The sequence below is a fragment of the Bubalus kerabau genome, chromosome 9, assembly GCF_029407905.1.
Source record: "Bubalus kerabau isolate K-KA32 ecotype Philippines breed swamp buffalo chromosome 9, PCC_UOA_SB_1v2, whole genome shotgun sequence".
Classification (NCBI taxonomy): domain Eukaryota; kingdom Metazoa; phylum Chordata; class Mammalia; order Artiodactyla; family Bovidae; genus Bubalus; species Bubalus kerabau.
Genome location: NC_073632.1, coordinates 64,279,892 through 65,330,127, shown reverse-complemented (window position 1 = coordinate 65,330,127; position 1,050,236 = coordinate 64,279,892). Strand labels below are relative to the sequence as shown.

General features: G+C 37.1%; 1 protein-coding gene, 3 long non-coding RNA genes, 1 other non-coding gene and 1 pseudogene across 14 annotated transcripts; 2 read left to right on the top strand and 4 right to left on the bottom strand.

Moving 5' to 3' along the window:
- Positions 1-34,177: 34,177 nt before the first annotated feature.
- On the bottom strand, positions 34,178-38,882 carry LOC129660034 (uncharacterized). 2 transcript variants are annotated; one of them, XR_008718322.1, is made up of 4 exons: positions 38,788-38,882; positions 35,732-35,832; positions 34,513-34,642; positions 34,178-34,386 (listed from the first exon to the last, which is right to left on the bottom strand). It is a non-coding gene; the product is annotated as an uncharacterized LOC129660034 (long non-coding RNA). The 2 variants fall into 2 exon arrangements; XR_008718321.1 differs by having other exon boundaries at positions 34,178-34,642.
- A 465,420-nt stretch (positions 38,883-504,302) lies between these two features.
- Positions 504,303-507,808, bottom strand: LOC129660033 (uncharacterized). Its single transcript, XR_008718320.1, has 2 exons — positions 507,014-507,808; positions 504,303-504,572 (listed from the first exon to the last, which is right to left on the bottom strand). It is a non-coding gene; the product is annotated as an uncharacterized LOC129660033 (long non-coding RNA).
- A 2,743-nt stretch (positions 507,809-510,551) lies between these two features.
- Positions 510,552-1,035,908, bottom strand: EPHA7 (EPH receptor A7). Of its 8 annotated transcripts, none has more exons than XM_055535462.1 (17): positions 1,035,142-1,035,908; positions 717,474-717,538; positions 713,284-713,953; positions 654,522-654,677; positions 653,335-653,670; positions 550,638-550,762; positions 547,841-548,024; positions 540,775-540,883; positions 540,119-540,174; positions 535,656-535,781; positions 534,627-534,812; positions 533,981-534,042; positions 531,995-532,204; positions 531,094-531,243; positions 518,152-518,345; positions 516,759-516,914; positions 510,552-513,837 (listed from the first exon to the last, which is right to left on the bottom strand). In XM_055535462.1, exons 3-17 carry the CDS (start codon positions 713,885-713,887, stop codon positions 513,723-513,725), a joined length of 2,769 nt encoding a protein of 922 aa, XP_055391437.1. In that variant the 5' UTR covers positions 713,888-713,953; positions 717,474-717,538; positions 1,035,142-1,035,908; the 3' UTR covers positions 510,552-513,722. The 8 variants fall into 8 exon arrangements, with proteins under 8 accessions (XP_055391437.1, XP_055391433.1, XP_055391434.1 ...); XM_055535458.1 differs by lacking the exon at positions 1,035,142-1,035,908 and adding an exon at positions 721,949-722,278; XM_055535459.1 differs by lacking the exon at positions 1,035,142-1,035,908 and adding an exon at positions 721,949-722,278 and having other exon boundaries at positions 535,656-535,769.
- LOC129619943 (uncharacterized) lies at positions 656,084-697,831 on the top strand. 2 transcript variants are annotated; one of them, XR_008698304.1, is made up of 5 exons: positions 656,346-656,562; positions 656,779-656,839; positions 656,915-657,096; positions 665,721-665,813; positions 697,592-697,831. It is a non-coding gene; the product is annotated as an uncharacterized LOC129619943 (long non-coding RNA). The 2 variants fall into 2 exon arrangements; XR_008698303.1 differs by lacking the exons at positions 656,346-656,562; positions 665,721-665,813; positions 697,592-697,831 and adding exons at positions 656,084-656,183; positions 662,608-662,899.
- LOC129659889 (tripartite motif-containing protein 5-like) lies at positions 722,134-824,780 on the bottom strand (annotated as a pseudogene).
- TRNAC-ACA (transfer RNA cysteine (anticodon ACA)) lies at positions 856,667-856,738 on the top strand. The gene has a single exon. It is a non-coding gene; the product is annotated as a tRNA-Cys (tRNA).
- Positions 1,035,909-1,050,236: the final 14,328 nt, after the last annotated feature.

Here is a 1,050,236-nt window from a genome sequence, read left to right as displayed (position 1 = left end):
AACAGAGAACATTTGTGCACAGTTGGTGGGAAATAAACTGGCACCACTGATTTCTATATCAGTGAAAACTTCTACAGGCTCCTTGACAAATTAAAAATAGAACCATGCTGCTGCTGCTGCTAAGTCGCTTCAGTCATGTCCAACTCTGTGCGACGCCATAGACAGCAGCCCACCAGGCTCCCCCGTCCCTGGGATTCTCCAGGCAAGAACACTGGAGTGGGTTGCCATTTCCTTCTCCAATGCATGACAGTGAAAAGTGAAAGTGAAATCACTCAGTTCTGTCTGACTCTTAGCGACCCCATGGACTGCAGCCTACCAGGCTCCTCTGTCCATGGGATTTTCCAGGCAAGAGTACTGGAATGGGGTGCCATTGCCTTCTCCGAAAATAGAACAATAGGATCTAACAATTCCATTTCTGAGTGTTTATTCAAAGGAAATGAAAACAGGATCTCAAAATGATATCTGCACTCCCTTGTTCATTCCATCATTATTCTCAATAGCTAAGACAAGGAAATAAGTGTCTGTCAACAGATGAATGGATAAAGCTGAATGGATTATATATAATGTGTATTAAAATTATTAGATCAGATCAGATCAGTCGCTCAGTCGTGTCTGACTCTTTGCGACCCTATGAATTGCAGCACGCCAGGCCTCCCTGTCCATCACCAACTTCCGGAGTTCACTTAGACTCACGTCCATTGAGTCAGTGATGCCATCCAGCCATCTCATCCTCTGTCGTCCCCTTCTCCTCCTGCCCCCAATCCCTCCCAGCATCAGAGTCTTTTCCAATGAGTCAACTCTTCGCATGAGGTGGCCAAAGTACTGGAGTTTCACCTTCAGCATCATTCCTTCCAAAGAAATCCCAGGGCTGATCTCCTTCAGAATGGACTGGTTGGATCTCCTTGCAGTCCAAGGGACTCTCAAGAGTCTTCTCCAACACCACAGTTCAAAAGCATCAATTCTTCAGTGCTCAGCCTTCTTCACAGTCCAACTCTCACATCCATACATGACCACAGGAAAAACCATAGCCTTGACTAGATGGACCTTTGTTGGCAAAGTAATGCCTCTGCTTTTGAATATGCTATCTAGGTTGGTCATAACTTTCCTTCCAAGGAGTAAGCGTCTTTTCATTTCATGGCTGCAGTCACCATCTGCAGTGATTTTGGAGCCCCCAAAAATAAAGTTTGACACTGTTTCCACTGTTTCCCCATCTATTTCCCATGAAGTGGTGGGACTGGATGCCATGATCTTCTTTTCTGAATGTTGAGCTTTAAGTCAACTTTTTCACTCTCCACTTTCACTTTCATCAAGAGGCTTTTGAGTTCCTCTTCACTTTCTGCCATAAGGGTGGTGCCATCTGCATATCTGAGGTTATTGATATTTCTCCCAGCAATCTTGATTCCAGCTTGTATTTCTTCCAGTCCAGTGTTTCTCATGATGTACTCTGCATATAAGTTAAATAAACAGGGTGACAATATACAGCCTTGACGAACTCTTTTTCCTATTTGGAACCACTCTGTTGTTCCATGTCCAGTTCTAACTGTTGCTTCCTGACCTGCATACAAATTTCTCTCTCTCTCTCTCTCTCTCTCTCTCTCTCTATATATATATATATATATATATATATATATATATATACATACACATACACATACACATACATATGTAATGGAATATTAGTCAGCCATGAGAAGAAAGGATATCCTGACTTTTGCATCAATGTGGGTGAACAGTGAGGAACTTAGATTATGTCAAATGAAATAGCCAGAGAGAGAAAGACAAATATTGTATGATTCATTTATAAATGGGTTCACAAAAACCAAACTCATAGAAACAGGGACTAGAATGGTCATTACCAGGGGATAGAGGTGGGGAAAAAAGAAAGAAGTTGGTTGAAGAGTACAAGCTTCCAGCTAAAAGATGAGTAAATTCTAGGGATTTAATGTACAGCATAGTGATTATTGTTGATACTATTGTGTTGTATACTGGAAAGTTGCAAAGAGTGTAAAGCTTATGAAACCAGGTCTAGAAGTGGCATGTATCATTTTCACCCATATTACAGTGACCAGAATGTAGGCATATCATCTCACTCAACCTCAAGGAAGTCTTGGAATATTTCTGTGCCAAGAGAAGAAGTAAAGTTGATTATCTAGGCACATAGCACCATTTCTACTGCTCAAGATAAACAACTTTTCATTTTGGGTGTGTTTTTATAAGGGGCTTTTTGTGGCTTTAAATAATGGTGGTGGTGGTTTAGTTGCTAAGTCGTGTCCGATTCTTGTGACCCCCATGGACTGTAGCCTGCCAGGCTCCTCTGTCCATGGGATTTTCCAGGCAAGAATACTGGAGTGGGTTGCCATTCCTTTAAATCATACATTCTAGTTAAAATGCACTTCAGTGTAAGCACTCTTCTAGAGGATCTGAATAATTTACTGATAGGAATGTAATAATTTTTTGATAATATATGGGCTATTCTAATGCTTTATCTCTAAAGAGATACCACTTATCCTTTCTGCAAATTTACACAATAGAATTAGAGAAAAAGCACATCAAATTTGAAACAGGTCTGCTTCCCCTAGCCTATACAGAAAAACCCCAGGATGAAGTAACCCTTTTCAAAAACTACATGGGCCAAGTTTTTAAAGTTATGTCCAATAGTACTATTTACACTTTTTAAACAAATTGAAAAAGGCTTTATCTATGCACCCAGATACAGATTACATTGATCGATCAAGCACTTCCCTTCTTTTTGAAAGCAAGTAACTCACAGATCATAAAATGTTTAATCAAATGATGTTTTTCAGTTTTGGGGGTATTTACTATTTAGTTGGAGAAGGAAATGGCAACCCACCCCACTACTCATGCCTGGAAAATCCCATGGATGGAGGAGCCTGGTAGGCTACAGTCCATGGGTTCACATAGCCAGACATGACTGAATGACGTCACTTTTTCACTATTTAGCATGTCCTATTTACTTTGTCCATGCATTATTTTTGGCAGAAGTTCATATGCTGGAGGCAGTTTCTTGTATCTTGGATATAAACCAAGCAAAATGGAGAATTCACCTTTTATGCTGAAAATTCTATTTACAGATTTTATACATTGATAGCACAGCTATTCTAATTATAGGAACACTATTTTCTAGAATTTAGCATAAGCTTCCAAGAAGCCTAAAATACTCAGATCTTTGTCCCAAGTCTTAACTTCCTTTGTCTGTGCAATGGTAGACTCACTGGAATACCTAACGCTGAAGAATGACTTCAGCACTACCCACGGAATAATTTATGAAGTTACCATTCCTTTTGGGCCTCGTGTCTAAGCAGCAAAATGATCTTCCTAGCTCTTTTTCCTCTAGGCCATTTCCTAAGGTGGCAGAATGGCTCTATTATTGTTTTACTGTAGCTATTTTAGAAAAAAATCTAGGCCCTCAGGATCTCATTCAAACTTTTGTTCCCAAGTACTTTAGGTGAAATCAAAATCATGAAATATTTACAATTTGTACTTAACTCTGAAAGGACACTTTGGGGAGGGGGGGACTAGGGATATAAAGACGGGAGATAAGAGAGCATAGCATTATAACAACGGTTCTGAAAGTTTTATGCTCTGTTTGGCAAAAACTATCTGTGTAGATTAGATACTCGCTTTTGGCACTTTCAAGTCATGCTCTTTTTCGGGATCTGATGGCCCATAGCTGGATGGCTCTTGGTGCCAGTAGGCATTTCTGTTGTTGTTTCTATTTGGAGGACAATTCAGGAAAAGAGAGTTGATAACAATCAGAGAAAGCCCTGTTGAATTGGAGCTGGTACACATTCTGTTTGTGGCTCCCTATGGAAATGTTTATGTTGAAATAATCTTTAGGAGGGAGAAAAAGAGAATGGTGCATGTATGCCACCCTCATGAAATAAGAATATGGTGAGCTCATTACTGCATTGTCAGATTATGATAGAGTCCAAATATAAATAATTGTAACAACATCAAAAAACTTAGACATCACTTAGAAGAATTACTTAGACATCACTGAACAAGGCATACAGTTTTTTTTTTTTAAATGATGAGGAGTTAGAGATCATGCTTATATGCATTCTAGAGATTTTGAAAAATACATAATGTATACTCAAAAGAGCCCTGTATGGGTATACACAGACTAATCCTATTCTCACTTTAGCTATTAATTTTATTTTAATATCTCTGAATTCTCTTTATGTTCAAACTAAATTCCATCAAGTTCCAAAACTAAGATTCTGGAATGTTTTATTTCAACACACTATAGATCAGAATTACATAACAGCAATATAACTCCAGAAAGAATGAAGGGATGGAGCCAAAGCAAAAAGAATACCCAGCTGTGGATGTGACTGGTGATAGAAGCAAGGTCCGATGCTATAAACAGCAATATTGCATAGGAACCTGGAATGTCAGGTCCATGAATCAAGGCAAATTGGAAGTGATCAAACCAGAGGGCAAGAGTGAATGTCAACAATCTAGGAATCAGTGAACTGAAATGGACTGCTGCTGCTGCTGCTGCCAAGTCACTTCAGTCGTGTCCGACTCGGTGCAACCCCATGGACTGCAGCCTACCAGGCTTCTCCATCCATGGGATTCTCCAGGCAAGAACACTGGAGTGGGTTGTCATTTCCTTCTCCATAAATGGACTGGAATGGGTGAATTTAACTCAGATGATCATTATATCTACAACTGCGGGCAGGAATCCCTCAGAAGAAATGGAGTAGCCATCATGGTCAACAAAAGAGTCCAAAATGCAGTACCTGGATGCAATCTCAAAAACAACAGAATGATCTCTCTTCGTTTCCAAGGCAAACCATTCAATATCACAGTAATCCAAGTCTATGCCCCAACCAGTAATGCTGAAGAAGCTGAAGTTGAACGGTTCTATGAAGACCTACAAGACCTTTTAGAACTAACACCCCAAAAAGATGTCCTTTTCATTATAGGGGACTGGAATGCAAAAGTAGGAAGTCAACAAACACCTGGACTCACAGGCAAATTTGGCCTTGGAATACGGAATGAAGCAGGGCAAAAACTAATAGAGTTTTGCCAAGAAAATGCACTGGTCATAGCAAACACCCTCTTCCAACAACACAAGAGAAGACTCTACACATGGACAGCACCAGATGGTCAACACCAAAATCAGATTGATTATATTCTTTGCAGCCAAAGATGGAGAAGCTCTATACAGTCAGCAAAACCAAGACCAGGAGCTGACTGTGGCTCAGACGATAAACTCCTTATTGCCAAATTCAGACTGAAATTGAAGAAAGTAGGGAAAACCACTAGACCATTCAGGTAGGACCTAAATCAAATCCCTTATGATTATACAGTGGAAGTGAGAAATAGATTTAAGGGCCTAGATCTGATAGATAGAGTGCATGATGAACTATGGACGGAGGTTTGTGACATTGTACAGGAGACAGGGATCAAGACCATTCCCATGGAAAAGAAATGCAAAAAAGCAAAATGGCTGTCCGGGGAGGCCTTACAAAGAGCTGTGAAAAGAAGAAAAGTGAAAAGCAAAGGAGAAAAGGAAAGATATAAACATCTGAATGCAGAATTCCAAAGAATAGCAAGAAGAGATAAGAAAGCCTTCTTCAGCAATCAATGCAAAGAAATAGAGGAAAACAACAGAAAGACTAGGGATCTCTTCAAGAAAATCAGAGATACCAAAGGAAAATTTCATGCAAAGATGAGCTCGATAAAGGACAGAAATGGTATGGACCTAACAGAAGCAGAAGATATTAAGAAGAGATGGCAAGAATACACAGAAGAACTGTACAAAAAAGATCTTCACGACCCAGATAATCACGATGGTGTGATCACTCACCTAGAGCCAGACATCCTGGAATGTGAAGTCAAGTGGGCCTTAGAAAGCATCACTACAAACAAGCTAGTGGAGGTGATGGAATTCCAGTTGCGCTATTCCAAATCCTGAAAGATGATGCTGTGGAAGTGCTGCACTCAGTATGCCAGCAAATTTGGAAAACTCAGCAGTGGCCACAGGACTGGAAAAGGTCAATTTTCATTCCAATCCCAAAGAAAGGCAATGCCAAAGAATGCTCAAACTACTGCACAATTGCACTCATCTCACACGCTAGTAAAGTAATGCTCAAAATTCTCCAAGCCAGGCTTCAGCAATATGTGACCTGTGAACTTCCTGATGTTCAAGCTGGTTTTAGAAAAGGCAGAGGAACCAGAGATCAAATTGCCAACATCTGCTGGATCATGGAAAAAGCAAGAGAGTTCCAGAAAAACATCTATTTCTGCTTTATTGACTATGCCAAAGCCTTTGACTGTGTGGATCACACTAAACTGTGGAAAATTCTGAAAGAGATGGGAATACCAGACCACCTGACCTGCCTCTTGAGAAATTTGTATGCAGGTCAGGAAGCAACAGTTAGAACTGGACATGGAACAATGGACTGGTTCCAAATAGGAAAAGGAGTTCGTCAAGGCTGTATATTGTCACCCTGTTTATTTAACTTATATGCAGAGTACATCATGAGAAACTCTGGACTGGATGAAGCGCAAGCTGGAATCAAGATTACCTGGAGAAATATCAATAACGTCAGATATGCAGATGATACCACCCTTATGGCAGAAGGTGAAGAGGAACTCAAAAGCCTCTTGATGAAAGTGAAAGTGGAGAGTGAAAAAGTTGGCTTAAAGCTCAACATTCAGAAAACGAAGATCATGGCATCCGGTCCCACCACTTCATGGGAAATAGATGGGGAAACAGTGGAAACAGTGTCAGACTTTATTTTTCTGGGCTCCAAAATCACTACAGAGGGTGACTGTAGCCATGAAATTAAAAGACGTTTACCCCTTGGAAGGAAAGTTATGACCAACCTAGATAGCATATTCAAAAGCAGAGACATTAGTTTGCCAACAAAAGTTCGTCTACTCAAGGCTATGGTTTTTTCTGTGGTCATGTATGGTTTTGAGAGTTGAACTGTGAAGAAGGCTGAGCACCGAAGAATTGATGCTTTTGAATTGTGGTGTTGGAGAAGACTCTTGAGAGTCCCTTAGACTGCAAGGAGATCCAACCAGTCCATTCTGAAGGAGATCAGCCCTGGGATTTCTTTGGAAGGAATGATGCTGAAGGTGAAACTCCAGTACTTTGGCCACCTCTTGCGAAGAGTTGACACATTGGAAAAGACTCTGATGCTGGGAGGGATTGGGGGCAGGAGGAGAAGGGGATGACAGAGGATGAGATGGCTGGATGGCGTCACTGACTGGATGGATGTGAGTCTGAGTGAACTCCTGGATTTGGTGATGGACAGTTCGCAAAGCGTCGGAAACGACTGAGTGACTGATCTGATCTGATCTGATCTGAATATTATGTGAGCCACAAGTCCAAACCACATACGTGATTAAACTTTTTAGCAGACATATTAAAGAAAGTGAAAAGATCATGGGAAAACAGTTTTGTTGATAAATTTTACTTCATTTAATAGATTCAAAATATTATCATTTCAACATATAATCAATATTTTAAAGTATCAATATGATACTTTAAACCATTCAGTCATAAAGTTGTATTTTTTAGACAGCTCCTCTCATTTCACACTAGCCACACTTTAAGAACTCAATAACCACACCTGGTTATTGGTTATGATATCAGACAGGATGACTGTATAACATCTGATATCTTTAGTTTTGAAAAGAAAAAGTCTTTATCATTTAGTAGCAATATGAATGGATCAGGAACATCAAATTTAGTGGTTTCATTTACACAGATTTCAAAGTTCTCACAATTTCTTTGTAATATATTTCAATGTAACATACTGTGATTGTAATATAATTCATTGTAATATATTTTTATTTTATTTGTATTGCAATGTATTTGTATTATATTGTATTGCATTGCATTTGTATATACAATGCAAATATATTTTCATTGCAATATATTTCAGGAACACACATTGCATCTTATAATTGGTCATTCCTTTTTCTTTTTAAGAATATTTTCTGCAAACCTGGGATTTTATAGATGTGAAGCACAGTTTCCAAATACTGTTATTTCTTTTCTTAGGAATACAAACACTTTCAATGTGAGGCTTTGCAGACTAAACATTTTATATGATAACTTGTCTCATAAGGTATGTATATTGATAGAAAAATAACAAAAAGTATATGATCTGATGAAACTGCTAGTATTTAAAACTATATTCCTGGGAGAAAACCTAGTAGATAGGTTTTCTATCTAGTAGACAGATAATACCTAGTAGACCCGGTGTTATTTCTCCTCAACTGATATTTACCAAGAAGAATAGAAAGAGAAAAAGTAGGAGGAGAATGAAAAAAAAGAAGAGCAGGAGGAAGGCAAAGAAGAAGGAGGGAGAGGAGGAGAAGAAGAGAAATAATAATAACAATGTTCAACAGGAGCAAAGAGGAGGAGACAGAAGAGATGGAGAGGGGCAGGCAGAAAGGAAGAGAAAGAAAACCATCAAAGGCACATGCCTTTGACCAGGAATGAATTTGACAATATTTCACTGACAAAATGTCATTTCTGAAGGGACCTCATTTCTTTCAGTCGATCCACAGCTACTACACATTCAACACCTGGAAGAAGGCATGGCTTTTTTTTTTTTTTTTTTTTTTTTTCCGGCCTGCACCTCACATCATGTGGGATCTTACTTCCCTGACCAGGGATTGAACCAGAACCTCCCGCAGTGGAGATGCAAGGTCTTAAACTGGACTGCCAGGGAAGCCCCTGAAGAGGGTATGGCTCTTGCTGAGAGCAACTGCCAACAAAAAGGAAAGGTAGCCGGAGCTAGGAAAGACTTTGAGATACACACACTGAGAAATTCCCTCTGCTGCATTCTGACAGATGTTATCTGCTTAAATACTTTCTATCAACAAGAATTGACTACCTCTGAGGCAGCACATTTTCTTTATAGACTATGGCATTCACTGGAAAATTCCCTCATGAGGCCGCAGTCGATCATTCACGGGTTCATTGTGCTGGGCTGTCCTCTGGGGATAACATAAATCTGCCCATCTACCTTATAAAATAATCCTGAAAATATTTTAAAGTGATTTTCTTGTTATCACAATCATTTTATTTATTTCTTCCTTCTCATAAAACATATTTTTAGCTCCCTTGCCATGTTAATTTTTGTATTTTAAACGTGCATTTGGTGAATGCTATTTTTAAATATTTTGCTTAGAGCTAAATATTCTAGATACAGTCAGTGATAAATTTATTGGATCATAATTTTTCATGATCTGGGAATTATAAATCTATTAAAGAGGGCTAAGAATAGACTTACCATTTTATTAACCACATAATAAATTCAGTTTATTCATTACGGATATTGGTTGAAATGCTACCATGTATTGGCGTAAATGTTGTGGTGGCTCAGTGGTAAAAAAAATCTGCCTGCTAATGCAGGAGTCCCAGGATATGCAGGTTTGATCCCCAGGTTGGGAAGATCCCCTGGAGGAGGAAATGGCAGCCTATTCCCCGGAGAATCCCATGGACAGAGGAGCCTGGAGGGCTACAGTCCAAAGGGTTGCAAAGAGTCAGACACAACTGAAAAAGTTGTGTTTATAAAATGAATAAGACACAGTCTTTTCTTGGAGTAGCTTCTATTCCAATGGGACAGACAGCAACTAGTATAGCCTCATGGAGGTGAAGATGCAGAGGAGAAAGGTGCAGCTTAGTCTGGAAAAAACTGTATATATTAGACTGGTCAAAATGTTCATCCACGTTTTTCTGTAACATCTTATGCAAACGTTTGAACAAACTTTGAATTTTTATGGCTAACTCAATATATTATTTGAGCAGTTAAAATCATTATACTTTTCCATCTGTAATGCCACCAAGCCAGATTGCTTTGGCCCACAGTATATTATAATTTGTACAAAGTAAAGTACTCACATGAATCTATGTGAAGAAATTTACATTTATTCTAGTGAAAATTCATCTTTGTTCATTCATTTCCAACATAGTTTGGAATGTGAATTTTGTCAGACATCTTTTTGGACTTTTCTATCTGCAGAGTGGGTACCATGTGTTTCACTCAAGTCATGGATACAATTCTCACAAAGTACTGAGAGATGGCACACACATCTGTGAAGCTACATGATGGGTTTCTCATCCAGTTCATACTTTTATCATCTTATTCACAAGGATAGACTAGAATGCTGTATCTAAATATTTCTGAAAATAACATAATAATTATGCCATTCCTCTGTACCAAGCAATCATATGTAAGGTGGATTTGGTTTGCTGTCAGTCTTCTTAATGAATCTATGCTCATTCTTAAGAATGACTGGCAGAAACTATGTTAGCTGGCTATGAAGTCCTAAGGCTTAACTCAGAGAGGTGACTGCCCTTTACTGTCTTCTCTGTGTAATTATAAATGCAGAAAGAAGCAAGATTTTAATATAATATATAATAGATATATAATACAGTCAATTGTATATGTATTTATATTTACTGTTTTATATATATATATACTATAGAGAGAACATTAATAAAATAATTTACTTCAGTCTCCAAACAGTGACTCCCAGCTATGGGAACAACAGCCACATTCAAAAGAAAAAAAAAAAAAGGATATATTTTCATGGCTAAAACAGGGGATTAGGAGGTATTTTCCTATCAAAAAATGGTTATATAATGGTCAGATGTATGGAGAATAGTTCAGTTAACACAATATTTTAGAAATATGATAGGTTAAAAGACTTTTCAGAGCTGGTCAGGGAGTTTCACTGCAATTTATAGCATTATTTCAAAGAAAAAATGGGTTTTAAAATCCCAATAATGGATTTTTCAAACTAACTCTTTAAAACACAATCCAATTACAGGTCTAAATGGCCTGAAGTGTAGTTTCAGTTTCACAAAAATCCAAATGTATGTGTGGATGTGTATTATGAATATTTGCTTTAAATAAATTTCTATAAAACACAGAAATAAGTGAACTTTGTACCTTTATTGGTATACATAAAAGCTGGTAAAGATAAACATAATTGCAATTCAGAAAGATTCCTATTTTCACCAAAACTACACATTTGAATTTATTTTCAGTCTTATCCATAATATAAAACAAACTTTGATTATTTAGAAATTATCACTGATAAAAGATAATTTTCATTATACATTGGGATATCATGACCATTACTTTCAAAGTGAAGTGAAGTGAAGTCGCTCAGTCGTGTCCAACTCCTTGCGACCCGGTGGACCATAGCCTACCAGGCTCCTCCCTCCATGGGATTCTCCAGGCAAGAGTACTGGAGTGGGTTGCCATTGCCTTCTCCAGGGGATCTTCCTGACCCAGGGATCGAACCCAGGTCTCCCTCATTCCAGATTTCATGTCTTCCACCCATTTTAAAAGAAAAGGAGAGTGAAAATCATTCAGTCTTTGCGATCCCGTGAACTATAGAGCCCATGGAATTCTCCAGGCCAGAATGCTCGAGTGGGTAGGCTTTCCCTTCTACAGGGGATCTTCCCAACCCAGGGATCAAACCCAGGTCTCACCACATTGCAGGCGGATTCTTTACCAACTGAGCTATCAGGGAAGTCCACCCATTTTAATGATACTTTAAAAAGGAAAATACAGATAAATTTTAGGGCTGCTTAACAACTAATAAATTCTGTTAAGTTCACCTAAGTTAGCACTGGGATTCCCAGGTGATGCTAGTATTAAAGAACCACCTGCCAATGCAGTAGACATAAGAGACTTGGGTTCAATTATTGGGTCAGGAAGATCCCCTGGAGGAGGCTATGGCAACCCACTCTACTATCCTTGCTTGGAGAATCCCATGGACAAAGGACCCTGGCAGGCTACAGTTCATAGGGTCTCAAAAAGTCAGGCATGACTGAAGTGACTTAGCATGCAAATAAGTTAGCACTAATTTAAACTACCTCTAGATGAAGTAAGGTATAAGATAATCTTTCTGCCACATACAAAATATAACTAAGCAGTTTTAATAACACGATACTGAGTATAAATATATTAAGTGTATAGATTTTTGATTCCTTTGAGGAAATTTTCTTATGCAACATTAAAAAAACAGTTGTGCTTCTTTATATAATTATTAATAGCAGTAATTACTGAATATTTCTGTATGCTTGACCCTGTGTAGTGCTATCCATCCTATTTTTCTTATTAAATCATCAGAACAAAACTATAGGTAAGGATCATTATTCCCATTTTACAGATGAGATTGTGGCTCAGGACACCATTTTCCAAGATCACATAACTAGAAGGAACAGAGTGAAGATCTGATCCTGTTTCTCCTTGATTCCAAAGCCTTTGTACTTAACCACGATGATATACTACTACTTTTTAAAAATAGCATTTGGTGAGAGAGGAAGAATTTCATTATATTAGTTATGACAATTACCTGATTGTTACTCTGACATGTAGCTACATTAGTAGAAAGGGTTTTTGTCACTTTTTTAGCACTAGGCACTTAGAATTTGCATGCTAGGGTCAAAAGGCATTTCACAGATAGAAGTTATAATAACTTAATGACTGAGTCCATAGAGGAAAAGTATTTTGATCACTTCTCTTGGCCCGTGACAGCTGTTCTTTTCTCAGTTATCTCTACTTTTCTAAGCCCTCTGACAGGCACTTGCCCATCTCTAATTCCCATTAGGAGCACTAGTGGCATTGCAGTTTTTCAAGATTTTTCAAGTCTCCCGGATTCTATGCATGACATATGGTTTCGGTAGGGAACTACTGATTGCACGGTGAAGCCTGTTATTTCTTCCACTTTTCACGGCTCTGCTCACAGCATGCTGGCAGCTGAGCTGCGAATAGGATTTTAAGGTTCAGCATGAGATCCAGGAGCCCTGAAACAACAACAATAATAAAAGTGGGCTCTGGTTTTGTGCTGGAGGCAAGTTCTGCTTTCTGTATTCAGAACTTTTTGAAGGGGAGCATTGGAAGTCAAAAAGACAGGAAATGAAAATGTTACCCAGACCCCAGCTTCTACAAGGAAAAACTCTTGCTCCTTTGAAATTGGAATTTTTTCTAGGTACTGATGTAAGCAAACTACAATACAGCTTTATTTCCTTTTCTGTGATGTGAAATGCCACAATCTCAGCCAAAGTTTTAAGAAATGCCATGACACACATAAAAACAGTCAATTATGTTGCTGAAATAATCCAGGCACATTTTTTTCTCCAGAAACACTCTGCTATATTTTACATGAGAAATGACTACAAATACATGTGTCAGAAGTCCTCCCCAGTGTGAACCCTGGGTCTTGCAACATCGATGGATTAACGCTTGTAACCTTCAGTTCTAATTGGAATAAAGTCCATGTCTGCCTTTAAAAAAAAAAAAATTTTCCTGAAAATCAGTGTGCTTTTAACAACAAAGGCCAAATTCTTTATTGTTACATGAACATGAGAAGGTTCATGTAGGTCTCTATTTCTTTTGGCTGCATGAAATGATCTTACTCATTTAAGGTGCAACCCTGACACTTAGAAAAAACCCAAAACAATCAAAAGAAGTAAATTCTTGATGACTGGGCCTACAGCTAAGGTAGAAACAATTTCCAATTCCCAAATACGTGTGATATAAAGAGGAGCAGGGTGAGGCTAGGCTACTACCAGCTTTGTTAGCAGTAAGTAGCCTAAGAAGTCTACTAAGTCTTAGACCTACTAAGAGATCTAAGAGGTAGATGACCAAGTGAAAAAAAACCTGGAGTCATACAATGTGAGGTCTCACTATGTGTTTGCTATTTACAAGTTTTTTGATATGAGATAGGCTTCTTCAATTTTCTGAAGTACAGCTTTCTCATTCATAACTTAGGGCTTAAAAGTATTTGTCTTATCTTGGGAAATAACTGAACGAATCTCTCATATTTCTGCACATCTTTTGAGCAAAGGCAGTGGCAGCTTGTGTTCTGGATTACCTTTCTGGGAATGTTTGTATAGCAAATAACATTTGAAGTTTAAAAAACCTCTATGGAGAAGAGACAAGAGTTATTTGCGGCCTAGGATAATAAAGATAAGGTCTCCCAGTGGGGCAAATGGTGAAGAGTTTTGCCAGCAGCTTTTTTTTTTTTTTCCTGAACCTTAGGGTTCTTCTCCTGTAATGCAAGCAACTGAATGTGATGCCACCTGGCCCTGGCTGCATTGCCCTAGGAACTGGGGCTCAAGAAACTGACACAAGTGATGTTACTCTGGCAAATGCTATTATTTGAGTGTTATAGTGACCTTTGCCTCTGAGCCAGAATCTATGGCCAGTATCCATGAAACTATGGAAGATAAACATGTTAGCTTGTAAATGGAGTGAAATCTCAGACCTTTCATAGTTCTTGACATTCATAACATTTCTATGAACAATTAAAAATGAAAATATTTGGAAAGATGTAATAAAATGTCTTATAAAATAGAGTCAATTAATTAACCAAGATTAACTTAATTCATTAATTAATAATCAATTAACTAAGACTCAATTAATCTAGGTTATCATTATCAATATGATGATTAACAGTGATTTTTGTCTGGAGTACTTTGTTATTCCAAAATACAAATGAAATAATACACATGTACAGAAATTTTCTAGGAAAATAGATTGAGTTGTATGTTTAAATCAAGAAACATTATTAAACATATTTTGATACAAGTTATCAAATAAAGCCAAAGTAAGCAATTTGCAGTCTAAAGAATGAAAAAAAATGCAAACTATCTGTCTGATAAGGAATTAATATTCAGAATATATAAGGAACTCATAATCCAGTAGCAAAAATATCTGATTTAAAAATGAACATGCATATATATACGTATTATATATATATATATACATAAAAATTCTCTGCCCTCAAAAGTCCTACATTCTAGTTTGAGAAATAGGATCCAAACCTATGAAAAATTATGTAATACTATAAAATTAGACCTACAATCATGAAGAGAGTTGATGTCATAAAACAGTTTGGCAATAATTTGCCAAATAAGTGATATAAATTGTGCTTTGGAATTAAAAAAAAAAGAGAAATTTGAATGCTTGCTATTCCCAAAGTCTCCCTTTATGGGAGATATTTCCTTATGTAAGGTATCCTACTTATTACCAGAATCTTATTATCTTGGCCATGGATGTTTAAAAACCTATGATACTTGAGTCAAAGTCTTATGGGTCCTACCTAGAACAGTCCCTCAAATTACTGCATTCTTGATGGTTATATATGAATTCAATCAAATAGTCTTTCTGAAGGAGTTTAATTATTATATGAGAGAGTTAGTATCTAAAAGAATCATACAAAATAGAAGAGATACATAAATAAAGAAATAAGTAGAAATAATGATTCAGGAAATCCAGAAATCAGAGGCATGATGTTGAAAAAAATTGTCAAGAGTCTAAAAGAAACAGAGACAAGACAATGGTGGGACATTAAATTAGGACATCCCTTTCTCAGGACACAAACCAACAAAATTGCTGCTTTTGTTATCTGAGATCATCCCAGGCTAAGTTGTTGCCTTTGCATGCAGAAAGTATCAGTTACCAATGAGCTCTTGCTTGAATCTTCTGGGGTTTGTTTCGGCCTCTTTTACCTGCCCATTAACTCTTACAAAGTCCTCATTAATGAAAGGAATTTGAATTACCAGTCGGTAACAATTTGAAAAAGTCTAACACATGGATGCTGGGAATAGCAAAGCCCTCAAAAGACTTCCCATGCAGGACATAAGCCCCAAATAAGCAAAAACATGCCCAGAGGACAATGAGGAGACCCATCTGTTTGGAACAGAGCTTCGGAGCAGATACAGCTCTGTACCCATATAATGAAGAGTCTTAAGAGCAAGCCTAAGGAGCCCAAATATTATTCAGTTTATAATTAAAAATATATGTGCTACTTTTTATGCAGGAAAAGAAAAAAGATCAAAGTCTGCTCATCAGTATGAGAGAGGGGGCACTAACTTCATGCAGATCCATGAATAATAGTGATGATGCAGACAAGCTACTCTGAACCCTGAAAGGCAGAAGGTAGCCCAGGTTCACTTCACACTAAAAATAGTGTCTTCTTTCCCTCCTCACTTCCCCTTCTCCTAGGTTTTATATTAATAGTATCTTCTTTCATCTCCCTTCCTCTGCATACTCACTCATACATGTTCCTCATCCCCTCACACCCTCAAATGTACGAAAGAAGACACTTTCAATTTAAGTTTCCTAGTGTTCCCTAGTGTCCATTTATATAATGCTAACAATTTTATATTTCTTTCTCTTAAACTCATTTAAATTGAGCTGCTTTTTAATTTTATATGTCCTTTGATCAAAGCTTCTGCTGTAAAAGTTTCTGTGGCTCCCCCAGGCTTACCTGGGCACTCTTTAATTTTTAAAAGCTGCTTCCATACTCCCATCATTTCTTTGCTTTAATATAATTTCCCCATCTGTCTCATCTGCTAATCTATAAACTGTTTTAGGTTAAAATTGTTTTTTAATCATCTCTATGTTCTCAGAAACTGGCACAGTGCCTGCCAAATTAAAGGTACTACTACCTTTTGAATAAATGAACTAAATCTTTCACCTCTAGTTTAGCATAAAATTTAAGATATTCACATGTAGTAATCTATAAGAGGTGATGTCATTTGCCAGAATCAATAATCATTGTCATTTTGCTTCTGTTACATTAAATGAAATTGCACTGAAGAGTATTGTTCCTTCTTGATTTATCTCTTCCCATGTGTCACTCTCACAGCAGTTGGAGTAGTACAAGAGATTTATGTCTTTTCCAAAGGCATAAAAATTAATCTGATTTTTAATTATTTTTCCCAATAGCATATAAGCTTCAATTTAGTTTCTACTTAGGATCAATATTGATTTAAGTTCTTTTAGTAGTTTCACCTTTTTAAAAACAAGCCATGTCATAGTCAACCTCATAAAATTATGCCCTACTGCTCATTAATATTAATCACAGGCATTAAATTTAATTTTCTCATTGGGGTTTAGGAAGGTATAGAAATAAGCAGGAGACACAATCCTTCTTCCCTGAATCAAATTGAGATGATTCCTAGCGGTCAGCACGGTTCACAGCCAAGTGCAAAGTGTATTCTATTCTATTCCTAACAAACAAATTCTGAGCATGTGCAATCTTACTGTTTACCATGGAGTGTAGTTGTATGCCTTAAGTAAATCTTTGGAAGGGCTAGGATGGTTTTAGTACAAGAATAGGGAGACTTTGTTATCTTTTCATATGGAAGAACAGCCTGATGTTCAGTGTTCCACTGTGCAGTAGAAGATGTAGAAGAATCAATCTGCCATAAGGCAATCATTGTGGACACAAATGGCAAACCTGCAGTGGTCTTGCACCAATCCTTTGTTCTGCATCTATGATCAACAAGCTCTTCTTTCCTATGTCTGCACTCAGTTCAAAACCCTCTGCAAACCAAAACTCCAGGCACAATGACTAGTCACCAGAATTAGAACAAGTACATAAACGTCTTTATATACCTGCTTCCCTGGTGGCTCAGAGGTTAAAGCGTCTGCCTCCAATGCGGAGACATGGGTTCGATCCCTGGGTCGGGAAGATGCCCTGGAGAAGGAAATGGTAACTCACTCTAGTATTCTTGACTGGAGAATCCCATGGACAGAGGAAGCCTGGTAGGCTACAGTCCACTGGGTTGCAAAGAGTCGGACATGACTTCACTTTCACTTTCACTTTCTTTCACTTATAGCATCAAATGTGTAAAATCTCATTCAGTGAAGATTAAAACTCTCCTACTTTAACTCTATGCTATAGGACACTATCACTGGATGTGAAGATGCTCACTGGATGTGACATGCAGTCTTGTATCATGGGAATCCCTTATAGTATCTCAATTTCAATATATATGTGTTTAGACGTTAACATTCTGAAATTGAGGTTTGTACATATAACATGGTAGTATTTTCTGTGCATGATTATGTTGTATTCTTTTTTTGTTTTGTTTGATGTTATTTCATTGAAAATGTGTTATTATATTGATGATCATTTATATAATAGAATAATATCAAACATGATTTTTCAATCCTTTTAGAGCAGATAACTTGTGATATTTCATCAGAAGTATAAATTTTAAAATATATAGTGTCAGGTATTAACTCACAAGAAAATAAGCTTTATTATAATTATCCAATTAGATTTCATGAGCATGGTAATAACTTCCAATTTTCTTGCCTCTGACAGGCATTATAACTTAGCAACTAAACCAAAGTAGAAACTGATGTTGTATAACTCCAACAATGTAGGTCAAATGCAAAGATACATAACTCTTAATTTAGTGCATAATAAAATAGTAATATTATCTCTTGTTGTTGTTGTTTAGACACTTAAGTTGTGTCTGACTCTTTGTGACCCCATGGACTGCACCACGCCAGGTTCCTCTATCTTCCACTATCTCCCAGAGTTTGCTCAAATTTAAGCCCATTGAGTCAGTGATGCTATTAACCATCTCATCCTCTGCTGCCTGCTTCTCCTTTTGCCTTCAATCTTTCCCAGCATCAGGGTCTTTTCCAATGAGTCAGTTCTTCGCATCAGGTGGCTAGAGTATTGGAGCTTCAGCTTCAGCAACAGCCCTTCCAATAAATATTCAGGGTTAATTTCCTTTAGGACTGGTTTATCTCTATCATAAAATTAATAAGAAGAGTGTATGTGACAAAAGTAGAACATATGGAGTAGGTTTTACAAAGTAAGAGATAAGTAACTTTGGAAGAATATAACTTGCTTAATATTTATGCTCATCTCACACGCTAGTAAAGTAATGCTCAAAATTCTCCAAGCCAGGCTTCAGCAGTACATGAACCGTGAACTTCCTGATGTTCAAGCTGGTTTTAGAAAAGGCAGAGGAACCAAAGATCAAATTGCCAACATCCGCTGGATCATGGAAAAAGCAAAAGAATTCCAGAAAAACATCTATTTCTGCTTTATTGACTATGCCAAAGCCTTTGACTATGTGGATCATGATCAACTGTGGAAAATTCTGAAAGAGATGGGAATACCAGATCACCTGATCTGCCTCTTGAGAAATCTGTATGCAGGTCAGGAAGCAACAGTTAAACAACAGACTGGTTCCAAAGAGGAGAAAGGAGTACGCCAAGGCTGTATATTGTCACCCTGCTTATCTAACTTCAATGCAGAGTACATCATGAGAAACACTGGACTGGAAGAAACACAAGCTGGAATCAAGATTACCGGGAGAAGTATCAATAACCTCAGATATGCAGATGACACCACCCTTATGGCAGAAAGTGAAGAGGAACTCAAAAGCCTCTTGATGAAGGTGAAAGTGGAGAGTGAAAAAGTTGGCTTAAAGCTCAACATTCAGAAAACGAAGATCATGGCATCCAGTCCCATCACTTCATGGGAAATAGATGGGGAAACAGTGGAAAGAGTGTCAGACTTAATTTTTCTGGGCTCCAAAATCACTGCAGATGGTGACTCCAGCCATGAAATTAAAAGATGCTTACTCCTTGGAAGGAAAGTTATGACCAACCTAGATAGCATATTCAAAAGCAGAGGCATTACTTTGCCAACAAAGGTCCGTCTAGTCAAGGCTATGGTTTTTCCTGTGGTCATTTATGTATGTGAGAGTTGGACTGTGAAGAAGGCTGAGCGCCGAAGAATTGATGCTTTTGAACTGTGGTGTTGGAGAAGACTTTTGAGAGTCCCTTGGACTGCAAGGAGATCCAACCAGTCCATTCTAAAGGAGATCAGCCCTGGGATTTCTTTGGAGGGAATGATGCTAAAGCTGAAACTCCAGTACTTTGGCCACCTCATGCGAAGAGTTGACTCATTGGAAAAGACTCTGATGCTGGGAGGGATTGGGGGCAGGAGGAGAAGGGGACGACAGAGGATGAGATGGCTGGATGGCATCACTGATTTGATGGACGTGCGTCTGAGTGAACTCCGGGAGTTGGTGATGGACAGGGAGGCCTGGCGTGCTGCGATTCATGGGGTCACAAAGAGTCGGACACGACTGATCGACTAAACTGAACTGAACACAATATTTATGCTTGCCTAAGGCCCTGCTAGCAGGGGAGGTACCTATGTTTAGGGAATATACAGACTCTTTCTGATTTTATCAATAGTTGTATATAAATATATATATATATATATATATATATATATACACACACACACACACATATATGTCACTTTTCTGAATAAAATGTGATTTTTATAGTATTATAAATAAAGACTATAATCTAAATCTCTTTTCCCCATAATTATTGTTTTATTTGAAGTGATAGAAAAGTTTATTCTTTCCCTCAGAGAAGTTTATGATCAAATCAGACTGGAATATTTATTGAAAGGGAGAAATCTATATAGCTACAGTATAGCCTCTGGCTACTAAGAATAAGTTAGATTTGTAAAATATAGGGATGTTTACAGGCAAGGTTAGATATCCTATAAAATCTTCGTACAACAAAGCACCTAGAAACTCTAAATAAAACATTACAAAATATTATTGCAAATGCTTATTTGTGTTCACAAAACAGAAACAAAACTCCATAGGCACCAAGAATGTAAAGTGAAAAGCACAGTGATAAATAGGCTTGCAAGTCACAATGACCAAGGAGAGTTTGCTGATATAAAAAATTTATAGCTTTGAGTTTCATGTCTGCTTGGGGTCAGGAGATAAGTCCTTGAACCCCATAATTTAGGGAACTGTGACAGAGACTTCTGCATAAAGTCAGGACCCTAGAAAGTATACACCTTTAGGAAAAGAAGCTCTTGGATAAAATATCACTCATGAACAAAAGATTTCTTTTTCTTTATCCGAGAAAGCCTATTTTGAAAATTTATTGCCCCAGGCTTGCTCTCACAGACATGCTAACTTTTAATATATTAAAATATGAATATTGGTCTTAGATACCTCAAGAGAAACATTAAATTAAATTGATCCTAGATTGGTAAAATTTCTGTATACCTAACAGAAAGAAATTCACATTTTTCCTGGATAGACATAGCCTCACAACAAGCCTTGGTATTCCCAAATATAAACTCAGTCAAACCTGAATTCACAATCCAAAATTATAAAATACCTAAGAAAACAAATCAACATAAAGAAGTGGGAAAATCAATTGAATAAAAGCCGATTTTTCACCCCCCATGTCTGCAGATATTACTGAAAAAAATGGCAATTAAAAAAAGTATAAATCTTAAAAATCGAAAAATTGAATATAGAAAATATCAATGCATCAAAAGCCATTTAGACTAAAACTAAAGAGCATGTGTGATCTGGAAAAGAGATCTGAGGGAATCAACTAGAATACAAGATAGCCTAAGAGATAAAAGATCTGAAAATGTATCAATGAACTAAAGGAACAAAATAAAATATAAAAAATAGGAATTAAATAAGAATTAAAATTGAATAGAAAGAATAAAGGGGATATATATTCAATACTATAATGCTTAAAACCTTACAACACTTGATGAAAAATATGAATACTCAGTCAGGAAATATATAAAGTAAATTAAGTAGAAAAATTAAAATAGAAACTTATAATGAGAACCATCACAGTAACATTGTAGTCCACCATAGACAAAAAGAAGGGATCAAAACTTTCAAGAGAAAAAAGTTTCCTTCAAAGACAAAGAAAATTATTTTCAAAGTGTTGAGAGGACACAGTCATCACCAACTATCTTTCGTTTTCAGTAAAGAATAAGTGCTAAATACAAAGAATTTTTAAAAGTTCATACTTTTATCACTAACATATCATAATAGAAGCTATAATTTATGAGAAAAGATAATTGTGGAAAGAATGAGAGTAGGAAAACAAGCAAATAAATTGGGGTATCATAACTAGCATCAATGACATATAAAACGATGATAATATGTACTTTGTGGTGTTAAAACACTGGTAAATTCTATACTGAACAACAATGTAAGATGAAGAAGATATTTAATCAAAGAAAAGGTCTTTTATGTCCTTGGATCATTCAAGGGGAAGGTCTAGTAATTGATTTAATGTAGGCACTATTAAAGTAAGATTTGTGTATAAATATTTTTAGGTAATTACCCTATAAAAATCATCTTTTTAATTCTACACCAGTCCATGAAAAATGGAAATATAAATTCAATTAATTCATAAAGAGGGAAAAATAGGTGAAATACAAAAGAAGCAGGGAATAAACAGGACAAATAAAAAGCATAAAATACTATAGTAGAAATTAATTCACACATATCATTGAGCTCAATAAATAAAAAGGTTTAAAACAGAAACAGTCAAGATAAATGAATACATTATGGTTGAAAGTAAAGATCTAAGGAAACGGCAACCCACTCCCATACTCTTGCCTGGAAAATTCCATGGATGGAAGAGCCTGGTAGGCTACAGGCCATGGGGTCACAAAGAATCGGACATGACTAAATGACTTCAGTTCACTAAAAGGAAAAAACAAAAGAAAATTATTTTAATATATTCAGTTCAGTTCAGTTCAGTCGCTCCAGTCGTGTCCGACTCTTTGCGACTCCATGAATTGCAGAATGCCAGGCCTCCCTGTCCATCACCAACTCCCGGAGTTCACTTAGACTCATGCCCATCGAGTCAGTGATGCCATCCAGCCATCTCATCCTCTGTCGTCCCCTTTTCCTCCTGCCCCCAACCCCTCCCAGCATCAGAGTCTTTTCCAATGAGTCAACTCTTCACATGAGGTTGCTAAAGTACTGGAGTGTCAGCTTTAGCATCATCATTACCATATAAATATACTTTAAGAAAAATATTCATCACAAACTGGATAAATATAAAATTATAAAATTTGATTTTAACAAAAAAAACATTGCATCAATAACATAGATGCATGAAATAACATAATTAAAGTGTATATAAGTAAAAAGTTGAGATAATTACAAGAAGAAATATAAAACTCATCATATATAATTAAAATTCAACTCTGTCAGGTAATTGATAGGCCAAATAGAAAACAAATTTATAAGGCAATAGAAGATTTAAATCACACTGTTAGTAAACTTAGTAAATATATCACCCCAAAATCAACAATTCTTCCCTCTGTAAACATACACAAAGCAATTTTTTAAAAATAACCAAATACCCTAGGCCTATACTTTCCAATTGGAGAAGGAAATGGCAACCCACTCCAGTATTCTTGCCTTGAAAATCTCATGTACAGAGGATCTTGGGTGGGCATGGATAGCAAAGAGTCCATGGGGTTGCAAAGAGTCCATGGGGTCGCAAAGAGTAAGACACTACTTAGCAACTAAGCGTGTACTTTCCAATATGTTAGTTACTAGTCACGTGTGAACATTTAAAGTTAAAAATAAATGGATTAAAATTATATAAAATAAACAATTAAGTTCTTCAGTCATGTTAGTCACATTTCAAGTACTCAATAACTACATGTGGCTATTGGCCACTATATTGGACAGCAAAAATATAGAATATTGGCATCACTTCAGACAGTTCCACTGTACAACACTGCTCTAGAATAGTATTAAGATATTTCTGCAATGCTGACTGTAGAAGAAATTACTGCAATTTCAAAAAATAAGTATCAACTTTGCAGAGGCACATGTCCTATTATATCTAAGCCAATTTAAAAAAGTAGTATCTTTGGTGTATAAGTTATTTCATGGGTTTCAAATGAAACAGGAAAAATAAATGAGAGAACTGGAAAAAAGAAAGACTGCATTATGCATACAATCCAATAAACAAATGATCAAATGATTAAGTAAGTCACAAAGAATTAGAGAGAAATGGTAGAGAGTTACACCCACCAACTAGCACTGCTTAAAAAAGAAAATGTGATTTTAACCTGTTGGATTTTGTGAAGTCCAAATAAACAGGAGACCTGTTCTAATTTTCTTGGTTAAAATATATAGATTAGATTACTTTTCTATTATTTAACAATATCAAATAGTCAGAAACAAACTTACTCATATACGTTCAACTGATCTTCAACACAAGTGCCAAGTATATACAATGGGGAAAAGATAGTCTCTTCAACAAATAATGTTAGAAAAACTAGATATCCACATGCCAAAGAATGAAATTGGACTCTTACACCATACACAAAAAACAACTCAAAATGGATTAAAGAAATAAACATTAGAACTGAAACTATAAAACTCCTAAAAGGAAACATTGGAGAAAAGCTTGATAACAATGGTTTTGGCAATAATTTCAGGACAACAAAATTACAGGCAACAAAAGCAATAATAGACTATATTAAACTAAAAAGCTTCTGCAAAGCAAATAGTTGAGGGAGGGAGAGGCAACTTAGGGAATAGGGGAAAATATTTGCAAACCATATGCCTGATCAGGGGTAAGTTTCCAAAACATATACAAAACACCTTAAACTCAATAGCAAACTAATAACCTAATTAATAAATGAGCTAAGTACTTAAGTGGGCATTTCTCCAAAGAAGACATACAAATGACCAGAAGTTATATAACAAAATGCTTAACTTCACTAACACAATACTTCAGGGAGTACAAATTGAAACCACAAAGAGATATATCCCTTATACCTGTCAGGATGGCCATTATTAAAAGAGAGAGAGAAAGGGACAAAAAATGTTGGTGAGAAGGTAGAGAATTTTGAACTCTTGTGCACTATTGGTGGGAATGCAAAATGGTACAGCCATTATGGAAAATCGTATGGAATTTCCTCAAAAACTTAAAAATAATATTCCTATGTAATCCAGTAATCCAATTCCTGGGTACATATTCAAAGGAGTTAAAATCAAGATACTGAAGATATACTCAGTTCAGTTCAGTCGCTCAGTCGTGTCCGACTCTTTGCGACCCCATGAATCGCAGCACGCCAGGCCTCCCTGTCCATCACTAACTCCCAGAGTTCACTCAAACTCACGTCCATCGAGTCCGTGATGCCATCCAGCCATCTCATCCTCTGTCATCTCCGTTTCCTCCTGCCCCTAATACCTCCCAGCATCAGAGTCTTTTCCAATGAGTCAACTCTTCGCATGAGGTGGCCAAAGTACTGGAGTTTCAGCTTTAGCATCAGTCCTTCCAAAGAACACCCAGGACTGATCTCCTTCAGAATGGACTGGTTGGATCTCCTTGCAGTCCAAGGGACTCTCAAGAGTCTTCTCCAACACCACAGTTCAAAAGCATCAATTCTTCGGCGCTCAGCCTTCTTCACAGTCCAACTCTCACATCCATACATGACCACAGGAAAACCCACAGCCTTGACTAGATGGACCTTTGTTGGCAAAGTAATGCCTCTGCTTTTGAATATGCTATCTAGGTTGGTCATAACTTTCCTTCCAAGGAGTAAGCATCTTTTAATTTCATGGCTGGAGTCACCATCTGCAGTGATTTTGGAGCCCAAAAAAATAAAGTCTGACACTGTTTCCCCATCTATTTCCCATGAAGTGATGGGGCCAGATGCCATGATCTTCGTTTTCTGAAGATATATTAGCACTTTCATATTGACTGAGGCAGTATTTACAATATTTAACATGTGGAAACAACCTAAATGTTCATCAACTGAAAAATGGATTTTAAAAATATGGCACACACACACAAAGGAATATTAAACCTTAAAAAGGAAGGAAATTCTTCAATGTGTGACTATGACAATATGGGTGAATCTTTTGGCATCATGCTAAGTGAAATAAGCCAGTTATAGAAGGACAAATACTGCATGATTTCACTTAATGTAAGTATCTAAAATGGCCAAATTCATAGAAGCAAAGAACAAAATGATGGTTGTCAAAGACAGGGTTGAGGAGAGCCAATGGGGAGTTGCTAATGAAGAGGTATAAAATTTCAGTATGTGAGATGAATAAGTTCTAGAGATCCGCTCTACAGCATTGCGCCTAGAGATAACAATACACTTAGATCTCTGTTAAGAGGAGAGATCTCATATTAAGTGTTTTATAGAATAAAAATATAATTAAAAATACTACAGATAAACCAAATATACAGTGAACCAATGGAGCCTAAACTAAAACTGAAACACATTTTCATAATTTGGCCACAGATTGTGATCCTAAAGGCTGAATATACATATGGATGATATTTCATCAACTCTTCACCTTGTTAACTGTTGATCTCCACTTTTAGGTCTCAGAAAAATAATTCAAAATTTCTCTGCATTCCTAGATGCTAGAACAGGACTTGCCACATAGTTGGAGCTCAGAGAATAATGGTTGAATATAGCCAGGGATATGAGAATGGGTGGAAGACTTGGGGAATCTAACATGCTTCCATGTTCTATTTCAGTATAAAAGTATAAGAAGTTATAGGTAGTAAAAGGTGAACAAATCTCCAGTCAATAACCAAACCTACTTTCATTTCTCTGCTGGATCATCAAAAAAGCCAGAGAGTTCCAGAAAAACATCTATTTCTGCCTTATCCACTATGCCTAAGCCTTGTACAAAAAAGATCTTCACAAACAAGATAATCACGATGGTGTGATCACTCACCTAGAACCAGACATCCTGGAATGTGAAGTAAAGTGGGCCTTAGAAAGCATCTCTATGAACAAAGCTAGTGGAGGTGATGGAATTCCAGTTGAGCTATTTCAAATCTTGAAAGATGATGCTGTGAAAGTGCTGCACTCAATATGCCAGCAAATTTGGAAAACTCAGCAGTGGCCACAGGACTGGAAAAGGTCAGTTTTCGTTCCAATCCCAAAGAAAGGCAATGCCAAAGAATGCTCAAACTACCACACAATTGCACTCATCTCACACTCTAGTAAAGTAAGGCTCAAAATTCTCCAAGCCAGGCTTCAGCAATATGTGAACCGTGAACTTCCTAATGTTCAAGCTTGTTGTAGAAAAGGCAGAGGAACCAGAGATCAAATTGCCAACATCTGCTGGATCATCAAAAAGTCAAGAGAGTTTCAGAAAAACATCTATTTCTGCTTTATTGACTATGCCAAAGCCTTTGACTGTGTGGATCACAATAAACTGTGGAAAATTCTTCAAGAGATGGGAATACCAGACCACCTGACCTGCCTCTTGAGAAACCTGTATGCAGGTCAGCAAGCAACAGCTAGAATTGGACATGGAACAACAGACTGGTTCCAAAGAGGCAAAGGAGTACGTCAGGCTGTATATTGTCACCCTGCTTATTTAACTTATATGCAGAGTACATAATGAGAAACACTGGGCTGGAAGAAGCACAAGCTGGAATCAAGATTACCAGCAGAAATATCAATAACCTCAGATATGCAGATGACACCACCCTTATGGCAGAAAGTGAAGAGGAACTAAAGAGCCTCTTAATGAAAGTAAAAGAGGAGAATGAAAAAGTTGGCTTAAAGCTCAACATTCAGAACACTAAGATCATGGCATCTGGTCCCATCACTTCATAGGAAATAGATGGGGAAACAGTGGAAACAGTGTCAGACTTTATTTTTTGGGGTTCCAAAATCACTTCAGATGGTTATTGTAGCCATGAAATTAAAAGATGCTTATTCCTTGAGGGGAAATTATGACCAACTTAGAGAGCATATTAAAAAGCAGAAACATACTTTGCCAACAAAGGTCCATCTAGTCAAGGCTATGGTTTTTCCTGTGGTCATGTATGGATGTGAGAGTTGAACTGTGAAGACAGCTGAGAGCTAAAGAATTGATGCTTTTGAATTGTGGTGTTGGAGAAGACTTTTGAGAGTCCCTTGGACTGCAAGGAGATCCAACCAGTCCATTCTGAAGGAGATCAGCCCTGGGTGTTCTTTGGAAGGACTGATGCTAAAGCTGAAACTCCAGTACTTTGGCCACCTCATGTGAAGAGTTGACTCATTGGAAAAGACTCTGATGCTGGGAGGGATTAGGGGCAGGAGGAGAAGGGGACAACAGAGGATAAGATGGCTGGACGGCATCACCGACTCGATGGACATGAGTTTGAGTGAACTCCGGGAGTTGGTGATGGACAGGGAGGCCTGGAGTGCTGCAATTCATGGGGTCACAAAGAGTCACACACGACTGACTGACTGAACTGAACTGAAGCCTTTGACCGTGTGGATCACAATTAACTGTGGAAAATTCTGAAAAAGATGAGAATACCAGATCACCTAACCTGCCTCTTGAGAAATCTGTATGCAAGTCAGGAAGCAATAGTTAGAACTGGATATGAAACAAGAGACTGGTTCCAAATAGGAAAAGGAGTATGTCAAGACTGTATATTGTCACCATGCTTATTTAACTTATATGCAGAGTACATCATGAGAAGCACTGGGCTATATGAAGCACAAGATGTAATCAAGATTGCTGGGACAAATATCAATAACCTCAGATACGCAGATGATACCAGATATGGCAGAAAGAAAAGAAGAATTAAAGAGCCTCTTGATGAAAGTGAAAGAGGAGGGTAAAAAAGTTGGCTTAAAGCTCAACATTCAGAGAACTAAGATCATGGCATCCAGTCCCATAACTTCATGGGAAATAGATGGGGAAACAGTGGAAACAGTGGCTGAGTTTATTGTTTGTGCTCCAAAATCACTGCAGATAGTGGCTGAAGCCATGAAATTAAAAGATGCTTACTCCTTAAAAGGAAAGTTATGACCAACCTAGGCAGCATATTAAAAAGCAGAGACATTACTTTGCCCACAAAGGTCCATCTAGTCAAGGCTATGGTTTTTCCAGTAGTCAGGTATGGATGTGAGAGTTGGACTATGAAGAAAGCTGAGCACCAAAGACTTGATGCTTTTGTTTTTTTTTGTTTTTTTTTTTTTTATTTATTTTTTTTTTTAAATTTTATTTTATTTTTAAACTTTACATAACTGTATTAGATTTGCCAAATATCAAAATGAATCCGCCACAGGTATACATGTGTTCCCCATCCTGATGCTTTTGAACTGTGGTGTTGGAGAAGACTCTTGAGAGTCCCATGGACTGCAAGGAGATTAAACCAGTCCATCCAAAAGAAGGTCAGTCCTGGGCGTTCACTGGAAGGACTGATGTTGAAGTTGAATCTCCAATACTTTGGCCACCTGATGCAAAGAGCTGACTCATTTGAAAAGACCCTGATGCTGGGAAAGATTGAGGGCAGGAGGAGAAGGGGACGACAGAGGATGAGAGAGTTGGATGGCATCACCAACTTAATGGACATGAGTTTGGGTAAACTCCTGCAATTGGTAATGTACAGGGAGGCCTGGAGTGCCTATAGTCCATGGGGTCACAAAGAGTCGGATATGACTGAGCGACTGAACTGAACTGTACTAAGGGGACCTCTCATTCCCTTTCCTCTCTAGATACCCAGATTCCTGAAATTAACCCCTGTTGAACAGAGAAACTTTAGCTGAATATCCAGTGCAACCATGCTGTTTTTGAACAGAACTCTGCATTCTATTTTTAAACAAGAAAGACAGTTGCCTACTGGGATGTTTCATCACAAGTAAGTGAAATCCAACAAGCTTCAAGCAAAATGCAAATCGATTTACAAATTTTAAGGTCTTATGCATGAAGAAGAGGAGTGCAGTTATCTAACAGGGTTTCCAGTATCATCAGTTACCTTTCCTTTTGTTTAATTCCCTCCATCTTGATTTCCATACCATGTTTACCAAGGGGAGAATTTGGCCAACTTTGGTGAATTGTCAATGTCTGTACCAATTAATTGTGGCCAAAAGCATGTGTGCGTGTGTGTGTGTGTGTGTGTGTGTGTGTGTGTAGGAGGGTGGAGTGATTTGCAAGGAAAAGGAAGCTCCTCTGCAACTATGTTGAATTGCAGAGGGAGTTTGCCTGGAAATGGGTCAGGACAGAACACTAGGCAGACTAAAGCAAAAGGTGCCTAATGTCTGTTTGACTGTGTTGTCTGACTTTTTTCCTAGGTGCATTGATATAGAAACAAACTTAGCCCCCCAAAAACTTTTTAAGTTAGCAATTTTTCTTGACTACACTGCATGATGTATGTGATCTTAGTTTCTTGACCAGGGATAGAACACATGCCCTTTGAGTTAGAAGCATGGAGTCTTAACCAAAGGACCACAAGGGAAAACTTTCAAAAGCACAACTCTGGGATACAAGCAGAATCTTAATTGTCTAAAAGATTTTTTTTTCCCCTGTAATGATGAAATAATACTCAGTAAATGCTTGTTTACTCACTCAATATGTTCTGTATGAGTAGAGTATATCAACATTTAAAGAACATTGCTTTCCAGATATAATATGCAAGAAAATGCATGTATCATAGAAGGATGTCCTTAGTGACCTGGGGATATTTGTTCACTTCAAAAATAAATTTACTACAGTAAGGAATAGGTTCCAAATTATTCAATAAAAAGGAAATTATCTCCTCTAAATTTTTGATCAATAGATACCCTTGGTTTATTCTTCATTGTAATGCTGCCAATATTCAGAGGGAAAAGATCATCACAAAACAGACTGCAGGACCTGCAGCTTCAGGAGGATATTTGCCATTTGAAGACACTGTATTGCTCATAGTAGATTGGTATGTTTCCCTCTAGTGGTTAAAAGGCATTTAACTCCATCAACCAAGTCACCTTTTGAGAAACAAAGTGGGAATCAAGAGCAAGGCAGTATTTAGTGAGGCAAAATTAACATGGGTCTTAAATTAAATGATCTGCAAGTAGAATCAAATCTGGTTATTATGAAAAACTAATTCATAGTTTAAATACCGGATCAATTTCCACAAGATGAACAAGGACAGAGAATATTTTAAACTCGGGTTGATGAGAGATGCTGTTGATGAGTAAGGAAATGAAAATCAGAAGGGGAAACAATTAAAATACTTAGTACAACCAATTCATCTAAATGTGGCACAAGATTAGTAATGAAGCAAGATTAGCAATTTTTAATAACATGTTGCATTACTTATTTAAAAAATCCCTTATTAGAATAATTTCATTTTTTTAAAAAATCAGAATTCATATACTGGCTTCATTCCAGTGATAACTGACTGCATTTCTTTTGGGACCCCATCACTTTAGGGTGGGCAGGATTACACTTCACAAGCAGAAGTGATGACACTCTAATCACAGCTATCATTGGTCAAAATATATCCCCAGGCCTAAAATATTTCACTAGGTGAGACGACGTTTTAGTTTGTGACATTGGATGCATTTAGCTCTTTAAAATGCAAGACAATTACACAAAAGACTCTATCGCCCTTCTAAATCCTACAAGCCTGTTGGGATATTGACAATCAACTCAACAGCAAAATGCTGCAACAGCTCCAAATATGCACGCTAGGGTTTCTTGAGCAATCAAACTTGCTGAAATTAAGGGTCAAAAGATCAGCACTGTAACTTTAGGCAACCCAGGGGAAGACAACAATCTTCCACCCTTTGTTGTATTCTGTGAACTGGCCATGATCACAGAATGTGAAAAACAGCTATCAGATCACAGGATCATTTCTGCGCCAGAAAGCACCTGCAGTTATTATGTATAAAAGAGGCTCACAATGCCAGGCTTTCAGAAGCACATAAAGCTAGCTGGCCTTCCAATTTCTCCTAGGGAAATATGTGCACGTTATAGAGCAAAGGAAATGCCCATGATACAGACACACACACAAATCCTTCCCAACTCAACTATTCAGAGTTTGGTTTACACTATGAATTATTGAAGAAGCATGAAAAAGAGAAGCTCAAAACAGAAGCTTGAAATTATCAGTTCATCGTCCATAAAGAGGCTATAGATCCCAAGAAGGAAGGGGAAAAAAAAGAAACAATTATTCTCTATCTCATCTTTGTGTTGCACAAATTATAAACAATGGGGCCAATACATTTATCTTGCCTTTCTGAGATAAACAGATGGAAATAGAACTGCACTCAATTATTGATCATTTACTTCATACATTTACTCATTGTCCACAATGAGCTGTAGAAAAAAATCTAAGTGGCTCCAGCCTTCTGGAAAATGGAATCAGAAAGACAGATACATAAATATGCTACTCTAATTCATACTTTGTTTCTCTTTAGTGGCAACTGTACAAAAGCTATAGGAGGTTAAGCAGAGATTTCTTGGTCCTTTTAGAAATCTTAGAGAAGATTATCAGTCATGAAAACCAAGCTATGAAAATTCAAAATACTCCTCTTTTTCCATATTGTGGTCAGCTAAAGTAAATTAGTCACAAAATATGTTAATTACCCACATCAGAACAAGGCAAAGGAATGTATAAAACTTAATCAAATCTTGTGCAAAATGTATGTGTAAAAGCTTTCAATCAATAACAGAGCAACTAACAAGCTTAAGTTATTTTTATCTGATTTTGACTTATTTCTTATTTCCATCAAGTTTAGGGAAATTTATAAAAATCTGAAACTTTTTTAACCTCTTTAGCATAGCTGAGGTTACAAGATGGGAAGAAATTCATGTAATGCATTCTGATATCTATTTAATAAGCTACTTCAGTGATCTGAAATATCATTTGGCCTTTCTAGTTGACATGACATTAAAGATGAAGCTTGTGTTTCATATGCAGGATGCTTAATTTAGTCACTGCAATTGCTTAGAATTTGATAGGTATGTATAAACAGAAGTCATCGGTGTGTATGTCATAATCATCCTGGGAGAAATCCTATACTATGTTTGAAAAATAGACCTTTTAATCTAGAAGGTCTTTTTTTGATTGTAATATTGAGCCAAGCCAGATCTGGAGCTTAAGTTTCTTGACACAGTCCTGTTAAAATGAAAAAAAAAGAAAATCTTGGTAAAATGCTATCTCACTGGAAGACAGAAGATGGGTGATGAGAAAGGAGGAAGCTGTGGGAAAAGGAGCATACAGATGAAAGAAATAAAAGGCCAACAAATGAAAAATGGAAAATGGATTGCTGGCTCAAAGCACTTCTAGAATATCCTTCATGAAAAGAAAAGACCAATTGTCAAAAATACATATTAGAACTGGATCATGTTTTTTCTCCCACAGTATACTAATTTCATTTTTTGAAGGATGTGGGAGCACGTTCTCCTTTTCCACGTCTTATAAATTATTCTATACTGAGAGCTGCCTTATGGACAAACAAAGGCACACAAAGCTGGGGCATTAGTATTTCCCAGGACGTACACAGGATGCCTCATAGAGGTAATGAGTGTCCTGGCCAGAAGCCAGGATGACAAGCTCCAGCCACAAAGCAGTGAGTCAAGCTCAAGACAACCACACAGACAAATGCAGAAGCCAGTCAATTATTTTTGCTAAACAGAAATGCTTATGCCACGGTAACCAGTTAGCTCATTTTCCCCCTGCTAACTGGCAATTTCCTGGGCAATTCCCTGAGCAGGGGGGCATTGAAATGCCTTCTATCATGGAATGCAAGAGTGAGATTGAAGGGTTTTAAGTGTTCAAGAGCCAAAAAGAGAAAGCAGAAGAACCATCCTTTTTAACTGTAGGAAAAGGCTGCTTTTTGCCGCTGCTTTTTTTGTGTGTGGAGATTGGAAGGACTCTGAAGAGTCAAAACGATTTTTCAATATGTCATATGTACCTCTAAGATGTCCCCCAGCACTGATGTGCTGATCAGTTCTTAACAAGTGCAAGTAAATAGCATAATGATTATGAGTGCAAGGAAGCATTTATTCAGTTACCTCTATGACAGCTAATAGGAACTTAGTTTGTGGAGTATTGTACTGTTTAATTGTAGAAGGCACTGGCGACCCACTCCAGTACTCTTGCCTGGAAAATCCCATGGGTGGAGGAGCCTGGTGGGCTGCAGCCCATGGGGTCGCGGGAAGAGTCAGACACGACTGAGCAACTTCACTTTCACTTTTCACTTTCATGCATTGGAGAAGGAATTGGCAACCAACTCCAGTGTTCTTGCCTGGAGAATCCCAGGGAAGGAGGAGCCTGGTGGGCTGCCATCTATGGGGTCACATAGTCAGACATGACTGTCGCAACTTAGCAGCAGCAGTACTGTTTAATAGGATATCTATTTTAAAATATAACCCAATCTTCTTACCCACATACTTTTTCTTTCATATATTCTAAAGCACTGTCTCTTCTTCTCCCTCTCTTCTTTTTCCAACCTCTTCCTCCTTCTTTCTCTGTCTCTTTCTTCCTCCCTCCCCCTTTTCCTCTTTTTATCCTTCTCACTCTCCCCTCTTATACAGCAGCACAGGTAGAGAAGAAAAATATCATCCCAACTAAGAAAAAATTACACCAGTGAACCAAACACTAGAGACGAGAGATGGGCACAGTCTTGCTTTAATCCTCAAAAATGAAGAATTCAATACATTGGGAAAAGACACTTTTGAAAATTCATTTAAAAAAAAAGTTATTTCTTACATTTTACAGGATTGGCTTAAAATATCTACTTTAGGTGTCCATACTAATTACATAGTCTATCTAATTAACAATGTATATTTCAACTATCCTAAATATAATTTAGATAAATTCATTATCCAGAGTTTTAGTAGAGAATTTGGAACTCTTCCCATAAATTCCTCCTAACCCAAGTTTAGAAAGCACTGTGCTTTTACCTGCAAGGCCAATACAGTGTTGCAATATTTCATTTCAGTCTGAGAAGGCAGCTCTAATTGATGAAGAACAGTTCCTAGAAAACGTAATTGGGCCAAAGATCAGTTTTCTGGCTGAAAGAGAGTAGGCCTTAGAGAACACATAATAACAAGATGGCTTTTTCCAAGTAATGGGATCAATACTATATTCTATTTCCTCCTACCCCATCTTCCTTCTGAACCACTGCAGAAGAACAGAAATTCTTAATGATTTTCCTGGTTCATGGCATTCTCATGGCTTGGAAACAAGGATGCTGGAAGAGGCTTCATTTAGAGCAGAGAGGGTTTCCCAGGCTGTGAGGAGATCACAATTGGTTATTACCTGCGTGGCACCACCAGAATTATAACCTCAGTGTATAAATAAAGGTGTCATTTCAACTCAAGAAAAACTAAAGGGGAAATTTCAGCCTCTTCCCAGATTCTGCATGGGCAGTTAACTTTCCAGAAAGGTCAAGAATGCTAAACCCAAAGTCTCCTGTATCAATGCAGGAAAAGAAACAAGCCATTAAGAACCATCAGAGAAGTCAATAGGCAAGGCTGACTACAGTCCCCAGGGAGTTCTCAGTGTCTTACACAATGTATGTCCCTATCCTTGGATTGTACATGTTACCTATTCTCTGTGAATTAATCCTCTTGGTATCACTTTCTGACAAAACTATATATCCTACAATTCACATCTTTCCCAGAGCACTGCAAAGTAGCAAGAGTTGAATAAGGCACCCAGCAATATTCCTGGAAACTAATGACCTGGGGGAATTACTAAAAGATTGCATAGACTACTGTGCTTCAACAATAAAGCAATGAACCTGGTTTCCGCAAAACATACATAAGAAATCCTGTCTATCTGGATCTACTCGAAGTGTACAGATTTATGAAAACACTTTAGAAGATCGGTGCAATCTACTTACCCACTGCAACAGAGCTGAACATCATGATTCTCTCCTCTAGACTTCTTTTGCATGCTATGTATTTTATCTATGTACTTATTTGGCTGTGCGGCATGTGGGATCTTTCCCTGACCAGGAATCGAACCCATGATCCTTGCATTAGAAGCATGGAGTCTTAACCGCTAGACTGCCAGGGAAGTTCCAGTATGCCACTCATTTGGAAACTAGTATTTCTGAAGCTACTGATTATTATCTTGTTATATATACCCATTCACAATTGCCTTCCTATTACTGTGAAAGCTCCATCATTTATTAATATCTCCTGCTGCAAAACAAATTATCCCAAAACTTAACAGCTTAAAACACCGCCTATTATTTCACCCAGTTTTTGACAGTTGGGTATCCGGTCATGGCTTAACCGGGTGGCTAACTTAGTGTGACTCGTGGGAGTTCAGGAGAGCTGTCAGTCAGGGCTCTAATCATCAGGAGTCATTACCTGGGCTGCTTTAGTTCCTCAGTAGTTGGAGACTCAATTCTTCACCATGTGGACCACCATGTATGGTGGCTCCTGACAAAAGGAACTTCAGCTACAGCAGCCTGTTGAAAGAGAGAGAAAGGGATATAACCAGAAGGAATCCATAGTTACTTTTATAACCCAATCTCAAAAAAGACAAAATTAGCACTTCTACCCTATTTTATTACTCACATAGACCATGTGGAATTATCTCACTTGCTAGCAAAGTGAAAGTGAAGTCACTCAGTCGTGACTCTTTGTGACCCCATGGACTGTAGCCTACCAGGTTCTTCCCTCCATGGGATTCTACAGGCAAGAGTACTGGAGTGGGTTGCCATTTCCTTCTCCAGGGGATCTTCCCTACCCAGGGATTGAACCTGGGTCTCCCACGTTCCAAGCAAACACTTTAACCTCTGAGCCACCAGGGAAGCCCTTAAATTCTCCAAGCCAGCCTTCAATAGCATGTGAATCATGAACTTCCAGATGTTCAAGCTGGATTTAGAAAAGGCAGAGGAACCAGAGATCAAATTGCCAACATTCGTTGGATCATCAAAAAAGTGAGAGAGTTCCAGAAAAACATCTACTTATGCTTTATTGACTATGTCAAAGCCTTTGACTGTGTGGATCACAATAAACTGTGGAAAATTTTGAAAGAGATGGGAATACCAGACCACCTGATCTGCCTCCTGAGAAATCTGTACGCAGGTCAGGAAGCAACAGTTAGAACTGGACATGGAACAACAGACTGGTTCCAAGTAGGAAAAGGAGTACGTCAAGGCTGTATATTGTCACCCTGCTTATTTAACTTATATACAGAGTACATCATGAGAAATGCTGGGCTAGATGAAGCACAAGCTAGAATCAAGATTTCTAGGACAAATATCAATAACCTCAGATATGCAGATGACACCATCCTTATGGCAGAAAGCGAAGAAGAGCTGAAGAGCCTCTTGATGAAAGTTAAAGGGGAGAGTGAAATGGTTGGCTTAAAGCTCAACATTCAGGAAATGAAGATCATGGCACCTGGTCCCATCACTTCATGGCAAATAGATGGGTTAACAATGGAAACAGTGACAGGCTTTATTTTTGGGGGCTCCAAAATTCCCTGCAGATGGTGAATTAAAAGATGCTTACCCTTGGAAGGAAAGTTATGACCAACCTGGATAGCATATTCAAAAGCAGAGACATTACTTTGCCTACAAAATTCCATCTAGTCAAAGCTATAATTTTTCCAGTAGTCATGTATGGATGTGAGAGTTTACTATACAGAAAGCCAAGCGCCAAAGAATTGATGCTTTTGAACTGTGGTGTTGAAGAAGACTCTTGAGTGTTCCTTGGACAGCCCAGAGATCCAACCAGGACATCGTAAAGGAAATCAGTCCTGAATATTCATTGGAAGGACTGATGTTGAAGCTGAAACTCCAACACTGGCCACCTGATATAAAGAGCTGATTCATTTGAAAAGACCCTGATGCTGGGAAAGATTGAAGGCAGGAGGAGAAGGAAACAGTAGAGGAAGATGGTTGGATGGTATCACCAACTCAATGGACATGAGTTTGAGTAAACTCTAGGAGTTGGTGATGGACAAGGAGGACTGGTATGCTGCAGTCCATGGGGTTGCAAAAAGCTGGACACAACTGAGCAACTGAACTCAGAACTCAGACCAGGTGGAAAGAGATCACATAACTGTGTGAATCCAGGAGACAGGGTTTGTTGGGAACCATTTTGCTGTCAACTACCACAGATGCAGTTTCTTTCCACCACTCTCACTGTCAGAAATTCTAAGATGTTGTCTCACTTGGAATAAGGAGTCGATTATATTTGTTGTATATATTTATGAGCCCCCAAATCCTCAAAATGTATTATCTAATTACTCTTTTATTCTTCCCCACATCACTGCAGTAAAGATAATATGTTACTCTCAATCTGTTTATTAACAATTACAGTAATTGACCAGAACTGAGATGATAGGGGTGCATTTTTACCATGAACAAACACATATGACTTTTAGCTAAATTATTCATTCACATTTTGTCTTTATTTCTCAATATTTATTCATGTGAGAAATATTTATTGACTCCTCACTAGCTGCCAGGGACATGAAACTACAATACACTTTGATGAATATTATGGTAAAGGAAATAAAGAGTCATGTGAACTCATGAATCAGAGAATACTTTTCACTATAACATTTAGCAAAATTGAAAAATATGAAATATTAGATAAAAAACAAGCCTATAAATATGCTATCATTTCAATGAAAATTAAATTATGTTTCTACTAACTTGTGATAGTGTTGGTTGTACTAAAATTCATGACAATTTGATGTGAAATTGGTAGAAACATAGATATGAGTTCCCACATATACTAACTATTAAAGAAAGGAACAAAATGAGTACAGAGTATCATGAAGAAGCTGTACTAACACATAGTGTTCATAATCCTCCAACTATTCATCTCATGTTCCTCCTTAAAAGATCTCAATACTGCTCAGATTTCCACCTTTCCTTCAGACATTTCAGAGCCTTAAGGACTGTGCTGATAGTTTTGAATACTTAGTTCAAATCATCAGTTTTCCATTTAACCTGAAAATTTCATGGTTATAGTGGCAAGGTTGGCCTTAGGAAAAATTTGGAATTAAGTGAAACATGTGTTATCCTTATCCTCTGTAGTGGGTTAAACAGAGGTCTCCAAAAGATATGTCTGCGTCCTCAACCCTGGAGTTAGTAAATGTAACAGTATTTGGAAAATGACCTTGCAGATGTAATAAATAGGTTGAAGATGTTGAGATGAGATCACCCTGAATGACTGGGCCCCAGATCTAACAACAGCATCCTTATAAGAGACATAAAAGAGAAGTACACACAGAAAATGTGTATTTTCTGGAGATGTTATATAAAGACAGAGGCAGAGACTGGAGTTATGAAGCCAAGGAAGTTGGGAAAGTCTTAGAGCCACCAGAAACTGAGAGGTAAGAAAAGATTATCTCCTGGAGATTTCAGAAGAGAACACAGCTCTGCTGATAACAGAACACAAACCTGCCAGTTTCAAACTTCTGGCCTCCAGAATGGTGAGAAAACAAATTTCAATTGTTTTAAGCCAAGCAGTTTGTGGTATTTGTTACAGCAGCCCTAGGAAATTAATACTCCCTCCAACCTAAATAGTGTCCCAACACTAATTTACATGTCTTTTTGCAGTAGGCTCAGGCGCACACAACGCCAACACCAGTAAGTGCCAGCACCTGCACTAACTCGCCTCCATGCCAGCAATTGCACTCACCCTTCCAGCACCAACACCTGCACCACTCAGGATTCTTGGCTCCAAAAGGGGGGAGCCAGCTTATCGGCAAACTAATTCAAGCAATTGTTTAATGGATATAACTACATCAATTGATTCATTACTGTGCTACCGTTTTCAGATGACATAATTAGAGATGGGATCTTTCTAACTGTTCCATTTTCATCGTACTAACAGACTCTTGGAGCAGGCCAGTATTTAATGAACTCAGCTTTTACAACTTTGCAGAAGATGAATGAAAAACAATGTTTTAGTAACACAAACATATTGCCTGTAAGGAAGTAGTGACAAGAGTACAGAATGAAAAAAAAAAAATGCGGGTACTGATCAAAAGCTTTCAAACTAGTGTTTTTCAGCATGGGGTTCAAAGAACAATAGTTCTAGAAAAAGTTCTTTAGGAAAAGTGGTTCTCTGGTCAACTAATCTAATCTGTAATACTTTATTTTGAAGCTATGAATATATAACAATTTCAAAATATTATGTAGTTTTTTTTTTAATTTTTTAATTTAATTTTATTTTTTAAACTTTACATAATTGTATTAGTTTTGCCAAATATCAAAATGAATCCGCCACAGGTATACATGTGTTCCCCATCCTGAACCCTCCTCCCTCCTCCCTCCCCATTCCATCCCTCTGGGTCGTCCCAGTGCACCAGCCCCAAGCATCCAGTATGTAGTTTAAAATTAAGAGGAAAACAAAAGAGACAGACAAACAGATGGAGACAGATTCAGTTTGATCATCCCAGTACATACAGTGTTACTAGTTCAGATTATTGTATCAAATTAGAAAACCTTTGGAGTAACACAGACAGATCTATTCTTAATCTATTTACTGGTTAAATAACCTTCAGCAAATTATTTAGTAGTTTCAATTCCTTAAAATGTAGAATAAGGAAATGAATACCTATTAAGTTGGGCTTCCCAGTCCTAGTGGGAAAGAATCTGCCTGCCAATGCTGGTGACATGTGTTTAATCCCTGGATTGGGAAAAACACCTAGGGGAGGTAATGGCCTGGATACAGATTTCTCAGGGTGCAGGTAAGGCAATCTGGTATTCCCATCTCTTTAAGAATTTTCCACAGTTTGTGTGATCCACAGTCAAAGGCCTTGATGTAGTCAATAAAGCAGAAATAGATGTTTCTCTGGAACTGTCTTGCTTTTTCAACGATCCAACGGACGTTGGCAATTTGATCTCTGGTTCCCCTGCCTTTTCTAAATCCAGCTTGAACATCTTGAAGTCCATGGTTCACATACTGATGAAGCCTGGCTTGGAGAATTTTTAGCATTACTTTACTAGTGTGTGAGATGAGTGAAACTGTGCAGTAGTTTGAGCATTCTTTAGCATTGCCTTTCTTTGGGATTGGAATGAAAACTGACCTTTTCCAGTCCTGTGGCCACTGCTGAGTTTTCCAAATTTGCTTGCATATTGAGTGCAGCACTTTCACAGCATCATCTTTCAGGATTTGAAATAGTTCAACTGGAATTCCATCACCTCCACTAGCTTTGTTTGTAGTGATGCTTCATAAGGCCCACTTGACTTTGCATTCCAGGATGTCTGGCTCTAGGTGAGTGATCACACCATCATGGTTATATGGGTCATTAAGATTTTTTTTATATAGTTCTTCTGTGTATTCTTGCCACCTCTTCTTAGTATCTTCTGCTTCTCTTAGGCCCATACTACTTCTGTCCTTTATTGTGCCCATCTTTGCAGGAAATGTTCCCTTGGTATTTCTAATTTTCTTGAAGAGATCTCTAGTCTTTCCCATTCTACTGTTTTCCACTATATATTTGCATTGATCACTGAGGAAGGCTTTCTTCTCTCTCCTGGCTATTCTTTGGAACTCTGCATTCACTTGGGTATATCTTTCCTTTTCTCCTATGCCTTTAGCTTCTCTTCTTTTCTCAGCTATTTGTAAGGCCTCCTCAGACAACCATTTTGCCTTTTTGCATTTCTTTTCTTTGGGGATGGTCTTGATCACTGCCTCCTGTACAACGTCATGAACCTCTATCCATAGTTCTTTAGGCACTCTGTCTATCAGATCTAATCCCTTGAATCTATTTCTCACTTCCACTGTATAATCATAAGGGATTTGATTTAGGTCATTCCTGAATGGTCTAGTGGTTTTCCCTACTTTCTTCAATTTAAGTCTGAATTTTGCAATAAGGAGTTCATGATCTGAACCACAGTCAGCTCCTGGTCTTGCTTTTGCTGACTGTGTAGAGGTTCTCCATCTTTGGCTGCAAAGAATATAATCAATCTGATTTCAGTATTGACCATCTGGTGATGTCCATGTGTTGAGTCATCTCTTGTGTTGTTGGAAGAGGGTGTTTGCTAGCACCAATGCATTCTCTTGGGAAAACTCTGTTAGCCTTTGCCCTGCTTCATTTTGAACTCCAAGGCCAAATTTGCCTATTATAAATATCTCTTGACTTCCTACTTTTGCATTCCAGTCCCCTATAATGAAAGGGAAGTCTTTTTTAGGGTGTTAGTTCTAGAAGGTCTTATAGGTCTTCATAGAAATGTTCAGCTTCTTAAGCATTACTGGTTGGGGCATAGACTAGCATTACTGTGACATTGAAAGGTACATCAGTGGTAATTAAACCCATCTGGGAGTTCTGAACAGGAAAGTAGCAAAAAAAAAAAAAAAAAAAAAAAAAAATATATATATATATATATATATATAGTTAAAGAAAAATTTCTTGTTGCTCTGACAACAAAGTTATCATATAGAGCATATGATATCAAGCAGAGAACTAGGGTCAGCAAGAGCAAGACTGCAAGTCCTAGAGGCTCTAAAAGAGGCCTCATCCATTTTCTCTTGCCATGCTTATGTTGCTAAGTCACTTCAGTCGTGTCTGACTCTGTGCAACCCCATAGACAGCAGCCCACCAGGCTCCTCCATCCTGGGATTCTCCAGGCAAGAACACTGGAGTGGGTTGCCATTGCCTTCTCCTATAAGAGCGAATTTATCTTTCAGTGGCAGATTTCATTTAAAATGTACATAAGGTTGATGGATAAAAATTACAATGCCAATTTACAAATACAAAATAATTACCATAAAGATGGGAACTGGAAAAATTTATGTATACCTACCTAAGTTTTGTTTTTTTTGTTTTTTTGTTTTTTTTTTTTCCCAATATATATGCTTACCCTCTTAGGAAACTTGTCCGGAGAACTACTTAATGAAAAGGATGTCCTAACAGAGGTGACTGCATTAATTTCTCTGGGCTTCCCAGGTGGCTCAGTGCCAAAGAATCCACCTGCCATGCAGGAGATGTGGATTTGACCCCTGGGTCGGTTAGATCACCTGGAGAAGGAAATGACAACCCACTCCAGTATTCTTGCCTGGAGCGTCTCATGGGCAGTGGAGCTTGGCGGGCTATAGTTCATGGGGTCACAAAGAGTTGCACATGACTTCATGACTAAACAGCAACAACAAGAACCATTAATTTTTCAGGGTTGGTGTAACAATTTATCACAAATTTAGTGGCTTAAAACAATGTATTCTTTCACAGTTCTCTAGTCTAAAAATTGAAATCAAGATTTAAGCAGGGTCACACACCCTGTAGGCTCCAGGGAAAGGTTTTTCATTGTCTCTTCCTAACTTCTCGGTTTGGCCATTATTGATGTTCCTTGGCTTGTAGATGCATCGCTGACATCTGCCCTGTTTTTGTATGGCATTCTTGAATCCCTGTGTGTTCCTGAATTCAAATTTTCCTTTTCTTAAAGGAAACCAATGGTATTGGTTTAGGGGCCAGCCTAATCCAGACAACATTATTTCAACTTGATTACATCAAAAAAAGGCCCTGTTTGCACATAATATCACACTACAGATTCCAAGTGGATATGAATTTTGAGGACACACTATTTAACTCAGTGTAAGAAGTTAGATAAATCCAGTATTTAGTGACAACGGGGTAAGATAGGTTGATAGCTTGATACAAACATTTATAACTAAGGACCATTTTTTCAAGAGGACAAAGACATTTTAAGACAATTTTAACGTATGATTCCCTACTCACTTCAACAATCTGTTTGACTTTGCCTCAAGCACCAGAATATTTGAGAACCTTAGGATATCAGTTCCAAACTTTATCTTACTCTTACTCCTTTTCTATCTTTCAAAGCTGCTCAATGCCCTACTTAGTAGGTTGATACTTTCTTTAGATATGTTAATAATTTCCTTCAGTTTTCCAAAGAGTTTTTCCCTACTGAACTAATAGCCCTCTCTATTTTGCAATTTCTGCTGGGACTCATAATATTTATTCTGCAACTTTAGTTTCTCAGATAATTGCATGTCCATGGATGTAATAGAAGGCAGTGGGGATGTTGGCTACCATATGGTGGTACTGAACACCACAATAGCTACACAAATAACAAAATATGACAGTAACCATTTATTGGGAACTTATGGCTATAGGACATCACATTTAAGAAGTCTAGGTGTTTCACATGAATTATAACAAATGATAATAAGATAACTTAATAGGTGCATGAGTGCTTAGTCATGTCCAACATTTTGCCACCCCATGGACTGTAGCCTGCCCAGGCTTCTCCATTGAAGGGACTTCCCAGGCAAGAGAAGGAGACAACAGAGGATGAGATGGTTGGATGGCATCACCGACTCGATGGACATGAGTTTGTGTAAGCTCCAGGAGTTGGTGATGGACAGGGAAGCCTAATATGCTGCAATACATGGGATTGCAAAGAGTCAGACATGACTGAGCTATTGAACTAATGTACTGAAAAGTGTTAAGTGACAAAGAAGTCACAAAAATAGTAGCACAAATAAATGTTAACATTGATAAGCTTAATCAGATGTTTGAGAATGTAAGATTTCTTTTTTCTAAAAGCCTATGCTTTAAATCTTCAAAAGATAATAAACATCTTGATATTTTAGACATAGTGGAGATGATGAAATGAAGGAATAGTTATAATATAATAATCATACCAACATTTCATTGGACTACTTTCAGAAGAGACATATCAAAATAATACAAATATATTAGAACTTTCATTAAAATCTCCTGAAGAATCACTCTCACAGTATGAGTGTATGGAAAACATTTTTCATCCATTAATTTATTTATTCAATCAATTAAGAGACATTTCTTGAGCACTTATGATGGGCCAAGAAATATGCTAAGTGCTGGACATACAAAAATAAAAGACATATGATCCATGCCTTCAAAGAACTTATTCTCAAAGGGCAGACAGACACAAACACATAATTGTGTTTATGGTAGATTGATTTGAGTGCTATTATAAACGTATAAGCAAAGTCCTGTTAGTTCCCTGAAAAAGAAAGCTAATAACTTCTTAAGGGTGGCAGGAACTTCTCATTTAGTTTCCTGGCAATATTATGCTAAACAGAAAATATAATAGAGCCTATTGACCAGCATATCTATACATTCTAATTTATTTAAATCGATATTAGATATACCCTCTTGAGTAAATCAAGTTCCAAGCATTTGTTTTTTAATTAAAATGTAAATACCAGTAAAATTCATATGAATTAACCAACCTTCTTTTCCATGCCCATCATTTTCTAAGAATATCTCTGATAACTCAGTTGATTTATCTTATCAATAAACACTTCACCCTACCCTGCACACAGATAGACTTCTTTTACCAATTCAGTTAAAAAGTGAAGCAAAGAGAACAGGAACCAAGATGCAAGTGTAGAGTGGACTTGTGGACACAATGAGGGAAGGAGAAGATGGGATGAATTGAGAGATTGACATACATACCCTACCATATGTAAAATAGATGGCTAATGGGAAGTGGCTATATAACACAGAGCTCCAGTACTCTGTGATGAGCTAGAGGTGTGGGGTGTGGAGGCGGGTGGGAAGGAGGCTAAAGGGGGTGGAGATATAGTATACTTACAGCTGATTCATGTTGTTATACAGCAGAAACTTACACAATATCATAAAGCAATTATCTCCAATTTAAAAAAAAAAAAAAGTGAAGCAAGGGCCTTCCAGTTTCAACCTTGATGTATAAAAAGCTTAAAGGTAACAATTGCCATTCTTAAAGCAAGCAAAAAATCTGAAGAAACCAAAAACCAGCAACTCTTCTTGAACCTATAGAAGTACTGAGGCTTCGGGGCAAAGCATCAGTTCAGTTCAGTTCAGTCGCTCAGTCGTGTCCGACTCTTCACGACCCCATGAATTGCAGCACGCCCGGCCTCCCTGTCCATCACCAACTCCCGGAGTTCACCCAGACTCACGTCCATCGAGTCAGTGATGCCATCCAGCCATCTCATCCTCTGTCGTCCCCTTCTCCTCCTGCCCCCAACCCCTCCCAGTATCAGAGTCTTTTCCAATGAGTCAACTCTTCCCATCAGGTGGCCAAAGTACTGGAGTTTCAGCTTCAGCATCATTCCTTCCAAAGAAATCCCAGGGCTGATCTCCTTCAGAATGGACTGGTTGGATCTCCTTGCAGTCCAAGGGACTCTCAAGAGTCTTCTCCAACACCACAGTTCAAAAGCATCAATTCTTCGGCGCTCAGCCTTCTTCACAGTCCAACTCTCACATCCATACATGACCACAGGAAAAAACATAGCCTTGACTAGATGAACCTTTGTTGGCAAAATAATGTCTCTGCTTTTGAATATGCTATCTAGGTTGGTCATAACTTTCCTGCCAAGGAGTAAGCGTCTTTTAATTTCATGGCTTCAGGCACCATCTGCAGTGATTTTGGAGCCCAGAAAAATAAAGTCTGACACTGTTTCCACTGTTTCCCCATCTATTTCCCATGAAGTGATGGGACTGAATGCCATGATCTTCGTTTTCTGAATGTTGAGCTTTAAGCCAACTTTTTCACTCTCCTCTTTCACTTTCATCAAGAGGCTTTTTAGTTCCTCTTCACTTTCTGCCATAAGGGTGGTGCCATCTGCATATCTGAGGTTATTGATACTTCTCCCGGCAGTCTTGATTCCAGCTTGTGTTTCTTCCAGTCTGGCATTTCTCATGATGTACTCTGCATAGAAGTTAAATAAGCAGGGTGACAATATAGAGCCTTGACGTACTCCTTTCCTGATTTGGAACCAGTCTGTTTTTCCATGTCCAGTTCTAGCTGTTGCTTCCTGACCTGCATACAAATTTCTCAAGAGGCAGATCAGGTGGTCTGGTATTCCCATCTCTTTCAGGATTTTCCACAGTTTAGTGTGATCCACACAGTCAAAGGCTTTGGCATAGTCAATAAAGCAGAAATAGATGTTTTTCTGGAATTCTTTTGCTTTTTCCATGATCCAACAGATGTTGGCAATTTGATCTCTGGTTCCTCTGCCTTTTCTAAAACCAGCTCGAACATCAGGAAGTTCCCAGTTCACATATTGCTGAAGCCTGGCTTGGAGAATTTTGAGCATTACTTTCCCAGCGTGTGAGATGAGTGCAATTGTGTGGTAGTTTGAGCATTCTTTGGCATTGCCTTTCTTTGAGATTGGAATGAAAACTGACCTTTTCCAGTCCTGTGGCCGCTGCTGAGTTTTGCACATTTGCTGGCATATTGAGTGCAGCACTTTCACTGCTGCAAAGGCAAAGCATCAGCCACCCCCAAATGTTTCTCTATTCAGCACGGAGAAACAGGTGAATGATAGTCAAAATCTGTTTATTTGGAGCAGAAACCATAAACAAATGGGAATACTCAGTGGTAATGTTGACAAATTGCTGGAGATTAAGCATCAGAATAAGAAACTATTGGGGGCCATAGTCATAGGGAGGCCAACATATGTATGTGGGGGACAGGTGGTTATGTTCAGGAATTCCACCAGGTTCTCATGGTGAAGAGCCAAGAAAAATCCCCACCACTGGACCTGCTCTGAAAGACATGTTAAAATAAGTTCTTCAGGGAGAAGAAAAATTATAGAATTTAGAAACTCAGATCTACACAAACAAAAAACAGCATTGGATAAAGAATGAATGAAGATAAAATACAATTCAAAAAAAATTCCTCTTACTTTCTCTAAAAGATAGCCATTTGTTTAAAGTATAATAATAACAATGTATTGAGTAACTATAGCATGTGCATAAGTGAAATGGATGTCAGCAATTTCTTAGGGTATGTGGGGTTGGAGATTGGGAATACTCTGTTATGAGGTATTTGTCTTACCTAAGAAGTGATATAGCATTATTTCAATGTGGATTGAATTAGTTGTAAATGTATATTTCAGATTCCAGGGCAATGACCACAAACTCTTTAAAAGAAGTAAAATCAATATATAAAGAGATAACATGAATCACATAAAATGCTCAATTAAAACCAGAGAAGGAAGAAACAGAGAATTAAAAAGAAGCAAAGAATACCTTCAGCAAATAGAGAATAGTTACAAACATTTGGATATTAATCAAGCCATATCATAATCATGTTAAATTGAATTTTCCCACTACACCAATTACAAGGCAGAAAATGTCAGCATGGATAAAAGAAATAGACCCAACTATATACTGTCTGCTTTCCAGATGGTGCTAGGAGTAAAGAATCTGCCTGCCAAAGTAGGAGTAGCAAGAGATGCAGGTTCAGTCCCTGCATTGTGAAAGATCCCCTAGAGAAGGAAATGTGAACCTATTCCAGTATTCTTCCCTGGAAAATTCCATGGAAGAAGAGCTTGGTGGGTACAGTCCATGGGGTTGCAAAGAGTCAGACACAGCTGGGCGACCAAGCACGTATACTGTGTACAAAAACCCACTTTAAATATAAAGATTTAGATAGCTTAAAAAATGAATGTGTAGAGTAAGTTATATTATGCTGACACTAATCAAAGAAAGGTGGAGTAACTGTGCTGCTGCTGCTGCTAATTGCTTCAGTCGTGTCCGACTCTGTGCGACCCCATAGACAGCAGCCAACCAGGCCCCACCGTCCCTGGGATTCTCCAGGCAAGAACACTGGAGTGGGTTGCCATTTCATCCTCCAATGCATGAAAGTGAAAAGTGAAAGTGAAGTTGCTCAGGCATGTCCACCTCCTAGCGACCCCATGGACTGCAGCCTACCAGGCTCCTCCGTCCATGGGATTTTCCAGGCAAGAGTACTGCAGTAGGGTGTCATTGCCTTCTCCCAGTAACTGTGCTACTTAGTGACCAAAAAAAAAAAAAAAAACAACTTCAGAGCAAGGAAAATTATCAGGGATAAATAGAGATATTCAGTTCAGTTCAGTTCAATCACTCAGTTCGTCCAACTCTTTGTGACCCCATGTATCGCAGCACACCAGGCCTCCCTGTCCATCACCAACTCCCGGAGTTCACTCAGACTCACGTACATTGAGTCAATGATGCCATCCAGCCATCTCATCCTCTGTCGTCCCCTACTCCTCCTGCCCCCAATCCCTCCCAGCAAAAGGTCTTTTCCAATCAGTCAACTCTTCGCATGAAGTGGCCAAAGTACTGGAGTTTCAGCTTTAGCATCATTCCTTGCAAAGAAATCCCAGGGCTGATCTCCTTCAAAATGGACTGGTTGGATCTCCTTGCAGTCCAAGGGACTCTCAAGAGTCTTCTCCAACACCACAGTTCAAAAGCATCAATTCTTCAGTGCCCAGCTTTCTTCACAGTCCAACTCTTACATCCATACATGACCACTGGAAAAACCATAGCCTTGACTAGATGAACCTTTGTTGGCAAAGTAATGTCTCTGCTTTTCAATATGCTATCTAGGTTGGTCATAACTTTCCTGCCAAGGAGTAAGCATCTTAATTTCATGGCTTCAGGCACCATCTGCAGTGATTTTTGGAGCCCCCCAAAATGAAGTCTGACACTGTTTCCACTGTTTCCCCATCTATTTCCCATGAAGTGATGGGACCAGATGCCATGATCTTCGTTTTCTGAATATTGAGTTTTAAGCCAACTTTTTCACTCTCCTCTTTCACCTTCATCAAGAGGCTTTTTAGTTCCTCTTCACTTTCTGCCATAAGGATGGTGTCATCTGCATATCTGAGGTTATTGATATTTCTCCCAGCAATCTTGATTCCAGCTTGTGCTTCCTCCAGCCCAGCGTTGCTCATGATGTACTCTGCATAGAAGTTAAATAAGCAGGGTGACAATATACAGCCTTGACGTACTCCTTTCCTGATTTGGAACCTGTCTGTTGTTCCATGTCCAGTTCTAACTGTTGCTTCCTGACCTGCATACAAATTCCTCAAGAGGCAGGTCAGGTGGTCTGGTATTCCCATCTCTTTCAGAATTTTCCACAGTTGATTGTGATCCACACAGTCAAAGGCTTTGGCATAGTCAATAAAGCATAAGTAGATGTTTTTCTGGAACTTTCTTGCTTTTTCGATGATCCAGTGGATGTTGGCAATTTGGTCTCTGGTTCCTTTGCCTTTTCTAAAACCAACTTGAACAACTGGAAGTTCACAGTTCACATATTGCTGAGGCCTGGCTTGGAGAATTTTGAGCATTACTTTCCTAGCATGTGAGATGAGTGCAATTGTGTGGTAGTTTGAGCATTTTTTGGCATTGCCTTTCTTTGGGATTGGAATGAAAACTAACCTTTTCCAGTTCTGTGGCCACTGCGGAGTTTTCCAAATTTGCTGGCATATTGAGTGCAGCACTTTCACGGCATCATCTTTCAGGATTTGAAATAGCTCAACTGGAATTCCATCACCTCCACTAGCTTTGTTTGTAGTGATGCTTTCTAAGGCCCACTTGACTTCACATTCCAGGATTTCTGGCTCTAGGTCAGTAATCACACCATCATGATTATCTGGGTTGTGAAGATCTTTTTTGTACAATTCTTCTGTGTATTCTTGCCACCTCTTCTTAATATCTTCTGCTTCTGTTAGGTCCATACCATTTCTGTCCTTTATCGAGCCAATCTTTGCATGAAATATTCCCTTGGTATCTCTAATTTTCTTGAAGAGATCTCTAGTCTTTCCCATTCTGTTGTTTTCCTCTATTTCTTTGCATTGATCTCTGAGGAAGGCTTTCTTATCTCTTCTTGCTATTCTTTGGAACTATGCATTCAGATGCTTATATCTTTCCTTTTCTCCTTTGCTTTTCACTTCTCTTCTTTTCACAGCTATTTGTAAGGCCTCCCCAGACAGCCATTTTGCTTTTTTGCATTTCTTTTCCATGGAAATGGTCTTGATCCCTGTCTCCTGTACAATGTCACGAACCTCAATCCATAGTTCATCAGGCACTCTAGCTATCAGATCTAGGCCAGATCTAGATCTATCAAATCTATTTCTCACTTCCACTGTATAATCATAAGGGATTTGATTTAGGTCATACCTGAATGGTCTAGTGGTTTTCCCTACTTTCTTCAATTTCAGTCTGAATTTGGCAATAAGGAGTTCATGATCTGAGCCACAGTCAGCTCCTGGTCTTGTTTTTGTTGACTGTATAACAGGGGAAACAGTGTCAGACTTTATTTTTCTGGGCTCCAAAATCACTGCAGATGGTGACTGCAGCCATGAAATTTAAAGACGCCTACTCCTTGGAAGGAAAGTTATGACCAACCTAGATAGTATATTCAAAAGCAGAGACATTACTTTGCCAACAAAGGTTCGTCTAGTCAAGGCTATGGTTTTTCCTGTGGTCATGTATGGATGTGAGAGTTGGACTGTGAAGAAGGCTAAGCACCGAAGAATTGATGCTTTTGAACTGTGGTGTTGGAGAAGACTCTTGAGAGTCCCTTGGACTGCAAGGAGATCCAACCAGTCCATTCTGAAGGAGATCAGCCCTGGGATTTCTTTGGAAGGAATGATGCTGAAGCTGAAACTCCAGTACTTTGGCCACCTGATGGGAAGCGTTGACTCATTGGAAAAGACTCTGATGCTGGGAGGGGCAGCATCTTCTCCTTGGCCACCTGATGGGAAGAGTTGACTCATTGGAAAAGACTCTGATGCTGGGAGGGGCAGTATCTTCTCCTTGTGGGCAGGAGGAGAAGGGGATGACAGAGGATGAGATGGCTGGATGGCATCACTGACTCGATGGACGTGAGTCTCAGTGAACTCCGGGAGTTGGTGATGGACAGGGAGGCCTGGCGTGCTGCGATTCATGGGGTCGCAAAAAGTCGGACATGACTGAGCGACTGATCTGATCTGATCTGATAGAGCTTCTCCATCTTTGGCTGCAAAGAATATAATCAATCTGATTTCAGTGTTGAGCATCTGGTGATGTCCATGTGTAGAGTCTTCTCTTGTGTTGTTGGAAGAGGGTGTTTGCTATGACCAGTGCATTTTCTTGGTAAAACTCTATTAGTCTTTGCCCTGCTTCATTCCATATTCCAAGGCCAAATTTGCCTGTTACTCCAGGTGTTTCTTGACTTCCTACTTTTGCATTCCAGTCCCCTATAATGAAAAGGAGATATTTTTTGGGTGTTAGTTCTAAAAGGTCTTGTGGGTCTTATAGAACCGTTCAACTTCAGCTTCTTCAGCATTACTGGTTGGGGCATAGACTTGGATATTGAATGGTTTGCCTTGGAAATGAGCAGAGATTATTCTGTCGTTTTTGAGATTGCATCCAAGTACTGCATTTCGGACTCTTCTGTTGACCATGATGGCTACTCCATTTCTTCTAAGGGATTCCTGCCCACAGTAGTAGATATAATTGTCATCTGAGTTAAATTCACCCATTCCAGTCCATTTGAGTTCACTGATTCATAGAATGTCAATGTTCACTCTTGCTATAAAGATGGAAATTCTCCAGGAAAATATTATTATTCCATAAGGTGTATGCACTAATAAGCAAAGCATCAAAATATATTTGGCAAAACTGGTAAAACTACAAGGAGAAATAGGCAAATCTATTTTAAGAGACTTCAATACCCCTCTTTCAGTAATTGATAGAGTAGACAGGAAGAGAATCAGTAAAGACATAGTAGATCTGAAAAATACACTTAATTAACTTGATCTAATAGACATTTATAGAATACTCCATCCCACAACAGTAGTAAACACATTTGTTTCCACCTTGCATGGAACATTTGCCAATATAGACCACATACTGGGCCACAAAAGAGACTTAAACAATAGAAAAGAAATCATAATTGTGTTTCTCAGCCACCTAAAATTAAAAGAGAAGTCAATAACAGAAAAATAGCTTAAAAATCCCCAAATATTTAGAGATTAATCAATAACACACTTCTAAACAACATTAGTGTCAAACAGTGAGTCTCAAGAGAAATTTTTAAATGTTTTCATTAAATCCAAATGAAAATAATACTGATAAAAATTTTTGAAATGCAGCAAAGTAGAACTTAGAGTGAAATAATTAAATGCATGCACTGGAAAACACGAAGGTATAGAAGATGAAGAACATTTATTTAAAAAACGAAATACAACTAGCATCATCATATTTAATGGTGAAAAACTGGATGCTTTTCCTCTAAAGTTGGGAACAAGGTAAGGATGTCCTTTCTTTCCAATTGTATTCAACATCATACTTGAAGCCCTAGCAAGTGTAGTAAGACAAGAAATTTAAGCAAAAAATCTGTATAAATTGGAAAGAAATAAATACAACTGTCTGTGCACAGATGACATAATTGTCTATATGCAAAATTCCAAGGAGTGAACAAAACAAATCTTGGAACTAATAAGCTTACAGAATAAAAGATTAATATAAAAAATACTGGGGAAAGTATTTGAAAACAGCACATTATCTGATAAAGGACTTATATCCAAACTATATAAAGAATTTGGAAACTCTGCAATAAGAAAACACAATCTAATTTTAAAATGGACAATGAGTTTGAATAGACATCTCACCAAAGAAACTCTACAGATGGCACATAAGCATATGAAAGCTGCTCAACATTATTTGTCATAACCTTCAGAAAAAGAATCAGGCAGTTGCAAATTAAATTAAGCAACTGCAAATTAAAACAACAACCAGCTACCACTACACATTTATCAGAATAGCCACAACTTTAAAAACTGACAAAACCAGTTTGCTGACTAGGCTATGGAACCGGGACTTTCATTCTTTGTTAGTGGGGATGCAAAATGCTAATGCCACTATGGGAGATAGCTTGGAAATTTCTTACAAAACAAAACACTGTCTTACCACATGTTCTAACAGTCACATTCCTAGATATTTACTCAACTGATCTGAAAACATATGTTCACAAATAAACATGTATGTGAAGGGTTACAGTAACTTTTTTCATCATTTCAAAATCTGGAGGCAATGTCTCCTACAACAGGTCAATGGGTGAACAAACCATGTACATATACAGAATGGAATATTATTCAGCAATTATAACAAAGGGCTATCAAGCCATGAAAAGACATATAGAAAACTTTAATGTGTATTGCTAAGTAAAAGAAGGAAATCTGAAAAAATTTCAGATTGATGACTCCAATTTTATGACATTCTGGAAAAAGTGAAATTGTAGACAGTGAGATGGGTGATTGCCAGCAGTTTGAAGGAGAGGTGTTGAATAGATAAAGCACAGAGGAATATTTAGGGTGGTAAAAATATTGTCTGTGATATTGTATTGGTGGATGTGCATTTGTCAATTCTCATAGAATTTCACAGATTAAGAGTGAACCTCAATGTGTCAAAAAACCTTTAGGAGGTTAGGGGATCTTAGAAAGGACTGCAGACTGTTATCTGAGAATCTTACATTTTTACAAAATATAAACAAATCATACTAAGGGAGTTGAGGGGAGGGGAAGGTGCTGACTACATAACTGGGAATGAACAGATTCTTTGACTGAAGGCAAAGGAACTATAGCCCTGTCTTCCATTTTAAAAAATTGCTTCCCATGGAGGCAGAAGTTAACAATTATAATATTGTTGTCCATGTATACTGGAATTGAGCAATTAGTGAAAATGAACTGTGGGTGATGAGAATCAGATTTCTTACTATTCAAGTAGGCGTTTACATATAAGCAAGGAAGGAGGTTAGAATGATCCACGTGGAAACAGACTAGGAGACATCAGGGTGAACCCATCTTTAGCTTATTAATAATATGTGTGTGTGTGTGTGGCATTGCTTCAATCATGTCCTACTGTTTGGGAAATTAAGGACCATAGCCTGCCAGGCTCCTCTGTGAGTGGAACTCTCCAGGCCAGAATACTGGAATGGGTTGCTATGCCCTCCTCCAGGGAATCTTTCCAACCCAGGGACCAAACCCACATCTCCTGGGTCTCCTACATTGAGAGGCGGACTCTTTACCACTGATAATTACATACAGAAATATTTACAGGCATATGTATATACACAGGTTAGTATATGCACAGATATTTATTTGTTCTGTCGAATAAGAGGGTATAAAAGCAATGACATCACATTAGCAATCAGCATACTTAGCATACAGATCTTGGTTTCAAAAACCTTTCTCCAATAAAAGGAACCAGCAAATCTTACTCAAATAGCTGATTCAAGAACTGGGGCAGGGTATATACAAGATGTGTCTAAAGTATCTCATAGAGTCCAAAAGTAAGTAAGTCATCAGAAAAATCTCACAATGATGTGCATATGTCAAAGGGTTACAGAAGTAAACTGAAAGAGCTTCCAGTGGCTCCAGAAAGAACACTTTGATAAATGAAATATGTAAAGTAGTTTAAAATACATACCCATGAATCTATATTGATATTGATAAATAACTGAATAAATAAATGGAAGGGAAAGAAGAAACAAATTTTCCATGCAGAAGAATTACAGATAATTTATAAGACTGATGGTAAAGCGTCTGCCTACAATGTGGGAGACCTGGGTTCAATCCCTTGGTCGGGAAGATCTCCTGGAAAAGGGAATGGCAACCCACTGCCCTATTCTTGGGCTTCCCTGATGGCTTAGAGGGTAAAGCGTCCACCTGCAATGTGGGAGACCTGAGTTCAATCCCTGAATCGGGAAGATCTCCTGGAGAAGGAAATGGCAACCCATTCCAGTACTCTTGCCTGGAAAATTCCATGGACAGAGGAGCCTGGGAGGCTGCAGTCTATGAGGTCGCAAAGAGTCGGACAAGACTGAGCGACTTCACTTCACTTCTGCCCTAGAGAAAGGGACTTGCTGTCTGCCCCTTCAGCTTGGGTTGTGAGTAATGACTTCCTTTCAATGAGTATAGCAGGGAAACAGCGGCTAGTGACTTTACAGTGGAGAAATCTGACAAACAATACCTCAGCCAGAGGATCAAGATCAACATCGATAATAATAAATCATGTGGATAGTATGTATTACTGATATAATGTGATGAAGATGGCACTTTACCTCTATAGTCTTCCTAAAAACCCATAACTCCAATCTCATTATTAGAAAAACAGAAAAATTCCAACAGAGACGCGTCCTACAAAAACTGTCACCACCAAAAGGAATCTAAAGAGACATGACAACTAAATCCCCTGTAGTATCCTGGATGGTGCCCTGGAACAGAAAAAGGACCTTAGGTAAAACTAAGTGGCTCTGAATGACATAGACTTTAGTTAGCAATAAAGTTAGCATTGGCTCATTAGGCATAACAAAAGTATCATAACAACATAAGATGTTCATAATATGTGAAACTGGATACAGGATATATGGGAATTCTCCATTCGATCTTCTTAATTTTTCTTTAAAACTAAATTGTCTTAAAAAAATAAAATCTACTTTAAGAAAAGTAACTCATTCTAAATCATAAGAAAAGACACTACAATTATTTTCATTTTAAAAATGTGAGACAATGGTTACACAACATCCTTTTGATTTCTCCTCAATGCTTTTCTATTTTGGGCCATTCCCCCCACTAATTACTCCAGCAATACAGAAACATTCTCAATGGTTCCAGTTAAAAATAGTTACTTTCAACGATGGTGAAAATCAGTCACTTTTAGTCAGCTTGACTGTCAACATAACAAGAAAGCACTGCAGGTTAGAACTAAGATCTCTCTTCCTCCACCTTGAGTGTGTAAAAAATATACTCATCTTTATTTTCCATAGTAATCTCAGATGTTTTTATCTAGACATGGGTTAGCTCTGCAAGATAACTGAAGGGTGGCAGAAAATAAAGTCTTTAAGTTTAGTTGTACTACAAATAGTCCCTGGACATATTCATTAATAACAGATACTTGAAATTTAACTATCCATATGTTGAATTTTTACTTTTTTCATTATAATGATACTTTTAGCAAGATATATTTGGAATAAAAAATAAAGTTTAAGAAAAAAGCAGTTTAAAACATTTAAGAGATAAAGACTTAAAAATAATATGAGGCTCAATGCTTAACATCATTTGGTTAAAACAAATGTTAATAAGTTATTAACTATCAGTAACCGATAGATTATTTCTTTTTTTTAATTGGAGGAAATTTGCTTTATAATGTTGTAATGGTTTCAGATTATTTAATTAATAATCTATTAAAGAAATTTACTGCAAATTAAAACTTTAGATAAAATAAATATTTCTAGGGATACATGTTCTTATTATTCTAATAACATAGAAGCTTAGAGGCTTTTAAGGAGACATAACTGTATAGACATTCAATTACATTATTTTAAAGAGGAAGTTGAAGTAAATTGCTCCTTATCTCCTCTTTGACTGCTGCCTCTCCTGCCTGCTCTCAACCGAAGTCCCTGCATTTTGAAGACCAATTCTCCATCCACTTAATCCACAATTATTTACTTAAATGCTCCAGCATTAATTGAATTCCTAAGCTCTTATGGCTTTAGCAGTCATCTTGGAAATTGCTATGCATTATTAGGTATTATATTATATAGCTATACTTGAATTTTTAGAAATTATATCACTTTTTAGCCAACTATATGTTTTCAGAAGATCAGAACCATGTGAAATACTTGTTTGATCTAGTTTCCATTACCCAATAAAGTGCCAAACACGTACTGGGCATTAAAGAAATATTTTCTGATTAATGAAATGATGTGATCTAATCTACTCATTGAAGTTATAATTTGTAAACAGTAATGTTTAGTAATATGTTGGTTTTATCTAAAAATCATAGTTGAAAATGTTTTGCTAAGTTCCTTAATGAAATATCATTTTTTCTTCATTTTATCAAAACCACATTAGAATATTTTCTTACCATTTTAAAATATAGAATACTATTATATAAATGAGATGTTGCATTTAAAAAGCATACTTCTTTTTGATGAACAAGTTAAATATTAACAAAATACCTATGTATTAGACAAGAAACAAAGCCTTTATATAGACTATGTTCAAGAAGCCTATATATTAGACAATAAATATACTATGTTTTCTAATAATTACATAACCCTTATAGTGTTATTGAGCACTGCTTGTGTGTATTGGGATTGTTCCCAAATAGCCACAAGCTGTAATTCAGTTTAAAAAGCTCCTGAACTGCTAGTGCCAATGAGTGCTGGGAAAAAATGAGTATACTCCTTCTGGGGGATATCTTCTCTATTTTGTTTGGCCTTTCTTGTGAGAATGCTCCTAAGAAAATGCTTATGATAACAAACTCAAATTGGAAAATAATCAAGCTGGCAAAATAATTAAATTAACATGTATAAAGTCTACCAGAGACAACAGAAGACAGAAACAAAACAAAAAAATTCAGATAATTAACTCAAATATAGATCATTTAAAAAAGAAGAAGAGAAAAAGAGGGGAAAAAAAGGAAAAGATTATTTGTTCATTATTAGATTAAAAAATAAGCTTGGAGGAATCAGCATGTAATAGGAAATTATTTTTAAAATTGCATACAGTATTGAAAGAAAATTAGAGTAATTGAGGTGAAAAATATAAGAACTGAAATTTAAAATGCAGTGAATGAGTGTGGCAGCAGATTAGTGACAAAAGGAGAGAATGAGTAAAAATGGAAGTGGAGCCAAAAGAATTCTGAAAGTGGCACGCACAGAGGGGAAAAAAAGAAAAAAGTAGAAAATGCAAGAAAGTTTAAGGAGTACAGGTGAAGAGTTAGAAAATCTAAAATACATTTAGTTTGCATTCCAGGTATGGGAGTACAAGTTCAGAGTACAGAGCAGAGGACCAAGGGCATGAAGAGAGAAGTTCTGAGCAAGGCTTTGTATTCACTCCTGGTATCAGGGAGCATGGTAGTGACTTGTGACTCAACTAAACAAACTCCTCATGTTTTCAGCTCATCCAAAGGCTTTTCTAGAGTTCAGTTCAGTTCAGTCGCTCAGTCGTGTCTGACTCTTTGCAACCCCATGAATTGCAGCACGCCAGGCCTCCCTGTCCATCACCAACTCCTGGAGTTCACCCAAACTCAGGTCCATAAAGTTGGTATTGCCATCCAGCCATCTCATCTTCTGTCGTCCCCGTCTCCTCCTGCCCGCAATCCCTCCCAGCATCAGAGTCTTTTCCAATGAGTCAACTCTTCCCATCAGGTGGCCAAAGTACTGGAGTTTCAGCTTCAGCATCATTCCTTCCAAAGAACACCCAGGACTGATCTTTAGAATAGACTGGTTGTATCTCCTTGCAGTCCAAGGGACTCTCAAGAGTCTTCTGTTCAAAAGCTCAGCTTTCTTCACAGTAGCTCATCCAAAGGCTTTTCTAGGGTAAAAGGTCATTATTATTAATCCCAATAATTTTGAGGTCTCCTATCTCAGCAGTCATATTGCTTTCTGTTTGGGTCCATGAGGTTTGCATGAGTGTTTCAGGCTTGCATAGTGGGAACCTTTGTAGAAGTCCTTTTTTTTTTTTATTATTGAAGTGTAGTTAATTTAAATGTTGTGTTAATTTGAAGTGTCAATTTCAAGCAAAGTTATTCAGTTTCTATTATTCAGTTATTCAGTATTCTTTTTCAGATTTAAGGCTTAGGAGTCCGTCTTAACCCTTGGCATCTGTTGTTATTACAAAAAAAAAAAAAAAACTTTTAAGTTCTCTCAATAGAGAGAGTGACTTTGCTATCTTTCCTATCATAAAAGTGCTTTAGCCCATGTGAATGTTGCAAAGAGATTCTAGACTTGGGATATTCACATGATTTTTGTTTTTCTGGTACCATTTTTATATCTCTCCCTTACTTATTAAAGTTAAATTTGGGCTCTCTTTATTTGAGGAAGTTTTCTAGGTGAGAAAGCCTAATTGAATTCATTTATCTACATTCCTGGAGTCTGTTTCTTATTTTCTAGTGGGTCACCTTTATAGCATTATTAACTCAATCTGCACCATAAGAGGTCAAATACCAGCCAACGCCCAATCTATAATTTCCCATGGGAACTCATATCTTTCATGGATTTCTTCTGAAAGTGCCAAAGCTCTCTTACAGCAGAAAGATCCATTGCAAAAAAAGAACAACCCAGAGAAAAAATGAATTTAAGGTTGGCATCATAGATTGTAGGAGGGCCTGAATTGTTAAGACAGGTTGACTGTTGCTGCTGCTGCTGCTAAGTCACTTCAGTTGTGTCCGACTCTGTGTGACCCCATAGACGGCAGCCCACCAGGCTCCCCCATCCCTGGGATTCTCCAGGCAGGGACACTGGAGTGGGTTGCCATTTCCTTCTCCAATGTATGAAAGTGAAAAGTGAAGTCACTCAAGTTGTGTCCGACCCTCAGCGACCCCATGGACTGCAGCCTACCAGGCTCCTCAGTCCATGGGAGTACTGGAGTGGGGTGCCATTGCCTTCTCCGGGTCGACTGTTACTGTCCTTTTTAACAAGCCTTATGTGCCTGAGTTCAGTTCAGTTCAGTTGCTCAGTTCTGTTCGACTCTATGCGACCCCATGGACTGCAGCATGCCAGGCCTCCCTGTCCATCTCCAACTCCTGGAGTTTACCCAAACTCATGTCCATTGAGTTTGTGATGCCATCCAACCATCTCATCCTCTGTCGTCCCCTTCTCCTCCCACCTTCAATCTTTCCCAGCATCAAGGTCTTTTCAAAAAGTCAGTTCTTCACATTAGGTGGCCAAAGTATTGCAATTTCAGCTTCAACATCAGTCCTTCCAATGAACACTCAGGACTGATCTCCTTTAGGATGGACTGGTTGGATCTCTCTGCTGTCCAAGAGACTCTCAAGAGTCTTCTCCAACACCACAGTTCAAAAGCATCAATTCTTCGGTGCTCAGCTTTCTTTATAGTCCAACTGTCACATCCATACCTAACTACTGGAAAAACCATAGCCTTGACTAGATGGACCTTTGTTGGCAAAGTAATGTCTCTGCCTTTTAATATGCTATCTAGGTTGGTCATAACTTTCCTTCCAAGGAGTAAGTGTCTTTTAATTTCATGGCTTCAATCACCATCTGCAGTGATTTTGGAGCCCAAAAAATAAAGTCTGCCACTGTTTCCACTGTTTCCACATCTTTTGCCATGAAGTGATGGGACTGGATGCCATGATCTTAGTTTTATGAATGTTGAGCTTTAAGCCAATATTTTTGCTCTCCACTTTCACTTTCATCAAGAGGCTTTTGAGTTCCTCTTCACTTTCTGCCATAAGGGTGGTGTCATCTGTACATCTGAGGTTATTGATATTTGTCCCAGCAGTCTTGATTCCAGCTTGTGCTTCATCCAGCCCAGCATTTCTCATGATGTACTCTGCATATAAGTTAAATAAATAGGATGACAATATACAGCCTTCACATACTCCTTTTCCTATTTGGAACCAGATTGTTGCTCCATGTCTAGTTCTAACTGTTGCTTCCTGACCTACATACAGGTTTCTCAAGAGGCAGGTCAGGTGGTCTGGTATTCCCATCTCTTTCAGAATTTTCCACAGTTTCTTGTGATCCACACAGTCAAAGGCTTTGGCATAGTCAATAAAGCAGAAATAGATGTTTTTCTGGAACCTATGTGCCTAGTCCCCTCATCTTCCAAGCAAACCAGCCAAGATTTGAATGATTTGCTTGGTTTTGCAGCATAAATCATGAAATCCCTTGTTTCACCTGTGTGAGAGCACATTTCTATAATAGTTTTTTTCAGAGTGTCAGAAATATCTGGCCTTTCCTACCATCAAACAAATCTTAGTATTAGTTGTTACAATGGGCAGATCTGAGGCTCATTGCCAACTTCATTAGTAATCTTTCCCCAGCCCCATTTGAGAAGATAGCAACACCCAGACAGTATTTGGACATATGTATTTGACTCTCTTCCTTGTACTCATCTTCCAACCATCTCCCCAATTCTTACTCATCAACAGGCAATAAAGCAGAGGACCATTTATTGCCCAGTTGACCATGCAGTTTTTTCAACATGTCACTACTGAGTCCCATGAATTTTATTCAAATCCCATTAGTCAGCCCACAAGGTCCACATTTTTCCTCTTCCCAAAAGCCAGATCCCTAGAAGCATAACACCTATATTGTCAAAAACCATCAACCAATGTCTGAGAGGTCAGCTAGCCTGCCACACTTCATGGCAGATGACACAAGACTCCTGGGGCAGACATAAAGGTGAGTTTATTGCAAATGAAGTACCAAAAAAATCAGTACTTGTACCATTCTTCTGACCTCCAGTTCTTAAAAGGTGACAGGAATTGGGCCATACATAGGTGACACGAATCATGCCTTATACGACAGGAGAAGGGCCTGAGATTAGAGAACTTAAATATTTTATACTAGATATTGAGCATAGCTGCCCTTTCTTCTAGAAGGAAATGACCATCTCTATCTTCCAGGGCTGTAAGCAAACCTGTTACTTGCTTCATAGGAAGACATCAAATCTACTATCCAAGTCTATTCTCTATAAAACATATCATTTAAAAGATTTTCTGGAACAAGAGGCAGTCAGTGCCCCTGCTTGCAAGATGTACAGAAAAAAAAAAAAAAAAAAAGACATCCATGCAGAATTATGGGTGTGTCAATATATTGCAAATTAAAGATGAAAATTTCAGAAATAAATCGTTTTACTCCATTAGTTTTTTATCATCAGAGAGCTACTGTACCATTATTTTTGTTAGAATTATCTGGAGGTAACCTGAATCACAGGGTCTGATGTAACATGACTTAGTGGTAAAGAATCTGCCCTCCGATGCAGAAGGAATAGGTTTCATCCCTGGGAGTGGAAGATCCCCTGGATAAGGAAATGGCAATTCACTCCAGTATTCTTACTCGGGAAAAATCCCATGGACAGAAAAGCCTGGTGGGCTACAGTCCATGGGGTCTCAAAGAGTCTGACAAGACTTAGGGACTAAACTACCACTGTCACAAGTATAAACATGCAAAGTATAAATATGTTTTTTTGTGTTTCTTTTCAAAACAAGAGCTTGCAGTCACTTTTGGAACTAAGTTTTGTCATTTTAGTTCAGTTCAGTCACTCAGTCACGTCCAGCTCTTTGTGACCCCATGGACTACAGCATGCCAGGCCTCCATGTCCATCACCAACTTCCAGAGTTTATCCAAACTCATGTCCATTGAGTTTGTGATGCCATCCAACCATCTCATCCTCTGTCGTCCCCTTCTCCTCCCACCTTCAATCTTTCCCAGCATCGGGGTCTTTTCAAATGAGTCAGCTCTTTGTATTATGTGGTCAAAGTGTTGGAGTTTCAGCTTCAACATCAGTCCTTCCAATGAACACTCAGGACTGATCTCCTTTAGGATGGACTGGTTGGATCTCTCTGCTGTCCAAGGGACTCTCAAGAGTCTTCTCCAGCACCACAGTTGAAAAGCATCAATTCTTTGGTGCTCAGCTTTCTTTATAGTCCAAGTCTCACATCCATACATGACCATTGAAAAACCATAGCCTTGACTAGACAAATCTTTGTTGACAAAGTAATGTCTCTGCTTTTTAATATGCTGCCTAGGTTGGTCATAACTTTCCTTCCAAGGAGTAAGCGTCTTTTAATTTCATGGCTGCAATCACCATCTGCAGTGATTTTGGAGCCCCCCTCAAAATTAAGTTAGCCACTGTTTCCACTGTTTCCCCATCTACTTGCCATGAAATGATGAGACCAGGTGCCATGGTTTTAGTTTCCTGAATGTTGAGCTTTATGCCAACTTTTTCACTCTCCTCTTTCACTTTGATCAAGAGGCTCTTTAGTTCTTCATCACTTTCTCCCATAAGGGTGGTGTCATCTACATATCTGAGGTTATTGATATTTCTCCCCGGCAATCTTGATTCCAGCTTGTGCTTCATCTAGCCCAGCATTTCTCATGACATACTCTGTATATAAGTTAAATAAGTAGGGTGATGATATACAGCCTTGGCCTACTCCTTTCCCAATTTGGAACCAGTCTGCTGTTCCTTGTCCAGTTTTAACTGTTGCGTCCTGACTTGCATACAGGTTTCTCAAGAGGCAGGTCAGATGGTCTGGTATTCCCATCTCTTTCAGAATTTTCCATAGTTTATTGTGATCCACACAGTCAAAGGCTTTGGCATAGTCAATAAAGCAGAAATAGATGTTTTTTCTGGAATTCTCTTGCTTTTTCAATGATTCTATGGATGTTGGCAATTTGATCTCTGGTTTCTCTGCCTTTTCTAAATCCAGCTTGAACATCTGGAAGTTCATGGTTCACATACTGCGGAAGCCTGGCTTGGAGAATTTTGAGCATTGTTTTACTAGCATGTGAGATGAGTACAATTGTGTGGTAGTTTGAGCACTCTTTGGCATTGCCTTTCTTTGGGATCAGAATGAAAACTGACCTTTTCCAGTCCTGTGGCCATTGCTGAGTTTTCCAAATTTTCTGGCATATTGAGTGCAGCACTTTCACAGCATCATCTTTTAGGATTTAAAACAGCTCAACTGGAATTCCATCACCTCCACTAGCTTTGTTCATAGTGATGCTTCCTTAGACCCACTTGACTTCACATTTCAGGATTCCTGGCTCTAGGTGAATGATCACACCATAGTGATTATCTGGGTTGTGAAGATAATTTTTGTATCATTTTTCTGTGTATTCTTGCCACCTCTTCTTAATATCTTCTGCTTCTGTTAAGTCTATACCATTTCTGTCCTTTATTGAGCCCATCTTTGCATGAAATGTTCCAGGGGGCTAAACAGTATCCATTGTCTAAGTAAGTAAGTGAAAATCACTCATTTGTGTCTGACTCTTTGCGACCCAATTGACTTTACAGTCCATGGAATTCTCCAGGCCAAAATACTGGAGTGGATAGCCTTTCCCTCCTCCAGGGGATCTTCCCAACCCAGCAATCGAACCCAGGTCTCCTGCATTACAGGCGGATTCTTTACCAGCTAAGCCACAAGGGAAGCCCTACATTATCTAAATCAAATATTTTAGAAAAGGAAAGGAAGAAGGAAATAGAAGAATAGTTTAATGAAGGGGTGGTCCCTGTGCGGTGGCGGGAAAAATGTGGGTGTACACAGACCCTCTTTGTGAACTGGAGGCAGAGAGTCCTGGTTTGGGGATGTGGCATAGCTAAAGTTTCTGACAGAGAAGGAGCTTGTCACCATTATCCCAAACTTCAGTTGGAACAAGACCTACTGTATCAGGGTGACTCAGGACTCATTTACACTGGCTCACCAGTGGGGGCATCTCTGTGGCTGGCGACCAACCTGAAACCCAGTGTCAGCTGCTTCCTACTCAGTGGAGCAAGATGGGCAAGTTGGAGAGGATGAAGGACCATGAACATGAAAGGAAAAGATGTTCCCTCTATGCCTAATTCCAAGCAGCTTACCAAGCTCCTGTTACACAGGATTCAGAGGGAATCCCAAGAGCAGGTGAGTTCTGGAGCACCATGTAGGATGCATGGGACAGTCAAGTAGTCAAGGTCTGGTGTCTGCTGATGGCTTTGGGAGACTATAGGCAGCCTGTGCCACGTTGGATAACTTGACTTTGAAAGCCATGGGCCTTTCCTCCACCAGTGCTCCATCACGTGGACAAAGTCCGTTCAGACCTGCAACCTTCGCACAGCTGCCAGTCTCAAGACTTCCAGGTAGAGATGGGTTTGTCCAGCCTTATGTCTGAGGTCCACTTGGCAGTGTGTGAGCGCTCAGGACATGATGGAGGGCCTCAGATTTCTGTAGTTCTAGAACCATTTTTGAAAGACTGGGTGAAAAATGTGCATAAAACAATGAATGGATTTATAACATTGTTTGACAGCAGTGAGCTTATGCTTAGACCTAGCGACATTCTGTAATCCCACATCCGTATCTTGGAGCAAGCTGTCCTTTTATGGGGGAAAGAAAAAAGAGCTTCGGCAGAACCTATGACTTTCCCTGTGGAACTTCTGGTCTCCTGCTTGAAACTGTCCTGCACCGGTGAGTGTTTGGTGACTTCATGTATTGCTTTTAAAAGATAGAAATATTTAGTAGGAGCAGGGACACGACCCTGAGTTTATTGCTGTATATATATTTTTTTATCCTGATTTTTGGAGCTAAATTTAGAGTCTCCTGCAGAGGTTGTTCATGTAGAAAAGGCCAGCTGCTGCGTGTCCAGTGATGGTGACCCATGTTGATCATCTAAGTCCTGATACACAAAAAACATGGAATCAACCCAATCTCTGGGTTTTTGTTTGTTTGTTGTTGTTTTCTGCCAAACTGCCATGACAAAGGAGCAAGTCAAGTGGCTAGAATGATCTGAGGAACCAAACTGAGAGGTTTAGCAGGGAGATGGAAATTTTAGACCAACACTCTAGGTATCTCTTGTTCACTTTGCTACTTTTGGGAAAGGTCTAAAAGGTTGCTTAGCATACAGAGGAAATTCAGGGGAAAATTAATTCCGTGTTACCAAGTGTGTGAGCGAAGCTAAAGACATGATGCCAGGGGTAAAAGTGGCACCTGTGACATGATTGTTGAAGGACTGAGGGGAAAGCTGTTAGAGGCAGCAGAGGCTTAGCTAAGGGTTCAGTTCAATTCAGTTCAGTTGCTCACTCGTGTCCGACTCTTTGCGACCCCATGAATCGCAGCACGCCAGGCCTCCCTGTCCATCACCAACTCCCGGAGTTCACTCAAACTCACGTCCATCGAGTCAGTGATGCCATCCAGCCATCTCATCCTCTGTCATCCCCTTCTCCTCCTGCCCCCAATCCCTCCCAGCATCAGAGTCTTTTCCAATGAGTCATAACTTTTATTTATTTATTTTTTGCACTAGGAGGAAAAGTTTCAGCTGGAACATTTTGGAATTCCTCAGTTCCTTACATAAGTATATTACTGAGAGAGAGGAAATGGTTACCTAGTCACACAATGAGTATGTTCAGTAACCAGATGGTTTTGGACTGTAGCACCATTGGTCAAAAACAAGAGCCTGCCATGTTGAGGGTTTTTGGAAGAGCTTAGATGCATGATCAAATGAGCCTAAAAAATATCTGCTAGGATTTTCCATGTAATGTTAGAATTCCAAACTTACTTAGCTTACTCAAGCACTATTTCTCTGCTCCAGAGTAGTACCCACATATCCCTCTAACAAGCAGCTGATGGCTGTTATTTGAACACTGAGGGCCAGACATGAAATGATTAGGACTTAGAAGACCTGGTCTCCAACATTTAAGAGATGACAGGACTTGCCTTTTCATCTCACCCTTATGCAGAATCCTTCAGATTTAATCTGGGGAATCTTCTAGTCTGAAACCACAAGTTTTTGTGCAGGTTTAGGAGTTCTGCAGATCTCATCCCAAAACTTGTTTCTTACAACCTGGCTGAGATACAATCAAATCTGTCTTCACATTTTACCTGCAAAACTATGTAATTGAGCTTTCCTTTTTTTGACTTTATTATAACATACAAAGAGTTTTCTCTTAGAAAAAAAGAATAGTATAATGAAATGACTACAAGTCAAACTGTTAAACGATACAGAGATATGAAGGATGGAAGAAAATGAACACTCGATTAGATCAGCACAATGGAGTGAGAACCAAAAATCACAGAGCAGGAATATGTTTTGATTTTGCAGCTGAACTAGATTTTGGTAGAATTAGATTTATTACACTGAATTGTTCCTGTGTTTTGAAAATAAATATTGAGGATGATTCTATAGTATGGACTGATATAAAGGAAGTCAAATAAGTTTGGAAAAAGTAGAGATATCTCAATTTTAAGTTTAGAACAGAACAGAGAATTAAAATAGTACAAGAAAAACAAAGGAACACATGCATATTATAAGGCTAATCTTCTTTGGGGAAAAGAATACATGAAAAGAAAGATGAAAAAAACTCTCCCCTTACTGTTGGACATTTTAAATATAAAGTAACTCTTTTTTTGTGACTAAAATGACCTTAACAAAGAAACTCATATTCTTGATATTTGCATGAATTTAGATTAACCTGGCAACTTTAGATGTGGAAAAGTATTAAGGGTCATCATTCTGGTTGCATTCTTTTTTTTTCCTTTTGTTTATTTATTTTTAATTGCCATATAGTTGATTTGCAATGTTGTGTTAGTTTCAGGTAGACAGCAAAGTTATTGTGATATGATATATATATATATATATATATATATATATATAATATATATGAATCCATTCTTTTTCATATTTCTTTCCAATATAGGTTATTGTAATGGAAATAGCCTATATGGAAAAAATTCCCTTCTCCAGGGGATCTTCCCAACCCAAGAATCAAACCCAAGTCTCTCACATTGCAGGCGGATTTTTTACCAGCTGAGCCACAAGGGAAGCGTAGGAATACTGGAATGGGTAGCCTATCCCTTCTCCAGTTGATCTTTGCAACCCAGGAAACAAAATAGGATCTCTTGCATTGCAGGAGGATTCTTTACCAGCTGAGCTACCAGGGAAGCTATAGGTTGTTATAAGATATTGAATATAGTTGCCTATGCTATACAGTAGGACCTTGTTTATCTTTTATATATAGAAACAGTAGTGTTTGTATGTTAATCTCAAACTCCTAATTTATCCCTCCCCCTTCCCTTTTCCCCTTTGGTAACCATAAATATATTTTCTGTATCTGTGAACCTGTTCCTGTTTTGTAAATAAATTTATCTGTATCATTTTTTTTAATTCCACATGTAAGTTATATCATATGATATTGTCTTTCTCTGTCTAGCATATTTCACTTAGTTTATCTTTGTATCTGAGTTCCAAGTAATGTGAAATGACAAAGAGACAGAGACCAAAAAAAAAAAAAAAAAAAAGAGGGAGGAAGAAGAGCAATGGGAAAGTAGAAGAAGGGGGAGGAAGGAAGGGAAAAGAAGACAAACAGAATAAAGGAATAAAAGAAGGACAGAAAAGAAAGAGAGAGAGAGAAAGGGAGAAAGAGAAACACCTTGTTTAGTGCTGAAACAAATGACCTATACTGCTGTTTCAGTTCATCAAGTTGGACCCAAAAAATTAGTTTTGTTGGCAGAGTTTATAAATTGCAGAGCCCTAATATATGATGAAGAATTGATGCTTTTAAACTGTGGTGTTGGAGAAGACTCCTGAGAGTCCCTTGGACTGCAAGGAGATCCAACTAGTCCATCCTAAAGGATATCAGTCCTGAGTGTTCATTGGAAGGACTGATGTTGAAGCTGAAACTCCAATACTTTGGCTGTCTGATGTGAAGAGCTGACTCATTTGAAAAGACCCTGATGCTGGGAAAAATTGAAGGCAGGAGGAGAAGGGGACGACAGAGGATGAGATGGTTGGATGACATCACCAACTCAATGGACATGGGTTTGGGTGGACTCCGAGAGTTGGTGATGGACAGGGAGGCCTCGCGTGCTGCGGTTCATGGGGTCACAAAGAGTTGGACATGACTGAGCAACTGAACTGAACTGAATATATGATGTTTGGTTGCTTTTAAAAAATAAAATCAGCCTGTAATTGTACATCAGTAACAGAAAAACGGAGTCAGGTTCTAAACCAGCTATCATTAAAGTAAAGGCCCAAATCCACTTACTCCCACCTCTTCTTCATCCACTGTCAACATCTACTCCTCAGACTGAATGGCAGGAAAAAGTCTTGTCAATATTTGTATTGAATCCTGTTTCTAGATTTCTAAAAAGGTAAATATTAACAGGATGAAATAAAATCAATTACTGAATTACTTATCAGCAATTTCCATATTCAATATTTTCTAGAATTGTATTAGATTTATTTACTTATGTTTTCAAGAACATTTGACTCAATAATTTAAAATTAAATGGTTTTCATTGTTGTGCTCTCCTAGGGGGAGTATGGCTATTAAAATGTACCAGATATCAGTCACTTTCATAAAAATAATTTTAGAAAATAGCTTTTTCATCAGTGTTATTAGAACATTAAAAGATTTATTTATAAAGCTAAAGTTTACTCCAATGTTCATCTTCTCTTTGTATATCTTTTAAAAGCAAACAATGTCCTCCCATAAAGGCTATGTTACTATTACTTTCAGAAGCAGTGGGTTGAAAGTTGGATTGGATTACATTTGATATTCTTTTACTGACTACACCTTTGAATTTCGTAGTGCTAGCCAAATGATATACTATATAAACTGTTTGACATCAAATCCCTTTAATAACTTGAGAGTCTGTCAGAATTCAGACATTTGGTGTTATTGCCTGCTATTCAAGGAAAAATTATTTGCACCATTTTGGTGTATTGATTTGTCTTCTTTGTTGTTTCCTGGAGAGATTCTATTATTGAACCAAAAGAAATATTCAACAGTCACTTTGCTCTGATTCTCAGGAGGAAGGAATTGTTTTAATAAGATTATAAACTGAAGAGTAACATTAAATCTGCCACCTTTCCCTTGGTCAGCTCCAGTTATGCTTTTTAATTTGAAACTATCTTCTAAGAACTTACAAACAAAACATTAAATACCTGGGAACTTCAAAGATGCAAGGACCTTCACTTTCCACTTTAAAATTAAAATTTTCATAAAATATTTCATGACAAATTTGACATCAACTTAAATATCATGTTGCTTCTCATAAGATTTCCTTTTGCATTGTTCAATATTGGGTAAATAAACCTGAGAATGTTGGCAAATTTGAGCACGTTTGTTTGATTCCATGTGCTGCTCTCTACAGTGGTTCCCCTGAAAACAGAAATGATTACTCCACATTCTTCTTCAATTAGAGTGAATCTCTGTTTGTTTATGCTTCATAGAAACACCTCCTTTTGTTTTCTACTACCAAAAGCTGAAAAATTGCAGGCTCTCTACACTAAACTAAAGGTGATAGTTTTAAGATTGTCTCCTTTTGTATCCTACTAAATGTTTCCAACAATTCCCTTTACTAATATTTAAACAGCCTAGTATAAAAACAGAAGAAATAGAAATGTCCTTTACAGGGCCGCGAAGGTCTAGTCACCTTTGAAATAGATTGGTGGGAAGTAGGCGACTCTGTCCCCTTATCTTTCTATCAATCTACCAAACAGCATGGCAGCAGTCACTTACACCCTGGGAAGAAATCAAGTCCCTACACAACTGCCTGGTCAGTGTGTTATTTAGCTTTGCCAATGTCAGTTCAAAGTGTTTTCATCCTTCAGTGTTTTCTCACCCTGGCAGAAAAATGGATAATGGATGATGATGTGGATGACAAAGTGCATGGACTCTGAAACTGATGAAGAGGAGAGAGAAGCTGATAAGGAAAGAAAGCACTTCTGAGTCCACAGCATTATGAATAATCTCCAGTAAACACACACACAGGGAGACCCTTTGTTGCTGCTCTGTTGCTTAATGCTCTCTTAATGTTCATGCCATCTTAGCTTTGTGCTTACACAAGATGGAAAAACAGCAGACTCACAAAGTGTGTTAATAATAAGTGTTAGTCACTCAGTTGTGTTTGACAGTTTGCAATTCCATGGACCGTAGCTTGCAAGATTATTCTCTCAGTGGAATTGTCCAGGCAAGAACACTGGAATGGTAGCCATTCCCTTCTCCCTGGAATTTTCCTGACCCAGGGATTGAACCTGTGTGTCCTGCACTGGAGGCAGATTCTTTACCATCTGAGCCACGAGGGAAGTCCATAATAATAATGATTATGGTTATTTTGGAATCCAAAATCACTGCTGATGGTGACTTCAGCCATGAAATTAAAATTATGAGGAGATCCAGTTCAATCCCTGGGTTGGGAAGATCCCCTGTAGAAGGAAATGTCAACCCTCTTCAGTATTCTTGGTTGGGAATTCCCATGGACAGGGGAGCCTGGGGGGCTACAGTCCATGGGGTTGCAAAGAGTTGGACATGGCTGAGCAACTAACACATTCACTTTCAGTTTGCTCCTTGGAAAGAAAATTATGACAAACCTAGACAGTGTATTAAAAAGCAGAGGCATCACTTTGCTGATAAAGGTTTTTATAGTCAAGGCTATGATTTTTCCAGTAGTCATATATGGATGTGAAAGTTGGACCATAAATAAGGCTGAGTGCCAAAGAACTGATGCTTTCAAATTGTGGTGCTGGAGAAGACTCTTGAGAATCCCGTGGAGTGCAGGGAGATCAAACCAATCAATCCTAAAGGAAAGTGACTCTGAATATTCATTGAGACAACTGATGCTGAAGCTGAAGTTTAAATATTTTGGACACCTAATGCAAAGAGCCAACTCATTGGAAAAGACCCTGATGTTGGAAATGATTAAAGGCAAAATGAGAAGGGGGCAGAAGAGGATGAAATTGTTAGAAAGCATCACCAACTCAATGGACATGGATTTAAGCAAACTCCAGGAGATAGTAAAGGACAGGGAAGCCTGGAGTGTTTTTGTCATGAGGTCACAAAGAGTTGGACACAACTTAGCGACTGAACAACGACAACAAATGGTTATTTCTCCAGTAAGTGTTTAAGGTAGATTGATAAATCTTTGCATTTTCAATTTCCAGTTTTTTTAATTGTTTAGAAGAATATGGGTAATTATCACTATTAACAATAATCTTACTCTGTATATGAAAGCCAAAGTTAAAAGAAGTAACTTAAACATATGTCCACTAACCATCTGGTGTGCTATCAAGACAGGATTTATTACACTTTTACCTATGAATGAAATTAACATCTTAAATGGTAATTTTGTAATAAGACAAACTATGATAAGTAATCAGATAAAAAAGAAAAAGGTGTCAGGAGAGCAAAAGGCACAGAATGTGTTTAGTTGATGAAGTAAATGTATTTTGTTCATCTCTCACTTGCTTTTTATTCTTTCTCTGTAATTCTTTCCCATCACTATATTTTCCTTCACTTTTCCTTTCTCTATTGTTTGAGTCACTGTTATCCTCATGGTTTTCCCAAATATCATTGACCTGTAGTAGCTATTTAATATTTTTATTTGGGGGATGAGAGGTTTGTTTCCTTGCCTCTAACCTGCTTTTACCGATTTTTTTAAAAACTCTATTATTGAACACCTGTGATTTAGCTGGCCCTGTGCTAAGAGGACAATACAACAGACACAGTCCCAAGTACCTTATAAAAAGACATGTACCCAATTAGGTAGACACTCGAGACTCAGTTTGCTGATTTCCTCCTTTGATTTCCACTCAAGCAAGTCCTATTGTCTTCCTTAATTTTTCCTGGTTAAGGTTTGTTACTCTTGCAACTCTCAGCTTAAACATCATTTTCTGCAAGAGGACTTCCTTAAGCCTCTGGAGTAAGTTAGATATGTTAGCTATTTGCTCCCATAAAAACTTGTCTGTAGGTCTGTCATTAAAAGCTGTGTTGGTGTTTCATATATATTTGTTGTCCTCATGTAACTCAAGATATATGAACTGAAAAGTAGTATAGGTAATGTTGTTTTTCATCATAGTTTTGTTTTCATCTTCCCAAGAAAGCATTAAACATATTTTAGAGCTAAGAAAGATAACCATATAAGTAAAAAGGAGGTCAAGATCCTATTAAATATAGTATATTAAACCCTCATCTCCCCAACCCCTCTCATTTTTGGCTCTTCAAATAAGTAACAACATTGTAGAAATATTAAAGAAGATAAAGTGGTGGGGTTTTTTTTCACATTTTGTTGGAACATACAAATGAAAAGAATCCCAATTGTTGAGGCTAAAAATTATATTTGTAGCAAAGAGTTGAGCAAAGTATGCACTGATTTTACTTAATCAGTTGATTAAGTTGGACTATTAGCATTTTTCAACCTGAGAGTTAATGGAATTATTGCAAAAGCTCCATAAATCTCATCTGTACCACTGTCTCTGTTTAACCTGGTCTTTGCCAATCATTCAACACAAAGCAGATTACAACTTCTGTCTAACTCGTGCAACAGAATCAAAGGCCAGGTTGGTGATCAGAACCTTGAACAAGAGACGTGCCTTCTGTGTTCAATTTTTATTGATATGCTCAGATCAGATCAGATCAGTCGCTCAGTCGTGTCCGACTCTTTGTGACCCCATGAATCGCAGCACGCTAGGCCTCCCTGTCCATCACCAACTCCAGGAGTTCACTCAAACGCACGTCCATGGAGTCCGTGATGCCATTCAGCCATCTCATCCTCTGTCGTCCCCTTCTCCTCTTGCCCCCAATCCCTCCCAGCATCAGAGTCTTTTCCAATGAGTCAACTCTTCGCATGAGGTGGCCAAAGTACTGGAGTCTCAGCTTTAGCATCATTCCTTCCAAAGAACACCCAGGGCTGATTTCCTTCAGAATGGACTGGTTGGATCTCCTTGCAGTCCAAGGGACTCTCAAGATTTTCTCCAACACCACAGTTTAAAAGCATCAATTCTTCGGCGCTCAGCCTTCTTCACAGTCCAACTCTCACATCCATACATGACCATAGGAAAAACCATAGCCTTGACTAGACGAACCTTTGTTGGCAAAGTAATGTCTCTGCTTTTGAATATGCTATCTAGGTTGGTCATAACTTTCCTTCCAAGGAGTAAGCACCTTCTAATTTCATGGCTGCAGTCACCTTGATATGCTGCTTGAGTATAAATCCGATGCTAGTGGGAATATTATCTCAAGCTATTTCTGATTATTATTCCTGCTTATTCTGACTCCAGAAACAGTGATGTGTGCTTCCAATTTGCAATGGATTTTCTGTCTGTCCCTTCTACATTCAAAGAATTCTTAGACCTATTTAGAGTCATTTTTATACTTAGATCAAGTTTCTAAGGAGAATGAAACGAAAAGGCAAATATCCCCCCTTTTGTCACTTGCTATATGATTGCTTATATGACAGGTAAGGAGAATAAAATGCTAATTTAATTTTTATTGTTCTTTTATCTTCTGGGATAAAAAAAGATTTATAAAATAAAGTGCTAATAATATAACAATATTACCCCTACAGTTAATAACAATAATACACTGTGAGATTAAGTTATTTTCATTTTTTGCAAGTCAGATGAAAGACACATGGTACTCATGTGAGGCAACATAAAGCATTGTCTATTTTGGAAGCCATAATGCTTTGTAAAAATGACTACTTTTAAACTGAGAAATAGCTCTTTCACTATATATGATAAGCAGGCATTACTGAAAGAAAATGATTTCTAATTTTGAATAGTTTGCGTATTTCCCAGGAATACAAAAAAATATTACCCTGGGTATGAACATGAAGAAAAAGATCAGTTTTCTTATGTGAATCACTAAAATAGCCAAATTATTCTGTAATTATAATTTCTCTATGCTTTAGTGCTCATAGATTTTTAATTAATCAATACTTAAGATAATTTTCTAGTACCTAGATTTCACAGTTTTCAAAAGTATCTAATGAGAATTTCAGTATAAACAAAATAAAGACATGTGGGAAGTAATGTATGTGCTGTGCTGTGCTTAGCAGCTCAGTCATGTACAACTCTGAGACCCCATGGACTGTAACCCACCTCACTCCTCTGTCCATGGAATTCTCCTGGCAAGAATACTGTTGTAGGTTGCCATGCCCTCCTCCAGGAGATATTCCCAACCCAGGGATTGAAGCCAGGTCTCCTGCATTGCAGACAGATTCTTAACCATCTGAGCTACCAGGGAAGCCCAATGTATATTGATCTTCACCTAAATTTTTCAGTTCTTTCTCTTGGGGTGTTTCAATTTTTCATATTTGCTAAAGGAGACTTTAGCAGTCACCCATCTTTTGCAACTTAAATGTTTTATAAATATTGTTTTGTGCTTTAGTATAAAGTGTATTTAGTTAGGAAATTCTATTTCCTTTGTCAAAAGTTTTTCTTAGATTTCTTCCTAAGAGTTTTCTACTTAATATAGTATTTAAAATTTTGAAACAAAACGTTGACCTTTTTTAAAAAAATCAGCTCATAAATTCAATATCCTCTTTTATTTCATGAACTTACGACTCATTTCCTGATAAATATTTCATAATTAAGACAGTGTTTGACTTCCCTGGTGGCTCAGTGGTAAAGAATCTGCCTGCCAAACAGGAGATTTGGGTTAGATTCCTGGGTCAGAAAGATCCCCTGGAGAAGGAAATGACAACCCACTCCAGCATTCCTGCCTGGGAAATCCCATGGACAGAGGAACCTGACAGGCTACAGTCCATGGGGTTGTGAGTCAGACATGACTGAGCACACACTACACAAACACACACACACGAGAGTGCTTACAACACAAAAAGTGCTCTAAATCTTAATCACTCGGGAGAAAATATCATCCAATAAGTGATTCCAAAAAATTTTTATTTTTATGCTTCAGATACATGTATGTTTCACAATTACAATACTTGTCATAGATGGTAGTTCAAATGAATAAAAGCCAATAAATAGAGGGTCACAGATTAAAGGAATACTGACAGAGGGTTGGTATTCTTATATTTTCTCCTGCCAAGATCTTTAATCAGAAAAGGACATGGGAGGTCATTTCCTTATCATATGAAATCGGGAACAAGCCTCATTGTAGCAACAGTGCAAAACTTTTATGGAAATGTTACTTGTGCATATAAAATGCATAGCTGACATTATTTCTGTTATCAGAGACTAAGCAAAACCCTGTGATTGCCATATAACTCTAAAATGTTAAAAAGAAAAAGTGAGGGCTTTGTTTCATAGTTTGCTAGTGCTGGCAAAAATAAAATGTTACTTCCACAGCATAAAATTGACAGTTCTTCCCCTTCTAAAAGTGCAGACTCTTATTAACATTTTGTGTATAAAACATGCAGAATGTAAGAGTGCTTTGAAAATGTGTATCTATAGATAGGTTTAATATATAAATAATTATAAATTGCACAAATTGCATAATAGATAATAAAGTTTCTAGTAACCTTTGTCGTTTATACGTGATGTAATCACCTCAAAAGTTAGTGATTTTACATATTTCCTTTGTCTGACTTCTCCATTTCTCTCCCATGTTCTCATCTAGGACTACAGTCTTCCCTATTCTGAATGGCAGGTGCCACTTTCAGATGATTTTGACTACTTTTCTAATGGAAAAGTAGAATAAACTGTTATTAATTAATCTTGGAACCAGATTGTAGATTTGGATACATTTTTGACATTTTTCCAGCAACTGATTTGGGCCAAGTCTTCAGGGTATTCTGGTTTTACCCAAAGTGGATCTGAATCCTTTCAAATGGGAGAACATCTGCGTAGAGGAACTCTGCTTCTACACCAGTCGCATATCCTCCATGAATAAGACATTCATCCAGGAAACAATTCCTTTCAAATCGTAGTAACATAAGGATAGTCCTTTTCTGAGGTTTAAAATGGGAAATAAAATCTTTAAAGGTTAGCATGTTCTTAGTGGATAACATACTTAAAAATATATTTAACATAATAGTTCAGTTTAAAGGAAAATGCTATCATTATTGATGTAAAGAGAATAGTCTTTTATTTTTGTGCGTGTGTGTATGCTAAGTTGCTTGAGTAGTATCCGACTCTTTGCTATCCTGTGGACTGTAGCTTCTCTCTCCATGGGACTCTCCAGGCAAGAATACTGCAGTGGGTTGCCATGCCCACCTCCAGGTAATCTTCCTGACCCAAGGATCGAACTCGTGTCTTATGTCTCCTGCATTGGCAGGCAGGTTCTTTACCACTAGCACCACCTGGGAAACCCTTCTTTTATTCTTAACTACATTCTAATATCAAAGAATACAAGGAAAATATCTTTAACCACTAAACCTTAATATTACAATTTTTTTTGTTATGCTCTCTTTCTTCTCCTTTGACTCTCACATACTAAAAAGACCTGGTAAAGAGTAGGGAATCCTTTAGGATTAAAACATGTTATTAGAAAGTCTCAATTCACATACTTTAGTAAATATGTAGAATCACAAAACGCAACTCTTCAATTTTATTTCTGTAAATATATCACCATTCAATCTCAGTCAAGAGTAAAGAAAAGAAAAAAAAATTAGTTTCTCAGTCACCTTTTCTTTTTCATGACAAGGCCAATAGATGTAGGTGGGAAACTATTTTGGCTTTTCAGTTTCCTGATTGCCCTAGATCTATCAACTATTCACCTTCATGTTAGTGACTTCATTAAATTCTGATTTAGAAGCTAATTTGAAAGAAGCCTGACCTTTGAGGGTGACAAGAGGGCAAAGGAAGGAGGTGGAGAAAACACTGCTGAGCAGATCGCAATTCATATTTATGTTTTAAAAGCTATCTGATGAGCTATTCACCGCTCACAATTTAGCTTTTTAATCCAAATTTTCACTTGAAAGTAGCCCCTGCTAACTCACAAGTGTTATAACACGCAGTGGCCAGGTGGGGGAGAAATGCCGCCTTAAGCCTTTGAAGCTTGGCTGCCCAAGATCAATGGCAGCTCACAGGTGGCCACACTTCAAAGACAAGGCACCAGGTCTCTGTTTCGGTCCAGCCCCTATAGCAGTTATTTTTCCCCCCCACAGTGGCTTGGAATTGGCTTTCATGTTAGACTTTCACTTAAGAAAGTAAATGAAGACCATTAGAGGCAGGTCTTGATTAAAAGAATTTTAAAAGAAGCTAACATCTTGAGAGGACCAGCTACCTTTTAAAAGCACCTATTAATGCAATTGCTGGGTAGAAGGGAAGGTAAGCCTGCGGGGGAGACTTTTAAAAGCAACCCACTTATGGGGTTGCATCTGACATTTCAGCCACTTAGGTTCATCCCTTCTACCAAGCTACAATGGTTGTTAGTAAATTTTTATTCAACATTTTGTAGCTGGGTGTCTATTCAGGATTGGAGTTAGAGTGAAAAAATGTTCCCAGCTGCCAAGCCCAGGTGGAAAGAACACAGTTGAAAAATAGCAATGATCAACTTTAAGTCATCAAATATACTTCTGCACAACCTACACACAGGAATATAGTCCTTGAGAAAAAGTACATGTCACATTTGCTGAAATATACATTTTCTCTTTAATTTTGTTTTTTATAGAAAAATAAAGACATAAAGATACAGTTTATATAAAATACATATAATAGGAATATATCTAATATACTTCACTTTGTAATAACAATATTCTGAAGGAGTGGATAATGTTTCTCTTGTCACAAATAGATCATGTGCATCTCAGTAATTTTATAAATAGTATAAAAACTGGAGGAACTTTTTATAATCCAGAAAAATGGTTTTTAGTCTTGGCCACATATTGAAATCATCTAAATCATCTGGCATGTTTTAAGGAAAAAAAGATGCCTAGGGTTGCATCTGGAGATTTTAATTTAATCAGTCTACAATCAACCTGGGCATAGGAATTTGGAAAGTTCCCCAGGTGATTCTCTTGCACAATAATAGTGAGAAATGTTGGCCTGGAACAAAACCTCTCAGATTCTAATGTGTATATAACTACCTGGGAATCTTGTTAAGCTGAATATTCTATTTCTGTTGTTCTGGGATGGGGTCTGAGATTCTGCATTTGTAACAAGCTCCCAAGGATGCCAAGCAGCTGCTCTGGGACCCAGGCCACTCTGTGGAGAAAGAATTTAGATAGCCTCAGTTCAGGAGAACATGAATAAAATCATTAAGACCTGTGGGTTGAAATTCCCTTCATTTTCATAACCCACAATCTAACCAGACAGCCAGTCCCCACCTGTCCCTAGTTGCCCCAATTCCACATGCTACTATCTCTTAGGTTGCAGAGTAGACTGGTTACTGAAGATCGTTAAGGCTGGTTTCTGGAAAAATCTCTAGAAGGCTGAGCTAAGATTTTAAAATGCAGACTCTAGGGCTTCCCTGGAGGCTTAGTGATAAGGAATCTGCCTGACAATACAGGGAATATGGGTTCCATCCTTGGTGTGGGAAGATCCCACATGCCATGGGACAACTAAGCCTGTGCATCACAACTACTGAGCCAGCACTCTAGAGTTTGTGAGCTGCAGCTCCTGAAGCCCACACACCTACAGCCTGTGCTCTGCAACAGGAGAAACCACTGCAATAAGAAGCCCGCACATCGCACATAGGCAGTAGCTCCCATTTGCTGCTAGTAGAGAAAGCCCATGTGTAGCAGTGAAGACCCAGCACAGCCATAAATAAATAAACTAACAAACAAACCTTTAAAATGCAGCCCCTAATAGAAATTGCACACTGGGATATTTCAAATGAAGAAACTGCTTACTACAGGTAACTAAAGAAGCCGTTCTGCATTATTAAACTTCTACTCTCAGTATGTTGAGCTTGATGCCAGCAAGAATGCTAAGTGAGGCTGTTGCTCTGGACCATATTCATGACTTTTATTCAAGTCAGGGAGGAGCTGAGTGAAGAGCCATCTGGACCTAGGAGGAGGACCAGTTATCCACACTGGCAGCGGGGTCAGGGCAGTTCTGCATCCACAGAAGCCGACCTTTCACCCTGAGTGGCCTGCATGGGTCCCAGGCTGCTGGCTATGCAGGTGTTCTAGCCCTGCTGTGAAACTTTCAGGTTCCTGACACAGAGCATCAAACACAGCTTTGAACTTATGTTCCTATATTCCATAGATCTTTTAAATGAACTATAGTATTTGAAAAGTATAAGCAAGGATTCTATCCACTGTTCCTCAAGCCTCCTTGTGTTCTCTGACAATGTGATGTTTTATAAAGATCCTGGGCTTTTAAATTTGAAAAAGTTGAGTTTGCATGTGAACTGCAATAGAATTTATGACCCTTTGGAAGTGTTAGTACAAGACTCTCAGTTGTTTATTGAGAATCCTCCTTTCTGGCAATGCCCTGGTTACATAGGATGCTCAATCTGGAGTTCTGAAGTTGTAGCTTTTCTAATTAATAGAAACACTGTTTCCCAAGCTCAAAAATGCACTAGAATCAGTGGGTTTAGGAAAGCTTTCAACACCTGTCACAAAACATGACAGGACATAAACACTTAGATCCTTTCATCAAGGGATGGTCAATAGGCTAAATTTCCTTTTATTTCTAGTACCTCTCCTACCCTGCCATTTAGCCTCACTTTCAACAACCATGATTGTCCCAAGAAAAAAACATCTTCCTTACTCTGAATCCTGGGAAGTATTGGAGTTTATCTCCCAAGAGATCTTGAGAAATCTTACGCAAATTTACCCACCTGTCCTCTAAATCCTAATAAAAAAAGAAAAAAAAAAAAGAAGTGCTATTGTTAAGATTAAAAAAAAAAAGTTTGCTACATTTTGCTCCCAGACAGCATCTTACTGAGCATTCATTCATCATTTAATCATTCACTCAGCTAACATGTGATAGACAATCTTCCAGAAACTGAATATTTAAAGGTTGAAAACACAGACAAAATCCTTGTCCTTTAACTATCGATTCTCTAGATTTGAGGGGAGGAAAGCCTATCATATTATAAAAATAACAGCTATATTTTATTGCCAATTTATCAGGTGTCATGTTAAGGGTATTTGTAGATTTGTCTATTTAGTCCTCCTGACCTCTTTTGAGAAGTACATGGATGACAGTAAATATTAGCAGGCAGCAGCACTGCCTGAAATTCATGTCAAACTGTAGTTTGCTGACCCTCATTCCCAGAGTTTCTAACTCAATGTTGGGGGCAGGATAGAAGAGTTTCCATTTTTAAGAAATTCTGAAGTGATATTGATGCTACTAGTTTGGAAAGCACACTCTCAGAATTGTTGGATTAGAGAATACTGGAGTGGGTTGCCATTTCCTTCTCCAATGCATGAAAGAGAAAAGTGAAAGTGAAGTCGCTCAGTCGTGTCCGACTCTTAGTGACCCTATGGACTGCAGCCTACCAGGCAGGGCACTGTAAAAAGGTTTAACTTATTTTGAGGGCTGTGAGAAGTTACTGTAGGGTTTTAAGAAGTAAGATGATATATTTTTTTGCCTTTGAAAAGATTGTTTGTAGCTGACATGTGAAGCATAAGCTACTGGAAGGCAAGTTTAGAACCCAGAAGACCAGTCAGGAAACTATTGAGAGTCAGGATGACAGATGCTAGAGCTTGGATGATATGTCAAAGACATCACACAACACTTGGCACAAAATACATGCCCAATGAATGGCAGCAATGATTGTCATAATCAGACCAACAGAGAGCTGTTTGTCCCTCTATAATATGCTTGGCAGGCCATTGTTTAGGACCATGGCTACCATTGCTCCCTTATCTGAAGCACTTGAGTTGGTCCTTGCTTTCCCAAAGTGTAGGAAGCATTTGTCCAAGGAAGACCAGAATGTTCAGAATTATAATTACTTTTCTGAAGAAGCATTTTAGACACCGCATTACTCAATCTCATTATTTGATACTAACTATAGCATTTTAAAGATTCTGGTATTAGCATAAATTAGTAAGTATAATTAGATGAAATCTTAATTTTTTTCCCTGATCTTTGCTCTCAGGCATAAAGTTAGTGGTATTTGTGAATAAAAGTGATAATGGATTTAAGTTACTCTATTTCCTAAGTTCGAAGAGGTTCCTACTTCTCTTAATCACATTTTAAAGTGCTTGGAATTGAGAAAAGTTTCAAAATTTCTGTGCACAATGAATGGGATAGCATTTTTATTTTTTTCCTGAAAAATTGTGAAATAGGCAGCTGACAGATTCTTTCAATCTGGGCATAATAGTGATTTTAAATAATGCATATATAAATAAGAAAAACACCCTCATAAGCACAAACCATTGTTGGTTAGAAAATAAGCCCGCTTTCTCAGCAACACTGAGGAAATATTGAACATAACTTTTACTTTACAACAAACAATGAGTAAAACATACATATTATGTATTATAGAATTTCATAATATTCAAACATATCTCTATATGAAAGTCTTCCAATAGGAGACAAATTTCAGGTTTTTAATTTAAATTATGATCTCAACAAAGACTTCACTGAGGAAGAATGCTGTCCAAATTTGCTAAGAGAATAAACAGAATGAGTACAACAGGATATTGTAATACTGTGATTAACCCCTGGATTAAAGAGAAACCCTCAGGAAGACTGCATTGATGTCCAGACTTCTCTCAGGGTAAAGCTCATGGGCAGGTACAAACCGTTATTATACCCTTTAGATTTAGAGATAAATGGGTCAAGCAAATTAATAAACAATACATATTATTCTATACTTTAGTGGAGAATTACTGTTTAGTATAATAAAGCTATAAGAAAGAACACTGGTACACTAATGCCTTTTTCTTAATAAAAATTACTTAAAATCTAAATGTCAACATAAAAATGATTATCACAACAATACCAAACAATTTTCATAAAAGTACAAGTACTTCATCTTTTACCCATTCAATGTTTTTAAAAATTACCTATGAAATGGTCTTTGAAAAGGGTAGGAATTTCCACATTGGTTTCCATTAAAATATCAGATGTAGATTTTTTCCTTTCACTTCCATTATCATCTCTCACTTTAGCTTCATTTCTTTGCTACCTAGTTTCTTTTAAATAATCAAATATAAATATGTGGAATACTTATGACAAATTCTTTTTGGTACAGATAAGTACAACTAATTAAATTTCTTGAGTCACTTCTAATATTCAAAGACACTGTTAAATGAAGTAGCTAATTAAGGTGGTATCTGAAGGCAGAGCGCCTCTAACAAAATGACTTAAGTTGTATGTGGTAAAAGAGAGCTGTTCTTGCTTCTCATAGTCAATGCTCTAGCCATGAGCAGGAATCATGAAAATTACTCCATTAGTGTCAATGGTTGAAAAACAATATCACCTTTTTATGTTTGTATGAAGCACTGAATATTATTCAGAAATCTTGCCTGTAAACTCACTCTTTCCACCTGAGTGATATTGCACATGGTTTTTCTTTATTGCCTTTCCCAATTCTATAGTTTAACATAAATGATCAATTCATTACAGTGTGTTTCATAAAATATACATTGCATTTACATTTTCATTTGTTTCTCATTATATCCACAGTGTATTTTGTAATACACTGTAGTGAGCAAAAATGAATGACCTTTTCTGCTATTCTCTTTATCCTGGGTTTGAGTTTTTCCTTTTATTTCCCCTAGAGATAACTAAAAGGGAAAAACTCAGGAGATATAGATTAAAATGCTGATTCCTAGGATAATGGCTTTCCTGCTTTAATTCAGTCAATAAATCAGTGCTTTCCTTCCAAAATAGTGTGCTTCCTGACAGAAAATAAATTTTTGGTCTCATTTTGTATGCAGATCTCAGTAGGAAACATAGTAGAGACTCTTCTGACAGGGTATGTAGCTGTGGTTCAGATGCCAATAGAAGCATTACAGGGTTGAGTTTAGAAAAAAAAAAAAAAAAGTAAATGAACAGATGAAGTGAACAAACTTATTAGCTATAACAGAAATGGTGTGACCCACAAAAGCTGTTTATAGATAGCGTGGAAAATTATATTGTTTAAGACTCAACGTTGCTTACTTTGGTTCCTCTTGACCTCACTCCACGCATTCAATCAATGAGGAAGATCAAGAATGGTACTCATCTCCAAGTTGAGTTCAATTCAGTTCAGTCGCTCAGTTGTGTCCGACTCTTTGTGACCCCATGAATCATAGCACGCCAGGCCTCCCTGTCTGTCACCAACTCCCGGAGTTCACTCAGACTCATGTCCATCAAGCTGGTGATGCCATCCAGCCATCTCATCCTCTGTCATCCCCTTCTCCTCCTGCCCCCAATCCCTCCCAGCATCAGAGTCTTTTCCAGTGAATCAACTTTTCGCATCAGGTGGCCAAAGTATTGGAGTTTCAGCTTTAGCACCAGTCCTTCCAATGAACACCCAGGGCTGATCTCCTTTAGAATGGACTGGTTGGATCTCCTTGCAGTCCAAGGGACTCTCAAGAGTCTTCTCCAACACCACAGTTCAAAAGCATCAATTTTTTGCTGCTCAGCTTTCTTCACAGTCCAACTCTCACATCCATACATGACCACTGGAAAAACCATAGCCTTGACTAGATGGACTTTTGTTGGCAAAGTAATGTCTCTGCTTTTGAATATGCTATATAGGTTGGTCATAACTTTCCTTCCGAGGAATAAGCGTCTTTTAATTTCATGGCTGCAATCACCATCTGCAGTGATTTTGGAGCCCAAAAAAATAAAGTCTGTCACTGTTTCCCCATCTATTTCCCATGAAGTGATGGGACCAGATGCCATGATCTTAGTTTTCTGAATGTTGAGCTTTAAGCCAACTTTTTCACTCTCCTCTTTCACTTTCATCAAGAGGCTTTTGAGTTCCTCTTCACTTTCTGCCATAAGGGTGGTGTCATCTGCATATCTGAGGTTATTGATATTTCTCCTGGCAATCTTGATTCCAGCTTGTGCTTCTTCCAGCCCAGCGTTTCTCATAATGTACTCTGCATATAAGTTAAATAAGCAGGGTAACAATATACAGCCTTGACATACTCCTTTTCCTATTTGGAACCAGTCTGTTGTTCCAATGTCCAGTTCTAGCTGTTGCTTCCTGACCTGCATATAGGTTTCTCAGGAGGCAGGTCAGGTGGTCTGGTATTCCCATATGTTTCAGAATTTTCCAGTCATCTCCAAACCATGTCCCAAATCCCACTCTTCTCTTCTTTCCTCTAAAATATCTGTGTGTACATCACCATCATCTCCTTGCTGCTCACCTTTCTTCCAGTCTGGCTTCCTGAAGTAGCCCCCACCCCACCCCATCCCCATACCCACACCCAAAAGCCAGTTATCTTCATGTAAGAGCCTCTTCTAGTTCCCCCTGCATTAAACCTTTTTATAACAATGGTCGTTAGACTAGCATCTGAATTTCTCTTTTTAACCAGTATTTCAATCCCAATGTAATCTACTCCTGTGTTTCTCTGTCTTCATCTCACACTCCTATGTCCTTATGGCTTAAACTTCAGCCATTTCTATTCTTGAAATAAGAAAAGCTTGTTTCTAACCTGGGATTTATTTACTAGTTGTGTTTTTCCCTAAGATGAACTTCATTCTGATTTTTGCATCCCTGGAATGCCCTTCCTTCAGATTCTTGTCATTATATCTCAGTTTTATCTTCATTTTCTGGTAAAAAATTTCCTTAATCTCTTGATTTTAAGTAGGCTTCTTTTTTCAATTCAGTTCATCACCTTATTTTATTTCTCTACATAAGTCATTAATAAAATATATTTTCTTCTTTACTTCCTGGTTTTGGTTTAAATTATTACCTGCTTCCTTTCTTCTACTATTCAGAGTGGAAGCTCCACAGGGGCAGAAACCTTTCCTGTCTTGTACACTGCTCTATAATACTTCCAGGTCTATAATACCACCTACATATACAAAGTGCTCAATGATTATTATTGAATACATGAATAGTGCCTTATTTTTGGTATTTATCTGGCAACCCACTCCAGTACTCTTGCCTGGAAAAATCCCATGGATGGAGGAGCCTGGTAGGCTGCAGTCCATGGGGTCGCGAAGAGTCGGACACGACTGAGCAACTTCACTTTCAGTTTTCACTTTCATGCATTGGAGAAGGAAATGGCAACCCACTCCAGTGTTCTTGCCTGGAGAATCCCAGGGATGGGGGAGCCTGGTGGGCTGCCGTCCATGGGGTCGCACAGAGTCGGACACGACTGAAGCGACTTAGCAGCAGCAGCAGCAGCATCCACTAAATTAGGATTATCTGTGATCTGCTAAGGTTAGTTATATCCTTTGGAATGTCATAACTTCATCATTTCTAGATGAGATGCTAGGTGGGCTCATAGAGTACTTACAATTCCTAATTTGACTGTTTTAATTTGTCTTTATTTCAATTAACATTTACTAAATATAACCATATTAAACATAAAATATAAACAAAAAACCACTTCATACTCATGTATAATTTGAAAAGTCCCAACCAATTGAATAAATATTTAATTCATGTGCTCAGTAATCATCTGTTGTTTGCTAAATGATATTCTTACCTTCTTTTCTCTTTGTCATTTTATCATTAAACTTATTCTAGCTCTATAAACCTCTGTATATTTGCTGTTTATTATATAAAACATTAACTATTTTAATTATATGCATACATAGTCTTGTAAATAAATATTACCAAAAAAAGTTTCTTTTTGTTTACTTTTTGCGTGTGTGTAGATATTACAGACAAGTCTATTTTGGATAAGACTGACTATTTGAAATTCTCCCTATTATGTTTTCAAAACCTGACCTTGGAAATCTGACAAGCTACAATTTAATCTCCTATAGAGGGTATAGTTAGAGAAAGACTGACATGTAAGTATCTAATGTCTCTCTTAATGCACACCAAATGTTTATGTGCTACTGCCCACAATCTCACCAAATGTTGCTACAATCAATCCTTTAAAAGGGAGATTTTATATATTTCAAGCAAACTTGACACCTGGAAAACCTAAAATTACACACCATATAAATAAGGGCATGGTTATACAGTGAATAGTTCCAAATAGAATAGAGCTGCAAAAGTTTTACTTGGAAATTTCCCTTAGAAATCATCTAGTTTAACTATCTCATTCCATCATTCAGGAACCAGAAACCCCAAAAGAGAAAAGTAGATTTGGGAAAAAATAATAGAATTGTGTCTAAAAACTAGGTTACTTGATATTGATTCCCCAAATCCAGGAATTATTTAACTCTTGGTACATAATATATACTCAATAAGTACTTGTTGAGTTATTGTTAAAGGATCATGCTGTCTTTATTCTATGTTGAAAATCACAAGTACATATCACATAAAGAAACATTTGAGTGTTTATAGCATTGCATGACTGACATGCGTTTAAAATTTTTTGTTTTAAGTCAGACATTCCTGAGTTCTAATCTTGATCTGGCAATGTCAGTCTTGAACTTGGAAAGACTGTAATTCTGGGCAAGTTCCTGATATTAACATTTAACAATTCCCTTTTTAAAAGAATTGATCCTACACGTGCTTGGGGCCTAACTGAAGGGTCCAAAGGTCCATCCCATGTAGTGCAGCGGAAAATATTATCCTTGGGTTCAGAGCCATAGCTACTCTGTGAGTAACCTGGCACAGTCTTCATCTCTGCCTTTTTGAATCATGGTCAATGGCTCTGTTCATAAAGAACCACTCATTTCTGGTTGCTCAGTGCCAGACTGTTTCTGCTGCTATTGTCTCTCAGAAAGCCAAAGCCATGTAGCATCCTTTAACATGAGGGGTTTCTCGACATTGTCATTCCTCCATATTTATTAAGCGTTGCATTTGTGGGGATGAAATATAGCCAAATCTATGTTGTTCCCAGCCTGCCTTTTCCATAACTGTCATTTCTTTGGCTTGAAGTGGGTAATGCTTACTTTCCAGGGAGCAAATCTAGCCTTCTTTCAGAGTGTTGTTGGAAAGGGATTTACATTCTAACACTAAACAGACTTCTTGTTCTAAGAGTATCAAAAATCAGCAAGAATAACAAGGAAGAAAAAGAGGAGGAAGAGATGCTGATAAGTCCAGAAACATTTTTGAGTCTCAAAACACAGCAGAACTGAAAGCTTTAGACAGCAAATATATATGACATTTGCTATGTTTGAGATCAATTAAAAAATAATACCTGCTTTCATGCATAAATATGTCATCAATTCACCTCTGCAAAATGTGATGACATTCAGAAATGTATACGGTTTGGCACAGCATTGGATTCAAGAACTACCTGCAATAAGGTAGAAGGTTGAACAAAATTATAAGAAATACAATCAAGGTATAAATTCAGTAGCCTACAACAGGAGCATTAGAGGTCTTACAACCTTTACCCATTATTAATTCCTGACAGTAAATTCTAAGTAAAGAAAAATATGTAACTTAACATTCCAAGAATACTAAATCACAATAAACCTGTGAACAGTTGTGGGGACAAAGCAGACCACTGACAGCTTGGGGCTGATCAGGAGTTAAAAAAAAAAAGTCAGCTCACAACCACGGCTTAATAAATCAAACTCTATCTGTAATTGTTTCAAAAAGCTCCTTTTTCTTTTTAATAATAAAACACTACTAGGAATATATAATTAGTTTTTTAAATTAAAGATACCATTTTATTAAGGATATGTGTTAATATAATAGTTTATTATATTTAATAAATGATTTCATTAGTATTAGTATAACATAGTATTACAGGTTGTATTTGAAGTGAGTCCAGTTGTTTAGTAAAATAAAATATGAAGTGAGTTTCTGTTATTCCAAAGAAATAAAATTCCACCACTATTAACTGTCTTTGGACCTAAATTAAGTTAGAATTAAACTATTTTAGGAGAGATATGCTTGTTACATAGGCAATACTCAGGTACTGTTTTATTATTCCAGCATAATTTTATTTTGCAATACACTGCTTTTCATTTTACAACACTGAAGTTGTCTTATTCAGGAAAAAAATAAAACTAAAAACATACAGATGATAGAGGACAATGAGAAGGCAAACATTATAAGAGCATTAATCACATAAATAGTTCAACAAATATCATCCATACTGCCGCAGCCCATTTGTTCTTTTTTGTTGTATTTTATATCATTGAATTATAATAAACTCTGGTTTCACATCATTCATCAGCAATTGTATTATGGATGTATTGCAATTTGCTTAATTGGTATCCAAGCAAAAATTATGCTATACTGGACAGGTTGTTAACAGAATGTAACAAAGGGAGAAAAATGTCATCTCGGGCAAATCTGAACATCACAATATAATACTGTCCCTGTCACTGCCAGTGGATTGGTTTTATATGTCATGATGAATAATTAGGAACCATGAGCATGATCTGAGATCATCCAGAAAGTATTTTATTAAAATACTGTACACTTCTGGCTAGACACTTTGAAGTTTTAGATCATCTATTAAGAAAAAGTACTAAAGAGAAGAGATAATATTGTGCCATCAAAAGTAGAAAGTTAAGCCTTTGGAGCAAAAGGGCAACTGAAATACTCAAAATCAATGTACTCACCCCAGGATGAACAAGAGCTCTATTTTTCATCATCAGAATTCAAATTTCTCTCTGCTTTGAATGGTAATTTGAAAAGTTAGTAGGTGATTTAAACCTGGCTATATTCTAGTTGGATTCTTGATCCCTTTATGCATGAAAGAACTGTGAGAAAAATTCTTAGAACTTATTAACTGGAAAAAGTCATGGACTTTCGAAAGTCTATTTTATTTATACACATACGTGCCCATAACCTACACTTATATCTCTCAACTTGTGTTCATTCTGTGGCGGATTCATTTTGATATTTGGCAAAACTAATACAATTATGTAAAGTTTAAAAATAAAATAAAATTTAAAAAAAATCCAAGTTCAAAAAATAAATAAATAAATAAATAAATAAAGCCTAAAGCTAACTTTCTAAAAATCCATTTGAAAATGTAGTATCAGACTTGACAATAAAATAATAGATTTGTTATCATTGTGATTGCTGTTTAGTCACTAAATCAGGTCTGACTCTTTTGCCACCCCATGGACTGTAGCCCTCCAGGCTCCTCTGTCCATGGGACTTCCCAAGCAAGAATACTGGGGCAGGTTGCCATTTTCTTCTCCAGGGGATCTTCCCAACTCAGGGACTGAATCTGTGTCTCCCGTGTTGGCAGACAGATTTTTCACCACTGAGCCACCAAGGAAGCCCAAGATTTATGATACATAAATATAATTATTTATAAGTTTTACCTATCTAATTATATTTTCAAAACCTTCTTTTAAAACTTTCATCATATGCCAATAGCAGTAAAAGATAGCAGTTAACCTAGTGACAACAAAAAATCAACTTGCATTAAAAAATGCAAAAGGTGATTTACAAAATAACACTTCCCATGTAAAAACAATGTAACTGTGAGGTGTGCTATATGCTTTATGACATATGATTTTATATACACATTCTGCTCAGCATATATCTGTGTATAAGCAGACAAATATAAGTATCTTAAAGCAAGAATAAACACCACTGTTTCTCCAATAAGTAATAGTTAAGGATTATTCATGTGGGTCTATGCTATTCCATCTGACAAACTCAAAAATGGCATCATAGATTCATTGAATATTATGGTCAAAAGGGAATTTTGAGATCTTTTTGTACAAATTCATGATGCAGTTCAATATGTCAATCAAAATATATTTAAATACATTATAGATGAATATTTTCATCAAGTAGTCTTATGATAATGTACATACACATTGAGACAGACATTAGCCATTCTCAATCTTGGCTGCATATTAGAATCACCTGAGATGTCTTTTAAAAATACCCATACCTAGGCTCCCCATCCCCAGACAGTTTATTTAATTCAGTGAAGTATGGCCATCATCACACACTAAGGCACAGCCAGAGTGGAGAACCACTGACCCACGTGAATCACATAAGTATTCATTGTTAGGAGAAGATATCAAAATGCAAATGCAAAATGTCAGAAATGAGCAAAGTCTATTTCCAAGTTAAAACAAATTGTTAATATTGCAAACCAGATTCATACATGTAAATTCATATAAACAGTTCTTTCTGTGTTTATTAAATAAATCATTATGCATACATATTTTTAAATTTTAAATTAAGGCTATTTTACATTTCTATGACACCGAAGTTGTTATAAAACACTTTACAAACATTAATTGTGCTTCACAATATCCCTATAAACTACATATTATTTCTGTTTTACAAATAAGAAAACAAAGGCATGAAGGGGCTAAACTAATTGCCCACAGTTATACAATTAATAAATATTGCAGCTGAGAAAATAAGGGGTGGGGGGACTCCAATTCTTAACTTCCTTATCTAGTAAAGTTGTCCCTAGGCATTGCAGCCATGAAATTAAAGCACGCTTACTCCTTGGAAGGAAAGTTATGACCAACCTAGATAGCATATTCAAAAGCAGAGACATTACTTTGCCAACAAAAGTCCATCTAGTCAAGGCTATGGTTTTTCCAGTGGTCATGTATGGATGTGAGAGTTGGACTGTGAAGAAACCTGAGCACCGAAGAATTGATGCTTTTGAACTGTGGTGTTGGAGAAGACTCTTGGGAGTCCCTTGGACTGCAAGGAAATCCAATCAGTCCATCCTAAAGGAGATCAGTCCTGGGTGTTCCTTGGAAGGACTGATGCTAAAGCTGAAACTCCAATACTTTGGCCACCTCATGTGAAGAGTTGACTTGTTGGAAAAGACTCTGATGCTGGGAGGGATTGGGGGCAGGAGGAGAAGGGGATGACAGAGAATGAGATGGCTGGATGGCATCACTGGCTCAATAGACATGAGTTTGAGTAAACTCCGGGAGTTGGTGATGGATAGGGAGGCCTGGTGTGCTGCGATTCATGGGGTCACAAAGAGTAGGACACAACTGAGCGACTGAACTGAACTGAACTGAGGGATTGAGAAGGGATAAAACCCTGAAAAAAAATATTTTAAATTTAGTGTCCACTTTAAAAAAAAAAAAAAAGAAAATATTCTGTTATCATCTATGAACTTGTATCATGTAGCCTCTATGGCTACGTAGCATGCCAGACACAGGGAACATGAAATAAAACATGCTAACGAACCCCTGTTTCATGTCCTGAATCAAGAAGGTTCATTCCAAGCATAGGCCAAGAACCTCCATTCTAAATATAGGACTAAGAAATTCCATCTGAGCTGAGCACATCTAGAGTAAAGGACCATATAAGTATCACATATGCTAAGAACCAAAATTGTGCTGAAGAAAAAAACTGTAAGGATTCCGAGGTAATTTTTTGGAGAAGTTTGAAGTCAAACCTGTGACAAACATTAAAAAGCTCAAGGCATAAATATACAGAAAATGTTTGGGAATAATTAGTTTCTTCATTTTGTTCACTCTCAGTATCCAGGAAGGAGAGTGTAGGTGATAAAGTTCAGAAACTGGTAAGGGCTGGACAGTGAAAAGAGTTGAACAGAGTCTAAAAATGTTCATATATTACCCTACAGGCAAAAGGTAAAACCATGAATGATTCTTAAGGATATAGAGAGGTTTCAAAAGGAAAGTACCACAGGGAATTCCCTGCTGATCCAGTGGCTAAGACTGTGCTCCCAGTGCAGGGCGCCTGGGTTCAACCCCTAGTCAGGGAACTAGATCCCACATGCTGCAACTAAAGATTCTTGCAGTGAAGACCCAGAGTAGTCAAATAAATAAATATTTTTTAAAAGAACAAAGTACAACATAATATTAGACTGAAACATAATTTGTAGGAAAGATTCAAATTGGGGAAATTGTTGGGGATTTTCTCCCCGGGACTTGGAAGCAACGAACCTGAAAGAAGGACACTCGGACAGTCTCTTGCAAGGACTGACAAGTTTATTTCTGCAGTCAAGCATTTTTATAGAAGTAGGAACAAAGAGCTTAGAGTATACAGCCAGCAGAGCTCATACGGGGTTAACACCTAATCAGTAAAAATATTTCAAGGACAGCGCACTCTAAGTGACCCATGAGCTTATCCCATAACCCGTTTTCTCAAGCAACATCCTTAATATTTATTATTAAATCTTGGCGCCGGGCATAACCAAAGGCAGGAGATGTTTTTCTGCCTGGGCACATCAAGCTGGGGTATTTCTGGCCCTTCGCCATTTTCCCAAGGACTTCCTCCAACCAGCTATTTTGTACCGGGCTTCCCAACAGAAATCAAAGGCAAGGAGACTAATTAGAATAGAAATTGCTGGGTGAGGTGGAGGAGGACATGGTCAAGAAGATCAAGTGTAGAAACAGAAGCACATGAATGGGCAAGAGCTTTGAAGAGATTCATTAGAAAAGTTGGTAAATGACTGACTATAGGAAGAGATGGAGAAGACTTTGAAGGTGATATTGATCTGTCATCATATGAATACTCTCCATCTCATCTAGCTGAGTCATAAATAAAACTCCCGTTTATATGTGGCAGCTAATTTCATATTAGGGTGGCCCTAATTACTAGAATGCTTGTTTTCTTTGGCAAAAATTGCATCCTAATGTAAGTTTCACCCATTGGTTCTAGGTTTATACTTATCTCCCTCTAGCTCACAGATGATTTTGTCCCTCTAAAGGTTCAGATAGTAAATACTGTAGGGCTCCCAGGCCAGATGGTCCCTATCACAGTTCCCCAGCTCTGCTGTTATAGGGCAAAAGCAGCCATAGACAATACACAGCATGAATGAATGCAGCTTTGTTTCTTTAAAATTTTATACAATAGATGGAAGGTCAGTTTTGGCCCAAGGGCCATAGTTTGCTGACCCCTACTCTAGCTCATAAGTATTTTGCATATTTTAAGATGTATTTTTATCCTTCAGACTTTCTACAAAATCCTCTTTTCCAGTCTAACCATGACCAGGTCCTCTGACTACTTTTATATGACAGTATTTTGAATCATCACTTTTATGCTTTTCAGCAGTGAATTCATATATATTTTATGGAGCTTCTCTGGTGGTTGAATGGTTAAGACTTCATGCTCCCAATGCAGGAGGTTCAGCCTCTGGTTGGGGAACTAAGATCCTGTATGCCACAGGGCTTAACATGTATTTGTTAGATTATGGCACTCATGAGGCCTCCCTGGTGGCTCAGATGGTAAGGAATCTGCCTGTAATGCAGGAGACACAAGTTCAGTCCTTGCATTGGAAAGATCCCCTGGAGAAGGGAATGGCTACTCAATCCAGGGCACTCAAGTTTAATAAATCCCTCTCAAAATGGTCAGACAAGCAATACAGTGGGGTCATTGACTCCATTTTTTCTGACTCTGTAGTCTACTCACAAATTCTAGAAGTGAATTAACTATTCAGGAGAGTCACATTCCTGTGTTGATCTGTGCTTCAGATTAAGACTCCTCTCTGTCCCTTGAGTAGATGGGCTGCTATTGAGGCTGCTACACTTCGTTTCTTTGAATCTCACTTTTGCTAGTGGTGCCCTGTGGGGACAATATGTGCGCTTGAAATCCTAGAAAAATGGATGCAACTGCTCAGGGCCTCAGGGACTAACTCCTTACCACCAAAAGCCTGGGCCTTCTCTGCTTCAGATTTTAGATAATTCCTAGTTTTGATGATTTCCTCATTATTCTGTGAGCTGGAAAGGATAAGTGGAGGAAGTCAGAGCTGAGAGGAATCTGCAGTGGGCTGTGTTCAACCTGACCAAAAAGACAAGAGGGATTTACTGAAATAGGAGGAGTGTCATTCCTAACATCTGGAGATCATGACCTGTCTGGAGACTTAGTGATGTCTGCTATTGTATCCACACCCATTGGTCTAAGGATAGAATTAGTAACTATCAATGATTGTTCATTATACTTGCTTTTCTTTTTTCTTTTTTTAATTTGAGCTTTAGAGAACACCATTTGAAGAACCAGTGCTGTTAATACAACCAGACACTTGTTACCAAGTCAAGCTTTGTAATTTCTTTCATGGCACTTATCACTAAGGTGGATCTTTCTTTCTTCTTTCCTTCCTTTCTTCTTCCTTCCCTCCCCCTCCTTTTTTCTTTCCTCCTTCCTTTCTCCCTTCTTACCATCCTTTCCTTCTCTTTTCTTTTCTCATTTTTCTCTCTCTTCCATCCTTTTCTCCTTCCTTCCATCCTTACTCTCTTCAATGATGCTGGGGAAAAAAATGAAGGCGGGGGAGAAGGGGATGGCAGAGGATGATATGGTTGGATGGCATCACCGACTTGATGGACATGAGTTTGAGCATGCTCTGGGAGTTGGTGATGGACAGGGAAGCCTGGCATGCTGCAGTCCATGGGGTCGCAAAGAGTCAGACATGACTGAGCGACTGAACTGATCTGATCCTTACCCTCTCCTTCCCTTTGTTCTTTATTTTTTTTCTTTCTTTCAGTCTATTTTTGTTCTTCATCTCACAGTAGAATGTAAGCTCTTGAAAACAGACTTCTTTGGTTTAGCAGCTGCAGTGTTCTAGGAACTATTTGGTGCCAGAGGATCTGTGGTGAATAAGACCTAGCCCTTGTCCTCAAGGACCTAACCTTCAGGGAAGCAAGAAAACTGTAAATAAAATTACAATATACAATTATTCCTAATATGCTTGGCACAAGTGAAATACCTCTATGTCTTTTTTTACATGCACTACAATATAAAACCTCTCTTATTTTTTTCTATTTAAACTTAACTTTTCATATCTATTATACTTATCTGATGCTATGTTACAAACATCCTGAAACTTTCACTCAAATAGCATGTTTGTTGTTGTTCAGTTGCCAAGTTGTGCCCAACTATTTGTGACCCCAGGGACTGCAGCACACCAGGCCTCTCTGTCCCTCACCATCTCTCACAGTTTGCCCAAGTTCATGTCCATTGAATTGATGATGCCGTATCTTTTGTTCCTAAATCTGTAATTTTGGTAAGCCTCTTCCTCTGTTCCTTTTGGTGGCAGCCAGAACAGCTGGAAGACTGGAGTCAAATGAAGTCTATTCAATCACAAGCCCGGGGATCATGTCTGGCTGTTGACTATGACCTTGACTGGGGCTGTTGGCCAGAATGCCTAAGTGTGACCTCTCCATGTGGTGTCACCTGTCTCATGACACGTGATAGAGAGGCTGGTTTCAAGGAAGAGCATCTCAAGAGAAAGCTTGATAGAAATTGTGGTGACTTTTCTAGCCTCATAGTCATGCATTGTCAATGGTGCCATTTTCCATTCTTTAGAAAAAAGCAATAACTCATATTCCAGGGAAGAGTAAGCAATCTCTATCTTTTTTTATGGGAGGAATGTGAACATGTTTTAAGCCACCATAGCCCTTCCTCTGTGAGCCACAAATTATTTACATGTCTTCAACATGAAAAATATCTCATCCCCTTATAAGAGCTCCTAACAGGCCCTTTAGTATTGGGCTGAAGGTTGAGGTCCAGAATTTCATTACTCATATCAGGTCAAGGTGACATGAGACTCTTGGGTGTCATCACTTGACTATAGCTGCTTGAGTAGTTTCTCTCAGTTTAAAGGTCTTGAATTAAATAAAAGTTATCTGATACCCAGACAGATGGTGCCTCATACAATGGTGGCACAGACATAGAATAGTGTCTCAAGGCAAAATCATTTGAAAAAAAATAGAACAGGAGGTATAAAGCAGTCAATGGCCCAGAGTAATTCTGAATTCTAGCTAGGTGCATGTTGCTAGTCCTAATTTCTTGGAACAGTTCTCAAAGTTTTAGAGCTGCCCTCTAGGTTCCTGGCTCCACCCTCTGAGTTTTCCTTCCTTTTACATGAAACATGGCTGGTTGTTTGTAGCTGATTATTTTCCTTAGTCTTCTTACTGCCTGTAAGAGTTCTGGAGCCCAAGGGATGCTTTTAACTTCGTAATGCTTCTTCCCTTTTTTAGTTCAAGCTGATACAATTAAAAAAAAAAAAAAATCCTAGACAAAAGACACTCACCCCCTCGAAAAAAATCCCTTCAAGATGAGTTCTGCTCTACTTTAGGGTTCCCTGGAATGTTACTGTGGAGACAGTTCTCTCAAGACTCTTACAGGGCCTTTTGTCTGTTTGAAAGCATCTATATGACACCTCCTTAAATCTTTCTGAGGTCTTAACAAAGGATTTTACAGTTATATCTTTGGTTTTATCTTTAGATCATGTTTTTCTGAGAGTGCCCTAGATTTGATCTTTGCCTGGAAGCTGTTTTTTAATTATAGCATCTTTTGCAATCTGGAGAGTCTGGGAATAAGGAACCATTTTATTTTTGAATCCAGCAAGCCCAGGCTCCTTTATATTTATAGTGCTTTATTTAACTTTTCCCTCCCCACTCATATTAAGTAATTAGAAGAAGCTGGGAAGTACCCTAAGCACCCTCCCTGGAAATCTCCTCAGCTGGATGATCTAATTCCTTGGGTACATTTTTCACCTTTTGATAAGAGGAATTTCAAAGAATTTATAGACACCTGTGAAAACCACCAGAGTGTCCAAGTGCAATGACAAACATGAGATTAAATAAAGATCTCTGAGTCAGGAGCCTAAACAGATTCTAACTCCCAACTTTATCACTAATAGTAAAATGACCTTATCCAGATGAAAACGTAGAAGCATTTTGTAATAAATAAAGGTATGGGTGATTATCTTCAGAAAAATTAGGCATCTCTATCAAGCAAATAATTTTAACAAATGGAAAAACAGAAGGTGGTTTAATCTAACATAGGTATATACTTTTTCATGTTGAATCTATGAAGACCTCTGATGATATTTCTATTTTATAAAATATTTCCAAAACATCCAATTATCAATATACCAGAGATTAACATGAAACTCTCCTTTTCTGAAATTATGAGCAATTTTCCATGTACAGTTTTCCAGTAACACTCCAGGGTTCCAATAACCCTCAGAGAATGGAGATAGTAGCTCAATACTCTCCATGTAAGCGGCTAGGCACCTCAGATGGAATATTTCATATATAGTAAGTTTTAAGTTATATCAAGTATCTAAAACAATTATCATTTCCCCCATCAATCCTGATCCACAATTCTATTCCAGGGAGATGAAATTATATCATTTTAGCATTAGAAAGATGCCATTATAGTCATCTAACTCAATGATATACAATACCAGAGACACATAAATTAAGAAGCAGGACAGAATGGAATCATGTAGATCTGTGAAAGCAAAGATTAATTTCACAATCAGTCACTAGGCAATGGAAAAATCATTGGAGGATTTCAAGCCTAGAAGTATTGAATCATCAATATGAACAATGAAGAATAAGGTTGAGCAAGTGTTTATTTATTACATATTAAGAAGTTTAAAGTAAATTTTTAAATCAGCTTTATATAATCTAAAATGTCAGTTATAAGCCTATGATAATAGTAACTCAGCTTTCAAAAAATAATCTGTATTTTTGGTTAAAATTTTTAAGGTTTCTTTATACAAGTATCTTAACTGAACCCAAAATTATCCAAGCCAGGCTTCAGCAATATGTGAATCATGAACTTCCAGATGTTCAAGCTGGTTTTAGAAAAGGCAGAAAACCAGAGATTAAATTGCCAACATCAGCTGGATCATGGATAAAGCAAGAGAGTTCCAGAAAATCATCTATTTCTGCTTTATTGACTATGCCAAAGCCTTTGACTGTGTGGATCACAAGAAACTGTGGAAAATTCTTCAAGAAATGGGAATACTAGACCATTTGACCTGCCTCTTGAGGGACCTGTATGCAGGTCAGGAAACAACAGTTAGAACTGGACATGGAACAACAGACTGGTTCCAAATAGGAAAAGGAGTAAGTCATGGCTGTATATTGTCACCCTGCTTATTTAACTTATATGCAGAGTACATCATGAGAAACACTGGGCTGGAGGAAGCACAAGCTGGAATCAAGACTGCTAGGAGAAATATCAATAACTTCAGATATGCAGATGACACCACCCTTATGGCAGAAAGCAAAGAAAAACTAAAGAGCCTTTTGATGAAAGTGAAAGAAGACAGTGAAAAAGCTGGCTTAAACTCAACATTCAGAAAACTAAGATCATGGCATCCAGTTCCATCACTTCATGGCAAATAGATGGGGAAATAGTAGAAACAATGGCAGAATTTATTTTGGGGGGCTCCAAAATCACTGCAAATGGTGACTGCAGTCAAGAAATTAAAAGATACTTACTCCTTGGAAAGAAAGGTATGACCACCTACACAGCATTTTTTTTTTTTTTTTTAAACCTGAAACACTGTATTAGTTTTGCCAAACATCAAAACGAATCCACCACAGGTATACATGTGCTCCCCATCCTGAACCCTCCTCCCTCCTCCCTCCCCACACCATCCCTCTGGGTCTTCCCAGTGCACCAGCCCCAAGCATCCAGTATTGTGCATTGAACCTGGACTGGCAACTCGTTTCATACATGACATTATACATGTTTCAATGCCATTCTCCCAAATCTTCCCACCCTCTCCCTCTCCCACAGAGTCCAAAAGACTGTTCTATACATCAGTGTCTCTTTTGCTGTCTCGTACACAGGGTTATTGTTACCATCTTTCTAAATTCCATATGTATGTGTTAGTATACTGTATTGGTGTTTTTCTTTCTGGCTTACTTCACTCTGTATAATAGGCTCCAGTTTCATCCACCTCATTAGAACTGATTCAAATGTGTTCTTTTTAATGGCTGAGTAGTACTCCATTGTGTATATGTACCACAGCTTTCTTATCCATTCATCTGCTGATGGACATCTAGGTTGCTTCCATGTCCTGGCTATTATAAACAGTGCTGCGATGAACATTGGGGTACACGTGTCTCTTTCCCTTCTGGTTTCCTCAGTGTGTAAGCCCAGCAGTGGGATTGCTGGATCATAAGGCAGTTCTATTTTCAGTTTTTTAAGGAATCTCCACACTGTTCTCCATAGTGGCTGTACTAGTTTGCATTCCCACCAACAGTGGAAGAGGGTTCCTTTTTCTCCGCACCCTCTCCAGCATTTATTGCTTGTAGACTTTTGGATCGCAGCCATTCTGACTGGTGTGAAATGGTATCTCATAGTGGTTTTGACTTGCATTTCTCTGATAATGAGTGATGTTGAGCATCTTTTCATGTGTTTGTTAGCCATCTGTATGTCTTCTTTGGAGAAATGTCTATTTAGTTCTTTGGCCCATTTTTTGATTGGGTCATTTATTTTTCTGGAGTTGAGCTGTAGGAGTTGCTTGTATATTCTCGAGATTAGCTGTTTGTCAGTTGCTTCATTTGCTATTATCTTCTCCCATTCTGAAGGTTGTCTTTTCACCTTGCTAATAGTTTCCTTTGATGTGCAGAAGCTTTTAAGTTTAATTAGGTCCCATTTGTTTATTTTTGCTTTTATTTCCAATATTCTGGGAGGTGGGTCATAGAGGATCCTGCTGTGATGTATGTCGGAGAGTGTTTTGCCTATGTTCTCCTCTAGGAGTTTTATAGTTTCTGGCCTTACATTGGGATCTTTAATCCATTTTGAGTTTATTTTTGTGTATGGTGTTAGAAAGTGTTCTAGTTTCATTCTTTTACAAGTGATTGACCAGATTTCCCAGCACCACTTGTTAAAGAGATTGTCTTAAATCCATTGTATATTCTTGCCTCCTTTTTCAAAGATAAGGTGTCCATATGTGCATGGATTTATCTCTGGGCTTTCTATTTTGTTCCATTGATCTATATTTCTGTCTTTGTGCCAGTACCATACTGTCTTGATGACTGTGGCTTTGTAGTAGAGCCTGAAGTCAGGTAGGTTGATTCCTCCAGTTCCATTCTTTCTCAAGATCACTTTGGCTATTCGAGGTTTTTTGTATTTCCATACAAATTGGGAACTTATTTGTTCTAGCTCTGTGAAGAATACCGTTGGTAGCTTGATAGGGATTGCATTGAATCTATAAAATGCTTTGGGTAGTATACTCATTTTCACTATATTGATTCTTCCAATCCATGAATATGGTATATTTCTCCATCTATTAGTGTCAAACAAATAACCTAACTCTACACCTAAAGCAACTAGAAAAGGAAGAAATGAAGAACCCCAGGGTTAGTAGAAGGAAAGAAATCCTAAAAATTAGAGCAGAAATAAATGTAAAAGAAACAAAAGAGACCATAGCAAAAATCAACAAAACCAAAAGCTGGTTCTTTGAAAGGATAAATCAAATTGACAAACCATTAGCCAGACTCATCAAGAAACAAAGGGAGAAAAATCAAATCAATAAAATTAGAAATGAAAATGGAGAGATCACAACAGATAACACAGAAATACAAAGGATCATAAGACACTACTATCAACAATTATATGCCAATAAGATGGACAACGTGGAAGAAATGGACAAATTCTTAGAAAAGTACAACTTTCCAAAACTCAACCAGGAAGAAATAGAAAATCTTAACAGACCCATCACAAGCACGGAAATTGAAACTGTGATCAAAAATCTTCCAGCAAACAAAAGCCCAGATCCAGACAGCTTCACAGCTGAATTCTACCAAAAATTTAGAGAGGAGCTAACCCCTATCCTGCTCAAACTCTTCCAGAAAATTGCAGACGAAGGTAAACTTCCAAACTCATTCTATGAGGCCACCATCACCCTAATACCAAAACCTGACAAAGATCCCACAAAAAAAGAAATTGAAACTGTGATCAAAAATCTTCCAGCAAACAAAAGCCCAGATCCAGACAGTTTCACAGCTGAATTCTACCAAAAATTTAGAGAGGAGCTAACCCCTATCCTGCTCAAACTCTTCCAGAAAATTGCAGAGGAAGGTAAACTTCCAAACTCATTCTATGAGGCCACCATCACCCTAATACCAAAACCTGACAAAGATCCCACAAAAAAGAAAACTACAGGCCAATATCACTGATGAACATAGATGCAAAAATCCTTAACAAAATTCTAGCAATCAGAATCCAACAACACATTAAAAAGATCATACACCATGACCAAGTGGGCTTTATCCCAGGGATGCAAGGATTCTTCAATATCCGCAAATCAATCAATGCAATACACCACATTAACAAATTGAAAAATAAAAACCATATGTTTATCTCAATTGATGCAGAGAAAGCCTTTGACAAAATTCAACATCCATTTATGATAAAAACTCTCCAGAAAGCAGGAATCGAAGGAACATACCTCAACATAATCAAAGCTATATATGACAAACCCACAGCAAACATTATCCTCAATGGTGAAAAATTGAAAGCACTTCCTCTAAAGTCAGGAACAAGACAAGGGTGCCCACTTTCACCATTACTATTCAACATAGTTTTGGAAGTTTTGGCCACAGCAGTCAGAGCAGAAAAAGAAATAAAAGGAATCCAAATTGGAAAAGAAGAAGTAAAACTCTCACTATTTGCAGATGACATGATCCTCTACATAGAAAACCCTAAAGACTCCACCAGAAAATTACTAGAAATAATTAATGACTATAGTAAAGTTGCAGGATATAAAATCAACACACAGAAATCCCTTGCATTCCTATACACTAATAATGAGAAAACAGAAAGAGAAATTAAGGAAACAATTCCATTCACCATTGCAACGGAACGAATAAAATACTTAGGAATATATCTACCTAAAGAAACTAAAGACCTATATATAGAAAACTATAAAACACTGGTGAAAGAAATCATAGACAGCATATTTAAAAGCAGAGATATTACTTTGCCAACAAAGGTCCATCTAGACAAGGCTATTTTTTCAGGTAGTCATGTATGGATGTGAGAGTTGAACTATAAAGAAAGCTGAGCATAGAAGACTTGATGCTTTTGAACTGTGGTGTTGGAGAAGACTCTTGAGAATCCCTTGGAAGCAAGGAGATCCAACCAGTCCATCCTAAAGGAGATCAGTCCTGGGTGTTCATTGGAAGGACTGATGTTGAAACTGAAACTCCAATACTTTTGTCCCAATACTGATGAGAAGAGCTGATTCATTTGAAAAGACCCTGATGCTGGGAAAGATTGAGGGCAGGAGGAGAAAGGGACAACAGAGGATGAGGTGGTTGGATGGTATCACTGACTCAATGGACATATGTTTGGGTAGGCTCTGGGAGTTAGTGATGGACAGAGGGGCCTGGTGTGCTGTGGTTCATGGGGTTGCAATGAGTCAGACATGGCTGAGCAACTGAACTGAACTGAACTGAACAACTGAGCCAAAAAGGTGACCTACTTAGAGCAATTTTTAGGATACACCAAAAGATGGGGAATTTGGCTAAAACACATGCATTTAACCTGATTATCACTCTTGGCCATTAATTTGGAAAGGTTGGCCAAATGCTACTAAAGCTGTATATATAGGCCATGAGAAGTACTAGGAAACTAAGAATGGAAAATCTTCCTATAGAAGTCCAATCAAGGTCTTTGAGAGGACGTGATGTAACTTTTGAATTTATGGTAACAGGCTAGAGTTTAGGATATGCTCTGTTGCTACCTATTAACAATGTTAACATAGATCTATAAGAAAAGAGAAGTAAAGGTGACTATTTTACTTTTTAAATAATTTTAAAGGATTTTTTTTCTAACATAAAACAAATACATATAAAGTACCCAACAAAAGTAGCATTTCAAAATATATATATGGAAATGTGAATCCTTCCTTTATATCTCAGTATAAAACAACTCAATTATTTTATTATCATTGTCATCTGGAGTTCAACCTCAGTATACCCAATCCATCATTCATATGGATTCTACATTCAAGATATATTTTAAAACTCTTCTATTTCTACTACTATTACTTTAATCCAGGTCACATCATAGTTTAAAATATATGGCATAACTTCTAACTTAGTAAATATTGACAGTTATAATCCATATAACTAAAGCTCTTTGGGGTCCTCAATATTTAAATCCCAATCCTTTGAATGGCTGCAATAGACTGTAAGCTCCATGAGTGTGGAGACTGTTGTACTCATTGCGGTATACTAGCACAAAGCAGAATTTCTGGCTTAAGATATTTGTTGAAGGAATAAACATATGGTTGATGAAACAGTTTTGGTGGAATTTGGGATAAGAACCATATTGCTCGAAGTTGGATAACGAGTAAATAAATAAGAAATTTCATCACCATGAGCAAACAACTTCTTCAAGAAATTTGTCAGCAAATTGAAATAAACAGAAAGGGTACTGAGGAAAGAGGCAGGGTCAAGAGATTGCTTCAAGACGTAAGATGTGGCCCTGTTTAATTTGCACATCCTCCCAGTTTTGTGTGCAAGAATGTGCTCTAGAGGAATTTCTTTTGTCTTATGTGTCATGTTCAATGTGTTTGGGATGCTTTGGTTGTTCTTTTCTGATCGCCTTCTCTTCCACACTTCTGATAGAAGGTCACATAACATGTGAAGTGGAGCATTTTGTAAGTCTGATTGCCTTTGGGAGGTCTTCAAACCTGGAATAAGCTTCTGGCTCCCTGTGTATCATGATTACAAAGAAAAAGATGTACCAGTTGGACAAGTTGAAATATCAACCACTGTTTTGCAATGGAGTCATAAATGAAAGAAAATGTCCTTCCCCCAGTTTGCAATGGGGAAGCGACAGGAATTACTGATACCTCAACCCTGGGGAACACCAACGGGGCATGAAGCACAGTATGAGACACAAATGCTGTCAAGTGAGCCTGTGTAAAGCTGAGAAGGAAGCAATCTGGGGAGCAGTTTCAAGTGGTGCAGTGCTATTCACTCTCCAGAACAAGCCTGTGTGTTTCAACATGCGCTTTTACCTACGATATTCTTCATCTGAGTCTCCCTGTCTCTCTCTTTCTCCCTTTGAACTCTGATTTTGAACTTCCAGCTTGTGTACTTGTATGGGACTTTGCTGCTTCCTTCATTCTCTTTAAGGTCAGTCCTGCCTGGCCACTCAGGACACATGTGGCTATGCGCTTCTGACGGTTTCCATTTGCCAGCTTAGAATTAGGAATTGTCCTTCTAGAATCAGAGGTGAAAGAAAAAAGATTTAAAGATGAAAGTAAAATTCTTGGCATACGTTTTAGTAAGTACACTGAATTTAAATCAAATAATGGATTTAAAAATGTCTATGTGGAAATTATTTTAGTGTGATAAGAACTGAAATCTTCAGCTGAACAAAATGTATGCCCTTGCTATCAGGATAATTGAATTAATAAGTTGTGGATCAAACGGCAGTCCCCCAAAAGATACATTCATTTCCTAATCCATGGAAAATGTAATCTGCTGTTGATGTTTTTTAATTGCCAAGTTGTGTCTGACTCTTTGCGTCCCCATGGACTGTAGCCCACCAGGCTTCTCTGTCCATGCATTTCTCAGGCAAGAATACTGGAGTGGGTTGCCATTTCCTCCTTCAGGGGATCTTCCCAACCCAGGGATCAAACCCATATCTTCTTCTTGGCAGGCCGATTCTTCACCACTCTGCCACCTAGAAAGCCCTATTACCTTATATAACAAGAGTGTCACAGGAAGAGGGACCCCTTCCAGGGCCCAAGAGTGGGCTCTTGTCTAACACTTGGAAATGAATTGTCCAAGAAGACACACGTGCTGACAGAGCAAGAGACTTTGTTGGGAAAGGGCACCCAGGTGGAGAGCAGTAGGGTAAGGGAACCCAGGATAAATGCTCTCACATGTGGTTCGCAGTCTTGGGTTTTATGGCAATGGGGTTAGTTTCCAGGTTGTCTTTGGCCAATCATTATGACTCAGGGTCTTTCCTGGTGGCGCATGTATTGCTCAGCCAAGATGGATGCCAGTAAGAAGGATTCTGGGAGGTGGAAGGACACATGGTGCCTCCTTTTGATTTTTCCTGAATTCTTCCCATTGATGGTGGCTTATTAACTCTGTGTTCCTTACCAGGACATCCTGTTGTATAATAACTTATGCAAATGGTTAGTATGGTTCCTGGCCAGAGTGGGCAATTTCAGTCAGAAGTGTAAATATTACTTTATGTGACAAAAGATATGACTAAGTTAAGAAAAGCTTATTCTGGTTTATCCAAATGGGCTTTAAATGTAATCATATACATCCTCATTATAGGAAGTTTTGAGACAGAAACACATAGGAGAAGAGAAAAGATGAAAAAGCAATGTGACTGTCAAGACAGAGATTAGAGTGATGGGACCACAAGCCAAGGAATGCCTGTAGCCACCAGAAGCTGTAAAGGCAAGAAACAAATCCTCTTCTAGAGCTTCCCAAGGGAGCATTGCTTTGCTGACACCTTGACTTCAGACTTCTGACCTCCTGAATTGTGAGGAAGTACATTTTTGTTGATTTAAGCCTCCCAGTTTTTAATAATTTGTTGTAGTGGCCTCAGGGAACTAATATACAAAATAAACATCAGTCATATTACTTTATTTTTCTTTAGGTTCAATTTATTCATGTATGTGTAGACATACATGTATAACCATACATTTATTTATGCATGGGTATTCATATATGTAAACTACATTATATATATATATATATATATACCATGTGTGTGTGTGTGTGTGTATAAAACAGAAAGGACATCAAACCAGTCAATCTTAAGGAAGATCAACCTTGATATTTATTGGAAGGACTGATGTTGAAGCTGAAGCTCCAGTATTTTGGTCATCTGATGGGAACAGACTATTCATTGTAAAAGTCCCTGATGTTGGGAAAGTTTGAGGGCCAAAGGAGAAGAGGGTGTCAGAGGATGAGATGGTCGGATGGTATCACTGATGCAATGAACATGAACTTGGGCAAACTCTGGGAGATGGTGAGGGAGAGGGAGGCCCGGCGTGCTGTAGTCCATGGGGTCATAAAGAGTTGGACACAACTGGGAACTGAACAACAACAGCAACAACATGGAATGACTGCTACTTTCTTGTTAGGCTAATAGGAAATGCAGTTGAAGAAATCTATAACCCAAATTACATGACACCTGTGAGTAAAGGCTGAACACTGAGTATTTGCTACATTTCTGTCCTGTAGACACACTTATAGTATATGAGATGCTTACACTGGTATCAAGTGAGTGTTCCTAATGTTGAGGGAACTGTTGATTACACTCATGCAGACATTAAAACTCCTTTTACAAAATAAAGATCCCTTTGCGGCAGAAGGCACCAGCACTCAATGAATGTGTAAGTGAATGTGATCACAATCATTGTGCTGTAAACATCTGTTTGCATTTCCCAGGATCTTGCCATGGTTCCTACATTTTGGCTCATTTGTCACTACACCATCTGTTCAAAGATAAATTGATCACTGGTGGTTGGATTATTGGGTTAGTAGTGCTTATGTTTATTATCATGTGCAAAATAAATACCTTAAAACTGTACTTAATGTGAATTAATTTTTAGGTGACAGTGGGTGTCCCAGAAGCTCCATTTATTGACAAGCAGTGGCAACCACAGTAGAACAAAGATGCAATTGTATAATCAGCTGTGCACAAACACTCTTAGAAATGAGATGTCAAATTTTATCATGCATCCTTTTAAAGGTAAAGAGATTCTAGCTGGTACCTCTGATATAGGACATGCTCCATAAGTCCAGAAAACTTTACACCTGGCAATGACAGAGCAAGTTGCTGGCAGAAAAATTATTCATCTATACTGTGGTGGAAACTTAGGTGAAAAGAGTCCAGTTTTTTCAAACAACGAGTTTTCTAAGGAGATACAATTGTCATTAGGATCTAGTCTTAGGTCTATAGATCACAGAGACTCAGCAAAAATCATGAACTGTTGAAGCTTTCAATCTTTGGAAGTATATTTTTCAAATTAAAAATTTTACATATAACATTTAATTTTCTAAAAAATTAATTTTGATCATTATGCTAAAATTTTGTCATTGTTGTTTAGTTGTTGTATCATGTCTGACTCTTTTATGACCCCATGGATTGTAGCCTGCCAGGCTCCTTTGTGTCTGGAATTTCCCAGGCAAGGATACTGGAGTGGTATGCCGTTTCCTTCTCCAGGGGGATCTTCATGACCAGAGGATCAAACTGGTGACTCCTGCTTTGGCAGGCAGATACTTTATCACTGAACTACCTGGAAGGCCCATGCTAAAAATTTTACCTTATTTTAATTTAAATATGAAATTTTATAAAATGGCCAAATTAGTTTAAATGAAACTAAAACTCTTACACTATTTTATAACTCACTATAATAATCTGCTTAACTTCTTAAAAATTTCTGTGTCCTTTGATCCTATAGTCTTAAAGAATGTATGTATTCATGGACATAATTAAAAATTTATTGAAAATAAATTAATTTTGAATAGTACCTATTTCAGTATGTCAATATGACAATATTTGAAGCTAAGATTCTATATGCCACTGCACCACATAATTTATTTATATATAGACATGGTTAAAACTGACACATTAAAACTTAAGTCAAAGTATATACATACACACACACACACACATTTGAGCATTATACCAAATAATTATACTTAGCTATTGATTTGAGCTCAGATTACAATACCTTCATGGAACCAGCATTAAATCCCACACCCCTAAATATTCCTTAGAATGTCAAGTGACAGAAATACTTTTCATACATAATTATAAAGTCAAAAGAGATGGTTATGAGCAAACATAGAACTCATTTATTTTAAAGCACTAACTAAGTAATAGTAGGTGACTTTTTAAACAGTCACAATAATTTATAACCATGCCTTTGTTCCTATTCTGCACTCTTTTCCATTACTATTAATATCAAAATGACATTTTTCCTTAAAAATACTATTACTATACTATGATTTTGACTGTCTTTCTCTCCCCCACCATATCCCTGTTCACACTCCCCCACGGGGTCAAGGAGGGTTTATCCTGATGGACAATATTCCAATATTCCATATTGCCGCAACCTCCCATAGCTATGGCCAAACCCTTCCAATCCTAATTCTTCTCATCAGCCCAACCAAGTACATGTCTTATTTTCCTCCCCAAAGACTGTTTTATCTCTGGGTGAAAGATTGAGCTAGTCATGATAAATGGACATTCTTGCAGAAGAAGTGCAATTAGGCCTCCCAGAAATAATGAGGAAAAATCCACACACTTTTTCTTCAGGGTGAGAGCTGATGACACAGACTTGCATCTCTTGAACACCTAATGAGACAGAACCTTCATGGGCCTTTTCTCACTAGGGATTAGGATGTGAAGGGGAAAATGATCAGATGTTTGGGATCAGATTGCAGTCCCTAGAGTAACTAAATCATTCTTAGCCATTAAGTTATCAGGACCACCAATTTGTCCTTTTCCAGGAAAAGAAGGACAGTATTCTGAAATGGGAGAAAGGCAAATGTGTACAAGACTTTTGTGTGGATGATGCTTATCCTGAGGGAGAATCCATTGGTTGCATCACAGTGTGGTGACACCCAGATTACAGAGGGGAACTTGGGACAAAGTGGGATATTTCTTTGGTGTCTAGAGGTCACAAGCATCACCACCCTGTGAAGGGAAAAGAAGAGGATCATTTCTTGGAGGTGTGCTATGGATGCTCTTGAAAGAGACAGACCCTTAAAAATTAATTCTCCAGGGAGCCCTGGGCATTATTGCTTGAGGAAAGTCCTTACAGTATTGTTAGGGGACACACACTAACTGAAACCGCCCACCCTGGCCAGGCACCCTAGTAACCATTTGCCTGAGTTGTTTTATGACAGGAGGTCCTGGTAAGGAACATGGAACTGTCACGCGAGTGTATGTTCCTCGGTTCTTTGTCTCGTCACAACAAAGAAATGAAATGACGGACATTAAAGCCCCCTCTGTGTGTCACAGGTCTCGGGTCTTGGATAGACCGTGTTATAGATCTCAGGTCGCAAAAGGACGTGTTATAGCTCTTAGACAAATCAGTGCTACAGCTCAGTGTTACAGCTCTATTTTATTTAGAAGATAGCAGGAAAATCCATCTTTGAGGTATGAGGGCACGTTGATCCAAAGACGTGAAGAAAAGAGCGCCCCAGCGCATGGGGCAGAGAGAGAGAGCTAGCTTTGGCTCTTCTTTTTATATGTTTTCCTCTCCCTGGGCCTGTCCTATGTAAATTGGGCCAGCCAGGAGTGTTGTTTGTTTTACCTGAGGTCCTCACTCCGGTTCTCAGACCTTCCTTTGTTCTATTTTCGCGGGCTTTTCCCTTCCTTGTCTTTTAGCCACCACCATTTTGGACTCCTTTTCCCTGTTCTACCTACCTAACAGAACTAATAATCCACCACCAACCAGCAGAGTTTGGGAAAAGTCCAACCACCTCCCAGAATCCTTTTCTCTGGCATCCACCTTGGCTAAGCAATGCATGCACCACCAGGAAGGACTCTGAGTCAGAATGACTGGCTAAAGACAACCCGGAATCTGATCCTATCAGCATAAAACCTGAGACTGCGAGCCACATGACAGAGTAGTCGTTCTGGGTTCCCTTAACCTACTGTTCTCCAACTGGGCGCCCCTTCCCAATAAAATATCCTGCTTTGTCAGCACATGTGTCTCTTCAGACAATTCATTTCTGAGTGTTAGACAAGAGCCCAATTTTGGGCCCTGGAAAGTGTCCCCCTTCCTGCAACAGTATCAGGTTATATGAGTAGGAAAAGAGTTCAGAGGTGAGGTGTCATCCATATTAAAAGCATGGAGGAAGCAGGTTGTCTAGACTCACATCCCAGTTCCCAGAATAGTTTGCTGAATGACTGTGAATAAGTCATTTTATTGCTTATTGCAATAAGAGAGTGATGATGGTGGCAGAATTTACCTTCTACATATGTTGCAAAGATTTGTTGAGATTTTATATGTGTCAAATATGTAGCACTGTGCCTGACAGAAAACACTCAGTAATTGTCAAATAATATTTTTTTCTATTTTTTTTTAATTTTTGTAGTATAGTTGATGTAAAGTGTTGTGTTCCTGCTGTACAGAAAAGTGAATCAGTCATACACATACATATATCCAATTTTTTTTTAAGATTCTTTTCCCAGATAGAGTATTGAGAAGAGTTCCCTGTGCTATACGGTAGATTGAGTAATGCTTTTATTTTGTTCATACTTAAGCCAGAAAAAGGAGCTGGAGATACTATAGGTTCATTGATTTGACTAACGCTCCTCATGGTGTTACATGAAATCATTATTTTGTTATAAGATGGAGAGAGTTTCCATCCTATTCTGTCCCCTCAATAGTTGGCATGAGTTTTGAATTTACACAAAATTTTCTATCTGTGCTAGTTTATCGGGGGCTCTTTACTGAACCATTTTGAGAATCAACGACCTCTTCTGTTAAATTAGGTATGTGCCAAAAGCATAGTAGGGATTCATTAGAGTTGATTTTCCACTGTCTTTCCTCTGAATGTTGTACTTACAGTAAAGAAGAAAAAGCAATAGTATTTGACAGAAGCCATAATGGAATCTTCAAAAAATGTTTGTGCCTGGACCAATCCACATGCTAAATAGCTACAGCTTCTCTTTAAACTCTGAGAAAATTGTGTTTCCTGGGAGAGCAGCCTAGGCTACTTAAGGTTAATCACTGGTGCTTAAAGTTAATTGTTATCAATCCCTTTGTCAAAGGCTGCTCAGTTAGAGTTTTCCATACACAATGAGCAGTTCCAATGACAACTCAAGGCCTGAAACTAGTTCTTGTTCTAGTTTTCCCCACAATCAATTATCAGAATATATCAAACAAAAATGGACCTCATAGCATTACACATATCACCTAATATGTAGTTTTTCAAACATGAAAGTGCATCAGAATCACTTGGAGGGCTTGTTAAAACAAATTGCTTGGCCTTTAAATTTTCTGATTCAGCAGGTTCAGAAAAAAATGCTACTAAACACACTGGAACATGTATTACCAGGACCATCCTGGGAACACTGGGGTTTAGAGTCACCCTATCTAATACCAGTCATAAAGACATCTGCAATTACTGGAGATTAGAGGAGAAATTTTAGGTTCTGTCTTTATCAGATCCGCATCTAGTACTGATATCCACATACACAGAGACACTACTTGTGTGCATGCACGCACACACGCATGTGCACACACACACACACACACTCAGCTATGAAGAGTATAAAATCAGGCCTCAATTCAGAATCAAACTGACATCAGAGGGCACCCCATGCATGGACCTCTTAGAGACCCACAACCTCAATCCCTCAACAGAAAAATTCCTTCTGGACCTTCTTCCTCATACCTTCCACCCCTTCATCTCCACCCTTCAATCACAGCCCCTCTCATCTATGCTTTCTTTTCTTTCTTTTTTTTCAACTGCTGAAAGAGGAATGAAGCAGTATTAGGAGACGTAGTCTAGCCCCAGGTTAATATATATTAAAAAATGAAAAGAAAAATCTAAAAGAATGACCCTCTCATATTGCCAAGTTTAATTTCCTGCTAGCTTATCTTTGAGCATTACTTATATGGAGTCTCCTTTTCTGAACATGAGTCACATTACAAAAATCCTTCTTCTATTACAGCTTAAAAAGACCCTAACCTGGAGGAGGGGAAAGAGGGTGCCACCACCTCTTCTCTCCAGATTGGTTTGTAATCTCCCTTGACTCTCCAAAGGAGTCAAAGCAACACTGTTTCAAGCTCCATGTTCTCTCAGGGTTGGGCAAATACAAATTAATGTATTCTGTCATTACATATGCTGAGTTGTGCTGCTGCTGCTGCTAAGTCGCTTCAATCGTGTCCTACTCTGTGCGACCCCATAGACGGCAGCCCACCAGGCGCCCCCATCCCTGGGCAAGAGTACTGGAGTGGGTTGCCATTTCCTTCTCCAATGCATGAAAGTGAAAAGTGAAAGTGAAGTCGCTCAGTCGTGTCTGACTCCTAGCGACCCCATGGACTGTAGCCCACCAGGCTCCTCCGTCCATGGGATTTTCCAGGCAAGAGTACTGGAGTGGGGTGCCATTGCCTTCTCCATATGTTGAGTTGTAAACCCAACTAAATATATGGTTTTGTGTTTTTAATTTAACGATACTGTCTTGCCTAGCACTAAAAATAGATTCCACTTCAACCATTTTCTTGGCTCTCCTCACTGCCAAAGTGTCCTGAGAATCAGAATTTCTGGACAAAAGGCTGATGTTCTTTTCCAGAGAGCTTGGAACTCTCAAGCTTGGACTTCCTCAGTCAGTTATGGTTTCACAAATGGCAGAAGCTACTAGATGTAGGGGAATATGTAATGTAATATATAGATGTAGGCATTGAGCAAAGGCATCAAGGTCATTAAACTAGGCAAAGAAGTTTGGCATAAAGGAGGGCTGGAGGCATTTCTCAATACTTAGAGCATCAAGTCATGCCACCTAATGACCACAGAAAATACAAACATGTTTAGTATGCACTTGAGCATCTGGTCCCATCACTTCATGGGAAATAGATGGGGAAACAGTGGAAACAATGTCAGACTTTATTTTTGGGAGCTCCAGAATCACTGCAGATGGTGATTGCAGCCATGAAATTAAAAGACACTTATTCCTTGGAAGGAAAGTTATGACCAACCTACAGAGCATATTAAAAAGCAGAGACATTACTTTGCCAACAAAGGTCAGTCTAGTCAAGGCTATGGTTTTTCCAGTGGTCATGTATGGATGTGAGAGTTGGACTGTGAAGAAAGCTGAGCACCGAAGAATTGATGCTTTTGAACTGTGGTGCTGGAGAAGACTCTTGAGAGTCCCTTGGACTACAAGGAGATCCAACCAGTCTATCCTAAAGGAGATCAGTCCTGGGTGTTCATTGGAAGGACTGATGCTGAAGCTGAAACTCCAATACTTTGGCCACCTCATGTGAAGAGTTGACTCATTGGAAAAGACTCTGATGCTGGGAGGGATTGGGGGCAGGAGGAGAAGGGGACTACAGAGGATGAGATGGTTGGATGGCATCACTGACTTGATGGACATGAGTTTGAGTAAACTCTGGGAGTTTGTGATGGACAGTGAGGCCTGGCATGCTGAGATTCATGGGGTCGCAAAGAATCAGACACGATTGAGCGACTGAACTGAACTGAACTGAGTCAACAGTTCAGAGCAAATGCCAGAGGCCCAGACATTCTGCATAGATAACTTTGGAGGGGACTCTGCCCAAGGTATGAAGATGAGCTGCTACTTTTAAGTGACCATAGATGAAGCAAAAAAGACATTTTCCCATTTCTTGCCTTTGGGATTAAGCCCACAAACACCTTAGTTTAGCATTCAAGTACAAAATGTCCTACCTATATCAAACGCTCTAGACTCTTTGGCCTTTCACATTCATTCACTCAGCACTCCAAGGATATAAGTTTACTTATAAGTTTTTGAAAATACCCTATTTATTATTGTTCTATGATCTACCTAATCAAAGCTATTCTTAACCTCCTCTGATATCTCACGCTGGGGCCTGCATGGTCAAGTTCATGTATGCTTCCCTTTTGATCAGGACCTCTTTTATAACTACATCCATGACGCCACAATTAACTACTTGCAGGACTATCTCTTCTGGACCTGTGAGACTGTGGAGGGCAGGGTCAATAATGACTGTGCAACTCTGACACCAAGAACATTGCTGCTATGTAGGATAGGATAACATTCACTCCATCATGTCCAGCTGTTTGTGACACCCTGGACTATACAGTCCATGGAATTCTCCAGGCCAGAATACTGGAGTGGGTAGCCTTTCCCTTCTCCAGGGGATCTTTCCAACCCAGGGATCACATCCAGGTCTCTGGCATTGCAGGTGTTCTTTACCAGCTGAGCCATCAGGGAAGCCCTGCTGCTATATTGGATTTTTCAGGTGAGTGTAATCTCCACCATTCCCCTGGCCCTTTGGCTCCTCTTTTTATAAGTTTTTCCTCCCCCTGGGCCTGCCCTATGTAAATTGGGCTAGCCAGGAGTGCTGTTTGTTCTACCTGAGGTCCTCACTCCAGTCCTCTGACCTTCCTTTGTTCTATTTTCTCGGGTTTTTCCCTTGTCTTTTAGCTACCGCTATTCTGGACTCCTTTTTCCTGTTCTAACCTACCTAACATGTTCATCACTATCCACACACAAAACTGATAAGAGTCCATGTTGCCTGAAAAAAATTAAAATCTAAACTTAAAGTAGAATTTAATATAAAACTAGAATATGCAAATGTATAACAATAAAATTATAGACTAAAACAAAATTTAAATGCACATTATATAAATACATAAATTTATTAAATATAAAAATATATTAAAAAGTCATGTTATAAATGTATCATTTAATTATTCTGTCAAGAGAGAAGTCCTCTTAAAAAACAAATTCGAGGATTTTAATGTATTCTAAGACTGACCATTGAAATAAAGAACAATAAATATAGAATCAAGGCAAAAGTAAGCAGTAATTTGACAGAAAAAGTTCCTGGGAGAAGGTCTGCTCTATAGAGAATTGTTGTCAGAATTAAGTAAACCTTAGTTCAAATTTCATCTCCACCACATGCTTTAATTATATTTAGAGATAGTTTACTTGAATTCTTTGAGCTTCAGTGTCTTTTGCCATATAACAGAATTAACACTATCTCTGCTGATAGATGGTTGTAAAAGAAGAAAAGGACTCAATAGCATCTGACACATAAATAGGTACTCAACAAATTTTATACTTCATCCATATTATCTGACACTGAAATTAAGACATATGTGAAGGTAATGATATCAATAACATTAATGAAAATGGGGGAAGGGGTAGTTAGGGAATTTGGGATCTACATATGTACATTGTTCTATTTAAAGTGAATAACCAACAAGGTCCTACTGTATAGCACAGGGAATTCTGCTTAATGTTGCGTGGGAGCCTGGACAGGAGGGGCGTTTGAGGGGGAATGGATACATGTATATGATATGACAGAGTTGTTTTGCTGTCCACTTGAAACTATTACAACATTGTTAATTGGTTATACTATAATATAAAATAAAAAGTTTTAAAAAAGAATGATCAATAGATAAAATAGAACTTATCCAACTGAAGCATACAATTACCACACATTTCTTAAAGAAGCAGTTTTTATCCCCAAACTGGATGACAAATAGTTGATTTTTAATCACAATTCAAAGATTTATTCTATTTTTAAAACAAAGCATATAACCTCCTTCCTCTTTTTTATCTCTTGATCAGTATCGGCATTCAAACTTGAACATTCAGAGTTTTAAATTTAGTAGTATGTTATAAATCACAACAAAAAGAGAGCAATGTTTTAATTTCCATTTTTACATCATTAAAATAGACTTAACTTTGTTAAGAAAAGCAAATGGGAGCCCTAACTGTTTGGACATCTTACTTTGCATGTTGGAAACAAGCTCTTACAAAGACTTGTCCTTTTCTCCCTTCTTTGAACAATTGACATTCACTGTAACTCTGTTTTGCCTCCCTTGTCTTTCTGCTGTGCATATCCACCTAAAGAAGTGAACATTAAATGCAATACCTCATCAAGAAATGGCTGGAAATGTATCATAAATAATTATCTTCCTCTTGGAGAGATGAAGTCTGATCCTTCTTCCAGGTCATATGTAAATATGACATTTGAGATTTGATAAATAAAAGCAATGATTCTGAAACTATGCAAAAATAAAGCATAAGAAGAAGCTGGTAGTGAAAAACCAAAAGGGAATTATTATTGCGATTATTTAGTAAACTGAATTTAGTCTAGAAGTCACACTCAAGATACATCCATTACCATATTTTCCATTAGCTACATGCCATCCTAAGCAATATCATATTGCTCTTCCATTGCTAATTTTAGATTGAATAATATAAATTATTTCTTGTGTTCAATTTACTTATTTGATGTGACAATTTAAAAGAAAAGTATACCTCTGAACTTAGTTTGAAAAATGGCGTACAATCTGCCTATTACTGGCAAAAGCAAGGGTCTGTCTCAACCCACCCCACCACCCCTGGGGTAATTGCAACAGTTATTGTTTTCCCAGGTTTTGCATTTTGCTTCATGTTTAAATCAATGATGCCTAACAAACAAAAGTAAAACTTGTTCAACTTATTCTGCATATTTTAAAAAAACAGTCCAAATTACGGTTCTTGTTAATAAAAAATAATAATTTGAAAAATGCTGACATTACAAAATGCACAAAATACCACCTATAATTGATATGATTATCTTTTGGAGGCAATATCAACACTTAGGGGAGTATTTTTATTTTAGAGTAAAATGAAATTCCCACTTTTGAGATGTGTGTAGAATTCCAAAACAAAGAATTATTGGATATTAATTTAAATGTCCTATGAGTAATTTGAGTAATGATTGTATTTATTAGGAACATAATTTTGAACAAAAGATTTCACTATTTTTAATATGTGAACTGGGGAATAGTTCAATAACCTTGACTATAATCAGACTTCCTTGGTAAATAAGTGGAGCTCTATGAAAGGGGAGAATTTGCAGGATCAAACACATTCATCCCGTGACATTATAAATATGATCCTAATAATGTTATTCTATTTAAAATCTCAATTTTCAAAAGATTATATGAAAAAGAATGCTGTGTTCACATAAATGAACATTTAGGTTCAGCTTAAAAGTAGCATGCCTCCAGTTCAATTTTTTTTTAAGGGAATAAACATTTATTACTTATCTTCTTTAGAAATGTAAAACCAATTACAGAGGTGGCATATTCTTTTAGCTTCAGCTCAAAACCAAAACTCTGAATGAGGAAAAGTTTACAAAATCATAGCAGTCCACATTGAAAGCCACATTCAATTATGGTGGGTTTTATAGATACTGTAAAAAATAGATACTGTTTGAAAAAATACCGTTTAACTTCAGGTCTTCTGAAAGTCCCAAGATCTTAAGTTGCACCTTGTATTTTATAAAATTCAATAAGAAAAAAAAAAAGAAAAAAAAATTCAATAAGATTTTCCCTTCTTTGAGCCCCAAAGATTAAAAAGCCATTTAAATGTGTTCAAGAAGAAAGTATTATATATTGTAGATTCACTGAAACATAAACAAAGGTCTTTAAAACTAATGCTTAAGAACAAGCAGTTTGATGAAAATAAATGTTTCTTATAACTGAAAGTCTGTTTACAGCTACATAAAATAGAATGATCAATTAGCTTAAATTGACTTCAACATTCTCTTCCTACATAACATGAATGAACATGATATTTCAGGTTTATTAAAAGAAAATTGGCATTTAAAATATTAAAAACATTTACATTCATAGCCAAATTAGGAAAATATTAAGTAAATAAATTCCAAAGATTTCACTCATATTTTCTTTAGCTATCTTTTCATTTTTCATTATTGAAATAATGATTATATTTTATGTTAATACATGTTCATAATTAATGATTACTTCACACTAATACATACAGTCTGTTGACTAATATTAGACACTGAACAGTGTCTGTGTGAACACAGACTAAGTCTAGATTCTGAGCCTATTCTCCTAGGGAGCTCCCACTAAAATTCAATACTTCTTTATAATAAATAATAAAAGCAGTGTCTACCCTCCAAAGAGAACTCCAGAATGACATTTTTACTGACTACAGCTGGGAGAACACTATCTTGACTGAAGTTTAGTAGAATCTTGTAAGAGGGTTTTAAAGTTGATATTTTTCATGTTTGGGATCCCCTTGCCAATGGTTTAAGGCATGTATTTCAGTGTGGGATTGAACTGACGTTATTGATCATAGTTCTCAATATAAGAGTGATGGATAGGGAGACACAGGGAGGCACAGAGTGAATATTGGTGAATAAACAGTTCTTTGATATGCAAGTGGGTTTGACCAGTCCAGTGATCTACTGTCTTGGGAAAGGGGTTGGTTGAACACTTTATTGTTTAGATAAATGGCTTTTTCTAAAGACATAGAAGAAGCAATAAAGTTGTATCTACTTTACAGCCTTATCTTTCTGGGTAAGAATTCTCTGGAACAACTTTTAAAGTCTTGTGATGTAAGCTTAGACATGAGGGTTAAATTCTGGGGCCTCAGGGGTATTTGTTCTCAGGACTTAAAAATGATAACAACCATCACTGCATACACATGCCAGGAGCAGAACAAGAAAAAAGAAAAAGATTCTCTCATGTAAATGTAAAAAACAATCTTATATTCTTGTGCTATAAAAAATATAACAAAGGCAGGATAGTTGCTAGGTAAGCACATTCACACACACTCTCAGAATCATTCCACCTGGGGAAAAGTATAATATGAACCACTTGAAGAATCTTGGTCACATATATACCTCAAATTATTTTTTTCTTTTTGAATTTTTGAGAAGAGGCATTTTAATGAGGAACAATGACATTTATATGGCCATCGTATCTCTGATCTTCCCTTTGTTAACTGTATATTAGATAAAACTGAAATGCATACTTATAAACTCTAAGACATTTCCAAGTATTTGGATGGATTCAGTGCAGAACCTGAGCACTCCTGTGTCTGAATTGGCAGTGGCACCCCACTCCAGTGCTTTTGCCTGGAGGATCCCATGGACGGAGGAGCCTAGTAGGCTGCAGTCTGTGGGGTCGCTGGAGTTGGACACGACTGAGCGACTTCACTTTCACTTTTCACTTTCATGCATTGGAGAAGGAAATGGCAACCCACTCCAGTGTTCTTGCCTGGAGAATCCCAGGGATGGGGGAGCCTGGTGGGCTGCCGTCTATGGGGTCGCACAGAGTCGGACACGACTGAAGTGACTTAGCAGCAGCAGCTTGTTTTTAGAATCCATTGTCTATGTGTAGTGTTTCTCAGGTGTCTCTAGAGGTAAAGAACCTGTCTGCCAATTCCGGAGACATAAGAGACATGGGTTCGATCTCTGGGTCAGGAAGATCCCTGGAGGAGGGCATGACAACCCACTCCAGTATTCTTGCCTGGAGAATCCCATGGTCAGAGGAACCTGGCAGGCTACAGTCCATAGGGTCACAAAGAGTCTGACACCACTGAATTGACTTAGCATGCACACACGTCTATGCATAAGAAATATAGATTCATGAAATAAAATGATATTTGTCCTTCTAATAATGTGTTTAAAATTATTCTCTTCAGAATACTTTTAAAAGAAACAAGTTGTTTGTGTGAATACTTCCTCTTCTTTCTGTCTTTCCTTCCCTCTTGGTTGCCTTCTCTTCCTCTCTTCCCTTCATTTTTTGTTTTCCTTCTCTTCTCTTCCTACCAATAGTGATGTCTCCAGCTCTCACTAGCCATTGTACAAGAGCTGTAGAGAGATAGGAAGATGAATCAGAACTATGTATATAGACTTCTCACAGTCTATTCAATAATTTATTTAGCTATTTTACATTTTATTAAATATAGCACCTGCTTGCTCAGTCACTTCAGTTGTGTCTGACTCTTTGCAACCCTGTGGACCATAGCCTGCCAGGCTCCTCTGTCCATGGCATTCTGCAGGCAAGAATACTGGGGTGGGTTGCTAGTGTCCTCCTCCAGGGGATCATCCTGATCCAGGGATGAGACCCATGTCTTTCATGTCTCCTGCATTGGCAGGTGCATTCTTTACCACTGGCACCACGTGAAAAGCCCAATTAAATATAGTACTGAAAGCAAAATCTATCATTATCAGATACTAACTTTCAGGTAAGTTTTTGTGACATCTCTCCAAGGAGACCATGTGCACTTATAAAATATTGAAAACACTTTGTTCCATGATTTCTCCTACATCAGGGGATCTTTGGAATTAGTTCAAACCTCTTCTTCTATTCATCTATGTAAGCTCTCTATGTTTCTTGCCATTACAAGTTTATTTTTGATAAGTAATACCATTTTAATGATAAGGTAAAATTCTCATCAAAACGTTAAGAAATAAGGTCAATCTAGTAGTCATGTATGGATGTGAGAGTTGGACTGTGAAGAAAGCTGAGCACCGAAGAATTGATGCTTTTGAACTGTGGTGTTGGAGAATACTCTTGAGAGTCCCTTGGACTGCAAGGAGATCCAACCAGTCCAACCTAAAGGAGATCAGTCCTGGGTGTTCTTTGGAAGGAATGATGCTAAAACTGAAACTCCAGTACTCTGGCCACCTCATGCGAAGAGTTGACTCATTGGAAATGACTCTGATGCTGGGAGGGATTGGGGGCAGGAGGAGAAGGGGATGACAGAGGATGAGATGGCTGGATGGCATCACCAACTTGATGGACGTTAAGTTTGAGTGAACTCCGGGAGTTGGTGATGGACAGGGAGGCCTGGCGTGCTATGATTCATGGAGCTGCAGAGTCGGACATGACTGGGAGACTGAACTGAACTGAATGGTAAATATGTACTTTACATATCATGAATAAAATGATAGCATTACTCCAATACTTTTTATTTGGGCTTTACTTAATTTATGAGATGGAGATGAAAATTTTTTAAAAAATGAAAATAAAAAGGGAACTTTTCTGGTAATCCAGTGGTTAAGACTTCACTTCCAATGCAGAGGATGCAGGTTAGATCCCTGGTTGGGGGTTAAGATCCCACATACCTTGCAATCAAAAATCAAAAATATTAAACAAAAGCAATATTGTAACAAATTCAATAAAGACTTTAAAAATCATTCACATAAAAAAATCTTAAAAATGAAAAGGCATATAGAAAAGGCAGAGTTAAAATGTGAAACTGATCTGATATCATTTGTCTAATCATAACATTGTGTAGCATTTGTAATTAGATTGAAGCATCTTAATCATTCTACTTCTTTTGTTTATTCTAGGGATATTACTACTACTACCAAATTAGAAATTTAGTTCTTGTCACCTGAACTAGTGTTTGATAGTTACTCCCCTGGAGAAGGAAATGACAACCCACTCCAGGATCCTTGCCTGGAAAATCTCATGGACACAGGAGCCTGATGGGCTGCAGTCCATGGGGTTGTAAAGAGTCAGACATGACTGAGCAACTGACACTTACTTACTTGAGGGAGGAGGGCTATAATAATTCACTGGCTATTAACGCTAAAGTGTGTATAATGCAAACAGAGAAATAACCACATTCCCACTTATAAACAATGATTGAAAGTCCCGTATTAATGTAAAAAATTATTTGGGCAAATTCTACATGCCTTCCTGAAAGGAAACATTTCACTGTGATCAATTAAAGCTATTTGAATTTTAACAAATACTCTTACTGTCTCCCATTTTTAATAATAATCATAGTTAAATTATTTACATGTTTTTTTTTCCAGAAATGAGTGCATTAAAGACATTGAGCTTGCTCAAATAGATATAAATAGTCTTCCTATATTTGCTCATTTCTTTCAGTTCATAGATAGGGCAATTGGTTCACCATCATCCTAGGCTGGTGCTTTAAAAATCAGTATGGTGTTCTGATCTATGAGACATATTAACAGCACAGTGTCTGATAGAACCAAATATACTGGTACCTAAAATTGCTTGAGATTAAACTTTTGAATAAAGAGCTGCAAGGCACACTGGAATCACTGGGCTTGTCAACTTGGACAAATCTGAATCAATTTTGATAAAAAATGAAATTAATGGCATATTCTTTCTTTCTACTTCACAAAAGTCAGGGAATATAAAGTAAGTGCCACAGAAAAAGACACTTTATAAAACACAGGCTATCATTTTCAATATGATTAAAAATCATATTTTCAAAAATAGAGTAAATTTCTGAATGTATCTATGTATATATTCAGACTTCAAACATCTGTGGTCTACCTATATAATCAAGGAGAGTAATCAGGAAAAATGAATATTCTTAGAGTTTTAAGCTAATTACTCTCAAGTATGCTAACCTTAACAGTATGGAATGAAATATAGGTCAAGATTCAGGAACCAAGGAGAAGCTAACATGTTTGCTAGGTTATAATGACTATTACAGAAAGATAGGATCATTGAGAGAAGTAAGAATGAGCATTATTAAGCAGAGTTCTCATTTCACTTTCTTAAATTTTACACCAGTCAGCTGCATTTAAAAAGGAAAACTAGGATCACATTTTTATCTACAAGGCAATAAAATTAAAATATTATAATATTCAAGTTCAGCTTGAAGATTCTAACCAATTTTAGCAGCTTACTAAAAGTATTCAGTCTTGCAAATAAAAATTTTATGTAATGGGATTTGAAAACTATTCATATGAAGAATAAAAGAAATAACATAGCAAATTAGCAGGCAGTTCTAGTATTTAAATAACTCACTTTCCTGGGGTATAAATACATAAATATGTATTTTATAATGTTTTAAAAATTCAACTTTTGGAAAATAGCATACTAAGCCTATGTGCTGTGTGTTTAGTTGCTCAGCCGTGTCTGACTCTTTGTAACTCCATTGACTGTAGGGCTCCAAGCTCCTCTGTCCATGGAATTCTCCAGGCAAGAATAGTGGAGTGGGTTGCCATTCCCTACTCCATAGGATTTTCCCAACCCAGGGATCAAACTCAGGTCTCCTGCATTGCAGGTAGATTCTTTACCATCTGAGCCACCAGGGAAGTCATATTAAGCCCACAAATTTATTATAAAAACAATCGTATCAACTCGGGTAAATTGTAATCAATTTAATGAAATCAGTATATTTCAGATTGAATTCATGAGTTATACAGAAAGATGATAAGATTAGAGCCCAAACTCTTTTCATATAAAAAAGGAATACATTTTCATCTTCTGTTTCTATTTTCAAAGCAAGTTTTCAACTCTAAAATCATAAATCTCCTAATTTTATTTCCCCAACAGGAAAAGAAACTCTGAAGTCTGTTCCAAAAAATCAGTTTTGATTAACATTTCAACTTTAGAATATCTAACTAAAACCAATTTGAGAGGAATGCTATAAAAATTTTCTTCTAAGATGCTTTATGACAAAGATACATTGTTCTTAGAGGCACTGATATTAGACACTAATACAAGGCTTGAATCAGAGTTAATAGCATCTATTAAATTTTCTTTAGCAGAAATTCAAAGTACTAAATACACCAATGAGACTTGGATCATTAACCATTTAATTTTAAAACCTTAAAAATAAATACGGTCCTCAGACAATGTTCTACAATTCCCTTCAATACGTGCTTTATGTATAAGTTTAAGAATTTATAACATTGAGCACAGAATTGTTATATAAGAATCCATATGCATCCTTAAAAATGTATGTGTACTCTTACTTGCTGTAACAGAGTTGCCCACTGTTTAATTAAATAAAGACCTGTTCTTTATGATCATGAGGTTTATTTTTCCTATTTATCCCTTAGAAGGCTCACAGACGAATATATCTCTTATTAATGAAGTTAACATTTTCCAGGAAGTCTAGAAGTACTCCTATATTATATTATGTCAAATCAAAGCCTTAATAAAATCTGTTTCGAAAATAAATATATTTTCTCCAAATACAATATGGAAAACTGTAAATGCATATGTCAATTTCATGAAAAACATGACATGATCTTTCAAACAAATGGGCATATATTTTTATATCCTATCTCTGGGGTTTTAGGCAGTGTGTAATAACAGCTAATGCTAATAACTGTGTGTCGGGCACCAGGTACCATTCTAAATGCTTTATTTGTCACATCTCATGTAACCTTGCTTGCAGCTCTGTAGGGAAGAGGTCTCTTTAGTGTCCTCATTTTACAAATGAGAAACTAAGCCCCTGGAGAACAGGAAAACTATCAAAGTTTAGAGAGCCATAATTGGCTGAACCAGGCTTTGAAGTGAGTCAGTTGAACTTGAGAACCTGTGCTCTTAACTACAACAGTGTATTTCTCTCTCTGTAAAATATTTAATGTTCCTTGGTCAACACTAGAGTGCTTGAGTTATCTAAAGAGGTTTTCAAAATAGCTCTTCATCTTGTCTGCATAGAGTATGTAATGTATTTGATTTTCACTAGTACATAGAAGCTGGGTTTGTTCTTGGCCTTGGCAGAATTCTGAAGGAAGAGAGGTTGGCATACCTTCCCTTCCTGTTCAACTCCACTCTTATCAGAGTGTCCAGAAATTCTCCTAAAACCCCAGCTTCTTCTGCATTAATGTACCCTTGCTCTCAGGCCATTATCAACTTATCCTTCTTTATAAAATATTGAAAACTTGCCTGATATTTTGGCCCATTTACTTAACATTCATTCCAATTAAATTGTTCCAAAAAATCAACATTTTAGAAAATAATCACTTTCTTCAAAATTTAGTTATCATTAATTTTCCTTTTACCAAGGTATTCAGATTAAAAAATAAAATAAACTTGATATGGTCCATTCTCTGCTTGACCTGCATGGAATGGAGTTCCAGAAGGGAAGGAGAAGAGTCCATTTAATACTTCTCAAAATGAGATCTAAATAACCCCACAAGATAGCAACAGACTGGGTGTGAGCCAACATTGGTGCTGAAAGCCTCAGGATAAATACTGTATACCTTTTAGAAACATGGACTGCACTTGGTAGCAATTACTAAAAACATTGTCTTTCATTTTAAAAAAGGATGTCACCAAAGCAAATGTAATATTTACACAATTTTTCAAGTATAAAAGAAAGACTTGAGACAAATTTTATGATTTCGCATTTTTAAGCCTGCATTGGTAGACGCCTCTTTTTCCTCCCAAGGACAAAGTCAGGATTTCCTGACCTCAGGGTCTTTAAGAGAACAGGTTGAGAATTACTTGATCAGGGAATATATGGAAATTGAGAAATGAAGATATTTTCCAATGCATTGTATAATAATCTTTTTAAGTTAACTATAATTGGAGAAATATATCCCTGATACAGACAGACTGACACATGCCATCTTCCTATCTCTAAATTTAGTTGATATTATATTGAATTAGAGAGAGGAAATAAATCTTCAATATTGGGCCTCTGTGTAAATTGTCACATTTAGGACAAGCTGTGATATTTTAGAGATTAAAAAATAAAGATCATGGCATTGAAACATGTAAAATATCATGTATGAAATGAGTTGCCAGTCCAGGTTCGATGCACGATACTGGATGCTTGGGGCTGGTGCACTGGGACGACCCAGAGGGATGGAATGGGGAGGGAGGAGGGAGGAGGGTTCAGGATGGGGAACACATGTATACCTGTGGCGGATTCATTTTGATATTTGGCAAAACTAATACAGTTATGTAAAGTTTAAAAATAAAATTAAAAAAAAAATAAATAAAGATAGATCAGATCAAAAAAAAAAAAAATAAAAAATAAAGATCACTTGCTCCCAGTTTACATCTTTTAAATAGGATTAAAAGTGAGGTAAAATGACAGGATTCAAGTTATGGTATATATTATAGCTACTGTTTAACTCAGTCCTAGAATTCAGGTCTACATTCCCTTGCATTATGTTTTCTAATATTTTACAAATTGAATTCTTGTAATTTGATTCAGTTCAGTTCAATTCAGTCACTCAGTCATGTCTGACTCTTTGTGACCCCATGGACTGCAGCACACCAGGCTTCCCTGTCCATCACCAACTCCTGGAGACTACTCAAACTCATGTCCATAGGGTCAGTGATGCCATCCAACCATCTCATCATCTGCCATCCCCTTCTCCTCCCACCTTCAATCTTTCCCACCATCAGGGTCTTTTCAAATGAGTCAGTAAATAATATGATTAATTGCACTCATTTCACATGCTAGCAAGGTAATGTTCAAAATCCTTCAAGCTAAGCTTCAACAGTACATGAACTGAGAACTTCCAGCTGTACAATCTGGGTTTAGAAAGACAGAGGAACCAGAGATCTAATTGCCAATATCTGCTGGATCATAGAAAAAAGCAAGAATTCCAGAAAAGTGCCTACTTCTGCTTCATTGACTACAATAAAGCCTTTGAATGTGTGGATCACAACAAACTGGGGAAAATTCTGAAAGTGATGGGAATAACAGAACACCTTACCTGCTTCTTGAGAAGCCTGTATGTAGGTCAAGAAGCAACAGTTAGAACTGGACATGGAAAAATGTACTGGTTCAAAATTGGGAAAGGAGTACATCAAGGTTGCATATTGTTACCTTGCTTATTTAGCTTATGTGCAGACTACATCTGGAGAAGGCAGTGGCACCCCACTCCAGTACTCTTGCCTAGAAAATCCCATGGACGGAGGAGCCTGGTAGGCTCCAGTCCATGGGATCGCTAAGAGTCGGATACGACTGAGCGACTTCACTTTCACTTTTCATGCATTGGAGAAGGAAATGGCAACCCACTCCAGTATTCTTGCCTGGAGAATCCCAGGGACAGAGGAGCCTAGTGGGCTGCCGTCTATGGGGTCTTACAGAGTCGGACATGACTGAAGCGACATAGCAGCAGCAGCAGCAGAGTGCATCATGCAAAATGCTGGGTTGGATGAATCACAAGCTGGAATCAAGCTTCCTGGGAGAAATATCAATAACCTCACATATGCAGATGACACCACATGAATGGCAGAAAGCAAAGAGGAACTAAAGAGCCTTTTGATGAAGGTGAAAGAAAAGAATGGAAAAGCTAGCTTAAAACTCAACATTCAAAAAACTAAGATCATGGCATCTGGTCCCATCACTTCGTGGCAAATAGATGGAGAAAAAAATGGAAGCAGTGAGAGACTTTATTTTCTTGGGCTCTAAAATCACTGCAGATGGTGACAGAAACCATGAAATTAAGAGAAATTAAGAAATTGCTCCTTGGAAAAAAACAATGACAAACCTTGATACCATATTAAAAAGCAGTGATAGCACTTTGCTGACAAAGGCCTGTATAGTCAATGCTATGATTTTTCTAGAAGTCACATACAGATATGAGAGTTGGACCATAAAGAAGCCTGAGTGCCAAAAAATTGATGCTTTCGTACTGTGGTGCTAGAAAAGACTCTTGAGACTCCTTTGCACAGCAAGGAGATAAGACCAGTTAATCCTAAAGGAAATTGGTCCTGAATAGTCATTGAAAGGACTGATGCTGAAGCTGAAGCTCCAATTCTTTGGCCACCTGATGCAAAGAGCTGATGTATTGGAAAAGATCCTTATTCTGGGAAAGATTGAGGGCAGGAGGAGCAGGGGGCAACAAAGGGTGAGATGGTTGAATGGCATCACCAACTCAATGGACATGACTTTGAGCAAACTCCAGGAGATAGTGAAGGCATGCTGCAGTCCATGGGGTTGCAAAGACTCAGACACAACTGAGTGACTGAACAAACAACAATAACAATCAGGCTAATTGAAAGCGTTATGAACCCAAAGCTGCATATTTTCTTCTTCTTTTTTTTTTCCCGATCTTTGGCCTCCAAACAGAAAATCAAGCAACCAGGAAAAATAACTAGTTGCTATTGGCAACAGAGGGATATCCATGTGGCCTCTTACTACTGCTGGAGAAGGAAATGGCAACCCACTCCACTAATCTTGCCTGGAGAATTCCATGGACAGAGGAGCCTGGCAAGCTACATACAGTCCATGGTGTTGCAAAGAGTCAGGCATGACAGAGCAACTACCACTCACTCTTACTACTGCAAACAATGGTAGTGGATAGAGCAGGAATAAGAAGAGAATGGTTATCCTAGTACACTAAACTTAGCAATCTTTAATAGGAGAAAATTGTAAAAAGGGAGATTGAACTGGGAGAATCAGAAGAAAACTTCCTCCTCTGTCAATTCTTGATCTAGCTTTGTCATGGGCTCAGCCTCTCTTGGGGGCTTCCCTGATGCTCAGAGGTTAAAGCATCTGCCTGGAATACGGGAGACCCTGGTTCGATCCCTGGGTCAGGAAGATTCCCCTGGAGAAGGAAAATGGCCACCCACTTCAGTACTCTTGCAGGGAGAATCCCATGGAGGGAGGAGCCTGGTAGGCTACAGTCCATTGGGTCGCAAAGAGTGGGACATGACTACCAAAAAGCATTCAGCCTCTCTCTATCTATATAAAGTTAAAGCAATGACTTAATCTCTACACAGGTTTCCCTGGTGGCTTAGTGGTAAAGACTCCACCTGCCGAGCAGGAGATGTGGGCTTGATCCCTGGGTTGGGAAGACCCCCTGAGAAGGAAATGGCAACCCACTTCAGTATTCTTGCCTGGAAATCCAACAGACAGAGAAGCCTGGCAGACCATAGTCCATGGGGGTCACAAAAAGAGTCAGAAACAACTTAGTGACTAAACAACCACAACAACAATCTCTATGTACTTTATTTGCTTTATTTGTAAAAGAAAACAGCTGAAAGTGAAAGGCTCTCGGTCATGGCCGACTCTGCGATCCCATGGACTATATAGTTCATGGAATTCTCCAGGCCAGAATACTGGAGTGAGTAGCCTTTCCCTTCTCCAGGGGATCTCCCCAGTCCAGGTGTAGAACCCAGGTCTCCTGCATTGCAGGTGGATACTTCACCAGCTGAGCCACAAGGGAAGCCCAAGAATACTGGAGTGGGTAGCATATCCCTTCTCCAGGGGATCTTCCCGACCCAGGAATCAAACTGGAGTCTCCTGCATTGCAGGCAGATTCTTTACCAACTGAGCTGTCAGGAAAGCCCCAAAATAAAGCACCTAGACAACATACTATACTTGAATTTAATGAAAAGCCCCAGAAACAATGACTGTATGACAAACCTTAAGTTACCTTCTACTTCTTAAAAATCTATAAAGCTATAACCACAAATCAAATACTTTTTTATTTATCTAAACATTTTGATGTTTTAACACTGTGCTATTATTTAAGGATTTGAAAAAGGACTGGACTTCATAATTATCTAAGATAGTCCAAAAAGTCCATGAAATAAATATAAAACATGCCAGAAAACATAGACAGAATTATCAGTACCTCACTGGCCAACTAATGGCCACTGCAAAAATGGAAACAGATAGTCTCATAGAATCAGTTTGCTCTCAGTGTTAATTGCTCCTAAAAGGCCATCCTCCAAATAAAGAGGCTGTCTAATAACAATTTGACGTCTCGACATTATAAAAGAGGACATTTGAAAACCGAAACATTCACTACCTAAAGTGAAAAAATCTGTAGCTGTGGAATTATAGGCATGTTGATAGTTGTCAAGAAAAATATTGGGGGATGGACACTTTCACTAGTATCCATTTCACACCATGTAAGTGATAACATTTTCTGCTTAGATTCATGTGATGGCTTGGTCAAGGGTTACAGGTCTTACTTTAGTTTGACAAAATAGGGCCTACTTTTATCATAACTAACAAGAGGAGGCAAAACATACATTTCTGACTGGGAACTGTTCATCTTTGGTTGGAGGATGGCTAACATGTTTCAGAGTCATCCCTCTACCCTATATGATCAGTTTAGCTAACATTTACTTTTCAGGTGATAAGTTGTGTCAGTTAGACACAGTCAGTTTTTAACCATTTGAGTATAAGAATTTAGAGCCAGAAATACCAATATTCCAATGATTTATATTCATTCACTTAATAGCCTCCTTCTGAAACAGATTTAATTCACCATATAGCAGACAATTTACCATGTAACTGATGAACCCACAACCAGATAATATGATTAATTAAATGAAAACATACTGAGTTCCTGCAATGTTCTAGGTGCTGTGTATGCTTAGCACTAGAAATATAGCAAGAGTTATCAGTTCCTGTCTTCCTATTGTTCTGAGACTGGTAAACTCTCTTGTTTTACCACCTAGATCTCTTTTTACTCTAGTGACCTAGACAACAGGAGTGGTGAGGTTCCTTCTTCTCATTTCTTCAAAGACTTAGAGTAAAGATTAATCTCATGTCAGTCACTTCATTTGCAAATATTTTCTGCCATTCTGAGGGCTGTCTTTTTGTCTCATTTATGGTTTTCTTTGCTGTGCAAAAGGTTTTGCATTTAATTAGGTCCCATTTGTTTATTTTTCTTTAACAAATATTGTGTATTAACACATATATGTGGAATCTAGAAAAATGGTTTAGCTGAACCTATTTTCAGGGCAAGAATAGAGATATAGAAATAGGAAACAGACATATAGACACAGAAGGGGCTGTGGGATGAATTGTGAGACTGGGATTGATGTATGTGCACTGCCATGTGTAAAACAGATAACAAGCAGGAACTTTTGTGTAGTATAGGGAGCTCAGCTCGGTACTCTATGAGACATAGATGGATGGGACGGGGTAGGAAGGTGGGATAGGAGATTGAAGAGGGAGGGGATATATATATATATACATATAGACAGTTCACTCTGTTGTACAGCAGAAACTAACACAACATTATAAAGCAATTATCCCCCAATGAAAAAAAAGAAGACTTTAGCAGCAGCCCTAAGAAAGAATCTCATCTGCTCTTATTTGTTCCTCTGATTTTTAACCATTTGAGTATAAGAAGAAAGAAACCACAAAAAACCTTCTCCCTGGAAACCCAAGGCAAAGATGGTCTACAGCACCTCCTACCACTACATTGTTTATTCTCCTAATGTTAGGGCGGCATCCCTAGCAGGAAGTAGCTCTGTTCCCATGCTACCCTTTAACATCATGAGCTACAAACCAGTAGAGGAAAAGGTGACCATAAGGAAGACTAGCTTTATGTCCTTCATTTGTCCTATTGTTTACTATGTAGTTTTGTTTCTCACACCAAACTTTGCCCACTGTTATGAATTTCTTTAGTTTGCGCCTGGTGCTTGTCATGTCCTAGCAGAGAAGGAGGAGGAGCAGGTGGAGCAGTGAGCAGTCAGAGAAACCTGGAGCCTCCCTCCAGGCTAAAGCCTAGTCCCTGGGGACCACAGCGTGTAGCATGCCCTGTAGGCAGCCTGAACAACCAGGGTGCCAGCCTAAGGAAAGACTCCAGGAAAGTGATGAAGATGATTTTCTTCCTGTTGTATTCTAGACAGTGTATTATTCACGCTGTCGCTGGCACCAAAGGATAAATTACACTGTCTGAATATTCTCGGCAGAACAGAAGCGGTAATAGCAAACTGAGTTATACAACATTCTGAACAAAACGCAATAAGGCATGTAATAGGCCAAATCAACTCCAAAGTTAAGCTTAAGAAAAAGGCCTCTGCTCTCAGTTGTGTGTTTGCATGGTGTAACTTATTTTTTATTCTAGAATAAAGTAAATGTGAGAGCAGCTCTGACATTACTAATCACCTGCATCACAGTGATTCTGCTCTATCAACAGAAAATCTGTACTGAGTAATATGGTTTAAAGAGGGATTCAAATAAACTATGGCAGGAAACATGTGGTTGGCTGATGAATTTATCATGATCATGTCTCCTTAATTGATATTTGTTAAACAAAGGAATGATTATACTGCTGAGATACTTTAAGTGTCAACTAAATAGTGTAGAGCTATGGATCAGTAGTCATTTTAGAGAAATAAATAAGGTTTTCCCATTGAGATTCTATTTTCTCTACTTTAAAGCAAAATATGGCTAATAGGAAAACTGATCATCAAGACACTCTCATTAATTCAAAGTTGTCTACATTTTTTATTATTAGTTTAATTTGCATTCTGGTTGTCACATTATAAAGAGGGTTTGTTATGCTTATGTGTGTTTGTGTGTTTATGAAAATGACACTAAACCCTCATTAAAATGAAATCTTCAATTTATTTTACACATAGGCAGAGCTCTATGTTTCATATTCATGCCAGTCTCAAAATTTTAGTTATTCTTGAGAAATAAAATAACATAAAAACCTGAAGCAAAGTGAAAAGCCATACTTCATGGGCATTAGCATCTGATCCTTTGAAGCTGCTTTTCTCTCTAATAGGATCACATCTATAGGATGCAGCAGCTGCTTTTGGGAGCAGGTTATGAAAACTCAGAGAACCATCAGGAGTCAGAAGAAAAGAAACAATAAGGAGAGAGAAGTTGTTTAGTAAATTTATTTTCAGGGCACATTTCACTGTCTATTCTTCAAGTAGGTTTTTTCTTAGGAAAACTGAATAACCCTATAAGATATCATGGAAATTCTGTTTGAGAGCAATTACCTGAGGTCTACATAGGAGACTCAGGTTTAGAACAGCTTATGGTGATGCATAAAAACCTGCTCCATTTTCAGGCATGATGTGACTTCATATCAGAAAGCAGTGGATATCTTGAAAAAAGATATATAGTTAGAAGTATCTCTGAGAGGGAAACAGTTGTGCATGCATGCAATCTCTTCAATTGTGTCCAATTCTGTGACCCCATGGACTGTAGCCCACCAGGTTCCTCTGTCCATGGGATTTTCCAGGCAAGAATACTGGAGTGGGTTGTCATGCCCTCCTCTAGAGGAGCCCACAGACCCAGGGGTCAAACCCACATTTCCTGCATCTCCTGCATTGCAGGTGGACTGTTTACCTACGGAGCCACTGGGAAGCCCCCAGAAGGATAAATGATAAACAGCAAAGAAATGATATCTTCGTGTATCAAACTCAACTGCACATTCAAATGTTTGCTTGCACCACCACTTCAGCCAGACTATACCCCTCAAATGAATATATTGCCTCCCCCGGAAAACCTCCTTCATCTCATAAATGATCTATCTCACTAAACCAAACTTCTGTCTTCCCTGGTGTGTAGCCCAGAAACTTAGACATTATCCTCAGTAGTGAAAGACAGGAAAACCTGGTGTGCTGCAGTCCATGGTGTTGCTAAGTTGGACACGGCTGAAAATTGATGCTTTTGAACTGTGGTGTTGGAGAAGACTCTTGAGAGTCCCTTGGACTGCAAGGAGATCCAACCAGTCCATCCTAAAGGAGATCAGTCCTGAGTGTTCATTGAAAGGACTGATGTTGAAGCTGAAACTCCAATACTTTGGCCACCTGATGCGAAGAGCTGACTCATTTGAAAAGACCCTGATGTTGGGAAAGATTGAAGGTGGGAGGAGAAGGGGAAGACAGAAGCTGAGATGGTTGGATGGCATCACCGACTCAATGGACATGAGTTTGGGTAAACTCCAGGAGTTTGTGATGGACAGGGAGGCCTGGAGTGCTGCAGTCCATGAGGTCACAAAGAGTCGGACACGATTGAGCTACTGAAGAACTTTTAGAGCAACCAATGTTGAGCCTATACTTATATAGAATTTTGAACATCTTTTGTTCAATGATATTAAAATGCTATCTTATAAATTATAAAGATTTGTTAAATCTTGAGTAGTCTGAGGCTTAAAAATATCTTATTTTTCTAATCTGTAACTGTCCAGTTCTTAGAAATGTTGAATATTTTATGTTTTTTTTTAGTTATTTATAGACTTTCATTGGAAAATTGCAATTCTCATCCTTTGCTCATTCACCAGAAATTTATATTTATACTTTGAAGGCATGTTTTCATTATTTGGAGGACATTATCTGTTGCTTAATTTAGTACATATATCTGTCCAACTTATTTTTTGGTTTTTAATAGTGTCTGTTTTTCAAACTAATATTCAAAGGAGTTTGTAACCAGGGAAATGGGACGAGGCATGTAACTAAACATTACAGTGCTGTGCTTAGTCACTCAGTTGTGTCCAATCCTTTGCAATCACATGGACTATAGCCAGTAAGGCTCTTCTGTCCATGGGGATTCTCCAGGCAAGAATACTGGAGTGGGTTGCCATGCTTTCCTCTAGGGGATCTTCCCAACTAGGAATCAAACCCAGGTCTCCTGCATTGGAGGCGGATGTTGTACTGTCTGAACCACAAGGGAAGCCCAAACACTACGATGAAAAGACATAAAGGAAGACTACTCAGCACTTTGTATGATAGCTGTAATGTTTCTTCACTGAAAAGTGGAATGAACATTGAAAAGGGTACAAGCCTAAAACAGCTGAGAAAGAAAGCTTAAAACATACATTTAGTAATTTGAAATGAATCCAGATTTCCTGAATTGGGTATTGCAACTATTATTAGTATGTTTTAAGGACTGTGAAGAAGAAGAGAAACAATAAAAGACTAAAAATGAGAAAATACTTCTCCCAATCTAGAGAGGAAAAAGTAGTATGTGAAAACTATACAGTGAGTTTGATAATATGTCCTAGAACAGTCTTAACCCTGATAACTAAATAGATGATTTGTGAATATTTAAGAATAACCTATAAGAACAATACAGTTCTAAATTAGCATATTTTTCCACTAAGATAACAAGCTAGCAAATGAGGAAATTCCACCTAGTTGGGTTTCAGCTGAATATTTGGCAAGCCTCTCAGACCATTGCTGTCAGGAAAATAAATATGGACTGCTGTGAAAATTCTTAGTTGGCTGACCAATATTTCTCTTTAGAACTTTATCATTTAGTTGGGGGAACTTTCTGAAAGTGGTGATCATCAAATTTTTTTTTTGTTTGGAACATAGAAAGGAATATAAAAAACAACAGCAACAACAATTCACTCTGTGTTTGTTCACACATAAATGATTCATATATTTCAGGGCTAAAATTATGCTGAATATGAAACCTATACAATGCTGAAATTGACAAGAATCAGATAAAGATTGAACAAATTAACATTTTATTCATGAATGAACATGTAAGGATTGTTTTAACCAATATATATATTATGAATAATGTTCTGAATTCTTTCTTTTTAAATGTCTTTTTATCTGTGATGCTTTCACTTAATTTTATTAAGCAATATCCCAAGACACAATGTACATTTATTGTTGTGTTTATTCTCAACAATTGAGGATATAAAACTATATTTGAAATAATCTTCTCAATAATTACATAATTTGGGAGCAAATTTCTTATCAAATTTGTTGAGTCTCATGATGTGTGTGATGTGCCTGATTATAAGGTTATAGTAGACGAGGAATATCAGCTATGCTGTTTTCTTCTTACATTTGCAAATAATATGTTTTTCCATTTGCAGTATTTTGGCAGAAATTTTTTAAGCTACTTGTACATTTAAATAATGAGGAAATCCACTTGAAACACACAAACTGCAATATGTGGCCATATACTAAATATGAATCAACTCTTTAGGCTGTCATCACCAAAACCTCTATGTTAGAGAACGCTCATTCTTTATGACATCGGAGTGTAGTTGGATTATCAATTGATTAATATGATAAATATTTGTAACAATTAACATCATTTAATTGTTACAATAAAAAATAGTAAGTAAAAGTCATGTAATATTATCTTCTCCAGTCCAATGGCTCAAGTCATCATGTAAAATCCTTGGGATGAGGATGCCTCACTTTACAGACCATCATTTTTTTATATTAATGACTTATGAATGACTAAAGACATATGAAGCATGGTTATTAAATTTGTAGATGACACAAAATAGGAGGAACGATTAACTTGCTAGATGAGATCTTAATTAAATCCAAGCACAATCTCTCTTAAGGATGGGAATAGAAAAGGGAGGGTACAGTTCAAATTTTCCAGTGACGGGTGGTTCAGTCTTCATGGTGTGACAATGGCTAAAGAGAAGATAAATCTCAGCAAGGAATTCATCTGGGATGCTGGATGACAGGTAAAATAGGTAAATACCTAGAATGATAGACATTTTTATTGATACTGAGATAGTGAGCATTTAGGAGGTGGATACTATCATAATGTGCATTTAAGGAGATCTCATTTATTGCACTCTACAAGTGGGAGCCATTCACATAGGTTTTGTACATCTAAGCAGATTTGCTTATAATTATTGTGAGCCTTATGATGCAATCAAATTGCTTTGAGACATATCAGGTTTTACCTGCATACATTAGCCTCCTTCCTCTAAGTATCAGTTCAGTTCAGTGCAGTCGCTCAGTAGTGTCTGACTCTTTGCGACCCCATGAATCGCAGCACACCAGGCCTCCCTGTCCATCACCAACTCCCGGAGTTCACTCAGACTCACGTCCATTGAGTCAGTGATGCCATCCAGCCATCTCATCCTCTGTCGTCCCCTTCTCCTCCTGTCCCCAATCCCTCCCAGCACCAGAGACTTTTGCAATGAGTCAACTCTTCGCATGATGTGGCCGAAGTAATGGAGTTTCAGCTTCAGCATCATTCCTTCCAAAGAACACCCAGGACTGGTCTCCTCTAGAATGGACTGGTTGGATCTCCTTTCAGTCCATACCTCTAAGTATAACTTTCCTTTATTTTTTCTAAAGACTTACATAGTAATTAAAAGAGCTGAATTGTTTATGCTGAAAAATGTGTGAGAAAATACAAAATTGTCTTAAAATATATGAAAGACCATAGAGAAGAAAAGAGATTATGCATAACTTGGAAACTTCTGGAGGGTGGAACTATTAATAAAATCAACAAGTGGAAATTTTTCTTTAAGTAAACATAAGGAAAAAAGATTTTATAATGTTTATCTAGATGGCTGCTAAAATAGTGCTTTGTCCTGTAGAGTGAGATTATGCAGAAAGAATGGTCACTCAATTATAGCATTTATATAAAATTTACTCCACAGTGTATGGAATGAATTTACTAATCTTTAAGGAATTTTCCTGCTGTAAGATTCTATGATTCTACAAACTAATTTGTATTTATGAGCAATTTTATTTAATCTTTGTTTGGTCTTCTGGAAGTTTTCATTGACCTATTTATAGGTTCAAAATATACACACATATAATTTCCAAGTTATATTACTATATTCATTCATTAAATTCTTTATTTAATACCATGTATAAAAATTAAAGCAAAATTTTATTTTATTTTGCTTATTCAAATATTACACTCTCCTTGCCAACTGAATAAACCCCCAAATCTGTTTTTTTGAAGGGATGAAGGAGAAGGAAGTTCAAGTGATACAAACATAAGTGAAATAAATAATATGAAAAAGTATTTATAGAGTTAGTTGTTTGATATTAAATAACCTTTGGGAATAAGAGTCAGACATAACTTATTTTTTATCTAAAAGCCTAACTAGTACGAAAAGTAAGTTTTTGACACATATAGTTGTGTATCTATCTCACTATGTATATCTATTAATGTGAAAATAAAATTCAATAAATTTCACTCAAAACATCATATTGATAGTTTATTAAAATATCATTGTAGAATATTTATACTAAAATATATAATTATTCTATAAGGACATTAAATTGGAAACATAAAGAATTTTGATGGAAAAGTTATGTTTGCTTGAACAGATATTTTAGCTTATTTAGGTTGTTTTTATCTCCTGTATCTAATTCTTCCATAGTAGGTCTTATGTCTTCAGTTCAGTTCAGTTGCTCAGCCATGTCTGACTCTTTGCGACCCCATGGACTGCATTACGCCAGGCCTCCCTGTCCATCACAAACTCCCGGAGTCTACCCAAACTCACATTCATTGAGTCGGTGATGCCATCCAACCATCTCATCCTCTGTCCTCCCCTTCTCCTCCTGCCTTCAATCTTTCCCAGAATCAGAATCTTTTTAAATGAGTCAGCTCTTTGCATTAGATGGCCAAAGTATTGGAGTTTCAGCTTCAACATCAGTCCTTCCAATGAACACTCAGGACTGATCTCCTTTAGGATGGACTGGTTGGATCTCCTTGCAGTCCAGGGGACTTTCAAGAGTCTTCTCCAGCACCACGGTTCAAAAGCATCGATTCTTCAGGGCCCTGCTTTCTTTATAGTCCAAATCTCACATCCATATACGACTACTAGAAAAATCATAGCCTTGACTAAACGGACCTTTGTTGGCAAAGTAATGTCTCTGCTTCTTAATATGCTGTTTTAGGTTGGTCATAACTTTCCTCTCAAGGGGTAAGCGTCTTTTAATTCCATGGCTGCCATCACCATCTGCAGTGATTTTGGAGCCCAGAAAAATAAAGTCAGCCCCTGTTTCCACTGTTTCCCCACCTATTTCCCATGAAGTAATGGGATTGGATACCACAATCTTAGTTTCTGAATGTTGAGCTTTAAGCCAACTTTTTTCACTCTCCTCTTTCACTTTCATCAAGACGCTATTTAGTTCTTCTTCACTTTCTGCTATAAGGATGGTGTCATCTGCATATCTCAGATTATTGATATTTCTCCCAGCAATCTTGATTCCAGCTTGTGTTTTCTCCAGCCCAGCATTTCTCATGATGTACTCTGCATATAAGTTAAATAATCAGGGTGACAATATACAGCCTTGACATACTTCTTTTCCTATTTGGAACCAGTTTGTTGTGCCATGTCCAGTTCTAACTGTTGCTTCCTGACCTGCATACAAATTTCTCAAGAGGCAGGTCAGGTGGTCTGGTATTCCCATCTCTTTCAGAACTTTTTACAGTTTGTTGTGATCCACACAGTCAAAGGCTTTGGCATAGTCAATAAAGCAGAAATAGATGCTTTTCTGCAACTCTCTTGCTTTCAATGATCAAGCGAATTTTGGCAATTTGATCTCTGGTTCCTCTGCCCTTTATAAATCCAGCTTGAACATCTGGAAGTCCATGGTTCACATATTGCTGAAGCCTGGCTTGAAGAATTTTGAGCATTACTTTGCTAGCATGTGAGATGAGTGCAATTGTGCAGTAGTTTGTGCTTTCTTTGGCATTGCCTTTCTTTGGGATTGGAACGAAAACTGACCTTTTCCAGTCCTGTGGCCACTGCTGAGTTTTCCAAATTTGCTGGCATATTGAATGCAGCACTTTCATAGCATCATCTTTTAGGATTTGAAATAGCTCAACTAGAATTCCATCATCTCCACTAGCTTTGTTTGTAGTGATGCTTCATAAGGCCCACTTGACTTCACATGTCTGGCTCTAGGTGGGTTGAGCCCATCATGAGTATCTGGGTTGTGAAAATCTTTTTTGTACAGTTCTTCTGTGTATTCTTGCCACCTCTTCTTAATATCTTCTGCTTCTGTTAGGTCCATACCATTTCTGTCCTTTATTGAGCCTATTTTTGCATGAAATATTCCCTTGGTATCTCTAATTTTCTTGAAGAGATCTCTAATCTTTCCCTTTTTATTGTTTTCCTCTATTTCTTTGCACTGATCACTAAGGAAGGCTTTCTTATTTCTCCTCGCTCTTCTTTGGAACTCTGCATTCAGATGTTTATATCTTTCCTTTTCTCCTTTGCTTTTCCCTTCTCTTCTTTTCACAGCTATTTGTAAGGCCTCCTCAGACAGCAATTTTGCTTGTTTGCATTTCTTTTTCTTGGGGATTGTTGCTCCCCATCTTCTGTAAATATCATGAACCTCCGTCCATATTTCATCAGGCACTCTGTCTATCAGATCTAGTCCCTTAAATCTATTTCTCACTTCCACTGTATAATCGTAAGGGATTTGCTTTAGGCCATTGGAGAAGGCAATGGCACCCCACTCCAGTACTCTTGCCTGGAAAATCCCATGGACAGAGGAGCCTGGAAGGCTGCAGTCCATGGGGTCACTGAGAGTCGGACACGACTGAGCGACTTCACTTTCACTTTTCACTTTCATGCATTGGAGAAGGAAATGGCAACCCACTCCAGTGTTCTTGTCTGGAGAATACCAGGGACAGGGGAGCTTGGTGGGCTGCCATCTATGGGGTCGCACAGAGTCAGACACAACTGAAGTGACTTAGCAGCATACTTGAATAGTCTAGTGGTTTTTGCTACTTTCTTCAATTTAAGTCTGAATTTGGCAATAAGGAGTTCATGATCTGAGCCACAGTCAGCTCCCATTCTTATTTTTGCTGACTGTAAGGCAGAATTTGAGCATTACTAAGTTCTACACATGAATTAGAGTATTAGTAAATATTTGCTAATTGTAAGAAACATATTAGATATTTCTCAGAATAGACTTATTTACAGTTTTATTCACATGTGCAGTAAAACTACATTATCAACATGAACAAGTTTTTTTTTGTTTGTTTGTTTTCTAACCTAATGGGAATTAAGGTTCGGTCCATGAAAATTATCTACAAGCTCTATTCCAGCTTCTGGATTCTAATAGAATGAATTTTCCTTAGTATTAAGAAAGCACCACTCCCATAATAGAAAACAAAAAAAGCATTTTTTTATAAAGATATCCTTAACCCTGAAAAAGACCACATTATTATGTATGAAGTTTCTTGGACTTTGGCAATTGTTGAAGAGGCTTAATATTTGCTTTCATTTTTTCATTCTGAATGTTAATCCCTGGGCGCCCAGGGCACTAAGTGCTGTGGTGGCAGCGGCTGCACCAGGCGCACTAAGCGCAGCCGAGAGGATGTACCCCACGTCGGAGGTCAGGGGCACAAGCCGGGAGGACCCCATGCCTGAAGGGCGGCAGCCAAGAGGAGTTACCCAACGGCGACCAAGAGTGCCAGGCTGCGACGGTGCAGGAACGGCCGAGAAGAGCTACCCAAGTCCGAGGTCAGGGGAGGCGTCTGAGAGAAGATATCCCGTGAACGAGGTCAGTGGCGGCAGCCGGGAGGAGCTACCCTACGCCCGAGGCCAGGGGCGGCAGCCGGGAGGACCAACCCCATGTCCAAGGAGCAGTGGCTGCGCGGGCGGGCACAGGAGGGCCTAAAGGAGCTATCCCAAGTTGAAGATCAGGATGGGCGGTAGTGAGGAGATACCCCTCATCCAAGGTAAGGAGCAGCAGCTGCGCTTTGCTGGAGCAGCCCTGAAGAGATACCCCACGCCCAAGCTAAGAGAAACCCAAGTAAGATGGTAAGTGTTGCAAGAGGGCATCAGAGGGCAGACACACTGAAACCATACTCACAGAAAACTAGTCAATCTAATCACACTAGGACCACAGCCTTGTCTAACTCAATGAATCTAAGCCATGCATGTGGGGCAACCCCAGAAGGGCGGGTCATGGTGGAGAGATCTGACAGAATGTGGTCCACTGGAGAAGGGAATGGCAAACCACTTCAGTGTTCTTGCCTTGAGAACCCCATGAACAGTAGGAAAAGGCAAGATGATAGGATACTGAAAGAGGAACTCCCCAGGTCAGTAGGGGCCCAATATGCTACTGGAGATCAGTGGAGAAATAACTCCAGAAAGAATGAAGGGATGGAGCCAAAGCAAAAACAATACCCAGCTGTGGATGTAACTGGTGATAGAAGCAAGGTCCGATGTTGTAAAGAGCAATATTGCATAGGAACCTGGAATGTCAGGTCCATGAATCAAGGTAAATTGGAAGTCCTCAAACAAGAGATGGCAAGAGTAAATGTAGACATTCTAGGAATCAGCGAACTAAAATGGACTGGAATGGGTGAATTTAACTCAGGTGACCATTATATCTACTACTGCGGGCAGGAATCCCTCAGAAGAAATGGAGTAGCCATCATGGTCAACAAAAGAGTCTGAAATGCAGTACTTGGATGCAATCTCGAAAACGATAGAATGATCTCGTTCGTTTCCAAGGCAAACCATTCAATATCACAGTAATCCAAGTCTAAGCCCCAACCAGTAATGCTGAAGAAGCTGAAGTTGAACGGTTCTATGAAGACCTACAAGACCTTTTAGAACTAACACCCAGAAAAGATGTCCTTTTCATTATAGGGGACTGGAATGCAAAAGTAGGAAGTCAACAAACACCTGGAGTAATGGGCAAATTTGGCCTTGGAATACGGAATGAAGCAGGGCAAAGACTAATAGAGTTTTGCCAAGAAAATGCACTGGTCATAACAAACACCCTCTTCCAACAACACAAGAGAAGACTCTACACATGGACAGCACCAGATGGTCAACACCGAAATCAGATTGATTATATTCTTTGCAGCCAAAGATGGAGAAGCTCTATACAGTCAGCAAAAACAAGACCAGGAGCTGACTGTGGCTCAGATCATGAACTCCTTATTGCCAAATTCAGACTGAAATTGAAAAAAGTAGGGAAAACCACTAGACCATTCAGGTATGACCTAAATCAAATCCCTTATGATTATACAGTGGAAGTGAGAAATAGATTTAAGGGCCTAGATCTGATAGACAGAGTGCCTGATGAAATATAGAATGAGGTTTGTGACATTGTACAGGAGACAGGGATCAAGACCATCCCCATGGAAAAGAAATGCAAAAAAGCAAAATGGCTGTCTGGGGAGGCCTTACAAAGAGCTGTGAAAAGAAGAGAAGCAAAAAGCAAAGGAGAAAAGGAAAGATATAAGCATCTGAATACAGAGTTCCAAAGAATAGCAAGAAGAGATAAGAAAGCCTTCCTCAGCGATCAATGCAAAGAAATAGAGGAAAACAACAGAATGGGAAAGACTAGAGATCTCTTCAAGAAAATTAGAGATACCAAGGGAACATCTAATGCAAAGATGGGCTCAATAAAGGACAGAAATGGTATGGACCTAACAGAAGCAGAAGATATTAAGAAGAAGTGGCAAGAATACACAGAAGAACTGTACAAAAAAGATCTTCATGACCCAGATAATCACGATGGTGTGAACACTGACCTAGAGCCAGACATCCTGGAATGTGAAGTCAAGTGGGCCTTAGAAAGCATCACTATGAACAAAGCTAGTGGTGGTGATGGAATTCCAGTTGAGCTATTTCAAATCCTGAAAGATGATGCTGTGAAAGTGCTGCATTCAATATGCCAGCAAATTTGGAAAACTCAGCAGTGGCCACAGGACTGGAAAAGGTCAGTTTTCATTCCAATCCCAAAGAAAGGCAATGCCAAAGAATGCACAAACTACCGCACAATTGCACTCATCTCACATGCTAGTAAAGTAATGCTCAAAATTCTCCAAGCCAGGCTTCAGCAATAGGTGAACCATGAACTTCCTGATGTTCAAGCTGGTTTTAGAAAAGGCAGAGGAACCAGAGATCAAATTGCCAACATCTGCTGGATCATGGAAAAAGGAAGAGAGTTGCAGAAAAGCATCTATTTCTGCTTTATTGACTATGCCAAAGCCTTTGACTGTGTGGATCACAATAAACTGTGGAAAATTCTGAAAGAGATGGGAATACCAGACCACTTGACCTGCCTCTTGAGAAATCTGTATGCAGGTCAGGAAGCAACAGTTAGAACTGGACATGGAACAACAGACTGGTTCCAAATAAGAAAAGGAGTTCGTCAAGGCTGTATATTGTCACCCTGCTTATTTAACTTATATGCAGAGTACATCATGAGAGACGCTGGACGGGAAGAAGCACAAGCTGGAATCAAGATTGCCGGGAGAAATATCAATAACCTCAGATATGCAGATGACACCACCCTTATGGCAGAAAGTGAAGAGGAACTAAAAAGCCTCTTGAAAGTGAAAGTGGGGAGTGAAAAAGTTGGCTTAAAACTCAACATTCAGAAAACGAAGATCATGGCATCTGGTCCCATCACTTCATGGGAAATAGATGGGGAAACAGTGGAAACAGTGTCAGACTTTGTTTTTATGGGCTCCAAAATCACTGCAGCCATGAAATTAAAAGATGCTTACTCCTTGGAAGGAAAGTTATGACCAACCTAGACAGCATATTCAAAAGCAGAGACATTACTTTGCTAACAAAGGTCCGTCTAGTCAAGGCTATCGTTTTCCCAGTGGTCGTGTATGGATGTGAGAGTTGGACTGTGAAGAAAGCTGAGCGCTGAAGAATTGATGCTTTTGAACTGTGGTGTTGGAGAAGACTCTTGAGAGTCCCTTGGACTGCAAGATCCAACCAGTCCATCTCAAGGAAATCAGCCCTGGGATTTCTTTGGAGGGAATGATGCTGAGGCTGAAACTCCAGTACTTTGGCCACCTGATGGGAAGAGTTGACACATTGGAAAAGACTCTGATGCTGGGAGGGATTGGGGGCAGGAGGAAGAGGGTATGACAGAGGATGAGATGGCTGGATGGCATCACAGGCTCGATGGATGTGGGTCTGGGTGAACTCCACGAGTTGGTGATGGACAGGGAGGCCTGGCATGCTGCGATCATGGGGTTGGGAAGAGTTGGACACGACTGAGCGACTGAACTGAACTGAATCTGAAGAAGACTTTACCTTAGATAAATACTCCAGAATCTGCTTTCTTCAACTCATGAAATAACTTTAAGTGGTAATTTATTTGTAGTTCCATGCCCTCCAGTAATTCTGCTTTGTGTTAAATATAAGAACTAGCTTAACCTCTCAAGAGAACATCATTAGAATCAACAATTCATAACATCATTAAAACAGTAAAGTTTTTGTAAATTCACATTATAGTAAGGAGCAAAGATTTTCAGTAGCAGAACAATGTCCTTGTTTTTTTTTTTTTTTTTTTACAATGTCCTTGTTTTATGGTGCTGCTTGCATGATTGCTCTCAATTTTTCTGTCTCCATCTAAAGTAGCTATATTGAGAGTTTGATCCCAAAGCTTTCTTCTCATTTTTTTTTTCAAATTAGAAAAATTCAAACTCTATAATTAAATTTGATAGATTCCCACTGACAATTTCTATTTAATCAGTACCAGCTTTTATCATCATTTTTTATTTTTCATGTCATTAGTGATCAAATTCATTAATACACCTTGACAGTCATTAATTTGCCAGTCCCTAATAATTTGATAAATAATTTGCTTTGTTATTAGTAAGTTTTGTCTTACATTAGAAAAGTCTGTTTTGACTTTAATAATAATAATTTGTCCATGTTTATCTTTAGGAAAATGAAGTAGAACTTAAAGAATCTAGGAAGACTGATCAAAAAACAAAACAAGCTAAACAAAACAAAAACTCCAAAGAAAACAGTAATAGCCACCCAAAACCCTCAAACTCCCCTAGCAAATTTTCTCCCCCCACCCCACAAAAAAACTTCACGTTCAGATTAAAATGAATAAAACCTTGATTTTTCAGTGGTGCTTTAAATTCTCATTTATTTATTGGAAACTTTTTTTAGTGAAAAGATGAAATTATTTATGGAAAAAATATGAATAAACTTAAGGCTAAAAATTACAACCAGTTCATGCAATGCTTTTGATGGAGACAGTATTACCTTTCTTCAAGATGAGAGAAAAGAATGTCAAGATCTGAAGAGTTAGACTGTTTTTCTTACAAATATAGGGGAATTGTTGCTTTTAAGGCTGCAACTGACACTGGAATTTTTAGTAAGCCCTAATCAATCATAACTCTTGAAAGCAGCTATTAGGAAAGTCATACTGTGTGACATGAACTTTCCAAAAACTAGCACTGACAGCAACTCTCTCTAAGGGCACTCATTTTCTGCCTCTTTGCTTGAAAAAAAAATTTAAAAAAAGAGAGAGAGAAAAAAAATATAATGTGCATTCTTCTAAGTTCCCAAATGGAATTTTTTCCTATTAAATAATTTGAATTTATAGAATCAACATTTTACAAATAAGAATATTTGCAAACTGATTTAACACATGCAAAATAGACACAAATAAAGACAGGCAAGCATCCACAGATTAAACATAATTAGCATGATCCTTTCCTTTAAGGAAATCTACCCAAACTAATTTTAAATGTGTGTCAATAAATGAAGCTTTATGGAATCATGTATAATAGAGTTCATTGATAAAGGATCACTTTAAATTCTAATTTTGATTAGAATGGGTACAAAGGATGTTTATGCATTTTTAATTTCTATTTACTTATTGAGAAAGATATATTACTTCCATAAAATATAGATAATGAGGTGAAAGAGCACAGGTAGTAATGTTTATCTGTGACACTAAATAATCAACTGGAAAGGAAAGAAAACAGAATTCTAGTAGGCCATCCTTGTATAAAAACAAATGGCTTGCTAAAATTGCCCATAAATAATCAATCTCAAAAACAGAAGACAGTTTTCTTTTGGTAATTGTATTAAATGAACCAGTAGTTTGTTTTGTGAATTTCTTTCTTTTTTCTTCCATCCCTCTTTATTCTACCTGTTCACATACACAACTAGGGTGGGAAATAGATGAGATAGGTTGCTGTTGAATGGAATTAGAATATATCATTCCCAAATATGCCCCAAAATGCAAAAGGATTATTTTGAACTAAAGGCAACTGAGAAACAGCAGACACAGGAGAGGCTCTCTGTTGTCCCCCTTTCTGTCTAAAAGCAGAGCATACTTTTCCCTATTAAAAATGTGGTATAAATTTCCAATTGTAAAGGTGTCTCCCTTTCCCATACCAGAAAGAGGAGAATGACTCCGGGAAGAATTATTACCCCAAATAACTTGAGTCTGGATAACAAACCTTACTAAACAACCCTATCTACCATACATTTGCTATGGACATTCCCACAATTGCCTCTAGGGGCCCAAACTCCCTTTTCTTTTGTCTAATCACTTTTCCACAATCTATTGCCTTTTGCTAATATGGTATATAAGTCCCCAAACCTACCTACTTCTTAGGATTTTCACTTCTTGCTGTGGTGCTCCCATAAACAAAGCAGTGTTCATACATTTTGTATGTCTTTTCTTCTGTTTATCTATCTTTTGTCAATTTAATTTTCAGGGCCTGGGTAAAATATCTAAGAGGGTAGAGGGAATTTATGTTTTCCTTCTCTACACTGTCATTGTTTATCTAAGGAGTGACATGATATTAATGTTGAGAAGATGAGAACATGGTTAGTTTTCTATATTAAAAAAAATACCTAGTATACTTTGGGTTAAGTGAAAGAGATTTTTGTAGTTTAGATTTAGAAATTTTAATGTAAAAGATATATATATATATATATATACACACACACACACACATAGAACCATTAAATTATATCCTTTTTATTCTCTTGCAACAAAAATAACTTTCAATTATTAGTATCAAGGGTATAATTAATAAAAGTCAAAGTCTAAATTTGTTTGACCTATCTCCAAATGTTTATCTCTTTGTTGAGACACTATTATCCTCATTTTTCAAATAAAATGCTCAACAAAAGATGACTTTATAACAGAACCTCAAAGATTATTTTTACCTAAATAACTAGATGTTTGAAGGAAATTAATATTGCCGTCATAGTAATATAGGACTTCCCTGGTGGCTCAGATGGTAAAGCGTCTGTCTACAATGAGGGAGACCTGGGTTCGATCCCTGGGTCGGGAAGATTCCCTGGAGAAGGAAATGGCAACCCACTCCAGTACTCTTGCCTAGAAAATTCCATGGACGGAGGAGCCTGGTGCAGGCTACTGCCCATGGGGTCGCAAAGAGTCGGACTGAGCAACTTCACTTTCACTCATAGTAATATACCTCCGTAATATATGTAATGGGCTTCCCTAGTTGCTCAGACGGTAAAGCGTCTGTCTGCAATTTAGGAGACCCGGGTAATGGTTTCTTTATGCATATATATCAATGTAGGCAAGTTACATATAGGTTTCTATATGAATGATAAATAATTCAACTCAAACATATGTACCAAATAGAATATGTAATATATTATGTGGATAGGTATTTATAGTTCATGCTGCTGCTACTGCTGCTAAGTCGCTTCAGTCGTGTCTGACTCTGTTGGACTCCATAGACGGCAGCCCACCAGGCTCCCCCGTCCCTGGGATTCTCCAGGCAAGAGTACTGGAATGGGGTGCCATTTCCTTCTCCATTATAGTTCATGACATATGTATATTACTTATATAAAATATTATATATGTATGTTACTGTATATGTAGATGTTGACCTTAATCATTATGCAAAATAAGGTTATGACACATGCCTGTCTTAAAAATCACTTTAGTTTCTTTTTTATAATTTCAAGTTGGCCAATCTTTGCCTCAATCTCAAAATTCATATTTGCTATCCCAGAATATCTTTTCTTACTGGATAAGAGGTCCACTTTCCTTATAGGAAAATTGTATGAAGATTTCATCTCTTTTTCATTTGATGAATTAATTTTAATTCATCTTCAATTTTTATTGGGTTAATAGATGAGTAATAGTTTATGAAACTATGAGAACAAATATTACATCAAACTCTTTTACATGATTATAGTTTGAATTATAATAGCACTGAAGCCCCAGAATCTAATATGAATGTAAAATCAAAATCCATTCTTGATGTTTTGTATTGATGCTAGAAGGCACAATCTAGCTATGTCCACAAAGCAATTTTTATGATTATCTTTGAAATGTATCTTTTAAAAAATCTATAATTAGCTACTTCAAGTCTGCTTATAGATTTTTTCCAAACTTTTTTTTTTTTTCAATCCAGCTCATTATTGTCTTGAAGTCAAACCATTTTAAGAAAGGCGAGTCCCTGCTTCCCCATATGGAGGGCTCTAACTCACAGGTTTTCCTGCAGAGAAGAGGTAGCTAAGAATATGGATTTTCTTGGGCTGTGCCTACTGTCAAGCAGTTGACATACAAACATGTCAACAAAGTAAACAAATAAGTAGAATAATTGTTCATTTAAAAATAACATTTTCTTGATCTAAAATAGAAAGCCTTTAGGAGAGGTATGACTTTTTCTTTGGTTTTATGTTTTTATATTTCCCATCATACTAAGAAAAAAGGAGAAATAATATTTAAAAATTTAAAAATGTAGTTGTACACATTGATAATTAGGAAGAGAAAATATTATCATAAATAACAATCCACAGGACCCCTGGAGATAGGAGACCAAGATTCTCATGAACTCTGGCTCACTTTACTCTATGCTTCCAGCCAAAGGCTAGGTTTACCTGTGAAATAAAGGACTTCATCTGCAGGCTCTCTAAGCATCCCTCTTAGCTCGGATCCGTACATGATTATTTTACTAAAAGGGTCTCCACTAAAAATAGTCAGCTTTGCTTGGACCTGAATTAATGTTAGTAACTCCAGTTTTTATACTGGGAGGGTAGCCAAACTACTTAAGATATCTTTCTGCTTTTCTTGTTTTCTGAAACAGGACAGTAGGCTCTCACTTACTTTCAGTTTCCTTAACACTCACCAAAACTAATTGTTAACTAGATAAATCCTTCACATTACAAAAAGTGTAAAAGTTGACCATTTCAAGTGAGATTCACAGATGCTCAGGCTTCCTAGGTGGCTCAGTGGTAAAGGATCCTCCTGCCAATGCGGGAGACACAGATTCAGTCCTTGGGCCAGAAGATCCCCCTGGAGAAGGAAATGGCAACCCACTCCAGTATTCTTACCTAGAAAAACCCCATGGACAGAGGAACCTGGTGGACTACAGTTCATGTTTCAAACAGTTGAATACAATTTAGTGACTGAACAACAGATGACACAGATGGTCAGTGTTTTCCAGAACATCTTACTATGGTAAACCAAGTAATTTTTCTCCAAATACTATTGTGATTAAACTAAATGTTATGTTGAAGTATTATAGAAATAAGCATTCTACTTTTAGAAATATGGCCTAATTTTCAAAAAAATTGCAAGCAAAGATCCAACAGCTATTGCTTATCAGAAGTAATTAATTATAAAGATTTAACGTAGACTTTTTTTTTTTTTTAAATAGACATCATATAAAAACTTGGAGAAAGAAATGGCGAACTACTTCAGTATTCTTGCTTGGAGAATCCCATAACAGAAGAGCCAGGAGGGCTACAGTCCCTAGGACGGCAAGAATTGAGCATGACTTAACAGCTAAACAACAAAATACAAAAACTACAAGGTTTTGCCTCTTTTTTGTAGCTATATTTTTTCCGCCACTGTATATTTGTATGCAGATGCCGTCTATGGGGTTGCACAGAGTCGGACACGACTGAAGCGACTTAGCAGCAGCAGCAGCCTTCTTTGACTCTTCCTTTTCTAGTAATAACACTAGTTCTTTTCTTTCATTAGAAAAACTTATACAATTACATAGTTTTCCCTGGATATACTAAAATTTGACAAACAGGACTCAAATGGATTTTCCCTATATGAAGAGTGAAATCCTCACATACAAAGAAAGAGCAGCATCAGGTTTCTTCAGCAAAGATCAACTCAGTTCAAGATAATCATACCAATATGTTACAAATTGTAATACTCTTCCTGCTTCAGTGAAAAAAACCCACAAAATATATAAAGGCCTCAGTGCTGATGACATTTTGGTTTAAATTATTTTCTTTTGTAGACCATGTGTGTTCCTCCTTTTGACAGACTACAGATCCCTTGAAGGCAATTATGTCTTTAAATTTGCCTTTTTTTAGGGTCAATGGTATAATTATAAGAGTTTGCCCTACTAAGTTGGTAGGTGGTATATTTGTTTAATTGTTTACCACTTGATTTGGAGCCAGCCTTAGCAGAACAAAAGACTGAGATAAGTATACAGTCAAATCCACCGTAACTAATGGTTGGCTGGATTTTCTGCAGCCAAATCATCTGGTAAAACCATGCCTTGGTGACCCAGGAATACCTAGTTCTTAGCATATGTCTTGGTCATATTACTCAGTCATAACAAACAAAACTTACCATTCCATGGAAATCTCATTCTTTCCAACATGCATAATTGAATTTTTCTGATAACCATAATGTATGTAAATCTCAAGAAAATTATTTAATTATGCATAATCAAATATCAAGTATTTGTGATATTATTTTCAAATTAACTTGGATAATACCTAAGGGTATATGTGAATAAGGACTTTCTTTTAAAACAATATTAGAGACTATAACCGGAGAAGGCAATGGCACCCCACTGCAGTACTCTTGCCTGGAAAATCCCATGAATGGAGGAGTCTGGTGGGCTACGGTCAGTCTATGGGGTCGTGAAGAGTCGGACACGACTGAGCGACTTCACTTTCATGCATTGGAGAAGGAAATGGCAACCCACTCCAGTGTTCTTGCCTGGAGAATTCCAGGGACGGGGGAGCCTGGTGGGCTGCCATCTATGGGGTCACACAGAGTCAGACACGACTGATGCAACTTAGCAGCAGCAGCAGCAGAGACTATAAAAAGCAATGTTAATTTACTTTTTTTTTCTTTTTTTTAATCTTCTTTGACTGAGTCTTTCTTTTTTTTTTTTTTTTTTTTTTTTTAAATTTTATTTTATTTTTAACTTTACATAACTGTATTAGATTTGCCAAATATCAAAATGAATCCGCCACAGGTATACATGTGTTCCCCATCCTGAACCCTCCTCCCTCCTCCCTCCCCATTCCATCCCTCTGGGTCGTCCCAGTGCACCAGCCCCAAGCATCCAGTATCGTGCATCGAACCTGGACTGGCTTTCTTGACTGTTAGCTTTCTCCTCTCTTTCTAAGACTCCTTAAATATATAAACATTTATTGAACGTCTGTTTAGGCCCAGATACATGGTAAAAGTTAAGTTAACATGCTCTAATAATAAACTGACAAAGAGGTGACAAAGCTGTCAATACTTCGGAGGGTTAGGACTGTAACATAGCCTTAGTCCCTGGTACATAGTTGTTGATCAATACATATTTTCTATTATCTATCTATCTACCTGTCTATCATCTATCCATCTATCTACCTATCATCTGCCTGTCTACAGTGAATACATAAATCATAGTTGAATGAATGAATACCTTCAATGTAGTTTGTCAGTTTCAAATGGTCATAAAGTGAATGTTTTCTCCTAGGATGTAAACAAAGCTTTAAGGATAAATTAAGCACTTTGTGCTTAGTCATTTCCAACACTTTGTGACCCCATGGACTGTGGCTTTCCAGGCTCCTCTGTCCATAGAATTTTCCAGGCAAGAATATTGGAGTGAGTTGCTATTTCCTACTCCAGTGGAACTTTCTGACCCAGGGATCGAACCCACATCTCTTGCATTGGCAGGCAGTTTCTTTTCCACTGCACCACCCCATAAGCTGCTACAATTATGGTTAAGGAACAAGGCTACTTAGATTATTTCAACTGCTTGATAAAATTCAGTACTTTAATATTATTAAAAAGAGCTCACAAAGAAGCAGATGAAATCTTGAGGTTAATGTAAAATGTTATTTAACTTGAAGAAGGTTTTTTAAAAGTCTGGTTAGGATTTGAAAACAGGAGGTCTTTGGGGGTGATTTCTGCAAATGCATGCAGATTTCAGGCTTGTAAAGAATTGTATATTATTTACAATGGAGAATTTGGATTATTGCCTTGTGGTTTGTAGAAACTGTCTTATTAATAAAGGATGGTAATGACTAGTTTCCATTAAGAATTTTCTTTTAAAAACTGTCAACACTTAACAAAAAATAGCTACCTCAGTCACTTAGTTAGTTCATTTTATGTATTTGGTTTATACAGAGACACAGAAGTATAGCTTTAGAGCTAATGAAAGGAGACGTGCCACATAAAGCTAGATCAGTAGAGGCCTGAATTATTTTATGGGAAGAAAATTGAACAAACATCTTCAAATACTGTTTCTTTCCACTCTTGCCTTGTTATTTTTTAGATCTCACCCCCAACGCATGCGAAAAGTATAAGCACCTAGCACTAACATTATGGGAAATGCGAATCCATTGGAAACTACACCCTAAATGAGAAAATGAAATGCTCATATTTCCTCTTCTAAGTTATTTTTTTCTGCACAAAATCTTTCTCTTGACATTTCTATGCCACACAGCTTCCATGTCCATCATAAGAAGCCCTGAGTTTCTGCATTCCTGATATACACTCTGTGGATATTTCTAGCTGTGGTTCTCTGCACTGCACTCTCACTTTCGTTCTTTTCTCACTGTCTGTAACCTAAGCCCAGATCTTCTTGCAGGAGAATGACTGGAATTTTACAAGCCTTCTTTCCTATCAATATACATTTTCTATAATCAATTTCAAGTCTCATCTTGAGCCATGCTTGCCACTTGATTTCTCAACTGTAACTTTTTCTTAAAATGTTTATTGATGTATAATGCATACATAAAATCCCATGAACAGAGGAGTCTGACAGGCTATAGTCCATGGGGTCACAAAGAGTCAGACATGACTGAGAATGTGCACATGCACACACATACATAAAAGTGTGCAGATCATAATTCTATAGTTCTTAATATTTTCATAAAGTGAACACACTTTGGTATCCATGTCATACATAGAGATGGAACATGAGTAACTATGTCATTATTAGTTTCTATCACCTACACCTTTATCCATTCAGGTGGGTGTACTGGTGTCTTTTAATTTAATTGTCTTTTAAATTAATTGTCTTGTTTTTAATTTAAATTCTCCTGATGGCTCATGAGATCAAGGACATTTTCTTATGTTTTGGGCCCTCTTCCTCTAAGTAAATCAACCCTCTTGCTGATTTCTATTAAATGGTCTGACTTTGACTAACTATAAAATAGAGTTCTTTTATATATTTTGGATAAGAGAACTTTATTATGGATTTGTTGCAAACACCCCTTCCTATTTTGTTGCTTGCTTTTTAATTCATTTCGTGATGTCTTTTGATGATCAGTAGTTCTTAATTTAGTCATCATTCTTTTTCCCTTTCTGGTTCATGCTTTTTATGCCCTATTTAGAAAAAATTTGCTAACTCAAAAATTTAAATGTAAACAGTATATTCTTTTCTATTTCCTACATCACCAATACTACCAGTGGTAGTTGGTGGCTCAGCAGTAAAGAATCAGCCTGCCAATACAAGAGATGCAAGTTTGACCCCTGGGTTGAGAAGATCCCCTGGAAAGGAAATGGCAGCCCACTCCAGTATTCTTGCCTGGGAAATCCCATGGACAGAGGAGCCTGGTGGGCTACAGTCCATGGGGTCACAGAGTCAGATACAATTGTGTGACTAAACAACAACCAATACTGCCACCTGAATATGATAAATTGTTTCATTCTTCCTTTCAAATTCTTATGACTTCTTTTTTTTTTTAAACATCCTGTAGGATACTCAATATGCTTGCCTCAGGGTTGAGCTCAGAGTGAAAGTTTCCAATATTAAATGTGAAGGTTACTAAGTCTTTGTAACAACTCATTAATCATGTAAAGGGTGTCTGGTTTTGTTTATTGCTTGCTAAGAGATTTTATAGTAAATAGTTTTTAAATTGTATCAAATTATATTCATGCATATGTTGAAATATTGAAATAAGTGTGATTTTTCTCCTTTTTAGAGAATTATATTGATTGATTCATAAATCTTAATCTAATCTTGCATCCCTGGATTAAAGCCCACTGATCTGAATTTTTCTAATTTGTTTTTGAGATAGATTGCTTGATGAGAGTTGTGGAGAATCTTGATGGTGTTATCTTCCACCAGAGAGGGTTTCCTTTTATTCACTAATATGCAACAGATCACTTTAATGCTATTAAGGACAGACCAGGGTCAAGTATGGGTTCAATTTTTTTGTGAAACTTGGCTTATTCTGGATTATCTTCCTCCCAAGCTGCAGTTCTGTAGTTTCCCAGAGCAGAGCAAACCTCACCAACTGCATCTTCAGGAAAGTGACAAGATGCCAGAGAAAAAAATTGGTGTGTTCAGACAGCCTCTTAAAAGATTCCTGTGTGTAAAATGTAGCATAAAAATAGCAGATAAATAGGGGTCCAAATGTTGTCTTTTCTCATTCATAATTGTTTTAAAGAATATGTGTGTTCTTGGTAGCTTTGTAATCTCTCTGGTTTGCAATTATTAAGGTCACCTATATGTTTCTTTGCAGTAAATGGTAGAATGAAAACCTTCAGAAATTGGGGGGGAAGCTTTATATACAGGTAGTTTGGGGAAACATGGATGTGGAAGGTGAGAAGAAAAGGTTCCCTCTGTTGTTGTTTAGTTGCTAAGTCATGTCCAACTCTTTTGCCACCCCATGGACAGTAGCCCACTAGGCTCCTTTGTCTATGGGTTTCCCAGGCAAGAATACTGGAGTGGGTTGCCATTTCCTATCCAGGGGATCTTCCTGACTCAGGGATTAAACTTGAGTCTCCTGCATGGGCGGGCAGATTCTTTACCACAAAGTCACCTGGGAAGACCTCCCTCTTTGTAGCCAGTGAGTATCCATGAGGGTGTATACAGTGGGGGCTTAGAGGTTGTTATCAGGAATGAAAAAGTTTTGATCTGGGCTCAGAAGGGCCTGGGACTCAGCAGGCCTCCAGATTTGGGACCAGTTCTCATGACACAGTCTTCAACAAAACAGTCACACATTTAAAGTGTAGGGTGATGTCTCCTGAGAGATTTACAATAACAACTTTCTTATATCAATTTAGGTATAATCAAGATAATTCTGAATGCAATGCATTTTGTTAATTTAAATTTCACAGAAAGGTAAGTCTACCGAGATATCATATTATGTTTAATGTAAATTTATTTTTGTTAGAATCAGTCTAGCATAATGTGTCTAGGTTTCTAATAAATTGATTGACATATTTTAGAGATTTTTTTTCTCACCATAATATCTTCCAATTTTATAGTCAGACTCTATTTTTAGGGGATAATTTGTCAGGTTATGGAATTTTCAAGGCTACTTTGCTCTTAGTTTTAATACAAACCACTGTAGGATGCTTGCTAGTAGGATCATCACCACAGGTAGAAAAAGTAAAACTTTGGACTAACTATCCTGGGAAAGATGTACGAAATTTCCTCTCTGGGGTTTTATTAATTACTGTGAGAAATTCTGTTAGCAAAAATGATTCCTCTATTGGCATCTGTGAATTTACCTTCTACCTGTGTGACTACTTGTGCTTGTGTGCGTGTGTTTGTGTGTGTGTGTATGTGTGTGTATGTATGTTTGATCAGTCATGTCCAACTCTTTGTGATCCATAGACTGTACCCCACCAGACTCCTCTGTCCATGGGATTCTCCAGGCAAGAATACTGGAGTGGGTTGCCATTTCCTTCTCCAGGGGATCTTCCTGACCCAGGGACTGCACCTGTGTCTCCTACGCCTCCTGTGCCTCCTGTCTCCTATGTCTCCTGCATTGGCAGGTGGGTTCTTAACCACTGCAATAGCCTGTAAGGAGATGTCAGTCACCTTCCTCAGCAATCGGTTGTCTTCCTTGGCTGATGCTTTTAATATCTGCATACCTTTGCTCTGAGGGCAGCCTCATATAACTTTATGACAATAGAAATCTATTGTCATAAAGTTATGACAATAACTTTTTCTCAAAAATTATGCAAATATCTCAAAGTTCATATTTCTGAATCAACATTTATTTATACCTTAAACTTGTATATCTATGTCCTATCTAGCTAGCTAGCTATAGTTTTATCTGTTAATCACCTATCCATCTAGCCATCCAAGATCTGTCCTATCTCTTTTATCCCTTTCCCAATTCTTAATACCTACATTTAAAGCTCATTACCCATGAAGTAATGATGTCAAGTACCAGCTTTACTGTCTTCTTCCAGCCTGGGTCCAAGTATAATCCATCCTCCAACCTGCTCCTAGAGTGAACTTTTTAAACACTCAAATCTGATCATTTTATTAGATATTTAAAAATCCTGTGGTGACTCCATGCAGCTTTCAGGGCATTAAAATGTCATTACTTAACACAAAGTACCATTCATCAGTTAGCAATTCCTTATTTTAAGCTACTTACTTGTTTGGAAGCTCAGAGAAGTCCTCTCACCTCCACCCTGACTCCATTAAAAGAAATCTACTCATTCCCCACAACTCAGTACAAGCTGTTCATGGTCACTTATCTGGATTGAGAAGTCTTTCCCCAGTGCAGTCTATAGAAACCTCTAATAGAGCAATTATCACACTTTATTATTATAAACAAGTATTTCTTTTATTATCAAATTAAGTCCTACAAAATTTGAAAACAATTTTTGACATTGTAGACAGGAAAATAGCATAATACCTAGAATATAATTGATGCCGAATAATTTTGTGTTGCAATCATAGATGAATGAATTAATGTTTGAACATTACCTATTTTACACATGCAAGCATAATACATTTATAACTCATAAATATAGATATAGAGAAGAGAAAACATTTTTAGTCCAGAGTGCTCACAACAGTAAAACATAAAGAACTGACAAATCAAAAGGAACAGTTTACCTAATACGACCACAATGTGATGAGTGATGAAGAAAGGGTATTTTCTTTGAAATTCTATATTTAATCACGCAATAAAAACACACAGGATTATAAAGTTTAATATAAGCTTTCTTATTTTAATAACACAATGCCAACTTTTTTAAAGAGGGATTTGGTAGAGTTGCTTTTATATGGTTCCTTTAAATTTACTTCTTATGTTAGCTCTGTTAATTGATTCAATAAGTTTTGCAAATCAAAAATGGCCAACGAGAAGTTGAGCTGTCAATTGCATCTTAATTATAGTGATTTGGAAAAGTCTGGAAGATGACCCTGAGGGCACTTGGAAACACAGATTTTCTTTACTGCATTGCTGTGGTTTTGTTAATGTGGCTTGTGGTTATTTAGTTAATTAGGAAGAATAGTTTATATAAACAACAGGCTATCTGACTAAAATATTTCCTGTAAGTCCAAAAGCAAGGATTTATCACCCTTGTTTTTAGAGTAATAACTGTACATGATAATTAAATTTTTGGTAATAGTGTTCTACAATTCTAATCGGAAGGATGAAAGAATCTTATCTTTAGTCAGGTCTAGACACAAGAGGAAACCCTGATGCTATGTTTTCAAATTATTTCTAGGGGATATTCCTGTAAGTATATATGTGTTTACTTGCATACATTAGTATGTAAAGATCAGAGGGATATTTACTGACAATATTCAACCATGCCTTGCCCTTGTTTTGTTGTAATCTGTCCCTAAAAGGTTAACAAACATATTTGGTTTCTTCTTTTCACATTCAGTTTATTTAATATGTATTATAAGTATGTCTACATATAAATGCTATAGTTGCTATAGTTTACTATATATGACTTCCATTCTTCCCACTTGACCTGCTTTAAAATATTGAAACTTAAAGTCTACTCATTTGAAAATATCTCCCCCAGTTGGACATATTAAACTGTCCATTTACATTTCTCATAGCAGCACTTGTTGTGCAAGTGCCTTCAAAATTAAATACGCCAAAGTTATAATGATAGCAAAATGAAAGCAAATGCAAGAATGGCTCTGAGAGGTTTATCCTTTTAAACTGCAAATTTAGCTCTTTTACATAGGCAGGTTTAATTTCAAAGATTTTCACAGTGTAGGAACTAATTAATTAGTTAATAATGCATGAAGCCAGTAGAGCATTATCAGTGCTATATCCCAGATGGAAAACGAAAACAAATGAGGAAACTTACATTTACTTTGACCCTTTTAGACGTGAAAACTTAAGACTTTTCTTGTTGTCTGGTTACATTTTCATCATTTTATCCTCCATGTCTTTTGTTGTCCCCTGCTTCACCATTACACAGTTATAGGATTTTTAGACTCTTGGGGTGGAAAAGGGAAGTGATAGCAATGTGACTGTGACAAATCATTTAACGGGCTTGATCAAGTTGATTTTAAAAAACTAAAGTAATTCTTCACTGTGATAGCACATTATCTTGGATGAGCCGCTAGTGTCCATTTGCTAAATTGCCTCTTTTATTAAAACAAGTGGAAATCTACTGGTCTGAAGGAGTAAATACCTTTAGTCTCGCATTACCTTCTCTCCCATACACACACACTTACTAAGTAAACCAAACCATCTGAGTGCTCTTCTTTCCAGGTCACACTTATTATTCCTCAACTGATCTCTAAAAGCTAAAAACAATGTGGTTTTAATCATCAAATGTGTTCCCTTCTTTCACATCTATTTTTATCAATCCAGGATGCTATTTAGACAGGTGAAATTTACTTAAGGCTATGAAATGCTATCACTTATTCTACCACTTCTTGTTTTTATGATCTTCATAGACATAGGGGGGCCCCAAAAAATCTACAAATTAAAATCCATGTTAGTTTATTTATTTATGTCTCTCTTACCCTTAGCGCAAACTTCAAGTTAGCACAAAGGTCAAGCTTCTTCAGCAACTGTGTCTCATTTACCAGGAGCAAATAAGTCAATGTGTTACAATGTAAGTATCAGTTCAGTTCAGTCACTCAGTGATGTCTGACTCTGCCATCCCATGGACTGCAGCACCCCAGGTTTCACTGTCCATCACCAACTCCTGGAGCATTCTCAAACTCATGTTCATCAAGTCAGTGATGCCATCCAACCATCTCATCCTTTATTGTCCCCTTCTTCTCTGTCTTCAATCTTTCCCAACATAAGGGTCTTTTGAAATGAGTCAGTTTCTTCCCATCACGTGGCAAAAGTATTGGAGTTTCAACTTCAACATCAGTCCTTCCAATGAATATTCAGGACTTATTTTCTTTAGGATGGACAGGTTGAATCTCCTTGCAGTCTAAGGGACTCTCAAGAGTCTTCTCCAACACCACAATTCAAAAGCATCAATTCTTCAGTGCTCAGCTTTCTTTATGGTCCAACTTTCACATCCATATATGGAAAAACCATAGCTTTGACTAGATGGACCTTTGTTGGCAAAGTAATGTCTCTGCTTTTTAATATGCTGTCTAGGTTGGTCATAACTTTTCTTCCAAGGAGCAAGCGTCTTTTAATTTCATGGCTGCAATCACCATCTGCAGTGATTTTGGAGCCCCAAAATATGAAGTATTATATTCTTTCCATTGTTTTCGCATCTATTTACCATGAAGTGATAGGCCAGATGCCATGATTTTAGTTTTCTGAATGTTGAGCTTTAAGCCAACTTTTTCACTCTCCTCTTTCACTTTCATCAAGAAGCTCCTTAGTTCCTCTTTGCTTTCTGCCATAAGGGTGGTGTCATCTGCATATCTGAAAGTGAAAGTGAAGTCGCTCAGTCCTGTCTGACTCTTTGCGACCCCATGGACTGTAGCCTACCAGGTTCCTCCGTCCATGGGATTTTCCAGGCAAAAATACTGGAGTGGGTTGCCATTTCCTTCTCCAGGAGATCTTCCCAACCCAGGGATTGAACCTGGGTCTCCTGCATTGTAGGCTGACGCTTTACCATCTGAGCCACCAGGGTAGTCGTGGCTACATATCTGAGGTTACCAATATTTCTCCCAGCAATTTTGATTTCAGCTTGTGCTCCATCCAGCCCAGCATTTTGCATGATGAACTCTGCATATTTCTCCACTGATCTCCAGTTGCATATTGGGCACCTACCAATCTGGGGAGTTCATCTTTCAGTGTCCTATCTTTTTGCCTTTTCATACTGTTCATGGGGTTCTCAAGACAAGAATACTGAAGTAGTTTGCCATTCCCTTCTCCAGAATAGAATGAAGGGATGGAGCCAAAGCAAAAAACAATACCCAGTTGTGGATGTGACTCATGATAGAAGCAAGGTCTGATGCTGTAAAGAGCAATATTGCATAGGAATCTGGAATGTTAGGTCCATGAATCAAGGCAAATTGGAAGTGGTCAAACAGGAGATGGCAAGAGTGAACGTCGACATTCTAGGAATCAGCGAACTAAAGTGGACTGGAATGAATGAATTTACTCAGATTACCATTATATCTATTACTGTGGACAGGAATCCCTTAGAAGAAATGAAGTCGTCATCATAGTCAAAATAAGAAATGCAGTACTTTGGATGCAATCTCAAAAACGACGGAATGATCTCTGTTCATTTCCAAGTCAACCCATTCAATATTACGGTAATCCAAGTCTATGCTTCTACCAGTAATGCCGAAGAAGCTGAAGTTGAATGGTCCTATGGAGAGCTACGAGACCTTTTAGAACTAATACCCAGAAAAGATGTCCTTTTCATTACAGGGGACTGGAATGCAAAAGTAGGAAGTCAAGAAATAACTGGAGTAACAGGCAAATTTGGCCTTGGAGTACAGAATAAAGCAGGGCAAAGGCTAATAGAGTTTTGCCAAGAGAACACACTGGTCATAGCAAACACCCTCTTCCAACAACACAAAAGAAGACTCTACACATGGACATCACAGACGGTCAACACCAAACAGACTGATCATATTCTTTGCAGCCAAAGATGGAGAAGCTCTACACAGTCAGCAAAAACAAGACTGGGAACTGACTGTGGCTCAGATCATGAACTTCTTATTGCCAAATTCAGACTTACACTGAAGAAATTAGGGAAAACCACTAGACCATTCAAGTATGACATAAATCAAATTCCTTATGATTATACAATGAAACTGATAAATAGATTTAAAGGACTAGATCTGATAGAGTGTCTGATGAATTATGGATGGAGGTTTGTGACATTCTACAGGAGACAGTGATCAAGACCATCCCCAAGAAAAAGAAATGCAATAAAGCAAAATGGCTGTCTGAGGAGGCCTTACAAAGAGCTGTGAAAAGAAGAGAAGTAAGCAAAGGAGAAAAGGAAAGATATAAGTATCTGAATCCAGAGTTCCAAAGAATATCAAGAAGAGATAAGAAAGCCTTCCTCAGTGATCAATGCAAAGAAATAGAGAAAAACAATAGAATAGGGAAGACTAGAGATCTCTTCAAGAAAATTAGACATACCAAGGGAACATTTCATGCAAAGATGGGCTCAATAAAGGACAGAAATGGTATGGACCTAGCAGAAGCAGAAGATATTGAGAAGAGGTGGCAAGAATACACAGAAGAACTGTACAAAAAAGATCTTCATGACCCAGATAACCACGATGTTGTGATCACTCACCTAGCCAGACATCCTGGAATGTGAAGTCAAGTGGGACTTAGGAAGTATCACTATGAACAAAGCTAGGGGAGGTGATGGAATTCCTGTGGCACTATTTCAAATCCTATAAGATAATGCTGTGAAAGTGCTGCACTCAACATGCCAGCAAATTTGGAAAACTCAGCAGTGGCCACAGGACTGGAAAAGGTCAGTTTTCATTCCAATCCTAAAGAAAGGCAATGCCAAAGAATGCTCAAACTACCAAACAATTACACTCATCTCACACACTAATAAAGTAATGCTCAAAATTCTCCAAGCCAGGCTTCAGCAATACGTGAACCATGAACTTCCAGATGTTCAAACTGGATTTAGAAAAAGCAGAGGAACCAGAGATCAAATTCCCAACATTTGCTTGATCATAGAAAAAGCAAGAGAGTTCCAGAAAAACATCTATTTCTGCTTTATTGACTATGCCAAAGCCTTTGACTGTGTGGATCACAATAAACTGTGGAAAATTCTGAAAGAGATAGGAATACCAGACCACCTGACCTGCCTCTTGAGAAACCCATATGCAGGTCAGGAAGCAACAGTTAGAACTGGACATGGAACAACAGACTGGTTCCAAATAGGCAAAAGGAGTACGTCAAGGCTGTATATTGTCACCCTGCTTATTTAAATTATATGCAGAGTACATCGTGAGAAATGCTGGACTGAATGAAGCAAGCTGGAATCAAGATTGTCAGGAGAACTATCAATAACCTCAGATGTGCAGATGACACCACCCTTATGGCAGAAAGTGAAGAAGGACTAAAAAGCCTCTTGAAGAAAGTGAAAGAGGAGAGTGAAAAAGTTGGCTTAAAGCTCAACATTCATAAAACTAAGATCATGGTATCTGGTCCCATCATTTCATGGCAAAAGATGGGGAAACAGTGAAAACAGTGGCTGACTTTATTTTTTGGGGCTCCAAAATCACTGCAGATGGTGATTGCAGCCATGAAATTAATTGACGCTTACTCCTTGGAAGCAAAGTTATGACCAAATTAGACAGCATATTAAAAAGCAGAGACATTACTTTGTCAACAAAGATCTGTCTAGTCAAGGTTATGGTTTTTCCTGTGGTCATGTATGGAAATGAGAGTTGGACTATAAAGAAACCTGAGCACAGAGGAATTGATGCTTTTGAACTGTGGTGTTGGAAAAGACTCTTGAGAGTCCCTTGGACTGCAAGGAGATCCAACCAGTCCATCCTAAAGTAAATCAGTCCTCGGTGGTCATTGGAAGGATTGATGTTGAAGCTGAAACTCCAATACTTTGACCACCTGATGCAAAGCGCTGACTCATTTCAAAAGACCCTGATTTTGGAAAAGATTGAAGGCAGGAGGAGAAGGGGACAACAGAGGATGAGATGGTTAGATGGCATCACCAACTCAGTGGACATGAGTTTGGGTAAACTCCAGGAGTTGGTGATGGACACGGAGGCCTGGCGTGCTGCGGTTCATTGGGTCTCAGGGAGTCAGACATGACTGAGTGACTTAACTGAACTGAACTCTGCATATAAGTTAAAGAAGCAAGATGACAATATACAGCCTTGATGTTCCCCTTTCCCGATTTGGAACCAGTCTGTTGTTCCATGTCCAGTTCTAACCGTTGCTTCTTGACCTGCACACAGATTTCTCTGGAGTCAGGTAAGGTGGTCTGGTATTGCCATCTCTTTAAGAATATTCCACAGATTGTTGTGACCAACACAGTCAAAGGCTTTGGCGTAGTCATTAAAGCAGAAGTAGATGTTTTTCTGGAACTCTCTTGCTTTTTTGACAACCCAGCAGATGTTGGCAATTTGATCTCTGGTTCCTCTGCCTTTTCTAAATCCATCTTGAACATCTGGAAGTTCATGGTTCATATATTGCTGAAGCCTGGCTTGGAGAATTTTGAGCATTACTTTCCTAGCATGTGAGATGAGAGCAATTGTGCAGTAGTTTGAACACTCTTTGGCATTGCCTTTCTTTGGGATTGGGGTGAAAACTGACCTTTTCCAGTCGTGTGGCCACTGCTGCATTATCCAAACTTGCTGGCCTATTGAGTTGCAAACTTGCTGCACATTGAGTGCAGCACTTCCATAGAATCATCTTTTAGGATTTGAAATAGCTCAACTGGAATTCTATCACCTCCACTAGCTTTGTTCATAGTGATACATCCTAAGGCCCACTTGACTTCACATTCCAGGATATCTGGCTCTCGGTGAGTGATCACACTGTTGTGTTATCTGGTTCATAAATATATATATATATATATATATATATATATATTTAATAGTTCTTCTGTGTATTCTTGCCCCCTCTTCTCAATATCTTCTGCTTCTGTTAGGTCCATACCACTTCTGTCCTTTATTGAGCCTATCTTTGCATGAAATGTTCCCTTGGTATCTCTAATTTTCTTGAAGTGATCTCTAGTTTTCCCATTCTATTGTTTTCCTCTATTTCTGTGTGTTGATCACTCAGAAAGGCTTTCTTATCTCTCCTTGCTATTCTTTAGAACTCTGTCTTCAGATATTTGTATTTTTCCTTTTCTTCTTTGCCTTTCACTACTCTTCTTTCTCAGCTATTTGTAAGGCAGACAACCATTTTGCTGTTTTGCATTTATTTTTCTTGGGCATGGTTTTGATCACTGCCTCCTGTATAATGTCATGAACCTCAGTCCATAGGAATGTTAAAGGAGTGTTTGTTTGTTTGTCAGAAATATATAAAATAGGGAAAGGACAAACTTCCCCTGTTAATAATGAAAGTGAAGTGGTAATTCTTTGGTCTCCCTTCAAATAATAGAAACAGATACGTAATCACAAGTGTTCTTTCCTAAAGGTACCCATGTCTAGTCCTATCAGGTGAATGCTGAGAACTGTGGATTCAGTTTGTAAGTACCATTAAAAGTAATGGGTTCAAAATGAGGGTTTTCCTATCTATGTTCATCAGTGATATTGGTCTTTAACTTACTTCTTTTTTTTGGTGATATTTTTGTCTGGTTTTGATATTAAGATGATGGTGGCCTCATAGAATGAATTTGGAGGTATTCCTCCCTATGCAAGTTTTTAAAAGAGTTGGAAAAAAATAGGTGTTAGCTCTTCTCTAAATGTTTGACAGAATTCTCCTGTGAAGCCATCTGGACTTTTGTTTGTTGGAAAATTTTGAATTACACTTTCAATTTCATTACTTATGATTGATCTGTTTATATTTTCTAATTCTTCCTAGTTCAGTCTTGGATAGTTATACCTTTCTAAGAATTTGTCCATTTTTTCCAGGTTGTACATTTTATTGGCATATAGTTGCTTGTGATAGTCTCTTGTATCCTTCATAGATGGTGCATATGAACCTATTTCCAAGGCAGGAATAGAGACGCAGATGTAGAGAACAAAAGTGGACATGGCAGGGAGGGGAGGGTGGGATGAATTGGGAGATTAGGATTGACATACATACATTCAGTTCAGTTCAGTTCAGTTCAGCCGCTCAGTCTTGTCCAACTTTTTGTGACCCTGTGAACCGCAGCACACCAGGCCTCCCTGTCCATCACCAACTCCCGGAGTTTACCCAACCCATGTCCATTGAGTTGGTGATGCCATCCAACCATCTCATCGTCTGTTACCACGTGTAAAATAGACAGCTAGTGGGAACCTGTTATAAAGCACAGGAAGCTCAGCTGAGTGCTCTGTGATGACCTGAGAGGGGTGTTTGGGGCTAAGAAAGAGGTCCAAGAGGGAGGGGATAGATGTATGAATATGGCCGATTTACTTCATTGTATAGCTGAGACTAACACATTATTGTAAAGCAACTGAATTCCAATAAAAAATGGAAAAAAAGAAGCAATGGTTACGTGTAGTGTATATGTATGACTGAGTCACTTTGCTGTGTACCTGACTATTGTTAATTGACTATACTCCAAAATAAAATAAATTTTTTTAAGTAATTGAAAGAAAATACCTATCTATTACAATAATAAAAGGAGCTAATATTTTCCCCCAAATTAAGGAAAGTGGTTCTTCCAGGCCCACTCTGGCTAGGGTGTAGAGCCAATTGCAATTGCTTCCTATGAGTATGGGTTCAAAATAGAGGATTAATAAAAATAGATACCCAAGGTATAATATCCTAAAATAATCATGAGGTGAGGAAAATCCTTAATAAGAAATTAGAATATCAGAAGGAGAGAAATAGAAGAGTGTGATAATGAAAGAGCATCCTGAAGAATTCTAGAATTCTTACATTTCTCTTTGCTTAAAAAAAAAAATTGAATTGATGGAAAGATCATGATGTACCTTATGAATCTGTATGTAGTACACAGAACAAACCCAAATTTCAGGTTGTTTTCTAATAACAGTCCAGAAAACATTTGGTTTTACTTCTGATTTAATGAAATCAGTCACAATCCATTATGTATTTGGGAATTTTCTTTAACTATATGCATTTAGTACTCATTTAACAATTTCTCATTATGGCTGCCACATTAGGTGCTGGAGATACAATAGTGAATGTAATGGACACAGTTCTTGCTCTCAGAGAGCTTCGACTTTAATGTAGGAATGAGATAATTAAAAGGAAATTGTAATTCCGTGAAATACGTACAATTCATTGTCATGGAAGAACAGAGGGATCATAGGAGCACAAATCAGAGATGATAAACCAGATTTGGCAGGGAGGGATTTCTTTCAATGATATGACATCTAAACTGTAATCTAATGAATGAGTAAAGTTTGGCTAGATGAAAAGGAGAGAAAAAAAAAATGTGTCAGAAAGGATTTTTCAGTTCAATTCAGTTCAGTCTCTCAGTCATGTCCAACTCTCTGCGACCCCATGAATCACAACATGCCAGGCCTCCCTGTCCATCACCAACTCCCGGAGTTCACTCAAACTCACGTCCATCAAGTAGGTGATGCCATCCAGCCATCTCATCCTCTATCGTCCCCTTCTCCTCCTGCCTGCAATCCTTCCCAGCATCAGGGTCTTTTCCAATGAGTCAACTCTTCACATGAGGTGGCCAAAGTACTGGAGTTTCAGCCTCAGCATCAGACCTTCCAATGAACACCCAGGACTGATCTCCTTTAGGATGGACTGGTTGGATCTCCTTGCAGTCCAAGGGACTCTCAAGAGTCTTCTCCAACACCACAAAAAGCATCAATTCTTTGGCGCTTAGCTTACTTCACAGTCAATTCTCACATCTATACATGACCACTGGAAAAACCATAGCCTTGACTAGATGGACCTTTGTTGGCAAAGGATTGTTGCTGCTGCTGCTAAGTCGCTTCAGTCATGTCCAACTCTGTGCGACCCCATAGATGGCAGCCCACGAGGCTCCCCTGTCCCTGGGATTCTCAAGGCAAGAACAGGAGTGGGTTGCCATTTCCTTCTCCCATGCATGAAAGTGAAAAGTGAAAGTGAAGTAGCTCAGTCGTGTCTGACTCTTAGTAACCCCATGGACTGCAGCCTACCAGGCTCTTCCATCCATGGGATATTCCAGGCAAGAATACTGGAGTGGGGGTTGTTAGTGGGATGTTAACAAAGAGGAAACAAGTTACATGTCGAGGCACAAAATTGTAGGATGAATGATAAGTGATGGATACTTAATATTCAGTATGTATATTTAAATGAAAAAATTTAGACTCTCTTTTTAGGGTTTGTTGTTTTTGTTGTTATTTTGTGGTACTGGCAGAATTGTGTGTGTGTTAATTAAACTAGTCTGTTCATTCCAATTTTGAGTCTGTCACTATTAAGTAAGTGAACTTGTGTATCAGTTCACCAACTCCTGGAGCCTTTGCATTCTCACCTACAAAGTGGGGTTGTAATACTTATCTTGGAGAGCTGTCAGTGGGATTATGTGAGGCACAGTGTTTCAAAGAATCTATCATAGTTTCTCAAGAGTAGTAGTTAATCAGTATATTTGAATTTCTTTCAGTTTTCTTGACTCTCTGACCAACTTGACTAGTTCATTTTGAACAGATTTACAGTCTCAAAAAAATTAAGAAAATAAGTTTTGAAATTAAACACTAAGCAGTTTCAAGTAAATAAATTAATGAGATAATGTAAAGAAAAAAAAATTCAGTGTGAATGCAATCGACTCTAGGGTTTTGACAAAGATCTCAAGCCAGCAAGACTGGGGATTAGTTACTGAAACATGGAGAAAATGCTAAAGCAATCTCAGCTAGACCTTGAAGAGATCCTTTTTTTTTTTTTTTTAAATTTTATTTCACTTTTAAACTTTACAACATTGCATTGGTTCCGCCATACACCGAAATGAATCCACCACAGGCACACACGTGCTCCCCACCCCGAACCCTCCTCCCACCCCCCACACCGTCCCCCCGGGTCATCCCAGTGCACCAGCCCCAAGCATCCAGCATCGTGCATTGAACCTGAACTGGTGACTTGTTTCATATATGATATTATACATATTTCAATGCCATTCTCCCAAATCATCTCACCCTCTCCCTCTTCCACAGAGTCCAAAAGACTGTTCTATACATCAGTGTCTCTTTTGCTGTCTCGTATACAGGGTTATTGTTACCATCTTGTAATGTAAAGCATATTTCACTGTTAGCCTTCTCTCTACCTCTCAATTCTCTTTCTTTTTCTCCCTTTCTGTCTCTCTGTTTATTTAATATTTCTAAATTTGGTGGAATTTTCAAAATAGTATCCGCTGCAAAGATAGATCGATTTATATTTCCCTGACTACCTAATATACTATAATTCTTGATTTCCTTTGCAAATTTTAACTTATTCTACCCTAATGTTTCACTTCAAAAGTGGGAACTTTGTTTCTAGATGCCTTTCCATGTCTAAGGGCAAGCATTTGATTTCTAATATTATTTCCCAGTACTGTACTGATAGTCTTTCCTCCCTCAAGCAACAAATCCACAACCCTTTGGGATATAAATTGTAAACTAATACACTAAAAGCAACAACAGAAGTATTTTCTGTACATTCAGCACTTGGCATTTGTAGCATTTCCAAGCAAAGTTTATGAAAGAAACAGGACACAATTTGGCAGTGGTTCTGGTAGAAAGACTGGTGTTTAACTTACTTGGTATGCTGTGGGTTTTGTTGTTTTTCTTCAGAAGTAGGTAAATAATAATTTGGTAAAGACAGTAGTTTATAATTGCAAACATGAACTAAAGCTAGATTTTCTTTTTCACCCAACGTTATAATCAAATTTTTAATAATTGTCGGTTTCCTGGATCAGGTCAGGTCTTCCCATAGACATGTGTACTGGATAAACATCTCAGAAACATAGCATTATATCTATTTGAATAGATTTGTGGTAATCAAGGGTTTCCCCAGGTGGCACTAAAGAACCCACCTGCCAATGCAAGAGATGAAAGAGTCATGGGTTAGATCCTTGGATCAGGAAGATCAGCTGGAGGAGGGCATGGCAATCCACCCCAAGTTTTGTTGTCTGGAGAATCCCATGAACAGAGAAGCCTGGCAGGCTATGGTCCATAGTGTCTCAAAGAATTGGACATAACTGAAGCAACTTAGCATGCCTGCTCATGATATTCAAAAAACTAGAATCATCAAGCTCTTCCATTCCTCAGATGAACAAGTTGTTGTCAGAATCAAATGAAGCACAAGATAGAGAAAAATGTATTTGTTGGGTAAGGACCTAGTGGTCCATATGTGCCATCCTTGTCGGAATATATATTTGAACCACTTTATTTTCTGGTATCATTCTCAGTACTGAATGAGGTAAAAAATGATAATTTCCTCAGTGGTTTATAACTGTTTCCCTAAGGTGAATATAGTTGGAATACAAGCCACCACTAGTATTTATGTATTAGGTCACTCAGTTTCACTTCTCTTAAAAAACATTCAGATGTAAAATTTGATTATAAATTACAACTCTTTAATTCACTGAAAAAATGTTTTGTGAAAAGAAAAAACAAAATTTTAAGGAAATAGATATTACTGTCTTGACCTTGATGCAGAAATTATATAAGGAACTGAAAATAAAAATTATTATCACTATTTGGAAAACATGGTTAAATTATCCTTCCTCTCATACACTTACAAAATAATTGTATTGATTAATCAGGCTCTCTAAAATACCAGCTGATCCTCTTGAGTAGTATTTGCCCACTTGGCATTTATTTATGCCTCTTTTTTCTTTTTTTTTCTTTTGAATTGGAGGATTGGGAATTCATCATCTTAGTTTTCTTTATAAATTCACCATTCCTTCAGCCTAAATCTATGCGGTTGATGCTACCAAACAGCTTCACGGCTAGGCATGCAGCCAAAGCCAGGTCAATGAAACTTAATTCATGATTTGTATTGAAACACTCAAAACAGAAACATTCTCACTGCTCTCCTTTTGCTCAGCTGTGAGAATGTACACCTAAAACTGCTTAGGGATTTTAGCATGTAAGAGCCTGCCTGAGAACTATGCCAACAAAGAGGAAGTAAATAGCCAACAGAAGGAAAGAGATAATTTCCTTACAATATTATTTTAAGACTCTGACATAGCAATGCCTAGACTTTATGATTTTTTGGGTAAAATTTTCTGTTTCTGAGTAGATTTTTTTTTGTACTTGTAACTAAAATGCCCCACTTAATGCACCAGTGTCATAATGAAGTGGATCAGAAACTACCCAGAACCAACAGCTTTATGCCAGACTCACTGATTAAGTCTCTCTGAAGTTTTAGGAATCAAGATTACAACAATGCCTATTTTTATAATGATTTTATGAGAAGTACAGCTTTAGAAAATAAGTTTCAATTGGATGTGAATCATACTTCATTTATCTTTGTATTCCCAGTGCCTTATATTTGGTCTAGCATATAGTTATCACTCAATCATTATTGGGTAAAGTGTTCAAAGATGTTCATACATTAGATGGACAATAGAAGCAGAAAAAGTACAAAGGGGTGTGTGCTCAGTTGTGTCAGACCCTTTGCAACCCCCAAATCCATGAAATTTTCCAGGCAAGAACATTGGAGTCGGTAGCCACTTCCTACTCCAGAGGATCTTACAAACCAGCTTACTTTTCCATAAGGAGAGCAGAATTCATGCACTCTACTTATTGGATTAATTTCTATTTTACACTACTTCAATTGGTATTAAAAGATGTCAAGAATTAGAAAAGGTTACAGGCTGAAGTAAATTTGGGAAATATACCTACTGTTATTTTATTTAAAAAAAAAGTCTTCACATATATTAAAGTGAAGACTCCAAGAAATCCTGCAATTTCAGGAATCAAGTCTAGTCTGCCAGATTTGCAAATGGTAATTTTAAAAAATGAAACACTATTAATATCTTGGGTGAGCATTCCACATCTTACCATGAGAAAAGCTGTAACATGACATGATAAGAACAACACATGCGGAGTAGAAGAAATCTTGGATATGGTCTTAGGAAAAGGATTTTTGATTCCTTTCTTGAGGTATTTTTGCAAACATGTCACGAAGAAGAGGTATTTAGATGTGGTAGAGGGGAAAGGCAAGGTATGTGCAAAGCCATATGCTTCTGCCAGCTCTATGTAAACAAAGAAGGGCAAAGATTCTTGACACTACTCTCAAAATGAATATTCTTGTCCATGGCAACTATTAACAATTTTTCCATTTGTTATGTGCTATTTCAGGGCTTCCTGGGTGGCATTAGTGGGAAAGAACCCTGCCTATCAATACAGGAGACATAGGAGACATGGGTTTGATCCCTGGGTTGGGAAGACCCCTGGAAAAGGAAATGGCAACCTGCTCCAGTATTCTTGCCTGGATAATCCCATGGACAGAGTAGCCTGGTGGGCTACAGTCCATGGGGTTGCAAAGAGTTGGACACAACTGAATCGACTGAGCACATAAGTGCTATTTTATTCAATTCTAACTAGTCTATGAAAACTCTGATCTTTCCACTTTTGCTTAGTTTTCAAGTTCTACCTTTACCATCATCAATAATAATATTAATCAGCAGAATGAAAGTTGTGCATGTGAAGGAGGTTTCTAAAACTTTGCATGTTTAAATCTTCTAAGTCTCATAACAACCTTGCCTGGTAGGAACTGTTGTTATCCCTATTTGGTACTAGGGTATTATTGGGGTTCTCAGTATATCATTGTACTGAGACAGAGAGAGGTTAATTAGATGATTGAGGTCACAAGATGGTGGAGCCAGAGTCTGCCCTTGATGTATGGCTCCAGCTCCTGCATCCTTTAATATCATGCTTTACCATGTGCCACACCAGCCTGGGTATGTGTATATGCTGATGAAGAAACATGATCCTCCTATCCTGATCAATTTACAATCTCTGTACAGTCCATGGAATTCTCCAGGCCAGAATACTGGAGTGGGTATTCTTTCTCCAGGGGATCTTCCCAACACAGGGATCGAACCCAGGTCTCCCGCATTGCAGGCAGATTCTTTACCAGTTGAGCCACAAGGGAAGCCCAAAGAATATTTACCACAACAAAAATACAATTAAAAACTAATCTCAAAATAGAAAATTGTCCTTCAAATGTATAAGTCAGTGAAGCAAGTTGAGCAAAGGAGAGACAATAGCTGGTGATAACTAGACAAGACAAGGCCAACAGTAATTTACTTTATTTGAAGAACACCTTTCATTTCTAAGGTCAGAATTTGTTTTTATTCTATTTTTTTAGTGAGTTTTGAAATGTTTTGCCTTGGGAGTTTCTGAAAACTGATTCTTTGTAGTTAATGTGATGAAATTTCTCTAAAAGTCCTATGACTGCAAAAACAAGAAAGAAGTTAGGATTCTGCCTAATAAAGGACTTGAGAAGGAGGAGGGGCTGGTAGCCAAGGAAGAAGAGCCTAGGAAGAGTCCTGAGATGCAAAAATGGACAAAAGAATAGAGCAAAGAAGTAAAAAATAATCTCACCAATCACTTACATTTTACTTAGTGTGTCTCTCTCCCCAGCTTCATCTCTTTCCTCCAGGAAAGGTAAGGGAGTTGGGAGTGAAGGCCAAATGACTAGAGTTAAATAACCATTAAACTGATCTCCAAACACTTACCAGCCTTGCAGCCTACCTTATTTTTTCTTCCCACCTCCCTCCATCTCTCTCTCTTCAAGTTCCAGAAGAAACTTTCTCTTCCCATCCTCAACAGAACTCCTATTCCTTTGAATGATTGCCATATTATTCTGAAAATTAAACCTTTCCCTAGCTGACATTTTCAATGCTTCTGGATAGAGCAGTCTCCCCTGGCTTGGTCATCTTTCCTATTTCCCTTATTGGATGATATCATTGACCCTCACATCACCTTCTAACTAGTCTACTCCATCTGCTTTCTTTATTTTCCAGGGACCAAAAGTTGCAACCGTGATAATTGATTTCCTTCCTTTCAGAGTATTACTGAGGATAACACAAACAATCATCAGTTAGAGTGGTTTAGCTATTGCAGCATTAAGATCAGGAATGACTGTAATACACACAACTTTGAGAATTATTGTTTGAAATCTCAAAATGTGAGCTGTATCCATATTAATGTTTAATATTGAAGAGAGTTTTTAACACTATGCATGCTCCATATTTATAGTCAAATATTCACAAAGTATGAGCTTCCCTGGTGGCTCAGATGGTTAAGAATCTGCCTGTAATGTTAGAGACCTGGGTTCAATCCTTGAGTTGGGAATATCCCCTGGAGGAAGGCATGGCAACCCACTCCAGTATTCTTGCCTGGAGAATCCCCATGAACAGAGGAGCCTGGTGGGCTACAGTCCAAGGGGTCACAAAGAGTCTGACACCACTAACTTAACGAGCATGTACACATTATGTTAATAAAGTTTCATGACTGAGTGACTAAGCACATTCACAAAGTATGGTCATTAAAATAAAAACTGAGATAATAACACAGGACCACATGCCTGAACCATAAAAATCAAAATCCTTGAGGAGAACCTAATTCAATAGTTTAATACCTTTGAGTGCCTAGGAAGTGCCAATCTCTGTGCAAGGGCTGAGAAGACATTTTAAAAAATCATTTTCCCCCATTTAATTGAGGCTATCCAGTCAATCCTAAATTTGCTATCATATTCCCTGCCCCAGAAAGAACATTCTCAATACATATAGAAGAAATTTAAACTTTAAAGAAGTCCAAAGAAAAACTGAATGTGACACCTTTAAAAAAGAGACTTAAAGCTCACTTCAAGAGAATAATTAATATGAAATTAGAAATTAAATTTTCCCAGGAAAGATTATGCTTTCCTTTCTAAAAGCACTGAAAAATACCTCCTGACTCACATTAAATAGGTTTACAATGAAATAGAAGGAATCAAGAGTGAAATAGAGTTCCAAGTAAGGAAATCTTGTATTGACTTTTTTATAATGCATTGAATAATCTAAGATTAAAACAGGATTGATAGTATCAGAGTATTTAAATCTGATGATTGCTTGAATCTTCACTGAACACTGTACTTTTTTCCAACTGTCACTCATTCTTCAGATTTTATGATACAAAAGTAAACTTATTCAAAAGAAATTTTAAGGGTCTTAAGAAATACACTTTAAAAAACTGAATAACAACCAGTCCAACATTTAAGCTCTCAGAGAATACACTAAATTCAGTGTTAAACTTTGGTTAATCTCCAGATGATGTCAATAGCATGTGAAAACCAATATACTGAAGGCTTTTTGTGTGTATTATTTAATTCAAGGTGACCTTATAAATTAATATCTATTATGCAAAGGACAAAAGTATGTGGCTGAAAGTGTAGGTGTTTAGCTACCCTTCAGCATATGATGTTTTACCAAAAAAAAAAAAAAAAAGGAAGAAAGAAAAGAAAAAGAATAAATATCCATGCAAACACACTAAGTCAATTGGGTAATTTAGGTCAAAATAAATGAAGTACATAAATAATTCATATTTTCCACTGAGGTACTTTGCAATGTTACCCAATTTACAGAGCACAGAGCATCATACATAAATGTTTGGAGTCTCATTAAAACATAGTATAAGTCTACTGATAGATCAGCCAGATTCTGAATTCTAGAAAATCTCTCCAATTTTAAACAGTGAAAAAATACACATTAGTGTTTAAAGAAAGCTTGGTAATTTATCAGCTTGCTTTCTTCTCTTGGCCCGTGAGTTTTTACTGTATGCAGGGCCTTTCTACCAAGAGTGAAAATAAAATAGAGTTTTTCAAGGGGTTGGAATCTTTCTACTAGAGTCTGCTGCTGCTGCTACTGCTGCTAAGTCACTTCAGTCGTGTCCGACTCTGTGCGACCCCATAGACGGCAGCCCACCAGGCTCCCCCGTCCCTGGGATTCTCCAGGCAAAAACACTGGAGTGGGTTGCCATTTCCTTCTCCAATGCATGAAAGTGAAAAGTGAAACTGAAGTCACTCAGTCGTGTCCGACCCTCAGCGACCCCATGGACTGCAGCCTACCAGGCTACTCTGTCCATGGGATTTTCCAGGCAAGAGTACTGGAGTGGGGTGCCTTTGCCTTCTCCACTACTAGAGTCTACTGTAGTTTAAATTTCATGTATTGCTCTTATTTACAAACATGGGGAAGATACATTTCATTCAAGAAAAGAGTCTAGAAATAATCTAGTTCAAGACTCCTTTTCAGTTCAGTTCAGTTGCTCAGTCGTGTCCAACTCTTTGCGACCCCATGAATCGCAGCACGCCAGGCCTCCCTGTCCAACACCATCTCCCAGAGTTCACTCAGACTCACATCCATCGAGTCGGTGATGCCATCCAGCCATCTCATCCTCTGTCACCCCCTTTTCCTCCTGCCCCCAATCCCTCCCAGCATCAGAGTCTTCTCCAATGAGTCAACTCTTCCATTGAGGTGGCCAAAGAACTGGAGTTTCAGCTTTAGCATCATTCCTTCCAAAGAACACCCAAAGCTGAACTCCTTCAGAATGGACTGGTTGGATCTCCTTGCAATCCAAGGGACTCTCAAGAATCTTCTCCAACACCACAGTTCAAAAGACTCACTTTAAAAATGGATAAATTCAACATTAGACAGCTTTCCAATAGAAATCATTAGAAACATTGTGATTTTACTTTCCATGTGCCATTAATAAGGACATTTGAAATTCAAAGGATCTTGTCATTTGATGTAAAATCTGACCCATTGCATCATATTGGATATACTGTAGAAATTCTAGTTGCTCACTGAGTAACTTTCTGAGTGTATTTACTCTCTTGTTTTATGACATACCAAAGGGGTTTGCTGTTTTCCACTGGCCTGATTTTCATCTGAGTAAACTGAAATTTAAAAAATAATTGTCAGGCAACAGACATATTGGATATTCCAGACAGCCTCAGTGATGTGTCTGGGAGATATTTGGTTTCTTACCAAAAACACAGTCCAGGACTCTAATAGTATTTATTTTCTTTCAAGAAATGGATGGTAAATGACAAGATGATACTAAACCCTCTTAACACAAAGTCATGAAATTTATTGATCCACCTCAAAACTGCTGGAGTTTCCATATATCAGGGCTTTCAAATAGTAGTGTACTCTCTGTATATCATACACATTAAGGTTTTATTAAAAATTCAATGAAATATTTATATTTTAGTTATAAATCCCTGATGGGTAAATGAATGCAATCAAGACATAGTGATTTTCCAATATGAGTTTTATTCATAGAACATTTTGTCATGGCAATAGACATCTTTTAGTTTTTAAAAAGATAACCATTGTTAAGTGACCTACTTCTTACATGGGAATGATTTATTTGACCACTATTTTAACTCTTCTTCTCCACCCGTTCCAGCCTGTCCTCATCTGAAGAGTAAAATTGACTTACAAGAGAATTCCCATAGGGCCTATTTCAAATTTCCCTGGGTAATTCAGAAATAATTTCAAATTTCCCTAGATAATTCAGAAATAATTTCATAATAATGCATAATAAATTTCATGCAGATCTTCAAGTTATAATCCTTTCTATTAAAATTCCCAAGGTAACATTTCTTACAGTAATTCCATTGTGTAAGTACAAAGGCAGCTGTCAGTAATTCCAAGTGATGTGGATATTTGAAGAAAAGGATATTTCTCTCTCCTCAGTTCAGAACCAGCATGGCTGCCATCTTACTTATTTCCTGGGACAGGATTTATAGACAACAGAATGAAATATGCCCTAGGAATAAGGACACTGAGGTCCAGGCCAAGATAAACCTCCTCTTGCAAGAGTCATAATCGGAAGATTCAATACAGGCTTGAAGTTATTTAAGTGACTTTTATCTTTCTATAAAGTCTTTTCAGAATTATAATCTTTCTGTCTGCTTTGAATACCAATAAAATCTGGAATAAAGCTCATTTCTAGTTGTTGTTTTTTTTTTTCCCCTTTACAATAAACATCAGTATTTTACCTGAGAACATTTTTATTAGATCTCCTTATTTACTTTTAACAATAATCAGTGGTATAGATACTGAAACAAAGCTTTTGTTCAGTTGCTAAGGCATATCCAACTCTTTGTGACCCCATGGACTACAGCACTGCAAGCTTCTGAATCTGAAAGAAGTAAACTCATTTTCTTTTCTAAGTTATTTAACCTTGAATTTCTTCATAGACACAAATTTGCAACATACCACCAAGGCCTGGTTTAAGAAGGACCAGAGGATTGGAATAACCAACTTGATTTCCAAATTTTCTGTCCCACTCTCTGGATATCTCTGCTGAAAATCTTTGTTTTCTTCTAGTTTTAAAAGTTTAGTAATCTTCTAACACAAATGAGATCTTAAATTATATCTTTTCTCAAATCATTTACATTTAAGATTGCTATTTAGAAAACTTAAGTCACTAAATCATTCACACATACCCAGAGGATTTAAAATATAATCATTAGGATGTTTCTAATGTGTATTAGTAGAAAAGGCAATGTCATAAAAGATAATTAATAATGTTAAGACTTAATACCTCCAATGTTCTCATCTATAAAATAGTTCAGTTTTCAAGTGCATTTTAGTAAGCATTTTTTATATGTTTGCAAAGCATTCAGCATATTCCCTGTATTATTAATCTGTCCTTATAGTGGCTCAGATGGTAAAGAATCTGCCTGCAATGCAGGAGACCTGGATTTGATCCCTGGGTTGGGAAGATACCCTGGAGAAAGGAATGGATACCTACTCCAGTACTGTTGTCTGGAGAATTCCACAGACAGAGGAGCCTGGTGGGCTAGAGTCCACGGGGTCGCAAAGAGTTGGACACAACTGAGTGACTAACACTAGCATACTTTTATAAGGTAGATACTGAGTAACTTTTAAAGAAGGACTAAGTAGACAAGTTGGGCCATTGATACATAAATAACATGTTATCCAAACCAGCTTTAAAGAACACATAGGATTTGAATTGATGCCATTCAAAAATCCTCACAAATAACCTCTCATCCATTATTTTCTCTAATTATATTTTTAAATTTTCTTAGTTTGTGTTACATTTATGGAGGTAGAGAACAAAGAAGAAGGAGATAATCTCATATAGCCATGTGTAACCAGTATATAGATACATTAATCACATTTGAGTTGGTGGGGGAATGGGGGCACTGCTCGTCATACTGACAAAAAGTAAATATCAAACATTTTTTACATCACAATTTTAAAAAATTGGCTTCTAGGAGAAATAGATGAGGACAAGATAAAATATAAAATGATGTTTTATTGAGACAGTAAAACTCACCCTCTGACAATAGTTTCACCGTCTTTTATTTTTTAAACTTCCAAGGTATGTAAGTCTGCTAAAAGCAAGGCCAAATACTGTGCATCAGCCTGTCTCTAGGTTGTGCTGCCATTGCGATAATACCGTGGAGGAACAGCAAAGGCCTGATGTTGGATAGTGTTCCTTGAGAACCATGCTTAACTTCCATAAAAGTTGTGGATGTAACTGGCTTCCTTTGTACTTCTCCCATTTCCCTTCCAACCTGTATTATAAATTAAACAGATTTCATCTCAAACGTCACCTTCTTAAACAGACTCCTCACAGATTAATTCTAGACACAACAGACTAGTAGTTAAGACCTTGAAATAAAACTTGAAAGCCATGAGTGAAAGATATAGGAATTCCAGATTTTGCATTTCTCTTTGTTTTCCTCCTTTTGTCTAAAAAATGAGCAATTCCCCTAACTTCCCTCATCCAATGCTGGCATTAAATGAGTCATAATTCTCGTGAAAGTGTGAAGTCACAACTCCTAGTAGAACTCGGATTGGAATTTCTTAAATCTTATGATCTTTGATGCTTTTATTATTTTATGGCTGTATTGCTAGATATCTCTATTACTTTACTAATTATCTCAAGTCTAGCAGAACTTTTTAATCAAAAGAAAAAGTGTGGCTTCAGCCTCTCAAATGATTTTGTGGAGGTCAGTATGAGGAAAGTGTATTTGCTGGAAGTGTGCTTGATTGTCATTTGTTTAGTTTAAAGGATGATGAAGCCTTAGAACATAGCAGCAATTCCTGCATTCATTTCTCAGCATTCACTGCTGCCAGAAAACTGGTGGGAAACTTGGCTGTCAGGACGGCCGGTGTTTTCTTGGACCGTTTCCAAAATTTAGATGAGTTGTTATTAAAAGTAAAGTCTGTCTGGTTTACAAAGACATAAAAATTCTGATTATATAGTTAGGACAAGAATTCTTGGGAATTCTCTGACCTTTCTGAACATTTTGGCTACTTTTTCAAATTAGCCATCTTAGATAAAGGTCAAATAACATATCCTCGGTTTTTATGCAAGTTGTCTTTATCTAATATACTTCATGATATATATATATGTGTGTGTGTGTGTGTGTATGTTTAAATGTGAATAAAGAACAAAGATAAGTTCATGACAGTCCATAGTATTATCTAAATCAATGAAAATAACTTTCTACCAATTAAATTTTTCAGTGTTCTCTGAATTTTCCATACCTTCAGTAACTATTTGCAAACAATTTCTATACATTCACTCTAAAGCACAGTACTGGTCATTGCAAAGACCACAAAGACAGGTAAAGTACAATGCCTGGCCTCAAGTCTCCCACATTCTGTTAAAGGGCAACATAGATAGTCCAAAAAATGGTGTAGGATGTAATACATGTGACTTGCACAATAAGAAAAAAAACTATTATTCAAAAGAAGACAAGGTGATTTTCAGTTAGAAAAACTAGGGGTCATCACAGTATATTTTGTGACTGAACCTTAAAGAATATAAAGACTTTTTAACAGAAATCTCAGTGGGAAGCAATTCAGGTGAAGAAAGGAGCATGAACAAAGGTAAAAAACAAGGGCTGCACATAAAATATTGATAGTAAATAGTCAAGTTCAACTCCAAAGCCTGACATCTGTCTTTGTTCAGGCTAGCTATTGCTATGTACTATGTAGCAATGTACCCCCAAACTCAGTGCCTTAGAACAGCAATCATTTTCTTGTCTTTGATGGTTTCTGTGGGTCAGGAATTGGGAAAGGTCTTGGCTTGAGAGTATAGGTTCATGGTCTCTTGTGAAGTTGCAGTAACTGGGAGCTGGAGAAGCTGAGGGCTGGTTGAGCATCTGCCCTACTTATTTGTGTTAGGTCCTCTCCATGTCGTCACTGTTTATGGATTAATTCAGGCTTCCTCACAGTATGGTGGCCACCGGGGAGTCAAATGGCTTACACTGTGGCTGAAGGCTTCGGTGGGAATCTTTCTGGGGAACTGTGTGGACATTGATTCGCCTTTTATGACTTAATCCTGTAGAAATCCTGCATGTTACTTTTGTTATGTTCCATTATTTATAAGCAGGTCACAAATCTGTGTCCAGTAGGTCACAAATATTCCTAAATTCAAAGGGACAGGGATTATGATATGCTTCTAGGTGGAGGAATGGTAAGGAATGCTTGAGTATGTGAGACAGGAAAGAGTGTTATTGTCTTTCAAAATTACTATCAGCCAGAGATATTTCTCATAGCCTGACCCCAGCTAATATTTGCCAGGGTTAATTCCTTCCCTTTCTTCATATATCATCTATCACAGAGAACTATCTAAGATTCTAAAATATTGTTATGTGTTTGCATATCTCCCAGCCATTGAATTGTTGGTTCTGCATGAGTTGTCCTTTTTATTTTCTATCTACTCAGCAAAACCCTATTCAACTTCAGCAATCAGCTGTCTTACATTCAGCCTGCCTTATTCTTCAAAGTGAGTGTTCCTCTGTAACCCAGAGGTGTGAGGGGTTTTCTTTGTATTTTTAAACTATATTATGGTATATATCATTCATAGAATTAAATTTGCCCTTTTAACCACTAAGTGTGCAACTGTATAATTCAGTGGCATTAAGTATATTCATATTGTTGTGGAAATTTCACCGCCAGTCATCTCCAGAATTTTTTTCATCATCCCAAACAGAAACTCTGTACCCATTAAATAATAATTCTCCTATTCTCTCAGGCCCTGGTAACCACTATTCTACTTTCTGTCTCTATGAACTTGACTATTCTAGGAATCATAAAATAATTGTTCTTTTGTATCTGGCTTCTTACATTTAGCATACTGTTTTCACAGTTCTTCCATGTTGGATCATGTATCAGAATTTCATTCTTTTAAGGCTAAATAATATGCCATTAAATGTATCTATCACATTTTATAATCCATACATTCATTGATGGCCATTTGGGTTGTTTCTACCTTTTGACTATGATGATGCTACTAAGAACATTGGTGTACTCCTGAGGTACTTTGCATGAAATCTTAAAAGAAATTCATCACACTATTATAAACATTTTCCCATGTGATTATTTGAACATCCTTTAAACGGCTTACACTCTTTGAGTTTTAAGTTTATTAACTTTGAATTATAGATTTCTGTATCTCCACAACTTAAAACATAATGGCTATTGAACAGTAAAAATCTGAAGTGATGTCCATAGCAAAAGCCCTATTTGTGATCTTCAGTCTCTTTTTGCCAAAGGCTTTCTCAACTATTTGATCTGAATTTGAAATCATTTTATTGACTGATCAGAATGTTTTAGATATTGTAATAGACACAGCTAAAAGACAGTGTGATTTTCAGGAGGCAACATTTAAAAATTGAGATCGAATTCCTTGATAGAGTTTGAAAAAACAAAGATTCACAAAAATAAAGGGTAGAAATAATTTCTTTGGTAGATCAATATACTATGTCTTTCTGGAAATTGGATTATGTACAATGCACTAAATTCTTAAGGGATATAAATGTAATATTTTCCTTCTAAGTATATGTATCACACTAATTTGTGTTCTTTTTATGTTGGCTATCTTTTACTCAGGCTATAAGCATAGGTGTTTTGAATTTAAAAGTTATAAAATAATTAAAAGACGCTTACTCCTAGGAAGGAAAGTTATGACCAACCTAGATAGCATATTCAAAAGCAGAGACATTACTTTGCCAACTAAGTTTCATCTAGTCAAGGTTATGGTTTTCCCTGTGGTCATGTATCGATGTGAGAGTTGGACTGTGAAGAAGGCTGAGCGCCGAAGAATTGATGCTTTTGAACTGTGGCATTGGAGAAGACTCTTGAGCGTCCCTTGGACTGCAAGGAGATCCAACCAGTCCATTCTGAAGGAGATCAGGCCTGGGATTTCTTTGGAAGGAATGATGCTGAAGCTGAAACTCCAGTACTTTGGCCACCTCATGCGAAGAGTTGACTCATTGGAAAAGACTCTGATGCTGGGAGGGATTGGGGGCAGGAGGAGAAGGGGACGACAGAGGATGAGATGGCTGGATGGCATCACTGACTCGATGGACGTGAGTCTCGGTGAACTCCGGGAGTTGGTGATGGACAGGGAGGCCTGGCGTGCTGCAGTTCATGGGGTCGCAAAGAGTCGGACACGACTGAGCGACTGAACTGAACTGAAGCTCTAATATTAATAGCTGATGGCTATCCCCTATGTAAAAATAAAGAGGCAAATGTTAGATTCTAAGAAACTAAAGAGGAAGTACCATGGTGATTGTAGGATCATGTGTATGACACACAGGCCCACTGACAAATAGCAACTGTATAACACAACTTTGTTAGGTTTGGAGACCATGGAGTCCAGAGTTCAACAAATTCAGGGTTTTATTTATACATAAAATGCAATAGTAAGGAAAGAAGGACATATATGCTTTTATTGGATTTGCTGAATGCAGAGAAAACACCTTCAAGTAATATTTCATGATATTGCTTATTTTCTATTTGAGTTTCTGAGCTGTATTGATCAAAATATTCTAGAAATCCACAACACAGAGAATATAATAATTAAAAAGAGGTGACACATAACTTCTTGATCCTTACTCAAATTATTTTCAAAGCATTTCTATGTATTTTTTAAAATTTATTTCCATAATTGTGTGCCAAGCCCCTAAAGATTGCCTGACAAATCAAAGGCATCCAAATTATTTATGAATGCATAAATCTCAAATTTGGATTTTACAAACATACAACATTGTATTATTTGCAATAATGAAAAAATAAATGAAAAGTGTTTAAATGCTCAATAATAGAAAGTGCACAATTAAAGGTACATGAATAAACTAAAATGTTATGAAGTCATTAAAAGTATGTTCTTGAAAACTTTTGACAATGCACAAAATTGTCCAAAAGGTAATAACAATTGAAAAATATACACATAGCTCTAACTTTGTTTAAAAGTATATATAGATACATGCACTCACACAAGTACACAGACACTTTAAATATTTGTGGATATACATGCTGGAATCAAGATTGCCAGAAGAAATATCAATAACCTCAGATATGCAGATGACACCACCCTTATGGCAGAAAGTGAAGAGGAACTAAAAAGCCTCTTGATGAAAGTGAAAGTGGAGAGTGAAAAAGTTGGCTTAAAGCTCAACATTCAGAAAACTAAGATCATGGCATCTGGTCCATCACTTCATGGTAAATAGATGGGCAAACAGTGGAAACAGTGTCAGACTTAATTCTGGGGGGCTCCAAAATCACTGCAGATGGTGATTGCAGCCATGGAAATTTTAAAAGATGCTTACTCCTTGGAAGGAAAGTTATGACCAACCTAGATAGCCTATTGAAAGGCAGAGACATTACTTTGCCTACAAAGGTCCGTCTAGTCAAGGCTAAGGTTTTTCCAGTGGTCATGTATAGATAGGAGAGTTGGACTGTGAAGAAAGCTGAGCACTGAAGAATTGATGCTTTTGAATTGTGGTGTTGGAGAAGACTCTTGAGAGTCCCTTGGACTGCAGGGAAATCCAACCAGTCCATTCTAAAGGAGATCAGTCTTGGGTGTTCATTGGAAGGACTGATGCTAAAGCTGAAACTCCAATACTTTGGCCACCTGATGCGAAGAGTTGACTCATTGGAAGAGACCCTTATGCTGGGAGGGATTGGGGGCAGGAGAAGAAAGGGATGACAGAAAATGAGATGGCTGGATGGCATCACCGACTCGATGGACATGAGTTTGGGTGAACTCCGGGAGTTGGTGATGGACAGGGAGGCCTGGCATGCTGCGATTCATGGGGTCGCAAAGAGCTGGACATGACTGAGTGACTGAAATGAACTGAACTCTACTGATACACATATTTTTATATTTGTATGTACATATATACACATATTTCCTAAGTGTATCTGCAAATGTTTTACCTATATAATTAAGAAATTAAAGTTCTGTGTCCCCTAATACCATGCCTTGTAGTCATTCTGCAGATTTAAGAGCAATATGTTATTACCATTATTTTACAGATCTTATTTGACTTACCATGGAGTTAAGTCTGGATAAACCCATTGCAAGTTAAAAATCTCATAAGTGGAAAGTGCATTTAATATAACTAACCTCCCAAACATTTGTAGCTTAATATAACCTATATTAAAGAAGTTCAGAACACTAACTTCCTACAGTGAGGCAAAATCATTTGACACAAATCCTATTTTATAATAAAGTGTTGAGACTTCCCTGGTGGTCCAGTGGCTAAGACTCCATGCTCTAAGTGCAGGGGCCCTGGGTTTAATCCCTGATCAGGGAACTAGATCCCAGATGCCACAGCTAAATGTTCTCATGCCACGAATAAAGGTTCCACATGCTACAACTAAGATCAGGCACAGCCAAATACATAAATAATTTAAAATAATAGTAACAGAGTGTTGACTCTCTCAGATACTTTTTGGGTATTGTACTGAAAGTGAAAAATAGAACGGCTTTACGGATATGTAATGATTGTAAGAGTATCAGATGTCTCTGCTGGCAATCACAAGGCGGACCGGGCGCTGTGGCTCACTGCCTCTGCCCACACCAGGACAGCAGGTACTGCATACCACAAACATGGGAAAAGATCAAAATTCACATTCTGAAGTACAGTTTCTGCTGACTTCATATTGCTTTCATACTACCATGCAGTCAAAAAATCCTAAGTATCTGCAGTTGGAACTGCCTATCTTTTACACTAGAAAAAACAAATGGCAGTGTATTTATGTCAAAATATAAATCTCTAATTGAAATTGTTGTGGAAGAGCGTTTCTTCAATGTCCATCCTCTAAATGAGATATTTGTGGGAAAGCATTTTTTAATGGTACTTCAGATGAACATAAATTGAACTAAAATTGCAGGTAGAGGTTTCTTTTTATCACTAAAAGAAAGTTAAATCAGTTAAAGGTAAGGGGGTGGGATGAATTGTGAGATTGGGATTGATGTATATACATGCCTATGTATGAAATAGATAGCTAATGAGGACCTACTGTACAGCACAGGGAATTCGACTCAATCCTTTGTGGTGACCTAAACTGAAAGGAAATCTAAAGAAAAGGGGTACATGTATATGTATAATGATTCACCTTGCTGTACAGCAGAAGCTAACACAACATTGCAAAGCAACTATACTCTAATAAAAATTAAAACATAAAAATGTATCACTTTATGAGAAAAGAAACTTCCTGTATTGAAAAGAAAGTAACTTGAAATTAAAAAATAAACCCATGTTCCCTAATTTCAAGCAGACCATCAGAATAAAGTGTATCTGAAGTGCTATGAATATGTATTTTTACAGTAGAAGGACTAAGATAATCTTTTTTGTTGTTGTTGAGCTCAAATCTTTTAGCTATTCTGTTTAAGAGACACTCATTTTGAGTAATCACGAACTTAAAGAATTGTAACTCCATTTTCTTGTAACAGTGAAAAAATGAACAAAGCAAGCTAGCACTAGTTATGGACTGGGGCAATGTGAAAGAAGCTATACTAAGTAAGGTAATATTTTACATGACAAAACTGATGTGGGCTAAGGAAACCCTAAGCATGCCATGCTGCTGCTGCTGCTAAGTCGCTTCAGTCGTGTCCGACTCTGTGCGACCCCATAGACGGCAGCCCACTAGGCTCCTCTGTCCCTGGGATTCTCCAGGCAAGAACACTGGAGTGGGTTGCCATTTACTTTTCCAATGCATGAAAGTGAAAAGTGAAAGTGAAGTCGCTCAGTCGTGCCCGACTCTTAGCGACCCCATGGACTGCAGCCCACCAGGCTCCTCCATCCATGGGATTTTCCAGGCAAGAGTACTGGAGTGGGGTGCCATTGCCTTCTCCGAAGCATGCAATATCCATAGGTAATAACAAGAAAATACAAATAATCTCATAATGTGCTTTTATTGGATTGTAGGCCACTCATTTTATTTTATAAAAAGAATGTGGCACTGCTGTTTGTGATTGTTTGATGGGCTATTATGCACTATGCTGTGCTTAGTCACTCAGTCAAGTCTGACTCTCTGTGGCGCCATGGACTGTAGCCAGCCAGGCTTCTCTCTCCATGGGGATTCTCCAGGCAAGAATACTGGAGTAGGTTGCCATGCCCTCCTCAAAGGGATCTTCCCAATCCAGGGATCAAATCCAGGTCTCCTGCATTGCAGGCAGATTCTTTATCATCTAAGCCACCAGGGAAGCCCAAGAATACTGGAGTGGGTAGCCTATCCCTTATCTAGGGGATCTTCCTGACACAGGAATCAAACCAGATTGTCCTGCACTGCAGATGGATTCTTTTCAAGCTGAGCTACCAGAGAAGACTGGGCTATTATACATAGACTGATTTTTGCCACTGAAAAAAATTATAGATCAAATGTTCCTAGGTAAAATGTATAAATACTTATCAAAATAAATATAAAATTAAAAAAATTTAGACTATAACTTTTCTAATTAAAGATGTGAATAGTGAAAAACAAAATGGCACTCTAATCTGTATAAATACCTTTGAAAAATTAGTATAAAAATAGGAATAGTAAAATTAAGAGTCAACAGAAGGTTGTTTAAAATTAAAGCAGTTACAGAATTATGATTATTGTCTACTATTGAAGTTTCACATAATGCTACAATAAATCCTTCATTCTGCCCATTCATTGATATAAAGTTTTTAACCACTGTTACATATGAACTATTTTTAAGTTGAAAACTTAGATGATAATTATATACTTTACAGATAGTACTTTACTATGCTTACTTAAAATTATAAAATTTTTAGGTTTATCAAAACAGACATCTATCTTTTGCTATTTCATACAGATATCCACAGTTTTACTTAAATTTATCCAATGACCCCTCAGTAACTATTTTGGTGTGATTTCACATATACATATTGGATCATTAGATTCTACCCCCAAATTTTTAGAAAATGTTACATGTTGATCTTTGAAGGATAAATGCACAAAAATGATTCAATATGCTGTGCAGACAATGGCAAAGGAAATCAATACCAGCTAAAGTACAAAGTTCACAAAGAATTTAAGAAGAATGACACTGCTAAGCTAGTCATCATCCGTTAAGTTTTACAATTTTTATATGAAAAGAGAAAGAGGGGAAGCCAAGGATGTTGATGCACCAGGCTCCCAGCTCTTCACAGCATCACAACCAACAATACTGAAATATGTCAACGTCTGTGTGAAAAATGAAAACCGGTGACAATGAAAGCATTCAGCTTGAAAGATATATTACCTCTTTCCAGTGTTACACTTCAGAAACAATACAAAACACGATTACCAGTCCCAGCAGAAGGAAGGACTCTTTACAAGTGATATTACCATTTCAAAATATCTTTGTATAAAAGCCAAGCTAAATAAAGACTGAAACATCAGGACTTCTGAGACAGAAGCTGGAATTTCTGTAATGAGATATATTTCTGGATAGAAGAAGGATGGCAGATGGGAGTGGAAAGGAGTCAGTTTGTACATCGCTGGTTCATGCTTAGTTGGAATACAGTCAAGGGAATAAAAGAGTTTTGTGAATATAAATGCTGTAGATGTATTATTACCATAAATAATGTGGTTTTACAGAACATAAAATTTAAATCAAATGTTTGTATGTCACTGTCAGAGAATTCAGTCTCTCGCCTCACCTGTCCCCCCGCCCCGACCCCCAACACCACAAAGGAAGTGATCATTCAGAGACCAAAGAGCTAGATGTATGCAAATCAGCCAAAAATTAACAAACAGTCTACTGTGTGAGGAGATTCTATTTCTGATCTTTGTTGGCCATTTCCTAAGATCTCTAGGAGGCTAAATGGAAAGGCTACTACTACATTTCAAGTGCCATTTAATTTTTTCTCTAGGTACTATGCAATATGAGCTCATTTCTTTCTCTTTTTTTGGCTGATTCAGCGTGGTGGATCTTAGTTCCTGAACCAGGGATTGAACCCAAGGCCCAGACAATGCATACCTCGAGTCCTAATCACTGAACCACAAGAGAAGGCCCAAAGATTCATCTTTTCAAGGAACTGTCTTAGTATGCTTGGACTGAGAAAACAAAATACCACAGCTTGTAAGGCTTAAACAATGGAGATTTAATTTCTCACATTTCTGTGGGAGGCTGCTGCTGCTGCTGCTAAGTCTCTTTAGTCGTGTCTGACTCTGTGCGACCCCATAGACGGCAGCCCACCAGGCTCCCCCGTCCCTGGGATTCTCCAGGCAAGAACACTGGAGTTGGTTGCTGTTTCCTTCTCCAATGCATGAAAGTGAAAAGTGAAAGTGAAGTCACTCAGTCATGTTCGACTCTTCATGACCCCATGGACTGCAGCCTACCATGCTCCTCCATCCATGGGATTTTCCAGGCAAGAGTACTGGAGTGGGGTGCCATCACTTTCGAGGCTAGAAGTCCCAAATTAATGTCTGGTAGTATCAATTCCTAGTGAGAGTTCCCTTTCCGGCATATAGATGGCTGCCTTCTTGCTGTGTCTTCACATGGCAGTGGAAACAGGACAGGGAGAGAGAGAGGTCTCTAGTGTCTTGCCTTATAAGGATACTAATCCTATCAGATCAGTACCCCACCCTTAAAACTTCATTTAATCTTAATAGGGCTTCCCTTGTGGTTCAGCTGATAAAGAATCTGCCTGCAAAGCAGGAGACTTGGGTTTGATCTCTGGGTTGGGAAGATACCCTGGAGAAGGGAACAGCTACCCACTCAGGTATTCTGGCCCAGAGAATTCCATGGACTGTAGAGTCCTTGGGGTCAAAGAGTTGGACATGACTGAGTGACTTTCACTTCACTTAATAACTTCCTAAAAACCCTATGTCCAAATACAGTCACTCTGGAGCTTAGGACTTCAATGCATGAATTTGGGGGGACACAATTCAGTCCATAGCATAAACAAACCAAAAAAGATTGCATAACCTAACGAAGCTAAAATATGGTAAGGCGGACTATTCCTTCAAAATCATTTGAGTGTTTTTAAAACAATTTTACTCTATTGGCTTTAGTTGATTGATTCCTCACCCAACTGCTGCCGCTAGGAAACAAGAAAATTTCCATGATAGCTTTTTGAATTTGAGTAGTCACTATGTGAAGATCATTCATGTATACATGGAAAGGTGTGTTTTAAGTTACTTTTAACTGTTACCATTCTTTTGCAGCAACTATCAGTGCTTAGGACATTTGATCTATTTCTGTGCATTGTCATATCATAAACAACTTTATTTAGAGTGCTAGCTGAAGAAAGAAAACCTGTGATGCATTCCAGAACTAAAATGCTGAATCTCAGCTTTGACAGAAGACCTCTACTCCCCACCTTCAACCCAAGTGCCCAAGTGGTGACCATGTGCACAAAATATTTGATTTCATCCTTTATTCATCATAATAAGACTTTAAGATGCTATGTTTATAAGAATTAAGTAAATGAACACTAGATTATTTTCTAGTGTAACACAACAGAGTGTATAACTAGGATTATATAAGAGCTTTCCCTATAAATTCAAAGCCCATAGCTTTGTGACAATAGCCATTATTTAATTTTAAGAACATTTATAATATAATGGTGGGATATAACTATTTTTAAAGTTCCAGATAGTCATTATTTTTCCTTTGAAAAATCTCCTGTGTACTTATTCCATTTCACAATTTTCACATTTCAAATCTAAAGATAATATGTGTGCAGCTAACTTGTTTGCTGAAAAATATTTCTACTTATTTACCCACTTGGTATAGGTTACGAGGACGTGCATTTTTCCCCCTTATCTCCAGCTTCAGGCGTATTTTGACATAGATGCACTTCCAAACATTTAGACTGTTTCAGTGAACCTCTTTCCCAGGTGCTGGTGCCAAATGGATGAGAGGAAAGTAATGGCATTATCTATATATTCCTGTTATCTATGTATTCCTCCTCAAGAGATGTGTTTTTGGAGAGAAAATATGATAGGACTACAATGGGAAGAATCATTTATAAGCTGATGTTTCATTAATTCCCTCACAATTTTATCTATAGTCTGCAAATTCAGCCAATACACATCTACCAATCTGTGTCACCTTCTTTGTATTAAAAAAAAAACAACAACAAACTTTACAACTTTTTAAACCTCTTTGGCAGTATCCACTATATCTGAGCATGTGCTTACTCTATGGCCCATAAAATTTCCATAGCAGCATAGTGCTCAGGAGGCCCAAACTGGTAGCTTCCAAAATGCTCATTTTTGCCCACTGGCAGTAGAATGGATAATGACATAGGTGGCATATTCACAGAAGAGTAGACTATATAGCTATGAGAATGAATGATCTACAAATACATTTTCAAATATATATAAATCTCACAGACAGAAAACAGAATCCTGAGCCAAGGGTTTGGACTGTATGATTCCTTTTATGTAAAGTTTGAAAATTGGCAAAAATCATCTGTAGTGTTAGAAACCAGGAGAGTGGTTACCCTTGGGATGTGGTTAGTGACTAGAAGGAACGTGATGAGGGCTCCTGTGGCTGATGATGCTTTCTGATCTTGGTGCTAGTTCAACAATTGCCTTTAACTTCTGAAAATTCAATGAATTATACAGACTTCAGATTTTCTACAAATATTACATAGTTCAAAGTAAAAATATTACAAATGTACAATCTCCTCAAGGATGAGTGAAATGATATAAAATCAGTCTAAAGTGTGTAAATAGAAAATCTTCAAACATCTGGCTTATATTTCTTATTTTTAAAAATCTAAAAATTTCAGAACGAGTTATTGGACTTCTTATATAGATTTAGCCTTATACATCTAAATCATGGCTTTTCAGCTCATAACTTTATCAGTCTTTTACCTTTCTAAGAGTACAATGTTTTCTAGGCAATGAATGATTTTCTTTTCTTTGTAATTCTGTCTTATATTTATTCACCTTCCCACTTCTGTTTCTTTCATTACAGCTTCAGATTTCAGAAATTGATTACCTTGATTTTAGCATTGTCATAATTACTTTAAAATGTATTCTATACAGCATATGGCTCAACTTCAGAAATTCTAAGTGACCATTAAAATCACTGCTCACCACTGTTTACCCATTTATACCATCTAGACAACAGATGCCTTTCATCCATCCCCCCTATATACATTCCATCAAATTTATATCTCTAAACGTCAGCACAATGCATAAACATTCCAGAAATGAAGATGATATAAATCAGTTCAGTTCAGTGGCTCAGTGGTGTCCAACTCTTTGCAACACCATGAACTGCAGCATGTGAGGCTTCCCTGTCCATCATCAACTCCCGGACCTTACTCAAAGTCGTGTCCATTGAGTCAATAATGCCATCCAACCATCTCATCCTCTGTTGTCCCCTTCTCCTCCTGCCTTTGATCTTTCCCAGCATCAGGAAATTTTCAAATGAGTCAGTTCTTCACATCAGGTGGCCAAAGTATTGGAACTTCAAATTCAGCATCAGTCCTTCCAATGACTATTCAGGACTGGTTTCCTTTAGGATGGACTGGTTGGATCTCCTTGCAGTCCAAGGGACTCTCAAGAATCTTTTCCAACACCACAGCTCAAAAGTATCAATTTTTCAGTGCTCAACTTTCTTTATAGTTCAACTCTATGTATGTATAGTAGAGTCCAACTCTATATGTGAATCCATACATCACTACTGGAAAAACCATAGCTTTGATTAGATGGATCTTGGTTAGCAAAGTAATGTCTCAGCTTTTTAATATCCTGTCTAGGTTGGTCATAGCTTTTCATCCAAGGAGCAGTTGTCTTTTAATTTCATGGCTGCCATCACCACCTGCAGTGATTTTGGAGCCACTCCCCCCTCCCCCCTCCATACACACACAAAAAAATGTCTCACACTGCTTCCTTGTTTCCTCATCTATTTGACATGAAGTGATGGGACTGGATGCCATGATCTTAGTTTTCTGAATGTTGAGTCTTAAGCCACATTTTTCACTTATCTCTTTCACTTTCATCAAGAGCCTTTTTAGTTCTTTGCTTTCTGCCATAAGTGAGGTGTCATCTGCATATCTGAAGTTATTGATATTTCTTCCAGCAATCTTGATTCCAACTTGTGCTTCATCCAGCTGGACATTTCTCATGATGTACACTGCGTATAAGTTAAATAAGCAGGGTGACAATATGCAGCCTTGACATACTCCTTTCCCAATTTGGAACCAGTCTATTGTTCCACTTTCAGTTGTAACTGTTGCTTCTTGACCTGCACACAGAATTCTGAGGAGGCAGGTCAGGTGGTCTGGTATTCCCATCTCTTTCAGAATTTTCCACAGTTTGCTGTGATCCACACAGTCAAAGGCTTTGGCATGGTCAATAAAGTAGAAATAGATGTTTTTCTGGAAATCCCTTGCTTTTTCCTTGATCCAGTGGATTTTGGAAATTTGATCTCTTGTTCCTCTGCCTTTTCTAAAACCAGCTTGAACATCTGGAAGTTCACAGTTCACATATTGCTGAACCCTGGCTTGGAGAATTTTGAACATTACTTTACTAGCATGTGAGATGAGCGCAACTGTGTGGTAGATTGAGCATTCTTTGGCATTGCCTTTCTTTGGGATTGGAATGAAAACTGACCTTTTCCAGTCCTGTGGCCACTGCTGAGTTTTCCAAATTTGCTGGCATATGGAGTTCAGCAGTTTCACAGCATCATCTTTCAGGATTTGAAATAGCTCCACAGGAATTCCATCACCTTCACTTTGTTCGTAGTGATGCTTCCTAAGGCCCACTTGACTTCACATTCCAGGATGTCTGGCTCTAGGTGAGTGATCACACCATCGTGGTTATCTGGGTCATGAAGATCTTTTTTGTATAGTTCTTTTGTGTATTCTTGTCACCTCTTCTCAATATTGTCTGGTTCTATTAGGTCCGTAACATTTCTGTCCTTTATTGTGCCCATCTTTGCATGAAATATTCCCTTGGTATCTCTAATTTTCCTAAAGAGATCACTAGTCTTTCCCATTTTATTATTTTCCTCGATTTATTTCCTTTGATCACTCATGAAGGCTTTTCTCTAAAATTCTGCATTCAAATGGGTATATCTTTCCTTTTCTCCCTTGCCTTTAGCTTCTCTTCTTTCCTCAGCTATTTGTAAGGCCTCCTCAGACAATCATTTCCCCCCTTTGCATTTTTTTTTCTTGGAGATGGTCTTGATCACTGCCTTCTGTACAATGTCATGAACTTCCATCCATAGTTCTTCAGACAGTCTGTCTATAAGATCTAATCCCTTGAATCTATTTGTCACTTCTACTGTATAATCATAAGGGTTTTGATTTAGGTCATACCTGAACAGTCTAGTGGTTTTCCTTACTTTCTTCAATTTAAGTCTGAATTTGGCAATAAGGACTGTGGCCGATCTGAGCCACAGTCAGCTCCTGGTCTTGTTCTTGCTGACTATGTAGAACTTCTCCATCTCTGGCTACAAAGAATATAATCAATCTGATTTCAGTATTGACCATCTGGTGATGTCCATGTGTAGAGTCAGTTGTGACCAACTCTTTGCGACCCCACGGACTATACATTCCAAGGAATTCTCCAGGCCAGAATACTAGAGTGGATAGTCTACCCCTTCTCCATGGCATCTCCCCGACCCAGGAATTGAAGCAGTGTCTCCTGCATTGCACATGGATTATTTACCAACTGAGCTATCAGGGAAGTTGATATAAATAGTCCTCAAATTAAATTCAGTTCAGTTCAGTCACTCAGTCGTGTCCGACTCTTTGCCACCTCATGAATCACAGCACGCCAGCCCTCCCTGTCCATCACCAACTCCCAGAGTTTACCCAAATTCATGTCCATTGAGTCAGTGATGCCATCCAGCCATCTCATCCTCTGTCGTCCCCTTCTCCTCCTGCCCCCAATCCCTCCCAGCATCAGGGTCTTTTCCAATGAGTCAACTCTTCGCATGAGGTGGCCAAAGTATTGGAGTTTCAGCTTCAGCATCAGTCCTTCCAGTGAACACCCAGGACTGATCTCCTTTAGACATTATAAACAGAAGGAGACAGTGTAGTCTATCAAATAATTTAGGGATATATTTTTGGCTAATATAAAAACCACACGAAGACGTTCTCAGAGGAACCCATCTCACTACCCTGAGCCTCAATTATTAAGAACAAAGGTAATGGGTATGGAGGTGAGTTCTAGAACATTCTTCTTGGAAAATTTCAGTCAATTCTTCAATCATGGTGCAGTGAAAAGTTCCTAGCAGTGCTAAATAGAGATTGAAGGAACCATTCAAAGTGCACAAAAGAAATTTCCTAGGTATATTTTGCACCATTTGTCTATTTCATACATAGTAGAGGCTGGACTAAAGTTTGAGTTTAAGTCAGTCTTCAAGTTCATATTATTTTCTCATACCTTACCTCTGTGTTCCTACAACCCAGCCTAGAGCAAATAGCATAGAATAGGCAGCACAAAAATGGTTTGACTATGTGCACGCATAACTGGAGGAATGAATAGACCTAAAGGTATTAAATAGTGGGTAATTCACCTTGGGCCTAAAGGAACAGAACTGTGAATGGCCTATAGGACTTAGAGGCATGTGGGTGTGCATTAACAGACACTTAATGAGCAATTTAATTACCATGATGAATCTGGGCTAAATTATAAAACATTATTGTGAGGCTATAAATTATTTATATGGCTTAAACATATGTATCTGCTTTCATCCTCTCTCTTTTTTTTATCTAAGCATTTGTATTAACTAGTATCTCGACAAAAAAAAATACAATTGTATATACTTCCTCAAGATAAGGGAGAAAGCATATCTCAAATGGAAAAATCAATTTGCTAAATCTATATTTTTCATGTTATAAAGTATTTTCACTTTGAGAATTACCAGGATTAATTGCCCTCATTTGTTCTCCATGTGGCAGCGTTCTGAACTTCCAACAGAAGTATTCCCCCTGCCCCCAGTGAGTGTACAATATTTCTTAAAGCTCCTTTTGGAAACATTCCCAGATGTAAGTAAATATGTTGAAGATAATAGAACTAAGAAAATAATGTTTTTCAAAGGGAAATTTCATAAAGGTAACTTTTGGATGAAAACTAATTTTTGTTGAATTAAAGAGGGATGTGTTACCAGGGGCCTGTGAAATACCTACGCAATGCTAAGTAGTAAATGAGTACAAGACTCATCAAGATTGCAACATGAACTTCAAACACTACTTTGAAGAGGGAAGTGGGTATAATTCCACAAAGTTCTTAAAATAAACACACTTAGGTCCATTGTATGGGCCTGAACAACATTACCTTTAGTGAAAACATAGGTGAAACTGGGATCCATCAATGTATAGCCACAATTGAAAGAAAAACCAATTTTGTTAATGGATAAGGGTTCCCAGAAAGATTGCATGAGATTATAATCAACTACTTACAAAAGACAGGCAGGATGTTGGTAAATGTGGTAGGTTCAACTCTAAAGTTGTGACAGAAGCAATAAGCAGTCAAAACAGCAAATGACTGACTTTTTTTTTTTTTTTAATTGGGGAGGTAATGGTTTTTCTGCACTGCTGAAAGTCAAAGAAAAACATTAAGAGAAAGTCAACATTTGTTACAGCAAACTGTTCGTGTGTAAAGTACAGAAAAATGGTCAAAAATGCATCCAGAAAATTCCTTTTATGCATACTTAATGGCTACTTCACTTTCCAGCTTTTGAATGTACCATGTTAAGAAAACCAAAGAAGCAATCTCAGCTTGAGCCACTTAGCTTCAGCTCATTCCAAAGCTATGAGTTAAACACCCTTATATATCTAAAAAGTTGGTAAAACATGAGGGATGCACCATAGTTGGAAAACAATTAAGAGTATGTGGCTACAAAGTTTACCAAGCATAGTGGGTATGGTTTAGTCAGTAAGTCATGTCTGACTCTTGCAACCCCTTGGACTGTAGCCCTCCAGGCTCTTCTGTCCATGGGATTTTCCAGGCAAGAATACTGGAGTGGGTTGCCATTTCCTTCTCCAGGTGATCTTCCCAACCCAACGATCGAACCCAGGGCTCCTGAGCTGCAGGTGGTCTCTTGCATTGCACGCAGATTCTTCACTGACTGAGCCACCAGGGAAGCCTATAGTGGGTATATGCACATACAAATATATGAACCTACTCAATCCTTCAACTAACATTCATCTCTTGAGGACCCATTATGTAAGGCACTATGGAAAGTTTATAAAGTTATAATAAAAAATGTGATTGACTGCACTATGTGCCCAGGACATAATAGTATAATAGGACCATAGGACCATAGACTAGGGACTCACTATACAAGAAATCACATATATATATATTTGACAATCAAACAAAAACTATGAGACCTTTGTTAGGAGAAAAAAGGCACACATTTGCAGATAGCCATATAATTTCACATGTACTTTTGGGGGTTTACACATCTCTAAAATTTATCCATGGACCCACGGGTTCATGGATCACAGATTACAACCACTGCTTGGATGGTCTTTCTAGACCTATTTAACTACTGCAATTCCTCACTTCATAGCTGCCTGACATACTGAGGGAATTTTTACTATCACATTGTACTAGTTATATTGCTACATAAACCTTAACTATTCCAAAAGTCAGCAGCTAAAAACAACAAAACACAATATTTCCCATCGTTTTTGAGGGTCAGGCATCTTGGAGTGGCTGAACTTAGTGGTTCTGGCTCAGAGTCTCTCATGAGGTTGCAGACAAGATATTGGCTGGTGCTACAGTCATCCTGAGGTTTGACTGGGTCAGGAATATCTGCTTTCACGCACATGGCTAATGGCAAGAATTCTCAGTTCCTTGCTGGCTCTTGACTATAGTCTTCTGCTCCTTATCACACGGGCCTCTTTATAGGGTTCCTCAGACTTGCCAGCTGGCTTCTCCCAAGAGAAACAAGACCAGTGTGAAGAGGGAGCCACAGTATATTTGATGACCTAGCACAGAGATGCAGTAATCTGTTGTACTCTGTCACAGGCACTAGCTCTGGTACAGTGTGATCGGAGATTTCACAAGGGCATGAGTATCACGTGGTAGGGATCACTGAGGACCATCTTGGAAACTAGCTACCACAATATTCAAATTAGAATAATGAAAATAATACTGAGGTGGTCAAGATACTTGGAGCATAATTCAGATACTGACCAGTCAATTACCTTTCATATTCAATATGAAAGACTTTGGTTAATAAACTCTTAGATCACTTGAATATTGTGTGAGTGAAGGACCATCCCATTTTAATTTCACTTTCTAGCAGTTATACACCTATCAGGGAGAGAATTCTAAGATTCAGTCAAACTCAGTGTATAGTCAGTCAATAAATGCTTCCTAATTTATGCACTCAGGAAGATAAAATTTCTTTTACTTCATCATGAAAAGTGATAATTATTGATGATACTGCTAATCACATTTCTTACCCTGAATTTACTTATCTACCTGGTAATTATTAGTAAAATGACAACGTTATAAACAGTTTTTCAAAAAAAGGTATGTTGTTGAACTGTTGTAGGATTTCATTAGTGAAATCTGGCATGCACTAAGGCACTTTCAGCATATAGACAACTTCTAACACAAAGCCTACAAAGTTTTCTGAAATCTATTTTAGGTCATGTTGGGTATGTTGTCATCAGGAAGCAGTAGTTCATGAACGATTGCCTCAAGGACTTTTGAGGAGGATTGCAAGTTATTGAAGTGGAAAAGTCTTTTAGGAGGCCAAAATATATCCTAATATCAACCCTGAGGTCTCTTGTTGCATAGTCAAGCATGGCTGCATGTAATAGATTGAATAAAACTGGAACCATTAGATAGTCCTGCTTCCCAGGATTAATGATGGATGGCTCCAGCCAAATGCCGTGAACACTAACTTGACCAGTCATTTCATCATGAAAGTTTCAAGCTGTTGGTAAACTTCTCTGGCAAACCAACTAATACTGTAGTTATCATAGCAGAGATTCTCTGCTGTCAGCAAAATTGTGGTAGATTAATGATTACAACATTGACAACTGATAGGATGTAATAGTCTTATCTGTTGCAAGATGGTATGACTGGAAACAAGATATGTAGCCTTAAAAATCTTAATGTAATTATTCTTGATTTTTCAAAACACTTAAAATCAGTAAAATGCACTTATCATTCAATGAAGATACTTTAGTAAATAAGGTCAGCAGAATCTTTTCCCTCAGGTAGCTTACAGTCTAAACTAGGAAGGGAAGTAGTATGCAAACATTTATAAGGTTAATAAATACCAAGTGAAAATCAATTTTCACAGTTCTTGTAGTGAAAGTCACTGTTAGGACTCATAAGGAAAAGCTTGACAAATAGCTACAGCCTCAGGCATTCATTCTCTCCTATTCCTTCTCCCTCTCCTCAACATCCATTATTTTCTTTTTTTTTTTTTTTTCATTCCCACCCTACTTCCTATTTGCTCTTTCCTTTCTGGACAATCTGTCTTCTCTTGCCTTTTAGGAATCTACCTGTCTGTGCTCTTCTCTGCCCTATTGGCTTGGGAGATTGATCCTAAATGGACTACATCAAAATACTTCTTTGACCTCCAGCTTGCATTTGAGTATGACCAATGGAAAGCCATACCAGGAGTAGAAAGAGGGGAACCAATTGAGCTCAGAGCATTTATTTCCCCAACTCCTTACATTGCTGGGTCATCTCTAGATGGCCGTGCCCCTGAACCCATGAACCACAGAGTCTCCTTCATCGCTTTGTGCCTATGGTGAAAACAAGTTCCAGAGTATTGCACTACCCCTGCAGTTTCTCTGCACATGTAGACCATATCTTTGAACACAGTGATTTTACCATCCTGCTCTTGTATTGTCCTAATTTGAGGGTTCTTCTTTCTGCTGAGAAACAGAAAATTTTAGCTCCAGCCGTAAGAACTCCTCACCCTTCTGTGCTTTCTTACACTAACATTAGCTTCATCACTGGGTAGTTTGTCTTTTCTCTTTTCCATGGTGGAGCATATCTAATTTCAGAGATAAACAGAGCAAAAACCTAGGCTCTTCAAGTAAGAGCCTAGCTTTTGAGTCTTATCATATGGCTCATTGGTTAATGGTTCCTTTGAAATTTTGCTTCTGCCTCTTTGTTCCTGCTTTGCTGAGGACTAGAAGAGGAAACTCACTTTGGTGTGCCAGTGAGAAGGAAGCAAAGGTAGACACAAAGTTGACAAGTGCTAGAGGTACAATTCTGTCATGACAAAATTAATTCATATTACATTGCTATGTGCTGTGCTGTGCTGTGCTTAGTCATTCAGTTGTGTCCAACTCTTTGCTACCCATGGCCTGTAGCCCACCAGGCTTCTCTGTCTGTAGGGATTCTCCAGGCAAGAATACTGAAGTGGGTTGCCATGTCCTCCTATTGGGGATCTTCCCAAACCAGGGATTGAACCCAGGTCTCTTGTAATGCTAGAAATTTGTATAACTGAGGAAACTCAAATTTGAGGCAGAGGAGAGGGGGGAGTACAGGAGTTGTAATGTAGCAGGTAAATTCTAAAAATGAAGCAGGAGAGAATAATCCTTTTCCAAAGCAGAAACTAAACAATTTGGGCTTGCTTACCTTTAATAAGACCATTAATCACTGGATTCATTTAGGTAGAAAACTAAAGAATAATTACAATAGCCATTGAAAATAAATTCATAACTTTTCTATTTAAATTTTCTTTTAGAAGGACATTACTGCATAAAGTAGAGAGCACTGTACTACTAAAATGCTGAATGATAAATGCTTGTAAAGAAAAAAGATTTTTAATTATATTAAAGCTACCCTCAGACGCCCAGATCAGCAAAAGATAATGCAATTTCATATAAGGCTATTTCTATTTGGACAAGTTCTTAGTGCCTACCAGTAAATAAAAATATATGTGCATTTCATATGCATGTTGAAATTTCACATCTTAAATGGATCTCTTTGCAGAGACTGAAACTTACTCCCCAATTTTTGTATAAGCCAGAAGATCCTAGTTAACCAGTTATCACATTTAGTTGTTAAAATAGCAATAGGCTTAGATGTAGTTCAAAGACAGAGATAGCAGTTAGACAAATCAGTAATTTATGGTATTAATGCTTTTGTTCTTGTTATTGTTATTAAAACAATGCTGATTATGAAACATTCAAGTAGTAGAATATGTGGATTAAACACGGCTATAAATTTATTTCTGCTTTTCTCATCAAGAAATCAGGGTTAAGCTAAGTATCAGAAATGTTTCTGTTTCAATACACTTCTCTTTCCTTTTCTATTTCATAAATATTTTTCTCATTTTTAAGACACCAATATACAAGAAAAAATAAAGTAGCTGTTAATCAAATATCTTAGGGTGGATTTCTATACATAAGTCAAAGGCAGATATTACCAATGAAGTTTAATAAAAGGTTTGACTACATAAAACATCAGATCAGATCAGTTGCTCAATCGTGTCCAACTCTTTGCAACCCCATGAATTGCAGCACGCCAGGCCTCCCTGTCCATCACCAACTCCCGGAGTTCACTCAGACTCATGTCCATCAAGTCAGTGATGCCATCCAGCCATCTCATCCTCTGTCGTCCCCTTCTTCTCTTGCCCCCAATCCCTCCCAGCATCAGAGTCTTTTCCAATGAGTCAACTCTTTGCATGAGGTGGCCAAAGTACTGGAGTGTCAGCTTTAGCATCATTTCTTCCAAAGAAATCCCAGGGCTGATCTCCTTCAGAATGGACTGGTTGGATCTCCTTGCAGTCCAAGGGACTCTCAAGAGTCTTCTCCAACACCACAGTTCAAAAGCATTAATTCTTCATAACAGAAAAAAAGAAATGCAGTTGAATTTCCCTATCTTTGTATCTTTGCTGGTCTTGCTTTGACCAAAAGGAAATAGCAGAAGTGATGCTGGGTTACTACTACCAAGCCTTGGCTTCAAGAAGGCTTATATGTTTGTTTATTTTTTGTTCTCTTGGAAAACTACTGCCCGTGAACAGAGATCACAGGGTGAAGTGTAGCCATCTCAGCCATTCCAGTACAGACTCTAGACATGAGAGTGAGGTCATTAAGGACTAGCAGTCCCTAACTAACCTACCAACTCACTGTTGCCACGGGAATGAATCTTGACATGACAGAGCAAAAAGACAAGCTGTCCTAGCTGAACCTTGTCTGAACTGCTACCCAGAGATGGAAGCAAATAAATGATTGTTATATTAAGTCACCAAGTTTTGTGGTGCTTTGTTAGACAGCAAATGGACAACAGACACATGTAGAAAAGCATAAAAAAACAGCTTAAATTCCCCCCATAGAATTTCTCCTAACTTCATCTTTTTAGAAAGTATCATTGTTAATATTTCCTTGTTTTTCATACTTCCTGTTATTTTATATATTTTTGTGAACAGTTAGATAGAAATATAGATGAAGAGATAAGTAGATAGATTAATAGATAAATAGTTTCACCACTCTCATTCTGTAAGATACTCTTCTCTAACTTTTGCTTTAACTGCTTAGACATACCAATATATTAATGCATTTCTCATTCTTTTCAAAAACTACTTGATTAGTTGATTTAATGTATTTTTATTGGTAGGCAGTAGGTGGTTTACATTTTTCCCCCAATACAAACATTACTGCAGTTAATATTAACATAGGCATTTCCCCCTGAAACTTGTGCTCATCTCAAGGAATAAAGAGCTGCTAGGATAATTGTTGCATAGAAAATACTTACTTTCTCAACTTTTAATAGCAAGTTCCAAATAATGATCCTAAAGTAATAATAAAAAAAACTAATGTACACAATAGGTTTATTTTTTCCTGAATTTTGTGGTTGCTTTGTCTGTTGCTGATGTACTTGCATGGAGACGCACGTTTGCTTCCACTGTACTGTACTTGCTTCCACTGCACGTTTGTAGGCTCAGATGGTAAAGCGTCTGCCTACACTGCGAGACCGGAGAAGGCGATGGCACCCCACTCCAGTACTCTTGCCTAGAAAATCCCATGGACGGAGGAGCCTGGTAGGCTGCAGTCCATGGGGTCGCAAAGAGTTGGACACAATTGAGCGATTTCACTTTCACTTTTCACTTTCATGCATTGGAGAAGGAAATGGCAACCCACTCCAGTGTTCTTGCCCGGAGAATCCCAGGGACGGGGGAGCCTGGTGGGCTGCCGTCTATGGGGTCGCACAGAGTTGGACACGACTGAAGCGACTTAGCAGCAGCAGCAGCAGCAGCAGCAGCAGCAGCAGCACACTGCAAGAGACCCGGGTTCAATCCCTGGGTTGGGAAGATCTCCTGGAGAAGGAAATGGCAACCCACCCCAGTATTTTTGCCTGGAAGATCCCATGGATGGAGGAACCTGGTAGGCTACAGTCCATGGGGTCACAAAGAGTAGGACACGACTTCACTTTCACTTTCACTTTGCCTGTTGCTGATGTACTTGCATGGAGATGCACATTCGTTTTCACTGTACATAGGTTTGAAACCATGCTGATTATTGTAGAGATGCCTTTCTGTGATTCTTGAGCACAATCTCAACTTTTAGACAATAGTATGTTCACACTTTGTGTGTTCAGAACAACCAGCTTACCGAGGGCATATGATCAATTTAAGACTGCATTCAGAGCAAAGGCAATTCACCTAAGTATGCTGAAATCTGCTAATGGCCAGGGAATAATTTAGTGCTCTGCTAATTCCCTTCAGCCTGAAGTTAGTCAGCCTGCAGTCATTTTCACTGGGTTCTAATGAGATGGATAGTATTACGGAAAAAGACAAAAAAGGATGTGGAAATTTGTAAGAATATCTGAGTAAAATAAATAAATACAAGCTGAGTTTACTGGAGAATGATGAAACTTGATGCAAACAAAAATCTTAAACTTTTCAAGGGGGGTTAAAAACCCTAGTCACACAGACACTGGAATATTGAACATAAAAAAGAAAACACAGTAAACCTTCTGAGATTTCAACTGCAGGTGTGTGGTTCCTGCTGTTTCCCTTCCAGATTGTTATCCATCAAAGAGCTACCCTATTAACCCTGGTGGATAAGTTGTCTCTATGAGACAAGAAATAGTCATTTCCTTGGTTATCCAGGGATGGCTGGTGGTCACAGGATAGCTCAGTGCTGTGCACCCTGTCAGTGGCTAGATCTAAAATTCTCACTGAACAAAACATATCTCTTGTGGTCTATGAGCTCACCAGATCATGAGGTTGGGAAGGCAGCTGCAAAGGAGAGATGATTCTCTGTCTGGTATGGCCATTCAATCCCTGCTCCCAACCCCCAACCCCACCTACCCCAAACATACACACACTCACAGTCACCTTCTACAGCTCCAGAAGCTATAGAAGCTCCAGAAGCTTTTGGTTTCATGGGCTACCTATAGCTAGGGAACAGTACAACCATTTAGTTTATATCACTAAACACAATTAAGTTTATATTACTGGGCCAAAAATCTAATTCCAACATTAAAACTTATACTTGCCTTTCAGTTATTCTGCTGTTGATTCCCGCCTTAGTATATCTCATTATCCATATCTCTGAGATATATGGGCAAAATAAGGAAATAGCAAACAAACTATCTCTATGGGAAAGATTTTAGTTAAACCCTATAGCTAAAAGTTCATCTGAAATCAAAAAGACCAAAGAGTTCAAATAACTTCATCTTCTTTTAGACTTTGCATCATCAGAAAAAGTCAAGGAAATAGCTAAAATTGTTATTCTTTTCTTCAAAACAAAATATCCTAAAATGTGTCAAAGAGGTTTAAATGAAACTGAACTTTCAATAAGTGATTTAATGTTCATGTTAATGGGAATAAGGGAATACAGAATTCTAAGAATTAATAGTTAAGATTAACCTGAATACTTTTTAGTGGTAAGGTTTTTTTTTGAAATAGTTTAACAACAAAGATAGTTAAGTGTTAAATATATCTAAATAATGTATAATAAAAATGTAGTCTAAGCACACTGGTTATATCAGTTGTTTTTTAAAACATTGCTATGAGTCCCATAATGTTACCACCATTTTAATTTGAGGAAATTCTAGTACAAAGACATAAAGTAATTTACCTAAGGTCAAAGAGCAAGTAAGTATCAGAGCCAGAACTTCAATACTTGAAACTGTTTAATTTATAAATGGTGGCTTGTTATAACAATTAAAAAAAAAAACACACAGCACATGTAAAACTTTATAGCAGTTACAGTGAATTTACATGTTCATTATCTAGTTTGCTCTTCAAGTAATCTTGTGGCTTAAGTTCAAAGCTGTTATCTCTACCATTATGCAAATAAAATTGATAGGGTTTAGAACACTGACTTTTTCAATGTCATTCACTTTGTATATTGAGATGCATTTGTCCTTTTGAGATGATTGTCCAAATATTGTCCTTTTGAGCTTTTTCTTAACCAACCCAAACACTAATATAAAGGACACTTGACAGAAAGTATATTAGAACTAAAATGTTTTCAAGCAGATGAAAAATTAGAGCAGTATGATCAATTAATATACCTTAATTTTTATTTCTAAATGATGAATTAAGAATATATATTACTGGGACTTCCTTGGTGACCCAATGGTTGAGTCTTCTTCCAGATCAGGGATGTGAGTTTGATCCGTGGTCAGGGAACTAAGATCTCACATGCCGTTGGGTAGGTAGGCCCGCACAACACAGCTACTGAACTTGCACAGACTAGAAGCTGCAACCAGAAACAGCCCAGGCACAGCAACAAAGACCCAATACAGCCAAAAATTTTTTTTAATAAATAAAATAAAATTTAAAAGGAATATATATTACTATAAATATTAATAGGAAGGCCATTTTGGACTATTTTATTCCCAGAACCTAAAATATGGCCTAACACATGGCAGATTCTTACAGAGACAGGTGGAGGAAATGAATGAATAAACTATGAATTTGTTATAAGACATCAGTGTACTAAGATATTTTTCTTGTTTGTATTTAAATCACCAGGAAGTTATTTACTTAAGAATTTAAATTTTGAATATTAAAATTAATTCTACCTCTATTCAAAATTAAGAAAAATATTTCTGTAGTAATCTAAAATTGATATATGTAGATATAGTGTGATTGCTTGTGAAAAAGAAATATAATAACCAAAAATGCTGGACACAAAAATAGGGGTTAACGATTATGCTATTATAAACTATCAGTACTTGATTTAAACATACAAGTGTTTTTTTTCAAAATTAACCAAATTTCTCTCTCTACACACACACACACACATATATATACACATAGTATAGATACACACACACAAATGACAGCCCAGATTCTGTCCAACTTAAAATGTGCTGCTTCTGCTGTACTGTCGCTTCAGTCACGTCTGATTCTTTTGTGACCCCATGGACAGTAGCCTGCCAGACTTCTCTGTCCATGAGATTTCGTAGGCACGTCTCTTACATCTCCCGCATTGACAGGTGAGTTCTTTACCACTAGTGCCACCTGGAAAGCCCTTAAAATGTAACAATTTTGCTAAAATGTTATTACACTTTTAAAAACTCATACAGTACTTCTCAAACATTAAGATGTATTATTAGGACCACCTGAAGGGCTTGTTAAAACACAGATTACTGGGCCCTGTCTATTGGTCCAGGGAAGAGCCTGAGAATTTGCATTTCTACCTAGTTTCCAGGTGATGTTGATACTGCCCACCTGAGGACTGTCCTATGTGAACCTCTGCTATACTGGAAAGCTTTACATTTACCTTGAACTCCTGCTTTTAAAATTAACAACCAAAGGTTCATAGGCGACTGTTTAGGATTACAGATCTTCTTAAGCAGCATCCTCCCTTCCTACATCAGTCTCCAAAGTTGGTTCATCTGATTTGCCTATGTGCCATGGGTAATTTGTGTTTACAAGAATCACTGTATTTCCTAAGTGTATAGGTGCTAATACAACTCCAGGATTTTAGGATGAATGTAGAATAAATTCAGCTTATAATGGAAGATCCAATGATCACAACAACAGTTTAAAAAATCAAAATGCTAAATCATTCTGAGTGGTTTTCTATCTAATTGAAAAGTGCATAAAACTAAACGTTCGGTATTTTAACATTATCCAGCAAAGGTATATTAAGTACTGTTAGTCTGGGTGAAACAATCTAACAAAAGATATTAGCTATTTCAAATTGACTATATTCATAGAGATATGTCTAAACATCAACTGCCACTAAATAGCACTGGCTAGAAATAATTAAAATGACCTTGAATAGTTAACTTCATTTTTCAATGCCTAGCTTTTGTCATAGTCAAAATGATTCTGGCTATACACTGAAAATCTGTGAAACATATGCTTTGTGATTCCATGTGACTACAGGGAGGACTGTGTTCAATTCAGTGTTTAAAATGATGGTTAAAAACAATAAAAATAAAAACTTAACCAAAGGCAAAAAAAAAACTATGCAGAATGTTGTTAAAATGTCAGGAGTAATGAAAAATAACAAGAATTCCAAAAACAAAAGAGATAAAAGAAATAAAAGAAATAAAATTCCAAATTTTAAGAGAGGGGTTGCTACTTGATTGGGAAATGTTACTGATAATTAGAAATAACAAAGACTATCATGTATTTCTTATTTCTTGGATTAATACTGGTTCTCTAATAACCCACTTTTCAGATAAAGAAACTGAAGATCTAATGTTTGGCTTTTCTAAATTCAGTTAGCCAGAACAATGTCAAATAATGTCTATACAAGCTGCATTTATGATCATAACCTACTAAATAAGCTTATGGAATAGGAAAAAAGTTATGCTTTTTACAATTTTAAATGTAACTTCTTTAGAACATTTCAAATGTTCTCAGTGGCTCATACTTTGCTTTTCCCTTTGTTCTTTTCTTGATTATGAACTTGTATCACCATAGCAGAATCTTTATATGAATTGGTTCATGCATTATATGTGTGTGTGTGTGCACACATGTGTGCTCTGTTGCATCCAACTTTTTGCAATTTCATGGACTGTACCCACCAGGCTCCTCCATCCATGGAATTTTCCAGGCAAGAATACTGGAGTGGGTTGCCACTTCCTTATCCAGGGGATCTTCCCCCCAGGGATCAAATCTGCATCTTTCATGTATCCTGCATTGGCAGGCAGATTCTTTACCACTGCACCACCTGGGAAGCCCCATATTATGTCTAGCTTCCTTTATTTATCAATGCTATGACAATAGGAACTATTTGGAAGATTTATAAAATTGTAGCATATCTATTTAGTGACTAATGACTCAAAATTATATTTCCTGTCAAGGAATTTTAGCAGTTGGAATTTCATACTTTTTCTCCATTGACCATTATGGGGTAATATTTCAATTTAATCAGAGGAGCATTTTAAGCACAATGGGGTTAATAGATGTGAAGTCTATGTTTCTCTCCTGAAACTAATGCAGAATAGATTATGTCAATGTGTTTTACCCAGTTTAGCAACGTTCCTCAAGTGTGTATTTTCTGCTTTTGTAAATTTCTACTTTTTCAAGATTTCCATTGTGTTCTAATTATGCATATTAATTTTATTCATTTTTCTTATTAAAGTAGTTTAGCACCTCAGTCATTTGAGGTTATCATTGATTTCTTTAGTTTCATACATCTCCTAATTTATTAGTGAGCCTATTTTCTATCTCTCTTTTTACTGATATGATTATAAAACCTCATCTTTTCTCCTCAATGCTTTTTCACTTTCCTTATCTCAGACTTCTTTTTTTTCTTATTAACTTTCTGCAGCCTATTAAATTTCCTGCAAACCTTAATTCTTCTTTGGTTCACATTCCACTTCTCTTATGGGAAGTATTTAAACTCCACATATATGTGTGTGTGTGTGTGTGTGTGTGTGTGTGTGTGTGTTGTGTGTGTGTGTGTTGTGTGTGTACATACACTATGAACAAAGGAGATATTTTAAATTAATTCAATTCACATGATGCAATTATAATATCTTCACCATAGTCTAGTTTTCTATCATGGGCTATTCTCTAACTCTCTTTATATATGTAACTGTTCTTTATATTATAAAATTTTTTGGTTTTGGTCAGATATCCCTTTAATATTATGTTCAATCTCCTTAAAATATTAAATGGTTAAATGAAGTAGTAAATTGGGCCCTAATTATTTATTTATATCCTTTGGGAAAATAAGAGCCAATACTGGAAAAATAATAAAGAATATAGCTTTTGAGAATTAGTAGACCTTTTAACATAAACTTCCTCAAAGAGAGTAATTTAAACTCTCATTGTTTTAAAAATATAAATATTCTATGATTAGAAACTCAGATACAAGATAAATAGGTAGTTTGAGATCTTTTTATCTTTCAGTAACATTTCACAAGAAGTGTTGTATTTGACATATCGTCATACTTAACACTGCTTCTAGGAGAGAGTGCTCCACCCACAGTGTCAACTGAGGGAGTATCACAAGTAGTTTGTATTAGTGCCCTTCATTCCTCCTGGACAGAGATCATGTGACTCAAGAACAGCCTAATCACAGGTTGGTTTGAAAGTTCTTCTCTAAGTTATTGGAACCAATTAATCTGTACTCTTGAACATAGAAATAAAAAGAGAATCAAGTAGTTAGCTATAAAATCTAAAATGCATAAACTGCGTTCAGCGAGGCAAAATGAGTAAAAAATTAATTTCAAAAACTATGTAGAAACTACAACAGTGAAATATTGAAGGAAAATATATTATAACAATGGTTTTCAAAGGGCAGGAGTGTAGGTATACAATCTGTGAAAGAAGATTCTCAGGACATGGCTGGAAAAAGCTTGAAAATATCTTGCAAGAGATTCAGAATAGAAAGTGAAAAAGATAGACACATTGGCAAGTTGCTAAGAAGCAGAAATAATGAAGCACTAGAGTGAAGATTTATGAATTCCTGCTGTTGAAATTGCTAGAACTGTCATAGGTTGAGAACTCTCATCTACTTGCAGTAGCTCTAAGGCCACATACTAATATATTTTGCAACCTAAGATTTTAATTAGCTTCTCTCTTACTGTCACATTTGTCTTTATAATAAATAACTACGAACTTAAACTATCTTGACTTTCTTTTGCCTATAACAAATAGAAGCCAAATAAACATATTTGCTTTGATTTTGTTCCATAAGTACTTTTCCATCACTGGGAGTGTACTATGGTTGATGATATGGAATATAAATATATACAAATGAACTGTGTACAAGTTCCATTCTTTCAGAGTTTGTCATCTAATAGAGGGAAAAATGCCTTATAGAAATAATTGTGACCTTAATTAACATTAAACAAATCATAAGACACCTGGAAAAGGAAAAGTAAACACAGTAAAAGGTTTCTTACTTTTTCTGTAATATATTCTATTGATTAAGAGAGTTCTATATCAGTGGAGACTAAAGAAACTGCCACTAAAAAAAAAAAAATAGGTCAATGAAGAAATGAAAGAGGAAATCAAAAAATATCTTGAGACAAGTGAAAATGTAAACACAACTTTCCAAAATCTATGGGATGCATCAAAAGCAGTTCCATGAGGGAAGTTTGTAGTGATACATACCTCAAGAAACAAGAAAAATCTGAAATAAACAAACTAAAATACCATCTAAAGTAATTAAAAAAGAAGAGCAAACAAAACCCAGTGTCAGCAGAAAGAAGGAGATAATAAAGATTAAGAGGAAATAAATAAAACAGAGACCAAAAGAAAGGAATAAAGAAAAGATCAATTAAAAGTTTTTTTTAAGATAAAATTGATAATTCTTTAGCCATGCTCATCAAGGTAAAAATAGAAAGGACCCAATAAACAAAGTAAAAAATGAAAGAACAGAACTAACAACTGATATCACAGAAATACAAAAATCATAAGAAAACATCATTAACAGTCATATGCCAACAAATTAGACAACCTAGAAGAAATGACTAAACAAATAACTAAAAACATGCAACTGTCCAAGATTGAAAATCAGGAAGAAATATACAATCAGAAAAGACCAATCCATAATAATGATAATAAAGGCTATTTATGACCAATGAACTAGTCTGTCAATGCAGGAGACAGAAGAGACACAGGTTCAATCCCTGGGTCAGGAAGATTCCCTGGAGGAGGGCATGGCTAGTCACTTCAGCATTCTTGCCTGGAGAAGCCCATGGATAGAGGAGCCTAGCGGACTATGGTCCTTAGCGTTGCAAAGAGTCAGACCTGACCTAAGTGACTTAGCACACATGCATGCATGAGCAACCCACAGCTAACATGCTCAATGGTGAAAAGCTGAAAGCATTTCCTCTAAAGGCATGAACAAGACAAGGATTCCCAACATCTATTTAATGTTATTGGAAGTCATAGCTACAGCAGTCACACAAGAAATAAAGGTATCCAGACTGGAAGGGAAGAAATAAGACTGTCACTGCTTGCAGATTTCATGATACTATATATAAAAAAAACTCTAAAGTATCCACCAAAAGTTAAAAGAACTAATAGATGAATTCAATGAAGTTGCAAGAAACCAGATTAAAATACAGAAACCTGGTGTTTTCTAAACACTATTTATGAACTATCAAAAGAGAAAGCAAGAAGACAATCCTATTTAAAATTACATCAAAAACAATAAAATACTTAAGAATAAACTTAACCAAGAAGGTGAAAGACCTTTATGATGAAAACTCTAAGACACTGATGAAAGAAGGTGAAGATAATACAAAGAAATAAGATTATATCCCAATGAAATATCTATCAAAATACCCATGACATTTTTCATAGAACGAGAATAGTCCTAAAATTTATATGGAACCTCAAACTACCCCAAATTGCCAAAGGAATCTTGAGAAAAAAAGAACAAGGCTGAAGATACCATGCTGCCCTGATTTCAAACTATACTACAAAACTATTGTAATTAAACAGCATATTACTAGCACAAAAACAGATGCATAGACCAATGGAACAAAATGTGCTGTGCTGTGCTTAGTTGCTTAGTTGTGAACTATAGCCCCTGTGAACTATAGCCCACCAGGCTCCTCTGTCCATGGGGATTAATAGAATAAAGACCCAGAAATAAATCCACCCACTTATGTCAAATCAATCTACAATAAAGGAGACAAGAATATAAAATGGGAAAAAGACAGTTTCTTCAATAAGTGATATTGGGAGAGCTGCACAGCTACATGTAAAAGAATAAAATTAGAACATTTTCTTATACCATATGCAAAAAATAAACTCAAAACGAATTAAAGACCTACATTTAAGACCCGAAACCATAAAACTCTTAGAAGAGAACATAGGCAGACTATTCTCTGACATAAATTGTAGTTTTTTATATACATTTTTCCTGAGGCCATGTATGGATGTGAGAGTTGGACTGTGAAGAAAGCTGAGCGCCGAAGAATTGATGCTTTTGAACTGTGGTGTTGGAGAAGACTCTTGAGAGTCCCTTGGACTGCAAGGAGATCCAACCAGTCCATTCTGAAGGAGATCAGCCCTGGGATTTCTTTGGAAGGAATGATGCTGAAGCTGCAACTCCAGTACTTTGGCCACCTCATGCGAAGAGTTGACTCATTGGATAAGACTCTGATGCTGGGAGGGATTGGGGGCAGGAGGAGAAGGGGACGACAGAGGATGAGATGGCTGGATGGCATCACTGACTCGATGGACGTGAGTCTGGGTGAACTCCGGGAGTTGGTGATGGACAGGGAGGCCTGGCGTGCTGCCTGCCATTCATGGGGTCGCAAAGAGTCGGACACGACTGAGCGACTGATCTGATCTGAGATATATATTTGTATCTGTCTCATAAGACAAAAAAAAAGGCAGAAATAAGCAAACAGGAACTAATTAAACTTAAAAGTTTTGTATAGCAAAAAACTGACAGTACAAAAAAACAACATGGGGGAGATGATAGGGAGAAAATAGTTGCAAATGATATCACCAAGAAGGAAATGATTAGGAATAAAAGGAAATAAATAAGCAGATTACACAACATAATTTAAAAAAAAAAATCAAAGACACTAATTTAAAAATGGGAGGAAAATCTGAATATACATTTCTTCAGGAAGATATACAGATGGCCAACAAGCACATGAAAAGATGCTCAACACTGCTAATCATCAGAGAAATGCAAATCAAAACCACAATGAGACATCACCTCACACCTGTCAGAATGGCTATCATCAAAGTCTAGAAATGACAAACATTGGAGAGAATGTGGAGAAAAAGGAACCCTTGTACACTTTGGTAGGAATGTAAATTGGTGCAGCCGTGATGAAAAACAGTATGGAGATTCCTCAAAAAGCCATGATGGAAAACAATATGGAGATTCCTCAAAAAGTTCCATCATGGCTGCATATGACCTAGAATATGGTAACCATAGGGCTACCATATGACCTACAAATTCCACTCTGGGGTATATATCCAAAGAAACCAAAAACACTAATTAGACCAGATACATGTACACGAATCTTTATAGCAGCATTATTTACAATAGGGCTTCCATGGTGGTTCAGACATTAAGAATCTGCCTGCAATGCAGGAGACCTGGGTTCAATCCCTAGGTCAGAAATATCTCCTGGAGAAGGGAATTGCAACCCACTCCAGTATTCTTTTTTGTTTGTTTGTTTGTTTTAATTTTATTTTATTTTTTAACTTTACAATATTGTATTGGTTTTGCCATATATCAAAATGAATCTGCCACAGGTATACATGTGTTGCCCATCCTGAACCCTCCTCCTTCCTCCCTCCCCATACCATCCCTCTGGGTCGTCCCAGTGCACTAGCCCCAAGCATCCAGTATCGTGCATCGAACCTGGACTGGCGACTCGTTTCATATATGATATTACTCATGTTTTAATGCCATTCTCCCAAATCATCCCACCCTCGCCCTCTCCCACAGTGTCCATAAGACTGTTCTATACATCAGTGTCTCTTTTGCTGTCTCACATACAGGGTTATTGTTACCATCTTTCTAAATTCCATATATATGCGTTAGTATACTGTATTGGTGTTTTTCTTTCTGGCTTACTTCACTCTGTATAATAGGCTCCAGTTTCATCCACCTCATTAGAACTCATTCAAATGTATTCTTTTTAATGGCTGAGTAATACTCCACAGTGTATATGTACCATAGCTTTCTTATCCATTCATCTGCTGATGGCCATCTAGGTTGCTTCCATGTCCTGGCTATTATAAACAGTGCTGTGATGAATATTGGGGTACATGTGTCTCTTTCAATTCTGGTTTCCTTGGTGTGTATGCCCAGCAGTGGGATTGCTGGATCATAAGGCAGTTCTATTTCCAGTTTTTAAAAGAATCTCCACACTGTTCTCCATAGTGGCTGTACTAGTTTGCATTCCCACCAACAGTGTAAGAGGGTTCCCTTTTCTCCACATCATCTCCAGCATTTATTGCTAGTAGAGTTTTGGATAGCAGCCATTCTGACTGGCATGAAATGCTACCTCATTGTGGTTTTGATTTGCATTTCTCTGATAATGAGTGATGTTGAGCATCTTTTCAAGTGTTTGTTAGCCATCTGTATGTCTTTCTTGGAGAAATGTCTATTTAGTTCTTTGGCCCATTTTTTGATTGGGTCGTTTATTTTTCTGGAGTTGAGCTATAGGAGTTTCTTGTATATTTTTGAGATTAGTTGTTTGTCAGTTGCTTCATTTGCTATTATTTTCTCCCATTCCATAGGCTGTCTTTTCACCTTGCTTATAGTTTTCTTTGCTGTGCAGAAGCTTTTAAGTTTAATTAGGTCCCATTTGTTTATTTTTGCTTTTATTTCCAGTATTTTGGGAGGTGGGTCATAGAGGATCCTGCTGTGATGTATGTCGGAGAGTATTTTGTCTATGTTCTCCTCTAAGAGTTTTATAGTTTCTGGTCTTACATTTAGATCTTTAATCCGTTTTGAGTTTATTTTTGTGTATGGTGTTAGAAAGTGTTCTAGTTTCATTCTTTTACAAGTGGTTGACCAATTTTCCAAGCACCACTTGTTAAAAAGATTGTCTTTAGCCATTGTATAGTCTTGCCTCCTTTGTCAAAGATAAGGTGTCCATATGTGCGTGGATTTATCTCTGGGCTTTCTATTTTGTTCCATAGATGCAAAAATCCTTAACAAAATTCCAGCAATCAGAATCCAACAACACATTAAAAAGATCATACACCATGACCAAGTGGGCTTTATCCCAGGGATGCAAGGATTCTTCAATATCCGCAAATCAATCAATGTAATTCACCACATTAACAAATTGAAAAATAAAAACCATATGATTATCTCAATACATGCAGAGAAAGCCTTTGACAAAATTCAACATCCATTTATGATAAAAACTCTCCAGAAAGCAGGAACAGAAGGAACATACCTCAACATAATAAAAGCTATATATGACAAACTCACAGCAAACATTATTCTCAATGGTGAAAAATTGAAAGCATTTCCTCTAAAGTCAGAAACAAGACAAGGGTGCCCACTTTCACCATTACTATTGAACAGAGTTTTGGAAGTTTTGGCCACAGCAATCAGAGCAGAAAAAGAAATAAAAAGGAATCCAAATTGGAAAAGAAGAAGTAGAACTCTCACTGTTTGCAGATGACATGATCCTCTACAAAGAAAACCCTAAAGACTCCATCAGAAAATTACTAGAGCAAATCAACGAATATAGTAAAGTTGCAGGATATAAAATCAACACCCAGAAATCCCTTGCATTCCTATACACTAACAATGAGAAAACAGAAAGAGAAAATAAGGAAACAATTCCATTCACCATTGCAACGAAAAGAATAAAATACTTAGGAATATATCTACCTACAGAAACTAAAGACCTATATATAGAAAACTATAAAACACTGGTGACAGAAATCAAAAAGGACACTAACAGATGGAGAAATATACCATGTTGATGGATTGGAAGAATCAATATAGTGAAAATGAGTATACTACCCAAAGCAATTTATAGATTCAATGCAATCCCTATCAAGCTACCAACGGTATTCTTCACAGAGCTAGAACAAATAATTCCACTCCAGTATTCTTGCATGGAGAATTCCATGGATGAAGGAGCCTGGAGGGCTACAGTCCATGGGTTCAGAAAGAGTCAGACACAACTGAGTGAATAACACACTTAATTACAATAGCCAAGATATGGAAGAAACTTAAGTACCTATCAGTTGATTGGTGATCCCCTGGTAGCTCAGATGGTAAAGTGTCTGCCTACAATGTGGGAGACCTGGGTTCAATCCCTGGGTCAGGATGATCCCCTGGAGAAGCAAACAGCAACCCGCTCCAGTATTCTTGCCTCGAAAATCCCATGGACGGAGGAGCCTGGTAGACTACAGTCCATGGGGTTGCAAAGAGTCGGACACAACTGAGAGACTTCACTTTCTATCAGTAGATAAATGCGTAATGAAGATGTGGTATATATGTACAATGGAATATTACTCATAAAAAAATGAAATTCTGCCATTTGCAATAACAAGGGTAGATCTAGAGCATTACACTTAGTGAAATAAGTCAGAGAAAGATGAATACTATATGCTATTATTTATATATGGAATGTAAAAAAATAAAACAAAGACTATAACAAAAGAGAAACAGACTCAAATATAGACAGCAGACTTGTGGTTATCAGTAGGGAGAGGGAAATGGGGAGGGTCAAATAGCAATAGCAATTGTGTCTCTCTCTTAATCAAGAGACACAAACTACTATGTATAAAGTAAGCAGTAGGACTATATTATATAGCACAGGCAACATAGCCATTGTTTTGTAATAACATTTAATGGAGTATATTCTATAAAAATATTGAATCACTATGTTGTACACCTGAAATTAGTCTAACACTGTAAATCAACTATACTTCAATAAAAGAGTGCTATGTGTTATATACCTCATAGATGATAGCTAAGTGTACTTGAGCCCAAACACCAAACTTCAGTAAGCATAGAGAAAAAAATTTAAGAAAAATTTAGTTTTCCCTTCATATTCAGTAGTCTCATAATTAAGAAAAACAGGAAGCTAACTATAGCCTTATACATGACCTTATTCTCCAAAAAATAAATATGATCACTGACCCAATACAATGAATGCAAACCTAGGTTTTGCATGTCAAATTTTTACATTTTTATTGCTATATAGATTTGCAAATCATATGTCTAAAAAATCAGCCTTCACAAAAATGATTTTAGCAAAGTGAGAAAAAGATTTTCATTCAGCAACAGTTGTTCATAGTTTGACACAGTCTATCTGACAACAATGCAGGAATTATCTGAAGTCATCATAGTCATGAGTAATTATGAGTGAAGACTAATATGATTACACTGAAAAGACAAGGAGAAGCAGGTTAAGGGAGCAGCAGATGGAATTCCAATTAAAAAATTAGAATGGCATCTCAACTCTAACTGAAATATGCTTTTTTGACAAGGAGAAAGAATCTGTTTTCCTAGAAATTTCTGAGGACAATGAAGACTATAGTAGAGTGTTTTCCTACAGCAGAAAGAGGAATTCAGATTTTCCATTTGAATTAACTTCTGATTCTGATTCTAAATGTGTATTTTTTAACAAAAGTCACTTATAACTTAAGCAAATATTATCACACTTTACAGTAAGAAATTAAATATATGTGCATAGGTCCTAAGATGGTGGAGGAATAGGACAAGGAGACCACTTTCTCCCCCACAAATTCATCAAAAGAACATTTGAACCCCGAGAAAATTCCACGAAACAACTTCTGAATGCCGGCAGAGGACATCAGGCACCCAGAAAAGCAGCCCATTGTCTTCAAAAGGAGGTAGGAAAAAATATAAAAGATAAAAAGAGAGACAAAAGAGGTAGGGACAGAGCTCCATCCTGGGAAGGGAGTCTTAAAAAAGAGAGAAATTTCCAAACACCAGGAAACACTCTCACTGCTGCGTCTGTGGTGAGCGTTGGAACCACAGAGGGCAACATAATCAGGAGGAAAAATAAATAAATAATTAAAACCCACAGATTATGTGCCCAACGGTAACTCCCCCAGCGGAGAAGCAGTGCAGATGTCTGTATCCGCCACTAGAAGCGGGGGCTGGGCAGGGAGGCGCGGACTGCATTGCTTAGAGTAAGGACTGGGCCTGAATGCCCCAAGGCAATCTGAGGGAACTAACTTGGGATAGCAAACCAGACAGTGGGATAACTACCACGTGAAAAGCCCTAACCTAAGATACTGTCAGGCCCGCTCATAGAACAAAGGACTGAGCAGAGCTAGCCAGCGGCTGCAGGCTGGCCCATCGCCCTCCCGAGACAGGCAGACGAGGGCAGCCAGAGCCGGAAGGGGGCAATCGGGGTGTGAGAGGGGCATTATCTATCAAACTGCAAGCAGGCTTCCTTGCTAACGAAGACTTCTTGGAATTCTGGACGGTCAACATCCAACTGAGAAGGTGTGCCAGTTGTACACCCAGAAAACCAAGCAGCAGGGACGGGGGAGGCAATAAGTCATAGCAACTGTGCTTGCCAAACACCTAGTCACCTGACTGCTCGGATTTGGGAAGGGTACAAAACGTAGGTCCAACCGAGTCTGTACCTCTGAGGACTACCTGAGTACCTGAACCTGAGCGGCTTAGACCTGGGAAGAGCATACAACCCGGGGCCGGCCTCAAACAGTTTCCAGCAGAGCAACCTAGAGCCTAAGCAGTGTAGAAGCACACACACTGTGAGCGGGGGCAAACCCAGTGAGGCTGAGACACTGTGAGCACACGCCAGTGTTATTTGTTTGCAGCGTCCCTCCCTCCCCACAGCACAACTGAACAAGTGAGCCTAAAAATGTGTCCACCACCGCCCCCTTGTGCCAGGATAGAAATTAGACACTGAAGAGACAAGCAAACAGAAGCTAAAACAGAGGGACCCTCCTTGGAAGTGACAGGTGCAATAGATTAAAACCCTGTAGATAGTACCAACTACATAGGAAGGGCCCTATAGATCTTGAAAAATATAAACTGGATCAACGAACTATCCGAAAATGAACTGACCTCTTCACTGCCCACAACAACACCAGAGAAAGTCCTAGATATATTTTTACTATTTTTACTATCATTCTTTAATTTTTTTTTTATTTTCAAGTCCTCTATTACTCCTTTAATTTTAATTTTTATAACCTACTATTACTTTGCAAAAAAAAGAGACCCTATTTTTAAAAGCAAATTATATATATATATATAATATATATATAATATATAATTTTTGTGACTTTTCTTTTCTCTTTTTCTTTAATATTGTATTTTTTAAAATCCAACCTCTACTCTAGATTTTTAATCTTTGCTTTTTGGTATTTAGTATCATTTTTGTACTTTTAAGAACCCAATCTTCAGTACCCATATTTACTTGGGAGCGAGATTACTGGCTTGACTTCTCTCTCCCCCTTTGGACTCTCCTTTTTCTCCACCAGGTCGCCTCTATCTCTTCCCTCCCCTTTCTTTTCTCTACCTAACTCTGTGAATCTCTTTTTGTGTTCTGGATGGTGGAGAACACTTAGGGAACTGATTACTGGCTGGATCTGTCTCTCTCCTTTTGATTCCCCCCTTTATCCTCCTGGCCACCTCTGTCTTCTTCCTCCCTCTTCTCTTCTCTGTATAACTCTGTGACCATCTCTGAGCAGTCCAGACTGTGGAGCACACATAAGGAAGTGATTACTGGCTAGCTTGCTCTCTCTTCTTTTGATTCCACCTCATCTCATCCTGGTCACCTCTATCTCCCTCCTCCCTCTTCTCTTCTCTGTGTAACTCTGTAAACCTCTCTGTGTATCCCTCACTGTGTATCCCTCACTGTGGAGAAACTTTTCATCTTTAACCTAGATGTTTTATCATCGGTACTGTATAGATAGAGAAGTCTTGAGGCTACTGTAAAAATAAGACTGAAAACCAGAGGCAGGAGGCTTAAGTCCAAATCTTGAGAACACCAGAGGACTCCTGACTCCAGAGAATATTAATTGACAGGAGCTCACCAAACAACCTCCATACCTACACTGAAACCAAACACCACCCAAGAGCCAACAAGTTCTAGAGCAAGACATACCACGCAAATTCTCAAGCAACACAGGAACATAGCCCTGAGCTTCAATATATAGGCTGCCCAAAGTCACTCCAAACCCACTGACATCTCATAACTCATTACTGGACACTTCATTGCACTTCAGAGAAAATAAGTCCAGCTCTACCCACCAGAACACCGACACAAGCTTCCCTAACCAGGAAACCTTGATAAGCCACCCATACAACCCCACCCACAGTGAGGAAACTCCACAATAAAGGGAACTCCACAAACTACTAGAATACAGAAAAGCCATCCCAAACACAGCAATATACACAAGATGAAGAGACAGAGGAATACCCAGCAGGTAAAGGAATAGGATAAATGCCCACCAAATCAAACAAAAGAGGAAGAGATAGGGAATCTACCTGATAAAGAATTCCAAATAATTATAGTGAAAATGATCCAAAATCTTGAAAACAAAATGGAATCACAGATAAATAGCCTGGAGACAAGGATTGAGAAGATGCAAGAAAGGTTTAACAAGGAGCTAAAAGAAATAAAAAAGAGTCATTATATAATGAATAATGAAATAAATGAGATCAAAAACACTTTGGAGGCAACAAATAGTAGAATAATGGAGGCAGAAGTTAGGATTAGTGAAGTAGAAGATAGAATGGTAGAAATAAATGAATCAGAGAGGAAAAAAGAAAAACAAATTAAAAGAAATGAAGACAATCTCAGAGACCTCCAGGACAATATTAAATGCTACAACATTCAAATCATAGGAGTCCCAGAAGAAGAAGACAAAAAGAAAGACCATGAGAAAATATGTGAGGAGATAATAGTTGAAAACTTACCTAAAATGGGGAAGGAAATAATCACCTAAGTCCAAGAAACTCAGTCCCAAACAGGATAAACCCAATGCGAAACACCCCAAGACACATATTAATCAAATTAACAAAGATCAAACACAAAGAACAAATATTAAAAGCAGCAAGGGAAAAACAACAAATAACACGCAAGGGGATTCCCATAAGGATAACAGCTGATCTTTCGATAGAAACTCTTCAGGCCAGGAAGGAATGGCAGGACATACTTAAAGTGATGAAAGAAAATAACCTACAGCCCAGATTACTGTACCCAGCAAGGATCTCATTCAAATATGAAGGAGAAATCAAAAGCTTTACAGACAAGCAAAACCTGAGAGAATTCAGCACCACCAAACCAGCTCTCCAACAAATACTAAAGGATCTTCTCTAGACAGGAAACACAAAAAGGGTATATAAACTCAAACCCAAAACAATAAAGTAAATGGCAACGGGATCATACTTATCAATAATTACCTTAAACATAAATGGGTTGAATGCCCCAACCAAAAGACAAAGACTGGCTGAATGGATACAAAAACAGGACCCCTATATATGTTGTCTACAAGAGACCCACCTCAAAACAAGGGACACATACAGACCGAAAGTGAAGCGCTGGAAAAAGATATTCTATGCAAATAGAGACCAAAAGAAAGCAGGAGTAGCAATACTCATATGAGATAAAATAGACTTTAAAACAAAGGCTGTGCAAATAGACAAAGAAGGACACTACATAATGATCAAAGGATCAATCCAAGAAGAAGATATAGCAATTATAAATACATATGCACCCAACATAGGAGCACCACAATATGTAAGACAAATACTAACATGTCTGAAAGGGGAAATTAACAATAACACAATAATAGTGGGAGACTTTAATACCCCACTCATGCCTATGGATAGATCAACTAAACAGAAAATTAACAAGGAAACACAAACTTTAAATAATACAATAGACCAGTTAGACCTAATTGATATCTATAGGACATTTCATCCCCAAACAATTAATTTCACCTTTTTCTCAAGTGTACACGGAACCTTCTCCAGGATAGATCACATCCTGGGCCATAAATCTAGCCTTGGTAAATTTAAAAAAAAAAAAAAAAATGAAATCATTCCAAGCATCTTTTCTGACCACAATGCAGTAAGATTAGATCTCAATTACAGGAGAAAAACAATTAAAAATCCCAACATATGGAGGGTGAACAACACGCTGCTGAATAACCAACAAATCACAGAAGAAATCAAGAAAGAAATCAAAATATGCATAGAAACGAATGAAAATGAAAACACAACAACCCAAAACCTGTGGGACACAGTAAAAGCAGTGCTAAGGGGAAGGTTCATAGCAATACAGGCATACCTCAAGAAACAAGAAAAAAGTCAAATAAATAACCTAACTCTACATCTAAAGCAACTAGAAAAGGAAGAAATGAAGAACCCCAGGGGTAGTAGAAGGAAAGAAATCTTTTAAATTAGGGCAGAAATAAATGCAAAAGAAACAAAAGAGACCATAGCAAAAATCAACAAAGCCAAAAGCTGGTTCTTTGAGAAGATAAATAAAATTGACAAACATTAGCCAGACTCATCAAGAAACAAAGGGAGAAAAATCAAATCAATAAAATTAGAAATGAAAATGGAAAGATCACAACAAACAACACAGAAATACAAAGGATCATAAGAGATTACTATCAGCAATTATATGCCAATAGAATGGACAACTTGGAAGAAATGGACAAATTCTTAGAAAAGTACAACTTTACAAAACTGAACCAGGAAGAAATAGAAAATCTTAACAGACCCATCATAAGCATGGAAATTGAAACTGTAATCAGAAATCTTCCAGCAACAAAAGCCCAGGTCCAGATGGCTTCACAGCTGAATTCTACCAAAAATTTAGAGAAGAGCTATCACCTATCCTACTCAAACTCTTCCAAAAAATTGCAGAAGAAGGTAGACTTCCAAATTCATTCTATGAGGCCACCATCACCCTAATACCGAAAACTGACAAAGATGCCACCAAAAAAAAAAAAAGAAAAGAAAACTACAGGCCAATATCACTGATGAACATAGATGCAAAAATCCTTAACAAAATTCTAGCAATCAGAATCCAACAACATGTTAAAAAGATCATATATCATGACCAAGTGGGCTTTATCCCAGGGATGCAAGGATTCTTCAATATCCACAAATCAATCAATGTAATACACCACATTAACAAATTGAAAGATAAAAGCCATATGATTATCTCAATACATGCAGAGAAAGCCTTTGACAAATTCAACATCCATTTATGATAAAAACTGCAGAAAGTAGAAATAGAAGGAACATACCTCAACATAATAAAAGCTATATATGACAAACCCACAGCAAACATTATTCTCAATGGTGAAAAACTGAAAGCATTTCCCCTAAAGTCAGGAACAAGACAAGGGTGCCCACTTTCACCATTACTATTCAACATAGTTTTGGAAGTTTTGGCCACAGCAATCAGAGCAGAAAAAGAAAAAAAAAGGAATCCAAATTGGAAAAGAAGTAAACTCTCACTGTTTGCAGATGACATGATCCTCTACATAGAAAACCCTAAAGACTCCACCAGAAAATTACTAGAACTAATCAACGAATATAGTAAAGTTGCAGGATATAAAATCAACACACAGAAATCCCTTGCATTCCTATACATTAATAATGAAAAAACAGAAAGAGAAATTAAGGAAACAATTACAATCACCATTGCAACAAAAATAATAAAATACTTAGGAATATATCTACCTACAGAAACTAAAGACCTATACATAGAAAATTATAAAACACTGGTGACAGAAATCAAAGAGGACACTAATAGATGGAGAATTTTACCGTGTTCATGGATCAGAAGAATCAATATAGTGAAAATGAGTATACTACCCAAAGCAATCTATTAATTCAGTGCAATCCCTATCAAGCTACCAATGGTATTTTTCACAGAGCTAGAGCAAATAATTTCACAATTTGTATGGAAATACAAAAAACCTCGAATAGCCAAAGCAATCTTGAGAAAGAAGAATGGAACTGGAGGAATCAACCTGCCTGACTTCAGGCTCTACTACAAATACACAGTCATCAAGACAGTATGGTACTGGCACAAAGACAGAAATATAGATCAATGGAACAAAACAGAAAGCCCAGAGATAAATCCACGCACCTATGGACACCTTATCTTTGACAAAGGAGGCAAGAATATACAATGGAGAAAAGACAATCTCTTTAACAAGTGGTGCTTGGAAAATTGGTCAACCACTTGTAAAAGAATGAAACTAGAACACTTTCTAACACCATACACAAAAATAAACTCAAAATGGATTAAAGGTCTAAACGTAAGACCAGAAACTATAAAACTCCTAGAGGATAACATAGATAAAACACTCTCTGACATAAATCACAACAAGATCCTCTATGACCCACCTCCCAGAATATTGGAAATAAAAGCAAGAATAAACAAATGGGACCTAATTAAAATTAAAAGTTTCTGCACAACAAAGGAAACTATAAGCAAGGTGAAAAGACAGCCTTCAGAATGGGAGAAAATAATAGCAAATGAAGCAACTGACAAACAACTAATCTCAAAAATATACAAGAAACTCCTGCAGCTCAACTCCAGAAAAATAAATGACCCAATCAAAAAATGGGCCAAAGAACTAAATAGACATTTCTCCAAAGAAGACATACAGATGGCTAACAAACACATGAAAAGATGCTCAACATCACTCATTATCAGAGAAATGCAAATCAAAACCACAATGAGGTAGCATTTCATGCCAGTCAGAATGGCTGCTGTCCAAAACTCTACAAGCAATAAATGCTGGAGAGGATGTGGAGAAAAGGGAACCCTCTTACACTGTTGGTGGGAATGCAAACTAGTACAGCCACTATGGAGAACAGTGTGGAGATTCCTTTAAAACTGGAAATAGAACTGCCATACGACCCAGCAATCCCACTTCTGGGCATACACACCGAGGAAACCAGAATTGAAAGAGACACATGTACCCCAATATTCATCACAGCACTGTTTATAATAGCCAGGACATGGAAGCAACCCAGATGTCCATCAGCAGATGAATGGATAAGAAAGCAGTGGTACATATACACAATGGAGTATTACTCAGCCATTAAAAAGAATACATTTGAATCAGTTCTAATGAGGTGGATGAAACTGGAGCCTATTATACAGAGTGAAGTAAGCCAGAAAGAAAAACACCAATACAGTATACTAACGCATATATATGGAATTTAGAAAGATGGTAACAATAACCCTGTATGTGAGACAGCAAAAGAGACACTGATGTATAGAACAGTCTTATGGACTCTGTGGGAGAGGGCGAGGGTGGGATGATTTGGGAGAATGGCATTTAAACATGTAGAATATCATATGTGAAATGAATCGCCAGTCTCCAGGTTCGATGCCTGATACAGGATGCCTGGGGCTGATGCACTGGGATGACCCAGAGGGATGGTAAGTGGAGGGAGGTGGGAGGGCAGTTCAGGATGGGGAACACGTGTACACCCGTGGCGAATTCATGTCAATGTAATGTATGGCAAAACCAATACAATATTATAAAGTTTTTTGCCTCCAATTAAAATAAATAAATTTAGAAAATAAATAAATATATGTGCATAGACATCTCTAGATATGCATCCATAACTACTTATCAAGCTTTACAAAACATCTTTACAGTTATAAGAACAGAATTTGCTTACATGTTTACTAATGGATTCATAAAATACTCATGAAATATGAGTTGTAGACTATACGTTGAGATGGTTGCTGGGTGGTAAAAAGGTAACCTACAATATATTTTAGGAAAAGATTATCAGCTAAACTTACTGCCCTGAGATATTTCTTTATGTATCATATCTGGCAATGACTAAGGGACCTACTTTATTAATGTAGCTTGTCTTTTTCTCTTGTTTTTGAACAAACAGTCCTAAATATGAAAATAAGAGAGAAAAAAACCCATATACCCTTTATTACACAAAATCTCAAGATGTTTCACAAGGAGTACCCCCTATAATCAAAACAAATTGACTCATGCTAAGTTATAATATCGATTATACTCCTTTATTTTTATACAGTCAACACTTCTTTAACTTTAGAGTCAAGCTATTGAAATAACTAACCAAAATATTATTAAATTGGGTCAGTAAGGAATGGTATATAGATCTAAATTAACTTTTAATAATCTTGGATTTTTGTTTCATTTTCTTGAGCAATAAAAAGTGAAAATGTGAATTAAATTAAGTGTACTCATACACTCTACAGTGTAGAGAGCTGGGATTAGATAGTTTATGAAAGCAATCTAACTTTATATAAATAAAAACAATAGCAATGATGAGTTCTTTAAAAAGAATGAATCAGACAGATAATCACAATTTAGTATTCAGAAATGTAAGCTATAAAATGAATCAAGTGGATAAAATAGTCTCCCCACTGAGCATCATATTTTGTATTATCTTGTACTGGAGATGAAATTTACAGAAGAAACATTTTACCTTTAATGAACTCTAATTTTGATAATCGAGTTGCCAATTAACAGAGTAATTGCAAGGGTAAATTAATGTCACAATTCTCATTCAGTTATCTCACAGCCACTCTCTATGTACGTTGTAAATATTCAGAGCACTTTTTTTTTTTCCTTTAGCATTTCCTCAACTCAGATTTTACCTCAAAGTAATTGACAAATTTAGAGAGCACATTTTACTACAAAAGCCTGAGGACCTGATCCTATCATTAAAAGCACCCCAGGAAGAAAAATTCAAATGCAAATTTCAACTGACCTTTGCGGAAACAACTCATATTATTTTGCATCAGTAGCCACTAGAGATTTGTCTGGCTATATATGGATTTCCACATCTGTCAGCTATAAGTGCACTTCATCTGTCTGCTAAATCAGAGAGCCAGAAATAGATGACAGTGATCAAGCCTTTGAGCTTCTCCTAATTTAGCCACATCATGAGGTAAAGTTAGTTTCTCCATTGGGCTTTCATTCTAAAGGTTTACTGGTAAGAAACTTGGAGAAAAGACTACATTAGGAAATAAATGGAGTCTTACCTCTTCCTTTCTGTGATTTTTTTTTTTTTAGCTTGGAATGGAGTGCTGACCAGACAGTCTGTTTCAGGGTAGGTCTTGCTGGGAGAACTGAACATAAATTACTCTTGTTTGCAGCTACCTAAGCTCTGCTATGGAGAAGGCAATGGCAACCCACTCTAGTACTCTTGCCTGGCAAATCCCATGGACGGAGGAGTCTGGTAGGCTGCAGTCCATGGGGATGCTAGGAGTCAGACACGACTGAGCGACTTCACTTTCACTTTTCACTTTCATGCATTGGAGAAGGAAATGGCAATCCACTCCAGTGTTCTTGTCTGGAGAATCCCAGGGACGGGGGACCTGGTGGGCTGCCATCTATGGGGTCACACAGAGTCGGACACAACTGAAGCGACTTAGCAGCAGCAGCAAGCTCTGCTACAAATAAAAAAAAAAAAGGAGCAGCAAGGAGCTATAATGAACTTCACCTGTGCCCAGGTTCCCCCTACAGATCCCTGTTTCTAACCCCTTACTGTTCCCTTCCTTTGTGAACTGATTAAAAATAATAACAATAAATAAATAAATAAAACCTTACTCAACGTTGGACAGGAGTCCAGGTAATATGCGTACCAGCTGCTGGTGTGGAAAATGCATTGATTTCTTTCCCTTCTTCCTTTCCATCTACACTCTTCATTAAATCCAGGGTCATTGTGGTGAGATAGGAAAATACAACTGCATGTATAAGAGAGCACACTTATGCCTGATATTTGGCCTCCCACTTTGACACTATTAGATGTAAGAAAATATTTTCTAAGCTAAGGTTAAAGAAAAGCAAGACATCCCTGAATCATTCTTGGTATCATCCGTGTATTATTTTCCAGTGTGTTCATATGGAAAGAGAAAGAGATGATAGGAAGAAAATTGTGTAGAGAAATATCTTTCTGTAGAAATTAAAGTGCTAGCCTTATAACTAGATTCCCCTTTCCCTCTCTGAAACTATTAAGAAGGTAGAGCTGTTATTATCAGGCACAGAAGAAAACAAAATAATTTTAGAATCTGCATCCCTGATTCAAAACTCCATCCCTACCAATGGATTCGCAGTTGCTCAGGTACAGGAAACACCCCAACAGCGAGAGTATGTTCCCCTGTGTCATGTGACACGTAGAGGTGCTCAGTGTTAAATAATACTTGGTCAATTATAGACAGGACACTTTTGCTAGAAGCTCCACATTTTATCCTACGTGTATGGAACTGGAAATTACAGTACATAAAAAGTTTGATCTTCACTCTCCCAAAGATGTTAAAGGTATTCTTAATGGCCTTGATTTTATGGTTCATTTGAGGAGTTTCAAGTAGAAATATGGGCATGTAGCACATAACCAGCTTATTATAATTCATTGTATGGGTGTTAACATTGCGCTTCTTGGCAGACCACGGAGTTCCTGATGCATGCCAAGTGTCATTTTCCAGCCAAAAACTCTTAAGGTAATATCATCAACTCCTCTATTAAGGTTAATAATTAAGTAGGGCTTCCAGACTCATGCTAATGTATTTAATATGAGTAATCAGAGCAATTGAATATGAACTACAACTCAGTACCTATTGACCTTACAAAGTTAATATCTATATTAGTAATATTTCTACTATTCCTCTAGCTGTGAAATAATCCAGTTTTAGTCTACTTTCTAAGAAATCTAATGTAGTTTCTAAGAAAGTCCAAGACATATTCCAGTTTCTTATACAAGTCAGTCTTCACCTAGGAGAGCTGGCAACAGGTGATTAGTTGTCCTAGAATAATCAAGAAGGATGTGATTACAATTTCATTTACTTTAGTTACATGAGTGAGAAAAGCATATACATATACCATAATTCTGACAAACACACATTTTACACTTAAATTTAAATAAAATATATGCTTTATAGCTTCATTTTATACTTAATAATATTTTCAAAATTAATGTCATCAGGTAGAAAGAGTCAGGATGACTACGGAAGAGTTTATTTTTCCAGATCATAGACAGGAAATGAAGGTATCTCTGTGACTTTTAGCAAATTTTTTTAACTGTCTGTTTCTCTCCTATAGAACAGAGAAATTATATCTTTCCCATATTACTATGGAAATGAAATAAAGCTTATAAGTACTTAGCATACTGTAGGCAATTAATATGAACAAGTATGTAAAAAGCAAAGCCTGTGAATAATTATTTTCCAGGTCATTAATTTCTTCTCTTTTCTTTTTTTCTAATTATATACTGTATTCTTCCTAGATACAGATTTTTCTCAGGTGGCCCCATCAGTTTCAGTGTGTATTGCTGTTATTGTTACAACCATTATCTACTTTTCATTGTCACTTACTCTGACTGCTAAGTGTCAAAAAGCAGTTGCAACCTCCCTTCCCCTACATTGACGTTTCTCCCTTGTCGCCTCTCTCTCTGTGGATTCTTATGGTCTGATACATTTATTTTTCTAAGGTTAAAATATAATTTCCTTTTAAAGTAGACTTGTATTTTTTTTTTGAATAGCATATTTATAGTAGGGTAAAACACAGTATCTCCTAATTTTCCAGGAAAAACAAAAAACCCTGAGAATCCAGAAAGAAAGCTAAATGCATACTTTTAAAACTGTGTTACCAGTTATGTTCTGAGGAGATGGATGAAACATCTAATGCCACAGTCTGGAACAATTATAGAACTGTATCTAAACCCACCTATATTCATCATTTCAGATTCTTTGGAGGTAACTCCAAGGGTGAAATGGAGAAAAGTACTGGGAATCCCACACCACATCCTCTGAGGATGCTTCTCATGGAGACCGACAGTAAAGACAGCTTATGGTAGAATGGAGCGGCCTTGAATGCAGTGCATTCTGGGAGTAGACCAAGACCTATGCACATTACACTCCATTCCAGCTCTTAATCCAAAAATATTTGACAGCCGCTCAAGTCAACAAACCAGCCAGTATACCACATCTGGTTCAAGTACCAAGCCGATACAGAAATTACTTAACTTATAAACAGAAAAATAAAGTAAAGCAAATATTAACAAACAAGAAAGAAACATAACTTTTATAACTAAGCCCACAGAAAATAGATTATTCATATACATTTCTTTAAAACAATTTCTTAAAATTACAATAGAAGCTAAGCTCACAAGATGTAAAGTAAAATTAGAAGTTCAAAAGTGAAGAACATATATTCACCACTAGTAAGCATTGAAATCAAGTTTTACATTTTAATACTGAATAGGAATCAGATTAAGAGAAGAGGATGTAATAAAAAGAAAGGAAAAGGATGGAAAAGATACAATTTCAAAATATGTTCTGAAAATTAAAAGATTAAAATTATGGCATGCATTTGAAAAAGATAAAAGTAAGTAACCACTTATAGATTTTAAATAGGAACTAGAACTTCCAGAGCATTACAAAATATAAAAGTGAAAAAGAGGAGTAATTTTTAAAAAAGATAAAGCTAAATAATAGAAATCAAAAAGCAAAGTTAAAATAAGAAAAATATACTAGGAAAATGTAAACTAAAATAAATCAGGAATTACTATTGAACAAAATACTATTAAGCAGTTAAGCAGACAAGAAAAAACAGGCTAATACATACCAAAAATAAAACAATCATAAACAACTTGAATGTATCAAATAACAACACTGCACTGGAAGACATAAAGGCAGAGCTGTCAGGAGGGAGAAAATATGGAATAAAGATTAGAAGTAAAATAAGCATAGAGGGTTTTAATAAGTTCAGTCCTAAGCAAGTTAAGCTAATAGAAGTAATTAAGGATATCCAGGATTTGGAAAATAACATTATTAGCTCTATTTTAACAGTCACAAATTAAAATCTTTGCCCCTAAGTCTTAAAAAAATTTAGTTATTTAAAATATGAAGGCTATTTAGTTTGAATTATAAGCTCATAAATTCACAAAAGGACTGTAAAACCCAATGGTTTATCCCACATCCATGCCAACAGTGCCAGGCTAAACAGTATAAGCTTCTTAGTACCCCTGAAGCCCATTTATGTTGCCCTGTAGTCATTACTTCCTCTTTCCTCCCCAAGGAGAACTATTATTATGACTTCAAATACTATTGATTTATTTTCCTTGTTTTTGAATAGTAAAAATCCACCATAACAGCACAAAAAATGAAAAAGTATATAACTTTAACCAAATTAAAAATATATAAGCACAAATATGAAAACAAAATCCTAGTAGTCAAGTTTTGGTGAAGAGGGACAAGGCTTTGTGTGAGAAATGCACAAATAATGGGGTGAATGAAAATCCTAGCAAACTGCCATCGTTCCTCTCCCCCCCCCACCTGACCCTGCAAGTCAATAGAAAGTGAATTTATACTTATACCTGCTCCTTCCCAAACAATATTTTAATACTGCCCTTACATGATGTAGGTCAAAGAAAATTCACAAATATCTAGTGAAAAAATATTTTAGCATATCTGCTTATTAAGCAAAATAAGGCATGGGAGAAACATGATGTTGCAGTTTTATAAATATATGGAATCTAAAAAGAAAAAAGATCTTAAAAATATAATGCAAATAACAGAAAAGTAAGCTTCTATAAACTTTGTGCTAAGAAGAGTCTAATAAAAATTGAAATTCAATAAAACAAGAAGATTACAAAGCAACTAATTTAGATGAAAAATTAGAATACAACACTCTGATTATAAAACTAATTAATATTTGGAGACAGTGAGAACTAGAATAGATATGGTTAAAAATCAAATTATACAAGTAAGTGAAAGGCTTGAGGTAATCACAATGAGCATAGAAGAAAAATTAAAATAAATATTTTCAGACAATTGTTGACACATTCATATGTATATTGTTCATGTGGATATGCATGAAAATTTGCATGTATATAAATATATGTAAATGTGGAGAGAAAAAGACAGATATAATGATAAAATCAACAGGAAACAGCATTTTGAACAGAAAATATATTTAGAGACATAATAAGGTGACATTTCTCTTAAACAGATAAAGAATGAAATATGCCAAATTTGAACGTGTAAAGAATACCTTGCATTCAAGCAGAAATGAAAAAATATAAAACTATTAATGAGACATAACCTGTTTCTTTTTCAAATTCAACACTGAAGAAAATTACCTAGAGATCTGAGTAGAAAGGGGAAAAATAAAGAAAGCTTCATACTTTCGTACAGGAGCTCTGTATGCCAAAGAAAATTGAGCAATGTCTCCCAGTTTTGAGAAGAAGACAATTTGATCCATGAGTATTATATTTAGTCAAATTGTCACTCAGGATATAAATCAACAGACAGACGTTCTAAAGATGAAATAACTCAGAGAAATAAGACCCAGGGGTCCCTACTGAAAAATCACTTGGCAAAAATAAGTCAGTTAAATAGATGAATCAAAGTATATAATTCAGGAAAGAAGAAACCATGGTATAAAAGTTGAGTGTGAAACCAGGAACCATTTTAAAATAGAACTTAAATAAAACTACAGATGTTTGTGTTTGAAGAATAAAATCTAGATGTGGTATATTTTGAAATATTGTGCTATACCTGGAGTAAGGAATGACGGAGGGAAAATGTGTCTGAGAACTAGTTTGGGAACAGGTAGAAAAAGTATGTTAAAAGAGTACATGTAATGAAAAGAAAACCAGAATGATCTCAAACTCTTTATGTTCTTAATATTATTTTACTTACCCTAAGATAAATATTTTAGACAGCAATATATTTTCTTGATAAAACACAGTCTAGGTTGTTTGAAGATTTGATGCTTTTGAGTTGTGGTGCTGGAGAGGATTCCTGAGGCTCTCTTGGACTGCAGGGAGATTGGACTGGTCAATCCTAGGGGAGATCGGCCCTGAATGTTTACTGGAGGGTCTGAGTGAGGCTGAAGCTTCAGTGCTTTGGCCACCTGATGCAAAGAGCCAACTCACTGGAAAGGTCCCTGATGCTGGGGAAGATTGAAGGCAAAAGGAGAAGAGGGCAGCAGAGGATGAGATGGTTAGATAGCATCACCAATTCAATGCACATGAATTTGAGCAAATTTGGGAGATAGTGAAGGACAGAGGAACATGGTGTCCTACAGTCTTTGGGGCTGCAGAGTCAGACAAAGCTTAGCAACTAAACAACAACAGGTTCTTTGAGTTTCATATCTGCATGTTTTTCTCTTTCAAATACAAATTAAATTTAATATTTTCATTAAAATCCATTAAAGCATGCTCTCATTTTTATGTTGTTAATTTGGTTTTCGTGTCTGCCTGTCTGTACTTCAGTGTGTAAATTGTGGAGATAAGTGACTGAAACATTGCTTCACTAAATGTTAGGCATGGTTATTATTTGTGGTAAGGTAGTAATGTCTGCCTTTGCTTTTTTAACACTTTTCCTGCATTGTTTAAATCTTAATAGTGAGCATTTGCCACTTCATAAAAATACCTTTAGGATAATATATCCAAAAATATCTGGTCACAGAGAAAGAATGATATAAAATTGTTAGTGAGATGAAAAATATTTTTTAAAAATCAGAATTTTGCCATAGAAAAAAACACAAAGAAGCGTATCATTTTATCAGATAGGAAGGTTTAAAATGCAGTAGCTTAGAAAGCTTTTCTAGAAAGATGTAGTGATCAATATTATATTCCCAGATGATAATGAGCCTGAACACTGATGAAATCTTGAATATGATAACTGGAAGGTCTTTGGAAGCCAGAAAAAAAGTTTCACCAATTTGTTCGAAGTGGAAGTGAGATTCTAGGAATCTGAGAGATAATAATGAAGAAGCAAATGTAGTAGTAGGTTTCACTCACTTATGACATTTGACCAGGTTATAAGCTGCTTGGGAACAGATATTGTCTTATTCACTAAGAATTCTTAGTTCTTAGCCATTTCCTGGCACATAGCAAATTCTCAGTAATATTTTATGAATTAATCAATTAAGAGAAATAAAATAAGATTATCTGTACTTACTTTCTTTTTCTCTGCAGCTCATTCTTTTGCCTCCATCAATAATGTTTTTTCCCCAACCAACCTTCTGTACCAGGCTTCCCTGGTGCTTCCCTGGTGACTCAGTTGGTAAAGAACCTGCCTGCAATGCAGGAGACCTGGGTTTGATCCCTGGGTTGGGAAGATCCCCTGGTGAAGGGAATGGCAACCCACTCCTGTATTCTTGCCTGGAGAATCCCATGGATAGAGGGGCCTAGCAGGCTACAGTCCATGGGATTATAAAGAGTCAGACATGACTGAGCAACTTTCACAACCTTCTGTACCAAGATTTTGCTATAGCTTCCATTGACTCTCAGATCTCTCCAATGTATTTTTCCATCTTTTTCTCAACCTTTCAGCAGCTTGCCAACCTTTGAACATTCACTCCTTGAAACAACCTCTTTTCTTGGTTTTCAAGGTACAACACTCTCTTAGTTTTCTTCTTCTGATCATTTTTTGTTTCCTTCACATGACCAACCTCCTCTTCTAAACTGTTAAATTTGCGGTTCCTCAAGTCTATGGTGCTAAACTTTACACTAAGCTCTAGATCAACTCTTTATTTGATATCTCTTTTGGGATTATATAAAAGAACTTCAAAAACATATTAAAATTTGAGCTTTAGTTCAATACAATGTGTTTCTTTTCCAGAGGTCCTTATTCCAATAAATGGCATAATCATTGTCAAGCAACTGAGTAAGACAGAAACTTGAATATGTCCCTGTCAACTCTCACTATTACCACCCATGCAAATCCTTCTCAAGCCCTTTGAATTTTGCTTCCTAAATCTCTCTATTACTTCCAGTTCACTCCAACTTTACCAGCTCCATGTAAGTTCGAGATAATATTTTCTCGCAACCTAGACTGTTGCATGTTGTTGTTGTTTAGTTGCTAGGTTATGTCCAACTCTTTTCAATCCTATGGACTGTAGCCCACCAGGCTTTTCTGTCCCTGGGCTTTCCCAGGCAAGAATACTGGAATGGGTTGCCATTTCCTTCTCTAGAGGTTCTTCCCAACGCAGGGATTGAACTCAAGCCTCCTGCATTGCAGGCCGATTCTTTATTGCTGAGCCACAGCCCCAGGCTGCTGCATGTGCTCATGCTCAGTCACATTAGTTGTGTCCAACTATTTGTGACTCTAAGGACTATAGCCCACCAGACTCCTCTGTCCGTGGGATTCTCCAGGCAAGAATACTGAAGTGGGTTGCCATGGGATCTTCCTGACCCAGGTATTGAACTCACATCTCCTGCATTGCAGGCATATTGCCCAGCATCTCCTAGTCATTCTAACTGATCCATCTGCCACACACTCTAATCCATTCTTTCCATTATAATCACAGTGAATCTTTTCTAAAAATAAAAATCTAATCAGCTTATCTGTATGTAATATTTCAATGGCTTCGTCCAATCTTTTTTAATAACAATAAAAAAAATGTAATAGATTTTTAACTGAACTGAACTTTGTGATCTCTCTGTTTAGTCTCATCTGGTCTTTCTGTCCATTCTTTATATTCTCCACACTTGGCCACATTTGCCCATATGTTGAAGGGTTCTTTCTGATAGATCAATTTTTTTTTCTTTAATCATTGAGGTCATATCTTCCATCAGCTATTATTTCAACCTTTATTTCCCATTTTATAGGTGCTCACAGTACACAAATCCTCAATTGAAGTGAGCATAGTTATAATATTTCATTGGCTTATATAATTACCTAATTACACAGTTGCTCAATTAGACCATAAATGCCATGAGGGCAGAAGCCGCATTTATTTGCTCACCACTGTATCTCCAGTACCTGGATCAAAATATATATTTGATAAGTGTTCATTGAGTGAACATGATATTTGCTAAATGAAATAAAAGTTCCTTAAAAAAATCAACTGGACAGCTGAAGGATTAATCAATATGTAACAAACATACACAAGTTAGTAAAAAGACAAAATGATTATATGAGAAGATGTTAAAGAAGACCAAGACAGAGACAGGGAACACAGGAGGACGGAATGAATGAACCATAGAAGGGAAGCGCACACAGTGCGTGGCACATTGTGTCAACTCAATACCTCTTTGAAGACTGAATGAATGCCAGCACTGGAGACTAGAAATAGTACATTTTTCTTTGGAGATACGATGAAAGAATAATTACAAAGACAATTTCTTGTTTGAAGTTTAACAAATTACTTTAGTATGGTTTTGTCTTTAGAAGTAGCAAGTCTTGCTGTCCTAATTGCAGGGCTATCCTCTGCTACTTATCCTCGCAAAATAATTAGTCTAAAATGTTAGCAATTTTCAAAATCCATTGTGTGTAGACTGATTGTTCCTCCTGGTTTTCCCAGGACTGTACTAGTTTAAGATTCTTATTTCTGTATAATTATGAAAGGTACCTTCTACCCTCAAAAGGTTGCATGATAAGTTGTACAGTCACCTAGTTACAAGGCTTAGATGACTAGCACTAAATGTAGCGAAGCAACTTGCAGGAATAGTGCTCTAAAACCCATATGTTTAAAAGTACAATATTTACCTATCTCAAGGCATGCAATGTGTTTGTCTACTCAAAGAACACTTTTAAAAGGAAAAAAAAAAATCTCCCAGCAGAGGCCCGGGGTATGAATATTTAGAATCCATGATTAGATTCCTTTGAAAATGTCACATTAGTTATTACCACTGCACTGTGCAAATTGCATTCATCTCCCTAGTGGTCATGAAACAAGAGGAACAATAGTTTATCATTCACTTCACAAATAGATGTAGTACCCAGCTAACAATTTCCTAGGGAATCTTTTCACATACTTGGTGTGGAAAGGACTGACATATGTCAACCCTTGTCACCTCTCTTGTGTTTGAGAACAAAGTGTAGCAAACTAAATCTTTATTTTTTCTGGGGACAAATAAACATTGCATTTGTGGATTAATGAAAAGACATTTAACTTCCAGTTAAATGACAAAAAAATATATCTGTAGCAAATTCTACCACAATGATATTTAAACCATATGTTAATGGCTTGAAACATCTGTAATACTGAAACTAGTTCTAACAACCCTGCTGGTTTTAAGCACTGATGAGAAACAGCACGTAAGCTCCAGGGAATACTGCTCTTTGACAAATATCACCTCCCCCTCATACCCGTTCACCCAGTCCCCACTTCAGAAAACCCATATTGTTCAGAAAGTACTGCTAGAGAGGAAAGTCTGACTCTTCTCAGAGTTTTTCAACTCATTAAGGATCTAATTTGTACAAGCTAGTCTCTAAAACTAAAAAAAAAGTCTAACACAAGGAATTCAGTTCAGTTCAGTTCACTCCCTCAGTCATGCCCAACTCTTTGTGACCCCATGGACTGTAGCGTGCCAGGCTTCCCTGTCCATCACCAACTCCTGGAGGTTTCTCAAACTCATGTCCATCGAGTCAGTGATGCCATCCACAAGGGAGAGTAAAATCTAAGATAATCTCAAGAGTAAAAATACAGTTTATCATCTTTTTGTAATTAAGTCATTATTGCACAATATGTAATGACATCAAAGTTTTTCTCTGATAGGAAATGAATTATATTTAAATGGATTGGCATAGGCAGAGAAATTATATTTAGATGAGCATAGAGAACTGTGAAAATTGTTAATAGTATGTATTATATTTTTATATAAAATGAAAGAATACTTTATGTAGAAAACTGAACACGATTTCTTAACTAAATGGTCTATGTAGAAACTAGATGACATGAGTTTATATAGATATAATCTAGACATTGCTGCTGCTGCTGCTAAGTCACTTCAGTCATGTCTGACTCTGTGCGACCCCATAGACGGCAGCCCACCAGGTTCCCCCATCCCTGGGATTCTCCAGGCAAGAACACTGGAGTGGGTTGCCACTTCCTTCTCCAAGGCATGAAAGTGAAAAGTGAAAGTGAAGTCATTCAGTCATGTCCGACTCTTAGTAACTCCATGGACTGCAGCCTACCAGGCTCCCCTGTCCCTGGGATTCTCCAGGCAAGAGTACTGGAGTGGGTTGCCATTGCCTTCTCCGAATCTAGACATTAGAGCAACACAAAAGAAGAAATGTAAAAACAAGGTAGAAATGAGACCATAAAGGGGTTATTTGAACACTTCAAATAATTCTGTGATGTCAGGTCTACTCTATCTTCCAGGGACTTTTAAAGAGTCTATGAATAAACTGCTTATGAAATGGAGACATGCCAGAGGACTGGAAACATTCATGTGTGCTCTGCTTTTTCAAAGGCAGCAAAGGATCACCTTTGGAAATTGCCAAAACATGCTTGATTAAAGCTCCTGGCAAAATTCTACTTTGAGCCATTTCACATGCACAAAATTAAAAAAAACACACACACAAAAATATCAATGTCAAGGATGGCCTAGGGTCCTCTCTTTTATGAGTCAAAACAAACTTTAAGCTCGGCAAAATAAAATTAGACTGCTGAGCAAATTTGTGCTTTTATTTGTAAGGTGCATCTTCAGTCCACACAGTGTTCAAGTTGTATTTTGCTTCCCATGTTCCCCTTAATCTCCTTGTAATCTGGAGTTACTTCTAGGGAATATGGTGGAAAAGAGAAGACATACTGTAATAGGCCAAGCCCAGAATCATTCCATCTTGTACATATGGTTTCCAACTTGTCTATCCCACTCAGTACATCTCTCACAAAAGAAATGTAAGGCAGTTTTACATCATGGCATACAAAAAGTCTCCTTGAGGGTCAATTATCTTGCTGACAACTCAAAACCTGGCTATTAACCTATCTATAAATCCCTGATATTTCCAAGACCAGCTTTGTGCTTGTAAGGAATCCCCTTAGGTCAAGCTTTTTTCACATTCCTTTTGGTACCAGAAATTTGAAGCATACCTTGATGGATTCCTTGTTTGTCTATTCCCTAAATTCCTGCTTCTGTGTTGTGGACCATGCTCTGGAGGACTTGGAAACTTTATTTCCTGCAGCCCTGTGAATCCATGTCTCTTGTGTCTCCTTCATTGGCAAGCAGATTCTTTACCACTAGCGCCACCTGAAAAGCCCCAAAATTCCAGAAGAAGTCCTCTAATGTCTTTTTCTTATGCTCCCCAGTTACACAGATCCATCCTGTTTTTGAAGTGAATAAAATCCAGATAGATACTTTAGGGGTTTTTTGTTGTTCACACTTTTCACTTTCTCCCTTCTCTTCTTTTTTTGTCCATGAAGAAAACTTTCCCCTAAAGTGTTCTTCAATCAGTCAATACTATAAAACTAAAAGTCAATCACAAGAAAAAAATGATAAAAAAACACAAAAAAGTGGAGATTAAATGACATGCTACTGAACAACAAAAAGCCCATCAAAGAAATAAAAAGATAAATAAAAAATACCTAGAGACAAATGAAAACAGAAAGATGACATACCAAAATCTACAAGTTGCAGCAAAAGCAGTTCTAAGAGGGACATTTGTAGTAATAGAGACCTACCTCAAGAAAGAAGAAGGAAGAAAAATTAAAAAGTCAGACTTTTACCTAAAGTAACTAGATGAAGAAGTAAGAAATGTACCTCAAAATTAATAGGAGAAAGAAGAGATCACAGTGGAAATAGTTTAAACAAAGACTAAAAAAAGAAGCAAGAGAAAAGATCAACAAAGCTAAGAGCTTGTTCTTTGAAAAGACAAACAAAATTGACAAAGGTTAGTTAGATTATCCAATAACAGAAAGAGGAGACTCAAAATCAAAAATGAAAAAGAAGTTACAACTGATACCATAGAAACACAAATCATTATAGGAAAACTACAAAAATTATACATAAACAAATTGAATAACCTAGAAATAATGGGTACATTTCTAGAAACATACAATCTTCCAAGACTGAATTGTGAATAAATAGAAAATCTGAATAGAATGAATGCTAGTACAATGATTTGATAGAGAATTGAAGATCAAACTCACAAAAAAAGACCACCTTACACATGTCAGAATGACTTACCAGAAAGACAACAAATGTGTTGGTAAAGATGTGGAGGAGAGTAATGCACACGCACCGTTGGTGCAATGTAAACCAACATCAGCCACTATGGAAAACAGTTTAGAGATTCCCCAAAATACTAAAAATTAAAGTATCATATGGCCCAATTATTTCACTTTAGGATATTTGTCCAGAGAACATGAAAACACTAATGCAAAAAGATGTATGCACCCCCATGGTCATCGCACTATTGTTTACAATAGACAAAAATAAGAAAACAAGTGTCCATTGATGGATGAACTGATAAAGATGTGGTAAATACACACAATGGAAAATTATAAAAAGGAATGATATTATGCCATTTGTAACAATGTGGATGGACTAAAATGTACCAAGTGAAATAAGTCAGAGAAAGAAAGACAAGTATAGTACAATTTCATTTATATGTAGAATCTATAAAACTGAAGAAGTAAAATAAAATAAAAACAAACTCATAGATACAGCAATCAGATTAGTGGTTACCAGAGGGGAAGAGTGTTGGAAGGGTGGGCAAAATCATTTAAGGAGATTCACTGTATGATGATGGATGGTGACTAGACTCGTGGTGGTAATCACTTTGTAGTGTATACAGATATCACTTTGTAGTGTATACAGATACACCTGAAACTTGCAGTAAAATGTTCCACACAGTGTGCCTTGATCTTGTAGTTACATTGTTGCTGCTGCTGCTGCTGCAAGTCGCATCAGTTGTGTCTGACTCTGTGTGACCCCATGGACTGCAGCCTACCAGGCTCCTCTGCCCATGGGATTTTCCAGGCAAGAATACTGGAGTGGGTTGTCAGTGCCTTCTCCAGTAGCTACATTAGACATGCTCAAAATAGGCCATGGCCAGTGCAGAGGAGTAAAAATCTCTGAGTGAAGCTATATCTGGGAAATCAATGCAGAAGTTTGCAGTGACTATGCCAAAAGTCAAAGCAATGAAAGAAAATCCATGAGCTTAATGCCCTACACGGTCTTCTGTTGTTGTGGAATATGGGCTCTAAAGCATGCGAGCTCTAGCTGCAGTGCTTGAGTTTAGTTGTCTCAGGCATGTAGAATCTTAGTTTTCCAACCAGGGATCAAATCTGTATTCCATGCATTGAAAGGTGGATTTTTAACCACTGGACTACCAGGAAAGTACCCTCTCTAGCTTCTTTTAATGACAAAATTACAAGGAATAAAGACATATATGAAAGGATGTAGAAGTTCCAAAAAAGAAGAGTCTCAGAGTAGACACAAGTTGTACAGAATTAAGAGAGAAACAAAGTATCTAGTAGCAATAGAAATGATAAAGAATAAGGAAACTGTATAAAGGGTATGTGATTCATAAGGATGGCCATGTTTGAATCTTTCATGGGTCCTACACTTTCTCTGGCCTGATGTTATTGCATTTCTAGCCATCCTTGAATATTTATAATTTATTTTATTTTTAAGAGGCTTCCCTGTTGGTTGAGTCAGTAAAGAATCCACCTACAATGCAGGAGACTGCCTGCAATGCAGGAGACACAGGCTCAATCCTTGGGTCTAGAAGATCCCCTGGAGAATGAAATGGCAACCCACTCCAGTATTCTTGCCTGGGAAATTTCATGGACAGAGGAGCCTGGCAGGCTACAGTCCATGGGGTCACAAGAGCTGGATAAGACTTAGAGATTAAACACCACCACCACAGCTTCTGTGGCCTGGCCTTATTGCATTTCTAACCATCTCTGAATATTTATGTGCTTAGTCATTCAGTCACGTCCAACTTTTTGCAACTGCATGGACTGTAGCCCACCAGGCTCCTCTGTCCATGGGGATTCTCCAGGCAAGAATATTGGAGTGGTTTAGCCATGCCCTCCTTCAGGGGACCTTTCCAACCCAGATTGAACCCAGGTCTCCTGCACTGTGGGTGGATTCTTTAACATCTAAGCCACCACAGAAGCCCAATATTTATAATTTCTTTTATTTTTATGCATGCTGCTGCTGCTAAGTCGCTTCAGTCGTGTCCAACTCTGTGCGACCCCATAGACGGCAACCCACCAGGCTCCCCCGTCCCTGGGATTCTCCAGGCAAGAACACTGGAGTGGGTTGCCATTTCCTTCTCCAATGCATGAAAGTGAAAAGTGAAAGTGAAGTCGTGTCCGACTCTTCACAATCCCATGGACTGCAGCCTACCAGGCTCCTCCGCCCATGGGATTTTCCAGGCAAGAGTATTGGAGTGGGATGCCATCGCCTTCTCCCCTATGCATATGAACCTTACAACAGAAACTTTACTGAAATAATAGTTTTGAACAATTATTAAGCAACTATAATAAACCATATAGGAACTGTGTGCTTTCTATATATTATTTACCTTAAATTTAAAATATAAAGTCAATATTGTTGCTCCCATTTTCTGAAGTGAGAAATTGAAGGCCAGACTGTCTAAAAATAGTGTAGTGCTTAAACAGAAAAGTACTTTAAACAGTTTTTATACAAATATACATATAAAATTATAAAGTTTCACTTAATTTAAGGAAATATTGGTTCATATTGTATTTAGCTATATTCTTTCTTTTCTCCATTTATTTATATTTTCCGTATCCAAATGCATGAATCGCATTTGTCCTTTTCTAAACATATATTGGAAATATAAATCTACCCAATCTTTTAGAGTCTATAAAGTTTATGGAACAGAATAAAACTGAATATAAATTTCATTTACTTTTCTAGTTCTTTATCATCTAATAGGAAATTGATCTACCAGTAAACAGACTTGGGCAAATTTTTTTTATATTAAAGATACTCATTTTAACCTGTGCATGGTATCTTGAACCTGCCTTATTGAATAAAGGAAAGAGAGTGGGACAATTCTCAAAGGAAAAGCAGAGAATGAAATGGTAGTCAGGGGGCTGGTGGGGAAGAACACATAGTGAAATTATAGACCCATTTCCGTAAAAGTTGAAGTTTCTCTTTTTTGAAGCTCCTTGCTGATGAGGAAATAATTATTCCTTCATTTGGACTATAACATCTGATGCTTTCCTGAGGGAACTTTGTAAGTGTATGTATGCTCTGTGCTTACTTGTGTCTGACTCTTTGAAACTCCATGGAATGTAGCTTGCCATGCTCCTCTGTCCATGGGATTCTCCAGGCAAGAATACTGGAGTGGGTTGCCATTTCCTACTCTAGGGATCTTCCCAACTCAGGGTTCAAACCCACGCCTCTTGTACCTCCTGCATTGGCAAATGGATTCTTTACCACTGCACCACCTGGAAAGCCCAGGAACTTGAATTGTTAGTCATTCCGTTATGTCTGACTGACTGTAGTTCACCAGGCTCCTCTGTCCATGGAATTCTCCAGTCAAGAATATGGCAGTGGGTAGCCATTCCCTTTTCCAGGGGATCCTGACCCAAGGATTAAACCCAAATCTCCTGCACTGCAGGCAAATTCTTTACTGTCTGTGCCACTGCTGCTGCTGCTGCTAAGTCACTTTATCTCTGCGACCCCATAGACATCAGCCCACCAGGCTCCCCCGTCCCTGGCAAGAACACTGGAGTGGGTTGCCATTTCCTTCTCCAATTCATGAAAGTGAAAAGTGAAAGTGAAATTGGTCTGATCCACTAGGGAAGCCCAAGTGAAAGGAAAGTGTTCACTGCTCAGCCCTGTCAGATTCTTTGTGACCCCATGGGCTGTAACTTGCCAGGCTCTTCTGTCCATGGAATTCTCCTGCTAAGAATACTGGATGGGTAGCCATTTCCTTCTCCTGGGGATCTTCCCTACCCAGGGATCAAACCCGGGCCTCTTGCTCTAAAGGAATATTCCATTGGTCAATCTACTTTTCTATTTGCCCATATCCAAGATGAGGGATGTTCTATCACTGAGCTCTAGAGTGAGGAGTTGAACTGATACATGACGAACAACAGCATGAGTGAGAAATAAATGGCTATTGTTGAGCCACTGAGATTTGGGGTGTCATTTATTGCCACAGTCTAATTAATCTAAGGTGGTTAAACAGAAAGTGATGCTCAAAAGTGAAATGCTGCTCTAATGCAAGAAAAATACAAAATATTGGCTTTGGAGTATCCCATAGCAGTATTGAGAAAACTATTATGAAGGCTGGAAAGATGGTAACATATGTTTGCAGTGGCAAAACAACTGGGAAAACTATCATCTGCTATTTCTTAGAAAGCCAATAATGTACCTAATGTACATTTTGGCTTTGGTTGCAGAAGTGGGAAAATAGGATATTAATAGCTTGAGTTGTTAGCCTTTGACAAGACAAAATGAAATGAGTTCAGAAAAGACTTGAACAGATTGCAAATACATTTGAAAGACAATTGAAAAAGTCTGAAATTCCAGGAAGACGTAACCAGTCATCATCTCCTACTGCTGCTGCTAAGTCGCTTCAGTCATGTCCTACTCTGTGGGACCCTATAGACGGCAGCCCACCAGGCTCCCCCGTCCCTGGGATTCTCCAGGCAAGAACACTGGAGCGGGTTGCCATTTCATTCTCCAATGCATGAAAGTGAAAAGTGAAAGCGAAGTCGCTCAGTCGTGTCTGACTCTTCACCACCCCATGGTCTGCAGCCTACCAGGCTGCTCTGTCCATGGGATTTTCCAGGCAAGAGTACTGGTGAAGGTTATAAAATAAGAAGGCCTTTGAAAAGCAATGGCTGATTAAAACTCAGTCTCCCTGGAAATATGCAGCAAATCAAGGCATACATGTAACTCCTAGAAAGAAAAAAAAAAAAAAAAAAAAGGACTAAAAAAGGAAGAGAGGGAGAAAGAAAAGAATTCATGGGATTCTAGACACCCAGTGAATCCTTTCAAAGGGTTAAAATGTTGCCAGTAAGAAACTGAAAGCATTGCTATCTTAGGGAAATTAACATGGTCAAAAGAACCATCAAAATAAAAGACCTACTAAATCACAAAAGGACTTTTGCATTCCCAATCTGTACTGGCTTAAAGCAGGCTGAGAAATTTCAGCCCCCAAGGAAGACATATTTTCTAGTTTCCTTTCATACTTAACCAAGAAGACAAATTGAAAACCCAGAAACTTCCAGTGAGCAGAACCCAGAGCCATGGGGAGCAATTGATAGGGGGCCTCCTCCAAGTGAGCAGAACCCAAGTTGAGCCAGGAGGGTGTCTGCCACCTTTGAGTGTCTAAAATGATTACCCCCTCAACTATGCAACTCCAATTCAGAAAAGCCTTCCCTAGAGCACTAGATTTGGTCTGGGTTTTCCCTTATTGTTCTCACAAGACTGTGCACTACTGTTTATAACTTTGAATCTCATTTTTTAAGGATATATTTACATCTGTGATTATTTCATTAATTCATATATTATTAACAAAATTACAATCTCTGTGAAGGCAAGGATGCCATATATATTCCTAGTCTTATGATGATATTTTGTCCTGATAAACCCCCAGTAAATTAAATATATTTTAAGTCAGAAAAGCATCCCCTGGTGGCTCAGACAGTAAAGAATCTGCCTGCAATGAGGGAGAACTGGGTCCGATCCCTGGGTTGGGAAGATCCTCTGGAGAAGGGAATGGCAACCCACTCCAGTATTCTTGCCTGGAGAATTCCATGGATAGAGGAGTCTGGTGGGGTACAGACTATGGGGTCGCAAAGAGTTGAACACGACTGAACGACTAAACACACAACAAAATACAACCTTCTGAGGATCATTGCTTCACCTACCTTAAATGTGCTCAGAACACTTAAGTAGCCTACAAAATCATCCAACATAAGGCCTAACAAAATAGTATATTTTGTTATACTTTATTATATTTTTAACAGACTGTTGTTTTTTAGTTTTAGAACCCATGGATTGTAACCAGGCTCCTTTGTCCATGGGATGTCCTTCCAGGCAAGAATACTAGAATGGGCTGCCATTTCCCTCTTCAGGGGATTCTCCTGATCCAGGGATCGTACCTGCATATCCTGCATTGGGAGGTGGATTCTTTACTATTGAGCCACAAGGGAAGCCCATAACAAACTGTTGAATATATCGTAATTTTTTGAATACTGTACTGAACATGAAAAACAAAATGGTAGCATGGCTAAAGAATGATTGTGAATGTATCACTTTTCTACCCTCAAGATCATGTGGCTGACTAGGAGCTGTGGCTTACTGGCAATGCTCAGCATCATGAGAGAGTGTCATACCACATATGGATACCCTATAAACATCAAAATTCAGATTAGAAGTACAGATTCTACTGAAAGCTTATTCCTTTAGCACCATTGTAAAGTCAAAAAATTATGTCAAACCATCTGTATTTTGGCTCACTGATATACTTCCAGAACCTAGTCCAATACCTAGCATATGATAAGTAACTGATAAATATTTGTTAAATGAATGTGTTTTCTCTTTTTGCTTCTATAAACCGAGAATGTTTGGAAAATAGAATTCCATGTCCCTTTGCCCTGTAGGAGCGGGTTAATAAGTAGTGTGAATAATAATTCCTCCATTTCCCTGTCTTTTCCTTGTACCCTTTAATCCAGCTAAGAACTAAGCATTGTGATATTCTAGAGGTTCTCAAGTGTGACCACAAGTCCTGGTTTGCCTGGAATGAATTTGGTTTGCACCGGGTGTCCAAGCATAATTATTAGAAGCACTCCCTTTCCCTCTGAAAAGTGCCCAGGGTTAGAAAACAAATTATATGGTGCCCCTACTCTTGTTTGAAGCCACCATGCTTGAACTTTTTCACACCCTGTATAAAATGTCAGGGTTCTCCAAGTTCAAAATGAATAAATGAAATTTACCCTTTTTAGGAACTAGTGTCAAGCAGGCAGAAGTCCAATTACAGCTTTTTTTTCCCCTCTGATGAGTTATTATGGTCATTTAACCTGGTCTATTAAAAAATAAAACTCAGAGATAACTTCCTCAACTGAACAACAACAACAAAAAAACCAAAGGAGGTGGATATCAGTAATAAATTGTAACAAGTGCCAAATTGCCCTCCATTTTTAGGATCCAAAGACTGAAAAGATTCCATACAAGAGCAAAAGATATATGGGAATTTCTCTGCCTTGGAGAGACTCCCACACTGAGTTCAGTTGTGATGTCTCTATATTAGAGGTCTTTATTGCTAAAGCAAATGAAAATGCAATCCGAGGGGAGTGAACAACTTGGAAAATCCCACACTGTTAGTAAATTAGGTCTTTTAAAAAAGGAACATCCTGGCAAGCTCAAATAAATCAATGTGACTCTAAGAAACAACACTGAAAGGTAAGTGCAGTTTCAGGGTTACATCTTTGTTCCACTGCTTTCTTAGCTATTTGACTCATGCGGTGAAGTAAATTTCTCTTGATTTTTTTGCTTTCATGATCTCTAAGTTACTGGGCCTGACTGACTTAACTCACCAGAGTTTTAATTACAAAGCGACAGAGTTGCTGCACAGAATGGCAACATCACATTACTGAACCAACTGGGCCCAAGATATGTGGCTGGAATCCTGTATTCCCTTCATTTTATGAAGATGAGAGACTGGCCAGATGCTTAACAGCAGGGCTTCTTTTTGATAAAAGGTAATTAAACCTTACAGACGAATGCAGTGATTTGAGTGCCTACAGAAGCAAACCAGTCAACATGGTCGACAAAAACACCAGCACAGTGACACACAAAAACTCAACAAGTCACTCTGATGGGATTATTAAATATGTCTCTTCCTTCTCATTATCTCTTCAAAGTGAATAATCACCTGCTCTACATTTTTCCTTTGGTCCAAATGAAATAATAGCTTAGAGTTGGAAAAAAAAAAAATAACATACTCACTAAATTATGTGAGAAAAACAGATCCCAGGGTTTCAAAATACTCAGATCTGTTTAGGGGGATCAACTTACTCAGTTTGCCCAAGGATTGTCCCAGTTATAATACAATTAATTTAAGCATAAATATACCATACAAAATTTGACTGTTAAATTCAGTTCAGTTCAGTTCAGTCGCTCAGTCGTGTCCAACTCTTTGCGACCCCATGAACTGCAGCACGGCAGGCCTCCCTGTCCGTCACCAACTCCCAGAGTCCACCCAAACCCATGTCCACTGATTTGGTGATGCCATCCAATCATCTCATCCTCTGTCGTCCTCTTCTCCTCCTGCCTTCAATCTTTCCCAGCATCAGGGTCTTTTCCAATGAGTCAGCTCTTTGCATCAGGTGGCCAAAGTATTGGAGTCTCAGCTTCAACATCAGTCTTTCCAGTGAACACCCAGGACTGATCTCCTTTAGGATCGACTGGTTGGATCTTCTTGCAGTCCAAGGGACTCTCAAGAGTCTTCTCCAACACCACAGTTCAAAAGCACCAATTCTTCAGCGCTCAGCTTTCTTCACAGTCCAACTCTCACATCCATACATAATTAAGTCCTAATGTCAATATATGTTTCCCAGTCACTCACTAAAAAAATTGAGTAACCCACTAACATTAGGAATATTCTTTCCATTCCTTATTCCAGGAATAGTCCTCCACTTCTTCCAAGTTCTGCTGTTTTCTATCTGTCTCACATTGCTTTCATCTCTGCTGGTTTGTGCTTTTCTATTTCTGTTTATGGGACATATTGGCTTCTTGCCTATCTCCCTGCAGTGTCTTTTATTCTATGATTCTGATAAGACTACAGAGACAGGATCTATGTTTTATAATATTTTGAGAAGCAACTAAGTTCCTGATTGGCATCCAAATTTAAATCTGATTTTCCCCAGTGGCCAGAATCATGGACACCATTGCAATTTCTATGGAACTTGCATGATAACATTAAACAGACTTTTGGCCTCAACAATTCTGGATGAAACTCTTTTTAGTGATTTCCCACTCAGCATCATGTGCCACACATATACAATGCTAGCCTCTAAATATATGTTGTTTAAAACCTCCATGTACGCATGTTCATGTGTTTTCTTTTTAAGCCAGCTTTTGTAATGCATATTTGAGTGGTTATTCAAATTTTTAGTTAAATTTTATAACTTTCAATTTCTCTCTCTGAAAGTATCTTTGCCCTTTTCTCTTTCATAGAAGAAATGACCATTTTATGCAATAAAAGCCTTATGTTTTATGACTTGTAGAGCATACTCAGCATTTGAATTTCTTTATTTTTTTATCTTCACCTGACTTCATCAAAATAAAACCCCCTCTAGATATGTATTCCTTTATTATCAATGTGAATTAATTATATAGTCACTTTAGAATTTATGGGTATTTAAAACTTTATTTTAATAAAACTAATTTTTTTTTCTTTTTTTTCTTTTTTTTTTTTAAATTTTATTTTATTTTTAAACTTTACATAACTGTATTAGTTTTGCCAAATATCAAAATGAATCCGCCACAGGTATACATGTGTTCCCCATCCTGAACCCTCCTCCCTCCTCCCTCCCCATTCCATCCCTCTGGGTCTTCCCAGTGCACCAGCCCCAAGCATCCAGTATCGTGCATCAAACCTGGACTGGCAACTCATTTCATATATGATATTTTACATGTTTCAATGCCATTCTCCCAAATCTTCCCACCCTCTCCCTCTCCCACAGAGACCATAAGACTGTTCTATACATCAGTGTCTCTTTTGCTGTCTCGTACACAGGGTTATTGTTACCATCTTTCTAAATTCCATACATATGCGTTAGTATACTGTATTGGTGTTTTTCTTTCTGGCTTACTTCACTCTGTATAATAGGCTCCAGTTTCATCCACCTCATTAGAACTGATTCAAATGTATTCTTTTTAATGGCTGAATAATACTCCATTGTGTATATGTACCATAGCTTTCTTATCCATTCATCTGCTGATGGACATCTAGGTTGCTTCCATGTCCTGGCTATTATAAACAGTGCTGCGATGAACATTGGGGTACTCGTGTCTCTTTCCCTTCTGGTTTCCTCAGTGTGTATGCCCAGCAGCGGGATTGCTGGATCATAAGGCAGGTCTATTTCCAGTTTTTTAAGGAATCTCCACACTGTTCTCCATAGTGGCTGCACTAGTTTGCATTCCCACCAACAGTGTAAGAGGGTTCCCTTTTCTCCACACCCTCTCCAGCATTTATTACTTGTAGACTTTTGGAATGCAGCCATTCTGACTGGTGTGAAATGGTATCTCATAGTGGTTTTGATTTGCATTTCTCTGATAATGAGTGATGTTGAGCATCTTTTCATGTGTTTGTTAGCCATCTGTATGTCTTCTTTGGAGAAATGTCTATTTAGTTCTTTGGCCCATTTTTTGATTGGGTCATTTATTTTTCTGGAGTTGAGCTGTAGGAGTTGCTTGTATATTCTCGAGATTAGTTGTTTGTCAGTTGCTTCATTTGCTATTATCTTCTCCCATTCTGAAGGCTGTCTTTTCACCTTGCTAATAGTTTCCTTTGATGTGCAGAAGCTTTTAAGGTTAATTAGGTCCCATTTGTTTATTTTTGCTTTTATTTCCACTATTCTGGGAGGTGGGTCATAGAGGATCCTGCTGTGATGTATGTCAGAGAGTGTTTTGCCTATGTTCTCCTCTAGGAGTTTTATAGTTTCTGGTCTTACGTTGAGATCTTTAATCCATTTTGAGTTTATTTTTGTGTATGGTGTTAGAAAGTGTTCTAGTTTCATTCTTTTACAAGTGGTTGACCAGATTTCCCAGCACCACTTGTTAAAGAGATTGTCTTTAATCCATTGTATAATCTTGCCTCCTTTGTCAAAGATAAGGTGTCCATAGGTGCGTGGATTTATCTCTGGGCTTTCTATTTTGTTCCATTGATCTATATTTCTGTCTTTGTGCCAGTACCATACTGTCTTGATAACTGTGGCTTTGTAGTAGAGCCTGAAGTCAGGTAGGTTGATTCCTCCAGTTCCATTCTTCTTTCTCAAGATCGCTTTGGCTATTCGAGGTTTTTTGTTTTTCCATACAAATTGTGAAATTATTTGTTCTAGCTCTGTGAAGAATGCTGTTGGTAGCTTGATAGGGATTGCATTGAATCTATAGATTGCTTTGGGTAGTATACTCATTTTCACTATATTGATTCTTCCAATCCATGAACATGGTATATTTCTCCATCTGTTAGTGTCCTCTTTGATTTCTTTCACCAGTGTTTTATAGTTTTCTATATATAGGTCTTTAGATTCTTTAGGTAGATATATTCCTAAGTATTTTATTCTTTCCGTTGCAATGGTGAATGGAATTGTTTCCTTAATTTCTCTTTCTGTTTTCTCATTATTAGTGTATAGGAATGCAAGGGATTTCTGTGTGTTGATTTTATATCCTGCAACTTTACTATAGTCATTGATTAGTTCTAGTAATTTTCTGGTGGAGTCTTTAGGGTTTTCTATGTAGAGGATCATGTCATCTGCAAACAGTGAGAGCTTTACTTCTTCTTTTCCAATTTGGATTCCTTTTATTTCTTTTTCTGCTCTGATTGCTGTGGCCAAAACTTCCAAAACTATGTTGAATAGTAATGGTGAAAGTGGGCACCCTTGTCTTGTTCCTGACTTTAGAGGAAATGCTTTCAATTTTTCACCATTGAGGATAATGTTTGCTGTGGGGTTGTCATATATAGCTTTGATTATGTTGAGGTATGTTCCTTCAATTCCTGCTTTCTGGAGAGTTTTTATCATAAATGGATGTTGAATTTTGTCAAAGGCTTTCTCTGCATCTATTGAGATAATCATATGGTTTTTATTTTTCAATTTGTTAATGTGGTGTATTACATTGATTGATTTGCGGATATTGAAGAATCCTTGCATCCCTGGGATAAAGCCCACTTGGTCATGGTGTATGATCTTTTTAATGTGTTGTTGGATTCTGATTGCTAGAATTTTGTTAAGGATTTTTGCATCTATGTTCATCAGTGATATTGGCCTGTAGTTTTCTTTTTTTGTGGCATCTTTGTCAGGTTTTGGTATTAGGGTGATGGTGGCCTCATAGAATGAGTTTGGAAGTTTACCATCCTCTGCAATTTTCTGGAAGAGTTTGAGCAGGATAAGTGTTAGCTCTTCTCTAAATTTTTGGTAGAATTCAGCTGTGAAGCCGTCTGGACCTGGGCTTTTGTTTGCTGGAAGATTTCTGATTACAGTTTCAATTTCCGTGCTTGTGATGGGTCTGTTAAGATTTTCTATTTCTTCCTGATCGAGTTTTGGAAAGTTGTACTTTTCTAAGAATTTGTCCATTTCTTCCTCGTTGTCCATTTTATTGGCATATAATTGTTGATAGTAGTTTCTTATGATCCTTTGTATTTCTGTGTTGTCTGTTGTGATCTCTCCATTTTCATTTCTAATTTTATTGATTTGATTTTTCTCCCTTTGTTTCTTGATGAGTCTGGCTAATGTTTGTCAATTTTATTTATCCTTTCAAAGAACCAGTTTTTGGTTTTGTTGATTTTTGCTATGGTCTCTTTTGTTTCTTTTGCATTTATTTCTGCTCTAATTTTTAAGATTTCTTTCCTTCTACTAACCCTGGGGTTCTTCATTTCTTCCTTTTCTAGTTGCTTTAGGTGTAGAGTTAGGTTATTTATTTGACTTTTTTCTTGTTTCTTGAGGTGTGCCTGTATTGCTATGAACTTTCCCCTTAGGACTGCTTTTACCGTGTCCCACAGGTTTTGGGTTGTGTTTTCATTTTCATTCGTTTCTATGCAAATTTTGATTTCTTTTTTGATTTCTTCTGTGATTTGTTGGTTATTCAGCAGCGTGTTGTTCAGCCTCCATATGTTGGATTTTTTAATAGTTTTTCTCCTGTAATTGAGATCTAATCTTACTGCATTGTGGTCAGAAAAGATGCTTGGAATGATTTCTATTTTTTTGAATTTACCAAGGCTAGCTTTATGGCCCAGGATGTGATCTATCCTGGAGAAGGTTCCATGTGCGCTTGAGAAGAAGGTGAAATTCATTGTTTTGGGATGAAATGTCCTATAGATATCAATTAGGTCTAACTGGTCTATTGTATCGTTTAAAGTTTGTGTAAAACTAATTTTAAATAAAGCTACATCTAGCTATTTTTTGCTGTTCTATGTCCTGTTGGTTTTTCAGGATGACTATTTGTAACATAACAGAATACTTTGAGTTGGGTTTTGAACTATATTTTGGCAAGACGAGTAACTTCTTGATATGTACCTGGAAATGGGGGTACATATGAGAGAAAACAGCTTGGTTATGTGAAATTTGGTTTCAGGCATAAACGTTTTAAAGTAAATTCAGTACTCCATATAGCTAAAGATCAGTTAAATAAAAATCATGAAAAAAAGAAAAGAAATCTATTTATCTCTGTACATATACAGTAGCATTATAAGTGTATATAAAAGGCATGGAATAGATTGAGTCATTTTTCTGTGTCATTTGGGAAGATTTTGCCAAATCTGGGAAATCTTTCTTTATTATTTATTTATTATTATGTTGGCTGTGCTGGGTCTTCATTGTGGTGTTCAGGCTTTCTCCCCCTGAAGAGCTGGGGGCTGGCTGGTTGGGCGGGGCGGGGAGGGGGGTGCGGTTAGTTGCTCTGCAGCATGTTCACTCTTAGTTTCTGGATCTAGGATTGAACCCACATCCCCAGCATAAGAATGTGGACTCTTAATCACTGGACCACCAAGGAAATCCCTAGAAAATCTTCCTTTAAACAAACAAGCAAACAAAATTATATTTTAAATGTTCTCTGCACCAAATATATACTGACCTGTATCAACAAATGATCTGTATGTCCTACCCACACACAGACCAACATGTTCAGGGTGTGTGTACCTCAGGGTACATTGGTGACAAAAAGGTCAGAAAAGGGCAACCATGTTTCCTTGATTAACTTACCATATTGAAGTTTTATGACTTCTTTTGTTTATGCCTGAAGATTTTTCAGCCTCTATAGGAACATAGTCAATAGGACATAGAGTTGTTCTAGAAATTGTTGTAGCTCCCTTTGCCAGTCTTAAGGTGAGTTACAAGAACAGACAAGACATCAGTTTGTATTTGTGGCTATGGAGAAAATGACCTACATGAACTTTTTTTTTTAATATATTGTGGCAAAAAAAAAAAAATCACATGAGATCTACCTTTAACAAATTTTAAGTGTTCAGTATAACATTTTTGGACTTTCCAGGTGGCTCAGAGGTTAAGAATCCATCTGCCAATGCAGGATCCACTGGAGATTCAGGTTTGATCCCTGGATCAGGAAGATCCCTTGGAGGAGGAAATAGCAACAAACTCCAGTATTCTTGCCTGAAAAAAAAAATCCCATGAACAGAGGAGCCTAGACAACTATAGTCCATGGGGTCATAAAGACATAAGAATGAACACACAGTTAACAATACTATAAGCTGATCTCTGAAACTTTCATCTTGCATTAACTGAAATATTATACCCCTTGACCAGCATCTAATTTTAACCACTAAGACCTCAGATCAGATCAGTCACTCAGTCGTGTCCAACTCTTTTCGACCCCATGAATCACAGCACGCCAGGCCTCCCTGTCCATCACCAACTCCCGGAGTTCACTCAGACTCACGTCCATCCAGTCAGTGTTGCCATCCAGCCATCTCATCCTCTGTCGTCCTCTTCTCCTCCTGCTCCCAATCCCTCCCAGCATCAGAGTCTTTTCCAATGAGTCAACCCTTCGCATGAGGTGGCCAAAGTACTGGAGTTTCAGCTTTAGCATCATTCCTTCCAAAGAAATCCCAGGCCTGATCCCCTTCAGAATGGACTAGTTGAACCTCCTTGCAGTCCAAGGGGCTCTTAAGAGTTTTCTCCAACACCACAGTTTAAAAGCATCAATTCTTCGGTGCTCAGCCTTCTTCACAGTCCAACTCTCACATCCATACATGACCACAGCTAAAGCGCAGGCGGCTGCGACCGGCGCGCTAAAGCACGGCCGAGAGGAGCCACCCCACGTCCGAAGTCAGGGGCAGAAGCCGAGAGGACCCCATGCCCGAAGGGCGGTGGCCAAGAGGAGTTACCCCACGTCTGAGGTCAGGGGCAGCGGCCGAGAGTACCAGACTGCGACGGCGCAGGAGAGGCCCAGAGGAGCTACCCTGCATCTGAGGTCGGGTGGCTGCCGAGAGGAGATACCCAGCGTCCGAGGTCAGGGGTGGCCACAAGAGGAGTTACCCCATGTCCAAGGTCAGGGGTGGCGGGCGGGAGGAGCTACCCCACGCCCCTAAGCCTGAGGCCAGGGGCAGCGGCCCGGAGGGGCAACCCCACGTCCAAGGAGCCGTGGCTGCGCGGGTGCAGGAGGGCCTAGAGGAGCTATCCCACATTGAAGGTCAGGAAGGGTGGCGGTGAGGAGATACCCTTTGTCCAAGGTAAGAAGCAATGGCTGTGCTTTGCTGGAGCAGCCATGAAGAGATACCCCATGCCCAAGGTAAGAGAAACCCAAGTAAGATGGTAGGTGTTGCAAGAGGGCATCAGAGGGCAAACACACTGAAACCATACTCACAGAAAACTAGTCAATCTAATCACACTAGGACCACAGCCTTGTCTAACTCAATGAAACTAAGCCATGCCTGTGGGGCAACCCAAGAAGGGCGGGTCATGGTGGAGAGATCTGACAGAATGTGGTCCACTGGAGAAGTGAATGGCAAACCACTTCAGTATTCTTGCCTTGAGAATCCCATGAACAGTATGAAAAGGCAAAATGATAGGATACTGAAAGAGAAACTCCCCAGGTCAGTAGGGGCCCAATATGCTACTGGAGATCAGTGAAGAAATAACTCCAGAAAGAATGAAGGGATGGAGCCAAAGAAAAAAGAATACCCAGCTGTGGATGTGACTGGTGATAGAAGCAAGGTCCGATGCTATAAAGAGCAATATTGCATAGGAACCTGGAATGTCAGGTCCATGATTCAAGGCAAATTGGAAGTAGTCAAACGAGATGGCAAGAGTGAATGTCGACATTCTAGGAATCAGCGAACTGAAATGGACTGGAATGGGTGAATTTAACTCAGATGACCATTTTATCTACTACTGCGGGCAGGAATCCCTCAGAAGAAATGGAGTAGCCATCATGGTCAACAAAAGATTCTGAAATGCAGTACTTGGATGCAATCTCAAAGACCTCAGAAAGCCTTTTAAATATTGCTGCTAAAAATGTATTCCTCAAACCAACAGCTCCAAAATCACCTGGGAACTTATAAAAATGCAGGATCTCAGCCCCACCTTCAGAACTACCTAGTCAAAATCAACTGGGCATATTAAAAAGATCTCTCTCTAAAGGTGTATTAAAGTTTGAAAACCATGGCTCTAAAACACTACTTTGTTCAATTTTCTGAGGAAAAAAAAACCTTAAGAGAGAGGAAACATATTTTGTCTGTTGTGGAGAATTGTGAATGAAATTTGTTAAAACAGTGCTTAATTTTGTAAATTCAAGGTTTGGGGTTACTATTCTCTCTGGTGAGTCACTCTGAAGTTGACACACAAACATTGCCTTTAAAAGAGGAAGGTGTTTGCTTTCAGAATACCTCGCAATTGTTGCCTCCTAAAGAGCCTGTGTATTTGTGGAAATAATTCTGTTTCCATGCCTTTACCTGCAGAGCCTGCCAGTGTTCCAAAATGTATCAGTGCTATTCAGCGTGGCCATGCAGTTCTGCCTCTTTTTCATTATTTTTGTTGCTTTTGGCTCCACCGCCGTCTATGTCCTATGTCCTGTAATACGAAGCAATCCAGTGTGCAATTCTAAAAGCATCATTCACAACAAATAACTGCCTTAGTCCGATTTGAGAAAAATACCATAAATGTGTTCTTTTATTCCCCAAAAGAACTACAAGATAGAAAACACCCCCGAAAGTCATTTTCTTCAGGAATCGTTTATACACAGATTTAGGAGCTTTTCGGCAGAGATAACTAGCTGGAATATGAATGTCAGACCATTCTCTGAAGTGAGCACGTGGAAAACACAAGGCAAATACATTCTCATCTTAACTTAGCATCAAGCTTACTTGGTTTCTCATTCCTCTTATGGTACTTGGATTAGGAAGTTTAGGACAAAATGTAACAAACCTGGGTATTAAACCTGAAAAAAAAAAAGTGTAACTTAGATGGAACTTTTCCCCCAGTTATTTTTTGCTTCCTTCCTAAATCTATTTTTTAATATTCTACCTCCTAAGCGATATTGGGAACTTCCCTGGTGGCTCAGTGGTAAAGAATCTGTCTGCCAATGCAAGAGACATGGGTTTGATCCCGGAATTGGGAAGATTCCCTGGAGAAGGAAATGGCAACCCACTCTAGTATTCTTGCCTGGGAAATCCCATGGACAGAGGAGCCTGGCGGGTTACAATCCATGAGGTCACAAGAGTTGGACAGGACTTAGCATCTAAACAACAAAGTAATATTTGAGAATAAAATGCAGAAGTTCTGAGAACTGATGGCACATTATTACTCTGTTATCCACCACAATTATGCTTTATCACTGGATATTTTGTTAATCTTTTTCATTAAAAAATAAAATTGTCCCTATAATTACTATTTGGAGGAGCATGCTTTAGATTTTAACCATATTATTTAAACTGAAAATTGAACATACAAATGAGTGGTGAGATCTGTTTCTGCCTCTGTTTAATAAGGAAAGAGGGAACCCAAAAAGTTAATGGTTTCTGAATCCTGACACCTAGGGAAAGGATCCACGTCATAGATAATCTGCTCAGCTTTGTGAGAATGTGATCACATACTATGTACATTTTCTCCTTACCTGGTGAGATTGTAGCAAGCCCAGACCCCTATAATAATCTTCTCAGGCAGCTAGATTCCTGGAAGCTTTGCAATGTCTCCCTGAACCTCACATACCTAGTAACAGGAAATGACTTCTAACCTGTGTTGTAAACATTAAAAACTGGCAATAATTGCATCTGCCTAGGACAGGTTTTTCTTGTTGTTCAAATGAGCAAAAAATGTAAAATATAAGTGTCCAGATAATCATAGCAATTGAATAAGCAAAACTTAATTTGCATAGTTAAAATATATTAGCCACAATAAGTTGAAATGATTAGAATTGTGTTACTACTCGCAGTTTAAAGTATTGGCATGGAGACATTTCATCTAACCTCTCCAAATTGCTAACATGTTCACATGGTAAGTAAAAATGGTGTAACTTCAAGTCAAAGACTCCTATAGAAAATGTTCTAGGGTTGGAGCCATGACCTCTCTCTTTCCCATTCTGGATGCAACTTCTCCCGCTGTGAGCATCATGTGTGAACTTTCATCCCTTACAATGTTAGAAAGGCTATATGCATGTAATATCCACAGTGAGGGCTTTCTTGTGTTTTTAATAAAAGAATTAAACTTTGCTGGAAAGTGAAAGGAAAAGTTGTTCTTTAAAAAAAATAATAAAACATCACAGTATAGGTAAAATCTGTGGGGATTCAACAGTGCTTGAAAGGCTACTTTTAAGTATTCTTGATCTAAGTGATCTAAGGGGATTGTGAGAATTAATGAATAGTGGGTTGCAGACTAGGTCAAAACAGAACTTCTCTACCCTGTTACCCCCAAAAGTTTTTATCAGAGAAGCACATTCTTCTCTCACCATTTGTATTTATTCAGTGAGATATTTGCATTTCAAATAGTTATTTAAATACCAGGTAGTTTATGGAAATCTAATGAAATTACAGAAATAAAGTATTTATTTTCAAAATATGCCAGAATTCCATCTATCAGAGAAATCAATTTAAAATGTAAATGACATAACTTTAATACATGTTAATTGAGTTCCTGTTCTGTATAAAATACAAGATTAGGCACTAGAGGGAGGGTGACAAAGCCTAAGGCCATTGCTGTTCTTCACATGAACATCACCCAATCAGCAAGAAAAACTATCATGAATTATTTTATTTAAACTTATAAGCAAAAATAATAATAAATCTATAATACAATAATACATTTACAATACTAAATGTACCCCAATCAGTGTAGTGAAATAAAAGGAACCAGTAGTATCATAAGACCATAAGATTTTTTAAAATCTGTTTTTAATCTTTCCCTTTTTTTATTTAAAATTGATATTATTATAGTTAATTTGGAATATTATATTATTTTCAGGTGATTTAGTTCAGCATAGTGGAGATTCAGTATTTATATGCTATTAAAAGTTTTTATAAAATAATGGCTGTAACTCCCTGTGCTATATACTATATCTTTGTCATTTATCTGTTCTACATACAGTAGTATGTATATTTCAATGTTATACTCCTAATTTGCCCCTCCCCCTTCTCTCTCCCGGAGAAGGCAATGGCACCCCACTCCAGTACTCTTGCCTGGAAAACCCCATGGATGGAAGAGCCTGGTAGGCTGCAGTCCATGGGGTCGCTAAGAGTCGGACACGACTGAGTGACTTCACTTTCACTTTTCACTTTCACACATTGAAGAAGGAAATGGCAACCCACTCCAGTGTTCTTGCTGGAGAATCCCAGGGACAGGTAGCCTGGTGAGCTGCCGTCTATGAGGTCGCACAGAGTTGGACGTGACTAAAGTGACTTAAGCAGCAGCTTCTCTCTCCTTTCTTGTAACCACAAAAATACACAGCAGGACCAGATTTGGCCACCGGCCATAGTTGGCCAACCCCTGCTCTACACAGGTTTATATTACTTCTTGAAAAGCAAATTCCTGTTTGAGAGTTTTTTTGGCTGTAGTATTTGTATATGTGATAAACCAACAACCTGAAAAGTGTCCCTAAAGACTATAACTCTGTCACGTGTGATTTTTGTGCTGAGTCAAGTGTTGCAATTACTCAGAACATATATTTAACAGGGGCCATTAAACAGTTTAATATGAGGGAGATAAAGCACTAGAGGATGTATTTCATGCAACAATTTTATTACAGCCTCAGGGGATAGACTAGATAAGTTGCAGGTTTTTCCCATTTTCCATTCTCTGCATTTTTATGATTTATTCAAGATGAATTAATGCAAGTTTGTTTTTTTTTTTACTTTAGATTCCATGTATTGAAGTTTAATAAGCTACAAACACTAGTCACAATAAACTACTTCCTTCAAATGAAAAAAAAATATTTTCACATTTGCTTAAAGGAGATGCATTACAAACATATACATACAGAAAAATCAAGCTAGAGGTGCTATAACCTATTGCAAATACCAACAGGTTCTCTAAATTAGAACATATATGTGGCAGCTCTAATTTAATTCAGAGTTTACCACATTGACTATATTTTTTATTCCCTAGGAAATTGCAAGAATAAAATATTGTAGCTTTTATTCAAAGATGAATGATCATGAAGGGTGAAAAGAAAACTGTGTAAAATACTTGCAATAAAGAACTCAATATCTATCCTGTAAGTATAGTAATAAAATTGTGCTTTGCATTGCAAATGGTAACTACATTTCTTACTAGTCTAAGAAAAGAAGATGTTCCACACTAAGTCTATAACACCTGATTATCTAAAATGTAATTTTTAGGTTGAAAACAATAAATGTTTAGTACATAAAAATTTTACAAATAAATGCTGCAAGTGTAATTTATAAACTGATGAGATTTTTGTCTATTTAGATTTACTTTCTTTGAAGTTTTAGAATTTATGCTGCTGCTGCGGCTAAGTCGCTTCAGTTGTGTCCAACTCTGTGCGATCCCATAGATGGAAGCCAACCAGGCTCCCCCATCCCTGGGATTCTCTAGGCAAGAGTACTGGAGTGGGTTGCCATTTCCTTCTCCAATGCATGAAAGTAAAAAGTGAAAGTGAAGTCGCTAAGTCGTGTCCGACTCTTCGCGACCCCATGGACTGCAGCCTACCAGGCTCTGCCGCCCCTGGGATTTTCCAGGCAAGAGTACTGGAGTTAGAATAGGCAAATTTATAATAGAATGAAACTATTTGAAGCTCTTCATTGAAGTATCCTTGAGCTTTTTAAAGTAAGTTTAAGAAAGAAATTTTTTAAATGTGCATAAATAAACTTTAAGAATTTTTAATAGTTTTATACACTTACAAATGTTCATAAGTGATCCATCCATATAGATTTGTAACTCTATATATATTGCAATGTAGTTTTTCTTGAATATTGTTCTGTCTGGACATTACAGGATGAGGACTCTGCATTTTGTTTCAATCAGAATTGTGTCATTAATATTCTTAACATTTAAACTACCCCAGAATAAATACTTGGGTAGGAGGACTCACTGAGACCATGTTAGGGGTCAGCATTATTCAGGCTTCTAGGGGATTTTTCATGATAAAACAAAATAGTAATTATCTTGATTTTATTCAGAGCAATCTATAGACCTATTTTATATTTGTGTTTATAAAAGCATCATGGCCTGAGCTGAGATAGGGAAAGAATATAGTTAGAAGGCAAATAGAAATAATATCTTTGAAATCTTATGCAGAACTATTTTTCCAAAAGATGTTCCCAGATAGTCTCTAATTAGAGACAATTTGGCTACCTTTATGTTTTTATTGACTGAATTTTCCCTCCAATATCTGTCAACATCTAACAGAAAACCACTTTTTGAACCACATTTTTTTTGTTGGATTTGTAATAGTGGTAATTTTGTGTCAGACTAGAAATAAATGGACAGATTGCTTTGTATTTAAACTTATCAAAACGTGTCTTTTTCAAATGTATCTTCAATATTGATGTTAATCTTAAAAAAAATAAAAAGAGTAGACTATTTTAAAGAGTTATAAAATTTTTACATTTGTCTTTTTCAAAGTATTTTTTTTTAATTTCATTTTCTATGGAAGGTTTGTTTATGAGTTTACATGTGTTATGAAACATCCAGTGGCCAAATATGGTGAATATACATTAAAAAAATTGAGTATGTCATTTGCTCCTGTGAAAAAGTTTAGATTTCATTCTTTAAAATTAATTTCACAATGTCAAAATTTACAGTTTATGATGAATGTCTATTTACTAGGCAGAATTTTATGACTTTTGGATACCTCCAAAATTATCAGTTACACGAGGGAAGCAAAGTGAATTATTGCAATTTTACAGTTAATCATATTTGATAATGTCAAGAGTTTGAATCCAAATCCCCTACTCATATTTAATTCTTAAATACACTTCTAGATCCAGATTTCTTCATTTGACCAAATGGAGAAACAAGCTGGATAAATTTTGGCAATTTCCGATACTGTCTCAAAATTCAATGCTGTTATGGATTGTCAGTTCAGCATTTGGTTATGTATTATATCTTCACATAATGAAGGTATATATGCTTTATTTTTAGGGTTTTATTATTTAATTTTTTGCCAATGACCTCCAAGTAAATCACAACATATTTTTTATTAAGTGAATCTTAATATAATAAAACTAATTATTATTAAGAAATCAGTTAATACCTGATTAACTAATTAACTAATACAAAGCCAAACCATTAGTGAAATGTCATAGGAAAAAATTAATATAAAATAGATATGGGGCTTATATTGGCAAGTACATTGAAATATGGCAAAAACCTTTGCTTAATCTGGACATTTAAATACATAGTTTCAATTTTAATACGTTATAAATAGTTCTAGAATTAGAGATAATTTATTGGATAAAATAATCATTAAAATACTGACATATGATATATAATATTGGAGAAAAACTATTATACATAGAATTATCTGAATCTATAAAAAAGAAATGAGTTATTTCTATTCTTATCTTTTAAACTTCAGCTAACAGAGTACTATTGAACAGAAACACCAGAAGTCTGGTTTTAGACCCACTCAGTTAATTATGTTTCTATTACCATTTCATGCTGATTTATAAGAACTCACCGGCAGTTTATTTTGGCTGAACTTAAGAAAACTCTCTTTCTAGTTTAGAACTGTACTATTACTTTTCATTATTATTATTATACCAGCATGGGTAGGTGTGGTTCTTGAATTAATCAGAACAAATATATCACAATTATATAGAAATCATCTCAGAATAGAAAACATTCATTAAAAATATTTGTAAAGAAAAAAAAATTGTATTACAAAGTCAGAGGAAAGAGGGGTCCAAAGCATAAGGTATTTACAAGAGTTTTAGTTTCATGGTTATTAAATTTGGTGTGTGTTTGTACACAAACAAAAAAATAATTTGTTTTACAATAGCCAAGAGCAGCTTTATCTACAACTTTTTAACTATCTGAAAATTCCCCCTTTTTTTCACACCTGTAAATTTTTATTAAATTGGGTCAAATGTGAATGATTTATTCAGTGGGAAACAGAATAATAAAGATTAAGAGAAAGCATCAGTCATTGTATTATTTCAATGATTATCAAGATTTCATCATTTTCCATCATCTACAACACCTATGTTATGGGATTTATTTCCTATGTTCTGCCAAATATGATTTCTTTTAGAAGCAAATTATTGTATTTTAAACCTAGTTCAAGAAATATGATTTTCCTAAATACAAAATAACAAAATGATCAGGTTTTTAACAATAAAATTGGAACTCATGAAATCCATTTATAATATGAATGACTAGAGAGAGAGATAATCCCAGTGATTCTTTAGTTGAAAACTATCTTAGTAGTCAAGCTGACCTGCCACCCTCCTCGTGAGAGAGACAGCTTACAGCTGTGTGCCACGAGCATGAGGACAACACAGTCCAAAGGGAAACTGACAAGTATTTGATTCACTCGTATTGAAACTAAAAGTGGCATCTGGAAATAGCTTATAAAGTATGCTATGATTTTGGTATGGGGAAGGCTTTAATTCAAACTGAGTTAAAGTAGAGACAGATAGAATGCAGTTGTTTTGTTATTATACCACTTCCTATTGATGATGACACTGTCTTAGGATGTAAATTCAGAGCACAGAGGCAGCATTGTTCTAATAGAGAGTTTCCAGTATGTTTGTCATTTGTCGCATGTAGCACATCTGCTACAGTTAAACTATGGCAAATTGATGCTCCCCACTTCGTTAGGGACCAGGGTAGAGGAAGGTGATCTGCGTATTATCATGAATAGAAACAGTATTGTATTTCATGGATTCCAATCACCAAAAAAGGAAATGTTCTAAGAATAATTCTTCTGTCTACCTGGTCCCTACACTATTCAAAACATGAGCAGATCACACATCTTGATAGATACCAGTGGATTGGGGTACACTGTATGGCACTGCCATTTGTATAAGTCAAATATCAGCATTTTCTTGTGTTCAAATCTAACATGAATCATGTTTACTTCTAAATGGGATCCTCTTTTCAAGGATCACTGCTCGGAGATCATAGCTGAGAACAGGCAGCCCGAGGAACACCCAAGTCCAAGATAGATCCGAGACTGACCAACCTTTGCTGAGAGCCCAGGCCCATCAAGAGATGACCACTGTCCCCCAGCTCACCGCACTCTCTGGGCAGCACAGGACAGGACTGAGGAGAACATTGGAGAGTAATCTCGCATTTTAAGCAAATGTAGTGTTTTTGATAAGAGAATGTTCTCTCCTCACACCTCTGATGAAGAAGGGAAATGTGGTGCATTCTCTCCCTGTAAGAAAGTCAGGTACAGAGCCCAAAAGAAAAATGAACTGCTCATAAAATTAGGAAATAATTATGGCGAAAGCTATTGACTTTTTGTTGCCTGAGTGGATGTTGCTAAGGCACCCACACTGCTGCTGGCAGCGTGCTGGTGGACTGGATTGTGTCCTCCCAGATTTGTATGTTGAGGTTCTAATACCCAAAGTGATCGGATGCAGAGGTCAGGCCTTTGGACAGTAATTAGGTTTAGATGAGGTCATGAGCCTTGGACCTTCATGATGAAACTGGTGGCTTTCTAAGAAGAGACACCAAAGACGGATTGTGCATTCTCTCTCTCTTCCCACTTCTCTCTCTCTTTCTCACGCTTTCTCTTTCTGCCATATAAGGACTCAGAGAAAAGGTGGCCTTCAGCAAGCCAAGATGACAGTTCTCACCAGAACCCAATTATGAAGGCATCCAAATCTTGGCCGTGAGCCTCCAGAAAGGTGAGAAAATTTCTGTTGGATTAGTACAAAGGGAAATGGAGCCTTGGAACAGATGATGACATGGAAGAAAGGGTGGCTGGCCAAAAAGAAATACAGAGACACCCTCTCCATTTTTCAGTTTCCAAATGATATCTAAGATGAGCTGTATTTGTGCTCATTGTATGTGAATTTTGGTGCTGTGGAAGGTGAATAAGATTGGAGGCTCCAGTCTTGCCTGGAATCTCAGTCCCATGAGGCCACCAGGTATGAGGTTCCTAAGTGAGTTTCAGTCCATAAATGTAGTCCCAGGACCACCAGCGTTGGAGAGAAGCCCTTGACAGGAGATATTTTTCATTGGCAAAAAAAATAAAAATTAAACAAATAGATAATTTTTCTAGATGGTGCTAACACAGGGGAGGAGATATGTCTCAGGGAAGGAGAAGTCCTACCCAGTCCCAAGCTGTTGAAGCTCTGAGTCTGGTGTGATTCAAATATTAGATTGATGATTTTAAATGGCTAAAAACAGTCATAAAAGTGTAATTATACTGATCTAGTAAACGAAGAATAAAATGAAAAGTTAGAGTCAGAAATGGATATATTCATTATTAATGAAGTCTGCTATTCAGAGTGAAAGGGGGGTAGCCATAAACACTTGATGGCAATTAGTAGGAAAAATAAAATTGCTCCATATTACTAGCTCAACTCTTTGACTCTCCACTATAGTATTCATACTGATGTTTTAGAACATAATTACATTCTCATACTATGGATACTTATAGCAGTATTTGTTGTTTACCATTCTTTTGATGGACTCCAAATTACCGTGAAATTATTTCTCAGGAGATTTATGCTAGGCATATGAAAACATCTTTGAATGTTTTGCATCAATAAGTATCACTGAGTCAGTTCCCATGACCAACAAGCACTGAGTACTTATTATAAGCTGACATTTCAAGGAAGGAAAACCATATAGTTCCTAAAATCAGTAAGCTCAAGGCCCAATAAGAGAGACCAGTATATATTCAAACAACATTTTAACAATTAGAGACTTTTATAATGTACATTTCATTTTTTTCTGATTAAATATATTTTTGTTACCATCCAATTGTGTGCATGCATGCTAAGTCATTTCAGTCGTCTCTGACTCTGTGCGGCTGTGTGGAATGCAGCCCACCAGGCTTCTCTGTCCATAAGATTCTCCAAGCAAGAATACTAGAGTGAGTTGCCATGCTCCCCTCCAGGAGCTCTTTTCCACCTAGGGATCAAACCATGTCTCATATGTCTCCTGCATTGGCAGGCAGGTTCATTACCGCTAACGCCACTTGGGAACCAACCAATTTGTATTATACTAAAGAATTCACTGTTATTTAAATTGCTTATGCAGGCTCATAATAATAACATATATATTCCAGAAGAGAAATTATATTCCAACCAACTGATTATTTTAGAAAATCAATGCTCTGTACATATATAACAAATTTTGATTTAATATCTCACTTCAGATTTCTTTGGAAGGAATGATGCTAAAGCTGAAACTCCAGTACTTTGGCCACCTCATGAGAAGAGTTGATTCATTGGAAAAGACTCTGATGCTGGGAGGGATTGGGAGCAGGAGGAGAAGAGGATGACAGAAGATGAGAAGGCTGGATGGCATCACTGACTCGATAGACGTTTGAGTGAACTCCGGGAGTTGGTGATGGACAGGGAGGCCTGGCGTGCTGCGATTCATGGGGTCGCAAAGAGTCGGACACGACTGAGTGACTGATCTGATCAGATAGTTTCTAAATGAAATTATGGGAATCATTAGGCACAGAACCCATGATCAAAATCTTCATAATCAATTACTTTCATGTCCATTTGGGTCTATCTTTCCTGTTTATTTCACTAGTTCATAAATGACTGATAGCTCAAAAATTTTAAGTGACAATTTGTGATATTTACTAAGGAGGTTTATGTACTTCATTGTGTGTGCGAAGTCACTTCAGTAGTGTCAGACTCTTTGCTATCCTGTGGACTGTAGCCTGCAAGGCTCCTCTGTCCGTGGAATTCTCCAGGGAAGAATACTGAAGTGGGTTACCATGCCCTCCTCCAGGGGTTCTTCCCAACCCAAGAATCAAACCCAGGTCTCCTGCATTGCAGAAGCCCAATAATTTACCTAAAAGTGTTCTATTGTCAATATACACGATGATTTGTAAGTATCCTTAAATTTCCAAAGATAGAGCTTTTAAAATCATATGTGTTTAGTTAATGATTTCCCTCTGTTACCTAGTTAACATCATTAACACCTACCCAGTCAACAGAGCAAGAAATTATAGAGCCTATAATCCTGGAATATGAAGTCAAGTGGGCCTTGGAAATCATCACTACAAACAAAGCTAGTAGAGGTGATGGAATTCCAGTTGAGCTTTTCAAACCCTGAAAGATGATGCTGTGAAAGTGCTGCACTCAATATGCCAGAAAATTTGGAAAACTCAGCAGTGGCCAAAGGACTGGAAAAGGTCAGTTTTCATTCCAATCCCAAAGAAAGGCAATGCCAAAAAATGCTAAAACTACTGCACAATTGCTCATCTCACACGCTAGTAAAGTAATGCTCAAAATTCTCCAAGCCAGGCTTCAGCAATACATGAACCATGAACTTCCAGATGTTCAAGCTGGTTTTAGAAAAGGCAGAGGAACCAGAGATCAAATTGCCAACATCCGCTGGATCATGGAAAAAGCAAGAGAGTTCCAGAAAAACATCTATTTCTGCTTTATTGACTATGCCAAAGCCTTTGACTGTGTGGATCACAATAAACTGTGGAAAATTCTGAAAGAGATGGGAATACCAGACCACCTGATCTGCCTCTTGAGAAACCTATATGCAGGTCAGGAAGCAACAGTTAGAACTGGACATGGAAAAACAGACTGTTTCCAAATAAGAAAAAGAGTACGTCAAGGCTGTATATTGTCACCCTCTTTATTTAACTTTATATGCAGAGTACATCATGAGAAATGCTGGACTGGAAGAAGCACAAGCTAGAATTGTGCTGATAGATTGCTGGGAGAAATATCAATAACCTCAGATATGCAGATGATACCACCCCTTATGGCAGAAGGTGAAGAGGAACTAAAAAGCCTCTTGAGGAAAGTGAAAGAGGAGAGTGAAAAAGTTGACTTAAAGCTCAACATCCAGAAAATGAAGATCATGGCATCCAGTTTTATCACTTCATGGCAATTAGAAGGGGAAACAGTGGAAACAATGTCATACTTTATTTTTGGGGGCTCCAAAATCACTTCAGATGGTGACTGCAGCCATGAAATTAAAAGACGTTTACTCCTTGGAAGGAAGGTTATGACCAACCCAGATAGCATATTCAAAACCAGAGATATTACTTTGCCAACAAAGATCCATCTAGTCAAGGCTATGGTTTTTCCAGTGGTCCTGTATGGATGTGAGAGTTGGACTGTGAAGAAAGCTGAGCGCCGAAGAATTGATCTTTTGAACTGTGGTGTTGGAGAAGACTCTTGAGAGTCCTGTGGACTGTAAGGAGATCCAACCAGTCCAACCTAAAGGAGACCAGTCCTGGATTTTCATTGGAAGAACTGATGCTGAGGCTGAAACTCCAATACTTTGGCCACCTCATGTGAAGATTGACTCATTGGAAAAGACCTTGATGCTGGGAGGGATTGGGGGCAGGAGGAGAAGGGGACGACAGAGGATGAGATGGCTGGATGGCATCACCGACTCGATGCACATGAGTTTGGATGAACTCCGGGAGTTGGTGATGGACAGGGAGGCCTGGCATGATGTGATTCATGGGGTTGCAAAGAGTCGGACAGGACTGAGCGACTGAACTGAACTGAATAATTAGTAATGTTGAGCATCTTTTTAAGTGCTTATTGGCCATCTGTATGTCTTCCCTGGAGAAATGTTTGTTCAGGTCTTCTGTCCATTTTTTTGATTGCTTTTTGTTGTTGAATTGTAGGAACTGAACAAACAACTCCTTAATCTCAATGACTTAGAACAACAAAGATTTATTTCACAATCATCACAAGTTGACAGAGGACTCTACTTCATGTCCTCCTAACTCAGGCATGCAGGCTGACCACACCTGTAAGGAACAGCTGGGAGCAGGGAACATTTGTATTGACTCTTGCATGTGTCTATTCTGAAGTGATAGATACAAGTTATTCTCTCATCGGTTTGATGAAGCACATTGTATGATCATATTCATGTAGGAAAGCCAGAATGCAGGCAAAGTTACACGTTTTCATGACTCTTCTTATTCTTCTTGAACTTCTTCTTTCTCAATTTTTCCCGTTTCATAGGATAAAATCTTTTTTATTCTTTGTGGATGAACCTTTACGCTTCTACTGGTATCATGTTCATGAGCATTGATGTCATTAAACTCACACCAAAAGCAGCACTTTTTCAGCATCTACTCTGACAAGCACTGTGTTATATAGTCTATAAATATTACCTTGTACAATTCAGACCAAAATCTTGCTTATTAGGGTTATGTCCTTTGGACAGAGAAGCAAGCTTGGGATCTGGAAGGCTAAAACACTTAGCTGAATACATCTATGCATTTCACAAATGCTCAGATCAAGATTTAAGTCTGTCCGCAGAGACTAGCTGCTTTATAGCCTTCCACAATCTCTAATTTCCACAAGAGAATCCATTCTGATCTTCATGTTCACAGGTGTCTTTCTTCTACATAAGGAGCTCTCAGTAGTGAATTGGTGAATAATTTAATGTTTTTAGTGAATTATCCAATAACTACATGGTCCTCTGCTTTCTTGTATGAAGTGGTAATAGTCCTCTAAATAAATGGGTTAGTTCATTTATATAGGGAACAGACTCTAAGAAGCCTGGATCCAGATTTATTGTAGAAATCATGTTAGACTTTGTTTGCAACTAAGTGATACCTGAATCTCTTGGTCACTGCTCTGGATTCCAGTTTGCCAATGCTGAAAATACAAAGCAGTAATGGTAATTCAAAAAGGATTCTGAAACCTCCATGGAGTGCCATTTTAGAGTTGAGTGCACAATACAATTCTGCCTCTATGAGGCAAGTTGGTGGAAATATTTGAAATATATCTAGTTTCACTGTGTTTTAACAGCTCATTTACATGTTATGAATTTTGACTACATTAATTATAGTTGCCACTTTCCATAAATAAATATCAGTAGCAAACAAAACTAGTATTCAATATTGTTTTGTACTTCTTCAGCATGCCTGTCAGTAAATGGGTTAGAGTCTTTGATAGTCATTTTACACTGAACTTGCTTAGTGCCAGTATAATTGGTGTGAAAGTAATGAAATTACATCATAATTTGAGAAGCAATATAGCTACCATATGCTTGCATTATAATATAACTGTCGGTTTTGTTTGCAGATTACATATGCCGCAGGCATCCTATAGAGTTGTTTTAGTTTATTTAGAGAAACTTCTTTATGCAATCCCCAGAAATGATGCTCAGTGAAAAATTTAGAGAAAAATAATTACTTAATCAAAAATATATATCTGTGTTTACATCTGTAAATTATCAGAAAAAACAAAGTCCATTAAGTTTTTATGATGAAATTATGGATATAAGATTCTTCATGTTGAATATAGCAGAAATGTAGAAAATATTTATATTTTTTCTATGGTGGCCATTTTTATGATAACAGAAATCAGTTTTAAAGTTACAACAATTCACTAGATTACACCAAATATCACTAGAATATTTTTTAAACCTTTTTTTCTTTATAACATCAGGCTTCATGTGAAAAAGTGTCAAACCAAGATCAGCCATAAAGACTAAGATAAAATTAAAATAAGGGAAATTGAGTGTTGACACATCAATGGCAAAAAACAGTAACTATGAATCAAAATATGGACAAGTGGTTGACCCTTTGACCCTAATTTATAAATATACAGTTACAGAATCTTAGTAAATATTGTGGCATAAAAACTGAGTGGGATTTTTCTGTTCAATTACTTAATTTTTAATTTGTTAAGATAGTATTTTTCAAAGCATCAAAATACATAGCCACTGAAAATACATTAAGCACATTTTAATAAATATTCAATAATTCAGAAGATAGTTCATCTCTTTGCTACCTCACAGTTAGCTCTATAGGAGTCATCCATCGTGGGCCCAGAGTGAAACATGGGTTGTCTTACTACTAGTGGGATTTCAGAGGCACCCCTCCTAGGCTACACCTGGCTGCTCAGAAACCTTTGAAGTGATTTTACCAGGGGACAGATATTTTTTAATGTACTAATACAGATAAAGCTTAACATGTAAATATTCATGGTTGAGGGAATATATTAGATAAGATTTTTAATAAGGGGTACATGATGGTTCTCAATTTTTCCCCCCAAGAATTGGGTTTCATAGTTGAAGAGAGTGGTAGTGGATTCAGAATGCACCCAAGAGCACCTTGGACTCTAGTCAACTTTACTGGGATACATTTCTGACTAGCCCGGGGTGGAGTTGGAGAATGTCAGGATGCAGCACTGGGTAAAATAACACCAGGGAAGAAGAAAGGAAAATGAACACTGAAATCTAGAGTTAAATAGGCACATCAAAATTCGTACACCTCTATTTATTTCAATTATCACTTCTATTTAGGTCACTGCCAAATTTAGGTATCACTCATTAGCTCATATGTGCATTCCAGTGCTATTGAATATATCTACCATCATCTCCAATTCAGTAGACTTTAAAGGGCATTTTGGTCCTAAAATTCTGATGAACAAAGAATTTTTTCAATTCTTGAAAACCACCTTTATCTCAAGAAAAACACCCATTCTTTCATTTTAATTAAGAATTCATAGTTTATCTCCTTCACACCTTAATCACTTACATGTATGGAAACGGGGTCTTATATTTATTTCTCTTAAATTATGTATTCCACTTTTTGTCATCATATTTCTGTCCATTGTTGCCCCATTCTTCATCACCACATTTTCAAATCAGTTGGTGTTCTATTTACTCTTCTTAAATTCAGTATCCTGAAATCATTTATCTCTAAACTTCTCACTTAAGCAAGCTTTCTTAAAAAAATTATTTTTAATGGATCAACTCTCTGCTCAAGAATATGTGATAATTTTACATTGTTGGTTTTCCTGACATTAGTATTATTTTTCATTATTATTCCCTAATATAGAGATTATTCGGAGAAGGCAATGGCACCCCACTCCAGTACTCTTGCCTGGAAAATCCCATGGGCGGAGGAGCCTGGTAGGCTGCAGTCCATGGGGTAGCTAAGAGTCGGACAGGACTGAGCGACTTCACTTTCACTTTTTATCTTTCCTGCATTGGAGAAGGAAATGGCAACCCACTCCAGTGTTCTTGCCTGGAGAATCCCAGGGGCAGGAGAGCCTGGTGGGCTGATGTCTATGGGGTCACACAGAGTCGGACACTACTGAAGTGACTTAGCAGTAGCAGCAGCAGCAATATAGAGATTATTGGAGAAGGAAATGGCAACCCACTGCAGTATTCTTGCCTGGAGAATTCCATGGAGAGAGGAGCCTTGTGGGCTACAGTCCATAGGATCGCAAAGAGTCGGATACCCCTGAGCAACTACTACTAAACAGAGTGTCCTTTTACTATGGGGCTTCCCAGGGGGTTCAGCGGCAAAGAATTCACCGACAATGCAGGAAACACAGGAGATGCCGCTTCCATCCCTGGGTCAGGAAGATCCTCGGGAGGAGGAAATGGCAACCCACTCCAGTAATCTTGCCTGTAAAGTTCCATGGACAGATGAGCCTCGTGGGCTACAGTCCATGGGGTAGCAAAGAGTCGGACACAACTGAGCATGCGCACATGCACGCATTTTACTACCAGCTGCATATAACGTACAATACATGGCATATATAAAACCTATTTCACTCACTTGGCTATAAAAATTACTTCCTCTCACCCATTTATCTATCAAAATTTTCCAGTCCATAAAAAAACAGTTTATATCTTTCTTCTTCCATGATATTCTGCTCCACTTGGATTTTCCCTTTCTAGTATTGCTGTATTTGCTATGAGTACATAAGCCAACTCTTTCTCTAATGGCTTGAAATGCAAAAGTTTTCTTTTTGTTTGTTTGATTGCTTTCCTTGAGGATAAAGGTGATACGCATACTATTTTTTTATAACTTACAGCACATATTCATTAATGGCTATATATCAGGTGCTGATTTTAATCATCTTATGTACTGATTTCCACTGAATTTAGGGCTAACTTACTTGACTAGGTAAAAATAAGTAATCAAATAGTTTAATAATTTTTTGACATCTATATTTGTGGAAATCCCAATAGGCAGATATATCTTGTCATTGATTTAGAATTTATACCCTCACTTCCACTCTCTTCTCCCCAAAATAGTTCATTGAACTAAGTGACAACTAAATTCACTTCCATTCTGAAATGCTATGATTCTGAAGGTACATGACTTATTTGAGAAAGAAAAATTGAAATTAAATCAGCTTGTATAAGGCTAAGATGACCCACATAGAAAAAAGTGCTGAGGCAAGTTGCTTGAAAATTCACAAGACAAAAAAATTATAAAATATATGTATAGCATATATATTCTATATAGCCATCTGAAAAAAATGATATATTGGCAAAATGCTGATAAGAATGATCATAATGAGCTAGATTCTTGATGCTATGTGAGGAGGGACTTAGTTATTAAAATTAGAGATAAAAGTTTAATCAGGTTAAATCAGATCAGTCACTCAGTCATGTCTGACTCTTTGCGACCCAATGAATCCAAGCACGCCAGGCCTCCCTGTCCATCACCAACTCCTGGAGTTCACTCAGACTCACGTCCAGCGAGTCAGTGATGCCATCCAGCCATCTCATCCTCTGTTGTCCCCTTCTCCTCTTGCCCTCAATCCCTCCCAGCATCAGAGTCTTTTCCAATGAGTCAACTCTTCGCATGTAGAAGTATATAAAAATGTAATTCAAAAATTATAGATAAAGCATTATTATTATTATTATTATTATTACAGCTTTGTATCATTTCAGAATTGTATGTTCTTCAGTCATACAAAGACTTTTAAAGTCTTTGCTTTAAAAGTTAAAAAGAATATATTTTAGTAGAGGGCTCAATTCACTGTAATGGAATATAAATGGCAAGTCAGGTAAGTTGTCAAACTTAACATGTGCTGCTTTAATCTAAATAGAATTGTAGAAACATTTTCTCAAGAATTTTAAAGGGGGGTGGTTATAACTGGTAAGACCCCAGTCACAACTTTTAGGGCCAGACTCTGAAGAAGGCATGTGCTTTAAATCTCCATCTGGAATTGGCCCTCATTCTGGAACCAGGCACCTGGCTGAAGAACTACAACAGAGCCTTCCTCTAAAGTGATGGATTTGAGGAAACCAGTTCCTACCTGTCTAGATTCATCCAGTAGCTGGTTAGTAGAGATTCCAGGACAATAGAAATGCCAGGTAATAGAATATCAATCTGTTTCCTCTTAACAGAAAAAATTTAAATGTATGTTTTCTCCCTTAAAAAAATTTTTTTTTATTTACTTATTTAATTTTTGGCTGCGCTGGTCTTCACTGCTGTCCGTAGGTTTTCTCTAGTTGTAGTGAGCGGGGACTACTCTTTGTTGCGGTGCTCAGACTCTAGGTGTGCCCACTTAGTAGCTGTGACTCACATACACTAGAGCACAGGCTTCAAGAGTTGTGGTGCATGGGCTAAGTTGCTCTATGTCATGTGGGATCTGCCCAGACCAGGGGTCGAACCCACGTCCCCTGCATTGGTAGGCGTATTCTTAACCATTAAACCATAAGAGAAGTCCTGTTTTCTTCCTTTGTGTAACACTGGACCAGGCCTCACCTGTCTTCCTCCTTTACCCCACCCACCCTGCTCTGACTCATCTTCCCATTTTCTGCAAAGGAAAAGCTTTATGTAAAGTTGCCTATGTAAATCTTCAATCAGTGGGGAAAAGTTAAAATCTTTGAAAGAAATTCTTGTATTTCTACCCAGTTTGGGATAATAGGAAATAAAAGGAAATCATAGCCTTAGTATTTCCATCCTAAACCTGTTTCGTAAAAGTGCTGTTGGGATCGTTAACACTGGAAATTTATAGGAAACATTTTGGAGATGGACATCCAATGTAGGAATTACTATTTAGTAATAAAAGTGCTTTTAAAAACCCCAAAATGACTGGAGAAGATAGTCAGCCAAACACAGAGGAAAACGCTATAGATATACTGTTATTAATTTTTAAGGCCTTCTGGAATTTTTTATAACTAGATTTTTTGGATTACTTCCAAGGAGGAAAGAACTCATACCAAGTTCTGAACCAGCAAGTCTCAAGGGCAGTTTGGGTAAAGTAAGCTTCTGTTTCTGAGAGGAACAGATACATGTATATGGATGTGGGATTATTTTCTTTGTGGCTGGATTGATCCTTCCTCAGTGATGGATGTTAAGGAGATCCTCTGTTAGCTAGACTGTAGACTAGGGATAAAATGCAGGTTCTGCATTCACACATGTAATTACGTCCACGTTCATACATTCACGCATGTAATTACTTACATAGTGAATGAAAAAAGCCATTCATGGAGGACAGTGTTGTGTTCTACTGCAAAGAGATAATGCAATGAACAGCTGGATTTTTTAAAATCAGACTTGAAATAAAAAATTTTTAAATGTTTAATATATTAAAAATTTAGCTTTTTCTGGAAACTTCTCTCTTTACTTACCCTTTTCTTTAAAATTACAGGTCTACATGGCAGATGTATGGAAAATACTATTATTTAATTCTATATCAGAAGGAGAATAGGATTAACTGGGATTGATGAAAGAAAGGGAATGATATCTCAGGGGATAACAAAGTGTTGGCCTTCCTTCCTTATATAGGTTTGAACCAAAGCACACAGTTCTATACAGTATTTTATTATTTTGTGCGTGCTGAGTCACTTCAGTCATGTCTGATTCTTTGCGACCCTAAGGACTGCAGCCCGACAGGCTCCTCTCTCCATAGGTTTTCCAGGCAAGAATACTGGAGTGGGTTACCATGCCCTCCTCCAGGGGAACTTCCCAACCCAGGGATCAAACCCGAGTCTCCTGAATTACAGGAGGATTCTTTACCCACTGAGCCAACTGGGAAGCCCCATTTTATTATTTCACAATGACTCATTCTGTCAGCCAATGTAATAATCATGACAGCAATAATTATTGAGAGCATTTACTGTACAGCATGTACTTTCTTCACTTTATTTCATCGAGTGTATGGAACAGTCCTGAAATGCGGGCCTTATTGTGCCAATTTACAGACAAAAAAAGTTGAGATTTAAAGAGCTTGAATTATGCTCAGATTCAAATATACACCCTGATGCAGTGGCAGAACTAGACTCAAAGCCAGGTGTTATGATTCCATAGCTGAAGTTCTTAATACCCTCTGCTCCAATCTTTCACAAAGCTAGAATTTATTGTTTCCTGCCCAGAAACAAAGGAAAAAGAATCTATGCTCTGATGATAATAGAGACACAGAAGTTTAAGCACTATGTGAAGAGTTTGGTCTCTTCTCACATTCTCATCATTCAAGTTTCCCAAGATATTCCACCAGAACATTTTGGGGATTAAGGTTTTCAATTTTCCTCCAAACTCTTACTGTCCTTGGAAATGTATACATGGTAATTTAAAATGTTTGTCAAACCTTTTTCTACCTGGTTTTCTATGGAAATTAAGTGGCAATAGGAAAGCATTTGTAATTTGTTGACCAGAGGACATGCCATGACATGATAAAGCCTATTTCTACATAATATATGCATAATATATATAGTAGATTTTATACATATGTATTACAAATATTATAGATATTATATATATGAAGTACCTTAGAATACTTTTAAAAGATGTGCATTCCAACTTTTGAGTTGAGTATTGCCATATGGACATATTGTTGTTGTTTAGTTGCTAAGTCATGTCTGACTGTTTGAGACCCCATGGACTACAGCCCACCAGGCTCCTTTGTCCATGAGATTTTCCAGGCAGGGATACTGGAGTGGGTTGCCATTTCCCTCTCCAGGAGATGGTCCCAAACCAGGGATGGAACCTCCTGCATTGGCAGGCTAGATTCTTTACCACTGAGCTACCTGGGACACCCATGGATACATTATCAGAGTTTATTGAACTAGAGATTGAAAATTGCCAGGAATTGTCCTCAATTAAGTACCTTCCAACAGAAATTTGGATTTGAAGTTCTAAAATGAAGGCACCTTCATTGAGAATAGACAGGAGTCACTTGTCATGGGTGCCGAGTCTGTGGTGTATGATCATTAGTTGTTCAGTTGCTCAGTCATGTCCAACTCCTTAGTAAGGACTGCCAGTTTGCAACATTTATTAAGAGGCTTTGTGTAGAAGCAGCCACATGGTGGTGAACTGGAGTAGGTATTATTGCATTCTGATATTAAATTATACTTTACAGTGTATCTGTAGGGTTGCCTCTAATCCAACAATATAACATTTGCTAAGCATAAGTACTTTAATGTCTTTCCTAGGCAAGTAAATAGCAGAGCAAGTGTACATTATTCTCAACAGGGAAATTCAAGCATATTTTGCTGCTGCCGATGAAAAGATTAAATAAAGAAAATCCAATTTAATATATCAATGTTCCAGTTCTAACCTGTAGTGAAAACAGAATTCTGAAATCAGAAATTCATCACTATCTCAAGGAATATGGAGTTGCACAATTTAAGACAGTCAAAATATCATGTCCCTTTTCATTTTTTTAAAAAGTTATCAGCACCAAATTGTTTATCAAACAAGCACAATTTCACCCATAAAGAATAAGATGTGGAAAGAAGAATGCTTCTGCTCCTAAGGGCAGAAATAATATTATTTGATTATCTACTAGGTACAAGATACAAGAATAAATATTCAACAGGCATTATCTAATTAAAACCTCTCAACAGCCTTATACGATGTAATGTTATTTCGTGAGGAGATACAGAGGACAACAGTAGAGTCAGAGAGTTTGAACAGATAATGCAGTGTTGCATAACTAGTAAATTTCAGAGCCAAAATTCAAACCTCTGTGCCCACAGTTATAAAGAGAAATCAATGCCTTTATCTAGATGCTGCACTTTACTTGTGCCATAATTTCCATTCACACTGTCCAGCACTTTTTATATAATAATTATGTTAAATAATTAATAATCTTCTAAGGACAAATTTTAAATGAATCTCTTCTGTAGTTTAAAATAAAGTTGCAGTTGCCAAAATGTGGTGGTCTTAACTTAGGAAATACCCTTTCATTTTATTATTATTATTTTATGAATTCTTCAATGATAATAAAAGAAGCATAGCAGCAGAGGTAAAGAAAGAAATATAACTTGCTCCCATTTTACCTCTTCAGGTCATTAGTAACATTGCAATATGTTCTCATGTAAATATATATATGCATATGTATATATACACACATTTTAAACATGAGGTTAACAATTAGACTAATGTATATATTTTTAATAATTACCTTATAGTTGAAAAAGCTGCATATTAGAAATATTTTAAATATTTATCTTTCAGCTGCTAAAATAATCTTTTTATCTTCAGTTCTTTCATTAAAATATATATGAAATTGGAAGTGATTTGGAAATAAACTTGTTCATCTCTAGGTATTAATTTTGCAAAATATTTAGCTGTCCTAGATATGTAAGGGTATATTAAATTAGAATAATTTATTTCCTAAAAAATGAATGCAATCCAACTTACCAAACAAACGAAAACAACTCGTCTAATCAATCTCTGTATTAAGATTTCCAATTGTTTCTTTAATACCTTAGTATTTCTTTCCCACCTTGTAGGAAATCAAATGCAATCAGTTTGTGGTAAGTGTTAATCAAAAGATGATAGCAATAGAATTCCTGTTAGTGACTTATTACAATTCCCTCATAAGCTATATAACATTTTTGTCTGAACATTCAAGCATTCAACTTTACCTAAACCTTGTAGAAGATTCTATAAATGTCTTTCTCACCGATTTCTTACACAAAGCTGGAAACTCAGGCTTAAGCCAGGAGGCTGATTTCTCCTACACAAGAAGCAGTATGATTTTTTTTCCCACACCCCTGCCAGAGGTTATTACGGTTGTTTTTAATTCCTAAATATACACTTCTTTGAACTCTCATTTACAGTCTCAGAGAGGAAAAATAATGCAATTTGCATCAAAATACAGTATCTGTTTTCTTATCAAGGCTTACTTTTTTTAGATCAGTTTTAGGTTTACAGCAAAACTGAGAGGAAGGCACAGAGTTCCCACATAGCCCCTGCCCCGCGCATGCATAACCTGCCCCACTATCAACATCTCTCACCACGGTACTGCGTTTGTTAAAACTGATGAACGTACACTGACACATCATAATTACCCAAAGACCATAGTTTACACCATGTTTCACCCTTAATATCGTACAGTGAGTGGGTTTGAAGAAATGTATAATGACAGGTATTCATCATTATGGTGTCATGCGAGGTATTTTCACTGCTTTAAAAATCCTTCAAGCTTTACTGTTCATCCTTCCTCCACCCATCAACCTCAAGCAACCACTGATTTTTTTTTTTTAACATATCCATAGTTTTCCTTTTCCAGAATATGGCTGAGATCATAAAATATGTAGTTTTTTTAAACTGACTGCTTTCACTTAGTAACATGCATTCAAGCTTCTTTCAGGTCTTTTCATGCCTTGATGGGTAGCATCTTTTTAGTGCTGAATAATTTTCCAAAGATGATTTATCAGTTCACTTACTGAAGGACATATCAGTTGCTTGCAAATTTTGTCAATTAAGAATAAACTGGCTATAAATATCTGTGTGCAGTTTTTTGGTATGGACCTAGATTTTTAACCTCTGTAGGTAAAGAATAAGGAGTGTCATTCCTGGATCTTATTGTAAAAGTATATTTAGTTTTGTAAGAAATCTTTTTCCAAAGTGGTGGTACTATTTTGCATTTCTACCAGCCATGAAAGAGAGTTCTCTTATATGTAACTAGCTGTCTCATGCTGCATTTGAGATTCTCTCTGTAGGTGGCTCAGCTGAAAAAGAATCTGACCCCAAAGCAGGAAACCTGGGTTCGATCCCTAAGTTGGGAAGATCCTCTGGAAAAGGGAACGGCTACCCACTCCAGTATTCTGGCCTGGAGAATTCCACGAACTGTATAGTCCATGGGGTCGCTAAGAGTTGGGCATGACTGAGTGACTTTCATTTTCAAGCTGTCCTTATCTTTTGACACTTTGGCACCCCACTTCAGTACTCTGGCCTGGAAAATCCCATGGATGGAGGAGCCTGGTAGGCTGCAGTCCATGGGGTTGCTGAGTCAGACACGACTGAGCGACTTTACTTTCACTTTCACTTTCCTGCATTGGAGAAGGAAATGGCAACCCACTCCAGTGTTCTTGCCTAGAGAATCCCAGGGACGGCGGGGCCTGGTGGGCTGCCATCTATGGGGTCGCACAGAGTCAGACACGATTGAAGTGACTTAGCAGCAGTAGCAGCAGCAGTGTAAGTCTCTTTTGTTTCACTTTGTTTGGGACCCCCGGTGCTTCCTGGACTCAGATGTCTGTTTTCTTCACCAAGTTAGAAAAGTTTTCAGCCAATATTTCTTCAAATATGTTCTCTGTCACATTTCTCTCTCTTTCCTGCTTCTGGGACCCAATAATGCAAATGTTGTCCCACAGGTTCTTTAAACGATCCTCATTTCTTTTGTTTCTTTTCTCTTTTAGCTATTCTGATTGGATGATTTTCACATTGATTCTTTCTTCTGCATCATCTAATCTGCTATAGGTTCCCTCCAGTGTATTTGTCACTTGCATTATTGTAATTTTCACCTCTGGTGAACTCTTTTTTTAATAGTTTCCATCTCTTTGTTGAAGTTCTCATTGTGTTACTCCATTCTTCTCCTGAGTTTGTTATGTATCTTTGTGACCAATGCTTTGAACTCTTTATCTGGACAGTTGTTCATCTCTGTTCCATTTAGTACTTTTCCTGAGGTTTTGTCTCATCCTTTTATTTAAGACCTACTTCTTTGTCTTTTTTTGCCTACCTTCTTTGTCTTCATTTTGTCTAACTTTCTGTGTCTGCTCTGTGTATTAAGTATATCATGTATGTCTCCTGGTCTTGAAGAAGCAGCTTTGTGTAGACTGTGTCTTTTGTGGCCCAGTAGTGTGGTCTGCCTTGGTCACCAGAGCCAGGCGCTCCAAGATTGTCCCCTGTGTGAGCTGTGTATGTCCTCCTGTTCTGACTGGACTGTGCTTGCTGGTAAAGCTGACCCCTGGTGCAGCTGGCCATGGGCCTGGTTGTGATTACTGCAGGAACTGTGGTGTGTACGGCCAGCCCCTGGGTGGAACTCTCTTTTAAAGAATGCAAGTCTGGCTGAAGGCATCCACTGGGTCTTTCAGGGCAGAAAATCAAAGAGCTCCAGTGCTGGCTGAGGATTTCTGCTGGGATTGGTGTAGTGGGAGGTTGCTTTGGAGGATCTCTGTGCCAACCAAGGGCATCCACTGGGAGTGGTGAAGCAGTGGCCATGTTCAAAGGGCTCTGGTGCCAGCCAAGGGGACCCACCAGGTCTGATGAGCCTGGGGACTACTTTAGGGGATTTTGCTGCTGGCTAAGGGCTGTTGCCAGGTCTGGCAGAGAGGGCCAGGTACTTAGAGTGTTGGGTCTGCCTGTGAATGCAGAGTGGGACAAGTGGTGCTAATAGGTTAAAGATAAAGAATTAGAAATGGTGCCTGCTAGTACCAGACTAGTAGAGGGTGAGCCACAAACAAACAAAAAGCTAGCACCCACTAGATTCTCCATACCTAGAAAAAGCTCCAACAGTTCTCTGCCTCTCGGCCACACACTTCAAATATCAGTAAATCTTTCTGCTAGAACTGAGAGCAACTGAGTTTTTGTGTGCACCTTTTTTTCAGAGCAAAGTCTAGGTAATATAAAGACCTCCAACACTCACAGACACAAGTCCCAATGGTTTTGAAAGCCAGATATTATGTGGCTTCATCTTCCTGATGCAATTTCCCAGGGCTGGGATGCTTGATATGGGGTTCAGAGCTCTCACTCCTCAGGGGAAACGTCCAGGGTTGTGATATCCTTCCTGCCTTTAGATTGCTGCTCCAGGGGTGTGTGTCCTGGCCAGATTGCATCCCTGCCCCTCCTGCCCATCTCAGTGTGGATTCTCCTTTCTATCTTTAATTGTGGAAAATCTTGTCTGCTAGTCTTCAGGTCATTCTCAGAGATAGTTTCTTTATGGATAGTTGCAACTTTGGTATGTCCATTGAAGGGAGTGAGTCCAAAATCTTCCTACTCTGCCATTTCTCCCACCATATTCTGAGATTTCTTCTTTGTCCTATGTGTTATTTAGTAATGTGTTTTTTGATGTATTTTGATATTTTCCAGTTACCTTTCTATTATTGATTTCTAGTTTAATCCCATTGTGGTCTGAGAAAAGACACTATGATTTCTATTCTTTTGAATTTATTAAGGTGTGTTTTATGGCCCAGGATGTACTCTATCTTGGTGAATATTCCATGTGAGCTTGAGAAGAATGATTATTCTTCTATAGTTGTATGAAGTACTATGTTGGTTGAGTTCATTCATGTCCTACTGATCTGCCTGCTGAATCTGTCTATGATAAAGAGTGTTGAAGTCTTCAGCTGTGCCAGTGGACTCATCTATTTCTTTAGTATCTGTTTTTTTCAAATAATCTTCTTTTCACTTCTATACTTTCTAGTCACAAATTAATATGTGAGTAATGATGTATAATGATCTTCCAGTTGACATTTCTCATTCCAAATATATATGTGATAGATCAATATCCTAAAGTTTTCATTTTAACATTTCAGTCTTCTTATATTAAAATTTAAGATTTTAAAAATTAAATGTATGGATCTATTTTTATAATTTATTTTGCATTTCACAAACATAGCAGAAGATAAAGCACTGCTTACTTTCATTTATCATACTTGTCATCTTTGATGTCACCAAATCCACTTATGGATAAAAAATGTGAAGAAAATTTCATACCAAGACAATTCTTTGGCTCATTTCACTCCACTTGGCATGAACCACTAGTTCCTGTCACCCATTTGCATATGACTATAAAAAATAACTGGAAATGTTTCTTTCTTCTCTTTCTTCACCTGTATCTTAAATTAGCAGATGGCTTCTCCCCTTATATGATCCATGTACTTATTCTTATTTAATACTCAATACAACTTGCTTATATTCAAATAAGTTCAATATATTTAATGTTAAGAAAAATTTTACACCATCAGCAAATCCCTCAGAACTCACAAATACTGAATGTCTAAAGCAGTGTATGGTTTTGCCAAGGTTTCTCTTTTTTTCCCATCCCAAAAGTTTGGTAGTCTCCCAATCTCTTATTTAAATTCTCTTTAAAGTGGTTTTATACTTGGTTGATGTAATACCTAGTGTTCTAACTGCCATTCCGTTTGCTACACAAAGGAATTGCCAAGTGAGTCTGTGTTTAAGGTCATTCCTTATGAAATGTGAGCAAAAGAGACGCTCCTCTGCTTCCTTCTAGAGAAAGTGCCCAAAAGAGATGATAGTGAGCAAAATGGTTTGCGAGAGGGAAACCAAAGACCATTATCATGGTTAAGAAAAGCGTAAGTTCATCTCAAGGTTAATATATTTGCTTGTCTTCTTATTCTTTATCAGTACTAGAAATTGAATATCTTAACACCATCTCTGTGAACTATAAGCAGAATTTAAAGAAAAAGAGTCAAGAAAACAAGGAAAATTCTACCTAATAGTGGAATGTTGGCAAACAGTGGCAAGTTCTATTTTTGCCCAGTATTAAAGTTGTTGGCTACTGCTCCAAATAGAAGTTTTGTCCATGGATATGCTTTCTTGCTATTTACTTTATAAAATAAAATGACTAAAAAGGGCATAAACTGATTAAATGATAACATTCTAAAATAAGGAGGCTATAGAATATAACAGTGCAGACATGGTCCTTAGAGAAAGATTATCTGAATTTCAATCAGTTCAGTTCAGTCACTCAATCATGCACGACTCTTTGCAACCCCATGGACTGCAGCATGCCAGGCCTCCCTGTCCATCACCAACTCCTGGAGTTTACTCAAACTCATGTCCACTGAGTCAGTGATACTATCCAACCATTTCATCCTCTGTCGTCCACTTCTCCTCCCACCTTCAATCTTTCACAGCATCAGGGTCTTCTCAAATAAGTCAGCTCTTCACATCAGGTGGCCAAAGTATTGAAGTTTCAGCTTCAGCATCAGTTCTTCCAATAAATATTCAGGACTGATTTCCTTTAGGATGGTCTAGTTGGATCTCCTTGCAGTCCAAGGGACTCTCAAGAGTGTTCTCCAACACCACAGTTCAAAAGCATCAATTCTTTGGCATTCAGCTTTCTTTATTGTCCAACTCTCACATCCATACGTGACTACTGGCTTATCTACAAAAGGAGGACAACCACAGTGCTTACCTCACAGAAGGCTGTAGGGATTCAATGGGTTCATACTATTGAAGTGTGCTGCACAGTGAATGGAAATATTAAGTGCTCAGTAACTCTCCACTCTCCTTTGAATGCTGCAGATAGTATGGTCAGGGGAGCAAGGAGGAGAGAATCAATAATACCGTACCTGCTACTGTGCAATATGGAGATTCTTCAGAACAAGCTCCAAGCATCGTGTTTCTTCTTGCCAATGAGGATTAAGGAAATCAAAGAGAGAGGTTGTCAATTGTCGCAGGAGAAACTGATTCCAAGTAGGGAGTCAAAACTGACAGCCATGTGTGCTTCTGGTACCAGATAGAGCATATGCTCAGCCATGTCCGCTCTTAACGCCTCCTAGACTGTAGCCTGACAGGCTTCTCTGTCCATGAGATTTTACAGGCAAGAATACTGGAGTGGGTTGCCAGTCCCTTCTCCAGGTGGTCTTCCCCACCCAGGGATTGAACCAAGTTTTCTACATTACAGGCAGATTCTTTACTGTCTGAACCACCAGAATACGCTAATAAAAAATATATAATTATCAACTTGTAAAGCATATTTAAAGAAAATATAAAAATAACAAAGATTTGATCCTAAAAGTTTATATGTTGGACAAGTGCAAAATAAAGAAAACTTTCTGCAGTTAAAAATAAGGACCTGAAATAGAATTGGAAAAATACGAGCACCATTAATATTATCAGTATCATACATAGAACCATGGCCCCTAAAGATCGCAATATCCTAGTCTCTGAAACTTGTGACTATGTTGCCTTACATAGAGAGAAAAAATTTTGAAGATGTGGTTAAATTAAGGATATTGATATGGAGAGATTACCTTGGATTATCCATGTGAGACTGATGTAATTAATTAATTCAAGGGCCCTTATAAGAGGAGGAAGAAGGGTCAGAGTTAGGGAAGAAGTGGTAGTGATGGAAGAAGAGTAGGAGGATAAAATTTGAAGATACTATGATTGGCTTTTTTTTATTTGTTTGTTTTTTACTTTATTGAAGTATAGTTGATTTACTGTGTTGTATTATTAATGATTTCTTCTATGCCACCATTATACATGTATAAATATATTTTCATATTCTTTTCCATTATAGTTTGTCACAGAATATTGAATATAGTTACCTGTGTGACCTTGTTGTCTATCCATCCTGCACATAATAGTTTGCCTCTGCTATAGGAGTTTGGGCTAGCAGATCCAATTGCCTTTGAAGATAAGGAAGTAGTCATGAGCCAAGGCATGCAGGATTCCCTTAGGAGTTAAAAAAGGCAAGGGAACATATCCTCCTTTAGAGCCCCACAAGGAGCATAGTCTTACTGACACCCTGGTTTTAGTCCTTCTGGCTTCTAGATCTGAGAAATAATACATTTATGTTGTTTAAATCCACCAAATTTGTGGTAATTTATCACAGCTATTAATATCATAGGAAATGGACACAAATGGTCATGTGTGGACAGTAACTTGGAAATACACATTCACACACACACACACAGAATCTGTTAGTCTAGCATTAACTGAATCACTGAATAATGCTAGTCACCAATTCTTTTGTAGGATATAGCAAGAAGTATCCACTGTATACTTTTGGACATTGTTCTAAGTATTGAAGAACTTAATGTGGGTTTCGTTGATGAAGGTCACCTACCATAAAATGAAAATCTCTTCTATGCTCATCCACAAAGTGTTCTGTTCTGTTTACTTTCCCCAAGTCACTAGTTTGAAAAACCAATATTGTTATTGAGCAATACCAATAACTGTAGCTTGTGTGCAGTTCTCAAGCAGTGAACCAAGTTCCTCATTTCCTAAGTGCACATGACACTTGAAAGTCTACAGAGCTAGAATCCATGCTTGATTACTCTTTCTACTCCTAAAACCTGGCACAGATTTTGGCACTGAATGAATCTCATTCAGAATCTGTGGCACTCCTTTGAACAAGGTAATAGAAACCAAGTAAACAATGTTTCTTATATAATTTTTGGTTTGCTCATTCTGTGTGATGTTTTCTGACATTATGCCTACATGAATGGGTGTGAATGTATATGTGTCCACTCTCTATCAGCAGAGGGGGTTTGTATTTTTTCCTTCTGCAATAGTAAAAGATTTCTTGCCTTAGGCCAATATTTCATATTTATCTGAAGCCTGACCAGCAGTATAAATGAGGCCTCTGTTCATGATCTAGGGGACAGAAAAAACAAAGCATCTGTAGATGCTCACACAGCAGCCAGAACAATAGAATAATATCCATGCTTATGATAAATTAAATGAGAACATGTGACGATGACACTGATGATGATATAATAAAATTATTCTTCTCAGTTGGTTTTTTCTAAAGTGTCTTGGACAAAAGTCAAAGCCTGAATGTGACTTACAAGTGTAAAAAAAATCATGAATTAAGAAAGGATTGATTAAATCCATTAATATTCAGCTGAAATATAGTCTAATCCACACTAAACTCATAAACACAAATGTCTGGGTTATTAAAACCGCATGGTGGTAAACTATGCATGATTACTGTCTGGTAATCTAGCTGCCCCAAATAGCTTTAAAATGGAATGTAACAAATGGGATTAACATTCTCATCTGAGCACTGAATGTCTCATTGCAAACTACAGCAGCCAAGGAAACCTCAAGGTCTCCCGGAGCTGGGAGTTGAGAGGAAGGAGACAAATCCAAAACATTTACATCTTTAGTGCATCGTTTCTCCCCTACTAAGAACTGTCCAACTGTTCTTTCATTTTCTGCATTAAAAATCCCAGTTCTGGTCACTCTATACTGTCTCCAGCAATAAGCCAATAATTAATCAAACCCCAAGGAATAGTTTAAAGAAGTCCCTTTATAAGTCTGTGTCTGTAGCATAATTATCGGTCTTCCCTGTCCTGCCATTTCTCTGCAGCCCTGTGTACTCACATATGTGCAGGGACAGTAACGGCTCTCAGGAAGGAGTTGGAACAGGTTTCTGAAAAGATTCCAAGACATTCTGCCCTCCCAGACCTCTTCTAGCTCTATGGCCCTTCTTGAAATTCTGTTTTGTTCCACCTTGTATTCTTTATCCTTATCCTTTGGAGTGAAGAATGATAAAACATTCTCTAGATGTCATGACCTCTCTGGACTGCAAAATTCTGGAGCAAAAGTTCAAAAGAAAGGAAGAATTGGGGCTGTTTCTCTTTTTTATTTGAATTTATAGCAGTTTTACAGCAAGGTATTATTCAAATAGCTTGAATACAAATATATAAGCCATTAAAAATGGTGAAAATAGGAATAAAGCTTATTTTCAAAAAGGTAGAATTGAAGCATAACACAAATAAGAGAAAATAAAGTTATAGCCAAAGGCAAAAAATTCTATTTTCCCATTTTAATCTGGATTGACAGTTTTTTTTTAAGTAGAGCATAATTTATTTAATCTGAACTCTGAAATGTAGGTTTTGTTGATGAAAGTTACCTACAGACCTGCAAGTCAAAGGCTATCAAAATGAATTGACCTGTACGGCAGGAAGCAGGCAGATGGCTCTGATCACATGCATCAGCCCCGACCCACACCCCCTGCTCACACATGGATGTGTCAGTGGGTTTTTACTTTTTCCTTATTTCTTCATCTAATTAGCCTACCTAAGCACAAAAGCCAAATCTCATCTTATGCAGTACTCCCAAGAGAGCTAAAACAAGAAACTTTTGCTACTATTTATGTGTTAAAATGGCTACCCAGCATATTTAGAGGAAAAGACATTCTAAAAAATTGAGTTTAAAAAATGGTTCCATCTCAGGGAGCAAGACTTATTCCTCAACATAGTTATAAACACATGCATGTGTGATATCTAATTCACATATATTCAATACATTTAAATTTTATAGAAGAAATTAAACGCTAGGCATATACTCAGCCATCACCCCTAGCCATTCTATTCCACAAGCATATGTCCCAATATCAGTGAAAACAACTTGCCACTCTGGAGATGAATCTTATGTTTAAATTACCTCTTTTTCATAAAGCATGGCTTCTACACACCACCCAACTGCTTCTTTTGATGTTCAGTGAATAAATAGTGACCAATTCTACAGTAGGACTTTTCAAAGAATTGTCTTGAAGGCAAGGTAGTTGCTAGCATAGCTCAAGAGGGTCACTGTATCTCCCCTGAGATTTTGTGGATCTGGCTGACAAGGTTCCTACACAAACTCCTTTCCTAGAGTTGCCCACAGATTCCCCATATTTCCACAGAGCCACTTAAGACAATTTTTGGAACTACTAAAGAACCACTGGAAATGAGCCACAAAGTAGAGGGTGAACTGGACTGCCTGTTTGGGCTGCCCATTCCACAGTGCTGTTAAGTTTGAACAGTAGAGAAAACCCTTCTGGTTTCTCCAGGAGATATTTCTCCAAGACACTTTGCTCACTGTACTCTGTAACTCTTCAGTTTTGCAATCTTTCCATTCCATTTATCAGGGAAAAAATAAGTTCTGTGTCTACGACTTAATAAATTTTGTTCTGGGGGCTTCCCTGATGGCTTAGATGGTAAAGAATCTGCCTGCAATGCTGGAGACCCAGGTTATTGTTCTCATATATTTCTAAAATGCCTGCTTGGGACTTCCCTGGTGGTCCAGTGACTAAGACTCCATGCTCACAATGCAGAGGACCTGGATTTGAGCCCTGGTCCAGGAACTAGATCCCACATGCCACAACTAAGTGTTCACATGCCACAATGAAATATCAAAGCTCCCTCGTGCTGCAACTAAGACCTTGTGCAGCCAAATAAGTAAATGAATATTTAAAATTTCTGCTTAAAGTCCAGATTTTAAAAAAGATACCTAAAGCTGACTATTGGCTCTATCGCACTATGATTGGCTGAATAAATATCTTGTCTGTGGTGGAATTTCTACAGATCAGCTGCAAAAGCCACACATAACCTAACACAGATGATTTGCCCATCAGGGGAAGAAGTTGGGATAGTAGGTGCATGGAATCTTTAACGAGTGCCTTCATGGCCTTGTATAGAATCACAATACCTCATAGGACCAGCTGGGGGATGAATTTTGGCTTTCAGTTCAGTTCAGTAGCTCAGTCGTGTCCGACTCTTTGCGACCCCATGAATCACAGCACGCCAGGACTCCCTGTCCATCACCAACTCCCGGAGTCCACCCAGACTCACGTCCATTGAGTCAGTGATGCCATCCAGCCATCTCATCCTCTGTCGTCCCCTTCTCCTCTTGCCCCCAATCCCTCCCAGCATCAGAGTCTTTTCCAATGAGTCAACTCTTCGCATGAGGTGGCCAAAGTACTGGAGTTTCAGCTTCAACATCATTCCCTCCAAAGAAATCCCAGGGCTGATCTCCTTCAGAATGGACTAGTTGGATCTCCTTGCAGTCCAAGGGACTCTCAAGAGTCTTCTCCAATACCACAGTTCAAAAGCATCAATTCTTTGGCGCTCAGCCTTCACAGTCCAACTCTCACATCCATACATGACCACAGGAAAAACCATAGCCTTGACTAGATGAACCTTTGTTGGCAAAGTAATGTCTCTGCTTTTGAATATGCTATCTAGGTTGGTCATAACTTTCCTTCCAAGGAGTAAGTGTCTTTTAATTTCATGGCTGCAGTCACCATCTGCAGTGATTTTGGAGCCCAGAAAAATAAAGTCGGACACTATTTCCACTGTTTCCCCATATATTTCCCATGAAGTGATGGGACCAGATGCCATCCATGATCTTCGTTTTCTGAATGTTGAGCTTTAAGCCAACTTTTTCACTCTCCACTTTCACTTTCATCAAGATGCTTTTTAGGTCCTCTTCACTTTCTGCCATAAGGGTGGTGTCATCTGCATATCTGAGGTTATTAATATTTCTGCCGGCAATCTTGATTCCAGTTTGTGTTTCTTCCAGTCCAGCGTTTCTCATGATGTACTCTGCATAGAAGTTAAATAAGCAGGGTGACAATATACAGCCTTGACGTACTCCTTTTCCTATTTGGAACCGGTCTGTTGTTCCATGTCCAGTTCGAACTGTTGCTTCCTGACCTGCACACAAATTTCTCAAGAGGCAGATCAGGTGGTCTGGTATTCCCATCTCTTTCAGAATTTTCCACAGTTTATTGTGATCCACACAGTCAAAGGCTTTGGCATAGTCAGTAAAGCAGAAATAGATGTTTTTCTGGAACTCTCCTGCTTTTTCCATGATCCAGCAGATGTTGGCAATTTGATCTCTGGTTCCTCTGCCTTTTCTAAAACCAGCTTGAACATCAGGAAGTTCACAGTTCACATATTGCTGAAGCCTGGCTTGGAGAATTTTGAGCATTACTTTACTAGCGTGTGAGATGAGTGCAATTGTGCAGTAGTTTGAGCATTCTTTGGCTTTGCCTTTCCTTGGGATTGGAATGAAAACTGACCTTCTCCAGTCCTGTGGCCACTGATGAGTTTTCCAAATTCGCTGCCATATTGAGTGCAGCACTTTCACAGCATCATCTTTCAGGATTTGAAATAGCTCCACTGGAATTCCATCACCTCCACTAGCTTAGTTCATAGTGATGCTTTCTAAGGCCCACTTGACTCCACATTCCAGGATGTCTGGCTTCTTATTGGAAAAAGGGTCAATAGCAAAGTCTAAAGGGCTTTCAGATACATGGGCCAGGGCAAGTGGCAAATGTCCTCATGGGCTAAATTGGTAGTCTGGAAGAACAATAGAAACTGAATGATCAGAAAGAGGCCATACAAAAGGGAAAGCCCAAGGGGTCATGTACAAGTTCTTGGCAAAAAGAACCATGTGGAAGCTCAGATCAGCTCCAGAAGAGGTCATAGTGACTTGCCCTCTTGATCTCATATGTGGGCTTTCTGTGGAAAGGACATCTGGAAGTATTAGTTCCAACACTTCTAGAAAGATAAGAGTGAAAAGAGGGATGAAGAATCTAGTTGGATCCAGTCAGAGGCAACAGAGGTGTTGTAAGTTAAACAATAATTCTAATCTGTAAAGGAGGAAAATAATGACCACCTCACTGAGATAGTCTGAGAACTGGATGACATGATGTTCATAAGTGCTTACCATAAAATTTACAATATGATTCAGTTCAGTTCAGTTCAGTTCACTCAGTCATGTCCAACTCTGCGACCCCATGAATCACAGCACGACAGGACTCCCTGTCCATCACCAACTCCCGGAGTTCACTCAGACTCACGTCCACTGAGTCAGTGATGCCATCAAGCCATCTCATCCTCTGTTGTCCCCTTCTCCTCCTGCCCCCAATCCCTCCCAGCATCAGAGTCTTTTCCAATGAGTCAACTCTTCGCATGAGGTGGCCAAAGTACTGGAGTTTCAGCTTCAGCATCATTTCCTCCAAAGAAATCCCAGGGCTGATCTCCTTCAGAATGGACTAGTTGGATCTCCTTGCAGTCCAAGGGACTCTCAAGAGTCTTCTCCAATACCACAGTTCAAAAGCATCAATTCTTCAGCACTCAGCCTTCTTCACAGTCCAACTCTCACATCCATACATGACCACAGGAAAAACCATAGCCTTGACTAGTTAAATAAGCAGGGTGATAATATACAGCCTTGACGTACTACTTTTCCTATTTGGAAATAGTCTGTTCTTCCATGTCCAGTTCTAACTCTTGCTTCCTGACCTGCATACAGATTTCTCAAGAGGCAGGTCAGGTGATCTGGTATTCCCATCTCTTTCAGAATTTTCCACAGTTTATTGTGATCCACACAGTCCAAGGCTTTGGCATAGTCAATAAAGCAGAAATAGATGTTTTTCTGGAACTCTCTTGCCTTTTCCATGATCCAGCAGATATTAGGAATTATAAATTAACTTAAGGTGGTGTATATGCTCCATGATATTGATAGTGTATAGAAATTAATCAGGTACTGAGACAAAAACTTCAGGTTCACAGAAAATTATAGCTTATTTTAGGAGCTCAGTCTAGTAGGATCATCTCCATATTCATTAACCTGATGGAAGAAAGGGCTAATAAAAATTAAGTTTTTTCTGGAACAAGAGCAGACCCTGGTAGTTAAGGACTTATTTCTCAAAATCTGTTCACAATGCATTATTTTATTTTGTTGATTTTAAAATACTATTTTTGCAATAAGTTGAAGAGACTATTCTAAAAGATGATTCTAAAATATGGCTGTATATTATCAGCTCAGTAACTTAAAAATACCAACATCCAGGCTTCACCCCAAATCAAACAAATCAAAATATTTGGGGTGAGACTCAGACATTAGGAGTTTTAAAACCTCCCTAGGTGATTCCAACATAGATCCTAAGTTGAGAACCTCTATACTAAGGTGACAAAAGAGAAAACATTTTCACCAAATGTGATGAGGGAAATATAGGAAATCAATGAGAAATTAAAACGATTTTCAAAAAAGTCACATGAATTTGAGTTTCAAACTCTAGATGTCTCCGAAAAACAGTAGGACAAGGCTTAGGAAAGTATTACAAATGGAAAGCATCTCTGTCATGTGATAGTATGGATATTCTGTAAGCATCTGTGCTGGACCTGTTATAATGGCAAAATGGAAGGCTGAAATGTAATTACACTTGTCTACAAATACAAGTATGACTCCAGTAATTTGAAGTTTCATCTCTGTTTGAAAATCGAATCTGCCTAAATGTCATAATGGCAATCTTTTCACTTATCTTAGGATTTCTCAACTCCAACACTATGGACATTTGGGACTAGCTAACTCTTCCTGGTTGGTAGCTGTCCTGTGCACTGTAGAATATTCAGCAGCATCTTTGGCTTCTACCAATTAGATGCCAGCATCACAACCACCCCTAGTTCTGACAGTCAGAAATGTCTCCAAAAGTTACCCTATGTCTCCTGGGGGCAGAATCATGCTTGTTAAGAACTTCTGCGTTAAATGAACTATCAAACACATGCAACTTCAATCAATATTTGCCTTCACTGGTTCCATTTAAAAACATTTCCTGGACTCAAAATGAGAAATAGAAAAACAAAGACTGATTTCAATTTAAACATTGTTTGCCTCAAGAAAAAAAAAAAAAAAAGAAAGTTTAAGAAAATGTTAGAAGCAAGCTGTTCTAAGGAATGAGACTTGCAGACTGCATAAAATGCTTGGCATTGAGTCTCTTTGAAAGAAACAGTATGGGGTGTAGGAGAAAGAAAAATGGCTTGGTATGTGGTATAGATCTGAATGGTTAGGGCAGAAACTAAAGAAGGCACTTCAGTCAATTCAGGTCACCTCAGACCAGCCACATGGCTCTTCAATCATGAAGGCATTCAGATGCAGATATTACAATGCAGAAATAATATCATCTTTTCAATCCTATAATTATGTCAAATTTTGGTTATATCTGCATAGATTATTGAACTCACTTCAACAAACACACAATGAGCATCTATTAAGTGCCAAGAATTATACTGCTAGGAATGCCAACATGAATACAAAATATAGCTGAACTTGAAAGACTTCCTATTCTATCAGAGTAAGACCATAATTTAGACTTAAAATCTCTACCACTGTGTAATTCTAAAAGCATTATTAGGTTAAATTAAATTTAAATTGTTAGGTAAAAGTTATTTAAAAGACCTGAGAATTTAATCAATCTTGTGGAAACTAGATTTAATGATGATAGCTATCTGGGAGAGAAATTCGGGCTCTGAGGGAAGGGATAGTCATTGCTGATCACCTATTTGCTACATTTGAAAGAGGAGCTCATTTTATTTCATGATAATATTGGGAAGGGATGTGATTATCTCTGTTTCAAGGAACAGAACATTGATATGGAGAAAATAAGGTAGCTGACTTAAGACCACTCAGGATTCCAACTTGCTTCTTTTTGAGTCAAAACCTTTGATTATTTTTTAAGTATTATTTTGAAGTAGTTGCAAATATATGGAAGGTGGCAAAAATAAGAAGGCACATAGAATACTCAGGTACCTGGTACCCAGACTCAATTCTTGTTAAGTTTATGCCATTTGCTTTGCATGTGCTCTTTCTCTCTCTGTTCATGTAATAAATATATATTAACTTATGTTAATAACATGTAAGTATTGATTATAAATATTATACATATATTTATGTTCTATAATAATATAGTATATACTTATAGACTATTCAAGTATGATCTAAATCAAATCCCTTATGATTATACAGTGGAAGTTAGAAATAGATTTAAGGGACTAGATCTGATAGAGTGCCTGATGAACTATGGACAGAGGTTTGTGACATTGTACAGGAGATAGGGATCAAGACCATCCCAATGGAAAAGAAATGCAAAAAAAGCAAAATGGCTGTCTGGGGAGGCCTTACAAATAGCTGTGAAAAGAGAAGCGAAAAGCAAAGGAGAAAAGCAAAGATATAAGTACCTGAATGCAGAGTTCCAAAGAAGAGCAAGAAGAGATAAGAAAGCCTTCCTCAGCGATCAATGCAAAGATACAGAGGAAAACAACAGAATGGGAAAGACTAGAGATCTCTTCAAGAAAATTAGAGATAACAAGGGAACAATTTCATGCAAAGATGGGCTCAATAAAGGACAGAAATGGTATGGACCTATCAGAAGCAGAAGATATTAAGAAGACTTGGCAAGAATACACAGAACTGTACAAAAAAGATCTTCATGACAAAGATAATCATGATGGTGTTATCATTCAGCTAGAGCAAGACATCCTGGAATGTGAACTCAAGTGGGCCTTAGAAAGCATCACTATGAACAAAGCTAGTGGAGGGGATGGAATTCCAGTTGAGCTATTTCAAATCCTGAAAGATGATGCCGTGAAAGTGCTGCACGCAATATGCCAGCAAATTTGGAAAACTCAGCAGTAGTCACACGACTGGAAAAGGTTAGTTTTCATTCCAATCCCAAAGAAAGGCAATGCCAAAGAATGCTCAAACTACCCCACAATTGCACTCATCTCACACGCTAGTAAAATAATGCTCAAAATTCTGCTCACGTACTGCCCGTGAACTTCCGGATGTTCAAGCTGGTTTTAGAAAAGGCAGAGGAACCAGAGATCAAATTGCCAACATCTGCTGGATCATGGAAAAAGCAGGAGAGTTCCAGAAAAACATCTATTTCTGCTTTACTGACTATGCCAAAGCCTTTGACTGTGTGGATCACAATAAACTGTGGAAAATTCTGAAAGAGATGGGAATACCAGACCACCTGACCTGCCTCTTGAGAAACCTATATGCAGGTCAGGAAGCAACAGTTCGAACTGGACATGGAACAACAGAGTGGTTCCAAATAGGAAAAGGAATACATCAAGGCTGTATATTGTCACCCTGCTTATTTAACTTATATGCAGAGTACATCATAAGAAATGCTGGGCTGGAAGAAGCACAGGCTGCAATCAAGATTGCCGGGAGAAATATCAGTAACCTCAGATATGCAGATGACACCACCCTTATGGCAGAAAGTGAAGAGGAACTATAAAAAGCCTCTTGAGGAAAGTGAAAGAGGATAGTGAAAAAGTTGGCTTAAAGCGCAACATTCAGAAAACTAAGATCATGGCATCTAGTCCCATCACTTCATGGGAAATAGATGGGGAAACAGTGGAAACAGTGTTAGACTTTATTTTAGGGGGCTCCAAAATCACTGCAGATGGTGATTGAAGCCATGAAATTAAAAGACGCTTACTCCTTGGAAGGAAAGTTATGACCAACCTAGATAGCATATTCAAAAGCAGAGACATTACTTTGCCAACAAAGATCCGTCTAGCCAAGGCTATGGTTTTTCCAGTGGCCATGTATGGATGTGAAAGTTGGACTGTAAATAAAGCTGAGCACCGAAGAATTGATGCTTTTGAACTGTGATGTTGGAAAAGACTCTTGAGAGTCCCTTGGACTGCAAGGAGATCCAACCAGTCCACTCTAAAAGAGATCAATCCTGGGTGTTCTTTGGAAGGACTGATGCTAAAGCTGAAACTCCAATACTTTTGCCACCTCATGTGAAGAGTTGACTCATTGGAAAAAACTTGATGCTGGGAGGGATTGCGGGCAGGAGGAGAAGGGGACAACAGAGGATGAGATGGCTGGATGGCATCATCGACTCGATGGACATGAGTTTGGGTGAACTCCGGGAGTTGGTGATGGACAGGGAGGCCTGGCATGCTGCAATTCATGGGGTCGCAAAGAGTAGGACACAACTGAGCGATTAAACTGAACTGAATATACTTATATATTTAAGTTAATATATATTATATAAAATATTTTTCTTGAACCATTTGAGAGAAAAGCCATACATAATGGCCATTTAATCTAAACTTTTCAGTATGTCTTTTCTAAGAATAAGGATATCCTCTTACAATAACCACAGTACAGATATCTACTTCAGTAAACTTTAACATTAACAAAGGTTTATATAAGTTTACAACCATATTCTTGTAAACTGAATATTACTGAGTAATATTCTTTATAGTAAAATTTCTGCCTAATTTAGAATCAGGTATGCCTTTAGTTGGCGTGTCTGTATCTTTTCCTTTGATCTAGAACATTTTACACAGCCTTCTTTGTTTTTTATGACATTGGTATTTTTGAGGAATATAATCTCCCCATCCTCTTTCTTAGAGTGTTCCTCATTAGGGGTCTGTCTGAGATTTCTTCATATTTAGAGTCAGATGCATATGGGCTGCAATGTTGTAATAGTGAGAGGTATCCTTCTTGGGGCATTACATGGGAGGTGCACAGGATTTTGCTGATGCTAATTTGGACAAAATTGTCAAAGTGTCATCCCATTTCTCATACTGTTTTTCCTCTTGAGTTACTGAACAATCTCTGGGAAGATGCCTCACAATGATACAAATATCCTACACCTCTTCAGCATTTCTCTCAATTTAGCATACGTTGATGCTTTCCCGAACCAGCTCTAGCACTTGCCCTTATCTGCCAGTTGGCCCTTGGTATTTTACACTAAGGAAAGCCTGCTCTTCTCTCTCAGTTATTTACCTGTCTACTTACTATTGGTTTAGAATCATGAATGCTTACTTTCCAGAAATTATCTAACAGTTCATTACTGTCATTAATTATTTTGGGCACAGATTATATTTGGTGGGGGCGCGGGGGGCAGGTTTCAAACTGGCCCAGTGTTTTTGTGAGATGCCCATGACTTTTTTGAGAACATCCTAATTTTCTTGGCATAACAAGCTGTTCCAGCCTCATCTTTTACCCATCTTGCCCCAGTCTAGGAGTCTTGGAGTCCAGAAATCTTGCTTCCTTTCAGTGGGAGATGGATGCTATTAAAGAGTGAGATGTGGGGCAGTGGGTATACTCATTACTGCTGGAGCATTATTGTTTCTAGACCTAGCTGCTAACTAGAGCTATGCATATACAGCTATGGTTATGTAGTATATAGAGATATGCATATATAATTAACAAAGTAGTTATACACTATGCTATCTACATACATGTCACATAAACACACATATATACATATACACATATTTTAGAAATCATGAACCCATACCAATACTTTGAATTCCATGCCACCCTCACAAAATTCTTTTTTGCTTTCCCCTATTTCTTATTTAGGTGCTCCTTTTCCCAGTGAGAACTCTAAAACATCAACATATTTACTTATTTGTGTAACCCTATAATATATCTTTGGAGAAGGCGATGGCACCCCACTCCAGTACTCTTGCCTGGAAAATCCCATGGATGAAAGAGCCTGGTAGGCTGTAGTCCATGGGGTCGCGAAGAGTCAGACACAACTGAGCGACTTCACTTTCACTTTTCACTTTCATGCATTGGAGAAGGAAATGGCAACCCACTCCAGTGTTCTTGCCTGGAGAATCCCAGGGACGGGGGAGCCTGGTGGGCTGCCGTCTATGGGGTCCCACAGAGTTGGACACGACTGAAGTGACTTAGCAGCAGCAGCAGCATAATATATCTTGCAGTTTCAGAGTTGCTATGCCCATACCATTAAAAAAGAGAAAAAAAAAAAAAGAGTCTCTACTGTAAAAGAGGTCGAGATTTGCTTGCAATTTTCCCCAACAAGATACCTCTAAAGATTGAAATATATTCGTAAACTACTTGGATTTATTTTTTCCCTTTTCTTTCAGTTTGCTTAAGATTTATTTGAAATAAACTTGTATTTGCTTCAGTTTTCCTTCAGTTTTATTTTATATTTCTTTTGCAAAAACAGACACAGAAACTAATCTAAAATTACTTAACTATAAAAAACTTTTTGCAGTATAAAGAAATATATTGTTTTTATAAGACCACGGGGTCTTATCTGTTTAAATAGAACAAAAGAAAATGATCTCTCATATTATAAATATACTTTTTGATTTTAGAAATGAGAAGGGACTTTCATCCTTGCCTTTGAATGTTTCAGCTACATGGATCCAGATAATATTTAATTGATGGAATATTCAATAAGATAGGGTCATCTGAGACACCCTCTCTCTGAATCCAAGTATTCTACACAAACTGCACTTTTCTACCAGGACACATGGAGGTCTGACCCAGAACTGTTTGCTGACAGGCTCAGCATCTCACTGGCCCTACAGGTTCTTCTGATTCAGAAACTATTAGAAATGCAAAATTAATTAAACTGATGGAACATCTGAAGTACAGCTGTTGTGGTTTCTGGGCCTATATGGAATGTCAGGTAGTGTGGTATAATTATAAAAAGTTTCAGATTGGCATTTGAGAGGCTTGGGTTAAATTTTTATCTCTAGGTCTTTAGGAAATGCATATTTCCGAATCTATATAATTAGGGTTATTGCATATGTAAGAGAAAATATGTGTCTTTCTCCCACATTCTTACTAATGTGTATATGTATCTATTAAACACTCATTTTTGCTATCTTCTTTCTTCCCATCATCATCTTTACACTAATCTTAATCTCTCTTTGCTAAATTTGTAGGCCAAAAAAAAAAAAAAAAATTAAATGCTTTTAGGCCAAACCTTGTTAAACCTATCTCCATACAGAAGTAGTTACCTGTGTTTTATCCCAGAATTCTACAATATGGACAGGTTTCACATTACCACTAACATTTAATTTCTAGAAATCACATAATTAAGACTTAGGAAATCTTACCTAGTTTCTTCCTTGAACCTTCCAAGTCCCATGATGATTAATTATGGGGACACCATTTTTTTTCAGGACCAATTGCAAATTCTATCAAGAAGGATGTGACCTATTCCCCAGATGCTGTCTAAGTTAATACAGCCCTTCTTGAAAATGGCACTATTTTCTCCCTGGCACTCACCTGATTAATTCTCAGTTTGCTGATGAGGGCTTTCCTGGTGGCTCGGTGGTAAAGAATCTGCCTGCCAATGCAGGAGACATGGGTTCAATCCCTGGGTTGAAAATATCTCCTAGAGAAAGAAATGGCAACCTACTCCAGTATTCTTGCCTGGAGAATCCCATGGACAGAGGAGCCTGGCAGGCTACAGTTCCATGGCACCACAAAACAGCCAGACACGACTTAGCAACTAAACTGTTTGCTGATACTGGGACAGACCTGACTGGCAGTGTAATCCCTACTCTGGGAGTTTCCACCCAAAGCAGAGTCATGCACAGTGGAGACCTCACATACAAAGCAGAAACACCTGGACACCACCATCTCAAAGTGAGCACTGCACAGTCGGCCATCTCCAGCTAACTCCAAACTTAATTAATGAACAAACTCCAGTACAACTGGCCCCTCAGCCACAGTCAGAGACTCTGCTTCCCTAATATGGGACAGAAACAGTTTGGAATTTGGGGGTTTAAAAGACCCATCCACTTCCACCCTGTTCCTTCTCTTCAGAAGTCTTCCTGAACTCCATATTAAATGAGGTTTTCTGCTTGGCAGTAAAATTTTCTTTCTTTCTTTCTTTTTTTTTTTCCTCTCAGGGTTCAATCTTTGGTATCTCTAGTTTTTATTTTTCTTGAGTACACATCTGCATACTAAAGGCTGATCCCTGTGAGTACCATGATTCTTTTGGCTTAAAGGCTTTTTCTCAGCCATGAAGCATGTTCAACTCACATGCAAGGTGAGCTGAAAATACCAAAGAGTTAATATTCCCAAACCTCCCCTAGACTGTTAACAGACAAGATTTAATGGTAAATAGACTGTTAACAGACAAGATGTTAATGGAAAACATCCAAACTTCTACCTACTTAGGTAACTCTCAGGCATTGTCTATACTATCTCACATTTTGCCAACAGGGTTGAGCTCCACTTGCCCTGTGTTCACTGACTTCCTCATTCATCCTCTTTTTTTTTTTTTTTTCCCCATGCCTCATGTCTACTCTCCTATTGATGTTTTGTCACACTTGGCATCACTTCCTAAATCAACTACTTGGATTCAAAAATCTTACTTCCAAGTCTGCTTCAAGGGGAACCCAAACCAACACAGTTCTTTTCATGGGCTTTTCTGAAGGATGAGATTAAAAAGTTTAATCCTCACTAGCATTTCTGGGTCTAGCTTCCAATCTTTGACAACTAAGGATAAAAGTTTTAAAGTATATTCTAAGAATAAAAGTCTTTAGACACTGGGAAGTCTAATTCCAAATATAAAAAAGGAAAATCATTCTAAATCATTAGAAGCCCCCAATTCACCTTATGAAGCTGAACATATAACTTATTTTTCAGTATCTGCATTTGGGAAGACCTTCAGGAAAAATGAGATGTCTTCTCTACAGCTACATGAGTAACAGGGCCCCACAGTTTTGTCGACTTTGAAGGAGCTCTGTTCCAAAGGTAAATTCCAATCTCCATTTCCAGAGACAGACAATTGCTTCAGCTTTTAAATAATAGTTCTGCAGAATCATACTTTCTTTTTAAAATTATTGTTTAAAACATGTTTATAGACAGGAATTAAAATTTATCCATTTTTATTCACCTAGCATCTGGAAGACTCTGGAATGCTTAAGAAATATTTGTTAAGATTGATCAAATTGAGTTGAAATGAACTACAGGCTTCTCTTGAAAGCCTGTAGTTACAATTTGCTACATGAACCAGTTGAGTGGTGTTCAACTAATTTTGAAGTCAGTCAACAATTAATGAATATATAGATTTCAGATATAATATATACTAGATTTAAAATCAATTATAAAGGTTAATAATCCAATTGAACAGTGTAGTGATTTGTGAAACAATGTAAGTAAAAATCACATATAGTTTCAAATATCAGATTCTGGAACTATGCAAAGATGATTTTTACCAGATCTCATTTTAGTTGGATTAATTGGTTAATAGAGTAAATATCTAGTGTAGACAGTGATTTCAATAAGTGGAAATCAGGTAGAGTTTTGCATAAATACACAATTAATGCATATTTGTAAATCATTATTAAGTATATCATTGCTTTATTTATAAAACCTAAATGAACTTGTTATGAAGTATAGTACAGAATATATACACAAATCACACCAGGCTATTTAGAGGAAGAAATATTATGGTGATATGTTAAGTGTCTGAATATATTGTAATTACTGATAATGAGGTTTCTAGCTCTGTGGGGGCATTAATGTGTTACACAAACATGCTATTTAAAACCATGAATGCATTTTACATCATTATATCTAAGTTTTGCTTTAGCTAATCTCCCAAAAACACATACCTTGTTCATTATATCCAGACTTTCATGATGTTTATGTATTTTAACTCCATTATTTTCCATGGTTTATTAATTTTCTCAGATAGGAGAATGCCTGCGCAGACCACCACAATTTGTTCTGTTACTATGGCTATAATCTGGAATATGTCATATTACTGAGCACTATACATATTATTTGGAGAAGGCAATGGCACCCCATTCCAGTACTCTTGCCTGGAAAATCCCATGGACGGTGGAGCCTGGTAGGCTGCAGACCATGGGGTTGCGAAGAGTCGGACACAACTGAGCGACTTCACTTTCACTTTTCACTTTCACGCATTGGAGAAGGAAATGGCAACCCACTCCAGTGTTCTTGCCTGGAGAATCCCAGGGACGGGGAAGCCTGGTGGGCCGCTGTCTATGGGGTCGCAGAGAGTCGGACACGACTGAAGCGACTTAGCAGCAGCACACATATTATTAATGTTAATAAAGGCTTTTTCAAATATGTGGAAATTAGAGACAGGTTATGTTCCCATGAAAGTCTAAGAGCTACCTAGATATGGATCTAATTCAGTGCTTCAGATCCATCATCTCAAATATTATCAATACTGTTTTAAAAGAAGATGTAACCTTTAAGAAAGTAAGTATAAAGGAGAGGATCTTATTTCTTGGAAAATATGCATCAGGATCAAATTGGAGTGAATTCATAGGAAATGTGCCCATACTATAAGACTGCTAAAATGAAACATTTTAACTGGACTTCTGTAAAGAATAGAATAGGCTTTCTAAAACAGAAAAGATCATAAAATAGTAGTAAATTATTAGGAAAGATAAGAAATACTGATGTTGAAATGAAAATATTTTCATATACAAGGTTAATTGCTTGTTAGGAAGTTGGGAAAGTGGGACAACACATTGTAAGGCCATTGGGTGTGCTATGGATAAGGATATGTAAAGACAAGTGCCTCTCCTTTGCCTCTACTCGCTGAACACTGTGCAGGTAGGTCTTGTGTGGTTCTCATAACTATCATTTACTCTGGAGAAAAGGCACCTCTCAAGCCTGAGAACCCCTAGGGGCCCATCTCTGCATCTTAGTCCAGGCACACAGACTATACTCAGACTCTCTTGCCTGCTTTGAGCTGGGTGGAACTTCTCTTGGGACTTGGAATATTTGGCCTTCAGAACTCTTGATGTGTTCTCTAATATTGTTATCACCAGATGGATGCACGCTGTAGTCCTGTTAGTGAAAGCAAAAACTCACTGAAATGAAGTTTGAACAAAAAATAGCAACGATTCTATATTTGCAAACCACAATGTATTAAAATTTACTAATAACATAGCCTAAAAGTCTGTTTTTTCCTTTCAATTTCAGTCTAATATAAAAACCGACTTCCTGCTAGGCTGTTTTCACTCCTTTCAGGTCCTTTCAGTAGCACAAATGGGTCAGAGTTGGGAAGGAAAAAAGGAATGTATTACCATATATGAGCTTGTATGATGGTTTCCATGGATAATATAAGACAGAGTTTTTCTCCAATAAGCATATATGGTTCCACCTCTATGTTTATGCCAACTAAATGGGCCAAAGCACAAGAACAACTCTTACTTGGTTCCTACTAGAAAGATCTCATTGTTTATTAACCAACAAATGCAACGACAATATTGTTTTTGTTCACATGTTCACTTTTCTAACTGCCCTTTTCTAGAATTTTTAATTCCATATTTGTCATTACTTATTCAAGAACATGCAAGTAAAGCACTTCTTATAATGGCTATAGTCTTCCTGAAATCCCACTCTCTTTCAAAGGAAGGAAAACAGATTTCCATTATGTGTTTGATTTCTTAACCTTTTTAAAGTCACAGCATAGAATGAATATGAATTAATAATGATTTTATTATCCCAGTTTCTCTCTTCAAGAGAATGTACATGAAGAAAAGTTAGAAAAATTGATGTGTCCAATAGATATTTCTGTCTTCTGATGCCATTTGGACTTAACATTGAATAATTTAGCACTAGTGTTTTCATATGAAAAAGAGTTTCTATGTTTTTATTGGATTTCTCATTCTCAATACTGAAAAGGCACATTAATTGTTCCATGAGTGAAAGGGGGTTATATTTTAGAACATCATATTTGTTTTGAAGACACAGTAAAGAAAATTAAGTGCATTGTTAAGTGTTCTTTCTTTGATATGTTCTAAATGCAAATTGTTGGCGTGTAGAGAGAAGTGATGCCACTGCAGATCATTCTTGATGGATGAAGCACACACTGAAGTATCACTTTCTAACAATTAAGACGTTAGTACTAACAATTATGCCATTTCTTCTCTAGAGTTCACAGCACAATTAGTTTATGCCTAATTAAGGGCCTAAATCAGCAAAGATTGCCTGGCTTCAGTCTGAGGGTGAATTTCTGTAGGCTACTTTCTAAGATTTCTCAACTTCAATTAGAATATAATTCAATTTGAAGTGATGACCAGAAAGGACTCCTTACTATTTTTACAATTTTATTATTTTTAACAAATTTTTATTTTTATCTCCTTTTTCTATGTTTTCCTTTTAAATTGTTAAGAGAGAGAAAGAACAACACCAAGTTGAAGAAACATTCTTTTAGTTTCAAAAGTTTGTAGTTTTTTTATTTTTCTACAGGCCATCATTCTCTATCATTTCAAATTTCTCAGAAAATCTTCTAAAACTGAAATCTCCAAATCAGTAACAAAGCCATATATTTCCCCCCAATAAAGGGAAAGTGTACATTGAGTGTAATATAAGTGTTTTATTGATTTTTTAATTGGATATAATCATTTTCAAACACCTTATTAAATAGCAATATCAGGAAACAATTTTTCCTTATATTAAAATTAAGATTACCAGAAAAACAAATGAAACTAAGAAAAATAAATGAAGCCAATAAATGACATATATATACATATACATATATATACACTTATAAATGTGAGTATATGTTTTTTTATGTGCATATACACACATATTCACTATATATGTATAGTGAATACACACACACTATATATACATATATGTAAGGCTTTTGTGCATGCACATATGGAATTTATCATGCTTTATATTCTTACATGCATTATATCATAATGTCATCTCTATTTTACAGCTGAGGAAACTGGAGACTGAAGCTTAGAAGTGTTTATTAACTTTCACGCGGTCATACAGCTAGTAAAATAGCTGAGGCACAAAGTGAAAAAACACAGGACAGACTAATATAAAATAAAGGTCAAAAGAGTGCAAATAAAATTCCACATTTAATGTTGCCTTTATGATTAGTTACGCCCTTTCAAAACTCATTTAACCCTAAAGCAATGTCTTATTCAAAAATATAAAACAAATGGCTCTTAAACTTTATCAAAAATAAGAAAAAAGGTTTCTAATTCAATTTTTATTTCTCTTTAGACATTTCTTCGCATGACGAATTAGAAAATATGAGAAAAGGGAAATCTGTTCTCCCTAAAAGAAAGAGATGAAAAACTCTTATGATATCAATATGGTAAAAGAAAGAAACCAAGAAACCTTGCTCTTATGGACTTATAAACAGAAATGCTTGTATATTAGAAACTAACTACAAGAAATTGTCCATGTTTAACTAAAACTAGTTTTATCCTCTTCCAATTTCCAAAGTGAAATTAACAACTTCTAAGGAATAAAAACAAAAGAAAATTAGAAAAGAAAACAAAAAATAAGCAAATTATATTTCTCTAATTAAAAGGCAAACTTAGAAGAGGAAAAATGTCTTTATGTGAGCCACATATTAATCCTGGGCACTCCCCTTCCCTTGAAATTTTGTTACTTGGTTTACCAGAGTCGGGTGGGTTAAATGTCCCCTACCCATAGGCATAGCTAAGCAAGAAAACACTTCAGAAAAGCAAAATGAATTGGGTTAAAATCTGAAGATGTGCTCATCTCTTCCAATTGCACAATTTATCTTCAAACTTCTCCTCAAAAACCTTTGAAATACTGGCCACTGTTTCTGGAAGTTCACAGAAACAGCATGATTGATGATAACCAAATGAACTGTTTTAATTTTCCTTAGTATTTCAAATACATTTATTTACAAGGGAACATTGTAGAAATTATTTTTAATATTTTTGAAGATTGTTATGTTAAAGTAGATGAATGTATATGCACATATATCCGTGTAGATATATTTTTAATATATTCATATTTACACACACATATGTGTGCATTTATAAGTATATAATCTAAAATATATACACTGCTGGAGCTGGAATTTTGTCATGAGCAATGCTTTGATCCTGGAAGCCCTGAAGAGCCACATGGTACACAATAGGAAACATACCCATACAAAACCATTAACAAATATTCAAATAATTAGAGTGAAAAAAGTCAGAGTAGATCTAAGGAAATCAGGAATTTGATCTGAAGCAATTTCTATACAGTTATATTTTATTTATCTCTTTCTGATGTGGAATTTTACCTAGAGAAAATAAAGTCTGGATCAGTTTTTATGGCATTACAACCACACGTGTAAGAAAGTACATGCCACAAAAACTTATTGCAACATGTATTTCATGAGCCTCAAACTATCTCCTGATAGAATATTTATTCTATCATTTTGTAATTATTTGTTTGTTAATGATACTCATGAAAATGCTGATTTCCTGGTATTCATTTTAAAGAACTTAAAGCGCAAGTTCCACCTTATACTGATAGCCATAAGATACGTCGATTCTTATATCTGAGGGACAGACCCAAAAAATCACATGTCAGCTTACTTCATACTTACAAGTTGTGTGGTTAGAAAATATTTCTACAATGTTTTACCATTTTTATATCTTCTTCAGAAAATACCCTATATTTGTAAACCAGTGCAACAAAGCTTATCTTTGCTCTACACAAGGGCTATAATTTAAAATTTCTTTGTTTCCCATTTCACAATACCTGTATTTCCATCAAGTTTTGAAGAAAGGGGCTGGGGAGAACAATGGCTTGTTTATTTTACCCATAGCCTTTCACCTATTAAACAGGCCCACAGAACTGACCCCAGGATTAAGTTGTAGCAAAATTCCAACAGATATATTTCTTTTTTTAAGTAGGAGTTTTGCAATGCAAATGACCACTAAATCTATTATGTGTGTTTTAACTTAAATATCTACTTTGAATCACAATACTATTGAAAGAAAGGGAGAAAAGAAAGAAGAAAAAAAATACTTATTTGAGGAATATGGGATTAAAACTGCAATTAACTACCCTTGTTGGTACTTTTCATGTTATTTTTGTCCTACCTTTTCTCAGTCTATCTTAGAAAGCAGTTTATAATAATTCTTTGACCATTGCATCCAAATAGAACTTTTAATGACAAGTTTCTACTCTACAGTACTATTCAATATTCATTTGATTTAAGAGCATTATGTAGTGAACACAACTACTTTATAATGGGTGAATCAATGATTAATGTTGAACCAAAATATTCATCAATTAATAATAAAGAATATTGGCTGCTCTGTCAAAAACAAAATGAGCAACACACACACACAGGCAAAAACCACCAAAATTTAGCCCTTCTCATTTGTCTCTGACAGTGGGTACCTTCTAAGAATTAAAGAGGAATGCTAATTCTTCAAGAGAAGAATAATCTGTCTGTGAAATATGAAAATAAGGGTAATAGTCCATGGCATGAGTTTCTGATGTGGTTGTGCTATTGAAAAAGATTGTTGCTTCTTGAAATATTATCTTTTTTAAAAATAATATGTTCTTTGTATTTTTTGTTCTTCTTTTTGGCTGTGGTAGGTCTTCGTTACTATAGGTGGGCTTTCTCTAGTTGCAGAGCATGGGCTTCTCATCAGAGTGGCTTATCTTCTTGCAGCTCTCAGCTTCTAGGCACATGGCCTTCAATAGTTGTGGCACACAGGCTCAGCAGTTGTAGCACACAGGCTTAGCTGCCCCTCAGCATGTGGGATCTTCCCGGACAAGGGATCAAATGAATAGCCCCTGCACTGGCAGGAGGATTCTTAACCATTGGACCACCAGGGAAGTCTGAAATATCATCTTAAGTAACATTATGTGAAAGTCACTTAGTCATGTCTGACTCTTTGCAATCCATGGACTATACAGTCCATGGTATTCTGCATTCCAGAATACTGGAGTGGGTAGCCTTTCCCTTCTCCAGAGTATCTTCCCAAGCCAGGGATTGAACCCAGGTCTCTTGCATTGCAGGCGGACTCTTTACCAGATGAGCCATAAGGGAAGCCCAAGAATACTGGAGTGGGTAGCCTATCCCTTCTCCAGCTGATCTTCCTGACACAGGAATTGAACCAGGGTCTCCTCATTGCAGGCAGTTCCTTTACCAAGTGAGCTATCAAAGAATCCCAAGTAACATCATAGATACCCCAATAATGGCTCATCACTTTTCTCAAACTGCTTGTTAATAATTTATGGGGGGAAAAAAGTGTTAATAAGAACAGAATACAGTTTTCCATAGTCATTGACAAATATCAAAATTTGAGGAAATGTGTGGGTAAATTCTTTATTTTATGTTATTGTTGTTCAGTCACCAAGTCATATCCGACTCTTCATGACCCCATGGACTGAAGCACGTCAGGCTTCCCTGTCCTTCACTATCTCCCAGAGTTTGCCCAAGTCCATGTCCATTGCATTGGTGATGCCATCCACCTATCTCATCCTCTGAAACCCTCTTTTGCTTTCAATCATTCCCAGAATCAGGGTCTTTTCCAGTGAGTTGGCTCTTCCCATCAGGTAGCCGAAGTATTGGAAGTTTAGCTTTAGCATCAGTCCTTCCAATGAGTATACAAGGTTGATTTCCTTTAAGATTGACTGGTTCGATCTCCTTGCTGTCAGAAAAAACCTACCTAAAATAGGGAACTTCATGAAATACACAATAATATAATTTAATTAGCTGCCAATAAATAAACAAGTTCTATGAAATGAGCCATGCCTGCTTCAGGGGCCATCATCTGGGTCTATGCTATGCACAAGGTCTAAGAAGGTACATAAAAGTAACACAAATTCTTGCCAGTCCAATTTTGGCCTGGAGGGTAGAAGGAACTGGGATGAATGCACGTGTTATTGCCTTTACTGGGGTTGTAAATTGAAGCTACATGAAGTCAGGAAACTTCTTTTACATTTGCTGTTTCCCCAGTACCCAGCACAGTGTAGAGGTCTTGGCTGATAGACTCAAAGTTATCTGTGGTCATTCATAAGATCCCTGAATTGAAAGTTAAACATCACAATACACATTAGACTGTGTGGGCTAAGAGCTATTTCTCTGTCTGACTTACTTCACTCAGTATGACAATCTCTGGGTTTATTCATGTTGCTACAAATGGCATTATTTCAGTCTTGTTAATGGTTGAGTAATATTCCATTGTACATATGTACTACTTCTTCTTTATCCATTCCTCCACCAATGGATATTTAACTTGATTCTATGTCATGGCTATTGTAAACAGTGCTGCAATGAAGGTTGGGATGCATGTATCCTTTCAGACAATGTTTTTCTTCAGATATATGCCCAGGAGTGGGATTGCAGGATCATGTGGTAACTCTATTTTTAGTTTTTTAAGGAACCTCCATATTATTCTCCATAGTGACTGTATCAATTTACATTAGCACCAACAGTACAGGACACTTTCCTTCTTTCCACACTCCCTCCAGCACTTATTGTTTGTGGATATTTTTGAGGATAATTGTATTGTATAGTTTTACGTTTTAAGAATCTATAACGGTGAAACCATGAAAATAAATGTTTTTTGTGAAAAAGAAAAAAAAACAGTACAATGAGAAAAGCACACAAGTCAAGTCTCAACGCTCTAATATATGCACATTTAATAAAGAATAGGGAAGCACATTTAACATGAAATAAAAGTAATGGATCAAATATTTGCAATGAGGTTGGATAGGGTTTAATTTCAAATTCAGTTCAGTTCAGTTCAGTTCATTTCAGTTGCTCAGTCGTGTCTGACTCTTTGCAACCCCATGAATCACAGCACGTCAGGCCTCCCTGTCCATCACCAACTTCTGGAGTTCACTCAAACTCACGTCCATCAAGTCGGTGATGCCATCCAGCCATCTCATCCTCTGTCGTCCCCTTCTCCTCCTGCCCCCAGTCCCTCCCAGCATCAGAGTCTTTCCCATGAGTCAACTCTTCGCATGAGGTGGCCAAGGTACTGGAGTTTCAGCTTCAGCATCATTCCCTCCAATGAACACCCAGGACTGATCTCCTTTAGGATGGACTGGTTGGATCTCCTTGCAGTCCAAGGGACTCTCAAGAGTCTTCTCCAACACCACAGTTCAAAAGCATCAATTCTTCGGCACTCAGCCTTCTTCACAGTCCAACTCTCACATCCATACATGACCACTGGAAAAACCATAGCCTTGACTAGACAGACCTTTGTTGGCAAAGTAATATCTCTGCTTTTCAATATGCTATCTAGGTTGGTCATAACTTTCCTTCCAAGGAATAAATATTAGCATAACTCTGGCATATTACTCATTCTCTCTGATTCTCACTTTTCTAATCTATAAATTGGGGAGAACATAAAAATCTCAGAGTTACTCAGAAGATAAAATTGCATTAAATATTTAAAGCACATAACAAAATTATTAGTTATTAATATATGGTAGTTATTACATATAGTTCGTAACAGACAAATAAAGAGCTAGGAAAGAAAGGAAGAAATAGAGAAAGAAAAAAAGAAAGAGAGGGAGAAGGAAGAGGGAGGAAGAAAATGAAAAAAGATACATAGCTAGAAAATATTAATTTTGAGAAAACCATGGCAGAGTGTTTCAAAAAGGTCATTATGATCTGGATGGAGGGAGGAAAAGGAGATGAAAAGTATCCCTAAAGATAATTTTACTTTGACTTTTATTTCCCCTGCTCTTTCTGTTATAACTCAGAAAATGTGGCTTGAAAGAAAGTTCGTTGTACTTTTATATAAACACATACATTCATATACATGGACAAGTAATGTTTGTGACATTTACTGTCATTTTATTTTCTGTTGTTTGCCAAAGTGATGTTTTTCATTTTAAGACAGTTAAAAAAAAAATACGATTACTTGAAATACCATACCCCAGACATAAAAAATTACTATTTCTATAAAACTTTCCTAGCTTCCCTGGTGGCTCAGTGGTAAAGAATCTTCCTGCCAATGCAAGAGACTTGTGTTCAATTCCTGAGTAGGAAAGATCCTCTTGAGAAGGAAATGGAAACCCACTCCAGTATTCTTGTCTGGGAAGTCCCACGGAGAGAGGAGTCTGGCAGTCTATAGTCCATGGGGTTGCAAAGTAGTTGGACATGACTTGTCGACTAAACAGCAACATAACAAACTATCCATGCTTCTCTAAACTTGTGTTTTTGTATGGTTTCAGAGCATGCATATTTTGAGGGCAATATTATTCATTTAGCTGTATACTGATTGATATATTTTTTCATCATTCTAAATGATTGTAAAGATGTCTGCCATGCTTTCTAAACTAAGTTCTAATTATTGAATGATTAGGTTATTTGCTTAATTGTACTACTGGAAATAAAATCGCAATGAGGAACCCAATATATAAATCATTTCCATAGAATAAACTTTTAGAAATGAGATATTTGTACCAGAGCATTTAAAAACTTTATAAATCATAACTAATCATTTAAACTGAGTCAATTTAAATTAAACCAATTTAAAGTAAATCATAAGGAAAATAAACACTGATCAAGTAATGTGTGTGTCAATATGAATACTCCAAGTTAGGGGAAAAAAAAAAACTTCAAGGAGTGTCATTTATTGGGTAGTTGAACATGCAGACTTGATGGAAGACCAATTGATCTCACCTTCTTCCACAGAATCTCAGAACAGCAAAGAAACAGGCAACATAAAATAATTTGTTACTTTTGTTTCTAATCGTTTTACTATTAAAACAGGCATAGTGGGGAAGAAAAAATACTATTGGCTCCAAGTAATGACACCTGTTCCCTCTTGCCTTATTCTACTGTGAAGTCTGTCTTTGGAGCCAAGTGGAGCAAACTTCAACTATGAAGTGCATAAGGAGAAGAAATGTGACAGGTAGGCAAGAGGGGAATCCAAAGAAATGGCAGGAAAGGAAGCTGTGAGAAAACCTTTGGAGTGGCTTCCACCTGCTTGCAATGGGAGAGTGGAATTAAGGTTTCCAAGAGCTCCATTTCTGAAGGTTTTCACAGGAATCTTTGAAAGTCTTAGGCAAGTTCCCTCCCCAACACACTCGGTTCCTTCTTGATTGGTGTTTTTTAGCCACTAAATCGTATCTCTTGCAACCCCATAGACTATAGCCTGCCAGGCTCCTCTGTCCATGGGATTTCCCAAGCAAGAATACTGGAGTGGATTGTCACTTCCTTCTCCAGGGAATTTTCCCGACCCCAGGATCGAACCCACAGAGGATGAGATGGCTGGATGGCATCACTGATGCAATGAACATGAACTTTAGCAAATTCTGGGAGATGGTGTGGGACAGGAAGGCCTGGCATGCTAAAGACCATGGAGTCACAAAGAGTTGGATATGACTGGGAGACTGAACAACAACGACAACAAGGGACAGTTTCAGATTGTAGTTGCTCTGTTAGCTGGGTCCCAGCATGATAGCAAGGTCAGCATGGAGCAGAACCCTTGTCCACCCACCAGGACTGATAGCACGAATGAAAAAAATGAAACAAAACAAAAAGCTTTGTCATTGAAAACTATAGCATCAGAACCTAGGTTAGACGAAACACTGCACATCCCAAGAGTAAATGAGGGAAAGAACCAGGAAATTCACATAAGATGAAGCACAAATGGAATACAGATGAAATATGTATGGATAAAAGAACTTTATCCTCATAAGCAATAAAAAGTTAAATCAATGATTGTGTGTGTGTATTATTATATATTTTTAAGAATAGGAATCCATACAATGCTGGAAAAAATGCTTCATCTTATTTTTCTAACAAGGAGCGAAGAGTTTTAAACATATAATCAGAACTGGCTTCAACTTTTATACACAAGAATTTCTTCATAATGATATTTATTACTGTAAGGGAAACACACACACAAAGTCTTTGTTGCACCATTCTTGAGAATAAGAGAATGGCTAATATATATTTTGTACATTCCTATTGTGTTATATAGATATTGAAAGTCTACCTTTGAAGTTGAGAAAGTAGAAATGTGGATTGTTGTTGTTGTTTAGTCTTTAAGTCTTGCCTAACTCTTTGCAACCCCGTGGACTGCAACACACCCATCTTCACTCTCCTTCCCTATCTTCTGGAGTTTACTCAAACTCATGTCCATTGAGTTGGCGATTCAAAAGTGTGGATTAATATCTTTATAATTTCTCACACTTTGTAAACCTCTGGTGTGTTGGCCAAATGTGTGTGTATACATCTGTGGCAGTGGTTTTTGACCTTGGGTGTTAAATATCTAGATAGAATCGGGCAATGAGAAATAGGAGCACCTTTGGGAGAGGACATTACTGTGAATGTACCGAGTAGAATGCTGTGCCCTGTGCAATGAGACCCATCTCTGGTAAGGCCATAAGCGTTTGTTAAGTTGTAAAAACATTTATGGCGAAGCGTTCTGCATTTCTCTAAAAGTTGTCATTGTACACATACCTTTCTTGGGTTTGAAATTTGGGATATTTTTTGAAAGAGCTAAATCTGCATCAAAATTGGGGTTACTCTGAAAAGCAGCCATGAGGTTAAAGGAAATCTCATTTAGATAATGTAGACTTTCATGGAGTAATAACTTAGGGAGAAGAAAGACAGGAAGTGAGTACATATACATGTTGACAGTGATATCTCTAAGTGGCATGACTTTAGGAGTTTACTTTCTTTCCTTATTCTTTATCGTTTCATAGTTACCAAGTATTCTATAGCAGGCCTGCATTAGTTTATAATCAGAAAATGAAGGCAACCTTTTAAAAAAGTTTTTTTTTAAAGCATGCTTGTTGAGAACTTTACCACAAACTCTAAGAATTGTATTTGCAGATCTAGACTCTTGTGTTAAAAAATATGAATAAAGATTTGTGTCATACCTTCTTCTTTAAATTTATGTTAGTGAAAAGCTGGACTCTCCTGATGATTTAATTAATAACATTATATGTAAAATATCATTTTCTTTCCTTTTAAATTATTATATTTTTATTTTTGCTGCCCCAAAATTCAGAGCTAAGTTTTATGCTTATTTTCAGCCAGTTCTTTTTTCTGGTTTTTCCGCCCATCACTTATTTGAATCACATTTTAACATTATTATACTCTTTCTTTGATAGCTTTGTTGTACATTTATCACATTGGAAGCTGCCTTCATCTATTTGAAAGTGTATATTCCTGCCATGCTCCTTTTTAAAGCATTGCAGTAACTGAGTACATAGCCCTACAAATGGAATACACCTGCACGTCTGTACATATGTTGTTTTCTCTGCCTAAAGTCTATTTTCCACTATGGCTAGACCAGTAAAATCCTTCTGATTATTTAAGGCTCAGACTTATTATTAGCTCCTCTGGGTCCAACAATAATTTGTATATGAGTCCCACAGCAGTTTCTGTCTTAAATTGTAATGATTTTTATTCTTTCACCAGGCTTTGAGTTTCTCGTGAACTACTAGAGTTAACCTTATTCATCTTCTCAGCATCACTGCACACCACATGGTGAATGCTTAATAAATACTCAAATAAAAAAATGTTAAAATATAAGACAACTAAGTGAAACTAATGAGCTCAAACAACTACTCAAACAAATGCATTCTACTTCAATTTTAGGAGTTTATTTGCAATTTCTTTGGTATTGCAAATAATAATCAAAACCATGTTGCCTTTCATGAAAATCTGGTTTCTATTTATGTGGTCTGAGCCAGGTTCTGTTCTATTTATCATTGGTCCATTTATCAAATGTTTAATGGGCACCTATGTTGTGCCTAGCATTGAGCTAGGAACCAGGGAATTGGAGGAAGTTAACACGGGCATGATCAATGCCCTTATGAAGCATTGTGTTTCATAACCTCAACAGAGGCAGATATTAAACAATTCACTACAGTTTTTCTTCATTTATTCACATTTATAAAAGTTATCTAGGAATTCATAAGGGAAGTTGAGGATTTTATTGAGCTGGCCAAAAAGTTTGTTCAGGTTTTCCGTATTACGGAATACTATTGTATTCTGAATTATGAGCAGGATATTAGTTTATAAAGATGATTGTTAGAGCATAGGAAGCTTATGGGCCTATGAGAGCATCAGGTGAGTCCCCAACTCTCTCAAGCCTGAAATAAAGTGGTGGACAACAGACAAATCATTTAAAGTCATCTGACTATGAAAACATAAATCGAAGACCTGAACTGTATACAAAGACTGGTTTCTTAGTGGAATTTCTGTCCACTGAACGCCTTCAAGGGAAGAGATGCTTTTCCATATTTGTGTGCTTAAGGTCTTTCACAGTGCTGGGCACATAAGAGATATATAAAAATTTCATTCATTATTAAGGAAAAAATAATTCTTTTTCCATAAAGAAAGCTTCAATTTTTTAATTTATTTTTCTTGAGGAAGGTGAGGAAGTCTTGACATAGAACCCTTTAATATAACACTATGATGGACAGTTGGAAATAATGCAGAAAAATGTGCAGAAACACAATTATTTAAGGAATAAAGGAGCAAAACCACACCAAGTTTCAATATAACATGAACTTCTTTCCTAATACAAAATTTCTTATTTTGTATGTAGTTTCCACTCAAAGATCTTTAGCATAAACAATCTTCTTTGATAGTTACAATAATTCCTCCTATAAAGTATTTTCTCAAGTTTTTCTTATAAACTCCTCACAGAATATGATTTGTATTAAGTCAAATTTGTCACCACTAAGTTAGGAACACATTACAACCTCATTACTTTTGGTGTTTTCTATTTTGTCTCCAGTTCTAGAAATAGCACCAAGCAATGGGTAACAATACCCCTTGGAACAGAATTTTCAATCAATAACCATTTGCTGATTGACTTATTGATCTTGTCTATATTTTATCTCTGCTTGTCATCTTAATCTTATGCAACTCAATTAGTATATTTCAAATTTTAAATTCACTTTGACAGGAAATTTTTTTCTATTTCTATACCTTTCTACTGACCTTTCTATAGCCTACTGACAAGGCCAAGTATCAATATACCTATTAACATGTACCAAATTAACCAAGAATAAAGCATATTGCTAGCCATTTAGATCTATGTATTTTGTATATTATGCCAATTTTTAAATGTATTAATCATCCAGTAGACCAAAATAATTCTTCAAAGTCACTTCAGCCTATCGTGTAAATACATATGCTTATATATGAATTAGTCTTGACAACAGATTATTTATCCATTAGCCTGAAAAAGGAATAACAACTGCAGCTGTTACTGTCTAATTATGGAGTCCCATATTCTGCCACTTTTTAATAATAAAGCTTTTGACCGAAAATACTGAAATGGCTTTTTCTATTATTTAGATAGGAAATATTGACATAATTCTTCTGTTAGTAGTGTGAAAACTTACAATATGTTAACTAGCAACAACAACAATAAGCAATCTGCTTTCTGTGTCCATGGAAAAAAATTCTATAGAGAGATAAAAGACTGACCCTTTGGAAGATATTCTTTGGAGAAAGTAAATTTCTCCTGTAACTCAGGAAGACACCAGATTTAATTGAAAAACTGTAATTTACATATATTTCAGTTCAGTCATTCAGTTGTGTCCAACTCTTTGCGACCCTGTGGACTATAGCACACCAGGTCTCCCTGTCCATCAACTCTCGGATTGACTCAAACTCATATCCATTGAGTTGGTGATGCCATCCAACCATCTCATTCTCTGTCATCCCCTTCTCCTCCTGCCTTCAATCTTTCCTAGCATCAGGGTCTTTTCAAATGAGTCGTTTCTTTGCATCAGGGGCCAATGTATTGGCGTTTCAGCTTCAACATCAGTCCTTCCTCTGAACACTCAGGACCGATCGACTTTAGGATGGACTGGTTGGATCTCCTTGCAATCCAAGGGACTCTCAAGAGTTTTCTCCAAAACCACAGTTCAAAAGCATCAATTCTTTGGTGCTCAGCTTTCTTTATAGTCCAACTGTCACATCCATACATGACTACTGGAAAAACCATAGCTTTGACTAGACGGACTTTTGTTGGCAAAGTAATATCTCTGCTTTTCAAAATGTTGTCTAGGTTGGTCATACCTTTTCTTCCAAAGAGTAAGTGTCTTTTAATTTCATGGCTGCAGTCACCATCTGCAGTGATTATGGAGCCCCCAAAAATAAAATCTCTCACTGTTTCCACTGTTTCCCCATTTATTTGCCATGAAGTGATGGGACAGGATGCCATGATCTTAGTTTTCTGAATGCTGAGTTTTAAGCGAAATTTTTCACTATCCTCTTTCACTTTCATCAAGAGGCTCTTTAGTTCTTCTTCACTTTCAGCCATAAGGGTGGTGTCATCTGCATATCTGAGGTTATTGATATTTCTCCAAGCAATCTTGATTCCAGCTTGTGCTTCATCCAGCCCAGTGTTTCTCATGATGTACTCTGCATAGAAGTTAAATAAGCAGGGTGACAATATACAGCTTTGACGTACCCCTTTCCCAATTTGGAATTAGTTTGTTGTTCCATGTCCAGTTCTAACCTGACCTGCCTACAGTTTTCTCGAGAGGAAGGTCAGGTGGTCTGGTATTCCCATCTCTTTAAGAATTTTCCAGAGTTTGTTGTGGTCCACACAGTCAAAGGCTTTGGCATAGTCAATAAAGCAGAAATAGATGTTTTTCTGGAACTCTTTTGCTCTTTCGATGATCCAGCGAATGTTGGCAATTTGCTCTCTGGTTCCTCTGCCTTTTCTAAATCCAGTTTGAACATCTGGAAGTTCACAGTACTGTTGAAGCCTGGCTCGGAGAATATTTATATATAATGAATAACTGCAAATAAATGTAAGAAATATTCTTAGTCAATCCCTGGGTCAGAAAGATCCCCTGGAGGAAGAAATGGCAACATGTTCCAATATTCTTGCCTGGAGAATTCCGTGGAGCCTGACAGGGTACAGTTCCTGGGGTTGCAGAAGAGTTGGGCAAAACTGAGTTACTGAACATATTAAATGCCTTCATTTAAAGTTATTTGGTGGTATGGAAAATTGAGTTTACAAGAATAGTCAAGTCCTTTATTATGAAAATTTTATTGCCATTAACATTGATGAAACATTCTTCCTCCTCATCAAGGAATTTGTGATTTAGTTGCCTTCTGCATTATACATGAGAGCTTTTTTAGCAGATTGTTCACATCACTTCACTTTCATATCACTTCATTAATAATAACAATTATCAAATTAATAATCACTTAATAGGGAAAAGAACATAAACCAGATTATGTATTAGATCTTAGTATTGCACACATGGCATCATTTGGAAATCATTCAGTCTTTCAGTAACTGTAGCTAATTTGCAAAGCTTCATCTAAACCTCTCCATTACCACTCAGGTAACACTCACAGTCTGCGTCCTGCTTGCTGACCTTCCCTTTGTCCTTCAGATGTATTCAGGGTGACCTTTCCAAGATACGAATACTGCCACATTCAAAATACACCATCGTCTAAGACCCTCAGGACAAATTCTCAAATTGCTTACCTTTTGTCTTCTTACTTTTTCTAAAATATCCTCACTTCTCAAATATTTACCTATACCTAGATATCAGTTCAAACATCCCTTCCTGTGAACCCTGTAACTGCCAACTTTGCCTCTATCACAAGGCACCCACATACCTTTTCTTCATTACATTTACCATATTTTTCTTTTTGATTTCACTTTTACTCTCTACCTTCCTTATAAGCTTCATGAATATAGAAAGAGAGTCTGGCTTGGCTCATGCTTATAGATTTTGTTGTTGCTGTTCACTCTCTAAGTCGTATCGAACTCTGCAACCCCATGGACTGCAGCATGCCAGGCTTTCCTGTCCTTCATTATCTTCCAGAGTTTGCTCAAACTCATGTCCATTGAGTGGCTGATGCCATCCAACCATCTCATCCTCTATCATCCCCTTCTCCTTCTGCCCTCACTTTTTCCCAACATCAGGGTCTTTTCCAATAAGTCTCTCTTCACATCAGGTGGCCAAAGTATCAGAGCTTCTGCATCGGTCCTTCCACTGAATATTCAGGACTGATTTCCTTTAGGATTAACTGGTTTGATTTCCTTACAGACCAAGGGATTCTCAAGCATCTTCTCCAGCACCACAGTGCAAAGGCATCAATTCTTTGATGCTCAGCCTTCTTTATGGTCCAACACTCACATTAGTACATAACTACTAGAAAAATCATGATTCTGACTATATGGACCTTTGTTGACAAAGTGATGTCTCTGTTTTTTAATATGCTGTCTAGGTTTGTCATAGCTTTTCTTTCAAAGAACAAGTGTGTTTTAATTTTGTGACTGTAGTCACCATCCACAGTGACTATGGAGCCCAAGAAAGTAAAATCTGTCACTATTTCCACTTTTTCCCCATCCATTTGCCATGAAGTGATGGAACCAGATGACATGATCTTAGTTTTTTGAATTTTGAGTTTTAAGCCAACTTTTTCACTCTCCTCTTTCACCTTCATCAAGACACTCTTTAGTTCCTCTTCACTTTCTGCCATTAGGGTGGTATATCTGCATACCTAAGGTTGTTCATATTTCTCCTGGCAGTCTTGATTCCAGCTTGTGCTTCATACAGTCTGGCATTTCTTGTGATGTACTCTGCATATAAGTTAAATTAGCAGGGTGACAACATACAGTCTTGATGTACTCCTTTCCAATTTTGAACCAGTCCCTTGTTCCATGTCCATGTCTAACTGTTGTTTCTTGACCTGCATACAGCTTTCTCAGGAAGCAGGTAAGGTGGTCTGGTATTCCTGTCTCTTTAAGAAGTTTCCACAAGTTCATTGTGATCCACACAATAAAGGCTTTAGTGTAGTCAATGAAGCAGACTTATACCTGGTGCCTAGCATAGTTACAGGCACATAGCAGCTGCTTATTAATACATGCTGTATTTGAATGAGAACTGAACCAGGAATTGAAATCTCTGCACTCCGTTTTTACTTGATTACTTATTAGGAGTGTGAACTTGGACTACTACGTGTGCTTTATCCTCAGACCACAGAAGGGGTACTGCTGCAGATTCCAGCCCTATAATTATATACCAATGCTACATGCTCCACATTCATTGTCTAATGTAAAGGTCATGTGTTTCCTTATCATAACTAAAATCAAAGGTTCTATTCAAATGGTAGTAGCTTCTAGTCATATGGAGTCCACCAAAGCCCAGTTTGGAACAATGACAAGGCAAATATACCAGGAAGCCAAAATCATTGAGTAACAAAACCAAGAGAAAGCAGGAGTTGTTCTACAGAAAGAAAAAGATGCAATAAGAAGCAGAGAGAGAGAAGAGAATATGTAGCCAAGGAGAGAGAGAGAAAGAGTGAGGGAGATGCAGAGGGACAGAGAGAGCATGTGATTAACTGCTTTGTGACTTTCCAGTTTTCTCTGAGGCCTGGCTCTATTCTCAACTTCTTTATTTCATGATATTTACTTGTGTCCTTGGACAGTTCTCATTTCTTTCTGAGCTACACTTAGTGAGTTTCTCTTCATTTCAACCAACAATGCCTGACAAAGACATTGAATTTAAGTGATCTGATTCTCAGTTGTCTCATTGTTAAGTGGATTTTATAGCAAGTCTGCTGCCTGTTTTATAGTTTATTATAATAAACTTAAATAAGGCATGTGAAAGCACATTTATTTATACTATTTTGATTGATATGTTCCTATATTCACTCAATAAACATTAATTGCATGCCAACTATGGGCCAGATATTGGGCTTAGTCTGAGATTCAACAATGAGTTAGTTGCTACAATACCGTCTAGTCAAAGCTATGGTTTTTCCAGTAGTCATGTATGGATGTGAGAGTTGGACTATAAAGAAAGCTGAGCATGAAAGAATTGATGCTTTTGAACTGTGGTGTTGGAGAAGACTCTTGAGAGTCCCTTGGACTGCAAGAAGATCCAACTAGTCCAGGAATGTTTTACTTTTCGTTTTTTTTCTATAACAAATTATCCAAAATTCCTTGTGTCATTTACTAACTAATCAATCAAGGACAAGATATGAGTTACTTCACTGAAATCTATTACCTCATGGCTGTGAAGCTCATTGTCATTGCTGAATGGAATTTAGTATGTTTTACTTAATGTGAATAAGTATTTAATTACTTAAAAAGATCCAACTAATCACAAATGCAGGGAGCTGGTTATTAAAAAAAAAAACAACTTCACAACACAAAGCACATATGGCAAATATTACTCAGTAAAGCCTTAATCCTTCAGAAGAGATTATAGTCATGCTCACAGTCTGAGTATTTGAATACAGCATACCCTTTGAGAGTCAATTAAGTGCTGCTAAAAGTCTGCTACTAAGACCCTAGTGCTCTGCAAGATTTTAGTTTGCATTATGTCCAAAAAAATTTTCCTGAGGTAAACAACTAGATTCATTCTTAGTTGTTTATTTAAATATAATATATATATATATGGATGTGTATATAATATATATTTGCTTTAAAATGTTATATTCTTAAGAAAAGTTTTGGGCATCAGCTATCAGCAATGATGGGTTAATTATTCTCCCAATTATTTAAACCATATGCTAAGTACTTGGGACAGATATGTTGGCAAACAAAACAGGCATTGCTCCTGCCTTCTTCCTCAAGAAGCAAATAAATATACAGTAAATAAGAAATGTACAGTAACAAAGTATGATAAGAACTATAAGCAGAAACAATAGAATTCCACGCGAGAGCATTTCTATGGGGAAGGGTTTGAGTCTGTGTGAGAAGAGGACAGGAAAGTGCTGTTATAGGAAGTAACATTTAAGCTGAGACCTGAAAAATGAGGTTAAGATCGTTAGTAACACAGATTGTGTTCTCTGGAAAGCAGACTTAGAGATGGAAATTGGCATCCAGAAAGTCAACATCTGTACGGGGAAGCAAGTGTGCTGAACTGTCGCGGGGAGAAATTGGGCTGATACTGTCTCAGTGGATGCCTCTGCAGTCCCCACAGAGACCTCTGAATCTGGAGTGGCCCCACGGAATTGCCCACTGTTGGGAGGAAAAGGGAAGATGAATCAGATGGTGAGGGAAATGTCCATTGGAACTAGTAATATTTAGATGTTCTAAACGAAAAGGAGCACTGCTGAATAGAGTGGTAAGGTGTATTCGAGGTTAGAGATCATGACGTGATGTCCATATGTGTTGTAGAACTGACCGGACCCGTAGAAGACAGATTTTGGGATTTTTCCAAATAGAGAAAAATGAGGATAATGAAAATGAATCTATTTTACATGAAATAATTACAATAATGAACTATGGACTGTAAGAGCAATGAAGAGAGAATCAACAGCAGGAGGATGCTAAAGAACAGAAAAAAAGTGAAAGTAAAAGTCACTCAGTCGTGTCCTACTCTTTGCGACCCCATGGACTGTAGCCTACCAGGCTCCTCCATCCATTGGATTTTCCAGGCAAGAATACTGGAGTGGGGTGCCATTTCCTTCTCCAGGAGATCTTCCCAACCCAGGGACTGAACCCAGGTCTCCCACATTGTAAGCAGACGCTTTATGTCTGAGCCATGTCAAATACTAAGAACAAAAAGGAGTCAATCAATTAACTCAATTTCTAAGATCTAAGATTGTATAAGTCAGCACTTGCACTTGAACTGAAGAGACAGAAAGATGGAGTCAGAGTCACATATTTAGAAGGATGATATTCCTTCTTGTTGAGAATAATCCTTATTTATTCCTGTTGCTTCAGCATATGATTAGTAAAATAATTAATAGGATATCCCTTCATTCTCAAATTTTTCCCAAATTGGATATTATATGACTACTGAAGAATATTTAAATTCATGAATTTTAAGGTAGTGCATATTCTGGTGTTGATAATACACTGAATGAGACCATGGAGATGTGTTGATAATGTGGTTGGAGAATCATTGGCAATGTGATGGCAGTGAACTAGGGAGCCAAGATATCACTCACATAAATGTTGAGTCATCAAGAAGGATGGGTAATAGGAAGTTGCCCAGACTGCAATGAATGAGGAAATTTTAGAGCAGGATGTATTTGGTTTGGATTTTTTTTTTTTTTTTTTTTTGAAGAGGGCAATGGAAACTTATTCCCTGAGAGTTATTCTCCTAAACTTAATTATTTCAAAATAAATTTCCAGATGTCCTTCATGGTCATCATTCATCTCTATTCTGAGGAAGCGTATATCTTGTATGATAGAATCCCATAGAAATGTTTTCTAAATCATTCTATTACTAATTGTCACTAGTGCTGATTGTCTCTTTAAACTGAATGAACAAGTTTACTACTTATCTTTTGTTCACATATAAGTAGTAAGGAGACTTACATGGAATAGGATTTAAAGATATGATAAATAATGGGAAGGAAAGCAGAAACAGCTTGCTCAATAAGGTAGAGGGATTTACCACTTACCAAGTATCTATATGTTGCTCCATATTTTCCAGCCTCTTTCAGTTAGGTAGAGTTATATGATCATTTCTTTGTACAAAAATAATGTGTGTCATTTATGAGTCAAAGCATTTAAGAGGAGATTTGAGTTCCATACTCTCTTCTCCTGCTATGGAAACCACAAAGCTACAGGTTGAGATGATGGAGCCAAAGATGGAGGATTCCTGAGTTCTCACTTGAAAGCTACCCTGGGAAGCCTTTGGATATACAGCAGAGTTTGCATGAGTTCTAATATCCAAAGTCTTTGAGATTTCAGTTAGGCAGCATAACCTAGCCCACTATGACTCACATACCCAGTGCACAATATTTTTACATGTAAAAAAAAAAAAAAAAAAAAGAATGTAGCAAACAAGAAAACTGAGTCATCATAAGTAGTTATTTTAAATCTGTGATTACTACAGCATATTTTAGAACATTCAAATCAAAACTATAAACCATATGAAAGGAAATGTTCCTTAAGGAAATTTAACTAACAGATATTAACATCACTTCTCTTTGGAAAGGAACGTCCTTGATATGTCCTTCCTTCCTTCCGGACAAGGAGAGCTAGTGAACCCCACACCTGAAGTAGTCCAAGAGGCCTCTTTGAAATACTTAACAAATACACACTCTGACATTTTTTTTTTTTTTTTTCAAAACATTCATTATGCTACATCCTCCTGCCCTTTACCAAATAAATCTCCCTTTGTAAACAGAGAAAAGCCCTGGTTTTAGTCTGAAGGTGATTATGGGAACAATGATTTATTGTTCTCCTAGACCTTGTGTTCCTTGGATAAATTGTGCAATCTTAGCTTCTTAGCACCTCCTTGTAGCCTCATGCCTGTTTAAGAAGCTGCTGCTTGGGTAGAAGGCAACTGATCACAGAGTCCTTATTTCAAAAGTCCAGAAAATATTGATCTTTGGGGGCCCAATTCTCACACATTGTTGATTTGAAGAATGACTATAGTGCATACCTGGAGAAGCAAGTGGCACTGGTTGGAGTAGGGAAAAAAACAAAGGCAAAGACAATTTTGCTTTGTGAGACCCCAAAGAGATCCCATCGAAACTAACCAAAATTATGAATTAGATCTGCATGTCACCTGTCCACTGAGCCCTCTGACTGCCCTTTTCAGAAACTGCATGGGGTGATGGCAAGGCCAGAACAACTGTGGCAGAAACCCATGAATGACCCTTCAAGGAGGCCAAATGGCCAATAGAACAGCATCTGGAATCACTTTGCCCTCAGTTAATCACATATTTTATCTCTGCTACATGGTATCCTTTCTAATAAATATCTTGTTTTAGAGCAAGGAGCAGGGAATTTTTTTACTTTGTTTTGGCAAACTCTAAAGGGGTAAATAAACCCACATGCTTTGAAAGAGGATAAAAGGTTAAATATCAGGATGGGACCTCCAAACCCCTCAGGAGCCCTCTCAGGCAAGAGAAAGAAATGTAGGCTCATGGATGGAAAGAGACTCACATGTGGACCCTACATGCATTCAGCATCCCAAAGAATTCAACAAAGCAATTAAGAATTGGGTAAAATCTGTATTCAGTATAATCCTCACAACCGTCATAAGACCGTGTTATATCTCCTTTGTTCACCTCATTACAAATTTTCAGCTCTTTTTTCCTCAAAAAATGTAATGCCTTCAGGCTTCCCTAGGTCTCTGATGACATAAAGAAAGATAATTAAGTGACAAATCAATTAGCATTAACCTGTGATTACTAAATGCCTTCACTAATATTTCACTAAATAATAAAGAATAAAGAATACTCTGAGCCTGTAACTGCAAGACAATGCAACGGGGTGAGCTCACACTATTTTCTACAGAAATCTTAAAATATAAGTGACCATATACATATATTATGGGATAATATTTTGGAGAAAAGAGCATTTCCAGCAGTCGTCATATGATACTGGAAATGCTCTTTTCTGAACAGGTAATGTGAATTGAAATAATGGCAATCCTAGAATCTAAATCTACTTTGTTTCCTTTGCAAACAAAGTATTTTAATTAAATCAACATATTTACTAATACTCCAATCTTCCAAAATTTAGAACAGTGTCTATAACATAATTTTCATTTATCAACTATTTGCTGAATGTCTCTAATGTTTGGAAACTACCTTTCGATAAATGACAGCTGAGTTTTGACAGGTGCTTGTATAGCTATCTTTTTATTCTTTTCAAAGAGCCAGTCACAAGCGGTAAAGAAAAAAGTAAGCACTTTTTTCCATGTAAAAATAGACATATCTATGAGTTTAATAAATCTTAAATTCCTAACAGAAGAGCTGTCCCTATTCCCAAACTGGCTCGCTTTCTTATACTAGATTATGCTACTTTCATCTACCTAACTGCACACTGGAAAGGTGACTGATGTCAGCTGAGCAACAAATATGGTCTATGCACTATTCTGGATGTTACATTTGTTATAGATTTTCACATTCATACATAGTGTTGACTAATTACTACTATAACCACATTTTACAGACAAGAAAACAGACCCAGAAAAGTTAAGTAATGCTCAAATTCTCATAGCTCGTATTGTAAAAAAAATTAAGATTAGGATTCAGACAATTATTTTCAATTCTAAAGCCTGGACATTGTCTACCTGGATACCGAATAATAAACTCTGCTTTAACACTGGATTATAGGACAAAACTAAATCTTAAATTATATTTGTATTCTGATCCATTAATTATCTTCAGTGGATATTGTGACTGTGTACACGCAAATAAAACATATTTTTGTTGTAAAGATAATAGAATGTTTAAGTAAATGTGTCTGAGTAACCACGGACCCTGAAAGAATTTCAGAAACTCGGAACATCCACTATCAGTCCCTGTCACAACATACATGCCTGTGTTTTCTCCTCAACTAGCAAGGTAAATTCCATCATTGTATCCAGCATCCAAAGATAGGCAAAAGGTCTTCACACACAAGATGCTAGCAGATAACCATGCACCAGAAAATGGTGAAGGCAGGCCAGCATCAAGACAGGGAGGCACAAAACTTAAAAATACTTTTTTAAAGAGATACATTTCATTTGTTTATTTTTAATTTTTTTCTTTAACTGTGCTGGGTCTTCATTGCTGCCTTAGGGCTTTCTCTCTTTGTGGCGAGCAGGGAGTACTCTCCAGTTGCGATACACAGGCTTCTCATTGCAGCGGCTTCTCTTGTTTCAGAGCATGAACTCGTATGCTCTGAAGAGTTCGTGGGTTCAGCAGTTACGGCACATGGGCTGAGTTGCCCTGAGGCATGTGGGATCTTCCCGGACCAGAGATCAAACCTATCTCCTGCACTGGAAGGATTCTTTACCACTGATACACCAGGGAAGCCCAAGAGATACATTTTAAAAAGGCAAAAATAATCAATGTTGTCCTTAGAGACATTCAGAGAGATAATGTTTTCATAAAATAATACAGAAATGATTGTGATATTGGAAATAAAATTATTTGATTAGCAAAATGAGTAAGAAAAAAGTCAAAGACAAGTTTAAAAATAGAATGGGACAACAGAAAAGCTAATTAGTAAGGAAAAAGACAGCCAGCCCTCCATAATGTACCATGTTTTAAAAAGGGTTGAAAAATATATGAAAATTCAAGTCAGAAAATAAATTATATAATCTATATAATAAAATTTCCAGAAGGAAAGAATATAGACAAGACAGAAAAGAGAGCAGAAAGTTAAATAATAGAAAAAATATTCTAGAGTCAGGCGTCCCTGGGTGCTCTGTGGTAAAAAATCTGCCTGCCAATGAGGGAGATAGGGGTTCAATCCCTGATCTGGGAAGATCCCACATACTTCAGTGCAACTAAGTCCATGCCCCACACTGTTGAGCCTGTGCTCTTGAGTCCTGGAAACACTATGGAAACCCACATGTTCTAGAGCCTGTGCTCCACAACAAGAGAAGCCACCATAATGAGAAAACTGCACCGCAACCGGAGAGCAGCCCCTGCTCGCCACAACTAGAGAAGGGTCCATGCAGCGACGAAAACCCAGCACAGCCAAAAATAAAAAAACAATTCAATAAAAACATTCTAGAGTTGAAGAGACAGCAAAGATTAAAAGGCTCATCAATTTCTATGAAAACTATAACTGACCAATACTAAAATATACCAGTGGGATTTTTTTAAATCAATAATAATAATAACAATAATAGCTTAGCAATGAGATAAAAATTTAAAAGCTATCTACTAAAGATTAATATTCAGATTAACCCTAGATTTCTCATTGACTAGAAGCTGTTAGTCAGAGAAACAATGGCTCCTGACAAAGTAAATTTGAATCTCAAATCCCATGGTAGTTAAATTAGCTTTCACATGTGAGGATAAATTGTAGATATTTTCTTCAAATGAAAGAACTTACATTTTGTACAAATACACAATTCTAAAAGAGTAACAAAACAAATCAAAATTTAAATATGAATTCAGAAAAAGGAAGGCATGGATTATAAGAAATAATACTGAGAAAAATAAAATGAAATAAACTGACACTTCCAATTAAGTATAAATTGTATATAAATCAATAAAATAAGAAATATATATTTATATAATAAATATAAAATATGCAATAAATTATAATTTTAAGATATATAAGATAATTTTATATAGTAACCTAAGAAGCATACAATAAAATAGAATTAAAATTCCAAATTAAGCATGGAATTTAGTCAACTGATGGAAGAGCAGGGAAGTGATATATTATAATCTTATTAGAAAACAAGAAAGATAAAAATGTAATGACCCAACTATATAATCTAAGAAAGTGTGGCAGGGAAGTCTTAAAAATAAAATTTAATAACATAGAAAACAATAAAAGCTGATTTTTTCCTGATTTTTTTTTTTTTTTTTGCTGTTCTGACCAGGTAATTATTAAAAAAAAAAAAATACATAAGCATATCATCAAGAAGAACACAGACAAAGCTAGAGATGAATAAGAGATTTTTAAAAATTCTGGGAATAATAGATATACTTCAGTATGTGTATTTGAAAAACAAAAGAATTGAAGAATTTTGCTTTTAAATGTGGGTGATCAAACTTGGACCAAGAAAAATGAAAATACAAAAGTTAATCAGACCAACACTAGAGAAGAAGTGTAAAATGTCAAAGATCTACTATAAAAGACATAAAATCAAGGTAAATGTATAGATAAGGTCTATCAAAACTTCAGGCAATAATTATCATTTCAATTATTCCATAGCATAGAAAAATTATTTAATATTTTGACTCATCCTAACATTAGTGTGGGTTTCCCTGGTGACTCATTGGTAAAAGAATCTGTCTGCCAATGCAGGAGACATGGGTTTGATCCCTGGGTTGGGAAGATCCCCTGGAGAAGGAAATGCCAACCCACTCCAGTATTCTTATCTGGAGAATCCCATGGACAGAGGAGCCCAGCAGGCTTAAAGTCCATGGGGTTGTAAAGAGCTGGGCATGACTGAGCAACTAAACAGCAACAGCATTAGTCTTCTGTGAAAATCAGTGGTGATGAATACAATACACACACACACACACATACCTCTAGCCCAAATTTCATGAGCATGTATTTGGAAAAAATGCTAAATGTAATATTAGCAATTAGAATCCAAGAAAATACTAAAAGATTAATACATCATGGCCAGGGTTAATTTACTCCAGAAATAGAAAAATATTTCAATATGGCTATTTGCTGTATTATGATGTGCATGCATGCTCAGTCTCCCAGTAATGTCCAACTCTGTGACCATATAAGGTGAAAAAGTGGTTATCTTCATAGATATTGATTACATATTAGATAAAATTTGACATCCATTTCTAATTTTAGAGAAAGAGAAATACTCACTTTGTTGTTGTTGTTTATTTGCTAAGTTGTGTATTACTCTTTGTGACCCCGTGGTCTGTAGCCCACCAGGCTCCTCTGTTCATGGGATTTCCCGGGCCAGAATACTGGAGAGGGTTGCCATATCCTTCTCCAGGGGATCTTCCCAACTCAGGGATCAAACCCACATCTCCTGCTTGGCAGGTAGATTCTTTACCACTGAACCACCTGGGAAGCCTAATGCTCTCTTAGGAAGCTGAAAGTAAAAGTTAGAAACAAGTTGATGATGTTTCCTATTGCCATTACTAGTCAACATTGTTCTAGAAGGTCTAAAGGTGTTAGGTGAAAACAATGCAACAATTCTAAACAATGAATATAATAAAATAAAGAAAAACTGCTATTATTTTTGGACTTTACTACGATTGGGCTTCCCTGATAGCTCAGTTAGTAAAGAATCTGCCTGCAAAGCAGGAGAGTCCGGTTCAATTCCTGGGTCAATTGCTGGAGAAGGGACAGGCTACCCACTCACTCCAGTATTCTTGGGCTTCCCTTGTGGCTCAGCTAATAAAGAATCTGCCTGCAATGCAGGAGAACTGGGTTTGATCCATGGGTTGGGAAGATCCCCTGGAGAAGTGAAAGGCTACCCACTTCCAGTATTCTGGCCTGGAGAATTCCATGAACTGTATAGTACATGGGGTGGATCTCAAAGAGTGAGAGAGGACTGAGTGACTTTCACTTTCACTTTTGCTACAGTTAAGCATTATAAACTAATCTGCTATAATTGTTTAACAATTTTTCATGAGAATGGGTAGATAAAAGTTGTATTTTTTAATTAAAAACAAAAAAAAATTAATCCCTGGGTGCTCATAGAACCACCTCCTGAATTTAAAGGAGAGCTTTCTATCAGCTGGCTTTTTAACTTATTCTTTCCTTTAGGTAGAGAGAAAATAAAGAAAGGAAAGGAAAACTATGGATAAGGATAGGAGAATGTTTTTATACCTATGCTATAGGATTAAGACAATTGGAAATCATTTCTAAGTGGCAATCATTACTTTCTCTTAAGGAGATTAAGTTCACTGATGCTAGGCTTGTGCAGAAATCTATCAGATTCTAAGAGACTGAATTGCAGCCTGAGATAATGGCTTTAATTGTTAAGATACTGAAATAGTTCTACACTCACAAAAGGCCCAAAGCAGTTGCCATTTTGTTGTTGTCCATCTCTCTGCATTCTTAAGCTTTACATATTTTTACTCTAAAAGTTATTAAATGTTTATCTTGTTATCCTCAAGCTTCTTAATCTTTAATCTCATCTAGACTCAAGTCTTTAATCCAGTTTAGTAGTTACAAGGATTCTGGGGATAGAACTGAAAGATAAAAAGCTGAAAAAAGAAATTACACTTAAAAACCTCATAAGGGTTGAAACTCTGCAATTAAAAAATGAAAGAGGTAGCAACTGTAGACTACCAAGATAAGGTTAATGAGATTCAATCCTTAGCATTTGGGGAGGTAAGACAGCCTAGTAAATGAAAGCATAAACTATCTGCCCTTTGTGGATCCTCTTGGATGCTAACCAGCTGTGTGACATTGCTCATTTTCATATCGCTTCTCTGAAATAAAGTCTTTATTTTCTATAAACAATAGTAAAGAAAATGTATCTCAAAATATTGCTGGAAATGTTTAATAATACCTTGTTTCTGATATATGATTAGCAATATAGGCAATAAATGCTAGACAAAATAAAATATGTCACAATGTATTATGACAGATACTTTTTTAATTGTCTGATTCAAAATCAAAATTCTCTGTGTCCTCTATTAGGTGACAAATCTAAATTAACGTTAACTGTACATACTTAGCATAGGCATTGAGTTTAAATTATGTATGCTGGATTGTATTATTAAAAGGAAACATTTTTAAGAGTATAAAGCATTTAGTGGTATTCCATAATACATTATAAACTGCATTTTTTATGCATACCATTAGTCTGCATATGATGAGCAAATGCATTTTCAAGATAGAATGAAACATGTGAAGTTAAATTTTTAATGGAAGCCCTACATTTCTATTAAATTTGGTTATGGGACAAATGGGAAAGAGCTCAAATTGCCTGTGCCATGCTGATTTTGCTTGATTTTATTCTACTTCCTTTATAATAACCTTAGAAAAGTTTTGTATAATCATTCATCTCTTTTTCAGGAGTTGTTCTTGTTTAATCATTTTACACAGTTATGTCCTTGTGATCAGATCTTGTGTCAGACTAGTCAAGACAATTGTCCTTGATTTATTTTAGTAAAAGACAGGGTATATATAAAATCTCTGTTTTCTTCTGGCTGGAAAAAAAAAAAAAATGCATGAGACAGAACTCAGGAAATCTGAACCTTTATGAGCCAAGAAGAAATGGGACTTGAGATACTAGGTGGATATGTATACTTTTATCAAAAAAGGCTGAACTCTCTCTTCGGTAGCATATTATGTAGATTAAAAAAGTAACTGAAAAAAATAACATCACAGGTGGTGCAAGAAATCTCAGCTGCAGCCATTGCACATGTTAATTTCATTGGTATAGAATCCAAAAGGCAGTTTGGCTGAGGGGTTTGGTATTTGGGCTTTGGATTCAGGCAACCTGGGTTTGAATACAGCTCTGTCGATTACCGTATTTGCAACCACAGACAATTTATGTAACCTCTCGAAGCCTCAGGTGTCTCATTTGAAAAATAAATGGACCTACTTGAAGAACTGTGATAATTAGTGAGGTGATATATGTATGAGCACTTACCATGCTGTCTGAACATGATCAGAACTGCATACACATTAGCTAATATTAAGAGTGTGTGTGTGGGGGGGGGGGGGGAATTAAAGAGGAGAAAACTCATAGATGGGGGCCACAGCATTACCAAAATATTCCATCAATTTTTCAGGTTTTTTTTCCTTAATTTGAAACACTAAACCCTGGGAATCAACTTCTTAATCACACCTCTTTTTCCTTTATTGGAACGAAAGCCATTAAATGAAATGAAATATGATCAGAGGAAGGCATTCTGCTTCTCTTATTCTAATAAGGTTGTGATTTTATTACTAAATAGTCTTCCTATTTTGTAATCTATATATTTCTAACCTTGGCCATTGATCTACTTCATTGATTTGGTAGGAGAACCCACTTATTAACACCAAAACTAAGAAACAGGCTTCCTATCTTGGCTCTGTTACTGAATACTAGTGCAAGATTGGTAGTGTCTTCAATATGACATTTATAATGTTGGCGGTTTGAGGGCCCACATAATAATAATACTTCTATTCTCCTACCAGACTGAAAGCAAATTGAGAAATAAAGAAAATAAGGAAGATGGAGTGGGGACCTTCATTACTGGTAAAGCAAAGATTAAAGAAGACTATGATATACATGCAGCATAATTGAGCCTCTTGATGCGATTTGGCTCTCGTGCATCCTCAGCCCTTCCTGGTCTCCGAACTCTCTTTCACCTCCACCGCCAGCTGTGAAGGGGCCCAGTGTGTAGCATAGCAGGAGTGCTCTGTAGGCAGCTTACTCCTAAAGAAAGGAAAGAGAGGGGGACCTGACTACTTTCTCTCTTTGAGTTATCTGTAGTATCTCCTAGTATCTCCTCATAGTCAATGAAGGCATGAGGGAGGGGATGGAGAGAGACCCAGGATTATGCTAATATGTTTTTAGGTGTTAAGGAACTGTTGACAGTGGAATTAAATGCACGACTAATTAGGATTTCTCAGTTTAACCCCTTGATTAAGCCTTAGCCTCATTTTGCCTATTATCTCCCAAGGGGTGCCTATTACCCTGGGAGACTGAATGGAGAACAACAGACTATCAGGACAGGTTCCTTGGTACCTTTTTGGGTCCATGCCAATCCCTACTTTCCTTGGTATTTTCTTGGGGAAAATATTAAGGAAAATATAGACTTACCCTCAAAAGTTATTAAACAGTACATTAAATCAACTACAAGACCACTCTATACCCAAAGTTAAACTGCATTGTCTGCTCTATTTCAAATCCTAAATTATATCTATTTGCATTTTTCATTATATCTCACTAGAAGTTCTATAATATTAAGTATCATAATATCATAGAGACATTCCAACAATAATATGGTAAATATTACAATAAAATAATGTCAGAAACAGAAAGAAGCTCCACATTTGAATAAAACACCCCTCTTTTTCATATTCTCTGAGAGATCAAGTTTAAAAACTACTTATAAGACCAAGCTCAAAGATTAAAGGAAACTAAAAAAAAAAAAAAAAAAAGATTAAAGGAAACTAATATACAAATTATTTTCCTGTTATGAGCTAGAAGTCCAAGGTATTAAACACACATATATACATAAACACACCCATTTTATTATTATCCTATTTCAACCATAGAGATACTTAATGCTTAGGTGACGCTGAAGTTTCTTATGTAACTACACCATCTTCAGTGGAAATAAATATGCTTCCTTAAAGACTTCAGAATTTGAATTCACCCAATGCCAAACCTCTGCTCTGTCACACTTTTTAGAAACTCCAATAAATTAATGGAATGTGCAAGATAATCATAGTATTGGCCTCAAAGGAAGTCATTCCCCAGTGTCCAAAGTGATTATCCAGGAGGCAGTGATATTCCTAAAAGACAACACATATGTTTCCAAAGACTAGCAATGACTCAGAAGTGTTTGAGTGAAGTAGGACAAAGAAAAACCTTCCTGGTTATAGGCTCAGGAGGACGCTAGTCAGTATTCTCTAATTGCCTGTGAATTTATTTAACTGGGAGAATTCTCTGAGCAAGATGTTAATTTTTGCACAATTGCTATTCCACTATCTGGGGAAAATTAGAGGGAGCATGCCTCCTCTGAGAATAGTATCTGTTATATTGGAGATATCTTGAAATGTTTATAAATCTGAGAGGGCGATCAGTCATCTTGGAGGTGACTTTCTTTCTCTACCAGTACATTGACTAACCTTGATTTCCATTTCTTCTATGTCCTGCCTACCTGTGCCTGACACTAACAACTCCATTCTGGAATTTCTTCTGTGCTCTACTTCAAAACAGAACTCAGCGTCATTGTGGCTTAAAATTAATAAATTTTGTACCATCTACATAAAGATCTATACAGAAAAGGGACCTTTACCCATTAGATCTTGACTTCACATTTATTTCAGCTTGTGCAGCATGCTTGGGTCTGCAAAGTTTCCTGGAGAGCCTGAGTATATATATTAAGAGGCTGGCATCTATGAAGTTCAAGATCAAGCTGTAGAAAACTGTTTACAAAGTCCTCTTTATCAATAGTAGCTCTTTTCCTGACACCAGTGTAACTCAACCCACATGTCCTGAGTTCCACAATATTCTGTCTATTTCCCCAGGTAAGAGAGAGACATCCGCTAATAGACATTATTCTTCAGGAAAGTAATTATTAGGACCAGGAAAGGATCACTTCTTCCCCTTCCTTTAAATGTATTTGTTTAAAAAAAAAAAAAAAAAAAAGACCCACGCAAATCACTCCAGTTGTAAATTAGCCAATAGGATGCACTCACATACTCAAGACACTTAATCCAGAAATAAAGTGTTAATAAGCATTATTATCATAAGCAATTACATTTTATTAAAATTCAATGGTATAATTATGAGTTTAAAAGCGAAGTTGTTTTAAGTTTATTAAGCTAAAACAACTTTTTTTAATTTAATTCATTAAGAGAGTTTATTAACTCACTTTTCTTTTAACTTGCATATTTGAGTTTAATTATAATAGACTTTTCTTTTAATAGATATAATTAATGTTTGAATCCTACAGCACCCTTAAGTGGACCTGATTCTACCAATGATCAGTTAGTAATTATCCTGGAGGCTAATGTTATAGTAGGAGTTTTTGTAAATAGCTAAAACTAATAGATGATACAAAAACATATGCTTCTCCTTTTACTTATAAATGATATGAAAGTCATTTGTATAAAGATACCCATGTTCAGCCATAACAATAAAAAATATTTCTATGGACGAAACATGACAAGTGTTTCCCTCATTGCTTGTAACTTCACTGGAGTAGGTAGGGGTTTGGCTGCTATATTAACCTTTTATCCAGTCCTGCTCCTGCTTATCTTACCTACTTCTTTGAAGCTGAACATTAAGGGTCCTTGAGACTTTGGCTTGGATACTTATTAATGATTTAAGTACATCCAATTTTTCTTCTTCGGCCATTGTACCATTAAAAAAAAATTCAAGACCACTTTATTCCACAACCCAAAAATGTTATGGAGGAGGTAACTAACTAAATGTTTAAGAATGTGTTATTTTAGTTATCATTGTCATTGTTAACACTCATTAGAGCTTTTTATCTTCAAAGTGCTTGGTAGGCATGAGGAACCCCCTCCTTCTCACCTCCTGTCCACCTTTCCTCTCTGTCTCAAGAACTGTGATGGATCTTTAACTCTCCGTGACCTTTGCATTTTTAAAAAGTGCAGTCATTGATGATGACTACCCTTTTGGGGTCAGTCTTATCTTGTGGTAAGGAGGAACATGTACCTTAAGGTTCAAAATAATTAATAAGAAATAAAATGCTTTCCAAGTGGAATTCAAGAGCTTTCCTTTGAAATACATCTTGCTTTACTCACCTCTCCAGCCACCCCCACTACATGTCCTTAAAGTAATGCAAACACACCACTGCTCCAAGACGCAGGGTTGTACATGGAACAGCAAGCCACTATGCCTGGGCCCAAACATTTCATTGTTGGGAGATAACCAAAAAGTCAAAGTTTACAAGACTACAAAGAATTCAACTGAAAATTAATCACAGTGTAGAACAGATTAATACCAGAAAATATTACTTGTGAAGACACTGTTTAAAAGAAATGAGGTATTGTGGAATCCAAAAAAAAATGGTAAAATGAACCTATTTGCAAAGCAGAAATAGAGACACAGACATAGAAAACAAACATGGACACCAACTGGGGAAGGGGAGGTAGGGTGAGATGATTTAGGAGGTTGGGACTGACATATACGCACTATTGACACTATGCATAAACTAGATAACTAATGAGAACCTACCGTATAGGACAGAGAACTTTACTCAGTGCTCTACAGTGACCTAAATGGGAAGGAAATACAAAAAAGATGGCATATATGCATAAGTATAGCTGATCATGCTACTGTACAGCAGACACTAACACATTATAAAGCAACTATACACCAATAAATTTTTTTTTAAAGCTCCATTTATAGAAGGAATGCCTGCTGTTCTTCCTCTATGTCTACCTCTAAAGGATTATTATTCATAAAGGAGAATACATTACCAAAGCTCACACAAGACGATCAGCCTTAAACATATAGACTCTAATCAACTAACTGGCTGAACATGCAGAAGCCAAAAACAGGCATGCTGCTGCTGCTGCTAAGTCACTTCAGTCGTGTCTGACTCTGTGCGACCCCATAGACGGCAGCCCACCAGGCTCCTCTGTCCACAGGATTCTCCAGGCAAGAATACTGGAGTGGGCTGCCATTTCCTTCTCCAAAAACAAGCATGGATATTAAGAAATGCTGAAGAGGTATTCCTGAAGTGCAAATAAGATTTTGTTTTTGTTAAAATAAGCCACAATTCAGGGTCTCACCTGGGAAGCACTAAAACAGAAATAACAATCTTGTCAGTAAGGCCTGTTTTTTTTTCTGGGGCACCACCCTGAGGACAATGGAAAAGGAAAGTTCTGATAGAATTTTTGTGTGGGGGATGCTTTCACATATGTGATAACTCCAGAGTCAGACTGAAACGCATTTGCTATTTACAGGTGTAACTGGTGCTTTTAGTATTAGGAACTACGATTGCAAGGGTCTGAAGAAAGGATGATTCCCAAGGTCTCATCTGAAGTTATCTTGTTTTGAGACCTTTTGGTCTTCCTCCCTTAATTCTGAAAGGATCACTCTGCAGCAATGAAAGAATGTGTTTCTCCTTTATGAAAAAGAAAAGTCGGGCTTGTGTTTTCTTTTTTAACTGTTTTAATCTGGGATAGGTTAGCAGGGATGTAAAGTGTTTGCCTTGGGCCAAAAAAACAAATATTCAACATTCACATTGTAAAACTCTTCAGCAATGATTTAATGTTTAGCAAATGGCAGTCTAAGGAAAGTTAACTTTTGATGAATTATTACAATGTTTCAAAGAACACTCACAATTATAGATTTTTGTATCCTTTGTTTTGTTTCCAGTCTTTTTTTTTTCTTTCCAAAGCAAGTATTCAGTCTTGGTTAAAGTCACTTTGATAAAAACCGATTGCAAGTTAATCAGTTCCACATTTCTAATTGTTTTCTCAAAGAAGCTAAGGATTATTAATTTGGTGAAAGTTGTAAATGTTTGGTGCTGGAGTTTCCAGGGACTACTCTGGTAAGATTTGTTGGAAACATGTATTATAAACTCTGCTCCACACTCTACATTGATAGAATAACAGGATCTGATGTTTGTAAGCCTAATTGCTCTGTAGGGATCAAAGACATGTTACTTACTCATCTTACACTGGGTTTTGGGATCACAAGAAAAGTAGCTTGATCCCCCAAAAAGCTGTTATGAGACAAAAATGGAGTGCAATAACCCATATTTGAGCCAGGAAAAAGGAACAGAATTGATTTCCAGTCAGTTTTATACAATGGAGGATATAGGAACTATATGATCAGTAGAGGGAAAAACAACCAAAAACAAATGTAACACATAATTACCTTAGCAAATATAATTAGGTTTATAAGAAAGTTGGAAAGTATTTTTTATAAAGATTTTACAAATGTCATATATTAGCTTAGTTTTAGATTAACAGTCTTTTCCCAAACTTAATCATTGAAGAGAAAAGCCTTTTGTCTGGCTTAAAGTTTTTTATAGGTCTAAACTTCTAAAATTATTTCTTGTTTGCATAAAAAATGGTGACATTTTAAAGAAACAAAAACACCTAATGAAAAACATGATGGTTAGAGTTCTTAAGATATTGAGAAGAGTAGAACAATTTATTTCCCAAAACTTAACAAATGAAGTAGCAGAACTTCTTAATATTTAAATTCAGAACTCGTATCTGCTGTCTATATATATTAGATAAAGACTCACAGAACTTTGCACTGAATTTTCTGGAAAAAAAAAAAAAAAAAGAAAAGAGAATTTGTTTCTTTCCAGTCTTCCAATACATACACTATTGAAGTCATAATTTTCATTCCTAAAATGAGAAATGGTATATTTAGTTCAAGAAAATCTAGATAATAATAACAGCTGACATTTATTAGGCAGTCAATAAGTCACTGACCCAGATTTAAGGACTCCACATTTGTAATCTCCTTCTATACACAGAACAAGTCTAAGGGGTAGATTATAATTATCCTCACATTACAGATGAGGAAACCGAGTCAAAGAGGGTATAAATGACTTGCTCGATATCCATCAAGATGGCAGATTTCAGAATCCGTATTTTTGGTTACAGTCTCCAGTTTTGTAAAATCAGAGACACTATTTCTTTTACTTGTATTAATTATGAATCACATGTAGATACACACTTCACCTAAACTGTTTCTAATTTTATTCAGTTTCCTTATTTGCATGTCTGCCTTTGCATGTCCTCCCTTATCTGCCTTTATACCAATGAAGCATCATTTAATATCTTGGTACCTCATGGAATACAAAATACTTTCTCAGATCAGATAGTATATATGAAAATTATATGGAAAAACACTGTAAAATTGACTCCATTCAAAAGAAACTCTGATATTCCAGTTAATAGATTAAAACAATAACAGCAAAACACACACATATAAAACTTCCCTTAACAAGTAAGAGATTTTCTTTTCTTATTCAAAATATGTGAATTAGTTTGCATTCTATTTATTCCTTCCTTTATCTTTCTTCTTCCTTTCTTTCTCTCTATCCTCTACCTATTAATTTATTTGCTACTTCCACATTATAAAAAATCATCAAAATTCAAATTTATGATCCTTTAGAATAGGATTGGGCTGACCTATAGACCAGTTAACTGAAATAATAACTTAGGAAATAAGTGATATTGACAGCATTTCACTTAAATACTCAGTATACTAAAAGACAGCGAATGTTTGTCTAATACATATATCTACACAAAAACATAGAGCCAACTATATTGTTAGGGGAAGCACACTGAAACCTTCCACCCTGGCCAGGCACCATAGTAACCATTTGCATACTTACAGGAGGTCCTGGTAAGGAACACAGAACTAATAAGCCTCCACCAACAGGAAGAGTTTGGGAAAGATCAAAAGGAGACACCACAGGTCCGACCACCTCCCAGAATCCTTCTCTCTGGCATCCATCTTGGCTGAACAAGGAGTACACCACCAGCAAGGACTCTGAGTCAGAACGATAGGCTAAATACAACCCAGAAACTAATCCCATCACCATAAAACCTGAGACTGCAAGCCATGTGACAGAGCTGTTCTCCTGGGTTCCCTTACCCTACTGCTCTCCACCTGGATGCCCTTTCCCAGTAAAATCTCTTGCCTTGTCAGCACATGTGTCTCCTCAGACAATTCATTTCCGAGTGTTAGACAAGAGCCCAGTTTCGGGCCCTGGAAGGGGTCCCCGTTCCTACAACAATATCATAACTTAAAAGTAACTAAGCTAAAATGTATTCCAACACACCATTGCCATATCTTTGTTAACAGAGTTGGAGTTTTCGATTTGAATTTGAAATAAGACTGGTTTCTGTTAAAAATTCAGAATCTCAATTAATTCCAACTGGCAGTTTGACCCCATATCATTAGACTGCTTGGTTGTATTTCACTATCCTATGGGTAATTTTCTTTAGTAATTTCCATTTCTCTTCATGTCCTTAATATATTTAGTGAATCAACTTAACATCTGTTTAACTGTAAATATTCAAGATAGGGACTTCCTTTTTACTTGTTAGACTAGTATTGGGAATGCCTGAATGATTAATAACATACTTGATATGATGACTATAAGGATGATAAAATGACAGTGATAATCTGAGTTTGAGGTTTTAAATCAATAGGTTTACTTTATAAATTTAAAATAGTCTAAAGGCAGAACAGAATATAAAAAAGGGGAAAAAATTCTCAACACTTTCATCTGTGCCTTTCCATTTTAGTATTTATTTTTGAAATATTCTGATTATAGGTATATTCCTTTACCTTCTCCCCCAGTTTTGTGTTTTTGTTTTTTTTACCTTAACTGATTCCTTCCCTGGGTTAAAAGCACAGCACATATTTTGCAAGGCTCCTTCAGACAGAAACAGCTTCACTGCTCTATGACCACTGGAGCTATCCTTATTCAAGTCTTGAGACTTCTAAAACAATATCTGCCCTGCATCCACATTGCTTCCAATAGGCAGCATGTATTTGGGAAGCATTAATGATTTTAAAAGGCTCTGGTTCTTAGAATTTTTCTTCTTAAGATCCTTTGCATTTTTCTTTTCAAAGGACTTCAGTAAAGGAGGATTAATGTAGTTTAACAAAGTGAAAAACTAATTGAATCATTAACTCACCATTCAGATTCAAATATCTTCATTCCAAACCTTATTCGCTATTTACACTTCTGCTTTGCTCCTCTGCCTGACTCTTTTCTTCTCCCTTATTGGTAAAACTTCTTAGTCTTAGTTCTAACCCTGAAAAGGTCATGTGAAAATGCACATTAAGCATGTAAGAGACAGGCCTGGCTGCTGGAATGAGGGCTCAGAGGGCTTTTGCTCTGAGTTTGAAGTCTTAACATTTCAGTGTTCCTGCAAGACCTGAGAACCTTGTTAATTTACTTAAATTGGCACAAAAACATAAGTGGCTATAACTTTGTTTAAAATTAGTATTTGATAGTTTTCAGTCATTTTGTAAACTTTATTGAACCATCTCATTTCTCCTTGAAACAATCTGAATTCAAAGTTACAATGTAATTTCCCTGAAATTTTTCATTTGACAGTAGTTTCTTCACATAGTAACACTCTGCAGGGTTTAATATCACTTTTTAAAAATAGTGTAAAGTGAAAAAGTGAAGTTGCTCAGTCGTGTCCGACGCTTTGCCACCCCATGGACGGAGGAGCCTACCAGGCTCCTACCAGGCTCCTCCGTCCATGGGCTTTTCCAGGCAAGAATACTGGAATGGGTTGCCTTTTCCTTCTCCAAGGGATCCTCCCAACCCAGGGATTGAACCCCAGTCTCCCACATTGCAGGCGGATGCTTTACCTTCTGAGCCACCAGGGAAGCCAAAAATAAATAAATAAATAAAATAAAAATAGTGTAGATACTACTATACTCCAATACTGAAACTCCAATAGTTTGGCCACCTGATGCAAAGAACCAACTCCTTGGAAAAGACCCTGATGCTGGGAAAGATTGAAGGCAGGAGGAGAAGGGGATGACAGAGGATGAGATGGTTGGATGGCATCACTGACTCGATGGACATGAATTTGAGCAAGCTCTGAGAGTTGGTGATGGACAGGGAAGCCTGGCATGCTGCAGTCCATGGGGTCGCAAAGAGTTGGACACGACTGAGTGATTAAACTGAACTGAGACACTACTATATATAAATAACCAACAAGCACAGGGAACTCTACTCAATAATTTGTAATAACCTGTAAGGGAAAACAATCTGGAAAAGACTATATATATAACTGAATCACTGTGCGGTACACTTGAAACTAACATGATATTGTAAATCAACTATATTTCAATTAAAAATAATAAATTCATAAAACAAAACATTGTGGATTAATTTAAAAGGTATATAGAGTACAATGTGCACTGACCATCATTTCACACAGAGAGATGAAGGAAGAGAGCCTCAGAGGGAGAAAGATGTGTAGATTTAGAGTGGGAGAAGGGTGTGCTTGCAGGATGCCATTTAACAAGACCACCAGGAATAGGATCTTCCCAGTGGTTGCTATCTATATTTCACCTCCCAGATTTTTCTGGACCATAGTCAAGTTTCAATCTTAGATACTAAACTGACAACTAAAAAAATGTCATTTGCCATCTGGTTCTAGGGGAATGAAGTCATAAGCCCTTGCACTCACTGGCCTTTTACATACCATGAAAGGAAGGACTTCAGGATGGAGATCAGGAATGAGGCACTCTGTGCTCTGGGAAAATTGGCAGAACAGCCCTTCAAATAGAGATTTTCAGAAGTATTTTTATGAACTCAAATTCTTGCATCTTCCCATACTTAGAAATGCCCTCAAACCATTAACTAAGATATCTGCTCTTCATAGCTAGCAGCAGCTTTCTACTGAGATGTGTGCTTGATTTCATGTGAATTACATATATATTGACCTCTCTCCCACCTCTTCAGAACAGTTCTTCAGAGGTATCTGAGAGGATTTATCTTAGGCTATTGTCCTCAGCAAGTCCCCAAATATAACTGAACACATAGCTCTCACATTATGTGGGTTTTTTAAGTCAACAAAGTCAGTGATAATAACATAACTATTATGTCGTTATTGAACCTAAGTTAGCATGTCTGATGCACAGTAAGGCCAAACAAACCAAAATATTAGAGTTTAGAGCACAGAAAAGTTTACTGCAAGGGCCAACAAAGAACAAGTAGCTTATGCTCAAAAGAAACAAACTACACGGTTTTCAGGGAAGCATTTTTAAAGGCAAATTTCCCTTGGGGTGAGGGCTGCAGGTGTGTGACTTTCGTGATTGGTTGTTGGTAAAGGTAACCGAGTGGTGTTCCAGGAGTCTTGTGCTCAGCTTAAAGTTACTGTTCTTCACCTGGATGAGGGTATTAGTTCCTATGTGTGTACGTGCTAAGTCGCTTCAGGCATGTCTGACTCTTTGTGACCCTATGGACTGTAGCCTGGCAAGTTCCTCTGCCCATGAAATTCTCCAGGCAAGAATACTGGAGTGGGTTACCATGCCCTCTTCCTGGGGGTCTTTCCAACCCAGGGATCAAATCTGTGTCTCTTATGCCTCCTGCATTGGCAGGTGGGTTCTTTACTGCCAGCGCCACCTGGGAAGCTGGATCTTAGTTCCTCCAGAAGAACTCAAAGATTTATCATTGTGTATACCCCTGGAGGAGGAACTAGAACTCTGATTTAGTGCTTGCTGCACTATAGTTTCTTGACTGCTTTTCCTTTGTTTATGTACTCCTTTCCATCCCTAGTTGCTGCTGCTGCTAAGTCACTTCAGTCATGTCCGACTCTATGTGACCCCATAGATGGCAGCCCTCCAGGCTCCCCTGTCCCTGGGATTCTCCAAGCAAGAACACTGGAGTGGGTTGCCATTGCCTTCTCCAGTTAGTAACTGCTTAAATCTGTGCTTAGAGACTCAGGAGAGGTCTAGGAGGCTGAAGTCTTTTCCTACAAATAAGAAATAAGGGATACAAAGGTCCTTTGGTACCCAGGAGAGCCCTGCAGGGTCCTGCTTGGTATCAGTATGTTTACTATGTTATAAGAAATTGCTACATTCCTGTTAGTCTCATCTATTTTGCACTCAATAGTTTTTCGTAGAAAGACACATACTAAATTATACCATTGACATAGTACAACATTTATTTGACTAGAAATCATTTATTAACTATGAGAACAATTAATAGACTTTTACAAGTAAGCAGTTTTCTCCTTGATCACTGGTAGACTCAAGTCCATTATAGTTCATTCATCTCAATAGGTGGGCTATAGAAAAACATTATGTGCAATCACTCAGATTTGTTTTAATCCCCTAAATGAAACTAGTTAGTCCTGAACTTAGATTTAAAACAAAACTTACTCTCAGCAATGTTTAATTATTTGAAGAAAAAAAAAGCTACTTTTTAAAGTAAGATCATAGCAGATAAAAATTAAGTCCTAATTATATACAATTCCATTTGTGGGAGCACCAACTTAGTGCCTTGCCTGTAGTAGGCACTCACTTGGTGACAATTATAGTTATTAGCAGAATTAGAACTAGACAAATGCTCAGGACTCCCAGTCCCTTTCCCCACATCCCATTTCCCCTTATAAACCTCCAGCACCTTGTTCTCTGCAATTTATCATCCTTGATCTAATCCCACTCAAACTGTAGTTTCCAGGGCCAGGAGAGAGAGAAACAAGACTTCCATGCCTTATCATGGGCCTTCTTAAAAAGGACCTTATTTCAAATATTTATTGTTTCAACTATGTTACCGGACCGAACTTTGGGTTCAGTCACCTGATGTGCAGCAAAATTAATTTATTGACACAAGTTTATGGTGAAAGAAAGTATAGTGTTTTATTGCAGGCACCAAGCAAGGAATATGGGTGGCTTATGCTCAAAAGAATCAAATTCCCCAGATGGTTTTCAGGGAAGCATTTTTAAAGGCAGCATTTGGAGGTGAGGGCTGCAGGATGCGTGACTTTCTCCTGATTGCTTGTTGGTAAGGAAGTAACAAGGTGGTGTTTCAGGAATTTTAATCATCAGCCTTCTGGTTCCAAACCATCTGTGTTCCACATGCTTATGCTCAGCACTTAGTCACCTTCCTCCACCTGGTTGTGTGTGTGTGGTGGCTAGAGGGGTATTGTAGCTCCCGAAGAACTACTCAAAGATAAGTGTCAGATTGTTCTGTATATTCCCTGAGAAAGAACTAGGTTTAGGTTTCTGTTTTATCACTCAACTATTATCATTACTTTTCTTGCTTGAATTATTTTCCTTTTTTTTTTTTTTTGCATTCCTTCACTTTCCTACTCAGTAACTCCCTGTTCAGCTCTCTGTAACTCAGGGAAGGCCTAGGAGACTAAATATATTTTCTGCAAATAAGAAATGGGGGACACAGAGGGGCTTTTGTGCCCGGGAGGTTCTCAAAGGGTCCTACTCGGTTTCAACCACAAGCAGCCATTCTTCTTCTTCAACTGGCCTATTTCCAGAAGCCAAATTTATACCTGAATATCAGTGCCAAACCTAGACAGAACATTAAAAAACAGACGTTACTTTGCTGACAAAGGTCCATCTAGTCAAAGCTATGGTTTTTCCAGTAGTCATGTATGGATGTGAGAGAGAATTGGACTATAAAGAAAGCTGAGCACTGAAGAATCGATGCTTTTGAACTGTGGAGAAGACTCTTGAGAGTCCCTTGGACTGCAAAGAGATAAACCAGTCCACCCTAAAAGAAATCAGTCCTGAATATTCATTGGAAGGACTCATGCTGAAACTGAAGCTCCAATACTTTGGCCACTTGATGAGAAGAACTGATTCATTGGAAAAGAGCCTGATGCTGGGATAGATTGAAGGCAGGAGGAGAAGGGGACGACAGAGGATGAGATGGTTGGATGACATTACGGACTTGATGGACATGAGTTTGAGCAAGCTCTGGGACTTGGTGATGGACAAGGAAGCCTGGCGTGCTGCAGTCCATGGGATCACAAAGAGTAGAACACGACTGAGCGACTGAACTGAACTGAATCAGTGCCAAAATAATTTTAAAAGTTAAAGTATTCTTATTGTGTTCATTGAAGTAAAACTCTAAATCAGCCTAATCCTAGATTTTGGCGATCTATCACCATCATAGATAATGAAATTTGTTGCCTCTTTTGCATATTAGAACAAAGGACAAATGGTCCAGACCTTCAGTGGTTCTCTTCTTGAAGAGAATCTCAAGAAGAAGAGACGTAAGAATAAGACTTAAAAACAAGGGTAAAATTGGAGTTTTCCCCAGAGTTTTTAAAACACAGTTTTTTCCTCTAAAGTCTCTTTTGTAATGTAGTATCCTTCAATTATCAAAAACAAACCTGAGAAACTGAAACAGCAGTAAAACTCAGAGGAGACTTTTTTTGCTTCCCGTACACTCGTTTGAGTTGCTCCAAGCCCAGAGCTGGTGTTGAAATCCAGGACAGAATACCAGACCAGAAAGGAGCTCCAGAAAAGGGCCCCAGGGCTGTTCATAAAGTTTTACAATTTTCTTGATGGTAAAAAAGATTTCAAGATGATTCCTTCTGAGGGTGGGTGTCTGAGGCATATGCTTCAAACTGATGCTACATGCAGAAAATGAAATAAACGGCTCCCTCTGCTTTTTTTCAGAGCTGGTTGCCTGATCTAAACAAAAGGAGGACGCGATTTGGATTTACCTCACTTTCACTCTCCTTGGCGAGGCAGATGTCTTAAGCACTCTATTTTAAGAATTCAAAGCCCATAATATTACTAATAACTCCACATACTTGTTTGCATTTCCCATGTTACATATAAATGTCAGAAGCAATGACTTGCAGCCCCCTTTAATCTCGTGACAGCTTTATTATCATTGGTTGGCTGAACTTCAAGAAAAGTTATGACAGTGGCAAAGTTCTGCAAACTGCAGCACATATTTCAGTAATTAGGTAAAGGAGGGAGAGCTCCGTTTAGAATGCACAGCTGAAATTATTTGCTAAACACTTAAGATGCTGAGGTATATCACATTCCTCCCAGGACAGCTTTTGAAGGATGATTTACAAAGCATTTCTTTTACCGTTTTACTATTTTTTTCCCCTGTTAGGCTGTTTGAGCAGCAGCTCTTACTTGAAAATGGATCTTCTGATAATGGAAATATTGTACTTGCAATATGAGAAGGTGGAAGGAGGGAGTGGTCTGAAAGGCTGTGGTTTTCATTTTCTCCTGTTTTGAACTCAGCTTTCTCGAATGACAGCATCTCTCTCATGAATGCTTTAGGATTGAACATTGTAGCTGATTTTTTTTTTTTTTTTTCATTTTTGGAACCAGGCCAAGGTTTTCCAGTCTTGGGGAAAAAATATAAACTGCTTAAGATACATTTGATCCCACCCAAAAAAACCATTTGTCTTTTTTTAAATCTTAGTTATCAGTAAAGCTTATGCTAACAATTAACTAATAAATTGCTGTTTTTTGTATTTTGTTAAAAGGTCATATACTTCAACAATTTCTTAAAACATTTTTCCCTCAGTATGGTGAGGGGTTTCAATGAAAAACCTTTCATTCAGATTCTTTTACAGCCAAGATCACAAACAGAAAGAGAGGACAGAATCCGAAACTGAAAATTATCCAGATATTGGCTAAGAGCATAAATTTCATCTAATTCACACTGACTTTTAATTCCAAAGTTTAGCCTGTCCAAACCCATAGTTAATAAAGCCTGTTCATCAACTACTAAAACTTACAGTTTTGTTTTCATCTGAAACTCTAACTATTTTGATCCAACCTCATAACTTTCTCAAAAGTTAATTTCAGTATCATTTAACAAATTGACATTCTTAGAGCTTCCACAGGAGAAAATATGTTTATTGCAAATTAGAGGAAAAACAACCAATTGTATTTCTATTCTGCCCTCTGTTGCAAAGTATTCTGCCTCATGCTATGAGGAATGCAAAGCAAATTCTTCTTCTAACTCTCCTCTCCCAAACTATATATCTTGACCCTTTTATCCAAAATAAATCTAAAGAAACTTAAAATATAAACAAAATAAAGTAAATTACAAATACACGAAAAGATGAAGCCAAGGAAAAGAACAATAGCTAGAAATGAAGTCCCTGAAAAATGAAAGCTGTGACTGCCCTGGTGGTCCAGGGGCTAAGACTCTGTGCTCCCACTGCAGGGGCCCAGGTTCCATCCCTGGTCAGGGGACTGGAGTCCGTGCGCCACAGCTCAAGGTTCCATGTGCTACAGTGAAGATCAACCCACACGCTGCATCTAGGACCTGGGGCTGCCAAATAAGCAAATTTAAAAATGTTTTAAAAAGAAAAATGAAAGCCATTATCCAACATGGTTCCTAAAAGTTGTTTATAAACTGACCTTCAGTAGGATAAAAAAAGTTTTTCTGGTCGTCTGATGATATTCTCATTGTTTTTTACAAGGAGCAAAAGCAAGTAGTAAGGAAACACAGGCATATGTGATCATAGAACGAGAAAGAAATAAAGACACTGTGTCATTTCATTCAAGAGTGTCAGTTACCACAAAGAAAGCACCACTAAGAACTTTATAGCTTTATTTGTCATACTTTTCTTCTCTTTAGTCTCATGGCTTCCTTCCAAGACCCAGTTCAGTAAATGCCACCCACAAGTGGGCTAGTATGTTTTGGATGGCTTGGCTTAATTCAGGAGTATATTATTTACTCTCTAAAACAATAGATGTACTGTATATCTTTCAGGTGATCTTACATCAATATTATTTCTTTTAGTGGAACTTTGTTAGATACTGGAAACCACTGAATTCAATATTATACTTTCAACAAGAATCTAGAATCTAGCTAGTCTGTATTGCAGTATGTGACATATTTTTATGGTTTATCATTCGGAATTCCAAGAGATTTGATCCTCTCTTTGTTTCATCCTAAGTAGATATGTTCTAAGAAACTAAGGATTTCCCCATTACCCATATCCAAGTTTACCATTTACAAGATCACCAATAAATAAAGACAGAGAGATGGAGAAAGCACTAAAACATGACATGCTTTTCATAAAAAAGAATTAAGAGAAAGTTTAATAAGTATGCCACTTTAACTACTTTTATTTGAATAAAAATTTTTGTATCATTTGCATGTTTCAAATAAAATTTATTTTATAAAATATACACACAGAAAACTATAATTTTGGCTTTCATTTTCTGAAACGCATTTAAACCAATTTTCCACCCACCACACTTTATCTAGATAGAGGAGCTTTTGTCAGCTGTTTTTATTTTTTATTATTTGGCTTTCAAAATAAAGATTAGCATAACTTAAATGCAATAAATATTGATTTAAAACTTATATCAAAAGTAAATATGATACAAGCTCTGCACAGATAAGTATTTTGACTTCTCTGAAAACCATTTATCTAAAGCTTAATCCAGTATTTGTTTTGTTATTAAAACTCATTAGCTATCCAATATTTTTAAATTAGAAGTCAGAACTCATATAAAGGCCCTCCTTGGAAGTTATCAGGATCCTGACAAATTATGAGACTAAGCATGGTAAGTAATTTAAATGCCCAGATATAACCTTGAAAAGAATACTTGTTAGAAAATGACATCACCAAGATGGCACCATAGGTCATTCCTGATTTCACTCCCCCTTCCAAGAAGAACAACTAACAACCACTCAAGAACAAGACACCACTGAGAGTCTCCTAGAACATGGGGGCGAGGCTGAAGCCTGCCCCCTGCATCATGGAGACAAGACAGACTGCATTAGAAGGGTAAGAGAAGCAGGCTGCATTGACCATCTTGCCTATCCCCCAATTCAGCACAGCACCATGTAGAGTCTCTCCTAAGCCTCTGGCTCCTACAGTAGGAAAACAGAACTCAAGGAGCAACAGCCAGTGGCCCCCCAAAACCAGCTCTGTAGGTCGCTTCATGGGAGTTACTAGTCTGATATCTCTCCATGGAGATGGCTGGGAAATTTGCAGGGCTCAACCTCTGGGGCTCTGGACTGTGATGGAGAAAGGGAGAGGGCTTGCTACTGAAACAAGATGGAAGGGCGCAAGGCACACTTTTAAAAGAATGGCAGGAAAGACATAAACTGATTAAAAATGACCTTGAGCCTCAGAATAACTCATTGTTACACATCAGCAAGCTAATGACACACCCACAGGCACCACGACAGTTCCAAGTATGGATATAAAGGTCAAAAAGTGGGCAATGGTCCAACTCCTGGAAACTTCTGCCCACTTCCCCAAAATACTTGGAGTAATCCTCCCACTTATTAGCCTATGGAATTACCCATCCTATAAAAGCTAACCATAGCATATTTCAAGGCTACTCTTCCTTCTGAGATGGCCCACACTCTGTGGAGTATGTTTCTGTCTAAATAAATACACTATCTACCTATCAATTTGTCTATCACTGAATTCTTTCTCTGATGAGACATCAAGAACCTGAGTTTTCCAAACCTGCTGGCATATTGAATGCAGCACTTTAACGTAAACTTAGCTCACTTGAGTTTATGTTAATGGGGTGACCTAGGGTGGGATCCCTTAAGTGGCCTCAGAAAGGGGCTGATCACCAGAAAGACCAAGTGATTAGTTGGTTGTATTTAATCCCCACCTACCAACTTCTTGGAAAAGTAAAGGGAGCTGGAGATTAAGCTCCATAAAGACTCTTGAATAGTGAGATTTGATGAGCTTCTGGGTTGGTGAATACATCCATATGCTGGTACAGTGATGCACCCCGGTTCCATGGGGACAGAAGCTCCTGTGCTTGGAGACCCTTCAGAACTTTGCACTACACACCTCTTCATTCAGCTACTTGTTTGTATTCTTTATCATATCCCTTATAATAAGCTGGTAAGCATAAGTAAACAATTTCCTGGTCTAGGTGAGCCATTCTAGCAAATTATTGTTGCCGAAATCTTGGCTGTCTGTGCACCAATGCCAAACAGAAGACAGAGTTATGGAGGAGAAGAAAGAGTGGCTTTACTTCCTTGAAGGGGGGACACAGTAGGCTAGCATCTCAAGAACTGTGCTCCCCTCCCTGGTGAATTGTGTTGTTTAGTCGTGTTGGTGCTTGCCGTGGGATTTGCCATCTGTCTCTGCAGAGACTGAACCTTGTGCTGCTGTAGCTGCTGACCTTCAACAGTCCCTGAAGGCAGTTCGGGGTGGAGAGTGAGGTACTCTGTGCTCCAGAGAAACTGGTGGAACAGGGCTTTAGATAGTTAGATATTTTCAGGAACTGACTTCATGATCCCAGTCCTTGCATCTCTTCATATCTCAAAAAGCACTAAATCCCTTCAGGGTAACTAGCAGAAAACCTTTGTAAAGTAGCTCTTGATTGCATTGAATTCTGCCTTCACCAAAACCTTATACATTGACTTTCCCCCACTGCCTCTTTAGAAAAGTCTCTCAGAGCTATCTGAGGTGCTGTCTCCCAGGCTGCAGTCCTCACTCTCATGTTGCACATTATTTTTTAGCCAACAATCACTAAGCTATGTCTGACATCTTTTGTGATCCCATAGGCTGTAGTCCACCAGACTCCCTGACAGAGGAATTTCCCAGGCAAGAATACTGGAGTGGGTTGTCATTTCCTCCTCCAGGGGATCTTCCCAACCCAAGGATCAAACCTGCATCTCCTGCATTGGCAGGAAGTTTCTTTACCACTGAGCCTCCAGAGAAGCCCAGGGAGAGGTTAGTTAGTCAGGCAGGAATGAGAACTGGCCAATAACAAAGGCTGAACGCCAAAGAATTGATGCTTTTGAACTGTGGTGCTGGAGAACTCTTGAGAGTCCCTTGGACAACAAAGAGATCAAACCAAATTCTAAAAGAAATCTAGATTCTAAAAGAGATCAACCCTAAATATTCATTGAAAGAACAGATGCTGAAGCTCCAATGCTTTGGCCAACTGATGCAAAGAGCTGACTCATTAGAAAAGACCCTGATGCTGGGAAAGATAGAAGGGAGGATGAGATAGTTGGATGGTATCATCGACACAATGGACATGAACTTGAGCAAACTCCAGGAGATGGTGAAGGATAGGGAAGCCTGGCATGCTACAATCCATGGGGTTGCAAAAAGTAGGTTAGGAATGAGTGACAGAACAACAATAACAACAACAACAACGAAGAGTATGTGATAAGGATCAAGGCAGTAACAGTCTTGCATTCTTCTTTCTTCTGTAAAGTTCCAAAAGCATGGGGTTGTTGACAGGACTAGCATGTATGCATGGTCCTAGGTGGTCAGGTCTCCTTGTCTTGATGAGCCTTTCTGGCCTCAGGTGGTTTCCTGGTTATTCCACCCTTGTTCGAATCTGCCCTTTCAAACTCAGGGAAAATTATGGAGGCTGAAGTTGTCTATGAGAAATGGGGGACAAAAAAGGTCTCCATGCCCAGTTGCCCCACAGGGCCCTGTTCAGCATCATTATCAAACCCGAGATGAGAATGTGGGAACCAAATTTATAGTTCATAGGCCACAAGTACAAGTGACAACCTGAACTTGCAACTGGTGTCTGGAGTGGGGGGCAGTTTTGCAGGACTGAGCCCTCAACCAACAGAAACAGATGCTATATCCAGGTAGATAGTGTCAGAATTGAGTTAAATTTGTAAGATACTGAGTGGGCTGTCCACTAAGAATTAGAGATTTGCTTGGGAGTGTTGGAAAATACTCCAGATTTACTGCAGCAGTGTTCCTTACTAAGCCCTCTGATTTAGTTCAGATACTGGGCAGCCATCTGTTTCATGCACTCCCCCTCTCCCCCAGCTCCAGGGGTAGGATGTTAATTAACCTAAGCAAATCAGGATAATTCCATTCCATTTGACAATTCTAATTTAGTATCGGATGTGATACAAACCAGGCCAATAAGATGTTAGAAACACATTCTGAGAATTTTTTTCTTCTAAAAAGGCATATCAGCTGAATATTCATCTTATTTTGAAAGTTCTCAAGTGAGTTTGAGGTTCCTGGATCCGTCCCAGGTGCTTCTGATTCTAGGACTGACCTCCCAGGAACACTTTATGTTGAAGATATTCTCAATCTCACTTACCTACATGACAGATTACTGTGATAAAAACAGATTGTTCCTAATGACTCAAAGATAGAGTTGCACATATAGACTAACAAAACCAATGAAATTATTCTAGCAGTGGAAAATTAAGACATTTTGATAGGCAATATTTAAGAAATTCTATGATGCCAGCATGCAGACAGCCTTCTTACAGAAGTATCTTTTTGTTTGTTTTTATTTTTTAAGAAAAAAAGATTTTGATTTTCCCTAAGTTCTATTACCTTCTATGCATGGATATTTCTATACCTGGATTGTATCCTTCTATGTCTTTCTCCATGCTCAGATAAGGACATTGTTTGTACATATAAAGGGATCGTAGTTGTAAGGGTTATTTTTTTTAATCATTGTAATTATCAAAATGGGATTCCCTTATATATAAAAAGAGCTGCAAAATATTCTATCATTTCTGTTCAGTTCAGTTCAGTCACTCAGTCATGTCTGACTCTTTGTGACCCAATGGGCTGCAGCATGCTAGGCTTCCCTTGTACATCACCAACTCCCAGAGCTTTCTCAAACTCATGTCAATCAAGTCAGTGATATCATCCAATGATCTCATCCTCTGTTGTCCCCTTCTTCTCCTGCCTTCAATCTTTCCCAGCATCAGGGTCTTTTCAAATGAGTCAACTCTTCGCATCAGGTGGCCAAAGTATTGGAGTTTCAGCTTCAGCACCAGTCCTTCCAATGAATATTCAGGACTGATTTCCTTTAGGATGAACTGGTTGGATCTCCTTGCAGTCCAAGGGACTCTCAAGAGTTTTTTTCCAACACCACAGTTCAGAAGCATCAATTCTTTGGTGCTCAGCTTTCTTTATAGTCCAACTCTCACATCCATACATGACTACTGGAAAAACCATAGCTTTGACTAGATAGACCTTTGTTGGCAAAGTAATGTCTCTGCTTTTTAATGTGCTGTCTAGGTTGGTCGTAACTTTTCTTCCAAGGAGCAAGCGTCTTTTAATTTCATGGCTGCAATCACCATCTGTGGTGATTTTGGAGCTCCCCCCAAAAATAAAGTCAGCCACTGTTTCCCCATCTATTTGCCATGAAGTGATGGGATCAAATGCCATGATCTTAGTTTTCTGAATGTTGAGTTTTAAGCCAGCTTTTTCATTCTGCTCTTTCACTTTCATCAAAAGGCTCTTTAGTTCTTCTTCACTTTCTGCCATAAGGGTGGTGTCATCTGCATATCTGAGGTTATTGATATTGCTCCCGGCAATCTTGATTCCAGCTTGTGCTTCATCCAACCCAGCATTTTAAATGATGTACTCTGCATATAAGTTATATAAGGTGGGTGACCCCCGGGAAGGGAATGGCAAACCACTTCAGTATTCTTGCTTTGAGAATTCCATAAACAGTATGAAAAGGCAAAAATATATTTTATCAGATCAGATCAGATCAGTCGCTCAGTTGTGTCCGACTCTTTGCGACCCCATGAATCGGAGCACGCCAGGCCTCCCTGTCCATCACCAACTCCCGGAGTTCACTGAGACTCATGTCCATCGAGTCAGTGATGCTATCCAGCCATCTCATGCTCTGTCGTCCCCTTCTCCGGTATATAATAATTTTCCAGAAATTTTCCTATTGAAGAATATTGAGAATGTTCCTCTTTTTACTTATAACATGGCTACATTAAAATCTTTCCTTTATGTATATTTATGTGTCACATATACTTCTACATTGGAGAAGGAAATGGCAACCCACTCCAGTGTTCTTGCCTGGAGAATCCCAGGGACGGGGGAGCATGGTGGGCTGCTGTCTATAGGATTGCAGAGTCGACACAACTGAAGTGACTTAGCAGCAGCAGCAGCATACTTCTACATATAGGATAGATTCCTAAAGGTGAAATTGTTGCTTAAAAGATATGGAATACATCTTTCTTTTCCTTTTAAATGAAGACTTTCCCCTTTTGGAAAAAATTATATACATATATGCATATATGTATGTATATATGTTTGTGGTGTGTTTTTTTCCAATAATACCCAAACTTTTCCTTATTTTTTTCTTTTTTAATATTCATTTATTTGACTGTGCCACATCTTAGTTGTGGAACTTGGGACTTCTGATCTTCACTGGCATGTGGGTTCTTTAGTTATAGCAGGCAGACTCTTAGTAGTGGATGTGGGATATAGTTTCCTCACTAGGGACCAAACCTGGGCCCCCTGCATTCGGAGCATGGAGTCCTGGCCACTGAACCATGAGGGAAGTCCCAACTTTTCCTCTTGCAAAGAATTAAAGTATATTCTTATGTATTTACACGTTTAGTTGCATAAAATATATTTTATATAAGTTACCAAAGAGACTGCTATCTCTATGGAACCACCTGATTGCCTTTCATTTTATTTATTCATTTCATAGTTATATACAAAGAAAAACTGATTTTACAGCACTGTCCAAGTCCTCCCATTCTGAGACTGCTTCGTGTTGATGCAATTATCTCAGTACTGAATTAGTTTGCAAGTGCTATCCTGCTGTAGTAAACCTGCAATGTATAGTTCAAGTTCTTTCTTGGCATTTCATTTAAAAACAAGCTGACCTCATATCTTCTTGGTATTTAATCATTTCTTCCAGTTTACAAAAGAGGTCAAATAAAGAAGTACTCACTGATGATAAATAATGAGGTTTCTTTTAGCATCTCTTCAGTTTAAAAGTCAGCACTCAGAGCCAGCTTTGCAGTCTTAGGAGGTATCTAGTCTTCTGAAGAGACAGGTGTGAAACAGCAGTCGGGCCAGCTGTGGAACTGGCAGTGTTTCTAAAATAGGATGCTTTGTTAAAGCAGGAGGTCATAAAGATAGTCAGACTAGAGTCCAGGGAAGCCTTTTGTTTATTAGTTTATGCCTCTGTATTAGTCCTGGAGCTTGAGACTAACAGACACATAATTACAGTTGGCATTTGCTAAGATACCTTTGGCAAAGAGACGACGATGGAGCCTCTTTTCTTTCTGGCCAAGGGCAGTCCTGCTGGCAGGCTACCACATAGACGGGTGTCTGCCTCCTCTATTGACTTGGGAGACAAAGAGGTTTGTGTCATCTGTCAGTCTGGCACCTTTCACAGGCACAAAATCCACCCGAAAATGAGAGATGGAGAAGGATCTTCATTAGAAAGTGATTGTGTATAGCAGTCATCTGGGGAAATGAGACTTCTAGAAGATACAGGAGGCAGCACAGTGTGGAAAATTAAAGTGACGTTTCTGTTGAAAGTGCTCATTACTAATGCTGGAGTGACTTATGAAACGTTAAGATGAAATACAAGACCAAGGCACATGAACAAAGTTTAGCAAAAAAGAGAAGAGGCATTTTACTACTCACACTCTGCAGTCCAGTCTGTGGCTAGCTTTACAGCCAGTACATCTTAAGGGAGTGATGGCTACAGTTGAAGCTGCCTGATAACAGAATATCTTGGAGAATAAATGTAGAATCATTTACTACGTGGTGTCCTCTCAAGCACTGCAGGACAAGGAATATTAACCCTAATATTTTAATACTGATTTAACTGTCAGAGAGCCCTGAATTATAGGAGAAACTTTTCAGTTATCCATTCAAAACTTAAGAGACTGACACCCTTTGTCTCTCTCTCTTTAATACCTGTGAAATTCAAATACTCCTTAAAATCATGAAGCTAAAATATAATGATTCATATAATATCTAATAGGTATAGGTGATTAAAATTGCATGTTATATGCAGGGAAGAGTAAGGCAATGTAATTCAGATATCAGACTTTGGAATGAGTCAATCTCAGCCAAAATTCTGCTTTCCTTACTCTCTGTGGAACTTTAAACAAGTACCTTTTTGTGTGTTCTGATTTCTTCATCTGCAGAATGGGGTTAAGAATAATTTTAGTGCCTCTCTTAGAGAGTGTTAGGAACCTGTAAGACAATGTCAAATTTTAAAATATAAGGTAGGGGATTGCACGTGCCCAAATAAATAATAGCAAACATCATTTGACAGTTCGTCTTCACCAGGCCAGGCTCCATCTTATCTTCCATAGCCAGTTATTTAAATACTTGATAATCCTGTATCACCATCCACACATGTGAGGAAGAAAGGTCAAATTGGATTCTATTTTTCTCCTAGAATTTTAAGTCAGTGCGTTACCTCTCTCAGTGCTATTTAACTCTTGAGGGTATTTTTCCCCCCTCTAATTGTGCGATTAAAGGTTTGCCATCTGTCACAGATACAGCAGCAGCTCTGAATGAGTTGGGAAGGTATTTCATGCCCAGAGGTGTGATTTCATGTCACAGAGTAGACAGTCCTACATTACTAATTCCACCTCCACATACGGCCTGCCCAGTCCAAACACTTACAGGAATGGAAATCAGATATCAAAGCATTAAAATATAAGGATCAGCCTGTGTTTTCCAAAAATAATTATTTTAATGTCTGACAAGAAAAGATTTTTATTTTGCACTCTTTCATTTACATTTTTCTCATCATTCTTATTCCAGTATTGAGATTTTCAATAAATTCTACCTCTTTTTTTCTCTAGCTTCTAAGAGATTTGGAGAACATAAAACCCCAAATTAGCTCACTGAAGTATTGCCAAAAGTAACAAATTTCTTTTAAAATAAAATTAACTACTCATTCTTGTCTGTTTAGATTGAGATGGTCATAGGTAATAGCCACCTTAATGATATGCAGCAAATGAGTGCTTAAGATATGGCTAATATAAATTGAGATCCAACAAAGAGTAAGAGACACACCATATTTCAGATTTAGTTTGAAGGAAAAAATGTAAATTATATCATTGTGAAGTAAAATGAATGGTTTTTATATTGATATCATGTTGAAAATACTTTGTGTTCAATAAAACACATAAAATTAATTTCACCTGCTTACCTTTTTTTAAATGTAGCTCCTAAAAATAGAAAATTACATACATGTCTTGCATATGTGACTCCTATTTATATTGAATAGGGCTGCTCTAGATTAATAGTAGTGAAACATTGCTATTATTAAAAAAAATTCACATTAAATGGAATTTTAAAAATTTAGTGGAGAAAAAATTTTTTTGGGGGGGACCCCAACTCACCTTGCATGATCTGAACTCCTAGACCAGGGATTGAACCCAATCCCCTGCAGTAGAAGTGCAGAGCCCTAACCCTGAATCACCAGTGAATTCCCTAGAGAAATTTAATCCCAAAATCTTATTTTAAAATCTAGTGGTGTATTTCTCTTGCTAAGAACAACTATGGAAACCAAGTTTATTATGTCTCCCCCCTCACTCCACAACAAAAAAGGTGTTTGAAGACATCAGAGGTATAATGAAGCAACACATACTCGAGAGTAGAATCCCAGGAGGATGGCCAGTGTACAGGTGAGAACTGAAATATACAAGCATCAGGGAGCCAGGCAACCTTTGCTGGGAGACAAGAAGGCCACAGAGCTTTTGACCATCTTAAAAGACTGCAAAAACAAAAATTGTGGTTTAGAGCTTCCAAGCATCTAGGATTTGAAATCCAAGATCTTGGAGAGAAGGGAATAATAAAGAAGTGGGCCCAACTCTACTCAATTTCCAGTCCACATGTTTGCCAGATTCTTAAACCGTTTAAAGGCAGAAGACTAAAAAGTCAAAAAGAAAGTGTCTGAAAAGTAGAATGAAGTTGTTGGCTGTCTCAGAACTCTAAGGAACTAAAGGCTGGCCTTTCAGGAGATGCCCAAAAGATGGTGTCATAATAAAGACTCCAGGCTCCCTACTAGGATCCCTGGAGAACTAAACCTTATTAAAAAAGAGTTTGATGGGGTCCTAGGAAAACCCTACTCCAATCTGTGTAGATAGAGCACCCAGCTCTATCTGTCAGAAGAGAATGAACTCTCTGGGGAAAGATAGTGCCATCCAGAGCCTCTACATTTTTTTGTACATAATATTAGTTTTGGGGGGCTTCCCAGGTGGTGCTAGTGGTAAATAACCTGTCTGCCAATGCCAGAGATGTAAGAGATGTGAGTTTGATCCCTGGGCCGGGAAGATCCCCTGGAGGAGGGCATGGCAACCCACTCCAGTATTCTTGCCTGGAGAATCCCATGCACAGAGGAGGCTGGCAAGCTATAGTCCATAGGGTAACAAAGATTCAGACATGACTGAAGCAACTTAGCATGCATCCACACATTAGCTCTTTGGTTAAAAATTACTATGCATGTGAAGGAACAGAATACAAAGGGAAGAAATAATCAACAGATCTATAGATGACTCATGTTATGGTCTGAATGTATTCTCCCTAAGGGCATATGTTGAAACCTAAACTTCTGACTCCTTGCAACCCCATGGACTGTAGCTGAACAGGTTCCTCTGTGCATGGAATTCTCCAGGAAAGAATACTGGAGTGGGTTGTTGTTCCCTTCTCCAGGGGATCTTACTGACCCAGAGATCGAACCTGGGTCTCTGGCATTGCAGGCAGATTCTTTACTCTCTGAGCCACCAGGGAAGACCTTTTGGAATATAAACCTGGACAATTTGAAAATATTACATTTGGGCACAATATTTAACCTTGGAACTTCACCTTAAAAACCAGCAGACTAATAGACTGTTCTGTTGTCCAGGTGCCCTTTGAGATTTATAAGGAATTCTTGAAGACACTTGAGAATGGGCAGGTCTATTAAGACAGTATAGTGAGCTGGGAGGCTCAGAGACACTTTCAGGTGTACTATGAGGTGAAAACTTGTCACAATGACATGAAAATATTGACCTTTTTTGCCATTCTCAAGTAAACCGTGGATTTTCTAATAAATGGAAAGCAGATGCCTGTGAGAACCTAGATGTCTTAATAGAAATCCATGTCAATTTCTAATGTATTCATGAATTGTAATAAAGATGCCTACATACATAAAAAAATAAAATAGGTCAGTGAAAAATATCAGGCTTACTCAGAGAGCAAAAATGTTGGAAAATATGCAAAAGAGGTAAGAGATATATGAGTCTTAATAAAATGTTCCAATAAGAAATATCACTGGAGTCCTGGAAGAGGAAGAGAAAGACAACAGACAGTAATCCTATTTGAAGAGTCACTGGCTGAGAATTTTCCACAAATGTCAAAAGATATCAGACCTCAGAGACAAGAAGCCCTACAAACCTGAACAGGATAAATATAAAGAAGATCACATTAGGTATATCTTAGTAAAACTTTGAAACAACAGAGGTCAAGAGACAATTTTTAAAGCATGGGGGTTCAGGGGTAGGGGACCAGAGCTAGTAGACTATGCACTTGTCAGAAGATAAAAGAATGTAACTTGGCAAATTGTGAGGGTGGATGAAATTAGGCATCAAAAGAGTTCTGCAAAGCTCTTAAGTCAATATCCTCAGAAAAGCTGCTGCAGATTAAGGTACACCAGCTGCAGTTCTCAAACTGATCCATGCGTGGAAATGGTCAGTGAGTTGTAGCAAAGTATAGAGATTATATGGGTGCACAGTATTGTTAGTCCTCTGTTAACTATGGTGACAACGTCTACCAGAAGAAAAGTTCAATAATAAATGGAAATTAAGAAAGGTGAGGAGCTTCTCTGGCAGTCCAGTGGTTGACACCATGCTTCTACTCCAGGGGTAATGGGTTCAATGCCTGGTCAGGAAACTATGACTCTGCATGCCAAGCAGTGTGGCCAAGAAAAAACAAAAAAAAAACACTTTTAAATAAAGAAAGGCAATTCATTTTAAAAACCATTTCACTAGTCTTTAAACAGAGAAGGCAATGGCACCCCACTCCAGTACTCTTGCCTGGAAAATCCCATGGATGGAGGAGCCTGGTGGGCTGCAGTCCATGGGGTCACTAAGAGTCGGACATGACTGATCGACTTCACTTTCACTTTTCACTTTCATACATTGGAAAAGGAAATGGCAACCCACTCCAGTGTTCTTGCCTGGAGAATCCCAGGGATGGGGGAGCCTGGTGGGCTGCTGTCTCTGGGGTCACACAGAGTCCGACATGACCGAAGTGACTTAGCAGCAGCAGCAGCAGTAGCAGCAGTCTTTAAAACTGTCATTATTGGGGACTTCCTTGGTGGTCCAGTGGTTTAGACTCCATCCTTCTACTAAAGAGGGCACGAGTTTGATCCCTGCTCAGGGAACTAAGATCCCACATACCACATGGTGGCCAAAAAATAATAAGAAGAAGAAAATAAGAAAAGAAAATAAAACTGCCCTTATTTTGACATATGCTACCAATGATTAAGAACGTCTCAGGTGATGCTAATGGTTAAAAACCCACCTGCCAATGCAGAGAGACATGAAACACTAGTTCAGTTCCTGGGTTGGGAAGATCCCTGGGAGGAGGGCACAGAAATCTAACCCAGTATTCTTGCCTAGAGAATCCCATGGATAGAGGAGCCTATCAGGAGCCTATCAGCAGTCCATAGACTCTCACAGAGTCAAACATGACTGAAGTGACTTAGCACGCACACACCAACGAATAATTTTGGAGATGTTCTTGAGAGTCAGAAGAGTAGAACAACAATTGTTTCGATAGCACCTCACTTCCTGTTTAAATGAAAACAATATAGTTAGATCAGCCTTACAAACAACATCATAACTTCAATGTTTTATAACTATAAAATTTTTTATCAAATTTACTTTCTCCATTCATATTTTGCTCACATTCTTCTCCAACAATAAATGCTACATGTGCCTATTTGCTGCAGCAAATAAATACAAACAAAACCAGATCGAAGCAGAAATTTTCTCCATCAAACATCACTGAGAAACATCCATAATAGGAAAGAAAAAGAAACAGAAGGACAAGTATAGCTGTGTAAGTGTTTGTCACTGTACACTGATCATGCGTCAGTTTCATCACTTGTCCCCTGCGCCTTGTGGCCAGAACCATGTGGTTCACTGTGAAGTGAATTCCTGTTCCAGTGGCCTAACCCCATCTGATTTTAACTGCCTTCAACACCTCTCCCTCAGCCATTTATTCATTTACTTAACCCTTTATTTTGCAGATATTTATTGAGGACCAGTCGGCACTATTCTGGATATGGCACCTAAATGGAAGAGACAAGATAATTAAGTATAAGACACGGAATGTCAGATACTGGTTAGTGTTATGGGGAAAAATTAGGTAAAGAAGGGTCAGAAACTGATGGGGTGCGATTTTAAATAGAGCAGCCAAGCAGTATGTGGGTTAAGACAGTAAAGAATCTTATGGAAGTGATGGAGCAGAGGAATCACTACTTACCAGGGGCAAGCATTTCAGTCAGAAATTCCAGTAAATGCAAGGCCATGGGGCAGGGACAAGGCTGCTATATTCAAGGATCAGAAGCCCCATGGGACTGGAGCAGAGGGAACCTAAGAAGTGAATGGGAGATGCGGTCAGAAAAGTCCCTGGGGACAAGTACCTAAAAGACCTGGTTCAGTCATTGAAGAACTTTGGCTTTTACTCTGAATGAGATGGAGAGTCTTATGTAGAGGAATTAAATGACTAAAAAGAGTGTCAGTCAGTCAGTCATGTCTGACTCTGCAACCCATGGACTGTAGCCCACCAGGGTCCGCTGTCCAGGCAATTCTCCAGGCAAGAACACTGGAGTCGGTAGCCATTCCCTTCTCCAGGGGATCTTCCTGACCCAGGGTTCAAACGTGGTTCTCCTGCACTAACAGATAGATTCTTTACCATCTGAACCACCAGGGAAGCCCTAAAGAAACATCCTGACTGTTGAGTGGCGGACACAGATTGAAAGGGATCAAGAGCAGGCAGACCAGTTGTGAGGCTATTAGAGCAATCCAAACATAAAATAATGATGCCTTCATTTGGGATGGTGCTGGTGCAAATGGCGAGAGATCACTGGATTCTGATAGAGCCTATCGATTTTGCTGATGGATTAGCCATGAGAAAGAAGAGTTAAGGATGACCATGTGGATTTTGCTCTAAATATCTATGGGAAAATGTTGCAGGCATCTACTAAAAGGGAGATTGTGGGAAGGGCAGATTTGGGCAATCTCAGTATTAAACTTATTAAATTTGAGATGCTAGATGCATATCTAGGTGGTGAGTCTTTTCTTTGCATGTCGTATGGCAAAGACTAATTCAAAATGGAAAGTGATCTATACATAAACTCTTAGGAATTTTCCACAGTTATTTAGATTCATAATGTGAGTTATTAGAAGATGCTCTTGAATTTGGCTCCTCAGCATACTGTCTTCTCCACCTTTTTACAATGTTAAAAGTATCTTTCTACACCAGAAAGGAGGTCCATGTGATATAATCTTGAGTAGTCATTGAACTTTATACTCTTTGACATCACAAGGTGACCCTTATGCTCTCCTTCCTGCTACCGATACACAGGTACTAAAGCAAGAGAAATAAATTCTTTTTCCCTTAATTTACAAATTATGTAACTCTGCAGTTGCCATTTATCAACTTCCCTTATTGCAGGGCATTCTGTACTAGAAGACCATGAGGCGAATATACAGCCCGAGTATTACTGAGAGGTAGAAGGCAAGCTTTGAAGACCTGTACCAACCTTGACTAAAACAAGCTTTACCCTAGGACTTCAGTTCAGTTCAGTTCAGTTATGTCACTCAGTCGTGTCCAACTGTTTGCAACCCCAGGGACTGCAGCATGCCAGATCTCCCTGTCCATCACCAACACTCAGATCCTACTCAAACTCATGTCCATCATGTCAGTGATGCCATCCAACCATCTCATCCTCTGCCATCCCCTTTTCCTCCTGCCTTCAATCTTTCCCAGCATCAGGGTCTTTTCAAATGAGTCAGCTCTTCACATCAGGTGGCCAAAATATTGGAGTTTCAGCTTCAACATCAGTCCTTCCAATGAATATTCAGGACCGATTTCCTTTAGGATAAACTGGTTGGATCTCCTTGCAGTCCAAGGGACTCTCAAGAGTCTTCTCCAACATCACAGTTCAGAAGCATCAGTTCTTGGGCGCTTAGCTTTGTTTATAGTCCAACTCTCACATCCATACATGACTACTGGAAAAACCATAGCCTTGACTAGACAGACCTTTGTTGGCAAAGTAATGTCTCTGCTTTTTAATACGCTGTCTAAGTTGGTTGTAACTTTCCTTCCAAGGAGTAAGCGTCTTTTAATTTCATGGCCACAGTCACCATCTTCAGTGATTCTGGAGCCCCAAAAAATAAAGTCTGCCATTGTTTCCACTTCAGTTACTTAGGTTCAGGACTTAGGTTCAGTTACTTAGTTCAGGACTTTTACTTAGATTCATAAATTGCTTTTCTCCTCCTCCTCCCTTCTCCCACCTCCTCTACCCTTCCTCCTACTTCTGTTTCTTTTTCTTTGTCTTCTTCCTCTTCAATTAAACTATTTTAAATTGAATTTCAGAGAAGGCAATGGCACCCCACTCCAGTACTCTTGCCTGGAAAGTCCCATGGACGGAGGAGCCTGGTAGGCTGCAGTCCATGGGGTCGCTAAGAGTCGGACAGGACTGAGCAACTTCACTTTCACTTTTCACTTTCCTGCATTGGAGAAGGAAATTGCAACCCACTCCAGTGTTCTTGCCTAGAGAATCCCAGGGACGGGGGAACCTGGTGGGCTGCCATCTATGGGGTCACACAGAGTCGGACACGACTGAAGTGACTTAGCATAGCATAGCATAGCAAATTGAATTTCTCTCCTATGCAGCCAATACAAACAGAATATAATTTTTTGAAGACTAAAAAATGGTTCTTTAGAGGTTTCTTCATTTCCACACATAAAAACTGAGGCATGTCAAGCTGATAACTTTTTGGGGCTGCATTTTAAAATAATTCCTATAGAGACTGACAAGTAAGATTGTGCACTATAAAAATAGGCATTATTTTGAAATTGAAATTTTGTTAATGATTTATTCTGATTCTTACTAGAGCCAACTTTCAACCATCCATGTGAGTGCAAGACAAAAGAACTAAAGACAAATAGATATTCCCCCAGAAAATTCGTAATCTATACTAAAATTAAATACTCTCATGCTCTTTACTAAATATTTTTATATAAATTCCAAAATTTAGGGTGCTAAATACATATCTAAGTGGTGAATCTTGTTCTGCATGAATCTAATATGAATTATAATTTCACCAAACTTTTAGAGTCATTCCTCTTTTGTTGAAAAGACTAAGTGCCTATAGAAAGAGGGCACACCCAGAGTTCACTGCATCCATACAGTCTATAATTTGCCTTGAATGATTCATAGCTTATTATATTAACAATCAAGAGCCCAGAAAACTTTCCAAAAGAAACTGAGTTATAATTAAATCAGTAATAGATGCTTGGCCAAACTCTGGGTTGCCATTATTATGTTCAATCTCCAGAATAGTTCAGTTTATAATTATGTATTATTTACTATATCAGCTGATGGACAACTTACCTTCTAAATTCAACCATTTAAGCACATACTTGAAATTCTTTTTATAGAATTTGTTGGCTATTTAATAAATGTAACAGTGCTCCCTGAAGCTGCAACTTCTGTTCCATGCTCTTCACCTACAAAAATGTACACACTTATTTCTATCAGAAAATTCAGTATTGACAAACCAAACTTTAAAAACTCAAATATATAATAAGGAACCTCCTCGAAAACATCATCACATCTTTTGTTAGAGGAAACCCAATTTTTTAATTGTAAAATAAATTCCCTCCCCACAAAAAGAATTGTTGCCAGATGAGAGTAAATTAAAAATAAAAACGTTTAGATAATATTTGGCAGGGAAAACATGACCCTAAAGATCATTCACATTTCCACTGAAGGTATTCAACACAAATACAGTTAGCATCTGGAGGAGGAAAAACAAAAAAAGAGATACCTCATTATAATTCCATGACTTGGCTACATCAGTATTTTTCTTATTTAGTTTATTTAATTCCTGAGTAACTCTGTAAGTCTGAGGATTAGAATGCCAAAAAGAAAATGAGAGGAGACCTAAGATAGAGTGAGCTTAGTCTAAACAAGAAGCAAGGCCCCATGCACTACCCTCCTTTGAATGGAGATGCCTGGGATAATGCCTATAAATGGGACAGGAAAAAAAGGCTTTGCATAGAGCTCCCCCATTGTTCCGTCTTTGTTGGAACCAAAATAAGTAGAGACTTGCTTTTCAAGCGCAGTCTGTGAAGACGGAGGAGAGGAATGCCATTGGATCCCAACAGCGTTTGATGTCTTCATTTTCCAGGACTCCTTCCAGAGAGACCTGGCAGGCAGGGGTAGTCTCCACAGACAAGAGGCAACTCCTGAACTGAGTCACTTCCTTGATAATGAGCACCGGAGCACGTTTATTATGATAATGTGCTTGTATTGTCATGGTAGAGCTAATGGAGCTGTGATGACATCACATGTTCTGGGCTGAAACAAATAGAAGAAAGGGAAGAGGAAAAAAGTCCCCAGAAACCGTGAAATTCCCCAGAGGACCACAACTAGTACTGGCAACCGTGCAATGGACACATATATGACAAATTATCAATACATTTGGGGCAAGTATGATGAAATGACTTTTAAGCCATCCTCTCCAACTTCAGTCCAACTGGCCCATCCCCCAGAAGGATATGAACTGAGAAATAAACAGATGAAGATAAGTAAATATTACAAGTTTTCTGGGTCAGCTGCTGTCAGGGTTTAGAAGTTTCCTTAAAACTTAGGTGTTTAGCATGTTTTGTCCTTCCTATGACTAGTTATGCATATTCAGATATTTTCAGTTTTAAAAATATGATCATATTGTAATTTAAAATATATTCTAAGGATGCACTTTTACAAGCCCCAAGATTGTGTCAAACAGCCATTTTACAGCTCTCTAGATTTCCACTCATCAGCAAAAATTACTGGCCTTAGAAAACACCAAGTTCATTGTCTTGTAAAATACTGTGGATATTTATGTTGCAGCATGATAAATCTGAGAGAGAAAGGAAAGTGGGTATGAGATTTTTAGATCTATTACACCATTTAACTCAAAGAATGTTTATATGACCCACTGCACAAAGTTTAAATACATGAGGCAGTTTTGATTGTTAACTCCCTGAACTTGCTGGCGGAGCAGAGTGAGACAAGACATTTCTAAACAGTGTGCTCTGGTATTGTTATCTGCTAGAAGGCACTTTCTGTCTTGTCAGCTGCTTCAGACATCTGCTCAGCTCCATAAAGCCTTCACACAAGCCTGGGTCTTTTCTGTTTGTTGGGAGTTGAGATGCATTAAGCATTAGTTGACTATAAGTTAGTTCTGTTACTCAGGTTAGATAAGACAAAGGATTTTAGTCCTCAAGAAAAAAAATTTTGCTTAACCCACTCAGTTTGTTTCCTAGATATATTTCCTTCCAAAAAGTATATGTTACAGCAATTTGAACAATAAAGAAAAGACAATGTTCTGTACTAATTTTCCACGTAATATAACTACTAGATCATTTTAGAGTACTATTTACAAACTTTTATATAAAAACTTGTGCATAGATTAAAGATAAAGTAACATGAAACTCTACACTTGGTCATTTTCCCTTAAGATATCATTTCCTGTGTTGCTTTATTCTTTTATAAAGCATAATTTCAGATTGCTACGTGATAGGAAAATAAGAAAATTCACTTAATCTTTACCCTATCGTTGATGATTTAATTAGTGCAGCATTTCTGTGGGACCCAGTTGTAATGTTAACCCCACGTTTCCTTCTTTGGTTTTCAGGTGTCCTTTCTTCCATTACATACCCGAAACAAATTCCTCTTCATTTTATTGGGGGAAAAAGCCTAACTTAACATATTAATATTTGGACAAATTGCTGTGTTTTTGACTAGCCTTTAAAATAGATGCATGATAAGATGAACTCAAGATACATATTAGTACACTGGTCATTGTTTAATTGCTAGGTCATGTCTGACTCTTTTGCAGCTCCATGGACTATAGCCCAGGCTCCTCTGTCCATGGAATTCTCCAGGCAAGAGTACTGGAGTGTGTTGTCATTTCTTCCTCCAGGGGATCTTCCCAACCCAGGGGTCAAACCCCCGCATGTCTTGCATTTGCAAGTGGACGCTTTTACCGCTGAGCTGGTAATCCAGTGCAATTCTTTTCTGGAGCCCACAAATACTCTCGGACCCACTTAATATGTTCATTCTGTCAGCATGACTCCTGCCAGGCAAGGGAGTTAATCCTGCTTGGGAGGAAGTGGGGCTGGATTATTGTAGCCAAGCTCTTCTTCCCAGGCTTAGAAAGAAGAGAACTAATCAAACTATAATTCTAGAGACAAACCTGCAAATATAGATGCTAAATTTACATAGAATACACAATTAGACCTGTAGGGCTATAAGGACAAGATAACATTTGCCTTTTGGCCTCTTCCAACCATCTCCCTTCCTGTCTTCCTCTTTTATCCTCTTCAATAGCCACTCTCCATCTGTCGAGTCCTTGGCCTGGTTATTAATATTCTTTGGGAAATCGAAGGCTTGGCAGAGGTGAGTTACCATGCTCCTGCTGCCAGCCCTGGCTCAAACTCCCTCCCCACTGAGATAGGTCTAAATTTAGCCCGTTGATGCTCTTGGTATTTGTTTAAAAGTTACTCGACAGTAGAAATCCCGGGAATAGGGCCAGGAGAGAGCTGGGGTATTATACTGAACGCTGATAACAAAGGCACATCTCCATCTTATCAGAATCGAGTGTCCAGTTATGAGAACATATCACCCTAGACCCATGGAAATAGAGTTGAGCTCAAACATTTTAAACAAAGGCCAAGACTACAGCTTTAGAAAAGTTTTATTCACCAAATAAAATAATTTTATTTGATTTTAAAATATAATTTTAAAAGATATTTATTCTTTAAACAATAATTTTAAATAATAATATTCTAACATTGATTCATTAATTATGTAGGAATGAAATAAATTCTTTTCCATCTGCTAAATTGGTGATCTGTACAGCCAAATTTCTGTCTCTGATACTATTATCACGTGAACATTGTGTATCAGTACTAGTTTGCATCAGCAAGACAGCTTCTCAAAATTTGTGAATAAAGGAAACCAGCATGTGCGCACATGTGGTAGCAAATAATAATCTTTTGATTCACTTAATAATCTCTTGAGTAAATAATAATCTCTTGGTCTACTTCCCCCTCCAGTTATCACGCCACCTTTTTTTTCCCCTGTTTCAGTAAAACATCTAGTTAGAATCACTGATACTGGCTTTCTTCAATTCCTTTATTGTCAACTCATAAATCCCAGGTGATGCTAGTGGTAAAGAACCTGCTGCCAATGCAGCAAACGTAAGAGTCGCAGGTTCTATCCCAGGGTTGAGAAGATGCCCTGGAGGAGGACATGGCAATCAACTCCAGTATTCTTGCCTGGCGAATCCCATGGACAGAGGAGCCTGGCAGGCTATGACCCACCCACAGGATCTCAAGGAGTCAGACACAACTCAGGCGACAGCAGGCACACATACTTAGCCCATCTTTCATCCTCAGAGATTCTCTAACCCTGCTCTTGTCAAAATCACCTATGACTTCCAGGTTGATAAATGTCATGCCTTTTCTCAACTTTTCTCTTAAAATTCTGGCCTAATTTCCCTCTTTCATTCATGTAACATCTCTTCACTTGATTTCCAGGATATCATATTTCCCTGGTTCCTTTCTACCTGACAATGCTGGGCCCTTTTTAGCCCTCACACCTACAACTCTAATGCTAGAAAATGAAAAGTTTCATTTGCTGATCTGCTAGTCTTTTAAAATCTACAGTCATCTCCTTACACATTGGTGGGTCTAAGGGCTTTAAGTACCAAATATGCATCAATGACTCCAACCTCACATCTCCAGCCCAGGGCTATTTGTTTTTTAGTCTTAACTATTCCACTTGGAAGAATAAAGCATAATTCAAAATTATTTGATCTAAATCAGACTCCCGATATTTCCTCCCCAAAACCTAACCCTCTTCCCATAGTCTTAATTATTTTAGCAAATGATAACTCTATCCTTGCAGTGGTTTAGCCACAGCCTTTGAAGTCATTATGGGTTCCTCCATTCCTCCCAGTCACAAAATCCACATCTGTCAGCGTATCATTTGGTTTTATCTTCAAAGTACATTCTGAAGAAAACCAATTATCATAACTACTTCACCACAACCATTATTACCTGGTCTAGGCTAACCACCAATTCTACATGATTATTGCAATAGTCTTTTAATACTGTAGCAAGAATGATCCAAATTAAATTAATTCAGATAACTAAGATAAGTCAGATAACATTATACCTTTATTTCAAACCCACCCTGTCTTTCTCAGAGTAAAACTCAGAGAAAGCTCAGAGTAAACTCAGTAAAGCTCAGAGTAAACTTTACTTAGAGTAAAGCCCAAATTCTTTACAATAGCTTAAAATAAAAAACATCTACTTTCTTTGTGCAACCTACTCCTTGGTACATGCCATGTTCTTCCTAGAATGCTCTTGGTAGAGAATTTTAGCCTAATTGTTTTCCCAAACTCAAATATTATTCTTCCAGAGAGCAGCATGGCTCATGCCCTTTCTTCCTTCCAGGCCTCATTCAAATGTCATCTTTTCAGGAAGGCCTTCACTGATCACCATCTGAAGTGGACACCCCCAACTGCACTTGCCATTTTGTTTCTATTCTATTTTTCACCATCTACCATACTATACATTTTACTTACCTGTCTCCCCCAACTTAAAAATAGCCTCCATGAGTAAAACAACTTTCCATTCATTCATTCATTTCTATATCCTCAGCCTAGAATGGTGCCAGGCACTTAGCAGGCACCTGATAAATTCCTGTTGACCAAATACATAAATAAATGAAAAGTAGAAGCAGGGAGCTAGGACACTATCTGAATATTACAAGTGAGAAATTATGGTGACTTGAACCAAGTTGGTACCAGTGGACATATTGATGGATCGCAGAGGTAAAGCAAACAAGAGTATTAGGATTCCTGTTACTGCTATTTTTCTCATCATACAAGTGATAAATCTGGACTGCACTTGAATGCATCAATATTGAGCATTCATTAATGTGAGGTGTCCCCCCAAGGACCTGATCTGCTGTCAATACGCCAACATCATTCTGTTTATCAGCCTAGAGAACTAAAGACAGATGCTGGTCTAGATTTGCCAGATAAAATACATCATACACAGCTGAGTTTGTATTTCAGGTAAACAAGGAATAAAATGTAAATATGCTCCCAATACTCCATGAGATGTATTTATATTAAATATATATACATAAACCTACAAATACATAATATATATACACACACACATATGTACATATATACATGAACATATATTTAGTATAAATATGCCCATGCAATATTTGAACCTGTGTATGCATGTATATATGTATGTGTTTGTTGTTTATTTTAAATCAAATAAAAGTTTCCTTTTTTGTTTTGTTTATTTATTGCTAATTATGACAACTCTAAGCTAAACTACAGTAAATTCTCTGAAGTAATGAACATTACTTTGAGTCTTTACAGGGGAAAACATGTTAGTTTTCTGTTGGTTAGAATAAATCTAGGTAGCCTAGTTTTTTCCATTCAATTTCTATTTTATCTTTTAGTGGTAGGAGCTATGAAAGATCAGAGCTATAGTTACTTGTCTTTAATTTCATTTACTCTCCTTTTTCACTAAATAATAATTATTTCTAGCCAATAATAATATCAAGAGAGAAAATAAACCATTTCTATAATCTAGCTACCTAATATGACCTTGCACCTAGTAAAATTACATTGATTTCATAATTCCCTTTTTCCCCATCTGATTAAGTGCCTGCAATGTAGAGTAGCCAATAAAAATGTTTATCTAACAGGCTTCCCCTTCACTCAGCCAAAACTTCAGCAAATGGTAGCTAAACTCAAGCCCTGCCTCCCCCCTCCCTCTACCCCCAACTCTCTTGAGTTGATACACTGTACATATCACATACTACATCATGACCTTGTAACCCTGCCCTAGGATAGCCCTGAATGAACTTCTTCCCCTTTGCTACTGTGGGCTCCCTGGTCCTTAGATGCCTACATTTTACCAGAACACTGTAACAGTAGGTAAAGAAAAGTCACAGAGGAAGGAGAGGAGCAGAGCAGTCTTAATGAAACCAGCTTGAACAGTAAAAGAAGAAATTTAAGCAGAGAGTGGCATGGATAGAACTGGCATCTCCCTACATGTAATTATATAACCCTTTATAGTAAAGAAGCATTATCTCAAATACATTTCATTCCCATTTTTATTTTATTTATTTATTTTTTACAAATATACACACCGAAGCTCATGTTTAGAAAATGGATGATCAGATGGCTGTTCACATGAAGAAATCTGGTCAGTTATCTAAGTTCAAGTCCAAAGTGCTTCCCCTTTTCCACCAGAACCTTCTGACAACTAGTACTGAGTGAGAAGAAAAAAAAAAAATCCTCTAAAAAATATCCCTTCAACCTAAAGGAATTCTGGACAAAGTGGAAACAACAAAAATGCATCAATATATTGAACTGTTAGAGACACCAAGCTGTTCTATGACTGGCTCTCTTTGGCATATGTTTTCACAGGGAAGAAAAGATGGGAAAAAATAGGAAAGTGAACTTTAAAAGTGCTTAAAGACAAACCTGTACTCAAAAATTGTTATATCTTACATAATCACATTAGGTAGCTGCTAGGGTATATTTGGAAACCAACGGGTTTCATCTGGTTTGCCCTTTATAGTTAGCTATTTTCCCCCTCCAATCTTGGTTAATTTGCATTAGTTGTTTAATTAGTTTTTCCTTTGCTGGAATATTAGTTCCATAACTTTACCTCAAGATCCTTGCATGCCATCTTGTTTACAATATTCACTGAAGACAAATTTCTTTATTGATGAATGAATTAGAGAAATCATTATGATAAATCTCCTCTCCAGACAAGTTATTTTCTCAGTATTCTATGCCAATGTGTACTTCTTTTTCAATTCTTTTTAATTGTGTTGATTTCAAAATAAATGTACTCTCAGTCCTTTTTCTGTCCACATCCTTCCCATCCTTCAAAATCTTGCTCAGACTCCATTGGCTTTTTAAATGTACACTGTTCACTCCTATTCTAAAGTTTCATGTCACCTAATGCATTTAGCATTTAATCATATATCATCTTTTTTATTCCTTATCTTTTCAAGATTAATGATTCCTTGAAATCAGAATGTCTGATTCATTCACTTCCATCTATCTCAAATTTCTTCTAGCAAAATACTTTGATTTATTGATGAGATAACTGGAAATAATGAAAGTGAAAATCTATTGAAAGAATGAAGGAATGGGACCAGTAGAGTACAAGAATTCACAGCATAGTAATGTAGAATACTAACCCTACTGGATCAGTATCAACCCTTGAATGTAATAGCAAGAGTCAAAAAACTGCCTAGTGCTGTGTATATATTAAATGTTTAGTAAATTTATGTGGAATGCATAGATTAATACATTAAGCCTACAGTTAATTAACCCATGCTCAGTAACTCCAACAACATTACTCTTACAGCCATTCAAAAAATGAAACCACTACTTTTATTTTCCAAACTCTCATTTTGACTATATAAACAAGCTTCATCTAGAGGAGTTGAAAAACACATGTGATCCCTGGTATGTTCTTCCTACTTTTCCCTACATAGAAAAGAAAAATTGAGTCTTTCCTTCACAGTCACCAGGCTATAGAGCAGCAGCTGTGTTGTAATCATTTACTAAAGATAAAAGTTACTAATGAAATTTAGACATGGGTCCAACTTCAGGGGAGTTGGTTCATTTGGTGCATAAGAAAATACAAACTAATAATAAAAAGGCAAAATAACCTATCCCTTGGCTATTATTATGTGTAATAGCTAACTTAAAAGTAAACAAAATTGCTGAGTTGGATCTCAATATTAGACCAGATTCAGATTTCAATGAGCCTGAGCTTTAACCAGTAGCCCAAAGTCACCCCCACGCCTTAGGTAAAAACAGTGCTGGGAGAACAGACAGCACTTCAGAGAACTCTGGTTACCAAGAAGATAACCAACGTCAGGGGAAAATACCAAGAAACTATTGAAACCTGAGGGAACAGTGTGAAGGAGTTATTTCATTTTGTTTGTCAGTAAAATCAGCTTCCTGCAGAACCTTTAAGGAAATGGGCTGTGAGCGTGACTAATTGGGGACTGAAAGTTTGGTTTGAGATGCTGCAGAGTGGAAGAGCATGTTTGGGTTGATAGTCCCACAGCTCAGTAATGAACAATCACAGATAGATATTGCATGATCCAGACCCAGAGAAGGCTGTTTTTGCAGGTATAGCCAGGCTGGTATTCCAGTCTTGATAAAAAGCCACTATAAGGTCTATTCATTCTGAGAACAGCGACTATCCACCTCCCCCTATGAATGCCAAGTACAGTACGCCAGAAGAAGCAGCTGATATGCTTTGTACGAAAGTATATGGGGCTGGCTTTATGATGACCAGGATGTTTCCCTGAATACCCTGTGTCTCCTGCACTTCATACAGATTCTTTACCCACTGAGTCATAGGTTCATTAGTAAGATAATGGGTGAGGGCAGAGAAAACAATCTAGAGACTGTCTTAGCAGGGTGGATATTTTAAAATGGTTATTAAGAAAAAAAGGTAATAAAGCAAATATTTATAGGAATGAAGCAAGAGGAAAAAGAGTCATGAGACTCACCCCAGCAGGGTGGAAATTTTTAAATGACTATTAAGAATTGGGATAAATAAAATACACACTGATGGAGTTAAAAAAAAAAAAAAAAAAAAAGCTTAAGTACAACACTACCAAAGGTTGAGAGGGTTGAAGGGACCCCGACTTGTCCCTCAATATTAAAGTGCCTCAGACAAGTCCAATTCATTTCTCCCAGTTTGGAAAAAAAAATTTTACAGCCTGAATATAGGGATTACAATTAGAAATCTGACCAACAGTCATTTGTACTTGTGGCAGGGGTTGAGGAGAAGAATCAAGTTAAAGATTGACAAATGATCCAGTGGTCCCTTGGCTTGACTCCTCATTGGGGACCCAAAGCCTTTTGTACAAGTGTGGGTAAAATAGGAGGGAATGAAGGAGGACTTTCCAAGACTCCTTGATATAGGAATCCCAAATTGTGGTACCAAAACCCACTGGTGAAGCCCTGGCACAGGCTAAAATTGGATTGAGAAAACAGAAAAATGTGAGAGCCAGTAAGACTTCTGTATCCTGATAAGTTGGAATGTTTCAACAGACTTTATGTGAAGTGGTTGTGTCTTCCTTACCTGAATGTTTTATGGGGATAGATACTAAGTCTGGCTGGGAAACTTGTCCTCTATCTAATATTGTAAAGCAAAACCCTATTGATGAAATCCTAATAGAGGCTACAGTTAAGAATATAAGAGTTGATGGAATTATAGTAAAAGTTTATGGGAGAATTGATATGTTTGGACAGACTTTAAGTGAAGTGGTTGGATCTTTTTTTAAACTTGATTATATTCATGGATGAAGCTTGTGTTTGGGGAATGTTTCCCCTGCTGCTGCTGCTAAGTCGCTTCAGTCGTGTCTGACTCTGTGCGACCCCAAAGACGGCAGCCCACTAGGCTCCCCTGTCCCTGGGATTCTCCAGGCAAGAACACTGGAATGGGTTGCCATTTCCTTCTCCAATGCGTGAAAGTGAAAAGTGAAAGTAAAGTCGCTCAGTCGTGTCTGACTCTTAGCGACCCCATGGACTGCAGCCTACCAGGCTCCTCCGTCCATGGGATTTTCCAGGCAAGAGTACTGGAGTGGGGTGCCATTGCCTTCTCCAAAAGTTTCCCCTACCTCTATTGAAAACAGAAGGCATGTAAATCTGCCTTCCAAGGGATACTAATTGGACAGGCTAGGACATGATAAATAGAAATTAGTAAGATTGATTGAGATCTCACAGTGTGGAATAGAAGCTGGAGAACTGGAGTGGAAGGTGGTTGGGGACAAATTCTCATACATAATAATGCTACCTGGAGCCCTGACTGAAGCTTATGGCAGAAACCTGTGGGCACCTCCCAGCAACTATTACTGGAACTCTGTATTAGAGAATTTTTATTTGAGAGGTATTTTCTACCTCACTGTGCATGCTAAGGCTCTTCAGTCATGTCCAAGTCTTTGCATCCCTGTCGATTGTAGACTGCCAGGCTCCTCTGTCCATGGGGTTCTCCAGGCAAGAATACTGTAGTGGGTTGCCATGCCCTCCTCCAGGGGATCTTCCTGACCCAGGGATTGAACCCATGTCTCCTGTGGCTCCTGCATTGCAAGCAGATTCTTTACCACTGAGCCACCAGGGAAGCCCACTCTACCTCACTATCAGACATTAATTGAAGCTACCCAATGACTGAAAGACATAAAATGATCTTGACATCTGCAATACTCATAATGTCTAGGGCAATATCAGAAAAACGCTCTAATAGGGATGGAAATACCCCCAGAGAGTTCCATAATATAATGGAAATTATTTATACAGAGTAATGTTGTTGACAAAGGTCTGTGTCATTAAGGCTATGGTCTTTCCAGTAGTCATGTATGAATGTGAGAGTTAGACCATAAAGAAGGGAGACCGCTGAGGAATTGATGCTTTCAAACTGTGGAGTTGCAGGAGACTCTTGAGAGTCCCTTGGACAGCAAGGAGATCAAGCCAGTTAAACCTGAAAGAAATCAACCCTGAATACTCATTGGAAGGACCGATGGTAAAGCTGAAGCTCTAGTCTTTTGGCCACCTGATACTAAGAGCTGACTCATTGGAAAAAAAACCTGATTCTGGAAAGATTGAAGACAGAAGAAGAGGGCAGCAGAGAATGAAAGGGTTAAATAACATCACAGATTCAATGGATATGAACTTGGGCAAGCTCTAAGAGATCGTGAGGGACAGGGTGGCCTGGTTTGTTGCAGTCCATGGGGTCGCAAACAGTCAGACATAACTTGTCAACTGAACAACAACAAACATGTTGCCTGAGGAAAGGCAAGGCAGAGATACTCATGAGCAAGGAGTCACTCCCCCTAGGACTGACTTTAGAACTGTAGGAGGAGCTACTAGAGTCTATTGTCACTTGAATAGTGTCCTTCAAACAGCTCTCAAGTAACCAACCCTGGATGGCAGTTCCACAGTGAATGGATAGCTTATTTGAAAAGTCACCATTCTTATCGAAGAAGGTAAAAACAAATCAGCTCAGCTCTGTGGGCTGAACTTCACTCTGTTTTTCTAGCACTGATGGGAGAATTCAATAGTGGAAAAGAAAAAGCCCCTATGTTTGGGTTTTCACTGATTCATGGGCAGTGGTCATTGGCATGGCCATATGGTCCAGCAAGAGGACAATGGAAACCTGGTCCATCTGGGGCACATCCCTACGGAAACCTCTGTAGGAATTTGGGGGGTACATTAAAAGAGGACATATCAATGCTCATCCAAAATAACCCATCCTGATTTAGAAGATGATTAGAATTGATGGGGTCCAGGGCAGGCCACCCTCAAGTATGCTACTTTGGCATATTAACTGTTTTAAACAAAAGTCACCTAAGAAGCAACCAGTATAAGGACATTCTGGCCCTCCTTTGTTCCCCTGAAAGCAGGAAATAAATCTCCCAGGTGAAAAGTACCCTCCTTGTACCAGAAGGGAGGAGGCATCCTTGTCACTGGAGATAGAGAACTTAGGCTGATAAGCCTATATAAACAAACCTTGTTACTCCTCTTTGTCATGTAAATTCCTAACAAATTTATTGTTTCTTTGTATAAAAATTGCCTGCTTTGGTCACTTCTTTGAGTCTTATATTTCTATGAGATACCATACTTGTAAAATAAAAATTTGTGTGTTTTTTTCTCTTGTGTCAATTTAATTATTCAGTCAGCAAAGAACCAAGAGAAGGGAAAGGGTGTTTTTTTTTTTTTTTTTTTTTCCTCCTTACAGAATCAACAAGCAGTTATCCCTTTGTGCTCACTTAAAGTGGCCTCCTGGGTCCATGAAATGAGTGGACCTGAAGATATTGCAGCAGTGCAGAAATGAGCTGAATCTAGACACAGTCCTTCTGCCCCTTTGAGGCAAAGATTCTAATAAAATCTGTTTATTTACCAACAAAAGTGATAGAGCCTGCAGCTACCTCTGTGGCAGATTTCCAAGGGGGAAGGTTCTGTTCATAGCCAGCAAGTGAGACTGGTGCTGATGGCCATGGGCCCTGGCAGACATAGACACTATCTCTGGACCGTATTTTGTTCACTCAGTGATAGATGCAAATGCTCAGAATATTATAAAATAATCAGAATAGAAAAGACTGCACCAATCTGGATAATTGGCTATCGTTTCTTCAGGCTAAAGAACACAACTTGCAAATCAGAATGTCTAACAATGAGCAGTGAGACATCCTCCTCAGAGTACCAGCTCCATGGAGAATTAGAATGGGCAATGGCAACACTGGTCTTCTAGAACCGCGGGAGATACAGGCAGGAAGGTCCAGCCTACACATACCTTCATGAGTGTGTACTTGCACTCAACATGAGCATGAGCAGGATTAAGGAATATCCTAACTGGATGTTTCTGTTTTTCTGTTGGATCTGGAAGAGAGTGGGTGGGGAAGATGATGATGGTATACTTTCTTCTTTATATCATCTCAACATTTTCCCCTACTTGATCAGTGGTCACAGGACCAGGGCTGCAACTTCCAGGGCTGAAAGTAAAAATGGTTCTTAAGAAAGAGATTGTACGTATATTTTAAATCTTACATCAGAATTCCTAAAGGCCTGATGGGGCAGGACGTGCCTTTAGCATTCTGGCAAAATTGGTGTAAGAGTAAAAGCAACCAGAATGCCTGATGGTAAAGAAAGCTCACCAGTCTTGTCCCTGTGTAACCTTCAGTTCAGTTCAGTTCAGTAGCTCAGTCATGTCCGACTCTTTGTGATCCCATGAATCGCAGCACGCCAGGCCTCCCTGTCCATCACCAACTCCCGGAGTTTACCCAACCTCATGTCCATCAAGTCAGTGATGCCATCCAGCCATCTCATCCTCTGTTGTCCCCTTCTCCTCCTGCCCCCAATCCCTCCCAGCATCAGGGTCTTTTCCAATGAGTCAACTCTTTGCATGAGGTGGCCAAAGTACTGGAGTTTCAGCTTCAGCATCAGTCCTTCCAATGAACACCCAGGTCTGCTGTCCTTTAGGATGGACTGGTTGGATCTCCTTGCAGTCCAAAGGACCCTCAAGAGTCTTCTCCAACATCAAAGTTCAAAAGTTCACAGTTCACAGTTCAACATCATCAATTCTTCGGCACTCAGCTTTCTTCACAGTCCAACTCTCACATCCATACATGACCACTGGAAAAACCATAGCCTTGACTAGACGGACCTTTGTTGGCAAAGTAATATCTCTGCTTTTGAATATGCTATCTAGGTTGGTCATAACTTTCCTTCCAAGGAATAAGCGTCTTTTAATTTCATGGCTGCAATCACCATCCCTATGTGAACAGGAGTGGACCAAGGGCGAAACACTTGTAGACTAGTATTGCTACCAGCAAGCTAGATCAGAACAGTGGCCAAACCTAATGTCTATTCTAAAGATGGAAGAGTTGGAATATAAATGGTGAGAAGGAAGAATAGGCGCTGAGTAAAGTAGTAAATAAATGGGTTTTATAATAAGGAAAATGAAATCCAATATCGAATTAATACCTCAAAAGGAGGTTAGAGAAAAAGATGCTATTGTCTCTTAGCTCAATTATATCAAGTGCCTTGAAAGGGTGAATCTATGGGATTTTCTGGACCACTCCTGCCTTTGGAACCTGACAAAATGGAATGGCAGCCTACAAACCTGAGTGACCTTCCCTGGGAGACATTTTCAATATGTCTTTCTTTTCTATATAAGGAGGAGCTAAAATGATCATTAATGACTGCACGGGATTCTAGTAAAGTGCCGATATCTTTTGAGTTATATGCTGTTTTGCTATACCATGCCCTTGGCCAGAGACCAGGGCTGGGCTGTGAGATAATCAGAAATGTATATTGGTCTCTACTCCCAGTTCTGGTACAGAGCTCATAAAATACTTGTAATTTCCTAAGTGATAAGAACACTAGGAACATCTCTTGTTTTAATACTGTTCTTTGACTTCTGTTCCCAATACAGAGCTCCTGAAACCCTAGAAAGTGTCAGAATTGAGTTGAATCATAGGACTCCTAGTTGGGACCACATACCGCTGCTTGGTTCACAATTTGGTGACCAGAAGTTTACATGTAAATAGTAAAAGAGGTTCACAGGGAAGAAACACACAGGAGGGAAGAATTCGGGTTTCCCTACACAGGTGGAAAGCTGAGTTTTTCGTTTTCAGATTCCATGTCCAGAATGGGAATTAAATAAATATTTGTTGAATTGAATAGAATGTACTTGAGACCAGACTGTTGGTGCTTGCATCATGACTGTCCTTCTCAAAGAGAAGCCTGGAGGGGTTACAAAGCATGAAACCCCTTCTGCACATTTTCATTCTCCTTTATAAGGACAAAATAACCTTTAAGTAAAGTGAAGTTTATCTATATTCCTGTAAAAATAATATGCAATCCCTTCCTCCTCCCAAAAGACTAAATTCTATATGATTGCAGTAGCATCTAATCAGTTACAATTTGTGCGGTTTCTTTTTCTTTTTTTCCCCGGAAAGCTAACTGCATTTACATGATCAGCATGGTACCTATAAAAATATGTGTTAATGTGAGTTCAATCTGAATCATACCAAGCGTTACAAGTTTTATGGAGCAGATTCACCAGGTGGGAGAGCTTGATTTTTTTTTTTTTTTTAGTTTTAAAAAATATTTTGGAATTTTTAGATCTAGTAATAAGCTTAATTAAGGTGAAAAGAAAAAAAGAAGTACTTAAAGGAGTTATTTTAAGATACTTAAATTTCAGTAAGTCGTTATACCAAATAATTATGGGTGCTGAAATAATTTTCAAGCTTCCTAATAATGCTCACATCGTATCTTCATTTTTTTTTCCCTTTGTCTGATTCCAGGATTTAAGTTCCTTTTGAAGCCTGAAAGTAAATTGTTGGATTTACTTTCTTTCCCACTTTGAGTTTTTTGAACTAACATTTCTATAAGATTCTACCTTATGGAATAATCTGTGAGTCAGGCGTTACTAATTGGCTCTAAGATCTATAGTCCTCTTTCCACTTCTGGCTGTAGGATCTTCTGGAAACATGTCTGTGCAGTTTAAAACTCCATTTCTCCATCATATTTATGAGATGTGGCCATGTGACTAAGTCCAGGACAATGAGATATGGAAGCAGTGGGTGCAGTGAAATACCTGGACTTCACATTTTTGTCTTCTTATCTGGCTGCAGTCCATGGTTTGGGCCAAGCAAAAGAAAGAAACACCTTAGGAAAAGCTGGATCTGCAAAAGAAGAAATCTGATCCTTAAATGATCATGGGGAACATGATACCCCACTGAGCTGGATCATCTTTAGGTTGATGTGTGAGGGAAGTAAAGTTTAATCATATTTAAGACACCACAGTTTAAAATCCCTTTGTTTAAGCAGCTTTGCCTTTGATCTGATACAATTTATCTGAGCTCATCATCTTAACATTAGGAATATAAATAGATGGCTTTTGTTTTCCTTGTATTAATTGACTCTTTTGACCTAGGTCCTCAGCCCAGGATTCTGTTCTTACTATGCAAGTGAAGTGAAAGCCGCTCTGTCGTGTCTGACTCTTTGTGACCTCAAAGACTATACTGTCCATGGAATTCTGCAGGCCAGAATATTGGAGTGGGTAGCCTTTCCCTTCTCTAGGGGATCTTCCCAACCCAGGAATAGAACCCAGGTCTCCGCATTGCAGGCAGATTCTTTACCAGCTGAGCCACAAGGGAAGCCACTATGCAAGCCCTAGTCATCTATTCCTGGCTTTCAAGGCAATTCTTGATTATACATATATATATATATATATATATATCTGTTATATATGTGTATATATTCTAGATATGTATATATAGAGAGATTTTTCTTTTCAGCACATTAAATTCTTTTTATTGTCATTTATTTCTTATTTCAACAATATCATAAATTGATTAATTGCAATCTTATGGACAGTATGTCTTTATATATGTAGAATTTCAGGATACAGATTCTGAAATCTATTCCTTCTTAAGAAATCTGGGGAGAAGAGGGGGTGACAGAGGATGGATGGCCGGTTGGCATTACCAACTCAATGGACATGAGTTTAATTAAACTCCATGAGATAGTGAAGGACAGAGAAGCCTAGTGTGCTGCAGTCCATGGGGTCACAAAGAGATGGACTTTTTCTTAATATTGTGGTGGTAAAATAATTGTTCACAGCACCCTCCAATAAAGCAGATTGCATTAGATGCCTCAGGATTAGAATTCTGGTCTTTTTGGTAGCCTTTACATAGAGCAGTTTCATAGATTTTTAGTAAGAGCTCCTTTTTCATAAGAATCTTGAGACTCATTTTGCTTGTTTTTAAGTGAAGGGGAGTCTTAAGTTTCCCCTTTGCTTAAATATCTGTTTCATTTTACATCAGATCAATAGTATTTGTTGAATGCATAAGTAAGTAAATACCTTTAAAGAATAAAGTTTTACTAAGTGGCTATGAAAAAATCATAAGAATGTTTCACTATGACATGATATGACAGGCATCTTCCAACTTTCCATTTGCCACTTAAGAGCAAAATATTCCCTTTGCCACAAGATTTTGCTATGTGAGGATAGTTTTGTGAATTTTAAATTAAATCTTAACAAGAAAATCTCAGTTAACATAACAGGAAGACACTGCATGAAAAAGCAGAGAAAATCTATTAACATAGGTGTCAAAATAGATATTATTGGCCCTGTTGAAAAAGGTGGATATATCACCTATATTAAGCTCATGCTTAACAGAAATTGAACACTGGTATAACTTTTAACATTTTATATATTTTACAAGCTATTTATTATTCACTTTGATATTCCAAAGAAGGATGCATTTTGTTCAACCTCCTAGAAAATTTCTGCTTGCTTTTTTTTTAGGAAGTTAATTCTGATTTAAATGTTTAGTTGCATCTCAATTTTTAGGCTCTTATTCTTTTGAGATATATTTAAAGATATTAGCATTCTTCACACTTTTTGAAGTTTGGAAGGCCACATGGTACCCCTTGAACCCTAACTACTTCTATGTATATTTTGTAAATACAAAGATACTTTCCTATCGTTGTTGTTGTGTTAGTCATTCAACTGTGTCCAACTCTTTGTGAGCCCATGGACTATAGCCCACCAGGATCCTCTGTCCATGGAATTCTCCAGGCAAGAATACTGGAGTGGGTAGCCATTCCCCTCTCTGGAAATCTTATTGACCCAGGGTTCGAACCTGGGTCTCCCACATTACAGACAGTTTCTTAACTGTCTGAGCCACCAGGGGAGCCCTAACTATAAAACTACACTAAAAGTCAGAAAGTTAACATTAGAGCAATACTATCATGTAATGGAGAGGTGTTATTCAAATTTTTAAAGTCATAGCAATATTGTGTTTTATCAGCTCAGTTCAGTTGCTCAGTCATGTCCAGCTCTTTGTGACCCCATGGACTGCAGCACACCAGGCTTCCCTGACCATCACCAACTCCTGGAGCTTACTCGAACTCATGTACATAGAGTAGGTGATACCATCCAACCATCTCATCCTCTGTCATCCCCTTCTCCTCCTGCCTTCAGTCTTTCCCAGCATCAGGGTCTTTTTCAATGAATCAGTTCTTCGCATCAGGTTGCCGAAGTATTGGAGTTTCAACTTCAGCATCAGTCCTTCCAATGAATATTCAGGACTGATTTCCTTCAGGATGGACTAGTTAGATCTCCTTGCAGTCCAAGGGACTCTCAAGAGTCTTATTTTTTCTTTAAAATTCTGGTCCAGAATCCAATCCAGTATCACATTAGATTCAACTGTTCAGTCTTTAGTTTCATTTAAAATGAAGCAGTTCCACAGATTTTCTTTGACTCTCATGACCTAGATATATTGGAACAATATAGAGCAATTATTTTTTAAGTGTTCCTCAGTTTGAGCTTGTCTGATATTTCCTTATTCTTAGATACACCCTGGTGGCTCAGACGGTGAAGAATGTACCTACAATACAGGAGTCCTGGATTCAAACCCTGGGTCGGGAAGACCTCCGGAGAAGGGAATAGCAACCCACTCCAGTATTCTTGCCTGGAGAATTCCATAGACAGAGAAGGGCTACAGTGCATGGAGGTCACAAAGAGTTGGACACAATTGAGTGACTAACACTTTCACTTTGACTTTTAGATACAGATATGCCTGTTTGAAGGTAATACAGAAGTGACATGTCTTTCTTTACACATTCTAGACAGAAGCATGGATTTGGCTATTACTGAAGATGTCAATTTTGATCACTTGCTAAGGTGGTGTCTGCCATATTTCTTTACTATAAAATTTCTAGTTTTGCAAGTAATCATATTTTGGGTGGAGATACTTTGAAGTATGTAAATATTCTATTCTTCATTTAGTTTACATTGATAAATTATTAGTATAATGAAGGCTAAATGGTGATTTTCTTTCCTAATCATCATTTCTTCTAAATTCATTACTTTGCATTCTACCATAAGGAAGAGCTTTTCTTTTTCCCCATTCATTTATATCAGTATGGAGTTATGGGGTTTTGTTTTCTTTCATAGGTTATACTCCATTATTATTTCAAGATTCAGTTTGTCACAGATTTAGTTAGTAGAACTTCCTTCAAGCAGACTCTCGAGTCTTTTTGACATGCTCGTGATTCTTTTTAGCATATCTTTTATTTCAAGATATTACAAGCTCATCTTGTCTTTTCCCATGCCAGCCTGGTATCAGCCATTTCTCCAAATAGCCTTGGTTTCTGGTAGCGGAGAATGATTTAGAAACAAGATGTGAGCAGTAGGTTTGCTCATTGTTACTGCAGAGACATTGATTACAGACTCTCATAGACAGAGCCAGTAATTCTAAGCTGGTTTCTCTCTCTAACACATGTGTGTTTAGTCGCTCACTCAGGTCCAACTCTTTATGATCCTTTGGGTTGTAGCCTGCCAGGCTCGTCTGTCCATGGAATTTTTCAAGCAAGAATAATGGAGTGGGTTGTCATTTCCTCCTCAGGGGATCTTTTCAATTCAAGGATCAAACCTGGGTCTCCTGACTCTCCTCCTTTGCAGGCAGATTCTCTAGCTACTGAGCCATCAGGGAAGCACAAGTGTATCTATTATTTCAACTTTTTCTATCTATCTATCCACCCATCCATCTATCTATGTATCTATTTATCCCATAAGTATATGCTGATACCTTCAATTCCAACCTGACACTGGAAAGTTTATGCTAGCCTGCTCTCTTTTAATATTTATTTCTCCCATCTCTGACAGTGAAACTGGGCTTTCATTATCATCAATAGATTTACTTGTTTGCTCAATGCTAGAATACACTGAAAGTAGTTTCAAAACTGGCAAAAATCAAACTTAATGACTTGAGTTGAATATGCGCTTATAGTTCTTTCGGCCTTTATCCCAAGTGTGTATAAAATACTTTTTCAACATTATTTGTCTTAGTTTTGGTTCTTTTCCTACATTTTCAATGTGGTTATATAATTATTTTGAAATGGAGTTAGAATTATTCTTATCTATTGGTATTTAATATTAGAGTTTTCCTACCTTTGTTGGTGGTGCTGGTGGTGAATATATATAACATTATGGTTGCAGGAGCCACTACACTAGAAGGTGGGCTCAGGGAAGTATTCCTCCACCCCTTGTTTCCACTCATTCTTACTTCCTGTTCCCTTCCATTTTGTTTTCACCCTCTCATTGCTTCTACCATCCTTTAAACCACTCTATAAGATATAATATATATTTTACATTATACCACATTTAAACCACCCTGTGTGTGTATATATATATACATGTGTGTGTATATAAATCTATCTATATATATATATATGCTGTCCATTATTACACAAAATTTGCTTATTATTGGTATTTTTATCCACTTTGTTCTATTCTATTTAATATAACCTGGGAACTATTATTTATATCTTCATAGATATTTTCCTCATTTTATTTGACAGCTACATAGCACTCCATTCTATAATAGCTCATTCCATCATTCTTCTATATATGGGTATTTAGGTGGTTTTCCAAATTTTACAATTCTAAATAACACGGCAATAAATATCTGAATATATATATTCAGATATTTATTGCCGTGTTATATATATATATATATATATATATATATATATATATATGGAGAAGGCAATGGCACCCCACTCCAGTACTCTTGCCTGGAAAATCCCATGGATGGAGGAGCCTGGTAGACTGCAGTCCATGGGGTCGCTAAGAGTCAGACACGACTGAGCGACTTCACTTTCACTTTTCACTTTCATGCATTGGAGAAGGAAATGGCAACCCACTCCAGTGTTCTTGCCTAGAGAATCCCAGGGACGGGGAAGCCAGGTGGGCTGCCGTCTATGGGGTCACACAGAGTCGGACACGACTGAAGTGACTTAGCATAGCATAGCACAACATAGTGTATATATATATATATACACACACACACACACATATGTATGTGTTTGTGCTGTAATAAATAACTGCTGCTGCTGCTAAGTTGCTTCAGTCATGTCCGACTCTGTGTGACCCCATAGACGGCAGCCCACCAGGCTCCCCTGTCCCTGGGATTCTCCAGGCAAGAACACTGGAGTGGGTTGCCATTTCCTTCTCCAATGCATGAAAGTGAAAAGTGAAAGTGAAGTCGCTCAGTCGTGTCTGACTCTTAGCGACCCCATGGACTGCAGCCTACCAGGCTCCTCCGTCCATGGGATTTTCCAGGTAAGAGTACTGGAGTGGGGTGCCATTGCCTTCTCCTATTCTATAATAAATAACTATGAGCTATAATAAATAACTAGATGTGTTCATGTGTGTTTCTGCTCAGTCATGTCCAATTCTTTGCAACTTCTTGGACTATGGCCCACCAGGCTCCACGGTCCATGGAATTTTCCAGGCAAGAATACTGAAGTGGGATGCCATTTCCTTCTCCAGGGCATCTTCCCCACTCAGGGATCAAACCCGTATCTCTGGTATCTCCTGCATTGACAAGCAGATTCTTTACCACTGCACTGCCTGGAAAGCCCTAAAATGTAGGTATTTGGATCTGTTTTTGCATTAAAAAAAATCCACTAATCTGTATCCATTTACGCATCATTATGACACTTATCCATGGAGCCTTCACAGTACGTTTAGTATCTACCGAAACCAGTCCACCCTCAGAGCTTGTCTTTCTCACTGTTTTCCTAGCTCTCCTAGAATGTTTATTTTCCATAAGAACCTTAGTATTAGCTATGGGTCCATAAGAAGCTAGGGGTTTGGGGCTGTTTTGAATGGGAATTGTCAAATGTACAAACTAACTTGGAGAGATGTGCCATCTTTATGATGCTGAGTCATCAGATCCAAAACAAGGGATATCTTTTAAGTTAACTTTTGTATCTTTCAAGAGCATACTATTATTCTTTTCTCATATTCTTAAGCAATCTCCAAAATTGCCTATTCCTTTCATTTTACCTTCTTCATCAGAAGCATCATCTTATCAAGACTAATTTATTGAATCACAAGTAGCTTTTAAGCCCCTTCTGTATGGTCAGAGCGCTCATTTACCAGGACTCTTTTTTCAGTATTTTCGCACTCAAGGTTAACTTCTTTTGAATATAATTTTATTCACTGTCTTGTCTCTGCCACACAGCTCCCCCATCCCACCTCAGTAATCTGTAAAGGTTTGCAACAGGAGCTCCAGAATTAGCTCTGCTGGAAAGTTTTTTTTTAACTTAAGTAATCTGAAGTCTTTAGTTTTGTTGTCTTTTGATTATACTGAAAGTGTTTCTGTGATTCTGTTTGTTCTTCCGTTGTTTTTAATGGTTTATTTGCAAGATACAAGGAGAGATTTGGATTTTGGCTACTGACAAAATTTATCTACTTATAACAAAAATCACTTTTAATTGTCAAGTTAGACATGACTTACATATGATCTTTACAAAGGAGATATGTTACAAAATCCTCCCAAAATTAAATAATTCAATCCAGCTCAAGCTTGTTCCTTCAGACAAATTTGAAATCTTTTCATCAGTCAAAGATTTGTAACATATTGTGTTCCCTCTCTTTCTTATGGAAAGTAGATTTGGGTAACCAACATTTGTTGTTTAATCTAGGTTTAAATAAGTTAACCCCAGGTTCCCAGTGTAAATATTTATTTCTATCCTCTAAATCTGTGGTTTTAATTTGTGTTCTGTGGCATCTTAGTGGTTCTATGAAGAGGGAGGAGTGGACCTGTGGGCAGGCTACAGTATCACTTGATCAAAACAGGTCAACTTCTAATGTGTCTTTCTTTTGAGTTTAAGTTATCATAAGTATATATGGTTCAAAGCCTTTAAAATACAAATAAAAAGAGAAAAATAAAACAATGCCTACCTCTAAATGGATTTTATGTCTTTTTAAAATTCTTCTAAAGACTCATTGCTTTTAGTTTATATGAACTTTTTTTAGTAAACCAACTCCATTCCCACTTCAAAGTAGTTCAGAAGAAATAGAATATATGGGAAAAGATTATATCTAACTAGCATGTCACTATTCTGCCCCTGTTTCTTATAACAAAATGCTATTCTTTTAGTTATACAGCCAAAAAAGGTACAACATTAAAACTTAATATTAATATCTGAAAACAACAACTTCCTTAACTCTTACAGTTTTATGGGTTGGCTGGGTCCATGTAAGCAGTTTTCTGTTGTTCTACTTGGGGCCATCTGGGGGGAACTTCACCCTCAGATATCAGCTGAGGGTGAAGTTGTCTGGCCATTTGCCTGGGATGCTTAATGGACAAACCTCTCTCCATGTCAACATAATCTCAGGGACTCTCTCCATGTAGTCTTCTCTCATAATCTCTCAATCAGGGTTGCCAGACTCCTTACACAGTGGCTCAGGGCTCCCCAAAGTACAAAAGTGGGAGTTGTGAGGTTTTATTAGGTCATAGCCAGAACCAACATATTCCTCCATATTCTACTAGTTAAAGCTAGTCACAGGCCCAGCCTAGATTGAAGGGGTAGGAACAATAAAATGCATAAATACCAGGAGTTATGGCTTACTGGGGTCTATTTTTGCTGTGCTCACTTCTGAGTGTAAGACAGGGTTGTCTTACAACCCTGTATTTCTCTTTAGTTCTGCTATTTTCCCAAAACAAACCAATCTTTGAATGATTTCCTTTAAAAAAAAAAATATATATATATATAGGAGCATAGCTGTTTTACAATGTTGTGTTAGTTTATGCTGTACAGCAAATTGAATCAGCTATACATATACATATATCCCCTCTTTTGAGGATTTCCTTCCCATTTAGGTCACCACAGAATACTGAGTAGAGTTCCCTGTGCTACACAGTAGGTTCTCATTAGTTATCTATTTTATACATAATACTGTATATACATCAGTCCCAATCTCCCAGTTCATCCCATCTCCCCTCTTTCCCTTTTTGGTGTTCACGTTTTTGTTCTCTGTGTCTCTATTTCTGCTTTGCAAATAGGTTCTTCCATACCATTTTTCTAGATTCCACATACATGCATTAATATGTACAGTATTTGTTTTCCTCTTTGTGACTTACTTCACTTTGTATGACAATCTCTATATCCATCTAAATCTGCATTGGCACAAATTTCATTCCTTTCTATGGCTGAGTAATATTCCATTGTATGTCTGTACCACATCTTCTTCATCCATTTCCTCTGTTGATGGACATCTAGGTTGCTTCCATATCCTGGATATTATAAATATTTTGATCAACAATGAACATTGGGATGAATGATTTCCTAATTCTTTATATGTGTCTTCGTTTACTCTGTGCTTTCACTCTCTGACTTCTAACTCTTTATTTTACATTTGTTCAGATTCCAAGAACCAGTGACTAAACCCAAACATTTACGGGGCAAGTTTTATTTTCTGCAAAATGTCTTCTAATATAGAGGATGCATTCTTCAAACATGCTTTATTTCTGTCTTTCTTTCTTTAGTAAGAATTAAAATTATAGAAGAGTCAAAAGCCTCGTCAGCTGAGAATCTAGTTGTTTGTTATTGTATCACTTGCCAAGTACACAGTAAGTGATACAACATACTTGTTGTATTGGAATGAATTCTACAGTGAAATCCTCGTGTCCCATGTTTCCACTAAGTCTAGTGAGAAACTTGGCCTGAACAAGATGCTCTTTTCTCAGTAATTGCATTCCTATTACTCAGTGGTACAAAAGCCTTGTTTCTGTTGTGAGCTTCCTGGCCCTAGGCAAACTGCAGTGAAAGTTCTGGAATAAGAACTTAGAAGTCCTTCAGCTTAAAAGTCATTCCCTGATGGCTCAGATGGTCAAGAATCTGCCTGCAATGAGGGAGACCCAGTTTCAATCCCTGGGTAGACAAGATCTCCTGGAGAAAGAAATGGCTACCTAATTCAGTATTCTTGCCTGGAGAATTCCATGGACAGAGAAGACTGGTGGGCTTATAGTACATAGGGTCTCAAAGACTCAGATACAACTGATAAACTAACACTTTCAGCTTCAGAGTCTGTAGCTAAAAATTTTCCCTTTGCTCCTCAGTGGTCATTATCAGGATTATTCCAGTACTGAGCACACCAGAACTTTCACCAACACATTTTATGCCTGAGCAAACTTTGCACATTTCATTTCCTGATGATTAATTAATTAATGTACCAAAACTTTCCAAAGAAAATAATTAATTTAGATTTTATTTGACAGAATTGCCAAACCTTTTTTCAATCAGCTAGTAATTTAAAAGTGACTCGGTGAAGTGGTAATTTTCAATCTCAAAATTCTGTCCACAGGTTCAGAAGGTAGGTGTATGTTCTGGCTAAATTTCATCTGATAGCTAAATTTTCAGTGTACTTCTGACTAAATCTTGGTCTGTACTCTGTGGCTCCTATCACTGAATCTGTAGGGTGCCAGCTGGAAATGAACTCAGAAATTCTCGGCTGAACTTACCTCAGTAAGATTTTTCGCTCTTGAATATTACACAGCAGGCTACCATTTGATGTGTGGGTTGTGTCTCTTTCAGCAATTAGGAACCAGTGGTACTTAATGATATAAAAGATAATTTTTAAGTATTGCTAACTTGGACTCTAAGTTATATGAGTTTTCTTCCTAAGAACATTTTTCTGAGTATAAATAAGAGAAAGTAGTCGTCTTTCAAATAGGGGAAAGAATGCAGCTAACACAGCTGATTTGTCTCCCACATCAGCAGAGTGAGGCCATATTCAATTCCACAGGCCTTCTGGAACCACTTTTTTTTAATATAGGAGAACATATATAGGGGAGGAGCAAACAAAACAAAACAAAAAAACAAATGGGGAAGAGGACACATATGACTTGTTTCACTATTTGCAATATATTCAGTTCAGTTCAGTTGCTCAGTCATGTCTGACTCTTGGCGACCCCATGAATCGCAGCATGCCAGGCTTCCTTGTCCATCACCAACTCCCAGAGTTCACTCAAACTCACATCCATCGAGTCGGTGATGCCATCCAACCTTCTCATCCTCTGCCGTCCCCTTCTTCTCCTGCCTTCAATCTTTCCCAGCATCAGAGTCTTTTCCCATGGGTCAGCTCTTCGCATCAGGTGGCCAAAGTACTGGAGTTTCAGCTTTAGCATCATTCCTTCCAAAGAACACCCAGGACTGATCTCCTTTAGGATGGACTGGTCGGATCTCCTTGCAGTCCAAGGGACTCTCAAGAGTCTTCTGCAACACCACAGTTCAAAAGCATCAATTCTTTGGCGCTCAGCTTTCTTTATAGTCCAACTCTCACATCCATACATGACCACAGGAAAAACCATAGCCTTGACTAGATGGACCTCTGTTGGCAAAGTAATGTCTCTGCTTTTGAATATGCTGTCTAGGTTGGTCATAACTTTCCTTCCAAGGAACAAGTGTCTTTTAATTTCATGGCTGCAATCACCATCTGCAGTGATTTTGGAGCCCAGAAAAATAAAGTCTGACACTATTTCCACTGTTTCCCCATCTATTTGCCATGAAGTGATGGGACCGGATGCCATGATCTTCGTTTTCTGAATGTTGAGCTTTAAGCCAGCTTTTTCACTCTCCTCTTTCATTTTCATCAGGAGGCTCTTTAGTTCTTCTTTACTTTCTGCCATAAGGGTGGTGTCTGAGGTTATTGATATTTCTCCAAGAAATCTTGATTCCAGCTTCTGTTTCTTTCAGCCCAGAATTTCTCATGATGTACTCTGCATATAAGTTAAATAAGCAGGGTGACAATATCCAGCCTTGACATACTCCTTTCCTATTAGCAACCGGTCTGTTGTTTCATGTCCAGTTCTAACTGTTGCTTCCTGACCTGTATACAGGTTTCTCAAGAGGCAGGTCAGGTGGTCTGGTATTAGCATCTCTTTTAGAATTTTCCACAGTTTATTGTGATCCACACAGTCAAAGGCTTTGGCATAGTCAATAAAGCAGAAATAGATGTTTTTCTGGAAATCTCTTGCTTTTTCCCCCAACAGATTTTTGAAATTTGATCTCTGGTTCCTCTGCCTTTTCTAAAACCAGCTTGAACATCAGGAAGTTCACGGTTCACATATTGCTGAAGCCTGGCTTGGGGAATTTTAAGCATTACTTTACTAGCATGTGAGATGAGTGCAATTGTGCGGTAGTTTGAGCATTCTTTGGCATTGCCTTTCTTCGGGATTGAAATGAAAACTGACCTTTTTCAGTCCTGTGGCCACTGCTGAGTTTTCCAAATTTGCAGACATATTGAGTGTAGCACTTTCACAGCATCATCTTTCAGGATTTGAAATAGCTCAACTGGAATTCCATCACTTCCACTAGCTTTGTTCGTAGTGATGCTCCCTAAGGCCCACCTGACTTCACATTCCAGGATGTCTGGCTCTAGGTGAGTGATCACACCTTTGTGATTATCTGGGTCGTGAAGATCTTTTTTGTAAAGTTCTTCTGTGTATTCCTGCCACCTCTTCTTAATATCTTCTGCTTCTGTTAGGTCCATATCATTTCTGTCCTTTATTGTGCCCATCTTTGCATGAAATGCTCCCTTGGTATCTCTAATTTTCTTGAAGAGATCTCTAGTCTTTCCCATTCTGTTGTTTTCCTCTATTTCTTTGCACTGATCGCTGAGAAAGGCTTTCTTATCTCTCCTTGCTATTCTTTGGAACTCTGCATTCATAAGAGTGTATCTTTCCTTTTATCCTTTGCTTTTCACCTCTCTTCTTTTCACAGCTATTTGTTTAAGACCTCCTTAGACAGTCATTTTGCTTTTTTGCATTTCTTTTCCATGTGTATGGTCTTGATCCCTGTCTCCTGTACAATGTCACGAGCCTCCGTCCATAGTTCATCAGGCACTCTGTTTATCAGATCTAGTCCGTTATACCTATTTCTCACTTCCACTGTATATTCATAAGGGATTTGATTTAGGTCATACCTGAATTGTCCAGTGGTTTTCCCCATTTTCTTCAATTTAAGTCTGAATTTGGCACTAGGGAGTTCATGATCTGAGCCACAGTCCACTCCTGGTCTTGTTTTTGCTGACTGTATAGAGCTTCTCCATTTTTGGCTGCAAGGGATATATAATCAATCTGATTTCAGTGTTGACCATCTGGTGATGTCCATGTATAGAGTCTTCTCTTGTGTTGTTGGAAGAGGGTGTTTGCTATGACCAGTGTGTTCTCTTGGCAGAACCCTGTTAGCCTTTGCCCTGCTTCATTCTGTACTCCAAGGCCAAATTTGCATGTTACTCCAGGTGTTTCTTGACTTCCTACTTTTGCATTCCAGTCCCCTATAATGAAAAGGACATCTTTTTTGGGTGTTAGTTCTAGAAAGTCTTGTAGGTCTTCATAGTACCATTCAGCTTCAGCTTCTTCAGCATTACTAGTCAGGGCATAGACTTAGATTACTGTGATATTAAATGGTTTGCCTTGGAAATGAAATGAGATGATTCTGTCGTTTTGAGATTGCATCCAAGTACTGCATTTTGGACTCATTTGCTGACTATTATGGCTACTCCATTTCTTCTAAGGGATTCCTTCCCACAGTAGCAGATATAATGATCATCTGAATTAAATTCACCCATTCCAGTCCATCAGAGAAGGCGATGGCACCCAACTCCAGTACTCTTGCCTGGAAAATCCCACGGACGGAGGAGCCTGGTAGGCTGCAGTCCATGGGGTCTCAAAGAGTCAGACACGACTGAATGACTTCACTTTCACTTTTCACTTTCATGCATTGGAGAAGGAAATGGCAACCCACTCCAGTGTTCTTGCCTGGAGAATCCCAGGGACGGGGGAGCCTGGTGGGCTGCCATCTATGGAGTCCCACAGAGTTGGACTCGACTGAAGTGACTTAGCAGCAGCAGCAGCATTCCAGTCCATCTTAGTTCGCTGATTCCTCGAATGCCAATGTTCACTCTTGCCATCTCCTGTTTGACCACTTCCAATTTGCCTTGATTCATGGACCTAACATTCCAGGTTCCTATGCAATATTGCTCTTTATAGCATCAAATATTGCTTCTATCACCAGTCCCATCCACAACTGGGTGTTGTTTTTGCTTTGGCTCCATCCTTTCATTCTTTCTGGAGTTATTTCTCCACTGATCTCCAGTAGCATATTGGGCACTTACTGACCTGGGGAATTCATCTTTCAATGTCCTATCTTTTTGCCTTTTTATACTGTTTATGGGGTATAACTAACTTTAAGGATTCCTTTATGTAGCAATGTAAACTAGTTAGCAACAATTACTTTAGACAACTAGGCACCAACTTGGAGAAGGAAATGTCAACCCACTCCAGTATTCTTGGCTGAAGAATCCCTGGACAGGGGAGCCTGGTAGGCTACTGTCCATGGGTCACAAGCGTCAGACATGACAGCGACTAAACCATCTCCACCATGTACCAACTACACAATGTAGAGCCTTTTGTGTAATGCATACCAGGATCTGATACTTAGGAGGAGACATTCACAAGTCTGAAGATCAATGTAAATCAGACTTTCACATGTAGATTTACAAGTCTGATTTACATTGATCTATCTACCTACCTATCTGTTTATCTTTCTATGTATTAATATCTACCTATCTACACACACATATGTATTTTCTCTATAATTTTAATTTTATTCATCTTGAATCATATTTCTGTTAATTTTGCTGCAAGTTTTTACTCTTCCTTTCCAAACTAATATGACCTTCAAAGTTTTCCTGATAGCTTTTTTCTGTGCTTTGCTCTGACTAGTCTTCCTGACTACCTCCATTGATCACAAAAGAGGTAATTTCCCTTTTGGAACAACAAAATTCTGCTTCTCTCCAACATTTCTCTAGATAACTTTACCCCTATTGGCTCAACTCTATTTCTGTGTATTAATAATTTAAAAAAGAAGAAGAAAGAAAGCATAAAAAATGAAACTTATTCTTAATCATTATTAACTATATTGTTTGAATGCTTCTGGTTCACTCATTAAACCAATGTATTCTATGTTAGTTTACATGGCATCACTACAGACAAGGGCTGTCAAAAATAATATTTGTACAATTAGCTACAATTAAAAGAGAAAATAAATAAGTACCATACACCTATGAGAATATCGGCACTTCATATATAGTACTTTCTGTATGCTAAGCACAACCCATTGGTATACTTTCATCACATCATTTAAATCTCAGAACACCTCTCTGAGACAGGTTCCTTTACTATCCACCTTCACAGGTGAGGAAACAGAGATGCAGAAAGATTAGGTAACTTGGCCAGGATCATGCAGGAAAGGCTGAGACTTGAATCTGTGTCTGGGGAGAGATCACTACTGGGAAGGGAGTCAAGTGAAAACTAGCATGTGTTCCATGATATCAGGTGCACTGATGGATACTTTACTTGTGTTACCCCATTTACTATTCACAATGACTGTATTATGAACTACTCACAATCTCTGCATTATAGGAGAATTAATTCCTCATTTTGAGATGAGGAAACAGATTCATAAATGTTAAGAAAACTTATTTAAAAAACCATTAAGATGCAGAACTGTGTTTAAAACTTGGGTCTCTTTCTTAAAAGTAGTCTCATTCTATTGGACTTTGTGATATTGGTGCCTTTTGAGCTGGGCAATAAAAAGAGTTGTACTCAATGTACAAAACTGAATGTATTGGGTAGGGGAAGCTTAAAATCCAAGAGAATATTGTGTTGAGGTACAAAGTTTCAGATCAGCAAATGGTACGTTATCAATGTTTGAGTGCTTTTTCTGGTAGGTGGTATGGATACTGTTGGTTTCGAGCAGAGAGTAGCCTAAAGAAATTTTAGAAACTTTTCAGAAAGACGAGTTTGCCATCAGTGTAGAGGACCAACAGGAAAGACGGATATGTGAATGAGGTCATATCTTCAAGACCTGAAGGCTCATTAGATTTAGAGAGAAAAATATAAATAAATAAAGCAAGAAGACTGAGGCTCAGTTTTCATGTGGGTTACTGAGTAAAAAAAGGGGCTGTTGGCTAAGGTAGAGAACCCAGGCAGAGGAGCAGGTTTGGGACAAAAGATGATGACCTCAGTCTTAAAATGTATTCATTAGACACACACATGGGACACAAAGATATTCACAACTAGTTGGATGTATATGTCTGGTTCTGGAGATTAAATTAATAATGTTGGAATTATTAATGAAGTTATGGGACTATACACAATGGAGTATTATTCAGCCATTAAAAAGAATACATTTGAATCAGTTCTAATGAGGTGGATGAAACTGGAGCTTATTATACAGAGTGAAGTAAGCCAGAAAGAAAAACACCAATACAGTATACTAACGCATATATATGGAATTTAGAAAGATGGTAACAATAACCCTGTGTACGAGACAGCAAAAGAGACACTGATGTATAGAACAGTCTTATGGACTCTGTGGGAGAGGGAGAGGGTGGGAAGATTTGGGAGAATGGCATTGAAACATGTAAAATATCATGTATGAAATGAGTTGCCAGTCCAGGTTCGATGCACGATACTGGATGCTTGGGGCTGGTACACTGGGACGACCCAGAGGGATGGAATGGGGAGTGAGGAGGGTTCAGGATGGGGAACACATCTATACCTGTGGCGGATTCATTTTGATATTTGGCAAAACTAATACAGTTATGTAAAGTTTAAAAATAAAATAAAATTAAAATAAATAAATAAATAAATAAGTCTACTCAGAAAAGGCATGCAAAATAAAAAGATCCTCTGGGATATATGTAGCAAAGCAATCTCTTTGAAGTTAAAGATAGAAGCCAAATTTTAACAGGTTTGAGATGGCCCAGACAATGAGAATATGGACATAGAGAGAAATGACCATAGAGAGAGGGTCAGAATAAGGGTCTGAATTTTGTTATCATTGTGATTGTTTGTTTCAGTGGTGATGGTAAGGGCTCTTCCTTTGCTTAATGTTGTTCCTTGACGTTAAAAAAAAAAAAAAAAAAGAACCCTGAGACAATTAATGATGTCGGAGCAAGTAGCAAATACAGAGTGAAATATTGAAAACTGGAAAGATAACTGGAAGGAAATAAATTATGAAACAGGAAACCTTTGGGAGATTGAGTCAAATGCAGGTAGAGGTATCAGCCTATCATGGGAAATTAACAATTTCTTCATCTGAAATGAAGAAAAAAGAGGAATAAAATAGATTTTGAAGAATAGATAGCTTAGAAAGGAAGACATTGATTTAGCTCAAATTATGTATGTATGTGAAAGTCACTCAGTCGTGTCTGACTCTTTGCGACACCGTGAACTGTAGCCTAACAGCCGACTCAGTCTATGGGATTTTCCAGGCAAGAATACTGGAGTGGGTTGCCATTTCCTTCTCCAGGGAATCTTCCCAACCCAGGTCTCCCACATTGCAGGAGACTCTTTACTGTCTGAGCCACCAGGGAAGCCCATGATGAAAGAAGAGAAAAGAGGAACAAAGTAGATTTTGAAGAATAGATAGTTATGTAAGGCAGACATTGATTTAGCTCAAATTATACACCCTTCATTTTCTTGGAAGAATTAGAGGTAAATTTATCTTCTGAGAGGAGCTGGAGTATGACTTATGATATAATAGAACATTAACTATATTCAGTATAATCGGAAAGAGTGGGGATTTCTCTGATGATCCAGTGGTTAAGAATCTGCCCTGTATTGCAGGAGATGTAGGTATGAATCCTGATTGGGGAACTAAGAGCCCAGATGACTCTGAGCAGCGAAGTCCGTGTGCAGCAATGACTGAACCTGTGCTCTGGAGCCTGTGTGCCACAACTGGACAGTCTGTGCACCACAACAAAAGGTCCTGCATGCTGCAACCAAGACCCAATGCAGCCAAATAAATGAATACTTTAAATGAAGTAAAATACTAGAAAAAAATAGGCAGCAAGAGTAAGGAAGCTGGAGCCAAATAGCACAGGTACCTTGAGATTTAAACGGAAACCTGCAGCTTCCAATAGTGTATACCTTAAAAAGAAAGGATTAGAAGATCTCTTGAAGTCAGAGGTATTCCAAATTTCCCATCACCTGATGACCAGTTTTATTTATGTAATGCATGGAATTTGGGACACTTGAACAGAGAACATGAAAATGATTTTTTAAATGTTAAAAACCTCTATGGAAATGTCTCAAGTTATCATCTTTTTATGGGGATATGTCACATTGGAAATTATATATGAACCCACCTTTAGAAATTATTTATGAACTTACCACATCTAAAAGGCAAAATGGTTGCCTGAGGAAGCCTTACAAATAACTGAAAAAAGAGAAGTGAAAGGCAAAAGAGAAAAGGAAAGATATACCTGTCTGAATGCAGAGTTCCAAAGAATAGCAAGGAGAGATAAGAGAGCCTTCCTCAGTGATCAGTGCAAAGAAATAGAGGAAAACAACAGAATGGGAAAGACTAGAGATCTCTTCAAGATAATTAGAGATAGCAAGAGAACATTTCATGCAAAGATGGGCACAATAAAGGACAGAAATGGTATGGACCTAACAGAGGCAGAAGATATTAAGAAGAGGTGGCAAGAATACACAGAAGAACTATACAAAAAAGATCTTCATGACCCAGATAACCATGATGGTGTGATCACTCACCTAGAACCAGACATCCTGGAGTTCAAAGTCAAGTGGGCCTTAGAAAGCATCACTATGAACAAAGCTAGTAGAAGTGATGGAATTCCAGTTGATCTGTTTCAAATCCTAAAATATGATGCTGTGAAAATGCTGCACTCAATGTGCAATAAGTTTGCAACTCAATAGGCCAGCAAGTTTGGAAAATGCAGCAGTGGCCACACAACTGGAAAAGGTCAGTTTTCACCCTAATCCCAAAGAAAGGCAATGCCAAAGAATGTTCAAACTACCACACAATTGCACTCATCTCACATACTAGCAAAGTAATGCTCAAAATTCTCCAAGCTGGGCTTCAATAATATGTTAATCAAGAACTTCCAGATGTTCAGGCTGGATTTAGAAAAGGCAGAGGAACCAGAGATCAAATTGCCTACATCTGTTGGATCATAGAAAAAGCAAGAAAATTCCAGAAAAACATCTACTTCTGGTTCATTGACTATGCTAAAGCATTTGACTGTGTGGATCACAACAAACTGTGGGAAATTCTTTAAGAGATGGGAATACCAGATCACCTTAACCTGCCTCCTGAGAAACCTGTATGCAGGTCAAGAAGCAGCAGTTAGAACCAGACATGGTAAAACGGACTGCTTCCAAACTGGGAAAGGAGTACATCAAGGCTGTATACTGTCACCCTGCTTATTTAACTTCTATGCAGAGTATGTCATCTTAAATGCCAGGCTGGATGAAGCACAAGCTTGAATCAAGATTGCAGAGAGAAATATCAATAAACTCAGATATGTAGATTATACCATCCTTATGGCAGAAAGCAAAGAGCAACTAAAATGCCTCTTGATGAAGGTGAAAGAGGATAGTGAAAAAGCTGGCTTAAGGCTCAACCTTAAAAAAATGAAGATCATGATCTGGTCCCATCACTTCCTGGCAAATAGTTGGGGAAAAAATGGAAACAGTGACAGATTTTATTTTATTGAGCTCCAAAATTACTGTGAATGGTGACTGCAGTCATGAAATTGAGATGCCTGCTCCTTGGAAGAAAAACTATGACAAACCTAGACAGCATATTAAAAGACAGAGTCATCACTTTGTCAACAAAGTTCCATATAGTCAAACCTATGGTTTTTCTAGTAGTTATGTATGCATGTGAGAGTTGGACCATAAAGAAGGCTGAGTGCTGGAGAATTGATTCTTTTGAATTGTGGTGTTGGAGGAAACTCTTGAGAGTCCCTTGGACTATAAGGAGATCAAATCAGTCAATCCTAAAGGAAACCAACCCTGAATATTCACTGGAAGGCTGATGCTGAAGCTGAATTGCCCATCATTTGGCCACCTGATGCAAAGAACTGACTCATTGGCAAAGCCCCTGATGCTGGGAAAAATTGAGGGCAGGAGGAGAGGGGGATGACAGAGGATGAGATGATTGCATGGCATCACTGACTCAGTGAACATGAGTTTGAGCAAACTGGAGAGATAGAGAAGGGGAAGGAAGTCTAGCATGCTGCAGTCTATGGGGTTGCAAAGAGTCAGGCACAACTGAGCAACTGTACAAAGACAATATCTAAATGACATGCTTTTTTGTCTAGTCTTAGAATCCTAGGTCTAAGACAGTGTTTTGTTTTGGTTTGTTTTTCCTGTAAAATATTCTACAGAAAGGGATTCACTTGAAAACTGAGATAAAAATTTGAAGTGACTCTGAGTTATGAACAAATTAAGACCAGCTTCTACAATTCATCATATGAAACTTTCCACCAAACAAAATTCTGACTTTTGTATATGTTTTTCTTTTACTTTGTAACTAATGAAGTAACTGCATCACCTCTGGTGCTAAAAAGTCCCTACTATCTCCAATTTTTAAAAAGTCCCTAAGACTTTGAAGAGACTGATGCTCTATGACTAAAGTAACTGGATGCTTATAGAATTCCTTATTTGTAAGAATGGCATAATGAAACTTGTAACAGATGGGAACAAAGTATACGTATGTATATATTCCAGTGTTTAACTGTAAAAGTTACTTGTCACAAATCATGATTTGTATCTCTCCAAAATACATATTCCTATACCCTTAAGAGATGGGTACATAACACAGTTATTCCTGAGGCAGAACTGATCCAGTCTGTGGGAGCAAAATTCATAAATGATTTCTTCAAGGATTAGATTTTAAATCTAGGACCTTTCTGATGTTCATCATGGCAACCAATTTATATGCTTGCATTAATTTGTGAGAGAGTTTTGATCTGTACATCATCAATATGTAATTGAATTCTATTTGGTTGTGTTTTTATTTAATTTGCTACATAATTTGAGGCAAACATCAATTTTGACTGGCATTTTCAGTAAATTGACAGTTGTTTTACTTACATGACTGGTTATTTTGGCATTCGATATAAGCAAAACCTCCCTAGTGAGTCCAAGATAATTTATGATAGCATTGTACCTCATGTGTCAAGCCAAGTCTTATTTAACTAGCTATTTCACATCTAGTGACAACAGTAGACATTACTAACTCATTAAAATTCAACATTGTGTCACACGTGAAATCTCTTCATCACTGAACTTTAAAATAACCAGAACTATTGTATACAAATGAATATATGTATACTATTACAAGCGCTTTTGTAATGATTTTTCTAAGTAACTAAACCATAGAGAGGCCCAAAAGAGATTTTTTTTTTTTTTCTGGGATGATTTGGAGAGTGTACACAAAAGATGACATTCTTTACAAGAATGGAAGCAAATTGGTTTCATGTGTTTTCAGCATATATTCTGGAATAAAAACTGACTGAAACAGACTTTGTCACTGATGGTACCTATACTTTTATTTTTATTGCCTAATTATTTTAATCATGGTTTGTGACAAGTAATTTTTACAGTTAAACACTGGAATATATACATACGTATACATATATATTCTTTGTTCCCATCTGTTACAAATTTCATTATGCCATTCTTACAAATAAGGAATTCTATAAGTATCCAGTTACTTTAGTCATAGAGCATCAGTCTCTTCAAAACACAGACAGAGAATGAAAGAGAACTTAAGAAAGACAGCAGAACAATGGACTTCTTATATTCTTTGTTTAGGGTCACTTTGAAGCAAATCATTTCCTTGTCAAGCTTTCTTCCTGGCACCTAAGTCATATCTACAAATAGTTTCCATGATAAACATTTGCTTACATGGCCACTTGAAGAAACTGTGGAACATTTTCCAGTTGCTTATAGAGAAACCCCAAAGTAGAAAGCAGAAGGTTTTGTTATCAGACTGACTGACTCCTATCTTGCCCCTTATAAAAGACCTTTTAAGTAAGCCTATTTTTGTCTATAATCAAATACTCAAGAAGTGGCCCTTCAGTGATGTAAATGTACTTCCTTCCCCTGTTAGAATTCTTTCCCTAAAGCCAAGAGTCCTTTGTTGACCTTTAGCTCAACAACCATCTTGAAATGGCAGCTCTTATTCTGCTCTTCTAGAATGATAGTAATCTCTGAGCATGTATTCTAATATACAGCGATATGGTTGCCAGTGTTTCAAATACCAGTGGAAATGCAATTCTCTGCTATAAGGAAGCACTTATGAACTGGCAAGGAATAAATGGCTGCTGTCAGGAATAAGTGTCTGTGGTATCAAAGCTCTGGCAGACATACATGCTTAGACGTTAATGAATTTCTTCCACACCTACCTTCGTGATACTGTATCTAGAAATTTGCCGTGTGTTTTTTCAAATATATAGTGCCTGGGAAATCATAAGAACAAATGAGATTTAACTTTGACATCTATTAAGACTTCATTTTGGTAAAGAAGACTGGTTTAGAAAAACCTGAAAACATATTTATCCATGCTCACCATTGAACATGTTTGCCAAGTCATCGATACTTTAACCAAGACCATGATTCATTTGTAAGATATTTTACATTGCAAGTTTCTGGTGTATCTATAGCACAACAGTATTAAATATAAAATGAAGAAAAAGATGTATGAGTGATTATACCCAGAAATATATACTAAAAAGCTTTTTTTTTTTTTATCCTAATACTTTTGACTTAATTTTTTGATTGCTTTTTGAATTTTCATTTTTAGGAAAGGTCAGGAACTTGTTTAAATGAGTGTGTTCTTCCTCAGTTTAAATGCTAAATCTGATTCCTGGATGCAGTCTAACTATATACCTGATAATTAGAGGAAAGGGAAAGTAGACAGTCTTTTTTAGGTGTTAACACCAGAGAAATTTCATCATCCAACAAGGAAAAAAATCTGTCTAGAAAAGACAAGTTGAATTACCTGTTGCCAACAGTTCAAAGAAATCAAAGCAAGATTAGTATTAATGACAAAACAAACATGTTTCATTGTCTTAAGCATAAATGAGTTAGAGAATATCTATACTCCACTGAAGATCAAAGGATAGTTTTCAATGAAAGTGTAGCATTCTTTCCAAAAAGCATGAGAAAACTAAAAAAAAAACGAGGCATTCAAATTTCATTTTTTTTCCCTAGTGTGATTCTTTAACAAAGACCATTGAAATTCTTTTTGGAAGGTGTCATGTTTAGGTGTTGAAATGTATAATCTTATTATTACAGACTTTGCAACAGTAAAATATCCTTTTTAGTGTATGTTCTGACTTGTTAGTATTGGAATAGAGACATTGTAGGGAAAAAAAATAAAAACTATCAAAGTAGAGCTATAGGAGAAGAAAAAAGTCCTGCAGACTCGGTTGTAACTGGAATTTTACCCTCTCTGAACCAGGCAGCAATCCTTGTTCTAAGAAAGCCAAGACAGGAGTGTCATTAAGAGGATAGTGTTTATCTGCTCCAAAAAAGGAGGCTGTTTGGATATGGAGTAGGCAGCTTGACCTTAGGACCTTATCTTTTGGAATCTCTTTTCCATCTTCTATCATCACCACATTCTCACCTGTCAGTGAAAATTCACTTTCTCAAACATGTCCTGATCTCTCATCCCCAAGGATCATCTATTAATGTGGTTTTCACTGCAATGCCTGCTATTCCTTCTCTACCTCTCTTTTTCCTTTTCTTCATACTTTTTTTTTAAAAAAATTACTATTATCTTATTACAGAGACTTTCTTGACCTCAAGTTATCCTCCCCAGACTGGGATAGATTCTCCTCTATTGTATATTCTAGTTACTAAACCATATTACCATTGTAACTTTTGCTAACCCCATTCCCTATTAGATTGAGAATTCTTCAAGGGCACTAGCTGTGTTTTTAATGTTTATAATTCTCAAATTCTTTTGCTATTGTAGGTATGGGAAAAGTTTGCTGAATGTTGTAAGATCAAACTTTTCTGAAAGTTTTCAATCCTGATCCACAAATGGAAACATTTCCACTTAATCATTTCAGTTTGCTAACAGGTGTTTTAGAATGTGTGAGAGGTAGATACTGGGCATATTCATCTGTTCAATGTATCTTTACCTTTCACGACCACTAGTGACATGAAATGACCACAGACTACAGTCCTCATCTAATAAGATAATACCAGATATGCTGAGGAACAAACAAGCCTATGGCTTTAATATCACAGTGTCTTGTTGCCTTATGTTTCCTTCCAATGTTTAAAGGTATATGTAAACAGAGATGGAGTACATCATGAGAAACGCTGGGCTGGAAGAAGGACAAGCTGGAATCAAGATTGCCGGGAGAAATATCAATAACCTCAGATATGCAGATGACACCACTCTTATGGCAAAAAGTACAGAGGAAATAAAAAGCTTCTTGATAAAAGTGAAAGAGGAGAGTGAAAAAGTTGACTTAAAGCTCAACATTCAGAAAACGAAGATCATTGCATCTGGTCCCATCACTTCATGGCAAATAGATGGGGAAACAGTGTCATACTTTATTTTTGGGGGCTCCAAAAATCACTGCAGATGGTGATTGCAGCCATGAAATTAAAAGATGCATACTCCTTGGAAGGAAAGTTATGACCAACCTAGATAGCATATTGAAAAGCAGAGACATTACTTTGCCAACAAAGTCCGTCTAGTCAAGGCTATGGTTTTTCCAGTGGTCATGTGTGGATATGAGAGTTGGACTGTGAAGAAAGCTGAGCGCTGAAGAATTGATGCTTTTGAACTGTGGTGTGGGAGAAGATTCTTGAGAGTCCCTTGGACTTCAAGGAGATCCGACCAGTCCATCCTAAAGGAGATCAGTCCTGGGTGTTCTTTGGAAGGACTGATGGTAAAGCTGAAACTCCAGTACTTTGGCCACCTCATGTGAAGAGTTGACTCATTGGAAAAGACCCTGATGCTGGGAGGAATTGGGAGCAGGGGGAGAAGGGGACGACAGAGGATGAGATGGCTGAATGGCATCACCGACTCGATGGACATGAGTTTGGGTGAACTCTGGGAGTTGGTGATGGACAGGGAGGCCTGGCGTGCTGCAATTCATGGGGTCACAAAGAGTCAGACACAACTGAGCGACTGAACTGAACTGAAATAGAGATGCAAGGCAAGACCAAAAGGTCAAGATGTAGTTTCACACCCTCCTCCATACTCCCCTACTCCTGGGGAAAAAACAATGTTAAAGTTATCTCAGTTTTATTTCTAATACTTTTAAAATTCCCCCTTCGGTATTGTTTGGTATCTAAGGAATCAAAATGGAAAGGAAGGGAATTTTACAGATCAAATTTAAAATTACATCCATAAGTATGATACTCTGTTATTAAATTTATGGCTAATCTGAAAATATTTGGAACGATCTTTTCCCTAGTTCTTTATTGTCTGTGCGCATGCTCAGTCATGTCCAACTCTCTGTGACCCCCTCTAGACTAATAGCCCACTGGGATCCTCTGGTAAGAATGCTGGAGGGGATTTCCATTTCCTCCTCCAAGGGATCATCCTGACCCAGGGATTGAACTTGGGTCTCTTGAGTTGCCTAAATTGGCAAGTGGAGTCGTACCACTGTGCCACCTGGGAAGGGCAGTTCTTTATTATAAAACTTTATTGTTATATCACAAAAGTGTATTTCATTTCAGGGGTATTGATTATTCATGTCCCCAGATCACTGAACTGAAAAAGACAGTTATTATAAAATATTTTATTTATAAACCAATCTACTGCCATTTAAACTATTCTCAGTTTCAGAAATGAAAACTAGCTATGACAAATATTTTAGGCAGTTTAAGTAGATCACACATTCATGAGGTTAAAGAGAATATTGTTGCTGTATTGCTCTGTAATTTGAAAAATACATCACAAATTAAAGTCTTAGACATAAAATAAGTGTATTACTTTGATGTAATAGAACATGCCTCAGAGAGAACTAGAGTTTGAATTAATAAGCACTTCCTTTTCATTTATTTATTCAGTCCCTGTATGGTATAGAATCCTTACAATATGGTACTCACTTTAAACGGACTAGTTATACAATGGTGAATGAGAGATGCTTCTTCTTACCGTTAAGCCTTTTAAATGGTTAAATATGTGGCCAGATATTTGTGGGGAAAAAAAATTTTTTTCTCTTAGCTTTTACCCGCTGTAAATCACTACTATTGCTATAGATTTTCTCCTTGTGTAAAAGATGTTAAAAGAGCACTTCGAATGGGAGCATGAGTTTGCTAACAAAGACGGGCATGAGATGGGCAGGAGACCAGAACCTGAAGAACGTTGTAAAACGTGGAATGCAGTTTTAATTATATTCCAAATACAGTGGGAAACTCTTAAAAGGTTTTAAGTAGAGAAAGATCTACTTTTAAGATTTGTGTCTTAAAATGAATACTTGATCTGCTACAAAGAGCATGAACAGAAGTAGAGGGCAGTGTTAGGCGGTCACTGCAGTGAGGAGAAACTTGTGGCTAGGGCAGTAAAATGGAAGTAAAGACGGACAGGGGAATGGATTTGAGATCTCTATTCTGGACTTAAGTCTTAAGGCTTCTGATTAATTAGTCATGTAGGATTAAGGCAGAAAAACAATCCAGGTTTCCAGCTTGAACAACAAAACAAATATTGATAATCATTTTTCTGATAAAAGGAAGATGGAAGAGAAAAAAATCATTCATGTCCAATTTATTTATTGGACATTTTGTATTTGAAATATCTATGAGCAATCCAAATGAATGTGTCAGATAGGACTTGACATGTTTGGCTTGCATGAAAACTGCTAAATCCTGAAAAAAATACCTCAGACCATGAGACTGAGGACTTATCAGGTAGACGTAGAGAAGCAAACAAGTCTTGGAACCAGACACCAAGGTTCTTCAGATTATATTCCCAATACAACCACTTCTCTTCACCTAATCTGTGCTACCATAGTCATCTCTCGCTTGCATTATTTCAAACCACAAATCATCTCCCACATATTTTTACTCTTCTTTCCTACAACCTATCATTATTATTTATTTAATACTTTATTGACCAGGGGATTTTTGCAGAAACTAACATCTGTGACTGGCTGGAAATTTGTTATGTAAATGAATATTGAAACACACTCCAGTCAATAACATTTGGGTGACAAAAGACAAGTAAAAGATGATCCTGAGGAAAACTAAGTCAGATGTGCCCCCAAACTCTTCTTAAATGAAAAAATGAGATCCTTACAGTGACCAGTAAGACCCTATCTGATCTGGCCCACAGTTAGATCTTGGGCTTAATCTCCTTCTATGCTCCCCTAGATCTTCTCTGCTCCAACCAGGCATGCTGCTCACCTCACTACTGCCTAAATCCACCAGATGTGCTCCTGCTCCAAGTCCTTTGATCTTAGTATTCCTCCGTCTGGAGCACTCTTCTCCTAGAATTGTATGTGCCACCATATATGAACTCAATGATTTCTGCAACCACTCAAGATCATCTTTATGAGGGGTGTGACCTTTGTTGTTATACAGGATCAGATTAATAAAAGGGCTCATATTCTGGATTAACATTCTCCTGTTGTCTTGAAATGCTGAACAATATCTGAACAAAGGCCCTGTACTTTAATTTTTGCTCCAGATCCTAGAAGTTCCATAATCAGTTCTGTAACCAACAGCTCTAATCCACTCCATTTTCTTTACCCTCCATCTGGGTATAGTTATTTCTCCACAACCTATCAACTTCTAATTTTTCATAATTATTTTATTTTTGTCTCCCTCTATCAAAATTTCATGGAAATAAGATATTACAAATATTATTCACTGTTGTCTCCACTGCCTATATGTCTGGCACGTTATAGGTTCTTAGTAAGGATTTTTGAATGAAAGAATAAGTTAATGATTGAATGAACACAAGAATTAAGAGAGAGTAGGATGTAAATGGGAGAAGGCAATGGCACCCCACTCCACTACTCTTGCCTGGAAAATCCCATGGGCGGAGGAGCCTGGTAGGCTGAAGTCCATGGGGTCGCGAAGAGTCGGACACGATTGAACGACTTCACTTTCACTTTTCACTTTCATGCATTGGAGAAGGAAATGGCAACCCACTCCAGTGTTCTTGCTTGGACAATCCCAGGGACAGTGGAGCCTGGTGGGCTGCTGTCTATGGGGTTGCACAGAGTCGGACACGACTGAAGCAACTTAGCAGCAGCAGCAAGAAGTAAATGAGACTTTGATAAAAGTAGTATATGGGAGAAAAATCAAGTGTTTTTCCAGTGAAAATGTACAGAAAAGTTTTTCAAATGGAAGAGTAGTTAAATGTGGTGAAAACTACTAAAGGGTCAAGTAAGATCATCTACTTCTGCTTTATTGACTACACCAAAGCCTTTGCCTATCTGGATCACAACAAACTGTGGAAAATTCTTAAAGAGATGGAAATACCAGACCACATAATCTGCCTCCTGAGAAACCTGTATACAGGTCAAGAAGCAACAGTTAGAACCAGGCATGGAACAATGGACTGGTCCCATATTAGGGGAGGGGTACATCAAGGCTGTATATTGTCACCCCGCTTATTTAACTTCTATGTAGAGTACATCATGCGAAATGTCCAGCTGGTTGAAGTGCAAGCTAGAATCAAGATTGTCGGGAGAAATATTGATAACCTCAGATATACAGATGACACTACCCTTAAGGCAGAACGTGAAGACCAGCTAAACAGCCTGTTGATGAAAGTGAAAGAGGAGAGTGAAAAAAATTACTTAAAATTTAACATTCAAAAAACTAAGATCATAGCGTCTGGCTCCATCACTTCTTGGCAACTAGATGATGAAACAATGGAAACAGTGACAGACTTTATTTTCTTGGGTTCCAAAATCACTGCAGATGGTGACTACAGTCTTGAAATTAAAGACACTTTCTCCTTGGAAGAAAAGCTATGACCAACCTAGATAATATATTAAAAAGCTTTGCCAACAAAGTCCAACTAGTCAAAGTTATGGTTTCTCCAGTAGTCATGTATGGATGTGAGTTGGACCAGAAAGAAACCTGAATACTGAAGAACTGAAGCTTTTAAACTGTGACATTGGAGAAGACTCTTGAGAGTCCCTTGGACTGCAATGAGATCAAACCTGTCAATCATAAAGGAAATCAACCTTGAATATTCATTGGAAAAACTGATGCTGATGCTCCAATACTCTGGTCAGCTGATGTGAAGAACAGACTGAACAGATTGAAACAAAACAGATTGAAAAAGACCCTGATGCTGGGAAAGATTTAAAGAAGGAGGGGGAGAGGACAGTACAGGATGAGATGGTTGGATGGCATCACCAATTCAATGGACATGAATTTGAGCAAGCTCTGGGAGTTGATGATGGACAGGGAAGCCCGGTGTGCTGCAGTCCATGGTGTCCCAAAGAGTCATATAGGACTGAGCAACTGAACTAACTGACTGAATGTGGTCTTTGCTGTTTATCTTTCTTCTTTTTTTCTGGAGAGGGGCTTTCCAGGTCATGCTAGTGGTAAAGAATCTGACTGCCAATGCAGGAGACACAAGAGATGAGGGTTCCATTCCTGGGTCTTAGAAGATTCCCTGGAGTAGGGAATGGCAATGCATTCCAGTATTCTTGCCTGGGAAATTCCATGGACAGAGGAGCTGGCAGGCTACAGTCCATGGGGCCACAATGAATCAGACACGACTGAGCACACACATTTCTTTTTTCAATAATATTTATTTATTTAGCTGTGACAGATCATATTTGCAGCTGGTGGTATCTTTAATCTTCCTTGTGGCATGTGGGATCTTTAGTTGTGGCACGTGGGCTCTAGTTCTCTGACCAGAGATGGAACCCAGGCCCCCTACAGTGGGAGCTCAGAGTCTTAGACACTGGACCACCAGGGAAGTCCTGCTTTTGATCTTGAGAAGAGCAATGTACATCAGCATGATGGTGGGGGTCAAAGACAAATGGGAGTGAAATAGAGAATAAATAGGAAATTAGGAAGAATTGTTTTTTAATAGATTAGAAAAATCTCTAGGGTCTTGGTCTATTTATCATGTACATTCATATATCTATCTAAATAAAGAGCCTAATGGTACTCTTGTAAGACTAACCCTCATAAAATTTATTTTTATCCTAATCCTACAAACTCATATTTTTTACACTATACTTCAGTCTCCATTATATTTAATACTTCTGAGGGAGAAGATGAAAAAGTATCAATATTTTCTCTGTACTCAGGAGCTTGTAACGTAATTATGGAAATAAGGCAAACATTAAGGAAAAAATTAAATATTTCAAGGCAACATAGAAAAATGTCACCATGTTACACATCATGAATGATTTGTAACAACAATAATTGCATTTAAGGTTTCAGAGGAGAAAAAAATTACTCAGACTGTGGTGGCTAAACAGAGCTTTAAAATAAAGGTAGACTTTAAAAGTCATGTGAAAGAAGGAATAACATGTATGCAGAGAGAAAAAGATTTAAAGGAATAGGATTAGGAAAAATTAGAGGATTAGAAAATGTAAAGTTGATTGAGGGAAGCAGACTTTGAGCTAAATTGGTCTGGAATGGAGGGTGTAAGAAGATAAGAAATTGGATAAAGTAGATAGGAAATATATACATGACTGTAGGAGAAACATGGTACAATAAAAATAGTATGTACTTTGGAGTCATAGAGATGTATATTTTTATCTTATTGCTTCTCCCAATTAACTAACTTCAGGAACTTAGAGTCTTCCACCTACAATATGGCATAATGCTACTTAACTTATAGATTTGATATAAGGGTTAAATTCACTAAAGTAACTAATTCAGTGTACATGGTATATAATTAGTTCCCATTACAGATAACTTAAATGTTTAAAATCTGCAGTTTATTATCTAGGTAGAGGAGAATTATAAAAGATCTAAATAGGTAAGCATTATATTCAAAAGTGGGTGTTTTTTAAAAGATTAATTTGCTTTCATTGTGCAGGAAAAGTAGAAGATGCAATCTTGGTTAGAAACCTTCTATTCACTTAGGTGAGTAGCAATTGCTCAACTAATAGCTTAGTTCTGCTCCATATATAAATGATATTCTAATCTATATATATATGCCTAAACTATTGACTCCATCAAATATTTTATTTTCTTAATAATTAATAATGATTGAAAGGGCAGGTATTATATGTATAACTTGATGAATTTTACCAAGTGTACAAACCTGTGTGCATACAACCCAGATCCAGATATTGGACATTATTAGCCCCTCAGAAATCTTCTTGGTGCTTCACAGCATTAATCGTCCCTTCTACAAAAGATTTCATTTTTAAAAATTTTTATTGCATTTTAACTTTTTATTTTATATTGGAGTATAGCCAGTGAACAATGTTGTAATAGTTTCAGGTGGACAGCAAAGAGACTCAACCATATATTAACATATACATATATCCATTCTCCTCCAAACTCCCCTCCCATCCAGGTTGCCACATAACCCTGAGTAGAGTTCTCCATGCTGTACAGTAGGTCTTTGTCAGTTATCCATTTTAAATGTAGCAGAGTTTACATGTCTATCCCGAACTCTATCTCTTCTCCAGTTCTTCTTCCCTGGAAACTGTAAATTCATTCTCTAAGACTGTGAGCCTGTTTCTGCTTTGTAAATCAGCTCATTTGTGTCATTTCTTTCTGGATACTGCATATAAGGGATGTCATACCATATTTCTTCTCCACTATTCAGTTATCATCATCATATTTTTTGGCTTGGTTTTGCATTTTATATAGATAAAATCACACAGCATTTACTCTTCAGTGCATAGCTTCAAAACCTTATAATGGTAAGACTTCCTTCTTCTTGCTGTGTGTGTACTATTCCATTGCATGAATATATTACAATACATTTAATAAATGATAAATACAGGTTTCCAAATTTTGGTTGTTATAAATAATGCTGCTGTAAAAATTTTTGTACATGTTATTTGGTGTATAAGTATATGCACTTCTACTGAGCAAATCCCTTGAAACTGAATTACTGAATCATGCAGCTGACAGTGTCTCAGATCATGAACTCCCTATTGCCAAATTCAGACTTAAACTGAAGAAAGTAGGGAAAACCAATAGACCATGCAGGTATGACTTAAATCAAATCCCTTACAATTATACAGTGGAAGTGACAAATAGATTCAAGGGATTAAATCTGATAGAGTGCCTGAAGAACTAACAATAGAAGTTCATGATATTGTACAGGAGGCAGTGATCAAGGCCATCCCCAAGAAAAAGAAATGCAAAAAGGCAAAATGGTTGTTTGATGCGGCCTTACAAATAGCTGAGAAAAGAAGAGAAGCAAAAGGCAAAGGAGAAAAGAAAAGATGTATCCATTTGAATGCAGAGTTCCAAAGAATAGCAAGGAGAGAGAAAAAAGCTTTCCTCAGTGATCAATGCAAAGAAATACAGAAAAACAATAGAATGGGAAAGACCAGTGATCTCTTCAAGAAAATTAGAGATACAAAGGGAATGCAAAGATGGGCTCAATAAAGGACAGAAATGGTATAGACCTAACAGAAGCAGAATATATTAAGAAGAGGTGGCAAGAATACATAGAAGAACTATACAAAAAAGATCTTCATGACCCAGATAACCATGATGGTGTGGTCACTCACCTAGAGCCAGAAACTCTGGAATGGAAACCCAAGTGGGCCTTAGGAAACATCACTACAGAGCCACTGAAGGTGATGGAATTCCAGTTGAGCTATTCCAAATCCTAAAAGATGATGTTGTGAAAGTTCTTCAATCAATATGCTATCAAATTTGGAAAACTCAGCAGTGGCCACACAACTGGAAAATACCAGTTTTCATTCCAATCCCAAAGAAAGACAACGCCAAAGAATGCTCAAAGTACCGCACAATTGCAATCATCTCACACACTTGCAAAGTAATGTTCAAAATTCTCCAAGCCAGGCTTTAGCAGAGGAACCAGAGATCAAATTACCAAAATCTGTTGGATCATCAAAAATGCTAGAGTTTCAGAAAAGCATCTACTTCTGCTTTACTGACTACACCAAAGCCTTTGACTGTGTGGATCACAACAAACTGAAAAGCAGAGACATTACTTTACCAACAAAGGTCCATCTAGTCAAAGCTATGGTTTTTCTAGTAGTCATGTATGGATGTGAGAGTTGGATTATAAGGAAAGCTGAGCATCAAAGAATTGATGCTTTTGAACTGGTGTTGGAGAAGACTCTTGAGAGTCCTTTGGACTGCAAGGAGATCCAACCAGTCAATATTAAGGGAAATCAGTCCTGAATATTTATTGGAAGGACTGATGCTGAAGCTGAAACTCCAATACTTTGGCCACCTAATGCTAAGAACTGACTCATTGGAAAAGACCCTGATGGTGGGAAAGATTGAAGGCAGAAGGAAAAGGGGATGACAGAGGATTAGATGGTTGGATGGCATCACTGACTCAATGGACATGAGTTTGAGCAAGCCCTGGGAGTCGATGATGGACAGGGAAGTCTGGCGTGCTGCAGTCCATGAGGTCACAAAGAGTCAGACAGGGCTGAGTGACTGAACTGAACTAAGGTTGTTTCAAGGAATTTCTATTAGGAATATCAATCAAGATGGTTTATAGATAAAGTTTCTAGAAGACACCATATTGAAGATACTACTTTCTAGAATGGTTTGTGTAGAAGGAGTATATTTTTATAACTTTATGGGAAGCAGAAGTGTCTTTAAAATTGTAATAAACCACTAAATACAAAGAAAAAGTTTGAAAAGTTGACCTTCCTTAAAATTAAGAATTTTAGTTTATCACAAGTCACCTTTAAGAGAGTGAAGAGACACAGAGAGAGAACATGCTTTGAATTCATTTATCCAACAAAAGGCTCATATCCAGAATATCTGAAAACTGATTAGCACATCAATAAGAGAAAACAAACAATCCAACTTAAAAAAAAAAAAAAAAAAAAAAAGAGGCCCAAAAATCAAACAGACACCTCACCCAAGGAGCTATCCAAATGGCTGAGAATGAAAAGGCACTTCACTTTATTAGTCACCAGGACAATACAAATTAAATTCATAGTGAAAGACAACTACAGTCACCAAAATATATAAAGGAGAAAAGTTGACAATACCATGTATTGGTAAGAAGATAGAGCAACAGGGACTCACATGCACTGATGATGGGAATGTAAATTGATACAACCATGTTCATTCATTTTTTTTAGTACCATGTGGGTCAAGCAAAACAGCTGAGAACTGAATCTAGCTAGAACTGCAGATTTGCAACCTCTGACAGCTCCTTTATGTAACAGATATGGACCCTGAGGCACTGAGAAGTTAATTGAAGTTTAATTCAAGGTCAAATAGCTAGAACCCATGCCTCCTAACTGCTCAAGTGGTGTTTTTCCTGCCACACGGTGTGGTTTTCTCTAAATGACTAGGCAGGAAATGAAGAGTCAAGTATAAGGCTTTGAAATTTAACATATTTCACATTGTGCAAGTAAAATCCATTTCATACGATCTTAAATGAATAAAAGGAATTTAAACCAAATTAATTTCAATTCTACTAAGGAAGTTTTAGGCTTAAAATAATAATAATAGTAAGCCTAGAACCACCTATTAGAGATTAGAAGTTAGAAAGTTCAAACACAAAAGCCTTTCATAAAAAGATATCTGGGTATTAGTCATCATTGTTTTCATACATTTGAAAGAACTTAATAACCCACTTAATTATTTTTTTTTCTGGAGTACAAATGAACTGTTCCAAAAAGATCAATTAAATAATAGGAGCAAGAGGCATCTTTTTATAATAGGAGTTTCTTGTGAATTTACTGCATTAAAGTTAATTCCCTTGCTATTACTGAGGAAATAGTATGGTCGTGTTGGACTTTTAAAATGTCTATTGATGCAGGAACAGAATTTCTTGGCAGATTAAACAATAGACTCTTTGGGAACACCAAAGTAGTCTTAAAAAAGGATCATCTTCTTTAAATTGTTACATCCTTAGCCAGAAAGAGAAGTTTTGTCTCACTGCAAAAATGTTTTTATTTCACACCTAGTGAGATAAATTATTATTTTTTCTTGCATGGGAATTTTAATATATAGAACCCTGAATGGAGAAGGCAATGGCACCCCACTCCAGTACTCTTGCCTAGAAAATCCCATGGATGGAGGAGCCTGGTGGGCTGCCCTCTTTGGGGTTGCAGAGTCGGACACAACTGAAGTGACTTAGCTTAGAACCCTGAATAATACAGTCATAATTTTAAATTCATAGAAATAAAATTAAGGATAGTTTAAAATGACTACTTCAGACTTTTTCCAGTTAAATGTCTCTCCCATCCATTGAGTTGAAGTTTCATCTGCTTTTAATTAAAATAAATTATCTGAAGCTAGTAAATCAGAGAGACCATATAAAAGTCTTTAAAATGTCCAGTGAGCATCTCTAAATTTCTCAGAAATTAGTACTGAAAATTTTCACCTCAGTGATGAAATTCTACCCATCACATAAATAATAAATGCAAGAGCTTGCAAAAAATAAATAAATAAAAAGTGAAGGACTCTTATTGTGGGACAACAAAAGAGCATACACTTTTCCACAGAAGTTAGTTCACATATAAAATGATCTACTGTGCTTTCCACAATGTGGCAATACTAAATGTGTTAGCTGTATAAAGGGCAAGGAGCCAACACATCTGAGAGAGCAAAAAGAAGGAAATGAGTTTCTGTGGCACACTGCACAAAACTTTGTAGAAAACTTTTATTCACTGCTATTAATCCTTCACTTTGAAGCAGAATGTATTCAATCATTATTCCTTTTTAAGAAAATGCTCTCAGCTTTTTTACACAGTAATTGTAAGACAATTTTTTAGACATTAAATATCTGCTTTAAAATGCTTAGAACAACTACCTACACTCATTTGAATCCCTTTACTACCAAAGAGTTGGAGGGGAGAAAAGTAGCCTGATAGAGTTAGGCTAAATAATTTATTTCCTCCTAATATTTAACAAACAAACAGGCATAGACAGGTGCAGGCACAGACTATATCTTTAATGTCTTGCCAGTATTTTCAACATGTTAATGATTCTATAATATCGTACACATGGTTTCAGATGTCTATAATTGGTCAACATACTAAAAGGAGCATTGAAATTTCACTGTGACCTAAGGCTCTAATCCTTTTATTTTTCTTCTTTTCTATCCCTCTTTTCAACTTTAAGAATTGCACAAACATAGAGCCAAATACCGACAAAGTCACACAATAAAGACAGGAGTCAGCATGTTATCAATTCATTTTAGGATGCCATATCATTTTACACTTTTTAACCCTTTAAGTGGACAGATACATGCTCTTTTATCAATAGTTTCTTTTTTTAAAAGGGTGTTTGCAGATGTGTTGGGCTTCCCTGATGGCTCAGCAGGTTAAGAATCTGCCTGCAATGAAGGAGACTCAGGAGACATGGATTCGACCCCTATGTTGGGAAGTTCTCCTGCAGGAAGAAATGGCAACCCACTCCAGTATTCTTGCTGGGAAAATCCCATGGACAGAGGAGCCTGGTGAGCTACAGTCCAAAGGAACACAGAGTTTGACACAACTGAGCACACAAGGCAAGATCTTAACTGAAAATGCAATAATATTTCATTGTGTAGTTGTGCTGTTTAGTAAAGTTGTTGCAGATGTGTTTATTTAGTGTTTAATCTTTATCTGGCTGCATCGGGTCTTAATTACAACATGCAGGATCTTTCCTTGTTGCACACAGACTGTCTAGTTGTGATGATCTGGTTCAGTACTTTGGGCTCAAAGGCATAGTTGCCCTGAGGCATCTGTGATGTTAGTTACCCAACAAGATTGAATACGTACCTCTTGCTTTGCAAGGTGGATTCATAACCACTGAACCACCAGAGAAGTCCCCATGAATGGTTTCTTATGAACTTATTCAGACTTATAAGGTTGTTGTAAGTCAAAGCCTGGTGAGCAAAACTGACTGAAAATTAGGCTGTCATTCTTTTTGCTTGTTTTGTTTTTAAAACATGAGGATATTTTAAATCATAATTCATTTCTGTAGTAATAGAAATAAGGGGTTTCAACTGGGAATGACTTATTTAGGAGAGCCATAACCAAGAATGCAAAGGAAAAAGATAAATTCTACATACACATAAAATCTGCCTTAATATTTTGAGTTAACCCTTAGAGTTGGGGTTAAAGTGAATTTATCATAGATTTTACCTGAAAACTTTTAGTCAAATCTATATTCCCTGGTGGTTCAGTTGGTAAGGAATCGGCATGCAATGCAGAAGACTCAGGTTCGATCCCTGTGTTGGGAGGATCCCCTGAAGAAGGGAATGGCTACCCACTCCAGTATTCTTGCCTGGAGAATTCCATGGACAGAGGAGCCTGGCAGGCTACAGTCCATGGGATCACAAAAAGTCAGACACAACAGAGTGAGTAACACTTTCCATTCTTCTTTTTCCATAGACTATAATAGTCAAAAGATCCTGAAACATGTAGTTCAGGTCTTAAATTAGTAACTTAGGGTCTTAGATTTTTTTTTTTTTTTTTTTTTTTTTTTATGTCAGAGGAATGCTCTCACTTCACCCCTTGAAGTTCTGAAAGAAGCTTGATTGGATTCTCAGAAGAAACTTGGATTACTTCTGGCCTCCTGAAGACCTACTAGGTTTTTGAAAGTAGGGAGATTCCTTATAACCAACACTTCCCAATGACTCACACCTCCCTTCTGGGCTCCCATTTGTTTCACTTATTGATAAGCCTATCTGTTTCCCTCTAGAAGACAGACAGCAGCCTGTGTTTAATTTATCCTCATGTACTCACAGAGCTTTGGGGCTTTGGAGAGTGACTGACGCACATGTCCTCTCCTCCTGTTCTTTTAACAAACAGCGCATTTGTCCTGATCTCTTTGACAAAATGCTTGTCCTTGACTGCTCAAGGATATTGTTTTCCACATCAGCTGGAAAACTATGGTTCTTTACATCAAATCCAAATTTTTTTTCAAGATCTCTTCTTCTACATCTCCAAGCTCATAGCCTCTCATATTTTCCTTCTCTAGTCATTTTCCCACATCTTCAGACCATTTTTTCCACACTTGAAACTCATATTCATTTATCTCATATTCTTCCTCATATTTCCCCAACACAAAAAACAGCATATGTTATTATTGAAGAACTGCCTTTCCACATGGAATGTTTTGTTAGTGAAAAAGTCAATGTGCCATCCATTCGTAGAAGAAAGTTGATAATGGAGGCTACAAAAAAGACACAGAATATACTGTTAGTTTTTGTTCTCTCAATGGAAAGTCAGGCCTTATTGGATAAACAAAGTATAAACCACCTGATGTAGGAAAGAGAACAAAGGAAAATAAGAAATGAGAGTAGAATAGGGCTTCTGAAATTATTTTAATAAATATGTGGGACCATAGTGTCTTATGGTACAGATTATTGTGGATCCATAAATAATTGTTAGGGAAATCTGGACTAGAATAAAAAGTATGTGAGATACTGGGATTTGCAAAAGAAAAGTTAGAATAGTTAGAATCCTAACTGATTAGCTCAGTTTTACCAGTTATTGCTACCCCCTCAGAATAATTGTTTATCTGATAAGAAATTATATTCTTCCTATGAAATTGTTTGCAATCATTTCTTTCACAACATTTTTCTGCTTTACATAGCATCAACCAACATCTCAAAAGGGAGGAAACATCAGTAACCTGTTTGTACAAGCATTCTTTAGGGTGCTGGCAACCGTGAGCTACATGCGGGACTCACAAATGATGTCCGTAGGAAGGTAACTTGCATTACAATTAGCCTCATATGCAAAGGAAATGAGCACACAAGTCAGAATCTCATGCATTAAACTGTCCTAGGAGACTGGCTCAAAAAATGCATCAGGTGGAAGAAAAACTAGTATCACTTTTTTCTTCATCTGTGCCTTGAAAACCTGTTTGGTTTTTATCATAGAGTAATCACCATAGAACAGTCATACTGATATTAGCTATTTAACCTGATACATTTTTTGTTAAGAGAGATCAAGAGAACTACCCTGGATGTAAGTTTAAGAAGCTACTTGTTTTGCAGTTAGTTAGTGCAGGTCAGCATACTCTTAAATGCAGCCAGCCAGATGACCTCTTGGTACTTTTCCAATGATTCAATTACCAGAAGCTACCTAAAGGGGACTGGAGAACTTGAGTCTTTTTGTTTCCATCATAGCTTATTCTACTTGGAGCATTGCAGGGATTTTCATTTAAATTGTCTAGTAGTATGTCTATTAAGTGAGTCATAGCTTTTTATTATTCATTAGATACCATAAATATACAAAACTAAGCATCCATTTTTAATGAAAGGCAATGATTTGATAGGTAATAATGAATCATAGGTTTTAAATGCTTTTTTTAAAATCACATTTTACATCTTTCTCCATTTGAAATATCTCCATCTTTTTCCCAGGAGTTAGCATGTCAGTTAGGCAGGATGAAAGAATGTAAAGGTGATGACAGAATGAAATACATTTCTAGGAAGTTGAACAAAGCCACTTATAACAATTTATCAGGCACTGGAGATTTCTCAACAATGTCACGCCATGCATTCATGTTTACCTTATATGCAAGCAATAGGTAATGGAAGCATCCATATTCAGTATCCACCTACTTCATCAGAATAGTATCATTAACCTTAAAGTTAAATGTGTTATATAATTTTTAAATCATTATATATGTTTTTAAAACTTAAATCAGAGTAGCCTTGCACATGGATGTCATACTAAGAATCAAGAATTATTCTGTAGTCCTAAAAGATTTCTCTGAATGCCACTTCTGTGTTTTAGTTCTTTGGTGAAGAAAATTACAGAACTACATTTAAAACTATGAGTTAATATAAAAAGTATTCCTTTTGGTTAGGACTCATTCTATTCATAAATTTCTCTATGACAATGACTGTACCCTATTCAACAAATAGTAGATAGTAATGGCTTTTATGAATGAAGGACTAAATGTAACACTTTTTTTAAGGTGCACAACATGTTGGTTTGATACATTTATACATTACACTATAGTTAACACCTAAATGAGAAGGCAATGGCACCCCACTCCAGTACTCTTGCTTGGAAAATCCCATGGATGGAGGAGCCTGGAAGGCTGCAGTCCATGGGGTCGCTAAGAGTTGGACACGACTGAGCGACTTCACTTTCACTTTTCACTTTCATGCATTGGAGAAGGAAATGGCAACCCACTCCAGTGTTCTTGCCTGGAGAATCCCAGGGACGGGGAAGCCTGGTGGGCTGCCATCTATGGGGTCACACAGAGTCGGACACGACTAGCTCTTTTATCTTAAAACTGTGATATTTTATGAATAGGTAAACAAAATTAACTCCATGGAAGAGAAAAATAGCAAAATAAATAAAGAGTATATTAATAGCTTTAAAATATTTTAATTTGTTGGCAGGTAACACCATCTATATTCATGTACTAAATGCAAGGATTTAAATCACAGCATTATGCTAGGATAGATCTTTGGTCAATTATTTCAACTGTTTGATATAAATATTTTAAATTATATATCTTTGGGGGGTTTGAAGTCACTCAGATTCTGCATCTGTTAATTGATGTTAGTCTTTTTTTTAGGTTGGAATTTTCTATTTATAAGTGTGTGTTCTCTAAAGTCTAAGAAGCATGCATAGGGAGAGATGCTGTGCTAGATAACGGAAATCCATGGCTGTGGCCTGCTTTCAGAAGTATAATGATTCCTGACTGGCCTCATCCCCAGGCCAGACAGTGGTATTAGTCAAGCACAGGAAAACCAGACACACTTACTTTTCAACTGACTACTTTCTCTTAATTAAATATCTTTTTAAAAAGAAAGATGCAGAAATTTCACCTCCACTAAAATGGCTATTTCAAAATGGACAAATTTATACAGAAAAAACTTTGTGGAAGAACAATTGGAATAATGTTTAAAAAACAAGAGAGTAAAAAAGTAGGGGGTAATATAGGGAGAAATTCTCCCAAAGTTTATTTGTTACATTTAATGGATGCTAATACATTATTTAAATTAGCCTTAAACTCTCTTTACAATTTTTAGGGAAATATGGTTTTAGTAAAAGCTAACAGCCTTTCCTAACAATAGAGATTATAATCACCAAACTTTACTACCTATCATTATTACAGAGATTTAACTTTGAAGCTGTTTACAATTGTCAAAGTATTCCCATTAGATTGCAAGAAAAATCTATTAGAGAGTCATATGGTCACACATAAATTATTATATATAAAGCTGAGTATAGGGACTATGTAGTTACAAATATAGAAGATTTTACATATTTTGTCTATGTCTAGATAAATGAGACTCTTTTACTGTAAAATAATAGTTTAAGAATAATTAATGCATTTCTCCTTAAAGACAACCCTTGGTTTTCAAATGTGACATTGAACAAATATCCCATGTCTTAATAAAAATAATGAAAAATATTTCACATCTTTATTTGTGACATCACACATATCCCAAATTTTACACAAATCTCCTTCCTTCCAAAATATGCATTCCAATTTTTCACTTAAGTGACTGAAAGAAAACAAATTACAAATAAACAGCTATTCAATCCAATTGATGTGCCCAAATGTATCTCTGGGAATCGTATTGTCTAAAATATTTACATTAGTCAGCTGTTCATAGAGTCTTAATTGCAATCTCCTTTATAATTTTTTGTTTTTTAGTTTTATAACCCTATGGTTTGCTGAGAAGAATTTAAACTAAAACAAATTGAGAATATTCTTTCTACTTTCTCTTTGCAGTGGTAATTTAGCTTCTACTGTCTTATCTGCAGGTTCAAAGCAAGAATGTTGCTGCTCTTGCCTTTGTGATCCTTTCTACTTGTAGACAGTTCATGGCTCAGACTTTAAGCAATAACTTCATGATCAGAAGACACTAAACAGAGAAAAGATAAACTTGCACATTGAAAGGATGTTGAAACCATTGCAAATACTTTGAAAAAAGAAGTTATAGGACTTCTATGGTGGTCCAGTGTTTAAGAATCCCCCTGCCAATGCAGGCGGCAGGGGTTCGATCCCTGGTCCAGGAAGATCCCACCACATGCCATGCAGCAATTAAGCCTGTGTGCCACAGCTACTGAGACCGAGTGCCTAGAGCCCGTGCTCTGCAACAAGAGAAGCCACCTGCATGAGAAGCACCACACAGCTAGAGAGGAGCCCCTCTTGCCACAACTAGAGAAAGCCATCATGTAGCAATGAAGACCCAGCACAACCAAAAATAAATAAGTGAATAATTTTAGAAAGAAGTTATAAAGGATAAGGAACTAGGTTTGTCTGAAAAGTTTTGAAATCATGAAGTAAAATTTGACTAATCTAGATGCTGAAGAAACACTTTTATATATATTTAATAGATCAAATATTTCCTAGATTATTGGAACTCTGTGGTTCCACATGTAGAATACCTATGTTAGAAAAGATATACACACCCCTATGTTCATTGTAGCATTGTTTACAGTAGTCAAGATATGGAAACAACCTAAGTACTCAATAGTAGCTGAATGGATAAAGAAGATATATATACATACACAATGGACAATTACTTAGCCATTAAAAAAAGAATGAAATCTTGCCATTTGCAACAACATGGAAAGACCAAGAGAGCATTATGTAAGTGAAATAAGTCAGACAAAGACAAATACTGCATGATTTCCTTATATGGGAATATAAGGAACAAACAAACAACAAAAGCAAAAGGGTTATAAATACAGAGAACAAACAGGTGATTGCCAGAGGGGAAGAGGGTTGGGAGAGGAAATAAAAAGATGAAGGAAGTTAAGAGGTGCAAACTTCCAGTTACAAGAGTCAAGAGGATGAAATACAGAGTGTGGAGAATATAGTCAATAACCATGTAATACTTTTATGTAGTGACAAATCATAACTAAGCTTATCACTGTGAACATTTTGAAATGTATAGAAATATTGAACCACTATGTTGTGTAATAGGAACTAACAGAGTGTTATATGTCAATCATACTTCAGAAACAAATGAACTCATAGAAAAAGAGTTCTGGTTTGTGGTTATAAGAGGAGGGTGGTGGGAAGAAAGAGAAAGAGTCAAAAGCTACAAACTTCCAGTTATAAGATAAATAAATACTAGAGATATAAAGTACAACATGGTAAATATAATTAATATTGCCATAGGCTATATATATATTATATACAAAATTTAGGTTTTATATATATATATATATATATATATATATATATATATACATATATGAAAGATAAGAGAGTAAATCCTAAGTTCTCATTAGAAGAAAATTTTTTTCTACTTCAATTTTAGATCTATACAATGGCTATTCACCAAACTTATCTGATAATCATTCTATGATGTAAGTCAAATAATTATGATGCTGTAATCCTTAATTTTGTACAGTGTCATATGTCAATATAACTCAATAAAACTGGAAAACAAATCAATAAATACCTGTTAAAGTCCCAAGCAAATATGTTCTGTTTATACAGCCATGACTTACACAAGTGTTTTATGCACAATTATAGAGGGCAAGAGATTTCTACTGGATAGGATATCATAATGACTACATATCATGGTGGAGAGACAAAACAAAGTCTATTAATTACTAAGGAATGTAATATATAAAATTGTACTAATTAGCTAGCTAACATACTCCTGATCTATAACATTATCCCTTCATTAACCAGACTCAATAAACTTGTCTCTACATTTCTACAAAAGAAACTCTACACTTATGTGTAAAAACCCTTTAGTTATTACTCCCTTCTATTTTGATGGAGGTGGGAGGTAGAGAGAGTAGGTGGAATCATATGATGCTAGCTAGCTCTAAACACTAATAGACACCTTATACAAGCAGGATATCTTTATTAATATATATATTGTTGATATTTGTTGTTCAGTTCAGTCACTCAGTCCTGTCCGACTCTTTGCGACCCCATGAATCGCAGCATGCCAGGCCTCCCTGTCCATCACCAACTGCCAGAGTTCACTCAGACTCACGTCCATCGAGTCAGTGATGCCATCCAGCCATCTCATCCTCTGTCGTCCCCTTCTCCTCCTGCCCCCAATCTCTCCCAGCATCAGAGTCTTTTCCAATTACATTTATGTTATCTTTATTAAATATAAGTAATAAAGATTAAAGTTCTGTAATTCCTGTGGTCATGTATGGATGTGAGAGTTGGACTGTGAAGAAGGCTGAGCTCTGAAGAATTGATGCTTTTGAACTGTGGTGTTGGAGAAGACTCTTGAGAGTCCCTTGGACTGCAAGGAGATCCAACCAGTCCATTCTGAAGGAGATCAGCCCCGGGATTTCTTTGGAAGGAATGATGCTAAAGCTGAAACTCCAGTACTTTGGCCACCTCATGCAAAGAGTTGACTCATTGGAAAAGACTCTGATGCTGGGAGGGATTGGGGCAAGAGGAGAAGAGGACGACAGAGGATGAGATGGCTGGATAGCATCACTGACTCGATGGACGTGAGTCTCAGTGAACTCCAGGAGTTGGTGATGGACAGGGAGGCCTGGCGTGCTGCGATTCATGGGGTCACAAAGAGTCAGACACGACTGAGTGACTGATCTGAATAAAGCTTATTACAGATAATTTACAGATAAAGGAAATCAGTCCTGAATATTCATTGAAAGGATTGATGCTGAAGCTGAAACTCCAATACTTTGGCCACCTGATGTGAAGAACTGACTCCTTGGAAAAGACCCTGATGCTGGGAAAGATTGATGGCTGGAGAAGGGGATGACAGAGGATGAGATGGCTGGATGGCATCACTGACTCGATGGAAATGAGTCTGTGCAAGCTTCAGGAGCTGGTGATGGACAGGGAAGCCTGGCGTGCTGCGATTCATGGGGTCACAAAGGATCAGACACGACTGAGCGACTGAGCTGAACTAAACAGATAATGTTTGTCTATTATTGAGACTTTAAATATGTTCATACCTTAGTTTCTTTGTTGATAAGATTTTCAGAGTCTAAATTATTGTTGTTGTTTTTTAGTCCCTAAGTCATGTCCTACTCTTTTGCAACTCCATGGACTGTAGTTTGCCAGGTTCCTTTGTCCATAGGATTTCCCAGGCAAAGAATACTGGAGGGGGTTACCATTTCCTTCTCCAGGAGATCTTCCCAACCCAGGGATTGAACCCATGTCTCCTGCATTGGCAGACAGATTCTTTACCACTGAGCCACCAGGGAAGTAGCTTCTAATAGCTATTAAATAACCGGCTTTCCCATTGAGTGCCCAACCTTAATTAACTTGTATCAACCCACAGGTCTATCTACTCCCGAATATTACCTATTCTGGATCCTTCTTTTTATGCACAGCCCTTTTCTGTTAAGTAGCCAAGAAGCTGAAATAGAACATGCATATCTGGGGGATAAACAACCTGTCTCTCAGCTTGGAATTTTTGCCACTGAGATCTCCAGTGAGACGATTCCACACAAATTAATCTCCCTGACCTCTTCTTTTAGGATTATATTCACTAATCATGAATCTCAGTGGGAACTTTGTTAGCAGAAAGATTAAAAAACATATAAAAGAAATAAATGTGCTTAAAAGTGTAATTAGTTTCGTGTCTAAAGCATCAAACAATTTTTTAAAAAGTCAAATTATCTTCTAATTACTGCCAATCATTTGTGCCAATACAGTTTCCTGCACTGTGTCAGATCGTCGAAGAGCCAAAAATCAACATAGTAAATAAGGTACATTCTCTTGATTTTTTTACTCATAATTCAAACACACAAACAGCTTTCAGCTATATTAAGACTCAAGAAAATAGTATCATTTTAAAAAGTGTTTCCCAGTTAGAATATTTAACATTGCCAGAAACATACTGATTATTTTATTTTTATTATAAATGCACACTCAACATGTTTTCAGTAAGTTCACATTTGGAGCTTTCTGGGTACATAGCATTGTACTTACTACACTACCTCTGTAGCCAACCTCCTATCTGAAATATTAATCTCTCATAAAAGAGACTTACCTGCCACTGAGGTCTTTGTTTTTTATTTATTCTTTTTAATAACCTCATGAATAGTTCTACTTGATCTTGGCTTAATATCTTTCTCACCTGATTTTGAAATTTCTTCTCTTATACACTGGTCATAGCAAACACCCTCTACCAACAACACAGGAGAAGACTCTACATATGGACATCAGCAGATGGTCAACACCGAAATCAGACTAATTATATTCTTTGCAGCCAAAGATGGAGAAGCTCTATACAGTCAGCAAAAAAAGACTGGGAGCTGACTGTGGCTCAGATCATGAACTCCTTATTGCCAAATTCAGACTTAAATTGAAGAAAGTGGGGAAAACAATTAGACAATTCAGGTGTGACCTAAATCAAATTCCTTATGATTATACAGTGGAAGTGAGAAATAGATTTAAGAGACTAGATCTGATAGATAGAGTGCCTGATGAACTATGGATGGAGGTTCGTGACATTGTAAAGGAGACAGGGAACAAGACCATCCCCATGGAAAATAAATGCAAAAAAAGCAAAATGGCTGTCTGGGGAGGCCTTACAAATAGCTGTGAAAAGAAGAGAAGTGAAAAGCAAAGGAGAAAAGGAAAGATATACCCATCTGAATGCAGAGTTCCAAAGAACAGCAAGGAGAGATAAGAAAGCCTTCCTCAGTGATCAGTGCAAAGAAATAGAGGAAAACAACAGAATGGGAAAGACTAGAGATCTCTTCAAGAAAATTAGAGATACCAAGGGAACATTTCATGCAAAGATGGGCACAATAAAGGACAGAAATGATATGGACCTAACAGAAACAGAAGATATTAAGAAGAGGTGGCAAGAATACACAGAAGAACTATACAAAAAAGATCTTCATGACCCAGATAATCACGATGGTGTGATCACTCACCTAGAGCCAGACATCCTGGAATGTAAAATCAAGTTGGCCTTGGAAATCATCACTATGAACAAAGCTAGTGGAGGTGATGGAATTTCAGTTGAGCAATTTCAAATCCTGAAAGATGATGCTGTGAAAGTGCTGCACTCAATATGCCAGCAAATTTGGAAAACTCAGTAGTGGCCACAGGACTGGAAAAGATCAGTTTTCATTCAAGTCCCAAAGAAAAGCAATGCCAAAGAATGCTCAAACTACTGCACAATTGCACTCATCTCACATGCTAGTAAAGTAATGCTCAAAATTCTCCAAGCCAGGCTTCAGCAATATGTGAACCGTGAACTTCCTGATGTTCAAGCTGGTTTTAGAAAAGGCAGAGGAACCAGAGATCAAATTGCCAACATCTGCTGGATCATGGAAAAGGAAGAGAGTTCCAGAAAAACATCTATTTCTGCTTTCTTGGCTATGCCAAAGCCTTTGACTGTGTAGATCACAATAAACTGTGGAAAATTCTGAAAGAGATGGGAATACCAGACCACCTGACCTGCCTCTTGAGAAACCTGTATACAGGTCAGGAAGCAACAGTTAGGACTGGACATGGAACAACAGCCTGGTTCCAAATAGGAAAAGGAGTTCAATATACTTCAAGGCTGTATATTGTCACCCTTCTTGTTTAACTTATATGCAGAGTACATCATAAGAAACGCTGGGCTGGAAGAAGCACAAGCTGGAATCAAGATTGCCAGGAGAAACATCAATAACCTCAGATATGCAGATGACACCACCCTTATGGCAGAAAGTGAAGAGGAACTAAAAGCCTCTTGATGAGAGTGAAAGGGGAGAGTGAAAAAGTTGGCTTAAATCTCAACATTCAGAAAACTAAGATCATGGCATCTGGTCCCATCACTTCCTGGGAAATACATGGGGAAACAGTGGAAACAGTGTCAGACTTTATTTTTGGGGGCTCCAAAATCACTGAAGATGGTGATTGCAGCCATGCAATTAAAAGACACTTACTCCTTGGAAGGAAAGTTATGACCAACCTAGATAGCATATTCAAAAGCAGAGACATTACTTTGCCAACAAGGTCTGTCTAGTCAAGGCTATGGTTTTTCCAGTGGTCATGTATGGATGTGAGAGTTGGACTGTGAAGAAAGCTGAGTGCCGAAAAATTGATGCTTTTGAACTGTCGTGTTGGAGAAAACTCTTTAGAGTCCCTTGGACTGCAAAGAGATCCAACCAGTCCATTCTAAAGGAGATGAGTCCTGGGTGTTCTTTGGAAGGACTGATGCTAAAGCTGAAACTCCAATACTTTGGCCACCTCATGTGAAGAGTTGACTCCTTGGAAAAGACTGATGCTAGGATGGATTGGAGGCAGGAGGAAAAGGGGACGACAGAGGATGAGATGCCTGGATGGCATCACTGACTTGATGGACATGAGTTTGAGTGAACTCTGGGAGTTGGTGATGGACAGGGAGGCCTGGTGTGCTGCAATTCATGGGGTCTCAAAGAGTCAGACACAACTGAGCGACTGAACTGAACTGATACATTGACAGAATAATCATCTTTTTCCCTCCCATTCCCTGTGCCCAAACAATGAAAACCATGGGACAACTTGAGAGTTAGAAGATAAAAATTTTAAGAAGCTGAAGAGAAATCATACATTAGCAAACATGCAAATTATACATCTGTAAACAAGCGAAGTTCTAGTCAGTACATATATGTTTGAACTACTTATGCAGGTGAAATTTTTGCTTTAGGATTAAAAGATTAATAGATAAGTAAAAAATGATGACAGATTTTCCTTCCTGGTACTTTGAGACATACATCTGTCTTGCCCTGGCATTGCTGAAGTCTTAATACAGGATGCAATGATGTGTTCTCATTGCCTTCTTTAATATCTATTGAAGATACAGATGGATTCCATCCAAAATTAATAACTGTGCATCTGTTCATTTAACAGTGCAGTGACTTTTCAGTCAATGGACCTACACATGTATCTGAAATGATCAGTAAGTTTGAATGAAGCTAACCATAAAATCACAGAAAATATCTTCTTTACAACTCATCCATATTTCTGTTTCAATGAGGTTGACTGCTATTAGATTGAGATTGTTTGAAAATAAATACAATGGTAAAATAAAAACTATTTATTCACATGATTTCTTTGACATCTAGTTAAATTATAAAAATGGGAAACACTTATTAACCATTAATCTGTCTTGTTAACCAAACTGTCTGGTAAATAGAATAGTCTACTAAGGGAATTTTTAGGAAGCAATTCAAATTTCTTTCAGCCTCTAGATAGGACCTTCAGATATTCTTGAAAATAATGTAAAATTTTTAAAAGATCATAAGAGATTTATAAATAAAAATATTGACTCTTTCATCTAAATAAATTTGGGCACAACTGATTCCCTGCATCCCTCCCTCCAAAAAAGCTGTCAATCACCAGTTTAGTTTAAATTCCAAGTAAAAAGCAACAGGGAGTTTGGTGGTTGTTGTTGCTAGTTTTATTTTTGTTTTGTTTGTTTTTTAATTGGTATTTATTATAATATGAACTTCAATAAACTCATTTATAGAGAGTTCTCCTTGTTGAGCATAGTCTTATTGCATAAGCTGTTACTTTGCTAATTTTACTAATTTTCAACTAAAGGTTTCCTTAGCTATAGATTCTAGTTTTACCATATTTTTTTAAAACAGACAATATAAAATAATTTTTAGGTCATTCATAAAGCTGGATTTAGAAAAGGCAGAGGAACCAGAGATCAAATTGCCAACATCCATTGGATCATAGAAAAAGCAAGAGAGTTCCAGAAAAACATCTACTTCTGCTTTATTGATTATGCCAAAGCCTTTGATCATAACAAACTGTGGAAAATTCTGAAAGAGATGGGAATACCAGACCACCTTCCGTTCAGTTCAGTTCAGTTGCTCAGTTGTGTCCAACTAACTCTCTGAAACCCCATGAACTGCAGCATGCCAGGCCTTCCTGTCCATCACCAACTCCCGGAGTTCCCCTAAACTCATGTCTATCAAGTCGGTGATGCCATCCTCTGACAGAGGATGAGATCCTCTGTCGTCCCCTTCTCCTCCTGCACTCAATCTTTCCCAGCATCAGGGTCTTTTCAAATGAGTCAGCTCTTTGCATCAGGTGGCCAAAGTATTGGAGTTTCAGCTTCAACATCAGTCCTTCCAATGAACACCCAGGACTGATCTCCTTTAGGATGGACTGGTTGGATCTCCTTGCAGACCACCTTACCGACCTCCTGAGAAATCTGTATGCAGGTAAAGAAGCAGCTGTTAGAACTGGACATGTAACAAGGGACTGGTTCCAAATTGGGAAAGACCCTGATGCTGGGAAAGAATGAAGGCAGGAGGGGAGGGGGACAGCAGAGGATGAGATTGGTTGGATGGCATCACTGACTCAATGGACATGAATTTGACCAAGCTCCAGGAGTTGGTGATGAACAGAGAAGCCTGGCATGCTGCAGTCCATGGGTCACAAAGAGTCTAACCAACAGAGGGACTGAAGTGAATTCATAAAGAAGGAATAAGAAACTACAATGTGTATGCTTTGAAATGCAGGTATATTTTGTTCAAAATAAGTACAGTAAAATGCCCCATGTTTCTTCTATATTACTGGGTGTTTTTATACACTGTAATGATCTTTTCTTTTTTTTGTTGTTGTTATTTTTAGACTAATGTCAACCAAATTAGTTTCCAGTTTTGACTATGTCTCTAGAATAAAAACATATATCTCTGACTACCTCCTGGATATCCTAATTTTCTTAACACTTGGATGCATCATCTTCCCACACCTAATCTAGTTCCTGCCCCATTAGATCTAGAATTCACAAATTAAATACTTGTAATTCAATTATGACTACTTGCTCTTTTTTCTTTTTCTCTTTACAATCAAACTTGATATTATGCTAGGTTATCTCTTAATTATGTTTTATAATCTATTATTGTTTGTGTTCATAACAATTATTATCATCATTAGTCTGTGTAGTTTCTTTCATACAAAAAGCATGCCATATCTTCATTCCAGTAGTTTTTAAAGTTACTTCCCCCTGACTGAAACAATATTTCCAACTTTCTTAAACTAATTGTTAAAGAACATAGATTTGAAGTCAAAGCTAATTCCAACTCTCTCATTGATATTCTGTTTCAGCCTAGTAGCCACCTCTGTTAAGTTTTTAAATTTTCTTAAGTTAAAAAATTTTATATTTTAGCAACATTTAAATATTTGTTAAATATTTAGTATTTAATATTTAATATTGTTAAATATTTATTTAAATTATTATTTATTATATAAATTAAATTAAATATATATTTAATATTATTAAATATTTAATATTGTTAAATATTAAATTAAATATTATTTTAAATAAATTAAATATTATATTAAATATAAAATTAAATATTAAATACTAAATATTTAACAATATTTAGCAAAATAATCAACATACAGAAAGCAATTAGAAAGTTTAATATTATTGGCACAACTTGCTATCAACTCCATCATGAATTGTTCAGTAAATCCTATCTGTTCCACTGCTCCTTTGTTGGGATCCCATACAATCTTAAGCTTATTTCTTATATCACTTACTACAATATATCAATAGTTTCTCTTAACATGCCACCATACTGTAAGTTACTCTAGAGCAGAGTTTCTTACTTGCATATCTATGCACACCCTTTAGCACAGCTTCTGGTACAAAGTGAGCATTTAATAAATATGTGTTGAACATAATTGTAAAAGCAGAAAATAATCAGGAGATTGTAAGCAATCTTATCAATACATCAAAAATAAATAAGTAAAGAATGAATGAGTAAATGAACATTTATTAAATATTTTTGTGACAAGTGCTATTCTAGATACATACCAAAGGAAATATAGTAATCTTATGAGACAATTATTATTATCTTCAATGGAAAGTAAGATAATTGAGATCCAAAGAGTTTATGTGCCTAGATTATATTGCCAGTAAGAGCTGTAAATCAAATTGCAATTTTCAGCTTCAAACTGAAGTATCATTTTATGTAAAATAGAGAGTTATATATTAAAATCAAATTATTGATAAAGTTGATAATTTCTACTTTACTCTGGATCAGGATTTTTTTACCTGGAGTCTGAAAACAGCCTTTGCAGCGTCCATAAATCTTCTATGAGTCCATGTACAATTGCATGTATGTCAATTTGCTAGGAATAAGCATCCATGGTTCTGTTTTTTGCTGTACCAGGTCTTCATTGCTGCCCGTGGGCTTTCTCTAAGTGCAGCACTTACACTCTGTAGTTGCAGTGTGAGGGTTTAGTTGCTCTGGCGACATGCAGAATCTTCCTAGACTAGGGATTGAACCTGTGTCATCTACATTGGTCACTGGATTCTTTACTACCAGAACACCAGAGAAGTCTGCATCCATGGTTCTTATCACAGTCTCAAAATAATTCATGACCTGAAAAAGGTTCTAGATGATAGGTTTTTCATTTCTCAAAATATTTGATCAAACCAGTAAACTTTATGTTTTATTATTATTTATTGTCATCAGACCTGGAAGCCAAAGGGAGCCTTGGGTAACTTCTGTAGCTCAAAAGAGGACTGAATCTTCTGGGGAATAAGGTAATGGACTCATATGGTTCTTCCTGGGGTTGCTAGGTTGAAGTGTTTTAGTCTCCATTTTGAAGGAGCATCAGTGACATGCAGCAAATGGTGAAGGCAGTGGTGTACCCAAGAAACAGTGCTGCCTCTTGTCTTCATTTCAGACAACAAGAGCTTGCACTTGGATGTACATTGACATGCTGCTTCTCTTTTGAGGAAATCTTGCTAAGAAAAAGATTGCCAACTAAACTAGCGCGCCTAGTGATATGGTCCATTTGTACTCTGGCGCAAGCAGTTTTCTCACCCCAGACTTGCAGCAGTATGTGGATTAGTGGCTGGTCCACAAGCCACACCTTGAGGGCCACTACTCTGGGTTGTTGGGCATTTTTTCTAGTTGTGTTTTTTTTCTGTGTAACTTCAAGCTCTGGTGTCTAAACTTGATTCTTTGAGTCTTCTGAAGATTCTCTGAACTGTATAGCCCTTTTTTTTCTTATAATAGCTCCAATAAAGTCTGTTTTCTGCAATGAATATGGTTTTATGAAAATTTGTAGCTGATAATTTTATCCAGTGGTCAGGGAGACATCAGACTTCAAGTCACACTATTATTTTAAGTGCAGGTTTTTAACCTGCATTTTGCTTGCACTTTTAGGTCTTGGTTTGCTTTTGAATGCATCCTACGCTTCCTCCTATGGTTACCTCAGCTTAATATTCCTTTTGTTCATGCAAATAATCCTTTGAAGAACACTGAGTTCTCAAATTTCCTTCATGATTGTTTTACCTTCAGCTGTCCTATCTTGCCTGACTTTATATATGCTTTTTAAAGCTTGGGAGTGGCAATTGTTTAATAATTATATTATACCTAAAATAACTATGGTTATGTAGCACTTGTTAAGAATTACATCCATGTGAAACTGTTCACATCTAAAGAATACGTTTCTAAAAGAATAACAAATTATATACCTTCAAAGTGAGCCAGGGAAACATAAAAGCCCAGAAAAGGTCACACACTCCTAAATTAGCTAACCAAAGACAAACAGGGATTTCCCTGAAGCCATTTTCTAAGCAAATTCACCAAATAGCTCTTTCTTCCCTACTGTGAGCATGTGAAAGCCTATGACTTCCTAGGGCTTTACCCAACTTAGACAATTTTAGATTCTTAGTTTTTTAATCACATTATCTATAAAATATATGTGAAACTTTTTATCATTGGAAACATGCCTCCATGATTACAGGCTACTCTTTATTTTGATGGAACTCCATTGGAATTAATGGAGGCTTTACAAGAGGAGTCTACTTTCTGATTATTTTATTAAGGACTTAGGAGCAAATTGGATATTGAAAATTATTGACCTATGAAAGCAAAGCTCAGAACATTTTAGTTAGCAAAAGAGAACTGATAACATTACAAAAATGTTAAGAAAGATAACTAAAAGAATGATGAATGAAAAGAGGTCTAAATGTCCTACCAGACACCGAACTAGTCACAACCTTATTACAAAAATTAAGCCAGAGGATTCTCCTGGTCTCTAAGTAGTGATTTTAAGAATTCATAAAATTTAAAATATATTTTAATCAAATCAAACACAATATAGCATTGTTGAAAAAACAAGGTATATAGATTTGAATACAATAAAATGTGGTCCTCCTTTACCACTTCTCTTCCACTCCTCAAACTTATCTACTCTTTAACAATTAGGCTTCCCTCCTTTTAACCCTTTCTTCTTGTGGAAATACAGGGTACCAAGCATTCCATGGACTCCTCTGCATTTTTGAGCCTCCTTGTACTTAGCACGGAGAAGGCAATGGCACCCCACTCCAGTACTCTTGCCTGGAAAATCCCATGGACGGAGGAGCCTGGAAGGCTGCAGTCCATGGGGTCGCTGAGGGTCGGACACGACTGAGCGACTTCACTTTCTCTTTTCACTTTCATGCATTGGAGAAGGAAATAGCAACCCACTCCAGTGTTCTTGCCTGGAGAATCCCAGGGACAGGGGAGTCTGGTGGGCTGCCGTCTATGGGGTCGCACAGAGTCGGACACGACTGAAGTGACTTAGCAGCAGCAGTACTTAGCAAGTATGTTTAACTGATTATGTCTGTAAAATATAAGGAGAAATAATGTGTCCCTTTTAAGTAAAGACAGTGAATTGGAAGAATTAAAAGCCCTTTCAATTCTTCAGTGGCTGTTTTCCCCCTCCTTAGATCAACCAATCAAGCCTATTGTTCAGGTAGCAGAGAAGGCAGAGGATTAAATGGTCAGGATCACCAAGTCAGTGGGGAGGACAACTACACTGTAGATTTGGCCACAACAATGAACTTATGACAGTAAGTCATAAGTTCTTATTGCTTTAAATCACTGAGATTTAAAGACTATATATTAGTCTAGAAAAATCTTTGCTATTCTAATATACCTGTGTATATAACATACATATAGAGAAAGACAAAGACTATATAAAAATACTTTTATTTCTATTTCTTCAAAATTGAGATAATAGTATGAATACTAATCTACAACTTGCTTTCACAAGCAACAGTATCTTTTGGTTATCCCAAGAAGAATTTAACATCTTTCATATTAACAAAGCATGTAATGAGCAGCTGACACTCAGAACAAATGTTTGCTTTAGTAAGGATAAATATTTATAAATATCCTATAAAACCTATTCAATCAAATGATGATCTGTGATAATATTGATAATCAAGGCTTATTTTATAGTTTCTTTACTAAATTATATTAAAATAAACATTGTAACTCATAAGAAATGTCAAATTTGTTTCAAAGATTCATTTTTCTCATTTAGATCACTGTTAAAATATCATTGCTCCTAACATATTTGTTTTATGCAGAAAAAGTAGCAGTTTCCAAAAATTACTATTTTTGTTTTGTTTATGCCAGGTGCTAATCAGTACATTTTATTCCCCAATCATCTAATAGATATAGGCATCTAAGAGTTGACAGGGAGAAAAAAAGAAAATGTCAGGACTTAAGAGTCCCAAACAAAAGAAATCCCTGCTTGTTCCCAAATTTAAAAATCTAATCCCCTGTTTTGAGATTTAAGTTCTCATTGGTTCCTATTTCAGTTGATATGATTACAAGAATACCAGTTACTATTTTTATTCCTAAATCTTGGAGTGTCAATATGGTGAGAATCTAGAGATTGTGTTCAACTAAATGTGAATGGATTTTGTTTAATTCTGTGAGAATGCTTGATAGGTTTATCTGCAGGTAAAACTGTTAGTTTTACGGTTAATTGGGTTAGGCTGATAACTTGTTTTCTTTTCCACACAAGTGATTCTTTTAAAGCAATAGTGAGGAGCAAAATTCACAAACAAAGTCACCAGATCAACCAGTTTGGTTAAATGGCAGCCTTTATACCTGCCATTCAAGTAACTTCAACAAACATTACTGTAATTGCTAGTGTGGACTTGACCTTGAAAAAGAGGTAGCTAGAGGATTATCTGGTGTATTGTTCAATAAACTGCATCTTCAAGCCACCCAGACTTTAAACGCAGCAGGATGTTATAGTGTTGTTTTCAAATCCTGTTTTTAGGATGATCAAACATTTCACAGAGCCTGCTCAGGGATTCCTCTTTGGCATATTACATGCTGAAAACGATTACTTCACTCCAGACGACTATATTTTACAGCTCTTGTTTGTTCCATAAGTTTGGAATGGGTACAGTTCTGCCAACACAAAACATTTACTTTCTCTACATTCATACAAAAGAAATTTTGGCCAGCTCTGCTGTCTATACTCTCTAAAAACTTCCTAAATAAGGAATTCTTATTCAAAGAGATAAAGGAAATGATGCACAAGTTACACAAACTTTTGAGTTTGTGGGAAGAAAAAGTGAGTGATGACTGAAAGTGTGAATCAACTGTATTTATTAAAACAGCGATTTTTTTCCACTCAGCTCACCAAGGAAATGTGCAGGTTCCAGTATGAACCATCAATTAACTCAACTGACAGCAGCTCCAATATTTCCCAGTCAGGACTCATATCCCTTCATTGGAAGAAAGAGTACACTTTCTCCATGCCTTTTTACAAACTTTTGAATTAGCATATAGTTTCTTTACATTGTTGTGTTAATTTCTGCTGTACAAGAAAGTGAATCAGCTACATGTATACATGTATCCCCTCCCTCTTGTACTTCCTTCCCACCCCTACCTCCATCTCTCCCCCTTCCCACCCACCTAAGTCACCACAGAGCACTGAGCTGAGCTCCCTGTGCTCTACAGTAGTTCCCACTAGCTATTCGCTTTATACATGGCAGTGCATAGAAGTCAATCTTCAAGACTACCAAGTTCAACCAAGTAGATTTACAAAGAGAACTATGAACAATCACGCAGTATTGTATTTGATTTACTTTGATATCCCCAGCATAGAATTTAGTTGCCATTTTTTTTTTATAATGAAGTTAGTTGCCAGAGCTGCTGTGAAAGGACCAGTTTCAAGCAGCAGTGGCTAAACCATCACTATTCAAATTATGGCTCAGGTTCCAGCAATGTTGGCATCACCTGAGAACTTACTAGAAATACATTCTCAAGCCTGGTCCCAGACCTACTAAATCAGAATCTGCATTCTAACAAGACCACCAGGTTATTTATAAATCACATTAAAGTCTGGGAAGCACATGACTAAATAAACCCATTCTGATTTCTCCATAACAGGCCTGCCTTTGTGTTCATGGATTCTGTGGCTTAGGCTCTCATAGGTGACTACTCCTAAGTTCATTCAATAACTTATTCAATACATAAGCACTTAGTATTTGCCGACACTCTTCTAGTCTCTTCTCAATATAGATAAAAATCATAGCTTTAGTTGGGCTGTTGAGATAAAGCCCCAGTGTCCATAAACAAATAAACCACATTATTTCTACAGAAAATTTTGATGCATTATCCTTGTTAATTTTTGGTGAAGCAGAATTTAAACAAATAGGGAAGACTTGCAGTCAATAATTACTTATTGATGGTCCACAAATTACATTTTTTCTCTTTACCTGTTCAGAATGGGTGAAAGGGCAGTATTACCTAAGTAGCTATGAATAAATCGGTATTTTAGTTACAGTAAGCTTTCTCTCTGGATATCTGTATCCAGGGTAATCCTTGCATAAGACACATAAAAATATTTAATCAGTCACAGAGGACTAAATAAGAAAATAATTACAAAATTACAATTCATAGAGAAAATGATTAGTCTTACAGCAAAACATGTAGTTATAGAAATTATGAGTTAACTTATCTGTCACCTTCAAACATTGGACTTACATTCCTAAAAGGAAGTCCCATTACACAGTTAAACCTGTAAGAAAAACTAGAACAAATCAGTGACGCCATTTAGTAACCTTAACTACATGGTACACAGAATTTCTATGGCATTGTTAATATTTCAATTAGTATTCAAGTATTCAGTAACGAGATAATTCATTCATAAGTGTCAATGTCAGACTTCAAGGATAATAAAACTAGCATAAGCTATAAATGATAAATTGTTCTCCATCATTTCATCTATGTTTTATATGTATACATATACACACATGTATAAATATACATATATTTATAGACATGCACACATACAGCATCCTGAGTACATCAGTGGTTATATTGGTAATGAACAGAAGAATAAAAATGTTTAAATTCATTCCAGATATGGAATTATGAAATATACAAATAGCTTCTGGAAGAGCCTTCATTTTCTTATATCTGTGAGTATCCCCGTGGATATTTCTTTGATTCCTGTATTTGAGCCTCGGGAATCTTACTTTGTTTCAGATCCACCCCATTTATAACTTCAATAAGCATCCATTGAGCATCTACTAGGAATCTACGAGGAACTCTATAAGAAACTCCAATACTTTGGCCACCTGATGCGAAGAACCAACTCATTGGAAAAGACCCTGATGCTGGGAAAGATTGAAGACGGGAGGAGAAGGGGACAACAGAGGATGAGATGGTTGGATGGCATCACTGACTCAATGGATGTGAGTTTGAGTAAGCTACAGGAGTTGGTGATGGACAGGGAAGCCTGGAGTGCTGCAGTCTATGCGATATCAAAGGGTCAGACATGACTGAGTGACTTAACTGAACTGAACTGAAAAACTGAGTCATAAAATTAGCTGTGTGCTCCCCTAGGTTCAATTATCAACTGTATTTGTAAAAATCAGGGACAGTGGCATGAAGAAGATCATGGTTGAATTTGATGACAGTATATTTATGATAAGCAAATATAGATTTGGTAGTGAAAATAAAAAAGTTGCCACAGATTCAGGAAAATCTGATTATTCTGTAGCCATGGTTAAAAGGACTACTAAGCATCTAAGATGTTGTCAACCCACTTGCACTTGTGAATGTTTGTCAGTGCCTATACTCTATGCTACCCACTCCAGTAGTCTTGCTTGGAGACTCCCCACGGACAGAGGAGTTGGGCTGCAGTCTGTAGGGTCACTAAGGGTCAGACATGGCTGAAGCAACTTAGCAGGCAGCAGGCAGGCATACTCTATGCTTCCCCTAAAGTCATACGAGATAAGTTTTTTGTTCTGCTCCAAAAGACTGTACCTGACTGACATAGTTCTCCTGTGATAAATTGTTTTGTGCTGTTTATACTAGGTATTTTGTGATGATCTCATTGGTTTTGACAACGGATGGCATATCTGGTAAGAAGAGAAAGACACCCTTGACTGTTCAGCTTCTTTCTAGCAGAATATCCTGTAGTGCTCTCTGACTAAACCATGGCATTCTCCCCATGTGATCTTCAAGCATCTCCTGAGAGCTTGCTAGAAATGCAAATTCTTGAACCTCTCCAGACTTACTGGACTAGGGATATCTTTAACAATTCTGCTAAAATTTAGAGACACTGTTAGGAGGTACAGAGCCTACATATTGCTAAGATTCAAACCCCTGGAATACCACCTCCTAAATATTGTGACCTGGGTAATTCACTTAACTGTTCTGTGCTTTGACTTCTGAAATAATTAGAGGATCATATAGTATACACGTAGTACTTAACATCTAAGGTTATTGTGAAGAGTAAAGAACATAATGATTTTAAAGTGTTTAATCTGGCATGTTGTAAGTGCTGTATAATTACTAGCTATTTTATTATATTTATTATTATGATTAGTTATTAAAGCCATTCATGTATAACTTGATAAATTCACTGATAACTATATTCAAGAATACACCAATTATATACAAGGAATATAGGCAGCATTTTGTAAAGCATCTTACTCACTGGTAATCAGCTACAGTTTAGTTCAGAGACTCATTTAAACAAATGCTAATAACAAAAAATAAAAAGTAAATGGTATTAACTTCAGATTACCACATTAGGTGATAAAGACCAGTGCTGCTCAAATTATTCAAGGTGAAAAATCAGTTTTTAATTTTTTTCCCCAGTCTGTCTTGGACTGATTTAACTTGTGACTCACACAGAATTTAAACAAAACAGAAACTAGTCTATATCTTGTTTTGTGAAATGAGTCTCCTGATCTTGTGTTTGTATGTCATGAGCATTGCCAAACATGAAAGTATCTAAACTCTTGCTCTCAATTTTTGTAAATATGTTACCAGCAATTAGGTACAACAATTCATAGATCACATTTTCAGTAGAATCAAAATAAACGATAAAGATAGCTGACTTCAGACAACAAATATCTTTTTTTCCTTTTCCATATGCCAATTAATACATGCATGTATATGCACACACTTAGCTTTCATTCAAATTTATGTTAAAATAAGAAATCTTTAAAATTAATAACATGATGCCACTCTTCATATAATGAATATTTTTATACCAAAGTTAACTATTAAAATGGATCACTTCTCAGTATCTAAAACTGAATATGCCACCAAAATAATGGAATATGGAGCACTATGTTTAAGAAATTAAGTGAGATACTTGCTTCAGGACACTTTTAATTGAAAGCAACAAGGACATTGCTCAGCGATGAATATTTGAGGACTGTGAATGATGATATTTTCATTAAACTAAAGACAGGTTCTTAATTATCTTTTTGCCATCCATGGCTTTCACAATTCTATCTGGGAGTTTTCATTTGAGTGAGTGTGTATTGAAATGCTTTTTCTCGCCTAGTTTTTTTGAGATATATCTGATATATAACACTGTGTAAGATTAAGGTATACAACTTGATGACTTGAAATATATATATACAAATAAATATATTTATATTTTGAACTGATCACCATAATAAGGTTAGTTTTCACTTCTCATCTCGTGTCATTTCCTCTGTGTGTGTGTGGTGAGAACATTTAAGATTTACTCATTTAGAAACTTCTAAGTATGTAATAGAGTATTATTCACTATAGTCACCATTCATCTTATAACTGAAAATTTGTATCCCCTTACCAACATCGCCCTGCTTCCCCTGGTAACCACCATTCTGCTCTCTGTTTCAATGTGTTCAGCCTTGTTAGACTGCAAATATAAATGAGATCATACAGTATTTGTCTTTCTGTCTGATTTATTTCACTTAATAAAATGCCCACAAGGAACATCCATGTTGTCACAAATGTCAATTCTCTCTTGCTTTCTGTAATATTCATTCTTTAAGATTCTTATTTATAATTTATCATTTGTGTCTTGAAAATTTTAAATGTATACATGACAAATTAATTTCAAATAAGAAGTATTAAATTAATCAATAATGTAAAATAATAATGATAATTTTATTGATAATTATTATTACATCATATATGGTATTATAACTATTCTGCAGTATGTGGGTTGTCTGCTTGGTGGCTATGTAATAGGGTTAATGATGACCTCTTCTAAGAGGGCTTAAGCTAGTGGAGGTGATGGAATTCCAGTTGAGCTATTTCAAAATTTAAAAGATGATGCTCTGAAAGCACTGCACTCAATATGCCAGCAAATTTGGAGAACTCAGCAGTGACCACAGGACTGGAAAATGTCAGGTTTCATTCCAATCCCTAAGAAAGACAATGCCAAAGAATGTTCAAACCACCTCACCATTGCACTCATCTCAAACACTAGCAAAGTAATGCTCAAAATTCTCCAAGCCAGGCTTCAACAGTACTTGACCCATGACTTCCAGATGTTCAAGATGGATTTAGAAAAAGGCAGCGGAACCAGAGATCGAATTACCAACATCTGCTGGATTATTTAAAAAGTAAGAGAGTTCCAGAAAAAAACATCTACTTCTGCTTTATTGACTATGCCAAAGCCTTTAACTGTGTGGATCACAACAAACTGTGGAAAATCCCTTAAGAGATGGGAATAGCAGGCCACCTTACCTGTCTCCTGATAAATTAGCATACAGGTCAAGAAGCAACAGTTAGAATAGGACATGGAAAAACAGATTGGTTCCAAATTGGGAAAGGAGTACATCAAGGCTGTATATTGTCACCCTGCTTATTTAACATCTATGCAGAGTACATCAGGCAAAATGCCAGGCTGTATGAAGCACAAGCTGGAATAGCCTCAAATACACAGATGACACCACCCTTATGATAGAAAGTGAAGAGCAACTAAAGAGCCTCTTGATGAAAGTGAAAGAGGAGAGTGAAAAAGCTGGCTTAAAATTCAACATTCAGAAAACTAAGTTCATGGCATCTGGTCCCATCACTTCATGGGAAATAGATGGGGAAACAGTGGAAACAGTGACAGACTTTAGTTTCTTGGGCTCCAAAATCACAGCAGATGATGACTGCAGCCATGAAATTAAAAGACGCTTACTCCTTGAAAGGAAAGTTGTGACCAACCTAGAGGGCATATTAAAAAGCAGAGATATTACTTTGTCAATAAAGATCCATCTAGTCAAGGCTATGGTTTTTCCAGTAGTCATGTATAGACGTGAGAGTTGGACTATAAATAAGGGTGAGCACCAAAAAATCGATGCTTTTGAACTGTGGTGTTGGAGAAGACTCTTGAGAGTCCCTTGGACTGCAAGGAGATCCAACCAGTGCATCCTAAAGGAAATCAGTCCTGAGTGTTCATTGGAAGGACTGATGCTTGTTCAGTTCAGTTCAGTGGCTCAGTCGTGTCCGACTCTTTGTGAACCCATGAACCACAGCACACCAGGCCTCCCTGTCCATCACCAACTCCTGGAGTCCACCCATGTCCATTGTGTCAGTGATGCCATCCAACCATCTCATCCTCTGTCGTCCCCTTCTCCTCCCACCCTCAATCTTTCCCAGCATCAGGGTCTTTTCAAATGAGTCAGCTCTCCATATCAGGTGGTAAAAGTATTGGAGTTTTAGCTATAGCATCAGTTCTTCCAATGAACATCCAGGACTAATCTCCTTTAAGATGGACTGGTTGGATCTCCTGGCAGTCCAAGGGACTCTCAAAAGTCTTCTCCAACACCACAGTTCAAAAGCATCAATTCTTCGGCGCTCAGCTTTCCTTATAGTCCAACTCTTACATCCATACATGAGCACTGGAAAAACCATAGCCTTGACTAGACAGACCTTTGTTGGCAAAGTAATGTCTCTGCTTTTTAATATGTTGTCTAAGTTGGTCATAACTTTCCTTCCAAGGAGTAAGCATCTTTTAATTTCATGGCTGCAATCACCATCTGCAGTGATTTTGGAGCCCAGAAAAATAAAGTCTGACACTTTTTCCACTCTTTCCCCATCTATTTGCCATCAAGTGATGGGACTGGATGCCGTGATCTTAGTTTTCTGAATGTTGAGCTTTAAGCCAACTTTTTCACTCTCCTCTTTCACTTTCTTCAAGAGGCTCTTTAGTTGCTCTTTACTTTCTGCCATAAGGGTGGTGTCATCTGCATACCTGAGGTTATTGATATTTCTCCAAGCAATCTTGATTCCAGCTTGTGCTTCTTCCAGCCCAGCATTTCTCATGACATACTCTCCACAGACATCAAATAAGCAGGGTGACAATATACAGCCTTGACATACTTCTTTTCCTATTTGGAACCAGTCTGTTGTTCCATGTCCAGTCTAACTGTTGCTTCCTGACCTGTATACAGGTTTCTCAAGAGGCAGGTCAGGCGGTCTGGTATTCCCATCTCTTTCAGTATTTTCCACAGTTTATTGTGATCCACACACCTGATGTGAAGAGCTGACTCATTTGAAAAGACCCTGATGCTGGGAAAGATTGAAGGCAGGAGGAGAAGGGGATGACAGAGGATGAGATGGTTGGATGGCATCACTGACTTGATGGACATGAGTTTGATCAAGCTCCGGGAGTTGGTGATAGACAAGGAAGCCTTGCATGCTGAGGTCCCTGGGGTTGCAAAGAGTTAGACACGAATGAGCCATTGAACTGAACTGAAGTGATATGATAAAATCATATGGTAAATATTTATATAAAATAATATTTCTAATAGAAAATGTTAGATTAAATTCTGTATATCCAATAAAGCTAGTATTTATAGCAACATTGAGCATGCTTATTTGGTAAAGGATGATAGGAGAATAGAAATTACTAACCTTGGAAATTGCCCCACCAATTGGATATTCATGGCCTTCTGAACAGCTGCGAATTTTATGCCAGTCACTGTAGGTTCTGTTCCTTATTGTAAGCCCATTGGTGACTACATATTCACCATTTTCTAACACTTTTAAGCCAGTGATAATATTTATAAAATTTAGACCTCAACATTCACCTATTAAAAAAAAAAAGGTAGCTTTTTTTGTTTGTTTCTCTGCTTCTCTACATACTCTTTAAACTATCTTTCCTGGATATGGTATTTTGATTATGAACAAGGGAGTCCAATGTAAAGGTTTTTTCTTTGTTAAAGAAAGTCACTTAATGCCAAATAGTAACAATGTGTTATCATAATATCACAATTTCACTCTAACAGTTTGTTCTTAAAAGTTGGCAGGACTTATTCAACAACAAATACAGTTGAATTAAATCAATCATGTCATTAAGCAATATGATTTACAATACATACTTTATAATGTTTCATGGCCAGATTAATGCATAAAATAGGATGTGTGGAGATGACCTTTATCTTCCCGTAACTCGGTGAATGTTATTCTTTGTCTCCATTTCTGCTGATTTTGAGAAATTTAATCTTGCTAATTCATGAACACATTTGCCTCTGGTTTAACACTCTGTCTCTCATCTTTTAAAATGTGCTAGCTCTCAGATTCTCCCCTTTTCTTTTTCTTCCCTGTTCATTGAGGCGATCTAATTTGCCAGGACCTCACTTTTGTCCTGGAATCAGAAGACAGCAATCTGGTCTGAGGGCCCCACTGCAGACTGGCCCTTTGATGACTAGTTGAATCATTCAGAATAGGTGAGGTGGCACCGTCAGCCCCAGACTTCAGTGCTGAAAAAAACAGAAGTTTCTTCCTTTCTCATGCTCTAAGACCAGAGTGGATCAAAAGATGGATTTGTCTAGATGTCTTACCACTGACTTTGCCCCCCAGGAGGTTCCATCTTCCCACAGTGGTGGTATTTAAACCCGTTTCCACAACTGCCATGGCCAAGAAGAATGAGAGCAATCCACACAAACTAACAATAAATGCTTCCTCCACAGTGACACATATTACAGATTGTCACATCTCACTGACCAAAAAACCAAGTTGCCGTGCCTAAACTTCAAAGTGCAATCTTTTCCAGTGGCCTCAGCCAACTATCAGTGAATAATGGATATTTCCGTCATTACAAGAAAATAAGTAACTGAGTACGGAATTCTTGGCATGCTGGGTTTTATTTCTCTTAAAAAATAATCTTATTATTTATTACCTTCCAATGTCAAATAATAATGCCTATGCCACTGTGATTATTTTTCCTTTCTGGCAACTTATTCTCTTAAGTTGGAAACATACATTTATTTTTTCTTTTATCCTTGGAGTTCACACATTTTGCAAGGATTTACATAGTGTTGTAGGTCTTCTTATTAAATCAGCCTGTAACTTACTCAGCCCTCTTAATTGTTGGAATCAAATATATTCTCAGGTCAGGAAAATTTATGTCTAGAAGTTGTTTCATAATGACCTCACTCCCATCCCTTCCTTTGCCTCCTCTAAATCACCTTTTGCTGCTCTTGCTCTTAAAGCTATTCTCGTGTATTTTCTTTTCTTTGTGATTTCTTTCTCTTTCTTTCCTGTGTTTTGAGATATTTTTGTACTTATTTCATCCAGTCTCAACAGTAACTATTCTTTGTTTTAACATATTTGGTTTGTTAGTTGCCAAATCCACAATTTAGTTTCTGTGGGTGTGTAATATTGCATCTGTATGTTTTTTATGCATTTTCCCTCCCTCCTTTCCTCCCGTCTTCCCTTCTTTTAAAAACAGTTCAGTTTCTCATTTGCTTGTATGTCACTGGGCATGTATTCTGTATTTCAACCTGACCCTTTTATCTCTGGCTACTATGGCTCCTTAAATGAATGGGAGGTTATTTTTCTCCAGCAGCTCACTGCTGCTCAGCCCTGATGGCTGGAACTTATTTAGGATAGGGATGCTCCACAGGATAAAAGGCCAAAGGGTTATCTTCTTTATTTTTATCTTGTGGTATCTTTAATAGCAGGCTATCAGCCTCTTCCCGAAATACACAAAGTAGTCTCTCTGTTTTGTTTTCCCTGCCTTTTTACGTAGGCTGGATCAGGAAAGAATCAGCTGAAAATCTAGTTTTGGCCTTTAAGGGTCAAGTTGACCAGGGTCATTTAAAAGGAGTGATCATCAACTTTCTTTGTTGACAGAGTCCATGGGTTCCCACACGCCCAGGTCTTCTTAAGACCTCCCACTTTCCTACCCATCCTCTGGGCTTTGCTATCTTTCTTCAGCCACTGGAGGAGCCTATAGGAGACAGACCCACACAGAGCCAGAGAGGTAGCCAGACCCGGTCACCTACTAACCTCAGGAGCTACCAGGCTCAGAGTGACAAATGGATTGAAACTGAGAGCATGAGGAAAGGGGGGTCTTTACGTTCCTTCGTTGTTCTTATTATTGTTTAACTTGAGGAGATATGAGCTAGTAAAAATGTCATGTAAAATACACTGAAATATATGAAATATATAATAACTAGAGTATTCGAGTTCACACGAGCATGGCACAAAAAGGCAGAATAAAACAGAATAGTGGGCACAGTGGATTATGTGTCTGAGAGGCACCCCCCTTTCCTTCTTGATGCCAAAGCCTCTATTTTTTTCAGATGGTTACCCTGGCACATGTTAGGTGTAGAGAATCTTTCCTCCTCCCAGGGTGACCATTGCCTAAGTGGGATAGTCAAGGTGGTGTCATTTCCTCTGCCAGTATCTGGTTGAGGCTTGCAAATGTGATTCCTCTTCTGGGGGGCAAAGTTTGCTTAATGGCTTCTTGAAAAGTTCTGATCATTGATAAAAAATAGATACAGGCTGGGAAATGTCCCTACTATTCATAAGCTATCATTGTGTCTCCTGCAAATACTTTCTGAATTTATCAACTTTTGCTCTACTCTTCTTCTGTGAACTCTTTATTATCTGAGCATTTGTATGGATCCTCTGAGCCTTGCAGCTAAAAATAATGTCTATAGCACATGTTATATAAAAAGAATATGATTCATTTTGATATTTGGCAAAACTAATACAATTATGTAAAGTTTAAAAATAAAATAAAATTAAAAAAAAAGAATATGGATGTTGGATCAGATCTAAATTTAAATGGAAGCTCTGCTACTTATTTGATCACATCATCTGCTCTTTTGCTTACTTCATTGGTTTGTGATAAATATTATGTTTGATAGTTTATATAAAACTCCATAGATGCCTGCATGTATTAAATACTACCTTGTGGTTGCCCCATGGGGTAAGTGGTTCAACTCCTCACCCAAAATTTTATTCAGATGTTGAAACAAATGACACCATGCATGCAGCGAGAGGGTCTGAAAATGTTTATTACCTCATCATGAGGCTTTCCAGGGAGGATTGGTGCTCCCAAGCAAGTTTGAAAATGACTTAGAGAGCAGAGAGGGACAATTGACTTGGCTAGTGAGTCTTGGCTGTGGGGTCCCAGGCAGGTAGTTTGCTAGTCCGAAATTCCCACTGGTACAAGACAGGCAGCTTGAGAGCTTCTTATTGATTTTCCCAGAAGTGAGGCAAGGAAGCAAAAGAGAGGATTTTTAAAGCTATCAGCAACCAGACGTCAAAACTGGAGTCAGAATCCATTGCAGATGCTCATTAAATATTCCTTCCTCCTCTCCAACCCCTAGCATCATTTTCAATGACACAACATGAAACAATGATTAGGGATTCCTTGAAAAGAGAGAGAGGAAATGTACTTTTGAGAGGAAACATAACCGATGTCCCTATTACTTTACTTTTGTCTTTTTTTTCAAGGAACAGAAAACACAGGAACTCATTTTACATGCCTCTTAATCCTAATGTGAAACACCTATCAGATCTCATTTTTGGGTGAGATCTAACGTGTGGCTCATCACATAGATAGTAACACAGACAAGTAAATGAATGAGTGACTGAGGAAATGCTTTCCTGTTGGTCCCATGTAGCTTCTATGTTTAATTTCCATAAGTCTGAAAATTTTGTTAGGCAGACACTAAAGAGAAATTTCCCTTTTTACATGATGTTCTTTTCTTTGGGTTTAGGTTGCCTTCATATTGACAATTAACAAATTATTTTGCAAACTTAAAACCAAAGGAAAACTACTATGTTATTTTTCACTAAGAAAATTCTGTTTCATTTTAAAATGAAATACACGTATATGTTAAAAATGCATATATATGTAGATGTGTATATAGATATGTCAGTATCAATGTGGTCAAAATCTGGAAGCGTATTCTGCCAACTGTTACTCGTATTTACTATCACAGCATTCATGTGTGATGGAAAGCACGTGTGTATTGGATGAGTGCAGAGCAAACTTTCACCTGATGGTTAACTGGGATTTTTTTTTTTTTTTACTTAAAAAATAATCATGGTGGGATCATGAGCAACTTTTTTCTTTTGATTCTCAGTAATATTTCAACCAATATTAAGAATAAAGCACATTGGGATGTAAAGATCTAGAAAGTTATCCGTAATAGTGTAAGGGAAAACATAAGTTACAAAGAAAAGTTTATGTCTCGTTTTTTGCTAAATATATAATAGTTTAGGGTTAGGGTTAGAGGCTAAATGTGTATATACCTAACCATGATGTCAGGGACAGGATTAGAAAAAGTGTTCATGATTTGATATGTGTATTTCATAATGTTTGAAATAAAAACAATTAAAATAGTAAAAAATAAATAACCATTCACAAAACAAAAAACCAAAACAAAACATCAAAGTGAGGCAGCACTAAGAGCACTGGCATTTCTTTCTTTTGTGGGTAGTTTGATCTGGTTACACCCCAGCAGCACTTGCAGGCACACAGCTAACATCAGGCACACAGCTAACATCAGGCACAGCAGGACCCAGGGGCTTGGTGCCAGAGTGTTCACAAGGCAAAGAGAGGCAGCACCTTCCTCTCTATTTGCTTTAAAGATCAAAAAGATGCATGCAGCCACATCACACATTAATGCACAAAGATAAATGATCATGAGTTTTTGGCTTTCTATTACCTTTGAGCCAATGCACCTAAGACAGTAAATGTTTAAAATATTAGTGACTTGGTCAGCTATCTCTCACTTAGGCCGGGGATGAAGGTTCATTATATTATCCCATCTCTTCCGAAATTGACTAGGCATGCCATGCAAAGATTTGACTATATGCTTCTTTCTGCACTATCACACAACCTTGTCAGTGCAATCTTTTTACATATTCTCCTGCTCTTTATATCAAAAAAGTTCATCTTTTCTGTTCACTGCCATGAGTTTTTGGAATACAGAAGCACGAGGAACCACCTCATCAACTCTCTATGCCTTGATGTCCGGGGAGCCTTGGCTGCCAAGCCTCCCTTCTCAACACTGCTTTCCCTCTGCTACCCAAAACAGGTCTAAACACCTGCCCACAGGTCCTGAACAACACACAGACCAGCTCTAGAGCTATTTACACAACACAACACAGTCTGTTTCCTATTTCAGGAGGGATGAGCAAGTGTAAATTCACTTTCCAAACTAATCTGTAGTCACTCCACAGGTTACCAGTATTTTTTGTTTAGCCTATGGTCCAAACTTTCTTTAGGTTAGAGTGAATTATGAGGTTTGACCATCAGTTGGGTTGGAGACTTATTCCCAGCAGTGACAAGAAGAGGCAGAGCTCAGATTTCTGAAAGCAAAGAGTTTAAAAATCTAGAAGATGCTCTAAACTGTGGTTTCTCTCCTTCACACATCAGCTAAAGGAGAAAGATAAACTGATTTAGAAGAAAAGCTTAAAAGTAGGAACTAAGAAAATGAGATCCTGTTTCATCTTGGTCACTGATCGAGTACTTGCGTGAGTGTGTTTATTACTTTTAGGCTCTGGACCTCAGATTCTTTCATTGTAAAGTCAGGGAATCAGTTTGCTGAAGTCCCTTCCACCTCCAGCTTTCCATCCAACTGGCTGCCTCTTCCTGTCTTCATTTTTCTCTGCTCGCCTTTTTGAGTTTTGGTGTCTTTTTTTTTTTTTTTTTGTCCTTCTTCTACTCAAGGTTGTTCTTTAACTTGATATCTCCTGAAATCAAATGTGGGAGAGATTGGAAAAGGGGACCAGAGTCTCCAGAGAAACAGTCCTTCCTCCATACCAATGTACCAAATATTAATGTGAGAGACAGAGAAATATCTTTGCCTTTGAGATTTCCCTGTTGAAAAATAGGAGGAAAAAAAAATAAACACAAGTACTTTCACCTTTGCTCCAGAGTATTCTAATGTTTTTCACAGATTTAGAGAGGCTGGCAGGATTTGTAAAAGGTTTGGACTTCTTGCCTCTGGAAAAAAAAATCTCATAAAATCCAAAAGCCAATATATAAATTTTTTTCTCAGCAGGCTTTCATAAGATAAAGTCAATGTTCCACATGAATATTCGTGCATAAAACAAAGAAAAAACTGCAAGTGGACATAGATATCTGGTGACTTCCATGTTTTCCATACCTGTTTGCTTAACTCAGATCACAACATGTGGTCATTTGGTTTTGTTTGACTTTATGATTATTGTAACACTATAGACCTAGGTACAAATATTTATGACAAAAATCCTCACTCTCTATGGCTGATACCAAAATTTGTGCTCCCATTCCTCTTGGTTTAAATATACTTTTCGAGGTCTCTATTCTTAGTTATGTATTTTTGCATAACACACAACAGCTCTATTTTGAATTGCCCAAAGTGTCTATGGGGAAATACTAAGGAAGTGTCTGAGTAGAATTCTGTTTTGTCTCAGGTACTTGTGGCCGTGGGTTTAAATTGTACAGGCTGTGAATGGAGTCATATATACTAAACAGTTCTACAGTGGTTTTCCAACTCTCTGCTGTCTAATCACTTGATCTATCAGAACAATCAAAATGTATTATTTTTATTACCATCTCCTTTAAACTCCTCTTGTAGACCTGTATCATCTCTGAGCCCAAGACCCCAGAATGTCCTGCGGACACCACCTTTGAGCAACTGTCCACTGATCTTCAGTTCTGATCCTTCCATCTCAATCTATCCCCAAATATATAGATAGCCTATCATCACTGCTTTAAATGTCACTAAGTTGTGTCTGAAAGATGATACTGTGAAAGTGCTGCACTCAATATGCCAGCAAATTTGGAAAACTCAGCAGTGGCCACAGGACTGGAAAAGGTCAGTTTTCATTCCAATCCCAAAGAAAAGCAATGCCGAAGAAAGCTCAAACTATCACACAATTGCACTCATCTCACACGCTAGTAAACTAATGCTCAAAATTCTCCAAGCCAGGCTTCAGCAATACATGAACTGTGAACTTCCAGATGTTCAAGCTGGTTTTAGAAAAGGCAGAGGAACCAGAAATCAAATTGCCACCATCCACTGGATCATCAAAAAAGCAAGAGATTTCCAGAAAAACATCTATTTCTGCTTTATTGACTATGCCAAAGCCTTTGGCTGTGTGGATCACAATAAACTGTGGAAAATTCTGAAAGAGATGGGAATACCAGATCATCTGACCTGCCTCTTGAGAAATCTATATGCAGGTCAGGAAGCGACAGCTAGAATTGGACATGGAGCAACAGACTGGTTCCAAATAGGAAAAGGAGTACGTCAAGGCTATATATTGTCACCCTGCTTATTTAAGTTCTATGCAGAGTACATCATGAGAAACTCTGGGCTGGAAGAAGCACAAGCTGGAATCAAGATTGCTGGGAGAAATACCAATAACCTCAGATATGCAGATGACACCACTCTTATGGCAGAAAGTAAAGAGGAACTAAAAAGCCTCTTGATGAAAGTGAAAGAGGAGAGTGAAAAAGTTGGCTTAAAGCACAACATTCAGAAAACTAAGATCATGGCATCCAGTCCCATCACTTCATGGCAAATAGATGGGGAAACAGTGAAAACAGTGTCAGACTTTATTGTTTTAGGCTCCAAAATCACTGCAAATGGTGATTGCAGCCATGAAATTAAAAGACGCTTACTCCTTGGAAGGAAAGTTATGACCAACCTAGGTAGCATATTAAAAAGCAGAGATATTACTTTGCTAACAAAGGTCCGTCTAGTCAAGGCTATGGTTTTTCCTGTGGTCATGTATGGATGTGAGAGTTGGACTGTGAAGAGAGCTGAGCGCCGAAGAATTGATGCTTTTGAACTGTGGTGTTGGAGAAGACTCTTGAGAGTCCCTTGGACTGCAAGGATGTCCAACTAGTCCATCCTAAAGGAGATCAGTCCTGGGTGTTCATTGGAAGGACTGATGTTGAAGCTGAAACTCCAAAACTTTGACCACCTCATGCGAAGAGCTGACTCCTTAGGAAAGACCCTGATGCTGGGAGGGCTTGGGGGCAGGAGGAGAAGACGACAACAGAAGATGAGATGCCTGGATGGCATCACCGTCTTGATGGACATGAATTTGATTGAACTCCGGGAGTTGGTTATGGACAGGGAGGCCTGGCGTGCTGTGCTTCATGGGGTCGCAAAGAGTCGGACATGACTTAGTGACTGAAGTGAACTGAACTGAACTGAACTGAACTGAGGTTGTGTCTGACTCTTTTACGATCACATGAACTGTAGCCCACCAGGCTCCTCTGTCCATGGGATTTCCCAGCAAGATTACTTGAGTGGATTTCCGTTCCCTACCCAGTTATCAAACCCAAGTTGATGTTTCCTGCATTGGCAGATGGGTTCTTTACCACTAGTGCCACCTGGGAAGCCCACACACATTCCTTAAAGCTACTTAATTTTTATTTTTTTTTGAGTCACAGCCAAATGAGGCAACAGATAATGTTATTTCTAAAATCATAGTAATCTCAACTTCCCACTCACAGCATCATTTACTTGTGCCACAAAGTGGAGAGGGGTTTTGCTTTTGTCCTTGAACTTCATTCCAGGTATAGAGACGTGAACAATGTGACAGCTCCGTTTAATTATTGTTATGTGTTTCCACAAAGAGCGGTAAGCTATAGGACCGTAGATTCCAGTAAAACGTGTATGAAAGTCCATAGTGCAGTCTGTTGGTCCTTGAAGAATTTGAACTTGATATGGTTAAATGGGGGAGAAATAAACAAAATACCCCCCCCCAAAAAAAATGACTACTTCAAAAGGAATGTGACAGGTGATAAATATAGAACAAGCAATGAAGTTTATTATTTGGCTGGTGACTTAAAGTACATGCTAATAAATTAAATCTTACCTAAAATTTGATTTGTTAAAATCAAAACTATTAAGTTTCTGGAATGGCATGGATCTACTAGTCCAGGTTTCTTTTCTTATCTGTTTTTTGTTTTGTTTTGTTTTTTTTAAATTCTGGTACTTTAGAGAAAAAGGTAAGAAAGTTTCTAAGCTAACATTTAGGATACCTTGCAGAAGCAAGTCTTTTAAGAGAAGAAGCTTTCATATATGAGAGAAAAATGAGCATTTCATTTTCAATTTGAAATACAGACACTCACCTCACATTTTTATAGAAGAATCAAGGAGCCATTTGAGAAGCCACCTACATATATGCTGTATCCAGAAATATACCCAGAGAAAAAGAATTGTAGAAGTTATAAATTCAGATATTTTTCTCTTCCATCATTTCTGCCATCAGCAATTGCTTAGGGAGAAAGTCTTTAACTAGGATTAAAAATATCAAATGTTCTATTAGGTGACATTAAGTGTAATGGAATCTCAAGGTTGAATTAATTTTGTAGCTTCCCTTATCTCTCCAAAGATTACTATCTCAATAACTGGCATCAATAGTGAACACAGGAAGAGTCGAATAATTGGTGATCAATCTGGACAACCAGGTGACTGCATCCTCCCCAAACCTTAAAACCTTAGAGATCTTATTTAGAAAGGAATGAAGAGACAAACATAGCTATGTTCAGTATGAATTTAATTCGCCTGTTTAAAAGTATGGTCTAACCTTGCATTTCAAATTTTCATTATACTATGCTAATAAGCACATGAGAATTTTATGGGCTTGGTAGTTACTCATTTAGGAATGTTTCATATCACTGAAAGTAATACATTTAACGACTAGTCAAACAACCTCATAAAATTCTCAGAGATAAGATTTCATAAAACTTGGACAGCAGTAAGGGATGAAAAAATTTTTCAACTTAATGCAGTTCCAAGACAGGCATCATATTTCTATGTGAAATAGTTTCCCATAGAAGACACTTCACATGGAAGAATCTAAATGAGGGTGGGTGCATCTTGGACCAGAAGTCCACCATTGAGAGGGGTTTCAACAAATGCTCTTCTCAAGACCAACCCTCCATGAAAATAAAAATATTTACACATCTATTTAGTCAGTGACAAACAGAGGGGAAACCATCTGGCCATTTGAATCAGTGCAAATTGCCCAACCACTCTCGTGAAAAGAGGAAGCTAGGCAAATTAAACGCTTATTTTGTTTGGGAGCTAAACAATTGTCCTAAACTGTAATCATAAAATCCACATTTGCGGTATCAAATAAACAAAAGCAAATCAGCACAGAAAACTTGTTTTTGTGTAGTAATTGGCAGGAGGATTAGTATTTCACTGGATCCGATTTCCTAAACCTCCTCATTCCTGATAACAGCTTCAGCAGTGAGGTGACACACCAAAAAGCATAAATTATCTAAAGCTGGAGATAAGCAGAGGCCATTTGGGGGTTCTGAGTGCAATATAAATAGATTCAAAACAGTAGGAGAACGGGCCCATCCAAACCCTCAAAGGATTAACTGTGTGAGCTCTGACTCCTCTGCCCATTGTGAGCTGTGATTTATCATCAGACAGTAACGGAGACTCAGCCTTATCTGTGATAATTCAATGGCTTAATGGCAGTGCCTTTATCTGGAGGTCATAATTAAGCTTGTTTGATCAGCCTGAGAACAAGCACCTATGCTGTGCCTAAGCCCATACAATTGCTTTTGGTGTCAGGGGTATAACATAATAAGAACATCGTTGGATATGGCATTAGTAATTTTGTTCAAGTGCTGTGGCAAGTTATTGTACATCTATAAAACAAAATCCCCCAAATGGGAGGAAGAACAACACGTTCCAAATTTAGAAACTTCTGTATCATTTGCAGTTTAAGAATACTAGGTATTTTTGGTCTCAGATGAGTGGACTTAAAACCAATTTGAATAGAAAACTGAAAATGAAGAAATACTGTAACATTATCTTTGACTAATAAAATGAAATGCTTATTAAAAGGAAAATGAACATTTATTGCATCCTACAATTGAAACATCTTAACAAACCCCAGTATCTCTTCAAAAGTAACAGAAATTATAGACATTCATTCAAATAGGTGTAATAAAACCTCGTTAATTTAAAATTACTGAATGGAAGTTTCATTTGATTTTGAAAAATGCCTGAACTATTAAATATTTTCCAATGAATTATATTTTATTACTTTAAAGTACTTAGCATAATTTGAACTAGTTGTTATAGGTTTCCAAAAGAAGATCATGTCAGGCCTAAATTTAATAAAATGTATTGAATTTAGCAGTGCCATTTGGTGGCAAATGAGTATGTTGAAATACACACAAAGAGTTCCTTTAACTTTGTTAAAGATATCACTTTTGGTTATTTTACATACAATGCTCTTTTCTTCAAAATGTGCACAGGTAAATTTTATCTAGCTTAGGTATAATTAATTACAAATTCTGAATTAAGGTATTATAAATCTGTGATATCTTTCAGTATTTGAGTTCAGGTTTATGTCACTGTTGAATATTTTATAAAATTCAATAAAAACTCCTTTATAAGGTATTTTCACATAAAACTGAATTTGTTTGATAAATACTTGGTCCCATCTCTTTTTATAGCTATTACTGAGCTTTTTCAAATTTATCTTCTACTGATGTTTAACAAATCCCTATAGACTATAGATTCATGGCAAAGTCAGATCTTTTGGGTTCAAACCACACTTTGTCATACCCTATGTGATCTTGGGCAAATTATTTAATTTTCTGAGTTTCATCTTCCTTGTGTAAAAGGAAGATAATAGTAACACTGATGGAGGAGTTGTAAGGTTCCAATAAAAAATTGTTGTGAAGTTCTTTGCAAATGCCCACCACAGTATAATTCACATTGAAAGTTCTCTCCGGTTAGTCTTCCTCCTCCTCTGCCTGCCTCTCTTCTTCAACTAGCCAAGAACTTGAGGTTACCGTCTTTAAAAATGAGGAAACCGGGAAGTTTAGGTAAACTAGATATTGCTGTTGTTCACTTGCTGTCATGTCCCACTCTGCAACCCCATGAAGTGCAGCACCCCAGACTTCCCTGTCCTTCACCATCTCCCAGAGCTTGCTTAGACTCATGTCCATTGAGTCAGTGATGCCATTCAACCATCATCCTCTGTCACACCCTCCTCCTCCTGACTTCAATGTTTCCAGCATCATGGTCTTTTCTAACAAGTCAGCTCTTCACATCATGTAGCCAAAGTATTGGAGCTTCAGCTTCAGCATCCGTCCTCCCAATGAATATTTAGGCTTGATTTCCTGTAGGATTGACTGGTTTGACCAGATATTCTGGAGAAGGAAATGGCAACCTACTCCAGTACTCTTGACTGGAAAATCCCATGGATGGAGAATCCTGGTAGGCTACAGTCCATGGGGTCGCAAAGAGTCGGACACGACTGAGGGACTGAATGATCAAATAGATGAGGGAGTCAAGATAGTCAAGAGACTTTCCTTGTGGACCAGTGGTTAAGACTCTGCCCTTCCAATATAGGGGCACGAGTTCAATCCCTGGTTGGGAAATAAGATCCCACATGCCATGTGGTGTGACCAAAAAAATTTTTTTTAATTATATTTCTTTGTTCACTTATTTATTATTTGACTGTGCTGGGTCTTAATTGAAGCAACGAACTCTGAGTTGCAGCATGCAAACCCTTAGATGCAGCATGTGGGATCTATTTCCCTGGCCAGGGAATGAACCTGAGCCCACTGCATTGGGAGCATGGAGTCTTAGCCACTGGACCACCAGGGAAGTCCCCCCTAATTTTTTTTTTTAAAGATGATAGTCAAATCGACAGTTTCACTGCCTATTGATTCATAACCCATTTCAAAAGCTTGAGTATTTTTCTTTTGGTAGTCAAAGATACCTTATTTTCTTTCTGCTGCCCATAATTATATTTATAAACACCTGGAGTAAATTATCATCAGGAAAAGGATATGTACAGAGCATTATACATATATTAATATACATGCACATATGTGGACCAAATGTAATCTTTTTTTTCCACTAAGTATTATAAGGAATTTTCCATGTTCTTAGTAGGAAAATCATTATTTATATAATCATTGAAATATATATGTGTGTGTGTATATATATATAATACGATGGGCTGTTTGAATGATAGCATATGCTTACTTGCCTCGAAACCTCTGTTCTTCCCAGACCCCAAGTAAATGTTTCAGCATATAGGATCAGAAAATTTAGTCATCTTTGTTCTTAGCAAATAATTGAAGCATCAGAAATGTAGGGCTTTTTAAACTGCATATTGCCAAACCTCAGGCCTGTAGGAGGATGTGCTACAATGTTCCAAAGCATCTGAAATTAACTAAATGACGGAGGGACCGCTAAGTGCCTGAGCTCTAAAGCAGAAGTGCGGTATAGTCCACAAGGTGAAGGAAAATCTCCACTCATTCCCAAGATGGAAAGTATGTGGTTAAATGCACCTTGAATGTTATATTCCTGTTCTCCAAGTCCATAGTTGGAGAGATCAAGAAAACCATGTAGAAACAAGCAATGAATGCACAACCAGATTCTGAATATGATGTTTTTTGTTTTTTGTTTTTTGTTTTTTTGTTTTCAGGAGAAAGCCTTGAGTCAGGAATTCTTAGAGTTAAAAAAAAAAAAAAAGTGAAAAGGAAGATTCAGTTTGAACTGCTAGCAGCTGTCCTAGTATCACATTTTCACAGGTCATTGTAAGGTCATCTATTCCATCTATCAATCTAATAGCCTGAATTTTTCTCTACAAACTGTACCAAGTTACGTGCTTTAATATTTCCACTAACATGTGGCTTTCTATATCATGAAACAGGTCCTTCTTTCTTTGGACACGATTTCCCAAAGTTTTTCCCAATGTGTCTCTGCTTACCCCATTTATTAATAATTGTCTTCCTATTAGGTTTGCAATAGGCAATCTAATCTTCCTCTTAATATTCCTTTGAACATTATAAATTTTATAGTGCATTGCACATGATATTTCTCTACAAGGTGAAATCATAGGCATGCATGTGAAAGTCTATTTCAAATAAATCAGAATGTTGGGGTGGGAACCAGGCACTAGGGTGCTTCAAAGACCCCAGGTGATTTCCATGTGCAGCAATGTTTGAGAATCACTACCTTATAGCCTTGCCAACACATTAATAATGTCAGAATTTATAGCTTTTGGCCATCTGATAGGTGAAAATATGTTCTTAAAATTAGTATCTCTAAATATTAGTGAGGTTGACAATAGTTTCATATGCTTATTGGCATTCTAATGTCTTCTGCAACTGGCTCTTTATATCATTTGACCATATTTCTAACAGATTGCTTTCTTTTTTTATTGAAGTTTTATATTGTATTGATATTGACTCTTTGTGTTGTCTGTGTTACAGATAATTTCTAGTTGTCACTTATCTTTAGATTTTTATTTTAAATGGGGCATTTTGTTTAGTATGGTAGAATAAATGCAGATTTTTTCATTACTTGTACTACTGTGGCTTGTTTTAAAAAGCCTTCCCTATTTCCAAAAAAATTCACTTCTGATGTTAAATTGGCCAGTTTATGAACATAATGTAATTCTCCATTTATTCAGGCTTTATATAATGTGTTTTAATAGAATTTTGTTAGATTAAATGTCACATGTTTATTGTACCTTTTCTATTATATTATCTGCTTATTGCTGATGTAGGAGGATATTGCTGACTTTGGGTAACTTTTTTAATTCAAATATTTGGTCTTGAAGTATTTTATTGGTTTTAATAGCTTTTCTGTTTATTACCTTTGGTTTCTAGATAAAACCACCAAATTTTCTAGAAATAATAAAAACATAATCTTTTCTGTTCTATATGGGTTATCATACTACCTTCTGTTGAGACCTTCCACAATATATTGTAAAATAGGGGCAATAACAAGGATCCATTTATTCTTCCAAACCTTAGATAATATTTCGAAAATTCTTTGTCCATATTTTTGGATTTTGGAAATACAACTTTTACCAATTTAAGTAATTTCTGGCCTGTTCTTGCTTTCTATAAGCCTAATTTCTATAGGCACAAATAAGTGCAGAAAAGTTTCAAATGACTTTTGCATGTATGAAAAACTATATGATTTTCTTCTCCCATTAATGTGTTAAAAAATACTGGGAATTACTCTGCTAGTTAATTACCCTTGCATTTCCAAGAAAAAAATACACTTAATTATAATATATATCAGCTAGTGTTAAATTAGAATTTTTGTATCTATTAGATTATTGCAAAGTAATTTTGGTTTTGCATTGTTGAACTTCATCATTTGATATTGGAATATATTCTTAAGTGTGGTTTTGTTGTACATCATTTCAATGCACATTTCTTGCTTTATGTTTTTGCTAATGAATTATTATTTGCTGTTTATTTTATATGTATTTTAGACTAGGGAAATGATTTTAAAAAGCAAATTTGAGCAATTTTCTTATTTTAGTTCAAAATGTTTCATAAGACAGCAGAGACAACTCACAGCAACGCATTTTGCCCAGGAACTGCTAATGAAAGTACAGTGCAGTGGTGATTCTAGAAGTTTTGCAAAGGAGACTGCTGCTGCTAAGTCACTTCAGTCATGTCCTACTCTGTGCAACTCCGTAGACGGCAGCCCACCAGGCTCCGCCATCCCTGGCACTCTCTAGGCAAGAATACTGGAGTGGGTTGCCATTTCCTTCTCCGATGCATGAAAGTGAAAAGTGAAAGTAAAGTCGCTCAGTCGTGTCCAACTCTTAGCGACCCCATGGACTGCAACCTACCAGGCTCCTCCATCCACGGGATTTTCCAGGCAAGAGTACTGGAGTGGGGTGCCATTGCCTTCTCCAGCAAAGGAGACTAAAGCCTTGAAAATGAGGAGCACAGTGACTGGCCATTGGAAGTTGACAAGGACCAACTGAGTGAATCATTGAATCTGATCCTCTTGCAACTACATGAGAAGTTGTGTAAGAATTCAATGTTGACTATTCTGCAGTAATTTGGCATTTGAAGCAAATTGGAAAGGTGAAAAAGCTCAATAAGTGGGTGCCTCATGAAAGTGACAGTCACTTAGGCATGTCCAACTCTTTGCAACCCCATAGACTATACAGTCCACGGAATTCTCCAGGCCAGAATACAGGAGTGAATAGCCGTTCCCTTCTCCAGGGGATCTTCCTAACCCAGGGGTTGAACCCTGGTCTCCCATATTGCAGGTGGGTTCTTTACCAGCTGTGCCACCAGGGAAGCCCTGGAATACAGGACTGGGTAGCCTATCACTTCTTGAGTGGATCTTCCTGACCCAGGAATCTACCGGGGTCTCCTCCATTGCAGATGGATTCTTTACCAGTTAAGTTACCAGGAAAGCCTCATGAGTTTATCACAAATCAAAAAAAATAGTTTTGAAGTGTCATCTTCTCTTATTCTATACAACAACAGTGAATGGTTTCTTGATTAGATTATGAAGTGTGATGAAAATTGGATTTTATACAACAACCTGCAATGACCAGCTCAGTGGCTGGACTGAGAAAAAGCTCCAAAGCACTTCCCAAGGCCAAACTTGCACCCTAAAAAAGGGTCATGGTCACTGGTTGTCTGCAGCTGCTCTGATCCACTACAGCTTTCTGAGTCCAAGGGAAACCATTACATCTGAGAAGCATGCTCAGCAAATCAATGAAATACACTGAAAACTGCAACTCCTGCAACCCCAGTATTGGTCCATGGAAAGGTCTCATTTCTCCACAGTAAAACCTGATCGAAGGTCACACAATGTGCTGTGCTGTGCTAAGTTACTTCAGTCGTGTCTAACTCTTTGTGACCCCATGGACTGTAGCCCACAAAGCTCTTTTGTCCATGGGATTCTCCAGGCAAGGATACTGGAGTGGGTTGCCATTTCCTCCTCCAGGGGATCTTCCAGACCCAAGGATCAAACCTGCATCTCTTAAGTCTCCTACATTGGCAGGCGGGTTTTTTATCACTAGTACCAAATGTCACATAGAAAATACTTCAAAAGTTGAATGAATTGGGCCACGAAGTTTTGCCTTATTTTCTATATTCACCTGACTTCTTGCCACCTCAACAACTTTTTGCAGGGAAAATGTTTCAACAACCAGCAGGACACAGAAAATCTTCCTAAGAGTTCACTGAATTCTGAAATATGGATTTTTGTGTGTGCTAAGTCACTTCAGTTATGTCTGACTCTGTGCAACCCTATGGACTGTAGTCCATCAGGCTCCTCTGTCCATGGGATTCTCCAGGCAAGAATACTGGAGTGGGTTGCTGTGCCCTTCTCCAAGGAATATTTCTGACCCAGGGATCGAACCCCCATCTCTTATGTATGCTGCATTAGCAGGTGGGTTCTTTACCACTAGCACCACCTGGGAAGCTACGGATTTTTATGATACAAGAATAAACAAACATTTCTCATTGGCACATTTGTGTTGATTGTGTAATAGTTCCTGTTTTGATTAATAAAGAAGTGTTTGAGCCTATTTTAAATGATTTAAAATCGGGGTCCAAAACCATAATTACTTTTGTACCAGTCTATTTTGAAATGTGTCTATAATTTTGTTTTCTTAGTTTATTATTATTTTTTTTAATTTTATTTTATTTTTAAACTTTACATAATTGTATTAGTTTTGCCAAATATCAAAATGAATCCGCCACAGGTATACATGTGTTCCCCATCCTGATCCCTCCTCCCTCCTCCCTCCCCATTCCATCCCTCTGGGTCGTCCCAGTGCACCAGCCCCAAGCATCCAGTATCCTGCATCGAACCTGGACTGGCAACTCGTTTCATACATGATATTTTACATGTTTCAATGCCATTCTCCCAAATCTTCCCATCCTCTCCCTCTCCCACAGAGTCCATAAGACTGTTCTATACATCAGTGTCTCTTTTGCTGTCTCGTACTCAGGGTTATTGTTACCATCTTTCTAAATTCCATATATATGCGTTAGTATACTGTATTGGTGTTTTTCTTGCTGGCTTACTTCACTCTGTATAATAGGCTCCAGTTTCATCCACCTCATTAGAACTCATTCAAATGTATTCTTTTTAATGGCTGAGTAATACTCCATTGTGTATATGTACCACTGCTTTCTTATCCATTCATCTGCTGATGGACATCTAGGTTGCTTCCATGTCCTGGCTATTATAAACAGTGCTGCGATGAACATTGGGGTACATGTGTCTCTTTCCCTTCTGGTTTCCTCAGTGTGTATGCCCAGCAGTGGGATTGCTGGATCATAAGGCAGTTCTATTTCCAGTTTTTTAAGGAATCTCCACACTGTTCTCCATAGTGGCTGTACTAGTTTGCATTCCCACCAACAGTGTAAGAGGGTTCCCTTTTCTCCACACCCTCTCCAGCATTTATTACTTGTAGACTTTTGGATCGCAGCCATCCTGACTGGTGTGAAATGGTACCTCGTAGTGGTTTGCTTTCCATTTCTCTGAAAATGAGTGATGTTGAGCATCTTTTCATGTGTTTGTTAGCCATCTGGATGTCTTCTTTGGAGAAATGTCTATTTAGTTCTTTGGCCCATTTTTTGATTGGGTCATTTATTTTTCTGGAGTTGAGCTGTAGGAGTTGCTTGTATATTCTCGAGATTAGTTGTTTGTCAGTTGCTTCATTTGCTATTATCTTCTCCCATTCTGAAGGCTGTCTTTTCACCTTGCTAATAGTTTCCTTTGATGTGCAGAAGCTTTTAAGGTTAATTAGGTCCAATTTGTTTATTTTTGCTTTTATTTCCACTATTCTGGGAGGTGGGTCATAGAGGATCCTGCTGTGATATATGTCAGAGAGTGTTTTGCCTATGTTCTCCTCTAGGAGTTTTATAGTTTCTGGTCTTACGTTGAGATCTTTAATCCATTTTGAGTTTATTTTTGTGTATGGTGTTAGAAAGTGTTCTAGTTTCATTCTTTTACAAGTGGTTGACCAGATTTCCCAGCACCACTGGTTAAAGAGATTGTCTTTAATCCATTGTAAATTCTTGCCTCCTTTGTCAAAGATAAGGTGTCCATATGTGCGTGGATTTATCTCTGGGCTTTCTATTTTGTTCCATTGATCTATATTTCTGTCTTTGTGCCAGTACCATACTGTCTTGATAACTGTGGCTTTGTAGTAGAGCCTGAAGTCAGGTAGGTTGATTCCTCCAGTTCCATTCTTCTTTCTCAAGATCGCTTTGGCTATTCGAGGTTTTTTGTATCTCCATACAAATTGTGAAATTATTTGTTCTAGCTCTGTGAAGAATACTGTTGGTAGCTTGATAGGGATTGCATTGAATCTATAGATTGCGTTTTCTTAGTTTAGTATCAAGGTTAAACATACATAATTAAAATAATTGGACATTTTGCCCAACTTAATATATGGATTTAACTTACAGAAGCATGTTGAGAAAGACATAAAATCTACTTATTGACATTTTGACAGTGTTTACCTGTAATATTCTCTATGCCTAGAACTATTTGAGGCGTATGACTTTTTATTACATTCAAATTTCTTTATTTTCAGCCTATTCATATTTAATATTTTTTTGCACCAACTTGAACATTGTATTATTTCTCCAAAATTTACCTGTATTTTTAACTTTGACATATAATTCTACATATTTTTATATTTTATATATCTTTCTTACCTAAGATATTTCTCCTTTTTATTCAGTATTTAGCCTATTAAGTCTGTTTAATGAGGTACTTAGCATATTAACTCTGCTTCACAGGGCATTCCATGGAATTTTTAATGTCTTTTTCATGATATTGACCTTCTTTGTGAGGCTGATGATTCTTGGTTATGGGCTAATGTTCTGCAATAGCCTAATCTTATCCTGGCCTTTGGCCAACACATAAACGGCACATGAAGGAGCACACCCACCACTTAGGACTGGAATTCCTTTGCTTTGACAGCTAGTTCTGAGGAACCATGCAAAAAGTGCTTTTATCTGCTTTTTCAAAAGCCAGGAAAAGTGCTTAAAACAGAGGAGATACTAAATATTTGTTGAGAGCATAAAGCATCACTTTATCTTCTCTAATTACACTAAATTCTGATTTCAAATGAGATGGCTGAAAAGTTAACCTCAGTCATCTCATTTGATTGATTGTAGCACTTTTTTTCACTAGATTTGTGTCAGGGCCAGGAAGCAAGACAAATTCAAGACATAAAGATCTATGCTGAGCCATGGCATAGACTTTGAGCTAAACTAACATAATAATGATTTTTAGACATGCACACTTCAAAATGGAACCCAAACAAAGATGAATACTTATCAAGTTAAAATCTAGAATGTCTCTCCCTTCTACATCTGGGTTCATAGAAGAGTGTGTTGCAAACAGATAAAGAACCTTGGTGGAGTCTTCATGGATGAGATGTTAAAAATGGAGAGGTCTTGTTCCCACCCCTATTGAATGGGACAGGGTGGCCTTCCCTGTGTAGGCTGGCATGGTGTGCGTGTATGCTAAGTCACTTCAGTTGTGTCCAGTTCTTAGCAACTCTATGGAGTCTGGCCCATCAGGCTCCTCTGTCCATAGGATTCTCCAGACAAGAATACTGGAGTGGGTTGCCATGGCTTTCTCTAGGGGATCTTCCCAAATCAGGGATTGAACTTGCATCTCTTATGTCGCCTGCATTGGAAGATGGGTTCTTTACCACTAGTGCCATCTGGAAATCCCCAGGCTGGCCTGGATCACTACACAATTATTGTACTAGGAATGAGCTTATCATACAGATAGTTACATATGATTTTACAAATATTTGTCTATTTCTTTCTAATAGGCAGAACAAAGAAATTCACATAGTAGTAACTGTTACTTCAATTTGAAGGACACAGTCCTTACCCAGTGAAAGTCAAAGAAGGTGATTTATGACAGCTCTTTTTCTTCATGGCAAAATTTAGAAAGAAATAAGAACAAAGTGCTCTGACACCTCTGAGAGAATCAAACACCCGCAATTTACAAAATAAGTGCTTTAAGTGACCTATGACCAAACTGACAGCCTCTTTAAAAGCAGATATAGCTTGCCAAGATAGACAGAGAAGTTACGACCTGTTTAGAAGGATACCGGTCTCTAGCAGGAGGGGGTGAAGTTTTTGACACCAGCAACATCAAAGTATCGCCCTAAAAAAAGACCAATTAGTTCTCTGGAATATATCTAAATGCAAGTGCAATGACTGATTGGCATCAGACCACTTATTTTACACCCAGCAGTCTCTGAAATTGCATGGGTCAAAAATGGGAAATGTAAAGGTTGGGCTATGTGATTGAGGTATTCCTGGGGACACTGAGCTTGAGGATGCTCTCTCCAAAGGTTTCTTTGAAAGAATGTTTAGAGATGTTTTTCACTGATGCCTATTCTTAGTACAGTTAACAGGCAAATCCATTCTATGGTTTCTGATTCGGTAACTAAATGAACAAAAAGTACCATTTGAAAATACAGAAGGGAAAAAAGGAGAAGCCGGAGGAAGTGGAGGGGAAGAAAAGAAGAGGAAGATAAAGGGAAAAAGAGGAAGAGGGACCGGAGGTGGAAGAGGAGACTATCATGATCACAATCAACATTAGAGCCTGAATCCCTCTTGTGAATATCAAAAGTAGATGAGCTCTTATTTTGAGGGGGTCAATCTAGACAAATTAATTGCAATGATAATATAAAATAAAACCTAGTTAATGAATCTCCCTCCTTTATATTGTTGGTTTAGATCTTTTCATGTGAATGGTTGCAAAAAAGGAAATACAGTAATTATATTTGCTCTCTAGTGTTTAAAGAAGACATTGCAAATGGTAAAACTGCTTCTTTGTACAGGCAAATTATACTTTTAAATAAAATTTTAATCATGAGAATATTATTTCATTATTCTCTTTAAACAAACAAATTGCAGTTTGAATTTGAGTCCTCATTTTTTCATCTGGTTATTATCATGCTCTTTGAGACCTGGCTTAAAGAAGAATCCATCTCTTGACCAATGACTCTGAAACTGAAACTGAAGTCGCTCAGTTGTCTCTGACTCTCTGAGACCCCATGGACTGTAGCCTACCACGCTCCTCCATCCATGGGATTTTCCAGGCAAGAATATTGGAGTGGGTTGCCATTTCTTTCTCCAGAGGATCTTCCCAACCCAGGGATCAAACCCAGGTCTCCTGCATTGTAGGCAGATGCTTTACCATCTGAGCCATCAGGGAAGCTCTGTGTTTGTCAATTTATACTTTAAACTTCCACAAATAATATCAGTATTATTTTTCATTATTTGTTATTTTTATACTAGATACACATTTGTGCATTTTTGTTTAAAAGTCTTGATCAATATAAAAATAATAATAATAAAATATAAATGTCCCATTCATTTCACTAGTACTGATTCCCTATTCTCTCATCAGAGATCATACTATCAAAAGAGTAAGTACTGAATGAACTTATTTACAAACAGAAATAGACTCACAGACATAGAGGACAAACTCATGGTTACCAAAGGGGGAAGGGAGGTGAGGATAAATTAGGAGTTTCAGATTAGTAGATATAAATTGCTATATATAAAATAAAGAGTAGGTTCCTACTGTACAGCACCAGGAACTATATTCAATGTTGTGTAATAAACATAATGGAAAATAATATATATAACAGAATCACTTTACTGCATGCAAGAAAATACACAACAGCATAAATCAACTATACTTCACTGAAAAATGTAAAAGGTAAAATAAAATTTGAATAGAGTAAGTACCATCTTCTAGCCCCTGTTCCTATGCACTCACACACACATACACACACTCACACACACTTACTTTCATATGTCCATGTCCTTTTACTTATATTATTGGAAGTATACAGTACCAAGGCTTTATTTATTTTCTAAGCTGTCTTGAGATCTCACCAAGTCAATATTTATAGGCTCATCTCCTTATTGTTTACTGTTACATATAATTCCATGGTATAGATGTACTGTAACTTATATAACCACTCCCTTAAAAGCACAATTTTGTTTTATTTGTCCAATTTCAAACAGTGCTGTAAAAAGCATTCTTATACATTTATCTTTATGGGGCCATCATTCTGCAGTTAAGATTCACAGAAAGAGAAACCAAAGACATAGATTGTCATGAGAACATGGTTAGATATGCTTTCTATTTTCATTTTATGAGAAAATGTAGGTATGTAAAAGAATGAGTTTTTTTTTTATTTTCTCTCATCAAAAAGCATAAATATTAATTATTAAATGTGACTAAGCTATTTGTGTTTCAAAATAAGTATATAGCCAACATTCAAAATATAAACAACATTATATAGTATAATATATGGAGAGTGGTTCTACTTCATTTTTAAGCTAATAGAACACTAAATATTAACAAAGTTAGAATCATAGTATGCATATATTTTGCTTTAGTTATGGTGATATCTAAGCATGAACAGGATGAAAAGTAGAAATTATGCTTTGAGCCAGGGAGTGAGAGATCAGAGTGATATTTATGGAGTTTCTATTTTGTAACAAACACGTCCACCCTTAATCCTCATATAAACTTTTGAAGTAAATGTTTTTATTTCATTTCGTACCTATACCTACGGTTCACAAATATTCTAATAATCCTTTTTTAGGTCAAGTCCCTGTAACATTGCAGGAAAGTATATTTATATCAACTGAAATTCTAAATCTCCTTCCAACTTGATATCAATCCTTTAAATCTAGATTCTTATAGAGTATTTACTCAGCCAGTCCAAACCCTTCTAATCAACCCTCAAAGTGGTATGAAACAGCTAAGAAATGTCTTATGGAAATCAAGATATAATTTTCACATAAAATTCTCCTGATTTACCTGTCTAAAAACTCAATGACGCAGTGAAGCAAGGCTGTTCACATGACTTCATATAGCTGGGTGCATGGTAATTCCTTTTTCTTGTGTTAAGGACTCAAATTTATTTTCTAATTTTATCCAAGGTTGTCATTGGCACAGAGTTTCTGAAATCTGCTTCTGCCATTTCTTTGAATATTAAGAAAGAATTTGGCTAACCTGTCAACTGGCAGTTTCTTGTTCCCTATGACATTTCACAGAGTTAAGATAAGGTTTTTGCAATCACAATTACAAATAAGAGCACTTAGAGGAAAGGATCTTTGTCTCTTTTTTCTTCCAGCTCCATGAACATATGCAGAGAACAGTGCTGGCACTTGGTAGGCGCTCAATAAATATTTCTGGAATCAATGAGTGATTTGTTACAACTAAACTGGAATTTAATTTGTTACTGCCTAAAGACATGAATTTAAAATATTTAAGTGCTGTCTTACCATCATGCATAATATTTTTCTTTCCTGTTCTGAATTTCAATTTACTCTTAACACAGCCTGTTTTACTCTTTCAAGTTTGATGATTCTCTTTTGTAGAAAAGTCTTGATACAGATATTAAGACAGAAATGAAATCATGTGAGAGCTTTCAGGATGACAACCCTGTTTGCCTTCTCAGGTGTTCCTCCCAGGAAAGGTTTCTCGACACCTTAGCTACCTGTGACTGCTCATTTTAAGTAGGTTTTTATCCCTGCTGAGTTCAGTGTCAGAGACCAGGCCAGGGCCATTTATTTCACAGACTGTCAGCAAAGTGCAAAGTTACACTTCCCCTGCTGACTCTTGCCTTTACCTTTAAACTAAAGAGTTCCTGCAGCCATGAACACAGGTGCACCTCTCCCAGGTAAGGTGATCTTAGGGGGAAATATGCAGTGGTCTTTCAGGACTCCTGCCTTCCTGTCATGCCCCACAGAAATACTTCCTGTCACTCCAGATTTCCAGTCCTTGAAAAATGCCTTCAGAACCACATGGAAGGGTTGGAAGGCATCCAGTGAGGAAAAAAAAAAAAAAGTTTAAATCTGGGAGAGATCTTCCCAATCAAGAAACTAGAATCAGACAGACTTTTTATGTGTCTAATTACAAGTCGGTAATTAAGTTTGCTACTCTTCTAAACTTAAGGTATCAGTTCAGTTCAGTTCAGTCGCTCAGTCATGTCCGACTCTCTGCGACCCCATGAATCGCAGCATGCCAGGCCTCCCTGTCCATCACCAACTCCCAGAGTTCACTCAAACTCACGTCCATCGAGTCGGTGATGCCATCCAGCCATCTCATCCTCTGTCGTCCCCTTCTCCTCCTGCCCCCAATCCCTCCCAGCATCAGAGTCTTTTCAAGGTATAGGATACATAAAAATTAGAGAAGACATATTCATAAATTTTTTCTCACAAACTTATGAACATTCACACATATACACACAGCACTTTATGAGGAGATTTCTGTTTTTACTTCTTTTGAAGGCAGGTCTTTTTAATCTGTATCAATGAGGCAGCAGAGAGAATTTTGAAAGAAGACTGGAAAGTCTTTATTTATTTACATTAGAAAGGCAGACACATCAAACATCGTAGGTGGGGAAAGAAAGAGAAGATCCTGCTCAGTCTGGGTCTGCGGATGGTTCCAGGGCAGAATTTGTGCTGGGGGTTGGTGTTCAGCCGAAGGGGGACTTCAAGGAGGCAAGTCAGTAATAAATGGAATTCCATGTCTGGTTCCTCCCAGATTTCTCTTAAGATGCTCAAAATGTTTTAAAACTCTCTTTTAAACATTGGGTAATACTAAGGTTTATATTTATGTGTTTTCTTAGTCGAAAACAGATAAATGACAATCTGCCTCCCCTGGATATAGGTGGGCATTGCATTCTAAATTGTAAAAGAAAATGTTAAGACTTCCACTCAGGTCCATATGGAACAGCAGGGAACAGATTTATGTTTCTACTGAAGCAAACCCCCCAGTGGAAAAAATGTGTGAAACAATGGATTTCAAGACACTGGACATCAGGCCACAAAGAACAGTGATCTATAAGAGATGGAAATAATGATCATGCCACTTCCTTCTAGCCTACAGTTTTCCCAGTTTTCTGGTTTAGAAAGTTGCAGGCTACTGTCCAAGAAAGGGGAATGCAGGCAGAGCCTGGCAGACTTCCTGAGATGGAGAGATCAAGCTGAGAGTTTGGAGACCAGCATATTAGACAGAGTTGGTAAATGAGAGAATGCCTCACAAGGGAGAATTCTGGAGATCTAAACAGGGCATCCTTGATTACTCAACATGGTGTTAATACACTACCTGAGTAAGGAAACTACTCAATACCAGAGAAAGAAACACATAAAAAGGTTAAAGAGCACAGAACCCAGTGCTCAGGCAAACTTGATTTTGTCTTTTAATCTTCTATTAGATTTATAAATGGTTGATCACACCTGCCTGACAATGCAGAAGACACATGAGACTTCAGTTTGATCCCTGGGTCAGGAAAATCCCCTGGAGGTTGGCATGACAACCCACTCCAGTATTTTTGCCTGCAGAATCCCAGGGACAGAGGAGCCTGGAGGGCCACAGTGCATAGTGTTGCAAAGAATCAGACACAACTGAAATGACTTAGCACTGAGCTCTGAGATTTCACTTGTCTGTAAAATATTTGATCTCTCCTAATCTGAATGAGATCCTTGCCAGGTAGAGTATTCTCGGTTGTTGGTTTTTCCTTTTCATCACTTTAAAATGATCATGCCAATCCTTTCTGGCCTATAGATTTTTCTGCTGAAAAGTCAGTGGACAATATTATGGGAGTTGTCTTATATGCAACTTTAGATTTTCCTTTGCTGCTTTTAATATTTGTTCTTTTTTGCCATATCAATTACAATGTATCTTGGTGTGGGCCTCTTAGGGTTGATTCTTTCTGGAGTGCTCTGTGCTTCCTGGATTTGGATGTCTATTTCCTTTCCCAAGTTAGGAAAGTTTTCAGCAATTATGTATTCAAATTTGTCCCCTGCCCCTTTCTTCTGGGATTCTGTAATGCAAACATTAGTGCACTTGATGGTTGTGTCTGATGGCTGACTGCTAGACCCTGAAGGTCCTGGAGCTAGTATTGGTCCCCTGGATGGTGCAGCCAGGTCCTGGGGCCTCTTGTGGCTGGGGCTTGGTCCCAGGGTGAATAGGGTTTGGGGGGTCCTGTGGCATCCTATCTGCAGGTAGATGGAACCGTGTGCCAGCCCAGGTGGCCACTTGACCTGGGATGTCCCAGGACCAGTGAAGACTAGCCGGTGAGCAGAACTGAGTCCAGGCACTATAACCTAGACGGAGGATTCCAAAATGGCACTTGCCAGTACCACTGTCTTCATGGTAGGATGAGTTCCTTGAAGTGGCTGCTCCCAAAGTCTGGGTCCTCAGAGTTAGTCCCAGTTGCCTCCTGCTTCCCAGGGAAACATTCCAAGATTAGCAAGTGAGTCTGACTCAGGCTTTGTTCAAATTACTGCTTTTGCCTTGGGTCTTGGAAAGTGTGAAATTTTGTGTGAGCTCTTACACAATAGAAGTCTCTATTTCTCAAGGTCTCTGGCTCTCCTCAAAATAAGCACCACTGGACTTCAGCAACAAACATTCTAGGCTTTCATCATCCTGATGCAGGATTCCTGGTCTGGGAAGCCCAGTGTGGAGCTCAGACTTTTTACTCTTTGCAGAGAACATCAGCAATTGTAATTATTCTCCTGTTTGGGGGTCGCTTACCTAAGGGTATAGGTTTTGACTATACTGCATCTCCACCACTTCTACCCATTTCATTGTGGTTTCTTCTTCTTTTTAATTTTTTTTTATTTGTTTATTTTTGGTTATGCTGGGTCTTTGTTGCTGCATGGACTTTTCTCTAGTTGCTGTGAGTGGGGGCTACTCTTCATTGCATTGCTCAGGCTTCTTATTGCAGTGGCTTCTTTTGTGGCAGAGAGCAGGCTCCGGGGCACGGAGCTTCAGTAGTTGTGGCATGTGGGCTGAATAGCTGCAGTTCCTGGGCTCTAGAGCACAGGCTCAATAGTTGTGGCCAACAGGCTGAGTTACTCCGTGGCAGGTGGGATCTTCCTGGATTAGGGATTTAACTCGAGTCTCCTGCATTGGTGGGTCAATTCTTTACCACTGAGCCACCAAGGAAGGCCATGTGGTTCCTTCTTTGTATCTTTAGTTGTAAAAGATCTTTTCTGCTAGTCGTCACATTGTTCTCATCTATAGTTGCTCTGTAAATAGTTATACTGTAGGTTTACCCCTGGGGTGAGGGACACTCAGGGTATTCTTATTCTAATACCGCCTTGGCCGCCATTATATGTTTCCTTTTTGATGCAATTCTAAAAAATGCAAACTAATCATAGTAACATCAGATCAGTATTTGCCTGGGATGGGAGGAGAGGTGGGGTTTTGGAGGGATTACAAAGGTACAAGGGTGAAAGTTTAGAATAATGTGATATTTATTATTTTTATTGTGCTAATGGTTTCATGAATGTATACATCTACCAAATTTTTCACATTTATTACCTTAAATAAGTACAAATTATTGTATGTAAATTATGCACTAATTCAACTATTTTTAAAGAAACATTTTAAAATCTTACAAGATAGGAGAAGAGAAGGGGCAGAAGAAGAAGACCTTAAAAAAAAAAAAGACTCTTAACTCAGTAAGATAAAGGGTAGAATGTCTGGCATTATGGGCTTCCCAGGTGGCTCAGTGGTGAAGAATCCACTTGCCAGGGTAGGAGACACAGGAGATGCGGGTTTGATCCCTGGGTCGAGAAGATACCCTAGAGAAGGAAATGGTAACTCACTCCAGTATTCTTTCCTTTTTGAAAAGTTCTATGGACAGAGGAGCCTGGCAGGCACCAGTCCATAGGGTCTCAAAGAGTCGGACATGACTGAGTGACTGAGCACACACACACATACATGTCTGGCGTTATGCTTTCCAGATCCCAGATGGTCTCTACTTACACTATACAACAGAGCTATCTGATCCATTGTTCCTATGCAAGCTACTAAATTCTCTATGAAATTTTACTCCCTAAAATTATAATAGCCTGGTCTTTTACTGGACCAGGCAAAGTTATGTTTGCTTTTCAGATGGTGCACATCAGCCTAGCATTTTTGTATATAAATTATTCTTACTAATGGAGGCTATGATAAAGAAGCAGATTCCAATCAACATACCTTACATATTCTTATTTTCTTTAGATTACACCTAAAGAAATGCAGTTTTCAGAAGAAAGTAGCCCAGAAGAATATTAAGTTTTGGGACTAGCAAATGTAAAATAAGGAAAATCATATGTATTATTTAGGCTTCCCTGGTGGCTCAGTGGTAAAGAATCTGCCTGCCAATGCAGGAAAAATGGGTTCAATCCCTGGGTCAGGACTATCTCCTGGAGAAGGAAATGGCAACTAATTCCAGTATTCTTACCTGGAAAATCTTATGGACAGAGGAGCCTAGCGGCTACAGTTCATGGAGTTGCAAAGGAGTCAGACACAACTTACCAACTAAACAGCAACAACAAATATATATTATCTAGATACTGGGGCAAGTATAAATGAATCTTGATCAATGGAAAAAAGACAACAGTTTACACATATTTTCTTTCATTCTTTGAAAGCTATGAAATGTTATAAAAACATTATAGTTGAAACAGAGGGAAGTGAGTTTATTTGTGTCCACTTCATAGTAACATCCTTTTCAAGTCCAAAACTGTATTTTGCTTCTATGGAAAATTTGTATCTTTGTTTAAATAAATTATTCTTCAGATCAGAAGTTGAGAAAAAGTAAAAAGCAGGATGTGAAGTTATAATAAACTATGTAGATATATGCTAAATATTGTGCATTTCACAGATTCTTTGGCAATCTTCTGATTGTTAAAATTTCTTCAGAAATAAATGCAGATGCCAAGTTTTATCAAAGAATTTGTACATTTCCCTTTTCATACAGAAGTTTGTAAATACTGTTTTACATATTACAGTAACACTGCATATATCTAAGGTCAAGAAAAGACCTGATCTCATCTCATTTAAACTGATATTCCTTGTGTTTCTTGATGTTTCATCACATTTGGGAGGAATTGCAGATGAACAAGTATTTGATAGAGCATAGAACCTACTTTTAACACCAAATTGTATTATTAAAAAATACAGTTTTAAGTACAATAAAATGTTTGTGTGACATGAAAGTTTTCATGCAACTAGTTTTCAAGCAAATAGAGGTACTGCTGCTGCTGCTGCTAAGTCGCTTCAGTCATGTCCGACTCTGTGCGACCCCATAGACGGCAGCCCACCAGGCTCCCCCATCCCTGGGATTCTCCAGGCAAGAACACTGGAGTGGGTTGCCATTTCCTTCTCCAATGCATGAAAGTGAAAGTGAAGTTGTTCAGTCATGTCCGACTCTTTGCAATCCCATGGACTGTAGCCTACCAGGCTCCTCCGTCCATGGGATTTTCTAGGCAAGAGTACTGGAGTAGGGTGCCATTGCCTTCTCCAAAATAGGGGTAAGATAGCATCAATTTTTCCGTATGGCATTGAGCAGGGTAAAAAGCGGAAGAATATGGCCACAAAGTGCTATGGAGTGCAGATTTGGTAGTAACAGCAAAGAAAGTGGCAGACTGTACTTTCAAACATGCCCACAGTCTATTTCCCAACCCACGTGCTCTTCTGCAATGACACCTTGACATTGCACACCAAAAAGTAGAGACTATTTCTCCAGTTCATAGAACACGGTGTGCCCTGTTACTTCTTTAACAAACACAAATAATTGCAGAAATAATGATGTGCCAATTCCAGGCTTTGACCTCACCTGGGGATCTCCTGCTTCCTTTCTCTTAGAAGCTATGCACCATGTAATAAGTGGCACTACCAAAGAGCACCATGTTGCAAAACTCCCAAATTAGACAACCCGAGAGTGGGAAAACGTATTTTCTTATGATAAGACTGACAAGGAATTAGTCTCTAAAATTTACGAACAGCTCCTATAACTTAATATCAAAAACCCAAATAACCCAATCATGGGCAGAAGACCTAAACAGACATTTCTCCAAAGAGGATATAATGATGGCCAAGAGGCACATGAAAAGATGCTCATCATCACTGATTATGAGAAATGCAAATCAAAACTAAAATGAGCTATCACCTCACACCAGTCAGAATGGCCATCCTCAAAAAATCTACAAACAATAAATGCTAGAAATGATGTAGAAAAGGGGAACCCTCCTACACTGTTTATGGGAATGTAAATTGGTACAGCCACTGTGGAAAACTAAAAATAGAGCTGTAATATGATCCAGCAATCCCATTCTTAGGTATATATCCATAGAAAAACATGGTTCAAAAGGATATGTGCACTCCAGTATTCATTGCAGCACTGTTTACAATAGCTAAGACATAGAAGCAACCTAAATGTCTATCAACAGATGAAAGGATAAAGAAGATATATAGTGGAATACTACTCAGCCGTATAAAAGAATGAAATAATGCCATTTTCAACAACATAGATGGCCCTGGAGATTATCAAACTAAGTGAAGAAAGCCAGGCAAAGACAAATATCATATCATACCACTTATATGTGGAATCTAAACAAATGTGATACAAATGAACTTATTTACAAAACAGAAACAGACTCAAAGAACAAATTTATGGTTATTGTGGGGACAGTTGTGGGGAGGGATAGATTGAAGTTTGGGATTGACGTGTACTATATTTAAAATAGAGAAGTAACAAAGACCTATTGTATACCACAGGGAATTCTGCTCAATATTCTGTAATAACCTAAACAGGAAAAGAATAGACACATGTATATGTATAACTGAATTACTTGGCTGTACACCTGAAAGTAGTGCCACATTGTTAAGCAACTATGTGTTTAATCACTCAGTCTAGACTGACTCTTTGTGACCCCATGAACTGTAGCCGGCCAGGCTCCTCTATCCATGGAATTCTTTAGGCAAGAATACTGGAGTGGTTATTCTCTTCTCCAGGGGGATATTCCTGACCTAGGGATTGAACCCAAGCCTCCTGAATTGCAGGTAGATACTTTACTGTCTGAGCCCACCATGGAAGTCCACAATTATGCTCCAATGTAAAATGATTTTTTTTTTTTTAACAAAAGCCCAAGTCAGGTGGTTAAGACCCTTAAGGGTGAGGAACCACATGGAGAGGGAGAAAGAGAACAAGAAGCACTGAGATACTAGATGCGTGTGGGGAAAACTTACTTGGATGCGCATCTTTTAGCCCAGCTACCTGAGATAACATTATGTGGATCAAAAACCAACCTCCAACTAAGTTCTTCCCAAGGTCCAATGTACAAAGTTGTGAGCAAAGTAAAATGGCTGTTCTAAATCACTAAACTCTGAAGTAATGTTTTTTGCAGTAATAAATAATGGAAACAAATTATGTCTTGAAATGAGGTTCTGAAACAAATAGCATTTTCACTGAGACTATAAAACAGGCAGAAGATAAAAGAGCCTTGAGAAGACTGTTAGTAAGGAATGAAGACATTGTTATCACAGCTGGAGGAAAGACATCCTGTGTTAGAAATACCCTCTGTCATAATAATATCCCAGCACTATGGATGAATATTTGGCAACACTGTCACCTCTGACAACGTGGAAAATAGAATTATACCTACCTGCCATGCTTTGCTAAGGAGACTTCCAGGCAGAATGATGAAAGCACCAACATTTTTTGGAGTCATGATAGAGAAGTGAGTTTAAAATGGAATTATAGAAGCTTCAAGATCGTCTTTTTCGCCAGGGAAAAGATTATCAAAATGAGAAATGGCCTCAGGGTAATGATAAAGTTTAGGATACAATGGTTACCGAAGAGTAGAGGGAAGAGAAGGGATAAATTAGGAGCCTGAGATTAACATATACACATTACTATATATAAAATAAATAACCAACAAGGACCTATTGTATAGCACAGGGAACTATACCGATATTTTATAATAACCTAGATAGGAAAAGAATCAGAAAAAAAAAAGACATGTGTAGGTATAACTGAATCACTTTGCTGTATACCTAAAAGTAACACAACACTGTAAATCAACTATATGTCAATAAAAAAAAAATAAAATAAAAAGTAAAATGCTTGGACCACACACACAAAAAAAAGATATAACAGTAAGACCCTTTGTTGAGAATTCAGGAAGATTTAAGGGTCTGCTCAAAGATTCCCTAGAAATAAACAATGAGGCCCTTAAGAATCTTGAGGCTATGGCTTGTATATGCTCAGCTAGACAAAAGGATTTTTATGGATCCTAATGGCATTGTCCAACAGCACCCTGATTCTTGGAATAGAGGAACTTGAATCTAACAGATGGACAGACCTGATTTTGTCTAATAAAGTGAACCCCAATGTTGTTTTTAAGCAACTCACAGTTTGTAAGAGAATTTTACTTGTTAGTTTGCATTGAAAAAGACAGTTCAATTAAAAAAAAAAAAGAAAGAAAGAAAGAAAGACCTCTGGGTCCTCAGTCTTCCAGGGCTGGAAGTATGCTGAAAAAACCACACAACTGCAAACACAGAGCAAAAGTCCAGAGAGCAGAGTCTATCCATATCCACAGAGAATGTTTCTCAGGGAGTGGAATCAGAGCCTATGTAGAGAAAAAGCCAACATGTGCCTGGTTAATTCTCAGAAATGCTTTAGGACAATGGTGCTACATACATCTCATCTCACACCCCTCCACTTAGGGCTCTGGACCATTTATTACTTTATCCTACTCTTGTATCAGCATTGTATGTTGGGTGTGAGGAAGGGAGATAACTGCTCTCCAGTTCACAGTCTCAAGTTGAGAGTAACTACACTTGGGAAACCTCTGCCACATTTGGACCTAATTTAGATGGCGAGCTCCTGGACTTTGAGCAGCTGTCATGTTGGAAAGGGAACCTTGGGTTTTGAGGTGGCAGGAGTGTTTTACATGTGGGAGAGATGTGAATTGTAATGACCAGGGGACAGACTGGTAGGTAGATTCCCTTCATGAACACAGGCTGCTGTTCATATAAAGAGGTGGAGTCTAATTCCCTGCTCCTCAAATATGATGGCCTAGTCCCAGTGGCTTAATTGGCTAATAGAGGATAATTGAAATGACATTATGGAGCTTCTGAGGTTAGAATAGGAGAAGCCTTTTAGTGCTACTTGAGCTTCTTGGAATCAACCCCACGTGGCATCATATGGATCAGGGACAAACCTCCCACCTAAGTTCTTCCCAAATTCTTGACATAAAAAGTTTGGAATCAAGGAAAATGGTTGTTAGAATATACTGTATAATATATGAAATGATATAATCATATATAATGTATACCATAGATAACCATCATAAATTATATGTAATGGTTAAAATCCCTCCAAGAACTGAAGCGCTATGCTACTGGGATCCCCAAAGCTACATCAAAAGTCCATGTATATGTGTTCCTGTCAAGACCCGGGAGGCTCTCTCAGCCCGCAGCCAGCCTAAATCTGGGAGATGTGAGGGAACCATCTTGGATATTCAACCCAGTTGAGACTTCATTTGACTAAGGAGCAAAATCCTTTGTGGTATGGAAAACAACACTTACACAGGTTGCAAAAAGAAAGAAAGAAAAACTGAATTATTCACATGACTCATGGTCTGAGTAGTGCAAATGTTTGCATATTCAATATTCCTAGAAATAGCAATAATATATTTTAAGGTCATTTTCCTCGGTTTTTATTTTAAAGTGAGATATGTATAGAAAACACATGGCGAAAATATTTTTAGGGTAAGGTGTTGGAAAGGCAAATATTTTATGCCTTAAAATATAAATATTTTAATGTTTCTTTTAAAAGAAACACTTTCCATTTCTCTTTTTGAAATCCAGTAGGTTTTAGGATTTGTCCCACTGGATGTTTCCAGCCTATGAAAACTCTCCCAGGATAACTGCAGTTCTTTAGGACTGAAACCAAATCAGCCCGAGGTAAACCACTTACCTGTGGCCTTTGGGATTCTTAGCAATGCTCTTGCTCCTAAAACTCCTGCTGCATTGGCTCACATCCATCCCACATCCTGTTATCGTTCCTGGCGTTTGCCATGTATGCCCAACTACACAGCTCTTCCTTCAGGCCACTGAATGATGAGGAACCTGCTTCTTTGTATTCCTCCCAGAACCTGGCCCAGTGATGCGTTCAAAATAGCTGTTCAGACAGCAGCTGAATGAGAGCATATCTTCAAAATACAGAGAATGGAAAGTCACACTGCATTTTATTTCTACCTTGGGCAAGTGTTCTTTACATGTGCTTACCTGTTAGTCTCTGTTCCCAGAGAAGGGTGGCACATTAGCAAGAATCATTGCTTCCAAAGAAAATTCCCAGCATTCAGGATATCATTCCACCAAAAAGATACAAATGAAGGTTAGGAAAGGAGAAGTGACAGGAAGGTGGCTGTTCAAGGAAAAGTTGGCTTTGGTCACTCAGCTTCAAATCACAAAATATCATGAAAAGGCCTGGGGGATCCTTGAAAGTGAAGATTGTGGAAGCAGAGGTCAGATTATTAAGAAACATGTGGGATTGAGAGTTTAGAGAAAGCAGGAAGACAAAGACTGGAGGATCAGCAAGAGCCAGAGGAGACATAAATGGCAACAGAGAACCAGTAATAGGTGGACGAGGAAAAGAGCCAGGTGAGTGGTGAATGCCAAGCTAGCAGAGGAGACACTTATGTACATCTGCAAGGGTTCCCAGGCAGTTCTGGAGGTAGTCTGTCACATGGGTAATTCCAATTCACCATCCAGCACAGATAAAAAGCTCTTCCTTCAGCCTATCTATTCATAAAAATAATTATATATCAACTGCCTATGGTGAACTCAGCTTCCAGATGGCTCAGTGGCAAAGAATATACCTGCCAAGCAGGAGACATGGATTCGATCCTTGGGTTGGGAAGATCCCCTGGAGGAGAAAATGGCAACCCATTCCAGTATTCCTGCCTGGGAAATCTATGGACAGAGGAGCCTGGCGGGCTGCAGTTCATGGGGTCACAAAAGAGTCGGACACAGCTTAGAGACTAAACAACATGATGAAGTCATCACCAGGGTGCTCTGAATAGAGACATAGGTAGACAGACCCAGTCATTCCTTTCACATAATTTATGTTCTAGAGCAGATGTACTGAGTTGCATGCCAATCACCAGCCACACAGACTTGTACAGATACTGAAGGGTGGGCAGAGAGAGTTCTTCTGGGACTATGACAGTTGCCCCCAATTCAGGGGGCCATTCCACCTGCCTTTGTCTCATCTCAAGATGTCCACCCATTCCCAATGGATGGCGGAAGAATCCTCACCCACTGCAGAAGCACACCAAGGAGCCAGCGGAGGCCAGCCTAAGATCCCTGTTCCCTGAGAGCTCTCACTGAATGGCCTTGAGAAATCACACATCTCAGCATGAGAAGATCCCCACCACCTGGTGGGGAGTGAGCGCTGCTCTGGGTCCGGCCTCCTGTCCCCTCAGTGAAGACTGAGCTGTTAGAAACAGCTCCTCCTATCAGGGTGTCGAAGCAGAACTTTCTCCAGGGATTTCTGAACACAGAACAGGAACATGAACATGGCCTGCTGAGTAATTTTGTCAAGAATAAAGAGACCAGGGCTTGTTGCCCTCCATGAAAGGTCAACTGTGCCCCTGCCTGATTCAGAGGCTGGCTCTGTGGACCTGATATGCTCCCTAAATCTCTTCTAAGCTCTCTACTCTGGTTTCAACCTAACCAGACACTCCCATTTCTCACGGCAGGTTACTATGCAGGCAGAAGTTGCTTCTAAATGATTCCTTAAAAAAAAAAAAAAAGGAAAAAAAGAAAGAAAAGCCTACAAGCAACCAGTATTGACTGGCATTTCTCATAAGTTCAGTGTATAATGACAGCCTTCTTCCATCATGTGCATTGTTTGGTAGCTTCTTCTTATTGTCACCTGAATACTAATGAGAAACCTGTTCTCAACATCACAGCAATCGAGAGATTTTGAAATATAAATAGGGCCTAAAGAGAGGACCTGCCCATCACAAGCAAGATCTAAAGTAATGAGGTAGAAAAAAAATCTCCAAACAAAGGAAAATACATGCATCTTTCCTCATATGCAATCTATGGATGAAAAGTAATACTCTTCTTTCTTTTTTTTTTTTTTTTAACATAATAGTTTAGTAAGCCGTGTAAGTTCTCGTTCTGAGAAATAATTAGTGGGTAGAATTTGAAATTTGGAATCTCTGCTTCATTTGTATCTCAGCTCTGTCACATGGTAGGTAGCTGTGTGAATTTGCATGGGATATTTAATCACTTTTTTCTATCTCAATTTTATCATCTAAAAAATGGAGGAAATAATCTTACTATGGGGCTTCCCTGGTGGCTGTCTCTGTCTGCAGTGTAGGAGATCCAGGTTTGATCCCTGGGTTGGGAAGATCCCCTGGAAAAGGGAAAGGCTACCCATTCCAGTATTCTTGCCTGGAGGATTCCATGGACAGAGGAGCCTGGCTAGCTACAGTCCATGGGTTCACAAAGAATAGGACATGACTGAGCAACTAACATTTTCACTTTTCAGCCCTACTATATTTGAAGCCAAAGTAATATAGAAGAGGTTTCTGACATGCACTGAGCCCTCAAAAACTGCTAGTTAAAATGTCATATGAACAGTCACCTGAGCCAGGGATAAAGGTAGCTTCTGATCTGTGCTCATTCCCTCTGGTATCAGCAGCCAACGGGTGCAGGGAGCAAAACCCTTCACAGAATCCTGCCTTCCCAAGGCCTATTCATTCTCTTCCACATCCTCTGCATCTCCTCATTACATGTTATAGATAGCTCCCACTCTCCAAATGGGCACTGGAAGGAAATAGAATTTCCCATTGCATGAGTGTGCATCTTAATAAATAAGACAGGGACAAAGATAATAGGCTCTGCCGATATCCATACAGTCTTGAACCAACACCCTCACTCATCTAATGTGGGAGTGTAACCTAGCAGGACCTTATGGGCCCTTCCCGAATCAACCCCTCAATGCCACGTCCTCCACCTGCCTCTTGTCTGTAGAAAAATTTTAGCCTCTTAGGCTAAAGTAGGGAGACAGATAAGTCTAACTGCTGTTAAAACTGCTAATGACAGCACAAGAGAACAACAACAATGCTGGGTGTGAGACCTCTCCCGTGAGTCCCCTGGAAGACCACCCAGTGTGCCATCAGAGCTGCTGCTGCCTCTGTCAGAGTGGAGAGGGTGGGGCACCTCTCTGGTTTCCTCTCAAGGAAGAGCTTGTATTGAGGCTGCAATGAGCTAACAGCCTCCAGACATTCCTCCAGCAAGGTCCGCTTCTCTTCTCCCCCGGGGGCCCAGCAATAACAGAGCATTGGCAGAGGATAGGGCCTGGCTATTTCTGCCCAATGCAATCCGTCTCCAAGGGCAATCTCTGCTCTGGTGTGCCCTCTAGGAGAGAGACACTTCCAGATGTATAACTTGGTCAGAGGTGGCCCCTGCTCAATCCTCCTTCTCCCAACCTCCATCCCCCCACCTACTCCTTCCCTGTCCCAGGAGTCAGCCTGGCACTGCTGCATTGAGGTCTGAAGGATTTTTTTGCCGTCTTGCTTCATTCTTCTCCTACCTTTCACAAGCCTTACCTCCCAATAAAGCTTGTGAACTCCTAACTTCAGCTCAGCCTCTGCTTCCTGGAGAACTCAAATGACACAGAAGGAATCTCCTGGATCCGGAAATTGGGTTTTGCTTCCCAGTGGCTCAGCTGTAAAGAATCCACCTGTAATGCAAGAGACTGCCTGTCTCCAGTATTCTTGCCTGGGAAATCCCATGGTCAATGAAGACTGGGGTAGGCTACAGTCCATAGTGTCACAAGTTGGACATAGCTTAGGGACTACACCACTCCCACAGAAACTGAATGAACTGGGTATATATTATTCTTCTTCTTTTTTTAATATACTTATTTAGTTGTCTTCTTTTTGTTTCCTGGTATCTTTAATCATCAATGTTCCACTTATTTTCTGCAGATTTCTCATTGCTTATATCAGAATTGTTTTCATATTATTGTTCACATAGAATATTTGTCCATCACATCTGTACAATTCTTCCCTAATGTATCATCACACTAAACTGCCTTTCAAAAGATAAAGAACATGGAGTTATTTAATAAATTATGTATTGATTTTTTTACTCTGTATCAGGCACTGCTAAGGTACCGAGGTATCTGCCTTGAGACTGACGGCCCAATTGTCCTACATCTGTGACACTTAGAGTTTCATGAGGGAGGAGATAGATCACGTAGCAAACCAACTGCCATCCTCAAGCACTGCTTCAACCTTCCCCAGGCTTTGTCCTTCACTTTATTCTCTGCTCTAATGTGACCTTACAGAGGTCCTCCATGCACATTCCAAGCAAACAGCTTTTCCTTTATCTCTCTGAGTCTTTCTTTCTTGCACTTGTTGCATCATCATGTAGAATCTAGAAAGATGGTACTGATGAACGTATTGGCAGGGCAGCAGCGACTTCACTTTAACTTTTCACTTTCATGCATTGGATAAGGAAATGGCAACCCACTCCACTGTTCTTGCCTGGAGAATCCCAGGGACAGGGTAGCCTGGTGGGCTGCCATCTATGGGGTTGCACAGAGTGGGACACGATTGAAGCAACTTAGCAGCAGCAATGAAGATGCAGACATAGAGAACAGAGTTGTGGACACAATGGAGGAAGGAGAAGGTGGGCTGAATGGAGAAAGTATTATGGAAACATATACACTACCATATTGAAAATAGATGGCCAGTGGGAATTTGCTGTATGAACACAGGGAGCTCAACCCAGGGCTCTCTGATTACCTAGAGGGGTGGAAAGGGATGGCAGATGTGAGGGAAATTCAAGAGGGAGGGGTCGTACGTATACCTATAGTTGATTCATGTTATGTATGGCAGAGACCAACACAATATTGTAAAGTAATTATCTTCCAATTAGAAACAAATAAATTTTTTAAAATTTTAGAAAAATAAATAAATTAAAAACCACAGTTGACCCTTGAACATCAGTTTGAACTTCATGAGTTCACTTATATGCAGACTTATTCCAATAGGAGATACTACAGTACCACATAATCTGGGGTTGTTTGAATCCACAGATATGGAACCAAGGATACTGAAGAACCACATATACAAGGGGGCCCAATGATTACAAGTTATACTCAGAATTTTGACTCTGCTGAGTGTCAGTGCCCCTAACCCACATATTGTTCAAGGGTCGACTGTATATATATTTGTTTAGTGTTTAATCTGTATTCCTGCTAGAAAGTAAGCTTCTGAAGCCAGAAATTTTGTTCAAATCTCCAGTTACTAAAGCAGTGACCTTCCCCTAGAGCAGGACTCCATCCACACTTTGACATGAAAATAATAACAATTTATTTGCTTCCCTGGAATAAAAGAACAAGATTATCTGAAATATAAAATTATATTCATTATTGACATGACAGATCTCCTCTTACATGCATATTATTCTGAAAACTTAGATAACGATAGTATGAAGCCATGAAAAAGAGAAAACATTTTGAAAACTGCAATATTTTAATAATTACTTCACATAATTTTTTAAACTGTCCACTATTATGTTTTAGATATCTCAATTTATCAGTCAATAAAAGTATTATATAATATGTATAAAATTCATAATATGTACATGTATATAAATATGAAATTTTTGCTTGTATATAGGTATGTGTTGAAAACATTTTTTCTGATAGATTGTGCACTCAAATATATTTAATAACCATTGCTCTAGATGTGAGTTTTAAATTGTCTAATATGATAGAAAATGTTAAGAGCTATATTGAACCTTCCTTTCACTGATATGTTGAATTCTTAACCTCCAGCACCTCAGAATATGACTGTTTGGTTATATGATATTCAAAGAGGTAATTAAGATAAGGTGACCAATGTGACTGATGTCCTTTTAAGAAGAGAATATTGATATGCAGAAGTAAGACCACATGAAGACACGCAGAGAAGGTGATTATCTATAAGTGAAGGAGGGAAGCCATAGAAGAAACCAATTCTGCCAACAGCTTCATCTCAAGACTGCTGGCTTCCAAGACTGTAGGGAAATAATTTCTGTAGTTTAATCTATCCAGTATGGTATTTGTTATAGAAGTTCTAGCAAACTAATAGAGAAGATTATACAGATTTAGGTAAAATTCTGCATTCTGTCCTTACTTTTCTCATAATAGTAATTTTCTTTTTAAAATAATTATGTTATACTTGGGCTTCCCTGGGGCACATGTGGTAAAGAATCCATGTGCAATGGGGGAGACCTGGGTTCAATCTCTGGGTTGGGAAGATCCCCTGGAGGAAGACATGGCAACCCACTCCAGTATTCTTGCCTGGAGAATCCCTATAGACAGAGGAGCCTGGTGGGTTACAATCCATGGGATTGCAAAGAGTCAGACATGACTAAGTGAATAACACTCATGGACTTGCTCATGAATGATACATATAAATATAAATTATCTATACTTGCAGGAGTTCATCAAGGCTGTATATTGTCACCCTGTTTATTTAACTTATATGCAGAGTACATCATGAGAAACACTGGACTGGAAGAAACACAAGCTGGAATCAAGATTGCCGGGAGAAATATCAATAACCTCAGATATGCAGATGACATCACCCTTATGGCAGAAAGTGAAGAGGAACTCAAAAGCCTCTTGATGACAGTGAAAGTGGAGAGTGAAAAAGTTGGTTTAAAGCTCAACATTCAGAAAATGAAGATCATGGCATCTGGTCCCACCACTTCAAGGGAAATAGATGGGGAAACAGTGGAAACAGTGTCAGACTTTATTTTTTGGGGGCTCCAAAATCACTGCAGATGGTGACTGCAGCCATGAAATTAAAAGATGCTTACTCCTTGGAAAGAAAGTTATGACCAACCTAGATAGCATATTCAAAAGCAGACACATTACTTTGCCAACAAAGGTTCGTCTAGTCAAGGCTATGGTTTTTCCAGTGCTCATGTATGGATGTGAGAGTTGGACTGTGAAGAAGGCTGAGCGCCGAAGAATTGATGCTTTTGAACTGTGGTGTTGGAGAAGACTCTTGAGAGTCCCTTGGACTGCAAGGCGATCCAACCAGTCCATTCTGAAGGAGATCAGCCCTGGGATTTCTTTGGAAGGAATGATGCTAAAGCTGAAACTCCAGTACTTTGGCCACCTCATGCGAAGAGTTGACTCATTGGAAAATACTCTGATGTTGGGAGGGACTGGGGGCAAGAGGAGAAGGGGACGACAGAGGATGAGATGGCTGGATAGCATCACTGACTCGATGGACGTGAGTCTGAGTGAATTCCAGGAGTTGGTGATGGACAGGGAGGCCTGGCGTGCTGTGATTCATGGGGTCGCAAAGAGTCGGACACGACTGAGCAACTGATCTGATCTGATCGGATACTTGCATTTAGAACTCCCTGGAAATAACAGAGCTATCACATAGTTTGAGATCACCAAATACCTATATTTTAAAATACCTTTGTTGAAATTCTTACAACCTATGTAATTATAATTTTGTCTGTCCTTACTAATTATTTAAAGTGGAAAACTTTAATGCTTAATCACAACAGTTTAGGTAACAAAGTAAATATTCATCCTCAAGTTGTAGGTTTGTTTTGTGTTTATTATTGAAATCCATCTGTTTGGAAATTAAAACCAAGTAGATTGCTAGGGACACATTGCTGAGAAGAGCTGGCCTTTCCTGGTCTGTCTGGTGATACACTGGTTTCAGGCCCATGAATGTGTGTTATCACAGTGCCTTAGCCTCAGCCACAACTCAACATCAAGCATCTTGTAGATGCTATGGAAATACTGGCATTGCCAAATGAAACTGATACCCAGAAACAAAGAAAAAGATTGGATTTTATTCTACCTTCTGTGACAAACTAGTCACAAAATCTGTAAAACAATACAGCTCCAAAACTGATGGATTCTAGCCAGAATTTAATAAGAAATATATACATACATCTGGTTAGAAATGCTCCAGCTAAATTATTTTCAAATTCCTGGGTAAAAATCAATCTTACAACAGATATAGAGATGAGCCAAGCTAGCACTAATACTGAAGAAAAAATAAACCAGCTAAGGAATGTTCTTTTTTACCCACCAATATCCTTAGGACCCAGTCCAAGGTATTGGTTGACATTTTGACTCACAGATTAGAAGGTTATTTAATGGTGTGAATCAAGGAGTAGATTCTCATTTGAAAGGATAACATTATTAATAACTTTATTGCATACCATACATCTCAGTAATCACAGTAGACAAAAAGGCACAGATGTTTCATTAGAAGCTAGAAAGGAATTTATTAAATTAATTGTCACGTAAATTTTACATTTAGTAAAGTATCTAAAAGCAAGTAAATCTTTCCAAAAAGATTAAGTTGGACCTTTCAAGGGGGAAGCCTAACATCAATATTGACTATCAACAGTTTCTCTTCTTTCATTCTCCCCTGAATCTATACCAATAAACATTTCACCATGCACCCCAAATCTCAAAGATCTAAGTGGAAATCAACCCTAAATATTCATTGGAAGGACTGATGCTGAAGCTGAAACTCCAATACTTTGACCCACCTAATGTGAAGAGCTAATTCACTGGAAAAGATCCTGATGCTGGGAAAGATTGAGGGCTAGAATAAAAGGAGGTGAAAGAGGATGAGATGGTTGGATGGCATCATTGACAAAATGGACATGAGTTTAAGCAAACTCCAAGAGATAGTGAAGGACAGGGAAGATTGGCATGCTGTAGTTTATGGTATCACAAAGAGTTGAACACAACTTAGCAACTGAACAGCAACTAGGAAACTAGTACAATATTGATCATTATGACTTACACTGATTCTGTCAAATAGTTCTTATCAAGTCCACTCCTGGTCAATTTCCAGTTCTCATTATTACATGACTCATCAGTGACTTGGACAGAGTTGTTAACTCTTTCCTGTGTGGAGCCCCCTTTTCCCCATCTCCTAGGAAACACCACCTTCTTCCTACTCTTTGATCTCCTTGGGTCTTTCTTCATTTCTCTGGACTCAGAATTGCCCCAGGTTTGTCTTTGGTCTACTTCTTTATCTCCATTCATTCCTGATGATCTCATCTGGTTTCTTGGCTTAGCCTGTCATCTGCATGCTGCACCTCCAAACTTAAATCCCAGCCTCTGTGTGCTCTAAACCACAGACCCATTGATCAAACTACTTGCCACCTCCACTTGGATATCTAAGGATATCTAATAGCTCCCAGGGTTAACATCACCCAAAACTAACTGATTTCTACCTAGCCCCAGACAGACTCCTCTTCCAATATTAGTATCCCTGCCTGTTAATAGGGCATTCCTATTTTTCAACTGCTCCATCCTTCAAACCATTCTTTCCTGCTCTGCCTCCTTATCTCACACCTTACTTCTATTCAGTGTAAATAGTGTTGCCTATATCTTTCAAATATATCCATAATCTGATTCTCCTTATCAACTGCATCACTGTGAACTGCTCTATACTACCACCATCTCTCTCCTAAGTACTTGTAGGTGGTTAGGGTGCAGATAAGGTCAAAGGGCAGATAAGTGACAACAAGGGAAAAAGTCAATACATGGCTTGAGGTCATTGAGAAGTAAGCTAGTTGTGTGGGTTCTTTGGATTGGCAGACCACTAGGATCACAGGAAGTAGACAGGGGTTAGTTCCCCCAAGGAAGATTGTGGGCAGTAGGAAGACATAAGTCATTTGTCTATTGTCACTTAATTTATCATGTTGCTGTTCAGCCTCTAAGTTGTGTCCAACTCTTTGTGACTTCGTGGACTTATAGCATGCCAACCTTCCTTCACCATCTCCCAAGGTTTGCTCAAACTCATGTCCATTGAGTCGGTGATGCCATCCAACCATCTCATCCTCTGTCCTCCCCTTCTCCTCCTCCCCACACTCTTTCCAAGCATCGGAGTCTTCTCCAGTGAGTCAGCTCTTCACATCAGGTGCCCAAAGTATTGGAGCTTCAGCTTCAGCATCAGTCCTTCCTATGAGTATTCAAATATTCAAGGTTGATTTCCTTTAAGATTGACTGGTTTGATCTCCTTGCAGTCCAAGGGACTCTTAAGAGTCTTCTTCCTGCTGCTTTTGCTAAGTCGCTTCAGTCGTGTCCAACTCTGTACGACCCCATAGACGGCAGCCCACCAGGCTCCCCCGTCCCTGGGATTCTCCAGGCAAGAACACTGGAGTGGGTTGCCATTTCCTTCTCCAATGCATGAAAGTGAAAAGTGAAAGTGAAGTCACTCAGTTGTGTCCAACTCTTAGCGACCTCATGGACTGCAGCCTACCAGGCTCCTCCATCCATGGGATTTTCCAGGCAAGAGTACTGGAGTGGGTGCCATTGCCTTCTCCCTGCACTACATTCAAAAGCATAAATTCTTTGGTGCTCAGGTGGTCATGGTGTAATACATATATTTATTTAAATTTTGATAAAGACCAAAATAATAACAGATTCATAATTAGGCCTTTGAGATGTTGGGTTCATGGGTTCTTATTACAGTATTAAGTTATTTAAGTAACTATACGTATAGAGGTGGACCATGCTTAGATCAATGAAAAAGTCAAAGACCTTTAATGCAAACCTGTATACCTAAAATATAAGATAAGATGAAAAAGTTTAAGTAAATAGGGCCTTCCTCTTGGAAATAGAATGCCAGGAGGATGAAGCAATTAACAAATACTCAACAAGGAAGGATATTATCCTCAGGAGGGATATCAGAGCATTTTTGGACAAAACTTGAAGTGTGTAAATGTTGAATTCTTGCCTTCTATGTCCCAAGCCTGTGTATACTCTATCATCATGCTTTCTCTCTTGGCCATCTCTCTATGAAAAACTTCTCAGGGAAAGGCTCTAAGGCCACAGGTACCTGTGTGCTTATTAGCTCAGTGTTATATCCCCAAAGTGCTTAGAATCATAAATCTTATATGAAGCTGTAGACTGAATGTCCATCACTCTTAAATTAACTGCTAGAATATTCATGAAAGTATAGAAAGGAAATATTTTCAGATATGAATTTTTCCCTAGTACAATAAAAGTCATAAAATCATGTGTCTGTACACATATGCATGCACTTATGACTAGATTTACCTTTGTTATGCTGATTAAGAAAAGTAAAAGTGACGTCGCTCAGTCGTGTCCAACTCTTTGCGACCCCATAGACTGTAGCCTAGCAGGCTCCTCTGTCCATGGGATTTTCCAGGAAATAGTACTGGAGTGGATTGCCATTTCCTTCTCCAGGGGATCTTCCCAACCAAGGGCTTGAACCCGGGTCTCCCGCATTGTAGACAGACGCTTTACCGTCTAAGCCACCAGGGAAGTCCAGACATAATAATTCTCTAACTAGTATAGTTCAAACACGAAGTGGAATCTGCAAAGGGTTTTAAATTAGGAGATCCACTCAGTCAATTACTGCCACTCTCTATGATAATCTTTATAATCAAGCCCTACTGTATTTTTCTTAATAATTTGTTGTTCAGTCACTGAGTCATGTCTGATTCTTTGCAACCCCATGGACTGCAGCATGCCAGGCTTCTCTGTCTTTCACTATCTGCTGGAGTTTGCTCAAATTCATGTCCATTGAGTCATTCATTATTCATATCCATTATTCTTAATAATAAACAACATCTGTTTATTGTGCTCTATGCAGATAACTTATAAACCTTAATTTTAATTCCTTGTGTGGCAGGTATTATTACCTCCTTTTTTTCAGATAAGAAAACTTTGACTCAGAAGTGCTAAATAAATTTCTCGATCACAGAGCTAGTTTGTGGTAGAGCTGAGAATTGACCTAGTCAGTTTGAAAAACCCTATTTAAATGCCTGTAAGAGAAGAACAAAATGTCCTGGGAGCTGTTGACAGGAGGTAGGGGGCTGTCCAGTTAAGAAGGAAGAAGCGCTTTTGCAGGACCAGAATGTTCAGGATGTGTATGACAACCACAAAGGGAATGGGAGCATTCCAGTCCAGGGGCCCTTTGCAGGAAACATGTTTAGCTGAAGTATGGGCTGTGCCCAGAGGTGATATTTAGCCTGATTACAGAGAACTTTCATCACAAATAAGTTTATATATCTAATTGGATAAGCATGGTAATTGGCCTCACTTATTAAACATTTGCTCCACGCCAGGCAATTACTGTGTTTTTATTCATGTGATGATAATCTAATAGGAGTATATCCTGACACTGAGCAACATGAGTGGAACTGTCATTACCCTTGACTCTTCGCAATTTGTGCCACCATTCTGAGGTCAGAACCTGTTTATCCCCTTCTCCAAAACTATCACAGTGTGTCTGAAATCACCAGCAATCAGTTTTTACTTTTCATTTTTCATTATTTATTAGAACGTTATTTATAATCAGGAATTCTACCAAATTACCGGCAGCAGACAATTATGGCAAAGGCCAGACGGAAACCCATGGACACCAAACTTTAAGAATAAATGTCCGAGTCAGCACTCAGGAGCCCGAGTACAGTACAGCAATATAAAATCAAGTACAAGGGCAACATAAAGACTGGTTGAGGGCACAAGGCTTTCTTACTTTCTAACTTCCTGGGAGGGTGGTACCCCTCCCACTCAGCCCTTCTGACAGAGCCAGCCCAGGATATGGTGCTGCACAAGCAAAACCTCACAGCTGCCCCAGAATATTAGGAGATAAAAAGACTCTTCCCCTGATGAATCATTTCTAATGAGGTGGATGCAACTGGAGCCTATTATACAGAGTGAAGTAAGCCAGAAAGAGAAACACCAATACAGTATACTAACGCATATATATGGAATTTAGAAAGATGGTAACAATAACCCTGTGTACGAGACAGCAAAAGAGACACTGATGTATAGAACAGTCTTATGGACTCTGTGGGAGAGGGAGAGGGTGGGAAGATTTGGGAGAATGGCATTGAAACATGTAAAATATCATGTATGAAACGAGTTGCCAGTCCAGGTTCGATGCAGGATACTGGATGCTTGGGGCTGGTGCACTGGGACGACCCAGAGGGATGGAATGGGGAGGGAGGAGGGAGGAGGGTTCAGGATGGGGAACACATGTATACCTGTGGCAGATTCATTTTGATATTTGGCAAAACTAATACAATTATGTAAAGTTTAAAATTAAAATAAAATTTTAAAAAAAAAGGTCAAAAAAAAAAAAAGACTCTTCCCCTGATGAGACAGTATCTTAAATTATACCTGTGTTCCTCATGTAGAAATAAGATGGTCTAAATTCAGACATCAACAATTTGTGTGGATTGATTGTAAAAACGGCAAAATAGAATGTAATATTTTCATGTTGACCTATACATGTGCAAAAGGTAATTTGGATCTGCTGTAAGCAAACTGACCAGAGCATCCTGAACTCTGCAGCTGCCATGAGACAGGAACACTCCTGGTATGTAGGTCTGCCCTTGGATTTCTCTTCTGGCTCCTTGCTGACAATTATTTGCTAAGTATTGCAGTATGAGCCGGGTGACAAGAGAGCGGCTGAGATATCGGGCAACTTATATAACCTTGTCCCAGCTTCATGACTGCTAAAGAGCTCTTGTTGAACTTGTCTTTTTGAAAGGGAAAAAAAAAAAGCATTATGGAACTGATATGTATACCCAGAACTCATATCAAAGCTGACACATCAGATACACATTCAAACTACTATGCTGGGCTGTGACGATAATTATTCTGACGGTTGGTATCATTGTGTTCACACTATTACCCAGAAAAATTGCACCTTGAGATTGTTGTGTTGATTCAGATTTGAATCTATTCATATCTAGAGCATAGAGAGATACCAAAATAATTTCAAAATCCTTCCTCGGTAGAAGATATAATATCAGGCACATCTCTAAAACAAGATTGAACTAAAGTATAATTTAGTGACCCAGGAGAAAAGAACTTGAGTTAAATCTGAGAGTTTTTCACTAGCAAGCTTTTGAGGAAGTTAACTTCTCTTTCTTCATATCTGTTAAAATGTCAATAATAAGAACAATAGACAAAAGAGAATAGATTCGGTACAGTGTAGATTTCATTCTCCTTAAAAAAAAAAAGATTAGAAAATGCTATGAAGCAAATGAGTGTCCAGGATAAGGATGTGTCTATTTTATTATTTATGTATAGAAATGTGAAAAGGTCAAGATTAAAATATTGTTGAAGGAAATTCGGGGGAAATATTTTGAAATCTTCCCATAGAAAAGTCAGAATGTTAGACATAATAGAGAACTTAGAGGCCATCCAATTCATTGGTTCCCAAAATATGGTCCTAGACCAGCATCGTCAGTATCATTTCAGAACTACCTGCTAATGAATCTGCTTGTAATGCAGGAGACACAGGAGACTCAGGTTCTACCCCTGGGTGGGGAAGATCCCCTGAAGGAGGAAATGGCAACCTACTCCAGTATTCTTGCCTGTTAAATCCTGTGGACAGAGGAGCCTGGAGGACCACGGTTCATAGGGTCACAAAGAGTCAAGACACAGCTGAGCATGCAAATGCATGAACAAATTCATGATTATATGTATTAATATAGTCTTTTTTACTCTCTAAAGTTTTAAGTTGCTTGTAATTTTTCTCATATTTTATGCCATTTATACTTGTTTCTCAAATGCAATAAAGCATCATGCCTCCCAGCACCTGAAAGACTAAGTCCGGATGGTTTTTAGAACATATACTAAGAAGATAAAATCATTTTTCTTAATTTTGTCACTTTAAAAAATATTTCATGGTGCTCATTGAATTTTATTGAATCTTCTTTCAGAATTTCATTTTTTTAAATTTTATTTTATTTTTAAGCTTTACAATATTGATTGGTTCTGCCATATATAGAAATGAATCCGCCACAGGCATACACGTGTTCCCCATCCTGAACCCTCCTCCCTCCTCCCTCCCCATACCATCCCTCTGGGTCGTCCCAGTGCACCAGCCCCAAGCATCCAGTATCCTGCATCAAACCTGGACTGGCGACTCGTTTCATATATGATATTATACATATTTCAATGCCATTCTCCCAAAACATCTCACCCTCTCCCTCTCCCTCTCCCACAGAGTCCAAAAGACTGTTCTATACATCAATGTCTCTTTTGCTGTCTTGTATACAGGGTTATTGTTACCATCTTTCTAAATTCCATATATATGTGTTAGTATACTGTATTGGTGTTTTTCTTTCTGGCTAACTTCACTCTGTATAATAGGCTCCAGTTTCATCCACCTCATTAGAACTGATTCAAATACTTCTAATTTGAGAATTGTAATCTTTACTTATCATTAGAAATTGAAAAAAATAAACCCATGACTATCAAGCCTGAAATAAGGGTCATTTAGAATAAAATAATTTTTTTTAACGTAACAGTCTCTTCAACCATATAACAGAGAATGTAAGATAATTATATTCTATGATTCTGGAAAATATTTATGGCAAGATTCTATAGATATATTCCTGGATTTCTCTCCTCTTCAGACAAGAGGCCATTTAGAACCAGGAAAGCAAAAGAAAAAAGAAAAGCAATTAATTTCAGTTAATATGGTATTTTCCTGGAGAAGGAAATGGCAACCCATGCCAGTACTCTTGACTGGATAATCCCATGGATGGAGGAGCCTAGCAGACTATAGTCCATGGTGCCGCAAAGAGTCAGACACGACTGAGTGACTGACTCACACACACACACACACACACACACACACACACACTATGTGGTATTTAGGAAAGTGTCAGGTGTTTCAGAATCAAAGACAGCCACAAAGGCTGTAAAACATTGGCTATGTTGCTCAGTTGCTCTGGAAGTTGTCTTTCCCATTTCTGGACTGAGGATGATAGTATTATCTGCTTCATAGAATTACCATAATGAATAAAAAGACACCACATACTGAGTCTAGCAATGTCATCCATATCGATAGCTATTATGTACAGACTTCAACAGTAAATATCCATTCAAGTTTAGCTATTAGATTCAAATGCTTTTTTATTCTCATCAAAAGACTACATAATCCTACATGAGTGTTCCTAACATATATGAATGTGTATATATGTAGGTGTGTGTGTGTGTGTGTGTGTGCCTGTTTTTGTATTTTCAGCACCCTTGACTATCCCCTCATTTTCTCTGATTTGGGGACAGTTTTTATCCCTGTAATTCTGTTTATATTTATTAATATTTCCAATATGTTTTTCAAACTGTATCCAAATTGCCATATATTCACTTTTAAATAGTAACTCATCTTCTTAGAATTTATAGACAGTTTATGAGACATTCCATCTAAAAAGTATGCCAGTTTCTATCTGCAATTATGGAATGACAGTTATTTACAAGCAAATTGTTCAATTTTAGGTATTGCCTTAGCACATCAGAACACTTATCACCTTGTGAATGTAGCTACTAGGAAAACCTAAGTGTTGTTTGGGGGTATTTATGGGATGTCCTTGAAAGAAAACAGTTATGGGCTAAGCTATTTGAACTTGATGTTATAAAGAGCCTGACCCTTGGTACTAGTGTGATTGTAAGTTAGAAGATAAAGGATGGATATAATGTTAATACTCAAAATAGGCAATGAGTATCTCCTTATATTTAACTTATTCAACATTTTTAAGAAAAGAAAGCCTCATTAATTAATATCCAGATGGTGGTAATTCACATAGTCTTTCATATTCAAACATTGATATACTTATTCTGAAAACATTTTGGATTTCACTAATTGTAAATCCATTTATATAAAAAGAAAGATGCATGTAAATGGCACCAAGTTTTTGGTTAAAAATAAAATAAAATCAATATGCATTCATGTTTCTAAACATCTGTATAGCACATCACTTTGGCCAATAACTACTGCCTGGCTTTTAAACTTTTCTTCAGGATGTTCAAATGTCACACACTTGGCTAAACTCTGGTGTTAATTTTGTTACATTATAATGAGCATGGATTCTGGAGATAATCAACCTAAGTGTGAATCCTAGCTCTCACAGTTTATGCTCTGTGTAACTGAGGGAAATCCATTTAAGCCTCGGCAACTCCATTTCCACATCTAGGAAGTAAGGATAACAAAATTCTCACCTTCCTGAGCTTCAGAAGACTTAATTAAAATAATTCCATACCATGTTTAGCATATTTCTGGCAAACTGTTACCTGTTATTATTACCAACAGTACTTTAACTATTATTTTTAAGTATTTAAATATATTTAGAAAAATATTTAAGAATATTTAAAGAAAGAAGAATAACAAGCTCTAGAGTTCCTGATGTAGCCAATAAAGTAAATTTGAAACATTGATTATGTGTATCTAAAGAAGACTTCTAATACTGAAAATATCAGAAGTCACTAACCAATGTCAGTGCTATGAAATCTCTGGAAATACCTCTTGCCTCGTTTTAGCCCATGCAAAAGGGCCATGAACATATTTACTTAATGCACAGGTGTCCAATAAGAATCAATCAAACCTCATAAGCATTTTCTAAATTTTTCTTTTGAAGATATTACAAAGCACTATTATTACCTGTTTGAAAATTACCATTTATTTTAAAGTCTTGCTGAAGAGATATAGCTGAAAATATTTTCCATGTACAGGCAAAACCATGATGACTATTATAGAGTTAAATTGGTGTACTCATACTGAATAACTGAGAACTCTGAAATAATAGCATTTGGAAAAATAAAAAGCAAAGTCACAGCCTTTAGTATTCTACATGGTATAGAGTGACCCACAGGGAAATATAGTGCATTTCATGAATCTTTTACAAACCCAAAGGATGTATTCAAATTACCTCCAAACAATTTTAAGGCAATGATAAACATATCTCTGTTGATCCAGAGGGATGATCTCAACTTCCCATTTCTTGGCTAAGGAGGATTAACATAATCAAGATGAATATCCTTTCCTGTACATTTCCCTATTGTAGACAGGTCTAAAGCTTTATGAAAAATCATGAGATAGAGGCAACCATTTCATTTTTCCTGGGGTTATGAGGGATGGGGGTGGGAAGGAGACTTGATAGCAATTATCATTTATAAAAAAAAATAATTAAGTGAGCAAAGAGCTAGAAGAGTATTATTTGGGCCCATCTCAAAGTGTACAAAAGCTACAGGGCAAGTCAGTGACCCCCAGAGTTGCTGCACAATTAAATCACCTGGACTTAAGAAAAGAAAGATTGTGATCTACAGCTTGCACCCCAGACTAATTATATCAAAATGTTACAGGTGGGAGCAAGGCATCAGTATTTCTAAAAGACTTCCAGCATATTCTTCTGTGTGTCCAAGTTAAAACTGACCACTGATTTAAGTGTGAGCTTACAGACCTCTGCCCTAGACTCTGCCCTCTTTTCTTATATATAACATCAATTTGCTAACTAAAGATTTTTACACTAAAGCAAATATTTAGGCAAAACCATCTGGGATTGGCTCATATCCATGAATTTTGGCTTTTCTGTGAAGTAATACTTAAGTAAAGTGAGGATTTTTTTAAAAAGATACCAGTATATCTGGCAAGATTTCAAACTTTGTGAGTGACACGAGCAGGACTGCTACAAAGGAGGTGGGGTGCCAGCAATGATGGGACCAGAAAGATCATTAAAAGAGGGAGTTTAGATTGTGCCTGGGAAAAGTAGTCCTTACACTGATAGTCATGTAAAATAATTTTAACTTATATCTTATTAAGCAATGGAAACGCTATTTCCAAATATGCACAAAAAACTATTCCATTCAGAATTCTCTGAAGCAAAATTTTTTCTTGTTTTACATTCCAGTGTCCCTCAAGGTTTTTGACAAATGATACCCAATCTGATGAGACTGTGTGAGAAAGTGCTACTTAATAGAGAAGTTTCTGTTTTTGTTTTGTTTTTAGAGTACAATTATTTTACAATGTTGTGTTACTTTCTGCTGTACAACAACCTGAACCAGCTATGTGGATACATATATCCCCTTCCTTTTGAGCCTCCCTCCCACCACTCATCAGAGAAGTTTGGATCCATCATGTTTCTATTTATTTCTAAAGACTGATAAGCAATTTGCCATGAAAATTATGTGAGGTAAAATGGAAATTGTACTTCTCTCAAGATGATCTTAGGTTATCACCCATTGTGTGTGTGTGCTCAAGTGCTCAGTCTTGCAACCCCATGGACTATAGCCCACCAGGCTCCTCTGTCCATGGAATTCTACAGGCAAGAATACTGGAGTGGGTTGGCATTTCCTTCTCCAGGGGATCTTCCCAACCCAAGGATCCAACCCACATCTCTTGTGTCTCTTGCATTGGCAGTTCAGTTCAGTCACTCAATCATGTCCGACTCTTTGTGACCCCATGGACTGCAGCACACCAGGCTTTCCTGTCCATCACCGATTTCCGGAACTTGCTCAAACGCATATCCATCGAGTCAGTGGCAGGTGGATTCTCTACCACTGAGCCACTTGGGAAGCCCCTTAGGTTATCTAATGCTATGTAATTTAATTGTTGTGTGTGAATTTTTTTTTATTAAAACTTCAAGACTAGCTCTTCTTTCTTTTTCATTTTTAAGATCCCTACAGCTAAATTAGAATGAACATTCCCTGAGAAATATTTAAGACACTAACAGTTTTATAAAAATAAATTATTTAAATAAATCATTTCAAGCAAACCTCAATGACTACCCTCCAAATTAAAGAAAGGAATTAGATAACACACTATAATGAAAGTTTGATAAATAAGTAAAGTGAAGTGAAAGTCATTCAGTCATGTCCAACACTTTGTGACCCCATGGACTATACAGTCCATGGAATTCTCCAGGCCAGAATACTGGAGTGGGTAGCCTTTTCCTTCTCCAGAGGATCTTCCCAACACAGGGCTTGAATGCAGGTCTCCTGCATTGCAGGTGGATTCTTTACCAGCTGAGTCACAAAGGAAGCCCCAAAATACTAGAGTGGGTAGCCTATCCCTTCTCCAGTGGATCTTTCCAACCCAGGAATCTAACTGGGGTCTCCTGCATTGCAGGTGGATTCCTTACCAACTAAGCTATCATGCTTCCAAATAAATAGGAACTCCCTTTTGGAATTCTACAATATGGAAGTCATGACAACACTTTGTATCATATTACTTAGTAAAAGCTGAGAAGGCCAACTATTGGAAGTTGAAAAACAAACTTTAAGCTTTTTCACAATATTTTGCCCAGTACAACATGAGCTTGGCTAGGATTATAACTTTAATGACTCTTGTGATCAGACTAGAAGTATACGTGCTTCCATTTTAAAAACATTCATAAAAGGATGGGATATAGATACTTTCTTGACTTGCATTTTATTGCTTAGCTGTAGCTCTTTGCATAGTTATTCAAATAGATTGCCTTTTATATGCTGAACTGTGCATGAAGGCAAGATATTATTTTTCCCACCGGTGACACAATATAGAATGCATATCAAGATAAAGTAGAAGATTGTGTTTTTCTATAATTTTCATGATTCTGCCTGCAGCTATTTAGAAAATAGGAAAGAAATGGGTTTTGTAAACCTATGCAGTTTTAGAAAGGTAGGCTGCTAGAACACTTTCCTAAAAATAAAATAACTTTCAGCAGGTTGTGGAAGTGAATGGAAAGGGAATTTGGGTAAAAAAGGAAATTAAGTTTATGAAAATAATAATTAGTTATTTCTCTTTCTTTGGCTTACATTTTTTTACTATTAAATACTCTCAAGTTTTGAGAGATAGTTAAACTATCTTATCCACACTATCTGTGGATCAGTTTATGATTGTAAGCACTGGGCTATCATGTGCACCCGCAAATGCTCCATTCAATGAGGATTTCTTGTGTGAGTGTGTGTATGTGTCCAGTGTGTACCTCTGTTTCAACAACCAATTAGCTTTTTAATATTTCACCTTGACTGTTTTTTTTTTCTTCTTCTCTTTTTCTACACAGATTCCATACATTTGTGGTTTGTGGTGTCAACTGAGTATTAAAATACCCTGTTTGTTAGTGTTTGGTTGCTAAGTTGTGTCCAGCTCCTTTGCAAGTCCATGGACTGTAGCCCCCCAGGCTCCTCTGTCTCTTGGATTTCCCAGGCAAGAATACTGGAGTGGGCTGCCATTTCCTCCTCCAGGGGATCTTCCCACACCAGGGATCGAACCTGTGCCTCCTGCATTGTCAGGTGGATTCTTTACCACTGAGCCACCAGGGAGGCACTACACTAAGCATTAATCCCAAATAATTCAAATATTTCTGCTACATCATTAAAATTTTGGTAGCCTGATTATGCCTTGGATTTGGGAGCCTTTGGTGGGGACTGGATGTTTTGTTTCCACTTCTCTCCATGAAGATTTCTGCTAGCCAAAACAAAAGTCAAGCATGGTAATTATAAGAGATTTTGCCTGTATCACACCTTGGCCACTCCTTAACTAGGAAGGCTAATTTGGGTAGAGACAAATCACAAACATTTGATTCTTCAGTTTCCTTGGGAAAAAGAGACTAGCCAGAGTTTCTGCACTGTGAAGACAGAGTCACTACCACAAGTTCCTGGGCTACCAGCATTTTACCCTTGGGGACAGACACTTGGTAGACCAAGGAAAAGGCATACTTTCTATTTCAGTGTGTTCTAGTGAGCCCTTGGCATGGTCAAGCAAAGGGAATTGTCCTATATTATCAGACAGTGTGCTTTTTTTTTTTTTTTTTTTGCTTTTTTCCTCAAAGCAGTACTTTTATGCAAGTATTTTATTTTTTCTTGAAGTAGAGCTGATTTACAATATTATATTAGTTTCAGGTGTACAACGTAGTATTCAATATTTTTATAGATTATACTCCACTTAAGTTGTTTCAAAGTAAGGACTGTGTTTCCCTGTGCTATGCAGTATTTTTTTTTTTTTTGATGCTTATGTATTTTATACATAGTAGTTTGTGTCCCTTAATCCCTTCTCTCTCACCCTTATCTCCCCTCTCCTCTCCCCACTGGTAACCCTTAAACCTAGAGAGTATTAGGCCCTCTAAGTGAAATAAGTCAAAAACAAATACTGTATGATATCATATAGGTGAAATCTAAAAAATACAACAAACAAATGTATATAACAAAACAGAATTAGACTCACAGATACGAAGCAAGTATTTAGTTTCATTTGACTAGTGATGAAACATATTCAAAAAGTTTAAGAGGTTTCCTCAAAGTCACAATTAGTGAGCAGCCAAGTCAGCATTGCAAGCAAAATGTGTCTTGCTCCCACATCTGTGGAACTGTCTCATTTGCAACTGATTAGGAAGGGATTTAAGAAATCCACAGTCCACTTTTGTGCCCTAAGGCAGATCCTAAGCTGGTTTTCTCCCATTCTTTCTGGAGTCCTTGCTTTACTCTGGAAATCTGTGTATTCAGGTATAGATCTTTCTTTCAAAACTGTTCTAAAGCTGTTTCGAGTTCTTCACATTTTCTCTTCTATAGTCATGGGTTTCAGAGGTCTAGCAAAATGCTTGGTATTTAAATTGCTTTCAACAAATCTTTTTATTTTTTCTTACTCTATCTTCCATCTCTTCTGCTACAGGTGCTCTTTATTGTTCAGAGAATCTTCTTAGAAGTTCAAAATGAGGTAGACCATCCTCCAATGGGCTCCTGCCACTTAACTTACAAACACTGAGGGGTCTTTCATCACAGAACTTAATGACTGAAATAATAATAGCCAGGTGCTCTTCTAAGATCTTTACGTATTGGTTTGGTTGACCAAAACATAAGATGTTATGGAAAAAAAATCCAAAAGAACTTTTGGCCAACACAATGTATTAATTTATTTAATTCTAAGTACAACCTGATGAAACAGGTGCTATTTATCATTCCCATTCAAAAAAACAGAAAATGAGGCAAAATGCTGTTAACTAACCCAAGGTCACACCACTAGTAATTGGTAGAACTGAGATTTTAAGGAAGGAACAAACATTACTCACCTTTTCCTCCAGCCGAGTTCTAGTATTTGTAGATACCTACCTTGCTCAAACTTGTAGTTTTCCTAAGGATAAAAGAGACTTAGCTGTCGTACATTGGAATAGCAGGAAGGTAACAACTTTGCACATCTCTTCTGAAATGGAAATGCGGAATACTCTTACCATTTGCCATCAGATTTTGAAAAGTTAAATTGATAAAAGATGCTGAAACTTGATAACAAAAGGTGTGAGTTTGGGGAACTGAATTACAGGTGATTTGGGAAACAGTAAAATGCAACTCAAGACACAATGTGTCATATATTATAAAAAAAATGATATGAATTTACACATGATAGCAGCTGTAATTTTATTGTCAAAGGTGGAGAAAGTCGGAGTTTATTTCAGTAACTCTTTGAAATGTATTTCTTTAGTCTCAATAGCAGTTATATATTAATTTATTCAGTCATAATAGTTTTGAAGCGGTTAGCTTTAAAGCATTGCTATTTATACATATGCATACATATTTCTACCTGTCTGAAATATATTAAAATCAGAAAATACTAATGCAATCTATTTGATTTTAAAGGGAGTGACTCATTTAAAAATCCAAAGAATTGTTGCACAGCAAAATTAACATGTTAAATCAATTATACTGCAATAAAAATTTTTTAAATCCTAAGAACAAAAAAACAGTCTCCAAAATGCCAGTCATCTTCTTATCTGTTTTTCAAATCACCTGAAACCTGGTGAGAAAATTCCTATCTTCCTTGAGTCCATTGTGAATATTTACATCCAGCATATAAATCTCTAAAATTACACAGACCCTAACAGCAATGCTGACCCAGGCTTAGTCATGTTATTTCAACTCTAGGCCTCTGGCTGACATTCCAAGATGAGTAAACCCTGGATAATAACATTACCCAACACTCTCTACGCAGAGCTAAACCAACAAGTGTAATTAGACATGCGTACAAACAAGATTAAAATAAAGAAATCAAAATTTACTATACCCTGGAGCACTACAGAATGAGCAAGCAGCATTTATTCATGCAGAAGCTGCAGACCTTTAATTCAGGCAGCTTACTCCTGTGCTGAGTAACACCCACCACTGTAACCTAGGGGCCAACATAGAGAATTCACGATGGCCATGAAACTCCAGGTGGGGCTGTAAGAGCAGAAAAATGGTATGTAGTTTAGAGGGTAGGATATGTGATTTAGAGTTTATAGGATTAAGAGGCCTTGCAGGTTACATGATGCAAGATTGAAGGAAACTTTAGAAGTTACAAAGAAAAACTTGAATTTGACATTGTGCCTGACTGCAGGCCACAGAAGTGAAAGTAAGTCAAAAAGGCAAATTCTTGGACTACGGGCCATGAAGCTTGAAAAACTACAAGGGAGGGACTTCCCTGGCAGTCTGGTGGTTAAGACTTTGACTTCCAACGCAGAGGGTACAGGTTCAATCCCTATTTGGGGAGCTAAGATCCCACATAACTTGTGGCCAAAAAAACAAAACATAACACAGAAGCAAGGTTGTAACAAATTCAATAAAGACTTTTAAAATGGTCCACATTAAAAAAAAATGATAAGGAAGTTAGAAAATATAGGATCAGATCAGAAGCATGTATCCCATAATCACTGAAAATAAGAAAGCATCAAGTCCTTCCCTACATGCCTATATTTGAATTTTACCAAGTTAAACTGAAGCTATGGAAAAGCATTTGGCAAGAAGATGAATGAAATCTGCAATTTCATTTCAAAGAAAAATAGTTTACATAATGTTATTTAACATTTGTTCTATATTTTTTAAAGTTCATTTGTCTGTTTAATTTCATGTGCTCTTCTTAAAGTTACTGTTTATAAAAAGCAAAACAGATATTCCCAATCTGATGAACCAAAAAACTGAATTTCACAGAGTTAACTTGTTTTCCCAATGTCAAGGAATTAGTAAATGGTGGAACCAGGACTAACACTTCTATAACTGAGAACTTCTAATACTGAGAGCTTCTAACTCTTCCCTCTACCTTAGTTATTTGTATTCTTTTTAAGTGTAAAGATTTTTCTTTGATAGTAAATACATATGGCGATATCCATGATGGTTGTTAAAACTCTGTAGTCAAAACTGAGTCCCTTGTATATGAAAGATTGTATTTCAGTTATCTCTGAAATATATTTTTTTAGCTTCAATTGCAGGCACAGTTATTCATTCAGTCAAAATTATAGATTATGTGCCTACCATATGTAAGCCAGCCCAAATGCAGTGCCAGAAACTATATGCAAAGGAAAATTCCTTACAATAACTCCATGGCCATAGCTCATGCATAGAGAACATTTGTACTGCTATAATGGAAAATTGAATATTCATGTAAGGAAAGAAAGTAAAAAACATGATGATATGTTTTCTACTGAATGATGGAAAAATATATGTCTTTTAACACAGATTTTGGCTCCTATTGTTAACACACTGATACATACATGTGAGGGCAGGGTAACTGAAAGTGGGGTCCAGCTATTTGGCACTCACATGCCATTAAAGCAATGAGGTTGGTAGAAAGGAAAGTTTGCTTTACTCTGGATGCCTACATCGGCGCAAGTTGGGGAGGCAGACTTCTGCCAAAGACTGACTATACCCCACCCCATACCACAACCAGTGGGCAAGAGCTTTTACACGTGAAGTGAGGAGGCTACGTGCAGAAACACATAGTCATCTCTGACAGTTGTCTTGAAATTGGTTATGTGGAGGTCTGAGCAGTGTCATCTTGCTTGTTTTAAGTACTGTTAATCTTCAGTTCTAGAGCTGGTTTGTTCCCATTGACTTCAAGCCAGTTCTTGGAATTGTGGCAGCTTATGTCACAGCTATTGCCTGGTCATCATGTAGTTAACTTCTTCCACCTTTTACAGATTTCAGAATATATAAGACAGCCCACGGGTTATGGCTCAGAATATTATTTATAGTCCTTAGGAAGAAATTGAAAGTCTTTGACTATACTTCAGGACTAAACTATTATTATTTGGTTTCCTTTGACTGTTATCCTTCCTTTCTCTGTTTTCTCACATCTCTGATTAAACTTATTTTTTCACCAAAGTTTTCCCACAGACAAAAGGCAGGTGGAGGACATGAGGTGGGCAAGGACTACAAGGTCTTGCTCCATTTCAGCAATAGTTAGGAACCCTCTTCAGCCCTCTTCCCAAATACATTACCCAGGCAGGGAGCAAGGTCTGCCACTGCTCTGCTGCTCTGGAAGCAGAGAATAGAGGCAGAGTGAGAATTCTAGGACAGAAATGGTATGGACCTAACACAAGTAGAAGATATTAAGAAGAGGTGGCAAGAATGAGGTGGTACAGAAAAACTATACAAAAAAGATCTTCATGACCAGATAATCACAATGCTATGATCATTCACCTTGAGCCAGATATCCTGGAATGCAAAGTCAAGTGGGCCTTAGGAAGCATCACTATGAACACAGCTAGTGGAGGTGATGAAATTCCAATTGAGCTATTTCAAATCCTAAAAGATGATGCTGTGAAAGTGCTGCACTCAATATGCCAGCTAATCTGGAAAACTCAGCAGAGGCCACAGGACCAAAAAGGTCAATTTTTATTCCAATCCCAAAGAAAGGCAATGACAAACAATGTTCAAACTACCACACAATTGCGCTCATCTCACATGCTAGTAAGGTAATGCTCAAGATTCTATAAGCCAGGCTTCAACAGTACATGAACCATGAACTTCCCAGATGTTCAAGCTGGTTTTTAGATCTCAGAGGAACCAGAGATCAAATTGTCAACATTCTCTGGATTATCGGAAAAGCAAGAGAGTTCCAGAAAAACATCTACTTATGCTTTATTGACTATGCCAAAGTCTTTGCCAATAAAGTTCCATCTAGTCAAAGCTATGGCTTTCCAGTAGTCATGTATCGTATGAGAGTTGGACTATAAGGAGAGCTGAGTGCTGAAGAATTGATGCTTTTGAACTGTGAGGTTGGAGAAGACTTGAGAGTCCCATGAATAGCAAGGAGATCAAACCAGTCGATTCTAAAGGAAATCGTCCTGAATGTTCATTGGATGGACTCATGCTGATGCTGAAACTCCAATACTTTAGTCACCTGATGTGAAGAACTGACTCATTTGAAAAGACCCTGATGCTGGGGAAAATTGAAGGCAGGTGGAGAAGGGGACAACAGAGAATGAGATGGTTGGATGGCATCACTGACACAGTGGACATGAGTTTAAGTAAGCTCCAGGAGTTGGCGATGCACAGGGAAGCCTGGTGTTCTGCAGTCTATGGGGTTGCAAAGAGTTGGACGTGACTGAATGACTGAACTGAGAATTCCAGAGGGATGTGTTTAACTTACTTAACTTAGCATACCCGCATAAACAAATGATAAAGCGTGAAGGTATGCATTTTAAGAATGTTAATGTCAAACACAACATTGTAAAGCAACTATACTCCAATAAAAATTAATTAAAAAAATGTTAAAGTCAAGAAAACAGGCTAAATACTAAGTATGATATCACCTTGTGCTAAGGTCATATAGACCTCTTGCTAAAGGAAAGGAGTAGCTATAAGGCTAGGAACATACGTAAAATTTTTAGCTCGATTATTTGGAAAAAGGTGGGGAGAAGGGATGTATGACAGTGGGGATATTTTAAATAATCAGACTGGTGTTTCGAAATGATGAAGTTACAATTCCATGTCTGTGTTTCAGTCAAAGAACTTTGTGAGCAGTTAGTGGAATATAAATATGATGCTTTCTCCAATCAGAAATTAAGTTGTGCGCATCAGTTGCTGATGTCATTTGGAGTACGTGCTGGACAAGGTGTGGAGATCATTGTGATACTGTGGACTGGAGTCTTCAGGTGGGTTATGTCTTAGGTCAATGAAGATGAAGACTGCATGAGGCACGTCATAGCACAGCATCTGGAAACATCTGTGACATTGAAAAGAGACACTTCAATTGAAGGAGAGTGATTCAGTTTGGTACAGGGGTCTTCATGGCTTAGGTTAAGACGTACTGCTAATACACTAGATTCTTTTGAGGCAATGAAGAGCTTGAGAATCACGTGACTCTCAACCACTCAACACACACCTGTTAGGAATCTGAAAGTTGCTAGGAACTGTGCCAGGCTTTGGAATAGAAATGTGAATTACACAAAAATTCTGCTTCCTATATGTGAGGCAATGTCACTGACAGATAAAGAAACAGTATAAAATATTATATAATATCAGTGGGTAATGATAGCAAGGAGAAAAGGTTTTCTGACTCCTTGATTAGATGGCAAAATAAAGTCATGTGGACTGCTCCTCACCACTTCTCTAAAAAGCAGCAGTGAAAGATAAAATTTAAAGCACATATTTAAATAAGAGAAAATGTAAATTTTGATATAAACACATAGATATATAACTTTCTATTATAATTCAGAATGCATTGCTTATTAACAACATAATTTGTTTTGTAGATTCTAGATGTGTGTTTTGTAGTCTCTAGATGTGTTTTCTGGTCATTAAAGAAGATGAATAAAAAATGATAAAATTACATTGTGATATCAATTGTGAATTGAGGGGGTTTGTGTATTTTTCCTCAAATTTCCATTTTTGCCCAGGATTTGTTTTAAAGATACCGGCATCGAAGCTACCGTCAGCTTTTAAATCTGTGCTGGGCTCAATAGATACTAAGAGGAATAAAACACATTCAGTTGCTTCCCTCAGAAAACTCATAATGACAGGGAGTATGAAAGAATTTTGTATGTCAAAATCACAAGTGGTTTATGAAATCCAGCAGGAGGGATAATGGTGAAGATAAAAAAGGCAGGATCCCAACTGTTGATGTTACGTTATATAGCTGAGTTCACTTCTCTGATCAAGGAGGGGCCATTAAAGTCTTTTAAACTGGGGGAAAACATGATCAGATACGTGTTAGAGAAATGACTCTGAAGGTCGTAATTAAAAAGGATTAGAGAAAGAAAAACACACTGGAGGATGTAACATTAGTGTAGGTGAGAGATGATGAAAACATAATTTAGGGCAGTGTCTGTGAAAATGATGCTAGATTCCAGTGATAACAGAAAGCTAAAATCTGTTGGCGGTAATGAATAATTGTTTATGGCCAGATGAGTGAAGTTTGACTCTCTGAGTACTGATTTGAGAGATATGATCAGTAGTCACCTTTTTGAAAACTGAGAAAAAAGATAAGGATAAAATTTGGGAGGAAAGTATAAAATTAAATTCTAAAATTTATTTGTAAGTGAATTGTTTCAGAATTCACAATGGTGTGTTTGTGTGTGTGTTAAATAGATAGAAATGTAGACAAAAATACTTCCCAGGGAAATAATAAGAGCTAAATTGTACTGAACACTTATTCTTGTGATAAGTACTTTCCAAGCATCAGTTAACAAATGTACCAGCTCTAGAAGTGGGACATATTAATGTTTAGTACCATTTTACGGGTAACATAGAAGACAGGAAACATAGAAATTAAACTGTGTCCTTTGCATTACCCACAGAGTGATAGAATTAGTCCCAAGTGGCCTGTATTCAAACCCTCTGCCATCACCCACCACACTATGCTGGCCTCTTCCAGCTTTAAATGGTAAGTAGACTCACATTGTTGGCCCACAAAATCCCACTTTATTCTATTTTTATTTAACTATAGAATTACTGAGATAGTCTGGATTTTGAGAGCTGGAGTGGTGGACTTTTCCATTCTAGAAGAAGAAAAATCTTCTTTTCCCTTTGTCTAGGTCTAATCTTCAAATGTCACAATCACAGCTCCTATCTTTCTGCAGATTACTGTTCCTTAAAAAACATTCTCACCATGTCTTTGCCTCGTCTAACCAGGTATTGGTAAATAGCCCTTCCTCATTTCTCACATCAAGTCCAATTTCTTCTACTTGATTTCAAATTCTTCTTTAATCTTTCTCAGTTATTTATAACCGGTGATACCTCCGACTCTTTTCAGCATCAGGAAGGTGCTGCTGTTCGGCCTTGTTTGCTAATTATCTCGTCCCTGCCTCCCCTTTTCACCTGGGTCCCCATTGCTGTGCCCTGTTGCTCTGTCTCCTGGGGGTTCCTGCTGCCCTAGCCTATCACAGAAGCATCCATCCGTGCTCAGCAATTAGTTTTCTCCCTCAACACCCATCTTACTACTACCTTCACTGTACCCCATTTATCCTTCAGAGCACCTGATCCACACTACCTTTTAAGAAAAAAAAAACAATTTGAATTAATTTGCACTTCAAGGATTCTAAAATATTTATAAAGTGTCTACCAAGTGCCAGAAACAGCTGAGTCCCAAAGGACACAAAACAAAGATTTCCATTTGGCTTCTGCCCTCCAAGAGCACTTGATCTAGTGGGAGAGACACACACATACAGAATCTGACAGAACACAGTCGGGAAGTTGCAGCACCACCAGCAGAAGCAAAACACAGAAGATAGAATTCTGGCTCTTGGTTGTTCAGTGAAGGCTTGGAAGAAAACAGCTTCTGAGTTGTGTGTTGAAAAGAGGGAATTCTCCCATGTAGGAAAGTGGAGAGAGAATGTGAGAAAGGAGCGCAAAGCTATGGAAGTAAAGATGTCGATTCTATTGCTCTGACTCAGAGCATAATTAATTCATCCTTCAAGCATCATGGCCAGGTGTTGGTTCTATAAACTCCATTTCCACCACATCCTTTTTTTCTGGTCAGAACTGCCAATAGCTCTTTATTGCCTCTTCCATTAGACTCAGCTTCTCTGAGCTGACTCTCCAGGTTTCCTGCAGTTCATCCCTATTTTTTTTTTTCCTTGTTTAAAGTGAACCGTTTTTAAAGTCTTTATTGAATTTGTTACAATATTTGCTTTTGTTTTATATTTCGGGTTTTGGGCCATGAGGTGTGTGGAATCTTAGCTCCCTGATCGGGGATCAGATTCGCTCCCCCTGCATTGGAAGGTGAAGACTTAACCACACAGGACTTCCAGGGAAGTTCCCATCCCTGCATTTATATATATCATAATATACAATATTACTTGCTCCTTTGCAAATCTGAAGGATGATATTCTTTGGTGTTTGCTGGTTTTTGTTTTTCAATTAGATCAGAAGAGGTTTAATTGCTCCTGTCTGCTGGCCCTGCATCACACCTAAGCTCACAGGTATTTGCTCCTTTAGGAAAAGTGCAGCCATTGAAATAGCCGCAGGAGCCCATGATTACCTCCTGCCTATTTCTCAGGTCAAGCTAAGTAGGTTTGTTTGTAGAGTCAGATTCCTGTGGTTTCTGTTAAGTTGGGTTCCAGTGAATACACCTGGAGCTCAGTGTGCAAGTGGTGACTATTTAAGTGGAAACACGAAATTACAGTAACACATGACCAGCAGATACCCTGCCCAGTAGATCCCTAAAACACTCCGTGCAAATATCAGAGCTGAAGAAAGATGTGGGTCTCTTTTGTATGGAAAGAGGACATTTTAGCCTCATATTCCATCCGGTTTTCTCTTAACAGTGCTTATTTCTAGCTAATTGACAGAGACACACCAGATTAACTTTAGAATTTTCTCTTGCAATTTGCTATAGGTCTTACCATCTGTGTAATAAGTATCTGCAAATTCACATCACTTTAAAAAAGTATGTGAGTTGTTTGTCTCTTTTCTGTGAATTGCAAAATGTAGAAACTATGATGTGTATGAATGCTAGTTCTACATAAGAAGCTTATTTATCTCTATTTGTTTCTCTCGAGTTTGTTTTCCAGTCATTCACTTTATTTAGTTTTGGTTCCATAGTGAAATGGTGAGACTTGAACAGTGAATGAATGTTTGTCTTCTGTTAAACTAGAATCAGCAATACTTAAAAACAAATGCTTCCTTTGTTTTTTCTTCTGAGCATCTTTAATTAAGATCTACGATCAATCATTCATTAAAAACATACTGCGTTTCTTTATATATAAAATCTACAAATATACTTAAAGTCTATGAACTTAAAAGGGAAAATAAAGATAATCTTCAGTAGTAAAAACCTGGGATATCTAAAACAATGAAATATATGTTGTAGTGTACGTCTTATGGAGCTTTGTTATTCGTGGAAGTTTGGAATAGACAACACACTTGTTACTCTCCCCAAATCATCAAATGCCTGCAATTTGAGAATCCCTACTACTATTCCATACCTAAGGGATTTCTAGTGCTCTCACAGAGCTATGGAATACTAGACTAGAGCTACTTTATTGCTACTTACCAACCTTTGTGAAATAGGCCCAATTAAATTAGATCAATTAATTACATTTATTTTAACCTCAAGGTCAATCAGAAGAGGTCTTTTATTATTTAATTATACATTTAATTACATTCAATCACTGAACTTGAAAAAAAAAAAAAGCCCTTACAGCACTTCACTCTAATGAGACTTACAGAAGCATCCTACTGAAATATTTTATTCTCCTGTTCATAGTCTTCAAGCTGTGCTGCGATGCATTAGACAATAGAGCAGTTGGGTTGGGGCTACTGAAGGGCCACGGCCATGAAGCCGAGAACATGCTGTTCCCTTCAGAGCAGCTTGTGTGTTTGCAGTCACCATGCACTGTCTTTTATCATTTATTAATATCAGTAAATATAATCTTTTGAATTGAATTTAAGAATTTGATCACCTCTTTGATTTCTCTCAGAAATTCCTCTCGAAATTGGTATTGAGTTTTCATTGCAGCTAACATGAAACAAAGGGTAACAGTAGGAGATAAAAATACTCCAAAAAAAAAATTGTTACTGATTATTGAAAGTATTACAATCTGATTTTTATTTAGCAATAGAACTTGTATATTCATCATAATGGCTTTATTCTTTTGGAGGAAAAGAAGAGTGTTGGTAGAATAGTGTATTTTTGTATCCCTTATGGATCCAGGACTTTAAGAGATAATTTGACTGCCGGTCAATGTTTCAGGCTATGTTATCATCACTGTGTGAACTTAGCAAGTGCATCCTTGCTTGTTGGAGAGTTGGGATAGCCAAGACCTCACGATTATCTTTCAATTTCAGTGTCGCCTACCCTGAGCCTCAGCATCAGGAGCGTGATAACTAGTGATAGCTCGTCACCTGGTATCTGCCTAGTCTCATTTTTTGAAATATGTTTGGATATTTGTTCAATGTTTGTAGACCTTACAACGGTAATGCTGGAGAAAAAGGGACGATTTAGTTTTCTTCATTTCATGTGCAAAGCTGGTCTGCTCACTGTCAGTGTCATTGATAAATAATCAGACAACCAGATTGATTACTTTTCCCATTTTCTCTGGACTCTGTGTTTGTCTCCTGCAGCACCTTAAATGCAGAGACTCTCCAAGCTGCTGCATGATACTAAATGTATAAGATATTTGTCAGGGTCCCATGACCCTGACATTACCTTTCCCATGCAAATATTCTTGTTAGCACCATGCCATTGTAGATTCAATAAGGAACAAAAGAGCTTTAATTAAAATATTTGATAGTATGGCTCTTTGACGACATAGTCTTGTTATTCTGTAATAATTACAGTGGAATTAAGTCTGTGTGCAGAAGGAGGCGATGCAAAGGATATTAATTTCTTTGTATTCTGATTAGCCCCCTGAAATATTTCAATAAAACCTTTACTCTAAACATCTCCTTTCATGATACTGTGTAAAAAAATAAAGAATGCATAAGGGACATAAAGGAATCCACCAATGATTGGAGACAGGATTTTCTTTACATTGTCTAATAGACTCGTTTATTATTGTAAGCTGGTAAAAAGAGACTTATGATTCGTGTTGAAGAAAGAGTTATTTGTGCTTGATACATTGAAGACACTGTTCAAAAGCAGTTTGTCCTTATAAAAGGATGACCCCTGTAGTAATTCTTAGGCAAGGAGGGACAAATTCAACCAACAAAAAGCACATCTCGCCCCGAGTTCCCCATGATTTCTCTACATATAGCAAAAAAATACACATCAGTAATTTATTTGAACATGCACATCAGTGAGTAGCACAGTTCTAGGCTACTCAGGAAACAAAAGGGAGAATATCAGCATTACCTAAATAAAAAAGAGAGGTGAATTACACCATTTTAATTGTCTTTAAAACACAGATAGGAGGAGCAATTAAAATAGCGTCCTAAATAGTACTAGCTAATGTAGATTACATAAGTATACAATATGATTCAACTCAGAGTGCTCTGACAAGCATAAACCACCAGTCCTAGAAAACAAGGCCCAGATCAACTGCCGAGAAAATGTTAGATCCAGATGTAATAAAAGTTACTTTTATTTCAGTCCTGAATGCAAAACACAAGTCACATGTGAAGACAGCATTCTAAAAAAGGTGGCTCTGTTAAAGCAAGGAGGCCGTTTCCTTTTGCATTTTTATAACGTTTGAGTTCTCTTGCCAACATTTGCTTTCTCTACCCTTCCTCCCCTGAGCACTAATTTATCAAAAAAATAAAAAAAGAAGAAGAAGAAGATTTCAAGGTGCAAGTTGTACATTCTTATCATTATACCATTTCATCTCTTTCTGGAAGACAGTATTACAATCAGTATTACAAGGTTAATTACTTTTCTCTGAATATCTGGTTCACATACATGTATTTCAAAATCAAAATGTTGATTGGGAAAAGAAACCTACCAACGAGAGAGTGATGCATCATACCCTTCCTATTGTGCTGTGTGTCTTTCCCATCCCTTCTCCCTTTCCCTGTAAAGAGCTGTAAAAAATTTAAGGCAGATGAGGTATATTGCTGAAGGAAAAAGTTATTTTTGAAAAAAAAAACTCAAAAAAACTTTTATTCTGCCCTTCTACTCAAGAAAGACTACTCAACTATAAATCTAGTGCTAGAAAAAAGCAGGAAAGACACCATTTGCATGTACCCTACTATGTCTTCTATTTCTAGAATGGCTTTTTGTTAATTTAATAGAAAAAATAAGCACCTTAAGCTATGAACAAGAAAAGAACTTCATTATTAGTGAGTCTAGAATCCAAATGGAATTAAGAACACTCACTCAAACTCTTTCACTCATTCTCACAAAGGCCAATGCTACTGATTAGAATTGTAAAGTGCTGTACTTAGTATAAACACTTGTATACACTGCAGACACTGAAAAATAACCTTCAAGCACATTGTGTTATAGTTCCAAAAATATATTTACAGTCTATTACAAAGATTACAAATGGAAGTGTCTAGGTGACTGTATTACGCTAATTAAAATTATTTTACAGATTATTTTTCCTTAGGGACAAAAAACATTTTAGTGAAATTAAAATGATTTTTTCTAGTCAATCAAAAAATAAATTAAAATATCAAATAACACTGTACAGTGATTTAAAAGGAAAAAAAGGGGGTGGGGAGGGGCTTGGGAAGCAATCAGTTTGAGTTTTTCTATAGCCATCTTTGGTCCTAAATGTGGGAAAACACATTATGTAGCACTGAAAATACCTGTTCTTTTGTGATGCTCTGCAAGTAAAATAGAAAAATATAGTGCATTTTCAATGTATTCAGAGCCCACTACAGAGAAATGTGTGTACAAAACAAGACAGTATAAATAAAATTTACAAGTTTTACAAAGGAACATTTACAGGTTTTGTTTCTGTTGTTTGTTTGTTTGTGGGTGCCCACATTATCAAACAAGACCAATTATGACCGATCCCTGGGATCTTTCTCTATTAAAATAATTATTATAAACAGCCCAATTCTCTTTGGAAATACAACAGTTCAATTCTGGGGTAGTTCATGATTTTCCTAACTTTTGAAAGCATTACTCACAATAGGTATACATTCCTGAAATAGCTATAAAGACACATTTAATTATTGCTTATGAAATTCTAACACAGTAATCAAATAACATGGTTTAATAAATAAAGCTTTAAAAAAAAGCCAGATCCTTCACCTCTTCCTGACGTGGTAAAGAGTTCTTTCAACTTCTCACATCAGTGTTCACAAATAAAAATACATTTTTTTTTTTTAAACTGCAATGGTGATATTCTGTGCAGCAACTTTGTTTTTGAAAGGTGAAAATTGTGAACTGCCCCTTTTATCATGCTTCAGAGTTCTAACATAAATCTTAATTCTTCCCTTTAATGTTTGGACTGCATTAAACAGAATAGGATATAAAATATATGCCAACTATTTCTCCTAAATTTCCTAAATGTTTTGATATTGAAAAAATTGTGATGTGCTCAGATTAAATTTTAGATAACACTGGATAGTTCTTGCTTTCAGAGATTTGCCTTCACCAACATTCTTTAGATGAAGTGCCTTATCTTTTTTTATATAATCATAAACCTACGATTTGAGTGTTTATTAAATTCTGTCTAGTAAAATCACTCTATAAACAATCTGTTAAAAGTGCCTTATAGTATTTATGGATCATTATTGCTATTTTCATTGAAAAGATAGTGTTGTCAGATCTTTACAAAAAAATTTCTTTTTAAAAAATATCAGAGAGCTTGGCAACTTGCATTTTCTCAACTACCTGCCAATTAGCAAACAATATCAAAACGGCACTGATTAAACAAAATTAAATGACATAAAAGGGATACCAATGTTCTGACAGAGATATATCTTCAATCATGCTATTTCTTTTTAAATTTGAGATTCTTTGAAAGGTACCCAGTGTAGTAATGTGTCATAGATTAACACTAAAAAGGTCCAAGCTATAAACAATTTTCTAAAAGAAAGTCCTTATGAAGAATAAACACAAATGATTTTAAAAAGGAATAGTCTGAAATCACATATTTAAGGAAAATATTTCATTGATTTTAACAATAAGATCATGATTTTATTTGACAAATATATTCTTTCTTAAATTCTTTATGTACATTTTAAAAAGTCTATCAGATAAAAAGGAGGTTAGAGAGCTCAAGGTGTTTGGATGTTTTTCAGGTAGTACTTTGTTTATTGTCACTGCTGTTTTCCTGGCCACCGGTGGTGGATCCTAAATTCCCTTTTTATATATTCTGGTGGCACTTAGGAGTTCAAGTCTATAGGTGCTTCTTAAATCTTCAGTTCACTGTAGGAAGGACCCAGGACATCAACTGTCTGCTAGCAGCATTCTATGCATATACTGAAGGCCAGTACTGTTCTCTTGTGGTCCATAATCTCCCTCATAAGGGAGAAACGCTTATCACACTTGGATGCCAGTTCCATGTAAATGGAGCATTTGCGCTCTCATAGTCTGAATGCTGCTCATGATTTTCTTCTGATGGCCCACCAGTGTGATCCCTAAACTCATCACATCCCTGAAAAAGACAAATGCATTTTATTGTTAGTTATCGTACAAACATTTTATTTCATACTCAACTGTCATTAACTTTTTAATTAATCTGTTTATCTTAGGGGAACAGGATCTTATCTTAGAGTTCTTGGATATTAGGATTCTATCCCTTCACTGGGTTGGATTGGCAACCTGCATCTACATTCTCCTTTGTAAAAATCTACTGCTCAGGCTCTCAATGTGTCAATGACAAGTTATTTTTAAACTGATTTGACCTTTTATATAAGAAAGTATCTTCTATACAGTTTTAATTCTGTTTTTTTTTTTTTTTTTTTTTTTTACTACAAGTTTGTAGTACTTTTTGGAATAAAAGAGAACAAAATTAAAACAACAACAACAACAAACAGTGTCATTCTAATTAAATAGATATTCCCTAAGGTTCTGACTGTGGATGTCTCAAATACAAGGTAATTCAACATCAGTAAAATCAAATTGATGACAGAAAAGTAAAATTTTACAATTCTTGAACTGAAAGAAACTTAGGGACCATAAAGTTCAACTGTTCACTTTCAATATAAGGAAACTGAGGTCCCACAACAAGTTCAAGGTAGAGCTGGGACAAGAATATTTTCCTAAATTCCCTGTCCTTATTTCAAGTCTTTATAGAAGCAAAAGTTTCATTCTAGTATCCTATATTCCATTTCCCAGAGCCTCTTGGGATGGTATCTTTGTGTGTGTGTGTGTTTCTGTGTGTATGTACATTTTTTCTTGTACATAAGCATATATGTATGCACACTTAATATTGTACACAAATAGGGCCATATTGTGTAAATTGTTCTGTAACTTGTAGTTTTCACATTACAACATATTTTGGCGGCTTCCAAAAGAAAAGAGAGTATCAAAGTCCGAAAGTTATTATTAACTTAAGGTAAAGTTATATATATGTGTGTGCTCAGTTGTGTTGCTCAGTTGCGACCCCATGGACTGTAGCCTGCCAGGCTCCTCTGTCCATGGGATTTTCCAAGCAAGAATACTGGAGTGGGTTGTCATTTCCTACTCCAGGGGATCTTCCTGACCCAGGGAACCCACGTCTCCTACATTTCCTGCATTTCAGGCAGATTCTTTACTGCTGGGCCATAAGGTAAGGTTAGGAAATATTATTTGAAATGTAGTATTCTTAAGTCTATGTGAAGTTTAAAATGTTTAATTGTTAACATAGGATACAATATGAATGGAAACATTTTTTGGCTCTAGCAGATCAAGAATCATCAATGATCAAGCAAAGTATTATCTGAGTTTAATTAGCATGTTGTAATTCTGAGCATATTATTGCTTGTATTCTTACTTTAGTTCAATCATTTTACTACATTTTGGGAAAAAATATTCCTTAAAGTGTATAATACCTGTGTTTGATAGTTTGAAAGTGAAAGTGAAATCGCTCAGTCGTGTCCGACTCTTTGCGACCCCATAGACTGTAGCCTACCAGTCTCCTCTGTCCATGGGATTTTCCAGGCAATAGCACTGGAGTGGATTGCCATTTCCTTCTCCAGGGATCTTCCCAACCCAGGGCTTGAACCCGGGTCTCCCGCATTGTAGACAGATGCTTTACCGTCTGAGCCACCAGGGAAGTGTGTGATAGTTTAAATTTGCCATAAGTCAGCTGTATCTGTGTATGGACTGTGCTACAGACCTCTCCTAGTGGGCCAAATGACTGAGCTTAGGTATCTACAAGTGGTTCAAATATAGCAACAGTAGAGTACTGTGGTATTTCCTAGCTGTGGTCTAATAAGACTTTGAGAAGCACAGTTTTTCAGGAGAGTAGACTGCTTTGGAGAGACAGGTGTAAATACATCAGTTCTACCCACGTGGTGCTTAGCAGAAAACCAACTAAGAGAGCAGGCGCATGCCAAAATTCATGTATGTGCCATTTCCTAACATGCCAGGAAAGACTACATGATTGCCAGCTTTCTTTTTTTTTTTTTTTTTTATTTTTTTTTTTTTAATTTTATTTTATTTTTAAACTTTACATAACTGTATTAGATTTGCCAAATATCAAAATGAATCCGCCACAGGTATACATGTGTTTTCTTTTTATGTGAAAAAATGTGAAACACTTCTCACAACAGTACATAAATAGCATCCCGCTAATAGAACCTTCATAAGTGTTTCCCATTTTCAAACACCCTGACTGAGAGGAACTGCATTGCCCACAAGAGCTATGCTGCAGCTAAGGTAGCTGAGGTCCAGAGATACTAAATGTATTTCTACATAATCAGTGATGGGGCTGGAAAGAAAAATTTAGTTCTTTATACTCCCACTTCATAGCAATTTCAATTTTTTTAAAATCAGGTCATTCTTCAGGTTAAACAAATGAGTCAATCAATCACATAACTTTCAAAGCTTAAGTTAAATTCTTATTATGGTTAATTGAATTAAGCTTTCTTGAACTTCTCAGAAAGTGATCATACCGAATTTCATAATGTACTTAGATAATGAAACTTTGAAATTTTTTAATGTTTGATACAAACATGATGAAAAAAAATTCTCTTTTGCAATGGAGAAAATTTCCCCAGTGACTAGGAATCTAAATAATAAAAGAGGAAGTCTCACTGGTTGATGTGCAGAATACTGACTATGGAGAGAAATTAGACACCACTTACTACTGAGCCAGTTTAGGGCAAATATTTAAATTCTCTGAGCCTTAGCCTTGTTGTGTGTAAAACTATTGACTATTGACTTAAGAAAATTATTGCCATGAAGGTTGAAAAAGATATCATGTGTTCAGAAGTCTGATTAGCAAAATGCCTGGGACATGGTACGCACTTAGATAATTTTCTTCCTGCTTTTGGGGTTCATATGTCTTTAATAGATGGAAGATGACCTAATGTATAATGCTTGAATTGACCTGATACATTCACAAGTATAATTTTAGAAGTTGAAGCTTACTCAATAGTCATCCTGGCCACTGATTCAAGGGAGTTGTAGCCGGCTGCTGTGAAGTTATCTTTATATCTTTCCATCTTAATAGCTTGTAGCCATTCTCCAACTGAACAGAAGGTAGTGAAGTCAGGAGTGTTTTGATCCAAAAGAGGGCTTATTGGCCTGGGTGAGAATAAAACAGGAAAGCAAATTTTTCCTTGAACTACTAAAGAAAGCATGTCTTGGCCCCCAGAAAAATAAGGATATATGAAATAAAATTACATATTTTAATTGATGTTATAGTAACAAATAAACAGATATGCTAATAAAAATCTAATGTGTAAAGGTTGGCCAATAACTACAAACTCCAAAAGGATAAGCAACAAAGTCCTAGTGTGTAGCACAGGGAACTATATTCAATATCCTGTGATAAATCATAATGGAAAGGAATATGAAAAAGAATGTATATACATGTATAACTGAGTCACTTTGCTATAAGGCAGAAATGAACACAACACTGTGAATGAACTATACTTAAATGAAATAAATTAAAAAAAAAAACTACTAACTCCAAAATTTCTATTTTATTTAGATATGATGACTAGCAGATAGTATCTTCCATGTATTTTTCAAAGTACAGCCAATGATATTTATAACCAGTAAATATTTGTTAATCTGCTTCTCTGAAACTAACTAGGAGTAAAGAAAACACAGACTTTCTCAGAGGGTGCTTTTGAGAACATAATGCACCCACTGTACTAATGGGACTCTTATTTCATGCTCCTTCATAAGGGCCTGACTATACTACAGATACAGTGCAACAGGTTCACCTGACAACTGGAGCTGAATAACTACTAATCTACATTATCATGGAGCAAGCCAAGTGTAAAACATAAATGGGGTGGTTAGGCTCTTTTTAATGAGCATACCTCTTAAATCATGTATTGAATTACCTTTATAAACTTTAATTTCATGGAATCATTTTACTATTAAACTTGAAACCAAACAATCCAACAGATAGTATGGATATAATAATAATAATAATAATAATAATGATAATAAAAAACTAAGGCAACAGCAATAAAAATACATGTAATAGCAATGGTTTGAAAATATAAAATGCCACTAAATTACACACATCCAGTTCAGAAATTTTTCTAAAATGATGACCAGTGATATTGATTCTAAATTTTTCAAAAAGCAATAATAATTAATAAGTCTCTTTTAAATTGATTTAACTAAGTTAAGCCATCCGAAAAGAACAAAAAAAAATTAACTTCTATTAAAATAACAAATTTATTATGAACTTGAATAATTTAACACAAATGTCAATATGCTGTTGGGGTGGAGCTGTGGAAATAAATGATTCATGTGAATGTTTGAATTTCTCCCAGATTTCATTTCCTTAGCTATTTCTTACCTACTACATGTTCCCAGGGGTGTCTTCAGACTATTTGGGTTTCGAATCATTTTGTCTAGAATTCCAACTATCTGTTCAAACTTTGGCCTTTCAGCACGTTCCTTCTGCCAACAATCCAGCATCAGCTGGTGAAGACCAGCTGGGCAGTCCATGGGTGCTGGCAGACGATAACCTTCTTCTATTGCCTTTATAACCTAATAGCCAAAGGATATTAAAATATTACTGACTGAGGTTCAACTAGAATAAAATAAACTGCCCAGGAGGCAGAGTGATTTATCTACATAAGAGTAAAGCACACTGCTATGTGAAAGACTTACTTTTTTTTCCCCAAAACATCCATGAATAGTAAGCATGTTATTAAGGGGTGCATGAAGTTCAGGGTATGATGACATTTCCTAGTTAATTCAGCAATAGAGAACAGCAATTAAGTTCACCCAGGGTGCAACAGATGGAAAATTTTTTAATGTCATCCCAGAGGTTTTCAAAAGGGAAGATGTTATGGAATGATTTTATTGTATATAGCTGTGCATGTACATATTTTTCTGTACATTTATGAATTCCTCAAGTTGTAAAAAGAAGTTTTGAGTTACCCAGAAGTAGTCCTGCCCTGAAAGTTTCACTTTCTGCAGAGTTCAAATGATATTATTTCAACAAGACATCCAAATATGTGAATGTACCATGACAGAAAATGCTCCAAGCACACTATTGTTTTAAATAATATGAAGTGCATATGCCTATGGAGTGTATAGTGTTACAAGATACAGTTTTGTTCTAGAACTGATTTGTATTGTTCATAAAGCTATTGGATCGTTTCTCAACTCTGAGTCCAGTGACCTCAAACAGGCAGATTGAAACCACCCTCGGGGCATGGAGTAGAGAAAGGATTATACCAGGAAATAGGGAAAGGTTACAAATCAGAGTTTGCCCACTCAGAGAGCCTGGCTGTTCAACTTCATCAGCACATTACTGTCTATTTACTGTCTATTACTACCTAATAACAACTTAAGAAGCTTTGAATGGTAGTATAAAATAAGCCTTCATAAACATTGTGCATGGCAATCAGTCCAAAAATTATTTATTTAGACTTGGGTTTTTTGTTTACGTGGAAAGCAAAAGTAGATTTTATTTTATTTTTTTCTTTTGCAGCGCTTTTATTTATCTGTGTAGATATACAATTATCTTAAGTTACAATTATATAACTTTTAGTAATTAACTGGACTACAGGAAAAATCATACAGAAAGTTTGTACCACAAAATCATGTCCCTAAGGGATTAGGGTTCTCAGTAACAGAGAAATACAGAAGCTCAAAAGGGTCAGCAACCTCTCATAACTAAAGAGAGGAGAACACAATCTGCTATATGTGGAAATGAGACTTCATAAAAGTATCTTTCAAATATCCCCTATTACAAAAGGGAATGCCTATTAAAATGTCATTATTTATTCTATATAAAACACCCTTTCTATCACTTCAAAAACTTTTTTTTTTTGCTTCAAGATTAAAAAAAAAAAAGGCTACTCCTTAAGAAAGATTTTGTGAAAATTATGTCAATACAATATCCAAAGATTTCCATTATTTACTGTCCTTACTCAAAATCACCTGCATGTACCAGGTGCAATTTTGTAAACTTCACCACTGATGAGCCTATTCCAAAGCAGAATTTTTCAGCAATATAGAAGACACAGTCCTCACAGTTATGCTTTAAAATAGATATATTCAAAATATAAATAATCTCTCCAGACTATTATTTTTCCTAATGACTAAACTCTAAATTAAAAAAAACAAAATAGAGGTTTTCAAACCAATGATGTATGCAGCCGATTCTCATGACACAGTCATTTAAACTTCTCATAAAATCAGAAATTGTTACAAATCTGAGCAGCAGAGGGAAAATAATAGGAAGGCAAAAAGAAAAATAAAAACAAAATAAGGACTTGTAAAAATATCAAAATATTATTCAAGGGGGATTAACAAATCTTTCGATGCTAACATAAGAGTAGTAGAAATGTAGGGAAAAAAATGATTCTGAAAAAAAAAAAAGAGGTAACCCTGAGTTTTTGAAGAAAATAGGACTAAAGTAGGCAGACAAAAGCTGTCTTTAAGAAATGTTGATGAACTTATTGTTTGCAGGGAAATATAGCCTTGCTTGCTGACATTCAAAAATAGCACATTTAAATCTAAGAGGTTGTAAGATGGAATACTTGGAAAAGACTCTGATGCTGGGAGGGATTAGGGGCAGGAGAAGGGGACGACAGAGGATGAGATGGCTGGATGGCATCACTGACTCGATGGATGTGAGTCTCACTGAACTCTCGGAGTTGGTGATGGACAGGGAGGCCTGGCGTGCTGTGATTCATGGGGTCGCAAAGAGTCGGACACGATTGAGCGAATGAACTGAACCGAACCGAACCGAACTGAAGGTGGAATAAGCAAAGTAGTTAGCATCAACAATTTTTCAAGAAAATCCTTAGAATAAGAACCACAGTGTTCACTTTTCTTTAAGGGAAATTTATACATGCAAACTGATAAAGTTTAAAAGTTAAAGAGATAAACTTAATTACAGTAATTTTTGAAAGTTTTCATAAATATAAAATCCTCAGCCCAAATTCTCCCCTGATCACTAGGTGGTAGGTCCACCAGTTTACTAGACATCTTCCCTTGGACTTTCCATAGGAACCTCATACTTTATTTAAAATTGATTTTTTTTTTTTACCTTTTCCCCAAAGCTCTTAGTCTTTCAATTAACAACACTTCCAGTCATCCCAGTCCGAAAAGCTGAAGTGAGAACAATCTAGACTTTCTTATATGTATAGCCAATTAGTGACCACTTTCTGATGATATTACTTCCTAAATACAATATATTCAAGTGATAGAAGCATTTTTTCATATATGTATATGGATCTCTCTGCAACATTTTGGGGGTTCCTTGGTGGCTCAGTGGTAAAGAGTTTGCCTGCAGGAGACATAGGTTTGATCCCTGGGTTGGGAAGATCCTCTGGAGAAGGAAATGGCAACCCACTCCATTTCTCTTGCCTGGAGAAGAATCCCATGGACAGAGGAGCCTGGTGGCCCACAGTCCATGGAGTCTCAAAGAGCCGGACGCTACTTGGCAACTAAACAACAACAATACGGATCTCGTACAGTGCTGTAATTGGAAATGGCTTTATTCTGAAAATTAGGTTAGTGGGTTAGTGTAAATTAATTCTGCTTATGTATTTTTGCTTTAAATATGATTTACCCTAAAGATTATTATTAATTTTGCAAACAGCAATTTTTAAAATGTTACCTTATATATGTTTCATTAAATTGGTATTGGAGGGATAGGAAGAAGTATTGTAGAAAACACCACAAATGTAATAGATTAAAATAGAACACACAGAAAAAATACACATATATATATGTGTATATATATGTATATTCTTGTAGCAATGGAGCCGTTTTCCCATAGTTATGTGGTGGTCTTTACAAAATCACACATTTTGGGATTTTTCCGTCAGTGCTTTATTTTGAATAAAAGCTATGGAAAAAACACCTTGGCCTTTAGTCACTTTAATCAGTATTGATACTGAATGCTAATGAAAGTCATATGACTGAATTTAAAATTTTTTCCTGTTTATGACTCTATAACTACAAATGCTGGATATCATTGCAAAAATTCCTGTAAAATATCCTTTTAAAAAGCACACTAGAAAACATACACACATGGGAACTCTGCAAAGATCACGAATATTTAACTGCAGGAGGAATTCAATTAAAAAAAAACAAAAACTTTTAAATGCAAAGAATTTCATGTGGCTTTGTATAAGACTCCAGGGACATCACTGTTCTAGGATTCAAAACTGCTCTATGTTAAACAAGTTAGATAAAAGTCAAAATAATGTGCTTTGGAAAGCTGGATTAAGTTATTTAAACAGAGGCTCAAGTTGTGAATAAGTAAATAACTAGCAAAACTTTATATACTTAAAATGACCAAATAACAAACAACTGTGGGGGGGGGCATTTTTTTTAACTGGGAAGAGTGGCTTTCCTCATATTTGAGGTTGCTTGTATTTGAATATATACAGTATTTTTCTGAATTCTCAGGACTTTATCCCCAGACTCATAAGATTAGGGCAGTGTTTATCATTTTCTACCACCTCCTATTTCCCACTTGCAGATTTTTCTCAGAAGTCCTGAAAAGAACAAAGCAAGTAGAAAAATCTTTCCTTTCTCATTTCCCTCTAAATCATCTTTTAAAAGTACATCTAAACCTTACCATGATTCTCCTAACATAATACTCTTCAATAGCTCTCCAATTAGAATTCTTTGGCTTTGAGCACAATATAGTCTTAAAATCTTTGTGCCAATGAATCATGTAGAGTACTATTAAATAACTCTTACAGGAATGAAAGAGTTAAGGAGCTTCTGTAGATATCCTACTGCATTACAGAAATTTGACAATGCCTATTATAATAACAGAGAACATTTATCAATACAAAATGGAACTTCTAGCTCTCAAAAACACAGTGGTTTACACATTTTTAAAGGAGCAGAAGCAAAATACAACATTTAAAATAAGAGACGTTCTCAACTGGCAATAGATTTAGGGACGCTAAAGTTCTCATTAACAATCATGCTCCTACCTACAGAGGCACCAGAGATGTGTGCTGGGAACCTTGGCCTCTTTACAGCATGTTGTTGCTGTCTAGTCAGTAAGTTGTATCTGACTCTTTTGAGACCCCACGGACTGTAGCCTGCCAAGCTTTTCTGTCTATGGGATTTCGAATGCAAGAATACTGGATTGGGTTGCCATTGCCATGTTCTTCTCCAGGGCATTTTCCTGACTCAGAGATCGAACTCGCGTCTCCTGCATTGGAAGGCAGATTCTTCAAGGCTGAACCAGTGGGAAGACAGTTTTGTCATAATTCAAGGCAAGCCTGTTGAAGATAAACCCACCTCATGGGATGATGATTCAGACAGGACTGAAGCTTTGAGGCTCTGCAGCTTTTATTTGGTTAGCCTGCTAGAAAAACAACTTATCTTTTAAGGATACAAGAATCATAGTAAATATTTATTGAATACTTGCTATATGATTGAAAAGAAAGTGAAAGTGAAGTCGCTCAGTCGTGTCGGACTCTTTGCAACCCCTTGGACTGTAGCCCACCAGGCTCCTCCGTCCATGGGATTCTCCAGGCAAGAATACTGGAGTGGGCTGCCATTTCCTTTTCCATATGCTATATGATAAGCACTGTTTTAATTATCTCATTCAATCTTTACAGAAACCTTATTAGGCAAGTATTACTATACTGATTCCAGAGACAAAGAATTAGAGGCACTGAGAAGTTAAGCACGGAAAACATCATAGAGCTCTTAGTAGAAGGGACAGAATTTGACATAGGCTGTCTGACCAGAGCTGATACTGTTAAGAGCTGCTTATATTTCCAACTGGGAAAACAAAAAGTGCACTGTTGCAAACAGTTACATATTCTCAGAAACAGCAAAAAACACACACTAAGATCCCTGATCCTACACTTCTTAAAGCATTACGTAATTATCCATGGAATTCATTGAAACAATTTTTTTGTAAAATTACTAGAACCCCCTTGGATTTGTGTGTCTAGATCTTGTCTTAGTACTCTAATAAGAGTCAAAGAACAAAAGAAACACATTGACAGAAATTTCTAATTCTAGATCATTCCTAGAAGAATATGAAGTGACCAGAGTAAATGACATTGTAAGGGAACACTTACTTATCCATCAGGGGATACTTCTTTACTACAGAAGTAAAGAAATACTTGGAAAACAAACTCATTTGCTTGCCGAAATGTATTTTAGTATTATTACTAAAATTATCCCAAATAGGAAAAGGAGTACGTCAAGGCTGTATATCGTCACCCTGCTTATTTAACTTATATGCAGAGTACATCATGAGAAATGCTGGGCTGGAAGAAGCACAAGCTGGAATCAAGATTGCTGGGAGAAATATCAATAACCTCAGATATGCAGAAGACACCACCCTTATGGCAGAAAGTGAAGAGGAACTAAAAAGCCTCTTGATGAAAATGAAAGAGGAGAGTGAAAAAGTTGGCTTAAAGCTCAACATTCAGAAAATGAAGATCATGGCATTTGGTCCCATTACTTCATGGCAAATAGATGGGGAAACAGTGGAAACAGTGTCAGACTTTATTGTTCTAGGCTCCAGAATCACTGCATATGGTGACTGCAGCCATGAAATTAAAAGACTCTTACTCCTTGGAAGGAAAGTTATGACCAACCTAGATAGCATATTCAAAACCAGACACATTACTTTGCCAACAAAGTTCCATCTAGTCAAGGCTATGGTTTTCCAGTGGTCATGTATGGATGTGAGAGTTGGACTGTGAAGAAGGCTGAGTGCCAAAGAATTGATGTTTTTGAACTGCGGTGTTGGAGAAGACTCTTGAGAGTCCCTTGGACTGGAAGGAGATCCAACCAGTCCATTCAAAAGGAGATTAGTCCTGGGTGTTTTTTGGCAGGAATGATGCTAAAGCTGCAACTCCAATACTTTGGCCACCTCATGTGAAGAGTTGACTCATTGGAAAAGACTCTGATGCTGGGAGGGATTTGGGACAGGAGGAGAAGGGGACGACAGAGGATGAGATAGCTGGATGGCATCACCGACTTGATGGATGTGAGTTTGAGTGAACTCTGGGAGTTGGTGATGGACAGGGAGGCCTGGCGTGCTGTAATTCATGGGGTCGCAAAGAGTCAGACACGACTGAGCGACTGAAATGAACTGAACTGACTAAAATATAACCATTGTAATTAAGGCAAAAGGAGCATGGACAGACCCCATGATAATAGGGGTAATGATAACTCAAAATATGATATAACATGATTGGCTTCTGTTCTCCTGTTGTGCAAATTTTTATCTCTTTAACCTCATAGGAACATGACCCATATTTTATGCAATTAAATATTTGTACCTCAATACAGAATTATGACAAAGTTTTACCAAAAAATCTACACTTCTTTTCTATCATAATATAAAACAAATTAAAGTAATAAATCAGTCATAACTTTTAAAAGGAAAAGTTGAGGGCTCACAATTTAGTTGAGAATAAATTTAGTTTTAAGCATATTATGTTTTCAAAGGTTTTAAATGTCTTTTCATGGACCATTTTAAGGAATTACCTTTATGTCTCCTATCTTTATGAAAGCTTAATCTTTTATTATCCTTATGACTTCTACTAGTAAAACTAATGATGTATTGGCCTACCTTGAAATAAGAAGAAACAACTTTGTGGAATATGATAAACAGGAAAAAAAAAAGTAATCCATAGAATAAGCATTTTAAAATTTCATAATTTGACTATGAAAATTACATTTGAACTAAGACATAAAAGTGAAGTGAAAGTCGCTCAATCGTGTCCAACTCTTTGTGACCCCGTGGACAATACAGTCCATGAAATTCTCCAGGCCAGAATACTGGAGTGGGTAGCCATTCCCTTCTCCAGGGGATTTTCCCAACCCAGGGATAGGACCAAGATCTCTTGCATTTCAGGCAAATTCTTTATCAGCTAAGCTACCAGGGAAACCCAAGAACTGGAGTGGGTAGCCCATCCTTTCTTCAGCTGATCTTCCTGACACAGGAATCGAACTGGGGTCTCCTGCACTGCAGGCGGATTCTTTACCAGCTGAGCTACCAGGGAAGCCCATGTGAATTGAGACATAAAATTCAATTAAAAGCTTCTGTGAATACCAAGTGTAAATATTTCCAATTTGAGTACTACTTTTTATATTTGACTCTATTTATACACATATGGTTGCTCTTTGAAAAGTCATTAATGAAAAGGGCTAACCACCTACAGATTATAAAGAAGAATGAAAGCTGGAGATATATGGGAAAGCCTACTCTCTTGGCTTTAATTGCAAATGCTTAGATTCTAACTGTTTCTATTGCAGTTAAAACTCATGGACGTTATGGGCACATGAAAAACAATGAGCAGTAATCCTGTGATAAATCTATTTGGGTGTCAGTTCAGTTCAGTCGCTCAGTTGTGTCTGACTCTTTGTGACCCCATGAATTGCAGCACGCCAGGCCTCCCTGTCCATCACTGACTCCCGGAGTTCACTCAGATGCATGTCCATGAAGTCAGTGATGCCAACCAGCCATCTCATCCTCTGTCGTCCCCTTCTCCTCCAGCCCCCAATCCCTCCCAGCATCAGAGTCTTTTCCAATGAGTCAGCTCTTTGCATCAGGTGGCCAAAGTACTGGAGTTTCAGTTTTAGCATCAGTCCAATGAACACCCAGGACTGATCTCTTTTAGGATGAACTGGTTGCATCTCCTTGCAGTGCAAGGGACTCTCAAGAGTCTTCTCCAACACCACAGTTCAAAAGCATCAATTCTTCAGCTCTCAGCTTTCTTCACAGTCCAACTCTCACATCCATACATGACCACTGGAAAACCATAGCCTTGACTAGACAGACCTTTGTTGGCAAAGTAATGTGTCTGCTTTTGAATATGCTATCTAGGTTGGTCATAACTTTCCTTCCAAGGAGTAAGCGTCTTTTAATTTCATGGCTGCAGTCACCATATGCGGTGATTCTGGAGCCTAAAACAATAAAGTCTGACACTGTTTCCACTGTTTCCCCATCTATTTGCCATGAAGTGATGGGACCGGATGCCATGATCTTCGTTTTCTGAATGTTGAGCTTTAAGCCAACTTTTTCACTCTCCTCTTTCACTTTCATCAAGAGGCTTTTTAGTTCCTCTTCACTTTCTGCCATAAGGGTGGTGTCTTCTGCATATCTGAGGTTATTGATATTTCTCCCTGCAATCTTGATCCAGGTTATGCTTCTTCCAGCCCAGCGTTTCTCATGATGTACTCTGCATATAAGTTAAATAAGCAGGGTGACAATATACAGCCTTGATGTACTCCTTTTCCTACTTGGAACCATTTGGGTATAGGTATCTTCATACATAAGCATATCATTTTTTCCTGACATGGTCTTGTTCATTCTTCTGTGTAGATTGTGGCCAAAGCCCCCTGGCAACTGTCTACCTCACTGATTTTACAATACAGTCGCCTTCCATATCCTGAGACTTTGCATCTTCAGATTCTGCATCCATGGGTAAAAATACTCAAAAAGAAAAAGGAAAATCACTACATTCCAGAAAGCACAACTTGAATCTGCCACATGCCAGTTACTATTTATACAGCATTTCCATTGTATTTATACCTATTTACATAATATCTATATTGTATTAGGCATTGTAAGTAATCTGGAGATAATTTAAAGTATACAGGAGGGTGTTCACAAGTTTAGTGCAAAAACAATGTCATTTTATATAAGGGACTTGAGTATTCACAGATTTTAGTGTCTGCCAGGGTCCTGGATCCAATATCCTGTGGATACTAAAGGACTTCGTGCTCAGTCACTTTATTTATGTCGGACTCTGTGACCCCATGGACTGTAGCCTGCCAGGCTCTTCTGCCCGCACACATGCCCTCCTCCAGGAGATCTTCCCGACCCAGGGATTGAACCCATATCTCTTGCATCTCCTGCATTGGCAGGTGGAGTCTTTACCACTAGTGTCTCCTGGGAAGCCCCCTACTAATAAGGAGCACCCCCTTTTTCATTTCTTCAGAGTAACCACTGAAACCTCACTTTATTTAGTTTTCAGCCCAGAGTTTGTGGTGTTCCTGACAAACCTAATTATCAAATTAGGTCTTAAGTTATCTTGTTTCACAATGCCTTAAGAAAATTCTCTTATAATCTAAGGTATTTGAAAATTTGAGGGTTTTATAAAATCCTTGACAAATTTCTAGCAACTAAATTTAAATCATATAAAGTGATTTGATTCTTTCAATCAATCAAATATTTTAAATATTAATATCTCTGAAGAATAGATAAAAGCATAATTTTCAGAAAAATAAAATATAGTCACATAAACAGGATTTCCAGAGACATGAAGGAGCTGGTAGATCATTTAAGTCTCTCCACAGTCTCCTACCTGGAGACTCCAAGTAAAAAAGCTTTCTCTAGAAAATCATTTTTACTATAGTGGAATTCATTATTTAAATTCAAGTGTGTTCCACCATTTGTATATTGAAAATGAAATATATAATTGATCAAATAGCAGTTTAACAGAAGTATAAAATAATGAATATTATCCTTTAGGAAGAATGATAATATCAATGTCACTATAAAACCTGAACTGTGTAGGTAATCTCTTGCATTTAAATTTAATAATATAATAATTCAGACCTCTGCAGTTAAAAAAAATGAAGAAAGATGGTGCTTAACGTTCTAGGTCAGAATTAAACACTGTGCTCTTAAAACTTCATTTGATCAGTAAAAATATTAAAACTTGACAGACAAAATATATATTTATGATATTTAATTTTTAATAAAAACAAATGGTAATTCTAAATCTAAAATAGAAGATTTTTTTTCTTAACCATTTCTATTATTTGTTTTTATAAGTTAAGTGAACTTTAAATTTAAAGTTATCTTATATTCCTGTCATTTCTTTATGTTTGAATCTAGTACAGAAGGAAGGTGTCAAAAGAAATGAAACTCTACTGAGTGTCTAGGGAATGTAAATATTTCTCTTTCTCTGCCCCAAGGATTTGTTTGCCCACATTTTGACAGTCCATGAAATCTTTGACACTGAGACCTGTCAAATATTAACAACTTTGCCTCTGCCAAACGGACTCATCATTCAGACTTTTATCTTCAAAAAATCAAAACCAAAAAAAGAAACCCCCATTAAAAAAGTTTTATGTCATTACTGAACTCAAAATAGTAAATGATTTTTTCAAACCTCTCCTTCTTTTTGCTGTGAATTTTGTAGTCAATGCTGAAATTTGTTTAAAGTACTGAAAATCACCTTTCCAACAAACAGTCTGATTTTAGTTGTCTAAAAATAACTTACTAGTTTTAAGAAACATAGGAACTTGATAGGGAAAATTAAAAAAAAAGATACTAATTTTATATAACAATGATTATGATCTATTTTTGAAAAATAACTCAGTTTTAACCTTAGTCAGCTTCTGTTGTTACACATGTTTATAATATCTCAAGAATTCAGTACTTCAAACTGGTTTGCTTGTCACATGCTTTTTCTCAATGGTAATATAGCTTTCTTCAAGCACCACTTTTTTTTTTTTTTTTTTTTTTTTTACTCTACTCTTCAAGAGCATGCATACTTACCATTTCCAAACTCCTTAAAACACTTTTTTTGTCAATTTACCCCAACCTAATCTTCATTTCAGGGGCTTCCCAGGTGGAGCTCGAGGTAAAGAACCTGCCTTTTGCAGGACACTTGAGAGACATGGGTTCAGTCTCTGGATTGGGAAGATCCCCTGGAGGAGGGCATGGCAACACACTCTGGTATTCTTGCCTGGAGAACCCCAGGGACAGAGTTCATAGGGTCGCAGAGTTGGACATGACTAAAGTGACTTAGCACATGCATACAATCTTCATTTCAGATCACTAATAATGTATGTATCTCTGTTATAGGAGAGTGACTCTACTTAGTTGGTCCACATACACTTCACTAAGCCTTTGTTTCTGCACTTTCCAAAGTGTTCCCTTGGTGAATTCTCTCCTCTGCTATGAACCAAGGTCTTCTCCATATTTCTAGTTTAATGAAGGGTACCTTCCTAGATTTTACATTTACTCTACTTTTATCTAAATTTCACTCACATTTTCAATAAAGGCATATGAATCTGACAGTATTTGTAAGTTTCTGCCTTACAAAAATGTTAATTTTATAAAATTCAACTTATAGAAGTAAATATTTAGTTGCACTTATGCTATTGTTCTAGTGTTAGTCACTCAGTCGTGTCCGACTCTTTGTGACCCCATGGACTGTAGCCCGCCAGGCTCCTGTGTCCCTGGAATTCTCAAGGCAAGAATACTGGAGTGGGTTGCCATTTTCTTCATCAGGGGATTATCCTGACTCAGGGATTGAACCCAGGTCTACCTGCACTGCAGGAAGATTCTTTACCATCTGAGCCACCAGGGAAGCCCTTATGCTATATTGTTTTATAAATGGTCTCTTGGAGTGAGATATACACACCTGAGAACTATCATCAGTTTCTTTTCCCAAAGGTTAACAATGTACTTGTTGCCTTAGCAACAGGATACACATTTAATAAGTTTTATTTTTAAAAGATATTCCCATTGCGATTATATTCTAAAATATTTCTATGAAACACATATTGGTTGTTAAATTTACATTATCTCATGAAATTAAAACTTAGCTAAATCAACCAACAACATAATTTAAACAGATTTTATCAGGAAATTAAAAGCAAAAGAAAGATAAGCTTCAAAGACAAAATAACACACAGCCTTCCTTCTCTCCCCTCCATAAATGAATCTTTTACTCAGGTGACTCTCCCACTACAGCTATGCAAGCTCAGCATCATTACTTTTATTAAAGAAATATCCTTTTCTGGCTTCTATTATGTCCAGAGAATTTAAATGAAAAAGAAAAAGCAATTCTTCAAAATGAAGACAAAAGAAAATTAGTTGAACCACTGCTGCTGCTGCTGCTAAGCCGCTTCAGTCGTGTCCGACTCTGTGCGACCCCATAGACGGCAGCCCACCAGGCTCCCCTGTCCCTGGGATTCTCCAGGCAAGAACACTGGAGTGGGTTGCCATTTCCTTCTCCAATGCATGAAAGTGAAAAGAGAAAGTGAAGTCGCTCAGTCGTGTCCGACTCTTCACGACCCCATGGACTGCAGCCTACCAGGCTCCTCCGTCCATGGGATTTTCCAGGCAAGAGTACTGGAGTGGGGTGCCATTGCCAGTAATTATTGTGGTAATTTGTGGTAATAATCGTGAAAACTCAGCAACCATGTTTTTTAGAACTGTAAAAGTTTCTTCTTATGAGCCATTACCTACATGTTCCCATAAAATGAATATTAATGTATTAAATCCTTTTTGTTTAAGTAGTATAACACCTACATCTTGATTTGACATGTCCCAATAAGGTCTCTCTCCATAAGACATAACTTCCCACATGACTATTCCATAGCTCCATACGTCACTGGCTGATGTGAATTTCCGGTATTGGATGGCTTCAGGTGCTGTCCACCTTACTGGAATTTTTCCACCCTGTATTAAAAGAAATTGACATTTTAGAGATATATATATATATATATATATATATATATATATATATATATATAATGACATATAAATCATTTATAGTAGAACTATAAGGCTAAGCTAAATGCCTGTGTATTTGGTTGACAATTCAGCAGTATCAGGTCTATTCATCTTGAATTTCTCCAAGTGTATTTAAAGTTACTAACTTGCTTTTTAAATGTCATGGTTAAGTTTTCAATTCTAAGGCAAATCAATTAAAACTTATGTGGTTGTATGGCCAGAGTCTAATCAAAAAGACAATGACAAATCAGGTAAAATAACTACTAAAATGGAAAGAAATATTGGAATAATAGTATACAAGTCAATCCCCATATATTTTCCTTTTTTCTAATCTTGCAAACTTACAAGAATTAGCATAGTTAATATTTTCTTAAAATCTTGATTAAAAAGTGGGATTATAGTTTTATGCTACAACTATGACCACTATTAACCAAATGCTGTATATGTATATTATATATATAAGCATCCCAATATGAAATAAGCTATTGACATTCTTATCATTACTTCTCCTCTTAGTCTATATAAAGACTGTAAAAGCGATGATGATTCTTCCAAAAGGAAAAAGAAGTCACAACTAACAAAGGTAGAGATCAATTTGCCTCTTTTCTCCTGTTTTGTTTTGTATTATTAAGCCCTGCTTTCTTGGTAGGAAAATTGGCAGGAATATGAAGAGGTGCAGTAATAGACTTTTTCTTACAGTCGTTGTATAGACAGCTTCGGGATCGTCCTCTATAACCCGGGACAGGCCAAAATCTGACACTTTACAAACAAGATTGCTGTTGACAAGAATATTGCGAGCTGCAAGGTCCCTGTGAACATATCCCATATCAGCCAAATATCTCATTCCAGCAGCAATTCCTCTCAGCATTCCTACTAACTGAATGACTGTAAATTGCCCATCATGTTTCTACAGGAAGACAAAAATGAAAGTCCAGTTAACCATACTTTGAAAAGAGAAAAAAATTACCATGAAAAATGTCTGCACACAAGTGATTTTCTGTCATATAAGAGGAATTACTACTTAATTTTCTACATAATACAGACATTTGTGAAAAACAACAGGTGCTGATTTAACTTGAAAGTCAAATAATATAAAATAGAGTTCTAGTAATCATTTATTTATATTGATATGTAACTGGTATTAATTAATAGCTTCAAAGCATGCAAATCCAAAAGTATATGCTAATTTTTAAGTCAAAGTTAGGGAAAGTGAAAGTGAAAGTCACTCAGTCCTGTCCAACTCTTTGTGACCCCACAGACTATACAGTCTGTGGAATTCTCCAGGCCAGGATACCAGAGTGGGTAGCCTTTCCCTTCTCCAGAGGATCTTCCGAACCCAAGGACTGAATCCAGGTCTCCCACATTGCAGGCAGATTCTTTACCAGCTAAGCCACAAGTGAAGCCCAAGAATACTGGAGTGGGTAGCCTATCTCTTCTTCAGCAGAAACCCAGGAATCGAACCAGGGTCTCCTGCATTGCAGACAGGTCCTTTACCAACTAGGCTGTTAGGGAAGCCCCAAAATAAAAGCACAGATCATCAGGAAGTTAGGGAATGAAATATCAAAAAAATAGCCCTGACAGCTAAGCATTTTACCCACTTGCTAAAAATTTACATAAATAGTCTAAACATATATAAAAAGGATGAAGACATATATATTAGATTTTTTTTATCCAAATGGTTAAAAAAAAAGGAAGGGTGAAAAAATCTTTGAGTAAAAATGGAGAGAAATTAAGAGGTAGAAAGGGATTGTACCAGCTGACTGTTTTCATCTTCTACTTTTCATTGTGCTGTAGGTAGGAATATTACTTGCAACAAAGATTCCCTGAGGTAGATGTGCTAATAAATGGGATTGAGAACTCTTTGCAACCAACTGGCCACCATATATTTCTAACTTATGTTTAACCCACAGATTTCTCCAGTTGAATTCCAAATACGATGCAAACTGACAGCGGTTTGTATAGACGAATTTGCTAAGTGATGCTTTCTTCTAGAAAGTTGACAGCTATGCATATTAAAAAGACACAGAACGTCAAAATCCTCTTAATGCTTATTAATCTGGATTGAATGTTCCATTCTAGATCATGTATGATCTCTGCATGTTCTCTTCCTCTTGCTATTTTCTCTTCGCCCTTTGAATAAAGGTTAACACCTCTTCATGTTCTTAGATGAAAAGTCTGAACATAAAAATATTATGTTTTACATTCAGAACTTATTATTTATTAAAAATAACATACTTTAAAATGTTAATAATTCTTTATTTTAAGCTTGATGTTCATATAACACTATTAGTAGAAATGGTTCCATAGAGCAGAGTCCTACCAACATTGAATGGTTATCTCACTTTTTCTCTGTATTACCTCTGTATTTCATTTATAATTGTAAATTTGAAAAAGTAAAATGCTACTCTGCAGCAAGTATTCCAATTACAGGGCTTCCAGTATCCTCAGTATTTGTGGTAATATATCAATGGAAACTATTTTTAAATGACATTATATAGCTTTAATACTCAAAAAATCTTCCTCAATCCAGTCTTAAGACTTTTTAAAGCTGCTTTTCAAAGACAATTTTGTGACCTGTTCAAGTTTCTACTGTTCACATTTTATACTGCAAAGAAAAGTTCAGAAAATTACATTGGTAACAGGTATAGTGTATTTAGAATGGGAGAATAATTTTGTTACCTACCCTGAGAAATGCATCTAGGGCTCCATTTTCCATGAATTCTATTACAATCATGACTGGCTTCCCTAAAATTAAAAAAAAAAAATATATATCTATATATATAATTAAAAAAAAAGTTGTAATGTAAACTTCCAATTTATTCTGTTTCTCACCCCAGATAAAATATCTAGTGCTCTTTTGAAAGACTGACTGGGTGAGTGGTGAGTATTTCTAACATTTCTAGTGCTGCTGCTAAACACAGAATCATTAACTGTCTGTTTGGAACATAGTCATGATTGATAAAATTAAACAATAAAAGTCAATGTGTTCTTCTGACTCCTGTTTTGTGAACAAAATGCAGAGAAAATGACACTTTACAGAAAATGGAAAGACTAAACTGTACTACATTTATGACTTTTGAAGATAAATGAAAATATCTGTCACTCCATCTATCTATAAAATTTATTCTTTAATTCTCAACCCTCATTCATTTATCCACTTTTCGCCTGAGATGGTAGCACAAAAGAAAATTATTTTAGTCAGTTACACATCCATAGAAAAACTCATGAAAAATATGCAGTGTATTTACAATTTGATTTTTTAGTATCTGTGAAATAACACTAATTTCTGACAGTCCATTTGGTAAATGAAATATACTGTCAATATGTACCTCTTGTAACAACCCCTTCCAAATGGACAACATTTGGGTGGTCAAATTGCCCCATGATGCTGGCTTCACATAAAAAGTCTCTCCTTTGCTTTTCCGTGTAACCAACTTTTAGGGTTTTTATGGCTACTGCAACATCTCTTTTCCCTGGGAGTTTCAAACGACCACTGCAGACTTCTCCAAATTCTCCTAAAGTAACAGAACAGGCAGGTGTATTTTAATTACAGAAATATCTCCTCTCTCAAAGTAACTGCATTAAATTCTTTAAAAGCACTTTTAAACTTTTTTAAACTGTTACACAAACTACTATTTTTTTAACTGGCTTAACAAAATCTCTTTCAGAAACACCATTTAGATTTGAAATACACTGCAAAATGTACACTGTTTACTGGAGTATAAGGGCACATTAGCAAATTATACATATTGCTATTATTTTCATGACTTGAAACACCAATACTTCTGAAAGATTTAAAAATCTGGAATTCATATGTACCTAAGTTTGCTAGATGTAAAGGACTTCATCCAAAAATGTACAATTACTGTGAAGATACATTGTACACATAGAAAATAATTTTCCTTTTAAATAATTAATACATATTAATTTTCTACATGAAATTAAACAGTACAACAGCTACAAATATAACAAAAAATAATAAAAATGAACACTTAGCAGGAAGATGATAAATCAAGTCAGTGGATGTATATTCCAGGAATATTCACAACATTCTAATTATTTTAAATATAAATTCATTTATTGGATGGGCCAGAACTTTTATGAAATAGCTTACAATAGAACAATATCTTAAAAATCCAACAAGAGACAAAAGATACACAATTCTCTGCACCACATGCTTCTTTTTCACTTTTTTTTCGTAAGATTTCATAAACAAGTACAGGCTCATTGCTTCCAACATTTCAGGTAAATGCAAAGGTTCTATACTTGAGGTATAATTATTTGCCTGTCATTATGATGTATGACTTTCGATCTTGGCTAAATGGAACAGCTGAACAAGGAAGCTACAACAGCCTTACCTGCGCCAATCACACGCTCAATTTTAATACAGGAGGCATCTAGCTCCTTGGCGAATTGATGGACAGCTCTATTTGGGTCCTCATAGGTTTCAGGGTCAATGTAGGTTTTGGTGCCTGGAAATTTAACTGTAATGATGTAAGAAAGCATGACTGTGATGAAGCAAAGCACTTATTGTGCAGTCAGCCCAGGAATTTCATTATGCAGAGTGCTCCTTGGAACAGTGAACTTGCTTCCACATCACCTGATTCACAGCAGTTTTAACAGACTACTTCAGTCTGCAGGCGTATAGGTATTATCTGCAAGCTTCTATAGGTAACATAGGATCCAGCTCATAGGTGACTAACTGAATTGCTTTTCCAGTAAATCAACAAAAGACAGCACCAAAATTCTCTGACATGACTCTTATCAGACTGGAGATTTAATTAAATTCATTGCTATCATGGCATAGTTCAAGCCATATTGAGGTTTGTAATGGACTTGGAAACACATTTGTAAATCTATCAGTCAGTCAATCAATCAAATTAATACACTGGGAAAAGAAGACATTTCATTTACAGGTAGCCTACTACACTGACAGTAATATTAAAAACATTTAGACATCTTACTTATTCTTTTGATTTATTTTTTTAAAGACCAACCACCGTTGACATTTACATAAAATTAATACAAGCTGTGAGGGACTGCTATCACAAAACCAGAGAGAAATCTACTAAAGACACAGTTTCTTCTTCACCTTGAAGGGCAATAGAAGCCAAATGTACAAAGTGCAGAATAAAGTTAGAAAATTTACAATATTCCTGGGATCTGCTAACCATGTATGACAGCAATTTGAAAGAGGAATGGTTTATATGAACTTTCAATTATAAGGCTCTGGAAGTTCTTAACTGCTATGAGGAGGTAGCCAATACACCTCAGAAAAGGTAGTCAAGATTCAAACAACATAGAATCATCTTAAAAGTTAAAATTGTCTTAAAACGCACCCAGAAGCATGCAGGTAACAGATAATGCTATGTCAACTTTAAATCAATTACAATAATGTATTCCAAATCTAATCATTTGGTTAAAGACAAAGATAAGATAGATAGGCATATATTTGGTTATATTAATGCAATGAAAATAATTACACTATATCCTCAAAAAAAACTTTATTGTTTTTTAACAAAGCCACTGAACAATCTTTTCATTAAATCTTACTATTTGGAGAACAATATATTTCTTTATGTATTACACTGCAGCCTAACTGTGCTTATGTCATCACATCAACTTGAAATTATATTTTTAAAATAAACACATAACAAACAAAAAGAAGCAGAATGTATAAAGGAAAAATGGGATTTAAAAATCTTGATTTATTCTGTTGTAGTTGATTGTTTATCCAAAATTGATTGTCTTAAACAATTACTGTTGCAGTTTATAAAACTGACAGATGCTCATTTGTTACTAAAGCTGAACATGAGAAAAAAACACAAGAAGAAAAGAGAGAGGGGATAGAAAGAGAAAAGAGAGAAAAAGGAGTACAGGGAAGAGGGGGGGGAAGAGAAAAAGAGAGAAGGGAAGAAAACAATAGGTTAACCTCCTAGATTGGCAGGCAGATGGAGAATGAGCCATCTTCTCCTTTTTATTTTTTCTTTCATTTTTTTTTTTTGGTTTGATTTTGCGATAAGGGAGCTAGATTGGAGGTAACCTTCTGCATCTCAAACGGGTCTCTGATGGTTCTTTATTCAAGTTGTCACAAAACATTTTGACAGGCCAGAGCAATTTTGGCATAAAAACATGAAATACTGCCCAGCTTGGATTCAAAGACATTGTTAGAAGAAATGGTAGGAGGAAACAAAACGTAAATTGGAATTGGTTCACTAAACTCCTCCATTGTGTTTATATCTTTAAATGTAGCACTTGGGGCCATGGAAAGTGGAGGGCACCTGGTACAAATGACTGGACATTCTATTAAATTCAGTGCTCTAAAAGCTAGTTAAACGATTGCTTTCATGTTTCTGTAAAAATTCAATCCGGTGTCTTAGCACCTAAGAAAATTGTCTGTATACTAAAGGAATAAAAGGACACCAACTTGTAAATAGCTGGTGACCACAGTGTTGTACTTTATGTACTATAAATACAGTCATAAAATCAAATAAAATGTCTGGTTCTCATCAAATGACAAGAAAAGATATCCTTGTAAAAAGGGTGATTCAAAAATATCAAGGATTTACCAAGATAGGATATCTTAAGTGTATTTCTTTCATTATTCGTTTAAAAATGGATGTTTTAAAATAAGAACAATTTTGACACAGTTTCTGAATATTTTGGTGTGTTGCTTATCTTGATTTAAGAGTGTGAGCTTTTTGTGTTGTAATATCTCATTTACATCTCTCATGAATGTTAAATATCTTAAAACCACCACTGATATTTTGCTCTAGAGATGAAAACTGTTTATATACACAACAAGTTTCAGTTTATCTTTTCTATGTTAGCAGGTAAAACACGCAGCTTTATTTTTTCTAATTACAAACTGGATGTCAAATGTGAAAAAAGGGAATGACATCAAAATATTAAAAGTGAAAGATGACAGTTAGGCAGAAAGCTATACAACATGTCTCAGGTAAGCCATGTTTTAATTTACCTTCAGCATTAACTTGCAAGCTAAAAGCAAATTAACTAAGAGGCAGCGTTTGTTCATTTGGGGATGTCTTGGATATCTTCAATAAGCAAAGAAAAGTGACATACTGATTAAGGTATTATTAAATGATTCTTCCATCAAATTATTCACATATGGGTAGAATCTGGGATTCCAGGAACTCTAGTCTTATGTTACTCTCTTCTATATATGTTTACTGTCATCTATATACAAACTTGACACAAAAATTAAGGTATTCAAGTTTTGATCCTCTCCTTCCTGTCTGGGGAAGTGTTAAAAGTATTCTCTCATGTCATGAAAGAGAAAAAAATATAACTTTCACTTTTTCTGCATATCCTCTAGCTATAAACAGCCTATGGTGCTCTCATCACTGGGACTTGTCACAAAATCACTGCCAGTTAGCAAGAGGAAGCACCAATATTAGGAGTATGTCAATAATTCCAGGAGAGGGGTCATAGAATCACGTGTGTTCAGCAATAATCAGGGGCAGATTTAAGTTTAGTGAGGCTTAAGCCTTCTGCAATTTGGGATATTCTCTTTAAGGGAAAAGATTCTACACCCTAACTTGTTAGGACTCTTCCAGGGCCTTGAAAGGAGTCTGCGAAAACCAGGGGCCCTGAAACTTAATCATCATGATAAAGCCCCCTCTGGTCATAACTTTTACTATAATTTCTAGAGTCCTAATACCCTCCCTGCCTTCAGTGGTTCGAATTCTACAATTTCATCATTGATTTGAATATGTATTATATAAAGACACTTCTCTTTTGAAAACTAAAGTCAAGGGAATGGTTGGTTCAACAATTAACAACATGCTGAAGAAACTTAGGGATGATAATAATGGTGTTCACATTGTGTTTTTTCAACCACACACTTCCTTGATTGATGCTACATCTTCCTGTGACTTAAGAATCGGGACATGACAGTATCTTCTTAGATACTGACACAAGATTTGATGAGTAACACAAAAATAGATGTCATTCTTATGCCATTTATAGAAAATTTATCTACCCATGAGAAATTTTAGTAAAGAGCATGGTTACTAAGAAAAATTATACATAAAATTATTTTCAATGTTTTCAAGGATTAAAAATAGGAATACTGGATTTGGATAAGAGCATCATCCATTGGATTTTACTTTGGGTGCACAAAGTCAACGTTTACTCTCAAAGCTCTCAGGGTTTCACTTGCCATCCATGTGCAACAACAATAAGATTAATGCAGTTGAACATCTATTTTTTTTGGTTCCCTGAGCTATGTTCTGATATAATTTCTAAAATGAACTTTAAGAATCAGGTAGCTCAAATCCACAGGAAAACATCAGAGTACTGAATCCTATTATTACACTATTTGTGTCTCAAAATATCTACCTGTGATGGCCAGTTTATAGTAGATGGACAGAGAGAGGCTCCTTAGACTAGTTTTTCATTATAGCATCACTCACTGGGTAGAAAAAAGGGCCTATCCTTCTAACTTGAAATGAATTCCTGAGCTAGAACATGGGCGCATGCAACATTTAATGAATCATTATTAGCATGATATGAAACACTTGGGCAAAGATTGCAAAAGGAACAATTGTGACATAAAAGCTGCTGAACATCCTTTCAGTTATATTAAAATTTCTTATGAGAGATTACATTTCTGAATATATTTTTAAAGAATTCACATTATATTTTCATTCTACATATTTGTTCAAATGCTTTAAAGCAACATTTTGAGCTCATGGTATATTTTCAAGCCTGATGCTTCAGGAATTTATTCATGCCAATACTGACAATCAGATTTCTATATTAACTGGGGTAAATAAATAAAGAAAAGCCAAACACTTACAATGAAAGTAAAGCTCTTCATCCCCTTCTTGGTCAGCTTTGCTATAACCACAGTGCCTGGAAAAAAATAAAATTTTGATGATCTCAATCAATAATCTAGTTTTGTGTATTTAAAATTCAGTATGATATATCTTAATTACTTAAGAACTTGCTAGTTAGAGCTATGAACAAAATACATAAACTTTATGTCCATCGTTCTGAACTCAGTAATAATATAGCAATTCACATGATTTGAAAAATGCAAAGAATATAAAGTGTGAGACAGTGAGGAAGGGACCTATTTAACAGATTTATATTTACCAATGAGTGAATATTTGCTTATATTTTTTCCTGAAAAACAGCAACAACAGATTTTAAATGGCTTCCAGAAACCATTAACTAAAAGAGTAAATCTTTCCCCAGGTGTCTCCTACATTTATTATAAAAATCGAACTCTAAAAATAACTACTAAAGAGTCACCCAATAGAAATGACACTACTCATTCCTCTTCTGACCTTGGGAGAATGAAAATTTATTGACCTTTAGTGTTTCATATGAGACAAAGAATAACTGCATTTACTAGTTAACATTCTAAACTAAACAATAAGTAATAGGCTGACATAATTCTGAAAAATCAATACATTTTATGTTAGAGATTAGAACGAATTTGTGTTCTACCTTCTTCCAATGATGAAGCCAAAGACCATGAACACCAAAATGATAGTCCCGGCCACTGCAACCACAGCAATTATAATAACAGGATTCTGTTCACTTGAGACTGCCGTAGCTGCAAACAAACAAACAAAAAGGGCTCAATAAAATACTCAATACTATTCAAGAACTTGAAAGATTAGGCAAAATCTTATAAGCAAGATATCTATGCTATTAAATTCACCTTTAACTTAAATAAATGTATTCTATTGTAACAAATTTAAATAAACCTTTATTTTTTACATTTTAAGTAAGTGGTAAGAACAATACTTTCATCTATTTTATATTCTTCAGCTAGGAAAGATCCCTGCAAAATGCCTTGTTGAATGGCGATCCCCTGCTTAATTGTTGGAAACTTAGTTATGATCCAAGAGATAAAGATTTTTCATTTACAATTGCTAGTAAATTCCCATTTTTCCCCTCAGAAAGGTACTTGATCCCACTGTGTCTGTTTCCCGGTGTGTGGAAAAAAAAAAAAAAAAACCAAATAATATACTCTCAGCATTTTTCAAAGTACCTTAAATGATTTATCTCTCACATCATCAATATAGAATAAAAATCATGATGTAATCATAGCAAATCAATATGAATTTATAATTCACCTTAATTCAGGAAAATAAACAGAATTACTTATATTCATTTGACAAAGTATGCAATGCACACATTTGAGAGTTTAAGATTATAGAGGAGCTAGGCTGTTTATGGAAGAGCCAACTTTCTGCAAGTACTGTAAAAAGCATTTTAGCATTATCCAATTGTAGACACTTCCTGTACAAGACTAAGTGATTCTTCTATGCTCGTTAAGGCAAACCCGGCTGAATCTTTCTGAGAGTCTCTCTGGGAGCAGTATATGTTTACATGTCCTTTAAAGCAGCCTCTGATTCTTATTCTTCATCACGTCACATGGCCTTTTCACTTGTATTTTTCCAAATTAGTGAAGTTTTACTTATCTGGCAATTCACAATTGTCATATTTTCCCCAGAATATTCTATTTTCAATACTAGTATAAACCTAATAAAATAACCAAATGGATACAAAACAGTGAAAATGTATATTCCAATAGATGATTCAGTTACAGATTAATATCTAATATAATGAAAACTAATACAGTTTGTTTATTTCTGAAACAATCAACATCTGTAAACTTTAAGGTAGGATGGAAAATACTACTCATTCTTAGTGGTGGCAAGGGACTTGGTCTCCAGAGCAGTAAATTAAATGTAGGCAGAATGTGTCTTGCCACAATAGGCAACATAAAGGTGTTTTATTTTTTTTTTAATTGGTCTTTCTCTCTCTATGTCTCCCTCCTTTTCACAACTTGTCTCTTAATTTTGTATACTTATGCTAACTATAGATAGCTCTTATGTTGAAAAGACAGTAAAAATAGCTCCGGTGTAATAAGTTTCTGAAAAGAGATATTATACACACTCCCTAAGTCAGGACCTGCTGATTTGTTCCCCGAGAGAATGAAACAAGGGAAAAGGAAAAAGAAGGAAAAGAAAACAACTTTAAAGCTTTAATTTCTGAATTACAGCCTATTATGATTCAACAGAGAAAAAATGACTTCAAGTAATTTTGTTGGTTTGGTTTGGTTGTTTTTTGTTTTTATCTTTCTTTTAATATATATTTAGAGAGGAAAAAGAATGGAGTAGTTTTGTTCACAAGGAAGGAAAAAATTAAACACGTATGTGTTGAAATTATTTCCATTCAGTTTGTCCCGTGGGTCTAATTCTTTGCTTGTCTTAGACTCCCTTCTGCCCTTAGCTTCAGAAACACAACTCCAGTGAGAAAACTCAAGTCAGGTGAATGGTGAATTAGAAGTTGTGAATATTTACTTATATGTTTTTATATATAGTTAGGATCACACTTTAATCTTATGATAGTCACTATTTATGATTCATATTTTCATCTATTTCATGGATAACACATTTAAAAATAATTTATATGTCATAATCACTACACCACAGTTTAAAAATTGTAAAATTGGTAGCAGTGGTTCTGTGTAGAAGGGGATTTTCGGATATATGTAAAATGGAATAATATGTTTAAATTCCCTTTCCAATCAGTGCTCAAGTAACTTCTTTTTTTTTTATTTTATTTTTAAATTTTACATAATTGTATTAGTTTTGCCAAATATCAAAATGAATCCACCACAGGTATACATGTGTTCCCCATCCTGAACCCTCCTCCCTCCTCCCTCCCCATTCCATCCCTCTGGGTCCTCCCAGTGCACCAGCCATTCTCCCAAATCTTCCCACCCTCTCCCTCTCTCACAGAGTCCATAAGACTGTTCTATACGTCAGTGTCTCTTTTGCTGTCTTGTACACAGGGTTATTGTTACCATCTTTCTAAATTCCATATATATGCATTAATATACTGTATTGGTGTTTTTCTTTCTGGCTTACTTCACTCTGTATAATAGGCTCCAGTTTCATCCACCTCATTAGAACTGATTCAAATGTATTCTTTTTAATGGCTGAGTAATACTCCATTGTGTATATGTACCACTGCTTTCTTATCCATTCATCTGCTGATGGACATCTGGGTTGCTTCCATGTCCTGGCTATATAAACAGTGCTGCGATGAACATTGGGGTACACGTGTCTCTTTCCCTTCTGGTTTCCTCAGTGTGTATGCCCAGCAGTGGGATTGCTGGATCATAAGGCAGGTCTATTTCCAGTTTTTTAAGGAATCTCCACACTGTTCTCCATAGTGGCTGTACTAGTTTGCATTCCCACCAACAGTGTAAGAGGGTTCCCTTTTCTCCACACCCTCTCCAGCATTTATTACTTGTAGACATTTGGATCACAGCCATTCTGACTGGTGTGAAATGGTACCTCATAGTGGTTTTGATTTGCATTGAAAATACAAAAAACCTCGAATAGCCAAAGCGATCTTGAGAAAGAAGAATGGAACTGGAGGAATCAACCTACCTGACTTCAGGCTCTACTACAAAGCCACAGTTATCAAGACAGTATGGTACTGGCACAAAGACAGAAATATAGATCAATGGAACAAAATAGAAAGCCCAGAGATAAATCCACGCACATATGGACACCTTATCTTTGACAAAGGAGGCAAGAATACACAATGGATTAAAGACAATCTCTTTAACAAGTGGTGCTGGGAAAACTGGACAACCACTTGTAAAAGAATGAAACTAGAACACTTTCTAACACCATACACAAAAATAAACTCAAAATGGAGTAAAGATCTAAACGTAAGACCAGAAACTATAAAACTCCTAGAGGAGAACATAGGCAAAACACTCTCCGACATACATCACAGCAGGATCCTCTATGACCCACCTCCCAGAATATTGGAAATAAAAGCAAAAATAAACAAATGGGACCTAATTAACCTTAAAAGCTTCTGCACATCAAAGGAAACTATTAGCAAGGTGAAAAGACAGCCTTCAGAATGGGAGAAGATAATAGCAAATGAAGCAACTGACAAACAACTAATCTCGAGAATATACAAGCAACTCCTACAGCTCAACTCCAGAAAAATAAATGACCCAATCAAAAAATGGGCCAAAGAACTAAATAGACATTTCTCCAAAGAAGACATACAGATGGCTAACAAACACATGAAAAGATGCTCAACATCACTCATTATCAGAGAAATGCAAATCAAGTAACTTCTTTTGGGTGGATTGTCTTCCTAGCCCTCCTTCCTAACACGAGAGTCACTGTTTCCTGACACCATGATAGCAGTGGGCCGTGCACTCTACCAGTGCTTAACTGTATGGCCAGAACTTGTGAGCAAGTCTCTCTCACTAACTGAGCACATCAAATGTGCTTGTGTGTTTCTGTGCATCCCTAATCCCTAGCACAGTAACCTGTGTGCTAAATCAGTAGTTCTTAAAGCATGTCTGGGAAACCTCAGAAGCTTTCCAAGGAATCTGCAAGGTCAACTATTTTCACATAATAAAATGTTATTTGCCTCTTTCACTTACTCTCACATGCTCACAAGTGCACAGTTGAGTTTTCCAGAACTTAGATGACAAGTGATAATGTCATCATTCTGCTGGCTAATGTAATGTGTCTTGTGAATACTTGTGTTTTAAAAATTTCTCAGTTTTAATTTCTAAAATGATGAATATCAAATAATGTAACCCAAATAATCAAAATCTATTTGGAGATCTTCAACATTTTTTAATAGCTTGTAAGGCTTCCCACGGAGAAGGCGATGGCACCCCACTCCAGTACTCTTGCCTGGAAAATCCCATGGATGGAGAAGCCTGGTCGGCTGCAGTCCATGGGGCCGTGAAGAGTCTGGCACGACTGAGCGACTTCCCTTTCACTTATCACTTTCATGCATTGGAAAAGGAAATGGAAACCCACTCCAGTGTTCTTGCCTGGAGAATCCCAGGGACAGGGGAGCCTGGTGGGCTGCCGTCTATGGGGTCACACAGAGTCGGACACGACTGAAGCGACTTAGCAGCAGTAGCAGCAGCAAGGCTTCCCAAGACCAAAACACTTGAGAATGGTTGTATTAAATAATGAAAGCTGACACTCAAAGCTGTCTGTGTGCTAGGCACTTTGTGTACATTAACTTATTCAATCCTTACAATTGCTCTGAGAGTTGGGTGTCACTCTCTTAGCAACTTGGGCACAGAGAAATAGCTCATCCAAAGTCCCACAGCCAGACATGGCAGAGCTGAAATGTGAAACCAAGAATATTTCTACTAGCTTCAGCTGATACTGATAACTTGTTTTTCTGATTAATGTGAGGTATTCATTTCTTGCTTACTTAATGAGTGTCTTCTATGTGTCAAGCACTATATTAGGCACTTGTAAGACTAAAGTAAGAAATGGGAGATATGGATTGTTCTTTCATCAAACTTTACCTTCCAGTGGAAAGAATATTCTGATGATAAAAATCACCAAATCCTTTCTAATGCAAAATGCATTTTTAGCATTAGTTTCATGTGCTCATTTGGGTTCTACTACTTCATGTCAATCTCTATGATTGTTAGTTATTTCATTTTTAAATAACGAAATAAGGTCTATGAAACTCTACTGCTGCTGCTGCTAAGTCGCTTCAGTAGTGTCCAACTCTGTGCGACCCCATAGATGGCAGCCTACTAGGTACCTCTGTCCCTGGGATTCAGTAGGTAATAAATAATATTCTTAATTTACAAAGTCAGGAAAATACACAAACTAATTTTTTAAAGATTTTAAACTCAAGCTTTAACTGATAAAGAATGTTTGGGTAAGTATAACGGACTGATGTTTCTTTAAGTTTGAACTAATCAGTCGAATATGAAAAAATCATTTAAATTGTTTAATTATATTAGAAACTACAAAGTAAAATATCAGATCAGTCTAAGTGGAAAACTACTTAGAATACATTTAACAGAAGACCACTCAAATGTTTAAATGTTGATAGAGTAAAAGACTGTAATGTTTTGGAGGCCACTGAACTTAGATATTTTCATTTTTAATTTTATATACTCCATTTTAAAAAGATAATAAAGAATACTAAGTTTATCACACCAAGTTATATGAAATCTTTTTCAATGGATGACTTTTGTGTTTATAATTCTATATAACTGATTTACATTTAAAATATATTTCAACATATGTTTTATTATTTGAGGTTGCCAGAGTTACTGCTCAATTTAAAAATATAACAAAATATTTTGAAAAAAAGACTACTGTTAGAAACTTACTAAGCGTGAACTAATGTAAAAGAATACCAATTTATTCTAACTTTTAGAATATCTAGAAAAATATTCTCCCAAAATCAAACTCTTTAATCAAAGTTGCATTGATTTAATTTATTAAAAAAACTTCCTATTAAAAATTGAAAAAAGGAAATCATATACTATTTTAAGCTAATTTTTGTGTAGAATTCCATGAAAAATTAGATTGGCAAGGAGAGAAGGAGGTAACAGCTGGGTGAACCTTGTATGTGAATAACATTGAGAGAAATAAAAAACTTTCAAAATACAGAAACACACCCTGAGGCTTCAACCTAGCTGAAGAACAACCAGCAGTGGTACTCAAGCTGTTCTAAACTTGTCCTCTGACAGTAAACTGGGACGTGCAGCCTCAGATACATCCGTTTATTTGTGATACACTCTAGTTACATGTATTTTTTGTTATGATCCTATGTTGCATTATAAAACACCAAATGGTAAAGGGGACTTGAGATTTTGGTGACGTTCTATTTTTAAGCTTGAATGGAATATACAGAGATATTTAATTATTCTTCTTAATATTTCATATATTCTTTAAATACATTATTTACTATGCTTGAAATATTTCATAAAACCGAAAAAAACAGATGACAAAAGTAAAAATAAATACAAAATCTTCCTCCTGAATGGCAAGTTTTGAAATCATTGCTAAAATTTAAGTAGCTTCAACTAACCCTGATTTTTATAAATTATCTTTCTGTGGAGCATCTTGGTATACTTTCTGGCTTCATTTAGGGGTGTCTATGAAGCGGCAGCTTTGCCTGACAACTAGAAGAAGATCATTTGATGGTCTATGAAGACAGCTTGTGTCAATACACTTTTGAGCAAGCTTTGCTTCTGCTTCTGACTTAATCTTCTCAAAATAAACCCAGTACGTATTAAAGAAATTAGATCAAAGTTTATAACATCACAAAATAGCAAGTTCTATATTATTATTCTGAATAACCTTTACAAAGTATATAGATATATATTTATATGTGCATATACATTCAGGGCCTCCCTGATTAAGCTCACCTGTAAAGAATCTGCCTGCAATGTGGGAGACCTGGGTTCACTCCCTGGGTTGGAAAGATTCCCTGGAGGAGGGCATGGCAACCCACTCCAGTATTCCAGCCTGGGGAATCCCCATGGACAGATGACCCTGGTGGGCTAAAATCCCTGGGGTCGCAAAAAGCCAGACATGACAGAGAGATTAAGCACAGTACAGCACATACATTCACCTTTAAATGTAAAAATCACCTTGAACTAAATCATGACACTCAATATTGAAATAAAAATTACACCAGCGTTATAGAGATAAGAATCCAAACCAAAGGTGGTAATTACCTTCAAACATTTTACCTGTAGCTTCCTCTAGTGTAGCAACGTCAAGTCTGGGACTGTAATTTCCATAACCAGCAGCAGTAAAAGCCCGAATCTGGAAAACATACACTGTTCCTGGCTTCAAGTTATTAATGGAGGCTGAAGTGGACTTGGTTTTTAATGTCGAGTAGGTCCGTTCCCTTTGATCCTGGAAACAATATATACAGGGAATATTTAATTGTGATTACAACCAGACAATTTGACAGCCAATTCTTGCAATTTGTTTCAATTTGCTGCATTGTTTTCATAAAGGCTACATTGTACCCTGTGGAATATTGGAACACTGAGCCATTTCTCAGATAATATAAAATGTAAATGTGACCATGTGCCTTTGTTCTACACATTTCAAAGAGAAATAATTTTGTTAAAACATTTATGATGTTTTGAGTCGTTGCTTTGTTGGTAGAGGGCACATTGGCAAGAACTATTAGTCATAAATATAATCAAATATCCTTTTGACCAAAATGTAACTCCATTTGTAAAATCTATGGTTCAGTAGAAATCTTCACTTCATGATATAGTTATCTTAATATCATTCCTGAATGTTATTCAGCAAGCAAAAAGCCATATGTTAAAAATTAAAAAAGGTATTAAATCAAGAAATTTAGCTAACCACCACCAGCATAGTGACACATCAGTTGTTTTCACTAAAGCCTACACTTCTCACAGAATAAAACCACTTTTGCTAAACAGCATTTAATGGAATATTTGAAGTTATCAATGTAAGACTTATTGTTTTAAGTATAAAACAAATAATTAGATACTTTATGATTTAGCAGTTTTTTAAATATCTTAATTTCTCCATTTTTCAGATATGAAAACTGAGACTTGCAGACTTTAAAAATGTGTTTATCATGTTATATATGATAAGTAAGAATAATATAAAAATTCAAAGAATATAAAAACTCCATAAAACAATATTTAAATGAATAAAAATTTAAAAGTTGATATGATTCTAATGTGCTCTTTATAAAAAAAGTTATAAAAACTACTTGGCAAAATATACGATTCTAGATAGGTTCTTACTTGTTCAACAATAAAACCTGCACTCAACTGTGTCTGGTAATAAAAATATTCAGTGAAATTTAAAAATGTCAAACTGGTTGTTTGAATTATAATATTTGCAAAACTGTAAATAAATGTATACTTAAACTGGACTTAGTAAAGCTGATTTATACTGTCTGCATTATAATCATTTATAAAAGAGTTATATATATAAATATATACAATATATAAAAATATTATAAATATATATTTATCTAAAATAAAAGAATGAGGAAAAACTGATATTAGATGACATAATTTTATATATATATATATCTCACAGGCTTACATATATTATAAAGCAATAGTATTACTTGTAATATTATTTTGTAATTTGCAAATTCAGTAAACAGATATTCTGTTTCTACCATGTAAAAAAGTAACTAATCAAATTTATTCCAGATTTGTAAAATATTGTGTTGCACTGTAAGAAACTTTACTCTCACTTACCACCTAGTATATTTTTAAAACACATTTCATTGTTTTTGAAATCTGATGAAATTTCAGAAGAAACTGTAACTGTCAGAGCTCACTGGAAAACAGACATTACAAAACCAAAACTAAAATCAAGGATCCCCTTAGAAATACATTTGATGGGATAAGAAGTATATCCTCTAGTACAAAAATGAAGTATTTAAAATGTAACTTTGGCCATGGAAGTTATGTATTCATAAAGTAAATAATAAGTAAAAATATAACAAACTTAAAAACTCTGTTTTTCCATTAAAGTGAAAAACAAGTATCCATTGCCAAGGGTTAGCACTGTATGCATTTAAGTGATTTAATCAAGTCAATTCAGTCCCCAAATATTTATAGAGCTTCATGTTTCTATTGTGAAATTCTATCTAAATGGTTAAAATGGTTATGTATATTAGAGCACTTTAGCTAATTAAGTCAATAATAATAATAATAACGCATTATTACTATTACTACTAGTAATAATAATAGTTCCATGTTTCAAACCTTGAATCAGGTTTTCTGTGAGACAGAGACTAGAATATTTGTGAACAGGGGTGTGTCAGTCTTTCTGTCTTTCTCTAGATGGGTCAGAAGTAAATAAACTCAAACATGGAGTTACATTACCATTTACTAAAATTTAGCCATTACAGGCGACTGAAGGAGCAGCACTTGAGTTTTAGCCACACTACTTTTTCACGGAGAGAGGGGTGTAAAGAAATGATAGACATAATTAGCATGATTAGTATAACTTCAGGAGGAATTTAACAGAGTGAAATATAATCACCTGACTACATATTTATTACAGAAAATAGTCTTATTTTTTTCAAATTACTAAATTATTTGAGGCCACCATCATTATCAATGAAACCACATACATAAAATAAGTCATGAAGGGCTCAAATAGATAACCTGAAAGAAACATTTTCAGAAACACATTGGGCTCTGTGGTTTCTGTGGTACTAAACATCCTACATCTAATAATTAGGATATCTAAACTTGAATATCTAAACATACTACTAGTGGAATATTTTCACTGGTGTAACACAAAAACTTAATTCACAGAAACCATCATTATAATAATGAGCCAGAGATTCAGGGAGAGGGTTATTAAAATTGGCTAGCATCAACTATCCATTTTGAAGTAGCTCCAAGCAGTTGGTATTATAATGACTAGCTTTAGTCGAGAGTGCAGTAGGATGACATGAGACACAGCGAGCATCATACGAGGTTGTACGTTTCAGAGGTTCTTAGCACTTACTTTCTCGTAATACTTGATTTCATATTCGGTGATGACTCCATTGGGATGTTCGGGTTCCTGCCAGGAAAGCTCCACACTCCGCTGCAGCACTCTCTCCTTCATTACTCCGCTCACTTGCGAGGGAGCTGTTTGGACAAGATGTGTCAATAAACAATGAGAAAATTCACTGGATGCCTCAAATCAGATGTCACAACTGATCAGTCCCATGCTGTGCCAGTTTCATTAAGGTAAAAGAAAGCACCTTTTCATAGCTCACAATTCAAAAGCTAATGAATATTCAAACAGGACCTTATTACTGTTCATAAACCTTAATAGAAATTTAAATTAAAGTGCAAACAGCAGAAGATAGCATTGTTCAAGTTAGTGAAAAATGGAAACGATGGGGTTGAGAATGACAATTAAGCAAATAAATGCTAATTAAGGCTACAAAATATGATTTCAGATTAATCTCCAGTGATAAACTAAGTCCAAATATTTATTTCATATACAATGACAATACACTTTTTAAAAGAAAAAATAATTTAACACTGTGCCAGGTAAAGTATATGGAATGGCTACTTTCATCTTTAATGAAAGGAATCACTCTTTAAAAGAGATGGTTTTATGTCTGACATGCATGTGTCTGTGTGTGTGTGAGTGTGTTCCCAAGAATTCTACTTAACCTTGAAAAAAAATTTATACTTCATTAGGTCAAGATGCAAGAAAATGCTAAGGCTTCTGTTACTTAAATATCAATATGTATGTGTGAACACATACACACACACACACAAATGCTTGCACATGTAATTTATACCTATATAACCTAGGCTTCAAGCTTTAATAGAAGTAATTCAAGCTATAATTTTGCTTTCTTTTTCTATACAGATAATAATATGCTTAGAATTCTTTCATCCTAATTAGTGGCATATACTCTTTTTGGTAGCTAAGACTGTGGAATGTAGGAAACTAATTTGCTCTGTCTAATTTGCTCAGTGATGATTAACTAGTTGTCTTCTCTGTCTAAATGAGTAGTCACACTGGCTTGGCTGAATTTCAGTGGGGTCATTATGTTTCATGTATCATGCTCTATCTCATTCTGTAAAATATTTTCAGGCTGTTAATTTAATTTTCAGATGTCCAAAATTGTTAATAATCCTGCTGACAGAAAAGCAATTAAATGGGGCTAAAGCTGTTTAAGCAAGCTTCTGATGTTTATCCCTTTGGCTTTATTTTGTTTCTTCTACTTCTTAATATTTTCTTATATCAATGTCGAGAAAAAAACATTTGTCACAGCTTTCTGGCTTGGCGATTTTGAGGGAAGGACCTGGAAGATGCATGACTCCCATTTCCTCTCAGATTACTAACAAAAGCATAACTAGGGCAGATTAAGTGGAACAACTTTCCCTTTAGGGGCATGCAGCTGAAGTACTCAACATACTGTGTTTACAGACTGTGTTTCTGATATGTTTCCAATAAAGCCAATTTCTAATAAGAAATCTTACTTTTTTCCATGACTTTTAAAACCTTAATATATGCAATGAAGAAATATTTGTTTCTAAAGTGATTTATCTCTCCACCCAAAACATTTTTAGCATCTCTACAACTATGTGGTTCAAGAAGTTGCATCCCCAAACCACAGCCTTGGAAACACAAACCTCAACTAGTGGTGAGATAAGGTCTTATTGATACTTAGCCAGTAATCTCTAATAGTCTAATTTACTTCAAACCACTCATAAAATCTGTGCATGCTGCGTGCTAAATTGCTTCAGTCATGTCTGACTCTTTGTGATCCTGTGGACTATAGCCCACCAGGCTCCTCTGTCCATGGAATGGTCGGGGCAAGAACACTGGAGTGGCTTGCCATACCCTCCTCCAGGGGATCTTCTCGACCCAGGAGTCCCATCGCCATCTCTTGGTTCTTTTTACCTGGGAAGCCCCATAAAACCTGTATTTTATTTTCTATCAGTTAAAAAATAGAATGCAGCACAGGTGAGAATACTACACTAGTCAATACATAAATTACTCAATAAGGCTGCTGGGCCTCCCATCAGGGTGTATGGCATGATGTGTGCCATTTGGAAATAGGTTAGATGGAAATTGGTTACAGCTAATTTGTAGGTCTCTTTTAGGAACACACGTAGCTTCATGTGATTTGGAAGTGTAAGTCAAACTATAAAGCATTTTGCTTTGTTTCTATTACTAAACACTTAGCAGCAGGAGCAGCAGCAGCAGACACTGAATCCTGCAAGATACTGTGGAGACTTGAGGTATAAATGTACCTAACTTAGTTTCTGACATGTTGTAGCAAGATATAAGCACAGAATGAGACTTGATTTCTGCAAGTTATACATTAACATTATACTCATTATTTCACCCTGAAAAAGAATTTACCAATAAAATGATGATAATTGAGGATTGAGGGGAAAAGATGCCAAAAATGCACTTGAAATATATAGTATGTTGAAGCTCATGGCACTTTTGTATGAGGAGTCATATCTGTCAGTGACTATACTCCTGATTTCCTGTGTATTTCTTATTTAAAAAAATTTATCCCTTGCTGATACTGTATCAAGTCACACATTTAAGAGTCAGAGACAGAAGTACTAGCATATAGCCCTTGAGAATAGATAAACTGCATGATAGGAAAAATCTTTCCCTATCTTATGTCCTTCAAATACAATACTTTGGTACATAAAAATTGATAATATTTTCCCTTGTGTTTCAAAATCTCAGGCATAGAGAATATACAACTCACAAGATGTACAGTTTATAAACAAAATTATCTCTAAGCTAATCAGATTCTAGCAGTCATTCTTTTCAGATAAAGTTATACACAGAAGTAAAATTGAAGGAAGAAATCTTAAAACACATTGATTTCTATGGTTAATATATTTTATCTGATAAATTAATCACACTGTTACAGTTTCACTAAGAATATGATCTTACACCAAAATAGTCAATTAACTACAAACTGAAGTTCATTTTGAAAAGAATATGCATACAACTAACCAAATTATATCCATACTTAAGAACCAAAATGGCATTATGACATTTACATTATAATTTTCAAAATAAAGTGAAATCAAATCTTTTGTAATTGGAATTAATGTGAAGCTAATAAATATTAAATAGCAATAATAAATTTCCTTCATTGGAAAATGTAGGAAAACAGGAAAGATTTTAAACATGACTTTGTAGTAGGATTTCTAAAAAATGATTAACAGATTAATTTCTCAACTAAGTTTCTAGAAATATTCAAATATAAAAATTCAACTGAAGGAACAGATGGAACATTTTGCCCTTAATTATTTTCAAGACTTATTGGGGACATATTTGGAGTCTATAAAATGACAGTGAATGATGATCTTGGAAAATACAGAAATGGTTTCTGTGTTTTAAAGTGGCAGATCTCAACAGCATAAAAACAAAGTCGATAAAGTTGATGCCACAAAAAGCAAAGTTGAATAACAAGCCAAAAGGTAAATTTGTGGGCAATGGGATCATTAGTATGAGTCTTTGAATTGAAAATAATCAGTAAGAACGGTGGGTTTATGTACAGACCTGAACCAATCAGTATTTTAGAGATTTTGAGATGCAAGCATTCATGCATGATCTTTGATCTCAATTTTCAATTAAAATCCAAGTACTAAAAAATATATTCAAATTACAAGATGGAATGTACTTATAGGGTTTCCCAGGTGGCCCAGTGGTAAAGAATCTGCCTGCCAAGCAGGAGACTTGGGTTCAGTACCCAAGACTGGGTTGGGAAGATCCCCTGGAGAAGCAAATGGAAACCCACTCCAGTATTCTTGCCTGGAAAATCCCATGGACAGAGGAGCCTGGAGGGTTACAGTCCATGGATTTGCAAAGAGTCAGACCCAACTTAGCGACTAGACCATCACCATCTGTATACTTGTAAGGGCTCCATTTTACCCCCACCCCCACCAAAATATTAAGCTTACCTATAGTTATGGAAACATTTCCTAGCACAGAGTGAGGAGAAAGACAATTTTAAAACATAATGTAGTCAGTCAATAGCACTCCAAAGTTCATACTCTATAATCTCTGGACTGTGTAAATTTGCAACATTACTAGGCAAAAGGGACACTACGATATAATTAACGTTATAGACCATACAATAAAGATATTTTCTTGGACTTTTTCCAACCTAATTACACTATCCTTTATGAACAGAGAGATTTTTTCCACCCAGGGTTAGATAGATGTTGCAAAAGGTGAAGCCAAAGAGATGTGAAGAATGAGAAGGAAACACAAGATATGAGGGCAATCTTTAAGGATCAAAGTCATGCCACAGGTGTTTAGAAGCAGAGAAATAGAAACCATGATAGAAGCACAAAGACTTGGAATTCTGACAACATCAATGAGACTGGGGGTAGATCTTCCCCAGAGTCTTTAGGTGAGCCCCCAACCCGTCTGATAACTTGATTTCCATCCACTAGGCTGGCAGTTGAGGCTCCAGCTGAGCCCCACAGTCCCACTGTATGCAGACTTCTGACCCACAGAACATGGGGATAAGAAATGAGTGTTGTTAAGTTTCTGTGGTAACTATGTATGGTAACAGTAGAAAATTAATAGACACAGTAAAGGAAAAATAGACTTACTGGATTTTAACAAAGTTGATGAAAAAAGTTTAGTGATAAGGTAGTTTATACTAGTGTGATGTATCAAAATTTACACTGAAATAACATGGAGTCAAGGAATTTTGATCTTGATTAGGACTCAAAACGTATCTTATAGAAAAGAAATCTCCATTATACACCTGGAAGAAACTTTCTTTTTGTGATTAGAACGTCAATGAAGCTCATAAATTTGATTTTGGACTTAAAGAAGTAATTTATTGATACTTGTTATTTTCACTACATTTAAATGATCTCAATGAATTTCAGCAAAGAATGGTGAGTGGAAAATAATATTTGTGTTTCTAAACAATACAATCAGGTAAGATGGGTCAACAAGTTCTTCAACAGATATGAAGTTGTGTAGAAATCTTTTACTACACAACTAAAGTTGTTATATCTATTGACATTTTTTAGATTCCCATTGCCTGCATGCATGCTCAGTCTTTTTAGTCTTGTCCGACTCTTTGTGACCCTGTGAACTGTAGCCTGCAGGCTCCTCTGACCACAGGGATTCTCCAGGCAAGAGCACGGGAGTGGATTGCCAATGCCCTCTTTCCAGGGGATATGCCTGACCCAGGGAATGCCTCTCTCACACCTCCTACATTGGCAGGCAGGTTCTTTACCATGAGCTCCACCTGGGAAGCCCATCAGCCAACTGAATAAAGTTAATATCATTCCAATAGGGTAATAAAACACTTCACAAGAACAACAAAAGTCACTCCTCAGCTAAAAAGAGCCTTGTTCTTTAAGCAACAGTCAACATCTTCGAAAAAATGATCTACTAATACATCTTTCTGGAAATAAATCTTTTTCTGTCATCAGCTAATTAGTAACCAATTATTTGGATGTTTAATTAACTACTGTAGGAATTAGTAAGCCTAATTACTAATTAAAATAGTTAATTCTCTATTAAAATGCTTTAAAGGGCAAAGACCTGAGGTTTGTCATGAAAGCTACTATGGCCATTAGTCCTAAACGTGAAACTGGACTCCTGCTCATCTGTGGTTAAGTGCTGCCTAAAATATTAATTGATGAGGGGGTTAATTTGTAACTCTAGGTGCATTTGTATTTTCAAAGAATTATTATGTAATTATAACTATTAACACAAATAAAATAAACTACTGTAAAAATAGGTAGGTACAAATTAGGCAGCTGTCCAGAACTAAGTGTACTATTCACACCAGTGCTACCCAGAAAAGAATAACTAAATTATAACCCAATATTGTTCAGCTGGTAAAGAATCTGCCTGCAATGCCGGAGACCTGGGTTCAATCCCTAGGTTGGGAAGATCCCCTGGAGAAGGAAAAGGCTACCCACTCCAGTATTCTGGCCTGGAGAATTCCATAGACTGTATACTCCATGGGGTCACAAACAGCTGGCCATAACTGAGCGACTTTCACTTTCAATCTGGCAATTCAGCGAAGCTAAGGAGGTCTTGACACTGAGTCATACATGTCACCTATGTTTTCAATCAACAGTTAATATTTTTTACTAGTTCAGTTCTAGTCAATAAATATGTGGCGTTTAGTCTATGCAGGGCATGGTAGCATTTCTGTATAAATTTACAGTTTGCTGTGCTATACTGTGCTGTACTTAGCAGTTCAGTTGTGTCTGACTCTTTGTGACACTATTGGGCTATGGCCTGCTAGGCTCCTCTGTCCATGGAATTCTCCAGGCAAGAATATTGGAGAGGGTTGCCATACCCTCCTCCAGGAGATCTCCCCAACCCTGGGTATGAACCCACATGGCAGGTGGACTCGTTACTATCTGAGCCACCATGTATCACCTCCTTTCTTCCCTACTATAACTGTTAAGGTAGGTACCATTGTTCTATTTTATTGATGGAAAAGCTGAGGGTTATGGAAATTAAGTAGCATCCACTCAGAAAGGGAAAGATTTTGGAATCAATCACATTTTAAAATTCTAATCCCATGCCTTTTTTCAACTACACTGCAACAATTCTAGGTGCTGGCACTTCTTGAGAGCAGGTACTAGAAGCAGAAAAGCTGTTACGCCTCACACTTAACGTTAGTTGAGAATCCAGGAGGGGCCATAATGATGAAGAGACCCTTAGGGGATGCATTTTAGAAGGCAGGGATGATATAATTCTAATAGTTCAAAATCTTGATAGTTTTCATTTGTGCTATATTTTATAACCTGTATCATTTAACACATACAGATATGCATTGCTCTTTAACCAGCCGTCTGTGGATGTACTATTGATATATTTGACCAGACACTTACAAATATAAGCATGTTCCCCTCCCATGTCTTTCTCTTATAAATTATGCTTCAATAAAACTGCTGGCAAATTGGTATTTAATATGGATCATCTAAGGAGGATAAAACATTTCAGAGTGGTTTAGTGCCTGCAGGTGAAAAGAGGTAGGTGAGGTTATATGGATTGAATAGGTAAAACATGCCATTATTAAAACTCACTTAGAATCATTGCTTTATCAAAGAAAATTGGGGCTAAATAAAGTTACTATTACTTAAAATGTTTTAGACAGTGCCACTCAAAGTGCAGACTGGCTACTCCAATTGCAGAAGCAAATTTTTGGCCTATGAGGAGATGATGAAGTAATGTGAGAGGTACACCTAAGTCAGCAAGCATTTTTTTGTTCTTGCTCGGATGACATTTTTTTCTTAACAGAACTTTCTTAAAGAAGAAGCATTAAAAAAAAGAAAGAAGTATTTATTTTTCTTTACAGTCTCTTTGATCACATTCTTTCTGGTACAAGCTACTTGTCACATACTAGCATTTTTAGTAGCAATGACTTTTAAAAGTATATTAGCATTAGTCTGAAGTAAACTTCACTGTTACACTGAAATGCCCAGAAGGTAAGATCACTATAATATTTTTATTGATTTCTGATGTTTCATTAATTTTAAAATTTAACATGTAATTTTTTCACTACTGATTATAGTATAACCAAAGTATTGTATGGGCTTTACCATGCTGGTGGCTTAGACGGTACAGAATCCACTTGAAATGCAGAAGACATACATTCTATCCCTGGGTTGGGAAGAGGGCATGGCAATCAATTCGTATTCTTGCCTGGAGAATCTCCATGGACAGAGGAGCCTGGTGGGCTACAGTACATAGTGTCACAAAGAGTGGGACATGACTGAGCATCTAAGCATGGCACAAACTATTGTACAGACTACAAGGTTGACAAGACCCACCTTCAGGGAGATTTTAGTGTAAGAAACAATTTAGAACATGAATATGCAAAATTTGAATGCACAACTTAAAGCATCGGTGAAATATGAACCAAGTGCTAGCAAATTATCAGGAGGCAGTAAGGAGTAAAACACATAAAAACTTTCATTGTTGCAAAAAAACATCTGTAGTTCAGTGTTTGATTGGTGTAAGTCTCTGTATTCAGTTGCATCCGACTCTTTGCAGCCCCGTGGACTGTAGCCCACCAGGTTCCTCTGTCCAGGGAATTTTCCAGGCAAGAATACTGGAGCCATTTGCATTTCCTACTTTAGGGAATCTTCCTGACCAGGGATTGGACATGGGTCTCTTGCGTTCCCTGCATTGGCAGGCGGATTCTTTACCATTAGTGCCACCTGGAAGGCCCATTTGACTGGTATAACTACATAAATTAATTATCAAGAATGTTGATATTGTGTCTATAATCTGCATGAAATAACTTTCTATTGCAAATAGTAACATAGCCAGGTTCAAGACTGGACCCATGAATTTTTCTCTGGTGGCCTCCACAAATAAGTTACAATTCATTGAATCATTCTTCATCTGCTTCAGCTAGTAGAGATCTTTTTTTCTAAAACCCTATTTCCCTAGTGGATAGTACTACACAATGTAACAATTAATTTATAGCTATTTATCTCCTCAGTTATTTTGATGCTCCTTGAAGTCAGGAAATGTGGTGAAGCAGTTGAGTAAAGGAGTGAAGAGCACGGGATCATGAGTTAGTCTACCGGGTGTGCACCTGGTTTTCAGCACTTATTTGCAAATTATGCAATCGTGAACAATGAACCAAACTTCTTGAGCATCGGTTTTCTCAGCTTTAAAACAGCTATAATCAGAGTACATACTTTATAAACAGAACTGTCTTGGAAATCAGTACATGATTACATGTTAAATGTTTAAAACCATTCCTGCGACATGGTAAGAAATATATACATATATGTATACTATTATTCTACATTTATTTTGTTTGTGTTAGACTTACTGATGCCTGGGACCCATTCCAGAATACACTGATCTTGGGGTCAGATTCAGGCATAATTATTTCAAATGGTACTCAGATGAAGCTGATGAACAGCTAAGTTTGAGAACAATTGCTCTGAAGCTTTGGCAGGAAAATAAACTGTCAATTCAATGTGGAATTTCAGGATTGTCTATAATAAATGCTGGCAAATGTAAGGTTTTTCAATATTGACAGGTTTTATTCAATTTCAGTAATTTAGAAATGACCAATTTCTATAATTTATACTTTCTATTTTATACATGCCAGCTAAACAGAAAGACATTGAGGTTAAGTCATTTAGAAGGAACATATCACTGTAAAAAAATCAAATGACTACCAAAATGGAAAGAGGACAAACACATGTTCTTTTCAAAATACTATATATTAAGTTGAGAGAAAAATACAAATGAAGCAATCTCTTCTATTTTATGTGGTGGGGAAACTGTTAATTTGATTACTTGTTAAAAATCCATATACTTTTGCTTGTGGTCTATCAAGTAATATGACTCCATCTCTAATTTTCTATGAATCCAGAGTTAAAAGCTACCTTATTTATAAGGTCAACTATGTGACTACTCTTACTTTAATGATGAACTAGTTATAAAAATGATTTATAAGGAAGCATGGGATAGCTATAGCCTATAAGAGACCATTTCAATAATGAAAATAAATGCTTAAACAGAATAAAATATATGGGCATGTATGTATACACATTTGTTAGTGGCCAAAACCTCCTTTACAGGGCAACAGAATAACCTTTTCAGCTGTGTACATTTTCTTTGACCTTGGAACATGTTTTATTATAAATAGAGAATAACATTGTATTTTAATGACAGAAATATTATAATGACAGCGATTTTTGAAACATTAATATACTACAAATCTTTGTGTTATGGGTATCTTTAATTATAATTTTCACATCCATCTATTTACATTTTTTATAACATAAATATACTTTCTTTTAGCTTATATTAAAAATAGACTTCTAAATTATTTTTTATTTGATATGCTGTAACTTTATTTCCTTACAATATGACAAAAACTATATATATAATGAAACTATATAAATTATTCTTAAGTTATGTAATAATATATACTAATATTTACATATATAATTATGTGGCTAAGTAAGCTCATTTGTTCCTCTTCTTAAGTGGGTACATAATATTTAAAATATTGTTCTGTACATTACAATAACATTCTGGAAATCTGAAGATTCAGTTTACCTTCACAGGCATTGTAATATTTACTTAAATAACATGTAGGTTGTTTAAGAGGAACATTGTCAATAGAAAGAATATTAAATAAAGAGGAGATGTGAGATTTGCCTTAAAGCAGTGCATTAATAATATACATGCAGAATAAATCATATTTTTCCATTAGAATAAAATTTACATTACTGAATGCCAACTGTGTGCTTACAATGTGACCACACTGAATTTTTAATCCCCAAATCCTTTTCCAGTACACCACCATTTCTCATTATTACAAAATGAGTATAATGTGTTACAACCAAAATTTCAAAAAATGAAACCATAAAAACTGAGTTCTCTACATATCGTGATACAGTTTCATAAAATGTTTGTTTCACATATATGAGTGTTTATGTATGAATATTGTTGTTGTTTAGTTGCTAAGTTGTATCTGACTCTTCTTGCAACACCATGGACTATAGTCTGCCAAGCTCCTCTGTCCATGGGATTCTCCAGGCAAGAATACTGGAGTGGGTTGCCATTTCCTACTCCAGGGAACTTTCCCAGCCTAGGGATAGGAACCTTGTCTCCGGCATTAGCAGGCAGATTCTTTACCACTGAGATTCCAGGGAAGCCCATGTATAAATATATCAAAGTATAGATAAACAATGTGCATCTATGAATTACTTTTAATAAATACATTTAAAATATTTTAAAACTCATTTATACTTGAAATTCATATTTCTAATTGAGCGCAAATCTGTTTACAAAGAGGTATGCATGTGTTAAAGTGATACAATACAAAATAGAATACAGCAAAAGTAAGTATGACAGTTTCCTATTAAACATCATTCTTTTACTTTATCCCAAGTTCTTGATAAGAGTTAAAAGAGAACAGCAAATGTCATTATATTCTGGCCACCATCAATTTCATACTTTTCCACCATACAGTTTATTTTTTCTGCCTGTGTCTTTTTAGGCCTAAAACTCACATGTATCCAAGTCAATATATTTTCTTGAATATTATCTAACAATATTGGTTTTGCAGCTATTGGTCCTCATTAGTGGTTTTGTCTGTCACTTTTTTTTTACATTTTTTCCAGAAATCATCACTCTAGTGCTCTTTACAACTAATTCGATTTTAATTCTCCATTCAAAGTTTGATTATTCAAGAAGGAAAAGAAGAAAGGAAGAAGAAGAAAGTAAAAGGAAGAAGAGGAAGAGAAGATGGAGGGGCAGAAAAAGAAGGAAACCTAAAGTGTCTCGAAACTCACTAAAATTATCTCACCTAAAATGTGCAATTAAAAAATGTTATAATCCCAAATGCTCCAGGTACTCTGAGTATATGTCATCTCCAAAGTGCATTAACTTAAGAGATTCATATTGCTTAATAATAAGTTCTCACCACCAGTCAAGATTTATTACTGTATTTCAAGAACCTACTACAAACTAAGCACTTAGTTTAATAGAGTCTGCTAAATACATTTCGACTAGCATTGTGGCTTGTATTTTAAAGCTGTTGCTGCTGCCTAGGAAGTTAGGCATAAATGAAAGCTGCGTTAAATATCCTAAACCTGTATAATGCCAATGGTGCCTTGTGGCATTAATTTAGTAAATAACATTTTAGTACCAAAACAAAATTAATGCAGTTTCTTAAAGCAGCCAATTAATACTCAAAGAGTCACTTTTATGCACTGGGAAAATCTGGTTTATAATGAATAACTATATATAGGGAGATTTACCAATTTAGGAATAAGTTTGGTTTCAAAGGTTAATTTGTAGTTTAGTTGTTTATAATTTAGACTTCATTTTCCATAGAAATCAGTATCATAAATAGCATTTAAATTGCCAGGATAGCCAACAAACACCTTTGACCCAGAATGTTGCTAAAATATTGTACATTTGTATAGAAAACAAGTTAAAAACAATTCTGCTTTAATCTAGTGAATATGCAAAACAGAAAATGGGTTTGCCCATTTTTATCAAATGCCCATCTATATTCTGATTACTATTGAATACAGATACTTCAATATAGGCATCAAAATCTTCCAGAATCCTCCTAAAATACTGATGTCTCTTAGCCAGAAATAGAAACTGATCAATGTTTGCTTAGCTTCTGCCCCTGCCCTCATCTTTCATATATGGAGATTTGATTTTATTTCTAAATAGTCTCCTGCACTATTCCTTCTCAATGACTAACTAGAACTCAAGCACAGGACAATAATGTCCCAGCTTCACCCTCTTATCAGTTAGAGCAGGAGTCTATGGCCCCAGGCCAGATCTGGCTAGTTACCTGTTTTTACAAGGAAAATTTCACTAGAACACAGCTGCATCTACCTGCTTACATATGGTTTATGGGTACTATTTGTGCTAAAATACAAGAGGTTTGGAATTAGAAAATATGGCCTATAAAGCATGAAATTTTTATTATCTGGTCCTATTCAGAAAGTTTGCTCACTTCTAAGTTAGAGCTTGTTTGGTTGCAAGTAAGAAAACCCACAGAAATAGTGTTTTTTTTTTTTTTTCTTTTTCTCATTCAAAAATGAATATACTTCACAGATAGGCTGTTGCTATATTGGGTTCAGTGGCTCAAGGATGGAGAGAGATTCTCCTGGCCTTTCCCTCAATGTTGCAATGTGTTAAGGTTGCTGCTACTACAGCAATAGCATCCACGTTGCAGGCATGCGATGAAAAGGCAGTGTGGAATGCTCAAGGTCTAAATAAAGAAAAGCAACTTTTTCAGCAAGCTCGAGCAATCTTTTGTTTATGTCTCATTCATCTTCTTTCCTAAGTTGGACATGGATTTCTATAATTTAAGCAGGGTATACTGCTGTTCTAAAAAAAGGATAGTAAATAAGAAGAAAGGACTTAATAGGGAGGAAACTAGAGGTTTCTGCCAGCCTTGTCTTCCCCACAGCAAGAGAAAAGGAGATCAATCACTTAACTTGATTCCTATCCTTCCAGCCTCCTCAATTAATTTCTCTTCTGAATATAGAACAGAACATATCAAGGAAAGTCATTCAGATTCCTAACTGAAGGCATTAGATGATGCATAAAAAAAGACGGTTATGTAAACTGGGACTTAGAGAGATATTTGCTAGCTGCTGCTAAGTCCCTTCAGTCGTGTCCAACTCTGTGCGACCCCACAGACGGCAGCCCATGAGGCTTCCCCGTCCCTGGGATTCTCCAGGCAAGAACACTGGAGTGGGTTGCCATTTCCTTCTCCAATGCATGAAAGTGAAAAGTGAAAGTGAAGTCGCTCTGTCGTGTCCGACCCTTAGCAACCCCATGGACTGCAGCCTACCAGGCTCCTCTGCCATGGGATTTTCCAGGCAAGAGTACTGGAGTGGGGTGCCATTGCCTTCTCCAAGAGAGATATTTAGGATATCACTAAATCTTTATTAGCCAAATTTAAAGGTAAGGTGGGCTTTCCAGGTAGCACTAGTGGTAAATAACCCACCTGTCAATGCTGGAGAAGTTAAGAGACCTGGGTTCAGTTCCTGGGTCGGAAAGATCCCCTAAAGTAGGAAATGGCAACTCACTCCAATGTTCTTACCCAGAGAATGCCATTGACAGAATAGTCTGGCGGGCAGTATTCCGTAGGTTTGCAAAGAGTTGTACACGACTGAAGCAACTTAGCATTCCCTCACACAAGAGTACAGTGAGAAAAAGATTTTTTTTCCCTTGTTTGGCTGTATCAGGGAGTTACTTGAGGTAAGGCTTTTTCTTGTAGGACCAGACAGCTGTAGAAAACCTGAAGAGTTCAACAGTCAGGTCTGAAAAGGTTGTATCTGGTGATTTAAACATTTTTTCTTTTGAAAGAAACCACTTATTAGACATCAAGAATAGCACATTAACTAACAGAGAACATTTTGTAAGAACACCTTTAAATGATATTATTTCATTTAACCATTTGACATGAGAAATTCCTATGTGAGAGTCTCAAATTGACAGTACTAGCAAGGAACATACCACCATGCATATTTTAGCCACTTAGTACATGCTAAGTACATGGATACATTTATCACATACCAGTTACCCTTTCTCTTTTATGTAAGCAATCGCTTCCTCTTTATTGGATTTGGCCTAATAGATTTTACAGGTTTCCCCTGTGAAAATTAAATTATTTCTCAAACCTATACCCCCGTCCATCTCCCAGAGAATTGCTCTTCTTCCCTTTATATCTGAATGTGCCAAACAGTTATCTAGATTATTTTTTTCCCTTTCTTTAAAACTCTTTCATGCACCAACCTTCTTCAGTCTGGCTTTAGTCTACTTCATTCCATCCCACTGTTTGGATAAGCCACCAAAGCCTTCAGTCTAACCACATGGAAGAACTTTTCTCAATCCTCATCTTTCTTGCATTCTCAACAACATTAATATTGTTAACTTTTTCTCATTTTATCCTTGGCTCCCAAGACACATTATTCTAGTTTTTTCTATCTGTGTGGTTAGTTCTTTTGTTTCCTTTGCAAGCCCTTTCTCCTCAAGCAGTAGTCAAATTTCTGGAAGGTTGTATAAAAAGATGCTTATATTTATTAGTCATTGCTGCTGCTGCTAAGTCACATCAGTCGTGTCCAACTCTGTGTGACCCCATAGATGGCAGCCCACCAGGCTCCCCTGTCCCTGGGATTCTCCAGGCAAGAACACTGGAGTGGGTTGCCATTTCCTTCTCCAATGCATGAAAGTGAAAAGTGAAAGTGAAGTTGCTCAGGCATGTCCGACTCCTAGCGACCCCATGGACTGCAGCCTACCAGGCTCCTCCGCCCATGGGATTTTCCAGGCAAGAGTGCTAGAGTGGGGTGCCATTGCCTTCTCCAAAGAAATGTAAATTGAAACCATATTAAAATACTGCTTGATACCAACTAGAATGGCTTGTAACCAACAAGACAGGTAGTAACAAGTCTTAGCAAGGATGTGGAAAAACCAGCACTCTCATATGCTGTTGGTGGGAAATGTAAAATATAACAGCCATTTTCAAAAAGCAGTTTGGCAAATTTTTAAATATTTAGATATAAAGTTACCATATAACACAGTAATTAAACTCTTAGTAGTCTACCCTGGAGAAATGAAAACATAGATCCACATGAAGACTTAAACAAGAATGTTTATAGCAATTTTATTCATGTAGCCCAAAAAGTGGAAACAACCTAAAGATCCATCAACTGTTAACTAATAAAATGAAATACTATACGAGGGAAATATATACTAGGGAACAGTATATATTCATTCCATAAAAATGAATGGACTCACTATATGGTACAACATGAATGATCCTCAAAAAATTATGCTAACTGAAAGACTCAGATGCATAAGACCCACATTGCATGATTCTATTTATATAAAATGTTTAGAAAGACATCCCTATAGAGGCAAAAATTAGATTAGTAGTTGGCTAGGTCTAGGGGTAGGAATGGGGATAGACCAAAAATGGGCAGGAGATATCTTACTAAGGTAATGGTAATACTTTAATATTTTATTGTAGTGATGATTACACAACTCTTTACATTTACCAAAAACCATTGAATGATACACTTGAAAGGGATGAATTTTATAGTATGCAAATTCTGTCTAATGAAAGCTGTTAAAAATGGGCTTTCCATGACTTTAGAATAAGGATCAAAACTAACATAACTTACTGTTTGACCTCCAACTTTCCAGCCTCACCATGTATAAATATCCCCACATTCTGTGCATCCTATACTTTTGTTCTTCAGCGGTGACAAATTCCCATTCACACGCAGATAAAACCTCATTCTGACTGCTCCTCTTAGAGTATCTTTTCCAACTTCTCTGACTGAATACAACCCAACCTATTTTGTATGCTCATTCCCAGGTGGCACCAGTGGTAAAGAACCTGGTTTGAACCCTTGGTTGGGAAGATCCCCTGGAAGAGGAAATGGCAACTTACTTCAGTGTTCTTGCCTAGAGAATCCCATGTACAGAGGAGCCCATAGGGTCACACAGAGTCGGACAGGACTGAAGCAACCTTGCATGCACGGAATTAAAAATTTCTCTTTACAGCACTTCAGAGCTGGAAATTGACATATGTTTGTATAATTATTTGATGAATATATGTTTTCCCCACTAGACTGTATGCTCCATAAGGCTGGGAGAACATGCTTGGCTTTGACAACAAAATGTCCCCACTGTTTATTGTAGTTGCCAGCCTTTAGGTACATGTTAAGTTCAGATTTAATGAACAAATTATAGTTCTTAATTATCTAAAAATCTCCTCTAGGATGCAAATCTGTTTTTTTCTTTGTTCTAGGTTAATTATTCTCTCAAATTAAAGTGTGAAATACCTTGCAGAACTTTGCAAAGTTAAATACGTACTTAAGATCAGATTTTTTTTTTGACTACTACTTGCCATGTCTATTGCAATTCTCTAAGTGAGAGACATCACAAAATGTCAAATGATTAAAAAAAGAGAGAGAAATAAATTGGTGAAACCATCCTATACTAGAGCAACTTAAAAGTTGGTGATTAATTTTTGGTATTTTTCAATATATCAGTAAGATAAATTTTAATACCAATACATTCAAACTATTTATTCAAATAAGCATAATTTCGCTTATGGTATTATGAGTGTTATTTTATTTTATTAAAATATTTCCAGTGCAATCAAGTTCCCTCATTATGTCTTGTTCTGTGTGTCTGCACAGGATTAGGAAGATATATATATATAAAGTTATAGGATATAAAAAATTTTGGTTATATATAATATACTTGTTAATAAAACAAAGCCATCAAAATATTAGCTTCAATTCCCCAAATTTTTATTTCAATGGTCATTATCATGAAGGATTTTAGTTAATACCTGTTATCCTGGACTTAAACCATTTGGGATAAAAAAGCAAAATGTTCTCAAATTATAAAAGAACAAATTATTTTTATTCAAATTGATACATATTTATATAATATATAAATATATTAATATTCTAAGTAATTGTTCATCTAAGAAAATAATATAGTTCTTCATCTACAGTATCTAATAAAGTCATGTATCTTATAAATGAACATGTGATACATATACAGATATATATAACTATATTCATATATAAACTTTTCATATCTGTAATTAAAAGAACTTTATGACCAATATGTTGATAATTTTATTGCTACTTATTTGCAAATGTACTAACCACAGAATAGTATTTTGAAATAAATGACTCATACATTAAAGATATTTCTCATTGCTTTATGGCAATCTCAGAAATTTTATTGGTGTATATTTTCTTAAAAATAAGCTCCATATTTAATAAAGGCATGCAATTGATAACTCTTCAGTTTCTAGTCAAACAAACGCCAGTACGAGAGAAATAGTATTAGATGTCTCTTCAACTCTGAGAGTCAATTTGTCAGGTCTAATTTTGAGAGGCTAATGTCCTCATAGTTCATTTTGCTTACAAAACTCTGACCTAAAATTTTCCTCTGAAACAGAAAAAAAATTATTTATTCTTTTCTTTCTCTCCCCTCTCTTTCTTAGTTTTAGGTTAGTTACTCAGTTTTAGATAAATTTTGCCTTAAATCAATAGATTACCCACACATATAGATTACCCAGATTACCTGGTGAAGGACAGGGAAGCCTGGCATGCTGCAGTCATGGGGTCGCAAAGAGTCGGACACCACTGAACAACAAAACAACAACAAACCCACAAACCAGCACCAAGGTTCAACATCAACTTCTGTTTCCTGAGAAGTGAAGCAATGCAGAGTTCTGAGCACCTTCCATTACACATTCACATAGCAGTCTTACCTCACTCAGTGCCAGAGCAAGGCTCTTCAGAATGCTCAGTGACCTGGTATATTATGATTAGGAAAATCATATGAATAATCCATTTAAGGTAATTCTGCTGCTAAGTCACTTCAGTCGTGTCCAACTCTGTGCGACCCCATAGACGGCAGCCCACCAGGCTCACCCGTCCCTGGGATTCTCCAGGCAAGAACACTGGAGTGGGTTGCCATTTCCTTCTCCAATGCATGAAAGTGAAAAGTGAAAGTGAAGTCGCTCAGTCATGTCCAACCCTCAGCGACCCCATGGACTGCAGCCTTCCAGGCTCCTCCATCCATGGGATTTTCCAGGCAAAAGTACTGGAGTGGGGTGCCATTGCCTTCTCCAAAGGTAATTCTACTTCCTGGTTAATACAAATCTGATTTTTCCTCATCATAAAACAAAAGAAAACAAAAAATACAACTGCACGCAATTAATATAATATTTAAATGTGTTCTAATTGTCTTTGTGGCAAGCATTAACCTGCTGATGTTCACTTAATATTTGCAATTTACTGACCAACAAATGCTTAATTGCTCTTTAAAATGAGAATATTTCTCTTTCATCCAGTAATAAAATCTGACCAGTGGTATACTTCTCTGGAAAACTCCTTTATATTTCTGAACACATCCTTTATTTCTGCTGTAAATTAGCTTGGATGACAAACAAAAGCAATTGTGTAACATATTTTGTGTTACATATCAATGAAAAATGAAAGGTGGATTCTGTACAGTTTGCACTTCTTAAGAATTCATTTTGAATGGAAAGTTCCTTCTACAGTATTTTAAAATAAGAATATTTGAATCAGAGTTCTGGTGTCTTTTTTTTTTTTTTAAGTTAAGACAAAAAAGAATTACCATTAAGCATCTAACAACATGGCCAAATAAAGTATTTGCAGAATTGATTAATTCACCACTAAATAACAGACAAGGAATAATTTTCTGGTATCAGATTACCAAATTATGTGTTCAAGGAACAAGAGGCCATTTGTTAGCAGCTGACCATTAATCCATTGGAAAAACTGTAGATTATTCCTTAGGTAAGGTGCAAAAGTACACCTGGAGACTGAGGACATACACACACATACTTAAACATACACACACACACACACACAAACACACACACACACGGCATGTAAATTCATTATGCCCCAGAGTTAGAAGGAAAAATATTTTCAAATCAGTCTGAATTTGATTTCTCATGCTTTAAATTAACTCCCACCCTCACCAAACATATGATAGGGCATTGTTTTGTTTTTATAAACAGGTAATTAGGATAAGTGGAAAATATATTAATAAAGATGTGCCCCCTACTCAACTTTCACAAGCTTTGAAGTTACACAGAAAATATTTGATCCAAGCTCTGTTATGTTATTTTGGTCAAGTTGCTAAACTGCTCCAAAGCACATAATTTTTCATCTGGAAAACTGAAATGGTAAGGGTACTGCAGAGATTTTAATAGATAATAAATGTGAATCACATACACAATGTTTAGCAACTAGCAGTCATTCAAGAAATGTTAATATTAAGAAAGAAAGAAATTAAAGAAAAAATAAACATGCCAAATTGACTTTACAAAATGGCATGAATAGAAATATTTCTATTTAGTTCATTGACATTATTTTCTTCTAATGCAAACTGGCATCTTATAATGTAAATATTCCAAATACAATATATTTGAAACCTTGAGTTTTTTACTTTGGATCCACAGGGATATACTATATTCAGGTTTCAGGTGCAGAGATGTACTAACTTACTCAATTTTTATATCCTATTTCGTTTCTTTTTGTTATTTGTGTTAATAGAGAACGTGACTTGATAAATGCTCTATATAATGTGAAACAATCCATGAAAATTCTAATGTAAGAATGATATTTACTAGATAAATCATTACATGTTAAGTTCTAGATATTAATTATAATGTAATGTTTTCTGATAAGAGAAAATTGTCTTTGTCAATACACTGATTCGCTATTCTTTTAAATTATTTGAAAGGATGGCCTTAACATTTCTTTATAACACCTACTGCAACCTTTGATTTTATTTCACTGTGCCTCAGTTTTCTCATCTGTCCAAAGGAATAATGTCATTTTAAGGAGGCACTAAAAGCATTAAATGAGAAAAGATAAAAAGTGCTTAGCAAACTGAGTATAGAAAAAATGATAGCTGTCTTAAAATGAGCACAGTATACAAGGTCTGTCCTCGTTGACCTCTGTTTACTTCTGCAGCATCACTTACTTGTCATTTCATTCTCACATATATCTGTCAGGATTGCAAGATGCCTTTAAATTAGTTTAACAGGGAAATCTCTGCCGTATTTAACAGTTCATGCTATTTCATGAGTCCATAGTTACAACTGTTCAATTTGTTCTGTATGGAAACCCTTATTTTAGCCTGCTGGTAGGCTCCGGTCCATGACTTAACACAACTGAAAGCTCAACTTCTCTGTATTTTGTATGGTGGTTCAGAAGATAAAAAAATCTGCTTGCAATGCAGGAAACCCAGGTTGGATCCCTGGATCAGGAAGATCCCCTGGAGAAGGGAATGGCTACCCACTCCAGTATTCTTGCCTAGAGAATACCACAGACAGAGGAGCCTGGCAGGCTACATTCCACGGGGTCATAAAGAGTCAGACACAACTGAGCAACTCACACTTTCTTGGAGGGGAATTATCTGTTTCTATGCCTTCTACCCTTACAGAATATGAGCTTCACTGGGGTAGTGACTGTATTTGTTCATGGTTATATCCCTTGACTCCTGCACAGGAACAAACACAAAGCAGGAACTTCATACATGTTTGTGGAACAAATTGAAAGTTTTTTTTGACATTTGGACAAGCAATGCATCTGTTTAAAGAAGTTTTAAAAATAAACTGGCAACAGTATCCACATCTCTATTTTCCATCCTGCCTAATATTGTTGATATTACCTTAGTATTTTCAATATCTATGTCCAGACCAATACACTCAATAGATAAAAATAAGAGATATACTTGTTATTGGAAAACTGCTGACTTAAGAAAAGACAGGTAAAATGCCTTACTTGTGTTGAAAGGTTTTTCTTTTTTCCTTTGGTTAAGTTTCCAAATGACAAAGTTGACCCTGATAGAGAGTTATGGAGTACTACAGTATTACGCTATAAATACCTATTGCTTTAGATCAATATCTAAGTAATTCCCCACTGTGTTTACAAGACCAGAATACTAAAGTAAGCATACGTAAATCATTTATTTTATACTAACAATAAACTATGGAGAAGCTACTTCACTCAAACTTTCATTTTGCAGTACAAAAATAACAGAAATGCTGACAATTTCTTTAAACACTAGATATATAGGCAAACAACCCTTTGAACCACAGGTGATAGGAGCCGATAATGGAGAGGTATTCAAGTTAAATCTATGCTCTGCAATTGCTCCACTTCTAATCTTTTGCTTTTATTTTAGAAGAAAAAACTTTATATTTGTGCTGATTTGTGGGAGCAAAGTGAATGATGAAGTTTTATCCTTTAAAGTTAGATTATATTTGTAAAATATAAAGTGAAAGAAATAATTCTGGATCTTGCAAAACTCAAAGAAATGATAAATTCTGTGTTCTTAAAAGCAAGTTGTAGATTTTTAAAACTGTTGATGAAATTTTATACACTAAAGAGTTATTAAAATGTCAGGTAATATATAGAAAAGACTGTCAAAACCATACATGATGCATAAATAATGATTTTTGTTTTTTATAATTTAGTTGGTAAAATATTTGCTCTGTTATTTATTTGAACTTGTGGTTATATTTTTTAATAAAATTTTGGTGATAATTTGAGAATGGTTTTTTAGAATATTTACATATTTTAACACCAAGAGATTATTAATAAATTATAAAATACTTTTTCTTTTGTTTTAAAATATGAATATTTCACAATATGAGATAAGATTCAGAAAGAAATGTAAAATTAAATAAGCCATTTAGGAAAATTAGATATAAAGGTTTATCTGTCATATATTTACAGTTAGTGCTTTTCTCCCAAGATCATCTTTATGAAATCCCGTTTCTTTCTTTTACATTTGAAAGAAAACATTGTTATTCCTATGTCTTTTTAAAACCAATCTGTCGACACTGGTATCAAACAACTTTGAACTGATGTTGAGTTGTGTAACAAGTGACAATATCAACTCCCAAGACAGCCGAAATGCTTGCTTCATGAATGCATTTGACAGGTCAGACACCAACCTGATATTTACAAATGTGTAGCGGCAATACGTGAGTATCACAAATAGCCAAGAAATGCTTCTATTTTCTTGGGAAGACAAATCTATATGCTCTGGAAAAATGTTATATATTAATTATCGTTCTTTTGTTCTTGTCTGCACTGTGATTCAGCTCAGGAATTGTATTTTTCAGTTGCAAAATATTTGCCACCTGCTTGTGGATAAAAACTCTGGCCCGTAGGTACTGCTGTTTGTAAATGACTCCCAAAGGCAACAAGACATCGTTTTCCCAGGTGGGCTACTCATTTACTTTCTGTTTTCCTTCTCACACTATTCATCTGTGGTGACAAGTGTCAATTATGGACAGGAGATTTATGGGACGGGAAAGATAAAGCCCAATTTACAAATCATTTCCTGCGCAAGCAGACAGGTGCAATGACAGAGCCGGCTTGCTGTAATTGAATTTCTTGCTGCTATCTACTCAGTCACAAGAAGATGTCAACTTCAAGGATGCTAGCTGCGGAAAAAGTCTTAATACACTATGATTTTGAATGTGGAAATGACAATATAGTCGGGGTTTTAACTTTGGACTCTAAATAGAATATATTAAATTTTTCCCCATGTAATTATAAGGATTTTCCTTACCCTCTTAAATGGTCAATGCATCAGGAACAATGCACTAATGTAGGCTAACTTTAAATCAAATGACAATTATAGGTAAGAAAATAAACTCCACTCTGATGTATCAGAAATTAATTTATATATATCTATCAATATTGAATAAGAATGTGTGTTGTAGAAATGTATATTTTTTCATAAGTAACTAGTTTGACTTCCATTATTAAGTGGACTGTTTTCCAACATACACAAACTTTTATTTTTTTATACAAACTTTTAAAAATAAAATTTTGATGTTATAAATTTAAATGTTGCTTTGTTTCAAAGAATATATAAATATAATGTATATCTTCTTGGGTCACCACCTATGATTATATTAATTACAGTTTCCCAGCTCTGAAAAACTTATATACCTCTAACAATTATTTGTACATGCTTAGTTTAAATCCAACTTTGCAAGGTGTATGTTAATAGGTGACACTGAAAATAAATGAAAGTTTTGGAGGTCTACAGAAACTAGAATACAAACATATCTTTGTTTACACATATTTTATTGAATTTAACCTGAAAAATTTTAAACTCCTTTGGTTAATTTGATGGTCTTTTCTAAGTGTAAGATTTAAAATTTTTTTAATTACTTTTTTTGAGGGAAAAAAGCTTCCAAATAAGTGTAATTCCTTTCAGAAATTGAGAGACAGAGACAGAGAGATGAAACAAACTTTGGACAAAATTTGATTACATTATTTTTAAATCCCACAAATTTTAAAAGTAGAAAAAATGTTATTCAACAGCCATTATTTCCTACTAGACATTAAGTTAATGTCCATTTTTGTTTGTAATTAATTACTGACAATAATACAGTGAACCATTTTGAACTTCTGTGTGTACTAAAATTTCAAAAATAAGATAATTTTCATTTTGATAAATATTGCTATGTTACTTTAATCAGTTTTATAAATTTCCATTTCTCCTAGGAATTTATCAAAATTTCCATTTTATATATCTTATGGAACACAATATTCTGTTATATTTTAATTAATATCATATTCTACTTATGTATCAAATGTTCTATTGCTGTTCACTTTTGCATTTTTCTAATTGACTTATGAACCATTTCTGATTTTTCAGTTTCATATTTTTGATTAGGTTGCTTTATTATTATTTTGCAATTTTTCTTTTTTAAAAATAAACATGGGATACTACCCCTTTTTCAGATATATATAACATTTCCTTTCACTGTGTGGCTTGTATTTTCACTTTTATAGTAATTTTATCAGTCTCTTGTTTATGGACTCAGCTTACTGGAAATTCCTTTGCTAATCAAGGGTCATAAAGACAGCAATCTATATTTTCTTCAAAATTGTCTGTTATATTCTTCTCTTCACAATTGCCTTTATTCTATGGAAATATTTATTATTTACAGTACAATAAATGTTTTGATAGCACTATTTACTTAATCATATCACTACTGTTAAATATTTTTGTATATGTCTGAAATATTTGTTCTATTTTATTAGGCTACTTAGTCTTTTGCTGATAGCATATTTTTAAATTCCACAGCTTTATAATATATCTCCACATCTTTTCTTCAAAATTGTTTTATTCTATTCCTATTCATTTCCACTTTAGTTCAGAAATTTGATTAACAGAGTGTTTTACACACACAAACATGCACACACTCTATTGGAAATTTGATTATAATCACATTGAATATAAAAATTCATTTAACAAATCTTGATATTGTTATGTCATGAAGACTTCCAAATGATAAATATTGTTGGCCTTTTCTATACTTTGAGTGAGGTCTTTTCCATCTCATTTGAAAATGTTTTGTAGTTTTCTCTATAAAACCTTTCATTACACATGGTCACATACAGATTTTTGTGTTTGTTTTTACAACTGTCAATAGCATTTTTTAAATTATGCTTTTATTGGATTTAGTCACACAGTAATGATACCATGTTTTAAATTTTTATTTTATACTGCAGCATAGTTGATTAACATTGTTGTGTTAGTTTCATGTGTACAGCAAAGTGCTTCCGTTATATATATATGTATATTTGTTCTTTTTCAAGTTCTTTTCTTATTTAGGCTATTTCAGAGTATTGGGCAGAGTTCCCTGTGCTATAAAGAAAGTCCTCATTGATTGTCTATTTTAAATAAAGCAGTGTGTACATGTCAATCCCATACTCCCAATCTACCCCTCTTCTTTACCCTTCCCCCTTGATAACCATAAATTTGTTCTCTAAATCTGTAAATCTGTTTTGTAAATGTTTGTATATATATTTTTAGATTTCACGTGAAATATGCACTCTCACATGGCAATTTTCTTTCTCTGTCTGACTTATTTCACTTAGTATGATAATCTGTAGGTCCATCCATATTGCTGCAAATAAAAATAAAATTCTGCTTTCTTACTGGCCATTATTTATTTCCCAACTACTGTATGCTCTTCGCTGAAACAGGTGTGCTATATAGTTACCTAATTTAATCATGAAAAGTCCTTGCAGAAGGCTTTTTCACCATTTTACAGATAGAAAGTAGATTTTTTTAAATTTAAGTAATTTTCCCAAGGTCACTAAACCTACAACACTAAGAGCTGACAACTACAATATAGATTCTATATGAACTAGGTCTAACTAATTTTTTTTTTTCCTGAGGAAACTGAGCCTAATTATTTGCAGGTTATTGAATATGGATCTTAAGAAAAATATTTTATTCCATGTGGCCATAAAGACCACAAACCATATTTTATAAGAACAAGCCTTGGTGCTCTGTTTCTACTCAAAAATCTCCTTTTCTTTGATGTCCCATTTGTTCTTGTGTTAATACTTGGTTTAGGTCTACTATTCCTGAGGTGATTGCAATCTGTATAGCTATCCTGAACCAAAGAAGGGTTTTGAGAAATGGAAGGTTCTTTCTAAGTGCAAAGCTGCCACTGGTTATTAAAATAAAAGCTTTCTCGTATACAACCTTGTCAGCAATAGCACTTAGTGACCTACAGGGCAACTATTTACTAAAAACAGAAACTCAGTAATTGAGGCCCCTATATACTGTATCTCCAAATCTACACCAAAACATACTATGAAGGTTTGAGCTAAATGCCTTTTAAGCCACTAAATTTTCTACTTCAGCATATGTCTCTGCCAAAAATACCCTGGTTGACCCTTATTTCCATTATGATATTTCATATTCAATTTCTCATTCATTAGAATTGTAATTATCTTTAGTTTGGATGGGAACAAAATTAGCTTTAGCTTTTAGATCTGTGTCATTTCAAAATTCTCCTTCCAGGAAGTGTTTGGTAGATCAGCATGTTGTTAAACAGAAAAGCTGCTTCTGTGACTTATGCATCCTGTTTTTGACCTACTGTGATCTTTACATTGACCTCAACCTAATATAATTCACAGGTGAAGAAAAGTTCCAATTTCAGAGTATGTTGAACAGGGACAACAATTAAGATTTGTTGAGCAGAGTTTTTTTAAGCCTTTATATTAAAATTTTTCCATATATTATTTCATTAGCTCCACAAAATAAACCACTGTGGTGGCTATTATTGTAGTCTATAAGAATGAGCATTTTGACATTTTGAAAGGAAATGTTGAGGAAGCTGGTCCATAGACACATGCAGAAGCAGGTTGAACTGAATTTAAATAAAAATATGCAGGTTATAAAGCTAGTATATTACAGGATTGTATTTCCTAAGCTTCTTGGGTTTGGTGATAGTCAATAGAGAATTTACTGTACAGTTGTTTCTTGGTAGCCACGGGCGATTGATTTCAGGATCCCCATGGATACCAAAATCTGCAATGATCAAGTCCCTTATATAAAATGAGATAGTATTTCATATAACTTACACATATCATATACTTTTAATTACTTTTACATTACCTATAAAAACCTAGTACAATGTAAATACAATATAGTTGCCATATATATATATCAGTTCAGTTCAGTTCAGTCGCTCAGTCATGTCCAACTCTTTGCAACCCCATGAACTGCAACACGCCAGGCCTCCCTGTCCATCACCAACTCCCGGAGTTTACCCAAACTCATGTCCATCGAGTTGGTGATGCCATCCAGCCATCTCATCCTCTGTCGTCCCCTTCTCTTCCTGCCCTCAATCCCTCCCAGCATCAGGGTCTTTTCCAATGAGTCAACTCTTTGCATGAGGTAGCCAACATATTGGAGTTTCAGCTTCAGCATCAGTCCTTCCAATGAACACCCAGGACTGATCTCCTTTACGATGGGCTGGTTGGATCTCCTTGCAGTCCAAGGGACTCTCAAGAGTCTTCTCCAACACCACAGTTCAAAAGCATCAATTCTTTGGTGCTCAGCTTTCTTCACAGTCCAACTCTCACATCCATACATGACCACTGGAAAAACCATAGCCTTGACTAGACAGACCTTTGTTGGCAAAGTAATTTTCTGCTTTTTAATATGCTATCTAGGTTGGTTATAACTTTCCTTCCAATATATATACAGCTGTAATAAAATGTAAATGCTATACAGATAGTTGCCTGCATGTTGCAAATTTAAGTTTTGCCAGCTGAATTCCTGGATGTGGAACCTGCAGATACAGAGGGTCAACTGTACTTGAATTCCAGTGGCTATATCTTTCTTGATTATAAGTTAAAGCTTAGTTCTCCCCCAGAACTCATCCCAGTTTGTACTATAGACACAGAGAGCATTAGAATTAGAACCATTATGGCAACTCACTCCAGTACTCTTGCCTGGAAAATCCCATGGATGGAGGAACCTGGTGGGCTGAAGTCCATGGGGTCGCTAAGAGTTGGACACGACTGAGCGACTTCACTTTCACTTTTCATTTTCATGCATTGGAGAAGGAAATGGCAACCAACTCCAGTGTTCTTGCTTGGAGAATCCTGTGGACAGAGGAACCTGGTGGGCTGCTGTCTATGGGGTTGCACAGAGTCGGACCCGACTGAAGCAACTTAGCATGCATGCATGCGTTGGAGAAGGAAATGGCAACCCACTCCAGTATTCTTGCCTGAAGAATCCCAGGGACGGAGGAGCCTGGTAGGCTGCCATCTATGGGGTCGCACAGAGTCAGACACGACTGAAGCGACTTAGCAGCAGCAGATTCACAAGAATATGCTTTCTATGGTGTCAGGGACTTTGCTTTATTCACTGAGGCAGAGCCAGAAAGCAAAACAGTAGTAGGGTGTCAATGGGAACACAATCAAATTACAGTATCGTTTCTAGTTCAGTTCTTGAATTTTATAGCTGAGGACACTGAAACTCCAACAAGTGAAGTGATTTGTTAAAGATAAATGGTAATTTAGCAGATCAGTAGATTAGAATTCAGTTTTTCTTGTATTATAATTAGTGGGTTTTCTAGTAAGTCAAATAGTTACTAACTGGGCAGCCATAAGATAATACTTGTCTCATGTATATCTTAGAACCATAAAGAACAGAAACAAAGACCATTCCCACTTTTAGGTACCGTTTTGCTACAGAATTTAAAGAGGTGGGTCACTGGGTATGGTGTGAGGCACTTTCTAGAAATGCTCAGTTGAGGGAATTGACTGAGTGCATGATCAATTATTCATAGTGTACTGTTTCATAACCTTCAAAATGCAGCACATATTCGTAAATTTGATGAATTGAAATGTTGTCTTTCTTACTGTAGACTTAGTCTTACAATTCTGAAAGTCAACAGCAATTTTATTTTCCTTCAGGAATAAAAATTCATTAAGAATAATCACCTAGGAATAAACCTAACAAGTCAACAGAACTTATATGAAGAAAATAATAATCCTTTACTCAGCTACACAGAGATATATGTAATTAAATAAAGGAACAGAATATGTTCTTGAGATAGCAAGACCCAGTGTTAAATAGATCTTCATTTTATTCAAATTAATTCACAAATTCAATAAAATGAAAACTCAGTGAAAACTCTAAGGGGCTTTAAAAACTAAAATTTAGGTGGACAAGTATCAATAAATACTTTATAATGAATAAAATTAAAATAGTTATAATTAAGTGGCATGGATTACATAATATAAAAATCTAAATATGTATTAAGTAAAATAATGTCATATTAGCCAACAAAATTAATAATAAAGAATTAAATAAGATTAGGAAGTCCAGAACAGACCCTAGGGTCTACATGACCTTGGTATAAAATTTTAAAACCCTGTGAGAAGGATGAATTTTACAGTAAATAATATCAAAGCAAGTGAAAAGATTAATGGGAGGAGAAAGTTAAAAAACATCTTTACATTGCATATAAAATATATTCTTGATAGTTTAAAATTTTAATATTAATATAAAATCAAAGCCATTTAATAAAAGAATAGTGAAGAAGTATTTTTGTAAATTTGTTATGGATAAGGTTTTTCAAAGCATGATAATAGTGATATAAACCATTAAGCATAGGGAAGGCAATGGTACCCCACTCCAGTACTCTTGCCTGGAAAATCTCATGGATGGAGGAGCCTGGAAGGCTGCAGTCCATGGGTCGCTGAGAGTCGGACACAACTGAGCGACTTCACTTTCACTTTTCACTTTCATGCATTGGAGAAGGAAATGGCAACCCACTCCAGTGTTCTTGCCTGGAGAATCCCAGGGACGGGGGAGCCTGGTGGGATGCTGTCTATGGGGTCACACAGAGTCAGATACGACTGAAGTGACTTAGCAGCAGCAGCAGCAGCAAACCATTAAGCAAAAGATAGACTTATAAAAAGGTAAACTTCTCTGTGTCAAAGAGTGGTATATGTAAAATCAGAACTCAACTGGAAACAATTGATGTGTGTATATACAAAATATATGTATACATATACATCAAATTATATATATAATTTGTAATTACAATTATTTCATTCACTCAGCAAATACTTTAGTGTCTAATGTACTTTAGGCACTCTTTTAGGTTCTGTTTATTAAGCAATGAATAAAATAGATCATAAAACTATATTTCCAAGGAGTTTATATCCTAATGCGGGTGGGATGAAGATATATAGGAAACAACATGAATAAGTAAAATATATACAAGTATATATATGATAACAGTGAGAAGTGCTAAGAAGGAAAAATAAGGCAGGGTAGAAAGATAAGAAATATTGCCGATGGCTGCAATTTTAGATCCAGCATACAGATCACCTTGAGTAGCAAAACCTGACAATTTATTCCTTTTTAAGAAACAAAATGGAAAAAAATGGAGGCAAATACATATACATAATGATATGAATCAGCAGAGTATATACTTTGCATTTTAAAATGAAATTAAATAAGCTTTTACTGGAGATTTTTAATATTATCAGTAGATATCTGATTTCCAATTCTGTAAAGATGGGAGATGAAGCTGCATTTCTCAAGTATGAAAAAGCAAGGCAAAGGACCACTCTTTATTCTGTGAATGTCCACAGGAACTCCACCTATCTTCTCTGTCACTTTCTTTCCATGAATCGTTCCTCCTGATTTTCTTTGATTGAATTGTCAGGCATTATCTGTGGAAACCTTTCTACTACTACCTAACTGCCACTTAATATGCTTCTCACATTCTGCAAGACATAAATGTCTGAGAAATGAATAGGAGAAAGATGGTTCTGCATCTGTTGCTAAAGACAGCCTTCACTGCACTCAAAGGAAAAGAACACTGGAAAAATTTCTGATTAAATCACAGGATCCACTAAGAAAAAGGTATACTGACTTAATGGGCATTCTAAGATGGAGGGGTTGTTATATGTAAGTCCTAAATTGTGGACACTTGCTCAAATTATGTATTTTGAAGGGCAATATAGAGGTACCCTGAGGGTCTGTAATTTGTGTTCTAGATTGAAGATAGAAAAACAGTTTTTATTGGACTGCTCGTATTTACAAGGTACACTAACAAATCTGTGTAGAAAAGATTTCCAGGGCTTCCACTGCTTGTTGTAATGATTATTTTATCTGTTCTGCTCCAGGTTTCCAAATTAGGTCAATGCCAAATCACTTACTGACTGCCACTATACTATCTGGGGCTTCCCCGGTATCTCAGTGGGTAAAAGAATCCACCTGCAATACAGGAGATGCAGGTTTGATCCCCAGGTTGGGAAGATCCCCTGGAGAAGAGCATGGCAACTCATGCCAGTCTTCTTGCCTGAAGAAACCCATGGACAGAGGAGCCTAGTGGGCTACAGTTCAAGGGTTGCAAAGAGTCTGACATGACTTACTAACTGAGCACATACACATGTATAACTTAGATACCTAATGAGAAACTACTGTATAGCACAGGAAACTCTGCTTAATGCTCTGTAGTAACCTGAATGAGAAGAAACTTCAAAAAAGAAGATACACATGGATATACATATACATAGCTGATTCACTTCACTGTACAGCAGAAATAATACAGCATTTCAAAGCAAATGCACCCCAATAAAAACATACATAAAAAATAAAACCCTAATTCAGCTTTTGTCATTCCTCTGCTGAAATTCTCCAGTGCTTTCCCAGCTTCATCAGTAAAAACAGCTCAAGTGTTTAGAGTAACTAGGTAACTTCACTGCCTACTACTTTCTCCCTTGCTTTTTAGTTATAGTCTTGTGACCAGAATTCACCAGGCATGTTCCAGCTTCATGCCTCACATATGGTGTTCCATCTGTCTGGAACATTCTTCCCGCCCATGGTTTGCTCCCTTTCCTCCTTCATATTATTAATGTTACCCTAACTGTTTTTAAACTTGTCAATCAACCTCTGCCTTACCACCCCGTTCCTAATCCCTATTTCAATTTATTACCATCTAAATCACCATATAGTTTATTAATTTTCTTAGTTATCTCCCCTCTATGTCTCTAGAAGTTTAAAATAAATTTTAAAATTTTATTTTAAAACATATTTAAAACATAAACTGCAGCTCCAATGAGGGTTTCAATTTTTGCATTTTTTCACAACTATTTCTATAGTTTCCATTTCTACACTATTTCTATTATTTCTTGATATAAAATCTATATGTATGGACTCAGTGAACAACTGAAAGAGTTTAGGAAGAAAAGCATAAGCTGGACCTTAAGTATGGGAGAAGATTTGATTAATCAGGGAAAAAGAAATGTAAATGTGATGATAGTGAAAAGAGAAATCATTCAAGTAAATGTTCAAGGAATCATACGAGAGGTTGAAGCAGTTCATGCTGTACAGAATTTAGTGGATTGAAATCTCCTAAAAATAATCCCATGATGTCCTGTGATGGTTGCAAATCACTTTTTGTAAGGAATATTTCCTCCTTCAATTTCTCTATAACCATCAAAAGCCACATGTATGATTCCAAACTAAAATGTCCATGTAAGAGAGAAATACTTCTATGGCAAAATAAATAAATAAATAAAAATAAAAGAGCATAATACACAATACCAAGCAATTAAGTGACCAATAACTACTGATTCTGAAAGTGGCTTTCCTTCTAATTCTTCATAAATTTTAATGTTAATTTAGACTTATTAGACATATTTAAGCTACTGGTGAAAAATACAGACTGTAAACTGCCAAGGCAGATGAAAGTCAAAGTCATTCATTTATTCTGTTTCTTATGGGAATAAATACTGGAAACCAAATAAATCTCTTTCTCCCTGTTGTCAATATCTCAAATAGTGTCATCTTTGCAAACTTGCAGAAAGATTTAAAAAAATATACTGCTCCCATATACCCTGAATGTTCACACAGATGTAATGGAATTTAAAACAGTCACCATTACACACATTAACATATATCCAAAGAAAACTACGAGGTAATCACTATTTATGCTAGAATCATACTTATTTCAACTAAATAAGTTCAAACTTCTCTCTAACTTTAATAGAATTTTTAAAAACATGATTTGACTAGAGAATTGTGGAGGCAGCCTACAGTTCTTCTCTACTTTCACAAATTCTTCCAGGAATCCCAGTTGGAAGACTCTTTATTTTGCTGACATGCTAGAGATTGAAAACTTTATATTTCATCTCATTTAATGGGATAATGAAACTGTAAATGTTTGCTTCTGTGGGAATGAAAATATAAAAAAATGCCTTCAGAGTTTGCCAAGTATTAGGTTCCTACAAAGTACCCCAAAGCTTTAGGAATATATTTCTCAACTACTCAAATGAATTTAATTAAAGTAAATAGTAATTCCTGATGATATATCCAACGCCCTAAAAGTGTGCATGGCACAGAACTATGAACTTAAAAATTATAAAACCAGAGACATTAGAGTAAAACAGAGACCTAAAGCTAATCTATGTTATACTGAACTCAATGTAGTCTTTTTCTGTGAAATTAATTCTAATGTCTTTTTTTTTTTAATTTTATTTTATTTTTAAACTTTACATAACTGTATTAGTTTTGCCAAATATCACTCAGTGTTAAATAAGTTGCCTTTTATTTCCCTGATTCCTAAGGTAAATTCCATGTACAGCTCAAGTCAGTTCACATATTCATGAAATATGTAAATAACACAGACTCCCTATAAGTCTAACTGCATTTTCTAAAGCCCGAGAGCATCAGCCCTTGGTTTATTTCCAGTTAGGATAAGAGTTGAACAGAATTCTATGAACAACAGTGGAAATCCTAGGTTTTAGTTCATCACGTGAGAGAAATCAATTCCTTCTTGAAGGAATAAATAAAGCAAAACATTTAACTCTTTTTGTAGCAATTATTATTATTATTTTAACTGGAATATAATTGTTTTACAATGCTGTGTTAACTATGCTGTACAAAATGTGAATCAGCTACATGTATACATATATCCACTCTCTCTTGAGACTTATTTTAACAGAAAATATCATAGTGGATCAACATGCTTAGAACTGTTTATATTTCAATTTAACCTTAAAAGAATAATATAGTATATGCTTCTTTTTAAGCATAATGATAAATAATATATTTGAACACAGGACTTTAATGGAACTGATAGAAAAATTAAATTGGACTATAAATTATCAAGCTTATCTAAATTGTATCTCCTTACAAAGAAAATACTTGAAGACACTACCATTGTACCAACCAAATGTTATAATTCTCTGTATTTTCCATGTTAGAAATAACCAAACACTGTGAAAATATGTAGTATAGAAAAAAAATTCACCATGATGGTAAGTTTAGTTCAGTCACTCAGTCATGTCCAACTCTTTGGGACCCATGAACCACAGCACGCCAGGGCTCCCTGTCCATCACCAACTTCCAGAGTCTACCTAAACCCATGTCCATTGAGTCAGTGATGCCATCCAGCCATTTCATCCTCTGTCATCCCCTTCTCCTCCTGCCTTCAATCTTTCCCAGCATCAGAGTCTTTTTCAATGAGTCAATTCTTCACATCAGGTGGCCAAAGTATTGGAGTTTCAGCTTCAACATTAGTCCTTTCAATGAACACCCAGGACTGATCTCCTTTAGCTGGTTGGATCTCCTTGCAGTCCAAGAGAATCTCAAGAGTCTTCTCCAACACCACAGTTCAAAAGCATCAATTCTTCAGCGCTCAGCTTTCTTCACAGTTCAACTCTCACATCCATACATGACTACTGGAAAAACCCTAGCCTTGACTAGACAGACCTTTGTTGGCAAAGTCATGTCTCTGCTTTTTAATATGCTGTCTGCTGCTAAGTCGCTTCAGTTGTGTCCGAAACTGTGTGACTCCACAGAGGCAGCCCACCAGGCTCCCCCATCCCTGGGATTCTCCAGGCAAGAACACTGGAGTGGGTTGCCATTTCCTTCTCCAAATATGCTGTCTAGTTGGTCATAACTTTCCTTCCAAGGAGTAAGCGTCTCTTAACTTCATGGCTGCAATCACCATCTGCAGTGATTTTGGAACCCTAAAAACTAAAGTCAGCCACTGTTCCCAGTGTTTCCCCATCTATTTGCCATGAAGTGATGGGACCGGATGCCATGATCTTCGTTTTCTGAATGTTGAGCGTTAAGCCAACTTTTTCACTCTCCTCTTTCACTTTCATCAAGAGGCTTTTTAGTTCTTCTTCACTTTCTGCCATAAGGGTGGTGTCATCTGCATATCTGAGGTTATTGATATTTCTCCTGGCAATCCTGATTCCAGCTTGTGCTTCCTCCAGCCCAGCATTTCTCATGATGTACTCTGCATAGAAGTTAAAAAAGCAGGGTGACAATATACAGTCTTGACGTACTCCTTTTCCTATTTGGAACCAGTCTGTTGTTCCATATCCAGTTCTAACTGTTGCTTCCTGACTTGCATACAGGTTTCTCAAGAGGCAGGTCAGGTGGTCTGGTATTCCCATCTCTTTCAGAATTTTCCACAGGTGATTGTGATCCAAACAGTCAAAGGCTTTGGCATAGTCAACAAAGCAGAAATAGATGTTTTTCTGGAACTCTCTTCCTTTTTCCATGATCCAGCAAATGTTGGCAATTTGATCTCTGGTTCCTCTTCCTTTTTTAAAACCAGCTTGAACATCAGGATGCTCATGGTTCACATATTGCTGAAGCCTGGCTTGGAGAATTTTGAGCATTACTTTACTAGCGTGTGAGATGAGTGCAATTGTGCGGTAGTTTGAGCATTCTTTGGCATTGCCTTTCTTTGGGATTGGAATGAAAACTGAACTTTTCCAGTCCTGTGGCCACTGCTGAGTTTTTCAAATTTGCTGGCATATTGAGTGCAGCACTTTCACGGTAGCATCTTTCAGGATTTGAAATAGCTCAACTGGAATTCCATCACCTCCACTAGCTTTGTTTGTAGTGATGCTTTCTAAGGCCCACTTGACCTCACATTCCAGGATATCTGGCTCTAGGTGAGCGTGAATGATTACACCATCGTGATTATCTGGGTTGTGAAGATATTTTTTGTACAGTTCTTCTGTGTATTCTTGCCACCTATCTTAATATCTTCTGCTTCTGTTAGGTTCATACCATTTCTGTCCCTTATTGAGCCTATCTTTGCATGAAATGTTCCCTTGGTATCTCTCATTTTCTTGAAGAGATCTCTAGTTTTTCCCATTCTATTGTTTTCCTCTATTTCTTTACATTGATTGCTGAGGAATGCTCTCTTATGTCTCCTAGCTATTCTTTGGAACTCTGCATTCAAATGGTATATCTTTTCTTTTCTCCTTTGCTTTTCACTTCTCTTCTTTTCACAGCTATTTGTAAGGCCTCCTCAGACAGCCATTTTGCTTTTTTGCATTTCTTTTTCTTGGGGATGGTCTTGATCCCTGTGTCCTGTACAATGTCATGAACCTCCGTCCATAGTTCATCAGGCACTCTGTCGATGAGATCTAGTCCCTTAAATCTATTTCTCACTTCCACTGTATAGTCATGATGATAAACATAAGCACAAATTCCCAGTTAAAACAATCTCTATTCCATATAATAGAAAAAGTGAAAATAATAAACTTTAAATCTATTCAGCTAATGAATGAATTTTTCTGACTCTGATAACAAATTTTAAGTAACTGTTTTTTTGCTGTCACTTTCAGCTCTGCTTCCCTGGTGGCTAGATTGTAAAGAGTCTGCCTACAATGTAGGAGACCCAGGTTTGATCCCTGGGTTGGGAAGGTCCCGTGGAGAAGGAAATGGCAATCCACTTCAGTATTCTTGCCCGGAAAATCCCATGGATGGAGGAGCCTGGTAGGCTATAGTCCATAGGGTCGAAAAAAGAGTCAGACATGACTGAATGACTTCACTTTCTTTCTTTCAGCTCTGTCTGGACTAAATTACACCCACAATACCATGCCAAATAGGTATTATGGAAGGAATGGTATTTAGCCTCACCATTTTTTTTCTTCCTAAAATAGAAAGTTTTAAGGAGCTGAATGTTTTTAGTGAAAGTTAAAAAATTATTTTTAAATTTCATGCTGTAAAGTATACAATATTTGAATCAAGCTTGTTTGTACTCCCCTTAGTCTGATTAGTACAAACCGAATTTCACAGCATTCAGATCAAGCAGTTAGCAGACAGTGGAAAAGTAAGAACAATTATGGTAAAATATGTGTGCACTTATGCTACATTTTAATACAGACCAGTCTTTATAACTGTGTTGATTATCCCCTGAGGACTGTGTAATTCCATCTTGTCCTCTTCATTCTAGGGAAAGCTCTCATCCAGGCTTCAAGTCTGGATGAAACCAGGAAGATTTACTAATAACAAAAGCACCTTCTATGGTAACCTGAAAGTAGGGAAAGTAGTAAATAATTTCTACTTAGTTCTCAAATATCAGTATTTCTTTATGATGGATATGGATGTGGGCATTTTTGTTTGGATGTCAGCACTCTCAGAATAGAGAAAGAACATTATCCTGAATTCTCCCACTGGCAGTGTTCTCGGTAAAGGGTGTAGGGTGGGAGAGATGTGTTGGAGCAGAATAAGCTAACAGTATCAGAGTCACAGAAACCTGAAGCTATCCAAAGAAAAAGCTATTCTTTGAATCTCATGAAATGCTGGCCATTTTTAATCTTTTGAGGTTTAATCACTAATGAGTGATATGTTACATGATAACTCTGTCTCAGGCTCTAATCATTGACTTGCTCAGGATGCTAGAATCTTTTCTCTGGGGTTCAATAAGCTGAGCCCACAAGCCCTTCAACACCTGCTCTTGCTACCACAGAACAGATTTCAATACATAAGAGGAAAAAGACTTAATTTTTTATTTCTTTTTTTTTTGCTGCTATAATTAGTACAATCAATGCACTATTGATTCAGATAATAAAATATATAGTTAGTTGATATTTACATGTGGATTTTTAAAACCCAATTAATATGGCAATTTTTATAAATAATTAAACTATCTTTTAATTTCAGAGATCTCCTTTCCTTGAAGGGTACAAAATGGAATAATCTTAATTTATGTAATTCTGTTTGAAATGATGGCTACTTTAAAAAGTGAAATGAAGTGAAAGTCGCTCAGTCATGTCCGACTCTCTGTGATCGCATGAACTATATGTCCATGGAATTCTCCAGGCCAGAACACTGGAGTGAGTAGCCATTCATTTCTCCAGGGGATCTTCCCGACCCAGAGATCGAACCCAGGTCTCCTGTATTGCAGGTGGATTCTTTTTAGCAGCTGAGACACCAGGGAAGCCCACTTTAAAAAGTGTTGTATATCAAATACTTTACCATATAAAATGCCAATAATAAGAAATCATCAGATCAGATCAGATCAGTCACTCAGTCGTGTCCGACTCTTTGAGACCCCATGAATTGCAGCAATGCCAGGCCCCCCTGTCCATCACCAACTCTCGGAGTTCACTCAGACTCATGTCCATCAAGTCAGTGATGCCATCCAGCCATCTCATCCTCTGTCTTCCCCTTTTCCTCCCCCCACCAATCCCTCCCAGCATCAGAGTCTTTTCCAATGAGTCAACTCTTCGCATGAGGTGGCCAAAGTACTGGAGTTTCAGCTTTAGCATCATGCCTTTGTAAAATGTTTCTAGGTAAAACTTTTTTCCAGCATTCACCACATAAAATTTTAACTGAAAGGTAATATTGATTTATTATTTTATAATTTATAAATGACTTGTAAAGAAATTATCACTTATACTGAAACAATACCAAAAATTCCTGGTGCCCAATAAGGCTAATCAAAGATATTCTTATTATATATGCCATTCAAATAAAATCCATTTTTCAAATTTCATAAATTATAGTCATATAATTTATTTAATCAAACAAAAGTATATGAGAAAATGAATACAAACCTACCCAAGTATCATTATCAGTTCAGTTCAGTTCAGTCCAGTTACTCAGTTGTGTCCGACTCTTTGCAACCCCATGAACCACAGCACGCCAGGCCTCCCTGTCCATCACCAACTCCCGGAGTCCACCCAAACCCATGTCCATTGAATCAGTGATGCCATCCAGCCATCTCATCCTCGGTTGTCCCCTTCTCCTGCCTTCAATCTTTCACAGCATCATGGTCTTTTCCAATGAGTCAGCTCTTCGCATCAGGTGGCCAAAGTATTGGAGTTTCAGCTTCAACATCAGTCCTTCCAATGAACACCCAGGACTGATCTCCTTTAGGATGACCTGGTTGGATCTCCTTGCAGTCCAAGGGACTCTCAAGAGTCTTCTCCAATACCACAGTTCAAAACCATCAATTCTTCTGCGCTCAGCTTTCTTTATAGTCCAACTCTCACATCCATACATGACCACAGGAAAAACCATAGCCTTGACTAGATGGATCTTTGTGGACAAAGTAATGTCTGTACTTTTTAATATGCTGTCTAAGTTGGTCATAACTTTCCTTCCAAGGAGTAAGTGTCTTTTAATTTCATGGCTGCAATCACCATCTGCAGTGATTCTGGAGTCCAGAAAAATAAAGTCAGCCACTGTTTCCACATCTATTTGCCATGAAGTGATGGGACCAGATGCCCATCACTATACAATTAAAATATAAGATAGTTTATTCTTGAGCAGATGTAAGTAAAGAACAAAATAAATGTTTATGTAGAGACTAGGAAGTAAAATTAGCATTAACGTAACTTCTGATGTTAATCAATATGAGTAGTTGCACAATTAAATAAACAATGTAGATAGAGGTTTTGTTTAAGCCTCACTTACATCAGAAAATAACATCCCTCAGTTCTTACTTTTTAAAAGGCAAATAAAGTGAGGTCAGGAGTATGAGAAGCAAGTTTTTAAGAGGTGAATTTTAACCATTTTAGTTACTTTGTACTTGGTTGACAGTCCTTGACAGCTTTATTGCTTTATCAGGCAGCTAACAAGTACATTTAAAAAGACTAAAAAGGGGTATGTTTTTGAATAGTGTTCAATGAGATGAATGATTATAGTTAATTTGCATTTTCATGGTGCTGAGTTTTGGAATAAATTACTTGGCCTATGACATGAATCAAGCTAATATAAATTTTGGTTATGGCTTCAATGGAGAAAATTATACCTTCAAACCCCCAAGTAACTTTTCAGTTTCATTGTGGAAGACATGGAAAACTGAATGAAAATCAGCAAGGGAAACCCCCTCAGTAGATGACAACTAGTTCTCTCCTATATTGTTAGAGTATACACTGAAATAACCCCTTTGTAAAACAATTTAACAACAAGTACAACATCTTCAACTAACTAATCTTATTTCTGTAAATGTATCCTAAATAGATGCTAAAAGGTATACCTTTAGAAAAATAGGAAACGATTATCAATAGTGGTGAAGATTTAAAAACAATATATTGAATATTTTCCATATATTAATATTATAAAGCCACTAAATGTAATGTTTTTAAGAAATACTTCATTTCAAAAGAAAATGATACTATATGGTATTGAAGAAAAAGTAGAATATAGAATCAAATTAACACTATTAATGAAAATTTGGGAAAATTTTAAGTTGGTGATCATTTCCTTTCCTGTTTGAATGCTGTACATATCTGAACCTCCTATTCTCCATAATAAACACATGTAGCTTTTATAGCCAGAAACAATAAATGTTATTATAAAAGAGTCTCATATAGTAAAAGATTCTTATTTGGTATAGTCAAATACATAAAAATAAAATTTAATATATATACATAAACAGAATAAAATGTATTCTTTAATTTTTTTAATTGCAAAATCAAACACAAGATATTTCTCATATGATTCCCATTTTTAAGACACAAAATTTAAAAAAAAGATATTAATCATCAGAGTTAAATATTCCTTAAATAGATGTTGTACAGCAGTATAAAGACTCATCAGACATGGATGGACCTAGAGAATGTCATATAGAATGAAATAAGTCAGAACAAGAAAAACAAATACTGTATATTAATGTATATATGTGGAATCTGGAGAAATAGTACAGATGATCTTATCTGAAAAGCAGAAATTGAGACACAGAAATAGAGAACAAACATATGGACATCAAGAGGGGAAAAGACAGGTGAGAAGAATTGGGAGATTGGGATTGGCACACATACATTACTGAAACTGTGTATAAAAAAGATAACTAATGAGAACTCTACTCAGTGCTCTGTGGTGGCCTAAATGGGAAGGAAATCCAAAAGAGGGATGTATGTATGTATATATGTGTGTGTGTGTGTGTGTGTGTGTGTGTGTATATACACACACATATATACCGACATCCTGGAATGTGAAGTCAAGTGGGCCTTAGAAAGCATCACTATGAACAAAGCTAGTGGAGGTGATGGAATTCCAGTTGAGCTATTCCAAATCCTGAAAGATGATGCTGTGAAACTGCTGCACTCAATATGCCAGCAAATTTGGACAACTCAGCAGTGGCCACAGGACTGGAAAAGTTCAGTTTTCATTCCAATCCCAAAGAAAGGCAATGCCAAAGAATGCTCAAACTACCGCACAATTGCACTCATCTCACACGCTAGTAAAGTTATGCTCAAAATTTTCCAAGCCAGGCTTCAGAAATACGTGAACCGTGAACTTCCTGATGTTCAAGCTGGTTTTAGAAAAGGCAGAGGAACAAGAGACCAAATTGCGAACATCCGCTGGATCATGGAAAAAGGAAGAGAGTTCCAGAAAAACATCTATTTCTGCTTTGTTGACTATGCCAAAGCCTTTGACTGTGTGGATCACAATCACCTGTGGAAAATTCTGAAAGAGATGGGAATACCAGACCACCTGATCTGCCTCTTGAGAAATTTGTATGAATGTCAGGAAGCAACAGTTAGAACTGGACATGGAACAACAGACTGGTTCCAAATAGGAAAAGGAGTACATCAGGCTGTATATTGTCACCCTGTTTATTCAACTTATATGCAGAGTACATCATGAGAAACTCTGGGCTGGAAGGAGCACAAGCTGGAATCAAGATTGCCGGGAGAAATATCAATAACCTCAGATATGCAGATGACACCACCCTTATGGCAGAAAGTGAAGAGGAACTAAAAAGCCTCTTGATGAAAGTGAAAGTGGAGAATGAAAAAGTTGGCTTAAAGCTCAACATTCAGAAAACGAAAGACATGGCATCCGGTCCCATCACTTCATGGGAAATAGATGGGGAAACAGTGGAAACAGTGTCATACTTTATTTTTCTGGGCTCCAAAATCACTGCAGATGGTGACTGCAGCCATGAAATTAAAAGACGCTTACTTCTTGGAAGGAAAGTTATGACCAACCTAGATAGCATATTCAAAAGCAGAAACATTACTTCGCCAACAAAGGTTCATCTAGTCAAGGCTATGGTTTTCCCTGTGGTCATGTATGGATGTGAGAGTTGGACTGTGAAGAAGGCTGAGCACCGAAGAATTGATGCTTTTGAACTGTGGTGTTGGAGAAGACTCTTGAGAGTCCCTTGGACTGCAAGGAGATCCAACCAGTCCATTCTGGTTGGATCAGCCCTGGGATTTCTTTGGAAGGAATGATGCTATAGCTGAAACTCCAGTACTTTGGCCACCTCATGCGAAGAGTTGACTCATTGGAAAAGACTCTGATGCTGGGAGGGATTGGGGGCAGGAGGAGAAGGGGATGACAGAGAATGAGATGGCTGGATGGCATCACTGACTCGATGGACATGAGTCTCAGTGAATTCCAGGAGTTGGTGATGGACAGGGAGGCCTGGCGTGCTGCACTTCATGGGGTCACAAAGAGTTGGACATGACTGAGCGACTGATCTGATCTGATCTAATACATTCTGCAATATATATATACACACATATACACATGTATACATACATACACACACACACACACACACACACACACACACACACATACATGCTGCATGCATACCAAATCACTTCAGTCATGTTTGACTGTTTATGACCCAATGGACTGTAGCCCTCCAGGCTCCTCTGTCCATGGGATTCTCTAGGCAAGAATACTAGAGTGGGTTGCCATTTCCTCCTCCAGGGTATCTTCCTGATTCAGGGACCAAACTCTTGTTTCTTATGTCTCCTGCATTGGCAGGTGGGTTCTTTACCGCTAGCACCACATGGGAAGCCCATATAAACGTATGTGCTTTGCTGTGCCCAGTTGCTTTAGTTGTGTCCAACTTTTTGTGAACCTATGGACCATAACCCGCCAGGCTCCTCCACCCATGGAATTCTCCAGGCAAGACTAGAGTGGGTTGCCATTCCCTAATCCAGGGGATCTTCCCAACCCAGGGATCGAACCTGGGTCTCCTACATTGCAGGCAGATTCTCTGCCATCTGAGCCACCAGGGAAGCCCATGTATACCTATAATACAGCTGAGTCACTTTGCTGTGCAGGCAAAACTAACACAACATTGTAAAGCAACTATATTGTTGATGTTGTTGTTCAGTTATGAAGTCATGTCCAGCTCTTTGTGACCTCATGGACTGTAGCCTGTCAGGTTCCTCTGTCCATGAGATTTCCCAGGCAAGAATACTGGAGTGGGTTGCCTTTCCTTCTCCAGGGCATCTTTCCGGATTAGGCATTGAATCCACGTCTACTCCAATAAAAATTATTAAAAAAAATTCAGGCAGAGATTTCCTTGCCCTGTATAAAGTAATGGTCAAGGAAGAGAACCAGACTAAGGAAGATGGTCTCAGTCTGGGAAAATGGGAGCTTTGAGGCAACAGCACCATTCTTACTACCAATTGGCAGCCAGACACAGATGGTAGCAAATACATTAGGAAAAATGAGGACTTTAGGGATGGCCTTTCTCTTCATGTTTTCTATCCTTCCTGTGTTGTATGTTATATTCCTAGTCCTCTTATCTCTCTTTTCAGTTCTTCTGCTTCTGTATTGTAGTCTATACTTTTTTCTCCATTATTTTCTGTTCCATCAACTACCTTATCCCTGCCTGCATTTACTTATTCCATTGTCTGGTTTCTATAAAACATAAGTTCCATTTGACAACAGCTGTCTCAACATGCACAGTAGAGCCTATTTATAATGTCTTGAAAATTAGTAATAAAAATAGTCATATTGAAACAATCTTTTTGGGTTCACATTGAGGCTAAACAAACACATTGAGGCTAAACAAATATTTCATAGGGAATATTTCTTTTCATTAAGGGAAATATCTAAAGTACAATAATTTTTAATTTTTTTCTTATATTGGAACACAAGTTGATTAACAATGTGTTAGTTATAGGTGTACAGCAGTGATTCAGTTATAGATAAATGTCTATCGACTTTGCTTTCAATTTTCACTTTTGTTCATTGGAGGAAGAGATGGCAACCCACTCCAGTGTTCTTGCCTGGAGAATCCCAGGGACGGGGGAGCCTAGTGGGTTGCCGTCTATGGGGTCGCACAGAGTCGGACACAACTGAAGCGACTTAGCAGCACCATTCTTCTTCAAATTCTTTTCTCGTTTAGGTTATTATAAAATACATAATTTTTAAAATACGGTGAATAAAAATAAATTACATCAAAAAATGTTGAGAAGTTTCTCTTATATGAGTAAGTTGCTTTATTTTTAAGAAGCCTTAATACGGGAAAAAATCCTATATAATACACCCATTACCACTACCCTTATTACGTTTTCTAATATTAATTATCAATTATTTAATTGGCACAATAATCATCCTAATAACTGCTATGGTAAGTCAACTTTGGAGATGAAGAATTTTAGAGCTGGAGAACATTTAACAATGTAGCATAAAAAGACATCTGAGTGAAAAGGGCCAGAGGCACTTCCGGAGACCTGCCCAGCTCTCTCATATGTTCTAACTTACTTCACAATTATTAATGATAACATGCATCTACTGAGCATTTAGCTATCTTCATTCAACCAGCAGAGTAACAAGTCCAACTTACAGACATGTCCTACAACCATACCAAGCCCTAGAAACACAACCTTAAAATCATGTTGGTGAGCATTATTCAAAAGAATACAGGTGCCAACCTTTAAACAGCAACAGCTTGAGCATCCACTGGTCTTTATTTGCTCAACTTTTTACTACACAGCACTAAGCTTTTGTCTCATCAGGAATTGATTTCTAAAAATCTTTTCTATTTAATAATGAATATGCAGCACATTATCTATATTTAAGATCAAGAATATAACAGACCCTTTCTAGTTTCCTAAATAATGTGACACTAAATCCTTATAAGTTTTTCATTACCTGAATGTGTCAAGTAGCTCATAACATTAGAAGTTACTCTTAGAGAATCAACTTGAAATATTTAGGGCTTTTCTCTGTGGAGCTACAGATATCTTTAGAGACCTTGAAAGCTATAGTTTGCCTTTGAGTATGTATTACATTCACAGAATTTCTAGGTTATATGTGAAAAAATTTAATTGCAAACATCTGCATATTTTAAATAGTATCTTCTCTTTTAAATGACTTCTTATCAGGCCCCAAGTCACTTTTTTTATATGAAATTAATAATTTACACATTTGTAATAGCTATGACAAAACTCTACAGCATATAAAAAAGCAGAGATGTTACTTTTCCAGCAAAGGTCTGTATAGTCAAAGCTATGGTTTTTCCAGTAGTCATGTATGTATGTGAGAGTTGGACCATAAAGAAAGCTGAGAATCAAAAAATTGATGCTTTTGAACTGTGGTGTTGGAGAAGACTCTTGAGAGTCCCTTGGGCTGCAAGGAGATCCAACCAGTCCATCCTAAAGGAGATCAGTCCTGGGTATTCATTGGAAGGACTGATGCTGAAGCTGAAACTCCAATACTTTGGCCATCTGATGTGGAGAGCTGACTCAATTGAAAAGACTCTGATGCCAGGAAAGATTGAAAGCAGTAAGAGGAGAGGGATGACAGAGGACGAGATGGTTGGATGGTATCACCAACTCAATGGACATGAGTTTGAGCAAGCTCCAGGAGATGGTGAAGGACAGGGAAGCCTGGCGTGCTGCAGTCCATGGGGTCACAAAGAGTAAAACAGGACTGAATGACTGAACAACAACAACAACACATAAACTACTAATTAAGTTAAGTAATTATTTTCTATGTCAGTTGGTAAAAATGACTAAGTAAACCTAAGGCATATATTTTTTCACTTCACTTCTAAAGCAGAATCATATGTTTTCAGAAATTTCTTGTTGATTATTGAGTTTCTACATTATATAAACCAATGGTGGTGATTTCAAGATTCTCTGGATGTATTTCTTAGGTGTGGCTTCTAAATTTGTAAGCAATGTAGCAATAAGAACAAATATTGAAATCACTTAGAAATCAGAAAGAAAACAATACTTAGCCTTGACAAGAGAATACTAAACTACAACCTTAAGATGGAATGTATGTGCATGTATGCGGATTCAGCTGTGTCCCACTCTTTGAGGCTCCACGGAGTGCAGCATGCCAGGGTCTTCTACCCATGGGATCTTCCAGTTAAGAGTACTAGAGTGGGTTGCCATTCCCTTCTCCAGGGGATCTTCCTGATCCAGGGATTGAACCTACATCTCCTGTTTCTCCGGTATTGGCAAGCAGATTCTTTACAACTTTGGAAGCCCAAGATGGAATGTAGTAATTTCATATTGTGCATTTAGTAACACTACCTGCTGTATTTACTAAGGGTCATTTCTCCCGAGCTAATCTTTGCCAAACATATTGGACACTTTGAATTTCCTCTCTTCTTTCCTTTCCTTATGCTATGATGAAAGCAGGTGTAAAGGCAGATGTCCTTGGGAGCTTTATTCTCTACTGTGTAAGTTGTATGTTCCCCTGGGTAGCTATAAAACAATCTTACAGAAAACCTATAACCTTCTGGCTTTGGACTTTATTATAGGGATTTAAAGAAGATTTACTAATTGAATTATATTTTAAATAAGCTAATATGGAAATGTCTCTGGCAAAGGTGTGGGTCAGTGGTGGCCTGCTCCAGGGTCAGGGGCACTGAGTGCAATAGTGCTTGCATTGGACATATTGAAGGAGCTTGCCATTATCTTCATTACTTCCAACATAGTTTGGCCTCAGGTCAAGCAAGAGGGAAGGAACACAGCACAGACCATCAGAAGAAAATTGGATTAAAGATTTACTGAACATGGTCCCACCCATCAAAACAAGACCCAGTTCCCCCCTCAGTCAGTCTCTCCCATCAGGAATCTTCCATAAGCTCTTACCCTTATCCATCAGAGGGCAGACAGAATGAAAACCACAATCACAAAAAACTAATCAAACTGATCACATGTACCACAGCCTTGTCTATCTCAATGAAACTATGAGCCATGCCATGTAGGGTCACCCAAGACGGATGGGTCATGGCAGAGAGTTCTGACAAAACGTGGTCTACTGGAGAGAAGAATGGCAAATCACTTCAGTATTCTTGCCTTGAGAATCCCATGAATAGTATGAAAAGGCAAAAAGGTATGACACTGAAAGATGAACTCCCCAGGTCGGTAGTTGCCCAATATGCTACTGGAGAAGAGTGAGGAAATAACTCCAGAAAGAATGAAGAGACAGAGCCAAAGCAAAAATAACACCCAGTTGTGGATGTGACAGGTGATAGAAGTAAAGTCCAATGCTGAAAAGAGCAATATTGCATAGGAACCTGGAATGTTAGGTCCATGATCAAGGTCAATTGGAAGTGGTCACACAGGAGATGGTAAGAGTGAACATCCATATTTTAGGCATTAGTGAACTAAAATGGACTTGAATGGGTGAATTTAACTCAGATGATGATTATATCTACTACTGTGGGCAAAAATTCCTTAGACGAAATGGAGTAGCCATCACAGTCAACAAAAGAATCTGAAATGCAGTACTTGCATGCAATCTCAAAAATGACAGAATGATCTCTGTTCGTTGCCAAGGAAAATCATTCAATATTACAGTAATCCTAGTCTATGTCCCAACCAGTAATGCTGAAGAAGCTGAAGTTGAACGGTTCTATGAAGACCTACAAGACTTTCTAGAATTAACACCCAAAAATGATGTCCTCTTCATTATAGGGGATGGAACCCAAAAGTAGGGAGTCAAGAAGTACCTAGAGTAACAGCCAAATTTGGCTATGGAGTACAAAACAAAGAAGGTCAAAGGCTAAGAGAGTTTAGCCAAAAGAATGCACTGGTCATAGCAAACCCCTCTTCCAACAACACAAGAGAAGACTTGACACATGGACATCACCAGATGGTCAATACCAAAATCATATTGGTTACATCTTTGCAGCCAAAGATGGAGAAGCTCTATACTGTCAGCAAAAACAAGACTGGGAGCTGATTGTGGCTCAGATCATGAAGTCCTTATTGCCAAATTCAGACTTAAACTGAAGAAAGTAGGGAAAGCCACTAGACCATTCAGGTATGTCCTAAATCAAATCCCTTATGATTATACAGCGGAAGTGAGAAATAGATTCAAGGGATTAGATCTGATAGACAAAGTGCCTGAAAAACTATGGATGGAGGTTCATCACATTGTGCAGGAGGCAGTGATCAAGAACATATCCAAGAAAAAGAAATGCAAAAAAGGCAAAATGGTTGTCTGATGAGGTCTTACACATAGGTGAGAAAAGAAGAGAAGCTAAAGATAAAGGAGAAAAGAAAAGATACACAAGTGAATGCAGAGTTCCAAAGAATGGCAAGGAGAGATAAGAAAGCCTTCCTCAGAATCAATGCAAATAGTAGAGGAAAACAACAGAATGGGAAAGACTAGAGATCTCTTCAAGAAAATTAGAGATATCAAGGGAAATTTTCATGCAAAGATGAGCACAATAAAGGACAGAAATGGTATGCACCTAACAGAAGCAGATGATATTAAGAGATGGCAAGAATACACAGAAGAACTATACAAAAAAGATCTTCATGACCCAGATAACCACCTAGAGCCAGACATCCTGGAATGTGAGGTCAAGTGGGCCTTAAGAAGTGTCACTACAAACAAAGCCAGTGGAGGTGATGGGATTCCAGTTGAGCTATTTTAAATCCTAAAAGATGATGCTGTGAAAGTGCTGCACTCAATATGCCAGCAAATTTGGAAAACTTAGCAGTGGCCACAGGACTGGAAAAGGTCAGTTTTCATTCCAATCCCAAAGAAAGGCAATGTCAAACAATGTTTAAACTATCATACAATTTTACTCACATCACACACTAGTAAAGTAATACTCAAAATTCTCAAAGCCAGGCTTCAACAGTACGTGATCCATGAACTTCCAGATGTTTAAGCTGGATTTAAAAAAGGCAGAGGAACCAGAGATTAAATTGCCAACATCCACTGGATTATCAAAAGAGGAAGAGAGTTCCAGGAAAACATCTACTTTTGCTTTATTCACTACGCCTAAGTCTTTGACAGTATGCATCACAAAAAACTGTGGAAAATCCTTAAAGAGATGTGAATACCAGACCACCTCACCTGCCTCCTGAGAAATCTGTATGCAGGTCAAGAAGCAACAGTTAGAACTGGACATGGAACAACAGACTGGTTCCAAATTGGGAAAGGAGTACATCAAGGCTTTATAACTTATATGCAGAGTATATATAAGTATATAACTTATATGCAAGGCTTATTTAACTTATATGCAGAGTACATCATGAGAAATGCTGGGCTGGAGGAAGCACAAGCTGGAATCAAGATTGCCAGGAGAAAATATCAATAACCTCAGATATGCAGATGACACTACACTTTTGGCAGAAAGCGAAGAAGAACTAAAGAGCCTCTTGATGAAAGTGAAAGAGGACAGTGAAAAAGTTGGCTCAAAACTCAACATTCAGAAAACGAAGATCATGGCATCTGGTCCCATCACTTCATGGCAAATACATGGGGAAACAATGGAAACAGTGACAGACTGTATTTTTTTGGGCTCCAAAATCACTGCAGATGGTGACTGTAGCCAAGAAATTCAAAGACATTCGCTCCTTGTAAGAAAAGGTATGACCAATAGAGACAGCTTCTTAAAAAGCAGAAGCATTACTTTAGCAACAAACGTCCATCTAGTCAAAGCTATGGTTTTCCCAGTAATCTTGGATGTGAGACTTGGACTATTAAGAAAGCTAAGCACCAAAGAATTGATGGTTTTGAACTGGTGTTGGAGAAGACTCTTGAGAATTCCTTGGACTGTAAGGAGATCCAACCAGTCCATCCTAAAGGAAATCAGTCCTGAATATTCACTGGAAGGACTGATGCTGAAGCTGAAACTCCAATACTTTTGCCACCTGATGCAAAGAACTGACTCATTGGAAAAGACCATGATGATGGGAAAGATTGAAGGCGGGAGAAGAAGGGGACAACAGAGGATAAGGTGGTTGGATGACATCATTGACATGATGGACATGAGTTTGAGTAGGCTGCGGGAGTTGGTGATGGAGAGGGAAGCCCGGCGTGCTGCAGTCCATGGGGTCGTAAAGATTCTGACATGACTGAACTGAATGTGGAAATAAATTGACATTTTCCATGCATGATACTTGGAGGTATGTCCCAGGAATGCATGGTATAAAAAGAAGTAGTCAAGAAACAAAGGTATGCAATAAAGAAGGTTACCAACTTGAGAGGATCATTTATTTAAGACCCAGCTTTGTGCTCATTTGATTCGTACTTTTTATGTACGAATTATGGACCATAGTTGATTACCAGACATTTTTTAGGATATTCTATTTTAACCCTAGCAAAGCAATAAATCCAACTATGAACTTTCTTTTAATAAGGTCTCGGCCTATGAAGGCTTAATACTGGAAGCATTTGTACTCTATCAGAGTTATACAGAATGACAAGTATAAATATCAGTTGCTTGGGCATAACTAACTTTGCAAGAATAAAACAAGTAAGTGATGTCCTTCCTTCATATCAACCCAAGTCACCCCCTAACTCCTTCAGCTGTTATGAAAGCAGACATCTTGACCCTTCTAGCACCTCAATTTGTGAAACCGGCTCCTGCTGCCATCACAGCTGGCTTAAGAACCCCTTGGAGAGTCATTAGTTACAGAAAGTAATGAAGTAGTTTATCCAATGAGGTTACAATATGAACTGGAACTCTTCACCCTCCTTCACTTCAGCTATCCAATAACCACAGCTCTTATTCTCACCTCTATACCTTCTTCATAATCTTTTCTGTATCTGGAATTCTCTACTGTTTCCTTTTTATCAAAATAGTACACTTCATGAAGAGCTAAGCCAATTATGGCATTATCCTTCTTAGAAGAAAAATGTTGTATTTATAAACATATCATACTTCTATGTGCTAATATCTCTCTCTTGCTAATTCTGGATTTCTTAGATGAAATCCACATACATGTATGAAAACACTAACACAGTGCTTGGTATATAATATGGCTCTCAAAAGTGTTAGTTTCTTTCTCTTGCTTTTGTTTTGCCTACAAATTCGAGCACAGTTTTCAGTGCATGGCAGAATAAATTGGCCTGTATGTCTCCATAGCTTGCCACTATGCTGCCATCTGCTTGGTGAGAAAGTGAAAGAAACATGTAGAAAGAAACTATTTGGAATCAGTCATTTTGAAGGCAATAAGTTCACTGATTCACAGTATCTCATTGGAGGGTTGTGGACCGGTGCTATTCCTTAGGTAGTTTACATTAAAAATGAGAAAAAGACAAATAATGCTAAAAATTAATGGAATTTAAGTTATGACAAGTTCATTTAATCTAAAAGATGTCCTTAATCATGAAATTTTATGTTCTGCTAATATGGTTTTTAAACACAATTGTTTTTAAGAAATAGTGGAGATAAAACTATACAGGATTTTATTTTTGTTTTATTTCCTTGCTTTGTTGTCTATGTTATTATCTTTATGGTGATGATATTCTAATAAGATTAGCTATTAAAGCTCCATGAGGTCTTACTTGTCTGTCAGTATTTTTATTTGAAAAAAAAAAAATTCTTTTAAAGTTTCCTTGAATTCTAGAATCAGGAAACTATTATTGTGGCTGACAGAAAAACTGGTGGTCTTTTCTGATCAATACAGCTAGTTTTTCTGGTGTTTCAACCTCTCAATCTTTGCTGTCATTTATACTCCAATTCTTAACACATAAATAATCTGTAACACATTTAACACATAATGTGTGTTTAATAGTTCACTTTCTTACTATAGTCACAATTCAATTCAATTTAACAAATATTTACTAAGAGTTTACTATGTTCACACATTTCTTTGTGTTACAGGAATAAGATCTTTACCACACTGAAGCTTTCATTCTCCAGAAGAAAGACAAACAATAAATCAACAACTAAAAATTTATATAAGATGAAAGGTGAAAAGTGTTCTGACAGAAAGACACAGAAGAGCAGGGTCAGGATGTTAGGTGCTAAGAATTTAAAAGCTGTCACATTCCATAGGTTGTCAAAATAGACCTCATTGAGAAGGTAGGCTCTGAACAAGGATTTGTGGGAGATGAATTAGTTAGCCAAACCAATATCGAGGTTAAGATAATTCTAAGGTAGTGAGAATACCACAAACAAAGGTCCAAAGTTGGGAGCATTTCTGGTGTGTTTTAGAACCAGCAACGAAACTGGCATGGCTGGAATAAGTGAGTGAGGGGCAATCACAGAAGATGAGACCAGGGTAGTTAAGGAGGTGGGGAGGAAGCAGAGCACAGAAGGCCTGGTAGACTTTTGCTCTGAGTGAGATAGAGTGTTATGACAGTTTTCTGGGCAGAGGAATAAATCGTATATGCTTTAAAAAGAATCTAGTTATGTGTTGAAAACTGTTAGAAGAGACATGTTGGTAAGTTTTGTTGTCATCCAGGTAAGAAATGCTTGTGGTCTGGAATAGCTGAATAGCCATGGAAGTGAAGAAAGTGGTCAGATTCTACATACATATTTTCTAAACATATAAATATGTTGAGGATAGAGTCAACAGGATTTCCTGAGACTGCATATATTAATAATCAAATAATCAAGTACTATCATACTTTTATAATATCATACATAATCAGTTTATTTAGTAACCAATAACTGATAATTATTAACTCACATTCTTAATGCAATGAAATAGTTCATTTTAAATTTTTTTTCAATTCAAGTGGTAAGCTGAAAAATAAATTTTCTAGGATGAGGATCTCTTTTAATAATACATTTTTACTAGATATTTAGATGATGGACTGTGTGTAAAATTGGGTAAAATGTTACAATAAGTAAGTATGTTAGATAATTAAAGATGTGACCTACTGGTAAAATCTATAGCACACATTGTGTGCTAGTATTAATAGGTTACTTACTGAAGGAAGAGAAATCACTGATCCATTTCATTGATTAATTAACCTTCTTGTGAAACTGAAGAAATTTTATCCAATATTATACTGTCAAGCTTGGTTTTATTTTTCTCCTATGTGCTTTAATAAATGTTGTATTATAATACTAAGAAGCTTCAGCATGTTGGAATATTCTGAAGATTCAACAAAAGCTTAGTGAAGTATTTTGATACATAAGTAAAATTCAAATAAAGATTCAGTAAATTAGTTATTTCATTCCAAAAGAGAATTCTTTAAAATTAACATTATATTGCAGTGATAGGAAAAGTGATTAGCGACTGAATATGCTTGGCTATTTTAAAAGAATACAATCATTAGCACAAAATGATTTGTAGAGCAATTTTACTTCACTAGGGAGAAAAACAACTCCCTTTCATATTTAGTAAATATATTTAAGAATGCAGCTAGCAAAATAGGTTCGGTGGAAGTATAATGCTTACTTTCCCCTTCAATGGTTTTAGAAAGATGATAGTAGACACAGGTCAGATGTGCAATTACAACTGAGGAAAATATATATATTTTATAATAAAAATGTGTTGCATTTTTTATAATAAATGAAATTTTATAAGCATTAGTCAGAAAATATAATTTAGAAAATTATATTTAAAGCTTACACAGCTTTACTAGTACTTAATGCTTTAGAGACAAGATGGCCCAACACAATTAGCCAAGTCCTAAGGCAGCATTAAAATGCTGAAATACAGGATTGTGGGAGCTTACCAAGTCAGAAGTTTTCCAGAATAATTTTGATTAGTTGAAACATAATTTCACTCATAAAATGTTTCATGTTTACAAAAGAATTTGTATATTTGTATGTATTTTATTCTCATCTAATAATTTATAAATAAAATAGCAGTTGTTTTGCTTACTTGTCCTAAGCCCTATGAGGAAGGCTTACAAAGACACAACTTACACCTGAAGAAGATATCAAATTTGCATTTATATGTCTCTCTTTTAAATCAGTATATCTCAACCTGCTATAGAAACATCTGGCATATGTATTTAAATTATAAAGAATCGGCTGCATACAGTAAACAGGCACATGACTAGGCTCCAACCCAGTTACCTACAGAATCAGGACTTCCAAAGTTTAGGTACCAGTGTCTGCACTTATAACAAGTACCTGACATGAAGTTTGGGAACAAAATTTTGTGAAGCTAAGAATGGGCAACATCAACACACTGTTATTTGATTACATATATATAAATACATACAAATATATGAAAGTGGCTGAGGGTATGGTCCATAAAGAGTCATAGAAAAAGGGAGGCTTGAGAAGGTCTTTAAGGATGGATAGAATTTGAATTTGTAGAGATGGAAAGTAGGCATTTCTGGTGAAGGGTCTATATTATAAGGGAATACTTTGAAAACAGTTATTGGATTACTTAGATGGTTAAAGTGGCCAGGGCTTAGACTGTGGTTATCAGGCTGCCATATCTGCTGTGGTGTACTACCCAGGCCCACAGCTCCTCTCCTTTAGTACTAAGTATTTTAAGCTAACCTGACAGCTTATGGTTGAGTGGCCCTCTGAAAACTTCTAGTCTAATAAGAGCTTCATCAGCATCAAGATGGCAGAGTAGAAGGATATGCATTCATCTTCTCCTGAGAGAACATCAAAATTACAACTAGTTGCTAAACAATCATCAACAAGAAGACATTGAAACCCACCAAAGTAAGATACCTCACAGTCAAGGACAAAGGGGAAGCCATAATGCGATGGTGCTATGTGCTAAGTTGCTTCAGTCGTGTCCAACTCTGTGCGACCCCATAGACGGCAGCCCACCAGGCTTCCCCATCCCTGGGATTCTCCAGGCAAATGCAATGGTAGGAGGGGTGTAATCACTTTAAAATCAAATCCCATACCTACTGGGTGGGTGAACCACAAACTTGGGAACAATACTACCAAAGAAGTTCTCACAGTGTTGTGAAGGTACTAGGCCCCACATCAGACTTCCCAACCTGGGGATCTGACAAAGGGATTGGGAATCCCCAGGGAATCTGGTTTTGAAGGCCAGCAGGATTTGATTATAGACTGGGGAAAACAGAGATTCATGGAGGGCACAAACAAAGCTTGTCTGTACCAGGACACAGGGAAAAGGAGAACTGACCCCACAAGAGACTGAGTTAGATCTGCCTGTGAGTGTTTGCAGGTCTCCTGCAGAGGTGTGAATCGACAAGTGGCCTGCTGAGGGGACAGCGGCATTGGTAGCAGCAATCCTAGGAGCTGTGTGTTAACAATAAGACCCTTGGAAGTCACCATTAGCCCTACCAAAGAGCCTGTACAAGCCAGAACTGGGTTGCTGCTGCTGCTGCTGTCACTTCAGTCGTGTCCGACTCTGTGCGACCCCATAGACGGCAGCCCACCAGGCTGCCCCGTCCCTGGGATTCTCCAGGCAAGAACACTGGAGTGGGTTGCCATTTCCTTCTCCAATGCATGAAAGTGAAAAGTGAAAGTGAAGTCGCTCAGTCATGTCCGACCCTCAGCGACCCCATGGACTGCAGCCTGCCAGGCTCCTCCGCCCATGGGATTTTCCAGGCAAGAGTACTGGAGTGGGGTGCCATTGCCTCAGGCAAAACAACTAACTGGGAGGGAACACAGCCCCACCTATCACCATACAATTGGAGTAAAGAGTTACTGAGCATGGCTCTGCATCCAGAGCAAGACTAATTTTCCCCTCCTACTTTTCCCCACAACTAGTTCCTCCCATTAAGAACCTTGCACAAGCCACTTATTCTCATTCATCAGAGGGCAGACAGAAAAAGCAAGTACTACAATCTTACAGGCTTCAGAATGAAAACCACAATCACAGAAAGCTAACCAAAATGATCTCATGATTCACAGCCTTGTGTAACTCAGTGAAGGTAGGAGCCATGCCATGTAGGGTCACCAAAGATGGATGGGTCATGTTGGAGAGTTCTGACAAAGCATGGTGTGCTGGAGAAGGGAATGGCAAACCACTCCCAGTACTCTTGCCTTGAGGATCCCATGAACAGTGTGGAAAGGCAAAAAGTTATAACACCTGAAGATGAGCCCCCCAGCTCAGTATGTGTCCAATATGCTATGGGGGAAGAGCAGAGAAATAGGTCCAGAAAGAATGAAAAGGCTGGGCCAAAGCGGAAACGAGGCCCAGTTGTGGGTAAGTCGGGTGCTGAACATAAAGTATGATGCTGTAAAGAAAAATGTTGCATAGGAACCTGGAATGTTAGATCCATGAATCAAGGTAAATTGGATGTGGTCAAGCAAGAGATGGCAAGACATTTTAGTAATCAGTGAATTAAAATGGAGCAAATGGTCAAATTAAATTAAGATGACATTATATCTACTACTGTGGGCAAAAATCCATTACAAGAATTTGTCAACAAAAGAGTCCGAAATGTAGTGCTTGGGTGAAATGTCAAAAATGATAGGATGATTTCAGTTTATTTCCAAGGCAAATCATTCAATGTCGCAGTAATCCAAGTCTATGTCGCAACCACTAATGCCAAAGAAGCTGAAGTTGAATGGTTCTATGAAGACTTACAAAACCTTCTAGTGAAGGTGAAAGTGTTAGTTACTCAGTTGCCTCCGACTCTTTGCGACGTCAAGGACTGTAGCCCACTAGGCTCCTCTGCCTGTGGGATTCTCCAGGCAAGAATAATGGAGTGAGTTGCCATCCCCTTCTCCAGGGTATCTTCCTGACCCAGAGATCAAACGTGGGTCTTCCACATTGCAGGCAGATTCTTTACCATCTGCACCACCAGAAAGCCCAAAATCTTCCAGAACTAACACCAAAAAAGATGTCCTTACCATCATAGGTGATTGGAACGCAAAAATAGGAAGTCAAAGATTACCTGGAGTAACAGGCAAGTTTGGCCTTGAAGTACAAAATGAAGCAGGGCAAAGGCGAACAAGAGTTTTGCCAAGAGAATGCACTGGTCCTAGCACACACCTCTTCCAACAACACAAGAGAAGACTATACACATGGATATCACCAGATGGTCAATACTGAAATTAGACTGATTATATTCTTTGCAGTTAAAGATGGAGAAGCTCTATACAGTCAGCAAAAACAAGACCAGGAGCTCACTGTGGCTCAGATCGTGATCTCCTTATAGCTAAATTCAGGCTTTAATTTAAGAAAATAAGGAAAAACACTAGGCCATTGGGGTATGACCTAAATCAAATCCCTATGTTTATACAGCAGAGGTGATGAATAGATTCAAGGGATTAGATCTGATAGACAGAGTGCCTCAAGAACTATGGACAGAGGTTGGTAATACTGTACAGGAGATGGTGATAAAAATTAACCAAAGAAAAAGAAATTCAGGAAGGCCAAGTGGTTGTCTGACGAGGCCTTACAAACAGCTGTGAAAAGAAGGTAAGTGAAAGGCAAGTGAAAAAGGAAAAGATATACCCAAATGAATGCAGAGTTCCAGAAAATAGCAAGGAGAGAAAAGAAAGCCTTCATAAGAGAACAATGCAAAGAAGCAGGAAAACAACAGAATGGGAAAGACTACAGATCTCGTCAAGACAATTGGAGATACCAAGGGAGCATTTCATGCAAAGATGGGCACAATAAAGGACAGAAATGGCAAGGATCTAACAGAAGTAGAAGAGATTAAGAATAGGTGGCAAGAATACACAAGAGAATATACAAAAAAGCTCTTAATGACCTGGATAACCACAATGCTGTGGTCACTCAGCTAGAGCCAGACATCCTGAAAGGTGAAGTCAAGTGGGCCTTAGGAAGCATTACTATGAATAAAAGCTAGTGTAGGTGATGGAATTACAGCTAAGCTATTTCAAATCCTAAAAGATGATGCTGTTAAAAGGCTTCACTCAATAAACACAGCAGTGGTCAGCAGTGGACTGGAAAACCAGGTCAGTTTGCATTCCAGTCTCAAAGAAGGGCAACACTAAAGAATGTACAAACTACCATACAGTTGTGCTCATTTTGCATGCTAATAAGATTATACTCAAAGTCCTTCAAGCTAGGCTTCTGCAGTACATGAATCTAGAACTTCCAGATGGACAAGATGGATTTAGAAAAGGCAGAGGAACCAGAGATCCATTGCCAACATTCACTGGATCACAGAAAAAGCAAAGGAATTCCAGGAAAACATCTACTTCTGCTTTATTGATTACACTAAAGTCTTTGTGTGGATCACAACAAACTGTGGAAAATTCTTAAACAGATGGGAATACCAGTCCACCTTACCTGTCTCCTGAGAAACCTGTATGTAGGTCAAGAAACAACAGAACCCAACATGGAACAATGAACTGGTCCAAAAGTGGGAAAGGAATACATCAAGGCTATGTATTGTCACCCTGCTTATTTAATTTACATGCAGAATACACCAGGTGAAATGCCAGGCTGGATGAATCACAACCTGGAATCAAGATTTCCTGGAGAAATATCAACAACTTCTGCTATGTAGATGATACCACACTAACGGCAGAAAGCCAAGAGTAATTAAAGAGCCTCTTGATGAGGTTGAAAAAGGAGAGTTAAAAAGCTGGCTTGAAACGCAACACTAATAAAAGTAAGATCTTAGCATCTGCTCCCATCACTTCATGGCAGACAGATGAAAAAAAAGTGGAAACAGTGACATATTTTATTTTCTTGGATTCCATGATCACTGCCGACAGTGACTGCAGCCACAAAATTAAAAGATGCTTGCTCCGTGAAAGAAAAGCTATGACAAACATAGTGTATTAAAAAGTAGAGACATCACTTTGTTGACAAAGGTACACATAGTCAAAGCTATGGTTTTTCCACTAGTCATGTATAGATGTGACAGTTGGACCATAAAGAAGACTGAGTGCCAATGAACTGATGCTTTCAAACTGTGGTGCTGGAGAAGACTTGAGAGTCCTTTTGGCCAGCAAACAGGTCAAATCAGTCGATCCTAAAGGAAGTCAACCCTGAATGTTCATTGGAAGGCTGATGCTGAAGCTGAAGCTCTAATACTTGGGCCACCTGATGCAGAGAGCTGACTCATTGGAAAAGACTGATGCTGGGAAAGATTGAAGGAAGGAGGATAGGGGGGCAAGAGAAGATGAGAGGGTGGGATCGCATTACTGACTCAATGGACTTATGTTCGAGCAAACTCTGAGAGATAGTGAAGGACAGGGAAGCCTGGCATGGTGCAGTCCATGGGCTCACAAAGAGTCTGACACAACTTGAGGGCTGAACAATAAACAAAGAGTCTCATGGCCCAAGCTCACACCCCTAAGCGGGAGCATATCCAATGACCGCTTAATGGCAGAAGGGAGGACAGAAGGCATAAAGCCCTGGCTCCTTTCCCTAACCAGGACAACTCTACAGTGCCTATCCAGTGCCAAAGTGCTCTGTGGGATTGGCTACTGCTACTGCTGTAGTTGCCTCAATGGTTGATCTCTGAATACCTGTGTTCAGTCCTGCTACTGTTGCACTCTAGAGGTGCTGATCTCAAGAAAAGTCCCCAAGAAACTGCGTGCATACACATTTTTGCCTCAGATTCTGTTTACCATTAGAATTAAACCTGCCTCTCCTTCTCATAGTTGAGTATTTTACAGTTGAGAAATTAATGCATACTCCTTTCCTTATTTTATTTTTAACCCAGTGAGCATATTGCTCATTTTAAAAGGAAATTATTACACACAAATTGTAAAATATTAAGATTTCACTTGAAAGAATCTAGGTTTCTGGCTTGCCTTCTGGAATTAAGATGTGGCCTCCCTGGAAATGTGTGGATCATCAGCGAGAAGTGGGAAGCACTGCTCTCTAGAGACAGACATTCCCTCTGCAGACCCCCGTGGTCTACGCAACTCCCTGGGGACCGCAACATTAATTGATCAACATTAATAGGTTAACAGTTTGGGAATTTCTTTAAAGGAATTGGTCGGTTACTCAGATATCTAAACTATGCCCTTTAAGACTTAATCTGGACTTTTAAAAGGACTAGAAAATTAATACAGAGCCTAAGGCATAGTGATAAAGACCATGGTTTGGGGTTAGATTCCTGCCTCTATACAACTTTGAGTTACTCAAACTTTCTACACCTGTATTTTCTCATCTGTAAAATGGCAAAATTAACTTATAGGGTACTATTAGAACTCATTGAAATAGTGATGCAAAGAACCTAACAAAACTCAGTATAAAGTAAATGAAGCAATCAGGTTTTCATACCACACTGATGAACACACTCACATATTTTATTTATATATAATACATACATATATACACACACATATATACATACATAATTTGCACTATAAGTTATATATTATATGTGCTCAATTGCTCAGTTGTGTAAGACTCTTTGTGACCCCATAGACTGTAGCCCACTAGGCTCCTCTGTCTGTGGGATCTTCCTGGCAAAAATATTGGAGTGGATTTACATTTCCTCCTCCAGGGAATCTTCCTGATTCAGGGATCAAAATTGCATCTCTTGTGTCTCATGCACTTTAGGCAGATTTTCTACCTCTGTGCCATGGATGAAGCCCTTAATACATTACATACATATATATAATTCATACTATAAAAAATGATTTAAACAAGTAAAGTGTGAGATGAATATCTGAAAGAGATGAAAGATAGTATTACATTAACATTTTTTAAAATTTAGGAAGAAATGTTGTGATAAAGAATTACATAGAAATAAAAAGCAAATATCTTTTATAATCTACTCAAAGTAACTGTACTTTTTGGGTCTTGTTTTATAAAATATGAAGCTCCCTGAAGAGGCCAAAAGATTTTTTATTTCACAGAGGTGTGCTTTTCTGATAATACACTAGCATTATGTAGAAAGACAAGCTTCCTTAAACAATTTCTAAATCTGAGCTAACTAAATCATGCTAAAGGTGTTTGGTAAGGGGACATTTTAAAGCAGTGAAGTGAATTCTTATTATATCAATGGCAGAATCAAGGATACATATTAGTGACTGTCTTATTCTGATTTTATACTTATAAATCATGGAAACCAATTTTATGAGTTCATTAAATCAAATTAGGATCTAAAATTTTCTTTGGAGTCAGTAATTAATTTAAATTTTTACAGTAAACCTTCCAAAAGTCACCTGCAGATATTTGAACTCACTGTGGTATGCAGTTTGAAGTATTTAGGGGACATCCCACCCCCTACTTGTGTGTGCACATACTTATGTGTGTATTAACAGTTCTATAAATAAATATATTAACTGATGCTATGTAGATCTCACATAAAAAAACAATCAAATTTGTCATTTTCAGTGAATTTTAAATTTGAATATCTATTTTACTAACAGTATCAAAAGGGGAACCAAACAAAAAACAGGATGTAAAATTTTTTATTAACTACAATTATGACATTTGTACATTTCTCTTGATTCAAATGATTTCAAATGTGCACTACAGAACTTCTTGAATACATGTACATATTGACAAAATAATTTATTTCTAAAAATTCATCTCTTTGAGAAAGAAATGAATAAGTAGACTATATTAAGCAACCAAATGTGTATGTTACAAAACTTAGGAGTAAACATATTATTATTCCTTACTAAGCTGGCCTTTTTATCCACTGCAGTGTGGGCTTAAATACTGCTGTCCCATAGGGTAAAATGTTTTCAAATATATTTAGGGCTCCTGTCATTATTCTCCAAATGCTTTATATCTTCCTTTTACTTTTCTACTCATTATCCTCTGCCACTTCTTACAGTTTAGCTCATGAAGCCAAAATAATGACTTTAAGTATACAGAATATAAAGTTCTGGGAAATGTGTATGATTTTGTATGCTTATAGATATATACTATTCTTTAGATAACAAATTTCAACACACAAAGTAGCATGTGTTTCCTGGCCTACTGTAATCATGATTTTGGAAAGGCAGATGTTTGACAATTTTATTTACATCTTCTCAGACTTTATTTTTGAAATGGAAAATTCCATCTGGATTACAATACATCCCTACAAGGTTAGAAAATCAAAACTGAGGGAATGCTACCCCTAACTGATCCTACTGGCTTTCATACAGTGCTGCTCTTTAGCATCTTTTGGTTTGATATCATTTTTGGATGTAGCTAAATGCCAGATACCCTGACAAACATATACTCTACCAGCTGGATCTCCATCTGCTCAACTAAACATTTTCACACCAAATCTGTATAAAAAGCTATGTTTTCAAAGAGCGTTATCTACAACTGAAATATTAAAATCTTAACTCCAGGAGTCCTTCCACTTATATATTTCACATGCATTTAATCACAAATACAAAACTACCTCCAAGTATTATCAGTGGTCTGCTTTATGTTGCCAAAAGTTATCTAAAAGCATCCTTGAAGGGGGAGACAGACTTTTTGAGTACAAGGAATATTTTTGAGATTTTTTAATAGAAATGTTGCTACTATTTTTTTTATCTGTTTGCTTAGAAAAAGCTACAACATTAATGTTAAGGGAGAGAATAATTTTTTTGATGTGTTGTTTTCAAATCTGCATTAGGTTTGCCCTGGGGTAACTTTATGTACCTACATATGAAATTTATTAACAAGAAATATTCTTATGATTAATTCCTTATAATATTTATCAGAATCTTTTTCACTGGACCTCAGTTATATAGAGTGATCAGTGAAATCTCAAGGAATTTTTTAAAGTTTCTACCTGAAAATGAAATTAAGATGGTGCTAAATAATATTCCATAAACTTCAGTGGCTATTAGATTTTTTAGTTTGGTAAAGGGAAGCCTACAAACCACTGTTAGATTTTGGGAAACTCAAGAGCAAATGAAAGGCCTGAAATACAAAATATAACAGGATCATCAGTAAGGAAAAACTGGGATCACAGAATTCATACACTTAATATATTAGTGAATAAAATGAAAAGTTTGGAAATAGGAAATTGTATATTCACAGAACTGTGTACATTACTTCTAGATAAAATTGACAGCTGTGCTTTAAAAAATATCTGCAAGTATGCTGGGGTAAATAAGAAGGATCCATTCTTTGACTTTCAGAAACATCATTAGGAAAAGAATAGAGTCATCTTAGCAATATTTATAATTGTTAATATATGTAAGTCAAATCATGCTGCACATCTTAAATAAACTCATATTCCTATTCTCTACTTATTAATAATAATCATGAAAAAATCATTCTTTCCCATCAATACACCTTTTCCAGGATTGGGGTTATGTAGGCTAAAAAAATGGGTATGGACGGAAGGAGAGTGAGATGAAAAGAGGAGTATGCAGAGAGGGAGATTTTCTTCAGATAAGAATATTATCAGAAAAACTCTGTTTAGCCTCCATCTCTGCACTTTTCCAAGTGAAAAGAAAGTGCAAGAAAAAAAAAAAAAACAGTCCAAATCACAATGCAAATAAATACCTATGGTATAGACTAAAATTTCTTTTAACAGTCTACCAGGGGCAAAAAGAATTAGGATTGCCAAGAGTCATATATGAACACAGGGAAATATCTGTATAAAATACAGTTAACATTTAGTTCTAAGTTCAAAGCAGAGGACCAATGGAATTTAAAAGGATTAGACCCACTTGGTTTTTATTTCACAGATTTTTCAATATTATCTCACTTCTTCTACTTCCTTTTAAATCATCAAAACTCTTTAAGTAAGAAACTTCTTACTTTATCCTTCTCAAAGAGATAGCATGCCCCTTCTTCAAAACAACTGCCAGGCCCATTCAGCTGCACAAAAATATGGGCCAAACCAGTGATGTGTAACTGACTCACAGGAAGCATCTGCTAGGATGGGTTATCTAAAATTTTCCATAATTTCAAGCTTTGGTTAAACTGGTAGAAAAGTCTACAACCTGCTACTATTTTCTGCTGCTTTCTACCCTCTATACCTGCTCCTGCTACACGCATGTACCTAGGACACTCAGCAGAGAAAAAAAAAAGATAAAATAAGCAAAGGGAATTTTTAAAAATATTCCAACCAAATGAATGACCACTTTAATACTGAAAACAGGTGTACACTGAACCAACTTTGCTTGCAGTAGAAAGACCGTTTTGCACATACTGGTGTACTTTTAATAGTTTATATTTACTCAGACACACTTTGAAGACACTGAATATATTTAATTGGCTGAAAAAAGGACTTTGAATCATAGAAATACCAATGAAGAAAACTTGCTCAATCCAAGCATTTGCCAAGAAAAATGGTTATCATCAAACACATGAGATTAAATAATTATCTGTTTTCTTTGCTGGCTCAGATGTAAAGTGATGGCTACGCTTACTGGGAAAAAAAAAATCACATAACATCCTGTCTTAAGCATCAGTGAAATCCATCAAAGATTCAAGAACAATAATTTTAGACTTATAAACTGCCTGGCATATTCACCAAACATTAACCATATAGCAGATAATTCTATTAATAGACTGCTGTTGCTAAGTCACTTCAGTCGTGTCCGACTCTGTGTGACCCCATAGACGACAGCCCACCAGGCTCCCCCGTCTCTGGGATTCTCCAGGCAAGAACACAGGAGTGGGTTGCCATTTCCTTCTCCAATGCATGAAAGTGAAAAGTGAAAGTGAAGTTGCTCAGTCGTGTTCGACTCTTAGCGACTCCATGGACTGCAGCCTACCAGGCTCCTCCGTTCATAGGATTTTCCAGGCAAGAGTACTGGAGTGGGGTGCCATTGCCTTCTCTGATTAATAGACTGCTGCTAAGTCGCTTCAGTCGTGTCCAACTCTGTGCGACCCCATAGACAGCAGCCTACTAGGCTCCTCTGTCCCTGGGATTCTCCAGGCAAGAACACTGGAGTGGGTTGCTATTTCCCTCTCCAATGCATGAAAGTGAAAAGTGAAAGGGAAGTCGCTCAGTTGTGCCCGACTCTTAGCGACCCCATGGACTGCAGCCTACTAGGCTCCTCTGTCCATGGGATTTTCCAGGCAAAAGTACTGGAGTGGGGTGCCACTGCCTTCTCCGGATTAATAGACTAGGACTCATTAATGAAAATAATGGGCTTCCAAGGTGGTGGAGTGGAAAAAAAAAAATCTTCCTGCCAATGCAGGAGACACAGGAGATCTGTGTTCTATTCCTTGGTCGGGAAGATCCCCTAGAGATGGAAATGGCAACCCACTATAGTATACTTGTCTGGAAAATTCCAGGGAAAGAAGAGCCTGGAAGGCTACAGTCCATGGGGTTGCAAAGAGTCAGACATGACTGAGCAACTGAGCACTTAGATGAAAATCTCATAACACTCAAGAATAATGTTAAGATGAATGTGGAAGCAGTAAAGGAAAGAGATTAGTACCTATCTCCCTCAATAATCTAGGTTCCATGGGACACTATGCCTATTTTACCACAGAATCCCCAGCACTCAGCAAAAATACCTGACGTATAGTAAATTCTCAATGAATATTTGTTCCACAAACGAGTAAAAATACAACCCAAATCACAACACAACATTGCCAAAACATTCAGTGTAATTTAAACAGGTATAAGAAGTGATTTTAAATGAATTTAACATGAGTATTAAATGTTTAATGAATAGCACAGCTAGAACTTCCTTAGAAGAAAGACTGACTAGCATGTGCTCTAAAACCACCATATGTGATGATTTTCTGTAATTCACTGGATTGTATAAGCAGAAGCAAGTAAAAAAAAGCAATTTTTAAAACCAAGATATCATTTGTTCCTTGAATTTTTAGTGTGAGATTATACTTCCTCTTCCCTTTTCAGTTTTAGTGAGTTTCCTACTAATGCAGAATACCCACAGAGCTGGAACCTCATCAAGGTACATCACAGTTTTGGACTAAAAATCTTCAGACAATCTACTTCAGAAACAGGGATCTTCCCTTCATTGCTCACTACCTGATCTCTAGTGGTCAGCAGTGTTTGACACACCATAGGCACTTAATATTTAATAAATAAATGAATGAATAGGATGAAACAACAAAAAGACAAATTATAAACTAAGTATAAGAAAAACATTTTCTTGGATACAAAGATTCATAGTTTTTGAATATTACCATGGTATCGTCCTCTGTTTTCTCCAAGTTAGTCAAATCCATTCTTTTGAGTCATATTCATATTACAGGCTTGTGAGCTGCATCATATCTGGACACAATACACTCGGTTGGAGGTGACTAGTGTAGAGTAAAGCAGAATGTCAGCCACCCTTAGACGATAGATTAAGTGCAATCGAAGACATATGAGATGTTCTGATGGCCACTAGACTCATGCTGAGTTGATTATATCCAAAGTTCAGTTCTCACTGCTCACCTTGCAGGGCTATTAACATTTGACACAGATCACTGCCTTCTCCTTGAAACACTTTCTTTGCTTTCAGAGCATTAAACTCTGAATTTTCCTCCTAACCTCACTGGCCACTCATTCTCTGTCATTTCTGACTGTTCCTCATCACCCATTGCCCTGGCACTTAGATCTGAACCCTCTTTGTGATTTTAGCTATATTCATTCCATTTATTATCCTATTTAGTTTCATTACTTTAAATTTCACATTTTGCTGATAATTCCAGATTTATATCACTAACACAGACCTCGGATATGAACTCCAGATTTGTAATATCCAATCACAGGCATTTTAAGCTTAGCATATCCAAAACTGAGTTCCTAATTTTCTCCTTTATACCTGTCCCTCTCATAATCTCCTGCATCTGAATTACTAGCAATTTCATCTTTCCAGTTGCTTAGGTAAAAATGTTCAGAATCACCTTTTCTGTATGCTTAGTCCCTAAGCTTAGTCATGTCCAACTCTTTGTGACCACGTGGACTTGAGCTCATCAGGCTCCTCTGTCCATGGGGATTCTTCAGGCACAAATACTGGAGTGGGTTGCCATGCCTTTCTCTAGGGGATCTTCCCAACCCAGGGATTGACCCCAGATCTCCTGCACTGCATGCAGATTCTTTATCCTCTTGAGCCACCAGGGAAGCAAAGAAACCACCCTTCGTCTTTCTCTTCTTCTCACAGGCTACCTTCTAACAGTTCATCTGTGGATTCTATATTCAAAATGTATCCAGACTCTGACCACCAGTCCTTACCATTCCATTGCTAATAGTCAAACACAAGCCAATGCCATCTCCTTTCCAGATTACTGCAATAGCCTCCAGAACCTCCTGCTTCCACCCTTGAGCCCTTCTTATCCATTCGTAACATTACACTGTTAAAGTGCAAGTAGGCTGACATCACTCTATTGTTGGAATTCTCCAATGGTATTCCATCTCCATCTAAAGCCAGTGGTTTAAATGATCTGTAAGGACCAATACAATATCCTCCAATCCCATTAAAGTTCTGGCATCCACTCTACTCTCTTCTATTCATCCACACCTTCTATTACTCTCCTCCCCAGTTGAACATGCCCAGACCACTCTTCCCTCAGGGCCTCACACAGATGGTTCTGACTGAAACATTCTTCTTGCCTTTGATTTTGCTTCTATACTTTACTCAGACTTTTACTCAAATATCATCTCTTAAGAAGCTTTTTCAGATAACCCCTCTGAAATTCTGTTCATGCCTTTCCTACACTAATTGGATGTGCATGCTCAGTTACTAAGTCATGTCCGACTCTTTGTGACCCCATGGACTGTAACCCACCAGACTCCTCTGTCCAGGGGGATTTTTCAGGCAAAAATACTGGAGTGGATTGCCATTTCCTCCTCCTGGAGATCTTCCTGACCCAGTGATTGAACCCATGTCTTCTGCATTGGCAGGTGGTTCTTTACCACTGAGCCACTGACACTAATTGGACAGGATCATTTAATTTTTAAATATGGCACACATTTAATTGATTTCTGTTTCACTGTTCATCTCACTCTTATGAGAAGTTTCTAACAGCAGATTTTTTTTTTGTCTATTTCTTTCTCCTAGTACCTAGAAATATGTGTTAAATTTATGTTGTTCATCTGCTAAGTCACGTGTGACTCTTTGCAGCCCCATGGACTTCAGCATGCAAGGCTCCTCTCTCCTTCACTATCTCCCAGAGTTTGCTCAGATTCATGTCCTTTGAGTCAGTGATACCATCAAACCATGTCATCTTCTGTTGTCCCCTTCTCCTTTTGCCTTCAATCTTTTCCAGCATCAGGGTCTTTTCCACTGAGTCGGTTTTTCCCATCAGGTGCAATTTATGATATTCTGAATTTGTGATATGGTGAATATAGATTTTTGCATACTAAAAGAATAAATGAAAGGGTTTTCTCTGGCCACACCATATGGTTGCAGGATCTTAGTTCCTCAACCAGGGATTAAACCCGGCCATGGCAGTGAAAGTACTGAGTTGTAACCACTGGACCACCAGGGAATTCCATGAATGAATGTTTTAAGTGAAAGTACGTCACTAGTGAATTTTCAACAATCAGCCAACTGAGAAGAGTTCTGGTGTGATAGAATTCTTACCTCCCTAGAAGTGCACCATACATCACACTACTGACTTTTTCTAACTCAAAAGAGAGATAAGCTGTTCTTACCTGACTTTATTATCTTTGGATGCCAAGAGTTCTCCTAGGACATTGGTTTCTGAGTTATAGCAAATGTAGCGGATTATAGGATCACTATTCACTCTGGGTATTAATTCATTCTCATTAGAGAACTCCCATGAAAGCTCCACATAATCAATGTGTCCCCCAAAGCACAAAACTTAAATAACAGGAGAAAGATTCACTGGGGGATTTAGGGAGAAAGACGGTGTGGTCTCCCTAAGCAAACTACATACACAACATGAACAAAACAATACTCTGACTTAACAATAAAGAATCTGTCTGCCAAAGAAGATGTGGATTTGATATCTGGGTCAAAAGATCCCTGAGAGTAGGAAATGGCAACCTATTCCAGTATTCTTGCCTGAAAATTCCCATGGACAGAGGAGCCTGGAGGGCTATAGTCCATGGGGTCACAAAGTCAGACATGGCAGAGTGATTGAGCAGGAGTATGTAACAAAATAGACCAAGTTATAGGTTCCTAATTTAAAGATAAAATTAAAAAAGGAAAATAAAGGAAATATTTTGGAAAGCAAGCCACTGAAGCTGTATTATAAAATCCATGTTCAAAACCATCTTTCATGATCAAAATTACCTTGTAATGATGAAATTGCTCAGTCATACCTGACTCTTTGCGACCTATATACAAAGGACTCTGTACAGTTCATGGAATTCTCCAGGCAAGAAATTTGGAGTGGGTAGACGTTCCCTTCTCGAGGGGATCTTCCCAATCCAGGGATCGCACCCATGTCTCCTGCATTACAGGCGGATTCTTTACCATCCAAGTCACCGGGGAAGCCCCAGTGATGATGCTACAACAGTGGAAGTCTCATCATTTTACTACATTCAGGTAAGTAACTCCTCATGAAAATAGGATTAATGAAGTTAGGTAGTTTATTTTTATTACCATGAACTTTCAACATTTGTCTTCCATCAGAAATTTCATATTTTAGTGTCAGATTGAACAAATATCTTTCTTCAAATCTATATTGTAATGATATAACTTAAATATGCTTAATTATGCCTAAGATAACTATAGAGCTTGTCCCTCAAGTTCTGAAGGAGATATTGGTCACTAAACAATTACCATTTATCTTTTAAGCAGGAATAACTGTAATTTTTAATAGCCAATTATCAGTAGTTTTAATTTTGGACAGAAAAGTTTGAAAGGTTTTGTCAATTAACATCCAAGCTAGACCATAAGCAATAGTAACATAACTATGGAATTAAATTGTCATTTTTAGACACTGACTTTTAACACTGACTCAATGGACACGAGTTTGAGCAAGCTCAGGGAGTTGCTGATGGGCAGGGAAGCCAGGCATGCTTCAGTCCATGGGGTCGCAAAGAGTCAGACATGACTGAGCAACTGAACTGATCTGAACTGAACACAGCAACAGCATATGGTCCAAGAGCTCTTGTAAGAATTTTACTCCACACCTAATAAAGAATGTGAGTGCTGAACTATTAATTATGAATCCTGATATATTTGATTTTTCAAGTACTTTTGCAATATACTTGTTCTTTGTAGACTTTTGGAAATAAGCAGGCATTTCCCAACATGTACATTCCATACTCTAGAAAGCATGACTGAGGTTAAATAAACTTAGGACTTCTTGGATTTTCTCAAATATTTTTTAGTAATTTTCTCAAGAACTTTTGATAATGTTATGTATGAAATAATCTTGCTCTATGCATTATCTACTTCACACAATAGTAATGTGGTAGAACTGGAAAGTAAAATCATGTCTCTCTTCCTTGAGGGCTCCATCTTGTTTTTTCCCACTGCACTCCACAGTTTAAGTGAAATCAAAAACAAAGATCTCATCTTGTAATGATATAAGCAATTACATTGTTGAATTAAGTCATCGGTAATGTAAACTCTCTCATATTACACTGGCCAAAAGAAAAGCTATATTTTGGAGGGGATGGAGAAGAATGTCACAATCAGTGGGATAAGGGGATGTGATCACTAAGGGAAGCTTGAATAATCATTATATACAATGCTAAACACAGTAATTAAATTCTTTTCCAAATAATGCATAAGCTGGTAATCATGGATAAACTGTTTATCCAAGGCAATCAACAGTATGTTCGTCACAGGCAAAAATATATATATATATATATATATATATTATTCTCTCTCTTCTTCATTAGCTTGGGTATTAAGTGTCAAACATTTATTGACTTCTCATCCTGGAAGTGAACTTAGGACTTTTCTTTATGAACACAAACACTTAACCACAATGTTGAGCATTTCTTAAATGGTTTTACATTAGAAGATTTCTCTGAACATATTCACATTTAAGAGTGGGCATAAAGATCAAACATTTCAATAAAGCATGGCTATTTGAAGAAAAGCCTGTAATGTTGAAAAGTAAATAGCAACACGGGTATGCAGTAAAACTATAACATCTTCAGTTCAGTTCAGTTCAGTTGCTCAGTCATATCCGACTCTGAGACCCCATGAATTGCAGCATGCCAGGCCTCCCTGTCCATCACCAACTCCCAGAGTTCACTCAAACTCATGTCCATCGAGTCCATGATGCCATCCAGCCACCTCATCCTCTGTCGTCCCCTTCTCCTACTGCCCCCAATCCCTCCCCAGATCAAAGTCTTTCCCAATGAGTCAACTCTTCACATGAGGTGGCCAAAGTATTGGAGTTTCAGCTTTAGCATCAGTCCTTCCAAAGAACACCCAGGACTGATCTCCTTTAGAATGGACTGGTTGGATCTCCTTGCAGTCCCAGAGACTCTCAAGAGTCTTCTCCAACACCACAGTTAAGTATATATATCTTTTGGCAAAGAATGAATAAATCAGAGTACTACAAATAAGGAATTTCACTGTACTTTAGGAGAAGTAAACAGAGATGGCCTAGTAATTTTTCCTCTAGTTTTATTTTTCATGCAGCACAGTCACATCACTATAATAAAACCATGCTATCTAAGATTTCCATGGATATCCTTCTAGCTATTGGGTTGGCCAAAAAGTTCATCTGGCCAACCCAATAAATCCAAATGTCTTACTTAGTTTTCTCCACCCATAAACACGTTCTGAATTCTGCAACTCTTTAATATGTTCCTTCCTGAAATATAAAGATTACATCTTTTGCTAAAAATGAATATAAAATGCATGCTGTGGAACTCCTTCAAATCATAGACATAAGTCGCTTCTTTCTTTTAGAACTTACTTTGAAAAAGAATTTCCTTCTGGAATGTATATGAGATTCATTTAAGTTTGCACATAAACATTTTTCAAAGAAATGATCATGAAGAGTTAAAGAAATAATCTGTATAACCGAGAAAAAATAATTGTTTCATTTGAAATATACAAACAATTGAGTCAACTGTGCTTTTTCACCCAATAAATTTCTCAATATAATTTGTGTATCTGTGACAAATATCAGCAACTTCTTTATACACTTGTTTAGTCTGTAGATTAATTATTTCTGCACAGGTATATATTTTCCACTTTTCAGCTGCTACTGTAAACCACTACATCTTTTGTTGGTTCCAAAGTATCCGCAAGCAGCTACTGAATGAAGAGGATTTCATTAAATCAACTCTCCGTTTTAAGGGAAACATAGACAGCTCTAAGTCAAATTTATTCACACAGTTCAATTAAATAGAAATAATGTATTAAAATCTAATTAGTGATATCTATTTTAATATACAAATAAAATAGAAAAATCTATCAGGTTGGCCAAAACGTTCAGATTTTTCCATAACATCTTCAGGAAAAATCAATGAGTTTTTGCCCAACCCAATATTTTATCAGTGAAAAATGAGGGAAATTAAGGGGTACAAACTTTCAATTACAAAATGAATGAGTCACAGAAATGAAATGCACAGGGTGGAGAACATAGTAAAAAAAATAACATGGTATCTTTGTATGGTGAGGAAGGTGGTTGGTTCAATGATGCAAACTTTTGGTTACAAGATAAATAAGCACTACAAGATAAATAAGTATGTACAACATGATAAGTACAGTTAACAGAGCTGTATGTTATATATAAAAGTGAAGAGAGCAAATCTTAAGAGTTCTCATTATAGAGAAAATTGTTTTATTTTGTATCTTTATTATGTATCTAAAGAATTGTTTTCTTTTTACTTTGTATCTATAGTGAATAATCACTAAACTTACTGTGGCAATCATTTTATGATGTATATAAGTCAAATCATTAAGCTGCCATACACCCTAAACTCATACAGTTCTGCATGCCAATTATATCTCAATAAAACTGGAAGAAAATAAATCTGCTTTCTCAAGAAGTATGTATTTTTCATTTACTACATGCCTTACACTTTTAGATGCATGACCATAGAAAATATGCTGAATAACAGTTCTTAAGAATATTCTCACAGAACTAGATTCACAGAATTTTTACAGTGAAGTTCAGTGGACGTGGTGGGAGCTGAGGAGTGAAAACAAATAAAGCAAAAACTAAAAATTAATGAATAAAAATCTCCTTGGAAAATTAATAAATTAGTGATAATGTTCATAAAATATATACTTAACTAGATATTATGACTCCTCTTACCCTCATTGGCAAGTTCCATTTCTGCTAACTGGCTCTGACTATAAAGAGAATGAATGAATGGTTATTTACAGGGGAGCCTTGGCAATCTTTCATCTGATATGAACTTTTACAAATACTGCAAATTCCATTTCTTTCTTTATAATATAAGCTAAGTGGCTTATATTTTTATTATATGCAGTGTTTACACAGGAATTCAATTATACTGTAACTTTGATGAAGTTAAATTTTTGTGCTACAGTGTAATATTCTTGTTCATGGCAAAAAGTAAGCAAGCTCATAAATACATTAGTATTGTTTATGTGCACATTCTATTAATACACTTCCTGAAGGCAAAAGAGATGTTCCAGAAAAATGCCTTAAATTTTCAATACACTTAAGTAAAAAAAAATATTGTTTACATTATTTTTGAATTTCAAATTTTCAAAGAAACAGATGCGATCAACAATGTGATCTGGCAAAGATTTAAAGCAATCAAACTATGTAAAGTTTTAATTTAAACATAAAATATCCTAGTTTAAGATTATCAAAATAACAGAAACAAATTTTATATTTCTACTTATATAAATTTTATATTTCTAGAGATAAGTCTTTGACCTGCATACATAACAGCTACAATTTGAAATGCAGGAGACCTGGGTTAGATTCCTGGGTCAGGAAGATCCCCTGGAGAAGGCAATGGCAAACCACTCCAGTATTCTCGCCTGGAGAATCCCATGGACAGAAGAGCCTGGCGGGCTACAGTCCATGGGATCACAGAGTCAGACACGACTGAGCCACTAACACACACACAATTTGAAACACTTTCCAATTACTAGAGAGCAAATTTAATACATAATGTTGGAAAAAATGTCCAAAGAAGTATGTTAAATGTTACCGTGGCTATCACTCTGGGTAGAAATCTGTATCCTTGTGGGTTTTCCATGCATTATAACTAGGATATTCTGAATCAAATTCACAAATATTAAGGTTAAAAGTGTAATGCAAATCCATTTCAGTCCCTGGATTCCATGAATGTATTTGCATGTTATATACCTTTACACTTAATCTAAAAGTAGCATACAGATTGTGATGTGTAAACTCTATTTAGAAAATTTCCAGTGTGTCTATGCATCATGTTTATTAGAATGGACTTTTTCTCTAGAAATAAAGCAACACAACCTCAAAACTCAAGAACAGAAAGGAATAATATAACCTAGGAGGTAAGAGGATAGGCCATAGTCTGACCTCAGTGGTCATCTCATTTAAACACATCATCTGGGGCCTTATTACCTGGGGCAATTTGCTTAATTTTCCCCGGCATTCTGAATAATAACACATTCCTCAGAAAACTAAGGAGTCAATAAAATGTTAGCAGGCAGGACTGAATCCCTAAATACCTTTCACGTAACTCCAGTCTTACTTTTTCTATGTCTCAAAATATAAGGAGGGGGGGCGGTACTCAAGCAATATTATAAAAATTCTGTCTACGTCTGTTTTTAGTATTAGAATGAAGTGAGTCTTTTCATCCAAAGTAAAGGATAATCATTTACATGTGTGATATATTATCTGTCTAGGATTGTAATATAAGCTTTTTGGTCTCACCAAACCTGGAACATGAATTCTATTTAAGATTTTACAATTTCATTGGTATTTACATTCCAATTTCAAAGGATTAGTTAAGGTTCTGGGTGTCATTAGGAACATAAGGAATTACTTAAACAAAAGCAATGAAATAATTATACTTAAAAACGCACCTGTGTTTTGTGACGGAGCCCACCAGAAAAGATACAAAGTACTAAGAAAAAGGGGGGAAAAGGAAAAAAAAATTGTTGGACTCATAAGTTCACCCATAATTTAGTGATCTTATGATAATCATCCACCGTTTTTATTTTTTAGGAGAGCTGGAAACTAGTTATAGTTTCTCAATTCATATTACAATAATTTCTTACTGAAATATGAGTCACTATAAATTATGTAATTTTCCTTTGCATTTGGTGAAAACTTAGAAAGAAACTATTTAGCTGTCTAATAATTTAAAAGAGATTATTAAGATTCGAAGCACTCTTGGGAAAACCCTCTTAGTCATCTCTTCATAGTCTACAGATTTGGTAGTATGGAGATCTGAACATATCTATCCAGGACATGAAAGATGAATGATGCAGCTTTTTCTCTATAACCTAGAAAAGAGGCACTGTATTATCTTTGCTATCCAATATGAACTGAATAAAGTCTAATTGTGATTTATCTATTTTAAAAAGTGGACTTAAAGTAGTAACAAATAAAGGAAAAAACTTAAAAAGTTTATGTAGTGTACTGAGTACCAAAACACTCAAGCCTTTCAACCACTATAAGCCTTTTAACATAAGAGAGAAAACTACAGCCACTGCATAACTTCATTTACAACACTGCTCTTGATTCTTAAGATGGCTCAGAGAATACTCCTTGCACTCTCCTCCAAGATTTTAGCTTCAGTAAACCATGCAAGTGCAAACAAACCTGAAAGTTTCAGATCCTACTCATATGCTGCACATTACAAACTATCTGATACAGTGTTCCTACCACTTTGAAAGCCTAGTGGTGAGTCAAATGGACAGTTATACAAAACCTTTTACACCTTGTAAGAACAGGAAACAGTTTCCCTCGTCACCAGCTCCAATAGCAACTACCCATCAAGCAGCCAAGAGTAATCTCTTGCTTTGCATGGCATCATTCTTCCAATTTAAAAATTTTACCATAAATCTGAAGGGTGCTTAGAGTTATATAAATTAAATTCCCTTTAAAAACATTATAGAAAAGGAAGGGGAAGAAAAACAGAGAAGCTTCTATCAGCTAACTTGTTCCTTTGTTAGGCATCCATAGGGCTAGGAGTGGTTATGAAAAAGATATGAGTGAACTAACTTTAAAGGAGTAATTAAACGTGACTGATGATGTGGTTTTGCTGTATTTGACTGAAGGCACATTAGCTACAGTGAGAATCTTCACAGAAAAGTACATTACACAACAGAAGAGTGTACTGCTGCTTTGCTTTCAAATCTACAATGTCAAATCTCCCTTTTCTCCCCTGGGAAACTGACCCAGAACATTTAAGAAAGATCCTCAAGGATAAGATTGCTTAATAATGTCAAAGATTACTCGTGATCAAAAGCAAGGTTCCAGTGACTGCACACCATTTCCAAAAGGTCAGAATCACAAGATCTTATAGTGAGTGTATTTACACATTGGCTGAATAAGGCTGTAACAAAAGACTATTTTTATTCTTTAGAATACAGATTAGAAATGAGACCTACTTTTCTGTGCGTAGTTCTCTGACCAATTCCCCCCTTAGAAAAAGTTACTTTTAAAATATAAAATCAGTCTGGACGTAGTGATGCTCTTTATTTAAGAGAATTTTGAAGTAGCGGAAGGAAAGAACATCTTGCTTTGAAAAGTCTCAAACACCTACTTTTAAAAACCACTCATGCATATTTGTATAAATGTAGTCAGTCGATAATTGAAAAATTTCTGTCACGGATAGCTAGCAGGAAAAGAAAATATCCCAATATTTTTCCATATCAAACAGGACAGTATCACAGACAAGTCTGTTGTTTTCCTCACCACTGATCTCAGACCTGCAGTTCTCAAGTCAGATGTACGTAAGAAAGAGAAGTAAATATCACAGGATGGAAAAAAAACAGCAGCATCCTGGAGGCAAAGAAATGAATTCTCAGGGAACAACCTGTTCTTTGTTCACCATTTGTATGACTCTTGTGACATTGGGAGCGCGGTTTCATATTGTAGCCTTTTTTTTCTTTCTTCTGTACCTAGCTACTACTGCTCACCACCAAATCAAACAGTAGCAGGAAAGACAGGAAGGAGAGAGAAAAAGGCAAGAGGACAGGGTGTATGGAAAAGAAGAGAAAAAAGAAAAAAAGGATGCCATGTCAAACAGTATAAAACTCCAGGCCAGGAAGCCCAAGAATATTGTCATGTTGCTAGAAATACCCATCAACAGCTCCTGGAGGTAGAAATGTAAAAGATAGACAAGGACTTTCTGGGGTAAAGGTCAGCCTGGAACTTCTGTCATATAATTCCTAAGTTAGAATGCATGTGCAAAGTCATGTCCTCCTTCCTCTTTCTTTTTTTCTCTTGTATTTTACATTTTTTTTAGCTTTCTAATTCTTGCATTCCCCCCCGCCCAGGTAGTCTGCAGTAATCTAATCGAGGGGTGTGCACAAGAATGTGTATTCAGGGGCTCATGGTTTACCCAAAAGAAAAGGAATCACTGGAAAAATAGAAATCAATCAAATATAGCAAATAAGAGAACCATTTTCAGGTACTTAGAAATTCTATACCATATCTGAAGCACTGAAATTCAGCTTTCTCTCTAAGTGATAGTTCTCCTATTCCCAGTTTGCCATAAATGAGCTTAAGCTTCAAATACAGAGGTGCCCAGGTATTTAAAATTTCTTCAAAGCTTTCAACCATATCTGAATATTAAATAATCAAAACAAAAATAAGTCATTTTAATTCTCCTATCATTTTATGAAGATGGATACTAATATCTTTAAAAAATATAACTAAGATTATTGATCTTTAGAATACTTTCAATTTGTTTCTATAAAATCATTCTCTTCTAGCTTTATATTGTCGTACCCTCAAAATACAATATAAATTGAGCCTAAAAGTAGAAGATCCCTGTATTCTGATGGAGTAGTAAATTATATATAGTTATAATATCTCTATATATCTAGAAAATTAAATTTCATGTTTAATTAAATTTCAAAAACATATTCAATTTTAACACTGAAGCTGCTGCTGCTAGGTCACTTTAGTCAGTCTGACTGTGACCCTATGGACCGTATCCCTCCAAGCTCCTCTGTCCATAGTATTCTCCAGGCAAGAATACTGGAGTGGGTTGCCATCCTCTCTTCCAGGGGATCTTCCTGATCCAGGGATCGAACTTGCACATCCAGAGGCTCCTGGCTCCTGCATTGCAGGCAGATTCTTTACCACTGAGCCACCAGGGAAGACTTTTAACATTGATACCGAACATCATGTTCTAAAAGTAAAATAATATGAAAACTCATAATAAAAATAGGTTTTTAATTTTTTGTGAGACAATATATTATAAATTCAAAGCTCATTTTATGAAATCGATTATATCTAATACACCTCTTATTAATTCCTTGAATTTTCTGAACTATAATGATTTTGCCTAGAAACAGGTTTTTAAAATCTTTTTTTTTGTAGGTCTGACTACTAAGAGGACTATATATTGGGAGAGTAAAGTCAACATTAATTTGTATTATAATCAGCATTATTTTACTAATTTTTTCTAAGAATGTGCTTTGCTACAGTTAAATTTACTGCACAGTGTTCCATTCTAGTGTATCAACAGCACCAAATGACAATTGCAGTGTTTTAATTTTATAAAACTTTTCCACATAATGCTTCACATAATACTTGTTTAACTAATAAGGTAAAGAGATTGCATTAACTGCACAAAGTCAAAAAGCAACTTGTATAGTATGGAGTCAAACATTCAGATTCTAAATCTATCATTCTAAATCAAACTAATCTGATGTCTTTTAAGTCTATCTCTACAGGCACTATTATATAGAAACTCATTTTACTTTGATATCTTTATTGACTCTGTAAACAGCCTAAGCAATAAATATTTTTGGCAAATCAATATACTGAAAAAGATCAACATCTAAGACTACACAGAAGAAAAGCAAATAACTCTGATAGAATGATTCAGTTAACAAATTATTCCTAAATTCTAAGCCAGATTCTATTGATTTACTATATGATGCTATATAAGCAGTCTTTCTCAATTAAGTCTCACTTCCTTTATCTGTGAGTATTAATTATGTTTGTTATATTCTAGTTCAAAATGCTGCTACAGGGAACAATAATAATTACTGAAAAATAAAATAGTAAAGAATCCACCTGCAATTCAGTAGACCTGGGTTTGATCCTTGGGTTGGGAAGATCCCCTGGAGGAGGGCATGGCAACCCACTCCAGTATTCCTCTCTGGAGAATCTCCATGGACAGAGTCCATGGACAGAGACTAGTGGGCTAGAGTCCATGGGGTCACAAAAAGTCGGACACAGCTGAGCATCTAAGCACATGCACACACACAAACCATCTTGAATCAAAAATGCCAAAAAGAAAATAAATGTAAGGAGAGATGTTAAAAAGCCATGAGCTCTTTGGTTAGCTATTAATATTTAAGAGGAAATATAACTACTAAGGGATATTATATACCTAATTATCAGGGCCATATATGTTAATAGTATATTCATAAAGGGAATAATTTCTTTTAAAATGTCTAATATGAATTCATACATATTCATATTACATATTATGTACATATATGAGTATGCATGTGTGTGTGTGTGTGTGTGTGTGTGTATAGATGTGCACACACACACACACACACTCTCTACTGAGGAACTCACAATAGTGAACCATTCAGTAGCAAATATCCCTCACAATTTAAATTCTGAGTTAAGTTCTCTTGTATCTTATAAGCATAATTATGAACATATACAACTGAAACAGATTAAACTGAATTATTTGGTAAAATGGTAAAATGTTTTGGTAAAATGTTACTATATGGTAAATGATAAAATGTTTCTATATACTCTTACAATTGAAACAAATAGAAGGCATTTCTAGATGACAAGGGCAACTAATACTTGGATAAAAAAATACTATGCGATTCTTACAAAGTGATGTTAAATGCTTTAGAAATCCATATATAATATGGATTCCATTAAAATGTGTTCAACTATCTGTCTCAAGAACAAAGGGTCAGATTAAAGTTATGTATTAAGAATAGTTACATATGAAAAAATAGGCTTCTTTTCTGTGGAGTTTGGCTTGATGGCAAAATACTTACAAATTCAGCCATAACTATAGTCTTGAGATACATGGGATGAATTTGTGAGAGGGGTCAGGGTAAGTGGCAGAGGTGTATACAATTAACCATATAGAGGTGACAGTAGAAGTTGGAGAAGTACTCATTCTTTTCCCCCCTATCATCAGTCCATAGTTTCCAAAATATCTCACTGTGTAAATATTATAACCTATTTAGTCTACAAAAGATTGAACAGCCTTCTCTTCTACTAATCAGGCAATCTAAGAAAAAATTGTCAGATATTTACATCAGTTTCAAATAGGCAGCTGATCTATTTACACTATATTTTAATTTGATTTTCAAGAAGCTCCCAGTGTTTTTTGTAATGTCTTCAGAGGAGAGAAGCAAAAAGCTGTATTTCCTATAAACATAATTTCCAAATTAGAAAATCATAAAGCACAGTAAAAATTTTTGCACTAGATTTAAAATAAGACTATAACAGAAAGGTAAATAATATATTTCAGAATTATTACATGTATGTATATAACTAACTTGGTAAAATCATTGAACTCTGGCATTAACTGATATAAGTAATTAAGGAATGAAGATCATCAAAATCAAAAGATAGGGAAAACATAAAAGATGAGTTATTTTTTAATTCAAAACAAAGAAAATTGTTGAAAAGTATATGACTAAAATAAAGCAGGATAATTGTGATTCTAATTCTGATTTAATCATCTTTTAACTAAATATTCACCTAAATTCATATAAACCGTAAATTCAGAACTAAAAGAACACGCTTAAGTTTAGGTGGTAACTGTGGCAAATTTATATCAGCAGATTGATACAGATGTTAGCTATAGTTAACAGTTCAGTACAGCTCTACCACATACAAAACGACATGCAGATTGGCTACACCTAAAAGTGAAGGCTTTCATGATTATAGTAATCTATAGGCCTCATTAAATATGGAAGTGTACTTTTGATGTCAAATATAATTTAATCACAATATCTAAGAGGAAAAAAAAAAAAAAACCTTTCTGAGACACGGCTCCAGGATTTGGAAGGCTCCAGATCTCTTTCAGGGTCTGCCTGGTTAAAAAGACCCAAGACCCATTCAAGCACACATAATTCAAGAGGCCTGCCTGCCAGCAATAAAGGCCGAAATTGGATACTTGGTGAGATTAATTACCTAGATAGGGCTTGATAATGCAAGTCAAATGGGAATGTAATTAAAGTGCACCTTCCATGAAAATTATTCATTGCTGATGGATCAGGTGACAGATAAATCAAAAGGCATTTTAAAAAAGCCTACAGGTTAACCTGAAGCAAGTCCTTCTTCTTTATAAAACTGTAATCACAGGTGCGGAATTCATTCTTGCTGGCCTATCCTCATCATGATACCATAAGACAAAAAGGGAGATTGTAGTGCAACCTATTAGAAACAGAAGCCAATAGAAAAACCATTAGGATTATAGTTACAAACAAAAGGTCAGCTAGATTGGAGCTGGTTGGCTGGCAGCTTTCAGAAGAGAGTATTATTCTATGTTCCTACTATAATGGGGATGCAACCATAAAAGAACAAGCGATGAATGAATAAGCTGACTAGTCCCCAGGGTGCAATTCCTACAGATGAAAGGCATGCTGGGGTAATCAAACAGAGTTATAAATTAGATAAATCGAATGGCATAAGATGTATTTTACATCATCATTATTAAATAAAGTCTTTCTGGATGTGTTGTTAATGCTTTACTGTCGATACATTTATTTACAGTCTAAGAACAATAAAAAAAAAACTTTTATAATAACAATCAGGGTAATTTCAGTTACCTAGAGGGATTATTAAATCTAATTTCTACTTTGACTTCTTTTAGGTATGTTTATTACATACCTAAAAGAAGATAGATGAAGCAAAATGTCAATTAAATGATAGTTACTAAAAAATATGGTTTTACATGTTACTCATTTGTTTAACTAATGAACATATTTTGCATTTACTGACCTGTATAAAGAAACTGCATGATAGTTTTCTTGTCTACAACAACAAACATAAAGCTGAACAAGAAACCATGTTATCTAGTAGAATGCACATGCAATTTACAAAAACAATCAATTGCTCTCAGAAAAAAGAACAGCATAAATGTTGAAAGACTTTGGTGTATGAAAATCTTTAAATAACAATGTAAATATTGATTTACTATTATAAATCCTGAAATAATTGTGTAGCTTCCCCCAAATTTTCACTTTCTATTTTATTTGAACTTGAAAAAAGACAGAATTTGAATTCAAATTCTCCTCAAAAATCCATCCATTCCATTATCACATAAAAATATCTGTCAAATTAAAAGACAGTTAAAATAATTTAAAAAAAATGATTTTGTACTATTACCTTCAGGAAATTAAAAGACTCCTCATAAATATTCTAACCTAATTCTAAGAAAGTACTATATCTAAAGTTGCTTTAAATAAAAATAAATATTACATAGTAGCTCTTTCTACATGGTGAAAAATTGCAAGGAAGAAAATTTATAGGCAAAGACACAATAAGATTTTAGATATTTAAATCTGATACACAGGGCCTGTTTTTGTTTGAAGTGTTATAAGTGAATGTATAAAAATACATCTGTTGGAGAATTATCTGTTTATAGTTCTCCATTCCTAAAGGTTACTGATTAAAATTGAAAACAGGCATGGCAAACATCCAATGCATTTTATCAGGAGACACTGTTCTTTTATGTTCCCTGCAGGTTCCAGTTAGTAACTTAATCCCAACCACACTATAAAGTAAACTGTTCATGATTTGTCAGATTAGCTGATGCTTGTCCAGAAAAATGATCTGAAAAAAGAGTCACCAGGACACTATAATTAAGATCCATTCATCCATTTCATCCCTGGATAGAAGAAAATAATGAAACATCAAAGTAGTCACAAGACAGTGTAAAAGAGGTCAGTTGGTATCTTTTCAAACCTAACACCAGTATTTAATGCAGCAGATACAGAAGAAGATACTTACAAATTATAATACCCAAAGTTTGGTGAAAGAGCATCATGGATTTCTGTTTGTTGCCTATGTAATTTTTAAAGATAAAGGAAATGTGACTCAAAATAAAAGGTGAGAGATTCGTATTATCTTACAGAAAAATAGAAAAATAAAGTTTCCAAACTTTCTAGGTGGTTTTCTCACATTTTTATAGATGAGCCACACCCAGGTCTGCTGCACCCAGAGCCCCACCCCCATGGCCGGCCACAGCAGACGGGTGCGGCATAAGCCTTTTTGGAAGAGGTCACCATTAACCCCACTACAGAGCCACCAGAACTTACACAGGACTCGAGAAACGGACCCTTGGAGGGCACAAAAAAAAACCTTGTGCACACCAGGACCCAGGGGAAAGGAGCAGTGATCCCACAAGAGACTAAGCCAGACTTGCCTGTGAGTGTCCAGGACTCTGGAGGAGGCCTGGGTAGGCAGGGGAGGGGCCCTGAAGGGAGCAGTGAGTCCACATCACCTTCATTGCCTCCACCAAAGTTTGGTCTCAGGTCAAACAACAGGGAGAGAACACAGTCCCGCCCATCAACAGAAAACTGGATTAAAGATTTACTGAGCAATGGCCCCACCCATCAGAACAGGACCCAATTTCACCCTGTCAGTCTCTCCCATCAGGAAGCTTCCATAAGCTTCTTATCTTTATCCCTCAGAGGGCAGAATGAAAACCACAATCACAGAAAATGAATCAAACTGATCACATGGACCACAGCCTTCTCTAACTCAATGAAACTATGAACCATGCCCTATAGGGCTACCCAAGATAGATAGGTCATGGTGGAGAGTTCAGACAAAACATGGTCCACTGGAAAAAGGAATGGCAAACCACTTCAGTATTCTTGCCTTGAGAACCCCATGAAAGGCAAAAAGGTAGGACACTGAAAGATGAACTCCTCAGGTCAGTAGGTACCCAATATGCTACTGGAGAAGAGTGGAGAATTAACACCAGAAAGAATGAATACACACAGCCAAAGTAAAAACAACACCCAGTTGTGTATGTGACAGGTGATGGAAGTCAACTCCAATGCTATTAAAAAAAATATTGCATGGAAGCTGGAATGTTAGGTCCATGAATCAGGGTACATTGGAAGAGGTCAAAAAGGAGATGGCAAGAGTGAAAATTGTCATTTTAAGAATCAGTAAACTAAAATGGATGGGAATGGGATAATTTAATTTAAGTAACTATTATATCTACTACTGTGGGCAACAATCCTTTAGAAGAAATGGAATAGCCCTCATAGTCAACAAAAGAGTCCGAAATGCAGTACTTGGGTGCAATTTCAAAAATGACAGAAGGATCTCTGTTCATTTCCAAACCATTCAATATGGTTTGGAAGGCAAACCATTCAATATCACACTAATCCAAGTCTATGCCCCAATCAGTAACGCTGAAGAAATTGAAGTTGAATGGTTCTATGAAGACCCACAAGACCTTCTAGAACTAATACCAAAAAAAGATGTCCTTTTCATTATAGAGGACTAGAATGCAAAAGAAGGAAGTCAAGAGGTACCTGGAGTAACAGGCAAATTTGGTCTTGAGTACAAAATGAAGTTGGGCAAAGGCTAACAGAGTTTTGCTAAGAGAATGTATTGGTCATGGCAAACACCCACTTCCAACAACACAAGAGAAGACTCGACACATGAACAGATGTTCAATACTGAAATCACACTGATTATATTCTTTGCAGCCAAAGATGGAAATGCTCTATACTGTCAGCAAAAACAAGACTGGGAGCTGATTATGGCTCAGATCATGAACTCCTTATTGCCAAATTCAGAGTTAAATTGAAGAAAGTAGGGAAAACCACTAGACTATTCAGGTATGACCTAAATCAAATCCTTTATGAGTATACAGTGGAAGTAACAAATAGATTCAAGGAATTAGATCTGATAGAGTGCCTGAAGAACTAGGAATAGAAGTTCGTGATGTTGTATAGGAGGCAGGGATCAAGACCAGCCCCAAGAAAAAGAAATGCAAAAAGGCAAAATGGTTGTCTGATGAGGTCTTACAAATAGCTGAGAAAAGAAGAGAAGCTGAAGGCGAAGGAGTAAAGGAAAGATATACTCATCTGAATGCAGAGTTCCAAAGAATAGCAAGGAGAGATAAGAAAGCCTTCCTCAGTGATCAGTGCAAAGAAATAGAGGAAAACAACAGAATGGGAAAGACTAGAGATCTCTTGAAGAAAATTAGAGATACCAAGGGAACATTTCATGCGAAGATGGGCACACTTGGTACAGAAATGGTACGGACCTAATAGAAGCAGAAGATATTAAGAAAAGGTGACAAGAATACACAGAAAAACTATACAGAAAAGATCTTTATGACCCAGATAATTACTATGGTATGGTCACTCAACTAGACCCAAACATCCTGGAATGTGAAGTCAAGTGGGCCATAAGAAGTATTACGAACAAAGCTAGTGGAGGTGATGTAATTCCAGTTGAGCTATTTCAAATCCTAAAAGATGATGCTGTGAAAGTGCTGCACTAAATATGTCAGTAAATTTGGAAAACACAGCCATGGCCACAAGACTGGAAAAGGTCAGTTTTCATTCCAATCCCAAAGAAAGGGAGTGCCAAACAATGTTCATACTACCATACAATTGCACTCATCTCACACACTAGCAAAGTAATGCTCAAAATTCTCCAAGCCAAGCTTCAACAGTATGTGACCCATGACTTCCAGATGTTCAAGCTGGATTTAGAAAAGGCAGAGGAACCAGAGATCAAATTGCCAACATCCTCTGGATTATCAAAAAAGCAATAGATTTCCAGAAAAACATCTACTGCTTTACTGACTACGCCAAATCCTTTGACTGTGTGGATCACAACACACTGTGGAAAATTCTTTAAGAGATGAGAATACCAAACTACTAACCTGCCTCCTATATACAGAGAAATCTGTATGCAGGTCAAGAAGCAACAGTTAGAACCAGACCTGGAACAACTGACCAGTTCAAAATCAAGAAAGGAGTTATATCAAGGCTGTATATTGTCATTCTGCTTATTTCATTGATATTCAGAGTACATCATGTGAAATGCCTGGCTGGATGAAGCATAAGCTGGAATCAAGATTGCCAGGAGAAATATCAATAACCTCAGATACGCAGATGACACCACCCTTATGACAGATACTAAGAACTAAAGACCTTCTTAATGAAAGTGAAAGAGGAGAGTGAAAAAGTTGGCTTAAAACTCAACATTCAGAAAACTAAGATCATGACATCTGGTCCCTTCACTTCACAACAAATAGATGGGGAAACAATGGAAATAGTGAGAGACTTTATTATTGTGGGTTCCAAAATTACTGCAGATGCTGACTGCAGCCATGAAATTAAAAGACGTTTGCTCCTTGGAAGAAAAGTTATGACCTACCTAGACCACATATTAGAAAGCATAGACATTACTTTGCCAACAAAAGTCCGTCTAGTCACATCTAGTATGGATGTGAGAGTTGGACTATAAAGAAACCTTAGCATTGAAGAATTGATGCTTTTGAACTGTGGTGTTGGAGAAGATTCTTTAGAGTCCCTTGGACTGCAAAGAGATCAAACCAGTCAATCCTAAAGGAAATCAGTCCTGAATACGCATTGGAAGGACTGATGCTGAAGCTGAAGCTCCAATACTTTGCCCACCTGATGTGAAGAACTGATTCTTTGAAAAGACTCTGATGCTAGGAAAGATTGAAGGCAGGAAGAGAAGAGGACAATGGAAGATGAGATGGCTGGGTGGCATCACCAACTCGATGGACATGAGTTTGAGCAAGCACTGGGAGGTGAAGATGGACAGGGAAGACTGGCATGTTGTATTCCAAAGGGTCTCAAAGAGTCGAACACAACTGGGCGACTGAACTAAACTATAGATGAGCACATGATATGGTGCATGATTTTAAATCTCTGAGGAAAGTGAAAAAACTAGGGAGAAAAAGAACTACAAAAACCAAAACATAAAATATAGCTATACATATACAGTTATATATACTTGCAAAGGAAACATAGAAAGTGAAATTGTTAGTTGCTCAGTTGTGTCCGACTCCTTGCGACCCCCTGGACTGTAGCCCACCAGGCTCTTCTGTCCATGGAATTCTCCAGGCACCAATACTGGAATAGGTAGTCATTCCCTTCTCTAGGGAATCTTCTACACCCAGGGACTGAACCTGGGTCTCCTGCATTGTAGGCAGATTCTTTATCATCTGAGCCACCAAGGAAGCCCCCAAATAAAAAAATATATTAGATTTATAATTAAGAATTATTCTCTACTAAGAATGATAATAAATACATGAGAAAGTGAATTTGTCAGTTGCTTAGTCAGTCTGACTCTTTGCAACCCCATAGTCTGTCCATGGAATTTTTTAAGCAAGAATACTGAAGTGGGTTGCCATTCCCTTCTCCAGATGATCTTTCTGACCCAGGTATTGAACCAGGGTCTCCTGCATTGCAGGCTAATTTTTTTTTTTTTTTTTTTATCTGAACTGTTAGGGAAGCCCAACAAATATATAGTGAAGTCGCTCAGTCGTGTCCGACTCTTTGCGACCCATGGACTATAGCCCACCAAGCTCCTCTGTCCATGGGATTCTCCAGGCAAGAATACTGGAGTGGGTTGCCACTTCCTTCTCCAGGGGATCTTCCTGACCCAGGGATTGAACCCAGGTCTCCCACATTGCAGGCAGATGCTTTAACCTCTGCGCTACCAGGAAAGCCCTTAAATACAAGAATACAGTCTCTCAGAAAACCTCCTATAGAGACAAAGAACTTCAGATCTAAGTATTAACATCAAAGATTTCAAGGGAGGAAAGGAAGCCAAGTTGAAAGAAGAAGGGGGAGGAGGCGGGAGAGGGGGGCGAAAGGGGTGGCCTTACAGATGTCTCCTGCCACCTACAGATACCCAGAGGTTATGGGACTTTACCCTGGGCCTCCAGAGAAGGGAGGACTGGAACTCGGCCCTACCAGAAATCAGACCAGACCAGAACCAGAATTCGAGTTCTCTGCCAAGAGGAGGTGATCAGTCTCCAATCCTCAGCTCAGGCTGAGGGCCCTTCGACCAGATTCCTGCATCCAAGACCGGGGAACTAGAAAAACGGGGAAGGATAGGAAGAGTTAAGGAGAAGAAAGAGAGAGGGAAAGGGAAAGAGGTCAGTAAAGTCTCTTGTTCCTTACTGGTCGGGGCACTCTGGCCAGTTGTCCATGTCAGGAGGAGACCAGGGACAAAAGGGTCCCAGTTGTGGCCACTGGGTCTGGTCCACTGGCAGGCAATCTGGCTCCTGAGAACCCCGAGTGGTCAGGATGTCAGTCTCAGCGAAGAAGAGTCCCCGCCAGAGTCGCCATTTGTTGCAGGAAGGCGGACCCCTTCCAGGGCCCGAAACTGGGCTATTGTCTAACATTCGGAAATGAGCTGTCCAAGGAGACACATGTGCGGACAAAGCAAGAGATTTTATTGGGAAAGGGCACCCGGGTGGAGAGCAGTAGGGTAAGGGAACCCAGGAGAACAAATATATGAGAGACCCATAAATGCATCGTTTATCTTAACAGAATTAACACCTTTTCTTTTATGACCTCTGTTTTTGAGATTATCAGGTTCTCAATGATGAAATTTATGTGAGGCTATATTTGGGTTCTTAGTGATGTCAGGGATGTGTGACAATAGGATGAAGTGACAAAACAAGGAGAAAACAAGGTTATTACAATGTATTAGAAGAGAACAAAGGCAGTCCTTTTCTCAAACAAAATTCAGACTCATAATCTATTTTAGAGTCTTTACCAGTCTGATAAATGTTGTATGAAATCAGCATAAAAAGTAATCTATTACATTTCAATTCAGCCAGCACTGAGCACTTACATCACATATGTCATAGTGTGAGGCTTTGTTCTGAACCATGACAAATACGATTATGACATTCTCTACCCCAAGTTGTCTATCAGAATTGTGTCTCACGGCTTGAAATTGTTAAATCCTTGGACTTTATTCTCGCCTCCATTCTGTTGACCTCCTGTGACATTTAATTCTACGATCAACTGACTCAGGAAGTTTTCCTTCTTTGGTTACTGTGACAGCCTCCTATTCAACTGGCCTAGGTAACTCCTTTTTGATTTTCATCATGTGTTTTTGCTATTGTACCAGTTCTCTTCCAAACTTTTAAATTCTAGCTCTACCCCCACTTCCCCACCAAAGGCCATTCATTAACTCATCAACTATAGGTTTACGATTCCCAAATCTATAACATTTTTCACCGACATTTGAACATCCATTTGCTTAGGAATGTATATGTGCTCACAAAATGTATTAAATTAAAACATACATATAGTTATAACTGTTCATATACATGGCTATAAATACAGTAGATCACATGTGACACAGCCTGATATAACAGGAGCTAAGGGTGTTGTGTTTAAGAGTATTAGCAGTATTTGAATAAACTATGCAATAGGGATATGGCTGAATCAGCATCTTTGCATTTGTCATCATGCATATTCACTATTATGAATGCTATACTCAGACAATGTTCTACATCTTTCTTTTTTTTAATTTTTTATTACTTTTTAATATAAATTAATTTATTTTAATTGGAGGTTAATTACTTTACAATATTGGTTTTGTCATACATCAACATGAATCTGCCACAGGTATACACTGCATCTTTCTATATGCTGAAGTTAATGATCAAATATTATTAAAATTCAGGACACTAATTATCTGATGTCAACATGCTATGGATAATTAAGAACTGCCTGTGTTAAAGCTACGCTAATTGTTTTTCACAGATCTTCTTTGGTCCTTGCGTCATTGAAAGGCAAGCAACCACAGGCCTGCATGCACATCTCTACACAGTACTTTGTCTCAGAAGGTATATCATCCATCCTGCCTTCTCCCTGATTAATTTTTGTTAAGTTGCAGCGATTACCTCTCCCTTTGTGACTGACTCCTTTGTAAATGGAGTGCAAGAAATTTGGATAATTTTTTCTGGGTTTTTACCTCTTAATTATTTCTTGCTTACAAGAGCATGTGCTAAGTTGTTTCAGTCATGTCTGAATCTTTGAGACCCTGTGGACTGTAGCCTGCCAGGCTCCTCTGCCCATGGGAATCTCCAGGCAAGAATATGGTAGTAGGTTGCCATGTCCTCCTCCAGGGGATATTTCTGACCCAGGGATTGACCCTGGGTCTCTTCTCCTGCATTGGCAGGCAGGTTCATTACCACTAGTGCCACCTAGGAGGCCCTTTACAACAGCATAAAGGAAACCAAAGTCATAAAACAGTTTGAATTGAAACAAGGAGCAACCAGGCTTTCATAGTAGTAATTGACAGATCCGAAAAGCAAGATCTCCGTAGTGTTCTCTCCTTTACCTTATAACTTAGGTCAGTTGGTTAATGATCCTCTTGGATCAATGTCTTTTCTATATAGCTCTAATTTACTGCATTGCTTGATTAGTACAGATGTTTTTGTGGATGGTTCTGCATCATTCCACCAGGTAGCTTGTTTGAATCAAATTTGCTTCAATTCATCATCACCAATGAAGCAAAGAATAAAATAATCAACATTTACTCTCTTAAAACCGATACTGAACACAGAAGAACCAAATGCTATTTGCAAAGCAGAAACAGAGACACAGACACAGAACTAGAGAACAAACATATTGATAACAAATGGAAAAAGGAGGGGATGGGATGAATTGGGAGATTGGGATACATCTATGCTACTATGTATAAAATAGATAACTAATGAGAACCTACTCTATAGCAGAGAGAACTCTACTCTGTGTTCTGTGGTGATTATATGGGAAGGAAATTAAAAAACAAGAGGATATATGTATACATATGGCAGATTCACTTTGCTGTACAGCAAAAACTGACACAGTATGTAAAGCAAGTATACGCCAATAATTTTTTAAACAAATAATTAAATAAAAAATAAAAACTATCTCCTACCTGTCTCATGTCCCTCAGCTCATCCAGGGCTTAAAATGATGTGTGTGGTGGGGTGTAGCAGTGCAGGAAATGAAACTGGGGAGAAAACCTAACTATGTACTTCAAGTTTATAGGTAGAAGTTTTTGCTTTTTTAATTGAGGTATAATTGACATATAACATTATATTAGTTTCTTCAGATGTTCATCATCAACATCGTCATCATCATCACCATTACCAATTAACATTATATGTACTTGTCTATATATGAATAATGTATGAAATTACCATCCATTGGCTTTTCATTCTCTGAAATGCAGCCTATTGATTTCCTGCTCTTAAATGAAGTTTTTCTGAAGCTGTGTCTGTCTTCATTATGCTGTTCCTTTGGGATAATGGTTATGATAGTTTGCCGTATAATAACTAAGCAAACAACTCACAGATCAAAGCCTTTTTGTACTGTGGAACAATACCAAGTAAATTAGGTAACTGGTTTTGGTCAACTAAGGATCAACCAAAAATCACTTCTTGGTTCAATTTATATTGAAAATCTTTTACCAATATGTTAGTTTATATTCTCAGCAGAACAATCTTATTACATTACATATATTTTTCTATTTATTATTTATGATTATATAATACCTCCAGAAAAAGAGACTGAATTCAATATATATTGACTCAGGATTGTAACCTGGAAAAAATTTGCACATTTTACATTACTCCCTGCTGTAACTTGTTTTATCATCTTTTTCTCCCTAAAAGTAAAGAGTAGGTGGTTTGGTTAGTCATATTTCAGTTAAAATAGATTTTTTATATCTCACTTGAACAAATTTTTTGACTTTTAAAGAAAAGTAGCTGTTTCTTTATAACTAATATTCTAGTGGATATATTTTCAATTTTCTATAATCACTAATCTACAAACTGACAGTAGCAAAATGAAGGATTTTCTATTAAGGACAATGCATACAATAAGAATTACTTTACATAATTCCATCATTATGGAGTATTCCAGGATAATGATCCTAACGGGCAGTCATATTTTTTGCAGAGTCTGTTTAGAGGAAGCTCAAATTTAACAAGTTACAAATTTAAATATCCAAAACATAGAGTTATAATTTTTTTTTTCCACTAGAGAATCCTGAAATAGCACTCACTTCTTAATCATGTAGAAATTGCTAGTTTAAAATTGCCAAGAATATGACAAACTTGCTCAAGCTTGAAAATCAGGGACAAAATTCATAAGGTATTTCATATTGAATGTTCTGCTACCATCAATGTAGCACTTTCTATAATTTATGAGATAATGAATTTGCTCTGTTAAAAAAAAAAACTATCTTGAATGTTAAAAGGAAAATATTACTATTGGTCCAGTACTTACTTTAATGCATCACACTAAATTAATTTAGTACTTTTTGATGAGGAGAAATCACAGAAATGCATAAAATGCCTACAACTCCCACTCCTTGACCTAGCCACAAAATTGTGTTCACACCTTAACTGTTGTCATTCATATGGAAAATAAATTCAGTTCAGTTCAGTTACTCAGTTGTGTCCAACTCTTTGCAACCCCATGGACTGCAGCACGCCAGGCCTCCCTGCCCATCACCAACTCCCAGAGTTTACCCAAACTCATATCCATTGAGTCAGAGATGCCATCCAATCATCTCATCCTCTGTCGTCCCCTTCTCCTTCTGCCTTCAATCTTTCCCAGCACCAGGGCTTTTCAAATGAGTCAGCTCTTTGCATCAGGTGGCCAAAGTATTTGGAGTTTCAGCTTCAACATCAGTCCTTCCAATGAACACTCAGGACTGATCTCCTTTAGGATGGACTGCTTGGATCTCCTTGCAGTCCAGTAATTTTCTTCAAATAATAGGCTGGAACTATATTATCTCAGGAATGGGTATTTGTATTAGTCTACTCAGTCTACTATCAATTTGCTATCTTAAAAAAGCAAATTAATTTTCCCAAAGTTCTGGAAGCTGGAAGTCCCAGATTAAGGTCCAGTAGGGTTCAGGTTTGCATGAGGCTTCTCTTTCTGGCTTGTAGATCAAGCCAGATGTTGTGGTGATGTACTCATTGACCTTTCCTCATTGCAAGTGTATGGAGAGAGAGAGCCAGTTCTCTTGTGCTGTTTATGGTAAGGACACTAATCTTATGGGATTAGGGCCCCAACCTTTTGACCTCATTTAACCTTAATTACCTCCTTTCAGTCCCTGCCTTCAACTATACTGTGGTCATGCTGAGGATAATGCTTCAACATAAAAATTTGGGGAAAGACATAACTCAGTCCACAGCAGTATTATATCTGAGTTATTGCACATATAAAGTTCTTTCTTCAGATACATAAACATTATTATCACAAAACAACAATTTTGAGATTAAAGAATTTAAGAAAAGATCAAGATGTATTGAAATAAAAACATGACTCTTAAAACATACTAGGTTTCTTTCAAATGTTAACAGAGTTCTTTCATTCAATAGTACATAGATCAACTTACAGTCCTAACAATATAAGTGTAAATAGTTCATTACAAATATTTATAAAATCAGAAAAAGGTGGATTTGACAATTTACAAAGATACTGAGACTGGAAGGTGGGACTAAGATGAAGGTATGGGGTGAGAACACAGGTGCTTATAGACATTTCCTTACACATATTTTAATTAAGAAATATCATAGAACAGCTATGTGCTATAGTCTTAAACAGTTATAAAACTACACAAATGAAAAAATATTAAAAATAAGCTATAATAAGTTGATAACATGTGCTTAAAATAGTAGTCCTAAGCACTGATGAAAAATCTCCAATGTTGGTCTCTGTTCGTGCTTTTACTACATTTGATATCATATAAAAAGAAATAAATCAACTCAATTTTCAGTAAGTTTTCAAAATATGGAGCAGTATGTATGTGTGCTAAATCACTTCAGTTATGTCTGACTCTTTGCAACCCTTTGGACTATAGACTTCCAGGCTCTTGTGTCCATGGGATTCTCCAGCCAAGAATATTGTAGTGGGTTGCCATGCCCTCCTCTAGTGGATATTCCCGACCCAGGGATTGAATTCACATCTCTTATGTCTCCTGCATTGGCAGGCAGGTTCTTTACCACTAAAGCTCCATGGGAAGCCCATGGAGAAGTAAGTATACAAGATTTCAAAGTTAAATGGGACTTGTATCTTAATATTTCATAATAAGTTCCTTCAAGCTTCTGTTCTCAATCTCTACTAAATACTAACATATGGATGAAAACTCATTTTAAGATTTTAAATATATTTATAGCTTCAAGACCAAATCACGAAAATTTTATACTTCAAATCATTATCTTAGAGTCACTGCATAATTTAAATAAAAATTTATTAAATTTGAATTAAGCTAACCCTTTATATATTAATCTTGATAATCTTAGAAAGTCTCTTTACATGACAATAGATAACTAATTTATGGATTTAATTCAACAAGTTTACTAAGCATGTACTTTGGGCCCTATACATAGTAGAGGCTAGAGAATAATACCAAAGATGGCACTGTTTCTTTACACTATGAATTCTAACAGGAAAGACAAATATTTCACAGATATTATGAGAAAATGCATGAGATACTTACTGTAAGATCATATCACAAAAAGACATAACTGTTTCCCAAATTTTTGTTGTGAATTTGGGATGTGAAGATGCTATGTAGGCATATGGGTCTTTACGTTTAAAGTGATTAGCACACACTAAGTAGTCAGTAGTGTTCAGTTCAGTCACTCAGTCGTGTCCGACTCTTTGCGACCCCATGGACTGCAGCCGGCCAAGCTTCCCTGTCCATCACCAACTCCTGGAGCTTGCTCAAACTATAGTTGTCAGTATTAATACCACATGGCCGTATTTTTTATAATGAAAATTTTGCTAAAATAGTATCCAAAAAATCTTCTTTTATACAGATGTCTTAATTACTGATATATATTGATGTAAAACTGTAAATGGATCTAAATGTATACTTTTAAATCAAAGATGTCACAAAAATACTCAAAATAAAGCATTAAATTTCTCTAACATAGTCTAAATCTCCTACTTGTTAAGCAAAGCATATAAATTTCTGAAATGTCATGCCCTCCAGTAAAAATTAGCATGACTGAATCCTGCTATGCCATTCAGATACATCAGGTTTATAAAATAACTAGAAACAGAAATGCACATTTTGAATGGGTTACTGTTAAAGGAATCTCACTCAGTCGATTCTTCTGCTGCAGACTGCATAAGCATGTATATTTTATAAGCGTGTATATTCTTCTGCTGCAGACTGCATAAGTAATGTATATTTTAACAACATTAACACTATTTCTAAAAAAATTTTGTTGTCACTGGTTTTTTTTTTTTTTTTTTTTTTGCATTTATATCCTGTTTCACCTTATGGCAATTGCGGCATTTAATAATATTCAGTAAATCTCTCAAACAAGAAACTATATTTTCTTAACATTATATTCTCCCCAGGGGAGATCTAGGGATCAATCCACCTCTATTTCTTAGCAGGCGGATTCTTTACCACTGAGCCAGATGGGAAGCCCATAAAATCATAGATAGGAGGCAAATAATACAGTTACCAATACTTCCTTCTCAGAGACTATATGTGTTATTAATATTTTCAGGAAACAAAACTTCATAGGAGCCCCCCTTTCATTGAGGAGTACTCTATCACCAAACCACTGAATCACTCTCCAAATTCCCATGTAAAGGATTGTAGAGCTAAATTCTTTAAGGTAGCAGCCCATGACAAGATTATATAATATAATAATTCTGAGGTAAGCAGTATACTTGATTACAATACTCTGGGTCACCACTTTATAATTGCCATGTGACATTACTATGTCTAAGTTTCAACATTTTACCTGTAATTGGTATTGATACCTGTCTTACTAACTTTACAAATTTACTTCAAATTTTAATGATAAGTATGTATATAAGTGCCATAAAAACCATTCATTCATATACAACAAAACTGAAGATGAGAAAAAGAAAATAGTTATTTTTTTGATAGAGATTCTCTGAGATAGCTTTGTAGAGAAATTACGGGTCTCTACCTTGACATGTCAGCGTTGCTGATACTTTCTCATACTTTCTGAAAATGTTGTCTACATATCTGCTTTCCAAAGGAATGCAATGGCAACCCACTCCAGTACTCTTGCCTTCCAGGAGGATTACTCTTGCAATCCCATGGACGGAGGACATGTCAGCGTTGCTGATACTTTCTCATACTTTCTGAAAATGTTGTCTACATATCTGCTTTCCAAAGGAATGCAATGGCAACCCACTCCAGTACTCTTGCCTTCCAGGAGGATTACTCTTGCAATCCCATGGACGGAGGAGCCTGGTAGGCTGCAGTCCATGGGGTTGCGAAGAGTCGGACATGACTGAGCGACTTCACTTTCACTTTTCACTTTCATGCATTGGAGAAGGAAATGGCAACCCACTCCGGTGCCTGGAGAATCCCAGGGATGGGGGAGCCTGGTGGGCTGCTGTCTCTGGGGTCGCACAGAGTCGGACATGACTGAAGCAACTTAGCAGCAGCAGCAGCAAAGGAATCAAGGCTAAGCAGGGTATTTAAAAACCATAAAAACTGCTATATAGAATACAACAAATGTTCTGTGAAGATACACAAAAAATTAAAATATAAACCAGGGTTAGTTATGTAACTTGCCTATTCAAAACATCCTGTTCCCACTATTCCCTCCTCCAATTAGAAAGGTCTTCTTTCTTAAAAATAAACTTTCCCATTAGTTCTTCCCAAAGAGCTCTATTCATCCAGTTTATACCACTTATTCTCTAAACACACTCTAAACTTTGCCCCTTGTATTCTTTGACATGATTTAGTTATATGTAATGTATGTTATGAGAGATGGCCCCATTTCCATTGGTGAAGGAATGAAAAAAGAATTTGCTAGCTGCTGAGACAGCTGCTCGAAAACAGACCTCAGTTCCCTGTCCCCTTTTAGAATTTCCTTGTCTCAAAAATGACACCTTCCTAGAGAAGCCTGCAGTCAATGCCTGTGTGACAAAGAGGTATAAAAGCTTGCTACTCTCTTTTCAAATTGGGACAATCTGACGATCCCTTACAGGTGGAGAATTCCCATGGAGTTGACAGAGGATTCGAATGAGACTGTATCATGGCTCAACTTCTCTTCTGCTCAGTTCCACTCCCTTCTTTCTCTTCAGATAGTGCTGATTCCAATTATAAACCCTAACACTATTCCTGCAAGAATCTCCGTCACACTGTCTGCTTCCTAGAGAGCCCAATTTGGGAAATTAATCCTCTTTTAAGAGGTTACAGCTTTCATCCTTAATTAAGCATTGTAAGTCATTGATCTCATTAAAAATGATAGTATCTGTACACATATTACTCAGCTATCAATAATCAGCAGTCAACCTTGCACTGTGCAATGTATAGTTTGTACTCTATTATGATTGTCCATTTAATTATGGACACAAGATGAGTTCTTTGAGGTCTTCTGTCTCAGACCACTCTCCTTTACTATGGAGGACTACATGAGTCCAAAGACATTAAGTGATTCAACTTGACACTTTTGTGTACCTTTTACATTTAAAAAGTACCAAAAAATATACTGTGTTTACTCACTAGTAATTCTTATCATTCAGTTCAGTTCAGTTGCTCAGTCATGTCTGATTCTTTGCAATCCCATGGACTGCAGCACACCAGGCTTCCCTGTTCATCGCCAACTCCCAGAGCTTGCTCAAACTCATGTCCATTGAGTTAGTGATGCCATCCAACCATCTCATCTTCTGTCATTCTCTTCTCCTCCTTCCTTCAATCTTTCCCAGCATCAGGGTCTTTTCCAATGAGTCAGTTCTTCCCAATTATTATAATTGTTGTAGTGTAATAACACACTCATTTTACTCTAATAAATGTTACAGGTATTAAGCTAAAAGCTAATTTTTCTAATAATATGAGGAGTTAAGTAGCATGATCCTATCTATTTAGGAGAAAATTCAAGTTAAAGAGGTGAAATATCTTATCTAATGTGAAGTAATCATGTCATCAAATATCAAATCCTATGCCTTTTCCATTCATGTCTGAATGTTTTCACTCATAAAATCACTTAACTTTTCTTGCATGTGACTAGCTTCCTCATTGGAATTAACTGCACAACATGAGTAATACAGAAAGAACTGTGCTAGATGGTAAAGACCCAAACATAACATAATTATTGACCTGAAGAATAATTGCTAAGTCTCTTACATCTCTTGGTGGGAAACCACATATTATAATTTTATGTTTTCTAACAAAGCTAAAAATTATCTGATTATCTAAGGGATGCCACAGTGAATCAAGGTATTACAGACAGAGACAGTAATTTTAAGGTGAGCTGTTTTTACTAACTTTTCTGCAGCCCATTTTGGTGTGTTAATGCAGTTGATCTGTGTGAGGAAGGTAGTAGTGATTATTCTGTTTTCATGGGACAAGTCCTCCTGACAGCTCAGAAAATGAATTACTCATCCTCTTTCTGGCAAAACCATATTCATTCTAAAGTCCTAGATTGATTGGCATCTTTTCTGTGAAGACTCCCTTTCTTTCCACAGAAGAAAATGATTCCTTCTTTGAGGTTCTAGATGTTGTTCCTAATCTTGTTCTACAGCATGTATCACATTATATTCAGGTACCCTCTGGTTAGTTGTATAAGTTAATATACATTGGCTACAGTAATGGCTCCTCATAAGGCCAGGACCATTCTTTGCTCTCTTCTTCTCAGGATCCCACACAGTGCTAGACATAAATTGACCTATATTGACAATACTACTCAGAACAGTTGTCTGAATTAATGTTCTGAAAAGTAGCAATTAAATAGTTACCTCTTCAGAACACTTATGCAATTATCAAGACCATATCTGTTCCAGAGAGTCTTCCACTGTAAGGAAGAATGAGGATCATAACGTCATAAATCAAATGCATGGGCTTTCCGCCTTACACACACACACCCACACACACACACATATACACATCTCCAATGTACAAGTTTGATCTGTGTGACTTCACCCTAATAGATCAATATCCTCTGAACAAAACAACAACAAAAAAGAATACATTTTAGCCAGCTTGTGTAGGTCATATGTTCCTGATAAGCAAACACAAAAACTCTAAATATAAATATCATATATCATGCTTCTCTGAACTTCCTGATGTTCAAGCTGGTTTTAGAAAAGGCAGAGGAACCAGAGATCAAATTGCCAACATCTGCTGGATCATGGAAAAAGCAAGAGAGTTCCAGAAAAACATCTATTTCTGCTTTATTGACTATGCCAAAGCCTTTGACTGTGTAGATCACAATAAACTGTGGAAAATTCTGAAAGAGATGGGAATACCAGACCACTTGATCTGCCTCTTGAGAAATTTGTATGCAGGTCAGGAAGCAACAGTTAGAGCTGGACATGGAACAACAGACTGGTTCCAAATAGGAAAAGGAGTTTGTCAAGGCTGTATATTGTCACCCTGTTTATTTAACTTATATGCAGAGTACATCATGAGAAACACTGGACTGGAAGAAACACAAGCTGGAATCAAGATTGCCGGGAGAAATATCAATAACCTCAGATATGCAGATGGCACCACCCTTATGGCAGAAAGTGAAGAGGGACTAAAAAGCCTCTTGATGAAAGTGAAAGTGGAGAGTGAAAAAGTTGGCTTAAAGCTCAACATTCAGAAAACGAAGATCATGGCATCCGGTCCCACCATTTCATGGGAAATAGATGGGGAAACAGTGGAAACAGTGTCAGACTTTATTTTTATGGGCTCCAAAATCACTGCTGATGGTGATCACAGCCATGAAATTAAAAGACGCTTACTCCTTGGAAGGAAAGTTATGACCAACCTAGATAGCATATTCAAAAGCAGACACATTACTTTGCCAACAAAGGTTCGTCTAGTCGAGGCTATGGTTTTTCCTGTGGTTATGTATGGATGTGAGAATTGGACTGTGAAGAAGGCTGAGCACTGAAGAATTGATGCTTTTGAACTCTGGTGTTGGAGAAGACTCTTGAGAGTCCCTTGGACTGCAAGGAGATCCAACCAGTCCATTCTAAAGGAGATCAGCCCTGGGATTTCTTTGGAAGGAATGATGCTAAAGCTGAAACTCCAGTCCTTTGGCCACCTCATGCGAAGAGTTGACTCATTGGAAAAGACCCTGATGCTTGGAGGGATTGGGGGCAAGAGGAGAAGGGGATGACTGAGGATGAGATGGCTGGATGGCATCACTGACTCGATGGACATGAGTCTGAGTGAACTCCAGGAGTTGGTGATGGACAGGGAGGCCTGGCATGCTGCAATTCATGAGGTCACAAAAAGTCGGACACGACTGAGCGACTGATCTGATCTGATCTGAACTGATACATGTCTCATCTTAAAGTTAATTATTTTTTTAAATAAGAATCTGTCTTAAGATAACCTGTGACTGAACAAAATTAATTTCTCCCTCCTGCCATGCTATAACACACAATTGCCAATTCTGGGCCTCGATTATATGCCCCACCTCAGACACATAACAGCAGATAACGATTATAGTGTGCTTTGCCTTGGCAGGTCCACAAAGTATTGCATAAAAGAGGATTAATCAGCAATCATTATGCTCCTCACTGAAATAACACTTTTATGACAATAAAGAGTTTAAAATTTTCTCCAATATCTCATTAACAGGATAATACAGGAACACACATGCCATTTTATCTCCATTTTACTCATGTAGAACCCCTGTGGTCCACCCAAAAGTATTTACCTCGTAAGTGGCAACAGGGGCTAGTATACAGGTCCTTAAAGACCTTTAACCCTACTACTATCCTGAGGAAAGGACAAGGGGTCTTCAATGCACTTCCATTTCCACAAATGCTGCTATGGAGGGTCCTGAGCTTCAGACTTTAAATTTAATAGAAAAAGAACTACAAAGTATACACACAATCTTTCAAACACTGACTGATGATTTTCCATTCTTACTCTCTCATCTTGCCCAAACACATGCAGATTCTTTTTGTCCCAGTGGGTTGCTGATGAGGATAATAAGTGACCAGGGACCCTTAAATTCATTATTGAAGTGACTGCAGCATAAACTAGGTGGGAGGTAATGCAGTTTGGTTAATGTAGAACGAGAATTTTAAGGATCATTGTAGGTTTCCATGGATGATCATAAATACGGGCAAAGTTTCAAATCATTCTCCTCTTAGAAAAAGGAAAAATATTGATGATGTGGGGAGGAGGGAGTGGGTATCAATTTAACTGAACAATAATCACTAACGTATTTTATATTTTATGCTAAAAATATATAATAACTTTAAAAATTACCACAGCTTGCTGCCTTATTAATGTACTTCTTTTTGAAAGCAGAAAAAGCTAAAAGTATATATTCATGGGTTTTTAGCATTTGAGATGTATGTAGTTGGGACTAGGCAATTGTGAATTAATATTTTAACATAAAAGTACAAACCTAGTTTTTTTTAAAAACTGTATTGTATTTATTCTTTTTAAAATGTTAATAGCTTTTTTGAGATATAATTTTCATTCCATAAAATTTATGCATTTTAAGTACACAATTCAACATTTTTAAGTATATTTACAGAGCTGTATAACCACAGCAATCTAATTTTTATACATTTAAATTACTCTCCAAAGCAAACAAACCTAGTTTACTCTTAACCAGGGTAAACACGGGATAAAGCCATTTTACTTAACTACTATAAGGTAGTTAATTCAGGAATTTATGGAAAATCTACGACCTATTTAGGCTGTGAATTGTTAGCTTGAAAAGTTAAATAATAGTCATTTAAAGAGCAAGAAAACAGATTCCCAAAGTGGTCTATCTGACAAACTCAACTTGTGGTATCAGTTCACTATCTTTAGGTTGAATTCAAAAATAAATAAAAACATCCCTTCTTATACTTGTTATCAGCAGGAATAGAGCAGTTTTTCTAGCTCAGCAGACCTAAGAGTTTTTATTAATGATTCCAAAGATAGCTTTAGGGTCACAAACAAGAACCCAAAATGTTTCAGAACCACTTACTGTAATGTTATGATGACAAATTTCAATATAAAGCAACACAAGTAAAAATACCTAGCGACAACAGCTTTTTAAAAGAATGGTAAATGAAGTGAGGGTAAATAAAATGAGGCAATACAAGTATTAGTTAAATCAGTTACTTCTTTTGTCCAATTTTTGAAGATTTAAAAGTTTCTATGCTGTTTTACCTCCAGATGTCAGCTTTTACATTAAGAAATCTGATTTGCAATAGCCTTTTAAACAAACATCAAAATGAAGCCTTTAAAATAGGAACTCATTAATCTGTCCAAAATGGTAAGCATAAGACTTATGCATAGGTTTCATTGTACAGATATGATTTAAATAGACAACATTTTATTAAAATTGGTATAGATATGAAGAATAGATTAGTCTATGTCCAGGAATTTGTGATAATAATGTGTTTTGACAGCTAGTCAAAGAGTAAGAATATCTTGTTATAACCTTATTATGATGCTTACACAACTCAATACTCTGGTACAGGTCTAATTTTATTAATGACAATGACATAGCACTTGGCTACATTGACTGCATAGCATCATCTTTCAGCAGCAAGAATTTTCAAAAGTTTGAAAAAGCCCTTAATTTCTGGAACTTCCCTCAGTCATAAGATTTTTCTGAAGGTTTAGAAAGTCCCCAGTTTCTGAAGCTACCTTCCCAATTTATATTTTCTAAAACCAACTTAAATACAGCAAAGAATGACCAAGTAGGGCATCTTAAATGCCAGTAAGAAGACAAGCCAAAACTGCTTTTAGGCTAAGCTACCAGTTCACAACCATCATATTTATTATATTTCTTCATTCATTTATTTTTAAATCTTCAGGAGATCTCCTAAATACTTTTTCCAATATTATAGACATTAACATGACATGATCACAAATCTAGGGAGGAATATAAATTCCTTCAAGCAATTTTTAAGGCAGATTTGCCATCTATTACAGATATCATATTTTATGTGGTTGTCACTATTTGAGACATTGAAGCCAACTCCTTCATTATTCCTAGTTATGTAAATTTTGATCACGAGCACTTAACACATAGCACACCAAAAGGTAAAAATCCAAGAAATATCCCACATCTTATTTTGTCCATTTTCCCTGTTCTCCCCTTAAGCTTAACAGAATTGCTTCTCTTAGAGCAACTTTAACTGGTTTACAATTTATCCCCTTTTATTTCTCCTGCCAGATCTCTGCAGGAGATGTTAATGAGTCTAGTAATGATTTAACAGACAACAGAAGAAATAACAAAGAACAGCTAACGGTGTGAATACTCAACAAGCTGGAGTAATCAAGTTCTGTACGGCTGAGTTAAGGAAATATTCAAGCGCGAGATTTCACTTACTTTTCACTCAGTGAAGACAAACAGGAAAACATACCTGCTTGACCTGTGGTGACACTGACAGCCGCAAAGAGCCTCTGGGATCGACTTAAGTCAGAAACTCCATTTACAGCTTCAACTTCAAAAGTATAATTAGCGTGGGCCAGCAGGTCCATGACAGTGACATAGTTATCCTCCAATCCAGTCTGCTGGGGCATGTAGCCAATGTTACTCCCACAGGGAACGCATTCACCCTGCTCCCAGCTGCATCGCTTACACAGTATTCTATAGGTCACATCATTTCTTCCCCCATTGTCTGCAGGGGGACTCCATTCCAAGCTCACTGTGGTTTGGTTGATATTGAAAATGAGGTTCTGTGGTGCAGATGGAGGCCCTTTGGAAACCAAAAATAAATAAATGAATAAATAAAAATAGCCAAAAACAAACAAACAAACAAATGAAAGGATCCATGAGGGGCATTTAAGCTAGTGGCTCGATTACCACACAGAAAACTGGTTGAAATGCTTTCTTTCACATAAACATTTCATTACCTTTCCTAGAGAAACCTTATAAAAGCCTTCCTGAATTCACTTCGCAAGAGGCTTTATTTATTTTCCATTTAATATGTCAAAATGAAAACAGGATAACGACTGTCTTTGTAGTTTTGCCACGGTCTTTAGCTATTTTTCTTCTGAGCAATTAAAAAAGAATAGTTAATGCACCTAAAAAAACAGTTGTGCAGTTGTTTAAAATTAGTTTTCCTTTTAACAATATGAGAGAGAATACATCTATTCATTCTTAATGTGCTCAAGAATGATTTATAGTAATGTCTGGAATTGGCTTTGGATTTGAGTCTCTCAAACATTCATTCACTGAAGCATCAAGATGTGAGATTTGCTCTATTTAGTGGTAGAATTTTAATTCAGAAACCATTACTTTTTAATTACATTTAAAGCCATGCAAGACACAAATAACTTTTACATTTTATTTGTTATTCCTATTGGATACATGTGTAAAATATGATTAAAATGCAAGAGCTGGGAGACATGAAAACTACACTGTTGATGATGTAAGGTGTATCTATTTTATATTATTGTTTAGCCTTATTGGTTTATGGAAAGTTTTTAAGTATTTAATAATAATTAAGAATGTATTCAGAAATTTCAGGCTTATCTCAATGATGTCACAATTCTACAAACAAATGGAAGGGATCTGAAAGTCTTTATTTTACAATTATGAACTTACTTGTGCATGCCACATACGGTGGGTCAGATGGAGCCCTGTAGTACCCATCCTCACAGTCACACCTTGAGGAGCCTTCTTTATCAGAAAAGCTGTGAGTTGGACAACGAGAGCACTGAAGATCTTGAGAGGAAGATTTGTAGAACCCACGGCCACAGGCTGAGAATGCAAAAGTAAAAATAGAAACATGAGAACAAGCAGACCCTTTCTGAATTTTAGTAATTTTTAGCAAACAATAAAATATGAAATCTGATTTCCAAATGTGCTATCATCAGACTCAATAGAAACCTGGATTCTAATAAGAAATTTCTAACATTCTTTTTATATCTGTAGCCATGTTTCCTGACAACTAGCACTAACTATAAGCTGTAAGTCTCTAATTAAACAGAAAAAAAAAAAAAAAAAAGGGAAGAACATGCCCTTTATGGTATAAGTCTATAATTCTATTTAGTGTATATCAGTAAACCTATTTTACAATACTACATTTTAAAATAAAATAATAAAATCCAAATGATACAGCAAACTTGGACCTGTAGTTGGCATCAGTCCAAAATCTAGAGCCCAAAACTAAACACAAACATAATTTATTTAGACAAAATCTCAGCATGGTTAATTCAGGGGAACTTTGATTTCAGTAATAATTAACTTGCTTGTTGATTTGCATTAACACACTTCAAAGTTCTGTTTTCTTAATCTAATACAGCTGTAAATTAAGTCTTTATGTGTGAATATGGTTCTTAGTGAAAAATATTAAAATCATTTTATGACCTGACTAGAAATAACAGTGAGGCAAAGATTTTTATCTTAAAATAATAGAAATGTATTCCCCCTACCAATTTTCAGAAAACTTCAAGATATAATTTCAACCAATTTAAGTTATAAGGCAGTCTGTTTTCCACTAAGCAAACTTCCCTGTTACTAAAAATAATGAAATCCTATGGATAGGAGAAACCTATTCTATCAGAAATAAGGAGAAAGCCATTAACTACAAACAGGTGATGACTCTTTCTCCTCTACTGGGCAAGTTAGGATAGTCATGGTAACACAGCTCAGCAATGAACAGACAGGCACCCAAGACACCTACCACCTTCCAGTGAGTTTCCCTTACTCACTTAGACTACATGTTGTAAAATCAGGTAACCTGGAAGCATTTCCTATCCCCAGACATTTTACATATTTATCTTCAATTAAAATTTAGCAAATTCAATTTTCATTATTTCAACATTTTTAAATTAATTGATGGTACCATACATTGAATATATTAAAGAGATTCAATTTGCCCTCCATATTTATTAAATGAATATCTCTTTAAGTTTCAGTGACCTTCAAATTTAATGGAAATTAATAAATCATATCTATAAAGAAAAATTACTGAATATTTAACATGAATTCAATTATAACTTGTATGTATTAGATTCAAGTTTATTTAATATTCTCAACTTGGGCATTATTCAGCAGCATAATCACATTTTCACTCATGGGTGGGAAAAACAATCCTATCTTATTAAGAAAATCCTATCTTAGTCTCCAGAAAAAAAAAGTTAAATCATTCTATACTTTTGCTCACATGCTGAATATTTAATACATAATTTGGTGTAATTAAGAGATCCAAATTATCTTTTAAGCTTAAAGAAAAAACAAGGCTGTTTTATATGAACAAGATAGGTATTTTAGATAACTTAAAAACTTAAAGATAGATTATATTGTGATAGACAAGTTAAAGATTTGTGAACAGAACTATCATCATCTCTATGTAAATATATGATCCACTTTTTCTCTCCGAAGCCAGTCTGCCTTTAGTTGGCCTCCTCAATTCCTATAAGAGAGAAACACTGGCAAACGTATTAGGCCAGTAGATGAATGCATCTTCACATGTTCTTGTAGCAATTACAACAAATCTAAGACACAGAACAGTGAGATCCATTATGAAATAATATCAAAAAACACTTTAAAATGTTTCTAAAGATATGACCTTGCCACATAAAAGAATGGTTAACTGGTAGGATAAAGGATTTAGCATGGATTTCCCAGGCTGGGAACTCCTGTAAGTATGCACTGTATCTTGCTCCATGTATTATCTGTAATTCAGTGATCAGATAGAACATCCATAATATAGAGACTGCAATGCTTTATTCACAACCTGCAGCTTGATAACACAAAGTACCAGAGAATTAAAAAAGAAAAAAAGATAAAGACAGAGAGAAGAGGTGTATGCTGACAGTCTTTGATGATATTATGTGTATTTATTTACTTTTTACAGGGATAGGAACTTAGGGAACAAGGAAATGGACACAATGGCAACATGATTTAATATCTACTAGGTAAGATCAACATTTAACATCTACTGGGTAAGCTTTTTTCTTTTCTTTTTTTTAAAATTTTGTTTCTATTCCCAGGTTGTGCTAGTGATAAAGAACCTGCCTGCCAATGTGGGAGACTTGAAAGCCTCTGGTCAGGAAGATCCCCTGGTCAAGGAAATGGCAACCGACTCCAGTATTCTTGCTTGGAGAATCCCATGGACAGAGGAGCCCATAGGGTCACAGAGAGTTGGACACAACTGATGCGACTTAGTATGCAGGTAAGATCAAACAAGATTCTACTAGGTAGCCTGCTATCTATCAATTTTGGAAGCCTTACCTTGTTGTTGTTGTTCAGTCACTAAGTCATGTCTGACCCTTTGCAACCCCATGGCTATAGCCCACTAGGCTCCCCTGTCCATGGAATTCTCCAGGCAAGAATACTGGAGTGGGTAGCCATTCCTTTCTCCAGAGGATCTTCCCAACCCAGGGATCGAACCCGGGTCTCCTGCATTATAGGCATATTCTTTACTGTCTGAGCCACCAGGGAAACCCAAGTCAAACCAGTCAATTCTAAACAAAATCAATCCTGAATATTCATTGGAAGGACTGAAGCATAAGTTCCAATACTTTGGCCAACTGACGCAAACAGCCAACTCATTGGAAAAGACCCTGATGCTTGGAAAGACTGAAGGCAAAAAGAGAAGAGGGCAGCAGAGGATAAGATCATTAGATAGCATCACCAACTCAAGGGACGTGAGTCTGAGCAAACACCAGGAGACAGTGAAGGACAGGGAAAGCTGGCAGGCTGCAGTCCACAGGGTCACAAAGAGTCAGACTTGACTTAGCAACTGAACAACGACAATCAGGTAACACTTCCAGAACTGGTAGGCAGCAAACCACCTAGTGGGATCTCTTGCAATTCTCATCCTTCTGTTGCAAATAAAGGCTTCTAACTAAAGGCTTACTCCCACTTTTCTCACAAATAAGGAGGACCATTTCTTGCTCCACTTCCATGATTTGTAGAATACCTATGGTACCTAATGTAGAGAAATTTAAAACCCTTATCACTCAACTTTCAAATTACATTAAATTCTGTTACCATTTTAGCAGATGGGAAAACAGATTTGAAGCAAAGTTAACATGAGTTCCTCAAATAATTCCATTGTCTAGGTTAAAACTGGATTTAAAACACAGGACTGCTGATACTTAACCATATGCTATTGCTTCAGCCTTGACTGCTGAATGAGCCCAAGTCTGGCATCTATTCAATGTGTCTTGAAGCTTTAGCATCCCCCAAGTGAATTTTCAGTGGGTACCTACTGTATTTTAGTATACCCTTTGACTATTTAAAGCTATTACTTTAATTTAGAAAATGGTGAAATAATATCCTAGCTAGCACACCTTACAGAAGAGGTGTATTAAATAGATCTCTTCAATTTCACTATGAATTTTGGCACTGAGGATGCCTGCAAAATGATGGAGTACATGCATGGCCATCATTAAATAGATAATGAGAGAAGCAATCCCAGAAAAACGTGGTCATAAAAGTCTTAACACTTTTTTTTTGAAGTACTATTCTGTTTCAGTTCAGTTAATATTGAAAATAATAAGTTGTAACAAGATGGTTTTCACTCATCCTCTAAGGAAGCCATTAATTTAAATTTATTAAAAATAAGTGTAAAATCTTGGGAGCTGCAGTATGAAGAGGAAAGCCAAGAACACAAGAAGACATAAGCTGTATCTCTTAGGATAGTAGTTTGAGCAATTGGGTGGTAAAAAGTTTTGGAAAGAAGAAACAGATGTTCATAAAAGTAAAATTTTAGATAAGATATCTAGATGAAATAGCTTGAGTAAAATACTCAGGAAGAGAAACTGGGGTGAAGTGATATACCTGAGATTTAACCACTTAAGGAAGACTTAAATGAGCTCTCCAACTGCTCCCAAAAGCCTACATAGAAATAAAGGCAATTTCTCCTTTCTTATAAATGCAGCTTGTTTTCCAAAAAGGTACTAGTAAAAAAGTTTTTCATGATAAATGCCTTCTGAAACCTCAAAGATAAATTTCCTTCATACATAATGGTGAAGTATATAAGAATAACTTTCTAGGAATTTTGATACAGTGGTTTTACAGCTTTTTTCTTATTTTGTTTCAATTCTCAATTTGTTCAACAGCATTTGAACTCAAAGCAGACTAATTAATATAGTGTATGCACTATCGTAAAATTATTTACAGTAAGAAACATACCATTTTAATTTCCTGCCTTTCAATAAGTTTGCTTTTTTAACTGAACATTGTTTTAAGGTAATGTTTCACTGTATTGATGAAGACTAGAAATATGTATAAAATTTGTTTTCAATATTCAATTACTTTTTTAAAAGTAATACTTCACCAATTATTTTAGTTACAGTATTTTTCCATGTCACCACAAATACCTGCCTGGGACTGATTCTTTGCACTGTTTTTTCCCAAGCAGTAATGAATGGGCCTTAGTGAATAAAATAACATAAATTCATTAATCCTAGAGCTAAGAACCATAATCTTGTCAGATTTCATACACTAAGCAAGTTTTTGCTTAGCCAGTTGTTTAAATGGAAAACCACCAAAGAAAATCCAAGAAGTACATGAAACTTCTGTTTACTAGACAGTAACAAGATTATCTACTGCAATATATATATATACTAAATTACATTACAGAATATACTATATTTCAAGATCTGCTTTATTGTTTCCAGTAATGAAGTAACTGTAACATTATACTTAACTTCAATTATTTTTAAATGAGAATATCATCTTATATAACACAACTGGTTCAAATATTATTTGGGATTTAAATTCTTAAAAAAAACACACAAACTTTATAAGTAAATTACTTAAGAGCAATAAAATTCTGAACACAAAGATATAAGAGAGTTTATACGAAAGACTTGTATTCTGATTCTTAAACTCTCCTAACAACAGCACACTACATAGTTGTCTTCAATGGATTGCAACTGTTTAAGCAATGGGGTGCCAGGCCTTTGAATATACACTTACATGAGGCAGTTTGTGCAACAATCAGGGCACTGGTATAAACAACTGTTTGTTCTCAATGAACCATCCTAAAGACCATTGTAAAAGCCACAGACAAATTTCCACTCTTTAGGTGGAATTAAGTGAAGTAGAATACTTTTTTTTTTTTTCTGATCAAGGGTGCAGATACTCAGACTTGCGCTGGTACATGACCTACAAGCATAAGTTTGGGGGATATCCTAAATGATTATACTTCTAAGGACATTCTCCCACAAAATGATTATTCTAGAAAATCCACATACTTTTAGATTTCTAGAGCCAAGAATGATTCCCTTGACCTTAATGGGCACATTTTTTTGAAATCTTAAACTCCACCTTTAATTTCAGACATAGCTGACCCCATCCTAAACCTTAAGGCACTGAAAGTCTATGCCTTAGTAGGCTGTCTTCTATGACTGAGCATGAGGTGTACTTTGAAAAGAAACTAGTCTTGGCATTATTAAAAATAACTGAATCATTATTAAGGCTTAGATATTTCTATATTATAAAAACTTTCCAGGTGCTTAGAATCATCATGCTGGAGGTTCTATGTCTTTTCAAAGACTATCAAAGTCTGGAAAGAATGTATGTTAATAAGATATTCCCACCATAAAATTGATGAGGGAAATAAGATTAGATATTGTTGAGAGTATAATAAGTTGAAATTTTAAAATAATTAAAACTTGACATTCATTAATAAGCCAATCAAAAATTAGGCAAAGAATCTGAACAGATATTTCTCTATGGAACATATATAAGTGGTCAATAAACACACAAAGTGATCCTCAAGATTATTAGTCATCAGGGAAAAGGAAATCAAAACTATACTGATAAACCACTTATATCCAATAGGAAGACTATAATCAATAAGACAGCTAAAGGAAGTCTAGTAAGGATATGGAGGAATTAGAACTCCTATATACTGCTATTGGGAATCTAAAACGGTACAGCCACTTTGAAGAAAACTGGCAAGTCCTCAACAGTTTAAACATACTTATCATGTTACTCAACAACTCCACTCCTAGGTATGTACCCAAGAGAAATGAAAACATTACTGACACAAAAACTTGAATATAATTAAATGTTTATAGCAGAATTATTCATCATAGCCCAAAATGTGGAAACAATCCAAATGTGCATCAACTAATAAATGAATACACACAATGGAATACTATTCAGCAATCAAAAGAAGTTAAATTTTGATACATTCCGGTATGACTGAACTTTGAAAACATTATGCCATGTGGAAGAATTCAGTCACATAGATCCAGTCACAGCAGCAATGTGTGTGTGTTCAGTCCTGTCCAACTCTTTGTGACTCCATGGACTGCAACCTGCTAAGCTCTTCTGTCCATGGAATTTTCCAGGCAAGAATACTGGAGTGGGTTGCCGTTTCCTCCTCCAGTGGATCTTCCTGACACAGGGACTGAACCCGCATCTCCTACATCTCCAGGATTGTCAAGTGGATTCTTTACTGCTGAGCCACCTGGGAATCCCAGTCACAAAAGACCGTATACTATGTAATTCTGTTTACATGAAATATCCAGAATAGGCAAGTCTATAGAGACAGAAAGTAGATTAGTGGTTGCTAAAAGCTGGGACATTGAGAGGAATAGAAAGTGACTGTTACTGGGTGCAGGGTTTCTTTCTGGGACAATGACAATGTTCAAAAATTGATTTGTAGCAATGGCTGCACAACTCTGTAATTATACTAGGACTTCCCTGGTGGTCAGAAGGTAAAGGATCCGCCTACAATGTAGGAGACCTGGGTTCCATCCCTGGGTTGGGAAGCTCCCCTGGAGGAGGACATGGCAACCCACTCCAGTATTCTTGCCTGGAGAATCCCATGGACAGAGGAGCCTGGTGGGCTGCCAGGGGTCGCAAAGAGTTGGGCATGCTGAGCGACTAAGCACACCCATAACTATATTAACAACTGTTAACTGCAACGGGTGAGTTGTATGGTATGTACATTTTATCTAGTAAAGTTGTTTTGCATAATAAAATCCATTGATAATGCAATTTTAAACTGAACATTTAAGTAAGCCAACATTAAGAAAAAATACCAAATTTTATTTGTCAAAAATATGTTAGTTTGCCTTTCTAACACATATGTTCTGTATTCATCTATTTTTATACAGCTATATTTGGGTGTAAAATATTAAGCCAAAAATTCAAAAAAATGGAAAATATATAATCAATATATTTTACCCATTTGCTAACTTTAGGGTTTTATAAAAATTTATCTTTTATCTGAAGACTAGCAATTTTATCTGAATAATTTTATAACTTCAATACCTATCAATATGAAGTTATATGTAGGGGGATTATATACAAAGTTAGTTTTGAGTGAATATATGAATAGAATTTAAACATTCTTATTTTTTACCCACATTCACTGTGCCAGACAAGGGCTGGTTTCCTTTTTACTTCCCATCTCCTTCTCCCAAGAGCTAACTGAACACAACTAGACTCAGCTTCCTCAGTTCTTACTCTGTTTCCAGACCTATGATTTTAAGCACAATTAAACTTTTTCTGAAGGAATTATATGTATGTGTCTGTGTGTAAAATATGAGGCTTTGCAGATGTTTCCGGCCACAGTTATACAGCTGCAAAGAGTTTATTAATTATGAACTGTAAGTGGATTGTTCTGTAATTGAAACTTTCTGGGCCTTAATATTATTGTAGAGTCTACATATGTACATAGGGATTCTAATGAATGCTGTTATTTTATTTATTGCAGATGGACATTTAATTTAGGAAAAGCTAGCCTGTTTCCATAGGAGCTTTCAAATATTTGTGTCATATTCATGTCTATGCTTCTCCATGTAAAGAGGAGTGCACAGCTTGCAGAAATAGTACTCCCACTGCTCAAAGTGCTGACCTCATCCGGGATGGACAGATCCAGAATTTGTGTTTTAATCCTATTGACAGTGCCTCAGTGGGAATAATTACAAAAGTCTGTCTGAAAGCCAGACCGCCTGTCATTGACATGCTATGATTTTTCACATTGAGAATGAACAGTGGGCAGGGAGTATAAAAGCAACATGATGTAACAAGTATATTACAGTTTGTGAATCACCATCCATATCACCTCACAACTAACTTGTAAGAATTAAGAAAAGAAATGATGTAGAAAAATAAAGTTTGATATTAAGTGCTCAAGTGCTGAAAATAATTTTGGGGTTTTTTAAAACTAAAAAGAAAAACTAATTTGGGGAAATTATAAATATATATGCTATTTATTTGTGTTATTTGAGTAATTAATGTTTTATTGATTCAATATAGTAAAAAGGAAACATAAAATAAAAACCACTTAAAGATTTTATTTTAAGATTTAGACTGTAAGAGAAATAAAATTAAACACTATGTAAATAGCTTTTTCCTTTATTAAATTTTCAGTTTGAAATATGCTAGGAATTTTGCTGAAGTCTTGTATTAAAATACTCTCTACTACACCAGAATCTCACCCTAATTCTGACCTCATTACCAAATGATTTTTAAAAAGAGCAAAAAATAATGTCAAGTTAGAATATTAAAAATGTTTTTTCTTAATCCCTATTCTCAAAAGAGAAATGGATTTTAACTTAAAGAACTATGTTCAAATCCACTCCACCATTTACTGGCATGTGATTTAGACAAAGCCATTTCACATTCTCAGCTTCGATGTCCTTGTTTCCTCATTCTTAGTTATTAACAGCTATAGACAATAGTTTGTTTTTTTTTTTTCCAATTTTCAAAAGGTTGTTTTAACAACACACTAATTGGTTATCTAGCTGTTAAACGCTAGTGCAAGTGTTTTCATTGAAATGCTATCTGTAAAAACACATATATTTCTACCACCATCACCACCCCAAAACCACACGTGCTAAATCACACCCACTTAGTCTTTCAGGGGTGCCTCAGCAAGAGAGTGAAAGACGGGTTCTAGAAGGGCTGTCATGCCTCTGCATGCATCCCAGACAGGCAGCAGCAGGCACTGTGTCAAGGATTTCTGTGCTCAGCCATTCACCTCCAGCTCTCCCTGTGCCATTGCTGCCAAACCCTGTGTGTGCTCCCAGAGACATGCACATTCATTTTGGTTCCTGCCAGTAAGGATCCAGCAGTGGAATTTTTAATTATGTAAATTACTTAATAGTCAACTCCCATAAAAAGAAAGATTGAAAATGAAATCAGATCCTTCTGGATCTCACTCAGTATTGTCCTCAAAGGTCCACTGAGAGATCCACCTACAGATAAAAAGCACAAATTAATTGTGAAGTCTCAGGATTTAGTAACCCCACTGGAAATGAAGTAAAATAATCCTAACCTTAATTCACATCTAAAGCAAAACAGTGTAATTATGGAATTCCCATGGGCGAAAAACACTTAAATTAGGGGAGGCCAGCTACCCAAACATTATATTAGTTATTTGTAGTAACTAAAAAATATATAGCCTATTTATGACACAGTTATTACTGTATTCTACTAAAAGATTTCCTTGAGGGCATGTCATTAAGAACAAGAGGCTGCAATAAGTTCTCAAACAGCAATTGGTGTTAGGAAGATTCAGACAGGGGATACAATTTACTCTAGCATTTATGCCACTGTAAAGCTTATTTTCAAATATTTCTCTTATAGTTATTATGATATCATACTTTTTATAATTTATTTTTATTATTCATTCCTTTTATGCTAAATTACTCCTCACAGTTTTGAAAATAGCAAGAAAAGTCAGGTAATGTAAGTTCTCTATGTGAAACATAATGTAAAGTATATAAGCAAGAATTCCTCTTTTGAAAGATCAATTTTTGTTTTAACACACGAATGCGGGATAAGTCACTTCAGTCATGTCCAACTCCTTGAGACCTTATGGACCATAACCTGCCAGGCATCTCTGTCCATGGGATTCCCCAGGCAAGAATCCTGGATTGGGTTGCCATGCCCTCCTCCAAGGGATCTTCCTGATCCAGGGATGAAACCAGCATTTCTTAAGTCTCCTGCATTGGCAGGCAGGTACTTTATCACTAATGTCACCTGGGAAGCCCTGTTTTAACACAATCATATTAAAAAAAAACATTGCTTAAAAGATAAAGTTAATATTCTGAAAGACAGGCACTGTTAATTTCATCATGTAAGTCTCATTCCAACAGTCTTGAAAAAGCAATACTACTTGTTCTTTATATAAATTATGAATCTGACTTCCTTCTAACATGTACTAGCTGTGTGACCTTTTTAAATTTGCTTAAGTTCTCTGAACCTAGATTTTCCATATCTAAAACAACAAATCTAATAAGACTACTTCCAAAGATTGTTGTGAATTAAAGTTCAAGATTCATGTGAAGAACTTAGCACAATGTCTGGTAGAGAATAAGCACTCAATAAATAGTAAACTATTATAGTTATTTCACAATGTCAATTTCCATGTGAAGTTTTTTTTTTTTCCAAAAACAGACTGTTTGTATTTCATGTGAAGTTTTGATCCCACTCTGGTTTCTACCACTGATAAACACTGAGCTACTTCCCCATGACCAGATGTATATGCAAATAAGAAACACGAATTAATTGTTAGGCAAATATAGCCCTAGTATGCATTTATTCTCTAACAAAATAATTATTGTTTGCCTACTCTTTGCATTGTGTTAGGTAATGGACAAAAGTTATATATGCTAAAAGACAAATATGATGATCTCTCAATACAATATTCCTTTTTGAACTAGCATCAAATGGCATGAATAATTATGTTAATTATGTGTTTAAGCTAATTACATTTCTGATTTTTCATAGGAAATTACCTATGTAAATTATAAATATTGTATCTTAATTTTTATCTTTGACAATGTACTTAATTATCTTCTATTTCCATGCTGAACACAGACTCAAAAGTCACCTTTCCTGCCAGAGCTGTAGCATTTCATCAATGTGAAGGGAAAAAACTACTCAGTGTATGTAGACATGCAGGAAATGTGTGTAAGTACATATTATTGACCAATTATATTTAAACTGGAGAGCTATTTGTGGCAGTTATTGGCTTTTTTTTCAATGAGGCTAATAGTGATCTGGCAATATAAGAATACTCTGTAAGGACAGGTTATTTCACGTTAAAAAAACTTTAGGTGGACAAGAAATATGTATATACATACAAATGTTTGTGATTAATTATATTCAACAAAATGAACATTTTTACTTAAATTCAAAGAATTAAAATTAGATTATTTTGTGAGCAATTCATCAATAATTGATCTTTCTTCTACAATCTATTTAAAACTACAAATATGTAGAAACAGTTTGCAAGATCCATAGACAAAATGAAAAGAATTAATTTCATCTTGACTTCTAAAAATAAAGAACAGACCTTCCATTTCAAGCAGCCTAAGATATGGGCTTTTAACCATCAGTTTTCTGCAATAATTTAAATCATGATTAAAACAAAATCATCAGTTAAGGCAATCTTTCTAGCTATTTCACAGAGACTCTTTTTTTTCTTATTTAGTAAGTTATAAAATGTGGATCGATACTAAGTCTTGTGAAACAAATTACCCTAAAGCAGTTTAAGGCAATTTAAACATGTGGGGAAATAAATAATTTCTATTATGTCAGTGGAAAATTTTCTGAAGATCATAAAGAAATCAGTTAACCCTGAAGCAGGACATTTTAAAAAGATGCATCAGGACAATGAGGAGATTCAGTCAATTCTTAATTCTCAGAAATAAAATAATAGCAGAATAAGTCCTTACAACAAATAATGTTGAGCTCAATCCTTTTCTCAAAAAGGAGCTAGCTATACATACACACAAAAAGCAAATAGACACATACATATACATATATATGAGATACACAGAATTGTCAGTTAAACAGAATGGTTAGAGAGAAACAAAACAGCAAGAATTCTCTAACTGGATCCCCTTAAAACTTCTTAATAATAGAAAACTAGTTGCTAATTTTTATATCCACACCAAGCAAATAATCTAACGTAGTTCTCTAGTGTCCTATCTACTTTGCATCCACAGTATTTTGCAAAAAGATAATGTTGGTACTACTAGAACATTACTTAATGTTTCTTAATAAAGTCTTTAGAAAAAGCTGTGTTAGATGTGTAAAAATACATTCTAACTACTTCAGTTCCTTTTTGAAGAATAAGTAACTCATCTTTTATGCATCAATTAAAAGCTTTACTTCCTCTGTATTTCCTGACCTCCTAAAGCTATGTAGGAGGCAGTACAAACTGGTCACAATTGTGGTATTAACACTGCCATAATTATTTCTTTCTGTGTGTCTCCTCCAGCCCACTGTGAGCATCTCAAGGACAGAGATTATATTATCCATGGATCCCAAAACCACAGCACATTGCCTAGCACATAGCAGGAGGTTAACCTACATTCATTGAAAGAAACAATCTTTATTCATCCTACAGCAGTATGCATCTGGTAATAGTCATCCCACTTACCAAAGGTTAATTTACTGACACCAGTTAGTAAATTTTTCATAGCAATCAGACCACTGGAAATGACATGATACATTCTTAGTTGAATGTGGTACAGTCTTGACTATATCAGTTAAAGGAGACATTTCATGGACTTGCACTCCTAAGTTCCCTATTATACTGTACAGGGAAACAATTGTACATGTTTAGATGAATGCAGTAGATGATTTCTAAAATGATTCTATGAGCATCTTTAACATAGTAATATGAGTAAATGTATGAATTAGGTGCAACATATTTATTTATTTTTTATTTTTTGGTGGCTCTGGGTCTTCATTGCTGCTTGCAGGCTTTCTCTAGCTGCCGTGAACAGGAGCTACTCCTCATTGCAATGCACATACTTATTGTGGCGGCTTATCTTGTGGTGGAGCAAAGGCTCTAGGTGCACGGCTTTAGTAGCTGCAGCACACAGGTTCACTAGTTGTGGCTCACAGGCCGGAAAATGTTCAGGTTTCAGGAGCTGTGGCGCACTGGCTTAGTTACCCACGGCATGTGGAATCTTCCTGGACCAGGGACTGAACCCAAGTACCCTGCACTGGCAGGAAGATTCTTATCACACTGTACCACCAAGGAAGTCCAAGATATAATATATTTCATAAGAGTATAATCAAAAGCATTTTCTTTGAATATGGGAGAGGGAAAGTCCAAGGAAGAGAAACTACTAAGTACTAAATTATAAATCATGACAAAACTTTCAATGTAGGGCAATTTTCCAAGACCAAACTCTAAAGAAAATAGTCCCCTTCATATTCTTAAAGAATAACACTTTTCTTTAAATATATGATCTATTCAAACTCAAAACCAAGAATATTCTCATTTTAGATAATCTAGAATTGCCATGTTCTAAAGAGTACACAAATGCGTTCACTTCTGCAAGTAACTTTGAATTAGACAGGCCATCTTTAAAATAAATTCTTGTAATTAACGTTTTTATTGGAAAACAAGAAATACCACTGATGCCTTACATTATGAAAAATGATTTCAATTTATTTCCAACTGGCTCTTTTAAATTTAAAAAACAATTACTGTAGAGTAAACAAAAAGCTAATTTAAATACAATGGGATATTATATTTTTTGTTTTATTATGAGTGCAAACACATATATACATTCAGCTAACCTTCTATACATTTGTGTTATTCCATTTAATTTCATATATCTCAGATTAATTGTTTTGCTTATGACCTATGAGAAGAGTGGCATGATAAAACTAAGGGTTAAAGCCTATTTACATGTACATATAATATCTCACTTTTTTCAAGTCTAAACTTAATCCTAACAGAAAAACTGGATAAAATCATAAAGTACCTTAACATTAAAGTGATTTCAGGGAATGTAATGTCAATAATACAAAGGATCAAACAACATATATATGCCTGCACATGTCAACCTGAAATAACTGAGAACTTTAGAAGTGAAATACTGTTTTCTCATAGAAAAGGATAATATTGTAAATGAAATATCTGTGGAAAGTTCTTACAAAGAAAAGAATAAAAAAGAATATAATGATTGATTCTATTGCTATACTAATGGCACTATAATATTACATGCATGCGTGTGCTCAGGGTGTTCAAGTCCTTGTGACCCCATGGACTGCAGTTCACCAGGCTCCTCTGTCCATGGGACTTGTCAGGCAAGAATACTGGAGCGGGATGCCATACTGCTCCAGGGGATCTTCCCAACCCAGGAATCAAATCTCCATCTCTTGCATTTCCTGCATTGGCAGATGGATTTTTTCACCACTGTGTCACCTGGGAAGCCTATATATAATATTATATACTGAGAGCTAATAATACATTAAATCTTCTTAATTAATTAGAATCAAATCATCTCAAAACCTACATATAGGTGTGGAAATATCAATCTATACTAATCTTAATTCAGATAATAAGGAAGGAAAAAAATCAGTTCAAAGATTATATCCAAGTCAAATGGTAAAGAACATACAAAATAAAAGCAGGTGACAGACTGTGAAAATATACTGTCAGAGATGGAAACCAGGTGGACTAGGTCAGACAATATTTTTAGAATAATTGTTTTCAATATTTAAGTTGAATTATCTTTTGAGTAAGTGTTTAACAAAAGGCTGATAAGAATAGTAGTTGTATGTATGTTTAAATTAAACAAAATATCTAAAAGCTAAGGTGTGACTGACTCAGTCCTATGTAATTTAGGGATAATTAAAGGTATGACTTTAATTGCAGGTGGTTAAGAATCAGCCTGCAATGAGGGAGACATGGGTTCGATCCCTCTGTTGGGAATATCCCCAGAGAAGGGCATGGCAACCCACTGCAGTATTCTTGCCTGGAGAATCCCCAAGAACAGAGGAGCCTGGCAGGCTACAGTCCATGGGGTCCCACAGAGTCAGACACAACTGAAGTGGCTAAGCAACAGAAGCAGCAGCAGCAAAGTTATGACTTAAACACCTTTGTGAGTAGATGTATGCCAATGGGAAAATGATGGCTACAATTTTTCATGTGTTTCTATTTCCTGTCACTGTAATTAACATACAACCTATGACATGAATAGGGGACTTCCCTGGTGTCTCAGTGATAAGGAATCCTCTTGCCAATGCAGGAACAGGGGTTCCATCCCTGGAAGATCCCATGGTGAAGAAAATGCCAACCGACTCCAGTATTCTTACCCAGGAAATCCCATGGACAGAGGAGCCTGGCAGGCTACAGCCCATGTCATAAAAGAGTCAGATATGATTTAGTGACTAAATAAAAACAATATGACATGACTGGATCAAAGGTGATCCTTGCCAAATGTAAACAATTACAAAAGAAGAGAGTCCAAACCCAGTAAGGAATAATCCTTTTGCTATTTTTGAAAAAGGTTATTTTGTAGTTTAACTTAGTAGTCTTTTAAGAGTCTAAAAGGTGAAGTTTTTCAAGCTACAGATGTTGAAAGATATTCTAGCTCACAGTGTCAGTAAAGTTCTAGGATTTTCCCAAAATGAAATTCTTCTCTTATCAATTGTCTCTTATGAATTTGGTATAACACTGATTTCTCAGCTGTTTATCAACACATATTATTCCACAGTATTATTTTATAGAGATAGTTTAATTAGTGAGCTTGAATGACAGTATCAAAATTAGAGTTATGCTTAGCTCTCAGGATTCACCAATGTCTCCAAAGTCATTTCTCTAGAAACACAAAGTTTTAAGCTGTATCTGTTACTCTCCCTGTTCTTTTGTTGCAGTCCTTTCTGAAGGATCACGAGTTTAGCATAAGCACACCATTTATTAATGGATTAATATACTGTTGCCTGTGGATTTGTGAAAGGTTAAAAAAAATTACTCCAAATTTCATTTTATATATTAGACTAACATATGAAGGAATAAATCCTTTACAGTACACCTTGGTGTTTTATTAGTACTCCCTCTATTAACTTCTAAAGAGAAACAGCATAACTATTAGTAAAGAAAACCGTATCAAATGTCAGAAGAAATAATAAGATGGTAGACTATTGATTCCTAATAGAAAGAAAGCACATGAAGTCTCACAGAAGTATTAAAATAGAACATTACTTTTATTTTAAGATTCATGCTCAAATTTAGAGATAGTTATATCATGGAGTAAGGTATGTGGTGCTGAACTTCTGAAAGGACATTCATTACAAATATATTTGCTAAATTTTCAAACCACACCTGCTTCAGATCAGATCAGTCGCTCAGTCATATCCGACTCTGCAACCCCATGAATCGTAGCACGCCAGGCCTCCCTGTCCATCACCAACTCCTGGAGTTCACTCAGACTCACGTCCATCGAGTCAGTGATGCCATCCAGCCATCTCATCCTCTGTCGTCCCCTTCTCCTCCTGCCCCCAATCCCTCCCAGCATCAGAGTCTTTTCCAATGAGTCAACTCTTCGCATGAGGTGGCCAAAGGACTGGAGTTTCAGCTTCAGCATCATTCCTTCTAAAGAAATCCCAGGGCTGATTTCCTTCAGAATGGACTGGTTGGATCTCCTTACAGTCCAAGGGACTCTCAAGAGTCTTCTCCAACACCACAGTTCAAAAGCATCAATTCTTCGGTGCTCAGCCTTCTTCACAGTCCAACTCTCACATCCATACATGACCACAGGAAAAACTATAGCCTTGACTAGACGAACCTTTGTTGGCAAAGTAATGTCTCTGCTTTTGAACACCTGCTTACTGATACCATATTTGACCTCTGGTTACTGGGCTTCCCTGGTGGCTCAGACAGTAAAGAATCTGCCTGCAATGTTGGAGACCCGAGTTCAATCTCTGGGTTGGGAAGAACTGCTAGAGAAGAAAATGGCAACACACTCCAGTATTCTTGCTTGAGAAATCCCATGGACAGAGGAGCCTGGTGGGCTACCGGCCACGGGGTCACAAATAGTCAGACACGACTGAGCAACTAACACTTAGGCAACTAAGTCCCCTTCCTGTAATTAAGCCTTTACAGATTCAAGATCTCCATCTTTATATCTCTCCCTATCTGTCCATTTACCTATTTTTCTCATCTATCTACACATCTAATTCATTTTAGGTACATTATACTGTCACCAGAATCTTACAAGATGGTTATCAAATTCTTCCAAGTAAATCTAACAATGTTAACTTCATTTCCTTTATATTTCGCAGGAATTTGGTCCTTTGAAGCTTTCTTTCCTAGTGTCATGAAATACTAAGCAAGTTTTTATTACCACCCAAGATATGTTACTGTTTTAAGTATATTTATATAGGGTGCAATTTTATTGCCGAAATAGAAAATATTTGTATATGTGGATATGTACTGATGGCTAAGGAAAAGTTTATAGAACAGTAGAAGATAGCCTTTAAAAATCCATGCTATGGAGCCAAACACCTTGAATTCAAACCCTAGGTTCAAATGCCAGAGCTATCACTAGACCACTGGACCAAAGTGCCTAGAAATAATAAAAAATATTTTTCCTAATATGATTGCTGTGTTGGTTAAATTAAAGAACTTATGACAGTATTTAACACATAGTTGGTACTCTGCAAACATCAGTTAATTTAATTATCATTATGCTAACATAGTAAAGACAACTATCTTTTTTAAATTAAGATAATTTTGCTTCCACTAAAACATACAAAAACTTTTGGAATATTCTCCAATATTTTTGCAAACAATCTATTTAAATGCATCACTTTATAAATCCCATAGCTTAATGTATAAAAGTTTCAACTTAGCAATTTCTTTAATAGTTTCAACAACTAATGAAACCATGTATATCAGATTCTTTAAAATAACATTATTCTAAAAAAGATCTTCATCTGAAAATTAACGTATTTCCCCTTCTGCTCTTTTGGTCTGGATAAACTTACTTGGTTTAATATGCTATTTAGGTGGAGACAGAACTCTGCCATATATTTGACAATGAAAGGAAATATACCAAACACACATTTCAATCTGTATAACCTTCCATGTAATAAAATAAAACCACATAAGACCGTCTGATAAAAACTGAGATTTGAAGTCAAGAAACGTTCTGATATCTTGCAGGAAGATATTGTAGATGAAATATCCATTGAGAAAAAAGGGGGGTAGTAATGAAAAAAGAATAGATTTCTATAATCATACAACATATTTTTTCAGGTCAGGTTAAGCTTATTATTTTCTACCTTTAACAGGGATGTAAGTATCCATATACAATTTGATATCAAACAGCTTTCCATCCACATCTTCCAAGCCTGCCAATGTTTTTTAAAGACAACAAAGAAAAATGAAAGCTAGCATTTTCTTCCTTTATGACTCCAAAACAAAACAAACAAACATAAAAAAAAAAAGAACAGTATTTTAGAACTTCCGTTGCTTTATTTCTTAGCCACTATGCCTAATAGAACTTTCATCGTAAGAGATTCACGATCTATGGACATAGGGCAAGTTGGACAGAAAGAGGTGCAGCCTTCTCCTAATTAACAAGTCTGAAGATAACAAGAGAAAAGAGAAAGAGAGAGCACACAGTGCAGAAGCATGCTTTACTGTCATGAAGTAATCAAGTGACAAACTGTGGTTTCATTTTCACATAATGACACAATATCGGTAGTCTGAAGCCAAACAACTGACATGATATCTTTGAGAAAACACAACTGATCAATGATGTATGAGAACAGAAGGCTGGAGATGCTCCTCCCACCTATAGGAACATATGTGGCTGATTTTTGGAAAAATCATGTCCTTCCGTTATAAGATAAATATTCACTGTCTTCCATACCCATGGCTTTGAATAAACAAAGACTTATTTACATAAGTGTACATACACCCTTGTAACCCAATGCTTGCCTATGGGCCCCAAGTCAAAGACTCAGGCAGACATACATTCTCTCCTTCCACCTTTGAGGAAGATCCTCAAAATGTAAATTAATTTCCTTCCCCTTCTTACATTCCCATTCTTATTCTACTCCTTTGGTGTCTTTGCTCTCTGAGATAAGTAGCCACAGTCCTCACCACTCGACATTACTAGCAATATCTGGGAGTAGTGACCTTGGTCCTTTGCATTTCGCTAATAATCACCAAATAAAGATCTAGAAATAATTTACCAGGGAATTACAAGACTCCAATATATTACAAGGTTTTCCTATCTACAGCATAGGGAAATAATTTTTAATTATCCAGTGAAATACTTCTCAAGTTGGGGTGATTATGATCCTGGGGAACATTATGCAATGTGTGCAGGTATGTTTTTATTACGATAACTATAAAGGGGTGGTGCTGTTACCAGCACATAGTAAACAGACATCAGAGATGCTCCTAAACCTCCTACAGGGCTTTCCAAAACAAAAGATTATCTGGCATGAAACTTAAATAATGTTGCTGTTGAGAAACCTTGCTTTACTACAAACAGCTATCCGTCAGTTTCACTCTAAGTCCTAGGCATCTCCTTATTAATGAAGCTTAGTCCTAACTAGGCAAAATAAAAAAGGCCCATGGCTAGATTTTGTCATACTTATACAAAAAGAAAACAATTGTGTTACAAAAGTTAGGTTTATCTGGTTTATCTTTCATAAATTTAATTTTTCTTCAAAGTTCTCCAGCTAAAGTTCTAGATGATTTGCTTAGAAATTAACCTCATTTGAAATTTCTATAAAAAAAGTTAGAAAACTCAAAAAAAAGTGCCATATGGATTGATGTTGACAGAACTATTGTCATTACCACTATCTCTCTGCTCACAGGGTGCCCCCTATTTCAAATTTCCAGCTACATAGTAGTGTCTTTACTTATAAAGCCTACCCAAACCTAAAATTCAAAAGGGAAAAACAGAACAAAACAAACCCTGAACTTGTCATTCCATCAACAGCAGGAAGTTTGGCAGTTTCTACTTTCCACTACTTCTCATATCAAGTTAATTCCTGTCCATATTCTTTTGATACTCTGAACACAGCAAGCCTGTGTCAAATGTTTATCACAGTTCATCTTGTTTACCGCACTATCTTCCTATAATAGCCATTCACTTATTCATTAATTCAACAAATATTTTCACTTTTCTATATACACTTAATGTAAAGAACTGTGGGCATTGTGGGAAGAAAGACAGACAAATCCCTCCCCTCACAGAGCTCTCGTCCAGCAGACCAATAATTAAACAAGCAATTATCATAAAGCATGATGTGTTCAGAAAGAGTATTGCTGTTAAGAACAAAGATAAATGACAGCTCTTCTGTTATAAGTGAAACCTGCAGAATCAGGAAGAAATATTCAGAGAAGAGTAGAAAGAAATTATTCAAAAGAAAGAAAGAGCAGAAAGGAAAAGGATGATGGTATGTTTGAGGCTATGAAAGAATGTCAAAGGGCTGAAATGTAGAATAGAAGTGGAAGCAAATGATGAAACTGGAAAAAAGAAGCAGGGGCAGGAGTTAATAATTATTATTATTTTATTCTAAGAGGAATAGAAAGCCATTGAAGGATTTTAAGAAGAGTGTTCTGCTAAGGCCTGCACTTAGAAAGATCACCCTGGCTACAATGGATATAGAGGGTACAGAAAAAGAGAACAGAGAAACGGCTGCTGCAGTAATACAGGTGAAAGAAGATGGCCTGGAAGAGGATACGTGAGTTTGCTTATAGAGACTTGGACATTCAGTAGATACTTGGGAAGTAGAATCAGGAGATTTTTTTTTTTTTTTGCCAGATATTCCGCAGTCTCTACATTTACACTTTCCAATTACCTAGCTCATGCCAGCAGAGTTGATATTAAAATATTGGAAATTAAAATGCAGTTTGATTTAGAATAAGTAAGAGGTTCCTCATGACATCATATAAGTAGGCAAGCAAATCTCCTTCATAGGACACGAGATGCAAAGTTCAGAGAGATTAAGCAACATAGGAACATCCTAATTTATAGTATTGCTGCTGCTGCTGCTGCTAAGTCGCTTCAGTCGTTTCCGACTCTGTGCAACCCCATAGACGTTAACCCACCAGGCTCCCCCGTCCCTGGGATTCTCCAGGCAAGAACACTGGAGTGGGCTGCCATATCCTTCTCCAATTCATGAAAGTGAAAAGTGAAAGCGAAGTCGCTCAGTCGTGTTTGACCCTCAGCGACCCCATGGACTGCAGCCCACCAGGCTCCTCCGTCCATGGGATATTACCAAAGAGTAAAAGCAGGCTTAGAACACAGCCATCAGTTTCTGAATCCAGTTCTGTTTCTAGTAAAGTGTTTTTCCTGGATCTAGATTTCTGTCAAAGTTCTGTGCTCTTTTGTATATATTACTCATTCTGGCATATGATTACTGCCAAGTATTTTCTAATAATTTAATTTGTGTATATGTATATTCATTAACCATTATACATATACATGAAAATAAGAGCAAAAACCCTTATTATATGGAATATAACAAGATGAATAAAATCATAAATGAACATTTATATTAATATGAACCATATGAGAAGAAGAGATCTATTATCATTACCTAGAGTAAACTTATGTTTCACATGGGTTAGGTAGCATGATCAGAACATAAATATTTAATGAATTTCAAAAATCAAATTTACCCTCATGCAAGTTCACTCCAAACACACATTGATTGCAGAGAAGCAAAAAAAAAAAAAAAAAAAAAAAAACTTGAACTGCCTCTTTCTCCAAAACAATTTTTCTTTCCATTTAGTTGCCTTTCACAAGTAATCCTATAAGATGCTCCACATTTTCAGCTCTAAATTTGACTCCAAAAACTATAATTAGTCAGTTTATATCATGAAATATGAAGACTTGAGTCATAATTTAATAACTTAATGTTAGGGCATTATAATTACTTTTCTTAGTGAATATAACTACCAGTTATACATATATAAATTTTATTTTATTTTGGATATAGTAGGCACTAAGAACTTTATGTTTTTAAAAGCTAAAACATACAAAAATATATTTTTAAGTGTGATTATTTTAGAAACACATAAAATGTGTGAAAAGGATGAAGCTAAAAACTTTATATGGAAGGTGACTATATAATTTATCCTCCAAACCAGGGCCTTTTCAAGAGTGACAAAGGAGCTATTAATAACAACAACAGAATGAGTGTCACCTTAATCACTAGAATGAGATAACAACAAAGGAAAGTGGATTTTCTAAGAGTTCCTAAAATTACAGTGATGAGCTCCTCAGTAAAATTCACTTTCACATACAAATAAAATAATTAAATAACCTAGACATACATCAAGGTTCTGAAATCTGGAAAGTTTGGAAATTATACCAATATTTTTAGAAGTTAGGATCAATATATTTCACAGTAACAACTTGCTTAAAATTGAATTGGAAACTGTAAAATCTTCTGTTGCTGTTTAACATTCCTGCACATTAAAGTATCTTTTTTAGTGCTAAGAACCTGAATACTTTGCCATAGTTACCAAACAGATTTCAATCTCCATAACATTTTACAAATCTATAATTATTTCCACTTAAATCTTTTCAATCTATAGGAACAATACCCAATTAACTTTGAAAAGTCAAGCTTCAATGCCAAACTAATCAAACCCTATTATACCTTTGCATACCTTGCACTTCAGTTCCAAACTGTCACAGGACAAAGCAAATATTTTGGTAGGAGCAAAAAAAAAAAAAAAAAAAAAAAAAACTTTAACTCAAACCATTAAGGTGTGAGCTGTGAACAATAACCACTTACAATATATAATACAAAAGCAATTGCTACTACAAAAGCATTCTTCCACGGATACCAGACATTTTAATCCAGCTCTGCAGAGAACTGGGGGTATTAACGAGTTGAAACAGAAACAGAATTTTTTAAGGTGCCTGGAGAAAGAAATATCCATTAGTAAGCAGCATTCTCACTGGGATTGCATTTCTTGAATATTCTCCATCAAGGGGATGAGAATATCAGTTTTTACACTTTAGCCCAGGAAAGTGATAGTCTGAAATTAGAGCTGCTAAAAACAGGCAGGTACTGTGAAATTCAAGGAAATGCTGCATCAAGAAGCTAAAGGAATGAAAAAAGGATAAAATTCTCTTTATCCTTACAAAATTGGCACATTATTCCAAGTGAGGTAAAAGGCAGAACCTCACAGCAGATTAAAAGGAATTTGAGGACAAATGTTTCATTCAGTAGGCCTTTTTCTATATAGCAGATAACTTTCCACCCAGTAAAGAAAAACCCTGTCTTTTATTAACTCCATTTGAAGGTTTGTGTTACTATATAAAACCCCTCTTTTTTCACTTATTCATGAATGTATTGGCAAATACTGCTGCATCATTCATACTTATAAAATTCAACATGGCAGGTGGTCCTTAATTTTTCACTGTAACTATTAAAAGCTCTGCAGAAGGTGACTGCCTTGTTTCCATTTGCTTTTCATGTGTTTCAGTTAACATTAAACATTGCCTCCTGAACATTTTTCAGAGTATTCTCTTAAATATAATGAAATCCTTTTCAGCAAAAAAACATATAGCCATTTTTTTCCTGGATTATTTAGTGTTTTACTCATGACTATATTCATTTCAAAGGATCATACTTTTTATTTACAAATTCATCTCCTTACAGTGCTTCATGCACAACTGTCCTTGAACACAATTACAAACTGAGAAAATTCTAAGGTGATAAATTTTCATTGAAAAGGAAAATAAGCAATAAAAGTAAATTATTACATTAAGTTATTAGATAGGTAAGTGATACATATCTCATTTTCACAAATCAAGAATTGAACAGAAGTAGTGGCAAACACAAGTAAGATCAGATGTAATATGTCTTTAAAAGATCATAAGTTTTCCTACTTTCTCTGAAACAAACTAAAGATTTCTATTTTAGAAAATCCTTTTTATTGCAAAATATATCCTTAAAAGGTAGGACCTTGCAGTTTGATTTATAGGGCAAACAAAGCAGCTTCCTTTGGTATTGTGAATATTAACACATGTATTTAGTAATTCTAACAACTGGTTAACAAACATTAGCAAATTAATTACCAATTAAATTAATCACAAGTTAAATCACAAATTAAAAAGCTTAGAAACTTTATATCAAAGGTCATTAGAACCAATGAGCTAATAAGTCAGGAGAAAAGATAATTACATTCTGGAATTCCAAGACAGAGCTCTGCATCCCTTCCCCACCCCGACCCCCACGGCACCACACCGCACCCTCGCCTCTGTCCTTTTATTCTTATACCCTGTGATCCTCTCTTTCCAATTCTGCTCCAGCTTTTGGAGGGCTAAACTTATAGAATCTCTCCTTCTGTCAACAAGCACAGTCATGCTTAAGTTATCATCATCAATCAAATGTTTTTCATTTCCCAGTCACAAACTCGGAAATTCCCCACTTTGATCTCAGCTTTGAATCTCCTTCCTTTCTTCATTCTCTGCCCTTCTCCTTCAAGGACTATAGATAATCTTCCACTGCATTTGGAAATGCTGCTCCAAATATTACTAAGAATTATTACTACACAAAAAGGATTTATCTTAAAGTCAACTTTTCACTTTCTATCAAATAATTTTAGGAAATTTTGAATAAAATGTCTTGAATACCAACTCCTTAAAGCTTTTGTCTACCATCATTAACTCTCCAACAGAGAATAAGAATCCCTTTTATGTGGACCATCCAAATAACTAAATAGATAAACTTTTATCCATCCTGCTAACAAGTTTACTTTGTCTTGGTTTTCTTTTCTTCATAACAAGCACCGTTTTCTCACTTGACCATTCATTTCTTGGCTCACTTGAATATGGTTTTTGCCCTTACCACTATCGAGATGATAGACTGAGACGCTACTTACCCCTGTATGACTCATCCTAAGAAACTATGCCAGCTAGGTTAAATCTAACTTGTCTTCCCACCTTTTGCTACAACTACTATCATTTTCACAAATATCTCTGACAAAGTCTTAGATTATTCAAGTTATGTGTATGGGGTATGGCTAACACTGTATGCAGCGACCATCTATAGCCACATTCATTTCAAAGGAGAAGCCCATATTGCCAGGTTTCCTGACCTGAACAAGGATGTTGTTGCTGTAATTCACTAGCTAAGTCTTGACCAAGGATGTGATTTTAGCAAAACTGGGTATTGGAAACTATCCTTTCCTTCTTTGTCCATTGCACTTAATCAAAGTCTTTATCTGATTTTAAGAGCCTCACATTAAGAGTGCTCAATCTGATTGGCCAAACATTTGATGGGAGACCGTTATTCCCCACTGCTTTAAAGCTTTTAGGCAGCTCCCATCATTCACACACCATCTATAGCTAAACCAAATTATACAGTTCAGTTCAGTCGCTCAGTCGTGTCGGGCTCTTTGCAACCCCATGAACCACAGCATGCCAGGCCTTCCTGTCCATCACTACCTGCCGGAGTCCACCCAAACCCATGTCCATTGAGTCAGTGATGCCATCCAACTATCTCATCCTCTGTTGTCCCCTTCTCCTCCAGCCTTCAATCTTTCCCACCATCAAGGTCTTTTCAAATGAGTCAGCTCTTCACATCAGGTGCCCAAAGTATTGGAGTTTCAGCTTCAACATCAGTCCTTCCAATGAACACCCAGGACTGATCTTCTTTAGGATGGACTGGCTGGATCTTCTTGCAGTCCAAGGGACTCTCAAGAGTCTTCTCCAACACCACAGTTCAAAAGCATCAATTCTTCAGCGCTCAGCTTTCTTTATAGTCCAACTCTCACATCCATACATAACCACTGGAAAAACCATAGCCTTGACTAGACAGACCTTTGTTGACAAATGTCTCTGCTTTTTAATATGTTGTCTAGGTTAATCATAACTTTCCTTCCAAGGAGTAAGCGTCTTTTAATTTCATGGCTGCAATTACCATCTGCGGTGATTTTGGAGCCCAGAAAAACAAAGCCATCCACTGTTTCCATGGTTTCCCCATCTATTTGCCATTAAGTCATGGGACCAGATGCCATGATCTTCATTTTCTGAATGTTGAGCTTTAAGCCAACTTTTTCACTCTCCTCTTTCACTTTCATCAAGAGGCTCTTTAGTTCTTCTTTACTTTCTGCCATAACGGTGGTGTCATCTATGTATCTGAGGATATTGATATTTCTCCCGGCAATCTTGATTCCAGCTTGTGCTTCCTCCAGCCTGGCATTTCTCATGATGTACTCTGCATATAAGTTAAATAAGCAGGGTGACAATACACAGCCTTGACGTACTCCTTTTCCTATTTGGAACCAGTTTGTTGTTCCATGTCCAGTTCTAACTGTTGCTTCCTGACCTGCATACAGGTTTCTCAACAGACAGTTCAGGTGGTCTGTTATTCCCATCTCTTTCAGAATTTTCCACAGTTTATTGTGATCCATGCAGTCAAAGGCTTTGGCATAGTCAATAAAGCAGAAATAGATGTTTTTCTGGAACTCTCTTGCTTTTTTCAATGATCCAGTGAATGTTGGAAATTTGATCTCTGGTTCCTCTGCCTCTTCTAAAACCAGCTTGAACATCTGGAAGTTCACAGTTCACGTATTGCTGAAGTCTGGCTTGGAGAATTTTGAGTATTACTTTGCTAGTGTGTGAGACGAGTGCAACTGTGAGGTAGTTGAGCATTCTTTGGCATTGCCATTCTTTGAGATTGGAATGAAAACTGACTTTTCCAGTCCTGTGGCCACTGCTGAGTTTTCCAAATTTGCTGGCATAGTGAGTGCAGCACTTTTACAGCATTATCTTTCAGGATTTGAAATAGCTCAACTGGAATTCCATCACCTCCACTAGCTTTGTTCGTAGTGATGCTTCCTAAGGCCCACTTGACTTCACATTCCAGGATGTCTGGCTCTATGTGAATGATCACACCATCGTGATTATCTGGGTCATGAAGATTTTTTTTTTTTTTTTAGTTCTTCTGTGTATTGTTGCCACCTCTTCTTAATATCTTCTGCTTCTTTAGGTCCATACAATTTTTGTCCTTTATTGAGCCCATCTTTGCATGAAATGTTCCCTTGGTATCTCTGATTTTCTTGAAGAGATCTCTAGTCTTTTCCATTCTATTTTTTTCCTCTATTTCTTTGCATTGATCACTGAGGAAGGCTTTCTTATCTCTTCTTGCTATTCTTTGGAACTCTGCATTCAAATGGGTATATCTTTCCTTTTCTCCTTTGCTTTTCACTTCTCTTCTTTTCACAGCTATTTGTAAGGCCTCCTCAGACAGCCATTTTCCTTTTTTGCATTTCTTTTGGGGATGGTCTTGATTCCTGTCTCCTGTACAGTGTCACAAACCTCTGTCCATAGTTCATCAGGCACTCTGTCAGATCTAGTCCCTTAAATCTGTTTCTCACTTCCACTGTATAGTCATAAGGGATTTGATTTAGGTCATACCTGAATGTTCTAGTGGTTTTCTCCACTTTCTTCAATTTCAGTCTGAATTTGGCAATAAGGAGTTCATGATCTGAGCCACAGTCAGCTCCCAGTCTTGTTTTTGCTGACTGTATAGAGCTTCTCCAAACTAAATTTACCAAACACTTATTTTGTTCCTGGTATGTCATTCAGTAATATATATACACCATACAATTTATTATTAATAATAATATCAGATATCACTTGGATTTCATGGATTCTACCATGAATCCATAATTTATGATGAGGAAACATTATGTGAGATTAAGTAATTTGCACAAAGTCAAGACTAGTGAAGTAGTAGAATAAGAATTTGACTCCAAAGCTCTTGCTCTTTACCAGTGAAATGTGTTATCTTAGACAGTAATATATTTTTCATAAAAATACAGAAATAAAATATCCTGGGACTTCAGGAGGCAAGAAATTTGTTTAGACCATGAAAATCACAGAGGGCTGCTGGGGGTAGTTAAACTTGAGTGTTTGAACGGCATACAATATATGCATGTTTTATGTGGAATGGAGGCAAAGGAGTATTGGGAATCTGAAACAAGCATGACAGAAAACACTGAAACCAAAAATGCAGGACTACATTTAGGAAATATTGACAAATAAAGTTAGACTGAAGCTAAGTGGGCTTAAACAGGACAGTAATAAAAGATAAGCTCAAAACTCTAATGTCATATGCCACCCTTAACAGCTTGCTGTTTTTCTGAGCATTAGTTTTGTCTCTTATGTGTCCCAACACCCCTCTCCCTTCCCATTCTTAGTAACAGGGTCTTTCTTCAGAGATTTTTTTCTAGTCACTCAAATAGGTGTTACTTTCAGTTTCTCTCATCTCTAATCCAGTCTTCAACCTCCTTTCAAGTTATCACTACAGCACAACTTTTGATTATACACCCTACTTAACAAATTTGTGATGGTTTCTTCATAAATACAAATGTACAATTTCCTTACTACAACATAGAAAGCCCCTTGAGACCCAATACAAGTTATCTTCTATTTTCCTAACTTTCTCACTATATCCCTTTCCACACTCACCCCAGCAACCTGATTAACAAACATGACCTGTAACTTCATACATACACCATCTTTGTTCATCATTCTCACCAGGCCTGAAAGTGTCTTTATATGATTTCACATCCATCTGTTCCCTGGTGGCTGAGATGGTAAAGAATCTGCCTGCAATGCAGGAGACCTGGGTTCAAACCCTAGGTCAGGAAGATCCCCTGGAGAAGGAAATGGCAACCCATTCCAGTATTTTTCCCTAGAGAATTCCATGGGCTGAGAAGACTGCAGGCTGCATTCCACGAGGTAGCAAAGAGTCGGACACAACTAAGTGACTAACATTTTCAATATGCATACCATCTCCTAAAAGCCTTTTTTCTCTAGTTGAAATTTCTTTCCACCCTTAATTAGAATTTTATACAATTTACCATTTTCCAACTTTTATTATTGCTGGCTATTTAAATATTTATCTTTTGATGAAAACAGAAAATTTACCTACAATGTACAGAATAGATTTTCAGTACAGTTTTTTGCTTTGTTTGTCTGGTTTGTTTTTTCAACTAATGATAGGGAGATAATTTGGTAGGAAGCTGTCAGCAGGGGCAGAAGTGTTCATGATGCAAGTTTTGAGCTGGGCAACAGTTTTTGTGGCAGGAAAACAAAAGTTGTGGGCAGCCTTTTCCATCTATTTTCCATCTACTAATCAGAAGTTTCCTGGTGCTGCAGAAGCTTCTAAGATTGGGTTACTGACATGTTATCTTACTCCTAAACATCTGAGTAGAAAAGGTTGATCTAGCCAAAATTATATAAAACTAAGTAGATCTAGAGGCTACAAGTTTACATACATCTTTAAAACACGCTTACAAATTATACTCTTGTCATATGATTCCCAGAAGATTTATCACCCTAAAATATTGTCTGTAGTCTAATATGAAAATTAAAGTGGCGTCTTTAAAACAGACATACTGAATAGCACAAAAATTAAAAACTGTAGTTTCATTCAAACTAAGAAACCCAGAGATTTGAATATGCCATATCAGACAATCAAAAATCAGTTGCAGTACAAATATAAATGTACGTGTAGTATACAGAACATGGCAAGATTCAATATATTATTGAAGGTGATTGTTACTGTGTATTTACTTCCTTTTAGCACTTAAGTTTATAACTAATTTGGTTTCATTTTTTGTAATTAAATTGCAATTACATACCAATTTCTTCCTCACACAAAAAGACACATTTACTTTTGGGGAATTAATAAAATCTACTAGAACTATACTACCCATTTGTAGCTTTTTCTATAAGTAATATTCAATGCCATAGAACAATGCAAATGACTGGAAGTATATAATACCTTCTTAATAACAGCTACAGCTCAAGGGCTAGTAATCGATAAGACTAAAATATATGTGTACATATCATGTATATGTATGTTATATTACATATATATATGTGTGTGTATGTGTGTGTGAGAGAGAGAGAAAGGAAGAGATACATACAGTGTACTTAAATAATCTACTTCTCTGTGTCATCCAGTAATCAGAAAGAAATCATAAAAGTTAAAGACTTTTAACTTTTTAAATCCTCAAAAGTTTATTTTCCATATACACTTAACAGTGGTTCATTTACTAAATTGGTTTAGATAATTTATTTTATTTTACTTTTTTGGCCTTGCCATGTGGCTTGTGAGATCTTGGCTCCCCAACTAGGAGTCAAATTTGGGGAATTCTTTAATACTAAAATATTCTTTAAAATAAAGAAAAAAGTGAAAGTCGCTCAGTCGTGCTCAACTCTTTTCAACCCCATGGACCATACAGTCCATGGAATTCTCTAGGACTGGAGAGGGTAGCCTTTCCCTTCTCCAAGGTATCTTCCTGGCCCAGGAATCAAACCGGGGTCCCCTGCATTGCAGGGAGATTCTTTACCAACTGAGCTACCAGAGAAGCCCACTTATTAACTAGAATGGTGCCCCATAATATCAAACAGCAATAAAAAAAAAAAAAAAGCATTTGGAATGCAAGTGCTAAGAGTAAAAATCAAGGCAAGGATGAGTTAATTTTGTCATTTGCAGCTCCCATGTTCCTTTTTTTCTTTATAAAATTACATATAGAGAGGTGAGATAGATTGATAAATGTGTGTGAGCATGTTCTGTGTCTTCAGTTGTACCCAACTCTTTGTGACCCTATGGACTGTAGCCCACCAGGCTCCTTTGTCCATGGAATTCTCCAGGCAAGAATACTGGAGTGGGTTGCCATGCCCTCCTCCAGGGAATCTTCCTGACCCAGGGATTGAACCCACATCTACTGTGTCTTCCATACTACCGGTGGATTCTTTACCCACTGAGCCACCTGGGAAGCCCCCAATAGATGCATATACAGACACATACATACATATTGTACATACATGCATGCAAAGTAACACATGATCAAGGAAGAAAACATAAAGAACATAGACTAATTCAAAGAAAACCAAATATAGCCTATATCCCCACTGGTCACAGATGATCTATGTTAGCAACTTTATGTATACTTTTCCAGTCTCTCCTAAAAATGATATTGTAAATACTACTCTGCATACTACTCTTAACCTAATATTGTGAACACTTCCCCATGTAAACTTTATAATTCAATGATATGATTTGAGACTCTACTTGACATCTTAAAGGGCTTCCCTGCTGGCTCAGTGGTAAAGAACATGCCTGCCAATACAGGAGACATAGAGACATGGGTTGTATCTCTGGGTCGGGAAACTACCCTGGGGGAGGGCATGGCAATCCATTCCAGTATTCTTGCTGGGAGAATCGGATGGACAGAGGAACGTGGTGGGATACAGTCCATGGGGTCAAAAAGAGTCAGACACAACAGAAGAGACTTTGCATGCATGCATGACATCTTAAATTAGGGATATTTCATAGTAGTTTTTGTCTCCTTGAACCTTTAAGGTTGTCATTTCCCTTTTAAAAGTCAAAATTCTTTGTCTAGGAAGAGAATATCTATTATCATCATAATTATCACCAAAATTACTTGTTGGCACAACTGAATATTGGGTATGATATGTAATCTTTATGCCCTGCTATACAAAAACAAGTTAATTAAACAATCATTTTATGTTTGATTCTTTAGGTAGGGTGCTAGTTGTGAAGAACATAAGGAAAAGCCATTACTTTGTAGTAACCTATAATCCCATGAGGTGCATACAGCAAAGCTGATGTACGTTGAATGCCTGCCTGACCAGTATGGCTATGCACTTGTGAAGAAGGAGGAAGAGAGGAGAGTGGAAGAAGATTAGAAAAGTCTTCAAAAAGAAATGGCCATCTAGGTAGAAAATTACAATATATGAAAATCAGAAGGAGAAGTAAAGTATTTAGGATACCTCAAATTATTCAGTATAGTAGTGAAGTTGCTCAGTCGTGTGTGATTCTTTGCAATCCCGTGGATTGCAGCTTACCAGGCTGCTCCGTCCAAGGAATTTTCCAGGCAAGAGTACTGGAGTGGGTTGCCATTTCCTTCTACAGGGGAACTTTCTGACCCGGGGATCGCACCCAGGTCTCCCACATAGCAGGCAGACACTTTACCCACTAAGCCAACAGGGAAGTGAGCAATGGGTAAACAGATATGTACAGTCAAGTTAAAAGGATTTTGAATAGGATGTTAAAAAATAACTTGGAAACTATGGAAACTATGTGAAGCAATTATACATTTTGAAGAAAGTTTTGAAATGACTGAATCTGCATTTTTAAAAAAGCTCTTGAGGGTGAGTAGAAAATACGGAAGGGGAGTAAGAGCAAATACAAACAAATTAAAAGGCTACTGATATTCTCTGAGTTAAACATGAAAAGACTTAAACTAAGATAGTGGCATTAGGATGGAGGAGTGTCCCTTGGAGAGATTTTACAGAGGTAGAATCAATAAGACTCCTCGATCATTCCCAGGCACATTAACCAAAACAGAAACACAGATAGCAATTCTTAGAATAATAATTGTAGCTAAACATCTATGGGTTGCTCATCACGTGTTAGTGTGCTAAATGCTTTACAAGAATCACCCCATGTTTATGCACATTTATTGTCCACTTTCCTTGTCCAAGTGTTTTCTGTTTATTAGATCATTTGGTCTACAACACAACCTCTTGAAATAGATAGTATTTCCCTCTTTATATGTTAGAGACCAAGGTCTTAAAGAGATTAAGTAACTTGCCCATTTATACAGATAATTGGTGTTGGTTTCTGGACAGGCATCTCTGCATATCTTTAGTATAGATGGGATATTTTTAAGCATTATTTAATTACTTTAATAGGGTTATGCTGCCAATCTGAAAGATGTATCAAAAAGTCTCTGAAAATAAAATATTTATTCATTCTGTCACAAAGGATGTACAGCAAAAAAGATGCATTAAAATTCTCCTGAGGGAAAATATGTAAAAAAATAATAGAATAAAAACTGGAAGACATGGGTAGAATTTAAATCCTAAAAAATATGAACAGTCATTAATTTAAATATTATTAATATTCAATTTATTTCTTCATTTAATAGAACTCATTCTTCTTCAAGTAGATACTCTCTTTAAAGAAGTATTTTATTAGATTCTATGAGTTCATAGCATTATTCAAAAATAAAATTTGGGCCAAAGAAAGTAAAACTCTTTCTTATGGAATAAAACAAACTACCAAACATAAAAGAAATGAAAAAAATTATGTAATTGACATTTTACAACTACCAATGTAATAAGTGATTCCGTGTGACAGTGGATGATTCCATGTGACAGTAGATGATAAAACATGGGTGAAATATTGTCAAGGAATTAGAAAATCATAGCGTCTCCAAGTAGCCCTGCATAGATGACTGATTAATTTCAAAGAGAAGACAGTCTATTACAACAGAAGGATCTGAAATATATAACCTGAAACAAGTCATCAAACAGCATCACAAATAAGAGGAAAATGTAACATGATTTGATGCAGTGAAAAATAAACTGTATCAACTACACTATATACCTACCAAAAGTTTTAACTTGAAATAACTTTGGAAAGCTTTCTTACCGCTCCTTGCTATTCTTTGGATCTCTGCATTTTCAGATGAATATATCTTTCCTTTTCTCCTTTGCCTTTTGCTTTTCTTCTTTTCTCAGCTATTTGTAAGGCCTCCTCAGACACCCATTTTGCCTTTTTGCATTTCTTTTTCTTGGAGATGGTTTTGATCACCGTCTCCTACACAATGCTACAAACCTCTGTCCATAGTTATTTAGGCACTCTGTCTTTCAAATCTAATCCCTTGAACATATTTGCCACTTCCATTGTATAAATCGTAAGGGGTTTGATTTAGGTCATACTTGAATGGACTAGTGGTTTTCCCTACCTTGTTCAATTTAAGTCTGAATTTTGCAATAAGGAGGTCATGATCTGAGCCACAATTATCTTCTGGTTTTGATTTTGCTGACTGCACAGAGCTTCTCCAACTTCAGCAGCAAATACAATCAAACCTGATTTAAGTATTGACCATTTGGTGATGTACATGTGTAGAGTCATCTCTTGTGTTGTTGGAAGAGGGTGTTCACTATGACCAGTGCATTCTCTTGGCAAAACTCTGTTAGCTTTTGCCCTGCTTCATTTTGTACTCCAAGGCCAAACTTGCCTGCTATTCCAGATACCTTTTGACTTTCTACTTTTGCATTCCATTCCCCTATGATGAAAAAGACATCTTTATTGGTGTTAGTTCTACAAGATCTTGTAGGTCATCGTAGAACAATACAAATTCAGCTTCTTCGGCATTAGTGGTTGGGGCATAGACTTTTATTACTGTGATATTGAATGGCTTACCTTGGAAACAAACAGAGATCATTCTATGATTTCTCTGATCTCAAAATGATATTTGCAGATTGCACTCAAGTACTGCATTTTGGAATCTTTTGTTGACCATGGGGGCTATTCCATTTCTTCCAAGGGATTCTTGCCCACAGTAGTGTAGTATGTGTGTATATATATATATGTGTGTGTGTGTGTGTGTGTGTGTGTGTGTGTATAAAATGGTCATCTGAACAAAATTCTCCCATTCCAGTCCATTTTAGTTCACTGATTCCAAAATGTTGATGGTCATTCTTGCCATCTCCTGCTTAACCATTTCAAATTTACCTTGATTCATGGACCTAACATTCCAGGTTCCTAAGCAATATTATTTTTTACAACATTGGACCTTACTTTCATCACCAGTCACATATACAACTGATTGCTTTCTTTTTGGCTCTGACTCTTCATTCTTTCTGGAGCTATTTCTCCACTCTTCTCCAGTAGCATATTGAGCACCTACGGACCTAGGGAGTTCATCTTTCAATGTCATATCTCTTTGCTTTTTAATACTGTTCATGCTGTTCTCAAGGCAAGAATACTGAAGTGATTTGCCATTCCGATCTCCAGTGGACCACGGTTTTTCACAACTTTCCATCATTACCCATCCATCTTGGGTGGCCATACACAGCATGGTTCATAGCTACATGGAGTTAGACAAGGATGATACCAAAGTGATCAGTTTGGCTAGTTTTCTGTAACTGTGGTTTCCATTCTGTCTGCCCTCTGATGGATAAGGATTAGAGGCTTATGGAAGCTTCCTCAGGGGAGGGACTGGTTATGGGGGCAGGGCCATGCTCAGTATAGTTCAGTTCAGTTGCTCAGTCCTGTCCCACTCTTTGCAATCCCATGGACTGCACACCAGGCTTCCCTGTCTGTCATCAACTCCCAGAGCATGATCAAACTCATGTCTATCAAGTCAGTGATGCCATTCAACCATCTCATCCTCTGTTGTCCCCTTCTCCTCCTACCCTCAATCTTTCCCAGCATCAGGGTCTTTTCCAAGGAGTTAGTTCTTCACATCAGGTGGTCAAAGTATTGGAGTTTCAGCTTCAGCAGGAGTCCTTCCAAAGAACATTCAGGACTGATTTCCTTTAAGATTGATTGGTTGGGTCTACTTGAAATCCAAGGGACTCTCAAGAGTTTTTTTCCAACACCACAGTTCAAAAGCATCAATTCTTCTGCACTCAGCTTTCTTTATAGTTCAACTCTCACATGCATACATGACTACTGGAAAAACCATAGCTTTGACTAGATGGATCTTTTTCATCAAAGTAATGTCTCTGCTTTTTAATATATTGTCTAATGTTGGTCATAACTTTTCTTCCAAGGAGCAATCATCTTTTAATTTTATGGCTGCAGTCACCATCTGCAAGGATTTTGGAGCCCAAAATAATAATCTCTCACTGTTTCCATTGTTTCCCCATCAATTTGCCATGAAGTGATGGGACCAGATGCCTTGATCTTCATTTTATGAATGTTGAGCTTTAAGCCAGCTTTCTTACTCTCCTCCTTTACTTTCATCAAGTGGCTCTTTAGTTCCTCTTCACTTTCTGCCATAAGGGTGGTGTCATCTGCGTATCTGAGGTTATTGATATTTCTCCCAGCAATCTGAATTCCAGCTGTGCTTCATCCAGCCTGGCATTTCGCATGATGTACTCTGCATATAAATTAAATAAACAGGGTGACAATATACAGCCTTGACATACTCCTTTCCCAATTTGGAACCAGTCTGTTCTATGTCCAGTTCTAACTATTGTTTCTTGACCTGCTTAAGATTTCTCAGGAGGCAGATAATGCAGTCTGGTATTCCCATCTTTTGATGAATTTTCCACAGTTTATTGTGATCCACACAGTCAAAGGCTTTGGCATAATCAATAAAGCAGAAGTAGATGTTTTTCTGGTATTCTCTTGCTTTTTTGATGATCCAACGGATGTTGGCAATTTGATATCTGGCTCCTCTGCCTTTTCTAAAACTAGCTTGAACATCTGGAAGTTCATGGTTCACATACTGCTGAAGCCTGGCTTGGAGAATGTTGAGCATTAGTTTGCTAGCATGTGCGATGAGTGCAATTGTGCAGTAGTTTGAGCATTCTTTGGCGTTGCCTTTCTTTGGGATTGGAATGAAAACTGACCTTTTCCATTCCTGTAGCCACTGCTGAATTTTCCAAATTTGTTGGCATATTGAGTGCAGCGCTTTCACAGCATCATCTTTCAGGATTTGAAATAACTCAGCTGAAATTCCATCACCTACACTAACTTTGTAGTGATGCTGCCTAAGGTCCACTTGTCTTCACACTCTAGGACGTCTGGCTCTAGGTGAGTGATCACACCGTCATGGTTATTTGGGTCATGAAGATCTTTTTCGTACAGTTCTTCTGTGTATTCTTGCCATCTCTGCTTACTATCTTCTGTTTCTGTTAGGTCCATACCATTTCTGTCCTTTATTTTGCCCATGTTTGCAAGAAATGTTCGCTTCCTAATTTTCTAGAAGAGATCACTAGTCTTTCCCATTCTATTTTTGTCCTCTATTTGTTTTCATTGATCAGTGAGGAAGGCTTTCTTATATCTCCTTGCTATTCTTTGGAACTCTGCATTCAAATGGGTATATCTTTCCTTTTCCCTTTTGCCTTTAGCTTCTCTTCTTTTCTCAGCTACTTGTAAGGCCTCCTCAGACAACCATGCTCAGTAAATCTTTATTCCAATTTTCTGTTGATGGGTGGCGCTGTGTTCCCTCCCTGTAGTTTGGCCTAAAGCCAACCTATGCTAGGGTTAATGGTGGCAATTGCAATCTCCTTCAAAAGGACTTATGCCAGCACTGTTGTGTTCAGTGCCCCTGACTCCATGGCTGGCCACTGTCCACCCAAGCCTCTGCTAGAGCCTCCTGGACATTCACAGGCAAGTCTGCCTCAGTCTTTTGTGGTTCTTCTGGGTCCTGGTGTGCACAAAGTTTTGCTTGTGCCCTCCAAGTGTCTGTTTCCCCAGTCCTGTGGAAGTTCTTTAATCAAAACCCACTGGCCTTCAAAGTCAAATTCCCTGGGGGGTTCTCAGTCCCTTTGCCAAATCCCTGGGTTAGGAAATCTGTTGTGGTCCCTAGAACTTCCACAACAGTGCAAGCACTTCTTTTGTATAATTGTTCTCCAGTTTGTGGGTTGTTTGTTCAGTGGCTCTATGGTAGGGCTCACATGCCATGCTTCCCATGTCTGCTGCACCCAGAGCCCCTGTCCCCCATGGCAGGCTACAGGTGACCTCCGCCTCCACAGAAGACACTCAAACACTAAAGGCAGGTCTCGCTCAGTCTCTTGTGGGGTCCTGGTGCACACAAGGAATTTTGTGCGTCTCTGAGCCCTCTGAGCATCTCTGGTGGGTATAGTGTTTGATTCTAAATGTGATTTTTCCCTCCCACCATCTTGTTGGAGTTTTTTCTTTGCCCTTGGATGTGGGGTATCTTTTTGGTGGGATCCAACATTCTCCTGTTAATGGTTTTTCAGAGGTTAGTTGCAATTTTGGACTTCTCACAGGAGAAGATGAGCACACGTCCTTTTACTCCACCATCTGGTGAATATTGAGTATTTTTGGCAATCTATAAACTCATGTAAGTTTATCTCTATAAGCTTATCATAGTTATCTATAAGTGAAAAGCATCCAAGAAATATTTATTGAACTCAACTGAATTGGTTTTATATTCCAAACATTTTTCTCCAGCAGTCCTTTTCCCAGTGAATTCCTGTTAAGGCCAATATTTTTGTTTTGTTTGATCTTCTACTCTCCATGCAGTGCTGAAGAATCCTTAATTCCCCTTTCTATTGTATTCCTGTCAGTTTCATAAATTTCCCTCAATAAAAATACATTAACTTGCAGCAGTAATCTAAATTGTCAATACATATTTAAATATAGCCTACTAGTCCTTGTTGGAGAAGGCAATGACACCCTACTCCAGTACTCTTGCCTGGAAAATCCCATGGATGGAGGAGCCTGGTAGGCTGCAGTCCATGGGGTCTCTAAGAGTCGGACACGACTGAGCGACTTCACTTTCACTTTTCCCTTTCATGCATTGGAGAAGGAAATGGCAACCCACTCCAGTGTTCTTGCCTGGAGAATCCCAGGGGCAGGAGAGCCTGGTGGGCTGCCGTCTATGGGGTCACACAGAGTCGGACACGACTGATGCGACTTAGCAGCAGCAGTCCTTGCAGCCTTGTGCATGTGTGCATGCTCAGTTGCTTCAGTTGTGTATGATTCTTTCCAACCCTGTGCACTGTAGCCCACCAGTCTTCTCTGTCCATGCGGATTCTCCATGCAAGAATACTCCAGTGGGTTGCCATGCACTCCTCCAGGGGATTTTCCCCACCCAGGGATCAAGCCTGTGTCTCCTATGTCTCCTGCATTGGTAGGCAGGCTCTTTACCACTAGTACCACATGGGAATATTCTAATGAAATCAATCCTTCTGGAATTTTATGCTGCACACTAGCCCTTCATGGGTTCAAACAGATGTAGAAATAAGCAACTTTAATTTGAGAGCAAGAAAGGTCATTACAGGTATAAAAATGTGAATGAAATCTTCAGTGTCATCTTCACTCGATAAACTCCCAATATGATATCATTGTCCAAGAAATAAACAGAAACAGAAAACTGATAATGGAGGAAAAGAAAATCAGAAAAAATGTTAGACTACTTAGTGCAACATAATTATATTGTGTTGCTAAGATAAAAATATAGCACCTTGATCTTCTATGTTAATGTTCATGTCTTGGTAGAAAAGGTCAGAAGAGGGCCTAAAGGAAGTAGCATGAATAGGGAAAAACTCGAGTAATAATTTCTCCATCACAAAGGAAAAGATGTACATAAGAGGATTTACTGCAAGGCCTATTGACCTGGGAAATCTATCTGTATATTTATGAATATATTCATGTCATTATAAACTACTTATAGTATATTAATGATTACAAATAAATAACAGAAGGAAAGGGGAAAGCAGGATGGGAGAAGTGGAGGAAGAAGAAGATGATTGGTTATTTAGTTAACTAGCTAAAAGATAAGGACAACAGAATAAAACAATCTATTTTTTTCACCTATTACTTATTCATTCAACTTTCAGCTACCTAAAAACAGAATAAAAGTTAAACTCTTCATGGTTTAGGAGACAGAAAATCTAAAACAAACAAACAAACAAAACACTAAGAACTAAATTGTAGTTGGATTTCAACTCATTATAATATTTGTACTTTGGAGCATATCAGTCAGAATTAAAATGAATTTTCTTAACTATAAAATGGCATACTGTAAAATTTTGTTAAAGGTATATGGTCCAATCTAAATTTCTATAAATTATTTAGGAGTCTCCTGCTCTACAAAAGAAAGCAATTTTTACACTCAGCTCTTTCCATCTCAGGATTCTTTTACAACTGTCAAAAAAAGCCACAGCTATGCTGACAAAGCAATGTAGAATAAACTCCAAGCTACACATAACTTCAGAGACTTGCAGGCATAGAGAGTGAAAATCACCCACTTTTCCTGACAGCAAACATAGGTCAAGCTTCTCAAGAAATCCTTGACCCCTACAGCACCTTAAGAATCAGAAGTAAAATCAACCATGCCCTCAAAGGGATAGTTACCTTTTCAGTCACCATGTGTGCTTGTGCCCGGCTGCCTCCACAAGAGAAGATGGGAAATGTCAGACCAGGCATTGGAACTGCTGGTTTATTTTTCCCTCCAGATTGACACAAAGGAAAAAACAACTTCCATAGCTCTAAGTTAGAGATGTCACCATTCACCTGATGAGTCTCCAACCTATTATACTACAAATCACCAGTCCCATTTTTTTCCTTCACTTTTTGAATAAAAAAAATAAATAGTATTTGAAACAATAGTATCCATTTACCTGATTACTCCATAAATTGTTCCTTGAAGATAAGCAATGATTAAGATATCTTAACACAGCATATAAAGTCAATACCATGGAAAAGACTGACTTCGGAGGAGAAGGGGTTTTGAATCTAGACCAATTTCATTCATATTAAAAAATATAAGCATGTCAAGCCTGTCTTTTACACAATACAGCACCATTTATTATTTTTAAAACAATAATGTCTCTCTCTGTATATACATATTTCCCAGGTAAAGTCTTAAAGCATAAAATGTAAAATTAAGAACTAATTTACTTGAAATATGTTTCTATTTTTCTTTGAAAATAAATAGAAACAAAAATTTTCTTGGGAATTAGTTTAAGATTTAAGTAAAAATACTTATTAAATGAATTATGGCAATCCTTACTTTAGAGAAAATCATGAAACCAGTACTAATTGGACAAAATATCTCATTTCATTTAATACTAATATATGACAATGATTATAAGCAACTCTGGAAAAGGTTGCTTTGATTCTACAGTTTGATTGAATGCAAAGATCTTTGAAACTCATCTTAAGATCTGCTCTAGCAAATTATAACTCATACTAAAGTAGCATGATTTATTTAGGCATTTTTAATAAACCTCTATGGCATCTTTTCTCAAACCACAACAGTCAGCTATTACAGCTTTCTGACCAGAAACCAGGAATCACAATTATTTCAGGCATTCTTTGGATCCTAAAAATCTGAAATATAAATCAGTATTGTAATATGTGAATTTGCTACACAGTATAATGCTGAATGATATAGCTCCATCAGTGACTGTTAAATTAGTATATGAAAGATGTTTAGGTACTTTCAATGTCTCCAAGTTTCCAATTCAAACAATGGCTGTGAGAAGAAGTCTAGCAGTCCTATGATATACCACCACGAGTTCACATGATTCAACAAGGAATCATTTTGGAAGGTTACCAGAAGTCTTTATGATACCATAATACACTGACCCACATGTTAAAAAATCTCTACTGAGCCAGCAGGATGAAATTGAGTGGAACTTTGTAAACTCTCAGGGCAAAAGAGCTGAGACTTACTTCGTAGCACAAAATGACACTTTGGTTTCTAAACTTCAGTGTTACTAATCCAATCTGACTTCTGCAAATCATAAAGTACAATTGGTCTTTTCAATGTAGATTCAAACACCTGGCTAAATCCATTAACGTGTGATTCCATGAAGCAAAATATACTTATTTTAATAAGTTTGCCCTTATTTCCTTCTATTATGAAAACTCTTCAAATGACATTTCTGAAGAAATCAACAAAATCTATGACAAAATAATGTAAAAAGTCTAAGCAAAATTATATGTGTACTTGCAGAGAGCTTTTCACAAATTTCTATCAATTGCTATCAATAAACTTATATCCAGAATAGTAGGCTCCTGTCAATTCTGGAGTAAATGTGCATGTATTTATCTTAAAGACCCTTTGTACAAACAAATGCAATTCAAAATATATGAAAATCAGCTCAATTTAGTCTACTTCCTTTCCCTAACCCTAATTCTAACCCCTAACTCACCCTCCCAGCCCCTAACACCACTAACAGCAAAGCTTATGAAGCTATTCTTTGTCAGAGCACTGCTTTGAAAATAATTGATTCATTGACCTAATTTACTAACCGTATATGCAGATCCTATCACATATAATTCATAAACAAGCTGCAACTCTAATACTTGCGTTTTATATGGACATCATTGTTAAATCCTGTAGAAGATAAACAGCTGATGACAAAGAGTTGTCCTTATTCAGTGAAGTTACTATCAACATGGATAATTTCTCTCTGGTTTTTGAGCATCATTTTTCTTAGAAGGGTGCTTATATTCACAGAAATGTGAGGGAAAAGAAATAAGAATTGACTAAACACATGTTTAGTGTCTTTATGTGATTAGATTCAGGAACACTGCCAGGAGAAAACTTTGTGTTTGATCTCATCTGATTTTGGTTACTTGTCAAAAAGGAGAAAAAAATATCTTACGGATAAGATGCTGTCTTTTTAAGTTTGGCAGGAAAAAACATGTTCATTCATTTAATAAGTACAAATAAACCAGAGACTGATGAGGTGAACAAAAATCAATACACAGATCCCAAATATTTTACAACTGTTTATTTTCAGTTAAAAAATGATTGATGTCAATTAGATGCAGATCTGTCCTGGTGAGTCTCATGAAATCCACCATGTCAGATAAATCACCTTCCATGGAACTCTCTGAAAATTCAACCCCATGCTTTAACTCATCTTTCCCTTAAATCTTTGCATTCTTTACATTCTTTAGAATTTTTTCTTTATATTTAGTATGGCTATTTTTTCAATTTTTTTTTAGTGGTACTGTTTTACTTACAAAACACACTGGCTACATAGTATTGTTGATGTAATGGATATTTATGACTGGTGGTACATTTTAACACTCACTTTTGTGAGCATTTTTTAAGTACCATGAAAAACCTTGGTGAATGAGAAATTCACAAAATGCAATTTAACATATAATCCTTAGTAAGCATAATATACGAATATCTTGATTTAGAGACTAAGAAAGACTATTATATCGTAACAGGCATTACTAACTCAGAAGAGGTTTTAGACAATGCTTTAAAATGATAAGCAAAACAGTCAAATTCTGTCTTGCTATACTATAATGAGACAAATACATTTTTCATAATCACAAAGACATATATTCTAATTTATCATGTTTTGGATGTGAACTAGTAACTCAATTCTCTTTGAAAATTTTTTTATGAGCGAAACTGAGTCTTCTCTTTCTGTGACTAGGTACTGTATCAGATCTAAAGGAAGCCAAATGAGACTTTGTTCTGCAACACAGTGAATCCCTGCATGTAAAATTTCATGACATGAAGGTGAAAATAAAACAGAAGGTAAATCAGTGTCAATATGGTAAATCTGTGGCTATTGTGAAAATCAATTAAAAATACAGAGTGCTTAAGGAATACATATCTGTTGACTTGATCCACAAAAACAGACAGACATACACACACACAAAAACACATATACACACTGTCCATCACTCACTTTTTGAAGTGTCAGATAACATTATTTCTTAAGTGACACACAGAGCTTCATTTGCTATGCATAAGGTCAGTGAATATTAGCTTCATTTACACTTGGCTGAGAATTGGTTGGTGTCAACAGTAGAGGCTTAGTTCCTGTACAAAACAGGGTTAGAATCTGACAGAGAGCTGCCACTGCAGAAGATGGATGATCTTCCTCGCTGACCCTGCTCCCCTAAACTGTCATAGTTTGGGTCTCTTTCTAGCTCCACAACAAAAGACCCTCTCTGAGCTTCCCAATGGCCTTCAGCTTTATTGGTGCTAACAGGTCCAGACATTTTCATCGATTGGATTCTCTACCTTTTAAACACAATAGCTTGCCCTTTTTGGCTAGCTAAACCTTGGCACAGATGTCTTTTTTTGTAATTCCATCTCTGCTGTCTATTGGAAAGGATGCAATCGGACAGGCAAACATCATGTCAGCACAGAGAGCGCTGAACTACTTATCTCCATTTCCCAAAGTAATTTTAACAAAACAGATATGGCATTTGTCTGTAGAAATTAACCCTTAGATAATCTTAGTATATATCTAAATGGAAATCAAAATCTTTTGTCATTTTGATGACTAACTAGTATGTAACATATGTTACACAGAACTATTCAGTCAGTAGGGGAGAAAAAGGTTCCCAGTCATTTTATATAAGCAGTTTTGACAACCATATTTTAGAATAAATGTACCTGAAAATATTCTACATAATTTTCAGAACTCTATTGTGACCTCTACCAGTGGTTGACACTGTGAAATATGGCCTTCTCTGACTAACAAATACATAAAAATATTTAATGCCTAACAAAGATGCTATCGATATAATAAATTACATGTTTCTTTGAGATCCTGACTGTGAGCTATTTTAATATGTTGGAGATTTGTTATTGATATTTGAATAATTTGATAGAAATTATCTAAATTCAAATTCAAATATTCAAAACACATATGATAAAATGATGACAAGTTCTTACAAAGAGATTTACATGCAACACATTTTACAAAAAAATAACTATTTTGATTATGTATGTATTTATAACTCAAAGACTCCAAAATATTATTATACATAACTATCAACATTATTTATTCCATGCAAAATATAATTTAATATATTTGCATATCTGGAATTGCAGAGTTAGCTAGTAAATACATATATATAATATTTCAATCTCAGCACTAAAAAATAGAACTAAAAATAAAAATAAATTTCACAAAAATAAAGATAAGGATGTCCCAATTTTAACTTATTAATCCTTTTATTAAGTTGCAGACAAAATACAATATGATGATTTTCCCGTAGTTTGAAACAAAAACCATTAATTCTGCATATTATTTTTAGTGCTGGTGCTTTCACTCAAGTTGAGAAAATAAATTATGATTAAAAACAATCATCACTTAAAATCTTTGGAGCCAAACATTTTGTTCTAAATATATTAACAACTCTCTCTAAAGGAAGTGTACTTATTAGTGAGAGGAGTTCATTTAAAAATGTACAGTGCTGATAGGTATTCAAAAAGAAATTTAAGAACACAGTTCTCTTTTATTTTATATATGGCACCTCAATGACTCTTGATTTTTATTCTCTTAAGTAAACAGTATCTCCCCAAAGAAATTCAATTATTTTAGGTATGCATATGCAAAACAGCTATCAATTTTTAAAATTTATTTTATTGATTTTTCTTTCTATAAGACAGCATGAACAAAATTAAAATTCTTGCTCCAAAATGTGAGCCAGAAGAAGCACCAGCAGCCTGAATTATTTTTAAAATCAAATCAGTTAGTAGTCTTATTTTATAATTGTGGTACTAAAAACCTAGAACTAATCTTGAAAATCAAATGAGTTCTGGATACGCTTTAAAAAAAAAAAAAAACCAAAAAGATGCCTCATATCCAATCTGGGTTTTATGTTGAACTGATCTAAAAAGTCTGTCCATACAGATTCTCAGGATCATGTCTATCAATCAATGTCAGCATTCTATCAGATTCCACTCTGACAGCAAGTGACAGTCAGTTATCTGTTGACATTAATGAATAATAAATAACCATGCCCTTTAGGTTTACATGAATAAAATGTACATTATTTTTCAGTGCAAATTAGCCAATATGCAAAAGCAGACTTGGTTTTTGCATTTGTTTGCTGTGTTTTTTTTTTTTTTGTTAAATCATGTGTTAGGAAATGGTTTTTAAAAAGTAGCTGCAATAAAAGATGTGCTTAATGTAGTCTCTGGTATACATTAGCGTTTTGCTTTTCAAGAAATCAACCTTGTCTTAGCTTGTATCATATGAGCTTAAGTGAGCTGTATTCACAGCCTCCCGAATGTGTATGCTGTCTTTTAGAGACCTAACACGTAGTTTGTTGTCTCTGTAATAGAGTATATAAGACAGAAGATCCTTAAAAAACTAAAGATCAGAAGAAGTTGTGTCATTATCCTAATCTTGCACCTCTTCTGTTATGTACCCTTAATGTGCCTTTCTGGCAGGAAAACTATTTAGATTATTACTACACTCTTAGTGTCTCCATCTCTCTTTCTCAGATTCAAGCATACCATAGTAGTCACTGTTACAACTTTTTTAAAATATCAGGGTTGAGAACTTTTAACTGATTAAGCATTCATATACACATCTTGACTGTTCCTTTGTGGTACTGACAATGGTAATTCTAGAGTTAGATACAGTCTAAATGTTACAAAAGGGACAATAACCTTCAACATTGATCAAAAGTGTGGTTTATTTTCTTAGCTCCAAAAAAAAAAAAAAAATAACAAAGTTAGAATACAAATTATGCCACATACTGTGATTTGCGGTTTTAATTTTTAATTTACCACTATACCTTTCCATTATAAAACATCTTTCTCTGATCAATAGTAAAAGCTTAATTTTATATACGTTTGCAAAGAATTAACATTATCAATGATGGAAGAGATAAAAACTAGATTTCCTGTTACACATACTTAAGAATTCAACCAGAAACGTGAAAGGATGGATAATAGCTCAAAACAGAAAGATATGCCATCATGAGATCAAAACTTTGTGATGAAAATAAGCAATAGTTATAGGGTCTAAATTTCTTTATTTATTGACTATTAATATGAATAATGCTGAATTATAATGTATAGAATCACTGTCATGTTAGAAAGGTAAAAGGGAAAAATGTTTCAAGCTCTATTATATCTCATCAATAAAAACACAGAGGAGGGAAGGAAGATGTACTTTCAATACCTTCTAAAAAGTTTTAAACCCAGGAAGAGTGTAGAACTTTCTCAATGGTAAATGAAAAACTATTTTCAAAGTCTATGCCACTATAGGAAAAGATGCGGGGAAAATAAAAGGGAAATCAGAGGGAGCTGGAATGGGAAAGAACATTCACTTTGCCACCTTGAATGATGACTGAAGAATATTAGAAAGAAGAATGACTACACATACAGTGATGACCTGGTGAATAATCTTGAAAATCAATGGAGACCTCTCTGAATTTGAAGTAAGTAGCAATGTCTTCTTATGGGAAAGATTTACAAAGGGGTAAAATGAACAAACCATTATCTTCTGCCTTGAAACACATAGTGCTCAAGTGCATAATGTTTCTGCAGAATAAACATTAGACACAGCAAGAAACATGGTCGAAAAAGCAAATTTAAAATTTTCCTGTCAAGTTTTCTTTGCAAACTAAAATACTGTCTCTATATACTAAACCTGGAGCCACGTGTTTTCCTAGCTTCAGATCACAAGCTGAATGTCTAAGGTTAGCATGTGCTAATTTTAGAGGTCAGTTTGAGAAACAGATTTTCATGAAGCCTGACTGTCCCCTGTCCTTGAAAAGACTAAGCAGCTAAAGTCTATAGGTTTCTCAGAGGGAAATCTAGACAGAAACCACAAAGTTATACAGCAGAGTTTCTGCTGCATCCCAAATTCTAGATTTCTGGTAATGTAAGAGGTGTTTGCTGTTCTCATTTTAAAACATATTTACCCACGACAGTCACAATATCTGAAACACGTTATTTGCAAAAATCCTCCTTCTTAGGATCTGGTAAAATACTACATGAATTAAGTAAGTTAAAAAAAAAAAAGTGAAATTTACTTTCACTCATAGTAGAGGAAATATAATCTACATGAAAATAAAAAAACAAAAATTTGTTTATAAATTGTTTTCTTTGTGAAGCAAAATTTAAAGACATTACTGAGGTAGCTTTACTTTACTTTGTTTTTTCTTTTTAAAATATGCAATAATCCAAGAATATCCTATATGAGTATTCAGCCTCTTTGTAACTGTCACCTGAGATTTCCACAGAGAAAAGAATCTTAATTATTCAGTACTTATAAATTAAGAGATTAGTGCACAGCAATTCAGAAATCTAAAAATGGGTCAAAGAGAACAATAATCTTATTTTTTTGTTCCATTATGTTCACTTGCATGTTTTCTTCTTGGTAGGGGACGAGGTGGGCAATGTTTCTGTATATATGTGTATATGTATATATGTATTGTGTGTTTGTGATACTGAAGTGGAAAGAAGACTGGAAACAGTAAGTTCTGATTTTACCTTGAGACCTGTCATAAATAAACTGTTATAACTATAAATGAGGTTTTTAGTTGTCCCATTTATTACAATCCTCTCAAAAAAAAAAAAAAAAAAACCTTCAATTTATCTTTGATAAATCTTTAAGGTACACTCAACCTTCAAGAATTTGTGATTCTAATTGTCTTGGAGGAGAGTATACCCTCAAGGAGTACAAGAATGTCCACAGAACATTTGTGCTATAATGAATTTATACATTCGTGTGGGTAAGATACGTATCTCACATCTCTTTTCAAGGATAAAACTACTTTACAGCAAAATGTCAACTAAAATAAGAACACTATGTGGTATACTTTATTTCACCTTTTAAAAACAGAAGGTATAAAGAAACATTTTTGAAATCAATCAAGTTTATTTAGATCATCTACTAGTTTAAATAAGTCATTAATTAATATCATTTAGGTAAGTTGATACCATTAAGTGTCGTCTATATGGAAAATGTTTAGCTAAAATAATAAACCATTATTAAAATGAACATATATATGTTTATATATATCATTGGAACATATATATATCGTTGGAAATTAATATAATGAATTAATAATCAATTTATTTTTCTCAGAAAAAAACTTTTATTATATCTAGTGATTTTTAGATATATTCTCATCTTTAAACTCCCACCCTTAATTTCTCTTTTAAAAGAATGATCTTCTTAAAAAGTATAACAGGTAATATTAACATGACAAATTGTTAAGCAACTCTGATAAGTGACAAAGATAAGATATGTAAATTATGTGATCAATATTGTATTTTATTAATAAAAGCATTGCAATGTTAATATCTTTCCTTGGATCTAGGTTTTCTTTGAAAGGCTATTTCAGTGCTAATAGCTTCAGTACAGGTCCGAGGCTGACACCAGCATAGTTAAGAGGTTAAATGAGATGTTAACTAGATGACACATGAAACAAAAAATAAACCACGGGTACATGTCCTTTCAAAGCCTCTTAATTTTCTAATATATTGGAAGCAAGAGATAATATAATTATCAACAGTAAATAAGTGAATGAACTAAATTTAAAAATTCAAAATACATAATACATAAAATGGAACTACTAAAATTTTTCAAACTATTATGCCCCAAACTGTATTTTCCCCTGTTTTCTATGTTACTGATTGACCCTAGACTAAACAAAGAACACTAAATAATAAACCTTCCTTACTTCTTAATAAGACCACAAAAGTTAAGAAAAATAATGTAAACTTATTTCAATTGATGTATTATTCTGGGTTCCTGTGAAATGCTATTATTACAGATTAATATATATCATGTGTACACACAGATTTGGACTTCCCTGTTGGCTCAGTGGTAAAGAATCTGCCTACCAATGCAGGAGCTGTGAGTTCTAGCCCAGGGTCAGGAAGATCTGTGAAGAAGGAAATGGCAATCCACTCCAGTATTCTTGTCTTGTAAATTCCATTGAGAGAGGGGGTTGCAAAAGATCTGGACACACCTTGGCAACTAAACAAAAACACAGGGATTCTAAACTTTTAATGAGGTTGATATTATAGGCAGAAAACAAAAACTAACGACTTTATCTCATTAATCTGACCAAAACTTAAGGGTGAATTGTTTTTGTTATTGGATTTGTTGCCAATCCTCATATTACATGTGAATGTACTCTTCTACTTCCCACATATTATTACTATATGAATTAACAAATATTAGTACTATGTGAGGAGAAACCCCACTCCAGTACTCTTGCCTGGAAAATCCCATGGATGGAGGAGCCTGGTAGGTTGCAGTCCATGGGGTCGCTAAGAGTCGGACAGGACTGAGTGACTTCCCTTTCACTTTTCACTTTTCTGCATTGGAGAAGGAAATGGCAACCCACTCCAGTGTTCTTGCCTGGAGAATCCCAGGGACGGGGAAGCCTCATGGACTGCTGTCTATGGGATCGTACAGAGTCAGACACGACTGAAGCGACTTAGCAGCAGCAGCAGTACTATGTGACTATCCTAGTGAAGACATGCTTTCATAAAAATGAATTTGTGTGATATTTTGCATAGAATGAGATAAATTAACTCTGAGGAAAATTTGGATAAAGGATTGTCTGAAGTTTTCCTCTCTGAATCCTGCATCAGATTTTTATGCTTATAGAGAAAAATAGTAAATAATGGCTAGGTTAAATTTATCCCATTAAAATAATAGCATTATTTGCACAAAATAACTATATTATACATGATATTATTATGAATAAAATCTATTGTAGATTAGTGATAATTATCTTACAGAAAACAACTCAAGGTTCAATAAAAAAATCAAACTAATTGCAACATTTTAAGGTATCAATGATTTAAATTTTAACATTAGCTTCTAGAAACTGATGCCAATTTAAACTTCTACTAGAAATATAAAGGGGTATATAAAGATAGGATAATTAGAAATCATATGATATCATATTCTGAGTTTCTAAATCACATGAAGTTAAACTGCATATATTAATTTCATATTTCTTTCCTCTGATTAATTTTCCTCACTTTCATCAGATCTTCTTTCATTCTGTCCTTCTTTATTTTTTGAATAGTTATCATTTCAATGAACTGTGGGTACATACAAAGATGACTAGAGATGAGTAAAAAACAGTATAATTTTAAATGAAGTCTACAGTGTTCTATAAGGAAATTGTACTATGATTCTTATTAAGTATCACAATGATCCTTCTCCATATTTTTAAAGAAATTATTAACAAATATCTCTGCAAAGGACAGAAGAAACTGATTAACAGTAGTTGCTCCTGGGAAAAGCAATATTTTGGGACCGGAGCACACATGGATGGCACTTGTTCCAGATCTTGCAAATTACCTATTCAAAAGGACTTTTAAAAAAGTACTACAAAGTTCTGAAAATTAATAATTTTAAGAAGAGTATAAAATTTATAACACAATATAGTTATAACTCAAATAGCAGAAATACATTTGGACATGAAACTGAATGTATGTTAACTTCCAATATATAGAGTGAAATGTTAGTTTAGGAATTGACTTCTTGTGTTTTATTTCTTTGTATTATTTTTCATTTCTTTTGCAAATCAAGATAATATTTACAATATATAATTTGGAAGAAAACCAATATAATCTTAAACGCCACTTTGCCATGTAAGATAAACTTCAAGATCTTCTTATTTTGGAAAATCTATCAGGCTCTTTTCTTAAGACATAGATAGTATGTTAGTATAAAGGGAGAAATGGCTTTCCTTTCATTAAAAGAGGGAGATGGAGAAGTTAAAAAGAAAAAAAAAGATAATGGACAAATAGAAAATAGCAATATCACAATGAATACATATAAGTAGTTACATTATCCTCACAGAAATAAATTCCTCATGTCTGGAGCAGACTCCTGTTCATGTTTGCTTATTCTTTGCATGTCAACTTGCTATGTGCTATGAGCAAAATGAAATAGAATATATTTGCCTTTGGAGTAGGTAGCATATTTACCAAATTTCTCAAAGTCTTTAAGAAATCTGATAAACATTTACTGGAAGATTTGGGTGGTGCAAGGAACTGTGCCAGCTACTGTGAAATATAGGTAGCATACCATAAGTAGGTTTTGGTTGTTAAGTTTTAGAATTTGTAAAAAGAAATTACAATGATAAAAATCAGACCATATATGATGATCTCCAGAGGGAAAGGGCAAAGCACTTATAGGAATCCACAAAGTGGGAACATCTAACAAGGTATGCTGCTGCTGCTAAGTCACTTCAGTCGTGTCCGACTCTGTGCGACCCCATAAACGGCAGCCCACCAGGGTACCCCGTCCCTGGGATTCTCCAGGCAAGAACACTGGAGTGGGTTGCCATTTCCTTCTCCAATGCAGGAAAGCGAAAACTGAAAGTGAAGTCGCTCAGTCCTGTCCGACTTTTAGCGACCCCATGGACTGCAGCCCACCAGGCTCCTCCATTCATGGGATTTTCCAGCAAGAGTACTGGAGTGGGGTGCCATTGCCTGCTCCGCTAACAAGGTATAAATGTCATTTAATTTGAAATTGTAAGAAAAGGCATAATTTCAACAGTCTGATATAGGGCAGGTGGTATTGTGGGTTAGAAAAAAGGCAAGGTAAAAACCAGGGGAAGTACAGCCAGTTTCTAACATCAGAATTTGGAAGAGAGGTTGCTGAAGAAGCTGGGGATATGTGAGATTAAGATATAATAGGTAATTGTGAGAGGTCATGATGGTTTATTTGCATTTCTGTTTATTGGGGACCAAATGTTGAGTGATAGGGCATTATAAAAACATCTATAGATGTCTTCGGGTAGAACAAGAAACCAGTATCAAGCAGATGGAACAGGGCTCTCAAGGGTGATAAATTATGTGACTGAAAGTTAGAAAAGAATAAAATGCCACTGTAAAAAATGGGGAATTTTTATTGGTTATTAGAAACCTGAAGCTTTCTGAGTAATACTGTAACAATGTCTCTGTAGCATTTTACAAAGTGCACTCTTACTGTTCCATAAAAGAACTGGAATAGAAAATGGCAAAGCAGATGAAATATTTAGAATGTTTGGGAAAGAAAGAGATACAAGTATTTTGAAATTATTATAAATTAAAGAAAATTTGTATCACCTTTTAAGACATCCTGAAAGAAATCTTATCTTTTTAAAAAATTTTTCTGACAGATAAATGCTCATCTATAAAGATGTGATCCACTGTATTAGTTATGGGCAGGGATTCTGGAGTCAGATTACCTTGATTAAATGGCAGTTGGCAGGTCTATATGCTGTGTGATTTTACGTAGTTAACCCACCCCTTGCTGTGCTTTGGCTTCCTTACATAAAAATGTGTATAAATATAATTTTTGTAAATCTAATGTAATATACAGAATGTATAACTTTTACATTTTACATACTTCTAAGTATGTTTTTCTCCTTTAAACTAGGTAATAGAAGTGCCTACCCACCAGATTGAGTTAGGAATGCCTCTCTATAAGACTAAATGAATTAATAAAATGAAACACTTAAAACAGCTCTTGCCAGCTTTTTATAATTTAAAAACCAACAAAATCTATGACCTGCATTTACTAATTGCCTTTTGGTGAATCTCCCCTCTTTTAAATCATTTAAAAGATTTACTGCTGTTCTATTGCCTGAGCGATTTTATACAGATGTTAATTTAAAAACCCGTATTTTGGAGATACATTTCAAGTTGTGTTTGAATAAGCTACCAGGTTACATAAAACTTACATTGCTAGAAAATTTTAATCTCAAGATACTTTAAAAACACAGGGAAAAAAGATCATCCACCATTTCAGCAATCTGACACATTGACTGTGATATTTATGTTCTTATCTATTCTTTTTCATATGCATATTTTTCATAATTCTAAATATCAGTATATACAACATATTTTTCTTTGTTTTCCATTTAAAAGTATTAATAAATGACAAAATTCCTACATCACACTGCTGATACTTTAAGTTCAATCAAGAGGATGCACTTAACTTTGGACAATTAGATTATTTTTAATATTTCAAATTATAAACAAGGCTGGTAGGAAGAAAGGTTATATAAAAAGTTATTTTCTTTCATTGATATATCTTCCTCAGCAAATGACCAGGGATGAGACTACTGACCTAAAGGATATTTAACTATCTGTGTCTTTGGAAACATGTTCATTTACCCAGTGCTATAAAATTTCTTTACTTAGACAACTCCTGTTGCATTATTAATAATGAGACAACAGCACGCACTCATTGATTATTTGCTATGTCCCATATAGGGTTTCTACACGCATTATTTCATTCACTTCTGACACGAATTCTATGGAAACAGGTACTATTTTTATTAGCACCATTTTATACTCAAGGAAACTAAGGCTTAGAAGATTGTCCTAGTTTTTGCACCTGGTATGATGTTGAGCCAGAATTTAAAAACTATGACTCCAGCATCTGAGCTATTAACTCTGTAGTGTACCTTATATTTCTGTTTATATACTATAAATACTATATATCATAAAGATATATTTGTTACTGTCAAATGTAAATGTCAAAGTAATGGTACAAATTGCTACTTTTCTGTGGAAAAACACAGTTTTCAAAATCAACAACCAGATTTCAACTATTATTAATGCCATTAAATTGAATGAGTGTTTTAATTAATGAATGTTTTAATTCTTCAAGTAACATATAACATTTGTTCTATATCCATAAGTTATATGTTAGTAAAATAATGGTATATAGAAAATATTAAGAAGCAACTATTAGGGAAATCCTTTATAATAAAAACTAGAAAATCTATGATTATTTGAATTTTCCTTTGTATGAAATCATCAAAAATTATTAAATCTTCATTTTAATTCAGGAAATTAAAATTAAGCAATATAAATAATGCAAGTAGTGCAAATGTATGTGCATGTAAACTGCATCACATCCTTGGATTTTTTACAATTAGGTTGACCATGTATTTTATCATCCAAATCAGAACATTTTTAAAAGCAAAAAGACACAGTGTTAAAAGTAAAACAATTATTTCCAGAAAAACTAGGTATATGGTCACCCTACCTAAAATAAAATTTCATTACTTCTTCAGTAACTAAAATCCAATGGTTGAAGTTCAGTATAAATTTTAGGAAGCGTTGTGATGTATTAGGGAAATAAAAGACTTGAACTGATAAACAGGATCCTGGATTCTCAGCCAATTTTGTTATTTATTAATATCCCTAAGCTTCAGTTTCTTCCTAAATTGAAAGAGAAAAAAAATACTTTCCACCTCTTAGCAGTGTGATAAGGATTAAATGAGAAAAATGACCATGATTTTTCAGTGTGAGCTGCAAATTACTTATACAAATTCAAGTTATAATAACAAGTTCTACACTTTGAGAATACTTTTTAAATGAAATAAAATTGTAAAAAAATGTCTAAAAATTTCAAGCTATGTTTCAGAATACAATTTTACTAGTCTTCAAGAGATACTTGTGTATGTAAAATAAAATCTGCTCTCATTCTTTTAAATTAATACACTTCTATCTAAATATACTGGCTAGTTTACACAGTAGTTGTGATGGAACTGATATGCTAAATATTTTCAAAAGGACTTTTTGATAATCAACATGCTATCTAGAATTATGTTTTTAAATGAGTGTAAAGATATTTTCATAAAAATACTGTATAAAAATATTAGAAGTTCTCCATATACTAGTAGATTTGAGAAACGTGGTTTTCAAAATTGAATTATGTTTTCCAAAATCACAAAGAAATAAAAGCTTTTACATCAACTGATGAAAACTGTAATCAGTTTTCATAATTGTCCATATTTCAAACTACACTATTAACACACCACAACAGGCTACCATTCTAGAAAGTGCCCAGATAAACTTGCCTTTAAGTGACTAACTACCATTATTTGGCTAGGGACTCACTACCATCCTCTCCCAAACTCTTTACTTTTCTTCTATGTGGGACTGAAATTTGTTTTCAAACTCTTAACAGGATCACTGAAAGGAAACAGGAGAAATACTTATAAAGGCAGGCCTGGATTGATTCCAGAGGCAAGTACTCTCACAGCAATGCACTGGAATTATGCCAAGGAGGGAAATGTTTTTGCAAATGAACATAGTGCCATGGTTAAGTATAAGGTATTTAATTCCTTTGTCAACATCACTAAGGTTAAAAATTAAGAAAGTTACGTGGTAGACAAAACAGTGCACACATCCTCTTTTAGCTTGAACCATAAGAAGGAATCTTGAGTCCTTGAATCACATGTTTTTAATGAACTCTCACTATTAATGGGAGAAGGCAATGGCACCCCACTCCAGTACTCTTGCCTGGAAAATCCCATGGACGGAGGAGCCTGGTAGGCTGCAGTCCATGGGGTCGCTAAGGGTTGGACACAACTGAGGGACTTCACTTTCACTTTTCACTTTCATGCATTGGAGGAGGAAATGGCAACCCACTCCAGTGTTCTTGCCTGGAGAATCCCGGGACGGGGCCTTGTGGGCTGCCGTCTATGGGGTCGCACAGAGTCGGACACGACTGAAGCGACTTAGCAGCAGTAGTAACAGCAGCAGCACTATTAATACCTAATTTCACCTATTCCAATGCAGAATTAATGCAGAAGACAGTGAACTAATTTTACTTTATTTTTAAGCACCTTGGCGCAGTTTGCAGGCGAAAATAATTTGGTACTCAAATGTGGTTACTATTCTTGAAACCAAAATAAATGAATGTAAATAATCTTAATAGTACCACATTTAATGAGATGATTTTCGTCATTTTGAAGAAACTGGAGACTTCACGGAACATATATCTCTTCACTGCATTTAAAGACTGCTTTTCATACTAAATTCTATACTTAGAAGTACAGAAGTCAAACAGTTCCTGGTTGATTTTCTTAGTAAGTAAATGTAGAGATCATTTGAGTTAAATTACACAAAATAAAACAAAAAAGACTATAATTTGCTTTAAAATTCTTTAAACCTTAAAAGAACAAGTCTTTAATGTTATTTCCCAGTTTCTTTTTAGACAAATTTAATTGTGCGCTTTTATATGAATTTTTATGTGTTCCATTTTTAATTGTGCAAACATTTTAAATTCCAATTTCACATCAATCAAAATCTGCATACTACTGAAACGGCTGCTTTCACAGCTGAAGTGTAACAGTGTGTCATTAAAATGTTCTTATAATAGTTATTGTTGAATCCTCCATCATTTTCAAGTACCTGTTGTTAATCTCAAGTCAATAAGAACATTCCATTTCACTGAATTGATGAATTCACTAAGAATATTTCTATACTTACCCAGTGGAATAGCATTCTGCCTATTAGTAGTGATAAATCTCCATCAGTTTTTGATTTCCATACATATGCAACCTGCAGGATGTTCTACTTAATAAAAAATACTACTAGCGAGGGAAAGGAAGAGATGACAGTGGGTAGACAGGTTTGACTCCTTCATGGAATGGCCAGGGAGGCTGCTAAACTGGTCTAGGGGACAGGAATACATCATCTCTGTTTAGCTCAGAGCTCACTTTACAATGTCAGCTATGGCAGGAATGATAATTGAGTGCTGGGTCAGAGGCATTTTATATGCTAGCGACCATTCACATGAAGTATTTAACACTTCAATCAGGACAGAAAAATATATTTACTCAGTTATTCCATCTAAATAGTGCATTCAGTAGAAATATAACACAAGCCACATATGCAATTTTTACATTTTTAGTAGCCACATTAAAAAAAGTAAAAAGAACTGAAAGACTTTTAATGTTATATTGATTTAACCCAATATTTCTAATGTATGAGTTTTACAAAATCAAAGTAACATAAAAAATTACTGATGTTTGCCACATTTTTTTTTTGTATCAAGTCTTTGAAATTCAGTGTGTAAGTCATACTTACAGTATATCTTAACTTAGAATCGCCATTTTTTAAAACCTCAGACTCACATGTGGCCACTGGCTACCTTCCTAGACAACACAGATCTAAATATTTGCTAATTTCTTGAAACATTCTATGAGAATGAGAATTTTATAAGAAAGTAATGTGATTTACATATCAAACTACTAGAACCAAGGCATCTAAGTTCAACAATGAAACAATAATACTTGCTATGATTCTTCCTGCTTCTGATGGAAGCCAGAGCAACACTGTTGCTAAAAGTCCAGGCTCTGGAATCAGAACATTCTGAGTTTGAATCTAAGCTAGGACAATTCCTTACTAAAGTAACTGCAAGCAATCTTTTACCCTTGACAGCCTCACTTTTTTTTTTCTGTAAAATAGAGGTGATAATGTTATCTATCTCATTAAATGAACTCTTTTGTGTAAAGCACGTGGAAGAGTATCTGCACATGGTAAATTAGCAAAAAACATTTAGTTACAATAATTATTTTTCACTACAATTCCCTCTAAATTAACTGGGAAGTATGAATATTAAAATTATACAGCTGCCTTAGGGGTACAAAGAATATATAAAAGTTATTTTGGGTAATGTATTATGTTTTCTAATTTATAAGAGACATAATATAACCTGATTATATTTTCAGGATATTCACAAACAGAAAAAATATCTATTGATTTTGAATATCCCTGGACATAGTTTTAAATAGAAAAAAAACTGGCCAATGATTATGACTACATAAAGCTATGTAAGAGAAAATTCAGTTTTATCACACAAAGGAAAAGGTTCACAAATTCATATGCTATTATTATTTCAAAACAGAAAATGTCCAGCTGATATATTCTGATAACTAAAACTTTACTTTGGCCCACTTCCACAAAAATGTAGTCTACCTAAAACTTGACTTATCAGAGGAACACTCCTTTTATTATTTAGTCCTGGAAAGAAATACAGCTTTGGCAGAAGCAACCTCAGAGATTTAGCAAGTGAAATCTGATGATTTTTGCATAGAAATTTTAGTACTTATAAAAAATAATTCTAAGTGTGTAACTCTATTTGTATTTATCTTGTCTGTTAGAAGAATTCTTGTTAGCAGCCCTCTTAATGCCCTTTTCCTGCTACCCATGAGTCCAGACAATATGGGTTTCAAAACAAGAGGAATCACATATCATTCAATCCTGATTAATGTCACCTCACTCTGCCCAATCTCCTTTCTTAAATCTCATAGCCCAAAGTGCAACTGTTGTCTTCCACGTCAAGCACAGGGTTAGTTAAATCTTAGTAAGGAATACCATTATCATCAATATTTTCTGCAATACCTATTGCACACTTCGTGCAGAAATCACTGTAGCGAATCATCAATAAGTTCAATAGTGACTTTGCTTAAAATCCACCAAATCGGATTGCTGGTACAAACTGACTCACCTGATCAAATAATCATTATTACTTGAAATCTTTGACACTGAAACAGAAAAAAAGTGCAAAGAGAAATTTTAATAGCACATATTACTTACGTTCACAAGTGTCCCCTTTCTGCTGGAAGCCTGCTTTGCAGATACATTTTCCAATGGGCACTAACCATTCTCCTTCTGCGCTGCAGTGCATCCTGGGAGAGTTTTCCGCTTCTTCCTCTGCACTGCTGACACATGTCCCTCGGACCTCGACTAAAGAGGAAAATTCTGAACCAGTCACTGTATCTGGAAAGATAGCTAAGTTCTCAATAATGGACCAGCACTTCTTGTAGTACACTTTGACTGAAACCAAAGCTATGCAAGCCCCTACATCCTGAAAGGCAAGATAGAATCCCTTTTTGGACAAAGGTCCAATCTCTCTCACCTCAGTGTTAAGCTTCATCTTTCTTTCACCAAGGTCACCTTGGGTAAAACTTTCATCTGCAGCAATGGTGTCTATTTTGACATAGAGATTTTCTCTTATATTCCTGCCAGTGTCGTAGTCTGTTTCATAATAGTACAAATTAAAGGTTTCCTTGCAAGTTCCCAGGACTCCAGGAAGACTGTTACAATCCCTCAGGGTGAATTTCAATTCTACAAAAATCCTTTGTGCATTGCCTTTCGAAATCCAGTTAGTCCGCAGCCAGTTGTTTTGGTTGGGCTCCATGACCTGGCAAACCTGGTATGTTCGGATTGGGGTATAGTTCTCGTCCAAACCACTAATTTCTTCCCACTGTAAAATTTAGAAAAGGTCATCAGTCATTCATCAAAAAATAAAATTAGGGTTTTGCAAGTGCCTGAGGACTCTTCAGTGTGGCACAAATGCATATCTTTGAAAAAGTGAGGTGAACTCCTATGGTGACAAACAATGTAACCTTTAGAATGAGTCTCTGTTCAGCTTCATCCTGGTGGCAGAACATCATTTAGGTTGCTTATATTGTTTATGCATACAATAAATCTTTCATTTTGCTTAGTATCTGTTTGCTGGTATATTAGTGTTGCTTTTTACGTGTTTGCTTATGCCAATGTCTTCTCTGAGCTTATGATTTTTATAGACTAAAGCACATAACGAAATGACTTAAATTACCATTTAATGCATATACATACAGCTACATGGCGGAATTTTTGATCACTCCGTTGACATTTTAAGTGTTGATGTTATATTTAAATTAAGAGAGTACCTAAAAACACAGGGAAGAAAATGCCAAGAGTACTCTGAAATGCAAGAGCATTTCACAACATGTTGATATTCATAATGGGGAATCTTTCACAATCTTTGCAAAATGAGATATAAAGGAGTAACGTTTCATAGAGCTATTTATTTACTGTAGTGTTGTATATAATATGGTCCATAATACCACATAACTATAAATAATTATAAAAGTATGATTCAATGGACAATAAAATGTCCATGGCAAACCAGAACGTTGAATCACATTTAGGTAACAAGCTTTCTGACAGGAAAAATATCAGATGTTTAAAAATACCCATTCATATGCTGATATAATATATACTACAGCAAACTCATTTATTTTCACAAAAAAGGAAAATAATAAGCTCAGCTAAATTTGCAACAATTTAAAGTTTATTAAACCTTGCTAAATATTATTTATATTGCTCATTGGTTAATAAATTCATTTCACCTAAAAGCCTAAGGCAATTGTTGTTTATGTCCTTTCTTATCATTATTACAAAATTTCCAACTTTGTATTTATGATACCTTAATAGTAAGATTGTCACCTACTTATATTCATTTCCCTAATAGGAAATGCCAAATATAAAATCCTATTAGTCTTCTAATCCAAAGTCACATAGCATGCAATACTTAAACTACTGCTTCAAGAAAAGCAAATGGGAAAAAAATAAGCATGTGGTAATGAGTTTTATTTATAAAACTCGATCAGAAACATCGGTTTCCTTAAATATTCTGTAAAATACTAATATCTACTTTTAAAAGTAGCTCTGAGAAAACTAACAAGACAAAGTAGCAATATCCTGACATTCAGAAATTTCTTGTGATGACATATATTTGCTACAATTTTATTATACACACCATCAAAGGTCCTCAAATGTAGCAAACAGCCCATTATTATGTTAGCTTTTTACTCAACACAACTTAAGTTCGTGACTAGTTAATGCAGCGCATAGTTTTCCATTTTAGTTAGCTGCTTATAATCTTATTGAATGGCTCTTAGCCAAATATAACCAAATTCATCCATTTGGATGAGCAGATTTTAGTCTCTTAATTAGGTTGAAATTATTAGAAGTGAAACTAGTAATAGCATCTACCAAAAAGTGAAAAGCTCCAAGGATAAATGTGCTCTTTTTAACAATTCCCTAGTTAGAAGAAGCCAAGGCTAATTATTAGAAAGGAATACATCTGCAGAACTCTTTTTTATAGCTCTAAGAACAATTATATTATTTTGTTCAATGTATGAAAAATCAATTTTACTACCAATGAAACTCAGTTAACTTTAATGCTTACTTAAAAATTTACTCCTGAAGGGAAACTTTAAGATGGATTGAGACAAAATTAATGCATTTAATGCAACTTTTGGTTTACTATCTTACTAAGAGACTGCAGTGATTTCTACACTGGGAAAGAAGTCTTAGTTTGGCTAGTGTGCTTTTATAGTATGCTTATAAAATTATTTCTAGACACTTATATCAATAATATTTTATTTCCAGTTAGATATTTAACCACATGTAAGCCAACCCATTTTATACATGGAATAAACTGTCAATCATCATTGTCTAATATTATCTGCTGATTCATAAGATATGTAGGGTTAAGTTCACTCAAGATATTTTGCACTGATAAAATGTCCATTTCAGTCCAAGATAACACAGAAAGTCATGGTTTATCATGTTATGGATTGCATGGATGAAATATTAGAAACATATATCAGTTTACTTCTCTTTACGAGATAAAAACCATCCTCTATCTCTATTTGTTTTAACTGACGAAGGGTGGAAAATGGGCCACATCTATCATTGGCAAGAAAGGTGCTCAATTTTTTTGTGAATGCCTTCCTATAATGTATATTATTTTATTCACAGAAACCATTCAACTTTCAAGGTTAAGTATGACATTCATACTTCAAACTCAGCCTACTTTTTATATTTAATCTGTAAAATACTTGTCATTTTTTTCATAGCTCTTTCTGACCAATACAGATAACTGCAATATGATCTTAAGCATCTCAAATATTCATTTTAAAAACCTAATCTACTTTAAACAGATTTGCATTGTTCACATTTTACGTTTTTAAACTAACTTCCAGCTTATGACATGTTCATTTCATGATGTTCTTATACTCAAAAATCTCTTTCAGACTTTCATTCTTGGCAAACTTTTTATATCCTCACTTATACTTAGTGCTCTTTGACTCCAAACTTTTCATTGTACCAAAGATTAACTTAAGTAACAATGGGGATTACAATTCCCTTTCTTGGAGCCTTTTTACTTAGTAAGGGATGAAGTATGTACCCTCTTTCACAATTAAAATAATACCCAAAGACATTGACATCGAACTAAATTTAAGTAAGTAATGTATCTTTCTGGATACATGACACTTAACAGAAGTTTTTTAGAATCTACTTATATTTTCATAAACTTTTATTGGACAGCTTTCACTCATTTATTGTAACAGATTTTTACTCTGATATGTGCTTGCTCTGCCATCACTTCTGATTAATAAGAACAGGTAGCACATAGTACAAATTTTGGAGAATCCAAATCATATTTCATAGCAAATTTTATGTTAAAATGTTGAGCATATTAGACTTTTAGTTATCCTTTCATGTATATTTTGAATAATGCTAAAACATTTTTCAAAAGAGGAAAACAGATTACCTACTGTTTTTAAAGAACTACACACAACCTACCTGGTGATTATACTAAAGAAGTATAAAGTAACTAAAGAGATTTGAGTTCATGAAAGGCATATTCTCTGTAATTAGTTAACATTTATAGCCTGGAAACTGACATATGGTCCCACTCACAGAAGAACTCAAAAGATTATAGTTAAAGAGATTTTTTTTTTAATCTATTTTTCAGAGTTCTAAGTATACCATCTCTACTCCAAGAATTCAATGTCTCATTATAAACCCAACAAAATATTGAACAAGATATGTGAAATCAAAACAATTTAAATGTGAAGAATCTGAATAACTCCATTGGGGAAGGGAAAGAGGTTTTCTTTCTTACTTTAAAAAATAGAGGTTGGTATTTTATGAGGAGAAGCACTTACCCCATTGGGTGGAGAGGAAATCCATTCCAACTCTGTTTGTTGTGCTTTAGAATCCAGCAGTAGTACTGAAAAAGAAAGTTGCATTTCTAAATGTTAGATGAAAAAGGAAAATATGTTTGTAAAAGTTATTAAAGTCAATCTAATTTTTAAAACAATTATCACTTTATGATTTAAAATGTATAAACTGTTATTTATATTAGTGAATGATGAAATATAGACCCACCTGACAAAAATATTCCACTTTCTTAAGGGAAGAAAGATATTGAAAAACCAACTTACATTTTTTAATTGAAATATTAAAATTAATTAGAAACTTGAAAGTATGAAAGCAAAAGTAAAAAAATGATATGTGATGCATACTGATTCAGTAGTAATTATATATTATAAAGAATTCTGTAAACCACTGAGTGCTCTAAACTTTGTCAAATAAAATAGCATTAACATAATAAAGCATAATTCCATATTACTCCTCAGTCACTGACTTGTACTATTCTTCAAAAACTATTTCCTAGTGCCTTTTGAGAATTGGAGTTTATTTTTTTAACTTTCCACACACAATGTCTTCTCTTAAGCCAAAATGAATATAATTAAAAATCATATTAAGCAGTGTTATTATGAGAAAAGTAAATTGCCTATCACAAGATACATTTCTGGGTTATTCAAACATCTGTTTTTAATATTTCTACTTTTTAAATTTACAAATATTTCAAAGCATTAGCTAATTCTCAAAATGGGATATTCAAACTTTGACTTAACTTCTAAAAACAGTTGTATTATGCTTTTACGCTACCATAAAGTATAATGCAATTAATATTTATATAAATGTAATAAATGCTCCGGATGCATTTACAATACAATATAATGCAAGATAATGCATTCAAATGTCACACATTAATATATACCATGCTTCCAATTTGATATATTTTACTGCTTTTTAGGACAATTAATCTCCTGAAGCATTCACTCTTTGCTCAAACTAGTTTCAGAGTTACGAGTTTGTATTCTTCAAAAATATTTCCATGATTCCATAGCATTTTAACAAATGAATCAAGCTGTCCAGAAATAATGGTGAATATATTTTCAGGCATGTAAATATGCTTGCCATCAACCTCAACAAAATGTTAAAATTTGAACTTAAATGAAATACATGCTTAAATAAACTTTTCAATAACTATTAACAGAGTAAAACACTGTGGTGTTAAAGGTAATGAAAATTTTTTACTCTAAGAAAAGAGAGAAACAGTTGATAATGTGTTCGACTCCTTCACACTAGTCAAGGTTATTCCCTGTAACTGAATATAGATATACAAACACTTTTTTCTCAAAATGTTTTATACTTAAGACTCTCAGGGAGACCATGATAAGCACTCACCCTTTCAAATAATAATAATAATTTTAAAAGCCACACTTTTAAAATACTAAGTTGTACTTCGAACTAGGAACATCAATAAATGTTTGGACTACTGAATTTATAGTATATGATTTTTAAAGTTTATTATGTTTTTGTCCTCAACATGCACAAACAATGTGGGTTTTATGTACTTTTCTTTAGAGATGATTTATTTTTTTATTATTATTATTATTTCCGTCTTTCGTAGTGACAAGTGAATTTTAAACCCAGGAGACTTTCTTGGGTCATTTTTGAAGGTGAAATAAGCACAGTGATGATTTACTGCTTTTCCGTTACCCCTCGGTACAGCCTGGGGTGAGAGCCAGGGACCCAGGTGGGGCGGTGATGGCAAACAAGTTAAGAGAGAAACAAATGAGCAAATAAAAACAAAAGGGAAACCGGCCCCTGAGCGTTTAACTAGCTCTTAAAGATTCAGCCAGTCTCCCTTCCGCTGTCTGCTCTCTGGACCAGCCGGTAACTGCGCGCTTTTGCCTTCCCGCTCGGAGCACCAGCCTCTCTTCCCGCCCGCGGAGGCGTAGCCTGGCGGTCAATCGGGAACGCGGCGTGCGGTCCCGGGTTCCGGGACTCTGAGCCCTCGCCGCGCGGGCTTGGGTGGGGGATGCGGGGGGTGCGGGTGAGGAGCGAGAGGCCGGGCGCGCCGGTGGAGTCGGCACCCGGCCGCGCGGGCAGCAGCGAGAGCCGGGGCGGGGCCGTCGGCGGGGCGGGGCGGGGGCTGCCAGACGGGCGCGCCTGCCGCGCGGAGCATCCATTACGCCTCCGCCAGACCTGGGCACTCCAGGGAACCGGTGGCGCCCTAGCTCCAGAGGGAGCCGGGAGGAGGAGAGAGGCTATCGGGAAGCGTCTCCTCAGAGGGGGCCGCGGCAGCGGCATTAATGGAGAGGAAATACAGCGGCTGCACTTCGCCTCCAAGCGTTAGACTGACTTATATGCGCGCTCCCAGTAGCGGGAACCGACCTCCCCGAGAGAACATGTGCGGGAAAAGTGGAGAAAGGAGGTCCCTCATCTTTCTCTAATCATTGCCATCCGCTCCAGAGAGCTAGGCACCTGCTCCAGGCACTTCCTGGCGCTCGCCCCTGGGTGCCCCGGCGTCGCCTCGGGGCTCGCTCGCTCCCAGAACGGCAGCCCTTGACCGCCGCGACTCGCCGGGTGAGTCGCCACCGAGAAGCGGAGCGCCTTCGCCACCCCCGCCCACCTTTTAAACAGCTCACTTCTGCATGTAAAGAATTCGGCCTCCTAGAATCAGAATCCTCTCCACGTATTTCGCACCCAGAAGAGAAACGCGGGCGAGCAAGCCGTTCTGACTGCAGGAACCTCTCCCCCTAGTGATGCAGTTATTTATAGCTCAAACTCCAGCCGGGGTCTGCGCTAGCTCGCACGCGGGGTTTCGCCCCGGCTGTGCAAACTTTTCCTCGGGTCCCGAGATTCCTAAGCAATCAATATAAGTTTGCAGGATTCAATGTCCCTATTCTCTGATGTCACGCGAGTAGAAATGTGGGTTTTGGTGTGTATGGCTGTGTGTTTCTAGCAGATGTCTGTTCATCTGCAAGAGCGAAACCGACAGCTGGAAGTTAAGGTTTGCTCTGAATGGGTTCAGCATCAACACAGGTTGCAGATGTGGAAACTGGGGTCAGAAGGTCAGGCTGGATCAAAGAGTAGCTCATGGCGTTTGGTTGCGGGGGTGGGGGGAGAGGTTTCAGTGACCAAAGAAGGCCCCATGAAGAGAATCGTAAAAAGCAGCACTAAATCAGGAAGTTTTCAGACACAGATGAAGCAAGTACCGATGCGTATCAACTCCCGACCCCAAGACCTGTATCTGGTAACAGACCTGTATCTGGTAACAGATTCCTCCATCCTCCACACTTTAGGGACAAGTAATTATTAGTATTCGGCTTTTCAATATCGGGAAATCAGCTTTAGACGTACAGCCTGCACGATACGGAGGGGAGTGGGTAGATTGTGACACTGCTCAGAAGACGTTTCCATTGACAGGATTTATTTTTCCCCAGCTCCAACTACAGGCACCAAAAGGTATTTTTACCTTGTGTCAATGGTTCAAAGGAGAAGACGAGAGGAAAAAGCCATATACAGGCGTATCTAGCTGCCCCAAAGAATCTTGCTCTTATGAACCAGAACTAGCCCCCGGGGTCCATGTCTTTTGCAAGGTTCGATCACTCGTATTGCTTAACTGCAGAACTGTGGGGGCAGAGGTTTGAGGACTTCTGGTCGCCCAGGCGGCATCTTTTTACCAACTGCACAGTCCCAGCCCTCCCTTTATCCCCCCTCCCCTTGCCCCCCACTCCCACCGCCCGCCCTTGGCCGGGCCGAGCCCGCTGGTCTGCCACTGTCCCCGCGGCCGCCGGGACCTGCGCGGCACGCGCTGAATGGAGATGTCTCAGGCCGGCGGGGCGCGGGGAGCTCGCCGTCCGCTGCTTCACCTCCGCGGCGTTATTGTTCCGCGCCGGCGTCCGAGCGCCAACCGCAGGCCCGCGCCTGCTCCTCCGACGCAGTGAGCACTTCATTAGTAACCCGAGCGTTCGGAGCTCACACAAGTCACGGCCCCTCAGGGAAGGCTCCAGCCGTTCGCCGGCGGGCTGGCCAGGGTTCTAGAGGCTGCACTCCCCGGTCTCCGACCAACTCTGGCCACAGCTTACTCCCAGTGAGACGAACGGCGAGACGAGGAAGAGCAGAGAGCTAGAGGAAGAGATCTGACCTGCCCCGGGTCCGGGAGAACGAGCTCGTCGGCGGTTCCCACACCCCCGAGCCCCCGCCTCCCCCCCTCCTCCCTCCGCCTTGCTTTGATGCTCACGCCCTCTGGACAGTCTGCGCCAGAAATCCCACTCTCGTCGGACTAACGGCCCTGGGCGCGGGGCTGCATGCGGCTCAGAGAGCCCGGCTAGCCACCGGCCAGCCTGGAGCGGCCGGAGCGGTGAGGGGGCGGGGAGCCGGCGGGGGAGGGTCGCCGGGCGCCGGAGGCGCGGCCGGCAGCCCCGCGGACCAGCCGGCTCTTGCAGGTAGACAGCTAAATAAATAAGTCAGAACAAACTTTGCTTTCCCATCACCTTACCTTCCTTTGCAGCCTGCGCTTCTCCGGTGTGTGCAAAGTGGAGCAGCCAGATGTAGCATAAAATAATCCACGAAGGGTGCCGAGTTTGAAAAACCATGGTGCATGAGCAGATTTTATCTTAGGTTTCAGTTGAGCCGTAGCTTTTTTAATGCTGTTTGCTCCGAAGTATATGGGCTTTTTATTTTTTATTGCGCTCCACGCATTGATTCCCCTTCTCGATCTCCGGCTGGCTGCTCCACGTTTAGCTTTTTAAATTTTTCCTCCCCCCTCCTTTCGTTCACACTGTGTTTGCTGCCTGCAAGTCTCCGACTGCAGACCGGCCGCTTGCTCCACACTCCAATAATATCAATTAGGGGGGAGGGGGCGGGGCTCCGAGCCGAGAGCCTCCGCCACTCGGGTTGAGTGGCAGGCGTAGCCGGCCTCCCAGGCGGCGATTCCCAGGGCTTAGGGGCGGGTCCCAGCGAAACGGCCGCCCCAACCTTGGGGGTTGGGTTAGGGGCGCGGGCCAATCGGCGGCAAGCGGAGTCAGGTTGCGGATCCAGGATTCCCTCCAGGTTCTGAGCTCTCGGCTGGCTCTGGATGCTCCGAGGGGGACGTGTATGGCAGCCGAGGTGCGTGCTGCTGTGGGCGCTTGGCTTTTAGCAATCGCAGCTTTCGCGGAGCAAAATCAATCTTAAAATAACCCTCCTAATTTACAGTCGTGTTTATAGTAGTGCTCCTCGCGCTCATTTAGAAACCAGAGCGATGCAAGCTCTCTCAGCTACCAAGCACGGAGCCGGGACAGTGAAATGAGCTGTGCCTTTAAGTAAAGTGCCTTTCACTTTTTTGTTGTTGTTACTCACAACCTCCGCGGGTCGGGTAACTTTGTTCTTTTTCTTTCTTGAATGCTTACTACTCTTTTCTGTTACTCCAAAGACAGTTTTAGGCACCACCCAGCACAATATCTGGTAGAATAAAAGTAATCAAATGTATTATATTCAAACAATGTTTCCAAGAGTTTTCAACAAGCTCTGGCAAGAGAGCCAGAGGAAAAGGGAGTGGAGAAAGGAAGTCTTTTGTTTTATGTGCCCCCCTCACCCCCGCCCTATCGTTTACCGATAGTTGGTAGGACTAAATAGAACACTGCAAGAGAAACTTCTGAAAGTTCCGAAACGTTTTTCTTACATGCGTATCATTTTCCGAGATTTTCCTGGAATTCCCCCAACTTTGATCGTTTTCCATTTCCCTGAATAAATTACATTTAATTTTAAAGAATGTTACCATGCATTCAATTAATTTAAATTAAGAGCAAGACCTCTTTCGCACATATTGAGTACTTTTCAATAATTAGTCAATAATTACCTTTCAAAGGCAAACTAAGAATAAAAAGTGTCACCAACATCGCCGGTTGATTTCGTCTAACTAAAATATTGAGGACTACTGCCTAGAGGAATCCCATTCCCGTTAGGTAGTTTCAGACACTTTGCAATTCAAAAGATGGGTAATACAATAAGATGAAGAACTTAAAAACCTTAATTGCCAAATCATCAAATCGAAGGTCAAGCCTAGTAACTTGATCACATGTCTAAGAGGAGCTTCATTTTCTTCCTGCCCTATATATATATATTTCCTCCCTTAAAAAAAAAAATTCTGTCATTCATGATTTGCCTCTATTTAAGAGAGGCAAAAAGTTTGACCTCGTCTAAGATTCCAAACTTTTCCTATCTTTTCAATCTGGATATGTAAAGTAAATTGAATTGTTTCTGGTATTTATAGCAAAGACTTTTCAGAGATGACAGATCCCTAGATTTTAAAATTGTATTTTATGAAAAATTGTCTCCTGTAGTCTTTACTTGCCTAATGCAATTACGAAGAAAAGAGAAATGAGATTTCCTCCCCTCTAACCTATCTTTGGGTCTCTATTTTATTTCTTAAATATTACTTGTTCCTAGCCATTACCCCTATTAAACATTTAAAAAATTATAACTAAAAGCATCTTTAGTGCCCTTTAGAAAATGCATGGAAAATGTAAATCGCTTAATAGAGTAACCTTGAAACTAGACAAAAACATGTAGAGTGCACTTGTTACAGAGATTAAGCAGTGTTTACACAAACGGGTGCTTTAAGGAGTAAAAACTGTAAGGTAAAACACTAGAACTAAGAATGTAGATCCCCACATGTAGGCAATAAAACTGTTAATCTCACATACTCACAGATATTAAACCACTTCTAATAGTTAAAATAATTCTGCAGAATTTCAACACTTTCCCCAGGGTCTCATCCCCAGTTCTTAGAATGACACCAAGGTAGCCTTTAAAGTTTAAAATATTCCTTTCATCTATTGAATGACTAATACTCAGTGATGTGAATACAAATACCTTTCCATTAGACCAGGAAACCAAAGAAGTAACATCCTTCACTCTGATGAGTGTAGGTGGTGTAAGGAATCTCCTTATTGTGTCCCTTCTCTCTATCAGACATAGAGGCATGTTCAGCCTCGCTTTCATTTTTAGAGACAAGAGACTTCGCATTAAATGCACACGTGCCAGACTGCTGACAGTTTTGCCTGCAGAGTTGCACAATGATACTCATTTTTAGGTTTACCAACCTTATTTCTTTTGTATCTAGGTAAGTGGTAAAAAAGTCATGGAATTTAACTTAAAGTAAATGACTTAGTCAAGGAAAGGATGATTGTTATACTGTTTTATACAGTATATATTTTAATATATAAAAACTATATAAATTAGCAATAGACTCGTTGACTAACAGCAAAGCCTATAAACCTCTTTGTACATAAAGCCATTGAAATAAAAAATAATCAGTTCACAAAACTGTCCTATTTTATAATAACTTAAAATAGTTAATTCCTTTATATCACTTTTAAAATGGTTTATTTTAGCATCTTATCTATTAGTGCATATTATTGCTAAGGCAAATTTTAGAAAAGCAAATGTATATATGTTTATAAAATGTATTAGAAATCATTTTCCTGAACTATACCAAATGGCATATATATAACCAACACATGTGAGCCAAAGCAGAAATTCTAGAAAAATTGTTTTTTAATTTTTATATATTTGTTGGGAAATGCAGCTAATAGAATACCCTGCTTATATTTAGATAACTTTGGAAAAAAGAGACCAAAACTTTAATATTACATTTATAAACCCTCTTTCGAAACATCTGTCTTAACTGTATAGCAGAAAGATGACAAATGCCTGTTTTCTGATTCAAAGAAAATATGCCCAATAGTTATGCGCTGTTATTTTTATCTATCTGATTACTGATAATCACACATAACTGTACACATATGAAAATAAATGTACAAATTCAGGAAACATTCCAAATGAGGGTACAGCTATTATCTTCATTTAACTTGCTTCAACACTAATATTTATTTTACCTCACTGTTAATCTCTGGGAGATATTTTCCAATTTTAAGAGAGGAATAGTTACTTAGGAGTAAATTCTAATGACTTCAGGGAACAAGTTCCATAAATTTTCAAATAAAAGCCTTTGTGTGTGTGTGTGTGTGTGTGTGTGTGTGTGTGTGTAGTAAACAGGCCTTCAGAGGGGATAGGAAAAACCTGAGACTTTAGTTACAAACCCAAGGCTGCCAAACTAAATAATTAACAGTGACAACAAAATCAAAGGTCTGTTTCTGAACCTAGTAGTTTTGCACTTACTCTCTAAATGCATTCACAGCTGGTAAATGTGGAAATGCAAGTTCATCACAGAAAAGGGGTAATTTAAACTGAATTAGAAAAGGTCCTGTACAGAAGAAACTGATTATAAATAGAAAAAAAAATTATGTCTCAGTTAATAGATATTACAGAAAATTGGGTTCTCTATTTGTGATTTCAGTCTAAATGTAAACAATCTTTCCACTGTGCAGGAAAATCACTTACATGTTTACATTAGCATGATTTATGTAGTATATATAAAATATTTACTTGTAGTCCAGTGTAAAAAATGTACATAGGCAAAGCTCATAAATAGCAATGATTTTACTTATTCTTCAGATTTTCAGATTTATCTAGTAGTATAGGAAGTCAGAGGTCAGAAATCAGAAGTCAAGGCTATATTTTGTGCCTATATAAAAGTTCATTCACTTTTGCATGGTTGGATAAATTGGTAACACTTAGAAGATTAAAATTATAATTCTTTAACTGCAATTACTCAGTTAATTCAAGAGAGCTAAACAAATAAAAATACAGTTTATCAAAATCATAAGTCCAATTGAATATTGCCGAGGTGTCACTCTGAAATTTTCTGATCACTTAAAATATTCAAAAGTGTTAAATAAAATAACTTTAATTATTTGATTATTATTAAAAGAATTAGTAAACATAGCAGAAAATGTGACACATTATATTCAAATTCATTAACACATGCCCACTTGTGCTTAAGAATTTTTTTTCCAAATTTGGTTTTGCTGGAGGAGGCTCGTCCATTACTTATAGTTCTCTATTCCATAAATCACCAGCACTGAGAGGAAGAACTAGCTTAAATTATGCAAATTACTTCTACATGCTACATGGTTTTTCATCTTGCAACTTTTTAGTTCTTCAAACCCAGTGGATTTTCAGATGTCAAGGAGATCTGTGATAATTCAGTGACCACCAGGGGGCATCAGGATCTCTGGGTGTCCTGAGTAACCAAGCCCACACTGAATAAGGATGAGGTAATTATAAAATTATTTACATACATAATTATGTATATATATGTGTGTGTGTGTGTATAACTTTATATATGTGTATATATATAATAAATACATACTTGTTCCTTTGACACTTTTAAGTTTCTTATATTCTGTACCTATACCAGTGTACTAAATGCCTTTGTAAAAAATTGTGAGCTGCTATATAACCTATTTCAAACTGTTCAGGCCATATTTAACTGAACAGATTCTGAAGGCACCTTAGAACGTGAATTATATTGCAGAAAAGCTCTCTCCGATTCTTTTAAACCAAACATCTGAGGAACTCTCAGTCTCCAGGTAGACCTCAGATACTCCCTTGCTTTCCACCCACTTTACACCTAAAGTCTTTCACCCTTGAAACATGGCCAGGCTGGGATTGAGTGTTCCCTCAGACTTGATAGTACTGTTTTTAAGGATCCTGTGATATGCCCAGGACTCTCTTGCTTGAGGAACATTTTATAGGCCACTTCTACCCATGGTCTTCTGCCATGGTTAATACTAAAAATGAAATTTTGTCAAAATTTGCCTGCTTGATCTCAAGGAGGTCTAAGAAAAAGTCTGAACAATAGTAATCTTATGCATCAAAGTAATTTAGAAATAGTATTTCTATGTTACAGGGAAAAGAATTTAGAAATAGTGTGCCCTAGCTATAAAATTATAAAGCTGAGGGTACTTTTTCCACTAAGTGTGCTCCCCTGCTAGTTCAGACAGTAAAGACTTCTCCTGTAATACTAGGAGAACTGGTTCAATCCCTGGATGGGGAAGATCCCCTGGAGAAGGAAATAGCAGCCCACTCCAGTGTTCTTGCCTGGAGAATTCCATGGAGAGGAGCCTAGTAGGCAAAAAGTCAGATACAACTGAACGACTAAACACTTTCACTTTCAAGTGTGGAATTCTGTACACTGCCAAAGGTGTTGCCTTCTGCTGCTGCTGCTGCTAAGTCACTTCAGTCGTGTCCGACTCTGTGCGACCCCATAGACGGCAGCCCACCAGGCTCCCCCATCCCTGGGATTCTCTAGGCAAGAACACTGGAGTGGGTTGCCATTTCCTTCTCCAATGCATGAAAGTGAAAAGTGAAAGGGAAGTCTCTCAGTCATGTCCAACTCTTCGCGACCCCATGGACAGCAGCCTACCAGGCTCCTCCATCCATGGGATTTTCCAGGCAAGAGTACTGGAGTGGGGTGCCATCGCCTTCTCCGGTTGCCTTCTACTACCCCTTAACTAGGCCCACAGTGTATTCTCTGTGGAGAAAGTGGGCAAATTTCTGGGAGGAAAAGTGTGTTAAGTCCCTAATGCTGTCCCATTTGAATTTCAACAATAGTAGAAGCTCTAAAATACTAGAATGGCTCTGACTGAGACATAAATACACCTAAAGACCTCAAAGTCCTCATTGAGAGGGGAATGAAAATTCTGGGCTTAAAATTTGCTGGGTGAACCTACATGCCTGAGGCTCAGAAGCTCTCTGAACCCAGCCACCCAGGTATGATGTTTGTCCTAATTATCTAAGTCTGGACTAAAAGAGACATACCATTAGAGCTCAAATGTTGAGTGACGGAGCAAGGTTTCACAGCAGTAATTCTGTGTAAAGCTAGGTTTCAAATGTTATACAGTGTGGCAGTAAGGAAAATGAAGACATTAGCGGACTGAACAAATGAATCGTTGGGAAGAAATATGATCCCTTTGAACTGACTCTACTTCTAGAAGTTCTTAGACAATTATGGAGAAAAGAAAACCTCAAGAAGGAGATGCTAGATTTCCCTTACAGTTGAACTGAGCCAATTAAAATAGACAAGTGACTATATACTTTTCCTTGATGATGCAGATCAAATAGATTACAGATTCACAATCTAAAACACATAATATTTCAGTAAAAGAATATTGACATAAACCTTGATTAAAATAGTATTTTCAAGTATTAAATATTTAGAAAGGCACAGGGGTCATATTCAGATGAACAAGCATAGCCCAATACTCTCAAGACCTAACACCATCAGGATTCCTTTGTGATTCATGTTTCCTTTTAGAAACAGGAAGATCATATGTTTAGAGAAATAGGTAACTAGCCAATTTTACTCAGCGTTGATTTCAGCCATAAGAACAATGATGTTGTCTAACATAGTCACACTTTTAACCATAAATTGCAGTGATTCAATGCCACAATAAGGATCATCATCCGCCTTGTCCAAAGGTCTTTTCTTCTCCCCTCTCTGCACTCAGATCAGATAAAAAAAAAAAAAAAATCATGAACATTCATACTCCATCTCAAGATTCTGTGAGTATATTATTATCATTGCTTGGTTATGTAGATGCATTTGCTTTAGCTAAAGCTACAAAGTTAAGCTGATACATTCTCTAGTTGATTTTAGATTGATGAAATGACTGAGGTCAATCTCAGTTTAATTAAGTATTTTAATATCTGATAGTCACTCTCTCGGCAGTCTTTTATGCAACAAGCTCTGGTGGCAAATTGTGTAAAACTAAAGATGTAATAAACACTACAGAAATTTGCCTCATTTAAGGATAAATGATAATCAGAAAAGGCAAAACCAGCTTTATCTACCTCACAAGTACAGGGAAAGGAAATTTACCCTGCATTCCAATAAAGAAGGACAAGACCCCTTATGAGAGTTCTTTCAAATCTCAACATGGATTTAATGTTTCTATACAATCACATCTGTCTTTATTTTAACAATTTATCATATATTTACATGGTAACTTTGAGTTAAATTTTGAGGAACAATCACCTTCTAAGTTTGAATAAAGGTATACTATAATAAGTACAATATGGGAAACTGTCCAGTAGAGCATCACGTTTTAAATGGTAGTTATGTCCATTTTAGAGGATAACAGCTGTGATTCAATCAATTACACTTATTCCCAAGGCTACACAACAGGATGGTGAAAGATACTGAATGAAAAAGGCCAGAGGGGTGGGGGGAAGCAGTCACAAATTTAGATGAATATTATAGTTCTATGTATTCAAATATCACAAAATATAATATTTTTAAAATTTGCTCTATAGTCACCCCTTTGATGTTTCATTGTATTTGCCCTGTTTTTATTTTCTGTTTATCTTTCCTCTCTTCAGCTCTAATTAATCTGCTACTTATTCCATCCAATAGAATTCTTATTTCCATGGCTTGTTTTTATTTAGTTTTAGAAATTGTTTTTTAATTTTGTTTTGTTTTTCTAATTTCCAGTTATTTTTTTACAGTATCTTATTCATTTAGGGTTAAGTATGAATCTTTTATGTCTTTAACCAATTTACAGGGATTTCTTTTATCAGTTATAGTTTTATTAAATTGTCTATTTCATGTAGGTCTTGATGTAACCCACCCATTTGTAGTATCTGCTGACTGTTGTTCATGGTGAGATCAGGGCATATTTTGGTGATGGTGGATCCTTGCTAACTTTGGGGTTTTGAGATATATACACACTTATATATATACATACACACTCACACACACACTTTTATATATATATATATACACTTATATATACAAATATATATATGCTCTTTTGGTTATGTTAAGGACATATTTACCTGTTGTCATTTTTGTTAAATGTGATTTTGGTTTTTAATCACAAAAGAATATTGATTTTTCACAAACACATTTTCAGGCCCTGTGGAGATAAACATGTAGTGTTCTTTTTAGATATCATTTCCTTAATGTTACTCCTGACTCAAACTTCACTTATCACCCTAGTTAAAACAAAATGTCCCCCTTTCCCAGCCTCCCCCCCTTCCTCTATTTTATTATACCCTTAACACTTATAATCAGACACTGGCTGGCTGAATCCCAGGCTGTCTTATTTTGGACTGCTATAACAAGTACCATAGCCTCAATGGCATATAAACAACAGAAATTTGTTTCTCAGTTTTAGATGCTGAGAAGTCAAGATCAAGATACATGCAGACTTGGTGTCTAATGAGGGCCTACTTTCTGGTTAATAGATAGTCATCTATTTGCTGTGTTCTCACACATCAGAAGGGGCAAAGGGGCTCTCTTAGGCCACTTTTACAAGGGCACTCATTCATAAGGGCTCTGCCTTCATGACCTAATCACTGCCCAAAGGTCCCACCTCCTAATAGCATCACCTTGCTGCTGCTGCTAAGTTGTTTCAGTCGTGTCCAACTCTGTGCGACCCCATAGATGGAAGCCCACCAGGTTCCCCTGTCCCTGGGATTCTCCAGGCAAGAACACTGGACTGGGTTGCCATTTCCTTCTCCAATGCATGAAAGTGAAAAGTGAAAGGGAAGTCGCTAAGTCGTGTCCGACTCTTAGCGACCCCATGGACTACAGCCTACCAGGCTTCTCCATCCATGGGATTTTCCAGGCAAGAGTGCTGGAGTGAGGTGCCATTGCCTTCTCCGAATAGCATCACCTTAGAGGTTATGATTTCAACATATGAATTTGGGGAGGCACAAATATTCAGTCCCTGTGCATATGCATGCTCACTCAGTTGTTTCCAACTCTTTGAGACCACATGGACTGCAATCCACCAGGCTTTTCTGTCCATGGGATTTTCCAGGCAGGAATACTGGAGTGGGTTGCCATTTCCTCTTCCAAGGGATCTTCCCCACCCAGGGATCGAACCCAAGTTTCCTACGTCTCCTGCATTGGCAGGCAGATTCTTTACTTCTGTGCCACCTGGGATTCCTTCAGAGAAGTCTTTTTCTTTCTCATCCACAGCCCAAACTATAAAGTTTCCTTAATGGTTAGAATGTTTTCTAGTCCAGGGGTCCTCAATCTCTGGGATCTAATACCTGATTGTATTGCTGATCCTGCTCACAGCATCAGTTTTCTCTCTGTGTCTCACTGTGTGCATGGTTTGCTGAACCCATGGTAGGCAAGGCATGAGCTAAGAGGCTGGAAGAAAATGAAAGGAGTCAAAGGAACTGCAGACACGTTTATTCTCTCCTGGCTGGCACAGCAGCTGTAGCAGCAGACATAACACAACATAATTGCACACAACCCTGACGGGCTTTTCCAGGTGAAGCTTATATGTACTTACAGAACAAAAGTAGCCTGTGGCCAAGTGGGTACCTCATGACATGGATGTGCAATGCTATAAGTGAGCTCAGCTATTACATAACCATGTAAAGTCATTGTTTACAGAACATGAGGTGAGAGGACATGATAGCATGGGGCAAGGGAGCCTAACTGGTGCCATCTTATTAATTTTCCCACACTGATGATCTGAAGTGGAGCTGATATAATAACAATAGAAATAAAGTACACAATAAATCTAATGCGCTTGAATCATCCCCAAAACAACCCCCCTACCTGTCTGTGGAAAATTGTCTTCCATGAAACTGGCCCCTGGTGCCAAAAAGGTTGGGGACTGCTGTATCTAGTCAACCTTCTATTAGGGGCACAATCCACCATCAGACATGTGTGTGTGTGTGTGTGTGTGTGTGTGTGTGTGTCTCCACTGCAGATCTCTGCCTCCTCTCCCAGCAAAAGACAACTCATTCAGGCACCTGTCTCAATAGACCAATAAGTGAACCCCTACCCTGGAAGCTGAAATATTGGATGACAACTTGCCCCTGGGTTTCCCTTCCCTCTTCACTCCCAAAGCCTTTCTCTCTCTTTTTTCTGAGTGAGGCCTGGCCATCACATGGCTGGATGTTTGCAGCACAAGGGCATTTGGACTATCTAGTCAACATCTTGTCTGGACAAGGAGCTGTCACATCCCTACCAGTTGTAGTCTCCCTTGCTAACAATGAGAACATATCTAGATCAGGTCAGATCAGTCGCTCAGTCATGTCCGACTCTTTGCAACCCCATGAATCGCAGCACACCAGGCCTCCCTGTCCATTACCAACTCCCGGAGTTCACTCAGACTCACGTCCATCGAGTCGGCAATGCCATCCAGCCATCTCATCCTCTGTCATCCCCTTCTCCTCCTGCCCCCAATCCCTCCCAGCATCAGAGCCTTTTCCAATGAGTCAACGCTTCGCATGAGGTGGCCAAAGTACTGGAGTTTCAGCTTTAGCATCATTCCTTCCAAAGAAATCCCAGGGATGATCTTCTTCAGAATGGACTGGTTGGATCTCCTTGCAGTCCAAGGGACTCTCAAGAGTCTTCTCCAACACCACAGTTCAAAAGCATCAATTCTTCGGCGCTCAGCCTTCTTCACAGTCCAACTCTCACATCCATACATGACCACAGGAAGAACCATAGCCTTGACTAGACGAAACTTTGTTGGCAAAGTAATGTCTCTGCTTTTGAATATGCTATCTAGGTTGGTCATAACTTTCCTTCCAAGAAGTAAGCATCTTTTAATTTCATGGCTGCAGTCACCATCTGTAGTGATTTTGGAGCCCAGAAAAATAAAGTCTGACACTGTTTCCACTGTTTCCCCATCTATTTCCCATGAAGTGGTGGGACCAGATGCCATGATCTTCGTTTTCTGAATGTTGAGCTTTAAGCCCACTTTTTCACTCTCCACTTTCACTTTCATCAAGAGGCTTTTGAGTTCCTCTTCACTTTCTGCCATAAGGGTGGTGTCATCTGCATATCTGAGGTGATTGATATTTCTCCCGGCAATCTTGATTCCAGCTTGTGTTTCTTCCAGTCCAGCGTTTCTCATGATGTACTCTGCATATAAGTTAAATAAACAGGGTGACAATATACAGCCTTGACGAACTCCTTTTCCTATTTGGAACCAGTCTGTTGTTCCATGTCCAGTTCTAACTGTTGCTTCCTGACCTGCATACAAATTTCTCAAGAGGCAGATCAGGTGGTCTGGAACATATCTAAGCCTCCAGCAAACAGTTATCTTGTAGGTGGTTTTTTTTTTTTCTTTCTATACATAAAAAATAAATCTGATTCTCCATTTTTTTTCCTTTAAAGTTTCTTTTAAAAATAAATTGTTTAAGAATTATGGGAAGATGGCAGCGGTTGTGGAAGCATAATTTGTGTCCTCCATGATTCCCACATAATACAGGGCCATTGAGATATTAAAATCAAAATCCACTAACAATATTTCAACAAGAGCAGGTGGCGCTAGTGGTAAGGAATCCAATTGCCAATGCAGGAGATGCCTGAGAAAAGGGTTGGATCCCTGGGTTGGGAAGATCCCCTGGATGAGGGCATAGCAACCCACTCCAGTATCCCCCTGTATTCACAAAATACAAACTGGTGGACAATACCCACTTGACCTGCCTAGGTTCACCCTTAAAGTGGGGAAAGCAGAAAGAAGCAACAGTGTCACCAGATGCCTGAAGGCTGGGCACATTTTCATTAAAGCAGCACAGGGAGCCCAGCCCTACCCCTTTCCAGAAGAGCCCCATGCATGCTCTGTGCAGGCAATATGTAGGGGCCCACACCAGAGCTCAGAGCTTGAGTGGTGAAGGAGTCCAGCAAGAAGGTGAAGTTGAAGGCAGAGGATCTTGGCTAAACTCCACAGTGAATGAGGCAGACATCTAAAGTAACACATGAAAGTCTTTATATCATCACACTGAACTGTCAGGGTTCCACTGGGACTGGACTGCACAATGGACATCAACAATAAGGAGTGGAATCAAAATTAAGTAGGATGGGAACAGTAAAGACGAACGCCAGGGAAGCTCAAATTCAGGTCGGGAACCAGGAAAAGCAAAAAAGGCACTGGTGTCTGACACGAAACTTGAGGGGCTCCAAACAACTCAGAAATCAAAGTAAATGAAATTTTTAAGGCAATAATTCTTCAAAAAGGGAATTTAATGCCCAAAATCCTTGACGAGCAAAATCTCAAACTTTTAAAGATAGAATCATTAACAGTTTGATGCGGAGCCATTCTGGAGCCTAGAGGCAAAAGGAAAAATCAGTAGTGCTGATCCTGATTATACAACAGTGTTTCATGAAAATGTTCCAGGCGCCCTCCTTGAGAAGTTTACGAAAGAACCCACTTCAGAAATGAAAATAACTGAAGAGTCATTGCTGTGAAGATTAAAGGAAGGTTTAAAAAAAAAAATAGTATGTAATTGATACAGATTTGGGTCCTTGGACTCTATTTAATCAATTGAAATCTGCTGAGGAATTCAGACAGGGCTTTATTGGGACTCCTGTTGCACCAAGGGAGTGAAAGCAAGTAACAAGTGCCCTTGCTTGCTGTTGAAGGTGGGGAGGGGATCGTTTCCTTAAAGAGGTGAGGGTATGGGTGTATCATTGGATGCTGGAGGGGTGGCTTTGGTGGTCTGCCCACCCCCTTGGTGCTGCTGTGTGCAGTGATCATGCACAGTACCCTCGATTAATCCTAGCACTTCAGAAGTGGCAGTGGGTTTGTGGCCTTTTGGTATCTTATTGTTTGTAATTAACCAGACTTTGGGTGCCTGTGGTTAATTTTGGTCCTATATATTCTGCTGCTGGAGGAGACTTTTCTCCAGGTGCAAGCATTCATGTAAAGGGGCCCAGGTTCCAGCCTATGTCATAATAGCTTTATATTCTGAAAATGCAGGTATGATACAAAAAATTGGGAAAGGGGAGGAGAGAATTGAAATATGGTGTGAACTTCTATTTTCAGAAGTTGCAACTAGTTCTTATATTTTTCCTAGCTTATCATAGTTTATGATTCTGAGGTATAGTTAACAATCAAACATTATGTTAATTTCAGATGTACAACATGATTCAACATTTCTGCATATTGTAAAATATCAACACACAAAAAATATTAATTTTAGTATGTGACAGAAATTCCCATCATTAATGTAAATAACAGGTGGAGCTTTTTAAATGAGGTAGGTGCCCTGATATATTCAGAGCAATAAGTCAGACTGGGGTGAACATCCTCTAAGCAACTGGCATTTCAGATTGGTTTTGGGTTTCAGGAATAGCTGGTCACATACAGCTGATGATTAACATTTCAGAGAGAAGAGATAGTATATAAAGGGCACAGCAGGGTATGCCCATGTTATAGAAGAATAGACACTTCCAAACATTTGAAGAAATGTAATTGGAATGATCTTGAAAGTAGATATTATGAAGACTAACAACAGGTGTGAGTTAGGAAGCAGAACCTCTGAGTTGATCCTTGAGATGAATATAATCCAGGTGGGCACCTGGACTGCTGCCTGTGGAAGACAAGACGCTGGCCCAGAGGGTCCAACCACGTTTACACGGAATTCTTAACCCACAGGAACTGGGAAAATAAACGGTGGTGGTTATGTTAAGCTGCTGACTTGGGGGCTAATTTATTGTGCAATTGTCCGAAACTAATACAGGAAGTTTCACAAACTTTTGTGGGTGTCTAATTTCCAAATTAATTTTCTCCAGCTTAAAATGCCTCCAAGTAGTCTGTTTCCTCATACATCAGAGCACTGAAGTATGGGAGTTCAGTTGCTCTATATACTTATTATTTTCCATATTTTTTTTACCATTCTGTGTGGTGATATATTGTGGTTTTAGTATTTATCTGATGAGTAATGAACTTGAATACATTTTTATACATTTATTGGCTATGTGAATATCATTTTTAAGCATCTGATAAAAATTTTTCTCTTTGAGTTGTCTATTATAGATTATAGTGGTGGTTCATATATCTAAATATGCATCCTTTATCAGGTGTACTTGGTGGTTTGCCTTTTTACTCTGTTAATATAATCTTTGATACAAAGAAATTCTTGATTTTCTTCTGGGATTAGTAATGTTAATATCTTGTTCAAGCAATCTTTGACTAATTTGGCACCACAAAGATATTTCTTTGTGTTTTCCTCTGTCATCTGTATTGTTTTCCCTTTCATACTGGAATCTGCAATCTACCTAGAATTGTTTTTTGTTTATGGTGGAAGGTAGAGATCAAGATGCAATTTTTCCTCCATGAAGTATATAATAGACCCAGCATCATTTCTTCAAAAGACCTACTTTTCTGCATTGTACTATAATAGAGCTTTGATCATAATCTGGTGAATGACTATGTGTGTGAAAGATTCTACTAAGTGATATTCAGTTGTCGAAAAAGCCATACTAGTCAGAAAACTGGCATATTTACCTATTTATTTTTGAGTAAGAGGGGAATGTGCTATTTAAAATTCTGTGCCATTGGATGGCTTCACAGGGATCTCATTCTTGTTGATAGGACTTCAAAAACCTTTTGTTATAATTTGAGACAATGTCTAGTTATTGTTCATTTGAAGTTTATCCTGATCTTTGGAAAAATATATTGCTTACTTAAGACAAACCTACAGATGTTTCATCTGCCTTAATTCTTCCTGTTACACTGGACAGGAAGCAGCATTCAGTGCCACAAGTGATGTTATGAATTATGGCAAGAATAAAGAAGCTTTTAAAGGCATGTCCATCAATTTTTTCTAAGAGAGAAAAGAGCCTTGAAGCCATGCGTTCCTACTGCTTCCTGTTCTTTGCCCTCCTCCTTTATCCCACGTGGGACATAATACAGACTGAGAGTGATTATAAACAAAATGATTATAGAAATTTAGAACCTTAGGTAAAAATACAACATTTAAGTTTCAAACATATCACCTGTTCCCTAGCATTTAAATGATTCTGTTTAACCTGGGCTCTCTGCTTCCAGGATTGTGCATACTCTCAGTTCATTCTCAATAGTCTGCTAGAGCCAGGGTCCCCAGCCTTTTTGGCACCAGGGACCAGTTGGCTTTGGAAGACAATTTTTCCACCAACTGGGGTGGGGGATGATTTCAGGATGATTCAAGGACATTTTTGTGAACTTTATTTCTGTTATTAGATCAGCTTCACGTCATATCATCAAGCATTAGATGCCAGAGGCTGGGGACCCCTGTGCTGGAGGGTTCTGTTTTCAACACAGAATACTGCACTCCTCCACTGGAAAGTCTCTAATGGTTGCCATCTCGCTTTGTGGTGTGAATCAAGTTCATTAATGACCCAAGAAAGCCCACCAAACTGTGACCCCGGGACTGCCACCTCTCTTGTCTCTTTTCCCCTTCCTTTTTTCTATCACACTGATTTCTTGCTTTCCAATAGGCTAGGGGAGCTTCTTCATCAAGTCATTCAGATTCCCTCTTCCTGGAACATAATGCCTCTAGACGTTTATATCTATGATTCCTTCACCTCCTTTAAGTTTACTCACTTGTCTCTCCTTATAAAGGTTTTCCTTGGATTTCTCTATCCCTTATTTTTTTCTTTCTCTACAGTTCTTATCACCATTCAATATGTGATGTCATTACTTAAGTTTATTATCTTTTCTTTCCAAACTAGAATGTAAGATACATGAGAATGGGGAATATTTTCTTTCTTTGGTGCCTTGAACAGTGGTTACACACATACTACATACTTGATAGTTGAATATGTGAATGAATAGTTTTCAGTTAGTTTGACCATGTGTTTTATAATCAGCTGTGTGAAGTTATTTCTAGAGACATGTTTCACAAGGACATTTCTTGTAGCCTAGATTTTCTGAAAGTGAGATTTTTGGCAGTGCCATTAATGACAAAAATTCAAATTTTTGAAAAGCATTACAGTGACTCATATATAAAATTCAAAAGAGGGAACAATACGTCAGAGGATGTATATTCATTTTTAAAGAGAGCTATACATAATAAAATATAGCAGATAATTATTGGGGAAATAAGACAGAATTAAGCAGGATATGTTCTCATTATACATGCTTAGTAAATTACAAAAATTATCTCTGAGCTCAAGATGGACAGCTCATCCTCAATCCAGTTTACCTGCTTAGAAACAGAATATGCTGATAAATGTCTAGCTCTAAGGACATAAATTATCATTATCTAAAACTCCTTTCTTTTTTTTAGTGGGGGGACCCCTCAAGTTTCTTAAAAACAAACCATATAAAATCCCTAAAGCAGGAATTCTTTATATGACTCCTAGAAATGTCTTGAAAATATATGTAAATTGTGTGTGAATGTGTATTTTCTGGGGGAAGTTTCCTAAATCTAATTTTTGAAAGAATCCAAGCAGAAAAAATTCAGAACCCAGCTTTAGATCAGTGATTCTTCTACCTGGCAACACATTAAAATCATCCAGGAAGCTTTTTAAAATTGTCAACCCCAGGTCTGCATTGCCAGAGTTTGATTTATATAGATCAGTCTGGGGTGGTGGGGTATCGGTACTAGATATATTTATTTTTTGAGCTCTTTGATGCCATTGTATACACATAGCTGAAAATAATTGCTACCAATTGGATAGTACAAAATTACCTAGATGTTTTGTTAAAACCCAACTTTGCTTGTTTTCTGAGCTAGTAGCTCTAGGGTGTGGCCTGATAATGTGCATGACTAACAAGTTACCAGATCATTTTTTTGCTTCTCGTTTTGGGATCACACTATGAAAAACCTACTTTGGCACACTGGTTTTTGATGCTGACTGCTTGTTGGGATTACCTGGGATGTTTTTAACATGCCGTTGTTTGACACTGCTGCTGCTGCTGCTAAGTCGTTTCAGTCGTGTCCGACTCTGTGTGACCCCAGAGATGGCAGCCCACCAGGCTCCCCCGTCCCTGGGATTCTCCAGGCAAGAACACTGGAGTCGGTTGCCATTTCCTTCCCAATGCATGAAAGTGAAAAGTGAAAGTGAAGTCACTCAGTCGTTTCTGACTCCTAGCGACCCCATGGACTGCAGCCTACCAGGCTCCTCCATCCATGGGATTTGCCAGGCAAGAGTACTGGAGTGAGTTGCCATTGCCTTCTCCGTTGTTTGATACTACCTGGCTTAATTAGAGATGCTGATTTAAGTGGTCTGAGATGAAATCTGGGCTTGGGTTTTTTAAATAGACTCTCAGTTAATTTTGTAACTTTTCTCAAAGAATTATTGATTCACAGAATCAGAGTACACAGAGGGACTATATACCATTCACCCAGTTTCCTTCAGTGTTAACATCTTTGTAAAACTATTGTACAATATTAAAACCATGACATTGATGCTGGTACAATCCACAGCATGTTCAGATGTCATCAGTTTTACAGTCACTCGAGTCACTCGTGGGTATGGGGGTGTGTGTGTGTGTGTGTGTGGTTCTCTCAATTTTGTCCTGTGTGTAGAGGCATATAGCCACCAATATAATCCAGATGTAGATTGTTACATTATCACAAAGATCTTACATCCTTTATTTGCTCCTCTTTTGCAGTTACAGTCAACTCTTCTCTCCACCATTCCTAACCCTAGGCAATCACTGATATCTTCTCTATCTCTATCGTTCTGTTATTTTAGGAATGTTTACACAAATAGAATCATCCAGTACATGAGCTTTTGAGATTGGCTGTTTTCAGTCAATGTAATATCCATGCAATATCCAAGTTTTTGAGTATATCAGTAGTTTATGCTATTTATTGATCAGATCAGATCAGATCAGTCGCTCAGTCGTGTCCAGCTCTTTGCGACCCCATGAATTGCAGCACGCCAGGCCTCCCTGTCCATCACCAACTCCCAGAGTTCACTGAGACTCACGTCCATCGAGTCAGTGATGCCATCCAGCCATCTCATCCTCTGTCGGCCCCTTCTCCTCCTGCCCCCAATCCCTTCCAGCATCAGAATCTTTTCCAATGAGTCAGCTCTTCACATGAGGTGGCTAAAGTACTGGAGTTTCAGCTTTAGCATCATTCCTTCCAAAGAAATCCCAGGGATGATCTCCTTCAGAATGGACTGGTTGGATCTCCTTGCAGTCCAAGGAACTCTCAGGAGTCTTCTCCAACACCACAGTTCAAAAGCATCAATTCTTCGGTGCTCAGCCTTCTTCACAGTCCAACTCTCACATCCATACATGACCACAGGAAAAACCATAGCCTTGACTAGACGAAACTTTGTTGGCAAAGTAATGTCTCTGCTTTTGAATATGCTATCTAGGTTGGTCATAACTTTCCTTCCAAGGAGTAAGCGTCTTTTAATTTCATGGCTGCAGTCACCATCTGTAGTAATTTTGGAGCCCAGAAAAATAAAGTCTGACACTGTTTCCACTGATTCCCCATCTATTTCCCATGAAGTGGTGGGACCGGATGCCATTATAGTAGCATTTTATTGTATGAATATACCATAGTTTATTTACCCATTCATCCACTGAAGGACATTTGGATTATTTCCAGATTTTGACCTTTACAAGTAAAACTATGAACGTTCCTGTACAGGTTTTTATATGACAATAAGTTTCCATTTCTCTGGCATAAATGCCCAAGAGTACCACTACTGGATCATATGGTAAGCACAAGTTTAGTTTTGTGAGAAACTGAAACTGCTACCATTTTACCATTTTACCTTCTGACTAATAAAGTACCATTTTACCTTCTAATCAGTAAAGTATGAGTGGTCTCATTTTTCTGCATCCTTGCCAGCATTTGGTATTCTCACAGTTTTTTGAAAAATTAGCCACTAATTTAGGGCTTCCCTGGTAGCTCATCTGCTAAAGAATCATCCTGCAATGCAGAAGACCACAGTTTGATTCCTGGGTCAGGAAGATCCCCTGGAGAAGGAAATGACAACCCACTCCAGTAATCTTGGTCTTTCCTGGTGGCTCAGTCCATAATGAATCCGCCTGCAATGTGGGAGACCTGCGTTCGATCCCCGGGATGGGAAGATCCCCTGGAAGAGAGGATGGCAACCCACCCCAGTATCCTTGCCTAGAGAATTCCCATGGACAGAGGAGCCTGGCGGGCTAAAGTCCATGGGGGTCACAAAGAGTCAGACATGACTGAGTGACTAAGCACAGCACAGAGACTAATTTAGGTTTGTAGTGATATCTCCTGTGGGTATAATTTAAACTTTTCTTATACCTAAAGATATTGAATATTTTCCTATATGCTTATTTGCCATCTGTATATCTTCTCTGGTTAAATGACTCTTCATATCTTTTTCGTATTTGTCAAATATACTGATTTGTTTTTGTAGTGTTGAGGTTTGAGAGTTTGTTATATATTCTAGGTGGAAGACCTTTTATTGAAGAAGGAAATGGCAGCCCACTCTGATATTCTTGCCTGGAGAATTCCATGGAGAGAGGAGCCTGGCTGGCTACAGTCCACGGGTCACAAAGAGTCGGACATGACTGAGCAACTAACGCGCGCGCGCGCACACACACACACACACACAAGACTTTTATAAATATATGTGATTTATAAATATTACCTTTCAGTCTGTAGCTTGGTTTTTCATCTTCTTCACAAGATATTCCACAAGGAAAAGGTTTTTAATTTTTCTGTGGTTCATTTTTTTTTTCTTTTATGAGCTGTGTGCTTTTGTTGTCAAGTCCAAAATCTCTTGGCTTGCTCTAGAGACTTAGGACTTTTCTATATGTTTTTAGCAGTTTAATACTTCTACATTTTACTTTTAAGTTTGTGAATCTTTTGAGTTAATGCTTTCTTGTAAGGTATGAGATTTAGGTAAAGGTTTATTTTAGGGGGCCTATGCTCCAGTTGCTCCAGAACCATTTGTTAAAAACATTTGTGCAGCAAAGTTATAAAAGAGGCCATAAGGGATCCCAATATATAGGGGTTGTCAAGGAGCAGAAGACCCAGTGAGGAAGGAGAGTGTGGTGTCCCAGAATGCAATAGGGCAATGTGTTTCACGAAGTGGTCTGCTGCTGCTAAGTTGCTTCAGTCATGTCTGACTCTGTGCAACCCCGTAGATGGCAGCCCACCAGGCTCCCCCGTCCCTGGGATTCTCCAGGCAAGAACACTGGAGTGGGTTGCCATTTCCTTCTCCAATGCCATGAAAGTGAAAAGAGAAAGTGAAGTTGCTCAGTCGTGTCCAACTCTTAACAACCCCATGGACTGCAGCCTACCAGGTTCCTCCGTCCATGGGATTTTTCCAGGCAAGAGTACTGGAGTGGGGTGCCATTGCTTTCTCCATCAAGAAGTGGTCAACTCTGCCAAATACTACCAAGAGGTCAAGCAGAATGAGAGTTCGGATAAGATAGAGAAGAGGGACTGGGCTTTATACACAGAAACTTTATGCTGATAGAAATACGAGGACAGGATTTTCTTGTATCTTATTGTAGCATATGAAAGAAGAATAGAAGCAGATTAGAAGTTGACTTCATGATAAGTTTTGCAATATTGTGGCATCTGTAAGGCTGGGAGTGACACAGCATAACTTAAATAGCTAAAAACATATGACTCATATGAGGAATTGAGTGGGACTCTTTTAGGACTAACTGGAGCCAGGGTATCTATCATCGCCAAGGTTTTCTTTCTGCCTCTGTCTTTACTTTTCCCTCTTCTTAGTGGATGGAACTCGTTTCTGAGAGAGGAACATCATCTGGAGGTTGTAGGATGTAGATGGGGAGAGGGGGCTGCAGGGAGTTAGGAGTAGATGGGGAGTCTGTAGGAAAAGATGGAGACAATAACCAGGATAACAGGGGTACAGACAATTCAACAAACATTTTCACCTCCAGTTCACTCTTGAACAACATGCATTTGAACTGCATGGGTCCACTTAGAGTGATTTTTTTTTTTTCCTCAAGAAATAAGGTACTATACCATCTGCAATTTGTTGAGTCCAGGAACACAGAACCACAGATAAAGAGGGTGACTGTAAAGGTATACTCAGATTTTTGACCTCTGGAAATGTCAGCACCCTTAATCACTGTTCAAGGGTCAATTTTATTTCCCTCATCCAGCCACAGAAAAGATTACTGGGGAGCTGACTGTATTTTCATCATGTACATAGAAGTGTTCAGTTTTTTCAGTTCAGTGGCTCAGTCACGTCTGACTCTTTGTGGCTGCGTGGACTGCAGCACACCAGACCTCCCTGTCCATCACCAACTCCAAAGTCTACTCAAACTCATGTCCATTGAGTTGATGATGCCAACCAACTATCTCATCCTCTGTCATCCCCTTCTCTTCCTTCCCACCTTCAATCTTTCCCAGCATCAGTGTCTTTTCAAATGTCAGCTCTTCGCATCAGGTGGCCGAAGTATTGGAGTTTCAGCTTTGACATCAGTCCTTGCAATGAATATTTAGGACTGATTTCCTTCTATGATTATGAACGTAGAAGTGTTCATATGTACTCAAACCTTATTTATTGCATATGAATATATATGTGTGTTCATATGCACAGAATAGATGTCTTATAATAGGATTTTCATTTAATTTTTTTGATCTAAATATAGAATATTTCAGAAAAACAGTCTTGTTGTTCTAGTAGGTGCCTGAACACCATCTGAAAAGGACTAGGCAATAGTTTTTTAATTTTTGTAAACATTTTTATTGGTTGTTTTACCACGTTTTATTATATAGTTGCTTTACCATATATAGTACAATTGCTTTATGATATTAGCTTCTACTGAACAGCAAGATGAATCAGCTATATGTTACATATAGCCCCTCCCTTTTAAACTTCCTTCCCATTAATGTCAACATAGTGCATTAAGTACAGTTCTCTGTCTTATACAGTATGTTCTCATTAGTTAGCCAATTTATACACAGTATCAGTAGTATATGTGTGTCAATCTCAATCCCTCCCACCCTCCTCCTTTCCGCTTTGGTATCCATACATTTGTTCTCTACATCTATGTCTCAACTTCTGTTTTGCAAATAGGATAATCTGTGACATTTTTTCCAGATTCCACATGTATGCATTAATATACAATATTTGTTTTCATCTTTCTGATTTGCTCTATTATGTATGACTATCTTTAAGCTCATCTACATCTCTACAAATGACCTAGTTTCATTCCTTTTTATGGCTGAGTAGTAGTCCATTGTGTATATGTACCACATCTTCTTTATCCATTCCTCTGTTGATGGATATTTAGGTTGCTTCTATGTCCTGACTGTTGTAAATAGTGCTAGTATGAGCATTAGGGTATATGTGTCTTTTTGAATTATGGTTTTCTCTGGGTATATGCCCTGGAGTGAGTTTGCTAGATCATATGGTAATTCTATTTCTAGTTTTGTAAGGAAAACTCCATACTGTTTGGGTTGTTTGTTTTGAATATATTGAGCTGCATGAGCTCTTTGTATTTTGGAGATTAATCCTTTGTCAGTTGCTTTATTTGCAAAATTTTCCCCCTATTCTGGGGGCTTTTATATCCTTTGCCATGCAAAAGATCCCATTTGTTTGTTTTTATTTTCATTACTCTAAGAGGTAGATCATAAAAGATCTTACTGTGATTTATGTCAAAGAGTGTTCTGCCTATGTTTTTCTCTAAGAGTTTTATAATGTGTGGCCTTAAATTCACATCTTTAATCTATTTTGAATTTATTTTTGTGTATCATGTTAGAAAGTGTTCTAATATCATTTTTTTACACATAGCTGTCCAGTTTTCCCAGCACCACTTATTGAACAGGCTGTCTTTTTTCCATTGTATATTCTTACCTCTTTTGTCTTACCAATTTTGGTGGACATGAGTTTGACAAAACTCCAGGAGATAGTGAAGGACAGGGAATCCAGGTGTGCTGCAGTCCATGGGGTCGCAAAGAGTTGGACGTGACTGAGTGAATGAACAACGAAAAGGAGAGTATAGGTGTATAGGTTTGAAAAAGGGGCTCCCCAGGTGGTGCTAGTGATAAAGAACCCACATGCCAATACAGGAGACGTAAGAGACAAGGATTTCATCCCTGGGTTGGGAAGATCCCCTAGAGAAGGGCATGGCAACCCACTCCAGTCTTCTTACCTGGAAAATCCCATAAACAGAGGAGCCTGATCTCTGGGCCCTTTGTCTTGGTCCATAGATCTATATTTCTGTTTCTGTGCCAGTGCCATACTGTCTTGATAACAGTAGCTTTATAGTATAATCTGACATAGTATGAAGTGATCACAGGAACACATTCAAGGCCCAAATTTGGGACCTGGTTCAGGAGACTCCAGTACTCTTGTCTGGCAAATCCCATGGATGGAGGAGCCTGGTGGGCTGCAGTTCATGGGGTCGCTAAGAGTTGGACACGACTGAGTGATTTCATTTTCACTTTCATGCATTGGAGAAGGAAATGGCAACCCACTCCAGTGTTCTTGCCTGGAGAATCCCAGGGATGGGGGAGCCTGATGGGCTGCCATCTTTGGGGTCGCACAGAGTCAGACACAACTGAAGCGACTTAGCAGCTGCAGGAGACTGCATATCTTTATGATATAAATCTAGCTTTACCCCTTAATGCTCAGTTACTCTCATAATAAACTATTACACATGTATGTATTGATCACTATTCTCAACATATAGTAGAATAAATCAAAAAGGAAAGAAGCTGAAAGATGGCCCACTGAATAATGTAGGTACAGAAGTTAAAACACATTATTGTTCCAAATTGCATTAAATTCAAGTCCTAGGTCCTTACCAAGCCATTTTTGAGTTGTAAAATGGTCATATCCCACTCAACAAGTCCTTTTGCATCTGCCATGAATAGGCTGAAGTTTCTTGCAAGGAAAATATCTCAAAAGGAAGGATTTGAAGTGGAAGTTCCTAAAAGGGTTTCCTTTCATAGCTTGATGGAGAAAAATCCTTTCACCTTATCAGAGATTTATGTCTTAGCAAAAGCCATCTCTGTTTATCCCATCTCCATTCTATCAGCAGTTGATTAGAGAAACACACTCCATGTGACTGTAACAAGGTTTCCTGTTCTTTACATCCAGGAAAGTGAAGTCGCTCAGTCATATCTGACTCTTAGCGACCCCATGGACTGCAGCCTACCAGGCTCCTCCATCCATGGGAGTTTCCAGGCAAGAGTACTGGAAGCCACCCATAAACAACTCTCTTACTGCTGCAGATCCCATAGCTTCTGCGTCATTTTTAATAACCTTGTCTGAGCTCAGCTGAGCAAGTGAATATAGATTCAGAATGCTGTAAATGTATCCTTGTCTATCAAGTACTTTCATCTTTGATAAAAAGAATTATTAAATCAACTCATAATCAGCCATGTGTGCTATCTGGACAATCTGGGGAAATAAGTATGTTTTAATTTCATGTTCCCAGCAGAGGGTCTTTCCTGGTTTATGGTTTTTGGTGTAAATTTCTTAGGACTATGTTTGTTTGATAGTTATTTCAATTCAAAGACTGTTTCCATATAACCCTCTTTTTTTGTCTCTTCCTCATATATGTTGTATCAGCACATAACCTCAAACAACACTTATTAAAATCTGTAAGCACTTGCTCTATTCCCCCTGTTTGCATCATGTATAAATTGATAATAAATTTTCTATTCCATCTCACCATTTGCCATAATCCATTTTCTCAAGAAGTAGCTTCAATAACTATAATAATAATATATGATAACTATAGCATCAGTAACTCGGGCCTAACTAAGTTCTAAGGCTGCACTGTTAGAAAAATTGTATGAATGGAAAAGAATTGATGGTGTCTGTTGACTAATTGAATGTGATCTTTGTAGTTAGTTCAACTCTTAGTGCCAGGCATATGTCTTGAAAATAAATATTATTCAGGAAAACCATCAAAACCATTCCTACAGTCTTATTCTGGGCTACATTGTTGAATAATGATGTATGCATGCATCACTATTGTTGTTCAGTTGCCGAGTCATGTCCCATTCTTTGCAACTCCATGGACTATAGCACTCTAGGCTCCTGTGTCCTCCACTATCTCCCTGAGTTTGCACAAATTCGTGTCCATTAAATCGGTGATTCTAACAATCTCATCCTTGTCCTTTTCCCTTCAGTCTTTCCCAGCATCAGTGTCTTTTCCAGTGAGTTGGCCTTTCACATCAAATGGCCAAAGTATTGGAGCTTCAGCTTCAGCCCTTCCAATGAATATTCAGGGTTGATTTCCTGTAGGATTGCCTGGCTTGATCTCTTTGAAGTCCAAGGGATTTTCAAGAGTCTTCTCTAACACCACAATTCAAAAGCGTCAATTTTTCCGCACTCATCCTTCTTTATGACCCAACTCTCTCCTCCATACATGACTACTAGAAAAAACATAGCTTTGACTATACAGACCTTTGTCGGCAAAGTGATGTCTCTACTTTTTAATATGCTGTCTAGGTTTGTCATAGCTTTCCTTCCAAGGAGAAAGCTTCTTTTAATTTCATGGCTGCAGTCACCGTCAGCAGTGATATTGGAGCCCAAGAAAATAAAATCTGTCACCGCTTCCAGATTTCCCCATCTATTTGCCAGTGATGGAACCGGATGCTATAATCTTAGTTTTTTGAATGTTGAGTTTCAGTGCAACATTTTTACTCTTGTCTTTCACCCTCAGCAGGAGGCTCTTTAGATCCTCTTCTCCTTCTGCCATTGGTGGTGGTTTAGTTGCTAAGTTGTATCTGACTCTTGCGACCACATGGACCAGGCTCCTCTGTTCATGGGATTCTCCAGGCAAGAACACAGGAGTGGGTTGCTATTTCCTTTTCCAGGGGATCTTCCTGACTCAGGAATTGAACCCGGGTCTGCTGCATTGCAGGCAGATTCTTTCTGCCATTAGAGTGGTATTATCTGCACATCTGAGATTGTTGATACTTCTATAATTTTGATTCCAGCTTGTGACTTATCCAGACAAGTATTTCACGTGAGGTACTCTGCATATAAATTAAATAAGCAGGGTGACAAAATATAGCCTTAACATACTCCTTTCCCAACTCTGAACCAGTCCATTGTTCCATGTCTGGTTCTGAGTGTTGCTTCTTGACCTGTGTACAGGTTTCTCAGGGGGTAGATAAGATAGTCTGGTATTGCTGTCTCTAAACATTTTCCACAGTTTGTTGTGATCCACATAGTCAAAGGCTTTAGCATAGTTAATGAATCAGAAGTAGATGTTTTTCTGGAACTTCCTTGCTTTCTCCATGACCTAACAAATATTAGCATTTTGGTCTCTGGTTCCTTGACTCTTTGAAACCCAGCTTGTACATCTGGAAGTTCTCAGTTCATGTACTAAAACCTAGCTTGAAGGATTTTGAGCATAACCTTATAAGCATGTTAAATGAGCACAATTGTGTAGTAATTTGAACATTCTTTGGCATTGCTCTTCTTTGGGATTGGGACAGAAAGTGACCTTTTCCAGTCCTGTGGCCACTGCTGTGTTTTGTATAATTCTGTGTTTTCTTGCCACCTCTTTTTAATCTCTTCTGCTTCTGTTAGGTCCTTAAGATTTCTGTCCTTTATCATGCCCATCTTTGTATGAAATATTCTCTTGGTGTCTCCAATTTTCTTGAAGAGATCTCTAGTTTTTCCCACTCTATCATTTTCCTCTATTCTTTGCATTATTTCATGTGCATGTGCATCTATGGTCAAATCCCAGGCCCTATTCTTATTATTTTGTGATTTAGGGCAGGTGTCTTCCAGCTGTTTAGTATCAGTTTCCCCATCTGTCTAATAGAGATAAAAATGTATCTCCCAGAGTGATTGTAACAGTTTGAAGTTTGAACATAACTGGCCATGGTGTCTTACAGTCAAATTTTACAATAGTTGTCTTTCAGCAAAAGAACTCAATCAGTAGTCATTTAACAAATTGTATTATTGCTGATCATTTACCCGCCTAGTTGACTTGGAGAACAATTTGCTACATGGACCCAGATTCCTTTGCCCTGGCTTTGACTCCATCTCATCCATGTCTCATGAATGCCTTATCTTTTCCCGTTTCCCCGGCTTCTTCACTGGGACTAGTTACAGATCTCTGCCATGCTGGAACGCTCATGCATCTGTGGTAGGTTTGAGGAACTCCAGTCCCTGAATGCTTCTATGGAATGGACACAACCCCAATGTCCTGGGAACCCGTTACCACAAACTTATCTAAGTGATTTTGGTGGCTAAGAGTGTTGAGAATGCTTTGTGTTCCAGGTCCTTTATATAGGTACTTTACTTTAAAAATAAAAATGCTAATTGTATTTTGTAATCTTAAATAATTGTGACTGGAACTTTTATTTTGCAGCCTTTTTTTTCTAAGTTGTTATTGGGAATTATTTATGGAACTTGGCATGTTTTTTGGATATTCTCCCCAGCTTACTGAATTCTATTTTAATTCTGAAAGTTTGATATCTTTAGGATTTTTCTGGGCATGTATCATTTGTTTTGTAAATAGATATATTTTTATTCCTTCAGTATTTAAAAAATTTCCCGTCTTTAAGTCTAATTGCATTAACCAAACTGTCCACAATAATTTTCACAATTGCAATAGTTGACACATGTCTTAATTCTTAAATTTGTGTTATTATTTTAACATTTCACTCTTCAGTATAATATTAAGTTTTGGTTAAATATCTGTTGCTAGTATTTATCATTGTATTTTTTCCTTCTATTTCTATTAGAGTTTTTTTTGTTGTTGTTATTATTGGCTCTTTCAACTTTATTGATCTTCATATAATTATATACATTTTTTACTTAAGTAGAGATCCTCATTTTGGTCATTTTTTCTGGAGTAAACACTATTTAGCCATTGTTTATTATGATTTTATCTATTTCCTGATTTGTTTTTAATGAAGTGAAATTCACATAACATAAAATTTAGGATTTTAAATGTTAATTCAGTGGTATTTAGTACATTCATAATATGTGCAACTGTGAACTTTATCTGATTCTAAAGCATTTTTACCACCCAAAAGGAAACCTACTAACCAGTTACTCCTCATTCTCATTCTTCTCTACTCTCACCAGCTGACAACTGCCAGTCAGCTCTCTCTCTCTGGGTTTTTCCTATCCTATATATTTCACACAAATGATATCATACCATCAATATGTGGTGGTTTATGACTGACTGTTTTCACTCAGAATGTTTTCAAGTTTCCTCCAAATTATAGCATTTATCAATAATTCATGTACTTTTCCTGCCAAATAACAATACATTGTAATAATTGTGTCTATCCATCCTTTGATGGGTCAGTTCAGTTCAGTTCAGTCTTTCAGTCCTGTCTGACTCTTTGCAACCCCATGAACCGTAGCACACCAGGCCTCCCTGTCCATCACCAACTCCCGGAGTTCACTCAAACTCATATCCATCAAGTCGGTGATGCCATCCAGCCATCTCATCCTCTGTTGTCCCCTTCTCCTCCAGCCCTCAATCCCTCCCAGCATCAGGGTCTTTTCAAATGAGTCAGCTCTTCACATCAGGTGGCCAAAGTATTGGAGTTTCAGCTTCAGCATCAGTCCTTCTAATGAACACCCAGGACTGATCTCCTTTAGGATGGACTGGTTGGATCTCCTTGCAGTCCAAGGGACTCTCAAGAGTCTTCTCCAACACCACAGTTCAAAAGCATCAATTCTTTGGCGCTCAGCTTTCTTCACAGTCCAACTCTCACATCCATACATGACCACTGGAAAAACCATAGCCTTGGCTAAATGGACTTTGTTGGCAAAGGACCTTTTAGCTACTGTGAACAGTGCTGCTGTGAGTGCGGGTGAATATGTATTCAAGGACCTCTTTTCATTTCTGCTGGATATGTACTGAGTGGATTGCTCAGTTGTATACTTTATTTTTTTAACTTGTTCATTTTATGTCTTTACAGCTTAATCATCTTCATTGTACTTTTTCCACAAAGGTTCCATTTCACTGTTTTTCTATTTTTCCTAAAAAAATTTTTTTGAGTATAGTTGCTTTACAATGTTGTGTTAGTTTCTAATGTAAAGGAAAATGAATAAACTATATGTTTACATATATCTCCTCTTTTTTGGATTTCCTTCTCATTTAGGTTACCACAGAGCATTGAACAGAGCTCCCTATGCAGTAGATTCTCATTCTCAATCCCTATGCCATGGGATTCTCCAGGCAGGAGTACTGGAGTGGGTTGCCATTTCCTTCTCCTGGGGATCTTCCCACCCCAGGGATCGAAGCCAGGTCTCCCACATTCCTGTCAGATGCTTTAACCTCTAAGCCACCAGGGAAGCCCAGATTCTCATTAGTTATCTATTTTATACATAGTATCAATAGTGTGTATATGCCAGTTCCTATCTCCCAATTTATTCCACCCCACTTTTCTTTGGTATCCACACCTTTGTTCTCTCCATCTGTGTGTCTATTTCTGCTTTTAAATAAGATCATAAACAACAGAATGGGAAAGACTAGGGATCTCTTCAAGAAAATCAGAGATACCAAAGGAACATTTCATAAAAAGATGAGCTCGATAAAGGACAGAAATGGTATGGACCTAACAGAAGCAGAAGATATTGAGAAGAGATGGCAAGAATACACAGAAGAACTGTACAAAAAAGATCTTCACAACCCAGATAATCACGATGCTGTGATCACTGACCTAGAGCCAGACATCCTGGAATGTGAAGTCAAATGGGCCTTAGAAAGCATCACTACGAACAAAGCTAGTGGAGGTGATGGAATTCCAGTTGAGCTATTCCAAATCCTGAAAGATGATGCTGTGAAAGTGCTGCACTCAATATGCCAACAAATCTGGAAAATTCAGCAGTGGCCACAGGACTGGAAAAGGTCAGTTTTCATTCCAATCCCAAAGAAAGGCAATGCCAAAGAATGCTCAAACTACTGCACATTTGCACTCATCTCACATGCTAGTAAAGTAATGCTCAAAATTCTCCAAGCCAGGCTTCAGTAATATATGAACTGTGAACTTCCTTATGTTCAAGCTGGTTTTAGAAAAGGCAGAGGAACCAGAGATCAAATTGTCAACATCCACTGGATCATCAAAAAAGCAAGAGAGTTCCAGAAAAACATCTATTTCTGCTTTATTGACTATGCCAAAGCCTTTGACTGTGTGGATCACAATAAACTGTGGAAAATTCTGAAAGAGATGGGAATACCAGACCACCTGATCTGCCTCTTGAGAAATTTGTATGCAGGTCAGGAAGCAACAGTTAGAACTGGGCATGGATCAACAGACTGGTTCCAAATAGGACAAGGAGTTCGTCAAGGCTGTATATTGTCACCCTGTTTATTTAACTTATATGCAGAGTACATCATGAGAAACGCTGGACTGGAAGAAACACAAACTGGAATCAAGATTGCCAGGAGAAATATCAATAACCTCAGATATGCAAATAACACCATCCTTATGGCAGAAACTGAAGAGGAACTCAAAAGCCTCTTGATGAAAGTGAAAGTGGAGAGTGAAAAAGTGGGCTTAAAGCTCAACATTCAGAAAACGAAGATCATGGCATCCGGTCCCACCACTTCATGGGAAATAGATGGGGAAACAGTGTCAGACTTTATTTTTCTGGGCTCCAAAATCACTGCAGATGGTGACTGCAGCCATGAAATTAAAAGACGCTTACTCCTTGGAAGGAAAGTTATGTCCAACCTAGATAGCATATTCAAAAGCAGAGACATTACTTTGCTAACAATGTTTGTCTAGTCAAGGCTATGGTTTTTCCTGTGGTCATGTATGGATGTGAGAGTTGGACTGTGAAGAAGGCTGAGCACCGAAGAATTGATGCTTTTGAACTGTGGTGTTGGAGAAGACTCTTGAGAGTCCCTTGGACTGCAAGGAGATCCAACCAGTCCATTCTGAAGGAGATCATCCCTGGGATTTCTTTGGAAGGAATTATGCTAAAGCTGAAACTCCAGTTCTTTGGCCACCTCATGCAAAGTGTTGATTAATTGGAAAAGACCCTGATGCTGGGAGGGATTGGGGGCAGGAGGAGAAGGGAACGACAGAGGATGAGATGGCTGGATGGCATCACTGACTCGATGGATATGAGTCTGAGTGAACTCCGGGAGTTGGTGTTGGACAGGGAGGCCTGGTGTGCTGCAATTCATGGGGTCGCAAGTAGTTGGACACGACTGAGCGACTCAACTGATCTGATCTGATACCATTTTTTTCTCATTTCACATATACACATTAATAAACAATATTTGTTTTTCTCTGATTTCCCTTTGTATGACACTCTCTAGGTCCATCCACATTTCTGCAAATGACCCAGTTTGTTCCTTTTTATGGCTGAGTAATGTTCCATTGTATATGTATGTACCATATCTTTTCTATCCTTTCTTCTGTTGATGGACATCTAGGTTGCTTCCACATCCTGGCTACTGCAAATGGCACTGCTATGAATATTAGGGTGCATGTGTCTTTTTGAATTGTGGTTTCATCTTCCCAGTAGTGGGATTGCTGGGTCACATGGTAGTTCTACTTTTAGTTTTTTAAGGAATCTCCATACTGTTCTCCACAGTGACAGTGTCAGTTTACATTCCCACCAACACTGCAAGAGGGTCTGCCTTTTCTCCATACCCTCTTCAGCATTTATTGTTTGTGGACTTTGGAAGGATGGCCATTCTGACCAGTGTGAGGTCAGAATCATTGCAGTTTTGAGATCATACATTTCTCATTGTAGTTTTGATTTGCATTTCTCTGTTAGTAATGTTGAGCATCCTTTCCTGTGTGTTGGCCATCTCTGTGTCTTCTCTTGAGAACTGTCTATTTAGGTCTTCTGCCCATTTTTTTTTTTTAATTGGGTTTGTTGTTTTTTTGAAATTGAACTGCATGAGTTGTTTGTATAACTTTGTAAATTGATTCTTTCTCCATTGCTTCATTTGCAAATATTTTCTCTCATTCTGAGGGTTGTCTTTCCATCTTGTTTATGGTTTCCTTTGCTGTTCAGAACCTTTAAATTTAATTAGGTCCAATTTGTTTATTTTATTTAAGTTTATTTTAATTGGAGGATAATTGCTTTACAACATTGTGTCAGTTTCTGCCATACATCAACATGGTACAGGGATACACATGTCTCCTTCCTCTTGAACTTCCCTCCCACCTTCTGCTCCACCCCACTCCTCTAGGTTGTCACAGAGCACAGGTTTGAGCTCCTTGTGTTGTACAGCAAATTTCCACTGGCTAATTATACATGTTTCAACTCTACTCTCTCAACTTGCCCTACCCTCTCCTTCCTCCACTGTGTCCACAAGTCAGTTCTTTATGTCTGTGTTTCCAATGTACCCAGCAGATAGGTTCATCAGTACCATCTTTCTAAATTCCATATATATGCATTAATATACAAGATTTGTCTTTCTCTAACTTACGCACTCTGTATAATAGGCTCTAGGCTCATCTATCTTGTTAGAACTGAGTTAAATGTGTTCCTTTTATGGCAGAGTCATATTTCATTGTGTATATGTACCATGACTTCTTTATCCATCTGTCAAATGGACATCTAGGTTACTTCCATGTCCTAGCTATTATAAATAGTACTTATTATTCTCATTATTCTAGGAGGTGAGCCAAAAAAGATCTTGCTGTGATTTATATCAAAGAATGTTCTGTGTTTACCTCTAAGAGTTTTAGGTCTTTAATCCATCTTGAGTTTATTTGTGTGTATGGTGTTAGGGAGTGTTGTAGTACCATTCTTTTACATGGAGCTGTCCAGTTTTCCCAGCAAAACTTATTTGAAGAGGCTGTTTTTTCTCCATTTTATATTCTGGCCTCCTTTTTCATAGATTAGGTGATCATAGGTATGTGGGTTTATCTCTGGGTTTTCTAATCTTTTCCATTGACCTATATTTCTGTTTTTGTGCCAGTACTGTACAATCTTCACCACTGTAACCCTACAGTATAGTCTGAAGTCAGGGAGCCTGATTCCTCCAACTTGTTTTTCTTTTTATCCTCAAGATTGCTTTTGTTATTTGAGGTCTTTTGAGTCTCCAAACAAATTGTAAAAAAAGTTTTGTTCTAGTTCTGTGAAAAATGCCATTGGTAATTTGATAGGGATTGCATTGAATCTGTAGATTGCTTTGGGTAGTATAGTCATTTTCACCATATTGATTCTTCCAATCCAAGAATATGGTATATCTCTCCATCTATTTATGTTGCCTTTGATTTCTTTCATCAGTATCTTACAGTTTCTGTGTACAGGTCTTTTGCCTTTTTGGTAAGTTTAGTCCTAGGTAATTTATTCTTTTTGTAGCAATGGTAAATGAGATTGTTTCCTTAATATCTCTTTCTGATCTTCCATTGTTATTCTATAGAAATACAAGAGATTTCTGTGTATTATTTTTGTATCCTGCAACTTTTGTAAATTCAATGATTAGTTCTAGTAGTTTACTTGGGCACCTTTAAGATTTTCTATTTATATTATCATGTCATCTGCAGTGACAGTTTTCCTTCTTTGACATTTTGAATTCCGTTTATTTTTTTTCTTCTTTGGCAGTTTGGATGCCTTTTATTTGCATTTCTGCTCTGAATGCCATGGCTAGGACTTCCAAAACTATACTGAATAATAGTGCTGAGAAGGGAAGCAACCCTTGTCTTGTTCCTAGAGGAAACACTTTTAATTTCTCACCGTTGAGAATAATGTTTGCCATTGCTCTGTCATATGTGGTCTTTATTTTGCTGAGGTAGGTTCACTCCATGCCCACTTTCTGGAGAGTTTATTTTTTTGTATATTTTTATCATGTGTGTTGAATTTTGTTGAAAGCTTTTTCTGCATCTGTTGAGATGATCATATGGTTTTTCTTCAATTTGTTAATGTGGTGTATCACATTTATTTGCATATATTCAAGAATTCTTGCAACCCTCAGATAAATCCTACTTGATCATGGTGTATGATCCTTTTAATGTGTTGTTGGGTTCAGTTTGCTTGTATTTTGTTGAGGACTTTTGCATCAGTGATATTGGCCTGAATTTTCTTTCTTGTGATATTTTTGTCTGATTTTGGTCTCAGGGTGATGGTGGTCTTATAGAATGAGTTTGGGAGTGTTTCTATCTCTGCAATTTTTTGGAAAAGTTTCAGAAGTTTAGGTGTTAGCTCTTCTCTAAATGTTTGATAGAATTCGCCTGTGAAGCCATCTGGTCCTGGACTTTTGTTTGTTGGAAGCTTTTCAATCACAGTTACATTTAATTTTTTTGAGAAATTGTCAAACTTTTTTTGACAGTACCTGAAACATTTTCACATCCCTCTTAATGATGTATGATGACCTCAGTTTCTCCAGCCATTGCAGGCTACACTTTCCAGTATTAGTATTGAAGCTTTTAACACCCTCCTTTGGAAATTTGTATGTAGAAAAAGCACTAAGTTACCTTCTGCCTATGTATAAGTAGTTCTCCCTCTACTTACCTGCTTCTTTTACATGAAAGAAAAAGCTTTCTGTTCTACCAGCTAGACTCAAGATATAAGAAGAGAGGGTGTCTACAACAGTAAGTGGATACAGGAATCAGTGTCAACCCTTGGGGTTTTGAAAAATTCTGGTTTAGGCTTTCTCATCAGGAGAGAATAATTTTATCACTAAATTATTTCCATTCTGAGCAGAAAGTTAGTGCAACAATTTATTTTGCTTCAAATTCTTATCCTTTGACTTTTCACACTTCTTGTCCACTCTTTATCCTTTGACTTAAAGGGATTTATGCCTTTCTTTCAGGATCCACTTCTTAAAATACAGTTCAGCAGTATGTGACCTGTACATACACATACACACAACATATATACATGTGCTTTATATACATATATAGGCATAATCATTTCTTGTCTTAAATAATGTAAGAAAAGCCTTGGTATCTTATGCTTCTAATTATTTTTAATACAATATTGCAATTCTAACTTAGTGACTCAGATTTGGAATGTCCTCCCCACAAAAGTGATAACAAAGTAGCATATGGCGGTAACTGGAGACAACAGAAGGGACGTGTATTATAATTAACATATGCCACCAGGTAGCGCTCATATTTGAACACCTCTCTGCTACCAAAGTTCAAAATGGAGCTAGAATTAAAGCCATATTTCAAATGATTCTCAAATATTGTACAATGTTAATTCTGTGTGTGCATATGATGAATAACTTTTCTTCCCCATCAGATTTTGGTTATATTTATCATAAAGCATATGCATTTGTGTCTTTCTCCTTTGAGTTAACTCAATTTGTCAAATAGAATTCTGCATAGTTAAAACCAGGTTTGGAAAAATAGTGCCTCATCCAATAGTGCCTCATCGAGCTGGAACAGGAGCTCTTCTCAACATCATAATTTGATTAGTTGATATCAAAATTACACTACTTTCAGTGTTAGGTAAAAACTAATATATAATAATAAGAGTTGGATCAATGTAAACTTGCAAACAGTATAAGATATGAGCTTTAGATGAACTATTTAATGCAGTCCAGAAAAGCAAATCCCACCCCATTATCAGACATGAAGAGAAGTAAATGAAGGAAAACTGAATGATTAAATGCTTTCATCTGGAAATTTGATTTCAATATTCAGAAACTCTACAATTCTCCTAATTCATCATGGTCTTTGTTTATTACTAATAAATTAGTGTGCTGATGGAAAGAATTCATTACTCTTTCTGCACACTTCACTAGTTGCCGGTCATTTATTAATCTGTGTTATCTGGTGAGACTAAAACAGCTGTAATTACATTGTTAAACATTGATTAATAAGCAACTCTCATCACTAATAAAAGAAACATGTAAAATGTGTATTCTTTCAAGTATTTAGCTTAAAGTTTTACTTTTCTCTTGGGAATGAGGAATTTCAGAATGCTATTAATATTCTTTCTGAGAAAACTTGATTTGCTTTTGCAGCTGCTTCCAGTCACACCTATGAAACTCGATTACCAAAAAGAATTCAATTACGCTAACCTCATCATGGTCACAAAATAATATTAATTCCCTAAAATTAAAATTCAAAATTGAAGGGTCCTTTTATGATTTTCAGTTATTTTTCTTTAATTTCAGGTTAAAAGGCTACTCAATCAAAACTGTGTTTTTTATTTCCTTCCCTTTGATTATACAATTGAATACACATCCATTTGCGGTTTGGAATTCAAATATTTTACAGATTGGCAGTGCTTCCACAGCCAGAAGCATATTAAAAAAAATTCTAGTTATTGTTTATTAGGTTTCCAATATAATCAGGTTGATTTAAGTATTACCAGAACATTACTACATGTCAGATATTTTGACCAGCATTAACAGTAAACAATCTCTGACACATAAGCAAATTATACAGTTTCTTTTCCATCAATACCATAGAAAATAAAATGGTAATTTAAGAAGTGGTTTTCTAGTAGATGTTCTAAACATAACCCAATCAAATTCATGACTTCTTCATAAAATGTCTCTAATGCTGTCAAAAATTCATCTTGAAATATAAGATCCCATATAGTCTCTTGTACTTTTGTCACTGAACTGACTGCTGCCATTAATTTTCTCACACTTGGAATGTCAGAATCTTTAAAGAAGTAGCTGTGATTTTTAGGCATAGTGGTAGTATGGCAGGAGCTGAGGAAAGAGTTACATGTTCAAATCCTAGTTCTGTGTCTAAATAGCAGTTATTTGGGGAAATTTCCTAAACTTTTAAATTGTGAGAATGAAAAAAAGATAATGTCATCTGAAAGTGTCTAGCTCATTGTGGTTGATCTGCAGGAGACAAGTATAAAATGCTGTTTTTCCTCTTTCTTATAGTATTCAGATTTTTTTTTTAATGTTTCTTTATCTATTTGGCTGCACCAAGTCTCAGTCACAGCACACGGGATCCTTGGGCTTTGCTGCTGCATGCAGGATCTTTAGTTGCCACATGTGAGATCTATTTCCCTGACTAGGGATCAAACTCAGGTCCCCACCGAAAGATGAGTCCCAGCCACTGGACCACCAGGGAAGTCCCACATTCAGATTTTTAAGCAGGGTAATCAGTTATCTCACTGCTGAGATCTTTTAAGACTGCCAGGATAGTCTTCTTGTTCCCCAGATAGTTCAACTTACAGTTGAACTCTGACGCCTGAAAATCTACTGTTTGTCTAATCAAGCCTCTATTGGTTACACACCAGTCATGTCCAACTCTTTGCAACCCCATGGATGGTGGCCTGCCAAGCTCCTCTGTCCATGGGATTCTCTAGTGAAGAATACTGGAGTGGATTGCCATGCTCTTCTCCAGGGGATCTTCCTGAGGGACCAAAGCTGTGTCTCTTATGCCTCCTGCATTGGCAGGTGGGTTCTTTGCCACTAGCACCACCTGGGAAGCCTGTACACACATCTAAATGAATTCCAGTATTGAACTTTTCTACAGGCAAGTATTGAGATTAAAAAATTAGTACTATTACTCAGCCATTAAAAAGAATACATTTGAATGAGTTCTAATGAGGTGGATGAAACTGGAGCCTATTATACAGAGTGAAGTAAGCCAGAAAGAAAAACACCAATACAGTATACTAACGCATATATATGGAATTTAGAAAGATGGTAACAATAACCCTGTGTACGAGACAGCAAAAGAGACACTGATGTATAGAACAGTCTTATGGACTCTGTGGGAGAGGGAGAGGGTGGGAAGATTTGGGAGAATGGCATTGAAACATGTATAATATCATGTATGAAATGAGTTGCCAGTCCAGGTTCAATGCACGATACTGGATGCTTGGGGCTGGTGCACTGGGACGACCCAGAGGGATGGTATGGGGAGGGAGGAGGGAGGAGGGAGGAGGGTTCAGGATGGGGAACACAGGTATACCTGTGGCGGATTCATTTTGATATTTGGCAAAACTAATACAATTTTGTAAAGTTTAAAAATAAAATTAAAAAAAATAGTACTAATTTTAAAAGATAGGTAGATAAGGTAAGAGAAATGACGCAGTTGAGGACAGGGTCAGGACAAAGAGAGGACTAGATAAGTCACGGAGGTCAAGAGAGTGGCTGGGTAAGGAGTATAGGACAAATTGGGATAGGCTCACATCAGCAAGGGTCTTTCCTTCAAGCATTCATAGTCTAAGGCAGAAGCACCTTTTCCCTACCTCTTTGTGGAGACAGTCAACAGTGACACATTCTCTCAACATAAGAAAAGGCATTAGATGCTATAAATAAATGAGCAAACAACAAAAATACCACTACACTAACCATAATGCTGCCTTATGTGCCAGTCTTCCCAACAGTGAGAGAAAATGACACATCCCTGTTGCTGCAAAAGGGGACCATCTTGTTGGTTGAAGAAAATGCTGTAATGTAGAGTCTAGACAACTCCCCTAGAGAAAACTATTTACTGTCTGGAGGATATGCTGGAGATACCTTTTTATAACCCTTCTCTTCTTCTGCTACTGGGAAGACTGGTGTTAATGGCCACTCAACTGGTCTCCCTTATGCTCTGAGTTTAGAAAATGGGAGATAATGACTGGAAATTGGAAAACTGGATGACAGTGGGTTTGAGATATTTATTCCCTCAGCTCCATTCCTATCAGGCATCATTCAGATTGTTTGCAGCTATTGCTCTCTTGAAGCTCCTGTTCATTATTTTTTCCATCTACAGTTACAAGTTTACTTGAGTGGGTTCTAGTAAATATTCCCTCTTCTAACTGAGGCCTGGGGCTGGCTGCCTTTCCACTGTCATGAGTATTTGGATGGGATACCATTCTTTACAGTTGTCTTTAACTGTGTGGAAGCCTTTGTAAAGTGGTCCCTTCCATAAATTCTCTTCACAGACTTCTAGTAGGATATGTTTTTGGTTTTCTGCCATAACATACAGATCATTGGCTGTGAATGAATTTATTACTGTTCCACAAATGTACTTATTATTATTTGAGTGAGAGGATAATCTATGTAAATCTTGGGCATAATACATGCTTTCACTAATATTTTTTCATTCCTCTAAAATAGGAGTCAGTATCAAGGTTGAATAGAAAAAAAAACAAACAGTTTTGTCATGAAGTTGGGTTACTTCAAGACGTCATCTATCCTCATATTCAAACACTGTTCTAGAATTCAGTATGAGTCATTGCTCTTTACCAATAATGCCTTTTCTCTGGTGATACATGTATCTTGAAAATAAAATTTATTTAAATTAAACTTTAAGAAAGTTTTTATAATTTAGGACAGTCATTTCTCATCTGTTTTGCAAACCTTTAAATATAAAATAACTCAAAAATCATTTTAGAATGCACTCTATCCTGTGGATTAAACTGTTCAAAGAACATACAAAAAATAATTTACTGAAAGGATGTTTTGGGCTGCTTATCTCTCTTCTCTCTTTCCACTTCCCCAAATGTGTTGCAGTCAGACCTCTGTTGAAACCAAAATTCCCACAATTCCAGATTCATTGGAATTGACCCTTTTGACCACATGGGACTTTGTGTTTCTTTGTTGGAGATCTCTACTCACTTGGCTGTCATAACAGCACAATCTTAATTTTCTTACTAACTTGACCATCCTTATGATCCTTTTCTGGCAAGTCTTTCTCCAGATGTTCAACTCTTTCTCAGAGAAAATGTTCTCTTTCCCTCTTCTCACTTTCCCTTTCATTGTCTCTCTTCTCTTCTCCTTTCTATTTCCCTCCTCTCCTGTTAGTGATTTCATTAACTATAAAAGTTTCAGCTTTCACCTAGACCAAAAACAGCAAGTACAAACATCATGGAAGTCTCACAAGTAACACTGGACATGAGTGAGGCAGATGGGGTGAGTGTATGTGCCTTCTTGATGAGAGATACAGTAGAGGAGGGTGCAGACATCTTCAAAAAGGGGCAGCCTTTACTTAGTAACTGGAAGATGTGTCATGGGTTAATTTGGTCCAGGGTTCCCTGAACTTGATGTATTTCGAGAATGATTTAAATCAGTCTCCTACAGCCATGAAATTAAAAGATACTTACTCCTGGGAAGAAAAGTTATGACAAACCTAGACAGCATATTAAAAAGCAGAGACATTACTTTGCCAACAAAGGTCCGTCTAGTCAAGGCTATGGTTTTTCTGGTAGTCATGTATGGATGTGAGAGTTGGGCTATAAAGAAAGCTGAGCGCCGAAGAATTGATGCTTTTGAACTGTGGTGTTGGAGAAGACTCTTGAGGGTCCTTTGGACTGCAAGGAGATCCAACCAGTCCATCCTAAAGGAGTTCAGTCCTGGGTGTTCATTGGAAGGACTGATGTTGAAGCTGAAACTCCAATACTTTGGCCACCTGATGCAAAGAGTTGACTGATTTGAAAAGACCCCGATGCTGGGAAAGATTGAGGACAGGAGGAGAAGGGGATGACAGAGGATGAGATGGCTGGATGGCATCAGTAACTCAATGGACATGGGTTTGGGTGGACTCCGGCTGTTGGTGATGGACAGGGAGGCCTGGTGTGCTGCGGTTCATGGGGTTGCAAAGAGTCAGACACGACTGAGTGACTGAACTGAACTGAATGTTTAAATGTTAGTTGAAAAACATATTTTCACACTTTGAACATCAAACACAATACTTGTATAGAAGGGATTTGGTTGCAGGGTGGTTAATTTTTGATGTTTATTCCCAACCTCCATTTTTAGAACTCTAGACCTGATTTTCTCTCTTTTTATATCTATTTATCTATCTATATAGGTAGATAAATATATATATATATATATATATATATATATATATATCTGTGTGTGTGTGTGTGTGTGTGTGTGTGGCTCAGTGGTAAAGAATCCACCTGTCAGTGCAGGAAATGTGGGTTCAATCCCTGGGTCAGGAAGATACCCTGGAGAAAGAAGTGGCAATCCACTCACTCCAGTGTTCTTGCTTGGTAAATCCCATGGACAAAGGAGCCTGGTGGGCTACAGTCTATGGGGTTTCAAAAGAGTTGGACACAGTGACTAAACAACACCAATATGTATTTATATATATATGTGCTTTTTAAAAATCTCCACTGCCTCTTTATTGCCTCATGAGATTTTTCAAACCTGCTTTTCAAACTTCCTGGAGAGGGTGTTTTCTTAGCTTATTCCTGGGAGTATTAGAAGTACCAAACTAATTATGACTGAGCTTAATGTGGTATCCACTTTACTCATTTGTAAGTGGGTCAAAATATCTGTTTCATGTTATTACAAACAAAAGAGTAGAATGCAAAATTCTCACTAGCTTTCACAGTAAGGTTTAAGACTTTAAAAATGTCTTTGCTTGAAGTAGAAACTGCTGCATATGTTGCTGGCAGACCTATGGGTGTATAAGTTCAGTCTTCTTTGTTATTTTTATGGTAAAAAGTTTGAAAAACATTATCCTAGGATGAAACGTGTGCTCTTTTCATGGTGAACAGGGCATTAATAATTTGGTCCTAAGTCATCTTTTCTGCCTTATCTGCATTGCACATCCTCACTTGCACTATTTACCATCATTCTAATTTTTTTGTGACTTCCCATACATATCAGACCCTCTCACTCCATGCTTTTGTTCAAGCTTTATCCCCTGCCTAGAGTAATTATTTCTTCAAGTCTCAATCGTTAGCTCTTTATGAAGGCTTCCCTATTCTAAGGTCTTTAACTACTTTTTACTTCTATTGTCTTCTAATTACTTGCTAAAATTGTCTTTTTTACTACACTGTGAATTTCTGTAGAGCAGAGATCTTTTTTAATCTCTGGTGCCTAGCAGAGTATATGTAAATGATTGAACGATCAAATGATGAACCTAGCTGTTGCATATATTAATTTTTGTGTATGTGTGTGTGTGTCTCCTCTAATTATGATCTATTGACGAGATTTGTGTTAGGCCAGATTATAAACTCAGTCTAATAATGGTAATAGAAATTATAAATATTCAACCATATGCTTCTTGATTGTAATTACTAATAATATTTAATAATTATAATTTACATACCTTATATTAGTTTAGGAGAAGAGTCTTTTTCTATGGTTTATATTTTTGACTTTGACAGTGTTGTTTCATTCCTCTGGATTTTCTGTTCTCTCTTTTCTTCCCTGTTTTCTGCCCAAGGAAAAGGAGCAACTTGCCTGGTGCCACAGGGCTCTTGTGCCCAGAGGCTTTAGGTTGGGTCTGGTCACGGGGGAGGGAAAAGGATAAATTCAGGTATTGATTTCCTTAGCTCTCTCTTCAGTGATCCAATAACTTCTCCCTCCCTTCTCCCTTGGGTCAGGGTGCCTCAGCTCCACAGTTTCAACTAGGCCCACACTGCAGCATCATACTCTGTGGTTCCCTTATAATGTTATCTCTGTAAATAGCTCTATATTCAGGTAGTCTGTTGAATTATCCTAATTTGAGTGTGACATCTGTTTCTTATTGGGAACATAACAGAATTCTTTTCTATTTCCATGATTTCTTATTTTATAGATAAAACTCAAAGTGAGTAATGACTTTTTTCCATACCCCACTACATGGTATGGTCATCAGTTTGTTCACTCTCAAGTAAGTGTGTGTGTCTATGTGTACAAGACTAACCTAAAAATTAACAGAAAGCTGAGCATGGCATGTTTTTGCAAAATGTTTCTTTATTACAGAGCAATAGTTTAAAAGTATGCATATTGAAACTGAATAGCACCTATATTTAAAAAAAAATTCTCTGTTAAGTGGAGGTATGTATTTAAGACCAGAAATCAAGTTAAGATACATTAGAATATCTTCAGGGTAAATAAGGTTAAGAAAAACTTTTATGAAGTTTTGTGCTTTAAACATAGAAAGCCTAAGTTTAAAATTACTGTGGGTTAACAATTGAAATCAACAGTAAGGAAGATATTAAAAACTTTGAATACTTTTCAAAAGTTTTATGTAAATTTTTTAAAAGTGAAGATTAAAGAGATTGGTAATGATATAAAGTACTAATTTTTAGGAAAATAAAGATTTTCTTAGCATTCTCATCATAGATTCTTAGAGTACTATGTTTTTTCTTTTTTTAATTGAGGTTAGTTGATTTTGGGGCTTCCCTTGTGGCTTAGCTGGTAAAGAATCTGCCTGCAATGTGGGAGACCTGGGTTCGATCCCTGGGTTAGGAAGATCCCCTGGAGAAGGGAAAGGCTACGCACTTCAGTATTCTGGCCTAGAAAATTCTATAGACTGTATAGTCCATGCGGTTGTGAAGAGTCAGATACGACTGAGCAACTTTCACTTTCTTAGTTGATTTTGGAGGATGGAATGGCAACCCACTCCAGTATTCTTGCCTGGAGAATTCCCATGGACAGAGAAGACTGGCAGGCTACAGTCCATGGAGTCATAAAGAGTTGGTCACAACTAAAGAGAATTAGCATAGTTGACTTACAATGTTTCAGGTGTGTAGCAAAGTGTTATATTCTTTTTCAGATTTTTTTCCATTATAGGTTGTTATAAACTATTGAATATAGTTATCTGAGCTGTACACACAGTACACATAGTTTCTTCCCTACCCGCTTACTCCTTTGTTATCCATAAGGTTGAGGAGGCCATGGCAACCCTCTCCAGCATTCCTGCTAGGAAAATCCCCATGGACAGAGGAGCCTGGAGGGCTATAGTCCATGGGGTGGCAAAGAGTCAGACATGACTGAGTTACTAAACACGTCTACAAGGTTACTTTTTAATGCCTGTGAGTCTATTTCTGTTTTTCTTAGCGTATCATGTTTCACTTTTTAAATGTTGGCTCAGTTGGTAAAGACTGCAATGCGGGAGACCCAGGTTCCATCCTTGGGTTGGAAAGATCCCTTGGAAAAGTAATGGCAACCCACTCCAGTACTCTTGCCTGGAAAATCCCATGGACAGAGGTGCCTGGCAGACTGTTCATGGGGTTGCAAAGAATCAGACATGCCTTAGTGACTAACCAGCAATTTATTTTTAATTGGAGGATAATTTCTTTACAGTGTTATGTTGGTTTCTCCTGTAAAATAGCTTGAATCAGCTCTAGGTATACCTATATCCCCTCCCTTTTGGGACTCCCTCCCACCATCTCCTCCTGATTCCACCCCTTTAGGTCATCACACAACGTGGAATTGAGCTCCCTGTGCTGTACAGGTGCTTCCCACTAGCTATCTGTTTTACACATGACAATCTATATATGTCAAGGCTACCCTCTCAGTTTGGCCCACCCTCTCCTTTATGCACTGTGTCCACAAGTACAGTTTTAACATCTGCATCTCTCTTCCTGCCCTGCCAATAGGTGCATCAGTGCCATTTTTTTTATATTCCATGAATATGCTTTAATAGGCAATATTTTTCCACTTTCTGACTTACTTCACTCTGTAAAACAAGATCTAGGTTCATCCACGTCACTTCAACTGACTACAATAGCCAGGATGTTAAAGCAACCTAGATGTCCATGGATAGATGAATGAATAAAGAAGTTGTGGTATGCAAAGCAATTATCTTCCAATTAAAAACAAATAAATTAAAAAAAAGAAGTCATGGTACGTATATACAATGGAATATTGATGCTAAGTCACTTCAGTCGTGTCCGACTCTGTGCGACCCCATGGACTGCAGCCTACCAGGCTCCTCTGTCCATGGGATTTTCCAGGGAAGAGTACTGGAGTGCGTTGCCATTGCCTTCTCCTAATGGAATATTACTCAGCCATAAAAAATGGAGTACTGTTTTAATTCCTAAACAAATTATTCTAGTTTTTATTCCAAAGGATTAAAATAGAAATATGTACTGGAACTTTGCTAAAACACTACTCTATACTTAAGGTTCCTGTTTTGAGATTGTCTTTAGTGAAATAATTTTAAGATCCTCTGAGTATCTTAATGAATACTTGTTCTCCAGATGATACCCAAATTGACTTGCTTCTATAATGAAGAGTTCCCAAGTGAAGAGCTACACAGTAAAGTTTCCATAGATAGTTCTTTTAGGTTCAGTCTTTTACATTTAAAGTAACTTTAACATATTCTAACATAGAAAATTTTCTGGAGTGAAAATAATCCATTTCACCTTTTTATTTTATATGAGTATTTGTTTCTACATTTCTTTAACCTTATTTCTTTCATTTTTCACAACAAATTGTCTTGACAAGTATTACTGCTCTCTGCCCACATCTCTCTTTTTACCCTTTCCAAATGATTGACCACATTCCAATCTCAAGGTTGGTGCTTCTGGCTTGTCATTTTTCTGTTAAGCGTGACTTATGGGTGAAACTGAATTTTTTGTGTAGTCGGGTGTGTTGTATGTATGTATTTGGCACTTTCATATACTTCAGAAGTTTTGACAGTACTGGTGCTCATGTGTTTTGGGCAACACTCAGGCTTTCCAAGAGTTTCCTCAGTGGCTTAGTGATAAAGAATCCACCTGCAATGCAGGAGCTGCAGGAGATGTGGGTTTGATCCCTGGGTCAGGAAGATACTCTGAAGGAGCACATGGCAACCCACTCCAGTATTCTTGCCTGGAGAATCCCATGGACAGAGGAGTCTGACAGGCTACAGTCCATAGGGTCGAAAAAAGTTGCCCATGGCTGAAGTGACTTAGCATGCATATATGCAGGCTTTGCAAGATTAACATAAGTATTTGAAAACACTAACCCATGTGCTGACATTCTGATGCTTGTAATCTTGAAGTCAGTCTATAAGAACAAACACAGGTGACTGTAAATCATTTGGTACAGTTTGGGTACAGATATGAACAGATAGGAAAGCTGAAGACCACTGACATATTGAATTAATTCTACCTAGAGAAACCTCATTGTCTTCTGGACTCAGATTCTTCCAGTCTCCTAGTGTGTGCATGAATGCTAAGTAGTTTCAGTCGTGTCTGACTCTTTGTGACTTTATGGAATGTAGTCCCCCAGGGTCCTCTGCCCTTGGGATTCTTCAGGCAAGAATACTGGAGTGGGTTGCCTTGCCCTCTTCCAGGGGATCTTCCCTACTCAGGGACTGAATCCACATCTCTTACCTCTCCTCATTGGCAGGTGGGTTCTCTACCCCTAGCACCACTCCTAGACCTGATGCTAATCCTTTTTTTTTTTTTAAACCATGCTGACTTTGACAATATACAACTCAGTTCTCTTTAAAAAAATTATTGAAATATTGTTGATTTACAATATTGTGTTAGTTTCAGGTATAAAGTAAAGTGATTCAGTTGTACATCAGTTCAGTTCAGTCGCTCAGTCGTGTCTGACTCTTTGCAACCACATGACTGCAGCAAGCCAGGCCTCCCTGTCCATCACCAACTCCTGGAGTTTACCCAAACTCAGGTCCATTGAGTTGGTGATGCCATCCAACCATCTTGTCCTCTGTAGTCCTCTTCTCCTCCTGCCTGCCGTCTTCCAGCATCAGGGACTTTTTCAGTGAGTCAGTTCTTTGTATCAGGTGGCCAAAGCATTGGAGTTTTAGCTTCAATATCAGTCCTTCCAATGAATATTCAGGACTGATTTCTTTAGGATGAACTGGTTGGATCTCCTTGCAGTCCAAGTGAATCTTAAGAGTCTTTTTCAACACCACAGTTCAAAAGCATCAATTCTTTGGTGGTCAACTTTCTTTATAGTTCAACTGTCATATATATACATGACTATTGGAGAAACCATAGCCTTGACTAGATGGACCTTTGTTGGCAGAGTAATGTCTCTGCTTTTTAGTATGCTGTCTAGATTGGTCATAACTTTTCTTCTAAGGAGTAAATGTCTTTTAATTTCAGGGCTGCAGTCACCATCTGCAGTGATTTTAGAGCCCTAAAAAATAAAGTCTGTCACTGTTTCCAGTCTTACCTCATCTATCTGCCATGAAGTGATGGGACCAGATGCCATGATCTTAGTTTTCTGAATGTTGAGCTTTAAGCTAACTTTTTCACCCTCCTGTTTCTTTTTCATCAAGCGGCTCTTTAGTTCTTCTTCACTTTTTGCTCTAAGGGTGGTGTCATCTGGTGGTCTTATCTGAGGTTATTGATATTTTTCCCGGCAATCTTGATTCCAGCTTGTGCTTCCTCCAGTCTAGTGTTTCTCATGATGTAGTCTGCATATAAGTTAAATAAGTAGGGTGACAATATACAGCCTTGACATAATCCTTTCCCTATTTGGAACCAGTCTGTTGTTCCATGTCCAGTTCTAACTGTTGCTTTCTGACCTGCATACAGATTTCTCAGGAGGCAGGTCAGGTGGTCTGTTATTCCCATCTCTTTAAGAATTTTCCATAGTTTGTCGTGATCCACACAGTCAAAGGCTTTGGCATAGTCAATAAAGCAGAAATAGATGTTTTTCTGGAACTCTCTTGCTTTTTTGATGATCCAGTGGATTTTGGCTATTTGATCACTGTTTCCTCTGCCTTTTCTAAAACCAGCTTGAACATCTGGAAGTTCATGGTTCACATACTGTTGCAGTCTGGCTTAGAGAATTTTGAGCATTACTTTATTAGAGTGTGAGATGAGTGCGATTGTGTGATAGTTTGAGCATTCTTTGGCATTGCCTTTCTTTGGGATTGGAATGAAAATTGACCTTTTCCAGATTTGCTGGCATATTGAGTGCAGCATTTTCACAGCATCATGGACAAGCTGTTCTTTTTAGATTCTTTGCCATTATGGGTCATCACAAGTTATTGAGTATAGTTCCCTGTGCTATACAGTAGGTCCCTGTTGGTTATCTATTTCATAAATAATAGCCTGTATATTTTAACCCCCAAAACTCCTAATTAATCCCTCCACCTTATTTCTCCTGACTCTACTGTTCTAAGCTTCACTGATGGAACTGTGTCCACTTGTACACATAAAGTACACCTTTCTTTCTCCCTATTTCCAAAACCAACTGAACATAAAAGAACTACGGAACAGCTGAAGACATCAATGTCAAAGGCATTTAGGCTTCATCATTCTTCTGGCCAAAGTCTCTGATGCATAGACTTCAGAGTCACATTTACCTTTATCCCTAGGGGTCCAGTTCCCAGAACATGGCTAATTAGTAATGTAGTTTTTTTCAGCCTGTCTCCTTTCTACCCTCTTCTAGAAGTACAAAAGTATTGCTTCTAAACACCCACCTACTAAATGGGGCTTTATTTTTCCACCTACAGACCTGTTTCTGAATAGTGACTTTTTTTGCTTCCTAAATTTCCTGGACCATCAACCAGATTATAGCTCTGCTCTGCCTTCCAGCTGGGATCTAACACCTGCTCTTGAAAACTCTCTTTTGACTTTTGTCTGAATCCAAATTGAGTTTATTACATTCTTTGTACATGGCTCACAACCTCCTACACCCCTTCCCCTTTCAACTGCACTTTCTAGTTAGGCTCAAAGTAAATCTTAACTGTTAAATCTTAAGGATAATCTCCACACCTATTCTACCCCAGTAGGGTCAGATTAAGGTCCAAATGGCTTCATCCTTTCCACTCTTGTGTTTGCCTGATCAGAGCCCCATGTCTCATACCCCAGTCCAATGCATGACATGTCCCAACACCCTATGTCTCCTTGCTTCCTCAGTCAATTCCATAGCACACTATGTATGGTTCTAAGCTCTCTGCACTCTCGTCTTCTGCAGCCAGCTTGCTTATCATTGCAAAAAAAAAAAGTCACAAGGCTGCCAATATAATCAACTGCAGGTTTTTTTGTTACCCCTCAGATAGGCTTCAGTGGTAATGTTTGTGTTCATTACAGCCTGTTTCATACTTTTTCATTTCCTTCCAGCTTCTAAGAACAATTCTTCCCCATCTCTACCTCTTCCACTCCTCTATGCCTCCCTTACCACCTCTTGCCCTTACTCTCTTGCAAAATAAGGAAAAAGAACTCTTGCTAAGAAAACCATGAGCCTTCAAGAGGAACTTCAGGAACTGCCTTTATTTGCTCCTAATTTTTCTCACAGTAAACTTTTCTTTTTTTCTTTTGTCAACAGAAGAAAGTGCTTGCCACCATTCTGAAGCACGCCTTTTACATTCTCCAATTTTCTTAACTATATTTATTGATGTGGTCCTCTTTCATTTTCAGTCTGTGTCTTATTGGTCAGCAGAAAAGAAGAAATACTTTATTTCTTCTCCCCAAAATCCCCTTGAACTCCTATAGAAACTCCTTTCTTCTCTTCCCATTAGACGTAGCGTAGTTTTCACTCATTCTCTTTTTCTTTAGCCCTCAGTTGATGAAAAGTGTTTTTTTTTTTTTTTCTGGCTATAATGTAGCCTGTGTACAAATGAGCATATATTATTATTTAGAATAGTCACTTAGAATGACCGCACACGTACCCATCCAGTTTAAGAGATAGATCATGACCAGTATCAGTTGAATGGACTCCTGGTAATGGCTTCATTTTACTCCATCCTTGAAATAATTGCTATCCTTAATTTTATGATAATTATTTTCTTGTTATTCCTTTTTTTTAATGTTTCTAATATGCTGTTTGTAGTAATGCAATACTTGTCACACTCTTTTCCATCCCACCGGCCACCCTCTAGTGTGGTTTGAGAGTCACTGTGTTTACAGCTGTCATAGCATTTATTACATTTTCTTTCTGTCAGTTCCTGAGACTATGAGCTCTTTTTATTTATATTTTATTTGTTTACTCTCAAAACTTAATGCCCTAAACCTGTAGAAATTCAATAAATATTAGTTAAAACAATTGATGAAAGGAATTAGAGACACATATCTTTGTAGGTTCAGAGTTCCCATACTTAACATATTAAAACATTTAAGCAGATGAATACATTCTTAAGTGGAAAAGTTTTCAATCACAAGGATTGAAACAAAAGCATGTTCTAGTTAAGTTTCTCTTATAATCCCAGTACTGTTATTAATTGACTGCCACCTTGGGCCATTTATTTAACCTCTTGGTTTTCTGTTACCTAATCTATAAAATGAGGTTGGACTAAATGATCTCCAAGGTCCTTTCCAGCTGTGACATTCTATGATTGTCATCAATGATTGTATAAATAAAAAATTCAATTAACAAGAACATCTTAATCCCCAAGCATTATCACTAAATTGAGATTTTACTTTTTCAAAGAGCAATTATTTTTATACACAGTAGGAAATGAAAGTGTTCACATATCTTCCTTTGCAGTCACAATCCAACTTCATCAACAGTCATTTTTACATAATGTGAAGTGTTCTTCCTAGTCATATATGTAGACTTCTCTTCCTTTGAAGTGACATCATTGAGAGATCTCTTCTTTATTTAACTGGTGAATTCATTACCTAGCAGAGAATAGATGTCACTTGTCTTACCTGAGTCCAGTGAAATATGCTAGGCTCTCCCCACGAATCTAATTAGACTCTTTAGACTGTACCTGTTAGGTGACCAGCCTGGCCAAATTTTTTAGATCTTCAGCCATTGACCTTGGCCTTAGTGTGCTCCTGGACATTTCTAAACACATTTCCTCCTACTAACCTATGTTCATCTTTCTTTATCCTCCCGCCTGACCTCTCTCCTGCTTCTCTGTTTTCCCTCCTATACCATAGAGAGACATCTGCATAACATTTCCAGACTGGCCCATGTAGGACATCCTTCTATAAACTTTTTCCCTGAGAGAAACTCTTCAACCACTAAGTTACTGCTACAAGATCAGAATCTGAACACGAAATAATGTACTCACAATCATAAAATAATTTAAATATGAAAAATAGCACATGGTCTCTGTAAATTCTTATCAGCTTTATTGTGGTATATATGACATACACTAAAGTTTATATATGTGAAATATACATTTTGGAAAGTTTCATTCTATAATCTCATAACCTTTTGTAATTTCAGTTTTACACCCTCTCCACACTCTTCTTGCTGTTTCCCTCCTGTTTTCATGTGCCACTCATTTGATTTCTCTATGGATTATATTGCATTTTCTAGAGTTTTATGTGGGGCTTCACTGGTGGCTCAGTGTTAAAGAGTCCTCTTGCAAAGCAGGAGACTCAGGTTCAATCCCTGGGTTGGGAAGATCACATGAAGGAGGAAAAGGCAACCCACTCCATTATTCTTGCCTGGGAAATACCATGAACAGAGGGGCCTGTCGGGCTACAGTCCCATGTTGTTGCAAAGAGTCAAACATGACTTAGGGACTAAACAGCAACAAGAACAAATGAGTTACATAAATAGATTCATAGAATATACATGAATGACTTGTTTTTGCCTGGTTTTTTTCAGTTCATAATATTCTGAGATTCATCCATATTGTTGTATGTATCACTAAGTTGTTCATTCCTGTTTTCTGATGAGTAGTATTCATTTGTATGGAATCACCACAATTTATTTATATATTGGGCTATTGATGGATAATTAACTTGCTTCCAGTTTGGGGCTATTAGAAATAAAGTTTCTGGGAACATTTATATTGAGATCTTTGTATCGACATATACTTTTGTTTCTTTTGAGGAGATGCCAGGAGTAGTATGTATGGATCATAGAGAAAATATTTTAAGAAACTTACAAACTGCTTTTCAAAGTGGATGTACCACCTACCAGCAGAAATGTATGAGAATTCCAGTTCTTTCACATCCTGCCAATACCCGGTATAGTCAGTTTCTTTTAATTATAACTTTTAATGGATGTGGAATAGTACTTCACTGCTGCTGCTGCTGCTAAGTCGCTTCAGTCGTGTCCAAGTCTGTGCGACCCCATAGACGGCAGCCCACCAGGCTCCCCCGTCCCTAGGATTCTCCAGGCAAGAACACTGGAGTGGGTTTGCCATTTCCTTCTCCAATGCATGAAAGTGAAAAGTGAAAGTGAAGTCACTCAGTCATGTCCGACTCTAGCGACCCCATGGACTGCAGCCTACCAGGCTCCTCCGTCCATGGGATTTTCTAGGCAAAAGTACTGGAGTGGGGTGCCATTGCCTTCTCCGTGTACTTCACTATATACCTGTTATTTGGAGTATATATAAAACACTCTAACTTCAGTAATAAAAAGGCAAATAATCCAAAAGTGCAAAAACTGATGTTCAGCATTATTAGGTCTTCCTGGTAGTGGTGGTGGTTTAGCTGCTAAGTCATGTCTGAATCTTGCAGCCCTGTGGACTGTAGCCTGCCAGGTTCCTCTGCCCATGGGATTTTAGGAAATACAAATTATTTTAGATTTTTTTATTCACATCAAGAGTCCTATCCTGGAGCATCTTTGTCACTCCACTTTATCTCTATAATTACCACAAGAAAGAAAATTACAGATGAATATCGGTTAAACACAGATGTAAAACCCTCAACAAAATATTAGCAATTGAGTTAAAAAAAAAAACAAACAAAACATCAAAAGGATCATATACCAATGTCAAGTGAGATTTACTCCATGTATATGAGGATGGTTCAGTATCTGAAAATCAGTGTGATATACCACATTAACAAATTGAAGAATAAAAATCCAATCATCATCTCAGTAGATGCAGAAAAAGCTGTTAGCAAAATTCGACAATCATTTATAAGTTGTCCATACAGCGAGTATAGAGGGAATATACCTCAAAATAATGGACATATGTGACAAACTTACAGCTAATATCATACTCAACAGTTAAAAGCTTAAAACATTTCCTGTAAGACCAGAAATAAGATGGTAATGACCATTCCCACAACTTTTATTCAACATAGTATGGAAGTCCTAGCAACAGAAAACAACAAGAAAGGGAAGCCAAACTAGAAAAAAGGAAGAAATAAAACTGTCACTACTTGCAGATGACATGATATTATATATAGACAATCTTAAAGACACCACCAAGAAGTGACTAGAACTAATAATTCAATCAAGTGGTAGGATGTAAAATTAAAATCCAGAAATCTTTTGCATTCCTATATATTAGCAACGAACTGTTAAAGAAGTTAAGAAAATAATCCCATTTATAATTGCATCAAAAATAATAAAATACCTAGCAGTAAATCTAAGGCGGTAAAAGATCTGTAAAAGGGAAACTATAAGACACTCATGAAAAAAAATTGAAGAGGACACAAACAAGAAGATATACTGTGCTCATGGGCTAAAAGAATTAGTAGAATCTGCCTGCCAAGCAGGAAATGCAGGTTCAATCTCTGGGTCAGGAATATTCCCTGGAGAAAAAATGGCAGCCCAATACAGTATTCTTGCCTGGGGTATCCCATGGACAGAGGAGCCTGGTGGGCTACAGCCCATGGAGTCAAGAGAATCAGACCCAACTTAGCAACTAAACAACAATGACCATACTACTCAAGGCAATCTACAAATTCAGTGCAATCTCTATCAAAGTATCCATGGCATTTTCCACAGAACTATAACAAATCTAAAGTTTATATGGAAACACAAAAGACCCTGAATAAATTAAGCAATCTTGAGAAAGAAAACAAAACTGAAGGTATCATACTAACTGACTTTAAACTACACTACACAACTAGACTAATCAAAACAGTGTGATAGTGGCACAAAAACAGACATAGATCAACGCAGCAGAATAGAGACCAGAAATAAACCCACACTTACATGGGCAATTAATCTATGATAAAGAAAGCAAGACTATATTATTGGGGAGAAAGACAGCCTCTTCAATTAATGCTGTTGGGAAAAGTGGACAGCTGTATATAAAAAAATCAATATAAACTACTTTCTGCAACTGTATATAAAAGTAAAATGGATTAAGAGATTTGAATGTAAGACCTGAAACCATAAAACTTCTAGAAGAAAAACATAGGCCATATGCTCTTTAAAATTAGCCTGAGCAATATTTTCTTCTAATGTATCCTCAGGCAAGGGAAAAAATGCAAAAACAATTGAGACTATAACAATCTAAAAACCTTCTCACAACAAAGGAAATTATCAATAAAACGTAAAAGCAACCTGCCAAATGGGAGAAGATATTTGCAAGTGGTATGTTCAATAATGGACTAATATCCAAAATATGCAAAGAACTGATATAACTCAGTGTCAAGGAATTAAACTAACTAATGGAAAAATGTGACAGAGAACCTGAATTGACACTTTTTTAAAGAAGACATACAGATGGCCAACAGACATATGCAAAGATGCTCAGGAGGATGCAAACTGAAAGAAGCCAGAATGAGATACTACTTTACTCCTCTTAGAAGGGCTGTTATCAGATAGACAGCAAATAACAAGTGTTGCTGGGATATGAAAAAAAGAGAACCTTTGTGCACTGTTGGTGGGAATGTAAATTGGTGCTACCCCTGTGGAAAACAGTAGGGAGAGTTCTCAAAAAATTAAAGATAGAACTTCCATAAGATGCAGAAATTTTATTCTTGAGGATTTTTCTGAGATCAGCAAAAACACTAATTCAAATAGGTATATGAAACCCTGTATTCATTGCAGCATTACTTACATTTGCCTTAGTATAGGAACAACTTAAGTGTCCTTCAGTAGATTAAAAGATATACTGTACCATGCACACACCCACATACACTCACAATGGGATATTATATTGTTGAACTGTTAAAAAAAAAAAAAGCATGGATGTTTGCAACAACATGGATGAACCTAGATGGTATTATCCTAAGTGAAGTACACACACACACACACGCACACACAAATGAAGAAACATAAAACAGAAACAGAGTCATCAACACAGAGAACAAACAAGTGGTTGCTTGAGGAAAGGGGTACAGTCATCGAGTGAAACAGGTGATAGAGATCAAGAAGTACAAACTTAAAATTAACAAATAGATGTGTCGATAAAATGTACACACTGGGAAATATAGTCAATAATGTAATAGCTTTGTATTGATGACATATGGACTTGAGACATGATATTGATCATTTTGTGATGCATAGAAACATTGAAAAACTGTGTTGTGTACCAGGAACTTACATGGTTTTGCAGATCAATCATGCTTTACTAAAAACCCGGGCTTATTTTTTTTCTCTGAACTTTTATTTTTAGTGTATAGGAATGCAAGATATTTCTGTGTATTAATTTTGTATCCTGTGACTTTACTAAATTCACTGATGAGCTCTAGGAGTTTTCTGGTGGCATCTTTAGGATTTTCTGTGTGTAGTGTCATGTCATCTGCAAATAATGATGGTTTTATTTCTTCTTAGATATTTTGGATTCATTTTATTTCTTTTTCTTCTCTGATTACTGTGGCTAGGACTTCTAAAACTATGTTGAATAAGAGTGGCAAGAGTGGGCACCTTTGTCTTATTCATGATTTTGGAGAAAATGTTTTCAGTTTTTTACCATTGAGAATAATGTTTGTTGTGGGTTTGTCATATATGGCCTTTATTATGTTGAGAGATATTCCCTCTATGCTCACTTTCTGGAGAGTTTTTTATCATAAGTATGTGTTGAATTTTATCAAAAGCTTGTTCTGCATCTATTGAGATGATCATATGGTTTTTATTCTTCAGTTTGTTAATATAGTATATCACATTGATTGATTTGCATGCACTGAAGAATCCTTGCATCCCTGGGATAAATTCTACTTCATCATGGTGTATGATCCTTTTAATGTGCTGTCAGATTCACTTTGCTAGTATTTTGTTGAGGTTTTTTGTATCTATATTCATTAATGATACTGGCCTGTAATGTTCCTTTTTTGTGATATCTTTGTCTGGTTTCAGTCTCAGGGTGATGGTGGCCTCACAGAATGAGTTTGGGAGTGTTCCTTCCTCTGCAAATTTTTTGAAGAATTTGAGAAGGCTAGGTGATAGCTTTTCTCTAAATGTTTGATAGAATTTGCCTTTGAAGCCATCTGCTCCAGGACTTTTTTGTTGTTGGAAGATTTTTAATCACAGTTCCAATTTCATTACTTGTGATTAGTCTGTTCATATTTTCCTTTTCTTCCTGGTTCAATTTTGGAAGGTTGGACTAGAAACTGTCATATGGAGTGAAATAAGTCAGAAAGAGGAAAACAAATATTGTATATTAACACATATATGTGGAATGTGAAAAAATTGGTATAGACAATCTTATTTAAAAGCAGAAATAGAGACACAGACATAGAGAAGAAGCATATGGATATGGGGGGTGGGGAAGCCGTGGGTGTGAAAAATTGGGAGGTGAAGATTCACATATAGACATATACATACACTACTGATACTATGTGTAAAATAGATAACTAATAAGAACCTAATGTATAGCACAGAAAACTCTATTCATTGCTCTGTGGTGACCTAAATGGGAAGGATATTCAAAAAGAGGGCACATATGTATATATGTAGCTGATTCACTTGATTCACTTTGCTGTACAGTAGAAACTAACACATTGTAAAACAGCTATACTGTAATAGAAATTGAAAAAAAAACAGGCAAACAGACACATTCACATAAAAAGAAATCAAATTTGTGGTTACTAGAAGTAAGGTTGAGGGAGGGCAACGGAGGAGCCTGGTAGGCTGCAGTCCATGGGATCGCGAAGAGTTCGACACGACTGAGGGACTTCACTTTCACTTTTCACTCTCGTGCATTGGAAAAGGAAATGGCAACCCATTCCAGTGTTCTTGCCTGGAGAATCCCAGGGACAGAAGAGCCTGGTAGGCTGCCATCTCTGGGGTCGCACAGAGTCAGACATGACTGAAGCGACTTAGCAGCAGCAGCAGCAGCAGCAGCAGAGATATGTACAACATGATTAATATAATTTATGCTGCTGTATGTTATATATAATAGCTAATAAGAGAGGAAATCCTGAGTTTTCATCACAAGGAAATTCTTTTTCTCTTTAAATTTGTATCTATATGAGATCAGTTCAGTTCAGTCACTCAGTTGTGTCCGACTCTCTGCCACCCCATGAATCGCAGCAGGCCAGGCCTCCCTGTCCATCACCAATTCCCAGAGTTCACTCAGACTCACATCCATCCAGTCAGTGATGCCATCCAGTCATCTCATCCTTTGTCGTCCCCTTCTCCTCCTGCCCTCAATCTCTCCCAGCATCAGAGTCTTTTCCAATGAGTCAACTCTTCGCATGAGATGGCCAAAGTACTGAAGCTTCAGCTTTAGCATCATTCCTTCCAAAGAAATCCCAGGGTTGATCTCCTGCAGAATGGACTGGTTGGATCTCCTTGCAATACAAAGGACTCTCAAGAGTCTTCTCCAACACCACAGTTCAAAAGCATCAATTCTTCAGCGCTCAGCCTTCTTCACAATCCAACTGTCACATCCATACATGACCACAGGAAAAACCATAGCCTCGACTAGACGGACCTTTGTTGGCAAAGTAATGTCTCTGCTTTTGACTATGTTATCTAGGTTGGTCATAACTTTCCTTCCAAGGAGTAAGCATCTTTTAATTTCCTGGCTGCAGTTGCCATCTGCTGTGATTTTGGAGCCCCCAAAAATAAAGTCTGGCACTGTTTCCACTGTTTCCCCATGTATTTCCCATGATGTGATGGGACCAGATGCCATGATCTTCGTTTTCTGAATGTTGAGATTTAAGCCAACTTTTTCACTTTCCTCTTTCACTTTCATCAAGAGGCTTTTTAGTTCCTCTTCACTTTCTGCCATAAGGGTAGTGTCATCTGCATATATGAGATTATTGCTATTTCTCCCAGCAGTATTGATTCCAGCTTGTTTTCTTCCAGTCCAGCATTTCTCTTGATGTACTCTGCATATAAGTTAAATAAGCAGGGTGACAATATACAGCCTTGACATACTCCTTTTCCTATTTGGAACCAGTCTGTTGTTCTATGTCTAGTTCTAACTGTTGTTTCCTGACCTGCATACGGATTTCTCAAGAGGCAGATCAGGTGGTCTGGTATTCCCATCTCTTTCAGAATTTTCCACAGTTTATTGTGATCCACACAGTCAAAGGCTTTGGCATAGTCAATAAAGCAGAAATAGATGTTTTTCTGGAACTCTATTGCTTTTTCCATGATTCAGTTGATGTTGGAAATTTGATCTCTGGTTCCTCTGCCTTTTCTAAAACCAGCTTGAACATCAGGAAGTTCACAGTTCATGTATTGCTGAAGCCTGGCTTGGAGGATTTTGAGCATTACTTTCCTAGCATGTGAGATGAGTGCAATTTTGCAGTAGTTTGAGCACTCTTTGGCATTGCCTTTCTTTGGGATTGGAATGAAAACTGACCTTTTCCAGTCCTGTGGCCACTGCTGAGTTTTCCAAATGTGCTGGCATATTGAGTGCAGCAGTTTCACAGCATCATCTTTCAGGGTTTGAATAGCTCAACTGGAATTCCATCACCTCCACTAGCTTTGTTCATAGTGATGCTTTCTAAGGCCCACTTGACTTCACATTCCAGGATGTCTGGCTCTAGATGAGTGATCACACCATCGTGATTATCTGGGTCGTGAAGATCTTTTTTGTACAGTTCTTCTGTGTATTCTTGCCACCTCTTCTTAATATCTTCTGCTTCTGTTAGGCCCATACCATTTCTGTCCTTTATTGTGCCCATCTTTGCATGAAATATTCCCTTGGTATCTCTAATTTTCTTGAAGAGATCTCTAGTCTTTCCCATTCTGTTGTTTTCCTCTGTTTCTTTGCATTGATCACTGAGGAAGGCTTTCTTATCTCTTCTTGCTATTCTTTGGAACTCTGCATTCAGATGCTTATGTCTTTCCTTTTCTCCTTTGCTTTTTGCTTCTCTTCTTTTCACAGCTATTTGTAAGGCCTCCCCAGACAGCCATTTTGTTTTTAGCATTTCTTTTATATATGGATGGTCTTGATCCCTATCTTCTGTACAATGTCATGAACCTCATTCCATAGTTCATCAGGCACTCTATCTATCAGATCTAGGCCCTTAAATCTATTTCTCACTTCCACTGTATAATCATAAGGGATTTGATTTAGGTCATACCTGAATGGTCTAGTGGTTTTCCCTACTTTCTTCAATTTAAGTCTGAATTTGGCAATAAGGAGTTCATGACCTGAGCTACAGTCAGCTCCTGGTCTTGTTTTTGTTGACTGTATAGAGCTTCTCCATCTTTGGCTGCAAAGAATATAATCAGTCTGATTTCGGTGTTGACCATCTGGTGATGTCCATGTGTAGAGTCTTCTCTTGTGTTGTTGGAAGAAGGTGTTTGCTATGACCAGTGCATTTTCTCGGCAAAACTGTATTAGTTTTTGCCCTACTTCATTCCATATTCCAAGGCCAAATTTGCCTGTTACTCCAGGTGTTTCTTGACTTCCTCCTTTTGCATTCCAGTCCCCTATAATCAAAAGGACATCTTTTTTGGGTGTTAGTTCTAAAAGGTCTTGTAGGTCTTCATAGAACCATTCAACTTCAGCTTCTTCAGCATTACTGGTTGGGGCATAGACTTGGATTACTGTGATATTGAATGGTTTGCCTTGGAAATGAACAGAGATCATTCTGTCATTTTTGAGATTGCATCCAAGTACTGCATTTTGGACTCTTTTGTTGACCGTGATGGCTACTCCATTTCTTCTGAGGGATTCCTGCCCACAGTAGTAGATATAATGGTCATCTGAGTTAAATTCACCCATTCCAGTCCATTTTAGTTTGCTGATTCCTAGAATGTCGACATTCATTCTTGCCATCTCTTGTTTGACCACTTCCAATTTGCCTTGATTCATGGACCTGCCAGTCCAGGTTCCTATGCAATATTGCTCTTTACAGCATCGGACCTTGCTTCTATAACCAGTCACATCCACAGCTGGGTACTGTTTTTGCTTTGGCATCATCCCTTCATTCTTTCTGGAATTATTTCTCCACTGATCTCCAGTAGCATATTGGGCACCTACTGACCTGGGGAGTTCCTCTTTCAGTGTCCTATCATTTTGCCTTTTCATACTGTTCATGGGGTTCTCAAGGCAAGAATACTGAAGTGGTTTGCCATTGCCTTCTCCAGTGGACCACATCTGTCAGACCTCTCCACCATGACCTGCCTGTCTTGGGAGGCCCCACAGGGCATGGCTTAGTTTCCTTGAGTTAGACAAGGCTGTGGTCCTAGTGTGATTAGATTGACTAGTTTTCTGTGAGTATGGTTTCAGTGTGTCTGCCTTCTGATGCCCTCTTGCAACACCTACCATCTTACTTGGCTTTCTCTTATCTTGGGCGTGGGGTATCTCTTCAGGGCTGCTCCAGCAAAGCGCAGCCGCTGCTCCTTACCTTGGACGAGGGGTATCTCCTCACCGCCACCCTTCCTGACCTTCAACGGGGGTTAGCTCCTCTAGGCCCTCCCGTGCCTGGCAGCCACCGCTCCTTGGATATGGGGTTGCTCCTCTGGGCTGCAGCCCCTGGCCTCAGGCGTGGAGGTGTGGGGTGCTCCAAAGCCACATAAAATGTTAACTTTAAAAAAAAATTTGCAAATCAATTTGTTGAAAAATTGATGTTTATTTTAAGTAAGATATCTTTCATTATTTTTAACATTCAGCCTTTTTAAAGTATATTTATTACATAAAATTTCTTTTTCATGAATTCTCTCATATTCTTTATTAATTTATTTATTTTCTGAAATTTTTCCTTAATTGCCTGACTGAACTCTATTAAATTCACTAACCCTTTCTCTATTGCAAACATTTTTTTCCATTTATCTTTTAATAAAATTTATGATACTTTTAACATTCAGTTTTATATTTTTATTTTGTCCATATATTAACTGTATCCTTCATAATTTCTTCAATGACTTTAAAAGTAGAAAGTTTTAATCATATTTTCTATTTCTTATGGCTTGATATTTTATATTTAAGATTATTAATCTATACTGTAATTTGGTATGTATTATAAAGAAAAACTCTTAGTTGATACTTTTAAATTAGCTTACCATTTGTTCAAAATAATTGGTCAATTAATCTATTCTTTCTTCATCATTTCCATATTTTCTTTATCATATATTCCTTCTGTAAACTAATTCCTGTATGTAAGTTCTTCCCATAATTGTTTGATTTCTGCTTGTATGTTCATGAACAGTATAATTTATTTTTAATTAGAATAAGATCTCTTTAGGGCTTTTATTAAAATTGTAAGTTTACTATAGTTTGGAAACAATTATACATCTATACACTTTGTATTTTGGTTTAAAAATAGTGCGTAACTTTTAATATATACAAATATTATGGCTTTCAGAAAGTTTGTAGATTTCACGTGGATCTCATTTGTTCATTTTCCTTCTGAGTACCTTATATTTGAGTACTAGTATACATGTTTTTAAATTATATTTCTAATTATTTAACACCAGTGTACAAGAAAACTCTCATTTTTAAAATTTTATTTCTAGCCTCCTTTCTATATTTTCTTGTCAATTTAGTAGTGTTTCTCATTCTTTTGCTATTACCAGCTATATAATCATATTATCCCCAAACTGATAATTTTGTTTTTTTCCCCCATGGTTTGTCTTCTGTTACTTAACTTCTATTTTTGATTAATTGTATTCATTAGAACTTTCAAAGGCATGAAAATTGTAACATTTTTACTGGAAAATTCTTGCATCTATTAGTGCTTTATATTTAGTATGAAGTTAGCTATGCTTTAGCTATCATTTTATTTTGCATTTTAAAGTCACTAACAAGGTTTACTCAAAATTGCCTAAAATATCAGAATTATTTACTTGATCAGATAGTGATTCTCTAAATATATGTGAGGATAATAAGAATTACAGCATTTCAAAATGTCAAATATGTTCCCCAAATTACCATTTCCTTCAGAAACTGAGTCATTATTTCTAATCAAATCTATAAGATGGTCAGACAAATCAATTGATGGATGATTTCTATTAGCGATAATATATCGATTTCCTCTCTATAAGGCAGAGTTATGAGCACCTACTCTGCCCCACAGCTATAATTTTGTAACATTTGCTTGAGAATAAGAAGCAATTATACATCTCAACCTTTGAGAATATGTCTCACCCTTTGAGAATACACCTTTGGCAAATCATTTCACCTCTCTACATCAGTATGTCATTGAATATCATGTATCTCTTTATCTAAGGAATGTGTGGTATTCTTGGCTGGCAGTCAGTACCTTTGTGAATTTGAGCAAATTATTTTCCCCAGTTTTCTTACCTCATTTGTTTATAGAGATTTTAAGATAGGCTATCTGTACTATCTTTTTCACTCAAGTGTCCTGTCATTTTGTAGCAAACTTTGTTTAGAAATCAGATATACATATGTGGAAATATATAATAATAAACTCAAGAGAAAATGCAGTATGGTGGAAATACCAGAAGTTTGGCCTCAGATAATTCTATATTAAAATCTTAGTGTTGCCTTACTGTGAGACATTAGGCAAATTATTTGAACTATACAAGCCCAAGTTACATCAATGTCAATAGGAAATACTAAAATTCATCATCTGTCATGGCTGTGATGAGAACTCAGTAACAAAGTCTTGTACCATGTGAATTTATATCTTTTAGACAGCCAGCAGGAAACAGATGGCACACATGAAATAGATTAATTCTAGAATGATTTATTTATAGTGATACTAATTATAAAGGTGTAGGTATATGGTAATCACAAAGATTGTTGCAGTTATCTTAGATATATTAGCAGACAAACTATTACCACGCTTAGGTCCAGGAGGAACAGGGGAAGAAGTTTGGGGAGCATGAGGGATACTGTCATATATCATCTTGTCTGAGAGAGTCAGTGACCATTTGTGGAGGGACACAGCCTAAGACAGAAATAACCTCATTTAAAAAGTATACCGTTGTTTAACTGACTAATCTGATCTGGTCTCCAGAGTGAAGTGTGTGAAAGTTGCTCAGTCGTGTCTGGCTCTTTGTGACCTCAGGAATTCTCCAGGCCAGAATACTGGAGTGGGTAGCCTTTCCCTTCTCCAGGAGATCTTCCCAACCCAGGGATTGAACCCAGGTCTCCTGAATTGCAGGCAGAATCTTTACCAATTGAGCTACCAGGGAAGCCCTAATAGCTCTCCTAAGCTGTATATTGTCACCCTACATCATGAGAAACACTGGGCTGGAAGAACCACAAGCTGGAATCAAGATTGCCAGGAGAAATATCAATAACCTCAGATATGCAGATGACACCACCCTTATGGCAGAAAGTGAAGAGGAACTAAAAAGCCTCTTGATGAAAGTGAAAGAGGAGAGTGAAAAAGTTGGCTTAAAGCTCAACATTCAGAAAACGAAGATCATGGCATCCGGTCCCATCACTTCATGGGAAATAGATGGGGAAACAGTGGAAACAGTGTCAGACTTTATTTTTCGGGGCTCCAAAATCACTGCAGATGGTGACTGCAGCCATGAAATTAAAAGACGCTTACTCCTTGGAAGGAAAGTTATGACCAACCTAGATAGCATATTTGGAGAAGGCAATGGCACCCCACTCCAGTGCTCTTGCCTAGAAAATCCCATGGATGGAGGAGCCTGGTGGGTTGCAGTCCATGGGGTTGCGAAGAGTTGGACACGACTGAGCGACTTCACTTTCACTTTTCACTTTCATGCATTGGAGAAGGAAATGGCAACCCGCTCCAGTGTTCTTGCCTGGAGAATCCAGAGACGGGGAAGCCTGGTGGGCTGCCGTCTATGGGGTCGCACAGAGTCGGATACGACTGAAGTGACTTAGCAGCAGCAGATAGCATGTTAAAAAGCAGAAACATTACTTTGCCAACAAAGGTCTGTCTAGTCAAGGCTATGGTTTTTCCTGTGGTCATGTATGGATGTGAGAGTTGGACTGTGAAGAAAGCTGAGCATCAAAGAATTGATGCTTTTGAACAGTGATGTTGGAGAAGACTCTTGAGAGTCCCTTGGACTTCAAGGAGATCCAACTGCTCCATTCTAAAGATCAGTCCTGGGTGTTCTTTGGAAACTGATGTTGAAGCTGAAGCTCCAATACTTTGGCCACCTCATGCAAAGAGTTGACTCATTGGAAAAGACTCGGATGTTGGAAGGGATTGGGGGAGGAGGAGAAGGGGATGACAGAGGATGAGATGGCTGGAGGGCATCACTGTCTCGATGGACATGAGTTTGAGTGAACTCCGGGAGTTGGTGATGGACAGGGAGGCCTGGAGTGCTGCAATTCATGGGGTTGCAAAGAGTCGGACATGACTGAGTGACTGAACTGAACTTAATAGGTCTCCAGAGATTTAACTCTAAAAGGAGCTGCATTGGATTTTCATATAAACATATACAGAGAAGTCTTTTCATATTGAGACTTAATGCAGTTAGCAACTTTTCTGGAGTAACTGAGCCCATAAGCCAAAGAAAGATTTTGTACAATTTACAGTGTAGTCTGCTAAGATCTAGAATAGGCATTACAGAAGTTCTGATATTTCCAAATTTCCCTCACAGAAGACTTGTAATATTCTTTCAACCATGTGACATGGTCCGATCTGGGTTCTGATCTTTCTGTCTCAAGTTTCTCTTGCCCAAATCTGCCTGACCTAGCTTCAGGGTCCTTAATATAACAGTCATTTGTCTTTTTCTGTTTTTCTTCTTCAGTGTATAATCTTTAAGTACTGGATTTTTATCAGTTAACTTCTTTAGAAAGCTGTGCTTCCCCTTAATATACTTTGAAAACTGCTCTCTAGGAGTAGTTTCCAGCTGTTCTCTGCCCTTCTATTCTGATATCTCTGTGTCTCTGCCCTTCTATTCTGAAAACTCTGTGTCTACTGGCATCTGCTTTCTCTTTGTAGAATTATTGGTTTTGGTGATGCAAGAAGGGTTTTTAAGCCCCTTGTTTTTAAGAGTTACTTCCTGCTTGGAAGCAGAACTGATTCTCCTGTTGCAGGGAAATGTGGATTTCGTGACGCTTCCTTGGGTAGCACTAGCTGAAAACACTTTTCTTTAATTACTTCCTGTCCTACCTGTCAATAAATTAACAGGAGTGGATGGTATGATGACAAGTGTGCTGAAACAGAAATTTCAAACCTGGGCTCTTATTGGTTAGTCCACATTCTAGCCATGCAATTTGGAAAAATTACTTAAATTTTTTGATTCTCATCTTTCTTTACTCTCATTTATAAAAATGAAATAATACACCATTATACTTATCTCAAATGATTTTTATCAGGCTCGAATGTAATAATGTATGTGGTGTGATTTACAAGCTATAAAGTGGAAGGGATTATTACTATTTGGAAAAATGCGTATTCTGGAGCCTTTCGAAAACAACACAACATGTTATGTAAATTAGTATCTGTTGTGTATTCATATTTTCCCACCTGGCTAGCCAAATGAAAAAGACATTTATTTCTCATGGAAATCTCAAGAGATATTAACTAATTTTCCTTCAGTATATTCAATATAATTCTAAGAATTAATAACATTTGGAGTAATCACAGATACAAATCTGCAGAAATCAAATCATAATCATGTTCATTTTATACAGATAAAGTTTCCAGGAGTAAAGTGTGTACCCTTGCTATTCATGACTTGCTTGAATAGTTTTCAAGCCTTCATATAATTTTTCCTTGAGTTATAGAGCTTCAGAATTACTATGTTGACTTGAAGAAGGAAATTGTATGACCTTCATTAAAGGCAATGACTATTATTAATTTATTAATGCTGGAATTACTCTATACTGCTCATATGAATCAGCCTACTGTATAGTTGTTTCGATCTTTAAATGTTTATGTGATTTAAAATTTTATTAGGGCATATTATTTTGGTTATATTTCTTCTGTTATAACCCAAGTCATAATAATTATATTATTATTGCTTAATATTATATCTTTATTATTACTAATTAGATTCTGTACTATTTTTCAATGTGTGGCAAAGAGGATTTTAGAAAGGAAAATAAGGATATTAAATCAATACTTCAAAATGCTGACATTTCTTCCACTGTTTTAGAATTTTGAAGTAATTGTCTCACTTTATTTTCTCTATTTCAGTCAGAGCACTTAAATATATTTGTGACTATTTGCACATTTTCCCTTAATCATCACATTTTTTGTTGTTTTATTGCTGCCATCTGCTTTTTTGAATATTTGATGGCATTCATTGAGTACTTACTATATGTCTGGTAGTTGACTCCATGAAGTTAGTGTAAGAAGCCCAGAAAGGTGATTTCTCTTAAGGAGATCACCTTGCAATAGAGAGAGCAGATAAAACACATACTCAAATACCAAATAATTAAACAAGACACATTCATATGATAAGTGCTATAATAATAAAACTGAAATTTGGCATCAGGATTGTCTGGGGTAGAAACAGAAAGGAGAGCTGCTTTAAATGAAATGGGCAAGAAAGATCTCATACAAGAGGTAATATTTGAGCTGGGATCTTAATTATTAGAAAGGACTAAGTTTTGAAGTTGAGAAAGGAAATTTTATGTAGAATATGTAAAGGTTCTGGTGAAAGAATGAGTTTAGCAAGCGAGGTCTATTTAGTTGGAGGATGGTGAATGGTTAGATAGGCACAAAGAAGTCAAAAGAAGGCAGTAAATTGTGGGCTTAAGACATAGAGTTTAGATTTTATTGTAATTGTGACAGGAAGACACTGGAGAGATCTAAGCATAGGATTGGCATGATTTCATTTACATTTTTGAAAATTTGCCTGACCATCATGTAGAAAATGAGCCATGTGAAAAACCATGATGGAAATAGGGAAATTGGTTTGGAAGCTATTACAGTAATCCTGGTGAGAGAAGATGGTAATGATCAAAGTTGTCAGGGTTCAATGGAAATGGTCAGATTTGGCATATATGTGAGAAGTATAGCCACTGGATCTTTCTGGTGGATTGTATGTGAGAAGTGATGAAAGAGACAAATTAATTTTACCTTTTATAACTTTATATTGCCTAGGTGTGATCATCTAGGAATCATTGACCATGACTCAGGAAATCTAAAAGAAATGGTTTGGGGATAGGGTAAGTTTGAGGCTGAGCTTGCGTCAAGATTCCTGTTTTGAACTCATTAATTTTGAGATGCCTATAGGGCACCCAGGTAGAGTTACTGAGTAGCCATACATTATTCAAGAATATACATTATCCATCCTAGTGATAGAGATCGTTTGTTCAGTAATCATTAGATATAGAATTAATATTCAGAATAGTCAAATTTATTCTTCTGTGGGAAGATAACTTTTTTTAACTTTAAGATTTATTTTATTGAAATATAGGTAATTTACAATGCTGTTTAATTTCTGCTGTACAGCAAAGTGATACATATATGTATTTGAACTAGAGAAAGGACATTTTATGTATAATATGTGAAGGTCATGATGAGACCTTCAGTTATACATATACACATTCTTTTTCCTATTTTTTCCATTATGGTTTATTACAGGATATTGAATATAGTCCCCTGTACTATAGAAAGATCTTGTTGTTTATCCATTCTATATGTAATAGTTTATATCTGTTAACCCCAAACTTCCAATCCATCCATCTCCAGCCTTCTTCCTTGGCAACCACAAGTCTGTCCTCTATATCTGTTAGTCTGTTTCTGTTTCATAGATAAGTTCATTTATGTCATAGTTTAGATTCCACATTTGTGATATCATATGCTATTTGTCTTTGCTTTCTGACTTAATTCACTTAGTATGATACTCTCTAGGTCCATCCATGTTGGTGCAAATGGCATTATTTTATTCTTTTCTATGGCTGATTAGTATTCCATTGTGTGTGTGTGTATATATATATATACACATCTTCTTTATCCATCTGCCAATGGACATTTGGTTGTTTCCATCTCTTGGCTACTGTAAAAAGTGCTGTTATGAACATAGGGGGCAATGAGTCTTTTTGAATTATAGTTTTCATCTGAATATATACCCAGGAGGGGATTGCTAGATCATATGACAAGTATATTTTTAGTTAGTTTTTTTCTTTTTTCTTTTTTTTAGGAACCTCCAACGTGTTTTCAATAGTGTTTGCACCAATTTACATTCCTACAAACAGTGTAGGAGGGTTCCTTTTTTTCCACACCCTCTCCAGAATTTGTTATTTGTAGACTTTTTAATGATAGCTATTCTGACCAGTGTAAAAAGAAACCTCATTGTAGTTTTGATTCGCATTTCTCTAAAAATTAGTGATAATGAGAATGTTTTCTTGTGCCTTTTGGGCATCTGTATGTTTTCTTGGGAGAAATGTCTGTTTAACCCAATCTTTTCTGTTTCGATTGGATTGTTGTTTTTGTTGTTGTTATTGAGTTGTATGAGATGTTCATATGTTTTGGGAATTAAGACCTTGTCAGTCACATCATTTGCAAATACTTTTTTCCCAGCCTATAGGTTGTCTTTTCATTTTATTTATGGTTTCCTTTGTTATACAAAGGCTTATAAATTTGGTTTATAAGACCTAAGAAAATATTGGTATGATTTATGTCAGAGAACATTTTCCCTATATTCTCTTCTAGAAGTTTTATGATGTTATGTCTTATATGTAAGTCTTTCAGTCATTTTGAGTTTATTTTTGTGCATGGTGTGAGGGTGTATTCTAACCTCATTTATTTACAGGCAGCTGTCAACATTCCCAGCACCAGTTGCTGAAAAGACTCTTTTCCCCATTGTATATTCTTGTCTCTTTTGTCGAAGAATATTTGAGTATAGGTGTGTGGATTTTTTAACTTTTTCTTTGTATTGGGGTATAGCCAATTAACAACTGGCTATAGTTGTGATAGTCTCAAAGGAATAGCAAAGAGACTCAGTCATACATGTACATGAATCCATTCTCCCCTCAACTCCCCTCCCATATAGCCTGCCACATAACATTGAGCAGAGTTCCTTGTTCTATACTTAGGTCCTTTTTTGTTATGCATTTTATATATAGCAGTCTGTATACATCCATGCCAAACTTCCTAAATATCCTTACTCCATGGCAACCATAATTTTGGTCTCTAAGTTTATGAGTCTCTTTCTGTTCTGATAGTAAGTTCATTTGTATCATTACTTGTTAGATTATACATATAAGGGATGTCTTACTATATTTCTCCCTCTCTGACTTACTTCACTCAGTGTGACAATCTCTGTGTCCATCCATGTTGCTGCAAATGGTATTATTTCATTCTTTTTGATGGCTGAATAATATTCCATTGTGTATATGTACCACATTTTCTTTATCTTTTCCTCTGTCAATGGACATTTAGGTTGCTTCCATGTCTTGACTATTGTAAATAGTACTGCATTGAACACTGGGGTTCACATATTCTTTCAGATCATGTTTTTCTGCAGATATATGCTGTGGAGTGGGATTGTAGGGTCATATGGTAACTCTGTTTTTAGTTTATTAAGGAACCTCTATACTGTTCTCCAATGTGGGTGTACCAATTTATTAATACATTTCTACCAACAGTAAAAGAAGGTTCCCTTTTCTCCACCCCCTCTCCAGCATTTATTGTTTGTGGATTTTTTGATGATAGCCATTCTGGCTTGTGTGAAGTGATAATCGTATTGTAGTTTTGATTTGCATTTCTCTAATAATTAGAGATACTGAACATTTTTAAATGTGCCTCTTGGCCATCTGTATGTTGTCTTTGGAAAAATGTCTACTTAGGTCTTCTACCTATTTGTTAATTGGCTTATTTGTTTTGATTCTGTTAAAGATCAAGAGATGCATGTAAATTTTGGAGACTAACACCATGTGGGTCATTTGCAAATATTTTCTCCCAATCTGTGGGTAGTCTTTAAGCTTCATTTATTGTTTCCTTTGCTGTACAAAAGTTTTTGAGTTTAAGTAGGTCCCATTTGTTTATTTTTGTTTTTATTTCCATTACTCTGGGACATGGATTGAAAAAGATATTGCTGCTATTTATGTCAGAGTGTTCAGCCTATGTTTTCCTCTAAGAGTTTTACAGTATCTGGTCTCACATTTAGGTCTTTAATCTGTTTTGAGCTTATTCTTTTGTGTGGTGTTAAAGAATGATCTTTAACAATTTTTTTTAAACAAATGATCTTTAACAAACAAAACACATTTCATTTTTTTTTCTATGTAGCTGTCCAGTTTTCCCAGCACCATTTGTTGAACAGACTAGTCTTTCCAACATTGTGTAGTCTTGTCTCCTTTGTCATACATTAATTGACCATAGGCGCATGGGTTTATTTCTGGGTTTTGTAGCCTGTTCCATTGATCTATATTTCTATTTTTGTGCTAGTACCATACCGTTTTAATGGTAGTAGCTTTGTAGTATAGTCTAAAGTCTGTACTATATATAGTCTGGTTCCTCTAACTCTGTTTTTCTTTCTCAAAATTGCTTTGGCTATTTGGGGTCTTTTGTGTCTCCACACAAATTTTGAGACATTTTATTCTAGTTCTGTGAAAAATGCCATTGGTAACTTGATAGGGATTGCAATGAATTAGTAGATTGCCTTAGGTAGTATAGTCATTTTGACAATATTGATTCTTCTAATCCAAGAACATGGTATATATTTCCATATGTTTGTATCTTCTTCAATTTCTTTCATCAGCATCTTGTAGTTTTCAGTGTAAGGTCTTTTGTCTGCTTAGGTAGGTTTATTCTTAGGTATTTTATTCTTTTTGATGTGATGGTAAATGGAATTGTTTCTTGAGTTTCTCTTTCTGATCTTTTGTTGTTAATGCATAAAAATGCAACAGCTTTCTGTTTATTAATTTTGTAACCTGCAACTTTACCAAATTCATTGATGAGTTTTAGTAGTTTTCTTGTAATATCTTTAGTATTTCTAAAGATGTATGTAGAGTATCATGTTATCTGCAAATAGTGACAGTTTAACTTCTTTTTTTTCTGATTTAGATTCCCTATACTTCTTTTTCTTTTCTGATTGCTTTAGCTAGGATTTCCAAAACTCTATTGAATAAAAGTGGTGAGAGTAGATGTCTTTGTATTGTTCCTGATCTTAGAGGAAGTTCTTTCAACTTTTCTCCATTGAGTAAGATGCTAGCTGTAGGTTTCTTATATATGACCTTTATTATGTTGAGGTGTATTCCCTCTATGCCTGCTTCCTGGAATTTTTATCATAAATTGGTGCTGAATTTTGTCAGAAGATTTTTCTATGCATTGAGATAATCACATGATTTATATTCTTTAATTTATTGATGTGGTATATCACATTGATTTGCAGATATTGAAAAATACTTGTATCCCTGAGATGAATCCTGCATGATCATGGTGTATGATCTTTTTAATGTACTGTTGATTTCAGATTGGTAGAATTTTGTTGAGGATTTTTGCATCTATGTTCATTAGTGATATTGGCTTGTAATTAACCGTTTTTGTGGCATCTTTGTCTGGTTTTGGTATCAGGGTGATGGTGGCCTAAGAATGAGTTTGGAAGTTTTCCTTCCTCTACAGTTTTTTGGAAGTTTCAGAAGGATAGGTGTTTACTCTTCTCTAATGTTTGATAGAATTTAACTGAGAATATATCATGTCCTGGATGCATGTTTGTCAGGAGTTTTTAAATTACAGTTTCAATGTCAGTGCTTGTGATTGATCTGTTCATATTTTCTGTTTCTTAGTTTAGTCTTGGAAGATTGTACCACTCCAAAATTTCATCCATTTCTTTCAGGTTGTGCATTTTATTACCTATAGTTTCTCACAGTGGTCTCTTATGGTCCTCTGTATTTCTATGGAGTTAGTTTTAACTTCTCATTTTTCATTTCTAATTTTATTGATTTGAGACTTCTCCCCTCCCCCCTTTTTTTCTTAATGAGTCTGGCTGAACATTTATCAATTTTATTTGTCTTTTCAAAGAATCAACTTTAGTTTCATTGATCTTGTGATTAGTTTCCTTGTTTCTATTTCATTTATTTCTGCACTGATCTTTATGATTTCTTTCCTTCTACCAACTTTAAGTTTCATTTGTTCTTCTTTCTCCAATTGTTTTAGGTATAAGGTTAGGTTGTTTATTTGAGATTTTTCTTGTTTCTTGAGGTAAGATTGTATTGCTCTAAGCTTCCCTCTTAGAACTGCTTTTGCTACATCCCATAGGTTTTGGACCATTGTGCTTTTGTTTTCATTTGTCTCTAGGTATTGTTTTTTTTTCCTCTTTGATTTCTCCAGTGATCCATTGGTTGTTTAGTAGAATATAGTTTAGCCACCACATCTTTGTTTTTTTTATAGCTCTTTTCTGGTAGTTTATTTCTAGTTTAAAAGTTTTGTGATCAGAAAATATACTTGATGTGATTTCATACATCAACATGAATCTGCCACAGGTATACACGTGTTCTCCATCCTGAACCCCCCCTCACCGCACCTCCCTCTCCGTACCATCCCTCTGGGTCATCCCAGTGCACCAGCCCCAAGCATCCTGTATCATGCATTGAACCTGGACTGGTAATTCACTTCGTATATGATACTGTACATGTTTCAATGCCATTCTCCCAAATTATCCCACCCTCACCCTCTCCCACAGAGTCCAGAAACTGTTCTATACATCTGTGTCTCTTTTGCTGTCTCACATACAAGGTTACCTTACCATCTTTATAAATTCCATACATATGCATTAGTATACTGTATTGGTGTTTTTCTTTCTGGCTTACTTCACTCTGTATAATAGGCTCCAGTTTCATCCACCTCACTAGAACTGATTCAAATGTATTCTTTTTAATGGCTGAGTAATACTCCATTGTGTATATGTACCACAGCTTGCTTATCCATTCATCTGCTGATGGACATCTAGGTTGCTTCAATGTCCTGGCTATTATAAACAGTGCTGCGATGAACATTGGGGTACATGTGTTTCTTTCAATTCTGGTTTCCTCGGTGTATATGCCTAGTAGTGAGATTGCTGAGTCATAAGGCAGTTCTATTTACAGTTTTTTAAGGAAACTCCACACTGTTCTCCATAGTGGCTGTACCAGTTTGCATTCCCACCAACAGTGTAAGAGGGTTTGTGTTTCCATATGAATTGTGAATTTTTTTTATTTTGTTGTTCTAGTTCTATGGAAAATGCCATTGGAAATTTGATAGGGATCGCGTTGAATCTGTAGGTTGCATTTGGCAGTATAGTCATTTTCACAGTGTTGATTCTTCCTACCCAGGAACTTGGAATATCTCTTCATCTGTTTATGTCATCTTTGATTTTTTCCATTAGTGTCTTATAATTTTCTGTGTACAGTTTTTTTGTCTCCTTAGGTAGGTTTATTCCTAGATATTTTATTCTTTTGTTGCAATGGTGAATGGGTTGATTCCTTAATTTCTGTTTCTGATTTTTCATTGTTAGTATATAGGAATACAAGTGGTTTTCTGTGTATTGATTTTGTATCCTGTGACTTTACTAAATTCACTGATTAGTAATTTTCTGATACTATTTTTAGGGTTTTCTGTGTATAGTATCATGTCATCTGCAAACAGTGAGAGCTTTACTTCTTTTCTGGTCTGGATACATTTTTTTTTTCTTCTATGATTGCTGTAGCTAGGACATCCAAAACTATGTTGAATAATAGTGGTGACAGTGGACACACTTGTCTTGTTCCTGATCTTCAGGGGAATGCTTTCAGTTTTTTACCATTGAGAATAATGTTTGCTGTGGGTTTATCCTATATGGCTTTTACTATGTTGAGGTAGGTGCTTTTTATGCCCATTTTTTGAAGAGTTCTCATCATAAATGGGAAATAGATGGGGAAACAGTGGAAACAGTGGCTGACTTTATTTTTCTGGGCTCCAAAATCACTGCACATGGTAACTGCAGCCATGAAATTAAAAGACGCTTACTCCTTGGAAGGAAAGTTATGACCAACCTAGATAGCATATTAAAAAGCGGAGACATTTCTTTGCCACCAAAGGTCCATCTAGTCAAGGCTATGGTTTTTCCAGTGGTCATGTATGGATGTGAGAGTTGGACTGTGAAGAAAGCTGAGCGCCGAAGAATTGATGCTTTTGAACTGTGGTGTTGGAGAAGACTCTTGAGAGTCCCTTGGACTGCAAGGAGATCCAACTGGTCCATTCTAAAGGAGATGAATCCTGAGTGTTCTTTAGAAGGACTGATGCTAAAGCTGAAACTCCAGTACTTTGGCCACCTCATGCGAAGAGTTGACTCACTGGAAAAGACTCTGATGCTGGGAGGGATTGGGGGCAGGAGGAGAAGGGGACGACAGAGGATGAAATGGCTGGATGGCATCACTGACTCAATGGACATGAGTTTGAGTGAACTCCGGGAGTTGGTGATGGACAGGGAGGCCTGGCATGCTGCAATTCATGTGGTCGCCAAGAGTCGGACATGACTGAGCGACTGAACTGAACTGAATCATAAATGGGTGCCTTTGTCCAAGGCTTTTGCTGCATCTATTGAGATTATCATGTTTTTTATCTTTCAATTTGTTAATATGGTGTATTGCACTGATTGATTTGTGTATATTGAAGAATACTTGCATAACTGGAATAAACCCAAATTGATCACAGTGTATGAACTTTTTAATGTGTTAGCTTTTTAATATGTTCTTGAATTCTGTTTGGTAGAATTTTGCTGAGAATTTTTGAGTCTATGTTCATCAGTGATATTGGCCTGTAGTTTTCTTTTTTTGTGTTGTCTTTGGTTTTGGTATCAGGGTGATGGTGGCCTTGTAGACTGAGTTTGGAAGTGTTCCTTTGTCTGCAACTTTTTGAGAGAGCTTTAGGATATGCATTACCTCTTCTATAATTGTTTAATAGAATTCATTGGTGAAGCCATCTGGTCTGGGGCTTTTGTGTTTTGGGAGATTTTTGATGCCAGTTTCAATGTCAGTGCTTGTAATTGGATTGTTCATAATTTCTTCCTGGTTTGGTATTGAACTTTTCTAAGAATCTGTCCATTTCTTCTAGGCCCATCTGTCCATTTTTTCCATTTCTTCCAGGCATAAAGGCAGTCAGCCTTCTTTATGGTCCAACTCTCACATCCATACATGACTATTGGAAAAATCATAGCTTTGACTATACAGACAATTGTTGGCAAAGTAACGTCTCTGCTTTTTAACATGCTGTCAAAGTTTGTCATAGCTTTTCTTCCAAGGGGCAAGTACCTTTTAATTTAATGGCTGCAGTCACCATCCAAAGTGATTTTGGAGCCCAAGAAAATAAAGTCTGCACTGTTTCTATTTTTTCCCCATCTTTTTGCCTTGAAGTGATGGAACTGGATGCCATGGTCTTAGTTTTTTGAATGTTGAGTTTTAAGCCAGCTTTTTCACTCTTCTCTTTCACCTTCATCAAGAGGTTCTTACAGCTTAAGATAAATCTCTTTGGGACTTTTCTGTTTTTATCTTTGAGAGGAGACTATAGGAGACATTAAAACACTCTTTGTATGGTATTTTTTACTGTTTCTGTGCTTTTTTTCATTGACACTTGGAAATAATATAGATTAATTGTTGTTCTCCTCTTCTTGAGATAAAGATACTAATTTGTTAGTATTAGTCACTGTTCTTTGTCATTTGTTCAAGGTAACAACACCAATAAGAATAATGAAGACAGGTTTAGAATCCAAATCTTTCCAGCCTTGCAAACCTTTTTTCAGACTACCATGACTAACATCTCAAATTGGATGACTTAAAGCAATATAAACACATTCACTTCCAAATCTGGAGGCCAACAATGTAAAATTAATGTGCCACACTCCTTCAGAAGGCTCTATGTGAGAATCAAGCCTTCTTTGCCTCTTCCAGCTTTTAGTAGCTTCACATATTCTTTGGTTAATGGCTACATAACTTTCAGCTCTAATTCTGTCTCTATATGGCCACCTTCTCTTCTCTTTGTGTCTTTTAGGTGTGTTTCTTATAAGAATACTTACAATGAGATTTAGGGCCCACCTGGACAATCCAGATGATCTTGTCTTGAGCCTTAGTTAACATCTACAAAGACCACTTTTCAAGTCAGGTCACATGCAAAGGTTTCCAGTATTAGGAAGCAGATGGATCTTTTAGGGGACTCACTAGTGTCATTTACACAACACATTTATTGAGTATTTAAAGAATAATGTGCAGACAGTGGGCCACTAAGTAGAAAGCTGACAGAATCAATATACAATTTTATAATTTTCTTTATTAATTCAGCAGTTACTTATTGAGAACCTCTAATATGCCAAGAATTCTGGTAGTACAAGGGTTCTGTTTGAACTGACGTAAGAAAAAACAAAACAGTGTCCTGGTGTTCATACATGAATATTTTCAAATTTTCTTACATTATCTCCAGCTTTGTATTTCAATGCAATTGTATAACATGATAACTTGTATGGCTTCTATTCATACAAAATAGAGCTAGCTTATGAACATTTGTTTGAATTATAGAATATAATGTTGAACGTGACCTTAGTAGGTATTTTTTCCCTTCACCTGTTTAATAATTTGTTCTATAGTATTATTCAACCATGAGAAAGCATGACACCCTGCCATTTGTGACAACGTGGGTGGACCTTGAGCATATTATGCTAAGTGAGATAAGTCGGAAATAGAAGGAAAAGTATTATGCAGTATCATTTATATTTGGAATCTTAAAAAAGCCAGACTCATAAAAACAGAAAGTATCCTGGTGATTTCCAGGAATCAGGGGTAGGGGAATAGGACAGATATTTAAGAGTATAAACTTTCAACAAGTAATAAATAAGCCTAGAGATATAGATCACAGTACTGTATTATAATAATCAAATTGCTAAAAGATTAAAACTTAATGATTTCAAACACTTAAAACAGAGATCATTATATAATGTGACAGAGGTGCTAATTATTCCCACTTGGTAATCACAGTACAGTATATGAACTTACCAAATTAGCCTGTACACCATATATTTGCACAATGTTATATGTCAGACATCTTTCAATTTAAAAAATAATTTATTCTGTGGTATTTTTGATAAGTAAAAAGGAACTGACAGTTGGGCAAAAATGAGGACTTTGGATTACATATTTGTAAGATTTATTTTTAATCCTTGAGTTTATTTGCTTAATCATTAAACAGCAAAATTTATTGTAATGACTTCTTCACAGCTCAAATCACAATTTTAATTTATCAGTGATACATTTAATATCTGTTTTTGTTACTAATCCAGAGGAAGGAAGAGAGGTGGCAAAGAGGAGGAAGGGAGGGAAGAGAAGATATCTGAAGAAAATACGGCAAACTGAAAACTGCTACATCTAGGTGCTGAGTTCTTGGACTTATTTTTTAATAGTCTTTAAAACAGTTTTTCATATCATTAAAATATTTTATAATAAATTTAATACAGTACCATTAGAATATATTACCCTTTGGTTTAAATATTTTTTTACTAAAATACTGTATATTATGTTATTACATTAAAGGCCAAAACAGTATTAGAAATTGCCCTTAAAATGACTCTAATTTCATAAATAAATTTGTTGCTCCTGCTGCTAAGTCTCTTCAGTCGTGTCCGACTCTGTACGACCCCATAGACAGCAGCCCACCAGGCTCCGCTGTCCCTGGGATTCTCCAGGCAAGAACACTGGAGTGGGTTGCCATTTCCTTTTCCAATGCATGAAAGTGAAAAGTGAAAGTGAAGTCGCTCAGTCATGTCTGATTCCTAGCGACCCCATGGACTGCAGCCTACGAGGCTCCTCCGTCCATGGGATTTTCCAGGCAAGAGTACTGGAGTGGGTTGCCATTGCCTTCTCCGAAATAAATTTGTTACTTTTACTATTTTTAGAGTATATCTACCTTCTTTCAATTCTTAGTAAATGTGATTACTCTTGTATTTTGCCTGCTACCTAACAGGGAAGGTCTTTGGAGTCTAAGCATTTTATTTATTACTGTATTTTAAAGAAGGATAGGTTCAGAAAGGGAGAGGACAAATCTGCTGGTTTATACTTTTCATTAATCTGGAAATAATACTACTCTTTCACCTACTGGGAGGGTCTTAGGATTTGGTTGAACTGGTGTATATAATGTGACAATGTAAGCAGTAGTATTTCTGAAATGCAATAAATTTTGAAAAGGTCAAACGTACTTATAATTCAAATGTAAGTATTGGATTTTGTTCCAATGTCTATGTTGTTGATATTGGTAATGGTGTTCTATGTATAATACACCACATTCCTCTTATTTTGATATTCTTTAATATGGGTATGTGGCTGGAGTTACATTGTGAGATTTGATTAGTTCTACTAACAATTCTTGCTTCATTTCCTCTTCCTCCATTACTCTAATTTGGTTTCTTTCCATAGGTGAATTACATTTGGGTCAATATACATCTGCATTTAGGATACTGTTTTTTTAGAAATGTTATAAAGTGATCCCAAATAATTTGAAAGCAACATAGTATCTATTTAAATTTTATAAAATATGGTTACCAAAACAGTCCATAAAAGTAGTTCAACTTTGTTGTAATTGTCCGTCAGTGGAGCTGAGCACACTTCTTTAGTAGAGAGTTATCATATATCCTGTTTAGGTTAACTTGCATATTTTCTGCCAGAGCTATACATGCTGCCCTAGGAGGAGGCGGTAAGGAAGGGAAAGTATAGTGCTGCAAAAGAAGGGGACTCTTTCTACTTGCATTGTGTGCGTTTTTTTTTTTTTTTTTTTTTTTAATGAATCCAGAACTGCATGGATCATTCTGATATTTTTACTTGGAAACTGAAGTGTAAATGTATTCTGCTCCTATTAAACCATTAACAGATTAAAACATGTTCAGTCTACTTTTTAAGGTTTATATTGGGAGTATATAAATATAATACCGGTTACAATTTAAAAATACATGATGCTCGTTATCTTCTTGTTAATTTTATGCAATTATGAATTCATTCATAAGTCTGTATTTTATTTATTTTATTGTTGAAATAAGAGTAATACTGGTAAAGCAGTTTTAAAATAATTTAACATATACACTAATACATTGTTAGTTTATTTCACTTTCATCCTACGTTACTTTATGTTTGTGAGAAAATCCAAAAGAAGCTTTTTGGCATTGAAGGACAAAATGTCCAACTGGCATGCACAATGAAAGTTTTCCTAGCTTTTACCCTTTAGTTTTTTTTTTTCCCTCTTGAGTCTCTCATTGTTGATAAAGTATCATTAAACCTTTTGCTTAGGATCTTACCTTGCAGCAGACTTGTAGGAAACCCTTTTAAATATAGATAGATAGATGGATAGATGGATACAGGTATGTATTACACACTTATTTTTGCAGTAGATTTTCTTGCACAGTAAATATGGTTGATAAAAGACTTCCTGACAATTCATAAAAGAACAAGCCTTGGGGATCTTCATTAATTTTCTAATAGTTTCTGCTATTGTCTGTCCCTAAAGTTTCTTGCCTTGTAAAGTATCTGTGGTAAGGCAGCAGCACTTGGGCTTTCCACTCAGCAGTGTCATCCAGCCAGATCTCTGCAAAATCTACATCTCTCTCTCAAGTAGTTTTAGCCTCAGCTATATTGTTGGCTGGTGTTCTGAGCCATGAAAGGGAGATGGTATTTGTTTAACTATGCTTCATAATACAAACAAGCCAAGAAAATACAACTCCTCTGGTCTTCTTTTGTGTCTCCTAATAGTAATATAGTTTTACTCTCAGTGACTGCAAAATTACTTGGCAAACAGATGTTCAGCATTTCTTTTGTTTGTAAGCATTTCTTTAAATATTGTACCTTAATAACATAATTGTGTTTAGAGTTATCAGATTAAGACAGTCTCTCATTGGTTACATTAAAAAATAACATGTCAAACAATCTGTGAAATGAGTTCCACATTATATGACAACCATGAGTGGCTGTAACAAAATTTAATATGGAAAATAATTTCTTACTGGCTTTTACACTTTTTATACTATTAGCCAATAAACATTTTTAATTCTAAGATTAGGTTTATAGGGTAATCTTCCTTGAAAAAAGGGGTGGTATATCTAGCACCAAATTTTTTTTTCTCAAAACCTGATAGGAATCGTGCTGTGCAGAATTTGATTTACAATATTCTAAGTGTATTTTAAAAGTGTGTGTGCCGGCATGCATGCTCAGTTGCTCAGTCATGTCTGAGTCTTAGTGACCCCATGGACTGTAGCCTGCCAGGTTCCTCTGTCCATAGAATTTTCCATACAAAAATACTGGAGTGGATTGTCATTTCTTTCTCCAGGGGATCTAACTCACGTCTCTTGCATCTCTTGCGCTGGCAGGTGGATTCTTTAGCACTGCACCACCTGGGAAGCCCTATAAAGAAGTGACTATTCTGTAAAAGAAAAAGTCATGGGACTAATCTAGAACAGTACCTTGGTTACTTCATATGGTTTTGTATATACTGTGGAAAGGTACAAATGATTATTCCATATAATATTAACCATTAAGATAGAATATCAACTTGAAGCATATTACCAATCTATTAAATAAATGAAAAATTCTTTCATTTGAGTAAAACCAACCACCTAAAACTGATGGTAACATAGGAATATTTACATATGTGAAGGTATCCCTTCACTAAATTCTACATTTTATTTATTTTTTTAAAGTTTCGAATTCAAGTAGCCAAAAGATAAATTTATATAGGGCAACTATCCTTGAAAAGGAAGGTATAGAATTTAAACATTACAACTAAATGTAAAGTATTAAATAATATTAATTAGCTCTCAGGAAAAACAACTAAAGACATTAAAAATGTAATGCAAATCAAAATGGTTTGTGCTTGATTCTAAGACTCGTGTAGCACACACCAGTTTGTCTTCTCAATGTGTGATCTCCCAATTGGCAGCCTCAGCATCACTTGGGACATGTTAGAAATACAAATTCCTCAGCCCTATCCTAAGCCAACTGAACCTAAAAATTGGGGCTAGAGTCCCTAATAAACTGAATTTTAAGAAACATCCAGTTGGTTCTGATACACAGTAATGTTTGAGAACTGCTGCTTCAGACAGCATGCAAAATTGGCAAGAACTAATTCAGAGCTGAGATCAATGCAGTGTTCTTAAATTGTAAGTCCAGAGGAAGTACAAGCCAAACCTTGACAACTTGGTAAAATGAAGATAAAGATCTCTTGCTTAATTATTTCTCTCATAGTTTTCAAGCAAGTGTGATTTTTTGGAAGTCACATGCAGAAAAGGCTTACTGTTCAAGGACAAGATGCTATTTTGCAAATCTGAGGATGTGTGACTCCAGAACACCAAAGTAAACTCCAAACAGATCACTTTAGTAGTATTCATGGGGAATATCCTTACAGGATCATTGTTTTTTTTCTTGTATATTGTTGATGTAAAAATACTACTGGATATTTCTCTGGCAAGGAGGAGTTGATACTGGATTGGCACAAAACTGCAATTTGGGGTCTACAACCAATGCAAGCCATTTGCAAGTCCCAGCAAAGCAAAGAACGGAGAATGCTTTTTTAGAGGGGAAAAAGGAGTTAGGAGGGTTGCAGTAAACAGAATCCATGGCTTTTCAGGGACTGAGACCGTGCAGGGAAAGGAGTCTTTCTTCCTGTTGGGTTCTGCTTTTGTCACAGGGTGCAGGAGCTCCCCCTTCTGGTCTCCTGAGCCTATTTAATTGAGACTTCGGTTTATTAACTTTCTAAGATATCTAGATTTCCTCACCCCCCAAGCCAAGTGCTCATAGAAAAATATCACCACTATAGAAGTTAATCAGCCTCTTGAAGCCTCTGCACTATGTATAATTCTAGTAAAATAGCTATGACCTAAGAAGCAGACTATCAAATTTTAATCACAATTTTAGTTACTTTGTTGGGATTTAGTGGGAGTACATTGAGCCAGTGGTATACTTTGAGGAAAACTTGTGTGTGAGCATGCTCAGTCACTTAGTCGTGTTCGACTCTTTTGAGACCTCATGGATTGTAGCCTGCCAGGCTCCTCTGTCCAAGAGATTTTCTCGGTAAGAATACTGGAGTAAAACTTGGTAGAGAAGGCAATGGCACCCCACTCCAGTACTCTTGCCTGGAAAATCCCATGGATGGAGGAGCCTGGTAGGCTGCAGTCCATGGGGTCGCGAAGAGTCGGACACGACCGAGCAACTTCACTTTCACTTTTCACTTTCATGCATTGGAGAGGGAAATGGCAACCCACTCCAGTGTTCTTGCCTGGAGAATCCCAGGGATGGGGGAGCCTGGTGGGCTGCCGTCTATGGGGTCGCACAGAGTCGGACACGACTGAAGCGACTTAGCAGCAGCAGCAGCAGCAGCAGTAGTCACTCAGTCATGTCCGGCTCTTTGTGACCCCATGGATTGTTGCCCACCTCTGTCCATGGAATTCTCCAGGCAAGAATACTGGAGTGGGTAGCTATTTCCTTGTCCAGGGAATCTTCCCAACCCAGTGGTCGAACCCAGGTCTCCTGCCCTGCAGGCAGATTCTTTACCAAGTGAGTCACCAGGGAATAGATAGCCTTTCATTGCTATCTATATTTCTGGTAGCCAAAAAACTGAATGGTAATCTAGTACTAAGTACATTAAAAAATCAACTAAGTTATCTTACTCTGTAGGTATACATATAAATATTTTCCATTCTGTTAGTGATCAAATGTTGCTATTAATGGCCATCTATGGGGTCGCACAGAGTCGGACACGACTGAAGCGACTTAGCAGCAGCAGCAGCAGCAGCAGCAAGAGTATATTAATAAACCTTGAGTGAGTGAGTGAGTGAAGTCGCTGAGTTGTGTCCGACTCTTTGCAACCTCATGAACTGTAGCATACCAGGCTCCTCCGTCCATGGGATTTTCCAGGCAAGGGCACAGAGGTGGGTTGCCATTTCCTTCTCCAGAGGATCTTTCCGACCCAGGGATCCAACCCGGGTCTCCCACATTGCAGGCAGACGCTTTACCGTCTGAGCCACCAGGGAAGCCTTAATAAACCTTGGGAAGGCAAAATACTTAATATCTTTGTCTTTCAGTTTTCTCATCTATGAATTGGGAGTAAACTTACCCCTAAAAATGTATTCCCTAATATGGGGGTAATTTTGAACAATAAATGAGATTTTGAAGCATACAACACTTAAAATAATGAGTGGAAAATAACAAGCACTCACTTAATATTAGCTATGGCTATTATTTTTTCATCTTACCATTTCATAATTCCAAAGTCAGAAATTTTAAAATGTCCTAGGCTCATTTATATACAAATATCAAACCCATAATGTTGCACACCTGAAACTAATACAGTATTATATGTCAATATACCCCAAAAATAAATTTTAAAATAGAATTAATTAAAACATTTTTGTGCTTGGTACTCAGTATTGTAAGGAGTCCTTTTTAAATATTAGGAAGTAGAATTTTTGTTTGGAAAAGAGATTCACATACTAAGATTCATTATAGGTTATGAAACAATTGTATTGGGCATCTGCATCACTAGTTATTAATTTACTTTGTTTTCTAAGGTTGTCCCATTAATCCTGAAACAGAGCTCGGAAAAGCAATAGTTAAAGGATAACTGCACAAAATAGTCATTTCTCAAGAGATGCAATCCACACACCTACTGTACATTTTTGGAATGTGCTTTAAGTCACTCTTTGAAAGGAGTATAATAAAGTGCACATCAGGAATGGGAATGAGTCCATTCTTGCCATCTGTTCCTAATTTTTTTGAGCCAAGGACTGTGTATTATTAAACCACTGTGTAAAATGTTAAAATGGCATTAGAAATCTGAGTAAAATCCAGAAGGGTTCAGATAACTTAAGGTTATTTGAAAAGATATTGACAGCGGCATTACAGTGATGAATAATAATAATAAAAAAAAAAAGCCAGCCCCTTATTCTCAGGTAACCCTGAACTTCATTTTCTCAACTTCCTGCAAGTTGAAAGTCCTTCCAAATACATTGTTACCTCAAATTGCATATATATTTAATTTCTGTATAAACACATATGGTTCTGCACCCTGCTTTCTTTACCCTCATCTTAGCTAATAAGAATTTTAACATATCCTCTAGCCCCCAAGTTATACAATTTTGAGAGCTTACATGATCCCATGACAGATCTTTGGTGACATTCTGAAGCCTTAACAGTTTCAGACTGTTTCTCCACAAATAGTAAAGTTATTTGACTTATTTTCCCCAGGAAATGTGGACAGTATTTATTGTGGTGTCCTTCACAACTCCTAGAAACTTCTATATATAAAAACTGCCCGTGTTGAACTCTCATCCTAGGCTCATCCCACACACCAATTTCCAGTAGGATTTGACAAGATACAAAAGACTTCTTAACTCCAAAATATCTCCATCCTTAGTTCTGTCAATGTACTAGAAACCCCTTCCATGAATTAGTATTCTCTATTTGGATTAAAATGTATTGTTAAAATGTAAATGTGCTCTGTTTTAGAATCAGGTCACATTTATTCAGCATTTATACTCAGACAAGCACTTCAGTAAGTGGGTTTCTATGATTGTAAGTGCTTCAGCATTTGAGAGGACCTGCATTATCTTTGCCCCAATCAGGTGGGTCAGATGGGCATTCAAGTATATAGATTTATTTTTACTTCTCTCTGAGATATCATCACCACTCTTAGATAGTTCTCTACTTTTTCCTTTAAAGGAAAAGTCTATCAAAGAACAGTTTTAAGAAAAGACTATCTTAATTGTTTTTAAGGAAATAGCAGTATACAATTGCATTTTTCTCATAGTAGTGTTCAGGTTTTTCTAGATCTCCATATTTATTTATTCCAGGATGTGCTGCTCATTTTCTTATGTGATAAAGGGCCAGTTAATTAATTTACTCATAAGATATACTTGGAAACATTTCACTACCTGATTGGGTTACAAAGGTCTGTCTCAAAACTCTCCCTGGGAGATTAGGCTAATTACTTGATCCCATTCTTTTATGAGCTCATATCACACTGGTTCCTAAAGAATATTGGTGTCTTAGCCTCTTTTGACTGAGGTTATATTTCTCTCTTATTTTAACTTGATTCATTTTCCATGGACTGAACTGTGAACACTTTTTTGCTCATGATCTCCTTCAATTTTCTGATGTGTCTCCTGGGATGACCCGAATCTCTTCTGAGTTCACTGTCTGCTTTTCACTGAGTTACTGCTTGGCCACCATATTCCTGTCACTGAAGAATCATTTTCTCTTATACCCACCCTTCAATCTCAGGAGGTTGGCTTGGAACTAGCTTAATTATCTCTGCCCATTTCCAAGGTTATCCTCCACGAAGCTTCTGCTGTGCTTGGTATTCTGCACCATCTTGCTTTCCATCTGACTCATGTATTTTTGACTCTCAGGGTGAGATCAAACAAATACTGAACATATAACACATCCCTTTGCTCATAGATATGGGACCTCCCTTTTCCGCTTCATAGAATGTTTTTGTATTTTTCATTTTCTTCATTCATCTGCTAACTCCTGTATGGAAACATTATTTTCTCTTCATCTCATCTCATACCACTGCATAATCCATCCAGTATTTCATTCTACCTTAGTGTCCCTCAAGGGTAAGGTCAATAATAGAAAATAAGTAACAGCAATAATAATGACTAACACCATTTGGTTTTTTCGTGGGCAAGGCATTGTTTTAGTGTTTTGCATTTATTATTGTGTTAATTCTCACAGCACCCCTAAGTTGTTGATAATATTATCCCTGTCATAAGAAAACAGGAGAACATTTTGTGAGGCAAGATTAACATTGATCTGGGCAAGAACAGTGGACAAAAAGGAAGAAAAGTACCTCTGTAAACTTGATCTTCCATTAACCTTCTGCTTTTACTGCTAGTCAGTACAGCTGCTGTCTCTCCGTTGTTACCTCCCTCTTTTCCTCTGCACTTTACCCAGAGACCCGCCCAAGCACTGACTCAGCTTAGCATAGAAGAAATGCTCAGGTATTCTTAGAATGAATTTCTTCTCAAAAATATGACAGGCTATCTTTCTATTATTTGTCAACCCAAATCTACCAGGAGTCTTGTAAAGGGATGTTATTCTTGATTCTTATTTTTCAAAGCGTACAGCAAGGAGGAGAGCATTAGAAATAAAGTCCTTTATTCTTTCTGTCATCATTAGTAACAATAGCATTTTAATAAAACCTTCAATATGTTTTCTGCTTGGCTTAGGGAGAGATTGAGGGGAGAAGGCAGGAAATTATTTTTTATCATATTGCATCAGAAGATGCAGAAGTCTTTGTTAAGAAAGTGGTTGCAAAAGAGCCTTGCCAAGTAAACACTTGGGTTTCTTGAAAGAAAAAAAAAAAGAGGCACAGGGACAGACAGGGTCAGAGAGAAAAAGAGAAAATATAATGATATAAAGGTATTCAAGTTTGAAAATTATCCCCACCGAAGTACACTGAAGGAGGACCTAGTTTCTCTGCCAGTCCCTCTGTGACCAACCTGCTTGAACCAAATTATGAAAAACTGGAACTGGTGGCTCAGAGTAGCTTTGGGCTGCAAAGCTGTTTGGAGATTTATATTCTAAATACTTGAGTTTTCTTCTGCACACTTTTCCCCACAAACATGAAGTTGCATTGGTTGATTAATTCCCTTGGTATCACAACCTACAAGAGTACACAAAATATTTTCTAGGAAGGAGTGGCTAACGTTTACTGAGTACTCATTATATATGCCCTTTTCAAGCATGATTTTACATAATTGGATAGAATAGGACAGGTGTTTTGTCCCTTTTTAATGGATTAAAGAAACTTCATTTAGAGAGTTTGAATAATTTCTCTAAAGTCATACTTAGAGGGTGGCAGAATATGTCTCTAGGTCTTCTTTATTCAAAAACCTATGCTCTTAGTTACTGTACCAGTAGCTTTCTTTTTTTTTTTTTTTTTTTTTTGGTCATCACTGCACAGTTCTGAGTACTAGAATTTTTGACAATACTCTTGAAGTGATTAAAAGACTCAGAAGAACACTAAACGTTAGCAGTAATGACACTGCCGTCACAACAACAGTGTAACAACGTCTCCCAGTGTCTATAAAAGAATCCACTGTTCTCCAGCACAGGCCACTATTGGAGCTGGACTGTTTACTGCCCATCTAAACAAGCGCAGTTATATACTCACCAGGGAGAGTGCTCATACATCCTGCTTAACTCCTGTTTGTTCTCTGTCTCCAGCTTAACATTAAACTCTGCTTGACTCTTACAGAGCACGTCTTATGCCCAGCTATGAAGCACAATGAAGGGCTATCAGTTCAATATTCACTCTTTAGACATTGTTTAACATTACGTATATTCCGTTTTAGCAAATATTGACTTGTATACATTGATCAAAATATACTGGTTGCATTAGTGCCTCAAAATACATTTCATTCCAGTGGCAGATGCAGACTAAGCATGAGTTCAGATGAGCAGAGAGGGGTCATGGAAGACTTGACAGAAGCAATGACCTTGCATCTGGGCCACGAAGGATAAGTAGGATTTTATCAAATGAGGGTGGAAGGAAAGGCATTCCATAGAAAAGGGGAAGCTTTGACAAAGGGCCAGAGACATCATATGTGCATTATTTGAAATTGCTGAGTGGATTATATTCATACAGCTAGAAGTGCTAGTTAAAGAGTAATAGGAAAAGAGACTGAAAGGTTAGGTAAGAGTTACATCATAAAATTGGTGACAATAAAACTCTTTGAAACTGGAACACTTTTAAGAGTAAAAGGAGGTGCTATGAATAATGACACCAAAACAACAGATTCAGACTGGGATTTCCCTAAACAAAACAAGATAAATGGTCACCTAATAACAGCCCTTGAATGTTACGGTATATTATGCTCAGGAAGTAACTGAGATATTTAATCGGAGGCACATTTCTAGGAAGGATGGCTTTTGCAGTAGAGTGGAAAGAGTTATCAGTGAAGAGCTGGGAATGACAGACCCATTAAAAGGCAATTTCAGTGAAATGTGTGAGTACTGGGAACTCTCTGTTTCTCTGTCTTTACCTGAAGTTCCACATCTTCCCTGAAGCCTTCTTTGATCTTCTTGCTGGATACTTTGAAGAGCCCAGCACTCTCTAGAACTATCTTCTTCACTTAAGTTCTGAACCAAATTAAAAAAAAAAAAAGATAATAATAAGCAATGGGAGCCAAAATATCACCTTTATTACTGATAGATTCTGGGTTGAAGGATGTGGCTTATGACTGTAGACAAGTGCGCTTCTTATGTCAAATTTCAAACGATAGGCAGCTCTGGACAGAGGCAAGTTCCCTTCACAACCTGAGATAGAGCCTAATCTTAAGAGACCAAGCATACTCTAATTTATGCAAGTAATTCCAAAAAGAGAAGAAGGGCAATGTTACACTGAAATTTTCCGATGAGAAAACGCATTGAATTCCCCTGGGATGGGAGGATTAAAGAGGCAGAGAGTGAACTCCTGTGCACTGCTAATTTTACTTCCTGTCATGTAGAAAGAGTATTTAGGAGTGGAAAAGAGCTGTTACCTCCTAACACTCTTTACCTTGAAAAGTTCTTTCTGGACTCATTGTTTACCATATGGTGCCCATTTATTAGTTAGGCATTGAAGTGTATATTTCTATATTCACTACATTGTTCTATAGCGATTTCTACCGTATTTTTGCATACTTCTTTATATGTTTGTGTTTTGTCTCCAGATAGAATAGAAATTCTCTTGCCCAGTCTCCACTGAGTGTTAACTGCTGGTTTAACAAGAACTCCCTGTCCCTGTGCAAATGACTGACCACTGTCTAAGGCCTAGAGAATATTGCTCATAGGCCTCTCTTTAGTGCACCTGTGCACTTCTGCTCCCATGAAGTCCTTATATGCTTAACAAGAATCAGTTATTAAAAAAAAAAAAAAGAATCAGTTAAATTTGTTCTCAAATATACTTAAAACAATTTTAAATAAATTACGCATAATTGCATATTGCATACTGGGAGAAGGAAATGGCAACCCACTCCAGTGTTCTTGCCTGGAGAATCCCAGGGACGGGGGAGCCTGGTGGGCTGCCGTCTCTGGGGTAGCACAGAGTTGGACACAACTGAAGTGACTTAGCAGCAGCAGCAGTATATTGCATATAAAATTTATATTATATAAATATTACATATTTATATTTTACATGTAAAATTATAATCCTATACTACTATTACATTTATAATTAAATGATTATAAATGAAATTGTAATTACATAATTAAAATTACATTATAATTACATATAATCATATATTTATAATTATTAATTGTGACAGGTGTTGGACTCTGAAAGCTAAGTCCAATGCTCTCAGTATTTGGTCACCAAAGAAAAATATCTTTAAGTTTATGCATAAGTAAGGCCATATATCAGAGAAGGCAATGGCACCCCACTCCAGTACTCTTGCCTGGAAAATCCCATGGACGGAGGAGCCTGGTAGGCTGCAGTCCATGGGGTCACGAAGAGTCGGACACGACTGAGTGACTTCACTTTCACTTTTTACTTTCATGTATTGGAGAAGGAAATGGCAACCTACTCTAGTGTTCTTGCTTGGAGAATCCCAGGGACAGGGGAGCCTGGTGGGCTGCTGTCTATGGGATCACACAGAGTCGGACATGACTGAAGTGACTTAGCAGCAAGGCCATATATGAGGCTTCCTGGTGGCTCAATGGTAAAGAATCTGCCTGCCAAATCAGGTGAGGTGAGTTTGATCTCTGGGTTGGAAAGATCCCCTGAAGAAGGAAATGACAACCCACTCCAGTTTTCTTGCCTGAAAAATCCCATGGACAGAGGAGCCTGACAGGCTACAGTCCACTGGGTCACAAAAGAGTCAGACATGACTCAGCAACTGAACAAGACCATGTGTAAGTAAGACCATAATAACTGATTAAAAAAAAAAATACTGGAAGGATTTTTTACACATAGATCATCAATCTACTTCACCTTACTTCAAAGAAATAAAGACTAGAAATATAAATAATATATTTCAATCACAAGACCAATATTTGTAAAAGATCTGACCTGAAAAGGTTGGTGAATAAGAGATTATTTGTATATGTTAAATGTTTAATTTATGTATTATTGTCATTTATTATCCCAATTTAGCTGTATTTCATTACTATAGATTTAGGCCCATTGGCAGGAGGGGCTCTGTTTAATAATCCTTTGTATTCTCGCTAAGGAATCTTGTGGTTTTAATATATGTTGCTGGAGGTGGTGGTGATGGTGGCAATCATGAATAACAGACTACATTTAAAGAACCGGAAGGAATCTTTAGAAACTATCATTTAGTGCACCGATGAGTAAACTCAGACTAAGTGATTTTGTCATTGTCACACACATAGTTAACATAAGTTAACATTTAATAAAGGATGAATGATTGGATGATTGGATATTTTGGTCCACAGATAGTGTTAGTATTCAAATATGCTTAAAGATACTATTCAAAATAAAAATATTCTGTTGCATCATCTTCTCCCTTTCTCTAACAGTAACCTGAATGTTCCGTTATTTTGAACTGTTATAGCCCTTCTTACAGTTCATGTGCTCATTTTTACTAGAGTAACAATTTCCTAACATCTCTTACATAGTTATCACAAAGGGATTAACTTTAAAGAGATAATATTCTGGCCAAAATATAGACTCACTTCTGAAAGAAAAAGATAATTGTTTCCCAAAGAGGAAAGTATGTGTATCTTATATAGGGTTTAAATGCAAGTTTGCATTAGACACTTTGCATTTATTTGTGTTACTTATTAGAAGGGAAAAGCAATGTACCATATGTATCCCTCTGGAGAGGAAAAGCATTATTATCATTCTGAGGAGGAGCATTACCTATGAAGAGTACCTGTGATACATGGCTAAGACATTGGTGGGAGTATAGTCACAAATCTGCTCTGCCCTAAATTATCACAGATGAGAATGACTGTGGAGGAAAGACATAGCCTTTCATCCCAAGTGGTTAGCAAATCTTCTCAAGTTATAAATGGAGACGTAGATACACCTAAAGATTGCTATGAGAAAAATGCAATCACATTCTGCTACTTCCTTTTTTAAAAAAAAACTTAAGACATGATTTTCTTAAAATTCTTTGACTCCTTCAAAAGAGGAGTAGAGGACTATTTGAGGATGTGTGATAAGAGAAAAAAATAAAGGTGCTGAATTTTACATATGGGAAGTGTGTGTATATAAGCCATGTAAAAACACATTTAAAAGTAATAAATATTGGAATTAGATAAACCAAAGTAGTTGTATTCAAGTGGGGATAATTTTTCTTCTGTTTTTGTTTTCTTTATATTATTTTTGCAATTTAAAAATTGTATAAAGATTTTTTTTTATTAGCCTGAGTGGAAAAAAATGCCAGCTTAGGTTATTTCCCCACAGAAGAACAGAGTGCTCTGGCAAACTTTACAGCCTGTCAGAAAAGTTTTTGACATTAAGGACTAATATTAACCAGTGTTTTGGCTTGTGACCTAGTATGTTCCTATGTTTATTGTAGATGCTGTAATCTGTTCTAGGTCTGTGTAGCAGTCATAAAGGGTATTTCTACTTTGGTTCTGTAACTAACCAACCTTGGGGGCCACAAAATTTCAGTCTGGAAAAAAGGATCTTAAAGACTCTTAAAGGGTCTTCTTTAAGCAGAAACGAAAAGGCCATAAATAAAAATAAGAACATCTATAAAAAAATCTCATTGGTAAAGTCAGTTTTATAATAAAGGCATGGATCAACCCCTTAAAAAGTAAATATGAAGATTATAAGAAAGTATAAAGTAAACTATAACTACAATTAGTTAAGGAATACAGAAAATGAAAAGATGTAAAATATCATGTTAAAAACATAGAAGTGTAGAAGGGAGGAAATATAGTGCTTTTAGAATTCATTCAAACTTATGATGAGCAGCCCTAAATAAACCACATGTATATAGGTCAATATTCATGAACCTTATGATAACTACAAACCATAAACATATATGTATACGTGCACGCACACACACACACACACAAGAGAAACCCAAGCATAACATTTAAAAATTCTAAAACCATAAGGTAAGAGAATAAAATAAGAAAGAAAAAGAGAAGAACTACATAAACAACCAGAAAACAATAAATAAAATGGCAAGTACATACCTGTCAGTAATCATGTATTCAGCAATCAAAGGGACAGAATAAGAGAGAACATTTAAAAATACCCTGGGACTAATGAAAATGGAAACAGAACTTTGAAAAATTAATGTTGTTGTTGTTCAGTTGCTTACTTGTGCCTCACACTTTGCAACCCCATGAACTGCAGCACTCCAGGCTTCCCTGTCCTTCACTGTCTCCTGGAGTTTCTTCAAACTTATGTCCACTGAGTAAATGATGCCATCCACCCGTCTCATCCTAGGAATCACTCTTCTCGTGCTGCCCTCAATCTTTTCCAGATCAGGATCTTTTCCAGTGAGTCAGCACTTTGCATCAGGTGACCAAACTATTGGAGTTTCAGCATCAGTCCTTCCAATGAATACTCGGGATTGATCTCCTTTAGGAATAATTGGTTAGATCTCCTTGCAGTCCAAGGGACTCTCAAGAGTCTTCTCCAACACCACAGTTCAAAAGCATCAATTCCTTGGCCCTCAACTTTCTTTATAGTCCAACTCTTACATCCATACATGACCACTGGAAAAACCATAGCTTTGATTAGATAGACCTTTGTTGGTAAAATAATGTCTCTGCTTTTTAATATGCTGTCTAGGTTGGTCATAATTTTTCTTCCAAGGAGCAAGCATCTTTTAATTTCACAGCTGCAGTCACCATCTTCAGTTATTTTGGAACCCCCCAAAATAAATCTCTGTTTCCATTGTTTCCCCATCTATTTGCCATGAAGTGATGGGACAAGATGCCATGATCTTTGTTTTCTGAATGTTGAGTTTTAAGCCAACTTTCTCACTCTCCTCTTCACTTTCATCAAGAGGCTCTTTAATTCTTCTTTGCTTTCTGCCATAAGTGTGGTGTCATTTGAGGTTGTGGTGTCATATATGAGGTGTCATATATGAGGTTATTGACATTTCTCCCAGAAATCTTGATTCCAGCCTGTGATTCATCTAACCCGGGATTTCATATGATATACTCTGTATATAAGTTAAATAAGCAGGGTGACAATATGCTGCCTTGACATAAATCTTTCCCAATTTTGAAGCAGTCCATTGTTCCATATCAAGTTTTAACTGTTGCTTCTTGTCCTGCATACAGGTTTTTCAGAAGGCAGGTAAGGTGGTTTGGTATTCTCAACTCTTCAGAATTTTCCACAGTTTTATGATCCACACAAAGGCTTTAGCACAGTCAGTGAAGCAGAAGTAGATATTTTTTTCTGGAATTATCTTGCTTTTTCTGTGATCCAGTGATGTTGGCAATTTGATCTCTGGTTCCATTGCCTTTTCTAAACGCAGGTTGTACATCTGGAAGTTCCTGGTTTATGTACTGTTGAAGCCACACTTGGAGAATTCTGAGCATTTCTCTGCTTGTGTGTGAGATGAGTGCAATTGTGCAGTAGTTTGAACGTTCTTTGGCATTGCCTTTCTTTGGGATTGGAATGAAAACTGACTTTTTCTAATTATGTGGCCACTGCTGAATTTTCCAAATTTGGTGGCCTATTGAGTGCAGCACTTTAACAGCATCATCTTTTAGGATTTGAAATTGCTCAGCTGGAATTCCATCACCTCCACTAACTGTTCCTAGTAATGTTTTCTAAGACTCACTCAACTTCACACTTCACATTCCAGAATGTCCGGTTTCAGGTGAGTGACCACACCATCATGGTTATCCCAGTCATTAAGACCTTTTTTTCTTGCCCCCTCTTCTTAGTCTCTTCTGGCTTCTGTTAGGTCCTTACTGTTTATGTCCTTTATTGTGTCCATCTTTTCATGAAATGTTCTCTTGGTATCTTGAGTTTTTTTGCAGAGATCTTTAGTCTTTCCCATTCTATTGTTTTCCTCTATTTCTTTGCATTGTGCACTTAAGGTTTTCTTATCTCTTCTTGCTATTCTTTGGAACTTTGCATTCAACTTGGTATATCTTTCCCTTTCTCCTTTGCGTTTCATTTCTTCTCTCAGCTATTGTAAGGCCTCCTCAGACAACCATTTTACCTTGTTGCATTTCTTTTTTTGAGGATGGTTTTGGTCACCATCTCCTGTGCAACGTAATGTACCTCTGTTCATAGTTCTTTAGGCACTCTGTCAACCACATCTAATCCCTTGAATCTCTTCATCACTTCCAAATAAGGGATTTGATTCAGGTCATACCTAATGGCCTAGTAGTTTTCTTTACTTTCTTCAATTTAAGTCTCAATTTTGCAATGGAATAATCAATGGAATATGGCAAAAGCAATTGTAAGAGGGAATCATAGTGAACAGCCTTACCTCAAGAAATGAGAAAAATTCTAAATAAACAATTGAACTACATACCTAAAGGAACAAGAAAAGAAGACTAAACAAAGCCTAAAGTTCATAGAAGTAAGGAAATAATAAAGATCAGAGCACAAAAAAATGAAATAGATACTAATAAATAGAAAAATATCAATGATACTAAGCTAGTTCTTTGAAAATATAGAATAGGTAAAAGTTTAGCCAGTCTCATCAAGGAAAAAAAAGAGTATTCAAGTAAATAAAATCTGAAAGTAAAGAGAAGAAATTATAACCCATACCACAGAAATACAAAGAATCATTAGAGACTGCTGTGAGCAAGTATGTCAGCAAATTGAGAAACCTAGAATAAATTCTTAGAAACATCCACTCTTCCAAGATAAATCAGGAAAAAGCAGAAGATATGAACAGAATTATTAATAATTCAGTGAATCAATAATCAAAAAAACTTCCAACAAGAAAAAGTTCAAGTCCAAATGGCTTCTCTTCACGGGTGATTTCTACCAAATGTTTAAAGAAGTATTAATACCTATTTTTCTCAAATTATTTTTTTTAATTGAAGAGGAACACTTCTGAAATCATTTTCTGAGATCAACATTACCCTGACTGATACCAAAACCAGATAATGATACATCCAAAAAAAAAAGAAAAAATCCAGGCCATTATCCCTAATGGACTTACATGAAACTATTCTCAATACAATATTAGCAAAATAAATTCAACAATTGAATAAGAGGATAGTTGTACCATGACCAAGTGTGAGTTATTCCAAAGATGGGAGAATGGTTCAGTATCTTTAGGTCAAGTAACATGATACATCACATTAATAAAGCAAAGTATAATAATTATACCATCATCTCAATAGATGCAGAAAAATGACAAAATTCAGCATCTGTTTATGATAAAAACCCTACACACTGTAGGTATAGAGAGTAACATATGCCAACATAAAAAAGTCATACATGATAAACTCATAGATAACATCATCCTAAACGGTGGAAAACAAAGTTATCCCTCTGAGATCAGGAAGAAATCAAGGATGCCCATTCTTGCAAGGCATATTCAACATTATTGAAAATGCTGGTTGCAGCAATCAGATAAGAAAAAAATAAAGAAATCCAAATTGGAAAGGAAGAAGTAAACTGTTACTCTTTGCAAGTTACATGACAAGATATATAGAAAATATTAAAGATGCTACCATAAAAATATTAAAACAAACAAATGAATTCAGTAATGTTGCAGCATACAAAGTAAATATATAGAAATATGTTTTATTTCTGTAGCAAACTATCAGAAAGCAAAATTAAGGAGATCCCATTTACAATTATACCAAAGAATAAAATACCTAGGAATAAATTTAATCAAGGAGGTGAAAAATCTGTACTCTGAAAGCTATAAGACATCAATAAAGGAAACTGAAGATGAAGCAAGTGAAACGATAGACTGTGTTCATGGATTGGAAGAATTACTGTTGTTAAAATGTCATTGCTACACAAAGCAATCTATATATTCAATGCAATCCTGATCAAAATACCCATGGCAGTTTTTAGAGAACAAGAATAAACAATCCTAAACTTTGAGGAAACAACACACCCTAAAAAGTCAAAAGCAGTCTTGAGAAGGAAGAAAGCTGTAGGTATCATACCATAAACAGTATGAAACTGGCTCAAAAACAGACACATAGATCAATGGAACAGAACAGAGAAGCTGCAAATAAATCTATGCTTATACAGTGAACTAATCATTTGGCAAAGGAGGCAAGAATAGAAAATGGGGAAAAAGACAGTCTCTTTAATAAAATGACGTTCTGAAGACTGGACAACTGCACAAAAGAATGAAACTAGACCATTTTCGTACATCCCATACAAAAATAAATTCAAAATGAATTAAACCTTAAATATAAGACCTGAATCCATAAAACACCTAGATGAAAACATACAGAATTTACTGTTTGATATTGGTCTTTGTAGTATTTGCTGGGTGTGTCTCTTCAAGTAAGGGCATCAGAAGGAAAACTAAGCAAATGGCAGTACATTAAACTAAAACGTTTTTGTGCACAGCAAAAGAAACCATACCGTCAACAAAAAGAAAAGGCAGCCTAATGCACGTGAGAAGGCATTTGAAAATGATGTATTTGATAAGAGCTTACTATCCAAACTATATAAAGAACTCATACAACTCAATAATCCTCCAAGTCTACTTAAAATATGGACAAAAGACCTGAATAGACATTTTTTTCAAAGAAGACAGACGACCTGCAGACAGGTGAAATGATGCTCAGTATCATTCATCATCAGGGAACTATAAATCAAAACCACAGTGACATACAATCTCGCACCTATCAGATGCCTATTATCAAAAAGATAAATAACAAGTGTTGGTGATGATGTGGTGAGAGGGGAACATTGGTGCACTGTTGGTGGGAATGGAAATTTGTGTAGTAACTGTGGAAAACAGTTGAGAAATTCCTCAAAAAATTAAAAAAAAAAAAAAGAACTAACATGGATCCAACCATTCCACTTCTGGGTATTTATTCAAAGAAAATGAAAACCCTAATTTGGAAAGACATATGCATCCCAAAGTTCACTGCAGTGTTCATTGATAGATGGATTAATAAGGAAGATGTGAGATACACACACAGGAATAAAACATAAAAACAAATCTGGCCATTTTTAACAAGGTGGATGGACCTAGAGGGTATTATAAAGTGAAATAATTCAGAAGGACAAAGACAGCTACTATCTGATCTTGTTAAAGATAAAACAAATGAGAAAACAAAGCAAATAGAATCCTAAAACAGAAAACAACTCAGTAGATGCCAGAGGAGAGGGAAGTTACAGGATGAGCAAAATAGGACAAGTAGATTAAGAGGTACAAACTTCCAGTTATAAATTAAGTCACTGGGATAGAATATACAGTATAGGGAATATAGTCAGTGAAATTGTAATAACTGCATGGTGACTTGGTAACTGGATTTAAAGTGGTGGTCATTGTGTAATGTACAAAATTGTTGCATCACTGTGAGCCACACCTGGAACCAGTATAGTATTTTAACTCAATTATACTTCAATAAAAAAGATAAAATATTCCTCTTTACTTTGAGCCACAGAAATACAATCACAAATATTTTGCATTGTGATATTCATTCCTATTCCCTGGAGATATGAAAATTAGTTGACTTTTTCTAACTTATAATTTTAAAATTCTTGAAAACTGTTACTGTATATTTTCTTCCTTGAAACTCTTAACTCTTATCTGATATATATATGATACATATATAAATATATATATATGATATATATATATATATATATATATATATATATACACATATGATTTTATGTTCATTCAGCCATGTCTCTGTGAACTAACTAGCTAGTTTTCAGTGTCTGCTTTAAACTGTATCATGCAGAATGGAACAGAAGTCCAGAAATTGTATTTTCAGTGCAGGAATGTAGGAGATATTTACAATGAACAGTTGTAGTAGATGCCAACCGTGGTCTTTTCCAACTTCTAGAACCAACCAAAACTCTATTCCAGATCTTGTATGGTGCCAAAAATGATTGACCCAAAGCATAAGATAGCTCAATAAGATCCTTTTGGGAATTTGAAACCTTCCTGAATATTAGGAATGACCTGAATGAAGCACTTCAGTAGCAAAACTCTGAATAGAAATTCCAAGTTTCTATAGCTCAGCCCTGGGAAAAATCTTAGTTTCTGCTTTTTCTCCAGCACATCTTTTGGTTTTGGATTCTACTTCTGGATCCTGCTTTTAGATTTTCTAACGGTTTCTTTTGTTTGAGGATTGATTGGGCCTTAAGGTATATGTCCTATTTAGATCCACACAAAAGCAGACTGGGTAAAGGGAAGCATCAGAGAAAAGAAAGAAAAGATGAATATTTTTATCATGACAGGCAGTTGAGGAGAAAGATTAAACAGAAAACAGGGGTTAACAACATTATGAAGGAAGTATGAAAAGCTAGGGCAAGTGTGCTCATTTAGGCAATCAGTAGATCATTGTTGGGCTTTAAAAATAAAATTTCAAGGAACTAAAGCTGTTCTGTAAATTTTTTCCTCTATTTTTATTGGAATACAATTGCTTTATAATGTTGTGTTAGTTTCTGTTGTACAACATTGTGAATCAGCCATGTGTGTACATATATCCCATCCTTTTTAAGCCTTCCTCCCACCCCTCCATTCCACATATCTAGGTCATCACAGAGCATCGAGCTGAGTTTCTTGTGTTATACAGCTGCTTCCCACTAGCTATCTATTTCACTCATGGTAATGTATATGTGTCAGTGTTACTCTCTCAATTCATCCTCCCTCTCCGCCCCCCCCAATTTGTCCACAAGTCCATTCTCTACATCTTAGTATAACTCTATTCCTGCCCTGCAAATAGGTTCAACAGTAACATTTTTCTATTAATAGATTCCATATATATGTGGTAATATACAATTTGTTTTTCTGACGTACTTCAATCTGATAGGGTCAAGGTTCATCCATATCACTTAAAGTAACTCAATTTCATTCCCTTTTTATGGCTGAGTAATATTCCATCACTGGAGAAGGCAATGGCACCCCACTCTAGTACTCTTGCCTGGAAAATCCCATGGACAGAAGAGCCTGGTAGGCTGCAGTCCATGGGATCGCTAAGAGTCGGACACTACTGAGCGACTTCACTTTGACTTTAAAGTTGCATGCATTGGAGAAGGAAATGGAAACCCACTCCAGTATTCTTGCCTGGAGAATCCCAGGGATGGGGGAGCCTGGTGGGCTGCCGTCTATGGGGTCGCACAGAGTCGGACATGACTAAAGCGACTTAGCAAGCAAGCAATATTCCATCACATACACACACACCCCATATCTTCTTTATCCATTCATCTGTTGATGGACATCTGGCTGCTTCCATGTCCTAACTATTGTAAATAGTGCTGCAGTGAACATTGGAGTCCATGTGTCTTTTTGAATTATGGATTTCTCAGGGTATATGCACAGTAGTGGGATTGCTGGGTCATATGATAGTTCTCTGTTTAGTGTTTTTTTTTATGCTTTATACTTAGTTGCGTTTATTTTTTCACAATGATCTTGTGTATGGTACAATTTTATAACAAGATTATTTTAAGAAAATAAACATATCACTTAAATATGCTATTCAAGTTTACACTTCTAATATGTAGAGACAGGGCTTGAACTTAGACACTCTGAACACAAAACTTTCATTCTTAATACATATCATTTATGATATTTTTTCCTCAATTTCTTAATGAATATTGGCATCATGGATAAACTGAGACACAGCTCAGCACTCACTCTTTAGTGAAGGACTCCTATACTAGGTCTAATATACAAATGTTTTTGAAAAGCTTTCTATCATTTTCTCAGTCAGTGGCAGAGTAAATGAGATTGTAAAATTTGGCAAAGGTGTTACATCAATACTGCTCTTTCTTTATGGGGCATTCATCATTTTACCATGGAGTATGGAAAATTAATTAAGATTTTCTAACACATACATGATATTGGGGAAAATATGACACAAGGGAAATTGTTCACCCTCCTAATGAATGAAGGATGTTCAAATGGAAAAAAAAGAGAGGCAGCAAGGAAAAAGGGTAAGAATGTTGCAGATAAGCACAGGTGTGTCAGATGCACCTACAGTAAGAGGCACTATAGAGAAGTGAGTGTGAATGTAAGAAGACTCAACAGCTTGGTGAGCACAGAGTCATGGGGGCACCACAGTTCATAGGATTGAAATATGGAACTGTGTTCTGAGGAAATAAACATGAAGAGAATGTATAAACGGGAAACCCATGGTTGGTGACATTGAGAAATAAGACAGTGCGAGCCTCATAGTCTAGGAAAACCCCAACAAGATGGGGAGAAACACTCAGGGAGAGGGTTAAAATCACAGGACCTGAGAAGGAAGACTCAAAGGCATTATATACAGAATCATGTTTTAACTCTATGACCCAATAGCCATTTTTAGGTTGATATCTTGAATAAACATTTTGACAATTTCCACAATTTCTATTTTTAGGTTTATATCCTGAAAAATCAATTGGGTAATTTCCATTTCCACAATTTCCAAATATTGATGGTACTATCATGATATTTTCACATTTTTCACCACATACCCCCAGGATCCAGGCACTTTTCTTTGACATGTCTACCTCCCAGTAATGTCTCCCTGATGTGATAACTGGGGAGCCCAGGACACCAAAAGTTTCATAATTATAATTCAAGTATGCATTATAGCCTTGGTCACTGGATGCATATCTAACTTGTCTCTGATCTGGAGAAATGACAACATTTGCACACTTGGGAGAATTCAGGGTCACCTGAACCCAGTAGCGTTGCACATCTGTCAGCTCATTAAACACATGCAGTATCTCTCTCAGATCAGGAGCTCAAAACACTCTCCTCTGTTCCTTGGGGAAAGATTTTTGGCTTCTTCAGAGCCAAGGTTTCACTCCTTTTCATGATAACATTCGCATCCTGCAGCAGCTCCATTGTTGATCCCTGCAAATGGCGCTCCACATCTGAGATGAGATTGCTCACCAATATCTTCTCTTGGACCAGATCATTCTTAGATTCTGCCAGCTCTTTGAGAATAACTCCCAACTCATCCTTCAGTTTTCTCAGTTCCTTAATCTCCTCATTGTCCAGGATTTGTCTTAGTTGTGTAAACTTTCCCTGGACATTTTGTATCTCATTTTGTATTTGAATGTTCCAAGTAGACACCTCTTCTCTGACTTTAATTTCCAACTCCTCAGCTTCCTGTTTTTTCCCCTTCAGCCTCTGCAGACGTGATTGGAGCTTTTTCTGGTACTCTGGTGCAATCTCCTCCATGAGGAATGTGTTGTGACCTCGGTGCTCCTGAGATCACTCGCAAAACCAACAAATGACCTTCCCATCCTGCTCACAGAAGAGGTGGAGTTTCTCTCCATGGTGAGCACAGAGATTTCTCTCTTGCTCCACCTCTGGGCTCACCTTAACCTCTTGGAGCCTCTGTGTTATATTGGCCACATGCCTGTTAGGCCGCAGGTTCCCAGGCTTAAGGAACCTCCATACTGTTCTTTGTATCAATTCAGTTCAGCCGCTCAGACGTGTCTGATTCTTTGCAACCCCATGAATTGCAGCATGCCAGGCCTCCCTGTCCATCACCGACTCCAAGAGTTCACTCAAACTCATGTCCATCGAGTAGGTGATGCCATCCAGCCATCTCATCCTCTGTCATCCCCTTCTCCTCCTGCCCCCAATCCCTCCCAGCATCAGAGTCTTCTCCAATGAGTCAACTCTTCACATAAGGTGGCCAAAGTACTGGAGCTTCAGCTTCAACATCATTCCTTCCAAAGAAATCCCAGGACTGATCTCCTTTAGGATGGACTGGTTGGATCTCCTTGCAGTCCAAGGGACTCTCAAGAGTATTCTCCAACACCACAGTTCAAAAGCATTGATTCTTTGGCACTCAGCTTTCTTCACAGTCCAACTCTCACATCCATACATGACTACTGGAAAAACCATAGCCTTGACTAGAAGGACTTTTGTTGGCAAAGTAATGTTTTCATATGCTTTTCAATATGCTATCTAGGTTGGTCATAACTTTCCTTCCAAGGAGTAAGCGTCTTTTAATTTCATGGCTGCAGTCACCATCTGCAGTGATTTTGGAGCCCCCAAAAATAAAGTCTGACACTGTTTCCAGTGTCTCCCTATCTATTTCCCATGACGTGATGGGACCAGATGCCATGATCTTCGTCTTCTGAATGTTGAGTTTTAAGCCAACTTTTTCACTCTCCTCTTTCACCTTCATCAAGAAGCTTTTTAGTTCCTCTTCACTTTCTGCCATAACGGTGGTGTCATCTGCATATCTGAGGTTATTGATATTTCTCCCAGCAATCTTGATTCTAGCTTGTGCTTCTTCCAGCCCAGCGTTTCTCATGATGTACTCCACATAGAAGTTAAACAAGCAGGGTGACAATATACAGCCTTGATGTACTCCTTTTCCTATTTGGAACCAGTCTGTTGTTCCATGTCCAGTTCTAACTGTTGCTTCCTGACCTGCACACAGGTTTCTCAAGAGGCAGGTCAGGTGGTCTGGTATTCCCATCTCTTGAAGAATTTTCCACAGTTTATTGTGATCCACACAGTCAAAGGCTTTGGCATAGTCAATAAAGCAGAAATAGATGTTTTTCTGGAACTCTCTTCCTTTTTCCATGATCCATGGGCTGTATCAATTTACCTTCCCAACAGCAGAATAAAAGGGTTCCCTTTTCACCAACCCTCTCCTGTATTGTTTGTAGATTTTTTTTGTTGTTGATGGCCATTCTAGTCAGTGTGAGGTGATACCTTTGTAGTTTTGATTTTCATTTCTCTAATAATGATGTTGAGCATCTTCTCATGTGCTTCTTGGCCATCTGCATGTTTTCTTTGGAGAGATGTCTGTTCAGGTCTTATGCCCATTTTTTTGATTGGACTGTTTGTTTTTTGGTATTAAACTCCATAAGCTATTTGTATATTTTTGAGATTAACATTTGTTGCTTCATTTGAAAATATTTTCTCCCATTTGAGGATTGTCTTTTCATCTTGTTTGTGGTTTTCTTTGCTGTGCAAACTGGAGAAGGAAATGGCAATCCACTCCAGTACTATTGCCTGGAAAATCCCATGGACAGAGGAGCCTGGTAGGCTACAGTCCATGGGGTCGCAAAGAGTTGGACACGACTGAGTGACTTCACTTACTTACTTTGCTGTGCAAAAGCTCCTAAGTTTAATTAGGTCCCAATTGTTTATTTTGCTTTTATTTTCATTATTTTAGGAAGCGGGTCAAAAAGATCTTGCTGTGATTTATGTCAAAAAGTGCTTTTCCTATGTTTTCCTCTAACAGTCTTATATTGTCCAGTCTCCTATTTAGGTCTTTCATCAATTTCAAGTTTATTTTTGTGTATCGTGTTAGGTAGTGTTCTAATTTCATTCTTTTACATGTAGCTGTCCAGTTTTCCCAGCACCACTTGTTGAAGAAGCTGTCTTTGCTTCATTTTATATTCTTACCTCCTTTGTCATAGTTTATGTGACCATATGTGCATAGGTTTATTTCTGGGCTTTCTATCCTGTACCATTCGTCTATATTTCTTTCTCTGTTTCAGGACCATACTATTTTGATTACTGTGGCTTTGTAGTATAGTCTGAAGTCAGAGAGCCTGATTCCTCCAGCTCCGTTTTTCTTTCTCAAGATTATTTTGGCTATTCAGTTTCTTTTGTATTTCTATACAAAATGGAAGTTTTTCTTGTCAATTCTGTGAAGAATGCCATTGGTAATTTGATAGGAATTGCATTGAATTTGTAGATTGCTTTGGGCAGTATACTCATTTTCATTATATTGATTCTTCCAATCCAAGAACATGGTATTTTTCCACATGTTTGTGTTCACTTTGGTTCCTTCTATCAGTGTTTTATAGTTTTCTGAGTATAGATATTTTGCTTTCTAAGCTAGATTTATTCCTAGGTAAAATTTTAAGGAGTAGTGTGAGTAGAAAGAAAATGAAAGCATTCTTGGGGTATCTGATTTAAATAAACACAGTTTGAGCTTGGTGAGTTATCAAGTAAGGATGGTTTTTTAGCTCACTATGTTTCAGACATATGACTATGTTTGAAGAAGTTAAAGATGAAATAATTAATGAAGTATACAAAAAATATTTCCTGAGAACTTGGAGGTAATGGAATTAATAACTCAACAGTAAACTTTCCTTGAAAAAGGAGAAGTGGATGACAAGTAAGGGATGGTGAAAGATATTTGAATTATTTTGAGGTGTTGTAACAGGTGGACATGGAAACTATTAGTAAGAGTATATTGATATCTTCATTAGGACACAGGCCCCACCACATAATTTGAGTGTCCAGTGCAAAAAAGGGGGCCTATGGTTCAAAGTTAAAAATTTCATCATGGCAACAACAGAACTCAAAGCCAAATATGAGTCTTTCTCAGTTAAAATACTCCAAATTATTTTTAATTAAAGAAAACAAGATTTGGGGAGGGAACCTAAAATATAATACAAAGAGTATAAATTAACTTAATAGTGTTACAAATGAATAACAAATTTATTGAAGGGATGGAGAGAAAAAAAGAACTAATATAAGGAACTTGCAAAACAATATTTTGATTAATCTAAAAACAGACAAAAACAACTTTACATAACTAGCATTTCTACTAGGAAAATGGGTCCAGGTTCGATGCACGATACTGGATGCTTGGGGCTGGTGCACTGGGACGACCCAGAGGGATGGAATGGGGAGGGAGGAGGGAGGAGGGTTCAGGATGGGGAACACATGTATACCTGTGGCGGATTCATTTTGATATTTGGCAAATCTAATACAGTTATGTAAAGTTTAAAAATAAAATAAAATTAAAAAAAAAAAAAAAAAAAAATAAAAAAAAAAAAAAAAAAAAAAAAGATAATTGAAAGACTGTATTTTTAACTGAGCAAATAAGAAAATAGTGTGGGTAGTAAGTGTCAGGTTTCTTATTGTGGAGAAAAGGAGTTAGAATTAAGGAAAGGAGATTAGAAGTTATTGAAGTAGAATTAGAAATATCAGTATAAATTCGAGTTTAATATACTTAGGTGAACAAATAGGATATATACACACATATGGAGATAAATATGTGTGTGTATAATATATATGTATTTTCTAGCTCTGTCTACTGAAAGGGTCTGGAAACAAAACGAAGTAGCAATTGACATGCTTTTTGGTTTCTTAATGGTAGTTTACAACCAATGAAACCAGAACTCTCAGGAAAAATGGCAGATTCCAGAAAATGGAAAGTACATTATAGTAAAGGAACATCTATGGTGGTATAAAGGAAGGAAGTGCTCAAAAGATTATTGGAACATGCACCAGTGGCCAAATATCTGGTACAATTAGAGTAAGAAAATAAGTGACAATAGTAATGGATTATAAAACATAAAAAAAAAATCCATGAGTTCATAATGAATGTACCTATATATGCATGTATACATATATCCATATATATATATATATATATATATATGAATAAATAAATGAGAGGAAAATGAAAATTCAAATTAATTGTAGAAGAAATTATGGAAAAAGAAAATGGAAATTTGTTGAAGAGTGTAGGTATAACTATTTGGGGCAAGAATTATCAATGGGTGCTAAAGTTAGTGGGTGAAAGTATGATGGAAATGGGGTATTGACATAATCTCAAGTACGTTCCCATCAGATAATTATAAGAACAAAAAGGGAAACGATTACTTTTTAATGGAAAGGCCTAGCAGATCTTTGGAGAAGGCAACGACACCCCACTCCAGTACTCTTGCCTGGAAAATTCCATGGAAGGTGGAGCCTGGTAGGTTGCAATCCATGGGGTCGCAAAGAGTCGGACACGACTGACTGACTTCACTTTCACTTTTCCCTTTCACGCATTGGAGAAGGAAATGGTGGCCCACTCCAGTGTTCTTGCCTAGAGAATCCCAGGGACGGTGGAGCCTGGTGGGCTTCCGTCTATGGGGTCGCAGAGTCGGACACGATTGAAGCGACTTAGCAGCAGCAGCAGCAGATCTTACTTGAGTGAAAAAGGTTAATTTGCCAGCAATGAACTATATCAATAATTTGAGCTTCCTGATAAGATACACCAAAGACAAAACATCACTTCTGTGATATACTTCCCCAAATATATAATCTGACCATCAGTTCAGTTCAGTTCAGTTCAGTCGCTCAGTCATGTCCGACTCTTTGCGACCCCATGGAATCGCAGCACACCAGGCCTCCCTGTCCATCACTAACTCCCGGAGTTCACTCAGACTCATGTCCATTGAGTCAGTGATGCCATCCAGCCATCTCATCCTCCGTCGTCCCCTTCTTCTCCTGCCCCCAAACCCTCGCAGCATCAGAGTCTTTCCCAATGAGTCTACTCTTTGCATGAGGTGACCAAAGTACTGGAGTTTCAGCTTTAGCATCATTCCTACCAAAGAAATCCCAGGGCTGATCTCCATCAGACAACCTTAAATCATGAGATTTCTGTGAGATAACTTACTAATACTGTTCAAAAGATTCAAGATCACAGCAGATAAAAACAAGGAATTGTCCCAGATAAAGTGGTCTAAAGAAACATGACATATAAATGCAATATGTGGTCCTGATTGGGTTCTGGACAAGAAAAAGGATATTAGTGGGACGACTGAAGAAATTTCAATGACGTCTCTAGATTTTGACAAGTGTTGTCTCAAGGTTAATTTCCTGGTTTTGATTATTTTATTGTGTAATGGTGTTAACATTTGGAGAATATGGATGCAACATTTTTGTATTAATTTCAAAATGTTTTTTATAAATCTGGAATTATTTTAAAATGAAAAGTCTAAACAGATAAATAACTGATCAATGGCATAGGATATGTTTTATTCATAATGCTTGATAACAGAAAAAAGTAGACTATAAATGAATACATTCATCCCACTGTGTGACTATTTTTAATGAGATTATATAATATACATTGGAAAGAATGTACATGAAAATATTGAGAGAAATGGGAAGTTGAGTTTTTTCTTTCCCTTCTTTTATTTTTTTTCTTTCTCTCCCTCTCTTTCCTTCATCTATCCTTCCCATCCTCTCTCCTTCCCTTCTCCTTCCTTCCATTCCCTCTTCCTTCCTTTATTTCTATTTCCTTCTTTCTTTTTTTTTGCTTTTCTATGCTTTCCAAACTTTCCATAATTAGCATATATTGCTTTTGTAATCAAGAAAATATAGTACAATACTTATAAAATACACAAATTAAAGCATGTTGCATAGGAAATACTAAAACATTTTTGTTTTTATTTTAGTATCTGAGGATAAGTATTTCAAAATAATTTCATTTATATGTGGTTATTGTTTTCTATCCTGTCTATTTCTTTTATCTTAATAAAGCCATAGGTAGCTGTAATGAATTCTTGGACTAACACCAGTTAAAGTTGGCCCAGTGTCGAGACTTTCCTCTAATTTCTCTTCATAGACTATCTTAATGATCTCTGCCTCTCTTCTCATGGTATTTCTAAAATGATTACATTCAACTGGGACAGCACACACTCATAATTACAATATATTAAGGAATACTTTTTGGTTTTGAAAAAAAAATCCTGCAAGTATTATCTCTCTGTGTCAACTATAGGTATTTATAACATTAAAATATTAATATATACTAAATGAATGATAGGTTTCTATTGATTTTGCTCTTCTAGGACTCATGGTTCTTGTAGTGTGGTTGCTATACATTTCAAATAAAATTCTTTAAAGTGTAATGTTTCATTAAAGCCCAGAACAAAACCAGTTTATCTAATTTCAAATTCCAACTCCTAATCTCAATGTTTATGTGACCATGAACAAGTTACTTAACATGTCTGTGCCTTAGTTTCTCACATGCAAGATGAAATAAAAATATAACCTATTTTTAGGATCATTTTGAAAGGAGATGAATGATTAAAAGTCACTTAAAATAGTCCCTGGCATATGGTAAATACAAAGTAGATGTGAGCTATTTTTCTTTTCTATTGTACAAACTGAGATCCTGCTCAAAGGTGACCTCCAAATGATAGAGCAGTCTTATCTTCACATCAACTAAAATATCTTTGCTGTGATTTTTACCTATCTTTCTACATTAGAATTAACCAAATTTTTAGAATAAATTCATTCTGAAACTATCTTGACATATATAACAAATCTTACCTGTAAAAATGAAGTGCTTGATATTAATTTAGAACTTACAGTTAAAAAAAGAGTTTTCCATAAATTATCTGATTTCAGTTTAAGCTTCACACTTTGTTACACCCTAAATATTAGAGTCCCTAGCTTGTAGGTGTGCTAATTACCTGAAAGAGTTCTGTTCATTCAAACTCCAAGTTGCAGTTAATTAACTTAATTAATTTTTCATCATAATTTGATCCCTAAAGCCCCATTTTGGTTGTAATTCTTGTAATGTTCTGAGTGAACCAATGAAGCACACAAAAAACAGCATAATATTCCAGCTGTGACTTTTATCCTTGTATAACAGGAGACAACCAAACAAAATTTATAGCTCAAAGATAATAAGTTACATGAAAAGTAGAAAAAATGATGGAGAAATGGAGCTGGCTGATGTTGAACATAGGTAAAGAGGAAGGGGCATCCCAGGGAAAGGGGAGAAGATAGAAGAAATCAATAAATAAGGAAGAGGTAAGAAACAGAAAATATATGGATAGGAATCTTAAAAAAAAAAAATGTGAGAGTAGGAAGGAACCGTTCTCAGTCAACAGAGCCAAAAAATAAGGGAAGAACATGGGGTCCCAAGATTTAGTTCATGTGAAAAGAAAGGGAAAAGGCAATATTCCTTTTAAATATATGTGGAAATGCTAGATTAAAACAGCTAAATAGCTAAGGTAAAATAATTAAGTGAATCCATACCCACTTGAACTGTTATAAAACCAGTACAAAAGTGATAGGTCAGGGTTGATAGCCAAGTGGTTGAGAGATTGGGGTTCTAGAAGGTCCTGTAAGGGCTGGAGAAGTGGACTCTGAATCTCATGAAGATTTACCAGGGTTTGCAGTATGGCCTCAGGGCTGCGCAAGGTAAGCACCTACAGAAAATTCAGCACTCCTCACTCCAGCCCCTTTTCTTGAAAAAAAGTACAGGGATTTTTGTATTTTGCTTTTAAGAGAAAATGTCACTTAAGGGGAATTTGGAATCCTAGGCATCTCTTACATGTAGGTATGGAGAGAAAATGCACATATTTTGCATGGTTGAGAACCTCATAGCAAAAATTCCAGGTGAAAGTTGGTCCAGGATCACTGAAGTCCTTGAAATTCCCTCAATTAAACAATCTAAAAATACTTCCAAAATAACATTTTTATGACAACTTCAGGGTCTCATATTGAAAACAATAAATAAATAAATAGAATTTCAACTAAACATAGCAAATAAAGTAACATGAGAATTGGCACATAGTATGAAGAGAAGAATGACCTAACTAGAAATATTGTAAGATTAAAAATTATTAAAATGATAAAAGAAGCAATAAAACCATAAGAAAACAACAGTAAGAATAAAGTGACCTGAATTTAAAGCCTCCAAATCCTGGGATTGGTCAAGTTCACCAATAAGTTGTTGAAAATCTGGTGTTGAATTTCTTTGAGCTTGAATTTTTTCATGGAACTACTGATATGTTTATCTCATGATGTTTGCATAAAGATTGTATAAGGAAATGCATGTAAAGTCCCTACAAAATTATAAGTAGTCAGTAAATATCAGTATTTATCTCCCATTTATGACAGAAAAAGATGTTGAAACATGGTCCACTGTTTATTTGTAGTTCTGAGTACCAAGATCTATTTAGTGTACATTAAATTTTGAAACATGATTTCCTACTTAATAGTATTGTAAAAAATTAGTGTGGAATAGGGCATTTATCAAGTTACACAGTTAATGTGATAACAGTAACATGCCAATTTTCCATCCATATATGTAATATCTTCCTCAGAGATGTGTAAAATATAGTCCAAATACTTCTCTCAAGCATGACTTTCTCTAGAGGATAGAGCATGGGGATAGCACCAACTATTTTTTCAGATAAGGCTTAAAATCATTTTTGCCAAGTTTTCAATACATCTTTTTTGGATATTGATTAGAATTTCATTATATTTACAGATAATTTTTAGAAATGGAAATCTTTTCATCCAGAAATTTGGTGTGTTTCTTTTATTTGCCTTTAAAAATACTTTGTTCCTTTGCAAAGTTTTGTAATACCTTTCATAAACATTTCTTAATAAATTAATTCCTATATATTTTAGACCTTGGTTGCTATAGTGACTCACATCTTACATACTATTAGGTATCCATGGAAACTTTTTATTTCTTTATATTTTATGTCTAACATATATACCATTTTTCAAGTATTTTTAATTTTTCCCTTTGCTTTCTTTAGGTAAATAGATAGTGACATATTCTAGATGCCTTCCTTTACAGATTAGTTCTACTATTATTTATCACACTGACAAGAAATTTCAAATAGTATGGCCTGGTAAGTGAAAAGCATAGAACTTATTGTCCTGTACATGTTGAATTCGGTTTTCTAAAGATGATAGTTTCTTTGGCATCTTGGTGTCACATAATATATTAAAGAATTTTATTAACAAAATTTCTAATTGGAACCACCCTTTTCTTACTATATATACACACACACAAATAAAAATTGATTAGGAAAAATAAGTCTTTTAATAATCTTCTGAAAAACATGTCCTTGTATTTTGGACAACTTTGAAAGATCATACCATAGTTTATTTTCACATGTTACATGTTACTTTGTTGGGTCTAAGTACCAAGACTAAATTTACGGGCCTGAGAATATGTTTCTTTACAGATTCAAGTAATGCAGCTGTAAAACTGTACTGTAAGTTGTGAAGGCAAGGATATTTCCTGTGGTAAACAACTCAGAATCTTAGAGAGATATTCATTGGTTAGGTAAGTTACAACATAAACACAAAACATCAGTGTTACTAAAATAATTTTCTTCTGATGAATCAGTGCCTTTCTATTTAAACAAATTTGGATGTTTACCAAAGTAAAAATGCTCAATTGTCTTCTCCTGTTAATAGCCCTTGGTGGAAAATTTTGTTTTAAAAATATAAAATTTTGCTTTATGTATTTTGAGACTGATATTTGTCAGAATCTTAGGGCTTCCCTGATGACTCAGACAGTAAAGATTCTGCCCGCAATATAGGAGACCTGTGTTCGATCCCTGGGTTAGGAAGAGCCCCTGGAGAAGGGAATGGCAACCCACTCCAGTATTCTTGCCTGGAGAATTCCATGGACAGAGGAGCCTGGCAGGCTACAGTCCATAGGGTTGCAAAGAGTCGGACATGGCTGAGTGGCTTTCGCTTTCACTTAGGATCTTAGAATACTTTGAATTCTGATGATCTCCTTCAGTCATTAATTTTATGTTGTTTTATAAATAGCCGTTATTATTTTGTCATCGTTGATATTATTATTATTTGTTAACAGGCAATGCTTTTGTAAAATTGTTTTCTTGCTTTCCAATGCCCTTGACCTAACTTACCTGCTTTCCTTTTAGCTTTGTGTACTTTTTTTAGATATAGTATCGATCTTTGAATAATGCAAGGGTCAAGTTGAAACTCTACTCCACTCAGTTTAAACTCCACTCAATTGAAAATCCAAGTATAACTTATAATAGGCCCTCTATATACAGGGCTACTGCTTATTTGTGGTTCCTTCAGTATCTATGGTTTCCAATCCACAGGTTCAACCATCTACAGATGGAGTAGTACTATTGTTTTTATTGTTGAAATAATCCTCCTATAAGTGGACCCACACTGTTCAAACCTATGTCATTCAAGAGCCATCTGTATCTCCTTTATAACTTGTTAAAGGTAATTTCCTTCCATCTCTCTGAGGATATCTTTATTTCCCTTTTGGTCTTATGAAAATTTATGTAGGTATATAGTGCTAAGTTCAACATGTTGCAGATATGTCTTCAGCCTTTATTGTTGATAAAAATTTCTGCTCTCAATCTAATTCTTCTTTGCATGCAGTTCTTGTTTTTATTCTTAGGAAATTTTAAACAAATGTTTGAATTTTAATTTATTTTTATTTATCCATTACATGTTTTTTTTCTGTTTGGTTAATACAAAGATTTGATGTGGAAATTCTCAAGCAATGTACACTTTCATTATTTTTCTCTTAGTTCTATTGAGATATTATTGAAATTATGTAAGATTAGTATATATAATGTGATGATTTGATACATAGGTATATTGCAAAATGACTTTAAATTAGCTAATACCTACATCCCATTACAATATTACCATTTTAACTTTCAAGTGTATGATACACTACTGTTAACTATAGTCACTATCTTATATTCTATCTCCAGAAGTTACTTCTTATCAGTTCAGTAGCTCAGTCATGTCTGACTCTTTGCAATCCCATGGACTACAGCATGCCAGGCTTCCATATCTATCACCAACTCCTGGAGCTTGCTCAAACTTATGTCCATCGAGTTAATGATACCATCCAAACATCTCATCCTGTCATCCCCTTCTCCTCCTGCATTCAGTCTTTACCAGCATCAGGGTCTTTTCCAAGGAGTCCGCTCTTCCCATCAGGTGGCCAAAGTATTGGAGTTTCAGCTTCAGCATCAATCCTTCCAATGAGTATTTGGTACTGATTTCCTTTAGGATGGACTGGTTGAATCTCCTTGCAGTCCAAGGGACTCTCAAGAGCCTTCTCCAGCACCACAGTTCAAAAGCATCAATTCTTTGGCACTCAGCTTTCTTTATACTACACCTCTCACATCCATACATGACTACTGGAAAAACCATAGCTTTGACTAGACGGACCTTTGTCAGCAAAGTAATGTATCTGCATTTTAATATGCTGTCTATGTTGGCCATAGCTTTTCTTCCAAGGAGCAAGCATCTTTTAATTTCATGGCTGCAGTCACCATCTGCAGTGATTTTGGAGCACCAAAAAATAAAATCTGTCACTGTTTCCATTGTTTCCCCATCTATTTGCCATGAAGTGATGGGACCAGATGTCATGATCTCGTTTTTTTAATGTTGAATTGTAAGCCAGCTTTTTCACTCTCTTCTTTCACTTTCATCAAAAAGCTCTTTAGTTCTTCTTCACTTTCTGCTATAAGGGTGGTGTCATTTGCATATACTTATCTTATAGCTGGAAGTTTGCACCCTTTGACCAACATTCCCCTGTTGCTCCTGGCAACTCCACTTTCTATGAGTTTAGGTTTTTAGATTCCATATATAAATAAGAATAAACAAATTTGTCTTTGTATGATTTATTTCACTTGGCTTATGCCCTCAAAGTCCAACTGTATTGTCACAAAAGGTAGGATTTCCTTTTTTCTTGTAATTAATGATTATATTCAGTTCTTTAATTCATTTTGTGTTAATTTTTGTGAGTGTTATAAAATGAGTTGAGTTTTATCCTTTTTCCTGCGAATATACAGTTTTAACACCATTTGTTGAAGACACTATGCTTTTCCCATTGAGTATTCTTGTCTCTCTTATCAAATATTCATTCACTGCACATGCTTGTATTTATTTCTGAGCTCTTGATTCTGATTTTTTGGTCTTTGCATCTATTTTTATGCCAGTTCCATACTATGATTACTTTTGGTGTCTGACTTAAAAAGATCATACAGATTCTAGTATTATTTTCTCCTTCTGTAAAAAATGTCATTGGAATCTTTATAGGGATTGCATTGAATGTATAAATGGCTTTGTGAATGGACATTTTAACAATATTAATTATTCCAATTTATAAAACATAGGATATCTACTTACATGTGACTTCTTCCATTTCATTGATCCAAGTCTTTTAATTTTCTGCATACAGATTTTTCACCTTTGTTTTTGTGCTGATCCCAGTCTATTGAAAGTATTGATCTTGGCTAGAAATACCAGAGTGTGGTGCTCACTTGGGCCTGAGGCAAGTTTCTCATAGACTTATCCCCTTTTGGAACCATTGTTGTGGCTGGACCAGCACTGTAGTTCTTATGATTGCAAGATGCCTTCAGTAATTAACATGAAGAGACTATGAAACAACAGAGCTTATTACTTATAGCTCTTGGAGGGTACATGGCACACCGGGGGTCACATAGGGAGGCCTCAGGTGGAATGAGGAGGGGTGGGGGGGTGGGCAATCAGGCTTGGTAGCTTGGTAGCTCTGCTTCTATTGCGGTCAGTAGTGGGGACCTATGATTTTGTGGGTTCACTTTTTATTGGTGAATTTAAAGCATAAGATGAGGAATTAACGTGCAAGAAGAGAAAATCCAGCAGCCACTAGTCAATTATCTAAGTGAATCAAAGATCTCTAAAACAAACTTTGGTGCTGTAGGGGCGTGGGGCAAAGCCTAGCTCTTTATCTAGTCATGGGACCCTCGATGTGTTTAGTAGCTGTCTTTGAACTGGATTTCTTAATCACAGCTTAAGTTAGGCATTTGCATTATGATAAAAATAAAAAAACACTCAGGCACTTACAATGCAAGCTCCTTGATTAAAGTGTTTTATTTGTGATTCTATATTAAACGATTATTTTAATTATCAGGTAGTTAGTTGTTAGTGCATAGAAACAGCTGATTTTCTATGTTGATGTTTGTATCCTACAACTTTTCTCAATTCACTTTTTAGTGTCAGTAATGTTTTGATGTCATCTTTAGGACTTTCTATGTGTAAGAACATGTCACCTGCAAACAGAGACACTTTTACTTACTCGTCTCCAATTTGGATGCCTCTTATTTAATTTGTTCTTACCTAATTTCTCTAACTAGGAATTTTAATAGTATGTTGAATAGGAGTGGTAAAATGAGCTCCTTTGTCTTGTTCCTCATCTTAGTAGGAAAGCTTTTAACATTTCACTACTGAGTGTGATGTTAACTGTGCGTTTATTATATATGATCTTTATTATGTTGAGGCATGTTCCTCCTATACCCACTTAGGTGAGAGTTTTTTGTCATGAAAATTTGTTGCTTTTGCTGCATCCCATAAGTTTTGATATTTTGTATTTTCACTTTCATATGTTTTCAAATAATTTTATTTCCTTTTTGATTTCTTCTTTGACTCATCGGTTTTTCAGGAGTGGTGGTCTAATTTCCACACATTTGTCATTTTTTCAGTTTTCCTCCTGTTATTGATCTCTAGTTTCATACCATTGTAGTTGGAAAGATACTTGGTGTGATTTCAATCTTGCATTTGCTCTGGCTTATTTTATCTTTAAACATACACTCTATCCTGGAGAAAACTCCAGGTGCACTTGAGAAAAATATGTATTCTGCTGATGTTTGGTGGATTCTTTTATACATGTCTATCAAGTCCACTTGGTCTAAGGTGTAGTTCAAGTCCAATGTTTCATTACTGATTTTCTGTCCAGGTGATCTCCCCATAGTTTACGTGAGGAATTGAGGTCCCCTACTATTATTGTATTGTCTGTTTCTCCCTTGGCATGTCAGTGTTTGTTTAATATATTTAGGTGCTCTGATACTGGATGCATATATAATTATAATTAGTATATCCTCTTGATGAACTGACCACTTTATCATTATATGATGGTGTTATCTGTCTCTTGTTAAAGTTTTTGATTTAAATTCTCTTTGTCTAATATAAGTGTAGCAATTTACTGTCTTTGGGGTTCCATTTACTTGGAATATCATTTTCCATCCCTTTGTTTTGAGCCTATGTGTGTCCTTAAAGTTAAAATGAGACTCTTTTAGATAACATAACATTGGGTCTTATTTTTTAATCCATTCAGCCATTTCTCTCTCTTGATTGGAGAAGTTAGTCCATTTACATTTAAGGTAATTTTGATAGGCATGGATTTACTATTGCTATTTAGTTATTTTGTAGCTGTTTTATAATTTGTTTATTCCTTTTTCTGTTGCTCTCTTACTTTGTGATTTATGATTCTTTAATAGTGCTGCGCTAAGTTGCTTCAGTCATGTCTGACTCTTGGTGACCCTGTAGACTGTAGCCTGCCAGGGTCCTCTGTCCATGAGATTTCCTAGGCAAGAATACTGGAGTGGGTTGCCATTTCCTTCTCCAGGGAATCTTCCTGACCCTGGGATCCAACCCATGTCTCTTAAGTCTCCTGCATTGGCACGTCGGTTCTTTACCACTAGCGCCATGTTATGTATTAATTCTTTTCGTCTATTAATTATCTTCAGTAGGCTTTTGCTTTGTGTGCCATGAGGCTCACAGGAAAAAAAAAATTATAATGATCTATTTTAAGTTGATAATAACTCTAAACACATAGAAATGTTCTACATTTTTTTCCTTTCATATATTCTGTTTTTGATTTCACTTTTCCTCTATATATACTGTATATCCATTTACAAATTATTGTTCTGTAGTTACTTTTGTCTTTAACCTTCATACTCAAATTATAAGGGATTTACCCTCTACCTCTTTTTTTATTTTATTCAGTATTATTGTGTGTCTTGGAGTTAGATTGTTTTGAGTGGAAATTTTGTGGTGACTTATTACCTTCATGAAATTGGATATTGAAATCTGTCCCCAGATTTGGGAACTTTTTAGCCATTTTTTCTGCTCCTTTCTTTGTCATTTCTCCTTCTGAGACTTAGACTGTTTCTTTTAATGATATCCCAAAATTCACTCTTTCATTCTTTTTTCTTCTTATTCCTTTGTGTGATTTCCAATGACCTGTATTTTAGTTTTTTTTCAGACAATTCATAGATTTTTATTTCCTTAGGACTTGTCATGGAAGCTTTGTGGTTTCCTTTGGCAATGTCCTGTTTCCTTCAGTAGCAGTGATCCTTGTGGCCTTGCATTTGTGTCTTTCCATTTGAGAGGCACCTCTCCCAGTCTTTACAGACTGGCTTCAGTAGGCAAAGCCCTCCATATTCAATCTGTCCAGAGCCTCTGAGTGGGCCACCTGTTGGAGTCCATGGATGAATTTGCTGCTCAGAGTCTTTGGGCAGGCACAACTAGTGCCTGGATATGCAGTTGCAGACCTAGATATTGATTCTATAGGAGTCAACCAACACTGAGATGAACTGGCAGCCAGGTTTTGTAGGACCCAGTCTGGAAGCTGGGGTTTTTGAGATCATTCTCCTAGCAGGATGAGCTGGAGTCTGTGGCTCCAAGAGTCAGCTTATAACCTGGGGTCTCAGATGCTGGCCTGGGCCTAGCCTGGCACTGTGAGCCTGGGTCAGTCAGCTGGTCTAGAGTCTAGGTCTGTGGATACTGGCCTGCAACTGGTATGGGTCAAAAGTCTGGTTCTATTGTAGCTGGCCTGGCATAGGACTTAGCTGGGAGCCTGTATTCACAGGTGCCCACTTGGAGCCTGGTGCCATGAAAGTTGCCATGGGACTCAGCTGGCAGCAAGGTAAGCTAAGAGCCTAGCTTCAAAGAAGTCCACTGAAAGCCTAGAGCCATAGGAGGCACCCTGGGTCATAGAAGCCAAAAGCACTGGGGTGGGAGCCTAGGATTGCTAGAGTCCACTGACAGCGTGGTGTCGTGGGAGCCACCTGGGGCCTCAGGAACTGCCCGTGTCTTCAGGAGCTGACAGGAGTAGGGGTGAGCTAGGGGCCTGGATTTGTGGGAGCCTATGGGGAGCTTGCTGCTGTATGTGCTGCCTGAGACTGCAGGAGCCACTGAGGCCACTGGAATTGGCAGATGCCAGAGTAAGTGAGAGGGCTGAGTTAGTAGAAGTATGCAAAGAGAGACCTAAGGTCCAGGGATTAGTCTGGAATTGGGTTAAGTCTGTTCTGGACTCCATGGTAAAGTCAAGTGCTTGCCTCACTCTCCATTTCCCATAAGGAGCATATCTTTGTCCACACCAGGCTGCCCAGGCTTGGGGAAAGGATGATGGAGGTAATGTGAATATATGCTTCTTAACCTTTCTCATTTCATCTTTTCTTATTTTTGTGTTTACCCAAGTGCTATAATCCCTTACCTTGAATTTTTCACTCATATGAAGATATTTTTGAATGCACATAGTTAATAAAGTTGATGTTTTTGTTGGGGTAGAGCTAGAAATTCCTATGCTGTTATAGGAAATTCTCTTGACGCTTTTTTCCTAGCGTTATCACTAATTCAGTAAATATGTACATATTTATTGAGAGTTACCATGTTACCAATACTTTACTAGGTGTTATGGAACTACCAGCCTTGGATTCATGTCAGATCCTCCTTATCTCATAACATCTCTCATATTATCTGTGATAGACTATCTATCTAGCTGTCCATGCTATTTTCTGTATTATTTTACTAAATCCATTTTTTTCTAATCATTAATACTCTTTTCACTTCTGTATGCTATTTTATGGAAAAAATTTTTATTTCAAAATAAAATTTTTATTTATAGAAGTATAGTCTTTTTCTAACCTACTTGTTTTCCCCATTATCCTGTAGTTTCTTCAATAAATATTATAGATAGTCCTCTATGATTAATCTTTCAGATTTAATGCTGTTACTCTACTTAGTAAGGATAAAAATGTAGGAATCATCATAGATTCCTTTTTGTTCACCCTGCATCTAGTTCTTGACTTCTCTCCAATATTTGTCCAAAATCTTTCCACTTTCTGCTACTTCCACTGTACTGTGTGTGTGTGTGCTCAGTCGTGTCCTACTCTTTGTGACTCTGTGGACTGTAGCCTGCCAGGCTCCTCTGTCCATGGGATTTTCCCAGAAAGAATACTAGAGTGGGTTGTCATTTCCTCCTCCAGGGGATCTTCCCAACCCAGGGACTGAACCCACGTCTCCTGCGTCTCCTACATTGGCAGGCAGATTCTTTACCACTGAGCCACCTGGGAAACTATCCCAGTCTGGTATAAGTCACTATCATTTGTGCCTGGATTGTTACCATAATCTCCTAACTAATCTCTACCCAAGACTTGTTCACTGACTGCTCCACCATCTTGCCCACTCCCCACCCACTCACCAAATAGAAGTGTATTTGGAGCCTCAGCCAGAGTGACTGTTTTAAACTCTAAATCAGGTTATGTCATTTCTGAGTTTAAAATTTGCTCCTCATCTTTTTCAACATAAAACCCAAAGTTCTATCCATGGCTTATTGAGTCCTATACATCTGGCTCCTACCTCTCCACTTAACTCCAGTTCTCTTTTTCCTTACTCAGATCCAGCTCCTCAGATTGGCCTCCTTATGCTTCTTCAAACACACCAGGCATATTCTTATCTCAGAGACTAACCCTTGCTGCTGTTTCTGGTTATGTTTCTGGATGTTCTTCCTCTGGATATCTGCACGTGTGTTGATTATCTACTGCTGCCTAGCAAATTATCCCTGAACCTTAGTGATTTAAAATTTTAAATATTAGCTCTCACAGATTCTTTGGCTCCAGAATTCGAGGGCATCTTGGCTGAGAAATTCTATCTTCCCTTCTTACAGGATATAGCAAGATGTTAGCTGGAACTGTATCCATCCGATGTATGCATGTATTTACTGGGCCTGGGAGGTTAACTTTCAAAGCGACTGCTTACATGTGTGGCAAGTTGATATTGGCTATTGGTAGGAAACATTATTTCTTCTCCATGATAGCCTCTTCATGGGCTGAGTGAGTGTCCTCATGCCACGACAGCTGGCCCTCCCTAGAGAGTGAACTAAGAAATCAAGACAGAAGCTACCATGTCTTTCACAGCTTGGCTTACAGAAGTCACACAGTCTCTTCTACAACATCAAGTCTTTCCAGTGTCACTTTCTCAGTGAGGACTTCTTTGACCTCCTGCATTGTAAACCGCAACCTCACTGTCATCCTTGCTCTCTACTCCCTCTTTTTTTTTTTTTAATAGATTTTTGATTACATGTGTCATCTTCTGGTAAAGCAGATGTTTAATTGCTCCTTGTGTCGGTCTCTCTTTCTCCAGTGGAACATACAGTCCATGAAGAGAAGGGCTTCATCCTCTTCATTTCTGTTTCCACTGTGCTAAGAAGACTGGCTCACAGTGAAAATTTGTTTTATTAGTTTCTGCCTTTTTTTTTCTTAAATTTATTTATTTATTTTAATTGGAGGGTAATTATAATAGTTTATGCCTTTTCAATCTGCTAATATCTACTTCACTGAGGTTTCTAATTCAGTGATTGTATTGTTCTCTGTGTATTTGCTTCTGATTCATATTTTCCCTGTGGTTGTCTGCACTGTTGCCTTGACTTCTATAAAGGGACACTGATTAAACATACTTTCAAAATGTTTAGGATTTTGTCAGAAAACCTAACTCTTCTGACTGCTCTTCTGAGTTACACTGTTTTAAACTTTCACGTAATTTCCTATAGCCAGTGAGTTTTTAAATACTAGTTTCTCCTTATAGAGAATTCTCTTGGATCATTCTGCTCTGGTGTGAATTGGGACCTGTCGGAGGTTGTGGGACTGAGTCTTTCAAGCTGAAATGAAGGGATAAGAATAAAGTTCCCATGTATCATAGTTTTACTTTGTCAGTTTAGACCACCATTTCCAGAGTTATCTAGAGAGAGACCAATGTGATGGGCTTTGCAGTGGGAGCCTCTCTCCACTCAAAGACCACCTTTCTGTGTTTACCAAGGCAGCTATTATTTAGCAGGGGCATTTCCCAGGATACACCATGAGCGAGTGCCACGGGATCAGATGTGTAAGGCAGACAGAAATTGGGCACTTAACTGAAATTCTGATGGAATCACACAAATTACTATCTTACTGTCCTGATACCTGGTTTTTCTGCAAGTTGCTGCTAGTGAGTTCTTTGGGGATCTCTTCACTTATTTCCCAAGCAAGGTATTCATTTGCGTGCAGACAAGACGTTGTCTATGCAGATTCTCCTCATGTAGAGAATTTCCCTGAAGTTCCTGGTGTGAGACAGTTATTCTTCCATGTTTTCTAATGCTGGATACAGGATTTTCTCTGTATATATTGTATATTCAGATAGTCCTTTTAATATGATTTTGAGAAGGAAGTTAAATGTATGTCTCATTCATTATTTAATCAAGATATCAGCATGATACCCTTAACATCAGGTATTAAGAGAGGGTACCTCTGACCATCCAAAGAAGGTCCTTTCTTTTCATTCTGAGGCAGATCCATTTATATTTTTCCCTTGGAGCACTTAAACAATTTTAAGGTATTTAATTATTTGTTTACTTATTCTTTGCTCTCTTTTATGTTCAAAGCTCTGTATGGGTAGAAATTCTGTTTTGTCATTATATCTCCATTACCTAACATAGTCCCTGAAAGTCAATAGTTTTAGATGAGGCACCAGGGATATGAGTAAGGTAAACAGCCCATTTAGTCTTTCAGGCCACAAAACTTCACAACTTTTAGCTTTAACTCTGCCCATTTTATGGCATTTATTTCTTGAAGGGGTTTAGAGAAATATGAAAATACAAAAAGAAAAATGCCTCTAATTTGTCAGAAACAGCTAAAGGAGTGTTATTTTGCCAGTAGTAAGATTTATGAACTAAATATATGCACCATTATGAAAATATAACAATAAACCTGATTGTATTTTCTCCAGCATCATTAAAGACACAGCAAGAGGAATTGGCATTTACTTGTACAGAAAAAAAAACCACAAAAACTGAAGTACAACAAATAACTTCACAGTAAGATCATTAATGACAGGAAAAATTGCCGAAGGGCATTAACGAATATTCTTTTTTACAGTATCCTCTGAAAAAAGGAGAAATACCAGTTAGGTGTTTCAGATTCAGCCTTTGTAAAGGCAAGTCACCTCTGAAAAATATTTTTAGATGAAGAGATAAACCAGAGTAAAGTATTTCAGACATATTTTTGACACAAGCCAAATGTAAGCCTAGAATAATTTGCTAAATGTCACAAAAGAGAAAAAAAATTAGTCAGAATAAATAGCTGTCTTTAAGCTTAACTGGAGTATTTTCTTGTATCTGCGCTTTAAAAATCACCCTTGTTAGCTAACAGAACACATTAAATCAAAAGGATTTAGCATCATGGTTAATGTTCTTTATAAGCTGCATGGGCCTAGATATTACAGCACATATTTTACATATGTAATTCTGCTTTGGGACTACTTTCAAACCAATGTACAATATGCTGAATTAATAATGCTTATAAGTGTAATATATATGAAGAGAGTTTGAGAAACTCTTGACGAAAGGTGATATATATTTATGAGGTGCCAGATGTTTTCCTTTAAAAGTAATTTTTTCTAACTAACCCACACTTCGGAGATTTGTATTGAAGTGGTCTCTTTGTGGTAATATATTATTTAAAATATGTTCTGTGAGACCTAGGCACAATGGGGTGAATAAAAGAATAAGTACCTGTCTAAATTTTATATATTTTTAAAAATTGGACCATTGGGGTGCATTTTTTAATGCAGGTGCAATGAATTAGATAGAAAACAATAAAAATAGTTACATATTTCATATATAACTGCAGGTGTTGAAAATGCACATATTATTTTTATTTTAATATTTTCTTTTTATTATGGAGGTAATCATGATATCATATGCTTATATATCATATTTCTTCCAAGGTGTTCAAACACATCACAGTCATGAATTATTTTACATTTCATAATTTTCCCAGAGGAAAGCAGAGACAAGTATTATTGCCCCATTTTACAGATGAAGTACCTTGTTACCAAATGACCACTTTATAAATGTCTTCAGAATCTTCTCAAGCATTTCTCAGGGACTTTTTCCTCTGGCCTTCCACAGTGTACAGGAAACTGGGCTGTTTCTGTTGACTGCGCCCCGCCTCCCCGCCACCCTGCTGCTGTAGTACCACTTCTCTGATAACTGTCTTGCCACTATGACTGGGACACTCAAGAATGCGTTCACTTCTTCCCAAATATAAGGCAGAGTTCACATTGCAATTTTTTTTCTGTTATTACATTAAAAAATGTTTATTTTATATTGAAGTTGAATTGATTAAAAATGCTGTCTTAGTTTCAGGTGTACAGCAAAATGATTCAGTTACATATTCATATATCCTTAGTCAAATTCCTTTCCCATTCAGGTTATTATAGAATATTGAACAGTATTTCAAGTGGCTATACAGTGTAGGTGCTTGTTGATTATCTATTTTAAATATAGTAGTGTGAATATGTCAATCCCTAACCCCCAATCTGTCCTCCTCAACCTTTCCCCCTTGAAACCACAAGTTTGTTCTCTAAGTCTGTGAATCTCTTTCTGGTTTGTAAATAGGTTCGTTTGAGTCATTTTTCAGATTCTGCATAGAAACAATACCATATGATATTTGTCTTTGTCTGACTTGACTTATGATAATCTCAAGGTCCATCAATGTTGCTGCAAATGGCATTACTTCATTTCTTTTAAAGGCTGAATAAAATTCCTTTGTATATATGTACCACATCTTTATCCATTCATCTGTCAGTGGAAATGTGGTTGTATCCATGTCTTGGCTATTTTAAACAGCACTACACTGAACATTCAGGTGGGTCTATGATTTTAAACCATGGTTTTCTCTATATATGTCCTGTAGTGGGATTGCTGGATCATAGAGTAGCTGTTTTTATTTTTTAAAGGAATCGCCATACTGTTCTCCATAATGGTTTTACCAGTTGATACTCCCATCAACAGTGTAGGAGGGTTCCCTTTTCTCCACACTCCCCCCAGCATTTATTGTTTGTAGACTCTTTTTTGACCATGCCACATGGCTTGTAGGGGTTGGTCTCAGTTCTCCAACCAGGGATCAAACCCAAGCCACAGCTGTGAGTCTGAAATCCTAACTAGCAAGCCACCAGGGAACTCCCATGTAGATACACTCTTTGATGATGGCCATTCTGACTGGTGTGAGGTGATACCTTATTGTAATTTTTATTTGCCTTGCTCTACTAATTAGTGATGTTGTGCATCTTTTCATGTGCCTTTTGGCTGTCTGTGTGTCTTCTTTGGAGAAATGTCTATTTAGGTCTTCTGCCCATTTATTATTATTATTATTATTTATACTGAGCTGTATGAGCTGTTTGTAAATCTGGGGGATTAATCCCATGTAGGTTGCATTGTTTGCAAATATTTTCTCCCTTTCTTTGGGTTGTCTTTTCATTTTGTTTATAGTTTCCTTTGCTGTGCATAAAAGTGCATAAGTTTTATTAGGTCCCATGTTTAATTTTATTTCCATTACTCTAGAAGACAGATGAAAAAAGATATTCCTGTAATTTATGTCAAAGACTGTTTTGTTTTCACATTTTATAGCATCAAGTCTTACAACATGTCTTTAATCCATTTTGAGTTTATTTTTGTGTATGGTGTTAAAAAATGTTCTAATTTTATTTTTTTTTCATTTAGCTATCCTATTGTCCCAGCACCATTTATTGAAGGGACGCTCTTTCCTTCATTATATATTCTGACCTGTTTTGTCATAGATTAGTTGACCATAGGTACATGGGTTTATCTCTGGGCTTTGAGCATCTTTTCATGTGCCTCCTGGCCATCTGTATGTCTTCTGTGGAGAAATGTCTGTTTAGGTCTTCCACCCATTCTTCCTCTGTAATTTTTTAGGAAGAGTTTCAGAAGAGTAAGTGATTGACAGAATTCACTTGTGAAGACATTTAGTCCTGGATTTTTGTTTGGGAGTTTTTAATCACAGTTTCAGTTTCAGTACTTGTGATTAGTCTGTTCATACTTTCTGTTTCTTCCTGGTACAGTACTGGAAGTTTGTACCTTTCTAAGAATTTGGGCATTTCTTCTAAGTTGCTCATTTTATTGCCATAAAGTTACTTGTAATAGTCTCTTATAATCCTTTGTATTTCTGCATTGTCCACTGTAATTTTTTCATTTCTAATATTATTGATTTGAGCTCTCTCCCTCTTTTTCTTGATGAGTCTGGCTACAGGTGTATCAGTTTTTATCTTCTTAAAAGATGCCAGGTTATCCCTGGCAGGTATAGGATTTGATTTTATCAGGATTATGCCCATTTGTACTTCTATGGATTCTTCTTTGTCTTTGGATGTAGGATTTATTTATTTATTTATTTTGTTGGCAGTTAATCCAGAGTTAGTTGTGATTTTGGTATTTCTATAAAAGGTGACCTCATCTTTCTACTCTGCCATTTTGTCTCCACCTAGCTGCTCCACCACACTGTGTCTTTCTTTAGTTCCAAGAGATATTCACCAGTGATTTAAGGTGGAGGAAAGATCCATTAGTCCTGGAGCTCTGAGGGTAGAGAGAATGTCTCACAAACTCCTCCAACAAATGCTGTTCTGTGTGTGTCTGGGTGGAGGGGCTGGCTGCGTGTGTCCTGCCCCACTTGCACTATATGCTGCATTTGGCCCCCTTCTCTCTTTCTGAAACTTGGCACTGACCTCACCGATGCTCCATGGCCAGCCTATGGGCTTCACACTGCAAACTGTGATGACATTTTTAGCAAGCTTTGACAAGTAGGTCTATGTTAAAAAAAAAAAAAAAAAAGAAGAGTATTTTGAACAACTGTGCAGGTTATTGAAAATACTCCTTATGGCCTTTCTCTCTTACTCCTCACCCCACTTCTGGAAGCTAAGGCAGTTTTTCCCTTCCTGCATCTCAGAGTCAGATCTACTTGAGGCCCTGGGAAGACCAGAAGAAACTTTCTTTCCCTAATCTAAAATCCACTGCCATAGGTGCCAGAATTAACTTCTTCCCACTTATCTTAAAGGAAATTTCACCCTTACCTATACAAGAGTATGTCCCATCATATGGCCATAATACCAAATTTATGCAGTAGTCCAATTCATTGTCTATTGTCTGGCTTATTTGCCTTAAATGACATCATCTATGTGACAGAAACTGCACAGCCATGTCTATTTTCATCATCAGGGATTTAGTGTACATTAGTGTTGTCTTACATAAGAATCCTGGTTTTTGTGACACACAATTTGTGCATGCAGGACAACAAACAACTCAGCAGAATCTGAAGTTCTAAGGCCATCAGTATGTTGGGACCCCGTTTGAGTCTCATGTATCCTTGTATCCGTTCACTTAATGACTGATTCATTAAGCAAACATTTATTTCAGTGTTTGTCTGTGATGGTTGTTACTAGATCATGCCATAAAAATCAGGCAGGTCCCTGTCTTCACACATCACCTTGCAGAGAAAGCAAAATACAAGTAAATAACGAATTTTCTCTTTAAATAAAACATTTCAGATCTTTGGGAAGATGGCAGAGGAATAGGACAAGGAGACCACTATCTCCCCCACAAATTCATCAAAAAATCATTTGAATGCTGAGCAACTTCTACAGAACAACTTCTGAATGCTGGCGGAGGACACCAGGCACCCAGAAGGGCAGCCCATTCTCTTCAAAAGGAGGTAGGGCAAAATATAAAAGACACAAAGAGAGATAAAAGAGTTAGGGATGGAGACCCATCCGGGGGAGGGAGGTGTAAAGGAGGAAAAGTTTTCAAACACCAGGAAACCCTCTCACCAGCGGGTCTGTGAGAAGTTTTGGAATCTCAGAGGGCAATATAACTGGGAGAGAAAAAAAAAAAAAGCCCACAGAGTATGTGCATAAACTGTGGAGATGTAGTACAGAACTCACATCAGCTACCAGTGAGTGGGGGCTGAACAGGGATTCGCAGGTTGCATTCTTAGGGTAAGGACCAGGCCTGAATGCCCTGAGGACAATCAGGGAGCTAACGTGAGATAGCAACCCAAACTGTGGGATAGCCAGAGAGAGAAGGAAAAAAAGAGAGAGAGAGAGAGAGAACTTTCCTATGAAAAGCTCTAACCTAAAGGGCAGCCTGGAACACTCACAGAACAAAGAATTGAGCGAATACCAAAGGAGAGTTAGCTGTCTGTGGACCAGCCCATCCCCCCACCGGAGGCAGAGAGGCAGGCCTGAGGACATCCAGGGAGGTGATTAAGACGCAAAGCCCACCTAGGACAGTGCGCTCACCAAGCACCTGGTTGCCTGAGCTCCTAGGACCTGGGAAGGGCACAAACACACGCCCAACCTAGTCTGTGCCTTTGTGGAGTACCCCAGAAACTGAACCTGAACCTAAGCAGCTTAGACCTGGGAAGTGCATGAAACCTAGGGCCCACTTTGAACAGTTCTTCTGCAGAGCAACCTGGAGCCTGAGCAGTGTAGACCGGGAAAGCACATGTGCCATGAGCTGGGGCAAACCCAGTGTGGTCCATAGACTGCTAGCATTTCCCACACATGCCAGTGATATTTATTTGCAGTGTTCCTCCCTCCCCACAGCACAATTAAGCAAATGAGCTTAAATAAGTGACCACCTTCGCCCCCTGTGTCATGGTGGAAATTAGACACTGAAGAGACTTACAAACACAGGAGCCAAAAACAAACAAACAAACAGGGAAACAATCTGGAAGTGACAGGTACAACAGGTTAAAACCCTATAGTTAGCATTGACTATGCATTGGAAGGGGCCTATAGACCTTGAGAAGAAGTATAAACTGGAACAAGGAACTATCTAAAACTAAACTGGCCCCACACTGCCCTCAACAGCACCAGAGAAATTCCTAGATATATTTTTACTATTATCATTTTTAATTTTTTTTAATTTTTAAGTTCTTTATTACTCCTTTCATTTTCATTTTTATAACCTACTGCAGCTGCTGCTGCTAAGTCGCTTCAGTAGTGTCCAACTCTGTACAACCGCATAGACAGCAGCCCACCAGGATCCTCCACCCCCGGGATTCTCCAGGCAAGAATACTGGAGTGGGTTGCCATTTCCTTCTCCAACGCATGCTGCCGCTGCTGCTAAGTTGCTTCAGTCGTGTCTGACTCTGTGCGACCCCATGGACGGCAGCCCACTAGGCTCCACCATCCCTGGGATTCTCCAGGCAAGAACACTGGAGTTGGTTGCCATTTCCTTTTCCAATGCATGAAAGTGAAAAGTGAAAATGAAGTCGCTCAGTCGTGTCCGGCTCTTCGCGACCCCATGGACTGCACCCACCACGCTCTCCCGTCCATGGGATGTTCCAGGCAAGAGTACTGGAATGGCTTGCCATTTCCCTTTCCAACTTATAACCTGCTGCTGCTGCTAAGTCGTTTCAGTCGTGTCCGACTCTGTGCGACCCCACAGACGGCAGCCCACCAGGCCCTGCCATCCCAGAGATTCTCCAGGCAAGAACACTGGAGTGGGTTGCCATTGCCTTCTCTGTATAACCTACTATTACCTTGCAAAAAAAATACCCTATTTTAAAAGCAAATTTGATATAGTTTTTATAATTTTTGTGATTTATTTTGTTTTATATTTTTAATATTATATTTTTGAGTGTCTAACATCTCTAGATTTTTAGTCTTTGCTTTTTGATATTTGTTATCAATTTTTTACCTATAAGAATCTAATCTTCAGTATCCATTTTTACTTAGGACTGTGATTACCGGCTTGATTGCTCTCTCCCCTTTGACTCTCCCTTTTCTCCTCCAGGTCACCTCTATTTCCTCCCTCCCCCTTCTCTTCTCTACTTAACTCTGTGAATCTCTCTGGGTATTCTGGGCTGTGGAGAACACTCAAGGAACTGATTACTGGCTAGATTGCTCTCTTCCCTTTGGATTCTCCCTCTTCTCCTCCCTGTCACCTCTATCTCCCTCCTCCCTCGTCTCTTCTCCTTGTCACTCTTGGAACCTCTCTGGGTGTCCCTTACTGTGGAGAATTTTTTCACCATTAACCTAGATGTTTTATCATCTGTGCTGTATGGATGGAGAAGTCTTGAGGCTACTGTAAGAATAAGACTGAAAGCGAGAGGCAGGAGGCTTAGATCCAAAACTTGAGAACACCAGAAAACTCCTGACTCCAGGGAATATTAATTGACAAGAACTCATCCAAAAGCCTCCATACCTACACTGAAACCAAGCACCACCCAAAAGCCAACAAGTTCCAGACCAAGACATACCACACTAATTCTCCAGCAATGCAGGAACATAGCCCTGAGCATTAATATACAGGCTGCCCAAAGTCACACCAAACCCATAGACACCTCAAAACTCACTACTGGACACTCCAGAGAGAAGAGATCCAGCTTCACCCACCAGAACAATGATGCAAGCTTCCCTAACCAGGAAACCTTTACAAGCCCCTAGTCCAACCCCACCCACAGGAAGCAACATTCACAATAAAGAGAAACCACAAACTTCCAGCATACAGAAAGGCCACCCCAAACACAGCAATCTAAACATAATGAAAAGGCAGAGAAATATTCAGCAGTTAAAGGAACAGGATAAATGCATACGAAACCAAACAAAGGAGGAGATAGGGAGTCTACCTGAAAAAGAATTCAGAATATGATAGTAAAGATGATCTCAAATCTTGAAAACAAAATGGAGTTATAGATAAATAGCCTGGAGACAAGGATTGAGAAGATGCAAGAAATGTTTAACAAGGACCTAGACGAAATAAAAAAGAGTCCATCAATAATGATTAATGCAACAACTGAGATCCAAAGCACTCTGGAGGGAACCAACAGTAAAATAAATTGAGGCAAAAGATAGGAAAAGTGAGGTGGAAGATAGAATGGTGGAAATAAATGAAGCAGAGAGGTAGAAAGAAAAAAGAATTAACCTCAGAGACCTCTGGGACAATGTCAAATGTCCCAACATTCGAATCATAGGAGTCCCAGAAGAAGAAGACAAACAGAACGGCCATGAGAAAATACTTAGGACATAATAGTTGAAAACTTTCCTAAAATGGGGAAGGAAATAGCCACCCAAGTTCAAGAAACCCAGAGAGTCCCAAACAGGATAAACACAAGGCGAAACACCCCAAGACACATATTAATCAAATTAACAAAGATCAAACACAAAGAGCAAATATTAAAAGCAGCAAGGGAAAAGCAACAAATAACACACAAGGGGATTCCCATAAGGATAAGGGCTGATCTTTCAATAGAAACTCTTCAGGCCAGAAGGGAATGGCAGGGCATACTTAAAGTGATGAAAGAGAAAAATCTATAACCCAGATTACTATACCCAGCAAGGATCTCATTCAAATATGAAGGAGAAATCAAAAGTTTTACAGAGAAGCAAAACTTGAGAGAATTCAGCACCACCAAGCCAGCTCTTCAATGAATGCTAAAGGATTTTCCTTAGACAGTAAACACAGAAAAGGTTTATAAAGTCAAACCCAAAACAACAAAGTAAATGGCAAAGGGATCATACTTTTCAATAATTACCTTAAATGTAAATGGGTCGAATGCCCCAATCAAAAGACAAAGACTGGCTGAATGGATACAAAAACAAGACCCCTATATATGCTGCCTGCAAGAGACCCACCTCAAACCAAGGGACACATACAGACTGAAAGTGAAGGGCTGAAAAAAGATATTTCATGCAAATGGAGACCAAAAGAAAGCAGGAGTAGCAATACTCATATCAGATAAAATAGACTTTGAAATAAAAGCTGTGAAAAGAGACAAAGAAGGACACTACATAATGATCAAAGGATCAATCCAAGAAGATATAACAATTATAAATATATAGGCACCCAACATAGAAGCACCACAATATGTAAGGCAAATGCTAACAAGTATGAAAGGGGAAATTAACAGTAACACAATAATAGTGGGAGACTTTAATATCCCACTCACACCTATGGATAGATCAACTAAACAGAAAATTAGCAAGGAAACACAAACTTTAAATGATGCAATGGACCAGTTGGACTTAATTGATATCCATAGGACATTTCACCCCCAAACAATGAATTTAACCTTTTTCTCAAGTGCACACGGAACATTCTTCAGGAACAATCTAGCCTTGGTAAATTCAAAAAAAATTGAAAACATTTCAAGCATCTTTTCTGATCACAGTGCAGTAAGATTAGATGTCAACTACAGAGGGAAAAAAAAAAAAAACTATTAAAAATACAAGCATGTGGAGGCTAAAGAGCACACTTCTGAATAACCAACAAATCACAAAAGAAATAAAAAAAGAAATAAAAATATATATAGAAATGAATGAAAATGAAAACATGACAACCCAAAACCTATGGGATTCAGTAAAAGCAATTCTAAGGGGAAGGTTCATAGCAATGCATGCTTTACCTCAAGAAACAAGAGAAAATCAAATAAATAGCCTAACTTTACACCTAAAGCAACTAGAAAAAGAAGAAATGATGAACCCCATGGTTAGTAGAAGGAAAGAAATCATAAAAATTTGGGCAGAAATAAGTGGAAATGAAACAAAGGAGACTATAGCAAAAGTCAACAAAGCTAAAAGCTGATTCTTTGAGAAGATAAATAAGTTAGACAAACCATTAGCCAAACTCATCAAGGAAAAAGGGAGAAAAATCAAATCAACAAAATTAGAAATGAAAATGGAGAGATCACAACAGACAACACAAAAATACAAAGGATCATAAGAGGCTACTATCAGAAACTATATGCCAATTAAATGGACAACTTGGAAGAAATGGATGAATTCTTAGAAAAATATAACCTTCCAAAACTGAACAGGAAGAAATAGAAAATCTTAACAGACCCATCACAAGCACAGAAATGGAAACTGTAATAAAAAATCTTCCAACAAACAAAATGACCAGATGGCTTCATAAGTGAATTCTACCAAAAATTTAGAGAAAGGCTAACACTTATCCTACTCAATCTCTTCCAGAAAATTACAGAGGAAGGTAAACTGCCAAACTCATTCTATGAGAATCAGTTCAGTTCAATTCAATCGCTCACTCATGTCTGACTCTTTGCGACCCCATGAATTGCAGCACGCCAGGCCTCCCTGTCCATCACCAACTCCCGGAGTTCACTTAGACTCACGTCCATCAAGTCAGTGAAGCCATCCAGCCATCTCATCCTCTGTCATCCCTTTCTCCTCCTGCCCCCAATGCCTCCCAGCAGGAGTCTTTTCCAGTGAGTCAACTCGTTGCATGAGCTGGCCAAAGTATTGGAGTTTCAGCTTTAGCATCAGTCCTTCCAAAGAACACCCAGGACTGATCTCCTTTAGAATGGACTGGTTGGATCTCCTTGCAGTCCAAGGGACTCTCAGAGTCTTCTCCAACACCACAGTTCAAAAGCGTCAATTATTCGGTGCTCAGCTTTCTTCACAGTCCAACTCTCACATCCATACATGACTACTGGAAAAACCATAGCCTTGACTAGATGGACCTTTGTTGGCAAAGTAATGTCTCTGCTTTTGAATATGCTATCTAGGTTGGTCATAACTTTCCTTCCAAGGAGTAAGTGTCTTTTAATATCATGGCTGCAATCACCATCTGCAGTGATTTTGGAGCCCCCCCAAAATAAAGTCAGCTACTGTTTCCACTGTTTCCCCATCTATTTCCCATGAAGTGATGGGACCAGATCACTACCATCACCCTAATACCAAAACCAAACAGATATGCCACACACAAAAAGAAAACTACAGGCCAATATCACTGATGAACACAGATGCAAAAATCCTTAACAAAATTCTAGCAAATAGAACCCAACAACATATTAAAAGGACTGTACATCATGATCTAATGGGCTTTATCCCAGGGATGCAAGGATTCTTCAATATTCACAAATCAATCTGTGTGATACACCGCATTAACAAACTGAAAGATAAAAACCATATGATTATCTCAATAGATGCATAGAAAGCCTTTGACAAAATTCAACATCCATTTATGATAAAAACCCTCCAGAAAGCAGGAATAGAAGGAACATACCTCAACATAATAAAAGCCATATATGATAAACCCACAGCAAACATTATCCTCAATGGTGAAAAATTGAAAGCATTTCCCCCAAAGTCAGGAACAAGACAAGGGTGCCCACTTTCACCACTACTATTCAACATAGTTTTGGAAGTTTTAGCCACAGCAATCAGAGAAGAAAAATAAAAGGAATTCAGATGGGAAAAGAAGTAAAACTCTCACTGTTTGCAGATGACATGATCCTCTACATAGAAAACCCTAAAGACTCCACCAGAAAATTACTAGAGCTAACCAATGAATACAGTAAAGTTGCAGGATATAAAATTAACACACAGAAATCCCTTGCATTCCTATACACTAACAATGAGAAAACAGAAAGAGAAATTAAGGAAACAATTCCATTCACCAATAAAAAGAATAAAATACTTAGGAATAAGTGTACCTAAAGACACAAAAGACCTATATATAGAAAACTATAAAACACTGATGGAAGAAATCAATGATGACACAAATAGACACAGAAATATACCATGTTCATGGATCAGAAGAAGCAATGTAGTGAAAATGAGTATACTACCCAAAGCAATCTATAGATTCAATGCAATCCCTATCAAGCTACCAATGGTATTTTTCAGAGAACTAGAACAAATAATTCCACAATTTGTATGGAAATACAAACAATCTCCAATAGCCAAAGCAATCTTGAGAAAGAAGAATGGAACTGGAAGAATCAACCTACCTGACATCAGACTATACTACAAAGCTACAGTCATTAAGACAGTATGGTATTGGCACAAAGACAGAAATATAGATCAATGGAGCAAAGTAGAGAGCCCAGAGATAAGTCCATGCACATATGGACATCTTATCTTTTACAAAGGAGACAAGAATATACAAGGGAGAAAAGACAATCTCTTTAACAAGTGGTGTTGGGAAAGCTGGTCAACCACTTGTAGAAGAATGAAACTAGAACACTTTCTAACACCATACACAAAAATAAACTCAAAATGGATTAAAGATCAAAATGTAAGACCAGAAACTTTAAAACTCCTAGAGGAAACATAGGCAAAACACTCTCTGACATAAATCACAGCAGTATCCTCTATAACCCACCTCCCAGAGTAATGGAAATGAAAGCAAAAATAAACAAATGGGACCTAATTAAACTTAAAAGCTTTTGCACAATGAAGGAAGCAATAAGCAAGGTGAAAATACAGCCTTCGGAATGGGAGAAAATAATGGCAAACGAAGTAACTGACAAAGAATTAATCTCAAAAATATACAAGCAGCTCATGCAGCTCAATTCCAGACAAATAAACGACCCAATCAAAAAATGGGCCAAAGAACTAAACAGACATTTCTCCAAAGAAGACATACAGATGGCTAACAAACACATGAAAAGATGCTCAACATCATTCATTATCAGAGAAATGCAAATAAAAACCACAGTGAGGTACCATCTCACACTGGTCAGAATGGCTGCTATCAAAAAGTCTACAAACAATAAATGCTGGAGAGGGTGCGGAGAAAAGAGAACCCTCTTATACTATTGGTGGGAATGCAAACTAGTACAGCCACTATAGAGAACAGTATGGAGATTCCTTAAAAAACTGAAAATAGAACTGCCATATGACCCAGCAATACCACTGTTGGGCATACACACTGAGGAAACCAGAATTAAAAGAGACATGTGTACCCCAATGTTCATTGCAGCACTGTTTACAATAGCTAGGACATGGAAGCAACCTAGATGTCCATTGATGGACGAATGGATAAGAAAGGTGTGGTACATATACCCAGTGGAATATTACTCAGCTATAAAAAGGAATGCATTTGAATCAATTCTAATGAGGTGGATGAAACTGGAGCATATTATACAGAGTGAAGTAAATCAGTAAGAAAAAACACCAATATAGTAATATATGGAATTTAGAAAGATGGTAACAATGACCCTATATGCAAGACAGCAAAAGAGTCACAGGTGTAAGGAACAGACTTTTGGACTCTGTGGGAGAAAGTGAGGTTGGGATGATTTGAGAGAGTAGCATTGAAACATGTGTATTACTATATGTGAAATAGATCACCAGTCCAGGTTTGATGCATGAGACAGGGCTCTCAGGGCCAGTGTACTGGGAGGACCCTGAGGAATGGGATGGGGAAGGAGGAAGGAGGAGGGTTCAGGATGGGGGACACATGTACACCCATGGCTGATTCATGTCAATGTATGGCAAAACCCACTACAATATTGTAAAGTAATTAGTCTCAAATTGAAATAAATAAATTAATTTTAAAAAATAAATAAATAATCATTTCAGTTTTTGTTTAAAGATTATCTCTTTTCTACTAGATACCATCCAAAGGGACTGTTAACCAGGTGCTCCATTAAGGACTGGACATCACCAGTTCCCTTGAATCGCTGTCTCCCTTCCTCTCTGTCTCACTGTTGAAGTTGAAGGTTGTGCTTTTAGACATCTCTCTTCCCATGTGATGATTCATAGCATCATTCATAATACCACTTCCTCCAACTTACTCAGAGAGAGAGCAATAAGACTTTGGGCAGCTGTTGCATCTGTAAATGTTCTCAAACAAGGTCAATATTTTTCTGAAGTTCAGTGTCATCAATAAACCTAAAATGAACAGTAACCAAATATTCTGTGAAAATGTAGACTGAATTGTTTTCATGGAAAATCTTAGGAACATAATTAATAGAAAAGGGGCATTTAAATGGCACCGTCTTTCTTCTTACACAAATAAAACATTTAATTTCTGCACATTAATCATAAAGATATTTATTTTAAAATTTGTAATGTTAGGTAATTCCATAGGTTATTACAAAAACTATGAATTAGAAGAGACTTCCCTGGTGGCTCAGATGGTAAAGCGTCTGCCTACAATGCAGGAGACCCAGGTTTGATCCCTGGGTTGGGAAGATCCCCTGGAGAAGGAAATGGCAACCCACTCCAGTACTCTTGCCTGGAAAATTCCATGGACACAGTCCACAGGGTTGCAAAGAGTTGGATATGACTGAGCGACTTCACTTAAGAGGGAAAATATAAAAAAAAAAAATTTCTGAGTATGAGCAATACCTATCATTTAAATAGCAAGTATGATTTATTTTAAAATTTTTTTATGTAAATCATTTCTCATTTTTGCATATCAAAGAGAATAGTTTTGCTTTCTATCTTTATATAGAGTCATAGATTCACAGAATCGAAAGAGTTGGAAGATGCCTCAGAAGTCCTTTCATTTTAACTTCTGTTGAACACTGATATCTCTTTATCCCCATAATGGACAATTTTTTCCCCTTCTTTTGAACACACAAAAAATTGGAAAAATCACTGTTTGTCATTTCTCAGTTCTCACAGTTCATTTCACTGTTGGACCACCTTGATGGCTGTCAGAAATTCCCCATTATACCTGAAATCCTGACCTTTTAGTCTTCTACACATTGGCATAATTGGTGCTCTCTCTCTACATATATGAAGAGAGAAATAATGTGCCTTCCATCGCCACCCGCCCTTTTTATTTCCAGGTTAAAAACCTTACTTTATAGTAAGAGAAGAATCCTTTATGTCAGTCAGGGAAGGAACACAACAAATATACAGAATAAGCACTTTGTGAATTCAACTCACAGTACTGGTTAGAGCATGGAATTCATGAGCAGTAAGAGAAAAGAGAAAAATTGGAAAGGAGACTGGAGTCTGATTGTGGGTGGCTATGGGCAAGAGGATCTTTGTTGTGTTTATTAGGCAGGTTCCTGATATGATCAGATAGCTGCTTCTGGAAGATTGATCAGAACATGACCAGAGCATGAGTCCCAGGTGAATATGAATTTTTGGTCATTTTTCCTCCATAGCTTTTCAACATTCCAATCCTTGTGTAACTCCTTTTGTTGAGTGTGGGTGAACATAGTAACTAAATTCTAACCAACAGAAAGTACTGTAAGTGCTAGGCTGTCACTTTATAACTAGCTTACATAAGATTGTTACTTTCATCTTAACAGCAGACTCTCTCTCTATTGCCTGCTCAGTTTGCATGGATTCATGAAGCAAGTTGACTCCTTGGAAAGATCCAAGAGCAAGGAACTGAGAATTCCCTCTGGCCAACTATCAGTGAGAAACTGAGGCCCTCAGTCCAAGAGCTTGCAAAGAAGAGAATCCTGCCACCACCACATGAACTTGGAAGTGGATATTTCCCCAGTTAAACCTTGAGATGACTACATCCCAGCTGACTGAGGAATTACAATGGGTAAGAGACTTTTAAACAGAGGACCCAGCAAACTCATCCTGGATTCTTGACTTAAGTAACTTAGCTAAAAATGTGTCTTGTTTTAATCTGCTGATTTTTATGGTAAATTGATTACTTCTGAGCATATGAGCTATAGGAGCTTAACTTGATGCAGAGGTTGTGAGGTTGCAAACACTGGACAAGAGTATAGTGATGCCCAGAAATGATGGGAGATTATAAATGTTTAGATTATGGATTTTGATGGTTCTGTATATGTACATTCATAGAGTTCATTCATATTCAGCAATAAAACAGAACTGTATCATCTGGACTGAGGTATTACTGACAGCAAAAGGGAGTACTTTTGTATCCCTAGAGAGCACATTTGATAAATTTTTATGAGCAACTTTGTAGACGCAAAGTATGTACCATGCTAAAATGTTCATTTTTTTTTTTAACTGGTAGAAGACCAGTCAATGAAACCTCTAAATAGGACCTCAAAAATTAAGAAAGAAGTTAGCCCTCATATTTTAATGTGTTCTTGCTACCATTTTTCAACTGTAAAACTCATTCCAAATACTTGAACTTACAGAGCAGATCTTTGGCACGATAGCTGAAAGCATAACAAGTAAACCACCACCACCAGAAACAAAATGAAGCGCTGCCAAACCAAGTCAAATTGCTTTACTCTGCCAAGTCCAAAGATTGATATAGTCTTTGTTGTGAAAATACCTCATTAATGAATGTTTCTATGATTCTGCATTTTGTTACAGAAATTTCACAAGGTAATATTAATTTCCCTTATTGGGAGAACTAGAAATGCTGAGGAAAAACATATAAAGAACAATCCCTTTGAAATACGGGAGTTCTAACAAGGCAAGAAGAATTATGGGACCAACAACCAGGGGGAGATAGAAACTCCAAGAGGTAAACTCAGTATTTGGGGCTACTTTTTCCCTAGGTTTAGAGGCATCTGTAGATTCTATTCTATCTGTAGATTCCTACACTGGAGTCGGAAATGACAACCCACTCCAGTGTTCTTGCCTGGGAAATTCCAGGGGCCTGGTGGGCTACAGTCTGTGGGGTCGCAGAGTCAGACATTACTGAGTGACTGAGCACAGACACACATACAATAGATTCTATTAGAGACAAGCTGAGCAGAACTTTTGAAAAATTAACAGTTCTAAGGAACAGAAATCCAAATATAAGACTGCCAAATTAGAAATCCTAGAAAACCCCTATGACTTGAATTAGAACCTCCAAGGGATACATTCCAGAAGAGAGAAACCAGAAATAAGAAATATCCTGTCCCTAACAAGGGTTGACACTCTCAGTTTAAACTGTCTTAGGTTCAGTAACTGGATTAAGATGATCACCACTTGCTAGTTTACCAGCTGATGGTCTAAATCAAACATAAATCCTCAAAGAGATTCACTTTTGGGTAAGATGGAGCATTTTGAGGCAGATCAAAACAATTATAAAACAGAAAACCTAGAAGAGTTACCAAATTATTTTCTCTCTTTTTTTTTTCATTTCTGGACTATATTTTATTCTAACATGGATTCATTAAGAGCCATTAACTCACCTGGCTCTTGAAGGCATCAGAGAACTTCAGCAGCTGCAAAGATGAAAAGAGTAAGATTCCAAAAAGAGGATTCATTATGGAGAAGAGCTAAGGGCTTGAGCATCCTTGAAGGCATTTGTTGGTTGTAGATTTGAGACCAAATGGAGATTCCTAAGTAAACCTGCACACAGGGTTGCTACTAGGAGGACAGACAGAGTGACTGACAGAGATTGGAGGGGTCACATAGAAGAATCAGAGGTTTCAGAAACCTCAGATATAGTGCTCTCTCCTGAAGTGTATGTCTTAAACTAGCACAGAGCTGGAGGCCAAAGAACTAAGACCAAAGATAAAGTGCCTAAAATCCAGGGACTGTATTGGAAGACTAATTATTGTAACTTTGTCCGTTTTTCCTGAGCTTGTTTAGTTGCTTCAGTCGTGTCCAACACTTTTGCGACCCCATGGACTGTAACCCACTAGGTTTCTCTGTCCATGGGATTCTCCAGGCAAGACTACTGGAGTGGGTTGCCATTTCCTTCTTCATTCCCGAGCTTACCTAAGGATTTAATGAAATTTCAACCAGATTCCTCAAGGGTAATTTTTAGGAGAAATTGACAAACAGATTAAAAATAAATATGGAAATGCAAAAAAGAAAACCAAAATTTGATGAAGTATAAAATTAGAGAATGTATACTAACATATACCAAAACTCAATAACTATTATAAAAATGTAGTTAAGACAGTATGTATTAGTATAGGTACCAATATGTAGGCTAACGAAATGAAATCAAGAGTCCAGAAACCTACCACCTGTTTATGGTCACTTGATTTATGACATATATGATGGCAGGGGGCAAAGATTATCTTTTCAATAAATTATCTTGTGTCAACTATATACCCATAGGATACAAAATAAAATCTGGCACTTGCCTCACACTTACATATAAGCCAGTTCCTGGTGGGTTAAAGTGAAAAATATGAAAATTGTATCAATAAAGTTTTAAAAAGATAATAGAGGGAAATCATCTTGACCTTGGGAAAGGAAAAGAATTTTTATATTAAAGTGACAACCATAAAGAACAGACCTGGGGTCTGTGATACAAAGTGAAATAAGTCAGAGAAAAACAAATATTGTATATTAATACATGTATATGAAGTCTAGAAAAATGGTACAGATGAACCTATTTGCAGGGCAGGAATAGCAATGTTGACATAGAGAACCAAAATGGGGACATGGGGCCAGGGGAGGGGAGGGTGGGACAAATTGGGAGAGTAGGATTGACATATATATATATATATATATATATATATATACTACCATGTATAAAATTGATAGCTAGTGGGAACTTGCTGTATAACACAGGGAGCTCAGCATGGTACTCTCCGATGACCTAAGGCTAGGAGCTGGAGGATTAAGAGGGACAGAATGTATGTATACATATAACTCATTCCCATATGGCTTCCATATGGCTCAGCATGTTAAGAACCTGCCTGCAATGCAGGAGACACAAGAGATGTGGGTTCGATCTTTGGGTCGGGAAGATCCCTGGAGAAGGAAAGGGCAACCCACTCTAGTATTCTTGCTGGAGAATTCCACGGACAGAGGAGCCTGGTGGGCCCCAGTCCATGGGGTCACAAAGAGTTGGGCACGACTGAGTGACTATTACTAACTCATTCACTTTATTGTACAGAAGACTAACAACATTATAAAGCAATTATCTTACAATTGAAAAATAAACATGGAATGGCTGTGTGATATGGTAATTCTACTTCTGGGAATATACCCAAAAGAAGTGAAAGCAGGAACTCAAACAGACATTTGTACACACACCCACATTCATAGCATCAGTGTTCTCAAGAGCTGAAAGGCAGAAACAACCCAAATAACTAGTGGATGAATGGATAAACAAAATGTAGTGTGTATATATATATATATATATATATATATATATATATGTGGAATATTATTCAGCCTTAAAAAGGAAGACAGTTATTTTGATATAACATGGATGAAACTTGATGTTATGAACCTTAACATTAAACTAAGTAAAATAAGCAGACACAAAAGGATAAACATTGCTATTCTATTCATATGAGATACATAAAGAAGTCAAATTCATAGAGACAAAAACTAGAAAAATCATAGAGACAAAAACTAGACAAAAGCTAGAACTGGGGGAAGGGAGGTGTGGGGCATTGTTTAATAGGTGCAAAGTTTCAGTTAGGGAAGATGAGAAGTTCTGGAGATGGACAGTAGTGCTGGGCTCAATTCAGTTCAGTTGCTCAGTCGTGTCTGACTCTTTGTGACCCTATGGTCTGCAACACACCAGATCTCCCTCTCCATCACCAAATCCCACAGCTTGCTCAAACTCATGTCATCGAGTCTGTGATGCCATCCAACAATCTCATCCTCTGTCGTCCCCTTCTACTCCTGCCTTCAAGCTTTCCCAGCATCAGGGTCTTTTAAAATGAGTCAGCTCTCCACATCAGGGGGTCAAAATATTGGAGTTTCAGCATCAGTCCTTCAAATGAATATTCAGGACTGATTTTCCTTAGGATGGACTGGTTGGATCTCCTTGCAGTCCAAGGTACCCTCAAGAGTTTTCTCCAGCACCCACAGTTCAAAAGCATCAATTCTTTGCGGCTCAGCTTTCTTTATAGGCCAAATCTCACATCCCTACATGACTACTGGAGAAACCATAGCTTTGACTAGACAGACCGTTGTTGGCAAAGTAACATCTCTGCATTTTAACATGCTGTCTAGGTTGGTCATAGCTTTTCTTCCAAGGAGCAAGCATCTTTTAATTTCATGGCTGCAGTCACCATCTGCAGTGATTTTGGAGCCCCCAAAATAAAGTCTGCCACTGTTTCCATTGTTTCCCCATCTATTTGCCATGAAGTGATGGAACCGGCTGTCATGATCTTAGTTTTCTGAATGTTGAGATTTAAGGCAACTTTTTCACTCTCCTCTTTCACTTTCATCAAGGAGCTTTTTAGTTCTTCTTCACTTTCTGCCATAAGAGTGGTGTCATCTGCGTATCTGAAGTTATTTATATTTTTCCTGCTAGTCTTGATTTCCAGCTTGTGCTTCATCCAGCTTGGCATTTCACATGATGTACTCTGCCTATAAGTCGAATAAGCCAGGGGACAGCTTTGATGAACTCCTTTCCCTATTTGGAACCAGTCTGTTGTTTTATGTCCAATTCTAACAGTTGTTTCTTGACCTGCATACAGGTTTCTCAGGAGGCAGGTCAGGTGGTCTGTTATTCCCATCTCTTTAAGAATTTTCCACAGTTTGTTGTGATCCACATAGTTAAAGGCTTTGGCATAATCAATAAAGTAGATGTTTTTCTGATATTTTCTTGCTTATTCGATGATCCAATGGATACTAGTTTGATTTCTGGTTCTTCTGCCTTTTCTATATCCAGCTTGAACATATGGAAGTTCATGGTTCATGTACTGTTGAATCCTGGCTTGGAGAATTTTGAGCGTTACTTTTCTAGCATGTGAGATGAGTGCAATTGTGCAGTAGTTTGAGCATTCTTTGGCATTGCCTTTCTTTGGGATTGGAATGAAAACTGACCTTTTCCAGTCCTGTGGCCACTGCTTAGTTTTCCAGATTTGTTGGCATATTGAGTGCAGCACTTTCACAGCATCATCTTTTAGGAGTTGAAATAGCTCAACTGGAATTCCATCACCTTCACTAACTTTGTTTATAGTGATGCTTCCTAAGTCCCACTTGACTTCACATTCAAGATGTCTGACTCTAGGTGAGTGATCACACCATTGTGGCTATCTGAGTCATGAAGATCTTTTTTGTATAATTCTTCTGTGTATTGTTGCTACCTCTTCTTAATATCTTCTGCTTATGTTAGGCCCTTTATTGGGTCCATTTCTGTCCTTTATTGTGCCCAACGTTGCATGAAATGTTACCTTGATATTTCTAATTTTCAAGAAGAAATCTCTAGTCTTTCCCATTCTATGGTTTTCCTCTATTTCTTTGCATTGATCACTGAGGAAGGCTTTTTTATGGTGATGGTTACACAGTATGAATATACTTAATGCTACTGAACTATACTGATATAAATTGTAAATTTTATGTAAAGGACGTTATGGCAGTAATAAGGGGGAGAAAAGAATAGATTGAAAAATCAAAATAAAACTGCTTATTAGAAGGCACCATTTGAAGAATAGAAACACAAGCTCCCCTGCCCTCCACAAATGGATTTTATGATTTTAAATACATATAGCTAAGACAGAGTTTGTATCCATACAAATTGATGAGGAAAGGACAAATCCATAGAGTAAGTGGCAGAACTCTGCACTGAATTCAAATAAGACCCAACCACATTAGTCATCAGGAAGATGTAAGTTACACCCACTGTGAGATGCCACTCTTCCCATGGAAGAAGAGCTAAAATATGAAAGCTAAAATAGCAAAGTTGGGTGAGGATGTGGGACAGTGGGAACTCTAATACACTGCTGTTGGGTTTGTAAATCAGTACAACTACCAGAAAACAGTTTGCACTGATTCACAAACATTAGAAACATGATGACTTTTTATACAGAAATCCTAATGGAAGGTTTATAATAGTGAGAAATAAATCTAAGTACTAAACAATATACATAAGAATTTTAACAATAATAACTGTAAGAATCCCAACTGAAACCATAGATTAATGAAAATGAATCTCATGAATATAATGTGAAGCACAGGATGCTGGACACAGAAGAATATCATCTGTATTGTTGGAAAGATAAGCATTCAAAAACCAAAAATTAAAAAAGATTGTATTAAAAGTAGGACTATGGATCAACAAAATGAAAGAAACCCCACAGGATAGAAGAATATATTTGAAAATGAAGCAACCAGCAAGGAATTACTCTCCAAAAATATACAAAGCACTCAAACAGCTCAAAGTAAAAAGAAGAGCCCAATCAGAAAATGGGCAGAAGATTTAAATATACATTTATTCAAAGACCTACGATAGTCAACAAACACATGAAAAGATGCTCAACACCACTAATTATTATAGAAATGCAAATAAAGCTACAATGAGGTATCACCTCACACCAGTCAGAATGGCCATCATCAAAAAACCTGCATACCATAAGTGCTGGAGAGGGTGTAGAGGAAAAGGGAACCTTCTCACAACACCGTTGGTGGGAATGTAAATTGGTTCAGCCACTGTGGAGGTTCCCTAAAACACTAAAAATAGAACTACCGTATGACCGACAAATTCCATTCCTGGGCTTATATCCAAAGAAAACCATAAGTCAAAAAGTAGACTCACCTCAGTGTTCACTGAAGCACTGTTTACAATAGCCAGGATATGGAAGTAACCTAAATGTCCAGCAACAGGTAGATGAATGGATAAAGAAGATGTGGTACTTATATACAATGGAATAGCACTCAGCCATAAAAACAAACAAACAAACAAAACAAAACAACAAGATAATGCCATTTGCAGCAACATGGATGGACCTAAAGATTTTCATAATAAGTGGAGTATGTCAGACAGCAAAAAGAAATATAATATTGCTTATATGTGGAATCTAAAAAAAAAAAGAACAAATAAACCATTTCCAAAGCAGAAATTGAGTCCCAGATATAGAAAACCTATGGCTACTAAGGAAGAAATGCAGGGGAGGAATAAATTGGAAAATTAGGATTGACATATGTACACTATAATATATAAAATAGATAAGAACTTACTGTATAGCACAGGGAACTCTATTCAGTACCCTGTACTGACCTATATGGGAAAAAGGATCTAAAAAGTAGTGAATATTTGTATAACTGACTCACATTGCTGTACAGCAGAAACTAACACTATATTGTCAAATCAATTATACTCCAATTAAAAAAAAATTAACAGTAGGAATATGGGTTACTATGGGGGACAAGGTAGTAGAGAAGAGAAATGAGTAGGAGGGGACAGAAAGGGCTTTTGAGTGATGGTGTATCTACTGCTTGAAAATATAGCAGTTCTAAAATTATTAGCTTCTATGAATCAGGAATCAGGGCACAATTTACCTAGGTCCCTCTGTTTCAGTATCATTCTTACGGATGAGATTGAAGTGTCAGCCAGGACAGTGTTTTTGAGCCTCAGCTAGAGCTAAAGTATCTTCTGACAGGCCCCTGAATTCTGCTTCCAAGCTCACTCATGTGGGTCTCTCCCCAGGGCTGTCTGGTGACTTTAGAGATGACTTGAATCCCTGTGAGTGCTTTAAGTGGAGAACAAGCGAGAGCGTGCCAAGAGGGAAGCCACAACCTTTATATAATCTAATCTCAGAAGTGACTCTCCATCACCTCTGCCTCATTCTTTTTGTTGGAAGCACATCTACCCCAACACATACAAGGACATGAATCAACAGGAAGCAGGTATCACTGAGGTCCATAGAGCTTGCCGGCCCCAGATGGTGATGTCAGTTTCTTGACCTTGGTGGAGATTATGTAATTGCTTTATGGTTATTCATTGGACTGTATGTGTTCTGCACACTTTTCTATAAAATGTTATCTTTTACAAAAAATTTTTTAATTAAAAATAAAGTCATATTTTCAGAAATGACAGATATCATGTGAAGGTCTTTTAGAATATACCTTAAAAATCTCTTTATGAGATTTAGTTCAATGGGGCGGAAATGAATAATGGGAAAATATGAATAGAAGATGTAGAGCAGCACTATGAATAGTTTGTGGACTGATTTATATGAAACACACTGCTTGTCTTATTTGTCTTGCAATTACTTTTGGCGATGCTACAGATATGGTGATTTCCTGCAGTACTAAATTCTCCTTGACATGTAAGTTAATGTGATGTTTGGCTTGTCTTAATAAATTCGTATCTTTCAAAAAAAATAAAGTCATAAAATTTCTTCAGATTTCGTGTTCCTGATTCCTTGAATGTACTCAAGATGCTATATAACTCCAGAGAACCTCTTACCCCACTCATTTAGAAATATGGACTGCTTTAAGAATATTTAGGAATTTTAACTAAGGATCCCACTTACAAACAGGTAAATTCACCAGTATTCAGAATAGAAATTGATAAATTGATCTGATCTTTTACATGAGAAGCAATTGTTCTTGAGACCCTATTCAAACTTTTCTTACTTAGGATATTTTTTAGCTATATGAAGACAAAGTATACTTAAGAGACAGTCTCAAATTTGTCATGAATGCCACTATCCATATGAACTTATTAAATCATAATACCTTAATTACAATTTTCTCAATTTCTTTGAAAAAAATAATTCTATTTCACAGACATTTGCAATACTGATTGAATAGGGAAATAAAAGGGTCAACTAATCTTGTATTTTGCCACATATAAATATTTTCATTAGTACCTAACCATGAATATTATGCCTTAATGGAATATAAATGGTGCATATGGCATTAATAGAAAAATAAATCTTTAAATTTGTACTAGTCATTCAATAACAATACATGTAGATAAATTAATTCTTTCATGGATAGAAGAGGAGAAGCTTACAGTTTGAATGAACTGCTCACTCATTCCTTGACAACCTTGACATTTGGCACAGCCCAGCCAGTCAACCTGCCCTTCTTGATGGGAAAGAGCACAGAAGTGAACATGGATGTGAAACACCACTGTCACCTGCCCTCAAGGTGAGAAATAGAGAGGTTAAAAACTATCAAGGAAAATGCAATGTTTCTTTTTTATGTAATATTTTACTATAAGTAAAAATCATTAAATACCAACGTTCATAAAAATGTATACAAATAATGTACAAAGTTGACTTTTTAAAAGTATATATTAAATCATGAAATCTAAATCCTTAGATTTTAAGAATTTCACTGTAATAACAGTAATAAATGTGTCAGTTATTGAGCTATTCTTTCTCTTAACTTCAAAACCATCCTTCTATACTTTGATGCAAGGGTGGAGATCTTGCAAACCACACTGTCAGCTGCTTATCAACAGATTCCATCAGTAGGGTCATAAGAAAGAACATCGAAGGGTAGAGGGGAAAAGGGGCTTATTCTGTCCTCTTTGCTGGCTGGTCCTGATAGATGGCTTAGCAATAACCCTTAACCCCAGGAGTGGCAGTTGATTCCAGCCTGTATTTGTCCCCACTCCTCAGACCCCTCAGACGTACAAGGGATATGGCTCTCAGGACCCTCCATCCACCTCTTCTCGTTATTACTCAGCCCTGGAGATGGTGGCTACTTCCAGCAGACAAGTGTTTTGTGGTACTTTGGTATTTTTATAGTTTCAGTTCTCTAGCATATGTGTTAGCAATTTCATATACTGACTTCTGTGTTCAAATAATAAATATGATTTCTTGTTTCCCTGACTGGACCCCAACTGTTATAGTAGTCTACACAATCATTTTATAATTATTATAAAATTGTATTATGGCCATATATGATCCTATTCCATGATTTTCTGAAGAGGAAACTGTTTTTCCTCTGCCAGCTTAAGTGAAAATAATTCCACTGGTTTAAGAAGAAAAACTACCGATTACCATTTAGATTTTGGGAAGACTACACACAAATAATTTCTGGACTCTAGACCCATATTAGTGCTCCATAAAAATCACAAGATAGATAGTAAGAATAAGTCTGAGCTAAGATTATTAATATATAGCATTCTTAGAAGTCCTGTTGACATACCATGCATGAGAAAACAAATCTATAAATATAATACAAATAAGAGGTTTTTCTATTATTAACAATGATAGGGGAAAAGTACACTCATTTTTGGTATTGAACAAAACAAAAAATTTTTAAAAATTACAAAAATACTTGGCAGTTGACCAACCGAAATACTGTGTTTACTTAGATACTTGATATTTTGAAAATACTAGATATTTTTGAGAAATACCAATACAAAGTCTGTTTCCATTGTGTAAATATACATTTTTCATATATTCTCCTTTTGAAGGCAAAAGGAGAAGCAGGTGGAAGAGGATGAGATGGTTAGATAGCATAACAGACTCAATGGACATGAATCTGAGCAGATGGACAGGGGAGCCTGGCATGCTACAGTCCATGGGGTTGCAAAGAGTCAGATATGACTTAGTGACTGAACAACAACAACAAACACTACATATTTCTGATAACAAGGTGAATTCCTGTGAAATGTGTTTGTAAGAGTTCCAGAGACATTTAGTACACACACCAGTTTTTTAATAAAAATTACTTTCTATGATTCACACTTCATATTTATGTTTTTTTTTGCATTTTTTTTGTTTGTTTTTAACATAGAACATAATGGTGATTTTGAAAATAAAGAATTAATTGAAAAGCATATGTGAAGGAATTGGGACACAGAGTTCTAAATTTAAATAGATTACTCATCAATTTCCATTTGGATACTTGGAGACATATTTTCCCAATAATATGAAGCTAATTAATAGCTCATGCAGCTCAGTACAAAAACACATACACACACACACCAAAAAAAAAACCCCCCCAAAATGGGTGGAAGACCTTAATAGACATTTCCCCAAAGAAGATGTACAGATGGCCAGGAGGTACATGAAAAGATGCTCAATATCACTAATAGAGAAATGCAAAAACTACAGTGAGGTACCACCTCACACGGATCAGAATGGCCATCATCAAAAAAATCTAAACATGTGGCCTGCTTAGTGGCTCACTGATGAAGAATCTGCCTGCCAACGCAGGCGACACAGGCTCTATCTTTGGTCCAGGAAGATCCCACATGCCACAGAGCAACTAAGGCTGTGCGCCACAGCTACTGAACCTGTGCTCTAGAGCTCGGGAACCACAACTACCAAGCCCATGTGCTGCAGCTACTGAAACCTGCATGCCCTAGAGCCCGTGCTACCCAGCAAGACAAGCCACTACAATGAGAAGCCTATGCACAGCAACTAGAGAGAAGACCCCCGCTCGATACAACTAGAGAAAAGCCCACACAGCAATGAGGACCTGGCACAGCCAAAAGTCAACAAACAAATCTTTACAAAATAAAACAAATGCTGGAGAGGGTGTGGAGAAAAGGAAATCCTTTTATGCTATTGGTGGCAATGTAAATTGATACAGCCTCTATGGAGAACAGTGTGGAAGTTCCTTAAGAACTAAATATAGAACTACCATATGACCCAGCAATCCCACTCCTGGACATATACCTGGAGAAAATCATAATTTCAAAAGATACATGCACCTCAGTGTTCACCGCACCACTGTTTACAATAGCCAGGGCGTGGAAGCAACCTCATGTCCCTCAGCAGAGGAATGGATAAACGTGTGTGTGCGGGGGGGTGTGTGTATTTATATAGGTACATAGAGTGGAATATTACTCAGCTGTAAGGTGGAACAAAACTGTGACAGTTGCAGAGACATGGATGGACCTAGAGGCTCTCATACAGAGTGAAGTAAATCAGAAAGAGAAAAATAAATATTGTGTATTAATGCATATATGAAGAATCTAAAAAAATAGTATAGATGGACCTATTTACAAAACAGAAATAGAGACCCAGGCATATAGAACAAACATGTGGATGCCAAGGGATTGGAAGGGGGATAGGATAAATTGGGATATTGTGACTGACATATATACACTGCTATGTATAAAGTGAAAAAAAATAGTGAGTGTTATTAGTTGCTCAGTCGTGTCTGACTCTTTGCTACCTCGTGGACTATATAGCCTGCCAGGCTTCTCTATCCATGGAATTCTCCAGGCAAGAATACTGGAGTGGGTTGCCATTCTCTTCTCCAGGGGACCTTCCTGGCCCAGGGATTGACCCGACTGCACTGTAGGCAGATTCTTTTTTTGTCTGAGTCCCAGGGAAGCCCACTATGTATAAAACAAATAACTAATGAGAACATACTGTGTAGCATGGAGGGGGGCGGGAAGTATAATATGTTTGTAGGACATATATTAAGTTAACCTCAAAAATGCATTCCATAATACATTAGGTGCAGACAAAGACTGTTTGATTCCACTTATCTGAGGTACCTAGAATAGTCAAATTCATAGAGTTAGAAAGTACATTGGTAAATGTGGGGAGGAGAAATGGGGAATTAGTGTTTAATGGGGGCAGAGTTTCAGTTTAGAAAGGTGGAAAATTTAGGAGATGGAAGACGGTGAGAGTTGCACAACAATGTGAATGTACCTAGGGCTGCTGAACTGTACAGCTACATGTGATTAAAACAGTATATTTTATGCGACTTTTGCCAACACACAATACCAAAATTAAAATAATGCAAAACTGACCATTTTAATATGTGACAGATATGATATGTAGGAGGATATAAGATTGTATTAAATCACTTAGTAAATTAATTGAGAAAAATGATAACATAATTATGGAGCCTATGGATTTAACTTTTTCTGTTCTTGAGAACTTTTCACGTTGGATTTTGCTGTTATTGGAAAGAGCCATCTTGAGTGAAAGCTTCTGCTTCTATTACTGATTTCACTGCAGCTGCTCTCCAAATTGTTCAGTAATATATCATTGCCTAACTCATTCTTTCTTTCTGGTACTCATCTTAGAAGAGTATAAGTAATGATTTCAAGTCCATAATGTCATTGGTCTTGCTATTTATTGGGTCATGAAAGAATTTAAGTTTCTATGTGGACACCATGAGATCCTTGTCAGAATATAAAATTCATGACTAGGGTAAAGAATATGGAATGCTTGGCCCATGGGGTCACTACACTGACCCTAAAGAAGTCCTGCATTAGTGTCTGAAAGAGGTATAGGAGCACATAGCTAACTTAGGTAGGGAAAGCCACCAGGTAGCTTGTGATACGAAGAAGTGGCACCAGTCCACCAGGGTGTATCCCATAATATGCTAAAAATCACTCTGGGACATTTTGTGTGGGGATTTTAAAAACGGATGCTGGAGCTCAATGAGTAAATCAGTATGACCATAAAGGGAACATGATGGCTTCAGTGTTGTAACTATGATTATAGCGAAATGTGATTCCTTTAGTTCAGGCAGTATGCAAATAGGAATTTACTGCTATCACCCTCAAGAGTCTAACCACCAACTGTCTTCATTTTTTAAAAAACAATCCACTGATTTTGATTCAGAGCCACCAGGATAAGTAATTTAAAAAATATATATTTGTTGAAGGTACACTGTGCTTCAGTGAGTCTTAGACCAGAAAAAGCAATATTTATATGAATAATGGTGGAGATGTGGTCCAGGATAAACGACTATTCACATCACATCATCCCTAGGAAAATGACATAAGAATACACAGTAGTGATTCACAGTAAGGAAAAAAGAAGGGGCTAATCCTACACTTCTGTTTACATACTATGCTTCTGTCTATACCCAACCCCTGGGTACACCTGATGGAAGATGCCTTGAATTAATTCTTCCCTTCTATGAAATACACAGGAGAATCACTGGTTTCACTACAGACATTAATGCATGTTCAAAGGCTTGTGAGCTTCCAAGGTACTTTGGAGACTGTGAAGACTTTGAGGCTACAGGTTCAAAACCACACTGAATTTATCAGGCTTTGTCATCAGAAACTGTCTTTTCAATCTCTGAAATGTGAACTACATCACACATTATGTAGATTTTCTTGTTTTGTTTTCTTTTTACAAATGAGCAGATGCCTATGTGATTAAATCAGACTGAGCCTGCATTTGCATTGGTGGTAATGATAGGTCTACAAATTTGCTGAAAATTGATAGGAAACTGAATATTCTCTCACAATGACAGTCTGTGAGTGGTAAAGATCCTGATTTAGACCTGGAAAGATAATATGCAATGAATGTGCTGCTCTCTTTCCTCCCTTATAAAATTTTGAAGGCAAAGGTTGAAAATTACTGACTTATTGCCTCATGAATTCATTTGAGATGGCATATATTGAATTTGAAAGCACTATTACATGGGTAGCCCATTGTACATGGTGATAAGGAAGCTATTACTTAACTTAGCTGAACATCTGTCAAGGATTGCTCTTGAAATGAGTCTTGTGCACACTTAGCTCTGCCACAAGGAAAACAAGTTCATCCTTTATAACAAGAGATATTAAGTCATGATCCAGAAACATGTGCATGTCCTCCTGTCTATGTCTCTTGTGAGAGGGACTTCAGGGTCTTTTGAAAATTAAGCACTGGGAATTATAGGTTATAAAATAGGGATAGTTAACTCTTCTTTGATAAATCATTGCTATAATTACTCAGAGTGGATAGCTGTGATCAGCCAGAATAAATTAAGTAATTCTGTGGTGGCAAATGACCTCAAAAACCTCAGTCGCTTAAAAAAAAACTGGCTTAATTTTTGCATATTTTATATGTCCATCACTGGTCAGCTGTACCCCCCCCGCCCCCCTCTGACCGCTTCTCTTTTTTCACCTTAGACCCAGTGTGACAGTGCAGTTCCTTTTAAAGATATTTCCATCCTAACAGCAGAAGGGAAAGAGGCAAGGTTGCAGATAACGTAATAGTTTTCACACCTGGTCAGTGGGTCACTTTTATTCCATTGGTCAAAATACCAGTGATGACTCTGTTCATGGGTCCTTTATACAAGTATGGAGTAGTCAAGGACTAAAGCTGACTGACCTGCATTGAATGATTCATCTTATCCTCCTTGTTATTTAGTGTCTCTTCTATGCTAGATACTCTTTACTCAGCACTGACATATAAAAATGTGTGCCCATTCCTACACAAACTGGATGAGGGATGGGTTTTAAAATAGCATATCAGATACCAACTTTCAGCTCACTCTCATTTGGTCTGTAATTATATAGTCTGTAATATATAGGTCAATGACACTTGTTGGATATCCATGTATTACATTCCTAGGAGCACCACAATCTATCAGCCGTCAGCACAGATCTCCACCAACTTGGGACCTCTGGTTGCTATTTTGGATATATTACCTGGTAATATATGCTTTTTTCTCATAGTAGATAATTTCTAATTTCTTGTCTGATGGCATCCTTTGGATGCCAGATTAGCTTGCTGGCCACATGTACATGGTATCAGTTCTTTGATCCTTTTTAGGCACAGGTCCAAAATGCGTTCTTAGCTATATCCATGTGGAAAAAGATTAGAGGCAACAAAACAGGTCTTCCAAGACAGGGTCAAAAAAGTTGGCCCATATGGCAGACCTTAAGTGCTTTGCAAATAATATAGTTGTTCATGCTGTTTAGGGGTCATAATGACCAAGGAGACCCCTACAGATATGATCGAGTGGAGTTTCTGGTAGTTTCCTTAGATGCCAAATATTATTCTTGTGAGAAATATGTAGTAAACTGCAATTCCCAATATATTTTAAGATTGATAAATTCTATTATCTGCTGGGTCTTGACAGATCTCAGCTACAGCTACAATGCTAATTTTACTAGAGCACAGAGGACTCAAAGTCTGCCTCTGATAAATCATGCATCATGCCGAGGCTTAAACCTTGTATGTTTAATAAAGCTACCCTTGAATGGAGGGATTGGTGCATCCACACAGGAATTTACAACTATGTATTTCATCTTGGGGAAAAAAGAGCCCTCGTCTCCACTCCACCAAATATGATACTATGACAGGTTCAAAAGTTATTTTGGTTATTTGTTGGTTGTTTTTAATAATGCACAATTCACATACTTAATTCTAGTCACCTTTGTAGCAGTCAATGAGAAAATGCAGTTTGTAACAGTCCTTATAGAAGTCAAGTGCAGAAGGCCAAGATACACATAGTTTTGTCTCTTAAGTCTTTCACACCTTCATGGGATCTTACCTCTGATTTCCCAAAATTCTGAGACAGTTGAGCAAATGAGTATGATTTCTGAATCAAAGCTGATTTTTATTCTAAACTCTCCCACTAAGTAGGTGCATGAGCTCCATTAAATTATGTAATTATCTCCACCTATTTCCTTATCAATAAAATCTACATCTTAATAGCACTTATCTCACATAACAAGTGGTCAATGAATTACTATTATGATCAGTATCATCATCAACAGATGTTAACAATGCTTACTGATTTTTTCTGGGCCTGTTTCTTACATTTCTATTTTTATTTACTTGTGAGTGTTGAGCTAATGCCCCCAGTAACATAAGATTTTGCCTTTGTGGAGAGCTCTGTTTTATTTAAAAAAGGTGGATTCAGGAGATAGGGTAAAGTTAGGAAGACTCATGTGACTGAATAATGAGAGTAGCATTGTGATTGATTTGAGTATAAAGATGTTAAGAAAAAATAATAACTAACATAAAGGAATCTGGCTTGGATGGAAACATAATAATGAGAGAGGACAAATCTGTGTTGTGATGTCCAATATCAGAAAAAAGTCAATAAAAATCGATAAAAGGGGGGAAAAATCATTAGACTATGATTGGATGGTATCTTAGGGAAATCAAGTGCCAAGATCTTTTTTCTCATGTAACCCAGAATGTATGAACTTGCCTGAATGAAAACATAATTCATAACATAATAATCACTCCACTCATTATACAGTTTCTGTTAAGGAAAGAGGTCAAATGGAATAAACAAATTTAAATCGGATATGTATTCATATGAAGAGTAGTTAGTTGAGTAACTTTTATAGTATCATTTAATTCTAAACTATACTTTTTAGTAGAAAAACTTTTTAATATTACTTGGTCTCATGTGTATTCATGGAATTTTCACATTCCTGATATTGTGGTCAGCTTATCATCTCTGTACCAGTCATTTTATGGAAATTTGATGCACTTGGGATTCTGCAGTAAGGAATTCTCTCAGGTGCACTTCATCTCCAATAAGTGGTCTTCTACAATTTCAGTTTGATTATATTGTATAAGAGGTATGGGAAATAAATTTTTAAAAATATTTAAGTACAACTTCACATGAAGCATTCTTAGATATATTGCTAGCAAAACACAAGGGCAGAGAGCACAACAAAGCATGCAGTAATCAGAGATGAGATATGTTTTTCAGCAAGAATAATCACTTAGAATATGATGCAGAACAGTTGGGTGAAAATAGTCCATAAGTGCAACTTCAGACTAAAACCAAGCTTCACAGGTACGCCATGCAGCCGAACTATGGGAAGGCCTTGACAACCTCCTCCGCATGTGTGTGGGTGCTTAGTCATGTCCGACTCAGCAACCCCATGGACTGTAGCCCACCCGGCTCCTCTGTCCATGGGATTTTCCATTAAGAATACTGAAAAAGTTTGCCCTTTCCTTGTCTAGGGGATCTTCCTGACCCAGGAATTGAACCCATGTCTCTTGTGGTCTCCTGCATTGTAGGCAGATTCTTTACCACTGCGCCACCTACTGATCTGTAATGGATTACACAGAATAATGACTACCTCATTTATGAGCTGGTCAAATCTCAGCTTTGGTCTAAAAGACAATTAATACATGGTTTTGACAACATTAAATTTTATATGTTCAAACTAGACAGTAGAAGATGCTTCTTCTGATGTTTGCTAATAATTATCTGTCAAAATAATAAGACTGTTCTCTTGATTTCCTCTGCAAAATACATTCTCTAATCTATAATAATGAATTTATTTATGAAGCATATAATAAGTCAGTGATCAAATTTTTGTTTTCTTTATGGGCAATTAATGTTGCAGGTTCTGAAGTATACAAAAATATAGCTGATAGACATAATATCTAGTTGGTCCATTTACTTAAAACACATTAACTTCTGAGTGCCAAAGAATTGTTGCTTTTGAACTGTGGTGTTGGAGAAGACTCTTGAGAGTCCCTTGAACTACAAGGAGATCAAACCAGTCAAGCCTAAAGGAAATCAATCCTGTATATTCACTGGAGGGACTGATGCTGAAGCTCCAATACTTTGGCCACCTGATGCAAAGAGCCAAGTCATTGGAAAAGACCCTGATGTTATGAAAGACTGAAGGCAGGAGGAGGAGGAGATGACAGAAGACAAAATGGTAGGATGGCATCACCGATTCAATGGACATGAGTTTAAGCAAACTCTGGGAGACAGTGAAGGAAAGAGAAGTCTGATGTGCTGCAGTCTGACTGGACAAAAAGAACTTTAGTTTTCTCATGTGTGAAGTGGGAAAAATAATAATACCTATCCAGTAGGATATCAAAGTAGTAAGAGTCTCATAGAGAAGTTTCTGGAACATGTGCCAACTTCCTGGAGCAGATGTGTGTGTATGGGTTGGTGGGTGGTGTTTGTCGAGAAGCCAAGAACTTAAGTCCAAGCGTCATATATGGGAAAGAGTTTGTGTGCCCTCACACCTTCCCATATAACACGAATGCATCTTTGCCACTTAGACCGCTATGGAAGCTGAGAGAAAAATACAAATGTGGAGAAATATAATCTACCATAATCAGTATTATCTTAAAGCAGGATTACTATGATGTTATAGCAAAATTAATATAGTATAACAATGCTAGAGTAGAGAGAATAATCAGTGTAACAACAAAGATTCCAATGGAACAGGATAGGAAGTCCAGAGAGGAACTCATGTACATGTACTGAGTCACTCAGTCATGTCCAGCTCTTTGTGATCCCAGGCGCCTCTGTTCATGGGGATTCTGGTTCTTTACCAGCAGAGCTCCAGCATGCACATAATGTCACTTAATCTATAACAAAAGAGGCAAGATTATACAATGGAGAAAAGATAGCCTCTTCAATAAATGTCGCTGGGAGGATTGTACAGCTGTATGTAAAAGAATGAAATTAGAACATTCCCTAATCCCATGCACAAAAATAAACTCAGAATGGACTAAAGGCCTGAATGTAAGGCCAGATGCTCTAACACTCTTACAGGAAAACATAGAACAGTCTCTAGCAGGATTTATTTAACCCACATCCTAGAGTAATGAAAATAAAAACAAAACAAATGGGACCTAATTAAACTTAAAAGCTTTTGCACAGCAAAGGAAACCATAAACAAGATGGAAAGACAACCCTCAAAATGGAAAAGAATATCTGCAAATGAAACAACTGACAAAGGATCAATCTCCAAAATATACAAATAGCTCATGCAGCTCAATGTGTTAAAAAGAAATAAAAAAAAAAATGGGCATAAAATCTAATTACACATTTCTCCAAAGAATACATACAGATGGCCAAAAAAAGTATGAAAAGAATTAAGTAATTATTAGAGAAATGTAAGACAAAATTACAATGAAGTATCACCTCACACTCATCAGAATGGTCATCATTAAAAAATATACAAATATTAAATGCTGGAGATGGTATGGGAAAAAAAGGTACCCTCTTACACCTTGGTGGGAATGCCAATTGATATACCACTATGGAACACAGTATGGAGTTTCCTTAAAAAAATAAAAAATAGAACTATCATATGATCCAGAAATCCCACTCATGGGCATATACCCAGAGAAAATATAATTCCAAAAGACACATGCACCCCAGTGTTCATTGCAGCACCACCTACAACAGCCAGGACATGGAAGCAACCTAAATGTCCACCAACAGAGGAATGGATTAAGATGTGGTACATATAAATAATGAAATATTAGTCATAAAAAGGAAAGAAATTGAGTCATTTACAGAGATGTGGATGGACCTAGAGTCTGTCATATAGAGTGAAGTCAGAAAGAGAAGAAAAATATCATATATTAATGCGTAAATGTGGAATCTAGAAAAATGGTATAAATGGTCTTATTTGCAAAACAGAAATAGAGCCACAGATGTAGAGAACAAAAAAATGGATACGAAGTGGGGGATGAAGCGGGTGGGATGAATTGGGAAAATGGGATTGACATATATACACTATTGATACTATATATATCCCAGCAAGGAAAGAATCCACCTGCAATGAGGAAGACCTGGGTTTGATCCCTGTGTTGGGAAGATCTCCTAGAGAAGGGAAAGACTACCCACTCCAGTATTCTGGCCTAGAGAATTCCAAGGACTGTATAGTCCATGGAGTCACAAAGAGTTGGACACAACTGAGCGACTTTCACTTCCACTTTCATAAAATAAAAAAACTAATGAGAACCTACTGGATAACTCAGGGAACTCTATTCAATGCTCTGTGGTCACCTAAATGGGAAAGAAATTTTTAAAAAGAGAGGATATATGTATAAATATAGAAGATTCATTTTGCTGTATAATAGAAACTAACAACATTGTAAAGCAGCTATACTCAAAAAATTTTTTTTAAATTAAAAAAATAAAGATTCCAGAATGCAAACTCACACATGTATTGAAACTCATTACCAAGTGTTTCAATGCAGTTTGAAGTGATATTTCTTTATGTGTTTATATGTTGAAATTCTATTAGTTTTCTCAAATCATATGCTTTTTTACTATTACAAAGGCAAAATGCTCTATTAATTAGTGAAAATTGCTTGTACACACAAAAGTAATTGCTAAAAACTTTCAAATATAAGAACAGGAAAATAGATTAATGATTAAAAAATGAATGCTAAAAGAGGGCCTTAGCTACATAACTAGAGATAAATGTATCTTCTTTTAGCAAAAAATAGAAGGTAAAACAAATTTAAAATTAAATGATACAAAACAGAATAAGGCATAGTGTTAAATTATCTATTGTACTACTATTCATAATACTCAATAAAATATCACTGAACAGCTATATTTAATTTGTAGTTATTCAACAGTGGTAGAAGTATTTCAGAAAGTGAAGTGAAGTGAAAGTGAAAGTTGCTCAGTCATGTCTGACTCCTTGTGACCCCATGGGCTGTAGCCCACCAGGCTCCTCTGTCCATGGAATTCTCCAGACAAGAATACTAGAGTGGAAAGCCATTCCTTTCTTCAGTGGATCTTCCCAACCTGAGGATTGAATCCTGGTCTCCCACATTACAAGCAGGTTCTTTACATCTGAGCCACCAGGGAAGCCCAAGAATACTGGATTGGGTAGCCTATTTCTTCTCCAAGGGATCTTCCCAACCCAGGAACTGAACCAGGGTCTCCTGTGTTGCAGGTGGATTCTTTACCAGCTGAGCTACCAGGAAAGCCTACATAGAAGTTCCTTATCTTGTGTGACTAATAGAGAAAGCAGAACTTTGCAATTCAAGTTTTATGAGGAAGACAATTTTTAAAAATCATCAACAGTAATTATTACAAGTCGTCTCTGATGCTTATACAATGTTGTATAAAGAATGTGAGGAAATGAAAAGAGTGAAATGAGGTAACCTAAACATATTTTGCTGTCAGTATTTAAACTTTAGAGCAACAGATTTTAAAACAACAACAAAGCTTTAAAATAACAACTTGTTAAAGTTTCCACCCTCTACTACTCTGACTCCACTGGGACTTACAGTCTATTGATTCCGTAGACATTTCTTTGTCTCTCATTCCATGTATATCCTGACTTCCTACGCAACTGAAATTCTGATTCCATAGTCAGTATGCTGCTGCTGCTAAGTCGCTTCAGTCGTTCCGACTCTGTGTGACCCCATAGACGGAAGCCCACCAGGCTCCCCCATCCCTGGGATTCTCCAGGCAAGAACACTGGAGTGGGTTGCCATTTCCTTCTCCAAAGCATGAAAGTGAAAAGTGAAAATGAAGTTGCTCAGTCGTGTCTGACTCTTCACGACCCCATGGACTGCAGCCTACCAGGCTCCTCTGTCCATGGGATTTTCCAGGCAAGAGTACTGGAGTGGGGTGCCATTGCCTTCTCCCATAGTCAGTATAACCACTTCTATATAGTCAGTATAACCACTCCTATATTTATGTACTAGACTCTCTTACTCCTCTATTTCTTTCTCCCATTTGCTTGGTAGAAGTACATAGTTTACTGGACCCAGAGAGCTACTATATTCTGAGTTTTGTCAAAAGAACAAACTGGCCATGGCAAACACCCTCTTCCAACAGCACAAGAGATAACTTGACACATGGACATCATCAGGTGGTCAATAGCAAAATCAGACTGACTATATTCTCTGCAGCTGAAGACGGAGAAGCTCTATACAGTCAGATAAAACAAAACCCAGAGCTGACTGTGACTCAGATCATGAGCTCCTTTTAAACAAAATTCAGACTTAAACTGAAGAAACTAGGGAAAACTTCCAGACCATTCAGGTACGACTTAAATCCCTTAAGATTATACAATGGAGGTGACAGCTCTATTCAAGGGATTAGATGTGGAGACCGAGTGTCTGAACAAGGGACAGAGGTTTGTTACACTGTACAGGCAGGCAAAATGGTTATCTGAGGAGGCCCTACAAATAGCTGAGAAAAGAAGTGAGAAGCAAAGCAGAAAGGGAAAGATATACCTAGCTAAATGCAGAGGTTCAGAACAGCAAGGAGAGATAAGAAATACTTCTTAAGAACAATGCAAAGAAATAGAGGAAAACAATAGAATGGGAAAGACTACAGATTTTTTCAAGAAAATTGGAGATACCAAGGGAACATTTAATGCAAAGATGAACACAATATAGGACAGAAATGGCAAGGACCTAACAGAAACAGAAGAGATTAAAATGAGGTGGCAAGAATACAAAGAAGAACTATACAGAAAAGCTCATTGATGACATGGATAACCATGACGGTCATTCACCTAGAGCCAGACATCTTAGAGTGTGAAGTCATTTGGGCCTTAGGAAGCATTACTATGAACAAAGCTAGTGGAGGTGATGGAATTCTTGCTGAGCTATTTAAAATCCTAAAAGATGATGCTGTTACAATGTTGCACTCAATATGTCAGCAAATTTGGAAAACTCAGCAGTGGCCACAGGACATGAAAAGGTCAGTTTTGATTCTAATCCCAAAGGAGGGCAATATCAAAGAATGTTCAAACTACTATACAATTGCACTCATTTCACATGCTAGTAAGGTAATGCTCAAAATGCTTCAAGCTAGGCTTCAACAGTACTTGAACCAAGAACTTCCAGATGTACAAGCTGGATTTAGAAAATGGAGAGGAACCAGATGTCAAATTGCCAGTATTTTTTGGATCATAGAGAAAACAAGGGAATTAAAAAAAATCTTCTGAGTCACTGACTGGACTAAAGCCTTTGACTGTATGGATCACAATGAACTGTGGAAAATTCTTAAAGAGATGAGAATATCAGATCAGCTTACCTGTATCCTGAGAAACCTGTATGCAAGACAAGAAGCAACAGTTAGAACCAGACATGAAGCAACTGATTGGTTGTTTCAATGGGAAAGAAGTACATCAAGGCAGTATACTGTCACCCTGATTATTTAACTTATATGCAGAGTATATCATGTGAAACACTTCCCTTGTGGCTCAGATGGTAAAGAATCTGCCTGCAATGCAGGAGATCCAGGTTTGATTCGTAGGTGAGGAAGATTCCCTGGAGAAGGGCATGGCAATCCACTCCAGTATTCTTACCTAGAGAATTCCATGGATAGAGGAACCTGGCAGGCTAGAGTCCATGGGGTAGCAAAAAAGTTGGACAGGACTGACTGATTACACTTTTACTTTTCATGTGAAATGCTGGGCTGGATGAATCACAAGCTGGAATCAAGATTTCTGAGAGAAAATAAATTGCTGGGAGAAATATCAATAATATAAGATATGCAGATGATACCACTCTAATGGTAGAAAGTGAAGAGGAATTAAAGAGCTTCTTGATGAGGGTAAAAGAGGAGAGTGAAAAAGTTGACTTGAAATTCAACATTCAATAAACTAAGGTCATGGCAGCTGGTCCCGCCACTTCACAACAAATAGAAGGGGTAAATGTGAAAACAGTGACGTATTATATTTTCTTGGGCTCCAAAATCAATGCAGACAGTTACTGCAGCAATGAAATTAAAAGACGGTGGCTCATTTGAAGAAAAGCTATAACCAACCTAGACAGTGTATTAAAAACAGGCATCACTTTGCCAACAAAGGTCCATATAGTCAAAGCTATGGTTTTCCCAGTAGTCACATACAGATGTGAGAGTTGGTCCATAAAGAAGGCTGAGCACCAAAGAATTGATGCTTTCTAATTGTGGTGCTGGAGAAGACTCTTGCAAGTCCTTTGGAGAGCAAGAAGATCAAACCAGTCAATCCTAAAGGAAATCAACCCTGAATATTCATTGGAAGGACTGATGCTGCAGCTGAAGCTCCAAACTTTGGCCACCTGATGCAGAGAGTAGTGAAGGACAGGGAAACCTGGCGTGGTATGGTTCATTGAATAGCAAAGAGTCGGACAGGACTTAGTGACTGAACAACAACCAATCAGATAATATCAATACTGTATGATTTTTCCCTTCTGTTAGCAAAATTCTTCCATGTTTCAGTTCAGTTCAGTTCAGTCGCTCAGTCGTGTCCAACTCTTTGAGACCCCATGAACGGCAGCATGCCAGGCCTCTTTAGGTTTTCTATTTTCTCAGTATTCATTTCCTCTTGAGCCACTTGAGTTAGAATTTTGCTCCAACTATCAATAAAAGTGCATTTATCAAATACATCACTGAAATAATGTAGCTAAATCAAAGTAGATATTTTTAACTGTGGTACTTAACCAGTTAATCATTCCTCCTTCCTTGATCATCTTCCTTTACTGGGCTTTTGGGATATTTTACTGTCCTGGGTTTAATTGTATTACGACATAATTCATTTCCATATGGAACCTGTGAATATGTTATTGTTTGGAATTGAGTCTTTTACAGATGTAAGCAAATTAAGATGAAGTCATACTAAATTCAGATAAGCACTAAATCCAATATGACTGGTGTCCTTATAAAAGAAGGGAAGTTTGGAAGCAGAGACATGGACAGTAGGAAGATAATGTGAAGACACAACACACAGGAAATAAGACTGTGTGAAGATGGAGACACAGATTGATAAGTCAAGAAATGCCAAGAATTATTGGTAATATGAAACGCTAGAAGAAACAAGGATGGATTCTTCCATTAAGTCTTAGGAGAGAGCATGGGCCTACTGACACCTGGATTTTGGACTTCCAATTTCCAGAACTGTGAAAGAAGAAATTTTGGTTGCTTAAGGAACTCAGTTTATGGAACTCTGTTATAGCAGCCCTATGAAATTAATACATCTACTCGTTTGATTTTACTTCTTCCTTACTAATCATCCATTCTCAGTCACCTTTATTGATTTTTTTGCTTTTCTCAGACCTCTTAAAGTGGGAGTTTCCTTAGACTTGATCTTTAATTGTATCTTTCTCTCTAACTGCATTTTGTAGAAGACAGTGCCAGTATTCTGGTGAGATCACATTAGCTCCATTTTAACTTTGTTAATGTGTCTGAAAGCCTATGGGAATGGGAAGTTGTTGTTCAGTCATTCAGTCGTGTCTGACTCTGTGAGTCTTCTCCAACACCACAGTTCAAAAGCATCACTTATTTGGCACTCAGCCTTATTTATTGTCCAACTCTCACATCCATACATGACTACTGGAAAAACCATAGCTTTGACTATATGGACCTTTGTTGGCAAAGTAATGTATTTGCTTTTTAGCATGCTGTCTAGGTTTAATTTACTGTGTCTAGGTTTAATATGATGTGGGGGTGGGAAGATTCAATATAATTTCACTTTCAACAGCAAGCACCTGCACCTTTTTGGTTTTTGTTTGTTCTCAGAATTACCCTTGAGATTTGGGGGTCTGCTTTGGTCTCCACTAACATTGAAAGTTTGGGGGAAGTATATTGCTAAAAAACACATTTTAAAAGGACATTACGATCACTCTAACAAATCTAGCGGAGGTGATGTAATTTCAGCTGAGCTATTTAGAATCCTAAAAGATGATGCTGTGGAAGTGCTGCACTTAATATGTCAGCAAATTTGGAAAACTCAGCAATGGCCATGGGACTGGAAAAGGTCAGTTTTCATTCTAATCCCAAAGAAAGGCAATGCCAAAGAATGTTCAACCTACTGTACAGTTGCACTTATTTCACATGCTAGTAAGATTATACTCAAAATCCTTCAAGCTAGGCTTCAACAGTACATGAAGTGAGAATTTCCAGACGTGTAAGCTGGGTTTTGAAGAGGCAGAGGAACAAGAGGTCAAATTGCCTACATTTGTTGGATCACGGAGAAATCAAGGGAGTTAAAAAAATATATATTTCTGCTTCATTGACTATGCTAGATCCTTTGCCCATGTGGATCAAACAAATTATAGACAATTCTTAAAGAGATAGGAGTACAAGATTACCTTACTGTCTCCTGAGAAAACTGTATGTGCATCAAGAAGCAACAATTAGAACCTGACATGGAACAACTGACTGTTTCAAAACTGGGAAAGGAGTATAGGCTGTGTTTTATCACCATGCTTATTTAACTTATACGTAGAGTACATCGTGTGAAATGCTGGGCTGGACGCATCACAAGCTGGAAGCAAGATTGCCAGAGAAATATCAACAACCTCAGATACGCAGATGATACTCTAATGGAAGAAAGTGAAGAGGAACTGAAAAACCCCTTGATGAGGATGAAAGGAGAGAGTGAAAAGCTGGCTTGAAACCCAGCATTAAAAAAACTAAGATCATAAAACTCAAACAAGGACTCTGTATCAACCTAGAGGAATGGGATAGGGAGGGAGATGGGAGGGAGTTTCAAAAGGGAGGGGATATATGTATACCTATGGGTGATTCATGTTGAGTTTCGACAGAAAACAACAAAATTCTGTAAAGCGATTATCCTTCAATAAAAAATAAATTACAAAAATAAAACTAAGATCATGGCATCTGGTCCCATCACTTCATGGCAAATAGAAGGGGTAAAAGTGGAAACAGTGACATATTTTATTTTCATGGGCTGCAAAATCACTATGGATGGTGACTGCAGCCATAAAATTAAAAGACCCTTGCTCTTTGGAAGGAAAGCTATGATAAACCTAGACAGCATATTGAAAAGCAGAGACAGCACTTTGTTAAGAAAGGTCCATATAGTGAAAGCTATGGTTTTTCCAGTAGTCATGTATGAACATGAGAGTTGAATCATAAAGAATACTGAACACTGAAGAATTGATGCTTTCAGATTGTGGTGTAGTCCTTCAGACAGCAAGATCAAACCAGCCAAACCTAAAAGAAATCAACCCTGAATATTCATTGGAAGGACTGATGCTGAAGCTGAAGCTCCAATACTTTGGCCACTTGATGCAAAGAGCCAACTCACTGGAAAAGACCCTGATGCTGAGAAAGACTGAAGGCAAGAGGAGAAGGGGATGGGCAGAGGATAAGATAGTTCGATAACATCATCTACTCATTGGACATGAATTTGAGCAAACTGGGAGACAGTGGCAGACAGAGTAGCCTGGCGTACTACATACAATCCATGGGGTTACAGACTTGGACACGACTTAGCAACTGAATGCCAATTCATAGAAAATGGTAAAGGGGCAGTGATTCATTGAGATCTACTGGTTTATTGGACTACATTCCCTCCAAACACACACACACACACACACACACACACACACACACACGTCTGATCTTACATATTGCAAAAAAAAAAATGAAGGAGTATATTCTTTTACCTAATTAGTTTTTCTAAGTATTACTTGAAGTCCCTAATGATTGCTTGGATATCCCAGAAATTCATGCTAGATTTGGTTTCACCTCCATTTTCAGTCCTTGCTTTGAAATGAGCCTGCCCCAGAATTCTGAAAGAAACTTTTTCTGTTTTGTAACTGGGCTTTCATTTTATTATTCTTTTCTGCTCAATTTGTTTCTGCTTCAGCATGTTCAGTCCTCATCTAGCCTGCTTTAATTTTCCCAAATATAGCTGAGAGAAATTTATAATAGTAAAATGTTGATTTCATGAGAAGCAAGTAGCAGATGATTAGAAATATGATGACATGTCCGTGGATAAGGACAATATGGACTATCAAGCAGCCAAATAAAAGGAATGAAGAAAGTTTTTATGTTCTTATATGAGATCTCTAAAATGCAGAGCTGAATAAAACAAGCAAGGTACAGAAATGTGTAGGTAGTAACCTACCATTTGTATTAATAAGATACATTCATAATTGCTAGTAGATGCACCCAAGAAAATAGCCCAGACTAGATGAATCTGTGCCAAGCCCAGTTCTATTCCTTTGTTCTGTCTTTTCTTCATCACTCAGCAAAATCTTACATTATATAAGTAAAGGAAAATAAAAGACACATTTGCTTCCCCCAAAGAATTTTCTGGTATAATGCATAAGTATTTAGGAAAACAAGTTAAAACAATTCATTTCTTTAACCTGTGAGCACAGCATTCTATTAAGGATACACCTAATTTGTATAAAAATTTAAATAAAAACTTTACCAATGTATTCTAAAGTATTAGAATTCATGTTGAAGATGAGTTTAAAGTTATTATTTTCTAATGGTTGGACATATAATTTTATAAAGATCCTATTTTATTAGGATCTTTATTAGGATTCCATCTTTTAAAAGCAAAATATAACTCTATATTAAATTCATGGATCCATCTTTAATAAAGAGAAATCTATGAGGAATTTTTAACATCATATAATAAAATTTTTAGAATTCAAAGAAAAAAAGAGCAAAAATACAATGAACACTAATAAATAATTGAGGTTTAACAATTGTACAATTTTGTTTTATTTACATTGTGTTACTTATGATAAATTCTTTGAAATAAGTTCTGGTAGTCATACATTTTCATCTCAAAAACTTCCAAATGCATCTCTAAGTAGCAAGGATATTTTTCTACAAAAAACGTTATTAAAACTGTAAATGTTTGACAATGAATCTAGAATATGGAATAAGCTTATATATTCAAAATTCTCTAGTAGTCCCAGAAAAAAATCTTTGACTTCTAATTTGTTCATATCAGTATGTTCTCAAAGACCATGATTTGCATTTGTGTTTTGTGTTCCTTCACTTCCTCTTAATCTAGAACTCTCCTCCCCCATTCGCTTTTTTTCCCCCATAATACTGGTTTGCTCAACATATTAAGCAATATGTTCTACATAACTTGTCGAATAGACAAGCAAGTTCTAAATGTTACTTTTACAATGTAAAAATAACAGATACCTCAAAAAGCTACTACACATATATATTAATACTTTTTATTATATGAATTTTATGATATGAATTTATTATATAAATACTTCTCTCAAAGTAAGCATTTTTATAGATTACTAATCTTTGTAAATATAATTTTATTCATATTTCTTATGAATTAACCATCTCCCTCTAGTTTGTTTTTGTCTAATTTCTCCTATTTTATCCTGCATTGTAGCAAACTCCTGTACACATAGATATTCTGTCCTGCACCTATTTATTTCCTTAGAAGGTGCCACCTTTGCTACCACACTTTCCCCAGTACAGAGGTCCATGATTTTCACATTTGCATTTGTAAGAAACATGAAAACAAAGCTTTCTTTTAATGAAAATTTTACTACCTAGAAGTGTGAATTTTCTTTACTTCCCTAATATCTATTTTTTGTTTATTCTTTGGGAACTCTGTGTTTCTCTTCTTGCCCATTTTTCTATTGAGATATAACTTTGTTATCATTGTTGAAAACTGCTCTTTAAATCAAGGACATCAACTCTTTGTCATATTTGTGGCAACGTTTTCTTAGTTTGCATTTGTCTTTTAATTTTTCATTTGTTTTCAACTTGAATATCTATTGTTTTCCTGTCCTTGTTTTAATTTTTTTAATGCTTATAATCACCATCTCATCTCTCTCTCTGCAAAGTCAATCATTTCAGTGTTTCAAGTGTAATATTTTGCTTGTGTATAAATTGCATTTTGCTATATGGATAAATAGTATTATATTATATACCAAATTCTGTTTTCTATCTCAAAAAATAAAGCACTATTGCTAAGATCTATCTTTGTTGATAGATCTGCATTTTGCATTTATTCAATGCTGCTAAGTACTGTATATTCCATGATTGAGATTTACCATATTTTATTTAATTATTTTCCAAATGATGGACCCAGAGGTTCTTTTTACCTTCTTTCTGCCACACCCTGGGAGAATTATCTTCACATATATCTTTTTATGAACTAGAGTAATACTTTCCCAGGCATACACATTCACAAGTGGACCTGCTGTTTCACTATGTACTTACATAATTTGACTAAATGTTACTTGAAGGTTTTCCAGAATGACTATATCCCTCTACACACTCACCTGTAGGGTACAAAGGTTCATACATTTTGACATCCCTGAGAGCCTTTAGCATTACTGTCTTATTTTTTTTCCCAATACAGTTTTAATTTGCATTTTTTGATTAATAATATTCATCAATTACTGATTAAGTTGAAGCATATGACTTTGCTGAGATTCAAACACTTTTAATTTACAAAATATACAAATTAACCTAATAGCTTTTTGGTTTCCCTGTTTATAAATAACCTGTTTTATTTTCTATTAAGTCGCTTTCTTTTGTGTGTGTGTGTGTGTGTTTTGTAGAAGCTTCTCATATTCTAAATGTTAATCTCTTAATACTTTTAGATAATGGCAAGTATCTTTTTCCCTTCTTTCTCCTGTTACCTTGTTTTGTTCATGGTATTGCTCCTTAAGAAATTCTTGATATGGGCACAGTAGTAGAGGTAGTTATGGTAGGCAATTATTTAGCATTTACTGTGTACAAAACATTTTTTTAACATTTTGCATATATTAAATCATTTAATATCCTTTTTAGAGACGAGGAAATTGAGGCACACAAAAGTTAAAGGATTGGCCAAGTTCACTTGGCTAATCAGTGCAGGAGTTCTTATCCTTTAATCTATAAATTTCTGGTCTTGTGATTTGAGTGTTAGAAACAGTCTTTTTAAAATGATACTTGTTCTGTGTCTAGTACTCTACACTTTCACTTCACTTTTTCATATGGTGTAGGTGAGGATTCCATTTTATTTCCCATCTATTAGACTATTTGTCCTTTCCTTTTTGATTACAGTACCATTTTGATTTTATGCTAAACACTTTTATATATGGGTAAGTCTCCATTCTATTTTACTGGTTTATTTGTTCATTCCTGTATTTTTATTACTGTGGTTGGGGTGTGTATCTGGATATATGATAGGGCAAATCTTTCACTTCCCTCTCTTATGTCTGACCTTGATATTTATGTATCTTTATTCTTTCATATAAATGTTAAAGTTGTTTTAGAGATATGCTAAAAACACACACACACGGGAGGCATACCTCTGCTATTTTATAGCAGTAAAATAGAGTTTAAAGCAAGAGCACAGTTTGAGACAGCTAGGCCTTGGAAATCTGATTAACCTAGAGAAATATCTAAGTCAAAGCTGTCCTGAATCAGGCTTAGCCTGTAAAGTCAGACATGGTGGCACAGAGTGACTGCTTGAATGCTTTACATTATCAGAGTAGAGGAAACCCCAAGCTCTGAGATTGGGAAAGCCACCATGATCTCTCTCTGTCCCCTCACAGGAAAACACATTTAGAAAATCCTCACAAGAATTTGATTGAATCTGATGCAAAAATATCATGCTAAAGATGAAAATCAAATGATACCCCAAGTGGAGGGGAAATGCTATTAAACTGATATCACACAAAAGATGAACAGAGTATCCTAATCTTTCAAAATAACTTAAAAGACCTCAGGCAAATTCTCAAATCATGCCATAAATCAGAAAATCTCAGGAATCAAATGGCTTAAAATCAGAAATAAAAGAATAACCGATAGAATTCAGGACTAAGAGTGAAAAACTGGAAGAAAAATATTTTTTAAAACAGATGAACTGGGAAGAAAGGTAAGAGTGCAAAGATATCATGTAAAGCAGAGTGAAGGTATTGTGCCATATGTGTGGTTGTAGTATGCTAAGGAGAGAAAGAAAGTCATGTAATGGAGTATCTTAAATTGTAATTCAAATAAAAACTTTCTGAAATAATTATGACCATAAATTAAAAAGATACAATGTATCTAGGAATTTAAATCTGAATGTCCAGTTCTGAGATATATCCTAACAAAGTGACTGAGTTTCAAAGATTTAAAAAGCATGTTTTGAGTTTCCAGAAAAATGACTTTAACCAGCCATTGGTTTAAAAACTTTCAAGGGAAAATGTCACTTAAATGTGGAAACTAAATACAAGTGGACTTATTTACAAAGCAACATTAGACTCACAGACATAGAAAACAATCTTATGGCTACCAAAAAGGAGAGCAGGGTGTGGGGGGATAATTAGGAGTTTGGGATTAATATATACACACTGCTACTTACAAAATACAAAAACAACAAGGACCTACTATATAGCACAGAAAACTACACTAAATATCTTATAATAATCTACAAGGGAGAAAAATTTGAAGAATATATGTGTATAACTGAATCACTTCTCTGTACTCTTGAAACTAACAACATTGTAAATTAACTATACATCAATAGAAAAGGAATCACACATAAAAGAAACTAGGATCAGATGTCTTAGCTGTAACATTAATGCTAGAAGACCTTGGAGAAGTATTATTTAGACACTTAGAGAATGTGAGTCAAGTACTTTAAATTTGTCCACACTGTTCACAGATCATAGGCAAACATTTATGGACATGAAAGATCTTTGAGAATATTCTTCCCATGTGGCTGGCCTGAAGAACCAAGTAGAAAATAAGATTCAGCTATCCAACTTATGATTGATGAAGTTTTGCCATGAATACTATTGATGTACGTGCAATAATTTAACTTTATATCTAGGACTAAATGATGGACATAAAGATGACAGAAATATATGATAATATAAAAGTAATGCCACTAACAAATAGAAGAGGATGGGAGAGTCCATGGAAAATGGACTAAACTCACTACTACCTCCCGGTTATGAACTGGGACTAAAAGTTAACCAGTTTAAAATTGATACTGGAAGAGAAGTACAGGAATTTATTGTGACTCAAATGTGGGTTAAAAAAGAGCAAACTAAACATTATATACTAAGAAACTGATATAAATATATTCAATAAAACATTATACTCTTTTCTAAAAATTAGAATACACATGGTGACTTGCCGGGAGCCGGCATATTGCATACTGAGTGAGGATCTGTAATAGCTCAACTGGAATTCTATCACTGCCGGGAGCCAGCGTGAGGAACTCCGCCCATGAGAAAGGTCATGAGGAAGGAGGCTCGGCATACGCAAAGGCGGGATCGAGCCTCAGGAGTCCCCCTGGAAATTCTCGAGCATCTACCCCCCAAACCAGAGTCTGCCTACTTTCTGCTTTTTGCTTTCACCTACACCCCTGACTTTATGGGGGCTGTCCCCCACTACCTCTCTCTGAAAAAAAGAGTTAGCTTACAGCTCCAGTTAATAATTCCTGGGTGTGACAGTGTTTCAACCTACAAACTCCTTTGGAAATCCTCTAGCCTGCCTGAATGGGTTTTTCCGGCCACATGTGATTGTTCAGAGCCTCCCAACTGTGAGAGGCAGGAGATGTTCTAAACTGCCTAAACACAGATTCCTTTGAGTAGTTAAAAGATTGATTAGAAATTGTATTGGTGAAGGGTTTTTCACTTGTTGGGCCAATGTTTGCTGCTAAGTCTCCATACTCCTTACCTACTGTGTCCTTGGCAGTGTATTGATTGATATAATGGGTGTATAGAAATGTAAAATGCAGCTCTGTCCAATGCTTTTTTGGAGGCTGGTGCCTGACTTTGGAATAATCACCTTTAGAGAAAAATAAGTTTCTTAAAATGTTAACAGGCCTCCTGGCCAGAAGATGATGTCAATCACCTGAACTTTTGCATATGATAAGTTTGAAAGCCTGGCTTCGATTAGGACCAGGAACTGCTGTCCTTGCATGACTCCACCCCTTCCCCCATTATCCTCTATGCATAACTTAAGGTATAAAAACTACTTTGGAAAATAAAGTGCGGGCCTTGTTCACCAAAACTTGGTCTCCCCATGTTGCTCTCTCTTTCAACTTCTGGCTGAGTCTCCATCTGGAGCGCGGAACCCACCATGCTTGCTAATTATGCCTGGGCTTCTAAGATCCGACCGGGGAGGCCTCAGTGTCTCCTCTCCTTCGGGAGAACGGAAGGACGCCTGTGGCCTACGTAAGTGGTGCAAACTTCTTGTCTTGAAGTTTTATTGGTCTCCCGTGTAAACCAAGCTACTCAGCCTCTTTTCTCCACTGAATTTCCTCACTGAGCTATCCTTATTCTATTACTCTTTATATCCTTAATTAAAGTTTAATTAAGCAGTTGTTTCCTGACCCTCGCCTATGCCGTCTCTCCTTCCAATACCCTGGATCAGCTGGGGCTGGACCCCGGCAGTGACGGGCTTCAGAAATCACCGTGTGTGTGTGTGTGTGTGTGTGCACGTGTAAAAGTATGAAAGAACCAACATCAGTTTACTGTACCCCACTAAGAAACTAGGGTTCATTGAGAAATGGATGATTCTAGTTTTAAGACTTGAAATGTATAAGGTGGGTCTGGATATCTTTTTGTGTCAGAAAGTAAATATACTCAAAAACTAATACACCAAGTCAAGTTGACACAGAAGACAATTAGAAAGAGATACCAGTTGCCAAACCTAAGATAATTTAGACATTAAAAATATATTAATATTTGATTAATATTATATATTCAGCATATAAGAATCATGAATTTGTTAGGATATGCAAAATAATAGTAATAGTGATTGCCCTACTTTGTCCCCCCAATTATAATGAGACTGTTTTTAGTTGTTCGCCATTGATTTTTTTTTCTATTTCTAATCTCTATGATACCTTGATTTGATTTGAAAAATTAGAAATGGTTGTGAGAGCAAGTTAGTCACTCGGTCATGTCTGATTCTTTTTGATCCCATGGATTGTTACCTACCAGGCCCCTCTGTCCATGGGATTATCAAGATAAGACTATTGGAGTGGGTTTCCATTCTCTTCTCCTGGGAATCTTCTCGATCCAGGGGTTGAACCCAGGTCTCCTATATCGCAGGTGGATTCTTTACTGATTGAGCCACCAGGGACTGTTTGTAGTGGGTCACCAGTGAAATATTTTTTTTTCTATTTCTAATCTCTATGATGATTTGATTTGAAAAATTAAATTTGGTTGAGGATTTCATAAAAGATTTCTTAATTTTTATGTTTCCTAACATGAATATAATTTTTGTTTAATTTGAAAAAATAAATTTACCAATAAATGTATCATATTAATTCACCCATTTATTCTTAAAGTAAGTGCTATTTATTACTGTCAATGAAAGTATGAAATAACTCATCTATAAAATTATCTATTCTAGAAGTCTTTTCAACATTGTTTTCTGAACTTTGGTCTGTTCCTATTATTTTTTCCTTATATTTAACTTTAGAAACTTATAATTTTGAAATCAATATTGACATTACTTTGGGGAAAAGTAGTAAATATCTTTACTCCTAAATTTATATTTATTTGCTGATTATCCAAAAATTAATATTATAGCAATTTCCTAAACCTGAGGGTTTATGATTTATTTAATGTAATTTTACTATAGTCATAAGATACCAAAAACACTGCTAATTATTATTAGCATGTTCTGCTTTACAGTCAATTACAAGTTGTACAATAGGAAAAAGTTGAGACTTACAAGTACTGTGAATACACAATTATTAATTATTGGTTCCTCAAAGTAGTAATTTAAATAAGGACTAATTTTAAAAATATATAGATGGATCTCTATAAGATTTGATAATTGAGTTATACTATTTGAAATTCCTTTTAAAATTTATGTTTCTCTCAAACTGGATTAAAGACCTAAATGTAAAATAGGATACTATAAAAATCCTAGAGGAAAATAAGGGCAATACACTCTTTAACATAAATTTCAGTAATATCTTTTTGGATCTTTGTCATAGGTGCATATCTAGACAAAACCACACTTTGAAAATATATTCCCTAATGTTCACTACACACTACTAACAATAGCCAAGACATGGCAGCAACCTAAATGTCCATTTAAAGATGAATGGATAATGAAAATGTGGTATATTCATACAATGGGATATTACTGAGCCATAAAAATGAAATAATGCCATTTTCAGAACATGAATAGATCTAGAGATAATCATACTAAGTGAAACAATCCAGACAGGAAAAGACAAAAATCACATGATATAGCTTATATGAGGAATCTAATATATATATATAATATATATTTTAGATATATATTATCTAATATATCTATTATATATAATAGATATAATATATATTATATATATAGATTATATAATCTATATATATATATATTATAAGTTCATATATATATATATGAACTTATATTACAAGACAGAAATAGACTCACAGACATAAAAAACAAACTCATGATTACCAAAGTAGGAATGGGGGAGGCATAAATTTGGAGTTGGTGATTAGCACATACAAACTACTCTATATAAAATAAATAACAAGAACCTACTGTATGGGCTTTCCTTGTGGCTTAGCTGGTAAAGAATCTGCCTGTAATGAGGGAGACCTGGGTTTGATCCCTGGATTGGGAAGATTCCCTGGAGAAGGGAAAGGCTACCCCCTCCAGTATTCTGGCCTGTCAGTAAATCTGGAAGACCCAGCAGTGGCCACAGGACTGCTGCTGCTGCTGCTGCTGCTAAGTTGCTTCAGTTGTGTCTGACTCTGTGTGACCCCATAGACGGCAGCCCACCAGGCTCCCCCGTCCCTGGGATTCTCCAGGCAAGAACACTGGAGTAGGTTGCCATTTCCTTCTCCAATGCAGGAAAACAAAAAGTGAAAGTGAAGTTGTTCAGTCGTGTCTGACACTTCGCGACCCCATGGACTGCAGCCCACCAGGCTCCTCCATCCATGGGATTTTCCAGGCTAGAGTACTGGAGTGGGGTGCCATTGCCTTCTCCGGCCACAGGACTGGAAAAGGTCAATTCTCATCCCAATTCCCATGAAGGGTAGTACTAAACAATGTGCTAACCATGGGACAATTGCACTCATCTCCCATGCTAGTAAGATCATGCTTAAAATCTTACATGTCAGGCTTCAACATTACACAAACCAAGAACATCTAGATGTCAAATCAGGGTTTAGAAAAGGCAGAGGAACCAGAAATTGTCAACATTTGCTGGATGATAGAGAAAGCAAGGGAATTCCAGAAAGACTTCTACCACTGTTTAATCTACTATGCTAAAGCCTTTGATTGTGTAGGTTATACATAACAAACTGTGGAAAGCTCTTCAAGAGATGGGAATACCAGACCATCTTACCTGTCTCCCGAGAAACCTGTATGTGGGTCAAGAAGCAACAGTTAAGTTGGAACATTGTGTGGAACAATTGACTGTTTCAGGATTGAGAAAGGAGACAACAGAGCTGTCTGTTGTCACCCTGCTTATTTAACTTATACACTGAGCACATCATGAGAAATGCCAGGCTGGATGAGCTGCAAGCTGGAATTAAGACAGGTGGAGAAACATCAACAACCTCAGCTACGTGGATGATACCACTCTAATGGCAGAAAGCGAAGAGGAACTAAAGAACTTCTTGATGAGGGTAAAGGAGGAGAGTATAAAAGCTAGCTTAAAACTAAATATTAAAAAAACTAAGATCATGGCATCTGTACCCATTACTTCATGGCAAATAGAAGGGGAAAAGGTGGAAGCAGTGACAGATTTCCTCTTCTTGGACTCTAAAGTCACTGCAGATGGTGATTGCAGCCACGGAATTAGAAGATAATTGCTTCTTGGCAGGAAAGCTATGACAAAGCTAGACTGTGCATTGAAAAGCAGAGAGATTACTCTGCCAGCAAAGGTCCATATAGTCAAGGCTATGTTCTTCCCAGTAGTCATATCCCATTGTGAGAGCTGGACTCTAAAGGAAGCAGAGCATCAAAGAATTGATGCCTTCACACTGTGGTGCTGGAGAAGACTCCCAAGAGTCTGTTGGATAGTGAGGAGGTCAAACGAGTCAATTTGAAAGGAAAGCAATCCTGAATACTCACTGGAAGGACTGAAGCTGAAGCTCCAGCATTTTGGTCACCTGATGGGAAGAGCTGATTCATTGGAAAAGTCCCTGATGCTGGGAAAACTTGGGGGCAGAAGAAGATGGTGACAGAAGATGGGATGTCTGTATTGCATCAGTGGTCCAATGAACATGAACTTGGGCAAACTCTGGGAGATGGCAAGGGACAGGGAGGCCTGGTGTGCTGCGGTCCATGGGGTTGCGAAGAGTTGGACACAACTGGGTGACTGAACAAGAACAAGATATGGAAACAACCTAAGTGTCATCCATGGATAAATGGATCAAAAAATTATGGCATATATATGCACACATACGTGTACACACACATACAATGCAATATAATTCAGCCATGAGAAAAAAAGAATGAAATCTTGCCATTTATCACAACATGGATGGACCTCAAGGACATTATGTTAAGTGAAATAAGCCAGGGAAATACAATACCATATTATCTCTCTTATGTATGAAATCTAAAAATTAATTCAAAATAAAAATCAGCTCAGATACAGAGAACAGATTGGTGGTTGCCACAGGCAGGGGTCGGGGTAGGTGGTAGGAGAAATGGGTGAACAGTTTTTCTTTGGTTTAAGTAAATCGAATGCCACTAAGTAAAAAATTAAAATATAAAAGAAAAAAATTCTGATTCTTTGAAGAGAAAGCAAATATATAAAGTGAAAAGTCTTTTTAATTATTTTCGATAGTGTAAAATATTTTATGATCTAAGGAAATCAGAATGTATATTTATATGTTCTGCTCTATTGAGAAGGTATTTATTTACAACTCATACTTATTTTCTCAGGGCCTTGAACCCTGTAACAAGCTCCCTTGAAAAGTTTGATAGTAGCATGAGAACACAGAATAGAATTATTCTACACAGTAAATGTCGATGTGGTTAGAGTTCATATTAGTGTCACATTAATAAAGTTCAACACCCTAGATCATTGGTCACATATTACCTAGAATATCTTCATTACTGCTCCTCATATTCATTATAACTGTTCTTTAATTACTGTACACAATTAACGGATAATGTGTATGTGAGTAATACACATTATTAGCTACTCATCAAAATCTGGAGTAAATCTTGAGTAGCAATAAGTCATGTATTAGAGATTCACTGGGGTCTATAGCCTCTCTTAGGAAGATAGTTTACATTCAACAGACATTTGCTAGTTGACTGATTTTATGATTATCAATTTTTAAAGGTTTTGGTGGAATAATGGTTGTCTTTCATCACTCAAGTTGAAATGAGTATTTATTTATTTTAACATTCTCTATATCTCAGCATCAGATGCATCTCCTTCCTTGGTCCATCTCAGGGTACCATTAATATGAATACATTCACAATAATGTTTATTCACCTCAATCTATTACTTTCTGACATTGCCTTTTGATCTCTTCAACCCTGGTAACTATTATCACATTAAGCAACCTTTTACAATTATTAGTATTTAGAAAAGAATAACCCAAGGAGCAATTAAACGTGTTGCCCTCCATGTAGTCTGCAATTTTCCCTTTTCCTATTAAGCAGTGGACTTGGACTCTTCAGTGACATTCTTTCGATTCTCAGGCACTTACAGTAAGTGTTTCCTTATTTCTTTTTGTAACCTCTGCTAATCGGGTTTCATTCCATGACTCTGTCTCCTGACTTTGCCCTAACACAGACCAAGTAATTACTACTCTTACATTTTTACCTTGTAACTACATTTTCCTTGCCTTTTTAAATGTAATTTCAATAGTGCCCTATACTCAAGTTAGGGCATTCTAGGTTTCTGAAGGTGATTTTCTGAGATGAGACATATAATCAAAGTCCTAACTACTTCTGTTCATAGTACTTACTGGAACACATTATACATTAGTCTTTCTGCACTTAAAAACATCAGAAATTTGAAACATTGATTTCAAGCAGAAAATGAACTTTACAATGAATATTTGTTTACTTTTCAAGGAGCAAAGTTCTATTGAAACACTACATTTGTTTGAGATTAACATAAACCCTCTGCTGCTGCTGCTAAGTCGCTTCAGTCATGTCCGACTCTGTGCGACCCCATAGACAGCAGCCCACCAGGCTCCCCCGTCCCTGGGATTCTCCAGGCAAGAACACTGGAGTGGGTTGCCATTTCCTTCTCCAATGCATGAAAGGGAAAAGTCAAAGTGAAGTCGCTCAGCTGTGTCCAACTCTTTGCAACCCCATGGACTGCAGCCTACCAGGCTTCTCTGTCCATGGGAATTTCCAGGAAAGAGTACTGGAGTGGGTTGCCATTACTACTACATATAAAATAGGGTTTCCCAACTGGTGCTAGTGGTAAAGAATTCATCTGCCAATGCAGGAAATGCAATACCCAGGTTAGATCCCTGGGTCGGGAAGATCCCCTGGAAATGACAACCCACTCCAGTATTCTTTCCTGACTAATCCCATGGACTAAAGAGCTTGGCGGGCTGCAGTCCATGGGGTTGCAAAAGAGTCAGACACAACTGAGTGACCAAGCATGCACACATGTATAAAATAAAAAGCAAAGACCTACTGTATAGTACTAGGAATTATACTCAGTATCTTATACTAACTTATAATGGACAAGAGTCTGAAAAAGTATTTACACACACATATATATATATATATATTTGTATGTATATAACTATATATATATGGAATTATCTTGTTGCATATTTGAAATACAACATTGTAAGTTAACTATACTTCAATTAAAAAAGAAAAAAAACCCCACTACATTTGAACCTATAAATGTAAGACTAAATAGGCATGAAAAACAAAAATTGTGCAACAATAATTGACACGGTTTTGTTGTTAATTTTGCTAGCATCTAATTTATTCTATGGGAGGAAAAACGAAATTCTGGTATAAAATAAAATTCTTCTCATTGTTAATTGATGTTTCACACAATTCTAAGCATACTAAATAGTTTATGTTTACTGAGAAGTGTGTGCATGAAGAAATTCTGTTAATGAACCTGAAGGTCTAGCAGTTCACATACTTCAAGGGGACAATCGGTTCCCAAACCTTATTATTCAGCATGACCAGCCACATATCTGGCCAGCTCGATTTGGCAATGGAATAAGAACTCCAAACATTTTTTTACTTTTAGTGGTTCCTAAAACTGTGAAGATTGCCACCTCCTTTCCCACCCTAGCATTCTAGGGCTTTCAAAGGTGATCTCTTGAGTAGTAAATATTTCTGAGGTCATTCTGACTCATGAAAAGAAAACAATACACACACATTATTCTTAGAATTTTAAGTTCACTAAGTGTCTATCTACGTAATGCTAATCTTGTGCTGTTGAGATTTTCTTTAGCTTTCCAGATTCTCTGAAAATTCCATTTGAAATATTGAACACACACACACACACCCCTACTTTCTTTCAGTAAGTGGTAAGTAGAATTGATAACTCAGCCTAAAATAGAATGTGCAAAGCAGAGATATATATTTGCTTTGATTTATGGCAATGTGTGTATTTCAGCTTAATGAAGATTTTCCTCCTGGGAACTGTTAGAGAATGGATTGTAGTGTTTTGATGTAGAAGGGCAAAGGAGATCTTGTTTTGTTCTGATTGGTTTCCCTATTTAATCTCAGGCAGTCTCGGGGAGTTGTGCAGCAATAGCTGAACATTCTTTAATGATGAACAGAATTTTTGACATAAAATAGATTGAAACTAAAACAAGGAAACATACTTTGATTGGCCTATGGAATATTTTGTGTATTAGACCTTTACAGAGTACACACATGGAAAAGAATGCAATTGTCCAGCAAAAACTTTGTCTCACTAGGCATCTTTTTTATATTATGAATTTTTATCATTTTGCTGGAATAGAAAAGAATCATGATTGACAACTTAAAACCTAAATATGCTGCCGAGGCAGCACCAGGGCAGCAATGGCACAGAAGAGAAGGAAGGAGATTGAGTGACTGTCAATGATCATAATTGTGTGCATGGCACCGGGAGCTCTGTGCACAGCACAGAGTCTAAATGAAATGTCTCTCTCCATGGGTCTCAGAATCTGACGTGATCACACAAAAAGAGGCTGCTTTATATTTTTTTCTTTGAAAAAGGAGTTCCTTTTTATTTCCCTTTGTCAGTCACTTGGTAGTGGCATCTCTCTGACTGAAGAAAATGCATGAGGCATGTCTGAGTGATCAGCATCCAAAACAGGCTAAGTCAACATGGACTTCTGATGTCAGCTTTATCGCCTTTTCTTGACTTAAAACTATGTCCATTTTAGAAAATCTAAACTAGCACAAAATTAAAAATTTTGCACAAACATATTTTCCAGAGATAACCTCTGTTAATATTTTGCTTATATTTTCCCCAAAAGTTATCAATTTGTCAATCATATATCTAAATGTAAAGACTTTAGACACATTTGGGGATAGAGTCTGTATTTTTGGTACATTGCCATTTTTAAATCACTTTATCAGTAACAATTTTCCATTGCTTTAAAGGCACATCACTCTCATGTTTTGGCAACTCAATTATATGACTGTCCTCGAGTTTATTTGTAAATCATACTTATAAAATAAATGTATTTTTCAGGGTCCAGAGTAAGAATGTCTAAAACAATAAACATTTTGGTGGAGAAATGTAATCGTTTTCTTCTTTTTTCCCTATCCTCTTTGCTCGTCACTCAGACTTTTTAGTTTTTATTCCATTACACTACAGTTTATTATGTAGTTTGGTAGTTCTCGTTTCAAGAAGAATCACATGTATATTCTCATCTTTCAACCAAATGATTCTACTGTAGTATTTGATAATTTCTTGCTTCTAATTTTATTAGAGTATTATTTGAAAAAATTATTTAAAATAGAGATACTTAGACATAATAAGCTTTAATATTTGATGATTGATGGTGGCTTAAGAAAAATTCTCAGTGTTCCTACTATTTATTAAGAGGATACATTATTTTTGTGGAAATGCTGCTTTTTCTTGTTCAGAAACACTTCTCACTCAGCATAACAGAGTCTCTCCTTTCTCTCTTCCATCTTAATTTGAGGAATATGTGATATGTTACTCAGAAGCCCTATAGAAGTGATCTAAACATTATCCAGACATTCAAATTCCATAGTGCACATTCTTTTTTCCTTCCTCAAGCCTATGCTGTTTACTTACCTAATGATATTTACCACAACGTTATTTCCAAGATTGCTATCGGTATTAATTGTACAAATAATTATGTTCCTTCTGCCATAGTAAATCTAATGTCTTTTCTTGCTAATGATCATTTAATGCCCTAAAGTTGTATGTTTTTATTAAAAGTGTAATATTTTGTCATTTACCCAAAAATTCATTGCACATAATTGATAAGCACTGTTTTTCCCCTTTGATTTGGCTTAAATACCATTATTGAAATATTTTCCCCTAAGTGTGTTTTAAAATAAGGATGACTATAGATTACTATTTACAAAAATAGGCAGAGGTTTCTCTGGGTTCTTAGAAGAGATTGGGAAGAGGAAGCTGACTAGAGCAAAATGTTGAGTTTAATATTAAAGTTATAGAAGTATATTAAAGGGGGAGTACTATCCAAAGTAGAGCTCTCCCAGAATGGAGAAGAGGAAAGTTGAGTCAGTTTGAAATTATAAAACCAGGGTTCCGTTCCCAGAATTGCTACTTACTCATGTTATGCGATGGTAGAAGCCACTTAATCTTGGTTATTCGCTTTCATGGTATTGTGAAAGCCACTTAGCCTTTTAACCTTAGTTTCCTCATGTATAGATTACAGATAAATAATATCTATTTTGAATAACTGTTATGAGAATTCACTGAGGTATTGCAGATGTAAATGGATTTTATACTGGCAGTATTTTTTAAAATGAACATTTTTTTTTTAAATGGTGAAAAGCAATAGAGTGCTTCAGAAATAAATGTAGCATGGAGACGGGTGCAGAGAGAAGATGTGAGATAAAAGTAAAAATTGGGTCCACACCTCAAGTCCATCTGAAAGGCAAAATAATGCTTGAATTACCTTTATAATGAAGGTGGGGGAAAGAAGATAAAAGGGAGTTACAATTTAATGAGCATTATTAGATACATTTACTCATGTCATATTATTAAATCCTTAGGACAACGTGAGAGTGAGTTTTATTATCCTCATTTCAGAAATGACTAAATAGATGCAAAATAAGTTTTCTAAGTAACTTGTTCAGTATCACACAGCAAATGAAGAGGTGAACATGAGGATAAATCAAATCCAGACAACCAGGCCAAAAACATTCTCTGCCTATCACACCAGCACTTCAGGTCAACAATGAAAAGCCATGTGGATGTATGTTAACAATTTGCTTATTCATATCTTTGGTCTTCTGTTAGTCAAAAATATAAACAAGAGGGCCAGAACCATGGCCTCTGTCTGTTGAGAGTACCTAAGGAGAACAGGTTTTCATTAACACGGAGTCCAAATGTGAATGCCTCTGCTGTGCTGCCTTCATGAGTAATCATATTTTCTAATGAAGGGGATACTATCTAAAGAAAATTTCCAAAAGGGTATATATTTGAGGATGGTGGCAATAAAATAATTCCTTAAGATGTGAACAAATAACCTACAATATCTCTTCCCCAAATGGTAGTCCACATACCCCTGCTTCTGATGGGACAAACGAGGGACAATGAGAACCATGTGGACAGGAGGAAAGGACAAGACCTTTTATTAGAATTATAAAATTTTACATCACACCTCCAAAAAAATTTAAATTCAAAATTACTTTCTCCAGTTTTGACTGTATAGATTTTTCTTTGACTTAAAGTAGTTAAAACTTAAAAAAAAAATATATATGTGAGGAAACTAATTTAGGTCACAGTCTGGCTTTAGTGTATGAACATAAAACTTTTTGTTTGTATCAAACTATTGAAGCCAAGAACTCTAAATGAGGCACTGAACTCTATGGGTAGACAGACCATCACTGTGTTACAATTTCTCCAGCTGCTGGAAGCTTAACTGTGTAGTACCATGTCCAAGAATGTGAAAGAAACATATGATATGAAAGCATTATGATGTGTGATTACTTTGCATGTGGTGTGTGATAAAGGTTAACAGACTCCTCTCTCCATTTGGTTTTTCAGCCTTGCACACACTTTCAGGAAAGGTTGCCAAAAAGCTTTCCTCCTGGTTCTCTGTTTCTAAATTTATTCCTGCAAAGAGGTGAATCTTTATATGCTTGACTCTAATGCAAAGATCATGGTTATAGTACCTTTCCTAGGATTTGCAGGAAACATATGGAGAGCAGATTACTCAGGTTGTAAAAATTACCACTTCAGATTTGGTTCACTTGACTTGTCATCCTTCCTGTCATCCAGTTCTCTCTTTTCACCCACCATGTAAACATCACTTTGGCACAAAATTTTACTTCTTAAGTTGATGAGATCTCAGGGGCTCTTTGTGTGTGTAGGTGTGCATCAACAGACTGCTAAAATGTGAACTTCTGTTTTGATGCAAGAGGAAAGGAACAATTGGTTCTATATTCTCTATTTTGTAGAGATGTGCAAAGTCAACTTTCATTTACTTTTAATTGAACCACAAGTATTTTCAAAGCAAAAAGATTTGATGAGGACTGAGCAGAGACAAAATTGGCATAATGATGGATATGGATGAGTTTGGTTCTAACAGCCAAGAAAAGGTACACGAGAAAAAATTAAAGGATAAGAAAGAAGATAAATGTCAAAAGAAAATTATGAAGACTTCTGGAAAATGGAAAGATGGGATGAAGTTCTGGCTGGGGAATCATAGAAAAGTTATTGTAAGAGAAACACTTTGAAGGGCACCTTTAAAGATGCATCAAAGACTCTCAGGGTTTTGAGAAGTTTAAAAGAATGATCTTGGTATCAAAAATTATGATCACAGGCACAGAGGCAGGAAAGTACAGGCCAACTTTATTGTTTTGCAATTGTAAAGTGAGGGTCCATGAAACTCAGTTGTAGGGAGAATTGGAAAGCTGATGGAGATAGCAATTTATTTCTCAGGCAATGGAAATCACTGAGGTTTTAACAACAAAGCTTAGATGAAAAATATGATTCAGGGAAGTTATTCTTATAATCACATAATAGAAAATATAGATTGGAGATCAGGAAGTTAAGAGTGGTAAGACCAAATAGTAGTCTATGACAATAATTCAGAAAGGAAGCAATCAATCAAAGTATAAATCTGTATGATTGTGGAAGAAACCAACAATAAGAAATCAAAGCAAAAATATTTAAGAGAAAATCTGCACAATGACACAGTGTGCTAGATTCAAATACAGTTGGGAGGGAAGAAAATTAAAAATAGGACTCAAGCTGAATACTTGGGGTGGGTAGAGGATTTGGGTAGCTCATGAGTAACTGGTTTTCAACATGAATTCAGTTTACCCCCTAGGTTGTATTCTCTGTACTTTAGGATGAGGCAGGAATCAGGAAGTGTAATTTGGAGAAGGAAATAGCAACCCACTTCAGTATTCTTGCCTGGAGAATCCCAAGGACAAAGGAGCCTGGCAGACTACAGTCCATGGGGTTGCAAGAGTTGGACATGGCTTAGTGACTTAAACCACCACCACCAAGAAAAGATCAATATTTTAGTGGAGAGGAGGAGTTTGAAATACAGTGACCAGGAAGGAGATTGATGATAGAAGAGAGTGAGAAGACAATTAGTATCACAAGAAGATAGCTGGCCTTAAAAGACAGGAGGACGTTTATAGTTCTCTCTCAGTAGCAGAGAAGAGAATGGATGAAAATATATTTTTGCATGGATAAAATAAACTTGAGGGAGATAGAGTTAAATAGCCTAGATCAGAATTAAGTCCAGGGTGAGGGATTTTCTAGTTGTGAGGGAATTGTGATTGTGACTGGAAGCAGAAGAGAATAGGTAAAATGGAGATACTTACTGGGGAATGTGCAAAACCCTTCAACATCACATACGAGCACTTAAAACTGCTCACCCTTCATGAAGTTCACACCAGCTGGGGGAAATTGGTCTCACTCAATCTGTCCACAGCAACAATTTTGTTAAAGCTTGGATGGAATTAGAATACCAACTACACTAAATAAGTCATAGTAGGTTCCTAAAATATGGCTATTTCTCTGTTCCTTAGGAGTTTATTTTTCTTCTGTTTTTAATTGTCTCTGTTCAAACTGTATTTATTTTTTTATTTTTTTTAAATTTTATTTTATTTTTAAACTTTACATAACTGTATTAGTTTTGCCAAATATCAAAATGAATCCGCCACAGGTATACATGTGTTCCCCATCCTGAACCCTCCTCCCTCCCCATTCCATCCCTCTGGGTCGTCCCAGTGCACCAGCCCCAAGCATCCAGTATCGTGCATCGAACCTGGACTGGCAACTCATTTCATACATGATATTTTACATGTTTCAATGCCATTCTCCCAAATCTTCCCACCCTCTCCCTCTCCCACAGAGTCCATAAGACTGTTCTATACATCAGTGTCTCTTTTGCTGTCTCGTACACAGGGTTATTGTTACCATCTTTCTAAATTTGTGAGAGTTCCTTTATTCTTTTTTCAGGAGTATGTCATATAAGTATATATACTTCTCTAGGCTTAATTATAGATTTCTAGTCCTACAGTTTTCTTCAAGTGCTTTCAATCTAAAACTCAGTTTCTTTTCTAAAACAGAGGTAATCATCATCATTGTGTGTACATGCTAAGTCGCTTCAGTAATGTCTGACTCTTGGTGACCCTATGGACTATGGATAACCCTGCCAGGCTCCTCTGTCCATGGACTCTCCAGGAAAGAATACTGAAGGGGGTTGCTATGCCCTCCTCCAGGGTTCTCATCATTACTTACCCTGTTTTATTGAAGAGTATAATAGATATAGAGCTGATTTGCCATTTATCTTTTCTGTACATTATGATTATTAGTATAGTGCTTTTAGTGCTATATTTAACACACATTGTTTTATTGCCATTTTGACTTTGACAAAACCAAATTTTAGAGAAGTTTGGTAACGTCCCTAAGGTCACCTTCATTTGGTAAGTGTGAAGAGCTAACTTAGACACTGCTCTCCATACTCTGTTCTGTGTGGTGTCTATTTAAGTTGAAATTTGGGGATCCATATATAGTTGTTATTAATCATTATTTAATTTTACTGTACCCTTAGTTAGCATATCATTGTTATTCTTAGGGACTCACAATTTGTTGATTTCTATCTGAAACCAACTAAGTACAAGTATTATCTCTGTGTTCTTAAGAAATTGGTATTCTGTATAGAAAAATTATAACACATGTCTGCAAATCTTAATGAGGGAGGGTTATATCTAGGATGTGTGGTGGAAGGTGTGTCTATACTACAAATTTATCAATCCCTGGTAATTTTTCTTCTCTCTACATTGTTCACTCCCTGAATCAAGGGAAAACAAAAAACAACAACAACAACAAAACTATGCTTAGATGAAAGAGACTGCTGGTCTCAGAGACATCAAATGATAAATTATTTATTCAGCAAGAAATCATTAGACAAATGTTTGAACCTATTTAGGGACAAGTACAGCAAGTATCTGCTAAGGTAATTTTTTTACATTGAAACATATTTATAAATAAAAATATTTTTCATTTCTGTTTTAGTATATATTGTGAGAGCCCCTGGAGAAGGAAATGGCAACCCACTCCAGTATTCTTGCCTGGAGAAGCCCGTGGACAGAGGGGTCTGGTGGGCTGCTGTCCACAGGGTTGCACAGAGTCAGACATGACTGAAATGATTTAGCATGCATGCATACATTGGAAAAGGAAATGGCAACCCACTCCAGTATTCTTGCCTGGAGAATCCCATGGACAGAAGAGCCTGGTGGGTTGCCATCTATGGGGTAACACAGAGTCGGGCATGACTGAAGTGACTTAGCAGCAGCAGTGGAAGCAGCAGCAGTATGAGCCCCAAATATACTTTTCTCTCTTTATTTATAAAGAAATGCTAAAACTGTGTTGGCAAAGAAGAGATGATATTTACTATAAAACATAACTAATCAAAGTTATGCATTTGGTACATAAGAGTTTTATTTTTGGATTCCTTTAATATACAGATTATCCATTTATTACCCATCCCCAAATAATTCTTCCTGTCTTTTTTATTCTCAGGAAGTCCTATTGCTGCTCTGTATCCATTTGGAAACAAGGATCACTAAGGCAAGACAAGAATCACTAAGTTATCATTTTCCAACAAATTGATGTTAACCACTTAGTATCCACTGAAATAAGCTTTTGGCTTCAGTAAAATTTCATTATAATGTGTTCATTTCTTTCTGCTTTACTACTGTTTAAATTTAGGACTCTTGGCTTAGAGTAATGAAGACCAAAAAGAACATCTAAAATAATATTGATTGGTTAATGTCCCCACATCTGAAGGGAAAGGAACATTATCTCTTGAGCCAAAAATTGATTTGCTTTTCATGGATTCTACTCTGAGAGCACTAGAGAAGAGACACATTTGCATATTCTATATATGTTATAAATTCAATCTTGTCATTATATCTAGAATTGGATTCTATGTACTTTATTTCAACAAAAGCATACATAAAGCAAGATTTCAAAATAATTTAGGTTTAATTTGTAACATTTATGTAATGTTTTATATCCTCTGACATCCAAGCCTTGTTTTATATTTCCTGTAGCATTATTCAGATGTTCTACATCAATTGATCTTGACCAGGAAATATTTATAGTATATGGCTCTAGGCCAATAATATGTCTTTTGCTTAATAAAATTGCACTCTGAATAGTTTAAAAGGTGCCTGTATTTAGTGGCAAATATAACACTGGCTGCTTCTTTCCTGTGCCAAGTTACTGTCTAGTTCAAGGTGTTAAATAGCATAATGAGTTTGGTCTCTCCTAATACTGAAATAAAGACCCAAGAGAACTTCCACAGAGAGGGGGTTTTATAGTGGGAGATGACAAGTCATTGTGAATATGACTTTTCCAAAAGAGAAGAACTTCTAACCTTTTAAGGCTGTGTTCATTCTCCTAATTCATGAGGTAGTCAGAAAGTTCTGCCAGACAGAATTGTCAATAGTCTAAGATGTATTTCAAACACTGACATTCAAAGATGCTAATATTCTTTTCTCTTATTCTGTTTATGTGAACTTTCTGCTTGGAGTAGTGATTTGGTGAAATAGTATCTTATTTGCACAAAATCAATTCTGTTAAAAGAGTATGAATTAAATCTTTAAGAAATCTTAAGTTGTCATTTTAGTTTGGATGAAATAGATGATTTTAATAGTTATGGATTTTTATTTTTAGGGGAGAAATGAAGATTATATAGTTTGACTTAAGATTTGAAAGTAATTCCCACAGGGGGTTACTCTAAAATAAAAACCTAAATGGGAAGGAAATCCAAAGGGCAGGGGATATGTGTTTGTGTACAGCTAATTCACTTTGCTATACAGCAGAAACTAACACAACACTGTAAAATAACTATATTTCAATAAAAATTAATAAAAAATAAGACAGATAACAAAGACCTACAAGAAAAAAAAGATAAATTACACCCTAAAAATAGAATTAATTTTCAAAAAAATCCACAGATCAAAACTAGTGATATAATTAAAATTGCTTCATCAAGAAAAAATTAGAAAAATCACAGTTTTTACCTAATTCTACTAAAACATTGTTTTTGAGGTTTGATATTTTTTTAAAAAAAATTTTAACTCTTTCAAAGGAATTAATAGACTATAACACATCTCATAAAAATTTATTATTTTAAAATAATTCTTATAATTTTGAGAGACATCTTAATCTATTGGAATTTATATTTTAGTATATTTAAAACTGGGTTTACTAATTTTTATACAAAAAGAAGATCTAGAAATAAGACCTAGTACAAAAAATTTCTAAAACTAAATTCTTCTGTAAGTCATTGAAATGAAACATATTGTAGACTTTTATTGCTATCTATATCAAACTCTACATTGTAGAATATATTGATGTTGCTATAATTTAACTGTTTCCAAAGATGATTTGGAAGGTTAGCTGTTATTGACAAAACTAATTTCTGATGAAATATATTTAGCAAATATATTTAACGAAGTTAAACAGATCTCACATTTTATTACGGACTCTTCAGGGAATTTCCTGTTATAAAATTCATTGTGATTATCTGAATAAATGTCTATAAACATAGAATGCATTTCCTACAGCTTAAATCAAGAAAGCTTTATTCACAGAGCATTTCTATAGGACGTTCTGTCCAAAGTACAGATTCAATCTTAACACAACCAAAAAACTCACAATGTTTCCTATTGTCCAACAGAACTTATTTCAAATTCTGCTATAATTTGTAATTTCCCCTTCAAATTGTGCCCACTTTATTTTAATTCATTTACCAGCACCTTCTTCTATTGCCCACCTTTCTACTGAGAGAAAATGGAATGTCTTTATTTTCCAAAAAATTCAGGTACTTGAACAATTAACTTTAGTACTTTTACTGAAGAAGAAATAATTATACATAGAAAACTAAAAATATTTCCCTTGGAGCACGTGGCCTGAGACTATCATCTAAGGCTCTTTGGTTGAAGTTTATAACAGGTATGCCTGTATAAAATTATTTATCGCTGTGTTATTACAGCAAAATTCTAGTTTTTATATGTGTGTATGGATAACTGATACAGTCTGCTGATTTAATTAAGATATCATGAGAAACGCTGAGCTGAAAGAAGCACAAGCTGGAATCAAGATTGCCAGGAGAAATATCAATAACCTCAGATATGCAGATGACACCACCCTTATGGCAGAAAGTGAAGAGGAACTAAAAAGCCTCTTGATGAAAGTGAAAGAGGAGAGTGAAAAAGTTGGCTTAAAGCTCAACATTCAGAAAACAAAGATCATGGCATGTGGTCCCATCACTCATGGGAAATAGATGGGGAAACAATGGAAACAGTGTCCGACTTTATTTTTTGGGGCTCCAAAATCACTGCAGATGGTGATTGCAGCCATGACATTAAAAGATGCTTACTCCTTGGAAGGTAAGTTATGACCCACCTAGATAGCATATTCAAAAGGAGAGAGATTACTTTGCCAACAAAGGTTCATCTAGTCAAGGCTATGGTTTTTCCAGTAGTCACGTATGGATGTGAGAGTTGGACTGTGAAGAAAGCTGAGCACCGAAGAATTGATCTTTTGAACTGTGGTGTTGGAGAAGACTCTTGAGAGTCCCTTGCCCTGCAAGGAGATCCAACCAGTGCATTCTGAAGATCAGTCCTGGTTGTTCTTTGGAAGGATTGATGCTAAAGCTGAAACTCCAGTACTTTGGCCACCTCATGCGAGGAGTTGACTCATTAGAAAAGACTCTGATGCTGGGAGGGATTGGGGGCAGGAGGAGAAGGGGACAACAGAGGATGAGATGGCTGGATGGCATCACCGACTTGATGGACGTGAGTTTGAGCGAACTACGGGAGTTGGTGATGGTCAGGGAGGCCTGGTGTACTGCGATTCATGGGGTCGCAAAGAGTCAGACATGACTGACTGACTAAACTGAACTGAACTGAAATTGAATTTTTAAAAATTTGTATTATCTTCCCTTTGTTTGATAAATTCCTCTAAATAGGTACTGAAACAAAATTACCAGTATCATAATGCTCACCTTCAAGAAAATAAAATTACTTATATGTATTTAATTTTAAATTTATAAATATTTATGTCAACCATCTCTGGAGGAATTCTATAACTGTAATTAAGCTCAAATAAGTAACTAAAACTTTCTGTGGGACCACTAAAGCTTCATTAATAAAATCTGTCCTCATTTATAACCATGTGTTCAGTACCATTTGTACTATGTACTATTGTACTATGTGTTCAGTACTCAGTACTATTTTTGAATAAGGGGTTTGCTATATAAATGATGAGTTAGTTATATCTAGTCACTCATAAGTCTTACAAAGTCCTTGAAAATAGTTTGCAGTTTAATTCAAGTGACATGATTTGAGGTAAGTACAAAGTTCTTAGATAATATATTTGGCTTTGTGACATAATAACTGTTATTTTTATTTTAGTTAACTTTGTCTATTATAAATAATATGCATTCTATCTGATTATAATATAGAAGGGCTCTTTAAAAAATTGGAATTACATAAAGGACATGATAAACCTTAACAATAAATAAGTTACTCAGACATGATAATATTTTTCAATTATCCATAAGTTCATCTATACATAACATTTAATTGTGCATGTAATCCATATTTATTTAGATAAATTACTTAAATTTATAGGGATAATGAAAATACATTAAAATTGAGATTGCAAGCAGCCAGCTGTCTCAGTTTTACACTGCATGTGCTTTCCTCAGTTCTTATGTGGTCTAAGAAAACATTAATTGGATCTTCACCCATGTTTAATCATTTAATTGAGCACTGTTTTCATTTACAGTGGGCCCTCAATATCTGCGAGTTCTGCAACCACAGATTCAACCAACCAGCGATCAAAATTACTTAAAATAATAAAAATTCAAGAAATTTTTAAAAAGCAAAATTTGGATCTGTTGTGGACCAGCAACTATTTGCATAGCATTTACATTGTATATACAATGATTGATACTGTATTAGATATTATAATGGGCTTCCCTGATAGCTCAGCTGGTAAAGAATCCCCCTGCAATGCGAGAGACCTGGGTTGGATCCCTGGGTTGGGAAGATCCCCTGGAGATGGGAAAGCCTACCCACTCCAGTATTTTGGCCTGGAGAATTCCATGGACCGTATAGTCTACGGGGTTGCAAAGAGTCGGACACGACTGAGCGACTTTCACTTCACTCTGGTATTATAATTGGACTTCCCAGGTGGTGCTAGTAGTAAAGAGCCTGCCTGCCAATGCAGGAGACTTAACAGAGTCAGGTTCAATCCCTAGGTTAGGAAGATCCCCTGGAGAAGGAAATGGCAACCCACTCCAGTATTCTTGCCAGGAGAATCCCATGGACAGAAGCCTAGTGGGCTATGGTCCATAGGGTTGTAAAGAATTGAACAATTGAAGCAACTTTAATACACAGTTATTAAAATAAATCTAGAATGATTTAAAGTACACAGTAGGATATATATAGATTATATGAAAATATTCCATTTTATATGAAAGACTTGAATTTTGCAAGTTCTGGTATTGTGGGGGCAGTCCTGGAACAAATCCCCCTGGGGATATCAAAGTGTGGTTGTATTGACAATTATAAATAATATTGACATAGATATGCTCATCTATAATTCTTTGAATAAATAAGATTATATATTTAAAGTGAATTCCTAAAAATTTATTAGATCAATCTACTAGATATATTTACTATTCTTCTCTATCTGTAACCTTTTATCACACTGTCAACTGCAATGTGCGGAAATATCTACATCATTGTCCCTATCACAACATTAATATTAAAATATTTTTAGCTATTTTCAAAACTTAATTGCTTAAAAAGAGTACCATATTTTGTTAAATTTATGTATTGGTTTATTTGGTGTGATGAAATATTTTTTATATTTATGACTATTTTTGCTTTTGATAGTTGCCAGTTTAGATTCCTTTAATTTTTAAAAACCACTATAATCATATTTTTATTATTTACTTAGAAGATATACATGTTTTTAACCCTGATATTATCCTATGTGCTGCAAATATTTTTCCAGCATTCCTCTTTCAATTTAACTTTATTTGCAGAACTATCATAAGATGGAGATTTATATTTCTAATCTGAATAGCAACTGTTTCAACTCAGTAGCAACTCATTCCTCCCAGATTTCGGGGCCACTTTCCTGAGTTAACCTCATTTTGTCATTTCTATTTTTATTTCTTCACGCACTCACATCTAGATGTCTAAATAATTTGCTCATAATGCATCTTATCAACTGAATCCTTCATAGTTCAGTTCAGTTCAGTTGCTCAATCGTGTCCGACTCTTTGCGACCCCATGAATCACAGCACGCCAGGCCTCCCTGTCCATCATCAACTCCCAGAGTTCACTCAAATTCATGTCCATCGAGTCGGTGATGCCATCCAGCCATCTCATCTTCTGTCATCCCCTTCTCATCCTGCCCCCAATCCCTCCCAGCATCAGGGTATTTTCCAATGAGTAAACTCGTCACATGAGGTGGCCAAAGTATTGGAGTTTCAGCTTTAGCATCATTCCCTCCAAAGAAATCCCAGGGCTGATCTCCTTCAAAATGCACTGGTTGGATCTCCTTGCAGTCCAAAGGACTCTCAAGAGTCTTCTCCAACACCACAGTTCAAAAGCATCAATTCTTCAGTGCTCAGCTTTCTTCACAGTCCAACTCTCACATCCATACATGACCATTGGAAAAACCATAGCCTTGACTAGACAGACATTTGTTGACAAAGTAATATCTCTGCTTTTCAATATACTATCTAGGTTGGTCATAACTTTCCTTCCAAGGAGTAAGCGTCTTTTAATGTCATGGCTGCAATCACCATCTGCAGTGATTTTGGAGCCCAAGAAAATAAAGTCTGACACTGTTTCCACTGTTTCCCCATCTATCTCCCATGAAGTGATGGGACCAGATGCCATGATATTAGTTTTCTGAATGTTGAGCTTTAAGCCAACTTTTTCATTCTCCTCTTTCACTTTCATCAGGAGGCTTTTTAGTTCCTCTTCACCTTCTGCCATAAGGGTGGTGTCATCTGCGTATCTGAGGTTATTGATATTTCTCCTGGCAATCTTGATTCCAGCTTGTGCTTCTTCCAGCCCAGCATTTCTCATGATGTACACTGCATATAAGTTAAATAAGCAGGGTGACAATATACAGCCTTGACGTACTCCTTTTCCTATTTGGAACCAGTCTGTTGTCCCATGTCCAGTTCTAACTGTTGCTTCCTGACCTGCATACAGGTTTTTCAAGAGGCAGGTCAGGTGGTCTGGTATTCCCATCTCTTTCAGAATTTTCCACAGTTTATTGTGATCCACACAGCCAAGGACTTTGGCATAGTCAATAAAGCAGAAATAGATGTTTTTCTGGAACTCTCTTGCTTTTTCCATGATCCAGTGGATGTTGGCAATTTGATCTCTGGTTCCTCTGCCTTTTCTAAACCAGCTTGGACATCTGAAGTTCATGGTTCACGTATTGCTGAAGCCTGGCTTGGAGAATTTTAAGCATTACTTTACTAGCATGTGAGATGAGTGCAATTGTGCAGTAGTTTGAGCACTCTTTGGCATTGCCTTTCTTTGGGATTGGAATGAAAACTGACCTTTTCCAGTTCTGTGGCCACTGCTGAGTTTTCCAAATTTGCTGGCATATTGAGTGTAGCACTTTCACAGCATCATCTTTCAGGATTTGAAATAGCTCAACTGGAATTATATCACCTCCATTAGCTTTGTTCGTAGTGATGCTTTCTAAGGCCCACTTGACTTCACATTCCAGGATGTCTGGTTCTAGATGAGTGATCACACCATAGTGATTATCTGGGTCGTGAAGCTCTTTTTTGAATGGTTCTTCTGTGTATTCTTGCCACCTCTTCTTAATATCTTCTGCTTCTGTTAGGCCCGTACCATTTCTGTCCTTTATCAAGCCCATCTTTGCATGAAGTGTTCCCGTGGTATCTCTAATTTTCTTGAAGAGATGTCTAGTCTTTCCCATTTTATTGTTTTCCTATATTTCTTTGCATTGATCACTGATGAAGGCTTTCTTATTTCTCCTTGCTATTCTTTGGAACTCTGCATTCAGATGCTTATATCTTTCCTTTTCTCCTTTGCTTTTTGCTTCTCTTCTTTTTGCTTCATAAGTGTTTGCTAAATTACATCCCCTTCCACCTCTCTCTCCAATTCCAATTAGTTTTATAAACCCATCTTTAATTCCTCTATTGCTTACATTTGATCATTAAATACCTTAAATACATAGATAATAAATATTTCTTGATTCCCTTGTAACTTGTAAAGGAACTTATCAATGACTCTGCTATCTCATTCTCTCTCTTCTCCATTACATCTGTGATTTGCACACTTTATTAGTTTCTTGCTTTATTTATAGGTTGGTTCTAAAATTTAAAATGGTCATTATTTGTGATTATGACTAAACAGATAAAATTCACCATAAAATCACATAGTTTTCTATAGTACATTTCCTTTTCTGTGCTTTAGGTGTCCCAACTCCAGCACCACTCAAAAGATTCTTCTTTGTTAAAACCTAGTGGTGTCTTAAATTATACTATTTTTGTTCTCCTTCATATGTGAATCAGCCTTTTCCATAATTGTAGGTTTCTCCTGGATTTAGTAATTACCTTTCTTTTATCAGTAGAAAAATTAATATGTGCTTTCTTCTCAATAAATAATATTTGCAGTTGTAATGATGCTGTTCAGTTTTTATTTTTGATATGCTCATTCCACTCTATTTTTCCTTTAAACAACAACCTTCTTACTTTGTTTTGGACTGGCTTCTTTACAATTGATCTGTGGCTGTCGTTTACAATTGCTTGTTTTTCTTGAAGTTTCTGATTGCCTGTTATTTCATACTATGTCTGTATTTTCATAAGTATTCTGTGGAGCATTTTTTTTTTTTTTCAAGCCTGATCTTTTGGCCAACTGTAGCTATAAAGGATTAGATGAACTTAATCTTGAATCTCTTAACTGTTTCTTGTCTGTTACAAGCATGTTATTTTTTAATGTATAGCCTCAGTTGTTGTTGTTCATTCAGTCATGTCTGACTCTGTGACCCCATGGACTGCAGCACCCCAGGCTTCCCTGTCCTTCACTATCTCCCAGAGTTTGCTCATAGTCACATCCATTGAGTTGGTGATGCCATCCAACCCTCTTATCCTCTGTTACTCCCTTCTCCAGCATCAGGGTCTTTTCAAATGAATTGGCTCTTTGCATCAGGTGACCAAAGTATTGGAGCTTCAGCTTCAGCATTCACCCTTCCATTGAATATTCAGGGTCAGTTTCCTTTAATATTGACTGGTTTGATCTTCCTATGAAAGGTACTCAGGAAGTAAGAGTCTTTTAATGAATGAAATACCTTTGTTCTGCCTTAATATTTGATTGAATAAAGAATTGTATTTCTTTTTTTTTAATTTAAATTTATTTTAATTGGAGGCTAATTACTTTACAATATTGTATTGGTTTTGCCATGCTGCAGCTGCTAAGTCGCTTCAGTCGTGTCCAACTCTGTGCGACCCCATAGATGGCAGCCCACCGGGCTCCCCCGTCCCTGGGATTCTCCAGGCAAGAATACTGGAGTGGGATGCCATTTCCTTCTCCAATGCATGCAAGTGAAAAGTGAAAGTGAAGTCACTCAGTCGTATCCGACTCTTAGCGACCCCATCAACATGAATCTGCCACGGGTGTACACGTGCGCCCCATCCTGAACCCCCCTCCCACCTGCCTGCCGGTACCATCCCTCTGGGTCATCCCAGTGCACCAGCCCCAAGCATCCTGTATCCTGCATCGAACCTGGACTGGCGATTAGTATTATACATGTTTTAATGCCATTCTCCCAAATCTTCCCACCCTCTCCCTCTCCCACAGAGTCCAAAAGACTGTTCTATACATCTGTGTCTCTTTTGCTGTCTCGTACACAGGGTTATCATTACCATCTTTCTAAATTCCATATATATGCGTTAGTATACTGTATTGGTGTTCTTCTTTCTGGCTTACTTCACTCTGTATAATAGGCTCCAATTTCATCCACTTTATTAGAACTGATTCAAATGTATTCTTTTTAATGGCTAAGTAATAATCCATTGTGTATATGTACCACGGCTTTCTTATCCATTCGTCTGCTGATGGGTGCAAATCAAAACCACAATGAGGTGCCATTTCACGTCAGTCAGAATGGCTGCGATCCAAAAGACTACAAGCAATAAATGCTGGAGAGGGTGTGGAGAAAAGGGAACCCTCTTCCACTGTTGGTGGGAATGCAAACTAGTACAGCCACTATGGAGAACAGTGTGGAGATTGCTTAAAAAACTGGAAATAGAACTGCCTTATAACCCAAAACTGTATTTCTAAAATTTCGTTTTTTCAGCACACAATGCTTTTAAAGATAAAGTTTTATTTTCCTTTATACTATCTTCTACTGCTCTCATATTTAGTAAATAATTTTTAATCCCTACCCAGATAAGAAGTCAGTTAAATTTTGTTATTTCATTTTCAAATTAAATTTATTATTACAAAATGTGGCATAAGATTAGGATCAAAGTTAATTTTTTACTCTAATTAGATGCATTTCTTTATACCATCTGGTAAGTAATCCATCCCTTCCCTTAATTTATCTGTGATATGTCCTTTGGTATATTCTAAGCATGCCATGCTGCTGCTGCTGCTAAGTCACTTCAGTCGTGTCTGACTCTGTGCGACCCCATAGACGGCAGCCCACCAGGATCCCCCGTCCCTGGGATTCTCCAGGCAAGAACACTGGAGTGGGTTGCCATTTCCTTCTCCAATGCATGAAAGTGAAAAGTGAAAGTGAAGTCGCTGAGTCTTGTCCGACTCTTAGTGACCCCATGGACTGCAGCCCACCAGGCTCCTCCATCCATGGGATTTTCCAGGCAAGAGTACTGGAGTGGGGTGTCATTGCCTTCTCCAATTAAACTATCTATATTTAAGTATCAACTATATCAATCCTTTTTGACCTGCTTACCTTCTTATACTAGTATCACATTATAGAAGTTATTAAAACTTTGTGCTGTCGTTTAATATCTTGAAGAAAAGCCTTTCTCCATTTTATTACTACTCCAATTTTCCCTATTAAAGATATCTACTTATCTTTCTACATAAAAGATTATATATCAGTTTATATATAAAAAAAAGATAAAATAAAAAAGTACTGCTTTAATAGGCACAGAATGTTAACTGCATATATAACTTCCATTTTTTTGTATTTAGAGAGTCATAGTGGAAAATGCACACATCTATCATTCTGTATCATGATTACATAGAATTCCCTTGTGAAGATCTATGTACAACATTTCTGTAAATGTTTGAATACTGGTTGGCATTTTAGTCATGTCTCATTTTGTCTATTAAACAAACTGCTGGTATGGAAACCCTTATGCATGTCTTTGTACTTATCAGATTTCAGTTCCGTTCAGTTGCTCAGTCATGTCCGACTCTTTGCAACCCCATGAATCGCAGCACTCCAGGCCTCCCTGTCCATCACCAACTCCTGGAGTTCATTCAGACTCACGTCCATCAAGTCAGTGATGCCATCCAGCCATCTCATCCTCTGTCGTTCCCTTCTCCTCCTGCCCCCAATCCCTCCCAGCATCAGAGTCTTTTCCAATGAGTCAACTCTTCACAATGAGGTGGCCAAAGTACTGGAGTTTCAGCTTTAGCATCATTCCTTCCAAAGAAATCCCAGGGCTGATCTCCTTCAGAATGCACTGGTTGGATCTCCTTGCAGTCCAAGGGGCTCTCAAGAGTCTTCTCTAACACCACAGTTTAAAAGCATCCATTCTTCGGCACTCAGCCTTCCTCACAGTCCAACTCTCATATCCATACATGACCACAGGAAAACCATAGCCTTGACTAGACGGACCTTTGTTGGCAAAGTAGTGTTTCTGCTTTTGAATACGCCATCTAGGTTGGTTATAACTTTCCTTCCAAGGAGTAAGCGTCTTTTAATTTCATGGCTGCAGTCACCATCTGTAGTGATTTTGGAGCCCCCCAAAATAAAGTCTGACACTGTTTCCACTGTTTCCCCATCTATTTGCCATGAAGTGATGGGACCGGATGCCATGATCTTCATTTTCTGAATGTTGAACTTTAAGCCAACTTTTTCACTCTCCACTTTCACTTTCATCAAGAGGCTTTTTAGTTCCTCTTCACTTTCTGCCATAAGGGTGGTGTCATCTGCATATCTGAGGTTATTGATATTTCTCCTGGCAATCTTGATTCCAGCTTGTGCTTCTTCCAGTCCAGCATTTAATTGATACAAATTCCAATAAGGAGAATTTCAACATATGCCCCTTTTATAATTGTGATATAGTCTCAAATACCTAATAATGAATTTATGTCAAATTGACTACTAGTAGTCTATTATAATAAAAGGCCTAATTTTCTTAATTATCATTATCATTTTATCATTATTATTAGAAAAAAACAAAAAAGTAGCTCCTAATAGGCAAAAATAATATCTCAGCTTAATTATAATTTTTACTCATTTGGATTATTAATAGTGTATATGTTTTTAAATTATGTAATTATATTGTTTTTCTGTTATTCTGTAACTTATAGTTGACTGTGGAATGTTGCACATTTCCCCCATTTGTCTGTTAAATATTTTGTCATGCCTTTACCACAAGTAGCATTTTTAATTCTCTTTTTTTATTTTATTTTTTAACTTTACAATATTGTATTGGTTTTGCCATATATCAAAATGAATCCACCACAGGTATACCACCACAGGTTCCCCATCCTGAACCCTCCTCCCTCCTCCCTTCTCATACCATCCCTCTGGGTCGTCCCAGTGCACCAGCCCCAAGCATCCAGTATCATGCATTGAACCTGGACTGGAGACTCGTTTCATATATGATATTATACATGTTTCAATGCCATTCTCCCAAATCTCCCCACCCTCTCCCTCTCCCACAGAGTCCAAAAGACTGTTGTATACATCAATGTCTCTTTTGCTGTCTCACATACAGGGTTATCGTTATCATCTTTGTAAATTCCATATATATGCATTAGTATACTGTATTGATGTTTTTCTTTCTGGCTTACTTCACTCTGTATAACAGGCTCCAGTTTCATCCACCTCATTAGAACTGATTCAAATGTATTCTTTTTAATGGCTGAGTAATACTCCATTGTGTATATGTACCACTGCTTTCTTATCCATTCATCTGCTGATGGACATCTAGGTTGCTTCCATGTCCTGGCTATTATAAATAGTGCTGTGATGAACATTGGGGTACACGTCTCTTTCAATTCTGGTTTCCTCAGTGTGTATGCCCAGAAGTGGGATTGCTGGATTATAAGGCAGTTCTATTTTTAAAATTAATTTTGTGAGTTCCTTTCCTGGTTTTAGATCAGAATTAGAAAGAGTGTGACACCCATAAGATTTTTTTAATTTAAATTTTCATTTTCTTCTAGAACATTTAATAATTCCATGTTCCTTTTTAATTTAGAAATGAATGTGAAATTTATTCAGGTAGAAGGAATAACATAAAAATTTAACTATTTTTTACAAACGGCTTGTCATTTGTCTTAATGCAGTATATATATCCTCCACTGGTTTTAAATATAATTTTGATCATATATACATTTTTAAAATTTGGTTCTGTTTCTGGATTCAATTCTGTTTCAGCAAGCCATTTTTCTATTTTTGTTCTTGTTTGAAGTTTTAAAATTATATTAGGTTCTTAAAATATTTTAATTTAATTGCCGATTGGCATGTTATGTCCCCATTAGTTATTTATTGTTTAATTTGAGGACTTCAAGTCCTCTCTCCCATAAGGCCTGGCTGGCTTGCTTTCTTTTCCTTTTTCTTATATTTGCATACAGGAATCCTTGGTCTCCCTTGAGTGCCCTAGACCTTGTGCTTTTTCAGTGTTTGGTACCTTCACATTCCTACAGGCCAGGCCACACAGTGCAGCTCAACTTCCTCAAAGTTTGTGTAGGGGGTTGTTGTAGCATCTGAGACCATCTAACAGCTTCTTCCATTGCATGTTCACTTTCAAGAATGCAGAGTTACATCTGGAACATCAGAAGGGAGGGATAACTGGGCCAAGTTAGAATTCAACCTTTCCTGTCAGGTGACCTAGTCAAGCTTAGTTATTCCCCAGACCACAGCCAACATCCATTATCTATGGCCATGTGCCACAGGAATGTAACTAGCTATCATACAAAAGTTTACTTTCACTTAAATAGTGGGCTCCATCACATATACCATTTTAAGTAGGAATAAATCCTGAATTTTATAAAATATTTTAATTATATCCATGCATGCAAGGATATATCCTGAGTTTTATAAAATACTTTAATTATATACATGCATGCAAGGTCACTTCAGTCATGCCCGACTCTTTGCAGTGCTATCAACCGTAGTCCACCAGGCCCCTCTATCCATAGGATTTCCCAGGCATGAATACTGGAATGGATTGTCACGGCCTTCTACAGGGGACCTTCCCAAACCAGGGATCAAACCTGCATCTCTTGCTTCTCCTGTGTTGGCAGATGGGTTCTTTACCACTAGCATCATTGGAGAAGCCCTATTATATCCATGCCAACAATCTTATTTTTGCCTGTTAACATGTGTATGTAAACAGTTATAGATTCTCTTAATGTTGAACCAAATTCAAGTTTAGTTCAGTTGCTCAGTCATGTCTGACTCTGCATCCCCATGGATTATAGCACACCAGGCTTCCTCCTTCATCACCAACTTCCAGAGCTTGCTCAAACTCATGTCCATCGAGTTGGTGATGCCATCCAACCACCTCATCCTCTGTTGTTCCCTTCTCCTCTGCTTTCAATCTTTCCAGCATCAGGGTCTTTTCTAAGGAGGCAGTTCTTCACATCAGGTGGGCAAAGTTGGAGCTTCAGCTTCAGCATCAGTCCTTTCAATGAATATTCAGGACTGATCTCCTTTAGAATGGACTGGTTTGATCTCCTTGCTGTCCAAGGGACTATCAAGAGTCTTCTCCAATATCAAAGTTTAAAAGCATCAATTCTTCAGCACTCAGCTTTCTTTATAGTCCAAATCTCAGATCCATACATGACTACAGGTAAAACCATAACTTTGACTAGAAGGACCTTTGTTGGCAAAATAATGTCTCTGCTTTTTAATATGTGGTCTAGGTTTGTCATAGCTTTTCACATTCAGACCAAATGTTGAACCAAACAACCCTGCTTTTGCAGAATAAACTATAGTCAGTTTATGATATAGTATGTTTATGATCCTATAAAATATATAAATATTATGCTTACAGAGAAATCATTAATTACTCTCTAACATATCTAAGATGTTTCCATGTCTTACACAAATGAGAAATAACAGTTACATATATCTACAGAGTGCCTACTTGGCGGTGTCTAATCAGCAGTGTTTAAGGCACTTAGGTTTCAGCTGTGTCTTCATGAAATTTACCCTGCAGTGACCAAAGACATAAAACAAAAGCATGTTGAAAAAAAAGTAAAATAAATTCACATGATGATTCAACCAGTAAAATTGCTTGAATCAGAAGGAGAGAGTGGCTGGGGTAGTGCTGTCTTCAAGGGAAGGTTCAGGAGTTGCCATTTGAGCCTGCATGATGAGAGGGATTCTCAGCTTTAGGAAGAACATTCCAGGGAGAAGGCAAACAACAAAAATCCCAAGAAAGTGGTTTTAGGCTTCTAGGTATTTTTTAGGTTTAGTAATACCAGTATCACAAAATTATTGGGAGAAATTTTAGAATTTTCTGCTTTCTGGGCTATGTTTCAGTGGAATAGAGATGATTTACTTGCTGATATCATTTGTCAGAAAAATCATAAGACACTGGCTGCATCGGGCTTAGTGTTTCTTTGATACTTCTTGACTTATATTTTTGATTATTGGTTAATTCCTAAGTTTTCTACCACTTCAGAAAACCATTTTAATACTTGTATAAAATAAATCCTTGTTTTCAAATTTATTTCCATTGTGTATGGAATATTTTATCATGATTTTTAACATACCCACTCCAATTGTATTAATAGCACTTTGTAATTACTCTTATAAGTCATTTTCTGTATTTTGCTCTGATTGTGTTTCCAGTGTTTGCTGTTGTCGTTTTCACTGGTTGTCATCTTTTTTATAAAGTATCAGACAATGATACTTTAGTTCCCCTCTCTTTTGCTTCTTGAGTCCTTATTTGTTATCTTCTTGTCTATTTTTTTAACATGTTAGATCAAATTTTAATGCATTGTCTTCTCCATCAAAAAATCTCTTTGACAGCATCTCATTTGATTTTGTAATCAAAGTTTTATCTTCCCTTTGACATATTATTTAGTAAAAGGATCAAATATGTTTATGTTTATATGGTTCTTACCTTAGCATAACACATTGAAGGAACCAATTAATTTTTACTTGCTTCTAGTTTGCCAACATATCTTCCAAGTGCTAAAAATAAAGTAGATTTTTAAGATAAACCTATCAAAGTTTATTTATATCTGTATACTTTTATCTACATTAGTGGTAATTTAATAGAAATTTCTTTATGAGGTAATAAGACTGACATCACTTTGATCAATTAATTCAATCATTCTTTCATTTAACAGCTATTTTTTGAGTCCCTACCTTATACTAGTCCTTGTCCTATGAAATGGGGATAAGGCTACAATAAAAGATAAAAAAGATACTGGCTTTATGTAGCATTATAATTTATAATATAGAGAAAGGGATAAAAAGTATGCCTAAGACACAAGATCATCCATGGTACTTTTTCTCAATAATGACCATTACCACACTGGTGTGTTTATTTCCAGTTTTCCTTACTAAGGTTTAAAAATAAAGATTTGAAAAATAAATTTCACTCACTTTTAAAACATAAGCCACATTCTGAAAACAAACATTGGATTTTAAGGGTCTTAAGATGGGTCAAATAAGAAACCTGAACCATTTGAACCAAAGTCCTCAACCTTTTTGAAAACTGGAAATAAGCCGGTCTTTCTTTGCTGCATGTTTTCCATTAGCTGTTGCTTAACAGAGAACATTTCAGATGCCTCTCTTTGCATTGCTGTCTTGATTTTCTTTTTTTCAATTTCAGCAGAGTGGTTCATAAATAAACATGTTCACGGCTCAGGTTGGGAGTGACAGTTTATTCCTACTATTTTGATGGATTGTACAAGATATCTACAGTTCTCTTCTCTAACTAAACATCCATGCATGGACTGTAAAATTAATCATAACATGGCAGCATGCCTAAGAATTTTGAACTGCTTCTCTCTTGGTGACTCGCAGTGTCAAAGCGAAACTTTCATTTCAGTAATGATAATTAACAAAACCTACTTTTTGGAGATTTACCCTCCAACTGATAATATATACTGCCCTTTCTCTTATATGCAAAGTTATGTGTGCTCAGCTGTCTATAGATTCTATTTGATCAGAAAGTGAACTTCTTCCTTTGGTCATTGAATCATTGCTGATACTTTTAATAGAAGCTTGTTGTGATAGTTTTTACATATTTGCTGCTGACCTTGATGTCTGTGTATGCAGGCAGTACTGCATCATTAAAGATTGGCACCCAACTGTGGTAATGCCCTTCTGTGAACCCCAGCTGCTCTGCATCTTGAGAACAAGTTTCACCCTAATTGTAAGGGAAATGGGAGGTAAAGGGAAGGCTGTGTATATATCACCTACCCCTAGTACAAGGGGATGTCACACTTGTTCAAATGTTTATTCTCTTTTTTTTATTCTTCTTCCAGCTGAGCTCTTTCAACTCACTGGGAAGAGGTTGGTGCTTGAGATCTGAAGGTCATGAATTCTATCGCACTGGCAGGTTTCATGGATGTGGTTAGCAGATGACTATGATGCCTGTATTCTTTGTATATAGGGTCACAGATCATTAAACATCACTTCCATTAACATCTGCTTCTGTCTTTCAACAATAACGTATGAGCCAATGGAATGTCTTAACAGGAGAAAGATAACAATTTATTGGCCCTGCTTTACAGGCATATTTGTGCACATTCATATAGAAGTTATTAACAGCTGTATGCTATAATATGAAAAAAAATTTTCCCTTAAATGCTACATAAAAAAATATGACTGAAGAATTCAAAAAAAGTAGACCCCCGCCTTTCTCAAGTCCTCTTAATGCTGTTGCCATAATGTCCCTCCTCCATTTCACTTCTACTATGTCATACTGTACACCCTTCACTGACAGTGCTGGACTATGGCATATTACTTAAACTATTTTTTTCATCTGTCTAATGTAGTCCAATGCATATGTATCATACTGATTTCTTTATAACACTTACTTTCATCAACTTCCTGCTCAACATCCATCAGTGGCCTCCTATTGACACAAAGTGTTCAAATTCCTTAGCCTGATATTCAAAGTTATATGAACTGAGACTCTTTTCTAATTATTATTTTTTATTGTTATATTACATAGACTCAAGTCACACTGTGTGAGTGAGTATTGCATAGTCAATACTTTGGGTAGAGAGTTTGAGACCTGTCATTTTTTAACACTTAGCCTTTAATCTCTTATGATGCATTTCTAAAAATTATTAAATTTTGATTTTTTTAAAGGGGGATAACCACTAACTTTGTAGCATGATGAACTAATGAACGTAAAGTGCCTGCATGGAGTTTGAGGCATGGGAGATGGTCTATAAAGAAAGCTGGCAGTAGTCATAATAACGGTGGCAAATTCTTCCAGCTAGTAGTTTCCAGCCATCTGTTATTCAAGTCCAATCCTTCAATCAAGTTACAACAATATTACTTCTTGTCTTACATTTTATTTATGATTATTATCAAGCTACCAGGATTTTTGTCCTCCCTAATTCTGTAATCTAATTATCTGCATCATTAATTTTTGTTTTAAATACTCTTCTTTTATATTCCACATCAAGATCGGAAGCTGCTAGAAGGGAAATCCCTTATGTTTGTTCTCTGTACTTTGTTACAATGGCAGTTTCATAGATTTGCAGAGCATTTAGTGCAGAGCATTTAATGATGTGATTAATTTATCTACTGTCATATTACTAAATCAGCATCATATTCTAAGGAATATGGCTTCATGACTATATTAAATGGAACTTAGTATTTTTATGTGAACTTTCACTAATAGTCTGAATTCAACTTTAATTTTAACAGAAGCAAATGCAGTTTACTAGTTGACTACAGAAATTTCACAACAGCCAAGATTTCACTTAAGTTCAGCTAAATCTATTGCATCACACAGATCCTTGTTGAAGTGGATAACATCATTATTTTTCTGCAACTTGGTATCAAGAACATGCTAATCCCCACATAATTGAATATGTGATATCATCATTCCTATTTTATAGATGATAACACGAAAACTCCAGAGACAATGAAGATAATGTCCAAATATGGAGTGCTACTGTGATTGACTGCAGTACTACCCAGCAAATATTCACTCAAGATCCTGCCTCCTTCTTGGGATCTAGTATGTTCTATGCTTCATCTTGATTTGGCAATGTGCTTTGGAAATGAAATATTCATAGCTGGATATTATGCAAGCACAGTCTCTAGATGTGTTTTTTAGCTTAGCTTGCTTTTATCTTTCAACTATTTATGATAATAATATACCTTAAGCGGTCATTGATCCATGGAAGATGTACCCAAACCTGACTTAAAGAATCAAACCCATCCTAATCATAGCTTGAAACAGAGCTGACCAGTCAAGCATAGCCTATAGGGCCAGACTGCCTTGATCTCTAGACCCATGAGCTAGAAAATTAAATGTTTGCTGTTGGGGATGGTTTGTTAGATAGCATTAATGTTGCAATAGCTGCCAAATCCACTAATAATTTGAAGAGCAAAGATCTGAACTCTAATCTGTCAAAATTCGTGTACTTGCCACTATACCACACTTCATTAGCCACAATGCACACAGAAGGATTGCATTTGAACTACTACTCAAAAATCTCAGCTCATATTATTTTATATTGACCATAATACTATTTTGCTTTCCTTACATTGCCAACAACATAATCCTATGAAAAGCACTCTGTCAAAATGGATGTTATTAAAAATTAATTTTGTAATGTCCGAGAATCATTTTTGGTGTTCTATTTGTATAGTGAGGACATCCAAACTACAAAACCATTGCTTCAATAGTCTGTTCTCACGTATGTACACTACTCCAAACAAATTCTCCTTGAGGTGAATTCATTGCCACAAAACAGTTCTAAATCAAATGGAAAGTTTAGGAACTGATTATGTATTCATCAATAATAAACAGCAATTTTTAAGAGGTAGAGGGTAAGCTACTTGCTTTAGAATGTCACATCAAATTGGACAGCAGATGATTAACAACACGTTAATTGCCAAATGTGATAGATAATTGAAAATGTTATAACTGACATAATTTTGGCTATTAGCACATTATTTATTGGTTCTAACATTTATAGGTCCTTCCTATAAAAACTCTGAGTGCCTAGAATAGATTCCTAATACAACTGAACTGGCTAGAATCAGTTGTATTTAATTAACCAGTGCTAACTGGTAGCTGCTACTTGGCATCTAACTTTGCCAACATCTCAGCATGTTCGTTCTCATTTTAAAATTTTATTTTGGAATCTCGGAATTCTTAAATAGCAGCAACCTCATCTAAAAAGTTTTGGTGTTTCACTTGATATCTGAAGTCTCACACATTGGCAATTCCTGTTGGCCACCATTTCTACTTCTTTAAGTGCTAGTCTGACAGTGATTGTAGGCGCGACGGCTGCAAAGATGGCTGCCAACTGTTCATCACACTCCCTCCCCTACATGCTTGTCCTAACTCCCACCACAAGTGGGAATCAATTTCCCCACTCCTTGAATTTGGATGACCTTGTAACTTGTTTTGATCAACAGAATTCCACTAAAATGACTGTACCAATTTCAAGTCAGCTTTAAGAAACCTGGTTGCTTTAGTTTTGGGTTTTTTGGCATCCCACTTCCCTGTAAAGAAACCTGGGCAAGAATTCTGCATGATAAAGACTATGAGTGCTGAGTCCCAGGCAGTCCTACAGTTCTTCTAACTATTCTGAGGTGTCAGACATGAGAGTGAAACCATCTGTGATCCTCAAGCCCAGTCAAGTCACCTTACAGGATATCCCATAGAGCACAGATGCCCCCAATTGCAGAAAGGTAAAAAATAAAAATGGTGGTTGGTGTTTTAAGTTACTAAGTTCTGGAGTGGTTGGTCATACAATAGATAACTGAAATAGGGGTATAAGATACAATGCAAGACAGAGCCTTGTGCAACATTTAACCTTTGCTATGTATGATCTCAGTTCTACTAAAAACATGTTCACCAATATATCTTTATTATTTTAATTAAGTCATAAAAAAGTCATGCTCTATTGCATTCTTTTCTCATTTTTGTTCAGTTTGCATCATTGGATAGCCCAACTATCTTTCAATCATAATTGTTAAAAAATATATGCAAATAGGTTTTGCAGAAAAAATTGAAGTCCATATATAAAATATACATGATAAACCATAATATTTATCTTAACAATTTTTAATTTGGTCTTGTAATAATATATATTTAAAATGAGTCATTTCATAGTATTTTCAGCAGCACAGGGAAATAATTACCCAAACTTTGGAAAATATTTACTTCGACAGGATATTTTGATATTCTTTGAATACATTATTTTATGCCCAAATCTATCATAATGTGGAATAATTACACTTTCATAATAACTGTATTTAAAAGTGAATTATAATTAAGCACAATGAATTAGCAAGTAGCAACAGAAAAAATAACAGTTTAAACTTGGCTTTAAACTTAACAGTGATTTCTTCAAAGTATAGAGAATTAAGAAAAAAATTTAAATTCTGTACAGATAATTATGACAATAGTAATCTTAGTATATTGATTTTAAATTCATGTTCTTCTGACCACTGTGTCTAACAATAAAATGAAATTGCCTAGAAGAAACAGACCACAAGAATGTTGCTGTATATACCAACTCAACTAGAATCATTTTACCTACATTTTCAAGATTAAATAAGTCCCTATTAAGTAGAAAAGTCAATGACAAGAAGGCAGAAAGCAATATTAAGCTATTTTAGTCAATATTTGGATATCACTTTGGATAAAAAGTCAGCATCACTTATATGAAGATAGTCGAGGAAGATTTGAAACTTTATGGTATAGCTTTCCTGATTTGATATGTATATTGGATAGAAATTACAGTGCTGGAATTCTTGACTCAGACTGCCTAGATGAACATGGAATTTGGGGAAGATCAGGGTACATAAAAGGTCTAAGAGAAGTAATCAAGTTCAGAACTGGAAATATTTAACTCTGGCTTTAACAAAGATAAGCTCAAAAAATTAAATGTCTGGGAATGTCAGGATTTCAAATGATTTATCCTTTTATTAACAATCATGAGAGAAGAAAGGAGTTTGGGAAATGTGTCCTTACACTGCATTATGAGAAGAAGAGAGGCAGAACCATAGTATGATTATCATCATTATTTTAGGCATAAAAATACTTATGTCCAAGGTCAGAGGCAGTAGCCGAGAGGAGTTACCCCACGTCCAAGATAAAGAGCAGTGACTGTGCTTTGCTGGAGCAGCTGAGAAGAGATACTCCACGTCCAAAGTAAGAGAAACCCAAGTAAGAAGGTAGGCGCTGAGAAAGGGCATCAGAGGGCAGACAGACTGAAACCACAATCACAGACAACTAGGAACTCTGATCACACGGACCACAGCCTTGTCTAAATCAATAAAACTAAGCCATGCCGTGTGGGGCCACACAAAACAATGGGTAATGGTGGAGAAGTCTGACAGAATATGGTCCATGGGAGAAGGGAATGGCAAACCACTTCAGTATTCTTGCCTTGAGAACTCCATGAACAAGTGGTTCATGTTGCTCTCTGATTTCTGCCAGAGTATTAACTGGTTCTTCAGTGTAAATATATCCTTGTAATCCAGATATCTATAGGGACCAGTGAAGTAATATAAATTAGTGAAATAGGTCACACATAGAGTCATGGTCATGGTGGGAAGTTCTGAAAAAATGTTGGAAGGGAATAGCAAACCGCTTCTGTATTGTCACCTTGAAACCCCATGAACAGTATGAAAAGGCAAAAAGATAGGACACTGAAGGATGAAATCCACAGGTCGATATGTGCCCAATACGCTACTGGAGATCAGTGGAGAAATAACTCCAGAAAGAATGAAGGGATGGAACCAAATAAAAAACAACACCCAGTTGTGGATGTGACTGGTGATAGAAGCAAGGTCCGATGCTGTAAAGAGCAATATTGCATGGGAACCTGGAATCTTAGGTCCATGAATCAAGGCAAATTGGAAGTGGTCAAACAGGAGATGGCAAGAGTGAACGTTGACATTCTAGGAATCAGCAAACTAAGATGGACTGGAATGGGTGAACTGAACTCAGATGACCATTATATCTACTACTGTGGGCAGGAATCCCTTAGAAGAAATGGAGTAGCCATCATAGTCAACAAAAGAGTCCGAAATGCAGTACTTGGATATAATCTCAAAAATGACAGAATGATCTCTTTTCGTTTCCAAGGCAAACCATTCAATATCACAGTAATCTAAGTCTATGCCCTGACCAGTAATGCTGAAGAAGCTGAAGTTGAACAGTTCTATGAAGACCTACAGGACTTTTAGAATTAACACCCCCAAAAGATATCCTTTTCATTATAGGGGACTGGAATGCAAAAGTAGGAGTTCAAGAAACACCTGGAATAACAGGGAAATTTGGCCTTGAAGTACAGAATGAAGCAGGGCAAAGACTAATAGAGTTTTGCCAAGAGAATGCACTGGCCAGGTAAACACCCTCTTCCAATAACACAAGAGAAGACTCTACACATGGACATCACCAGATGGGCAACACTGAAATCAGACTGATTATATTCTTTGCAGCCAAAGATGGAGAAGCTCTATAGTCAGCAAAAATAAGACTGGGAGCTGACTGTGGCTCAGATAGTGAATTCCTTATTGCCAAATTCAGACTGAAATTGAAGAAAGTTGGGAAAAACCGCTAGACCATTCAGGGGTATGACCTAAATCTAATCCCTTATGATTATACAGTGGAAGTGAGAAATAGATTTAAGGGACTAGATCTGATAGAGTGCCTGATGAGCTATGGACAGAGGTTCGTGATATTGTACAAGAGACAGAGATCAAGACCATTCCCAAGAAAAAGAAATGCAAAAAAGCAAAATAGCTGTCTGAGGAGGCCTTACAAATAGCTGTGAGAAGAAGAGAAGCAAAAAGCAAAGGAGAAAGGAAAGATATACCCATCTGAATGCAGAGTTCCAAAGAATAGAAAGTAGAGATAAGAAAGCCTCCCTCAGCAATCAATGCAAAGAAATAAAGGAAAACAATAGAATGGGAAAGACTAGACATCTCTTCAAAAAAATTAGTTGATGTATGGCAAAACCAATACAATATTGTAAAGTAAAAAAAAATAAATAAAATAATAAAAAAATAAAAAAGAAAAAAAGAAAATTAGAGATACCAAGGGAACATTTCATGCAAAGATGGGCTCAATAAAGGACAGAAATGGTATGCACCTAACAGAAGCAGAAGATATTAAGAGGTGGCAAGAATACACAGAACTGTACAAAAAAGAGCTTCATGACCCAGATAATCACAATGGTGTGATCACTCACCTAGAGCCAGACATCCTGGAATGTGAAGTCAAGTGGGCCTTAGGAAGCATCACTATGAACAAAGCTAGTGGAGGTGATGTAATTCCAGTTGAGCTATTTCAAATCCTGAAAGATGATGCTGTGAAAGTGCTGCACTCAATATGCTAGCAAATTTGGAAAACTCAACAGTAGCCACAGGACTGGAAAAGGTCAGTTTTCATTCCAATCCCAAAGAGAGGCAATGCTAAAGAATGCACAAACTACTGCACAATTGCACTCATCTCACATGCTAGCAAAGTAATGCTTAAAATTCTCCAATCCAGGCTTCAGCAATACGTGAACCATGAACTTCCAGATGTTCAAGCTGGTTTTAGAAAAGGCAGAGGAACCAGAGATCAAATTGCCAACATTCACTGGATCATGGAAAAAGCAAGAGAGTTCCAGAAAAACATCTATTTCTGCTTTATTGACTATGCCAAAGCCTTTGACTGTGTGGATCACAACAAACTGTGGAAAATTCTGAAAGAGATGGGAATACCAGACCACCTGACCTGCCTCTTGAGAAACCTGTATGCAGGTCAGGAAGCAGCAGTTAGAACTGGACATGGAACAGACTGGTTACAAATAGGAAAAGGAGTACATCAAGGCTGTATATTGTTACCCTGGTTATTTAACTCATATGCAGAGTACATCATGAGAAATGCTGGGCTGGATGAAGAACAAGCTGGAATCAAGATTGCCGGGAGAAATATCAATAACCTCAGATATGCAGATGACACCACCCTTATGGCAGAAAGTGAAGAGGAACTAAAAAGCCTCTTGATGAAAGTGAAAGAGGAGAGTGAAAAAGTTGGCTTAAACCTCAACATTCAAAAAACTAAGATCATGGGATCTGGTCCCATGACTTCATGGCAAATAGATGGGGAAACAGTGGATGCAGTGGCTGACTTTATTTTTGGGGCCCCAAAACACTGCCTATGATGACTCCAGCCATGAAATTAAAAGACACTTACTCCTTGGAAGAAAAGTTATGACCAACCTAGATAGCATATTGAAAAGCAGAGACATTACTTTGTCAACAATGTCCATCTATTCAAGGCTATGGTTTTTACAGTAGTCATGTATGGATGTGAGAGTTGGACTGTGAAGAAAGCTGAGCGCCAAAGAATTGACACTTTTGAACTGTGGTGTTGGAGAAGACTCTTGAGAGTCCCTTGGACTGCAAGGAGATCCAACCAGTCCATCCTAAAGTAAATCAGTACTGAAAATCCATTGAAAGGACTGATGTTGAAGCTGAAACTCCAAAACTTTGGCCACCTGATGGAAAGAGCTGACTCATTTGAAAAGACTGTGATGCTGGGGAAGATTGAGGGCAGGAGGAGAAGGGGACAACAGGATGAGATGGTTGGATGGCATCACCACCTCAATGGACATAAGTTTGGATAAACTCTGGGAGTTGATGATGGACAGAGAGGCCTGGCGTGCTGTGGCTCATGGGATTGCAAAGAGTCGGACACACCTTAGTGACTGAACTGAACTGAACTGAATAGTATTTTATTCTGAGTACTGGGCTGCTTTGAAGCAATCAGAACCTTGGTCACAATCTCTTTAGAGTGGAATTTGATATATAATTACCTCCACAGCTGGTTCCAGAATTTTAACTTTAAGAAGAGAACTGTCTTTGTTTGGAGAAAATACCTTATTAAAACAATTGTAAGTGGTAGGCGAGACTTTGAAAGCATGTTTCTGTACAATCTATGCTGGTAAATATGACTGGAACACTACCTTACACTGGAAGTGAACAGAAATGTTAGGGGCTGTGAGAAAGTAAAGAAAATAGAAGACAGGAGATGGCTGGATAGCATGGTAGGAAGATAAGATTGGAACCAAAGAAATGGTTGTGAAGCTTTAGAAACAGGAATATTTCTGACATGGAATATTTTTTTTTAATTGACTTAGCTTCTTCATGCAGTTTTAGGTTCACAGCAAAAGTTCAGAGCATTCCATATGCCCCCTGTTTCTAGCCTCCTTCCCCAGTCACTATCTCCCACTATCACTATCTCACATCAGAATGGTCCTTTCTTACAATTGATGAACCTACAATGATGCATCACTATCACTCAAAGACTATAATTTACCTTAGGGCTCACCATTGGTGTTGTACATTGTGTGGGTTTTGACAAGTGTATAAGGAATAATACATCATGCTAACAAGATTATGTTCAAAATCCTTCAAAGCTAGGCTTCAGCAGTACATCAACCAAGAACTTTCAGATGTACAAGCTGGATTTAGAAAAGGCAGAGGAACCAGAGATGAAATTTCCAACATCCACTGGATCATAAAAGACAAAGCAAGGGAATTAAAAAAAGAGTATACCTCTGCTTCAGTGATTACACTAAAGTCTGATGATTTTGATCACAACAAACTGTGGAATATAGTTAAACAGACGGAAGTTAACTAACCACCTTACCTGCCTCTTGAGAAACCTGTATGCAGGACAAGAAGCAAGAGTTAGAACTGGACATGGAACAACAGACTGGCTCAAAATTTGGAAAGGAGAATGTCAAGACTGTATATTGTCACCCTGCTTATTTAACTTATGTGTAGAGCACATCATGAGAAATGCTGGGCTGGATGATTCACAAGCTAAAATCAAAATTGCTGAGAGAAATATCAACAATCTTATATAGACAGATGACACAACCCTAAAGGCAGAAAGCGAAGAGGAACTAAAGAGCCTCTTGATGAAGTGAAAGAGGAGAGTGAAAAAACTGGCTTAAAACTCAACATTCAAAAAACTAAGATCATGGCATCTGGTCTCATCACTTTATGGCAAATAGATGGGGGAAAGTGGACACAGTGTCAGATTTAATTTTCTTAGGCTCCAAAATCATTACTGACATGACTGCAGCCACGGAATTAAAAGACACTTGCTCCTTGGAAGAAAAGCTATGACAAACCTAGACAGTGTTTTAAAAAGCAGACATCACTTTGCTAACAAAGGTCCATATAGTCAAAGCTATGGTTTTTCCCAGTAGTCATGTATTGATGTGAAAGCTGAACCAAAAAGAAGGCTGAGAGCTGAAGGATTGATGCTTTGGAACTGTGGTGCTGGAGAAGACTCTTCAGAGTCCCTTTGACTGCAAGGAGATCAAACTGGTCTATCCTAAAGGAAATCAGTCCTGAATATTCATTGGAAGGACTGATGCTGATGCTGAAACTCCAATACTCTGGCCACCTGATGCGCAGAACTGACTCATTTGAAAAGACCCTGATGCTGGGAAAGATTGAGGGCAAGAGAAGAAGGGGGTGACAGAGAATGAGACAGTGGATGGCATTACTGAGTCAATGGACATGAGTCTGAGCAAACTCAGGGAGAGAGTGAAGGACAGAGAAGCCCGGCATGCTGCAGTTCATGGGGATGCACAGTGTCAGACAAGATTTAGCGACTGAACAACAATAAGGAATAATAAATTTGGCTGACCAACCTAATGACATATACCCACGTTATAGTATCAAATAGAGAAGTTCCAGTACCCTAACTATCCTCTATGGGGTCTATTGGTCCTCCCCTTACATTTATACACCCAAGGTGGAATTTTAATTTGAGTACCTTGTGATGCACTCCTATTCCTCTAACACTCTCCCCTCCTTAATGAATGTTTATACACAGAGTGTACTGTGCTCCTCCTCAGTATTTGTACCTAAAAACAGAGTAAGACAATCTAGACACTTAGTTAATCCCTAAATATAAACAAGAGAACAGTTGAAAATCAAAAACATCTTCAGAAATTCCTAGAAACCTTGGGGAAGATACTTGATTCTCCATAATCTGTAGATTAGAGGTTTGAAACAATTTCATTAAGATTTGAAGGAACAAGTTTTAGCTGACATCTGGATTAAACAATTCCCATAATACTTTAAATGCACTTGGTGATAAACAAGAACATCTTTCAATTTGGTTGTGCTGGGAGCAACTCTTGTAAAACTGAGTACATTGTGCAGTCCCTTTGTAAGTTCAATCAAAGGACACTTGGATTACCATTCCCTTGGAGTCTAGCAGAGTCCTGCACACATAAACTGGGCAATCATATCTTAAGTGTCTTAACCTTTAAGGGATACTTTTGTGATTCATAAAGAGCTGACAAGTTTTGACATATGGATTTTTTTTTAAGGTGGGAGGATGCTTTCAAGTAAATGGAAAGGAATTTCAGTGTATTGGTTTCTCTGAAGGGACCAACTGTTTATCTCTTTATTGTTTAAAAATAAAACAACATCAACAACAACAAAAACCTGGAAGGCTTTGTTTTTTATTTCAAAGACTGTATTTTTCTGAAGGAAACATATTCACTCAAGCCATATATAATAAAAATAAATCACAGAATAAATCACCCTTTGGGAGAAGAGATCTTTGATTCAACAGCCTTGACAGCAGAGACTGAGTGGAAATGTTAGCAGAGAAAGGGTATAAATTGTTTTATGTTCAAAGCTGGTAAGTGGTGTGAGAAGAGAGGAAAAAAGAGTGTAGACAGTGATCAGAGAAAAGGAAGGAGCACCTTATCAAGTCTGAGTGGACTGTTGCAGGGAGTCTGTCCCACAGAGAAAAAGATGAAAAATACATGAGAAGAGGGTAAAACAGACAGTAAAAATATTAATAATGTGCAGCAAGGATGCAGAGCATTGGAATAACAGTAACAAGTGAGCTAATATGCAATAAAAATGATGAAGCCAGAAAGAGGCATGTACTTAGTGGTCAAGAGCATAGATTCTAGAATCAGTTCATCTAGGCTCAAGTTCTGAGGCCATCCCTCCTAGATGTGTTACCTTGAGTAAGTTACTTAACTACTCAGTGCCTCAGTTTGCCCAGCTCTACAATGGAGATACTGCTTTCCTTCCTCTTTGCATTACAAGGACCAAATGAGTTAATCTCTATAAGGTACTTATAATGGTGCTAAGCAATTAGTGTTTAGTACATATTAGCAATAACCATTACTAATATGAGCTAACTTGCATAAGTAAACCTACTACAATATACAATAACTAAAGACAAGAGAATATAATGGTTAGTTGTACAAGTTTGATCCGCCAGGACCACTTGTGACACATTATGAAATTAGCTCAAGAGCAAAGGACAAAAAAAAAAAAAAAAAAAGCTCAAACCTGAAGCTGAGTTTCCCTCTCCAATCCTTAGCCGCAAGTCTCAATCAAGTAGCCTCAATTCAACTCAGATTTGTATATTTCATTGAGTGATGTCTGAATTAGTTGGATATACCTAATAAAATGGTTTAATAAAACAGTTTATGCCTTTTTTTTTTTTTGCCATCCTGTGCCACTGAATGAGCTGCAGTTCTCTTTTTGCTTGGGTAAAGTTTTCATTTAAAAATCCTAAGTAGGAAATTTCATGGAAATGGTGCCTGAATCTTCTGGATACTTCAGATCACCCAAGGAGAACTGGCACTCCCTTCTTGGATCCACCTTCCACTTTCATGGGGAGGATTATCCAGTATCACAAACATTTGATATTTATTGATGGACTTTTTCTCTGTGAATGAATTTTTCAGCATTATGATACTCTGTGATCCCAAATGTGAGATATGACTAATTATTATGTTTTCACAGAATAACAGGAATTTTTAGGTGAGAGAAATCCTAAATACATGTGGTTGTCTAACTTTCTAAAATAGGAAAATACAGGACAAAGAGAGATTTTCTAAGATTCTCCTGCCTAGAAATTAAATGAGGACAAGATACCAGACAGCTGTATTCCTACTTCTGAATATATTTGACAAACCTTTCTTGCTCACAGGGTCCACTCTCTACTCACAGAATGATGGCTTTCAGAAGCCAGGATAAAAATGACAATACACAGTCATCAAAAGGAATAGGGACAAGACAATGGCTACTTAAGTTAGAGAAATTCTTCCATCATGCTGATCATGTAAATGCGAAATCAGCACTCACAGGCAGTATTTCCCCAAATTGTGTAGATTGCTGCTTGGGCTCTGTGCGTGTGTATGTGTGTCTGTGTCTGTTTTCATTCTATGATTTTACTTTAGCATGTTTCAGCTGACTCCTATTTATTTAGTAACATTATTGATCTTTTGATCCTGGTTAATTTAGCAACTGTTATGTTTTATATGTCATAATATTCCATTTTTTAATGTCTAGATTGCAAGGAACTATTTCAGAAATTATACCTCAAAAAAGTTGATTAAAATAATGAATGCAGCAACAAAAATAAATTGCTGTTTTCTGTCCCAGTCTTTTGTTATTCATATATGTTGAGTGTGTGTATGTATCATGTATAATATATGTAGCATGTCTATGTCTGTATGTCTCTCTGTATCTTGTTTTCTGCATGTGTTTTTGTGTGTTTCTGTGTGTCTCCATCTTGTTTTCTACATGTATTAGCTTACACATCTGTGAGACCAGTGATTTGCATTTCAGGGAAAATGCTTTAATGGGTCTGTAGCCCTGTGGATTAGGACTAGGTGAAATATAACTTCATTCTCAGTATACACTTATTGTCAGATATCTTGGGTTTGAAGAACGCTTGAGATGACTGGGGAAGAGGTCAAGGGGGAAAGGCAAGTTCTGCAATCTGGGAGCAAAGGTGAACCCTGGAGGTGAGAGTCAACAGCGTGAAGCTCTCATGGCACAAATGGTGCAGAATATTTAAGAGAAACATTTATTGTATTTTAATAATGCTCTGATCTCCAGGCTTTAAAAAAGTACCTCCTCCATTTTCCAAAATATATACTTAATATTTGCCATACATACATCCATCTATAGGTGGTGCTTAGAGAATGAAATGATCTGGGTTATACCCGGAGGTACAATAATATAGCAATGAACACCATGCTTAGAACACAGTGTAAGTAGAGAAACAGCTGGCAAATGGCTGGCTAAGAAGTGGACCAAGGTACGCTGACTTTGCCCAAATATAGTAGAGGATGTGCACCCTTGAAGGGGGAAGGGAGACCAATACTTGGGATGCATATGTGACCCTTAAGGCTCCCTGCAGAACCAAGTGCTATGACTAAAATGATGTATAATCTCTGTTAATCCCTTCATTTTTGCAAGTGTAGACATAGACTGCAGAGAAATATAATCATTCTCTCACTACTTTTTTATTAGGCATAATTTCCTAAGAACTCCATTGTGAGAGAAGCTTAGTTTATATTTCATGATATTTCATATAATAGTAATGCGCTTACTGTGTAACCATATCACTAAAAATAGCACCATGTCTCTGTAATTGCTAACACAGTTGATAGTCTGTGCATTAAGCATGGATGTATCTCATCCCATACATCATTTACAACTGTCGCAGTAATCCAGCGGTTCATAATCTTAAGCAAATGCAAGTGAATATATTCCCTGAACAACTGCATGCATACACTGACTGTCAGCTCTTGTGCAGTTTCATTTGTTTGGCTAAAGCCCGAAAAAGCAGCATGTCTATTCTGATAACTTTTAGTCTTCTTCTAGTGTTCCTTTAGATCTTCATCTCCTCACAAAGTGTAAGAGAAACTCCAAATGTGAGTGGTGTGACTGTCCTAAAGCATACTGCACAGAGGTTAGCTCAATTCTATGACATGAATTAACATATCATTCTTTGTAAAACCAGATTTATACATTTACAAGATTTACTTTAGGAAATATGAAGAGCCAACTAATTGGAAAAGACTGATGTAAAAAGCAGATTCATTGGAAAAGCCCCTGATGTTGGGAAAGATTGAGGGCAGGAGGAGGAGTGGGCAATAGTGGATGAGATGGTTGAATGGCAACCTCGACTCAATGGACATGAGTTTGAGCAAACTTCAGGAGACAGTGAAGAACAGGGAAGCCTGGTGTGCTGCAGTCCATGGGGTCACAAAGAGTTGGCCATAACTGAGCGACTGAACAACAACCATCTCTTAGGAATATATTCCTGAGTAAAAATGAATACCATAATGGTTGATCCTTATGATTATTTTAAGCCCAACCTGGCTCCAACAGGGTTCTGGTGACAGAGCCTCCAAGTCACCAAAGAGAAAGACAAATCAGGTCTAATTAAGAAATAGCTCTTCCCATGGCTATGTACCCAAACAGGCAGGAGGTTATACCAGAGTGGATACCTTTATAATGCCAAAAGTGAAGGATCCGAATTTTTCCTTAAAATAATTGCTTGGAAAACACTTTCTCTATAAGCTATTTAATCACTGTAATACAACATGGTTTAAAACCATACACAGTCACATAAATTTTTATGATGCAAAGTACTCACTTGGGCTGATTTTGTTTTCCCTCTGAACTAGCAGACTTTATCCATGCTGTTCTCATTTAATCAGCCTTCTAGTTCCTCTCTTGCAGGAGGTGAAGAGAACTATACTAGTTGGAAGAAAAACTGTTCCTAGTGAAAGCATTGTGCCAGGCACATCTCAGGCACTGAATAAATATTTGTAATAGACAAATATGTGTAATGGATGTGTAGTTTTTGCTGGAGCCACTCCAATCTTTAGCACCCAATTTTACTTTAGGGATTTACTCCTCCTCCACACTAATTACTTGTTATTTGAGTGAAACTGATTCTTATCCCACCCTCTCCACCCCACACCCAACTAAAGCACGGACATATTATCCAGGCCTGGCTCTTCACATACTTTACATATGCCTTTCCCTGGTCAAAATGAATATGTAACTTAAACCTGGATGATAAACACTCAATTCTAGGATGTCAGTTGGAATTTTAGAAATAGAAAAAAATCTTGCTTTCTAATAGAAATTCTGGCTATAAAAATGACATAAGTCTGGAAATGTCAGGTTTCTCCACATCAACGCTGTATGTTTGGGAAAGAGTTCAAAACTGGAGAAAACAGAGAGAATGAAAGAGCATGTGAGAGCAAGAGACAGAAAGACATGATAAATTGGATAAATTCCCATATTCTGCCATGCCTAAATCCAAACACACTTCTGTAGTTTTCAGGCACTCAATACAATTTTTAAAAAATATTTATTTATCTGATTTAAGTTATGGTTATGTGTAAAAAAAAGAATTCTGATTAATACCTTTTAAATTGTTTCATATTTCCCTCAAAGTGAATACTGTGCTCCATTCAAAAAACAAAAATGTGCCAAAAAGAGTGTGTGTGTGTGTGTGTGTGTGTGTGTATGTAGAGAGAATATATATAATATAGACATATTTCTAGGGTGGAATGGGAGCATTACACATGAATTTCCTTAGGCTCATCAAATTAAAATATTTTAGAAAATGATGGTAATGGACTAAAACAGAAGAAATTATTCTTATTTTTTAACTCATATTTCCTTTAAATGGTAGGACATAATAGATGACTCCCAATGATTCCATTCCTGGCATTCTCGCCTTTGATCATCTCTTCCCTGTGAGTGTGGGCAAGATTTAGTGACTCACTTTTAACCAATAGAAACCTGCAGATGTGAGGTCACACCACTTCTACATTTAGGCTACACAGAAACAGGGGCTTCCTCTTTAAGTTCTGCTCTCTCGGATTTTTCACCATGCCTTGAAGTTGTCGTGTTAATTAGATCTGAATCAGATCATCCACTGGTCAAATCTCTAGTTTAGACCCCAACTCCAGATCATAGGTTGACTGCTACCTCATGAGAGACCTAGAGGCATACAAACACCTAGATACACAGTACACAGATTCTTGAAAATAAGAAATAACAGAAAATATGAAATAACAAATGGGTACTGCTTTAAGTTGTTAAGTTTTTAAGTAGTATAGTACACAGAAACAGATAATACATAGGAACAGAATCAAGATCAGAGCTTATTCAGTAGAATCAAAGTTGCAATTGTAAAACTGTAGCTATCTCCTGCCACCAGCAATCTGTCAAGGGATATTTGGTTTGTTTCAGTTTTACCGGAATCTCCTACCTGCTATTATCACTATAAAAGACTTGAATAAAATTATCTCTTTTAAGCAAACTTAACATTCTATTTCTGGCTGTTTCCCCCTCTATGTTATTTTTCTGCCACAATTGCCTTCTGTTCAGCATTTTGGACCTTCGGTAGTAGAACTCAATGTGGTGTTACCTGCAATTATTACATTTACAACACAAATTCTGAAATGTAATAGCAAGGAAACTTCACTTCCATGAAGAGGAGCAGGTAAAGTGAGGTCTGAAAAAACTGAGGGCTATCCAGATTGCTGAGACTTTCTCCTAGAGGACTTTTATACACAAATATACTTGCTTACACTCACTTTTGGAGTTGAAATTTTATAAACGTTTTATAAATTTTCTTAAAATCTGTGTGTATTGAATTTCTAAACCTTGATTATATGTCTAAGTATTCAGAGCCCTCAGATTTAACCCAGATAAAATAAGCTATCTTGGGAGCAAGTAAGCAAGTAATAGTCATAAGTAATGTCAGAATACATTCTTAATGAAATCATGCTTCATTTCTGCTATCACTGAAGCAACTATTTATTTATTTAATAGATTTTTTCCTAAATTGGTGAAATTAGATTCTCTAGTATTTTTCTAAGGTTAAATTTATTTTTCCTTCTACATTTCCTATTAACTTATTTAGCTTTTTCTTTAAAACCCAGTCACAGAGCTGTCATTATAAGAGAGTGACTTACATGATTGCACAAATCTTATGATCTTTGTGAGGAAATATATTTCAGAATCTCCTGGAATGTAGACCTGGAATTTTTAGAGAATTTCCAAAATACTCCATCTTCCCACACAACTGCTATGTTGGCTGCTCTGAAAGAGGCTTAATGTGGAAAATTCAGACAGATATCAAAGAGAGAATCAGAGGAAGAATATTATAGTAGACATGATGCCTTTTGAGTTTTCTGGCAAAATCTGAGTTATATCAATCAATAAGCCTATTTTGTTTGACTTTTGCCGTACTGACAGAATTGCTTGGCTATTTCTTTAACAATAGGAGTTGCTGGCAAACCAGTACCCTAAAGCAGAGGAGAAAAAGAGAGAGAGGGAGAATGGGACGGAGAGAGACTGGAATTTCCAGATCTGTGTTTCCATACCTGTCTTTTACAAGACAACACTTCCAGAAGCTAGCAGACTTTCCCCCATATCACCAATGAGAAAAGTAGCCCTTCCTCTGAAAGGAAAGAGAAGATCAGAGGATTAAGTGAGGGACAGGAACAGTTAACTCAAGGCTTCCTTCCTTTTGAGAAAAGCAGAAATCTCCTTTCTGTCACAGTGTGAAGGAGTAACAGATAGTAACAGAACCCTTAACAGATAATTTTTCTCACTTCATGTGTGCCTTCTGTTCTAGAGAGCTATTCTTTTACTCATTCAACAGTGCTTCTCAAACTTGAATATGCATACAGATCACATGGAGATCTTGTGAAATGCGGATTAATTCTGTTGTTCTGAGTAAAGTCTGAGATCCCACATTTCTAACAAGCTCCCGGTGATGTCAGTCCGTGGACTACATTTTAGAAGCAAGGATGAGAATATCTGATATTTTTCAAGATTTACTCTCTCTTTCTCTCAGTTACTGTGGGAATATATGCAGATGCTGTTCTCAAGGAGCGTACAGTATATGCAAAAAGAAAAGTCAATCTGTGTGTAAAAATAGCTCATGCATTAACAAAATTGAGAGCAATTAGTGCATTGGGGAGGCACAGACAGGGCTGGCTTCATGGGCATGTGACCTGTGCAGTCTCACAGGGCCCCCTGCTTCGAAGGGCCCACACTTTTTTCATGCTCTGCTGTCACTCTGTGGAAATTCTTATTAAGTTGTGAACAAGAGGCACTTCATTTCCATTTCATACTGGACCCCACACACTAAGTAGCTGGGTACAGATAAGGTCCTATGGGGCATGAAATAGGGTGAAATCACCTCCCGCTGAAAGGAATAAGAAATACTTTCAAAAGGAAGAAACATATGAACTGTGCCTAAAGAAGGAGCAAGATTGGAAGAGAGAGATATGTGGTGAAGTCACGGTAGGGGGAGGAATCTGGGCAAAGGGGTTGGTGCAGTCAAAGGAATGAAGATGAGAGAGGGTGGAATGGCAAGTAGCTTACTGTGACTGGAACATCAAATGCTGAGCGCATGGGAGGCATTCAATAAATTTTTGTTGAATGCACGTCCGCTTAATGAGTGTTCTAGAGAGCAATGGTCTGTATCGCCAACCTATGAGAGAGAAACAGTGATCCCACTGTATTGAACTGTAGCAAGTACTGTACTTCTAAAAGTTCAAAAGTGGAGATTCAAAGTTCACTAACAGGTATGTTTCTGAGTCCTGCAAAATGCTGGGTTTTTGTCGCCAAATGTACCCTAAGAGACTGAAGTGGTGGTGGTGGTTTCTTTTCACTAAAACTTTCTATTTTAATTTTCACTCATCTGGAGAAATTCTGTCTTATGTTTCGGACATAAGCACCCATATTGTTTCAAAGCACACATTGAAACAAAAAGATACTGCTTTTGAACAGAATTGGAGACTGAGGTTAAACCATTACTATGATTTATAAACAAACAAAGAGTAATGATTTATATAGGAAAAGTGTTCATACTATCTTTGTAGAAATCATGTTTAAGAGTGTGAAAGGACTGAAATAACCCCCAAACAGATAAAGAGTAGTGCATAATTTTGTTAATTTTTCTTTATTCAATGAGAAAAATGAACATATAAACTTTTGTCTGTGTTTGTAGGTAGGAGGCTAGAATTTGAAGGCACACAACTTGCTAAGGCTTATCTTTCTGCTTTAAAATTAGTGTTTAGTGTCCAAAGTGACAGCTGGGGACATTTGCAGAGCTCAGAGCTGTTTTGTTCCTTGGCCCTTTAGGCATCTCTTAACTTTCCAAGAATTCGTTCTCAGTGTCTTCACCTTCATTCCTACAGGGATAGATTAAGTGGGCAGGACAAAAAAATGCCATGGGCACAACCATTCAGTCAATTCCCACTTGAGATGCTGAACACACAAGCCAGAATGGTCAGTATGTTGCCACCACAATTCTGTCTCCAGGGCCAGTTCTGTGCCAAAGTTCCTCTTGAAACCAACAGCAAAATCCACATTGCAACAGGCATTACCACTGGTGGACCTCACAGCAATGGAATATGCCCTTGATCTCTAAATCCCCTCTGCTGGCTACCCTAGAGCTAGAACTACTTTTGCATGATGTGACTGATAATACTGGAGTATTTTATAATTTTTTTTTACATAAATCAGGCCCCATGCTTTGTATATGACATATTAACCTGGTCTCTTTTTGCCTTCCATTTTGTAATTATTATAGTTGTAATTAATTTTTCTATTCTAAAATAAGTTCTCAACATAAAACCTTGAAAGGAAATAGAATGTATCAAAAGCTTTTAAAAGGCCTAAAGTGTTTAGCCTTATAGTTTCTCGCTTTTAATTTTTTTTTGAGGAAAATAAAACCAGATAAAAACTCAGCTAAAATAAAGCGCTTTTAAAAATTATTCTAGAAACAGGTCTGTTCAGAAATCATGCATCATAAATTGGATATTTATATTTCACAAATTAGCACATGAAGTATGCCTGAATTGCAAAAAAGATGAAAAATCCATTTTTCAGATGTTTATTTATCTTCAGAGTCTTCAATCAGCAAGCAAATATTGTTTCTGTCTTCTGTCTATTGGTCAGTATATTACCTACCCAGTCACCCAGACCTGGTTCATGGGGTACAAATGCAGATATAGTGAGTTTCAAAATAGACTACAAACTTAGTCTCTGAGGTCAGCTTCTTCATATATGGTGCGTATCGGTGGGCTTCATTGCTCCCATTAATCAGACACTTTCTAAATACTTGTTCCTTTAGTGTCAGAGATTAATTGAAATTTCCCAGTTGGGGAAACAGGTTGACTTCTTGGTGCTGAGTCTCTCTGGCTTTTAAATAGAAATAAAACAGACCCACTTTTCAGTGCTGTTGTTTGGATTGCCTCACTTATGTGCTAAGGTGTATGGGAGAGTCACTCTTCAGAAAGCATGTCCCTTGCTACGGAGATATTTGCATGCACAGAGGACATTCGAATGTCATTGAATTGGCAAGTGTCCACAGTCAGGCTGAAGTGTGAAATGCTATAATTAATTGGGATGTTTCAGACAGAAACCTATTAGCCAAATAGTTAAAGGAATTGTGGGATAGGGGTTTCGTGCTTGAGTTATTCAATAATCACTTTAAATTTCATTTTGGCTATGAAAATGTGCCAATGATACCAGATTTGTGTCACATTGGTCTGAGTGAATCTGCCGGCACTGTTGCCATAGTGCAAGATTTAGGAAATGTGCACTCAATTGATTTGTGAAAATGGGGATTTTTAATTTATCCTTAAGTCCCTGAACACGTGTAAGCACCCTTTTCCTCTCACAGTTTAATCTTTTAGGTTTTAGTTACCATTACCAAAAGAAATATGTCTGAATTAAATAATTGCTGAGTCTTAAAAATATATAAAGTGTTAGTGATACAAAACATAATGACATCCTAACACATAGCATTCACAGTGGCTAATATATTTAATTTAGCTAGTTCAACATTAACCTCTTAATTTTTAGGAACATATCTAAAGGCATACAAATAAAGATGAGATCATTTTGAAACTAGTAAGCTACCACAGACGCAACTTGTAAGAGGCAGCAGATGGATCATGGGAAATCTGAGGTTCTTACGCATGAAATACTATACTAGCATAGGTGATTTAAAAGAAAGACATTTAACTAGTGTACACTTTTTATTTAACCATCTTCCACACTTTTCCAAAGTAAGAAAGTTCCTGTAATTCTAAATGTTTAAATAGCTGATATTCCCTGGGTGTTTACTCAATTCTCAACTTTTGGGGGAAGAAGGGGTGTGGCTTTTTCTCCACAGGGCTCTGATTTTAGCCCAAACAGTTATACAGACATCAAAGAACACCCCTGCACAACCAGAATAGAACAGCTGCAGACTTCCTTTGATCTCTGCTCAATGACCTCTTCATCACATTTAGTATCCTTCTTAGTCTGGGGTATTTTCTGAATCCCTATTCCTTCTAGGAAAGCTACTGTCTGCAGACTGTGCTAGTTACCAGTCTTTTCCACAGAGGAAGGAACTGGATTGATAATTGTCTTCCCTGTGGGCTCTGTTTGTTCTCTATGCCTGTTTAGTATTGAGATCTATAGTTTTTGATTCTCCTCTTTCTGACATAGCAACATCCCAATCTGTTGTAATTGGGTTGCAATTAGTAAGAGAACCATGATAATTCACGGCTTGTCATCTATTGGCTGCCTAGGTCTTTTGTTTCTTCAGTATTTAATCATTCCCCTGATGCTATTCTCTTTATAACATAAAGCAGTTAGAGGAAAAAACTCTCAAATCAGAAAATTAGCTACCAATTCTAATAAGAAGATTGGATGGAAAATAGCAACTGAAATAAATAATTCAGTGATTTCAATTTTTCATGTTCCCATGTTCTGTAGAAAAATAATTATAATCATGGTTAAGATGTTTATCCAATTGTGGACCTTCTGTTCAGTACTCAGATGTGTTTTTGGTGATCATTTATTTTCAAACTTTTAATAAGAATGATTTTATAGATATTTCACTTACCCTCGTTGCATTCCATTTAACCTACCAAAGATGTCTTAAACACTCACTATAGAACAGACAATGAGCTAGGACTCCTGTGGGAAACTTAAAGTGGAGAATAAACAAACACTCAGTACAGAGGGTCCTCCAATGGTATAGACTAACAAAACTCTGATACAGAGAGAAAATGTGATGTGCAATAAATGAAAATAAAAATAAAAATTTATCCAAATCTATGGGTAGGTGGCTGGTTTAATGGAAAAGTTGGGATTTGAGCAGTTCTGTAAATTCAGTACTTTGTTGTAAAACCATATTATGCAGAGAGCATCTTGGACACCTGAGTAAATTTACATTTCTACTTATTCCTAAATGAATCTATATGAAACCAAAAAAGTATCTGTGGATTTCTCATGATTTACCACCTTAGTGCTTTGGGGAACATGTTATGGTAAGCGCTGACTGCACTCCTGTCCATTAACTTTTGCGTTCATTTGTTTTTTGTCACCATACGCACTTATGATAATAGAAGATCATCAGCAAGAGAAATGTGTCATTACACATTAAGCAATGCAATCAAACAGTAAATATATTTACTTCCTAAGAGTATCGTGCCTTGTCCTAAAAGAGAATTACAATGTAAATAACTGTTGATCACTTTCTCTTGGGTGAATCACAGGTAGGCTCATAAAAATGGACATGACACTCAAGAAAATGACACATTATTATATGAGATCACTGCTTCTCACTTCTTCCCAGAAGGCTGGCTAAATAAAGGCTATCTATTATACATTCCAGGGATCCCACCTCTTCCCCTTTATAGCACACAACACTGCATAATTCAATGTCTGTTTTCCTTGCTAAACTGTAAACTCTAAGAGGGTAGGCCCTTCCTCACTATGGCAAACCCAGAGCTATAGTAGGTAAACATTTACTTAATAAATGGATAAATAAATCAGTAAAGAAGAACTATGTTAGAGGATATAGAGAATGGTTTAAAGTTATGCAAAATTATCTTACTTATACTTTTAAAAATGAATGCATTTCTTCTTTGCTCTATATCATAAACATACATTGTTGATTTCTGTGGAATAATATTCCACATACACAGTTTCACTATGCGCTTACATGTCTGCTTTTCTTGTTGACTTCCAGATCTTGTTCAAGGATCTGATGAAAGACTACACTGGAGATGTGCAGCATTTAGAAGAGGGACCATGGGGCTGGGACCAGGTGAATAAAAAGGAGCAATTACAGGATGGCTGCGACTTGAAACAGTACAGCCAGGAGGAGAACTTGAAAGACTGTCCATAGTCAGTTAAAAAAAAAACAGTTATCTTTCAGGTCCAAGCTGAATATAAACTGAAAGAAATTAGGATGGTAGGGTTCAAGTTTAAAGGATTTAGAAGAGGGAAGAATATGTAAATCACCTATACTTCAATTAATAATAATAAATGAAAATTAAAAGAGGTGGGAAATCAAGAGTGAAAAGCAAAGAGGAACAACAGTGCCCAACTAGAGCCTTAGTCTATCAAGAAACATGGAAGGTGTCTTTTATTAATACCCAGGAAACTAGGGTGACTAAGAAACACCATATCTGGCTAGACAATTAACTGCAGGTAGGACCTTGTCTTTGAATTTCTAGCACTTTGCACAGTTATTGAATATATGGTAGATACCAGTAAGTATTTATTGAATTCATGGATGAGTCACTGGCTCTTTAGAATTCCATACAACTTTGTCTTTAATCTTGTAATGAATACGTTTCCAAAACAGTTTGACATTGTGAGAATCATAAAGATTATTGCCAAGATGATTGATAACTGTGATTTAAATCTCTTGTATGAATAGGAAACAATCACATTAAATTTTCTAATATGTATCTATATATTTATCTATTATATATGTCTTTATTTATAAAATAATTTCAAGAATAAATAGTAACATAACATTGAATTTATATACCTGATTACTAACATTCTAGGCTTAAATTTCATCATGTCAACAATATTTTCCTTTATTAACTGATCCAATCTAGTATTAAATACACTTATTCACTTTCTGATAATGTAGTGTTTTATTACAAAGGACAACTGAAATGCGGATTATGCTATATAATTAATGGACCGTCATTAAAAAATGTTATTCATTTTGCTTTACTCTTTGCAAGCATTCTTACTTCCAGTTAATGTATTACTGATAGTAACCTTTTGTTGTCATCAATAACATCATCTTTAAATAACAAAGATTATATACATCTTTTTATATGAATATACATATTTATATAAATTTAATTTTGTGAGGGCTGTTATTCTATAGTAAAATTGAATTGATGATTAAGATATTTCTTTTAAAATGTTTGAAAATTTCCTTTTATAATGAATATACTTGAACATTTGCAAAAGGGATATCAAATGTTTCAGACTAGGAGAGATGTCAGGAAGTTTACACAGACTGGATATCACTGCTGCTGCTGCTAAGTCGCTTCAATCGTATCCGACTCTGTGCGACCCCAGAGATGACAGCCCACCAGGCTCCCCTGTCCCTGGGATTCTCTAGGCAAGAACACTGAAGTGGGCTGCCATTTCCTTCTCCAATGCATGAAAGTGAAAAGTGAAAGTGAAGTCGCTCAGTCGTGTCCGACTCTTAGCGACCCCATGGACTGCAGCCCACCAGGCTCCTCCGTCCATGGGATTTTCCAGGCAAGAGTACTGGAGTGGGGTGCCATTGCCTTCTCCAGGATATCACTAGGGTAGAGCAATATTACAGAAAATGTGTATTCATGGGATAACCTGACTTCTGGCCAGCTTGAGGAAGGGTATCCAACTGGACAACAGCCTCAAGTAAGACCCTGTCTCTTCCTACAGGAAGGATCTCCCTCCTCCTGTCACATACTCTCAGAATCTTGAATCCCCATATAAACTATTCAATATTAGGTGTGAAACCAAAAACAAGCCAAAAAGCATGTATTACGATGAGAATGTAATAACATGAAGGCAGTAGGAAACACCTTGGTTGTGTGACCATTCCTACTCAGGGAAGTTTCCAGATAGGCAAGTCCAAAAGGGTAGACGGAGAAATTCAAGAAGATGCAAATTCTGGTGAACGGAAGGCCTCACACTCAATCAGTGCTCAGATCAGGCTTCTTCACATAAGTTCAAATCCTTTTTTTTCAAAACTACTTTTTAACTTTGCTTTGTCTCCATCCAGAAATAGAAGCAATGAAGAACAAAATAAGGATAGAACAAAGAAAAAATATTAAAGCTACTAACACAGAATGAAAGAAGTAAAAGAGTTTGATAAAGTAATTTTTAAAAGATGACAGATAATATTTTTAAAGTCAATAGTAATGTTAATCACAGAATTTTCCTCTATGGTTAAAGTGTAAAAAAGTGTAAGTCACAGGTTACAATGATTATGAATGAAGAGTTTATATTAAAACATTTTCTGTAAGTGATTTGACTGTTTTAGTTCGAAGTTGTAATTTGAGAGTCTGATGATCGCTGTCTTTCTCTTTGTAATTCATCAAAATAGGCATGTTTCTATTTATCTCCATCTCTAGGTTTAATATTTTAAGCTTAATACTAAAATTACTAACTTATAGTATGTTGAGAGTGGTAGTTCAGCGAGCATACTCTCATGTTTGGGACACCAAGCTTTCCTAAAAACATAATTAAGAAATCAAGATTTTTTTTTTTTAGAGTGGTGGTAATGGGCGACTAGCCACTATTTACTTTAAAATGTAAGTTATGAAAATATAGTTCTTGGTCTTGGAAAAGATTTTTTTTCTGTATACCAGAATAAATATTTGTAAACAATTTTACTATATTTTGACTTTGATCCTTAATTGTTAATAATGACTAATTTTTCTAACAGTAGTTTATACTCTGTTTTGAATAGATCTCTCTCAACCATCTTAAATATTTTAAATTAAATTTAAAATGTTTCAAAGTGCGCACACTGCTCTAGGGCTTTAGGCCAATATCCATCAATTGCTTTGCTCTTTCGGTTGAGTGCAAGTCTCATCCATGACAGCTTTCTGTAAATTAGAGATAAAGCCTTACTCTGCCGTTTTAACATTTTCCATGCAGCTCGATCACTTCTGCATCTTTTCTTTTTCAGGGCCAAAAGAGAAGAAAATGTGTGTTAGATTTACTCCTTCCTTCTCATTCATCAATTATTTGCCTTGTATTTATATAAAGTTTTCTTCTTATTAGCAATCAGATAAAGTCACAAACTGTGCTCAGATGCACACTGTTTTCCATTAGAGGAGCATGTGTCTTTTTATAAGACAAATAATTTTTAAAACCGCTTTTAAACATGACAAGATTTAGAAAGGGAGATATACATTGATTTTACCACATGGCCTTTGTCCTAGGCTTTGTGAAGCTACTGAAATATCTTATCACATTGTATCTCATCCATTAGCATATTCTGACTTACTCTTTGTAAGAAAAATATTCTGCAATCATTCAAGGTTACAATTATCTTTGCATTTTAAATTACTCTTACTCTAACGAAACCTAAAAATACAATTTCTGTTCACTTCAATTTGGCTTTGTGTCTTTTTCTTTATTCATTAGATGATTTTCTATTTACTAAGTATAGGAATATAATTTTCACACTAACAGTTTAAAATAAAACAATTAACTTTTATTCTGTAATGAATTATAACTTTTTAATTGCATTTTACATATAAATGTACAACTGTGGCTTTAACTTTCATAGAAACTATATTTTTAATTTTTTTAATGTATTGTATTTTTCATATTAAGGAAGTATCAGCTTTCAGTTCCTGTTATTGGCTCTTGTGGTTTTTGTCAAGATAGGGTAGCAAAAATAAACCTTTATTCAGGATGGGCTTTGATACTTCACTAAATGAATGATGGCAGAATCCCAAAAGTGAACCAGGTGCTGCTCAGAACATAGGAAGAACACAAATCCTACTTCCCATGACCTTCTAGTCTCTGATGTGTATATCCCCAAGCTCCTTATCCTGTTGTAGGATTTATATGTGCACATATCACATCCCTGGGCTTCCCTGGTGGCTCAGACAGTAAAGAATATACCTGCAATGCAAGAGACCTGGGTTCAATCCCTGGAGAAGATTTTCTTGGAGAAGGAAGTGGCAACCCACTCCAGTATTCTTGACCGGAGAATTCCATGGACAGAGGAGTCTGGCAGGCTACTGTCCATGGGATTGCACAGAGTTGGACACGACTGAGCGACTAACACACGCATACACATGACATCCCCAACTCAGCATCATCATGAATTATGCACCAGACCCCTCCAATTATCTCTAGTCATCAGAGGAGGTGATGAACTAGGCAAATGCTCCACCATGGTCTCCTGGACTCCATGGAACAGGTTCAGAGTTCTCTGGACAGTCCTGTGCCAACTCTGCCAGGCTATGATGCTTTTGCCTTTATGTGTACTTTCTCATGTGTTTCTCATCTGTTTGGGTAGTTAGTTATACCTACTAGAAGTATGTTAAAGGGCAATTTCACCAGACACTGTATCAAATGCTTTACTAAAGTGCATGTATTCCATCTATTACATCCTTTTATCTCTGCTAAAATGGAGGCCCCTCCCAGATGCCATATGCTTCTTCTCCCTTTCATTAGATCCATTTCATTAGCTAAAAGAAGTCTGCAATTCTCCACAGCTGTGGCAGGCCCCCACCCCTATTTCAGTCTAGAATCTCTCATCTTTATACTACCTCCCTGTGAGAAGCCCACTAATATGTTCCCCCTCTCAGCTGCATCACTTCCTGGAACAACTCAACAGTTAAAAACTCTGAAGCTTCCTTCTTCAGCTTCACAGTTGAAAATTCTCCTCACCAAAGGCAGTCCAGAAACAGACATTTTGCCCTAAAGCAGCATTCCATTCATAGTTAAAATATGGTGATCATTGCTAAAAGAATTGTGATCACTCAAATCAGATCAGATCAGATCAGTCGCTCAGTCGTGTCCGACTCTTTGCGACCCCATGAATCGCAGCACGCCAGGCCTCCCTGTCCATCACCAACTCCCGGAGTTCACTGAGACTCACGTCCATCGAGTCAGTGATGCCATCCAGCCATCTCATCCTCTGTCGTCCCCTTCTCCTCCTGCCCCCAATCCCTCCCAGCATCAGAGTCTTTTCCAATGAGTCAACTCCTCGCATGAGATGGCCAAAATACTGGAGTTTCAGCTTTAGCATCATTCCTTCCAAAGAAATCCCAGGGCCGATCTCCTTCAGAATGGACTGACCTTCATCTTATTGTTTAACAAGACAAGGTATGCCTCATGAAATATCACCTGTGATGCCTCATAAAATATCATCCGCTATATGTTTAATTAAAAAAATTTTTAATTGTGAGTAGGAGGGGCAGAGAGATACAAATTTGGGGTAGTTGTTATATAAGATAATGCATGCTAGGGAGAATATCTGGAATTCAGTCACATAAACAAAGAAATTTGGTTTAATGGAATAACATGGACGTTGAGTTTAGGAAAAGGACTGTATTGGCACAATCTTTGTAAAGAGCAATGCTTCTTCTGACAGTCGTCCACATGTTTCTAGATATCTGTGTATTTGATATTAGCTGGATATTTGAATTGGGTGGGTATTGTGAACAGTTACTTTTGTAGCTATCCTCAGACTTCCTAAGTGTTCACAAAAAATAAACATAATAAAAATGGTTTTTAAAAAGGGAGATGAGAAGTACTGACCAAATTCAATACTATCACATCTCAGTACAGAAGCCTTTTATCCCTTGAGGGTCTGTGAAATCTGACACTGCTCTGTAGACAGGCTAAAGCAGTGTGTCCAGAACACCATCCGACATCAGAGGACACATGGCTTCAGTTTCAACAAACTTGACAGATGTGCACATCTCCATTATAGAAGTAGGCCACACATATGAGGAAATGCCCTTGCCCTTGGTTATTTCTGCTTTATGAATGCAAATACCAGTTTAATTAAATGATGGGCTCGAATAGGCTTCCCAGACAGAAATGAGGCTTCATTGAAAGTATTCGGATTTGAAAATATGGAGGGGAAAACACATCTATTTCGTTTAAGAAGTATTTAGAAGGTCATGTTGTCAGAAAAAGCAGTGACCTGCTGTGAGTCTTTTTCTAATTTTAAGCTGTGATGGATTATCCACGCACGGGCAGCACACACTTATAAACCAAAGTACAGATAGGTTTGATATGATACAGTGATTTTAAACTGTGCTTTAATTTGCAGCTATTTGAACCACTTCCATTTTTTACAGATATTGAAAATTGGAAATGAGTCAAGCGGTAGCATGTTCCAACATATTGCTCCAAGTAACAGCATATCACTTCACTATGTACAGTGAGTCTGAAAATTAATAACCAAGTAAAAGACACTTAGCTAAAAGGAAAATCACAAAATAAGAGACTAGGACAGGCTTTTATGAAAGCCTGATTATTGAGGGGGAAAGTGCTAAGTAGAGAGAATCCAGTAGTCATAGCAGTGACAGTTGCTAACTCTGTGACTTTGGGTCAAATCCATATTTTCTTTAATCTGTAATTTTTCAGTTACCACTTCTGTTAGATGGAAGAAAAATAGTCATTTGTATATAAGCATGATTAATGTGAGAATCAAATGAGACAGCAGAATTTGAAAATAATAGAGAGCTCTACAATATCTTGTTTTATTATTATCTTCAAAACCATTACTTCTGGCCAGTGTAATATTATCTTTCCTCATGGAGTTCATATCAAGATAGGAGAGATTGACATAAATAATTACAAAAGTATTGTAAACAGAAATAGAGGCATATAATAGATGTTTATGATACACTGAGAATAATCAACTCACTCTTTTTAAAGAACTGAAAATTACTTCATACAGACTGATGATTAATTTTACAAATCTGTCTGGCTGGGCCACTGGGTTTCCAGATACAGTAGCTTATCAAACATTATTCTGGATGTTTCTGTGTGGGTGTTTTGGATGAGATTAGTGTTAAATCAGTGGACTTGAGTAAAGCAGCTAGACTTCCCCATTGTGGGTGGGCCTCACCCAGTCAAAGTCCTGAATAGAACAGAAAAAATGGACACTGCCTCCCTCCCCCAAGTAAAAGAAAATTCTCCACTTGACTGCCTCAGTCTTCACTGCCAACATAGGATCTTCCTTCCTGATAGCCGCTGAATTCGAACCTCACCTCTCCCTGGGCTTCTGAATTACTGGCCCATCCTGCAGATTCTGGACTTGCCAGGTTCCATAGTTGCAGGAACCAATTCCTTATCAATTTTATAGATCATAAATTATCTATCTATCTGTATGGTTTTTCTTTCTCTTGAGAGCCCTGGTGCATATAGAATATGCCACTTATGCTAAGTATTAAAGTTGTGAGTGGGAGTTTAAGAAGTGGATGAAGAGATAAAGGATTTACAAGTAGAGAAATCAGAATGTGAGAAATTAGAATTCGGTTGTGCAGAAGCTCCAAGAAGTTTGTTGGGTCTTCATGGTTGGGAGTTAGAATGGTTGGAGGGGGATATAGAGGCAAGAGAGTTGAGTCTGAGTGTGAGATCACGGAAGCGCCTTGTATGCCATACGGAAGCATTTGGACTTTAACCTAGAGGAAATGAGAAGCCATTTGAAGGATTTAAACAAGGAAATAAGATGATTAAATTTGCATTTTAAAAGATTACTCTAGCTGCAGTGTCAGGTATGGATTAGAGAGGGTCAAGGCTGCTGGCAGGGAGATTATTGAACCAGCATAAGCCAGGATAATGAGGTCCTGTATTAAGTCAGTAGTGGTGGAAATGGAAACACAATCTATATAAAAGATACAAAAGAGATAGAGTCAACAAAATTGGATAAGTGGTTTGGCATGGGGATGAGGTGGGGTGGTAGATAAACTAAACAGGGTGCCTAGCATTCAGGCTTGAGGAACTGAATGAAACAGATATTGTAATAGAGATAGAAAAAGAGGCTTGGGAAAAATGAGAATTAGTTATATTTCTAATGTGGCATTTATGATATATGTGATAGCCCCAGAAAAAGACGTCTATTAGGCAATTAGATAAATGAATCAAGAGAAAAATTAAAAGTCAGGACTGCAGTTATAAAGGTAGGGGTTAGGGAAGCTAGATATAAAAATGATTGGTGTTGATGAGATCCTTCAAGAAATCTGAGAAAAGTGAAAAAGGAAGATGACTGAAGCAGAACTGTTGAAGGCTTATGAAAAATGAATCCCTAGTTTGCTCATTAGAGACATTTCTGACAATGTCTTTAGGACAAAAGGTCCTTTATAAGATGTTCCTTGAAAGAAATTAGATATTTAAACTTAAACACTAGTTATGACCTGTACTATGAAGTGTGGAGTTTGATGCTGCATTGACATACCCTCAGCTACCTTTCAAACTTATTTATTAATTACATCTATAGAATCAGTATTCTAGTGAGATCCAAACATTTTAGACACCGTGGAAAAAGACATTTGGCACTGATTTAAAACTGATTACTTAAAACTGATTACTATTTGGTATCTTAATTGGGAATTATAGAAGACAACATATAATCACTTTTTTTTCTAAGTAAGTTTCCTCATCAGAAAAATAAAACAACTTCATAAAAACAAGTCAATGTTAAAGAGAATGACCTTTAGGTCATTTATGGAAATAATGGTCTCTGGTCCTATAATTAATATCCTTCTAATGTTATGTAAGTGACTCCTCAAGCTTTATTTTATTTTATGGAAGGAACAATTCAGACATTTTAGAAGGGTGAGGAAGAAGGAGGAAGAAAGAGAAGAGAAAAGAGGGTAGGTAAAAAATAGCAGTAGCTCAGACAGAGAGCTTATGTGGCCCATAAAGGTAAATACATACACACACACACACACACACATATTTATACACACACATACATACATAAAGGACATTAAATATATACATAATATCCTTTTAGAGAAAAGAAAATCACTGACATCTGCATAGAAAATATATGCAAACAATAGCCAAGTCTGAGAGCAAATGATCAAATTAACATAACTTCCAAACAACAAAACAACCCGTCACCACCAAAAAAACTAAAAAGACAAAACGCCTTTCTTTGACATCAATGATTGGTAACTTATATCTTTTTCTTTCTTGCCTATAGTCTTCTTTGTAAAAGGAGTCCTTTGGGCAGCACTAATTTCTACCTTCAGGAGAAGCCCAAAATGTTTCTGAGAGATCCTTTAAGTAACCTCCCATTGGAATGAGCAGTAAAAAAGCCATTGCTCGTCACAAGTATATCACTGGCCAATAAAATGGCTTCATTTCCTCCTTTCTGGTACAGAAATGCAGCGCCTGAGTCATGATTAACTAAACCACTAGTCCAAAACTCCAGGACATCCAACATACTGAACAAATCTTTTTAAAAAATCAACATATTTTATACTTCATTTGGGGCTGAAAATTTACAGAAAAATGAATTGCTGTTCTTACTGATATGAAGACAAAAGTTCTTTGTAATGGTACTCTCAGGGTTTTGTTTTGATTTATTTAAACAGCTGTTTGTTGTTTCTTTTAATAGTTTTCCACTAGCTTTCACATAGCCCTGTTTTTCTTCATTCTATTCCTCTGAAAAATTCATCACCCACACGTCTCACCTGCTCTCTTCGTTTCTTCCTTCCTGATGAAGGAGTGAGTACCAAGAGCAACAAAATACAGACACACAGGCACACCCACAACCCCTCACATACACATTCTTCCTGCTCACATCCTGATCTGCTTTCCCCCCATATCCAAGAGGTCCAGTTTTTCACTTATGTTACTCCCTGGCATAAAGATCACTTGTTCTGCTCTTCTGAGAACAAAGTATTTCTATGACTAGAATTTTAAAGTATTTCCTAGAGTTCTGAACTGAATAAATTACTATGAGTCTTAATTACTATGAGGAAAAAATATTTAAGCATCTGTAACAGAACAGAAAATACGAAAATGTCACTGTAACAAATGGTTGCATGCATTCAAAATAAAATCAAGTGTCCAAAGAGATGCAGCATCCTGCTGAACTAAGCAAAACTATATCAAAAGATGTTGCCACTCAGTTACAAGATAAATAAGGCCTAGGGATGTACAGCATGGTGACTATAATCAACAGTACTGTATTGTATATCTGAAAGTTGCTGAGAGTAGATCTTAAACTTCTCATCATGAGAGAAAAAAATTGTAACTGTGGTAAAGGTTGTTAACTAAACTGACTTGTGATAACCATTTTGTAATATATACACATATTCCATTATCATCTTGTACACTGATGATGGATACAATGTTATGTTTCAATTATATCTCAATTTAGTAAAAGGCATTACTGGATTCCTAAACCATCATGTACAAATACAAAAAGTGAAGTATTGCCTATTTCCCTGATTTCTAATTATTTTACATTCAAAGAAAATTGAATTAACTATATTCTTCTGCTTACTTATGATTTTTCTATTAAAGTTCATCTTATCATATGAAGACATCCAGGACCTAGGGAAACACACTCATGCTGCAGCAGAAAGTACAAAGAGGAGATGAGGGGCGATAATTTTATTTTTCTTAGCCTAATAGGCCACTAACCCAATTTGTTGATGCAATTTTGTAAGGTATACACAGGCCACTTGAACAAGGGAAATGAAATTAATCACTGCAGCCTCAGTCAGGAGAAATGACCTTCAGCTAATGTTCCTTTTGAAACAGAAAAAAATTTCAAACTTCTAGAGAATTATAAGAAGCTCGATGGAGCAGGCACTGCTATGCTTTTTTGAACCCCCAGTGAAGCCTGTGAACGTTACTCCATCCCACTACAGCGAGGTGGATCATCTTACTGTTTCCACAGCTGCCAGGGTATTAAATTCTGACTGCATCCAATGCTGTGATCATCGTACTGTGTCTAACTACACACCCGTCAAGTGTTGGAGCGAGTTCTGGCAGAGGACTTCTCGTTCCTGGAGGCTGCCAGGCTCTGATAAGTACAGCCTCCCATTCTCCAAGGCTCCTCGCTGACCAGCACTAGCCTCTCTTGACTTTCCACATCACTCCATATGATTTTCTGTTGAGCAATTTTTTAAAGCTTTAACTCTGTCATCTTAAAAAATCAAAGGTTTACTTATTAACAGAAAAAGGAAGCTCTGTCTTTAAAGTGTGGGATGATACTCAGCACTACCTTAAAACCTTGAATAGGTATTAACCAAAAACAGACAGAGAAAATAAAGATAAATGGCTTGTATCAATTCTTCACCACACACTGTCTCTTGACCATGATTTCATTTCTGGTCATTTTAAAATACCAGGTTATGTCATATACTTCACATTCCCACAAAAAGGCTAATGTATACCAATCACTTACAAGAAATAAAACCATAGATGATACTGCATTTATTCAAAATGTACCATTAAGTTGATCATTTTATGTATATTTTTTAAAAGTTGCCACATTTTGTGATGAATTACTATGGAAGTTTTTTTTTTTGAAGTTTTCTACTTAGTATTTCTAAAGAGGTTACACAGTATATATGGCAAAGTGGTGGCTATTATTAGTTTAAGTCATCTTATAAAACACTATAAAAATAAAGTAAAATTTCTATTGTTTTCAAATTAATATTTTAAAAATATTAATATTCCTGAAAGATACAAATAAATTCTTTACATAAATATATGTAAATTTTTCCATATAGTGTCTCATTTTTCACAAAAACATATTCTAATTTTTATTTCCCCAAAACTATGGAAATTCATGGTTTCAGATCTGAGTTTGCAGAAATTATAAAAATGCTTTTGATTTCTTCCTCATTAGTAGTAGTCTGTGTAGACTTTGAAAGTGCAAATAAAAACTTATTTGTAAAAAATGCATTTTGAGGCCAAAAATACATAAAAGTGAAGAAAATAACCACTGTTGTCATTTATTTATAGTCCCCAAAGTCAGTTGGCCACCTGATGTGAAGAACTGACTCATTTGAAAAGTCCCTGATGCTGGGGAAGATTGAAGGTGGGAGGAGAAGGTGATGATAGAGGATGAGATGGTTGAATGGCATCACCGAGTCGATGGACATGAGTTTGAGCAAGCTCCGGGATTTGGTGATGGACAGGGAAGCCTGGCATGCTGCAGTCCATGGGGTCGCAAAGAGTTGGACATGACTGAGCAACTGAACAGTTCAGTTCAATTCAGAACTGAAAGTCTTCCTAAGGAATACACCTACCAGATAAAGCTGTCAACTTTTGATACTCAGTTTTATCATAAGGGTTTCACTGATAACTTAGTGGTAAAGAATTGCCTGCCATTGCAAGAGACCCAGGTTTGTTCCCTGGTCTGGGAAGATCTCACATGCCTCAGCATAACTAAGCCTGTGCACCACAAGTACTGAGTCTGTGCTCTAGAGCTCAGAAACTGCAACAACTGAGCCCATGCACTGCGACTACTGAAGCCCACACACCTAGAGCCTGTGCTTTGCAACAAGAGAAGCCACTGCAATAAGAAGCCCACACAATAAAAAGAAGAGTAGTCCTTGCTTTCTGCAACTAGAGAAAAGCCCTCACAGCAACGAAGATTTGGCACAGAAAAAAGTAAACTTTTTTTTTTTTAAGTTTTATCATAGATAAATTATAGAAAGATAAACTTCACAAAATGACATAACCTGAGGTAATACCAGAGTTAGCATGCAAATATTTTAAATACAAATTATGCTGAATTCTCTAGCAAACAATCATTATCACACATGGAGATAAAACCAAGATTCACACCGCCATTAGATGTTATGTTGCACTTAGTGGCATGTAATTTGATGCTCTCTCTTTTTTTTTTTTTTTACAGTAATTTCTCTAATTTCTCACAGCAGTTCTGAGCCACAAATTAAAATCAGCAGTTTCTTTCTGAAGAAAATAGAAGTGAATGCATGACAGTGCTTGCTGAAAAGCATGTAGACAATTCCTTGATTAGAGTGGAAGGCAGAATTCATGAGTCTCTAAGTTTGTAGCTTTACTCTATCTATAGAGTTGAAAGTATCCCATCTTGGAAAATGTATAGTCAATGAACCAAGAAGGGGTTAGGAAGGAATTCTGTATAACTGAGTTTCAAATGTCTGATAAAATACAGCATATGGCCATTTAGATTTTCCTTAAAGCGATTTGAAATGATAATAATAAACCAACAAACATTTGGTGAGTGTTCATTATGTACCAGGTAATGTGTGAAGAAAATTACACGAAATATCTATTTTAATTCTCATAACAATTTGGGAGTGATATTCCTGTCATTCCTATTTTATACAAAAGAAAATTAGGTCTTAGGTTAAGAAATTTCCATAAAGACACATAGCTATTTCGTGACAGTGTTTCTAAGATGCCAGCATTCGTGCAAACAAAGGTGAAAGTAACCACTCAGGTGAACAAAACAGTATTTGCAGTCAACATAATAAAAAATCCAGAAAGCAAAGTGAATGTTTTCAACATTTTTTCTAGAATTATAATGGTAGCATTACTGCTGATTCTCCCTTTTATTACATATCTTTTCCTCACCTCATTTACTGAGACATAGGCTATGCATTTAAACTGTTATAGATCTTTCTTACCAATTGGAACTTTGGGGAGTATTATTAAATTCATTTTATGGGTGTCTCTAGTACACTTGTAAAGATCACAAGTACAGAGAGTGATTACAGTGCTGGAGAGTGCAGGGTAGAAAACAAAACCCTAATATCTAAGAGGTTGCCTTATTCTTCTTTTGACCTCAGTGGCCCAGCCCATACTCTAGGCTACCTTAAGTTATGCTGAAGATATCCTAGTTTATGGGCTATCTTCAGCCCATATGCTAGGCTACTATCAGGCTTTGCCTTCCACCTGGATTCTTTTATCACAGTGTCTACAACACTTGGGAGAAGGCAATGGCATCCCACTCCAGTACTGTTGCCCGGAAAATCCCATGGATGGAGGAGCCTGGTAGGCTGCAGTCCGTGGGGTCGCACAGAGTCGGACATGACTGAAGTGACTTAGCAGCTACAACACTTAAGTTTTTAAAGATCTGTCTCTCTGTCTACAATCTAAATTCCCAGAATAAATAGGCAGAGTTATTCCCCTGTTTCTTTTACTGACATCCTGGTGCTTTCCACAAAGAGATGGTTTTTAATTTTTCTAATTTAAATATTAACAATAAATTAGTAATTGTAATATTAGGTAGTAGATTCTTAATTTGACAGAAGTTTGGAATAGATAACTTTGTAAGTCCCTTTTGTAATTGCATGTCTAATATTGAGAGTGAATATTAGAATAAAGATGCCCACCAGGCTCCTCTGTCCATGGGGATTCTCCAAGCAAGAATACTGGAGTGGATTGCCATTTCTTCTCCAGGGGATCTTCCAGACTCAGGGATTGAACCCAGGTCTCCTGCATTGCAGGCAGTTTCTTTACCATCTGAGAGACACCAAGGATTTCCAATATTACAGTTAAGAAAATAGTGCATATATTGTGAATATGGTGTATAATATTAAGGATATTGCCTACTCTACGAATTTAGTATAAGAAAGCATAGAATACACAAAACAGAGAAATAATGTAATATCAGTTCATGTATTCACCACTCAGCTTATAAAATAAAGTATTCTCTGTAGGATTGAAGACCCCTTCTTCCTTCTGCTCCTGCAGAGAACTTGCCTCTACTCCTGAATTATAGATTTGCTATTCCCATACATTTCTTTATATATTCTTCTCATACCTTAATACATCTGAAAAAGTGAAAAGTGAAAGTTTAAAGTGAATGCTGCTCAGTCGTGTCTGACTCTTTGAGACCCCATGGACTATATACAGTCCATGGAATTTTCCAGGCCAGAATATTGGAGTAGGTAGCCTTTCCCTTCTCCAGGGGAATTTTCCCAATCCAGGGATCAAACCCAGGTCTCCTGCACTGCAGGCAGATTCTTTACGAGATGAGCCACAAGGTCAAATATTTAATGTTTGTATTTATAATATTGTTTTCTATGCTAAAAAGTCTGCTATAAAAATGATGTCAAACTATACATTCTTCTACCTTTTTTTTTCACTCAATGTTTTGTGACTCATCAATTCTTTGTGTGTGGCTCTATTAATGAGCTTTAACTTCGGAAAGATAAAAAACAAAACAGCATAGACTGAGCACTTGGAAGAGGCCATATGAAAGTTTGGATGGAAGGAGTCAGGGTTCCTTGGCTGTATTTGGGGTTAATTCTTGTGTGTGTGTGATGGTTATGGACTGGAACACAGAAAGGAAATCAACTCCATGAAGGGCATGATGAGAGCTGTTGGGGATTCAGTGACTTGAAAACAGGGAAACGGAGGTTAACTTTTCTCTGTGACCTATAAGGTATTGACCCCAGGCTGAAAATTGGGGCACTTTGGATGTTAATGAGAAGTTAATTTCTGTGGAGATAAGAAATGCCTGTGTGCCCTAGAGGTTAGTGAGAAGAGCCTCAGTGTGATGTGTTTGGTGATGGGGAGTCAGTAATAATATAGGGATCTGAGGAAGAATATTTTAATGATCATGAGTAAAATGTATTAGGATATAGAATTATGTCAGGCATTAAGAGTATTCTTTAAGTGAGGGATCAGCCATGGTGTACATATGCTATAGGGAAAGCCATATCAAGATGAAAAAGGATAAAACGAAAAGACAGTTGTAGGGGAAAATCACAATTGTAGGCATAGCACCTTGAGTATTCTCCTTCACAAGAGGGAAGAAAAGATTAGGGTTAAAACACATTATCAATGTCCCAAGCCTGAAAATGAGAGTTTTTCCTTTTAAACTACAAATTATGTAAATTAGGAAAGCTATTCCAGCTATCTGAAAACCTTCCTGGTTGATAGAGAATACCGATGATTGGGAATTAAAGGAAGATGAAAGACAGGGTTGTTTTATGCACTTTCTGAACTCTCTTAGGATTCTGTGAGGGTTTGGGATTTGTGGGCAGGGAGGAATGAGAGTAAACAAAGAGGAGGGGAAGAGTGCAAAAGTGCCAAGGAGCTCTCTGCAGTGGATTAATCTCCTCAAAGGTAAAATTGGAATGCTGAGGAAAAATGAGTTCCCACCTTCACCCTACCACCACTGGTTCAAAATGCTATCTCATTTGCAACTTTATTTTGCTTTAAAGTGTCTCACTAATTTATCTGTGGCCAAGTTAGTCCAATTACTTCAAGCATGACATTCTTGAGGTCAAAGACTTGGGTTTGATGCTTCTACAGAATAATTAACTTTGCTTTAACCTATGGTCACAGCTCATATCCCAAACCCTGACAAGTTGTCTTTGTTTGCAGGAAGAGATGAGATGAAAGAACAGTATTGTGAGAACAACAACCCAAAAGCACACTCAAGAGACAGGGATAAATAATACCATATTTATTTTTAAAAGATACACTTTGGATTCCTGATTTTCTTTATGTATCCTTAAAAAACAAAAATATAAAATTTGCTATAAGGCATAAGGTCAAGTTGACTGTTTTTAAATTTGAAGATTGATAGAATGCCCTTAAAGATAAAAACTTAACAATTTAAAAATCTTATTTTTCACTATAATATTATTAGAAAATCTAATAGCTAAATAATAAAATAATTATAATAAATTAAACAATAATTTGTACTATGGACTTTCCAAAAAGTTAGTATGAGTTTTGATATTGAAACTAGAGTTTTACTCCAATTTTTTATTAGGTTTCATTTATTGTTCTTTTATTCAGATCTACAAAGTCATTAACTAAAAGACACTAGAGAATCTAATATTCATTCTATTAGTATTCTATTCTATTAATATTCATTCAATCTAATATTCATTCTAAAGTCAATTGGGATTATTTAAAGATTATTTTCATGCTTGAAAGTCAAACAAAATAAGTTTTTAAAACATATTTATTTCTAAATATTATAAGTAGATATTTATTAGTTTTGTTTTTGTGGAAGCTTTTGTCCTGGAATTTTTGCTTTCTAATAATATTTTAAAAATATTTCTCTGTATATATCAATGTTACAATACTTTACATATTGCCCTTTATTTTAACCAATGATTTTGGAATATAAAAAATTAAAACATTTTCTATTTAACCTAATTTGTTTTAAAAATACAGTGAAAGACCAATATATAACATTGTTCTGTATTTTATCACTTTTGCATGCAAATGACTTATAAACTTTTTCTTTGGCTTTCATGAAGATCGGGTTATATACTGAATATATTCTTCCTTTTTTAAAAATAATTTCATCTCTTTAATCCTCTTCATTAGATTGTGTACCTATCAGATTTGAGGACTAAACAAATTTATTTAGTTAAAAAATTGTCATCATCAAACAAATTTTTCATTTGCCTTTTCTCAAATCTCTACCGAGGGAAGGCAAACAAACATGGCCTTCACCTTGTTTGTGCATCTACTACCTTGTCATCAACATCACTGTAAGCTAAGCTGATCAAAAATTTTAAAAACCTGTATGTTTGAACCCTAACTGTGGAAAGCATCTGGGTTAGATGCAGTTAAGCATGGCAAATCAGTGCATGTCTAGATGAACTAGTATGGGGGTCAGCCAAAAACTTTCCACAGTTTAAAAAATTACATATTATTTTTAGAATAGTTTTACCTTTACAGAAAAAAATTGCAAAAAGTACTAAAATCACAAAACTATAAGATTATAAAAAATTGACATATACTTGAGTGTTCCCATACAAACTACGGGCTTCCCTGGTGGCTCAAATGGTAAAGAATCTGCCTGCAATGTGGAAAACCTGGGTTTGATCTTTGGGTTGGGAAGATCTCCTGGAGGAAGGCACGGCAACCCATTCCCATATTCCTGCCTGGAGAATCCCCATGGACAGAGGAGCCTGGTAGGCTACAGTCAATGGGGATGCTACAAGTCTCACACAACTGAGTGACTAAGAAAAGTACATACAACCTACACTTAATTTCCCCAATGTATTGGCTCAGTTCAGTTCAGTTGCTCAGTCGTGTCCGACTCTTTGAGACCCCATGAATCGCACCATGCCAGGCCTCCCTGTCCATCACCAAATCCCGGAATTCACTCAAACTCCTGTGCATTGAGTCGGTGATGCCGTCCAGCCATCTCATCCTCTGTCATCCCCTTCTCCTCCTGCTCCCAATCCCTCCCAGCATCAGGGTCTTTTCCAATGAGTCAACTCTTCGCATGATGTGGTCAAAGTATTGGAGTTTCAGCCTCAGCATCAGTCCTTCCAATGAACACCCAGGACTGATCTCCATTAGGATGGACTGATTGGATCTCCTAGCAGCCAAAGGGACTCACAAGAGTCTTCTTAAGCACCACAGTTCAAAAGCATCAATTCTTCGGTGCTCAGCTTTCTTCACAGTCCAACTCTCACATCCATACATGACTACTGGAAAAACCATAGCCTTGACTAGACAGACCTTTGTCACTCCATCTCCTCCAATTCTTTGTGACCACATGGACTGTAGTTCACCAGGCTCCCCTTTCCATGGGGATTCTCCAGGCAAGAATACTGGAGTTGGTTGCCATGCCCTCCTCGAGGGGATCTTCCTAACCCAGGGATCAAACCTAGGTCTCTTACATTGTAGGTAGATTCTTTACCACTGCACCACCTGGGAAGCTCCAATTTCCCCAATATCTCAACCTCAGATATGCAGATGACACTACCCCAGTGGCAGAAAGAAAAGAAGAAACTAAAGATCATCTTGATGAACATGAAAGAGGAGTGTGAAAAACTGGCTTAAAACTCAAGATTCCAAATACTAAGATCATGGAATCAGTCCCATCACTTCATGGCAAATAGATAGGGAAAAAATGGAAACAGTGACAGATTTTACTTTCTTGTGGTCCAAAATCACTATGGATGGTGACTGCAGCCATGAAATTAAAAGACACTTGCTCCTTGGAAGAAGAACTATGACAAATCTAGGCAGCATGTTAAAAAGCAGAGACTTCACTTTGCCAACAAACATAGCTAGTCAAAGCTATGAGTTTTAGAGTAGTCATGTACAATGTGCGAGTTGGACCATAAAGAAATCTGAGCACCAAAGAAATGATGCTTTCAAACTATGGTGCTGGAAGACTCTTAAAAATCCCTTGGACAGCAAGACTCTTGAGAGTCCCTTGGACAACAAGGAGATCCAGTCAGTTAATCCTAAAGGAAATAAACCCTGAATGTTCATTGGAAAGACTGATGCTGAAGTCCCAATACTTTGGCCACCTGATGTGAAGAGCCAACTCATTGGAAAAGATCCTGATGCTGGGAATGATTGAAGGTGGAGAAGAAGGGGACAACAGAGGATGAGATGGTTGGATGGCATGACTGATTCAATGAACATGAGTTTGAGTAAACTCCAGGAGATAGTGAAGAACAGAAAAGCCTGGTGTGCTGCAGTCCATGGGGTCACAAAGTGTTGGACACAACTGAGAGACTGAATAACAACAACAATGATTAGTATAGTACATTAACTACAGTTAATGAAACATATTTATGGATTTTAACTAGAATTTGTACTTTACTTAGATTTCCTTAATTTTTACTTAATGTACTTTTGTTTTTATTTTTTCCATGATCCAGTCCACCTTACCACATTGAATTTAATTATTGTATCTCTGTAGATGTCTCTTGGCTGTGATAATCTCTCACATTTTTCCTTGCTTTTAATGTCTGACAGTTGTGATACATACTAGTCATGTATTTTATAGAATTATACCACAGTTAGAATTTGTCTGATGTTTTTCTCCTGATTTGGCTGTGGTTGTAGTGTTTTGGAGGAAGACCACAGAGTCCCATTTTTATCGCATCTTATCAAAGGCACACACCAACAACATGACTTATTACTGTTGTTGATCTTGATCACTTGGCCACGGTAGTGCATTGGTTTGCTATTGGCTGCCTAACAAAGTATGACACACTGAGTGCCTTAAACAACAGAAATGCATTTTCTCCCAGTTCTGGGGGCTAGAAGTACAAGATCACATGTCTGCTGATTCAGTTCCTTCTAAAGGCTCTGAGGGAGAATCTGTTCCATGCCTCTTTCCTACCTACTGTTGATTTGCTGGCAATCTGGTACATTTGTTGCCTTTACAGATGCATCAGCCCAATCTCTGCCCTTATTTTCCTATGTGATATTGAGAGTAAAGCCTGGACACTGACACATCAAATATCAGTGGTTCTTTTCTCTGCAATTAGAAAGAACAGTAAAAGACAACCTCATAAATCCCCAATCCCACACATTCCTCCCATCCTTCCGTCATTGTACAGACATTGGTTCCAATCTAAAGCAAAGCTCTCTTCTTTCCTATTAAATGATTTTATTTAAGAAATCTATTCTGTCTTTCCTTCATCACCAGCTGTTTCCTCAACACTGTCATTTCTTGCTACTGTCCTAACTCAAGTCATCATCCTCACTTCCTAGATGACTGCAGTAGCCCCCCAGTTGGCTTCCATAGTTCCACCTTTGTCTCCTTAAAGTCCAGCTTCAACAAAGCTGTAAATAACATACTTTAAAAGCATCCGTCAGATTATGTCGACTCAAAATCTTCCAAGAGTTCCTCATTTTATGCAGATTAGAAATCACAGACCTACACATCCCTGCATGATGCACTCCTCCTCTTGCTTTCTGACCACAGCTCTGCTGCCCTTTCCCTCACTCTACCTTCTCTAGACTAGACAGAGGGCTCTGTGCTGCTGCCTGAACACCTCAGGACTTTTGCATTGTGTTTTTGCATGGCTCAGTCCATCACCTCCTTCAGGTCTTTGCTTGAATTAACTTTCTCAGTTAGGTCTATCCAGTTCACACTCCTTAAAAATATGATCAACTGCTTATTAGGTTGTTCCTATCCTACTCATTCTGCCTTACTTATATTCATAAAATTTATTACTTTTTAACAGACAATATACCCATTATTTTGGTATACATTTTCTTTCTCTTTCCATTAGAATATGAGCTCTGTGAGGCAAAAATTTAAGTCTGTTATACTTTCTTGTTTTAGTCTAATGGAATACCAATGCCTGACCCTTAATAGGCTTTCAACAAATTTTAAAAATAGATTTATATGATAATAATAATGATAATATAATGGTTAACATACAAATATTTCCTATGCATTAACTAATCTTAATATATTCTTTATACACATTAACACATTTAATCCAGAAAACAATTCTATAACATAGGTACCATTATTTTGCCACTTTATAAATGAGGAAACAGGCCAAGTTCCAAAAGCTAATTAATGGAGGGTCCAAGATAAATGATCATTTTCTTATTATCTTATTTTCTATTTTTCAAAAATTTTGTATTGATTATGAATTTCCTTCATAATACCAAAAATTTTTTTAAAAGTTGTCCAACTATTTCTCTATCATTACCTTAGTTTCTGAAAAGATGTTTTAGCTGAAATCTGTGATTTGTTTTCTTGACTATTTCAATGCTTATTTTCTATATATCATTTATCCCTAAAATTAGCTCCTGTGGTTACAACTACTCTTTTAAAAATGAATCTCACAGATTTTAATATAGTTCTTGTGTATTGATGTCTTGAGTCAATATTGGGTGATAAATATTTGGTTTTATCCAACTTTAATAAGAATGTGTATGTTTGTGGGTATGCATTTTGAAAGTAACAGTCTTTTTTTGAAAGTAGGAATTATTAATATGTTTCCTTCTGTTCTTTTACTTTGAACTATAGTGTACTGAAGGACTTCAGCAAGCTTAAAGATCCTCTAAGCAGCCCCTTAAAACATGTCAATGAAATAATACAGGATAATTATTTTGTTCTATTTTTAAAGATGGCACATAGAGGTTAAGTAATTTTCTTGAAAGCAGAACATTTACATACTGTATTTTTAATTAAGTATCTTAAATTACTTGTGCGACTTACTCCTAAAATTTTTATGAATGTACATGTGGTTCAAAGCTAGCAACCTGATGATACTGAAGGCAAACAGCCAACAAATTTGCAATAAAAAAGGAAAAAAATCACCAGCAACCATTACAAACTTAGTCTGTTAAAATGGCTTCAGTTCAGTTTAGTTTAGTCGCTCAGTCATGTCCAACAATTTACGACCCCATGGACTGCAGCACACCAGGCTTCCTTGCCCATTACCAACACCCAAAGCTTGCTCAAACTCATGTCCATTGAGTCGGTGATGCCATCTAACCATCTCATCTTCCGTCATCCCTTCTCCTCCCACCTTCATCCTTCCCAAAATTAGGGTCTTTTCCAATGAGTCAGTTCTTCACATCAGGTGGCCAAAGTACTGGAGTTTCAGCTTCAGCATCAGTCCTTCCAATGAATATTCAGGACTGATTTCCTTTAGGGATGACTAGTGATATACAAATGTAGTCATTCTTTAGATGAATGGAGTAATGGAGGTTAATCAGAAATAAGCACAATATAAAGCAAAACTTAGGTTAGTTAAAACAGTCTTTGGGAATCAAAATTCCATAGCAGATTAATCTCTGAAAAATTTATCTAACCAACATTGAATAGAAGTTAAGGGTTATATTTTATTTGCTATGCTGCTTCTGCTAAGGCACTTCAGTCAAGTCCAACTCTGTGCAACCCCATAGACGGCAGCCTACCAGACTCCCCTGTCCCTGGGATTCTCCAGGCAAGAACACTGGAGTGGGTTGCCATTTCCTTCTCCAATGCATGAAAGTGAAAAGTGAAAGTGAAGTTGTTTAGTTGTGTCTGACTCTTAGACCCCATGGACTGCAGCCTACCAGGCTCCTCCATCCATGGGAGTTTCCATGCAAGGGTACCGGAATGGGGTTCCATTGCCTTCTCTGTTTATTTGGTATATGGGTACTTTAGAGGAGTAATCTCTCACAGTATTAATATATGCCTCCTGGTGTGTGTGGGTGGGTGTGTGTGTGTGTGTGTGTGTGTGTGAGTGTGATGTATGTAGTCATAAAATGAGTTTCATATATGAGTGATTGTTTTTATAAAACAAAAACAAAATGATTAACATTTGATAAATGGTAAAGTTTTCAATCTCTAACATGATTACTAAAGGCAAGATAGAAAATGACAAAGAAGTTAGTAGAGGTCTGTGGTGATGTGGCTTCTGTATATACTATGTATGGTGTACAGATATAGAGAGCTTTATGAAAAACCTACTTCTCACCCTGCCCATGCTGAGCCTCATTTCTTTACTGAATTTGTGCATATCTTCTGTGGTAGATAGTTTTCAAAATGACTGCCAGAATTTCCTTCCTTCCTTATAAGCATATGCTGCTTGTCATTTGCTCCAGTCTAGTCTTAGTGAATTGTTACCCAAAAGAATGCAGTGGAAGTAACCTTCTGAGTCTTACAAGATTTAGGTCAAAAACAATCTTGCAGCTTCTACTTAGGTCTCTTGAATGCCTGCTGTGGAGATGTTTCTATTTAGAAACAAGCCCCCACGGAGCCAGTGAGGAAGGCAGTTGTAACCACATGGAGATACCATGTTTAACTGCTCTTCAGTTCAGTTCGGTCCCTCAGTTGTGTCTGACTCTTTGTGACCTCATGGATGTTGTTAGGCCTTCCTGTCCATCACCAACTCCTGGAGCTTATTTAATCTCAAGTCCATTGAGCCGGTGATGCCATCCAACCATCTCATCCTCTGTCGTCCCTGCTCCTCTCGCCTTCAAACTTTCCCATCATCAGGGTCTTTTCAAATGAGTCATTTCTTTGCATCAGTGACCAAAGTATTGGAGTTTCACCTTCAGCATCAGTCCTTCCAATGAATATGCAGGACTTATTTCATTTAGGATGGACTGGTTGGATCTCCTTGCTGTCCAAGGGACTCTCAAGACTTCTCCAACACCACAGTTCAAAAGCATCAATTCTTTGGTGCTCAGCTTTCTTCACAGTCCAACTCTCAGATCCATACATGACTACTGGAAAAACCATAGCCTTGACTAGACAGACTTTGTTGGCAAAGTAATGTCTCTGCTTTTTAATATGCTATCTAGGTTGGTCATAACTTTTCTTCCAAGGAGCAAGCATCTTTTAATATCATGGCCACAGTCACATCTGAAGTGATTTGGAGCCCCCCAAAAATAAAGTCTGTCACTGTTTCCACTGTTTTCCCCATCTATTTCCCATGAAGTGATGGGACTGGATGCCATGATCTTTGTTTTCTGAATGCTGAGTTTTAAGCCAGCTTTTTCACTCTCCGCTTTCACTTTTCATGTCCAGTTCTAACTGTTTGCTTCCTGATCTGAATACAGATTTGTAAGGAGCCAGGTCAGATGGTATGGTATTCCCATCTCTTTAAGAATTGTCCACAGTTTGTTGTGATCCACACAAAGGCTTTAGCATAGTTACTGCTCTGGTAAACAACAAAGATGAGATTCTAGGCAACCGATAGCATTCACTGACAATATGAATGAGCCATCTTAGATGTCTGGCCCAGTGGAGGCTTCACATCCTTCCAGCCGTAGCTGCCAAGTTACTATAACTTCATAAGGAATTCAAAGTGATAATCAACCAACTGAGATCAGTCACCCTACAGAGCACAGGAAGTCATAAGAAATTGTTGTTTTAAACCACTGAGTTTTGCAGTACTTTTTTCCCACAGTAATAAACAAGTAGAACAAAAAGTAGTGACAGAGGTTGGTTGTTGCCCTCACAAAAACTTAAAACATGTGGCCATTCTTTGAAACTGAGAGGCAGACACAAACTGGAGGGATCTTGAGACAATTATGGTAGACTTGAAAGGCATGGAGGAAATTTCATTAGAGGATAAACATAAGTGACCCATTTTAAATCCGTTGTATCAAAATACTTGGTGACATTTGGGAATAAGCAGAAAACAGAAATACTATATATTATTTATCAATTTTGATTAAGATTTCCAGAACCATAAGAATGCAACTTTTTTTTTTTTGAAAGCCATGTATAAGGTACAGAGAGAGTGGAGATAAAAAGTGAATTGTTTACTTTCAAAAACTTTCTGAGGAAATATAACAGAGCCTGGAAATACACTGTCAAAAATTAAACAATTGCTTGTTCTTTGACTTTCACAATGTTAAAATAGCTTTCAAAATAAGGAATGGACTCAGAGCAAAGATCAAATACAAGGTCTTACCAGTAAAATCAGGCTTCAGGGTAGCAATGTTCAGACTGATGTTGTGGTTATAAGACCTTTTATTAAGACCTCAGAAATATTCAAGGCAGTGCTTTGTGTACCATCTCAGCTAGGAAAGAAGACTTCTAAGAATCTTAAGGGTATATACTTCCTAGGCATTTTAAGCTGGGAAGTAATGATAATGATATATCTTTGAGACTCTCTCTCTAGACCAAAAGATTTCTAAAATCTTGATAGTACTGTGTCATGAGTCTCAGCCTTAATCAGAATGGGACTTGTCTTAATGAAATCTTTGACTATGTCTTCAGCCAAGTTAGTAAATTGAACCCTAAAAAGATTTATAAGAAATGTCCAACATTTTATGAATATTGGATTAATAAAAATGTCATCACTTTGGAGTAAAAACATCAGAGGCAGTGAAAGCCTATAGGGTTCCCAACCTTATATGAGCAGAAAGCAAGATGACAGCTCCATACACTGGCCATTGCTTATGGATGAATTGGATCTCAGAACCACGCGTCCAAAGAGTGGACTCAAGAGCCATGGAAAATCATTCCTAGAGAACAAATTTTTAAGCTAACCAGGTAACTTGTGATATGTGCAGAGGTGGATTGGTGATGGCTCTGTGCCCCCTGTCCTCCTCTTCATGTTTGAAATGGGAGTGTCTATTACAATTATTTTATCCCTATATCACCATCTTATACTGGGTTTTAGAACAGGGGGCAGAAGAGGCAGAGACATTATCTTTCTAGTTCATAAAGTTTCAGACTGAGAGGACTCATATTTGATAACCTGGAGTTAAAATCAATTTAGATGATAAAATCCTGTATTTAAAACTTAGTAGTATAATGAGGTGAGTTTCAAACTCTTATCTGGTGAATAACTGGATGTCTTATGTGGAAGAATCATGCATTACGGGTTCCCTATGGCAGTCTATGGAGGACAGTCTTGAAGATGCTCATCATCAGTTCCTTCCCTTGCTGCGATACCTACTGCTTCTCACATCAAGATCCCTCTTCCCATAATCTGGACTGGCTCTAGTAACTTATATAACTCATAGAATACGGTGAACGTGACACTCTGGGCTAAGTTAAATTCTAGCAGTATACTTCTGTCTGTCTGTGAAAGTCACTGAGTCATGTCTGACTCTTCAATTCCATGGACTATACTGTCCATGGAATTCTCCAGAATACTGGAGTGGGTAGCCTTTCCCTTCTTCAGGGGATCTTCCCACCCCAGTGATCAAACCGATCTCCTGCATTGCAGGCAGATTCTTTACCAACTGAGGCACAAGGGAAGCCCACAAGGGAATCAGTATACTTGGGCATCTTAAAAAGCTTATAGAATTTATCCTTAAAGAAGAAAGAAAAAACAAAACAAAACAAACCACCCACCACACTGTGAGCAGCACAAGGCACAAAGAATAGCCACTCCATTAAAAAATACATCTGAGTTTTAGTCAAGAGCTATAATCCACTATTAGTCACGGGAATAAGCGATTTTAGACATTAAGTTTTCAGATGACTCTAGTCCCAGCCTCATTTTGAATATGTGTGCCAACGTGTTTGGTCTCATCTGACTCTTTGTGACCACATGGACTGTAGCCCACCAGGTTCCTCTGTCCATGGAGTTTCCCAAGCAAGAATACTGGAGTGAGTTGCCATTTCCTACTCCAGGACATCTTTCCAACCCAGGGATCAAACCCACGTCTCCTGCATTGGCAGGTGGATTCTTTACCACCAAGCCACCAGGGAAGCCCTCTCATCTTGGACACAACTGCATAAAAGTAAGGATAGCTAAGGTGAGGCTGTTAGTGAAGAGAACTATGAACCACTCTAACAAATTAATGGTTTAAACCAATGAGCGCTGGGATGGTTTACTGGCAGGAACAGATAACTCGAACACCATCACTGCAACAACTTGAGAGCAGGATAGGAGAGAAGAGAACTTATTCACCACATCATCATCCCGGAGATGTTGGGAAACAGGCCAAAACACTGCACACTTTTGTGGACTTTTCTATCATATGGGACAACACCTTAAGCTTCTTGAGGAAGGGCAGCAAACACTCATTCACAAGATGTAAATGAAGTGATAAGCAATAGAACAAGAAATAGATGCAAAGCTCTGCTCTCTTACCAAGGTTCTTCTCTATGATGAAGCAATAGCCTCTGAGGGTAGAGTGAGTGTTCTTAGGTCTTATATCTTATATGAACACCAAGAAGAGGTTTCCTACTACTGGAACAGTGGTAGGACATTCCCACCTAGTACCAACCACAGATACAAGGTAGAATTTGGCTGCCATGAGGTAGTGGATTATCAGTAATCCCAATGAATACTGAAATAATCCCAACCCAAGGTCCAGATGGATATGACCTCCCTAAGGTTGAAGTGAGGTCAGAATAACATAGATCCTTTCATCCCTAAGACAAAAATAGTACATATTAACAAGCAATACCAGCCAACCATTAAGGGAAGGATGAAAATGGGAGAGATCCTTTCTGTGGTATAGGCTTGCAAAGATGGTGAAAGCTGAAGGTGGAAAGTAAATCCTCAAAACAAAAATTATCTGGCACCCCAATTTGACATCATATAATGCAAAGGGTATCAGAGGATAAGATGGCTGGATGGTATCACTGATGCAATGGACATGAATTTGGGCAAACTTCAGAAGATGGAGGGGGAGGCCTGGTGGGCTGTAGTCCATGGGGCCACAAAGAATCACACAACTGGGTGACTAAACAACAATGCAATGCTAGCTGACAACAGACATAACTGAGGCTTGTGATATACTGACTTTAACTGTAGAAGCTACAAAACAAAAACTCAGCTCAGTTTCTAATAAGTTTGGCTGAACAGTACTACATTCTAATAGCCTGAAGAAGAGAAAAGCACATATTCGTGGGAAATATAATTTACCTTGGTTTCTAAAAATTTAGGAAATGGCAAACCACTCCAGTATGCTTTCCTGGGAAATCCCAGGGATGGAGCAGCGCGGCAGGCTACAGTCCATAGGGTCGCAGAAGAGTCTAATATGGTTTAAGAGACTAAACAACTACTAAAAATTTAAAGTCAGTGTCTGGAATTTAGTGAAAAATTATAAGACATGCAGAAAAATAAGAAAAACAACCTATTGTCAAGTAATAAGTAATCAATAGGCCTGAATTCAGATATCATTCAGCCTGTCTTTTGCAGATTTGAAGCCAGACATTGACTTCTCCCCTCTAGCTATGGAAGTCCTGAATGGTGGCTTCTTCCAGTAGAAGGCTGCTTTGCTTACATTGAAAATCTGTTGTTTAGTGTAGCCATCTTCATCAATTATCTTAGCTAGATCTTCTAGATAACTTTCTGCAGCTTCTACATTAGCATTTGCTGCTTTACCCTCATTTTTATGCTATGGAGATGATGTATTTCTTTAAACCTCATAAACCAACCTTTGAGAGCTTCAAACTTCTGCAGCTTCCTCAGCACCCTAAGGCTTCATAGAACAGAAGAGAGTTAGAGCCTTGTGTTAGATTATGTTTTGACTTAAGAAAATATTGGGGCTGGCCTGATTTTCTATCGAAACCACTAAAACTTTCTGCACATTAGCAATAAGCTTGTTTTGCTTTTTTATCATTTGTGTGTTCACTGGATTGGTGCTTTTAATTTTCTTCAAGAATTCTTCCTTTGCATTTACAACTTGGCTAACTGGCACAAGAAACCTAGCCTTTAGCCTGTCTAAACTTTCAGCCTAGTTTCTTCACTACTGCTGCTGCTGCTACTAAGTCGCTTCAGTTGTGTCTGACTCTGTGTGACCCCATAGACAGCAGCCCACCAGGCTCTACCATCCCTGGGATTCTCCAGGCAAGAACACTGGAGTGGGTTGCCATTTCCTTCTCCAATGCATGAAAGTGAAAAGTGAAAGGGAAGTCACTCAGTCGTGCCCTACTCTCAGCAACCCCATGTACTGCAGCCTACCAGGCTCCTCCATTCATGGGATTTTCCAGGCAAGAGTACTGGAGTGGGGTGCCATTGCCTTCTCCAGTTTTCTCACTAAGGTTTATCATTTCTTTAAGTTTAAAACGAGAGACGTATGACACTTTTCTCTAAGTGACACGATTTTAGAGTTATTCACTGGCCTAATCTCTGTATTGTTGTGTCTTAGGGAGTAGGGAGGCCTGAGAAGATGGAGAGAGATGGGGGATCACCCAGATGTCGGAGCAGTAGAACACAAACAACATTTATCACTTGTTTGCCTTCAGATGTGGGTGTGGTTAGCAGTGCCTTGGAAGTAACGACAGTAGTAAAGAAAGTCAAAGATCACTAATCTAGGTCATCACATCAAATATAATAATAATGAAAAGTTTGAAATACTGTGAAAGAAAGTGAAAGTGAAGTCACTCAGTTGTGTCCGACTCTTTGCAACTGCATGAACTGTAGCCTACCAGGCTTCTCTGTCCATGGGATTTTTCCAGGCAGGATTACAGGAGTGGGTTGCCATTTCCTTCTCCAGGGGATCTTCCCACCTGGGTCTCCCGCATTGCAGGCAGACGCTTTACCCTCTGAGCCACCAGGGAAGCCTGTAAGAAGTACTGAAATATTAAACAGACACAAAGAGAACAAATAATGCTTTTGGGAAAAAAAGCCACCAATAGACTTGCTTGGTAAAGGGTTGTCATAAACTTTTAATTTGTTAAAAAAAAAAAAGGCAATACATTCAAGACATGATAAAGTGAAGGACAATAAAAAGAGGTATGGCTGTATTGGAAGATGTATTAAGCTACAATTCTATATCCAGTTCAAAGATCTCTCAAAAAGGAAAATAGATTAAACCTTTTTTTGAAGACAGAGAATTCTTTAGAAGACCTGCATTACAAGGAATGTTCATTTCAAAAAAAATATGCCAGAAGAGATTTATCTCTTTACAAAGCAATGAAACACTCCAGAAATAGTAAAACAGAAGGTACATATATGTACCACTATGTGTCACTATGCACCACTCTAGAGCTTTCTGTCTTTATCTCTCTCTTCTAGAATATCAAGTTACATAATGGAAGGAGGAGCCCCTGGATAAAATTTCCTTCTTTTCTTCCAAATCTATATCACAAAAACCAAATCTAGAGCTGCCCTATGTTCTTTTACTTGGGATTCTTTTAAGAACGTAGCTCCAGGTGGAGCAATCAGCCACATTTGATACAATGGTAATCAGTTTGATATTAATAATACATCTTGACATGTATACACTGCTGTATCTAAAATGGATAGTCAATAAGGACCTACTATATAGCACAGGGAACTGCTCAACATTATGTAACAACCTAAAGGGAAAAGAATTTGAAAAAGAATAGATACATGTATATGTATAACTAAATCACTTTGCTGTACACCTGAAACTAACATTCTTAATCATCTATGCATTCATTTGTGCTAAGTCGCTTCTGTCATGTCTGACTCTGCAACGTTAAAGACTGTAGCCCTCCTGGCTCCTCTGTCCATAGGATTCTCCATGGAAGAATATTTGAGTGGGTGGCCATGCCCGCCTCCAGGGCATCTTCCTGATCCAGAGATTGAACCTGCGTCTCTTATGTCTCCTGCATTGGCAGGCAGGTTATTTACCACTAGTACCACCTATACTCTAATTTGTAAAATAAAAGGTTTCTTAAAAAGGCATTTTTTTCCTTTCTAACTCTAGTCTCCCTTTCACCATTTACAAAAACTAAGGCTATGCTTCTTAATTGAGTAATAATGCATATTTTTATCTGGAGAAGGAAATGGCAACCCACTCCAGTATTCTTACCTAGAGAATCCTGTGGACAGGGGAGCCTGGTGGGCTGTTGTCCATAGGGTCGCACAAAGTTGGCTACGACTGAAGCGACTTAGCATGCATGCATACATTGGAGAAGGAAATGGCAACCAACTCCAGTATTCTTGCCTGGAGAATCCCAGGGACAGAGGAGCCTGGTGGGCTGCCGTCTATGGGGTCGCACAGAGTCGGACACGACTGAAGCAACTTAGCCACTGCCACATATTTTTATCAGCCTCTGCTTTTGATGGAATTTAAGACAGATATGGGATTTGTTAACTCACCTGCTCGGCGAGTGATACATAGCTGTTCAAGGACCTAGGTTTTTCCCCTAGGTTTCTGCTCCACCATCATCAGGTGAGTTTTTCTCTTGGTTGCAAGATGCTATAGATTCCATTTGCATGATAACATCTCAGGTCAAAAAAAAAAAAAAAGTTTTTTTTTTTCCAGAGTGGAAAATCTGTGCCAAATGACATCCAGCAGAGTTGACCCCTTGTAATGGTGGTCAGAGTCATGTTGCCTGCTAGGCCTAAAATAATCACTGGCAAAGGGAATGAGACCACTGTGAGCCACAGAGCCAAATCATGACTTATTCTTGGGCCTGAAGACAGTGACTATCTCCTATGAAAAATATGAAGGATGTGGTATGGAATCTAACAAAATCAGCTTGGTTAGGAAGGTAGAATATGTCTTCTATAGACAGTAATTATGCAGCTAACTTCCTCTCTGTTCAACTTTTTGTCCAGATTCTCCTGTTGAAAGTTGACAAAGAATCAAGCATAGAGAAGACAAGCAAATATTTCTCAGGTTAGAGAGACTGACTGAACACACAACACAAAAGCCAACAAGGTCCTAAGTAAGCATTCAAGCCATTGGGGGTTTGCAGTGTGTACTGGGGAGAAGCAAGTGTCTCTGGCAATAACAATGTGTCATAAAAATGAACACTGAGTAAATCTTAAAATGAAGATTCATAATCTATTTTGTAAATAAGGATGGTGATCAAACTGAGACAGAGAAGAGTGGAGCATAAATAGTGTGGAAGGCAAATAATAGGATAAGCTAAAGGTGCACAATGAAACAAGAGGAATTCAGACCAAGTCAGAACAATTTTATGTAGTTTTTAACCACTTTCTCAGGAGTAGAAGTGGACATTAGCATTATGTGGAAACTTAGGAATTGAATCTAATAATGCCCAGGTTAGCTCTATATTCAATATAATCCTACTCAGTAGGAGGTTTAGGCATTTTTCCTCCCCCCTTTTCTCTTTCTTTACAACCCCTCCCTCCCGTTCTCTATCATCCCAACCTCACATTCTCTGCATTAATCTGGACTACATCTGGTAGATATTGAATTGAGGGGATATTACCTTATAATTTTATTAAAAGAAGTCACAGTCTTGCAAAATGTTGCGTTAACAAGGAATATATTCTATTTTTGTGTTTACACATTACAACTGCACATTGCCCTTACATAACATCCCACTATAATTGCAGAGTGTGCCATAAATTGGGTTTGTGGGTCTACACACATTGCTACATTCCATAGGCATGTCATTCAGAACTATTTATGATTTAGTTATTCTGCTGCCAAGACTTACATTTTTTCTCTTCCATTGACCAAAATTTCTCACTTTTTAATTTTCATTAAACTTCTAGTCATAAGTATTGTTCACGTATCTTTCTTACTCCAGTTGTTTTTAAATTTGACAGGCTAAAAACCCATTACAGAATTGAAGTTAATACCTCAGAAAAGGGCATGACTTTAAAATTCATACTTTTATTACAGTAATATCTCATGCTTTAATGCATCTAAGTATACAAGCAGCTTATTTTTAAATAGAAATAAGTTTTGAAAGGGTGCAATAACCAAGGCTTTGAAATCCTCCCAATATTAAATGGCAAAAACGTAATTAATATCTTACTTCCTCCAAAAGCTTTTATGCAATGCTTTGCTGTTATTTATTTTCTTTATAAAACTATATACTTTGGATATTTAATTATACAGTTTCAATAGATTTTATTTAAATGAGTCACTTTCCAGTTGTCTAGATCGCTACATTATGATTCTCAGATGAATCATTCTCAGATGAATTAAAAGGGAAATTTATATTAAGAACCCCAGAATTATTTTTAGTCATTGTTAAAAATAGATAATTCTATCTCTATCTGTTACATTTTTCTTAATAATCTTATTCTATATAATCAATAATTAATGTATCTGTTCCTACCATTAAAATGTACACCTAGAAGAGTGTCTGACACATGGGGCTTTTCAGCCTCAATTTTTAAAGAATGAATAGATGGATGAATACATAACAAAGACAGGTAAATGCACCTACTATCTATTAAGTGTTGTGTACTGTAACTAAAATATCTATAGTAAAACTTCATTCTTTGAAAAAAAAAGTCTTTACAATGGCCAACAGACACATGAAAAAGTGCTCAATGTTGCTAATTATTAGAAAAATACAAATTAAAACTACAAGAAGGTACTTCTCATAACTGTCAGAATGGCCCTCATCAAAAAGTCTACAAATAATAAATGGAAAAAAGAAACTTCCTGTAAATTGATGGGAATGTAAATTGGCATAGCCACTGTGGAAAGCAGTATGGAAATTACTTAAAAACTAAAAATAGAGTTACCATACAATCTGGCAATCTCACTCCTGGCACATATCCATAGAAAACTAATTTGAAAAGATACACATGCCTCAATGCTCAGAGCAGCACTATTTACAATAGTCAAGACATAAAAGCAATCTAAGCATCTGTCAGGCAGATAAATGGAAAAAGATGTGATGTGTATACACACACAGTGGAATATTACTCAGCCTTATAAAAGATTGAAATAATGACATTTGCAGCAACATAGATGGACCTAAAGATTATTCTATTAAGTGAAAAAAATATAGACAAATATATGATATCACTTATATGCATAATCTAAAAATATAATAAAAATGAATTTATTTACAAAATAGCAATAGACTCACAGATACAGGAAACAAACTTATTTATGGTCACCAAAAGGGAAAGCCAGGGAGGGATAAATTACAAGTATGAGGTTAACAGATATAATACTACTATATATAAAATAGGCAAACAAGGATTTATTTGATAGAGCAGACTGCTGTATACAATATTTTGACATACCCTAGAATGGTAAATAATCTGAAATATATATATATATATACACACACACACACACACACACACACACGTAAAACTGAATTGGTTTGCTGTATACTTGAACCTAACAGTATACTGCAAATCAACTATACTTCAATCAAAACAAGCAAAGCAAGTCCTCCTTCCCCCTGAGGCTAAGGACAGCTTGTATAATTAGATAGCAAAGTAAGGTATTTTCTTCCTTTCATTCACTCCTCCTGATTTTGTGTTGTGAGATGAAGCTTCAAGTGCCCATGATTTCTTCCTCTCTGAACTTATATGCAGAGTACATCATGATAAATGCCGGGCTGGAGGAAGCACAAGCTGGAATCAAGATTGCCAGGAGAAATATCAATAACCTCAGATACGCAGATGACACCACCCTACAGCAGAAAGTGAAGAACTAAAGAGCCTCTTGATGAAAGTGGAAGAAGAGAGTGAAAAAGTTGGCTTAAAGCTCAACATTCAGAAAACTAAGATCATGGCATCCAGTCCTATCACTTCATGGCAAATAGACGGGGAAACAGTGGAAGCAGTGGCTGACTTTACTTTTTCGGGCTCTAAAATCACTGCAGATGGTGATTGCAGCCATGAAATTAAAAGACATTTACTCCTTCGAAGGAAAGTTATGACCAACCTACACAGCATATTGAAAAGCAGAGACATTACTTTGCCAACAAGGGTCTGTCTAGTCAAGGCTATGGTTTTTCCAGCATATTGAAAAGCAGAGACATTACTGTGCCAACAAAGGTCTGTCTAGTCAAGGCTATGGTTTTTCCAGTAGTCATGTATGGATGTGAGAGTTGGACTATAAAGAAAGCTTAGTGCAGAAGAATTGATGCTTTTGAACTGTGGTGTTGGAGAAGACTCTTGAGAGTCCCTTGGACTGCAAGGAGACCCAACCAGTCCATGCTAAAGGAGATCAGTCCTGCGTGTTCATTGGTAGGACTGATGTTGAAGCTGAAACTCCAATACTTTGGCCACCTGATGTGAACTGACTCGTTTGAAAAGACCCTGATGCTGGGAGGGATTGAAGGCAGGATGAGAAGGGGACGACAGAGAATGAGATGGTTGGATAGCATCACTGATTCAATGGACATGGGTTTGGGTGGACTCCGGGAGTTGGTGATGGACAGGGAGGCCTGGTGTGCTGTGGTTTATGGGGTCACAACGAGTTGGACACGACTGAGCAACGAACGGAATTATATACATTTTGCTTCTTTTCTATTTTTTTCATGTAGTCACATCATAGTTTCCTTTGATATCTCACTTCTGTTCTATGATGGTTAGATTTTTTAGACTGAAGCAAATCTAGAATGTTAATATGTACTTGGAGATGATGGACAAGATGGATAGAATCTGGGTAAGTAGACTCAACTTCTATACTAATTCACCTCATGACTATTCTTCAGTTTTTTGTTCTTTTTTTTTTTTTTTAAACATTACACTTTGTTTCTTGAAGACAAAGAATTGGCTTAATAGTGAATGGTTAATACAGTTTACTGGAAAAAATATCTCTTTGGTAGAATTTGGTATGAATATCCTGCTGCCAAATGGAGAGTCCTTTTGATTTCAAAGTTTTGGGGTAGGTTCATCACTTGTATAATTACTGTTAATAAATATTTTTCATCTATAATAGATATCCTCAATTATGATAAAGTTATTCTACAATAAAAATTTAGCTAAATATAAAATATTAAAGTAAATGTTATAAATGTAATTTTTAATTTACATACAATTTTTTAATGAATAGTCAATTTACAAGGGAGGTTTATAGCTTATCTTGGAGAGTCAGTAATATATTTATTGAATTTGTATCAATATTGTATCAAATTATCAATCTGCCTTGGGAGTTATCATAAAGGTACATATTTACATATGAGTAAAAAGATATTGGCACATATTTGTACAAAGCTAGGCTTCTTTATTGTCAAACTTACTGAAATTAAGATAAATGAAAAAAAGAGTTCTTTTAGTTCAGAAAGTTCAAATCCATCTGGTAGCAAAGAGAAGTGAATTGGCAATCAGTGAATTAAGAGAAAGAGACTCTATATTCCAGTGTGCTGAGCCAAGGCAAAATGTTATTATTTCTTTAAAGTAAAGGATGAATAACTTATTTCATTAAAAATGATGGCACAGTAAGTTTAGAATCTCTATTTGCATATTACTTCTGCATCTATGAATTAACATTTGATGTACTCCCTTTAGTCAATTTGTGCACATGCACAGATTTTCATTAGATCTACAGCAAGCTGCTGCCTGAGATGAAAAAGTCAAGGATCTAACCTTCTCAAATGGTTTAGAAGACATCTTTAAGATAATAAAATGTTATTTCATTCCCCAGGATTTAAGAATTAAAGATGAATAAAGAGAAGATAAAAAAAAGTAAAAAGTACATACTTGCAGTCAGATTCTTTAGTGGTGAGCTAAATACAGCTCCAGAGTGGAACATACAAAGCTTGGCAAGTCACTGAAAGTCAATCAACTTTAAATATGAATACATTCAGGAAGCAGTGGTGACCTTCTAAAACGACTTGTTTGAAAACAAAAAGTAATACAAAGGGAGTGCTACCACTGCCAGGAGTAAACACTGTTTTAAAAATACTGCTTTGGAGGAAAACTAGTGATTTTCATAAGGCGAGAGTTTATCCCTTGCTTGAAAAGTCCAGCTATTTGTTATGGAAAATGACCTTTCCCGCCCAGGGAGCCCCAGGCAGAAACTGGGCTGAGTGCTCCCAGAGTCTGCTGAGGGGGCTGTCCACACACTGACTCCCTTCTTACCTAAAATAGGCTGCTTCTAGCTTACTTCTTTTTTAAAATATATTTTTAATTGAAGGATAATTGCTTTACAATATTGATTTCATTTCTGCCAAACATCAAGATGAATTAGCCATCAGTGTACATATGACACCTCCCTCTTGAAACTCCCTCCCACCTCCCATCCATTCCTACCCATCTAGGTTGTTACACAGCCTCCATTTGAGTTCCCTGAGTCATACAGCAAATTTCCACTGGCTATCTATTTTACATATGATAGTGTATATACTTCCATGATACTCTCTCCCTTTATCTCACCCTCTCCTTCCTCCCCACTGTCCATGTCCGTAAGTCTGTTCTCTATGTCTGCATCTTCATTGCTGCCTGCCAATAGGTTCATCAGTACCATCTTTCTAGATTCCATATATATAAATTAATACATATTTGTTTTTCTCTTTTTGACTTAGTCGGTATAATAGGTTCTAGATTCAACCACCTCATTAGAACTGACTCAAATGTGTTCCTTTTATTGGCTGTATGTGTACTGGGCAGGAAAGATTAAAATAGCTAGTCTTCTAGATTAAAAAATTTAAAATCTACAGTTGATACTGATGAGTTCCAGCTTCTCTCAAGGAAATCTTACTTCAGGAAGTTTTTTTTAGTTCTTTGCCAGCAAAGGGTGGAAGTCAGAATTCAGAGTTCCAGTTGAAATAGCACAGTTCCAAAGTTCAGTAGTTTAGTTTTTCTAATAGTTTACTGGACAACTGCTTAACATAGTAAAGACACTGCCCTAAAAGGTGACTAAAAATGCTTTTGGTTTGACCATGGCTAAAATCATTAAAATACACACACACACATACTCAAAATCTCCAGTCTTTATATTTTCATTTGTTATCTAGAAACTTGTCTAATTTCCTATCATTTATGAATCTCTACAAGGAAATAAATGCATCACAAAAGGGCTCAAGTCATTTAGACAGACTGAGGCAGGATAACCCTAGGGATAAGAGTAAAGAGTAACATTGCACCAAACTCAGGGGATGCAGGAAGAGAGAAGAGAATAACCAGGGACAGACAGACTCCTCAAAATGACCATCTCTGCCTTCTAAGAGTGGGAGGAGGCATCTAGCAGAAAGCAGATCTGGAAGCAGCAAAATTTGGGTCCTTTCTCTGAACTGATTCACCCAGGAATATTGAGCTAGCTTGCAAATTTAAGGAAAGACCAGAAGGTGTCTCAATTAAAAACAAAAAATGAACGTAATGAAATGTGGCAGGCATATAATGTGTATATGGGTGGGGTGGGGGGTGGGGTGAGTTAGGATTAGATTAGGTAGATTTTACATTTTCACAAAGAATCAAAATGACTGAGGCAACCAGGAATCACAAGTACAAACATCTTGAAATTGCAACTAAGCCTAATTACTTTTTTAAGTTTGAGCTGTTGCAACTAAGAGTTCCACTTAATATAATTAGATTTTGTAGCTGTTTGAATTTGTTGAAGCATGTTTCTTATCTCTTTTTATTACCCCTTTTTAGGTGGCAGGGGGCACAATAGGATTATGCAGGCTTTGGAGAGGATCTGGGAAAAACACAACAGAGCTAAAGTCCTTTCATCTTCATCTTAGTAAATCTCTAGACTGGACAGGACCAAGAAGGACGGCAGCTTTTCTTGCTTGTGAAGAAGTCCTAGTGAACTAATCTGCCATACAAGGCATAAAAAGGCAGGAGCAAAACCTGGTTCTCACTTCAACCTCACGCTGTTGGAGGCTGTTGAAAGAAATTAATCTTAGCAGATTTAGGACTGAGGGCTTTATGTCCATATGGATTGGCAGTTGGTGAGACCTCGCTATTAACGGTGCACAATTAATAAATAATATGTCTCTGTTTGCTTCGGTAGCTGTTCAAGCATTAAAAAGCTTATAAAAAGATTGCTTAGACAAAAACCCCACATATGGGCGAGGTCTTGATCTATGCTGGATGTCTTCCATTCAGGAATCCCATTTGCATTTTGCATGGTACATTGCCCTCCAAACACCAATTTGTTATTCATTTTACCAAGATGGACCACATGAGTTAGGGACACAACAAAAATTCTAATACATAAATCAATAAATAGCATTCAAAGCAAAAAAAAAGGCTAAGGATATCCCACAATGGAATAATGCTACTCTTGCAGCATGCAGACAGGTTGCAATCTCTACAGCCACCACTTACAGGGTGAAACTGTGTCTTCTCAGAGCATTTACATTCTCCTGCTTGACAAATGAGTCTAAGACACCATTTCAATTCTGATTTCAGCAGTAGATTAAATTTTAAAATTAAAACAAATTTAATTTTAAATGTCCCTTTCATTGCACCTATGTCTAGTAGACCTTACCAACAAAAACTGTAGGCTCTGTGATCCTAAATGATTTTTGACCTGATTTAAACCCTGAGATTAAAAAAAAAAAAAAAAAAAAGAGTCAGCAACTAATGAAGGCTCGTGCTAGAATATCTCATGCAGCATAATGCTTAATCATATCCGAGGACTGCTCTGTGTTTGCAAAATCTTAGTTCAAATTTTATCAACTTTAATCCATATTTTTATTATATATTGATTGCAATTGAGTATTGAAATGATGTTTAAAGAATAATCTGATCCTTATACTAAAAGTAACTTTGTAAATGAACTGAAAATAAAAAGAAAATGAAATCACCTAAACTCTATGTCTCCAAAGACAGGTTCATATGGACATATGCTGACATTGTAGATTATGTGTTATAAAGGTATCTTCACTTTCCCTATCTTTCTATAATTCTTCCAGGTGAGAGTAGGTACATGCCTGAGTTTCCTTTTCAAATTTTTTTTTTTTTTTTAATTTAAGGGAACTTTTTCTTTTACAAATAAAACTTTCCAAGAAAGCCTGTATGGCACTGCTGTTACATGAGTGACAATTGCAAATATTGAAAATAATTTAGTTTCCTTTGAAATTGGTCACAGTTTTTCTACCTGAAACTCTTTAACAGAGACATTATAGTGAATCTGCAGATAAATCGCTTAGGTTATATTGGATGTACTAAATAAAGTCCCCATATTCTTTCATGCTGTATTGAATTATTCTATAATACACACAGTTAAGGCAAGCATACTATTAAAAGTATTACATCACATTTCCTTTCAAAATTAGTATAATAATTTCATTATTTTGATTGATGTATTAAATTTATTCATCGCCAAAAAGTCTGGCAAGTGAACAAACACATCCATTAAAGGAGGGAAAAAATCAACCTATGACTTCTTTTTCTGGAATAACCCTTCTTGGGCCTTCAGCAAGCAATTACTGAAATAGATGCTATATTCCCTTGGAAATTACATGGCTGTATGCAAACAAGACTTCATCTAGAAGTTTTAAATGCAGATTTCTAGAATAATTTTTCTTCAACTGAGATTGGGAAAAATTACATTTTATATTGTAATGTAGATTTAATGTAACCATGGTAAAATAGGAATCTTGTCTGTCACTGATTTACTACTTAACTGTAGGAAAACACTTTAAAACAATGCCCCCAGCACTGTTATAATCCCTTCTTTATTGTCAGGGTGTCAGAATATTACATCAGGTAGCCACTAACCTTAAAAGTGATTTATGACTTAAAAACCCAACTAAAGATTTAGTTTAGCTTTATCATTTTCAAAACTACATGAAAAGATCTTTTAAATTATATCCTTTTTTTTGGTCTTGCAATATGACCCACAACAGAGCAGTTAGCTCATAAAAAGCACATATATTAGGAGAATGTTCTAAATTTTCACATTTTGTTTATATTTTATGACTTTTACTTAGGTTAACATGTGGTACATTTTTACAAAGCCTGATTGTTCACATATTTAATTTCCATGCCCATAAAGCCATATATTTTTAATACAATCCAACCAGCAGGAAATGATCAGACTCTACTAAATATTTTAATATTAGCCTGAAGTTGTGAAGTGAAATATAAAAGAGAAAGTGGTTTTAGAGCCTGTGACATTTCACACTATTCCATCAGTAATAAAGATATATAAATCAACTTTTCTAGAATGTAATTTGGGAATTTTAGAATCCTAATTCCAATGCTATAAAATAATTAATGAAATATGATATGTAAAGTCAATAAAGAGCATAACACAGGGTATATATTTTGCTATTAACGCCTTTTCCATTTTAATACAAGAAACTTGCATTTTAAAAGACAAGACAGTTATGTTACACAACCACACATTCTGCTGCTTTGTAAACTGGAATCTTGTGTTGTTCTTATACTTAGTTTATGAAACTGCTGATCAATTAGTCTTGTCCTAAATTGTAGGCATTTTTAACAAATCACTTTCGTTTTTTTTTAAAAAAAAGCATTCTTTTAATCCTTTTTTATGCCAGTTGTAAATGATTATTTTTAAGTTTAGTTCTGTATATATCCCAATTATACATTAAATGAAGGGTTGAGTCAACCCTTGTGTGGTGTATATATATGTATGTTTGTGTGTGTGTGTGTGTGTATAAAATGAAGGAAAATCATCTAAGTGGACTCTTCAAATTCTCCCTTCTCAGATAAGGCCATTAAAAAAGACGTTAGTAGACATTTTGTGTACAGTCTTCAGAGAGAATGTTTTGTTAATATATTTACATTGGAGAAGAGTCACGTAGCCTAAAGTAATTATGTGGAATTGGCTTATGCGTGCATGCTAAGTCGCTTCAGTAGTGTCCTACTCTGCAATGCTATGGACTGTAGCCCACCAGGCTCCTCTGTCCATAGGGATTCTTCAGGCAAGAATACTGGAGTGGGTTGCCATGCACTTCTCCAGGGGATCATCCTGATCCAGGGATTGAACCTGCATCTCTTATGTCTCCTGCATTGGCAGGCAGTGTTCCTTAGCACTAGCACCACCTGGGAAGCCCCAGAATTGGTTTGTACCATAAAAAAACTGAACTGGAAAAACATACTATTTGTAAAAAGTAGACTAAACAATATTTGAAACACAATGTTTTAAAGCATTAGAGTCAACTTTTTAAGTGATGCCAGAGAAAGAAGACATTTCTGTGAGGCTCAGTTCTTTTCCATGGGTAGAATCTGTGTGGGATGGATAAGGAGATCAGAGACATGGAACCTGGAAGAGGACAGAATGTGTACCAGAATGTGGAGAGAGGAGTATTTGATAATTGCTCCTCTGCTGTCTAAAAGTCTTCGATGTCTTTCTAATTCCCTAGATATGAGATATTTAACCGTCAACGTTCTGCTTTAAACTACTTCTCTAACCACCCACCACTTCTCAAATATAACCTACACTCACACCTTAATTGGGCTTTCCTGATAGCTCACTTGGTAAAGAATTTGCCTGCAATGCAGGAAACCCCAGTATGATACCTGGGACAGGAAGATCCCCTGGAGAAGGGATAGGCTACCCATTCCAGTATTCTTGGGCTTCCCTTGTGGCTCAGGTTGTAAAGAATCTGCCTGCAATGCAAGAGACCCTGCATTTGAACCCTAGGTTGGGAAGATCCCCTGGAGAAGGGAAAGGCTACCCACCCCAGTTTGCTGGCCTGGCGAATTCCATAGACTGCATAGTCCATGGGGTCGCAGAGTCGGACACGACTGAGCAACTTTCACTTTCATGCCTTGCTTAAGCAGTGAAAGATCCCTGAGCACTATCTGCCTCCCCTTGTACATAATTTACCCCTTGTCTGAAGTGCCCTTTACTTCCTAGGCTATCAAGAGAATAAACGTTTCACCTTTGAGAGTCAGTTACCATGTCACTGGTTTGGGGAAATCTTCTGATATACTTTAGATATTTATCCTTTGTGCCATCATTAAGACTAGTGATAGATTTTTTATTATATTGATCAAGATGTATTGCAAATATTTTAACATTTTCATCTCACCCACTAGGCCTTAAACTTCTTACCAGAAAGGAAATTAACTTGCTTTTCCTTTACTTCTGGTTCCTAACATAATGTGTGATATGCAATAGAGATGTAACTTAGTCTTGTCGCATAAATGGAAGGATATATGCTCAGATGGCTCAGATAGTAAAGAATCTGCCTGAAATGCAGGAGATCTGGGTTTGATCCCTGCATCTGGAAGATCTCCTGGCAAAGGAGATCCAATATTCTTCCACTCTAATATTCTTACCTGGGGAATTCCATGGACAAAGGAACCTGGAAGGCTACAGTCCATGGGGTTACAAAGAGTCACACTCAACTGAATGACAAACACTTTTACACTATATGTTTAGATACTACTGGTTAACAACATCACCAAATAAGCATTTAAAAAAAAAAACAAAAAAAACAGAGTCTGGCGTTTGTAAATAGAACAGTATATTTCAGTACTCTGTTTTCCACTGATTAAGACACTCACTGCGGATACAATGAAAGAAATACTAGAGATGATACAAGATAAAAGGAATTAAAATAAACAGGTATGGTAATGTATGCAATTGGACCCATTTGCTTATTTTTTTTAAGAGCACAGTAGAGGATATATTATTTTTTCAAATGATTTAGTCAATGTTGATTGCTTTTTTCTCTGCATATCACTGTTTTTTGACTGGATCACTTGAGTTCCCTTATTGTAAAGTTTATCTATTCTGAGCTTTCTATCTACTCATTCAAGGACAGGTATCTAAAGTTCATGAGAGGAATGACCCTAAAGATTGCAGGAAAACTAAGTTGCTATAGTAGCTAATTCTATAAAGCTGTGAGGCTCTCAAACAATACATACATACAAAACTTAGTTTTAATAACAGTTAAAAATTAGTGAGCTCTCATTTTATGTCAGACATTGACTTCACATGTCATATACTTCACATGTATTCTCTTTAATTTCAAAAATTTATGAAGCAAGTACTATTTTAAGCCCATTTTATAGATGAGAAAGCAAAAGCACAGGCAGTTCACATTACTAATCAGCGAGAATTTAAGAAAACTAAGCCTTTCCATGTTTACAGTGGTCAAGAGCAAACATAATATGCTAGATGTACTTTCATGATTTCTGCTTTACTAATGACAGTCCTCCATCTTAGAATCCCCATATCCTGTGAAACCTTCGTAAACTTTCCGTGCTTTATTCAAGAATTACTTTTGTTCCCCTCTCCTTGTTGCCAAAGGACTTTGCTTGCCCTTCTAATGTAACACTTATTTCATTCATATTTGTGTTATGGGCAAATAAAATGAAGTCGCTCAGTCGTGTCCGACTCTTTGCGACCCCATGGACAGCAGCCTGCACCAGGCTCCTCCGTCTATGGGATTTTCTAGGCAAGAGTACTAGAGTGGGTTGCCATTTCCTTCTCCATATGGGCATATATGTGTGCATATTACTTTTCCTGTGCTAAATTGTAAGCTTCTTGAGGTCAGTTGTGTAAAAATATCTCTGCTTCATTATTGTAGTGCAATAGGCATGCAATGAGTTTATTTGAAATAATTTATTCCTCAAATTTAATATAGGGCTTTATATAGTTTCCAATTTGGCTTCTGATACTGAAGATCTTAACCTTGTCTTCATAAGGGAAGGGGATAGGATACCTGCTATTTGTAACTGAAGCATGTTTCAGCTAACTAGTGCATTCATTTCTTTCTCATTCTCATGTCTTCTTTCACTAATCACTTTTTTTTTTTTTTTGTAAAGCGATACAATTTGATAGTGTTTAGTTGGCATTCTGGTTTCTTTAGCTGGAAGTTGGAGGGGCAGCTTTTAGAATTTTTAAAGGTGGTTCTTGCGAAACTTTATATGCAATTCTAGGAGACTTTAGGGCCATCAAAGACTATTTCTAAGGGCAATAAAATTCTTCACATTTTAATGGGTTTCTGTAAGAGGCAGAGGGTTTACATTTACTGCTAGGCATTTGACATGCTTATTGGCATAATTCCATCCATTGCATCAAGGTACAAAAGAAAGCTCTTTCTATGTGCCTTAGCTGAGTCATTTGAGAAATCTGCTCTCCATCCTTTAATGGTGAGACGTGCCATCAAATTCAGTCCTTCCATCTTCACTGTGCCTAAGCTAAGCACTGTGTCAAGCAGAACAACAACAAAAATCAAACAAACAAAAGAAGAAACAAATTATCTGGAGAAACAAGGGCTAATGAGAGTCATTACAAAAATATAATTTTGTTATCTTGGAATCAATTTAGAAACACTGGGCTCTTTATAATGTTCCCTTAAAGTTTTTTATAACCACCAATACAGAGCCCGTGTGTGTAACATGATGTCCAACTAGCACATAGTTTGCCACCAAATCCAGGCTTCAATTGAAATATAATATTACAAACTATCAGGTATAAAATAGACTACAAGGATATATTGTACAACATGAGGAATATAGCCAGTATTTTATAATAACTATAAAAGGAGTATAGCCTTTAAAAAATTGTAAATCACGGTATTATACACCTGTAACTTACGTAATATTGTACAGCAACTATACTTCAATAAAAAATAAAATGAAAAAAAGTAAAATGATCCAAAAAAAGCTACCTCCACAGGTAATGGGCATCCTTAGTTTTCTCACACAGTCTGATTGAGGCTTCTGTTGAATTGAAATATAAGAAACTCAGAAGATCCATGTAAATATAGTAATCATGTCTATAATAGCAGAATACAAGTTTGCCATGAAAGGTTTATGCCAAATACATTATAACTTCAAATCTACTATATCAAAGAATTGCTCCTAACTTGAATTATCTGATCCACCCTGAGTTAGTGTCAAACTCTACCTGTTGAAGGACCCAGTCTCACAAGACTACATTCCCCAAGTTATCTACTTCTGACTTGGCTATGAAGTCAGGCTTCCCACAAGCCCTCCTGAATATTCAGTGATCTGACAGAGCTCACAGAACTCAGGGAAACATTTTAATTATGCTTACGAATTTATTATAAAGGATGCTATAAGGATACAGATGAAGAGCCCAATGAAGAGGTACATAAAGTGATGTCTGAAAAGGTCCTGAGAAGAGGAGTTTCTTTCCCTTTGGTGTTCAAGTGTGCCACCCTCCCAGCACACGCATGCATATGCTCACCAACCTGGAAGCTCTACTAATTCCTTGATTTTTATTTAGGTTCCATTGTGTAAGTATGACACCACACTTATGGCAGAAAGCAAAAAAGAACTAAAGAGCCTCTTGATGAAAGTGAAAGAGGAGAGTGAAAAAGCTGGCTTGAAACTCAACATTCAAAAAACTAAGATCATGGCATCCGGTCCCATCACTTCATGGCAAATAGATGGGGAAACAATGGAACAGTGACAGACTTTATTTTTTGGGGCTCCAAAATCACTGCAGATATTGACCGGAGCCATGAAATTAAAAGACGCTTGCTCATTGGAAGAAAAGTTATGACCAACCTAGACAGGATATTAAAAAGGAGAGACATTACTTTACCAACAAAAGTCTATCTAGTCAAAGCTATGGTTTTTCCAGTAGTCATGTGTGGATGTGAGAGTTGGGCAATAAAGAAAGCTGAGCACTGAAGAATTGTTGCTTTTGAATTGTGGTGTTGGAGAAAACTCTTGAGAGACCCTTGGACTGCAAGGAGATTCAGCCAGTCCATCCTAAACGAAATCAGTCCTGAATAAACATTGGAAGGACTGATGCTGAAGCTGAAACTCCAATACTTTGCCACCTGATGTGAAGAACTGACTCATTTGAAAAGACTCTGATGTTGGGAGAGATCGAAGGCGATAGGAGAAGGGGACGACAGAGGATGAGGTGGTTGGGTGGCATCACTGACTCGATGGACATGAATGAGTTTGAATAAGCTCTGGGAGCTGGTGATGGACAGGGAGGCCTGGCATGCTGCAGTCCATGGGGTCACAAAGAGTTGGATAGGACTGAGCACCTGAATTGACTGACCAGTGAATATTTTCTAAATACTTTTCCCATAAACATCCTTTATAGTTTTACAAACATCTGTCTTTTATACCTGGCTGATATTTTTATAATGTTAATATCTTTGTTTATACTTACTATTTATTCTGTTATTTAAAAAGTTTCAAAGGAAATATAAAAAAGTGGGACTCAGTTAATTTTTACTGAGCTTTAAGTTTGGTTGTATTTTATTAAATTTAAAAATACATTTGAAAATGTTTAAAATATGGTGATTTTAACACTTTTATATTATAAATGGGGCTATTATACACTAATATAATAAAGAGATTGAAAAAAACTACTTGCTATCTTTGCTCTTTTCTATACATCTTGTTTTTTTAGTTAAATTCAGATAAAAAAAAAAATCTACAAAGTAAAATTTCTGTTTAACAACAGAATTATTTGGATGTTATCACTAAATAGTTTTCATTACTATCAAATACAAAGTATCTCAAGTAAAAAAAATCATGACTGTATTTTTAAAAAGAATAAAATAATGAAATTAACATTTATTTGGGGCTTCTCTGGTGGTGTAGAAGAATCTGCCTTGTAGTGCAGATGATACCAGTGTGATCCCTGGTCTAGGATGATCCCACAGGCCAAGGAGCAACTAAGCCCATGAGCCACAACTACTGAACCTGCGCTCTAGGGCATGGGAACTACAATAATTGAGCCCATGTGCCACACTACTACGGAGAAGGCAATGGCACCCCACTCCAGTACTCTTGCCTGGAAAATCCCATGGATGGAGCAGTCTGGTGGGCTGCAGTCCATAAGGTCGCTAAGAGTCGGACACGACTAAGCAATTTCCCTTTCAATTTTCACTTTCATGCATTGGAGATGGAAATGGCAACCCACTCCAGTGTTCTTGCCTGGAGAATCCTAGGGACGGGGGAGCCTGGTGGGCTGCCGTCTATGGGGTCGCGCAGATTTGCACATGACTGAAGTGACTTAGCAGCAGCAGCAGCAGCCACACTACTAAAGGCTGCCCACCCTAAAGGCCTGTGCTCCAACATGAGAAGCCACCCCGATGAGAAGTCAGAGCACAGTGACTAGAGAGTAGCCTTGCTCACCACAACTAGAGAAAGCCTGCATACAGCAACAAAGGCCCAGTATAGCCAAAAGTAAAATAAAAATGTATTTGCTTCTTCTCATATCTTTTTCTTTCCCTAAATAAAAACAGGTACAATATACATGAATAAAAATAGGAAAATTTAAATTTATTGATTGTTATTCCTTCTACTCTCATTTTTTGCACAATTTTATTAATTTTTACATCATGCTATTCACATTTTTCAGTTTGAAATTCCACTGAGGACTTCTATTTCAGTAATGTAATGTTACAATCTAATAACTTCACAATTCAAAAAATTTATACTCAGAAAATCCCAACATTGAATATGGAATTTCTTGAGTAAAATTTTTAAAAAATCCATACACTGCTGCTGCTGCTAAGTCGCCTCAGTCGTGTCCAACTCTGTGCGACCCCAGAGATGGCAGCCCACCAGGCTCCCCCATCCCTAGGATTCTCCAGGCAAGAATACTGGAGTGGGCTGCCATTTTCTTCTCCAATCCATAGACTAAGGTTTAACAAATATATACTGCATACATACACACTTAGTAACTCAGTCATGTCTGACTCTTTGTAAACCTTTAGACTGTAGCCTGCCAGGCTCCTCTTTTCATGGAATTTTCCAGGTAAGAATACCAGAGTAGATTGCTTTTTCCTCCTCCAAGGATCTTCCTGATCCAGGGATTGAATCTGCATCTCCTGTATCTCCCGATTTCCCATAATTCTGAATATACTATCCTTCAGGATTTATGTCCCAATTTTTATAGAAACAACTGTGGATGTGCAATCTCATATATCTAATAGCTTATGATCACACAATACCTCTTCAGCAATACTCTAATGAGACTGGGATGATAAAGAGTATTTGAGATGTTTCAGATTTAGGGTCATAATCAGTGGCTTTTCAAAAGATGAGTGAAGGAAGAGTAGAGAATAATAACTGGATCTCTGACTGGACAGCTAAATAAAAAGTGAGGTCTCTTTCTGATGGAAGGAATGAGAGAATACAGTCATCACACATTAGCCACAGGAAGTTGGTTCCAGGACCTTCAGATCAAAATCTGTGGATAATCAAGTCCTACAGTCAGCCCTCTGTATCTATAAATTTTGTGTCTTCACGTTCAACCAACCATGTACTTGTAAACATAGTACAGGATCTATAACACTTTGAATCCAAGGATCCAGACTATAAATATAGAAAGCCAACTGTATTTTATGAAGAAGATGCTAAGTTCATCTTTAACATAACTCATCTGGTATTGACGGGACACCCAAATGGAAATATCTAGTGGGATATAAAACATATCAATTTGAGCTAAAATCACGCATTGCCCTTGTCAGTGGTTGTGCGTGTGATAGTGAAGTCATGAAGAGTGAGATCATCTAGGGATAAGGGGAGAAGAACAAGACAAAATTCTAGAGACTGTTAGCCGAAAACAGCATCTCATAAATTTTGAGAAACTCTTGTAGTAGGAGGGCAGGGGTAGAAATGGTGGTATTACACAGATAAGAGTGAAAATAATTTCAAGAAGGAGGAAGTGATCAAGATAGAAGAAGTGAATAAGCAGTGTTTGAAGCTGCAGAAAAGATATTTAATTTCAACAGTCAAAACTGCAATGAATTTAACATCAAGGATGTTGCCACTGCCCATGGTTAGAAAAGTTTTAGCTGGGGTTGAGAGAATAATGTTATCAGAGATGGGATTTAGAGTTTGAAAGTGTAATAGTATAGAAAATATGCATAGACCATGCTTTCAGAAACATTGATGTATTGATTGCAAAGTGAAAAAATAGATGACAAAAGGGCTATGAAAAGCCTCTTGATGAAAGTGAAAGAGGAGAGTGAAAAAGTTGGCTTAAAGCTCAACATTCAGAAAACGAAGATCATGGCATCTGGTCCCATCACTTCATGGGAAATAGATGGGGAAACAGTGGAAACAGTGTCAGACTTTATTTTTGGGGGCTCCAAAATCACTGTAGATGGTGATTTCAGCCATGAAATTAAAAGACACTTACTCCTTGGAAGGAAAGTTATGACCAACCTTGATAGCATATTCAAAAGCAGAGACATTACTTTGCCAACAAAAGTCTGTCTAGTCAAGGCTATGGTTTTTCCAGTAGTCATGTTTGGATGTAAGAGTTGGACTGTGAAGAAAGTTGAGCACCAAAGAATTGATGCTTTTGAACTGTGGTGTTGGAGAAGACTCTTGAGAGTCCCTTGGACTGCAAGGAGATCCAACCAGTCCATTCTGAAAGAGATCAGCCCTGGGATTTCTTTGGAAGGACTGATGCTAAAGCTGAAACTCCAGTACTTTGGCCACCTTATGCGAAGAGTTGACTCATTGGAAAAGACTCTGATGCTGGGAGGGATTGGGGGCAGGAGGAGAAGGGGACGACAGAGGCTGAGATGGCTGGATGGCATCACCGACTCGATGGACATGAGTTTGAGTGAACTCCAGGAGTTGGTGATGGACAGGGAAGCCTGCCGTGCTGCAATTCATGGGGTTGCAAAGAGTCAGACACAACTGAGAGACTGAACTGAATGCTGAGTAAAAGATTTTCCTTTGAGGAATAATTAGAGACACTTAGCAAAGTTAAATTTTGTGCGCATGTGTGTGAATGAGAGCAAGTGAAAGAGAGAGAAGAATAGACTAGACAATGGCTTAAACGTCTGTGAAAGTTTGGTCATAGACAAAAGGGGGAATGGGGTCCTTCTTTCCTTGGAGAAAGGTTAGAGATGGGATACAGGAGGAATTAAAAGAAGCACAAGTTTTAGGATAGATAAGCTTTTCAGTAATATTTATTAAACAGCTATTGCTGTTAATTAAAGATGAGGATAAGGAGGAGAGGGAGGGGCAGGCATAGGAAGAGGCGTAGGGGTCCCTTCAACTAAGCAAAGCAAGAGCGGGAAGAGGAGGCGAGGGGAAATTTTTACTGAAGTCTTCTAATTCGTGGACTGATTTTTAGATACCATGAACATCGAGCAACTGCAGAGTACAACTTAAGCTTAAACAGAACCTTGAAAATTTTCTTTCATTCCATCTAAAAATTGCATTGTGCATGATGTTCATCAACTGCCAAAAAGATCCTTATGTCCAAGGAGAAAATTACTTCAACTGCCCCTCTCAAAATAGTCCCTTGGATTTCTACTTTTTTCATATATATTATTTCTCCACTCTGGCTTGTTTCAACTTTTTGGTGGTTGTTTCATTTCCCAAACTTTTACAGGCCTAATTGAATTAACATGCTTAATGTCAAGGAAGACATTTAAAGTCAAATGCCTCTAAGGCATTGAATGCATCAGCTTAGTTCCCTGGCTTTCAACTTCCTCTTTATTTTTGGCCCCTGAGGGAACTTCTTTGATTTCTCAAAAGCTAAGCTATACATATAAAAAGCTGTTTGTTATATATTATCCTGAATTTCTTGGTGTTTTGAAGAAGTATGATATTAATGGTATCTGCCATGTTAATATAGTTATAAATCTTAGTCTCTTGCTGCCAATTCTAATAGATTTTCCTTGTACCAGGTGTACACGTGGACTCTGTCACATTCAACTCTTTACAACCCCATGGATTGTAGCCCACCAGGCTTCTCTGTCCATGGAATTCTCCAGCCAAGAATACTGGAGTGGGTTGCCATTTTCTCCTCCAGGGTATCTTCCCAACCCAGGGATAGAACTCATGTCTCCTGAGTCTCCTGAATTGCAGTCAGATTCTTTACCTCTGAGCCACCAGGGAAACTTGTATCCTGTAGATTCTATCTCCAAACTATTCCTGAATTTTAATTTTAACATGGAGACATCCCTGTCAATCAGAAATTCTGGAAGGGGAAGGAGGAACTACAACTCTGAAAGTGTGAATATGATATCTACATCTGTGGCTTTCTGATGAAGGCTTGCTTTCCCTATGCCATGCTTTACAGCTGTGGGCAACATTTGTGGGATGCACAGCTCCACTTATTTGAACAACTTGGTGATATTGGGTCTCCCTGATCTTGGACTCCAGTCTTGGCAGTCTCTCAGATTCCTCCTCCCAAGCTTACAATGTTCTACCCTATTGGGTAGAGGCAGGGTTTGGCTGGGTTAAATCCTTTATCCTGGAAATAAATTTTCTTCTGGAGTCTGAGTTGACATTCAATATTCCCCTCGAGCAGTACTATGACATTTTCTGTAGAAAGCTTCTGATACCCCTATCACCCCTTTCTGCCTCAGTATTGCTATCGGTAAAATACCCAATCACTGCACACTTCTGGTGGTAGTAGTTTAGTCCCTAAGTTGTGTCCAACTTTTGCGACCCCATGGACTGTAGCCCACCAGGCTCCTCTGTCCATGGGATTCTCCAGGCAAGGATACTGGAGTGGATTGCCATGCCCTCATCCAGAGAATCATTCCAACCCAGGGATCAATCCCAAGTCTCCCACATTATAGGCAGATTCTTTATCTGAGCCAATCAAAGCTGTGGTTTTTTAGTAGTCATATGTGGTTGTGAGAGCTGGACCATAAAGAAGGCTGAGGGCCAAAGAATTGATTCTTTTGAATTGTGGTTCTGGAGAAGACCCTTGAGTGTTTTTGGACAGCAAGGGCAGAAAACCAGGATCTAAAGGAAATCAACCCTGAATATTCATTGGAAGGACTGATGCTGAAACTGAAGCTCCAATAATTTGGCCACCTGATGCAAAGAGCAAACTCATTGGAAAAGACCCTGATGCTGGGAAAGATTGAAGGCAGGAGGAGAAGGGGGTGACAGAGGATGAGATGGTTGGATGGCGTCACTGATTCAGTACATGAGTTTGAGCAAACTCCAGGAGATAGTGAAGGACAGGGAAGCCTGGCGTGCTGCAGTCCATGGGCATGCAGAGTTGGACAGGACTGAGTGACTGAATAACAACAATTGAAACAGGAGGGAAGGGGGTCAGATACAACTTTTGAAAGAGTGACATAGCCTGAGGACACAACATAAACAGATTAGAATCATATGGGTTCAAGATGGCAGACAACTCAACTTCAACTAGACCTTGATCCTCAAAATGTTAGTCACTCAGTTACGTAGCCTGGCAGGCTTCTCTGTCCATGGGATTCTCCAGGCAAGAATACTGGAGTGGGTTGCTATTCCGGACTCCAGGGGATCTTCCTGACCTAGGGATTGAACCTGGGTCTCCCACATTGTGGGCATATTCTGTACTCTCTGAGCCACCAAAAAACTTCTCTTAATCCTCAATCGCAAGCTAAATGACACACCCAGAGGCACCATATTTTCAAGGCACTGTTAAAAGACCAGAAATTGGGCAGTGGCCCAATTCCTGGAAATTTCCCTTCCCCAAAATAGTTGGAATAATCCTCCCACTTATTAGTCCATGAAATTCAGTTCAGTCGCTCGGTCGTGTCCGACTCTTTGTGACCCCATGAATTGCAGCACGCCAGGCCTCCCTGTCCATCCCCAACTCCTGGAGTTCACTCAAACTCATGTCCATCAAGGCGGTGATGCCATCCAGCCATCTCATCCTCTGTCATCCCCTTCTCCTCCTGCCCCCAATCCCTCCCAGCATCAGAGTCTTTTCCAATGAGTCAACTATTCCCATGAGGTGGCCAAAGTATTGGAGTTTCAGCTTTAGCATCAGTCCTTCCAAAGAACACCCAGGACTGATCTCCTTTAGAATGAACTGGTTGGATCTCCTTGCAGTCCAAGAGACGCTCAAGAGTCTTCTCCAACACCACAGTTCAAAAGCATCAATTCTTTGACACTCAGCTTTCTTTACAGCCCAACTCTCACATCCATACATGACCACTGGAAAAACCATAGCCTTGACTAGATGGACCTTTGTAGGCAATGTCTCTGCTTTTGAATATGCTGTCTAAGTTGGTTATAACTTTCCTTCCAAGGAGTAAGTGCCTTTTAATTTCATGGCTGCAGTCACCATCTGCAATGATTTTGGAGCCCCGCCCCCAAATAAAATCTGACACTGTTTCCACTGTTTCCCCATCTATTTCCCATGAAGTGATGGGACCAGATGCCATGATCTTCGTTTTCTGAATGTTGAGCTTTTTTTTTTAAATTAAATTTATTTATTTTAATTAGAGGCTAATTACTTTACAATATGGTAGCTTTAAGCCAACTTTTGGACTCTCCTCTTTCACTTTCATCAAGAGGCTTTTTAGTTCCTCTTCACTTTTGAAAAGGGTGGTGTTATTTGCATATCTGAGGTTATTGATATTTCTCCCAGCAATCTTGATTCCAGCTTGTGCTTCTTCCAGCCCAGCATTTCTCATGATGTACTCTGAGTATAAGTTAATTAAGCAGAGTGACAATACACAGCCTTGAAGTACTCCTTTTCCTATTCGGAACCAGTCTGTTGTTCCATGTCCAGTTCTAACTGTTGCTTCCTGACCTGCATACAGGTTTCTCAAGAGGCAGGTCAGGTGGTCTGGTATTCCCATCTCATTCAGAATTTTCCACAGTTTATTGTGATCCATACAGTCAAAGGCTTTGGCATAGTCAATAAAGCAGAAATAGATGATTTTCTGGAACTCTCTTGCTTTTTCGATGATCCTGCAGATGTTGGCAACTTGATCTCTGGTTCCTGTACCTTTTCTAAAACCAGCTTGAACATCTGGAATTTCACGATTCATGTACTACTGAAGCCTGGCTTGGAGAATTTTGAGCATTACTTTACTAGCGTGTGAGATGAGTGCAATTGTGCGGTAGTTTGAGCATTCTTTAGCATTGCCTTTCTTTTGGTTTGGAATGAAAACTGACCTTTTCCAGTCCTGTGGCCACTGCTGAGTTTTCCAAATTTGCTGGCATATTGAGTGCAGCACTTTCACAGCCTCATTTTTCAGGATTTGTAATAGCTCAACTGGAATTCCACCACCTTCACTAGCTTTGTTCATAGTGATGCTTTCTAAGGCCCACTAGACTTCACATTCCAGGATGTCTGGCTCTACATGAGTGATCACACCATTGTGATTATCTTGGTCATGAAAATCTTTCTTGTACAGTTCTTCTGTGTATTCTTGCCACCACTTCTTAATATCTTCTGCTTCTCTTAGGTCCATACCATTTCTGTCCTTTATCAAGCCCATCTTTGCATGAAGTGTTCCCTTGATATCTCTAATTTTCTTGAAGAGATCTCTAGTCTTTCCCATTCTGTTGTTTTCCTCTATTTCTTTGCATTGATTACTGAGGAAAGCTTTCTTATCTCTCCTTGCTATTCTTTGGAACTCTGCATTCAGATGGGTATATCTTTCCTTTTCTCCTTTGCTTTTCACTTCTCTTCTTTGCACAGCTCTTTGTAAGGGCTCCTCAGACAGCCATTTTGCTTTTTTGCATTTCTTTTCCATGGGGATGGTCTTGATTCCTGTCTCCTGTACAACGTCATGAACCTCCATCCATAGTTCATCAGGCACTCTATCGATCAGATCTAGGCCCTTAAATCTATTTCTCACTTCCACTGTATAATCATAAGGGATTGGATTTAGGTCATACCCCTGAATGGTCTAGTGGTTTTCCATACTTTCTTCAATTTAAATCTGAATTTGGCAATAAGGAGTTCATGATCTGAGCCACAGTCATCTCCCATTCTTGTTTTTGCTGACTATATAGAGCTTCTCCATCTTTGGCTGCAAAGAATATAATCAATCTGATTTCAGTGTTGACCATCTGGTGATGTCCATGTGTAGGGTGTTCTCTTGTGTTGTTGGAAGAGGGTGTTTTCTATGACCAGTACGTTTTTGTGGCAAAACTGTATTAGCCTTTGCCCTGCTTCATTCCGTATTCCAAGGCCAAATTTGCCTGTTATTCCACGTGTTTCTTGAACTCCTACTTTGGCATTCCAGTCCCCTCCCCAGCCCATAAAAGCTAACCACACCACATTTTGAGGCCACCACACTCATAAGTCATATTCCTTACCTCAGCTTCTCATCTTACATTCATTGGCCTATCGTGCAGCAGAGCGATCTCCAACTTGGTAACAATATGTTGGGAAGTTTAAATATACTAAGAAAATATAAACACTTTTTTTTCCTCCCAGGAAAACAGTAAACATAGACAATATGTTTGTTGTTCAGTTTTTGGGACCCCATGGACTGCAGCACGCCAGGCTTCCCTGTCTTTCACCATCCCCTAGAGTTTGTTTAAACTCAGGTCCATTGAGTCGGTGATGCCATCCAATCACATCAATCTCAGTTGCCCTCTTTCCACCTGCCCTCAATCTTTCCCAGCATCAGGGTCTTTTTCCATGAGTCTGACTTAAAATCTTTTTGAGTACTTAACTTTTAACAAATTTAACTTTTAAATGTGTTGAATCCTAAAGACTATTCACTGTTCTAACAATATAAATAAATGGTATGATTTCAACTTAAAAACACAAGCCTAAATCAAATACTGACCTAAACATTTAAAATTATTCTCATGGGTTAAAATATTTTAAACATTTCAAGCACATAAAACACCCAAAACACACAAACTCCTTAACCCACATGTATAAAGGGGGTGGATCCTCTCAAACATTCCTATACTGAATCCTAAATCTTTCTCTTATAGTTACTTGCAAGGGGACAGAAACAATTTATCACACACAATTCTGGGATTACCTTCTTACTTTACTGAAGTTACCTAAAAGAGAGGAGATAGTGGCTGAGACACGACTGGACCAAATCCCTGCACAAGCAGGACTTTTGAGTTTTATTCATGGCCTGCAACAGGGACTTAAAGAAAAAAAACAAAATGATCTCATGTTCTGTATGCTTGAGATATGAGGCAAATTGTTACTCATTTTTCAAACCGAAATACATTCCGTACCTCTTCCCATGTGGCTACACCAATGAATGATTATTGCTTTTCTTTGGCTCTTAAGAGCAAATACTAATACGATATAAATAAAGTGCCAAGCACAGGCATAAGTTCTTAACATATATTAGCTCATTTAATCTGTGAATTGAGATACTAGGTCCCTGTGGTGGCCTCAGCACCTTATCAGCATCAACAAATGAGGAGTGTATACTTGTATAACCAAAATAGCCTGTAGCTAGATGGGCAGGGGTAACAGAGTCAACATTTGTTCAATAATATCTAGGATCAACACATTAAAGTTAATTACTTTGAATACAACCAACTCTAGTAAGCAGTGAAATGGAATACCCCAAGGCAACAGATCCCAGGGATCTGGGGAGTAACAGGCTCGTCAGACTAAACTCTTCATCAACCAGAACAACTTGTAGCTGAAGGACACTTGCTCACATAGCTGGGATGCATTTTTGTCTTTCAACTCTTCTTAACTGTCAAAGGTTAAGGTCCTTGGCTGGAGTCTCAGGAGCTGTCCTTGATGAGGCCTGTCAGAAGACTGGTATGCAGTAGGTCTAAGGAGAGGGAAAGTGCCCGCAGTGATGCAGTAACTAATGGGCCATCAAATGCAATCCCACCTAAAGGTTACGGTGCTGTGACATTGACTACAGCTCCCAAAGCATGGAGGTATGTTGTGATTATTGATTAGAAAGTTTATTCTGAGGAGGTTAAATAATTCCATAATGGAAAAAAATATTAAGGTTAATAGTCTGAAAACAAATATACATGTTTATGAAAGTTTACTCCTCTAGTTCCTCTTTGAACACACAAGCCAAAGAACTGGTCATAATGTGGTTCATTCTAGAATTTAGCACCATAAATTGGACACTATCTCACATATACCTAATAAGATAATTCTTATAAAATCCCTGAGTTACCAATTAAGGAAGTGAACCTTACAGAAGGCTGAATAAGAAGAAGCAAAGTTATGATTCAGGCCCAGAGCTCCTTGAATCCCAAGCTTGCTCTTGAATCCCTGCCCAGTGCTATAAATGGGCTTTCAGTCTCTTGCATTTGGTTTAGGAGTAAGACCTCTGGTAGACCAGCAAACTCTGAAATTGCAGATTAAAAGAAAAAGAACATGAGAACCTTGTTAAGCCATTCCTCCTTTCAGTTAACGACAAATGATAAATGAAAATGATACTCTGTGGGGATTTGTGATGAATAAGAACTGTCAAATCACACAACAAAGAAAAAGATATATCCTTACTATTTTTCCTTCGGATTGGAAGAGAGGTTAATTTCAGATAGAGAATAGGAAAGGGAAGTTTTTCAAGTTTGTCATTTCAAGCTATCAAACTTGAAAAATGGTAAAACTTCTAATCATTATCTCATAATGGCTGCAAATTTTGGTGCAAATCTTCCCATTATTTCAATGACTTAATACATACAGCACCCAGCAACCTACATTTTAATAAGATGACAATTTATTGCTGCAAGTAATTTTGTTTAAGCTATTTTTACTTCTTCTTCCCCCTGTTGTTAACTCTTGGAAATACTCCTAATCAGCATATTCTTTTCAGCCCTTTCCTCATTATGGAAGCGCTACATGCCGCTGTAGTCTGTAGCTTTCCTTTTGTTTACGGTTAGAGAAAATTTTCTGGATAACTCGTTTTTTAATAATTCCCTGGGTCCAAGAATTTATGTTTCATTTTTAAAGCAGTAAGCTTTATTTTCTTTTATGCCAGATAATCTACAAATTATAAACATACCACAAAAATTCTTGAACATGGTGAACCTTTTACAAACTGAAATAAAAACTTCAATTTACAACATTTAAAAAAAACTGTATGTTTATTCTTTTCATGCTTATTTAAAAAAATGGAGTCAACATTTAGCATATTTCAGTGCTACACAGACTTAATGTTTTCCTTCTAGGTAGCCTCTGATTTGCTTCAATCTTATCTTGGAGCAGAATCAGCATTTTGGGGGATCCTAACTTTGTAAGATAGTAAATTTTTACTGAGGACTCCATGGGAAAACGAAGACATTTAATAAGTTTCCCTGGTTGATGTCTCCATTTCTTCCAAAGATCCCTGTGACATCCTTTAGACATTTTATCTCCCCTTTTTCAGACTTAGCAGGACATCCGAATAACACATTAAGTGGCTTTTTGCAGTCAATAGTTTGGAAAGAATTGTTATAATTTTTCTTTTGAAGTTATTTAGCTAGAAGTGACTTTTAAAATCACAATTGGCTCTAATTGTACTGTGCTAATCATGCTAACTCATGGATTCTTGCAAAGTGAAAAGAGGTAACCTAAAATTGTTCTCATAATCATGACTTTTAGATTTCAAATTTTAACAATTAATGAAGTTAACACAAGGTTTTATTTGGTAGGCATTTAAAACTTAACTAATTTTCTATTTAAATATTTAAGTATTTTAATTTATTTAAGTATTTTTCATTATGCAAGTTTTGGCTTTTATTTTATTTTTTTCTGTAATTTGGAGCCAATCCTTTCCTCAGATCTGACATAGTTTCAGAGGACCTTGTAGAGCCTCAACATCATGCCTTTGAATACTAGTGCAGAAGATGTCTAAACTGTTAGGCAAAATCCCTTCAGGATTCTCATCCTTTTAGTTCTGGCCCTTAACTAGTATAAAACACTCAGGAAAATGGAAGTTTGATCTTTAGCCACCCCTAGCCACTTTGACCCCACTCCAGTACTCTTGCCTGGAAAATCCCATGGTCGGAGTAGCCTGGTAGGCTGCAGTCCATGTGGTCGCTAAGGGTTGGACACGACTGAGCGACTTCACTTTCACTTTCATCCACTGGAGAAGGAAATGACAACTCACTCCAGTGGTTTTGCCTGGAGAATCCCAGGGACGGGGAAGCCTGGTAGGCTTCTGTCTATGGGGTCGAACAGAGTCAGACATGACTGAAGTGACTTAGCAGCAGCAGCAGCCACTTTGAAAGCCTCAACATCACAAGGAAATATCACAAATTTGATAAATGCAAATCTTTCACTTGAGAGGAAACTATCTCTAAGAAAAAAATTACCTCCTCCTCAACTGGTGAAGAGGTGAATATTCTTGGCCCTTGACAGATCTACTCAAGCTGTTTTTCCACAAGAGGTGGGGCAGACATTGGGGTGGAGACTCCCTTTGGCATAGGAGGGAGTGTAACAGGGGCCAGGCCATCAAAACCTTCAGTTTCTCCATCTACAACACAGGCAGAACCAGACTGGATCTGCCCACCTTCCCTGCTGGCACCTTCCCCGATGCCACCAAGTCTCTGACTGTCCTCAGTCAGTGGCCTCCTTCCTGGCCTTCAGCTTCCTGGCTGCTGGGTTGAGAGGTGGCTGAAAGAGAGCAGGAGCTAACGGCTTTGTCCAAACTGAAGTCAGACCATACCCGTCTTTGTCATCACTCTCCATCTCCTCCATCTCACTCCATGTACAAGTCAAAATCCTTACAATGGCCTCACGGGATCTAGATCCGCAGACTCTCTGACCTTTCTCCTGCTTTCCTCTGGTCCTCTCCACTCCAGCAGTGCTGGCCCCTGTGCTGCTCCTGGAACTAGAGACTTCTGTTCAGTCTACTTGCTCCCTATACACAGCACCCTCTTCTCCCAGGTTTTAACTCCAAATTCCCTTCTTTCCCGTTTTCTTTAGACTCCTCAATTTGCTTTGCTCTTTAGCACTTATCACCAACAACATCTACAACCTCACTGATCTTGTTGTCTTTGCCTTCTGGACTCCACGTGCTATGAGACAGGTTTTTGCCTGTTTTGTACAATGTTGTACTCCTAGTGCCTAGAACATTTCTTTGCTCATTTTACATGATATTTCAATATCATGTAATATTTGTTCATTGAGTGGGTTCATAAAACATTCCCTCTTAAAGAAGTCAGTGGTAAGATTGAGAAGATATTTAGTGGTAGTATTTAGGCCTCTATCAACTCAAGACTCAAAGGTTCTCCCTTTAATCTAATCCCAAATTTCTTTTCTTAGGAGGGCTGGCCAACCCAACTGTGAGGCCATTTTTGGGGGAGAGTTTTTCCCTTGGGTTAGTGATTTCTATCTGGCAGAGGTTCATGTCCCCTGCTCCTTGTAGGTGCTCTCCAGAAGTCAGGCTAGATCTGATCTTGACCTTGTCAGCCAACTCTGTTGTGAGGAACATACTAGAAATTGGATTTTTAAAAATGGGGACTGGGAGATGGTGCTTTCTTTCTAGCTGGGTCCAACACATTTTAGTACAAGACTTGATTCTGTTATGAGGCCCATAATCAAATGATGGGAGGGTATCTGCTTATCCTACTCTCCCCTAGACCCTTGCCTGTGGAGCACCCAACTTTAAGGGTGCATATCACTTTCTGTTCCCCAAGTGTGCACCACCACGGCTCAGCTGGCCAATCTTACTCCTTTTAGAAAGCACATGTTACCTCCTTATCTTCCCCTTTCTGTTCTCTCAGAACTATGAGAGATTAGGAAGTCCTTGGTGATACTTTTTCAACAGTACTTTTCATAGCCTATATAAATTTCTCACACAGTGATCTAAACCCCTCAGGCCAGATTCTTCAAGGAACTCTTATTAGAACTTTATACCAGCAGGACTCCTGTAGTACTCTACAAAATTATCCTGCCTCATAGCCATCCTTTCTCTTCTGCTCATGTCATCTCTGTTGCTCTTTTAGAGGACTGGTCATCCCTGTGACTCCTCTAGTGAATGATTTAAACACAACTCAAATATTTCCTCTGGTATTTCACTCCCAATACACACACTTTCTCTATTCCATAATCTGTGTGAAAGAACATCAGGCCCTTCAGTTCATGTAACTGTTCCAGGTGCAACCTGGATAGACATTACATTCTCTCTAGATTCCTTTCAGAAATTAAGAATAAGTAAATAAATGAATGAATGAATAAATAAATACATCAAGAATATCTCCAAACAGTTGTCATTCTGGATGACTGAATTAGAAAAATTCTGTATGTAAAATATATTTATAATTTGGTCTACAGACTCACTGATTTATTTAATGATTAATTTGTTATAGTGAGTATATCAGAAGCTCCAATAAAAATATCACGTACTCAAAATAATTTGAGACAAGTTTATTTACAAAATAGTGATTTACTTCAAAAGTGTGATTGTAGGGGAACCCAAAGAATTGTGGAATAACTCAGAGCTAGTTTAGTAACTGCCAAGGTGTTACCACCCACTCCTCAACCTGAAATGGGGTGGGGAGGGCAGTTTCAGGGACGTGGAAAGAATGTGAAAGAGCTGCCTGGGCAGGAGTAGTCACGTCTATTTGTGGTAAAAGGGGGCAAGGAAATAAATATCTTCAACATGTTTTCTTCTCTTTCACATCTGCTTAGATTTTCATTGATCCTTCACAACTGGACAACACAGGTCATATATAGAAGCCTTTCTATTTAGTCCTTTTAAGTCATGTTCCATGTCAAACCAGAAAAAGAGAAGGGTGGATTTGGGAGAGAAGTACAATGGAGGGGAAGTAAAATGAAATTCTAGCAGAGCTATTTAAAATTCTAAAAGACAATGTCGTTAAAGTGCTGCACTCAATATGTCAGCAAATTTGGAAAATCCAGCAGTGGATTTTTCACAGTATTGGAAAGGTCAATTGTCATTCCAATTCCCAAGAAAGGCGGTGCTAAAAAATGTTCAAACTACTGGATAATTGCGCTCTCTTACCATGCTAGTAAGGTTATGCTCAAAATCCTTCAAGCTAGGCTTCAACAGTACTTGAGTTGAGAACTTCCAGATGTACAAGCTGAGTCTAGAAAAGGCAGAGGAACCAGAGATCAAATTGCCAACATTCACTGTATCCTAGAGAAAGCAAGAGAATTCCAGAAAAACATCTACTGTTTCATTGACTATGCTAAAGCCTTTGACTGTGTAGATCATAACAAACTGTGGAAGACTCTTAAAGAGATGGGAATACCAGACCATCTTACCTGTCTCCTGAGAAACCTGTATGCAGGTCAAGAAGCAGCAGTTAGAACTTTATATGGAAAAACTGACCGGTTCGAAACTGAGGAAGGAGTACAACAAGGGTGTATGTTGTCACCCTGTTTATTTAACTTTAATGCCCAGCTTATCATGAAAACTTAGAGTTACAAGCTGGAATTGACACTGCCAGGAGAAATACCAACAACCTCAGATATGCAGATGATAACATTTTAATGGCAGAAAACAAAGAGGAACTAAGGAGCCTCTTAAGAATGAAAGAGAAGAATGAAAAATCAGGCTTAAAATTCAATATTAAAAAAAACTAAGAGCATGGCATCTGGTCCCATCACTTCATGGCAAATAGAAGGGAAAAGGTGGAAGCAGTGACAGATTTCCTCTTGGAATCTAAAATTACTGTGGGTGGTGCATGCAGCCATAAAATTAAAAGATGCTTGCTCCTTGGAAGAAAAGCTATGACAAACCTGGACAGTGTATCAAAAAGCAAAGACATTATTTTGCTGACAAAGGTCCATATGGTCAAAGCTATGATCTTTCCAATAGTCACTTGCATATGTGAGAGTCTGACCATAAAGGCAGCAGAACACTGAAGAATTGATGCTTTCAAACTGTGGTGCTAGAGAAGACTTTTCAAAGTCCCTTGGACAGCAAGGAGATCAAGCCAGCCAACCAATTCTAAAGGAAATCAACTCTCAATACACATTGGAAGGGCTGATGCTGAAATTTCAATACTTTAGCCACCTGATGTGAAGCATTGACTCATTGGAAGAGAGCCTGATGCTGGGAAAGATTGAGGGCAGAAGGAGAAGGGGGCAACAGAGAATGAGATGGTTGGCTAGCATCTCCAATTCAATGGACATAAACTTGGGCCAACTCTAGGAGATGGTGAGGGACAGGTGAGCCTGGATGCTGTAGCTCATGGGGTTGCAAAGAGTTGGACACGACTTGGTGACTGAACAACAACAAGAGATTTGTCTCAATTCTCTACACTACTGAAATATGCTATTTGAATGTACAGACATACAAAATGAATATCTATACATTCCTCAGACATTCACATCTCTCAGGGCCATGAAAGACTGTGTGAGACCTTAGAAAAGAGATCTTCCACCTGTGGTTTTGCCATTAAATGAGATTTTTAAATTAAGGTTGTCATAAATGCTGTGAAAATATAAGGGAAATTCAGAGGGCAAATAAATACTCAGCTGAACATTTCTTAGATCCTAGAATTAAAAAGACAGAACATTGTACAGAGAATTTCTGAGACTGAAATTTTAGAATGCATTGAAATCATCTGGAGATTGATGTATATACCTGACATTTTTTTTTAAAGCTTCAATTCAGGTTTTCAGATGTTGATGCATTGTCTACAGGGAATAAACTGCAACCCACAAGGCAATAGGCTGGACTTCAAAACTCTGCAGAATCACTTTCTAAGACCAGATATCCTGACTTTGGATTGGTTAAGAGGATCCTTGTGAAGTTTCTTGCTGAACTGAATGGTTCTGTTTGCATATTGATACAGAGCACGTAGATAACAAAATTAGACTTTTGAAAGGTGTGCATACCTTTGATGTGAAACAATACATACTGCACAAGTTAAAGTTATTTTTTAAAAAAAGAAAAAACATTTTTTTCCAGACCATTTAGTAGAAACAGAAAAGAATCACAACTCAGTAATATAATGGCAGTTTTAATAAAAACTTGGAGTTGTCGAAAATTAAATAATGGGTATTTGGGATGCTATTTAAAAAAGCCATTTCTAATTAACAAACACATAGTATACGTGTGTGTTCATATTTGCGTTAGATTATTTCAGATGAAAGCCAACTACAGAAAAGCCGACTGTTGTTTTATAGATGCAATTTTAATTTATCTTTACACAAATAAAGGATCTCTATCTTTAATTCCACAGCATTTCTATTTCATATTTTGATGAAAAGACTCAATCCTTTGGCTTTCCTATTAACTGAAGTGCTTCTGTATTAACCTACTTGGAAAGAAGAAGAAAAGAAAACAGATCTTATATTCTAGAAAATAAATTGTTCAGGCCAAGCTTCAGACTGATATTTTGAATTTGTAGTGTAGAAACTTTGTATAATAATGTTGCTATCCTAATGCATTTGAGATATTTTTAAATGAATAATAGCACTTTTCATTTAATTTTGAGTGTTAATTTTCTAAGATATCTTAGTCATATTCCTTTTTTTGCCAAATCTAAAATTGTGTTTGAGATCTTCTACCTACATCCTATCAGAAGGGGTTGCTATCAGAATGTACCATTTATCTTTTTGGAAAATACTATTAATACAGCAATAATGATCTGTTTTAATTGTCCCTATATTTATGTTTGCTTGTGATTTTAATTTTAACTTTGTCTATTTGTAATTTAAACTAACTATTTTAGCACACTTAAAGTAATTTTCATGGTTGAGCAATTGATTGCTAATTCCATACTTTGGAACTGTACTTTTGTGAAGTAAAAATGTTAATGACCTTGGTTTAGGGCTTAGGAATATTTTTGAAACAGCATTAAGAGGAAGACTAATCAATTTGAATACATTCAAACAAAAACCTCTATACAATAACAGACATGACTAAATTAAAGCTAGGAATAGACTAGACTGAGAAGATAAGTTTTCATTTTATATAATATATTAAGAATTACTATCCAAAATATATAAACTACTCCTAAGAAGCAAAAGGAAAAACATCAACAATTCAATAACAAAATAAGAAATGAATATAAGTAATTGAATAAAGAGAAAACAGATTGGATAAAAAAACAAAAAATACTTAATTTCAATGAAAATTAAGATAATGTAATTTCAATTATATATAGGGCTTTGCATTTATTGAATCAGCAAAAATAAATATCTGATAATTGTTTCAGTGAAATTGTGGAGAGGCAGGAATCCTCATATACTCCTGTTGGGAACATATAATGCCACAGAATTAATCAGAATCTAATAAGATTACAAGTGCTATGGTAGACAAAATTCTAAGATGGTCCTCATGATCACTACCCACCCCCCTGATGTTGCTGCTGCTACTGCTAAGTCGCTTCAGTCGTGTACGACTCTGTGCGACCCCACAGATGGCAACCCACCAGGCTCCCCCGTCCCTGGGATTCTCCAGGCAAGAACACTGGAGTGGGTTGCCATTGCCTTCTCCAATGCATGAAAGTGAAAAGTGAAAGTGAAGTCGCTCAGTCGTGTCCAACTCCTAGCGACCCCATAGACTGCAGCCTACCAGGCTCCTCCGTCCATGGGATTTTCCAGGCAAGAGTACTGGAGTGGGGTGCCATCGCCTTCTCTGCCCCCTAATGTTATGCTCTGTATAATCCCCTCCCTTTGAGTATGAGTGGGACCTGTCACTTGTTTATAATCAATAAAATAAAGATGAAAGAATGTCACTATTGTGATTAGCTTACAAAATAGAGTCATTGCTTAGCATGGTTCTGATAGGCACAAATTTCATTTAACATAGTTTAGGTAACTATCATCAGTCCCCCAAGTATATGGTCCAGATTTCAGCCATCACTGCATGTTAATTGTAATTATAAATATACAAATTTTGCTTGGATTCTTTAGTTTACTCATTACTATAAGTAACAGGTGCACATCATGATCACTGATTTTCTTTCCAAGTCTGTTTATAGTTGTTCACTACACACATCAGTTTCTTCATGCAGTTACAGCAAAGCATGCAGTTGTATTACCTCCTTGTCTTCTTGCTATAAAACATGTAGCATTTTACAGAAAAGGATAATTGATAGAGGGAACTGGGTGGCCAAGAAATGTAGAGCAGAGATATGAAAAATGAAAACACCAGGAGTAGAATTTGATGTGGTTAGAGTAGGAATATAGAGACAGCAAAGTGAAAATAGGACTAGACATATCTCTACATGAAGGCACTTTTTCCATGGTATTTCAATGATACTGAAAGAGGTCAATGAAAATTAGGGGGAAAAAAAAAAAAAAGGACAAAGTCACTTCAATAATTTCAGTTTAGATTGTATTAAGGAGTGGAGCTTTTATTTCCACTTTGGATTGAAGCCTGTAAAAAAAAAAAAAAAATCCAGTCAGTTTGTCTAGATTCAGGTCAAAGTATTGACTTTAGTTACTTAATTGAAAATAAAGAAGATAAATACTAAGGCTGAAGGAATCATTTTTACAGCCAGTAAAATCTGGTTTCATTGTTTCACAAGTAGTATAAATTAAGATTACACTACTTGGTGAAGCTATGAGAGCTGATAATAATGCAGCTCTAAAATTTACACTCAAATTCCAAGTACTGGTTTAAGTGGTTATCAGTTCAGTTCAGTTGCTCAGTTGTGTCTGACTCTTTGCGACCCCATGAATCCCAACACGCCAGGCCTCCCTGTCCATCACCAACTCCTGGAGTTAACTCAGACTCATGTCCATCGAGTCAGTGACGCCATCCAGCCATCTCATCCTCTGTCGTCCCCTTCTCCTCCTCCCTCAATATTTCCTAGCATCAGGGTCTTTTCCAATGAGCCAACTCTTCACATGAGGTGGCCAAAGTACTGGAGTTTCAGCTTCAGCATCATTCCCTCCAAAGAAATCCCACGACTGATCTCCTTCAGAATGGACTGGTTGGATCTCCTTGCAGTCCAAGGGACTCCCAAGAGTCTTCTCCAACACCACAGTTTAAAAGCATCAATTCTTCAGCGCTCAGTCTTCTTCACAGTCCAACTCTCACATCCATACATGACCACAGGAAAAACCATAGCCTTGACTAGACGAACCTTTATTGGCAAAGTAATGTTTCTGCTTTTGAAAATGCTATCTAGGTTTGTCATAACTTTCCTTCCAAGGAGTAAGTGTCTTTTAATTTCATGGCTGCAGTCACCATCTGCAGTGATTTTGGAGCCCCAAAAAATAAAGTCTGACACTGTTTCCACTGTTTCCCCATCTATTTCCCATGAAGTGATGGGACTGGATGCCATGATCTTCCTTTTCTGAATGTTGAGCTTTAAGCCAACTTTTTCACTCTCCACTTTAACTTTCATCAAGAGGCTTTTGAGTTCCTCTTCACTTTCTGCCATAAGTGTGGTGTCATCTGTATATCTGAGGTTATTGATATTTCTCCAGGCAATCTTGATTCCAGCTTGTGTTTCTTCCAGTCCAGCGTTTCTCATGATGTACTGTGCATATAAGTTAAATAAGCAGGGTGATAATATACAGCCTTGATGTACTCCTTTTCCTATTCGGAACCAGTCTGTTGTTCCATGTCCAGTTCTAACTGTTGCTTCCTGACCTGCATACAGGTTTCTCAAGAGGCAGGTCAGGTGGTCTGGTATTCCCATCTCATTCAGAGTTTTCCACAGTTTATTGTGATCCACACAGTCAAAGGCTTTGGCATAGTCAATAAAGCAGAAATAGATGTTTTTCTGGAACTCTCTCTTTTTCTATGATCCAGCGGATGTTGGCAATTTGATCTCTGGTTCCTCTGCTTTTTCTAAAACCAGCTTGAACATCAGGAAGTTCACAGTTCACATATTGCTGAAGCCTGGCTTGGAGAATTTTGAGCATTACTTTCCTAGCATGTGAGATGAGTGCAATTGTGCGGTAGTTTGAGCATTCTTTGGCATTGCCTTTCTTTGGGTTTGGAATGAAAACTGACCTTTTCCAGTCCTGTGGCCACTGCTGAGTTTTCCAAATTTGCTGGCATATTGACTGCAGCACTTTCACAGCATCATCTTTCAGGATTTGGAATAGCTCCACTGGAAGTCCATCACCTCCACTAGCTTTGTTCATAGTGATGCTTTCTAAGGCCCATTTGACTTCACATTCCAGGATGTCTGGCTCTAGGTCAGTGATCACACCATCGTGATTATCTGGGTCATGAAGATCTTTTTTGTACAGTTCTTCTGTGTATTCTTGCCACCACTTCTTAATATCTTCTGCTTCTGTTAGGTCCATACCATTTCTGTCCTTTATTGAGCCCATCTTTGTGTGAAATGTCCCCTTGGTATCTCTAATTCTCTTGAAGAGATCTCTAGTCTTTCCCATTCTGTTGTGTTCCTCTATTTCTTTGCATTGATCACTGAGGAAGGCTTTCTTATCTCTTCTTGCTATTCTTTGGAACTCTGCATTCAGATGCTTATATCTTTCCTTTTCTCCTTTGCTTTTTGCTTCTCTTCTTTTCACAGCTATTTGTAAGGCCTCCCCAGACAGCCATTTTGTTTTTAGCATTTCTTTTATATATGGATGGTCTTGATCCCTATCTTCTGTACAATGTCACGAACCTCATTCCATAGTTCATCAGGCACTCTATCTATCAGATCTAGGCCCTTAAATCTATTTCTCACTTCCACTGTATAATCATAAGGGATTTGATTTAGGTCATACCAGAATGGTCTAGTGGTTTTCCCTACTTTCTCCAATTTCAGTCTGAATTTGGTAATAAGGAGTTCATGATCTGACCACAGTCAACTCCTGGTCTTGTTTTTGTTGACTGTATAGAGCTTCTCCATCTTTGGCTGCAAAGAATATAATCAATCTGACTTCAGTGTTGACCATCTGGTGATGTCCATGTGTAGAGTCTTCTCTTGTGTTGTTGGAAGAGGGTGTTTGCTTTGACCAGTGCATTTTCTTGGCAAAACTCTATTAGTCTTTGCCCTGCTTCATTCCGTATTCCAAGGCCAAATTTGCCTGTTACTCCAGGTGTTTCTTGACTTCCTCCTTTTGCATTCCAGTCCCCTATAATCAAAAGGACATCTTTTTTGGGTGTTCGTTCTTAAAGGTCCTGTAGGTCTTCATAGAACCATTCAACTTCAGCTTCTTCAGCGTTACTGGTTGGAGCATAGACCTGGATTACTGTGATATTGATTGGTTTGCCTTGGAAATGAAAAGAGGTCATTCTGTCTTTTTTGAGATTGCATCCAAGTACTGCATTTTGGACTCTTTTGTTGACCATGATGGCTACTCCATTTCTTCTGAGGGATTCCTGCCTGCAGTAGTAGATATAAAGGTCATCTGAGTTAAATTCACCCATTCTAGTCCATTTGAGTTCGCTGATTCCTAGAATGTCTACATTCACTCTTGCCATCTCTTGTTTGACCACTTCCAATTTGCCTTGATTCATGGACCAGACATTCCAGGTTCCTGTGCAATATTGCTCTTTACAGCATCTAATCTTGCTTCTATCACCAGTCACATCCACAGCTGGGAATTGTTTTTGCTTTGGCTCCATCCCTTCATTCTTTCTGGAGTTATTTCTCCACTGATCTCCAGTAGCATATTGGGCCCGTACTGACCTGTGGAGTTCCTCTTTCAGTATCCTATCATTTTGCCTTTTCATACTGTTCATGGGGTTCTCAAGGCAAGAATACTGAAGTGGTTTGCCATTCCCTTCTCCAGTGGACCACATTCTGTCAGATCTCTCCACCATGACCCCACCCATCTTGAGTTGCCCCACGGGCATGGCTTAGTTTCATTGAGTTAGACAAGGCTGTGGTCCTAGTGTGATTAGATTGACTAGTTTTCTGTGAGTATGATTTCAGTGTGTCTGCCCTCTTGCAACATCTACCATCTTACTTGGGTTTCTATTACCTTGGGTATGGGGTATCTCTTCACGGCTGCTCCAGCTAAGCGCAGCCGCTGCTCCTTACCTTGGATGAGGGGTATCTCCTCACCGCCGCCCTTTCTAACTTTCAACGTGGGATAGCTCCCCTAGGCCCTCCTGCGCCCACACAGCCACTGCTCCTTGGACGTGGGGTTGGTCTTCCCAGCCGCCGCCTTTGGCCTCCGGCCTGAGTTTGGTCCTTCCAGCCGCTGCCCCTGGCCATGGGCGTAGGGTAGCTCCTCCAGGCCACCACCCCTAGCCTCAGGCTTGAGGTTGGTCCTCCAGGCCGCCCCCAGCCTCAGGCATAGGGTAGCTCCTCCCGGCTGCCGCCCCTGACCTCGGACTTGGGTAGCCCTTCTCGGTCATTCCTGTGCCGTCGCAGCCTGGCACTCTCGGCTGCTGCCCCTGACCTCGGACGTGGGGTAACTCCTCTTGGCCACCGCCCTTCGGGCGTGGGGTTCTCCCGGCTTTTGCCCCTGACCTAGGACGTGGGTTAGCTCCTCTTGGCCATGCTTAGTGCGCCAGTCGCAGCTGCTGCCACCGCCGCACTTAAGTTGTTATAATAATGTGAAATATTTAATGGTGTTGAGACAAGTCAATTTTGAAAGTTAATCCTATTAAAATGTAGATGAATAATGATACAGATTTGCAAGTGACCGTAAAGGAGATGCACCCTAAAGAACTCAGTGAAGGTGAACTTACTGACATAAATGATGAAGTGGTCGGGATGGAAAGGATGGAGATATCCAGAAGAGGAGGCTAGTAGAACACCTTACATAAAAGGAACTCTTGGAGACCATCTCATGTTAATGAAGGTGCAAAAGTTAAAATGTTGGAAGTTAACTCAAACTTAGAAAGGCCTATGACATTTCACCAAGGCATAGAAAAGCTGCTCATTCCATATAATAGATTGTGGGATGAGAAAAAAGTCAGCACTGTTCAAGCTACTCTTAATAACTGTTTTATGCAAAGAAATCAAACACTAATTCTGAGTATCTCCATTGTTTGAAATTGTAGTTCTAGATATATTTTAGTTTTACTATTTAAATTTTTTCCAATATATATTTTCACCCTATAATAAGAATTTTAAAATGTTTTGACCAAATTTAAGGTCACTGAAAAATAGTAATGAAAACTGTAATTTCTCATTGCTTATTAAGATTGCTCTGCATGATTTCAGCTTGCACCATCATTTGTATATCCCCACCATAACCTGCAAAGAAAGGACAGCCTGTATCAAGTCTCAGCCTTACTAGCACATACATGAGAAGATGTTCACACTGGCCTTAAAGAATTAAGGTGCCATGCCAGTGGAGATGACCACATGGGAGGGAACCGCCAACCTCAACCCTACAACTGCAAGGAGCTGGGTGCTGCTAACAACTACATAAGCATGAAAGAGAGTCCCAAGTTTTCAGATGAGGCCATAGCTCTCACTGGCACTTTGATTTAAGCCTATAGACTCTGAATAAAGCACTCAAATTAAGCCATGGAAATTACAAGATAATACATATTGTTTTACACTAGACTTCATTTTAAGCTACATTTTGGACCTCCAAGAGTTCATTTTAAGTTACATTTGTATCATTTTAAGCCACATTTCTCTTATGTGTGTGTTGATTGAACTAGAGTTATATCTTTATCAACATGAATAGACTGAAAAATACTTTCACTGGCAAAATACCAAAGAGATACACAAAATATGGTATCTTTACATTAATAAAAACTCAAATTGCTATATATATTCTATGACCAAATATGTATATATAAAGGTAAGGAAAATGAACTAGAAAATTTTACCATGCATCCTAAATAATGCTTAGCTCTTGAGGATAGGAATAGGGTATGGAAATGTGACCTGGAGTCTCAAACAATAGAAATTTCAATTTTAGCATAAAAAATTTTTTTTATAAGAAAGAAAAAAAGCATAAAAATGTCAAAGTTAAATGGCAGGCTCATTTACTGTATTTACTGTTTGTAATTTTCTATACTGTTAAATGCTAAAAAGGAAATGTATGTAAATTCTAATGTGTAATACACACTTAAACTGTAATATGTATCTAATCATTAAAGGGAGTTAAGGAATTAGTAAGGAAAATGTTCAAAATGTTTTGTCAAGGGTGGGAAAAATCAAATGCTCAGTCTCAGATAGCATAAAACCAAAATTGTATTGATTCTTCCTTTCTGCTCCAGAATGGTTGCTCTCTTGGTTTTAGGAAACTTTCCTCAGTCTCTTGGCTGGCTGCCTGTAGTTGCTCCTAGGCAAAAGCCAGACTCAGCTGCCTATCTGTGGGAGGAAGCTTGAAAGCACTTCAGTGTAGCTCACCAGATAGGTTGTAATGATCTGCTTCAGAATCACCTGGAGTGCTTGTTAAGGATACAGATGGTTGTACCCACAACGTATTTACCGAGTCAAAGTTTGGAGGGAATGTGGCTACGGATTTTTTAAATTTTCTGGGGAAGTCATGTCTTCTCATTTTAAAGTAATTATTTACTATTTTAATAGTAAAATAGAGTTCTTCAAAATGATAAAATGTTTGCAAATTTTAACAATTATCATGTGCATGAATAATATTTTACTGAAAACACATTTTTAGGGCGATGGATAGGAAATATCAATATTTATGGTGCTTTGACTAAAAATGTCTAATTTTTAATTGCACAACTCCACTCCCACCCTTGAACAATGTACAACAGTAAAGTTCAGGATGAATGAAAAGTACCCTATCCCTATGCTCTTTCAATCTTTCTTTGATCTTTTAATTTAAAAAATTACAAATAAATAGAAAAGCTACAAGAATGTTTAATAAGCTTATTCTCTTCACTCACATTCACCAGTGTTAGCTTTTGTCACATTTACTTTGTGTATATGTGTGTGAGTGTGTGTATATATCTTTTTGCTGAACAATTTTAGAGTAAATTAAAGGCATAATGAATGTCTATTTCTAATTGTTTCTGTATGTTTATCTTCTAAAACAACAGGACATTATTTTATATACAAGCAATTATAAGATAGGAATTTACTATCTTAGAGTACTACTATTTAATATACCACCTATATTCAAATTTTGCCAAGTGTCTTAAAGTTCTATTAGAATTTCTTCTAATCCAGTCATCTTATCACTTTAGTCTCATTCTATCAGGAATGGTTCCTTATCTTTTGCCATTCATAACATTGGCATTTCTTAATAGTAGCCAGGAAAATTTAATTCAGATGACCATTATATCTACTACTGTGGGCAACAATCCCTTAGAAGAAATAGAGTAGCCCTCATAGTCAATGAAAGAGTCTGAAACGCAGTACTTGGGTGAAATTTCAAAAATGACAAAATAATTTCAGTTTGTTTCCAAGACAAACCATTCAATATCACAGTAATCCAAGTCTATATATCCCAACCACTAATGCCAAAGAAGCTGAAGTTGAATGGTTCTATGAAGACATACAAGACCTTCTAGAACTAAGACTTAAAAAACGATGTCCTTTGCATCATAGTGAACTCGAACGCAAATGGAGGAAGTCAAGAGATACCTGGAGTAACAGGCAAGTTTGGCCTCGGCAGACAAAGCAAGGCAAAGGCTAACAGAGCTTTGCCAAGAGGAGGTACTGGTCATAGCAAACACCCTCTTGCAACAACACAAGGACAATTCTAAACATGGATACCACCAGTGGTCAATACTGAAATCAGATTGATTATATTCTTTATAGCCAAAGATGGAAAAATTCTATACAGTCAGCAAAAGCAAGACCTGGAGCTGACTGTGGCTCAGAGCATCAGCTTTTTACTGCAAAATTCAGACTTAAATCAAAGAAAGTAGGGGAAACCACTAGGCCATTCAGGTATGGCCTAAATCAAATCGCTTATAATTATACAGTGGAAGTGACAAATAGATCCAAGAAACTGGATCTGATACACAGAGTGCCTGGAGAACTATGGACAAAGGTTCATAACACTGTACAGGAGGCAGTGATCAAAACCATCCCCAAGAGAAAGAAATGCAAAAAGGCAAAATGATTGCCTGAGGCCTCACAAATAGCTGAGAAAAGAAGCAAAAGGCAAAGAAAAGGAAAGATACAGCCATCTGAATGCAGAGTTCCAAGGAATAGCAAGGAGAGAGAAGAAAGCCTTCTTAAGTGAACAATGCAAAGAAATAGAGGAAAACAACAGAATGGGAAAGATTAGAGATCTCTTCAAGAAAATTAGAGATACAAAGGGAACATTTCATGCAAAGATGGGAACAATAAAGGACAGAAATGATAAGGACCTATCAGAAGCAGACAAGATTAAGAAGTAGCAGCAAGAATATACAGAAGAACTATACAAAAAATACCTTAATGACCTGGACAACCAAGATGTGGTCACCCACCTAGAGTCAGACATCTTTAAGGAGCATCACTACAAACAAAGTTAGTAGAGGTGATAGAATTCCAGCTGAGCTATTACAAATCCTAAAAGATGAAGCTGTTAAAGTGCTGCACTCAATATGCAAGCAAATTTGGAAAACTCAGCAGTGGCTCAGTTCAGTTCAGTCGCTCAGTTGTGTCCGACTCTTTGTGACCCCATGAATCGCAGCACACCAGCCCTGCCTGTCCATCACCAACTTTCAGAGTTCACTCAGACTCATGTCCATCGAGTCAGTGATGCCATCCAGCCAACTCATCCTCTGTTGTCCCCTTCTCCTCCTGCCCCCAATCCCTCCCAGCATCAGAGAATTTTCCAATGAGTCAATTCTTCGCATGAGGTGGCCAAAGTACTGGAGTTTCAGCTTCAGCATCATTCCCTCCAAAAAAATCCCAAGGCTGCAGTGGCTACAGGACTGGAAAATGTTAAGTTTTTCACTCCAATCCCAAAGAAGGGCAATGCCAAAGAATGTTCAAACTATCACATAATTGCACCCATTTCATATGCTAACAAGGTCATGCTCAAAATCCTCCAACCTAGGCTTCAGCTGTACATAAACCAAGAACTCCCAGATGTACAAACTGGATTTAGAAAAGGTAGAGGAACCAGAGATCAAATTGCCAACATCCGTTGCATCATAGGAAAAGCAAGAGAATTCCAGAAAAACATCTACTTCTGCTTCACTAAGGATCATAACCAACTGTGGAAAACTTTTAAAGTGATGGAATATCAGACCACCTTACCTGCCTCCTGAGAAACCTATATGCAGGAAAACCTTTACTGGAAAAGGAAAACTTAATAGTAAAAGGGGACTGATCAATATTAATGAAAAATATTTTTGTATACCAGTAAAATAAAATTATTTTATAGCTTGTTCTTTTATGTTTCTCTTTAAATACAGTAATTCCCCCCCAACACAAGGTACACTCACTTGAAGGCAATATATGTTGATATATACTAACTAAAATGTGAAAATTAACTTTTTTAGAAGAGAAGAGATTTAATGCAGCTCACTTTTGCTTCCTGTAATTTATGGAAATTTTAATTCATTACTTTCAGACAACTGAATTCTTTTGAATGCAATAGCCAAAAGTAAAATGATTTCCTATCTTTCATAGTTATATCATCACCATCTACACACAGAAAGAAACATTACAAGGAATTCAAAGTACTCATCAACATTAAAAAGCATTTAACAAGATTCAAAAATTACTTGAATGTATAGGGTGCATTCTGGAAGTTCAGCATCAATGTCAGTCTAGAAATAGTTATCTCAGATTAAATTAAGATATAATTTTCTCTATTGAATCATTGAAATATCTCATGCATTTGTGCTTTAAAGTTTATATAAATTATACAAAGCTCTTACAAATCCATCCTGCTCTTACAAGAAATGACCTTTTCAAATGGCTTCTTCTAACTGGAGTAAATTCTAGCTATTCTTTGTCCTATAGGTCACTTGGTTAGTCACCTGACTAAGAGAAGGGAAATCCTCATTTATCAGTCTGGGCTGGGAAACATCCTTAGGATTGTTTGGCCAGGTGGTAAATGTTATCACTTTGGGATGTTCCACAGATCTGAGGAGTCTTTTCCTCTGCACTTCCTGAGACAGGAGTCTTTATACTCCATATGCTCCATTCTGGTTTAAATGTAAAATATCACCTTTAGAAAAATCTCCAAGGCAAATTATAAAGCTTCAATGTAAAGTAACAAAAAAGAAAATGAGTCAGGATACCTACTCAGTTCATTGGACTTAAACTTTATATTCTAGGAAGAAATGATTATAAAACATGGTAATACTAATAATATTAATTTTATATATTATATTAGATATGTAGAAACATTTTTATTTCAAGTTAAGTTTAATGAGAACTGACTTTCTTCTGTAAGAGTATGAGTGTTGTATAAGTAGGGTTTATTTTTGTATTTTTTTTAATTAGGGAAAGGATAAATTCTTAAAGCAGTGTAATTTGCAAAACAAGAAGGAAAACAAATGTTAAGAGTCAGTACAATAGAGTTGTAAACCACAGGATTATGGTGATGATAATGATGGCTATGAAATATATTTGACCTCGTACTTAGCACTTACGGTATTTTAAGCACTATGTGTGTATATATATATGTATATACTGTTTTGTACACTTTGCATGCATATACATACATGATATAGATATGCACTATATACATTATATATATATATACATATATGAGTGACTACCATTTCTGTCTACATTTTACAGTTTCATAATGAAAAAGATGTACTTTTCATGATAGGGGACTGGAATGCAAAAGTAGGAAGTCAAGAGATACCTGGAGTAATAGGCAAAATTTGGCCTTAGACTGCAAAATGAAGCAGGTCAAAGGCTAACAGAGTTTTGCCAAGAGAATGCACTGGTCATGGAAAACAGCTCTTCCAACAATACAAGAGGAGACTTTATACATGGACATCACCAAATGGTCAATACCAAAATCAGACTGATTATATTCTTTGCAGACAAAGATGGAAAAGCTATATACAATCACCAAAAACAAGAATGGGAGCTGACAATGGCTCAGATCATGAACTCCTTATTGCCAAATTCAGACTTAAATTGACTAAAGTAGGGAAAAACATTTGGAGAAGGCAGTGGCACCCCACTCCAGTACTCTTGCCTGGGAAATCCCATGGACAGAGGAGCCTGGTAGGCTACAGTCCATGGGGTGGTGAAGAGTTGGACATGACTGAGAGACTTCGCTTTCACTTTCATGCATTGGAGAAGGAAATGGCAATCCACTCCAGTGTTCTTGCCTGGAATCCCAGGGACAGGAGCCTGGTGGGGGGCTGTCTATGGGGTCACACAAAGTCGGACACGACTGATGTGACTTAGCAGTAACAGCAGCAGGGAAAACCACTAGACCATTCAGGTATGACCTAAATCAAATCCCTTAAGATTACAGTGGAAATGACAAACAGATCCAAGGGATTAGATCTCATGGAGAGAGTCCTTGAAGAACTTTGGATGGAGTTTCATGACATTGTACAGGAGGCAATGATCAAGACCATCCCCAAGAAAAAGAAATGCAAAAAAGCAAAATGGTTGTCTGAGGAGTCCTTACAAATAGCTGAGAAAAGAAGAGAAGCCATAGGCAAAAGAGAAAAGGAAAGATATACCCATTTGAATAGAAAGTTCCAAAGAATAGCCAGGAGAGATAAGAAAGCCTTTCTCAGTGATCAATGCAAAGAAATAGAGGAAAGCAATAGAATGGGAAAGATTAAAGATCTCTTCAAGAAAATTAGAGATACCAAGGAAAATTTTCATGTAAAGATGGGGACAATAAAGGACAGAAATGGTAGGGACCTAAGAGAAGCAGAAGATATTAAGAAGAGGTGGCAAAAATACACAGAAGAACGATATAAAAAAGATCTTCATGACCCAGATAACCACAATGGTGTGATCACCTAGAGCCAGACATCCTGGAATGTGAAGTCAAGTGGGCCTTAGGAAGCATCACTACAAACAAAGCTAGTGGAGATAATGGAATGCCAGCCAAGCTATTTCAACTACTAAAAGATGATGCTGTGAAAGTGCTGCACTCAATATGCCAGCAAATTTGGAAAACTCAGCAGTGGCCACGGGACTGGAAAAGGTCAGTTTTCATTTCAACCCCAAAGAAAGGAAAAGCCAAAAAATACTCAAACTACCACACAATTCCACTCATCTCACACACTAGCAAACTAATGCTTAAAATTCTCCAAGCCAGGCTTTAACAGTATGTGAACCCTGAACTTCAAGAAGTTCAAGCTAGATTTAGAAAAGGCAGAGGAACAAGAGATAAAATTGCCAACAGCGTTGGATCATTGAAAAAGTGAGAGTTCCAGAAAAAAAAATCTACTTCTGCTTTATTGACTACACCAAAGCCTTTGACTGTGCAGATCAATAAACTGTGGAAAATTCAAGAGATGGGAATACCAGACCACCTGACCTGCCTCTTGAGAAATCAGTATACAGGTCAGGAAGCAACAGTTAGAACCTGACATGGAAAAACAGACTGGTTCCAAATTGGGAAAGGAGTACGTCAAAGCTGTATATTGTCACCCTGCTTATTTAACTTATATGCAGATTACATCATGCAAAATACTGGGTTGGGTGAAGCACAAACTAGAATCAAGATTACCTGGAGAAATATCAATGACCTCAGATATGCAGATGACACCACCCTTATGGCAGAAAGCAAAAAAGAACTAAAGAGCCTCTTGATGAAAGTGAAAGAGGAGAGTGAAAAAATTGGCTTAAAACTCAACATTCAGAAAACAAAGATCATCCAGTCCCATCACTTCATGGCAGATAGATGGGGAAACAATGGAAACAGTGACAGACTTTTTCTTCTTGGGCTCTAAAATCACTGCAGATGGTGACTGCACCCATGACATTAAAAGACACTTGCTCCTTGGAAGAAAAGCTATGACCAACGTAGACAACATATTAAAAAGCAGAAACATTACTTTGCCAAAAAAAGGTCAGTCTAGTCAAGGCTATGGTTTTTCCAGTGGTCATGAATGGATGTGAGAGTTGGACTGTAAAGAAAGCTGAGCACAGAAGAATTGATGCTTTTGAACTGTGGTGTTGGAGAAGACTCTTGAGAGTCCCTTGGACTGCAAGGAGATCCAACCAGTCCATCCTAAAGGAGATCAGTCCTGGGTGTTCACTGGAAGGACTGATTTGAAGCTGAAACTCTAGTACTTTGGCCACCTCATGCGAAGAGGTGACTCATTGGAAAAGACCCTGATGCTGGGAAAGATTGAAGGCAGGAGGAGAAGGGGATGACAGAGGATGAGATGGTTGGATGGCATCACTGACTCAATGGACATGGGTTTGGGTGCACTCTGGGAGTTGGTGATGGACAGGGAGGCCTGGCATGCTGCGCATCATGGGGTCGCAAAGAGTCAGACATGATTGAACAACTGAACTGAACTGAAACAGAAGCACAATCTGAGTATGTATAACCTGTTAATATTTTGAAAGTGCAACACATCACCCAGATAACTGATTCTTAAACTATGGTCTCTGGAGTAACTTTATCAACTTGAAGGAGAGTGTCTAATAAAATAAAGACTCTTGCTTCCATTCTAGAACTTCTGAATCAGAATCTCTGGGGATAGGCCATATAAAGGCTTAGCAAGATTCCCAGGTGCTTTTTATGACCCAGAATTTGAGAGGTGCTACATTAAAAGTCAAGGATTATATATTTTTCACCCACCAGGAGACTAATAATGCATGGATACCATTCAAAAATATTTGAATGAAAAGCTAGATGAGACAAATGTAAATCTGTCTTTTCTGAAAGACATTTTTAGCAAACTCACCACAGATTGTATACCTAGGTTTTGGTATTCACTCTTGGCATGTCTGTGTGTTCCAGGCAGTGGCAGAACAGATGGGCTTTTCAGGAGGACTCCTGTCCAGTGCACATGGTGCTGGTTGATCTAGTTTCTCTTTATTATGCCAGCCTCCTCTCTCTGCTCTACCCCAGCTCCTCAGGCCTCACTGCCTCATACCCAAGGCTCACTCCCCACAGGACTTTTTTTTTAAGTAATTAATTTATTTGGCTGTGCTGAGTCTTAGTTGTGGCATTTGGGATCTTATTCCCCGACCAGGGATTGGACCTGGGCCCCCTGCATTGGGGGCACAGAGTCTTAGCCAGTGGACCATTAGGGAAAGTCCCCTCAACAGGACTTTTGAACTTGTTCATATGTTACTGGAATTTTCTCCTGTCAGAAATTCACAGGCTTGCTATGTACGCTTCTTCAGTCTTTGCATAAGTGGCAAATGCTAATGAGAACTTCCTTGGACTGGCTTGCTTAAAACTGGAACTTTGTCCTTACCCAGAGTACTTCATCACCTTCCCTAGTTTATTTGTACCCAAAGTACTTACTACTTTTTAATATGAAAAAAGTCATTTACTTATTTTATTACATGTATCCCCAAACTGGATTACAGCCTCCATGACATCAGGGCTTTGGTTGGTTTTGCTCAGGCTATTCAGTTCTAGTGTTTAGCCAGTATCTAAAACATAAGTGCTCAATGAGCTCTTTTAGACTAACCTAATATGAAGGTTTTTAACCCATTATCTGTTTTGGGCATCCTATAGAATACTTTTGAATGTATATACCACTGATATAATTTCTTTCTTAGGATTTGCATTATTAGGTGGTAGAAAATGACATTTAATTCTTTAAGTTTAGATAAAGTATACATGCAAATCAAGAGCATATTTTTGAAGCCATGCTCCATGTAAACAGGAAATGGAGAAACATGATTACTAATAAGTGTAAAATTGAAAATGTTGGGACTTACTGAGCCATGAAGGTTGATAATATTTTATTCTTGTCGGCCATGGAAGAATGGATTATCCAAATATTATAAGTTTCTAAAAGTTAAAAATAGTATTGAGGACAGTCTTTCCAAAGCTTTTAAGAAATGAGTTAATGATAAGAGAATGCTTTTTCCTTCCTACTATGGCAGATTTTAATTTAAATATATTTAAACACATAAAATATAGGTAAATCTTGAAGAATTGGGGTGAATAATAATTTTTTAGTTAAGATTTATAGCAAAATGTAGACATTTCCTCCCTCTGTCTCCCCTTATCTACCACTGTTTATCTTCATCCATTCTACTCTTTCATTTATTCTTGTTGCCTCTGTCGCTATTATAGGGTAAACTACTTCATCTTTCTTCTAGAAAATTTTTACACATTATACAAACTTCATGCCAATATCTGCATAAGGATCTATGGAGCGGGCTGTGCAGATTAGGATTTGATGCAGAATGAAGACTGAGAAATACAAAAACCATTTTCTTTGTCTCATCTTCACGAGGGGATTTTGCAGCAAAATAGTGGCTTGGTAGTGAACTTTGTTGAGAAAGAAGCATCTTAATTCCTTCATCTTCATCTTTATATGGGGCAAGGACTCTTTTTCCTGTCTTTCCTATTGAAAAAAAAGCTCTCCTTCCGTGTGTGGCAATGAGTGCTGCTTCCTGGTGCTAGGAGGATTTGACAGAGGGGAAGTAACCTGAAAACTTCCCTTTTCTGATTGGGGGATCGGAAGCAGAGTGTGGGGGAGAGGGAGGGAAGGAGAAGCCACAGAAACAGGAGAATCTGAAAATCACTTTCTTTACCAATTCCCAACTGCATGATACCAACCTAGCTCTCCAATACCTTGGAAATATCCAAAAGACACCTTGGGGAGAGTCAGGGAGTAGGGAGGGAAGTCTGATGAGAGAAAGGGTGTTTTTATTCAAGAAAGATTAAACAAGGGAACTATCATGTCTGATTAAACTTTATGCAGAATGAAGAATATAGCTATTTCCACCCTCTGCTGATTCATTGGTAAAAGATAGGGGTAAATTAAAGATAAATATAAGAACCTACAAATAAGCAACATAATTCATATGTCTTTATGCACATTTTTAATGTTGTTTTAATCAAATTGTGATCCCACTATAACTAAATTGAATGATCTCAATCCCATGATTAAAACCCTTAATGTCTTTCCCTTACCATAATGTAGTCTTCTTCACATGATAGTCCTAAAGTCTAAAGTCTGGCCATTGCTTATTTAAATATCGTGCTCTAGTTTCTGCCTGGGTTGCAATATTCCAACAGATATTTCAGTTCCTTAGATGTGCCAAAACATTTTGCACTAGAGGGTCTATCTAGAGCACTTCCCTTCCCATTTTTCACCTGTATATTCTAACTTACCCTCCAGTGCTTACCTGAAATAATATTTTCTATGAGTTTTTCTTTAATATCTCAATCTTACCTCATTTTTCTTAGCATTCTTTTCTTACCTTCCTAGCACTATCATATGTTGTGATGGTGGTTGTTTAGTTGCTAAGTCGTGTCCAACTCTTGCAACCCCATGGGCTTGAAGCCCACCAGGTTCCTCTGTCCATGGGATTCTCTAGCAAAAATACTGGAGTGGGTTACCATTTCTTTCTCCAGAGGAACTTCCTGACCCAGAGATTGAACCTGTGCTTTTATGTCTCCTCCCCTGCATTGGCAAATGGGTTCTTTACCACTAGCACCACTTGGGAAGTCCCATGATATGCTGTAGTATACTCATATTTGTGTTCTCTGTTTCATGTCTGTAAGCTCCACATGTTTGGGAACTGTATCCATTTTATTCACCACTATCTACTAAGGACTGGCACATATTTTTTTTTTCCTCATGCAAAATAGATACTACCTGTTTTCAAGGCACCTTTGATATTTGCTCTATTATCTCCCTTTAATTATAGCATCAACATTTTGTAGCTATTTATATCCTTTAGCACCACAAATCTAGTCTGGTCAGTTTGAGCCCAGGTGATTTTAATTTCTAATAAAGTGTCTTAGGTGAACTAGATTTTTTAATTTGTATAAAATTTTCTTTGGAATGAGAGCAAAAGGAAAATGAAATTATGAACTACAATTAGGTGGAAGCAATTTTCATGCTTATCACAGACTCACTTGTATCACTGAGATTTTAAACACCAATAAACTACTGTTTTAAAGGTGCTCTTAAATCCCAGGAAAAAGTGAAAGTGTAGATAAAAAGGAGCACAGTTAGCGATTATCCTGTTACATTACCATAATGATTTATGTCTGAAGAAATGAAGAAGATTTCATTTAAGTGTATTGGAATATAATTGGTCAACTCAAAGTGTGGATGGGCGTATTGAGCAACATGATGAGATTAAAAGTACAGATTCACTCAACACCTTGATGGTGAATTTTTTCCATCAACATCATAATGCTCTGAAGGTGGCTTTGAAATTTATCAGAAAATGTATCAACTGTAGGGTCACAAATATTTCCTGTTTGACTCATCCCTTCACTAGCTGTGTAAATTCAGGTAATTTGTTTAATTCTCTGACTTGGGAATCATCTGTTATAAAATAGGCACACCCAAAACTGGTTTTGAAAATTGCTATTACATACGAAACACTGAACATTGTGTCTGCGCATAGTAGGTACTCAACAAACGGCAGCTACTTTAAAGTATAAAGCAGCTCTCAGCACATGGGTACATAAACACAGCATATGGTAGAGCCCAGCCTCTGAGTCTCTATGTGGGCTGAACAAATAACCTGCATTATATCTTTTTCTTTTAACTTTTCACTACCTAGACATCAAGTAAAAAGTGATCTTTTTTTCTCTTCTCAACCCTACAGAGTAACAACTAAACTGTTAATGCATTGATAAATGACTATCTCTTAGGCATGTCTGTCCACAGGGTAAGGAACTCATTATTGACCTAGGATAAACATGGTGTTCTGCATACACCAAATGTTCAATACACATTTGTTAGCTATTACATTTTAATAAACATTTCTCAGATTTTACTCTTTTAATTTTTCTCTTAAGGTTTTCTATTTCTCTTATTCACTTTAATATTGCCTGTTCTCATTTTTTTTCCATTTAGAAACTTTAATGGTTTCTGAAAGAAATAAAGTGAAAGTGTGAGTCACACAGTTGTGTTTGAGTCTTTGTGATCCCATGGACTATTGTCCACCAGGCTCCTGTCCATGGAATTCTCCAAGTAAGAATACTGGAGTGTGTAGCCATTCTGTGGAGGATCTTCCTAACTTAGGGATTGAACCTGGTTCTCCTGCATCACAGGCAGATTCTTTACGGTCTGAGCCACCAGGATTCCTGGTTCAACTTGATTTCAGAATCACTTCTGTTGTTAAGACAATATTAAAATTATAGCTCAATATTCTCGCCTTCAAATTATGCCAATGATTTGAATAAGAGTGATTTATAATGATTATGTACACAAATACATGTTAAACAATGATTTTATATTTGAATAACTTAGATCTTTAATTAGTAACATAGTAATGTACATCATGCCATAAGTATGATCTGGCCAGTCACATCAGTTGAGGTAAATCATTCTACATAGAAGGAGATGGATGTGATAACCTGGCTGACATTTGCACTTTGGAATTTAAAAATAATCAAATACTCTTAGCAATAATAGAAAATTAACAGATACAATAAAGAAGTGTTAGAGCCTTTTTTCAGTGTATTATGACTTTAAAATCTTTGTAATCTGCTTCCTGCTATGTCAAGGACAGCTCTGTGTAAAGTTTTGTACACTTACTCTGAATTATCATTTTGACATTAGAAACTTCCATCTCTAACAAACACAAAAGTCTTCAGGCAAAAGTACTGTTCAACATGAATCTGCATTAGAGAACCTGCTTAAAAATCTTCTCTCTGAATATTAGTGATATTTGAGAAGGAAGGTTACCGAAAGACAGTTATTTGGTAATTATAAACATAAAATAAATCAGCAATCAGCATCATTCCATGTCCTTATTGGACTTATTAAAATTACAGAATTTTAATTGTTTAGTTGTTTCTTTTCAACTCTGAATAAAAGGTTCATAAGCTGTCACTTAACTTTTGACTCTGCTGTGATCCTAATAACTTTTAAAGAAATTAAACTTTAAAAATTAAAGTTACACATAATTTGTTTCTTATATGATATTTTGCAAAACATCAAGATAAGCCAACTGAGCTTTTGGTTTTCCATACAGTCTTGACTATTGTGAAATTAAACCACAAAATAAGACCCTAGTTGGGTAAACACAGACACTTTGTTAACCATATGAAAAGAGCAAACAGGAAGATCACGTTAGAATGTCACATGAGCTAATCACAAATAAGACAGTGGTCATATTTCCCAAAAGCAAGTCCTGAGAGTTCAACTCGGTGCTCTGTGACAACCTATAGGGTTGGGATGGGGTAGGGTGGGAGGGATGTACAAGAGGGAGGAGACATATGTATGCTCATGGCTGATTCAAGTTGTCATATGGCAGAAACCAACATGACATTATAAAGCAATTATCCTTCAATTAAAAATTTTTAGAAAAGTTACATGAAATTTAAAAAAAAACCTGACAAATGTTTTACTAGAAACCTATTCAAAAATGAATATTTGAGAGTGTAAATTTTCTCAAGAAATCAAAAGAAGCTTCAAGAAGAGGACCAATGAAAGTCTATTTTAAAGTGAACTTTAAGCATTTCCCTCAACTCACTTTTATGTTTAGGCGATTAAAATTCATCGTATAATGTTCTAGGATTATCCTTAGTCTTAGCAGGATTTTTTAATTGGGAGTGGATAGGCTGACACACAGAGACTTTATGGAAAATATTGATAAGTTTCTGCAGGTCTCTATTATGGGGCTTTTCCAGGTGTAATAAACCTGCCCCAGAATTTCAGAATGTGACTTTCAAGGGCTAACACCCATTTACAGCGACACCAACAAAATGATATTTAGCCGCACTGTTAACATGTCAGTTTTATCACTGAGATTTGGTTATCAGGCTTTTCCAGGGTAATTTGTACGAAGCACCTCTCTAACAGTGCTAGTCATCAAAGCGGAGTGGAACAAATATGCAATCAAACTTTATTTATTTAGCTCGAATATATGAATTAGTTCCTGCTGTTTTAACAAGTATCCAACTGGCATTTGTTAGAATTAAATGATGATCTCCCAGTGAGAAATATAGTATGTTGGCAATCATTAGCATTTTATTGACCAATTTGGAATCACTGAATAAAACTGAAAGCAAACAAATGGCTGTTTGTATAGTAAATAAGAATAAGAAAAAAGAAAAAAAAAACTTCCCCTCTGGCACTGTTAATTCTTTACAAATGATTAGTGAGGAAATATTAACAGGAAGTTAAAAAGCACCTATCAGATTTAGCACTAGCCTTCAAAGGGCACAGAACAGAGACTCAGTTATTGCAATTCTTATAGATTTCCAACTCCTATTTTATATTTGGTAAACAGTGTCCTTAAAATTATCAGAATTGAAATGTGCAGTATTTATGACTTATAAAACTTGTTTTCATTTTGTTTACATAGCCAGTGTTATAAAATTCTGCATAAATATTTGAGTTATTATTTTCCCAAGGTGTTCGGAATGCTTTATTACTATTTTCTCTAATATTTTCTGTAAGGGATACTACAAAGACATACAATGGTGTCACTGGCATTTTTTAGCTTGTTAAAGGCAGGGAATTTAGAAAGTTTCGAATTCTTGAGGTGAAGTGGGGACTATAGCAGTACTATTTTATAAATTACACTGAAGTAGGTAAAAGGGAGAGGAAAGAAAATAAAGGGAATGATGGAAACAGAAATTCATAATGAGCAGCGCTTTCATAAGGAACATTATATATGTCCTCTCATTTATTCCTCACATTAAACATAGATAAAAAACAACACCCAAATTTTAACAATAAAACAAAGATAACTAGATGTATAGCTAGAGGTTCTAATAGAGGAAGGCTCTAAACTCAAGCCTTTCTTAAGCTACAGCTCATACGTTTTTACTACATCCCGAATGACCAATATTTATCAGCTCCCCGGACTCAGACACTATGTATATGGGGATAGACAGATTGTGAAAGTTGGTGCAGATTTATAAAACTACACTGCACATTCCTACAGATCTCTTAATGATAAGTTAACAGTGGCAGTGGGGATAACCAATGACCTGAGATGTAGCTTGGGTTCAAATAGACACCAGCGGGCGTGAGAATTTGAACCCTCCTAACTTCCTCCCTCTCCAAGCACTCGACTTGTTTTCTATCACACTGAAAACAGAAAAACAATACAAAAATAAACAAAATCATGTTACCTGGTGGAGATATCTCACGAGAAGATGCTGGTTCTCTTCAGTCTCCACTCCCAAGATTCCTTGTTGACACCATTCCCCAAATGAGAATTAGATCCAAGCATGGTACAGACAGTCAGGGCCTCCTCCATGAGGAACTGCTTCCATACAAAGATGACTGTCAGCTTGCAGGAAATTCTCTTCACTAATGCACAAAGGAGTCCATGGAACACCAGAATTCGCGACAAGAGCTACCAGCGCTACGGCGGCTGCTCTCTCTGAGCTCAGGAAGAAAGTGAGTCTGCTGCCATGGCACTAGGCTCCCCAGCACAAATGAGATCCCAGCATGGTGAGGTCAGGTGCTAGCATGTAACCTTTAGCTGTAGTGGGCACAATTACCCTAATCAGCCACAGAGGTCTATAGCTGTGGCTAATTATTCCCAGGGCTCTGTGACTGAAATAGCTGGGCAACCTCTTAATGTGCTGTTTGACTTATAAGCAGAACATTCCAGGTCTGCTGAGTAAAATTAAGACTTGAAATACTGTAGTGAGGTTCACTGTCTCTCATTCAATTCTAAAATATAAACTATCTCAGAGAGTCAGAATGACTGGCAGGGAGACCAGCCCTCTTTGAAGAAAAATCCTCCAAAATGGCCTCAACCCTTTACTGTGAATCTTCCTCCAAGTCCTCTCTGAAGGCTATTATCCCTTAATAATGTGACTGGGAAAAAGCAAATAGCCAGACCTTATGTGATTATTAGATGCTGGCTCTGAGTGGAACCATGTGGGCCTCTGGTCCAATTAGGAGCTAATGGAGATCAGGTGAGAGAGGAAATCTTGGCAAAGCCAATTTTAACACCAAATCCTTTGGGATTATTTCTCCTGTTATTTCCCTAGTCCTGAAATATTTTGGAGTGAATATATATACTTAGCGACTGACACAGTCCTCACATTGGTTTTCTGTGCTAAGGAATGAGGGCTATTATTGTAGAAATGGTCTATATAATTTCCTGTTGTGGCATTCTCCCCTAAAATACTAAATCAAAAGTTAACAAATCAAAAGCAATACCGCATTCCTGGTGGGTATTGCAGACATTGCTGCCACTACCAAGGACCTAGAGATAATGGAGTGGGTATTTCTATTTTCTAGCCATTTAATTTTTTTGTTTGCCTACTACAAACTTAGAAATATCTTAGAAAGTGATTATGGATTATAAAAGTCTTTATAACAATCAGAAAATAAAATTGCGTCTGTTGCTCTGGACATGATGTCTACACTGGAGCACGTGAAGAAGCCCTAGGCCCTGGTATGCTATCACCTTAAAAATACACTTGAAAATCAGAAACAGATTGTCTTCACTTGTCAGCAACAGTCACATTATTTGCCATCTTTTTTTTTTTTTTCTGTTCTGTGATAATTCTTTTGCTCTCTGTCATAATCTGCTGCTGCTGCTAAGTCACTTCAGTCATGTCTGACTCTGTGTGACCCCATAGATTACAACCCACCAGGCTCCCCCATCCCTGGGATTCTCCAGGCAAGAACACTGGAGTGGGTTGCCATTTCCTTCTCCAATGCATGAAAGTGAAAAGTGAAAGTGAAGTCGCTCAGTCGTATCGGCCTCGTAGCAACAACATGGACTGCAGCCTACCAGGCTCCTCCATCCATGGGATTTCCAGGCAGGAGTACTGGAGTGGGGTACCATTGCCTTCTCCACTGTCATAATCTAATATGAAGGAATTGTCTTTATTTGTTTGCTTGTAGTTTTCTATAGACTACATGCTGATCCATTACATTATGCTAATTGAAACAAGTAAAAAGAGAGTAACAAGCAACCAAAATTTTGATGCATTCAGGCTGGCAAAATCTATGAAGTTTCTTGGGGTTTCTCAGGTGGGGAATATCTAGGGATTCTCTCTTAAAGTGAAAAAACAAATTGCTGCATTTTTCAATACTGCCCAAATAGGCATAACAGTTGATTAACTTCAGATTTTGAAGCAAATGTGCAAATTATTTGGGCATATTGTTTTGTTATGTTTACCAGGTAATCTTTAAGGTTATGATATGACTCGGCCCAAAGCAAGAGAAGGCTACACAGCATGTCTAGGCTTAGGACCTGGCAGGGACAATGGTCTTGAAAGGGACTGTGATACATGGAGATACTTTGTGAGGTGTCTGATAAATCCACATATGAGAGTAATAGTGGAGATCTCTTGGATTTTAATTAAATTCATAACCTATTCTGCCACCAGTTATAAACTCAATTTGAAAAGTAGCTTCTGCCATACAATTGGGTCCTGGTAAACTCTTAACACTTAATGATGAGACACCAAGTAATTTTGTGACTCCAGCTGCCCAAAATGGAAAAAAAAAAAAAAAGAACAGAATGCTGAGTGGGGAATTGTGTTGATTTTTCTGTTTGTTCTTCTGGTTCAATTCTTTACTTTTATATCCCCTGTTCTGTGCTCTGAGAAGCTGAAAGTATCTCCCTGGGCTTCCTTGCTCTGTAGCTTCTGGTTGTGTTTGGCCAATGGGAGGCAATAAAATGTCAATGGGAAATTGATTATTTATTCATTCCCTATACTTCCTCTCTGCTGAGCTGGTCTTTAGCAGCAGCTGTGTTCCTCTTTCTAAGGTCACAGCTCCTCTTCGTATGGCCACAGCTCTAACTTTCTGGAGCAGCTTAAGGATATGTTGGAGTCCCCCTGTTGCTCGTCCTTGGTATCTTCAACATTCTCTTTTGCTACTCTTAACCGTTTTAACACTTCTATAAATAATTCCTTTACTTAACTCTGGAATTCTACTCCTTTGAGTATGCAGCATTTTTTTTTCCAGAATAAATAACAGAACAAAAAAGAGAATCCTGGGGAAATACCACATCATATTCTACCACATACCTATGGATGTTTTTTAGTGAGATAAAGAAAATCTATCTTTTTTAAAGACACTGTGATTTGAGGGCTCTATATTTTTCTGATGCTGGGAAAGATTGAGGACAGGAGGAGAAGGGGATGACAGAGAATAAAATGACTGGATGGCATCATTGACTCAGTGGACACGAGTTTGAGCAAACTCTGGGAGATAGTGAAGGACAGGGAAGCCTGGCATGCTGCAGTTTATTGGGTTGCAAAGACTTGAACACAACTGAATGACTGAACAACAATAAATATTATAGGCAGCCAAGAATAATCCTCAATGAGATAACTCCCACTTTGATAACTCCTTATCTAGTTGTCTGGAAAGTGCTGCTTTACTGACCACAATCAGCATTCAACGTATCCCATGGATGTCACTCTTTCCTCTGGATGTCAGTAGACTTTGTGTCTTTACCACTTACTTTCAGTTGAGAATGTCTAAATGTATTATTATGTACCATTCTCGTACCATCCACTGGCCCCTAACTAAAATGTTGTGCCCTGAACTCAGAAGTTAATCAATATAGTTATTGATAAGTAAAACACTTTGCCCATTTATTTAGGAAGAGTCAAATTTCACATTCTTATAAGTACAGAAGACTGATAGTTTAAGTATTTTCTTTCTGAGTCCCTGCCCAAAGTCTGTCTTATGACAAGTAGTGTTTTTTCTTTTATCTGACTCTGCCTGTAAAGCAATGTGGAAGAATATGATTGGGGGTACTTTAGTAAAGAAGGAAGAAGAAATACAGCAGGGACCCAGACCCTGTTTCTTCTTGTGCCACAATCATGAGCTGGGACAGGATTGGGGGTACTTTAGTAAAGAAGGAAGAAGAAATACAGCAGGGACCCAGACCCTGTTTCTTCTTGTGCCACAATCATGAGCTGGGACAGCCTTTGGTGTCAATAGCTCCCAAAGACATTTGTGCAGGGTGTAGTCCTGTCAACATCTGCTCACTTGACCATGTAGAAACTCCCCTTCCTCACCCACACCTGTTCCTCCAAAAACTGCAGACAGGACCATCAGCCTCTCACTGAGAAGTGTCTTTTGGCTGTGTGTCTGGCACATAACTCATGAGATTAGAGGCACTACAAGGACAAAGTTTGTCTTTCCTCTTTGGAGTATTTCTATATCCTTATAGTTCCTTGGGCTGCAAGGAGATCAAACCAGTCAATACTAAGGAAATAAACCCTGAATATTCATTGGAAGGACTAATGTTGAAGTTCCAATACCTTGGCCACCTGATGCAATAAGCCAGTTCTTTGGAAAAGATCCTTATGCTGGGAAAGACAGGGCAGGAGGAGAAGGGGGTGACAGAGGATGAGATGGTTGGATGGCATCATTGACTCAATGGACATGAGTTTGAGCAAACTCTGGGAAACAGTGGGCAAGGAACCATGGTGTGCTGCAGCCCATGGGATTGCAAAGAGTCAGACATAGTGTCTGAACAATAACAATATCCTTAAAAGCTAGCTCATGCCTAGTTCATAGCAGAAACTCTAAGAAGTTATTTCAAAAAAAGTAGTAAACATATTTTCGAGATCTCACTGGAAATCTAATACAGCCTCCATGAAACCTTCCTTCCTACCATTTTTCATCAGCTTCAAACATGCTATATCTGATGGTGAGATTTTACTCTTTTATTTTCATAGTAATCTGTCTATGTTTCTCTTATAAAAACTTTTCATGCTGCTGCTGCTCCTAAGTTGCTTCAGTCATGTCCGACTCTGTGCGACCCCATAGACGGCAGCCCACCAGGCTCCGCAGTCCCTGTGATTCTCCAGGCAAGAAATCATCGAGCACAGGAGCTATTACAGTTGAGTGTTTAAACCTTGGGTTCAGAATCATAGCTCTGCAACTCATGGTTATATTATCTTACTTAAGTTACTTAACATCTCTAAGATTCAGCTTATTTATTTGTAAAATGCATATAATTCATTCATTCTTATATTTATTATGTGGCAGGTGCTATTGAAGGTATTGACCATAAAGTTAAGAAGAAAAAAGAAAGGATAGGAAGAAAAGGGTAGAGGAAGAAAGGAAAAAGTAGACAAAGTTCTTGTCCTCATTGAGAGTACATTCTAGCTATTGATTATTCATATCTATCCATATCCACACTTTTGGAACAAACTATAAGAGTTCATATATTTAAAATTACTTCTTTTTCTTTTCTTTTTATTTTTTGGAGGCTAATTACTTTACAATATTGTATTGGTTTTGCCATAAAATTACTTTTAAGAAAATAAAGCAAAGTAAGGAAACAGAGCTTGACAGAGCTAGCAGAAAGTCCTAGGGTTTATTAGAGAAGCTGATTTGTGAATTGTAGAAGACTCTCCCAATTTTAGGGCTGCTCTCACATATTCTGTTTCTTCTTGATGTATAATAGGATTACACTTTCTACCACCTTTGGATTTAGGCATGGCCTAGTGACTTGCTTTGAAAGTTGGACAGAAAAAAGTCGCATACAGAAGCCTTCAGAAAGGCCAGTTAAGATTTGCCACATCTCTTCTTGCCTGCTGGAAGCTTTATGGAGACATACATGGAAAAGGGGCCTCCTTCAGCTAAGACTGTCATGCTGACTCATGCTGAACATTAGAGGTGACTCGAGGATTGTTCTACAATAGCATAGCCTATCCTATTCTTCCTGATGCAAACCTTATCATAATGTCTGACACCCAGAAAATATTTGGTAAATTCTTATAACCATTTTTAATTTTATTATAGCAATGTTTTTATTACAAGTGTAGAAATATAATAGGAAGTCAATATCTTTCTCTTAAATGAGTTTAAGGCATTAAAGTGCAAGTACTTTTGATCCTACCCTCACAAATAGGAAAAGCAGTGTCAAAGTAATTCAAATTTTCTGTCAGAGGTTGCAGCCCTTAGATCCAAAGAGGCCCCTTAGTGGAGAAGATTCAACACTGTATTTTGAATGTTTTTCTATTGATTAGCAATATAAAACTAGATGTACATACTTTTAAAGTCATTTGGCTCAAAGACATAATACATTTAATTATGAATTCAATAAACCTTTAAAAATCAAGCATATAAATAAAAACTGTTAACTCAAGGGAAATACTCTGAGGAATAGTAAATGTCTATTTACTATTGTCTCAGATGTCTCAAAATGTCAATATAAACTAACAATGGTTATTTATTTTTAGGCACAAAAATTAAATTTTCAAAGAAATAAATATGAAGCTTAACTGGACAGAAGTGTCACTTTGAACTGAAATGTAGCTCAGCTTCCCTTAAACCTTTGCAAGGCAGCCACAGGGAGGGGAAAAATCCACAACTTTCTCTGGTGGCAGAAATTGCGAACAACATCAGAGTAAATCTGCTGGTGGTGAAACACGTAAGGACAGATCTGGAGGGAGGAGGGAAATGCAAAACACATCAGAGGCAATTTTTCAGTGGATAAAATTAAATCAAAGGAGAAAGCAAGTTTACTGGAACATAAATATAAATGATAAAATGGGAACTACATTTTCTAAAATAAGAGTGTGTCCCTTAAATAAGTATTTCAGTGGTATCTACAAAATCAACTCCATGATTTAAAATTATATAAATGAAATTCTAACTATCCTATTTCTGATGCATACTAAAAACTACTGACTTGAGTATATTGTTTCTTTTTAAGAAATCACCATCTACCACAATAACTGCAGCAAAAGGAGTAAACTGAATTTGTATTACATGTTAGTAAGGAATATAGTATAATCACAATGGTGGCTTTAATAGGCTTGGCTGGAAACAATGTGCTTTAATAAGCTTTATTTGAAAATACTCAGATAATGCTTTTTCTAAGTCTTTGAAATAACCAATGCACTTCTCTTGCTCTGGGGGCAGAACAAGAAGAAATTACTCAACAGACTAGGACACAAGGTTTTATTATACTTTTAATTTTCCTGTTGTTTGACAATACATGTTAACCTAAATAGAACAGATATGAAAAATGTGTTCTGGTGAGGATGAGAAATTTCCTTTTACAAATCTGTTTTGCTTCATTTTAAGATTTTTTTTTTTTTTTTTTTAAATCTTAGTACTGATGAAAGTGAAAGAGGAGAGTGAAAAAGTTGGCTTAAAGCTCAACATTCAGAAAACTAAGATCATGGCATCTGGTCCCACCACTTCATGGGAAATAGATGGGGAAACAGTGGAAGAAGTGTCAGACTTTATGTTTTGGGGCTCCAAAATCATGGCAGATGGTGATTGCAGCCATGAAATTAAAAGACGCTTACTCCTTGGAAGGAAAGTTATGACCAGCCTAAATAGGATATTAAAAAGCAGAGACATTACTCTGCCAACAAAGGTCCATCTAGCCAAGGTTATGGTTTTTCCAGTGGTCATGTATGGATGTGAAAGTTGGACTGTGAAGAAAGCTGAGCATCGAAGAATTGATGCTTTTGAACTGTGGTGTTGGAGAAGACTCTTGAGAGTCCCTTGGACTGCAAGGAGATCCAACCAGTCCATTCTAAAGGAGATCAATCCTGGGTGTTCTTTAGAAGGACTGATGCTAAAGCTGAAACTCCAGTACTTTGGCCACCTCATAAGAAGAGTTGACTCATTGGAAATGTCATCCCCTGATGCTGGGAGGGATTGGGAGCAGGAGGAAAAGGGGACGACAGAGGATGAGATGGTTGGGTGGCATCACCGATTAGATGGATGTGAGTTTGAGTGAACTCCGGGAATTGGTGATGGACAGGGAGGCCCGGCGTGCTGCAATTCATGGGGTCACAAAGAGTCAGACATGACTGAGAGACTGAACTGAACTGAACTGGTTATGTGACTATGAAAAGAAGTCAACCAATCAGCCAAGTTTTTAGCAAGCAGTCTCTAGGAACTTGGAGAAGGCAATGGCATCCCACTCCAGTACTCTTGCCTAGAAAATCCCATGGACGGAGAAGCCTGGTAGGCTGCAGTCCACGGGGTTGCTAAAAGTCAGACACGACTGAGCGACTTCACTTTCACTTTTCACTTTCATGCAATGGAGAAGGCAATGACAACCCACTCCAGTGTTCTTGCCTGGAGAATCCTAGGGACGGGGGAGCCTGGTGGGCTGCCGTTTCTGGAGTCGCACAGAGTCGGACAAGACTGAAGCAACTTAGCAGCAGCAGCAGCTCTAGGAACTGCATGGGTCAATTTTTGTAGGTATTAAACACATACACACATATCAATCCATACACACCTAAATCAATAAAAAACAACCTAATTCTTAAATTTCTATAAATAAAAGCTTATTTTAATTCAGCTATACATCTATGTCAGTTGATAAGAAGCTTTTTGATGCAAGAAGTTGAATATAATGATCTTTTCAAGTAATAACACATAAAAATGATATGATATACATATATATTTTATACATGTGTATATTTATAAATATATGTATGTATATACGTGTGCTACTGCTAAGACACTTCAGTTGTGTCCGACTCTGTGCGACTCCATAGATGGCAGCCCACCAGGCTCCCTGTCCCTGGGATTCTCCAGGCAAGAACACTGGAGTGGGTTGCCATTTCCTTCTCCAATGCATGAAAGTAAAAAGTGAAAGTGAAGTTGCTCAGTCGTGTCCGACTCTTAGCGACCCTATAGGCTGCAGCCCACCAGGCTCCTCCGTCCATGGGATTTTCCAGCCAAGAGTACTGGAGTGGGGTGCCATCGCCTTCTCCATATACATGTATATATGTTTATATATGTGTAAAGTATATATGTGTGTATATATATATATATACACATACACACATACCTGTGTGTACGTCTGTGTGTATATGTGTATAAGGACAAGCTTAAATTCTGTGATTTGGATACCATATTGGAAAAATTTGAACTAAGTTTGAACTAATTTAAACAGAAACAAATCATGTTTTCTTTTGTTTTGAAGTGAAAATACAGGTCGTGTCCTTTTCCTGAGTTCACTGAGGTTGCCTAAATTGGCTTGACACTACTGAGCTAGTACAAGCAGTCAGACTCCCCTGAATTTTTAAAATGTGTTAAACTAAAAGGCTCTTCCACTAACAACTTCACTAGAATTATCAAATCTTCACCACTGAAATTTAGTCATTAGGCAGATGGATGAGTTTTTATTCCTCCTATCATTTTTAACTGTCATGGACTTACATTTATCCTCCCTAAACCAGTACAGTGTATGCTGTTCTTGGTTCAGTTGAAAGGGATGCTCCTTAGAAGAGATAAATTATTCCATTATCACCAAAACATTTATTAAATGTCTGTATTTTTAGAAGGCAGTACTGTTATAAACGGGAATTAATTAAGCTCAATTCCTGCCTCATTGGAGGTTAGAGTATGAACTGTCCAGACAGCAATGATGCAGGCATTTTAAGATCATGCATTAAACAAAGAGAAAGAGATAAGTAAGTTTTTACCATGAACATTTGCACCCTTGAGCAAAGTATATCAGTGAACTGAGTGAAAAAGGAGACACTCGGGAGATGCATGTCATGGTGATTCACGACCGCATCACCAATCATGTAGGAAGGACCCTTGCTGAAATCCCAGGACTTGACAATGCTGTTCAAATGAGAGTGTGATAAGAAGGGGAGAGGGGCACAGTGGAATTTTCCTAAATCTTCCATATCTCATCTCAGAAATTACTAAAGGGAAAGGATTGCTAGCTTGCATCTGTTTTACATGTTTTGAGAATGCTTTATATACTGTGAGGAAGAGGGTCAAGTCAGAAACAAACTACTTACTGGCAAACTTTGCAGAGAACCACAATAGAGGAATACATACTTTTCATTCTGGTAGAGTTTAAGTCCATGTTTAGAGAATTACTCCCATTTTATTATCAAAAAAGTTATATATCAAAATCCTTAATACAATGTCAAAGGTAGTGACATGTCACTACTTCTGTTACTCTGCAGCTTATCCTTCACCATGTAGTACAGTCAATTAACATGGATTGTTAGCCCTTTCTTTCTGGATAATTGTAATACATTTGTAGCCATTTTTCTTTCTAGTCTGTTTACCAATCCTTTCCATAACAGGTCCACACTGCTGACTTGAGATTACTTTTTTTTTTTTAATATACATTTTATTACACACTTTCCATTCTAAAAATTCAAGAGCTTTCTCACCCCAGTGTTTCCAAACTAGGGGTTATCAGTAGGTAACCTCTCTCTTTCTAGGAGAGAGGAAAGGCAAGACAGGGGTACATGATTAAGCGGTACAAACTACTATGTATAAAATAGATAAGCAACAAGGATATAAATACAGGGAATTATAGCCATTATCTTGTGAAAATTTTAATGGAGCATAATCTGTAAAAGTACTGAATCATTCTGTCATACACTGAAACTAATATAATGTGGTAAATCCACCACACTTCAGTAATAAATAAATAAGTAAATAAAACCCTAGAGTCTCCAAACAACTAGGCAATGAAATCTTGACTCATCACACTAACACATAAATGATCCTAATACATCAGTTTTTCGGTCAGCCACCTACAGCTATCTTCGATTCTCCCATTCAGCCACAAGTTTGATGAGTTTATTATGATTTTTCTTGCTTATCTGTATGGGTACCTATTGTTCCCTCTGTGCAGAATACTGTTTCCTTTTTTCTTCACTTGAAAGAACCCTAACTTTACCTCCAATATCAAGTCCAGATATTATCTCTTCTGTGTAGTTTTCCACTATGTTCCAAGGAAGGTGAGACCTCCCTCCTGATTTACCCATGACATCCTATAGATCTGATTCTTCCACTGTGTGACAGCCCTTAAAAGTCAGACAACTCACCACAGTTTTCTTCCCTGGAAAATCCCACATACAGAAGAGCCTGGCAGGCTACAGTCCATGGGGTCACAAAGAGTCTGACTTAGAGACGAAACAACAATAAAAGGCAGACACAGATGCTATTCATATATCCTCACTTGCCAGCACTACCAGTGAATTAATGATGCCATCTTCTCAGTACATGTTGCTTTTGATTTTCATAGTTCTTTCAAGCACATTGTTTCACTTTATACTTTCAATAAGTTTGTAAAGTATTATACAGCAGATTACATTGTCATGTAATGCAAGGAAATTGAGTATTAAAATCAATAAGTAACTGTGAGTTTTTGTTTTAAATAATGTTGATTTATAATATTATGTTAATTTCTGCTGTACAGCAAAGTGCTTCAGTTATATTTGTATATGCATTGTTTTTTAATATTCTTTTTCATTATGATTTATAATAGGGTGCTAAGTATGGATCTCTGTGCTATACAGTAGGACCTGTTGTTTGTAGTTTTTATTATTATTATTATTATTGTAGTTTTTATTATTATTAAACATAACATTTAATCCCACATATATATGTGTGTATTTCCCCCCTTGCTGTGGGATAGAAACAAAAATTTCTCATTTGTACATAGATGGTTTTCTTTGAATAATCATTAAGGATCAGTATATTATAAACCAAAAATCCCTTAGCTTTAATTTTTTTTCTTTTTTTTTTCATTTTGATTCTACCTCATCATGTCATAAACTATGTCTTGACTGATGATCCAACCAAGGTATTATAAAACATTTTACATAGGTGCCTTAGGATAGCGATTTATGAAATAATCTTTGAAGTCAACTACTACAAATGGAGAATGCCAAAAGTCTTAGTACAAAAGTCCTAATAGATCATATCCTCTGTACACCTTGGGGAGGTAACTATAAATTTATTTTGATAGTGTCTATGTCAGTCAGTATTGTTTTATTTCTTTTTTATGCAAAAGACTGAGAATTAATATAAGTGAAAACCTGTGAGTACTAGAGCTAAATACAAAAACCCCCACAATAAACAGTTAATGTAGTCTCTGCATTTCTGTGTTGAAAATAAACCAAATTTTGTTTTCATCCTACATGGGAGGGAGAGGGAAAGAATAACATTAACCCAATATATTAACTCAGTTTTCTTTTCAGAAACTGTAAGAGTATACGTAGGGAAAATAATGAGAGGAAGAACATTCAGGCATTTGTAGGACTCTAAAAGGAAAAGCAAATGACAAGATGATGGGTTTTATGAGATAATACCATATTTTCCTGTATACAAAAAAGTTATTCATGCAGCTTGCTGTGGGGAACGTTGCTTTCATTGCTTCCATAATAGTTCCATGGTTTTGTCCTGGTTCATTCACATTTCATCAACCAGTCCCTATTTGTAGCATAACCCTGTATTTATATGCAGATGCCTGGAATCTGTTAGGGACCTTCTTCTGACTGTGTATGAACAAATATATCTCCTTATCTGAACATTTAGAGCAAAATTTGGTAAATAGTGCAAGATTCAGGAGGGAAGACATAAATCAAAACTAAAATCGTAATTTCAACACCTTGAACTCTTGCTATATATTTTGTCATTCTTGGGCTTTACTCAAATGGTTAATGAGATCCAAACTATTTTAAGTTCTTGTCTCTAAAATCTAAGTGGGATGCAGCTACATTTGAGTAAAGAGCTATTAAAATGATGAAATCATTATATTGTATCCAAGGATAAAAGACATTGTAAATATTTAGTCTTTCACAGTCACAAACCACTTAAATGGATGACTATAGTCTATTCATTGGTTTGTGATTCTAATCGCCTCCAGGAAATGTCAAATTCACGTACTGTCTCAGAACACAAGATTTAGCTTTTGGATTTTTAATTTAACTAAAAGATGTGTAAAAGCACACTGTGATCTAGCTCCCTATTGGCTCCACATCTGTGTAGGATTATATACAAACAATATTTGAGCTAGCGTGGGCCTCACATAGGCTCACAAGCTCATTAGCTTGAATGTAATTAATTTTTTTTAAGAGACAAAAAACATGAAGGAAGACAAGTTGGAGAAGCACTGTTTTCAGCAATAATCTTACATGTGAGGTAAGGCTCCAAGTTGCCAAAATGGAATCTGGAAATAAATAAATCATAATTGTTCTGAAAGTGATTAACGCTAGGTGACAGCCAATGTTCTTTTGATAAAATAGTACTTATTTTGATTCTACAATTCAGTGGACAGGAAATGGCTCACTGTTTGGTAATGAATTAACTCTTTCTTGGAGGGCTACAGTAATTTCAAAATATAAACCACAAAAATGTCTAGGATGCCAGGAGATGAACGATGTCCATGGGTGGCAGACAATTACTCTTTTTCTATCACTGTCTCAAGTTCCTCTTGCTTTTACTCTTTTCTATCTGCAGATTTTGGTGGACTACATATCTGTTGCTCAAGAAGTTCCTTAGAAATTGACTCTGCTGATTTGGCTGTATCAGAGAGGAAGTTATTTAGCAATGGCATGGCAGTACTCTTTGGTGGCTTTTCAGCTTGCAGAAGTTGCACACACACGCACACGCATGAAGGAAACTCAAATTTATTGAGTATCTGCTGCATATCATGCACAAATTGTGTGCTTTTTAAAAAATCTGATAATAAATAAATGTAAGGCAGATTTCTCCCAAATTACCCTTTAATATAAGAGCTTTTTCTTACATTCAGGTCCTTATAAGTTTTCTATATTATGGATGATCTCTCAATTATTTATTTATAATTTATTAAATTTAAAATTATTTTTTCTTTCAGTTTTATTGAGATATAATTGATATAGAGCATTGTAAAAATTTGAGTCTACAGAGGCGGTATTTTTTAACATAGGTCTTAGTAGTAATTTTTTAGACCTGTCTCCTCAGGCAAGAGAAATAAAAACATAAACAAATGGAACTACATCAAACTAAAAGGCTTTTTGCACAGCAAAAGAAACAAAACAAAAAGTACATCTACTAAATGGGGGAATATATTTGAAAACAATATATCATAAAAGGGGTTAATATCAAAAGTATAGCAAACAACCCATGCAATTGAACATAAAAAACTCTATTAAAACATAGGCACAGAATCCGAATAGACATATTTCTAGAGAAGACATGTATATGGTCAATAGGGACATGAAATGATGTTCAACATCACTAACCATCAGGGAAATGCAAGTCAAACCACAATAAGATATCTGCACACACCTGTCAGAATGGCTCTTATTAAATAGACAGTAAACAACAAATGGTAAAGATGTGAAGAAAAGGGAACTCTCCTGCATTTTTTATGGGAATATAAATTGGTACTGCCACTATGTAAAACATTATGGAGATTGCTCAAAAAATTAAAAATAGAGCTACATCATAAGATCCAGGAATTCCCCTCCTGGATATTTATCCAAAAACATGAAAACACAAATTAGAAAAGATATATGTACCCTATGTTCAAAGAAGCATTATTTACAACAGCCAAGATATGGATGCAACCTAAGTGTCCATCTAGATGAATGGATAAAGATGTGGTATTATATACAATGAAATACTATTTGCCCATAAAAAGAATAAAATCTTGCCATTTGCAAAGACATAGATGAACCTAGAGGGCACTATGTTACATGAAAGAAGTCAGACAGAGAAAGACAAATATTATATGAATTCATTTACATGTGGAATCTAAAAAACAAACAATGAACAAAAGTAACAAAACGGAAACAGAATTATAGATACAGAGAACAGGTGTTTGCCAGAAGGAAGCGGGGTGAGTGGGTGAGAGAACTAGGTAAGGGAGATTAAGAGATACAACTTCCAGTTGCAAAATAAATGAGTCACAATGTGAAATGTAAGATGTGGAGAACATAGCCAATAATTATGTAATATCTTTGAAAAGTGATTGATGGTAATGACTTATTGTGATGATTATTTTGCCATGTATAGAAATGTCAAATCACTATGTTGTGTAACAGAAACTAGCAGAGCATTGTCCGTCAATTATACTTCAAAAACAAACTCATAGAAAAAGAGATCGGATTTATGGTTACCAGAGGTGAGGATGGGGGAAGGAGAACTGGATGAAGGTAGTCAAAGGGTACTGACTTCCCATTACAAGTACTAGGAATGTAACATACAACATGATAATTATAATTAACACCACTGTATGTCATATATGAAAGTTATTAAGAGAGTAAATCCTAAGTGTTCTCATCTCAAGGAAAACAATTTTTCTATTTAATTTTATATCTATAAGAGATGATGGGCATTCACTAAATTTATTGTGGTAATCATTTCACAATGTATGTAAGTCAAATCATCTTGCTGTACACAAAGTATTTATTGATACTATGTAATAAGGTGGGACACAGGCAGAGAAATTTCCTATAATTTGTCAAATGTAGTCATTAAAGTTGCAATTAGATCTTGAGAGTTC

Coding starts and splice junctions, on each gene's coding strand:
- EPHA7 (XM_055535458.1), bottom strand. CDS start 722,045: ATGGTTTTTCAAACTCGGCACCCTTCGTGGATTATTTTATGCTACATC. Junction 532,205..533,980: donor CCCTAGATGCATTTCTCAGG/GTAGGTAACAAA, acceptor GTCTTCCTGTAG/AAACATGATGGGCAATTTAC. Junction 516,915..518,151: donor CCCCTGGGAACATGTAGTAG/GTAAGAAATAGC, acceptor ATTCTCACCCAG/GCCAATAAGCCCTCTTTTGG.